This window comes from Pseudophryne corroboree, chromosome 3 (genome assembly GCF_028390025.1).
Source record: "Pseudophryne corroboree isolate aPseCor3 chromosome 3, aPseCor3.hap2, whole genome shotgun sequence".
Classification (NCBI taxonomy): Eukaryota; Metazoa; Chordata; class Amphibia; order Anura; family Myobatrachidae; genus Pseudophryne; species Pseudophryne corroboree.
In genome coordinates, this window is record NC_086446.1 from 40332125 (window position 1) to 41435124 (window position 1103000).

The 1103000-nt window shown below is 46.3% G+C and overlaps 7 protein-coding genes and 1 pseudogene across 7 annotated transcripts; all 8 read right to left on the reverse strand.

The window, feature by feature from the left end:
* Positions 1–98953: 98953 nt before the first annotated feature.
* On the reverse strand, positions 98954–99072 carry LOC134890919 (5S ribosomal RNA; annotated as a pseudogene).
* Positions 99073–118751: 19679 nt separating this feature from the next.
* Positions 118752–224053, reverse strand: LOC135057129 (oocyte zinc finger protein XlCOF7.1-like). The gene is made up of 7 exons (XM_063963025.1): positions 223558–224053; positions 221655–222809; positions 138544–138641; positions 124786–125763; positions 121961–123191; positions 121632–121684; positions 118752–118850 (listed from the first exon to the last, which is right to left on the reverse strand). The coding sequence occupies exons 1-7, from the start codon at positions 224051–224053 to the stop codon at positions 118752–118754; spliced, it is 4110 nt and encodes a 1369-aa protein (XP_063819095.1).
* Positions 224054–232038: 7985 nt separating this feature from the next.
* Positions 232039–233706, reverse strand: LOC135054659 (uncharacterized). Its single transcript, XM_063957900.1, has 2 exons — positions 233227–233706; positions 232039–233131 (listed from the first exon to the last, which is right to left on the reverse strand). Exons 1-2 carry the CDS (start codon positions 233626–233628, stop codon positions 232790–232792), a joined length of 744 nt encoding a protein of 247 aa, XP_063813970.1. The 5' UTR covers positions 233629–233706; the 3' UTR covers positions 232039–232789.
* A 29211-nt stretch (positions 233707–262917) lies between these two features.
* Positions 262918–376288, reverse strand: LOC135054657 (gastrula zinc finger protein XlCGF26.1-like). The gene is made up of 5 exons (XM_063957898.1): positions 376142–376288; positions 284802–284880; positions 284586–284683; positions 272763–272967; positions 262918–271365 (listed from the first exon to the last, which is right to left on the reverse strand). Exons 2-5 carry the CDS (start codon positions 284833–284835, stop codon positions 269867–269869), a joined length of 1836 nt encoding a protein of 611 aa, XP_063813968.1. The 5' UTR covers positions 284836–284880; positions 376142–376288; the 3' UTR covers positions 262918–269866.
* Positions 376289–429214: 52926 nt separating this feature from the next.
* Positions 429215–931715, reverse strand: LOC135054654 (zinc finger protein 271-like). The gene is made up of 5 exons (XM_063957894.1): positions 931587–931715; positions 872827–872944; positions 437137–437234; positions 434802–435636; positions 429215–433412 (listed from the first exon to the last, which is right to left on the reverse strand). Exons 2-5 carry the CDS (start codon positions 872897–872899, stop codon positions 431077–431079), a joined length of 3342 nt encoding a protein of 1113 aa, XP_063813964.1. The 5' UTR covers positions 872900–872944; positions 931587–931715; the 3' UTR covers positions 429215–431076.
* On the reverse strand, positions 760288–762327 carry LOC135055873 (zinc finger protein OZF-like). Its single transcript, XM_063960427.1, has one exon. The coding sequence runs from the start codon at positions 762325–762327 to the stop codon at positions 760969–760971; it is 1359 nt and encodes a 452-aa protein (XP_063816497.1). The 3' UTR covers positions 760288–760968.
* On the reverse strand, positions 762209–809247 carry LOC135054658 (uncharacterized). Its single transcript, XM_063957899.1, has 3 exons — positions 809164–809247; positions 763559–764456; positions 762209–762284 (listed from the first exon to the last, which is right to left on the reverse strand). The coding sequence occupies exon 2, from the start codon at positions 764436–764438 to the stop codon at positions 763593–763595; it is 846 nt and encodes a 281-aa protein (XP_063813969.1). The 5' UTR covers positions 764439–764456; positions 809164–809247; the 3' UTR covers positions 762209–762284; positions 763559–763592.
* Positions 931716–1005527: 73812 nt separating the features above from the next.
* Positions 1005528–1056376, reverse strand: LOC135054656 (zinc finger protein 271-like). The gene is made up of 5 exons (XM_063957897.1): positions 1056297–1056376; positions 1013312–1013390; positions 1013095–1013192; positions 1011221–1011602; positions 1005528–1009726 (listed from the first exon to the last, which is right to left on the reverse strand). Exons 2-5 carry the CDS (start codon positions 1013343–1013345, stop codon positions 1007526–1007528), a joined length of 2715 nt encoding a protein of 904 aa, XP_063813967.1. The 5' UTR covers positions 1013346–1013390; positions 1056297–1056376; the 3' UTR covers positions 1005528–1007525.
* Between the last annotated feature and the right edge of the window lie 46624 nt (positions 1056377–1103000).

Sequence of the window (1103000 nt, forward strand, 5' to 3'; positions counted from 1 at the left end):
AAATCCCGCAGAGATTTATTGTACGGAGTTCCGCCGTTGGTCGAACGACTGTGGATGGAATGACCCAGCCCTGCGCAGTCAGTTTCGCCTCGGCTTATCCGAGTCTATAAAAGACAGTCTCCTTCAGTATCCCGCTCCTGAGACTCTCGATAAACTCATGGAGCTCTCTATTAAGATTGATCGTCGTCTCAGAGAGCGGAGGGCTGAAAAAGGAGCATCTGTCGGGTCTTCTCCTTGTGTTTTTTCCATTCCGATGGACATAGAGGAGCCCATGCAGATAGGCCTCTCCAAACTGTCTCCTGAAGAAAGAACCAGAAGGCAAAATTCTGGTCTTTGTTTATACTGTGGGGGTAAGGGACATTTTGCCCGTAGTTGTCCGAACAAGTCGGGAAACGCCTTGACCAAGTGAGTTGTGAGGGGGTTCACTTTGGTCTGCAGCTTATCTCCTCAAATAATTCACTGTTGGTTCCAGCTAAAGTTTCCTTTGGCAGCCTCTGTTCTTCGGTCTCGGCTTTTGTGGACAGTGGAGCTGCAGGGAACTTTATGGATCTAACATGGGCTAAGGCCTTAGGTATTCCTCAGTTAGCCTTGGGTAGGTGTATCACCATGCATGGTTTAGATGGGAGTCCCTTGTCCAATGGGAATATTTCTCTCTGTACACCTCCTGTTCTACTTTCGGTAGGAGCTTTGCATTCTGAAAAGATTGAGTTTTTCCTTACCCATTGCCCAGCAGTTCCTGTGGTTCTGGGTCACCCTTGGCTGGCCTTTCATAATCCCATCATTGATTGGCAGTCGGGGGAGATCTTACAATGGGGTAACATCTGTAATAAAGAATGTATTACGCTTCCCATCAGAATAGCTGCTGTCATTCCTGCACCCATTCCTGTGGAGTACCAGGATTTTGTTGATGTATTTTCCAAGGGCAATGCGGATATTCTGCCTCCCCATAGGCCTTATGATTGTGCTATCGAGTTAATTCCTGGTGCCACTTTGCCTAAGGGAAGGTTATATGCATTGTCCGGACCTGAAACTGTGGCCATGAATGAGTATGTCAAAGAAAGCCTAGGGAAAGGATTTATCAGGCCATCTAAATCCCCTTTAAGTGCAGGCTTCTTCTTCGTGGAGAAGAAGGATGGATCACTCAGACCTTGCATTGACTTCAGAGCCTTGAATAAAATCTCAGTAAAAAATACTTACCCTTTGCCGCTGATTTCTGTCCTCTTTGATTAGCTCCTTTCGGCTGTGATTTTTTCTAAGAGTGACCTGCGAGGAGCATATAACCTCATCAGAATCAAGTCAGGGGATGAGTGGAAAACGGCATTCAGTACTCAGTCGGGCCACTATGAGTATCTGGTTATGCCATTCGGCCTGTCCAACGCTCCGGCAGTTTTCCAGGATCTTATTAACGATGTGCTCCGTGAATTTCTTGGAAGATTCGTTGTAGTCTACTTAGACGATATATTGATATATTCTGACTCTATTGAACAACATGTTACCCAGGTGCGTCAGGTTCTAAAAAAATTACGTGAAAATCACTTATATGCCAAGCTGGAGAAGTGTGAATTTCATGTCACGGAGGTATCCTTTTTAGGGTACATTATTTCCCCTCGGGAATTCTGTATGGAACCAAAGAAGCTCCAAGCCATCCTCAGTTGGGCGCAACCCACCAATTTAAAAGCAATTCAGCGCTTTTTAGGGTTTGCGAATTACTATAGAAGATTTATTCACTCTTTCTCTGACCTAGTTGCTCCCATTGTGGCACTGACTAAAAAGGGAGCAGATCCTACCAACTGGTCACGTGAAGCGGAGTTATCTTTTCAGGCCTTGAAACAAGCCTTTGTCTCAGCCCCGGTCCTCAGACATCCCAACCCAGAATTGCCTTTCATTGTTGAGGTTGATGCCTCGGAGGTTGGAGTAGGGGCTATCCTATCTCAAAAGGATCCGGATTCCCTGGAATTACATCCTTGTGCCTTTATGTCCAGGAAAATCTCATCTGCTGAGTCCAACTACGATGTTGGTAACCGGGAATTACTGGCTATTAAATGGGCTTTCGAGGAGTGGAGGCATTGGCTTGAAGGAGCTACTCATACCATTTCAGTTTTGACTGATCACAAAAATCTTCAATACATTGAATCAGCTAAACGGCTGAATGCCCGGCAAGCACGGTGGGCCTTATTTTTTACTCGTTTCAAGTTCATTATCACCTTTAGGCCAGGTTCCAAGAATACCAAGGCAGATGCCCAGTCACGCAGTTTTCTTCCAGTTCAAGACAACAGTCCCGTTACTCCCATACTTCCATCTTCAGTCATTCGGGCAGGTCTCACACAAGATTTATTTACCCAGTTAAAGCAGCTTCAACATCAAGCTCCTGGAAATACTCCTGCTGGTCGTCTTTATGTCCCCGAGTTTTTGAGAGCAACGGTTTTGACGGAGTTTCATGATAGCAAGGTTGCAGGGCATCCGGGGATCGCTAAAACTTTTGAATTAGTTTCCCACTCGGTATGGTGGCCTGGTCTTTCCAAAGACATTAAGGAGTTTGTTTTTTCTTGTCAGGTCTGTGCACAGCATAAGGTTCCCCGTTCCTTGCCTATCGGTCAACTTATGCCCTTGAATGTTCCTCTTAGGTCATGGTCTCATATTTCCATGGATTTTGTGGTGGACCTCCCTCTGTCAGCCGGATGCCGAGTCATATGGGTGGTAGTGGACCGTTTTAGCAAAATGGCCCATTTTATTGCTCTCCCCCGATTGCCATCTGCCCAGGGATTAGCAGTCTTGTTTCTCCGCCATGTTTTTAGACTCCATGGGTTACCCACTGATATTGTTTCTGATCGGGGTCCACAATTCATTGCACAATTTTGGAAGTCTTTTTGTGCCTCATTAAAGATGAAGTTATCTTTAACGTCTGGCTACCATCCCCAATCCAACGGGCAGACTGAGAGAGTTAATCAATCATTAAAACAATATTTGCGTTTGTACTCGGCCAAACTCCAAAATGACTGGTCTGAGTTTCTTCCAATTGCAGAGTTTGCTTACAACAATGCCTGTCATTCCTCCACCAATGTATCTCCATTTTTTACAGTTTTTGGTTTTCACCCCAGAGCCAATTCCTTTTTTCAACATTCCTCTGTCTCCTCACTGACCTTGACCTCTCATCTCAAACGCATTTGGAGAAAAGTGCATCTGGCTCTCAGAAAAGCAGCATTTCGGGAGAAAAATTTTTCTGACAAGCTCCGGCAGCCGTGCACTTTTAAAGTTGGAGATAGGGTATGGTTGTCGACTCGCAACATTAAACTTCGACAGACCTCAGCCAGATTGGGTCCTAAATTTATTGGACCATTTCAAATTATCAAAAAAGTCAATCCAGTGGCTTTCCGGTTACGTTTACCAAAAACTTTACGGATCGGAAATACCTTCCATTGCTCCTTGTTAAAACCATATGTTTCATCCAGTAGATTTCCTCGGAAGATCTCTCAGGGGAAATCACCAATTGATGTACAGGGTCAGCAGGAGTTCTTAGTGGAGAAGGTTCTCGATTCCAAGTTGTCCCGGGGTCGGCTGTATTTTTTGGTGCATTGGAGAGGTTATGGTCCGGAGGAAAGGTCTTGGGTCCTGGATGAGGATCTCCATGCCCCAAGGCTCAAAAGGGCATTTTTTCGAGAGTTTCCTCAGAAACCTGGCCTTAGGGGTTCCTTGACCCCTCCTCAAGGGGGGGGTACTGTTAGGCGCCGAAGGTCCGCCCGTCAGTGCGGCCCGGCGCCTAGCAACTAGGGACGCCGCAGGCGGACAGCCGCCGGCTCCCTAGCAACGCTAGACGCCGGGCGCACGGAGCCGCTCAGACCCTAGCAACGGGGACGCCACGGTCAGACCGCGTTCCCCGTTGCTGGGTCTTAATTAATCAGTGATTGTGTATTCTGGCCGTGCAGCCTGCAGCTGCACGGCATCATTATGTGATTACCCTGTCTGGATCAGGATTGGAGGGCTCTCAGATTTAAGCACTCCCAGGACTTCCCACAGACGCCGGTGATAGCTTCCTGTTTGCTGTGTCAGTTACAGAGAGTTTCCAGTCCTGCTCAACCCGGTTGTTCCTGTCCTCAGTGATCCAGTACTCGGAATTTTGTCATCTATTCCTGGAGTCCGACCGAGCACCTTTTACATCCTGTGGTGTTCGTGAGTTGCGGCATAGCCGTGTGTTGCGGCTTGACCGCTTACTATTTATTATTTTGTTTATTAAGTTTCTGGAGCTTTTGCGGAGGATTCCGCTCCCACAAATCCACTCTGGTATCCAGCGGTGCTGGATAGGAGTAACGGATCAGTGGATCTTTGGTTGTCCTTTCCCCTGGCGGTTTGTCCGCACATACTTTTGGTTAAAGTTAGATAGCTTGTAATCCCTGGCCTGGTTGCTTAGTCAGAGGGCCCCTTGTTATCACCCTGTCTCGGATTTCCCTTTGTCTCCCATTAAGACCTGAGGGGGCATCGGGGTTGGGCAGACATAATCCGCCCTTCGAACGCGGCTGCCATGGGCTCAAGCAACCATAGTCTTTCAGGGGATTTCTGATAACACGGGCAAGACAACGGAGTTAGGGCGCCAGGGGTTACTAGGCTTTCCTGTTCCCGTTCCAGCATATCTTTCCAGTACTCAGACCTCTGCCATAAAGATCTCCTCTGGTCTGGAGTACGGGAATCATAACAATATGTGGATCCAAGACATCCAAAACCTGAGTGGACATTAAACAATCTAAGGTGAGTGTCATGTTATGTATTCTATACAATACTGTGTTGTAAGAGCTTACAGAAGCAACACTTAGACATAACTGGCTATGTATTTTTAGACTCACCTGATTCAAATATTTTGAAAAGGTTGGCTGCGAAATACAAATAACGTCGCCTGCCACAGCCTGGAAGCTCCCAGTAGCCATAAAGTGTAACACAGCCAGGAGTTTGTGCAGGCCTGAGACAGAGCGAGAGCGTGCTGTCTCAGGGTCTAGTCCCAGTTTGACAAGGTCATACAGGCGGAAAATGTTGGTTCTATTTAGGCAGAACATCTGTATGACCCTATCATCGGACAATGCGTTTAAGTTTAAACGACCCCTAAAAAAACGTGGCTGGCGCAGCCTCCGCGGCACCTGGACAACCTGCTGACCATGTTCACTTACCTGGCCCTGATTTCTGGAAGCCTCATGGAGCAGTCTCAGGTATCCCACAGCAAACAGAAAGTCATTAGCACACACCACAGCCGCCATTTCAGAGTGAGAGAAGTTCAAAATGTGCCTGGAACACTTTTATAGGGCCAAACATTCAGGTGTGAGTAATGGGTAATTGAGTACACATGTAAACACGCTTCTCAAAAGCAGGTCTGTTTTTTTTTAGGACTTTTTACGATTTGTAATTTTTCACGGCCGCAAATGCATTTTCACGGCAGACATTACAATTACGAATGGTTAGTAAATGACCGAGATTCATATCTAAACAGGCGCGTTTTGACCGATGGTGTATTCATTCGTAATTTTTTACTTTGACTACCGTAAAAATACGAATGCCCTGATCGCGGCCGTGATTTGAGTTTAGTAAATGACCGAGATGACACTTTGAAGAAAAAACGGCATCTCGGTCAAAATCGGGACCTTAGTAAATTTACCCCAAAGTCTGAAAAAAACTCTCTGGAGCTCCAGAGAATGCACCCGGCTCCTTGGGCACATTTTTCTAAACTGAGTCTGCAGGAGCGGCATAGAGGGGAGGAGCCAGCACACACTAATGATTTCTTACAGTGCCAGGCTCCAATGGACCCAATCTATACCCCATGGTACTAATGTCACCCCAGTATCCACTAGGACGTTAGAGAAAACATGGATGTAGACTCTTACTCTACATACATGGTAATATAATAATAATAATAATAATTTTATTTATATAGCGCTCTTTCTCCAATAGGACTCAAGGCGCTTAACAGATACATAGCATAATATAGTACAGAAAATAATGAAGTGCATTTTCATAAAATACAGAAGCATGAAGATACTAAAAGGGACATTATGGAAATGCTTGAGTAAACAGGAAAGTCTTGAGTCTACTTTTGAAGGATTCTCTAGTTGGGGCCTCTCACACTGTGCGGGAAAGTGAGTTTCATAGAATCGGAGCCGCATGACTAAAAGCTCGACCCCTGGATGAATTACAGGAGATTCTAGGTACTGCTAAAAGTCCGTCATCTACAGATCGCAGTAATCGAGTGGGGCAGTATGGGGTCAGAAGCTGCTTCAGGTGCCTTGGTCATGTAATGCTTTGAAACTCAGTAAGCCAATCTTGAAGATGATTCGCCATCTTACAGGCAGCCAGTGAAGGGAGTAGAGGATGGGTGTTATGTGGCTAGAACGGGGCTGGTTGGTAAACAGCCTGGCAGATGTGTTTTGCACCAGCTGTAAGCAGTGCAATTCTTTTGCTGGGATACCAAGGTAGAGGGCATTACAGTAGTCTAATCGAGATGATACAAATTAATGTATGACTTTTGGCAGATCATCTGTGGGAATTAAGTGCTTGATTCTGGCTATGTTCCTCAGGTGAAAGAATTAGGATTTGATTGTGGCTGATATCTGATGTTTAAGTGTCAAGCCACCATCCAGGACAACACCAAGATTCCGCACACGATCACTGGTCTGTAATTCTGAATCCCTGAGTGTAAGTCCAGTTGGTTGGCTATGCTGCGGTCTTGTCCTTTGATGTTGTGGTCGTATCATAAGGACCTCTGTTTTACCCGGGTTCAGTCGCAGCCAACTGGCACTCATCCACTCCTGTAGCTCAGCTAGACAGCCATTTAGGGTTGCTTTTGGGTTATCAGTGCCCGGAGCAAAGGACAAGTACAGTTGTGTATCATCTACATAGCAGTGGTAGACCAGCCATGGCACCTGATTATTTTGCCCAATGGAAGCATGTATACTGCAAAAAGCATGGGGGATAGTACAGAACCTTGTGGGACACCACATGGCAATGGCACTGGGGGTGATGAGTATAATCCAGACGATACTCTCTGTGACCTGCCTGTGAGAAATGATTTAAACCAGTTTAGGACTGTGCCATCCAGACCACAGAAATGTATCAGTCGCTCAATCAGAAGCCCATGGTCCACGGTATCAAATGCTGCCGTATATACTGTATACTGACTTCTTGAAACACGACTGTCAAAAATATAAAAAATTTTAAAGTTAATTTTAACAATACTAAACACCTTGGTTTTTGAAATCATGTGATGTAAATCAGCATACCCTGCCATTAATGAATACTAAGGGCTCACACGTCAGCCTTTGTCTAGATTGTCAGCCTCTGTATCTGGGAGGTGAGTACACTTTACCTGCAATGTAATGAGGTATGAGGCATACTCAGAGGCGTAACTAGGGTTTTTGGAGCCCAGGGCAAGATGGGAAATGGCGCCCCCCCCCCCCCCCCCCTTAAAAAAAACAAAAAAAACACTAAAAGAAGCATGTGCGCGCTTCGAAGGCGCGCGCAGCGAAAAAAAATGGGCGTGGCCACACACCAGAAGGGGTGTGACTACGCTCCAGAAGGGGTGTGGCCACTGAAAATGGCCCACAGTGCCAGTTACATTGCCTCACGGTGCCAGATACATGCCCCACGGTGCCGGATACATGCCCCACGGTGCCGGATACATTGCCCCACTCAGTGCCAGATACATTGCCCCACAGTGCCGGATACAGTGCCCCACAGTGATGGATACAATGCCCCACAGTGCCTGTTACATGCCCCACAGTGCCAGTTACATTGCCCCACAGTGCTGGATACAATGCCCCACAGTGCCAGTTACATGCCCCACAGTGCCAGTTACAGTGCCCCACAGTGCCAGTTACAGTGCCCCACAGTGCTGGATACAATGCCCCACAGTGCCAGGCCCCCCCCCCCGCGCCGCCGCCGGACCCCCGTCACTCACCTGTGAGGGGAGGAGAGCGCAGCGCCTCTCCTTTCCCTCGCCGCTCCAGGTCTCCGGACGCCGACGGCTGTCTGGCGCCGGTTCGCTAGCCAATCAGAGCTCGCGGATCGGCAGCCAATCAGGAGCCGGTTCGCAAGCCCTGATTGGCTAGCGCCGGAGACCGGACACGGCAGCGCTGCTGGCAGCGCTATTAGTGCTCCAAGCGGCAGTGAGGGGAGGGAGAGACGCTGCGCTCTCTCCTCCCCTCACATTTAGGGTTAACGGGGCTAGTGGGGCATGATGCCCTGGACGCCGGCAGCGCCCCCTTCTCCTGGGCCTGCCAGGGCGCCCAGGGCACGTGCCCCACTCGCACTACCCTAGATACGCCTCTGTCCCTGTGTCATCTTTTAGCATACTATCACCTACTCCCTGTGAGTCGTCTCTCGGAACACTATTACCTACTCCCTGTGTCATCTCTCAGCACACTATCACCGACCCCTGTGTCATCTCTCAGCACACTATCACCTACCTCCTGTGTTATCTCTCAGGACACTATCACCTACCTCCTGTGTTATCTCTCAGGACACTATCACCTACCCCCTGTGTTATCTCTCAGGACACTATCACATACCCCTGTGTCATCTCTCAGCACACTATCACATACCCCTGCGTCATCTCTCAGCACACTATCACCTACCCCCTGCGTCGTCTCTCAGCACGCTATCACCTACCCCCTCCGTCGTCTCTCAGCATACTATCACCTACTCCCTGTGAGTCGTCTCTCAGCACACTATCACCTACTCCCTGTGTCATCTCTCAGCACACTATCACCTACTCCCTGTGTCGTCTGTCAGCACACTATCACCTACTCCCTGTGTCATCTGTCAGCACACTATCACCTACTCCCTGTGTCGTCTGTCAGCACACTATCACCTACTCCCTGTGTCGTCTGTCAGCACACTATCACCTACTCCCTGTGTCGTCTGTCAGCACACTATCACCTACTCCCTGTGTCGTCTGTCAGCACACTATCACCTACTCCCTGTGTCGTCTGTCAGCACACTATCACCTACCCCCTGCGTCGTCTCTCAGCACGCTATCACCTACCCCCTCCGTCGTCTCTCAGCATACTATCACCTACTCCCTGTGAGTCGTCTCTCAGCACACTATCACCTACTCCCTGTGTCATCTCTCAGCACACTATCACCTACTCCCTGTGTCGTCTGTCAGCACACTATCACCTACTCCCTGTGTCGTCTGTCAGCACACTATCACCTACTCCCTGTGTCATCTCTCAGCACACTATCACCTACCCCCTGCATCGTCTCTCAGCACACTATCACCTACCCCCTGCATTGTCTCTGAGCACACTATCACCTACCCCCTGCATCGTCTCTCAGCACACTATCACCTACCCCCTGCATTGTCTCTCAGCACACTATCACCTCCCCCCCTCCATTACTGCAGATATCAGTAACCTAGCTGTGTAACTACGAGAATAGAGCTCACTGGCATGCAATATTGTGTCTGCCTGCATAATAAATGGTATTCCATAATGGTTATTCTATAGAAAGTTAATTCACCATCAGGGCAAAGTCATTACTGAGAGCGCTGGCAGCTGGGTGAGGGTGCCAAGGTGACAGTCCGCAGGTTGGTACACGCACACTAGAGTGCCAACAGCAGCAGCATGGGGTACTCACATGAAGACATGTGTCAAAGTCAGAAAAATATCTCTATGCACACTACCATATTTGCACCTCACACAGGTCCGTGCTGCGCATGCGTACGCTCTCCCGTACGTGCGCATACTCACAGTCGCGGGCACCCGCAGGCGCACGGTATGCGTATTTACGGTAGAGTTTATGTGATCGTAGCGTGCGACTCAATCGTTACATATTTTCACTATATAATGTATTTTGTAGATCATGGTCCCTTTGATAGATTCTGAAAGTTTAGTTAACATAGCATGTTCCTGAACAGAGAGATCCCTCTTTGTATTGTTCGAAGGGTCTAACAGGGGTCATACAGTGGTGTTTGGTACCCATCGGAAGAGTATTTAAATAGCAATATTCCGGTGTTGGTTTGGAGCGGATTAATCGCTCGTGCGAATAGTTATGGACATAAGAAGTTTATGTCCATTTACTATTGTTTGTTCTTACTTAGTCATGCGGCGGGAAACCCAGTATCCCACCCACCTGAACAGTTGGAAGCAGTCACAGCCCACCTGTATGAATCAACCTATGACCTTTTGTTATAATGCGAAGCCGAATTCCTGTGTCCAATGAACAATGAGATTGTAGGGACCATTGAATTGTATTGTGTGTGGGGCATAAATAGACAGCCGACCATATCCAGTTCACTCTCTTCAACGGTTCTCATTGCTGATAATCGGGAGCTGGATATCGAGGCGCATGCGATCGTTTCCCCTTGTGCGTAAGTGTTTCTCCGCAATCATATTGATCTTCTTGTTATTGTGAGCCATTTCTCTCTCTCTCTCTCTTCTCCTCTTTCTCTCTTATTTTCCCTTAAATAGTAATTGTATTGTATTGTATTTCCTGTGTAGTTATCTGGTTAGTTAGTCTATGTTATATTGTAGTGTATGATTTGTATTTGTATTAATTCTTTTGCAAGTATATCATTCATAATATATATATTAGGCGTTGGACCCTGAGCACGGTATCTGTGTATTTCTTATAGTGTTAAGTATTCTCAGAGCGTCGGTGACGCTCGAACAGCTTTTGAGGTAATTAGGTTATACTGTGTTGCATTTACACACTATCATTACACTAAGGTTTTACTGCATAATACACTGTTTATGGTTTAGATATAAAGGTTTAAACATTGTGAGCGTCAGCGCCGCTGGTGATCTCCTTGTGGTCCCGAGCGTCCGCTACGCTATAGCGAATCATTACGTTAGACGGCAGACAATAGCGTGCCTGCCTGTGATCTCTTGGCCGTGAGCGAACGTGACGCTTGAGCGTCTCGACTACGGCTAAGCGATTGTTACGCAACGTGCGTACCCTTACGGTACTTCATACGTAGATAGCGTACAGTGTTCTTAGACCTCATAAAGGGTATTATATACGATAAATATTTAGCTTTATCAATTGCGGGCTCGTCCAGTCCTTCACATATCTCTGCTAGGTAATTTCAGCAGACATTATCCATCAGCAAAGGGCGGGAGGTTATATTCCCCATAGTGCTGTCTGGATAAGCGTCTGCTTCGCTTAAGTAAAGGGTGCTGAAGGAATCCGGGACCGGAGGTAAGAACAAAACGATAGTCTCTTTTAAAACTGTTTATATTTCTGTCTTGCGTACACACGCACGCATATCTGCATTTCTTTTCATTCGTGTATTTTCGTATATCACTCTCCTGTTTGCCTTTTTATAATTGATAAACGTGCTAAGAGAGATTTGCCGCTATTTCATAGTTTAAGAGTAAAAAGGTAATATAGTTAAAGTATAGACAAACACAGCTGTGCCTGAGAGACAAGGCGAAGTCAGTGTGGTGCGCGGTAGATGATAAAGGATCATCTACATTGATAAACGTATAAATTGTGTTACGGTGGATCTTTGCTTTGCGTACACGTGTCTCTAGCAAAGGTGAGACTCGCGTACGCAAAGGCCGATGCACGCAGCGTAAATTACGCAACGGAGCGTCTGGGTACGCCCACGTAACTCAAGTCACACGATAGTATTATTTCAACGCGATAAATAACGCAACAGGCGATAAATAGCGAAAATGTATTTTAACATTCGAAATTTAAATTAATAGATCCTTCTCCTAAATTGTAACACATCTGGTCTAAAGAGAAATTTCTGCGCAGAAATAGAAATAGAAACAAAAGTATACATGTGGTGAGTGAGTGTTTTTTTTTTACAATTTTGAGGTTGAACCAAAAGAAATCATCGAGTTCTCGTGAGGTACATACGTGTAAGTGACATGCACGGTGGCTAGGGAGGCATCCTTGGTTAAACATAAAAATTGAGCATTAGAGTATAGCAGACCAGGAGGTCATACTGTAACAGACCAGGAGGTCATAGCAGACCAGCAGGTTCAGGTACAGCAGACAAGGAAGTCCGCTATACAGTCCACAGCCACAACACCTAAAAGGGTTGGTGCAACACCCATATAGGCCATACAAGCTCGCTGAAGGAATTCGCAGCCGCAATTTTCGATTCCGTTGGTCGCTCCATACATAAGATTAGTTGCTTATGTACTGAACGATTGTACCGCACGTAATTGTGTGCATTAGTAAACCTGACCAGTACCATTTACGTACCAAGGGTCATAAACGCTATTTGTACATTCTGGAAAGAGTAAGTGTTCTGCGGATATCCCTCGCATGTTCCAGTAAACAAAGGTTAATAGGTGCCCTGGGTCGAGTACGCCAGCACAATATCGGTGTGATCAGGTCGTATTGGTCGGCGTGGGCAGAGTGAGTAAGGTGCTCGGTAAACCTTACCGTCAACCTATCGTGAATTATGGGGGCCAGTTGTTCAGGAAGGGGACGATCAACCTCGGTTCGGGTTGATTCCATAAACCGACCAGTTGGGTCGGCAAGGTACGTAATGTGTGAAAAGTACGGGAGTCACACAGAAGCTTTATGTGATGAATGGGAGAGAATGACAGTACATGACGGGGAGAAATTCCCAAGAGTAGGTAGCTTCAGCTCAGAAGTGTTAGCGAATTTAAGGAGAAGGATATGTCTCATTAAATCAACAAAGAGACGAATCAAGCATTATGATTATTTGCAGCTGTGGCAACAGGAGGGTGACATACAGAGAGGATTGGCTCAGGCGGCGGGATCTGGCTCTATCAGGAAACTGATCGCCACGGCCCCACCGCCACCATATATATCGGGAGAGAAATTGGTTGCGGAGAATGACGCACTAAGGTGTAACAAACAAACACTTAGCAACTGTGTAAATGTTAAAGATAATGTTAACCAATTAACCAATGCAAGTATTAACCCGTGCAAGTTGTACCCTGTTTTGAACTTTCCTCAGGAGTGTGATCAAGAGGACGAATCAGCAACAATTTCAGCGCTCTCTCTAGCAGCCACCATAGCAGAGACCACAGTAGGCACAGCTCCACCCCCGAGATTAGTAACAAAGGCCCCTAGCGGAGGGATAGGTGAGGTCGTATCAACAGGTAAGTACGGCACCATACACTATGCTGAAACTATTTCACCACAGGCTGTAGAATCTACACAGAATGAGGTTGTTAGAGTTAATACTGTTAAGGTAATAGTAGTTCCAAATGGGAAAACAGACACTTCAGGAGTCACTCCTGTTAGGAACATTGCCATGTACAGCCCATTTTCCCGAATGGAATTAAGGACCATAGTGTCTGAATTCCCTGACCCTAGAAAAGACTTAGTTGCCAGCCAAAAATACATCAGAGACCTAGGTAACACTGTAGAGCCCAACAATAAAGACTGGCAGATATTGCTGAGAGCATGTTTACCCTCCAATGTCGACGCAGCTCAATTTTTAGCTGACTGTGGATTAGATCAGGATGTACCTCTTACAGAAGTGTACAACAAAGACAATGTAAAAAGAATAAGCTTACAGTTAAAAGAGTATTTCCCAGCGGTAGTTAAATGGAACAAGATATTCTCCATTAAACAAAAGGAGTCAGAAACAGCTGCAGAGTATTTTCACAGAGCATTATCAGAAATGGCAAAATACACAGGCACAGAGGACATTAAAACAAACATAAACCATTGAGAAGTAGCAGTATCGGTACTGATGGATGGTTTAAAAGAGTCATTGAAGACTAGGGTACAGACCACACAACCATGTTGGCGAGGTCTGTCTGTGGCTACTTTGAGAGAGGCTGCTATTGATCACGATAGGAACATCACCAGACACAGGGAACAACAAGGTGATAAGTTAATGGCAGTAAGTATACAGGCCCTGACCACAAAACAGCCTGTGTTAATGTCACCAAACCCTGTGGGTAAGTCAAATGTGGTAACATGTTATTTTTGTCACAAACAGGGACACTTCGTACGAGACTGTAGATTGAGAAATATACAAAAATCTTACCAACCCCCTAGACAACGACACAACACACGACATTGGGATCAGGGTCCGCAGAAACGGAGTTATGAGCCACATGCAGGGGAAACAAAAAGATACCCCCCGAACAGAGACTGGCAAGCCTCTGGTAGCTCCCAATTAACTCCGTCACAAATAGTTGCTGCCAGCGGGATTCAGGGAGGTCACCATACCCAATAGGGGTGTGGCCATACCTGTAATCTGCAGCCAGTAAAATTGATTGCAAGCCTTGGAAGTGAACCCGAAATTGCAATCAATGTAGCTGGTAAATCATTAAACTTTCTTGTAGATACGGGAGCGGCCAAATCAGTGATAAATTCGACAGTGGGCATGAGAACCACTGGTAAGACAATTCCAGCCGTGGGAGTAACAGGAGTAGTCCAGCATTACCCTGTTAGCAAACCAGCAGAGATTACAATAGGGCCTTTACATACCAAGCATTCCTTTTTGCTGGCTGCATCGGCACCGACTAATCTCCTGGGAAGAGACTTACTGTGTAAAATGGGGTGCGTCATTTATTGTACTCCTGAAGGTGTATTCTTGGACATACCTGAGAATCACGCTCAGGAAGTGCGAGACATGTTAGACTCCCCATCAAAATTAATGTCACATACCATTATGACAAATAGGACTCCATCCCAAGTAGAAGAAATGACATCTCAGATACCAGAGTCACTTTGGACTAAAGATGGACAGGACACTGGATTAATGGCAAACGTAGCTCCGGTAGTTGTACAAGTAAAAGATGGAAGGATAGCTCCAAAAATCCCACAGTACCCTCTGAAGCCAGAGGTGGAGTTAGGAGTTTACCCAGTAATAGAGCGCTTGCTACAACAGGGCATTCTGGTAAGAACGTCCAGCACTGCCAATAGTCCCATCTTCCCTGTTAAAAAGAGTGGGGGGAGGGGTTACAGGCTAGTGCAGGATCTAAGGGGGATTCACAAAATAGTTGAGAGTCAGTTCCCCGTAGTGCCAAATCCAGCTGTCATCCTAATGCAAATCCCTCCCACTGCGAAATTTTTCACTGTTATTGACCTCTGCTCCGCTTTCTTTTCGGTACCTCTGCACCCTGACAGCCAATATTTGTTCGCATTTACATACAGAGGAGTCCAATACACATGGACTCGATTACCACAAGGATTCATAGATAGTCCAAGTATATTTTCCCAGGCTTTGCATGATTGTTTACAGTCTTTCCAACCAGACAGTGGATCAGTATTGATACAGTATGTGGATGATTTACTGCTGTGTTCAGATTCACTGGAAGCGTCCCTGAAGGATACGAAACAGCTCCTGTTTCATCTTTCAGACACAGGACACAAGGTTTCCAAAGACAAGTTGCAATTATGCCAGACTAAAGTAAAATATTTGGGACACTGTCTAACACAAGGACTGAGACACCTGACCGCTGATAGAATTCAAGCAATTAGAGACATGACTCTGCCACAAACCCAGCAACAGATCAGAACGTTTTTAGGAATGTGTGGGTATTGCCGTAATTGGATCCCAGGATTTTCCATTCTAACGTTACCTTTGCAGGAGATGGTCTCCTCAAACAAACCTGATCGGATTTCGCATACAGACGAGTCTGAGACAGCATTTGAGAGACTTAAACAGTGCCTAACGCAGGCGCCAGCACTAGGTATGCCAGACTATGGGAAACCCTTTGAACTATACGGAACAGAAAGTGCTGGTTGCGCGGCAGGCGTACTAACCCAAAAGCACGGTGATGCCAGCAGGCCGGTAGCATACTACAGCGCTCAGCTAGATACGGTAGCGCGATCCCTCCCCACATGCTTGCGAAGCGTTGCTGCGATAGCATTGTTAGTAACGAAAAGCAAAGACGTCGTGCTAGGTCACAACCTCACAATTCATACACCACATGCAGTGTCAGCCTTGTTAAATTCTGCCCAAACCAGGCACGTCTCATCAGCGCGGTTTACAAGATGGGAATTGGCACTAATGGCCCCCGTAAACATCACCATAAGGAGATGCAGTGCATTAAATCCTGCAACATATCTCCCAGGTGTACCTGGACAGGCACAAAGGGTGGAGGATGAGAGTGGTGGGGAAGGAGGATTTAATACAAAGGAAGACACTCATGATTGTATGGAATATTTGACCCAAAATTTTACCGCAAGGCCTGACATCAGTGACAACCCACTGGAAGACGTAGAACTCACGTTCTACACGGACGGTAGTTGTCATAGACAGTCAGACTCGGGAGACTTGTGTACTGGATACGCAGTCGTAGATGACCAAGGCACCATAGAAGCGGAACCGCTAGGCCCACCTCACTCAGCCCAGGTTGCTGAACTGGTCGCCCTAACCAGAGCATGTGAATTGGCTAAGGGAAAATCAGCCAATATCTACACCGATTCTAGATACGAATTCGGGGTAGTCCATGATTTCGGAGCCCTATGGCGCCTCAGAAATTTCATGACGGCAGCTGGTACACCGGTAGCGCATGCAGCTCACATAAAAAGGCTTCTAACAGCGATACAGGAACCCGACAGAGTGGCTGTTATCAAGTGTAAAGCACACACATATAGCCAGGACCCCGTATCACTTGGTAACAGCCGAGCAGACGAAGCTGCTAAGTTAGCAGCTGGTACCCCCAGACAGACAGGCACCACACAATTGATGGTATTTAATACCATCAACACACAGAAGTTGTGTGAAATGCAAAATTTGTGTTCCACACAGGAAAAGGCAGTCTGGAAGGCAAAAGGATATGGCCAGGAGTCCTCAGGACTCTGGACGGATGGACATGGTAAACCAGTGGCCCCCAGAACATACCTTCCATGTTTAGCTGAGGCAGCTCACGGGCTGACTCGTCTGGGCAAGGAAGGGATGTGCAAGTTGGTAAGAGCATATTTGTGCGCCCCAGGATTTTCATCTCATGCGAGTAAGAGAGCAATGTCATGCCTTACCTGTTTGAGAAAGAACATCGGAAAGGCAATACCAACAGAACCATCTCATATCCCACCTGCAGGCGGCCCTTTCCAGGTAATACAGATTGACTTCATTCAATTACCCCCTTGTCGGAATTTGAAATATGTACTTGTTTGTATAGATGTTTTCTCAAATTGGGTCGAAGCATTTCCTGCGGCCACAAATACCGCTATGTTTACTGCTAAGAAAATTGTGCAGGAATTTGTATGTAGATATGGTATCCCTAGAATAATCGAAAGTGATAGGGGTACCCATTTTACAGGTGATGTCTTTCAAGGAATGTGTAAGTTGATGGGAATTGATAGCAAGCTGCACACTCCATACCGACCACAGGCGAGTGCGAAAGTGGAAAGAGTGAACAGCACTATTAAAAATAAACTGAGTAAAGTTATGGCAGAGACAGGATTGACATGGCCAGAAGCTTTACCCATTGTATTGTACAGCATCAGAACCACTCCCAGGTCCCCTCTTAATCTGTCTCCCTTTGAAATCTTGTTTGGTCGACAACCGCATGTCATGATTAACACTCAGGATGATTTGAAGTGTAACAATGAAGTGACTGTAAAATACTTGATTAATATGAGTAAACAGTTAAGGAATCAAAATGATAATCTGAAGTTGGTGATTCCTGATTTACCAGATAGTAATTGTCATGACATTGAACCTGGGGATTATGTAATGATACGGAATTTTCTACGCTCAGGTTGCCTTATTGACAGATGGGAAGGACCATACCAGGTCTTATTGACTAGCACTACAGCATTGAAGGTTGCTGAGAGAGAGACTTGGGTTCATTCGTCCCACTGTAAGAAGGTTGCTGATCCAGAGAGGTCCCGTGATAAGGAACAGACGGTAGAGGTTGTATCACTGGAGTGTCTGTTCCAGGAGGATTGAGGCGGCACCTGAGCATTGAAAATCACAAGACCAAAAGCAGTAGTCGATCCCCTGTTCCCTTTTATTGTTTTTCTCCAACTTCCCATCCCATCTCCCTCAATTATTTCCCCCCCCTTCTCATTCTTCTTCGTTTCCTCCTATAAGATGGACTTGCCCCAAGAGACTGTGATCCGGATTTTCCTGTTGACCATGATGTTGACCAGAGCAGTCTGTTCCGGCGAGAGTACCATGGAGGTCGAGAGAGGTTCTGGAATGGGTTCTGATGATAAAGATGGAGGCGTAGTTTTCCAAGAACAACTTAACCAACAAGTAAAGGCGAGTATCAGAAAACGATCCGATAGCATTGACAATAGAAGGAATTGTGAAGGATTGTTAGCTGAAGAAAACTGTATCTGTAGGCTCTGTAACAATGTCATTGAGGATGGGTGCATTAAGAAATGCCAATCCAGTTTTAATATCCATATGGACCGGCATCCATTGAGTGACTATCACTCCTTAGTGGGTAGTGTGTTAAATAAAACAGATTGTTGGGTATGCTCTCAAGTACCTCAAGGTCATAGCAAATCAGGGCTAGTACCATTTCCTTTAACGTTAGGGGAGGTACTTGAGTTAAGTGGTGGGAGACCGGTGGACAGGAGGTTTAATATCTCCAGCCCTCCTAGTTTGAAGCTCCACCAATACCATGTGGATAGGTCCCTATTATGTTTTAACATCTCCAATCCCCGAAAGCCGGGAAATTGGGAAGCGTCATGGAGTAACCAAACCATGACCTTTTCGCATAGAGCAGATAGAATGCCTACAGATACAGAGCTTATACGCCACATAGCCAGTAGAGGAAAATCTTTCCGGTATAGGTATACCTTAGGAAATAGGATTACGAGAGTTGGAGAGGTATCACCAGGATACTGTGCACATATCATACAACCTGATACGTGTACTAAGCAGATGGAAGAATTAGGGTTAGGAGATTTCACATGGAAGGTGTGTAATATGGTTATGTCCTACTCCGTCCCATATGTTCTCCCCGATGATGCATATTTCATATGCGGGAGAAAGGCGTATAAGTGGCTTGCCCCAAACTCTGAAGGATTGTGTTATATTGGAAAAGTACTGCCTGAAGTAATGACTGTATCACATGACAAAATGAAAGACATACACCGTGGTGCCCAAGCTCCTTATACTCATACCCATTATGAGCACGTTGTTAAAAGGCAACTGACAGAAAGGTCAGAGCACCCGGCCTCTGGTCTGATCCATGAATCCACCGGGATTCAGGTTCTGCTTGCGTTAGATTTCACTCGCACCGCTCGAGGAGTGATGAACTATAGATACATCTCTGCGCTTGCAAATTTGTTAGATAATATCACTGAAATGTATGATGACACGTTTAGGTATACTGGAAGAGAACTTCAAGCTTACAAAACAGAACTGGTACAGCATAGAATGGTTCTTAATTACCTCACAGCAGTGACAGGCGGATATTGTGTCACACTGGCAACACAATACGGCGTGAAATGTTGCACATATATTACGAATAGCACCGAGGATCCGGTCGAGGTCATAGACCAAAAAATGGATGATATTCTCCAACTGAAGTGGGAATTTCGCAAGAGACACAATCTCACTCTTGCTGCTGTAGGTAATGAGCTGACTGGTTGGGTGTCATGGTTGAACCCGCGAAATTGGTTCTCTGGTTTAGGAGAATGGGCTCAAGGAATCATAATGGATGTTGGGAAGTTTCTCCTATGTATCTTAGGTGTTGTCATATCAATTGGTTTGATATTTAGATCCGGTCAGGCTTTAATGAAGTGCAAACATCGTACCAGGGTAATGAGTTTGAGGAGTGAGGAAACTGTAATTCCAATGGACTTGATTTATGACCCAACGGTAGAAACAATGATGTAATGAAAATGCGATTATACGGTCCGTTTCTTTCACCTGTTTTTCCGTTTTCCTCCAAGGTAAAAAGACCCACTTGGACGAGGAATTTGATGAGCCGATATACAGACAACAGATGGATTAAAGAAGAAGTTCTGACAACCTTATACACAGATTTTTGATGAACTATGCCATGGATCCCCAGTTTCCCTAGAAATTTTAAAATTACGCTAGCCCAACACTTATGTAAATCTATGGACATTGACAGCTTTTGCCCGCACCTTATGGGCAAAAGCACAAAGAAGACTGCAACCAACAGACACCGAACAAGACTTCAACCGACAAATGTACATTAACCTGACATAGAATACCACTGCATTTACCATAAGTGTTCTTTATCTTCATTTCTACAACCCTCAGGTAATGACACACATAGTCGATAGGGAATACAGGCACAGATATCAGCAATCACATATCTCCCCCATTCATGTATCATCAACTAAAATGTGCTCCCCCATTTTGTTACAACCACAGCCGAAAAGAGCTCGGTAGAGTTTGACAGCCCATCCACAGACCCTTAATACGGGATAAGAAGGAATTCAAATGTATACTTCGCAATACCTAGAAGCTTGATGTACCACACGTACGGCACGATGATACATGACCCCCAAACATGGACTCATACACACATGCTTCTGCTATCTCACTAGGTCATATCCTCTTCACACCTTCTCCTCTCTCCTCCCTTACCCAACCATGGAAATGTATTAACCCCTGACATATATTTTTCTCTTTTTGAAATGTTTTAGAAGGTGGCAGTTATTATTGACTGCCAAAGGGTGGACTGTCAAAGCCAGAAAAATATCTCTATGCACACTACCATATTTACACCTCACACAGGTCCGTGCTGCGCATGCGTACGCTCTCCCGTACGTGCGCATACTCACAGTCGCGGGCACCCGCAGGCGCACGGTATGCGTATTTATGGTAGAGTTTATGTGATCGTAGCGTGCGACTCAATCGTTACATATTTTCACTATATAATGTATTTTGTAGATCATGGTCCCTTTGATAGATTCTGAAAGTTTAGTTAACATAGCATGTTCCTGAACAGAGAGATCCCTCTTTGTATTGTACGAAGGGTCTAACAGGGGTCATACAGTGGTGTTTGGTACCCATCGGAAGAGTATTTAAATAGCAATATTCCGGTGTTGGTTTGGAGCGGATTAATCGCTCGTGCGAATAGTTATGGACATAAGAAGTTTATGTCCATTTACTATTGTTTGTTCTTACTTAGTCATGCGGCGGGAAACCCAGTATCCCACCCACCTGAACAGTTGGAAGCAGTCACAGCCCACCTGTATGAATCAACCTATGACCTTTTGTTATAATGCGAAGCCGAATTCCTGTGTCCAATGAACAATGAGATTGTAGGGACCATTGAATTGTATTGTGTGTGGGGCATAAATAGACAGCCGACCATATCCAGTTCATTCTCTTCAACGGTTCTCATTGCTGATAATCGGGAGCTGGATATCGAGGCGCATGCGATCGTTTCCCCTTGTGCGTAAGTGTTTCTCCGCAATCATATTGATCTTCTTGTTATTGTGAGCCATTTCTCTCTCTCTCTCTCTCTTCTCCTCTTTCTCTCTTATTTTCCCTTAAATAGTAATTGTATTGTATTGTATTTCCTGTGTAGTTATCTGGTTAGTTAGTCTATGTTATATTGTAGTGTATGATTTGTATTTGTATTAATTCTTTTGCAAGTATATCATTCATAATAGATATATTAGGCGTTGGACCCTGAGCACGGTATCTGTGTATTTCTTATAGTGTTAAGTATTCTCAGAGCGTCGGTGACGCTCGAACAGCTTTTGAGGTAATTAGGTTATACTGTGTTGCATTTACACACTATCATTACACTAAGGTTTTACTGCATAATACACTGTTTATGGTTTAGATATAAAGGTTTAAACATTGTGAGCGTCAGCGCCGCTGGTGATCTCCTCGTGGTCCCGAGCGTCCGCTACGCTATAGCGAATCATTACGTTAGACGGCAGACAATAGCGTGCCTGCCTGTAAACTCTTGGCCGTGAGCGAACGTGACGCTTGAGCGCAACGTGCGTACCCTTACGGTACTTCATACGTAGATAGCGTACAGTGTTCTTAGACCTCATAAAGGGTATTATATACGATAAATATTTAGCTTTATCACATGGTATATGAAGGATCAGCCCCGGGGTCTATCCAGCACGATGTACAGATATTGTAGTTCTGGAACCGCCGGAATCTCTTGTGCGATGTGGAGCTCTGTGGTGGCCCCAAATATGGGGTGCCCAGCAATTCCAGGTGCATGGGGCTGCAGCTCTCCATCTGCACCGCTGCAGGGGCCATGAACTCCATGTCACTCACTTGGCCAGATATCGAGGCCAGGCCATTGTCCTCCTGGGGCTGGCCCCCACCGCCATCGTTCCCTGTGGGTATGCGGGACGGGAGGCTTCTGCTCATCACCAGGGTGCGGGCTGCGGTGATCTGTGCCCCCGGAGGCGGCAGCCAGGTGTGTGCGGAGGGGAGCGGCGCTATGCTGCCGGGGTGCGGGGAAAGTTGGACAAGCACAGAGCGGGGAGCGCCGGGGGTGCAGCGGCCACTCGCTGCCAGGAAAGTTTTGCTGCCATCACAGTTATCAGCCCGGGCCCACTGCACCGTCTCAACGCCCGCAGCCGGTGTCCACACCAGCAGCACCCGCACTCACACATGCCCCGGCAGCAGCTGTAGTAGCAGGCTATCCTCCGCTGTTAAATCCCGGCGCTCACTGTGCCCCTGTCGCATGCTGTCCCATCTGCTGCCGCCTCCTCCTCATTACACGGAGAGAGATCACCCAACTTATTTCTCGGTGGGGTCCGACCCAGACCGGGCGCCCCCTGTGCTGCCAAGGCAAAAGGCGCCCAGGGCACGTGCCCTGCTCGACCCCCCTTAGTTACGCCTCTGGGCATACTGTATGTCATAGAGTAGGAACTTGCATATGAAGGGGAACCCTGGATGTTGTGCTGCAAGCTTACATGGGTTGATCACAATATGAACATGAACACACTGTCATTTGCTAGATACACACAGACCTGCAGTGACAAGTGCTGACAATAACTGTGTTATGTTATTATTTATGCAGCGTTCACACAATGGGGTAAATTTACTAAGGTGGGAGATTTTTAGAACTGGTGATGTTGCCCATGGCAACCAATCAGATTCTACTTACCATTTATCTAGCTGCTTCTAGCAGATAATATATATAATCTGATTGGTTGCTATGGGCACCATCACCAGTTCTAAAAATCTCCCACCTTAGTAAATTTACCCCAATGTATAGATTTTTTAAATCCAGAAAACGCCATTAGTTGCTTAATTCTCCTAAACAGGCAAATAATCTCCATAAAAAATATATAAAATGCAATTGCAAGACACTGAAAAGAAAGCTAATGTTTTATTTGTTCTCTACCCATCACCAAGAAACACTGCCCTGTAAATCCACCATTCCAAACCAGCAATGCTGGATTCTACCCATAAGTTTCCGTAATAAAATGTTTTTATAAATGATACCGCTGGGGCGCGGCTTGGAAGACGAATGGAGTGAGATCACTTTCCTGGAGCTACCGGCTCCCTGCTGCCACAACATCGGGGGTACATCCAGCTTAGTGCTCAGGCCTAACGGAGGTGCGCTTGGTGCTAACTGTAGCACTATATACATAGCGGATCTCCCCACTGCGACACATGTGGTTGTGGTCTCTCATAGCCCCAGTACCTGCTCCTTGTAATACAGCAGGTAGTCCATGGATGACTGCTAGTCATATATCATGTTGGGTCCTGCTGTAGCTACACTGTGTACGGCGGCCATTTTCTCCCCTCTGCTGCTGTATGTGATGTGCCAGCTGACAGCTTATATCCAGCAACTTCCACATGCCTCACAGTGCACTCAATGTAAGGTTGCTGCTGCTTCAAGTTTTTCTTTCTGCAGCAGGTAACACTGTGTTCCACAGGGAAACATTGGGTGTAGAGATAGATCTTGATCCAGGCACCAGAGCCTGCCCTAAACAATATGATGCCCTAGGCAAGATTTTGGCTGGTGCCCCCTTGCACAGACGCTAGTTCCGCCTCGGACCCTGTACCCCTTTCCCAGCACCATCACCCCTCTCCCATAGCAGTCCTCATTTTGGTGCTCCTAACTCCTATATTTTAAATAAGAGCGTTTTCTTGCTGGGAAGGGGCATGGCCACACAATAATAGTGGAAAATATATATACAAGATACAGTGGGGCAAAAAGTATTTGGACAGCCACCGATTGTGCAAGTTGACCCACTTAAAAAGATGAGAGAGGTGTGTAATTTCCAGGAAATCACATTGTATGATTTTTAAACAATTTACTTGTATATTCTTGTGGAAAATAAATATTTGGACACCTACCAAGCAGCAAGATTTCTGGCTCTCACAGACCTGTTACTTCTTCTTTAAGAAGCTCTTCTATCCTCCACTCGTTAACCAGTTCAAACATGTGCCATTAAAACAGGTATCTGTATAAAAGACACCTGTCCACACCATACTGTCAGACTGCTACCTCTCTACCATGGCCAAGACCAGAGAGCTGTCTAAGGACACCAGGGACAAAATTGTAGAGCTGCACAAGGCTGGGATGAGCTACTCTACAATAGGCAAGCAGCTTGATGAGAAGAGATCAACTGTTGGCGCAATTATTAAAAAATGGAAGAAATACAAGATCACTGACAATCTCCTTGGACCTGGGGGTCCATGCAAGATCTCACCTCGTGGAGTATCAATGACCTAGAAAACGGTGAGGAATCAGCCCAGAACTACATGGGGAAACCTGGTCAATGACCTCCAGAGAGCTGTGACCACAGTCACAAAGGTTACCATTAGTAACACACTGTCGTCATGGATTGAAATCCTGCAGCGCCCGAAAGGGGTATCCGTTTGGATGGTCGACCATGTTATGGTCAACAGTCATTAGGTCGACCACTATTGGTCGACATTGACACATGGTCAACACATTAAAATGGTCGACACGTGAAAGGTCAACACATGGAAAGGTCGACATGAGTTTTTCAAGTTTTTTTCTTTTGGGGAACTTTTCCATACTTTACGATCCACGTGGACTACGATTGGGAACGGTAATCTGTGCCGAGCGCAGTGAGGGGACGCGGTGCACTAATTGGGGTTCCCCGTCACTTTACGCAGAAAACGACACACATATTTAAAAAAAAAACTCATGTCAAACTTTTCATGCGTCGACCTTTAATGTGTCAACCATTTCCATGTGTTGCCCATTTGTCCATGTCGACCATGCCAATGTCGACCAATAGTGTTCAACCTAATGACTGTCGACCATTCTTACCGGAACCCCCGAAAGGTCCCCCTGATTAAGCCAGCACATGTCCAGGCCCGTCTAAAGTTTGCCAGTGACCATCTGGATGATCCAGAGGAGGATTGGGAGAATGTAATGTGGTCAGATGAGAGCAAAATCAAACTTTTGGTATAAACTCCACTGGTCGTGTTTGGAGGGAGAAGAATGATGAATGGCATCCCAAGAACACCATACCCACTGTGAAGCATGGGGGGTGGAAACATCATGCTTTGGTGCTTCTTTTCTGCAAAGGGGACAGGACGACTGATCCGTATTAAGGAAAGGATGAATGGGGCCATGTGATTTTGGGCAAAAACCTCCTTCCCTCAGTAAGAGCATTAGAGATGGAACGTAGCTGGGTCTTCCAGCATGACAATGACACCAAACACACCACCCGGGCAACTAATGAGTGGCTCCGTAAGAAACATTTCAAGGTCCTGGAGTGGCCTAGCTAGTATCCAGACCTCAACCCAATAGAAAATCAGTGGAGGGAGGGGGCGTGGTCTGACTGTGAACAAGGACGGTAGTGCTGTATTATAACTCCTCCAAATAGCTACTAATCCCCCACTCTTGACCTGTCACCTGTTAATACCAGTGGTCTCTTGCGGCCCCTGGGGACCTGCGGTAGCTGTCTAGTGTGTGCTACAGAGCCGGCGGTTACTCTAGGCGTCCGTGCAGGTTGCGACCTACACCGGGCTGGAAGCCGGGACCTGGATTTCTGCAGAAGCCGGACCGGAAGTTGTCAGTAGCCAATCCAGAACACGCACCACACTTCTCCCACCAGTCATCTGGCACTCCTCATCTAGTACCGACGGGTTTGGCCGAACTACCGCCGAGGGACACGGAGCCAGAGGTCTCGAGCGCTCGCCCTGACGAGCGGCACTCCAATCAGCATCCGGAAGTCGGAGCCGCGGCAGTCACAGTGCCCGGGCGGCGGGCTCCAGTACGCCGCATTAATCTGCAGTGTCTATCTGCTAGCAAGGGACCGGATCCCCTGCAGCCGCTGGGTCCCTGGTGTCAGATGCGGTAAGCTACACTGGCTCCTTTCAGCTGCTCCGGACCAGCTGACGGCGGCCGTTTTAACAACCCTCCCGCGCCCACATCCTTTCGCCCGGTCCCGGGTCAGCGAACACATCACCACCGGTCACCGCTTGCCGAGATATCCTGCTGGAGGCTGAAGTGCTGGTTTTCCAGATGGCCCGAACCTGAAGGCCAGGAAGGGTGAGCTGCATCTGCGCACCTCAGCCCAGCGGTGGCCATCTTCTGTGCTGTATTTAGTGCTAGCCCCATCAGGGAGCTGGGGATGCGCTAGCCTGCTGCTGCAACGGAGATAATATAGTAACTGGTCCCTGGCTCTATTATATGTATCCTGGGACTCCTTGAAGTATTTATATATTTGGTCCTATCTCTCTGTATCTGCCGCCCGGCGGGCACGCTGCTCTACTGCAGAAGATACTTCTCTGTGTCCAGGGGCTCAGTCTCTCCCCCTCGACCCCGACCGTTGGCTGAGATAATTTGATTTGCCCCCCCATCCATCCAACCATCCATCCATCCGTCCATCCATCCCTCCCGGCAGTCCCAACACCCTCGCCCTGGGATATAAACTCTCCCGGTCTCAAAAGCGATATCACGCCATTTGGAGACGTCCCACATTCCGGCAGCATAAGGGATGATCTAACAATGTTATAGTGTGGCCCCCTCACCCAGATTCTTTCATTCGATCTGTGGATCCATGTATTTTGAGTATTATCTACCTATCAACACCAGCTTTTAATATGTCTAACAAGAACCGGAAGGCGTCAGCTGCGGCCACTCCTTCTATAGTTACACCCAAATCGAAAGCACCGACGCAGAATACATATCGTGCGGGGTCGTCTCCCCCCGATTCCCCATCGGACCTGGACATAGACCCGTCCATACACTCAGTTCTTACTACCATGGTAGACGGCATAAAGCTGACATTCCAACAAGAGCTCAAGCAAGCGGTGGACATCTTTAAATCTGAATTGACATCTCTTGGTACGAGGACAGACGCCCTGGAGTCCAAAACGGACGAAATATGTCAATACCAAGGCTCAGTGGATGTTAGGTTCCTGGTGCTCAGAACAAGGGAGATGTTATGAAGTGAGTCCAGAGCACCAGGACGTAATGCTGGGAAAGGGGAATGGAAAGGGAATAGCCCCTGGCGCCCTATCTCCGTTGTCTCGCCCGTGCTGTCAATACACCCTTGCGAGACTATGGTTGCTTGAGCCCATGGCAGCCACGTTTGAAGGGCGGATTACGTCTGCCCAACTTCGATGCCCCCTCAGGTCTTAATGACAGACAAAGAGTGTACCGAGACAGGGTGATAACAAGGGGCCCTCTAACTGAAACAACCAAAGCCAGAGGCTACTAACTAGTCTAAAACTAAATGTATGTGCGGCTTGCCACCAAAGGAAAAGAACAACAAAGGAAATGCTGACCACACTCCAACACAATACCTTTGTGTACCGGCGGTGACAGCATAAGCAGAACCCTCTGCAAAACACCAGTGACAGAAATAATAACGGAATACAGCGGCCTAGGCCACAGGAGCTCTGGAACTAGCAGGAACCAACCTCAGGACTCAAGCAGACTGGAAACCTAGAAATATCACCAGCGTCTGTGAACAGCACTGAGCCAGCATATAACAGAGAGGCCTAATTAATAATCCCATGCAGCTGCCCTGTTGCATGACTCCAAACTGACAAGATGCAATTAGCAGCCAGGTGAGGCTGAACACATGGGAACAAGCTGCAATTACACAGACTTACCAGCGGCAGCAACCAAGAGTACTCTTAAACAGAGCAACGGGAAATCCTGGCCTGCGAAACAACTTATAAACATAAAATACCTAACTGACATGCAAAACAGGAATGAGCCACAGCCGTGGCTCATAACAGTACCCCCCCCCCCTTGAGGAGGGGTCAAAGGACCCCAAAATACAGACTATCCAAAACAAGGGATACAAAAAAAAACCTGACACATTGTTCTAACAGACACGAAAACAGAAACAAGCTGCAACCACAGCTTGTAACAGTGCCCTCCCCCTGACGGTGGCCACTGGACACAAGATAAGGAAAAAAAATATATATATTTTTTTTCAAGGCAAGAGTCAAAAATGATTTATTTTTCTTCTTCTTTTTACAAAGCTCTTTAGGTCTGACCAAGGTAATTCCCCAAACATTGTCTGAACTGATGGTACCACCCAGCAAAGCTGCGTTCAAATCAGAGACAGGTTTCTTACCCTTGGGAGCTGAACTTTCTGGCAAAGTACTATTATTGGAAGAAGAAGAAGAAGAAGAAGAAGTCGGAAAAGCACATCCTGCAGTCAAAACAACGGGCTGGGACTCTTGTGCCGAGTTTACAGTATTTGGTGGACTCTCAGCAGACAAGACGGGTGACTTAGAGGAACCTGAACCAATTTCTTTAGAACCATATCTTTTAATAAATGCATCACTGAATGCTGGGGGATCGTGAAGAATGGGATCTTCAGCTTTCATTAGGCTGGTCGCCCACTCAAAAGGCTCTCCTCTAAAAGAATAAATAAGATAGAGCACAAGGTTCTCTGACGTGATGCCCAGAAATGGTCTAGACAGCATAATAGTGTAATAGTGTTTGAAAAGCGCCAGAAATTGGGCTAAGTCCCCATCAAAGATTATGGATGTTGAGATATCAACAGAGTCAGGATCTGTTTCCTTCCCATCTGACTGACTAGAGTGCTTTGCTAGGACCTGGTCACTATTGACCTGACTCGAGGCTGAGACTCTCTGAACCCCACCCGGAGCAGTGACTTTCTGAACCCCACACGGGGCAGTGACTTTCTGAACCCCACACTGGGCAGTGACTTTCTGAACCCCACACGGGGCAGTGACTTTCTAAACCCCACCCGGGGTAGTGACGTTCTGAACCCCACCCGGGGCAGTGACTTTCTGAACCCCACCCGGGGCAGTGACTTTCTGAACCCCACGCGGGGCAGAGACTTTCTGAACCCCACCCGGGGCAGAGACTTTCTGAACCCCACCCGGGGCAGACACTTTCTGAACCCCACCACGGGGCAGACACTTTCTGAACCCCACCCGGGCAGAGACTTTCAGGAACCCCGCTGGGGCAGTGGCCTCTGGGAACCCCACTGCGGCAGTGGCCTCCGGGAACTCCGCTGGGGTCAGCACCTCGGATTCTTTTACTGGGACCTAGCCGTCAGCCTCCCCCACTGGGACCGAGCCATCGGCCTCCCTCTCTGAGTCGATAATTATCGAAACTTCTCCCGGGACTATGACTTCCGGGACTTTTGCTGAAGCTATAACCTTCAGCACCTCCACTAATGCTACGCCTCTTAAGTTCTTTCCTGGGGAAGCGACCTCTAGACCCTTCTTAGAGGCTGCGTCTCTCGAGACCCCACTTGGGGATATTACTTCAAATATCCCTTCTGGGGTTTTGCTTCTCGAGTTCTCTTCTAGCACTACGGTTTTAGATACCCTTTCTGGGGTTACGCTCTTCAAGTCCCTACCTGGGGTAACAGCTTCTGAGACCCCTTCTGGTATGGAAACCTGAGCTATAATATTTGATGTCCCTCTATAAGCTAGAGCATCGCGTACTGCTCCAGCGCTCTGGGCATCGGATACCGTTCCAGCACTCAAGGCATCGGGCACCGCTCCAGCACTCTGGGCATCGGGCACCGCACCAAGATCCTGAGCATCGGGCACCACTCCAGGACCCTGGGCAACGGGCACCACTCCAGGAACCTGGGCATCGGGCATCACTCTAGGAACCTGGGCATCGGGCACCACTCTAGGAACCTGGGCATCGGGCACCACTCCAGGCGCTTGCAACTCTGCTTCAACAGGAACCTCAAGAGAGGAGAGAAACATTCTCTTTTAAATCCTGAATCTATAATGGGGCTCCCTTGCCCAAGTACCCCAATTATAGGACAGGGAGCTTTTTAGTGTGGGTTGTGTGACAAGTAACTCTGCCACAGTAGAGACAGGAGTAGGTCTTATATCCTGACTCAACTTGGCCAGAGGGCAAGACTCGTCACCACACTTTGGCTTGCGCAACTCACAGGTCTGCAGATAGTGGCCTAAACCCCCACAATATAGGCACAAGTTTAAGTTTCTGCAACGCAGACGCTCCTCTTCTGAGAGCCTGGGCCGCAGAAAACTTTTAAACCTTTTCTCTTCAATTAAACCAGAGGACTCTCTTGTCACCATACTGTGAACAAGAGTCTCTTTAGAGATAGATGTACTCTCAACGACTTCTGGCAAGATGAGCAAGATTTTATACAGAGAAGGTTTTGCAGTTGCTTTAGGGATTGCTGCAAAACTTCTAGTCGCTCTGGTCTCAAAGCACTGAAAGCAGAGTTCAGGGCTGCGAGAGATGCCTGCAGGGCTTGCATAGTAGACATAGGAGGATTTAAAACTAGACAAGACAAGACAAGGCAAGACAAGACAAGGCAAGACTGGATTTTTAAACTAGACAAGACAGGACTGGATTTTTAAACACCGGACTGGATTCTGCACACTGGTTTCTAGACAGGACTGGATTCTAAACACCGGATTGGATTCTGCACACTGAATTCTAGACAGGACTGGATTTCTAAACACTGGACTAGATTCTGCACACTGAATTCTAGACAGGACTGGATTCTTGACAGGACTGGATTCTTGACAGGACTGGATTCTTGACTAGACACTAGACTGGGCCAAAAAATAAAAAAAAGTTTTATTTCTTTTTTGTGGTATGGCTGGTGATAATGTTAGGTTCCTGGTGCTCAGAACAAGGGAGATGTTATGAAGTGAGTCCAGAGCACCAGGACGTAATGCTGGTAAAGGGGATGGAAAGGGAATAGCCCCTGGCGCCCTATCTCCGTTGTCTCGCCCGTGCTGTCAATACACCCTTGCGAGACTATGGTTGCTTGAGCCCATGGCAGCCGCGTTTGAAGGGCGGATTACGTCTGCCCAACTTCGATGCCCCCTCAGGTCTTAATGAGAGACAAAGAGTGTACCGAGACAGGGTGATAACAAGGGGCCCTCTAACTGAAACAACCAAAGCCAGGGGCTACTAACTAGCCTAAAACTAAATGTATGTGTGGCTTGCCGCCAAAGGAAAAGAACAACAATGGAAATGCTGACCACACGCCGACACAATACCTTTGTGTACCGGCGGTGACAGCATAAGCAGAACCCTCTGCAAAACACCAGTGACAGAAATAATAACGGAATACAGCGGCCTAGGCCAACGGACGCGTCAGAGCCGCTACTTACGGAACCGGTACGAATACTGACAAACGGACAGGAACACCCAATGCTGCTGATACAGACTCTCAGAACTGGAGGACAGGCAGAATTCCAAACGACAGACCAGTGGACACCAAGAAGCCAGAAACTTGACCAGGCACAGCAAAGCCACTGGACCTCAGGACAGGACATGGGATCAGACACAGGAATCGACACAGGGACTGACACAGGAATCGACACAGGAAGCAGCTCAACTGACTGCTACACAGGAGCTCAGGAACTAGCAGGAACCAAGCTCAGAACTCAAGCAGACTGGAAACCTAGAAATATCACCAGCATCAGTGAACAGCACTGAGCCAGCATATAACAGAGAGGCCTAATTAATTATCTCATGCAGCTGCCCTGTTGCATGACTCCAAACTGACAAGATACAATTAGCAGCCAGGTGAGGCTGAACACATGGGAATAAGCTCCAATTGCACAGACTCACCATCGGCAGCAACCAAGAGTACTCTTAAACAGAGCAACGGGAAATCCTGGCCTGCAAAACAACTTATAAACATAAAATACCTAACTGACATGCAAAACAGGAATGAGCCACAGCCGTGGCTCATAACAGTGGAGCGAGAGCTCTCCCTCCTCAGATCTGAAATTGCCGACCTTAAGGAGAAACAAGAGGATATGGAGAACAGGTCGCGTAGGAATAATCTACGGGTACAGGGTGTCCCTGAGACTATTCCTGCTCCGTCTATATCCGCATTTCTCAAGGACCTCTTCAAGCACATTCTCCCCGGTATCCAAGATAACGACCTTCTCCTCGATAGGGCGCACCGTGCGCTCAGAGCCAGGCCTCCCATGGGCCAACAGCCCCGGGATATTATCACCCGCCTGCACTATTACCAGACGAAAGAGAAGCTCGTTGTTGAGACTAGAGATACACCGACCATCACATTTCTGGACACACAGGTCCAATTATTCTAGGATCTAGCACCTTCTACTATACAGAAAAGAAGGGACCTTCAGCCTATCACTAGAGTCCTGTGCCAACATAATATAAAATACAGATGGAACTTTCCCTTCCAACTCCAAGTTTTAGTGAACAACACGGTGCGTACGGCCAAGACACTGGAACAAGGGCAGAAGTTACTTGAGGACTTAGATATACTTCCCGAACCTAATACTGGCTCTGGCCCACCGATTTCTCCTAAACCGCAACGTACCCAACCTCCTCAAGTGTCCTGGCAACAAGTTCGTTATGGCCCGAAGAATGACTCGGCCCCTCCTTGATCAGGGACTCCTGTTCGCTTGGTCTGATATTCCGTCTGGAGATGGACGAGGGACGGACTACTTATAGGTTTTTGCTCTGTTTTGCTAAGGTAATTTGTTAGGCATGGCTTCCTTGACGCTATATATTATTAACGGTTGTTTTGCATTGCCTTTTTATAGTTAGCTGGCACCTTCGATGGTCATTAATATGACCCTGGTCTTAGCCGGCAGCTTTTTCTTCTGTTGGTTGCATATTTTTGTATATTGTCCCAACTTTTGGATAATTCTGTATGTTTATTTTAGGTGTTATTAGCCATTTTACATTCTGGTATGTACATCACGGATCCACCACCATTGTTCCTCCCCTTCTGGGAGGTCTTTTGACCGGTTTGGGGGCCCATGGTGTTTTGCCGGCCCTAGATTTTCTCTCCTCCACCTGTGGAGGTTATTGTTATAGTTCTTGTTTATCTAATGTTCTCTTTCCCCCCTTCTCTATTCTAGTATGTTTCTTACAGTCACTATGCATAGCCTTGTCGCTTGGGCTTACTCTACAAGGGGTTTTGGCCTGTTCAGGCCTTCTGTTCTTGTTTTTCCTTTCCTTCTTGTTCTTCTGTCCTTTTCCTTTCTCCTTCTTTCCTTTATCTCCTTCTCTCCTCTTTCCTCTTTTCTTACCCTGACTCATCCAGCCCTGTTCAATTTTTCAAGTTTTTTTCAGCGGAACTCGAGAGCTTGTCATATCTGGCCTCCCTGTAGATGGGAGAAAGCTGACATCGTGATGCTCCAGGAGGCTCACATGACTGGCACTCATTCCCAATTACGAGGTAAGTGCTTTCCCCAATCCTATTTTGCTTCTGCCCCGTGCAAAAAAAGAGGAGTTGCAATCTTGATCTCTAATAAGGTTCCCTTTACTCTCTCTAAATCCCTGGTGGACCCGGAAGGCAGATTTATTATGTTGTTGGGCACCATTGGAGCTGAGATGATTACCCTAGTCAACCTGTATGCTCCAAATACTGGCCAAGGACGCTTCTTCTAAAGTATGTTTAGGCAAATTGAGCGATTCTCACAAGGCCATGTTCTTATTGGTGGGGATTTTAATGCAGTGCTAGACCCGTCCCTTGATAAAAAGGCCCCTACACAAATTAAGCATTCCCCCGAGGTACTGCGAAAGGCACAGGTCTTAGGCGATGGTATGAATAGGATGATGTTACTAGATTCCTGGTGCCAGAATTGATATGATACTAGTCTCTCGTTCCCTAGCACCGATGGTTACTTATGCAGGTATAAAGCTCATCTCGTGGACAGACCACTCGGGAACTATTCTCCTGTTTGATCTTTGTAGCTCCAGTGGTAGGTCTGGGTCCTGGAGGTTAGATGATAGCCTATTATTGGATCCGACAAATCTCTGAGACGTTAGATCTGCCATATCGGAATACTTTGAGATTAACGTATCTGATGAGATTGCTTATAGTATTGTTTGGGAGGCTCATAAAGCCACAATTAGAAGTAAGCTCATTAGTGCTGCATCTCACCGTCGAAAGCAGACCCAAAGTGAAATTTCTTCTCTCGAAACCGAAATCGTCTCTATTGCTAGAACATCAATTGCACCCCTCCCCTACCTTACTTTCTCAAATAAACACGCTAAGAGGCAGTCTCAATACTATATTATCTCGCAGATCAGCCTTCATTTTACGGCGACTGCAACAGAAATGTTACGATAAAGCAGACAAAGCTGATTCTGTTTTAGCCAATAAGCTTCGGGAAAAAAAGGCCTCGAACTTAATTAACAAATTGAGGTCTCATCACACGGGGACCGTCACATATGACCCAGAGACAATTGTTAGAGAATTGGAAACCTACTATGAAACACTTTATAATCTCCCTACTACCACACCCCAGCGTGACACACGGGATACTCCTTCTCTTTCCTCTTTTTTTACTAATATAATACTCCCTCATGTTTCTGACCAGCACCTCTTGGACCTAAATGCTGACTTTACGGATATAGAAATTCTTAGTGCCATTAAGAATCTTAAAGTGTCAGCTGCCCCAGGCCCGGATTGTTTTTCCCCCATATACTATAAAAAGTGTGCGGCGGTACTCACTCCCTTTCTCTCTAGATTTTTTAACGATATATTGCGCGGTGCTTCTTTTGTTGCCTTGACTTCTTTGGCAAGTATAGTTGTGATCCCTAAACCCGGTTGAGATCCTGAGCTGGTTACTAATTATAGGCCCATATCACTCTTAAATGTTGACATCAAGATCTACCCAAAATTACTGGCTAATAGGCTAGGGCCCTTACTCCCTAAACTGATCCATCCTGATCAAGTCGGTTTTATACCTGGGCGCCAAGCCTTAGATAACACGCGTAGAATGGTGGATCTGATACATGAAATACACAAACAAAAGAAGCCGGCTATGGTCCTGGGTTTAGACGCCGAAAAGGCATTCGATCAGATTCAATGGCCATTTATGTTTCACACGCTACAACAGGTGGGGATTACGGGCCGCTTTTTTCAGGGAGTAACGGCGTTATATAACAACCCCAGGGCGGCTGTACTTGCCAATGGAGTGATGTCTTCTCCTTTTCGTATTGCTAATGGCACGCGGCAAGGCTGTCCGCTCACACCTTTGATATTCGCTCTAACTATAGAACCCCTTGCTGCGCGAATCCGAGCCAACCCACTCATTAAAGGGATAAAGGTGGGTGCTGTTGAACACAAAATTGCATTGTATGCAGACGATGTGCTGCTTACAATTTCCGACCCGTTACATTCTTTGCCCCATCTTTTTCGAGAAATAGAGGCGTTTGGTGCACACTCTGGCTATAAAATTAATACTGATAAGACTGAGGTTTTAGACTTTTATATCCCGCAAAACATGAAAGATAGTTTAACACATAGGTTTAATTTTCGATGGAATGTAAGGAAACTTACATACCTGGGAGTTGCTATAACCAAAAATTACTTTTTCAGGCCAATTTCCCTAAACTGCTCGCCCAACTTCAAAGAGACCTTGAAAACTGGGGAAGCCATTATATCTCTTGGATCGGCCGTATCAACACCATCAAAATGAACCTTTTGCCCAGACTCCTCTATTTGTTTCAAACCCTCCCTGTTCGGGTGCCGCCTTATGTCTTTAAAAACCTTCAGCACACCACGTCCCAATTCATCTGGTCCAAAAAGAAGCCCAGAGTGAAACGTGTCACACTACAAAAACATACTTCGGAGGGCGGATTAGGGGTCCCAGACTTCAAAGCCTATTATATAGCGGCCACCCTAGCACAATGCACTCAATGGAATACTCCGAGAGTTGAGAGGATTTGGGTCTCAATTGAGGCCGACTCTCTTAATTTGAACTATCTCTCTTCCTTATTGTGGCTCTCCTCTGTAACACGTCCCCGCTCCGTTAAGTCACACCCAGTAGTCTCTCATTCTTTAGACGTCTGGGATTTAGCTAATCGTAAATTCTATTTGGCACCGCCCCCTGGTCCTCTGGTCCCGATATTTGATAATCCCTTGTTTCAGCCTGTCCGTCACCCTAATGTCTTGCCACTGTGGCGGAGGGAGGGGATTATACTATTAAATGATCTGACCTCAGACTCTGTTTCCAACCTTTGCAGATTTACAATGTTAATATGCTTTGCCTCATACACTCTTCTTCCAATACCTGCAAATCCGACATTTCCACTCCACGCTTCTCACACAGATTAATCATAGGCCATTAACGTCTCTGAAAGTTCTTGCACTACGCATGAACTCGACTAAAGGACTTATTTCCACTATTTATAGATCCATTGTACCCCCCGGACAATTGGATAGGGAACCTCATGAAAGGGCATGGGAATCGGATCTTGGGGAAACATTTGATTCTGAGGAGTGGACAGATATCTACACTAGCTTAGCATCTAGCTCCATTTGTGTCCGAGCGAAGGAAAATGCATACAAGCTCTTCTATAGATGGTATTATGTTCCCACCCGACTTGCCAAGATGTTTCCAGACACATCTCAACTCTGCTGGGGATATGGGCCCTCATTCCGAGTTGTTCGCTCGGTATTTTTCATCGCATCGCAATGAAAATCCGCTTAGTACGCATGCGCAATGTTCGCACTGCGACTGCGCCAAGTATCTTTGCTATGAAGATAGTATTTTTACTCACGGCTTTTTCATCGCTCCGGCGATCGTAATGTGATTGACAGGAAATGGGTGTTACTGGGCGGAAGCACGGCGTTTTAGGGGCGTGTGGCTGAAAACGCTACCGTTTCCGGAAAAAACGCAAGAGTGGCCGGAGAAACGGTGGGAGTGCCTGGGCGAACGCTGGGTGTGTTTATGACGTCAACCAGGAACGACAAGCACTGAACTGATCGCACACGCAGAGTAAGTCTGAAGCTACTCTAAAACTGCTACGAGGTTTGTGATCGCAATATTGCGAATACATCGGTCGCACTTTTAAGAAGCTAAGATACACTCCCAGTAGGCGTAGGCTTAGCGTGTGTAACTCTGCTACATTCGCCTTGCGAACGATCAACTCGGAATGAGGGCCATAAAACGATGTATGGTACGTTCTTGCATATTTGGTGGGAATGCCCAAGACTACTCCCTCTCTGGAGGGAACTGGGATCCCTCTTCAGTTTGATCCATGAGATCTCTATCCCCATGTGTCCCAAGCACTTCCTTCTCTCTGTATCACTCCCTGGGGCCTCACGATGTCAGACTAAATTGTTCACCCATATGGTCCTGGCAGCCAGATGTGCCTTTGCTTCGGCCTGGAAATCCACAGAGGCTCCCACTCTGGGAGAAATTGTAGGGAAGATATGGCACATCTATACTATGGAACATATTACTAGCATCTTAAAGGGTTCTTCAGAGGCCTTTCTTAGGATCTGGGAACCATGGACGTCCTTTTTCAAGACCTCTCCACCGTTCTGTTATTGGGGCTTGGCCCTATCATAAGCTTTCAACAATGTACGTTCTCACATACCGTTTTTTGTTTTTGTTTTACTTTTCCCATTTGGACGGGGCCGGCCGGGTCACCCCACCCTTCAACATTACTACTTTTCTTCCCCTCCTCTGGCTTTTGATCTTGTGTCCCTGTCTTTCCTTTCTTCTTCTTCTCCTTCTGCTGCTCTTTCTATTCCTATACTGTCTTGTAATATCTTAAAAAATTGATGAGTATAAGTTTTGACCAGATAGAAATTAGGCTCACAATACTTTGTCTATTTCAGTTTTTGATCACCCCTTAGGGGATGTTCAATATATTTTATGACTCTATAAGAATATTCTGACACAATACTATTACATGTGACTGTTTGTATCTCATCTGCCTAATAAACAAATATTTAAAAAAAAAGAAAGAAAGAAAATCAGTGGAGGGAATTGAAAGTCCGTGTTGCCCGGCGACAGCCCCAAAACATGACAGATCTAGAGAAGATCTGCATGGAAGAGTGGGCCAAAATACCTGCTACAGTGTGTGCAAACCTGGTCAAGAACTACAGGAAACGTTTGACCTCAGTAATTGCCAACCGAGGTTATAGTACAAAGTAGTGAGTTAAACTTTTTGATTGTCCAAATATTTATTTTCCGCAAGAATATACAAATAAATTGTTTAAAAAAATCATACAATGTGATTTCCTGGTTTTTTTCCCTCCAGATTCTGTCTCTTACAGTTGAAGTGTACCTATGATGGAATTTACAGACCTCTCTCATCTTTGTAAGTGGGTCAACTTGCACAATCGGTGGCTGTCCAAATATTTCAGGCACACGCACAGTTAATTTGTTGCCTCTCTAAGCAGCTGTAATGGGTGGAGAGTAGTCACTCCCTCCAAAGTAAGTAAAGAGAAGATGAATAATTACACAGCGCTTTAGCACATTTGTTGATTAAGAAATTGAGTCACAATTTAATAATATAGACATACAATACAATTGAAGAAACATTAGACTTTATTCATATAAGGATAAAATAGCAGTCTCATGAGAACATAGAAGATAAAAAGGACCGGCTGTAATTATCAGTTCGTGGTAACCCAATTGGCATTAGGTTTAGGCAAAATAGGAACCCAGATAGACAGTGTTCACTTTGAACAATTGTTGGAGAGGAATACTCCAGTAAAGGTGCTTTTATTTACCAGTTCCGTGTTCCAATTGATTAGAGTCCCAAAGTGGAGTTGGTTCGTGTGGCAACGGCAACCATTGACGACGGGATCCTGGTTCACGGCTGATTGGTTGTGGCTGGCATATGTAGATATCCTTCGTGTGTCTGCAGGTGCCCGTTCTGCCTGGGTTCACTTGTTTAAGATAGCGGAGTCTGGGCCTGACACGTTTTGCTGCTGGCTGCAGCTTTTTAAAAAGCTGCAGCTAGCAGCGAAACGCGTCAGCCCAGACCCTGCTATCTTAAACAAGTGGACCATTTGGGATACCACAAACTGATAATTACAGCGGTCCTTTTTATCTTCTATTTTTTTCATGAGACTGCTATTTTATCCTTATATGAATTTTTTTAAGTCTAATGTTTCTTAAATTGTATTGTATGTCTATATTAGGCATGTCCAAACTGCAGCCCTCCAACTGTTGTGAAACTACATATCCCAGCATGCCCTGACACAGTTTGGCTGTCAGAGAATGCTAAAGCTGTGTCAGGGCATGCTGGGATCTGTAGTTTCTCAACAGCTGGATGGCCAAAGTTTCGACATGCCTGGTCTATATTATAAAATTGTGACTCAATTTCTTAATCAACAAATGTGCTTAAGCACTGTATAATTATTCATCCACACAATAATACCATCTAGTGAAAATGACGCCACACAGTATTGCAACTTTATTCACATTATATCATGCAATAGTGTCTCTTTTATCCGCGTTACATCACTCAGTAGCACCACGTTACTCCTCACAGTAGTGCCCCTTATTCACATTACACCACACCATATTGCTCTTTATTCACATTATACCACACAGTAGTGCCCTTTCTATGCAGCATGTTTCGCCACAAAGTACTGTAGTACACCTTATACACATAATGCCGCACATTAGTAATGCATTTCATATGCGGATACAGCCGTAGTCACTCACAGAATATAGACATGCCACATATCATTTTAATCAGCAGAAGCTGCTTGTGCCCCTAGGCATTTGCCTAGTTTACCTATGATTAGGGCCGGCTCTGCCAGGCACCAACAGGCTAAAGCTTTAGGCTGTCCCAGGATGCATTTGAAACTCCTCTATAATCCCACCTCCAGGCACTGTGAGCTCAGTTTCCGAGTTGGTGCCTGCAGAGCAGGTCACCTAATAGGGGGGCTGCAGTGGGCAGCCCTGAAAAGCTTTCTAAGAAGACTTCAAGGGCCACAGCACTTATATGTCAGGGGGACATTCTGTACTGCGGCTCCGTCACCTCCCAAGCGGCATCGCATACTCCCGTGGCTCAGTTCCCCCGATACATGCGGCGGAGACAATCCAGCTTTAGGCACACAGACGCAGATGCTCTCCTGGTTCCTGTGGCTGCTACAAAGGGTGGAGGTAAGAGGGTCCTCCAGGCAGGACCCGCAACTAACTCGCGTTCCTGACGTGGTCTAGGGAGATGGACCGTGACGCTGGCGTGGACACTGTCACTGAGAATGGACACCACTATATCCACCAGGGCATAGAAGTACAGGTCAGGTATACTAACACCCAGTTTAATAAGACACCGTAGTACCAGGTGGTTAATTCCTTTATAGGGGAGCCAGCGCTTGACCTGTAGCCCCTTCCCAAGCCCAGGGTGCCATCTACTGCAGATTTTCCCACCCTGGCGCTGCCTCACACTCTCCCTCACTCCCTGAGACGCTGGGCACCATCTTCTAAGCATAGCTGCGACTGGTCCCCGGGACTGCAGGGCAATGTCTCTTTTGTAAAGACGCCTGTACACAGCTGATGGCTCCTGATGTATGAGATACACCAGAGAGTGTGAGGAGGAGACTGGTCAGATCTCTGGGCTGGTAACACAGTGACATGATGTGAGGGGGAGAGCAGGAGTATAATAGGGGATGATGGCTCCTGATCTATGAGATACACCAGAGAGTGTGGGGAGGAGACTGGTCAGATCCCTAGGCTGGTAGCACACAGTGACATGTGAGGAGGAGAGCAGGAGTATAAAAAGTGGTGACGACTCCTGATGTATGAGATACACCAAAGAGTGTGGGGAGGAGACTGGTCAGATCCCTGGGCTCGTAACACACAGGGACATGATGTTAGGGGGAGAGCAGGAGTATAAAAAGGGCTGACGACTCCTGATGTATGAGATACACTAGAGAGTGTGGGGAGGAAACTGGTCAGATCTCTGGGCTGGTAACACACAGTGACATGATGTGAGGGGGAGAGCAGGAGTATAATAGGGGCTGATGGCACCTGATGTATGAGATACACCAGAGAGTGAGGGGAGGAGACTGGTCAGATCTCTGGGCTGGTAACACACAGTGACATGATGTGAATGGGAGAGCAGGAGTATAATAGGGCTGATGGCTCCTGATGTATGAGATACACCAGAGAGTGTGGGGAGGATACTGGTCAGATCTCTGGACTGGTAACACACAGTGACATGATGTAAGGGGGAAAGCAGGAGTATAATAGGGGCTGATGGCACCTGATGTATGAGATACACCAGAAAGTGTGGGGAGGAGACTGGTCAGATCTCTGGGCTGGTAACACAAAGTGACATGATGTGAGGGGGAGAGCAGGAGTATAATAGGGAGTGACAGCTCCTGATGTATAAGATACACCAGAGAGTATGGGGAGGAGACTGGTCAGATCTCTGGGATGGTAACACACAGTGACATGATGTGAGGGGGAGAGCAGGAGTATAATAGGGGCTGATGGCTCCTGATGTATGAGATACAGCAGAGAGTATGGGGAGGAGACTGGTCAGATCTCTGGGCTGGTAACATAGTGACATGATGTGAGGGGGAGAGCAGGAGTATAATAGGGGCTGGTGTCTCCTGATGTCTGAGATACACCAGAAAGTGTGGAGAGGAGACTGGTCAGATCCCTGGGCTGGTAACACACAGTGACATGATGTGAGGGGGAGAGCAGAAGTATAATAGGGGCTGATGGCTCCTGATGTATGATATACACCAGAGAGTGTGGGGAGGATACTGGTCAGATCTCTGGACTGGTAACACGCAGTGACATGATGTAAGGGGGAAAGCAGGAGTATAATAGGGGCTGATGGCACCTGATGTATGAGATACAACAGAAAGTGTGGGGAGGAGACTGGTCAGATCTCTGGGCTGGTAACACAAAGTGACATGATGTGAGGGGGAGAGCAGGAGTATAATAGGGAGTGACAGCTCCTGATGTATAAGATACACCAGAGAGTATGGGGAGGAGACTGGTCAGATCTCTGGGATGGTAACACACAGTGACATGATGTGAGGGGGAGAGCAGGAGTATAATAGGGGCTGATGGCTCCTGATGTATGAGATACAGCAGAGAGTATGGGGAGGAGACTGGTCAGATCTCTGGGCTGGTAACATAGTGACATGATGTGAGGGGGAGAGCAGGAGTATAATAGGGGCTGGTGTCTCCTGATGTCTGAGATACACCAGAAAGTGTGGAGAGGAGACTGGTCAGATCCCTGGGCTGGTAACACACAGTGACATGATGTGAAGGGAGAGCAGGAGTATAATAGGGGCTGATGGCTCCTGATGTAAGAGATACACCAGAGAGTGTGGGGAGGAGACTGGTCAGATCTCTGGACTGGTAACACACAGTGACATGATGTAAGGGGGAAAGCAGGAGTATAATAGGGAGTGACAGCTCCTGATGTATGAGATAAACCAGAGAGTGTGGGTAGGAGACTGGTCAGATCTCTGGGCTGGTAACACAGTGACATGATGTGAGGGGGAGAGCAGGAGTATAATAGGGGCTGATGGCTCCTGAAGTACGAGATACACCAGAGAGTGTGGAGAAGAGACTGGTCAGATCCCTGGGCTGGTAACACACAGTGACATGATGTGAGGGGAGAGCAGGAGTATAATAGGGGCTGATGGCTCCTGATGTATGAGATAAACCAGAGAGTGTGGGTAGGAGACTGGTCAGATCTCTGGGCTGGTAACACAGTGACATGATGTGAGGGGGAGAGCAGGAGTATAATAGGGGCTGATGGCTCCTGATGTATGATATACACTAGAGATTATGGATAAGAAAATGGGCTGGTAACACACAGGGATATGATGTGAGGGGGAGAGGAGTATAACAGGGGATTAAGTATTCTACATGTCTTTATACAGACAGTATTAGTTAAGAAAAAATGTGTACCTATTACAAGATATATTGCACAAGTTTTCTGATCTATACCTCCTGTCTAGGACCATACTGTGTTTTATATATACGTCCCAGTTTCCCTGTGGAACACAATGTACCCTGCTGCAGAAAAGGTGAGTTATAGTAGACTTACCATGGTTAACTCTTTCTGCGAGGTACATTGGGTTCCACAGGGCACCCACCATGACGCACTTACTGTAGCTTCTATGGGTATGTATGGCATTAGCCTCTGGTTCCTTCTCCTGTCGTGAGAATGTGGATCTATGTGACTAACATCTACCTTCTCTTTTACCTGCTCCTGCATTGGACTGGTTAACGAAACTGAGCTCACAGTGCCTGGAGGCGGGGTTATAGAAGAGGACCCAATGCATCCTGGGACAGCCTAAAGATTTAGCCTGTTGGTGCCTGGATCAAGATCCATCTCTACACCCCAATGTTTCCCTGTGGAACACAATGTACCTTTTTTTTACTCCTTTCCGATCTATTTCTCAAAATCTGCAAGTCTGTAACACCGTGCTCTGCTAACATTATTATGACACAGACCTGGATGTGACGGCTTCTATTTCTACCATTGTGATGTGATATTCTCACTTATGGAAGTGACTTTGGGGTATATACTCCTTTACACCTAGCTCCTGCTTCACGTTACCCATCGATAATTTGATTATAGTCTTTACTTTTACCATTGTTTGCTGGACACTCTAATATATGTTGATCTTTCTCTCGGTCTATGCTGACATCTTGTGGCCGAATGGATACAATTATCTCCACACAGACCCCAGCCAGAGCGTCTCGCACTAGAGCAGGGTGCTGAAATGATTCAATTGACACCGAATCTGCAGGAGTTCCGTCTGACTCATCGAGTGATAATATGGAACTTCCTACCACAATGTTCTCCTCAACGTCCTCCGCAGAGATCCAAGTGGTGGCTATCGAATTAAGACTCGGTGACCATGAACAGGCAATTACAGAATTACAAGAACAAATGCATTCTGCGATTCAGCAAAACCGCCAATTACTTAATAAGGTCAATGACCTTGAGAACCGATCACGACGTAACAGTTTGCGCATTGTTGGCCTGGCTGAAAGTCTCCGCTGCCCAGAATTGGCAAATTTCCTACAGTCCACACTTCCAAATCTATTTAGTATCTCTGAAGATATCCCCTCTTTGTTAAGAGCACACTGTCTGGGTACCCCAAGGACTTGCCCCATCCGAGGACAGTCATACTCTGCTGCCTGAACTCTGCACACAAAATGGTCTTGTGGACAGCGGCGTGGAAAATGGGCTATATTGAATGGAACACCAACTGCATACTGCTGTTCCAGGACTATTCTACTGAAGTATCCCGGGCCCGGAAGGGAATGACTCCAGGTTACACTAAATTGATCCAATCCCAAACAAATTTATCCCTCATCTTTCCAGCCTGTTTATGAATTTTTCAAGGCAAAGACTTTAAAGACTTTATTTCTGCTCAGTATGCACTGGCGTTTCTAGATAAGGAGACCTTGACGCCTGCTGATACCTGAATTAGGACCCTATGTGCCCACACTTACTGCAGGTGCCCTGCCGTAAATGCGAACGCCTCTGCCTGTCAATCAGGCACAGGTGTTCGTGGGGCGGGAGGGGGGGGCAGCAACGCTCAGTTTGATAGGTGGAGACGGATCATTGCAGAGGCGGCTTTACTAAAAAGGAAGCGTGGTTGGGCAAACAGGGGGCATTGGCGTGGACGTTATCGGGGCAGCTGCCTGACATCACACACTGCTCAAATCAAAAAGATGGAGGCAGCCCTCCGGCCATCGCAGCCAAGCTGTGCTGGGAGGATTCCTTACTTTCTGCAAACACGGTTTCAATATGGTCACAGGGGGAGGTGGTGGGTAGCATACTGGGCAGCCTTGCCCTGCCATGGGTGGCCCCCAGCATGCGAGCAAAACGATTGCAAATTCTGCTAAAAAGTAGAATTTGCAATCCTTACTGAATAGGGTCCTTAGTGCACCGCCTAATTAATATGACACATATTTCCTTGTTCATTGTTATTTTTGTTGTTCTCATAGATCTGACATCTAGTATGTCTTGTATCCCTCTATAGCAGGGGTGGCCAGACTTTTGGGACTTGGGATCTACTTTTTGTTCACTTACTTACCGGTGATCTACCGGCGTCAAACAGCACCAATAATAAATCTCACATTTAAAAATAGCATTAATAATGACAACTTGAAATAAACCCTCTCTGTGCAAACCCCCCCCCCCCCTTGTTCGGGTACCACCCTTCCACTCCCCTGCATAATAGCCCCCTGTACAATAATCCCCTCTGTGCAGATCCTCCACTCTTTACAGATTCCCCCTTGTGTAAAACAAAAGACCCCTTTGTGAAGATACCACGCTCAGTGCAGATACCCCCCCTTTGCAGATCGTCCTTCCCCTTGTGAATAAACCCCCCTTTTCATAACTTACCTGACAAGTTGTCACGCTACCTAGCTTCAGTCCTCCCTCTCCCCGCAGTCACGGCTCCAGTATTCACGCTGCATGGCCTCCCACTGGCTTCTTCTCCTGTCGTCACCACCGCCGGCTGGATCAAACTGAATGCAACTAGCTCCCAGGCTCCTCACATCACAAGTAACGTAACAACGTCACCCACGCATCCGCACACTGCATCCCTGGGAAATGTGAAAAGAAGCAGCAGAGGCAGGCTCTTTATAGCTATTTTCTGTTAAGTCTGACGCGATCTACCGGCGGATGCTCCGCGAGATACTGACAGATCGCGATCTACCTTTTGGCCACCTCTGCTCTATAGGGATGCCCGTATTACACTTATTGTTCACTTATATCAAATGATTGTCAAATGCCGATTTTTCTTGAGCTGTGTTGGATCTAGCTGGACCCCCCCCCCCCCCCCCCCCGGAGGATGAGGATTGCTTAACCTGCGGTCTTTTGTCCCCCTTTTCTTTTGGTTGAAGTTTTAGCTATCCCATCACCTTTCCTTTTATGTATTTACCGTTAGTCATTCACCTGTTGTTGCAGAAAATGGCGTTTTATTATTGTACAACAGTTGCTGCTTGCACCGCAGTCTCCTCATCTTCCACCTTTGTCTCTTTTGTCTCTTTCTCTTCTATTGTTCTGTCCCACACCGCCTGTTCACCTGTGGTCACCATCTCTCAGTATTAGTGACTTTTTATATGCTCTATATTGATTTTCAAGCTTTGCTTTTGGTCTCTCGGCTGATGACTTGTTGGCCATTTCCTCCTCTCATGACTGGCATTACATTTTGCTCCTGGAATGTTCATGGTATTATTATAAACTTATTACTTATCTTAATCTGATGAAAGCTGATATAACATTTCTGCAGGAAACGCATCTTACTGATACAGAACATCGAAAATGATCAATACTCCAACAGAAAGTTTTAGCCTTTTCCTCAAAATCCAAAGGTGCGGCCATATTGCCTCAAGAGAATCTTCCTGTTACAGTAGTCAGTCAGGCGGCAGATACATTCTAATTGTGATTGAATTATTTGGCTCTACATACAATATGCTGTCATGAACCAAGGACTCCCCTCCGGTGACAGTCTCCAGCGGCTCTGTCCGGTGACTTGCGGTACAGCAGCGGAGGTCTGTGGGGGTTACTGGTGTGTTGCAGCTGAGGATAAGTGGGTGACTGTGCGGCCTGCGGCAGCTGGAGTGCTGTGCGGGAGGCTGACTGAGCAAGGTCCTGTTCTCTGGCATGTCTGAAGTGCCGGGGGCCACCATGTTGGAGACCAATTTACTGTGTGCCAATGAGAATTAGTCTCTGATCACTTCCAGCCAATCATGGGCTGGCTGCTCAGGTTAAAGGGGTCAGTTCAGGCTCAGACCTTGCCAGTACTTTATGTTTCTGTCCCAGTACAGGTGTCTTAGCTCTGCGCCCCCACAGGTTCACCTGTGTGCCTTTCCATTGTCTCTAGGATTTCCTTTCCATGGAATTGTCACCTCAGCTGCCATTTGCTGCACAAATGGTTACCCCAGTCTATTCTATAATACTCCTTCAGTGTGCCTGTCATGCCTAACAATTATCTATTCTATAATACTCCTTCAGTGTGCCTCAGTCACGCCTAATAATTATCTATTCTATAATACTCCTTCAGTGTGCCTCAGTCACGCCTAACAATTATCTATTCTATAATACTCCTTCAGTGTGCCTCAGTCACGCCTAATAATTATCTATTCTATAATACTCCTTCAGTGTGCCTCAGTCACGCCTAACAATTATCTATTCTATAATACTCTTTCAGTGTGCCTCAGTCACGCCTAACAATTATCTATTCTATAATACTCCTTCAGTGTGCCTCAGTCACGCCTAACAATTATCTATTCTATAATACTCCTTCAGTGTGCCTCAGTCACGCCTAACAATTATCTATTCTATAATACTCCTTCAGTGTGCCTCAGTCATGCCTAACAATTATCTATTCTATAATACTCCTTCAGTGTGCCTCAGTCACGCATAACAATTATCTATTCTATAATACTCCTTCAGTGTGCCTCAGTCACGCCTAACAATTATCTATTCTATAATACTCCTTCAATGTGCCTCAGTCACGCCTAACAATTATCTATTCTATAATACTCCCTCAGTGTGCCTCAGTCACGCCTAACAATTATCTATTCTATAATACTCTTTCAGTGTGCCTCAGTCACGCCTAACAATTATCTATTCTATAATACTGCTTCAGTGTGCCTCAGTCACGCCTAACAATTATCTATTCTATAAAACTCCTTCAGTGTGCCTCAGTCATGCCTAACAATTATCTATTCTATAATACTGCTTCAGTGTGCCTCAGTCACGCCTAAAAATTATCTATTCTATAATACTCCTTCAGTGTGCCTCAGTCACGCCTAACAATTATCTATTCTATAATACTCCTTCAGTGTGCCTCAGTCACGCCTAACAATTATCTATTCTATAATACTCTTTCAGTGTGCCTCAGTCACGCCTAACAATTATCTATTCTATAATACTGCTTCAGTGTGCCTCAGTCACGCCTAACAATTATCTATTCTATAATGCTCCTTCAGTGTGCCTCAGTTACGCCTAACAATTATCTATTCTATAATACTACTTCAGTGTGCCTCAGTCACGCCTAACAATTATCTATTCTATAATACTCCTTCAATGTGCCTCAGTCACGCCTAACAATTATCTATTCTATAATACTCCTTCAGTGTGCCTCAGTCACGCATAACAATTATCTATTCTATAATACTCCTTCAGTGTGCCTCAGTCACGCCTAACAATTATCTATTCTATAATACTCCTTCAATGTGCCTCAGTCACGACTAACAATTATCTATTCTATAATACTCCCTCAGTGTGCCTCAGTCACGCCTAACAATTATCTATTCTATAATACTCTTTCAGTGTGCCTCAGTCACGCCTAACAATTATCTATTCTATAATACTGCTTCAGTGTGCCTCAGTCACGCCTAACAATTATCTATTCTATAAAACTCCTTCAGTGTGCCTCAGTCACGCCTAACAATTATCTATTCTATAATACTGCTTCAGTGTGCCTCAGTCACGCCTAACAATTATCTATTCTATAATACTCCTTCAGTGTGCCTCAGTCACGCCTAACAATTATCTATTCTATAATATTCCTTCAGTGTGCCTCAGTCACGCCTAATAATTATCTATTCTATAATACTCCCTCAGTGTGCCTCAGTCACGCCTAACAATTATCTATTCTATAATACTCTTTCAGTGTGCCTCAGTCACGCCTAACAATTATCTATTCTATAAAACTCCTTCAGTGTGCCTCAGTCATGCCTAACAATTATCTATTCTATAATACTGCTTCAGTGTGCCTCAGTCACGCCTAACAATTATCTATTCTTTAATACTCCTTCAGTGTGCCTCAGTCACGCCTAACAATTATCTATTCTATAATACTCCTTCAGTGTGCCTCAGTCACGCCTAACAATTATCTATTCTATAATACTCTTTCAGTGTGCCTCAGTCATGCCTAACAATTATCTATTCTATAATACTGCTTCAGTGTGCCTCAGTCACGCCTAAAATTTATCTATTCTATAATGCTCCTTCAGTGTGCCTCAGTTACGCCTAACAATTATCTATTCTATAATACTACTTCAGTGTGCCTCAGTCACGCCTAACAATTATCTATTCTATAATACTCCTTCAATGTGCCTCAGTCACGCCTAACAATTATCTATTCTATAATACTCCTTCAGTGTGCCTCAGTCACGCCTAATAATTATCTATTCTATAATACTCCTTCAGTGTGCCTCAGTCACGCCTAACAATTATCTATTCTATAATACTCTTTCAGTGTGCCTCAGTCACGCCTAACAATTATCTATTCTATAATACTGCTTCAGTGTGCCTCAGTCACGCCTAACAATTATCTATTCTATAATACTCCTTCAGTGTGCCTCAGTCATGCCTAACAATTATCTATTCTATAATATTCCTTCAGTGTGCCTCAGTCACGCCTAACAATGATCTATTCTATAATACTCCTTCAGTGTGCCTCAGTCACGCCTAATAATTATCTATTCTATAATACTCCTTCAGTGTGCCTCAGTCACGCCTAACAATTATCTATTCTATAATACTCCTTCAGTGTGCCTCAGTCACGCCTAACAATTATCTATTCTATAATACTCCTTCAGTGTGCCTCAGTCACGCCTAACAATTAGCCATTCTACATAACTCCTTCAGTGTGCCTCAGCCACGCCTAACAATTATCTATTCTATAATAGTCCTTCAGTGTGCCTCAGTCATGCCTAACAATTAGCCATTCTACAAAACTCCTACAGTGTTCTTCAGCCACGTCTAACAATCATCAATTGTATAAGCTCTTTCAGTGTTCTTTAGCCATGTCAAACAATCTTTTTTATTATACAAACTGTCGACGTAAAAAATATTACATAGAGAGAACATACAGACTCCACACATTATACGTTTCTATGCTTGCAAATACGCGCAGCGAGCACAGCAATATATAATAACATACGCATTTACACGTACATTCCACAGAGATAGATTCAACACATATTTCATACAGCACATAATTATAATAATATCAAGCGCCAGACATCATAATGATTTAAAATTATAAAATGGAGTAACGTCATGTATGTGTATTATTGGAGCAGAGCAAGATAGACATGTCGTATTTGGTATTAAAGCAACCAGATTAACGTGTAGATTAATTTGATACTTGTTATTATGTTGTAGGACATTGCAACAAGTAGTTATGATTAAATGTATTAAAGCTATAGTCACTCTTAGAACAATGGACAGGTGGTGGACAGGAAACTCAGGCCAGCCCTTTTGATGTCTTCAAGGCTGAACTTTGTTAGCATACGAACAGACCAGTGACTCATCATGAATGAGAAAGTTCCCTCCCTTAGACTAAATGTGTGCACTCCCCCAAACTAGATAGCACATTGCTGATCAGACACATAGGAGATAGTTGCTGTTTTGTCCCAGATGATGGTGGAGATGTTGCCAGACCAGTTCCTGTATTTATTTGCTGAGAGAGAGAGATATATATATTAAGAGCAGGATGCATTGAGGGAATGGTACTGTATGTTGGCCTGTAACTGTATGTATTTTGTATTAACTGCTTACTGTATAAGTTGTAACCATGTAACTATATGTATACTGTACATTGTGATATATTGAATACATATCCCTTTAATAACAAATATATACATCAATGTGCTTTGGAACTCAGATAATGTGTGGGTGTATTCTTTTCTCTTAAGGAATGTAGTGTTTTGAGATGCATAGCGCACTTTTATCGTATATGGTAATAAGATGCGCCTGGCGTCTGCAGTATATATTAGAGCGGGCATTTTAAATATTTGTTAGAAAGCAATTTGGTATTTACAGATGGGGGCTCATCCGGGATATCACGGTCTTAATGATGCACTGTACATTACAAACGCGACGCTGTGGTCGATCAGCTTATGGTGGACGCATCGTGACACTGAGAAATCATATCCGTGTGTTCTGTTGGGTTATCAGTAAGCAGCTGATATGAAATTCAAGGGACAATGTGTTTATAATATTTAAAATACTAAAATGTATTTCTATTGTTGCAAAACAAGGGCCCTCATTCCGAGTCGTTCGCTCTGTAAATTTTTTCGCATTGCAGCGTTTTTCAGCTTAGTACGCATGCGCAATGTTCGCACTGCGACTGCGCCAAGTAAATTTGCTATGAAGTTAGGATTTTTACTCACGGCTTTTTCATCGCTCCGGTGATCGTAGTGTGATTGACAGGAAATGGGTGTTACTGGGTGGAAACAGGCCGTTTTATGGGCGTGTGGAAAAAAACGCTACCGTTTCCGGAAAAAACGCAGAAGTGGCCGGAGAAACGGGGGAGTGTCTGGGCGAACGCTGGGTGTGTTTATGACGTCAAACCAGGAACGACAAGCACTGAACTGATCGCAGATGCCGAGTAAGTCTGGAGCTACTCAGAAACTGCTAAGAAGTTTGTAATCGCAATATTGCGAATACATCGTTCGCAATTTTACTATGCTCAGATTCACTCCCAGTAGGCGGCGGCTTAGCGTGTGCAAAGCTGCTAAAAGCAGCTTGCGAGCGAACAACTCGGAATGAGGGCCAAAGTTCAAATAAGTCATATTGTGTTTGATTCAGATTGGATTGTTTATCTGTTAAGTAGATTTAAAAGTACATTTAAAAGTTGCTACATAGCCTTGATATAGCTTTTAAAAACTGGAGCTGGTGATTAACCGGGAGAATAACACTGTAGACAGTTAATGCCATGCACTGCTGGTGGCTGGCTGGGATCAGTAGTGCACCTGGAGTAAATGCTGTTTAACTAGAAACACTGTGTATTCCAGGCTGCTGGCTGGAACCAGTGGTTACCAAAAGATAAAACTGGTTAGGTGGAGCACGGTGAGCTGTGGGCTGCAGGAGACTGAAGACTGGAACAGAACTGGAACTGCTGGGACCTGTAGTTCCACAGGTCCAATTCACAGGGGATACTCTGAGGACAGAGGACTGAAGCCAGGAGAGCCCTGTACACTGGAAGTGATGCAATGGAGACTGCGGATTCCTGACAATTAGTATTTGCCAGTAGGAAAGTGGACAGAGACAGGGTAAACCCCGGGTATTTTTTTTAGTTACAATATAAGAAGTATTCATTCCTAGTAATGCCCCTAGTCAAGATGAGTTCAGAAATGTTTGTTGGACCATGTACAGACCCTTAATACGGGATGAGAAGGATTGAATGAATACTTTGCATGACCTAGAAGCTTGTTAATTTTTTTCTTTTTGTCTTTTGCAGTAATAGAGAACTCTCCATCTGGATAAGATCACTGGTAAACACTAATTCGGCAAATGGGAGGTGGCTGTCTCTGTGCTAATGGATGGGCTCAATAAGGCATTGAGGGTCAGGGTGCAGACTTCTTTGCCAAATTGGAAAGGGGTCACAGTAGCTAATCTTAGAGAGTGTGCTATTGAACATCCCAAGAATAGTGCTAGGCGCAGAGAACAACAGGAGAGGACGGTAAGTATACTGGCACATACAGGAAAGACCCATCAGTCCAAACCCCAGATCCCTAATGGTCAATAATATGTTACACTTTTGTAGGAGATTGTAGGAGTAGTAGGACACATGGTCTATATAGACCCTCTAGACAGAAAACACAAGCCACATTATTAAACACATAGACGGGACCACGGGACATATAGTAAGGAATCACAAGCCATATAGAAAACACAGATTCGGTTAATGGGAAGAACGGAATATATGAAACATTACCCTTTGAAAAAACTTGCTGGGGTTAAGAAGGGGCCTCTAAACTTTTGCTTCTTTTTCCTAGCAGAAATGGCCCCTGATTAACTTAACAGGAGCTTTGTTAGATATGATATACATACAATGTGCTCCCGCTCAGGAAGTACAAAGTATGTTAGACTAATGTTACATTTCACTGTTCTAGATGCATGTCCATCACAGGTAGAGTAAATTATCTCACAGATACTGGGTTCCCTATGAACTTAGGATGGACAGGACACTGGATTGATGGCTGGAATAGTCCCAATAGCAATTTTTTTAAAGGGGAGTAGACCAAGTAGAGAATCACTTCCCCATAGTGCCCAATCCAGTTGTCAAATTTTTATAAAATCTTCTCCACCTCTACAAACTCATCTGTCACCAACCTCTATTCTGTTTCTCCAGTTTCCTCTTCATCTTTTGCGTTCACACAGGGTGGTACAATACATGGGCCCAATTACAGTTCAAACTCCACATGCCTAGGTCCTTCAGAGGTTCTGCCCAAACCCAGTATATCCCAACAGCATGATAACACCAGTATTACTGCAGTGTGCCTTGTCATGCAAAGGGTGGAGGAAGGATGAGAATACTTAAGAAGGGAAATTTTGTATAGACACTGATATGCCTGTTGGTGAATGGCAAACCTAACATTTTCTATTTCGTTTTCTTCTTCTTTCTCTCCTCTAGAGATGTTTTTTTCTTTTTCTTTTTAGTTATGCTCATGATACTCTACATTGCAAACACACAATGACTTCGTACAGTTAGCACCCTTTAGGAATTATTGTTATGTATTGGTGTGCACTGATGTTTTCTCAAACTGGGTAGAGGCATTTCCTGCCGCCACGGATGCTGCTTTTTACCGCAAAGAAAAAATTGCGCAGAAATTTGTGTGTATATAATGGTACCCCTAGAAGTAGGAGCAAAGCTTGAAATTGTACTATTGTGATCATAGATACTGCCACTAGTATCATGTAGCATCGGAACCACTCCCAGATCTTCACTTAACGAATCACCCTCTTCAAAATTTGTTTTTGTTTTGGTATTTGTGTTTTTTTTTGTTTTGAAAGACAAACTCATGTCACGATTGATCAGCACAATGATCAGAAATACACCAATGAGGGGGGCGTGGCCTGATAGCCGAAGTTGCCAGACGTGTCCTTCACAGGCTCCTGCAATCCCACGGTTTTCTGTGATTTATAGCCCCTTTCCTGCCTGGAGTAGAGCTGTACCCCGTCCAGATTGCCCTAGGGGACCTCCCTCTACCCTGTGGATCGCTCACTGCCGCATTCTGGGTGACCGAACGTGGTCCACTCACTGCGGCCTATATCACATCCGGAGCCGGGGAGTGGAGTACGCGCAGCAGCCGGACGGAGGAACCAGGGACGCAGACCCGCCTGTGATCCCGGATTGATGATTCCAGCAGGCCTGCACATACCACCCCAGCCCACAGTACCTTTGCCTGCACGAAAGCAGGCAATCGCAGCACAGCAGCCGGGGACAGCACCTCCAGGGTCACGAGCAGCGGTAAGAGAGAGGATGGATGGCGCGACTTCCGGCTCGCGCTGCCCTGCGGCCAGGTGACCTCCTCATTCACACAGGGGAGTGGTGTGTGCCTCCGTCCCGCGGCCTCAGCCTGACCAGTGCCATGGACCCTGCGGGTGGGCTCAGGACATCCAGCCACATACAACAGATGGCAGTGGCGATTGCATGTGAGAGGTGTGCTGTTACAGCTGTCACCAGTGTGGGCTGCAGCGGGACCCTCTCCTCCTCTCCTCACCACTCACTGTTCTACACCTTCCACACCCCATTGCTACAGTGACGCGTGGAACCCCAGCGTGGGGCAGATAGAAGGGAATACAGAGGTGCACGATCTCCACATCAGCCAACACTGCCATCTGGTGGTTGTATTCCACAATAACAGGGAATTTCACCCCAAAGGCATCATTATCCATAATACCCACTCTCTAAGTGGTCACTTTCATCTGTACAGCGGCTGAATTTATTACCCTGAAAATTTCTGCTGGGCTCCGCGGCTGCAGAGCATGTTTGCAGGCTTCATCATGCTCGTGGCTCGTCAACGTCATATGTGAACACTCCTCACACCCCCTCCGCTCCAAAATCATATATACAGTAACATTCGGACAGGTCGTCTATCAACTGTCTGGGATGCGGTCAATATGCCGCCGGTCGGAATCCCGACGGTCGAAATACCGACGCCGGAATCCCAACCGCCACAATCCCGACATATTCTCCCTCCGTGGGTGTCCACGACACCCATAGAGGGAGAATATAATAGTGTGCCGAGCAAAGCGAGGCACCGTGCCCGCAGCGTGGCGAGCGAAGCGAGCCCGCAAGGGGCTGCGTTCCGCTCGCCACCCCTGTCGGGATTGTGTGGTCGGGATCCCAACTGTCTCTATAATTGCCCTTCCGTGATCGACTTCAACACAGTTAACCAGTGTGCTTTGATTTATACGTACTCTTATTGCGATAATGCCGCCCAAACGGCAGAAGGACCCAGCTGGAGCCCCCCCCCCCCCCCCGTTAATTTCTTTAAACTGCACTCTCCACCACGTCCGAATAAAAACGCATCCTCTACCGAAAAATCCCAAAAGCTATCCGCTCTAAGTTCTCCCTTTGACCCCTCTCCCACGACTCCGATCTCGCAGGTCAGCCTGGGAGATGATGCTCCACTAACGATCGGTTCAATGAAGCAGTTGTTGGACTCCTTTAAAGCGGATATTGCAGCGGACTTCAGATCAGCGCTTCAGGTTTGCCAACAATCAATAGATGAAGTAGGTCAGTGCACGGACCGGTTGGAAACTAAATTGGAGGAAGTGGTTTCATCCCACAATGGGCTTATCACCCTTCATGATGACATGCAGTCGGAAATCACTGAACTCCGCGCCAAACTTGGAGACCTTGAGGACAGGTCGCGCAGGAACAATATTAAAATATGGGGTATTCCAGAATCTGTTCCAGTGACAGACCTGCTTGAGTTCACCACGGACATATTTACTAAACTGCTTCCAAAAGTTACGTTAACAGACTTTCTATAGGATCGAATTCATCGTCTCCCTAAATCCAAGAATGCTCCCACGGATGCCCCTAGAGACACTATAATGAGGTTTCATTACTTTCATGTCAAAGAGATGGTACTCCATGCAGCTCACCCTTCCGATTCCTCCGATGATATCCTAGGTGATCTCCAGATCTTCGGCAATCTATCCACAGCCACGTTGGCGTCTCGTCGCTCCTTCTACCTAGTGACCAAGGCCTTGAGGAAGGCTGATATTCCCTACCGCTGGGGATTCCCGACAAAGCTAATCATCAGGAGAAATAGGGCCACGAGTGTGGTCTCCACACCGGCGGCCGACTCCCAACTCCTGCGTTCCTGGAACCTGGAGGACGACTCTTCTGTAAAGGCCACAGATCATAAAGTATCCCCCGATAAGCTCCATCCCCCATGACTGCAGAGTGCGACTAGTGTCTTAGTGACTTAGTGAATTTGACCGGACATTTATTACGGTCGTATGTTATTCTATTTCATATACTACACATGCTACTTGTATGTTTTATTTACATATGTTTTATGTTCATGTTATTTTAGATGTATTAGTGGGTAGGATGATCGGCTATTCAGCTAACCTACTCGTATCTACCCATTGGGTTTGCGCTCACTGATGTTACTTATGTTTTTTCTCTTTTTGGAATGTTCAATGTTACTGTTTGCTCCATAGATGTATGTATTAGAACCCGCGGTCTAAATTTATCTTATTCAATTGATTTGCTATCAGTCCGACAGGTGTGGGCACTGCAGCTATAGCCCAATTTGGACCACAGGGTCTTTGTTTTTTGGAGCGGAGGGGTGGCCATTTTGGCTGTTCCTCCTATGTGCCGCTATATTAGGCGGCCCCATGTTGCGCCCTCGAGGTGCTCTACTTATTTCTTCCTTCCCTTTTTGCCATTTTCTACCCTTAGGTGTACTCCCCTTTCATTGCAATGTTTATAGCACTTGTTTAGCATTAGACGTGTTCTCAGGTTCACATCCACATAGTGGTCCAGTGTTCCAACATTCTCTCCTCCACCAATGGTTAATGTAGTGTCCCTTAATGTCAAAGGCCTTAATTCCCCAAATAAACGGAGGCTTGCTTTATGCCATTTTGCCAAACTTAAAGCACAAGTGATTGCCTTACAGGAAACCCACTTCATGGCGTCCTTTCCCCCTCAATTTTCGAACTACAATTTCCCTTGTTGTTACATATCCAACGGCCCTAAGAAGAAAGCTGGAGTGGCATTTTTATTCTCCCGCTCATGTAATTTTCAGTTAGATAAAAAAATCACTGATGCTGAGGGCAGATATATAATCCTCACTGGGACATTGAACGACAGACCGGTTACTTTAGCGGTGGTTTATGCCCATAATGTAAAGCAAATTGCTTTTATTAGGACATTTTGTTCTACCCTCCAGTCTTGCCTCAGTGGAGCATTATTGGTACTAGGAGATTTTAATCTGGTCTTAGACCCACGCCTAGATAAGTCATCTGCCCGACGCCCTTTGAAAACCCATACAGTCCGGGACCACTGACAATGCTAAATTCCTTGTCGTATAAACAACCCTTTATGAAGCTAAGAACACTGTACGCTGTTTACTTAAGAAGTACCGTAATGGTACGCTAGTTGCGTAACGATCGCTCAGCCGTAGGCGAGACGCTCAAGCGTCACGTTCGCTCACGGCCCAGGGATCACAGGACACGTTATTGGTTATGTCTAGGGTAATGATTCGCTATGGCGTAGCTTACGCTCGAGACCACGAGGAGGTCACCAGCGATGCAGACGCTCACAACACTATACCTTTATGATAAAACCTTATACCAATGAAATACTCTGAATACCTTAATGTGAGTACAGGGTGTAAGTGCAACCTTGTGTAACCTGACTAACTACAAAGCTGCTTGAGCGTCACCGACGCTCAAGTGAACACTTAACACTATAGAAAATACACAGATACTGGTTTAGGTTCCAAAGCCTATTAACTGTATTATATCTAATATACTTGTAAAAGGGGATAACAGTACAAATGATACACTACAATATAACAGAGACTACCTAACCAGATAACTACACAAGAAATACAATACAATACAATTACTATTTATGGGAAAATGGAAGGGGAAGAGAAGAAGAGAGAGATAGAGAGAATGGCTCATGATAACATTAAATAAGAGACAACATGGTTGCAGATAAAACTACACATGTGAGAGACAATCGCTGCGCAGTTAGTCAATGCTGAATACAGCATGGGATGGAAGCTAGACTCCATTTTGAGAAACCTCCACTTGATTCCAAAGACCACACCACATGGCTGAAAGGGGGAGGGGAAGACATCCAGCAGCAGCCATTTTAGATTTGCAGGTCCAAACACATGGCACTCTATACTAAACCACAATCACATAGCAGAAAACACAAGACTCCATTTTCTTCCAAAATGTCCAAGCCTCAAAACAATGCATATGTTCTGATTTTACAATTCCAAACCATCTAAAACACCTTTCACAATGTAATCCAACTTCCTAGAACCATCTCATAATTTCACATCCCAAACAACTTCAGTATCTCAATAACCAGAGCATATTCATCACAAGACCAGATCACAATGTAATTAACACAAACGTAACTGCATGGTGGTATTTATGATTAACAGGATATATATTATAACTAACCAGCACAATCTATTTTAAATCTCCATTGGCAAACAAATACCACAAATATTATGCTACAGATTGTATACTGTTCCAATTTATCACAGACTTCACAGAGTATCCACAAACACCCAACAATCACACAACCAAGTTACAATATCCTATTTAAACCAGAAAGCAATCTGTCTGTTTCCTTATCTAGCCATGTGAAGTTCAATACTTAGCCTTTAGTTTGGAAGATGTCCTGGGGATTCAGCCGCCATGCTGCTTGGTGCCAGGTAGCTGTGTGTGTGTCTGTGAGTGTAGCTACATTACATCTGTTCTCTGAGGCCACACCTGACCACTACCTTCCTGTTTGACCAGTACCTGGGGGAGGGGTCTTTCTTTCTCCTTTGTATTGAGTCACCATTCTCTTTGTATATGCTAATCAGGTTCAGCCCTGAAAACTTAGTAAAAGGTTGTCTTGAGCATCATATTGTTCTAACAATATGATCTTAGCTTTTATACATATAATCATATCTATCCGCTGCAATGTCCCACAACAACACAACAGGCCTCAAACTAACCCACACCTGATTCTGCTTGTTTCAATACCAAACATGATGTGTTTATCTGGTTCGGTTCGAATGATACACATCCATGACATTAATTCATTAGCCAATTCTAAATCTCCATGATGTCTGGTGCTGTTCATTATTATAACCATGTACTGTATGAAACAAGTGCCGAATCCATCTCTGTGCCATGTCCGAGCAAATGCGTGTGTTTCCATATATTGCTGTGCTCGCTGCGCATATTTGCAAGTATAGCGACTTATATGTGTGCAGTTTATATGGTCTCTCTATGTAATATTTTTGACTTTGACAGTCCACCCTTTGGCAGTCACCAATAACTGCCACTTCCTAAAACATTTCAAAAAGAGAAAAATATATGTCAGGGGTTAATACATTTCAATGGTTGGGTAAGGGAGGAGAGAGGAGAAGGTGTGAAGAGGGTATGACCTAGTGAGATAGCAGAAGCATGTGTGTATGAATCCATGTTTGGGGGGTCATGTATCATCGTGCCGTACGTGTTGTACATCAAGCTTCGAGGTATTGCGAAGTATACATTTGAATTCCTTCTTATCCCGTACTAAGGGTCTGTGGATGGGCTGTCAAACTTTACCGAGCTCATTTCGGCTGTGGTTGTAACAAAATGGGGGAGCACATTTTAGTTGATGATACATGAATGGGGGAGGTATGTGGTTGTTGATATCTGTGCCTGTATTCCCTATCGTCTATGTGTGTCATTACCTGAGGGTTGTAGAGATGAAGATAAAGAACACTTACGAAAAATGCAATGATATTCTATGTCAGGGAAATGTACATCTGTTGTTGAAGTTGTGTTCGGTATCTGTTGAGAGTCGTCTTCTTTGCGCTGTTTTGCTCCTTAGGCATGAGCAACAAGCTTTGTCAGTGCCATTAGATTTACAAAAATGTTGGGCTAGCGTGAGTTTAAAGATACTAGGGAAACTGGGGATCTATGGCAAAGTTCATCAAGTGTCCATATTTAAAGTTGTCAAATCTTCTTCTTTGGTCAATCCGTTGTCTGTATACATCTCGTCTCGTCAGCTTCCTCGTCCAAGGGGGTCTTTGTATCTTGGAGAAAAGCAGAAAAACAGGTGAAAGAAACGGACCGTATAATCGCATTTTCATCACATTCTGGTTTCTATCATTGGGTCATAAATCAAATCCAGGTTAATTACAGTTTCCTCACTCCTCAAGCTCATCACTTTTGTACTTTGTTTGCACCTCATTAAAGCCTGCCCGCATCTAAATATCAATCCAATCGATATAACGACACCTAAGATACATAGTAGAAACTTTCCAACATCCATTATGACTCCTTGAGCCCAGTCTCCTAAACCGGAGAACCAATTTCGCGGGTTCAACCATGACACCCAACCAGTCAGCTCATTACCTACAGCAGCAAGGGTGAGATTGTGTTTTCGACGAAATTCCCACTTTAATTGCAGAATATCATCCATCTTTTGGTCTATGACCTCTACCGGATCCTCGGTGCTATTTGTGATATACGTGCAACACTTTATGCCGTACTGTGTTGCCAATGTAACACAATATCCGCCTGTTACTGCTGTAAGATAATTAAGAACCATCCTATGCTGAACTAGTTCTGTTTTGTAAGCTTGAAGTTCTCTTCCAGTGTATCTAAACGTGTCATCATACATTTCAGTGATATTATCTAACAAATTGGCGAGTGCGGAAATGTATCTATAATTCATCACTCCCCGAGCGGTACGAGTGAAATCTAACGCTACCAGAACCTGAATCCCGGTGGATTCATGGATAAGATCAGAGGCCGGATGCTCTAACCTTTCTGACAGTTGTCTTTTAACTCGGTGCTCGTAATGAGTGTGAGTATAAGGAGCTTGGGCACCACGGTGTATGTCCTTCATTTTGTCATGTGTAACAGTCATCACTTCAGGCAATACTTTTCCAATATAACACAATCCTTCAGAGTTTGGGGCAAGCCATTTGTACGCCTTTCTCCCGCATATGAAATATGCATCATCGGGGAGAACATAAGGGACGGAGAAGGACATGACCATGTTACAAACCTTCCAGGTGAAATCTCCTGACCCTAATTCTTCCAACTGCTTAATGCACGTATCGGTTTGTACGATATGAGCACAGTATCCTGGTGATACCTCTCCAACTCTAGTAATCCTATTCCCTAAGGTATATCGATACCGGAAAGATTTTCCTCTACTGGCTATGTGGCGTACGAGCTCTGTATCTGTAGGCATTCTATCTGCTCTGTGTGAAAAGGTCATGGTAAGGTTGCTCCATGACACTTCCCAATTTCCCGGTTTTCTAGGATTGGAGATGTTAAAACATAAGAGGGACCTATCCACATGGTATTGGTGGAGCTTCAAACTAGGAGGGCTGGAGATGTTAAACCTCCGGTCCACCGGTCTCCCACCCTTTAGCTCAAGTACCTCCCCTACCGTTAAAGGAAATGGTACTAGCCCTGATTTACTATGACCCTGAGGTACTTGAGAGCATACCCAACAATCGGTCTTATTTAACACATTACCCACTAAGGAGTGATAGTCACTCAATGGATGCCGGTCCATATGGATATTAAAACTGGATTGGCATTACTTTGTTACAGAGCCTACAGATACAACTTTCTTTTTGAACTAACATTCCTTCACAGTTGTTTACAAATAACATGGTTGTTAGATCGTGCCCGGTACTCGCCTTTGCTTGGTGATTGGGTTGCTATTGGAAATTTACACCTCCGTCTCAGTCATCAGGACCTTTCTGGATCCTTTCTCGACCTCACTGGTACTCTCACCGAAACAGACTGCTCTGGTCAACATCATGGTTAGCGGGAAAATCCATGTCACAGTCTCTTGGGGCAAGTCCATCTTACAGGAGGAGAAAAGAAGAAATTTGTAAAGGGGGTATAAGAAAATCAGTTTGAGGGGGAGAGAACTCGTTACGATAATAAGTTCTCTCGTTTTGTTGTTCTTTTTGTTCTGCTGTCCTCTCAAAAGGTGCTGTCTCTTCAGTCTTCCGAATGAACCTTCTGGTGATGTAATCTTTCTTCCTAACTAGCGATCTTTCTGTGTGGAGCAAAATCTGGCATTACCATTGGTTAACACTTAGGGGTGACATACCATCTTTAAATCATGGAAACATGAGTGAGGAGAGAGAGAAAATAAAAAACAAAAGAGATAGAGAACAATTCATGTGCATATATACATTACATAACCCGACAATAACCACCAATAAGAGAAGAGAAACAAAGCATTTTTAAACGTTGTCAACATTAAGAAAACATTGTCAGACTATTAGGCTGTCGTATCTACGTGTCTAATGGTTTCCTTGAGCAGTCCCTCCCCACCAGCACTTGCATTATTCCACTGTCTGTATCTGGCCAGAAATACATTGTGGCGGAGGTCATGCTGGGGTTTGGTAGACTTCTGCAAGGACCAAGTGGGTATGCAATGTGTGAATTCTTACCAATAATCGTCAGAGATGGGGATAGAGAGAGAAAGAAAAAACATTTTTCACAAATACATTTACAACGTTTAACCTGGTCATTCCTGTGTCTTCAGTGAATGACCTCCCACTTCATTAACCGTTACTTCAGGCTTGCCTCCATTCCTAATAATCACCTTTCCTAACTATATATTATGGGTGTGGCCCAAAATTCTTCCTATATGATCCCTGCTTGTAATTTGGTGTGTCATAACTTTTGCTCATTTTCATGTCTAGGGGGTCTGATTTTATGTGGGCTGTTGCAGTTACTGGCATAATGCCCTTCTCTTTTGCACAGATCACAAATCCTTAAGTTCCTCCATGTGCCAATGGCCTGGGGTTTTGGTTGATTTGATGCCTCCTCAAACGCTCGGATGTTCATCATCATCAACCGCTTTCCCTGTACCTACCTGATTCCTTGGATACCATGATTATGTCGTTGTCTAGGGAGTTGATATACCTTCTGTGAATCTTTGATCATACAGTTAGATCTTTCCTAGGATCTGGGTAATCAGACATGATTGATCTCAATTCTGTCCGGGACCAGGGATGGCGCATTGCACTGTCCTTGACGGGAATGGTTCCCTGATCGTCAGTCTTCCCATTGGGGACTGTGATCACCCTGACAGGACTAAACTCAATTACATCACCTTGTTTTGGTCTTATAATATGGGGTACATTTGTTTGTGCGTGATATAAAACATTGTACGTACCTGTGGACACGACCTCACCTGACCCTCCGTTAGGGGGTTTGATTATTGCCTTTACCAATTTGGTCGTGTCCACCTGGATGTCTTGTAGGATGGCTTCTGGAAGAGGTGCCGACATCGTTCTGGGCTCACTTTCTTGTTTGTATTCCTGAGGGAGGTTTGACATGGGGTGCAGCTTGCACAGGTTAATAGTTGTACATTCAACAGTATTACAATAATCATTGTTACATTTATTACACTTATTCTTATAATCTATATTACAGTTGCTAAGAGCGTTTTTATTGTTCCACCTTTGTGCTTTTCTCTCCGCAATCAACTCCTCTCCTGATGCCATATCTCTCCTCTCAAGATAAGAGTCAGAAAAGTCAATAGACTCTTTTTGTAATTCACTTTCCTGTTGCCATAACTGTAAATATTCATAATGTTTATTTTGTCTCTTCGTTGGTTCAACGAGACTTATCCTCCTCCTTAAATTTTGTAACACTACTGGACTGAAGCTACCTATTCTTGGGAATTTGTCCCTGTCTTGTACAGTCATTCTCTCCCATTCATCACATAAAACTTCAGCGTGATTTCCATATTTCTTACACATCACATATCGTGCCGACCCGATAGATCGGTTCTCTGAATCAACCCGAACCGAGGTTGATCGCCCCCTACCTGAACAAATGGCCCCCATAATCTGCAGGCGTTGCCTATTCCTCCTTGAATATCAAGGCTTTCAGCGAACCCTTACAAACAAACCAAGATGTCCTTGGGCAGGCCGGCGGTGGTGGTTTATCAAGTACCCCACTTACTTCTCGCCCACGTTGGCCTGTGCTGCAATCACTGTAGCCAGAGCTGCTGGACCCAACCTAGGGCCCCTGTGAACCTTTAGTTTACTGGAACATATGAGGGTTACCCGCAGGACACTTACTCTTTCCAGTAAAGTTGGGGTTGTTAGATAGTTCCTGAGTGACCAGCGAACTTCCCTTCCAAAAATAAAAAATTACACAAATCACGTCAGAATGTACAGATAGCGTTTGTGACCACTTTACTCTAATGGTATTAGGTCAGATTACTAACTACTGCACACAATAACGTGCGGTCCAATCGTTCAGTATACGAGCACTACTTGTCATGTACTGAAAGATCAATGGAATCTATGTTTCCGGCTGCGATTCCTTCAGCCAGAGCTTGTATGGCCTATATGGGTTCTGCACCAACACCCCAGGCGTTGTGCCACTGGACTTTTATAGCGGACCTTTTACCTTACGACCTCCTGGTCTTGTTACCTTATGACCTCCTGGTCTTGTTACCTTATGACCTCCTGGTCTTGTTACCTTATGGTCCGCTATACTCTAATGCTCAAATATTATTTAACCAGGGATGCCTCCCTGGCCACCGTATATGTCACTTACACGTATGTCCCTTGACGAGTACCCGGCTTTCCTTTTGGTTCCACCTTAAAGTTATATAAACTTTTGTATACAAAACACACTCACTCAACACATGTACACTTTTGTTTCTATATCTATTTCTGCGCAGAAATTGTCTTCAGGCCAAGAGTGTTACCAATTAGGAGCAGGATCTGTTAAACTAAATTTCAGATTTTCTAAAAATAGATTTGCGTTATTTACCGCGTCGCGTTATCTACCGCTGTGCGTTAATTATCGCCTTTGCGTTACTTCACTTTATCACAACTTGAGCTACGTGGGCGTAACCGGACGCTACGTTGCGTAATGAACGCTGCGTGCGTCTGCCTTTTGGATTGCGTACGCTAGTCTTTGTTAGCGACACGTGTACGCAATGCAAAGGATCCACCGTAACACAATATATTTATTTATCAATGTAGGTGATCCCTGATCATCTACCGCAATCCACACTGACTGCCTTGTATCTCAGACAAACCGTGTGTTTGTTCTATACTTTAACTATCACCTCTACTATGAAATAACAGCAAATCTCTTTTTAGCACTTTCTATCAACTATAAAATTGGCAAACAGGAATGTGAGATGTGAAACTTACACAGATGAAAATGCAATTCTAAATTTAATCTAATAACATACATTGATGTAAGCACACGCATATGAAATTACATATAAGTACCAATCACTATTACTTATGATTGACTATGATATAGATTAAATAAATGCATTAAAAAAAAACCTCATTAAATGATGATTTCTTTTTGACAGTGGATGGCTGATTGTTTCCTGAGTCAACTGAAAACCAGCCGCTCAGAAAAAAAAAAATTTTTTTTTTTTGACCTTCCCAAAATGGCCGCTGCTCCTCCCCCTTCCACCTCCATGAGGGTCACACAAAATGGTGGACAGACCATGCGGCCTCTTGTCACAAAGAAAGTCATCATTCAAAACTCCTAAAGTTATTCTAGGCCTGAGTGTGTAGTTGGCACCAAATTGAAATAAAAACCAGATTTTCAAAGACAATAGCGTACTGTTCTTACCTCCGGTTACCGGGTTCCTTCAGCACTCTTTATCTAAGCGAAGCAGACGCTTATCCCGTCAGCACTGTGAGACAACCTCCCACCCTTTGCTGGAGGGATAATGTCTGCTGATCTACCTAGTGCAGATATGAGAAATATAGGACGAGCCCGCAATTGACAATGCTAAATTCCTTGTCGTATAAACAACCCTTTATGAAGCTAAGAACACTGTACGCTGTTTACTTAAGAAGTACCGTAATGGTACGCTAGTTGCGTAACGATCGCTCAGCCGTAGGCGAGACGCTCAAGCGTCACGTTCGCTCACGGCCCAGGGATCACAGGACACGTTATTGGTTATGTCTAGGGTAATGATTCGCTATGGCGTAGCTTACGCTCGAGACCACGAGGAGGTCACCAGCGATGCAGACGCTCACAACACTATACCTTTATGATAAAACCTTATACCAATGAAATACTCTGAATACCTTAATGTGAGTACAGGGTGTAAGTGCAACCTTGTGTAACCTGACTAACTACAAAGCTGCTTGAGCGTCACCGACGCTCAAGTGAACACTTAACACTATAGAAAATACACAGATACTGGTTTAGGTTCCAAAGCCTATTAACTGTATTATATCTAATATACTTGTAAAAGGGGATAACAGTACAAATGATACACTACAATATAACAGAGACTACCTAACCAGATAACTACACAAGAAATACAATACAATACAATTACTATTTATGGGAAAATGGAAGGGGAAGAGAAGAAGAGAGAGATAGAGAGAAATGGCTCATGATAACATTAAATAAGAGACAACATGGTTGCAGATAAAACTACACATGTGAGAGACAATCGCTGCGCAGTTAGTCAATGCTGAATACAGCATGGGATGGAAGCTAGACTCCATTTTGAGAAACCTCCACTTGATTCCAAAGACCACACCACATGGCTGAAAGGGGGAGGGGAAGACATCCAGCAGCAGCCATTTTAGATTTGCAGGTCCAAACACATGGCACTCTATACTAAACCACAATCACATAGCAGAAAACACAAGACTCCATTTTCTTCCAAAATGTCCAAGCCTCAAAACAATGCATATGTTCTGATTTTACAATTCCAAACCATCTAAAACACCTTTCACAATGTAATCCAACTTCCTAGAACCATCTCATAATTTCACATCCCAAACAACTTCAGTATCTCAATAACCAGAGCATATTCATCACAAGACCAGATCACAATGTAATTAACACAAACGTAACTGCATGGTGGTATTTATGATTAACAGGATATATATTATAACTAACCAGCACAATCTATTTTAAATCTCCATTGGCAAACAAATACCACAAATATTATGCTACAGATTGTATACTGTTCCAATTTATCACAGACTTCACAGAGTATCCACAAACACCCAACAATCACACAACCAAGTTACAATATCCTATTTAAACCAGAAAGCAATCTGTCTGTTTCCTTATCTAGCCATGTGAAGTTCAATACTTAGCCTTTAGTTTGGAAGATGTCCTGGGGATTCAGCCGCCATGCTGCTTGGTGCCAGGTAGCTGTGTGTGTGTCTGTGAGTGTAGCTACATTACATCTGTTCTCTGAGGCCACACCTGACCACTACCTTCCTGTTTGACCAGTACCTGGGGGAGGGGTCTTTCTTTCTCCTTTGTATTGAGTCACCATTCTCTTTGTATATGCTAATCAGGTTCAGCCCTGAAAACTTAGTAAAAGGTTGTCTTGAGCATCATATTGTTCTAACAATATGATCTTAGCTTTTATACATATAATCATATCTATCCGCTGCAATGTCCCACAACAACACAACAGGCCTCAAACTAACCCACACCTGATTCTGCTTGTTTCAATACCAAACATGATGTGTTTATCTGGTTCGGTTCGAATGATACACATCCATGACATTAATTCATTAGCCAATTCTAAATCTCCATGATGTCTGGTGCTGTTCATTATTATAACCATGTACTGTATGAAACAAGTGCCGAATCCATCTCTGTGCCATGTCCGAGCAAATGCGTGTGTTTCCATATATTGCTGTGCTCGCTGCGCATATTTGCAAGTATAGCGACTTATATGTGTGCAGTTTATATGGTCTCTCTATGTAATATTTTTGACTTTGACACCACTCGCAATAATTTCGATACATATTATATAGGTATGGCCTGTATGACGTGTGGAGGGCTCGGAATCCTAATTGTAAGGATTATACCTTCTACTCCCAGGACCATGGATCATTCTCCAGGATTGACTTGGCGTTGGCAGACAAATGGACGTTGCAACAAATATGGAGAGCCGCCATACTTCTAATCCCCTGGTTGGATCATTCGGCCTTAAAACTGCGCTGGGATTTGACTTCCCATAGATCTTCCCCACGTCCGTGGCGTCTTGGCGAGTACCTTCTCACTGATAAAGAAACCAAATCCTGTATTTCCAATGCTCTGTCCTCCTATCTAGAATGTAATGATCCAGCCGACACATCAGTGTTTAACAACTGGTGTGCTCTGAAGGCGGTAGTTAGGGGCTCAGCTATCCAGGCCGCGGCACGACACTGAAAGCTGTTGTGCAAGCAGGAAGATGACGTAGAAGTGCGCTTGACAGAGCTGAAACGTAACCTTAAATCCTCCCCCAACAATTAATCACTATATCGGAAACTTCTCCGCACTAGGGAAGAATGGAATATCCTGACCCTAACAGAGGTACATAAGAACATTTTTAGGCTAAAACATAAATTCTATACCCAGGGGGATAGGACTGGAAGAATGTTAACCAGGAAGTTGAGAGGCAAATTAAAGAATTAAAGAAGTCATTAACGCCAAAGGCCTAAAAGTTTCTGACCCCTCGGATATAACCAATGCCTTCGCGGAGTACTACTCAGCCCTTTATAATCTCCGCACAGACACCTCTACCCCACAACCGAATAGTACTGAGATTGGCGCTTTCCTGAATAAATTGAACCTACCCAGCTTAGATCCCCACTCCCTTCAATTAATGGAACGTCCCTGGACCTTAGAAGAGATTGGTCGGGTTATTGATGGTCTCCCGTCAGATAAAGCCCCTGGCCCGGATGGCTTCACGAACTGTTTTTTTTTTAAATTACAAAGACACCCTAGTCCTCATTTTAAGGACGTTTTTTGACGAAGCTTCATCAGCTGGCTGATTACCATCAGAAATGTTAGAGGCCAGAATGGTGGCTTTTCCCAAACCTGGAAAGAACCCAGTTATGCTATCTAACTACCGCCCTATAGCTCTTGTATATACAGATGTAAATATTTACGCAAAATTGATAGCTAATAGATTAAACCCGTTACTACCAACCCTTATTAATCAAGATCAGGTTGGCTTTGTTCAGAATCGCCAAGCTCCCGATAACACTAGGAGGATTATAGATGTCTTGGACGCCTTCTCCGAGTCAGTGGAACCTCTTTTGTTACTTTCGCTAGATGCGGAGAAGGCGTTCGACAGATTACATTGGGGCTATCTGAAAGCAGTTCTGATCAAATTTGGTATTTCAGGTAGGGCTCTATCCTCAATTAATGCTCTGTCCCTTCAGCTAAGGTATTTATAAATGGTATGCTTTCCCCCATATTTACTATTTCTAACGGTACTCGCCAAGGCTGCCCGCTGTCTCCCCTGGTTTTTGTATTAGCTATAGAACCTCTAGCGGAATCTATTCACAATAACCCCGGGGTGAAGGGTCCGGCTCTGTTCGGTCATTCATGTAAGATATGTATCTTTGCGGATGATGTTCTTCTCACCATCAAGTCTTCCGATTCCCTCCGGGCTCTCCATGACGTCTTGCAGGCCTACGCTTCCATCTCATCTTACACACTAAATACGTCTAAAACAGAGGCACTCCCGATTACATTTTCTGCTACCCTACTCAATGAATTGAAGTCTCAATATAATTATTCTTGGCAGTTGGACTGCCAGAAGTTCTTGGGTAAGATCTCAGACCTTATTAGATGAAATTATCCCCCTCTTCTGACTAAACTAACAATGTTTGGATGCTATATAATGTATCGTGGCTGGGTCGCATAGCTGCCTTGTGTTAGGCGCCGAGGGTCCGCTCGTCAGTGCGGCCCGGCGCCTAGCAACGGGGACGCCACTGTCGGACCGCGTTCCCCGTTGCTGGGTCTAAGTTAATCACCTCATTGGTTTCCTGGCCGTGTAGCATGCAGCTGCACGGCATGTTGTAATTAATCACTCATCTGTTTCCCTGGCCAGGCAGCTTGGCAGCTGCATGGCATTTAATCCAATCAGCCTCCAAACAGCTGATTGGAGGACTCTCTGTTAAGAACACTTCCTGGGCTTCTCACAGACGCCGGTAATAGCTTCCTGTTTGCTGTCTCAGTTGCAGAGAGTTTCCAGTCCTGCTCTATCCGGTTGTTCCTGTCCTCAGTGGTTCAGTACTCGGAAGTTGTCATCTATTCCTGGAGTCCGACCGAGCACCTTTAACATCCTGTGGTGTTCGTGAGTCGCGGCGTAGCCGTGTGTTGCGGCTTGACCGCTTACTGTTTATTATTTAGTTATATTGTGTTCGGAGCTTTTGCGGAGGATTCCGCTCCCACAAATCCACTCTGGTATCCAGCGGTGCTGGATAGGAGTAACGGATTAGTGGATTTTTGGTTGTTCTTTTCCCTGGCGGTTTGTCCGCACATACTTTTGGTTTAAGTTAGTTAGCTTGTAGCCCCTGGCCTGGTTGCTTAGTCAGAGGGCCCCTTGTTATCACCCTGTCTCGGATTTCCCTTTGTCTCCCATTAAGACCTGAGGGGGCATCGAAGTTGGGCAGACATAATCCGCCCTTCAAACACGGCTGCCATGGGCTCAAGCAACCATAGTCTCGCAGGGGATTTCTGATAACACGGGCGAGACAACGGAGTTAGGGTGCCAGGGGTTACTAGGCTTTCCTGATCCCGTTACCAGCATATCTTTCCAGTACTCAGACCTCTGTCATAAGATCTCCTCTGGTCTGGAGTACGGGAATCATAACATTATTACCGGCCATACTAAAATTTAAAATTAAACAGGATTTAATTTTTTCCCTTATTCAGTTGGAAGATTTGTCGGCCTCATGAATCCCACCGGTGTTGGGCCAAATCCTGGCCAGCTTCTAGTTAGCCAGATTCAAGAACTAACTCAGATGGTTCAGGATATGTCCCTTCGGGTGAGGTCACAGGAAGATCTGTTACGGACTTCCCCGAGGGTCATTCCTGAACCAAAAATGCATTTGCCGGACCGTTTTTCTGGGGATAGAAAGCAGTTTTTTAATTTTAAAGAATCCTGTAAACTGTATTTTCGTTTAAGACCAGTCTCCTCAGGTACGGAATCCCAGCGGGTTGGAATTATTATTTCTTTACTTCAGGGGGATCCCCAGACCTGGGCTTTTGGTTTAAGATCAGACGATCCGGCATTATTGTCTGTAGACGCCTTTCTGGGGTCTTTAGGGCTATTGTATGACGACCCTGATAGAGAGGCATCCGCCGAGAGTCAGTTGTGTGCTCTCAGACAGGGTAGGAATCCCGCAGAGATTTATTGTACGGAGTTTCGCCGTTGGTCGAACGACTGTGGATGGAATGACCCAGCCCTGCGCAGTCAGTTTCGCCTCGGCTTATCTGAGTCTATAAAAGACAGTCTCCTTCAGTATCCCGCTCCTGAGACTCTCGATAAACTCATGGAGCTCTCTATTAAGATTGATCATCGTCTCAGAGAGCGGAGGGCTGAAAAAGGAGCACCTGTCGGGTCTACTCCTTGTGTGTTTTCCATTCCGGTGGACATGGAGGAGCCCATGCAGATAGGCCTCTCCAAACTGTCTCCTGAAGAAATAACCAGAAGGCAAAATTCTGGTCTTTGTTTATACTGTGGAGGTAAGGGACATTTTGCCCGTAATTGTCCGAATAAGTCGGGAAACGCCTCGACCAAGTGAATTGTGAGGGGGTTCACTTTGGTCTGCAGCTTATCTCCTCAAATAATTCACTGTTAATCCCAGCTAAAGTTTCCTTTGGCAGCCTCTGTTCCTCGGTGTCAGCTTTTGTGGACAGTGGAGCTGCAGGGAACTTTATGGACTTAACATGGGCCAAGGCCTTAGGTATTCCTCAGTTAGCCTTAGGTAGGTGTATCACCATGCATGGTTTAGATGGGAGTCCCTTGTCCAATGGGGTTATTTCTCTCTGTACACCTCCTGTTCTACTTTCGGTAGGAGCTCTGCATTCTGAAAAGATTGAGTTTTTCCTTACCCATTGCCCAGCAGTTCCAGTGGTTCTGGGTCACCCTTGGCTGGTCTTTCATAATCCCATCATTGATTGGCAGTCGGGGGAGATCTCACAATGGGGTACCATCTGTAATAAGGAATGTATTACGTTTCCCATCAGAATAGCTGCTGTCATTCCCGCACCCATTCCTGTAGAATACCAGGATTTTGTTGATGTATTTTCTAAGGGCAATGCGGACATTCTGCCTCCCCATCGGCCTTATGATTGTGCTATTGAGCTAATTCCTGGTGCCACTTTGCCTAAGGGAAGGTTATATGCATTGTCCGGACCAGAAACTGTGGCCATGAATGAGTATGTTAAAGAAAGCCTAGGGAAAGGATTTATCAGGCCATCTAAATCCCCTTTAAGTGCAGGCTTCTTCTTCGTGGAGAAGAAGGATGGATCACTCAGACCGTGCATTGACTTTAGAGCCTTGAATAAGATCTCAGTAAAAAATACTTACCCTTTGCCGCTGATTTCTGTCCTCTTTGATCAGCTACGTTCGGCTGTCATTTTTTCTAAGATTGACCTGAGAGGAGCATATAACCTTATCCGAATCAAGTCAGGGGATGAGTGGAAAACGGCATTCAGTACTCAGTCGGGTCACTATGAGTATCTGGTCATGCCATTCGGCCTGTCTAACGCTCCGGCAGTCTTCCAGGATCTCATTAACGATGTGCTCCGTGAATTTCTTGGAAGATTTGTTGTAGTCTACTTAGACGATATCTTGATATATTCTGACTCTATAGAAAAACATGTTACCCAGGTGCGTCAGGTTCTAAAAAAATTACGTGAAAATCACCTTTATGCCAAGCTGGAGAAGTGTGAATTTCATGTCACGGAGGTATCCTTTTTAGGGTACATTATTTCCCCTCGGGGATTCTGTATGGAACCAAAGAAGCTTCAAGCCATCCTTAGTTGGGCGCAACCCACCAACTTAAAAGCAATTCAGCGCTTTTTAGGGTTTGCGAATTACTATAGAAGATTTATTCACTCTTTCTCTGACCTAGTTGCTCCCATTGTGGCACTGACTAAGAAGGGAGCAGATTCCACCAATTGGTCACGAGAAGCTGAGTTATCTTTTCAGGCCTTGAAACAAGCCTTTGTCTCAGCCCCAGTCCTCAGACATCCCAACCCAGAATTGCCTTTCATTGTTGAGGTTGATGCCTCGGAGGTTGGAGTAGGGGCTATCCTATCTCAGAAGGATCCGGATTCTCTAGAATTACATCCTTGTGCTTTTATGTCCAGGAAATTCTCATCTGCTGAATCCAACTACGATGTTGGTAACCGGGAATTACTGGCTATCAAATGGGCTTTCGAGGAGTGGAGGCATTGGCTTGAAGGAGCCACTCATACCATTTCAGTTTTGACTGATCACAAAAATCTTCAATACATTGAATCAGCTAAACGGCTGAATGCCCGGCAAGCTCGTTGGGCTTTATTTTTTACTCGTTTCAAGTTCATTATCACCTTCAGGCCAGGTTCCAAGAATACCAAGGCAGATGCCCTGTCACGCAGTTTTCTCCCAGTTCAAGATAACAGTCCTGTTACTCCCATACTTCCGTCTTCAGTCATCCGGGCAGGCCTTACACAAGATTTATTTACCCAGTTAAAGCAGCTTCAACATCAAGCTCCTGGAAATACTCCTGCCGGTCGTCTTTATGTCCCTGAGTTTTAGAGAGCAACTGTTTTGACGGAGTTTCATGATAGCAAAGTTGCTGGGCATCCGGGGATCGCTAAGACTTTGGAATTAGTTTCCCGCTCAGTATGGTGGTGTCACAACTGAGGGCCTGAGCTGACGGGAGGCAGCCTCAGTTGTAGGGGCTGAGATGTACCGGAACCTGGGAGGTTGTATCAGACCCCTGGACATGTAAGTAACATGAATAATAACTGCCCGAAGGCGTGACCACGACAACTTAGATAAAAGTCAATGATGTTTATTATGACAACTCCGCATCACAGCAGCAATAAAAGAAAACGTAAAAGTCAGCAAAGAATAAATACAGTTCCTGAGTACTACAGCATGGCAGGAGCCACAGGGCACTGGTAGTGTGAGATAGTTCTTATGATCTTCTAGATGGAAAGTCCTTACCAGGCCCGGCTGTAGCAATGGAGATAACCCAGGATTGTACCAGCTGGTGTTCCAGGAAGAGCTGGGTTGCTGAAGGTAAAACAGCTGCTGTGGATACTGGCTGGAACCAGACTGTTGTTAGCACGGAGTGGATACTGGCTGGAACCAGTTAAATAATAAATTAACTTTGGGAGCGATGAAATGTGAACTGAAATGTAGAACTTGAGAGCGGAGAAATAATAATTCCGGTGGAGAGTGGTAAAGTGTAGAAAGGACACCGGCCCTTTAAGGGAAGCTGTACTCTGCTGGAAGCTGAGGCTGGAAGCAGGTAGTGTTGTAGCTGGAAACAGATGAATCCACAATGGATTGGAGAGTCAGGCTACACCGCAGGTGGAATGCTGGTGCGGGTCTCTATGGTGGAAGTCTTGAGACAGGAGCTGGAACCTGGAAGACAATCATAGAAGAGAGACAAACAGGAACTAGGTTTGACAACCAAAGCACTGACGTCTTCCTTGCTCAGGTACAGCTTACTTATACCTGCAGCAAGGAAGGGGTTGGCTAGGCAATTATGCAAATCAACAACACAGACAGCAGATTGGTGGAAATGATCAGATGACAGAATCCAAGATGGCTGCGCCCATGCAGACACTTGGAGGGAAGTTTGGTTTGTAATCCATGTGGTCTGGGAAACAGTAATGGCGGCGCCGGCCACCGGAGACAGGAGACGTCAGGCTGATAGATGCACATTTAACCACGCGGGCACAGCGGAGGCCGCGGCTGATGAAAAGACCACTCTGCATGTGGAAACTCAGGAACAGCGGAATCCGGTCCTGGAACGCTGGGCCAGCCTTAGGAGGCATCTGAAGGGTAAGTAATGGCGTCCAGATACCCGGATCGTGACAGCACCCCCCCCCCCCTTTAGGAGTGGCCCCAGGACACTTCTTAGGCTTTAAAGGAAACTTTGCGTGGAAATTTCGGACCAAGGCAGGAGCATGGACGTCAGAGGCATTGGTCCAAGAGCGTTCTTCAGGACCATAGCCCTTCCAGTCAATGAGATACTGAAGTTGACCGTAACGGTGACGTGAGTCCAGGATCTTGGCCACTTCATACTCAACGCCTCGTTGAGTTTGGACTTTCGGAGTTGGTGGAAGTGAGGAATGAAACCGATTCAAGATTAGCGGTTTCAACAGGGAAACATGGAATGTCCTGGGTATTTTTAAGAAGGGAGGTAACTGGAGTCTGTAAGCAACAGGATTGATGACTTGATCAATTTTAAAAGGACCGATGTAGCGAGGTGCAAACTTCATACTGGGAACTCTTAACCTCAAATTCTTCGTGGATAACCATACCCGATCACCCACCTTGAGAGCAGGAACTGCTCGACGCTTCTTATCCGCAAACTTCTTGTACCTGAACGATGCCTTGAGCAGAGCTGATCGTACGCTCTTCCAGATATTGGCAAACTGATGCAAGGTGATATCCACTGCGGGAACAGAAGTTGCTGGAAGCGGTTGGAACTCAGGGACTTTAGGGTGGAATCCAAAGTTGGTGAAGAATGGTGTTGAGGAAGATGAAGAATGATACTGGTTGTTATGACAGAACTCGGCCCAGGGAAGTAATTGAACCCAGTCATCTTGAGAGGAGGACACATAGATGCGGAGGAAGGCCTCCAAGTCCTGATTCACCCTCTCAGTTTGACCATTGGTCTGAGGATGGTAAGCCGTGGAAAACTTTAACTTGACTTGGAGGACTTGACATAAACTTCGCCAGAATTTGGCTGTGAATTGAACTCCTCGATCTGAGATAATTTCTTCTGGAAGACCGTGGAGTCGGAAGATCTCTTGTATGAATACTTGAGCCAACTTGGAAGCTGACGGAAGACCGGTGAGAGGAATGAAGTGTGCCATCTTGGTGAACCGGTCAACTACCACCCAGATGGTATTGAACTTGTTGCACATGGGCAAATCTGTAATAAAATCCATCGACAAATGGGTCCATGGTCGACGGGGAACAGATAGTGGAACCAGTTGCCCCGCAGGCGACTGGCGGGATACTTTATGTTGAGCACACTTTGGGCAAGATGCAATAAACTCCAAAACGTCCTTTTTCAGAGTTGGCCACCAATAGGACCTAGAGATAAACTCCAGGGTTTTTTGGATACCTGTATGTCCGGCAAAACGGGAAGCATGGGCCCAATGCATGAGCTTCTTCCTTAGTGTCGGCTTCACAAAACTTTTCCCTGAAGGGGGCGTAGAGTCCATCCCTACCATGGAGAATGCCAACGGATTTATAATAGGATGCTTGTCTGAAGACTCTGACTCATTTTCTTGCTCCCATGAGCGGGAAAGGGCATCGGCCTTGCGATTCTGAGAGCCCGGACAGAACTGGAGTTTAAAGTCGAACCTGGAAAAGAAAAGTGCCCATCTGGCCTGACGAGGGTTGAGACATTGTGCGCCTTTTAGATATAGAAGGTTCTTGTGGTCTGTAAGGATGGTGATTGAATGAGAAGCTCCCTCCAACAGATATCTCCACTCCGCTAGAGCGAGCTTGATGGCTAGCAACTCCTGGTCGCCAATGGCATAGTTGCGCTCCGCTGGGGAGAACTTCCGTGAGAAGAAACTGCAAGGATGTAAATGACCATCTTTAGCCCTCTGAGATAACACCGCTCCTACTCCAACGGAGGAGGCATCCACCTCTAAGATGAAAGGAGAGTCGATGTCAGGCTGTTTCAGGACAGGTGCAGAGATGAACCTCTGTTTTAAAAGATGAAAAGCTTGCATGGCTTCTTCAGACCACTTGGACGGGTTAGCACCCTTGTTGGTGAAAGCAGTAATAGGCGCCACAATGGTGGAAAAGTCTCGTATAAACTTTCGGTAATAATTGGCGAACCCTAAGAACCTCTGGACCCCTTTGAGGGTTAAGGGTACCGGCCAATTCTGGATTGCTTGTAGTTTCTCAGGATCCATCTCTAGTCCGGAACCGGACACAATGTACCCTAGAAACGGAATGGACTTGACTTCAAAGACGCATTTCTCTAATTTGCAGTAGAGATGATTGACACGGAGACGGGACAGAACCTCCTTTACCCAGAAACGATGTTCCTCTAAATCGTTGGCAAAAATGAGGATATCATCTAGATAGACCACGACATGACGGTATAGAATGTCTCTGAAGATCTCATTGACGAAATGCTGGAAGACAGCTGGAGCATTGCTCAATCCGAAGGGCATGACGAGGTACTCATAATGTCCGTCACGGGTGTTAAATGCGGTCTTCCACTCGTCACCCTCACGGATCCGGAAGAGATTGTATGCACCTCTCAGGTCCAGCTTTGTAAAGATGGTAGCTCCGCTAACTCTGTCAAAGAGCTCAGTAATCAGGGGTAAAGGATAGCGGTTCTTGATGGTAATGTCGTTCAAACCTCTGTAGTCGATGCACGGCCGCAGACCACCATCTTTCTTCTTTACAAAAAAGAAGCCTGCGCCGGCTGGAGAAGAAGAAGGTCGAATGAACCCCTTTGCTAGGTTCTCTTTAATGTATTCCTCCATAGAATGTGTCTCGGGGAGAGACAACGGATAAGTTCGGCCTCGAGGTGGAACCTTCCCTGGAACGAGATCAATCGGGCAGTCCCATTCTCTATGAGGAGGAAGGATATCAGCAGAAGCTTTACTGAACACATCCGTGAAATCTTGATATGGAGGAGGTGGAACATCAGACGACCTGGGGGAGGAAGAACAGACAGGCAACACTTTAAACAAACATGTCTTAGTACAGGAGGAACCCCATGCCAGGATTTGCGTAGTCGTCCAATCAATTGTAGGATTGTGAAGACGGAGCCATGGAAGGCCCAGGACCACAGGATGTGTGGCTCTTGGAATCACTAAAAATAAAATAAGTTCGGAATGAAGAACTCCCACTCTCAGACGAACTGGTAGAGTCCTTAGAGAAATAACTGTATCAAAAATTTTACTGCCATCCACAGCAGTTAAGGAAAAGGACGAAGGAAGTCTCTCGGTGGGTAGGGACCACCGTTTAACACAGGCTTCAGTAATAAAGTTCCCAGCTGCTCCGGAATCCAGGAGGGCAATGACGTTCTGATAACGTTGAGCAACTTGAAGCGAGACTGGGAGGTTACAATCTTGAGGAGATGGAGAGGAGATCATTACTCCTAGCCGGCCCTCTCCTTGGCGAGCTAGGATTTGGAGTTTCCCGGACGTTTGGGACAGGCATTAATGGTGTGAGACGGAGCTGCACAATACAGACAGAGAAACTCGGAGAGACGTCTTCGGCGCTCAGCAGGAGTTAAACGGGAACGGCCAATTTGCAAGGGTTCATCTGTAGTTGGTGACAGTTGGCGAGGAGGAGGAGGAGTAGAAGATTTTGGAGCAGATGATCTTCCACGCTCAGTTGCTCTCTCTCTGAAACGTAAGTCAACTTTCGTACAAAGTGAGATTAGCTCATCTAACTTGGAGGGTAAGTCTCTGGTAGCTAACTCATCTTTAATACGCTCGGATAAACCATGCCAGAATGCAGCATACAGGGCCTCGTCGTTCCATGCCAGTTCGGATGCCAGGATCTGGAACTGTATAAGATATTGTCCTACAGTACGTGATTCCTGGCGTAAACGGAGAATCTCAGACGAAGCTGAAGTTACCCGGCCTGGCTCGTCGAAGATGCGCCTGAATGTTGACACAAATGCAGTGTAAGAAGATAGCAGGGTGTCGGACCTCTCCCATAACGGTGATGCCCAATCCAGGGCTGAGCCACTGAGAAGAGAAATAATGTAGGCAATTTTTGTACGGTCACTGGGAAAATTGCCAGGTTGTAGCTCAAACTGAATCTCACACTGGTTGAGAAATCCCCTGCAGAATCTTGGAGATCCGTCAAATTTTGCTGGCGTTGGAAGATGAAGACGTGGAGCAGAAATGGGTAAGGTGGGTGGGGTTATAGCTGGAGTCACTGTGGTTGACGCACCAGACGCGCCTGATCCACGGAGAGTTGTCTGAATCCCATCCAGCCGAGTAGAGAGATCCTGGAGACAGCGGATGATGTGGCCCTGTGCAGCCTCCTGATGTTCTAGTCGGGCTGCCAGTTCTTGCATCGGCCTGGCCGCTTGATCCTGGTCTCCGGCTGGATTCATTAGGTCAGTGCTTACTGTCACAACTGAGGGCCTGAGCTGACGGGAGGCAGCCTCAGTTGTAGGGGCTGAGATGTACCGGAACCTGGGAGGTTGTATCAGACCCCTGGACATGTAAGTAACATGAATAATAACTGCCCGAAGGCGTGACCACGACAACTTAGATAAAAGTCAATGATGTTTATTATGACAACTCAGCATCACAGCAGCAATAAAAGAAAACGTAAAAGTCAGCAAAGAATAAATACAGTTCCTGAGTACTACAGCATGGCAGGAGCCACAGGGCACTGGTAGTGTGAGATAGTTCTTATGATCTTCTAGATGGAAAGTCCTTACCAGGCCCGGCTGTAGCAATGGAGATAACCCAGGATTGTACCAGCTGGTGTTCCAGGAAGAGCTGGGTTGCTGAAGGTAAAACAGCTGCTGTGGATACTGGCTGGAACCAGACTGTTGTTAGCACGGAGTGGATACTGGCTGGAACCAGTTAAATAATAAATTAACTTTGGGAGCGATGAAATGTGAACTGAAATGTAGAACTTGAGAGCGGAGAAATAATAATTCCGGTGGAGAGTGGTAAAGTGTAGAAAGGACACCGGCCCTTTAAGGGAAGCTGTACTCTGCTGGAAGCTGAGGCTGGAAGCAGGTAGTGTTGTAGCTGGAAACAGATGAATCCACAATGGATTGGAGAGTCAGGCTACACCGCAGGTGGAATGCTGGTGCGGGTCTCTATGGTGGAAGTCTTGAGACAGGAGCTGGAACCTGGAAGACAATCATAGAAGAGAGACAAACAGGAACTAGGTTTGACAACCAAAGCACTGACGTCTTCCTTGCTCAGGTACAGCTTACTTATACCTGCAGCAAGGAAGGGGTTGGCTAGGCAATTATGCAAATCAACAACACAGACAGCAGATTGGTGGAAATGATCAGATGACAGAATCCAAGATGGCTGCGCCCATGCAGACACTTGGAGGGAAGTTTGGTTTGTAATCCATGTGGTCTGGGAAACAGTAATGGCGGCGCCGGCCACCGGAGACAGGAGACGCCAGGCTGATAGATGCACATTTAACCACGCGGGCACAGCGGAGGCCGCGGCTGATGAAAAGACCACTCTGCATGTGGAAACTCAGGAACAGCGGAATCCGGTCCTGGAACGCTGAGCCAGCCTTAGGAGGCATCTGAAGGGTAAGTAATGGCGTCCAGATACCCGGATCGTGACAGGTGGCCTGGTCTTTCCAAAGACGTTAAGGAATTTGTTTTTTCTTGTCAGGTTTGTGCACAGCATAAAGTTCCCCGTTTCTTGCCTATCGGTCAACTTATGCCCTTGAATGTTCCTCTTAGGCCATGGTCTCATATTTCCATGGATTTTGTGGTGGACCTTCCTCTGTCAGCCGGATGCCGAGTCATATGGGTGGTAGTGGACCGTTTTAGCAAGATGGCCCATTTTGTTGCTCTTCCCCGATTGCCATCCGCCCAGGGATTGGCAGTCTTGTTCCTCCGCCATGTTTTCAGACTCCATGGGTTACCCACTGATATTGTTTCTGATCGGGGTCCACAATTCATTGCTCAATTTTGGAAGTCTTTTTGTGCCTCATTAAAGATGAAATTATCTTTAACGTCTGGCTACCATCCCCAATCCAACGGGCAGACTGAGCGAGTTAATCAGTCATTGAAACAATATCTGCGTTTGTACTCGGCCAAACTCCAAAATGACTGGTCTGAGTTTCTTCCGTTGGCGGAGTTTGCTTACAACAATGCCTGTCATTCCTCCACCAATGTGTCTCCATTTTTTACAGTTTTTGGTTTTCACCCCCGAGCTAATTCCTTTTTTCAACATTCCTCTGTCTCCTCGCTGACCTTGACCTCTCATCTCAGACTCATTTGGAGAAAAGTGCACCTTGCTCTCAGAAAAGCAGCATTTCGGGAGAAAATTTTTTCTGACAGGCTCCGGCGGCCGTGCACTTTTAAAGTAGGAGATAGGGTATGGTTGTCGACTCGCAACATTAAACTTCGACAAACCTCAGCCAGATTGGGCCCTAAATTTATTGGACCATTTCATATTATAAAAAAAAGTCAATCCAGTTGCTTTCCGGTTACGTTTACCAAAAACTTTACGGATCGGAAATACCTTCCATTGCTCCTTGTTGAAACCATATGTTTCGTCCAGTAGATTTCCTCGTAAGATCTCTCAGGGGAAATCACCAATAGATGTACAGGGTCAGCAGGAGTTCTTGGTGGAGAAGGTTCTCGATTCCAGGTTGTCCCGGGGAAGGCTTTATTTTTTGGTACATTGGAAAGGTTATGGTCCAGAAGAAAGGTCTTGGGTCCTGGATGAGGATCTCCATGCCCCAAGGCTCAAAAAGGAATTTTTTCGAGAATTTCCTCAGAAACCCGGCCTTAGGGGTTCCTTGACCCCTCCTCAAGGGGGGGGGGTACTGTTAGGCGCCAAGGGTCCGCTCGTCAGTGCGGCCCGGCGCCTAGCAACGGGGACGCCACTGTCGGACCGCGTTCCCCGTTGCTGGGTCTAAGTTAATCACCTCATTGGTTTCCTGGCCGTGTAGCATGCAGCTGCACGGCATGTTGTAATTAATCACTCATCTGTTTCCCTGGCCAGGCAGCTTGGCAGCTGCATGGCATTTAATCCAATCAGCCTCCAAACAGCTGATTGGAGGACTCTCTGTTAAGAACACTTCCTGGGCTTCTCACAGACGCCGGTAATAGCTTCCTGTTTGCTGTCTCAGTTACAGAGAGTTTCCAGTCCTGCTCTATCCGGTTGTTCCTGTCCTCAGTGGTCCAGTACTCGGAAGTTGTCATCTATTCCTGGAGTCCGACCGAGCACCTTTAACATCCTGTGGTGTTCGTGAGTCGCGGCGTAGCCGTGTGTTGCGGCTTGACCGCTTACTGTTTATTATTTAGTTATATTGTGTTCGGAGCTTTTGCGGAGGATTCCGCTCCCACAAATCCACTCTGGTATCCAGCGGTGCTGGATAGGAGTAACGGATTAGTGGATTTTTGGTTGTTCTTTTCCCTGGCGGTTTGTCCGCACATACTTTTGGTTTAAGTTAGTTAGCTTGTAGCCCCTGGCCTGGTTGCTTAGTCAGAGGGCCCCTTGTTATCACCCTGTCTCGGATTTCCCTTTGTCTCCCATTAAGACCTGAGGGGGCATCGAAGTTGGGCAGACATAATCCGCCCTTCAAACGCGGCTGCCATGGGCTCAAGCAACCATAGTCTCGCAGGGGATTTCTGATAACACGGGCGAGACAACGGAGTTAGGGTGCCAGGGGTACTAGGCTTTCCTGATCCCGTTACCAGCATATCTTTCCAGTACTCAGACCTCTGTCATAAGATCTCCTCTGGTCTGGAGTACGGGAATCATAACACCTTAAAGATGGTCCTGCTTCCCAAACTGCTATATTTATTTAGGACTATACCCATCCTATTGCCCAAATTTAATTCTGTTTTAACCCAATATGTATGGAGAGGCAAAAAACCAAGACTAGCACGTAAAATAATGTCCTTACCGAAATCGAGGGGCGGTCTAGCGTTTCCCGACTTACATTTATACCAGATAGCCTGTATATTGGCCCCAATGGGAGCGTGGCTTGAGACGGATACTCCTAAAATATGGTTTTCCTTGGAAAGGGGCCTCTTGTCTCCTCTCCCCTTGTCCGATGTCTTGGGACTGCCGGATACGGAGGGATTGACTTTATTTTCAAGGTCGACTGGTACAGTCCACACGCAAATCTTGGCTAGCCCTGGTAGGGTTGTTACCAGAAATTTCTCTCCCCACCACTAGATTTCCCATTAGGAGTGGCGGGTATGGTTCCAGATCTTTCATTTCGCTTGTGGCTTTCACAAGGACTCTTCAAGATGTAAGGGAAGAGGGTACTTTAATGTCATACACCCAACTGCAATCAAAGTTTTCCCTCCCCAAAGGAGACTTATAAATATCTCCAGCTCAGACACTGGTTATAGAGTGTATCCAATAACAGGCTATTGCCGACCCCCAAATATATTCATGCCTTGATTATGAGAACTGAATGTAAAGGTTTAGTTTCCAGATGGTATGCCCTTCTCAACTGCCCCCATCATCAGGTTAAACTTAAATCCCAGATTAAGTGGGAGTCCGACCTGAATTGTGTCCTAACACAGGTGGAATGGCATCTGATAATTGACTCTTGTTTTCATTTGTCTAAATGTATATCACACATAGAAGTTTTATAAATTAATTCATCACCAATATTTCACCCTGGCCCTCCTCCACTCCATATGGCTAACTACCCCCAATGACTGCTGGCGCCGGTGTGGCAAAGTAGGTACGCTAATACACGTGTTTTGGTCATGCCCTATGGTATCCGCTCTGTGGCTTCAAGGTTTTGATCTCATCTCAGAGATTAGGGACTTGCCCGACTAATGAGGTCACCTGGACGCGGTGGGCAAGCCGTTACTTATGGCCATAACTATGCGAAGAACCTCGCTTAAAACGCAAAATTTTATTGCAATGATTATTATTAACAAATTGGTAATGTTTGAATTGTGCACCTGCAACCTTTTTCTTTGTATGCAGTTCTACTGAAAGGTCTCCGCAGGGTCGCACCTCTCATTACCGGTGTGCACCCCAGGACCCCTCCCCTGTATACCTAATGCTGTGTATTTACATACACAATGGAAGGCCAGAGACCCCTTCTGCCTGGTGGTAGCACCCACGGCCACCTGTCCTATATATTGGTTTTAATTAGGTTCCTGACATTTCTTAGACTGCATGCAGAGCAAGGTGAGTCCTGCACAAATGTATATTGGATTATCAGATGGGGGTGCATTTCCGGGGTGTGGGTCCCCCTGGACTGTTGTGGCTGTTTTGCCTCAGGAGCAACACATATTAACACTTATTTTCATATTTACCTTCATCCCTATTGTGTGTTTTGTTTCAATGTAATTCATTTCCTACCTTCACTTTTCACTACTTTACCTCTCACTACTTTATCTCCCCCTTCATTACCTCTCACTAATTTACCCCTGCTGTTTTCAGCAGCCTCTCTCACTAACCTATTTTCACTTTCTCACTATATATTTTTTCACTTTTGTGTTGCCCTGGGGTCACTCAGCTGCTTCCTTTTGGGGGGTCCCGCACCCTAGATTTGTACCCCCCAAAATGTTAGGGACTTGCCCGACTAATGAGGTCACCTGGACGCGGTGGGCAAGCCGTTACTTATGGCCATAACTATGCGAAGAACCTCGCTTAAAACGCAAAATTTTATTGCAATGATTATTATTAACAAATTCGTAATGTTTGAATTGTGCACCTGCAACCTTTTTCTTTGTATGCTTTCCAATATCTCCCCAACCTACACTGGCCCTACTACACCTATTTCCCAGGTACATTCCTTATCAAACTAGATATGTCTTGGGCCACATTTTGGCCACCACAAAAACGCTACTTGCACGCAATTGGCGCTCCCCGGTGATACCTACGATCTCTACTATTGAAGCCTCTGTTCAGTCACATTTTGAGTTTGAGATGGCGGGCGTGACCTTTGCTTCAGGAAGCGCCAGGCAAGCTACATAATGGGAGGTATGGAGTGAATTCAGTTAGGCATGCTTCCCTTGAACCACATTCCCTACCTCAGTCCACGCCCAAACCGTTTACAGTAAAAGCCACTATCCAGAGCATTCCAAAGCACTCATTTTAGGACAGCCCACCTATATTACTCTCTGACACCATACCTCCTATGGGAGATGACTCCCTTTATATACCACTAACAATTGTTCCACATGCTGTTGAACAATATGCTGTATCTTATTACTACCGAGAACACTCTATGTGCTATTGTGATGCAATGTATGTCCCCCTCCCTGCTTTTTATTTCTGTAATCCCCCCCCCCCCCCCGATTTATTTGAAAAACTAATAAAATTAATCTTGAAAAAAAAAAGAAATACACCAATGAGGTGACAGTACAGTACCTTATCGAGATGAGCCAGCATATGAGAACTTGACAAAAGAACTTGAAACTGTTGATTGCTGGTATGCCAAATACTAACTGTCTTGATTGTGAACCAAGAGACTGTGTGATTGTTCTTATGCTCAGGTTGCCTAATAGGTGGGAAGGACCGTACCAAGTTTTGTTGACCGCACTATCCCAGTGAAAGTAGCCGAGAGACTTTGGTCCACGATTCCCATTGCAGGAAAGTTGGTAGTCTGGAAGGAACTCGTAAATGGAGTGAGATCCCAAAAGTATCACCAGAGACTCTGTTCCGTGAAGACTGAGAGGCGGCACTGTTGAACCCTACCTAAGCGTACTAAAGGATTACAGAAAGACCAGTCATTGTAATTGATTTGTTATGAACAAGAGTTGTTTTGTTCTATTTCTCTTTTCTCTCTTTTCCGCTGACAAACATTTATTTTTCAGGACACTTTTTTTGCGAGGTTTTTTTTATGAGGAGTCGAGTGTGGGACTGGAACTGGTTCTGGAGGAAGGAGTGATTTCCTTATAGGATCCCAGGATTAGCCGATCAGTTTTTTAAAGCCAGAGAAAAATCAAAGGTCTAGTAGTTATGGAGTTCGGAGGTAATCAGGAACAATCAGACAATGGCTATTCACACATTGCAGATAGAGAGCTCATTAATATATGTGGAAGAAAGGTTTATGAGTGGCTCTCCCCGAACTCCGAAGGTTTATGTTATTTAGGAAGGACACTACTTATTACCCTTGTTCAATTATTAAACAGACCTAGCATACGTTCCAGAAATGGAAACAATGTTCAGAAAAGGATAGGAATATGTAGATCATGAAAATTTTATATGTCACTTTCACGATTTGTTTGCGTCTTCATCTACCCAGCAGAACCTTAATCAAATCCAAACATCAGTGTACAAAGACGTAAGTACATGTATGTGTGAAACGTTCGTCCAAATCAGACATTATAGGCCAAAGCACTGTCACAGCATAGTCTATAGGTTGCATGTTATCCCACACCCAACCAGTGGTCCCGTGACCGCCGAGTGCATATAGAGGATGTCTCATCCTCCTCCGTCTTCCCCAAATATGGTCAAACATCTGATTTGCAAAATGAATACATACTTGTGTCTAGGTCACCGATTATTGTCTGAAATATTTTTCTTATGTTAATTTATGGCAGTTATTGTTTACTGCCAAAGGGTGGACTGTCGAAGTCAAAAATATTACATAGAAAGGACATACAGACTCCACACATTGTAAGTTGCTATGCTTGCAAATATGCGCAGCGAGAACAGCAATATATGGTAACATACGCATTTACACGGACATGCCAGAGATAGATTCGACACATATTTCATACAGCACATAATTATAATAATATCAAGCGCCAGACATCATGATTTAAAATTATAAAATTGAGTAACGTCATGTATGTGAATTATTGGAGCAGAGCAAGATAGACATGTCGTATTTGGTATTAAAGCAACTAGATTAATGTGTAGATTAATTTGATACTTGTTATTAAGTTGTAGGACATTGCAACAAGTAGTTATGATTAAATGTATGAAAGCTAAAGTCACTCTTATTAGAACAATGGACAGGAAACTCAGGCCAGCCCTTTTGATGTCTTCAAGGCTAAACTTTGTTAGCATAAGAACAGATCAGTGACTCATCATGAATGAGAAAGTTCCCTTCCTTAGACTAGATGTGTGCACTCCCCCAAACTAGATAGCACATTGCTGATCAGACACACAGGAGTTAGTTGCTGTTTTGTCCCAGACGATGGTAGAGATGTTGCCAGACCTGTATTTATTTGCTGAGAGAGATATTAAGAGGAAGCATTGAGGTAATGGTACTGTATGCTGGCCTGTAACTGTATGTATTAACTGCTTACTGTATAAATTGTAACCATGTAACTATATATATATATATATATATATATACTGTACATTGTGATATATTGAATACATATCCTTTTAATAACATATACATCAATGAGCTTTGGAACTCAGATGTATGGGTGTATTCTTTTCTCTTAAGGGATGTAGTGTTTTGAGATGTACAGCGCACTTTTATCGTATATGGTAATAAGATGCGCCTGGCGTCTGCAGTATATATTAGAGCAGGCATTTTAAATATTTGTTAGAAAGCAATTTGGTATTTACAAAACTCTTTCAATTAACTCTGCTCCACGAATATTCTGCATTCAAGTCTTCGGGAATTCTTCATCTTTGTTCTTCAGATTTTTGCTCTTATATGTCTTTTCTTTCATAACAGTATATGAAAAGAAACTACATTCATCCTCCTCGTTTTTATGACATATGCATTATATTTGCACCTACCTCTTCTGATGTCTTTCTTCTTAACATGCTTATGCTATTATACTCTTGCCAAGATACTTGTTTGAGTTTTAGCGGAGACTTCTATATAGTTGCCTCTCGTTGTATGGATTGTCAGTCACAAGCCTCTACTCCTTTTAGAGAAAAGAAATTAGGTATCCACTACCTCACCCCTACCTACACCTCATTAATGTGTGGTATTTACACCATCCCACTGATAGGGAATACACCTTTTATTCTTCACCCCACAAGTCATTCTGTAGAGTTGATTATCTTTTATTGTGTAACGCCCGTGTATGTAAAGTGAAATCCTCAGCTGTTGAAGTTTTAAGCCTCACTGACCACTTATTAATTTGATTTACTATTAGCCCTTCTATTTCTTCTGGTACATTATGTTCCTGGCGCTTATTTTACATCTTCTATTAAATTTAAAGACTCCCCACAAACCTTTTGGAATAACTATGGTTTTACCAATGACATACATTCCAGTATCGCCTTCTGTATTGGCAGGCAGCAAAAGCTATTATATGGGTGACATACTCTCCTGTACAGCTCATCATAATAGACACCAGTTGGAAAGTATATGTAAGGTGCAGATTGCACTGACAGAAGCATACCAAACCCTCCGCCACTCCTCTACACCTTCCTCCAAAAAGGCTTTTGAGGAATGTGGAATCCATTATGATGACCTAGTACAACACGCAGGGGATCGCAAAATACGTAGTAATAAAATATATTTTTCTTATTCATGGGGACAAAAATGGCAAACGCCTCTCTAATTTACTTAGAGGAGATAGGACTGATTCTGCTATCTTGGCTTTACAAGAAACAGAGGGAAAATGAGTGCATAGTGGACCGGCCATTTTGGCCGTCTTATACCAATTTTACGCAAATTTATATGTGCAGGAATCAATCCAGGAAGATAACAAAACTTCTTTCTGGAACCGTATTTCCTTTCTTCAACTCTCGTTCCGAAAGTGAATCGCTTACATCACGCATTACTGAGCAAGAAGTACTATCTACAATTAAAGGACTTAAACCCGGTCAGTCCCTGGAACTGAATTGTCTTACTGGGGAATTCTACAAACATTTGTGATCCTCTCTGGTTGTTCCTTTTACAGCATTTTTCAATTATATCTTAGGTAGTCATACTCCTCCTCCATATTTCAATGATATCATTTTAAAAACCCTGCCTAAACCCAGTAGAGATCCCTCACTGCCAGGTTCTTATCACCCGATCTCGCTACTTAATATGACTATAAACTTTTGACAAAAAATTCTAGCTGGACGATTTAAACACACAGTTCCATCTCTAGTACATAGCGACCAGACAGGCTTTGTTTGGGGTAGAAACTCTATTTCCAATATACGGAAGGATATATCTGTCTTACAACATTTTGATGTTATACAGGGTGACACTCTTAATGTCCTTTTATCACTTAATGCTGAGAAGGCATTTGACCTGGTAATGTGGGATCATCTTTTCGAAACCCGAAATTAATGATTTTAGCTCCTCTGAAGAATATAAAATTGACAAAAATCTGATATCATCTCGGTTACAAGGCCCAATTTACTTCTGCAATGTCTCTTCCCAAGTATCACTTGAATTAAATTGAAATAATAGGATTTTAATTACCTACCGGTAAATCCTTTTCTCGTAGTCCATATAGGATGCTGGGGTCCACATTAGTACCATGGGGTGTAGACGGGTACACTAGGAGCCATTTACACTTTAAGAGTTTAATAGTGTGGGCTGGCTCCTCCCTCTATGCCCCTCCTACTAGACTCAGTCTAGAAACTGTGCCCGAGGAGACGGACAACTTCGAGAGGATTCTACAGATAATGACGAGATTCACACCAGCTCACACAAACAAGGAAAATCAAGCTAACTAGCCTGAACACTCAGCAATAGCTGAAAACATTACTGAACCAAGTAATAACGCAGTACTTAACAAAGAACAAATCAGTACTGAACCAAGTAACCACTGCAGGATAACGAAGCGTGGGGCAGGCGCCCAGCATCCTCTACGGACTACGAGAAAAGGATTTACCGGTAGGTAATTAAAATCCTATTTTCTCTTACGTCTAGAGGATGCTGGTGTCCACATTAGTACCATGGGGATGTACCAAAGCTCCCAGAACGGGGAGAGCGCAGAGGTTCCTGCAGAACTGATTGACCAAACTTAAGGTCCTCAGAGGCCAAAGAATCGAACTTGTAGAACTTAGCAAACGTGTTCGACGAGTAGAGTGGGCCTTAACAGATTTTGGACCGCGCAATCCTGCCGCAGAATACGCATGCTGAATAGTGAACCTGATCCAGCGAGAAATTGTCTGCTTAGAAGCAGGACACCCAAATTTCTTAGGATCATACAGGACAAACAGAGTCCGATTTTCTGTGACGAGCCATCCTCTTCACATAGATCTGCAAAGCCCTCACAACATCCAAGGAATTTGATGTAAATAAGGAGTCAGTAGCCACTGGCACCACAATAGGTTGGTTGATATGAAAAGCCAACACAACCTTTGGAAGGAACTGCTGACGCATCCTGAGCTCAGCTCTATCTTCACGGAAGATTAAGTAGGGCTTTACAAGACAAAGCCCCCAATTCCGACACACATTGAGCAGAAGCTAAGGCCACATGAGAAACTTGACCTCAGCCTCCTGTACAGGCTCAAACCAATCCGATTGTAGGAAATGCAACACCACGTTAAGATCCCAGGGTGCTGTCGGCACCACAAAGGGAGGCTGAATGTGAAGAACCCCTTTCAAAAAAGTCTGACCCTCAGGGAGGGCAGACAATTGTTCTGGAAGAAAATGGAAAGCCGAAATCTGGACCTTTATGGATCCCAAACGTAGGCCGATATCCACACCTGCTTGCAGGAAGAGGAGAAACTCCACTGTAGAAAACTTCTTGAACTCACACTAAGACACATATTTTTTCCAAATGCGATGATAATGTTAAGACATTACTCCCTTCCTAGCCTGTATCAGGGTAGGAATAACCCTGCTCAGAATACCCTTCCGAGCTAAGATCTGGCATTCAACCTCCATGCCGTCAAACGTAAGTCTTAATAAGCAAACGGCCCCTTTTGCAGAAGGTTCTCTCGAAGAGGAAGAAGCCTCGGATCTTCCAGGAATAACTCCAGAATATCCGCGTACCAAGCCCTCCTTGGCCAGTCTGGAGCAATGAGGATCCCTGAACTCTTGCTCTTTTTACAAGCTTTAGAATCCTTGGGATGAGTGGAAGTGAAGGGAACACATACACTGTCTTGAACACCCACGGAGTTACCAGGGCGTCCACCGCCACTGCTTGTGGGTCTCTAGACCTGAAACAGTACCTCCGAAACTTCTTGTTGAGATGGTGTCACGATCCAGGTAATTTCTTATCAGTATTTACCTTCCAAATGCCTCCTGAGACTGTCCCAGTGTTCCAAGCCTGGATTCCATCTGCACTGTCTGTGTGCAGCACTCTGCATCTCATTGTCTCAAATCTCTTTACTGTGATTCTGGCAGCTTCATGGTTAAAACTCACATGCAAGTTACAAACAGTCTTTCCCTCCAAGTTCAAACATGGGCGCAGCCATGTTTGTTTTCATCACATGTTACTTTTCAGCCAATCAGCTGCACTCTGCTCCCAGCTTGATTACACAGCAGCTGCACTCTGGTCTCTGGTTAATTGCCCACCAATCCCTGCTAACCTGTGGGTTTAAATAGCCAGTCCCAGCACTGAAGGATGTCAGTGCTTCAATGGTCTTCAGTGTTTCCAGTGAGCAGTTCTCCCATGGACTTTCTCTGCAGTGCTTCATTTGTCTCCAGTGGTTCCTGTGTGCAGTCTTCTACAGATTCTCCAGTGAACTCTCCTGCATACAAGCCTGACTCCTCTGTGTTACACTCTGTGGTGTAACACGACACCTCTGTGATTAACCCTCTACAACATCACCTTACTCACCTGTGTCTGTATTCCGGCTTTCCAGCAGCCACTCTTCAACAACTACAGTTTTCCAGCGAACCCTAGCTTCATTTACAGTTTACAGAACTTTTCTCTACATTCCAGGCTACTGGTATTAACCAGTTGCACACCTAAATTTCCACTTGTGACTTTCTATTGTTTTGGCACGATTTATGACTTTTCATTTAATAAAATCACTGAAAGATATTTCTAGTTGTCGTGGTCACGCCTTCGGGCATCCTAGCTACTGTCTTTACGCATGTCCAGGAGTCCCATCGCTCCTCCAACATTCAGGTACCCGTCAACCCCTACAACTGAGACTCCCAGTCACAGTCTCCAGCCCTTAGTTGTGACAGTAAGCACTGACCTAATGGATCTGGCCGGAGACCAGGCCCAAGCGTTTAACCCGATGCAACGATTTGCAGCTCGCTTAGAACTTCTGGAGGCTGCACAGGGTCAAGTTTTTCGCTGTCTCCAGGGCCTTTCCACCCAGCTGGATGGAATCCAAGTAACCCTTAATGGTTCAGGGGCATCCAGTGTCCTGACTCTCAGTCAACTGTTGGTTCAGTTACAAGACCTTCTCTCTAGCATCGTTCCAGTTATTTCAAAGTGTCTCTGTAATACTCCTATTATCTCTGCTCCCATCTCAATGAAAGCCTTCCCACAGTTTGCTGAGAACACAGATGCAACAGCTGCCAATCTCTCTATGTCCAAGTCGTTTCCCCTTGCTTCAAGTAAAGATAAGTTCCGGAGTAAGCCACGGTCTAGACTTTCTGAAGAGGAACGCAAGCGTCGCATGCAGTTTCAACTCTGCTTCTACTGTGGGGGTTCTGATCACTTTATTAAAGACTGTTCTCTCCGTAAGCCAAGGAAGTGGGATAGATCTCCACATCACAGCATTCATAGTTACAAACCTTCCTATGTGGAATCTTCAGCTCCTTCTGAGCCGGTCAAGAAAAATATAAAAGTTGATCAAAGAAAAACCCAATTCTACAATTGGGGTCCTATGTCCAGGAGCCCCATTTCCAATTCCGGGAAACAAAAGAGATTTAATGAGACCTTCTTCACCAAAGGAAAATCTAATTCTGCAGCCCAAGACGGGGCGTTTGTTTCTGCAGCCCAAGACGGGGCGTCTGTTTCGGCAGCTCCAGGAAAGGTATCCAATGTTCAAGCTCTACTAGGGGCATATGAGTCTTCTCAAAAAGGAGTTTCTGATCTGTCAATCCCAGGAGGGGTGCTGGAGGAAACAACCCTGAGAGAGGTGTCTGATTCGTCAACCCCAGGAGGTGTCACCGAAATTTCAGCCCCAAGGGAAGTATCCAGAGCCGAGTTCCCAGATGGAAATTTTTGTGCTACAGATGCAGTTATGAACTCCTGTTTGCCATTTTCAGAGAGCACCACCCTGTTGGCATCCAGCATGGACCAGGTCCAGGATGGTCTAACTGAACACTTGGATACCACTCATTCCGGTTCCAACCGGATTCTGACTCCTTCGGTTCCAGCCGATTCCAGTAAGCCTCCTTCAGTTCCAGCCGATTCCAGCACCTTCTAATCTAATCAAGTCCTATCCGTCAGTCCAAAGACTCCTCTGGTTCCAGCCAGTTCAAGTTCATCAGGATTCAATTCAGATTCCGATGGTGAATTTGTTGATGACTCAAGCTACATTATGGGAGGTCCTGCTCTTTCCTGTTACGCTTTCACGCATGAAGAGGTTCCAGAATTACCAAAAAGCTCTACAGGTCTCTGTATGAAAAGTCCTCGTTCTAGAACAAGATTTAATTTAAGACTTAGTGGAGTGCTAGCTTCAAAAGCATGATTTTCTCGTACCTCTAATCCAAGGAAGGAACCTTCTACAGGTTATTCCTCAGTCCTTTCAGATGAAGATTGGGAGGACTTCTAGCAATCCAGTTGCTTCAGGCTTTCCACGCCAGATTTCCTCTCACGCCTAAGAAGTGTCCTGGGGCCACTCCTAAAGGGGAGGGTACTGTCACGATCCAGGTAATTTCTTATCAGTATTTACCTTCCAAATGCCTCCTGAGACTGTCCCAGTGTTCCAAACCTGGATTCCATCTGCACTGTCTGTGTGCAGCACTCTGCATCTCATTGTCTCAAATCTCTTTACTGTGATTCTGGCAGCTTCATGGTTAAAACTCACATGCAAGTTACAAACAGTCTTTCCCTCCAAGTTCAAACATGGGCGCAGCCATGTTTGTTGTCATCACATGTTACTTTGCAGCCAATCAGCTGCACTCTGCTCCCAGCCTGATTACACAGCAGCTGCACTCTGGTCTCTGGTTAATTGCCCACCAATCCCTGCTAACCTGTGGGTTTAAATAGCCTGTCCCAGCACTGAAGGATGTCAGTGCTTCAATGGTCTTCAGTGTTTCCAGTGAGCAGTTCTCCCATGGACTTTCTCTGCAGTGCTTCATTTGTCTCCAGTGGTTCCTGTGTGCAGTCTTCTACAGATTCTCCAGTGAACTCTCCTGCATTCAAGCCTGACTCCTCTGTGTTACACTCTGTGGTGTAACACGACACCTCTGTGATTAACCCTCTACAACATCACCTTACTCACCTGTGTCTGTATTCCGGCTTTCCAGCAGCCACTCTTCAACAACTACAGTTTTCCAGCGAACCCTAGCTTCATTTACAGTTTACAGAACTTTTCTCTACATTCCAGGTTACTGGTATTAACCAGTTGCACACCTAAATTTCCACTTGTGACTTTCTATTGTTTTTGCAGGATTTATGACTTTTCATTTAATAAAATCACTGAAAGATATTTCCAGTAGTTGTGGTCACGTCTTCGGGCATCCTAGCTACTGTCTTTACGCATGTCCAGGAGTCCTATCGCTCCTCCAACATTCAGGTACCCGTCAACCCCTACAACTGAGACTCCCAGTCACACTCTCCAACCCTCAGTTGTGAGAGACGGGAGGCCATCATGTCTATTTGAGGCGAAACACCTCCGGATGAAGGCCCCACTCTCCTGGATGGAGATCGTGCCTGCTGAGGAAGTCCACTCCCAGAATGAAGATTGCTGACAGCGCCACCGCGTGCCTTTCTTGTCACCTCTGACATCGCAGCTCTGCTCTTCGTCCCACCTTGTCGGTTTATGTAGACCACTGTCGTTACATTGTCCGACTGCACTTGAATGGCCTGATCTTGCAGAAGGTGTGCTGCTTGTAGAAGACCGCTGTACACGGCTCTTAGTTCCAGGATGTTTATTGGAAGGGATTCCTGACTTGACCACCTTCCTTGGAAGGTTTCCCCTTGGGTGACTGTGCCCCAACCTCTGAGACTAGCATCCATGGTTAGAAAGATTCAGTTCTGAACCCCAGACCTGCGGCCCTCCAGAAGGTGCGGCAGTTGCAGCCACCAGAGGAAAATCCTTGCTTTCGGCGACAGACGTATCCACTGGTGCATTTGTAGGTGAGATCCCGAACATTTGTCTAGGAGATCCAGGTGGAATGACCGAGCATGAAATCTTCCATACTGTAGAGCCTCGTAGGAGGCAACCATCTTCCCCAGAAGGCAAATGCACTGATGAACAGATACTCGGGCAGGCTTCAAGACATCCAGGACCATTGATTGTTTCGCCAACACTTTCTCCACCGGCAGAAACACCCTCTGCATGTCCGTGTCGAGGATCATCCCCAGGAAAGACCATCTCCTTGTCGCTCCAAATGTGACTTTGGAAGGTTCAGGATCCAACCATGTACCCTGAGCAGATGAGTCGTGAGAGCAATGGACTGTAACAACGTCTCCCTGGACGATGCCTTTATCAGCAGATCGTCCAGATATAGAATTATGTTCACTCCCTGTCTGCGGAGAACCATCATCTCTGCCATCACCTTGGTGAACACCCTCGGTGCCGTGGAGAGACCGAATGGCAGTGCCTGGAACTGATAGTGACTGTCTTAACAGTGCAAATCTGAGATAAGCCTAGTGTGGCGGCCTCCTCCAGACCTGAGATCACCGCTCTCAGAGACTCCATTTTGAATTTGAACTCCTTTAGATAAGGGTTTAACGATTTCAAGTTCAAAATCGGTCTGACCGAACCATCCGGTTTCGGTACCACGAAAAGGTTTGAATAGTGACCCATGTGTTGCACATGAGGTGGAACTTGAACAATGACCTCTGACTTTTCCAATTTTTGGATGGCTTCCTGATTTGAAAAATCGGTGAGGCGGGAGTTTTTGAAACTCCAGCCTGTACCCATGGGACACAATATCCTGTATCCAGGCCGGACGACACCCAGACGTGGCTGAAATGTCTGAGTCTCGCACCCACCAGCCCGTTCTCCAGGCTGTGCGGTCCACCGTCATGCTGAGGATTTTGAGGAACCAGAAGCAGGCTTCTGGTCCTGGGAACCTGTAGGCGCAGGCTTTTTGGATTTTGCTCGACCACCTCTAAAGGTAGTAGGGGGCTTGGACTTCTTTGTCTTTGCGATCCGAAAGGACTGCGATGGTGATGAAGAAAATAGGATTTTGGTACCTACCGGTAAATCCTTTTCTCTTAGTCCGTAGAGAATGCTGGGGACTCCAAAAGGACCATGGGGTATAGACGGATCCGCAGGAGCTTGGGCACACTATAAAAGACTTAAACTGGGTGTGAACTGGCTCCTCCCTCTATGCCCCTCCCCCAGACCTCAGTTAGAACTGTGCCCAGGAGAGATGGACAATTTTTGAGGAAAGAATTTAATGTTATAAACACAGTAAGTGTCATACCAGCTCACACCTCAAACACACCGTAGAACGTGGCATTCAATAGAATACCAGCCAACGGCATGAACAAAACACAGCCACATGCTGCGAGAATATGTAACACAACCCGCGTGTCCACCGAAGCAAAAATACGACCCCTCATGCTATGATATGAACAGTGGTAACAACCACCAGACAGAAAAAAGATAAACCACCAGGGTGTAACAAAAAGCAAGGACTGCAGACACCGTACGCACTGGGACGGGCGCCCAGCATCCTCTACGGACTAAGAGAAAAGGATTTACCGGTAGGTACCAAAATCCTATTTTCTCATACGTCCTAGCGGATGCTGGGGACTCCAAAAGGACCATGGGGATTATACCAAAGCTCCAAAACGGGCGGGAGAGTGCGAACGACTCTGCAGCACCGACTGAGCAAACATAATGTTCCCAAAAATCAGGGTATCAAACTTGTAAAGTATTGCAAACGCTTTTGACCCTGACCAAGAATCCGCTCGGCAAAGTTGAACCTCCGAGACTCCTCGAGCATTCGCCCAAGAAAATCCTATCTTTCCAAAAGAAGGAATCTCTACCGACTTCGGTGACTGCAAAATAGCCGTAGAACAAACATGCCAAATCGCATCACAGATTCAGCAAGTAACAAACTGCAAAATGCAGTCTCCCAGAGTAAGTTGGGGACATACTAGATAAATAGGGCCTCTGTTACTCCCAACTGAGCCAAATTGATGACTTGCATACTCAAAACCCTGACTAGATCAAGGGAATTTTAACCAGCTAATGCCAAAGTAATTCCCGGCATCAAAATAGGCTGACTTCAGCGAAACCCAGAAAACCACTCTTGGTAGAACTACCAACCAATTACTCAATTCCTCTCTATCCATCTGAAAGATCAAACAAGGCTCTTATGAGGCAAAACCACCACTTCCGACCCCCGCCTTGCGGACGTCAAAGTCAAAAGCCTGACCACTTTCCAAGAGAGAAATTTCGTAAAGAAACTTAACAGTCTTGCCTCTACATCGGCTTGTAACGTATAGGATAAGCAAGACCTAGGTGAAAGTTCTCCATAGCAGCCTTCCTGGATACACACCGAGACACATAATTACTCCAACCACAGTTGTAACGCTGTGCCGTCAGTTCTTTCCAAGCCGGAAGAGCTGAAGAACGACTTCACTGGGAACCCCTATTCGGCATAGGATACAACCTTCAACCGAACCGCCGTTAGACGCAGCCGCGGTAAGTCCTGATACATGCCCCGATCTTGTTGTCTATGAGTAAACCATGAAAAGTGGATAGCCAACCCTCTCTGGTTAGACCGGATTTCAGAGGATCATCGGAACCTTTGAATATCTTACGCTTACCACTGTCAGAATGGTGAAAGCGGAGAGGCCACCTAGACCGACTAAAAACACTCACGGTGGCACAAGGATGTCCACCGCTATAACCTGAGTGTCCCTTAACCTGGAACCATCTCCTGGAGGCCTCTCGTTGAGGCGAAACGCCAACATGTCCAAATGCGACACTCCACAAAGACTTGTCATGTCTGGGAAAACTTCTCGATGATGACACTAGTTTCCCAACTGGATATCGTGTCGCGAAGAAAATCTATTTCTCCGTCGCTTACGGAGGACCGAAGACTGCTAACACAGCTTTCTCCAGACTTCCCACGTAACAGCAAACTGTGTACCTTCTGCCATTTCCGCTCTTTCCTTGTTGCGCCCTAGCAGCTTACTTACACCACTGCTGACAAGTCCTCTGGCAAAACTAACACGGGTAGAACACGAAGAATACTTTTGTCTAAAACCCTTAATTTAAGAAAGCTTATAACAGACAAGCTTCCCAACATGAACTTATCCTCTGGAAATATGTTGCTTGCCAAGGACTGCTCCCCATTTTCAGAGATCAGTATACACGGCCACCAGGATCCAAATCTGGATTCCGAACCTTCATTCCTCTAGAAACAAAGAACCGAGCAGACACCACAGGAGCGATGTCCTGGCCGATAGGATTATATTCCGGTGCGAGCGCATGTGAGACCCGGATCACCTTTCCAACTGTTCTCTTGAACAGCACTCCGGTATTAGCCCTGCTTACCGAAAAAGACCTCTTAGGCCACACCCATCTGTTCTATTTACAGCAAAGTAATGATGAGATGTCACCTCAAAGTCGATCCAACTCTGGATCCTCAGACCTCTTTCTACAGGAAAAACACCCACCTTAACCGGTCAGTATCTATTCTGAAACCCCCTGTCGACTTCTTCGTCGTTGGGAACAACAGTCAACCCCTGTGCTGAAGAACAGTCAGAGAGAGACGACAATTTGCACATTGATACAGGGACAAACAGACAATGTCCTGAACTTGACGCACCTTTGTATGATGTCGCGTACTACCTCCCCTTCCAGAGGGGAACGGCAAGATCAAGTAGAAACCACAGTAACGGAAACAACCGTAAGGAAGGATGTGTGGATTCTGTCAATAACTCGCTGGTCCTATACTATTGCTGGATTAGCTGAAATTTAGTAGATGAGTGCTCACAGGAGTGAGGACCCGCCCGATAGACTCAGCAATAAAAGGTGGATGTAGTGGAAACAGAAACGACATCCACTTCTGCGAACCTAACAAGGCTGCAGAACACTTACCTTTTCACCTTCCACTGTCTGCACAGAAAATGAAAAGAAAGGAACGGTATTGCACCGGTTAAAACGACTGCATTCCACAAAAACATGCGTCACCGTTGCGAAGGAGGCTAACCCACGAAGTTAAATTTACTAGTGGTATCCGCCAGAATTGACTGACCAGATGCCACACCAAACAGCTGTATACCTCCCACCAGCACATCCTGGAGACATTTCCCGCATTTTTCCAGTCACTTTGCAGCCTGCTGTTAGGCCTACAGCACCTGGTATTCCCAGGCGGTCTCCTATCCAAGTACTAACCAGGCCTGTCCCTGCTTAGCTTCCGAGAACAGACGAGATAGGGCGTGTTCAGGGTGGTGTGGCTGTAGGCTAATGTTATACAATATAATAAACATAGGCAAGCTTACCCACTCTGGGTAGGCCGCTCTTGTCGGATGCCTACCCGAACACAACACTCCCTCCAATGCATGCATTGCAAATAAGTACAAAGAATAGAAATAAAAATGTCACTTAGCTGCCTGTGCATGATCCTTTGCGACCGGGCTCTGCGTTGACCAAGAGTTGACTGTCATGATTTTCTCTCCGCGTTGTGAAGAGAATAATATTCGGACTCCTTGAGAGGATCGAAACCAACTCGTCACGGCCAATCTAGAGCTTAATCAATAGAGCAATCAGCACATGAGAAGAATACCATTATTTCAGCATTCATGGATATACATCCTTAAATACACAATAAAACACATATCCTAACTATGCATATATAACCCATATCTACATATATATATATATATATATATATATATACACATAGATATAACCTATACGCAAGTGGATTGTCCCGACCCGTCAAGTCTCTGGGAACATAAATGTGTTGCGACTGTGTATGACCATGTACTGACATGCCCCCGATCTGAATCTACCGGGAACGTTATAGTCGACAAAGACTTATTAAAAATCGACAGCAAGGAGGAGTAAGAGGGTAAAGACACTAATAACTACGGAACCCCGGGGGGGTCTGAGGGAGGCCTATAAACACAATTTTGATAACACTCCCCCCACATATACCTATAAATATACATATATAAATATATGTACAGGTACAAGGCCATGACAGCCTGATAATTCTTTACCCAGGAAATATATCTTTCCCTATCGTGTTTACTGATCTACTCACACAGACACCAATCTGCTAATACTTAATTTTCAGAATCAAGTATCGTCCCACACCGGCTAAGCCGTCAGTTATCCGCACAGCAGCTCGTGACTAATGCCTCACACCTGCCGACATGTGTAGACTAACTGATAGTGGGTAAACAAATAGGGAAACAGTGACACTATGTATTACAACACAGACTATGTGTCCATTATTAAAGTTAATGCTATATGAAACCCCTATAGCATTAAAACCACAGTGCCCCCCCCCCCTTCCCCCACCATCTTACTATAAAGCAAGTCCTGGTGGGGATATTGAAGAAAATGGCGCCGACACTCCGAGAGGCTATGCTCCGCCCCTTACCCGAAATATACTGGCTGGGCTCATATATGGAGTAAATACCCCATATACTTATCTACAACTGCCGTTCAGGGCGCCCCATCCTTGCGCCCTGAACCCAGGTACAGCGTTGGTGTGTGGGAGCATCAGCGCGGGACCACCGTAGTACGGGCGGCGCCAGGGACCCTGGAAGCCGGCCGCGGTTAGAAAAAGTTTCACAGCGCTTTAACACACGCCTACTGTATAATGCTGCTCAGAGCGCTCCCTCCCCAGCGCCCTGCACCCGTGGACGCCGGCGGCGGGGGGTCTAGGCGCGAAGCACGCTCTACCCTGCTGGCGGGGGAATGAGCCGCAGTGCCCAGGCACCGAACACATTTTTAAAGCCAGTCAAATTAAAAAACAACAGTAACCTGCCGCCCAGGGCGCTCCCCCCCCAGCGCCCTGCACCCTGTGAGTGCCGTTGTGTGGGAGCAGGGAGCGCAGCACTACCACTGTACCTCCGTTACTGATGTCTTCTGCCGTCCTGAAGTCTTCTGATTTTCTTATACTCACCCGACTTCTTTCTTCTGGCTTCTGTGAGGGAGTGACGGCGTGGCTCTGGTAACAAGCAGCTAGGCGCACCAAGTGATCGAACCCTCTGGAGCTAATGGTGTCCAGTAGCCGAGAAGCAGAGCATTGAAACTCACAGAAGTAGGTCCTGCTTCTCCCCCCTCACTCCCACGCTGCAGAGAGCCTGTAGCCAGCAGGTCTCCCTGAAAATTAAAAACCTAACAAAGTCTTTCAGAGAAACTCAGTAGAGCTCCCCTAGTGTGTGACCCATCACTCCTGGGCACAAAGTCTAACTGGGGTCTGGGGGAGGGGCATAGAGGGAGGAGCCAGTTCACACCCAGTTTAAGTATTTTATAGTGTGCCCAAGCTCCTGCGGATCCGTCTATACCCCATGGTCCTTTTGGAGTCCCCAGCATCCTCTAGGACGTATGAGAAAAGTGTTTCTTCGCAGAAGGAGCAGCTGAGGGAAGAAAGGTCGACTTACCTGCGGTTGCCGCGGAAATCCACGCATCTAGCGCTTCCCCAAATAGGGCCTGACCTGTGAAGGGTAGGTTCTCAACACTTCTCCTGGATTTCGCGTCTGCAGACCATTGGCGTAGCCAGAGTCCCCTGCGTGCTGTGACAGCCATGGAAGATATCCTTGCATTCAGAGTACCCGGCCCTTCATGGACTCCACCATGAAACCAGCAGAATCATGTATGTTACGTAAAAACAGTTCATTGTCACTTCTATCCATCGTATCTAAGTCCTCTAGTAATGTGCCAGACCACTTTACTATGGCTTTGGAAATCCATGCACAGGCAATAGTGGGCCTTAACACCACTCCTGAAGCAGTGTATATGGATTTGAGCGTAGTGTCAATCTTACGATCAGCCAGTTCTTTTAACGCGGTAGATCCAGGGACAGGTAAAACCACCTTTTTTGACAGTCTGGAGACAGATGCATCAACTATGGATGGGTTTTTCCATTTTTTTCTATCCTCCTCAGGGAAGGGAAAAGCAACCAGAACCCTTTTCGGGACTTGGAATTTTTTCTCCGGGGTTTCCCAGGACTTTTCATTAATTAGCGAGCCTTTCTTATTGTCTGTGAAGTAAGCCTCCTCAACCTGCTCAGGTGATGTGTCAGTAATGTGTAACAAATACCTAATGGCCTCAATCATGAGCTGCACCCCCTTTGCAAGGGATGCCACCCCCCTAAGCACATCCCCATCACCATCCGCCATGTCATGTCGGTATCCGTGTCGGCCTGCATAATCTGGGCAAGTGCATGTTTCTTTGGGTAAATGCTTGGGGATTTCTAAGTATTAGGGACAGAACCTGACCAAACTTCCATAGATTTCTTTAAAACCTAAGTTTCAGTCTCAGTATGGGCTACCCTAGTAGAAATCTGATATCATTCTCTTAATGGAAGCCAGCCATTGGGGCTCAGATTCAGAAGCCTGAAACATGATATTACATTCCTGAGTACATGGAATGGATTCCTCTGGAGAATATACTTCCTCTGCAACTTAAGACACAGAGTCCCTGGACATGGCTATGTGAGACACTTGCATACACACACACAGGAAAATATCATTCACAGTTTCCCCGAATTACCTTCAAAGGAACACAGAGTTTGGAGCCAGCAGACAAACAGTGCTATATCAGGAAGTTATAAATTAAATACCTGGCGCTGACTGTGTACCCTTAATAGACTGCACAGTAAACTACCGCCCCCCCTTCTACAACCCCCTGGTATCACACAGGATAGTTTGAGTTGTGTAGAGGGACAGTGCTCCCTGTCAGCGTCTCAGTCTACAAATCTGCAGGGATAAAATGGCGCTGATGAGCTGCTGGATCCGCTGAGAAGCTCCGCCCCCCCGAACACGGCGCGTCTTCCCACACTGTGAAATCTTTATACTGGCCGGAGGTATGGTGCTAGCAGCGCTACCAAGGTCCCTGATAACCTGAGTGACCAGTTTAGGGTATTTGCAATGACTCAGGGCGCCCCCCCTAGCGCCGCACTGTGTACCGCTGAGCCTCCGGAGCGCAGTGTCAGTACTGCGCTCCCACTGTTGCCGCCACACTCACCTCCGGAATCTTCTGGCTGTTTGGGGGTGGCGGTATGCTGCGGGAGTGAGCGGTTGCCTCGGGCGGCTAACGATCATCACCCTCAAAAGCTCACTGTCCTGTCAGTGGAGATAGTGGCCATTAACCTCTCTGGGTTGGACACTACTCCCCCCTAAGTCCCATGAAGCAGGGAGGCTGTTGCCAGCAGCCTCCCTGTGCCTAACTCAAAGAAAATAATAAAACTAGAAAAACTCCTATGGAGCTCCCCTAGCTGTGACCGGCTCCTCTGGACACATTTTCTAAACTGAATCTGGTAGGAGGGGCATACAGGGAGGAGCCAGCCCACACTATTAATCTCTTAAAGTGCCAATGGCTCCTAGTGGACCCGTCTATACCCCATGGTACTAATGTGGACCCCAGCATCCTCTAGGACAGTGATGGCTAACCTTGACACCCCAGCTGTTGTTGAACTACATATCACAGCAAGCCCTGCTAAAGTTTTGTTATTTGGCCATGCTAAAACTGATGCAGGGCATGCTGGGATGTATAGTTCAACAACAGCTGGAGTGTCAAGGTTAGCCATCACTGCTCTAAGACGTAAGAGAAAATTAGGTATTTTTATTTCCCCTTCCATTCATAAAATGTATTCTGACAGCTTCTCCGAGGCATTGATAGGATAGGATGGATCTGCCTCTGTCATTAATGGGAAGGATAGCAGTGGTTAAAAATATTTTATTTCCTAAACTTGCTTATAACTTTACAAATGCTCCCTCTGGTGCTTTCAAGATTAGATGACCTTCGGTGGACGAAAGCCTTTTCTAAATGTATATGGAAAGGAAAAAATCCTAGACTTTCCAAACTAAAGATGATTCAACCAAAGTCTAGAGGAGGCCTTCATCTCCAAGATATTCAGATGTTTTCTAAATAAGCATTTTCTTATATTTCCCACTGTTCACAATTGTCTCGTTTCACTAGTTTACCATTAGAGGAAGAGCTATTTTCACCATTCTCTCCTGCCGCCCTTCTGCATCTGCCCCGTACATAACGTCCTAGAGGTATACTGTCACATATTTTATTTACAGACACTTATAAGACTTGGGTGACTATTAATACATGTTTACATACAGATCAGCATTGTTCCAGATATGTTCCATTTTCAGGCAACCCTGACCTCTTACTCTCTCACAATAGCTCACTATCAGACATGGAAAGATAAAGGTATTCCAGCATTTCAGGAAATCTTGGGGCACTATTTATTCCTATCAACAAATGTGTACAAAGTACAATCTCCCACATTCCCTATTTTTCTTATACCTACAGTCCAGACACTGGGGTACATTTACTAACATTCGTATTTTCCGAAAAATGGTTAAAGTTCATTCACGAATGACATCGACAATGTAAACCTGCAACTTTTTGAATTGATTACGATGGATTTACTAAGCTGTCGTATTCGTATTTTTGGTGTTGTCCGATGTCGATGTCATTCGTGGTTTTCTGGTGTATAATGCGGCCGATTTTGTAATTTTGCGGCCGTGTTTATTGTGTTTTTTTACGAATGCGTCACATGTCTGTTACGGCAGTGTTTTTCCATTACTGCCGCGTTTTTTTCCTAAGTTTCGTTTTTGTCACTTGTCCGTGATTGGTTGTATTCGTGGTGGAGGAGTGTCTGTGTACTTGACTATAAATACGCCCCAAACCGACCGCACCTCGTGGGTTTAGCTAGTGGAGAGGAGAGAGGAAGGTGTTGTTGGTGTTGGAGAGTTCTGTGGAGTTTTTTGTGGTTTGGAGGCGGAGTTTTGTGATTGGTGAGTGCTGTACTGTGTGTGTAAGTTGTTTTGTCATACTTGTTGTTCTGTTATTTAAAAGTCTGTTAACTTTTTTGTATTTTGTCTTTTCTTTTCGTCTATAGTCCTTGTTTGTGAGTGAGTGAGTGTTTGTTTGCGTGTGTGTGGTGTGTAGTGGTAGTGGAGGAGTGTGTTATTTGTTTTTTTTTCTCTGTGTTTTTTGTGTTGTCTTAAGATTATGTCACAGTCAGAGGTGAGTGTGGTGGAGGAGGTGAGTGAGAGGGAGGAGGTGAGTGAGGTGGAGGAGGTGAGTGAGAGGGAGGAGGTGAGTGAGAGGGAGGAGGTTAGTGAGGAGGAGGGTGAGGTTGCGGCTGCGTTTTCTAGTGATACTGATAGTGATGGTGTTGTGGCTCCGCAGCCACGCACCAGTACAAGGACGGGCCGCAATGTAAAGTTTAGTTACGCAGAAAACATGGCTCTGGTGCGGGAGCTGATGAAGCATCAGCGCCAGTTGTTTGGTTCAGATGCATCAAAGGTGTCGACCCGCAGGAAGAGTGTCCTGTGGGGGAAGGTTATTGCTGCTGTGAACAGTGAGGGTGTGGTGAGGCGGACCGAGGACACCTGTAGGAAACGTTTCTATGACATAAAACGCCGTGTGAAGGCCAAGATGGCTAAGGAGGCAAAATCTGCTCGGCAAACCGGGGGAGGACCCCCCTTCCGAGCGTCTTATAAAGATTGGGAGGAGCCAATACGTCCGCTGATTCCGCCAGAGGTGGTTTCTGCACTTCATGTCCAAGATTCGGACCGGCCAAGTGCGGATGGTGAGTTTATTTTATATCTATAATTTTTCACATCTGTGCTTTGTACTTTTGTTGGAAAATGTTTCCTGTGTGTTGGTCCACAAATGGGTTGGTGATGTAGTGCAGGCCAATCCACCCTGTGTTTTTCCATCTGTTGTCCAACTACAAGTCCCATCATGCCTGTTATAATGTTTAAACTTAGGGACTGTCAAATGTGTTGGTGGACATGCTGGGAAGTGTAGTTGCACTACATATTGTCAGACACAGGTTGTGGTTGCTTGGTGTATTGTGTGTGTTAGTTATGTTTTTGTACTAATTAGACTCAAATTTTTGTTGTGCTTTTTCTGGAAACACAAACAATTTGCCTTGTTTTGTGAGGTTTTTGTATGTTGTAAAATTTAAGTTTATATATTTATCAAAACCAACTATTTGTGTTTGTAATTTTTAAAACAAATTTAAAATCATTTTTTAAAATCATGCAATATTGTGTTTTTGAAAAGCTACAACATATGTGTTTTAAGTAGTCTAATTATGTTCATATCGCCATTATTCTTATTTGTACAGTACGCCAGAGAAGCAGCACATCCAGGCCACAGCCAACCCTGCCTAGAGCTGATGATGGTGGGAATGCAGGTCAGTTATTTCTGTACCCACATCTTAGCCATTAACATAAAACACATGAAATGTAATGTCAATACTATCACACAGGTTCTTCGTCTGCTCCACGCACACAAAGGCCACAATCACAGGCCAGCCTTACTGTGGCTACAAGGCCACCCAAGAGGCCCCGTGTCCACGCTCCTACTGCTGCTGCTGCACCTGCATCACCCCCCCAAAGGCGCATCTCTGCAGTGGCTGCGGTGCCACCACTGGCACTTTTGGCAAGCCCCCTAAGTGTAGATCCACATTCCCCACAGTTGTCTGGTGAGTAATGTTTGTAATGTTTTTATTTTGTTTGAGTAAAAACAAGGTGAAGGCATAAGGAACTGACAAAACACTGTTAGGTCGAAGATGATAAAGGCAGCAGTACAAAAATTAAAACTAATTTTAGACTCCACATTTTGGACATGCTTGCCTTGTGTCATTATCACCTTGAACCTATCACTGCTTTAGAAATGACTTATACCTTCTCCAGGTATTGACATCTGCCCCAGTGTTAGTTTTGAAAAAAATTGCTTAAAAATTGTAAGCAACTTTGCTTTAATAATCGACTGCAAGCAGATGCTGTTAGCGTATTGTTATGATGATATGTGTGAAATTACAGTGTCCTGAAACACAAATTTAATTTGAAAAATATGCTCAACAACACTCCAAACTTCCAAAAAAATGTGAAACTAAATTTGAACAAAAAAAAACCAAACAAACCAAATCAATACATACGGCAAAAACCAACATTAAATAACCTGGTTAAGTTGACATTTTTTGACCACAATCTTAGTGTACTTCTTTACTAAATACACTGACTGACATGCCCAATGTCTGATTCTAATGTGGCAAACATGGTTATATTTTTTTGTGTTGTGCCAAAGGAACCTTCAGAATGTTGTTTAAAATAACTTTGAGACATAAAAAAAGACTACATGGAGTGTATACAATAATTTAGAATGTGAAACATACAATTGTCTCCATAAATTCACAAATTAGTAGTATCAGTTTATAGCCACATCAATTCACTAAGAGGTAACCAACATAGTAACGTTTAAGAAGTTAACCATTTAGCTTTTAAATGTATATTATGAAGTAATGCATGTTGCATGACAAATATTGTAAGACCAATGCTACATATGTCTAAAATATTTCCTGTGTCCCACCCCATACAGATCCGGCCATCATGAGTGACGAGGGCCAGCAGTCCCATGGCCAGGAGACGTATACTCTACACCTGCAGCCCATCGACCAAACACAGCCAAACATGACTGAGGACAATCCAGTCCAACCGCAAGCTTCTCAGACTCAACAAATGACCTCAACACCAGGGACAAGCCAAATTCCGCCAGAGTTTTGGTCAAGTTGGGCCGCACAACAGGCACACCACTCTGCGTGTCTCAACACACAAACACAACACCTGTCTAGTTTGCCCCATCATTTGCCTAAAGTTAGCCGCAACTCTGCCAGACTCATCGTGCAGGTAGGGCGGATAGCAAACACAATGGAGCAGATGAGGGCAGACAATTCTCAAATGCAGGCAACCCATCAGCGCATCATGGATGAGCAACTGCGCCAACACCAAACCCTCATACAGATTATCCAGCATAATCAAGTCATAAATGACAATTTGTCGCGAACCATTGCCAACAATACAGCTGCTTATACCCAGCTAACGGCCAGTTTAAATATTTTGTGCCAAAATTTTAGTGCAATGGCACAACAACATGTGGCCACAAGCTCAAGCACAACAACCCCTAGCCAAACACCAGTACAATCACCAGTTCGACGATCAAGTCGAAGCCGCACCCACGAACAACCACAAGCCTCTGCACCCAGCACCCAAAAAAAGAAAAGATAATCTGTACTGCACATCATATGCTGGCCAGTTGCAAGTAAAATATATGTGTTCAGAATATATTGTTCAGTATTTTTCAATAAATTATCTAATCAAAATATGTGTATTGGTTAATTTGCAACACACAAACACAAAAAACAGTAATGTATAGTCCAAGATGAATATTGTGACAGGGCGAGAGTGTGCTGTGTCAGGGTGTAGGGTCCGTTTGCCCAAATCATACCGTGGAAAAACACTTAGAACATTTAGTGTGTCCATCTGCATAACATGGTCAACATCAAGTTTTTTGCAGTTACATTGGACAATATAAGCTAAAAAGCATGGCCAGCCTACTCGGAACATATACAACCTGCAGACCCAGTTGTTTTTCCTGCCTTGGTTTTATTGTAGCATCAGGAAGCAGTGACAAGTATCCTACAGCAAACAATACAGCAGACCCACACACAGTAGCAGCCATTTCAGATTTAGAGTGTGTAGAAATGTGTTGTGTCCCCTTTTAAAAGTACCAAACGTCAGGTGTGAGTAATGAACAATTGCCAACACATGTTAAGGGATCATGGAGTGCCACGTTGTAGCACTCTCCTGATCAGCTGTGTGCTCCTGTCCTCACTGACAGGCAGCACACGGCACTGTTCCAATGTTGCGCATATGCGCTACATTTTAACCAATGCGGTGAACTTTCTGCTCTGCGGTGACGTCACTTTAGGTCCACCGCAGGGAAGAAAGTTACCATCATTGGTTCCAAGGTAGCGCATAGGCGCAACATTGTAACAGTGCCGTGTGCTGCCTGTCAGTGAGGACAGGAGCACACAGCTGATCAGGAGAGTGCTACAACGTGGCACTACCTGATTGGCTGAAGAAACCCACTTAGGCATAACTCAAAGTGGGTTTCTGGCATTCGGGTAAAGGTCACCCATGGGCAAACATGGTTCCCCTTTCAGTTCGTGGTCGGGACACTGTTTTTTTGGTTTGTTTTTTCTCCTTGCAGTATTTGTTTGAAATAAACATGTGCAGTTTATTTTTTGAGAAAAGAAAAAAAAAAAATACAAAATATTTTTGCCGTTAATGCTGGGACATGTGTGTTTGTTTTTAAAAAACAAACATTTTTTCAAAAAATTTTAACAAAAAAAAACAACCCAAAATTAAAAACATTACACTATTTGTAAACTGGAAAGGACAGAATCTCTGCAATATGTGAGTCACAAATTGTTCAGCTTATAAATTTATTGTGTGCCACATGAAGTACATTTTGATATTCAACTCTAAATCACAAATATAGAAGCTCTTAAGCTTAATTTTGTTGTGGCTACCAAAAAAAATATATGCTTACAGTACATTAATGGTTTTCACTGGGTAGTTTAAAAAAAAACAGGGTAATAATGTTGGTGTGACTTTTTACACAGTCACACACACCAGCCGGCCAGACAGGCCTCAGACCAGTCATGATGATGCCGGTATTGCAGGTAAGTCTTCACTGTAGTCACATATTCTGTAAACACATAGAAGTACAAAATATTATTTACAAATTTGGCACCTAGGTTCTGCTTCTGGAAGCCGACATCGTGTAAGGCGGCCATCACAGGTCTCGGCCCACTTACCCAGGAGGCCAACTAAGAGCCGGCGTCTTGGCTCTGATTCAGCACCTCCATCATCCCCACCCAGGCGAAGGCTATCGGCAGTGTCACCCCAGCCACCACTGGCACTACTGGCGAGTTCGCTGAGTGATGAGCCCAGATCACCTCAGTTATCTGGTGTTTAAATTTTGAAAAAAAAAACATAAGCAAGAATATACCCAGTCGACTTTGGATGATGTTAGTTTGTTTGGAGTTTACATGTTTTCCCCAACAATCAATGTTATGTTACGTCTTCAATTGCTCAAGGTGCTTTACTTTAAAAAAATAAGGTCTTAGTGGATGGTCTAGACAACCTAGTTGTCTGAAAATATATGAATTGAGGATACATTAAGCACACACACGAGAAAAAAAAAAAAGTAAACTTTTTTAACCAAACAAAAAAATAATTAGAATACAAAACACATTCCTGTGTCCGTCTCCAAAATGTATGAAGCTGGTGTGTATGTATGGAGTTATGTTTTTCAAGGGTAATGAGTGTAAATCTTTTTTTAGCATCAACTAAGCACAATGGACACACCACTATAAACAACAAACAGTAAGTAACAAAACACACACTAGAAAGTAGAGCAAAGTGTTTAGTGAAGGATAATTACAGCCTAATAAAACTTACCTGAAAAATAACGCTGGATCACTTGTTGCCGTACCTGCCTCCCTACATTTGTACTCACACTGTCACCAGATAGTTCTAACTCCTCTGCTTGCTGACTGATTTCTCCCTCACCATGTGCAAGATCTTGACTTAAACACAGATTATGGAGAAAACAGCAGCAGAACACAATCCTAGTCACCTTTGAGGGACTATACAACAAAAGGCCAGCAGATTTATCAAGACACCGAAAACGTGACTTCAGCACCCCAAAACATCTTTCTATCACATTCCGCGTAGCCTTATGTGCATGATTATAACTGTGTTCAGCAGGAGAATCAGGTTGGGACAATGGAGTAAGGAGCCAAGAGTAGCAGCCGTAACCCCCATCACCTGAAAAACAGATATAGTCAACATTAGGACATATGTTAGATTAGTCAAACACCTCCTCCAAAATCTAGCCTGTGGTTAAAAGACATACACACATAACATTTTCAACATACCCAACAGCCAGCCATCAGGCATTTGTCCCTCCTCAAATTTATCGAAGAGCGATGACTGACTGAGGATGAAGGAGTCATGGCAGGCACCAGGGTAACCTGCAACAACACTCATAATTTTTAATTTTGCATCACAGACCACCTGGACATTAGTTGATTGATCAAGATGCCTATTAGTATAGATATACTGGCGGCCCTTAGGTGATCTCAGCTGAACGTGTGTGCAATCTATGGCCCCAAGCACATTGGGCATGCCTGCAAGCTCATAGAAAGCTACCCTGACAGCACTCCACTCCAACTCCTCAGTAGGGAAGCAGATTGAGGCTTTAATGTGTGGCTCCAACACATCCAAAACCTGAGTGGACATTAAAGAAGCTAAGGTGAGTGTCATGTTAGGTATTCTCTACAATACTGTGGTGTTTAAACTTACACAAGCAACACTTAGCCATAACCGCATAGGTATTTTTAGACTCACCTGCATCAAATATCTTGAAAAGGTGGGCTGTGAGATCCCAATGACGTCGCCTGCCACAGCCTGGAAGCTCCCAGTAGCCATAAAGTGTAACACAGCCAGGAGTTTGTGTAGGCCTGAGACAGAGCGAGAGCGTGCTGTCTCAGGGTCTATGCCCAGTTTGACAAGGTCATACAGGTGGAAAATGTTGTTTCTATTTAGGCGGAACATCTGTATGACCCTATCATCGGACAATGCATTTAAGTTTAAACGCCCTCTAAATAAACGAGGCTGGCGCAGCCTCCGCGGTACCTGGACAACCTGTTGGCCATGTTCACTTACCTGGTCCTGATTCCTGGAAGCCTCATGGAGCAGTCTAACGTATCCCACAGCCAACAAAAAACCATTGCCACACACTACAGCCGCCATTTCAGAGTGAGAGTAGTTCAGAATGTGGCTGAAACACTTTTATAGGCCCAAAAAATCAGGTGGGAGTAATGGATAATTAAGTTCACATGTAAACGCGATTTTAAAAGGCTGGGGCGTTTTTTTTTAGCAAAAAAATGCGACTCGTAATTTTATGCGGCCGCAATAGCATTTTCACGGCAGCAAATACAATTACGAATGGTTAGTAAATGACCGAGATTCGTCTCTAAACAGGCGTAATTTGACCGATGGTGTATTCATTCGTAATTTTTTACATGAACTTCACAAAAAATACGAATGACCTCATCACTGCCGTGATTAGTGTTTAGTAAATGACCGAGATTGACCGAGATGACACTTTGATGAAAAAACGCCATCTCGGTCAAAATCGGGAGCTTAGTAAATTTACCCCACTGTGTTTAGTAACCTTCCTCCTAAAGTTTCCCGTTTACCTGCAACTCCATGTCCTCACGCTAGCTTCTCTATGTCTGTTGAATAGTTTATTTCCAAGTTGTATAAAGTAACAGATTGAATTGGATTCAGTTTAATAAAGAATTTATTCCAAAGACCACGCCCTTGTACAGACAGACAGCATTTGTTTCTCTCAGGGTTACAGGAAGATAACTTGAAATTTGATGGTGCACTTATTTTATAATACTTGGTTACACCCAATCCTTTTACCACACCCACTGATCTCATACATTCTTGAAGAATCTCTCTATGCTCTTATTCAGAAAGGATTGTAAAATTTGTGATTCGCAATCCGGCTGATTATCGAACGAATGTGTAGGTGCAGCGTTCGCATTGCACGTGTGTTAGCAAAAATAGCAACATATATTATGTACAGATCATGAGCGCAATGCAGCCACTGTTTGACTGACAGGAAGTTAGCGTTTTTGGGCAGAAACCTGCTGTTTTGTGGCTGTGTCTGAAAAAATGCAAGCGTGCCCAGGAGTTTTTAAGGAGACCCTCTGCCGTCACCGATCACCACTTCCTGCGTTTGTGTCGCACAAATTATGGACGACCTTGCCTGGCGCAGATAGGAAAAATCTACGATGTTCTGATAACTGTGTATGGTTTTGTGATCAACCCGCATATTGCGATGCATTAGCAATTTCTGCAATGGGCGTTTTCAAAATCTTTCTCTAATTGGCAAAACCATGTGCACTGCAGGTGGGGCAGATGTAAAAATAGGATTTTGATACCTACTGGTAAATACTTTTCTCTTAGTCCGTAGAGGATGCTGGGATCACATCATAGACGGGATACGCAGGAGACATGGGCACTTTAAGACTTTCAAAGGGTGTGAACTGGCTCCTCCCTCTATGCCCCTCCTCCAGACTCCAGTTATAGGAACTGTGCCCAGGGAGACGGACATTTAGAGGAAAAGGATTTATTGTTAAACTAAGGTGAGATACATACCAGCTCACACTTCATGCACGCCGTACAACATGGCATACAACATAACGCAAGTCAACGGCATGAACAACGTCAGCAACTGGCTGACTAAAAACATGTGTTGAAGCATAACAAAAAACTGCAGATACAGTATGCACTGGGACGGGCGCCCAGCATCCTCTATGGACTAAGAGAAAAGTATTTACCGGTAGGTACCAAAATTCTATTTTCTCATACGTCCTAGAGCAGGGATGGGGAACCTTCGGCCCTCCAGCTGTTGTTGAACTACACATCCCAGCATGCCCTGCAACAGTTTTTGCATGGCCAAATAGCAAAATTGTTGCAAGGCATGCTGGTATGTGTAGTTCAACAGCTGGAGAGCCGAAGTTTCCCCATCCCTGTCCTAGAGGATGCTGGGGTCACATCAAGAACCATGGGGTTTTACCAAAGCTCTAGAACGGGAGGGAGAGCGCGGATGACTCTGCAGCACCGATTGACCAAACATGAGGTCCTCATCAGCCAGGGTATCAAACTTGTAGAAATTAGCAAAGGTGTTTGATCCCGACCACGTAGCCGCTCGGCAAAGTTGTAATGCCGAGACCCCCTGGGCAGCAGCCCAGGACGAACCCACTTTTCTGGTAGAATGGGCCTTCACCGATTTTGGTAATGGAAATCCAGCCGTAGAATGAGCCTGCTGAATCGTATGACAGATCCAGCGCGCAATAGTCTGCTTGGAAGCAAGAGCCCAAATATTGTTGTGAGCATACAGGACAAACAGAGCCGTTCTGGCGACATACATTTTCAAAGCTCTGAATACATAGAGAAACTTTGATTCCAGCAAGGTGTCAGTAGCCACTGGTACCACAATAGGTTTGTTCAAGTGGAACGACGAAACCACTTTAGGAAGAAATTGCTGACGAGTCCTCAACTCTGCTCTATCTTCATGGAAGATCAAATAAGGGCTCTCGTGAGACAAGGACGCTAATCCAGACACCCGCCTTGCGGATGCCAAGGCCAACAGCATGACCACTTTCCAAGTGAGGAATTTCAACTCTGCCTTCTCTAAAGGTTCAAACCAATGAGATTGAAGGAATTGCAACACCACGCTAAGAACCCACGGTGCCACTGGGGGCACAAAGGGAGGTTGGATGTGCAACACGCCTTTCATAAAAGTCTGAACTTCTGGAAGGGAGGCCAATTGTTTTTGGAAGAAAACCGATAAGGCTGAAATTTGTACTTTAATTGAACCCAACCTTAGGCCCACATCCACACCAGCTTGTAGAATATGTAGAAAACGTCCCAACTGAAATTCTTCCGTAGGAGCCTTCTTGGATTCACACCAAGACACGTATTTTCTCCAAATATGGTGGTAATGTTTAGACGTTACTCCTTTTCTAGCCTGAATAAGAGTGGGGATGACTTCCTTGGGAAAACCCTTATGAGCTAGGATCCGGCGTTTAACCGCCAAGCCATCAAACGAATTCGCGGTAAGTCTTGGAACACGCACGGCCCCTGCTGTAACAGATCCTCCCTCAGAGGAAGAGGCCAGGGATCGTCTATGAGTAATTCCTGAAGATCTGGATACCAAGCCCTCCATGGCCAGTCTGGAACCATGAGGATCGCACCTCTGTTCTTCTTATGATCTTTATCACTTTTGGAACAAGTGGAAGCGGAGAAAACACATACACCGACTGAAACACCCATGGTGTCACTAGGGCGTCCACTGCTATTGCTCGAGGGTCTCTCGACCTGGAACAATATCTCTGAAGTTTCTTGTTGAGGCGAGACGCCATCATGTCTATTTGAGGGATTCCCCAAAGACTTGTCACTTCTGCAAAGACCTCTTGATGAAGACCCCACTCTCCTGGATGGAGATCGTGTCTGCTGAGGAAGTCTGCTTCCCAGATGTCCACTCCTGGAATGAAGATCGCTGACAGAGTGATTGTATGCCTTTCCGCCCACAGGAGAACCTTTGTGGCCTCTGCCATTGCCGTTCTGCTCTTTGTTCCGCCCTGGTGGTTTATGTTTGCTACTGCTGTTATGTTGTCCAACTGAATCAAGACGGGCCGAAATGCGAAGATGTTCCGCTTGTAGAAGGCCGTTGTAAACGGCCCTTAACTCCAGTACATTTATGTGTAGACAAATTTCCTGGCTTGACCATCTTCCCTGGAAGCTTTCCCGCTGCGTGACTGCTCCCCAGCCTCGGAGACCCGCATCCGTGGTCACTAAGATCCAGTCCTGGATCCCGAACTTGCGTCCCTCTAGGAGGTGAGAGCTGTGCAGCCACCACAGGAGTGAGATTCTGGTCTTGGAAGACAGGATTATCCTTCGGTGCATGTGCAGATGAGACCCGGACCACTTGTCCAACAGGACCCACTAAAACACTCTGGCATGAAACCTGCCAAACTGAATGGCCTCGTAGGCCGCCACCATCTTCCCCAGAAACCGAGTGCATTGATGGACCGATACTCTTGCTGGTTTCAGAATTTGTTTGACTAGGCTCTGAATTTCCAGAGCCTTTTCCCCTGAAAGAAAAACTCTCTGTAATTCTGTGTCCAGAATCATTCCCAAAAATGACAGCCGTCTCGTCGGAACCCACTGTGATTTTGGCAAGTTTAGGAGCCAACCATGTTGCTGCAGAATTGTCAGGGAGAGCATAATATTCTGCAGTAATCGGTCCCTGGATCTCGCCTTTATCAGGAGATCGCCCAAGTACGGGATAATTGTGACTCCTTGCTTGCGCAGGAGAACCATCATTTCGGCCATTACTTTGGTGAAAACCCTCGGAGCCGTGGACAGACCAAACGGCAACGTCTGAAATTGGTAATGACAATCCTGCACTGCAAACCTCAGGTAAGCCTGATGTGGAGGATAAATGGGAACATGGTAAGTAGGCATCCTTTATGTCTACCGACACCATAAAATCCCCCTCCTCCAGACTGGAGATCACTGCCCAGAGAGATTCCATCTTGAATTTGAATTTTTTTTAGGTAGAAATTGAGGGACTTGAGGTTCAGGATTGGTCTGACTGAGCCGTCTGGCTTCGGGACCACGAACAGGCTCGAATAAAAGCCTTCTCCCTGCTGTGACGGGGGAACCTTGACAATGACTTAATTGTGACACAATTTTTGTATTGTTGCGCATACCACCTCCCTGTCCGGAAGAGAAGCTGGTAAGGCTGATTTGAAATAATCAGTGAGGGGGAACGTCTTGAAACTCGTTTGTACCCCTGGGACACTTTCTAAAACCCAAGGGTCCAGGGCCGAACGAGCCCAGAACTGACTGAAGAGCTTGAGACGTACCCCCACCGGTGAGGACTCCCGCAGAAGAGCCCCAGCGTCATGCGGTGGATTTGGCAGTAGCCGGAGAAGACTTCTGCTCCCGGGAACTAGCCATGGCCGGTGATCTTTACCCCTTCCCTTTCCTCTAGTAGCAAGGAAGGAAGACCCTTGGCCCTTTCTGTATTTAGTGGACCGAAAGGACTGCATCTGATAGTGGTGTGCTTTCTTTTGTGGTGCAGGCACATAAGGTAAAAATTATGACTTACCCGCAGTAGCCATAGATGCCAAGTCAGCGAGGCCGTCACCAAACAATACACCAACTTTATACGGTAGAGACCCCATAGCTTTCTTAGAGTCAGCATAAGCAATCCATTGATGAATCCACAATGCTCTCCTAGCTGAGACTGCCAAGGCATTGGCTCTTAATCCCAAGAGGCCGATATCCCTCGCAGCTTCCTTTATGTAGACTGCAGCGTCCCTGAGATAACCCAGTGTCAAAAGAATGCTTTCCCTATCCAGGGTATTTATTTCAGATTTTTCGATAGCACCACTCACCCACGCAGACGCAATGGCTGGTCTGAGTAGCATACCCGTGGTGACAGATGGATTTCAATGTATTTTCCTGCCTACGATCTGCAGAAGAGCCACCTTTTCGGACAGCCGTGATAAAGCTTTGTCCACAATGGGGGGTGACTCCCATTTTTCCCTATCCCCAAAGGGAAACAGATACATCACTGGAATCCTTTTGGGAATCTGAAACTTTGTCAGGATATTCCCAAACCTTTTCACAAAGCATGTTCAGTTCATGAGAGGGAGGAAACGTTACCTCAGGTTTCTTTCCTTTATACATACAGACCCTAGTATCAGGAACAGTAGGGTCCTCAGTGATATGTAATACATCTTTTATTGCCACAATCATGTACTGAATGCTCTTCACCAGTTTTGGATCTAATCTGGCCTCACTATAGTCGACACTTGAGTCAGTGTCCGTGTCGGTATCCGTGTCTGCCAGTTGGGCAAATGAACGCTTTTGTGACCCAGAGGGGGTCTGGACTTGAAACAATACATCCTCTACGGATTTCTTCCATGCCTGGTTCTGAGACTCAGATTTATCCAATCTCTTATTTATCAGAGCCTCATTAGCATTCAAAACAATCACCCAATCTGGTGTCGGCGGTGCCGACAGGGTCACTCCCACAGCTGTGTGTCCCTAATACAGTCTCCTCCTGGGAAGAGCACTCTGCCTCAGACATGCCGACACACGTGCACCCAACACACACAGACACACTGGGTCTATAGGGGACAAACCCACAGTAAAGCCTGTCAGAGAGACAGAGGGCGTTATTGCCAGATCACACCCCATCACTCAATCCCGGTCTGAAACACCACAGAAAAATGCCCCAGACCTGCAGCGCTTTTCTAAAGTACATATAATGCAAATAAAAATAATTGTGCCCCCCCCCCCGTTTTTCACCCTGATACTCATGCAGCAGTGTATGGAAGGACCAGCGTCTCCACCCTGTAGTGCCGCTGTGTGTGGGAGCCGATTGCTGAGCGGTACCTCAAAGCCGTCACTGAAGTCTTCTTTTCTTCTACTCACCTGTCTTCTGGTACCTCAGGAGCTAATGGTGTCCTGTAGCCAAAGAAGCAGAGCTTTTAAAGTCACAGTAGTAGGTCTGGCTTCTCTCCCCTAAGTCCCACAAAGCAGGGAGACTGTTGCCAGCAGTTCTCACTGAAAATAAAAAACCTAACAAAGTCTTTTCAGAGAAACTCAATAGAGGTTCTCAGAGTGCATCCAGTCTGCCTGGGCACAGATTCTAAACTGGAGTCTGGAGGAGGGGCATAGAGGGAGGAGCCAGTTCACACCCTTTGAAAGTCTTAAAGTGCCCATGTCTCCTGCGGATCCCGTCTATACCCCATGGTTCTTGATGTGACCCCAGCATCCCCTAGGATGTATGAGAAATGTGCAGATAGAGTTAGATTAGGGTGGGTTATATTGTTTCTGTGCAGGGTAAATACTGGCTGCTTTATTTTTACACTGCAATTTAGATTTCCGTTTGAACACACCTCACTCAAATCTAACTCTCTGCACGTTACATCTGCCCCACCTGCAGTGCACATAGATTTTCCCATTAGCGGAAGATTTTCGTTTTGCGATCGACCATGAATTAGGCCCATAGACGCTTATATAACACGATGGTCTGGTATTGATGTGGAGAGTGGTGCCGATATCTACTGGCAGGGACAAACTGGGGCTCCTATTTGGATTAGGCATTTGTAAACTTGCAAGCGCACATCACGGGGGGGGGGGCGCAAGGACATGACACACGAGGACGTGCTGTAAGGGGCGTGGACTTACTGCACACCCCCCCCATTTACATGGAGACAGACACTTTGGAAAGTAGGGGCAGCTAAACCAGAGAGCCAGAGGCTGCGCTGCACACGGCCTTCCCATATCTCTGTGGAACTGGATGAAACCACCAGTCCATTGGCACTTCTGGAATATGCCAGAGGTGACAGATGGGCAGTACAGCCCTGTCCAATGCAATAAAGTGTTGCTACAACCCTATTGTGTATCAGATCATAGTAATGCTTTACTCCTGTGATTCCTGATGTTTAACTAGATACGATTTGCCTGCAAAACTTTTCCCACACTCAGAGCATGGAAATGGTTTCTCACCCGTGTGACTTCTCTGATGTGTAACAAGACGTGATTTGATTGCAAAACTTTTCCCACACTGAGAGCATGGAAATGGTTTCTCACCTGTGTGACTTCTCTGATGTCTAACAAGTTCTGATTTACACAGAAAACATTTCCCACACTCAGAGTATGGAAATGTATTCTCACCTGCGTGACTTCTCTGATGTCTAAGAAAAAACAATTTGTGTTCCCTAATGCACACTGAGTGAAAAATAATACTACATAATAATCAGATATAATGGAGATCTTAGTTGCGTATATCTGCAGCTACAGGGTTAAGCCCCAAGGCCGATCGGCAAGGCTTCTCCGTCACTGGGGGTCCCTAATACTAGGTATGGGTCCGGGGTGCAAGACCCCATCACGTCGGCAGAGGTCAGCTACCCCAGGTCAGTACACAGGTGAAAGTTAATAAGGGTTAATAAGAAGCACCTAAGTGCTATGTATGTGAAGTGTGATTAAAATAATACAAAAATATATACAAAGTGATAGGGAAAATCATAAGTGTTAATAAAGTGTTAGGGTGTGCAAAACTGAAGCCGCCCAGCCATCAGTGATCGCGCTGAGTCCAAAAAAAAGTGGGTCCCAGGGACTCCTCACTTTTGAAAATTGGGGTCCTACCGGTCTTTTTCTGGGTCCCATCAGAATGAAGGTTCTTTTAAACTTATTCTTGTTTGGACACTACAAAAGTGTTGCAAGCTGGGGTGATGGGGGTGACAATGCTGCTGGGCTGTGTAGCATGCAGGACACCCTGCACCAGAGGTGTAACTAGACATTTTGGTGCCCTTAGGCAGGAAGTAAATTGGTGTCCCACCTACCAGACCGCAAAGCATAGGGAATGCGCGCCGAAGGTGCGTCACAAAATTTTAGGGGCGTGGCTTCGTGGGGAAGGGGTGTGGCCACATAATAGTACCAATTCACATTACACCACACAGTAGTGCCGCTTATACACATTGCACCAGGTAGAACCTCCTATGCACATTGCGCCAGGTAGAGCACTTTATACATACTGCGCCAGGTACAGCACGTTATACACTTTGACCAGGTACAGCACGTTATACACAATGCAACAGGTACAGCACGTTATATACAATGCACCAGGTACGGCCCGTTATACACTTTGCACCAGGTACAGCACGTTATACACTTTGCACCAGGTATAGCACGTTATACACTTTGCACCAGGCACAGCACGTTATACACTTTGCACCAGGTACAGCACGTTATACACTTTGCACCAGGTACAGCACGTTATACACTTTGCACCAGGTACAGCACGTTATACACTTTGCACCAGGTACAGCACGTTATACACTTTGCACCATGTACAGCACGTTATACACTTTGCACCAGGTACAGCACGTTATACACTTTGCACCAGGTACAGCACGTTATACACTTTGCACCAGGTACAGCACGTTATACACTTTGCACCAGGTACAGCACGTTATACACTTTGCACCAGGTACAGCACGTTATACACTTTGCACCAGGTAGAGGACTTATACACTTTGCACCTGGTAAAGCACATTATACACAATGCGCCCAGTAAAGCACGTTATACACAATGCGCCCTGTAGAGCATGTTATACACACTGCACCAGGTAAGAGCACTGAGGCACCCTGCACCAGGTAAGAGCACTGAGGCACCCTGCACCAGGTAAGATCACTGAGACACACTGCACCAGGTAAGATCACTGAGACACACTGCACCAGGTAAGAGCACTGAGGCACACTGCACCAGGTAAGAGCACTGAGGCCCACTGCAGTAATCACCGTCGTCCTCCACCCCCCCCCCCCGGGCCGTAGCAGACACAGGGACACAGACAGGGAACGCACCACAAGTGCAGGGATTGGCGTCCTCCGTGATCTAGTGGGTAAGGCTGGGCTTTGTGACTGGGGCTTCTCGCGGTGCCATCTGAGGCAGTGGCCGCGCTGCTGCTCTTGCTTCGAGGCACCGCGGGAAGCCCCAGTCACAAAGCCCAGCCTTACCCACTAGATCATGGAGGACGCCGATCCCTGCACATTGCCAGCACCCCCCAGAGAAGCTGTGGCAATCCCCCCCCCCCCCGTAAACCGTTCACCAGCCGCACTATTCACTCACCGACACCAAGTCACCCGGCCTCCGCAAGCAGCCAGGCGCCAAAGAGGAGGGGAAACTGGCTCCACCTCCTCTTTATATCATTCAGCCCGAGGCTAGCGTGTCAGTTAAAACAAATCCCCCTTAGGGATTGGCTATTGAGGAGCGCGTCCCTGGGGACCCTCCCACTTTGTAAACTGGAGTCCCATGTCTTCAAAAACGGGTAAAAAACGCGCCATAGCGCGTTTTTGCGATCACTGCAGCCATACTGACATAGGGGCCACTGCACCCCACAAATAATTACATATATGTCTGGGTCTGAATGCCCAGTGTAAGGCCACATGATGGCTCCTACAGTATCTGAGAGCCAGCTTACCTGGAGACACCCCTAACTTCTCCAAAGGCACTCTGGAGTAAGCAATCCATCCTAATGCTGACCCACCCATGCCTCTCTAAATACAATGCACATAATGGCAAGCTGCTCAATCAGATTGTGATGTCACTGAGGTGCTAAAAGGGAGGGGTAATTCTGTGTAAGAAAAAACAATATGTGTTCCCTAATGCACAATGTATGTAATTATTTATGGGGTGGGTGTGGGGTAGACACTTTGGGAAGTAGGGGCGGCTAAACCAGAGAGCCAGAGGCTGCGCTGCACACAGCCTTCCTATATCTCTGTGGAACTGGATGAAACCAACAGTCCATTGGCACTTCTGGAATATGCCAGAGGTGACAGATGGGCAGTCCGGACCTGTCCAATACAATAAAGTGTTGCTACAACCCTGTTGTGTATCAGATCATAGTAATGCTTTACTCCTGTGTAATTTTTTATGTTTAGCTAGATACGCTTTGCCTGCAAAACTTTTCCCACACTCAGAGCATGGAAATGGTTTCTCACCTGTGTGACTTCTCTGATGTATAACAAGTTCTGATTCACACAGAAAACATTTCCCACACTCAGAGCATGGAAATGTATTCTCACCTGTGTGAATTCTCTGATGTCTAGCAAGCTGTGATTTGCGTGCAAAACTTTTCTCACACTCAGAGCATGGAAATGGTTTCTCACCTGTGTGACTTCTCTGATGTATAACAAGTTCTGATGTACACAGAAAACATTTCCCACATTCAGAGCATGGAAATGTGTTCTTACCTGTGTGACTTCTCTGATGTCTAGCAAGATGTGATTTGCGTGCAAAACTTTTCCCACACTCAGAGCATGGAAATGGTTTCTCACCTGTGTGACTTCTGTGATGTATAACAAGTTCTGATTTACTCAGAAAACATTTCCCACACTCAGAGCATGTATTCTCACCTGTGTGACGTCTCTGATGTCTAGTAAGATGTGATTTGCATGCAAAACTTTTCCCACACTCAGAGCATGGAAATGGTTTCTCACCTGTGTGACGTCTCTCATGTATAACAAGTTCTGATTTACACAGAAAACATTTCCCACACTCAGAGCATGGAAATGGTTTCTCACCTGTGTGACTTCTCTGATGTATAACAAGTTCTGATTTATACAGAAAACATTTCCCACACTCAGAGCATGGAAATGTATTCTCACCTGTGTGACTTCTCTGATGTCTAGCAAGCTGTGATTTGCGTGCAAAACGTTTCCCACACTCAGAGCATGGAAATGGTTTCTCACCTGTGTGACGTCTCTGATGTATAACAAGTTCTGATTTACACAGAAAACATTTCCCACACTCAGAGCATGGAAATGGTTTCTCACCTGTGTGACGTCTCTGATGTATAACAAGTTCTGAATTACACCGAAAACATTTCCCACACTCAGAGCATGGAAATGTATTCTCACTTGTGTGACTTCTCTGATGTCTAGTAAGCTGTAATTTGAGTGGAAAACATTTCTCACACTCAGAGCATGGAAATGGGTTCTCACCTGTGTGAATTCTCTGATGTATAACAAGATGTAACTTGAGTGCAAAGCTTTTCCCACACTCAGAGCATGGAAATGGTTTCTCACCTGTGTGACTTCTTTGATGTCTAACAAGATGTAACTTGAGTGCAAAGCTTTTCCCACACTCAGAGCATGGAAATGGTTTCTCACCTGTGTGCCTTCTCTGATGTATAACAAGTTCTGATTTATACAGAAAACATTTCCCACACTCAGAACATGGAAATGGTTTATCACCTGTGTGCCTTCTCTGATGTGCAACAAGATGTGATTTGACTATAAAACATTTCCCACACTCAGAACATGGAAATGGTTTCTCACCTGTGTGACTTCTCTGATGTATAACAAGTTCTGATTTATACAGAAAACATTTCCCACACTCAGAGCATGGAAATGTATTCTCACCTGTGTGAATTCTCTGATGTCTAGCAAGCTGTGATTTGAGTGGAAAACATTTCTCACACTCAGAACATGGAAATGGTCTCTCACCTGTATGACTTCTCTGATGTATAACAAGTTGTAATTTGCGTGCAAAACTCTTCCCACACTCAGAGCATGGAAATATTTTATCACATGTATGAGCTGCATGATGTGTAACAAAATCTGAGGTATTACATGAACAGTCATCTGGATTAGAGGGATCAGATGAAGTATCAGGTACTGGATGTATAGTTAGAGAAATGGGGATGTCTCCTGGAGAATCCTGTGTGGTGTTATCTTCTATTTTACTTTCTGCAGACAAGATGAGATCTCCCTCCAAGGAATTCCTGCTTGTGCCTCCATCTGCTGGAAATAATATAACTATTATAATACACAGTTCTATATACAGTGCACACATATTACTCTGCTCTACAGAGAATAACTAGAAAATCACATTATTCCCTGCCCCGGTGGAGCTAACAATCTATATTCCATATGACACACTAGGGTTCATATATGTCAGAAGCCAATTAAACTACCAGTATGATTTTTGCAGAGTTGTAGGAAACACATACAAACTCCACACAGATAGAACCTTGGTTGGGAACTGAACTCATCACTAATGCTGCGAGACAACACTGCTCACCACTACACCACCGTGTCACTATTATGAATAATGTTTAGTTGTTAAATTTCAACTTATTACCTATGACCACATTATTACAATTATAAATGTACTAACATCAAGTAAGACTCTCGGAGAACAGATAAAATATTGTCTTCTGCTCCCACAATCACAGATGTCATAGCCCCAGCCACAGGGACATGCAGATGTCACATCACCAATGATTATCTCTCCCCCACGTAATGCAGACTTTGCTATGTAACGTACACAGGCCAGCATTACAGAACAGGAAGCCTCTTCAGCTACTGACATTGCTAAACACAATATCTATCCAGACTGCTCCCACACATACATACAGAACACTTGTGGGCTGAACTACCAACATCTGCTTCCACACTACACAAAGTGCTCCAGGTGGATATGTATGTTGCAACAGCAGCCTCTATATGGTCCTCTGGTCATCCCCAGGTAGAATAGTCCCACCAGACTTATGCTAGTAAATTAAGCCAATAAGTCAATCATTATAGTGATGACCTAATTACTGTTGTATGAGATACACCAGAGAGTGTGGGGAGGAGACTGGTCAAGTCTCTGGGCTGGTTACACACACAGTGACATGATGTGAGGGGGAGAGGAGAAGTATAATAGGGGCTGATGGCTCCTGATGTATGAGATACACCAGATAGTGTGGGGAGGAGACTGGTCAGATTTCTGGGCTGGTAACACACAGTGACATGATGTGAGGTGGAGAGCAGGAGTATAATAGGGGATGATGGCTCCTGATGTATGAGATACACCAGAGAGTGTGGGGAGGATACTGGCCAGATCTCTGGGCAGGTAAGACAATGACATGATGTGAGGGAGAGAGCAGTATAATAGGGGCTGATGTTACCTGACTCCCACATTGAGCAGATACATTTCCCTCATTAGTCTGTACTGACAGAGGAGGGTGTAGGGGAAGAGACTTCTGTAGTGATGCAGCAAGGAGAATATGTGACTCTTTTCTGTAATAAAAATTATTACCTGTGCTGATATCTGTAGGCATTTCCTCTTCATTACACTTCTGATCTCTCCTCACATACGTCTCTTCTTCTCCCTCTATATCTTCTGCCTTCATACCAATCACATATGTCTCTTCTTCTCCCTCTATATATTCTGCCTTCATATTCGTCATATACGTCTCTTCTTCTCCCTCTATATCTTCTGCCTTCATATCAGTCATATACGTCTCTTCTTCTCCCTCTATATACTCTGCCTTCATATCAATCATATACGTCTCTTTTCCCTCTATATCTTCTACCTTCATATCAGTAACACACGTTTCTTCTCCCACTATATCTTCTGCCTTCATATCAGTCACAGACGTCTCTTCATCTCCCTCTATATCTTCTGCCTTCATATCAGTCACATACGTCTCTTCTTCTCCCTCTGTATCTTCTGCCTTCACATCCGTCATATACGTCTCTTCTCCCTCTATATCTTCTGCCTTCATATCAGTCACATACGTCTCTTCTTCTCCCTCTATATCTTCTGCCTTTATATCAGTCACATATGTCTCTTCTCCCTCTATATCTTCTGCCTTCATATCATTCACATACGTCTCTTCTCCCTCTATATCTTCTGCCTTCATATGAGTCACATAAGTTTCTTCTTCTCCCTCTATATCTTCTGCCTTGATATCAGTCACATACGTCTCTTCTCCCTCTATATCTTCTGCCTTCATATCAGTCACATACGTCTCATCTTCTCCCTTCATATCCATCACATACGTCTCTTCTTTTCCCTCTGTATCTTCTGCCTTCATATCAGTCACATACGTCTCTTCTTCTCCCTCTGTATCTTCGGCCTTCATATCAGAAAGGTGCTCATCCTGAATAACAACAAAAATAAGATTTTACTCACCGGTAAATCTATTTCTCGCAGTCCGTAGTGGATGCTGGGGACTCCGTAAGGACCATGGGGAATAGACGGGCTCCGGAGGAGACTGAGTACTCTAAGAAAGATTTAGTACTACTGGTGTGCACTGGCTCCTCCCTCTATGCCCCTCCTCCAGACCTCAGTTAAGGAAACTGTGCCCGGAAGAGCTGACATTACAAGGAAAGGATTTTGGAATCCAGGGTAAGACTCATACCAGCCACATCAATCACACCATATAACTTGTGATAAACTTACCCAGTTAACAGTATGAACAAACAACAGAGCATCAACCAATGGATGCCAACATAACATAACCCTTTATTAAGCAATAACTATATACACGTATTGCAGAAAGACCGCACTTGGGACGGGCGCCCAGCATCCACTACGGACTACGAGAAATAAATTTACCGGTGAGTAAAATCTTATTTTCTCTAACGTCCTAGTGGATGTTGGGTACTCCGTAAGGACCATGGGGATTATACCAAAGCTCCCAAACGGGAGGGAGAGTGCGGATGACTCTGCAACACCGAATGGGTAAACACAAGGTCTTCCTCAGCCAGGGTATCAAACTTGTAGAATTTTGCAAATGTATTTGAACCCGACCAAGTAGCAGCTCGGCAAAGCTGTAATGCCGAGACCCCTCGGGCAGCCACCCAAGAAGAGCCCACCTTCCTTGTGGAATGGGCTTTCACTGATTTTGGATGCGGCAATCCAGCCGCAGAATGAGCCTGCTGAATCGGGTTACAGATCCAGCGAGCAATAGTTTGCTTTGAAGCAGGAGCACCCAGCTTGTTGGATGCATACAGGATAAACAGCGAGTCAGTCTTCCTGACCCCAGCCGTTCTGGTTACATAAATCTTCAAAGCCCGGACAACGTCAAGCAACTTGGAATCCTCCAAGTCACGAGTAGCCGCAGGCACCACAATAGGTTGGTTCAAATGAAAAGATGACACCACCTTTGGTAGAAATTGCGGACGAGTCCGCAATTCTGCCCTGTCCATATGGAAAACCAGATAGGGGCTTTTACATGACAAATCCGCCAATTCTGACACACGCCTAGCCGAAGCTAAGGCCAACAACATGACCACTTTCCACGTGAGATACTTTAGCTCCACGGTCTTAAGTGGCTCAAACCAGTGGGATTTCAGGAAACCCAACACCACGTTAAGATCCCAAGGTGCCACTGGTGGCACAAAAGGAGGCTGAATATGCAGCACTCCCTTAACAAACGTCTGAACCTCAGGCAGTGAAGCCAGTTCTTTTTGAAAGAAAATGGATAGGGTCGAAATCTGGACCTTTATGGACCCTAATTTTAGGCCCATAGTCACTCCTGACTGTAGGAAGTGCAGGAATCGACCCAGCTGGAATTCCCCTGTAGGGGCCTTCCTGGCCTCACACCAAGCAACATATATTCGCCATATACGGAGATAATGCTTTGCTGTCACGTCCTTCCTAGCCTTTATCAGCGTAGGAATAACTTAATCCGGAATGCCTTTTTCCGCTAGGATCCGGCGTTCAACCGCCATACCGTCAAACGCAGCCGCGGTAAGTCTTGGAATAGACAGGGCCCTTGTTGCAACAGGTCCTGTCTGAGAGGCAGAGGCCATGGGTCCTCTGTGAGCATTTCTTGCAGTTCCGGGTACCAAGTCCTTCTTGGCCAATCCGGAACAATGAGTATTGTTCTCACTCCTCTTTTTCTTATAATTCTCAGCACCTTTGGTATGAGAGGAAGAGGAGGAAACACATAGAACGACTGGAACAACCATGGTGTTACTAGTGCGTCCACAGCTATCGCCTGAGGGTCCCTTGACCTGGCGCAATTACCTTTTTGTTGAGGCGGGACGCCATCATGTCCACCTGTAGCAGGTCCCATCGAATTGCAATTAGCGTGAAGACTTCTTGATGAAGTCCCCACTCTCCCGGGTGGAGGTCGTGCCTGCTGAAGAAGTCTGCTTCCCAGTTGTCCACTCCCGGAATGAACACTGCTGACAGTGCTTGTACGTGATTCTCCGCCCAACGTATAATCCTGGTGGCTTCTGCCATTGCCACCCTGCTTCTTGTGCCGCCCTGGCGGTTTACATGGGCCACTGCAGTGATGTTGTCTGACTGAATCAGCACTGGTTGGTTTCGAAGCAGAGGCTCCACTTGACTCAGGGCGTTGTATATGGCCCTTAGTTCCAGGATATTTATGTGCAAACAAGTCTCCTGACTTGACCAAAGCCCTTGGAAGTTTCTTCCCTGAGTGATTGCCCCCCATCCTCGGAGGCTTGCATCCGTGGTCACCAGGACCCAGTCCTGTATGCCGAACCTGCGGCCCTCGAGGAGGTGAACACCTTGCAGCCACCACAGAAGAGACACCCTGGCCCTGGGGGACAGGGTGATCAGCCGATGCAGCTGAAGATGCGATCCGGAACACTTGTCTAACAGATCCCACTGAAAGATCCTCGCATGGAACCTGCCGAAGGGAATGGCTTCGTATGACGCCACCCTCTTTCCCAGAACTCGCGTGCAGTGATGCACCGATACCTGTTTTGGTTTTAGGAGGTCTCTAACCAGAGTCACGAGCTCCTGTCCTCCGGGAGAAACACCTTCTTCTGGTTTGTGTCCAGAATCATGCCCAGGAAGGGCAGACGCGTCGTATGAATCAGCTGCGACTTTGGAATATTCAGAATCCAGCAGTGCTGTCGCAACACTTCCTGAGAGTGTGATACGCTGATCAGCAACTGCTCCCTGGACTTCGCCTTTATGAGGAGATCGTCCAAGTATGGGATAATTGTAACTCCTTGCTTCCGAAGGAGCACCATCATTTCCGCCATCACCTTGGTAAATATTCTCGGTGCCGTGGACAGGCCAAACAGCAACGTCTGGAATTGGTAATGACAGTCCTGTACCACAAACCTGAGGTACCCTGATGAGGTGGATAAATGGGGACATGCAAGTAAGCATCCTTGATGTCCAGAGACACCATAAACTCCCCTTCTTCCAGGCTTGCAATGACCGCTCTGAGCGATTCCATTTTGAACTTGAATTTCTTCAGATAAATGTTCAGGGATTTTAAATTCAAAATGAGTCTGACCGAACCGTCCTGTTGAAGGAGGGGTTACTATTCCGCTGGAGATATAGCTTGTGAATTGCCGCCAAAACACTACCTCCCTCTCCATGGGGGAAGCTGGCAAGGCCGATTTTAGGAACGGTGAGGGGGCGTCACTTCGAATTCCAGCTTGTATCCCTGAGACACAATTTGTATAGCCCAAGGATCCACCTGTGAGCGAACCCACTGGTGGCTGAAATTTCGGAGATGCGCCCCCACCGCTCCTGGCTCCGCCTGTGGAGCCCCAGCATCATGCAGTGGATTTAGTGGAAGCCGGGGAGGACTTTTGTTCCTGGGAACTAGCTGCATGGTGGCAAGAAAGGATGCACCTCTGACTCTCTTGCTTTTTTGTGAACGAACGGACTGCATTTGGTAATATGGTGCTTTCTTTGGCTGTGAGGGAATATATGGCAAGAAATTTGACTTACCAGCCGTAGCTGTGGAAACTAGGTCCGAGACACCGTCCCCAAACAATTCCTCACCCTTATAAGGTAAAACCTCCATGTGTTTTTTAGAGTCGGCATCACCTCTCCATTGCCGAGTCCATAGGACCCTTCTGGCAGAAATCGACATTGCGTTTATTCTAGAGCCCAGCAGGCAAATGTCCCTCTGGGCATCCCGCATATATAGAACAGCGCCTTTGATATGCCCCAGGGTCAGTAAAATAGTCTCCCTGTCCAGGGTATCTATCTCCTCAGACAGAGTATCTGTCCATGCTGCTACAGCACTACATATCCAGGCCGAAGCAATTGCTGGCCTCAGTAGAGTACCTGAATGTGTATAAACAGACTTCAGGATACCTTCCTGCTTCCTATCTGCAGGATCCTTTATAGCGGCTGTATCCTGTGACGGCAGGGCCACCTTCTTAGATAAGCGTGTCAACGCTTTGTCTACCCTAGGGGAGGATTCCCAGCGTAACCTATCCGTTGGCGGGAAAGGATACGCCATCAGTAGTCTCTTGGAAATTATTACTTTCCTATCGGGGGAATCCCACGCTTTTTCACATAATTCATTTAATTCATGTGAAGGGGGAAAAGTCACTTCTTGCTTTTTTTCCCCATACATATAAACCCTCTTGTCAGGGACAGGGTTATCCTCTGATATGTGTAATACATCCTTCACTGCTATAATCATGTAGCGGATGGCTTTAGTCATTTTTGGCTGCAACTTTGCATCATCGTCATCGACACTGGAGTCAGAATCCGTGTCGACATCTGTGTCAACCATCTGGGATAGTGGGCGCTTTTGAGACCCTGACGGCCTCTGAGCTCCAGGATCAGACCTGGGTTGAGACCCTGACTGTCCCAAGGCTTCAGCTTTATCCAACCTTTTATGCACGGAGCTTACATTATCATTTATTACCTTCCACATATCCATCCAATCAGGTGTCGGCGCCGTTGGCGGCGACACCACATTCATTTGCACTTGTTCTGCCTCCACGTATCCTTCGTCAAAAATGTCGACACCAACGTACCGACACACCGCACACACACACAGGGAATGCTCTGAGGACAGGACCCCACCAGGCCTTTTGGGGAGACAGAGAGAGAGTATGCCAGCACACACCCCAGCGCTATATAACCCAGGGATTACACAGTAACTTAGTGTTTACCCAGTAGCTGCTGTTTATGATAATTTGCACCTAAATTTATGTTCCCCCCCCTCTCTTTTTTACCCTTTTTCTACCTTGATACTGCAGGGGAGAGCCTGGGGAGCTTCCTCTCAGTGTAGCTGTGGAGAGAAAATGGCGCTGGTGTGCTGAGGAAGAAGGGCCCGCCCCCTCAGCGGCAGGCTTCTGTCCCGCTTCTATGTACAAATAATGGCGGGGGCTCGTACATATATATACAGTGCCCAGCTGTATATATGTGTCTTTTTGCCAAGAGGTATCCTAATTGCTGCCCAGGGCGCCCCCCCCCCTGCACCCTACAGTGACCGGAGTGTGTGGGTGTAATGTGGGAGCAATGGCGCACAGCTGCAGTGCTGTGCGCTACCTCATGTGAAGACAGGAGTCTTCTGCCGCCGATTTCGATGTCTTCTTGCTTCTGCCGGCTTCTGTCTTCTGGCTCTGCGAGAGGGACGGCGGCGCGGCTCCGGGAACGGACGACCAAGGTTAAGATCCTGTGTTCGAACCCTCTGGAGCTAATGGTGTCCAGTAGCCTAAGAAGCGCAACCTAGCCCGCAGTTAGTAGGTTTGCTTCTCTCCCCCCAGTCCCACATAGCAGAGAGTCTGTTGCCAGCAGAAGCTCTCTGAAAATAAAAAACCTAACTAAAATACTTTCTTAATAGCAAGCTCAAGCGAGCCCACTAAAAGCACCCAGCTCTAGCCGGGCACAGATTCTAACTGAGGTCTGGAGGAGGGGCATAGATGGAGGAGCCAGTGCACACCAGTACTACTAAATCTTTCTTAGAGGGCCCAGTCTCCTGCGGAGCCTGTCTATTACCCATGGTCCTTACGGAGTCCCCAGCATCCACTAGGACGAAATAACACTTTAGTAATGTCTGATTACTTTAAGACTGAACAACAGAATATCACTGTATAAGACACACAGCTTCTCTACAGATCATATAGGGATAGTGTAGCCGGAGATCCCGTCAGCCACAGGGACAATGGCGTCAGCGGCACTAAAGGGGTTATTCCTCAGTGTCCGGCGCCATTTTACAGAGACAATGGGCGCTAGGCGCCCCATTCAAATGTACTAACGGCGCCGGGAGCAGAGTGTTTAAAAATGTGTCTATGTTATATCACTGTGCTGTGCGCAGTTGGAGAGTTATACACTGCACGTTTTATAATGTATTTGTATCCAAGATGCTCTTAGTGACTATAGAATAAGTCATAGCACACTCTCACATAGGAAGTCATATGCTCCGTAACCTTCTAGTGTAATCAGATCTTTTGATGTGTTGGTCAGGGCACCGCAGGTAATGTGCTTGGGTTCTGCAGTTCCTGTGAGAAGGTGTAAGAGTGAAATGACCAATGCTTTGGTTACAGCACTTCCTGTGAAATGACCCCTAGGTGGTCTTTTGGTGTGTCTATGCTATTAGGGAAATCAGTTTGTTTTCAATGATTTCCTGAATATTCACTCCAGATACGTGAATGGCAGGGGGAAACAATTTCTATACTTTGTAGAAGTTGTTTTCCTGTACCATTTGTACAAATACAGACACTGCTGTATAAACTATAAAATCTGTGTGATCAAAGGAGACTTGTAAATTACCAGGTGGTAAAGGAAGCAGTTTAAATGATATCAAACTTTGTGTGACAGGAAGTAGGAAATTGCTTTATGCATTTATATCCTTTTAAAAATAAGAATTTACTCACCGGTAATTCTATTTCTCGTAGTCCGTAGTAGATGCTGGGGACTCCGTAAGGACCATGGGGAATAGACGGGCTCCGCAGGAGACTGGGCACTCTAAGAAAGATTTAGGACTACCTGGTGTGCACTGTCTCATCCCCCTATGACCCTCCTCCAAGCCTCAGTTAGGACACTGTGCCCGGAAGAGCTGACACAATAAGAAAGGATTTTTGAATCCCGGGTAAGACTCATACCAGCCACACCAATCACACCATATAACTCGTGATAGGAACCCCGGTTAACAGTATGATAACAAATGGAGCCTCTGAAGAGATGGCTCCCAACAAAACCCGATTTTTGTAACAATGACTATGTACAGGTATTGCAGACAATCCGCACTTGGGATGGGCGCCCAGCACCCACTACGGACTACGAGAAATAGAATTACCGGTGAGTAAATTCTTATTTTCTCTAACGTCCTAGTGGATGCTGGGGACTCCGTAAGGACCATGGGGATTATACCAAAGCTCCCAAACGGGCGGGAGAGTGCGGATGACTCTGCAGCACCGAATGAGAGAACTCCAGGTCCTCCTCAGCCAGGGTATCAAATTTATAGAATTTTGCAAATGTATTTGCCCCTGACCAAGTAGCAGCTCGGCAAAGTTGTAAAGCCGAGACCCCTCGGGCAGCCGCCCAAGATGAGCCCACCTTCCTCGTGGAATGGGCTTTTACTGATTTAGGCTGCGGTAATCCAACCGCAGAATGCGCCAGCTGAATAGTGCTACAAATCCAGCGTGCGATAGTCTGCTTAGAAGCAGGAGCACCCAGCTTGTTGGGTGCATACAGGATAAACAGCGAGTCAGTCTTCCTGACTACAGCCGTCCTGGAAACATATATTTTCAGGGCCCTGACCACGTCCAAAAACTTGGAATCCTCCAAGTCCCTAGTAGCCGCAGGCACCACAATAGGTTGGTTCAAGTGAAAAGCTGTTACCACCTTCGGGAGAAACTGAGGACGTGTCCTCAATTCTGCCCTATCCATATGGAAAATCAGATAGGGGCTTTTACAGGACAAAGCCGCCAGTTCTGACACACGTCTGGCCGAAGCCAGAGCCAACAACATCACCACTTTCCACGTGAGATATTTTAAATCCACAGTCTTAAGTGGCTCAAACCAATGTGATTTTAGAAATTCCAAGACCACATTGAGATCCCAAGGTGCCACTGGTGGCACAAAAGGAGGCTGAACATGCAGAACTCCCTTGACAAAAGTCTGAACTTCAGGCAGTGAAGCCAGTTCTCTTTGGAAGAAAATTGACAGGGCCGAGATCTGGACTTTAACGGACCCCAATTTGAGGCCCAAAGTCACACCTGCTTGCAGGAAATGTAGGAATCGACCCAGTTGAAATTCCTCCGTTGGGGCCTTCTTGGCCTCACACCAAGCAACATACTTCCGCCAAATGCGGTGATAATGCTTTACAGTGACATCCTTCCTTGCCTTGATCAGGGTAGGGATGACTTCCTCCGGAATGCCTTTTTCCTTTAGGATCCGGCGTTCAACCGCCATGCCGTCAAACGCAGCCGCGGTAAGTCTTGGAACAGACAGGGTCCCTGCTGCAGCAGGTCTTGTCTGAGCGGCAGAGGCCAAGGGTCCTCTGCAAGCATCTCTTGAAGTTCCGGGTACCAAGCTCTTCTTGGCCAATCCGGAGCCACGAGAATAGTTCTCACTCCTCGCCTTCTTATTATTCTCAATACCTTGGGTATGAGAGGTAGAGGAGGAAAAACATAAACCGACTGGTACACCCACGGTGTCACTAGAGCGTCCACAGCGACCGCCTGAGGGTCCCTTGACCTGGCGCAATACCTTTTTAGCTTTTTGTTGAGGCGGGACGCCATCATGTCCACCTGTGGTTTTTCCCAACGGTTTACCAGCATCTGGAAGACTTCTGGATGAAGTCCCCATTCTCCCGGGTGGAGGTCGTGCCTGCTGAGGAAGTCTGCTTCCCAGTTGTCCACTCCCGGAATGAACACTGCTGTCAGTGCTAGCACATGATTCTCTGCCCATCGGAGAATTCTTGTGGCTTCTGCCATTGCCCTCCTGCTTCTTGTGCCGCCCTGTCTGTTTACATGGGCGACCGCCGTGATGTTGTCTGACTGGATCAGCACCGACCGGTTCTGAAGCAGGGGTCTTGCTTGAGTTAGGGCATTGTAAATGGCCCTTAGCTCCAGAATATTTATGTGCAGCGATATCTCCTGAGCTGACCACAGCCCCTGGAAATTTCTGCCCTGTGTGACTGCCCCCCAGCCCCGAAGGCTGGCATCCGTGGTCACCAGGACCCAGTCCTGTATTCCGAATCTGCGGCCCTCTAGTAGATGAGCCCTCTGCAGCCACCATAGCAGCGACACCCTGGTCCTTGCCGACAGGGTTATCCGCTGTTGCATCTGGAGATGGGACCCGGACCATTTGTCCAACAGGTCCCACTGGAACGTCCTTGCGTGGAACCTTCCGAATGGAATTGCTTCGTATGAAGCTACCATTTTTCCCAGGACTCGTGTGCATTGATGTACCAACACTTTTCCTGGTTTTAGGATGTCTCTGACCAGAGATGACAATTCCTCTGCTTTTTCCACTGGAAGAAACACTCTTTTCTGGTCTGTGACCAGAATCATTCCCAGGAACAGAAGACGTGTCGTCAGAACCAGCTGCGACTTTGGAATATTGAGAATCCAGCCGTGCTGTTGCAGCACTTCCTGAGAAAGTGCTACTCCCACTACCAACTGTTCCTTGGACCTCGCCTTTATCAGGAGATCGTCCAAGTACGGGATAATTGAAACACCTTTCTTGCGAAGGAGTATCATCATTTCGGCCATTACCTTGGTAAAGACCCTCGGCGTCGTGGATAACCCAAACGGCAGCGTCTGGAACTGATAGTGACAGTCCTGTACCACAAATCTGAGGTACTCCTGGTGAGGAGGGTAAATGGGGACATGAAGATACGCATCTTTGATGTCCAGGGAGACCATGTAGTCCCCCTCCTCTAGGCTCGCAATAACCGCTCTGAGCGATTTCATCTTGAACTTGAACCTTTTGATATAAGTGTTCAAGGATTTTAGATTTAAGATGGGTCTCACCGAACCATCCGGTTTCGGTACCACAAACTGTGTGGAATAGTAACCCTTTCCTTGTTGAAGGAGGGGTACCTTGACAATCACGTGCTGTGAATACAGTTTCTGAATAGCCACCAACACTGCCTCCCTGGCAGAGGGAGTTGCCGGTAAGGAAGACTTTAGGAAACGGCGGGGGGCGGGGAGACGTCTCGAATTCCAGCCTGTACCCCTGAAGTACTACTTGAAGGACCCAGGGATCCACCTGTGAGAGAACCCACTGTGCACTGAAATTTCTGAGGCGGGCCCCCACCGTGCCCGGGTCCACCTGAGCAGCCCCAGCGTCATGCTGTAAACTTACCGGACGCAGGGGAGGACTTCTGCTCCTGGGAACTAGCTGTGTGTTGCAGCTTTTTTCCTGTACCTCTGCCTCGCGGCAGAAAGGAGGAGCCTCTAGCCCTCTTGTGTTTCTGGGGTCGAAAGGACTGTACCTGATAATACGGTGCTTTCTTTTGCTGTGGCGCAGTCTGTGGCAAAAAGGTTGATTTCCCAGCCGTAGCTGTGGACACTAGGTCCGAAAAGACCATCCCCAAACAGTTCCACCCCTTTATAGGGTAAAACATCCATGTGTCGCTTTAAGTCGGCATCACCGGACCATTGCCTAGTCCATAACCCCCGTCTGGCGGCAATGGACATAGCGCTTACAAGTGATGTCAGCCGGCAAATATCCCTCTGTGCATCACGTATGTATAAGACTGCGTCTTTTATATGTTCAAGCGTCAGCAAAATATTGTCCCTATCCATGGTATCAATATTATCCAAAAGGGAATCTGACCACGCAGCAGCAGCACTGCACATCCAAGCTGATGCAATCGCTGGTCGCAATATAATGCCTGAGTGTGTGTAAATAGCCTTTAGGGTATTCTCCTGCTTTCTATCAGCAGGTTCCTTCAGGGCGGCCGTATCCGGAGACGGTAGTGCCACCTTCTTTGACAAGCGTGTCAGCGCCTTGTCTACCCTAGGGGGTGTTTCCCAACGTGACCTATCCTCTAGCGGGAAAGGGTACGCTGCCAATAATCGTTTTGAAATTATCGATTTCTTATCAGGGGAAGTCCACGCTTCCTCACACACCTCATTTCATTCCTCAGATGCAGGAAAAACTACAGGTAGTTTTTTCTCACCGAACATAATACCCTTTTTTGTGGTACCTGGGGTATTATCAGAAATGTCTAAAACATTTTTCATTGCCTCAATCATGTAACGGGTGGACCTATTGGAGGGTACACTAGTCTCATCACCGTCGACACTGGAGTCAGTATCCGTGTCGACGTCTGTATCTGTCACCTGAGGTAGCGGGCGTCTTAAGGCCCCTGATGACATTTGAGACGCTGGAACAGGCACAAGCTGAGTAGCCGGCTGTCCTATGTCGTCAAACCTTTTGTGTAAGGAGTTGACACTTTCACGCAATTCCTTCCATAATTCCAACCACACCGGTGTCGACCCCTCAGGGGGTGACAGCACATTCACAGGCATTTGCTCCGCCTCCACATAATTTTCCTCCTCATACATGTCGACACAGCAGTACCGACACACAGCAGACACACAGGGAATGCTCTTACAGAGGACAGGACCCCACAAAGCCCTTTGGGGAGACAGAGGGAGAGTATGCCAGCACACACCAGAGCGCTATATATCACAGGGATATCACCTATAAAAGTGTGTTTTCCCCTTATAGCTGCATATATACTTATACTGCGCCTAATTTGTGCGCCCCCTCTCTTTTTTATCCTTTTCTGTAGTGCAGGACTGCAGGGGAGAGCCAGGGAGCTTCCTTCCAGCGGAGCTGTGAGGGAAAAATGGCGCCAGTGTGCTGAGAAAGAATGCCCCGCCCCTTTTTCGGTGGGCTTTCTCCCGCTATTTTAATGTATCTGGCAGGGGTTAATATACACCTATATAGCCCCTGGGGATATATGGTGTTAATTTGCCAGCCAAGGTGTAAATATTGCTGCTCAGGGCGCCCCCCCCCCAGCGCCCTGCACCCATCAGTGACCGCAGTGTGTGGTGTGCATGAGGAGCAATGGCGCACAGCTGCAGTGCTGTGCGCTACCTTGGAGAAGACAGAAGTCTTCAGCCGCCGAGTTTCTGGACCTCTTCTTGCTTCTGGCTCTGTAAGGGGGACGGCGGCGCGGCTCCGGGAACGGACGACGAGATCGGTGCCTGTGTTCGAACCCTCTGGAGCTAATGGTGTCCAGTAGCCTAAGAAGCCCAAGCTACCACCACTTAGGTAGGTTCGCTTCTTCTCCCCTTAGTCCCTCGATGCAGTGAGCCTGTTGCCAGCAGGTCTCACTGAAAATAAAAAACCTAAACTATACTTTCTTCTAGAAGCTCAGGAGAGCCCCTAGTGTGCATCCAGCTCAGCCGGGCACAGAAATCTAACTGAGGCTTGGAGGAGGGTCATAGGGGGAGGAGCCAGTGCACACCAGATAGTCCTAAATCTTTCTTAGAGTGCCCAGTCTCCTGCGGAGACCGTCTATTCCCCATGGTCCTTACGGAGTCCCCAGCATCCACTAGGACGTTAGAGAAATGTAATTTATTTATTTAGATTTTGTAAGATATCGTGATTGGGTGGAAAAGACTCAGGGTGGGACTACCCCATGAGATTCAGAGTGGTTTTACTGTATAAAAAGGTTCCTGTGAGCCTCAGTGGGATATACACCATCTTCTGTCTGCTGTGAACATCTGCTGTATTGCTGTTGCCCCTAGAATTAAGGAAGAGTTCTTTTTAGAACTATTTGAGCGAATAAACATCTTTTGCCTCAAGACGACGCTTCATCTTCTGACCTGCAGGGTTATGCCAAACATAGCCCCGTTATTCGGCTGTTTTGGGTACACCCAGCGTCTCCAAGCTCTGCCTTACGCCAGCTAACATTCCGTGCTTGGGCAAGCGATTATTGGGGATCGGTCAGCGCCACACAGGTGTGGTAAGACAGCGTGTCGACGCATACACAGCAGAACTATGGTTCCAGACACCGCAGGAAGGAGTCTGGTGGTGGCAGCATAGTAACCGCCCACTGCGCAGTGGGTGGAGTCAGTAACAGGCGGTTACTGACGGTAAGCGGGAATCCCCTAATTGGCCAGATCCCTTGTGACCTGGACCCCATTCTGTGATGGCGGAACTGTCGCAGGTGTCCGGTCACAGATAGTCACTTTGGTATATTGGTGAGACCCTAAATCCCACCTACCTGATCCTTCTGTGGGATCCTGTGATTCTCCTCTGTACAGTCCTGGGAATACAGAGGACGGGGACATCTCTCTGGGGTAGCTCTGTTACTGGGACCATCTGTAGGAGACACACAGTGACTGAGTACAGTGTATATATGTGATTATCAGATGATGTGTGTATATAGGGGCCCCCATACCTGCTCTCCCCTGTACAATACATGACAGTCTCCTCTTACCCAGTGATGTGAGGGGCCGGTGATTCTCCATCATCACGTCCTTGTACAGACCCCTGTGTTCCTCTATATACTCCCCCTCCTGCATGGAGACATAGACAGTGACATCCTGACACCTTATAGGCACCTGACACACACAATGATACACACTATAGAAAAAGAACATCCTCACAGATTATCCTGACATTCTCTTAGTGTTATGTTAGTCAATGTGAATTTAAGGAGACGCTACCAGATATGCCCCACAGTGCCAGATATGCCCTCATGCTGCCAGATATGCCCCACAGTGCCAGATATGCCCTCATGCTGCCAGATATGCCCTCATGCTGCCAGATATGCCCTCATGCTGCCAGATATGCCCTCATGCTGCCAGATATGCCCCACAGTGCCAGATGTGCCCTCATGCTGCCAGATATGCCCCACAGTGCCAGATATGCCCCACAGTGCCAGATGTGCCCTCATGCTGCCAGATATGCCCTCATGCTGCCAGATATGCCCCACAGTGCCAGATATGCCCTCATGCTGCCAGATATGCCCTCATGCTGCCAGATATGCCCTCATGCTGCCAGATATGCCCCACAGTGCCAGATGTGCCCTCATGCTGCCAGATATGCCCCACAGTGCCAGATATGCCCCACAGTGCCAGATGTGCCCTCATGCTGCCAGATATGCCCTCATGCTGCCAGATATGCCCTCATGCTGCCAGATATGCCCCACAGTGCCAGATATGCCCTCATGCTGCCAGATATGCCCCACAGTGCCAGATATGTCCCACAGTGCCAGATATGCCCCACAGTGCCAGATATGCCCTCATGCTGCCAGATATGCCCCACAGTGCAAGGTATGCCCTCATGCTGCCAGATATGCCCCACTGTGCCAGATGTGCCCCCATGCTGCCAGATATGCCCCACTGTGCCAGATGTGCTCTCATGCTGCCAGATATGCCCCACAGTGCCAGGAAGGGTACTTACCCTCCATCGCTCCCACGTTGTCTTCTGAAGGAGGGACACGGAGGGCACAGCGCGTGGCTCTCCTGTGTCCCTCCTGCGTCTCCGTCTCCGGCAGCGTGTATGTGTTAAATGAAGTGCCGGTTCGTGAGCCAATCAGAGCTCACGAAAGGGCAGTTCATTTACCACACACACACGCGCTGCCGGAGACGGAGACGCAGGAGGGACACAGGAGAGCCGCGCGCTGTGCCCTCCGTGTCCCTCCTTCCACTGACTCAGGTATAAGCCGAGGGGGCTTTTTCAGCACAAAAAAACGTGCTGAAAAAGTCGGCTTATACTCGAGTATATACGGTAATAGAAATCCTCACAAAACAGCCCATAAATAACAAAAGCAGAGGTTATGGTTGACTTACCTAGATAACCCTCTTTCTCTGAAGTCCACGGGATCTACCTTGGGATATATAGTAGCGACAGCGGAACAGGCACCAAACAGCTAAGCTTTTCAGACTCCCAGGATGCTATGGGCCAGCCCCCTATATTCCCGCCTCCCGGCTCAGGCAATTCAGTTTGTTTCAAAGCTCAAGGCAGGAGCAGTTCAAGAGGGAGACCTATTAGTGAGAAGAACATACACACACTTCTATACCTAAGGACAGGAAGGGGTTAGTAAGTGTACAGATTCTCAAATCAGGTGCCTCAGGGTGGGATCCCTGTGAACACTGTGGACTTCAGAGAAAGAGGGTTATCTACGTAGTGTTCCATTCTAGCACCCTGCACCTTTCAAAACATGTGCAGTTCCTCTTTCCTGCCTGGATTGTCGCTCCCTGCTCTGGTGCTTCTCAGAACACTCTGCTCTGCATTTTAGTGCTGAGATACAGAGCAGAGTGTTCTGAGAAGCGCCAGAGCAGAGAGTGACACCCCAGGCAGGAAAGAGGAACTGCACAAGTTTTTAAAGGTGCAGGGTGCTAGAATGAACACTGATCTAGGTAAGTCTACCATAACCTCTGCTTTCTCTATCTGGGTCCACAGTGATCTACAGGATCTACCTTGGGACATCCCAAAGTAGCTACTAGTGGTGGAGATGCTCCTGATTGCAAAGAATTCTTCACCCAAATACAGCATCCTGAGAGGCAAATGTGTCAAAGGCATAATGTCTAATGAATGTGTTAATGGATGACCATGTGGCTGCCTTACAAATTTGATCAGCTGAGGCGACATGGTAGGCTGTCCAAGAAGGTCCTACCTTACGAGTAAAGTGGCCAGACACATTGGGCCTAATTCAGATCTGATCGCTGCTGTGCGTTTTCGAAGCACTGGGTGGGCGCCCAGCATCCTCTACGGACCACGAGAAAAGGATTTACCGGTAGGTAATTAGAATCCTATTTTCTCTTACATCCTAGAGGATGCTGGGGTCCATTTTAGTGCCAAGGTGATGTACCAAAGCTCCAAGTGTGGGAGGGAGAATGCTGAGACTTCTGCAGATCAGACTGACCAAACATCAGGCCCTCAAAGGCCAAAGTAACGAACTTGTAGAACTTAGCAAATGTGTTTAACCCTGACCGAATAGCTGCTCGGCAAAGCTGTATGCCGAGACACCCCGTGCAGCCGCCCTGGAGGAATCCACCTTACGAGTAGAGTGCGCCTTAACAGATTTTGTACACGGTAATCCTGCCGTAGAATTAGCATGCGGGATAGTGAACCTGATCCAGCGAGAAATCGTCTGCTTAGAAGCATGACACCCAACCTTGTTGGGATCATAAAGGACAAAGAGAGAGTCCGATTTCCTGTGACGAGAAGTCCTCTTCACATAAATCTTCAAATCCCTCACAACATCCAAGGACTTGGAGGAAATTGAGGAGTCAGTAGTCACTGGCACCACAATAGGTTGGTTGATATGAAACGTTGACACAACGTTAGGAAGAAACTGCTGGCGCGTTCTGAGCTCGGCTCTATCTTCATGAAAAATCAAGTAGGGGCTCTTGCAGGACAAAGCTCCCAATTCCGACACATGTCTAGCAGATGCTAGAGCCAACAGTGTGACCACCTTCCAAGTAAGAAACTTGACTTCCACCTTCTGCAAAGGCTAAAACCAATCCGACTGTAGGAACTGCAGCATCACATTAAGATACCAAGGTGCCGTAGGAGGCACAAAGGGTGGCTGGATGTGCAGAACCCCTTTCAACAAAGTCTGAACCTCAGGGAGAGCAGTCAATTGTTTCTGGAAGAAAATGGATAAGGCCGAAATCTGGACATTAATGGAGCCCAAGCGTAGGCCCACATCCACATCCGCTTGCAGAAAGAGGTGTACCGTCCAGCTGAAACTCCACTGTAGGAAGCTTCTTGGATTCACACCAAGACACATACTTCTTCCAAATCCAATGGTAATGTTTAGACATGACTCCCTTCCTAGCCTGGATCAGGGTAGGGATGACCTTCTTCGGAATACCCTTCCGAGCTAAAATCCAGCGTTCAACCTCCAAGCCGTCAAACATAGCCTTGGTAAGTCTTGATAGGCGAATGGCCCCTATAGGAGAAAATCCTCGCAAAGAGGAAGAGACCTCGGATCCTCCAGCAGTAATTCCAGGAGATCTGCATACCGAGCCTGTCTTGGCCAGTTTGGAGCAATGAGGCTTGCCTAAACTCTTGTTCTCTTTATTAGTTTGAGAACTTTTGGAATAAGTGGAAGTGGAGGGAACACATACACTGACTGGAACACCCACGGAGTTACCAAAGCGTCTACCCGCCACTGCTTGTGGGTCTCTCGACCTGGAACAGTACCTCCAAAGCTTTTTGTTGAGGCGGGAGGCCTTCATGTCTATCTGAGTAACTCCCCATCTCGTTGTTACCTTTGTGACCACCTCTGGGTGGAGGCACCATTTTCCTGGATGGAGATTGTGTCTGCTGATGAAGTCCACTTCCCAGTTGTCCACTCCCAGAATGAAGATGGCTGACAGCGCCAGCACGTGTTTTTCTGCCCAGAGGAGGATTCTTGTCACCTCTGACATCGCCGCTCTGCTCTTCGTTCCGCCTGGACGGTATATGTAGGACACTGCTGTTGCATTGTCTAACTAAACCTGAATGGCCCGATCTTGCAGACGATGTGTCACCTCTGACATCGCCGTTCTGCCTTGACGGTTTATGTAGGATAATGCCGCTACATTGTCCAACTGAACCTGAATGGCCTCGTAAGACGCTACCATCTTCACCAGAAGGCGAATGCACTGATGAACCGATACCCAGGCTGGCGTTACCATTGTTAGGGTACAAGCGCCGGCCCAAGAAGCCCCTCACGCACCAGCACAGTGTGTTCTGAGCCAGCCGGAGCGTAGCCTGCGAGAGCTGCGCTCCCACAATTGTGTAGCCATACCCGCCGGATTCCCTCTAACCGGGTCGCCGGCGTCATACTCACCACCTCTTCTTTCTTCTGGCTGTTAAGGGGTGGCGTCCGTGCTGCAGGAATGAGCGGTCGCCTCGGGGGCTTGTGATCATCACCCTGAGGAGCTCGGTGTCCTGTCAGCGGAGACAGAGAACTATTAACTTCTAGAGTTGGTGCCTACTCCCCCCTTTAAGTCCAACGAAGCAGGGAGGCTGTTGCCAGGAGCCTGACTGTGACCTAACAACTCAGAAAACAATAAAAACTCCCAAGAGCTCTCCTAGCTGTGACCGGCTCCTCCGGGCCCCTTTTCTAAACTGGGTCTGGTAGGAGGGGCATAGAGGGAGGAGCCAGACCACACTATCAAACTTTTAAAGTGCCCATGACTCAAAGTGGACCCGTCTATACCCCATGGTACTAAAATGGACCCCAGCATCCACTAGGACGTAAGAGAAAAGAACTTTAGCTGTCAACCATTTGAGATCCAATCGAATCAGTGGTTCAAAAGGAGCAACTTGAAGTGCCCTGAGAACTCATTCTAGATCCCAGGGAGGTGTAGGGGGGAACAAAAGGAGGTTGAATGTGAAGCAATACCTGGAAAAAAGTGTGAACATCCTCTAGGTTAGAAATTTTCTTTTGAAACCATACAGATAATGCTGACACTTGTACCTTCAAGGAAGCTATACGGAGACCCTTGTCTATTCCTGCTTGAAGAAAACCTAGAATTCTAGAAACTCTAAAAGACCTATGATCTAAACTTATCGCAGCACACCACAGAAAATAAGCATGCCATATTCGTTAAAATAAGAATTTACTTACCGATAATTCTATTTCTCGAAGTCCGTAGTGGATGCTGGGAACTCCGTAAGGACCATGGGGAATAGCGGCTCCGCAGGAGACTGGGCACAACTAAAGAAAGCTTTAGTACTACCTGGTGTGCACTGGCCCCTCCCCCCATGACCCTCCTCCAAGCCTCACTTAGGATACTGTGCCCGGACGAGCGTACACAATAAGGAAGGATTTTGAATCCCGGGTAAGACTCATACCAGCCACACCAATCACACCGTACAATTTGTGATATGAACCCAGTTAACAGCATGATAATAGAGGAGCCTCTGAATAGATGGCCCACAACAATAACCCGTTTTAGTTAACAATAACTATGTACAAGTATTGCAGACAATCCGCACTTGGGATGGGCGCCCAGCATCCACTACGGACTATGAGAAATAGAATTATCGGTAAGTAAATTCTTATTTTCTCTGACGTCCTAGTGGATGCTGGGAACTCCGTAAGGACCATGGGGATTATACCAAAGCTCCCAAACGGGCGGGAGAGTGCGGATGACTCTGCAGCACCGAATGAGAGAACTCCAGGTCCTCCTCAGCCAGGGTATCAAATTTGTAGAATTTTGCAAACGTGTTTGCCCCTGACCAAGTAACAGCTCGGCAAAGTTGTAAAGCCGAGACCCCTCGGGCAGCCGCCCAAGATGAGCCCACCTTCCTCGTGGGATGGGCTTTAACAGATTTAAGCTGCGGTAATCCCACCGCAGAATGCGCCAGCTGAATAGTGCTACACATCCAGCGCGCAATAGACTGCTTAGAAGCAGGAGCACCCAGCTTGTTGGGTGCATACAGGATAACCAGCGAGTCAGACTTTCTGACTCCAGCCGTCCTGGAAACGTAAATTTTCAGGGCCCTGACTACGTCCAGCAACTTGGAATCCTCCAAGTCCCTAGTAGCCGCAGGCACCACAATAGGTTGGTTCAAGTGAAAAACTAAGACCACCTTCGGGAGAAACTGAGGACGAGTCCTCAATTCTGCCCTATCCATATGGAAAATCAGATAAGGGCTTTTACAAGACAAAGCCGCCAATTCTGAAACTCACCTGGCCGAAGCAAGGGCCAACAGCATGACCACTTTCCACGTGAGATATTTTAAATCCACAGTCTTAAGTGGTTCGAACCAATGTGATTTCAGGAATTCCAAAACCACATTGAGATCCCAAGGTGCCACTGGGCACAAAAGGAGGCTGAATATGCAGAACTCCTTTGACAAAAGTCTGAACTACAGGCAGGGAAGCCCGTTCTTTCTGGAAGAAAATCGACAGAGCCGAAATCTGGACCTAGATGGACTCCAATTTGAGGCACAACGTCACTCCTGCTTGCAGGAATTGTAGGAATCGACCCAGCTGACATTCCTTCGTCGGGGCCTTCTTGGCCTCACACCACGCAACATATTTTCGCCCAATGCGGTGATAACGTTTTGCGGTGACATCCTCCCTGGCTTTGAGCAGGGTAGGGATGACTTCCTCCGGAATGCCCATTAGGATCCGGTGTTCAACCGCCATGCCGTCCAACGTAGCCGCGGTAAGTCTTGGAACAGACAGGATCCCTGCTGCAGCAGGTCTTGTCCGAGCGGCAAAGGCCAAGGGTCCTCTGCAAGCATCTCTTAAAGTTCCGGGTATCCAGCTCTTCGTGGCTAATCCGGAACCACAAGTATAGTTTCCACTCCTCGCTTTCATATGATTCTCAGTACCTTGGGAATGAGAGGCAGAGGAGGAAACACATAAACCGACTGGTACACCCACGGTGTCACTAGAGCGTCCCCAGCAATCGCCTGAGGGTCCCTTGACCTGGCGCAATATCTTTTCAACTTTTTGTTGAGGCGGGACGCCATCATGTCCACCCGTGGTCATACCCAACGGTTTTTCCACATTTGGAAAACTTCTGGATGAAGTCCCCATTCTCCCGGGTGTAGGTCGCCCATCGGAGAATCCTTGTGGCTTCTGCCATCGCCATCCTGCTTCTTGTGCCGCCCTGTTTGTTTACATGGGCGACAGCCGTGATGTTGTCTGATTGGATCAGTACCGGCTGGTTCTGAAGCAGGGGCCTTGCTTGACTTAGGGCATTGTAAAAAGCCCTTAGCTCCCGGATATTAATGTGAGGCGAAATTTCCTTGGAAATTTCTTCCCTGTGTGACTGCACCCCAGCCTCAAAGGCTGGCATCCATGGTCACCAGGACCCCGTCCTGTATTCCGAATCTGCGGCCCTCTAGTAGATGAGCCCTCTGCAGCCACCACAGCAGCGACACCCTGTTTCTTGCTGACAGGGTTTCCGCTGTTGCATCTGTAGATGGGACCCGGACCATTTGTCCCACAGGCCCCACTGGAACGTCCTTGCGTGGAACCTTCCGAATGGAATTATGCTTCGTACGAAGCTACCATTTTTCCCAGAGATGACAACTCCTCGGCTTTTTCCACTGGAAGAAACACTCTTTTCTGGTCTGTGTCCAGAATCATTCCCAGGAACAGAAGACGTGTCGTCGGGACCAGCTGTGACTTTGGAATATTGAGAATCCAGCCGTGCTGTTGTAGCACTTCACGAGAGAGTGCTACCCCTATTACCAACTGTTCTTTGGACCTCGCCTTTATCAGGAGATCGTCCAAATACGGGATAATAAAAACTTCCTTCTTGCGAAGGAGTATCATTTCGATCATTACCTTGGTAAAGACCTTCGGAGCCGTGGGCAACTCCAACGGTAGCATCTGCAACTGATAGTGACAGTCCTGTACCACACAGCTGAGGTACTCCTGGTGAGGAGGGTGAATGGGGACATGCAGGTACGCATCCTTGATGTCCAGGGAGACCCTGTAATCCCCCTCGTCCAGGCTCGTAATAACCGCCCTGAGCGATTCCATCTTGAACATGAATCTTCTGATATAAAAAATTCAAGCATTTTAATTTTAAGATGGGTCTCACCGAACCGTTCTGTTTCGGTACCACGACCATTGTGGTATAGTAACCCCTTCCTTGCTGAAGGAGGGGCACCTTGACAATCACTTGTTGTGATTATAGTGTTGAATAGTCACCAACACCGCCTCCCTGGCAGAGGGAGGTGCCGGTAAGGCAGATTTGATGAAACGGAGGGGGGGCCAACATCTCGAACTCCAGCCTGTACCCCTGAGAAACTACCTGAAGGACCCAGGGATCCATGTGAGAGAGCCCACTGGGCGCTGAAATTTCTGAGACGGGCCCCCACCGTACCCGGGTCCGCCTAAGCAGCCCCAGCGTCATGCTGTGGGCTTACCGGATGCAGGGGAGGACTTCTGCTCTTGGGAACTAGCTGTTGCTTTTTTCCTCTACCTTTGCCTCTCGGCAGAAAGGATGAGCCTCTAGCCCTCTTGCTTTTCTGGGGCCGAAAGGACTGTACTTGATGCTACGGTGCTTTCTATTGTTGTGGGGTAACCTGTGGCAAAAAAGTCGATTTCCCAGCAGTAGCTGTGGAAACGAGGTCTGACAGACCATCCCCAAACAGTTTTACCCCCTTATAGGGCAAACTTCCATGTGCCGATTCGAGTCGGCATCGCCTGACCATTGCCGAGTCCATAACCCCCGTCTGGCGGCAATGGACCTAGCGCTTATTTTTGATGCCAGTCGGCAATTATCCCTCTGTGCATCACGCATGTATAAGACCACGTCTTTTATATGCTCTATTGTCAGCAAAATATTGTCCCTATCCATAGTTATTTTCCGACAGGGAATCTGACCATGCAGCAGGAGCACTGCACATCCATGCCGAAGCAACGGCTGGTCGCAATATAATGCCCTAGTGTGTGACTATATCTTATAAGGTAACCTCCTGCTTTCTATCAGCAGGTTCCTTCAGGACGGCCGTATCCGGAGACGGTAGTGCCACCTTTTCTGATAAGCGTGTAAACGCTGTATCTACCCTATGGGGTGTTTCACCGCGTGACCTATCCTCTGGCGGGAAATGGTACGCTGCCAATAACCGTTTTGAAATTATCAATTTCTTATCGGGAGAAGACCACGCTTACTCACACACCTCATTTAATTTCTCAGATGCAGGAAAAACTACTAATAGTTTTCTCTCACCAAACACAATACCCTTTTTATGTGGTATCTGGGGTATAATCATAAATGTGTAATACATTTTTAATTGCCTCAATCATGTAATGGGTGGACCTATTTGGAGGGTACACTAGTCTCATCGTCGTCGACACTGGAGTCGGCATCCGTGTCGAAATCTGTGTCTGCTATCTGAGGTAGCGGGCGTTTTTAGAGCCCCCCATGACATTTGAGAGGCTGGAACAGGCACAAGCTGAGTAGCCGGCTGTTCTGTGTCGTCGACCTTTTATGTAAGGAGTTGACACTTTCACGTAATCCTTCCATAAATTCAACCACACCGGTGTCGACCCCGCAGGGGGTGACAACATATTTACAGGCATTCGCTTCGCCTCCACCTCATTATCCTCCACATACATGTCGACACAGCCGTACCGACACACAACCCACACACAGGGAATGCTCTGATAGAGGACAGGACCCCACAAAGCCCTTTGGGGAGACAGAGGGAGAGTATGCCAGCACACACCAGGGCGCTATATATCACAGGGATAGCACCTATAAAAAAGTGTTTTCCCTTATAGCTGCATATATTGTATACTGCGCCTAATTTGTGCCCCCCCTCTCTTTTTTTAACCCTTTCTGTAGTGTAGTTACTGCAGGGGAGAGCCAGGGAGCTTCCCTCCAACGGAGCTGTGAGGGAAAAATGGCGCCAGTGTGCTGAGGGAGATAGCTCCGCCCCTTTTTTGCTGACTTTTCTCCCGCATTTTTATGGATTCTGGCAGGGGTTAATGTACATCCATATAGCCCTGGGGGTTATATGTGATGTATTTTTGCCAGCCAAGGTGTTAATATTGCTGCTCAGGGCGCCCCCCCCCCAGCGCCCTGCACCCATCAGTGACCGCAGTGTGAGGTGTGCATGAGGAGCAATGGCGCAGTGCTGTGCGCTACCTTGATGAAGACTGATGTCTTCTGCCGCCGATTTTCCGGACCTATTCTTGCTTCTGGCTCTGTAAGGGGGCCGGCGGCGCGGCTCTGGGACCGGACGACCGAGGCTGGGCCTGTGTTCGATCCCTCTGGAGATAATGGTGTCCAGTAGCCTAAGAAGCCCAAGCTGGCTGCAAGCAGGCAGGTTCGCTTCTTCTCCCCTTAGTCCCTCGCTGCAGTGAGCCTGTTGCCAGCAGGTCTCACTGAAAATAAAAAACCTAAAACTAACTTTTTTCTAAGAAGCTCAGGAGAGCCCCCTAGATTGCACCCATCTCGGCCGGGCACAAAAATCTAACTGAGGCTTGGAGGAGGGTCATGGGGGGAGGGGCCAGTGCACACCAGGTAGTCCTAAAGCTTTCTTTAGTTGTGCCCAGTCTCCTGCGGAGCCGCTATTCCCCATGGTCCTTACGGAGTTCCCAGCATCCACTAGGACGTCAGAGAAAAGATGTGAGCAGAGGATGGTTTCCTTGCTTTAAGCATTGTTTGGATTACCTCATGTGAAAAACCTTTTGCCTTTAAGACAGATGTTTCAAGAGCCATGACGTCAGAGACAGTCAAGACAGATGTTTGTAGAGACAGGGACCCTGAAATAGAAAATCTGGACGTTGAGGCAGAAGAAACAGAGCGTCCACAGACATCCTCTGCAGATCTGTGTACCAATTTCTCCTGGACCACCCTGGAGCTATTAGTATCACAGCGCCCCCTTCCAGTTTGAATATTTCGAATCACTCTGGGTACCAGAGAAATAGGTGGAAACACGTTAGCCAGATGAAAATTCCATCTCACTGATAAAGCATCCAAGAAGATTGCTTCAGGATCCCTTGTTCTTGCCCTGCTAAGCTAAAATACACTCCCCCATAGGCGTGGGCTAGTTAATCGCAGCAGCAGCAAAAGGTTGCTGGCTGCGATCACCTTGGAATGACCACCATAAAGCCAGACAAAGTACAATACCTGCAAATAAATCGGTTAGTATGTGACTGAATACACAGTAGAATATCGGTATTGGATAAATACTGTGAGGCACTATATTAGCAGACCCTGACGCACCTAGCCTCGTAGGGTACAGAATATAGTGACAGTTATATCTGGGAAACACTGAGAGTGAAACCTCAGAGCAGATACAGGCACACACAGTCACCGGCAATGCAGAAAATATTACAACAATAAAGCTGCACTGGACTAGTATGTATATATATGTATATATATATATATATATATATATATGGAAAAAATCAGAAGAATGCGCCCATAGTGCAGATAAATTTATTTCACACATAAATTAAAAACATGGCATTCCATGGATTATAAAAGACTCGTACCATAAAAGACCCACTTTTTGGGCCAGTTTAAACACATGAAACAATCCACCAGGCAATCCACCAAACCTGCTGCAATCAGAGACCGGACCTTGCACCGCGCCGGTATAAGCCGAACTCGTCAGGTCACTCACAGTGAAGCAGCCGGGGATGTGTGAGCCGGGTAGGAGAAGACGCACGTCTGGCAAGCCCCGCCTCTACGCGTTTCGTAGTTACTTCGTCAGGAGGCACGTCACGTCCGCAAAATTCACTTCCGCCGGATAGACGTGTGCGTTCCACTGGCAATGGAACGCACAACACTTCCGGTAACGCGGCTATTAGCCTCTATCGGTTGTTTTTTTTGCTTTAAATGGTTGTGTTTGTGTTCACATGTTGTATAATTTGTTGATGTCATAGGACATTCAATTGGCTCTACACGTTTTCTTGATTACATATGTTAAACACCTGAATACCAGTGCTTTTTGTTATTTCCTGTTGGATGATTGATGGGCGGGGTTTGTGATATGCCTCTGCTATAAAAGTGATCCAGGGTTCATTGTGTGTCATGGGCTGCTGGGTGAGAACCTGCTATAATCTTGTTAGTCTTGAAAAAGGCTCAGATGGAGCCGAAACGTCGACACCTTTTGCTGACATGCTGTTAACTGTCTCTATGTGAGACACACCAATAAAGTTTTCATCATCAAGGAAGTGGTGAGTGCCTGTATCTTTTTTGGATATATATATATATATATATATATATATATATATATATATATATATATATATATATATAAAATGTACAAAGAGTTCGTGCGCAACTATGTTCTCCAATCTGTGGAACCACAAGTCTCAGTTTCCAGATTGTAATTTCCAAGACCAACCAGGTATATCCTATGGTGTCTGTAGGTCTCCGTTGCACAATAGATCTTTGAGATCGGCGTCTCCTCTAAGCTAGTATCCACTACCAGCCAATAAAGATTTCTACAATATAAATGAAAAAGGGCGCCTCATAGTGCATAAACCAATTTTTTTAAAGGATGAAATTTCACTTCTTATTGCATGTTCGGTTTAAAAGTGACGTACCAAATGTGGCGGTCTCGACCACCGTAAGTATACACGTTTAAGGATAAATAAGTGTATATACCACCAACAGCAAAACAATCAGCAGGCTCACCACCGACGTCTGCACACTAGGTTTTTGAGATCGGCGTCTCCTCTGAGCCAGTGTCCACTACCAGCCGACAAAGATTTCTACAATGTGAATGAAAAAAGGCCGCCTCATAGTGCATAAACCAGTTTTTTTAAAAACGAAATTTATTTTCACTTCTTAAAACATGTTTGGCTTAAAAGTGACGTACCAGATGCGGCGGTCTCAACCACCGTAAGTATACACGTTTATAGATAAATGTGTGGATATACCACCAGCAGCAACAATCAGCAGGCTCACCACCGACGTCTGCTCCTTCACGCCAGGCCACACCCCTACGCGTTTCGTCACGATGGACTTCGTCAGAGGGTTGCTCATCGTGACGAAACGCGTAGGGGTGTGGCCTGGCGTGAAGGAGCAGACGTCGGTGGTGAGCCTGCTGATTGTTGCTGCTGGTGGTATATCCACACATTTATCTATAAACGTGTATACTTACGGTGGTTGAGACCGCCGCATCTGGTACGTCACTTTTAAGCCAAACATGTTTTAAGAAGTGAAAATAAATTTCGTTTTTAAAAAAACTGGTTTATGCACTATGAGGCGGCCTTTTTTCATTCACATTGTAGAAATCTTTGTCGGCTGGTAGTGGACACTGGCTCAGAGGAGACGCCGATCTCAAAAACCTAGTGTGCAGACGTCGGTGGTGAGCCTGCTGATTGTTTTGCTGTTGGTGGTATATCCACTTATTTATCCTTAAACGTGTATACTTACGGTGGTCGAGACCGCCACATTTGGTACGTCACTTTTAAACCGAACATGCAATAAGAAGTGAAATTTCATCCTTTAAAAAAATTGGTTTATGCACTATGAGGCGCCCTTTTTCATTTATATTGTAGAAATATATATATATATATATATATATATATATATAAATAAAAAACACAGCGCGGTCCTAGACCGGAGGTATATATATCACTAACACTGTCTGTATAATGACATGTAGAATACCCAAGTGTTTGCAAAGACATAGTGCTGTATACAGGCGGGTTTACAAGGGATACCTTGGCCTGAAGTCCCAGAGACCAGCCGCAGCTATGCTTATAAGATGGCGCCCAGCGTCTCAGTCAGGGAGTGAGGGAGAGTGTGAAGAAGCTCCAGGGCGGGAAATCTGCAGTAAATGGCGCCCTGGGCCGGGGGAGGGGCTACAGGTGAAGCGCTGGCTCCCCTATGCTGGACTTCCACCCGGGGTTCTGTGAGACTTATTAAATGGGAGTGTTAGTACACCTGACCTGTACTCAATATGCCCAGGTGGTCTAGTGGGGTCCACGCCAGCGCAGCGACCCATGTGATTTCTTCTTTTTTTATTTTTAATAAATTTGCAAAAATCTAAAATTCACTTTTTTCACGTTGTCATTATGGGGTATTGTGTGTAGAATTTGGAGGGGAAAAATTAATCTATTCCATTTTGGAATAAGGCTGTAACATAACAAAATGTGGAAAAAGTCAGGCGCTGTGAATACTTTCCGGATACACTGCATGATCATAGGTGTGCGCAGCACATTTTATTAGGGGGTGCACCATCGGAGGGGTGTGTCTAACACCGCCTTATGGGCGTGTATAGCACCATCTGTTGATAGTCAACACAATATAAATACCGACCCTTGTACCAATCCTAATAAAGCAGATACATTGTCAAATGTTGCGGTGTGCACCAAACAAACAGCCCTGATGGCACTAACTGCAATTACACTGATCCCCCTCAGCCTGGTCTGGCTCCCCCTCTCTTTCCCCTGCAAGCTGCAGCAGCTTACTTACAAGTCAGTTACTTACTGACACTGACAGTCGCAGACTAGTACTGCTTCTGCTGCTGGAAAAACGAGTGACGTGTCAAAGCTGCTGCCGACCGCCTGCCAGTATTGAATTTGTCTTCGTAAGAGGAATGCTGGCTGCATGCTGCTTCTCATCAGTGGCTGGTGTTGGCATAGCATAGAAGGAGAGAGGTGGGCATGTGACGGGTGGGCGTGCGAGCAGCATGACATAATCATGTCACATAACGCTGTTTTTGTACATGGAAGTGGAGCCGGGAGTTTGAAAACCGGTGGCAGTGGCACCCTTGATTAACCCAGGCATCCGGTCAGTAATGCAGTCCTGACAGGGTGCAGCGCAGAGGGGACAGTAATCAGCCTGCTCGGCGATCGCTGCATCAGGCATGTGAGATCGGGGGGGCCGGACATTAGGGGGTGCCTGTGCGCACCAGGCACCCCCCCTGCGCACGCCTATGTGCATGATGAAGAAAAATCAAATATCTGTATTGCTTTCAGACTTATAATTATAGATCTGTAAATGGCTCTTTTAAATTCCAATAATGATCAGCTTTCTTCCAGTGGAAAGTTTCTGCCAACCTTTGCCCTAGCTTGTGACTAAGAACATAAATGCCTACGTGGTACTTAGATAAAGACCCTCTTGTTTAGATAACCAGAACTTAATGACATTTTATGGTTTTGATAAGTACATATCAGATGGACCTTCGGTTTTGGAAAAGAGCATAATGACACATGAACAGAGATGACCTTTTTGCTTACAAGGCATATTAAGAAACTCCATTGGTTTGAATGGGAGATCCGAGACTACTGGAACCAATCTGCCATCCTCAGGAAAAGATCAGCCATTTCACCTAAGCCCAGCTGACCATATTTGGATTTCCTGTTTGTGATCACCAGCCAATCAATATTCCGCTTGTTATCTGAAAATACGCCCCATTGATTAATCAATTATGAACTATTGTATAATTCTGTACTATATATGTGAGCCTGAATTCCCCTGAAGGGACGGGCATCATTGAAGTCTGTATTGGGTCACGTCACTCTGCGCAGATGAAATAGGCGTGGTCTCTTTAATAATAAATTCTATATGCTGAATATCATCACTATGGAGACTCCCCACTTCTTTTAAATAATTAGGAATCATCATTGCATTACCTTAAACCAGCCACCGTAAGTATTCAGGCACTAATTCAACTACTCAATATCGCCACGGGTAGGTAGGAACTCAGCACTGTATCACCGGTCTCAGGAGAGGGAGATACAGGTAGACTTATCCCCACTCCGTATTCCAGCACGTTTCTAACAGACGGCTGAGAGAATCAGACGCACCAGTGAAAACAGCTGCACCGCGACTCTGACTGAACTGTATTGCAACAAGCGTCTCAGACGGAAGAGGAAAAAATAAGATTTTACTCACCGGTAAACCTATTTCTCGTAGTCCGTAGTGGATGCTGGGAACTCCGAAAGGACCATGGGGAATAGCGGCTCCGCAGGAGACTGGGCACAACTAAAGAAAGCTTTAGGTCACCTGGTGTGCACTGGCTCCTCCCACTATGACCCTCCTCCAAGCCTCAGTTAGGATACTGTGCCCGGAAGAGCTGACACAATAAGGAAGGATTTTGAATCCCGGGTAAGACTCATACCAGCCACACCAACCACACCGTATAACTCGTGATACTATACCCAGTTTACAGTATGAAAACACTGAGCCTCTCAACAGATGGCTCAACAATAACCCTTTTGTTAACAATAACTATGTACAAGTATTACAGACAATCCGCACTTGGGATGGGCGACCAGCATCCACTACGGACTACGAGAAATAGATTTACCGGTGAGTAAAATCTTATTTTCTCTAACGTCCTAGTGGATGCTGGGAACTCCGAAAGGACCATGGGGATTATACCAAAGCTCCCAAACGGGCGGGAGAGTGCGGATGACTCTGCAGCACCGAATGAGAGAACTCAAGGTCCTCCTCAGCCAGGGTATCAAATTTGTAGAATTTTGCAAACGTGTTTGCCCCTGACCAAGTAGCAGCTCGGCAAAGTTGTAAAGCCGAGACCCCTCGGGCAGCCGCCCAAGATGAGCCCACCTTCCTTGTGGAATGGGCTTTTACTGATTTAGGATGCGGCAGTCCAGCCGCAGAATGCGCCAGCTGAATTGTGCTACAAATCCAGCGAGCAATAGTCTGCTTAGAAGCAGGAGCACCCAGTTTGTTGGGTGCATACAGGATAAATAGTGAGTCAGTTTTCCTGACTCTAGCCGTCCTGGAAACATAAATTTTCAAGGCCCTGATTACGTCCAATAACTTGGAATCCTCCAAGTCCCTTGTAGCCGCAGGCACTACAATAGGTTGGTTCAAGTGAAAGGCTGATACCACCTTAGGGAGAAACTGGGGACGAGTCCTCAATTCTGCCCTATCCATATGGAAAATCAGATAAGGGCTTTTACATGACAAAGCCGCCAATTCTGATACACGCCCGGCCGAAGCCAAGGCCAATAACATGACCACTTTCCACGTGAGATATTTTAGATCCACGGTTTTTAGTGGCACAAACCAATGTGATTTTAGGAAACTCAACACCACGTTGAGATCCCAAGGTGCCACTGGAGGCACAAAAGGGGGCTGAATATGCAGCACTCCTTTTACAAATGTCTGAACTTCAGGTAGTGAAGCTAGTTCTTTTTGGAAGAAAATCGACAGAGCCGAGATCTGTACCCTAATGGAGCCTAATTTTAGGCCCACAGTCACTCCTGCCTGTAGGAAGTGCAGAAATCGACCCAGCTGAAATTCCTCTGTTGGGGCCTTTCTGGCCTCACACCAAGCAACATATTTCCGCCATATGCGGTGATAATGGTTTGCAGTTACATCTTTCCTTGCTTTAATCAGCGTAGGAATGACTTCCTCCGGAATGCCCTTTTCCTTTAGGATCCGGCGTTCAACCGCCATGCCGTCAAACGCAGCCGCGGTAAGTCTTGGAACAGACAGGGCCCCTGCTGCAGCAGGTCCTGTCTGAGCGGCAGAGGCCATGGGTCCTCTGAGATCAACTCTTGAAGTTCCGGGCACCACGCTCATCTTGGCCAATCCGGAACCACGAGTATTGTTCTTACTCCTCGTTTTCTTATTATTCTCAGTACCTTTGGTATGAGAGGCAGAGGAGGGAACACATAAACTAACTGGTACACCCACGGTGTCACTACAGCGTCCACAGCTATCGCCTGAGGGTCCCTTGACCTGGCGCAATATCTCTCTAGTTTTTTTTTTGGCGGGACGCCATCATGTCCACCTGTGGCCGTTCCCAACGATTTACAATCAGTGTGAAGACTTCTGGATGAAGTCCCCACTCTCCTGGGTGGAGGTCGTGCCTGCTGAGAAAGTCTGCTTCCCAGTTGTCCACTCCCGGAATGAACACTGCTGACAGTGCTAGTACGTGATTTTCCGCCCATCGGAGAATCCTTGTGGCTTCTGCCATTGCCATTCTGCTTCTTGTGCCGCCCTGTCGGTTTACATGGGCGACTGCCGTGATGTTGTCTGACTGGATCAGTACCGGCTGGTGTAGAAGCAGGGGTTTTGCCTGACTCAGGGCATTGTAAATGGCCCTTAGTTCCAGAATATTTTTGTGTAGGGAAGTCTCCTGACTCGACCATAGTCTTTGGAAGTTTCTTCCCTGTGTGACTGCCCCCCAGCCTCGAAGGCTGGCATCCGTGGTCATCAGGACCCAGTCCTGTATGCCGAATCTGCAGCCCTCTAGAAGATGAGCACTCTGCAGCCACCACAGCAGAGACACCCTGGTTCTTGGAGACAGGGTTATTAGGCGATGCATCTGAAGATGCGATCCGGACCATTGGTCCAACAGGTCTCACTGAAAGATTCTGGCATGGAACCTGCCGAAAAGGAATTGCTTCGTAAGAAGCCACCATCTTTCCCAGGACTCGCGTGCAGTGATGCACCGAGCCCTGTTTTGGTTTCAGGAGGTCTCTGACTAGAGATGACAACTCCTTGGCTTTCTCCTCCGGGAGAAACACTTTTTTCTGGACTGTGTCCAGAATCATACCCAGGAACAGTAGACGTGTCGTCGGAACCAGCTGTGACTTTGGAATATTCAGAATCCAACCGTGCTGGTGTAACACCTCCTGAGATAATGCTACTCCTACCAACAACTGCTCCCTGGATCTCACCTTTATTAGGAGATCGTCCAAGTACGGGATAATTGAAACTCCCTTTTTTCGAAGGAGTATCATCATTTCCGCCATTACCTTGGTAAACACCCTCGGTGCCGTGGACAGTCCAAACGACAGCGTCTGGAATTGATAATGGCAATCCTGTACCACAAATCTGAGGTACTCCTGGTGAGGATGGTAAATGGGGACATGCAGGTAAGCATCCTTGATGTCCAGGGATACCATGTAATCCCCCCTCGTCCAGGCTTGCAATAACCGCCCTGAGCGATTCCATCTTGAACTTGAATTTTTTTATGTATGTGTTCAAGGATTTAAAATTTAAAATGGGTCTCACCGAACCGTCCGGTTTCGGTTCCACAAACAGTGTGGAATAGTAACCCCGTCCTTGTTGAAGTAGGGGCACCTTGATTATCACCTGCTGGGAACACAGCTTGTGAATTGCCGCTAGCACTGCCTCCCTGTCTGAGGGAGTAATCGGCAAGGCAGATTTTAGGAACCGGTGGGGTGGAGACGCCTCGAATTCCAGCTTGTACCCCTGAGATACTATTTGAAGGATCCAGGGATCCACCTGTGAGCGAGCCCACTGATCGCTGAAATTTTTGAGGGGGACCCCCACCGTACCTGGCTCCGCCTGTGGAGCCCCACCGTCATGCGGCGGACTTGGAAGAAGCGGGGGAGGACTTTTGCTCCTGGGAACCTGCTGTTTGTTGCAGCCTTTTTCCCCTACCTCTGCCTCTGGACAGAAAGGACCCGCCTTTTCCTCGCCTGTTTTTCTGGGTCCGAAAGGACTGAACCTGATAAAACTGCGCCTTCTTAGGCTGTGAGGGAACATGGGGTAAAAATGCTGACTTCCCAGCTGTTGCTGTGGAAACTAGGTCCGAGAGACCATCCCCGAATAACTCCTCACCCTTATAAGGCAAAACTTCCATGTGCCTTTTAGAATCTGCATCCCCTGCCCACTGCCAAGTCCATAAGCCTCTCCTAGCAGAAATGGACAATGCACTTATTTTAGATGCCAGCCGGCAGATCTCCCTCTGTGCATCTCTCATGTATAAGACTGAGTCTTTTATATGCTCTATGGTTAGCAGAATAGTGTCCCTGTCTAGGGTGTCAATATTTTCTGACAGGGAATCTGACCACGCAGCGGCAGCACTGCACATCCATGCTGACGCAATAGCTGGTCTAAGTATAATGCCTGAGTGTGTATATACAGACTTCAGGATCGCCTCCTGCTTCTTATCTGCAGGCTCCTTGAGGGCGGCCGTATCCGGAGACGGTAGTGCCACCTTTTTAGACAAACGTGTGAGCGCTTTATCCACCCTAGGAGGTGTTTCCCAACGTGCCCTATCCTCTGGCGGGAAAGGGAATGCCATTAGTAACTTTTTAGAGATTACCAATCTTTTATCGGGGAAAGCCCACGCTTCTTCACACACTTCATTTAATTCTTCCGATGGGGGAAAAACTACTGGTAGTTTTTTCTCCCCAAACATAATACCCTTTTTAGTGGTACCTGGGTTTATATCAGAAATGTTTAACACCTCTTTCATTGCCTCAATCATGCAACGAATGGCCTTAGTGGACATTAGATTAGACTCATCGTCGTCGACACTGGTATCAGTATCCGTGTCTACATCTGCGTCTGCCATCTGAGGTAGCGGGCGTTTTAGAGCCCCTGAAGGCCTTTGAGACGCCTGGGCAGGCACGAGCTGAGAAGCCGGCTGTCCCGCATTTGGCATGTCGTCAAATTTTTTGTGTAAGGAGTCGACACTTGCACGTAATTCCTTCCATAAGACCATCCACTCAGGTGTCTGCCCCGCAGGAGGTGACATCACTTCTATAGGCATCTGCTCCGCCTCCACATAATTTTCCTCATCAAACATGTCGACACAGCCGTACCGACACACCGCACACACACAGGGAATGCTCTAACAAGAGGACAGGACCCCACAAAAGCCCTTTGGGGAGACAGAGTGAGAGTATGCCAGCACACACCAGAGCGCTATATAATGCAGGGACTAACTGAATTATGTCCCCTATAGCTGCTATTATATTTACTGCACCTAAATTTAGTGCCCCCCCTCTCTTTTTGACCCTTTTCTGAAGTGCAGACTGCAGGGGAGACCCAGGGAGCTTCCTTCCAGCGGAGCTGTGAGGGAGAAATGGCGCCAGTGTGCTGAGGGACATAGCTCCGACCCTTTTTCGCTGACTTTTCTCCCGCTTTTTAATGGATTCTGGCAGGGGTATTTATCACATATATAGCCTCTGGGGCTATATATTGTGATATGTTTGCCAGCCAAGGTGTTTTTATTGCTGCTCAGGGCGCCCCCCCAGCGCCCTGCACCCTCAGTGACCGGAGTGGAAAGTGTGTATGAGGAGCAATGGCGCACAGCTGCAGTGCTGTGCGCTACCTTGGTGAAGACTGGTGTCTTCTGCCACCGATTTTCCGGACCTCTTCTTGCTTCTGGCTCTGTAAGGGGGACGGCGGCGCGGCTCCAGGAACGAACACCAAGGCCAGTTCCATGCGGTCGATCCCTCTGGAGCTAATGGTGTCCAGTAGCCTAAGAAGCCCAAGCTAGCTGCAAGCAGGTAGGTTCGCTTCTTCTCCCCTTAGTCCCTCGTTGCAGTGAGCCTGTTGCCAGCAGGTCTCACTGTAAAATAAAAAACCTAACATATACTTTCTTTCTAGAAGCTCAGGAGAGCCCCTAGTGTGCATCCAGCTCGGCCGTGCACAAAAATCTAACTGAGGCTTGGAGGAGGGTCATAGTGGGAGGAGCCAGTGCACACCAGGTGACCTAAAGCTTTCTTTAGTTGTGCCCAGTCTCCTGCGGAGCAGCTATTCCCCATGGTCCTTTCGGAGTTCCCAGCATCCACTAGGACGTTAGAGAAATAGGATTTTAATCCTTCTCTCGTAGTCGGTAAGGATGCTGGGATCCACATTAGTACCATGGGGTATAGACGGGTCCACCAGGAGCCATTGGCACTGTAAGAGTTTAATAGTGTGGGTTGGCTCCTCCCTCTATGCCCCTCCTACCAGACTCAGCATAGAAACTGTGCCCGAGGAGACGACATACTTTGAGAGAAGGAAATACACAGATAGTGGCGAGATTCATACCAGCTCACACAACAAGGCAAACCCGGCCAACATGCCGGAAAAACTCAGCAACAGCTGAAACAGTACTGAAACAGTAAAGAACGCAGAACTTACCTAGGAACCAGGCAGTACTGAACTAAATAACCACTGCAGGATAAAGAAGCGCTGGGCGGGCGCCCAGCATCCTCTACGGACTACGAGAAAAAGATTTACCGGTAGGTAACTAAAAACGAGATTTATGGTAAGAACTTACCTATGTTAAATCTCTTTCTGCGAGGTACACTGGGCTCCACAAGGATAGACATTGGGGTGTAGAGTAGGATCTTGATCCAAGGCAACCACAGGCTCAAAGCTTTGACTGTTCCCGGAATGCACAGCGCCGCCTCCTCTATAACCCCGCCTCCCTGCACAGGAGCTCAGTTTTTAGTTAACAAGCCCAATGCAGTAGCAGGAAAAGAGACGACAACGGTTAGTAGCCACATACACAAGTGTCAGCGGCTAATGCCATACCAACCCAAAGAAGCTAAGTGCGTCAGGGTGGGCGCATTGTGGAGTCCAGTGTACCTCGCAGAAAGAGATTTAACAAAGGTAAGTTCTTACCATAAATCTCGTTTTCTGCTGCGGGGTACACTGGGCTCCACAAGGATAGACATTGGGGATGTCCTAAAGCAGTTCCTTATAGGAGGGGACGCACTGTAGCGGGCACAAGAACCCGGCGTCCAAAGGAAGCATCCTGGCAAGCGGCAGTATCGAAGGCATAGAACCTTATGAAAGTGTTCACTGAGGACCACGTAGCCGCCTTGCACAACTGTTCAAGGGTCGCACCACGGCGGGCCGCCCAAGAAGGTCCAACAGACCGAGTAGAATGGGCCGTAATGTGAGCAGGAGCCGACAGACCAGCCCTCACATAAGCATGTGCAATCACCATTCTAATCAATCTAGCCAAAGTCTGCTTGTGATGGAAGCAGTTCTCTTCACATAGATACGGAGAGCCCATACCACATCCAAAGACCGCTCTTTGAGAGACAGATCAGGAGAAACAAGTGCAGGAACCACAATCTCCTGATTAAGGTGGAACGAAGAAACCACCTTAGGTGAATATCAGGGACGAGTCCTAAGAACCGCCCGGTCACGGTGAAATATCAGATATGGGGAACTACAGGACAAGGCAACCAAATCCGACACTCTTCAAGCTGAAGCAATAACCAGCAGAAACACCACCTTAAGGGAAAGCCCCATAAGATCAGCTGAACCAAGAGGTTCAAATGGAGACTCTTGTAACGCCTCCAAAACCGACAAGTCCCAAGGAGCCACAGGCGGGACATAGGGAGGTTGGATACGCAACACACCCTGAGTAAAGGTATGCACATCAGGTAAGGTCGCAATCTTTCTCTGAAACCACACAGACAAGGCAGAAATATGAACCTTGAGGGAGGCCAGACGTAGGCCTAAGTCCAGGCCCTGCTGAAGAAAAGCCAACAACTTGGCTATACTAAACTTGGAAGTGTCATAATCATTAGATGAGCACCAAACAAAGTAAGAATGCCAGACCCTATAGTAAATCCGAGCCGAAGCCGGTTTCCGGGCCCGCAACATAGTTTGAATAACCACCTCAGAAAACTCTATAGCCCTTAAGACGGAAGCTTCAAGAGCCACGCCGTCAAAGACAGCCGGGCTAGGTCCTGGTAGACACAGGGGCCTTGAACGAGGAGGTCTGGGCGTTGTGGAAGTGAAATTGGACACTCTGTCGATAGGCCTTGCAGGTCTGAGAACCAGTGCCGTCTGAGCCACGCTGGAGCCATGAGCTTGAACTTCCGAATTACCCTGGGCAGGAGTGACACCGGAGGGAAAACGTACGGCAGCCGAAACCTCCACGGCACCGCCAGCGCATCCATGAATGCTGCTTGAGGATCTCTTGTCCTTCCTCCGAAGACCGGAACCTTGTGATTGTGTCGAGACCCTATCCATTTGATAGATAGACAGTGTCTAGTTAGACAGTCAATAGATAGACACCATATGTTAGAAGGACATTAGGTCGACAGGGTCAAAAGATCGACAGGGTCAAAAGGTCGACAGGGTCAAAAGGTCGACAGGTCAAAGGGTCGACTTTGAAAAGGTCGACATGTCAAAAGGTCGACATGGTCAAAAGGTCGACAGGGTCAAAAGGTCGACATGAAAATTGTCGCCATAAAAAAGATAGACAAATGTTTGTTTGTTTTTATTTACCATGTTTTTGCATTATTTCATACTTTCTCTATCCATGTTGGCATAGAGTTGGTTATAAACCTTGTGGCGAGCGCAGCGAGCCACCGTGCCCGAAGCGTGGCGAGCGAAGCGAGCCCCGCAAGGGTATGCCTTTCTACAATTGGGGGTCCCAGATGACAAAACTATCCACACAAACCAGAAAAATGCAAAAAACATGGTGTCTACCTTTTTCATGTCGACCTTTTCCATGTCGACCTTTTGACCATGTCGACCTTTTGACCTTTTCCATGTCGACCTTTTGACCCTGTTGACCTAATGTCCATCTAACATATGGTGTCTATCTATTGACTGTCTAACTAGACACTATCTATCTTTCATACCGGAACCGTGTCGAGACGCCATCAGATCTACGTCTGAAGGCCCCACTTTTCCACTAGGAGTTTAGACACTTCTGGATGGAGGCCCCACTCGCCGGCATGTACGTCGTGACGACTAAGAAAGTCCGCTTCCCAATTCAGGACTCCCGGAATGAAGATTGCCGATATGGCCGGTAGATGGTGTTCCGCCCAATGTAGAATCCGTGAGACTTCCTTCATTGCCAGACGGCTTCAAGTGCCGCCTTGATGATTTATGTAAGCCACTGTGGTGGCGTTGTCCGACTGCAATTGAACAGGTGGTTCTGAATTAAATGCTGGGCTAGGTTCAATGCATTGAAGACTGCCCGCAATTCCAGAATGTTGATTAAGAGGGACTCCTCCTTGGTCCACCGACCCTGAAGGGAGTGTTGCTCCAGCACCGCACCCCAACCTCTTAGACTGGCATCTGTCGTCAACAAGATCCAGTTGGATATCCAGAAGGGACGGCTCCTGCACAATTGTTGGTCCTGGAGCCAACAGAGCAGCAACAGACGGACCTCCGGAGTCGATGAGATCATTTGAGACTTGATCCGGAGAGGCAGGCCATCCCACTTGGCTAGAATCAGCGTCTGGAGGAGGCGAGAATGGAATTGAGCATACTCCACCATGTCGAATGCTGATACCATGAGGCCCAGCACCTGCATCGCCGAATGTATCGACACTTGCGGACAAGAAAGGAAGCAACGAATCCTGTCCTGAAGCTTCAGGACTTTCTCCTGACACAAGAACAACCTCTGGTCTCCCAGATGCACCATGCTCTGAGCAGGGATCAGGGAGGATTTCTTCCAGTTGATGAGCCACCCGTGGGCTTGTAGAAACCGGACCATCATATATAGATGACGTAGGAGAAGTTCTGGGGAATTTGCCAGGATTAACAAGTCGTCCAGATACGGCAGTATCCTGAACCCTTGACGGCGGAGTACCACTGTCAACACCGCCATAACTTTGGTGAAGACTCGCGGAGCCGTTGTTAAACCAAAAGGTAACACCAGAAACTGGTAATGGAGGTTGCTAATAGCAAACCTCAGGTATTGCTGATGTGACGCTGCTATAGGAATATGCATGTAAGCATCCTGTATGTCCAGGAAGACCACCATCCTAGCCACATGTGAGTCGACTGGAGGAGGCGTTTTCCCAATTTTTAGAAAGCTCTGGCACGAGGGGATAGCGAGCCAGCATCTTCTTTTGAGGCACAAACTTCTTTCCCGGGTTTTCCCAGGGTTCCTGACGTATATCCACTAGGTGGTCAGAGTGAGGTAAAACTTGTTTAACCACCTTCTGACGCATGAATCTATCTGGTTTCTTAGGAGGGGCGGATGGCTCGGAATCATCCGTAATCTGTAAAATCAACTTAATAGCCTCCAAAAGATCAGGAACATCCACATGTGAACTACCCTCCCCATCAGCAGTATCTGTGTCAGAATCTGTGGGGTCAGTGTAAGTGCCATCTTCATCAGACGGGGTGTCAGTGACAGCAGTGGATTGTGAAGAGATACGAGCAGCTTGGTCTTAGGCAAGCGAGGTTCAGACTTTTTAGGAGTCAAGGACTGGTTCAACTTCTTCAATTGAGCAGACAAATTATCCGCCCACGGCAGGTTAGCTGCAGGGACCACAGACGGTTGCACCGGCATAGGAGGCCCCATAGGGGGTGTTAGTTTAGTAACTAGCGTATGTGGAAGCGTGGAGAAAGTAGCCCACGGTGGGTCATTATGCACCCCCGTTGCCACAGTCCCACTGGGGGGCAAGGAGCCCCCAGAACCAGAGCCTACTGCTGCTATGGCCTCCTCATAGGGATCTGTGGCTTCAGCAACACCGGCAGTGTGTTCAGCCCCAGAACCGTTACCCTCAGAAGCAGACATGATATAACTTGCAGTATCAGGTAACAATGTACAATTATCAGCAGCACAATACCTCTTACCCAAACCCCTGCGCAGTGTAGTCAGCACAAGCAGGGATACAGGAGAGATATGGTGACTAAAATCACAGAGAAAAATACGTATTAAAGTATATCTTGTGAAAATCCTATATTATTATAAAACCTGACGCACCAAGCCCCCTCAGGTTATAGAACATAGCGATAGCAAGTTGAGTGAGAGACACGAAATGGAAACCACTCAGCAAGCTAATGCACACACATATAGTCACAGTTATACAATGCAGAGGTTATTACTAACAATAATACTGCACTGGACTAGCTTATATACAGCTATGTAGTCAATAGATATAACACTGCACAGTAAGAACTGGATGTATATCACAGGGTACTTGTACCAGAGAACCCTGACTAAATGCACTTTTTCTTAACTAACACTGTCTAATTGACATGTAGAATACTTAAGTGTCATGTAAAGTCACAGCGCTGTCAATCAGGCGGCTTTACAAAGGAGGATTTGCCCAAGCAGTCCCAGGAACAGTGTAGCTGAGAGAAAATAAGATTTTAAATCTACCGGTAAATCTTTTTCACGTAGTCCGTAGAGGATGATGGGGACTCCGTATGGACAATGGGGATAGACGGGCTCCGCAGGAGACATGGGCACGGAGAAAGACTTTAGACTATGGGTGTGCACTGGCTCCTCCCTCTATGCCCCTCCTCCAGACCTCAGAGAAACTGTGCCCAGAGGAGATGGACAGTATGAGGAAAGGATTTTAGCAATCCAAGGGCAAGATTCATATCAGCACACCAAACACACTGTATAACTTGGGACATAAGAACCAGTCAACAGTATGAAACAACACAGCATCGGTACAAGACCGATGAAACTATAACATAACCCTTATGTAAGCAAAACTATATACAAGTCTCGCAGAAGTAGCCCGCATCCTCTACGGACTACGTGAAAAAGATTAACCAGTAGGTTTAAAATCTAAAAACTAACGTCCTAGAGGATGCTGGGGACTCCGTAAGGAACATGGGGATTATACCAAAGCTCCCAAGCGGGCGGGAGAGTGCGGATGACTCTGCAGCACCGATTGAGCAAACAGGAGGTCCACCTCAGCCAGGGTATCAAACTTACAGAACTTTGCAAATGAGTTTGAACCCGACCAAGTAGCAGCTCGGCACAGCTGTAGCGCCGAGACCCCTCGGGCAGCCGCCCAGGAAGAGCCCACCTTCCTAGTGGAATGGGCCTTGACCGATTTAGGGAACGGCAATCCCGCCGTAGAATGCGCCTGCTGAATCGTGTTACAGATCCAGCGAGCAATAGTCTGCTTTGAAGCAGGGGCACCAATCTTGTTGGTTGCATATATGACAAACAGCGCTTAGCTTTTTTCTGACTGTAGCCGTTCTGGCCACGTAAATTTTCAAAACCCTGACCACATCAAAGGACTCGGGATCCTCCAAGTCACGCGTAGCCACAGGCACCACAATAGGTTGGTTCCTATGAAATTATGAAACGACTTTGGGCAGGAATTGAGGGTCCGCAATTCCGCTCTATCCATATGGAAAACCAGATAGCGGCTTTTATGTGATAAAGCCGCTAATTTCGACACTGGCCTAGCCGAAGCCAAGGCTAACAACATGACCACCTACCAAGTGAGATATTTTAACTCTATCGTTTAAGTGGTTCAAACCAGGGTGACTTAAGGAAACGCAACACCTCGTGAAGGTCCCAAGGCGCCACCAGAGGTACAAAAGGAGGCTGAATATGCAGCACTCCCTTCACAAAAGTCTGTACTTCAGGGAGAGAAGCCAATTCTTTTAGAAAGAAAATGGATAAGGCCGAAATCTGAACCTTAATGGAGCCTAAATTTAGGCCCAAGCTCATTTCAGTTTGTAGGAAGTGAATGAAATGGCCCAGGTGGAATCCCTCCGTAGGAGCATTCCTGGCCTCACACCAAGAAAACATATTTTCCCATATTCTGTGAAAATGTTTAGCTGTCACGTCCTTCCTAGCCTTCATTAGAGTAGGAATGACCTCATCCGGAATGCCCTTTTCTGCTAGGATCCGGCGTTCAACCGCCATGCCGTCAAATGCAGCCGCGGTAAGTTTTGGAACAGACAGGGCCCCCTGTTGTAACAGGTCCTGTCTTAGACGAAAAGGGCACGGATCTTCTGTGAGCATTTCCTGCAAATCCGGATACCAGGCCCTTCGCGGCTGCACGCCTCTTTTTCTTATTATTCTCAACACCTTGGAGATAAGAGGAAGAGGAGGAAACACAGAGAACGACTGGAACACCCAAGCTGTCACCAGGGCGTCCACAGCCACTGCCTGAGGGTCTCTTGACCTGGCGCAATACCTCTGTAGCTTTTTGTTGAGGCGAGACGCCATCATGTCTATCTGTGGCAGTCCCCACTGACTTGCAATCTGTGCAAAGACTTCCTGAAGAAGTCCTCTCCTGGAAGCAGGTTGTGTTTGCTGAGGAAGTCTGCTTCCCAGTTGTTCACTCTCGGAATGAACACTGCTGACAGTGCGCTTACATGATTTTCCGCCCAGCGGAGAATCCTGGTGGCTTCTGCCATTTCCACACTGCTCTTTGTGCCGACTTGGCGGTTTACAGGAGCCACTACGGTGATGTTATCTGACTGAATCAGAACCGCTAGGTCGCGAAGCAAGGACTCCACTTGCCGAAGGGCGTTGTATATGGCCCTCAGATCCAGGATATTGATGTGAAGACAAGTTTCTTGACTTGACCAAAGACCCTGGAAGTTTCTTCCCTGTGTGACTGTTCCCCAACCTCGGAGGCTCGCGTCCGTGGTTACCAGAATCCAGTCCTGGATGGCGAACCTGCGACCCTCAATAAGGTGAGCACTTCTGTTCATGGGAACTAGCTGTGCCCTTGCCTCTGGTAAGAAAGGACGCTCCTCGTACTTTCTCGTTTTTCTGCGACCGAAAGGACTGCATTTGATAATGTTGTGCTTTCTTAGGCTGTGAGGAAATATAAGGCAAAAGATCAGATTTTCCAGCTATAGCTGTGGAGACCAGGTCAGAGAGCCCTTCTCCACACAATTCCTCACCCTTGTAAGGTAAAACCTCCATATGCCTCTTTTAGTCGGCATCACCTGTCCATTACATGTTCCACAGGACACGTCTAGCAGAAATCGACATAGCTTTGACTCTAGAACCCAGTAGACCAAAGTCTCTTTGGGCATGTCTTATATATAAGACAGCCTCTTTAATAAATAAATATATATATATATATATATATATATATATATATATATATCCATCCTAGGGTCAATAACATGGTATCCTTATCTAGGGTTTTAATCTCTGCTGATAAAGTATCTGTCCACGCTGTTACAGCGCTATAAACCCATGCCGACACAATCGCCGGTCTGAGTAGTGTACCAGAATGTGTGTAAATGGACTTCAAAGTATTTTTCTGCATGCTATCTGCAGGATCCCTGAGGGTAGCTGTGTCAGCGCTAGCTTTTGGGTAAACGTGTCAACGCCTTGTCCACCCTAGGGGAGGATTCCAATCGTATCCTGGCCCTAGCAGGGAAAGGATATACCATGAGAATTCTTTTTGGGAATCTGCAGTTTCTTGTCTGGAGATTCCTGCTCTTTTTCACACAATTCATTTGGTTCATGAGAGGGAGGAAATTTACCTCAGCTTTCTTCCCCTTAAACATGTGTACCCTCGTGTCAGGGACAGATGGGTCATCAGATATATGCAAAAATAAGAATTTACTTACCGATAATTCTATTTCTCGTAGTCCGTAGTGGATGCTGGGACTCCGTCAGGATCATGGGGAATAGCGGCTCCGCAGGAGACAGGGCACAAAAGTAAAAGCTTTAGGATCAGGTGGTGTGCACTGGCTCCTCCCCCTATGACCCTCCTCCAAGCCTCAGTTAGGATACTGTGCCCGGACGAGCGTACACAATAAGGAAGGATTTTGAATCCCGGGTAAGACTCATACCAGCCACACCAATCACACTGTACAACCTGTGATCTGAACCCAGTTAACAGCATGATAACAGCGGAGCCTCTGAAAAGATGGCTCACAACAATAATAACCCGATTTTTGTAACAATAACTATGTACAAGTATTGCAGACAATCCGCACTTGGGATGGGCGCCCAGCATCCACTACGGACTACGAGAAATAGAATTATCGGTAAGTAAATTCTTATTTTCTCTGACGTCCTAGTGGATGCTGGGAACTCCGTAAGGACCATGGGGATTATACCAAAGCTCCCAAACGGGCGGGAGAGTGCGGATGACTCTGCAGCACCGAATGAGAGAACTCCAGGTCCTCCTCAGCCAGGGTATCAAATTTGTAGAATTTCACAAACGTGTTTGCCCCTGACCAAGTAGCAGCTCGGCAAAGTTGTAAAGCCGAGACCCCTCGGGCAGCCGCCCAAGATGAGCCCACCTTCCTTGTGAAATGGGCATTTACATATTTTGGCTGTGGCAGGCCTGCCACAAAATGTGCAAGCTGAATTGTACTACACATCCAACTAGCAATCGTCTGCTTAGAAGCAAGAGCACCCAGATTGTTGGGTGCATACAGGATAACAGCAAGTCAGTTTTCCTGACTCCAGCCGTCCTGGAAACCTATATTTTCAGGGCCCTGACAACATCTAGCAACTTGGAGTCCTCCAAGTCCCTAGTAGCCGCAGGTACCACAATAAGCTGGTTCAGGTGAAACGCTGACACCACCTTAGGGAGAAACTGGGGACGAGTCCGCAGCTCTGCCCTGTCCGAATGGACAATCAGATATGGGCTTTTGTGAGACAAAACCGCCAATTCTGACACTCGCCTGGCCGAGGCCAGGGCCAACAGCATGGTCACTTTTTATGTGAGATATTTCAAATCCACAGATTTGAGCGGTTTAAAATGTGATTTGAGGAATCCCAGAACTACGTTGAGATCCCACAGTGCCACTGGAGGCACAAAAGGGGGTTGTATATGCAGTACTCCCTTGACAAACTTCTGGACTTCAGGAACTGAAGCCAATTCTTTCTGGAAGAAAATTGACAGGGCCGAAATTTGAACCTTAATGGACCCCAATTTGAGGCCCATAGACACTCCTGTTTGCAGGAAATGCAGGAATCGACCGAGTTGAAATTTCTTCGTGGGGCCTTCCTGGCCTCACACCACGCAACATATTTTCGCTACATGTGGTGATAATGTTGCGCGGTCACCTCCTTCCTGGCTTTGACCAGGGTAGGAATGACCTCTTCCGGAATGCCTTTTTCCCTTAGGATCCGGCGTTCCACCGCCATGCCGTCAAACGCAGCCGCGGTAAGTCTTGGAACAGACATGGTACTTGCTGAAGCAAGTCCCCTCTTAGCGGCAGAGGCCATGAGTCCTCTGTGAGCATTTCTTGAAGTTCCGGGTACCAAGTCCTTCTTGGCCAATCCGGAGCCACGAGTATAGTTCTTACTCCTCTACGTCTTATAATTCTCAGTACCTTGGGTATGAGAAGCAGAGGAGGGAACACATACACCGACTGGTACACCCAAGGTGTTACCAGAACGTCCACAGCTATTGCCTGAGGGTCTTTTGACCTGGCGCAATACCTGTCCAGTTTTTTGTTCAGGCGGGACGCCATCATGTCCACCTTTGGTCTTTCCCAACGGTTCACAATCATGTGGAAGACTTCCCGATGAAGTCCCCACTCTCCCGGGTGGAGGTCGTGCCTGCTGAGGAAGTCTGCTTCCCAGTTGTCCACTCCCAGAATGAACACTGCTGACAGTGCTATCACATGATTTTCCGCCCAGCGAAGAATCCTTGCAGTTTCTGCCATTGCCCTCCTGCTTTTTGTGCCGCCCTGTCTTCACGTGGGCGACTGCCGTGATGTTGTCCCACTGGATCAATACCGGCTGACCTTGAAGCAGAGGTCTTGCTAAGCTTAGAGCATTGTAAATTGCCCTTAGCTCCAGTATATTTATGTGGAGAGAAGTCTCCAGACTTGATCACACTCCCTGGAAATTTTTTCCTTGTGTGACTGCTCCCCAGCCTCTCAGGCTGGCATCCGTGGTCACCAGGACCCAGTCCTGAATGCCGAATCTGCGGCCCTTTAGTAGATGAGCACTCTGCAGCCACCGCAGAAGAAACACCCTTGTCGTTGGAGACAGGGTTATCCGCTGATGCATCTGAAGATGCGATCCGGACCATATTTTTTTTTTTTTTTTTTTTTAGCAGATCCCACTGAAAAGTTCTTGCGTGAAATCTGCCGAATGGAATCGCTTCGTAAGAAGCCACCATTTTTTCCCAGGACCCTTGTGCAATGATGCACTGACACTTTTCCTGGTTTTAGGAGGTTCCTGACCAGCTCGGATAACTCCCTGGCTTTCTTCTCCGGGAGAAACACCCTTTTCTGGACTGTGTCCAGAATCATCCCTAGGAACAGCAGACGTGTCGTCGGAAACAGCTGCGGTTTTGGAATATTTAGAATCCACCCGTGCTGTCGTAGAACTACTTGAGATAGTGCTACTCCGACCTCCAACTGTTCTCTGGACCTTGCCCTTATCAGGAGATCGTCCATTTTCTTTGAAGAAGAATCATCATTTCGGCCATTACCTTGGTAAAGACCCGGGGTGCCGTGGACAATCCAACCGGCAGCGTCTGAAACTGATAGTGACAGTTCTGTACCATGAACCTGAGGTACCCTTGGTGAGAAGGGCAAATTTGGACATGGAGGTAAGCATCCCTGATGTCCCGGGACACCATATAGTCCCCTTCTTCCTGGTTCGCTATCACTGCTCTGAGTGACTCCATCTTGATTTGAACCTTTGTATGTAAGTGTTCAAATATTTCAGATTTAGAATAGGTCTCACCGAGCCGTCTGGCTTCAGTACCACAATATAGTGTGGAATAATACCCCTTTCCTTGTTGTAGGAGGGGTACTTTGATTATCACCTGCTGGGAATACAGCTTGTGAATTGTTTCCAATACTGCCTCCCTGTCGGAGGGAGACGTTGGTAAAGCAGACTTCAGGAACCTGCGAGGAGGAGACGTCTCGAATCTCCAATCTGTACCCCTGGGATACTACTTGTAGGATCCAGGGGTCCACTTGCGAGTGAGCCCACTGCGTGCTGAAACTCTTGAGACGACCCCCCACCGCACCTGAGTCCGCTTGTACGGCCCCAGCGTCATGCTGAGGACTTGGCAGAAGCGGTGGAGGGCTTCTGTTCCTGGGAATGGGCTGCCTGCTGCAGTCTTCTTCCCTTTCCTCTATCCCTGGGCAGATATGACTGGCCTTTTGCCCGCTTGCCCTTATGGGGACGAAAGGACTGAGGCTGAAAAGACGGTGTCTTTTTCTGCTGAGATGTGACTTAGGGTAAAAAAGGTGGATTTTCCAGCTGTTGCCGTGGCCACCAGGTCCGATGGACCGACCCCAAATAACTCTTCCCCTTTATACGGCAATACTTCCATGTGCCGTTTGGAATCTGCATCACCTGACCACTGTCGTGTCCATAAACATCTTCTGGCAGATATGGACATCGCACTTACTCTTGATGCCAGAGTGCAAATATCCCTCTGTGCATCTCGCATATATAGAAATGCATCCTTTAAATGCTCTATAGTCAATAAAATACTGTCCCTGTCAAGGGTATCAATATTTTCAGTCAGGGAATCCGACCAAGCCACCCCAGCGCTGCACATCCAGGCTGAGGCGATCGCTGGTCGCAGTATAACACCAGTATGTGTGTATATACTTTTTAGGATATTTTCCAGCCTCCTATCAGCTGGCTCCTTGAGGGCGGCCCTATCTGGAGACGGTACCGCCACTTGTTTTGATAAGCGTGTGAGCGCCTTATCCACCCTAAGGGGTGTTTCCCAACGCGCCCTAACTTCTGGCGGGAAAGGGTATACTGCCAATAATTTTCTATCGGGGGAAACCCACGCATCATCACACACTTCATTTAATTTATCTGATTCAGGAAAAACTACAGGTAGTTTTTTCACACCCTACATAATACCCTTTTCTGTGGTACTTGTAGTATCAGAAATATATAACACCTCCTTCATTGCCCTTAACAGGTAACGTGTGGCCCTAAAGGAAAATACGTTTGTTTCTTCACCGTCGACACTGGAGTCAGTGTCCGTGTCTGTGTCGACCGACTGAGGTAAATGGGCGTTTTAAAGCCCCTGACGGTGTTTGAGACGCCTGGACAGGTACTAATTTGTTTGCCGGCCCTCTCATGTCGTCAACCGACCTTGCAGCGTGTTGACATTATCACGTAATTCCTTAAATAAGCCATCCATTCCGGTGTCGACTCCCTAGAGAGTGACATCACCATTACAGGCAATTGCTCCGCCTCCTCACCAACATCGTCCTCATTCATGTCGACACACACGTACCGACACACAGCACACACACAGGGAATGCTCTGATAGAGGACAGGACCCCACTAGCCCTTTGGGGAGACAGAGGGAGAGTTTGCCAGCACACACCAAAACGCTATAATTATACAGGGACAACCTTTATATAAGTGTTTTCCCTTATAGCATCTTAATATATATAATCATATCGCCAAATAAGTGCCCCCCCTCTCTGTTTTAACCCTGTTTCTGTAGTGCAGTGCAGGGGAGAGCCTGGGAGCCTTCCCACCAGCAGTTCTGTGAGGGAAAATGGCGCTGTGTGCTGAGGAGAATAGGCCCCGCCCCCTTTTCGGCGGGCTTCTTCTCCCGTTTTTCTGAGACCTGGCAGGGGTTAAATACATCCATATAGCCCCAGGGGCTATATGTGATGTATTTTTAGCCAGAATAAGGTACTATCATTGCTGCCCAGGGCGCCCCCCCCAGCGCCCTGCACCCTCAGTGACCGCTGGTGTGAAGTGTGCTGACAACAATGGCGCACAGCTGCAGTGCTGTGCGCTACCTCATGAAGACTGAAAAGTCTTCTGCCACCGGTTTCTGGACCTCTTCACTCTTCGGCATCTGCAAGGGGGTCGGCGGCGCGGCTCTGGGACCAGACTCCATGGCTGGGCCTGTGTTCGATCCCTCTGGAGCTAATGGTGTCCAGTAGCCTAAGAAGCCAATCCATCCTGCACGCAGGTGAGTTCACTTCTTCTCCCCTAAGTCCCTCGTTGCAGTGAGCCTGTTGCCAGCAGGACTCACTGAAAATAAAAAACCTAACAAAACTTTTACTCTAAGCAGCTCTTTAGGAGAGCCACCTAGATTGCACCCTTCTCGGCCGGGCACAAAAATCTAACTGAGGCTTGGAGGAGGGTCATAGGGGGAGGAGCCAGTGCACACCACCTGATCCTAAAGCTTTTACTTTTGTGCCCTGTCTCCTGCGGAGCCGCTATTCCCCATGGTCCTGACGGAGTCCCAGCATCCACTAGGACGTCAGAGAAACATCTTTTATTACAATAATCATATATTGAATACTTTTCTGTCAGTTTTGGCTGTAACTTTGCATTATCGTAGTCGACACTGGAGTCAGACTCCATGTCGGTATCAGTGTCTATTATTTTTGGATAGTGGGCTTTGTGAGACTCTGAAGGTCTATGCGACATAGGGACAGACATGGGTATATTCCCTGTCTATTCTCTAATCTTTTGTGCAATAAATTTACCTTAGCACTTAATTCCACATATCAGGTGTCGGCGTTGTCGACGGAGACACCACACACACACACACATTTGCTCCATCTCCTCCTTAGGAGAGCCTTTTACACCAGACATGTCGACACACACTCAGGGTACCCTCTTATCTGAAGACAGTTCCCCCACAAGGCCCTTTGGAGAGACAAAGAGAGAGAATGCCAGCACACACCTAGCGCTAACACCCCAGGAAAAAACACACAATGTGTTTACCCAGTAGCGCTACTGGCTCCTCCCTCTATGCCCCTCCTCCAGATCTCAGTTAGAGAACTGTGCCCAGAGGAAATGGACAATATGAGGAAAGGATTTTGGTAATCCAAGGGCAAGATTCATACCAGCCCACACCAATCATACCATATAACCTGGAATACACATAACCAGTTAACAGCGAAAGACCGATTCCAACCGTAACATAACCCTTATGTAAGCAACAACTATATACAAGTCTTGCAAATTTTGTCCGCACTGGGACGGGCGCCCAGTATCCTCTACGGACTAGGAGAAATAGATTTACCGGTAGGTTTAAAATCTTATTTTCTCTTACGTCCTAGAGGATGCTGGGGATTCCGTAAGGACCATGGGGTTTATACCAAAGCTCCAGAATGGGCGGGAGAGTGCGGATGACTCTGCAGCACCGACTGAGCAAATGCAAGGTCCTCGTCAGCCAGGGTATCAAACTTGTAGAATGTAGCAAAAGTGTCTGAACCCGACCAAGTAGCTGCTCGGCAAAGCTGTAAGGCCGAGACACCACGGGCAGCCGCCCAAGAAGAGCCCACCTTCCTAGTGGAATGGGCCTTTAACGAATTTGGTAACGGCAATCCAGCCGTAGAAAGAGCCAGCCAAATCGTGTTACAGATCCAGCGAGCAATAGTCTGCTTAGAAGCAGGCGCGCCAATCTTGATGGCCGCATACAGGACAAACAGGGCCTCTGTTTTCCTCACTCTAGCCGTCCTGGCTACATAAATCTTTAAGGCCCTGACTACATCCAAGGACTTGGAGTCCTCCAAGTCACTCGTAGCCACAGGCACCACAATAGGTTGGTTCATGTGAAATGAAGACACCACCTTAGGCAGAAATTGAGGACGAGTCCTCAATTCTGCTCTATCCACATGAAAAATCAAGTAGGGGCTCTTGTGAGACAAGATCGCCAACTCTGACACTTGCCTTGCAGATGCCAAGGCCAATAACATGACCACCTTCCAGGTGAGAAATTGTAATTCAACCGTTTGAAGGGGTTCGTACCAGTGTGATTTAAGGAACTGTAACACCACGTTAAGGTCCCAGGGTGCCACTGGGGACACAAAAGGAGGCTGGATGTGCAGCACTCCCTTTACAAAAGTCTGGACTTCTGGCAGAGAAGCCAATTCCTTCTGAAAGAATATAGATAGGGCCGAAATCTGTACTTTAATGGAGCCTAACTTCAGGCCCATATCCACTCCTGTCTGTAGGAAATGTTGAAACCGGCCCAGATGAAAACCTTCCGTAGGAGTATTCTTGGTTTCACACCAAGAGACTTCCTTCAGATACGGTGATAATGTTTCGCCGTCACCTCCTTCCTAGCCTTTATCAGAGTAGGTATGACCTCCTCCGGAATACCTTTCTCCGCTAGGATTGGGTGTTCAACCGCCATGCCGTTAAATGTAACCGCGGTAAGTCTTGGAACACGCAGGACCCCTGCTGCAACAGGTCCTCCCTGAGAGGAAGGGGCCAAGGATCTTCTGTGAGCATTTCCTGAAGATCTGAGTACCAGGCCCTTCGAGGCCAGTCTGGAACAATGAGTATCGTCTGTACTCTTTTTAGTCTTATGATCATCAAAATTTTTTGCGATGAGAGGAAGAGGAGGAAACACATAGACCGACTGAAACACCCACGGTGTCACCAGTGCGTCCACTGCTACTGCCTGAGGGTCCCGGGACCTGGCACAATACCGCCAAAGCTTTTTGTTGAGGCGTGATGCCATCATGTCTATTTGAGGAATCCCCCAGAGACCCATTATCTCTGCAAAGACTTCTTGATGAAGTCCCCACTCTCCTGGATGGAGATTGTGTCTGCTGAATAAGTCCACTTCCCAGTTGTCCACACCCGGAATGAAGACAGCTGACAGAGCTCTTACGTGATTTTCCGCCCAGCGAAGAATCCTGGTGGCCTCCGTCATCGCGACTCTGCTCCTTGTCCCGCCTTGGAGGTTTACATGAGCCACGGCTGTGACATTGTCTGATTGAATCAGAACCGGTAGGCTGCGAAGAAGAGTCTCCGCTTGTCGAAGGCCGTTGTATACGGCCCTTAATTCCAGTACATTGATGTGTAGACAGGCCTCCTGGCTTGACCACAATCCCTGAAAATGTCTTCCTTGCGTGACTGCTCCCCAACCTCGGAGGTTCGCGTCCGTGGTCACCAGAACCCAGTCCTGAATGCCGAAGCTGCGACCCTCTAGAAGGTGAGCACTGTGCAGCCACCACAGGAGAGATACTCTGGCCCTGGGGGACAGCAATATCGTCTGATGTATTTGTAGATGAGACCCGGACCACTTGTCCAGAAGGTCCCACTGAAAAGTCCTTGCATGAAACCTGCCGAAGGGGATGGCCTCATAGTCCGCCACCATTTTCCCCAGAACTCGAGTGCACTGATGAACTGACACTCTTTTTGGCTTTAACAGGTCTCTGAACATGGTCTGGAGATCCTGAGCTTTTTCAGACGGGAGAAAGACCTTCTTGTGTTCCGTGTCCAGAATCATGCCTAGGAACAATAGTCAAGTCGTTGGAACCAATTGAGACTTTGGTAGATTGAGAATCCAACCATGCTGTTGGAGCACTCGCAGGGAGAGCACCACGTTTTTCAGCAACTGATCTTTTGATCTCGCCTTTATCAGGAGATCGTCCAAGTACGAGATAATTGTGACTCCTTGTTTGCGCAGGAGCACCATTATTTCCGCCATCACCTTGGTGAAAACCCTCGGGGCCGTGGAAAGCCTAAACGGCAACGTCTGAAACTGGTAATGACAATCCTGTACAGTGAATCTCAGGTACTCCTGATGAGGGGAATATATGGGGACATGAAGGTACGCATCCTTTTTGTCTATTGACACCATAAAATCCCCCCCTTCCAGGCTGGAGATCACTGTTCGGAGAGATTCCATCTTGACCTTTAAATATAGGTTCAGGGATTTTAGATTCAGAATGGGTCTGGCCGAGTCATCCGGCTTCGGGACCACAAATAGGGTTGAATAATACCCTTTTCCCTGTTCGGCCAGAGGAACCCTGACAATCACTTGCTGCTGGCAAAGGGTTTGAATTGCAGCTAACACTACTTCTCTCTCTGGGGGAGAAGCTGGTAAGGCCAAATTGAAAAATCGGCGAGGAGGCACATCTTTGAATTCCAGTCTGTAGCCATGGGAAACAATTTCCATTGCCCAAGGATCTACGTCTGACCGAACCCAGACCTGGCTGAATAATCGAAGGTGCGCCCCCACCGATGCGGACTCCCTTAGGGGAGCGCCAGCGTCATGCGGTGGATTTTGCACTACCTGGGGAGGACTTCTGCTCCTGGGAACTTGCTGAAGCAGGTGCTATGTTCCCTCTACCCTTACCTCTGGCAAGGAAGGAGGAGCCCTGACCTCTTTTGGGCTTATGGGACCGAAAGGACTGCATCTGATACTGTGGAGTTTTCTTTTGCTGTTTGGGAACAAAAAGTAAAAAGGTAGATTTACCCATGGTAGCTGTGGAAACCAGGTCCGCGAGCACCTCCCCAAACAACACGTCCCCCTTATAGGGTAAAATCTTCATATGCTTTTTTGAGTCCACATCACCCGTCCATTGGCGGGTCCATAGGGATCGGCTATCTGAAATAGCCATGGCATTGGCTCTGGAGCCCAGCAATCCAATGTCTCTTTGAGCGTCTCTCATATATAAGACTGCGTCCTTAATATGAGCTAAGGTTAACAAAATGGTATCCCTATCTAGGGTATCAAGGTCAGCTGACAGGGTATCTGTCCAAGCTACAACTGCGTTACATACCCATGCTGACGCAATTGCCGGTCTGAGCAAGGTACCAGTTTGTGTATAAATAGACTTTAATATAGTCTCCTGCCTGCGGTCCCCACTATCCTTGAGGGCCGCAGTGTCTGGAGATGGCAGCGCCACCTTTTTGGTCAGGCGTGTTAAAGCCTTGTCCACTGTGGGAGAGGATTCCCAACGTGCCCTGTCCTGTGTAGGGAAAGGGTACGCCATAAGAACCCTTTTGGGAATCTGCAGTTTCTTATCTGGAGATTCCCAAGCTTTTTCAAATAACTCGTTAAGTTCATGAGACGGGGGAAAGTTTATTATCTGTTTCTTTCCCTTAAACATGCGTACCCTCGTGTCGGGAACAGAGGGTTCATCAGTGATATGCAAAACATCCTTTATTGCAATAATCATACACTGAATACTTTTTGTCACCCTAGGGTGCAATTTAGCTTCATCATAGTCGACACTGGAATCAGAGTACATGTCAGTATCTGTGTCCACAATTTGTGACAAGGAACGCTCCTGTGAGTCGGTGCAATCCGTGGATTGACCCCCTGATGCCTCCCTGGATTCTGCTTTGTCCAGCCTCTTATGCAATGATGCAACACTTGCATTTAACCCATGCCACATATCCATCCATTCCTGAGTCGGCACTGTCGACGGGGACACCCCACTCATCTGCTCCACCTCCTCCTTGGAAAAGCCTTCCACTTCAGACATGCCGACACGCACGTACCGACACCCCACACACACAGGGATATAACTATAAGGGGACAATTCCCCAACCAGGCCCTTTTGACGAGACAGAGAGAGAGTATGCCAGCACACACCCAGCGCCAAAATGACACTGGAATAAACCCAGATAGCGCTTTTATTAATAATATATCTTTTCCCACTCACTATGCCTGTTATGTGCCCCCCTCCTCTTTTTCAGCCCTCTGATGTGTTCAGCAGGGGAGAGCCCGGGGAGCCAGCGTTCTCTGCAGCTTCTGTGGAGAAAATGGCGCTGGTTAGTGCTGAGGGATCAAGCTCCGCCCACTCCCACTGCGGGTTTCGGTCCCGCTCTGATTTTTTTTTAAATGCAGAGGGATAGTCTGTTAGCTGCCTCCGCAGCCTAATATCTATATTTGTGCCAAAAACGAGGTTTATTGCTGCCCAGGGCGCCCCCCCCCCCCGCGCCCATCTGTGCCTGTGTGTTGTGTGGGAGCAATGGCGCGCAGCGTTACCGCTGCCGCTTACCTCAGGAAGATCTGAAGTCTTCTGCTGCCTCAAAGTCTTCTTTTCTTCTCATACTCACCCGGCTTCTATCTTCCGGCTCTGCGAGGAGGAATGGCGGCGCGGCTCTGGGACGAACTCCATTGTGAGACCTGTGTTCCGACTCCCTCTGGAGCTAATGGTGTCCAGTAGCCTAAGAAGCAGAGCCTATCATTTAAGTAGGTCTGTTTCTCTCCCCTCATCCCACGATGCAGGGAGCCTGTTGCCAGCAGAGCTCCCTGAAAATAAAAAAGCTAACAAAAATAAGAATTTACTCACCGGTAATTCTATTTCTCGTAGTCCGTAGTGGATGCTGGGTACTCCGTAAGGACCATGGGGAATAGACGGGCTCCGCAGGAGACTGGGCACTCTTAAAAGAAAGATTAGGTACTATATCTGGTGTGCACTGGCTCCTCCCTCTATGCCCCTCCTCCAGACCTCAGTTAGGGAAACTGTGCCCGGAAGAGCTGACATTACTAGGAAAGGATTTGGAATCCAGGGTAAGACTCATACCAGCCACACCAATCACACCATACAACTTGTGATAACTATACCCAGTTAACAGTATGAACAACAAATGAGCCTCAGTAACAGATGGCTCATAACAAAACCCTTTAGTTAAGCAATAACTATATACACGTATTGCAGAGAGTCCGCACTTGGGACGGGCTCCCAGCATCCACTACGGACTACGAGAAATAGAATTAACGGTGAGTAAATTCTTATTTTTGTAAGCTTTTTTATTTTCTCTGACGTCCTAGTGGATGCTGGGAACTCCGTAAGGACCATGGGGATTATACCAAAGCTCCCAAATGGGCGGGAGAGTGCGGATGACTCTGCAGCACCGAATGAGAGAACTCCAGGTCCTCCTCAGCCAGGGTATCAAATTTGTAGAATTTTGCAAACGTGTTTGCCCCTGACCAAGTAGCAGCTCGGCAAAGTTGTAAAGCCGAGACCCCTCGGGCAGCCGCCCAAGATGAGCCCACCTTCCTCGTGGGATGGGCTTTAACAGATTTAAGTTGCGGTAATCCCACCGCAGCATGCGCCACCTGAATAGTGCTACACATCCAGCGCGCAATAGACTGCTTAGAAGCAGGAGCACCCAGCTTGTTGGGTGCATACAGGATAAACAGCGAGTCAGACTTTCTGACTCCAGCCATCCTGGAAATGTAAATTTTCAGGGCCCTGACTACGTCCAGCAACTTGGAATCCTCCAAGTCCCTAGTAGCCGCAGGCACCACAATAGGTTGGTTCAAGTGAAAAACGGAGACCACCTTCGGGAGAAAATGAGGACGAGTCCTCAATTCTGCCCTATCCATATGGAAAATCAGATGAGGGCTTTTACAAGACAAAGCCGCCAATTCTGAAACTCGCCTGGCCGAAGCCAGGGCCAACAGCATGACCACTTTCCACGTGAGATATTTTAAATCCACAGTCTTAAGTGGTTCGAACCAATGTGATTTCAGGAATTCCAAAACCACATTGAGATCCCAAGGTGCCACTGGGGCACAAAAGGAGGCTGAATATGCAGAACTCCTTTGACAAAAGTCTGAACTACAGGCAGTGAAGCCCGTTCTTTCTGGAAGAAAATCGACAGAGACGAAATCTGGACCTTGATGGACCCCAATTTGAGGCCCAACGTCACTCCTGCCTGCTTGCAGGAATTGTAGGAATCGACCCAGCTGACATTCCTCCGTCGGGGCCTTCTTGGCCTCACACCACGCAACATATTTTCGCCCAATGCGGTGATAACATTTTGCGGTGACATCCTTCCTGCTTTGAGCAGGGTAGGGATGACTTCCTCCGGAATGCCCATTAGGATCCGGTGTTCAACCGCCATGCCGTTCAACGTAGCCGCGGTAAGTCTTGGAACAGACAGGATCCCTGCTGCAGCAGGTCTTGTCTGAGCGGCAGAGGCCAAGGGTCCTCTGCAAGCATCACTTAAAATTCCGGGTACCAAGCTCTTCGCGGTCAATCCGGAACCACGAGTATAGTTTCCACTCCTCTCTTTCATATGATTCTCAGTACCTTTAGCATGAGAGGCAGAGGAGGAAACACATAAACCGACTGGTACACCCACGGTGTCACTAGAGCGTCCACAGCGATCGCCTGAGGGTCCCTTGACCTGGCGCAATATCTTTTCAACTTTTTGTTGAGGCGGGACGCCATCATGTCCACCCGTGGTCATACCCAACGTTTTTTCCGCATTTGGAAAACTTCTGGATGAAGTCCCCATTCTCCCGGGTGTAGGTCGCCCATCGGAGAATCCTTCTGGCTTCTGCCATCGCCATCCTGCTTCTTGTGCCGCCCTGTCTGTTTACATGGGCGACCGCCGTGATGTTGTCTGATTGGATCAGTACCGACTGGTTCTGAAGCAGGGGCCTTGCTTGACTTAGGGCATTGTAAAAGGCCCTTAGCTCCAGAATATTAATGTGAAGCGAAATTTCCTTGGAAATTTCTTCCCTGTGTGACTGCACCCCAGCCCCGAAGGCTGGCATCCGTGGTCACCCTCTGCAGCCACCACAGCAGCGACACCCTGTATCTTGCTGACAGGGTTATCCGCTGTTGTATCTGTAGATGGGACCCGGACCATTTGTCCCACAGGTCCCACTAAAACGTCCTTGCGTGGAACCTTCCGAATGGAATTATGCTTCGTACGAAGCTACCATTTTTCCCAGGACTCGTGTGCATTGATGTGCCGACACCTGTCCTGGTTTTAGGATGTCTCTGACTAGAGATGACAACTCCTCGTCTTTTTCCACTGGAAGAAACACTCTTTTCTGGTCTGTGTCCAGAATCATTCCCAGGAACAGAAGACGTGTCGTCGGGACCAGCTGTGACTTTGGAATATTGAGAATCCAGCCGTGCTGTTGTAGCACTTCCCGAGAGAGTGCTACCCCCACTACCAACTGTTCCTTGGACCTCGCCTTTATCAGGAGATCGTCCAAGTACGGGATAATAAAAACTTCCTTCTTGCGAAGGAGTATCATCATTTCGGTCATTACCTTGGTAAAGACCTTCGGTGCCGTGGACAACTCCACCGGCAGCGTCCGGAACTGATAGTGACAGTCTGGTACCACACATCTGAGGTACTACTGGTGAGGAGGGTAATTGGGGACATGCAGGTACGCCTCCTTGATGTCCAGGGAGACCTTGTAATCCCCCTCGTCCAGGCTCGTAATAACCGCCCTGAGCGATTCCATCTTGAACTTGAATCTTCTGATATAAAAGATTCAAGCATTTTAATTTTAAAATGGGTCTCACCGAACCGTTCTGTTTCGGTACCACGACCATTGTGGTATAGTAACCCCTTCTTTGCTGAAGGAGGGGCACCTTGACAATCACTTGTTGTGATTATAGTGTTGAATAGCCACCAACACCGCCTCCCTGGCAGAGGGAGGTGCCGGTAAGGCAGATTTTATGAAACGGCGGGAGGGCGAACATCTCGAACTCCAGCCTGTACCCCTGAGAAACTACTTGAAAGACCCAGGGATCCATGTGAGAGAGCCCACTGGGCGCTGAAATTTCTGAGACGGGCCTCCACCGTACCCGGGTCCGCCTAAGCAGCCCCAGCGTCATGCTGTGGGCTTACCGGATGCAGGGAGGACTTCTGCTCTTGGGAACTAGCTGTGTGCTGCAGCTTTTTCCTCTACCTTTGCCTCACGGCAGAAATGATGAGCCTCTAGCCCTCTTGCTTTTCTGGGGCCGAAAGGACTGTACTTGATGATACGGTGCTTTCTTTTGTTGTGGGGTAACCTGTGGCAAAAAAGGCGATTTCCCAGCAGTAGCTGTGGAAACGAGGTTTGACAGACCATCCCCAAACAGTTTCACCCCCTTATAAGGCAAACTTCCATGTGCCGATTGGAGTCGGCATCGCCTGACCATTGCCGAGTCCATAACCCCCGTCTGGCGGCAATGGACCTAGCGCTTATTTTTGATGCCAGCCGGCAATTATCCCTCTGTGCATCACGCATGTATAAGACCACGTCTTTTATATGCTCTATTGTCAGCAAAATATTGTCCCTATCCATAGTTATTTTCCGACAGGGAATATGACCACGCAGCGGGAGCACTGCACATCCATGCCGAAGCAAGGGCTGGTCGCAATATAATGCCCTAGTGTGTGACTATATCTTGTAGGGTAACCTCCTGCTTTCTATCAGCAGGTTCCTTCAGGACGGCCGTATCCGGAGACGGTAGTGCCACCTATTCTGATAAGCGTGTCAACGCTGTATCTACCCTATGGGGTGTTTAACCACGTGACCTATCCTCTGGCGGGAAAGGGTACGCTGCCAATAACCGTTTAGAAATTATCAATTTCTTACCAGGGGAAGACCACGTTTCCTCACACACTCATTTAATTTCTCAGATGCAGGAAAAACTACTAATAGTTTTCTCTCACCAAACACAATACCCTTTTATGTGGTATCTGGGGTATAATCATAAATGTGTAATACATTTTTTATTGCCTCAATCATGTAACAGGTGGACCTATTTGGAGGGTACACTAGTCTCATCGTCGTCGACACTGGAGTCGGTATCCATCTGTGTCTGCTATCTGAGGTAGCGGGCGTTTTTAGAGCCCCCCATGACATTTGAGACGCTGGAACAGGCACCAGCTGAATAGCCGGCTGTTCTGTGTCGTTGACCTTTTATGTAAGGAGTTGACACTTTCACGTAATCCTTCCATAAGTTCAGCCACACTGGTGTCGACCCCGCAGGGGATGACCACATATTTACAGGCATTCGCTCCGCCTCCACCTCATTATCCTCCACATACATGTCGACACAGCCGTACCGACACACAGCCCACACACAGGGAATGCTCTGACAGAGGACAGGACCCCACAAAGCCCTTTGGGGAGACAGAGGGAGAGTATGCCAGCACACACCAGGGCGCTATATATCACAGGGATAGCACCTATAAAAAAGTGTTTTCCCTTATAGCTGCATATGTATATTGTATACTGCGCCTATTGTGCCCCCCCCCCCCCCTCTCTTTTTTAACCCTTTCTGTAGTGTAGTAACTGCAGGGGAGACCCAGGGAGCTTCCCTCCAACGGAGCTGTGAGGGAAAAATGGCGCCAGTGTGCTGAGGGAGATAGCTCCGCCCCTTTTTCACTGACTTTTCTCCCACATTTTTATGGATTCTGGCAGGGGTTAATGTACATCCATATAGCCCTGGGGGTTATATGTGATGTATTTTTGCCAGCCAAGGTGTTAATATTGCTGCTCAGGGCGCCCCCCCCCCCAGCGCCCTGCACCCATCAGTGACCGCAGTGTGAGGTGTGCATGAGGAGCAATGGCGCACAGCTGCAGTGCTGTGCGCTACCTTGATGAAGACTGATGTCTTCTGCCACCGATTTTCCGGACCTCTTCTTGCTTCTGGCTCTGTAAGGGGGCCGGCGGTGCGGCTCTGGGACCGGACTCCGAGGCTGGGCCTGTGTTCGATCCCTCTGGAGCTAATGGTGTCCAGTAGCCTAAGAAGCCCAAGCTGGCTGCAAGCAGGCAGGTTCGCTTCTTCTCCCCTTAGTCCCTCGATGCAGTGAGCCTGTTGCCAGCAGGTCTCACTGAAAATAAAAAACCTAAAACTAACTTTATTTCTAAGAAGCTCAGGAGAGCCCCCTAGATTGCACCCATCTCGGCTGGGCACAAAAATCTAACTGAGGCTTGGAGGTGGGTCATAGGGGGAGGAGCCAGTGCACACCAGGTAGTCCTAAAGCTTTCTTTAGTTGTGCCCAGTCTCCTGCGGAGCCGCTATTCCCCATGGTCCTTACGGAGTTCCCAGCATCCACTAGGACGTCAGAGAAATATTTGTTAACAACCAAAAGGAAGAATGATGTAGTTTTAAAAAAAAGACAGCAGTATATAATGTCACTGTGGGAGCTCTACACTTACTTATACCACTTGTACTCACTGCATCACTCACCTAAACATGATATACACGTAGGGACCATACATCTTACAGACACTGCAAGGTCACTGCATCTCATGTGCTCCTATTGTGAGGGGACCGTACATCATACAGACACTGCAGGGTCACTGCACCTCATGTGCTCCTATTGTGAGGGGACCGTACATCATACAGACACTGCAGTGTCACTACATCTCATGTACTCCTATTGTGAGGGGACCGTACATCATATAGACACTGCAGGGTCACTACATCTCATGTACTCCTATTGTGAGGGGACCGTACATCATACAGACACTGCAGGGTCACTGCATCTCATGTGCTTCTATTGTGAGGGGACCGTACATCATACAGACACTGCAGGGTCACTACATCTCATGTGCTCTTATTGTGAGGACACCGTACATCATACAGACACTGCAGGGTCACTGCATCTCATGTGCTTCTATTGTGAGGGGACCGTACATCATACAGACACTGCAGGGTCACTGCATCTCATGTGCTCCTATTGTGAGGGGACCGTACATCATACAGACACTGCAGGGTCACTGCATCTCATGTGCTCCTATTGTGAGGGGACCGTACATCATACAGACACTGCAGGGTCACTACATCTCATGTGCTCCTATTGTGAGGGGACCGTACATCATACAGACACTGCAGGGTCACTGCATCTCATGTGCTCCTATTGTGAGGGGACCGTACATCATACAGACACTGCAGGGTCACTGCATCTCATGTGCTCCTATTGTGAGGGGACCGTATATCATACAGACGCTGCAGGGTCACTACATCTCATGTGCTCCTATTGTGAGGGGACCGTACATCATACAGACACTGCAGGGTCACTACATCTCATGTGCTCCTATTGTGAGGGGACCGTACATCAGACACTCTTGTGTAAAGTGATTTCCATGTATGTAGGTGTTAACCTTGGTACAAAACCCTTTGCTGTCAGCATATCCTGGGTTACATTACTGGAGCACTGACAGATAAAGGGCGCTCAGTCACAGCACAACGTCCCCCTATCCCGGTTTCTGTATTTTGTCAGAAGTATATAAACACACACATACATACACTTTGTGAATTTTTAGCAAATTAAAAACCTAAACTCGGAGCGCTGTAATAATAGCGTAATATGACATGGTATTATTTTGTGGCTAAGCCTCTTACCCATGAAGCCACGCCCTTACATTTTGGTTGTGCGTGCACTGGCCCTGTCTTAAATATGGGGGGGGGGGGGGGGGGAGCCGATGCCGTTTCTTGCACACAGCGCTAAAATGTCTAGTTACGGCACTGATATATACTGTATACTTACTGAATTGTTGGCAACAAAGAACTAAACTCTGATATCTGTTTTCTGAGACTGTGAAAATGAAGGTCTCTCAGAATTGCTCCTAGTTGAGGCCATTATCTCCGGTGGGAGCATTGGGATCATTATCTCAGGCTGGGGTCACCGTCTGTCTGATGCGTCTCCGCTGTGAGAGCTTCAAGTGTCAGACTGACCCTAGAATTAGATCTAGAATATAATGTAATATTATAACAGTCAGGCTGACGGGACTACACAGACACAGAGCCGAGAGCGCCCCGTTATAGCTGGGACTGGCTCCCTCACTGATTCCCTGACAAAGGCAAAACGCGTGGTGCCAGGACAATAGGGGGTCATGTGCGCACACCACACAGCACGCCTCCGCCGCCCTCACTGCTATAACATGGGGCATGCTCTGCTTTATTTCTGCCTCCTGTCACAGAGCCATAACCCCGCACTGCCCCCACTGCAATCCCCTATTGGAGCCACAGTTATATATATATATATATATATATATATATTCAGCCTTAATATAAGAGCCCGGCCGTGCCCTTATAATATATAGAGGGTAATGCCTGCGCTCACTGAGAGGCGGATGTGTTACACGTGATATACAGAACACTACAGGCCGCTCCCCCTGTATAATAATTATAACAACAGGACACTACAGTCCACTCCGCCTGTATAATAATAATTATAATAGGACACCAAAGGCTGCTCTCCCTGTATAATAATAACAGGACACTACAGGACACTCTGCCTGTATAATAACAACAGGACACCACAGGCTGCTCCCCCTGTAGGACCCCATTACTTGCTTTTGTGGACGACTGACTCTCGCTCGAGGGAAACCCGGAAGTTGCCGCGAAAGAAAAAAACCCTCTCTTCCTGTGTGTGGAACGCAGAGGCCGGAAGTGTGATGGAACGCACAAGCCGGAAGTGAGGTGTGATTGGCAGGGGAACACAAGCTGCTTCCTCCTCAGTGACCGGCCACACTGACGTTCTTATCCCCGCCCCCTCCTCCAGCCCCGCCCCCGGCCTCAGCACAGGGAGAGGGCGCGGGTCCCGCACATGGCAGTGTGACAGGCGCTGGGGGCAGGCAGGGAGGTGTGAGAGAGGGCGGGTACCCGTGCAGCTGCTGCAGGACACAGAGCAAGGGCTGCATAGGTGCAATGCTTTCTGTGTGTAGATCCAGAGATAGATGTACAGGGCGCCGGCACATCTGCAGCGCAGCCTCATCCGGGCGTGGTGGTGGGGGAGGGGGAGCGCTGCTCTCATGGTGCCGGGGTGGTCCGTTTACTGGGAGTTTGTGCACAATGTATCTACCCAGCATCTGCTCGTCGTGACCGGCCGTCTGTACACTATGTCCGGCCGTCTCTGTGTGTCGTTCTGGGGCATCTGTGCACCGTCAGGGAGTCTGTGTGTCGTATCGGGGTATCTGTGCCTCGTGTCTGGGTGTCAGTGCCTCATGTACGGCGTCTGTGTGCATCTTGATGGGGTATCTATGCATCTGTGAGTTGCGTCTGTCCGTCATTCCGGGACATCTGTGCATTGTGTCTGCAACGTTCGGGGGCATCTGTGCCTCATTTCAGGGCGTCTGTGTGTTGCATCTGTCCATCATTCTGGGGCATCTAGGCATTGTTCTGGGGCAGCTGTGCCGGGGTATCACCATTACTACCTTCTCTAGTAGAGAATTCCAAATCCACCATTACTACCTTCACTGGTAGAGAATTCCAAATCCTTACTGCTCTTACTGTGAAGAACTCTTTCCTCCGTTATGTATGAATTTTTTTGTATGAACCTCAGGGGGTGTCCTCTTGTCCTGTGTAGCGTTTTTTTAAAATAAACAGATCGTCTAATAAATCCTTGTATTGTCCCTTTATGTATTTATAAATATTAATACTGTTTCCTCTCAGCCGCCTCTTTTCCAGTGTAAACATACCTAACCTTGTAAGTATTTCCTCATAGTCCAGTGCCTCTAACCCCTTAATCAGTTTGGCGGCTCGCCTCTGAACCCTTTTGAGTTCCAAGATATCTTTTTTATAGTGCGGTGCCCGGAACTGAACACAATATTCTAGATGTGACCGCACCAGTGATTTATACAGTGGCAGGATTACACTCTCATCCCATGTCTCCGTTCCCCATTTTATGCATGCTAACACCTTATTAGCTTTTGTTGCTGCATTGTGACATTGCATACTGCTACTAAGTCTACTATCGATGAGCACCCCCAAATCCTTTTCAACTACCGTTATCCCTACATTTTCCCCATTTCATTTATAAGCTGCCCGATTGTTCTTAGTCCCAAAGTGCATAACTGTACATTTTTCTATATTGAACCTCATTCTCCATTTGTCTACCCAGACCTTCAGTCTAGATAAATCATTCCGCAGACACTCAACATCCTTGTCTGAATTAATGACTCTGCACAGTTTAGTATCGTCTGTGGAAATTGACACTGTGCTTTCCAGGCCCACTCCTAGGTCATTAATGAGTATGTTACACAGCAATGGCCTGAGTACTGAACCTTGCGGTATTCCACTAAGCACCGAGGCCCATTCAGAGAACATCCCATTAACCACCACTCGCTGTTCCCTGTTGTACAGCCAATTACTCAGCCAAGTACAAATAGTGTTTCTTACCCCAAGCTCTCTTATTTTGAAAATTAGTCTCTGATGTGGGACTTTGTCAAAGGCCTTGGCAAAGTCCAAAACGATCACATCCACTGCTTTACCCTGATCAATATTATCGCTCGCTTTCTCATAGAAGCTTATTATCAGGGCCGTAACTACGTGTGTGCCAAGGGGGCTTGGCACACAGCGCAGTTGCCCTGAGGGCGCACGGCCAGAGGCATGTAATGAGTCAAATTGACTCATTACATGCCGCCTCTAAGTCCCTGCGCCGCAGCCGCGCTGGAGGAGAGAGCAGCGCCGCGCAAGTGAAAAGGAGGAGGGGGAGCAGGGAGCCGCAGCAGCGCTATTTCATTGGTTGTAAGCGCCGCTGCAGCATCCCCCCCTCCTTCTGTATTGGCTGCCCGGCGCTGCTATGGATGCTGGGATGCGGTTCCTCCATCCCAGCATCCACAGCAGCGCCGGGCAGCCAATACAGAAGGAGAGGGGGATGCTGCAGCGGCGCTTACAACCAATGAAATAGCGCTGCTGCGGCTCCCTGCTCCCCCTTCCTCCTTCTCAACTGCCTGCAGCCTGCACCGAGAGGGAGATGCCTGCCAGCACGAGGAGCCTGTCAGCGGGGAGAAGGTAAGTATATCCCTCTCTCTATTTCTGTCTCTCTGGGGGACACCGTCTGCCGAAATGTGTAAAAAGGGGGACTGGTTGCCGCAATGGGGAAAAATGGGGTCCTGGCTGCCGCAATGTGTAAAAAGGGATCCTGGCTGCCGCGATGTGTAAAAAGGGGGCCTGGCTGCCGCAATGTGTAAAAAGGGGGCCTGGCTGCCGCAATGTGTAAAAAGGGGGCCTGGCTGCCGCAATGTGTAAAGAGGGGGCCTGGCTGCCGCAATGTGTAGAGAGGGGACCTGGCTGCCGCAATGTGTAAAAAGGGGACTGGCTGCCGCAATGTGTAAAAAGGGGTCCTGGCTGCCGCAATGTGTAAAGAGGAAGCCTGGCTGCCGCAATGTGTAAAAAGGGGTCCTGGCTGCCGCAATGTGTAAAAAGGGGTCCTGGCTGTCGCAATGTGTAAAAAGGGGGCCTGGCTGCCGCGATGTGTAAAAAGGGGGCCTGGCTGCCGCAATGTGTAAAAAGGGGGCCTGGCTGCCGCAATGTGTAAAAAGGGGGCCTGGCTGCCGCAATGTGTAAAGAGGGGGCCTGGCTGCCGCAATGTGTAGAGAGGGGACCTGGCTGCCGCAATGTGTAAAAAGGGGACTGGCTGCCGCAATGTGTAAAAAGGGGTCTGGCTGCCGCAATGTGTAAAGAGGAAGCCTGGCTGCCGCAATGTGTAAAAAGGGGTCCTGGCTGTCGCAAAGTGTAAAAAGGGGTCCTGGCTGCCGCAATGTGTAAAAAGGGGTCCTGGCTGCCGCAATGTGTAAAAAGGGGTCCTGGCTGCCACAATGTGTAAAAAGGGGGACTGGCTGCCGCAATGTGTAAAATGGGGACTGGCTGCCGCATTGTGTAAAAAAGGGGTCCTGGCTGCCGCATTGTGTAAAAAAGGGGACTGGCTGCCGCAATGTGTAAAAAAGGGGTCCTGGCTGCCGCAATGTGTAAAAAGGGGGACTGGCTGCCGCAATGTGTAAAAAAAGGGACTGTCTGCTGTAATGTGTAAAAAGGGGGACGTTGTCTGCTGTAATGTATAAAAGGGGCTCTACCTGGTGTAGGGGCGCTACTGTGCAGCGTAATTTGAATAATGGAGACTACTGTGCACCGTAGTATAAATTGCTATTATTTTGTGGCCACGCCCCTTCCCCATGAAGCCACGCCCCTATATATTTTTTGCGCGACTACGGCGCGCACTGCCCCTGTCTTGCATGGGGGCGGGGGTGCCAATGTCGCTTCTTGCACACAGCGCTAAAATGCCTAGTTACGGCACTGCTTATTATATTAGTTTGACATGACCTGTCCTTCACAAAACCATGCTGATTCCTATTAATACCCTTGGAGGTATCCAAGTACTCTAGTATGCTATCCCTTATTATACCTTCCAATATTTCTCTTATGTCCTAGAGGATGCTGGGGTCCACTTTAGTACCATGGGATATAGACGGGTCCACCAAAAGCCAATGGCACTTTTAGAGTTTGAGAGTGTGGGCTGGCTTCTCCCTCTATGCCCCTCCTACCAGACTCAGTTAAGAAAATGTGCCCGGAGGAGCCGGTCACAGCTAGGGGAGCTTCTACAGAGCTTTTCTAGTAACGTTTATTTTTAGAGTTTATTTTTTTACAGGAGGCTGTTGGCAACAGCCTGCCTGCAGCGAGGGACTAAGGGGGGGAGCAGTGTCCGCCCTGCGGGGTCTGAGCCGCTGTCTCCGCTGACTGGACACTGAGCTGCAGAGGGGTCGGATCGGTCTCCGCCACAGGGGACTGCTCGCCCCACCAGCATGCCGCCAACCCCTTACAGAGCTGAATAGTGGTGAGTGAGTCACCGAACCCCCTAGCAAGCGGGGGCAGGTGTGAAGATATCAGCTATGGGGAGGGAGCGCAGTATTAACTGCGCTCCTGGGAGGCTCAGAGGCACATGGTGCGGCGATGTGAGGGGCGTCCTGGGCCAGCGCTTACCCCCACACTGGTCCAGAAGTCTGTCGGGGTCCGTGGATCTCAGCCAGCTCATTTTACCTCAGAGTGGACCCAGCAGCGTTCCAGCGCCATTTTCCTGCCTGCACAGCTCTGAGAGGAAGAATAGGTCTCTCCATAGCAACTCCAGCTATCTGTACACGGTACCAGGGGGTTGTAGAAGGGAGGGGGAGGCTGTAATTAGACTGTGTGTCCTATTAAGGTGCAAGGTCAGCGCTGACAAGGGGTCTCCCTTTACTAAAAGCGCTGTGTGGGTTGGCTCCAATCTCTCTTGTCATTCTTGGGGGGGGGGGACTCTGTCTGCCCCCACCTGTGTGTGTGTGGAGTGTTTGATGGTCTCCTTTAGCTATGTCCAGGGACACTGTTTCATATGCTGCAGAGGATCTAACCTCCCAGGATGAGCCCATTCCATGTAATCAGGATAGCACCGGTTTAGCACAGATACCTGCAAGGGAACCAGAGTGGTTTTCCTCTATCAAATCTTGGATTTCTCAGATTTCTGACAGGGTTGCAAGTAATGAATCTGCAACCCAGGTATTACAGAGCTCTGTGGCAGTATGGACGGTTTCTGGTACCTCAGGACGCTCCGCTATGTACCCCCACAAACGTGCGCTTGTGCTTGTCACACAAGACGACACTGATACCGATTCAGACACCACAGACGGTGATGGGGATGTGTTGCAGGGGTCCGCATCTCTTGCAAGGGGGGTGCAATTGTTGAAAGAGGCTATCAGGGATGTGTTGAATGTTAATGATACCACACCTGAGCAGGTTGAGGAGGCCTTTTTCACTGAAAATAAAAATGCCTCCCTAACCTTCCCTACGTCAAAGAAATTGAATGCTATATTTGAAAAGGAATGGGTAAACTCGGAGAATAAATTCCAGGTCCCTAAAAGGTTGCTGGTGGCATTTCCTTTCCCCGAGGAGGATAGAAAAAAAAATGGGAAAACCCGCCGATTGTTGACACATCTGTGTCCAGACTCTCAAAGAAGGTGGTTTTGCCTGTTCCGGGAAGTACCGCCTTAAAGGAGTCGGCTGATAGAAAAATTGATAACACGCTTAAATCAATGGCCCTCATTCCGAGTTGATCGCTCGCAAGGCGAATTTAGCAGAGTTACACACGCTAAGCCTACGCCTACTGGGAGTGTATCTTAGCTTCTTAAAAGTGCGACCGATGTATGCGCAATATTGCGATCACAAACGAGTTAGCAGTTTCTGAGTAGCTTCAGACTTACTCTGCCTGTGCGATCAGTTCAGTGCTTGTCGGTCCTGGTTGACGTCATAAACACACCCAGCGTTCGCCCAGGCACTCCCACCGTTTCCCCGGCCACTCCTGCGTTTTTTCCGGAAACGGTAGCGTTTCCAGCCACACGCCCCTTAAACGCCGTGTTTCCGCCCAGTAACACCCATTTCCTGTCAATCACAATGCGAACGTCGGAGCGATGAAAAAGCCGTGAGTAAACTTACTTTCTTCATAGTAAAGTTACTTGGCGCAGTCGCAGTGCGAACATTGCGCATGCGCACTAAGAGAATTCTCACTGCGATGCGATGAAAAACTCAGAGCGAACAACTCGGAATGAGGGCCAATGTACACTGCTTCAGGGGCCATATTATGTCCCACTATTGTTACTGCTTGGATTGCATAGGCTATAGTAAAGTGGTCAGCTATCTTACTTGAGGATTTGTATACAATGGAAAGGGATGACGTTGCTTTATATTTATATTCAGCAGGTTTTATGGTAGAATCCATGAAAGACCTGAGTTCCATGGCTGCGGGAATATCTTCCATGTCTGTTTCAGCTCGTCGGGGACTGTGGCTGTGCCAGTGGTCGGCCAACACGGAATCCAGGAAAAGTGTGGAGGCCCTACCCTATACAGGTCAGGATCTCTTTGGGGAAGCTCTAGATGCGTGGATATCCACGGCTACAGCGGGTAAATATCTGTTTCTTCCCTCAGCAGCACCTGCTCCGAAGAAGTCCTTCTCTTCACCTGCAACGCAGTCCTTTCAGCCTAACAGGCCTAGAAAGGTCAGAGAGTCCAATACCTTCTCTAGGGCAGGTCACGTTAAGTCCAAAAAACTTGCAGCTGCAGGTTCCCAGGAAGAAAAGCCTGCTTCAGGTACGCCAAAGTCCTCCACATGATGGTGGACCGCGCGGCCTGGAAATGGGGCCAGTGGGAGCCAGACTCAGACACTTCAGTCACGTCTGGGTATCGTCCGGCCTGGATCCCTGGGTGATAGATATTGTGGGTGTGGTTCATCAAATCGACAGTGTCTAGGTCGACAATGTTTAGGTCGACCACTATAGATCGACAGTCACTAGGTCGACATGGATGGAAGGTCGACAGGGTTTCTAGGTCGACATGTGCTAGGTCAACAGGTCTAAAGGTCGACATGAGGATTATTTTTTTTTTCGGTGTCGTTTTCTTCGTAGAGTGACCGGGATACCAAATTAGTGCACCGCGTCCCCTCGCATGGCTCGCTTAGGTCGCCATGATTCGGGAATGGTGCCTTCGCTTCGCTCGGCACAGTTTACCGTTCCAATCGTAGTCCACGTGGATCGTTAAGTATGAAAAAATTCAAAAAAAGATTTAAAAAACAAACTCATGTCGACCTTTAGACCTGTCGACCTAGCACATGTTGACCTAGAAACCCTGTCGACCTTCCATCCGTGTCGACCTAGTGATTGTCGACCTGTAGTGGTTGACCTAAACATTTTCGACCTAGACACTGTCAATCTTCAGACCGGATCCCAGATATTGTATCCCGGGATACAGGCTGGAATTTCAAAGTCTCCCTCCAGATCGCTTTTTCATAGTAGGCTTGCCGACTCTGTTGGCAGACAGCACTGTACTACAAGACGCTGTCTAAAAACTGGTGGAGGCATAGGTCATTGTACCAGAACCGCCTCACATGCAAAACAAAGGTTATTATTCAAACCTTTTCGTGATACAGAAACCGGATAGTTCGTCAGGCCCATTCTGAACCTAAAATCATTGAACCCCTTTCTAAAGGGGTTCAAGATGGAGTCTCTCAGGGTGGTGATATCAGGACTGGAAGAGGGGGAATTCCTGGTATCCCTGGATATCAAGGATGCGTACCTCCACAATCCGATATGGCTGCCGCATCAGGCTTATCTCCGTTTCGCATTGCTGGACTGTCATTTCCAGTTCCAGGCCCTGCCATTCGGCCTTTCCACAGCACCACGGGTGTTTACCAAGGTGATGGCAGAAATTATGATTCTCCTCTGCAAACAGGGTGTGAACATCATTCCATATCTGGACGGGCTGCTGATAAAGGCATCGTCCAAGTAGAAGCTGCTGCAATCCATTGTTCTCACAACACGCCTCCTCAGGAGTCATGGTTGGATTCTGAACCTTCCAAAGTCACATTTGGAACCAACCCAGAGGTTGTCCTTTCTGGGAATGATCCTGAACACTGAAGTGCAAAAGGTGTTTCTTCCGCAGGAAAAGGCGTTGGTGATGCAAACTATGGTCCGGGATGTCCTGAAGCCAGCCCGGGTGTCGGTTCATCAATACATTTGCCCATTGGGGGTAATTCCAAGTTGATCGCGGCAGGATTTTTGATAGCAATTGGGCAAAACCATGTGCACTGCAGGGGAGGCAGATATAACATGTGCAGAAAGAGTTAGATTTGGGTGGGTTATTTTATTTCTGTGCAGGGTAAATACTGGCTGCTTTATTTTTACACTGCAAATTAGATTGCAGATTGAACACACCACACCCAAATCTAACTCTCTCTGCACATGTTATATCTGCCCCCCTGCAGTGCACATGGTTTTGCCCAATTGCTATCAAAAATCCTGCTGCGATCAACTTGGAATTACCCCCATTGGCAAAGATGATGGCCTCTTACGAGGCTCTCCAGTACGGGAGGTTCCACGCTCGTACCTTCCAACTGGATCTTCTGGACAAGTGGTCGGTTTCTCAGCTCCACATGCACCAGAGAATTTGTCTGTTGCCAAAGGCAAGGATTTCACTCCTCTTGTGGCTCCAATTGCCTCACCTTCTGGAAGTCTGCAGGTTCGGGATTCAGGACTGGGTCCTTCTAACCATGGATGCGAGCCTTCAGGGTTGGGGAGCAGTCACTCAAGGAGTAACCTTCCAAGGACGGTGGTCAAGCCTGAATGCCGGCCTGCCCGTCAACATCCTGGAACTAAGAGCCGTCTACAATGGACTTCTTCAAGCGGCCCCTCGTTCAAGAAATCGGGCCATTGAAGTGCAGTCGGACAACGTAACAACAGTGGCTTACATAAACAGACAAGGCGGAACGAAGAGCAGAGCGGCAATGTCAGAGGTGACAAGAATACTCCTCTGGACTGAAAGGCATGAGTTGGTGCTGTCAGCCATCTTCATTCTGGTAGAAGACAACTGGGAAGCAGACTTCCTCAGAAGACACGATCTCCATCCAGGGGAGTGAGGTCTCCATCCGGAGGTGTTTGCAGAAATAACAGACCTTTGGGGTTTGCCCCAAATAGACATGATGGCCTCTCGTCTCAACAAGAAGCTTCGGCGTTATTGTTCCAGGTCGAGGGACCTACAGGCAGTGGCAGTGGACGCCCTGGTGTCTCCGTGGGTGTTCCGGTCAGTGTACGTGTTTCCACCACTCCCACTCATCCCAAGAATCCTAAAGCTCATAAGGAGAACAAGGGTTCAAGCAATCCTCATTGCCCCAGACTGGCCAAGAAGGGCTTGGTACGCAGACCTTCTGAATCTACTGCAAGAAGAGCCTTTTCATCTTCGGGAGGACCTGCTGCTGCAGGGGCCGTTCGTCTATCAAGACTTAGCGGCTACATTTGACGGCGTGGAAGTTGAGCACCTGATTCTTGCTCGGAAGGGTATTCTGAAGAAGGTTATTCCTACCCTCATACAGGCTAGGAAAGGAGTAACGTCTAAACATTACCATTGTATTTGGAAGAAATATGTCTCTTGGTGTGAATCCAAGAAGTTTCCTATGGTGGAGTTTCAACTGGGACGTTTCCTCCTATTCCTGTAAGCAGGAGTGGATATGGGCCTGAGGCTGGGTTCTGTAAAGGTCCAGATTTCGGCCATATCCATTTTCTTTCAGAAACAATTGACGACCCTCCCTGAGGTTCAGACCTTTTTGAAGGGAGTTCTGCATATCCAATCTCCCTTTGTACCGCCTACGGTGTCCTGGGACCTTAATGTGGTGTTGCAGTTCCTCCAGTTGGATTGGTTTGAGCCCCTACAGGAGGTAGAGGTCATGTTTCTTACATGGAAGGTGGTCACGTTGTTGGCCTTAGCTTCTGCTAGACGTGTGTCCGAGCAGGGGGCTTTATCCTGTAAAAGCCCTTACTTGATCTTCCATGAAGATAGAGCTGAGCTCCCGACATATCAGCATTTTCTTCCGAAGGTTGTGTCAGCATTTCATATCAACCAACCTATTGTGTTGCCAATGGCTACTGACTCCTCAATTACATCAAAGTCCTTGGATGTTGTAAGGGCTCTGAAGCTATATGTAAAGAGAACTTCTCGTCACAGAAAGTCGAACTATCTGTTTGCCCACTCCTGCCAGGGCAATACATGCCTGGGTTGTAACTACTTTCAAAAGCCTGCAAATGCCCATCATAATCCCCAACACTGTCCTCATATTTGGAAAAATAGATAGGTCCTGATCTGGGCACAGCAGCTGGCAAAGGTTCTCCTGGTACCACGGCCAATGGTGCCTGCTTATTGTGCCACCTCTGGATAATAAGAATCCTTTTCGTTCTCTATTGTACGATCTGACAATCTTTTAGGTATGGTATCAGTCACACCCTCTTGGTACGTTGGGATGCCCGTCTTGCTGGAGAATGTGGGGACATATGGCTTCTGCTTGATGGGGATTGGTCTGAAGTTGTCAATATTTTAAGTCAAGTGTCTGCTGTTAGACTGCCCTTGTGGTTGCTATTGTCTCCAGCTTATTTCTCCTCATGATGCTTTTGGTTGTGTTTTATGAGATAATAATACTCCTTTGCTGAACAACTTCAAGATCTTTTTTGGACCCTCCACTGTACTGTGCATCCTCCTCTGCTGTACTTACTCTCCTGAGTAATGTTGGGCAAACACTGTCAAATAACATGTCTGTCAGACCAAGAGATATTTTATCTGACATCCTGAAAACCAGCAGATAATGTGGCCATATACTGTGAATTCTCAATGTATGGTCACACAATCAGCGGGATGTAATCCTGCCCGAGTGCAGTGACCCGTACGGTGGGCCGGCTGTACTCAGACGTTTTTTAAAGGGGCAATCACAAGGCATGGTTTCTCCTTGTAATGGATTGTCAATTTAAAAAAAGTCAGAGTTCAGCTGGCATGGTCTCCGGACTCAGACGGCATTACATCCCACCGAATATCTGCATTCCTTCCCTGGGGTGGAGATATTTCCCCGTTCCTCCATTGTGAATGGCAGTCCATGCACTTCCCAAATGTGGCCGACCAATGATTTATTGGACATGCTGGATGAAAAACCTATCATCGCTGATCTGTTGCAGCAATACACTATGTTATTACCTCTATGATACGCTGATGATATAATATATGCATGGTGTCATGATTCCAGCCTGCCCTCAGATACTGCAATCTAAGACAGCTGGGTAATAAAGGTTGCGCACTTTGGTCACTCAGGATAAAGACACAATTTCACTGTCACAACCAAAGATCTTAAGGGAGTAGTTATGTTGTATGCACAAATAGTAATATTTCACACTTAATTACACATATATACATAGCATTGTGCCTCACAGGTGCAAGTTCAATAAGAACACAGAAAATACGCTAAATTAAATGTATTTTAATCTGGAAATACTTAAGAATGACATACAGGTTATGATTTGCAAATAATTTCAGGAATAGGAATCAGTTCAGAAAACAAGGTTGCTTACATACGAGTCCTAGTTTTCTACTGTGGAAAAGTTCACAGAAATAGATCGATGCACCCTCAATCATAGTTGACTTCTTTTCGGGCAGTGGACACATTGGGGGTAATTCCAAGTTGATCGCAGCAGGAAATTTTTTAGCAGTTGGGCAAAACCATGTGCACTGCAGAGGGGGCAGATATAACATTTTCAGAGAGAGTTAGATTTGGGTGGGTTATTTTGTTTCTGCAGGGTAAATACTGGCTGCTTTATTTTTACACTGCAGTTTAGAATGCAGATTGAACTCACCATACCCAAATCTATCTCTCTCTGCACGTTATATCTGCCTCCCCTGCAGTGCACATGGTTTTGCCCAACTGCTAAAAAATTTCCTGCTGCGATCAACTTGGAATTACCCCCCTTGTGCTGTGTGCATCTCATTCTTACCCCGCCCTCTGACAGCTATTCCAAAGATTCCACCCTTTTGAGTTTTAACTCTTTCAATATCAAAAGTAATGGATTGCGGCCTGATTGTGTAAAGGGCTCCATTGTTCCTGTAACACAGGGTTTCTCTGCCAAACAAGCAAGGCCAGGGTCACTTAATTACCTGCTTCATTCTGTTTGAAGATCTGTGATTTATCAGTATTCTGGACAGTTTTATGGACTGTCAGGATAATTATTTGAGGAAGCCTACAACCACAGTAGATCTGTGATAGTTCTCCGTGATGTTTGGAACAACCTCCCTACCGAGTTCCCTCAAAAACTGTGTGCAAGTGTACCTAGAAAAACTGTTGCTGTTTTGAAGGCAAATGGTGCTCACACCAAATATTGCTTTGATTTAGATTTCTGTTCAGTTACTTTGCATTTTTTTAATTGATAAAAATAAACTATTAACGCTTCTATTTTTGAAAGCAGTCTTACTCTGCAGCATTTTTTCCACATCTGCCTAAAATTTTGCATAGTACTATGGGGATAATTCAGAGTTAGCAGTTGTGAAAACCATGTGCACTGCAGGTGGGGCAGATGTAACGTGCAAAGAGATGTAGATTTGGGTGGGTTATTTTGTTTCTGTGCAGGGTAAATACTGGCTGCTTTATTTTTACACTGCAATTTAGATTTCAGTTTGAACACACCCCACCCAAATCACAGTACTATATATGTATATAATTTGTCACATACCTATCACATTCCCACATGGACATGAGCTGAGGAGGGGGAAGTAGCTTCGTGGTCATCTCATCAGCATCTCCTAATCAGCTGTTGGACTGAACCATCTGATAGTATTGCTCCTCACGACTAATTGCTCCTCCCAGCTTAGCCAGATGACTTACCTCCACGCATTACCTTATCTCCAAGGGTAGGCACTGAGAGCATCTGCCCCTGTCAACTCTCTCTAGTTAGGGTGAGAGAGGGGTGCATTCCCTGTGATCCAGCCACCCATCCTCTGAATAAGAGTGGGGTTTGGCTCCTGAGGGCCAAAGGGTTTTCCAAGGCGGTTATTCAGACTATGCTGAAGGCCCGTAAACCAGCATCTGCACGTATTTATTACAGGGTCTGAAATTCTTACTTCACCTGGTGTGCTGCTAAGAATTACGATACATACAAATTCAGAACTTCCAGACTTTTGGCTTTTCCTGCAACATGGTCTGGACTTAGGCCTTCGTCTGGCATCCCTCAAGGTTCATATATCTGCCTTGTCGGTGTAGTTTCAGAGGACAAATTGAGTCTATTCCTGAGGTTCATACTTCCACTCAGGGTGTTTTATGGATTCAGCCCCCCTATGTACCTCCTGTGGCTCCATGGGATCTGTCTGTTGTCCTGAATGCCCAGCAAGAGTCTCCATTTGAACCCCTCGAGTCTGTGGACCTTAAATATCTTATGCTTAAGGTCTTGTTTCTGCTGGTTATTGCCTCTGCTAGGAGGGTGTCGGACTTAGGCACTTTGTCCTGTCATCCGCCCTTTCTGCTATTTGTCACGCCTGGCAGGGTTTGAGGATCCGGCAGCTGAGATTTGCCAGAGGAGGTAGCAGGCTGTGAATGAACCAGATGAGGGGGCTGGATATAGTTCCTTCGCATGGGACACGGAGCAATGAAGAACGTAGGCGGGGTTTGAGAGTCAATGGAAAGTATTATGTACAGGGCTGAGGTAAAGAACCGAGGCTGGAGCACGATGGTTAAAGACGTGGCTGGGGCGAAGAACTGTGGACTGTGATTTGAAAGATGAGACTGTAGATGATGAACTGTGGATGGTGGTTGAAGACGTGGCTGGAGACAAGGACTGTGGACTGTGGTATGGAAAATGAGGCTGAAGGTAATCTGCAGGCTATGGTCGGTGGAACAAAGGTGTGGCTGGTGAAAGAGATCTGTGGAGTGTGGTTTGAAAGAAGAGGCAGAAGACCCGGGGCCGACTGTGCCCAAAGAGTCTTACTGGACCGGGTTTTCCAGGAGCACTTCCACAGGCAGTAGCAGGTTAGGAACGGCAGGACTGCAGCAGCAATAGGGAATCGACCAAGCAGGAGCAGGAGTAACCAGAATATGACAAGGATCCTGGGAGCACAGGCTAAAGCACCTACAACAGGGTTGTAACTTGAAGCACTGGCGTACCTGTACTAAACCAGCCCCCTCTTATAGGGAGAGCTTACCCTGGATTGGCTGGAAGAAACAGGAACTATGCTTAAAACTTGGTCTCCAACATGGCGGCGCCCAGTAATGCAGACTTTTTTGTAAAGCCACATTGCTCACTGCCACTGGTCTCCTAGCAACGGCTCAGCAAGAGCGGCGTCCCGCCGCCACGAGCGGACCCCCTCACCGCCGCTACTGCTTCCCACGGATCAGACTCAGCAGCCCACCTCCGCCGCTGCCCGCACAACGCCAAGGAAGCCAGCCCCGCGGCCCCAGCGTAACGGTAAGACTCCGGACGCTGACACTATTTCACTGTGACCGGGCAGTTCTTCGAACTCGCCCTGGTTATTTGCCTAAGGTGGTGTCATCTTTTCACCTTAACCAAGAGATTATGGTTCCGGCCTTCGTCTCTGGATGTGGTACGGGCTCTACGTATGTATGTGGAGAGGACTGCCTCTGTCAGGAGGCCAGATTCCCTTTTTGTACTGTTTGGTTTTCAGAAACGTGGCTGGCCTGCGAATAAGCAAACCTTGACCAGATGGATTAGAATGGTGATTGCACAAGCTTATGCATAGGCTGGACTCCCAGCTCCTGCTTCTATCAAGGCCCATTCTACTCGGTCTGTTGGACCTTCTTGGGTGGTCCGCCATGGCGTGTCTGCTGAACAATTGTGCAAGGCGGCTATGTTCATTAGGTTCTATGCCTTTGCTACTTCCGCCTCCCAGGATGCCTCCTTTGGACACCGGGTCCTTGTACCTGCTACTGTGTCCCCTCCCATGAGGAACTGCTTTAGGACATCCCCGATGCATTCCCTGTGGAACACAGTGTACCCCGCTGCAGAAAAGGAGATTTATGGTAGACTTACCATAGTTAAATCTCTTTCTGCGAGGTACACTGGGTTTCACACGCACTTGGCCTCTTTGGGTTTGTATGGCATTAGTCGCTGGTCCCTTCTCCTGTCGTGAGAACGTGGTTCTATGGGACTAACATCTGCCTTCTCTTTTAACTGCTACTCCATTAGACTGGTTAACGAAACTGAGCTCCAGTGCCCGGAGGTGGGGTTGTAGAGGAGGCCCCGCAATACATCCTTGGAACAGTCAAAGCTTTAGCCTGTTGGTGCCTCTGGATCAAGATCCAACTCTACACCCCAATGTATTCCCTGTGGAATCCAGTGTACTTCGCAGAAAGAGATTTAACTATGGTAAATCTACCATAAATCTCATTTTTAAATAAAGAAAACACCATTAGTTGCTTAGTTCTCCTAAAAAGGTGAAGAATCTCCATAAAAAATGCAAAAAAATATTTAAAATGCAATTGCAAGACAGTGAAAGGAAAGCTAATGTTTTATTTGTTCTCTACCAACCACCAAGAAACACTTCCCTGTAAATCCACCATTCCAAACCAGCAAACGCTGGATTCTACCCTTAAGTTTCCATAATAAAATGTTTTTTTATAAATGATACCGCTGGGGCACATATTGGAAGACGAATGGAGTGAGATCACTTTCCCGGAGCTACCGGCTACCTGCTGCCACAACATCGGGGGTACATCCAGCTTAGTGCTCAGGCCTGACGGAGGTGCGCTTGGTGCTAACTGTAGCACTATATACATAGCGGCTCTCCTCACTGCAACACCCGTGGTTGTGGTCTCTCATAGCCCCAGTACCTGCTCCTTGTAATACAGCAGGTAGCACTGGATACTGCCCGCCACTGCTGAGCAGAAGTCCGTGGATGACTGCTAGTCATATATCATGTTGGGCCATGCTGCAGCTACACTGTGTACGGCGGCCATTTTCTCCCCTCTGCTGCTGTATGTGATGTGCCAGCTCACAGCTTATATCCAGCAACTTCCACATGCCTCACAGTGCACTCAATGTAAGGTTGCTGCAGCTACACTGTGTACGGCGGCCATTTTCTCCCCTCTGCTGCTGTATGTGATGTGCCAGCTCACGGCTTATATCCAGCAACTTCCACATGCCTCACAGTGCACTCAATGTAAGGTTGCTGCAGCTACACTGTGTACGGCGGCCATTTTCTCCCCTCTGCTGCTGTATGTGAATGTGCCAGCTCACAGCTTATATCCAGTAACTTCCACATGCCTCACAGTGCACTCAATGTAAGGTTGCTGCAGCTACACTGTGTACGGCGGCCATTTTCTCTTCTCTGCTGCTGTATGTGATGTGCCAGCTCACAGCTTATATCCAGTAACTTCCACATGCCTCACAGTGCACTCAATGTAAGGTTGCTGCAGCTACACTGTGTATGGCGGCCATTTTCTCCCCTCTGCTGCTGTATGCGATGTGCCAGCTCACAGCTTATATCCAGTAACTTCCACATGCCTCACAGTGCACTCAATGTAAGGTTGCTGCAGCTACACTGTGTACGGCGGCCATTTTCTCTTCTCTGCTGCTGTATGTGATGTGCCAGCTCACAGCTTCTATCCAGTAACTTCCACATGTCTCACAGTGCACTCAATGTAAGGTTGCTGCAGCTACACTGTGTACGGCGGCCATTTTCTCTTCTCTTCTGCTGTATGTGATGTGTCAGCTCACAGCTTATATCCAGCAACTTCCACATGCCTCACAGTGCACTCAATGTAAGGTTGCTGCAGCTACACTGTGTACGGCGGCCATTTTCTCTTCTCTGCTGCTGTATGTGATGTGTCAGCTCACAGCTTATATCCAGCAACTTCCACATGCCTCACAGTGCACTCAATGTAAGGTTGCTGCAGCTACACTGTGTACGGCGGCCATTTTCTCCCCTCTGCTGCTGTATGCGATGTGCCAGCTCACAGCTTCTATCCTGTAACTTCCACATGCCTCACAGTGCACTCAATGTAAGGTTGCTGCAGCTACACTGTGTACGGCGGCCATTTTCTCCCCTCTGCTGCTGTATGTGATGTGCCAGCTCACAGCTTCTATCCTGTAACTTCCACATGCCTCACAGTGCACTCAATGTAAGGTTGCTGCAGCTACACTGTGTACGGCGGCCATTTTCTCTTCTCTGCTGCTGTATGTGATGTGCCAGCTCACAGCTTATATCCAGCAACTTCCACATGCCTCACAGCGCACTCAATGTAAGGTTGCTGCAGCTACACTGTGTACGGCGGCCATTTTCTCCCCTCTGCTGCTGTATGCGATGTGCCAGCTCACAGCTTCTATCCTGTAACTTCCACATGCCTCACAGTGCACTCAATGTAAGGTTGCTGCAGTTACACTGTGTACGGCGGCCATTTTCTCCCCTCCTCTGCTGTATGCGATGTGCCAGCTCACAGCTTCTATCCTGTAACTTCCACATGCCTCACAGTGCACTCAATGTAAGGTTGCTGCAGCTACACTGTGTACGGCGGCCATTTTCTCTTCTCTGCTGCTGTATGTGATGTGCCAGCTCACAGCTTATATCCAGCAACTTCCACATGCCTCACAGCGCACTCAATGTAAGGTTGCTGCAGCTACACTGTGTACGGCGGCCATTTTCTCCCCTCTGCTGCTGTATGCGATGTGCCAGCTCACAGCTTATATCCAGTAACTTCCACATGCCTCACAGCGCACTCAATGTAAGGATGCTGCAGCTACACTGTGTACGGCGGCCATTTTCTCTTCTCTGCTGCTGTATGTGATGTACCAGCTCACAGCTTATATCCAGCAACTTCCACATGCCTCACAGTGCACTCAATGTAAGGTTGCTGCAGCTTCAATTTTTTCTTTTGCTCCTCTGATCTATTTCTCACAAGCTACAAGTCTGTAACACCGTGCTCTGCTAACGTTATTATGACACAGACCTGGATGTGACGGCTTCTATTTCTACCATTGTGATGTGATATTCTCACTTATGAAAGTGACTCTGGGGTATATACTCCTTTATCCCTGGCTCCTGCTTCACGTTATCGATAATTTAATTATAGTCTTTACTTTTACATTATTTTGCTGGACACTCTATATATGTTGCTCTTTCTCTCGGTCTATGCTGACACCTTGTGGCTGAATGGATACAATTATCCCCACACAAACCCCAGCCAGAGTGTCAAACTATGGCTCCTATTCTCCAACAACAGGCCCTTCAATTTACCAATTCAGTCAAAGATTTGAAATCCCAACTGGAATCCACAGAGATCCGAGTGGTGCCTAACAAATTAAGACTTGGTGACCATGAGCAGACAATTACAGAATTACAAGAACAGATGCATTTTGCGATCTAGAAAAAACACTGATTACTTAATAAGGTCGATGACCAATTGTGGTGGGACAGTTTGCACATTGTTGGCCTGCCAGTGTCACGATCCTGACTGTATTTCTCATGTTCTGTGACTTACCTCTGCTTATTCTGCAAACAGGCATCTGCTTCACATACAAACTGCAGTCTTGATTACTTGCTGGGTAGCACCTGAGCAGGAATTCCACTGTGTGTGTAATTGCCAAGATCCAGTGTTCAGCAACCAGGCACTCTGTTCATCACACCCAACTTTTAGTAAAGTCTTTACATGCTGTTCCTGCATAGCTCTCTCAGCATAATGTCTGCTTCCTAGTGTTTGGGCCTACTAGGCCTCAATCCACATCAGAGCCTAAACCTTGAGTACTGCTGTGACAAGTCCTGATAACCTGACTGCAGCACAGCCAATTATGTGACTGTCTGAGCTTCCGTACACAAAGCCTGCCATAGCTATAGGCAAACTAGGCAATTGCCTAGGGCATTTGATATGCCTAGGGGCATCAGCATCTTCTGCTTATTAAAATTATATGCGGCATGCCTATATTCTGTGTGTAGCATTTCATATGCAGATACAGCCACAGTCTCACACAGTATATAGATATGCTGTATATCATTTTAATCAGCAGAAGCTGCTTGTGCATCCTAGCCACATAGCAATGCAAATAAGATGCATTTTCATTAAAAAAAAGGTGCCCGATGTTAGCATTGAGGCAAGATTTATGAGGACACATCTGTTTCCAAGCAGAGGCAGAGGTCACAGTGTTAGTGGCAGTGTGAATGATGGATGCATGTGAGTGGGTTGGTTGTGCAGTAGTTTTCGGAATATGTGTAAGGAGCATTATGTGTCATGTAAAAATGCATTAATAATATGCAACATATGTGTTAGGGGCACTATGTGTGTCATTATGTGTATAAGGGCATTAATAATGTGCGGCATAGGTGTAACAGGGTACTACTGTATGTGTGTCATTATGTGTAAAGGGGCACTAATAATGTGCAGCAAATGTGTAGCGGGCACTGTGCATGTCATTATGTGTATAAGGGCGTTAATAATGTGCGGCGTATGTGTACGGGACATTATGTGTAAAAGGGCATTAATAAAGGTTGTCATAATGTGTAAGGTGCATTATATTTATAAGGACATTAATAATGTATCTCATATGTGTAAGGGGTATTACTGTGTGGAATTCTGTGTATAAATGCATTACTAATGTGTGGCATTATGTGTATAAGGTGCTCTACTATGTGGCGTTGCGTATAGAAAGGGCACTACTATGTCGTCTAATGTGAATAAAGAGCGATAGGATGTGGTGTAATGTGAATAAGGAGCAATTCAGTGTGATGTAATGTGAATAAGGGGCTCTACTGTGAGGAGTAACGTTTATAACGTAAAGTGATACTACTGTGGGATGTAATATGAATTATGGACACTATCGCATGATCAAATGTGAATAAAGTTGCAGTACTGTGTGGTGTAATTGGAATTGGGGTTACTATTGTGTGGCCATGCCCCTTGCCAGCAAAAACACACCCCTTTTTGGGCTGTGCACCAAATGTGCGAACTGTTCCTATTTAAAATATAAGGGGTACAACCCCAAAATAAGGACTGCTATGGGTGAGGGGTGATGGTGCTGGGAAAGAGGTGCAAGGTCAGAGGTTGAACCAGCGGTGGTTCTAGGGGGCACCAGCCAAAATCTTGCCTAGGGCATCATATTGGTTAGGGCCGGCTCTTTCCGTACACCACCTGATCATCCCAGCCAATCCCTGCACACTGGCTCCTATAAGAATGCTGGGTAAGGACTGCCTGATTGCTAGTGCCTGATTGTCATACCCTGTATGGATGTTTGCTCTCAGCTGCTTCCAGGTTACCTTGCTCCAGGAGATTCTATTCTGCCCGGAGACCTGAGTTCCATCCTTCTTGCAGCTCTGCCTGGCTCCATCGGTGTTCCGCCATCAATACTCATCACCATCGGTGTTCTGTCATCGATCTCCAGCTCCATCTGTGTTCTGCCATCGATCTCCAGCTCCATCTGTGTTCTGCCATCGATCTCCAGCTCCATCGGTGTTCTGCCATCGATCTCCAGCTCCATCGGTGTTCCTCCATCAATACTCATCACCATCGGTGTTCCACCATCGATCTCCAGCTCCATCTGTGTTCTGCCATCGATCTCCAGCTCCATCGGTGTTCCGCCATCGATCTCTAGCTCCATCGGTGTTCCACCATCGATCTCCAGCTCCATCGGTGTTCTGCCATCAATCTCCATCGGTGTTCCGCCATTGATCTCCAGCTCCATCGCTGTTCCGCCATCGATCTCTAGCTCCATCGGTGTTCTGCCATCGATCTCTAGCTACATTGGTGCCCTGCCATCAGTATCCAGTACCATCGGTATCCTTTCTTTCTCCAGTGGTCAGTAACATTGTGTATTTCTTTATATTGACTCCATCAGTGGTTTACACTGCAACTGTGTCTGCTATTATGTGCTCATTATATTGGGACTTCACAAGCGGTTCACACTGCATCTCATATTACATCTTGCCATCGATGTTACATCTGCTACAGCATTACCTTGTTCCTGTGCCAATGTTACTGCATTATCTGTGATACCGATCATTGAGTCTAATACTATCTGCCGCTAACTGTACCATCTTGCGTGCTGAATAAAAGACTTGTTTTATCTTATATTCTCCTCCAATCTGGTCATGCCTTCGGGCCTACGTTCAAGTTCACCATATCCTGGTTATGTATCAAAGCTCCCAGATTCACATTCCAGTCAGCCCTTACACTGAGATCTCCACTGGTCAGAGTCGGACCTCAGGCGTGACACCCAGAATTGGAACATTTCCTACAGTCCACACTTTTGAATCTATTGCGTATCTCTGAAGCTATACCCCACTGTCTGGGTCCCCAAAGGGACTTTCCCTGTCCGAGGACAGTCGTACTCTGCTGCCTGAACTCCGCACACAAAATGGCATATTTTTTTGCTGTTCTTATAGATCTGACATCCAGTATGTTTTGTATCCCTCTATAGCAGGGCTGGCCAAACCGGTCCTCGAGATCTACCAACAGTTCATGTTTTCCAGACCTCCAGGAGATCTGTAGAATTGTCAGTTAGGAATGAATGCAGCACATCTTAATTAGTAATGACTACACCTGTGCACCAGATAGGTGGTCTGGAAAATGTGAACTGTTGGTAGATCTCGAGGACCGGTTTGGCCAGCCCTGCTCTATGGGGATGCCCGTATTACACTTATCATGCACTTATATCAAATGATTGTCATATGCCATATTTTTTCTTGAGTTTCTATTGCTGTGTTGGATCTAGCCAGACCTACGGTTGATACTTGCTTTGACACCACTGGGGATCACTTAACCTGTGGGCTGTTGTCCCCCTTTTCTTTTGGTTGACGTTTTAGCTATCGCATCATCTTTCCTTCTATGTGTTTACTGTTAGTCATTCAGATTTGTTAAAAAACATAACAAAATCACCTGTTGTTGCACAAAAAGTGTTTGTTTTTTTTGTACAACGGTTGCGGCTTGCTCTGCAATCTCCTCCTTTATCTTCCACCTTTTTCTGTTTTGTCTCTTTCTCTCTCTTCTAATTTTCTGTCCCACACCGCCTGTTCTCCTGTGGTCACCATCTCTCATTGTTAGTGACTGTTTATATGCTCTATATTGATGTTAAAGCTTTGCTTTTGGGTCTCTCGCCTGATGACTTGATAGCCATTTCCTCCTCTCATGACTGACATTACATTTTGCTCCTGGAATGTTCAAGGCATTAATTCCCCTGCTAAGAGATGTAAACTTATTACTTATGTAAATCTGATGATGCAGAACATCAAAAATGATCTATGCTCCAACAGAAAGTTTTAGCCTTTTCCTCAGAATCCAAAGGTGTGGCCATATTGCCTCAAGAGAATAATTCCTGTTACAGTAGTCAGTCAGACGGCAGACCCTAGCGGCAGATACATTCTAATTGTAATTGAATTATTTGGATATTAATATACGATATGCTGTTATGAACCGGTGACAGTCTGCGGTGGCTCCCTGTCCGGCGGCTGGCCTTAATTGTGGCAGAGGACTACTGGTGTGTTGCAACTGAGGGGGAGCGAATGACTGTGCGGTGGGTGAGGCTTTATTAACAAGGTCCCTTTCTCTGGCATGTCTGCAGTGCTAGGGTCCACCATGTTGAAGACCAATTTACTGTGTTCCAATGAGATGTAGTCTGTTTCGAACACTCCCTGAAAACAGTCAGTTGCCACCCAGAAACTCCCATTTCCAGGGGGTCATTCCGAGTTGATCGCTAGCTGCATTCGTTCGCTGTGCAGCGATGAGGCAAAAAAACGGCACTTCTGCACATGCGTATGCGGCGCAATGCGCACGCGCGACGTACTATTACAATGAATGATGTTTCACACAGGGTCTAGGGAAACTTTTCTGTTGCACTGCTGACCGCAGAGTGTCTCTAGTACATAGCGACCAGACAGGCTTTGTTTGGGGTAGAAACTCTGTTTCCAATATATGGAAGGCTTTATTGGTCTTACATTTTGATGATATACAGGATGACACTGAATGTCCTTTTATCACTTGACGCTGAGAAGGCATCTGACCTGGTAGTGAGGGATCATATTTTTGAAACCCTACGCTGTTATGGCTTTCCCCTTCAAATGATCCTCCTTCTAAATATTCTTTACTCTTCTTCCACTTCCAGAAAACAAATAATTTTATCTCAAAATCTTTTACCATTTATAGAGGCACTCAGAAAGGTTGCCCACTCTCCACTCTGTTATTCACCTTGGTTTTGGAACCTTTCACCATCTCTATTCACTCCAACACACTATTCCATGGTATTTGTTCAAGTAACCAAGAATTGAAGCTGTCTCTCTTCATGGACGACATGCTGCTTTTTGTATCCAGCCCTGCTGTTTCCATCCCTGCTATATTAAACAAAAGTAACGATTTTCACTCTTTTGCAAGATACAAAACTAATTGTCAAAAATCTGAGGTCCTCCCGCTTACATGGCCTGATTTACTTCTGCAATGTCCCCTCCTGAGTACCACTTTGTGTGTAAATTTATCTAGATTGAAATAATTAGTTATTTTTATTACCCCTTCCATTTATAAAATGTATTTTGCCAACTTCTCCATGGTCATTGATAGGATTATCCAGTCTACTCTGCACTGGATGAATCTGCCCCCGTTATTGATAGGCAGGACAGCAAAGGTTACAAATATTTTATTTCCTAAACTTGCTTATCCTTTACAAATGCTCCCTCTGGTGCTTTCAAGATTCAGAGGAACTAGAGAAGGCTGGAAAAATCCCAGTAAAAATATAAGAAGAACATGTGGAAAAGAGGTGTATATAATATATCCTCAAAAACCCTAAGTGAAAGCGAGAAAGCACTTATTTCAAAGAGACTGAAATTTGCCCCCTCAAAAGAACCTGAACTATATGACTTATTTATAGAGCTCAGCAGATATACCCGAGATTTATGTAGAAAGATACTTCTTTAATAAGAACATGAAGAGAAATGGAGAAGTTGCATCACCCATTCTGCTAGATAGCCAAGATCAAGGAGCATTAGATATACTAAATGAACTCTGCACTGAACAAGAATCTACCCAAGATATTGTTTATGATGTGAATTCTACTAAATCCAGATTTAAAAATAAATCCGAATTCTATCCGACCCAACATAAAAGTGGTTATATTGAGACTTTTTATGCGGGTACTCTTAGTGATTTTAGAAAATGATGTACCTCTACCTATAAAAATAAACAAAAGTATAATTTACACCCAAATGAAAGAAAAGCACTTAAAACCCTAAAGGATGATAATTCGATCATAATAAAGACAGCGGATAAGGGCGGCAGCGTAGTCATACAAGACAAGAATGACTACATCAGTGAGGCCACTAGACAAATGAATAATTCCAAGTTCTACACCATACTTCCCAAAGATCCTACAGTGGAAAATATGAGTCAACTAAAAAGTTTACTCGATGATGCACTATAAAAGGGGACGGTGTCTGAAAATGAATATAATTTTTTGTTTAATTCACCTCCTATTATCCCCACATACTATCACTTACCTAAAATACACAAATCTCTTTCTTCACCTCCTGGGCGTCCTATACTTTCTGGAGTGGGCTCAATAACCACAAATTCATCTGCATTTGTTGACTCATTTTTACAACCTCATGTTTTTAGATTAAAATCTTATATTAGGAAGGACTTCCGGTTCCATCTTTAGCGGGGATAACAGCAAGGTAGTGCTGCTCCTCTGAGCCAGCAGCTTCTCCGTCCACTACCACCCGGTAACGGGTGCCACCAGCCGAACCACCGCTAGTGGGGGAAGATTCCTGGAGTGCATGATGAGGTTTATGATCTTCTCCATGCCCACTAAGCAGAAGCACCGCCACCGGGATCAGATGAGCCACGGGTCCAAGATGGCGGCCGTGGCTTCTCCTCCAGCCTCTCCCACTGCTTCCAATCCTTCCTCTTCCCTGGCTGTTGAAGCTGGGATGCCTCCTGATCCCTCCTGCTCCCCTCTGGCCTGCTATGAAGATATAGTTTGAGCTAATAAGTCCAATATGGCCCCCCCTTATGCAGAAGCAAGCTGAATCATATAAGGAGGCTCTGCAGGAGACCAATGCTAATATCCCGCAGCTTACCCACAGAGTGCATTCTGCTGAGGTTACATTGGGAGAGAATTTCCAGGATGTTTCCACCCTTAAACAACAATATGAAGACCTGCATAAGCAAGATCTCCAAATTTTGGATAAGCTAGATAATTTGGAATTCAGGTTGAGGAGAAATAATCTCCATATTGTGGGGCTGCCTGAGTCTCTAAAAGGGGAAGTACTCACTCAATTTTTAACCACTACTTTGCTGGACCTTTTGGATGTGAAGGGCTCTTGCTTGGACTTAGTTGTGGAAAGAGCGCACCGTATAGGCCATCTTCGTAACAATTCGGATTCCAGATTCTTTACAAAGTTGAATGTGCTGACAACAAAATCACACAAAAATTATAGATGGAAATCAAAATTATTAACCCATGGAGGTCTGGATTTGGAGTCACACTCAAAATTAAAGTGGAAAAACACACTACAGGTTGATCCAACTTTGATGTAATGTCCTTAAAACAAGTCAAAATGAGGCTCAGTAGTGTGTGTGTGGCCTCCACGTGCCTGTATGACCTCCCTACAACGCCTGGGCATGCTCCTGATGAGGTGGCGGATGGTCTCCTGAGGGATCCCCTCCCAGACCTGGACTAAAGCATCCACCAACTCCTGGACAGTCTGTTGGTGGATGGAGCGAGACATGATGTCCCAGATGTGCTCAATTTCCACTTTAATTTTGAGTGTGACTCCAAATCCAGACCTCCATGGGTTAATAAATTTGATTTCCATTGATAATGTTTGTGTGATTTTGTTGTCAGCACATTCAACTATGTAATGAACAAAGTATTTAATAAGAATATTTCATTCATTCAGGTCTAGGATGTGTTATTTTAGTGTTCCCTGTATTTTTTTGAGCAGTGTATATATTATATACACACATACATATACATACATACAGCTCTCCACACTCACTCAGATTTCCCCCACAATATAGCTATCCCCACTTACACAGCTCTCGCCTCTAATATTGCTATCCACTCCTCACATAGCTCTCCCCACTCACTCAGATCCCCACTTACACAGCTCTCGCCTCTAATATTGCTATCCACTCCTCACATAGCACTCCCCACTCACTCAGATCCCCACTTACACAGCTCTCGCCTCTAATATTGCTATCCACTCCTCACATAGCTCTCCCCACTCACTCAGATCCCCACTTACACAGCTCTCGCCTCTAATATTGCTATCCACTCCTCACATAGCTCTCCCCACTCACTCAGATCCCCACTTACACAGCTCTCGCCTCTAATATTGCTATCCACTCCTCACATAGCTCTCCCCACTCACTCAGATCCCCACTTACACAGCTCTCGCCTCTAATATTGCTATCCACTCCTCACATAGCTCTCCCCACTCACTCAGATCCCCACTTACACAGCTCTCGCCTCTAATATTGCTATCCACTCCTCACATAGCTCTCCACACTCACTCAGATCCCCACTTACACAGCTCTCGCCTCTAATATTGCTATCCACTCCTCACATAGCTCTCCCCACTCACTCAGATACCCCCACACACAACCCCCCCTCCCTTTATACAGATCTCTGAGGGGATACAGGGGGCTGATACTATGGGTCATATGGGGCTGGTACTTAAGGGCACAGGGGAGAGGCTCTATGGGACAAAGGGGCAAGAACTGAGGGGGGACCGGAACTGAGGACGGACTGAGTGGTCACAAGGGATTGGCACTGAGGGGGCACATTAGATTGGTATTGAGTGGGGACTGGCACCGAGGGGGCACAGGGGAAAAGTTACTGACTGGACAGATTATATATATATATATATATATATATTTATTTTACACACACACACACACACACAGAAATCTGGATTGTCCCCCTCCTCACATTATAGCTTGCACGTAATAGAATGCTATACTTTAGTGGTTCATCATACAGTGCCAATTCTGCTGCTCCTGTTCTCCCTGCCGCAGATATATGGCCGGATTAAGCCTTGGGGGGCAGGGGGGTATACAATATGCTTTAAATGTTTTTTGCTATAAAGATGAAATATCTTGAAACATTGACAAATGGATACACAGTCTTTAAACACAAGAGTGGGAGTGCCGTCGGTGGGAACTCATGCCGCGGACAGGAAGGGGTGTGTCTCGCTCCTGGGGGTGTATCTGACAGCAGCCACCAGGGAGGGAGAGATTACAGCCTTTCTGTATGATCCAGGAAAGTGGTAAAAAAAACTGGAACAGTCCGGATCATACGGGGAGGCTGTAATCGCTCTCTCCCTGTCTCCCTGGTGACTGCTGACACATACACCCCCCGGACCGGGATAGACATGTGCTCAGTACAATCTCCAAAATAACTAAGATCGCTGCACAGGTCGTCTGGTACGGCGTTCCAGTTTTTACCAAACTGACACCCACCCACACTCAAGACTGACAGTACCTTGCTGGGACAGGAATGTATATACTATAAGAAAAGTACTTTTTTTTTTTGGCTACATTTTAATATTACTTTTAATAAACATTTTCTGTATAGCTGCTTACTTTTATTGTAGTTGATCCAGGACTACAGTAGCAGTGGTTAGTGGCAGCTCCTCCAGCAGCTCCCTGTATTGTCACAACTGCCTGCCTGCCAGAGGCTCCACTCCGTGTCCAACTCCCTTGTAAAGGAGGCAGGGGGCGGAGCTTTACAGACTGGCTGGCAAAGCATGGAAGAGGCCGTTGCTGCCTGGCTTCCTGTTGCTTCACAGACTTTCAGTGACACTTGTTGTCACACTACATACAGCTAACCCAGAGAAGTAAGGGGGCGGAGCCAATGGCGGCACGCAGCATCTGAGGCAAGCTGCACAGCTGCATCATTCACAAGCCATCACTGATGTCTCATGAAGGCAACTGTACTCACCCCCTGCCCCCCCCCCCCTTAATCTGGCTCTCAGGCTCTGCACAGACTGACAGCCGCGTCAGCCTCCCTCTCTCCTCTCACACTGTCTCCCAGCCGGCTGCTCAGTAGGCTCTAGGTTGTGGTCCGACGCAACTTCCATCCACGACCAGGGCACAGCCAGCACAGCGGAAAAAGTCACCAGGTCACGGAGGAGGAGCGCACGCTCGGTGGCTCCTCTATTATTGCATTCTGAGAAGGGCACAGAACGGGAGACAATGGGCTGGAGCCCGGCGGCAGCTGACTCCGTTGTCTCCGGCAGTTCCGCCCCTGCTTATGGAGCTCAGTGTACAGTCAGCAGAGTCAGTGGCTCAGAGATCGCAGGGCGGACACTGCCCCCTCCCCCCCCCCCTTAGTCCCTCGCTGCAGGCAGGCTGTTGCCAACATTCTCCTGTAAAAGACAAACTCTAAAATAACTAACTAGAAAAGCTCTGTAGAGCTCCCCTAGCAGTGACCGGCTCCTCTGGGCACATTTTCTAAACTGAGTTTGGTGGGAGGGGCATAGAGCGAGGAGCCAGCCCACACTGTAAAACTCTTAAAGTGCCAATGGCTCCTGGTGGACCCATCTGTACCCCATGGTACTAATGTGGACCCCAGCATCCTCTAGGATGTAAGGGGCCCTACCAGGGACGTGCAGTCAGGGGAGGCAGTGCCTCCCCCGTCATTCTTAATTAAGATAATACAAAGAAGATACTTATGACACAGCTACTGTGTCATAAGTATATGATTCACCCCTTTATATTATTTTCATTATTGTTATTTGCTTAAAAGATATACTTTTCTGTGTTTCGGAGGCACCGCTCTCGGTGCCTCCTGCTGCCATAGAGAAAGGGCTGGAATGGGGGGGGGGGGGGGGGGCAAGCAACGGGCAGTAAAAGCCCATTCACAAATCCCTCTGAGCGGCACTAGTAGAAGTGCCTCTTTGGGACAGAGGCGTGCTTTCAGCCCATATGAAAGCACGCCCCTGTCACTACAGCAGCAGTCATTGGGCAGTGGGCAGGGCCGGACTGCCTGTTCTGCAGATGGCCCCTCCTACGCTGCCCACAGCCGCTGCTTCTGCTCTCCGCCAGCCTGATGCCCACTGCGCCGCTCCGTCACCCGTGTTGCTCCCCCGCTCTGCCACTACCGCTGCTGCTGCCCTTGGGGGAGGCGGAGGAGTGAGCCCGGCAGCACCGCAAGACTTCCCCCGGGAGAAGCCCCCTTCCTGCGGACGGCCAGCGCAGGGGGTAAGGGAGAGGACACAGCAGGAGACAGCGGGGGAGAGATGGCCCCTCCCCCGCTGCGAACCGCCGCTGCTGCTGCTTCTACTCTCGGTCTGCTCTCCTAACAGCAGGACCACCCAGGCGAGAGGGGGGGGGGGGGAGATTGGGCTAGGTGAAAAGAGACTGGCTAGCTCACCCCCAGATCACTTTGCCTGCAGCTCACCCCCAGATGATCTGTGGGTGAGCTGCAGTCCAACTGATTTGGGGGTGAGCTGCAGTCCAAGTGATCTGGGGGTGAGCTGCAGTCCAAGTGATCTTGGACTGCAGTTCACTCCCAGATCACTTGGACTGCAGTACACCCCCAGATCACTTTGACTGCAGGGACAAGAAGGAATATATAAAATAAATGTAAAAAAATGATATATTTACATCACAGCCGCCCGCCGCCCACTGCTGATCAACGCTCACTGCTGCATGCTGCACCGCAACTGAAAGCTGACCACCGCAGATCACAACTGCCAGTGGTCAGAGGGACATCAACGCCGCAGCAACAAAGGACAGCTTAGTACCGCCGCATCCCCTGCAGACCATGGGCTCCTCCGCCACCGCCGCCGACAGTCCCTTCCACACCTCCGCTGCACGTATCAGGTAATGTTCCCCTGCATTCCTATGTCCCTGCTGTCACTCTCTCTGTCCCTGCTGTCACTCTCTCTCCCTGTCCCTGAATTGTGGCTCATACCGTGTGTTGTAATGTGAATTTTTGCTCATACCGTGTGCTTTAATGTGAATTTCGGCTCATACCGTGTGTTGTAATGTTAATTTCGGCTCATACTGTGTGTTGTAATGTTAATTTCGGCTCATACCGTGTGTTGTAATGTTAATTTCGGCTCATACCGTGTGTTGTAATGGGAATTTCGGCTCATACCGTGTACTATAATGTGAATGTCGGCTCATACCGTGTGGTAAAATATGAATTTCGGCTCATACCGTGTGCTGTAATGTGAATTTCGACTCATGCCGTGTGCTGTAATGTGAATTTCGGCTCATACCGTGTGCTTTAATGTGAATTTCGGCTCATACCGTGTGTTGTAATGTTAATTTCGGCTCATACCGTGTGTTGTAATGTTAATTTCGGCTCATACCGTGTGTTGTAATGTTAATTTCGGCTCATACCGTGTGTTGTAATGGGAATTTCGGCTCATACCGTGTGCTGTAATGTGAATGTCGGCTCATACCGTGTGGTAAAATATGAATTTCGGCTCATACCGTGTGCTGTAATGTGAATTTCGACTCATGCCGTGTGCTGTAATGTGAATTTCGTCTCATACCGTGTGTTGTAATGGGAATTTCGGCTCATACCGTGTGCTGTAATGTGAATTTCGACTCATGCCGTGTGCTGTAATGTGAAATTTTGCTCATACCGTGTGTTGTATTGTAAATTTCGGCTCATCAGCACTAGATGGTATAAGGGGTCCTACTACACTGAAGGACACACACCCTTTTCCGGAGGCGCGCGCATATTTGCAGCCTTCACTTTTTCATACTCCTACTTCAAAATTTCCACTTCGTCCACTGTGTGTGTGTGTGTGTATATATATATATATATATATATATATATATATCTATCTCAAAACGCAATTATACCTAATTACTGCGCTGGTGCGGCAGCCCTTTAATTCGATCCTCCTGTTAGTGAGGACCATACAAAACAACACCTCCAGCAAATTGAATCAGAGGGCGCTCTCAATCACTTTAACTGGTTACCAACTAAAAATTGACCAAATGATTAAAAGCAAAGTATTGCCCAATCTAGACAGAGGTAACCCTTTTTCACAATTACAGATCACAATATATGTCAAATGTACAATAGTGTAGGGTTTCTTTTCTCTCTGTCTTCAACCCTGACGCGTTTCGTCCTTCGTGGACTTCTTCAGAGGGATGGTCAACACAGCTGGTAAAACATACATATTATAATGTATAAACAAAAATATACATATTACAATTTACAAACAATAACAATTAAAATACATAAATTTATACTTATTAGAAAATTGTTAAACTAAAATACAAGATATTCAATAGATCGAGCAGGAGATGAGGATGTTCCATACTAGCTGGTCAGAGAACATATGCAGGAGAGTGACATATTGTGTAACTTCACTATACATGCAGTGTGTTATTTTACTACACCGTTCCATAGGGATAAGATGATAATAACAAATTACATGAAGATGAAAGATTCCATAAAGTACATACCAAATGGTCAGTCCATGAAGCAAATATATATGAATTCAATGGGTTGAAACACTGTAATGCTCAATAGTGTTGAACACTTTCTACAAAACGATATGTTATAACTATGTTACATTCCCTTCTCATAGAAAAAGTACCATTATGCACTCAGCATATATATTACTTACAGACTAAATTAGCAAAGGACCTCTTTCCAAAAAACACGCTGGTCCAAATGGTATATGGGTAAATATCCTATACATAGAGAGAGAAATTCTTTATAAAAAAATAAAATAAAACCTTTCTCTATGTCTAAATATAATTGGAAACACTCAATAATTTTAGCAAGACTAATTTGCAAAGTCATTATACATACCCACTTTGGGTGAGCCTCAAAATAATGATGTGTGAGAGAAATAGGCCACCTGAAAATCATTAATTGATATAATCTATTAGGGTGGATATTTTTTTTATTTTTTTTTTAATTATTATTATTATTTTTCTCTCCCTTTTTCCTCCTTTTCCCCCTTCTATCCAATTACTAATTGATTAGAATTAAATAAACTACTATTAATTAGATTCTCATAATAAAAATAAATATAAATTGAAAAAAGGGGACCAAGTCCTATACTTACAGATACAGCAGTAGTTCCTATGTGCTCTCCCAAGTGCAACTGACTGACTGTGTGAATGGTAGGGCATTATATACCACTAACCACTCCCACTGAAGAATGATGGCCAAACACCTTTTTTTTTTTTTTTTTGTAAATTAACAATCTGCCAGCTCAATTGGAGAAAACACAGGAACATAGGAAGAAGTAAATATTATATACTTTCTAGTGAAGTGATAATTCTGTGAATACGTGAGTGTTAAACCTAATTTAAGAAATATATAAAATTGACTGGAAGTGACATTACTGACACCCTTTATGGGGGATATAAAGTGTTTAGGTGAAATAAATCACATTTAATATATAAAAATATAAAAATAGGTTTCAAAAACCCTATGAATAACTATTGCACTGTGTCACTAATAAAAGATAGAAAGACGAACACCGCGTTTATGCGTTCCACCAAATTAACCGGTGGAACGCATATTACCCACTTCCGGCGAAAGTAGCACTCGCGCTACTGGTCGGCGGTGGACCGCAAACGTGAGCAGCGGGACACAGCCCAATCCGTGGCTGCTGCTGACATACACAGCGGCCACACATAGGGCACAGAGGGACAGCAGATGCCGCTGGCACATAAGTGATTAATACAATATGAACCGATACCAGGCGCTCCTTTTGAACTTCCGGAAGTGACGTTTGCGCTCCACCAACCCGATGGTGGAACGCAATTAGAAAGTGAACATATTGTCATCTCTATATACTAATTATGACATAACTAAATTGAGAAAACACACTTGGTGTCTATTAAAGTGAATGTAATAGTGTCTATTAAGGTAAATTATTAATATAAATATTTAAATGGATCCTAGCTTAATATCATCCCTTAATTAAAAAGTAAAAAGATGTGGCTCATTATACTTCTATTTAAACGACTATCTTAATTTATAACGAGGGTTTTCCTTGAGAGTAGTTAATTCCATATGAAAATATGCTACTTAATATTTAAAAAAGGGCTAACATACCATCCTGAGTATATCACCATAATATTGTGAATATAAAAGTGTCTGTTAATCCCTAATACCTCTTTGCAACCATAATGGATTTGATAATATATATCCAGATAGTAATTAAATAGCCTTTGCATATATCCAATAACTATCTGCAAGTTACAATTTATAGAGAAAAGTGCTCAACAAATAGAGTCAAGTCTATTCCCCTGTGGACTGTCCATATAAGAGTCCATAAAGGTACTGTTCCTTTACATTATTTCAATTCCACAAGTCTTATGAAAGCCCAGTATAACTTCTTTATCAAAAACAAAAAGCCTGACCAATTAGTGATGCAATTTACTAAGAACCAAAACTTAAATCAATAACACATATACCCGAAACAGAGTTTATAAGGGGACAACTATACTATATCTAAAGAAACGATACAATGTCGAGTCCCTCATTCAACCCTCGAGGTGACATTGTGTTCAGAGTATAAATCCAAAAGGTTTCACGACGAGACAATGTTAGGTCTATATTGCCTCCTCTATTATGAGGCCTAATTAATTCCAAAATGGTAAAGCTGAAATTTTTCACATCTGAGTTATGCACTTCTTTAAAGTGTCTTGGAAGGTTATGTGAGACTACTTTGTTCTTAATACTTCTCAAATGCTCCTGAATTCTAATTTTAGCCTATCTTTTGGTTTTCCCTATATATGATAGACCACAACCGCAATCGATCTTGTAAATCACATATTCCGTTGTACACGTGACTCTATCCTTGAGCTTATAAAGAAAACCATTATCCAGTTTGACTTGGAATTGAGATTTTGACATGTATTTACAACATATACAATGTAAGCAAGGGAAACAGCCCCCCCTGTTCCCCAATGTAGATCTGGTGGAGTTGATCGGCTCTTTAACGGGCTTAAGTTGGCTGGGTGCTAGTAAATTCTTCAGATTACTGGCCCTTCTATAAATCATACAGGGTTTATTAGGAAGACTGGGTCCTAATACTGGATCCTTTAAGAGAATACCCCAGTGTCTTTCCATGATCTTTCTTATGGATCCTGCATCACGGCTATATTGCGTGATGAAGGGTCTGTTAGAACTGGAGAAACCATCAATTTTTGCTACTCTATCTTGTAGTAAAGTTTTTCTTTCACGTCGAGATGCTTTAGCCCTAGATTCTTCAATAAACCCGGGGTCGTAACCACGTTCAATGAATCTTTTCTTAAGAACCTCAGATTGTGACCAGTAATCTGAAATCCTGGTACAATTTCTCCTAATTCTCAAAAACTGAGAATAGGGTACGCCTTCCTTCCAAGCTGGATGATGGCAACTGGATGTGGGTATATAGCTATTGGCGTCTACTTCTTTGAAGAAGGTTTTGGTGGATATCTTGCCACAACTGGACCCTTCTAATTCCAGATCTAGATAATCAATCACAGACCTGTTAGATTTATGTGTGAATTTAAGGTTCACATCATTTGTATTCAAATGCAAGATAAATTTGTCAATACTCAGGTCATCACCATGCCAGATGAACAGGAGGTCATCAATGTACCTCCTGTAGAACCTAATGGAGGAATTTTCATAACAAGTGCCGTAAACATATTGTGCTTCCCACTCACTCATAAATATGTTAGCATATGAGGGTGCGAATTTAGTACCCATGGCTGTTCCCTGTTTCTGCAGGAAATATGAACCATCAAATTCAAAAAAGTTGTGTTCCAAAATAAATTTGATGGACTCAAGAATAAAAGCAATCTCTTCCGGTGATTTATTGGGATCTCTCTTGAGTACATCATTAACAGCTTTCATACCTTTGTCATGGGGGATAGAAGAATACAGTGCTTGCGCATCAACAGTGATCCAACAGTCCCCCTCAGACCACACATGATCTTCCAATAGTCTTATGACACTTGCGGAGTCTTTAAGGTATGATCTGGACTCTTTAACATACGGTTGTAATTTGATGTCCACAAAATGCGAGACATTAGCCGTCAAAGAGTCTACTCCCCCGATGATGGGACGCCCCGGAGGGTGATTCCTATCCTTATGGACTTTGGGTAGTTGGTAAAACACAGGTATGATGGGCTGTTTGGTATTTAAATAATCTAATTCTTCTCTACAGATGGAGCCTGAGTTATTCGCCTTATGTAACAGTGTCTGCATAGATTCCTGAAATTCTACCAAAGGGTTATGATTCAGTTTCTCATATGTATTGGCATCATTAAGGATTCTATAATAAAACAACCGATCCTCCCTTATCTGCTGCCTTTATAATGAGATTTTGATCTTTTTTCAAACCTTCGATGGCTTTTAATTCCTGAGTGCTAAGATTATGGGTATATTTCTTACTGTGAACCTTCATATCTGAAATCGTCTCTAACTGATTCGTAAAAGATTTCCAGGTGGTTGCCCTTAGACTCTACTGGGTAGAATTTCGAAGGGAGGGAGACTAAAGGTTTGGCTTGTGGTTCGTATGATAATTTGGGTACTGGGTTTTTCAGAAAATGACGTTGAATGGTCAACTTTCTTATATATTTATTCAAATCTATGAATAAATGAAACTTGTTGACATTCTCAGTTGGAGAAAATTTCAGTCCTTTATCTAAAACCGAGGTCTCGGCTGAAGAAAGTTCCTTCTTTGAAAGGTTGATGATCCCTGACGTGTTTTTTCGTGACTCAAGAGGGCTTTCCTTTTTTGGGGGGTTTGGTCTTCCCCCTCTCCTTCCTCGTCTCCCTCTTGATACCCTCTTTTTATACCTTGAGGGGAATTCATCCTTCCATGAGGAGCTTCTATATGCGGCCTGAAGGTTAGATGTCTCTCTCTGCGTTCCCCTAAAAAATGGGTCTGTCTAGGAAGGGGGGAAGGTGATCTCAATGTGGCATACCTATTAGACGTATATAGACCTTGTTCTCCCCGTTCCTCACCATACGAAGGATATCTATCTTTCCTAAAAGTGACCTGAGAAGTATATTGTTTCCTCTGGACTCTGGCATGATGGTTATCCCATCTCCTATCATAAGGTGATCCATAGGAAGGTCTTCTTTCCTGTCTGTTCTTAGATGTAAATCTTTCAGACTTGTGATTGGCCCTATCATTTCTAGGGTCATTGTCTCGATAGACATTATCAGGTTTTTTCTCAAAGTTGGACCAATTCCGTATCCTACCGTTAACATAATCGTTCTTATCTCTAAGGAATTTTTTATGTTTGCTATTAACAATCTCATATTCTAATGTGTCCAATCTATGTTGTAGATCGTTAGCATCACGCTTGAACTCCTCACTGGATTCAAACCTCTCCATAGCTGATTCCAGTTTAGAAATCTCCTCATCTGTTCTCAATAATTCCTTTTTCCTTTCAGCAATTATCAAACTCATTAGTTTAACTGAGCATTCATCCAAAGTGGCATTCCACTCTGACATGAACGATTCCACATTGCTACCAAAAGTGGGCAGTTTTATAATCCTAAGCCCTCTGGGGATCCTTCCCACCTCTAGATATTTCTCTAGGGTGGTGATGTCATACCACCCTTTTAGTTCTCTGGTGGCTGTCACAACTGAGGGCCTGAGCTGACGGGAGGCAGCCTCAGTTGTAGGGGCTGAGATGTACCGGAACCTGGGAGGTTGTATCAGACCCCTGGACATGTAAGTAACATGAATAATAACTGCCCGAAGGCGTGACCACGACAACTTGAATAAAAGTCAATGATGTTTATTATGACAACTCCGCAACACAGCAGCAGTAAAAGAAAACGTAAAAGTCAGCAAAGAATAAATACAGTTCCTGAGTACTACAGGATGGCAGGAGCCACAGGGCACTGGTAGTGTGAGATAGTTCTTATGATCTTCTAGATGGAAAGTCCTTACCAGGCCCGACTGTAGCAATGGAGATAACCCAGGATTGTGCCAGCTGGTGTTCCAGGAAAAGCTGGGTTGCTGAAGGTAAAACAGCTGCTGTGGATACTGGCTGGAACCAGACTGTTGTTAGCACGGAGTGGATACTGGCTGGAACCAGTTAAATAATAAATGAACTTGGGAGCGATGAAATATGAACTGAAATGTAGAACTTGAGAGCGGAGAAATAATAATACCGGTGGAGAGTGGTAAAGTGTAGAAAGGACACCGGCCCTTTAAGGGAAGCTGTACTCTGCTGGAAGCTGAGCTGGAAGCAGGTAATGTTGTAGCTGGAAACAGATGAATCCACAATGGATTGGAGAGTCAGGCTACACCGCAGGTGGAATGCTGGTGCGGGTCTCTATGGTGGAAGTCTTGAGACAGGAGCTGGAACCTGGAAGACAATCACAGGAGAGAGACAAACAGGAACTAGGTTTGACAACCAAAGCACTGACGTCTTCCTTGCTCAGGCACAGCTTACTTATACCTGCAGCAAGGAAGGGGTTGGCTAGGCAATTATGCAAATCAACAATACAGACAGCAGATTGGTGGAAATGATCAGATGACAGAATCCAAGATGGCTGCGCCCATGCAGACACTTGGAGGGAAGTTTGGTTTGTAATCCATGTGGTCTGGGAAACAGTAATGGCGGCGCCGGCCACCGGAGACAGGAGACGCCAGGCTGATAGATGCACATTTAACCACGCGGGCACAGCGGAGGCCGCGGCTGATGAAAACACCACTCTGACACTCTGCATGTGGAAACTCAGGAACAGCGGGATCCGGTCCTGGAACGCTGAGCCCGCCTTAGGAGGCATCTGAAGGGTAAGTAATGGCGTCCAGATACCCGGATCGTGACAGCACCCCCCCCCTTTAGGAGTGGCCCCAGGACACTTCTTAGGCTTTAAAGGAAACTTTGCGTGGAAATTTCGGACCAAGGCAGGAGCATGGACGTCAGAGGCATTGGTCCAAGAGCGTTCTTCAGGACCATAGCCCTTCCAGTCAATGAGATACTGAAGTTGACCGTAACGGTGACGTGAGTCCAGGATCTTGGCCACTTCATACTCAACGCCTCGTTGAGTTTGGACTTTCGGAGTTGGTGGAAGTGAGGAATGAAACCGATTCAAGATTAGCGGTTTCAACAGGGAAACATGGAATGTCCTGGGTATTTTTAAGAAGGGAGGTAACTGGAGTCTGTAAGCAACAGGATTGATGACTTGATCAATTTTAAAAGGACCGATGTAGCGAGGTGCAACTTCATACTGGGAACTCTTAACATCAAATTCTTCGTGGATAACCATACCCGATCACCCACCTTGAGAGCAGGAACTGCTTGACGCTTCTTATCCGCAAACTTCTTGTACCTGAACGATGCCTTGAGCAGAGCTGATCGTACGCTCTTCCAGATATTGGCAAACTGATGCAAGGCGATATCCACTGCGGGAACAGAAGTTGCTGGAAGCGGTTGGAACTCAGGGACTTTAGGGTGGAATCCAAAGTTGGTGAAGAATGGTGTTGAAGAAGATGAAGAATGATACTGGTTGTTATGACAGAACTCGGCCCAGGGAAGTAATTGAACCCAGTCATCTTGAGAGGAGGACACATAGATGCGGAGGAAGGCCTCCAAGTCCTGATTCACCCTCTCAGTTTGACCATTGGTCTGAGGATGGTAAGCCGTGGAAAACTTTAACTTGACTTGGAGGACTTGACATAAACTTCGCCAGAATTTGGCTGTGAATTGAACTCCTCGATCTGAGATAATTTCTTCTGGAAGACCGTGGAGTCGGAAGATCTCTTGTATGAATACTTGAGCCAACTTGGAAGCTGACGGAAGACCGGTGAGAGGAATGAAGTGTGCCATCTTGGTGAACCGGTCAACTACCACCCAGATGGTATTGAACTTGTTGCACATGGGCAAATCTGTAATAAAATCCATCGACAAATGGGTCCATGGTCGACGGGGAACAGATAGTGGAACCAGTTGCCCCGCAGGCGACTGGCGGGATACTTTATGTTGAGCACACTTTGGGCAAGATGCAATAAACTCCAAAACGTCCTTTTTCAGAGTTGGCCACCAATAGGACCTAGAGATAAACTCCAGGGTTTTTTGGATACCTGTATGTCCGGCAAAACGGGAAGCATGGGCCCAATGCATGAGCTTCTTCCTTAGTGTCGGCTTCACAAAACTTTTCCCTGATGGGGGCGTAGAGTCCATCCCTACCGTGGAGAATGCCAACGGATTTATAATAGGATGCTTGTCTGAAGACTCTGACTCATTTTCTTGCTCCCATGAGCGGGAAAGGGCATCGGCCTTGCGATTCTGAGAGCCCGGACAGAACTGGAGTTTAAAGTCGAACCTGGAAAAGAAAAGTGCCCATCTGGCCTGACGAGGGTTGAGACATTGTGCGCCTTTTAGATATAGAAGGTTCTTGTGGTCTGTAAGGATGGTGATTGAATGAGAAGCTCCCTCCAACAGATATCTCCACTCCTCTAGAGCGAGCTTGATGGCTAGCAACTCCTGGTCGCCAATGGCATAGTTGCGCTCCGCTGGGGAGAACTTCCGTGAGAAGAAACTGCAAGGATGTAAATGACCATCTTTAGCCCTCTGAGATAACACCGCTCCTACTCCAACGGAGGAGGCATCCACCTATAAGATGAAAGGAGAGTCGATGTCAGGCTGTTTCAGGACAGGTGCAGAGATGATCCTCTGTTTTAAAAGATGAAAAGCTTGCATGGCTTCTTCAGACCACTTGGACGGGTTAGCACCCTTCTTGGTGAAAGCAGTAATAGGCGCCACAATGGTGGAAAAGTCTCGTATAAACTTTCGGTAATAATTGGCGAACCCTAAAAACCTCTGGACCCCTTTGAGGGTTAAGGGTACCGGCCAATTCTGGATTGCTTGTAGTTTCTCAGGATCCATCTCTAGTCCGGAACCGGACACAATGTACCCTAGAAACGGAATGGACTTGACTTCAAAGACGCATTTCTCTAATTTGCAGTAGAGATGATTGACACGGAGACGGGACAGAACCTCCTTTACCCAGAAACGATGTTCCTCTAAATCGTTGGCAAAAATGAGGATATCATCTAGATAGACCACGACATGACGGTATAGAATGTCTCTGAAGATCTCATTGACGAAATGCTGGAAGACAGCTGGAGCATTGCTCAATCCGAAGGGCATGACGAGGTACTCATAATGTCCGTCACGGGTGTTAAATGCGGTCTTCCACTCGTCACCCTCACGGATCCGGATGAGATTGTATGCACCTCTCAGGTCCAACTTTGTAAAGATGGTAGCTCCGCTAACTCTGTCAAAGAGCTCAGTAATCAGGGGTAAAGGATAGCGGTTCTTGATGGTAATGTCGTTCAAACCTCTGTAGTCGATGCACGGCCGCAGACCACCATCTTTCTTCTTTACAAAAAAGAAGCCTGCGCCGGCTGGAGAAGAAGAAGGTCGAATGAACCCCTTTGCTAGGTTCTCTTTAATGTATTCCTCCATAGAATGCGTCTCGGGGAGAGACAACGGATAAGTTCGGCCTCGAGGTGGAACCTTCCCTGGAACGAGATCAATCGGGCAGTCCCATTCTCTATGAGGAGGAAGGATATCAGCAGAAGCTTTACTAAACACATCCGTGAAATCTTGATATGGAGGAGGTGGAACATCAGACGACCTGGGGGAGGAAGAACAGACAGGCAACACTTTAAACAAACATGTCTTAGTACAGGAGGAACCCCATGCCAGGATTTGCGTAGTCGTCCAATCAATTGTAGGATTGTGAAGACGGAGCCATGGAAGGCCCAGGACCACAGGATGTGTGGCTCTTGGAATCACTAAAAGTGAAATAAGTTCGGAATGAAGAACTCCCACTCTCAGACGAACTGGTAGAGTCCTTAGAGAAATAACTGTATCAAAAATTTTACTGCCATCCACAGCAGTTAAGGAAAAGGACGAAGGAAGTCTCTCGGTGGGTAGGGACCACCGTTTAACATAGGCTTCGGTAATAAAGTTCCCAGCTGCTCCGGAATCCAGGAGGGCAATGACGTTCTGATAACGTTGAGCAACTTGAAGCGAGACTGGGAGTTTACAATCTTGAGGAGATGGAGAGGAGATGGAGAGGAGATCATTACTCCTAGCCGGCCCTCTCCTTGGCGAGCTAGGATTTGGAGTTTCCCGGACGTTTGGGACAGGCATTAATGGTGTGAGACGGAGCTGCACAATACAGACAGAGAAACTCGGAGAGACGTCTTCGGCGCTCAGCAGGAGTTAAACGGGAACGGCCAATTTGCATGGGTTCATCTTTAGTTGGTGACAGTTGGCGAGGAGGAGGAGCAGAAGATTTTGGAGCAGATGATCTTCCACGCTCAGTTGCTCTCTCTCTGAAACGTAAGTCAACTTTCGTACAAAGTGAGATTAGCTCATCTAACTTGGAGGGTAAGTCTCTGGTAGCTAACTCATCTTTAATACGCTCGGATAAACCATGCCAGAATGCAGCATACAGGGCCTCGTCGTTCCATGCCAGTTCGGATGCCAGGATCTGGAACTGTATAAGATATTGTCCCACAGTACGTGATCCCTGGCGTAAACGGAGAATCTCAGACGAAGCTGAAGTTACCCGGCCTGGCTCGTCGAAGATGCGCCTGAATGTTGACACGAATGCAGTGTAAGAAGATAGCAGGGTGTCGGACCTCTCCCATAACGGTGATGCCCAATCAAGGGCTGAGCCACTGAGAAGAGAAATAATGTAGGCAATTTTTGTACGGTCACTGGGAAAATTGCCAGGTTGTAGCTCAAACTGAATCTCACACTGGTTGAGAAATCCCCTGCAGAATCTTGAAGATCCGTCAAATTTTGCTGGCGTTGGAAGATGAAGACATGGAGCAGAAATGGGTAAGGTGGGTGGGGTTATAGCTGGAGTCACTGTGGTTGACGCACCAGACGCGCCTGATCCACGGAGAGTTGTCTGAATCCCATCCAGCCGAGTAGAGAGATCCTGGAGACAGCGGATGATGTGGCCCTGTGCAGCCTCCTGATGTTCTAGTCGGGCTGCCAGTTCTTGCATCGGCCTGGCCGCTTGATCCTGGTCTCCGGCTGGATTCATTAGGTCAGTGCTTACTGTCACAACTGAGGGCCTGAGCTGACGGGAGGCAGCCTCAGTTGTAGGGGCTGAGATGTACCGGAACCTGGGAGGTTGTATCAGACCCCTGGACATGTAAGTAACATAAATAATAACTGCCCAAAGGCGTGACCACGACAACTTGAATAAAAGTCAATGATGTTTATTATGACAACTCCGCAACACAGCAGCAGTAAAAGAAAACGTAAAAGTCAGCAAAGAATAAATACAGTTCCTGAGTACTACAGGATGGCAGGAGCCACAGGGCACTGGTAGTGTGAGATAGTTCTTATGATCTTCTAGATGGAAAGTCCTTACCAGGCCCGACTGTAGCAATGGAGATAACCCAGGATTGTGCCAGCTGGTGTTCCAGGAAAAGCTGGGTTGCTGAAGGTAAAACAGCTGCTGTGGATACTGGCTGGAACCAGACTGTTGTTAGCACGGAGTGGATACTGGCTGGAACCAGTTAAATAATAAATGAACTTGGGAGCGATGAAATATGAACTGAAATGTAGAACTTGAGAGCGGAGAAATAATAATACCGGTGGAGAGTGGTAAAGTGTAGAAAGGACACCGGCCCTTTAAGGGAAGCTGTACTCTGCTGGAAGCTGAGCTGGAAGCAGGTAATGTTGTAGCTGGAAACAGATGAATCCACAATGGATTGGAGAGTCAGGCTACACCGCAGGTGGAATGCTGGTGCGGGTCTCTATGGTGGAAGTCTTGAGACAGGAGCTGGAACCTGGAAGACAATCACAGGAGAGAGACAAACAGGAACTAGGTTTGACAACCAAAGCACTGACATCTTCCTTGCTCAGGCACAGCTTACTTATACCTGCAGCAAGGAAGGGGTTGGCTAGGCAATTATGCAAATCAACAATACAGACAGCAGATTGGTGGAAATGATCAGATGACAGAATCCAAGATGGCTGCGCCCATGCAGACACTTGGAGGGAAGTTTGGTTTGTAATCCATGTGGTCTGGGAAACAGTAATGGCGGCGCCGGCCACCGGAGACGCCAGGCTGATAGATGCACATTTAACCACGCGGGCACAGCGGAGGCCGCGGCTGATGAAAACACCACTCTGACACTCTGCATGTGGAAACTCAGGAACAGCGGGATCCGGTCCTGGAACGCTGAGCCCGCCTTAGGAGGCATCTGAAGGGTAAGTAATGGCGTCCAGATACCCGGATCGTGACAGTGGCTAATTTATCCATAGAGTTAAGGTAGCCAAAATAGTCCTCATCATTCTCCTCAAAAATTATATCTTGCTCGTCATCTACAAATATCTGTCTAACATTTTGTAATCTCTTAGTTTTATCCTTAAAAACAGGCATATTTGAGTCTAAAAAATATTAAGTATAAAAGTGATCAGCTGCAGCGTAAGGTAACTAACAGAATAGAACAATACCAAAACGCAATTATACCTAATTACTGCGCTGGTGCGGCAGCCCTCTAATTCGATCCTCCTGTTAGTGAGGACCATACAAAACAACACCTCCAGCAAATTGAATCAGAGGGCGCTCTCAATCACTTTAACTGGTTACCAACTAAAAATTGACCAAATGATTATGGCTTTACACAATTTATTAAAAGCAAAGTATTGCCCAATCTAGGCAGAGGTAACCCTTTTTCACAATTACAGATCACAATATATGTCAAATGTACAATAGTGTAGGGTTTCTTTTCTCTCTGTCTTCAACCCTGACGCGTTTCGTCCTTCGTGGACTTCTTCAGAGGGATGGTCAACACAGCTGGTAAAACATACATATTATAATGTATAAACAAAAATATACATATTACAATTTACAAACAATAACAATTAAAATACATAAATTTATACTTATTAGAAAATTGTTAAACTAAAATACAAGATATTCAATAGATCGAGCAGGAGATGAGGATGTTCCATACTAGCTGGTCAGAGAACAAATGCAGGAGAGTGACATATTGTGTAACTTCACTATACATGCAGTGTGTTATTTTACTACACCGTTCCATAGGGATAAGATGATAATAACAAATTACATGAAGATGAAAGATTCCATAAAGTACATACCAAATGGTCAGTCCATGAAGCAACCATATATGAATTCAATGGGTTGAAACACTAATGCTCAATAGTGTTGAACACTTTCTACAAAACGATATGTTATGTTATATATATATATATAATATCTCAGTGCCTCCCCAGCCAATGACTTCACCGCACGTCACTGGGCCCTACACACTTGTAGATTTGAAAGATTTAAAAAATGAAAGATATGATAGATGAAAGATTTCCCATGAACGATTATGTGCATACACACTGAACAATGTCTGATGAAAGATTTGAAAGATCTAGCTCATTTAAATACTGGGCATGGTTTTAGGAATGTGGGCAGGTCTTCTTTGTACAATAAATAACAGCATCCATTTTAAATCACTGCATATCTACTCTGTAGTTTGTTTGGTGCAGTGTATACCTGGTAAACCTTTTAGCACTACCCATAAATAAAGACTCCACACAATTTTTAGTAACAATTTGTAATTATAAATTTTAGAAAAATAATAAATTAGAAACATTCTGGGCTGGATTCATCGATTTTTGTGCCAATGAGTGCCATGACAGCAGGGATTACACCAATAGAGGCATCAGGCATTCCAACAATTAGCCAGATACAGTGCAGCAAAAACAGTGGTGCCAACATAACTGGGGATGAAGTAGAAGTAAAAGAATCTGAGGACAGTATTTCAAAAGTGCACATGAAATAAAAGCATTCCCAACGTTCTATTACAGGGTCAAATGAAGTGTAGAAAACCAACATTATGGTACAATTGACTTCAAGAAAAAACATATTGGATGAGGAAGGTCAAATATAAATCTGAAGACAGCAAACCTAAACGCAAATTCAAAAATTCAAAAACATTTTTATTAAAAATGTAGGTCGCCTTGAACAGTGGAGTGTGCACTCAACAGAGTGGTGAACACTCCACCTGAAGAGGTGCCAGGGAAGGGGGATTGTGGCATTTGGTAACCCGGAGCAGGATATGTGGGGTATTGTTGAGGAGGAATTACCGGCGCAGAATACATGGGAGGGTGAGTTGGGGGAGGGGCATAAGATGTACTAGGCACCTGTCTGGTATCTAACACAACGCCACTGTGGTTGGTCAATTCATCATCCTGGCCATGTGATATAATGGCATATACCAGACGCTGGGCGTATTTTTCAGAAGTGTGGGGTTCATCTCCGTCAACTCACAGGCTAAATGGTCTCCAATAGCTTCAAATCTATCCGGTCTGTTTTTTAGGACCTCCTCTGCCTGCCTCAGAATTGTATCTGACCTGCTGGACGAGACAGATCTTCTAGGGATAGCTGGCCGGCGTCTCCTTCTAGCCGGAAGCTGGGGTGTTCCCATCACCGCCTCACTCTCCTCCAGCTCCGGCCTTACAGTGGCTTGGTCTGCCGGCTCATCCACTGCAGGTTCCACGTCCAGCTCCCTCGAAGACAGCTGAGTTATCCAACAAAATGAAGAAAAATATGTGAAAATAATAAGGCAACAAATTAAACAAGAAACAGTGACATCTGTATTGTGCGGACACTTACCGGATCCACACTCTCCTCTTCCTCAGGCTCGAACATCTCGGGCGTGTTCGGCTCCTCCGTGCTCCGCGCTGTCCTCGAAGGCTCCTCATCCAATACGAACTTCATCAAGTCATAATACCATAATGTTGGCTTCTTGACTTGATCTGACCCCGCTCCTGAACGTTGGGAATCTTTGTATTTCCTGTGCTCCTTAAGAAATACTGTCCTCAGATTCTGGATCTTCCTCTTCACCCACTTGATGTCGGCACCACTATCTTGGGCAAGGCTGTACCTGGCCAGTTGCTGGTATGCCAGATTTTTCTTTCCTCTGTTGGCGTAATCCCTTGTTCCCACACACCACAAGCACTCATTGGCCTGGTAGAGATCGATGAATCCAGCCCAGAATTCACGGTTTGCATCCATGTCTCTGTGAAAGGTGAGATTTAATTTTAAAATATTAAAATCATAACTTAACACAGTAATCAGATATAATATAACATTGGCCGTGCCAGGAGACCATGGTATGTGTAGCTGCAAGCCATTGCAGCAGTTACTTTTCAGTACGGGAATTGCTAGGACCTTTTATGTTGGTCTGTTTATATTCTCTATGTACCTCTGTGACCAGGCCCAAGCCTGTGTCTGATGTCATTAAAGATACTGTGGTTATAACCTGAAAATCTGCCTACGAGTCCTTATTTACACTACCCATGTTACCAAAAAAAAAAAAAAAAATATATATATATATATATATATATATATGCACAAAATAATATAATAAAAATGTTTGTGTGTGTGTGTGTATATATATATATATGTAGAGAAAACAAATGGAGGCTGCAGGCAATGAGTACACGACTTATAACTCTTTTAATATGAGTATATGTATACATACATCTAGTTTCAGTATCATAGCACAGAGGGCTATCACTGGCGCCTCCGGACAGCACACACAGAAAGCCGCTACCTGCCGCTCATCAGATACTCCTGGTCTGAGACCGCACACCCTCGGGTCAGCCAAAAGAAGTGTCACACCCCCTGACGAAGTCCTTGGGACGAAACATGTTGGCATGATAGTGGGACACTGGACGTACTACGTCTCTTTGGCTTACCTGACGGTGTGCGGTCTCAGACCAGGAGTATCTGACAAGCGGCGGCTAGCAGCTTTCTGTGTGTCCTGTTCGGAGGCGCCAGTGATAGTCCTCTATGCTGTGTTACGCAAACTAGATGTATGTATACACATATACTCGTATTAAAAGAGTTATTAGTTGTATACTCACTCCCTGCGCCCTCCATTTGTTTTCTCTAAATGTGCATCATTGAGCTTGTGGTACGGCACTATCGGGAGGACGCTGCAGGGAAATCATTCAGTGGATGATAATCAGAAGCCTGTTTAAAAATTGACAATACAGGATACGTGAATTTGCGTGATATAGTTTTGACTTGTTTTATATATATATATATATAATACAAAAACGTACCTTATTAAAGCAGATTAGCCCAGTGATGTGTATATAACTGTGATTTGATTTCTGCTTTCCTGGAGTGGCAGTCCTTTGCTCCTGTGTAAATATATATTTATATATGCTTCACTTTTTGCACATTTTGTTATATTACAACCTTATTCAAAAAAGGGAAAAAATACACTTTTTCCCTAAAAATTCTATACACAATACCCCATAATGACATTGGGGTATATTTACTAACATTCGTAATTTTCGGAAAAAGGTCAAAGTTCAATCACGAATGACATCGAAAGTGTAAACTTGCAACTTTTTGAATTGATTACGACTAATTTACTATAAGTTGTCGTATTCTGCAGTTGTCGTATTCTGCATTTTCATTTGTTCCAATGTCGATGTGATTCGTGTTTTTTTTTACATTTTTTACGGCAGTGATTAGCAAAACACTGCCGACTTTAAAAAATGAATCTCGGCCGGATCTGTGTGATCCGTGCTGGGTTCATTTTTTTTTAATTTTAAACTAAACACTGTAAAATCTCTAAAAAAAAATTTGTGGGGTCCCCCCTCCTAAGCATAACCAGCCTCGGGCTCTTTGAGCCGATCCTGGTTGCAGAAATATGGGGGAAAAATTGACAGGAGTTCCCCCATATTTAAGCAACCAGCATCGGGCTCTGCGCCTGGTCCTGGTTCCAAAAATACGGGGGACAAAAAGAGTAGGGGTCCCCCGTATTTTTAAAACCAGCACCGGGCTCCACTAGCTGGACAGATAATGCCACAGCCGGGGGTCACTTTTATATAGTGCCCTGCGGCCGTGGCATCAAAAATCCAACTAGTCACCCCTGGCCGGGGTACCCTGGGGGAGTGGGGACCCCTTCAATCAAGGGGTCCCCCCCCCCAGCCACCCAAGGGCCAGGGGTGAAGCCTGAGGCTGTCCCCCCATCCAATGGGCTGCGGATGGGGGGCTGATAGCCTTTGTTGAAAATGAAAAGAAATTGTTTTTAGTAGCAGTACTACAAGTCCCAGCAAGCCTCCCCCGCATGCTGGTACTTGGAGAACCACAAGTACCAGCATGCGGGGGGGGAACGGGCCCGCTGGTACCTGTAGTTCTACTACAAAAAAAATACCCAAATAAAAACAGTACACACACGCCGTGACAGTACAACTTTATTACATACATGCACACTTACATTCATACATACTTACCTGTGTTGACACGAGGCTCGGTCCCCTTGTCCACGTAGAATCCATGGGTGTGCGTCATGCACACTGCCGGGGAAAAAACCTCTGCCCACCAATGTATATAATATATCCCCTGGCCACCAATGCATTATGTCCCCCGGCAGTGTGCATGCAGCATGTGTTCTCAGTACACAGCATGTCAATATGCATGCTGTGTACTAGGAACACATGCTGCATGCACACTGCCGGGGGACATTATGCATTGGTGGACAGTGGATATATTATATTCATTGGTGGGCAGCGGTATGTCCCCCGGCAGTGTGCATGCAGCATGTGTTCTCAGTACACAGCATGTCAATATGCATGCTGTGTACTAGGAACACATGCTGCATGCACACTGCCGGGGGACATTATGCATTGGTGGACAGTGGATTTTATAAAATTCATTGGTGGCCAGTGTTTTATACATTGGTGGCCAGTGTGTCATTGGTGGCCAGTGGTTTACACATTGGTGGCCAGTGGGAACACTGTCCTATACTTACCGAAGACGCGCTGCTCCTCTCTTCCACGATGCCGCGACTGGCTGTGCTGCGCTCCTCTTCACTGACGGCCGGGAGTTCCTCTGATGACGGACGGGCGTGGCGTGTCGGCGGCAGGGCGGAGGATCGTGAGTATCGTTCATCGCTGATACATACACAATGAACGATACCGCACATTGTATATGTCGGTATCGTTCAGATTGACTTGCATGCATGTATGATAGACCAGCGATGAACGAGAGCGGGGTCGCGCATCGTTCATCGCTGGTATATACACACTGCACGATTTGAACGAGTTCTCGTTCATTACTGAACGAGATCGTTCAAATCGTGCAGTATTATCTACAAGTGTGTAGGGCCTATAAGAGAAAACAAGTAATCTTAAGAATGTACTGGCTCCGAGTCACATTAAAGGATCAACTTCTTTAAAAGCTCCTGCTACTATGGATAGCTGGATAAGTTCTCGTACTATCATTAAAGGATGTTATAACTGTGGTAAAACCAAATGTATTACGTGTAGTCACAATTTGAACAGAAGCGCTGGATTTGAATCTAGTTCACTTGGACATAGTTTTAAGATCAAATACTTCATCAACTATCAGAGTTCGTTAGTTGTTTATTTAATCACTTGTGTGTGCGGGGCACAGTATATAGGAAGAACAACCCGCACACTGAATCTGAGGTTCCTGTAACACAGACGTAATGTTCTACACGTGGAAATGACACATAGCTTATCACGTCATGTAAACTTTAAGCATAAAGGGGGTGTTAATGTTTTATCAGTGCAGGGTATAGAACAGACAGAAAGAACAGACAGAGGAGGAAACAGATTCAATCAACTATGTAAAAGGGAAGCTCTCTGGATATTTTCTTTCCATACCATGTCCCCTGTAGGTCTCAATGACACAACGGAGATGAACAACATCTAATTTGTGTGGCATCCAGATATCAAAACCTCCTTTCCCTCCCCCTTTCTTTCTCTTTCACAGAATTTGTTTCGAAACCATAACATCCATTGCTCTGAGTATGGAATATAAGGTATCAATAGCTAGCTAAATAAAAATAAATGTGTATTGTGGAACATTACAGTTGTTATATATATATATATATATATATATATATAAATAAAACGAGTTTCATGGTAAGAACTTACCTTTGTTAAAACTCTTTCTGCGAGGTACACTGGGCTCCACTAGACATTGGGTGTAGAGTAGGATCTTGATCCGAAGCACCATCAAGATGGGTTAGATAAATTCCTATTGGATAAGGATATCCAGGGGTATGGTGCATAGTCATGCATTATAGTTACTATAAATAGGGATAAAATGCAATGGCTGACAGCAGCATCAGTCAGAAATTTTAGTCAAATCATCATGCATAGGACACCACAAATAGGTTGAACTCGATGGACAATTGTCTTTTTTCAACCTCAGATACTATGTTACTATGTTACCAACAGGCTCAAAAGCTTTGACCTTTTTCTCAAGATGCATAGCGCCGCCTCCTATATCACCCCACCTCCGTGCACAAGAGCTCAGTTTTGTTAACCAGCCCAATGCAGTAGCAGGTAAAAGAGACGACAACTGCAAGTTGCCACAAACACCACACTCTCACGACAGGAGAAAGTGTCAGCGGCTATAGCCACACCAACCCAAAGAAGCTAAGTGCGTCAGGGTGGGCGCCTTGTGGAGCCCAGTGTACCTCGCAGAAAAAGTTTTAACAAAGGTTATTTCTTACCATAAAACTCGTTTTCTGCTGCGGGGTACACTGGGCTCCACAAGGATAGACATTGGGGATGTCCTAAAGCAGTTCCTTATGGGAGGGGACGCACTGTAGCGGGCACAAGAACCAGGCATCCAAAGGAAGCATCCTGGGAAGCGGCAGTATCGAAGGCATAGAACCTTATAAACGTGTTCACAGAGGACCACGTAGCCGCCTTGCACAATAGTTCAAGGGTCGCACCACGGCGGGCCACCCAGAAAGGTCCAACAGACAGAGTATAATGGGCCGTAATGTGAGCAGGAGCCGACAGACCAGCCCTCACATAAGCATGTGCAGTCACCATTCTAATCCATCTGGCCAAAGTCTGCTTGTGAGCAGGCCAGCCCCGTTTGTGAAACCCAAACAGAATAAAGAGATAATCAGATTTCCTAACAAAAGCAGTTCTCTTCACATAGATACGGAGAACCCGTACCACATCCAAAGACCGCTCTTTGGGAGACAGATCAGGAGAGATAAAGGCCGATACCACAATCTCCTGATTAAGGTGGAATGAAGAAACCACCTTAGGCAAATAAGAACCTAAGAACCGCCCGGTCATGGTGAAATATCAAATATGGGGAACTACAAGACAAGGCACCCAAATCCGACACTCTTCTAGCTGAAGCAATAGCCAGCAGAAACACCACCTTAAGGGAAAGCCACTTAAGATCAGCTGAACCAAGAGGTTCAAACAGAGACTCTTGTAACGCCTCCAAAACCACCGACAAATCCCAAGGAGCCACAGATGGGACATAGGGAGGTTGGATACACCACACAACCTGAGTAAAGGTATGCACATCAGGTAAGGTCGCAATCTTTCTCTGAAACCACACCGACAAGGCAGATATTTGAAACGTGAGGGAGGCCAGACGCAGGCCTAAGTCCAGGCCCTGCTGAAGAAAGGCCAACAACTTGGCTGTACTAAACTTGGAAGCGTCATAATTGTTAGATGCCCCCTAAACAAAGTAAGAATACCAGACCCTATGGTAAATCCTAGCAGAAGCCGGTTTTCGGGTCCGCAACATAGTTTGAATGACCGCCTCAGAAAACCCTTTAGCCCTCAAGACAGAAGCTTCAAGAGCCACGCCATCAAAGACAGCCGGGCTAGGTCCTGGTAGACACAGGGGCCCTGAACGAGGAGGTCTCTGCATTGTGGAAGTAGAACTGTACACTCTGACAATAGGCCTTGCAGGCCTGAGAACCAGTGGCGTCTGGGCCACGCTGGAGCTATGAGAAGCAGAATTCCTCTTTCTTGCTTGAACTTCCAAATTACCCTGGGCAGGAGAGACACCGGAGGGAACACGTACGGCAGCCGAAACCTCCACGGTACCGCCAGCGCATCCACGAATGCTGCTTAAGGATCCCTTGTCCTTGCTCCGAAGACCGGAGCCTTGTGATTGTGTCGAGACGCCATCAGATCTACATCTGGAAAGCCCCACTTTTCCACTAGAAGTTGAAACACTGCTGGACGGAAGCCTCACTCTCTGGCATGTACGTCCTGATGACTGAGAAAGTCCGCTTCCAGGAATAAATATTGCCGGTAGATGGTGTTCCGCCCATTGCAGAATCCGTGAGACTTCCTTCATTGCCAAACAGCTTTGAGTGCCGCCTTGATGATTTATGTAAACCACTGTGGTGGCGTTGTCCGACTGTACTTGAACAGGACGGTTCTGAATTAAATGCTGGGCCAGGTTCAACGAATTGAAGACCGCCCGCAATTCAAGAATGTTGATCGAGAGGAGATCCACCGGCCCTGGAGTATTGCTCCAGCACCGCGCCCCAACCTCTTAGACTGGCATCTGTCGTCAACAGGACCCAGTCGGATATCCAGAAGGGACGGCCTCTGAACAATCGTTGGTCCTGGAGCCACCAGTGCAGCGACAGACGGACCTCCGGAGTCAATGAGATCATGTGAGACCTGATCCGGTGAGGCAGGCCGAACCACTTGGCTAGAATCAGCCTCTGGAGAGGGCGAGAATGGTATTGAGCATACTCCACCATGTCGAATGCTGACACCATGAGGCCCAGCACCTGCATCGCCTAATGTATCGACACTTGCGGATGAGAAAGGAAGCAATGAATCCTGTCCTGAAGCTTCAGGACTTTCTCCTGGGACAAGAACAACCGCTGGTTGTGAGTGTCCAATAGCGCTCCCAGGTGCACCATGCTCTGAGCAGGGACCAGAGAGGATTTCTTCCAGTTGATGAGCCACCCGTGGGCTTGTAGAAACCGGACAGTCATATCCAGATGACATAGAAGTTCTGGGGAATTTGCCAGGATTAACAAGTCATCCAGATACGGCAGGATCCTGACCCCTTGACGGAGGAGTACCACCGTCATCACCGCCATAACTTTGGTGAAGACTCACGGAGCCGTAGTTAAACCAAAAGGTAACGCCCGAACCTGGTAATGGAGGTTGCCAATCGCAAACCTCAGGTATTTCTGATGTGACACTGCTATAGGAATATGCAGGTAAGCATCCTGTATGGCCGGGGAGACCATATAATCCCCAGGTTCTAGGGCCAGAACTATAGAGCGAAGGGTTTCCATACGGAACTTGGAAACTTTCACAAACCTATTCAATGCCTTGAGATTGAGAATGGGCTAAGAGGACCCATTCAGTTTCGGGACTAGAAACAGCGGAGAATAGCACACCCGACCCCTCTGAGCAAGAGGTACTTGCACTATGACTTCTGTATCCAGGAGGGTCTGTGCCACCGAATGTAGAGTGTTTGCCTTTGTCTGGCCCAACGGGACGTCTTTCAGGCAAAATCGATGAGGGGGACGGTTTTTGAAGGCTATGGCGTAACCTCGAGTGACGACTTCCCATACCCAGGCATCATGCGGCAGGCTTATCTGTCTTGGAAGCTGGCTGACGGGCAGCCCAGGCTCTTTTGGGCTTCGGCTTACCAGGTTTGGAAGTGCGGGCCTGCTTGTGGTATGCCTGACCTTTTGCTTTACCTGATGGACGAAAAGGGCGAAAGGGAGTACCTTTAGCCTTCGACACAGAAGGAGCGGTACTTGGCAGACAGGCAGTTTTGGCAGTAGCCAAGTCAGCCACTATCTTATTTAAGTCCTCCCCAAACAGAATATCTCCCTTGAAAAGGAGTACCACCAGGGTTTTTCTAGAGTCCAGATCCACAGACCAGGATCTCAGCCACAGTATCCGGCAAGCCAGGACTGATGTAGTAGAGGCCTTGGCTGCTAGAATACCGGCATCAGAAGCCGCCTCTTTAATATAGTGCGAAGCTGTGACAATATATGACAAGCATTGTCTAGCATGGTCAGAAGAGATTTCAGCTTCCAACTCTAGGGCCCATGCTTCAATAGCCTCTGCCCATGTCGCTGCAATAGTGGGCCTTTGTGCAGCACCCGTGAGGGTGTAAATCGCTTTCAGACAACCCTCCACACATTTATCCGTAGGCTCTTTTAGAGACGTAAAGCTATATAAAAAACACACAGAGAAGTGCGCTAGCAACAGCAGCCTGTACTGGGAAGGTCAATTCCCTGGATATTGGGGTAAAAATGAAAAAGAAATGTACTGGCGCTGGCTAAAATTCAATAAGAGATGAACGACTCAATGCATAAAATTAAAAGAATGGCATTTAATAGACATTTATCAAAGAGAGATTATCCTACCCCTCAAAGGTAAAACACAAACAATTTGCTGAATAAAATACGCTTTGTAGGATCCCACAGTATTAACCCTTTGAAATGAAAAGTCCACAGTTCCTGGCTAGGACGCTGTTCCACATTTGCCCACAAGTTCAATTAGGTAAGAGGTGATATTACCAGACTGGATTCCAGATAAATTCCCTTAGGTCTTTCTTGCAGTTAGAACCAAATAGCAGTAGGGATGTGTCCAGATCAAAGGAGGAACTTGTGTCGGAATTTTATCCTAGTGGATTCCAATGGGTCCAAATTTTGCCAGGAAGTGGATAAGGGTGCTGATGCTTGTGGTCCTACAGGCTAGGGCTCAACGCGTTTCGCTGGTCTGATGGATGCCAGCTTCATCAGGAGCATTGGTTCTAACTGCAAGAAAGACCTAAGGGAATTTATCTGGAATCCAGTCTGGTAATATCACCTCTTACCTAATTGAACTTGTGGGCAAATGTGGAACAGCGTCCTAGCCAGGAACTGTGGACTTTTCATTTCAAAGGGTTAATACTGTGGGATCTTACAAAGCGATTTTTATTCAGCAAATTGTTTGTGTTTTACCTTTGAGGGGTAGGATAACCTCTCTTTGATAAATGTCTATTAAATGCCATTCTTTTAATTTTATGCATTGAGTCGTTCATCTCTTATTGAATTTCAGCCAGCGCCAGTACATTTCTTTTTCTTTTAGAGACGTGACGGAAGTGACAGGTAGAGCTGAGGAAACTACCATCCTAGCCACATGCGAGTCTACTGGAGCAGGCGTTTCCCAATTGTTAGGCAGCTCTAGCGCGAGGGGATAGCGAGCCAGCATCTTCTTTTGAGGCACAAACTTTTTTCCCGAGTTTCCCCAGGGTTCCTGACGTATATCCACATGGTGGTCAGAGTGAGGTAAAACTTGTTTAACTACCTTCTGACACTTGAACCTATCTGGTTTCTTAGGAGGGACGGATGGCTCGGGATCATCCGTAACCTGTAGAATCAACTTAATAGCCTCCAAAAGATCAGGAACATCACTTGTGAACTACCCTCCCCATCAGCAGATTCTGTGTCAGAATCTGTGGGGTCAGTGTACGTGCCATCTTTATCAGATGAGGTGTCAGTGACAGCAGTGGATTGTGAGGAGGTAAGAGCTCGCTTAGAGGACCCCTTGGTCTTAGGCGAGCAAGGACTTTTTAGTAGTCCAGGACTGGTTCAATTTCTTCAATTGAGCAGACAAGTTATCTGCCCATGGTGGGTTAGCCGCGGGGACCACATACGGTTGCACCGGCATAGGAGGTCCCATAGGGGGTGTTAGTTTAGTAACTAGCATATTTAGAAGCGTGGAGAAAGTAGCCCACGGTGGGTTATTATGGACCCCCGTTGCCACAGTCCCACTGGGGGGCAAGGAGCCCCCAGAACTAGAGCCCGCAGCTGCTATAGTCTCCTCATAGGGATCTGTGGCTTCAGCAACACCGGCAGTGTGTTCAGCCCCAGAACCCCTGCGCAGTGTAGTCAGCACAAGCAGAGATACAGGAGAGATATGGTGACTAAAATCACAGAAAAAAATACGTATTAAAGTATATCTTGTGAATATCCTATATAATTATAAAACCTGACACACCAAGCCCCCTCAGGTTATAGAATATAGGGATAGCAAGGTGAGTGAGAGACACAAAATGGAAATCACTCCGCAAGCTAATGCACACACATATAGTCACAGTTGTACAATGCAGAGGTTATTACCAACAATAATACTGCACTGGACCAGCTTATATATAGCTATGTAGTCAATAGATATAACACTGCACAGTAAGAACTGGATGTATATCACAGGGTACTTGTACCAGAGAACCCTGACTAAATGCACTCTTTCTTAACTAACACTGTCTAATTGACATGTGGAATACCTAAGTGTCATGTAAAGGCACAGCGCTGACAACCAGGCGGCTTTACAAAGGAGGATTTGCCCAAGCAGTCCCAGGAACAGTGTAGCTGGGGAAATGGCACTCAAACACTTACAGGGAGTGAGGGAGAGACAGATATGCAGCTCCAGGGTAGGAACATTTACTGGAAATGGTGCCCTGGGGCTGGGGCTCCAGGTCTAAGCCTTATCCCCTCTGCTAGCAAAACCACCGGGTACTACGGGCTACTAGCAAAAAGGTTTAGAGAGAAAACCTGACCTGCACCCATGCCCTGGTGATCTAGTGGGATCGTCTGTACTGCCACAGTGTCCACCACCAGCGCGCGCAGCCCACCTCCCACGCCGGATCGCGATAAAGTGCACTTACCTCCTCCCGAAGTGCGGCCACGCGATCCCGGAGAGCCCCAGTCGTATGTGACTGACTTGGGAGAAAACCGGAGCCTCCTGCTGTAGGTACCCGGCAACCAGGGCGCGGGAGTGTACAGCGCCACTGGGGGAGAGATGGAGCTGCGGCAGGTAATATCTACTGACATCTTACACAATCTGTGCCTCTGCTGCAGCCCTTGTAGTCTTTTTTCCTCAGAAAAAGCTTTTTCTAGAGCTGCTGTGAGCAGCTCTTCCTGTTACATGCTTGCACTGCAAGCACCAACTACAAACTGAGCTCCTGTGCACGGAGGCAGGGTGATATAGGAGGCGGCGCTATGCATCTTGGGAAGAAGGTCAAAGCTTCAGAACAGTCTTCATTCAGAACGGGCACGGCACTCCAGGACTTAATGAAAATATCTTTATATCAACACATGTTCAAAGCATGTATACATCACCATAGAGCACTGTAATTGCCAGTGCTCTATGGTGATGTATACATGCTTTGAACATGTGTTGATATATAGATATTTTCATTAACTCCTGGAGTGCCGTGCCTGTTCTGAATGGAGACTGTTCTGAACTATTGCATATATGAATAATTCAGCAAAGGCACACAGGCGGGTGATTTTTTTACTCTTTGAATGCCGGATTTGTACTAGACTATATATATATATATATATATATACATACACTGCTCAAAAAAATAAAGGGAACACTAAAATAACACATCCTAGATCTGAATGAATGAAATATTCTTATTAAATACTTTGTTCTTTACATAGTTGAATGTGCTGACAACTAAATCACACGAAAATTATCAATGGAAATCAAATGTATTAACCCATGGAGGTCTGGATTTGGAGCCACACTCAAAATTAAAGTGGAAAAACACACTACAGGCTGATCCAACTTTGATGTAATGTCCTTAAAACAAGTCAAAATGAGGGTCAGTAGTGTGTGTGGCCTCCACGTGCCTGTATGACCTCCCTACAACGCCTGGGCATGCTCCGGATGAGGTGGCGGATGGTCTCCTGCGAGATCTCCTCCCAGACCTGGACTAAAGCATCCGTCAACTCCTGGACAGTCTGTGGTGCAACGTGGCATTGGTGGATGGAGCGAGACATGATGTCCCAGATGTGCTCAATTGGATTCAGGTCTGGGGAATGGGCGGGCCAGTCCATAGTATCAATGCCTTCTTCTTGCAGGAACTGCTGACACACTCCAGCCACATGAGGTCTAGCATTGTCTTGCATTAGGAGGAACCCAGGGCCAACAGCACCAGGCTATGGTCTCACGAGGGGTCTGAGGATCTCATCTCGGTACCTAATGGCAGTCAGGCTACCTCTGGCGAGCACATGGAGGGCTGTGCGGCCCCCCAAAGAAATGCCACCCCACACCATTACTGACCCACTGCCAAACCGGTCATGCTGGAGGATGTTGCAGGCAGCAGAACGTTTTGTCTCCAGACACTGTCACATGTGCTCAGTTAGAGCCTGCTTTCATCTGTTAAGAGCACCAGTGTCAAATTTGACAATCTTTGTGTTCTTTGGCAAATGCCAAACGTCCTGCACGGTGTTGGGCTGTAAACACAACCCCCACCTGTGGACGTCAGGCCCTCATACCACCCTCATGGAGTCTGTTTCTGATCGTTTGAGTAGACACATGCACATTTGTGGCTTGCTGAAGGTCATTTTGCAGGACTCTGACAGTGCTCCTCCTGTTCCTCCTTGCACAAAGGCTGAGGTAGCGGTCCTGCTGCTGGGTTGTTGCCCTCCTACAGCCTACTCCACGTCTCCTGATGTACTGGCCTATCTCCTTGTAGCGCCTCCATGCTCTGGACACTACGCTGACAGACACAGCAAACCTTCTTGCCACAGCTCGCATTGATGTGCCATCCTGGATGAGCTGCATTACCTGAGCCACTTGTGTGGGTTGTAGACTCAGTCTCATGCTACCGCTAGAGTGAAAGCACCGTCAGCTTTCAAAAGTGACCAAAACATCAGCCAGAAAGCATAGGAGCTGAGAAGTGGTCTGTGGTCACCACCTGCAGAACAACTCCTTTATTGGGGGTGTCTTGCTAATTGCCTATAATTTCCACCTGTTGTCTACTCCATTTGCACAACAGCATGTGAAATTGATTGTCAATCAGTGTTGCTTCCTGACGAAGCTGTCAAGTAACGGCGGAACACGCGTGTGGGCAGCGTGTGTTCAGAGTCTTCCTATGTCCAAACCTAAGCATTGAAATAATGATTAGCCAGTTAACAATTCAGTAAATATAATTGAACCTAGGTATTGTTGTGAAGTGCAGGCAGAGAATTAGATCACAGTAATATGAGGACTGTTTAGTATTATATAGATTGCCAAGTGCTTGGATAATAAGTGGCGAATAGATGACAACAAAAAAAAAGAATTTACTCACCGGTAATTCTATTTCTCGTAGTCCGTAGTGGATGCTGGGGACTCCGTAAGGACCATGGAGAATAGACGGGCTCCGCAGGAGGCTGGGCACTCTAAAGAAAGATTAGGTACTACATCTGGTGTGCACTGGCTCCTCCCTCTATGCCCCTCCTCCAGACCTCAGTTAAGGAAACTGTGCCCGGAAGAGCTGACGTTTCCATGAAAGGATTTGGAACCCAGGGTAAGACTCATACCAGCCACACCAATCCCACCGTACAACCTGTGATAAACTTACCCAGTTAACAGTATGAACATAAACTGAGCCTCACTGAACAGATGGCTCATAACAAAACCCCTGTATTACCCAATAACTATATACATGTATTGCAGAATGTCCGCACTTGGGACGGGTGCCCAGCATCCACTACAGACTACAAGAAATAGAATTACCGGTGAGTAAATTCTTATTTTCTCTAACGTCCTAAGTGGATGCTGGGGACTCCGTAAGGACCATGGGGATTATACCAAAGGTCCCAAACGGACGGGAGAGTGCGGATGACTCTGCAGCACCGAATGAGCAAACTCAAGGTCCTCTTTAGCCAGGGTATCAAACTTGTAGAACTTAGCAAAAGTGTTTGAACCCGACCAAGTAGCAGCTCAGCAAAGCTGTAATGCCGAGACCCCACAGGCAGCCGCCCAAGAAGAGCCCACCTTCCTTGTGGAATGGGCTTTTACTGATCATGGATGCGGCAATCCTGAATGAGCTTGCTGAATCGTGTTACAGATCCAGCGAGCAATAGTTTGCTTTGAAGCCGACACGCCCAACTTGTTGGGTGCATACAGTATAAACAGCGAATCAGTTTTTCTGACTCCAGCCGTTCTGGAAACATAAATCTTCAAAGCCCAGACTACATACAAGTCCCGAGTAGCCGCAGGCACCACAATAGGTTGGTTCAAATGAAAAGATGACACCACCTTTGGCAGAAATTGTGGACGGGTCCGCAGTTCTGCCCTGTCTACATGGAAAATCAGATAGGGGCTTTTACATGATAAAGCCGCCAATTCTGACACACGCCTCGCTGAAGCCAAGGCCAACAACATGACCACTTTCCAAGTGAGATATTTGAGCTCCACTGTCTTAAGTGGCTCGAACCAGTGGGATTTCAAGAAATCTAAAACTACATTAAGATCCCACGGTGCCACTGGTGGCACAAAAGGGGGCTGAATATGCAGCACACCTTTAACAAATGTCTGAACCTCAGGCAGTGAAGCCAGTTCTCTTTGAAAGAAAATGGATAGAGCCGATATCTGGACCTTTATGAAACCTAATTTCAGGCCTATAGTCACTCCTGACTGTAGGAAGTGTAGGAATCGCCCAAGCTGGAATTCCTCAGGTGGGGCCCTCCTGGCCTCGCACCAGGCAACATATTTTCGCCATATTCGGTGATAATGCTTTGCTGTCACATCCTTCCTAGCCTTAATCAGCGTAGGAATAACTTCATCCGGAATGCCCTTTTCTGCTAGGATCCGGCATTCAACCGCCATGCCGTCAAATGCAGCCGCGGTAAGTCTTGGAACAGACAGGGCCCCTGTTGTAACAGGTCCTGTCTGAGAGCAGAGGCCATGGGTCCTCTGTGAGCATTTCTTGCAGTTCCGGGTACCAAGACCTTCTTGGCCAATCCGGAACAATGAGTATTGTTCTCACTCCTCTTTTTCTTATGATTCTCAACACCTTGGGTATGAGAGGTAGAGGAGGAAACACATAGACTGACTGAAACACCCACGGCGTTACCAGAGCGTCCACAGCTATCGCCTGAGGGTCCCTTGACCTGGCGCAATACCTTTTTAGCTTTTTGTTGAGACGGGACGCCATCATGTCCACCTGTGGCAGTTCCCAATGACTTACAATCTGCGAGAAGACTTCTTGATGAAGTCCCCACTCTCCCGGGTATAGGTCGTGTCTGCTGAGGAAGTCTGCTTCCCAATTGTCCACTCCCGGAATGAACACTGCTGATAGTGCTTGTACGTGACTCTCCGCCCAACGAAGAATCCTGGTGGCTTCCGCCATTGCCACCCTGCTTCTTGTGCCGCCCTGGTGGTTTACATGGGCGACCGCAGTGATGTTGTCTGACTGGATCAGCAGAGGCTCCGCTTGACTCAGGGCGTTGTATATTGCCCTTAGTTCCAGGATATTTATGTGCAGACAGTCTCCTGACTTGACCACAGTCCTTGGAAGTTTCTTCCCTGAGTGACTGCCCCCCACCCTCGGAGGCTTGCATCCATGGTCACCAGGACCCAGTCCTGTATGCCGAACCTGCGACCCTCGAGTAGATGAGCACTCTGCAGCCACCACAGAAGAGACACCCTGGCCCTGGGGGACAGGGTGATCAGCCGATACATCTGAAGATGCGATCCGGACCACTTGTCCAGCAGATCCCACTGAAAAATCCAGGCATGGAACCTGCCGGAGGGAATGGCTTCGTATGACGCCACCATCTTTCCCAGGACTCGTCTGCAGTGATGCACAGATACCTGTTTCGGTTTTAGGAGACCTCTGACCAGAGTCACGAGCTCCTGTGCCTTCTCCTCTGGGAGAAACACCTTCTTCTGGTCCATGTCCAGAATGATGCCCAGGAAGGGCAGACGTGTCGTAGGAATCAGCTGCGACCTTGGAATATTCAGGATCCAGCCGTGCTGTCGCAACACGTCCTGAGAGTGTGCTACATTTATCAGCAACCTAACTGTAACTCCTTGCTTTCGAAGGAGTACCATCATCTCCGCCATCACCTTAGTAAATATTCTCGTGCCGTGGACAGGCCAAACGGCAACGTCTGGAATTGGTAATGACAGTCCTGTACCACAAACCTGAGGTACTCCTGATGAGGTGGATAAATGGGGACATGCAAGTAAGCATCCTTGATGTCCAGCGACACCATGAAATCCCCCTCTTCCAGGCTTGCAATGACCGCTCTGAACGATTCCATTTTGAACTTGAATTTTTTCATGTAAATGTTCAGGGACTTTAAATTCAAAATGGGCCTGACCGAACCGTCCGGTTTCGGTACCACAAACATGGTGGAATAGTAACCCTTTCCCTGCTGAAGTAGGAAAACCTTTACCACCACCTGCTGGAGATATAGTTTGTGAATTGCCGCCAGCACTACTTCCCTCTCCATGGGGGAAACCGGCAAGGCAGAATTCAGGAAACGTGGAGGGGGCGTCTCTTCGAATTCCAGCTTGTATCCCTGAGACACAATTTGTATCGCCCAGGGATCCACCCGTGAACATACCCACTGGTGGCGGAAATTCTTGAGACGCGCCCCCACCGCTCCTGGCTCCGCCTGTGGAGCCCCAGCGTCATGCGGTAGACTTAGAGGAGGCCGGGGAGGACTTTTGCTCCTGGGAACTGGCTGCGTGATGCAGCTTTTTTCCTTTTCCCTTACCTCTGGCAAGGAAAGATGCACCTCTGACCTTTTTGTTCTTTTGGGGACGAAAGGACTGCATTTGATAATACGGTGCTTTCTTCGGTTGTGAGGAAACATATTGCAAGAATTTTGACTTCCCATCTGTAGCTGTGGAAACCAGGTCCGAGAGACCGTCCCCAAACAATTCCTCACCCTTATATGGTAAAACTTCCATATGTCTTTTAGAATCAGCATCCCCTGTCCATTGCAGAGTCCATAAGTCCCTTCTGGCAGAAATGGACATTGCGCTTAGCCTAGAGCTCAGTGAGCAAATGGTAGATGCTAGAATCAAGTGGGCTAAGGGACCTTTTCCGTAAGGGGGAGGAGTTACGACACAAGGGGGAGGAGCTAGGCCAGCGGGATAGTTCCTCTACTATCCACGCCACCAACTATTACCTTTAGTAATTAGGTGGTGAGCGAAGCGGAGCGAGCCACCGTGCCCGAAGCGCGGCGAGCGAAGCGAGCCCACTTTTCGGGTACCCTGTTCACCCGTAGCTCCTCCCCTGGTGACGTAGCTCCTCCCCTCAATACGTCACAAGGTCCCTTCAGCCCCTCCGATATAGAACCAACCGTGAGCAAATGTCTCTCTGGGCATCCCGCATATATAGGACAGCGTCTTTAATATGTCCCAGGGTCAGCAAAATAGTATCCCTGTCCAGGGTATCTAACTCATCCGACAGTGTATCTGTCCATGCTGCTACTGCGCTGCACATCCATGCCGAAACTATGGCTGGTCTCAGGAGAGTACCAGAATGTGTATACACAGCCTTGAGGATAGCTTCCTGCTTTATATCTGCAGGATCCTTTAGGGCAGCCGTATCCTGAGACGGCAGGGCCACCTTCTTTGATAAGCGCGTTAACGCCTTGTCTACCCTGGGAGGGGATTCCCAGCGTAACCTGTCCGTTGGCGGGAAAGGATACGCCATAAGCAACCTTTTGGGAATTATTACCTTCCTTTCAGGGGATTCCCAGGGTTTTTCACATAATTCATGTGAAGGGTGGAAAGTCACTTGTTTTTTCTCCCCAAACATATGAATCCTCTTGTCAGGGACAGGTATTTCCTCAGCAATGTGTAATACATCTTTACATAGTAACATAGTATCTGAGGTTGAAAAAAGACAATTGTCCATCGAGTTCAACCTATTTGTGGTGTTCTATGCATGATGATTTGACTAAAATTTCTGACTGATGCTGCTGTCAGCCATTGCATTTTATCCCTATTTATAGTAACTATAATGCATGACTTTGCACCATACCCCTGGATATCCTTATCCAATAGGAATTTATCTAACCCATTCTTAAAGGTGTTGACAGATTCAGCCATTACAACTCCCTCGGGCAGGGAATTCCAAACACGTATTGTCCTTACCGTGAAAAAGCCTTTACGCCGTATTGTGCGGAATCTCCTCTCCTCTAACCTGAGCGAGTGTCCACGAGTTTCTCTGTGTTGATCTAACCAAAAACAGGTCCAGCGCAAGCTCTGTGTATTGTCCCCTTATATATTTGTAGATGTTGATCATATCCCCTCTTAGTCTCCGCTTTTCCAATGTAAACATGCCTAGTCTTTCAAGCCTTTCCTTGTATTCCATCGTCTCCATGCCCTTAATTAGTTTGGTCGCCCTCCTCTGTACCTTTTCAAGCTCCAGGATATCCTTTTTGTACGGTGCCCAGAATTGTACACAGTATTCAAGGTGTGGACTCACTAGTGATTTATATAACGGGAGTATAATACTCTTGTCCCTAGCATCAATACCCCGTTTTATGCATGCTAATATCTTATTAGCCTTCTTTGCTGCAGTCCTACTTTGGGTACTACTGCTTAGCTTGCTATCTATGAGGACACCTAAGTCCTTTTCCAGTACAGAATCCCCTAATTTTACCCAATTTAGTAGGTAGGTGTAATGTTTGTTCTTGTTACCACAGTGCATTACCTTACACTTGTCTGTGTTGAAGCGCATTCTCCATTTGGCTGCCCATGCTTCTAATTTTAACTAAGTCGTTCTGAAGAGACTCGGCATCCTCCTCTGTATTCATTGCTATAATCATGTATTGGATGGCTTTAGTAATTTTAGGCTGCAATTTAGCCTCATCATCGACACTGGAGTCAGACTCTGTGTCGACATCTGTGTCGACTAACTGGGATAGTGGATGCTTATGAGACCCTGACGGCCTCTGAGCTGTGGGATCAGGCACTGGTTGAGTCCTTGACTGTCCCAAGGCTTCAGCTTTGTCCAACCTTTTATGCAAGGAGCTTACATTATCATTTAACACCTTCCACATATCCATCCAATCCGGTGTCGGCACCGACACCACATCCATATTCACTTGCTCCGCCTCCACATACCCTTCCTCATCAAACATGTCGACACTGACGTACCGACACACCGCACACACACAGGGAATGCTCTGACTGAGTACAGGACCGCACTAAGGCTTTTGGGGAGACAGAGGAGTATGCCAGCACACACCCCAGCGCTATATGACCCAAGAATGACACTAAAACAAGTGTGAACCCAGTAGCTGCTGATATACACTGTTTTTGCGCCTACATTTATGTGCCCCCTCCCCCCTTCTCCTTTGCCCTTGGAGTACCTGGATACTGCAGGGGAGAGCCCAGGGAGCTGCTTCCAGCGGAGCTGTGAAGTGATAATGGCGCTGGTGTGCCGAGGAAGAAGGCCCCGCCCCCTCAGCAGCTGGCTTCTGTCCCGCTCTGATCTGTGTAAAAAATGGCGGGGGTTTTCCCCATATACAGTCTAGGACTGTATATGTGGGTATTTTGTGCCAAAGGTATTAAATTGCTGCCCAGGGCGCCCACCCCCCTCTCAGCGCCCTGCACCCTACAGGGACCGGAGTATGTAAGTGTGCTGTGAGAGCACAGCACCGCAGCTGTGCTGTGCGCTACCTTAATGAAGACAGGAGATTTCATGCCGCCGATTTCTACGTCTTTGTGTCTTCTCCGGACTTCAGTGCTTCTGGCTCTGTGAGGGGGGCGGCAGCGCGGCTCCGGGACCGGACGATCGAGGACTGGTGCCTGTGTTCGATCCCTCTGGAGCTAATGGTGTCCAGTAGCCTAGAAGCTCAAGCTGGCTGCAAGCAGGTAGGTTTGCTTCTCTCCCCTCAGTCCCTCGTAGCAGTGAGTCTGTTGCCAGCAGATCTCACTGAAAATAAAAAACCTAACAAATACTTTATTTTTCTAGCAGGCTCAGGAGAGCCCACTAGGAGCCTCCAGCTCTGGCCGGGCACAGATTCTAACTGAGGTCTGGAGGAGGGGCATAGAGGGAGGAGCCAATGCACACCAGATGTAGTACCTAATCTTTCTTTAGAGTGCACAGCCTCCTGCGGAGCCCGTCTATTCCCCATGGTCCTTACGGAGTCCCCAGCATCCACTTAGGACATTAGAGAAATAATAGAAGCATTCTATACTAATGTGAGTAGTATATGATTATTGTGAAACATCCGTGGTATAACTGTCCTTATAAGGATGCAACAAATGTTTCAATTCTAACCTCCAATACTATCTAAGTGAATGAGTGGTCTTATGTATGACGAATGTCGGGATCCCAGCACACAGTATACCGGCGCCGGAATCCCGACAACTATTCTCCCTCGTGGGGGTCCATGACCCCCCTGGAGGGAGAATAAAATAGTGTTGCGCCACCGTGCCCGCAGCTGGCGAGCTCGCCACGCTGTCGGTATGCCGGCGGTCGGGCTCCCGGCGCCGGTATGCTGGTCGCCGGGAGCCCGAGCGCCGGCATTCCGCACGACACCCGACCCCATAATTGCTAACAGATGGTAACAATGTCAGCCTAGTTTTGAGACACTGTATATACATAGGATAAATTTTTGCAGGCTGTGTGACATCTGGGATAGAATCCAGCAGACAAGCACAATAAATGTTTTAATACCAACATTTACAACTACTTAGTTGAGCACGCAGTTGTGGTGTGCGATTATTGAGCAATAATAAAATCAATATCTGAATTAATGTTCTCTATGAATATGCTGAATAAATAAAATCTTTTCTATAATAGTATACCTTGGATATTTAAAAGGTGTGCATGATTTATTGGTCTAGTGATACACCTCATAATGAGGTATTACCATACATAAGTTGAAATACATCTATCATCTTTATATGTACGGATTTAAATGTGATTAGTTGAGAGGGTGGCACCAGTCCCAAATAATGAGGGTGCTTCCCCTCTAAGGCCAATAATTGTGTGTGCACCAGGTTATCATAACTATCACATAGTTAATCAATGAAGGTATACATCCTCTAAGGTGTATCATTTACTGTAATTAGACCTAGTGCATTGCCTTTACTGAGGAGATATATAGATATTCTCTAGACGGTGTATTATATATTCATAGTAGACTATATACTAAATAACGCTCACTATATTTATTAGTATTACATTCCATCAGTGCAATTAGTATTATCACTATCTGCTGGATAACGGCTAAGGTGTTTGGCACTACAATTAAAAATAGCAATAATTGATTCATCTGTTTTGGTCGAAGACCTATTATGTAATTTTGAACTATTATTACAACACTAAACAGGACCTGCACTCTCCCACATACCTCTATGTCATAGAAACCTTACATTGAGTATACAGTGAGATTAATATCCATATATATATAATGTGGACAAATTAAAGAATAATTGATTACTGGCGTAGTGTGGGACAAATATTACATTTTTTTTTGGACATTAGAATGAAGAACACGGACACACATTTTTAATCTTTATTCACATTCAATAACTTCTATTGCATTTCGACATGTTTTGTCTATGTCAATGATTTTAACATCTATGTTTCGCCTTAACTTGCAGTCTAAATGAAGACATTCTATACTATTTTTATGAGAATAATAATAAAGGTTACATTTTATGGAGAAGTGATAACCAGATCACCTCTCTTTGTGTGCACCGATAGTACAGCCCTTTCTTCTTCTTTTTCTGGCATTCACTCTAGCTGTAGTTGGTAGCACCCCCATAATAAATGGTAATTACCAATAATTTATAGGGGTTTCTCAAGGAACTTTTGTTCCCAATTCTTATCTAATTAATTGTGTGTGTGCAGATACATCCCTATTCCTTGCTTCCTAAGTGGACAGTTTGATTTCACAGAAGTGTAATTGACTTGGAGTTACATTGTGTTGTTTAAGTGTTCCCTTTATTTATTTTTATTATCATATATATATGTGTGTGTGTGTGTGTATTTGCTCTTATAGTGGTGGAAGTTAATATGAATAATAGATGACTAAGGAGTATTGTTTAACCTGAAGATTGAGTAATTTTATTTTCTGAAGAAAAGTTGGAGTATTGCTGGATGATTGTACCCGGGTCTTACTGCGCAGTGTAATAGCGCTTTAGTCCGCTAGGCTATTTAGCCCATTGAAAAATTATGATCTTGGAATTTAATGTTAAAGTTTAAAATAAGAATTTACTTACCGATAATTCTATTTCTCGGAGTCCGTAGTGGATGCTGGGGTTCCTGAAAGGACCATGGGGAATAGCGGCTCCGCAGGAGACAGGGCACAAAAAGTAAAGCTTTACGATCAGGTGGTGTGTACTGGCTCCTCCCCCTATGACCCTCCTCCAAGCCTCAGTTAGATACTGTGCCCGGACGAGCGTACACAATAAGGAAGGATCTTGAATCCCGGGTAAGACTCATACCAGCCACACCAATCACACCGTACAACCTGTGATCTAAACCCAGTTAACAGTATGATAACAGCGGAGCCTCTGAAAGATGGTTCACAACAATAATAACCCGATTTTTGTAACTATGTACAAGTAATGCAGATAATCCGCACTTGGGATGGGCGCCCAGCATCCACTACGGACTCCGAGAAATAGAATTATCGGTAAGTAAATTCTTATTTTCTCTATCGTCCTAGTGGATGCTGGGGTTCCTGAAAGGACCATGGGGATTATACCAAAGCTCCCAAACGGGCGGGAGAGTGCGGATGACTCTGCAGCACCGAATGAGAGAACTCCAGGTCCTCCTTAGCCAGGGTATCAAATTTGTAGAATTTTACAAACGTGTTCTCCCCCGACCACGTAGCCGCTCGGCAGAGTTGTAATGCCGAGACCCCTCGGGCAGCCGCCCAAGAAGAACCCACCTTCCTTGTGGAGTGGGCTTTTACCGATTTTGGCTGTGGCCGGCCTGCCACAGAATGTGCAAGCTGAATCGTACTACAAATCCAGCGAGCAATTGTCTGCTTAGACGCAGGAGCGCCCAACTTGTTGGGAGCATATAGTATAAACAGCGAGTCAGATTTCCTGACTCCAGCTGTCCTTGAAATGTATATTTTTAAAGCACTGACAACGTCCAACAACTTGGAGTCCTCCAAGTCGCTTGTAGCCGCAGGCACTACAATAGGTTGGTTCAGATGAAATGCTGACACCACCTTAGGGAGAAAATGCGGACGAGTCCGCAGTTCTGCCCTGTCCGAATGGAAAATCAGATATGGGCTTTTGTAGGATAAAGCTGCCAGTTCTGACACTCTCCTGGCCGAAGCCAGGGCTAGTAGCATGGTCACTTTCCATGTGAGATATTTCAAATCCACAGTTTTTAGTGGTTCAAACCAATGAGATTTGAGAAAGTTCAAAACAACATTGAGATCCCACGGTGCCACTGGAGGCACCACAGGGGGCTGTATATGCAGCACTCCCTTAACAAAAGTCTGGACTTCAGGAACTGAAGCCAATTCTTTTTGGAAGAAAATCGACAGGACCGAAATTTGAACCTTAATAGATCCCAATTTGAGACCCATAGACAATCCTGATTGCAGGAAATGTAGGAATCGACCCAGTTGAAATTCCTCCGTCGGAGCACTCCGATCCTCGCACCACGCAACATATTTTCGCCAAATGCGGTGATAATGTTGCGCGGTTACTTCCTTCCTTGCTTTAATCAAAGTAGGAATGACTTCTTCCGGCATGCCTTTTTCCTTTAGGATCCGGAGTTCAACCGCCATGCCGTCAAACGCAGCCGCGGTAAGTCTTGAAACAGACAGGGACCCTGCTGAAGCAAGTCCCTTCTCAGAGGTAGAGGCCACGGATCTTCCGTGATCATCTCTTGAAGTTCCGGGTACCAAGTCCTTCTTGGCCAATCCGGAACCACTAGTATCGTTCTTACGCCTCTTTGCCGTATAATTCTCAATACTTTTGGTATGAGAGGCAGAGGAGGAAACACATACACCGACAGGTACACCCAAGGCGTTACCAGCGCGTCCACAGCTATTGCCTGCGGATCTCTTGACCTGGCGCAATATCTGTCCAGTTTTTTGTTGAGGCGAGACGCCATCATGTCCACCATTGGTCTTTCCCAACGGGTTACCAGCATGTGGAAAACTTCTGGATGAAGTCCCCACTCTCCCGGGTGAAGGTCGTGTCTGCTGAGGAAGTCTGCTTCCCAGTTGTCCACTCCCGGGATGAACACTGCTGACAGTGCTATCACATGATTCTCTGCCCAGCGAAGAATCCTTGCAGCTTCTGCCATTGCACTCCTGCTTCTTGTGCCGCCTTGTCTGTTCACATGGGCGACTGCCGTGATGTTGTCCGACTGGATCAACACCGGTTTTCCTTGAAGCAGAGGTTCTGCCTGGCTTAGAGCATTGTAGATTGCTCTTAGTTCCAGAATGTTTATGTGAAGAGACGTTTCCAGGCTCGACCACACGCCCTGGAAGTTTCTTCCTTGTGTGACTGCTCCCCAGCCTCTCAGGCTGGCGTCCGTGGTCACCAGGATCCAATCCTGTATGCCGAATCTGCGGCCCTCCCATAGATGAGCACTCTGCAACCACCACAGAAGAGATACCCTTGTCCTTGGAGACAGGGTTATTCGCTGGTGCATCTAAAGATGCGACCCTGACCATTTGTCCAACAGATCCCTCTGGAAAATTCTTGCGTGGAATCTGCCGAATGGAATTGCTTCGTAAGAAGCCACCATTTTTCCCAGGACTCTTGTGCATTGATGTACAGACACCTTTCCTGGTTTTAGGAGGTTCCTGACAAGCTCGGATAACTCCTTGGCTTTTTCCTCCGGGAGAAAAACCTTTTTCTGAACCGTGTCCAGAATCATCCCTAGGAACAGCAGACGTGTTGTCGGAATTAACTGGGATTTTGGAATATTCAGAATCCACCCGTGCTGTTTTAGCACTTCTTGAGACAGTGCTAATCCCATCTCTAGCTGTTCTCTGGACCTTGCCCTTATTAGGAGATCGTCCAAGTATGGGATAATTAATACGCCTTTTCTTCGAAGAAGAATCATCATCTCGGCCATTACCTTGGTAAAGACCCGAGGTGCCGTGGACAATCCGAACGGCAGCGTCTGAAACTGATAGTGACAGTTCTGTACGACGAACCTGAGGTACCCCTGGTGTGAGGGGTAAATTGGAACGTGGAGATACGCATCCTTGATGTCCAAGGATACCATAAAGTCCCCTTCTTCCAGGTTCGCTATCACTGCTCTGAGTGACTCCATCTTGAACTTGAACTTTTTTATGTACAGGTTCAAGGATTTCAGATTTAGAATAGGTCTTACCGAGCCATCCGGCTTCGGTACCACAAATAGAGTGGAATAATACCCCTTTCCTTGTTGTAAAAGGGGTACCTTGACTATCACCTGCTGAGAGTACAGCTTGTGAATGGCTTCCAAGACCGTCACCCTGTCGGAGGGGGACGTTGGTAAAGCAGACTTCAGGAAACGGCGAGGTGGATCCGTCTCTAGTTCCAACCTGTACCCCTGAGATATTATCTGCAGGATCCAGGGATCTACCTGCGAGTGAGCCCACTGCGCGCTGAAATTCTTGAGACGACCCCCCACCGCCCCCGAGTCCGCTTGAGAAGCCCCAGCGTCATGCTGAGGCTTTTGTAGAAGCGGGGGAGGGCTTCTGTTCCTGGGAAGGAGCTGCCTGTTGCTGTCTCTTCCCTCTTCCTCTGCCTCGTGGCAGATATGAATATCCCTTTGCTCTCTTGTTTTTAAAGGAACGAAAGGGCTGCGGTTGAAAAGTCGGTGTCTTTTTCTGTTGGGGAGTGACTTGAGGTAAAAAGGTGGATTTCCCGGCTGTAGCCGTGGCCACCAAATCCGATAGACCGACACCAAATAACTCCTCCCCTTTATACGGCAAAACTTCCATATGCCGTTTTGAGTCCGCATCGCCTGACCACTGTCGCGTCCATAAACTTCTTCTGGCCGAAATGGACATAGCACTTACCCGTGATGCCAGTGTGCAGATATCCCTCTGTGCATCACGCATATAAAGAAATGCATCCTTTATTTGCTCTAAAGACAGTAAAACATTGTCCCTATCCAGGGTATCAATATTTTCAATCGGGGACTCTGACCAAGCTACCCCAGCACTGCACATCCAGGCTGTCGTTATAGCTGGTCGTAGTATAACACCTGTATGTGTGTATATACTTTTTTGGATATTTTCCATCCTCCTATCTGCTGGATCTTTAAGTGCGGCCGTCTCAGGAGAGGGTAACGCCACTTGTTTTGATAAGCGTGTGAGCGCCTTGTCCACCCTAGGAGGTGTTTCCCAGCGCGCCCTAACCTCTGGCGGGAAAGGGTATAAAGCCAATAACTTCTTTGAAATTAGCATTTTTTTATCGGGGGCAACCCACGCTTCATCACACACCTCATTTAATTCATCTGATTCAGGAAAAACTATAGGTAGTTTTTTCACACCCCACATGATACCCTGTTTTGTGGTACCTGTAGTATCAGCAATATGTAACGCCTCCTTCATTGCCAAAATCATATAACGTGTGGCCCTACTGGAAAATACGGTTGATTCGTCACCTTCGTCACTGGAATCAGTGCCTGTGTCTGGGCCTGTGTCGACCGACTGAGGCAAAGGGCGTTTTACAGCCCCTGACGGTGTTTGAGGCGCCTGGACAGGCACTAATTGATTGTCCGGCCGTCTCATGTCGTCAAACGACTGCTTTAGCGTGTTGACACTATCCCGTAATTCCATAAATAAAGGCATCCATTCTGGTGTCGACCCCCTAGGAGGTGACATCCCCATATTTGGCAATTGCTCCGCCTCCACACCAATATCGTCCTCATACATGTCGACACACACGTACCGACACACAGCAGACACACAGGGAATGCTCTTAACGAAGACAGGACCCCACTAGCCCTTTGGGGAGACAGAGGGAGAGTTTACCAGCACACACCAAAAGCGCTATATATGACAGGGATAGCCTTATAATAAGTGCTCCCTGTATAGCTGCTTTAATAATATAGTTTTGCCACAATTTTGCCCCCCCTCTCTTGTTTTACCCTGTTTCTGTAGTGCAGTGCAGGGGAGAGCCTGGGAGCCTTCCTGACCAGCGGAGCTGTGTGAGGAAAATGGCGCTGTGTGCTGAGGAGATAGGCCCCGCCCCTTTTTCGGCGGGCTCGTCTCCCGCTCTTTAGTGGATTCTGGCAGGGGTTAAATATCTCCATATAGCCCCCGGAGGCTATATGTGAGGTATTTTTAGCCAAAAAAGGTTTTCATTTGCCTCCCAGGGCGCCCCCCTCCCAGCGCCCTGCACCCTCAGTGACTGCCGTGTGAAGTGTGCTGAGAGGAAAATGGCGCACAGCTGCAGTGCTGTGCGCTACCTTAAGAAGACTGAGGAGTCTTCTGCCGCCGATTCTGGACCTCTTCTCGTTTCAGCATCTGCAAGGGGGCCGGCGGCGAGGCTCCGGTGACCATCCAGGCTGTACCTGTGATCGTCCCTCTGGAGCTAATGTCCAGTAGCCAAGAAGCCAATCCATCCTGCACGCAGGTGAGTTCACTTCTTCTCCCCTAAGTCCCTCGTTGCAGTGATCCTGTTGCCAGCAGGACTCACTGTAAAATAAAAAACCTAAGCTAAACTTTTTTCTAAGCAGCTCTTTAGGAGAGCCACCTAGATTGCACCCTTCTCGGCCGGGCACAAAAATCTAACTGAGGCTTGGAGGAGGGTCATAGGGGGAGGAGCCAGTACACACCACCTGATCGTAAAGCTTTACTTTTTGTGCCCTGTCTCCTGCGGAGCCGCTATTCCCCATGGTCCTTTCAGGAACCCCAGCATCCACTAGGACGATAGAGAAAAAGAAAAAGTAAAACAAGATAGCTGTAATGTGTTCATGAGAGATTACATTTGTATGTGATGCACCAATGATTTGGATAAGTTATGAGACTTGACCAGATAAGCTATTTATATAATGGAGGATATAAAGAATATATAATTTGATGAAAGAAAAAATAATTTACCAAAGCCCAACAGGGGGATCAACTGCGGACCTCTATGGTCGGTATACCAGCGCTTTAACCCACTAGGCTATTTAGCACATAGAGGACTCTTGTTGCTGGAACTGAATGTTAAAGATTACATTTTGAATATATGTATATGAATCAACAATGAAGATATATATATATATATATATATATATATATATATATGTATGCTTTTTATATATGTTGCTTATTAAACTAGCAATTTCTCAATGAGGCCATGTTTATAATACTATTTCTATAATGATAAGATATACTTTATCAAACTTCACATGGGGCAGTTGCTTTTGAATACATTCTCCAGGTGTGAGCATCACCTTAATAATGAACTGAGACATTGGATTGGACACTGATGCCTTTAAAAAGGTGACTACATGGAGTGCACACTATTACCGTTCCTTCTGAACAAGCTGCCAGAACGGACAGTGGCGAAACGCGTTAAGTACGGGCAGCACCCTCCCACACCTACTGCGCTCCTTTTGCCAATTGCCACCATACAGCATGGAGACAGACAGGAGTACGTGAGCCGCAGCCTCCCTCCCGCTGCATATCACAAAGCACTTGCTACACTCCACTACACCCGAGCAGCTCAATGGAGCATAGGAGACTTTATATCCAGGACGGCTATAGATACAGCTGGTGAGAATAACTAATGTGAGCGCGAGGTAGCAGCATACCGCTGGCTGACCATTCACTAACTGAACACTGCGTTCTTACTGCCTGTGATAGGTAAAGCTATCTGTCACTGTTTATATCCATTGCTGTGGAGGAGAGTTGTATTAACATTTTGATACATCATTGCTACTTTTATAGTCATTTTAACTAATTGTGTGTCCTGAATGGACAAATTCTACTAAGTTCTAATAAATGTATAAGCGCTCTCTACCAGAGTAACTTGCATCACTCATTCTCTTGTTAAAGCTATCTGTGACTGGCTATGTCAGCTGGGAGCTGCTTCTATTAGGCACTAGTAATGTGGAGTTCTGGTTAAGAAAACATTAACCCTTTGAGCACAGATTTTTGGTGATCTAGCTTTCAAAATTAATGACCTTCGGTGGACAAAAGCCTTTTCTAAATGTATATGGAAAGGCAAAAAAACCTAGAATTTCCAAACTCAAGATGATTCAACCAAAGTCTAGAGGAGGCCTTCATCTCCCAGATATTCAGACGTTTTCTAAATAAGCATTTTCTTATATTTCCCAATGTTCACGATTGTCTCGTTTCACTAGTTTACCATTAGAGGAAGAGCTATTTTCACCATTCTCTCCTGCCGCCCTTCTGCATCTGCCCCGTACATAACATCCTAGAGGTATACTGTCACATATTTTATTTACAGACACTTATAAGACTTGGGTGACTATTAATACATGTTTACATACAGATCTGCATTGTTCCAGATATGTTCCATTTTCAGGCAACCCTGACCTCTTACTCTCTCACAATAGCTCACTATCAGACATGGAAAGATAAAGGTATTCCAGCATTTCAGGAAATCTTGGGGCACTATTTATTCCTAGCAACAAAGGTGTACAAAGTACAATGTCCCACATTCCCTATTTTTCTTATACCTACAGTCCAGACACTATGTGTTTAGTAACCTTCCTCCTAAAGTTTCCCGTTTACCTGCAACTCCATGTCCTCGCGCTAGCTTCTCTATGTCTGTTGAATAGTTTATTTTCATGTTGTATGAAGTAACAGAATGAATTGGATTCAGTTTAATAAAGAATTATTTATTCCAAAGACCACGCCTTTGTACAGACTGAGAGACAGCATTGGTTTCTCTCAAGGTTACAGGAAGATAACTTGAAATTTGATGGTGCACTTATTTTATAATACTTGGTTACACCCAATCCTTTTACCACACCCACTGATCTCATACATTCTTGAAGAATCTCTCTAAGCTCTATGTTCATATTAGCACCTACTGTCCTTGGTAACAAGCTAGAAGCTGGTTAGCCTTATTTTTGGCTAATTCCAATTCTATTACACACATTGGACCTGCTTCCCAGAAATAAGAAGTATTTGTACAAAGTCTGTTAAAAGAACATGTACTGTATCTTATAATTGAAATAATGTGTTTATGGAATATGCTCATTTTCCATGTAAGGTATATTATACGATAGGTATACCTGTATAACTGCAAAAATAGGATTTTGATACCTACCGGTAAATCCTTTTCTCCTAGTTCAGAGGATGCTGGTGTCCACTTCATGACCATGGGGTATAGACGGTTCTGCAGGAGCCATGGGCACTCTTAAGACTTTTCAAAGGGTGTGAACTGGCTCCTCCCTCTATGCCCCTCCTCCAGACCTCAGTTATAGGTACTGTGCCCAGGGAGAAGGACATTTCGAGGAAAGGATTTACTTTAATACTAATGGTGAGATACATACCAGCTCACACCTCAACCATGCTGCACAACATGGCATTCAAAATAACACACGCCAACAGGCATGAACCAAGTACAGCAACATGCTGAAACTAATATAACACAACATGTGTAACTCTAATAAACCAAACTGCAGGTAAAGTACGCACTGGAACGGGCGCCCAGCATCCTCTATGGACTAGGAGAAAAGGATTTACCGGTAGGTATCAAAATCCTATTTTCTCATACGTCCTAGAGGATGCTGGGGTCCACTTCATGACCATGGGGTTTATAACAAAGCTCCATTAGGGGCGGGAGAGTGCGGATGACCCTACAGCACCGATTGACTGAACTTGAGGTCCCCATCGGCCAAGGTGTCAAACTTGTAGAACTTTGCAAATGTGTTTGACCCTGACCAAGTAGCTGCTCGGCAAAGTTGTAATGCCGAGACGCCCAGGATGAGCCCCTCTTCCTAGTAGAATGGGCCTTCACCGACGTAGGCAACGGCAATCCAGCCGTAGAATGAGCATGCTGAATCGTTCCTCTGATCCAGCTGCAATAGTCTGCTTGGAAGCAGGACACCCAATTTTGTTGGGAGCATACAGGACAAACAGAGCCTCTGTTTTCCGTATCCTAGCTGTTCTAGCGACATAAATCTTCAAAACCTTAACGACATCTAGAGACTGAGTCAGAGAACGTGTCAGTAACCACTGGCATCACAATAGGTTGGTTTATGTGGAAAGATGAAACCACCTTAGGAAGAAAATGTTGACGAGTTCGAACCTCTGCCCTATCTTCATGGAAGATCAGGTAAGGGCTCTTGTGAGACAAAGGCCCCAATTCAGACACCCGCCTTGCGGATGCCAAAGCCAAAAGCATCACCACTTTCCAAGTGAGAAACTTCAACTCTATCTCTTGTAGAGGTTCAAACCAATCCGATTGAAGGAACTGCAACACCACATTAAGGTCCACTGGAGGCACAAATGGAGGCTGGATGTGCAGAACCCCTTTCACGAAGGTCTGAATTTCTGGAAGAGAGGTCAATTGTCTTTAAAAAAAAAGCTGACAAGGCCGAAATCTGGACCTTGATCAACCCCAAACGAAGGCCCACATCTACACCAGCCTGTAGAAAATGGAGAAAACGTCCCAAATGAAACTCTTCGGCAGGAGATTTCTTGGATTCACACCAAGACACATTTTCTCCAAATACGGTGGTAATATTTAGACGTTACTCCTTTCCTGGCCTGAATAAGAGTGGGAATGACTTCCTTGGGAATACCCTTTCAAGCTAGGATCCGGCGCTCAACAGCCATGCTGTCAAACGTAGCCGAGGTAAGTATTGATACATATGCACGGCCACTGCTGTAGCAGGTCCTCTCGAGGAGGAAGAGGCCGAGGGTCTTCTATGAGCAACCCCTGAAGATCTAGGTACCAAGCCCTCCTTGGCCAGGCTGGGGCAATGAAGACTGCACAAACTCTTGTTCTTATTATTTTGAGAACTTTTAGGATCAGCGGAAGTGTAGGGAAGACATATACCGACCTGAACACCCACTGGGCCACCAGCGCATTAACTGCTATTGCTTGAGGGTCTCTCGACCTGGAACAATATCTCTGAAGCTTCTTGTTGAGGCAAGATGCCATCATGTCTACTTGAGGAACTCCCCAAAGACTTGTCACCTCTGTGAAAACTTCTTGGTGGAGGCCCCACTCTCCTGGATGGAGATCGTGTCTGCTGAGGAAGTCTGCTTCTCAGTTGTCTACTCCCGGAATTAATATTGCCGACAGAGCTCGTAGTTGTTTTTCTGCCAAGCGGAGGATTTTTTTCGCCTTTGCCATTGACGCTTTGCTTTTCGTTCCGCCCTGCCTGTTTATGTGCGCGACTGCTGTTACATTGTCCGACTGGATCTGCACGGGTGATCTTGCAGAAGATGTACCGCTTGTTGAAGGCCGTTGTAAATGGCTCTCAATTCCAGCACGTTTATATGAAGGCAGGTTTCCTGACTTGACCATTTTCCTTGGATGCTTTCCCCCTAAGTGACAGCTCCACAGCCTCGGAGACTTGCATCCATGGTTACCAGGAACCAGTCCTGAATCCCGAACCTGCATCCCTCTAGTAAGTGAGAACTGTGTAGCCACCACAGGAGCGAAATCCTGGCTTTTGACGACAGGACCATCTTCCGGTGCATGTGTAGGTGGGAACCCGACCACTTGTCCAACAGGTCCCACTGGAATACTCTGGCATGGAACCTGCCAAACTGTATGGCCTCATAGGCCGCCACCATCTTTCCGAACAATCGAATGCACTGATGGATCGACACACTTGTTGGCTTTAATATAGGTTTCACAATTTTCTGGATTTCCAGAGCCTTTTCCACCAGAAGAAAAACTCTCTGAACCTCTGTGTCCAGAATCATTCCGAGGAAAGACAATCTTTTCGTTGGTTCCAACTGTGACTTTGGAAAATTTATGATCCAACCGTGTTGTTGGAGTATAGACAGGGAGTCTGTGATGTTCTGTAGCAACTGCTCCCTGGATCTCGCCTTTATCAGGAGATCGTCCAAATAACAAATAATACTGACTCCTTTTTGACGAAGGAGGACCATCATCTCAGCCATCACCTTGGTGAATACCCTCGGCACCGTGGAGAGAACGAAAGGCAACGTCTGGAATTGGTAATGGCAATCCTGAACCGCGAACCTCAGATAAGCCTGGTGGGGCGGATAAATGGGAACATGCAGGTAAGCATCCTTTATGTCTACTGACACCATGTAGTCCCCCTCCTCCAGACTGGAACTCACTGCCCTCAGTGATTCCATTTTGAACTTGAACCGTTTCAAGTAGATTCAGATTTTTTAGGTTTAGGATCGGTCTGACCGAGCCGTCCGGCTTCGGAACTAAAAAGATGCTTGAATAAAACCCCTCCCCTTGTTGTGAGGGGTTTGTCTGATCCTGACATCATTTTTGAATTGCCGCTGTTACTGCTTCTTTTTCCGGTAGAGAAACTGGCAAGGTCGATTTGAAAAATCGGCATGGGGGAACGTCTTTAAACTCCAGCTTGTACCCCTGGGACACTATTTGTAAAACCCAGGGATCCAGGCCAGATTGAATCCAACCTTGACTGAACAGTTTTAGATGTGCCCCGACCCGAGCGGCCTCCCACAAGGGAGCCCCAGCGTCATGCTGTAGATTTGGCAGAAGTAGGTGTTGACTTCTGCTCCTGGGATCCTGAAGCCGCTGTGGACTTCTTTCCTTTTCCCCTTCCCCTACCTGCAAAGATGAGGGAACCTTTGGCCTTTTTGTATTTATTGGGCCGAAAGGACTGCATGTGAGAGTGATGGCTTTTTTGCCGCTGCTGGAGCAGAAGGCAAAAAGGTCGACTTACCTGCGGTAGCCGCCGAGACTAACGCATCCAGTCCATCACCAAATAAGGCCTCACCTTTATACGGGAGAGCCTCCATATTATTTTTGGAATCTGCATCCGCGTTCCACTGGCGAATCCACAACGCCCGCCTAGCCGATACTGCCATGGTAGCGGCTGTTGAACCCAAGAGTCCAATATCTTTCATGGCTTCTAGCATGTATGTGTCAGCGTCTTTGATATTCCCTAACTTGAGTATCTCATCTTTATCAATCGAGTCAATATCTGATGACAAGCTTTCTGATCATTTTTCAATCGCGCGACTCAAGCAATTGTGGGCCTGAGCAGCGTACCATTGGCAACATAAATGGATTTTAATGTAGTCTCCATTTTGCGGTCTGCCAGCTCCTTTAGTGAAGCCGTCCCAGGTGCAGGGAGAATCACTTTATTTGTCAACCTGGACAGTGCACTGTCTAACACAGTCCCACTTTTTCCTGTCATCAGCAGGGAAAGGATAAGCCATCTGAATCCTCTTTGGAATACGAAATTTATTTTCTGGATTCACCCACACCCCTTCAAAGAGAGTATTTCGCTCGTGGGAAGGAGGGAAAGTAACCTTAGATTTCTTTTCTTTATAGAAATAGGCCTTCTCCTTAGGTACAGGAGTGGTTTCTGTAACCTCCAGAACTTCTCTTATAGCCACAATCATATATTGTATATTTTTCACCAATTTATGATCTATTTCCCTGGAGTCACTATCGTCGACACAGGAATCAGTGTCCGTGTCGGTATCAGTATTTACAATATTTGCAAACGGTCTCTTATGTGACCCAGAGGAGTCGCCTGCGGGTGGAAGAACAGAACCCTGAAAAATCACATCTTCCACAGACTTTCTCCAGCATTCTGCATGAGATTCAGACATATCTAACCTCCTATTGAAATGATGCATACTATCACGTATTTCTTTCACCCATGCAGGCTCTTGGTGTGCCGGCAGCGCCACCACATTACAACTGTGTGTCCCTAAAATGGTTTCCTCCGGGGAAGAACTCCCTGCCTCAGACATGTCACACTCGAGTATTACACACACACACAGACACTCTGGGACTTGTAGGGGACAGACCCACATTAAAATCTGCCAGACGGACACAGTTTAGGAGCAGCCAGTTTACATCCCCAGCGCCAGTATATAATGTCTGTGAACACAAAATGCACACTGACATGCCGTGCTGTTTTACAATGTAAATACACCTGTAAAGTACCAAAATCGCTGTGCCCCCCCCTCCATTTTGCACCCTGATACTTGTAGTCAGAAGTGGAGGAGGACCAGCGTTGTCTCTGCAGCCTGAGTGAAAATGGCGCTGAGCAGTGTGCTGGCTGACTGAAGAGGAAGCTCCGCCCCCGCAATGGTGCAATTTCACCTCAAAAATGTTCATATAATATTTATACTGGCAGGGGTAGGGCTGTGCCTGGGCATCTTATGCCCACTTTTATCCAGTTTGTAAGGTATTTTGCTGCCCAGGGTGCCCACCCCCCCGTGCGCCCAGCACCCTGTGTGTTATGTTGATTGAAGATCTATCTTCTTACACTCACCTGTCTTCTGGCTCTGTGAGGGGGGTGATGGCGTGCTGTGGGAGTGAGCATCTAGACACGGCTAGCGTTCAGTACTCTTCAGGCGCTAATGGTGTCCTGTCACCAGAAGCAGAGCCATGAAACTCTTTAGGAAGTTGATTCATACTTCTGCCCCCTCAGTCCCACGAAGCAGGGAGACTGTTGCCAGCAGTAATCCCTGAAAATAAAAAACCTAACAAGTCTTTTCAGAGAAACTCCGTAGAGCTTCCCTGGTGTGCATCCAGTGTCTGTCGGGGCACATTTCTAAAAATGAGGTCTGGAGGAGGGGCATACAGGGAGGAGCCAGTTCACACCATTTGATAATTCTTAAAGTGCCCATGGCTCCTGCGGAACCATCTATACCCCATGGTCATGAAGTGGACCCCAGCATCCTCTAGGACAGCGTTTTTCAACCCCTGTGCCGCGGCACACTAGTGTGCCGCCAGCAGTTGTCAGGTGTGCCGCAGCCTGCCGGTCACCGGACACCAGAATTGCCCTGCACAGTGCTCCGCCGCCCGCCGACAGTGCTCCTCCGCCGCACACCAGAGATACCTGGGTCCTCCAGCAGTCATGCACGGCAGCACAGTCAGCTCTCCTGCTGCCCGGTCCGTGACCTATGGTGACGTGCGCATTTCCGCCCGCGCTTGGTGCTGATGTGTGCTACGGACTGCCCTGCTCAGCTCATACTACTCCAGCTCGGATATGCAGTACTTCAGGCTGACATTAAAGAGGGGGCTGTGAGTACTATTACATGGGGGGAGGGGGAGGGCAGTGTGTGTGTGTACCATTACTGTGGGGGCTGTTATTACTATTACAGGGGTAAGCAGTGTGTGCCATTTCTGTGGGGGCTGTTATTACTATTACAGGGGTAAGCAGTGTGTGCCATTTCTGTGAGGGCTGTGAGTGCCATTACAAGGGGATGGGGGGGGCAGTGTGTGTGCAATTACTGTAGGGGCCAGTGTGTTTGATTTATACCTGTGGGGGAAATGTGCTTCATAACTGTTAGGGCCAATGTGTTTAATTACTGTGGGGACCAATGTGCTTATTTTATATCTGTGGGGGCCAATGTTTTTGTTTTTTTCCCTCGTGGGTAACCGATAGTGTGCCTTGGGAATTTTGAAGTCTTGTTCGGCGTGCCTCGAGTCGAGAAAGGTTGAAAATCACTGCTCTAGGACGTATGAGAAATACGCGAGTATATAGAATTAGTAAGTTTTATCTGACTGATCTTTTCCAGTCTTATATTAATGACACACCTTCCAATTATATGTAGATGGGTAACTTAAAGTGTCACTGGAGTGTTGCTTCAACCCTGTTATGTATCAGCTCATAGTAATGCTTTACTTCTGTGTGATATCTGATGTTTAACAAGCTGTGATTTGCCTGAATAACTTTTCCCACACTCAGAGCATGGAAATGATTTCTCGCCTGTGTGACATCTCTGATGTATAACAAATTCTGATTTATACAGAAAACATTTCCCACACTCAGAGCATGGAAATGGTTTCTCACCTGTGTGACATCTATGATGTCTAACAAGCTGTGATTTGCTTGCAAAACTTTTCCCACACTCAGAGCATGGAAATGGTTTCTCACCTGTGTGACTTCTCTGATGTATAACAAGATGTGATTTGAATGCAAAACTTTTCCCACACTCAGAGCATGGAAATGGTTTCTCACCTGTGTGACATCTATGATGTCTAACAAGATGTGCTTTGAATGCAAAACTTTTCCCACACTCAGAGCATGGAAACGGTTTCTGACCTGTGTGACTTTTCTGATGTACAACAAGATGTGATTTGAATGCAAAACTTTTCCCACACTCAGAGCATGGAAATGGTTTCTCACCTGTGTGAGTTCTGTGATGTCTAACAAGTTCTGATTTACACAGAAAACATTTCCCACACTCCGAGCATGGAAATGTATTCTCACCTGTGTGACTTCTCTGATGTCTAACAAGCTGTGATTTGAATGCAAAACTTTTCCCACACTCAGAGCATGGAAATGGTTTCTCACCTGTGTGAGTTCTGTGATGTCTAACAAGTTCTGATTTACACAGAAAACATTTCCCACACTCAGAGCATGGAAATGATTTCTCACCTGTGTGACATCTCTGATGTAAAAAAAGTTCTGATTTATACATAAAACATTTCCCACACTCAGAGCATGGATATGGTTTCTCACCTGTGTGAATTTTCTGATGTCTAACAAGATGTGCTTTGAATGCAAAACTATTCCCACACTCAGAGCATGGAAACGGTTTCTCGCCTGTGTGACATCTCTGATGTATAACAAGTTCTGATTTATACAGAAAACATTTCCCACACTCAGAGCATGGAAATGGTTTCTCACCTGTGTGAATTTTCTGATGTTTAACAAGCTGTCCCTTGAGTGCAAAACTTTTCCCACACTCAGAGCATGGAAATGGTTTCTCACCTGTGTGATTTCTGTAATGTCTCACAAGATCTGATTTACACAGAAAACATTTCCTACACTCAGAACATGGAAATGGTCGCTCACCTGTATGACTTCTCTGATGTATAACAAGTTTTGATTTGCGTGCAAAACTTTTCCCACACTCAGAGCATGGAAATATTTTATCACATGTATGAGCTGCATGATGTGTAACAAAATCTGAGGTATTGGATGAATAGTCATCGCGATTAGAGGGATCAGATGAAGTATCAGCACTGTGAGGTACTGGATGTATAGTTAGAGTAATGGGGATGTCTCCTGGAGAATCCTGTGTGGTGTTATCTTCTATTTTACTATCTGCAGACAAGATGAGATCTCCCTCCAAGGAATTCCTGCTTGTGCCTCCATCTGCTGGAAATAATATAACTAGTATAATGCACAGTTCTATATACAGTGCACACATATTACTCCGATCTACAGAGAATAACTAGAAAATCACATTATTCGCTGCCCCAGTGGAGCTAACAATCTACATTCCACATGACACACTAGGGTTCATATATGTCAGAAGCCAATTAACCTACCAGTATGATTTTTGCAGAGCTGCAGGAAACACATACAAACTCCACACAGATAAAACATTGGTTGGGAACTGAACTCATCACTAATGCTGCGAGACAACACTGCTCACCACTACATCACCGTGTCACTATTATGAATGTTTAGTTGGTAAATTTCAGCTTATAAACTATGACCACATCATTACAATTATAAGTGTACCAACATCAAGTAAGACTCTTGGAGAACAGATTACATATTGTCTTCTGCTCCCAAAATCACATCTGTCATAGCCCCAGCCACAGGGACATGCAAATGGCACATCAACAATGATTATCTCTCCCCCACATAATGCAGACTCTGTTATGTAATGTACACAGGCCAGCATTACAGAACAGGAAAGTCTCTTCAGCTAGTGACATTGCTAAACCACAATATCTATCCAGACTGCCCCCACACATACATACCAGACACTTGTGGGCTGAACTACCAACATCTGCTTTCACACTACACAAAGTGCTCCAGGTGGATACGTATGTTGCAACAGCAGCCTCTATATGGTAATCTGGTCATCCCCAGGTAGAATAGTCCCACCAGACTTATGCTAGTAAATTAAGCCAAAAAGTCAATCATTATAGTGACGACCTAATTACTGTTGTATGAGATACACCAGAGAGTGTGGGGAGGAGACTGATCAGGTCTCTGGGCAGGTTACACACAGTGACATAATGTGAGGGAGAGAGCAGGAGTATAATAGGGGCTGATGGCTCCTGATGTATGAGATACACCAGAGAGTGTGGGGAGGAGACTGGTCAGATCTCTGGGCTGGTAACACACAGTGACATGATGTGAGGGGGAGAGCTGGACTATAATAGGTGCTGATGGCTCCTGATGTATGAGATACACCAGAGAATGTGGGGAGGAGACTGGTCAGATCTCTGGGCTGGTAACACACAGTGACATGATGTGAGGGGGAGAGCAGGAGTACAATAGGGGATGATGGCTCCTGATGTATGAGATACACCAGAGAGTGTGGGGAGGAGACTGGCCAGATCTCTGGGCTGGTAAGACAATTACATGATGTGAGGGAGAGAGCAGGAATATAATAGGGGCTGTTGTTACCCGACTCCCACATTGAGCAGATACATTTTCCTCATTAGTCTGTACTGACAGAGGAGGTTGTAGGGGAAGAGACTTCTGTAGTGATGCAGCAAGGATATGCGACTCTTTTCTGTAATAAGGATTATTACCTGTGCTGATACCTGTAGGGATTTCCTCTTCCTTACACTTCTGATCTCTCCACACATACGTCTCTTTTTCTCCCTCTATATCTTCTGCCTTCATAACAGTCACATACGTCTCTTCTCCCTCTATATCTTCTGCCTTCATATCAGTCACATACGTCTCTTCTTCTCCCTCTATATCTTCGGCCTTCATATCAGAAAGGTGCTCACCCTGAATAACAACAAAATAACACTTTAGTAATGTCTGATTACTTTAAGACTGGACAACAGAATATCACTGTATAAGACACACAGCTTCTCTACAGATCATATAGGGAGAGTGTGGTCGGAGACCCCGTCAGCCACAGGGACAATGGCGTCAGCGGCACTGAAGGGGTTATTCCTCCATGTACGGCCCCATTTTACAGACAATGGGCGCTAGGCACTCCATTCAAATGTACTAACAGCGCCGGGAGCGGAGTGTTTAAAAATGTGTCTATGTTATATCACTGCGCTGTGCGTAGTTGGAGAGTTATAAACTGCACGTTTTAGAATGTATTTGTATCCAAGATGCTCTAAGTAACTATAGGATAAGTCATGGTACACTCTCACATAGGAAGTCATATGCTCAGTAACCTCCTAGTGTGATCAGATCTTTTGATGTGTTGGTCAGGGCACCGCAGGTAATGTGCTTGGGTTCTGCAGTTCCTGTGAGAAGGTGTAAGAGTGAAATGACCAATGCTTTGGTTACATCACTTCCTGTGAAATGACCCCTAGGTGTTCTTTTGGTGTGTCTATGCTATTGGAGAAATCAGTTTGTTTTCAATGATTTCCTGAATATTCACTCCAGATACGTGAATGGCAGGGGGAAACAATTTCTATACTTTGTATAAGTTGTTTTCCTGTACCATATGTTACAAATACAGACACTACTGTAGAAACTAAAGAATCTGTGTGATCAAAGGAGAATTGTAAATTACCAGGTGGTAAAGGAAGCAGTTTAAACGACATCAAACTTTGTCTGTGTGACAGGAAGGAGGAAATTGCTTTATGCAGTTATATCCTTTTAAAATGTAATTTATTTATATTTTGTAAGATATCCTGATTGGATGGAAAAGACTCAGGTGGGACTACCCCATGAGATTCAGTGTGGTTTTACTGTATAAAAATGGTCCTGCGAGCTTTATGGGGTATATAGAATCTTCTGTCTGCAGTGATCAGCTGTATTGCTGTTGCCCCTAAAATTAGAGAACAGTTCTTTTTAAAACTATTTGAGCGAATAAACATCTTTTGCCTAAAGACGACCGCTTCATCCTCTGACCTGCAGGGTTATGTCAAACATAGCCCCGTTATTTGGCTGTTTTGGGTGCACCCAGCATCTCTAAGCTCCGCCTTCTGCCAGCTACCATTCCGTGCTTGGGCAAGCGATTACTGGGGATCAGTCAACACCACACAGGTGTGGTAAGACAGCGTGTCGACGCATACACAGCAGAACCGTGGTTCCAGATGTTAGCTTAATGTTTTATTACTATATTGTGTTATAATAATCAAATGGATAAATACACATATAGGAGGTTTTTGTGTTAAATAAAGAAGTGAGTTCCAAGTAAGGGCTGAATATGTTATAAGCCTCACTATATGAAACAGATTTAATGAACTGTATTGAGCTTAGAGACAGTCAGCAAACGTATCTGTACTATATTTATCTATATGAAGTAAAGGACAGCTGGAGACAGCAATATAAGTACAGAGTTAAGAATATACTCTGTTGGTAGGGAGAAACATCTATAGAAAGTGTATGATGTAACCAATGCTGTAAAATGAACTGTACACTGCACATTTGCTGATTACCAAAGATGGAAAGAACATATGTTATATTGAGTGTGCCCCCACCTTCGGGGACAGTAATGTGAGCTGACCACCATGACTAATATGTACAATGTGCCTTATATATGCTCTGAAGACAACACAGTAAACAGATTACTTATGAGACATACGGCTGTGTGTCTTATTGAGTTCTCTCAGCAATACATTATGACCTGATATCCAGAGGTGACATGATACTTGAAGGGATCCACAGGCTACCTAGACAGCAACGATATCATTAAATGAGGGCTCTTGACGGGATGACTAACACAAGGAAAAGCATCTAATGAGAAGTTTCTGTGTTGGAAGCAAAATTGTTCTCACGGACTCTGATTTCATATTGGGTGAGTAAAACGATTCTAATACAGTCATATTTTACTCAAAATCAGACTCCCTGAGTGTAATTTTTAGTACATTATAGAGACAATAGGCATTTATGTTTTTCCTTGAACGGTCATTATAAAGAAACCCAAGTATCTTGTCACACAGCCTAGATTACTTAAATTATGTTGTATTGCGCAGCTAAAGTATTGCTTGTTGTAATCTAAGGCAGATACAGGTGTATTGCTTGCGCAGCTAAAGTTTATTGCTTGTTGTAATCTAAGGCATATACAGGTATATTGCTTAAGCTAAGGTGCATTGCTTGTTGCAGCTACAGTATAAAGATAAGGCATAAGGCATATTGCAGTTGTTGTCATATGTTTGTATGAGAGTTGGGTCAGCCATTTACGGGACCTGAATGCTAGCTAGAATTTGTGGTATGCTGACCAACAGTTGATGCCATAATGAACAGCTTACTGTCTTGTCTGTGTCATGTAAAGTGTCTGTTTTAAGATAACAAGAAACGGTGTAAAGTGTATAAAGGAGGTTGGTCCATAAGGTCATCAAAGACAGCCCTTGGCACGCGCAACTGTAGGCTTGTCCTGTCACCTGTCAATGGAAGCACCTGGGTGGTCATATGAGACACAAACCTTGCCTTGCCTACACCATTGATAAAAACATTGTTACATGTTGTACAAAGTCTAAAGTGGCTGAATGACTGAATCTTTGTTTATGTCTTATTAGCGCATGCGCCCACAGAACAATTGAAATTGTGTACAAAGGCGTACCAAGTTTGCAATTGTGTGCGGTACAAAGGCGTACCAAGGTTAATTATTTTGCAGTATTTACCCAGTGTTTTTTGCAACATAGATAGCAAATCAAAATAGGAAAGGCGTTTTAACAGAATTTGCTAGAATAGTGGGATATCATTTGAATGCTCAATTATTGTCAGTGCATAGAAATGAATTCTTTATAGTTAAATGATTGACTATGATGATCATATGATCATTGTAGCAGACTGGCAGTGTGCACAGCAAGTTCTCAGACATTAGTAAATGGTGAATATGGTGTTTTAAATTACATGCATTATAGATGTGGTAGGTTAAAGCCAGACAAGTTAAGTTAATTTTCAGTAGAAACAAAAATAGGCTAAGAAAGGTTTGTGTCCAAACAAAACTTATAGCCAGTGATATACAGATACTTCTCGTTCAAGGACATATCCCTCTTCACCGCAGGTGGATTCGGCCACACCCAGAGGGCTTAATTACCCCAATGGGAGGGAAAGGGAGTAGAATGAAAAAGCGCTTACCTATAGACATTGTAGCACAGCGAGAGGGAAGGAGACGAATTAAGCGTATTAACGCTATCCTTAAAAGAGCTAATTTTCCAAAGGAAGGAATATTAGATACTCAGGCTTGGAAAAGGTTCCAGGCCACAGATGGTCACTGGTTACAAAAGAAAGGTTATTTGGACACTGTAAATATATGGCTTATTGTCTCACAAGAACTGGAAGATGAGAGAAGAATTAGGCAGGATGATTGTATGTCTAATGTAATACCACCACCCTATGTTCCAATAACATGTAATGCTATTTATAATGATGGGAATGTGGAAGGGGGGTCAGCCCCCTCAGCAGTATCAATGCACACAGAGCTAAAGTCACCAGCTGTTACAGGGAGCTTATATCCCTCACTGATATCAATGCATGCAGAATCAAGGACACATAATAAAGCAGGAGTTTTAACTCCTTCAGCAACATATGCAGAACAAATGACACCTGAAAAACGTTATGTAAATACTTTAAGTTATGAAAAAAAAAAATCCAGAAGGTACACTGGTTCTTAGGGATGTTATCCACTACCCTGAAAGAAAGTGTCTTTATTGTGGGAGATGTGTTCCGGAGGGAAGTGAAAAATGTTTCTTTTGTGGTAACTGGGTAGAGCCAAATTCAGGACCATGTGAATCACAAAATGTTAATGACGGGGGAAATGTTAAACCAAAAACTCATGGGATATTTAGGAGGTTGTGGAACTTTGCTAGTAGTCCTAACAGAGATCCAAGAGGAATATCTCGTAAAAATTACAATGTAATGCCTGTTAGAGTTAGTAGTCATGCTAATCCCAGACATACAACTAATTTGTTACCTAGTGATAATGGTTACATTGCAGAATATGTGGAACAGGAACAGTACATACCATGGTTCCCCTCAGACATTATGCGAATTGTAAATGAGTTACCAAATATCAGAAAAAGCCCAGCAGAGTTTGAAAAAAAGATTAAACAAGTGTATCTTGTGTATAGACCGTGTTGGGTTGATTTAGAACAGATTCTTAGAGCTTCTATAGGAATAGGTGAATATAATATGCTTCTTGCCATAGCTGCTCAGGAGGCAGATGGTGATAGAGGGAAAATTGAGAATGCTCCCCTTGAAGCCAACCGCTATACTATGGCTTCAGGCTCACAACTGTTGTATAGAGTACAAGTCAGATGTAAGCAAATCAGAGACACTGCACCAGCTGAGCCTGATCTGATACAGAAAACCTCAGCATAAGGGAATATTATGACAGACTGTCTATCAAACAAGAAAATGAAGGTTTTCCCATTGCAGAGCCTAATAATGCCAGACTGTTCAAGACTAGATTCCTTAATGGACTTAGACATGAATACAGGCAGCAGTTGTATGCTGTCAGACCAGAAGCAAATTTGATGAACATTACCTCATTAGTAGAAGTCCTAGAAGGAATTGAGGATCATGAACAGGGAAAACAGAATAAAAAAACATCCAAAGCACCAGCTGTTACTATACATGTGGTACAGGCTGCCCAGTCTAACACCAAGACACATAAGGTCCAAAACCAAGGTAGAGGTGTTAATAACTCCAGACCCTACACTACAAGGGATGTACAAGGTGAAGACATGACTGTTAAATGTTTTTGGTGCAAGGTTACAGGTCATCAAAAGAAGGAATGCAGAAAATACCTTGCGTGGCTGAAGTCTAAGGATGGTGTTCCAGCTTTCACGGTAGAACGGGAATGACAGATTCCTGCTCCGGGATCCACCTGCTCAAGCAACACCTACACTGACCCCATTAAAGTTACTGTTATGCTTACTCTACCTACAAGAAACACCCTGGAATGCCTTTTGGACACTGGAACAGCAGTCACTGTACTTAAGAAAACTGATGTCCCAAAAGAACTTTTAACCAATCACTATGTTAATGGGACAGGACTGGGAGGACAGCCCCTCCCTCTTCAAAGAAGTAAGCCAACTTCTCTCCTTATAAATGACGAACTTACACCTGTACCCATTGAATTTCTGACTTCACCTACATGCCCAGTGAATTTGTTGGGAGCTGATATCCTTAACGTCATGCAAGCTACTATTCAGTATACTCCACAAGGAATCAAGTACACCAGCAATATTCCAGCTATCATGAAGCCTAACATTGAAGCAGCAATTGAAGTTTAGCTACTGCAAGAAACTGCCAAGTCCAGCTCAGAACTAACCCTCCCAGAATGGGTTACTTCTCAAGTTCCAGACAGACTATGGTCAAAAGGAAAGATGGATACTGGACTACTACGAGTTCAACCTGTCCACCTACAGCTCAAGCCTGGAACCATACCTGTCTCAATCAGGCAGTATCCTCTCACCCCAGTACAAACTGAAGCTATTACAAAGCAAATCCAAGCCTTTCAAGAAAATGGGATCATTGTCCAGTGTAGATCCCCATGGAATACTCCATTGTTTCCTGTAAAAAAGAAAGGTGGTCAAGGTCAAGGTCAAAATGAAGCACAAGAAGTACAATATAGACTTGTTCATGATCTAAGAGAAGTCAACAAGAGACTGGTGATCAATTCTCCTATTGTGCCAAATCCTCATACCTTGCTGAACCAGATCCCACCTTCAGGGGCCTGGTTTACGGTAATTGATTTGGCCAACGCATATTTTTCCGTACCGATCACTGAAGAATCACAGGCAATGCTAGCCTTCACCCATGATGGAAGACAGTACTGTTGGACCAGACTTCCACAAGGAGGAGCAACCAGTCCATCAGACTACACCGAAGCAATGTCACTCATCTTACAAGCTTGGAGACCAGTGTTTCCAGAAAACACCCAGCTCATACAGTATGTAGATGATCTACTGCTATCCACAAGCACAGAAGACCAATGTAAACAAGAGACTGTATCACTGTTGAAATTTTTGGAAGAACAAAACTGCAGAGCTTCCAAAGCAAAGCTTCAACTATGCCAGAAGAAGGTCATCTTCCTTGGTCACTGTATCTCACAAGGAGCCAGACACCTTACAGAAGAAAGGAAACGGCTTATTCTACAAACCAAAGTACCAAAGACTATTAAACAGACCAGATCATTCCTAGGTCTTGTTGGGTACTGCAGAGAATGGATACCACATGCTTCTATCTACATGCCAGTTTTGTATGACAGCACAAAGAAAGATGCTCCAATCTACACCACAGAACAAGTTGAAGCAGTTCAGAACCTTAAGGCTGCCATAGCAACTCCACCGGCTTTGGGTCTGCCAGACTACACCAAGCCATTTACTCTTTATTGCCATGAGGAAAGAGGTCATGCACTTGGAGTCATTACACAGACGCATGGAAGCAAGCAATGCCCGGTGGCTTATCTTTCAAGCAAACTGGACAACATTATCCAAGGAGCACCCACCTGTATCAGAGCAGTTGCAGCAACAGCAGTTCTCAAACAGAAATGCATAGACATTGTGCTTAATCATGAACTGATCATTCAGGTACCACATGCGGTGACTGAAATACTACAGCAAGCCAGAACCAAGCACTTATCAGCTGCAAGACTCACCAAGTATGAAGTAGCTCTACTAAGTGCCACAAATGTCACCATTAAGAGATGTACCACCCTCAACCCAGCAACTCTACTACCAGCCCTATTGCAGGAAGAAGCAGCAGAGTGTGAATCCCTAGATTCAAAAGGAGGGAGAAGAGAGACATATAATATCTCTAGCAATGGTACCCAGAATAACCAGGATGATGAGGACCACATGAACTATGGGAATGCAGAAAGTGATAAAAATATACACAATACAAATTTTTCCCATGACTGCATGGCTCTGATGGAACAAGAGACTCAACTGTTACCTCATGTCACAGACACAGCCCTTCCTGATGCCCAGCACAACCTCTATGTGGATGGATCAAGATACTATGATAATGGAACCCCATATACAGGGTATGCTGTTACAACAGAGACTGATATCATTGAATCAGGAAGTTTACCAGCACAGCTATCAGCACAAGCTGCAGAGCTAATAGCTCTCACTAAAGCTCTGGAGTATGCAGAAAACACAACAGCTAATATATACACAGACTCCAGATATGCTTGGGGAATTACGCAAGATTATGGCCAGATTTGGAAAAGCAGAGACTTCAAGACAGTTACAGGAAAACAGATACAGCATGCAGATCTGCTAAAGAAACTATTTGAAGCTCTGGACAAGCCAACCAAAGTAGCCATCATAAAAATCCAAGCACACACCAAGAACCAAACTAAAGAAACAAGAGGAAATAACTTGGCGGATGCCGAAGCAAAGAGAGCAGCCAAAAGCTCTGACAAATCAGAAGTACAAATAATGCTAGCTGAAGATGAAACTCAGAACCCAGCACACATGGCTGATCTACAGCAACTCATCATTTTCCAGAATCAAGCAGGTCCCTTAGAAAAAGCCACATGGCAAAAGAAGACCAAGATACAGGACTCTGGAAAACAGAAGATAAGACATGTTTGCCAAGAGTGCTATATTCAGCTATGTGCCAAGTAAGCCATGGAATTACCCATGCAGGAAAAGATCAAATGACGAGACAAGTCAACCAAAAATGGATAGCCCCAGGATTCCAAGGTGCAGCAGAAAAGCACACACAAGCATGTTGGATATGTGGAATTTCAAATCCAGGAAGTAGAACCAAGACTCCAGCAGGAGCCATTCCAAAAGCCAATATGCCATTTCAGAGACTACAGATAGACTATATTCAGATGCCAACTCAAGGCCCGTTCCAGTTTGTACTGGTTTGTGTCGATACCTTCTCCAAATGGGTAGAGGCCTTCCCAGTAGCTAAAGCCACAGCAAAGAATACAGCAAAGAAAATATTGACTGAAATAGTATGCAGGTACGGAGTACCAGAAGTGATTGAATCAGATAGAGGAAGTCACTTCACAGGAGCAGTCATGACTCATATCATGGAGGACATGGGCATACAACAGGCCTTCCACACGGCCTACCGTCCACAGGCAAGTGGATTAGTGGAGAGAACGAACTATAGCATCAAGGCAAAGCTCATGAAGGCTATGCAAGACACAGGGAAGGGATGGGTTGACTGTTTGCCTTTGGCACTATTTAGTCTTAGAACTGCACCTAACAAAAAGTCAGGTTATTCACCATATGAAATCTTGTTTGGTAGTATACCTAAGATAGGATGTTATTATCCACAGGAATTGCAGCATAAACATGGTGATTTAACTGCTTATGTGAAAAGTCTAACTGAGAGACTAACCCATCTTCATGTTGTAGCACATGATTCCCTTCCAGATTCTACTGCAGATCAGAATCCACATCATCTCCAGCCAGGAGATTGGGTGTACCTGAAGAGACACGTGAGGAAATCTCTGGAGCCCAGATATGATGGCCCATTCCAGGTGTTACTAACTACACCAACATCTGTGAAATTGAAGGACAGAGAGGCTTGGGTGCATGCATCACACTGCAAACTTTTGAAAGTTAAGTTTGGATAAGAAGAAACAAAAAAAATGTACAAATTACTAGGCCCCAGGCCAGATAAAGCACTTTGGGGAATAATATTGGTGTCCCACTGGTAACAGTAGGCACTATTCTTGCCATATACGTTGTAGTTGGGGAAAAAGATTGTATGTGTAACAAGAAACTGACAGGTCAAAACCACACATACAAGAAAAACATAAGTGATGAAATAGGGCAACACAAAAGAGAGTTACATGACATTTTGGAGAAAGGAGGAGGCAGTGAAGTGAACGTCACACGCCAGGAAAGGGAAGTAAAAAACCCTATCCATGAATGCAGAAATCTGTCACTCACCCCAAAATGTATTTGTGAGCACTGTGGACATCCACCAGAAGAGTCATGTACAGAATGGTGTAAGGCCCCTAGTGGATCAGACCAAAACATGTTGCTACAGTTGCATCAGTTAGTAGGGAATGCCCTTGACACAACAAATTGTTGGGTCTGCTCTCATGGTCCCACCTCAGCAGGACGGGGAGAGTGGACATTACTTCCCATCACATTTGAGGAATGGGAGGAATTTCAAGAAGACTACACTGATGAAGTATTATTTAAGGCAAGATCAGATAGATATTTTAACCAGAAACCACCTAAGTTGCTGGCACATCTAGTTACCCCAGAGGTATTCTTTTGCATTGAATTTGAAAAAAGGGAAAGGGAAAGTGCAGTTGACCACAGACAGGTTCAACAGTATCCATCAAATGTCTACTTAGGAACATTTTACCCTTGTACTATAGCCCCATTCAGAGTAGGTGGTGTAAAGGGGGAGACAAAGCCAGGAGAAGCTCCATACCCCATAACCCTTACAACCTATAGAGGGATACCACTTGAAGGGAGATCAATGATAAATATTGGAGTATGGCCAGGACCAGATTTCCCTAACTGGATGAATGAGACGGGAAGCACCCCTGCTCAGTTAATGGTACATGGAGATACCAGAGTAGGACTAGAGAACATAAAAAGTATGTGGGACTATATAGCCCCTTAGCTTCCAAGAGATCTGTATTTTCTATGTGGAAAATATGCCTATAAGTGGCTCAACTATGGTGATTATGGGAATTGCACCTTAGGATGCATAGTACCATTAGCAAGAGCAATAGATCATGAGGAGCTGAAAGAAATGATTAAAAACCAAAAAGGGCAAGTGAACAAGTATAGTCCTATGCACAGAGGTAGGAGAGGTAAAGCAAGCAGGGAGAAATGCAAAGAAGCTAATCTATGCACCCTGGCATGAGAGAATGGGATTTCTGGACCTCTTTGGGTCAAATGCATATTACAGAGTTGAATCTCCTGCAGGATTCTTAGATGACATTACAGAAATTTATGATAGTACCTTCAGATATGTAGGTAAAGAAATTCAAGAAATAAAGAAAGAACAGTTACAACACAGGCTTTTGTTGGATTATTTAACAGCTCAGACAGGAGGTTATTGCATGACCTTGTATACACAGACAGGAAAGTTGTGTTGTACATTTATTACCAATGAAACAGATAATGCTCAAGAAATAGTGGAAAAACATGTACAAGAGATAGAAGATGCAAAGCTGACTTATGGCAACAAACATAACATCCCTGACACTCTAGAGGGTGAATGGGGTTGGCTGTCATGGCTGAATCCAGTTTCATGGTTCAGTGGAATTAAAGGATGGATTGTAGGAATCCTAATGTATTTGTTAAAAGCAGTTGGAATTGCAATTTTATTATATTTGTGTTTTAAGATGCTGCTTTGTTGTTTTTCAGTTTGCCAGAAACGAGTAAAGGATGCTTTGGACACCTCCAAATATAGGTCAATACAGAAGCGTCTAGCGAAGCAGGTCCAACAACAGTCTGCCCTAATGGATATGAATCAAAGGTCTACCAACCAAAGCCAAGACAAAGACACCAATTTTGTGACAAATAGGGTGTAGCTTCCTACCTGTAGGGAGATAGGTAACCATCAGTATCATTAGAGTAGACTGTTATTGCATAGACTTGTTAGGAATGTGCTAGATAAACCTGTAATCTTTGATTTATTATAAAAAGGAGGGAAATGTTAGCTTAATGTTTTATTACTATATTGTGTTATAATAATCAAATGGATAAATACACATATAGGAGGTTTTTGTGTTAAATAAAGAAGTGAGTTCCAAGTAAGGGCTGAATATGTTATAAGCCTCACTATATGAAGCAGATTTAATGAACTGTATTGAGCTTAGAGACAGTCAGCAAACTTATCTGTACTATATTTATCTATATGAAGTAAAGGACAGCTGGAGACAGCAATATAAGTACAGAGTTAAGAATATACTCTGCTGGTAGGGAGAAACATCTATAGAAAGTGTATGATGTAACCAATGCTGTAAAATGAACTGTACACTGCACATTTGCTGATTACCAAAGATGGAAAGAACATATGTTATATTGAGTGTGCCCCCACCTTCGGGGACAGTAATGTGAGCTGACCACCATGACTAATATGTACAATGTGCCTTATATATGCTCTGAAGACAACACAGTAAACAGATTACTTATGAGACATACGGCTGTGTGTCTTATTGAGTTCTCTCAGCAATACATTATGACCTGATATCCAGAGGTGACATGATACTTGAAGGGATCCACAGGCTACCTAGACAGCAACGATATCACAGACGCCACAGGAAGAAGTCTGGTGGTGGCAGCATAGTACCCGCCCACTGCGCAGTGGGTGGAGTCAGTAACACGCGGTTACTGGCGGTAAGCGGGAATCCCATAAATGGCCAGGTCCCGTGTGACCTGGACTCCATTCTGTGACATTGGGACGCGAGGTGGTGAGTGCTGTCGCAGGTGTCCGGTCACAGATAGTCACTTTGGTTTATTGGTGAGACCCTAAATCCCACCTACCTTATCCTCCTGTGGGATCCTGTGATTCTCCTTTGTACAGTCCTGGGAATACAGAGGATGGGGACATCTCTCTGGGGTAGCTCTGTTACTGGGCCCATCTGTAGGAGACACACAGAGACTGAGTACAGTGTATATATGTGATTATCAGATGATGTGTGTATATAGGGGCCCCCATACCTGCTCTCCCCTGTACAATACATGACAGTCTCCTCTTACCCAGTGATGTGAGGGGCCGGTGATTCTCCATCATCACGTCCTTGTACAGACCCCTGTGTTCCTCTATATATTCCCCCTCCTGCATGGAGAGATGGACAGTGACATCCTGACACCTTATAGGCACCTGACACACCCAATGATACACACTATAGAAAAAGAACATCGTCACAGGTTATCCTGACATTCTTAGTGTTATGTTAGTCAATGTGAATTTAAGGAGATGCTACCTACTACCACAGTGTATACACAAAGAGCAGAAATCTGCAGCTGAATGGGCGCCGGTCACTTCTCATATATAAAACACAAGCTTTTATTAAAAAATATTAAAATAATAGAACTCCTCACAAAACAGCCCATAAAATAACAAACGCAGAGGTTATGGTAGACTTACCTATATCACCCTCTTTCTCTGAAGTCCACAGGTACTACCTTGGGATATATAGTAGCGACAGCGGAACGGGCACCAAACAGTTAAGCTTTTCAGACTCCCAGGATGCAATGGGCCAGCCCCCTATATCCCTGCCTCCCGGTTCAGGCAATTCAGTTTATTCCAAAGCTCAAGGCAGGAGCAGTTCAAGAGAAGACCTATTCAGGTGAGAAGAACATACACACACTTCTATACCAAAGGACAGGAAGAGGTTAGTAAGCGAACAGATTTTCAAATCAGGTGCCTCTGGGTGGGATTCTCTGTGGACTTCAGAGAAAGAGGGTTGTCTAGGTAAGTCTACCATAACCTCTGCTTTCTCTATCAGGGTCCACAGTGATCCACAGGATCTACCTTGGGACGTCCCAAAGTAGCTACTAGTGGAGGGAATTCTCCTGATTGCAAAGGAGAATCCTTCGCCTCAAATGCAGCATCCTGAGATGCAAATGTGTCAAAGGCATAATGTCTAATGAATGTGTTAATGGATGTTTTAATGGATGACCATGTAGCTGCCTTACAAATTTGATCAGCTGAGGCGCCATGGTAGGCTGCCCAAGAAGGTCCTACCTAACGAGTAAAGAGGCCAGACACATTGGGCCCAATGCAGATCTGATCGCTGCTGTGCATTTTCGAAGCACTGGGCGGGCGCCCAGCATCCTCTACGGACTACGAGAAAATGATTTACCGGTAGGTAATTAAAATCCTATTTTCTCTTACATCCTAGAGGATGTTGGGGTCCATTTTAGTACCAAGGGGATGTACCAAAGCTCCAAGTATGGGAGGGAGAGTGCTGAGACTCCTGCAGAACAGACTGACTAACATGAGGTCCTCAGAGGCCAAAGTATCAAACTTGTAGAACTTAGCAAACATGTTCGACCCTGACCAAATAGCTGCTCGGCCAAGCTGTAAGCCGAGACACCCCGGGCAGCCGCCCAGGAGGAACCCACCTTACGAGTAGAGTGGGCCTTGACAGATTTTGGACATGGCAAGCCTGCCGTAGAAATAGCATGCTGGATAGTGAACCTGATCCAGCGAGAAATCGTCTGCTTAGAAGCAGGACACCCAACTTTGTTGGGATCAAAGAGAGAGTCCGATTTCCTGTGACGAGAAGTCCTCTTCACATAAATCTTCAAAGCCCTCACAACATCCAAGGACTTGGAGGAAATTGAGGAGTCAGTAGCCACTGGCACCACAATAGGTTGGTTGATATGAAAAATTGATACAACCTTAAGAAACTGCTGACGCGTTCTGAGCTCAGCTCTATCATCATGAAAAATCAAGTAGGGGCTCTTGCAGGACAAAGCCCCCAATTCCGACACACGTCTAGCAGATGCTAGAGCCGACAGTGTGACCACCTTCCAAGTAAGAAACTTGACTTCCACCTTCTGCAAAGGCAAATACCAATCCGACTGTAAGAACTGCGGCACCACATTAAGATCCCAGATGCCGTAGGAGGCACAAAGGGTGGCTGGATGTGCAGAACCCCTTTCAAGAAAGTCTGAACCTCAGGGAGAGCACCCAATTGTTTCTGGAAGAAAATGGATAAGACCGAAATCTGGACCTTAATGGAGCCCAAGCGTAGGCCTACATCCACACCCGCTTGCAGAAAGAGGTGAAACCGTCCCGTTGAAACTCCACCATAGGAAACTTCTTGGATTCACACCAAGACACATACTTCTTCAAAATCCAATGGTAATGTTTAGACGTTACTCCCTTCCTAGCCTGGATCAGGGTAGGGATGACCTTCTTCGGAATACCCTTCCGAGCTAAAATCAGGCGTTCAACCTCCATGCCATCAAACGTAGCCGTGTTAAGTCTCGATAGGCGAACGGCCCCTGTAGGAGAAGGTCCTCGCAAAGAGGAAGAGGCCTCGGATCCTCCAGCAGTAATTCCAGGAGATCCACGTACCAAGCCTGTCTTCGCCAGTTCAGAGCAATGAGGATTGCCTAAACTCTTGTTCTCTTTATTAGTTTGAGAACATTTGGAATAAGTGGAAGTGGAGGAAACACATACACGAGTTACCAAGGCATCCACCACCACTGCTTGTGGGTCTCTCGACCTGGAACAGTACCTCCGAAGCTTTTTGTTGAGGCGGGAGGCCATCAGGTCTATCTGAGGAACTCCCCACGACTTGTTACCTTTGCGAACACCTACGGGTGGAGGCCCCATTCTCCTGGATGGAGATCGTGTCTACTGACGAAGTCCACTTCCCAGTTGTCCACTCCCAGAATGAAGATGGCTGACAGCGCCAGCACGTGCTTTTCTGCCCAGAGGAGGATTCTTGTCACCTCTGACATCGCCGCTCTGCTCTTCGTTCCGCCTTGACGTTTTATGTAGAACACTGCCGTTGCATTGTCCAACTGAACCTGAGTGGCCCGATCTTGCAGAAGATGTGCCGCATGTAGAAGACCGTTGTATACGGCCCTCAGTTCCAGAATGTTTATCGGAAAGGATGGATTCCAGACTTGACCACTTTCCTTGAAAGTTTTCCCCTTGGGTGACTGCTCCCCAACCTCTGAGACTGCATCCGTGGTTAGAAGGATCCAATTCTGAATTCCGAACCTGCGGCCATCGAGAAGGTGAGAAGCTTGCAGCCACCATAGGAGCAAAATCCTGGCTTTCGGCGACAGGCATATCCGCTGGTGCACGTTTCCAGGAGATCCAATTGGAAGAACCGTGCGTGGAATCTTCCATACTGTAGAGCCTCGTAAGACGCTACCATCTTCCCCAGAAGGCGAATGCACTGATGAACCGATACCCAGGCTGGCAGCGGGCAGCCAGCATCATACTCACCACCTCTTCTTTCTTCTGGCTCTGTTAAGGGGTGGCGGCCGTCTTGCGGGAGTGAGCGGTCGCCTCGGGGGCTTGCGATCATCACCGTCAGGAGCTCAGTGTCCTGTCAGCGGAGATAGAGAACCATTAACTTCTAGAGTTGGTTCCTACTCCCCCCCTTAAGTCCCACAAAGCAGGGAGGCTGTTGCCAGGAGCCTGCCTGTGACCGAACAACTCAGAAAACAATAAAAACTAGAAAAACTCCTCTAAGAGCTCTCCTAGCTGTGACCAGCTCCTCCGGGCACCTTTTCTAAACTGGGTCTGGTAGGAGGGGTATAGAGGGAGGAGCCAGCCCACACTATCAAACTTTTAAAGTGCCCATGGCTCCTAGTGGACCCATCTATACCCCATGGTACTAAAATGGACCCCAGCATCCTCTAGGATGTAAGAGAAAAGAACTTTAGCTGTCAACCATTTGAGATCCACTCGAAACAGTGGTTCAAAATGAGCAACTTGAAGTGCCCTGAGAACTCATTCTAGATCCCAGTGAGCTTTAGGGGGAAACAAAAGGAGGTTGAATGTGAAGCAATACCTGGAAAATAAGACGATACGGTAAGAACTTACAGTTGATAACGTAATTTCTCTTATGTCCACAGGTATACACAAGATAACATTGGGATATGCCGGAGCGACAGCGGAAATGGCACCAAACGGTCACAAGCTTTCTGGTCTCCCAGGTGCATCGGGACTTCACACTATAATCCCGCCCACTGACTCAGTCAAATCAGTTCTTTCCACCGCGATTAGGCAGGAGCATCAGGTAGAAACCTATTTAGGCGATAAGAAAACACATGCACACCCTTCCATACAAGAGGGAAGATGTTTAGTGATTGTCAAGATCCTCAAATCAGGTGCGTCAGGGTGGGACCCCTGTGGATACCTGTGGACATAAGAGAAATTACGTTATCAACGGTAAGTTCTTACCATAACGTCTATTTCTCTGGCTGGGTCCACAGGTTATACACAGGATAACATTTGGATTCCCAAAACCAGTTTTAGTGGTGGGGACGCTTCTGATTACACAGGAGGACCTTTCGCCCGAAGTCTGCGTCATGAGAGGCAAAAGTATGCAAGGCATAATGTCTGATGAATCTGTTCATGGAAGACCATGTGGCTGCCTTATAATTCTGTTCTGCTGGAGCACCCTGTCGTGCTGCCCATGAAGGACCTACCTTACGTGTAGAGTGAGCAGAGACATTAGCCGGAGTAGGGAGATCTGCACGAGAATAAGCTTCTGATATTACCATTCGGAGCCATCTTGCCAGCGTCTGTTTACTAGCAGGCCATCCTCTTCTATGAAATCCGTAGAGGATGAAGAGAGAATCTGTTTTTCTGATGGCACTAGTACGATCTATGTAGATTCTTAATGCTCGGACTACGTCCAGCGACGCTTCTCCCGCAGAAAGTCCCGATACCTGAAAAGCTGGGACTACAATCTCTTCATTAAGGTGAAACTTTGAAACCACATTCGGAAGATAACCAGATCTGGTTCTGAGAACTGCTTTATCTGGAAAAAAACTTAGGAAAGGAGACTTACACGATAATGCTCCTAAATCTGACACTCTTCTGGCTGACACCATTGCCAGTAGAAAAAGTACTTTAGCCGTTAACCATTTAAGCTCTGCTCTCTTAAGTGGTTCAAACGGAGGTCCTTGGAGGAATTTAAGATCTAGATTCAAATCCCAGGGAGCTGCAGTAGGAACAAATGGAGGTTGAATATGCACAACTCCCTGAAAGAAAGTACGTACATCCTGTAATCAGCAATCTTTCGCTGAAACCATACAAGTTAATGCTGATACTTGAACTCTCAAGGAAGCTACTTTCAAACCTTTATCCAATCCTGCTTAAAGGAAATCCAAAATCCTGGATACTTTAAAAGATCTTGAATTCAAACTTTTTTCAGTACACCAATGAATATAGGCTTGCCATATTCGATGATAAACACGAGCTGAAGAAGGCTTTCTTGCTCTAAGCATAGTTTGGATTACTTGTTTTGAAAATCCTCTAGCTTCTAAGATAGAGGTTTTAATAGCCACGCCGTCAAAGACAGACGATCCAGATGACTGTGACAACAAGGACCCTGCATTAGCAGATATGGACGTTGAGGGAGCAGTATCGGTGCTTCCACGGACATTCTCAGTAGATCTATGTACCAATGCCTTCTTGGCCAAGCTGGAGCTATTAGAATTATGGCTCCCTTTGCTTGCTTTATTTTTCTCACTACTCTGGGTAACAGAAATATTGGAGGAAACAGATACGCCAGATGAAATTTCCATTCTACTGACAGTGCGTCTACAAGGACCGCTCCGGGATCCTTTGTTCTTGATCCGTACCTCGGAACTTTGTTGTTTAGACGAGACGCCATGAGATCTATCTCCGGTAGACCCCATCTGTTCACTATTGTCTGAAACACTTCTGGGCGTAAAGCCCATTTGGTTTCCTGAATGGTGTGTCGACTGAGAAAATCCGCTTCCCAGTTCAGTACACCTGGGACAAACACTGCTGACAATGCTGGGAGATGGAGTTCTGCCCTACTTAGAATGGGAGTTACTTCCTCCATCAGTCTCTTGCTGTGAGTTCCTCCCTGATGATTGAGGTACGCTACTGCTGTCGCATTGTCTGAGTGAATCTGGACCGGTCTTCCTTGCAGACTGTCCTTTGCCTGAACTAGAGCCATATAAATGGCCCTTATTTCCAACAGATTTATTGGCAGGCGACTTTCCCTTACGGTCCATTTTCCCTGGAATCAAAACCTTCCGAGTACCGCACCCCCAGCCTTGCAGACTGGCATCTGTTGTCAGGACTTACCATTCTTTTATCCAAAAGGGTCTCCCCTTGTTTAAATGGTCTGTCTGTAGCCACCACGCTAGAGACCTTTTTACATTTACTGGAAACTTTATCATCTGCTTTTTCAACGTCTGATGATTTCCGTTCCATTTGGTCAGAATAAGGTGCTGTAAGGTCTGGAGTGGAATTGCGCATATTCCACCATGTCGAAGGTTGATACTATCAGACCCAACAGTCGCATTGCTGCATGGACTGACATTGTCTGGGTGTGCAACGCTTCCTGAGTCATGACCTGCACCTCGACTATCTTTTTATCTGGTAAGAGAACTTTCTGTAGACCTGAATCCAATATGGCCCCCAAATGAACAATCCACTGTGACGGATTCAGAGACGACTTTTCCCAATTTATGAGCCACCCGTGTCTCTGTAAACAAACTACTGTCTGTTGAAGATTTCTCTAAAGTAACTCCTGCGAATGTGCTAGGATTAACAGGTCGTCTAGGTATGGGAATATTCTTATCCCCTGCTTGCGGAGATAAGCTGCCATCACCACCATAATTTTGGTAAACACCCTGGGTGCTTTTGCTAGGCCGAAGGGCAAGGCTTGGAACTGAAAATGTTCCTGAAGGATGGCAAACCTGAGGTAACACTGATGAGACCGTGCTATAGGCACATGTAGGTAAGCATCCTGTACATCCAGAGATACCATGTAATCTCCCGGTTCCATAGCCAACATTATGGAGCGTAATGTCTCCATGTGGAACCTTGGGATCCAAATGTATTTGTTTAACATTTTCAGAATGAGAATTGGTTGAAATTACCCATTTGGCTTCTGGAGCAGAAATAGATTGGAGTAAAACCCCTGTCCCCTTTGTAATGGAGGTACTGCGACAATCACACCTGACTGCAGTAATTTTTGGACTGCTTCTTGCAGGGCATTGGCCTTCGACTCTATACAAGACGGGCCGGTGCAAAAAAATCTTTGAGGAGGCTGCCTCCTGAATGGGAACCCATACCCCTGAGATACCACCTTCGGCACCCAAGCATCTGTTGTCGACTTTTGCCATATGTGTGCAAAATGAAGGAATCGGCCACCAACCCTGGAATCCTTCAGGCGGAGGCCCATCTCTTTCAGGCTGATGGTTTCTGTTCAGGCTTGGAAGCTGGCTTTCTACTAGCCCATTGCTTCCTACCCCCGGCCGATCTATTGGACTGGGGTTGCTTAGACTCTTCTTTAGCTTTCGCTTTGCCTTGCCATCGAAATGGCCGAAACTTCGAACCCTTGGTCTTAGGGTTATAACTAGCCGGAAATCTGACCTTCTTTGATTCAGCTTCCTATTCTAGAATATCAGACAATTGTTTTCCAAACAATATATTACCAATGAAAGGCAATGCTTCCAATTCTTTCTTGGATTCAGCATCTGCTTTCCAGGTACGTAGCCAAACTGCTCTACGAGCGGCTACTGTCAAGGCTGAAGCTTTAGAAGCAATTGTACCCATATCAATTGCTTCTTCTTCCAAATATTGGGCGGCTTTTCTCAATCGGCTCAAATGATACTTTTGCTCCCTATTAGGAGAGAGGCCATTCTCTAGTTCCTCTATCCATTCGCCCATTGCCTTTGCTATCCAGGCCGAAGCCATAGCAGGTCTTACCGCTGCTACTAAGAGAGAAAATATATTTTTCAAGAAGCTATCTACCCTTCTGTCAGTGACATCATTTAGTGAGGTAGATGACAGTGGTAAAGCAGACTTATGCACAAGTCGCAGTACATGTGCATCTACTTTTGGAGGAACTTCTCTTTTCGAACAATACGCAGATGGAAAATAGGATTTTAATACCTACCGGTAAATCCTTTTCTCCTAGTCCGTAGAGGATGCTGGGGACTCCAAAAGGATTATGGGGTATAGAAGGGATCCGCAGGAGACATGGGCACACTAAAAAGACTTTGACTGGGTGTGAACTGGCTCCTCCCTCTATGCCCCTCCTCCAGACCTCAGTTATAGGAACTGTGCCCAGGAGAGAGACATTTCGAGGAAAGGATTTTTGTTAAACTAAGGGCGAGAGACATACCAAGTCACACCACAAACACACCGTACAACTGGATTAGCAGGAATACCAGATAACAGTATGAACCAACAACAGCAACAAGCTGAATCTAACTGATACACAACCTTTGTGTAACCGAAAACAACCATGGGGTCTATACCAAAGCTCCAGACTGGGCGGGAAAGTGCGGACGACTCTGCAGCACCGATTGAGCAAACATGAGGTCCTCCTCAGCCAGGGTATCAAACTTATAGAACTTAGCAAAAGTGTTTGAACCCAACCACGTAGCTGCTCGGCAAAGTTGAAGTGCCAAGACCCCTCGGGCAGTCACCCAAGAAGAGCCCACCTTCCTGGTAGAATGGGCCTTTACTGACTTCGGCAATGGCAACCCAGCCGAAGAATGAGCGTGCTGAATCGCATTACAAATCCAGCGTGCAATAGTCTGCTTGGAAGCAGGATTTCCAATCTTGTTGGAAGCATACAGGACAAACAGAGCTTCCGTTTTCCTAACAAGCGCCATTCTGGCGACATCAATTTTCAAAGCTCTTACGACATCAAGAGATTTTGGGACTGCCACAGGTACCACAATAGGTTGATTTATGTGAAACGAAGAAACCACCTTCGGCAGAAATTGTTGGCGAGTCCTCAATTCTGCTCTATCCACATGAAAAATCAAATATGGGCTCTTGTGAGACACTCGTCTGGCAGACGCCAAAGCCAAAAGCATGACCACTTTCCAAGTGATAAACTTTAACTCAACCTTTCTTAAAGGTTCAAACCAGTGAGACATAAGAAACTGTAACACTACTTCAAGATCCCACGGTGCCACAAATGGAGGATGGATATGCAGCACTCCCTTCACAAACGTCTGAACCTCAGGAAGGGCAGCCAATTCTTTTTGAAAGAAAATAGATAAAGCCGAAATCTGGACTTTGATGGAACCCAATTTCAGGCCTGCATCCACGCCTGCCTGCAAAAAGTGGAGGAAACGACCCAAGTGAAACACCTCCGCAGGAGCTGTTTTGCTTTCACACCCCGACACATATTTTCTCCAAATACAGTGATAATGTTTTGCTGTGACCTCCTTCCTAGCCTAAAGGAGAGTGGGGATGACCTCCCCGGGAATACCTTTCCGAGCTATGATTTGGCGTTCAACCTCCACGCCGTTAAACGCAGCCGCGGTAAGTCCGGAAACACACAGGGCTCCTGCAGTAACAGGTCCTCTCTTAGAGGAAGGACCAAGGATCTTCTACTAGTAACTCCCGAAGATCCGGATACCAGGCACTCCTTGGCCAATCTGGAACGACAAGTATTGCCTGAACCCTTGTTCATCTTAAAATCTTCAACACTCTTGGAATGAGAGGAAGAGGTCGGAACACATACACCGACTGAAACACCCACTGAGTTACCACTATTCACTGCACTGGCTTGGGGGTCCCTCGACCTGGAACAATACTTCGGAAGCCTCTTGTTGAGGCGAGACGCCATCATGTCTATTTGAGGAATTCCCCAACTCCTTGTCACTTCTGCAAATACCTCTTGATGAAGGGCCCACTCTCCTGCATGGAGATCGTGTCTGCTGAGGAAGTCTGCTTCCCAGTTGTCCACGCCCGGAAGGAAGACTGCTGACAGTGCGCTCACATGCTGTTCCGCCCAGCAGAGAACTCTTGTGGCCTCCGCCATTGCCACCCTGCTCTTTGTTCCGCCTTGGCGGTTTACGTACGCCACCGCTGTTATGTTGTCCAGGGAGACCCTGAAGAAGGTTCTTCGCTTGCAGGAGGCCGTTGTAAATGGCTCTTAACTCGAGAACATTTATGTGGAGACAAGATTCCTGGCTTGACCATTTTCCCTGGAAACTTCTTCATTGTGTGAATGCACCCCAGCCTCGGAGATTTGCATCTGTGGTCAGCAGAACCCAGTCCTGGATTTCCGAATCGGCGTCCCTCTAGAACAGGCTTTCCCAACCACGGTCCTCAAGGCACACCAACAGTGCAGGTTTTAGTGATATCCAGGCTTCAGCACAGGTGACTAAATTAGAAGCTCAGTTATTTTGATTTAACCATCTGTGCTTCAGCCTGGATATCACTAAAACCTGCACTGTTGGTGTGCCTTGAGGACCGCGGTTGGGAATGCCTGCTCTAGAAGGTGAGAATCTTGCAGCCCACCACAGGAGAGAAATCCTGGTCCTGGAAGATAGACTTATTTTCCGGTGCATGTGCGGTGAGACCCGGACCATTTGTTCAGCAGATCCCACTGAAACACCCGGGCATGAAACCTGCCAAACGGAATGGCTTCGTAAGCCGCAACCATCTTCCCTAGCACTCGAGTGCATTGATGAATCGATACTCTTGGCGGTCTCAGAAGCTCCTTGACCATGGTCTGTATTTCCAGAGCTTTGTCCGCCAGAAGAAATACTCTCTGTAGTTCCGTGTCTAGGATCATGCCCAAGAAGGGCAGCCGAGTTGTCGGGAATCAACTGAGACTTTGGCAAATTTAGAATCCAACCGTTATTTCGCAGAACCGACAGGGAGAGTTCCACATTTCTTAGCAACTTTTCCTTTGATTTCGCCTTTATCAGGAGAACGTCCAAGTACGGGATAATTATGACCCCCTGCTTGCGAAGGAGTACCATAATTTCCGCAATTACCTTGGTGAAAACCCTTGGGGCCGTGGAAAGCCCAAACGGCAACGTCTGAAATTGGTAATGACAATCCTGCACCGCAAATCTTAGGAAGGCCTGATGAGGAGGATATATCGGGACATGTAAGTAGGCATCCTTTATGTCGACTGACGCCATAAAATTCCCCCCTTCTAGGCTGGAGATCACAGCTCGATCCAATTTTGTACTTGAAAGTTTTCAAGTATGGATTGAGGGATTTTAGGTTTGGAATCGGTCTGACCGATCCGTCCGGCTTCGGCACGAGAAAGAGGCTCGAATAGAACCCTTCCCCCCGTTGGGACGGGGGAACCGGCACAACGACCCTCTGTTGACACAGCTTTTGTATCGCAGCAATTACCAGTTCCCTTTCTGGAAGAGAAACTGGCAAGGCCGACTTGAAACTCCAGTTTGTAACCTTGGGACACTATGTCTAAGACCCAAGGATCCAGGACCGATTGAAACCAGACCTGACTGAAGAATTTTTATTTTTGAGACGGCCCCCCACCGGCACGGACTCCCGCAGGGGAGCCCCAGCATCATGCGGTGGACTTGGTAGAGGCGGGGGAGGACTTTTGGTCATGGGTGCCTGACACGGCAGGTGTTCCCCTTCCTCTACCCTTTGAAGCGAGGAAGGACGAGCCCTTTCCTTTTTTGTATTTAAAAGCCGAAAGGACTGCATCTGATAATGGGGCGCCTTTTTCTGTTGTCTGGGAACATAAGGAAGAAAAGATGACTTACCCGCAGTAGCGGTAGACACCAGGTCAGCAAGGCCATCACCAAACAAGACCCAGCGCCCTCCTGGCCGAGACCGCCATGGCATTGGCTCTTGATCCCAAGAGGCCAATATCCATCGCAGCATCCTTTAGGTAATCTGCAGCGTCCTTGATATAACCAATAGTCAAAAGAATGTTATCCTTATCAAGGGTATCCATGTCAGATGCCAAATTATCAGCCCACTTAGCAATAGCACTACTCATCCACGCTGACGCCACAGCAGGCCTGAGGAGCGCACCCGTAGTGACATAAATGGCCTTTAATGTCGTCTCCTGCTTGCGATCCGCAGGATCCTTGAGGGCAGCCATGTCAGGAGACGGAAGCGCCACCTTTTTGGACAATCGGGATAGAGCCTTGTCCACATTGGGAGACGACACCCATTTCTCCCTGTCGTCAGAGGGGAAAATAAGATTTTAAACCTACCGGTAAATCTTTTTAACCTAGTCCGTAGAGAATGCTGGGGACTCCGTAAAGACCATGGGGTATAGACGGGCTCCTCAGCCAAGGTATCAAACTTGTGGAATTTAGCAAGTGTTTGAACCTGACCAAGTCGCCGCTCGGCAAAGCTGTAATGCCGAGACGCCTCGGGCAGCCGCCCAAGAAGAGCCCACCTTCCTAGTGGAATGGGCCTTTACCGAATTTGGTAACGGCAATCCAGCTGTAGAATGAGCCTGCTGAATCGTGTTACAGATCCAGCGAGCAATAGTCTGTTTAGAAGCAGGAGCGTCAACCATGTTGGCTGCATACAGGACAAACAGTGCCTCTGTTTTTCTAACCCGAGCCGTCCTGGCTACATAAATCTTTAAGGCCCTGACCACATCAAGGGACTTGGAATCCTCCAAGTCACCCGTAGCCACAGGCACCACAATGGGTTGGTTCATATGAAAAGATGAAACCACCTTAAGCGAAAATTGAGGGTGAGTCCTCAATTCTGCTCTATCCACATGGAAAATCTGATAGGGGCTCTTGTGAGACAAAGCCGCCAATTCTGACACCCGCCTTGCAGATGCCAAGGCCAACAGCATGACCACCTTCCAAGTGAGAAATTTAAAGTCAACTGTTTGAAGAGGCTCAAACCAGTGAGATTTTAGGAACTGTAACACCACGTTAAGGTCCCATGGTGCCACTGGGGGCACAAAAGGAGGTTGGATATGCAGCACTCTCTTTACAAAAGTCTGGACTTCTGGGAGAGAAGCCAATTCCTTCTGAAAGAAAATTGATAGGGCCGAAATCTGTACCTTAATGGAGCCTAACTTTAGGCCCATATCCACTCGTCTGTAGAAAGTGGAGAAAAAAGGCCCAGATGGAAATCTTTCATAGGAGCATTCTTGGCTTCACAACAAGATACATACTTCCTCCAGATACGGTGATAATGTTTCGCCGTCACCTCCTTCCTAGCCTTTATCAGAGTAGGAATGACTTCCTCCGGAATACCCTTCCCCGCTAGGATTTTGTGTTCAACCACCATGCCGTCAAACGTAACCGCGGTAAGTCTTGGAACACGCAGGGCCCCCTGCTGCAACAGGTCTTCCCTGAGAGGAAGAGGCCACGGATCTTCTCTGAGCATTTCCTGAAGATCTGAACAGGCCCTTCGAGGCCAATCTGGAACAATGAGTATTGTCTGCACTCTTTTTCGTCTTATGATCCTCAGTATTTTTGAGATGAGAGGAAGAGGAGGAAACACATAGACCGACTGAAACACCCATGGTGTCACCAGGGCGTCCACCGCTACTGCCTGAGGGTCCCTTGACCTGGCACAATACCTCCGAAGCTTCTTGTTGAGGCGTGACGCCATCACGTCCAAAGACTTGTCACCTCTGCGAAGACTTCTTGGTGGATGCCCCACTCTCCTGGATGGAGATCGTGTCTGCTGAGGAAGTCTGCTTCCCAGTTGTCTACTCCCGAAATGAAAATTGCAGACAGAGCCTTTACATGTCTTTCTGCCCAGAGGAGGATCTTCGTCACCTCTGCCATTGCCGCTCTGCTTTTCGTTCCGCCTTGACAGTTTATGTACGAGACTGCTGTTACATTGTCCGACTGGATCTGCACGGGATGATCTTGAAGAAGATGTACCGCTTGTTGAAGGCCATTGTAAATGGCTCTCAATTCCACCACATTTATGTGAAGGCAGGTTTCCAGACTTGACCATTTTCCTTGGAAGCTTTCCCCCTGAGTGACAGCTCCCCAGCCTCGGAGACTTGCATCCGTGGTTACCAGGAGCCAGTCCTGAATCCCGAACCTGTGTCCCCCTAGTAGTTGCGAGCTGTGTAGCTACCAAGGGAGCGAAATCCCGGCTTTTGTAGACAGGACTATCTTCCGATGCATCTGTAGGTGGGATCCCGACCACTTGTCCAACAGGTCCCACTGGAATACCCTGGCATGGAACCTAAAAAACTGTATGGCCTCGTAGGCCGCCATCTTCCCCAACAACCGAATGCACTGATTGATCGACACACTCGGTTTCAATATCTGTTTTACCATTTTCTGGATTTCCAGAGCCTTTTCCACCGGAAAAAATACTCTCTGAACTTCTGTGTCCAGAATCATCCCGAGAAAAGACAATCTTGTCGTCGGCTGCAACTGTGACTTTGGAAAATTTCTGATCCAACCGTGTTGTTGGAGTATGGACAGGGAGAGCGTGACGTTCTGTAGCAACTGTTCCCTGGATCTCGCCTTTATCAGGATATCGTCCAGATAAGGAATGATATGGACTCCTTTTTGACGAAGGAGGAGCATCATCTCAGCCATCACCTTGGTGAATACCCTTGGCGCCGTGGAGAGACCGAAAGGCAACGTCTGGAACTGGTAATGGCAATCCTGAACCGCAAATCTCAGATAAGCCTGGTGAAGAGGATAAATGGGAACATGCAGGTAAGCATCCTTTATGTCCACTGACACCATGTAAACCCCCTCCTCCAGACTGGAAATCACTGTCCTGAGTGATTCCATCTTGAACTTGAACCGTTTCAAGTAGAGATTCAGATTTTTTTAGGTTTAGAATCGGTCTGACCGAGCCGTCCGGCTTCGGAACTACAAAGAGGCTTGAATAAAACCCCTCCCCTTGCTGTGACAAAGTTACCAGGACTATGACCTGATCCTGACATAATTTTTGAATTGCCGCTGTTACTGCCTCTCGTTCTGGAAGAGAAACTGGCATGGTCGATTTGAAAAATTGGCATGGGGGAAGGTCTTGAAACTCCAGCTTGTACCCCTGGGATACTATCTGCAAAACCCGGGGGTCCAGTCCAGACTGAACCCAACGTTGGCTGAACAGTTTGAGACGTGCCCCCACCCGAGCGGCCTGCCGCAAGGGAGCCCCAGCGTCATGCTGTAGATTTGGCAGAAGTAGGGATTGGCTTCTGCTCCTGGGATCCTGAAGTCGTGGAGGACTTCTTTCCCCTTCCCTTACCTGCAAAGAAGAGAGAACCTTTGGCCTTTTTGTATTTATTGGGCCGAAAGGACTGCGTGTGAGAGTGATATGTCTTTTTTGCTGGTGCAGGAGCAGAAGGCAAAAAAAGTCGACTTACCTGCGGTAGCCGCTGAGACTAACGCATTCAGTCTATCACCAAATATGGCCTCACCTTTATACGGGACAGCCTCCATATTCTTTTTGGAATCTGCATCCGTGTTTCACTGGCGAATCCACAACGCCCGTCGAGCCGATACTGCCATGGTAGCAGCTGTTGAACCCAAGAGTCCAATATCTTTCATCGCTTCTAGCATGTATGCGGCAGCATCTTTGATATTCCCTAACTTAAGGAGTATCTCATCTTTATCAATCGTGTCAATTTCGGATGACAAGCTTTCTGACCATTTTTCAATAGCGCGACTCACCCACGCGCAAGCAATTGTGGACCTGAGCAGCGTACCATTGGCAACATAAATGGATTTTAATGTAGTTTCCATTTTGCGTTCTGCCGACTCCTTTAGTGAAGCCGTCCCAGGTGCAGGGAGAATGACTTCGTTGTCAACCTGGACAGTGCACTGTCTAACACTGGGGGTGACTCACACTTTTTCCTGTCCTCTGTAGGGAAAGGATAAGCCATCTGAATCCTCTTGGGAATACAAAATTTATTTTCTGGATTCACCCACACCCCTTCAAAGAGAGTATTTAGCTTGTGGGAAGGAGGGAAAGGAAACTTATATTTCTTTTCTTTATAGAAAATAAGATTTTACTCACCGGTAAATCTATTTCTCGTAGTCCGTAGTGGATGCTGGGAACTCCGTAAGGACCATGGGGAATAGCGGCTCCGCAGGAGACTGGGCACAACTAAAGAAAGCTTTAGGACTACCTGGTGTGCACTGGCTCCTCCCACTATGACCCTCCTCCAGACCTCAGTTAGGATACTGTGCCCGGAAGAGCTGACACAATAAGGAAGGATTTTGAATCCCAGGTAAGACTCATACCAGCCACACCAATCACACCGTATAACTTGTGATACTATACCCAGTTAACAGTATGAACTATAACTGAGCCTCTCAACAGATGGCTCATAACAATAACCCTTTAGTTAGGCAATAACTATATACAAGTATTGCAGACAATCCGCACTTGGGATGGGCGCCCAGCATCCACTACGGACTACGAGAAATAGATTTACCGGTGAGTAAAATCTTATTTTCTCTGACGTCCTAGTGGATGCTGCGGATGACTCTGCAGCACCAAATGAGAGAACTCAAGGTCCTCCTCAGCCAGGGTATCAAATTTGTAGAATTTTGCAAACGTGTTTGCCCCTGACCAAGTAGCAGCTCGGCAAAGTTGTAAAGCCGAGACCCCTCGGGCAGCCGCCCAAGAAGAGCCCACCTTCCTTGTGGAATAGGCTTTTACAGATTTAGGATGCGGCAGTCCAGCCGCAGAATGCGCCAGCTGAATTGTGCTACAAATCCAGCGAGCAATAGTCTGCTTTGAAGCAGGAGCACCCACCTTGTTGGGTGCATACAGGATAAATAGCGAGTCAGTTTTCCTGACTCCAGCCGTCCTGGAAACATACATTTTCAAGGCCCTGACTACGTCCAGTAACTTGGAATCCTCCAAGTCACTAGTAGCCGCAGGCACCACAATAGGTTGGTTCAAATGAAAAGCTGATACCACCTTAGGGAGAAACTGTGGACGAGTCCTCAATTCTGTCCTATCCATATGGAAAATCAGATAAGGGCTTTTACACGACAAAGCCGCCAATTCTGACACACGCCTGGCCGAAGCCAAGGCCAATAGCATGACCACCTTCCACGTGAGATTTTTTAGATCCACGGTTTTAAGTGGTTCAAACCAATGTGATTTTAGAAAATCCAACACTACGTTGAGATCCCAAGGTGCCACTGGAGGCACAAAAGGGGGCTGAATATGCAGCACTCCCTTTACAAAAGTCTGAACTTCAGGCAGTGAAGCCAGTTCTTTCTGGAAGAAAATCGACAGAGCCGAAATCTGGACCTTAATGGAACCCAATTTTAGGCCCATAGTCACTCCTGACTGTAGGAAGTGCAGAAATCGACCCAGCTGAAATTCCTCTGTTGGGGCCTTCCTGGCCTCACACCACGCAACATATTTTCGCCAAATTGCGGTGATAATGGTTTGCGGTTACTTCTTTCCTAGCTTTCATCAGCGTAGGAATAACTTCCTCCGGAATGCCGTTTTCTTTTAGGATCCGGTGTTCAACCGCCATGCCGTCAAACGCAGCCGCGGCAAGTCTTGGAACAGACAGGGCCCCTGCTGTAGCAGATCCTGTCTGAGCGGCAGAGGCCATGGGTCCTCTGATATCATTTCTTGAAGTTCTGGGTACCAAGCTCTTCTTGGCCAATCCGGAACCACGAGTATCGTTCTTACTCCTCGTCTTCTTATTATTCTCAGTACCTTTGGTATGAGAGGTAGAGGAGGGAACACATAAACCGACTGGTACACCCACGGTGTCACTAGAGCGTCCACAGCTATCGCCTGAGGGTCCCTTGACCTGGGGCAATATCTTTCTAGCTTTTTGTTTAGGCGGGACGCCATCATGTCCACCTGTGGCCTTTCCCAACGGTTTACAATCAGTTGGAAGACTTCTGGATGAAATCCCCACTCTCCCGGGTGTATGACTTAGGGCATTGTAAATGGCACTCAGTTCCAGAATATTTATGTGTAGGGAAGTCTCCTGACTTGACCAAAGTCCTTGGAAGTTTCTTCCCTGTGTGACTGCCCCCCAGCCTCGAAGGCTGGCATCGGTGGTCACCAGGACCCAATCCTGTATGCCGAATCTGCGGCCCTCTTGAAGATGAGCACTCTGCAGCCACCACAGCAGAGATACCCTGGTCCTTGGAGACAGGGTTATCAGCCGATGCGATCTGGACCACTTGTCCAACAGGTCCCACTGAAAAGTTCTTGCATGGAACCTGTCGAAAGGAATTGCTTCGTAGGAAGCTACCATTTTTCCCAGGACTCGCGTGCAGTGATGCACCAATACCTGTTTTGGTTTCAGGAGGCCTCTGACTAGAGATGACAGCTCCTTGGCTTTCTCCTCCGGGAGAAACACTTTTTTCTGGTCTGTGTCCAGAACCATCCCCAGGAACAGTAGACGTGTCGTAGGAACCAGCTGTGACTTTGGAATGTTTAGAATCCAACCATGCTGTAGTAGCACTTCCCGAGATAGTGCTACCCCGACCAACAACTGCTCCTTGGACCTCGCCTTTATCAGGAAATTGTCCAAGTACGGGATAATTAAAACTCCCTTTTTTCGAAGGAGTATCATCATTTCGGCCATTACCTTGGTAAATACCCTCGGTGCCGTGGACAGCCCAAACGGCAGCGTCTGGAATTGGTAATGACAATCCTGTACCACAAATCTGAGGTACTCCTGGTGAGGATGGTAAATGAGGACATGCAGGTAAGCATCCTTGATGTCCAGGATCACCATGTAATCCCCCTCGTCCAGGCTTGCAATAACCGCCCTGAGCGATTCCATCTTGAACTTGAATTTTTTTATATATGTGTTCAAGGATTTCAAATTTAAAATGGGTCTCACCGAACCGTCCGGTTTCGGTACCACAAACATTGTGGAATAGTAACCCCGTCCTTGTTGAAGTAGGGGCACCTTGACTATCACCTGCTGGGAATACAGCTTGTGAATTGCCTCCAGCACAGCCTCCCTGCCTGAGGGAGTTGTCGGCAAGGCAGATTTGAGGACGGCGGGGGGGTGACGTCTCGAATTCTAGCTTGTACCCCTGAGATACTACTTGAAGGATCCAGGGATCTAACTGTGAGCAAGCCCACTGATCGCTGACATTTTTGAGGCGGCCCCCCCACCGTACCTGGCTCCACCTGTGGAGCCCCACCGTCATGCGGCGGACTTGGAGGAAGCGGGGGAGGACCTTTGCTCCTGGGAACCGGCTGTTTGTTGCAGCTTTTTCCCCCTACCTCTGGGCAGAAAGGACCCGCCTTTTCCCCGCCTGCTTTTCTGGGGCCGAAAGGACTGTACCTGATAATACGGTGCTTTCTTAGGCTGTGAGGGAACATGGGGCAAAAATGCTGACTTCCCAGCTGTTGCTGTGGAAACCAGGTCTGAGAGACCATCCCTGAATAATTCCTCACCCTTATAAGGCAAAACTTCCATGTGCCTTTTAGAATCTGCATCCCCTGTCCACTGCCGAGTCCATAAGCCTCTCCTGGCAGAAATGGACATTGAAGAAAGAAGTGTGCTTAGTCTCCGCGCACCACTGTTTGAGACATGTAAACCCTTCACCTTAGTATAACAAGATAATAAATACTAAGCTTATAATATCCAAGTTCTTTTATCGATGTTTTGTTCCACAATGAACAACTTTTGAAGATTTCTTCTGTTCCAAAAGTCACGTTTATCTGGAAAGACTGTGTTCCAAACCAATGAAAAATAAGGAATTTGATCGCATATCAATATCCAATATCTCATCTAAGGTACAGCAAAGCAGCTCACTGACGTCTCCAGAAAGCCTCCAAGATTTAACAACCGCCTCAAAGTAAAAAATGAGACAATGATCGTGCAGTATTAAAAACAAGGCAAATCGTTTTAATTAAGTTGCACTTACACAAAGATAAATTAAAATTCGCATATATAAGCCCAATGGCACATCAGGACACAGCAATACAGCTCACAAACGTTTGCAGATGGTTTCCGAGAGGTAATGGCGGTCTCAATGCCGGTATTTGAAATCGCCAGTGCTCAAGGTAGTAAGCAGCGTCCTCAGGTGTCCACCAGGTATAAAATCCACAGCCACACTTAACGCGTTTCGGATCACATATGATCCTTCATCAGAAGTGTGGAAAGAGTCCATAGTATGGTCTTTTTATAGACCTCCTAATTACAAAATTAGTAAAACGTGTGACAAACAATTTAGATGCACCTCCTTCCGGCAGATCTTCCTCCAACCGGAAGTTGCGTGTGCGTTCCAGCGTTAGTTCATATCGTGAATAAAAAGGTCAGGAATAACTTGTAGTAATACCTAACAACATATTACATGATTCTAAAAGACAAAACACTAGTGTGCAATACGGCAAAATCACAGAAAAACACACGGGATCGTCTCATTGTACATAGCGTCTATGCGGATGTGACGCAACCAGGATATCCGGTATGCGTTCCAGCGCCGGTTTGCGTTCCATCATCGTTTTCTTCCATCATGACTATTACTTCTTTTGAGGAAATTATTTTGCGTAAGCGATAATGCGCATCCCGGCGCTGGCTCATCTCACACAGGAAAACCATCCAGTCAAACATATTCTAGGATACAAAAAATATACATATATATATATATAAGAGTTTTAACACATAAAAATCCTAACATAAATAAATCCATAAAAAGAAACATGCTCCATATACCAAGAGTGAGGGACAGAAAGATATAGCCACGTGATTTTAAACAAGGAAACATCCAAGATCGAAGTCGCTATTCATACCCTTTGGAGCTAAAGTTTTTAATTGGTAAATCCATCGGGTTTCTGCCATTGCCAATCTCTTATCCATATCCCTAGTTCTAGATTTCGGTAATATTAATTCTATTCCATAAAAAGTTTTTATATGACATTCATTTTTTCCATGATATTTTTTAAAATGGACAGGGACAGTGTGTGTCTCAAGTCCTTTTCTAATGTTGTATATGTGTTCTGCTAACCTCGTTTTTAATGCCCGCGAGGTCCGCCCCACATATCTAAGTCCACAAGTACATTCGAACACATACACAACATTCCTAGAATTGCAGGAAATAAACTGATTTATGGGATATGTTTTTCCATCTACTACAAATTCTTTGAATTTATTTACATTGCTTTTTACTGTTCTACACATTAGACAGCACCCGCAACGGTGAAAGCCTTTCGTACGTATACTTTGACGTATATCAGTTTCCAGGCTACTTTTCACCAATTTATCTTTTAGTGTCGGGGCTCTTCTGTAGATAAACGACGGGTATTTAGGTATATATTCACCAAGAATAGGATCTTGCAACAGGAGCTTCCAATTAGCTTTAAATATTTTTTCCACATTTTTATAGCTATTACTATATTTGCTAATAAATGCCCATTGGTATTTGTCATTTTTCTCTTCCTTCTCAATACTGGTAGTTTTCAACAGATCTTCTCTCTCCACCTTAGAGATTCTCTCTCTAGCTTTTTCAATGGTGGATGTAGTGTACCCCTTTCTAGAGAAACGTTCTGATACTTCATCCAATTGGTTCTCACATACAGTAGCATCACTACAGTTTCGCTTCACCCTTGTGAACTGGCCGAAGGGTATACCCTCTAACCAATTCACATGATGAAGACTTGATCTTTCTATATAATTATTAGAGTCCGTAGGTTTACGGTAAATTTTAGTTTTTAGGATGCCACTTTCACTGTAAATACATAAATCAAGAAAATGTATTTGCACTTTACTATATTCAAATGTAAATTTGATTGATAAATTATTTACATTCAATCCATCTTGAAAGGAAAGAAGAGATTCTTCATCGCCTGTCCATATAAATAGGACATCGTCGATGAAGCGTTGCCAGGATACTAGGCCCGCCCCTAGCACGCCACCCATCCATATCTGTTGTTCTTCCCAATGGGCCATAAACAAATTGGCGTAGCTAGGGGCGAACCTAGTACCCATCGCTGTCCCAACGATTTGCAAATAAAAGGTTCCATCGAATACAAAATAATTATTATTCAGGATAAATTCTATCCCTTCTAATATAAATTCCTTCAATGGTTCAGTAAGGTCACTTTTTTCTAAGAAGAAGGAAACTGCTCTTAAACCCTCTTCCTTATGTATTATTGTATATAATGTACTTACATCGGCACTACACAAGAAAGAATTGCTACCCCAAGGGAGATCTTTTAATTTACATAAGACATCCCCAGTGTCTTTGAGGTACGCCCTTGTTGATCGAACCAATGGTTGGAGGTGATAATCTATTAAGGCAGATAGATTAGAAGTAATACTATCACAACCAGAGACGATCGGGCGTCCTGGGGGATTCTGACTGTCCTTATGTACCTTGGGTAAGGTGTAAATCGTCGGAATCGTGGGATTTTTAACATTTATAAAATCCATTTCTTTTTGTGTGATAACCTTTCTCTCTAATGCCTTTTTTGTAAGTTCCAGAAGTTCCTTTTCTATCCTATTAGTCGGATCACCTTTTAGTCTTCTATAGGTTATCCCGTCATTAAGTTGTCTCAATACTTCCTCTATATATTTACTTTTGTCCATTAGGACAACCCCCCCACCCTTATCAGCTGGTTTTATTATTAATTCAGAATCATCTCTCAATGATCTTACTGCTTGAAATTCTTTTTTAGTCAAATTAAGCTTTCTATTATCTTTCCCCTTAGCCTTTTTAAATGATTGTTCAATTTCACTACAAACTATTTTATTGAAACTTTCTATTTGGCTACCTTTAAAAAAGGTGGGGTAAAAGGTAGAGGGGGGTTTAAATTGCGACTTATCATTTGCTACGGGTATATTCTCCCCAGGTGTTTCCTTCTCCTTATTGATGAAAAATCTTTTAATCGTTATTTTTCGGATAAACTTTTGTACATCAATAAAGACGTCAAAAGGGTTGGGTTCATAAGATGGTGCAAATTTTAGCCCCTTTTTTAGGACTTTTTCCTCATTAGTATCTAGAACCCTTGAGCTTAAATTGAAGATTTTTACATCCTCCTCACATATTGTTTCCAATGGTTCTATAGGAATAACAGATGCCCTTTTTTTGGCCAAATATCTCTCTTTCTTTTTACTCTTATTCCCTGCTCTTTTTCCTCTGAATCTCTTTTTAATATTTTTTACCTTGTTCTTCTTGGAGTTCTCGCATCCCAGTTTAAATGGGCCGAGTGTGATTCAGTGTTCACATTTGAAAAAGAACGATCTTCATCACCCACTAGAGGGAGTCCCATAAACCTATTTGAGGTATAAACCTCTCTTAGTGGTACATCAGGGTAAGTTTTTCGTGTATTCCACCTAGAATATTGATCTCTCTCCCACTTTGGACGATACCTATTCTCATTAGATGGATAATTATTTCTTGATTGCCGAAAATTCCCAGATTCAATCAAATCGTGGGTGTGGTTAGAGCCATAGTCCCACCTTTTATTTTGTATTGGTTTTCTTTGGGGCGGGGCATTTTTTCTCCATTTTGGGGTTTTATCTACGGGTACATTATTCACAGGTACTTCCTGTATTTTAATTGTACCTGTGTCCCTCAGGTATTTTTTATGTTTTTTTCCCCTCAGTTCTTTGGTATTTTTATTGATTTTTTTCAAAAGTTCTTTTTCAGCATTTCTGAAATCTTCTAACTCTTTATATGGGGTAACTAGTGACTGTAATACATTAATTTCCTCATTTAATGTTGATAATGTACTCTTTCTTTCTCTAGTAATGAGATCTATTAATGATAAAGAACATTTGTTCAAAATCGAATCCCATTCTTTTTGGAAAGAGTCATCACCAGTGCTAAAGGAGGGTGTTTTATTAATTTTCAATCCTTTTGGCACCAACTGTTCAGCTTGATATTTCTCTAAAGTAACTAGTTCCCACCACAATCTATTTTCTCTAAGCATTAGAGTCTCTAATTTCTTAAAAACACTGTCTAAGTCATCATCACATACTTCAATGATATCATTAGTTTTAGAAAAGGTTGAGAAAATCAGGTCTTTACGGTTTTCTCTGAATGTAAACATGCCTGCAGCACCAAATAACAGATATGGATGAATGAATCAACAATAGTAAAAAGATTACTGTTAAAATAGTGCACTGTTAACAACACAGTATATTGCAGCGGATAGACACACAAAGAGTAATCACCCACTACTCCTAAAAACAAACAGTAAAGAAAGAAGTGTGCTTAGTCTCCGCGCACCACTGTTTGAGACATGTAAACCCTTCACCTTAGTATAACAAGATAATAAATACTAAGCTTATAATATCCAAGTTCTTTTATCGATGTTTTGTTCCACAATGAACAACTTTTGAAGATTTCTTCTGTTCCAAAAGTCACGTTTATCTGGAAAGACTGTGTTCCAAACCAATGAAAAATAAGGAATTTGATCGCATATCAATATCCAATATCTCATCTAAGGTACAGCAAAGCAGCTCACTGACGTCTCCAGAAAGCCTCCAAGATTTAACAACCGCCTCAAAGTAAAAAATGAGACAATGATCGTGCAGTATTAAAAACAAGGCAAATCGTTTTAATTAAGTTGCACTTACACAAAGATAAATTAAAATTCGCATATATAAGCCCAATGGCACATCAGGACACAGCAATACAGCTCACAAACGTTTGCAGATGGTTTCCGAGAGGTAATGGCGGTCTCAATGCCGGTATTTGAAATCGCCAGTGCTCAAGGTAGTAAGCAGCGTCCTCAGGTGTCCACCAGGTATAAAATCCACAGCCACACTTAACGCGTTTCGGATCACATATGATCCTTCATCATAAATTGTTTGTCACACGTTTTACTAATTTTGTAATTAGGAGGTCTATAAAAAGACCATACTATGGACTCTTTCCACACTTCTGATGAAGGATCATAGTTACTTTAGAGAAATATCAAGCTGAACAGTTGGTGCCAAAAGGATTGAAAATTAATAAAACACCCTCCTTTAGCACTGGTGATGACTCTTTCCAAAAAGAATGGGATTCGATTTTGAACAAATGTTCTTTATCATTAATAGATCTCATTACTAGAGAAAGAAAGAGTACATTATCAACATTAAATGAGGAAATTAATGTATTACAGTCACTAGTTACCCCATATAAAGAGTTAGAAGATTTCAGAAATGCTGAAAAAGAACTTTTGAAAAAAATCAATAAAAATACCAAAGAACTGAGGGAAAAAAAACATAAAAAATACCTGAGGGACACAGGTACAATTAAAATACAGGAAGTACCTGTGAATAATGTACCCGTAGATAAAACCCCAAAATGGAGAAAAAATGCCCCGCCCCAAAGAAAACCAATACAAAATAAAAGGTGGGACTATGGCTCTAACCACACCCACGATTTGATTGAATCTGGGAATTTTCGGCAATCAAGAAATAATTATCCATCTAATGAGAATAGGTATCGTCCAAAGTGGGAGAGAGATCAATATTCTAGGTGGAATACACGAAAAACTTACCCTGATGTACCACTAAGAGAGGTTTATACCTCAAATAGGTTTATGGGACTCCCTCTAGTGGGTGATGAAGATCGTTCTTTTTCAAATGTGAACACTGAATCACACTCGGCCCATTTAAACTGGGATGCGAGAACTCCAAGAAGAACAAGGTAAAAAATATTAAAAAGAGATTCAGAGGAAAAAGAGCAGGGAATAAGAGTAAAAAGAAAGAGAGATATTTGGCCAAAAAAAGGGCATCTGTTATTCCTATAGAACCATTGGAAACAATATGTGAGGAGGATGTAAAAATCTTCAATTTAAGCTCAAGGGTTCTAGATACTAATGAGGAAAAAGTCCTAAAAAAGGGGCTAAAATTTGCACCATCTTATGAACCCAACCCTTTTGACGTCTTTATTGATGTACAAAAGTTTATCCGAAAAATAACGATTAAAAGATTTTTCATCAATAAGGAGAAGGAAACACCTGGGGAGAATATACCCGTAGCAAATGATAAGTCGCAATTTAAACCCCCCTCTACCTTTTACCCCACCTTTTTTAAAGGTAGCCAAATAGAAAGTTTCAATAAAATAGTTTGTAGTGAAATTGAACAATCATTTAAAAAGGCTAAGGGGAAAGATAATAGAAAGCTTAATTTGACTAAAAAAGAATTTCAAGCAGTAAGATCATTGAGAGATGATTCTGAATTAATAATAAAACCAGCTGATAAGGGTGGGGGGGTTGTCCTAATGGACAAAAGTAAATATATAGAGGAAGTATTGAGACAACTTAATGACGGGATAACCTATAGAAGACTAAAAGGTGATCCGACTAATAGGATAGAAAAGGAACTTCTGGAACTTACAAAAAAGGCATTAGAGAGAAAGGTTATCACACAAAAAGAAATGGATTTTATAAATGTTAAAAATCCCACGATTCCGACGATTTACACCTTACCCAAGGTACATAAGGACAGTCAGAATCCCCCAGGACGCCCGATCGTCTCTGGTTGTGATAGTATTACTTCTAATCTATCTGCCTTAATAGATCATCACCTCCAACCATTGGTTCGATCAACAAGGGCGTACCTCAAAGACACTGGGGATGTCTTATGTAAATTAAAAGATCTCCCTTGGGGTAGCAATTCTTTCTTGTGTAGTGCCGATGTAAGTACATTATATACAATAATACATAAGGAAGAGGGTTTAAGAGCAGTTTCCTTCTTCTTAGAAAAAAGTGACCTTACTGAACCATTGAAGGAATTTATATTAGAAGGGATAGAATTTATCCTGAATAATAATTATTTTGTATTCGATGGAACCTTTTATTTGCAAATCGTTGGGACAGCGATGGGTACTAGGTTCGCCCCTAGCTACGCCAATTTGTTTATGGCCCATTGGGAAGAACAACAGATATGGATGGGTGGCGTGCTAGGGGCGGGCCTAGTATCCTGGCAACGCTTCATCGACGATGTCCTATTTATATGGACAGGCGATGAAGAATCTCTTCTTTCCTTTCAAGATGGATTGAATGTAAATAATTTATCAATCAAATTTACATTTGAATATAGTAAAGTGCAAATACATTTTCTTGATTTATGTATTTACAGTGAAAGTGGCATCCTAAAAACTAAAATTTACCGTAAACCTACGGACTCTAATAATTATATAGAAAGATCAAGTCTTCATCATGTGAATTGGTTAGAGGGTATACCCTTCGGCCAGTTCACAAGGGTGAAGCGAAACTGTAGTGATGCTACTGTATGTGAGAACCAATTGGATGAAGTATCAGAACGTTTCTCTAGAAAGGGGTACACTACATCCACCATTGAAAAAGCTAGAGAGAGAATCTCTAAGGTGGAGAGAGAAGATCTGTTGAAAACTACCAGTATTGAGAAGGAAGAGAAAAATGACAAATACCAATGGGCATTTATTAGCAAATATAGTAATAGCTATAAAAATGTGGAAAAAATATTTAAAGCTAATTGGAAGCTCCTGTTGCAAGATCCTATTCTTGGTGAATATATACCTAAATACCCGTCGTTTATCTACAGAAGAGCCCCGACACTAAAAGATAAATTGGTGAAAAGTAGCCTGGAAACTGATATACGTCAAAGTATACGTACGAAAGGCTTTCACCGTTGCGGGTGCTGTCTAATGTGTAGAACAGTAAAAAGCAATGTAAATAAATTCAAAGAATTTGTAGTAGATGGAAAAACATATCCCATAAATCAGTTTATTTCCAGCAATTCTAGGAATGTTGTGTATGTGTTCGAATGTACTTGTGGACTTAGATATGTGGGGCGGACCTCGCGGGCATTAAAAACGAGGTTAGCAGAACACATATACAACATTAGAAAAGGACTTGAGACACACACTGTCCCTGTCCATTTTAAAAAATATCATGGAAAAAATGAATGTCATATAAAAACTTTTTATGGAATAGAATTAATATTACCGAAATCTAGAACTAGGGATATGGATAAGAGATTGGCAATGGCAGAAACCCGATGGATTTACCAATTAAAAACTTTAGCTCCAAAGGGTATGAATAGCGACTTCGATCTTGGATGTTTCCTTGTTTAAAATCACGTGGCTATATCTTTCTGTCCCTCACTCTTGGTATATGGAGCATGTTTCTTTTTATGGATTTATTTATGTTAGGATTTTTATGTGTTAAAACTCTTATATATATATATGTATATTTTTTGTATCCTAGAATATGTTTGACTGGATGGTTTTCCTGTGTGAGATGAGCCAGCGCCGGGATGCGCATTATCGCTTACGCAAAATAATTTCCTCAAAAGAAGTAATAGTCATGATGGAAGAAAACGATGATGGAACGCAAACCGGCGCTGGAACGCATACCGGATATCCTGGTTGCGTCACATCCGCATAGACGCTATGTACAATGAGACGATCCCGTGTGTTTTTCTGTGATTTTGCCGTATTGCACACTAGTGTTTTGTCTTTTAGAATCATGTAATATGTTGTTAGGTATTACTACAAGTTATTCCTGACCTTTTTATTCACGATATGAACTAACGCTGGAACGCACACGCAACTTCCGGTTGGAGGAAGATCCGCCGGAAGGAGGTGCATCTAAATTGTTTGTCACACGTTTTACTAATTTTGTAATTAGGAGGTCTATAAAAAGACCATACTATGGACTCTTTCCACACTTCTGATGAAGGATCATATGTGATCCGAAACGCGTTAAGTGTGGCTGTGGATTTTATACCTGGTGGACACCTGAGGACGCTGCTTACTACCTTGAGCACTGGCGATTTCAAATACCGGCATTGAGACCGCCATTACCTCTCGGAAACCATCTGCAAACGTTTGTGAGCTGTATTGCTGTGTCCTGATGTGCCATTGGGCTTATATATGCGAATTTTAATTTATCTTTGTGTAAGTGCAACTTAATTAAAACGATTTGCCTTGTTTTTAATACTGCACGATCATTGTCTCATTTTTTACTTTGAGGCGGTTGTTAAATCTTGGAGGCTTTCTGGAGACGTCAGTGAGCTGCTTTGCTGTACCTTAGATGAGATATTGGATATTGATATGCGATCAAATTCCTTATTTTTCATTGGTTTGGAACACAGTCTTTCCAGATAAACGTGACTTTTGGAACAGAAGAAATCTTCAAAAGTTGTTCATTGTGGAACAAAACATCGATAAAAGAACTTGGATATTATAAGCTTAGTATTTATTATCTTGTTATACTAAGGTGAAGGGTTTACATGTCTCAAACAGTGGTGCGCGGAGACTAAGCACACTTCTTTCTTTACTGTTTGTTTTTAGGAGTAGTGGGTGATTACTCTTTGTGTGTCTATCCGCTGCAATATACTGTGTTGTTAACAGCGCACTATTTTAACAGTAATCTTTTTACTAGAAATGGACATTGCACTTATTTTAGATGCCAGCCGGCAGATATCCCTCTGTGCATCTCTCATGTATAAGACTGCGTCTTTTATATGCTCTATGGTTAGCAATATAGTGTCTCTGTCTAGGGTCTCAATATTTTCCGACAGGGAGTCTGACCACGCAGCTGCAGCACTGCACATCCATGCTGAAGCAATAGCTGGTCTCAGTATAATGCCTGAGTGTGTATATACAGACTTCAGGATAGCCTCCTGCTTTCTATCAGCAGGCTCCTTTAGGGCGGCTGTATCCGGAGACGGTAGTGCTACCTTCTTTGACAAGCGTGTGAGTGCTTTATCCACCCTAGGGGGTGTCTCCCAACGTGACCTATCCTCTGGCGGGAAAGGGTACGCCATTAGTAACCTATTAGAAATTACCAATTTTTTTATAGGGAAAAGCCCACGCTTCTTCACACACTTCATTTCATTCTTCAGAAGGGGGAAAAACCACTGGTAGTTTTTTCTCCCCAAACATAATACCCTTTTTTGTGTTACCTGGGGTAATATCAGAAATGTGTAATACATTTTTCATTGCCTCAATCATGTAACGAGTGGCCCTATTGGACATTACATTAGTCTCTTCGTCGTCGACACTGGTATCAGTATCCGTGTCGACATCTGTGTCTGCCATCTGAGGTAGCGGGCGTTTTAGAGCCCCTGATGGCTTTTGAGACGCCTGGGCAGGCACGAGCTGAGAAGCCGGCTGTCCCGCATTTGGCATGTCAAATTTTTTATGTAAGGAGTCGACACTTTCACGTAATTCCTTCCATAAGTCCATCCACTCAGGTGTCCGCCCACGTATGGTGTGACATCACATTTATAGGCATCTGCTCCGCCTCCACATAAGCCTCCTCATCAAACATGTCGACACAGCCGTACCGACACACCGCACACACACAGGGAATGCTCTGACAGAGGACAGGACCCCACAAAGCCCTTTGGAGAGACAGAGAGAGTATGCCAGCACACACCAGAGCGCTATATAATACAGGGACTAACTGAATTATATCCCCTTATAGCTGCTATGTATATATGTATATATATATATATATATATATATATATATACTGCGCCTAAATTTAGTGCCCCCCCCCCTCTTTTTTTTACCCTTCTGTACTTGTATACTGCAGGGGAGAGCCAGGGAGCTTCCTTCCAGCGGAGCTGTGAGGGAGAAATGGCGCCAGTGTGCTGAGGGAGATAGCCATGCCCATTTTTCGGCTGACTTCTCCCGCGTTTTTGAAACTCTGGCAGGGGTATTAATTTACACCTATATAAGCCTCTGGGACTATATATGGTGTAGATTTGCCAGCCAAGGTGTGTAATATTGCCCTCAGGGCGCCCCCCCCCAGCGCCCTGCACCCATCAGTGACCGGAGTGTGAGGTGTACATGAGGAGCAATGGCGCACAGCTGCAGTGCTGTGCGCTACCTTGGTGAAGACCGAAGTCTTCTGCCGCAGATTTTCCGGACAATCTTCATGCTTCTGGCTCTGTAAGGGGGACGGCGGCGCGGCTCCGGGAACGAACATCAAGGTCGGGTCCTGCGGTCGATCCCTCTGGAGTTAATGGTGTCCAGTAGCCTAAGAAGCCCAAACTACCACCAGTTAGGTAGGTTCGCTTCTTCTCCCCTTAGTCCCTCGCTGCAGTCAGTCTGTTGCCAGCAGATCTTACTGTAAAATAAAAAACCTAAATATACTTTCTTTCTAGGAGCTCAGGAGAGCCCCTAGTGTGCAACCAGCTCAGCCGGGCACAAGATTCTAACTGAGGTCTGGAGGAGGGTCATAGTGGGAGGAGCCAGTGCACACCAGGTAGTCCTAAAGCTTTCTTTAGTTGTGCCAAGTCTCCTGCGGAGCCGCTATTCCCCATGGTCCTTACGGAGTTCCCAGCATCCACTATGACATCAGAGAAATAGGCCTTCTCCTGAGGTACAGGAGTGGATTCAGTAACCTCCAGAACTTCTCTTATAGCCACAATCATATATTGTATATTTTTCGCCAATTTATGATCTATTTCCCTGGAGTCACTATCGTCGACACAGGAATCAGTGTCCGTGTCGGTATCCGTATTTACAATATTTGTAAACGGTCTCTTATGTGACCCAGAGGAGTCGCCTGCGGGTGGAAGAACAGAACCCTGAAAAATCACATCTTCCACAGACTTTCTCCAGCATTCTGCATGAGATTCAGACTTATCTAACCTCCTATTGATATGATGCATACTGTCACGTATTTCTTTCACCCATGTAGGCTCTTGGTGTGCCAGCAGCGCCACCACATTACAACTCTGTGTCCCTAAAATGGCTTCCTCTGGGGAAGAACTCCCTGCCTCTGACATGTCTTACACACGTGCACAACACACACACTGGGACTTATAGGAGACAGACCACAGTAAAATCTGTCAGAGGCACAGAGTTTAGGAGCAGCCAGTTCACAACCCCAGCGCCAGTATATAATGCCTGTGAACACAAAATGCCCACTGACATGCAGCGCTGTTTTACACAGTAAACACACTTGTAAAGCACCAAATTCGCTTGTGCCCCCCCCTCTGTTTTGCACCCTGATACTTGTAGTCAGAAGTGGAGGACAACCAGCGATGTCTCTGCAGAGGAGAGAGAGAGAGAGAAAATGGCGCTGAGCAGTGTGCTGGCTGCCTGAGGAAGAAGCTCCGCCCCCGCAAAGGCGCATTTTTACCTCAGAGAGTTTTTATAATATTTATACTGGCAGGGGTAGGGCTGTGCCTGGGCATCTTATGCCCCCTTTTAGCCATTCTTCTTTTCTAAAACGATATATACCCCTTTTAGCCAGTTTATATAGATATTTTGCTGCCCAGGGCGCCCCCCCCCCCTTGAGTGCTTGTGTGTGTGGGCAGCAATGGCGCGCTGCGCTCCCGCCAGCCTCGCTGTACCTCAGCCGTCACTTTACTTGATTGAAGATGTATCTTCTTACACTCACCTGTCTTCTGACTTCTGGCTCTGTGAGGGGGGTAACGGCGTGCTGTGGGAGTGAGCATCTAGACACGGCTAGCGTTCAGTACCCTTCAGGAGCTAATGGTGTCCTGTCACCAGAAGCAGAGCCATGAAACTCTTCAGGAAGTTGGTTCCTACTTCTGCCCCCTCAGTCCCACGAAGTAGGGAGACTGTTGCCAGCAGTTCTCCCTGAAAATAAAAAACCTAACATAAGTATTTTCAGAAAAGCTCAGTAGAGCTCCCTTGGAGTGCATCCAGTCTGCCTGGGTACATTTCTAAAACTGAGGTCTGGAGGAGGGGCATAGAGGGAGGAGCCATTTCACACCCATTGAAAAGTCTTAAGAGTGCCCATGGCTCCTGCGGAACAGTCTATACCCCATGGTCATGCAGAGGACCCCAGCATCCTCTAGGGCGTATGAGAAAGGTTGGTTGATATGAAAAGCCGACACAACCTTAGGAAGGAACTGTTAATGTGTCCCGAGTTCTGCCCTATCTTCATGGAAGACCAAATAGGGACTTTTACAGGACAAAGCCCCCAATTCCGACACACGTCGCGCAGAAGCTAAGGCCAACAAAGTGACAGCCTTCCACGTGAGAAAACTGACCTCAACATCCTGTAGAGGCTCAAACCAATCTGAATGCAGTAGGTGCAACACCACATCCAAATCCCAGGGTGCCGTCGGCGCCACAAAGGGAGGCTGGATGTGCAGAACCCCTTTCAAAAAGGTCTGAACCTCAGGGAGGGCAGCCAATTGTTTCTGGAAGAAAATGGATAAAGCCGAAATCTGGACCTTGAGGGATCCCAATCTCAGGCCGATATTCACACCTGCTTGCAGGAACAGGAGAAAACTTCCAAGTTGAAACTCCACCACAGGAAACTTCTTGCATTCACACCAAGACACATTTATTCCAAATGTTATGGTAATGTTTAGACATTACCCCCTTCCTAGCCTGTATAAGGGTAGGAATAACTGCGCTATGAATACTCTTCCGAGCTAAGATCTGGCGCTCAACCACCTTGCCATCAAACGTAGACGTGGTAAGTCCTGATAAGCAAACGGCCCCTGTATTAGAAGATCCTCCCGAAGAGGCAGAGGCCTTGGATCTTCCAGCAGTAGATCCAGCAGGTCCGCGTACCAAGCCCTCCTTGGTCAGTCCGGAGCAATGAGGATTGCCAGAACCTTTGTTCTTCTTACAAGTTGTAGAACTCTTGGAATGAGAGGAAGTGGAGGGAACACATACACTGACGGGAACACCCACGGTGTTACCAGTTCATCCACTGCCACTGCTTGTGGGTCTCTCGACCCGAAACAGTACCTCCGCAGCTTCTTGTTGAGGCGGGAGGCCATCATGTCTATATGAGGAACCCCCCGCCAACCGGTTACCTCCTCGAACACCTCCGGGTGGAGGCCCATTTCTCCTGGATGGAGATCGTGTCTGCTGAGGAAGTCTGCTTCCCAGTTGTCCATTCCCAGAATGAAGACTGCCGACATTGTCACCGCGTGTCTTTCTGCACAGAGGAGGATTCTTGCCACCTCTGACATTGCAGCCATGCTCTTCGTTCCGCCTTATCGGTTTATGTAGGCCACTGTGGTCACGTTGTCCGACTGCACCTGAACAGCCCGATCCTGTAGAAGGTGTGCTGCTTGAAGAAGGCCGTTGTACACAGCTCTTAGCTCCATGATGTTTATTGGAAGAAGGGATTCCTGACTTGACCACCTCCCTTGGAAGGTTTCCCCTTGAGTGACTGCTCCCCAACCTCTGAGACTTGCATCCGTGGTTAGAAGGATCTAGTCCTGAACCCCGAACCTTCGGCTCTTCAGAAGGTGACGCAGCTGCAGCCACCAGAGGAGTGAAATCCTTGCTTTCGGCGACAGATGTATCCTCTGTGTAGGTGAGATCCCGACCAGTCGTCCAGGAGATCCAGTTGAAAGGACCGAGCATGAAACCTTCTGTACTGCAGAGCCTCGTAGGAGTCAACCATCTTCACCAGAAGGCTGATGCACTGATGAACCGATACCCGGGTAGGCTTCAAGACATCCCGAACCATTGACTGTATCACCAACGCTTTCTCCACCGGGAGAAACACCCTCTGCACCTCTATGTCGAGGATCATCCCCAGGAAAGACAGCCTCCTTGTCGGCTCCAGATGAGACTTGGGAAGGTTCAGGATCCAACCCTGCTCACTGAGCAGATGCGTTGTGAGAGCAATGGACCATAACAACTTCTACCTGGACGACGCCTTGATCAGCAGATCATCCAGATATGGAATTATGTTCACCCCCTGCTTGCAGAGAACCATAGGCTCTGCCATCACCTTGGTGAAGACCCTCGGTGCTGTGGAAAGACCGAATGGCAGTGCTTGAAACTGATAGTGATTGTCTAACAGTGCAAACCTGAGATAAGCCTGATGCGATGACCAAATCGGAATGTGGAGGTATGCATCCTTGATGTCCAGACCTGAGATCACCGCTCTCAGAGACTCCATTTTGAACTTGAACTCCTTCAGATAAGGGTTCAGCGACTTCAAGTTCAAAATTGGCCTGACCGAACCATCCGGTTTCGGTACCACAAAAAGGTTCGAATAGTAACCTTGTTCAGCTGATGAGGCGGAACTGGAACAATGACTTCTGACATTACCCATTTTTTTATGGCGTCCAGAAGGATTTCCCTGTCTGCCGGCAAGCCTGACTTGAAGAATCGGTGAGGTGGAAGAGTTTGAAACTCCAGCCTGTACCCCTGGGACACAATATCCAGTACCTAGGAATGTAGGCCGGACGACATCCAGATGTGGCTGAAATGTCGAGGCTGGGCGGTCCACCGTCATGCTGCAGATTTTGAGGCACCAGAAGCAGGCTTCTGGTCCTGGTTTCTTGGATTTGGCTCGACCACCTCTAAAGAAGGTGTGAGAGGGTTTGTTCTTTCCAGTCCTAGCGGGCTGAAAGGACTGTCACGTGTTGGGAGTAAAAGGTTTCTTCGTAGCCGGTGCAGCTGAGGATTTCACACATCCACACATCCAGCACCTCCCCAAAAAGAGCCTGACCTGTATAGGGTAGGTTCTCCACACTTTTTCTGGATTCCGTGTCTGCAGACCATTGGCGCAGCCAGAGACCCCTGCAAGCCGAGATAGACATGGCGGAGATCCCCGCAGCCATGGAACCCAGATCCTTCATAGATTCTACCAGGAACCCTGCATGTTACGTAAAAACAAATCAACATCACCTTTATCCATCGTAGTCAAGTCCTCCTGCACAGTGATTGACCACTTTGCTATTGCTTTTGAAATCCATGCACAGGCAATAGTGGGCCGCAGGATCGCCCTCGTAGCCGTGTAAATGGATTTGAGCGTAGCATCAACCTTGCGATCTTCCGGGTCTTTCAACGCGGTGGATCCCGGGACAGGTAAGATCACCTGCTTTGACAGTCTGGAGACAGACACGTCAACTATAGGCGGTGTCTCCCATTTTTTTCTATCTTCCTCCGGGAAGGGAAAAGCAACCAGAACCCTTTTAGGGATCTGGAATTTTTTCTCCGGGTTTTCCCAGGATTTTTCAAATATAGCAATTAATTCCTTAGATGCAGGGAAGGTGAGCGGGGCTTTCTTACTGTCTGTGAAAAAAGCCTCCTCATACTGCTCAGGAGGGGTGTCAGCAATATTCAACACATCCAGCATGGCCTCAATCATCAACTGCACCCCCTTAGCAAGTGATGCCGTCCCCCTCGATACATCCCCATCACCGTCTGCTGGGTCAGAATCGGTATCAGTGTCATCTTGCGTAATGTGGGCAAGATCACGTTTATGAGAATGTACCGCAGGGGACCCCGAGGGAAGAGGACCGGGCCATAGAGCCATCGAGGTCTGTAACACCTGAGTTGCAGTTTCAGTCCTAGCAACCCTTTCAGAAATCTGAGAAAATAGTCCCCATAAGAGAGGCTAACCACTCCGGTTCCATAGCCGGCATCTGCGCTACAACAGTGCAATCCTGATTACATGGGATGGGCTCTTCCTGAGAAGAGATATCCTCTGCAGCATATGAGACAGAGTCCCTAGACATGTTTGCTTGCACACCCCACAGTGGACAGGGTAGACAGAGTTTCCCCCCCAAAAACGGCAGAGAGAGACAGAGATTGTAGCCAACCCACACAGAGCGCTATATAGGTATAGGGAGACCCTTAACCAGCGCTGACTGTGTCCCTTAATAGGTGACACAGTCCATATACAGCCCCCCCCCCCTCCCTTCTACAACCCCCTGGTACCGTACAGATAGCTGGAGGTGCTCTGGAGGGACTGCTCTTCACCTGGCAGCGTGTCTGCAGGCAGGAAAATGGCGCTGAATGCTGCTGGGTCCGCTGAGAAGCTCCGCCCCCTTAATAACGCTGTCTTCTCGCTCTTCCAAGATTATACTGGCCTGAGGATTTAGTGCTGGCTGAGATCCGAGGACCTTGACAGGCTTTCTGGTCAGTGTAGGGTTAAGGTGCCGGCTCAGGGTGCCCCTCACAGCGCCGCACATTGTACCGCTGAGCCCCCGGAGCGCAGTCAGTACGGCGCTCCTACCCTGTAGCTGCCATCTTCACATCAGCTCCCTGCTTGTTAGGGAGCCGATGACTCACTCGCCACACTTCAGCTCTGCAAGGTAGTGGCGGCATGCTACCGCGTTGAGCGTTCCCCTGCGGCGGGGAGCGATTTATCCCCTCTGGAGCTCAGTGTCCAGTCAGCGGAGACAGTGGCTCAGACCCCGCAGGGCATACACTGCCCCCCCCCCCCCTCAATCCCTCGATGCAGGGAGGCTGTTGCCAGTAGCCTCCCTGTAAAATAAAATAAAAAATCTAAAATAAACTTTACTAAAGAAGTTCAGCAGAGCTCCCCTAGCTGTGACCGGCTCCTCCGGGCACATTTTCTAAACTGAGTCTGGTAGGAGGGGCATAGAGCGAGAAGCCAGCCCACACTGTTAAACTCTTAAGGTGCCAATGGCTCCTGGTGGACCTGTCTATACCCCATGGTACTAATATGGACCCCAGCATCCTCTAGGACGTGAGAGAAAAAGGAATTTAATACCTACCAGTAATTCCTTTTCTCGTAGTCCGTAGTGGGCCTGAATAGATGTCGGCAAAGGCAGAGTCTCTGAAGTATTAGCCTGTTGAATGGTCAACCTGGGCCAACGAGCAATGGATTGCTTGGAAGCCGGACGACCAATCTTGGTGGCATCATAAAGGACAAACAGCGAATCATATTTCCGATGACGAGCCGTCCTTTTGACATAAATCTTCAAAGCCCTCACCATACAAGGACTCTGGCCCAATGGAAGCGTCAGACAACACTGGAACCACAATGGGTTGATAGACATGAAGGACGGGTCCTGAGTTCCGCCCTGTCTTCATGAAAAACCAAATAAGGGCTATTCAGGATAAGGCTCCCAATTCAGAGACACGTCTTGCAGGTGTCAAGGTCAATAACATCAGCGTTTTCCAGGTGAGAAATTTTAACTCCACACTATGTAAGGATTCAAACCAATCCGAGTGAAGAAAGGACAGAACCACATTGAGATCCCATGGAGCCGTGGGAGGTACGAAGGGCGGTTGCATATGAAGAACTCCTTTTAGGAAAGTTTGTACTTCCGGCAACATGGCAAGTTGTTTCTGGAAGAAAATAGAGAGTACCGAAATCTGGACTTTAATGGAGCCTAAACGTAGGCCCATATCCACTCCCGCGTGTAGGAAAAGTATAAACAACCAATTCTAAATTCCACGGGAGACACCTTTCTACTTTCACACCAGGAACATACTTTTTCCAGATACGATGATAATGTTTTGATGTCACCATCTTCCTGGCTTGGACCATGGTAGAAATAACCCGGGAGGGAATACCTTTTCATGCTAGAATCTCCCTCTCAATTTCCAAGCCGTCAAACGTAGCCGCTGTAAGTCTGGATAGACAAACGGACCTTGTTGAAGAAGATCCTTTTGGAGCGGTAGAGGCCAGGGATCTTCCAGAGCCATGGTTAGGAGGCCAAAGTACCATGCCCGTCAAGGCCAATCAGGGGCAATTAGAATTGCTTGAACGCTTTTCCTTTTAGTCAATTTAGAACCCTTGGGATTAGCGGTAGAGGAGGGAACAGGTACACAAACTGGTACGTCAAAAGCGACGTCAGCGTGCCCACTGCTACAGCCTGCGGATCCCTCAATCTGGAACAGTAATGGCATAGCTTCTTGTTGAGACGAGAAGCCATCAGATCTATCTGCGGACAGCCCCACCGGTGAATTAACTGTTGAAATACCTAGGGATGATGTAGGCCCCATTCCCCCTGATGGAGGTCGTGTCTGCTGAGGAAGTCCGCATCCCAGTTGTCCACTCCATGAATATGGCTGAGATGGCCCTTGCATTGACCTCCGCCCAGAGGAGGCATGTGACACTTCTCGCATCGCTGCTCTGCTTCTTGTTCCCCCTTGTTGGTTTATGTACGCCACCGCCGTGGCTTTGTCCGATTGAACCTGGATCGCCCGATTCCTCAGGAGATGGGAAGCTTGCAGAAGGGCATTGTAAATTGCCCTGAGTTCCAGGATGTTTATCGGCAGATGAGATTCCTGACTTGACCATATCCCCTGGAACTGGGCCCCTTGGGTCACAGCCCCCCCAACTACGGAGGCTGGCATCTGTCGACAGTAGAATCCATGATTGGATATTGAAAATCCTGCCTTCTACCAGGTGAGGAACTTGTTGCCACCATAATAGAGAAATCCGGGCTTTCGGAGAAGAGTTCACCTCCTGATGCATGTGAAGGTGAGACCCCGACCATTTGTCCAGCAGATCCAGCTGAAATGGCCTGCCATGAAATCTGCCGTATTGGATTGCCTCGTAAGCAGCAACCATCTTGCACAGCAAACGTATGCAAAGATGTATGGACACCATGCGAGCACGGAGTACTGAGCGGACCAAAGCCTGGATAGCCAAGGCCTTTTCCATCGGAAGACACACCTTTTGAGACACTGTACCCAGTATCATTCCCAGGAATTGGAGACATTGGGTCGGTTCCAGGTGAGATTACTGGAAGGTTAGGATTCACCCATGATCCGTAAGCGAGTCGTCAGATCGATGCTGTGCAATAGACGCTCCCTGAACATAGTCTTTATCAGGATATTGTCCAAGTAAGGGACTATGTTGACTCCCATCCTGCACAGCGGCAGCCTCATCTCCACCATGACTTTGGTGAAGACCCTTGGAGCTGTGGATGGGCCAAAGGGCAAGGCCTGAAACTGGAAATGGTCGTCCAAGATGGCGAACCTGAGGGAAGCCTGATGAGGGGGCCACATGGGAATATGTAGGTAAGCATCCTTGACATCTAGGGATACCAAGAATTCCCCCTCCTCCAGACCAGACAGCACTGCCCGCAGGGATTCCATCTTGAATTTTAACACCCGCAGATACGGGTCTAGAGACTTCAGGTTTAAGATAGGTTGCACCGAACCGTTCGGTTTTGGAACAACAAAAAGACTGGAGTAAAACCCCCGTTTATGTAATGGAGGAGGTACTGGAACCACCACACCTGTCCGCAAAAGTTTTTGTATGGCCTCTTGCAAGGTAACTTTTGCAGCGGGCAGAATTGGTAAGCCCGATTTGAAAAATCTGTGAGGAGGAAGTGCTTGAAATTCCAGCCGGTATCCCTGGGAAATGAGATCCCTCACCCAAGGATCCCGGCAGGACTTCGCCCACACGCGTGCAAAGTGTTGAAGGCAAGCACCCACCTAAAAGTTGCCTTGCTGCTGGGGATAACCGTCACGTGGAAGGCTTAGCGGCAGGGAATCCAGTGGTCTGGTCCAGGGTGGCAGCATTTGCAGGTTTACGGGACTTACCACAAGATCCTCTCGGAGTGGTGGAGACTCCCCGGCCCCTGCCTCTGAACCTTGCCACACGAAAGGACTGCAAGGAGGGTGGAGCAGACAATGGCAGATAGGTAGACTTACCCGCCATTGCCTGGGAAAGCAGGTGGCGCAGCCGACGGCAGATAGGTAGAATTACCTGCCATTGCCTGGGAAAGCCATTTATTTAATTTGTCCCCAAGCAAGGCATCACCTGTAAAGGGAAGATTTTCTACACCCTTTTAGGAATCAGCATCCCCTGACCATTGACGCAACCACAGAGCTCTGCATGCCGAAACTGCCATAGCAGTAGTACAGCCATTTATCTTACACAATTCCTTTATAGCCTCGCTCATAAAATTTGCAGCAACCTGTATGTTTTGCAGTACAGTACTGACCCAGTTTGTGTAATCCATTAATAATATTATCGGACCACTTGACCATTGCCCTGGAAATCCATCGACAAACTATTGTGGGGCACTGTGCTACACCCGCTGCCAAATAAATTGCCTTGAGAGTGGTCAACCGGCTCTTTTAGGGATATACCCTCTGGCACCGGCAGTACCAATTTCTTAGACAGTCTGGACCCAGACATATCCACTGACGGGGGTTTTTCCATACCTTCCTCAGCTGGGAGGGGAAAGGTAGCTAAAAACCTCTGAGGAATTTTACATTTCTTATCAGGGTTTAATCATGCTTCCCTGGCCAGGGAGTTTAACTGTTTAGACACAGGAAAAGTTGCTGAGGTCTTTGGTCTTACATTAAAGCCCAACTCCTCATCTGGTTCTGACTCCTGATCTGTAATGTGAAGAACCTCTCTTACCGCAAAAATGAGGGCCTCCACCCCTAGAGAAAAAGAGAGCTGTCCTCATCCATATCATCATCCACATCGGGCGGATCAGAATCAGACTTGAGCACCTGTGGCAGTGAGCGTTTATGTGAAACCAACAGAGGGGGCTGAAAAGCCTTTCTGTTATCTGCTGCTTTTGCAATACAATCAATAGACAATGTTTTAACACCTGTCTCTCCTTTTTAGCTGCAGCTAAATCTGAATTAACATTCTGAATCATGCTTTAAAGGTATCAAGCCAGTCAGGTGCCTGTGAACTGTGTCCCTGAGGAGATAAGGAACATTGCTCACACATGAGGGACCCCACTGATGAAGGGGTAGAGTTACAAGCAGCACACACAACCATGTCAACAGACATCTTGACACAACTGTAATACAGCGCAGCTCACTGGAAAACACCCCCACACAGACCCTAGAGAGCCCCTGGAGTGACACTGAGGAACGGAGACCAGCACACAGAACACAGCGTGTGAAATAATGTGTATAACCTGATAAAAGTGCAGCGGCCCTACTGCTGTAGTGCTCCCCCCTGCTATGATCCCCTGGTACCGGTACACAGCCTGTAACAGCGTGGGTCTGTGGAGGAGCAGCGTGCATGCAGCCTTGATGTTCCGCAGCAGCAGGAAATGACGCCATCCCGCCTCTGGTCCAGCTCTGGGAAGCCCCGCCCCTTGCAATGGCGTGCGGCCCCTCACATTATTATACTGACCATGTGTAAATTTCGGGTGTAGATCTCTAGGTTGACAATGTTTAGGTCGACCACTATAGGTCGACAGTCACTAGGTCGACAGTCACTAGGTCGACAGGGTCAGGTCGGTCGACAGGTCAAAAGGTCGACATGAGTTTGTAATGTTTTTTGTAGTTGTTTTCTTCGTAGAGTGATCGGTAACCCCAATTAATGCACCGTGTCCCCTCGCTTCGCTCGCCATGCTTCGGGCAAGGTGCCTCGTTTCACTCGGTACAGATTACCGTTCCAATCGTAGTCCACGTGGATCATTAAGTATGAAAAAGTAAAAAAAAGATTTTTTATTTTTAAAAAAACTCATGTCGACGTTTTGACCTGTCGACCTTCTGACCCTGTCGACCTAGTGAGCGTCGACCTATAGTGGTCGACCTAAACATCGTCGACCTAGACACTGTCGATCTTCAGACCGGATCCCGTAAAATTCATATAGATAACAGCACAGACAAGCCCTAAGGAGCAGTGAGCACTGAGCCAGTTTTGTCAGCGGCGGGCACTGCAGCTCATGGCTCGTGACCGCCACACGACCTGCCGCCAAACTGCAACGGGGACCCACTAACCAGGACCCCGGTGTAACACGCACAGCACCTCGATCTTCGGCATCTGTAAGAGGGTGGCGGCTTGCTGCTGGCGTGGGCACACATACTAACGATGTGTGATCAGCACCTCAGGAGCTCAGTGTCCTGTCAGCTGGGATTACAAACCATTAACCCTCAGGAGGTTGGATCGGTTTCCCCTCTAAGTCCCACGAAGCAGGTAGCCTGGTTGCCAACCAGAACTACCTGAAAATAATAAACTAAAACAAAAATTAAAGGAAACTCTCTGGAGCTCCAGAGAGATGCACCCGGTTCCTTGGGCACATTTTACTAAACTGAGTCTAGTAGGAGGGGCATAGAGGGGAGGAGCCAGCACACACATACACACACACTAAAGGTTTTAAAGTGCCATGATCCAGTGGACACGATCTATACCCCTATGAAAGTACAGTTTCCCAGTATCCACTAGAATGTTAGAGAAATAGCAGGTCATGGCAGGAAACTCTGCAGACACTGGTCATGAACTGGGAGGAGGTACGACCAGGGAAGCGTCTGACTCCCCACTGCTGACATCAAATTCAGGGATAACGGCCTCTACTATTCCCCAGAACCTATGATCTCTGAGGTCTAGCGCTGGTGCACCCGATGTGGCAGCAGCATTAGTGACTGTCCGGTAGTCTCCACCTGAGACAATAAGGTTGCGTTATACGCATCTTAAACCGCTGATCGGTAACAGACGCCTTACCTTCTCCCGTTCTACGGCCGCAGCCTGGGATCATCAGTACATCCAGTCTGAAGCCCGCCGAAACAGCAGTGTACTCGGAGGTAACAGTTGTCGCAACCCGGCAGAGAGTTGTTGGAGCATCTTTATTAAGGTGCATAGAGAGATCACTCATAAAAAGAAAAAATACTATAAAATAACAAAAGCTTGTGGCTGCAGAAATTTTTTGTGTAGCCCAACTGTTCTAGTGGCCCGGCTCCTGCCGTACCAAACTAAAACTGATTTGCCTGAGCCGGGAGGCAGGGATATAGGGGGCTGACCCACTGCATCTTGGGAGTATGAAAAGTGTAATTGTTTGGTTCCCGTTCCACTGTCGCTACTATATATATATATATATATATATATATATATATATATATACACACACACACACACACACACACACACACACACACACACGTTATGGCAAGAACTTAACGTTGATAAAGGTATTTCTAAGTCCACAGGTTCCACAGGATAACAATGGGATATGATGAAGTGATAGTGGATTGGCACCAAACGATCACAAGCTTTCAGTCCTCCCAGGATGCAACGGGCTTGTCCATATATCCCACCCACTAGCTGAGGCAAATCAGTTTATTCCAAAGCATTTAGGCAGGAGCATTATGTAGAACCCTATTCAGGAGAGAAGACCACACACGCACACCCCTTCCTACAAGAGGGAAGAGGTTCAGTGAGTGTAAAGATTCTCAAATCAGATGCGTCAGGGTGGGATCCCTGTGGAACCTGTGGACTTAGGAGAAATACCGCTATCAACGGTAAGTTCTTACCATAATGTATATTTCTCCGGCAGATTCCACAGGTTATCCACAGGATAACAATGGGACTTCCCAAAGCAACCCTAGTGGTGGGGACGCTTCTGATTGAACAGGAAAACCCTATGCCCGAATTAAGCATCATGAGAGGCAACGTAACCTAGCATAATGTCTATTGATTGTGTTAACGGAAGCCATGCAGCTGCCTTCCAATCTGTTCTACTGAAGCACCCTGTTGTGCTGCCCATGAAGGACCTACCTCATGAGTAGTGTGAACAGAGACATTAGCCGGAACAGGGAGATCTGCTTGAGAATATGCTTGCGAAGTCCTTATTCGAAGCTACCTAGCCAGAGTCTATTTAGTAACCAGCCATCTGTTCTTATGGAATTCATAAAGAATGAAGAGAGAATCTGTCTTTCTGATGGCACCGGTATGATTCACGTAGATCCTAAATGTTTAGACTACGTTCAGCGACGCATCTCTCGCAGAGAAGTCCTGCTACCTGAAAAGGACGGGACTACCATATCTTCATTAAGGTGGAATACAAACCCCACGTTAGGAAGGTACCCAGACCTAGGTCTGGGAACTATTTTACCTGGATAAAAAAATCCAGAACTAGGAAACGACATGACAGCGTTCCTACATCTGATGCTATAATCCATAAAAAGAGTACCTTTGTTGTCAACCATTTAAGATTCACCTATTAAGTGGTCCCAATAGGCAACTTTGAAGGACCTACAGGACTAGACTTAAGTCTTCTGTAGGTGAAAAAAGCGATTGAATGCGCAGCATTCCCTGAGAAATGTGCGCACAACCTGTAATTTTGGCAATTTACTTTGGAACCATACAGTAAATGCCAACACTTGCATTTTCAAGAAAGCCATCCTCAACCCCTATTCCTTCCTGTATAAAGGAATGGCAGAACTCTGGACACTCCAAAAACTTTCGGGTCCAAGCCTCTTTCAGTGTTACCAATGAATATACCATATTTGGTAAATATGAGCTGAGAAGGTCTTTCCTTGTTCTGAGCATAATTTGAATTATTTGCGAGAATCCTCTGGAGTTCAGGATACAGATCCAAGAACCATGCCGTCCAAGACAGTTGATGCAGATGTCTGTAACAACCAGGACCCTGTATGAGTGGATGTGGGCGTTGAGAAGCAGAAGTGGAGCACCATTCCCTGCAAATCTTAGTACCAACGCCTTCTGTATCAAGCCGGAACCATTACATCATGGCACTTACCTTATTTCATTTTCCTCACCATCCTGACTTAGCAGAATTGATTGGTGGACACACATAAGTGAAATAAATTCCCATAGCGCCCATAAAGATCAGTCCCTGATCCTGTGTGACCCGTATTAGTGTACCTGAGTCTCAACCGACCGTTAAGCCCATTCGTCTACCAAAATGGTATGTCGAGTTGAGAAACGCTTCTCAATCTAAGACTCCTAGTCACTTGCTACGGAAAACCTGAAAGATGGAGTTCTGGCCACTTTTGTACGTGACCTACCTCCTTCCTTTTTATCTGCGCTTTCCTCTTGAAAAGTTGAAATACGCTACTGTCGTAGCCTCGTCTGGCCAGACGTGGACTGGTTTTCCCTTAGGAATGTCCTTTACCCGAACAATACCATGTATAGGCCTGAAGTGTAAACAGGCTTATTAAAAGACAATTTACTTCTGTGGTCTATGGTCCCTAAAATATTCTTCTGGACAGTGACCCCTGAAGACTTGCATATATTGTTAGGATACTCCAAACCGATATCCAAAATGATATCCCCTGTCTAGATGAGCTGTCTGTAGCCACTAGGCCAATGACCATCCTTAACTTCTGATAGTAACTTGTTCACAGATACCACACCTGACACTTACAGGTGTTTTTTTACCCAAAGACCAACCAGACAAACATTTGTGTAGCTTCCAAGGACATCTGAGATTGGGCATCTCCAGTGTGACTCGGCTGCCGATAAATGAGATACCGTAGAAGCCCTGAGTGCAATTGCGCACACTTCAGCATGCCGATTTGTTAACACCGCTAACCACTCATTTGCACTATTATGTGAAAAGATATAATCACCTGTGTAACAAGTCCCAAGTCTTATCATACCTTGGATACTTACTTCAAAGTAAATACTTCCTGCAGACTTGAGTCAGACAAAATCCATTATGAGTAATCCGTTGTTACGAAAACCAGACATGGCTTTGCCCATTAAAAACCCACCATGCCACTGTTGACAAGTTATTGTATGTTAGAAATAGCATAAAATCCTGACAGGATAAGAAGTGTTCAAGAATGGCAATTGACTTATCTCCTATCTATGGGGATAAAACTGTCCGGTAAATACTCTGGGATTGTGGCTAACCCAAAGGGTAAGGCCTAAACTGACATGTTGCTTAAAGAGAAAAACCTTGAAATAACACAGATGGACAATGCCATAGAAATTTCTGCTAGGCTTGTCACAAGATTAGACACACACGGTGCACATTTCAGTATGTGTACAAAAAAAGAATGTATCAAGAGTACCGTGTTGGTAGTGAGAAATACATATAGCACCTGGTATTCCCAGGTGATTTCCCATCCAAGTACTAACCAGGCCCAACACTGTTTAGTTCCTGAGGTATACAGTCTGCATGCCATAACCTACAGAAACTGATAATTATCCAGAGATACTAGGTATTCTCCTGGATCCCCAAACTATGGGACGTAATGTTTCCATATAAACGCGATACCCAAACTTATCTGTTTTGGTTTTATGAGAATGGAGTCGCCATCCTTCTATATCAGTGGTTCTCAAACTCAGTCCTCAGGACCCCAAACAGTGCATGTTTTGCAGGTAACCCAGCAAGTGCACAGGTGTACTTATTACTCACTGACACATTTTAAAAGGTCCTCAGGTGGAGCTAATTATGTCCCTTGTGATTCTGTGAGACCTGCAAAACATGCACCGTGTGGGGTCCTGAGGACCGAGTTTGAGAACCTGTGTTCTATACCAACCAGATTAGACAAATCCCTCTATTTGGATTACCTGAAAAGCATTATCTCCTGTGAAGAGATAGCCGCTGTACTGACTTCCACTTCTATGGGACCTGAATCCCCTGCCCAGGAGGCCAGTACCCCCATTAAGCCCCTGGGGCTCACTCAGAGGTAAAACAATTTCAACTGCTTTCCTACAAAACCCCTGCCGTCGCCTCTACCCGAGACGAGCTGGAGCAAGGGAACCTTCGAGAGGACTACTTCAGGAAAAGATAAGTAAGGATACCCCTTTTCTGCACTCCCGCACCTGCCAGTGTCAATATTTGCACAGCCCCACTCGGTATCAAACCCGGGATGCACACATTGCAGGCAATCACTGTATTCATGTTATAGTTACCATGAAGAAGTCAGACCCCTACTCTGGGTATCCCCCAGGAAAGAGGCCCACACCATCTCCTGATGGTGAATGTGATTCGACAGCTGGCCCTCTGGTTGCTGTCATCATCCTTTAGTTTTCCATTTTATGCCCGTGAAGGCCAAAGTTAGACTCCTAAATAAGGATTAAATGAGGGAAAAAGGTAAGACTTTCCTGGAGTCTGCTACTCCAAAGTAAAGTTCCCAAAACCCTTTCCCGACTCTGAATCACCTGTCTTACAAAGAAAATAGCTCTGCCACCCGCTTTAATAAAGGGTGATACCGCAGCAGCATTACAAACATCTATAGCTGCCTTTAGCTACAAATGGAGCCACGTCTATCCTGGCCTGCCCTGGGACAATCAAACCCTGTCTCTTCTCTGCATTGTCACAGAGACCGCAGATATGCTAATAAATATTAACCCCTTACAGAAACCAAGATAACGTGACTCATATATGGAATCTTGTTCCTAACCAGGTACTGAACGTTTCCAGTACCCCAGCCCAAACAGCTATTTGCTTTCATGCCAGCTGAAAATCCGGGCTGGCCTTAATCTGATGTAGAGGCCATTGTAACAAATATGCATATTTAAAAAGACATTTTTAAAGACAGTACCCAGCTGGAAAAGGGAAAAAAAACAGATATCCCATTTAGTGAGATTTCTATTTTATTTGGGTGTCACCCAACTCTCTCCCCTTTAAACCGCTGGTGCCCCCGTCAGGAGGTTCTACCATATTCTGGGATTTTCCACAAAAAATGCCTTATACAACCTAGGCTCTGCTGCCTCCAAGGACAGCTAGCCCCCACTGCTCCATAATAACAGTTTACGTACTGAGTAAAATAAGATTTTACTCACCGGTAAATCTATTTCTCGTAGTCCGTAGTGGATGCTGGGGACTCCGTAAGGACCATGGGGAATAGCGGCTCCGCAGGAGACTGGGCACATCTAAAGAAAGCTTTAGGACTACCTGGTGTGCACTGGCTCCTCCCACTATGACCCTCCTCCAGACCTCAGTTAGGATACTGTGCCCGGAAGAGCTGACACAATAAGGAAGGATTTTGAATCCCGGGTAAGACTCATACCAGCCACACCGTATAACTCGTGATACTATACCCAGTTAACAGTATGAAATACAACTGAGCCTCTCAACAGATGGCTCAACAATAACCCTTTAGTTAGGCAATAACTATATACAAGAATTGCAGACAATCCGCACTTGGGATGGGCGCCCAGCATCCACTACGGACTACGAGAAATAGAATTATCGGTAAGTAAATTCTTATTTTCTCTGACGTCCTAGTGGATGCTGGGAACTCCGTAAGGACCATGGGGATTATACCAAAGCTCCCAAACGGGCGGGAGAGTGCGGATGACTCTGCAGCACCGAATGAGAGAACTCAAGGTCCTCCTCAGCAGGGTATCAAATTTGTAGAATTTTGCAAACGTGTTTGCCCCTGACCAAGTAGCCGCTCGGCAAAGTTGTAAAGCCGAGACCACTCGGGCAGCCGCCAAAGACGAGCCCACCTTCCTCGTGGAATGGGCTTTTACATATTTAGGGTGCGGCAGTCCAGCCGCAGAATGCGCAAGCTGAATCGTACTACAGATCCAGCGAGCAATAATAAGAATTTACTTACCGATAATTCTATTTCTCGTAGTCCGTAGTGGATGCTGGGAACTCCGTAAGGACCATGGGGAATAGCGGCTCCGCAGGAGACTGGGCACAAAAGTAAAAGCTTTATGACTAGCTGGTGTGCACTGGCTCCTCCCCCTATGACCCTCCTCCAAGCCTCAGTTAGGATACTGTGCCCGGACGAGCGTACATAATAAGGAAGGATCTTGAATCCCGGGTAAGACTCATACCAGCCACACCAATCACACCGTACAACTTGTGATCTGAACCCAGTTAACAGTATGATAAACGTAGGAGCCTCTGAAAAGATGGCTCACAACAATAAACAACCCGATTTTTGTAACAATAACTATATACAAGTATTGCAGACAATCCGCACTTGGGATGGGCGCCCAGCATCCACTACGGACTACGAGAAATAGAATTATCGGTAAGTAAATTCTTATTTTCTCTGACGTCCTAGTGGATGCTGGGAACTCCGTAAGGACCATGGGGATTATACCAAAGCTCCCAAACGGGCGGGAGAGTGCGGATGACTCTGCAGCACCGAATGAGAGAACTCCAGGTCCTCCTCAGCGAGGGTATCGAATTTGTAAAATTTAGCAAACGTGTTTGCACCTGACCAAGTAGCTGCTCGGCAAAGTTGTAAAGCCGAGACCCCTCGGGCAGCCGCCCAAGATGAGCCCACTTTCCTTGTGGAATGGGCTTTTACAGATTTTGGCTGTGGCAGGCCTGCCACAGAATGTGCAAGCTGAATTGTACTACAAATCCAACGAGCAATCGTCTGCTTAGAAGCAGGAGCACCCAGCTTGTTGGGTGCATACAGGATAAACAGCGAGTCAGATTTTCTGACTCCAGCCGTCCTGGAAACATATATTTTCAGGGCCCTGACTACGTCCAGCAACTTGGAGTCCTCCAAGTCCCTAGTAGCCGCAGGTACCACAATAGGCTGGTTCATGTGAAACGCTGAAACCACCTTAGGGAGAAATTGAGGACGAGTCCTCAATTCTGCCCTGTCTGAATGAAAAATTAGGTAAGGGCTTTTATATGATAAAGCCGCCAATTCTGAGACATGCCTGGCTGAAGCCAGGGCTAACAGCATGACCACCTTCCATGTGAGATATCTTAATTCCACAGTGGTGAGTGGTTCAAACCAATGTGATTTTAGGAAACCCAAAACTACATTGAGATCCCAAGGTGCCACTGGAGGCACAAAAGGAGGCTGTATATGCAGTACCCCTTTGACAAACGTCTGAACTTCAGGCACTGAAGCCAATTCTTTTTGGAAGAAGATCGACAGGGCCGAAATTTGAACCTTAATGGACCCTAATTTTAGGCCCATAGACAGTCCTGTTTGCAGGAAATGCAGGAAACGACCCAGTTGAAATTCCTCTGTAGGGGCCTTCTTGGCCTCACACCACGCAACATATTTTCGCCAAATGCGGTGATAATGTTTTGCGGTTACATCCTTCCTGGCCTTGATCAGGGTAGGGATGACTTCATCTGGAATGCCTTTTTCCTTCAGGATCCGGCGTTCAACCGCCATGCCGTCAAACGCAGCCGCGGTAAGTCTTGGAACAGACAAGGTCCCTGCTGGAGCAGGTCCTTTCTTAGAGGTAGAGGCCACGGGTCCTCCGTGAGCATCTCTTGAAGTTCTGGATACCAAGTCCTTCTTGGCCAATCCGGAGCCACGAGTATAGTTCTTACTCCTCTCCTTCTTATGATTCTCAGTACTTTGGGTATGAGAGGCAGAGGAGGGAACACATACACTGACTGGTACACCCACGGTGTTACCAGAGCGTCCACCGCTATTGCCTGAGGGTCCCTTGACCTGGCGCAATATCTGTCTAGTTTTTTGTTGAGACGGGACGCCATCATGTCCACCTTTGGTTTTTCCCAACGGTTTACAATCACGTGGAAGACTTCTGGGTGAAGTCCCCACTCCCCCGGGTGGAGGTCGTGTCTGCTGAGGAAGTCTGCTTCCCAGTTGTCCACTCCCGGAATGAACACTGCTGACAGTGCTATCACATGATTTTCCGCCCAGCGAAGAATTCTTGCAGCTTCTGCCATTGCCCTCCTGCTTCTTGTGCCGCCCTGTCTGTTTACGTGGGCGACTGCCGTGATGTTGTCCGATTGGATCAATACCGACTGACCCTGAAGCAGAGGCCTTGCTTGACTTAGGGCATTGTAAATTGCCCTTAGTTCCAGGATATTTATGTGAAGAGACGTTTCCATGCTTGACCACAAGCCCTGGAAATTTCTTCCCTGTGTGACTGCTCCCCAGCCTCTCAGGCTGGCATCCGTGGTCACCAGAATCCAGTCCTGAATGCCGAATCTGCGGCCCTCTAGAAGATGAGCACTCTGCAACCACCACAGGAGAGACACCCTTGTCCTTGGAGATAGGGTTATCCGCTGATGCATCTGAAGATGCGATCCGGACTCCAGCAGATCCCACTGAAAAGTTCTTGCATGGAATCTTCCGAATGGAATCGCTTCGTAAGAAGCCACCATCTTTCCCAGGACCCTTGTGCATTGATGCACTGACACTTTTCCTGGTTTTAGGAGGTTCCTGACTAGCTCGGATAACTCCCTGGCCTTCTCCTCCGGGAGAAACACCTTTTTCTGGACTGTGTCCAGAATCATCCCTAGGAACAGTAGACGTGTTGTTGGAATCAGCTGCGATTTTGGAATATTTAGAATCCACCCGTGCTGACGTAGCACTACCTGAGATAGTGCTACTCCGACCTCTAACTGTTCCCTGGACCTTGCCCTTATCAGGAGATCGTCCAAGTAAGGGATAATTAAGACGCCTTTTCTTCGAAGAAGAATCATCATTTCGGCCATTACCTTGGTAAAGACCCGTGGTGCCGTGGACAATCCAAACGGCAGCGTCTGAAACTGATAATGACAGTTTTGTACCACAAACCTGAGCTACCCTTGGTGAGAAGGGTAGATTGGGACATGGAGATAAGCATCTTTTATGTCCAGAGACACCATATAGTCCCCTTCTTCCAGGTTCGCTATCACTGCTCTGAGTGACTCCATCTTGAATTTGAACCTTTTTATGTAAGTGTTCAAGGATTTCAGATTTAAAATCGGTCTCACCGAGCCGTCCGGCTTCGGTACCACAAACAGCGTGGAATAATAGCCCTTTCCCTGTTGTAGGAGGGGTACCTTGATTATCACCTGCTGGGAATACAGCTTGTGAATAGCTTCCAATACTGCCTCCCTGTCAGAGGGAGACGTTGGTAGAGCAGACTTCAGGAACCGGCGAGGGGGAGACGTCTCGAATTCCAATTTGTACCCCTGTGATACTACCTGCAGGATCCAGGGGTCCACTTGCGAGTGAGCCCACTGCGCGTTGAAATTTTTGAGACGGGCCCCCACCGTGCCTGAGTCCGCTTGTAAAGCCCCAGCGTCATGCTGAAGATTTGGCAGAAGCGGGGGAGGGCTTCTGTTCCTGGGAAGAGGCTGCCTGCTGCAGTCTTTTTCCCCTTCCTCTGCCCCGGGGCAGAAATGAGTGGCCTTTTGCCCGCTTGCCCTTATGGGGACGAAAGGACTGAGTCTGAAAAGACGGTGTCTTTTTCTGCTGAGAGGTGACCTGGGGTAAAAAGGTGGATTTCCCAGCCGTTGCCGTGGCCACCAGGTCCGATAGACCGACCCCAAATAACTCCTCTCCTTTATACGGCAAAACTTCCATATGCCGTTTGGAATCCGCATCACCTGACCACTGTCGTGTCCATAAACTTCTTCTGGCAGAAATGGACAGCGCACTTACTCTTCATGCCAGGGTGCAAATATCCCTCTGTGCATCTCGCATATATAGTAATGCATCCTTTAAATGCTCTATAGTCAATAATATACTGTCCCTATCCAGGGTATCAATATTTTCAGTCAGGGAATCCGACCAAGCCACTCCAGCGCTGCACATCCAGGCTGAGGCGATTGCTGGTCGTAGTATAACACCAGTATGTGTGTATATACTTTTTAGGATATTTTCCAGCATTCTATCAGCTGGTTCCTTGAGGGCGGCCGTATCAGGAGACGGTAACGCCACTTGTTTTGATAAGCGTGTGAGCGCCTTATCTACCCTAGGGGGTGTTTCCCAACGCGCCCTAACCTCTGGCGGGAAAGGGTATAATGCCAATAATTTATTAGAAATGAGCAGTTTTTTATCGGGGGAAACCCACGCTTTGTCACACACCTCATTTAATTCATCTGATTCAGGAAAAAAATAAGAATTTACTTACCGATAATTCTATTTCTCATAGTCCGTAGTGGATGCTGGGACTTCCGTAAGGACCATGGGGATTAGCGGCTCCGCAGGAGACTGGGCACAAAAAGTAAAAGCTTTAGACTAGCTGGTGTGCACTGGCTCCTCCCCCTATGACCCTCCTCCAAGCCTCAGTTAGGATACTGTGCCCGGACGAGCGTACATAATAAGGAAGGATTTTGAATCCCGGGTAAGACTCATACCAGCCACACCAATCACACTGTACAACCTGTGATCTGAACCCAGTTAACAGTATGATAAACGTAGGAGCCTCTGAAAAGATGGCTGACAACAATAAACAACCCGATTTTTTGTAACAATAACTATATACAAGTATTGCAGACAATCCGCACTTGGGATGGGCGCCCAGCATCCACTACGGACTATGAGAAATAGAATTATCGGTAAGTAAATTCTTATTTTCTCTGACGTCCTAGTGGATGCTGGGACTTCCGTAAGGACCATGGGGATTATACCAAAGCTCCCAAACGGGCGGGAGAGTGCGGATGACTCTGCAGCACCGAATGAGAGAACTCCAGGTCCTCCTCAGCCAGGGTATCGAATTTGTAAAATTTTGCAAACGTGTTTGCCCCTGACCAAGTAGCTGCTCGGCAAAGTTGTAAAGCCGAGACCCCTCGGGCAGCCGCCCAAGATGAGCCCACTTTTCTTGTGGAATGGGCTTTAACAGATTTTGGCTGTGGCAGTCCTGTGCATACAGGATAAACAGCGAGTCAGATTTTCTGACTCCAGCCGTCCTGGAAACATATATTTTCAGGGCCCTGACTACGTCCAACAACTTGGAGTCCTCCAAGTCCCTAGTAGCCGCAGGTACCACAATAGGTTGGTTCATGTGAAACGCTGAAACCACCTTAGGGAGAAATTGAGGACGAGTCCTCAATTCTGCCCTGTCTGAATGAAAAATTAGGTAAGGGCTTTTATATGACAAAGCCGCCATTTCTGAGACACGCCTGGCTGACGCCAGAGCTAACAGCATGACCACCTTCCATGTGAGATATTTTAATTCCACAGTGTTGAGTGGTTCAAACCAATGTGATTTTAGGAACCCTAAAACTACATTGAGATCCCAAGGTGCCACTGGTGGCACAAAAGGAGGTTGTATATGCAGTACCCCCTTGACAAACGTCTGAACTTCAGGCAATGAAGCCAGTTCTTTCTGGAAGAAGATCGACAGGGCCGAAATTTGAACCTTAATGGATCCTAATTTTAGGCCCATAGACAGTCCTGCTTGCAGGAAATGCAGGAAACGACCCAGTTGAAATTCCTCTGTGGGGGCCTTCTTAGCCTCACACCAGGAAACATATTTTCGCCAAATGCGGTGATAATGTTTCGCAGTTACATCCTTCCTGGCTTTGATCACGGTAGGGATGAATTCATCTGGAATGCCTTTTTCCATCAGGATCCGGCGTTCAACCGCCATGCCGTCAAACGCAGCCGCGGTAAGTCTTGGAACAGACAAGGTCACTGCTGGAGCAGGTCCTTTCTTAGAGGTAGAGGCCACGGGTCCTCCGTGAGCATCTCTTGCAGTTCCGGGTACCAAGTTCTTCTTGGCCAATCCGGAGCCACGAGTATAGTCTTCACTCCTCTCCTTCTTATGATTCTCAGTACTTTTGGAATGAGAGGCAGAGGAGGGAACACATACACCGACTGGTACACCCACGGTGTTACCAGAGCGTCCACCGCTATTGCCTGAGGGTCCCTTGACCTGGCGCAATATCTGTCCAGTTTTTTGTTGAGACGGGACGCCATCATGTCCACCTTTGGTTTTTCCCAACGGTTTACAATCACTTGAAAGACTTCTGGGTGAAGTCCCCACTCCCCCGGGTGGAGGTCGTGTCTGCTGAGGAAGTCTGCTTCCCAGTTGTCCACTCCCGGAATGAACACTGCTGACAGTGCCACCACATGATTTTCCGCCCAGCGAAGAATCCTTGCAGCTTCTGCCATTGCCCTCCTGCTTCTTGTGCCGCCCTGTCTGTTGATGTGGGCGACTGCCGTGATGTTGTCCGATTGGATCAATACCGACTGACCCTGAAGCAGAGGCCTTGCTTGACTTAGGGCATTGTAAATGGCCCTTAGTTCCAGGATATTTATGTGAAGAGACGTTTCCATGCTTGACCACAAGCCCTGGAAATTTCTTCCCTGTGTGACTGCTCCCCAGCCTCTCAGGCTGGCATCGGTGGTCACCAGCATCCAATCCTGAATGCCGAATCTGTGGCCCTCTAGAAGATGAGCACTCTGTAACCACCACAGGAGAGACACCCTTGTCCTTGGAGATAGGGTTATCCGCTGATGCATCTGAAGATGCGATCCGGACCATTTGTCCAGCAGATCCCACTGAAAAGTTCTTGCATGGAATCTTCCGAATGGAATCGCTTCGTAAGAAGCCACCATTTTTCCCAGGACTCTCGTGCATTGATGCACTGACACTTGGCCTGGTTTTAGGAGTTTCCTGACTAGCTCGGATAACTCCCTGGCCTTCTCCTCCGGGAGAAAAACCTTTTTCTGGACTGTGTCCAGAATCATCCCCAGGAACAGTAGACGTGTTGTTGGAATCAGCTGTGATTTTGGGATATTTAGGATCCACCCGTGCTGACGTAGCACTACCTGAGATAGTGCTACTCCGACCTCTAACTGTTCCCTGGACCTTGCCCTTATCAGGAGATCGTCCAAGTAAGGGATAATTAAGACGCCTTTTCTTCGAAGAAGAATCATCATTTCGGCCATTACCTTGGTAAAGACCCGTGGTGCCGTGGACAATCCAAACGGCAGCGTCTGAAACTGATAATGACAGTTTTGTACCACAAACCTGAGGTACCCTTGGTGAGAAGGGTAGATTGGGACATGGAGATAAGCATCTTTGATGTCCAGAGACACCATATAGTCCCCTTCTTCCAGGTTCGCTATCACTGCTCTGAGTGACTCCATCTTGAATTTGAACCTTTTTATGTAAGTGTTCAAGGATTTTAGATTTAAAATTGGTCTCACCGAGCCGTCCGGCTTCGGTACCACAAACAGCGTGGAATAATACCCCTTTCCCTGTTGTAGGAGGGGTACCTTGATTATCACCTGCTGGGAATACAGCTTGTGAATAGCTTCCACTACCGCCTCCCTGTCGGAGGGAGACGTTGGTAGAGCAGACTTCAGGAACCGGCGAGGGGGAGACGTCTCGAATTCCAATTTGTACCCCTGTGATACTACCTGCAGGATCCAGGGGTCCACTTGCGAGTGAGCCCACTGCGCGCTGAAATTCTTGAGACGGCCCCCCACCGTGCCTGAGTCCGCTTGTAAGGCCCCAGCGTCATGCTGAAGACTTGGCAGACGCGGGGGAGGGCTTCTGCTCCTGGGAAGAGGCTGCCTGGTGCAGTCTTTTTCCCCTTCCTCTGCCCCGGGGCAGAAATGAGTGGCCTTTTGCCCGCTTGCCCTTATGGGAACGAAAGGACTCAGTTTGAAAAGACGGTGTCTTTTTCTGCTGAGAGGTGACCTGGGGTAAAAAGGTGGATTTTCCAGCCGTTGCTGTGGCCACCAGGTCCGATAGACCGACCCCAAATAACTCCTCCCCTTTATACGGCAATACTTCCATATGTCGTTTGGAATCCGCATCACCTGACCACTGTCGCATCCATAACGCTCTTCTGGCAGAAATGGACATCGCACTCACTCTAGATGCCAGGGTGCAAATATCCCTCTGTGCATCTCGCATATATAGTAATGCATCCTTTAAATGCTCTATAGTTAATAATATACTGTCCCTATCCAGGGTATAAATATTTTCAGTCAGGGAATCCGACCAAGCCACTCCAGCACTGCACATCCAGGCTGAGGCGATTGCTGGTCGCAGTATAACACCAGTATGTGTGTATATACCTTTTAGGATATTTTCCAGCCTTCTATCAGCTGGTTCCTTAAGGGCGGCCGTATCGGGAGACGGTAACGCCACTTGTTTTGATAAGCGTGTGAGCGCCTTATCTACCCTAGGGGGTGTTCCCAACGCGCCCTAACCTCTGGCGGGAAAGGGTATAGTGCCAATAATTTATTAGAAATCAGCAGTTTTTTATCGGGGGAAAACCACGCTTTATCACACACCTCATTTAATTCATCTGATTCAGGAAAAACTACTGGTAGTTTTTTCACACCCCACATAATACCCTTTTTTGTGGTACTTGTAGTGTCAGAAATATTCAATGCCTCCTTCATTGCCGTGATCATGTAACGTGTGGCCCTACTGGACATTACGTTTGTCTCCTCACCGTCGACACTGGATTCAGTATCCGTGTCTGGGTCTGTGTCGACCATCTGAGGTAACGGGCGTTTTAGCGCCCCCGACGGTGTCTGAGACGCCTGAACAGGCACTAATTGATTTGCCGGCTGTCTCATGTCGTCAACAGTTTTTTGCAAAGTGCTGACACTGTCACGTAATTCTTTAAATATGACCATCCAGTCAGGTGTCGACTCCCTAGGGGGTGACATCACTAACACAGGCAATTGCTCTGCTTCCACATCATTTTCCTCCTCATACATGTCGACACAATCGTACCGACACCCAGCACACACACAGGGAATGCTCTGAAAGAGGACAGGACCCCACGAGCCCTTTGGGGAGACAGAGGGAGAGTTTGCCAGCACACACCAGAGCGCTATATATATATACAGGGATAACCTTATGTAAGTGTTACTCCCTTTATAGCTGCTGTTTTATATTAGCTGCCAATAGTGCCCCCCCTCTCTTGTTTTACCCTGATTCTGTAGCAGGACTGCAGGGGAGAGTCTGGGAGCCTTCCTTCCAGCGGAACTGTAAGGGAAAATGGCGCTTGTGTGCTGAGGAGATAGGCTCCGCCCCCTTCACGGCGGCCTTTTCTCCCGCTTTTTTTAGGAAAACTGGCAGGGGTGAAATGCATCCATATAGCCCAGGAGCTATATGTGATGTATTTCTTTAGCCATATAAGGTTTAAACATGTTTTATTGCGTCTCAGGGCGCTCCCCCCCAGCGCCCTGCACCCTCAGTGACCGGAGTGTGAAGTGTGCTGAGAGCAATGGCGCACAGCTGCAGTGCTGTGCGCTACCTTATCTGAAGACAGGAACGTCTTCTGCCGCCGATTTCTCCGGACCTCTTCGCTCTTCTGGCTCTGTAAGGGGGCCGGCGGCGCGGCTCCGGGACCCATCCAGGCTGAACCTGTGATCGTCCCTCTGGAGCTAATGTCCAGTAGCCAAGAAGCCCAATCCACTCTGCACGCAGGTGAGTTCGCTTCTTCTCCCCTTAGTCCCACGATGCAGTGAGCCTGTTGCCAGCAGGACTCACTGAAAATAAAAAACCTATTTAAACTTTTACTTCTAAGCAGCTCAGGAGAGCCACCTAGCATGCACCCTTCTCGTTCGGGCACAAAAATCTAACTAAGGCTTGGAGGAGGGTCATAGGGGGAGGAGCCAGTGCACACCAGCTAGTCTAAAGCTTTTACTTTTTGTGCCCAGTCTCCTGCGGAGCCGCTAATCCCCATGGTCCTTACGGAAGTCCCAGCATCCACTAGGACGTCAGAGAAATAAGATTTTACTTACCGATAAATCTATTTCTCGTAGTCCGTAGTGGATGCTGGGACTCCGTCAGGACCATGGGGATTAGCAGCTCCGCAGGAGACAGGGCACAAAAATAAAAGCTTTAGGACTAGGTGGTGTGCACTGGCTCCTCCCCCTATGACCCTCCTCCAAGCCTCAGTTAGGATACTGTGCCCGGACGAGCGTACACAATAAGGAAGGATTTTGAATCCCGGGTAAGACTTATACCAGCCACACCAATCACACCGTACAACTTGTGATCTGAACCCAGTTAACAGTATGACAAACGTAGAAGCCTCTGAACAGACGGCTCACAACAATAACAACCCGATTTTTTTGTAACAATAACTATGTACAAGTATTGCAGACAATCCGCACTTGGGATGGGCGCCCAGCATCCACTACGGACTACGAGAAATAGATTTATCGGTAAGTAAAATCTTATTTTCTCTGACGTCCTAGTGGATGCTGGGACTCCGTCAGGACCATGGGGATTATACCAAAGCTCCCAAACGGGCGGGAGAGTGCGGATGACTCTGCAGCACCGAATGAGAGAACTCCAGGTCCTCCTTAGCCAGGGTATCAAATTTGTAAAATTTTACAAATGTGTTCTCCCCCGACCACGTAGCTGCTCGGCAGAGTTGTAATGCCGAGACCCCTTGGGCAGCCGCCCAAGATGAGCCCACCTTCCTTGTGGAATGGGCCTTGACAGATTTAGGCTGTGGCAGGCCTGCCACAGAATGTGCCAGTTGAATTGTGCTACAAATCCAACGAGCAATCGTCTGCTTAGAAGCAGGAGCACCCAGCTTGTTGGGTGCATACAGTATAAACAGCGAGTCAGATTTTCTGACTCCAGCCGTCCTTGAAAATAAGATTTTACTTACCGATAAATCTATTTCTCGTAGTCCGTAGTGGATGCTGGGGACTCCGTCAGGACCATGGGGAATAGCGGCTCCGCAGGAGACAGGGCACAAAAGCAAGCTTTTAGGATCACATGGTGTGTACTGGCTCCTCCCCCTATGACCCTCCTCCAAGCCTCAGTTAGGTACTGTGCCCGGACGAGCGTACACAATAAGGAAGGATCTTGAATCCCGGGTAAGACCCAAACCAGCCACACCAATCACACCGTACAACTTGTGATCTGAACCCAGTTAACAGTATGATAACAATGAAGTAGCCTCTAAAAAAGATGGCTCACAACAATAATAACCCGATTTTTGTAACAATAACTATGTACAAGTAATGCAGACAATCCGCACTTGGGATGGGCGCCCAGCATCCACTACGGACTACGAGAAATAGATTTATCGGTAAGTAAAATCTTATTTTCTCTAACGTCCTAGTGGATGCTGGGGACTCCGTCAGGACCATGGGGATTATACCAAAGCTCCCAAACGGGCGGGAGAGTGCGGGTGACTCTGCAGCACCGAATGAGAGAACTCCAGGTCCTCCTCAGCCAGGGTATCAAATTTGTAGAATTTTACAAACGTGTTCCCCCCTGACCACGTAGCTGCTCGGCAAAATTTTAAAGCCGAGACCCCCTCGGGCATCCGCCCAAGATGAGCCCACCTTCCTTGTGGAATGGGCATTGACAGATTTTGGCTGTGGCAGGCCTGCCACAGACTGTGCAAGCTGAATTGTACTACAAATCCAACGAGCAATAGTCTGCTTAGAAGCAGGAGCACCCATCTTTTGGGGTGCATACAATATAAACAGCAAGTCAGACTTTCTGACTCCAGCCGTCCTGGAAATATATATATATATATATATATATATATATATATTTTTAGGGCCCCGACAACGTCTAGCAACTTGGAGTCCTCCAAGTCCCTAGTAGCCGCAGGCACCACAATATGTTGTTTCAGGCGAAACGCTGACACCACCTTAGGAAGAAACTGGGGACGAGTCCGCAGTTCTGCCCTGTCCGAATGGAAAAACAAATATGAGCTTTTTTTAAGACAAAGCCCCCAATTCTGACAATCGCCTGGCCGAGGCCAGGGCCACAACATGGTCCCTTTCCATGTGAGATATTTCAAATCCACAGATTTGATCGGTTCAAACCAATATGATTTGAGGAATCCCAACACTACGTTGAGATCCCACGGTGCCACTGGAGGCACACAAGGGGCTGTATATGCAATACTCCCTCGACAAACGTCTGGACTTCAGGAATTGAAGCCAATTTTTTCTGGAAGAAAATCTACAGGGCCGAAACTTGAACCTTAATGGACCCCAATTTGAGGCTCATAGACACTCCTGTTTTCAGGAAGTGCAGAAATCGACCTAGTTGAAATTTTTTTTCGTGGGGCCTTCCTGGCCTCACCCACGCAACATATTTTCACCACATGTGGTGATAACGTTGTGCGGTCACCTCCTTCCTGGCTTTGACCAGGGTAGGTATGACCTCTTCCGGAATGCCTTTTCCCTTAGGATCCGGCGTTCAACCGCCATGCCGTCAAACGCAGTCGCGGTAAGTCTTGGAACAGACAAGGTCCCTGCTGGAGCAGGTCCTTTCTTAGAGGCAGATGCCACGGTTCCTCTTGGAACAGACATGGTTCTTGCTGAAAGCAAATCCCATCTTAGCTCCCGAGGCCATTAGTCCTCTGTGAGCATCTCTTGAAGTTCCGGGTACCAAGTCCCTCTTGGCCAATCCGGAGCCACGAGTATAGTTCTTACTCCTCTACGTCTTATAATTCTCAATACCTTGGTTATGAGAAGCAGAAGAGGGAACACATACACCGACTGTTACACCCACGGTGTTACCAGGACGTCCACAGCTATCGCCTGAAGGTCTCGTGACCTGGCACAATACCTGTCCCGTTTTTTGTTCGGGCGGGACGCCATCATTTCCACCTTTGGTCTTTCCCAACGGTTCACAATCATGCGGAAAACTTCCCGATGAAGTTCCCACTCTCCCGGGTGGAGGTCGTGCCTGCTGAGGAAGTCTGCTTCCCAGTCGTCCACTCCCGGAATGAACACTGCTGACAGTGCTATCACATGATTTTCCGTCTAGCGAAAAATCCTTGCAGTTTTGACCACTGCCCTCCTGCTTCTTGTGCCGCCCTATCTGTTTACGTGGGCGACTGCCGTGATGTTATCCCACTGGATCAATACCGGCTGACCTTGAAGCAGAGGCCTTGCTAAGCTTATAGCATTACAAATTTGCTCTTAGCTCCAGTATATTTATGTGGAGAGAATTCTCCAGACTTGATCACACTCCCTGGAAATTTTTTCCCTGTGTGACTGCTCCCCAGCCTCTCAGGCTGGCCTCCGTGGATACCAGCATCCAATCCTGAATGCCGAATCTGCGGCCCTCTAGAAGATGAGCACTCTGTAATCACCACAGGAGAGACACCCTTGTCCTTGGATATAGGGTTATCCGCTGATGCATCTGAAGATGCGATCCGGACCATTTGTCCAGCAGATCCCACTGAAGAGTTCTTGCGTGAAATCTGCCGAATGGAAGCGCTTCGTAATAAGCCACCATTTTTTACCAGGACTCTTGTGCAATGATGCACTGACACTTTTCCTGGTTTTAGGAGGATCCCGATTAGCTCGGATAACTCCCTGGCTTTCTCCTCTGGGAGAAACACCCTTTTCCTGGACTGTGTCCAGAATCATCCCTAGGACCAGCAGACGTGTCGTCGGAACAACTGCGGTTTTGGAATATTTAGAATCCACCCGTGCTGTCGTAGAACTACTTGAGATAGTGCTACTCCGACCTCCAACTGTTCTCTGGACCTTGTTCTTATCAGGAGGTCGTCCATTTTCTTTGAAGACGAATCCTCATTTCGGTCATTACCTTGGTAAAGACCCGGGGTGCCTTGGACACTCCAACGGCATCGTCTGAAACTGATAGTGACAGTTCTGTACCACGAACCTGAGGTACCCTTGGTGAGAAAAGCAAATTTTGGGACATGGAGGTAAGCATCCCTGATGTCCCGGGACACCATATAGTCCCCTTGTTCCCAGTTCGCTATCACTGCTCTGAGTGACTCCATCTGGATTTGAACCCTTGTAAGTGTTCAAATTTTTCAGATTTAGAATCGGTCTCACCTAGCCTTCTGGCTACCACCCTATAGTGTGGAACAATACCCCTTTCCTTGTTGTAGGAGGGGTAATTTTATTATCACCTGCTGGGAATACAGCTTGTGAATTGTTTTCAATACTGCCTCCCTGTCGGAGGGGGACATTGGTACAGCAGACTACAGGAACCTGCGAGGGGGGAAACGCCTCGACATTCCAATCTGTGCCCCTTTGATACTACTTGTAGGATCCAGGGGTCCTGTACGGTCCCAGCGTCATGCTGAGAACTTAGTAGAAGCGGTGGAGGGCTTCTGTTACTGGGAATGGGCTGCCTGCTGCAGTCTTCTTCCCTTTCCTCTATCCCTGGGCAGATATCTTATAGGGACGAAAAGACTGAGGCTGAAAAGACGGTGTCTTTTTCTGCAGAGATGTGACTTAGGGTAAAAAACGGTGGATCTTCCAGCAGTTGCCGTGGCCACCAGGTCCCATGGACCGACCCCAAATAACTCCTCCCCTTTTATACGGCAATACATCTTTGTGCCGTTTGGAATCTGCATCCCCTGACCACTGTCGTGTCCATAAACATCTTCTTGCAGATATGGACATCGCATTTACTCTTGATGCCAGAGTGCAAATATCCCTCTGCGCATCTCGTATATATAGAAATGCATCCTTTAAATGCTCTATAGTCAATAAAATACTGTCCCTGTCAAGGGTATCAATATTTTTAGTCAGGGAATCCGACCAAGCCACCTCAGCTCTGCACATCCAGGCTGAGGCGATCGCTGGTCACAGTATAACACCAGCATGTGTGTGTATACTTTTTAGGATATTTTTCTGATAAGCATGTGAGCGCCTTATCCACCCTGAGGGGTGTTTCCCAATGCGCCTTAACTTCTGGCGGGAAAGGGTATACCGCCAATAATTTTCTATCGGGGGAAACCCACGCATCATCACACACTTCATTTAATTTATCTGATTCAGGAAAAACTACAGGTAGTTTTTTCACCTCACACATAATACCCTTCTTTGTGGTACTTGGAGTATCAGAAATATGTAACACCTCCTTCATTGCCCTTAACGTGTGGCCCTAAAGGAAAATACGTTTGTTTCTTCACCGTCGACACTGAAATCAGTGTCCGTGTCTGGGTCTATGTCGACCGACTGAGGTAAATGGGCGTTTTTACAAGCCCCTGACGGTGTCTGAGACGCCTGGACCGGTACTAATTTGTTCGCCGGCCGTCTCATGTCGTCAACCCACTTGCAGCGTGTTGACATTACCACGTAATTCCATAAGTAAGCCATCCATTCCTGTGTCGACTCCCTAGAGAGTGACATCACCATTACAGGCAATTTGCTCCGCCTCCTCACCAACATTTTCCTCATACATGTCGACACACACGTACCGACATACAGCACACACATAGGGAATGCTCTGATAGAGGACAGGACCCACTAGCCCTTTGGGGAGACAGAGGGAGAGTTTGCCAGCACACACCAAAATGCTATAATTATACAGGGACAACCTTTATATAAGTGTTCCTCCCATATAGCATTTAATATATATGTATATCGCCAAATCAGTGCCCCCCCTCTCTGTTTTAACCCTGTTTCTGTAGTGCAGTGCAGGGGAGAGCCTGGGAGCCTTCCCCTCAGCCTTTCTGTGAGGGAAAATGGCGCTGTGTGCTGAGGAGAATAGGCCCCGCCCCCTTTTCGGCGGGCTTCTTCTCCGGAGATTGTGAAGTCTGGCAGGGGTTAAATACATCCATATAGCCTCAAGGGCTATATGTGATGTATTTTTCGCCATACAGGTATTCTACATTGCTGCCAGGGCGCCCCCCCCCCGCGCCCTGCACCCTCCGTGATCGCTGTGGGAAGTGTGCTGACAGACAATGGCGCACAGCTGCAGTGCTGTGCGCTACCTGAGGAAGACTGAAAAGTCTTCTGCCGCCTGGCTCCGGACCTCTTCAATCTTCAGCATCTGCAAGGGGGTCGGCGGCGCGGCTCCGGGACGAACCCCAGGGCGAGACCTGTGTTCCGACTCCCTCTGAAGCTAATGGTGTCCAGTAGCCTAAGAATCCAATCCATCCTGCACGCAGGTGAGTTGAAATTCTCTCCCCTAAGTCCCTCGATGCAGTGAGCCTGTTGCCAGCAGGACTCACTGAAAATAAAGAACCTAAAAACTTTTTCTAAGCAACTCTTTAAGAGAGCCACCTAGATTGCACCCTTCTCGGACGGGCACAAAAACCTAACTGAGGCTTGGAGGAGGGTCATAGGGGGAGGAGCCAGTACACACCATGTGATCCTAAAAGCTTGCTTTTGTGCCCTGTCTCCTGCGGAGCCGCTATTCCCCATGGTCCTGACGGAGTCCCCAGCATCCACTAGGACGTTAGAGAAATATATATTTTCATTGCCCTGACAACGTCCAGCAACTTGGAATCCTCCAAATCGCTAGTAGCCGCAGGCACCACAATAGGCTGGTTCAGGTGAAACGCTGAAACCACCTTAGGCAGAAACCGAGGACGCGTCCGCAGTTCTGCCCTGTCCGAATGGAAAATCAGATATGGGCTTTTATACGATAAAGCCGCCAATTCTGACACTCTCCTGGCTGACGCCAGGGCCAGTAGCATGGTTACTTTCCATGTAAGATATTTCAAATCCACCGATTTGAGTGGCTCAAACCAATGGGATTTGAGAAAATCCAAAACTACATTAAGATCCCACGGAGCCACTGGGGGCACAACCGGTGGCTGTATATGTAGTACTCCTTTTACAAAAGTCTGGACTTCAGGAACTGAAGCCAATTCTTTCTGGAAGAAAATCGACAGGGCCGAAATTTGAACCTTAATGGACCCTAATTTGAGGCCCATAGACAATCCTGTTTGCAGGAAATGTAGGAATCGACCCAGTTGAAATTCCTCCTTCGGGGCCTTCCTGGCCTCACACCACGCAACATATTTTCTCCAAATGCGGTGATAATGTTGTGCAGTCACCTCCTTCCTGGCTTTTACCAGGGTAGGGATGACCTCTTCCGGAATGCCTTTTTCCCTTAGAATTCGGCGTTCAACCGCCATGCCGTCAAACGCAGCCGCGGTAAGTCTTGGAATAGACACGGTCCCTGCTGAAGCAGGTCCCGTCTTAGAGGTAGAGGCCACGGATCTTCCGTGAGCATCTCCTGAAGTTCCGGGTACCAAGTTCTTCTTGGCCAATCCGGAGCCACGAGTATCGTTCTTACTCCCCTTTGCCGTATAATTCTCAGTACTTTTGGTATGAGAGGCAGAGGAGGAAACACATACACTGACTGGAACACCCACGGTGTTACCAGAGCGTCCACAGCTATTGCCTGAGGGTCTCTTGACCTGGCGCAATACCTGTCCAGTTTTTTGTTGAGGCGGGACGCCATCATATCCACCTTTGGTTTTTCCCAACGGTTCACAATCATGTGGAAGACTTCTGGATGAAGTCCCCACTCTCCCGGGTGTAGGTCGTGTCTGCTGAGGAAGTCCGCTTCCCAGTTGTCCACTCCCGGAATGAACACTGCTGACAGTGCTATCACATGATCTTCCGCCCAGCGAAGAATCCTTGCAGCTTCTGCCATTGCCCTCCTGCTTCTTGTGCCGCCCTGTCTGTTTACGTGGGCGACTGCCGTGATGTTGTCCGACTGGATCAACACCGGCTGACCCTGAAGCAGGGGTTTTGCCAGGCTTAGAGCATTGTAAATCGCTTTTAGCTCCAGTATATTTATGTGAAGAGACATCTCCAGGCTTGACCACACTCCCTGGAAGTTTCTTCCCTGTGTGACTGCTCCCCAGCCTCTCAGACTGGCATCCGTGGTCACCAGGACCCAGTCCTGTATGCCGAATCTGCGGCCCTCTAACAGATGAGCACTCTGCAACCACCACAGAAGAGACACCCTTGTCCTTGGAGACAGGGTTATCCGCTGATGCATCTGCAGATGCGATCCGGACCATTTGTCCAGCAGATCCCACTGAAAAGTTTGTGCGTGGAATCTACCGAATGGAATCGCTTCGTAAGAAGCCACCATTTTTCCCAGGACTCTTGTGCATTGATGCACAGACACTTTTCCTGGTTTTAGGAGGTTCCTGACAAGTTCGGATAACTCCCTGGCTTTCTCCTCCGGAAGAAACACCTTTTTCTGAACCGTGTCCAGAATCATTCCCAGGAACAGCAGACGTGTCGTCGGGGTCAATTGAGATTTTGGAAAATTCAGAATCCACCCGTGCTGTTGCAGCACTACTTGGGTTAGTGCTACTACGTCCTCCAGCTGTTCTCTGGACCTTGCCCTTATCAGGAGATCGTCCAAGTAAGGGATAATTAATACGCCTTTTCTTCGCAGAAGAAACATCATTTCGGCCATTACCTTGGTAAAGACCCGAGGTGCCGTGGACAATCCAAACGGCAGCGTCTGAAACTGATAATGACAGTTTTGCACCACGAACCTGAGGTACCCTTGATGTGAAGGGCAAATTGGGACATGCAGGTAAGCATCCTTGATGTCCAGGGACACCATAAAGTCCCCTTCTTCCAGATTCGCTATCACTGCTCTGAGTGACTCCATCTTGAACTTGAATTTTTGTATGTACAGGTTCAAAGATTTCAGATTTAGAATAGGTCTTACCGAGCCGTCCGGCTTCGGTACCACAAATAGTGTGGAATAATACCCCTTTCCCTGTTGTAGGAGGGGTACCTTGACTATCACCTGCTGAGAATACAGCTTGTGAATGGCTTCCAATACCGTCGCCCTGTCTGAGAGAGACGTTGGCAGAGCAGACTTTAGGAACCGGCGAGGGGGAGACTTCTCGAATTCCAACCTGTAACCCTGAGATACTACCTGCAGGATCCAGGGGTCCACCTGTGAGTGAGCCCACTGTGCGCTGAAATTCTTGAGTCGACCCCCCACCGCCCCTGAGTCCGCTTCTAAAGCCCCAACGTCATGCTGAGGGCTTTGCAGAAGCCGGGGAGGGCTTCTGCTCCTGGGAGGGAGCTGCTTGGTGCACTCTCTTACCCTTTCCTTTGCCTCGGGGCAGATATGACTGTCCTTTTGCCCGCTTGTTCTTATAGGAACGAAAGGACTGCGGCTGAAAAGACGGTGTCTTTTTCTGTTGGGAGGGGACCTGAGGTAAAAAGGTGGATTTCCCGGCCGTTGCCGTGGCCACCAAATCCGATAGACCGACCCCAAATAATTCCTCCCCTTTATACGGCAATACTTCCATATGCCGTTTGGAATCCGCATCACCTGACCACTGTCGCGTCCATAAACTTCTTCTGGCAGATATGGACATCGCACTTACTCTCGATGCCAGAGTGCAAATATCCCTCTGAGCATCTCGCATATAAAGAAAAGCATCCTTTAATTGCTCTATAGTCAATAAAATACTGTCCCTATCCAGGGTATCAATATTTTCAGTCAGGGAATCCGACCAAACCACCCCAGCACTGCACATCCATGCTGAGGCGATGGCTGGTCGCAGTATAACACCAGTATGAGTGTATATACTTTTCAGGGTAGTTTCCAGCCTCCTATCAGCTGGATCCTTGAGGGCGGCCGTTTCAGGAGACGGTAACGCCACTTGTTTTGATAAGCGTGCGAGTGCCTTATCCACCCTAGGGGGTGTTTCCCAGCGCGCCCTAACCTCTGGCGGGAAAGGATATAATGCCAATAACTTCTTTGAAATTAGCAGTTTTCTATCGGGGTTAACCCACGCTTCATCACACACTTCATTCAATTCCTCTGATTCAGGAAAAACTACAGGTAGTTTTTTCAGACCCCACATAATACCCCTTTTTGTGGTACTTGCAGTATCAGAGATATGCAAAGCCTCCTTCATTGCCGTGATCATATAACGTGTGGCCCTACTGGAAAATACGTTTGTTTCTTCACCGTCGACACTAGATTCGGTGTCCGTGTCTGGGTCTGTGTCGACCGACTGAGGTAAAGGGCGTTTTACAGCCCCTGACGGTGTTTGAGACGCCTGGACAGGTACTAACTGGTTTGCCGGCCGTCTCATGTCGTCAACTGACTTTTGTAACGTGCTGACATTATCACGTAATTTCATAAACAAAGCCATCCATTCCGGTGTCGACTCCCTAGGGGGTGACATCACCATTACCGGCAATTGCTCCGCCTCCACACCAACATCGTCCTCATACATGTCGACACACACGTACCGACACACAGCAGACACACAGGGAATGCTCTTATCGAAGACAGGACCCCACTAGCCCTTTGGGGAGACAGAGGGAGAGTTTGCCAGCACACACCCAAGCGCTATAAATATATAGGAACAACCCTACAGAAGTGTTGTTTCCTTTATAGCAGCTTAATATATCAATATCGCCAAAAAGTGCCCCCCCCCTCTCTGTTTTTTTACCCTGTTTCTGTAGTGCAGTGCAGGGGAGAGTCCTGGGAGCCTTCCTCGCAGCGGAGCTGTGCAGGAAAATGGCGCTGTGTGCTGAGGAGAATAGGCCCTGCCCCCTATTTCGGCGGGCTCTTCTCCCGGTGTTTGTGAGACCTGGCAGGGGTTAAATACATCCATATAGCCCCAGGGGCCATATGTGATGTATTTTTAGCCAGAACAAGGTAATATCATTGCTGCCCAGGGCGCCCCCCCCCCCCCCCCAGCGCCCTGCACCCTCAGTGACCGCTGGTGTGAAGTGTGCTAACAATGGCGCACAGCTGCAGTGCTGTGCGCTTCCTCATGAAGACTGAAAAGTCTTCTGCCGCCGGTTTCTGGACCTCTTCACTCTTCGGCATCTGCAAGGGGGTCGGCGGCGCGGCTCCGGGACCGGACTCCATGGCTGGGCCTGTGTTCGATCCCTCTGGAGCTAATGGTGTCCAGTAGCCTAAGAAGCCAATCCATCCTGCACGCAGGTGAGTTCACTTCTTCTCCCCTAAGTCCCTCGTTGCAGTGAGCCTGTTGCCAGCAGGACTCATTGAAAATAAAAAACCTAATAACTTTTTTCTAAGCAGCTCTTTAGGAGAGCCACCTAGATTGCACCCTGCTCGGACGGGCACAAAAACCTAACTGAGGCTTGGAGGAGGGTCATAGGGGGAGGAGCCAGTGCACATCACCTAGTCCTAAAGCTTTTATTTTTGTGCCCTGTCTCCTGCGGAGCCGCTAATCCCCATGGTCCCGACGGAGTCCCAGCATCCACTAGGACGTCAGAGAAACTATGGGTAGTTTTTTCACACCCCACATAATACCCTTTTTTGTGGTACTTGTAGTATCAGAAATGTTCAAAGCCTCCTTCATTGCCGTGATCATGTAACGTGTGGCCCTACTGGACATTACGTTTGTCTCCTCACCGTCGACACTGGAGTCAGTATCCGTGTCTGGGTCTGTGTCGACCATCTGAGGTAACGGGCGCTTTAGAGCCCCTGACGGTGTTTGAGACGCCTGGACAGGCACTAACTGATTTGCCGGCTGTCTCATGTCGTCAACAGTTTTTTGCAAAGTGCTGACACTGTCACGTAATTCCTTCCATACGACCATCCAGTCAGGTGTCGACTCCCTAGGGGGTGACATCACTATTACAGGCAATTGCTCCGCCTCCACATCATTTTCCTCCTCATACATGTCGACACAATCGTACCGACACACAGCACACACACAGGGAATGCTCTGATAGAGGACAGGACCCCACGAGCCCTTTGGGGAGACAGAGGGAGAGTTTTCCAGCACACACCAGAGCGCTATATATATACAGGGATAACCTTATATAAGTGTTTCTCCCTTCTATAGCTGCTGTATTTGTATTATCTGCCAAATAGTGCCCCCCCTCTCTTGTTTTACCCTGTTTCTGTAGCAGGACTGCAGGTGAGAGTCAGGGAGCCGTCCTTCCAGCGGAGCTGTGAGGGAAAATGGCGCTTGTGTGCTGAGGAGATAGGCTCCGCCCCCTTCACGGCGGCCATTTCTCCCGCTTTTTTTAGGAAAACTGGCAGGGGTTAAATGCATCCATATAGCCCAGGAGCTATATGTGATGCATTTTTTTTGCCATATAAGGTTTAAAACGTGTTTTATTGCGTCTCAGGGCGCTCCCCCCCAGCGCCCTGCACCCTCAGTGACCGGAGTGTGAAGTGTGCTGAGAGCAATGGCGCACAGCTGCGGTACCTTATTGAAGACAGGAACGTCTTCTGCCGCCGATTTTTCCGGACCTCTTCGCTCTTCTGGCTCTGTAAGGGGGGCGGCGGCGCGGCTCCGGGACCCATCCAAGCTGGGCCTGTGATCGTCCCTCTGGAGCTAATGTCCAGTAGCCAAGAAGCCCAATCCACTCTGCACGCAGGTGAGTTCGCTTCTTCTCCCCTTAGTCCCACGATGCAGTGAGCCTGTTGCCAGCAGTACTCACTGAAAATAAAAAAACCTATTTAAACTTTTACTCTAAGCAGCTCAGGAGAGCTACCTAGCATGCACCCTTCTCGTTCGGGCACAAAAATCTAACTGAGGCTTGGAGGAGGGTCATAGGGGGAGGAGCCAGTGCACACCACCTAGTCATAAAGATTTTACTTTTGTGCCCAGTCTCCTGCGGAGCCGCTATTCCCCATGGTCCTTACGGAGTTCCCAGCATCCACTAGGACGCCAGAGAAAGTCTGCTTAGAAGCAGGAGCACCCAGCTTGTTGGGTGCATACAGAATAAACAGCGAGTCAGTTTTTCTGACTCCAGCCGTCCTGGAAACATACATTTTCAAGGCCCTGACTACGTCCAGTAACTTGGAATCCTCCAAGTCCCTAGTAGCCGCAGGCACCACAATAGGTTGGTTCAAGTGAAACGCTGATACCACCTTAGGGAGAAACTGGGGACGAGTCATCAATTCTGCCCTATCCATATGGAAAATCAGATAAGGGCTTTTACATGATAAAGCCGCCAATTCTGACACACGCCTGGCCGAAGCAAAGGCCAAAAGCATGACCACTTTCCACGTGAGATATTTCAAATCCACTGTTTTAAGTGGCTCAAACCAATGTGACTTTAGGAAACTCAACACCACGTTGAGATCCCAAGGTGCCACTGGAGGCACAAAAGGGGGCTGAATATGCAGCACTCCCTTAACAAAAGTCTGAACTTCAGGCAGTGAAGCCAGTTCTTTCTGAAAGAAAATCGACAGAGCCGAGATCTGGACCTTAATGGAACCCAATTTTAGGCACATAGTCACTCCTGCCTGTAGGAAGTGCAGAAATCGACCCAGCTGAAATTCCTCTGTTGGGGCCTTCCTGGCCTCACACCAAGCAACATATTTCCGCCATATGCGGTGATAATGTTTTGCCGTTACATCTTTCCTGGCTTTAATCAGCGTAGGAATGACTTCCTCCGGAATGCCCTTTTCCTTTAGGATCCGGTGTTCAACCGCCATGCCGTCAAACGCAGCCACGGTAAGTCTTGGAACAGACAGGGTCCTTGCTGCAGCAGGTCCTGTCTGAGCGGCAGAGGCCATGGGTCCTCTGAGCTCATTTCTTGAAGTTCTGGGTACCAAGCTTTTCTTGGCCAATCCGGAACCACGAGTATAGTCCTCACTCCTCGTCTTCTTATTATCCTCAGTACCTTTGGTATGAGAGGTAGAGGAGGGAACACATAAACCGACTGTTACACCCACGGTATCACTAGAGCGTCCACAGCTATCGCCTGAGGGTCTCTTGACCTGGCGCAATATCTTTTTTTTGTTGAGGCGGGACGCCATCATGTCCACCTGTGACCTTTCCCATCGGTTTACCAGCAATTGGAAGACTTCTGGATGAAGTCCCCACTCTCCCGGGTGGAGGTCGTGCCTGCTGAGGAAGTCTGCTTCCCAGTTGTCCACTCCCGGAATGAACACTGCTGACAGTGCTAACACGTGATTTTCCGCCCATCGGAGAATCCTTGTGGCTTCTGCCATCGCCATCCTGCTTCTTGTGCCGCCCTGTCGATTTACATGGGCGACTGCCGTGATGTTGTCTGACTGAATCAGTACCGGCTGGTTTTGAAGGGCATTGTAGACGGCCCTCAGTTCCAGAATATTTATGTGTAGGGACAGCTCCTGGTTTGACCATAGTCCCTGGAAATTTCTTCCCTGTGTGACTGCCCCCCAGCCCCGAAGGCTGGCATCCGTGGTCACCAGGACCCAGTCCTGTATGTCGAATCTGCGGCCCTCTAGAAGATGAGCCGTCTGCAGCCACCACAGCAGAGATACCCTGGTCCTTGGAGACAGGGTTATCCGCCGATGCATCTGAAGATGCGATCCGGACCACTTGTCCAACAGGTCCCACTGAAAAGTTCTTGCATGGAACCTGCCGAATGGAATTGCTTCGTATGAAGCTACCATTTTTCGCAGGACTCGCGTGCAGTGATGCACCGACACCTGTCTTGGTTTCAGGAGGCCTCTGACTAGAGATGACAGCTACTTGGCTTTCTCCTCCGGGAGAAACACTTTTTTCTGGTCTGTGTCCAGAATCATCCCCAGGAACAGTAGACGTGTCGTAGGAACCAGCTGTGACTTTGGAATATTTAGAATCCAACCGTGCTGTTGTAGCACTTCCTGAGATAGTGCTACCCCGACCAACAACTGCTCCCTGGACCTCGCCTTTATCAGGAGATCATCCTGAGTACGGGATAATTAAAACTCCCTTTCTTCGAAGGAGTATCATCATTTCGGCCATTACCTTGTTAAATACCCTCGGTGCCGTGGACAGACCGAACGGCAACGTCTGGAATTGGTAATGACAATCCTGTACCACAAATCTGAGGTACTCCTGGTGAGAATTGTAAATGGGGACATGCAGGTAAGCATCCTTGATGTCCAGGGATACCATGTAATCCCCCTCGTCCAGGCTTGCAATAACCGCCCTGAGCGATTCCATCTTGAACTTGAATTTTTTTATGTATGTGTTCAAGGATTTCAAATTTAAAATGGGTCTCACCGAACCGTCCGGTTTCGGCACCACAAATAGTGTGGAATAGTAACCCCGGCCTTGTTGAAGTAGGGGTACCTTGATTATCACCTGCTGGGAATACAGCTTGTGAATCGCTGCTAGCACCGCCTCCCTGTCTGAGGGAGCAATCGGCAAGGCGAATTTTAGGAAACGGCGGGGTGGAGTCGCCTCGAATTCCAGCCTGTATCCCTGAGATACTATTTGAAGGATCCAGGGATCCACCTGTGAGCGAGCCCACTGATCGCTGAAATTCCTGAGGCGGGCCCCCACCGTACCTGGCTCCGCCTGTGGAGCCCCACCATCATGCGGCGGACTTGGAAGAGGAAGCGGGGGAGGACTTTTGTTCCTGGGAACCTGCTGTTTGCTGCAGCCTTTTTCCCCTGCCTCTTGACAGAAAAGACCCTCCTTTTCCCCATTTGTTTTTCTGGGACCGAAAGGACTGAACCTGATAAAATGGCGCCTTCTTAGGCTGTGAGGGGACATGGGGTAAAAATGCTGACTTCCCAGACGTTGCTGTGGAAACTAGGTCGGAGAGACCATCCCCAAATAATTCATCCCCCTTATAAGGCAAAACTTCCATGTAAAAAAAAAAAAAAACTATAGATACAGGTTGAGTCTCTCTTATCCAAAATGCTTGGGACCAGAGGTATTTTGGATATCGGATTTTTCCGTGTTTTGGAATAACTGCATACCATAATGAGATATCATGGTGATGGAACCTAAATATAAGCATAGAATGCATTTATGTTACATTTACACCTCATACACACAGCCTGAAGGTCATTTTAGCCAATATTTTTATTATAACTTTGTGCATTAAACAAAGTGTGTCTACATTCACACAATTCATTTATGTTTCATATACACCTTATACACACAGCCTGAAGTTCATTTAATACAATATTTTTAATAACTTTGTGTATTAAACAAAGTTTGTGTACATTGAGCCATCAAAAAACAAAGGTTTCACTATCTCACTCTCACTCACAAAAGTCCGTATTTCGGAATATTCCGTATTTCGGAATATTTGGATATGGGATACTCAACCTGTACTATAATAGGGAGCGCAAACGTATAATATCTTAAAAACAATTTATTAATAAAACAGCATATATTTGACCATAGAATGACTGCTGCAGAGCCAATTAGTAATTAGACAGGAGCAATTTGATTATACCAAACAATGTTGGATAGACACATAAAAAATGGTCCCCTATTACTTATGATACAGGGAATCCAATATATCCAATGATAAGATGGTGTATATTTATCGTTCCTTAATAACCCAACAAAAATTTCGTCAGCTGTGTCCCTGTTGTTGCAAGTAATTAGCAGCGATGTTCAAAATTGCCTCATTAATATGATTTTGATGTGATAGCACACACACAGATGGTTTGTAACTGTGATTGATTAGCAGTTCCTTAGCAACGTAATTTTGACATCACTACGCCGTATATGAGATGATGTAATTTTCTCACCAGAGTGCAGTGTGAAAAAGCCGTATCCTATGGCATAAGGATGTAGCGGCTGTGCGGCAGTGGATGTTAACGTTGGTGCCGGGTCCTATGGAACGAGGACCGCCCGGCGCTGGAGCAGAGTGCAGTGGGAAAAAGCCGTATCCTATGGCACAAGGATGTAGCGGCAGTGCGGCTGTGGATGTTAACGTTGGTGCCAAGTCCTATGAAACGAGGACCGCCCGGCACTGGAGCTGGATAGACAGCCAAGTTGGAGTATGGAAATGAGGCAAACCTTAGGGACACGGAGTAATCACTCGTGCTGCTGAATATAGACGTCCTGGGATCAATATTGATCTTGCGGCTCAGCAGTATCGTGGTCAGAATCCTTGACGCGTTTCTCCGGCTTAAATCATGCCGGTTTCCTCAGAAGGTATAACTGGTGATCAGTTCAATGTGGTATATAACAGAACATCAGCCAATCAGTGTTCAGTATAATTAAACTTCCATGTGCCTTTTGGAATCTGCATCTCCAGTCCACTGGCGAGTCCATAAGCATCTCCTAGCAGAGATGGATAATGCACTTACTTTAGATGCCAGCCGGCAGATTTCCCTCTGTGCATCTCTCATGTATAAGACTGAGTCTTTGATATGGTCAATTGTTAGCAGGATCGTGTCTCTGTCTAACGTGTCAATATTTTCTGACAGTTTATCTGACCACGCAGCGGCAGCACTGCACATCCATGCTGAAGCAATAGCTGGTCTCAGTATAATGCCTGAGTGTGTATATACAGACTTCAGGATCGCCTCCTGCTTTCTATCAGCAGGTTCCTTAAGGGCGGCCGTATCCTGGGACGGTAGTGCCACCTTTTTAGACAAACGTGTGAGCGCTTTATCCACCCTCGGGGGTGTTTCCCAACGTAACCTATCCTCTGGCGGGAAAGGGAACGCCATTAGTAGCTTCTTAGGAATTACCAATTTCTTATCAGGGGAAGCCCACGCTTCTTCACACACTTCATTTAATTCACCTGACGGGGGAAAAACTACAGGTAGTTTTTTCTCCCCAAACATAATACCCTTTTTTGTGGTACCTGGATGTAAATCAGAAATATTTAACACCTCTTTCATTGCCTCAATCATGCAGTGAATGGCCTTAACGGGCATTAAATTTGACTCATCGTCGTCGACACTGGTGTCAGTATCCGTGTCGACATCTACTTGTGCCATCTGAGATAGCGGGCGTTTCAGAGCCCCTGATGACTTTTGAGACACCTGGACAGGCACGAGCTGAAGACTCGGCTGTCCCCCAGTCGGCATGTCGTCAAATTTTTTATGTAAGGAGTCTATACGTGCACTCATTTCCTGCCATAATACCATCCACTCAGGTGTCTGCCCCCCAGGGGGTGACATCCCTGCTAAAGGCATCTGCTCCCCCTCCACATCATTATCCTCCTCGAACATGTCGACACAGCCGTACCGACACACTCCACACACACAGGGAATGCTCAAACAGAGGACAGGACCCTCAAAAGCCCTTTGGGGGGACAGAGTAAGAGTATGCCAGCACACACCAGAGCGCTATATATATATATATATATATATATATATACAGGGACTAACTGAGTTATGTCCCTAATAGCTGCTTTTCAATAAAATATACTGTATACAGTGCCAAATTTAATGCCCCCCCCTCTCTTTTCCCTCTTACTGTACTGTAGATTGCAGGGAAGAGCCAGGGAGCTTCCTTCCAGCGGAGCTGTGAGGGAAAAATGGCGCCAGTGTGCTGAGGAGATAGGCTCCGCCCCTTTTTCGCGGCGTATTCTCCCGCTTTTCATGGGATTCTGGCAGGGGTATTTACCTCATATATAGCCCCAGGGGCTATATATTTAGGTATTTTAGCCAGCCAAGGTGTTTTTATTGCTGCCTCAGGGCGCCCCCCCCCCCCCCAGCGCCCTGCACCCTCAGTGACCGGAGTGTGAAGTGTGTATGAGGAGCAATGGCGCACAGCTGCAGTGCTGTGCGCTACCTCGGTGAAGACAGGATGTCTTCATGCCGCCGATTTTCCGGACCATCTTCTTGCTTCTGGCTCTGTAAGGGGGACGGCGGCGCGGCTCCGGGACCGAACATCAAGGCTGGGCCTGCGGTCGATCCCTCTGGAGCTAATGGTGTCCAGTAGCCTAAGAAGCCCAATCCGGCTGCAAGCAGGCGAGTTCGCTTCTTCTCCCCTTAGTCCCTCGCTGCAGTGAGCCTGTTGCCAGCAGGTCTCACTGAAAATAACAAAATCTAAGACTATAACTTTCTAAGAGCTCAGGAGAGCCCCTAGTGTGCATCCAACCTCGGCCGGGCACGAAATCTAACTGAGGCTTGGAGGAGGGTCATAGTGGGAGGAGCCAGTGCACACCAGGTAGTCTAAGATCTTTCTAGAGTGCCCAGCCTCCTTCGGAGCCCGCTATTCCCCATGGTCCTTACGGAGTTCCCAGCATCCACTAGGACGTCAGAGAAAATGGGTCTCACCGAACCGTCCGGTTTCGGTACCACAAACATTGTGGAATAGTAACCCCTGCCTTGTTGAAGTAGGGGCACCTTGACTATCACCTGCTGGGAATACAGCTTGTGAATTGCCTCTAGCACAGCCTTCCTGTCTGAGGGAGTTGTCGGTAAGGCAGATTTGAGGAAACGGCGAGGGGGAGACGTCTCGAATTCCAGCTTGTACCCCTGAGATACTACTTGAAAGATCCAGGGATCCACCTGTGAGCGAGCCCACTGATCGCTGAAATTTTTGAGGCGGCCCCCCACCGTACCTGGCTCCGCCAGTGGAGCCCCACCGTCATGCGGCAGACTTGGATGAAGCGGGGGAGGGCCTTTGTTCTTGGGAACCGGCTGTTTATTGCAGCTTTTTTCCCCTACCTCTGCCTCTGGGCAGAAAGGACCCGCCTTTTCCCCGCCTACTTTTCTGGGGCCGAAAGGACTGTACCTGATAATACGGCGCTTTCTTAGGCTGTGAGGGAACATGGGGCAAAAATGCTGACTTCCCAGCGGTTGCTGTGGAAACTAGGTCCGAGAGACCATCCCTGAATAACTCCTCACCCTTATAAGGCAAAACTTCCATGTGCCTTTTAGAATCTGCATCCCCTGTCCACTGCCGAGTCCATAAGCCTCTCCTGGCAGAAATGGACATTGCACTTATTTTAGATGCCAGCCGGCAGATATCCCTCTGTGCATCTCTCATGTATAAGACTGAGTCTTTAATATGCTCTATGGTTAGCAATATAGTGTCCCTGTCTAGGGAGTCAATATTTTCCAACAGGGAGTCTGACCACGCAGCTGCAGCACTGCACATCCATGCTGAAGCAATAGCTGGTCTCAGTATAATGCCTGAGTGTGTATATACAGACTTCAGGATCGCCTCCTGCTTTCTATCAGCAGGCTCCTTTAGGGCGGCCGTATCCGGAGACGGTAGTGCCACCTTCTTTGACAAGCGTGTGAGCGCTTTATCCACCCTAGGGGGTGTCTCCCAACGTGACCTATCCTCTGGCGGGAAAGGGTACGCCATTAGTAACTTTTTAGAAATTACCAATTTTTTATCGGGGGAAGCCCACGCTTCTTCACACACTTCATTTAATTATTCAGAAGGGGGAAAAACCACTGGTAGTTTTTTCTCCCCAAACATAATACCCTTTTTTTGTGGTACCTGGGGTAATATCAGAAATGTGTAATACATCTTTTATTGCCTCAATCATGTAACGAGTGGCCCTATTGGACATTACATTAGTCTCTTCGTCGTCGACACTAGTATCAGTATCCGTGTCGACATCTGTGGTAGCGGGCGTTTTAGAGCCCCTGATGGCCTTTGAGACGCTTGGGCACGCACGAGCTGAGAAGCCGACTGTCCCGCATTTGGCATGTCGTCAAATTTTTTATGTAAGGAGTCGACACTTGCACGTAATTCCTTCCATAAGTCCATCCACTCAGGTGTCCGCCCCGCAGGGGGTGACATCACATTTATAGGCATCTGCTCCGCCTCCACATAAACCTACTCATCAAACATGTCGACACAGCCGTACCGACACACCGCACACACACAGGGAATGCTCTGACAGAGGACAGGACCCCACAAAGCCCTTTGGGGAGACAGAGTATGCCAGCACACACCAGAGCGCTATATAATACAGGGACTAACTGAATTATATCCCCTTATAGCTGCTATAATACTTATACTGCGCCTAAATTTAGTGCCCCCCCTCTCTTTTTTACCCTTCTGTAGTGTAGACTGCAGGGGAGAGCCAGGGAGCTTCCTTCCAGCGGAGCTGTGAGCTAGAAATGGCGCCAGTGTGCTGAGGGAGATAGCCCCGCCCCTTTTTCAGTGGACTTCTCCAGCGTTTTTGAAACTCTGGCAGGGGTATTAATTTACACCTATATAGCCTCTGGGGCTATATATGGTGTAGATTTGCCAGCCAAGGTGTGCAATATTGCCCTCAGGGCGCCCCCCCCCCCCTAGCGCCCTGCACCCATCAGTGACCGGAGTGTGAGGTGTACATGAGGAGCAATGGCGCACAGCTGCAGTGCTGTGCGCTACCTTGGTGAAGACTGAAGTCTTCTACCGCCGATTTTCCGGACCATCTTCTTGCTTCTGGCTCTGTAAGGGGGGCGGCGGCGCGGCTCCGGGAACGAACACCAAGGACGGGTCCTGCGGTCGATCCCTCTGGAGCTTATGGTGTCCAGTAGCCTAAGAAGCCCAAGCTAGCTGCAAGCAGGTAGGTTCGCTTCTTCTCCCCTTAGTCCCTCGTTGCAGTGAGCCTGTTGCCAGCAGGTCTCACTGTAAAATAAAAAACCTAAAATATACTTTCTTTCTAGGAGCTCAGGAGAGCCCCTAGTGTGCAACCAGCTCGGCCGGGCACAAGATTCTAACTGAGGTCTGGAGGAGGGTCATAGTGGGAGGAGCCAGTGCACACCAGGTAGTCCTAAAGCTTTCTTTAGATGTGCCCAGTCTCCTGCGGAGCCGCTATTCCCCATGGTCCTTACGGAGTCCCCAGCATCCACTTAGGACGTCAGAGAAATATCTTTTACGTTGTATGCTGAAGTATAGAGCTTTCATCGTGTGATGAATTACCTTTGTAGCCTGTTAAGTGGATGCTTTATTTGTATTTGGTTTCTCAGCTTGCTTTACTCTGAAAATCTGTAGGGGACATACCGTATGAAGAGAGCTGCATTTGTAAAACAAAAAACTTTTCAAGTTAAACCTAGACAATCTGCCTAGGTCAGAGAGGATAATACAGTTCATGCAAACAACATATGTATATGAGTATTGCTTACTGTAAATACAACCTCTTAACTTGCCGCTCTAAGACATGCTAACATCTAGCACCTTCACAGTGTTATACACTATGACTGTAATCACAATACCTCTGAAAGTGATATCAAACTGACCCTCCAGAGACAATACCCACATCAGTACTGAGGTCAAAAAAGAACCACTGACAATATTATAAGAAAGTCAGTAATCAAAACTAGCAGTCAGTCATAAATGTAATCTATAAATTAGACATATGAGCATATCATCAACTACAACACATTTCAAAGTATGTAGTGGTACATATTAGTGAATTCTGTTTTATACAGACGATAATGTATTCAGAACGCAAAAGCGAAGAAAACCACATTATGTACACAGACTCATATGCAACAGGCACTAAGCTTAACTATTCATACTGACAAGTAGATAGAATTGTAGTGCTGTATCGCCCGCACTCAGTAGAGTGGGATACAGGGAGACTGACCTCACTTCCAGGCTCGAACAATACGTTAACAAACACTGAGTGGAACCAGACGCTACCAGTGTACACCGACGCTCCGGGATTACAGCGAACACAGACGCACTGTGCACACAAACGCTCCGGGTCTATACAGATACACTAACCGGGTCTCCACACGGTAGCGTTTTAGTGAACACAGAAGCAGCGGCCCAAGCTGCGACCGAGACCCCTAATGGCAGCGTCTGAGACACGTGGAAACTGGTCATGAACCCGTGGGGAGGAGCGACCAGGAGAGCGTCTGACTCCCCACTGCTGACATCACCCCAGGGATCGCGGCCTCATCCTAATCCTGGCACCTATGATCCCTAAGGCCTAGCGCTGGAGCACCCGTGGTGGCAGCGCATCAGCCACTGTTTGGTAGTCTCCTCCAATACAGTGAGGCTGTGTCCGTATTACCCTAGTAAGCGGAACCGATGCCTTACCTTCTCCCCGTGCTACGGCCACAGCCTGGTAACGTCTGCTGGACCTGCTAGAATATCCAACACAGACGCCCGCCGAGACAGCACTGTACACGTGGGTAAGCGTTGTTGCGACACGACGGAGAGTTGTTGGAGCGACTCTTTCCAATATGCGTGTTAGACGCTGTTAAGAAAGATCGTTCAAAACATAGTAAGACTATAAAAATAAAATAATAAAGCTTAGGGCTGCCCAGAACAGCAGCCCTGTGACCATGGTCCGAGTCCTGCCGCACCAAATCAAAAACTGATTTGCCTCAGCTAGTGGGCGGGATATATGGACGAGCACGTTGCATCCTGGGAGGACTGAAAGCTTGTGATCGTTTGGTGCCAATCCGCTATCGCTCCATCATATCCCATTGTTATCCTGTGGATAACCTGTGGACCCTGCCGAAGTAATACCAAGGTAGATCCTGTGGACCCTGATAATAAGATTTTACTCACCGGTAAATCTATTTCTCGTAGTCCGTAGTGGATGCTGGGAACTCCGAAAGGACCATGGGGAATAGCGGCTCCGCAGGAGACTGGGCACAACTAAAGAAAGCTTTAGGTCACCTGGTGTGCACTGGCTCCTCCCACTATGACCCTCCTCCAAGCCTCAGTTAGGACACTGTGCTTGGACGAGCTGACATAATAAGGAAGGATTTTGAATCCCGGGTAAGACTCATACCAGTCACCAATCATACCAATCACACTGATATTATACCCAGTTTACAGTATGAAAACAACTGAGCCTCTCAACAGATGGCTCAACAATAACCCTTTCGTTAACAATAATTATGTACAAGTATTGCAGACAATCCGCACTTGGGATGGGCGCCCAGCATCCACTACGGACTACGAGAAATAGATTTACCGGTGAGTAAAATCTTATTTTCTCTGACGTCCTAGTGGATGCTGGGAACTCCGAAAGAACCATGGGGATTATACCAAAGCTCCCAAACGGGCGGGAGAGTGCGGATGACTCTGCAGCACCGAATGAGAGAACTCCAGGTCCTCCTCAGCCAGGGTATCAAATTTGTAGAATTTCGCAAACGTGTTTGCCCCTGACCAAGTAGCAGCTCGGCAAAGTTGTAAAGCCGAGACCCCTCGGGCAGCCCACCTTCCTTGTGGAATGGGCTTTTACTGATTTAGGATGCGGCAGTCCAGCCGCAGAATGCGCCAGCTGAATTGTGCTACAAATCCAGCGAGCAATAGTCTGCTTAGAAGCAGGAGCACCCAGTTTGTTGGGTGCATACAGGATAAACAGCGAGTCAGTTTTCCTGACTCCAGCCGTCCTGGAAACATAAATTTTCAAGGCCCTGACTACGTCCAGTAACTTGGAATCCTCCAAGTCCCTAGTAGCCGCAGGCACTACAATAGGTAGGTTCAAGTGAAAAGCTGATACCACCTTAGGGAGAAACTGAGGACGAGTCCTCAATTCTGCCCTATCCATATGGAAAATCAGATAAGGGCTTTTACATGACAAAGTCGCCAATACTGATACACGCCTGGCCGAAGCCAAGGCCAATAACATGACCACTTTCCACGTGAGATATTTTATATCCACGGTTTTTAGTGGCTCAAACCAATGTGATTTTAGGAAACTCAACACCACGTTGAGATCCCAAGGTGCCACTGCGGGCACAAAAGGGGGCTGAATATGCAGCACTCCTTTTACAAATGTCTGAACTTCAGGTAGTGAAGCTAGTTCTTTCTGGAAGAAAATCGACAGAGCCGAGATTTGTACCTTAATGGAGCCTAATTTCAGGCCCATAGTCACTCCTGCCTGTAGGAAGTGCAGAAATCGACCCAGTTGAAATTCTTCTGTTGGGGCCTTTCTGGCCTCACACCAAGCAACATATTTCCGCCATATGCGGTGATAATGTTTTGCAGTTACATCTTTCCTGGCTTTAATCAGCGTAGGAATGACTTCCTCCGGAATGCCCCTTTCCTTTAGGATCCGGCGTTCAACCGCCATGCCGTCAAACGCAGCCGCGGTAAGTCTTAGAACAGACAGGGCCCCTGCTGCAGCAGGTCCTGTCTGAGCGGCAGAGGCCATGGGTCCTCTGATATAATTTCTTGAAGTTCTGGGTACCAAGCCCTTCTTGGCCAATCCGGAAACACGAGTATCGTTCTTACTCCTTTCCTTCTCATTATTCTCCATACCTTTGGTATGAGAGGCAGAAGGGGGAACACATAACCCGACTGGTACACCCACGGTGTCACTAGAGCTTCCACCGCTATTGCCTGAGGGTCTCTTGATCTGGCGCAATATTTCTCTAGTTTTTTTGTTTAAGCGGGACGCTATCATGGCCACCTGTGGTCTTTCCCAACGGTTTATCAGTTGAAAGACTTCTGGATGAAGTCCGAACTCTCCCGGGTGGAGGTCGTGCCTGCTGAGGAAGTCTGCTACCCAGTTATCCACTCCCGGAATGAACACTGCTGACAGTGCTAACACGTGATTTTTCGCCCATAGGAGAATCCTTGTGGCTTCTGTCATCGCCATCCTGCTTCTTGTGCCACCCTGTTGATTTACATGGGCGACTGCCGTGATGTTGTCTGATTGGAACAGTACCGACTGGTTTTGAAGCAGAGGCCTTGCCTGACACAGGGCATTGTAAATGGCCCTCAGTTCCAGAATATTTATGTGTAGGGAAGTCTCCTGACTTGACCAAAGTCCCTGGAAGTTTCTTCTCTGTGTGACTGCCCCCCAGCCTCAACGGCTGGCATCCATGGTCACCAGGACCTAGTCCTGTATGCCAAACCAGCGGCCCTCTTGAAGATGGGCACTCTGCAGCCACCACAGCAGAGATACCCTGGTCCTTGGAAACAGGGTTAGCAGTCGATGCATCTGAAGATGCGATCCGGACCACTTGTCCAACGGGTCCCATTAAAAAGTTCTTGCATAGAACCTGCCGAATGGGATTGCTTCGTAGGAAGCTACCATTTGTCCCAGGACTCGCGTGCAATGATGCACCGATACCTGGTTTTGCTTCAGGAGGTCTCTGACTAGAGATGACCGCTCCTTGGCTTTCTCCTCCGGGACAAACACTTTTTTCTGGTCTTCCAGAACCATCTCCAGGAACAGCAGACGTGTCGTAGGAACCAGCTGTGACTTTGGAATGTTTAGAATCCAACCGTGCTGTTGTAGCACTTTCCGAGATAGTGCTACCCCGACTAACAACTGCTCCTTGGACCTCGTCTTTATAAGGAGATTGTCCAATTACGGGATAATTAAAACTCCCTTTTTTCGAAGGAGTATCATCATTTTGGCCATTACCTTGGTAAACACCCTCGGTGCCATGTACAGTCCAAACGGCAGTGTCTGGACTTGGTAATGGCAATCCTGTACCGCAAATCTGAGGTACTCCTGGTGAGGATGGTAAATGGGGACATGCAGGTAAGCATCCTTGATGTCCAGGGACACCATGTAATCCCCCTCGTCCAGGCTTGCAATAACCGCCCTGAGCGATTCCATCTTGAACTTGAATTTTTTATGTATGTGTTCAAGGATTTTTAATATAAAATGGGTCACACCGAACCATGCGGTTTCGGTACCCCAAACAGTGTGGAATAGTAACCCCGTCCTTGTTGAAGTAGGGGCATCTTGAGTATTACCTGCTGGGAATACAGCTTGTTAATTTGCCTCTAGCACGGCCTCCCTGCCTGAGGGAGTTGTCGGCAAGGCAGATTTGAGGAAACGGCGGGGGGGAGATATCTCGAATTCCAGCTTGTACCCCTGAAATACTACTTGAATGAAACAGGGATACACCCGTGAGCAAGCCCACTGATCGCTGAAATTTTTCGAACCGGCCCCCCACCGTACCTGGCTACACCTGTGGAGCCTCCGCGTCATGCTGTGGACTCAGAGGAAGCGGGAGAAGAATTTTGATTCTGGGAACAGGCTGACTGGTGCAGCTTTTTCCCTCTTCCCTTGTCTCTGTACAGAAAGGAAACGCCTTTGACCCGCTTGCTTTTCTGAAGCCGAAAGGACTGTACCTGATAATACAGTGCTTTCTTAGTCTGTGAGGAAACCTGAGGTAAAAATATTTCTTCCCAGCTGTTGCTGTGGATACGAGGTCCCAGAGACCATCCCCCAAAAATTCCTCACCCTTATAAGGCAAAATCTCTATGCGCCTTTTAAAGTCAGCATCACCTGTCCAGTGACAGGTCTCTAATATCCTCCTGACAGAATGGACATTACATTCATTTTGGATGCCACCCGGCAAAATATACTCCTGTGCATCCCTCATATATAAGACGACGTCTTTAATATGTTCTCATGTTAGCAAACTAGTATGTTTGACAGGGTCACCGACCACGCTGCAGCAGCACGCTCTGCAGGTTTCAGTCTAGTACCTGAGTGTGTAAATACAGACTTCAGGATAGCCTCCTGCTTTTTATCAACAGGTACCTTCAAAGTGGCCGTTCCTAAGACGGCAGTGCCACCTTTTGACAACCGTGTGAGCGCCTTATCCACCCTAGGGCGGGAAAGGGTACGCCATCAGTAACTTTTTAGAAATTACCAGTTTCTTATCGGGGGAACCCACGCTTTTCACACACTTCATTCATTCATCTGATGGGGGAACAAAACACTGCCTGCTTTTTCTCCCCAAACATAAAACCCATATTTAGAGGTACTTGGGTTAATGTCAGAAATGTGTAACACATTTTTTATTGCCGGGATCAAATCACGGATGTTCCTAGTGGATTGTGTATATGTCTCAACCTTGTCGACACTGGAGTCAGACTCCGTGTCGACATCTGTGTCTGCCATCTGAGGGAGCGGGCGCTTTTTGAGCCCCTGATGGCCTTTGAGACGCCTGGGCAGGCGCGGGCTGAGAAGCCGGCTGTCCCACAGCTGTTACGTCATCCAGCCTTTTATGTAAGGAGTTGACATTGTCGGTTAATACCTTCCACCTATCCATCTACTCTGGTGTCGGCCCCACAGGGGGCGACATCACATTTATTGGCATCTGCTCCGTCACCACATAAGACTCCTCATCAAACATGTCGACACAGCCGTACCGACACACCGCACACACACAGGGAATGCTCTGACTGAGGACATTAGCCCACAAAGCCCATTGGGGAGACAGAGAGAGAGTATGCCAGCACACACCAGAGCGCTATATAATGTGGGGATTAACACTATAACTATTTAGTGCCCCCCCTCTCTTTTTAACCCTATGAGCCTGAAAACTACAGGGGAGAGCCTGGGGAGCTTTCTTCCAGCTGCACTGTGAAGAGAAAATGGCGCAAGCAGGGGTGTATCTTCGTATTGGCCAGGATGGCACTTGCCAGGGGCGCCGGCCAAGAGGGGGGCGCCGCCTGGCAGTGCCACCCACGCCAGGGGATAGAATGACATAGTAGTTCTCACTGAGTACATCCCTTAGCAGTGCTCATCCACTGCGGGACTCTCAGAAGCATATTGCACTCCGACACTTTCTGTGACTACAGTCACAATGATGGTGAATATAGGCGGGGAGCAGGGCACTTCCAGGTATGGGGAGGCACCCCCTCTTCCTCATCCGCTCCCCTTCTCATTGGTCCAACGCGGTCTGTCACCAAACAGCAGCCACTACAATCAGTACCAGTCAGCAGTGCAGCGTGAGCATACCTGTACATTTTCTGCAGTACCGTAGCTGCACTGCATGGTCTATCCTGGCAGTCTGGATCACAGCTTACAAAGAGCTCTGTATGGAGAGGTATCTAAACCAGTGACTGCCTGTCCAGCTGTGTTGAGACTACAAGTAGTCCAGCTGTGTTGAGACTACCCTCTCAGTGTCCCTACCGGCACCCTAACCGTAATTCTCCCTCAGTGTCCCTGCCTGCACACTTCTCATAATTCCCCCTCAGTCTCCATGCCTGCACCCTCCCCATAATTCCATCTCAGTGTCCCTGCCCGCACCCTCCGCCTGCATCCTCCCTGTAATTCTCCCTCAGTGTTCCCGACCTCAGCCTCCCTGAGCCTCCCCCCTCAATGCCCTTGCCCGCACACTCCTGTAATTGCCCCTCAGTGTCCTTGACCTCAGCCTCCCTGTAGCCCCTCCCTCTCATTTTCCATACCCGAACCCTCCCTGTAATTCTCCCTCAGTGTTCCTGACCTGTCTCCCTGTAGCCCCTCCCTCTCATTTTCCATACCCGAACCCTCCCTGTAATTGCCCCTCAGTGTCCTTGACCTCAGCCTCCCTGTAGCCCCTCCCTCTCATTTTCCATACCCGAACCCTCCCTGTAATTCTCCCTCAGTGTTCCTGACCTCAGTCTCCCTGTGACTCCCCCCTCAGTGTTCCTGCCCACACCCTGCTGTAACTCCACCTCAGTGTCCCTGCCCGTACCCTCCCCGTAATTTCCCCTCAGTGTCCCTGCCCACACACTCCCTGTAATTGCCCCTCAGTGTCCCTGACCTCAGCTTCCCTGTAAGCCCTCCACCTCATTGTCCCTACCCGCACCCTCCCTGTAATTTTCCCTCCGTGTCCCTGACCTCAGCCCATCTGTACCTCCGCACTCTGTGTCCCTGGGTGGGGGAGGTGGAGGGCGCCAGTTCCTTACTTTGCCAGGGGCGCTCAGACCCCTAGATACACCCCTGGGCGCCAGTGTGTCTGAGGGAGATAGCTCCGCCCCTTTTTCGCTGACTTTTCTCCCGGTTTTTTATGGATTCTGGCAGGGGTATTTACCACATATATAGCCTCTGGGGCTATATATTGTGGTATTTTTGCCAGCCAAGGTGTTTTAATTGCTGCTCAGGGCGCCCCCCCCTACCGCCCTGCACCCTCAGTGACCGGAGTGTGAAGTGTGTATGAGGAGCAATAGCGCACAGCAACAGTGCTGTGCGCTACCTTGGTGAAGACTGATGTCTTCTGCCGCCGATTTTCCGTACCTCTTCTTGCTTCTGGCTCTGTAAGGGGGACGGCGGCGCGGCTCCGGGACCGAACACCAAGGCTGGGCCTGCGGTCGATCCCTCTGGAGCTAATGGTGTCCAGTAGCCTAAGAAGCATAAGCTGGCTGCAAGCAGGCAGGTTCGCTTCTTCTCCCCTTAGTCCCTCGCTGCAGTGAGCCTGTTGCCAGCAGGTCTCACTGAAAATAAAAAACCTAATTTTATACTTTCTTTCTAGAAGCTCAGGAGAGCCCCTAGTGTGCATCCAACCTCGGCCGGGCACAAAATCTAACTGAGGCTTGGAGGAGGGTCATAGTGGGAGGAGCCAGTGCACACCAGGCGACCTAAAGCTTTCTTTAGTTGTGCCCAGTCTCCAGCGGAGCCGCTATTCCCCATGGTCCTTTCGGAGTTCCCAGCATCCACTAGGACGTCAGAGAAATAGAAATATTTGTTAACAAACAAAGGGAAGAAAGAAGTAGTGTTTACAATAAGACAGCAGTATATAATGTCACTGTGGGAGCTCTACACTTACTTATACCACTTGTATTGACTACATCACTCACCTAAACATGATATACACGTACGGACCGTACATCATACAGACACTGCAGGGTCACTACATCTCATGTGCTCCTATTGTGAGGGGACCGTACATCATACAGACACTGCAGGGTCACTACATCTCATGTGCTCCTATTGTGAGGGGACCGTACATCATACAGACACTGCAGGGTCACTGCATCTCATGTGCTCCTATTATGAGGGGACCGTACATCATACAGACACTGCAGGGTCACTGCATCTCATGTGTTCCTATTGTGAGGGGACCGTACATCATACACACACTGCAGGGTAACTGCATGTCATGTGCTCCTATTGTGAGGGGACCGTACATCATACACACACTGCAGGGTCACTACATCTCATGTGCTCCTATTGTGAGGGGCTGTACATCATACAGACACTGCAGGGTCACTGCATCTCATGTGCTCCTATTGTGAGGGGACCGTACATCATACAGACACTGCAGGGTCACTGCATCTCATGTGCTCCTATTGTGAGGGGACCGTACATCATACACACACTGCAGGGTCACTGCATATCATGTGCTCCTATTGTGAGGGGACCGTACATCATACACACACTGCAGGGTCACTACATCTCATGTGCTCCTATTGTGAGGGGCTGTACATCATACAGACACTGCAGGGTCACTGCATCTCATGTGCTCCTATTGTGAGGGGACCGTACATCATACAGACACTGCAGGGTCACTGCATCTCATGTGCTCCTATTGTGAGGGGACCGTACATCATACAGACACTGCAGGGTCATTACATCTCATGTGCTCTTATTGTGAGGGGACAGTACATCATACAGACACTGCAGGGTCATTACATCTCATGTGCTCTTATTGTGAGGGGACTGTACATCATACAGACACTGCAGGGTCATTACATCTCATGTGCTCCTATTGTGAGGCGACAGTACATCATACAGACACTGCAGGGTCACTGCATCTCATGTGCTCCTATTGTGAGGGGACCGTACATCATACACACACTGCAGGGTCACTGCATATCATGTGCTCCTATTGTGAGGGGACCGTACATCATACACACACTGCAGGGTCACTACATCTCATGTGCTCCTATTGTGAGGGGCTGTACATCATACAGACACTGCAGGGTCACTGCATCTCATGTGCTCCTATTGTGAGGGGACCGTACATCATACAGACACTGCAGGGTCACTGCATCTCATGTGCTCCTATTGTGAGGGGACCGTACATCATACAGACACTGCAGGGTCATTACATCTCATGTGCTCTTATTGTGAGGGGACAGTACATCATACAGACACTGCAGGGTCATTACATCTCATGTGCTCTTATTGTGAGGGGACTGTACATCATACAGACACTGCAGGGTCATTACATCTCATGTGCTCCTATTGTGAGGCGACAGTACATCATACAGACACTGCAGGGTCACTACATCTCATGTGCTCCTATTGTGAGGGGACCGTACATCATACAGACACTGCAGGGTCACTGCATCTCATGTGCTCCTATTGTGAGGGGACAGTACATCATACAGACACTGCAGAGTCACTACATCTCATGTGCTCCTATTGTGAGGGGACCGTACATCATACAGACACTGCAGGGTCACTGCATCTCATGTGCTCCTATTGTGAGGGGACAGTACATCATACAGACACTGCAGGGTCACTACATCTCATGTGCTCCTATTGTGAGGGGACCGTACATCATACAGACACTGCAGGGTCACTGCATCTCATGTGCTCCTATTGTGAGGGGACAGTACATCATGGAGACACACTTGTGTAGAGTGATTTCCATGTTTATAGGTGTTAACACAAATGGTACAAAACCCTTTGCTCTTAGCACATCCTGGGCTACATTACAGGAGCACTGACAGATAAAGGGAGCTCAATCACAGCACAATGGCCCCGCTATCTGCGGTTTCTGTATCTTGTCAGAAGTGTGTGTGTGTGTGTGTGTGTGTGTGTGTGTGTGTATATATATATATATATATATATATATATATAGCCACATATTTCTCCTGCTGAAAGCCACTCCTCCTGTTCCCACTCCCCTATGCGCTCATGCAGGATCTGGCGCCCGCAGCCCCAACCAGTGGGAGCCTCTGCCGCATAAAGTCAGCAGCAACGCTGGCTACCAGTAAATTCCCTGTGTACTGCGCTCCCGCAGCCCGCCACCTCCCTCAGCCCCCATGTGCTCAGCTGTGCAGTGTACAGAGGGAGCGTCGAGTAGGAAGCCGGCACCAGCGCCGGAAGAAGGGGAAATCATGTAATTGGCTGCCTACACACTGCACTACAGTACACTATATTAAACTACTGTACACTACATTACACTCTAAGGGTATGTAAAGTGCTCTACCTGGCGTAATGTGTGTAAGTGGCGCTACTGTGCAGCGTAATTTGAATAATGGAGAGTACTGTGCAGCGTAATATGACATGATATTATTTTGTGGCTAAGCCTCTTACCCATGAAGCCACGCCCCTACATTTTGGCCACGTGCAATCCCCTATTGGAGCCACAGTTATATATATATATATATATATATATATATATTCAGCCTTAATATAAGAGCACGACCGTGCCCTTATAATATATAGTGGGTAATGCCTGTGCTCACTGAGTGGCGGATGTGTGACACGTGATATACAGGGGTGGGGGCAAATATGTAGCAGGCGATATACGAGGGGGTATATGTGTTACAGGAAATATACAGGTCACTACATGCCTCTCCCTCTGTATAAATATAACAACAGGACACTACAGGCCATTCCGCCTGTATAATAATAATAATAACAACAGGAAACTACAGGACACTCCGCCTGTATAATTGTAACAGGACACCACAGGCTGCTCCCCCTGTATAGTAGGACCCCATTACCTGCTTTTGCGGACGACGGACTCCCGCTCGAGGGAAACCCGGAAGTTGCCGCGAAAGAAAAAAACTATCTTCCTGTGTGTGGAACGCAGCGGCCGGAAGTGGGATGGAACGCACAGGCCGAAAGTGAGGTGTGATTGGCAGGAGAACACAAGCTGCCTCCTCCTCAGTGACCGGCAACACTGACGTTCATATCCCCGCCCCCTCCTCCAGCCCCGCCCCCCGGCCCCTCCTCCAGCCCCGCCCCCGGCCTCAGCACAGGGAGAGGGCGCGGGTCCCGCACATGGCAGTGTGACAGGCGCTGGGGGCAGGCAGGGAGGTGTGAGAGAGGGCGGGTACCCGTGCAGCTGCTGCAGGACACAGAGCAAGGGCTGCATAGGTGCAATGCTTTCTGTGTGTATATCCAGAGATAGATGTACAGGGCGCCGGCACATCTGCAGCGCAGCCTCATCCGGGCGTGGTGGTGGGGGAGGGGGAGCGCTGCTCTAATGGTGCCAGGGTGGTCTGTCATCATGAACCGGCCGTCTGTGCGTCATGCCGGGGCTTCTATGGAGCATATGTGCCTTGTTCTGGGACGTCTGTGCCTCATGTCCATGCGTCATTCTGAGGCGTATGTGCCTCGTGTCCGGGCGTATGTGCCTCGTGCCGGGGTATCTGTGCTTCGTGAGCAGTCAGCGGCTCTGTCGCTCATGCCTGACTGTCTATCTCTTATAGACTTGACTCTTCCCTCATGTACTCTTCCTTCCAGTTCCATGGGTGAAACATGAAACCGGGCTCCAGCACTCAGATTTGGGGCATACGTTTGGAATGTTGGCCACTTCATCCTTAGATGTTCGATTTTCCTGCAGCCATAGCCCGCGACCATATTGCGGCTTCAATGTTGTTATGAGTTGCTACCAAAATCATGAGGTTACAGAACCCACTCGGTGAGTGCTTCACCTATAACAGCCACTTTCATGGAGTTTATATATACTGGTCTGCTAGCTTGGCTTCTGCTTTCAAAGTGGTCTAGCATCCTCTGCTTCATGTCTGGAGGGCACCCGCTGTAGAATTGCTCTTGGCACATCAGGTCAGTTAGTGCCTCCCATGTGGTGGTACGAGATCTCTCCCAACATAGTTACATAGTTGATGAGGTTGAAAAAAGACAAAATGTCCATCGAGTTCAACCTGTATTATAAAAAATGATATCATTTAAATGCTGTAACCTTGGATATTTCAGTTAGGAATTTTATCTAATCCATTTTTAAACTTTTTGACTGAGCCCACCATTACTACCTTCTCTGGTAGAGAATTCCAAATCCACCATTACTACCTTCTCTGGTAGAGAATTCCAAATCCACCATTGCTACCTTCACTGGCAGATAATTCCAAATCCACCATTGCTACCTTCTCTGGTAGAGAATTCCAAATCCACCATTGCTACCTTCACTGGCAGAGAATTTCAAATCCACCATTGCTACCTTCTCTGGTAGAGAATTCCAAATGCACCATTACTACCTTCTCTGGTAGAGAATTCCAAATCCACCATTACTACCTTCACTGGTAGAGAATACCATATCCACCATCACTACCTTCACTGGTAGAGAATACCATATCCACCATCACTACCTTCTCTGGTAGATAATTCCAAATCCACCATTACTACCTTTTCTGGTAGAGAATACCATATCCACCATCACTACCTTCTCTGGTAGAGAATTCCAAATCCACCATTACTACCTTCTCTGGTAGAGAATACCATATCCACCATTGCTACCTTCTCTGGTAGAGAATTCCAAATCCACCATTACTACCTTCTCTGGTAGAGAATACCATATCCACCATTGCTACCTTCTCTGGTAGAGAATTCCAAATCCACCATTACTACCTTCTCTGGTAGAGAATTCCAAATGCACCATTACTACCTTCTCTGGTAGAGAATTTCAAATCCACCATTACTACCTTCACTGGTAGAGAATTCCAAATCCTTACTGCTCTTACTGTGAAGAACCCTTTCCTCTGTTGTGTATTAATTTTTTTTTCTACTAACCTCAGGGGGTATCCTCGTGTCCTGTGTAGCATTTTTAAATAAACAGATTGTCTAATGAATCCTTGTATTGTCCCTTTATGTATTTATAAATATTAATAATGTCCTCTCTTAGCCACATCTTTTCCAGTGTAAACATACCTAACCTTGTAAGTCTTTCCTCATAATCCAGTGCCTCTAACCTCTTAATCAGTTTGGTGGCACACCTCAGAAACCTTTTGAGTTCCAAGATTTCTTTCTCATATGTCCTAGAGGATGCTGGGGTCCACTTCATGAACATGGGGTATAGACGGTTCCGCAGGAGCCATGGGAACTTTAAGACTTTTCAACGGGTGTGAACTGGCTCCTCCCTCTATACCCCTCCTCAAGACCTGTTTTAGAAATGTGCCCAGGCAGACTGGATGCACTCCAGGGGAGCTCTACTGAGTTTCTCTAAAAAGACTTATGTTAGGTTTTTTATTTTCACGGAGAACTGCTTGCAACAGTCTCCCTGCTTCGTGGGACAGAAGTAGGAACCAACTTCCTAAAGAGTTTTAGGGCTCTGCTTCTGGCTGACAGGACACCATTACCTCCTGAAGGGTACTGAATGCTAGCCGTGTCTAGATGCTCCCTCCCACAGCGTGCCTTCACCCCCCTCACAGAGCCAGAATTCAGGTGAGTGTCAGAAGATGAATCTTCAATCAAGATAGTGACGGCTAAAGGTACAGCATGGCTGGCGGGAGCGCAGTGCGCCATTGCTGCCCATACATACACAGTCACTGCAGGGGGGGGGCATAAGATGCCAAGGCACAGCCCTACCCCCGCCAGTATAAATATTATGTGAAAAATCTCTGAGGGGAAATGCGCCATTGCGGGGGTGGAGCTTCCTCCTCAGTCACAACCAGCACACTGCTCTGCGCCATTTTCTCTCCTCAGCTGCGGAGACAACGCTGATCCTCCTCCACTACTGAATACAAGTATCAGGGTGCAAAACAAGGGGGGGCACAGTGAATTTGGTGCTTTACAGGTGTATTTACATTATATAAAGCACTTGTGTCAGTGGGCATTTTGTATTCACAGACATTGTGTACTGGCGCTGGGGTTGTGAATTGGCTGCTCCTAACTGTGTCCTTCTGACAGATTTTACTATGGGTCTGTCCCCTATAAGTCCCAGAGTGTCTGTGGTGTGTGTGTGCATGAGTGTGACATGTCTGAGGCAGGGAGTTCTTCCCCTGAGGGAGCCATTTTAGGGACACAGAGTTGTAATGTGGTGGCGCTGCCGGCACTCCAAGAGCCTGCATGTCACGTCTGAGGATTCTTGTGGATCCGGATTTGGGGAAGATGATTCTGATGCACTTGGATCTCTGAATAACAAACGAGCGGGACGGATGAAGGTCTTGCGCATTTATTACTTGGAGTAGTTTAACAGAGTTCGCCAAAGACAGTTGAATAGAAATACTACTGTAGGTTAGCGGGTGGCTGAGGATACCGGAACCGTGACCCAGTACTTTAAAGGAGGAATTCCGTAGGCTGGTTACTGCGGCGTCCAGAACAGGTAGCTGGGTAGGACACAGGAACAGAGTCGGCAGTCTGCGTAGGCTATATCAGGAGGCTTGGGTAATTTGCTGTAACAAGAACCTGACACTGGAGACGCTGCAGGAGCACAGAGAACTAGCTTCACAGATTCTGTGAAAGACGTTGCACAGGCAATTTCCCTCCTCCAGGCCTTCCTGTGTTATAGCAGCTGCTCAGAGCTAATTGACCACAGGAAAGTGATAAATTGGTGAAGTGTGGGCAAGACAGGCTTTTTGCCTACATCCAAGATGGCCACCGGGAACACAGCCCAGCCTGTACACAGAAGCCCTGGCTCCACAGCAGCACTGCTAACCCCTGCCGGAGGAACATGCTGCCAGTCTGCTGAGCTGCCAAACAGTGCCCCTGCCTGTCCTCCCAGCACACCCTGCCCGGTGCCAGCAGCCCGTACCTCCACCAGCTGGACCTCTCCAAAGGGACCGGACAGGTAAGAGCCGGCTCCCCTGCACAGTCTCCCGCCTGACCGTGACACTACATGGCTGAAAGAAATATGTGATACTGTGCATCATATCAATAGGAGATTAGATAAGTCTGAATCTCATGCTGAGTGCTGGAGAAAATCTGTGGAAGATGTGATTTTTCAAGGTTCTGTTCTCCCATCCGCAGGCGACCCCTCTGGGTCATATAAAAGACTGTTTGCAAATATTGTAAATACTGATAACAGGGAAGTAGATCATAAATTGGCGAAAAATATACAATATGATTGTGGCTATGAGGGAAGTTTTGGAAGTCACTGAAGCCCCTCCTGCACCTCAGGAGAAGGCTTATTTATGTAAGGAAAATAAATCCAAAGTCACGTTCCCTCCATCCCACGAGCTAAATACTCTCTTTGGGGTGTGGGTGAATCCTGAAAAGAAACTTCACATTCCCAAAAGGATTCAGATGGCTTATCCCTTTCCTTTAGAGGACAGAAAAAAATGGGAGTCACCCCCGGTGTTAGACAGTGCCCTGTCTAGATTGACAAGGTGATTCTCCCTGCACTTGGGATCGCTTCGCGAAAGGAGCCAGCAGACCGCAAAATGGAGACTACATTAAAATCCATTTATGTTGCCAATGGAACGCTGCTCAGGCCCACAGCTGCTTGCGCATGGGTGAGTCGCGCTATTGAATAATGGTCAGACAACTTGTCATTAGAAATTGACACGATTGATAAAGATGAGATACTCCTAAAGCTACCATGGCAGTATTGGCTAGGCGGGCGTTGTGGATTCGCCAGTGGAACGCGGATGCAGATTCCAAAGAGAATATGTAGGCTCTCCCATATAAAGGTGAGGCCTTATTTGGTGATGGGCTGGATGCTTTAGTCTCGTCCGTTACCGCAGGTAAGTCGTCATTTTTGCCTTATGCTCCTGCACCGGCAAAAAAGACCCATCACTCTCACATGCAGTCCTTTCGGCCCAACAAATACAAAAAGGCCAAAGGTTCCCCCTTCTTTGCAGGTAGGGGAAGGGGAAAAAGAAAGATGCCCGCAGCGTCTCCAGGATTCCAGGAGCAGAAGTCAACCCCTTCTGCCAAATCTAAGCATGACGCTGGGGCTCTCTTGCGGGAGGCCACTTTGGTGGGGGCATGTCTGAAACTGTTCAATCAAGGTTGGATTCAATCTGGCCTGTACCCACGGGTTTTACAAATAGTATCCCAGGGGTACAAGCTGGAGTTTCAAGACGTCCCCCCATACCGATTTTTCAAATTGACCTTGCCAGCTTCTCTTCCAGAAAGAGAGGCAGTAACAACGGCAATTCAAAAGTTATGTCAGTATCAGGTCATAGTCCTGGTACCCTTGTCACAACAAGGAGAGGGGTTTTATTCAAGCCTTTTTGTAGTTCCAAAGCCGGACGTCTCGGTCAGACCAATTTTAAACCTAAAAGATCTGAATCTCTACTTGAAAAGGTTCAAGTTCAAAATGGAGGGCAGTGATTTCCAGTCTGGAGGAAGGGGACTTCATGGTGTCAGTAGACATAAAGGATGCTTACCTGCATGTTCCCATTTATCCTTCTCACCAGGTTTATCTGAGATTCGCGGTTCAGGACTGAAATGACCAGTTCCAGGGGTTGCCTTTCGGTCTCTCTACAGCGCTGAGGGTATGCACCAAGGTGATGGCAGAGATGATGGTCCTCCTTCGTCAAAAAGTAGTCAATATAATTCCTTACCTGGATGATCTCCTGATAAAGGCGAGATCCAGGGAGCAGTTGCTGCAGAACATCACACTCTCCCTGTTAATACTCCAACAACACGGGTGGATCATAAATTTTCCAAAGTCTCGGTTGGAACCGACAACAAGATTGTCTTTTCTCGGGATGATACTGGACACAAAAGTTCAGAGAGTATTTCTTCCAGTGGAAAAGGCTCTGGAAATCCAGAGAATGGTCAAACTGATACTGAAACCAACCAGTGTGTCGATCCATCAGTGCATTCGGTTGTTGGGGAAGATAGTGGCGGCCTACGAGGCCATACAGTCTGGCAGATTCCATGCCAGAGTATTCTAGTGGGACCTGTTGGACAAGTGGTCCGGATCCTACCTACACATGCACCGGAAGATAATCCTGTCATCAAAAAACAGGATTTCGCTCCTGTGGTGGCTACACAGTTCTCACCTATTGGAGGGACGCAGGTTCGGGATTCAGGACTGGGTCCTGGTAACTACGGATGCAAGTCTCCGAGGCTGGGGAGCTGTCACTCAGGGGGAAAGCTTCCAAAGAAAATGGTCGAGTCAGGAAGCCTGCCTTCACATAAACGTTCTGGAATTGAGAGCCATTTACAACGGCCTTCTACAAGCGGTACATCTTCTTCAAGATCATCCCGTGTAGATCTAGTCGGACAATGTAACAGCAGTCACATACATAAACCAGCAAGGCAGAACGAAAAGCAGAGCAGCAATGGCAGAGGTGTCAAGGATTCTCCTCTGGGCAGAAAGACATGTCAAATCTCTGTCGGCGATTTTCATTCCAGGAGTGGACAACTGGGAAGCAGACTTCCTCAGCAGACACGATCTCCATCCAGGAGAGTGGGGCCTCCACCAAGAAGTCTTCGCAGAGGTGACATGATAGCATCTCGTCTCAACAAGAAGCTTCCGAGATATTGTTCTAGGTCGAGAGACCCTCAAGCAATAGCAGTGGATGCACTGGTGGCCCAGTGGATATTCCGATCGGTGTATGTCTTCCCTCCACTTCCGCTGATCCTAACAGTTCTCAGGATAAGAAGAAGAACAAGAGTTCGAGCAATCTTCATTGCCCCAGACTGGCCAAGGAGGGCTTGGTACCCAGATCTTCAGGAGTTGCTAATAGAAGATCCTCGACCTCTTCCTCCTCGCGAGGACCTGCTACAGCAGGGGCTGTTCGTGTATCAAGACTTACTGCGGCCACGTTTGACGGCATGGCTGTTGAGCGCTGGATCCTAGCCCGAAAGGGTATTCCCAAGGAAGTCATTCCCACACTTATTCAGGCCAGGAAAAGAATAACGTATAAACATTACCACCGTATTTGGAGAAAATACATATCTTGGTGTAAATCCAAGAAGGCTCCTACGAAAGAGTTTGAGTTGGGACGTTTTCTCCATTTTCTGCAGGCTGGTGTGGATGCGGGCCTTAGATTGGGGTCAATCAAGGTCCAGATTTCGGCCTTATCAGTTTTCTTTCAAAGACAATTGGCTTCTCTTCCAAAAGTTCAGACCTTCGTGAAAGGGGTTCTGCACATCCAGCCTCCATTTGTGCCTCCAGTGGCATCATGGGACCTTAATATGGTGTTGCAGTTCCTTCAATCGAGTTGAGTTGAACCTCTCCAGGAGATAGAGTTGAAGTTTCTCACTTGGAAAGTGGTGATGCTTTTGGCCTTGGCATCCGCAAGGCGGGTATCTGAGTTGGGGGCCTTGTCTCACAAGAGCCCTTACCTGATCTTCCATGAGGATAGGGCGTAGTTGAGAACTCGCCAACATTTTCTTCCAAAGGTGGTTTCATCTTTCCACATAAACCAACCAATTGTGATGCCAGTGGCTACTGACACGTTCACTGAGTCAAATTCTCTAGATGTGGTTAGGGCTTTGAAGATTTATGTCGCTAGAATCGCTCGCATACGGAAAACAGAGGCTCTGTTGGTCCTGTATGCTCCCAACAAGATTGGGTGTCCTGCTTCCAAGCAGACTATTGCGTGCTGGATCAGAGGTACGATTCAGCATGCTCATTTTACGGCTGGATTGCCGTTACCGATGTCGGTGAAGGCCCATTCTACCAGGAAGGTGGGCTCATCCTGGGCGGCTGCCCGGGGGGTCTCGGCTTTACAACTTTGTCGAGCAGCTATTTGGTCAGGGTCAAACACTTTTGCTAAATTGTATAAGTTTGACACTTTGGCCGATGAGGACTTAAAGTTTGGTCAATCGGTGCTGCAGGGTCATCCGCACTCTCCCGCCCGTACTGGAGCTTTGGTATAAACCCCATGGTCATGAAGTGGACCCCAGCATCCTCTAGGACGTATGAGAAAACAGGATTTTAATACCTACCGGCAAATCCTTTTCTCCTAGTCCATAGAGGATGCTGGGTGCCCGACCCAGTGCGTACTTTACCTGCAGTTTTGTTTATTAGAGTTACACAAGTTCTGTTCTATTAGTTTACAGTATGTTGCTGTAATTGGTTCATGCCTGTTGGCGTGTGTCCTGTCGAATGCCATGTTGTGCGGCATGGTTGAGGTGTGAGCTGGTATGAATCTCACCATTAGTATTAAAGTAAATCCTTTCCTCGAAATGTCCATCTCCCTGGGCACAGTTCCTATAACTGAGGTCTGGAGGATGGGCATAGAGGGAGGAGCCAGTTCACATCCTTTGAAAAGTCTTAAAGTGCCCTGCGGAACCATTTATACCCCATGGTCATAAAGTGAACCCCAGCATCCTCTACAGACTAGGAGAAAAGGATTTACCGTAGGTATTAAAATCCTGTTTTTTTATAGTGCAGTGCCCAGAACACTGTACACAATTATCCAAGTGTGGCCATACCAATGATTTATACAGTGGCAGGATTACACTCTCATCCCATGTCTCCATTCCCCGTTTTATGCATGCTAACACCTTATTAGCTTTTGTTGCTGCATTGTGACATTGCGTACTGCTATTAAGTCTACTATCGATGAGCACCCCCAAATCCTTTTCAACTACTGTTATCCCTACATTTTCCCCATTTAATTTATAAGCTGCCCAATTGTTCTTAGTCCCAAAGTGCATAACTGTACATTTTTCTATATTGAACCTCATTCTCCATCTGTCTACCCAAACCTCCAGTCTAGATAAATCATTCCGCAGAGACTCAACATCCTTGTCTGTATTAATGACTCTACACAGTTTAGTATCGTCTGTGAAAATTGACACTGTGCTTTCCAGGCCCACTCCTAGGTCATTAATGAATATGTTACACAGCAATGGCCCGAGTACTGAACCCTGCGGTATTCCACTAAGCACAGAGGCCCATTCAGAGAACATCCCATTAATCACCACTCGCTGTTCCTATTGAACAGCCAATTACTCACCCAAGTACAAATAGTATTTCCTACCCCAAGCTCTCATAGTTTAAAAATTAGTCTCTGATGAGGGACTTTGTCAAAGGCCTTAGCAAAGTCCAAAAAGACCACATCCACTGCTTTACCCTGATCAATATTAACGCTCGCTTTCTCGTAGAAGCTAATTAAATTAGTTTGACATGACCTGTCCTTCACAAAACCATGCTGATTTCTATTAATAACCTTGGAGAAATCCAAGTACTCTAGTATGCTATCCCTTATTATACCTTCCAGTATTTTCCCCACTACAGATGTCAAACTTACCGGTCTATAGTTACCGAGATGAGTTTTAATTCCCTTTATAAATATTGGGACTACCTCTGCTATAAAGCCAGTCCTTCGGTATCATTCCCAATGTAATTGACTCACTGAAAATCAAATATAGGGCCTCGATAGCTGTGAGTTAAGTTCCATAGGAGCCCTGGGGTGAAGTCCATCTGGCCCAGGAGATTTATTTATCTTAATTTTACTCTCAGACTACTTCCTCGTTTAATCAAGTACTTAGCAACGGATCGTTATTATAGCTTATGTTTTGCACTACTTTCGTCAACCTGTCCTCTCTCGTGAATACTGATGAAAAGAATTTATTCAATAAATCTGCTTTTTCCCTATCTTCATTAATCAAGATATCCAACTCGCCCTTTAAAGGTCCAATATTCTCCTTTTTTAACCTTTTACCATTTATATACTTAAAGAACTTTTTGGGGTTTGTTTTACTCTCCTTTGCCATGTTTGTTGTTTTAGCTGCTCTGATTTCTTTTTTGCATTTTTTGTTACATACCTTGTAGAACTGGAATGATTCCACTTTCCTATCAGACTTAAATGCTTTGAAAGCTCGCCTCTTTTTATCAGTTAGAATTTACTACTCCTGTTTTTGTTGATGTTGGGAATGAGCAAATGAGTGTACTTATTGAGCACAGTTGTAAAAACATCTCACATTTCAGCCGTATTCTTACCATGAGATACAATTTTCCAATTGATGTCCTTCATTGTTTCAGCAAGTTGAAATGAGCTTTTCTAAAGTTAAAAGTCTTAGTTAGACCATTATAGTGTTTTTGGAAGCCGATATCGAATGTAATCATATTAAGATCGTTATTTCCCAAGGTTTCCCCTACTTTAGTATTTGATATTATCTCCACATTACTAGTTAGTGCTAGGTCCAGTATAGTCCTAAGTCTAGTTGGTTCCTCGTTTACCTGGGACAAGTAATGATCTTTTAGCATGTTTAAGAACCTGTTACCCCTAGCTGTATTTACTGTTTCGGTGTTCCAATTTATGTCTGGGTAATTAAAGTCCCCAATGATAATGACCTCCCCTATTCCTGCAGCTTTTTCGATTTGCTGCAAGAATTGTAATTCCTCAGACACTAATATCTGGTGGTTTGTAGCATGTCCCTATTAAATGCTTTTCTGTATCTTTACACCCACTCGAAATTTCAATCCAGAATTACTCCACGTTATCTCCAGTCCCCTCGTGAATGACCTCCTTTAAATATGATTTTAAGAATGGCAAAACAAAAATTCAAACACCCCCTCCTTTCTTATTAGTCCTATCTCTCCTGGAGAGAGTGTACCCCTCCATGTTTGCTGCCCAGTTGCGAGAATCGTCACGCCATGTCTCTGTAATGCCTATTATGTCATATTGGTCATTAAGTGCAATCATTTCTAATTACCCCATTTTACTTGTTGTGCTTCTTACATTTGCAAGCATACACTTAAGTTTAGTAATTCCCTGATCTGTACGTATTGTTGTAGATAACGTTGAAGCATGTACTGCTTCAGCTGTTTGCTGAACTGCTCATGGGCGCTGTGAGGGTATCAGGTATTGGCAGTAATTGAAGACTGCTTTAGGAGGGCACTTACAACTTTGGTATAGCCTCCAGAGTCCTCATTGGCCAGTCGTTAATAAGCCTCCAGTGCCTGTCTTTGCAGATTGGGCACTAGGCCACTCCTGCAAGGGCAAGACATGCCTGGGTTGTAACTACTTTCAAAAGCCTGCAAATGCCCATCAAAATCCCCAACATTGTCCTCATATTTGGAAAAATAGATGGGTCCTGATCTAGGCACAGCAGCTGGCAAAGGTTTTCCTGGTACCACGGCCAATGGTGCCTGCTTATTGTGGCACCTCTGGATGATAAGAATCCTTTTCATTCTCTATTGTACGATCTGCCAATCTTTTAGCTAGGGTATTAGTCACACCCTCTTGGTACGTTGGGATGCCCGTCTTGCTGGAGAATGTGGGGACATATGGCTTCTGCTTGATGGGGATTGGTATGAAGTTGTCAATATTTTAAGTCAAGTGTCTGCTGTTAGACTGTGCTTGTGGTTGCTATTGCCTCCAGCTTCTTTCTCCTCATGATGCTTTTGGTTGTGTTTTATGAGATAATAATACTCCTTTGCTAAAAAGCTTCAAGATCTTTTTTTGGACCTTCCACTGTACTGTGCATCCTCCTGTGCTGTACTTACTCTCCTGAGTAATGTTGGGCAAACTCTGTCAAATAACATGTCTGTCAGACCAAGAGATATTTTATCTGACATCCTGAAAACCAGCAGAAACTGTGGCCATATACTGTGAATTCTCAGTGTATGGTCACACAATCAGCGGGATGTAATCCTGCCCGAGTGCGGTGACCCGTGCGGTATGCCGGCTGTACTCAGACGTTTTTTAAAGGGGCAATCACAAGGCATGGTTTCTCCTTGTAAGGGATTGTCCCTTTAAAAAAAGTCAGAGTTCGGCTGGCATGGTCTCCGGACTCAGACGGCATTACATCCCACCAAATATTTGCATTCCTTCCCTGGGTTGGAGATATTTACCCCGTTCCTCCATTGTGAACGGCAGTCCATACACTTCCCGATGTGGCCGACCAATGATCTATTGGACATGCTGGAAGAAAAACCAATCATCGCTGATCTGTTGCAGCAATACACTGTTATTACCTGTATGATATGCTGATAATATAATATATGCCTGGTGTCACGATTCCAGCCTGCCCTCAGATACTGCAATCTAAGACAGCTGGGTAATGATGGTTGCGCACTTTGGTCACTCAGGATAAAGACACAATTTCACTGCCACCACCAAAGATCTTAAGGGAGTCGTTATGTTGTATGCACAAATAGTAATATTTCACACTTAATTACACATAGATACGTAGCATTGTTCCTCACAGGTGCAAGTTCAATAAGAACACAGAGAATACGCTAGATTAAATGTATTTTAATCTGAAAATACTTAATAAGAATGACATACAGGTTATGATTTGCAAATAATTTCACAAATAAGAATAGGAATCAGTTCAGAAAACATGGTTGCTTACATACGAGTCCTAGTTTTCTACTGTGGAAAAGTTCACAGAAATAGATTGATGCAGCCTCAATCATAGTTGACCTCTTTTCGGGCAGTGGACACGTTGTGTTGTGTGCCTCTCATTCTTACCCCACCCTCTGACAGCTATTCCAAAGATTGCACCCTTTTGATTTTTAATTCTTTCAATGTCAAAAGTAATGGATTGCGGCCTGATTGTTAGGTTCCTGGTGCTCAGAACAAGGGAGATGTTATGAAGTGAGTCCAGAGCACCAGGACATAATACTGGATTTGGTGAAATGGAACGGGAATAGCCCCTGGCACCCTACCTCCGTTGTTTTACCCGTGTTGTCAATTCACGCTTGCAGGACTATGGTTTCTTGGGCCCATGGCAGCCGCGTTTGAAGGGCGGATTAGGTCTGCCCAACTCCGATGCCCCCTCAGGTCTTAAAGAGAGACAAAGCGTGAACTGAGACAGGGTAATAACAAGGGGCCCTCTAACTTAAACAACCAAAGCCAGGGGCTACTGACTAACCTAAAACTAAATGTATGTGCGGCTTGCCGCCAAAGGAAAAGAACAACAAAAGAAATGCTGTCCACACGCCGACATAATACTTTTGTGTACCGGCGGTGACAGCAGAAGCAGAAACCTCTGCAAAACAGCCGTGGCTCATAACACTGATTGTGTAAAGGGCTCCATTGTTTCTGTAACACAGGGTTTCTCTGCCAGACAAGCAAGGCCAGGGTCACATAATTACCTGCTTCATTCTGTTTGAAGATCTGTGATTTATCAGTATTCTGGGCAGTTTTATGGACTGTCAGGGAAATGATTTGAGGAAGCCTACATCCACAGTAGATCTGTGATAGTTCTCCGTGATGTTTGGAACAACCTCCCTGCCGAGTTCCCTCAAAAACTGTGTGCAAGTGTACCTAGAAAAACTGTTGCTGTTTTGAAGGCAAATGGTGCTCACACCAAATATTGATTTGATTTAGATTTCTGTTCAGTTACTTTGCATTTTTTTATTTGATAAAAATAAACTATTAACACTTCTATTTTTTTAAAGCAGTCTTAGTCTGCAGCATTTTTTCCACATCTGCCTAAACTTTTGCATAGTACTATGGGGATAATTCAGAGTTGTTAGCAAACAAAAAAGTTAGAAATTGGGCAAAACCATGTGCACTGCAGGTGGGGCAGATGTAACGTGCAAAGAGATGTAGATTTGGGTGGGTTATTTTGTTTCTGTGCAGGGTAAATACTGGCTGCTTTATTTTTATACTGCAATTTAGATTTCAGTTTGAACACACCCCACCCAAATCACAGTACTATATATGTAAATAATTTGTCACATACCTATCACATTCCCACATGGAGATGAGCTGAGGAGGGGGAAGTAGCTTCGTGGTCATCTCATCAGCATCTCATAATCAGCTGTTGGACTGAACCATCTGATAGCATTGCTCCTCACGGCTAATTGCTGTTCCCAGCTTAGCCAGATGACTTACCTCCACGCATTACCTTATCTCCTAGGGTAGGCACTGAGAGCGTCTGCCCCTGTCAACTCTCTCTAGTTAGGGTGAGAGAGGGGTGCATTGCCTGTGATCCAGCCACCCGTCCTCTGAATAAGATTGTGGTTTGGCTCCTGAGGGCCCAAGGGTTTTCCGAGGCGGTTATTCAGACTATGCTGAAGGCCCGTAAACCGGCATCTGCACGTATTTATTACAGGGTCTGAAATTCTTACTTCACCTGGTGTGCTGCTAAGAATTACGATACATACAAATTCAGAACTTCCAGACTTGTAGCTTTTTCTGCAACATGGTCTGGACTTAGGCCTTCGTCTGGCATCCCTCAAGGTTCATATATCTGCCTTGTCTGTGTAGTTTCAGAGGAAAATTGCATCTATTCCTGAGGTTCATACTTCCACTCAGGGTGTTTTATGGATTCAGCCTCCCTATGTCCCTCCTGTGGCTCCATGGGATCTGTCTGTTGTCCTGAATGCCCTACAAGAGTCTCCATTTGAACCTCTTGAGTCTGTGGACCTTAAATGGCTTATGCTTAAGGTGTTGTTTCTGATAGCTATTGCCTCTGCTAGGAGGGAGTCAGACTTAGGCGCTTTGTCCTGTCATCCGCCCTTTCTGCTATTTCACCGTGACCGGGCAGTTCTTCGAACTCGCCCTGGTTATTTGCCTAAGGTGGTGTAATCTTTTCACCTTAACCAAGAGATTATGGATCCGGCCTTCGTCTCTGGATGTGGTACGGGCTCTACGTATATATGTGGAGAGAACTGCCTCTGTCAGGAGGTCAGATTCCATTTTTGTACTGTTTGGTTTTCACAAACGTGGCTGGCCTGCGAATAAGCAAACCGTGACCAGATGGATTAGAATGGTGATTGCACAAGCTTATGCGCAGGCTGGACTCCCAGCTCCTGCTTCTATCAAGGCCCATTCTACTCGGTCTGTTGGACCATCTTGGGTGACCCACCATGGCGTGTCTGCTGAACAACTGTGCAATGCGGCTATGTTCATTAGGTTCTATGCCTTTGCTACTTCCGCCTCCCAGGATGCTTCCTTTGGACACCGGGTTCTTGTACCTGCTACTGTGTTTCCTCCCATGAGGAACTGCTTTAGGACATCCCAATGTATTCCCTGTGTACCCAGCTACAGAAAAAGAGATTTATGGTAGACTTACCATAGTTAAATCTCTTTCTGCGAGGTACACTGGGTTCCACACGCACTTAGCTTCTTTGGGTTTGTATGGCATTAGCTGCTGGTCCCTTCTCCTGTCATGAGAACGTGGTTCTATGGGACTAACATCTGCCTTCTCTTTTACCTGCTACTGCATTGGACTGGTTAACGAAACTGAACTCCAGTGCCCGGAGGTGGGGTTGTAGAGGAGGCCCCGCAATGCATCCTGGGAACAGTCAAAGCTTTAGCCTGTTGGTGCCTCTGGATCAAGATACAACTCTACACCCCAATGTATTCCCTGTGGAATCCAGTGTACTTCGCAGAAAGAGATTTAACTATGGTAAGTCTACCATAAATCTCATTTTTTTTAAATAAAGAAAACACCATTCGTTGCTTATTTCTCCTAAAAAGGTGAAGAATCTTTAAAAAAAAAGAAAAAAAATTTCAAATGCAATTTCAAAACAGTAAAAAGAAAGCTAGTGTTTTATTTTTTCTCTACCAACCACCAAGAAACACTTCCGTGTAAATCCACCATTCCAAACCAGCAAATGCTGGATTCTACCCATAAGTTTCCATAATAAAATGTATTTATAAATGATACAGCTGGGGCGCGGCTTGGAAGACGAATGGATGCGAGATCACTTTCCTGGAGCTACCGGCTACCTGCTGCCACACACATCGGGGGTACATCCAGCTTAGTACTCAGGCCTGACGGAGGTGCGCTTGGTGCTAACTGTAGCACTATATACATAGCGGCTCTCCTCACTGCAACACCCGTGGTTGTGGTCTCTCATAGTCCCAGTACCTGCTGCTTGTAATACAGCAGGTAGCACTGGCTACTGCCCGCCGCTGGATGCAGAAGCAGAAGTCCGTGGATGACTGCTAGTCATATATCATGTTGGGTCCTGCTGCAGCTACACTGTGTACTGCAGCCATTTTCTCTTCTCTGCTGCTGTATGTGATGTGCCAGCTCACAGCTTATATCCTGCAACTTCCACATGCCTCGCAGTGCACTCAATGTAAGGTTGCTACAGCTACACTGTGTATGGCGGCCATTTTCTCCCCTCTGCAGCTGTATGTGATGTGCCAGTTCACAGCTTATATCCTGCAACTTCCACATGCCTCACAGTGCACTCAATGTAAGGTTGCTACAGCTACACTGTGTATGGCGGCCATTTTCTCCCCTCTGCAGCTGTATGTGATGTGCCAGCTCACAGCTTATATCAGTAACTTCCACATGCCTCACAGTGCACTCAATGTAAGGTTGCTGCAGCTACACTGTGTATGGCGGCCATTTTCTCCCCTCTGCAGCTGTATGTGATGTGCCAGCTCACAGCTTATATCCAGCAACTTCCACATGCCTCACAGCGCACTCAATATAAGGTTATTATGACACAGACCTGGATGTGACGGCTTCTATTTCTATCATTGTGATGTGATATTCTTACTTATGGAAGTGACTCTGGGGTATATACTCCTTTACCTCTGGCTCGTGCTTCACGTTATCGATAATTTAATTATAGTCTTTACTTTTACATTATTTTGCTGGACACTTTGATATGTTGATCTTTCTCTCGGTCTATGCTGACACCTTGTGGCTGAATGGATACAATTATCTCCACACAGACCCCAGCTAGAGTGTCTCGTACTAGAGCAGGGGAAAGAAATGGATGCGGGTGTTCAAATAATTCAACTGACATTGAATCTACAGGAGTTCCACCTGAGTCACTGAGTAATAATATGGACCTTCCTACCACAATGTCCTCCTCAATGTCTTCTGAATACTCATCATTCCCTCTCATATGATGACATGGTACGTGCCATTAAAGACACTATGGCTCCTATTCTCCAACAACAGGCCCTTCAATTTACCAATTCAGTCAAAGATTGGAATTCCCACCTGGAATCCAGAGATCCAAGTGGTGGATAATGAATTAAGACTTGGTGACCATGAGCAGGCAATTACAGAATTACAAGAACAAATTCACTCTGCGATCTAGCAAAACCGCCAATTATTTAATACGGTTGATGACTTGGAGAACTAATCGCTGCTTAACAGTTTGTGCATTGTTGACCTGCCTGAAAGTCTCTGCAGCTCAGAATTGGAAAATTTCCTACAGTCCACAATTCCAATCTATTGGGTATCTCTGAAGCTATCCCCCACTTTGTTATTGAAAGAGCACCCCAGGGACTCGCCCCATCCGAGGACAGTCATACTCTGCTGCCTGAACTCCGCACACAAAATGGCCTTGTGGACCAGGCTCGAAAAATGGGCCATATTGAATGGAGCACTCACTGCCTACTGCTGTACTAGGACTATTCTGATGAAGTCTCCCGGGCTCGGAAGGAAATGACTCCAGTTTGCACTAAATTGATCCAAGCTTAAACAAAATTTGCACTCCTGTTTCCATCCCACTTAAAACATTTTTAAGGCAAAGACTTTAATTCTGCCCAAGACGCATTGGCATTTATAGATGAGGAGACCTCGACGCCCGCTGATACCTGATTTAGTCCACTGCCTAAATAGTGTGACGTATATTTCCTTGTTTTTATGTTATTGTTTTTGTTCTCGTAGATCTGACATCTAGTATGTTTTGTATCCCTCTATAGCGATGCCCGTATTATACTTATCGTTCACTTATATCAAACGATTGTCATGCCATTTTCTTTGAGCTTCTATTGCTGTGTTGCTCTAGTCGGAATACTTATGGTTGCTACTTGCTTTGACAGCCCCCAGGGGATCACTTCCCCTGTGGACTTTTGTCCCCCTTTTCTTTTGGTTAAAGTTTTAGCTATCCCATCACCTTTCCTTTTATGTGTTTACCGTTAGTCATTCAGGTTTGTTAAAAAAAAATCACCTGTTGTTGCAGAAAAAGCTTTACATTTTGTACAATGGTTGTGGCCTGCTCCGTAATCTCCACCTTTTCTCTTTTTTGTCTCTTTCTTTCTCTTCTCTTTTTCTGTCCCACACCACCTGTTCACCTGTGGTCACCATCTCTCATTATTAGTGACTGTGTTTGTTAGCTGCGGCGGGGCGCACTGGCGCCCGGCCGTTGCTTGCCTATTGGGCTGGTGCATCACTTCCGCCGCACCTCCTGCTGATCCCCGCCCGGTGCCTGGGCTCTGGGAGCCGCTGGATCCTTGGTAACGGGGACGCCAGAGGCAGACGGCATTCCCTGTTGCTGTGCAATTAGTATCCACCTGGCGGTTCTGCTTCTAGTCTTAGGTCACCCCTGGCTTGCCCTCCATAATCCTACCATAGATTGGCAATCTGGGGAAATTCCACAGTGGGGTTCCAATTGCTCTAAGTGGTGTATTTCTCGTCCGGTACGGGTCGCGGTCATTGTTTCTAAACGTATTCCATCAGTATATCAGGACTACCCCACCGCTCTTATGACTGCACCATTGACCTCGTTCCTGGTGCTACGTTGCCAAAAGGGAGACTCTATGCACTTTCTGGCCCAGAGACTAAGGCCATGGATGACTATGTGCAGGAAAGTCTAAAAAAGGGGTTTATTAGACCCTCGAAATCCCCTTTGAGTGCGGGGGGGTGGGGGGGTCGGGTTTCGTTGAAAAAAGAAGATGGGTCTCTTAGGCCGTGCATAGATTACAGGGCCCTGAATAAGATTTCTGTAAAAAACACTTATCCGTTACCTTTAATTTCTGTACTGTTCGACCAACTCCACGTCACGGTAATTTTTTCTAAAATTGATCTAAGAGGAGCATACAACCTCATCATTGTATCCAATGGTGGGAACTTTGCGGTTGACCGCGAGTAACCTCAGCCGATGACCGCAAAGTTCCCACCATTGGATACAATGGAGCGCCTATGCGCTACATTGTATCTTCAGTGCGCTGCCTGACTGTCAGCTCAGGAGCGCACAGCCAATCAGGAGAGTGCCAAGACGTGGCGCTCCCTGATTGGCTGAAGGGACCCTCTTTGACAGGAGTCACGGGGGTCCCGGCAGTCAGGGAAAGGGATCTCATGTGTAAACATGGGACCCCTTTCAGTGCGTGGGTCGGGTTTTTCGGTTTGTTTTTTTGCCAAGTACTTGGATTACAAGTAGAAGAGGACAGAGCTACTCTGTATTGTTGTGAGTATAATTTTATTGACAGGTAACCTGTGGATTCTACTTGGAGAAGGGGACCGACTGCTTTGTGTCAACATAGGTAAGTATGTGTGTGTGTCAGTTTGCATGTATGTAATAAAGTTTTACTATCACGGTGTGTGTGTGTGTGTGTGTGTGTGTGTGTACTGTTTTTATTTGTTTTTTTGTAGTACTACAGGTACCAGCGGGCCCGTCTTTCCACCGCATGCTGGTACTTGTGGTTCTCCAAGTACCAGCTTGCGGGGGAGGCTTGCTGGGACTTGTAGTACTGCTACAAAAAACAATATTCTTATTTTTATACTGGCTATCAGCCCCCATCCACCGCCCTTGGATAGGGGGACAGCCTCGGGCTTCACCCCTGGCCCTTGGGTGGCTGGAGGGGGGGAACCCTTGATTTAAGGGGTCCCCACTCCTCCAGGGTACCCCGGCCAATGGTGACTAGTTAGTGATTTAATGCCAGGGCCGCAGGGACCAAGATAAGTGTCCCCCAGCTGTGGCATTATCTCTCTGACTAGTGGAGCCCGGTGCTGGTGTTAAAAATACGGGGGACCCCTATGCTTTTTATCCCCCATATTTTTGGCACCAGGACCAGGCGCAGAGCCCGGTGCTGGTTGTTTAAATATGGGGGAACCCCTGTCAATTTTTCCCCAGATTTTTTCAACCAGGACCGGCTCAAAGAGCCCGAGTCTGGTTTTGCTTAGGAGGGGGGACCCCAAGCAATTTTTTGCTTGATTTTTAACACTTTATTTTTTTTTTTAAAGGTGCACAATGAAGCCCTGCACGGATCTCACAGATCCGGCCGAGATTCATTGTGTTAATGTCGGCAGTGTTTTACTATTCACTCCCGTAAAACACTGGCCGGAAATACGAATGACATCGACATCGGAAAACTCGAAAATGGAGAATACGACAGCATAGTAAATGAGGAGTACAAAATTCAAAGTTGCAAATTCACACATTCGATGTCATTCATGTTTGAACTTTAACCTCATTCAGCATAATATGAATTTTAGTAAATATACCCCTATGAGTATCTCGTAATGCCATTCGGCCTGTCTAACGCTCCCGCAGTGTTTCAGGATCTCATAAACGATGTCCTCCGCGGCTTCCTGGGTAAATTCGTGGTTGTCTATTTAGATAACATTCTAATTTATTCTGAATCCCCAGAACAGCATTATCTCCATGTTCGGCAAGTACTTCAGAAATTGCGCGAGAATCACCTGTATGCCAAGTTGGAGAAATGTGATTTTCATATTTTGGAAGTGTCCTTTTTCGGATATATTATTTCTCCAGAGGGGTTTTTATGGAACATAAAGAACTCCAGGCAGTCCTGAATTGGGCTCAACCAACTAATTTGAAGGCAATTCAGAGGTTTTTAGGTTTTGCCAATTACTACAGGCGTTTCATTCAAGCTTTTTCCGAGTTGGTTGCTCCTATTGTGGCATTGACTAAGAAGGGAGCTGATCCTTCAAAGTTGTCGCCTTAAGCCAAACAAGCCTTCCAGGCTCTGAAACAGGCCTTTGTCTCAGCTCCCGTCCTTAGACACCCCATCCCTGATTTTACTTTTATCGTCGAGGTGGATGTCTCTGAGGTTGGAGTGGGAGCTATTCTGTCTCCAGAAGACCCCAAGTCTCTGGTGTTACACCCTTGTGCTTTCATGTCCAAGAAATTCTCCACTGCAGAATCCAACTATGATGTTGGTAATAGAGAATTATTAGCGGTCAAGTGGGCGTTTCAGGAATGGAGGCACTGGCTTGAGGGAGCAAAGCATACCATCACGGTGTTTACAGACCACAAGAATTTACAGTATATTGAGTCGGCTAAACGGCTTAATTCTCGGCAGGCTCGCTGGGCACTGTTTTTACACGGTTCAAGTTCATCATCACCTACAAGCCCGGTTCTAAGAACACCAAGGCCGCTGCCTTGTCATGCTGTTTTCTTCCTGTTCACAATAACCATTCTCCTGCTACTCCCATTATCCCAGCATCCTCTATCCAGACCGGCCTCACACAGGATTTGCAAACACAGTTAGTTCAGGTTCATTAGCAGGCTCCCACTAATAAGCCTGTTGGTAGTCTCTTTGTTCCAGAGTTCTTGAGAGGCAGTGTACTTGCTGAATTTTACGATAGCAAGGTTGCTGGCCATCCTGGTGTTGCTAAAACTTTGGAGTTACTTACTCGCTCGGTGGGGTGGCCTAATTTTTCCAAGAATGTTAGGGAGTTCATTTTCTCCTGTCAAGATTGTTCTAGGCACAAGGTGTCCCGGTCTCTGCCCGTTGGGCAGCTCATGCCTCTAGGTATTCCAGTCAGGCCATGGTCACACATTTCCATGGATTTCGTGGTAGATCTTCCACTCTTCTGGTTTTCAGGTGATCTGGGTGGTTGTAGATCGTTTTAGCAAGATGGCCCATTTTACTGCTCTACCCCGATTGCCGTACGCTCGGGGCTTGGCAGTCTTGTTCCTCTGTCATGTTTTTAGGCTCCATGGATTACCCGTTTCTGGAAGCTTTTCTGTGCTTCGTTACATATGAAACTCAGTTTAACCTCGGGATACCATCCGCAGTCCAATGGGCAGACGGAGTGTGTGAATCATTCGCTGAACCAATATCTGCACCTCTATACTGCCAAGCTTCAGAACGATTGGTCAGATCATCTTCCCCTGGCTGAGTTTGCTTACAATAACGTCTGTCATTCATCCACCAAGGTGTCCCCGTTCTTTTCGGTCCTGGCTTTTCATCATAGAGCCAGTTCCTTTTCTCCTAATTGTCCATCTTCTTCCTTGGCCTTAACTTCCCTACTCAGAGCTATTTGGAAAAAGGTACACCTTGCTCTTAAGAAAGCTGCCTTCCGGGAGAATTTTTTTTGGATAAGTTATGACGTCCATGCATCTTTAAGGTGGGAGACAAGGTCTGGTTGTCAACCCGTAACATCAAACTCAGACAACCTTTGGCTAAATTGGGACCTAGATTTATCGGCCCGTTTCTCATTCTCAAAAAGGTCAATCCGGTTGCTTTTCGGCTGCAGTTGCCAAAGTCACTTAAAATTTCCAACACCTTTCATTATTCCCTGTTCAAGCCATGTGTTACTTCCAGGAAATTTCCTCTGAAAATTCTCCACGGTAGACCTCCGGTTGATGTTCGGGGCCAACCGGAATTCCTGGTAGAAAAGGTTTTGGGTTAAAAATGTTCTCGTGGTCTGCCCTATTTTCTGGTCCATTGGACAAATATTTGCATGTCCCTAGACTTAAGATGTTCTTTTGGGAATTTCCTCATAAACCCGGGTTTAGGGGTTCCTTAACCCCTCCTCAAGGGGGGGTACTGTTAGCGGCACCTCTTGCTGGTCCCCGCCCGGTGCCTGGCAACAGGCTGACGCTGGGCTCTGTGAGCCACTGGATCCTTGGTAACGGGGACGCCAGAGGCAGACGGCGTTCCCCGTTGCTGTGCAATTAGTATCCACCTGGCGGTTCTGCGACGTTCAGCAGGGCAGCTGCACGATATTTCTAATATGGTTCTCTGCAGGGATTGGGGGAGGTTTCTGTTACTGTATATCCTCCTCCAGTACTGGACTCAGACACCGGCTTCGTGAGCTGTGTCCTGCCTTGGGGGTATTCCAGTGCTGTCAGTCTGTTCCTGCATGCGGCATCCTGTGTCCAGTTGTCCAGAGCCTCATCCCTGATATCCAATCCAGACCTCCTCTCCAGTGATCCTGCATCAGCTACCTTGGGGTGCCCTGTTCTTTCTGTGTGCACCATACCCGGTGTCGTGAGTAGCGGCTCTGCCACACCTATCGGCTTGGCCGAGTTATTTCTTTCCTTCTTGCTTTTGGGTTTTCTGCGGAGGTTCCGTAATTGTTGTCCATGCCAAGTGACAACAATTTGTTTGCGTTTAGGACGTTACTTTTGTTATGGTGAGTCTTGGCGGCCGCGCCGAACATAATTTAGCTATAATTTTTTGTAGTTTCCATTTTCTTGTGTGTTAGTCTTAGTCAGTCTTCCCCTTGTTCTCTCTCGGCCTCGGTTAATGCCTTGTTACTCACTAAGACCGGGGGGCATCAGAGTCGGGCAGACCTACTCCGCCTGTCAAACGCGGCTGCCGTGGGCCCAAGAAAACATAGTCTCGCTGGCGTTGACCGACCACTTGGGAGAGACAACGGAGTCAGGCTTTCTGTTTGGTGTTGCTGCATACCCCAGTTCCGTCGCAGCATCACGCTTCTGCACCTGGAACTCCTCTGCTGCCACCCTATTTCCTGAGTTCCTAGTACAGAGAACATAACAGTGTTTATATGCTCTATATGGATGTCCAAGCTTTGCTTTTGGGTCTCTCGCCTGATGACTTGATGGCCATTTCCTCCCCTCATGACTGACATTACATTTTGCTCCTAGAATGCTCAAGTATTCCCCTGCTAAGAGACGTAAACATATTACTTATCTTAATCTGATGAAAGCGGATATAACATTTCTGCAGGAAACACATCTTACTGATGCAGAACATCAAAAATAATCAATGCTCCAACAGAAAGTTTTAGCCTTTTCCTCAAAATCCAAAGGTGTGGCCATATTGCCTCGAGAGAATCTACCTGTTTCAGTAGACAGTCAGGCGGCAGACCCTTGTGCAGATACATTCTAATTGTAAGTTAATCATTTGGCTCTACATGTACGATATGCTGTCATGAACCAGGGACTCACCTCCGGTGGCTCTCTGTCCGGTGGCTTGCTGTATGGCGGCGGAGGTCTGCAGGAGCTGCTGGTGTGTTGCAACAGAGAAGGGGGAGTGGGTGACTGTGCAGCCTGCGGACGCTGGAGCGCTGTGCAGGGAGGCTGTCTGAGCAGGGTTCCATTCTCTGGCATGTCTGAAGTGCTGGGGGCCGCCATGTTGGAGACCAATTTACTATGTGCCAATGAGATTTAGTCTCTGGTCTCTTCCAGCCATTCACGGGCTGGCTGCTCGGGTAAAAAGGGTCGGTTCAGGCTCAGACCTTGCCAGTGCTTTTATGTTTCTGTACCAGTACAGGTGTCTTAGTTCTGCGCTCCCACAGGTACACCTGTGTGCCTTTCCAGTGTCTCTAGGATTTCAGCTCCACGGAATCGTCACCCCAGCTGCCGTTTGCTGCACTACCATCAGTGGTTATCCCGGTTCCGCGGGCCACAGCTTGCCACTTAGGATGGCGCCTCCTGGAGTTTTATCCATAGAGGACTATCCAGCAATCTTCCAGTGTGTCTCAGCCACGCCAAATTATCCATTCTACAAAACTCCTTCAGTGTTCTGCAGCCACGCCTTACAATTATCCATTCTACAAAACTCCTTCAGTGTTCTTCTGCCACGTCTAACAATCCTGTATTGTACAAGCTCTTTCAGTAGTGTTTAGCCACGTCAAACAATCTTTCATTATACAAACTCTTTCAATTAACTCTGCCCTACGAATATTCTGCATTCAAGTCTTCCGGAATTCTTCATCTTTGTTTCTCAGATTTTTGCTCTTATGTCTTTTCTTTAATAAAAGTATATGAAAAGAAAACTACATTCATCCTCCTCGTTTTCTCCTCACAGAAACATTCACTTCCTCTGCTAACACTCATCCAATGGATTAACAAACACAGCAGTTTGTGACAGTAAGCACTGGCCACATGAATCCGATGGGTGATCAAGCATCTGAAGGTGATGCCATGGCTAATATTCTGGCCTGCCTAAATGAACATGAATCCACACAGGTGCAGTTGGTACAAGCCATGCAATCTGTGTCTGCGCGGCTGGATGCGCTTCATGCCGCTATCACGACGCCACAGATTCCAGCTCCGGCAGTAGCAATACTGCCTGTTCCAGTATCTCATTTACAGTTACCCTTGCCTGGTAAATCTGATGGTAATCAGAAGCTCTGCAGAGGATTCTTGAACCAGTGCAAGATTCAGGTTGAGCTATAGGCCGCCAGTTTTCCATCTCCGTGAACAAGAATAGCTTACATTATCTCCCTTTTTAACCGGACAAGCAGTGGAGTGGGCGTCCCATTTATGGGAAAGGGCTGATCCTATTCTTTTGAATTACTGTATATTGAGTTTGTATCTTTTTTGTGCAAGATCTTCGATGAGCAGAGCAGAACTACTTCAGCCTCTCTGGAAATTCGCTCTCTCCATCAGGGATCTCACTCAGCCAGCCAGTATGTTATTCAGTTTCATACCCTGTCCTCCGAATTGAACTGGAATGAGGAGGCATTGGTCACCACGTTCTGAGCAGTTTATTGAATAAAATCAAGGACAACCTAACCACCCAAGATATTCCTGCAAAACAGGATGATTTAATATCTCTATGCAATAAGTTGAATCTCTATTACAGGGAACGGTGCTTAGAAAGGTCCAGGTGTGAGCGTCCCAGTTTCTGACCTCGATCAAGACCTCAGCAGGATCTTTCTTTCAGGCCACCTTCACCCCCATCCGAGAAGCCAATGCAGGTTAATTGTTCGCGACTTACTGACGAGGAATGGCTACGCCGTCACCAAGTAAATCTCTGTATATACTGTGGCTAATCCGGTGACTTCATGAAATCCTGTAGTCTTCATCCAGGAAACTCCCACTCCTATCTTATTCAGGAGAGGTTAAGCTTGGATTATCTAGTGAATCAACTGCTAGGAAGGAACCCATTCTACCTTTTTGTTTGGAAATTCCATCTACTTCCGTCAAGATTTCTGCTTTGCTCGACTCTGGTGCACAGGAAAATGTAATTTTTTCAGCGCTAATTCTACATGTCAGAATTCCGACTGTGCCGTTGGATTGGGTGGTATCTGTCACAGCTGTAGATGGAAGTCATATTCCAGATGGAGTCATTACTTTGCGTACTGTACTTCTTAAAATAGGAATTTAATACCTACCAGTAATTCCTTTTCTCCTAGTAGTGGATGCTGGGCGCCCGCCTCAGTGCTTTGTTCCTGCTTACCTGTGTTAGTATTTGGTTGGACCGATGTTGTGGTCCCATTTTATTGTTGGGATAGCCAGTTTAGGTTGGTGTTGCTACCCTCTGTTCAGGTTAGCGACCCCCTTTCATTCGGGTTGTGTTGGCTTGTTGCCTCACCACTGTTGTATTGTTCTTCTCTCATGTTACGTCCGTCTCCTCAGGCGCAGTTTTCCTAGACTGAGTCTGGTAGGAGAGGCATAGAGGGGAGGAGCCAGCACACACATACACACACTAAAGTGCAGGCTCCAGTAGACCCAATCTATACCCCATGGTACTAAAGTACAAGATCCCAGTATCCACTATGGCAGGGTGGGGAACCTTTTTTCTACCAAGGGCCATTTGGATATTTATAAACTCCTTCTGGGGCCATAAAAAGAATGATCAACTTAAAAATGCCCCTGCCCCCCAGCAGTTATGCCCCTTAGTGGTACTGAGTGCATGCACATATCACCCCAATAGTGCAGTGCCAGATACATAAATGCCCCCAGCAGTGCCATATATGCCCCCACAGTGCCAGATACACAAATGCCCCTAAAGTGCCAGATACACAAATGCCCAACAGATTCCCCACACCACCTTGCTGCTCACCACTGTTAGGGACCAGGCAGGGTGGAGCGCGCGGCTATGTCGGGCGATGGTGGCGGCGTATAGGACCTCAAAACAGATGCCAATCAGCGCTCTCGGACGGGCATCGGTTTAAATACCTATTTTCTTTTACGTCCTAGTGGATACTGGGATCTTGTACTTTAGTACCATGGGGAAGTCTCAAAGCTCCCAAACAGGTGGGAGAGTGCTGAGACCCATGTAAAACCACCTGAACAAACTGAAGGTCATCCTTGGCCAAGGTATCAAACCTATAGAATTTGACAAACGTGTTCGAACCAGACCAAGTTGCAGTTCGACACAATTGGAGGGCGAAGACACCCTGGGCAGCCGCCCAGGAAGAGCCCGGCCTGAATAGACGATGGCAAAGGAAGAGCCGCCGAAGTATAGGCCTGATGAATGGTCAACCGGAGCCAATGAGCAATAGATTGATTAGAGGCTGGCTGACCAATCTTGGAGGCATCATAAAGGACAAACAGCGAGTCAGATTTCCAATGATGGGCCATTCTTTTGACATACATTTTCAGAGCCCTGACCACATCCAGGAACTCCAGGACCAATGGAAGCACCAGATAACACCGGAACCACAATAGGCTGATTCAATTGAGGACGGGTCCTAAGTTCCACCCTGTCTGCATGAAAAATCAAATAAGGGCTCTTACAGGATAAGGCCTCTAATTCAGAAACACGCTTGGCAGACGCCAAAGCCAATAACAACACCGTCTTCCAGGTGAGAAATTTCAACTCCACCCTATGTAAGTGTTCAAACCAATCCGATTGGAGAAAAGACAGAAACACATTGAGGTCCCACGGAGCCGTGGGAGGTACAAAGGGCGGTTACATATGAAGAACACCCTTCAGCAAAGTCTGTACTTCAGGCAACATGGAAAGCTGTTTGTGGAAGAAAATAAAGAGCGCCAAAATATGGCCTTTGATGGAGCCGAAGCGTAGGCCCATATCCACTCCCACTTGCAGAAAAAGTAGAAAACTACCAATTCTAAATTCCAAGGGAAAAACCTTTCTACTTTCACACCAGGAAACATACTTTTTCCAGATACGATGATAACGTTTTGACGTAACCATCTTCCTGGCCTGGACCATGGTGAAAATAACCCAAGAGTCTCTAGAATCTCCCTCTCAACTTCCAAGCCGTCAAACATAGCTGCTGTAAGTCTGGACAGACGAACAGACCTTGCTGAAGAAAATCGTCTTGGAGTGGAGGAGGCCAGGGATTCTCCAGAGTCATGGCCAGGAGGTCCGAGTACCACGCTCGTCGAGGCCAATCCGGGGCAATTAGAATTGCCAGAATGCTTTCCCTTCTTAACCTTTTTAACACCCTTGGGGGCAACGGTGAAGGAGGGAACAGGAACACATACTGGTATGTCCACGGAGCCGTCATTGTGTCCACTGCTACAGCTTGTGGATCCCTCATTCTGGAACAGTAATGGCATAACTTCTTATTGAGATGTGAAGCCATCAGATCTATCTGCGGACAGTTCCACCGGCGAAGTAGCTGTTGAACACATGGGGATGTAGGCCTCATTCCCCCGGATGGAGGTCGTGCCTGCTGAGGAAGTCTGCTTCCCAGTTGTCCACTCATGGAATGAATATGGCGGAGATGGCCCTTGCGTTGGCCTCCGCCCAGAAGAAGATCTTTGACACTTCTCGCATAGCCACTCTGCTTCTTGTTCCCCCTTGTCGGTTTATGTACGCCACTGCTGTGACATTGTCCGATTGAACCTGGCTTGCCTCACCCTTTAGGAGATGGGAGGTTTGTAGAAGGGCATTGTAAACTGCCCTGCATTCCAGGATGTATATTGGTAAAGTTGATTCCTGAACACCACAGACCTTGAAACTGGGACCCTTGGGTCACCACTCCCCAACTCCGGAGGCTGACATCCGTTGTCAGTAGAATCCACAGGTGGCTATTGAAGCATCTGCCCTCTACCAGGTGAGGAATTTGAAGCCACCATAATAGAGAAACCCGGCCTTTCGGAGATAGGGTCACTTCCTGATGCATATGCAGGTGAGAACCAGACCACTTGTCAAGCAGATCCAGTTGAAATGGCCGGGCACGAAACCTGCCGCATTGGATTGCCCCGTAAGCAGCCACCATCTTTCCCAGTAATCTAATGCAAAGATGTATAGACACCCTGCGAGGACTGAGTACCGAGCGGACCATAGCCTGGATAGCCGAGGCCTTGTCCATTGGGAGAAACACCTTTTTGAGTTACCGTGTCTAGTATCATTCCCAGGAACTGAAGACACTGGGTCAGTTCCAGGTGAGATTTCTGGAAATTTAAGATCCACCCATGATCCGTGAGTAGTCGGGTAGTCAGATCAATACTGTGTAGCAGATGTTCCCTATACAAAGCCTTTATGAGATTGTCCAAGCAGAAGATTACGTTTACTCCCATCATTTGCAGTTGCAGCATCATCTCCGCCATGATCTTTGTGAAGACCCTCGGAGCTGTGGATAATCTGAAGGGTAAGGCCTGAAACTGGAAATAGTCATCCAATATGGCGAACCTGAGGTAAGCCTGATGAGGGGGCCACATGGGAATGTGACATCTAGAGACACCAGGAACTCACCCTCCTCCAGAGCAGACACCACCTCCCTCAGGGACTCCATCTTGAATTTGAACACCCACAGATACGGGTTGAGAGACTTCAGATTGAAGGTGGGGCGCACCGAACTGTCTGGTTTGGAAATGACAAAAAGACTGGAGAAAAAACCCATTGCGTAACGGAGGAGGCATAAGAACTAACCTCATGTCTGCAAAAGTTTTTGAATAGCCTCTTGCATGGTAACTATTGCTGTGGGTAAAGCTGGTAAGCACGACTTCAAAAACCTTTGAGGGAGTGTTTGGAATTCCAGCCGGTAACCATGGGAAATTAGGTACCTCACCCAAGGATCCTGGCAGGACTCCGCCCACACGTGGGCAAAGTGGTGAAGGCGAGCACCTACCTGAAAGTCACCTTGTCGCTGGAGCCAACCGTCACGCTGAGGGTTTAGCGGCAGGGGATCCGGTGGTCTGGTCCAGGAAGACAGCAGGTGCAGGTTTACGGGACTTATCACGAGATCCTCTGGAAGTGGTGGAGACCCCTCTGCCCCTGCCTCTGAACCATGCCACACGAAAGGACTGCAAAGAGGGTCCAGTGTAAGAATGTCTAGCAGGTGGCGCAGCCGACACCAGATAGGTAAACTTACCCACCGTTGCTTGGGAGATCCATTTATTCAATTCGTCTCCAAACAAGGCATCACCTGTAAAAGCCAAAATACAAAAAGATATAGTGTTGCGCTAGATGTAGTAATTAATAAATACAGGCAGGTGTCTGCTTTGGCTTGACACACTTATAGGAACTTGCTTGTTAATTTATATAAGTTTAATAAAATTAGACACAAATACAACGCACAAATGTACCTAAATGAACAGATGATAAAATTAATTCATATAATACCACCACACTGATAGAGAGCGCACTGAATAAAAGGATTGACTGTAAATATATAGCAACACTGTATACTAAAGTCACTAAACAGACTCGCCTGGTCTGTTAATAGGTGCAACAAATCTGCAACAATAACAGGTGCCTGTGGAAGATTGGTAACACAGTTTCTCCTTTCCTCCTGCAACTGGCGTCCCAGTGCAGAGGATACGCTGTAGTAATAATTACCCGAACCAGCGGGAAGTGTCCAATTTACAGCACAGTTCTTTCGGAGATATTCCTGTGGCATATAGTAACAGCAGTGTGCTCCACCGTTGGCATACGTAGTGAGATCTTATCACTATACCGGCGGGCTGGTGGTAGCGCTCAACAGCCGCTTGAATTGTGACCGCTGGCTGGAGCGCTCAAGTAGGTGCGCTCAGTGGGATAATTCTGTAAGTGCTTTCGTCAGTGGGTGGAACTCGGAGAGATGATGTCAACGCGTTTCATCCCGTCACAAATCGGGACTTCCTCAAGACTATAGGGCTTGCTCTCCCTGAGCCCTTATTTATCTCTCCATATGGACCGCCTTTGATTGAGATTAAAAACACCAGTGTGCTGTAATCTCAATACTCAGTAAAATAGGCTCATACTTAAGCTAAGTGTACATAATATAACCATCCTATTAAATAATACAGGCAAGTTCCATAAAGATTATCTGTATGAAAGGCTGATATTCATGAGAATATATACAAATACACACATATACATAATTAAGGTAAGAATATAAATAAGCCAATAATAATAACCAACAGGCAAAGTTTAAAACAATCAATTATTAGATGACAAACAATTCATGTATGGTATTACAAAATTGTTCAACCACCGTTATAGACAGACCCTTCGGGTCACCATTATATTTAAAAAAATGTCTAGAAATACTGTGTTTCATAGACTTATTTATAATGTGACATCTATGTTCCCTAAAACAATTTTTAATTGACCTGATCGTCCTGCCAACATATTGCAGTTGGCAAGGGCATTGCTGAACGTACATAGAATAGTTAGATTCACAGTTTAAATATTGTTTGATAGGAAAAATCCCCCCGCTACTAGTTGAGGTAATACTTGCCACACCATTACTGGGTATAGGGGTTAAACATCAGTTACGGGATTGTTAGGGTTAATATTAGAGGCGTTTTAAATTCCAAAATGTTGTAGTACTATAAATATAGAGGACAATATTATTTTGTTTTTTCTGGTTATTAACGGTGCAATGCTATTGGGAACAGCGTTATATATATATATATATATATATATATATATTTATATATATATATATATTTATGTTCTATATGAACATTGCAAACAATTGCGGTCATTATATATATATATATATATATATATATACACACACACAATTATTTATATTGGTTATTTGCGCCGGGAATTGGGGTGATTTCACCTATAAATTATCACCTGTAAAAGGAAGATTTTCTACACCCTTTTTGGAATCAGCGTCCGCCGCCCATTAACATAACCACAGAGCTCTGCGCGCTGAGAGCGCCATAGCAGTAGTGCGGCTATTAATCTTACACTCCTTTATAGCCTCGCTCATAAAATTTGCAGCATCCTGTATATGTTGCAGCAGAGTAACTACCTCATCCCGGGGTAGAGAGTCTAAACCATCAATACCATTATCAGACCACTTTACCACAGCCCTGGAGATCCGCCCACAAATTATTATGTGGCGCTGTGCAGCGCATGCTGCCGTAAAAATGGCCTTGAGTGTTGTCTCAATTTTTACGGTCAGCAGGTTCCCTCAGGGATACAGCCACAGGAACAGGCAGTACCAATTTTTTATGACAGTCTGGATACAGACCTATCAACCGACGGGGGTTTTTCCCAGACCTTCCTATCCTCATCTGGAAGGGGAAAGGTAAATAAAAACCTCTGAGGATTTTTTTTTTTTATCAGGGTCTAACCAAGCCTCCCTGGCCAGGGAGTTTAACTCTTCAGACACCGGAAAGGTAGCTGAACTCTTAGGTCTTACATTAAAGTATAACTCCACAACTGGTTTCACATCGGGGTCCGGTATGTGTAGGACCTCTCTTATAGCAAAAATGAGAGCCGCCCCCCTGGGGGACAGAGAGCTGTCCTTGTCCATATCATCATCACCCACATCTGACTGATTAGAATCGGAGTGGAAAACCTGTGGCAATGAGCGTTTATAAGAAGCCACTAGAGGGGGCTGTGAAGCCTTCTTGAAATCTGCTGCCAAAGTCACACAATCAATTGAGTGTATTAACACCTGTCTCTCTCTTTTAGCTGCAGCTAGTTCAGAATTTACATTGTGAATCATGCTCTTAAAGCTATCCAACCAGTCAGGTGCCTGTGAGCTGGGTCCTTGAGACAAGGAATATTGCTCACACATGAGAGACCGCGCTGAAGACGGGGTAGAATTACAAGCAGCACACATAACCAAGTCTTCAGACATTATACAGTAAACTACAGCGCAGCCCTTTGCCCAACACTCCATACAGACCCTAGAGAGATTTTTGGAGTGACACAGAGGAGCGTACCCAGCACACACCAGCACAATGTGTAAATAAGTGTATGTAATAGCAGTGCAGCGGCACTACCGCTGGCATGCTCCCCCCTGTCTACGACCACCTGGTTCCAGTTCAGACAGTCTGTATCAGCGTGGGTCCTGGAGGAGCAGCGTGCATACAACCTTGATGATCCGCAGCAGCAGGAAATGGTGCCTTCCAGCTGCTGGTCCCGCTCCAGGAAGCCCTGCCCCTTACAATGGCGTGCGGTCCCTCACAAGATTGAACTGGCCACAAGTGAAAAACACATCAGAAATATCTGTAACAGTCCACACAAAGCCTTAGATGACAGTGAGCACTGCGGGGCAATAGCCCTAAGCCAGTTTTGTCTGCAGCGGGAACTGCACCTCCGGGCCCCGTGACTGCCGCCAAACTGCATCAGGGACCCACTAACCAGGGGCCCCAGTGTAACACTCACTGCCGCCGCCAGTTCTCTCTTTGTTTTTCACGGCACTACCCACGGTCTCACTCTCATCTGTCCTCCGCTGTCTGATGAGGTCAGATAGCAGAAGGGATCCTCGGGTTAAAGTGCTTACTGTTCTTTTTCTTTGGTCCCCCTGTTTTCCTTCTTCACTGTCCACAGTTTAATCATTTATATTTTTCTATACATGGGAATTATCCCTTTCTGCATGGCAACTTAATAGTAGTTTATACCATGGGTTATATTGAAATTTAATTGGCAGTACACATGAAATTTGATACTGTCTTGCAGGTTTAACTACGCGGTGGGAGCTTACACAATATGCTCTTGCCAACTGTTGCTAACACACTTTACTAGCTTGTTAGGCCATTTGTGTGCATCTAATTGTCATCTCAATCAGCTAATTAACTAGGCTGTTTGGGGGATTTTTATACTTTATATTTTTCTTCTTCTCTCACTTCTATTTTCTATATGTACAATTATCCTTTTTCCAGTGGCGCATTTGGACCCTGCAATGCCTTTTGGCATCAAGGTTCACCTAACACCACGTGAGGATTAAAGGTATTCGTGCATCTCGTTTTTTTCTGAACACAGCTCACCCTCCCACTCTCATCTGCCCTCCGCTCTCAGATGAGGTCAGACAGCAGAAGGGTTTAGTGAACTGGAGTGCCCACTTTTTCTATCTCTCTGTCTCATTTGTTTTGCCCAAATATTATGTGCCAATAGCTACGCGTACATGTGATACTCATGATACCACAATTAAATATATAAATTTAGGATTGGCACAATATTACCGTACATTGTTTTGCAAAAAGGAAAATTATGCCATGTTAATCCTTGATTGTATTTTTCATGATATGCCTAGCCAGCAGGTTGGGTAGCCATAGAGGAGGCGTGCCAATTTAACTTTCATAACTGTGTTATTTAACCTAGGATTCAGGTGAACATGTTAAATGTATATGCATATTTTCTTCTAGCCACAGGATTTGATGACCGTTAATATATCATGTATGCTACGTGCTGGAACACAGACAGATTACTGTCTCTTGAGTTGGAGAGGAATTATAGACTCAAGTTTTCATGATTATATATGATTTTGTTTAAATTTTTGCCACAAGGACAAATTCTATGTCCAACATCATTTTGCTGGGGGAATTGTTTATATATTACTTGAGTTATATTACCCCTCATGTATTTTAGTCTAAATTTGATAAATAAAGGTTATGTTTTAATTTAGAATAAACATCTCATCATCACACATATATATTTGTTTAAGAAAAGAGTGCTCCAAACAAAGGAATTTTCTTTTATCGGTGAGTTGTGGGCTCGACCACACACGTCGGTTATTTGTGTAACACTCACTGCACCTGGTCTTCGGCATCTGTTAGAGGGTGGCGGCTAGCTGCTGGTGTGTGCACACATACTGACGATGAACGATCAGCACCTCAGTGTCCTGTCATCTGGGATTATGAACCATTAACCCTCAGGAGGTTGGTTTGGTCCCCCTCTAAGTCCCACGAAGCAGGTAGTCTGTCTGCCAAGCAGAGCTACCTGAAAATAATAAACTAAATGAAATGTAAAAGAAAAATCTCTGGAGCTCCAGAGAAGTGCACCTGGCTCCTTGGGCACATTTTTCTAAACTGAGTCTGGTAGGAGAGGCATAGAGGGGAGGAGCCAGCACACATATTCACACACTAAAAGTTTTAAAGTGCCAGGCTCCAGCGGACCCAATCTATACCACATGGTACTAAAGTACAGGATCCCAGTATCCACTAGGACGTAAGAGAAAATTAAAGTAGGAGCATTGCATTTTAATATTTCTAATATTTCCTTCCCCATGATTCCTAAAGCCTCTCATAACGTTATCTTGGGACTCCCTTGGTTGCAGAAACACATTCCTCAAGTTAATTGGCAGACCATGGAAATACTGTCCTGGGGGAAATCTTGCATTGACACTTGTGCTTAGAGGTGTCAACGTCACTAAACAACTCAACCGTCTGAATTGCCTCCGGCCTACCTGTCTTTCTTGGATGTTTTCAATAAGCATCGTAAATTGGACTGTCCAATTGACCTGATTCCAGGTAAACCACCTCCCAGGGTGTGAATCTACCCTGTCGCTGCCAGAGACACAAGCCATGTCAGAGTATGTCCAAGAAAATTTAGCTAAGGGCTTTACCAGACCATCTTCCTCCCCAGCAGGACCAGGATTTTTCTTCGTAAAAAAAAAAGACGGATGCCTACGGCACTGCATTGACTACCAGGGCCTCAATTATATTACCCTCAAGAATCAGTAAAAGGCGTCGATTCAGGCTCAGATCTTGCCAGGGATTTATGTTTCTCTCCCAGTACAGGTCTCTTAACTCTGCGATCCCACAGGTTCACCTGTGTGCCTTTCCAGTGTCTCTAGGATTTCAGCTCCACAGAATCGTTACCACAGCTGCCATTTGTGGTTACCACGGTCCCACACAGCATGGCACTTAGGACGGCGCCTCCTGGAGTGTTATTCACAGAGGATTATCCAGCAATCTTCCAGTGTGCCTCAGCCATGCCTAACAATTATCCATTCTACAAAATTTCAGTGTTCTTCAGCCATGTCTAACAATCATCAATTGTACAAGCTCTTTAAGTGTCCTTTAGCCACATCAAACAATCTTTCCATTATACCAACTCTTTCAATTAACTCTGCTCCACTAATATTCTGCATTCAAGTCTTCTGGAATTCTTCATCTTTGTTCTTCAGATTTTCGCTCTTATATGTATTTTCTTTAATAAAAGTACACTGCTCAAAAAAAATAAAGGGAACACTAAAATAACACATCCTAGATCTGAATGAAATATTCTTATTAAATACTTTGTTCTTTACATAGTTGAATGTGCTGACAACAAAATCACACACAAAATTATCAATGGAAATCAAATTTATTAACCCATGGAGGTCTAGATTTGGAGTCGCACTCAAAATGAAAGTGGAAAAACACACTACAGGCTGATCCAACTTTGATGTAATGTCCTTAAAACAAGTCAAAATGAGGCTCAGTAGTGTGTGTGTGTGGTCTCCACGTGCCTGTATGACCTCCCTACGATGCCTGGGCATGCTCCTGATGAGGGGGCAGATGGTCTTCTGAGGGATCTCCTCCCAGACCTGGACTAAAGCATACGCCAACTCCTAGACAGTCTGTGGTGCAACGTGGCATTGGATGGAGCGAGACATGATGTCCCAGATGTGCTCAATTGGATTCAGGTCTGGGGAACGGGCGGGCCAGTCCGTAGCATCAATGCCTTCATTTTGCAGGAACTGCTGACACACTCCAGCCACATGAGGTCTAGCATTGTCTTGCATTAGGAGGAACCCAGGGCCAACCGCACCAGCATATGGTCTCACAAGGGATCTGAGGATCTCATCTCGGTACCTAATGGCAGTCCGGCTACCTCTGGTGAGCACATGGAGGGCTGTGTGGCCCCCCAAAGAAATGCCACCCCACACCATTACTGACCCACTGCCAAACCGGTCATGCTGGTGTTACGTGCACTGTACTCGGTACTCTGGGAACAGGGTGGACAACCTCCGAGTACAGGAACGTAATGCTGCAATAGACACGGAGCTCGGCAGCAACCCCTACGGAAACCTGACTCCGTTGTCTCACCCTCGTAGTCCGCTTACGCCTGTGAGACTATGGTTTCTTGGGCCCACGGCAGCCGTGTTTGAAGGGCGGATTATGTCTGTCCAACTCCGATGCCCCCCGGTCTTAGTTGGAGACAAGGCGTAAACTGAGACGCGATGATAAGGGGAACCTCTAAGTAAAGACAGAAATACAGAGTTAGGGCGCTACAGAACTAAATGAAAGTATGCGCGGCTCAGCCGCCAAGACTAACAACTAAGGCAATGCTGTCCACACGCCTACACGACACTGTCGTATACCGGTGAGGACAGCCAACGCAGAACCTCTGCAGAAACTCCAAAACAAATATAACAAGACGCTGCGGCCTAGGCATGCGGCAGAGACGCTACTCACGGAACCAGTATGAACACAGGCAGACGGACGGGAACCCCAAAGCCGCAGTCACAGGCTCACAGAACAGGAAAGCCGGACAGACATCTTTAACAGGCTTCGGACAACAGGACTCTGGGCTACTGGATCACAGGAATACACCAGGGCAGGAAACAGCTCACAAGAAGCTGACAGGTTCTCACTGTAGGTAAGAATGCAAGTGGACTGTAGTAACGCCAGATTCTGCCAGAACTGATTATGCAGGATTCCACTATGAAACAGGGCCTGGACACCGATACAACATAGGACATGAAACAAACCAGGAACATTCAGGTATCTTTTACAAATGTCTATCACCAGCTCAGAACTGCATAACTAGCTAGGTAATAAGGGAACACACCCCAATCAGGATGGCTGGAAGTCAGGCACAAAGTAATTGCACAAAGACCTGTAGGTGAGAATTAACCCATAGAAAACAGGCTGCAATTACACAGACTCACCACCGGCGGCCAACAAGAGTCTTCTAAACAGGTACAGGGGAAATCCTGGCATGTAAACAGAACTATAATACAAAATACATAAACGGAAAGCAAACAGGAATGAACCACTACTTGTGGTTCATAACAGCTGGAGGATGTTGCAGGCAGCAGAATGTTCTCCTTGGCGTCTCCAGACTCTGTCACATGTGCTTAGTGAGAACCTGCTTTCATCTGTGAAGAGCACAGGGTGCCAGTGGCGAATTTGCCAATCTTGGTGTTCTCTGGCAAATGCCAAACGTCCTGCACGGTGTTGGGCTGTAAGCACAACCCCCACCTGTGGACATCGGGCCCTCATGGAGTCTGTTTCTGATCGTTTCAGTAGACACATGCACATTTGTGGCTTGCTGGAGGTCGTTTTAGGGCTCTGGCAGTGCTCCTCCTTGCACAAAGGCGGAGGTAGCGGTCCTGCTGCTGGGTTGTTGCCCTCCTAAATGTCTCCTGATGTACTGGCCTGTCTCCTGGTAGCGCCTCCATGCTCTGGACACTATGCTGACAGACACAGCAAACCTTCTTGCTACAGCTCGCATTGATGTGCCATCCTGGATGAGCTGCACTACCTGAGCCACTTGTGTGGGTTGTAGACTCCGTCTCATGCTACCACTAGAGTGAAAGCACCACCAGCTTTCAAAAGTGACCAATACATCAGCCAGAAAGCATAGGAGCTGAGAAGTGGTCTGTGGTCACCACCTGCAGAACAACTCCTTTATTGGGGGTGTCTTGCTAAATACCTATAATTCCTACCTGTTGTCTATTCCATTTGCACAACAGCATGTGAAATTGATTGTCAATCAGTGTTGCTTCCTCAGTGGACAGTTTGATTTTACAGAAGTGTGATTGACTTGGAGTTACATTGTGTGGTTTAAGTGTTCCCTTTTTTTTTTTGAGCAGTGTATATGAAAGAAACTACATTCATCCTCCTCGCTTTCTCCTCACAGAAGCATTCACTTCCTCTGCTAACACTCATCCAACGGAGTCACAAGCTCAGCAGTTTGTGACATATGCATTATATTTGCACCTACCTCTTATGAGGAGTCTTTTTCCTTAACATGCTTATGCTATTATATCCAAGATACTTGTTTGAGTTTTAGCGGAGACTTCTATATAGTTGCCTCTCATTGTATGGATCACCAGTCGCAAGCCTCTACTCCTTTTAGAGAAAAGAAATTAGGTATCCACTACCTCACCCCTACCTACACCTCATTAATGTGTGGTGTTTACACCATCCCACTGATAGGGAATACACCTTTTATTCTTCACCCCACAAGTCATTCTGTAGAGTTGATTATCTTTTATTGTGTAACGCCCGTGTATGTAAAGTGAAATCCTCAGCTATTGAAGTTTGAAGCCTCACTGACCACTCATTAATTTGATTTACTATTAGCCCTTCTATTTCCTCTGGTACATTCTGTTCCTGGCGCATATTTAACATCTTCTACTAAATTTAAAGACTCCCCACAAACCTTTTGGAAAAACTATGGTTTTACCAATGCCGTACATTCCAGTAACGCCTTCTGTATTGGCAGGCAGCAAAAGCTATTATATGGGTGACATACTCTCCTGTACAGCTCATCATAATAGACACCAGTTGGAAAGTATATGTAAGGCGCAGCTTGCACTGACAGAAGCATACCAAACCCTCCGCCACTCCTCTACACCTTCCTCCAAAAAGGCTTTTGAGGAATGTGGAATCCATTATGATGCCCTTGTACAACACGCAGGGGATCGCAAAATACGTAGTAATAAATATATTTTTCTTATTCATGGGGACAAAAATGGCAAACGCCTCTCTAATTTACTTAGAGGAGATAGGACTGATTCTGCTATCTTGGCTTTACAAGAAACAGAGGGAAAATTAGTGCATAGTGGACCGGTCATTTTGGACGTCTTATACCAATTTCTTATACCAATTTTACTCAAATTTATATGTGCAGGAACCAATCCAGGAAGATAACAAAACTTATTTCTGGAACCGTATTTCCTTTCCTCAACTCTCTGTTCCCAAAGTGAATCGGTTACATCACCCATTACTGAGCAAGAAGTACTATCTACAATTAAAGGACTTAAACCCGGTCAGTCCCTGGAACTGGATGGTCTTACTGGGGAATTCTACAAATGTTTGCGGTCCTCTCTGGTTGCTCCTCTTACAGCATTTTTCAATTATATCTTAGGTGATCATACTCCTCCTCCATATTTCAATGATGCCATTTTAAAAGTCCTGCCTAAACCCAGTAGAGATCACTCACTGCCAGGTTCTTATCACCCGATCTCGCTACTTATTATGACTATAAACTTTTGACAAAAAATTATAGCTGAACGATTTAAACACACAGTTCCATCTCTAGAACATAGCGACCAGACAGGCTTTGTTTGGGGTAGAAACTCTGTTTCTAATATACGGTAAGATATATCTGTCTTACAACATTTTGATGATATACAGGGTGACACTCTTAATGTCCTTTCATCACTTGACGCTGAGAAGGCATTTGACCTGGTAGTGTGGGATCATCTTTTCGAAACCCTAAATTAATGATTTTAGCTCCTCTGAAGAATATAAAATTGACAAAAATCTGAGATCCTCTCAGTTACAGGGCCCGATTTACTTCTGCAATGTCTCCTCCTAAGTATCACTTGAAATAAATAAAAATAATAGTATTTTAATTACCTACCGGTAAATACTTTTCTCGTAGTCCGTAGATGATGCTGGGGTCCACATTAGTACCATGGGGTATAGACGGGTCCACTAGGAGCCATTGGCACTTTAAGAGTTAAATAGTGTGGGCTAGCTCCTCCCTCCATGCCCCTCCTACCAGACTCAGTCTAGAAACTGTGCCCGAGGAGACGGAAAACTTAGAGAGAAGGATTCTACTGATAGTGGCGAGATTCACACCAGCTCACACAAATAAGGGAAACCAAGCTAACTAGCCTGAAAACTCAGCAATAGCTGAAAACATTACTGAACCAAGTAATAACGCAGTACTTAAAGAACAAATCAGTACTGAACCAAGTAACCACTGCAGGATAACGAAGCGCTGGGTGGGCGCCTAGCATCCTCTACGGACTACGAGAAAAGGATTTACCAGTAGGTAATTAAAATCCTATTTTCTCTTACGTCCTAGAGGATGCTGGGGTCCACATTAGTACCATGGGGATGTACCAAAGCTCCCAGAACGGGAGGGAGAGTGCGGACGTTCCTGCAGAACTGATTGACCAAACATTGGGGTATATGCAATTGCCGGCAAATTGCCGGCAAATTCGAAAAACGGGCCGTTTTTGACAAAAAAACATGTCAAATTGGATTCGACAATGCAATACAGTACTTTTCGACTAAAAAACTGACATTTCAAATTCGACTTTTTGCAATTCGACATTTTCAAAATTCGACATGTCTGCAGTGGTAAAAATGCGGCAATTCGACAAAAGTATATTCAATTGAAGAATGTCAATTCGACAACAGTGCTTTTCGATAGTAATTTCGTCAATTTCATTCCGCCTCACTTTGCTGGCGGAATGTAATAAAAAAAAAATTAAAACATGTTTTTTTTTGTTTTTTTTATTGCTAATAGCATATCTATTTATATTAGAAGGGATTAGGTACTTGGTTTGTCTTTTTAGGAGCCACAAGTATTTATATATTTTTTAAAATATATATATATTTTTTTATAGAATGTGTTAAAAACCCGGAAAAAAATTGCGTGGGGTCCCCCCTCCTAAGCATAACCAGCCTCGGCTCTTTGAGCCGGTCCTGGTTGTAAAAATACAGGGGAAAAATTGACAGGGGATCCCCCGTATTTTTAGAACCAGCACCGGGCTCTGCGTCTGGTCCTGGTGCAAAAAAATACCGGGGACAAAAAGCGTAGGGGTGCCCCGTATTTTTTGAACCAGCACCGGGCTCCACTAGCTGGGGAGATAATGCCACAGCCGGGGGACACTTTTATACCGGTCCCTGCGGCCGTGGCATTAAAACCCCAACTCGTCACCCCTGGCCGGGGTACCCTGGAGGAGTGGGGACCCCTTTAATCAAGGGGTCCCCCCCTACAGCCACCCAAGGGCCAGGGATGAAGCCCGAGGCTGTCCCCCCCATCCATGAGCTGTGGATGGGGGGCTGATAGCCTTGTGTAAAACGAAAGAATATTTTTTTCTTTTTGCAGAAGAACTACAAGTCCCAGCAAGCCTCCCCGCAAGCTGGTACTTGGAGAACCACAAGTACCAGCATGAGGGGGGGGAAACGGGCCCGCTGGTACCTGTAGTACTACTGCAAAAAAAAATACCCAAATAAAAACAGGACACGCACACCGTGAAAGTAAAACTTTATTACATACATGCCGACACACACATACTTACCTATGTTGACAAGCCAACTCTGCCCACGTCTCCGTCTGTCGACAGAATCCGGGGTACCTGAAAATACAATTATACTCACCTAAATCCATTGTCCTGTTCTTTTATTTGTAATCCACGTACTTGGCAAAAAAAACAAAAAAAAAACGCATACCCGATCCACACGGACTGAAAGGGGTCCCATGTTTACACATGGGACCCCTTTCCCCGAATGCTGAGACCCCCTGTGACTCTTGTCACAGAGGGTCCCTTCAGCCAATCAGGGAGCGCCACATCGTGGCACTCTCCTGATTGGCTGTGCGCGTCTGAGCTGGCAGACAGCGCATCGCACAGCTGCTGCATTAGTTTCAATGGTGGGAACTTTGCGGTCAGCGGTGGGGTTACCCGCGATCAGATACCAGAAACAGATATCAGATACTCTCCATCCTCCAGACCTGAGATCACCACTCTCAAAGACTCCATTTTGAATTTGAACTCCCTTAGATAAGGGTTTAACGATTTCAAGTTCAAAATCGGTCTAACCGAACCATCCGGTTTCGGTACCACGAAAAGGTTTGAATAGTAACCCATGTGTTGCAGATGAGGTGGAACTTGAACAATGACCTCTGACTTTTCTAATTATTGGATGGCTTCCTTTAGGATGCAAGCCTAATTTTAAGAATTGGTGTGGCGTTCTTGAAACTCCAGCCCGTACCCCTGGGACACAATATCCTGTATCCAGGCCGGACGACACCCAGACGTGGCTGAAATGTCTGAGTCTCCCACCAACCAACCTGTTCAACAGGCTAAAACACACAGAAAAAGACAGGCCATTTTCTGGGTGCACTGAGAACTTTACATTCAGAAAATATTGTTTCAAATTAAAACATATCCTTTATTAAATTCCTTTAAGATTAACAGCAATATGAAATTTTTAAAATATGAAAGATAAGATAAGTGAAGAATAGAAAATGTGATATTAAAATAAATTTAACTCATCAGAGCCTGCCGTTGCTATGTTAAATTTGGGCCTAATAGCCCCCACTGCCGATGTAAAACTCCCAAAGGTGGGTGTCCACTTTCTCTCAAATATTATATTGTGGTGTTATTCTGCCCTGACGAAGCAGCCTCTGTGAAACGTGCGTTGGCGTTTTTACAGAGTCTGCCGATTGCTAAATATACCACTGCAATGTACTAATGCTCTAAATATACTGAACTGTTACTATACGGAACTAGCCTGTTGTGATAGGAGCATTTAATGTCCTTAACATATGCGCTACTGTTTAGGTGCGGGCCCAGACCGGGAGACGCTGTGTGAGGACGTAGGCGGTGAGAGCGTCAGTTAGATCTGAACCTCACACGGCGTCTACCCGGAGCACGGCTGTGTGGAGACGCGGGCGGTGAGAGCGCCAGCAGTCGGTCCCGCACAGCGGCAGTGCCAGAGGCGGCTACGGGCAGTACGCTCGAAGCAAACACAGCAGGCAGTGTGCAGCGGATATCTAAAAACCGCAGCACAGGACCAGACCACATTTAGTGTTACTGTGTATAGAATGTGAATAAAACATATGTGGATATATTCAAGTGTTGTAAACACTGGGGAAACACACACATGTGCTTAATATAATTCCTGTGAATCTGGTTAAAAGGCTTGATGAGATACAAATGCTGAACAACCACACACTGCCGTAAATTTCAATTAGGAGTGTATGATATTATTAATGCAGAGTTGGTAATAGCCACAGGACATGGGAATAACGCATGAAGCAATATATTACAGCTGGCATTAAATATTGAAGGAGAATATCAACTCTTTGTACCTTCAACACCTGATGTATGAAAGTGCAACTATTCATTAAGATTGGATATAGGGCTATTAATATAGGCCTATAAATAATTTGAATAGATATATAGTGCACTCCATATCATAGATCAATATCATGAGGGCGAATGCCCAAAAGCAGAGGAGGTGACTTTTGTTCAGCAAAAGCTTAATGATATTTATTGTAATGTATATATGAGTTATTGACTATATGCTAAAAAATAAGCTAAATAACAGACACAAGGATCTATAAAAAGGTGTTTATTTCAGCAAAATAGACATAGAATATCCCAGATGAAATATAATCCTTGAAAAGTAACATACACAGTATACCTAATATAATGGTGGTGGTTCTAGTAACAGTATCAGTATAAAGAATATAAGAGCACAACTCCTGTATGTATACATTGTGTCGATTGCATGATTAAAGATATGTTACAAAATAGACACATATATTTGTAAACAAAGCAGTTTTTAAGGAGGAAAGATCACATCCAGACTATTCCAGATTAAAGGGAAATTAGGATAAAGTGGAAGTGACATTATATATACCTCTTGCAATATTAGGGTGGGTTTACAGAATAACACCACAATATAATATTTGAGAGAAAGTGGACACCCACCTTTAGGAGTTTTACATTGGCAGTGGGGGCTATTAGGCCCAAATTTAACATAGCAACGGCAGGCTCTGATGAGTTAAATTTATTTTAATATCACATTTTCTATTCTTCTTCACGTATCTTATCTTTCATATTTTAAATATTTCATATTGCTGTTAATCTTAAAGGAATTTAATAAAGGATATGTTTTAATTTGAAACAATATTTTCTGAATGTAAAGTTCTCAGTGCACCCAGAAAACGGCCTGTCTTTTTCTGTGTGTTTATGTACTGTATCCCAAGGCTAAGGGTAGCACTCTCGAATGTAAGATAGTAATACGAGGAAATTACACAAGTTGAATATAAGGGAATGAGAACGCCTATTATCAAAGTGCTTTAATACTGGTGCGGGAATATATATTTTTTGTCCTGTTCTACAGGCTGTGCGGTCCACCGTCATGCTGAGGATTTTGAGGAACCAGAAGCAGGCTTCTGGTCCTGGGAACCTGTAGGCGCAGGCTTTTTGGATTTTGCTCGACTACCTCTAAAGAAGGTAGTAGGGGGCTTGGACTTCTTTGTCTTTGCAGTCCGAAAGGACTGTCACGTGTTGGGAGAAAAAGGTTTCTTCATAGCCGGTGCAGCTGAGGGAAGAAAAGGAGACTTACCCACGGTAGCCGTAGCAATTCACGCATCCAGCGCCTCCCCAAAAAGAGCCTGACCTGTATAGGGTAGGTCCTCCACACTTTTCCTGGATTCCGCGTCCGCAGACCATTGGCGCAGCCAGAGACCCCTGCGAGCAGAGACGGACATGGAGGAGATCCCCTCAGCTATGGAACCCAGATCCTTCACGAATTTGCGCTGGCTCAGGGCACCCCTCCTAGCGCCACACTGTGTACCGCTGAGCCTCCGGAGCGCAGTGTCAGTACTGCGCTCCCACCCTGTTGCCGCCACACTCACCACCGGAATCTTCTGGCTGTTTGGGGGTGGCGGCATGCTACAGGAGTGAGCGGTCGCCTCGGGCGGCTAACGATCATCACCCTCAGGAGTTCACTGTCCTGTCAGCGGAGATAGTGGCCATTACCCTCTCTGGGTTGGACACTACTCCCCCCCTAAGTCCCATGAAGCAGGGAGGCTGTTGCCAGCAGCCTCCCTGTGCCTAACTCTAAGAAAAAAATAAAACTAGAAAAACTCCTATGGAGCTCTCCTAGCTGTGACCGGCTCCTCCGGACACATTTTCTAAACTGAGTCTGGTAGGAGGGGCATAGAGGGAGGAGCCAGCCAACACTATTAATCTATTAAAGTGCCAGTGGCTCCTAGTGGACCCGTCTATACCTCATGGTACTAATGTGCATCCTCTAGGACAGTGATGGCTAACCTTGACACTCCAGCTGTTGTTGAACTACATATCCCAGCATGCCCTGCTAGTTTTGTTATTTGACCATGCTAAAACTGATGCAGGGCATGCTGGGATGTGTAGATCAACAACAGCTGGAGTGTCAAGGTTAGCCATCACTGCTCTAGAACGTAAGAGAAAGTTAGGTATTTTTATTTCCCCTTCCATTCATAAAATGTATTCTGCCAGCTTCTCCGAGGTCATTGCTAGGATTGGATGGATCTGCCTCTGTCATTAATGGGAAGGAGAGCAGTGGTTAAAAATATTTTATTTCCTAAACTTGCTTATCCTTTACAAATGCTCCCTCTGGTGCTTTCAAGTTTAGATGACCTTCGGTGGATGAAAGCCTTTTCTAAATGTATATGGAAAGGCAAAAATCCTAGACTTTCCAAACTAAAGATGATTCAACCAAAGTCTAGAGGAGGCCATCATCTCCCAGATATTCAGACGTTTTCTAAATAAGCATTTTGTTATACTTCCCACTGTTCACGATTGTCTCGTTTCACTAGTTTACCATTAGAAGAGCTATTTTCACCATTCTCTCCTGCCGCCCTTCTGCATCTGCCCCTTACATAATGTCCTAGAGGTATACGGTCACACATTTTATTTACAGACACTTATAAGACTTGGGTGACTATTAATACATGTTTACATACAGATCCGCATTGTTCCAGATATGTTCCATTTTCAGGCAACCCTGACCTCTTACTCTCTCACAATAGCTCACTATCAGACATGGAAAGATAAAGGTATTCCAACATTTCAGGAAATCTTGGGGCACTATTTATTCCTAGCAACAAATGTGTACAAAGTACAGTCTCCCACATTCCCTATTTTTCTTATACCTACAGTCCAGACACTATGTGTTTAGTAACCTTCCTCCTAAAGTTTCCTGTTTACCTGCAACTCCATGTCCTCACGCTAGCTTCTCTATGTCTGTTGAATAGTTTATTTTCATGTTGTATGAAGTAACAGATTGAATTGGATTCAGTTTAATAAATAATTATTTATTCCAAAACCACCCCCTTGTACAGACTGAGAGACAGCATTTGTTTCTCTCAGGGTTACAGGAAGATAACTTGAAATTTGATGGTGCACTTATTTTATAATACTTGGTTACACCCAATCCTTTTAACACACCCACTGATCTCATACATTCTTGAAGAATCTCTCTATGCTCTTATTTAGAAAAGATTGTAAAATTTGTGAGGCTGATTATGGAACGACTGTGTAGGTGCAGCGTTCGCATTGCGCGTGTTAGCAAAAATAGCAACATATATTATGTACAGATCATGAGCGCAATGCAGCCGGTTTGACTGACAGGAAGTTGGCGTTTTTGGGCGGAAACCTGCTGTTTCCTGGCTGTGTCTGAAAAAATGCAAGCATACCCAGGCGTTTTTAAGGAGGCCCTCTGACGTCAGCGATGACCACTTCCAGCGTTTGTGTCGCACGAATTGTGGACGACCTTGCCTGGCGCAGATAGGAAAAATCTACGATGTTCCGATAACTGTGTATGGTTTTGTGATCAACCCGCATATTGCAATGCATTAGTAATTTCTGCAATGGGCGTTTTCAAAATCTTTCTCTAATTGGCAAAACCATGTGCACTGCAGGTGGGGCAGATGTAAAAATAGGATTTTGATACCTACTGGTAAATCCTTTTCTCTTAGTCCGTAGAGGATGCTGGGGTCACATCAAGAACCATGGGGTATAGACGGGATCCGGAGACATGGGCACTTTAAGACTTTCAAAGGGTGTGAACTGACTCCTCACTCTATGCCCCTCCTCCAGACTCCAGTTATAGGAACTGTGCCCAGGGAGACGGACATTTCGAGGAAAAGGATTTATTGTTAAACTAAGGTGAGATACATACCAGCTCACACCTCAAGCACGCCATACAACATGGCATTCAACATAACGCAAGTCAACGGCATGAACAACGTCAGCAACAGGCTGACTAAAAACGTAACACAACATGTGTTGAAGCGTAACAAAAAACTGCAGATACAGTATGCACTGGGACGGGTGCCCAGCATCCTCTATGGACTAAGAGAAAAAGATTTACCGGTAGGTACCAAAATTCTATTTTCCCATACGTCCTAGAGGATGCTGGGGTCACATCAAGCACCATGGGGTTATACCAAAGCTCTAGAACGGGCGGGAGAGTGCAGATGACTCTGCAGCACCGATTGACCAAACATGAGGTCCTCATCAGCCAGTGTATCAAACTTGTAGAACTTAGCAAAGGTGTTTGATCCCGACCACGTAGCCGCTCGGCAAAGTTGTAATGCCGAGGACCCCCCCCGGGCAGCCGCCCAGGACAAGCCCACCTTTCTGGTAGAATGGGCCTTAACCGATTTTGGTAACGGCAATCCAGCCGTAGAATGAGCCTGCTGAATCGTATGACAGATCCAGCGCGCAATAGTCTGCTTGGAAGCAAGAGCCCCAATCTTGTTGTGAGCATACAGGACAAACAGAGCAAAGTGTTTTCCTAAACTGAGTCGTTCTGGCAACATAAATTTTCAAAGCTCTGAATACATCGAGAAACTTTGATTCCAGCAAGCTGTCAGTAGCCACTGGTACCACAATAGGTTGGTTCAAGTGGAACAACGAAACCACTTTAGGCAGAAATTGCTGACGAGTCCTCAACTCTGCTCTATCTTCATGGAAGATCAAATAAGTGCTCTCGTAAAACAATGACGCTAATCCAGACACCCGCCTTGCGTATGCCAAGGCCAACAGCATGACCACTTTCCAAGTGAGGAATTTCAACTCTACCTTCTGTAAAGGTTCAAACCAATGAGATTGAAGGAATTGCAACACCACGTTAAGATCCCACGGTGCCACTGGGGGCACAAAGGGAGGTTGGATGTGCAACACGCCTTTCACAAAAGACAACTTCTGGAAGGGAGGCCAATTGTTTTTGGAAGAAAACTGATAAGGCTGAAATTTGTACTTTAATTGAGCCCAACCTTAGGCCAGCATCCACACCAGCTTGTAGAAAATGGAGAAAACGTCCCAACTGAAATTCTTCCGTAGAAGCCTTCTTGGATTCACACCAAGACACGTATTTTCTCCAAATACGGTGGTAATGTTTAGACGTTACTCCTTTTCTAGCCTGAATAAGAGTGGGGATGACTTCCTTGGGAACACCCTTACGGGCTAGGATCCGGCGTTCAACCACCAAGCCATCAAACGAAGTCGCGGTAAGTCTTGGAACATGCACAGCCCCTGCTGTAACAGATACTCCCTCAGAAGAAGAGGCCAGGGATCGTCTATGAGTAATTCATGAAGATCTGGATACCAAGCCCTCCTTGGCCAGTCTGGAACCATGAGGATCGCACCTCTGTTCTTCTTATGATCTTTATCACTTTTGGAACAAGTGGAAGCGGAGGAAACACATACAACGACTGAAACACCCATGGTGTCACTAGGGCGTCCACTGCTATTGCTCGAGGGTCTCTCGACCTGGAACAATATCTCTGAAGTTTCTTGTTGAGGCGAGACGCCATCATGTCTATTTGAGGGATTCCCCAAAGACTTGTCACTTCTGCAAAGACCTCTTGATGAAGACCCCACTCTCCTGGATGGAGAGTGTGTCTGCTGAGGAAGTCTGCTTCACAGATGTCCACTCCTGGAATGAAGATCGCTGACAGATCGCTTGTATGCCTTTCCGCCCAGAGGAGAACCTTTGTGGCCTCTGCCATTGCCGTTCTGCTCTTTGTTCCGCCCTGGTGGTTTATGTACGCTACTGCTGTTATGTTGTCCAACTGAATCAAGACGGGCCGATTGTGAAGATGTTCCGCTTGTAGAAGGCCATTGTAAATGGCCCTAAACTCCAGCACGTTTATGTGTAGACAAATTTCCTGGCTTGACCATCTTCCCTGGAAGCTTTCCCCCTCTGCGTGACTGCTCCCCAGCCTCGGAGACTCGCATCCGTGGTCACTAGGATCCCGAACCTGCGTCCCTCTAGGAGGTGAGAGCTGTGTAGCCACCACAGGAGTGAGATTCTGGTCTTGGAAGACAGGATTATCCTTCGGTGCATGTGCAGATGGGACCCGGACAACTTGTCCAACAGGTCCCACTAAAACAGTCTGGCATGGAACCTGCCAAACTGAATGGCCTCGCAGGCCGCCAACATCTTCCCCAGAAACCGAGTGCATTGATGGACCAATACTCTTGCTGGTTTCAGAATTTGTTTGACTAGGTTCTGAATTTCCAGAGCCTTTTCCCCTGGAAGAAAAACTCTCTGTAATTCTGTGTCCAGAATCATTCCCACAAATGACAGCCGTCTCGTCGGAACCAACTGTGATTTTGGCAAGTTTAGGAGCCAACCATGTTGCTGCAGAATTGTCAGGGAGAGCGTAATGTTCTGCAATAATTGGTCCCTGGATCTCGCCTTTATCAGGAGATCGTCCAAGTACGGGATAATTGTGACTCCTTGCTTGCGCAGGAGAACCATCATTTAGGCCATTACTTTGGTGAAAACCCTCGGAGCCGTGGACAGACCAAACGGCAACGTCTGAAATTGGTAATGACAATCCTGCACTGCAAGCCTCAGGTAAGCCTGATGTGGAGGATAAATGGGAACATGTAAGTAGGCATCCTTTATGTCTACAGACACCATAAAATCCCCCTCCTCCAGACTGGAGATCACTGCCCGGAGAGATTCCATCCTGAATTTGATTTTTTTTTAGGTAGAAATTGAGGGATTTGAGGTTCAGGATTGGTCTGACGGAGCAGTCTGGCTTCGGGACCACGAACAGGCTCGAATAAAAGCCTTCTCCCTGCTGTGACAGGGGAACCTTGACAATGACTTGATTGTGGCACAATTTTTGTATTGATGCGCATACCACCTCCCTGTCCGGAAGAGAAGCTGGTAAGGCTGATTTGAAATAATCGGTGAGGGGGAACGTCTTGAAACTCCAGTTTGTACCCCTGGGACACTTTCTAAAACCCAAGGGTCCAGGGCCGAACGAGCCCAGAACTGACTGAAGAGCCTGAGACGTGCCCCCACCGGTGCGGACTCCCGCAGAGGAGCTCCAGCATCATGCGGTGGATTTGGCAGAAGCCGGAGAAGACTTCTGCTCCTTGGAACCGGCCACGGCCGGTGATCGTTTACCCCTTCCCTTTCCTCTAGTAGCAAGGAAGGAAGACCCTTGGCATTTTCTGTATTTACTGGGCCGAAAGGACTGCATCTGATAGTGGTGTGCTTTCTTTTGTGGTGCAGGCACACAAGGTAAAAATTATGACTTACCCGCGGTAGCCGTAGATGCCAAGTCAGCGAGGCCGACACCAAACAATACACCACCTTTATACGGTAGAGACTCCATAGCTTTCTTAGAGTCAGCATCAGCATTCCATTGATGAATCCACAATGCTCTCCTAGCTGAGACTGCCAAGGCATTGGCCCTTGATCCCAATATCCCTCGCAGCTTGCTTTAGGTAGAATGCAGCGTCCCTGATATAACCCAGTGTCAAAAGAATGCTATCCCTATCCAGGGTATCTATTTTAGATGACAAGTTATCTGTCCATTTTTCGATAGCACCACTCACCCACGCAGACGCAATGGCTGGTCTAAGTAACGTACCCGTGGTGACATAGATGGATTTCAATGTATTTTCCTGCCTACGATCTGCAGGATCCTTTAGGGCTGCCGTGTCAGGGGACGAAAGAGCCACCTTTTCGGACAGCCGTGATAAAGCTTTGTCCACAATGGGGGGTGACTCCCATTTTTCCCTATCCCCAGAGGGAAACGGATACACCACTGGAATCCTTTTGGGAATCTGAAACTTTTTGTCAGGATTTTCCCAAACCTTTTCACAAAACATGTTCAGTTCATGAGAGGGAGGAAACGTTACCTCAGGTTTCTTTCCTTTATACATACAGACCCTAGTATCAGGAATAGTAGAGTCCTCAGTGATATGTAATACATCTTTTATTGCCACAATCATGTACTGAATGCTCTTCGCCAGTTTTGGATCTAATCTGGCCTCACTATAGTCGACACTTGAGTCAGTGTCCGTGTCTGCCAGTTGGGCAAATGAACGCTTTTGTGACCCTGAGGAGGTCTGGACTTGAAACAATACATCCTCTACGGATTTCTTCCATGCCTGGTTCTGAGACTCAGATTTATCCAATCTATTATTTATCAGACCCACATTAGCATTCAAAGCACTCAAAACAATCACCCAATCTGGTGTCGGTGGTGCCGACAGGGTCACTCCCACAGCTGTTTGTGTCCCTAATAGTCTCCTCCTGGGAAGAGCACTCCGCCTCAGACATGCCGACACACGTGCACCCAACATACGCAGACACACTGGGTCTATAGGGGACAAACCCACAGTAAAGCCTGTCAGAGAAACAGAGGGAGTTATTGCCAGATCACACCCCAGCGATCAATCCCGGTCTGAAACACCACAGAAAATGCCCCAGACCTGCAGCGCTTTTATAATGTACATATAATGCACCAAAATAATTGTGCTACCCACCGTTTTTCACCCTGATACTCATGCAGCAGTGTATGGAAGGACCAGCGTCTCTGCAGCCTCGTGCAGAGAAAATAGCGCAAGGATGTGTGCTGTGAGGGCTAAGCTCCGCCCCCGTAATGGCGCGCTTCAGATCCGCTCTTTTTAAATACATTTTTATGGTGGCGGGGGTCCGGACAGTGCCTTGGCACTATGTTCACTCTTGCCAGTTAGTTCTAGAGGTTAAATATGCTGCCCAGGGTGCCGCTGTGTGTGGGAGCCGATCGCTGAGCTGTACCTCAAAGCCATCACTGAAGTCTTCTTTTCTTCTACTCACTTGTCTTCTGACTTCTGGTTCTGCAAGGGGGGTGAAAGCCGGCTCTGGGAATGAGCCCCTAGGCATACCTAGTGATCAAACCCTCAGGATCTAATGGTGTCCTGTAGCCAAAGAAGCAGAGCCTTTAAACTCACAGAAGTAGGTCTGACTTCTCTCCCCTAAGTCCCAAAAAGCAGGGAGACTATTGCCAGCAGTTCTCCCTGAAAATAAAAAACCTAACAAAGTCTTTTCAGAGAAACTCAATAGAGGTCCTCAGAGTGCATCCAGTCTGCCTGGGCAGATTCTAAACGGGAGTCTGGAGGAGGGGCATAGAGGGAGGAGCCAGTTCACACCCTTTGAAAGTCTTAAAGTGCCCATGTCTCCTGCAGATCCTGTCTATACCCCATGGTTCTTGATGTGACCCCAGCATCCTCTAGGATGTATGAGAAATGTGCAGAGTTAGAGTAGCGTGGGTTATATTGTTTCTGTGCAGGGTAAATACTGGCTGCTTTATTTTTACACTGCAATTTAGATTTCCGTTTGAACACACCTCACTCAAATCTAACTCTCTCTGCACATGTTACATCTGCCCCACCTGCAGTGCACATGGATTTTCCCATTAGCGGAAGATTTTCGTTTTGCGATCGACCATGAATTAGGCCCATAGACGCTTATATAACACGATGGTCTGGTATTGATGTGGAGAGAGGTGCCGATATCTACTGGCAGGGACAATCTGGGGCTATTTGGATTGGGCATTTGTAAACTTGCAAGCGCACATCACGGGGGGGGGGGCGCAAGGACATGACACACGAGGACGTGCTGTAAGGGGGGCGTGGACTTACTGCACGCCCCCATTTCCATGGAGACAGACACTTTGGGAAGTAGGGGCGGCTAAACCAGAGAGCTAGAGGCTGCACTGCACACGGCCTTCCCATCTCTCTGTGGAACTGGATGAAACCACCAGTCCATTGGCACTTCTGGAATATGCCAGAGGTGACAGATGGGCAGTACAGCCCTGTCCAATGCAATAAAGTGTTGCTACAACCCTGTTGTGTATCACATCAAAGTAATGCTTTACTCCTGTGATTCCTGATGTTTAACTAGATACGATTTGCCTGCAAAACTTTTCCCACACTCAGAGCATGGAAATGGCTTCTCACCTGTGTGACTTCTCTGATGTGTAACAAGACGTGATTTGAATGGAAACCTTTCCCACACTGAGAGCATGGAAATGGTTTCTCACCTGTGACTTCTCTGATGTCTAACAAGTTCTGATTTACACAGAAAACATTTCCCACACTCAGAGCATGGAAATGTATTCTCACCTGCGTGACTTCTCTGATGTCTAAGAAAAAACTATTTGTGTTCCCTAATGCACACTAAGTAAAAAATAATACTACATAATAATCAGATATAATGGAGATCTTAGTTGCGTATATCTGCAGCTATAGGGTTAAGCCCCCAGGCCGATTGGCAAGGCTTCTCCATCACTGGGGGTCCCTAATACTAGGTATGGGTCTGGGGTGCAGGACCCCATCACGTCGGCACAGGTCAGCTACCCCAGGTCAGTACACAGGTGAAAGTTAATAAGGGTTAATAAGAAGCACCTAAGTGCTATGTATGTGAAGTGTGATTAAAATATTACAAAAATATATACAAAGTGATAGGGAAATCATAAGTGTTAATAAAGTGTTAGGGTGTGCAAAACTGAAGCCGCACAGCCATACCGACATAGGGGCAACCGCACCCCACACCCACCCCATAAATAATTACATATATGTCTGGGTCTGAATGCCCAGTGTAAGGCCACATGATAATGGCTCCTACAGGATCTGAGAGCCAGCTTACCTGGAGACACCCCTAACTTCTCCAATGGCACTCTGGAGTCAGCAATCCATCCTAATGCTGACCCACTCATGCCTCTCTAAATACAATGCACATAATGGCAAGCTGTTCAATCAGATTGTGATGTCACTCAGGTGCTAAAAGGGAGGGGTAATTCTGTGTAAGATAAAACAATTTGTGTTCCCTAATGCACACCGTATGTAATTATTTATGGGGTGGGTGTGGGGGGAGACACTTTGGGAAGTAGGGGCGGCTAAACCAGAGAGCCAGAGGCTGCGCTGCACACGGCCTTCCCATCTCTCTGTGGAACTGGATGAATCCAACAGTCCATTGGCACTTCTGGAATATGCCAAAGGTGACAGATGGGCAGTGCGGACCTGTCCAATGCAATAAAGTGTTGCTACAACCCTGTTGTGTATCAGATCATAGTAATGCTTTACTCCTGTGTAATTTCTGATGTTTAACTAGATACGATTTGCCTGCAAAACTTTTCCCACACTCAGAGCATGGAAATGGTTTCTCACCTGTGTGACTTCTCTGATGTATAACAAGTTCTGATTTACACAGAAAACATTTCCCACACTCAGAGCATGGAAATGGTTTCTCACCTGTGTGACTTCTCTGATGTCTAGCAAGATGTGATTTGCGTGCAAAACTTTTCCCACACTCAGAGCATGGAAATGGTTTCTCACCTGTGTGACTTCTCTGATGTCTAGCAAGATGTGATTTGCGTGCAAAACTTTTCCCACACTCAGAGCATGGGAATGGTTTCTCACCTGTGTGACGTCTCTGATGTATAACAAGTTCTGATTTACACAGAAAACATTTCCCACACTCAGAGCATGGAAATGTATTCTCACCTGTGTGACTTCTCTGATGTCTAGCAAGCTGTGATTTGAGTGGAAAACATTTCTCACACTCAGAGCATGGAAATTTCTCACCTGTGTGACGTCTCTGATGTATAACAAGTTCTGATTTATACAGAAAACATTTCCCACACTCAGAGCATGGAAATGTATTCTCACCTGTGTGACTTCTCTGATGTCTAGCAAGCTGTGATTTGAGTGGAAAACATTTCTCACACTCAGAGCATGGAAATGGTTTCTCACCTGTGTGACTTCTCTGATGTATAACAAGTTCTGATTTACACAGAAAACATTTCCCACACTCAGAGCATGGAAATGTATTCTCACCTGTGTGACTTCTCTGATGTCTAGCAAGCTGTGATTTGAGTGGAAAACATTTCTCACACTCAGAGCATGGAAACGGTTTCTCACCTGTGTGACTTCTTTGATGTCTAACAAGACGTAACTTGAGTGCAAAACTTTTCCCACACTCAGAGCACGGAAATGGTTTCTCACCTGTGTGACTTCTCTGATGTATAACAAGACGTAACTTGAGTGCAAAACTTTTCCCACACTCAGAGCATGGAAATGGTTTCTCACCTGTGTGACTTCTCTGATGTATAACAAGTTCTGATTTACACAGAAAACATTTCCCACACTCAGAGCATGGAAATGTATTCTCACCTGTGTGACTTCTCTGATGTCTAGCAAGATGTGATTTGAGTGGAAAACATTTCTCACACTCAGAGCATGGAAATGTATTCTCACCTGTGTGACTTCTCTGATGTCTAGCAAGATGTGATTTGAGTGGAAAACATTTCTCACACTCAGAGCATGGAAATGGTTTCTCACCTGTGTGACTTCTCTGATGTCTAGCAAGTCCTGATTTACACAGAAAACATTTCCCACACTCAGAGCATGGAAATGTATTCTCACCTGTGTGACTTCTCTGATGTATAACAAACTGTGATTTGCCTGCAAAACTTTTCCCACACTCAGAGCATGGAAATGGTTTCTCACCTGTGTGACTTCTCTGATGTATAACAAGTTCTGATTTACACAGAAAACATTTCCCACACTCAGAGCATGGAAATGGTTTCTCACCTGTGTGACTTCTCTGATGTCTAACAAGCTGTGATTTGCCTGCAAAACTTTTCCCACACTCAGAACATGGAAATGGTCTCTCACCTGTGTGACTTCTCTGATGTGCAACAAGATGTGATTTGACTGTAAAACATTTCCCACACTCAGAACATGGAAATGGTCTTTCACCTGTATGACTTCTCTGATGTATAACAAGTTGTAATTTGCGTGCAAAACTTTTACCACACTCAGAGCATGGAAATGGTTTCTCACCTGTGTGACTTTTCTGATGTCTAACAAGTTCTGATTTACACAGAAAACATTTCCCACACTCAGAGCATGGAAATGGTTTCTCACCTGTGTGACTTCTCTGATGTCTAACAAGCTGTGATTTTCCTGCAAAACTTTTCCCACACTCAGAACATGGAAATGGTCTCTCACCTGTGTGACTTCTCTGATGTGCAACAAGATGTGATTTGACTGTAAAACATTTCCCACACTCAGAACATGGAAATGGTCTCTCACCTGCATGACTTCTCTGATGTATAACAAGTTGTAATTTGCATGCAAAACTTTTCCCACACTCAGAGCATGGAAATATTTTATCACATGTATGAGCTGCACGATGTGTATCAAAATCTGAGGTATTAGATTTACAGTCATCGCAATTACAGGGATCAGATGAAATATCAGCATTGTGAGGTACTGGATGTATAGTTAGAGAAATGGGGATGTCTCCTGGAGAATATTGTGTGATGTTATCTTCTATTTTACTATCTGCAGACAAGATGAGATCTCCCTCCAAGGAATTCCTGCTTGTGCCTCCATCTGCTGGAAATAATATAACTATTATAATGCACAGTTCTATATACAGTGCACATATATTACTCCGCTCTACAGAGAATAACTAGAAAATCACATTATTCCCTGCCCCAGTGGAGCTAATAATCTATATTCCACATGACACACTAGGATTCATATATGTCAGAAGCCAATTAAACTACCAGTATGATTTTTGCAGAGGTGTAAGAAACACATACAAACTCCACACAGATAGAACCTTGGTTGGGAACTGAACTCATCACTAATGCTGCGAGACAACACTGCTCACCACTACACCACCGTGTCACTATTATGAATAATGCTTAGTTGTTCAATATCAGCTTATAAACTATGACCACATTATTACAATTATAAATGTACTAACATCAAGTAAGACTCTCGGAGAACCGATAAAATATTGTCTTCTGCTCCCACAATCACAGATGTCATAGCCCCAGCCACAGGGACATGCTGATGGCACATCACCAATGATTATCTCTCCCCCACATAACGCAGGCTTTACTATGTAATGTACACAGGCCAGCATTACAGAACAGGAAGCCTCTTCAGCTAGTGACATTGCTGAGCCACAATATCTATCCAGACTGCCCCCACACATACATACAGGACACTTGTGGGCTGAACAACCAACATCTGCTTCCACACTACACAAAGTGCTCCAGGTGGATATGTATGTTGCAACAGCAGCATCTATATGGTCCTCTGGTCATCCCCAGGTAGAATAGTCCCACCAGACTTAATTAAGCCAATAAGTCAATCATTATAGTGACAACCTAATTACTGTTGTATGAGATACACCAGAGAGTGTGGGGAGGAAACTGGTCAGGTCTCTGGGCTGGCTACACACACAGTGACATGATGTGAGGGGGAGATCAGGAGTATAATAGGGGCTGATAGCTCCTGATGTATGAGATACACCAGATAGTGTGGGGAGGAGACTGGTCAGATTTCTGGGCTGGTAACACACAGTGACGTGATGTGAGGGGGAGAGCAGGAGTATAATAGGGGCTGATGGCTCCTGATGTATGAGATACACCAGATAGTGTGGGGAGGAGACTGGTCAGATTTCTGGGCTGGTAACACACAGTGACATGATGTGAGGGGGAGAGCAGGAGAACAATAGGGGATGATGGCTCCTGATGTATGAGATACACCAGAGAGTGTGGGGAGGAGACTGGCCAGATCTCTGGGCTGGTAAGACAATGACATGATGTGAGGGAGAGAGCAGTATAATAGGGGCTGATGTTACCTGACTCCCACATTGAGCAGATACATTTCCCTCATTAGTCTGTACTGACAGAGGAGGGTGTAGGGGAAGAGACATTTGTAGTGATGCAGCAAGGAGAATATGTGACTCTTTTCTGTAGTAAGGATTACCTGTGCTGATATCTGTAGGCATTTCCTCTTCCTTACACTTCTGATCTCTCCTCACATACGTCTCTTCTTCACCCTCTATATCTTCTGCCTTCATATCAGTCACATACGTCTCTTCTCCCTCTATATCTTCTGTCTTCATATCAATCACATACGTCTCTTCTTCTCCCTCTATATCTTCTGCCTTCATATCAGTCACATACGTCTCTTCTTCTCCCTCTATATCTTCTGCCTTCATATCAGTCACATACGTCTCTTCTCCCTCTATATCTTCTGCCTTCATATCAGTCACATACGTCTCTTCTCCCTCTATATCTTCTGCCTTCATATCAGTCACATACATCTCTTCTTCTCCCTCTATACATTCTGCCTTCATATCAATCACATACGTCTCTACTTCTCCCTCTGTATCTTCTGCCTTCATATCAGTCACATACGTCTCTTCTTCTCGCTCTATATCTTCTGCCTTCATATCAGTCACATACGTCTCTTCTTCTCCCTCTATATCTTCTGCCTTCATATCAGTCACATACGTCTCTTCTTCTCCCTCTATATCTTCGGCCTTCATATCAGTCACATACGTCTCTTCTTCTCCTTCTGTATCTTCTGCCTTCATATCAGTCACATACGTCTCTTCTTCTCCCTTCATATCAGTCACATACGTCTCTTCTCCCTCTATATTTTCGGCCTTCATATCAGTCACATACGTCTCTTCTTCTACCTTCATATCAGTCACATACGTCTCTTCTCCCTCTATATCTTCGGCCTTCATATCAGTCACATACGTCTCTTCTTCTCCCTCTATATCTTCGGCCTTCATATCAGAAAGGTGCTCATCCTGAATAACAACAAAATAACACTTTAGTAAAGTCTGATTACTTTAAGATTGAACAACAGAATATCACTGTATAAGACACAGAGCTTCTCTACAGATCATATAGGGATAGTGTGGCCGGAGATCCCGCCAGCGACAGGGACAATGGCGTCAGAGGCATTGAAGGGGTTATTCCTCCGTGTCCGGCGCCATTTTACAGAGACAATGGGCGCTAGGCACCCCATTCAAATGTACTAACGGCGCCGGAAGCGGAGTGTTTAAAAATTTGTCTGTTATATCACTGCGCTGTGCGCAGTTGGAGAGTTATAAACTGCACGTTTTATAATGTATTTGTATCCAAGTGACTACAGGATAAGTGATGGTACACTCTCACATAGGAAGTCATATGCTCAGTAACCTCCTAGTGTGATCAGATCTTTTGATGTGTTGGTCAGGGCACAGCAAGTAATGTGCTTGGTTTCTGCAGTTCCTGTGAGAAGGTGTACGAGTGAAATGACCAATGCTCTGGTTACAGCACTTCCTGTGAAATGACCCCTAGGTGGTCTTTTGGTGTGTATATGCTACTGGGGAAATCAGTTTGTTTTCAATGATTTCCTGAATGTTCACTCCAGATACGTGAATGGCAGGGGGAAACAATTTCTATACTTTGTATAAGTTGTTTTCCTGTACCATTTGTTACAAATACAGACACTACTGTATAAACTATAGAATCTGTGTGATCAAAGGAGAATTGTAAATTACCAGGTGGTAAAGGAAGCAGTTTAAACGATATCAAACTATGTGACAGGAAGGAGGAAATTGCTTTATGCATTTATATCCTTTTAAAATGTAATTTATTTATTTATATTTTGTAAGATATCGTGATTGGATGGAAAAAGACTCAGGGTGGGACTACCCCATGAGATTCAGAGTGGTTTTACTGTATAAAAAAGTTCCTGCGAGCCTCAGGGGGATATACACCATCTTCTGTCTGCTGTGAACATCTGCTGTATTGCTGTTGCCCCTAGAATTAAGGAAGAGTTCTTTTTAGAACTATTTGAGCGAATAAACATCTTTTGCCTCAAGACGACCGCTTCATCTTCTGACCTGCAGGGTTATGTCAAACATAGCCCCGTTATTCGGCTGATTTGGGTACACCCAGCGTCTCCAAGCTCCGCCTTATGCCAGCTACCATTCCGTGCTTGGGCAAGCGATTAGTGGGGATCAGTCAACGCCACACAGGTGTGGTAAGACAGCGTGTCGACGCATACACAGCAGAACTATGGTTCCAGACGCCACAGGAAGAAGTCTGGTGGTGGCAGCATAGTACCCGCCCACTGCGCAGTGGGTGGTGTCAGTAACAGGCGGTTACTGACGGTAAGCGGGAATGCCCTAATTGGCCAGATCCCTTGTGACCTGGACTCCATTCTGTGACGGCGGGATGCGAGGCGGTGAGTGCTGTTGCAGGTGTCCGGTCACAGATAGTCACTTTGGTATATTGGTGAGACACTACATCCCACCTACCTGATCCTCCTGTGGGATCCTGTGATTCTCCTCTCTACAATCCTGGGAATACAGAAGACGGGGACATCTCTCTGGGGTATCTCTGTTACTGGGCCCATCTGCAGGAGACACACGGTGACTGAGTACAGTGTATATATGTGATTATCAGATGATGTGTGTATATAGGGGACCTCCATACCTGCTCTCCCCTGTACAATACATGACAGTCTCCTCTTACCCAGTGATGTGAGGGGCCGGTGATTCTCCATCATCACGTCCTTGTATAGACCCCTGTGTTCCTCTATATACTCCCCCTCCTGCATGGAGAGATAGACAGTGACATCCTGACACCTTATAGGCACCTGACACACACAATGATACACACTATAGAAAAAGAACATCCTCACAGGTTATCCTGACATTCTCTTAGTGTTATGTTAGTCAATGTGAATTTAAGGAGACGCTACCTACTACCACAGTTTATACAAAAAGAGCAGAAATCTGCAGCTGAATGGGCGCCGGTCACTTCTCATATATAAAACACAAGCTTTTATTAAAAAATATTAAAATAATAGAAATCCTCACAAAACAGCCCATAAATAACAAAAGCAGAGGTTATGGTAGACTTACCTAGATAACCCTCTTTCTCTGAAGTCCACAGGCTCTACCTTGGGATATACAGTAGCGACAGCGGAACGGGCACCAAACAGTTAAGCTTTTCAGACTCACAGGATGCAATGGGCCAGCCCCCTATATTCCCGCCTCCTGGCTCAGGCAATTCAGTTTGTTCCAAAGCTCAAGGCAGGAGCAGTTCAAGAGGGAGACCTATTCAGGTGAGAAGAACACAGGGGCAGAACTCTGGGAGGCAGTGGAGTCGGCTGCCGCCGGGCTCCTGGCCTCAAAGGGGCACATCTCCTCCACTGTCTCCCACTGCGCTGCTGCTGCTGTCTGTGAGGGGAGGAGAGCACAGCGTGCGCCTCCCCTGCCCCTCACTCTCTGGTGGCGGCGCGCTTTAATTAAGCGCCGGTCCGTGAGCCAATCAGAGCTTGCGGACCGGCAGCTAAGGCTGCCGGTCCGCAAGCTTTGATTGGCTCAAGGACCGGCGCATTATTAAAGAGGGAAACAGCCGCCGGAGAGTGAGGGGCAGGAGAGGCGCACGCTGCGCTCTCCTCCCCTCACAGAGAGCAGCAGCGCAGTGAGCAGCACAAGGGATGGGGGGGGGCATGTATATCTGGCACTGGGGGCATTGCTGGCACTGTGGGGACATGTATACCTGGCACTGGGGGTCATATCTGGCACTGTGGGGACACTGGCATTGGGGGCATAGCTGGCACTGTGGGGACATATATATCTGGCACTGTGGGGCATATCTGGCACTGTGGGGACACTGGCATTGGGGTCATAGCTGGCACTGTGGGGACATATATATCTGGCACTGGGAACACTGGCATTGGGGGCATAGCTGGCACTGTAAGGACATATATATCTAGCACTGGGGGCATATCTGGCACTGTGGGGACACTGGCATTGGGGGCATAGCTGGCACTGTGGGGACATATATACCTGGCACTGGGGGGCATATCTGGCACTGGGAACACTGGCATTGGGGGCATAGCTGGCACTGTGAGGACATATATATCTGGCACTGGGGGCATATCTGGCACTGGGGGCATAGCTGGCACTTTGGGGACATATATATCTGGCACTAGGGGCATAGCTGGCACTGTGGGGGCATATATATCTGGCACTGGAGGCATATCTGGCACAGGGGCATAGCTGGCACTGGGGGGACATGTATATCTGGTACTGGGGCATATCGGGCACTGTGGGGACACTGCATTGGGGGCATAGCTGGCACTTTGGGGACATATATATCTGGCACTAGGGGCATAGCTGGCACTGTGGGTACATATATATCTGGCACTGGGGGAACATGTATATCTGGCACTGGGGGGTCATGTGTATCTGGCACTGTGAGGCATATATGTATCTGGCACTGTGGGGCATATATGTATCTGGCACTGTGTGGCATATATGTATCTGGCACTTTGGAGCATATATGTTTCTGGCACTGTGGGGCATATATGTATCTGGCACTGTGTGGCATATATGTATCTGGCACTTTGGAGCATATATGTATCTGGCACTGTGGGGCATATATGTATCTGGCACTGTGTGGCATATATGTATCTGGCACTTTGGAGCATATATGTATCTGGCACTGTGGGGACATATGTTTCTGGCAGTGTGGAGGCACCCATTTTTTTTACATTTTTATATGTATGTGGCACTGTACAGGGGCATTATGGGTGGTCTTCAGGTTGCCAACTGTCGGGATCCCGGCGCCAGAATCCCGACAGCCGGCATACCAACAGTTTTTCTCCCTCGTGGGGGTCCACGACCCCCCTGGAGTTAGAATAAATAGCGTGGCATGCGTAGCGAGCCCGCAAGGGGCTCATTTGCGCTCACCACGCTGTCGGTATGCTGGTCGCCTGGAGCCCGGCAGTCGGCATACCATACCTCACCCGGGCTTTATATGTATTTGGCACTGTGCAACATGACTAAAAACGGAGTTATGACACAAGGTCATACTCCTACAAACGTCATAACGAAAGGTGTGTGCACAAAATAGGGTGTGGCTTTGTGAAAACTAGACCATGCCCCCATTTTTGCACACGCACCTTCGGCGCGCGCATGATACTGGCTCTTGCCCTTGACTACAGATCTTTTCTGGCTCTTTGCATCTGACTGGTTGGCCACCCCTGTCCTAGTATATTCAGAGAGCTGGCTGTGGCTACAGCTAGGGGGAGCTCCAGAACGCAGCTCCTGCCAGGCCCTTCCAGATGAGCTGGCCGAGTGAAGCTCTCTGTTCTTCCGCAAACAAGGAAGTGTACAGATGGCGCCTCAATTCAAAGGTGCTGCAATCCACCAGTCGGTATGGTCACCAATATCCCAAAATAGTTCAATTTATGTTCTAAAGTTTTGCTGAGGTGCGCTCCCAATATTGCTCCCCGGGATATGCAGCAACTCAAAGGCCCTCAAAGGGCAGAAACATGTTGGTGCCTGATTGAAGGTACCTGCAGAAGCCAGAGGGAACACACCGATTGTTGCTGCATATCCCGGGGAGCAATATTGGAAGCGTTTTTGGGTGGGCCACTGTGACACCCCACAAACTCTGGTACGTGAGTCCACTAATCTGTGGTGGATTTCAGTTTTTATTTTTTGCAAATTTGCACTTTGTTGTTAAGACGCCCACTGTTTTATGTTGCACTTTAAAAATAAATCACTTTTGCACTTTAAAATAAGCAGTACTTCACTATATATTGCTATTTCCTCCTATTTCCGGACATCTTTTATCTGAACGGAGAGGTGAAGAGGTGGAGAAATTGGGAGGAAAATTGCTATTAAAGTCTGCGGAATAAAGGGAGTGATATTACAAGCGTATTTGGGTGGGCGTTATCGACACCCCACAAATTCTGGTACGTAGGTCTGCCAAATCAAGGTGGACTTTAGCTTTTGATCAACATTTTATCATATATGCGACTAATTTTTGTGAACCTATTTGAGCCCTACGGTACTTCACTATATACAATTCTCTCTTTCTTTTTTGGGGATACCATTTAAAATTGGAACGAGGGAGTGCTGCTGAATAGAAAAATCGTCTGTAGATGTGAACTCTCTCTTTCCGGATAGAGAACATTACCCATAGTGACCCAGGGAGCGCACCTCTATTCTTCCGTTGGGCTGATAGCAGCAGGTAGGCACTGGCAGCACTTGCCTCAAGCTGCACTGTGGGGGTGTGTGTAGTTGGAAAGGGGAGGGGTGCTGGAGGGTCTTTAATGAATGTTGGCAGCACTGTGTTTTATGTGTGCATGTTTAAGCGAGGTGTGTGTGTGTGTGTGTGTGTGTGTGTGTGTAAGTGAAGGAAGCATGTGTCTGTTTTTGTGTGTGTGTTTTTAAGTGAAAGAGGCATGTGTACGTGTAAGGGAGACGTGTGTGTGTGTGTGTGTGTGTGTGTATGTGTGAGAGAGGCGTGTGTGTGTGTGTGTGTGTGTGTGTGTGTGTGTGTAAGTGAAAGAGGCATGTTTATGTGTTTAAGTGAAGGAATTGTGTGTGTGTGTTTAAATGAAGGAGGCGTGTGTGTGTGAGTTTAAGTGAAGGAAGCATGTGTAAGTGAGAGGCGTTTGTGTAAGTGAGAGGTGTGTGTGTAAGTGAGGATTGTGTGTGTTTATGCGAAGGAGGCATGTGTGTGTTTAAGCTAAGGAGGCGTGTGTAAGTAAGAGGTGTGAGTGTAAGTGAGAGGTATGTGTGTTTAAGTGAAAGAGGCGTTTGTGTGTTGTTTATATATATATATATATATATATATATATATATATATACTGTATATATCGGCACACCACTGCGCCAAAGCATCTACATTGTGACACACTGTTGGGTGAGGGAGTACTGTAGGTGTGCTATAAAGGTATGCTGGTGTCTATTTTATTGTGATGACTGACTTGGAGTGCCGTCCACTTTGTATGTGTATCTATATTACTATTTGGAAAGGCACCTGAGCACGCTACTACTGTTCAACATGAGTGCCGGATAGCTACATATGAAGGGTGTGTATGTATACAGTATGTAGGGGGGGCACCAACATTTATCATGCCTCTGGGCGACTGGGGAGAACTTACGCCACTGGAAGTACATACACACACTTCTATACCAAAGGACAGGAAGAGATTAGTAAGTGCCTCAGGGTGAGATCCCTGTGAACACTGTGGACTTCAGAGAAAGAGGGTTATCTAGGTAAGTCTACCATAACCTCTGCTTTCTCTATCTGGGTCCACAGTGATCTACAGGATCTACCTTGGGACATCCCAAAGTAGCTACTAGTGGTGGGGATGCTCCTGATTGCAAAGGAGAATCCTTCGCCCAAATGCAGCATCCTGAGAGGCAAATGTGTCAAAGGCATAATGTCTAATGAATGTGTTAATGGATGACCATGTGGCTGCCTTACAAATTTGATCAGCTTAGGCGCCATGGTAGGCTGTCCAAGAAGGTACTACCTTACGAGTAAAGAGGCCAGACACATTGGGCCTAATTCAGATCTGATCGCTGCTGTGCGTTTTCGAAGCACTGGTCGGGCGCCCAGCATCCTCTACGGACTACGATAAAAGGATTTACCGGTAGGTAATTAAAATCCTATTTTCTCTTACATCCTAGAGGATGCTGGGGTCCATTTTAGTACCAAGGGGATGTACCAAAGCTCCAAGTATGGGAGGGAGAGTGCTAAGACTCCCGAAGAACAGATTGACCAAAAATCAGGTCCTCAAAGGCCAAAGTATTAAACTAGTTGAACTTAGCAAATGTGTTCAGCCCTGACCAAATAGCTGATCGGCAAAGCTGTAAGCCGAGACACCCCGGGCAGCCGCCCAGGAGGAACCCACCTTACAAGTAGAGTGGGCCTAAACAGATTTTGGACACGGCAATCCTGCAGTAGAATTAGCATGCTGGATAGTGAACCTGATCCAGCGAGAAATCGTCTGCTTAGAAGCAGGACACCCAACCTTGTTGGGATCATAAAGGACAAAGAGAGAGTCCGATTTCCTGTGATGAGAAGTCCTCTTCACATAAATCTTCAAAGCCCTCACAACATCCAAGGACTTGGAGGAAATTGAGGAGTCAGTAGCCACTGGCACAATAGGTTGGTTGATATGAAAAGTTGACACAACCTTAGGAAGAAACTGCGGACGCGATCTGAGCTCAGCTCTATCTTCATGAAAAATCAAGTAGGGGCTCTTGCAGGACAAAGCCCCCAATTCCAACACACGTCTAGCAGATCTAGCAGATGCTAGAGCCAACAGTGTGACCACCTTCCAAGTAAGAAACTTGACTTCCACCTTCTGCAAAGGCTAAAACCAATCCGATTGTAGGAACTGCAGCACCACATTAAGATCCCAAGGTGCCGTAGGAGGCACAAAGGGTGGCTGGATGTGCAGAACCCCTTTCAACAAAGTCTGAACCTCAGGGAGAGCAGTCAATTGTTTCTGGAAGAAAATGGATAAGGCCGAAATCTGGACCTTAATGGAGCCCAAGCGTAGGCCCACATCCACACCCGCTTGCAGAAAGAGGTGAAACCGTCCAGTTGAAACTCCACCGTAGGAAACTTATTGGATTCACACCAAGACACATACTTCTTCCAAATCCAATGGTAATGTTTAGACATTACTCCCTTCCTAGCCTGGATCAGGGTAGGGATGACCTTCGGAATACCCTTCCGAGCTAAAATCCGGCGTTCAACCTCCATGCCGTCAAACGTAGCCGTGGTAAGTTTTGATAGGCAAACAGCCCCTATAGGAGAAGGTCCTCACGAAGAGGAAGAGGCCTCGGATCCTCCAGCAGTAATTCCAGGAGATCCGCGTACCAAGCCTGTCTTGGTCAGTTCGGAGCAATGAGGATTGCCTAAACTCTTGTTCTCTTTACTAGTTTGAGAACTTTTGGAATAAGTGGAAGTGGAGGGAAAACATACAATGACTGGAACACCCACGGAGTTACCAAGGCGTCCACCGCCACTGCTTGTAGGTCTCTCGACCTGGAACAGTACCTCCAAAGCTTTTTGTTGAGGCAGGAGGCCTTCATGTCTATCTGAGTAACTCCCCACCGACTTGTTACCTTTGTGAACACCTCCGGGTGGAGGCCCCATTCTCCTGGATGGAGATTGTGTCTGCTGAGGAAGTCCACTTCCCAGTTGTCCACTCCCAGAATGAAGATGGCTGACAGCGCCAGCACATGCTTTTCTGCCCTGGGGAGGATTCTTGTCACCTCTGACATCGCCGCTCTGCTCTTCGTTCCGCCTGGACGGTTTATATAGGATAATGCCGTTACACTGTCCAACTGAACCTGAATGGCCTGATCTTGCAGAAGATGTGCCGCTTGTAGAAGACCGTTGTATACGGCCCTCAGTTCCAGAATGTTTATCGGAAGGATGGATTCCAGACTTGACCACTTTCCTTGAAAGTTTTACCCTTGGGTGACTGCTCCCCAACCTCTGAGACTTGCATCCGTGGTTAGAAGGATCCAATTCTGAATTCTGGACCAGCGGCTTTCGAGAAGGTAAGAAGCTTTTTTTCCACCATAGGAGCGAAATCCTGGCTTTCGGCGACAGGAGTATCCGCTGGTGTATCTGTCCAGGAGATACAGTTCGAAAGACCGTGCGTGGAATCTTCCGTACTGTAGAGCCTCGTAAGACGCTACCATCTTCACCAGAAGGCGAATGCACTGATGAACCGATACCCAGGCTGGCGTGACACCAGTGTTAGGGTACAAGCGCCGGCCCAGGACGTCCCTCACGCGCCAACACAGTGTTCTGAGACAGCCGGAGCGCAGCCTGCGAGAGCTGCATTCCCACACTTGTGCCGCCATACCCGCCGACTTCCCTCTAACCTGGTCGCCGGCGTCATACTCACCACCTCTTCTTTCTTCTGGCTCTGTTAAGGGCTGGCGGTCGTGCTGCGGGAGTGAGCGGTCGCCTCGGGGGCTTGCAATCATCACCCTCAGGAGCTCAGTGTCCTGTCAGCGGAGACAGAGAACCATTAACTTCTAGAGTTGGTTCCTACTCCCCCCCTACGTCCAATGAAGCAGGGAGGCTGTTGCCAGGAGCCTGCCTGTGACCTAACAACTCAGAAAACAATAAAAACTAGAAAATCTCCTAAGAGCTCTCCTAGCTGTGACCGGCTCCTCGGGCACCTTTTCTAAACTGGGTCTGGTAGGAGGGACATAGAGGGAGGAGCCAGCCCACACTATCAAATTTTTAAAGTGCCCATGACTCAAAGTAGACCCGTCTATACCCCATGGTACTAAAATGGACTCCAGCAACCTCTAGGACGTAAGAGAAAAGAACTTTAGCTGTCAACCATTTGAGATCCACTCGAATCAGTGGTTCAAAAGGAGCAACTTGAAGTGCCCTGAGAACTCATTCCAGATCCCAGGGAGCTGTAGGGGGGAACAAAAGGAGGTTGAATGTGAAGCAATACATGGAAAAAAGTGTGAACATCCTCTAGGTTAGCAATTTTCTTTTGAAACCATACAGATAATGCTGACACTTGTACCTTCAAGGAAGCTATACGGAGACCCTTGTCCATTCCTGCTTGAAGAAAAGCTAGAATTCTAGAAACTCTAAAAGACCTAGGATCTATACTTATGGCAGCGCACCACAGAAAATAAGCATGCCATATTCGGTAAAAGATGTGAGCAGAGGATGGTTTCCTTGCTTTAAGCATTTTTGGATTACCTCATGTGAAAAACCTTTTGCCTTTAAGACGGATATTTCAAGACCCATGCCGTCAGAGACAGTCAAGACAGATGTTTATAGAGACAGGGACCCTGAAATAGAAAATCTGGACGTTGAGGCAGAAGAAACGGAGCGTCCACAGACAGCCTCTGCAGATCTGTGTACCAATTTCTCCTGGACCACCCTGGAGCTATTAGTATCACAGCGCCCCCTTCCAGTTTGAATACTTCGAATCACTCTGGGTACCAGAGAAATTGGTGGAAACACATGAGTCAGATGAAAATTCCATCTCACTGATAAAGCATCCAAGAAGATTGCTTCAGGATCCCTTTTTCTTGCCCCGTATGCGGGGGCCTTGTTGTTCTGACAGGATGCCATGAGATACACTTCCGGCAGTCTCCACTTGTTGACCAGGATCTGAAAGACTCCTGGATGTAAGGCTCATTAGTTTACAAGAATACCGCGCCTGCTGAGAAAGTCCGCTTCCCAATTTAGGACTCCTGGTATGAAAAATGCTGACAAGGCTGGATGATGAAGTTCCGCCCACTTTATCATGCGGCTTACCTCTTCCATTGCCATTCAACTTTGAGTGCCTCCATGGTGATTGAAGTACGCTACTGCTGTGGCATTGTCCGAGCGAATCTGAATCGGTTTGCCGTGAAGTATTTCTTTTGCCAGGGTGAGTGCCATGTATATGGCCCAAAGCTCCAGGACGTTGATTGACAGATGACTTTCTTCCTTGGTCCAGCGTCCCCGGAACCAGTACTGTTCTGTCACGGCTCCCCAACCCTAAAGACTTTTGTCTGTTGTCAGCACCTCCCAATCTGAGATCCAAAAGGGTAACCCTTTATCCAGATGGGACGTCTCTGTAGCGACTAGACTAATGACCGACGCACTTCCTCAGGAAGAATTATTGTCTGGGGTTTAATCGTCTGATGCTGTCCGTTCCATATGGAGAGAAACAGATGTTGAAGGGGTCTTGAATGGAATTGAGCATATTCTACCATGTCAAATGTTGAGACCATTGATCCCAGAACTCACATTGCTGCCTGGATGGATACTCTCCGACTGTGTAGCAATTCCTGAACCCTCGTCTGCAATGTGTTTATTTTGCTCAAAGGTAGAAAGATTCTCTGAAGACTGGTATCCAATACAGCCCCTAGATGGGTCATTCGTTGTGATGGAACTAATGAGGACTTTGCCCAATTTATGAGCCAGTCGTGATCCTGCAGATAGACTATTGTCACTTGGAGATGGCAATGCAAAGTTTCCTGGGACTGAGCCAGGATAAGCAAGTCGTCTAGATATGGGAAAATCCTTACTCTCTGACAAAGGAGATGAGCTGCCATCACCACCCTTGGAGCTGTAGCCAGTCCAAAAGGTAGAGCCTGGAACTGGAAATGCTGTTGGAGGATAGAAAACCTGAGATAACACTGATGAGAAGCTGCTATCGGTACATGGAGATAAGCATCCTGAATACCCAGGGACACCAAAAATTCCCCGGCTCAAAAGCTAGAATAATGGACCGCAAGGTGTCCATACAGAATCGGGGCACCCAGATATATTTGTTCAGAGTCTTAAGATTGAGAATGATTCGGTAAGATCCATTCGGTTTCTGAACTAAAAACAGGTTGGAATAGAAACCTTGTCCCCTCTGTGCTGGAGAAAACGGCACTATTACTCCTGACTGCAGCGAATTCCGAACTGCGTCCTCTAAAGCCCTGGCTTTCGATTTCACCGGAGACGGGCTGGTACAAAAGAATCTTTGAGGGAGGTTTTTCCTGAAGGAAAAAGCGTAACAGTGAGACACCGCTTCTTGCACCCAGATATCTGTGGTGGACTGCTGCCATACCTGTGCAAAAAGAATTCGGCCTCCCACCCTGGGTTCCCCCAGGTGGAGGCCCGCGCCATATAGCCGATGGCTTGCTTTCTGGTTTAGAAGCCGCGCGTTTGGTTGACTAACGCTGCTTGGTCTTAATCTTACCAGTTTTATCTGATTGAGGCTGCTTGCTGTAATCCGTTACTTTTGCTTTACCATGAGCCCGAAAGCTGGAAATCTGGCTTATATGAAGAAGGAAACTTCACCTTTTTGGAGTCTGTCTCAGACACAAGAATATTATTTAATTCTGTGTCAAACAGAATATCTCCAACAAAAGGCAAAGATTTCAGGACCTTCTTGGATTCCGAATCAGCCTTCCATGCACGTTGCCAGATAGCTCTGGGAGCTGCTACCAAGAAGGCACAGCCTGAGAAGCTACTGTACCAATATCTAGGGCAGCGTCTTCAATAAAAGCAGCTGCCTGCTTTATACATGCAATATGGGGTAAATGTTCTCTTGTAGCTGATGAAAGATCTTCTTCCAACGCATCTCCCCAGCCTGCCACTGCTTTAGCCACCCAGGCTGTAGCCATAACTAGGCTAGTCACTGCCCCTGCTAAGGAAACCACAGTCTTAAGAAAACCATCAATCTTTCTGTCAGTCATATCATTTAATGATGTTGAAGGCAGGGGTAATGTAGATTTATGCATAAGTCGCACTACGTGTGCATCTACCTTGGGAGGAACCTCCCTTTTTAAACAGTCTACAGTAGGAAAAGGATAAAAAGAACCCCATTCTTTGGGAATCTTAAACTTCTTACCGGGTGTAACCCATGCCTCTTGCATAATTTCTTTCAGCTGATCTGAGTTAGGAAATTCTGCTTTTACTGTTTTTGGACGTTTAAACACAGGAGCCTTGGATTTTAACACAGGCTCTGCTGCCTCCTCAATTGACAGAACTGACTTTACCGCCGCATTAAATTCAGGTATAACCACTGAAGAAGAGTGCTCCTCCTCTCTAGATGCAGATTCAGAATGGGAGGATTCAGGCTCATCACCTGAAGTATCCTCTGAATCTGAAAATTGTGTCGACAGTGTATCTCCGTGTCTATCTGACTTCCAATCCTTGGGCCTTGGGTTTCTGCTGAAAAACTCCAGAGGACTGAGCTAAATCTAACCCTGGATATGGTAAGACCTAGGGGGGATGTTGCATGTAAGGGTTAAGTGGGAACCCCATACCTGATACCATAGCAGGAACAATACAGTCTGCTAATTTAGATGTCTGTGCAAATGCTGGCCAAGGTGGTTCCTGTGACTGACCAGGTACCTGACTTGGAGCTGGTTTATTCATATGGTTTTTATGGAAATGATAGCACTTTGCACACAAGTCATCTTGTACCAGATCCTGGACGGGTAAGCCAGCTTTGCAGGACATGATGTGAATGTAGGTGCCTCGTCACTTTTGCCTTTATTGGACATAGCAACAATTAATACCACAATAAACAGTGTAAGTCTACGCATGAATGTGACCGTTCTCACTTTAATACTTTAAAGTTAAATACAATCAGATACTACCCCGCTTTGCACCAGCATTGAGGATCTGAATAAGAGAGAAACAGCTAACCGAAACAAACAGAGTTTAAAGTCAGCAGTCACACTAGCAATCAGCCACATAAAAGAATGTGTTTAATATATATATATATATATATATATATATATATATATATATACACGTCCACAATTGGGGCAGCACTCCCATTAAATATACATCTGCTCTGGTGCCCTCCTAAAAGCCCGCATGGGCCCACAATATACTACCCGGTAAGGCGGCACTCAGATATCAATCACGTCTCAAGGCAGAAGATTACAACGTTTCGGAGACCTTTATTCACACTCCGTCATCAGGTGACGGAGTGTGAATAAAGGTCTCCGAAACGTTGTAATCTTCTGCCTTGAGACGTGATTGATATCTGAGTGCCGCCTTACCGGGTAGTATATATATATATATATATATATATATATATATATATATTATATAGAAACACAGAATTTGTCGGCAGGTGAGAACCTCTTGGTCCATCTAGTCTGCCCCCTTATATTTTTTACATTATTTTTATCTCTAACCTTATTTGATCCTTATTTCTTTGTAAGGATATTCTTATGTCTATCCCATGCATGTTTAAATTGCTCTACTGTCTTAGCCTCTACCACCTCTGATGGGTGGCTATTCCACTTGTCCACTACCCTTTCTGTGAAGTAATTTTTCTGCAAAATTTCCCTGAACCTGCCCCCCTCCAGTCTCAGTGCATGTCCTAGTGTCCTATTGCTTCTCTTCATTTGTAGAATGTTTCTCTCCTGGACTTTGTTAAAACCCTTGATATATTTGAAAGTTTCTATCATGTCCCACCTTTCCCTTCTCTGCTCCAAACTATACATATTGAGATTTCTTAGTCTTTCTGGGTATGTTTTGTGATGTAGGCCAAGCACCATTTTAGTTGCCCTCCTTTGTACAGTTTCTAATGTATTAATATCCTTTTGACGATATGGCCTCCAGAATTGAAAACAGTATTCTAGATGAGGCCATACCAATGACCTATACAGTGGCATTATTACTTCTTTCTTTCTGCTGCTGATTCCTCTCCCAATGCAGCCAAGCATCTGACTAGCCTTCCTCATTGCCTTGTTACATTGCTTACCTGCCTCTAAGTCATCTGAAATAGTGACTCCTAGATCCCTTTCCTCCTCAGTAGTTTCCAGTATAGTGCCATTAATACTTATATTTAGCCTTTGGATTTTTGAGACCCAAGTGCATGACTTTGCATTTTTGTGGCATTAAACTGTAATTGCCACACTCTTGACCATTCCTCTAGTCTACCTACATCCTCAATCATTTGTTTTACCCCACCTGGTGTGTCTACCCTGTTGCATACCTTTGTGTCATCTGCAAAAAGGCATACTTTCCCTTTAATGCCATTTGCAATGTCACCAATAAAGATATTAAAAAGCACTGGTCCAAGTAAAGATCCCTGGGGTACTCCACTGGTAACATTTCCCTCCTGTGAATGCACTCCATTTACCACAACTCTCTGTTTTCTATCCTTCAACCAAGATCTTATCCATTCAATAATCCTAATATCCAATCCCAAACTTTCAAGTTTATTTAGCAGTCTGCGATGTGGAACAGTGTCAAAAGCCTTACTAAAGTCTAGATAAGCTATATCCATGGCTCCACCTTTATCCATCACTTTAGTCACACAGTCAAAAAAGTCAATAAGATTTGTTTGATATGATCTCCCCCCAGTGAATCCATGCTGTTAGGGATCCTGTAAATTGCCGGATTTGAGATCATCTACAACTATTTCTTTTAAGAGTGTTTCCATCAATTTCCCTACTACTGATGTAAGACTCACTGGTCTGTAGTTGTCTTGTTGAGACGAGAAGCCATCAGATCTATCTGCGGACAGCCCCACCGGTGAATTAACTGCTGAAATACCTAGGGATGATGTAGGCCCCATTCCCCCGGATGGAGGTCGTGTCTGCCGAGGAAGTCCGCTTCTCAGTTGTACACTCCAACCCTGGAGGCTGGCATCTGTTGTCAGTAGAATCCATGATTGGATATTGAAAATCCTGCCTTCTACTAGGTGAGGAACTTGTTGCCACCATAATAGAGAAATCCGGGCTTTCTGAGATAAGTTCACCTCCTGATGCATGTGAAGGTGAGACCCCGACCATTTGTCCAGCAGATCCAGTTGAAATGGCCGGGCATGAAATCTGCCATATTGGATTGCCTCGTAAGCAGCAACCATCTTGCCCACCAAACGTATGCAAAGATGTATGGACACCTTGCAAGGATGGAGCACTGAGCGGACCAAAGCCTGGATAGCCAAGGCCTTGTCCATCGGAATGAACCAAACCTGGCGCTGTGATTTACACAAATGTTTTGAAGCTGCTCTCTATAGGGCTATTGGTATATATGCCCCAAATATAAAGCACAAAAAAGAAAATCAAGAGAGCGCTAGTTCACATTTGATGTGGATATTTTATTTATATTAAATGAAAAAAAGTTATAAGAAAAATTTATTATTTCTCTAGCAATGTTTAAAACATTTCAACTTATTGCCGGCCGGCAGAAACACTCTCACCACATAAAAAATAATAATAATTCTAAAACAGGACAATTCCCTTTCTTAAAAAAGAACAATTTGCATGAATCCTAAAAATACAGCTATTTATATAGTAATCAGTGAATGCTTCACAATTTTTCTCACAGATTGTATATGTATTAATTTTAACCATGGATGTAATACTAGTCACATATTTTAAGCAAAGTCTCTCCAGAGAATTGAAACCTGTATTCAGTTGCTTTTTGAAATCTTGCTACAATGTAACAGTCCACGTATCAAAATTGTGAAGGAATGCTGAAGATATTCCTGGGTATGTTTATGAAACAATGAAACAACATTCAAATGAGCTATAATGATTAGTGGCAATTGCTTTCACTGGTAATTATTTGCTCTTAGATGAATATGCTCGTTAAGCCAATATACTTTCACAGATGTTTGAGCCAGTTATCCGTAGCCTGTACTAAATATATAGAATGAATGTTTTGTCATGCAAAAATGTCTCCGAAGCAATCACCGTGCGTGTGATAGTGCTCCCGGCTGATTGACTCACCGATCACCTGTTAGCTGTGGGACTTAAATTTCTCATCTATCCACGGCAGCAGACAGTTCGTCCTCCCGCACATTGCCCGCACAGATAGCGGAGGAATCCATACGGAGGAACTCACACCAGCCTGATCGGTGTAAACCGACACCACCTGAGAAGGGAAAACTACCACCAGCTTGAATTCACGGACTCCGGATAAGGCTAAAGGTACAAGATATTACCATCAAAAGCCGGGAGGACGAACTGTCTGCTGCCGTGGATAGATGAGAAATTTAAGTCCCACAGCTAACAGGTGATCGGTGAGTCAATCAGCCGGGAGCACTATCACACGCACGGTGATTGCTTCGGAGACATTTTTGCATGACAAAACATTCATTCTATATATTTAGTACAGGCTACGGATAACTGGCTCAAACATCTGTGAAAGTATATTGGCTTAACGAGCATATTCATCTAAGAGCAAATAATTACCAGTGAAAGCAATTGCCACTAATCATTATAGCTCATTTGAATGTTGTTTCATTGTTTCATAAACATACCCAGGAATATCTTCAGCATTCCTTCACAATTTTGATACGTGGACTGTTACATTGTAGCAAGATTTCAAAAAGCAACTGAATACAGGTTTCAATTCTCTGGAGAGACTTTGCTTAAAATATGTGACTAGTATTACATCCATGGTTAAAATTAATACATATACAATCTGTGAGAAAAATTGTGAAGCATTCACTGATTACTATATAAATAGCTGTATTTTTAGGATTCATGCAAATTGTTCTTTTTTAAGAAAGGGAATTGTCCTGTTTTAGAATTATTATTATTTTTTATGTGGTGAGAGTGTTTCTGCCGGCCGGCAATAAGTTGAAATGTTTTAAACATTGCTAGAGAAATAATAAATTTTTCTTATAACTTTTTTTCATTTAATATAAATAAAATATCCACATCAAATGTGAACTAGCGCTCTCTTGATTTTCTTTTTTGTCCATCGGAAGACACACCTTTTGAGACACTGTACCCAGTATCATTCCCAGGAATTGGAGACGTTGGGTCGGTTCCAGGTGAGATTACTGGAAGGTTAGGATCCACCCATGATCCGTAAGCAAGCGAGTCGTCAGATCGATGCTGTGCAATAGACGCTCCCTGAACATAATCTTTATCAGGAGATTGCCCAAGTAAGGGACTATGTTGACTCCCATCCTGCACAGTGGCAGCCTCATCTCCACCATGACTTTGGTGAAGACCCTTGGAGCTGTGGATAGGCCAAAGGGCAAGGCCTGAAACTGGAAGTGGTCGTCCAAGATGGCGAACCTGAGGGAAGCCTGATGAAGGGGCCACATGGGAATATGTAGGCAAGCATCCTTGACATCTAGGGATACCAAGAATTCCCCCTCCTCCAGACCGGACACCACTGCCCGCAGGGATTCCATCTTGAATTTGAACACCCGCAGATACGGGTCTACTGACTTCAGGTTTAAGATGGGTTGCACCGAACCGTCCGATTTTGGAACAACAAAAAGACTGGAGTAAAACCTCCGTTTGTGTAACGGAGGAGGTAATGGAACCACCACCCCTGTCTGCAAAAGTTTTTGAATGGCCTCTTGCAAGGTAACTTTTGCAGCGGGCAAAATTGGTAAGCCTGATTTAAAAAATCTGTAAGGAGGAAGAGCATGAAATTCCAGCCGGTATCCCTGGGAAATGAGATCCTTCACCCAAGGATCCCGGCAGGACTTCGCCCACACGTGCGCGAAGTGTTGAAGCCAAGCACCCACCTAAAAGTCGCCTTGCTGCTGGGGCCAACCGTCATGCGGAAGGCTTAGCGGCAGGGGATCCAGTGGTCTGGTCCAGGGTTGCAGCATTTGCAGGTTTACGGGATATACCACGAGATCCTCTTGGAGTGGTGGAGACTCCCCGGTCCCTGCCTCTGAACCTTGCCACAAGAAAGGACTGCAAGGAGGGTGGAGCAGCCGACGGCAGATAGGTAGACTTACCGCCATTGCCTGGGAAATCCATTTATTTAATTTGTCCCCAAACAAGGCATCACCTGTAAAGGGAAGATTTTCTACACCCTTTTCGGAATCAGCATCCCCTAACCATTGACGCAACCACAGAGCTCTGCGTGCCGAAACTGCCATAGCAGTGGTGCAGCCATTTATCTTACACAATTCCTTTATAGCCTCGATCATAAAATTTGCAGCAACCTGTATGTTTTGCAGTAGAGTAATGACCTCATCCTGGGGCAGATTGTCTAATCCGTTAATAATATTATCGGAACACTTGACCATTGCCCTGGAAATCCACCCACAAACTATTGTGGGGCACTGTGCTACACCCGCTGACATATAAATTGCCTTGAGAGTGGTCAACCGGCTCTTTTAGGGATATAGCCCCTGGCACCGGCAGTACCAATTTGTTAGACAGTCTGGGCACAGACGTATCCACTGACGGGGGTTTTTCCCATATCCTCAGCTGGGAGGGGAAAGGTAGCTAAAAACCTCTGAGGAATTTTAAATTTCTTATCAGGGTTTAACCATGCTTCCCTGGCCAGGGAGTTTAACTCTTTAGACACAGGAAAAGTTGCTGAGGTCTTTGGTCTTACATTAAAGCACAACTCCTCCTCTGGTTCTGACTCTTGATCCGGAATGTGAAGAACCTCTCTTACCGCAAAAATGAGGGCCTCCACCCCTGGGGACAGAGAGCTGTCCTAATCCATATCATCATCATCCACATCGTGCTGATCAGAATCAGACTGGAGCACCTGTGGCAGTGAGCGGTTATGTGAAACCAACAGAGTGGGCTGAAAATCCTTTCTGGTATCTGCTGCTTTGCCATACAATCAATAGACAATGTTTTAACACCTGTCTCTCCTTTTTAGCTGCAGCTAAATCTGAATTAACATTCTGAATCATGCTTTAAAGGTATCAATTCAGTCAGGTGCCTGTGAACTGTGTCCCTGAGGAGATAAGGAACATTGCTCACACATGAGGGACCCCGCTGATGAAGGGGCAGAGTTACAAGCAGCACACATAACCATGTCAACAGACATCTTGACACAACTGTAATACAGCGCAGCTCACTGGAAAACACCCCCACACAGACCCTAGAGAGCCCCTGGAGTGACACTGAGGAACGGAGACCAGCACACAGAACACAGCGTGTGAAATAATGTGTATAACCTGATAAAAGTGCAGCGGCCCTACCGCTGTAGTGCTCCCCACTAGCTATGATCCCCTGGTTCCGGTACACAGTCTGCAACAGCGTGGGTCTGTAGAGGAGCAGCGTGCATGCAGCCTTGATGATCCGCAGCAGCAGGAAATGGCGCCTTCCCGCCTATGGTCCAGCTCCGGGTAGCCCCGGACCTTGCAATGGCGCGCGGTCCCTCACATTATTATACTGACCATGTGTAAATTTCATATAGATAACATCACAGACAAACCCTAAGGGGCAGTGAGCACTGAGGAGCATGAGCCCTGAGCCAGTTTTGTCCGCGGCAGGCACCGCAGCTCATGGCCCGTGACCGCCACGCGAAATGCCGCCAAACTGCACCGGGGACCCACTAACCAGGACCACGGTGTAACACTCACAGCACCTCGATCTTCGGCATCTGTTAGAGGGTGGCGGCTTGCTGCTGGCGTGGGCACACATACTAACGATGTGTGATCAGCACCTCAGGAGCTCAGTGTCCTGTCAGCTGAGATTACGAACCATTAACCCTCAGGAGGTTGGATCGGTCCCCCTTCTAAGTCCCACGAAGCAGGTAGCCTGGTTGCCAACCAGGACTACCTGAAAACAATATATTAAAACAAAAATTAAAGGAAACTCTCTGGAGCTCAAGAGAGACGCACCCGGTTCCTTGGGCACATTTTACTAAACTGAGTCTGGTAGGAGGGGCATAGAGGGGAGGAGCCAGCACACACATACACACACTAAAGGTTTTAAAGTGCCATGATCCAGTGGACCCGATCTATACCCCTATGAAAGTACAGTTTCCCAGTATCCACTAGGATGTTAGAGAAATAGCAGGTCATGGCAGGAAACTCTGCAGACACTGGTCATGAACTGGGAGGAGGTACGACCAGGGAAGCGTCTGACTCCCCACTGCTGACATCAACCTCAGGGATAACGGCCTCTACTATTCCCCAGAACCTATGATCCCTGAGGTCTAGCGCTGGTGCACCCGATGTGGCAGCAGAATTAGCGACTGTCCGGTAGACTCCACCCGAGACAATAAGGCTGCGTTATATGCACCTTAAACCGCTGATCGGTAACAGACGCCTTACCTTCTCCCCATTCTCCGGACATAGCCTGTGGTCATCAGTACATCCAGTCTGAAGCCCGCCGAAACAGCAGTGTACTCGGAGGTAACAGTTGCCGCAACCCGGCAGAGAGTTGTTGGAGCATCTTTATTAAGACGCATAGAGAGATCAGTCATAAAAAGAAAAAATACTATAAAATAACAAAAGCTTGTGGCTGCAGAATTTTTTTTTGTAGCCCAGCTGTTCTATTGGTCCGGCTCCTGCCACACCAACAAAAACTGATTTGCCTGAGCAGGGAGGCAGGGATATAGGGGGCTGGCCCATTGCATCCCGGGAGTCTGAAAAGCGTAATTGCTTGGTGCCCGTTCCACTGTCACATATATATATCTATATATACACATACACACGTTATGGTAAGAACTTACCGTTGATAACGGTATTTCTCCATTGTCCACAGGATAACAATGGGATATAATGGAGCGATAGCGGATTGGCACCAAACGATCACAAGCTTTCAGTCCTCCCAGAATGCAACAGGCTCCTCCATATATCCCGCCCACTAGCTGAGGCAAATCAGTTTATTTCAAAGCATTTAGGCAGGAGCATTATGTAGAACCCTATTCAGGCGAGAAGACCACACAAGCACACCCTTCCCTACAAGAGGGAAGAGGATCAGTGAGTGTAAAGATTCTCAAATCAGATGCGTCAGGGTGGGATCCCTGTGGAACCTGTGGACTTAGGAGAAATACCGTTATCAACGGTAAGTTCTTACCATTACGTATATTTCTCCAGCAGGGTCCACAGGTTATCCACAGGATAACAATGGAACCTCCCAAAGCAACCCTAGTGGTGGGGACGCTTCTGATTGAACAGGAAAACCCTATGCCCGAATTAAGCATCATGAGAGGCAAAGTATCCCAGCATAATGTCTATTGATTGTGTTAACGGAAGCTATGCGGCTGCCTTCCAATCTGTTCTACTGAAGCACCCTGTTGTGCTGCCCATGAAGGACCTACCTCATGAGTAGTGTGAACAGAGACATTAGCCGGAACAGGGAGATCTGCTTGAGATTATGCTTGCGAAGTCCTTATTCGAAACTATCTAGCCAGCGTCTATTTAGTAACCAGCCATCTATTCTTATGGAGTCCATAAGGAATGAAAAGAGAATCTGTCTTTCTGATGGCACCGGTATGATTCACGTAGATCCTAAATGTTTAGACTACGTTCAGCTAGTCATCTCCCGCAGAGAAGTCCTGCTACCTGAAAAGGACGGGGCTACCATATCTTCATTAAGGTGGAATACAACCCCACGTTAGGAAGATTCCCAAGACCTAGGTCTGGGAACTATTTTACCTGGATAAAAAAAATCCAGAACTAGGAAACGACATGACAGCGTTCGTACATCTGATGCTATAATCAGTAAAAAGAGTACCTTTGTTGTCAACCATTTAAGATTCACCTATTAAGTGGTCCCAATGGGCAACTTGAAAGGACCTATAGGACTAGACTTAAGTCTTCTGTAGGTGAAAAACGCAATTAAATGCGCAGCATTCCCTGAAAAAAGTGCGCACAACCTGTAATTTTGGCAATTTACTTTGGAATTATACAGTAAATGCCAACACTTGCATTTTCAAGAAAGCCATCCTCAACCTCTATTCCTTCCTGTATGAAGGAATGGCAAAACTCTGGACACTCCAAAAACTTTCGGGTCCAAGCCTCTTTCAGTGTTACCAATGAATATACCATATTTGGTAAATATGAGCTGAGAAGGTCTATCCTTGTTCTGAGCATAATTTCAATTATTTGCGAGAATCCTCTGGAGTTCAGGATACAGATCCAAGAACCACGCCGTCCAAGACAGTTGATGCAGATGTCGGTAACAACCAGGACCCTGTATGAGTGGATGTGGGCGTTGAGAAGCAGAAGTGGAGCACCATTCCCTGCAAATCTTAGTACCAACGCCTTCTGTATCAAGCCGGAACCATTAGATCACGGCACTTACCTTATTTCATTTTCCTCACCATCCTGACTTAGCAGAATTGATTGGAGGACACACATAAGTGAAATAAATTCCCATAGCGCCCACAAAGATCAGTCCCTGATCCTGTGTGACCCGTATTAGTGTACCTGAGTCTGAACCGACCGTTAAGCCCATTCGTCTACCGAAATGGTATGTCGAGATGAGAAACGCTTCTCAATCTAAGACTCCTAGTCACTTGCTACGGAAAACCTGAAAGATGGAGTTCTGGCCACTTTTGTACGTGACCTACCTCCTTCCTTTTTATCTGCGCTTTCCTCTTGAAAACTTGAAATACGCTACTGTCGTAGCCTCGTCTGGCCAGACGTGGACTGGTTTTCCCTTAGGAATGTCCTTTACCCGAACAATACCATGTATAGGATTGAAGTGGAAAACAGGCTTATTAACAGGCAATTTAGTTCTGTGGTCTATGGTCCCTAGAATATTCTTCTGGACAGTGACCCCTGAAGACTTGCATATATTGTCAGGATACTCCCAACCGATATCCAAAATGATATCCCCTGTCTAGATGAGCTGTCTGTAGCCACTAGGCCAATGACCATCCTTAACTCTTCTGACAGTAGCTTGTTCACAGATACCACACCTGACACTTACAGGTGGTTTTTTACCCAAAGACCAACCAAGCATTTGTGTAGCTTCCAAGGACATCTGAGATTGGGCATCTCCAGTGTGACTCGGCTGCCGATAAACGAGATACCGTAGAAGCCCTGAGTGCAAATGTGTACACTTCAGCATGCCGATTTGTTAACACCGTTAACCGCTCATTTGCACTATTACGTGAAAAGATATAATCACCTGTGTAACAAGTCCCAAGTCTTATCATACCTTGGATACTTACTTCAAAGTAAATACTTCCTGCAGACTTGCGTCAGACAAAATCCCATCATGAGTAATCCGTTGTTACGAAACCAGACATGACTTTGCCCATTAAAAAACCCACCATGCCACTGTTGACAAGTTATTGTAAATAGCACAAAATCTGGACAGGATAAGAAGTGGTCAAGAATGGCAATTGTCTTATCTCCTATCTATGGGGATAAAACTGTCCGGGGTAAATACTCTGGGATTGTGGCTAACCCAAAGGGTAAGGCCTAAACTGACATGTTGCTGAAAGAGAAAAACCTTGAAATAACACAGATGGACAATGCCATCGAAATTTCTGCTAGGCTTGTCACAAGATTAGACACACACGGTACACATTTCAGTATGTGTACAAAAAAAATAGGATTTTAATACCTACCGGTAAATCCTTTTCTCTTAGTCCGTAGAGGATGCTGGGGTCACATCAAGAACCATGGGGTATAGACGGGATCCACAGGAGACATGGGCACTTTAAGACTTTCAAAGGGGTGTGAACTGGCTCCTCCCTCTATGCCCCTCCTCCAGACTCCAGTTATAGGAACTGTGCCCAGGGAGACGGACATTTTGAGGAAAAGGATTTATAGTTAAACTAAGGTGAGATACATACCAGCTCACACCTCAAGCATGCCGTACAACATGGCATTTAACACAACACAAGTCAACGGCATGAACAACATTAGCAACAGGCTGACCATAAACGTAATAGAACCTGTGTGTAACCACAACTAATAACTGCAGATACAGTACGCACTGGGACGGGTGCCCAGCATCCTCTACGGACTAAGAGAAAAGGATTTAGCGGTAGGTATTAAAATCCTATTTTATCATACGTCCTAGAGGATGCTGGGGTCACATCAATAACCATGGGGTTTATACCAAAGCTCTAGAACGGGCGGGAGAGTGCGGATGACTCTGCAGCACCGATTGACCAAACATGAGGTCTTCATTAGCCAGGGTATCAAACTCGTAGAACTTCACAAAGGTATTCGAACCCGACCAAGTAGCTACACGGCAAAGTTGTAATGCCGAGACCCCCCGGGCAGCCGCCCAGGACGAGCCCACCTTCCTGGTAGAATGGGCCTTCACGGATTTCGGTAACGGCAATCCAGCCGTAGAATGAGCCTGCTGAATCGTATGACAGATCCAGCGTGCAATAGTCTGCTTGGAAGCAGGAGCCCCAATTTTATTGTGAGCATACAAGACAAACATGTTTTCATAGTTACATAGTTGTTGAGGTTGAAAAAAGACAAATGTTCATCGAGTTCAACCTATTGTACATTACATTATTTTATTTAATTATTTTTTTCTTTAAATATTAATTAAATGCTGTATACCTGGATATTTTTTTCAGCTAGGAATTTATCTAATCCATTTTTAAACTTATTGATTGTGTCCACCATTACTACCTTCTCTGGAAGAGAATTCCAAATCCTTACTGCTCTTACTGTAAAGAATCTTTTTCTCCGTTAGTTATGGAATTTTTTCTCCTCTAACCTCAGTGGGTGTCCTCGTGTCCTATGCAGTGTTTTTTTGATAAACAAATCGTTTGATAGATCCTTGTATTGTCCCTTAATGTATTTATAAATATTAATAATGTCCCCTCTCAGTCGCCTCTTTTCCAGTGTGAACATATCAAGCCTTTTAAGTCTTTCCTCATAGTCCAGTGCCTCTAACCCCTTAATCAGTTTGGTGGCTCGCCTCTGAACCCTTTCGAGTTCCAAGATATCTTTTTTTATAATATGGTGCCCAAACCTGTACACAATATTCCAGGTGTGGCAGCACCAATGATTTATACAGTGGCAGGATTACACTCTCATCCCATGTCTCCGTTCCCCGTTTTATGCATGCTAACACCTTATTAGCTATTGTTGCTGCATTGTGACATTGCGTACTGCTACTAAGTCTACTATCGATGAGCACCCCCAAATCCTTTTCAACTACCGTTATCCCTACATTTTCCCCATTTAGTTTATAGGCTGCCTGATTGTTCTTAGTCCCAAGGTGCATAACTTTACATATGTCTATACTGAACCTCATTCCCCATTTGTCTGCCCAGGGCTCCAGTCCAGTTAAGTCATTGTGTAGAGACTCAACATCCTTGTCTGAATTAATTATTCTACATAATTTAGTGTCATCTGCGAAAATTGACACTGTGCTTTCCAGTCCCTCACCTAGGTCATTAATGAATATATTAAACAGCAATGGCCCGAGTACTGAGCCCTGCAGTATTCCACTGAGTACTGAAGCCCATTCAGAGTACATCCCATTAACCCCCACTCGCTGTTCCCTATTAAACAGCCAGTTACTCACCCAAGTACAGATAGTATTTCCCACCCCAAGCTCTCTTATTTTGAGGATTAGTCTCCTGTGTGGAACTTTGTAAAAAGCCTTAGAGAAGTCTAAAAAGATCACATCCACTGCTTGACCCTTATCAATACTATCGCTCACTTTCCTAAGGTGAGCCGTTCTGGCAACATAAATTTTCAAAGCTCTTACTACATCGAGAAGCTTCGATTCCAGCAAGGCGTCAGTAGGCACTGGCACCACAAAAGGTTGGTTCAAATGGAACGATGACACCACTTTCGGCAGAAACTGCTGACGAGTCCTTAATTCTGCTCTATCTTCATGGAAGATCAAATAAGGGCTCTTGTGAGACAAGGCCGCCAATTCAGACACCCGCCTTGCGGTAGCCAAGGCCAACAGCATGATCACTTTCCAAGTAAGGAATTTCAAGTCTACCTCCTGTAAAGGTTCAAACCAATGAGATTGAAGGAACTGCAACACCACGTTAAGATCCCATGGTGCCACAGGGGGCACAAAAGGAGGTTGGATGTGCAATACGCCTTTCACAAAGGTCTGAACTTCTGGAAGTGAGGCCAATTGTTTTTGGAAGAAAACTGATAAAGCCGAAATTTGAACTTTAATTGAGCCCAACTTTAGGCCCGCATCCACCCCGGCTTGTAGAAAATGGAGAAAACGTCCTAACTGAAATTCTTCCGTAGGATCTTTCTTGGATTCACACCAAGACACATATTTTCTCCAAATACGGTGGTAATGTTTAGACATTAATCCTTTCCTGGCCTGAATAAGAGTAGGGATGACTTCCTTGGGAATACCCTTTCGGCCTAGGATCCGGCGTTCAACCTCCAAGCCATCAAAGTCGCGGTAAGTCTTGGAACACGCACGGCCCCTGCTGTAACAGATCCTCCCTCAGAGGAAGAGGCCAGGGATCTCCTATGAGTAATTCCTGAAGATCTGGATACCAAGCCCTCCTTGACCAATCTGGAACAATGAGGATCGCTTGAACCTTCGTTCTTCTTATGATCTTTATCACTTTTGGAATGAGTGGAAGCGGAGGAAACACGTACACCGACCGAAACACCCACGGTGTCACTAGGGCGTCCACTGCTATTGCTTGAGGGTCTCTCGACATGGAACAATACCTCTGAAGTTTCTTGTTGAGGCGAGACGCCATCATGTCTATTTGAGGAATTCCCCAAAGACTTGACACTTCTGCAAAGACCTCTTGATGAAGACCCCACTCTCCTGGATGGAGATCGTGTCTGCTGAGGAAGTCTGCCTCCCAGTTGTCTACTCCTGGAATGAAGATCGCTGACAGAGCGCTTGCATGCCTTTCCGCCCAAAGGAGTACCTTTGTGGCCTCTGCCATTGCCGCTCTGCTCTTCGTTCCGCCCTGGCGGTTTACATACGCTACTGCTGTTATGTTGTCCGACTTAAGACGGGCCGATTGCGAAGAACATGTTCCGCTTGCAGAAGGCCGTTGTGAATGGCCCGTAACTCCAGCACGTTTATGTGTAGACACATTTCCTGGCTTGACCATTTTCCCTGGAAGCTTTCCCCCTGCGTGACTGCTCCCCAGCCTCGGAGACTCGCATCCGTGCTCACTACGATCTATTCCTGGACCCTGAACCTGCGTCCCTCTAGGAGGTGAGAGCTGTGTAGCTACCACAGGAGTGAGATTCTGGTCTTGGAGGACTGGGTTATCCTTCGGTGCATGTGCAGATGGGACCCGGACAACTTGTCCAATAGGTCCCACTGAAACACTCTGGTATGGAATCTGCCAAACTGAATGGCATCGTAGGCCGCTACCATCTTCCCCAGCAACCGAGTGCATTGATGGATCGATACTCTTGCTGGTTTCAGAATTGGTTTGACCAGGTTCTGAATTTCCAGAGCCTTTACCACTGGAAGAAAAACTCTGTAATTCTGTGTCCAGAATCATTCCCAAAAACGACAGCCGTCTTGTCGGAACCAACTGCGATTTTGGCAAGTTTAGGAGCCAACCATGTTGCTGCAGAATTGTCAGGGAGAGCGTAATGTTCTGCAGTAATTGGTCCCTGGATCTCACCTTTATCAGGAGATCGTCAAAGTACGGGATAATTGTGACTCCTTGCTTGCGCAGGAGAACCATCATTTCGGCCATTACTTTGGTGAAAACCCTCGGAGCCGTGGACAGACCAAACGGCAACGTCTGAAATTGGTAATGACAATCCTGAACTGCAAACCTCAGATAAGCCTGATGTGGGGGATAAATGGGAACATGTAAGTAGGCATCCTTTATGTCTACCGACACCATAAAATCCCCCTCCTCCAGACTGGATATCACAAAGCCCGGAGAGATTCCATCTTGAATTTGATTTTTTTTAGGTAGAAATTGAGGGATTTGAGGTTCAGGATTGGTCTGACTGAGCCATCTGGCTTCGGAACCACAAACAGGCTCGAATAAAAGCCTTCTCCCTGTTGCGACAGTGGAACCCTGACAATGACTTGATTGTGACACAATTTTTGTATTGCGGCGCATACCACTTACCTGTCTGGAAGAAAAGTTGGTAAGGCTGATTTAAAAAATCTGTGAGGGGGGACGTCTTGAAACTCCAGTTTGTACCCTTGGGACACTATTTCTAAAACCCATGGGTCTAGGCCCAAACGAGCCCAGAACTGACTGAAGAGCCTGAGACGTGCCCCCACCGGTGCGGACTCCCACAGAGGAGCCCCAGCGTCATGCAGTGGACTTGGCAGAAGCCGGGGACCACTTCTGCTCCTGAGAACCGGTCACGGCCGGTGATCGCTTACCCTTTCCCTTTCCTCTAGTAGCAAGGAAGGAAGACTCTCTGCCTTTTCTGTATTTATAGGGCCGAAAGGACTGCATCTGATACTGGTGTGCTTTTTTTTGTGGTGCAGGCACATAAGGTAAAAATGATGACTTACCCGCGGTAGCCGCAGATACCAACTCAGCGAGGCCGTCACCAAACAATACACCACCTTTATACGGTAGAGACTCCATAGCTTTTTTGAAGTCAGCATCAGCATTCCATTGATGAATCCACAATGCTCTCCTAGCTGAGACTGCCATGGCATTGGCCCGTGAACCCAAGAGGCCAATATCTCTCGCAGCTTCCTTTAGGTAGACTGCAGCGTCACTGATATGACCTAGCGTCAGGAGAATGTTATCCCTATCGAGGGTATCCAATTCAGATGACAGGTTATCTGCCCATTTTTCGATAGCACTACTCACCCACGCAGGTGCAATGGCTGGTCTGAGTAGTGTACCCGTGGAGATATAAATGGATTTCAATGTATTTTCCTGGCTACGATCTGCAGGATCCTTTAGGGCTGCCGTGTCAGGGGACGGAGGAGCCACCTTTTTGGACAGCCGTAATAAAGCTTTGTCCACAATGGGGGGTGACTCCTATTTATCCCTATCCCCAGAGGGAAACGGATACGCCACTATAATCCTTTTGGGAATCTGAAACTTTTTGTCAGGATTTTCCCAAACCTTTTCACAAAGCGCGTTCAGTTCATGAGAGGGAGGAAATGTTACCTCAGGTTTCTTCCCCTTAAACATACAGACCCTAGTATCAGGAACATCAGGGTCCTCAGTGATATGTAATACATCTTTTAAAGCCACAATCATGTACTGAATGCTCTTTGCCAGTTTTGGATCTAATCTGGCATCACTATAGTCGACACTTGAATCAGTGTCCGTGTCGGTATCCGTGTCTGCCAGCTGGGCAAATAAACGTTTGGGTGACCCCGAAGGGGTCTGTACTTGAAACAACACATCCTCTACGGATTTCTTACAAGCCTGGTTCTGAGACTCAGATTTATCCAATCTTTTATTAATCAGAGGCACATTTGCATTCAAAGCACTCAAAACATTCACCCAATCCGGTGTCAGTGGTGCCGACAGGGTCAATCCCACAGCCTTTTGTGTCCCCAACACAGTCTCCTCCACTTTAGACATGCTGACACACGTGCACCTACCACACGCATACACACTGGGTCTATAGGGGACAGACCTACAGCAAAGCCTGTCAGAGAGACACAGAGGGAGATATAGCCAGCCCACACCCCAGCGCCCAAAACCCGGTCTGAACACTACAGACAATGTCCCAGTGCTTTTATAAACTAGTATAATGCACCAAATTCGCTGTCCCCCCCCTCCCATTTTCCACCCTGTTACTTGTTACAGCAGTGTGAGGAAGGACCAGTGTCTCTGCAGTCCCGTGAAGAGAAATGGCGCCGGGCTGTGGGCTGTGAGGGCTAAGCCACGCCCCCTTACTGGCGCGCTTCAGACCCGCTCATTTTTAAACTTTTTTGACACTGGCAGGGGTCCGGACAGTGCCCAGGCACCCTGTCCGCTGTTGCCAGATAGATAAATGAGGTTTATATGCTGCCCAATGCGGTACCCAAACTTATCTGTTTTGATTTCATGAGAATGGAGTCCCCATCCTTCTATATCAACCAGATTAGACAAACCCCTCTATTTGGATTACCGAAAAGCATTATCTCCTGTGATGAGATAGTCGCTGTACTGACTTCCACTTGTATGGGCCCTGAATCCCCTGCCCAGGAGGCCAGTACCCCCATTAAGCCTCTGGGGCTCAGTCTGAGGTAAAACAATTTTAACTGCTTTCCTACAAAACCCCTGCCGTCGCCTCTACCCGAGACGAGCTGGAGCAAGGGAACCTTCGAGAGGACTACTTCATGAAAAGATAAGTAAGGATACCCCTTTTCTGCACTCCCGCACCTGCCTGTGTCAATATTTGCACAGCCCCACTCGGTATCAAACCCGGGATGCACACATTGTAGGCAGACACTGTATTCATGTTATAGTCACCATGAAGAAGTTAGCCCCCTACTCTGGGTATCCCCCAGAAAAGAGGCCCACACCATCTCCTGATGGTGAATGTGATTCGACAGCTGGCCCTCTGGTTGCTGTCACCATCCTTTCGTTTTCCGTTTTATGCCCGTGACGGCCAGAATTAGACTCCTAAAATAGGATTTTAATACCTACCGGTAAATCCTTTTCTCTTAGTCCGTAGAGGATGCTGGGGATGCTTCAAGAACCATGGGGTATAGACGGGATCCGCAGGAGACATTGGCACACTATAAGACTTTGAATGGGTGTGAACTGGCTCCTCCCTCTATGCCCCTCCTCCAGACTCCAGTTATAGGAACTGTGCCAAGGATTTAATTATTTTAAACTAAGGTGAGATACATACCAGCTCACACCACTAACACGCCATTCAACAACAACGCATGTAACGGCATGACCAACAACAGTCACAGATTGACTGAACTCAACGCAACATGAGCGTAACTATAACCAAACTACAGATACAGCCCGCACTGGGATGGGCGCCCAGCATCCTCTACGGACTAAGAGAAAAGGATTTACCGGTAGGTATTAAAATCCTATTTTCTCATACGTCCTAGAGGATGCTGGGGATGCTTCAAGAACCATGGGGTTTATACCAAAGCTCTAGAACGGACGGGAGAGTGCGGATGACTCTGCAGCACCGATTGACCAAACAAGAGGTCCTCCTCAGCCAGGGTATCAAACTTGTAAAACTTTGCAAAGGTGTTTGATCTCGACTAAGTAGCAGCTCTGCAAAGTTGTAACGCCGAGACTCTCCGGGCAGCCGCCCAGGATGAGCCCACCTTTCTGGTAGAATGGGCTTTCACTGATTTCAGTAACGGCAATCCTGCCGTAGAATGAGCCTGCTGAATCGTATTACAAATCCAGCGCTCAATAGTCTGCTTAGAAGCAGGAGCTCCAATCTTGTTGGGAGCCCACAGGACAAACAGAGCCTCTGTTTTCCTAATCTGCGCCGTACTGGCGATATAGATTTTCAAAGCTCTGACCACATCGAGAGACTTTGACTCCGCCAAGGCGTCAGTAGCCACTGGCACCACAATTGACTGGTTAACACGAAATGATGAAACCAATTTGGCAGAAATTGTTGACGAGTTCTCAACTCCGCTCTATCAGCATGGAAAATCAAATAGGGGCTTTTGTGAGACAAAGCCGCCAACTCAGACACTTGCCTTGCAGATGCCAAGGCCAACAACATGACCACTTTCCAAGTAAGGAATTTTAACTCAACCTTGCGCAAAGGTTCAAACCAATGTGATTGCAAGAATTGCAAAACCACATTTAGATCCCATGGTGCCACTGGGGGCACAAAAGGAGGTTGGATGTGCAGCATGCCTTTTACGAAGGTCTGAACTTCTGGAAGGGAGGCCAATTCTTTCTGAAAAAAAGATCGACAAGGACGAAATCTGTACTTTAATAGAGCCTAATTTTAGGCCCGCATCCACACCTGCTTGTAGGAAATGGAGCAAACGCCCCAGCTAAAATTCTTCCGTAGGAGCATTCTTGGATTCACACCAAGACACATATTTTCTCCAAATACGGTGGTAATGCTTTGCCGTTACTTCTTTTCTAGCCTGAAGAAGTGTAGGGATGACTTCACTGGGAATACCCTTTCGGGCTAGGATTTGGCGTTCAACCGCCACTCCGTCAAACGCAGCCGTGGTAAGTCCTGATACACGCACGGCCCCTGTTGTAACAGGTCCTGCCGAAGAGGAAGAGGCCAGGGATCTTCTATGAGCAACTCCTGAAGATCTGGATACCAGGCCCTTTTTGGTCAATCCGGAACAATGAGGATCGCCTGAACCCTTGTTCTTCTTATAATTTTTTATCACGTTTGGAATGAGTGGAAGTGGAGGTAACACATAGATCGACTGAAACACCCACGGGTTCACTAGGGCGTCCACCGCTATCGCTTCAGGGTCCCCTGACCTGGAACAATATCTCTGAAGTTTCTTGTTGAGGCAGGACGCCATCATGTCTACTTGAGGAACTCCCCAACGACTTGTCACTTCTGCAAAGACCTCTCGATGAAGACCCCACTCTCATGGATGGACATCGTGTCTGCTGAGGAAGTCTGCTTCCCAGTTGTCCACTCCTGGAATGAAGACCGCTGACAGAGCGCTGGCATGTCTTTCCGCCCAGTGAAGAATCTTCGTGGCCTCGGCCATCGCCGATCTGCTCTTTGTTCCGCCTTGGGGGTTTATGTACGCCACTGCTGTCACGTTGTCTGACTGAATCAAGACCGGCAGACCTCGAAGATGATGTTCTGCTTGCAGTATGCCATTGTAGATGGCTCTTAATTCCAGAACATTTATGTGTAGACAAGCTTCCTGGCTCGACCACTTTCCCTGAAATTTTCTTCCCTGTGTGACTGCTCCCCAGCCTCGGGGGCTTCCGTCTGTGGTCACCAGGATCCAATCCTGAATCTGCGTCCTTCCAGAAGGTGAGAACTGTGCAGCCACCACAGAAGGGAAATTCTGGCCCTGGGAGACAGAATTATTTTCCGGTGCATGTCCAGGTGAGACCCGGACCACTGGTCCAGCAAGTTCCAGTGAAACACCCTGGCATGGAACCTGCCATACGGAATGGCCTTGTAGGCCGCCACCATCTTCCCCAGCAACAGAGTGCAGTGGTTTCAGAATCTGTTTTACCATGTTCTGTATTTCCAGAGCTTTTTCCACTGGAAGAAAAACTCTCTGCAATTCTGTATCCAGAATCATACCCAGGAACGACAGCCGTGTCGTTGGATCCAACTGTGATTTTGGCAAATTCAGGAGCCAACCATGTTGTTGCAGAATCGTCAGTGAAAGGGCAACATTCTTCAACAATTGCTCCTTGGACCTCGCCTTTATGAGGAGATCGTCCAAGTACGGGATAATTGCGATTCCCTGCTTGCGCAGGAGAACCATCATTTCCGCCATTACTTTGCTGAAAATCCTCGGAGCCGCGGACAGACCAAACTGCAACGTCTGAAATTGGTAATGACAATCCTGCACAGCAAAGAGCCATCCGGCTTCGGGACCATAAACAGGCTCAAATAAAAAACCTTCCCCCCTGTTGAGACAGGGGTACCGTGACAATCACTTGATTTTGACACAACTTTAGTATCGCAGCGCTTACTATCTCCCTTTCTGGAAAAGAAGCTGGCAAAACCGATTTGAAAAATCGGTGAGGGGGCACGTCTTGAAACTCTAACTTGTACCCCTGGGTTACTAGGTCTACTATCCAAGGATCCAGGTCCGAGTGCACCCAGACTGACTGAAGAGTTTGAGACGTGCCCCCACTGGTGCGGACTTCCGCAGAGGAGCCCCAGCGTCATGCGGTGGATTTGGTAGAAGAGGGAGAGGACTTCTGCTCCTGGGAACTTGCCACAGCCTGTGACCTTTTTCCCCGTCCTCTCCCCCTCGCAGCAAGTAAGGAGGACCCAAGTCCTTGTTTGAATTTATTGGGCCGAAAGGACTGCATCTGATAGTGAGGCGATTTCTTCTGCTGTGCAGGGACATAAGGTAAAAATGAAGACTTACCCGTGGTAGCCGTAGACACCAGGTCAGTGAGGCCGTCGCCAAACAAGACCTTACCGTTAAACGGTAGAGACTCCATCGCCTTCTTAGTCAGCATCAGCATTCCATTGATGTATCCACAATGCTCTCCTTGCTGAGACCGATATGGCATTGGCCCTTGACCCCAAAAGGCCAATATCCCTTACAGCTTCTTCTAAATATGCTGCAGCGTCCCTGATGTGACCCAGAGTCAAAAGCACACTATCCCTGTCTAGGGTATCAACCTCAGATGACAAGTTATCTGCCCACCTTTCAATAGCGCGACTCACCCATGCCGAAGCAACGACAGGCCTGAGTAGCGACCCTGTAGTGACATAAATGGATTTTAGTGTATTTTCCTGCTTACGATCCGGAGGATCCTTTAGGGCCGCCGTGTCAGGGGACGGAAGCGCCACCTTTTTGGATAGACGCAATATATCTTTGTCTACCGGGGGGATTGACTCCCACCTTTCCCTGTCCCCAGAGGGGAATGGATATGCCACTGGAATTCTTTTGGGAACATGTATCTTTTTGTCAGGATTTTCCCAAGCCTTTTCAAAAAGTGCGTTCAATTCATGAGAGGGAGGAAACGTTACCTCAGGTTTCTTTCCTTTAAACATACAGACCCTAGTATCAGGAACAGCAGAGTCCTCAGTGATATGTAATACTTCTTTTATCGCCACAATCATGTACTGAATACTCTTAGCCAGTTTTGGATGTAATCTGGCATCACTATAATCGACACTGGAATCAGTGTCCGTGTCGGTATCTGTATCTGCTATCTGGGTAAATGCACGTTTCTGTGACCCCGAAGGGGTCTGGACTGTGACCAGGCATCTTCCATGGATTTCCTCCATGTCTGGTTCTTAGACTCAGATTTATCAAATCTCTTAGTCAACTTAGTCACATTTGCGTTTAAAACACTCAACATATTCACCCAATCATCCGTCGGCGGTGCCGACGCGGTCACTCTCACATTATTTTCTGTCCCCACTCCAGCCTCCTCCTGGGAAGAGCATTCAGCCTCAGATATGTCGACACACACGTACCGACACCCACAAACACACTGGGGCTATAGGAGACAGACCCACAATAAAGTCTGCCAGAGAGACACAGAGAGAGTTCAGCCAGCTCACACCCAGCGCCTATCCCGGTACTGAAGCCAGTAATAAGACTGCCCAAGACCTGCTAGCGCTTTTTATATATATAATTTTAGCACCAAATCACTTGTGCCGCCCCCCCCTCCCCCCGTTTTGCACCGTTACTTGTAAAGCAGTGTGGAGGTCAGGGCCAGCGTCTCTGCAGCTTCTGTGAAGAGAAAATGGCGCTGGTCAGAGCTGTGTGGGGCTAAGCCCCGCCCACTACATGGCGCGCTTCAGTCCCGCTTAAAAAAATCTTTATAATGGCGGAGGTCCCTTAACTAGTGCCTGGGCACTGTTATATCTTATTGCCAGTGCAGTTTGAGGTCCCCCATGCTGCCCAGGGCGCCCCCCCTGCGCCCTGCAGTGCCGTGTTATGTGTGGGAGCATGGCCGCGCTGCGCGGTACCTCAAACGACGTCACTGAAGTCTTCTGATCTTCTCATACTCACACGGCTTCTGTCTCCTGGCTCTGTGAGGGGGGTGACGGCGCGGCTCCGGGAACAAGCAGCTAGGCGTACCAAGTGATCGAACCCTCTGGAGCTAATGGTGTCCAGTAGCCTAAGAAGCAGAGCCCTTGAACTCAGAAGAAGTAGGTCTGCTTCTCTCCCCTCACTCCCGCACTGCAGGGAGCCTGTAGCCAGCAGGTCTCCCTGAAAATAACAAACCTAATAAAATAAGATTTTACTTACCGATAAATCTATTTCTCGTAGTCCGTAGTGGATGCTGGGACTCCGTCAGGACCATGGGGAATAGCGGCTCCGCAGGAGACAGGGCACAAAATTTAAAAGTTTTACCACTAGGTGGTGTGTACTGGCTCCTCCCCCTATGACCCTCCTCCAAGCCTCAGTTAGGATACTGTGCCCGGACGAGCGTACACAATAAGGAAGGATTTTGAATCCCGGGTAAGACTCATACCAGCCACACCAATCACACCGTACAACTTGTGATCTGAACCCAGTTAACAGTATGACAAACGTAGGAGCCTCTGAACAGACGGCTCACAACAATAACAACCCGATTTTTTTGTAACAATAACTATGTACAAGTATTGCAGACAATCCGCACTTGGGATGGGCGCCCAGCATCCACTACGGACTACGAGAAATAGATTTATCGGTAAGTAAAATCTTATTTTCTCTGACGTCCTAGTGGATGCTGGGACTCCGTCAGGACCATGGGGATTATACCAAAGCTCCCAAACGGGCGGGAGAGTGCGGATGACTCTGCAGCACCGAATGAGAGAACTCCAGGTCCTCCTTAGCCAGGGTATCAAATTTGTAGAATTTTACAAACGTGTTCTCCCCTGACCACGTAGCTGCTCGGCAGAGTTGTAATGCCGAGACCCCTCGGGCAGCCGCCCAAGATGAGCCCACCTTCCTTGTGGAATGGGCCTTGACAGATTTAGGCTGTGGCAGGCCTGCCACAGAATGTGCAAGTTGAATTGTGCTACAAATCCAACGAGCAATCGTCTGCTTAGAAGCAGGAGCACCCAGCTTGTTGGGTGCATACAGTATAAACAGCGAGTCAGATTTTCTGACTCCAGCCGTCCTTGAAATATATATTTTCAATGCTCTGACAACGTCCAGCAACTTGGAATCCTCCAAATCGCTAGTAGCCGCAGGCACCACAATAGGCTGGTTCAGGTGAAACGCTGAAACCACCTTAGGCAGAAAGTGAGGACGCGTCCGCAGTTCTGCCCTGTCCGAATGGAAAATCAGATATGGGCTTTTATACGATAAAGCCGCCAATTCTGACACTCTCCTGGCTGAAGCCAGGGCCAGTAGCATGGTTACTTTCCATGTAAGATATTTCAAATCCACCGATTTGAGTGGCTCAAACCAATGGGATTTGAGAAAATCCAAAACTACATTAAGATCCCACGGTGCCACTGGGGGCACAACCGGGGGCTGTATATGTAGTACTCCTTTTACAAAAGTCTGGACTTCAGGAACTGAAGCCAATTCTTTCTGGAAGAAAATCGACAGGGCCGAAATTTGAACCTTAATGGACCCTAATTTGAGGCCCATAGACAATCCTGTTTGCAGGAAATGTAGGAATCGACCCAGTTGAAATTCCTCCGTCGGGGCCTTCCTGGCCTCACACCACGCAACATATTTTCTCCAAATGCGGTGATAATGTTGTGCAGTCACCTCCTTCCTGGCTTTTACCAGGGTAGGGATGACCTCTTCCGGAATGCCTTTTTCCCTTAGGATTCGGCGTTCAACCGCCATGCCGTCAAACGCAGCCGCGGTAAGTCTTGGAATAGACACGGTCCCTGCTGAAGCAGGTCCCGTCTTAGAGGTAGAGGCCACTGATCTTCCGTGAGCATCTCCTGAAGTTCCGGGTACCAAGTTCTTCTTGGCCAATCCGGAGCCACGAGTATCGTTCTTACTCCCCTTTGCCGTATAATTCTCAGTACTTTTGGTATGAGAGGCAGAGGAGGAAACACATACACTGACTGGTACACCCATGGTGTTACCAGAGCGTCTACAGCTATTGCCTGAGGGTCTCTTGACCTGGCGCAATACCTGTCCAGTTTTTTGTTGAGGCGGGACGTCATCATGTCCACCATTGGTCTTTCCCAATGGACCACAATCATGTGGAAGACTTCTGGATGAAGTCCCCACTCTCCCGGGTGCAGATCGTGTCTGCTGAGGAAATCTGTTTCCCAGTTGTCCACTCCCGGGATGAACACAGCTGACAGTGCTAACACATGATTTTCTGCCCAGCGGAGAATCCTTGCAGCTTCTGCCATTGCCCTCCTGCTTCTTGTGCCGCCCTGTCTGTTTACGTGGGCGACTGCCGTGATGTTGTCCGACTGAATCAACACCGGCTGACCCTGAAGCAGAGGTTTTGCCAGGCTTAGAGCATTGTAGATTGCTCTTAGCTCCAGTATATTTATGTGAAGAGACGTCTCCAGGCTTGACTCGTGCATGGAATCTGCCGAATGGAATCGCTTCGTAAGAAGCTACCATTTTTCCCAGGACTCTTGTGCATTGATGCACAGATACTTTTCCTGGTTTTAGGAGGTTCCTGACTAGATCGGATAACTCCCTGGCTTTCTCCTCTGGAAGAAATACCTTTTTCTGAACAGTGTCCAGAATCATCCCTAGGAACAACAGACGTGTCGTGGGGATCAGTTGGGATTTTGGAAAATTCAGAATCCACCCGTGTTGTTGGAGCACTACTTGGGTTAGTGCTACTCCGACCTCCAGCTGTTCTCTGGATCTTGCCCTTATCAGGAGATCGTCCAAGTAAGGGATAATTAAGACGCCTTCTCTTCGAAGAAGGATCATCATTTCGGCCATTACCTTGGTAAAGACCCGGGGTGCCGTGGACAATCCAAACGGCAGCGTCTGAAACTGATAATGACAGTTTTGGACCACGAACCTGAGGTACCCTTGGTGTGAAGGACAAATTGGAACATGAAGGTAAGCATCCTTGATGTCCAAGGACACCATAAAAATAAGAATTTACTTACCGATAATTCTATTTCTCGGAGTCCGTAGTGGATGCTGGGGTTCCTGAAAGGACCATGGGGAATAGCGGCTCCGCAGGAGACAGGGCACAAAAAGTAAAGCTTTAGGATCAGGTGGTGTGCACTGGCTCCTCCCCCTATGACCCTCCTCCAAGCCTCAGTTAGGTACTGTGCCCGGACGAGCGTACACAATAAGGAAGGATTTATGAATCCCGGGTAAGACTCATACCAGCCACACCAATCACACTGTACAACCTGTGATCTGAACCCAGTTAACAGTATGATAACAGCGGAGCCTCTGAAAAGATGGCTCACAGCAATAATAACCCGATTTTTGTAACTATGTACAAGTAATGCAGATAATCCGCACTTGGGATGGGCGCCCAGCATCCACTACGGACTCCGAGAAATAGAATTATCGGTAAGTAAATTCTTATTTTCTCTATCGTCCTAGTGGATGCTGGGGTTCCTGAAAGGACCATGGGGATTATACCAAAGCTCCCAAACGGGCGGGAGAGTGCGGATGACTCTGCAGCACCGAATGAGAGAACTCCAGGTCCTCCTTAGCCAGGGTATCAAATTTGTAGGATTTTACAAACGTGTTTGCCCCTGACTAAATAGCCGCTCGGCAAAGTTGTAAAGCCGAGACCCCTCGGGCAGCCGCCCAAGATGAGCCCACCTTCCTTGTGGAATGGGCATTTACATATTTTGGCTGTGGCAGGCCTGCCACAGAATGTGCAAGCTGAATTGTATTACACATCCAACTAGCAAAAGTCTGCTTAAAAGCAAGAGCACCCAGTTTGTTGGGTGCATACAGGATAACAGCAAGTCAGTTTTCCTGACTCCAGCCGTCCTGGAACCTATATTTTCAGGGCCCTGACCACATCTAGCAACTTGGAGTCCTCCAAGTCCCTAGTAGGCGCAAGACACCACAATAAGCTGGTTCAGGTGAAACACTGACACCACCTTAGGGAGAGAACTGGGGACGAGTCCGCAGCTCTGCCCTGTCCGAATGGACAAACAGATATGGGCTTTTTTGAGAAAAAAAACACCAATTTGACACTCGCCTGGTCCAGGCCAGGTCCAAGAGCATGTTCACTTTTCATGTGAGATGCTTCAAATCCACAGATTTGACTGGTTTTAAACCAATGTGTTTTGAGGAATCCCAGAACTACGTTGAGATCCCACAGTGCCACTGGAGGCACAAAAGGGGGTTGTATATGCAATACTCCCTTGACAAACTTCTGGACTTCAGGAACTGAAGCCAATTCTTTCTGGAAGAAAAATCGACAGGGCCGAAATTTGAACCTTAATGGACCCCAATTTGAGGCCCATAGACACTCCTGTTTGCAAGAAATGCAGGAATCGACCGAGTTGAAATTTCTTCGTGGGGCCTTCCTGGCCTCACACCACGCAACATATTTTCGCCACATGTGGTGATAATGTTGTGCGGTCACCTCCTTTCTGGCTTTGACCAGGGTAGGAATGACCTCTTCCTGAATGCCTTTTCCCTTAGGATCCGGCGTTCCACCGCCATGCCGTCAAACGCAGCTGCGGTAAGTCTTGGAACAGACATGGTACTTGCTGAAACAAGTCCCTTCTTAGCGGCAGAGGCCATAAGTCCTCTGTGAGCATCTCTTGAAGTTCCGGGTACCAAGTCCTTCTTGGCCAATCCGGAGCCATGAGTATAGTTCTTACTCCTCTACGTCTTATAATTCTCAGTACCTTAGGTATGAAAAGCAGAGGATGGAACACATACACCGACTGGTACACCCACGGTGTTACCAGAACGTCCACAGCTATTGCCTGAGGGTCTCTTAACCTGGCGCAATACCTGTCCCGTTTTTTTGTTCAGACGGGACGCCATCATGTCCACCTTTGGTAATTCCCAACGGTTTACAATTATGTGGAAAACTTCCCCATGAAGTTCCCACTCTGCCGGGTGGAGGTCGTGCCTACTGAGGAAGTCTGCTTCCCAGTTTCCATTCCCGGAATGAAACACTGCTGACAGTGCTATCACATGATTTTCCGCCCAGCGAAAAGTCCTTGCAGTTTTTGCCACTGCCCTCCTGCTTCTTGTGCCGCCCTGTCTATTTACGTGGGCGACTGCCGTGATGTTTTATCCCACTGGATCAATACCGGCTGACCTTGAAGCAGAGGTCTTGCTAAGCTTAGAGCATTATAAATTTAACCTTAGCTATATTTATGTGGAGAAAAATCTCCAGACTTGATCACACTCCCTGGAAATTTTTTCCTTGTGTGACTGCTCCCCAGCCTCTCGGGCTGGCCTCCGTGGTCACCAACATCCAAAACTGAATGCCGAATCTGCGGCCCTCTAGAAGATGAGCACTCTGTAACCACCACAGAAGAGACACCCTTGTCCTTGGATATAGGGTTATCCGCTGATGCATCTGAAGATGCGATCCGGACCATTTGTCCAGCAGATCCCACTGAAAAGTTCTTGCATGAAATCTGCCGACTGGAATTGCTTCGAAGGAAGTCACCATTTTTTTACCATGGCCCTTGTGCAATGATGCACTGATTTTAGGAGGTTCCTGACTAGCTCGGATAACTCCCTGGCTTTCTCTTCCGGGAGAAACACCTTTTTCTGGACTGTGTCCAGAATCATCCCTAAGCACAGGAGACTTGTTGTCGGGATCAGCTGCGATTTTGGAATCTTTAGAATCCACCCCTGCTGTTGTAACAGTATCCGAGATAGTGCTACTCCGACCTCCAACTGTTCCCTGGACTTTGCCCTTATCAGGAGATCGCCCAAGTAAGGGATAATTAAGACGCCTTTTCTTCGAAGAAGAACCATCATTTCGGCCATTACCTTGGTAAAGACCCGGGGTGCCGTAGACAATCCAAACGGCAGCGTCTGAAACTGATAGTGACAGTTCTGTACCACGAACCTGAGGTACCCTTAGTGATAAGGGCAAATTTTGGGACATGGAGGTAAGCATCCCTGATGTCTCGGGACACCAGATAGTCCCCTTCTTCCCGGTTCGTTATCACTGCTCTGAGTGACTCCATCTTGATTTGAACCTTTGTAAGTGTTCAAATTTTTTTAGATTTAGAATAGGTCTCACCTAGCCTTCTGGCTTCAGTACCACAATATAGTGTGGAATAATACCCCTTTTCTTGTTGTAGGAGGGGTAATTTAATTATCACCTGCTGGGAATACAGCTCGTGAATTTTTTCCCATACTGCCTCCTTGTCGGAGGGAGACCTTGGTAAAGCAGCCTTCAGGAGCCTGCGCAGGGGAAACGTCTCGACATTCCAAACTGTACCCCTGGGATACTACTTGTAGGATGCAGGGGTCCTGTACGGTCTCAGCGTCATGCTGAGAGCTTGTCAGAAGCGGTGGAACGCTTCTGTTCCTGGGAATGGGCTGCCTGCTGCAGTCTTCTTCCCTTTCCTCTATCCCTGGGCAGATATGACTCTTATAGGGACGAAAGGACTGAAGCTGAAAAGACGGTGTCTTTTTCTGCAGAGATGTGACTTAGGGTAAAAACGGTGGATTTTCCAGCAGTTGCCGTGGCCACCAGGTCCGATGGACCGACCCCAAATAACTCCTCTTCCTTTATACGGCAATACACCTTTGTGCCGTTTGGAATCTGCATCACCTGACCACTGTCGTGTCCATAAACATCTTCTGGCAGATATGGACATCGCACTTACTCTTGATGCCAGAGTGCAAATATCCCTCTGTGCATCTCGCATATATAGAAATACATCCTTTAAATGCTCTATAGTCAATAAAATACTGTCCCTGTCAAGGGTATCAATATTTTTAGTCAGGGAATCCGATCAAGCCACCCCAGCTCTGCACATCCAGGCTGAGGCGATCGCTGGTCGCAGTATAACACCAGTATGTGTGTATATACTTTTTATATTTTTCCAGCCTCCTGTCAGCTGGCTCCTTGAGGACGGCCCTATCTATAGACGGTACCGCCACTTGTTCTGATAAGCGTGTGAGCGCCTTATCCACCCTAAGGGGTGTTTCCCAACGCGCCCTAACTTCTGGCGGGAAAGGGTATACCGCCCATATTTTCTATCGGGGGGAACCCACGCATCATCACACACTTCATTTAATTTATCTGATTCAGGAAAAACTACGGTAGTTTTTTCACATCCCACATAATACCCTCTTTTGTGGTACTTGTAGTATCAGAAATATGTAACACCTCCTTCATTGCCCTTAACGTGTGGCCCTAATAAGGAATACGTTTGTTTATTCACCGTCGACACTGGATTCAGTGTCCCTGTCTGTGTCGACCGACTAAAGTAAACGGGCGTTTTAAAACCCCTGACGGTGTTTTTGAGACGTCTGGACCGGTACTAATTGTTTGTCGGCCGTCTCATGTCGTCAACCGACCTTGGCGCGTGTTGACATTATCACGTAATTCCCTAAATAAGCCATCCATTCCGGTGTCGACTCCCTAGAGAGTGACATCACCATTACAGGCAATTGCTCCGCCTCCTCACCAACATCGTCCTCATACATGTCGACACACACGTACCGACACACAGCACACACACAGGGAATGCTCTGATAGAGGACAGGACCTACTAGCCCTTTGGAGAGACAGAGGGAGAGTTTGCCAGCACACACCAAAAACGCTATAATTATATAGGGACAACCTTATATAAGTGTTTTCCCTTATAGCATCTTTTTTATATATTTCTAACGCCAAATTAGTGCCCCCCCTCTCTGTTTTAACCCTGTTTCTGTAGTGCAGTGCAGGGGAGAGCCTGGGAGCCTTCCCTCCAGCCTTTCTGTGAGGGGAAAATGGCGCTGTGTGCTGAGGAGATAGGCCCCGCCCCTTTTTCGGCGGCCTCGTCTCCCGCTCTTAACGGATTCTGGCAGGGGTTAAATATCTCCATATAGCCCCCGGAGGCTATATGTGAGGTATTTTTAGCCAAAAAAGGTTTTCATTTGCCTCCCAGGGCGCCCCCCTCCCAGCGCCCTGCACCCTCAGTGACTGCCGTGTGAAGTGTGCTGAGAGGAAAATGGCGCACAGCTGCAGTGCTGTGCGCTACCTTAAGAAGACTGAGGAGTCTTCTGCCGCCGATTCTGGACCTCTTCTCGTTTCAGCATCTGCAAGGGGGCCGGCGGCGAGGCTCCGGTGACCATCCAGGCTGTACCTGTGATCGTCCCTCTGGAGCTAATGTCCAGTAGCCAAAGAAGCCAATCCATCCTGCACGCAGGTGAGTTCACTTCTTCTCCCCTAAGTCCCTCGTTGCAGTGATCCTGTTGCCAGCAGGACTCACTGTAAAATAAAAAACCTAAACTAAACTTTTCTAAGCAGCTCTTTAGGAGAGCCACCTAGATTGCACCCTTCTCGGCCGGGCACAAAAATCTAACTGAGGCTTGGAGGAGGGTCATAGGGGGAGGAGCCAGTGCACACCACCTGATCCTAAAGCTTTACTTTTTGTGCCCTGTCTCCTGCGGAGCCGCTATTCCCCATGGTCCTTTCAGGAACCCCAGCATCCACTAGGACGATAGAGAAATCCCCTTCTTCCAGATTCGCTATCACTGCTCTGAGTGACTCCATCTTGAACTTGAATTTTTGTATGTACAGGTTCAGAGATTTTAGATTTAGAATCGGTCTTACCGAGCCGTCCGGCTTCGGTACCACAAATAGCGTGGAGTAATACCCCTGTCCCTGTTGTAGGAGGGGTACCTTGACTATCACCTGCTGAGAATACAGCTTGTGAATGGCCTCCAATACCGTCGCCCTGTCGGAGGGAGACGTTGGCAAAGCAGACTTTAGGAAACGGCGAGGAGGGGACTTCTCGAATTCCAACCTGTAACCCTGAGATACTACCTGCAGGATCCAGGGGTCCACCTGCGAGTGAGCCCACTGTGCGCTGAAATGTTTGAGGCGACCCCCCACCGCCCCTGAGTCTGCTTGTAAGGTCCCAGCGTCATGCTGACGCCTTTGTAGAAGCCGGGGAGGGCTTCTGCTCCTGGGAAGGAGCTGCTTGTTGCAGTCTCTTACCCTTTCCTTTGCCTCGGGGCAAATAGGAATGTCCTTTTGCTCGTTTGTTCTTATAGGAACGAAAGGACTGCGGCTGAAAAGCCTGCGGCTTTTTCTGCTGGGAGGTGACCTGGGGTAAAAAGGTGGATTTTCCGGCCGTTGCCGTGGCCACCAGATCCGATAGACCGACCCCAAATAATTCCTCCCCCTTATACGGCAATACTTCCATATGTCGTTTGGAATCCGCATCACCTGACCACTGGCGCGTCCATAAACTTCTTCTGGCAGATATGGACATCGCACTTACTCTTGATGCCAGAGTGCAAATATCTCTCTGTGCATCTCGCATATAAAGAAATGCATCCTTTAACTGCTCTATCGTCAGTAAAATACTGTCCCTATCCAGGGTATCAATATTTTCAGACAGTGACTCCGACCAAGCCACGCCAGCACTGCACATCCAGGCTGAGGCGATTGCTGGTCTCAGTATAACACCCGTATGTGTGTATATACTTTTTAATGTATTCTCCAGCCTCCTATCAGCTGGATCCTTGAGGGCGGCCGTATCAGGAGACGGTAACGCCACTTGCTTTGATAAGCGTGTGAGTGCCTTATCCACCCTAGGAGGTGTTTCCCAGCGCGCCCTAACCTCTGGCGGGAAAGGGTATAATGCCAATAACTTCTTTGAAATTAGCAGTTTTCTATCTGGGGTAACCCACGCTTCATCACACACTTCATTCAGTTCCTCTGATTCAGGAAAAACTATCGGTAGTTTTTTCACACCCACATAATACCCCTTTTTGTGGTACTTGTAGTATCAGAAATGTTCAAAACCTCCTTCATTGCCGTGATCATGTAACGTGTGGCCCTACTGGAAAATACGTTTGTTTCCTCACCGTCGACACTGGAGTCAGTGTCCGTGTCAGTGTCTGTATCGACCTGAGGTAACAGGCGTTTTATAGCCCCTGACGGTGTTTGAGACGCCTGTACAGGTATTAACTGATTTGCCGGCTGTCTCATGTCGTCAACAGTCTTTTGTAAAGTGCCGACACTATCACGTAATTCTTTCCATAAGACCATCCAGTCAGGTGTCGACTCCCTAGGGGGTGACATCACTAACACAGGCAATTGCTCCGCCTCCACACCATTTTCCTCCTCATACATGTCGACACAGCGTACCGACACACAGCACACACGCAGGGAATGCTCTGATAGAGGACAGGACCCCACTAGCCCTTTGGGGAGACAGAGGGAGAGTTTGCCAGCACACACCAGAGCGCTATATATATACAGGGATAACCTTATATAAGTGTTTTTCCCTAATATAGCTGCTGTATATTAATATGCCAATTTAGTGCCCCCCCTCTCTTGTTTTACCCTGTTTCTGTTGCGCAGGACTGCAGGGGAGAGTCAGGGAGCCTTCCTCCAACGGAGCTGTGAGGAAAAAATGGCGCTTGTGTGCTGAGGAGATAGGCTCCGCCCCTTTTTCGGCGGCCTTTCTCCCGCTTTTTTGTGGAAAACTGGCAGGGGTTAAATACATCCATATAGCCCAGGAGCTATATGTGATGTATTTTTAGCCATTTAAGGTATTTTCATTGCGTCCCAGGGCGCCCCCCCCCAGCGCCCTGCACCCTCAGTGACCGGAGTGTGAAGTGTGCTGAGAGCAATGGCGCACAGCTGCGGTGCTGTGCGCTACCTTATTGAAGACAGGACGTCTTCTGCCGCCGATTTTCCGGACCTCTTCACTCTTCTGGCTCTGTAAGGGGGCCGGCGGCGCGGCTCCGGGACCCATCCATGGCTGGGCCTGTGATCGTCCCTCTGGAGCTAATGTCCAGTAGCCTAAGAAGCCCAATCCACTCTGCACGCAGGTGAGTTCGCTTCTTCTCCCCTTAGTCCCTCGATGCAGTGAGCCTGTTGCCAGCAGGTCTCACTGAAAATAAAAAAACCTATTTAAACTTTTACTCTAAGCAGCTCAGGAGAGCCACCTAGCCTGCACCCTTCTCATTCGGGCACAAAAATCTAACTGAGGCTTGGAGGAGGGTCATAGGGGGAGGAGCCAGTGCACACCACCTAGTCATAAAGCTTTTACTTTTGTGCCCAGTCTCCTGCGGAGCCGCTATTCCCCATGGTCCTTTCGGAGTCCCCAGCATCCACTAGGACGTTAGAGAAATATACTGTATACTTAGTGAATTGTTGGCAACAAAGAACTAAACTCTGATATCTGTTTTCTGAGACTGTGAAAATGAAGGTCTCTCAGAATTGCTCCTAGTTGAGGCCATTATCTCCGGTGGGAGCATTGGGATCATTATCTCAGGCTGGGGTCACCGTCTGTCTGATGCGTCTCCGCTGTGAGAGCTTCAAGTGTCAGACTGACCCTAGAATTAGATCTAGAATATAATGTAATATTATAACAGTCAGGCTGACGTGACTACACAGACACAGAGCCGAGAGCGCCCCGTTATAGCTGGGACTGGCTCCCTCACTGATTCCCTGACAAAGGCAAAACGCGTGGTGCCAGGACAATAGGGGGTCATGTGCGCCCACCACACAGCACGCCTCCGCCACCCTCACTGCTATAACGTGGGGCATGCTCTGCTTTATTTCTGCCTCCTGACATGGAGCCATAACCCCGCACTGCCCCCACTGCAATCCCCTATTGGAGCAACAGTTTTATATATACATATATATATATATATATATTTTTATTTTTTTTAGCCGTAATATAAGGGCACGACTGTGCCATTATAATATATAGAGGGTAATGCCTGCGCTCACTGGGAGGCGGATGTGTGACACGTGATATACAGACCACAGGCCGCTCCCCCTGTATAATAATTATAACAACAGGACACTACAGGCCACTCCGCCTGTATAATAATAATAATAAGAGGACACCAAAGGCTGCTCTCCCTGTATAATAATAATAATAACAGGACACTACAGGACACTCCGCCTGTATAATAATAATAATAATAATAACAACAGGAAACTACAGGACACTCCGCCTGTATAATAATGACAGGACACCACAGGCTGCTCCCCCTGTATAGTAGGACCCCATTACCTGCTTTTGCGGACGACTGACTCCCGCTCGAGGGAAACCCGGAAGTTGCCGCGAAAGAAAAAAACTCTCTTCCTGTGTGTGGAACGCAGCGGCCGAAAGTGGGATGGAACGCACAGCCCGGAAGTGAGGTGTGATTGGCATGGGAACACAAGCTGCTTCCTCCTCAGTAACCGGCCACACTGACGTTCATATCCCCGCCCCCTCCTCCAGCCCCGCCCCCGGCCTCAGCACAGGGAGAGGGCGCGGGTCCCGCACATGGCAGTGTGACAGGCGCTGGGGGCAGGCAGGGAGGTGTGAGAGAGGGCGGGTACCCGTGCAGCTGCTGCAGGACACAGAGCAAGGGCTGCATAGGTGCAATGCTTTCTGTGTGTATATCCAGAGATAGATGTACAGGGCGCCGGCACATCTGCAGCGCAGCCTCATCCGGGGGTGGGGGAGCACTGCTCTCATGGTGCCGGGGTAGTCTGTTTACTGGGCGTTTGTGCACCATGTATCTACCCAGCATCTGCGCGTCGTGTCCGGGCGTCTGTACACTATGTCCGGCCGTCGATGCACTGTATCTGGGCGTCTGTGTGTCGCTCTGGGGCATCTGTGCACCGTCAGGGAGTCTGTGTGTTGTATCGGGGTGTCGGTGTGTCATACCGGGGTATCTGTGCCTCGTGTCTGGGTGTCAGTGCCTCATGTAGGGCGTCTGTGTGCATCTTGATGTGGTATCTATGCATCTGTGAGTTGCGTCTGTCCGTCATTCTGGGGCATCTGTGCATTGTGTCTGCAACGTTCGGGGGCATCTGTGCCTCATTTCCGGGCGTCTGTGTGTTGCATCTGTCCATCATTCTGGGGCATCTGGGCATTGTTCTGGGGCAGCTGTGCCTTGTGTCCACGTGCGTGTGCCTCGTGCCGGGGTATCTGTGCTTCGTGAGCAGTCAGCGGCTCTGTCACTCATGCCTGACTGTCTATCTCTTATAGACTTGACTCTTCCCTCATGTACTCTTCCTTCCAGTTCCATGGGTGAAACATGAAACCAGGCTCCAGCACTCAGATTTGGGGCATGCGTTTGGGATGTTGGCCATTTCATCCTTAGATGTCCGATTTTCCTGCAGCCATAGCCCGCGGCCATATTGCGGCTTCAATGGTGTTATGAGATGCTACCAAAATCATGAGGTTACAGAACCCACTTGGCGAGTGCTTCGCCTATAACAGCCACTTTCCTGGAATTTATATATACTGGTCTGCTAGCTTGGCTTCTGTTTTCAAAGTGGGTGGTTCCTGGCCTAGCATCCTCTGCTTCATCTCTGGAGGGCACCCGCTGTAGAACTGCTCTTGGCACATCAGGTCAGTTAGTGCCTCCCATGTGGTGGTACGAGATCTCTTCCTACAACTTCACCATGTGCTGCTTCTGCTGTTTTCTGAACTGCTCATGGGTGCTGTGAGGGTGCCGGAAATAATTAAAGACTGCTTTAAGAGAGCACTTCCAAATCCACCATTACTACCTTCTCTCGTATAGAATTCCAAATCCACCATTACTACCTTCTCTGGTATAGAATTCCAAATCCACCATTACTACCTTCACTGGTAGAGAATTCCAAATCCACCATTACTACCTTCACTGGTAGAGAATTCCAAATCCACCATTACTACCTTCACTGGTAGAGAATTCCAAATCCACCATTACTACCTTCACTGGTAGAGAATTCCAAATCCTTACTGCTCTTACTGTGAAGAACTCTTTCCTCCGTTATGTATGAATTTTTTTTTCTATGAACCTCAGGGGGTGTCCTGTGTAGCGTTTTTTTAAAATAAACAGATCGTCTAATAAATCCTTGTATTGTCCCTTTATGTATTTATAAATATTAATAATGTCCCCTCTCAGCCACCTCTTTTCCAGTGTAAACATACCTAACCTTGTAAGTCTTTCCTCATAGTCCAGTGCCTCTAACCCCTTAATCAGTTTGGTGGCTCGCCTCTGAACCCTTTTGAGTTCCAAGATATCTTTTTTTATAGTGCGGTGCCCGGAACTGTACACAATATTCCAGGTGTGGCCGCACCAGTGATTTATACAGTGGCAGGATTACACTCTCATCCCATGTCCCCGTTTTATGCATGCTAACACCTTATTAGGTTTTGTTGCTGCATTGTGACATTGCATACTGCTACTAAGTCTACTATCGATGAGCACCCCCAAATCCTTTTCAACTACCGTTATCCCTACATTTTCCCCATTTCATTTATAAGCTGCCCGATTGTTCTTAGTCCCAAAGTGCATAACTGTACATTTTTCTATATTGAACCTCATTCTCCATTTGTCTATCCAGACCTCCAGTCTAGATAAATCATTCCATAGAGACTCAACATCCTTGTCTGAATTAATGACTCTGCACAGTTTAGTATCGTCTGGAAATTGACACTGTGCTTTCCAGGCCCACTCCTAGGTCATTAATGAATGTTACACAGCAATGGCCCGAGTACTGAACCCTGCGGTATTCCACTAAGCACGAGGCCCATTCAGAGAACATCCCATTAACCACCACTCGCTGTTCCCTGTTGTACAGCCAATTACTCACCCAAGTACAAATAGTGTTTCTTACCCCAAGCTCTCTTATTTTGAAAATTAGTCTCTGATGTGGAACTTTGTCAAAGGCCTTAGCAAAGTCCAAAAAGACCACATCCACTGCTTTACCCTGATCAATATTATCGCTCGCTTTCTCATAGAAGCTTATTATATTAGTTTGACATGACCTGTCCTTCACAAAACCATGCTGATTCCTATTAATAACCTTGGTGGTATCCAAGTATTCTAGTATGCTAACCATTATTATACCTTCCAGTATTTCTCTTATGTCCTAGAGGATGCTGGGGTCCACTTTAGTACCATGGGGTATAGATGGGTCCACCAGGAGCCAATGGCACTTTAAGAGTTTGAGAGTGTGGGCTGGCTTCTCCCTCTATGCCCCTCCTACCAGACTCAGTTTAGAAGATGTGCCCGGAGGAGCCGGTCACAGCTAAGGGAGCTCTACAGAGCTTTTCTAGTAAAGTTTATTTTTAGAGTTTATTTTTTTACAGGAGGCTGTTGGCAACAGCCTGCCTGCAGCGAGGGACTAAGGGGGGGAGCAGTGTCCGCCCTGCGGGGTCTGAGCCACTGCCTCCGCTGACTGGACACTGAGCTGCAGAGGGGTCGGATCGTTCTCTGCCACAGGGGACTGCTCGCCCCACCAGCATGCCGCCAACGCCTTACAGAGCTGAAGAGTGGTGAGTGAGTCACCGAACCCCCTAGCAAGCGGGGGGCAGGTGTGAAGATGGCGGCTACGGGGAGGGAGCGCAGTATTAACTGCACTCCTGGGAGGCTCATGGTGCGGCGCTGTGAGGGGCGCCCTGGGCCAGCGCTTACCCCCACACTGGTCCAGAAGTCTGTTGGGGTCCGTGGATCTCAGCCAGCACATTTTACCTCAGGCCAGTATAATCCTTGAAGAGCGGGAAGACAGCGCCATTAAGGGGGTGGAGCTTCTCAGAGTGGACCCAGCAGCATTCCAGCGCCATTTTCCTGCCTGCACAGCGCTGAGAGGAAGAACGGGTCCCTCCACAGCAACTCCAGCTATCTCTGTATCTCTCTTGTCATTCTTGTGGGGGAAACTCTGTCTGCCCCCACGTGTGTGTGTGTGTGTGTGTGTGTGTGTGTGTGTGTGTGTGTGTGTGTGTGGTGTTTGGTGGTCTCCTTTAGCTATGTCCAGGGACACTGTTTCATATGCTGCAGAGGATTTATCCTCCCAGGATGAGCCCATTCCATGTAATCAGGATAGCACTGGTTTAGCACAGATACCTGCAAGGGAACCAGAGTGGTTTTCCTCTATCAAATCTTCGATTTCTTAGATTTCTGACAGGGTTGCAAGTAATGAATCTGCAACCCAGGTATTACAGAGCTCTATGGCAGTATGGCCAGTTTCTGGTACCTCAGGACGCTCCGCTATGTACCCCCACAAACGTGCGCTTCTGCATGTCACACAAGATGACACGGATACCGATTCAGACACCACAGACGGTGTTGGGGTATGTGTTGCGGGGGTCCGCATCTCTTGCAAAGTGGCTGCAATTGTTGATAGCCTCTATCAGGGATGTGTTGAATGTTAATGATACCACACTTGAGGAGGCTTTTTTCACTGAAAATAAAAATGCCTCGCTAACCTTCCCTACCTCAAAGAAATTGAATGCTATATTTGAAAAGGAATGGGTAAACTCTGAGAATAAATTCCAGGTCCCTAAAAGGGTCCTGGTGGTGTTTCCTTTCCCTGAGGAGGATAGAAAAAAATTGGAAAATCTGCCGATTGTTGACACATCTGTGTCCAGACTCTCAAAAAAGGTAATTTTGCCTGTTTCCGGGATCTACCGCCTTAAAGGAGTTGGCTGATAGAAAAATTGATAACACGCTTAAATCAATGTACACTGCTTCAGGGGCCATATTATGTCCCACTATTGCTACTGCATGGATTGCAAAGGCTATAGTAAAGTGGTCGGCTACCTTACTTGAGGATTTGGATACGATGGAAAGGGATGACGTTGCTTTATATTTACGCAACATACATGATTCACCAGGTTTTATGGTAGAATCCATGAAAGACCTGGGTTCTATGGCTGCGGGAATATCTTCCATGTCTGTTTCAGCTCGTCGGGGACTGTGGCTGCGCCAGTGCTTGGCCGACACGGAATCCAGGAAAAGTGTGGAGGCCCTACCCTATACAGGTCAGGCTCTCTTTGGGGAAGCTTTAGATGCGTGGATATCCACGGCTACAGCGGGTAAGTATCCGTTTCTTCCCTCAGCATCACCTGCTCCGAAGAAGTCCTTCTCTTCACCTGCAACGCAGTCCTTACGGCCTCACAGGCCTAGAAAGGCCAGAGCGTCCAATACCTTCTTTAGGGGAAGTTGAGATAAGTCCAAAAAACCTGCAGCTGCAGGTTCCCAGGAACAAAAGCCTGCTTCAGGTACGCCAAAGTCCTCCGCATGACGGTGGACCGCGCGGCCTGGAAATGGGGCCAGTGGAGCCAGACTCAGACACTTCAGTCACGTCTGGGTATCGTCCGGCCTGGATCCCTGGGTCATGGATATTGTATCCCGGGATACAGGATGGAATTTCAAAGTCTCCCTCCAGATCGCTTTTTCAAATTAGGCTTGCCGACTCTGTTGGCAGACAGCACTGTACTACAAGACACTGTCCAAAAACTGGTGGAGGCACAGGTCATTGTACCAGTACCGCCTCACATGCAGAACAAAGGTTATTATTCAAACCTTTTTGTGGTACCGAAACCGGATGGTTCGGTCAGGCCCATTCTGACCCTAAAATCATTGAACCCCTTTCTAATGGAGTTCAAGATGGAGTCTCTCAGGGCGGTGATATCAGGTCTGGAAGAGGGGGAATTCCTGGTATCCCTGGATATCAAGGATGCGTACCTCCACAATCTGATATGGCTGCCGCATCAGGCTTATCTCTGTTTCGCATTGCTGGACTGTCATTTCCAGTTCCAGGCCCTGCCATTCGGCCTTTCCACAGCACCAAGGGTGTTTACCAAGGTGATGGCAGAAATGATGATTCTCCTCCGCAAACAGGGTGTGAACATCATTCCATATCTGGACGGTCTGCTGATAAAGGCATTGTCCAAGTAGAAGCTGCTGCAATCCATTGTTCTCACAACACGCCTCCTCTGGAGTCATGGTTGGATTCTGAACCGTCCAAAGTCACATTTGGAACCAACCCAGAGGTTGTCCTTTCTGGGAATGATCCTGGACACTAAAATGCAGAAGGTGTTTCTTCCGCAGGAAAAGGCGTTGGTGATACAAACTATGGTCCGGGATGTCCTGAAGCCAGCCCGGGTTTCGGTTCATCAATGCATTCGCCCATTGGCAAAGATGGTGGCCTCTTACGAGGCTCTCCAGTACGGGAGGTTCCACGCTAGGACCTTCCAACTGGATCTTCTGGACAAGTGGTCGGGTTCTCATCTCCACACACCAGAGAATTCGTCTGTTGCCAAAGGCTAGGATTTCACTCCTCTGGTGGCTCCAGTAGCCTCACCTTCTGGAAGGCCGCAGGTTCGGGATTCAGGACTGGGTCCTTCTAACCACGGATGCGAGCCTTCAGGGCTGGGGAGCAGTCACTCAAGGAGTAACCTTCCAAGGACGGTGGTCAATCCTGGAAGCCGGCTTGCCCATCAACATCCTGGAACTAAGAGCCGTCTACAACGGGCTTCTTCAAGCAGCCCCTCTTCTAAGAAATCGGGCCATTGAAGTGCAGTCGGACAACGTAACAACAGTGGCTTACATAAAACGACAAGGCGGAATGAAGAGCAGAGCGGCAGTGTCAGATGTGACAAGAATACTCCTCTGGACTGAAAAGCACGAGTTGGTGCTGTCAGCCATCTTCATCCTGGGAGTAGACAACTGGGAAGCAGACTTACTCAGCAGACACGATCTCCATCCAGGGGAGTGGGGTCTCCATCAAGAGGTGTTCGCAGAAGTAACAGACCTTTGGGGTTTGCCCCAAATAGACATGATGGCCTCTCGTCTCAACAAGAAGCTTCGGCATTATTGTTCCAGGTCGAGAGACCCACAGGCAGTGGCAGTGGACGCCCTGGTGTCTCTGTGGGTATTCTGGTCAGTGTACGTGTTTCCACCACTCCCACTCATCCCAAGAATCCTAAAGCTCATAAGGAGAACAAGGGTTCAAGCGATCCTCATTGCCCCAGACTGGTCAAGAAGGGCTTGGTACGCAGACCTTCTGATTCTAATGCAGGGGCCGTTCGTCTATCAAGACTTAGCGGCTACATTTGACGGCATGGAAGTTGAGCGCCTGATACTTGATCGGAAGGGTATTCCGAAGAAGTTATTCCTACCCTCATACATGCTAGGAAAGGAGTAACGTCTAAACATTACCATTGTATTTGGAAGAAATATGTCTTTTGATGTGAATCCAAGAATTTCCTACGGTGGAGTTTCAACTGGCACGTTTCCTCCTATTCCTGTAAGCAGGAGTGGATATGGGCCTGAGGTTGGGTTCTGTAAAGGTCCAGATTTCGGCCATATCCATTTTCTGTCAGAAACAATTGGCGGCCCTCCCTGAGGTTCAGACCTTTTTGAAAGGAGTTCTGCATATCCAACCTCCCATTGTACTGCCTACGGCGTCCTGGGACCTTAATGTGGTGTTGCAGTTCCTCCAGTTGGATTGGGTTGAGCCCCTACAGGAGGTAGAGGTCACGTTTCTTACATGGAAGGTGGTCACGTTGTTGGCCTTAGCTTTTGCTAGACGTGTGTCCGAGCTGGGGGCTTTATCCTGTAAAAGCCCTTGATCATCCACGAAGATAGAGCTGAGCTCCGGACATGTCAGCAGTTTCTTCCGATGGTTGTGTTGGCATTTCATATCAACCAACCTATTACATCAAAGTCCTTGGATGTTGTAAGGGCTCTGAAGCTATATGTAAAGAGAACTTCTCGTCGCAGAAAGTCGAACTATCTATTTGTCCTATATGATCCCAAGAAAATTGGGTGTCCTGCTTCTATGCAGACGATCTCTCGCTGGATCAGGTTCACTATCCAGCACGCTTATTCTACAGCAGGACTGCCGTGTCCAAAATCTGTTAAGGCCCACTCTACTCGTAAGGTGGGGTCTTCCTGGGCGGCTGCTCGGGGTGTCTCGGCAGTGCAACTTTGCCGAGCTGCAACGTGGTCTGGGTCGAACACGTTTGCAAAGTTTTACAAGTTCGATACTTTGGCCTCTGATGATCTGAAGTTCAGTCAATCAGTTCTGCACGAGCCTCCGCGCTCTCCCTTCCATTCTGGGAGCTTTGGTATATCCCCATGGTACTAATGTGGACCCCAGCATCCTCTAGGTCGTAAGAGAAAACAGGATTTTGGTTACCTACCGGTAAATCCTTTTCTCATAGTTCGTAGAGGATGCTGGGAGCCCGCCCATCGCTTCATTTTCCTGCAAATGTTATTTGGATCAGTACCACTTCATTTTAGTTGAGTACTACATTGTTATTTGGTAAGTAATGTTTCAGCTGTTGCTGAATGTTCAAGCTACGTTGGCTTGCCGTGCCTTGTATGTGTGAGCTGGTACGAATCTCACCACTATCTGTGTATAATCCTTCTCTCGAAGATGTCCGTCTCCTCCGGCAGTTTCTAGACTGAGTCTGGTAGGAGGGGCATAGAGGGAGGAGCCAGCCCACACTCTCAAACTCTTAAAGTGCCAATGGCTCCTGGTGGACCAGTCTATACCCCATGGTACTAATGTGGACTCCAGCATCCTCTACTGACTACGAGAAAGGATTTACCGGTAAGTAACCAAAGTCCTATTTTTTCCCCACTATAGATGTCAAACTTACCGGTCTATAGTTATCGGGATGAGTTTTAATTCCCTTTTTAAATATTGGGACTACCTTTGCTATATGCCAGTCCTTCGGTATCATACCTGATGTAATTGACTCACTGAAAATAAAATATAGGGCCTCAATAGCTCTGAGTTCCATAAGAACCCTGGGGTGAAGTACATCCGGCCCAGGAGATTTATTTATCTTTATTTTACTCTCGGACTACTTCCTCGTTTAACCAAGTACTTAGCAACGGGTCGTTATTATAGCTTATGTTTTGCACTACTTTCGTCAACCTGTCCTCTCTCGTGAATACTGCTGAAAAGAATTTATTCAATCTGATTTTCCCTATCATCATTAATCAAGACATACAGGTCTCCTTTTTTAACCTTTTACCATTTAAAGACTTAAAGAACTTTTTGGGGCTTGTTTTACTCCTTTGCCACTTGTTTTTCGATTTAGCTGCTCTGATTTTATTTTTGCATTTTTTGTTACATTCCTTGTGGAACTGGAATAATTCCACTTTCCCGCCAGACTTAAATGCTTTGAAAAGCTTGCCTCTTTTTATCAGTTAGAATTTACTACTCCTGTTTTTGTTGACCTTGGGAATGAGCAAATGAGTGTACTTATTGAGCAGTTGTAAAAACATCCCACATTTCAGCCGTATTCTTACCATGAGATACAATTTCCCAATAGATGTCCTTCATTGTTCCAGCAAGTTGAAATTATCTTTTTCTAAAGTTAAGTCTTAGTTAGACCATTATAGTGTTTTTGGAAGCTGATATCGAATGTGATCATATTAAGATCATTATTTCCCAAGGTTTCCCCTACTTTAGTATTTGATATTATCTCCACATTACTAGTTAGTACTAGGTCCAGTATAGTCCTAAGTCTAGTTGGTTCCTCGTTTACCTGGGACAAGTAATGATCTTTTAGCATGTTTAAGAACCTGTTACCCCTAGCTGTATTTACTGTTTCGGTGTTCCAATTTATGTCTGGGTAATTAAAGTCCCCAGTGATAATGACCTCCCCCATTCCTGCAGCTTTTTCGATTTGCTGCAAGAATTGTAATTCCTCAGACACTAATATCTGGTGGTTTGTAGCATGTCCCTATTAAATGCATTTCTGTATCTTTACACCCACTCGAAATCTCAACCCAGAATTACTCCACGTTATCTCCAGTCCCCTCGTAAATGACCTCCTTTAAATATGATTTTAAGAATGGCTTAAAAAGACAAACACCCCCTCCTTTTTTACTAGTCCTATCTCTCCTGAAGAGAGTGTACCTCTCCATGTCTCTGTAATGCCTGTGATATCATATTGGTCATTAAGTGCAATCATATCTAATTACCCCATTTTACTTGTTATGCTTCTTACATTTGCAAGCATACACTTAAGTTTAGTAATTCCCTGATCTGTAAGTTTTGTTGTAGATAACATTGAAGCGTGTACTGCTTCAGCTGTTTGCTGAACTGCTCATGGGCGCTGTGAGGGTATCAGGTATTGGCAGTAATTAAAGACTACTTTAGGAGGGCACTTACAACTTTGGTATAGCCTCCAGAGTCCTCATTGGCCAGTCCTTAATAAGCCTCCAGTGCCTGTCTGTGCAGATTGGGCACTAGGCCCACTCCTGCCAGGGCAAGACATGCCTGGGTTGTAACTACTTTCAAAAGCCTGCAAATGCCCATCAAAATCCCCAACACTGTCCTCATATTTGGAAAAATAAATGGGTCCTGATCTGGGCACAGCAGCTGGCAAAGGTTCTCCTGGTACCACGGCCAATGGTGCCTGCTTATTGTGCCACCTCTGGATGCTAAGAATCCTTTTCATTCTCTATTGTACGATCTGCCAATCTTTTAGGTATGGTATCAGTCACACCCATCTTGGTACGTTGGGATGCCCGTCTTGCTGGAGAATGTGGGGACATATGGCTTCTGCTAGATGGGGATTGTTCTGAAGTTGTCAATATTTTAAATCAAGTGTCTGCTGTTAGACTGTGCTTGTGGTTGCTATTGCCTCCAGCTTCTTTCTCCTCATGATGCTTTTGGTTGTGTTTTATGAGATAATAATACTCCTTTGCTAAAAAGCTTCAAGATCTTTTTTTGGACCCTCCACTGTACTGTGCATCCTCCTGTGCTGTACTTACTCTCCTGAGTAATGTTGGGCAAACACTGTCAAATAACATGTCTGTCAGACCAAGAGATATTTTATCTGACAGCCTGAAAACCAGCAGATACTGTGGCCATATACTGTGAATTCTCAGTGTATGGTCACACAATCAGCGGGATGTAATCCTGCCCGAGTGCGGTGACCCGTGCGGTATGCCGGCTGTACTCAGACGTTTTTTAAAGGGGCAATCACAAGGCATGGTTTCTCCTTGTAAGGGATTGTCCCTTTAAAAAAAGTCAGAGTTCGGCTGGCATGGTCTCCAGACTCAGACGGCATTACATCCCACCGAATATTTGCATTCCTTCCCTGGGGTGGAGATATTTCCCCGTTCCTCCATTGTGAATGGCAGTCCATACACTTCCCAATGTGGCCGACCAATGATCTATTGGACATGCTGGATGAAAAACCAATCATCGCTGATCTGTTGCAGCAATACACTGTTATTACCTGTATGATATGCTAATAATATAATATATGCCTGGTGTCATGATTCCAGCCTGCCCTCAGATACCGCAATCTAAAACAGCTGGGTAATGATGGTTGCGCACTTTGGTCACTCAGGATAAGACACAATACCACTGCCACCACCAAAGATCTTAAGGGAGTCGTTATGTTGTATGCACAAATAGTAATATTTCACACTTAATTACACATAGATACGTAGCATTGTTCCTCACAGGTGCAAGTTCAATAAGAACACAGAGAATACGCTAGATTAAATGAATTTTAATCTGAAAATACTTAATAAGAATGACATACAGGTTATGATTTGCAAATAATTTCACAAATAAGAATAGGAATCCGTTCAGAAAACATGGTTGCTTACATACGAGTCCTAGTTTTCTACTGTGGAAAAGTTCACAGAAATAGATCGATGCACCCTCAATCATAGTTGACCTGTTTTCGGGCAGTGGACACGTTGTGTTGTGTGCATCTCATTCTTACCCCTCCCTCTGACAGCTATTCCAAAGATTCCACCCTTTTGATTTTTAATTCTTTCAATGTCAAAAGTAATGGATTGCGGCCTGATTGTGTAAAGGGCTCCATTGTTCCTGTAACACAGGGTTTCTCTGCCAGACAAGGAAGGCCAGGGTCACATAATTACCTGCTTCATTCTGTTTGAAGATCTGTGATTTATAAGTATTCTGGGCAGTTTTATGGACTGTCAGGAAAATGATTTGAGGAAGCCTACATCCACAGTAGATCTGTGATAGTTCTCCGTGATTGTTGGAACAACCTCCTGCCGAGTTCCCTCAAAAACTGTGCAAGTGTACCTAGAAAAACTGTTGCTGTTTTGAAGGCAAATGGTGCTCACACCAAATATTGATTTGATTTAGATTTCTGTTCAGTTACTTTGCATTTCTTTAATTGATAAAAATAAACTATTAAACACTTCTATTTTTGAAAGCAGTCTTAGTCTGCAGCATTTTTTCCACATCTGCCTAAACTTTTGCATAGTACTATGGGGATAATTCAGAGTTGTTAGCAAACAAAAAAGTTAGAAATTGGGCAAAACCATGTGCACTGCAGGTGGGGCAGATGTAACGTGCAAAGAGATGTAGATTTGGGTGGGTTATTTTGTTTCTGTGCAGGGTAAATACTGTCTGCTTTATTTTTACACTGCAATTTAGATTTCAGTTTGAACACACCCCACCCAAATCACAGTACTATATATGTAAATAATTTGTCACATACCTATCACATTCCTACATGGACATGAGCTGAGGAGGGGGAAGTAGCTTCGTGGTCATCTTATCAGCATCTCCTAATCAGCTGTTGGACTGAACCATCTGATAGCATTGCTCCTCCTGGCTAATTGCTGTTCCCAGCTTAGCCAGATGACTTACCTCCACGCATTACCTTATCTCCTAGGGTAGGCACTGAGAGCGTCTGCCCCTGTCAACTCTCTCTAGTTAGGGTGAGAGAGGGGTGCATTGCCTGTGATCCAGCCACCCCTCCTCTGAATAAGAGTGTGGTTTGGCTCCTGAGGGCCAAAGGATTTTCTGAAGCGGTTATTCAGATTATGCTGAAGGCCCGTAAACCGGCATCTGCACGTATTTATTACAGGGTCTGAAATTCTTACTTCACCTGGTGTGTTGCTAAGAATTACGATACATACAAATTCAGAACTTCCAGACTTTTGGCTTTTCCTGCAACATGGTCTGGACTTAGGCCTTCGTCTGGCATCCCTCAAGGTTCATATATCTGCCTTGTCGGTGTAGTTTCAGAGGACAAATTGCTTCTATTCCTGAGGTTCATACTTTCACTCAGGGTGTTTTATGGATTCAGCCTCCCTATGTCCCTCCTGTGGCTCCATGGGATCTGACTGTTGTCCTGAATGCCCTGCAAGAGTCTCCTTTTGAACCTCTGGAGTCTGTGGACCTTAAATGGCTTATGCTTAAGGTCTTGTTTCTGATGGCTATTGCCTCTGCTAGGAGGGAGTCAAACTTAGGCGCTTTGTCCTGTCATCCGCCATTCTGCTATTTCACCGTGACCGGGAAGTTCTTCGAACTCGCTCTGGTTATTTGCCTAAGGTGGTGTAATCTTTTCACCTTAACCAAGAGATTATGGTTCCGGCCTTCATCTCTGGATGTGGTACGGGCTCTACGTATATATGTGGAGAGAACTGCCTCTGTCAGGAGGTCAGATTCCCTTTTCTCTGACGTCCTAGTGGATGCTGGGAACTCCGTAAGGACCATGGGGAATAGATGGGCTCCGCAGGAGACTGGGCACTCTAAAAGAAAGATTAGGTACTATCTGGTGTGCACTGGCTCCTCCCTCTATGCCCCTCCTCCAGACCTCAGTTAGAATCTGTGCCCGGCCAGAGCTGGGTGCTCCTAGTGGGCTCTCCTGAGCTTTCTAGAAAAGAAAGTATTTGTTAGGTTTTTTATTTTCAGTGAGATCTGCTGGCAACAGACTCACTGCTACGTGGGACTGAGGGGAGAGAAGCAAACCTACCTGCTTGCAGCTAGCTTGTGGTTCTTAGGCTACTGGACACCATTAGCTCCAGAGGGTTCGAACACAGGGCCTGACCTCGATCGTCCGTTCCCGGAGCCGCGTCGCCGTCCCCCTTGCAGAGCCAGAAGACAGAAGAGACGATGAAATCGGCGACAGAAGACTTCTGTCTTCATTAAGGTAGCGCACAGCACCGCAGCTGTGCGCCATTGCTCCCACAGCACACCACACACTCCGGTCACTGTAGGGTGCAGGGCGCTGGGGGGGGAAGGGCGCCCTGGGCAGCAATTATAATACCTTTTGGCTTAAAATACACATAATACAGTCTGACAACTGTATATGTGTAAAACCCCCGCCATTAAGTTATATAAAATGCGGGACAGAAGCCCGCCGCTGAGGGGGCGGGGCCTTCTTCCTCAGCACACCAGCGCCATTTTCCCTTCACCGCTCCGCTGGAAGCAGCTCCCCAGGCTCTCCCCTGCAGTATCCTGATACAAGAAGGGTAAAAATGAGAGGGGGGGCACATAAATTTAGGCGCAAATAAGATAATTAAGCAGCTATTGGGAAAAATCACTTATTATAGTGTAAATCCCTGTGTTATATAGCGCTGTGGTGTGTGCTGGCATACGCTCTCTCTGTCTCCCCAAAGGACTTTGTGGGGTCCTGTCCTCAGTATGAGCATTCCCTGTGTGTGTGCGGTGTGTCGGTACGGCTGTGTCGACATGTTTGATGAGGAGAGTTACGTGGAGGAAGAGCAGGGGCAGATAAGTGTGGTGTCGCCCCCGACGGGGCCGACACCTGATTGGATGGATATGTGGAAGGTCTTAACCGACAGTGTCAACTCCTTACATAAAAGGTTCGATAACGCAGCAGCCTTGGGACAGCCGGGGTCTCAGCCCGCGCCTGCCCAGGCGACTCAGAGGCCGTCAGGGGCTCATAAACGCCCGTTACCTCTGATGGTAGACACAGATGTCGACACGGAGTCTGACTCCAGTGTAGATGAGGATGAGACAAATGTACAGTCTACAAAGGCCATCCGATGCATGATTACTGCAATGAAAGATGTATTGCACATTTCTGACGTTAACCCTGTTACTACCAAGAAGGGTATTATGTTTGGGGAGAAAAAGCAGCCAGTGACTTTTCCCCCATCTGATGAATTAAATGAATTGTGTGAAGAAGCGTGGAGTTCCCCTGATAAGAAACTAGTGATTTCTAAGAGGTTACTGATGGCGTACCCTTTCCCGCTAACGGATAGGTTACGTTGGGAAACATCCCCTAGGGTGGACAATGCGCTCACACGCTTATCTAAAAGGGTGGCACTGCCGTCTCAGGATACGGCCGCCCTAATGGAGCCTGCGGATAGAAAGCAGGAAGCTATCCTGAAGTCTGTGTATACACACTCTGGTACGCTACTGAGACCTGCTATTGCTTCAGTCTGGATGTGCAGTGCTGCAGCAGCATGGTCTGATACCCTGTCAGACAACATTGATTCCCTCGACAGGGATACTATTTTGCTAACCCTAGAACATATAAAAGACGTCGTCTTATATATGCGGGATGCCCAGAGGGACATTTGCCTGCTGGCATCTAGAATTAATGCAATGTCCATTTCTGCCAGGAGAGTATTATGGACTCGGCAGTGGACAGGTGATGCTGATTCTAAAAAACACATGGAGGTTTTGCCTTATAAGGGTGAGGAATTGTTTGGGGACGGTCTCTCGGACCTCGTATCCACAGCAACAGCTGGAAAGTCGACTTTTTTACCTCAGGTTCCCTCACAGCCTAAGAAAGCACCGTATTATCAAATGCAGTCCTTTCGGCCTCAGAAAGGCAAGCGGGTCAGAGGCGCATCCTTTCTGGCCAGAGGCAGGGGTAGAGGAAGGAAGCTGCACCAGGCAGCCAGTTCCCAGGAACAAAAATCCTCCCCCGCTTCCACTAAGTCCACCGCATGAGGCTGGGGCTCCACAGGCGGAGCCAGGTGCGGTGGGGGCGCGTCTCCAAAACTTCAGCAACCAGTGGGTTTGTTCACAGGTGGATCTCTGGGCTGTACAAATTGTATCTCAGGGATACAGGCTGGAGTTCGAGGCGACTCCCCCTCGCCGTTACCTCAAATCAGCCTTGCCAGCTTCCCCCAAGGACAGGGAGGTAGTACTGGCGGCAATTCACAAGCTGTACCTCCAGCAGGTGATAATCAAGGTACCCCTCCTTCAACAGGGAAGTGGTTACTATTCCACACTGTTTGTAGTACCGAAATCAGACGGTTCGGTAAGACCCATTCTGAATTTAAAATCCTTGAACACTTATATAAGGAAGTTCAAGTTCAAAATGGAATCGCTCAGGGCGGTTATTGCAAGCCTGGAAGAGGGGGATTTTATGGTGTCGCTGGACATCAAGGATGCTTACTTGCATGTCCCCATTTACCCACCTCACCAGGAGTACCTCAGGTTTGTGGTACAGGACTGTCATTACCAATTCCAGACGTTGCCGTTTGGCCTGTCCACGGCACCGAGAGTATTTACCAAGGTAATGGCCGAAATGATGATACTCCTTCGGAAGAAGGGAGTTATAATTATCCCGTACTTTGACGATCTCCTTATAAAGGCGAGGTCCAGAGAGCAGTTGTTGGTCAGCGTAGCACTCTCTCAGGAGGTGTTGCAACATATCCCAAAGTCGCAGCTGATTCCTGCGACGCGTCTGCTTTTCCTGGGCATGATTCTGGACACAGAACAGAAGAAGGTGTTTCTCCCGGTGGAGAAGGCCCAGGAATTGTCATCTCTCGTCAGGGACCTCCTGAAACCAAAACAGGTGTCGGTGCATCACTGCACGCGAGTCCTGGGAAAGATGGTGGCTTCTTACGAAGCAATTCCCTTCGGCAGGTTCCATGCAAGAATCTTTCAGTGGGATCTGTTAGACAAATGGTCCGGATCGCATCTTCAGATGCATCGGTTGATCACCCTGTCCCCAAGGGCCAGGGTGTCTCTGCTGTGGTGGCTGCAGAGTGCTCATCTTCTCGAGGGCCGCAGATTCGGCATACAGGACTGGGTCCTGGTGACCACGGATGCAAGCCTCCGAGTATGGGGGGCAGTCACTCAGGGAAGAAACTTCCAAGGACAGTGGTCAAGTCAGGAGACTTCACTACACATAAATATACTGGAACTAAGGGCCATTTACAACGCCCTGAGTCAAGAAGAGCCCCTGCTTCAAAACCAACCAGTGCTGATTCAGTCAGACAACATCACGGCGGTCGCCCATGTAAACCGCCAGGGCGGCACAAGAAGCAGGATGGCAATGGCAGAAGCCACAAGGATTCTTCGATGGGCGGAGAATCACGTGCTAGCACTGTCAGCGGTGTTCATTTCGGGAGTGGACAACTGGGAAGCAGACTTCCTCAGCAGGCACGACCTCCACTCGGGGGAGTGGGGACTTCATCAAGAAGTCTTCACACAGATTGCAAATCGTTGGGAACTGCCACAGGTGGACATGATGGCGTCCCGCCTCAACAAAAAGCTAGAAAAATATTGCGCCAGGTCAAGGGACCCTCAGGCGATAGCTGTGGACGCACTAGTGACACCGTGGGTGTACCAGTCGGTTTATGTGTTCCCTCCTCTTCCTCTCATACCCAAGGTACTGAGGATAGTAAGAAAAAGAGGAGTAAGAACTTGGTACCCAGAACTGCAAGAAATGATCTCAGAGGACCCATGGCCTCTGCCTCTCAGACAGGACCTGTTACAGCAGGGGCCCTGTCTGTTCCAAGACTTACCGCGGCTGCATTTGACGGCATGGCAGTTGAACGCCGGATCCTGACGGAAAAGGGCATTCCAGATGAAGTGATTCCTTTGCTGATAAAGGCTAGGAAGGATGTGACAGCAAAGCATTATCACCGCATATGGCGGAAATATGTTGCTTGGTGTGAGGCCAGGAAGGCCCCAACAGAGGAATTCCAGCTGGGTCGATTTCTGCACTTCCTACAGTCAGGGGTGACTATGGGCCTAAAATTGGGGTCCATAAAGGTCCAGATTTCGGGCCTATCTATTTTCTTTCAAAAAGAACTGGCTTCACTGCCTGAAGTTCAGACGTTTGTTAAGGGAGTGCTGCATATTCAGCCCCCTTTTGTGCCTCCAGTGGCACCTTGGGATCTTAACGTTGTGTTGGATTTCCTGAAATCCCACTGGTTTGAGCCACTTAAGACCGTGGAGCTAAAATATCTCACGTGGAAAGTGGTCATGCTTTTGGCCTTAGCTTCGGCTAGGCGGGTGTCAGAATTGGCGGCTTTGTCATGTAAAAGCCCATATCTGATCTTCCATATGGACAGGGCAGAATTGAGGACTCGTCCCCAATTTCTCCCAAAGGTGGTATCAGCGTTTCATTTGAACCAACCTATTGTGGTGCCTGCGGCTACTCGGGACTTGGAGGACTCCAAGTTACTTGATGTAGTCAGGGCTTTGAAAATCTATGTAGCCAGGATGGCTGGAGTCCGGAAAACTGACTCGCTGTTTAGCCTGCATGCACCCAACAAGCTGGGTGCTCCTTCTTCAAAGCAAACTATTGTGCTCTGGATCTGTAACACGATTCAGCAAGCTCATTCTGCGGCAGGATTGCCGCATACGAAATCAGTGAAAGCCCACTCCACAAGGAAGGTGGGTTCTTCTTGGGCGGCTGCCCGAGGGGTCTCGGCATTACAGCTTTGCCGAGCTGCTACTTGGTCGGGTTCAAACACGTTTGCAAAATTCTACAAGTTTGATACCCTGGCTGAGGAGGACCTTGTGTTTGCCCATTCGGTGCTGCAGAGTCATCCGCACTCTCCCGCCCGTTTGGAGGCTTTGGTATAATCCCCATGGTCCTTACGGAGTTCCCAGCATCCATTAGGACGTCAGAGAAAATAAGAATTTACTCACCGGTAATTCTATTTCTCGTAGTCCGTAGTGGATGCTGGGCGCCCGTCCCAAGTGCGGACTCTCTGCAATACATGTATATAGTTATTGCTTAACTAAAGGGTTATTGTTATGAGCCATCCGTTGAATGAGGCTCAGTTATTGTTCATACTGTTAACTGGGTATGGTTATCACAAGTTGTACGGTGTGATTGGTGTGGCTGGTGTGAGTCTTACCCTGGATTCCAAATCCTTTCTTTGTAGTGTCAGCTCTTCCGGGCACAGTTTCCCTAACTGAGGTCTGGAGGAGGGGCATAGAGGGAGGAGCCAGTGCACACCAGATAGTACCTATTCTTTCTTTTAGAGTGCCCAGTCTCCTGCGGAGCCCGTCTATTTCCCATGGTCCTTACGGAGTTCCCAGCATCCACTACGGACTACGAGAAATAGAATTACCGGTGAGTAAATTCTTATTTTTGTACTGTTTGGTTTTCACAAATGTGGCTGGCCTGCGAATAAGCAAAACTTGACCAGATGGATTAGAATGGTGATTGCACAAGCTTATGCGCAGGCTGGACTCCCAGCTCCTGCTTCTATCAAGGCCCATTCTACTCGGTCTGTTGGACCTTCTTGGGTGGCCCACCATGGCGTGTCTGCTGAACAATTGTGCAAGGCGGCTATGTTCATTAGGTTCTATGCCTTTGCTACTTCCGCCTCCCAGGATGCTTCCTTTGGACACCGGGTTCTTGTACCTGCTACTGTGTCTCCTCCCATGAGGAACTGCTTTAGGACATCCCCGATGTATTCCCTGTGTACCCCGCTGCAGAAAAAGAGATTTATGGTAGACATACCATAGTTAAATCTCTTTCTGCGAGGTACACTGGGTTCCACACGCACTTAGCTTCTTTGGGTTTGTATGGCATTAGCTGCTGGTCCCTTCTCCTGTCGTGAGAACGTGGTTCTATGGGACTAACATCTGCCTTCTCTTTTACCTGCTACTGCATTGGACTGGTTAACGAAACTGAGCTCCAGTGCCCGGAGGTGGGGTTGTAGAGCAGGCCCCGCAATGCATCCTGGGAACAGTCAAAGCTTTAGCCTGTTGGTGCCTCTGGATCAAGATACAACTCTACACCCCAATGTATTCCCTGTGGAATTCAGTGTACTTCGCAGAAAGAGATTTAACTATGGTAAGTCTACCATAAATCTCCTTTTTTTAAATAAAGAAAACACCATTAGTTGCTTATTTCTCCTAAAAAGGTGAAGAATCTTAAAAAAAGAAAAAGAAAAAAAAAATGTAAAATGCAATTGCAAAACATTAAAAAGAAAGCTAATGTTTTATTTTTTCTCTACCAACCACCAAGAAACACTGCCCTGTAAATCCACCATTCCAAACCAGCAAATGCTGGAATCTACCCTTAAGTTTCCATAATAAAATGTGTTTATAAATGATACCGCTGGGGCGTGGCTTGGAAGACGAATGGAGTGAGATCACTTTCCTGGAGCTACCGGCTACCTGCTGCCACACACATCGGGGGTACATCCAGCTTAGTGCTCAGGCCTGACGGAGGTGCGCTTGGTGCTAACTGTAGCACTATATACATAGCGACTCTCCTCACTGCAACACCCGTGGTTGTGGTCTCTCATAGCCCCAGTACCTGCTCCTTGTAATACAGCAGGTAGCACTGGCTACTGCCCGCCGCTGCTGAGCAGAAGTCCGTGGATGACTGCTAGTCATATATCATATTGGGTCCTGCTGCAGCTACACTGTGTACGGCGGCCATTTTCTCCCCTCTGCTGCTGTATGTGATGTGCCAGCTCACAGCTTATATCCAGCAACTTCCACATGCCTCACAGTGCACTCAATGTAAGGTTGCTGCAGCTACACTGTGTATGGCGGCCATTTTCTCTTCTCTGCTGCTGTATGTGATGTGCCAGCTCACAGCTTATATCCAGTAACTTCCACGTGCCTCACAGTGCACTCAATGTAAGGTTGCTGCAGCTACACTGTGTACGGCGGCCATTTTCTCCCCTCTGCTGCTGTATGTGATATGCCAGCTCACAGCTTATATCCTGCAACTTCCACATGCCTCACAGTGCACTCAATGTAAGGTTGCTGCAGCTACACTGTGTACGGCGGCCATTTTCTCCCCTCTGCTGCTGTATGTGATGTGCCAGCTGACAGCTTATATCCAGCAACTTCCACATGCCTCACAGTGCACTCAATGTAAGGTTGCTGCAGCTACACTGTGTACGGCGGCCATTTTCTCTTCTCTGCTGCTGTATGTGATGTGCCAGCTCACAGCTTATATCCTGCAACTTCCACATGCCTCACAGCGCACTCAATGTAAGGATGCTGCTGCTTCAATTTTTTCTTTTGCTCCTCTGATCTATTTCTCACAAGCTGCAAGTATGTAACACCGTGCTCTGCTAACGTTATTATGACACAGACCTGGATGTGACGGCTTCTATTTCTACCATTGTGATGTGATATTCCCACTTATGGAAGTGACTCTGGGGTATATACTCCTTTACCTCTGGCTCCTGCTTCACGTTATCGATAATTTAATTATAGTCTTTACTTTTACATTATTTTGCTGGACACTCTATATATGTTGATCTTTCTCTCGGTCTATGCTGACACCTTGTGGCTGAATGGATACAATTATCTCCACACAGACCCTAGCCAGAGTGTCTCGTACTAGAGCAGGGGAAAGAAATGGATGCGGATGTTCAAATAATTCAACTGACATTGAATCTGCAGGAGTTTCACCTGACTCACTGGGGTATATTTACTAAGATTCGTAATTTCCGAAAATAGGTCAAAGTTCAATCACGAATGACATCGGCAGTGTAAAACTGCAACTTTTTGAATTGATTACGACTAATTTACTAAGCTGTCGTATTCGTATTTTTCTTTGCTTCCGATGTCGATGTCATTCGTGTTTTTTTACCTAATTTGACGGCAGTGATTAGCAAAACACTGCCGTTTTTTTTTTACAATCAATCTCGGCCGGATCTGTGTGATCCGTGCTGGGGTTCGTATTTTTTTTTTTTTTTAAATTAAACAAAGTAAAATCCTAAAAAAAATTGCGTGGGGTCCCCCCTCCTAAGCATAACCAGCCTCGGGCTCTTTGAGCCGATCCTGGTTGCAGAAATATTGGGAAAAAAATGACAGGGGTTCCCCCATATTTAAGCAACCAGCATCGGGCTCTGCGCCTGGTCCTGGTCCCAAAAATACGGGGGACAAAAAGAGTAGGGGTCCCCCGTATTTTTAAAACCAGCACCGGGCTCCACTAGCTGGACAGATAATGCCACAGCCGGGGGTCACTTTTATATAGTGCCCTGCGGCCGTGGCATCAAAAATCCAACTAGTCACCCCTGGCCGGGGTACCCTGGGGGAGTGGGGACCCCTTCAATCAAGGGGTCCCCCCCCCCAGCCACCCAAGGGCCAGGGGTGAAGCCCGAGGCTGTCCCCCCCCATCCAATGGGCTGCGGATGGGAGGGCTGATAGCCTTTGTTGTAAAATAAAAGATATTGTTTTTAGTAGCAGTACTACAAGTCCCAGCAAGCCTCCCCCGCATGCTTGTACTTGGAGAACCACAAGTACCAGCATGCGGCGGAAAAACGGGCCCGCTGGTACCTGTAGTACTACCACTAAAAAAATACCCAAAAAAACACAAGACACACACACCGTGAAAGTATAATTTTATTACATACATACACACATACATACATACTTACCTTATGTTCCCACGCAGGTCGGTCCTCTTCTCCAGTAGAATCCAAGGGGTACCTGTTGAAGAAATTCTACTCACCAGATCCAGTGGTCCAGGCTCCTCGGCAAATCCAGGGATAATCCACGTACTTGAATAAAACAAAAAAACGGTTGCCCGACCACGAACTGAAAGGTGACCCATGTTTGCACATGGGTCACCTTTCCACGAATGCCAGAAACCCACTTTGCCTTCTGGCTAAGTGGGTTTCTTCAGCCAATCAGGGAGTGCCACGTTGTAGCACTCTCCTGATCAGCTGTGTGCTCCTGTCCTCACTGACAGGCGGCACACGGCAGTGTTACAATGTAGCGCCTATGCGCTACATTGTAACCAATGATGGGAACTTTCTGCCCTGCGGTTGACCTAAAGTGACGTCACCGCTGAGCAGAAAGTTCCCATCATTGGTTACAATGTAGCGCATAGGCGCTACATTGTAACACTGCCGCGTGCTGCCTGTCAGTGAGGACAGCAGCACACAGCTGATCAGGAGAGTGCTACAACGTGGCACTCCCTGATTGGCTGAAGAAACCCACTTAGCCAGAAGGCAAAGTGGGTTTCTGGCATTCGTGGAAAGGTGACCCATGTGCAAACATGGGTCACCTTTCAGTTCGTGGTCGGGCAACCGTTTTTTTGTTTTATTCAAGTACGTGGATTATCCCTGGATTTGCCGAGGAGCCTGGACCACTGGATCTGGTGAGTAGAATTTCTTCAACAGGTACCCCTTGGATTCTACTGGAGAAGAGGACCGACCTGCGTGGGAACATAAGGTAAGTATGTATGTATGTGTGTATGTATGTAATAAAATTATACTTTCACGGTGTGTGTGTCTTGTGTTTTTTTGGGTATTTTTTTAGTGGTAGTACTACAGGTACCAGCGGGCCCGTTTTTCCGCCGCATGCTGGTACTTGTGGTTCTCCAAGTACAAGCATGCGGGGGAGGCTTGCTGGGACTTGTAGTACTGCTACTAAAAACAATATCTTTTATTTTACAACAAAGGCTATCAGCCCTCCCATCCGCAGCCCATTGGATGGGGGGGGACAGCCTCGGGCTTCACCCCTGGCCCTTGGGTGGCTGGGGGGGGGGACCCCTTGATTGAAGGGGTCCCCACTCCCCCAGGGTACCCCGGCGAGGGGTGACTAGTTGGATTTTTGATGCCACGGCCGCAGGGCGCTGTATAAAAGTGACCCCCGGCTGTGGCATTATCTGTCCAGCTAGTGGAGCCCGGTGCTGGTTTTAAAAATACGGGGGACCCCTACTCTTTTTGTCCCCCGTATTTTTGGGACCAGGACCAGGCGCAGAGCCCGATGCTGGTTGCTTAAATATGGGGGAACCCCTGTCATTTTTTTCCCCATATTTCTGCAACCAGGATCGGCTCAAAGAGCCCGAGGCTGGTTATGCTTAGGAGGGGGGACCCCACGCAATTTTTTTTTGGCAAAAAAAAGCACTTTCCAACCCCTTCCCACTGATATACATGCACGGATCTCATGGATCCCTGCATGCATCTCAAATCACGAATAAAAAAAGCAGGTCTGTTTTTTTTTAGGACTTTTTTACGAATTGTAATTTTTCACGGCAGTGTTTTGGGTTTTTTTGCTTTGCACTTCTTAGTAAATGACCGAGATTCATACTTAAACAGGCGTAATTTGACCGATGGTGTATTCATTCGTAATTTTTTACCTGAACTAGAAAAAAATTACGAATGCCCTCATCACTGCCGTGATTAGTGTTTAGTAAATGACCGAGATTGACCGAGATGACACTTTGAAGAAAAAACGGCATCTCGGTCAAAATCGGGAGCTTAGTAAATATACCCCACTGAGTAATAATATGGACCTTCCTACCACAATGTCCTCCTCAATGTCTTCTGAATACTCATCATTCCCTCTCCTATGATAACATGGTACGTGCCATTAAAGACACTATGGCTCCTATTCTCCAACAACAGGCCCTTCAATTTACCAATTCAGTCAAAGATTGGAATTCCCACCTGGAATCCACAGAGATCCAAGTGGTGGATAATGCATTAAGACTTGGTGACCATGAGCAGGAAATTACAGAATTACAAGAACAAATGCACTCTGCGATCTAGCAAAACCGCCAATTATTTAATACGGTTGATGACTTGGAGAACTAATCGCTGCTTAACAGTTTGCGCATTGTTGACCTGCCTGAAAGTCTCTGCAGCTCAGAATTGGAAAATTTCCTACAGTCCACAATTCCAATCTATTGGGTATCTCTGAAGCTATCCCCCACTTTGTTATTGAAAGAGCACACTGTCTGGGTACCCCAGGGACTCGCCCCATCCGAGGACAGTCATACTCTGCTGCCTGAACTCCGCACACAAAATGGCCTTGTGGACCAGTCTCGGAAAATGGGCCATATTGAATGTAGCACTCACTGCCTACTGCTGTTCCAAGACTATTCTGATGAAGTATCCTGGGCTCGGAAGGAAATGACTCTAGTTTGCACTAAATTGATCCAATCTTAAACAAAATTTGCACTCCTGTTTCCATCCCACTTAAAACATTTTTAAGGCAAAGACTTTAATTCTGCTCAAGACGCATTGACATTTATAGATGAGGAGACGTCGACGCCCGCTGATACCTGATTTAGTCCACTGCCTAAATAGTGTGACGTATATTTCCTTGTTTTTATGTTATTGTTTTTGTTCTCGTAGATCTGACATCTAGTATGTTTTGTATCCCTCTATAGCGATGCCCGTATTATACTTATCGTTCACTTATATCAAACGATTGTCATGCCATTTTCTTTGAGCTTCTATTGCTGTGTTGCTCTAGTCGGAATACCTATGGTTGCTACTTGCTTTGACAGCCCCCAGGGAATCACTTCCCCTGTGGACTTTTGTCCCCCTTTTCTTTTGGTTAAAGTTTTGGCTATCCCATCACCTTTCCTTTTATGTGTTTACCGTTAGTCATTCAGGTTTGTTAAAAAAAAAAATCACCTGTTGTTGCAGAAAAAGCTTTATTTTTGTACAATGGTTGTGGCCTGCTCCGTAATCTCCACCTTTTCTCTTTTGTCTCTTTCTCTTCTCTTTTTCTGTCCCACAACGCCTGTTCACCTGTAGTCACCATCTCTCATTATTAGTGACTGTGTTTGCACTGGCGCCCGGCCGTTTCTTGCCAACTGGGCTGGCGCGTCACGTCCGCCGCACCTCCTGCTGATCCCCGCCCGGTGCCTGGCAACGGGCTTATGCTGGGCTCTGGGAGCCGCTGGATCCTTGGTAATGGGGATGCCAGAGGCAGACGGCATTCCCTGTTGCTGTGCAATTAGTATCCACCTGGCGGTTCTGCCTCTAGTCTTAGGTCACCCCTGGCTTGCCCTCCATAATCCTACCATGGATTGGCAATCTGGGGAAATTTCACAGTGGGGTTCCAATTGCTCTAAGAGGTGTATTTCTCGTCCGGTACAGGTCGCGGTCATCAGTATATCAGGACTACGCAGATGTGTTTTCCAAGGAAAATGCGGATGTCCTTCCACCCCACCGCTCTTATGACTGCACCATTGACCTCGATCCTGGTGCTATGTTGCCAAAAGGGAGACTCTATGCACTTTCTGGCCCAGAGACTAAGGCCATGGATGACTATGTGCAGGAAAGTCTAAAAAAGGGGTTTATTAGACCCTTGAAATCCCCTTTGAGCGCAGGGGGGGGGGTTTCGTTGAAAAAAAAAGACAGGTCTCTTAGGCCGTGCATAGATTACAGGGTCCTGAATAAGATTTCTGTAAAAAAACACTTATCCGTTACCTTTAATTTCTGTACTGTTCGACCAACTCCGCGCCACGGTCATTTTTTCTAAAATTGATCTAAGAGGATGCAAACAAAATGAGACAGCGCTACCCACTTTCGTTTTTAACTTTTTCATATATATGTAAAGATGTTCACAAAAATACAAATACAAACATAAAGATACCGGCCAGTATCACACTAATAAAATACTGATTAATATAATTGAAATTTAATCATAAAATACAAATACCAATTGATTCAAGATCTATCCTAAAAAAGCTTGCATTAATATCATATCATTTAATACTAGCATTGATATTGTCGTTGTCCCTCACAAACGCGTTTCTCCGCCTCAGGGTCCGTTTTCAGCGGCTTCATCAGTGTCCGATGTGTCTGCCTGTCTGCAATACCGGGTGTGTGGCTCACAACCTCCACTGACCGGCCGGTGAACTGTTTTCATTCATACCCCAGTGCACAGGGGAATGAGTGTTTTAAAGTTTTGGTGACCCTTTGAATTATATGCTGCTAGCTTGTGCAGCCAGAAAGGATATAATCTATGTTGAGTGCTTTGGCTAAATGTGCTCTAATCCTGGATCAATGCAAGATGTCGGTTAACCTATTTCATTAATTCTGCTTCTATCTTTGGCAATTGGGCTGTCAGTCTTTGCAGTCTTACAGGAATTCATTTATATCATTTCTGCTTCATCCATTTGGGCTGAAAGAACTTTGTGTGGCTACATAAGAATACTAACTCTGCCATATATCCCTTAAATAGGGATGATTGGAAGGCTGCTTGGATAAAAGGAATGCATGCTTGCTTACTGGGGTTTACTAATCCATTGTGCTAATTCCCGGGACTTTCAATACAGTGCTTTCCATCTTTTTGCACTTTATATTATAAGTCTGGATATTTCTTCTTATCATACTGTTAGAGCATTTTTATGCATGAATCAATATTAGTACAATATCAATGCTAGTATTAAATGATATAATATTAATGCAAGCTTTTTTAGGATATATCTTGAATCAATTGGTATTTGTATTTTATGATTAAATTTCAATTATATTAATCAGTATTTTATTAGTGTGATACTGGGAGGTATCTTTATGTTTGTATTTGTATTTTTGTGAACATCTTTACATATATATAAAAAAGTTAAAAACCAAAGTGGGTAGCGCTGTCTCATTTTGTTTGCATATTCTTCTTTGGAGGGGTTGGGATCATCCCTCAGAGTTCAGCTGCATTCACTTTGGTGAGTGACAGCGCCAGTGATAGCCAAACACTGCTGTGAAAAAATACAAATCGTAAAAAATAAGCAGTTTTAAAACAGACCTGCTTTTTGTACCGTGTTCTGATAGTCATGCACGGATCCATGAGATCCGTGCATGAGTATCAGTGGGAAGGGGTGGGAAAGTGTTTAAAATCTGAAAAAAATATTGCGTGGGGTCCCCCCTCATAAGCATAACCAGCCTCGGGCTCTTTGAGCTGCTCCTGGTTGTAAATATATGGGGGAAAAATTGACAAGGGTTCCCCCATATTTAAACAACCAGCACCGGGCTCTGCGCCTGGTCCTGGTGCCAAAAATACGGGGGACAAAAAGCGTAGGGGTCCCCCATATTTTTAACACCAGCACCGGGCTCCACTAGTCAGAGAGATAATGCCACAGCCGGGGGACACTTTTATCTTGGTCCCTGCGGCCCTGGCATTAAATCACTAACTAGTCACCCTTGGCCGGGGTACCCTGGAGGAGTGGGTACCCCTTAAATCAAGGGGTCCCCCCTCCAGCCACCCAAGGGCCAGGGGTGAAGCCCGAGGCTGTTCCCCCATCCAAGGGCGGCGGATGGAGGTCTGATAGGCAAGTGAAAAAATAAGAATAATTTTTTTTGTAGCAGTACTACAAGTCCCAGCAAGCCTCCCCCGCAAGCTGGTACTTGGAGAACCACAAGTACCAGCATGCGGTGGAAAAACGGGCCTACGCTTTTTGTCCCCCGTATTTTTGGCACCAGGACCAGGCGCAGAGCCCGGTGCTGGTTGTTTAAATATGGGGGAACCCCTGTCAATTTTTTCCCAGATTTTTTCAACCAGGACCGGCTCAAAGAGCCCGAGGCTGGTTTTGCTTAGGAGGGGGGACCCCACGCAATTTTTTGCTTGATTTTTAACACTTTATTTTTTTTTTTTAAAGATGCACAATGAAGCCCTGCACGGATCTCACAGATCCGGACGAGATTCATTGCGTTAATGTCGGCAGTGTTTTACTATTCACTCCCGGAAAACACTGGCCGAAAATACGAATGACATCGACATCGGAAAACTCGAAAATGCAAAATACGAAAGCATAGTAAATGAGGCTTACAAAATTCAAAAAGTTGCAAATTCACACATTCGATGTCATTCGTGTTTGAACTTTAACCTCATTCATAATAATACGAATTTTAGTAAATATACCCCTATGAGTATCTCGTAATGCCATTCGGCCTGTCTAACGCTCCCGCAGTGTTTCAGGATCTCATAAACGATGTCATCCGCGGCTTCCTGGGTAAATTCGTGGTTGTCTATTTAGATGACATTCTAATTTATTCTGAATCCCCAGAACAGCATTATCTCCATGTTCGGCAAGTACTTCAGAAATTGCGGGAGAATCACCTGTATGCCAAGTTGGAGAAATGTGATTTTCATATTTTCGAAGTGTCCTTTTTGGGATATATTATTTCTCCAGAGGGGTTTTTTATGGAACCTAAAGAACTCCACGAAGTCCTGAATTGGGCTCAACCAACTAATTTGAAGGCAATTCAGAGGTTTTTAGGTTTTGCCAATTACTACAGACATTTCATTCAAGCTTTTTCCGAGTTGGTTGCTCCTATTGTGGCATTGACTAAGAAGGGAGCTGATCCTTCAAAGTGGTCGCCTTAAGCCGAACAAGCCTTCCAGGCTCTGAAACAGGCCTTTGTCTCGGCTCCCGTCCTTAGACACCCCATCCCTGATTTTACTTTTATCGTCGAAGTGGATGTCTCTGAGGTTGGAGTGGGAGCTATTCTGTCTCCAGAAGACCCCAAGTCTCTGGTGTTACACCCTTGTGCTTTCATGTCCAAGAAATTCTCCTCTGCAGAATCCAACTATGATGTTGGTAATAGAGAATTATTAGCGGTCAAGTGGGCGTTTCAGGAATGGAGGCACTGGCTTGAGGGAGCAAAGCATACCATCACGGTGTTTACAGACCACAAGAATTTACAGTATATTGAGTCGGCTAAACGGCTTAATTCTCGGCAGGCTCGCTGGGCACTGTTTTTACACGGTTCAAGTTCATCATCACCTACAGGCCCGGTTCTACGAACACCAAGGCCGCTGCCTTGTCATGCTGTTTTCTTCCTGTTCACAATAACCATTCTCCTGCTACTCCCATTATCCCAGCATCCTCTATCCAGACCAGCCTCACACAGGATTTGCAAACACAGTTAGTTCAGGTTCATTAGCAGGCTCCCACTAATAAGCCTGCTGGTAGTCTCGTTGTTCTAGAGTTCTTGAGAGGCAGTGTCCTTGCCGAATTTTACGATAGTAAGGTTGCTGGCCATCCTGGTGTTGCTAAAACTTTGGAGTTACTTGCTCGCTCGGTGGGGTGGCCTAATCTTTTCAAGGATGTTAGGAAGTTCATTCTCTCCTGCCAAGATTGTTCTAGGCACAAGGTGTCCCGGTCTCTGCCCGTTGGGCAGCTCATGCCTCTAGGTATTCCAGTCAGGCCATGGTCACACATTTCCATGGATTTCGTGGTAGATCTTCCACTCTCTTCTGGTTTTCAGGTGATCTGGGTGGTCGTAGATCGTAGATCGTTTTAGCAAGATGGCCCATTTTACTGCTTTACCCCGATTGCCGTACGCTCGGGGCTTGGCAGTCTTGTTCCTCCGTCATGTTTTTAGGCTCCATGGATTACCGCTGGATATTGTCTCGGACTGGGGACTGCAGTTTATTGCCCGTTTCTGGAAGCTTTTCTGTGCTTCATTACATATGAAACTCAGTTTAACCTCGGGATACCATCCACAGTCCAATGGGCAGACGGAGTGTGTGAATCATTCGCTGAACCAATATCTGCGCCTCTATACTGCCAAGCTTCAGAACGATTGGTCAGATCATCTTCCCCTGGCTGAGTTTGCTTACAATAACGCCTGTCATTCATCCACCAAGGTGCCTTTCATCATAGAGCAAGTTTATTTTCTCCTAATTGTCCATCTTCTTCCTTGGCCTTAACTTCCCTACTCAGAGCTATTTGGAAAAAGGTACACCTTGCTATTAAGAAAGCTGCCTTCCGGGAGAATTTTTTTCGGATAAGTTAAGACGTCCATGCATCTTTAAGGTGGGAGACAAGGTCTGGTTGTCAACCCGTAACATCAAACTCCGACAACCTTTGGCTAAATTGGGACCTAGATATATCGCCCCGTTTCTCATTCTCAAAAAGGTCAATCCGGTTGCTTTTCGGCTGCAGTTGCCAAAGTCACTTACAATTTCCAACACCTTTCATTGTTCCCTGTTCAAGCCATGTGTTACTTCCAGGAAATTTCCTCTAAAACTTCTCCACGGTAGACCTCCGGTTGATGTTCGGGGCCAACCGGAATTCCTGGTAGAAAAGGTTTTGGATTCTAAATTTTCTCGTGGTCTGCTGTATTTTCTGGTCCATTGGAAGGGGTACGGCCCAGAGGAGAGGTCTTGGGTCCAGGACAAATATTTGCATGTCCCTAGACTTAAGATGTTCTTTTGGGAATTTCCTCATAAACCCGGGTTTAGGGGTTCCTTAACCCCTCCTCAAGGGAGGGTACTGTTAGCAGCGGCACCTCCTGCTGGTCCCCGCCCGGTGCCTGGCAACGGGCTGATGCTGGGCTCTGGGAGCCACCGGATCCTTGGTAACGGGGACGCCAGAGGCAGACGGCGTTCCCCGTTGCTGTGCAATTAGTATCCACCTGGCGGTTCTGCGACGTGCAGCAGGGCAGCTGCACGATATTTCTAATATGGTTCTCTGCAGGGATTGGGGGAAGTTTCTGTTACTGTATATCCTCCTCCAGTACTGAGCTGTGTTCTGCCTTGGGGGTATTCCAGTGCTGTCAGTCTGTTCCTGCATGCGGCATCCTGTGTCCAGTTGTCCAGAGCCTCATCCCTGATATCCAATCCAGACCTCCTCTTCAGTGATCCTGCATCGGCTACCTTGGGGTGCACTGTTCCTTCTGTGTGCACCGTACCAGGTGTCGTGAATAGCGGCTCTGCCACACCTTTCGGCTTGGCCGAGTTATTTCTTTCCTTCTTGCTTTTGGGTTTTCTGCGGAGGTTCCGCAATTGTTGTCCATGCCAAGTGGCGACGATTTGTTTGCGTTTAGGACGTTACTTTTGTTACGGTGAGTCTTGGCGGCCGCGCCACACATAATTTAGCTATAATTTTTTGTAGTTTCCATTTTCTTGTGTGTTAGTCTTAGTCAGTCTTCCCCTTGTTCTCTCTCAGCCTCGGTTAATGCCTTGTTACTCACTAAGACCGGGGGGCATCAGAGTCGGGCAGACCTACTCCGCTTGTCAAACGTGGCTGCCGTGGGCCCAAGAAAACATAGTCTCGCAGGCGTTGACCGACCACTTGGGAGAGACAATGGAGTCAGGGTTTCTGTTTGGTGTTGCTGCATACCTCAGTTCCGTCGCAGCATCACGCATCTGCACCTGGAACTCCTCTGCTGCCACCCTATTTACTGAGTTCCTAGTACAGAGAACATAACAGTGTTTATATGCTCTATATGGATGTCCAAGCTTTGCTTTTGGGTCTCTCGCCTGATGAGTTGATGGCCATTTCCTCCCCTCATGACTGACATTACATTTTGCTCCTAGAATGCTCAAGTATTCCCCTGCTAAGAGACGTAAACATATAACTTATCTTAATCTGATGAAAGCGGATATAACATTTCTGCAGGAAACACATCTTACTGATGCAGAACATCAAAAATAATCAATGCTCCAACAGTAAATTTTTAGCCTTTTCCTCAAAATCCAAAGGTGTGGCCATATTGCCTCGAGAGAATCTACCTGTTACAGTAGTCAGTCAGGCGGCAGACCCTAGTGGCAGATACATTCTAATTGTAATTTAATTATTTAGCTCTACATGTACTATATGCTGTCATGAACCGGGGACTCACCTCCGGTGGCTCTCTGTCCGGTGGCTTGTGGTATGGCGGTGGAGGTCTGCAGGAGCTGCTGGTGTGTTGCAACCGAGGGGGAGTGGGTGACTGTGCAGCCTGCGGACGCTGGAGCGCTGTGCGGGGAGGCTGTCTGAGCAAGGTCCCATTCTCTGGCATGTCTGAAGTGCTGGGGGCCACCATGTTGGAGACCAATTTACTTTGTGCCAATGAGATTTAGTCTCTGGTCTCTTCCAGCCAATCACGGGCTGGCTGCTCAGGTAAAAAGGGTCGGTTCAGGCTCAGACCTTGCCAGTGCTTTTATGTTTCTGTACCAGTACAGGTGTCTTAGTTCTGCGCTCCCACAGGTTCACCTGTGTGCCTTTCCAGTGTCTCTAGGATTTCAGCTCCACGGAATAGTCACCCCAGCTGCCGTTTGCTCCACTACCATCAGTGGTTATCCCGGTTCCGCGGGCCACAGCTTGCCACTTAGGATGGCTCCTCCTGGAGCTTTATCCATAGAGGATTACCCAGCAATCTTCAAGTGTGTCACAGCCGCACCTAACAATTATCCATTCTACAAAACTCCTTCAGTGTTCTTCAGCCACACCTATCAATTATCCATTCTACAAAACTCCTTCACTGTTCTTCAGCCACGCCTAACAATTATCCATTCTACAAAACTCCTTCGGTGTTTTTCTGCATTGTACAAGCTCTTTCAGTGTTCTTCAGCCATGCCTAACAATCATCCATTCTACAAAACTCCCTCAGTGTTCTTCATCCACGTCTAACAATTATCCATTCTACAAAACTCCCTCAGTGTTCTTCAGCCACGTCTAACAATTATCCATTCTACAAAACTCCTTCAGTGTTCTTCAGCCACGTCTAACAATCATGCATTGTACAAGCTCTTTCAGTAGTGTTTAGCCACGTCAAACAATCTTTCATTCTACAAACTCTTTCAATTAACTCTGCCCTACGAATATTCAGCATTCAAGTCTTCCGGAATTCTTCATCTGTGTTCTTCCGATTTTTGCTCTTATATGTCTTTTCTTTAATAAAAGTACATGAAAAGCAACTACATTCATCCTCCTCGTTTTCTCCTCACAGAAGCATTCCCTTCCTCTGCTAACACTCATCCAACGGAGTCACAAACACAGCAGTTTGTGACAGTAAGCACTGGCCACATGAATCCGACGGGTGATCAAGCATCTGAAGGTGATGCCATGGCTAATATTCTGGCCCGCCTAAATGAACATGAATCCACACAGGTGCAGTTGGTACAAGCCATGCAATCTGTGTCTGCGCGGCTGGATGCGCTTCATGCCGCTATCACGACGCCACAGATTCCAGCTCCGGCAGTAGCAGCACTGCCTGTTCCAGTATCTCATTTACAGTTACCCTTGCCTGGTAAATCTGATGGTAATCCGAAGCTCTGCAGAGGATTCTTGAACCAGTGCGAGATTCAGGTTGAGCTATAGGCCGCCAGTTTTCCATCTCCGTGAACAAGAATAGCCTACATTATCTCCCTTATAACCGGACAAGCAGTGGAGTGGGCGTCCCATTTATGGGAAAGGGCTGATCCTATTCTTTCGAATTACTGTATACGGAGTTTGTATCTTCTTTGCGCAAGATCTTTGATTAGCAGAGCAGAACTACTTCAGCCTCTCTGGAAATTATCTCTCTCCATCAGGGATCTCACTCAGCCAGCCAGTATGTTATTCAGTTTCATACCCTGTCCTCCGAATTGAACTGGAATGAGGAGGCATTGGTCACCACGTTCTGAGCAGTTTATTGAACAAAATCAAGGACAACCTAACCACCCAAGATATTCCTGCAAAACTGGATGATTTAATATCTCTATGCAATAAGTTGGATCTCCATTACAGGGAACGGTGCTTAGAAAGGTCCAGGTGTGAGCGTCCCAGTTTCTGACCTCGATCAAGACCACAGCTGGATCTTTCTTTTAGGCCACATTCACCTCCATCCGAGGAGCCAATGCAGGTTAATCGTTCTCGAGTAACTCAGGAGGAATGGCTACGCCGTCGCAAAATAAATCTCTGTATATACTGTGGCTAATCCGGTCACTTCATGAAATCCTGTAGTCTTCGTCCAGGAAACTCCCACTCCTAGCTTATTCAGGAGAGGTTAAGGTAGGAATATCCAGTGAATCAACTGCTAGGAAGGAACCCATTCTACCTTTTTGTTTAGAAATTCCATCTACTTCCGTCAAGATTTCTGCTTTGCTAGACTCTGGTGCACAGGAAAATGTAATTATTTCAGCGCTAGTTCTACATGTTGGAATTCCGACTGTGCCGTTGGATTGGGTGGTATCTGTCACAGCTGTAGACGGAAGTAATATTCCAGATGGAGTCATTACTTAGCGTACTGTACTTCTTAAAATAGAAATGTAATACCTACCAGTAATTTCTTTTCTCCTAGTCCGTAGTGGATGCTGGGCGCCCGCCTCAGTGCTTTGTTCCTGCTTACCTGTGTAAGTATTTCGTTGGACCGACATTGTGGTCCCATTTTATTGTTGGGATAGCCGTGCTATCCGGTTTAGGTTGGTGTTGCCCCCTTTCATTCGAGTTGTGATGGCTTGTTGCCTCACCGCTGTTGTATTGTTCTTCTCTCATGTTACGTCCGTCTCCTCAGGCGCAGTTTTCCTAGACTGAGTCTGGTAGGAGAGGCATAGAGGGGAGGAGCCAGCACACACATAAGCACACTAAAGTTTTTAAAGTGCCAGGCTCCAGTAGACCCAATCTATACCCCATGGTACTAAAGTACAAGATCCCATTATCCACTATGGCAGGGGTGGGGAACCTTTTATCTACCAAGGGCCATTTGGATATTTATAAACTCCTTCGGGGGCCATAAAAAGAATTATCAACTTAAAAATGACACTGCCCCCCAGCAGTTATGCCCCTTAGTGGTACTGAGTGCATGCGCATATCACCCCAATAGTGCAGTGCCAGATACACAAATGCCCCCAGCAGTGCCATATATGCCCCCATAGTGCCAGATACACAAATGCCCCACAGATTCCCCACCCCACCTTGCTGCTCACCGCTGTCAGGGACCAGGCAGGGAGGAGCGCGCGGCTATGTCGGGCGACGGTGGCGGCGTGTAGGACCTCAAAACAGATGCCGGTTTGTGAGCCAATCATCGCTCTCTGACGGGCATCGGTTTAAATACCTATTTTCTCTTACGTCCTAGTGGATACTGGGATCTTGTACTTTAGTACCATGGGGAAGTCTCAAAGCTCCCAAACGGGTGGGAGAGTGCTGAGACCCATGTAAAACCGCCTGACCAAACTGAAGGTCATCCTTGGCCAAGGTATCAAACCTATAGAATTTGACAAACGTGTTCTAACCAGACCAAGTTGCAGCTCGACACAATTGGAGGGTGAAGACACCCTGGGCAGCCGCCCAGGAAGAGCCCACCGACCTCGTCGAGTGGGCCTGAATAGACAATGGCAAAGGCAGAGCCGCCAAAGTATAGGCCTGATGAATGGTCAACCAGAGCCAATGAGCAATAGATTGATTAGAGGCTGGCTGACCAATCTTGGAGGCATCATAAAGGACAAACAGCGAGTTAGATTTCCAATGACGGGCCATTCTTTTGACATACATTTTCAGAGCCCTGACCACATCCAGGAACTCAGGACCAATGAAAAATCAAATAAGGGCTCTTACAGGATAAGGCCCCTAATTCAGAGACACACCTAGCAGACGCCATAGCCAATAACAACACCGTTTTCCAGGTGAGAAATTTCAACTCCACCCTATGTAAGTGTTCAAACCAATCCGACTGGAGAAAAGACAGAAACACATTGAGGTCCCACGGAGCCGTGGGAGGTACAAAGGGCGGTTGCATATGAAGAACACCCTTCAGCAAAGTCTGTACTTCAGGCAACATGGCAAGCTGTTTCTGGAAGAAAATAAAGAGCGCTAAAATATGGACTTTGATATAGCCGAAGCGTAGGCCCATATCTACTCCCACTTGCAGAAAAAGTAGAAAACTACCAATTCTAAATTCCAAGGGAAAAACCTTTCTACTTTCACACCAGGAAACATACTTTTTCCAGATACGATGATAATGTTTTGACGTAACCATCTTCCTGGCCTGGACCATGGTGGAAATAACCCAAGAGTCGCTAGAATCTCCCTTCAACTTCCAAGCTGTCAAACATAGCCGCTGTAAGTCTGGATAGACGAACAGACCTTGCTGAAGATCGTCTTGGACTGGCAGAGGCCAGGAATCCTCCAGAGTCATGGCCAGGAGGTCCCAGTACCACGCTCGTCGAGGCCAATCTGGGGCAATTAGAATTGCCAGAATGCTTTCCCTTCTTAACCTTTTTTTTGTTCAAAAATATTTTTATTGCAATTGTACAGGTAAAATGACAATGGCCCTCATTCCGAGTTGATCGGTCGCAAGGCGAATTTAGCAGAGTTACACACGCTAAGCCGCCGCCTACTGGGAGTGAATCTTAGCTTCTTAAAATTGCGACCGATGTATTCGCAATATTGCGATTACTAACTACTTAGCAGTTTCAGAGTAGCTCCAGACTTACTCTGCCTGTGCGATCATTTCAGTGCTTGTCGTTCCTGGTTGACGTCACAAACACACCCAGCGTTCGCCCAGGCACTCCCACCGTTTCCCCGGCCACTCCTGCGTTTTTTCCGGAAACGGTAGCGTTTTCAGCCACGCCCCTGAAACGCCGTGTTTCCGCCCAGTAACACCCATTTCCTGTCAATCACATTACGATCGCCGGAGCGAGGAAAAAGCCGTGAGTAAAATTACTTTCTTCATAGTAAAGTTACTTGGCGCAGTCGCAGTGCGAACATTGCGCATGCGTACTAAGCGGATTTTCACTGCGATGCGATGAAAAATACCGAGCGAACAACTCGGAATGAGGGCCAATAATAAGAAATACTAATATCCAATGTACACATTTTCTTGAAATTTTCTGCCGATATACATAGCGATTTTGTGTTGTAAAAGTATATCATTGACATCATAGATCAATAGAGAAGAAAAAAATAAAAATGAAGAAAAGATCATGTTGAACTAATACAGTCTCTAGTTGATTTTTGTTATGACTTATCAGCATACAATAGATGATTGCATTTTAAAATCTAATTAGATGGAAATTAGAGAAAGCAAAGAAAGAGGGAGAGGAGGGAAAGGGGGTAAAGAAGAAGAGAGAGAGAAACGAGAAGAGAAAAAAAGGGGGGGAGGGGGGGTAAAGCCATGCGCGTCCGAGCCATCCGTCATCTCTCAACTCAAAGTGACTGGCGGATCTTGTATGAACAATCTAGTCTCATACCAGATAGTCATGCGAAAACATTTGTGTATTTCCTGTCTAGTCTCAATGGGTAAAGTGTCTATGTAACTCCCCCATACTGAAAAGAAGTTCTCAATTTGGGAGTCTTTATGAAGTGTGGTTTCAGTCCATTCAAGTTTAAACATTTGACATAAATTTTCTTTAAACATGGTGAGGGACGGGGGTGTGGGAGAGATCCATTGCTGTAGTATGCATTTTCTGGCTACCGAAGAGACAAACAGCAATAATTTCTTGCATCCAACTGAGATTTTTGGAATGTTTGGCAAAAATCAGAGGATTGCCCATTCTGGGGTCAATAATAGAAAATTCACCAGGTGATCAATTGCAAATTGTCTTATCGACAACCAGAAACGCTGAATCATGGGACATTCCCACAAACAGTGGTATAAGGTTGCTTCAGGGCAAGCACATTTATGGCAAACGGGTGTATTACTTATACCGATTAAATTACATCGGCGGGGGATAAATACCCTTTGTAGAATATTTTGAAAAACATGTCTTTGTAGGATGTAGCTGAAATAGTTTTGATAGAGTATAATAGACTTTTCAAAATATCCTCTTCCTTTAAATTGGGAAAGTGTGCTAGCCATTTTGTGATACCCGTTTGGAATTGGCCAGAATGATAAGGCAACCTTTATATTTTATAAAAGTAAGTTATGGCTTTCGTGGAATAGTTCACATTTAGAAAGGCGTCATCAAGCGGATTACACCAGTCCTCCTCGTTTAAAAAAGTAATTACTTTATTAGTGTAATGTTGTGCCTGGAGAAAGGCCAAATTGCACATTGGCAAAAAAATCATAACGAGACTTTGCTTGTACATAAGTGAGAGGTTTTTTTGTTTACAAATTTGCGAGGTGTCTGACTGAACGCATTCCCCGCTCATGCCACGATCTAAATGGCTGTGTTGCCAAACCATGTTGGAAGCTGGTGTTGCCTAAAAAGGTAAGATGTAAAGAGTATAGAGTATGAAGTTTAGCTTTATTACGTATTGTGTGCCATGTTGACCATGCCGACATGAGTAAGGGATTTTCCAGTATATGTGTGGGAATCCCATGTTTGGGTAAGTGTAAAAAGCAAGTCAAGTCGAGATTGGAAAGAAATTGCTTTTCAAGTGTGTAATTTGCATATTGAGCTCTCCCATGGAGCCAATCTTTGATATATCTACAAGTGGCTGCTTGATTATATAATTTAATATTAGGGAAGTTTTTTCCACCCTCTTCTCTAGTCTTTTGTAGTATTTTTAGGCTAATTCTTTGCCTCTTCTTGGACCAGATAAAGTTTCTGAATAGTTCCATAATTTTTTTTCCATCAGATAAAGTAAGTATGAGTGGGAGGACTTGTAACGGGTATAATAACTTTGGGAAAGTGATGAGTTTGATTAAATTGGCTCTTCCCAGATACGATAGCTTTAGGTGCTGCCACCCCTCTAGTTCTGCTGCAATATTTGCAATAAGTGGGGTTATGTTTGCATAGTACAGGTTATGGATATTTTTGGTTAAGTATATCCCTAAGTATTGTATCTGTGAAGAGGTCCACTGCAATCCTCCAAAGGGGTTAGCTGTTTTATAAGGACGATTGCCTAAAGCCATTGCCTTTGACTTAGATAAGTTAATCCGAAATCCCGATAGTGAGCCAAAATAATTGAGTTTATTAAACAAAGGTTTAGAGATAAAAAGTATTAAGTCGTCGGCAAAAGCCTGTAGTTTTAATTCCTGATCCCAATTTTTGCCCCCTGAAAGGTCGGCCAATGTTGTAAATGGTGCAACAGGGGATCCAGTGCCAGGTTGAACAGTAAAGGTGACAGTGGGCAACCCTGGCGTGTCCCTCACTGCATCTGAAGCGGCTTACCGAGAAGGCCATTAATCAACATTCTAGTACTGGGCTTTAAGTAAAAATATTTAATCATCTCCACAAAGAGAGATCCAAAACCTCTGTAATCCAGCACCTTGAATAGGTATTCCCATAAGACTTTGTCAAAGGCCTTCTCAGTATCCAGACCCAGTATTATAGTTGAAGAAACTTTGTTTGCTGAGGAGGAAGCCAATACCGCTATAGCCGAGCGAATCCCCAAAACCGAGTGATGACCCGATGTGAAGCCTAGTTGGTGTGGGGTTAGGAGAGATGGCATTAATTTCTGTAGTCTAGTGGACAATATTCTAGCTAGAATCTTGTAGTCCTGGTTTAACAATGCGATAGGTCTATAAGATTCCATAAGAGAGATGTCTTTTCCTGGTTTAGGTAATAATATTGTTATGGCCTCGTTGAATGATGGGTAAGAAACCTTGTCATTAAAAATCTGTTGGAATAAAGTGGAGAGTGTTGGGATTATATCTGATTTTAACAATTTGTAGTAATTTGCATTTAAGCCGTCTGGACCTGGTGCTTTGTTTAATTTAAGAGAATCAATAGCTGTAAGAATTTCCTGCTCTGTAATTGGATCATTAAGGCCGTCCCTCTGTTCTGCCGTTAACTTAGGCAACCCAACGGTCTCCAGAAAATCATCTACGTTTTTTTGATTGGGTTCACTAGTTTTATATGGGTCAGTATAATATGATTCTAGTAAGTTTAGTATGTCTGGGTGGGAAGTAACGGCCATTCCGGAATCCCTGTCTAGTAATTTAGTTATATAAAATTTTTTCTTTTGCTGTTTTGCCATAAAGGCCAGAAGTCGACCAGACTTGCCGCCCCAGCGATGATAATGATTTTTCATATATTGAGTTTTAAGTTTTGCTTCTTGTAAGAGAAAGGCTTCCAGTAAGCCCTTCTCCTGCAGATATATGGATTTGTTTTCCTCCGTAGTATTGAGTAGATATTGTTGATGTGAGTGAAGTAATCTTTCAGTTAAAGAGCGTAATTGTTCTTTTTTATCTTTGTTACGCTTAGCTACATATGATATGATATGTCCTCGCATTACTGCTTTTGAAGTTTCCCAAAATAAGACTATATTGTCCCAGTGTTGTATATTGTCATCCACATAAGCCTGCAAGTTAGTTTTGAGATATTTTTGGAAATATTCATTTTGTGACAAGTAAATTGGGAAGCGCCATAGTTTAGATGTATGCAGAGGATTCCTCCTCTCTATATCACATAGTATCGGGGCATGGTCAGAGATTATGATGTTATCTATAAAGGTGCGAGTAACCCGTGTAAATAAGGATTCCTCTAGTAGAATATAGTCTAGCCTCGTAAAGGTGTCATGCACTCGTGAGTGGTATGTATACTCTCTGCTAAAGCCATTTTGGAGTCTCCAGACATCTAACAAAGAATGTTGAGAGCATAAAAGAGAAATGCCTTCTCCATTCTGAGCAGACATATGTACTGGAGATCTAGAATGGTCCAGGGCAGCATCATGAAACGAATTCATGTCACCTCCAATGATTAAGTTAGGTGTGGCGTGTTGCATTAACAAATTAGATATCGTCTGAAAGAATGTAAAATTAGGGGAATTTGGTGCATAGATGTTAAGTAATGTAAATTGCTCACCATGTAATAGTACATTTAGCATGAGGTATCTGCCTTCTGAGACAGCGATAGTTTTGGTTACTTCAAAATTGAGGTTCCTGGCAAATAAAATTGCAACTCCTCTTTTTTTCTTACAATAAGAGGCCGAAATACAATCCCCTATCCAGGGGCTCTTTAAAGTGAGGTTTGAGTTTTTCTGCCAGTGGGTTTCCTGCAGAAATATTATATCTGGATGAGCGCGCTTTAAGTGCGTCAATACTCTACGTCTTTTGATAGCTGAATTCAGGCATGCCACATTCCATGATAAAAGTCTAAATGAATTTGAGGTGACCTGCGGAATCTGCATATTAATTGTCTGTTTGTGTCATCCTATGCCAATTGTAATGGTACTTGCGCGTAACTTGACTTGAAAGTACAGCACATCTGCTCTGTCCCAGCTAGCAGAGCACATGTGAGATCTCCTACCAGGTCAAGACCAAGACTCGGACACGCATGGCCTAGGAAGGGGGGGTAAGACAAGGGGGAAAGAGAAAAGTAAAAGGAAGAACAACCAAATTAACATCAACAGTGACAATATTATATTTGGATCAGGTGTAACACCCATTAGTGCAGGGTGAGCCATTCAGAATTACACCAAAACTAACTTAATAGTACGGCATCACTAGCCTTAGTAACTTATGACAATTTAAGTTATCACCCATTTGGGGGCGGGTTGCTGGCTGGAGCGAGTGAGGCAAGTTTAAGGCAACTCCTGGCCTGAGTAGGGTCATCAAACATTTGTGTTTTGCCATCAGTAGTAATTCTGAGTTTGGCAGGATACAAAAGTGCGAATTTAATGTTGTTTCAAAAAGGTGTTTACAGATAGGTGTAAATTCTCTACGCTTCTGAGTAACCGCAATAGAAAAATCTTGAAAGATCAAGATTTGAGCACCATGCACTAGGAGAGTGCGTCTTTTGCGGTAGGCCATTAGAACATTCTCTTTATCCCTATAATTAAAAATTTTTGCTATGACCGGCCTTGGCCTTACATCTCGATTCTCTCTCTCAGGTCCTTTATGATGTGCTCTTTCAATCATAACTGTGCCTGAAGAAGTGGGAACATTCAGTATGGATATGATGTCAGTGCTAAGGAGATCCATTAGGTCTGACCCTTTTACGGATTCGGGGATGCCTAAGAACCGCAGATTACTTCATCGGGTTCTATTCTCTAAATCTTCTAGTTTAGATTCTAGTTTGATGTTAAGTTGGGCCTGTGCCTCAGCGAATTGTTTGAGTTCAGAAATGGCATCCTCATTGGTACTGGTGCGTTGTTCCACCTCAACCAGGCGTTTAGTGTTTGTTTCTAGATGTGTTAGGATGGTGTTAATAGAAGCCTGAATGGCGTCTAGTTTTTGTTCAATTTGTGATGTCTGTGCAGGGTTCAGCAGACTAGGGGCACCACCTGTGTCCCCAAAAGGGGGGCTTTCTGGAGGTGTGATGGGTGGGGAAGAGCTAACCGAGCCACGTGTAGTGGAGCTCAAGGGTTGTGTGTTCTTAACCTTATTCCTGTTTTTCATGGTTGACATTTGAGACCTATCTAGAAATTTGTCCATACTATGGACGGTTGTCTTAGGCCAGAAATTGAATGTGCCCCCAAAATAGGCAGAAAAAATAATAAAAATCACATATTACAATAGGTAGGCTAGCGATCCATTAAACCTCTGAATCACATGACTGTGTTCAATTGAGTGTCACTCACCATACAAATTCTAGGATGCTATAAGATTTATACAATCCTATGATTCGTGCCCAACAGTGCTGTTAGCGCCAAGAAATGCTAGTTACACCTAGGATATTAATTTAAAAAAAAAACTTATATATATAATAGTAATGGTATGTATAAAATTGATATTAGATGAAAAATGCAGCAGACAAATACCTTCTTATAGAGATTATGATATTACAGTCTTGCACCACCAGATGGCACCGTTGCTTTTCTATAGTAGAATTGACAAGATTAGGTACCAAACACTTATGAGGTAGGGAACTGCAGTAGGGTAATGGAAGAGACCAAGTATCCTACAATATACAATGCATATAAGCGCATCAGAGCAAATCTGAAGTAGTGATCCCGTTTGTGTTATGGGATTGCTTTTTATATAGTGAATCAGCTCTGAGTATGCAGGTATACGAACAATTGTAAGGCTATCTGGCTATGTACCTCAAGAGCCAGGCGTGCACCGTATTACCTAATGAACAGACTGTTAAGAAAGTAAAAAGTTAAAAAAAAAAAAAAAACTAGTACTCTTACTGGTGCTGGATACACTGGGAGATATGGCAGCGCTCAGAAAATGAAAGCTAAATTAAAAAGGAAAGGTGTAGAAAGAGAGAGAAAAGATATTCTAGGAGAAGTATGGAGGAACACTAGTAAAGATGTAGAGAAGGAGTGAGAACAGAGTAAATAATATAAAATTAGTATAAAGAGAGTCTTGTCCCTTCTTTAAGAGGTCCTTTCTGCAGCCCGGACACCAGCACTACCTGAGTAGGTACGTCCCCAGTAAGATTGTGTCCCAACTAGGCAGTCCTCCAGTTGCTGGCTAGCAAAGTACCTCTTCTCTCACTCTCTGATGAAACTGGTCACCGCTGTCCCGGTCACACCACTCCTATGTCTAGATGATCTCCCGAAGTAGCGGGACCCCCAGCAATCAGAAGTCGAATGGTAAATGCAGTGGGCAGAAGTACCACAGTCATACAACAGTCCACCTAAGATGTTCGGGGGTACGGTGTCCCTCCCCGCGTCTTCGGCTCTCCATCTGTTTTGTCTCCCGAGCAGGACAGAATGCCAGGCGGCCTCAGTGGTTGTAAGGCAGGCCCAGCGCCATCGTTCAATAGGCGCCCGTCGTTCGGTCCCGCAGCTCCGATCCCTTCAACACTCGGTGCGTCAGCCTCGATGAGTCTTGGGGTTCACGGGTTTCCCAATCGTGTCACCCGGGGCAGTCAGCAATGTGGGTCCGGTCAGAGTGTTCACTGTAGCGCGTGCATTATACAACCCATGCGGCGGGCTCCGCACTCAGCAAGGTCTCGGCTTTCTCTTCAGCGAGCCACCTCCCGTCCCTCTCAACGCACAGGACGGTTGGTAGAGAATCCCGGCAAGGCTTCCAATGTGCGGTGAGGTCCAGGAAGGGAAATCCGGCCCAGCACCAGGAAAGCAACTGGGTCAGTAATGGCGCCGGGCCACGCCACTGGGAGCCAGGTAGGCCTCAGATTAAGTAGGCTGGATTCTGGTGGGTAACTGCTCCGATCTTCCCGATAGATAGTTCATTAAACAAAGCTGAGCATCCACTACAAACTCTACTAGGTATTGCTTTGTTTGTGTGAAATCTGCCGTTTGATGGAAGCAGATTCTATCTCAGGGAGACGGAGACCTCAGTAAAATGTGGCCATCACGATGCTCCGCCCACCGGAAGTCTGCATAACCTTTTTAACACCCTTGGGGGCAACGGTAAAGTAGGGAACAGGTACACATACTGGTACGTCCACAGAGCAGTCAGTGTGTCCACTGCTACAGCTTGTGGATCCCTCATTCTGGAACAGTAATGGCATAACTTCTTGTTGAGATGAGAAGCCATCAGATCTATCTGCGGACAGCCCCACCGGCGAAGTAGCTGTTGAACACCTGGGGATGCAGGCCCCATTCCCCTGGATGAAGGTTGTGCCTGCTGAGGAAGTCTGCTTCCCAGTTGTCCACTCTTGGAATGAATATGGCTTTGCGTTGGCCTCCGCCCAGAAGATCTTTGACATTTCTCGCATCACCACTCTGCTTCTTGTTCCCCCTTGTCGGTTTATGTACGCCACTGCTGTGACGTTGTCCGATTGAACCTGGCTTGCCTCACCCTTCAGGAGATGGGAGGCTTGTAGAAGGGCATTGTAAACTGCCCTGCGTTCCAGGATGTATATTGGTAAAGTTGATTCCTGAACACCACAGCCCTTGAAACTGGGCCCCTTGGGTCACCACTCCCCAACTCTGGAGGCTGGCATCCGTTGTCAGTAGAATCCACAGGTGGCTATTGAAGCATCTACCCTCTACCAGGTGAGGAATTTGAAGCCACCATAATAGAGAAATCCGGCCTTTCGGAGAAAGTGTCACTTCCTGATGCATATGCAGGTGAGAACCAGACCACTTGTCAAGCAGATCCAGTTGAAATGGCCGGGCATGAAACTGCCATATTGGATTGCCTCGTAAGCAGCCACCATCTTGCCCAGTAATCTGATGCAAAGATGTATAGACACCCTGCGAGGACTGAGTACCGAGCGGACCATAGTCTGGATAGCCAAGGCCTTGTCCATTGGGAGAAACACCTTTTTGAGTTACCGTGTCTTGTATCATTCCCAGGAACTGAAGACACTGGGTCAGTTCCAGGTGAGATTTCTGGAAATTTAAGATCCACCCATGATCCGTCAGTAGTCGGGTAGTCAGATCAATACTGTGTAGCAGATGTTCCCTATACAAAGCCTTTATGAGGAGATCGTCCAAGCAGAGGATTATGTTTACACCCATCATTTGCAGTTGCAGCAACATCTCCGCCATGATCTTTGTGAAGACCCTCGGAGCTGTGGATAATCTGAAGGGTAAGGCCTGAAACTGGAAATAGTCATCCAATATGGCGAACCTGAGGCAAGCCTTATGAGGGGGCCACATGGAAATGTGACATCTAGAGACACCAGGAACTCCCCCTCCTCCAGAGCAGACACCACCGCCCTCAGGGACTCCATCTTGAATTTGAACACCCACAGATACGGGTTGAGAGACTTCAGATTGAAGGTGGGGTGCACCGAACTGTCTGGTTTGGAAATGACAAAAAGACTTTAGAAAAAACCCATTGCGTAATGGAGGAGGCATAGGAACTAACCCCATGTCTGCAAAAGTTTTTGAATAGCCTCTTGCATGGTAACTTTTGTTGTGGGTAAAGCTGGTAAGCCCGACTTCAAAAACGTTTGAGGAGGGAGTGTTTGGAATTCCAGCCGGTATCCATGGGAAATTAGGTACCTCACCCAAGGATCCTGTCAAGACTCCGCCCACACGTGGGCGAAGTGGTGAAGGCGAGCACCTACCTGAAAGTCACCTTGTCGCTGGGGCCAACCGTCACGCTGAGGGTTTAGCGGCAGGGGATCCGGTGGTCTGGTCCAGGAAGACAGCAGGTGCAGGTTTACGGGACTTATCACGAGATCCTCTGGAAGTGGTGGAGACCCCTCGGCCCCTGCCTCTGAACCTTGCCACACGAAAGGACTGCAAAGAGGGTCCAGTGTAAGAATGTCTAGCAGGTGGCGCAGCCGACGGCAGATAGGTAAACTTACCCACTGTTGCTTGGGAGATCCATTTATTCAATTCGTCTCCAAACAAGGCATCACCTGTAAAAGCCAAAATACAAAAAGATATAGTGTTGCGCTAGATGTATTAATTAATAAATACAGGCAGGTGTCTGCTTTGACTGTATACTAAAGTCACTAAACAGACTCGCCTGGTCTGTTAATAGAGTGCAACAAATCTGCAACAATAACAGGTGCCTGTGGAAGATTGGTAACACAGTTTCTCCTTTCCTCCTGCAACTGGCGTCCCAGTGCAGAGGATACGCTGTAGTAATAATTACCCGAACCAGCGGGAAGTGTCCAATTTACAGCAAAGTTCTTCCGGAGATATTCCTGTGGCATATAGTAACAGCAATGTGCTCCACCGTTGGCATACGTAGTGAGATCTTATCACTATACCGGCAGGCTGGTGGTAGCGCTCAACAGCCGCTTCAATTGTGACCGCTGGCTGGAGCGCTCAAGCAGGTGCGCTCAGTGGGATAATTCTGTAAGTGCTTTCGTCAGTGGGTGGAGCTCGGAGAGATGACGTCAATGCGTTTCATCCCGTCACCAATCGGGACTTCCTCAAGACTATAGGGCTCGCTCTCCCTGAGCCATTATTTATCTCTCCATACGGACCGCCTTTGATTGAGATTAAAAACACCAGTGTGCTGTAATCTCAATACTCCGTAAAATAGGCTCATACTTAAGCTTAGTATACATAATATAACCAATGCTCCGGAGGTTTGCTAACCTGGCGTACCGGTGTAGAAGCTCCACAGGCTGGTTCAAAGTTAACCGCTAAGTGCGGATTCAACAGTCGGCAATCTGTCAGTGTGCAAACTGAGCGAGGGGATGACGTCAACGCGTTTCGTCCCGTCACAGCTCGGGACTTCCTCAAGACGTCTTGAGGAAGTCCCGAGCTGTGACGGGACGAAACGCCTGTTGAATCCGCACTTAGCGGTTAACTTTGAACCAGCCTGTGGAGCTTCTACACCGGTACGCCAGGTTAGCAAACCTCTGGAGCGTACGTATCCGCCCGCCAGGACAGTTACATCTGCACCGTGATAGTGCCGGCGGCGGACACTGTGAAGACACCTCCGTGACTCCTGCGCTGCAAGACTGATCACTCCCGCAGGTCAGGTAATTATAACCAGCAGCATTCCTCTGCACTGGGACGCCAGTAGCATAGAGGACTGGAGTTACACAAGCTATATTGTCTCTATTTCAACTATAAAGTGGCAATGAATTTTGAACGTTCTATCAGTGTGCCTGAGCTCATATATTGGTTTTAGTAGTTAATGTTTATGTGTTAATAAATTTATTTTTATTCAAATATACTAGCAAGTTCCATGTGTGCTGACTTTGGTACAAGCAGACACCTGTGTATATACTTTTGATAACTTAAATACAAACATTTATACATCAAGCGCAATACACATTTTGTATATTTTCTTGTTTCTACTTTTGGGGGGAATTTGCCAACCCTCAGTGTATGCAGCTGATGTATAATTAATTTATTCACAATTATTTGCGCCAGGAGTTGGAGTGGTAAAACACTCTGAACAAATACATAATATAACCATCCTATTAAATAATACAGGCAAGTTCCATAAAGATTATCTGTATGAAAGGCTGATATTCATGAGAATATATACAAATACACACATATACATAAATAAGGTAAGAAGATAAATAAGCAAATAATAATAACCAACAGGCAAAGTTTAAAACAATCAATTATTAGATGACAAACAATTCATGTATGGTATTACAAAATTGTTCAACCACCGTTATAGACAGACCCTTCGGGTCACCATTATGATATTTAACAAAATGTCTAGAAATACTGTGTTTCATAGACTTATTTATAATGTGACATCTATGTTCTCTAAAACAATTTTTAATTGACCTGATCGTCCTGCCAACATATTGCAGTTGGCAAGGGCATTGCAGAAAGTAAGCAGACAAACAATTTGGAAGCTGCTCAATCATACCTGGAGATAATTATATATCAGGTGCTGGAAGGGGGAGGGGTCATAGACAGACAAACAAAGAGGAAGGGGGGTGCAAATCCCCAACCCCAAATTCCCTTCCGCACACTGAAAATTACCTGTTACCATCCCTGAATCTATCTGGTAATAAAATTCAGAGAATTTGTCACAAATGTTTGCAAACACATGTTTAAGCTGCTGGCCACTTCACGGCTTCTCTGATACAGCAGTCCTAACTACTTAATAGCAGTGCCCACATTGGGCCATGTAATTTGTCACAGTACGCCTCATGATAAAGGTCATTACTAAAACATTTCCAGACAGAGAGCTAACTTACCAGGGAGCCACCCCCAGGATCTCCCATTGGCACTACAAGGAACAGCATGCCTTCCAAATGCTGCTCCCATTCAATGCCTCATGCACACAAGCAGACAAACAATTTGGAAGCTGCTCAATCATACCTGGAGATAATTATATATCAGGTGCTGGAAGGGGGAGGGGTCATAGACAGACAAACAAAGAGGAAGGGGGGTGCAAATCCCCAACCCCAAATTCCCTTCCGCACACTGAAAATTACCTGTAACCATCCCTGAATCTATCTGGTAATAAAATTCAGAGAATTTGTCACAAATGTTTGCAAACACATGTTTAAGCTGCTGGCCACTTCACGGCTTCTCTGATACAGCAGTCCTAACTACTTAATAGCAGTGCCCACATTGGGCCATGTAATTTGTCACAGTACGCCTCATGATAAAGGTCATTACTAAAACATTTCCAGACAGAGAGCTAACTTACCAGGGAGCCACCCCCAGGATCTCCCATTGGCACTACAAGGAACAGCATGCCTTCCAAATGCTGCTCCCATTCAATGCCTCATGCACACAAGCAGACAAACAATTTGGAAGCTGCTCAATCATACCTGGAGATAATTATATATCAGGTGCTGGAAGGGGGAGGGGTCATAGACAGACAAACAAAGAGGAAGGGGGGTGCAAATCCCCAACCCCAAATTCCCTTCCGCACACTGAAAATTACCATTAACCATCCCTGAATCTATCTGGTAATAAAATTCAGAGAATTTGTCACAAATGTTTGCAAACACATGTTTAAGCTGCTGGCCACTTCACGGCTTCTCTGATACAGCAGTCCTAACTACTTAATAGCAGTGCCCACATTGGGCCATGTAATTTGTCACAGTACGCCTCATGATAAAGGTCATTACTAAAACATTTCCAGACAGAGAGCTAACTTACCAGGGAGCCACCCCCAGGATCTCCCATTGGCACTACAAGGAACAGCATGCCTTCCAAATGCTGCTCCCATTCAATGCCTCATGCACACAAGCAGACAAACAATTTGGAAGCTGCTCAATCATACCTGGAGATAATTATATATCAGGTGCTGGAAGGGGGAGGGGTCATAGACAGACAAACAAAGAGGAAGGGGGGTGCAAATCCCCAACCCCAAATTCCCTTCCGCACACTGAAAATTACCTGTAACCATCCCTGAATCTATCTGGTAATAAAATTCAGAGAATTTGTCACAAATGTTTGCAAACACATGTTTAAGCTGCTGGCCACTTCACGGCTTCTCTGATACAGCAGTCCTAACTACTTAATAGCAGTGCCCACATTGGGCCATGTAATTTGTCACAGTACGCCTCATGATAAAGGTCATTACTAAAACATTTCCAGACAGAGAGCTAACTTACCAGGGAGCCACCCCCAGGATCTCCCATTGGCACTACAAGGAACAGCATGCCTTCCAAATGCTGCTCCCATTCAATGCCTCATGCACACAAGCAGACAAACAATTTGGAAGCTGCTCAATCATACCTGGAGATAATTATATATCAGGTGCTGGAAGGGGGAGGGGTCATAGACAGACAAACAAAGAGGAAGGGGGGTGCAAATCCCCAACCCCAAATTCCCTTCCGCACACTGAAAATTACCTGTAACCATCCCTGAATCTATCTGGTAATAAAATTCAGAGAATTTGTCACAAATGTTTGCAAACACATGTTTAAGCTGCTGGCCACTTCACGGCTTCTCTGATACAGCAGTCCTAACTACTTAATAGCAGTGCCCACATTGGGCCATGTAATTTGTCACAGTACGCCTCATGATAAAGGTCATTACTAAAACATTTCCAGACAGAAAGCTAACTTACCAGGGAGCCACCCCCAGGATCTCCCATTGGCACTACAAGGAACAGCATGCCTTCCAAATGCTGCTCCCATTCAATGCCTCATGCACACAAGCAGACAAACAATTTGGAAGCTGCTCAATCATACCTGGAGATAATTATATATCAGGTGCTGGAAGGGGGAGGGGTCATAGACAGACAAACAAAGAGGAAGGGGGGTGCAAATCCCCAACCCCAAATTCCCTTCCGCACACTGAAAATTACCTGTAACCATCCCTGAATCTATCTGGTAATAAAATTCAGAGAATTTGTCACAAATGTTTGCAAACACATGTTTAAGCTGCTGGCCACTTCACGGCTTCTCTGATACAGCAGTCCTAACTACTTAATAGCAGTGCCCACATTGGGCCATGTAATTTGTCACAGTACGCCTCATGATAAAGGTCATTACTAAAACATTTCCAGACAGAGAGCTAACTTACCAGGGAGCCACCCCCAGGATCTCCCATTGGCACTACAAGGAACAGCATGCCTTCCAAATGCTGCTCCCATTCAATGCCTCATGCACACAAGCAGACAAACAATTTGGAAGCTGCTCAATCATACCTGGAGATAATTATATATCAGGTGCTGGAAGGGGGAGGGGTCATAGACAGACAAACAAAGAGGAAGGGGGGTGCAAATCCCCAACCCCAAATTCCCTTCCGCACACTGAAAATTACCTGTAACCATCCCTGAATCTATCTGGTAATAAAATTCAGAGAATTTGTCACAAATGTTTGCAAACACATGTTTAAGCTGCTGGCCACTTCACGGCTTCTCTGATACAGCAGTCCTAACTACTTAATAGCAGTGCCCACATTGGGCCATGTAATTTGTCACAGTACGCCTCATGATAAAGGTCATTACTAAAACATTTCCAGACAGAGAGCTAACTTACCAGGGAGCCACCCCCAGGATCTCCCATTGGCACTACAAGGAACAGCATGCCTTCCAAATGCTGCTCCCATTCAATGCCTCATGCACACAAGCAGACAAACAATTTGGAAGCTGCTCAATCATACCTGGAGATAATTATATATCAGGTGCTGGAAGGGGGAGGGGTCATAGACAGACAAACAAAGAGGAAGGGGGGTGCAAATCCCCAACCCCAAATTCCCTTCCGCACACTGAAAATTACCTGTAACCATCCCTGAATCTATCTGGTAATAAAATTCAGAGAATTTGTCACAAATGTTTGCAAACACATGTTTAAGCTGCTGGCCACTTCACGGCTTCTCTGATACAGCAGTCCTAACTACTTAATAGCAGTGCCCACATTGGGCCATGTAATTTGTCACAGTACGCCTCATGATAAAGGTCATTACTAAAACATTTCCAGACAGAGAGCTAACTTACCAGGGAGCCACCCCCAGGATCTCCCATTGGCACTACAAGGAACAGCATGCCTTCCAAATGCTGCTCCCATTCAATGCCTCATGCACACAAGCAGACAAACAATTTGGAAGCTGCTCAATCATACCTGGAGATAATTATATATCAGGTGCTGGAAGGGGGAGGGGTCATAGACAGACAAACAAAGAGGAAGGGGGGTGCAAATCCCCAACCCCAAATTCCCTTCCGCACACTGAAAATTACCTGTAACCATCCCTGAATCTATCTGGTAATAAAATTCAGAGAATTTGTCACAAATGTTTGCAAACACATGTTTAAGCTGCTGGCCACTTCACGGCTTCTCTGATACAGCAGTCCTAACTACTTAATAGCAGTGCCCACATTGGGCCATGTAATTTGTCACAGTACGCCTCATGATAAAGGTCATTACTAAAACATTTCCAGACAGAGAGCTAACTTACCAGGGAGCCACCCCCAGGATCTCCCATTGGCACTACAAGGAACAGCATGCCTTCCAAATGCTGCTCCCATTCAATGCCTCATGCACACAAGCAGACAAACAATTTGGAAGCTGCTCAATCATACCTGGAGATAATTATATATCAGGTGCTGGAAGGGGGAGGGGTCATAGACAGACAAACAAAGAGGAAGGGGGGTGCAAATCCCCAACCCCAAATTCCCTTCCGCACACTGAAAATTACCTGTAACCATCCCTGAATCTATCTGGTAATAAAATTCAGAGAATTTGTCACAAATGTTTGCAAACACATGTTTAAGCTGCTGGCCACTTCACGGCTTCTCTGATACAGCAGTCCTAACTACTTAATAGCAGTGCCCACATTGGGCCATGTAATTTGTCACAGTACGCCTCATGATAAAGGTCATTACTAAAACATTTCCAGACAGAGAGCTAACTTACCAGGGAGCCACCCCCAGGATCTCCCATTGGCACTACAAGGAACAGCATGCCTTCCAAATGCTGCTCCCATTCAATGCCTCATGCACACAAGCAGACAAACAATTTGGAAGCTGCTCAATCATACCTGGAGATAATTATATATCAGGTGCTGGAAGGGGGAGGGGTCATAGACAGACAAACAAAGAGGAAGGGGGGTGCAAATCCCCAACCCCAAATTCCCTTCCGCACACTGAAAATTACCTGTAACCATCCCTGAATCTATCTGGTAATAAAATTCAGAGAATTTGTCACAAATGTTTGCAAACACATGTTTAAGCTGCTGGCCACTTCACGGCTTCTCTGATACAGCAGTCCTAACTACTTAATAGCAGTGCCCACATTGGGCCATGTAATTTGTCACAGTACGCCTCATGATAAAGGTCATTACTAAAACATTTCCAGACAGAGAGCTAACTTACCAGGGAGCCACCCCCAGGATCTCCCATTGGCACTACAAGGAACAGCATGCCTTCCAAATGCTGCTCCCATTCAATGCCTCATGCACACAAGCAGACAAACAATTTGGAAGCTGCTCAATCATACCTGGAGATAATTATATATCAGGTGCTGGAAGGGGGAGGGGTCATAGACAGACAAACAAAGAGGAAGGGGGGTGCAAATCCCCAACCCCAAATTCCCTTCCGCACACTGAAAATTACCTGTAACCATCCCTGAATCTATCTGGTAATAAAATTCAGAGAATTTGTCACAAATGTTTGCAAACACATGTTTAAGCTGGTGGCCACTTCACGGCTTCTCTGATACAGCAGTCCTAACTACTTAATAGCAGTGCCCACATTGGGCCATGTAATTTGTCACAGTACGCCTCATGATAAAGGTCATTACTAAAACATTTCCAGACAGAGAGCTAACTTACCAGGGAGCCACCCCCAGGATCTCCCATTGGCACTACAAGGAACAGCATGCCTTCCAAATGCTGCTCCCATTCAATGCCTCATGCACACAAGCAGACAAACAATTTGGAAGCTGCTCAATCATACCTGGAGATAATTATATATCAGGTGCTGGAAGGGGGAGGGGTCATAGACAGACAAACAAAGAGGAAGGGGGGTGCAAATCCCCAACCCCAAATTCCCTTCCGCACACTGAAAATTACCTGTAACCATCCCTGAATCTATCTGGTAATAAAATTCAGAGAATTTGTCACAAATGTTTGCAAACACATGTTTAAGCTGCTGGCCACTTCACGGCTTCTCTGATACAGCAGTCCTAACTACTTAATAGCAGTGCCCACATTGGGCCATGTAATTTGTCACAGTACGCCTCATGATAAAGGTCATTACTAAAACATTTCCAGACAGAGAGCTAACTTACCAGGGAGCCACCCCCAGGATCTCCCATTGGCACTACAAGGAACAGCATGCCTTCCAAATGCTGCTCCCATTCAATGCCTCATGCACACAAGCAGACAAACAATTTGGAAGCTGCTCAATCATACCTGGAGATAATTATATATCAGGTGCTGGAAGGGGGAGGGGTCATAGACAGACAAACAAAGAGGAAGGGGGGTGCAAATCCCCAACCCCAAATTCCCTTCCGCACACTGAAAATTACCTGTAACCATCCCTGAATCTATCTGGTAATAAAATTCAGAGAATTTGTCACAAATGTTTGCAAACACATGTTTAAGCTGCTGGCCACTTCACGGCTTCTCTGATACAGCAGTCCTAACTACTTAATAGCAGTGCCCACATTGGGCCATGTAATTTGTCACAGTACGCCTCATGATAAAGGTCATTACTAAAACATTTCCAGACAGAGAGCTAACTTACCAGGGAGCCACCCCCAGGATCTCCCATTGGCACTACAAGGAACAGCATGCCTTCCAAATGCTGCTCCCATTCAATGCCTCATGCACACAAGCAGACAAACAATTTGGAAGCTGCTCAATCATACCTGGAGATAATTATATATCAGGTGCTGGAAGGGGGAGGGGTCATAGACAGACAAACAAAGAGGAAGGGGGGTGCAAATCCCCAACCCCAAATTCCCTTCCGCACACTGAAAATTACCTGTAACCATCCCTGAATCTATCTGGTAATAAAATTCAGAGAATTTGTCACAAATGTTTGCAAACACATGTTTAAGCTGCTGGCCACTTCACGGCTTCTCTGATACAGCAGTCCTAACTACTTAATAGCAGTGCCCACATTGGGCCATGTAATTTGTCACAGTACGCCTCATGATAAAGGTCATTACTAAAACATTTCCAGACAGAGAGCTAACTTACCAGGGAGCCACCCCCAGGATCTCCCATTGGCACTACAAGGAACAGCATGCCTTCCAAATGCTGCTCCCATTCAATGCCTCATGCACACAAGCAGACAAACAATTTGGAAGCTGCTCAATCATACCTGGAGATAATTATATATCAGGTGCTGGAAGGGGGAGGGGTCATAGACAGACAAACAAAGAGGAAGGGGGGTGCAAATCCCCAACCCCAAATTCCCTTCCGCACACTGAAAATTACCTGTAACCATCCCTGAATCTATCTGGTAATAAAATTCAGAGAATTTGTCACAAATGTTTGCAAACACATGTTTAAGCTGGTGGCCACTTCACGGCTTCTCTGATACAGCAGTCCTAACTACTTAATAGCAGTGCCCACATTGGGCCATGTAATTTGTCACAGTACGCCTCATGATAAAGGTCATTACTAAAACATTTCCAGACAGAGAGCTAACTTACCAGGGAGCCACCCCCAGGATCTCCCATTGGCACTACAAGGAACAGCATGCCTTCCAAATGCTGCTCCCATTCAATGCCTCATGCACACAAGCAGACAAACAATTTGGAAGCTGCTCAATCATACCTGGAGATAATTATATATCAGGTGCTGGAAGGGGGAGGGGTCATAGACAGACAAACAAAGAGGAAGGGGGGTGCAAATCCCCAACCCCAAATTCCCTTCCGCACACTGAAAATTACCTGTAACCATCCCTGAATCTATCTGGTAATAAAATTCAGAGAATTTGTCACAAATGTTTGCAAACACATGTTTAAGCTGCTGGCCACTTCACGGCTTCTCTGATACAGCAGTCCTAACTACTTAATAGCAGTGCCCACATTGGGCCATGTAATTTGTCACAGTACGCCTCATGATAAAGGTCATTACTAAAACATTTCCAGACAGAGAGCTAACTTACCAGGGAGCCACCCCCAGGATCTCCCATTGGCACTACAAGGAACAGCATGCCTTCCAAATGCTGCTCCCATTCAATGCCTCATGCACACAAGCAGACAAACAATTTGGAAGCTGCTCAATCATACCTGGAGATAATTATATATCAGGTGCTGGAAGGGGGAGGGGTCATAGACAGACAAACAAAGAGGAAGGGGGGTGCAAATCCCCAACCCCAAATTCCCTTCCGCACACTGAAAATTACCTGTAACCATCCCTGAATCTATCTGGTAATAAAATTCAGAGAATTTGTCACAAATGTTTGCAAACACATGTTTAAGCTGGTGGCCACTTCACGGCTTCTCTGATACAGCAGTCCTAACTACTTAATAGCAGTGCCCACATTGGGCCATGTAATTTGTCACAGTACGCCTCATGATAAAGGTCATTACTAAAACATTTCCAGACAGAGAGCTAACTTACCAGGGAGCCACCCCCAGGATCTCCCATTGGCACTACAAGGAACAGCATGCCTTCCAAATGCTGCTCCCATTCAATGCCTCATGCACACAAGCAGACAAACAATTTGGAAGCTGCTCAATCATACCTGGAGATAATTATATATCAGGTGCTGGAAGGGGGAGGGGTCATAGACAGACAAACAAAGAGGAAGGGGGGTGCAAATCCCCAACCCCAAATTCCCTTCCGCACACTGAAAATTACCTGTAACCATCCCTGAATCTATCTGGTAATAAAATTCAGAGAATTTGTCACAAATGTTTGCAAACACATGTTTAAGCTGCTGGCCACTTCACGGCTTCTCTGATACAGCAGTCCTAACTACTTAATAGCAGTGCCCACATTGGGCCATGTAATTTGTCACAGTACGCCTCATGATAAAGGTCATTACTAAAACATTTCCAGACAGAGAGCTAACTTACCAGGGAGCCACCCCCAGGATCTCCCATTGGCACTACAAGGAACAGCATGCCTTCCAAATGCTGCTCCCATTCAATGCCTCATGCACACAAGCAGACAAACAATTTGGAAGCTGCTCAATCATACCTGGAGATAATTATATATCAGGTGCTGGAAGGGGGAGGGGTCATAGACAGACAAACAAAGAGGAAGGGGGGTGCAAATCCCCAACCCCAAATTCCCTTCCGCACACTGAAAATTACCTGTAACCATCCCTGAATCTATCTGGTAATAAAATTCAGAGAATTTGTCACAAATGTTTGCAAACACATGTTTAAGCTGCTGGCCACTTCACGGCTTCTCTGATACAGCAGTCCTAACTACTTAATAGCAGTGCCCACATTGGGCCATGTAATTTGTCACAGTACGCCTCATGATAAAGGTCATTACTAAAACATTTCCAGACAGAGAGCTAACTTACCAGGGAGCCACCCCCAGGATCTCCCATTGGCACTACAAGGAACAGCATGCCTTCCAAATGCTGCTCCCATTCAATGCCTCATGCACACAAGCAGACAAACAATTTGGAAGCTGCTCAATCATACCTGGAGATAATTATATATCAGGTGCTGGAAGGGGGAGGGGTCATAGACAGACAAACAAAGAGGAAGGGGGGTGCAAATCCCCAACCCCAAATTCCCTTCCGCACACTGAAAATTACCTGTAACCATCCCTGAATCTATCTGGTAATAAAATTCAGAGAATTTGTCACAAATGTTTGCAAACACATGTTTAAGCTGCTGGCCACTTCACGGCTTCTCTGATACAGCAGTCCTAACTACTTAATAGCAGTGCCCACATTGGGCCATGTAATTTGTCACAGTACGCCTCATGATAAAGGTCATTACTAAAACATTTCCAGACAGAGAGCTAACTTACCAGGGAGCCACCCCCAGGATCTCCCATTGGCACTACAAGGAACAGCATGCCTTCCAAATGCTGCTCCCATTCAATGCCTCATGCACACAAGCAGACAAACAATTTGGAAGCTGCTCAATCATACCTGGAGATAATTATATATCAGGTGCTGGAAGGGGGAGGGGTCATAGACAGACAAACAAAGAGGAAGGGGGGTGCAAATCCCCAACCCCAAATTCCCTTCCGCACACTGAAAATTACCTGTAACCATCCCTGAATCTATCTGGTAATAAAATTCAGAGAATTTGTCACAAATGTTTGCAAACACATGTTTAAGCTGCTGGCCACTTCACGGCTTCTCTGATACAGCAGTCCTAACTACTTAATAGCAGTGCCCACATTGGGCCATGTAATTTGTCACAGTACGCCTCATGATAAAGGTCATTACTAAAACATTTCCAGACAGAGAGCTAACTTACCAGGGAGCCACCCCCAGGATCTCCCATTGGCAATACAAGGAACAGCATGCCTTCCAAATGCTGCTCCCATTCAATGCCTCATGCACACAAGCAGACAAACAATTTGGAAGCTGCTCAATCATACCTGGAGATAATTATATATCAGGTGCTGGAAGGGGGAGGGGTCATAGACAGACAAACAAAGAGGAAGGGGGGTGCAAATCCCCAACCCCAAATTCCCTTCCGCACACTGAAAATTACCTGTAACCATCCCTGAATCTATCTGGTAATAAAATTCAGAGAATTTGTCACAAATGTTTGCAAACACATGTTTAAGCTGCTGGCCACTTCACGGCTTCTCTGATACAGCAGTCCTAACTACTTAATAGCAGTGCCCACATTGGGCCATGTAATTTGTCACAGTACGCCTCATGATAAAGGTCATTACTAAAACATTTCCAGACAGAGAGCTAACTTACCAGGGAGCCACCCCCAGGATCTCCCATTGGCACTACAAGGAACAGCATGCCTTCCAAATGCTGCTCCCATTCAATGCCTCATGCACACAAGCAGACAAACAATTTGGAAGCTGCTCAATCATACCTGGAGATAATTATATATCAGGTGCTGGAAGGGGGAGGGGTCATAGACAGACAAACAAAGAGGAAGGGGGGTGCAAATCCCCAACCCCAAATTCCCTTCCGCACACTGAAAATTACCTGTAACCATCCCTGAATCTATCTGGTAATAAAATTCAGAGAATTTGTCACAAATGTTTGCAAACACATGTTTAAGCTGCTGGCCACTTCACGGCTTCTCTGATACAGCAGTCCTAACTACTTAATAGCAGTGCCCACATTGGGCCATGTAATTTGTCACAGTACGCCTCATGATAAAGGTCATTACTAAAACATTTCCAGACAGAGAGCTAACTTACCAGGGAGCCACCCCCAGGATCTCCCATTGGCACTACAAGGAACAGCATGCCTTCCAAATGCTGCTCCCATTCAATGCCTCATGCACACAAGCAGACAAACAATTTGGAAGCTGCTCAATCATACCTGGAGATAATTATATATCAGGTGCTGGAAGGGGGAGGGGTCATAGACAGACAAACAAAGAGGAAGGGGGGTGCAAATCCCCAACCCCAAATTCCCTTCCGCACACTGAAAATTACCTGTAACCATCCCTGAATCTATCTGGTAATAAAATTCAGAGAATTTGTCACAAATGTTTGCAAACACATGTTTAAGCTGCTGGCCACTTCACGGCTTCTCTGATACAGCAGTCCTAACTACTTAATAGCAGTGCCCACATTGGGCCATGTAATTTGTCACAGTACGCCTCATGATAAAGGTCATTACTAAAACATTTCCAGACAGAGAGCTAACTTACCAGGGAGCCACCCCCAGGATCTCCCATTGGCACTACAAGGAACAGCATGCCTTCCAAATGCTGCTCCCATTCAATGCCTCATGCACACAAGCAGACAAACAATTTGGAAGCTGCTCAATCATACCTGGAGATAATTATATATCAGGTGCTGGAAGGGGGAGGGGTCATAGACAGACAAACAAAGAGGAAGGGGGGTGCAAATCCCCAACCCCAAATTCCCTTCCGCACACTGAAAATTACCTGTAACCATCCCTGAATCTATCTGGTAATAAAATTCAGAGAATTTGTCACAAATGTTTGCAAACACATGTTTAAGCTGCTGGCCACTTCACGGCTTCTCTGATACAGCAGTCCTAACTACTTAATAGCAGTGCCCACATTGGGCCATGTAATTTGTCACAGTACGCCTCATGATAAAGGTCATTACTAAAACATTTCCAGACAGAGAGCTAACTTACCAGGGAGCCACCCCCAGGATCTCCCATTGGCACTACAAGGAACAGCATGCCTTCCAAATGCTGCTCCCATTCAATGCCTCATGCACACAAGCAGACAAACAATTTGGAAGCTGCTCAATCATACCTGGAGATAATTATATATCAGGTGCTGGAAGGGGGAGGGGTCATAGACAGACAAACAAAGAGGAAGGGGGGTGCAAATCCCCAACCCCAAATTCCCTTCCGCACACTGAAAATTACCTGTAACCATCCCTGAATCTATCTGGTAATAAAATTCAGAGAATTTGTCACAAATGTTTGCAAACACATGTTTAAGCTGCTGGCCACTTCACGGCTTCTCTGATACAGCAGTCCTAACTACTTAATAGCAGTGCCCACATTGGGCCATGTAATTTGTCACAGTACGCCTCATGATAAAGGTCATTACTAAAACATTTCCAGACAGAGAGCTAACTTACCAGGGAGCCACCCCCAGGATCTCCCATTGGCACTACAAGGAACAGCATGCCTTCCAAATGCTGCTCCCATTCAATGCCTCATGCACACAAGCAGACAAACAATTTGGAAGCTGCTCAATCATACCTGGAGATAATTATATATCAGGTGCTGGAAGGGGGAGGGGTCATAGACAGACAAACAAAGAGGAAGGGGGGTGCAAATCCCCAACCCCAAATTCCCTTCCGCACACTGAAAATTACCTGTAACCATCCCTGAATCTATCTGGTAATAAAATTCAGAGAATTTGTCACAAATGTTTGCAAACACATGTTTAAGCTGCTGGCCACTTCACGGCTTCTCTGATACAGCAGTCCTAACTACTTAATAGCAGTGCCCACATTGGGCCATGTAATTTGTCACAGTACGCCTCATGATAAAGGTCATTACTAAAACATTTCCAGACAGAGAGCTAACTTACCAGGGAGCCACCCCCAGGATCTCCCATTGGCACTACAAGGAACAGCATGCCTTCCAAATGCTGCTCCCATTCAATGCCTCATGCACACAAGCAGACAAACAATTTGGAAGCTGCTCAATCATACCTGGAGATAATTATATATCAGGTGCTGGAAGGGGGAGGGGTCATAGACAGACAAACAAAGAGGAAGGGGGGTGCAAATCCCCAACCCCAAATTCCCTTCCGCACACTGAAAATTACCTGTAACCATCCCTGAATCTATCTGGTAATAAAATTCAGAGAATTTGTCACAAATGTTTGCAAACACATGTTTAAGCTGCTGGCCACTTCACGGCTTCTCTGATACAGCAGTCCTAACTACTTAATAGCAGTGCCCACATTGGGCCATGTAATTTGTCACAGTACGCCTCATGATAAAGGTCATTACTAAAACATTTCCAGACAGAGAGCTAACTTACCAGGGAGCCACCCCCAGGATCTCCCATTGGCACTACAAGGAACAGCATGCCTTCCAAATGCTGCTCCCATTCAATGCCTCATGCACACAAGCAGACAAACAATTTGGAAGCTGCTCAATCATACCTGGAGATAATTATATATCAGGTGCTGGAAGGGGGAGGGGTCATAGACAGACAAACAAAGAGGAAGGGGGGTGCAAATCCCCAACCCCAAATTCCCTTCCGCACACTGAAAATTACCTGTAACCATCCCTGAATCTATCTGGTAATAAAATTCAGAGAATTTGTCACAAATGTTTGCAAACACATGTTTAAGCTGGTGGCCACTTCACGGCTTCTCTGATACAGCAGTCCTAACTACTTAATAGCAGTGCCCACATTGGGCCATGTAATTTGTCACAGTACGCCTCATGATAAAGGTCATTACTAAAACATTTCCAGACAGAGAGCTAACTTACCAGGGAGCCACCCCCAGGATCTCCCATTGGCACTACAAGGAACAGCATGCCTTCCAAATGCTGCTCCCATTCAATGCCTCATGCACACAAGCAGACAAACAATTTGGAAGCTGCTCAATCATACCTGGAGATAATTATATATCAGGTGCTGGAAGGGGGAGGGGTCATAGACAGACAAACAAAGAGGAAGGGGGGTGCAAATCCCCAACCCCAAATTCCCTTCCGCACACTGAAAATTACCTGTAACCATCCCTGAATCTATCTGGTAATAAAATTCAGAGAATTTGTCACAAATGTTTGCAAACAAATGTTTAAGCTGCTGGCCACTTCACGGCTTCTCTGATACAGCAGTCCTAACTACTTAATAGCAGTGCCCACATTGGGCCATGTAATTTGTCACAGTACGCCTCATGATAAAGGTCACTACTAAAACATTTCCAGACAGAGAGCTAACTTACCAGGGAGCCACCCCCAGGATCTCCCATTGGCACTACAAGGAACAGCATGCCTTCCAAATGCTGCTCCCATTCAATGCCTCATGCACACAAGCAGACAAACAATTTGGAAGCTGCTCAATCATACCTGGAGATAATTATATATCAGGTGCTGGAAGGGGGAGGGGGTCATAGACAGACAAACAAAGAGGAAGGGGGGTGCAAATCCCCAACCCCAAATTCCCTTCCGCACACTGAAAATTACCTGTAACCATCCCTGAATCTATCTGGTAATAAAATTCAGAGAATTTGTCACAAATGTTTGCAAACACATGTTTAAGCTGCTGGCCACTTCACGGCTTCTCTGATACAGCAGTCCTAACTACTTAATAGCAGTGCCCACATTGGGCCATGTAATTTGTCACAGTACGCCTCATGATAAAGGTCATTACTAAAACATTTCCAGACAGAGAGCTAACTTACCAGGGAGCCACCCCCAGGATCTCCCATTGGCACTACAAGGAACAGCATGCCTTCCAAATGCTGCTCCCATTCAATGCCTCATGCACACAAGCAGACAAACAATTTGGAAGCTGCTCAATCATACCTGGAGATAATTATATATCAGGTGCTGGAAGGGGGAGGGGTCATAGACAGACAAACAAAGAGGAAGGGGGGTGCAAATCCCCAACCCCAAATTCCCTTCCGCACACTGAAAATTACCTGTAACCATCCCTGAATCTATCTGGTAATAAAATTCAGAGAATTTGTCACAAATGTTTGCAAACACATGTTTAAGCTGCTGGCCACTTCACGGCTTCTCTGATACAGCAGTCCTAACTACTTAATAGCAGTGCCCACATTGGGCCATGTAATTTGTCACAGTACGCCTCATGATAAAGGTCATTACTAAAACATTTCCAGACAGAGAGCTAACTTACCAGGGAGCCACCCCCAGGATCTCCCATTGGCACTACAAGGAACAGCATGCCTTCCAAATGCTGCTCCCATTCAATGCCTCATGCACACAAGCAGACAAACAATTTGGAAGCTGCTCAATCATACCTGGAGATAATTATATATCAGGTGCTGGAAGGGGGAGGGGTCATAGACAGACAAACAAAGAGGAAGGGGGGTGCAAATCCCCAACCCCAAATTCCCTTCCGCACACTGAAAATTACCTGTAACCATCCCTGAATCTATCTGGTAATAAAATTCAGAGAATTTGTCACAAATGTTTGCAAACACATGTTTAAGCTGCTGGCCACTTCACGGCTTCTCTGATACAGCAGTCCTAACTACTTAATAGCAGTGCCCACATTGGGCCATGTAATTTGTCACAGTACGCCTCATGATAAAGGTCATTACTAAAACATTTCCAGACAGAGAGCTAACTTACCAGGGAGCCACCCCCAGGATCTCCCATTGGCACTACAAGGAACAGCATGCCTTCCAAATGCTGCTCCCATTCAATGCCTCATGCACACAAGCAGACAAACAATTTGGAAGCTGTTCAATCATACCTGGAGATAATTATATATCAGGTGCTGGAAGGGGGAGGGGTCATAGACAGACAAACAAAGAGGAAGGGGGGTGCAAATCCCCAACCCCAAATTCCCTTCCGCACACTGAAAATTACCTGTAACCATCCCTGAATCTATCTGGTAATAAAATTCAGAGAATTTGTCACAAATGTTTGCAAACACATGTTTAAGCTGCTGGCCACTTCACGGCTTCTCTGATACAGCAGTCCTAACTACTTAATAGCAGTGCCCACATTGGGCAATGTAATTTGTCACAGTACGCCTCATGATAAAGGTCATTACTAAAACATTTCCAGACAGAGAGCTAACTTACCAGGGAGCCACCCCCAGGATCTCCCATTGGCACTACAAGGAACAGCATGCCTTCCAAATGCTGCTCCCATTCAATGCCTCATGCACACAAGCAGACAAACAATTTGGAAGCTGCTCAATCATACCTGGAGATAATTATATATCAGGTGCTGGAAGGAGGAGGGGTCATAGACAGACAAACAAAGAGGAAGGGGGGTGCAAATCCCCAACCCCAAATTCCCTTCCGCACACTGAAAATTACCTGTAACCATCCCTGAATCTATCTGGTAATAAAATTCAGAGAATTTGTCACAAATGTTTGCAAACACATGTTTAAGCTGCTGGCCACTTCACGGCTTCTCTGATACAGCAGTCCTAACTACTTAATAGCAGTGCCCACATTGGGCCATGTAATTTGTCACAGTACGCCTCATGATAAAGGTCATTACTAAAACATTTCCAGACAGAGAGCTAACTTACCAGGGAGCCACCCCCAGGATCTCCCATTGGCACTACAAGGAACAGCATGCCTTCCAAATGCTGCTCCCATTCAATGCCTCATGCACACAAGCAGACAAACAATTTGGAAGCTGCTCAATCATACCTGGAGATAATTATATATCAGGTGCTGGAAGGGGGAGGGGTCATAGACAGACAAACAAAGAGGAAGGGGGGTGCAAATCCCCAACCCCAAATTCCCTTCCGCACACTGAAAATTACCTGTAACCATCCCTGAATCTATCTGGTAATAAAATTCAGAGAATTTGTCACAAATGTTTGCAAACACATGTTTAAGCTGCTGGCCACTTCACGGCTTCTCTGATACAGCAGTCCTAACTACTTAATAGCAGTGCCCACATTGGGCCATGTAATTTGTCACAGTACGCCTCATGATAAAGGTCATTACTAAAACATTTCCAGACAGAGAGCTAACTTACCAGGGAGCCACCCCCAGGATCTCCCATTGGCACTACAAGGAACAGCATGCCTTCCAAATGCTGCTCCCATTCAATGCCTCATGCACACAAGCAGACAAACAATTTGGAAGCTGCTCAATCATACCTGGAGATAATTATATATCAGGTGCTGGAAGGGGGAGGGGTCATAGACAGACAAACAAAGAGGAAGGGGGGTGCAAATCCCCAACCCCAAATTCCCTTCCGCACACTGAAAATTACCTGTAACCATCCCTGAATCTATCTGGTAATAAAATTCAGAGAATTTGTCACAAATGTTTGCAAACACATGTTTAAGCTGCTGGCCACTTCACGGCTTCTCTGATACAGCAGTCCTAACTACTTAATAGCAGTGCCCACATTGGGCCATGTAATTTGTCACAGTACGCCTCATGATAAAGGTCATTACTAAAACATTTCCAGACAGAGAGCTAACTTACCAGGGAGCCACCCCCAGGATCTCCCATTGGCACTACAAGGAACAGCATGCCTTCCAAATGCTGCTCCCATTCAATGCCTCATGCACACAAGCAGACAAACAATTTGGAAGCTGCTCAATCATACCTGGAGATAATTATATATCAGGTGCTGGAAGGGGGAGGGGTCATAGACAGACAAACAAAGAGGAAGGGGGGTGCAAATCCCCAACCCCAAATTCCCTTCCGCACACTGAAAATTACCTGTAACCATCCCTGAATCTATCTGGTAATAAAATTCAGAGAATTTGTCACAAATGTTTGCAAACACATGTTTAAGCTGGTGGCCACTTCACGGCTTCTCTGATACAGCAGTCCTAACTACTTAATAGCAGTGCCCACATTGGGCCATGTAATTTGTCACAGTACGCCTCATGATAAAGGTCATTACTAAAACATTTCCAGACAGAGAGCTAACTTACCAGGGAGCCACCCCCAGGATCTCCCATTGGCACTACAAGGAACAGCATGCCTTCCAAATGCTGCTCCCATTCAATGCCTCATGCACACAAGCAGACAAACAATTTGGAAGCTGCTCAATCATACCTGGAGATAATTATATATCAGGTGCTGGAAGGGGGAGGGGTCATAGACAGACAAACAAAGAGGAAGGGGGGTGCAAATCCCCAACCCCAAATTCCCTTCCGCACACTGAAAATTACCTGTAACCATCCCTGAATCTATCTGGTAATAAAATTCAGAGAATTTGTCACAAATGTTTGCAAACACATGTTTAAGCTGGTGGCCACTTCACGGCTTCTCTGATACAGCAGTCCTAACTACTTAATAGCAGTGCCCACATTGGGCCATGTAATTTGTCACAGTACGCCTCATGATAAAGGTCATTACTAAAACATTTCCAGACAGAGAGCTAACTTACCAGGGAGCCACCCCCAGGATCTCCCATTGGCACTACAAGGAACAGCATGCCTTCCAAATGCTGCTCCCATTCAATGCCTCATGCACACAAGCAGACAAACAATTTGGAAGCTGCTCAATCATACCTGGAGATAATTATATATCAGGTGCTGGAAGGGGGAGGGGTCATAGACAGACAAACAAAGAGGAAGGGGGGTGCAAATCCCCAACCCCAAATTCCCTTCCGCACACTGAAAATTACCTGTAACCATCCCTGAATCTATCTGGTAATAAAATTCAGAGAATTTGTCACAAATGTTTGCAAACACATGTTTAAGCTGCTGGCCACTTCACGGCTTCTCTGATACAGCAGTCCTAACTACTTAATAGCAGTGCCCACATTGGGCCATGTAATTTGTCACAGTACGCCTCATGATAAAGGTCATTACTAAAACATTTCCAGACAGAGAGCTAACTTACCAGGGAGCCACCCCCAGGATCTCCCATTGGCACTACAAGGAACAGCATGCCTTCCAAATGCTGCTCCCATTCAATGCCTCATGCACACAAGCAGACAAACAATTTGGAAGCTGCTCAATCATACCTGGAGATAATTATATATCAGGTGCTGGAAGGGGGAGGGGTCATAGACAGACAAACAAAGAGGAAGGGGGGTGCAAATCCCCAACCCCAAATTCCCTTCCGCACACTGAAAATTACCTGTAACCATCCCTGAATCTATCTGGTAATAAAATTCAGAGAATTTGTCACAAATGTTTGCAAACACATGTTTAAGCTGCTGGCCACTTCACGGCTTCTCTGATACAGCAGTCCTAACTACTTAATAGCAGTGCCCACATTGGGCCATGTAATTTGTCACAGTACGCCTCATGATAAAGGTCATTACTAAAACATTTCCAGACAGAGAGCTAACTTACCAGGGAGCCACCCCCAGGATCTCCCATTGGCACTACAAGGAACAGCATGCCTTCCAAATGCTGCTCCCATTCAATGCCTCATGCACACAAGCAGACAAACAATTTGGAAGCTGCTCAATCATACCTGGAGATAATTATATATCAGGTGCTGGAAGGGGGAGGGGTCATAGACAGACAAACAAAGAGGAAGGGGGGTGCAAATCCCCAACCCCAAATTCCCTTCCGCACACTGAAAATTACCTGTAACCATCCCTGAATCTATCTGGTAATAAAATTCAGAGAATTTGTCACAAATGTTTGCAAACACATGTTTAAGCTGCTGGCCACTTCACGGCTTCTCTGATACAGCAGTCCTAACTACTTAATAGCAGTGCCCACATTGGGCCATGTAATTTGTCACAGTACGCCTCATGATAAAGGTCATTACTAAAACATTTCCAGACAGAGAGCTAACTTACCAGGGAGCCACCCCCAGGATCTCCCATTGGCACTACAAGGAACAGCATGCCTTCCAAATGCTGCTCCCATTCAATGCCTCATGCACACAAGCAGACAAACAATTTGGAAGCTGCTCAATCATACCTGGAGATAATTATATATCAGGTGCTGGAAGGGGGAGGGGTCATAGACAGACAAACAAAGAGGAAGGGGGGTGCAAATCCCCAACCCCAAATTCCCTTCCGCACACTGAAAATTACCTGTAACCATCCCTGAATCTATCTGGTAATAAAATTCAGAGAATTTGTCACAAATGTTTGCAAACACATGTTTAAGCTGCTGGCCACTTCACGGCTTCTCTGATACAGCAGTCCTAACTACTTAATAGCAGTGCCCACATTGGGCCATGTAATTTGTCACAGTACGCCTCATGATAAAGGTCATTACTAAAACATTTCCAGACAGAGAGCTAACTTACCAGGGAGCCACCCCCAGGATCTCCCATTGGCACTACAAGGAACAGCATGCCTTCCAAATGCTGCTCCCATTCAATGCCTCATGCACACAAGCAGACAAACAATTTGGAAGCTGTTCAATCATACCTGGAGATAATTATATATCAGGTGCTGGAAGGGGGAGGGGTCATAGACAGACAAACAAAGAGGAAGGGGGGTGCAAATCCCCAACCCCAAATTCCCTTCCGCACACTGAAATTTACCTGTAACCATCCCTGAATCTATCTGGTAATAAAATTCAGAGAATTTGTCACAAATGTTTGCAAACACATGTTTAAGCTGCTGGCCACTTCACGGCTTCTCTGATACAGCAGTCCTAACTACTTAATAGCAGTGCCCACATTGGGCCATGTAATTTGTCACAGTACGCCTCATGATAAAGGTCATTACTAAAACATTTCCAGACAGAGAGCTAACTTACCAGGGAGCCACCCCCAGGATCTCCCATTGGCACTACAAGGAACAGCATGCCTTCCAAATGCTGCTCCCATTCAATGCCTCATGCACACAAGCAGACAAACAATTTGGAAGCTGCTCAATCATACCTGGAGATAATTATATATCAGGTGCTGGAAGGGGGAGGGGTCATAGACAGACAAACAAAGAGGAAGGGGGGTGCAAATCCCCAACCCCAAATTCCCTTCCGCACACTGAAAATTACCTGTAACCATCCCTGAATCTATCTGGTAATAAAATTCAGAGAATTTGTCACAAATGTTTGCAAACACATGTTTAAGCTGCTGGCCACTTCACGGCTTCTCTGATACAGCAGTCCTAACTACTTAATAGCAGTGCCCACATTGGGCCATGTAATTTGTCACAGTACGCCTCATGATAAAGGTCATTACTAAAACATTTCCAGACAGAGAGCTAACTTACCAGGGAGCCACCCCCAGGATCTCCCATTGGCACTACAAGGAACAGCATGCCTTCCAAATGCTGCTCCCATTCAATGCCTCATGCACACAAGCAGACAAACAATTTGGAAGCTGCTCAATCATACCTGGAGATAATTATATATCAGGTGCTGGAAGGGGGAGGGGTCATAGACAGACAAACAAAGAGGAAGGGGGGTGCAAATCCCCAACCCCAAATTCCCTTCCGCACACTGAAAATTACCTGTAACCATCCCTGAATCTATCTGGTAATAAAATTCAGAGAATTTGTCACAAATGTTTGCAAACACATGTTTAAGCTGCTGGCCACTTCACGGCTTCTCTGATACAGCAGTCCTAACTACTTAATAGCAGTGCCCACATTGGGCCATGTAATTTGTCACAGTACGCCTCATGATAAAGGTCATTACTAAAACATTTCCAGACAGAGAGCTAACTTACCAGGGAGCCACCCCCAGGATCTCCCATTGGCACTACAAGGAACAGCATGCCTTCCAAATGCTGCTCCCATTCAATGCCTCATGCACACAAGCAGACAAACAATTTGGAAGCTGTTCAATCATACCTGGAGATAATTATATATCAGGTGCTGGAAGGGGGAGGGGTCATAGACAGACAAACAAAGAGGAAGGGGGGTGCAAATCCCCAACCCCAAATTCCCTTCCGCACACTGAAATTTACCTGTAACCATCCCTGAATCTATCTGGTAATAAAATTCAGAGAATTTGTCACAAATGTTTGCAAACACATGTTTAAGCTGCTGGCCACTTCACGGCTTCTCTGATACAGCAGTCCTAACTACTTAATAGCAGTGCCCACATTGGGCCATGTAATTTGTCACAGTACGCCTCATGATAAAGGTCATTACTAAAACATTTCCAGACAGAGAGCTAACTTACCAGGGAGCCACCCCCAGGATCTCCCATTGGCACTACAAGGAACAGCATGCCTTCCAAATGCTGCTCCCATTCAATGCCTCATGCACACAAGCAGACAAACAATTTGGAAGCTGCTCAATCATACCTGGAGATAATTATATATCAGGTGCTGGAAGGGGGAGGGGTCATAGACAGACAAACAAAGAGGAAGGGGGGTGCAAATCCCCAACCCCAAATTCCCTTCCGCACACTGAAAATTACCTGTAACCATCCCTGAATCTATCTGGTAATAAAATTCAGAGAATTTGTCACAAATGTTTGCAAACACATGTTTAAGCTGCTGGCCACTTCACGGCTTCTCTGATACAGCAGTCCTAACTACTTAATAGCAGTGCCCACATTGGGCCATGTAATTTGTCACAGTACGCCTCATGATAAAGGTCATTACTAAAACATTTCCAGACAGAGAGCTAACTTACCAGGGAGCCACCCCCAGGATCTCCCATTGGCACTACAAGGAACAGCATGCCTTCCAAATGCTGCTCCCATTCAATGCCTCATGCACACAAGCAGACAAACAATTTGGAAGCTGCTCAATCATACCTGGAGATAATTATATATCAGGTGCTGGAAGGGGGAGGGGTCATAGACAGACAAACAAAGAGGAAGGGGGGTGCAAATCCCCAACCCCAAATTCCCTTCCGCACACTGAAAATTACCTGTAACCATCCCTGAATCTATCTGGTAATAAAATTCAGAGAATTTGTCACAAATGTTTGCAAACACATGTTTAAGCTGCTGGCCACTTCACGGCTTCTCTGATACAGCAGTCCTAACTACTTAATAGCAGTGCCCACATTGGGCCATGTAATTTGTCACAGTACGCCTCATGATAAAGGTCATTACTAAAACATTTCCAGACAGAGAGCTAACTTACCAGGGAGCCACCCCCAGGATCTCCCATTGGCACTACAAGGAACAGCATGCCTTCCAAATGCTGCTCCCATTCAATGCCTCATGCACACAAGCAGACAAACAATTTGGAAGCTGCTCAATCATACCTGGAGATAATTATATATCAGGTGCTGGAAGGGGGAGGGGTCATAGACAGACAAACAAAGAGGAAGGGGGGTGCAAATCCCCAACCCCAAATTCCCTTCCGCACACTGAAAATTACCTGTAACCATCCCTGAATCTATCTGGTAATAAAATTCAGAGAATTTGTCACAAATGTTTGCAAACACATGTTTAAGCTGGTGGCCACTTCACGGCTTCTCTGATACAGCAGTCCTAACTACTTAATAGCAGTGCCCACATTGGGCCATGTAATTTGTCACAGTACGCCTCATGATAAAGGTCATTACTAAAACATTTCCAGACAGAGAGCTAACTTACCAGGGAGCCACCCCCAGGATCTCCCATTGGCACTACAAGGAACAGCATGCCTTCCAAATGCTGCTCCCATTCAATGCCTCATGCACACAAGCAGACAAACAATTTGGAAGCTGCTCAATCATACCTGGAGATAATTATATATCAGGTGCTGGAAGGGGGAGGGGTCATAGACAGACAAACAAAGAGGAAGGGGGGTGCAAATCCCCAACCCCAAATTCCCTTCCGCACACTGAAAATTACCTGTAACCATCCCTGAATCTATCTGGTAATAAAATTCAGAGAATTTGTCACAAATGTTTGCAAACACATGTTTAAGCTGCTGGCCACTTCACGGCTTCTCTGATACAGCAGTCCTAACTACTTAATAGCAGTGCCCACATTGGGCCATGTAATTTGTCACAGTACGCCTCATGATAAAGGTCATTACTAAAACATTTCCAGACAGAGAGCTAACTTACCAGGGAGCCACCCCCAGGATCTCCCATTGGCACTACAAGGAACAGCATGCCTTCCAAATGCTGCTCCCATTCAATGCCTCATGCACACAAGCAGACAAACAATTTGGAAGCTGCTCAATCATACCTGGAGATAATTATATATCAGGTGCTGGAAGGGGGAGGGGTCATAGACAGACAAACAAAGAGGAAGGGGGGTGCAAATCCCCAACCCCAAATTCCCTTCCGCACACTGAAAATTACCTGTAACCATCCCTGAATCTATCTGGTAATAAAATTCAGAGAATTTGTCACAAATGTTTGCAAACACATGTTTAAGCTGCTGGCCACTTCACGGCTTCTCTGATACAGCAGTCCTAACTACTTAATAGCAGTGTCCACATTGGGCCATGTAATTTGTCACAGTACGCCTCATGATAAAGGTCATTACTAAAACATTTCCAGACAGAGAGCTAACTTACCAGGGAGCCACCCCCAGGATCTCCCATTGGCACTACAAGGAACAGCATGCCTTCCAAATGCTGCTCCCATTCAATGCCTCATGCACACAAGCAGACAAACAATTTGGAAGCTGCTCAATCATACCTGGAGATAATTATATATCAGGTGCTGGAAGGGGGAGGGGTCATAGACAGACAAACAAAGAGGAAGGGGGGTGCAAATCCCCAACCCCAAATTCCCTTCCGCACACTGAAAATTACCTGTAACCATCCCTGAATCTATCTGGTAATAAAATTCAGAGAATTTGTCACAAATGTTTGCAAACACATGTTTAAGCTGCTGGCCACTTCACGGCTTCTCTGATACAGCAGTCCTAACTACTTAATAGCAGTGCCCACATTGGGCCATGTAATTTGTCACAGTACGCCTCATGATAAAGGTCATTACTAAAACATTTCCAGACAGAGAGCTAACTTACCAGGGAGCCACCCCCAGGATCTCCCATTGGCACTACAAGGAACAGCATGCCTTCCAAATGCTGCTCCCATTCAATGCCTCATGCACACAAGCAGACAAACAATTTGGAAGCTGCTCAATCATACCTGGAGATAATTATATATCAGGTGCTGGAAGGGGGAGGGGTCATAGACAGACAAACAAAGAGGAAGGGGGGTGCAAATCCCCAACCCCAAATTCCCTTCCGCACACTGAAAATTACCTGTAACCATCCCTGAATCTATCTGGTAATAAAATTCAGAGAATTTGTCACAAATGTTTGCAAACACATGTTTAAGCTGCTGGCCACTTCACGGCTTCTCTGATACAGCAGTCCTAACTACTTAATAGCAGTGCCCACATTGGGCCATGTAATTTGTCACAGTACGCCTCATGATAAAGGTCATTACTAAAACATTTCCAGACAGAGAGCTAACTTACCAGGGAGCCACCCCCAGGATCTCCCATTGGCACTACAAGGAACAGCATGCCTTCCAAATGCTGCTCCCATTCAATGCCTCATGCACACAAGCAGACAAACAATTTGGAAGCTGTTCAATCATACCTGGAGATAATTATATATCAGGTGCTGGAAGGGGGAGGGGTCATAGACAGACAAACAAAGAGGAAGGGGGGTGCAAATCCCCAACCCCAAATTCCCTTCCGCACACTGAAAATTACCTGTAACCATCCCTGAATCTATCTGGTAATAAAATTCAGAGAATTTGTCACAAATGTTTGCAAACACATGTTTAAGCTGCTGGCCACTTCACGGCTTCTCTGATACAGCAGTCCTAACTACTTAATAGCAGTGCCCACATTGGGCCATGTAATTTGTCACAGTACGCCTCATGATAAAGGTCATTACTAAAACATTTCCAGACAGAGAGCTAACTTACCAGGGAGCCACCCCCAGGATCTCCCATTGGCACTACAAGGAACAGCATGCCTTCCAAATGCTGCTCCCATTCAATGCCTCATGCACACAAGCAGACAAACAATTTGGAAGCTGCTCAATCATACCTGGAGATAATTATATATCAGGTGCTGGAAGGAGGAGGGGTCATAGACAGACAAACAAAGAGGAAGGGGGGTGCAAATCCCCAACCCCAAATTCCCTTCCGCACACTGAAAATTACCTGTAACCATCCCTGAATCTATCTGGTAATAAAATTCAGAGAATTTGTCACAAATGTTTGCAAACACATGTTTAAGCTGCTGGCCACTTCACGGCTTCTCTGATACAGCAGTCCTAACTACTTAATAGCAGTGCCCACATTGGGCCATGTAATTTGTCACAGTACGCCTCATGATAAAGGTCATTACTAAAACATTTCCAGACAGAGAGCTAACTTACCAGGGAGCCACCCCCAGGATCTCCCATTGGCACTACAAGGAACAGCATGCCTTCCAAATGCTGCTCCCATTCAATGCCTCATGCACACAAGCAGACAAACAATTTGGAAGCTGCTCAATCATACCTGGAGATAATTATATATCAGGTGCTGGAAGGGGGAGGGGTCATAGACAGACAAACAAAGAGGAAGGGGGGTGCAAATCCCCAACCCCAAATTCCCTTCCGCACACTGAAAATTACCTGTAACCATCCCTGAATCTATCTGGTAATAAAATTCAGAGAATTTGTCACAAATGTTTGCAAACACATGTTTAAGCTGCTGGCCACTTCACGGCTTCTCTGATACAGCAGTCCTAACTACTTAATAGCAGTGCCCACATTGGGCCATGTAATTTGTCACAGTACGCCTCATGATAAAGGTCATTACTAAAACATTTCCAGACAGAGAGCTAACTTACCAGGGAGCCACCCCCAGGATCTCCCATTGGCACTACAAGGAACAGCATGCCTTCCAAATGCTGCTCCCATTCAATGCCTCATGCACACAAGCAGACAAACAATTTGGAAGCTGCTCAATCATACCTGGAGATAATTATATATCAGGTGCTGGAAGGGGGAGGGGTCATAGACAGACAAACAAAGAGGAAGGGGGGTGCAAATCCCCAACCCCAAATTCCCTTCCGCACACTGAAAATTACCTGTAACCATCCCTGAATCTATCTGGTAATAAAATTCAGAGAATTTGTCACAAATGTTTGCAAACACATGTTTAAGCTGCTGGCCACTTCACGGCTTCTCTGATACAGCAGTCCTAACTACTTAATAGCAGTGCCCACATTGGGCCATGTAATTTGTCACAGTACGCCTCATGATAAAGGTCATTACTAAAACATTTCCAGACAGAGAGCTAACTTACCAGGGAGCCACCCCCAGGATCTCCCATTGGCACTACAAGGAACAGCATGCCTTCCAAATGCTGCTCCCATTCAATCCCTCATGCACACAAGCAGACAAACAATTTGGAAGCTGCTCAATCATACCTGGAGATAATTATATATCAGGTGCTGGAAGGGGGAGGGGTCATAGACAGGCAAACAAAGAGGAAGGGGGGTGCAAATCCCCAACCCCAAATTCCCTTCCGCACACTGAAAATTACCTGTAACCATCCCTGAATCTATCTGGTAATAAAATTCAGAGAATTTGTCACAAATGTTTGCAAACACATGTTTAAGCTGCTGGCCACTTCACGGCTTCTCTGATACAGCAGTCCTAACTACTTAATAGCAGTGCCCACATTGGGCCATGTAATTTGTCACAGTACGCCTCATGATAAAGGTCATTACTAAAACATTTCCAGACAGAGAGCTAACTTACCAGGGAGCCACCCCCAGGATCTCCCATTGGCACTACAAGGAACAGCATGCCTTCCAAATGCTGCTCCCATTCAATGCCTCATGCACACAAGCAGACAAACAATTTGGAAGCTGCTCAATCATACCTGGAGATAATTATATATCAGGTGCTGGAAGGAGGAGGGGTCATAGACAGACAAACAAAGAGGAAGGGGGGTGCAAATCCCCAACCCCAAATTCCCTTCCGCACACTGAAAATTACCTGTAACCATCCCTGAATCTATCTGGTAATAAAATTCAGAGAATTTGTCACAAATGTTTGCAAACACATGTTTAAGCTGCTGGCCACTTCACGGCTTCTCTGATACAGCAGTCCTAACTACTTAATAGCAGTGCCCACATTGGGCCATGTAATTTGTCACAGTACGCCTCATGATAAAGGTCATTACTAAAACATTTCCAGACAGAGAGCTAACTTACCAGGGAGCCACCCCCAGGATCTCCCATTGGCACTACAAGGAACAGCATGCCTTCCAAATGCTGCTCCCATTCAATGCCTCATGCACACAAGCAGACAAACAATTTGGAAGCTGCTCAATCATACCTGGAGATAATTATATATCAGGTGCTGGAAGGGGGAGGGGTCATAGACAGACAAACAAAGAGGAAGGGGGGTGCAAATCCCCAACCCCAAATTCCCTTCCGCACACTGAAAATTACCTGTAACCATCCCTGAATCTATCTGGTAATAAAATTCAGAGAATTTGTCACAAATGTTTGCAAACACATGTTTAAGCTGCTGGCCACTTCACGGCTTCTCTGATACAGCAGTCCTAACTACTTAATAGCAGTGCCCACATTGGGCCATGTAATTTGTCACAGTACGCCTCATGATAAAGGTCATTACTAAAACATTTCCAGACAGAGAGCTAACTTACCAGGGAGCCACCCCCAGGATCTCCCATTGGCACTACAAGGAACAGCATGCCTTCCAAATGCTGCTCCCATTCAATGCCTCATGCACACAAGCAGACAAACAATTTGGAAGCTGCTCAATCATACCTGGAGATAATTATATATCAGGTGCTGGAAGGGGGAGGGGTCATAGACAGACAAACAAAGAGGAAGGGGGGTGCAAATCCCCAACCCCAAATTCCCTTCCGCACACTGAAAATTACCTGTAACCATCCCTGAATCTATCTGGTAATAAAATTCAGAGAATTTGTCACAAATGTTTGCAAACACATGTTTAAGCTGCTGGCCACTTCACGGCTTCTCTGATACAGCAGTCCTAACTACTTAATAGCAGTGCCCACATTGGGCCATGTAATTTGTCACAGTACGCCTCATGATAAAGGTCATTACTAAAACATTTCCAGACAGAGAGCTAACTTACCAGGGAGCCACCCCCAGGATCTCCCATTGGCACTACAAGGAACAGCATGCCTTCCAAATGCTGCTCCCATTCAATGCCTCATGCACACAAGCAGACAAACAATTTGGAAGCTGCTCAATCATACCTGGAGATAATTATATATCAGGTGCTGGAAGGGGGAGGGGTCATAGACAGACAAACAAAGAGGAAGGGGGGTGCAAATCCCCAACCCCAAATTCCCTTCCGCACACTGAAAATTACCTGTAACCATCCCTGAATCTATCTGGTAATAAAATTCAGAGAATTTGTCACAAATGTTTGCAAACACATGTTTAAGCTGCTGGCCACTTCACGGCTTCTCTGATACAGCAGTCCTAACTACTTAATAGCAGTGCCCACATTGGGCCATGTAATTTGTCACAGTACGCCTCATGATAAAGGTCATTACTAAAACATTTCCAGACAGAGAGCTAACTTACCAGGGAGCCACCCCCAGGATCTCCCATTGGCACTACAAGGAACAGCATGCCTTCCAAATGCTGCTCCCATTCAATCCCTCATGCACACAAGCAGACAAACAATTTGGAAGCTGCTCAATCATACCTGGAGATAATTATATATCAGGTGCTGGAAGGGGGAGGGGTCATAGACAGGCAAACAAAGAGGAAGGGGGGTGCAAATCCCCAACCCCAAATTCCCTTCCGCACACTGAAAATTACCTGTAACCATCCCTGAATCTATCTGGTAATAAAATTCAGAGAATTTGTCACAAATGTTTGCAAACACATGTTTAAGCTGCTGGCCACTTCACGGCTTCTCTGATACAGCAGTCCTAACTACTTAATAGCAGTGCCCACATTGGGCCATGTAATTTGTCACAGTACGCCTCATGATAAAGGTCATTACTAAAACATTTCCAGACAGAGAGCTAACTTACCAGGGAGCCACCCCCAGGATCTCCCATTGGCACTACAAGGAACAGCATGCCTTCCAAATGCTGCTCCCATTCAATGCCTCATGCACACAAGCAGACAAACAATTTGGAAGCTGCTCAATCATACCTGGAGATAATTATATATCAGGTGCTTGAAGGGGGAGGGGTCATAGACAGACAAACAAAGAGGAAGGGGGGTGCAAATCCCCAACCCCAAATTCCCTTCCGCACACTGAAAATTACCTGTAACCATCCCTGAATCTATCTGGTAATAAAATTCAGAGAATTTGTCACAAATGTTTGCAAACACATGTTTAAGCTGCTGGCCACTTCACGGCTTCTCTGATACAGCAGTCCTAACTACTTAATAGCAGTGCCCACATTGGGCCATGTAATTTGTCACAGTACGCCTCATGATAAAGGTCATTACTAAAACATTTCCAGACAGAGAGCTAACTTACCAGGGAGCCACCCCCAGGATCTCCCATTGGCACTACAAGGAACAGCATGCCTTCCAAATGCTGCTCCCATTCAATGCCTCATGCACACAAGCAGACAAACAATTTGGAAGCTGCTCAATCATACCTGGAGATAATTATATATCAGGTGCTTGAAGGGGGAGGGGTCATAGACAGACAAACAAAGAGGAAGGGGGGTGCAAATCCCCAACCCCAAATTCCCTTCCGCACACTGAAAATTACCTGTAACCATCCCTGAATCTATCTGGTAATAAAATTCAGAGAATTTGTCACAAATGTTTGCAAACACATGTTTAAGCTGCTGGCCACTTCACGGCTTCTCTGATACAGCAGTCCTAACTACTTAATAGCAGTGCCCACATTGGGCCATGTAATTTGTCACAGTACGCCTCATGATAAAGGTCATTACTAAAACATTTCCAGACAGAGAGCTAACTTACCAGGGAGCCACCCCCAGGATCTCCCATTGGCACTACAAGGAACAGCATGCCTTCCAAATGCTGCTCCCATTCAATGCCTCATGCACACAAGCAGACAAACAATTTGGAAGCTGCTCAATCATACCTGGAGATAATTATATATCAGGTGCTGGAAGGGGGAGGGGTCATAGACAGACAAACAAAGAGGAAGGGGGGTGCAAATCCCCAACCCCAAATTCCCTTCCGCACACTGAAAATTACCTGTAACCATCCCTGAATCTATCTGGTAATAAAATTCAGAGAATTTGTCACAAATGTTTGCAAACACATGTTTAAGCTGCTGGCCACTTCACGGCTTCTCTGATACAGCAGTCCTAACTACTTAATAGCAGTGCCCACATTGGGCCATGTAATTTGTCACAGTACGCCTCATGATAAAGGTCATTACTAAAACATTTCCAGACAGAGAGCTAACTTACCAGGGAGCCACCCCCAGGATCTCCCATTGGCACTACAAGGAACAGCATGCCTTCCAAATGCTGCTCCCATTCAATGCCTCATGCACACAAGCAGACAAACAATTTGGAAGCTGCTCAATCATACCTGGAGATAATTATATATCAGGTGCTGGAAGGAGGAGGGGTCATAGACAGACAAACAAAGAGGAAGGGGGGTGCAAATCCCCAACCCCAAATTCCCTTCCGCACACTGAAAATTACCTGTAACCATCCCTGAATCTATCTGGTAATAAAATTCAGAGAATTTGTCACAAATGTTTGCAAACACATGTTTAAGCTGCTGGCCACTTCACGGCTTCTCTGATACAGCAGTCCTAACTACTTAATAGCAGTGCCCACATTGGGCCATGTAATTTGTCACAGTACGCCTCATGATAAAGGTCATTACTAAAACATTTCCAGACAGAGAGCTAACTTACCAGGGAGCCACCCCCAGGATCTCCCATTGGCACTACAAGGAACAGCATGCCTTCCAAATGCTGCTCCCATTCAATGCCTCATGCACACAAGCAGACAAACAATTTGGAAGCTGCTCAATCATACCTGGAGATAATTATATATCAGGTGCTGGAAGGGGGAGGGGTCATAGACAGACAAACAAAGAGGAAGGGGGGTGCAAATCCCCAACCCCAAATTCCCTTCCGCACACTGAAAATTACCTGTAACCATCCCTGAATCTATCTGGTAATAAAATTCAGAGAATTTGTCACAAATGTTTGCAAACACATGTTTAAGCTGCTGGCCACTTCACGGCTTCTCTGATACAGCAGTCCTAACTACTTAATAGCAGTGCCCACATTGGGCCATGTAATTTGTCACAGTACGCCTCATGATAAAGGTCATTACTAAAACATTTCCAGACAGAGAGCTAACTTACCAGGGAGCCACCCCCAGGATCTCCCATTGGCACTACAAGGAACAGCATGCCTTCCAAATGCTGCTCCCATTCAATGCCTCATGCACACAAGCAGACAAACAATTTGGAAGCTGCTCAATCATACCTGGAGATAATTATATATCAGGTGCTGGAAGGGGGAGGGGTCATAGACAGACAAACAAAGAGGAAGGGGGGTGCAAATCCCCAACCCCAAATTCCCTTCCGCACACTGAAAATTACCTGTAACCATCCCTGAATCTATCTGGTAATAAAATTCAGAGAATTTGTCACAAATGTTTGCAAACACATGTTTAAGCTGCTGGCCACTTCACGGCTTCTCTGATACAGCAGTCCTAACTACTTAATAGCAGTGCCCACATTGGGCCATGTAATTTGTCACAGTACGCCTCATGATAAAGGTCATTACTAAAACATTTCCAGACAGAGAGCTAACTTACCAGGGAGCCACCCCCAGGATCTCCCATTGGCACTACAAGGAACAGCATGCCTTCCAAATGCTGCTCCCATTCAATGCCTCATGCACACAAGCAGACAAACAATTTGGAAGCTGCTCAATCATACCTGGAGATAATTATATATCAGGTGCTGGAAGGGGGAGGGGTCATAGACAGACAAACAAAGAGGAAGGGGGGTGCAAATCCCCAACCCCAAATTCCCTTCCGCACACTGAAAATTACCTGTAACCATCCCTGAATCTATCTGGTAATAAAATTCAGAGAATTTGTCACAAATGTTTGCAAACACATGTTTAAGCTGCTGGCCACTTCACGGCTTCTCTGATACAGCAGTCCTAACTACTTAATAGCAGTGCCCACATTGGGCCATGTAATTTGTCACAGTACGCCTCATGATAAAGGTCATTACTAAAACATTTCCAGACAGAGAGCTAACTTACCAGGGAGCCACCCCCAGGATCTCCCATTGGCACTACAAGGAACAGCATGCCTTCCAAATGCTGCTCCCATTCAATGCCTCATGCACACAAGCAGACAAACAATTTGGAAGCTGCTCAATCATACCTGGAGATAATTATATATCAGGTGCTGGAAGGGGGAGGGGTCATAGACAGACAAACAAAGAGGAAGGGGGGTGCAAATCCCCAACCCCAAATTCCCTTCCGCACACTGAAAATTACCTGTAACCATCCCTGAATCTATCTGGTAATAAAATTCAGAGAATTTGTCACAAATGTTTGCAAACACATGTTTAAGCTGCTGGCCACTTCACGGCTTCTCTGATACAGCAGTCCTAACTACTTAATAGCAGTGCCCACATTGGGCCATGTAATTTGTCACAGTACGCCTCATGATAAAGGTCATTACTAAAACATTTCCAGACAGAGAGCTAACTTACCAGGGAGCCACCCCCAGGATCTCCCATTGGCACTACAAGGAACAGCATGCCTTCCAAATGCTGCTCCCATTCAATGCCTCATGCACACAAGCAGACAAACAATTTGGAAGCTGCTCAATCATACCTGGAGATAATTATATATCAGGTGCTGGAAGGGGGAGGGGTCATAGACAGACAAACAAAGAGGAAGGGGGGTGCAAATCCCCAACCCCAAATTCCCTTCCGCACACTGAAAATTACCTGTAACCATCCCTGAATCTATCTGGTAATAAAATTCAGAGAATTTGTCACAAATGTTTGCAAACACATGTTTAAGCTGCTGGCCACTTCACGGCTTCTCTGATACAGCAGTCCTAACTACTTAATAGCAGTGCCCACATTGGGCCATGTAATTTGTCACAGTACGCCTCATGATAAAGGTCATTACTAAAACATTTCCAGACAGAGAGCTAACTTACCAGGGAGCCACCCCCAGGATCTCCCATTGGCACTACAAGGAACAGCATGCCTTCCAAATGCTGCTCCCATTCAATGCCTCATGCACACAAGCAGACAAACAATTTGGAAGCTGCTCAATCATACCTGGAGATAATTATATATCAGGTGCTGGAAGGGGGAGGGGTCATAGACAGACAAACAAAGAGGAAGGGGGGTGCAAATCCCCAACCCCAAATTCCCTTCCGCACACTGAAAATTACCTGTAACCATCCCTGAATCTATCTGGTAATAAAATTCAGAGAATTTGTCACAAATGTTTGCAAACACATGTTTAAGCTGCTGGCCACTTCACGGCTTCTCTGATACAGCAGTCCTAACTACTTAATAGCAGTGCCCACATTGGGCCATGTAATTTGTCACAGTACGCCTCATGATAAAGGTCATTACTAAAACATTTCCAGACAGAGAGCTAACTTACCAGGGAGCCACCCCCAGGATCTCCCATTGGCACTACAAGGAACAGCATGCCTTCCAAATGCTGCTCCCATTCAATGCCTCATGCACACAAGCAGACAAACAATTTGGAAGCTGCTCAATCATACCTGGAGATAATTATATATCAGGTGCTGGAAGGGGGAGGGGTCATAGACAGACAAACAAAGAGGAAGGGGGGTGCAAATCCCCAACCCCAAATTCCCTTCCGCACACTGAAAATTACCTGTAACCATCCCTGAATCTATCTGGTAATAAAATTCAGAGAATTTGTCACAAATGTTTGCAAACACATGTTTAAGCTGCTGGCCACTTCACGGCTTCTCTGATACAGCAGTCCTAACTACTTAATAGCAGTGCCCACATTGGGCCATGTAATTTGTCACAGTACGCCTCATGATAAAGGTCATTACTAAAACATTTCCAGACAGAGAGCTAACTTACCAGGGAGCCACCCCCAGGATCTCCCATTGGCACTACAAGGAACAGCATGCCTTCCAAATGCTGCTCCCATTCAATGCCTCATGCACACAAGCAGACAAACAATTTGGAAGCTGCTCAATCATACCTGGAGATAATTATATATCAGGTGCTGGAAGGGGGAGGGGTCATAGACAGACAAACAAAGAGGAAGGGGGGTGCAAATCCCCAACCCCAAATTCCCTTCCGCACACTGAAAATTACCTGTAACCATCCCTGAATCTATCTGGTAATAAAATTCAGAGAATTTGTCACAAATGTTTGCAAACACATGTTTAAGCTGCTGGCCACTTCACGGCTTCTCTGATACAGCAGTCCTAACTACTTAATAGCAGTGCCCACATTGGGCCATGTAATTTGTCACAGTACGCCTCATGATAAAGGTCATTACTAAAACATTTCCAGACAGAGAGCTAACTTACCAGGGAGCCACCCCCAGGATCTCCCATTGGCACTACAAGGAACAGCATGCCTTCCAAATGCTGCTCCCATTCAATGCCTCATGCACACAAGCAGACAAACAATTTGGAAGCTGCTCAATCATACCTGGAGATAATTATATATCAGGTGCTGGAAGGAGGAGGGGTCATAGACAGACAAACAAAGAGGAAGGGGGGTGCAAATCCCCAACCCCAAATTCCCTTCCGCACACTGAAAATTACCTGTAACCATCCCTGAATCTATCTGGTAATAAAATTCAGAGAATTTGTCACAAATGTTTGCAAACACATGTTTAAGCTGCTGGCCACTTCACGGCTTCTCTGATACAGCAGTCCTAACTACTTAATAGCAGTGCCCACATTGGGCCATGTAATTTGTCACAGTACGCCTCATGATAAAGGTCATTACTAAAACATTTCCAGACAGAGAGCTAACTTACCAGGGAGCCACCCCCAGGATCTCCCATTGGCACTACAAGGAACAGCATGCCTTCCAAATGCTGCTCCCATTCAATGCCTCATGCACACAAGCAGACAAACAATTTGGAAGCTGCTCAATCATACCTGGAGATAATTATATATCAGGTGCTGGAAGGGGGAGGGGTCATAGACAGACAAACAAAGAGGAAGGGGGGTGCAAATCCCCAACCCCAAATTCCCTTCCGCACACTGAAAATTACCTGTAACCATCCCTGAATCTATCTGGTAATAAAATTCAGAGAATTTGTCACAAATGTTTGCAAACACATGTTTAAGCTGCTGGCCACTTCACGGCTTCTCTGATACAGCAGTCCTAACTACTTAATAGCAGTGCCCACATTGGGCCATGTAATTTGTCACAGTACGCCTCATGATAAAGGTCATTACTAAAACATTTCCAGACAGAGAGCTAACTTACCAGGGAGCCACCCCCAGGATCTCCCATTGGCACTACAAGGAACAGCATGCCTTCCAAATGCTGCTCCCATTCAATGCCTCATGCACACAAGCAGACAAACAATTTGGAAGCTGCTCAATCATACCTGGAGATAATTATATATCAGGTGCTGGAAGGGGGAGGGGTCATAGACAGACAAACAAAGAGGAAGGGGGGTGCAAATCCCCAACCCCAAATTCCCTTCCGCACACTGAAAATTACCTGTAACCATCCCTGAATCTATCTGGTAATAAAATTCAGAGAATTTGTCACAAATGTTTGCAAACACATGTTTAAGCTGCTGGCCACTTCACGGCTTCTCTGATACAGCAGTCCTAACTACTTAATAGCAGTGCCCACATTGGGCCATGTAATTTGTCACAGTACGCCTCATGATAAAGGTCATTACTAAAACATTTCCAGACAGAGAGCTAACTTACCAGGGAGCCACCCCCAGGATCTCCCATTGGCACTACAAGGAACAGCATGCCTTCCAAATGCTGCTCCCATTCAATGCCTCATGCACACAAGCAGACAAACAATTTGGAAGCTGCTCAATCATACCTGGAGATAATTATATATCAGGTGCTGGAAGGGGGAGGGGTCATAGACAGACAAACAAAGAGGAAGGGGGGTGCAAATCCCCAACCCCAAATTCCCTTCCGCACACTGAAAATTACCTGTAACCATCCCTGAATCTATCTGGTAATAAAATTCAGAGAATTTGTCACAAATGTTTGCAAACACATGTTTAAGCTGCTGGCCACTTCACGGCTTCTCTGATACAGCAGTCCTAACTACTTAATAGCAGTGCCCACATTGGGCCATGTAATTTGTCACAGTACGCCTCATGATAAAGGTCATTACTAAAACATTTCCAGACAGAGAGCTAACTTACCAGGGAGCCACCCCCAGGATCTCCCATTGGCACTACAAGGAACAGCATGCCTTCCAAATGCTGCTCCCATTCAATGCCTCATGCACACAAGCAGACAAACAATTTGGAAGCTGCTCAATCATACCTGGAGATAATTATATATCAGGTGCTGGAAGGGGGAGGGGTCATAGACAGACAAACAAAGAGGAAGGGGGGTGCAAATCCCCAACCCCAAATTCCCTTCCGCACACTGAAAATTACCTGTAACCATCCCTGAATCTATCTGGTAATAAAATTCAGAGAATTTGTCACAAATGTTTGCAAACACATGTTTAAGCTGCTGGCCACTTCACGGCTTCTCTGATACAGCAGTCCTAACTACTTAATAGCAGTGCCCACATTGGGCCATGTAATTTGTCACAGTACGCCTCATGATAAAGGTCATTACTAAAACATTTCCAGACAGAGAGCTAACTTACCAGGGAGCCACCCCCAGGATCTCCCATTGGCACTACAAGGAACAGCATGCCTTCCAAATGCTGCTCCCATTCAATGCCTCATGCACACAAGCAGACAAACAATTTGGAAGCTGCTCAATCATACCTGGAGATAATTATATATCAGGTGCTGGAAGGGGGAGGGGTCATAGACAGACAAACAAAGAGGAAGGGGGGTGCAAATCCCCAACCCCAAATTCCCTTCCGCACACTGAAAATTACCTGTAACCATCCCTGAATCTATCTGGTAATAAAATTCAGAGAATTTGTCACAAATGTTTGCAAACACATGTTTAAGCTGCTGGCCACTTCACGGCTTCTCTGATACAGCAGTCCTAACTACTTAATAGCAGTGCCCACATTGGGCCATGTAATTTGTCACAGTACGCCTCATGATAAAGGTCATTACTAAAACATTTCCAGACAGAGAGCTAACTTACCAGGGAGCCACCCCCAGGATCTCCCATTGGCACTACAAGGAACAGCATGCCTTCCAAATGCTGCTCCCATTCAATGCCTCATGCACACAAGCAGACAAACAATTTGGAAGCTGCTCAATCATACCTGGAGATAATTATATATCAGGTGCTGGAAGGGGGAGGGGTCATAGACAGACAAACAAAGAGGAAGGGGGGTGCAAATCCCCAACCCCAAATTCCCTTCCGCACACTGAAAATTACCTGTAACCATCCCTGAATCTATCTGGTAATAAAATTCAGAGAATTTGTCACAAATGTTTGCAAACACATGTTTAAGCTGCTGGCCACTTCACGGCTTCTCTGATACAGCAGTCCTAACTACTTAATAGCAGTGCCCACATTGGGCCATGTAATTTGTCACAGTACGCCTCATGATAAAGGTCATTACTAAAACATTTCCAGACAGAGAGCTAACTTACCAGGGAGCCACCCCCAGGATCTCCCATTGGCACTACAAGGAACAGCATGCCTTCCAAATGCTGCTCCCATTCAATGCCTCATGCACACAAGCAGACAAACAATTTGGAAGCTGCTCAATCATACCTGGAGATAATTATATATCAGGTGCTGGAAGGGGGAGGGGTCATAGACAGACAAACAAAGAGGAAGGGGGGTGCAAATCCCCAACCCCAAATTCCCTTCCGCACACTGAAAATTACCTGTAACCATCCCTGAATCTATCTGGTAATAAAATTCAGAGAATTTGTCACAAATGTTTGCAAACACATGTTTAAGCTGCTGGCCACTTCACGGCTTCTCTGATACAGCAGTCCTAACTACTTAATAGCAGTGCCCACATTGGGCCATGTAATTTGTCACAGTACGCCTCATGATAAAGGTCATTACTAAAACATTTCCAGACAGAGAGCTAACTTACCAGGGAGCCACCCCCAGGATCTCCCATTGGCACTACAAGGAACAGCATGCCTTCCAAATGCTGCTCCCATTCAATGCCTCATGCACACAAGCAGACAAACAATTTGGAAGCTGCTCAATCATACCTGGAGATAATTATATATCAGGTGCTGGAAGGGGGAGGGGTCATAGACAGACAAACAAAGAGGAAGGGGGGTGCAAATCCCCAACCCCAAATTCCCTTCCGCACACTGAAAATTACCTGTAACCATCCCTGAATCTATCTGGTAATAAAATTCAGAGAATTTGTCACAAATGTTTGCAAACACATGTTTAAGCTGCTGGCCACTTCACGGCTTCTCTGATACAGCAGTCCTAACTACTTAATAGCAGTGCCCACATTGGGCCATGTAATTTGTCACAGTACGCCTCATGATAAAGGTCATTACTAAAACATTTCCAGACAGAGAGCTAACTTACCAGGGAGCCACCCCCAGGATCTCCCATTGGCACTACAAGGAACAGCATGCCTTCCAAATGCTGCTCCCATTCAATGCCTCATGCACACAAGCAGACAAACAATTTGGAAGCTGCTCAATCATACCTGGAGATAATTATATATCAGGTGCTGGAAGGGGGAGGGGTCATAGACAGACAAACAAAGAGGAAGGGGGGTGCAAATCCCCAACCCCAAATTCCCTTCCGCACACTGAAAATTACCTGTAACCATCCCTGAATCTATCTGGTAATAAAATTCAGAGAATTTGTCACAAATGTTTGCAAACACATGTTTAAGCTGCTGGCCACTTCACGGCTTCTCTGATACAGCAGTCCTAACTACTTAATAGCAGTGCCCACATTGGGCCATGTAATTTGTCACAGTACGCCTCATGATAAAGGTCATTACTAAAACATTTCCAGACAGAGAGCTAACTTACCAGGGAGCCACCCCCAGGATCTCCCATTGGCACTACAAGGAACAGCATGCCTTCCAAATGCTGCTCCCATTCAATGCCTCATGCACACAAGCAGACAAACAATTTGGAAGCTGCTCAATCATACCTGGAGATAATTATATATCAGGTGCTGGAAGGGGGAGGGGTCATAGACAGACAAACAAAGAGGAAGGGGGGTGCAAATCCCCAACCCCAAATTCCCTTCCGCACACTGAAAATTACCTGTAACCATCCCTGAATCTATCTGGTAATAAAATTCAGAGAATTTGTCACAAATGTTTGCAAACACATGTTTAAGCTGCTGGCCACTTCACGGCTTCTCTGATACAGCAGTCCTAACTACTTAATAGCAGTGCCCACATTGGGCCATGTAATTTGTCACAGTACGCCTCATGATAAAGGTCATTACTAAAACATTTCCAGACAGAGAGCTAACTTACCAGGGAGCCACCCCCAGGATCTCCCATTGGCACTACAAGGAACAGCATGCCTTCCAAATGCTGCTCCCATTCAATGCCTCATGCACACAAGCAGACAAACAATTTGGAAGCTGCTCAATCATACCTGGAGATAATTATATATCAGGTGCTGGAAGGGGGAGGGGTCATAGACAGACAAACAAAGAGGAAGGGGGGTGCAAATCCCCAACCCCAAATTCCCTTCCGCACACTGAAAATTACCTGTAACCATCCCTGAATCTATCTGGTAATAAAATTCAGAGAATTTGTCACAAATGTTTGCAAACACATGTTTAAGCTGCTGGCCACTTCACGGCTTCTCTGATACAGCAGTCCTAACTACTTAATAGCAGTGCCCACATTGGGCCATGTAATTTGTCACAGTACGCCTCATGATAAAGGTCATTACTAAAACATTTCCAGACAGAGAGCTAACTTACCAGGGAGCCACCCCCAGGATCTCCCATTGGCACTACAAGGAACAGCATGCCTTCCAAATGCTGCTCCCATTCAATGCCTCATGCACACAAGCAGACAAACAATTTGGAAGCTGCTCAATCATACCTGGAGATAATTATATATCAGGTGCTGGAAGGGGGAGGGGTCATAGACAGACAAACAAAGAGGAAGGGGGGTGCAAATCCCCAACCCCAAATTCCCTTCCGCACACTGAAAATTACCTGTAACCATCCCTGAATCTATCTGGTAATAAAATTCAGAGAATTTGTCACAAATGTTTGCAAACACATGTTTAAGCTGCTGGCCACTTCACGGCTTCTCTGATACAGCAGTCCTAACTACTTAATAGCAGTGCCCACATTGGGCCATGTAATTTGTCACAGTACGCCTCATGATAAAGGTCATTACTAAAACATTTCCAGACAGAGAGCTAACTTACCAGGGAGCCACCCCCAGGATCTCCCATTGGCACTACAAGGAACAGCATGCCTTCCAAATGCTGCTCCCATTCAATGCCTCATGCACACAAGCAGACAAACAATTTGGAAGCTGCTCAATCATACCTGGAGATAATTATATATCAGGTGCTGGAAGGGGGAGGGGTCATAGACAGACAAACAAAGAGGAAGGGGGGTGCAAATCCCCAACCCCAAATTCCCTTCCGCACACTGAAAATTACCTGTAACCATCCCTGAATCTATCTGGTAATAAAATTCAGAGAATTTGTCACAAATGTTTGCAAACACATGTTTAAGCTGGTGGCCACTTCACGGCTTCTCTGATACAGCAGTCCTAACTACTTAATAGCAGTGCCCACATTGGGCCATGTAATTTGTCACAGTACGCCTCATGATAAAGGTCATTACTAAAACATTTCCAGACAGAGAGCTAACTTACCAGGGAGCCACCCCCAGGATCTCCCATTGGCACTACAAGGAACAGCATGCCTTCCAAATGCTGCTCCCATTCAATGCCTCATGCACACAAGCAGACAAACAATTTGGAAGCTGCTCAATCATACCTGGAGATAATTATATATCAGGTGCTGGAAGGGGGAGGGGTCATAGACAGACAAACAAAGAGGAAGGGGGGTGCAAATCCCCAACCCCAAATTCCCTTCCGCACACTGAAAATTACCTGTAACCATCCCTGAATCTATCTGGTAATAAAATTCAGAGAATTTGTCACAAATGTTTGCAAACACATGTTTAAGCTGCTGGCCACTTCACGGCTTCTCTGATACAGCAGTCCTAACTACTTAATAGCAGTGCCCACATTGGGCCATGTAATTTGTCACAGTACGCCTCATGATAAAGGTCATTACTAAAACATTTCCAGACAGAGAGCTAACTTACCAGGGAGCCACCCCCAGGATCTCCCATTGGCACTACAAGGAACAGCATGCCTTCCAAATGCTGCTCCCATTCAATGCCTCATGCACACAAGCAGACAAACAATTTGGAAGCTGCTCAATCATACCTGGAGATAATTATATATCAGGTGCTGGAAGGGGGAGGGGTCATAGACAGACAAACAAAGAGGAAGGGGGGTGCAAATCCCCAACCCCAAATTCCCTTCCGCACACTGAAAATTACCTGTAACCATCCCTGAATCTATCTGGTAATAAAATTCAGAGAATTTGTCACAAATGTTTGCAAACACATGTTTAAGCTGCTGGCCACTTCACGGCTTCTCTGATACAGCAGTCCTAACTACTTAATAGCAGTGCCCACATTGGGCCATGTAATTTGTCACAGTACGCCTCATGATAAAGGTCATTACTAAAACATTTCCAGACAGAGAGCTAACTTACCAGGGAGCCACCCCCAGGATCTCCCATTGGCACTACAAGGAACAGCATGCCTTCCAAATGCTGCTCCCATTCAATGCCTCATGCACACAAGCAGACAAACAATTTGGAAGCTGCTCAATCATACCTGGAGATAATTATATATCAGGTGCTGGAAGGGGGAGGGGTCATAGACAGACAAACAAAGAGGAAGGGGGGTGCAAATCCCCAACCCCAAATTCCCTTCCGCACACTGAAAATTACCTGTAACCATCCCTGAATCTATCTGGTAATAAAATTCAGAGAATTTGTCACAAATGTTTGCAAACACATGTTTAAGCTGCTGGCCACTTCACGGCTTCTCTGATACAGCAGTCCTAACTACTTAATAGCAGTGCCCACATTGGGCCATGTAATTTGTCACAGTACGCCTCATGATAAAGGTCATTACTAAAACATTTCCAGACAGAGAGCTAACTTACCAGGGAGCCACCCCCAGGATCTCCCATTGGCACTACAAGGAACAGCATGCCTTCCAAATGCTGCTCCCATTCAATGCCTCATGCACACAAGCAGACAAACAATTTGGAAGCTGCTCAATCATACCTGGAGATAATTATATATCAGGTGCTGGAAGGGGGAGGGGTCATAGACAGACAAACAAAGAGGAAGGGGGGTGCAAATCCCCAACCCCAAATTCCCTTCCGCACACTGAAAATTACCTGTAACCATCCCTGAATCTATCTGGTAATAAAATTCAGAGAATTTGTCACAAATGTTTGCAAACACATGTTTAAGCTGCTGGCCACTTCACGGCTTCTCTGATACAGCAGTCCTAACTACTTAATAGCAGTGCCCACATTGGGCCATGTAATTTGTCACAGTACGCCTCATGATAAAGGTCATTACTAAAACATTTCCAGACAGAGAGCTAACTTACCAGGGAGCCACCCCCAGGATCTCCCATTGGCACTACAAGGAACAGCATGCCTTCCAAATGCTGCTCCCATTCAATGCCTCATGCACACAAGCAGACAAACAATTTGGAAGCTGCTCAATCATACCTGGAGATAATTATATATCAGGTGCTGGAAGGGGGAGGGGTCATAGACAGACAAACAAAGAGGAAGGGGGGTGCAAATCCCCAACCCCAAATTCCCTTCCGCACACTGAAAATTACCTGTAACCATCCCTGAATCTATATCTGGTAATAAAATTCAGAGAATTTGTCACAAATGTTTGCAAACACATGTTTAAGCTGCTGGCCACTTCACGGCTTCTCTGATACAGCAGTCCTAACTACTTAATAGCAGTGCCCACATTGGGCCATGTAATTTGTCACAGTACGCCTCATGATAAAGGTCATTACTAAAACATTTCCAGACAGAGAGCTAACTTACCAGGGAGCCACCCCCAGGATCTCCCATTGGCACTACAAGGAACAGCATGCCTTCCAAATGCTGCTCCCATTCAATGCCTCATGCACACAAGCAGACAAACAATTTGGAAGCTGCTCAATCATACCTGGAGATAATTATATATCAGGTGCTGGAAGGGGGAGGGGTCATAGACAGACAAACAAAGAGGAAGGGGGGTGCAAATCCCCAACCCCAAATTCCCTTCCGCACACTGAAAATTACCTGTAACCATCCCTGAATCTATCTGGTAATAAAATTCAGAGAATTTGTCACAAATGTTTGCAAACACATGTTTAAGCTGCTGGCCACTTCACGGCTTCTCTGATACAGCAGTCCTAACTACTTAATAGCAGTGCCCACATTGGGCCATGTAATTTGTCACAGTACGCCTCATGATAAAGGTCATTACTAAAACATTTCCAGACAGAGAGCTAACTTACCAGGGAGCCACCCCCAGGATCTCCCATTGGCACTACAAGGAACAGCATGCCTTCCAAATGCTGCTCCCATTCAATGCCTCATGCACACAAGCAGACAAACAATTTGGAAGCTGCTCAATCATACCTGGAGATAATTATATATCAGGTGCTGGAAGGGGGAGGGGTCATAGACAGACAAACAAAGAGGAAGGGGGGTGCAAATCCCCAACCCCAAATTCCCCTTCCGGGAGCAGCATTTGGAGCAGCATTTGGAAGGCATGCTGTTCCTTGTAGTGCCAATGGAGATCCTGGGGGTGGCTCCCTGGTAAGTTAGCTCTCTGTCTGGAAATGTTTTAGTAATGACCTTTATCATGAGGCGTACTGTGACAAATTACATGGCCCAATGTGGGCACTGCTATTAAGTAGTTAGGACCTGCTGTATCAGAGAAGCCGTGAAGTGGCCAGCAGCTTAAACATGTGTTTGCAAACATTTGGTGACAAATTCTCTGAATTTTATTACCAGATAGATTTCAGGGATGGTTACAGGTAATTTTCAGTGTGCGGAAGGGAATTTGGGGTTGGGGATTTGCACCCCCCCTTCCTCTTTGTTTGTCTGTCTATGACCCCTCCCCCTTCCAGCACCTGATATATAATTATCTCCAGGTATGATTGAGCAGCTTCCAAATTGTTTGTCTGCTTGTGTGCATGAGGCATTGAATGGGAGCAGCATTTGGAAGGCATGCTGTTCCTTGTAGTGCCAATGGAGATCCTGGGGGTGGCTCCCTGGTAAGTTAGCTCTCTGTCTGGAAATGTTTTAGTAATGACCTTTATCATGAGGCGTACTGTGACAAATTACATGGCCCAATGTGGGCACTGCTATTAAGTAGTTAGGACTGCTGTATCAGAGAAGCCGTGAAGTGGCCAGCAGCTTAAACATGTGTTTGCAAACATTTGTGACAAATTCTCTGAATTTTATTACCAGATAGATTCAGGGATGGTTACAGGTAATTTTCAGTGTGCGGAAGGGAATTTGGGGTTGGGGATTTGCACCCCCCTTCCTCTTTGTTTGTCTGTCTATGACCCCTCCCCCTTCCAGCACCTGATATATAATTATCTCCAGGTATGATTGAGCAGCTTCCAAATTGTTTGTCTGCTTGTGTGCATGAGGCATTGAATGGGAGCAGCATTTGGAAGGCATGCTGTTCCTTGTAGTGCCAATGGAGATCCTGGGGGTGGCTCCCTGGTAAGTTAGCTCTCTGTCTGGAAATGTTTTAGTAATGACCTTTATCATGAGGCGTACTGTGACAAATTACATGGCCCAATGTGGGCACTGCTATTAAGTAGTTAGGACTGCTGTATCAGAGAAGCCGTGAAGTGGCCAGCAGCTTAAACATGTGTTTGCAAACATTTGTGACAAATTCTCTGAATTTTATTACCAGATAGATTCAGGGATGGTTACAGGTAATTTTCAGTGTGCGGAAGGGAATTTGGGGGTTGGGGATTTGCACCCCCCTTCCTCTTTGTTTGTCTGTCTATGACCCCTCCCCCTTCCAGCACCTGATATATAATTATCTCCAGGTATGATTGAGCAGCTTCCAAATTGTTTGTCTGCTTGTGTGCATGAGGCATTGAATGGGAGCAGCATTTGGAAGGCATGCTGTTCCTTGTAGTGCCAATGGGAGATCCTGGGGGTGGCTCCCTGGTAAGTTAGCTCTCTGTCTGGAAATGTTTTAAGTAATGACCTTTATCATGAGGCGTACTGTGACAAATTACATGGCCCAATGTGGGCACTGCTATTAAGTAGTTAGGACTGCTGTATCAGAGAAGCTGTGAAGTGGCCAGCAGCTTAAACATGTGTTTGCAAACATTTGTGACAAATTCTCTGAATTTTATTACCAGATAGATTCAGGGATGGTTACAGGTAATTTTCAGTGTGAGGAAGGGGAATTTGGGGTTGGGGATTTGCACCCCCCTTCCTCTTTGTTTGTCTGTCTATGACCCCTCCCCCTTCCAGCACCTGATATATAATTATCTCCAGGTATGATTGAGCAGCTTCCAAATTGTTTGTCTGCTTGTGTGCATGAGGCATTGAATGGGAGCAGCATTTGGAAGGCATGCTGTTCCTTGTAGTGCCAATGGGAGATCCTGGGGGTGGCTCCCTGGTAAGTTAGCTCTCTGTCTGGAAATGTTTTAGTAATGACCTTTATCATGAGGCGTACTGTGACAAATTACATGGCCCAATGTGGGCACTGCTATTAAGTAGTTAGGACTGCTGTATCAGAGAAGCCGTGAAGTGGCCAGCAGCTTAAACATGTGTTTGCAAACATTTGTGACAAATTCTCTGAATTTTATTACCAGATAGATTCAGGGATGGTTACAGGTAATTTTCAGTGTGCGGAAGGGAATTTGGGGGTTGGGGATTTGCACCCCCCTTCCTCTTTGTTTGTCTGTCTATGACCCCTCCCCCTTCCAGCACCTGATATATAATTATCTCCAGGTATGATTGAGCAGCTTCCAAATTGTTTGTCTGCTTGTGTGCATGAGGCATTGAATGGGGAGCAGCATTTGGAAGGCATGCTGGTTCCTTGTAGTGCCAATGGGAGATCCTGGGGGTGGCTCCCTGGTAAGTTAGCTCTCTGTCTGGAAATGTTTTAGTAATGACCTTTATCATGAGGCGTACTGTGACAAATTACATGGCCCCAATGTGGGCACTGCCTATTAAGTAGTTAGGACTGCTGTATCAGAGAAGCCGTGAAGTGGCCAGCAGCTTAAACATGTGTTTGCAAACATTTGTGACAAATTCTCTGAATTTTATTACCAGATAGATTCAGGGATGGTTACAGGTAATTTTCAGTGTGCGGAAGGGAATTTTGGGGTTGGGGATTTGCACCCCCCCTTCCTCTTTGTTTGTCTGTCTATGACCCCTCCCCCTTCCAGCACCTGATATATAATTATCTCCAGGTATGATTGAGCAGCTTCCAAATTGTTTGTCTGCTTGTGTGCATGAGGCATTGAATGGGAGCAGCATTTGGAAGGCATGCTGTTCCTTGTAGTGCCAATGGGAGATCCTGGGGGTGGCTCCCCTGGTAAGTTAGCTCTCTGTCTGGAAATGTTTTAGTAATGACCTTTATCATGAGGCGTACTGTGACAAATTACATGGCCCAATGTGGGCACTGCTATTAAGTAGTTAGGACTTGCTGTATCAGAGAAGCCGTGAAGTGGCCACCAGCTTAAACATGTGTTTGCAAACATTTGTGACAAATTCTCTGAATTCTTATTACCAGATAGATTCAGGGATGGTTACAGGTAATTTTCAGTGTGCGGAAGGGAATTTTGGGGTTGGGGATTTGCACCCCCCTTCCTCTTTGTTTGTCTGTCTATGACCCCCTCCCCCTTCCAGCACCTGATATATAATTATCTCCAGGTATGATTGAGCAGCTTCCAAATTGTTTGTCTGCTTGTGTGCATGAGGCATTGAATGGGAGCAGCATTTGGAAGGGCATGCTGTTCCTTGTAGTGCCAATGGGAGATCCTGGGGGTGGCTCCCTGGTAAGTTAGCTCTCTGTCTGGAAATGTTTTAGTAATGACCTTTATCATGAGGCGTACTGTGACAAATTACATGGCCCAATGTGGGCACTGCTATTAAGTAGTTAGGACTGCTGTATCAGAGAAGCCGTGAAGTGGCCAGCAGCTTAAACATGTGTTTGCAAACATTTGTGACAAATTCTCTGAATTTTATTACCAGATAGATTCAGGGATGGTTACAGGTAATTTTCAGTGTGCGGAAGGGAATTTGGGGTTGGGGATTTGCACCCCCCTTCCTCTTTGTTTGTCTGTCTATGACCCCTCCCCCTTCCAGCACCTGATATATAATTATCTCCAGGTATGATTGAGCAGCTTCCAAATTGTTTGTCTGCTTGTGTGCATGAGGCATTGAATGGGAGCAGCATTTGGAAGGCATGCTGTTCCTTGTAGTGCCAATGGGAGATCCTGGGGTGGCTCCCTGGTAAGTTAGCTCTCTGTCTGGAAATGTTTTAGTAATGACCTTTTATCATGAGGCGTACTGTGACAAATTACATTGGCCCAATGTGGGCACTGCTGTATCAGAGAAGCCGTGAAGTGGCCAGCAGCTTAAACATGTGTTTGCAAACATTTGTGACAAATTCTCTGAATTTTATTACCAGATAGATTCAGGGATGGTTACAGGTAATTTTCAGTGTGCGGAAGGGAATTTGGGGTTGGGGATTTGCACCCCCCTTCCTCTTTGTTTGTCTGTCTATGACCCCTCCCCTTCCAGCACCTGATATATAATTATCTCCAGGTATGATTGAGCAGCTTCCAAATTGTTTGTCTGCTTGTGTGCATGAGGCATTGAATGGGAGCAGCATTTGGAAGGCATGCTGTTCCTTGTAGTGCCAATGGGAGATCCTGGGGGTGGCTCCCTGGTAAGTTAGCTCTCTGTCTGGAAATGTTTTAGTAATGACCTTTATCATGAGGCGTACTGTGACAAATTACATGGCCCAATGTGGGCACTGCTATTAAGTAGTTAGGACTGCTGTATCAGAGAAGCCGTGAAGTGGCCAGCAGCTTAAACATGTGTTTGCAAACATTTGTGACAAATTCTCTGAATTTTATTACCAGATAGATTCAGGGATGGTTACAGGTAATTTTCAGTGTGCGGAAGGGAATTTGGGGTTGGGGATTTGCACCCCCCTTCCTCTTTGTTTGTCTGTCTATGACCCCTCCCCCTTCCAGCACCTGATATATAATTATCTCCAGGTATGATTGAGCAGCTTCCAAATTGTTTGTCTGCTTGTGTGCATGAGGCATTGAATGGGAGCAGCATTTGGAAGGCATGCTGTTCCTTGTAGTGCCAATGGGAGATCCTGGGGGTGGCTCCCTGGTAAGTTAGCTCTCTGTCTGGAAATGTTTTAGTAATGACCTTTATCATGAGGCGTACTGTGACAAATTACATGGCCCAATGTGGGCACTGCTATTAAGTAGTTAGGACTGCTGTATCAGAGAAGCCGTGAAGTGGCCAGCAGCTTAAACATGTGTTTGCAAACATTTGTGACAAATTCTCTGAATTTTATTACCAGATAGATTCAGGGATGGTTACAGGTAATTTTCAGTGTGCGGAAGGGAATTTGGGGTTGGGGATTTGCACCCCCCTTCCTCTTTGTTTGTCTGTCTATGACCCCTCCTCCTTCCAGCACCTGATATATAATTATCTCCAGGTATGATTGAGCAGCTTCCAAATTGTTTGTCTGCTTGTGTGCATGAGGCATTGAATGGAGCAGCATTTGGAAGGCATGCTGTTCCTTGTAGTGCCAATGGGAGATCCTGGGGGTGGCTCCCTGGTAAGTTAGCTCTCTGTCTGGAAATGTTTTAGTAATGACCTTTATCATGAGGCGTACTGTGACAAATTACATGGCCCAATGTGGGCACTGCTATTAAGTAGTTAGGACTGCTGTATCAGAGAAGCCGTGAAGTGGCCAGCAGCTTAAACATGTGTTTGCAAACATTTGTGACAAATTCTCTGAATTTTATTACCAGATAGATTCAGGATGGTTACAGGTAATTTTCAGTGTGCGGAAGGGAATTTGGGGTTGGGGATTTGCACCCCCCTTCCTCTTTGTTTGTCTGTCTATGACCCCTCCCCTTCAGCACCTGATATATAATTATCTCCAGGTATGATTGAGCAGCTTCCAAATTGTTTGTCTGCTTGTGTGCATGAGGCATTGAATGGGAGCAGCATTTGGAAGGCATGCTGTTCCTTGTAGTGCCAATGGGAGATCCTGGGGGTGGCTCCCTGGTAAGTTAGCTCTCTGTCTGGAAATGTTTTAGTAATGACCTTTATCATGAGGCGTACTGTGACAAATTACATGGCCCAATGTGGGCACTGCTATTAAGTAGTTAGGACTGCTGTATCAGAGAAGCCGTGAAGTGGCCAGCAGCTTAAACATGTGTTTGCAAACATTTGTGACAAATTCTCTGAATTTTATTACCAGATAGATTCAGGGATGGTTACAGGTAATTTTCAGTGTGCGGAAGGGAATTTGGGGTTGGGGATTTGCACCCCCCTTCCTCTTTGTTTGTCTGTCTATGACCCCTCCCCCTTCCAGCACCTGATATATAATTATCTCCAGGTATGATTGAGCAGCTTCCAAATTGTTTGTCTGCTTGTGTGCATGAGGCATTGAATGGGAGCAGCATTTGGAAGGCATGCTGTTCCTTGTAGTGCCAATGGGAGATCCTGGGGTGGCTCCCTGGTAAGTTAGCTCTCTGTCTGGAAATGTTTTAGTAATGACCTTTATCATGAGGCGTACTGTGACAAATTACATGGCCCAATGTGGGCACTGCTATTAAGTAGTTAGGACTGCTGTATCAGAGAAGCCGTGAAGTGGCCAGCAGCTTAAACATGTGTTTGCAAACATTTGTGACAAATTCTCTGAATTTTATTACCAGATAGATTCAGGATGGTTACAGGTAATTTTCAGTGTGCGGAAGGGAATTTGGGGTTGGGGATTTGCACCCCCCTTCCTCTTTGTTTGTCTGTCTATGACCCCTCCCCCTTCCAGCACCTGATATATAATTATCTCCAGGTATGATTGAGCAGCTTCCAAATTGTTTGTCTGCTTGTGTGCATGAGGCATTGAATGGGAGCAGCATTTGGAAGGCATGCTGTTCCTTGTAGTGCCAATGGAGATCCTGGGGGTGGCTCCCTGGTAAGTTAGCTCTCTGTCTGGAAATGTTTTAGTAATGACCTTTATCATGAGGCGTACTGTGACAAATTACATGGCCCAATGTGGGCACTGCTATTAAGTAGTTAGGACTGCTGTATCAGAGAAGCCGTGAAGTGGCCAGCAGCTTAAACATGTGTTTGCAAACATTTGTGACAAATTCTCTGAATTTTATTACCAGATAGATTCAGGGATGGTTACAGGTAATTTCAGTGTGCGGAAGGGAATTTGGGGTTGGGGATTTGCACCCCCCTTCCTCTTTGTTTGTCTGTCTATGACCCCTCCCCCTTCCAGCACCTGATATATAATTATCTCCAGGTATGATTGAGCAGCTTCCAAATTGTTTGTCTGCTTGTGTGCATGAGGCATTGAATGGGAGCAGCATTTGGAAGGCATGCTGTTCCTTGTAGTGCCAATGGGAGATCCTGGGGGTGGCTCCCTGGTAAGTTAGCTCTCTGTCTGGAAATGTTTTAGTAATGACCTTTATCATGAGGCGTACTGTGACAAATTACATGGCCCAATGTGGGCACTGCTATTAAGTAGTTAGGACTGCTGTATCAGAGAAGCCGTGAAGTGGCCAGCAGCTTAAACATGTGTTTGCAAACATTTGTGACAAATTCTCTGAATTTTATTACCAGATAGATTCAGGGATGGTTACAGGTAATTTTCAGTGTGCGGAAGGAATTTGGGGTTGGGGATTTGCACCCCCCTTCCTCTTTGTTTGTCTGTCTATGACCCCTCCCCCTTCCAGCACCTGATATATAATTATCTCCAGGTATGATTGAGCAGCTTCCAAATTGTTTGTCTGCTTGTGTGCATGAGGCATTGAATGGGAGCAGCATTTGGAAGGCATGCTGTTCCTTGTAGTGCCAATGGGAGATCCTGGGGGTGGCTCCCTGGTAAGTTAGCTCTCTGTCTGGAAATGTTTTAGTAATGACCTTTATCATGAGGCGTACTGTGACAAATTACATGGCCCAATGTGGGCACTGCTATTAAGTAGTTAGGACTGCTGTATCAGAGAAGCCGTGAAGTGGCCAGCAGCTTAAACATGTGTTTGCAAACATTTGTGACAAATTCTCTGAATTTTATTACCAGATAGATTCAGGGATGGTTACAGGTAATTTTCAGTGTGCGGAAGGGAATTTGGGGTTGGGGATTTGCACCCCCCTTCCTCTTTGTTTGTCTGTCTATGACCCCTCCCCCTTCCAGCACCTGATATATAATTATCTCCAGGTATGATTGAGCAGCTTCCAAATTGTTTGTCTGCTTGTGTGCATGAGGCATTGAATGGGAGCAGCATTTGGAAGGCATGCTGTTCCTTGTAGTGCCAATGGAGATCCTGGGGGTGGCTCCCTGGTAAGTTAGCTCTCTGTCTGGAAATGTTTTAGTAATGACCTTTATCATGAGGCGTACTGTGACAAATTACATGGCCCAATGTGGGCACTGCTATTAAGTAGTTAGGACTGCTGTATCAGAGAAGCCGTGAAGTGGCCAGCAGCTTAAACATGTGTTTGCAAACATTTGTGACAAATTCTCTGAATTTTATTACCAGATAGATTCAGGGATGGTTACAGGTAATTTTCAGTGTGCGGAAGGGAATTTGGGGTTGGGGATTTGCACCCCCCTTCCTCTTTGTTTGTCTGTCTATGACCCCTCCCCCTTCCAGCACCTGATATATAATTATCTCCAGGTATGATTGAGCAGCTTCCAAATTGTTTGTCTGCTTGTGTGCATGAGGCATTGAATGGAGCAGCATTTGGAAGGCATGCTGTTCCTTGTAGTGCCAATGGGAGATCCTGGGGGTGGCTCCCTGGTAAGTTAGCTCTCTGTCTGGAAATGTTTTAGTAATGACCTTTATCATGAGGCGTACTGTGACAAATTACATGGCCCAATGTGGGCACTGCTATTAAGTAGTTAGGACTGCTGTATCAGAGAAGCCGTGAAGTGGCCAGCAGCTTAAACATGTGTTTGCAAACATTTGTGACAAATTCTCTGAATTTTATTACCAGATAGATTCAGGGATGGTTACAGGTAATTTTCAGTGTGCGGAAGGGAATTTGGGGTTGGGGATTTGCACCCCCCTTCCTCTTTGTTTGTCTGTCTATGACCCCTCCCCCTTCCAGCACCTGATATATAATTATCTCCAGGTATGATTGAGCAGCTTCCAAATTGTTTGTCTGCTTGTGTGCATGAGGCATTGAATGGGAGCAGCATTTGGAAGGCATGCTGTTCCTTGTAGTGCCAATGGGAGATCCTGGGGGTGGCTCCCTGGTAAGTTAGCTCTCTGTCTGGAAATGTTTTAGTAATGACCTTTATCATGAGGCGTACTGTGACAAATTACATGGCCCAATGTGGGCACTGCTATTAAGTAGTTAGGACTGCTGTATCAGAGAAGCCGTGAAGTGGCCAGCAGCTTAAACATGTGTTTGCAAACATTTGTGACAAATTCTCTGAATTTTATTACCAGATAGATTCAGGGATGGTTACAGGTAATTTTCAGTGTGCGGAAGGGAATTTGGGGTTGGGGATTTGCACCCCCCTTCCTCTTTGTTTGTCTGTCTATGACCCCTCCCCCTTCCAGCACCTGATATATAATTATCTCCAGGTATGATTGAGCAGCTTCCAAATTGTTTGTCTGCTTGTGTGCATGAGGCATTGAATGGGAGCAGCATTTGGAAGGCATGCTGTTCCTTGTAGTGCCAATGGGAGATCCTGGGGGTGGCTCCCTGGTAAGTTAGCTCTCTGTCTGGAAATGTTTTAGTAATGACCTTTATCATGAGGCGTACTGTGACAAATTACATGGCCCAATGTGGGCACTGCTATTAAGTAGTTAGGACTGCTGTATCAGAGAAGCCGTGAAGTGGCCAGCAGCTTAAACATGTGTTTGCAAACATTTGTGACAAATTCTCTGAATTTTATTACCAGATAGATTCAGGGATGGTTACAGGTAATTTTCAGTGTGCGGAAGGGAATTTGGGGTTGGGGATTTGCACCCCCCTTCCTCTTTGTTTGTCTGTCTATGACCCCTCCTCCTTCCAGCACCTGATATATAATTATCTCCAGGTATGATTGAGCAGCTTCCAAATTGTTTGTCTGCTTGTGTGCATGAGGCATTGAATGGGAGCAGCATTTGGAAGGCATGCTGTTCCTTGTAGTGCCAATGGGAGATCCTGGGGGTGGCTCCCTGGTAAGTTAGCTCTCTGTCTGGAAATGTTTTAGTAATGACCTTTATCATGAGGCGTACTGTGACAAATTACATGGCCCAATGTGGGCACTGCTATTAAGTAGTTAGGACTGCTGTATCAGAGAAGCCGTGAAGTGGCCAGCAGCTTAAACATGTGTTTGCAAACATTTGTGACAAATTCTCTGAATTTTATTACCAGATAGATTCAGGGATGGTTACAGGTAATTTTCAGTGTGCGGAAGGGAATTTGGGGTTGGGGATTTGCACCCCCCTTCCTCTTTGTTTGTCTGTCTATGACCCCTCCCCCTTCCAGCACCTGATATATAATTATCTCCAGGTATGATTGAGCAGCTTCCAAATTGTTTGTCTGCTTGTGTGCATGAGGCATTGAATGGGAGCAGCATTTGGAAGGCATGCTGTTCCTTGTAGTGCCAATGGGAGATCCTGGGGGTGGCTCCCTGGTAAGTTAGCTCTCTGTCTGGAAATGTTTTAGTAATGACCTTTATCATGAGGCGTACTGTGACAAATTACATGGCCCAATGTGGGCACTGCTATTAAGTAGTTAGGACTGCTGTATCAGAGAAGCCGTGAAGTGGCCAGCAGCTTAAACATGTGTTTGCAAACATTTGTGACAAATTCTCTGAATTTTATTACCAGATAGATTCAGGGATGGTTACAGGTAATTTTCAGTGTGCGGAAGGGAATTTGGGGTTGGGGATTTGCACCCCCCTTCCTCTTTGTTTGTCTGTCTATGACCCCTCCCCCTTCCAGCACCTGATATATAATTATCTCCAGGTATGATTGAGCAGCTTCCAAATTGTTTGTCTGCTTGTGTGCATGAGGCATTGAATGGGAGCAGCATTTGGAAGGCATGCTGTTCCTTGTAGTGCCAATGGGAGATCCTGGGGGTGGCTCCCTGGTAAGTTAGCTCTCTGTCTGGAAATGTTTTAGTAATGACCTTTATCATGAGGCGTACTGTGACAAATTACATGGCCCAATGTGGGCACTGCTATTAAGTAGTTAGGACTGCTGTATCAGAGAAGCCGTGAAGTGGCCACCAGCTTAAACATGTGTTTGCAAACATTTGTGACAAATTCTCTGAATTTTATTACCAGATAGATTCAGGGATGGTTACAGGTAATTTTCAGTGTGCGGAAGGGAATTTGGGGTTGGGGATTTGCACCCCCCTTCCTCTTTGTTTGTCTGTCTATGACCCCTCCTCCTTCCAGCACCTGATATATAATTATCTCCAGGTATGATTGAGCAGCTTCCAAATTGTTTGTCTGCTTGTGTGCATGAGGCATTGAATGGGAGCAGCATTTGGAAGGCATGCTGTTCCTTGTAGTGCCAATGGGAGATCCTGGGGGTGGCTCCCTGGTAAGTTAGCTCTCTGTCTGGAAATGTTTTAGTAATGACCTTTATCATGAGGCGTACTGTGACAAATTACATGGCCCAATGTGGGCACTGCTATTAAGTAGTTAGGACTGCTGTATCAGAGAAGCCGTGAAGTGGCCAGCAGCTTAAACATGTGTTTGCAAACATTTGTGACAAATTCTCTGAATTTTATTACCAGATAGATTCAGGGATGGTTACAGGTAATTTTCAGTGTGCGGAAGGGAATTTGGGGTTGGGGATTTGCACCCCCCTTCCTCTTTGTTTGTCTGTCTATGACCCCTCCCCCTTCCAGCACCTGATATATAATTATCTCCAGGTATGATTGAGCAGCTTCCAAATTGTTTGTCTGCTTGTGTGCATGAGGCATTGAATGGGAGCAGCATTTGGAAGGCATGCTGTTCCTTGTAGTGCCAATGGGAGATCCTGGGGGTGGCTCCCTGGTAAGTTAGCTCTCTGTCTGGAAATGTTTTAGTAATGACCTTTATCATGAGGCGTACTGTGACAAATTACATGGCCCAATGTGGGCACTGCTATTAAGTAGTTAGGACTGCTGTATCAGAGAAGCCGTGAAGTGGCCAGCAGCTTAAACATGTGTTTGCAAACATTTGTGACAAATTCTCTGAATTTTATTACCAGATAGATTCAGGGATGGTTACAGGTAATTTTCAGTGTGCGGAAGGGAATTTGGGGTTGGGGATTTGCACCCCCCTTCCTCTTTGTTTGTCTGTCTATGACCCCTCCCCCTTCCAGCACCTGATATATAATTATCTCCAGGTATGATTGAGCAGCTTCCAAATTGTTTGTCTGCTTGTGTGCATGAGGCATTGAATGGGAGCAGCATTTGGAAGGCATGCTGTTCCTTGTAGTGCCAATGGGAGATCCTGGGGGTGGCTCCCTGGTAAGTTAGCTCTCTGTCTGGAAATGTTTTAGTAATGACCTTTATCATGAGGCGTACTGTGACAAATTACATGGCCCAATGTGGGCACTGCTATTAAGTAGTTAGGACTGCTGTATCAGAGAAGCCGTGAAGTGGCCAGCAGCTTAAACATGTGTTTGCAAACATTTGTGACAAATTCTCTGAATTTTATTACCAGATAGATTCAGGGATGGTTACAGGTAATTTTCAGTGTGCGGAAGGGAATTTGGGGTTGGGGATTTGCACCCCCCTTCCTCTTTGTTTGTCTGTCTATGACCCCTCCCCCTTCCAGCACCTGATATATAATTATCTCCAGGTATGATTGAGCAGCTTCCAAATTGTTTGTCTGCTTGTGTGCATGAGGCATTGAATGGGAGCAGCATTTGGAAGGCATGCTGTTCCTTGTAGTGCCAATGGGAGATCCTGGGGGTGGCTCCCTGGTAAGTTAGCTCTCTGTCTGGAAATGTTTTAGTAATGACCTTTATCATGAGGCGTACTGTGACAAATTACATGGCCCAATGTGGGCACTGCTATTAAGTAGTTAGGACTGCTGTATCAGAGAAGCCGTGAAGTGGCCAGCAGCTTAAACATGTGTTTGCAAACATTTGTGACAAATTCTCTGAATTTTATTACCAGATAGATTCAGGGATGGTTACAGGTAATTTTCAGTGTGCGGAAGGGAATTTGGGGTTGGGGATTTGCACCCCCCTTCCTCTTTGTTTGTCTGTCTATGACCCCTCCCCCTTCCAGCACCTGATATATAATTATCTCCAGGTATGATTGAGCAGCTTCCAAATTGTTTGTCTGCTTGTGTGCATGAGGCATTGAATGGGAGCAGCATTTGGAAGGCATGCTGTTCCTTGTAGTGCCAATGGGAGATCCTGGGGGTGGCTCCCTGGTAAGTTAGCTCTCTGTCTGGAAATGTTTTAGTAATGACCTTTATCATGAGGCGTACTGTGACAAATTACATGGCCCAATGTGGGCACTGCTATTAAGTAGTTAGGACTGCTGTATCAGAGAAGCCGTGAAGTGGCCAGCAGCTTAAACATGTGTTTGCAAACATTTGTGACAAATTCTCTGAATTTTATTACCAGATAGATTCAGGGATGGTTACAGGTAATTTTCAGTGTGCGGAAGGGAATTTGGGGTTGGGGATTTGCACCCCCCTTCCTCTTTGTTTGTCTGTCTATGACCCCTCCCCCTTCCAGCACCTGATATATAATTATCTCCAGGTATGATTGAGCAGCTTCCAAATTGTTTGTCTGCTTGTGTGCATGAGGCATTGAATGGGAGCAGCATTTGGAAGGCATGCTGTTCCTTGTAGTGCCAATGGGAGATCCTGGGGGTGGCTCCCTGGTAAGTTAGCTCTCTGTCTGGAAATGTTTTAGTAATGACCTTTATCATGAGGCGTACTGTGACAAATTACATGGCCCAATGTGGGCACTGCTATTAAGTAGTTAGGACTGCTGTATCAGAGAAGCCGTGAAGTGGCCAGCAGCTTAAACATGTGTTTGCAAACATTTGTGACAAATTCTCTGAATTTTATTACCAGATAGATTCAGGGATGGTTACAGGTAATTTTCAGTGTGCGGAAGGGAATTTGGGGTTGGGGATTTGCACCCCCCTTCCTCTTTGTTTGTCTGTCTATGACCCCTCCCCCTTCCAGCACCTGATATATAATTATCTCCAGGTATGATTGAGCAGCTTCCAAATTGTTTGTCTGCTTGTGTGCATGAGGCATTGAATGGGAGCAGCATTTGGAAGGCATGCTGTTCCTTGTAGTGCCAATGGGAGATCCTGGGGGTGGCTCCCTGGTAAGTTAGCTCTCTGTCTGGAAATGTTTTAGTAATGACCTTTATCATGAGGCGTACTGTGACAAATTACATGGCCCAATGTGGGCACTGCTATTAAGTAGTTAGGACTGCTGTATCAGAGAAGCCGTGAAGTGGCCAGCAGCTTAAACATGTGTTTGCAAACATTTGTGACAAATTCTCTGAATTTTATTACCAGATAGATTCAGGGATGGTTACAGGTAATTTTCAGTGTGCGGAAGGGAATTTGGGGTTGGGGATTTGCACCCCCCTTCCTCTTTGTTTGTCTGTCTATGACCCCTCCCCCTTCCAGCACCTGATATATAATTATCTCCAGGTATGATTGAGCAGCTTCCAAATTGTTTGTCTGCTTGTGTGCATGAGGCATTGAATGGGAGCAGCATTTGGAAGGCATGCTGTTCCTTGTAGTGCCAATGGGAGATCCTGGGGGTGGCTCCCTGGTAAGTTAGCTCTCTGTCTGGAAATGTTTTAGTAATGACCTTTATCATGAGGCGTACTGTGACAAATTACATGGCCCAATGTGGGCACTGCTATTAAGTAGTTAGGACTGCTGTATCAGAGAAGCCGTGAAGTGGCCAGCAGCTTAAACATGTGTTTGCAAACATTTGTGACAAATTCTCTGAATTTTATTACCAGATAGATTCAGGGATGGTTACAGGTAATTTTCAGTGTGCGGAAGGGAATTTGGGGTTGGGGATTTGCACCCCCCTTCCTCTTTGTTTGTCTGTCTATGACCCCTCCTCCTTCCAGCACCTGATATATAATTATCTCCAGGTATGATTGAGCAGCTTCCAAATTGTTTGTCTGCTTGTGTGCATGAGGCATTGAATGGGAGCAGCATTTGGAAGGCATGCTGTTCCTTGTAGTGCCAATGGGAGATCCTGGGGGTGGCTCCCTGGTAAGTTAGCTCTCTGTCTGGAAATGTTTTAGTAATGACCTTTATCATGAGGCGTACTGTGACAAATTACATGGCCCAATGTGGGCACTGCTATTAAGTAGTTAGGACTGCTGTATCAGAGAAGCCGTGAAGTGGCCAGCAGCTTAAACATGTGTTTGCAAACATTTGTGACAAATTCTCTGAATTTTATTACCAGATAGATTCAGGGATGGTTACAGGTAATTTTCAGTGTGCGGAAGGGAATTTGGGGTTGGGGATTTGCACCCCCCTTCCTCTTTGTTTGTCTGTCTATGACCCCTCCCCCTTCCAGCACCTGATATATAATTATCTCCAGGTATGATTGAGCAGCTTCCAAATTGTTTGTCTGCTTGTGTGCATGAGGCATTGAATGGGAGCAGCATTTGGAAGGCATGCTGTTCCTTGTAGTGCCAATGGGAGATCCTGGGGGTGGCTCCCTGGTAAGTTAGCTCTCTGTCTGGAAATGTTTTAGTAATGACCTTTATCATGAGGCGTACTGTGACAAATTACATGGCCCAATGTGGGCACTGCTATTAAGTAGTTAGGACTGCTGTATCAGAGAAGCCGTGAAGTGGCCAGCAGCTTAAACATGTGTTTGCAAACATTTGTGACAAATTCTCTGAATTTTATTACCAGATAGATTCAGGGATGGTTACAGGTAATTTTCAGTGTGCGGAAGGGAATTTGGGGTTGGGGATTTGCACCCCCCTTCCTCTTTGTTTGTCTGTCTATGACCCCTCCCCCTTCCAGCACCTGATATATAATTATCTCCAGGTATGATTGAGCAGCTTCCAAATTGTTTGTCTGCTTGTGTGCATGAGGCATTGAATGGGAGCAGCATTTGGAAGGCATGCTGTTCCTTGTAGTGCCAATGGGAGATCCTGGGGGTGGCTCCCTGGTAAGTTAGCTCTCTGTCTGGAAATGTTTTAGTAATGACCTTTATCATGAGGCGTACTGTGACAAATTACATGGCCCAATGTGGGCACTGCTATTAAGTAGTTAGGACTGCTGTATCAGAGAAGCCGTGAAGTGGCCAGCAGCTTAAACATGTGTTTGCAAACATTTGTGACAAATTCTCTGAATTTTATTACCAGATAGATTCAGGGATGGTTACAGGTAATTTTCAGTGTGCGGAAGGGAATTTGGGGTTGGGGATTTGCACCCCCCTTCCTCTTTGTTTGTCTGTCTATGACCCCTCCCCCTTCCAGCACCTGATATATAATTATCTCCAGGTATGATTGAGCAGCTTCCAAATTGTTTGTCTGCTTGTGTGCATGAGGCATTGAATGGGAGCAGCATTTGGAAGGCATGCTGTTCCTTGTAGTGCCAATGGGAGATCCTGGGGGTGGCTCCCTGGTAAGTTAGCTCTCTGTCTGGAAATGTTTTAGTAATGACCTTTATCATGAGGCGTACTGTGACAAATTACATGGCCCAATGTGGGCACTGCTATTAAGTAGTTAGGACTGCTGTATCAGAGAAGCCGTGAAGTGGCCAGCAGCTTAAACATGTGTTTGCAAACATTTGTGACAAATTCTCTGAATTTTATTACCAGATAGATTCAGGGATGGTTACAGGTAATTTTCAGTGTGCGGAAGGGAATTTGGGGTTGGGGATTTGCACCCCCCTTCCTCTTTGTTTGTCTGTCTATGACCCCTCCCCCTTCCAGCACCTGATATATAATTATCTCCAGGTATGATTGAGCAGCTTCCAAATTGTTTGTCTGCTTGTGTGCATGAGGCATTGAATGGGAGCAGCATTTGGAAGGCATGCTGTTCCTTGTAGTGCCAATGGGAGATCCTGGGGGTGGCTCCCTGGTAAGTTAGCTCTCTGTCTGGAAATGTTTTAGTAATGACCTTTATCATGAGGCGTACTGTGACAAATTACATGGCCCAATGTGGGCACTGCTATTAAGTAGTTAGGACTGCTGTATCAGAGAAGCCGTGAAGTGGCCAGCAGCTTAAACATGTGTTTGCAAACATTTGTGACAAATTCTCTGAATTTTATTACCAGATAGATTCAGGGATGGTTACAGGTAATTTTCAGTGTGCGGAAGGGAATTTGGGGTTGGGGATTTGCACCCCCCTTCCTCTTTGTTTGTCTGTCTATGACCCCTCCCCCTTCCAGCACCTGATATATAATTATCTCCAGGTATGATTGAGCAGCTTCCAAATTGTTTGTCTGCTTGTGTGCATGAGGCATTGAATGGGAGCAGCATTTGGAAGGCATGCTGTTCCTTGTAGTGCCAATGGGAGATCCTGGGGGTGGCTCCCTGGTAAGTTAGCTCTCTGTCTGGAAATGTTTTAGTAATGACCTTTATCATGAGGCGTACTGTGACAAATTACATGGCCCAATGTGGGCACTGCTATTAAGTAGTTAGGACTGCTGTATCAGAGAAGCCGTGAAGTGGCCAGCAGCTTAAACATGTGTTTGCAAACATTTGTGACAAATTCTCTGAATTTTATTACCAGATAGATTCAGGGATGGTTACAGGTAATTTTCAGTGTGCGGAAGGGAATTTGGGGTTGGGGATTTGCACCCCCCTTCCTCTTTGTTTGTCTGTCTATGACCCCTCCCCCTTCCAGCACCTGATATATAATTATCTCCAGGTATGATTGAGCAGCTTCCAAATTGTTTGTCTGCTTGTGTGCATGAGGCATTGAATGGGAGCAGCATTTGGAAGGCATGCTGTTCCTTGTAGTGCCAATGGGAGATCCTGGGGGTGGCTCCCTGGTAAGTTAGCTCTCTGTCTGGAAATGTTTTAGTAATGACCTTTATCATGAGGCGTACTGTGACAAATTACATGGCCCAATGTGGGCACTGCTATTAAGTAGTTAGGACTGCTGTATCAGAGAAGCCGTGAAGTGGCCAGCAGCTTAAACATGTGTTTGCAAACATTTGTGACAAATTCTCTGAATTTTATTACCAGATAGATTCAGGGATGGTTACAGGTAATTTTCAGTGTGCGGAAGGGAATTTGGGGTTGGGGATTTGCACCCCCCTTCCTCTTTGTTTGTCTGTCTATGACCCCTCCCCCTTCCAGCACCTGATATATAATTATCTCCAGGTATGATTGAGCAGCTTCCAAATTGTTTGTCTGCTTGTGTGCATGAGGCATTGAATGGGAGCAGCATTTGGAAGGCATGCTGTTCCTTGTAGTGCCAATGGGAGATCCTGGGGGTGGCTCCCTGGTAAGTTAGCTCTCTGTCTGGAAATGTTTTAGTAATGACCTTTATCATGAGGCGTACTGTGACAAATTACATGGCCCAATGTGGGCACTGCTATTAAGTAGTTAGGACTGCTGTATCAGAGAAGCCGTGAAGTGGCCAGCAGCTTAAACATGTGTTTGCAAACATTTGTGACAAATTCTCTGAATTTTATTACCAGATAGATTCAGGGATGGTTACAGGTAATTTTCAGTGTGCGGAAGGGAATTTGGGGTTGGGGATTTGCACCCCCCTTCCTCTTTGTTTGTCTGTCTATGACCCCTCCCCCTTCCAGCACCTGATATATAATTATCTCCAGGTATGATTGAGCAGCTTCCAAATTGTTTGTCTGCTTGTGTGCATGAGGCATTGAATGGGAGCAGCATTTGGAAGGCATGCTGTTCCTTGTAGTGCCAATGGGAGATCCTGGGGGTGGCTCCCTGGTAAGTTAGCTCTCTGTCTGGAAATGTTTTAGTAATGACCTTTATCATGAGGCGTACTGTGACAAATTACATGGCCCAATGTGGGCACTGCTATTAAGTAGTTAGGACTGCTGTATCAGAGAAGCCGTGAAGTGGCCAGCAGCTTAAACATGTGTTTGCAAACATTTGTGACAAATTCTCTGAATTTTATTACCAGATAGATTCAGGGATGGTTACAGGTAATTTTCAGTGTGCGGAAGGGAATTTGGGGTTGGGGATTTGCACCCCCCTTCCTCTTTGTTTGTCTGTCTATGACCCCTCCCCCTTCCAGCACCTGATATATAATTATCTCCAGGTATGATTGAGCAGCTTCCAAATTGTTTGTCTGCTTGTGTGCATGAGGCATTGAATGGGAGCAGCATTTGGAAGGCATGCTGTTCCTTGTAGTGCCAATGGGAGATCCTGGGGGTGGCTCCCTGGTAAGTTAGCTCTCTGTCTGGAAATGTTTTAGTAATGACCTTTATCATGAGGCGTACTGTGACAAATTACATGGCCCAATGTGGGCACTGCTATTAAGTAGTTAGGACTGCTGTATCAGAGAAGCCGTGAAGTGGCCAGCAGCTTAAACATGTGTTTGCAAACATTTGTGACAAATTCTCTGAATTTTATTACCAGATAGATTCAGGGATGGTTACAGGTAATTTTCAGTGTGCGGAAGGGAATTTGGGGTTGGGGATTTGCACCCCCCTTCCTCTTTGTTTGTCTGTCTATGACCCCTCCCCCTTCCAGCACCTGATATATAATTATCTCCAGGTATGATTGAGCAGCTTCCAAATTGTTTGTCTGCTTGTGTGCATGAGGCATTGAATGGGAGCAGCATTTGGAAGGCATGCTGTTCCTTGTAGTGCCAATGGGAGATCCTGGGGGTGGCTCCCTGGTAAGTTAGCTCTCTGTCTGGAAATGTTTTAGTAATGACCTTTATCATGAGGCGTACTGTGACAAATTACATGGCCCAATGTGGGCACTGCTATTAAGTAGTTAGGACTGCTGTATCAGAGAAGCCGTGAAGTGGCCAGCAGCTTAAACATGTGTTTGCAAACATTTGTGACAAATTCTCTGAATTTTATTACCAGATAGATTCAGGGATGGTTACAGGTAATTTTCAGTGTGCGGAAGGGAATTTGGGGTTGGGGATTTGCACCCCCCTTCCTCTTTGTTTGTCTGTCTATGACCCCTCCCCCTTCCAGCACCTGATATATAATTATCTCCAGGTATGATTGAGCAGCTTCCAAATTGTTTGTCTGCTTGTGTGCATGAGGCATTGAATGGGAGCAGCATTTGGAAGGCATGCTGTTCCTTGTAGTGCCAATGGGAGATCCTGGGGGTGGCTCCCTGGTAAGTTAGCTCTCTGTCTGGAAATGTTTTAGTAATGACCTTTATCATGAGGCGTACTGTGACAAATTACATGGCCCAATGTGGGCACTGCTATTAAGTAGTTAGGACTGCTGTATCAGAGAAGCCGTGAAGTGGCCAGCAGCTTAAACATGTGTTTGCAAACATTTGTGACAAATTCTCTGAATTTTATTACCAGATAGATTCAGGGATGGTTACAGGTAATTTTCAGTGTGCGGAAGGGAATTTGGGGTTGGGGATTTGCACCCCCCTTCCTCTTTGTTTGTCTGTCTATGACCCCTCCTCCTTCCAGCACCTGATATATAATTATCTCCAGGTATGATTGAGCAGCTTCCAAATTGTTTGTCTGCTTGTGTGCATGAGGCATTGAATGGGAGCAGCATTTGGAAGGCATGCTGTTCCTTGTAGTGCCAATGGGAGATCCTGGGGGTGGCTCCCTGGTAAGTTAGCTCTCTGTCTGGAAATGTTTTAGTAATGACCTTTATCATGAGGCGTACTGTGACAAATTACATGGCCCAATGTGGGCACTGCTATTAAGTAGTTAGGACTGCTGTATCAGAGAAGCCGTGAAGTGGCCAGCAGCTTAAACATGTGTTTGCAAACATTTGTGACAAATTCTCTGAATTTTATTACCAGATAGATTCAGGGATGGTTACAGGTAATTTTCAGTGTGCGGAAGGGAATTTGGGGTTGGGGATTTGCACCCCCCTTCCTCTTTGTTTGTCTGTCTATGACCCCTCCCCCTTCCAGCACCTGATATATAATTATCTCCAGGTATGATTGAGCAGCTTCCAAATTGTTTGTCTGCTTGTGTGCATGAGGCATTGAATGGGAGCAGCATTTGGAAGGCATGCTGTTCCTTGTAGTGCCAATGGGAGATCCTGGGGGTGGCTCCCTGGTAAGTTAGCTCTCTGTCTGGAAATGTTTTAGTAATGACCTTTATCATGAGGCGTACTGTGACAAATTACATGGCCCAATGTGGGCACTGCTATTAAGTAGTTAGGACTGCTGTATCAGAGAAGCCGTGAAGTGGCCAGCAGCTTAAACATGTGTTTGCAAACATTTGTGACAAATTCTCTGAATTTTATTACCAGATAGATTCAGGGATGGTTACAGGTAATTTTCAGTGTGCGGAAGGGAATTTGGGGTTGGGGATTTGCACCCCCCTTCCTCTTTGTTTGTCTGTCTATGACCCCTCCCCCTTCCAGCACCTGATATATAATTATCTCCAGGTATGATTGAGCAGCTTCCAAATTGTTTGTCTGCTTGTGTGCATGAGGCATTGAATGGGAGCAGCATTTGGAAGGCATGCTGTTCCTTGTAGTGCCAATGGGAGATCCTGGGGGTGGCTCCCTGGTAAGTTAGCTCTCTGTCTGGAAATGTTTTAGTAATGACCTTTATCATGAGGCGTACTGTGACAAATTACATGGCCCAATGTGGGCACTGCTATTAAGTAGTTAGGACTGCTGTATCAGAGAAGCCGTGAAGTGGCCAGCAGCTTAAACATGTGTTTGCAAACATTTGTGACAAATTCTCTGAATTTTATTACCAGATAGATTCAGGGATGGTTACAGGTAATTTTCAGTGTGCGGAAGGGAATTTGGGGTTGGGGATTTGCACCCCCCTTCCTCTTTGTTTGTCTGTCTATGACCCCTCCCCCTTCCAGCACCTGATATATAATTATCTCCAGGTATGATTGAGCAGCTTCCAAATTGTTTGTCTGCTTGTGTGCATGAGGCATTGAATGGGAGCAGCATTTGGAAGGCATGCTGTTCCTTGTAGTGCCAATGGGAGATCCTGGGGGTGGCTCCCTGGTAAGTTAGCTCTCTGTCTGGAAATGTTTTAGTAATGACCTTTATCATGAGGCGTACTGTGACAAATTACATGGCCCAATGTGGGCACTGCTATTAAGTAGTTAGGACTGCTGTATCAGAGAAGCCGTGAAGTGGCCACCAGCTTAAACATGTGTTTGCAAACATTTGTGACAAATTCTCTGAATTTTATTACCAGATAGATTCAGGGATGGTTACAGGTAATTTTCAGTGTGCGGAAGGGAATTTGGGGTTGGGGATTTGCACCCCCCTTCCTCTTTGTTTGTCTGTCTATGACCCCTCCCCCTTCCAGCACCTGATATATAATTATCTCCAGGTATGATTGAGCAGCTTCCAAATTGTTTGTCTGCTTGTGTGCATGAGGCATTGAATGGGAGCAGCATTTGGAAGGCATGCTGTTCCTTGTAGTGCCAATGGGAGATCCTGGGGGTGGCTCCCTGGTAAGTTAGCTCTCTGTCTGGAAATGTTTTAGTAATGACCTTTATCATGAGGCGTACTGTGACAAATTACATGGCCCAATGTGGGCACTGCTATTAAGTAGTTAGGACTGCTGTATCAGAGAAGCCGTGAAGTGGCCAGCAGCTTAAACATGTGTTTGCAAACATTTGTGACAAATTCTCTGAATTTTATTACCAGATAGATTCAGGGATGGTTACAGGTAATTTTCAGTGTGCGGAAGGGAATTTGGGGTTGGGGATTTGCACCCCCCTTCCTCTTTGTTTGTCTGTCTATGACCCCTCCCCCTTCCAGCACCTGATATATAATTATCTCCAGGTATGATTGAGCAGCTTCCAAATTGTTTGTCTGCTTGTGTGCATGAGGCATTGAATGGGAGCAGCATTTGGAAGGCATGCTGTTCCTTGTAGTGCCAATGGGAGATCCTGGGGGTGGCTCCCTGGTAAGTTAGCTCTCTGTCTGGAAATGTTTTAGTAATGACCTTTATCATGAGGCGTACTGTGACAAATTACATGGCCCAATGTGGGCACTGCTATTAAGTAGTTAGGACTGCTGTATCAGAGAAGCCGTGAAGTGGCCAGCAGCTTAAACATGTGTTTGCAAACATTTGTGACAAATTCTCTGAATTTTATTACCAGATAGATTCAGGGATGGTTACAGGTAATTTTCAGTGTGCGGAAGGGAATTTGGGGTTGGGGATTTGCACCCCCCTTCCTCTTTGTTTGTCTGTCTATGACCCCTCCCCCTTCCAGCACCTGATATATAATTATCTCCAGGTATGATTGAGCAGCTTCCAAATTGTTTGTCTGCTTGTGTGCATGAGGCATTGAATGGGAGCAGCATTTGGAAGGCATGCTGTTCCTTGTAGTGCCAATGGGAGATCCTGGGGGTGGCTCCCTGGTAAGTTAGCTCTCTGTCTGGAAATGTTTTAGTAATGACCTTTATCATGAGGCGTACTGTGACAAATTACATGGCCCAATGTGGGCACTGCTATTAAGTAGTTAGGACTGCTGTATCAGAGAAGCCGTGAAGTGGCCAGCAGCTTAAACATGTGTTTGCAAACATTTGTGACAAATTCTCTGAATTTTATTACCAGATAGATTCAGGGATGGTTACAGGTAATTTTCAGTGTGCGGAAGGGAATTTGGGGTTGGGGATTTGCACCCCCCTTCCTCTTTGTTTGTCTGTCTATGACCCCTCCCCCTTCCAGCACCTGATATATAATTATCTCCAGGTATGATTGAGCAGCTTCCAAATTGTTTGTCTGCTTGTGTGCATGAGGCATTGAATGGGAGCAGCATTTGGAAGGCATGCTGTTCCTTGTAGTGCCAATGGGAGATCCTGGGGGTGGCTCCCTGGTAAGTTAGCTCTCTGTCTGGAAATGTTTTAGTAATGACCTTTATCATGAGGCGTACTGTGACAAATTACATGGCCCAATGTGGGCACTGCTATTAAGTAGTTAGGACTGCTGTATCAGAGAAGCCGTGAAGTGGCCAGCAGCTTAAACATGTGTTTGCAAACATTTGTGACAAATTCTCTGAATTTTATTACCAGATAGATTCAGGGATGGTTACAGGTAATTTTCAGTGTGCGGAAGGGAATTTGGGGTTGGGGATTTGCACCCCCCTTCCTCTTTGTTTGTCTGTCTATGACCCCTCCCCCTTCCAGCACCTGATATATAATTATCTCCAGGTATGATTGAGCAGCTTCCAAATTGTTTGTCTGCTTGTGTGCATGAGGCATTGAATGGGAGCAGCATTTGGAAGGCATGCTGTTCCTTGTAGTGCCAATGGGAGATCCTGGGGGTGGCTCCCTGGTAAGTTAGCTCTCTGTCTGGAAATGTTTTAGTAATGACCTTTATCATGAGGCGTACTGTGACAAATTACATGGCCCAATGTGGGCACTGCTATTAAGTAGTTAGGACTGCTGTATCAGAGAAGCCGTGAAGTGGCCAGCAGCTTAAACATGTGTTTGCAAACATTTGTGACAAATTCTCTGAATTTTATTACCAGATAGATTCAGGGATGGTTACAGGTAATTTTCAGTGTGCGGAAGGGAATTTGGGGTTGGGGATTTGCACCCCCCTTCCTCTTTGTTTGTCTGTCTATGACCCCTCCCCCTTCCAGCACCTGATATATAATTATCTCCAGGTATGATTGAGCAGCTTCCAAATTGTTTGTCTGCTTGTGTGCATGAGGCATTGAATGGGAGCAGCATTTGGAAGGCATGCTGTTCCTTGTAGTGCCAATGGGAGATCCTGGGGGTGGCTCCCTGGTAAGTTAGCTCTCTGTCTGGAAATGTTTTAGTAATGACCTTTATCATGAGGCGTACTGTGACAAATTACATGGCCCAATGTGGGCACTGCTATTAAGTAGTTAGGACTGCTGTATCAGAGAAGCCGTGAAGTGGCCAGCAGCTTAAACATGTGTTTGCAAACATTTGTGACAAATTCTCTGAATTTTATTACCAGATAGATTCAGGGATGGTTACAGGTAATTTTCAGTGTGCGGAAGGGAATTTGGGGTTGGGGATTTGCACCCCCCTTCCTCTTTGTTTGTCTGTCTATGACCCCTCCCCCTTCCAGCACCTGATATATAATTATCTCCAGGTATGATTGAGCAGCTTCCAAATTGTTTGTCTGCTTGTGTGCATGAGGCATTGAATGGGAGCAGCATTTGGAAGGCATGCTGTTCCTTGTAGTGCCAATGGGAGATCCTGGGGGTGGCTCCCTGGTAAGTTAGCTCTCTGTCTGGAAATGTTTTAGTAATGACCTTTATCATGAGGCGTACTGTGACAAATTACATGGCCCAATGTGGGCACTGCTATTAAGTAGTTAGGACTGCTGTATCAGAGAAGCCGTGAAGTGGCCAGCAGCTTAAACATGTGTTTGCAAACATTTGTGACAAATTCTCTGAATTTTATTACCAGATAGATTCAGGGATGGTTACAGGTAATTTTCAGTGTGCGGAAGGGAATTTGGGGTTGGGGATTTGCACCCCCCTTCCTCTTTGTTTGTCTGTCTATGACCCCTCCCCCTTCCAGCACCTGATATATAATTATCTCCAGGTATGATTGAGCAGCTTCCAAATTGTTTGTCTGCTTGTGTGCATGAGGCATTGAATGGGAGCAGCATTTGGAAGGCATGCTGTTCCTTGTAGTGCCAATGGGAGATCCTGGGGGTGGCTCCCTGGTAAGTTAGCTCTCTGTCTGGAAATGTTTTAGTAATGACCTTTATCATGAGGCGTACTGTGACAAATTACATGGCCCAATGTGGGCACTGCTATTAAGTAGTTAGGACTGCTGTATCAGAGAAGCCGTGAAGTGGCCAGCAGCTTAAACATGTGTTTGCAAACATTTGTGACAAATTCTCTGAATTTTATTACCAGATAGATTCAGGGATGGTTACAGGTAATTTTCAGTGTGCGGAAGGGAATTTGGGGTTAGGGATTTGCACCCCCCTTCCTCTTTGTTTGTCTGTCTATGACCCCTCCCCCTTCCAGCACCTGATATATAATTATCTCCAGGTATGATTGAGCAGCTTCCAAATTGTTTGTCTGCTTGTGTGCATGAGGCATTGAATGGGAGCAGCATTTGGAAGGCATGCTGTTCCTTGTAGTGCCAATGGGAGATCCTGGGGGTGGCTCCCTGGTAAGTTAGCTCTCTGTCTGGAAATGTTTTAGTAATGACCTTTATCATGAGGCGTACTGTGACAAATTACATGGCCCAATGTGGGCACTGCTATTAAGTAGTTAGGACTGCTGTATCAGAGAAGCCGTGAAGTGGCCAGCAGCTTAAACATGTGTTTGCAAACATTTGTGACAAATTCTCTGAATTTTATTACCAGATAGATTCAGGGATGGTTACAGGTAATTTTCAGTGTGCGGAAGGGAATTTGGGGTTGGGGATTTGCACCCCCTTCCTCTTTGTTTGTCTGTCTATGACCCCTCCCCCTTCCAGCACCTGATATATAATTATCTCCAGGTATGATTGAGCAGCTTCCAAATTGTTTGTCTGCTTGTGTGCATGAGGCATTGAATGGGAGCAGCATTTGGAAGGCATGCTGTTCCTTGTAGTGCCAATGGGAGATCCTGGGGGTGGCTCCCTGGTAAGTTAGCTCTCTGTCTGGAAATGTTTTAGTAATGACCTTTATCATGAGGCGTACTGTGACAAATTACATGGCCCAATGTGGGCACTGCTATTAAGTAGTTAGGACTGCTGTATCAGAGAAGCCGTGAAGTGGCCACCAGCTTAAACATGTGTTTGCAAACATTTGTGACAAATTCTCTGAATTTTATTACCAGATAGATTCAGGGATGGTTACAGGTAATTTTCAGTGTGCGGAAGGGAATTTGGGGTTGGGGATTTGCACCCCCCTTCCTCTTTGTTTGTCTGTCTATGACCCCTCCCCCTTCCAGCACCTGATATATAATTATCTCCAGGTATGATTGAGCAGCTTCCAAATTGTTTGTCTGCTTGTGTGCATGAGGCATTGAATGGGAGCAGCATTTGGAAGGCATGCTGTTCCTTGTAGTGCCAATGGGAGATCCTGGGGGTGGCTCCCTGGTAAGTTAGCTCTCTGTCTGGAAATGTTTTAGTAATGACCTTTATCATGAGGCGTACTGTGACAAATTACATGGCCCAATGTGGGCACTGCTATTAAGTAGTTAGGACTGCTGTATCAGAGAAGCCGTGAAGTGGCCAGCAGCTTAAACATGTGTTTGCAAACATTTGTGACAAATTCTCTGAATTTTATTACCAGATAGATTCAGGGATGGTTACAGGTAATTTTCAGTGTGCGGAAGGGAATTTGGGGTTGGGGATTTGCACCCCCCTTCCTCTTTGTTTGTCTGTCTATGACCCCTCCCCCTTCCAGCACCTGATATATAATTATCTCCAGGTATGATTGAGCAGCTTCCAAATTGTTTGTCTGCTTGTGTGCATGAGGCATTGAATGGGAGCAGCATTTGGAAGGCATGCTGTTCCTTGTAGTGCCAATGGGAGATCCTGGGGGTGGCTCCCTGGTAAGTTAGCTCTCTGTCTGGAAATGTTTTAGTAATGACCTTTATCATGAGGCGTACTGTGACAAATTACATGGCCCAATGTGGGCACTGCTATTAAGTAGTTAGGACTGCTGTATCAGAGAAGCCGTGAAGTGGCCAGCAGCTTAAACATGTGTTTGCAAACATTTGTGACAAATTCTCTGAATTTTATTACCAGATAGATTCAGGGATGGTTACAGGTAATTTTCAGTGTGCGGAAGGGAATTTGGGGTTGGGGATTTGCACCCCCCTTCCTCTTTGTTTGTCTCTCATTGCAGAAAGTACACAGAATAGTTAGATTCACTGTTTAAATATTGTTTGATAGGAAAAATTCCCCCGCTACTAGTTGAGGTAATACTTGCCACACCATTACTGGGTATAGAGGTTAAACATCAGTTACGAGATTGTTAGGGTTAATATTAGAGGTGGTTTAAATTCCAAAATCTTGTAGTGCTATAAATATAGTGGACAATATTATTTAGTTTTTCTGGTTATTAACGGTGCAATTCTATTGGGAACAGCGTTATATATATATATTGATAATGTCAAATATTACCTTAAAACATAAAGCTATACACTATTACCGTGGAGCCGCTATGGCCGCTAGACTTATTATACACACTACGGACTAAGTACGCTGTTAGCACACTGAGTACCGTATTGATATGCTATTAGCGTATCAGACGCCGTGCCGTGGGTGCAACGTACACACGGCGCGGACGCACACAGAGTGATATACAGTAAACCTTTAGTAATGAAACAGTGTAAGGATGTGCTTATACTTAAAACCTTAGCAGCCCAGTACTGCAATGATGTAATACCTTAAAACCTTAACAATGCTTATACACCTTATAGCGATTGAGACGCTAAGAAAGCCCTTTGCAGGAAAGTGAAACACAACACCGGTTTGTGGTAAACCACTGGGCTCTAACACCGCAGTGGATTATTCAGAGAAAAGGGGTAAACAGATACAAGTTATACACTACTGGCTAACAAGGAAATCTAAACAGAATAATAGAGAATAATGGCTACAGAGAATATACATACGTGGGGAATCGTTCACAAGCGCGTCCTGGACCAGTCCTCAGCTATCAGGTAGAAAGCCTTCAGAGTCTTTGATAGTGACCTGGCCTACTGCTCGCTCTTAATTCAGTAGCTCAAGACATAATACAATAGACACTGTGTGCTCTTCTTCCATTGGTTAGGGGGTGGGACATGTCCTGCACCGGGGACCATTGGTTAGTTCAAGAAGTGGGCGATGGCTAGGACTTGGGATGTGGAGTTCCCGCCCCATAATCAGTTTAAACCCATCACATTAAACATAAATCTGGTATTATTAATATCTTAATGAGGTAAATTTTAACAATGTTCTTATTCCCACCAGATTAATGTTCATGTGACTCTGAACAATATGAACCCACACATGATATTACTATCTATCTCAATCTTCAAGATATTCATATATCCACATATTTTTATATATATATATATATATATATATATATATATATATATATATATACACACTCCTGCTATTACACTTTGTTAGGAATTATATATTTATTCACACACACATATATATATATAATATATATAAATGAATACCTCTATTCATGTGTGACTGGGTTCCATTCTCGTCCCCTCCCTATTCGTAATATTTTTAAATACATTTTATATCTATTTTCTACTTCTGCACATAACTATACGCAGGAACATGCGATTCTTTCCTAACTAACACCGGAATGTTACCCTTAAAATACCCTACAGCTGGATACTAGACATCACCTACCAACCTTTATCTGACCCTTCCTATCATGCAAAGAGGAATCTCTCTATCCAGGAACTGTTTAAACTAACATTACTCGCTTACATGGTCTAGGGGAACAATATCTACAAAATGCACTATTTGGGTTAACTATGCTATATTCTAATAGCACGCTACACGCTCACAAGCTCCGCCGTAAATACACATATCATGCGCACGAGTCGCCGGGGCGTCTCTTACGCAACTTGCGGATATGTGTACGCACGGGGGACCAGGTGCACGAGCAGCGTGCATGTGCATGAGGGGTTAGTGCAAGGCATATGTATCATGACATTTTTGGACTTTGACAGTCCACCCTTTGGCAGTCAACAATAACTGCCACTATCTAAACGGAAAAACAGAAAAATATACAATATAATGAAATACCTATAAATGATTGGGTGGAGGGAGGAGAGGAGAAGGCAGGAAATGTATGACCTAGTGGGATAGTAAAAGCATGTATGTATGAAATTCATGTCGGAGGGGCATGTATCATCGTGCCGTACATGTTCTAGATAAGCTTCGAGGTATTGCGAAGTATACATTAAATCCTTCTTATCCCGTATTAAGGGTCTGTAAGTGGGCCAACAAACACTACCGAGCTCTTTTCGGCTTCTTGTTCCAACAAATGGGGTGCACATTAGTTGATGATAAATGGAGGGGGGGAAAACATGTGAGTGCTAATATATGTACCTATATCACCTGTCGACTATGTGTGTCACTACCTGAAGATTGTAGAGATGAAGATAAGAAACATGTCACAAATACATTCACATAATAATGTGTGCAATTGTTCTTGGGTGTCTGTTGAAGTCTTGTCCGGATGGCTGTATCCTTACTGTCGGTGATAATCAGAGTCTTTCAAGTGTCTATAAAAAGGCTTTAAAGTCTCTAAAGTGTCTATTAAAGTCTGTAGAAATGTCCATCAAAGTCTGTAGAAATGTCCATCGAAGTCTATAGTCTTCTTCCGAATGGATGTCTTTTTGCTTGGGAGAAAAACAAAGGAGAAACGGGTGAAAGAAATGGACCGTGGAATCACGTCTTATCACAACATTGTCTCAATTGATGGGTCGTAAATGAAACCATTTTTTTGTAACAATGCCCTCGCTCCTCAAACTCATCACTTGGGTACTGCGCTTGCACTGCATTAAAATCCAAACACACCTAAATATCAAACCAATCATTATGACAACTCCCAGGATACAAAGGAGAAACTTTCCTACATTCACGATAACATTTTGAGCCCATTTTCCTAAACCTGAGAACCAATTGCGTGAGTTCAACCATGAAACCCAGCCGGTCAGTTCATTACTCACAGCAGTAAGGGTAAGGTTGTGTCTCCTTCGGAACTCCCACTTCAATTGCAAGATATCGTCCATCTTTTGATCTATGACCTCGGTTGGGTCATCAGTGCTGTTTGTGATATATGTACAACACTTCACACCATACTGAGTTGCTAGGGTGACACAATACCCACCTGTCACCGCTGTGAAGTAATTGAGAACCATCCTGTGCTGGATCAGTTTCGTTTTGTAAGCTTGCAATTCCCTCCCAGTATACCTGAAGGTGTCATCATACATCTCGGTGATATTGTCTATCAGGTTCGCTGGCGCATGAATATACCTAAAATGTATAATTCCTCTGGCGGTATGGGTGATATCTAACGTGAGTAGGAATTGAATCCCGGTGGATTTGTGGATCAAATCAGAGGCTGCGTGCTCTGTCCTATCTATAAGGTGTCTCTTAATTATGTGTTCATAGTGAGTGTAAGGAGCTTGAGCATTGCGGTGAACGTCTTTCATCTTATTATGGGTAATGGTCATTACTTCTGGCAACACTCTTCCAATGTAACACAATCCCTCTGAGTTTGGGGCAAGCCACTTATACGCCTTCCTCCCACATATGAAATATGCATCATCGGGGAGAACATATGGGACAGAATATGACATCACCATATTGCAAACCTTCCAGGTGAAAATTCCTATCCCTAACTCTCTCATTTGTTCAGTACACGTATCAGGCTGTATGATATGTGCACAGTACCCTGGAGATACTTCTCCAACCCACATGGTCCTACTTCCTAGAGTATACCTGTACCGAAAATACCTCCCACCGTCGGCTATTTGGCGTATAGGTTCAGGGTCTACGGGCATTCTATCGGCTCTGTGTGAAAATGCCATGGTTTGGTTATTCCATGTCACTTCCCAATTTCCCGGCTTTCGGGGATTGGAAATGTTGAAACATACTAAGGATCTATCCACATGATATTGGTGGAGCTTCAAACTAGGGGGCCTAGAAATATTAAATTTCTTGTCCACCGGTCTCCCACCCCTTAATTCAAATACCTCATCTATTGGTAATGGATACGGTACTAGTCCTGACTTGCTCTGACCTTGAGGTACTTGTGAGCACACCCAGCATTCCGTTTGGATTAAAACCTTACCCACTAATGAGTGATAGTCACTCAATGGATGACGGTCCATGTTGATATTAAGGCTGGACTGACATCTCTGGATGCACCCGTCCTCAACTATGTTTTCACAATTCCTACAGATACAATTTTCCTCAGCTAACAATCCTTCACAATGTCTCCTAGTGTCATGACTACCAGATCGTTTTCTGATACTCGCCTTTGCTCGGTGACTGTGTTGCTCTTGGAATTCTACTAATCCGTCCTTGTCATCAGAACCCATTCCAGATCCTATCTCGACCTCTCTGGTACTCTCACCGAAATAGACTGCTCTGGTCAACAACAGGGTCAACAGGAAAACCCGGAACGCAGTCTCTTGGGGTAAGTCCATCTTGCAGGAGGAGAAAGAAAGAGTGGTAATGGGAGGTAAAGAAAATAATAGAAGGGAAAGAAAACTGGTGCAACGAGCACCTCTGGTCTTGTAGTTCTCTGTGCTCAGGTGCCGTGACAACAGTCCTGCCTCTCAACCTTCCCAGAACAGGCACTCCAGTGACACGGTTTCCTCCACACTCTGCTCTTTGTCACGGGCTCTCTCTGGGTCAACGACCTTCTTACAGTGGGACGAGTGGACCCAAGTCTCTCTTTCGGCAACCTTCAGTGCTGTCGTGCTGGTTAGTAAGACTTGGTACGGTCCTTCCCACCGGTCAATAAGGTAACCTGAGTGTAGAAAATTTCGAATCATTGCATAATCCCCAGGTTCAGTGTCATGACAATTACTGTCTGGCAGATCAGGAATCACCAGCTTTAGATTGCTGTTTTGATTCCTCAACTGCTTGCTCATCTTAACCAAATACTTTACAGTCACTTCATTATTGCATTTCAAATCATCCTGGGGGTCAATCATTACATGGTGTTGTCGACCAAAAAAAATCTCAAAGGGTGATAGGTTAAGAGGGGACCTGGGAGTGGTTCTGATGCTGTACAATACAAGTGGCAATGCTTCTGGCCACAACAATCCAGTTTCAGCCATCACTTTGCTCAGCTTGTTCTTAATAGTGCTGTTTACTCTTTCCACTTTCGCACTCGCCTGTGGGCGGTACGGAGTATGAAGCTTACTATTAATTCCCATTAATTTGCACATTACCTGAAAGACTTCACCTGTAAAATGGGTACCCCTATCACTTTCAATTATCCTAGGGATACCATACCTGCACACAAATTCCTGCACAATTTTCTTTGCAGTAAACACAGCAGTATTTGTGGCAGCGGGGAACGCTTCTACCCAATTTGAAAACACATCAATACAAACCAACACATACTTTAAATTTCTACAGGGTGGCAATTGTATGAAATCAATCTGTATTACCTGAAAAGGGCCGTCTGTTGGCGGGATATGGGATGGTTCTGTTGGTATTGCCTTTCCAATATTCTTCCTCAAGCAGGTAAGGCATGTCATTGCTCTTTTACCCGCATGAGAAGAGAATCCTGGCACGCACCAGTAGGCTCTTACCAACTTGCACATTCCTTCTTTGCCTAGATGAGTCAGACCATGTGCCGCCTCAGCTAAACTTGGAAGGTATGCTCTGGGTGCCACTGGCTTACCCTGTCCATCTGTCCAGAGGACTCCTGGCCATATCCTTTCGACCTCCAGACTGCCTTTTCCTGTGGGGAACACAAATTTTGCATTTCACTCAATTTCTGTGTGTTGACGGTATTGAATACCATCAGTTGTGTGATGTCTGCCTGTATGGGGGTGCTGGCTGCTGATTTAGCAGCTTCGTCTGCCCAGCTGTTACCAAGTGACACTGGGTCTTGGCTGTACGTGTGGGCTTTACACTTGATAACAGCCACTCTGTCAGGTTCCTGTATCGCTGCTAGAAGTCTTTTGATGTGGGTCGCATGCGCCACGGTTGTGCCAGCCGCCGTCATGAAATTTCTGAGGCGCCATAGGGCCCCGAAATCATGCACTACTCCAAAGGCATACCTAGAATCCGTGTAGATATTGTCTGACTTACCCTTAGCCAATTCACAAGCTCTGGTTTGGGCGACCAAGTCAGCAACTAGTGCTGAGTGAGCTGGGCCCAGGGGTTCCGCTTCTATGGTACCTTTGTCATCTACGACTGCGTATCCAGTGCACAAGTCTCCCGAGTCCGTCTGTCTGTGGCAACTACCGTCAGTGTAAAAAGTAAAAACTACGCCTTCCAGTGGGTTGCCACTAATGTCGGGCCTTGCAGTGAAATCTTGGTTCAAATATTCCATACAATCATGTGCGTCAGTGTCTGTACTAAATCCTCCTTCACCATCACTCTCATCCTCCACCCTTTGTGCCTGCCCAGGCACACCTGGGAGATACGTTGCAGGGTTTAGTGCGCTGCATCTCCTTATGGTGATGTTTACAGGGGCCATTAGTGCTAATTCCCACCTTGTAAACCGTGCTGATGAGACGTGTCTGGTTTGGGGAGAATTCAGTAAGGCTGACACTGCATGAGGTGTATGGATTGTCAGGCTGTGTCCCAACACTACATCTTCACTCTTACTCACTAGCAATGCTATCGCTGCAACACTTCGCAAGCATGTGGGGAGAGACCGTGCTACGGTGTCCAATTGTGCACTGTAATAAGCTACCGGCCTGCTGGCATCACCATGTCTCTGGGTTAAAACACCTGCCGCACACCCAGCACTCTCTGTACCGTACAATTCAAAGGGTTTCCCATAATCTGGCATACCTAATGCTGGTGCCTGTGATAGGCACTGTTTGAGTCTCTCAAATGCCAGTTCGGACTCATCTGTGTGCGAAATACGATCTGGTTTGTTTGACGAGACCATCTCTTGTAAAGGTAAGGCTAGTATGGAAAACCCTGGGATCCAGTTTCGGCAATACCCACACATTCCTAGGAAAGTGCGGATCTGTTGCTGGGTTTGTGGCAGAGTCATGTCGCGAATCGCCTGTATTCTATCAGCGGTGAGGTGTCTCAGTCCTTGTGTTAAGCAATGTCCCAAATATTTTACCTTGGTCTGGTATAACTGCAACTTATCCTTTGAAACCTTGTGTCTCGTATCAGAAAGATGAAACAAAAGCTATTTCGTGTCTCTCAAGGACGATTCGAGTGAATCAGAACACAGCAGTAAGTCATCTACATACTGTATTAATACTGATCCGCTCTCAGGTTGAAAGGATTGTAAACAGTCATGCAAAGCCTGTGAGAAAATACTTGGGCTGTCAATGAAACCTTGGGGTAAGCGAGTCCCGGTGTACTGTACTTCTCTGTATGTAAATGCAAACAAGTATTGGCTATCAGGGTGCAGAGGGACCGAGAAGAAGGCGGAGCAGAGGTCAATAACAGTGAAAAATTTCGCAGTAGGAGGGATTTGCATAAGGATGACAGCTGGATTTGGCACTATGGGGAATTGGCTCTCAACTATTTTGTTTATCCCCCTTAGATCCTGCACTAGCCTGTAACCCCTCCCTCCACTCTTTTTCACAGGGAAGATGGGACTATTGTCAGTGCTGGACGTCCTAACTAGGATGCCCTGTTGCAGCAAGCGCTCTATTACTGGGTAAACTCCTAACTCCACCTCTGGCTTCAGAGGATACTGTGGGATTTTTGGAGCTATCCTACCATCTTTTACTTGAACTACTACAGGAGCTACATTTGCCATCAATCCAGTGTCTTGTCCATCTTTGGTCTAGAGGGACTCCGGTATCTAGATCATTTCCTCTACCCTGGATGGACACCTGTCTGTAACAGCAGTGTGTGACATTAACCTTTGTGGGGAGTCCAACATATCCTGCACTTCCTGAGCGTGATTCTCGAGTATATCTAAGAAAACACCTTCAGGAGTACAATGTATGACACACCCCATCTTATACAGTAAATCTCTCCTAAGTAGATTAGTCGGAGCCGATGCAGCTAGCAAAAAGGAGTGCTTGGTCTGCAAAGGCCCTTTCGTAATCTCTGCTGGTTTACTTAAAGGGTAGTGTTGTACTACTCCTGTTACTCCCATTGTTGGAATTGTTTTACCCATGGTTTTCATACCCACCGTTGAATTTAACACTGACTTGGCCGCCCCCGTATCTACAAGGAAGGGTAGTGATCTACCAGCTACATCAATTGTGACCTCAGGTTCACTTCCAAGGCACACAATTAATTTCACTGGCTGCAGACTACAGTTGTGGCCCCACCCCTATTGTGTGTGGTGACCCCCCCACAGCGCGCTGGCAGCTACAATATGTGAGGGGGTAACTGAGAATTTTCAGAGACCTGCCAGTCTCTCCTTGGTGGGTACCTCTTTGTTTCCCCTGTATGCGGTTCATAGCTTACCCTCTGTGGTCCCTGATCCCAATTATGTGTGTCATACTGTGTGTCATGTTCTGGTCTAGGGGGTCGATATACCTTATGTGGGTCTTTAAAATTAGTTTCGTGAGTAATGTCCTTCTCTCTGACATTTATAACATGTTATCACATACGACTTACCAACAGGGGTCTGGGGTTTAGGCTGATGTGGCTTCGTTGTCAGGGCTTTGATACTTACTGTCATCAGCTTATCCCCCTGTGACTCCCTGTGCCTAATGATGTTCCGATTATGCTCAATAGCGGACTCTCTCAAGGCAGCCACCGAGATACCTCTCCAGCTAGTTTGAGTGGTTTGTACCCTGGTTCTCTACACTTCCTTTAACCCGTCCATTAATACGGACACTGCTACCTCCCTATGGTGCACATTATCCTTAATGTCTTCGATCCCAGTATATCTAGCCATTTCCTGCAGTGCTCGATGGAAATAGTCAGAAGCAGTTTCACCTTCTTTTTGTCTAATGGAGAAGATTTTGTTCCATTTGACAACAGTTGGGAAATATACTCCTAATTGCAGATTGATCTGTTTTACGTTCTCCTGATTGTATTCATCAGTGAGAGGTACCTCTGCATCTAATTTACAGTTGGTAATGAATTTCACGGGGTCAATATTGGAGGGCAAACATGCCCGTAGCACTGTCCGCCAATCTTTGATATTGGGTTCGGCGGCGTTACCTAGTTCTTTAATAAACTTTTGACATGCGGCTAGATCTTTCCTGGGATCGGGAAATTCAGACATAATTGTTCTCAATTCTGTCCGGGACCAGGCGCAATGCATAGCAATGTTCCTGACGGGAGTGATTCCCAGAGCTTCAGTCTTCCCATTGGGGACTGCGATCACCCTGACAGGATTCAGTTCAATTACATCATTTTGTGTTGACTCTACAATGTGAGGTGCAATTGTTTCTGCATAATGTACAGTACCGTACTTACCTGTGGACACGACCTCACCTGTACCTCCACTAGGGGCCTTTGCTACTGCTCTTACTGGTTGGGCCGTGCCCACTTGAGTTTCTTGTATGGTGGCTGCTAGAGAGTGTGCCGATATCGTGCTGGGCTCATCTTCTTGGTCGCAGTCCTGAGGGAAGTTTAAGATGGGATACAACTTGCACGGGTTAGCATTTGCATTAATACATTTATCTACTTTACTCTTATCATCATTAATATATTTATTAAGTGCACTCTTATCGTATACCAGTATGCCATTCTCTGTAGCCATTTTCTCCCCTGTAATGTACAGTGGTGGTGGTGCAGTTGCTATCAGTTTCCTGCTAGGGTTGCAACCAGCTGCTTGAGCTAATCCCCGTTGTATCTCACCCTCCTGTTGCCATAACTGTAAACAATCATAATGTCTAATCCTTTGTTTCCTGGATTTTATCAGACATATCCTCCTTGAATTTTGCAACACCTCAGGACTAAAACTGACTACCTTAGGGAACAGTACCCTATCTTCCACAGTTCATACGTTCCCACTCATTGCATAAGACCTCTGCGTGTGATCCATATTTCTCACACATTATGTACCTCGCCGACCCTTTGGGCCGCCAAATATCAACCTGAACCCTGGTTGATCGTCCCTTACTTGAGCAACTGGCCCCCATTCTTTTGCAGGTATTGCCTTCTCAGCTAATTCCTACAAAAACCAAATTAATCAGTGGTAAGGCGATGGTGAAAGTTCTCCGAGCGCTCTCACCCACTCACGCCCACGTTGGCCAGTAGACCCACACACCGTTCCCAATGCTGGTCGTACCCAACCTAGGGCCCTGCGTAACCACTATTTACTGAGAGCGTGTGGGAGTGTGCTACCCCTCCCAGTAAATATCAGTTGTTGGAGATTTCCTGAGTGAACAGCGAAACTCCCTTGAAATAAAAAAAACCTGTTACACAAATCACGTCTGCGTGTACAAATGGCGTCTATGATCCCACGATTGTACGCAAATTGCGTAATGGGTATCAAGTTGAACTAACTATTGCACACACTAACGTGCGGTACAGTCGCACTGCGTATAAGTAACTGTTACTTACCTGCCGGACGACCAACGGAATCGATTGTTTAGGCTGTGAAACCTCAGCCAGAGCGTATTCTCTAAACGGGCCTATATGGGTACTACGCAAACCCCCGGGGCTGCGCTCTCACCGCTGACCTTTCTCAGGCCACGGTTTTCAGAGCTTCGCTTGACCTAGTCAGCGGATTTCTGACTTTGCTGACCTTTTGGTCTGCTGTTATACTAATTGCTCCTTTATACCTTATACAATGTTAAACGTGAGTGAGTCAATCTCACGCCACCAAGTGTTCACTCCACTGGTGTACTCCTACGGGATCCCGAATTCTGGGTTCACAAAACCTTTATTTGCATACACACACACTCATATACACTTTGATTTTTCTGTACAGAAAATTAACTTTCATTTAGGTGAAACAGCCTAGTCCCAGAGGTGACACAATAAGAAATGGTTCTTTTAAACTAAATATTGGAAACTGAACAAATTTGTGCTATTATCGCATGGCTACCGTATCGCCTAAACTAAAACAATGCTATTGTGTGATTTGTATTAAGTGGGCGTACCTGTACGCACATTGCGTAAAATACGCCACGTGTGTAGGCCTTTGCATTGCGTACGCAGTGTCGCACACTGTCCGAAACACATGTACAAAGGCTGGATACGTCCGCAGTAATACAAATAACACGCTTCTATAAATGTAAACGATATTCAACTATAATCGCTTACCAAGCACCACACAGTATCTCCTGTATAAACCTTTATAACTAAGCCAGGCTACGTGTGTGTTTTACACTTACTCCCTTAAATATTACTCTTTATTTTTTTTGTAACTAAATAGCAACAAAATTCTCAGCACGTAATCAATGCTAATGGCAACAAGCGGGTAGATATGCAAAATACACAAATAAAATAAAGGTGTGTGCGTGTGTTACGTGTGTTGTGTGCGCAGTTGGCACCAAACAGAAATTTAACAGATTTTAAAAAAAACAATAGCTTTACGTTCTTACCTTTCGGATCCCACCAGCATCCCTACAAACCGTGCGGAGCAGACGCTTATCTAATCAGCATCAGTGTATCCACCTGACCATGAGAAGGCTAACAGGGGATACCTTTATACCTTCCCACTCTTTGCTGATAGATAAAGTCTGCCTTGTCCTGGTAGGCTGCGGATATGAGGAGGACCGGACGATGCTCCCAATTGATAATGTCAAATATTACCTTAAAACATAAAGCTATACACTATTAGGAGCCGCTGTGGCCGCTAGACTTATTATACACACTACGGACTAAGTACGCTGTTAGCGCACTGAGTACCGTATTGATACGCTATTAGCGTATCAGACGCCGTGCCGTGGGTACAACGTACACGCGGCGCGGACGCACACAGAGTGATATACAGTAAACCTTTAGTAATGAAACAGTTTAAGGATGTGCTTATACTTTAAACCTTAGCAGCCTAGTACTGCAATGATGTAATACCTTAAAACCTTAACAATGCTTATACACTTTATAGCAATTGAGACGCTAAGAAAGCTCTTTGCAGGAAAGTAAAACACAACATCGGTTTGTGGTAAATCACTGGGCTCTAGCACCGCAGTGGATTATTCAGAGAAAAGGGGTAAACAGATACAAGTTATACACTACAGGCTAACAAGGAAATCTAAACAGAATAATAGAGAATAATGGCTACAGAGAATATACATATGTGGGGAATCGTTCGCAAGCGCGTCCTGGACCAGTCCTCAGCTATCAGGTAGAAAGCCTTCAGAGTCTTTGATAGTGACCTGGCCTGCTGCTCGCTCTTTATTCAGTAGCTCAAGACATAATACAATAGACACTGTGTGCTCTTATTCCATTGGTTAGGGGGTGGGACATGTCCTGCACCGGGGACCATTGGTTAGTTCAAGAAGTGGGCGATGGCTAGGACTTGGGATGTGGAGTTCCCGCCCCATAATCAGTTTAATCCCATCACATTAAACATAAATCTGGTATTATTAATATCTTAATGAGGTAAATTTTAACAATGTTCTTATTCCCACCAGATTAATGTTCACGTGACTCTGAACAATATGAACCCACACATGATATTACTATCTATCTCAATCTTCAAGATATTCATATATCCACATATTCACATATATATATATATATATATATATATATACATATACACACACACACTCCTGCTATTACAATTTGTTAGGAATTATATATTTATTCACACATATATATATATATATATATAATATATATAAATGGATACCTCTATCTCCATGGATTTTGGACTAGGAATATTAGTATTCTAAATTCCTATCTGTCTGGTTTTGTTGTGGTTAGCTATTGTTTCTGATCTTCCAAACATACTCTGCTCCTAGATATTGTTCACCCTTGTTTGTCCCTTTCTTTCAGTTGAGACAATGACAGCTCAGCACTCATTATTCTGGAGAGAAACCTGGCCCCATTCATAAACAAAGGTGTATGCCCTCCTCATAGAATCTCAAAGCTTAGTGTAAATAAGGCCATTGTATCTCAGTCTGTGGGAAATTCATGTGTGACTGGGTTCCATTCTCGTCCCCTCCCCATTCGTAATATTTTTAAATACATTTTATATCTATTTTCTACTTCTGCGCATAACTATACGCAGGAACATGCAATTCTTTCCTAACTAACACCGGAATGTTACCCTTAAAATACCCTACAGCTGGATACTAGACATCACCTACCAACCTTTATCTGACCCTTCCTATCATGCAAAGAGGAATCTCTCTATCCAGGAACTGTTTAAACTAACATTACTCGCTTACATGGTCTAGGGGAACAATATCTACAAAATGCACTATTTGGGTTAACTATGCTATATTCTAATAGCACGCTACATGCTCACAAGCTCCGCCGTAAATACACATATCATGTGCACGAGTCGCCGGGGCGTCTCTTACGCAACTTGCGGATATGTGTACGCACGGGGGACCAGGTGCACGAGCAGCGTGCATGTGCATGAGGGGTTAGTGCAAGGCATATGTATCATGACATTTTTGGACTTTGACAGTCCACCCTTTGGCAGTCAACAATAACTGCCACTATCTAAACGGAAAAACAGAAAAATATACAATATAATGAAATACCTATAAATGATTGGGTGGAGGGAGGAGAGGAGAAGGCAGGAAATGTATGACCTAGTGGGATAGTAAAAGCATGTATGTATGAAATTCATGTCGGAGGGGCATGTATCATCGTGCCGTACATGTTCTAGATAAGCTTCGAGGTATTGCGAAGTATACATTAAATCCTTCTTATCCCATATTAAGGGTCTGTAAGTGGGCCAACAAACACTACCGAGCTCTTTTCGGCTTCTTGTTCCAACAAATGGGGTGCACATTAGTTGATGATAAATGGAGGGGGGGAAAACATGTGAGTGCTAATATATGTACCTATATCACCTGTCGACTATGTGTGTCACTACCTGAAGATTGTAGAGATGAAGATAAGAAACATGTCACAAATACATTCACATAATAATGTGTGCAATTGTTCTTGGGTGTCTGTTGAAGTCTTGTCCGGATGGCTGTATCCTTACTGTCGGTGATAATCAGAGTCTTTCAAGTGTCTATAAAAAGGCTTTAAAGTCTCTAAAGTGTCTATTAAAGTCTGTAGAAATGTCCATCAAAGTCTGTAGAAATGTCCATCAAAGTCTGTAGAAATGTCCATAGAAGTCTATAGTCTTCTTCCGAATGGATGTCTTTTTGCTTGGGAGAAAAACAAAGGAGAAACGGGTGAAAGAAATGGACCGTGGAATCACGTCTTATCACAACATTGTCTCAATTGATGGGTCGTAAATTAAACCATTTTTTTGTAACAATGCCCTCGCTCCGCAAACTCATCACTTGGGTACTGCGCTTGCACTGCATTAAAATCCAAACACACCTAAATATCAAACCAATCATTATGACAACTCCCAGGATACAAAGGAGAAACTTTCCTACATTCACGATAACATTTTGAGCCCATTTTCCTAAACCTGAGAACCAATTGCGTGGGTTCAACCATGAAACCCAGCCGGTCAGTTCATTACTCACAGCAGTAAGGGTAAGGTTGTGTCTCCTTCGGAACTCCCACTTCAATTGCAAGATATCGTCCATCTTTTGATCTATGACCTCGGTTGGGTCATCAGTGCTGTTTGTGATATATGTACAACACTTCACACCATACTGAGTTGCTAGGGTGACACAATACCCACCTGTCACCGCTGTGATGTAATTGAGAACCATCCTGTGCTGGATCAGTTTCGTTTTGTAAGCTTGCAATTCCCTCCCAGTATACCTGAAGGTGTCATCATACATCTCGGTGATATTGTCTATCAGGTTCGCTGGCGCATGAATATACCTAAAATGTATAATTCCTCTGGCGGTAAGGGTGATATCTAACGTGAGTAGGAATTGAATCCCGGTGGATTCGTGGATCAAATCAGAGGCTGCGTGCTCTGTCCTATCTATAAGGTGTCTCTTAATTATGTGTTCATAGTGAGTGTAAGGAGCTTGAGCATTGCGGTGAACGTCTTTCATCTTATTATGGGTAATGGTCATTACTTCTGGCAACACTCTTCCAATGTAATACAATCCCTCTGAGTTTGGGGCAAGCCACTTATACGCCTTCCTCCCACATATGAAATATGCATCATCGGGGAGAACATATGGGACAGAATATGACATCACCATATTGCAAACCTTCCAGGTGAAAATTCCTATCCCTAACTCTCTCATTTGTTCAGTACACGTATCAGGCTGTATGATATGTGCACAGTACCCTGGAGATACTTCTCCAACCCACATGGTCCTACTTCCTAGAGTATACCTGTACCGAAAATACCTCCCACCGTCGGCTATTTGGCGTATAGGTTCAGGGTCTACGGGCATTCTATCGGCTCTGTGTGAAAATGCCATGGTTTGGTTATTCCATGTCACTTCCCAATTTCCCGGCTTTCGGGGATTGGAAATGTTGAAACATACTAAGGATCTATCCACATGATATTGGTGGAGCTTCAAACTAGGGGGCCTAGAAATATTAAATTTCTTGTCCACCGGTCTCCCACCCCTTAATTCAAATACCTCATCTATTGGTAATGGATACGGTACTAGTCCTGACTTGCTCTGACCTTGAGGTACTTGTGAGCACACCCAGCATTCCGTTTGGATTAAAACCTTACCCACTAATGAGTGATAGTCACTCAATGGATGACGGTCCATGTTGATATTAAGGCTGGACTGACATCTCTGGATGCACCCGTCCTCAACTATGTTTTCACAATTCCTACAGATACAATTTTCCTCAGCTAACAATCCTTCACAATGTCTCCTAGTGTCATGACTACCAGATCGTTTTCTGATACTCGCCTTTGCTCGGTGACTGTGTTGCTCTTGGAATTCTACTAATCCGTCCTTGTCATCAGAACCCATTCCAGATCCTATCTCGACCTCTCTGGTACTCTCACCGAAATAGACTGCTCTGGTCAACAACAGGGTCAACAGGAAAACCCGGAACGCAGTCTCTTGGGGTAAGTCCATCTTGCAGGAGGAGAAAGAAAGAGTGGTAATGGGAGGTAAAGAAAATAATAGAAGGGAAAGAAAACTGGTGCAACAAGCACCTCTGGTCTTGTAGTTCTCTGTGCTCAGGTGCCGTGACAACAGTCCTGCCTCTCAACCTTCCCAGAACAGGAACTCCAGTGACACGGTTTCCTCCACACTCTGCTCTTTGTCACGGGCTCTCTCTCGGTCAACGACCTTCTTACAGTGGGACGAGTGGACCCAAGTCTCTCTTTCGGCAACCTTCAGTGCTGTCGTGCTGGTTAGTAAGACTTGGTACGGTCCTTCCCACCGGTCAATAAGGCAACCTGAGTGTAGAAAATTTCGAATCATTACATAATCCCCAGGTTCAGTGTCATGACAATTACTGTCTGGCAGATCAGGAATCACCAGCTTTAGATTGCTGTTTTGATTCCTCAACTGCTTGCTCATCTTAACCAAATACTTTACAGTCACTTCATTATTGCATTTCAAATCATCCTGGGGGTCAATCATTACATGGGGTTGTCGACCAAAAAAAATCTCAAAGGGTGATAGGTTAAGAGGGGACCTGGGAGTGGTTCTGATGATGTACAATACAAGTGGCAAAGCTTCTGGCCACAACAATCCAGTTTCAGCCATCACTTTGCTCAGCTTGTTCTTAATAGTGCTGTTTACTCTTTCCACTTTCGCACTCGCCTGTGGGCGGTACGGAGTATGAAGCTTACTATTAATTCCCATTAATTTGCACATTACCCGAAAGACTTCACCTGTAAAATGGGTACCCCTATCACTTTCAATTATCCTAGGGATACCATACCTGCACACAAATTCCTGCACAATTTTCTTTGCAGTAAACACAGCAGTATTTGTGGCAGCGGGGAACGCTTCTACCCAATTTGAAAACACATCAATACAAACCAACACATACTTTAAATTTCTACAGGGTGGCAATTGTATGAAATCAATCTGTATTACCTGAAAAGGGCCGTCTGTTGGCGGGATATGGGATGGTTCTGTTGGTATTGCCTTTCCAATATTCTTCCTCAAGCAGGTAAGGCATGTCATTGCTCTTTTACCCGCATGAGAAGAGAATCCTGGCACGCACCAGTAGGCTCTTACCAACTTGCACATTCCTTCTTTGCCTAGATGAGTCAGACCATGTGCCGCCTCAGCTAAACTTGGAAGGTATGCTCTGGGTGCCACTGGCTTACCCTGTCCATCTGTCCAGAGGACTCCTGGCCATATCCTTTCGACCTCCAGACTGCCTTTTCCTGTGGGGAACACAAATTTTGCATTTCACTCAATTTCTGTGTGTTGACGGTATTGAATACCATCAGTTGTGTGATGTCTGCCTGTATGGGGGTGCTGGCTGCTGATTTAGCAGCTTCGTCTGCCCAGCTGTTACCAAGTGACACTGGGTCTTGGCTGTATGTGTGGGCTTTACACTTGATAACAGCCACTCTGTCAGGTTCCTGTATCGCTGCTAGAAGTCTTTTGATGTGGGTCGCATGCGCCACGGTTGTGCCAGCTGCCGTCATGAAATTTCTGAGGCGCCATAGGGCCCCGAAATCATGCACTACTCCAAAGGCATACCTAGAATCCGTGTAGATATTGGCTAACTTACCCTTAGCCAATTCACAAGCTCTGGTTTGGGCAACCAAGTCAGCAACTTGTGCTGAGTGAGGTGGGCCCAGGGGTTCCGCTTCTATGGTACCTTTGTCATCTAGGACTGCGTATCTAGTGCACAAGTCTCCCGAGTCCGTCTGTCTGTGGCAACTACCGTCAGTGTAAAAAGTAAAAACTACGCCTTCCAGTGGGTTGTCACTAATGTCGGGCCTTGCAGTGAAATCTTGGTTCAAATATTCCATACAATCATGTGCGTCAGTGTCTGTACTAAATCCTCCTTCACCATCACTCTCATCCCCCACCCTTTGTGCCTGCCCAGGCACACCTGGGAGATACGTTGCAGGGTTTAGTGCGCTGCATCTCCTTATGGTGATGTTTACAGGGGCCATTAGTGCTAATTCCCACCTTGTAAACCGTGCTGATGAGACGTGTCTGGTTTGGGCAGAATTCAGTAAGGCTGACACTGCATGAGGTGTATGGATTGTCAGGCTGTGTCCCAACACTACATCTTCACTCTTACTCACTAGCAATGCTATCGCTGCAACACTTCGCAAGCATGTGGGGAGAGACCGTGCTACGGTGTCCAATTGTGCACTGTAATAAGCTACCGGCCTGCTGGCATCACCATGTCTCTGGGTTAAAACACCTGCCGCACACCCAGCACTCTCTGTACCGTACAATTCAAAGGGTTTCCCATAATCTGGCATACCTAATGCTGGTGCCTGTGATAGGCACTGTTTGAGTCTCTCAAATGCCAGTTCGGACTCATCTGTGTGCGAAATACGATCTGGTTTGTTTGACGAGACCATCTCTTGTAAAGGTAAGGCTAGTATGGAAAACCCTGGGATCCAGTTTCGGCAATACCCACACATTCCTAGGAAAGTGCGGATCTGTTGCTGGGTTTGTGGCAGAGTCATGTCTCAGTCCTTGTGTTAAGCAATGTCCCAAATATTTTACCTTGGTCTGGTATAACTGCAACTTATCCTTTGAAACCTTGTGTCTCGTATCAGAAAGATGAAACAAAAGCTATTTCGTGTCTCTCAAGGACGATTCGAGTGAATCAGTACACAGCAGTAAGTCATCTACATACTGTATTAATACTGATCCGCTCTCAGGTTGAAAGGATTGTAAACAGTCATGCAAAGCCTGTGAGAAAATACTTGGGCTGTCAATGAAACCTTGGGGTAAGCGAGTCCCGGTGTACTGTACTTCTCTGTATGTAAATGCAAACAAGTATTGGCTATCAGGGTGCAGAGGGACCGAGAAGAAGGCGGAGCAGAGGTCAATAACAGTGAAAAATTTCGCAGTAGGAGGGATTTGCATAAGGATGACAGCTGGATTTGGCACTATGGGGAATTGGCTCTCAACTATTTTGTTTATCCCCCTTAGATCCTGCACTAGCCTGTAACCCCTCCCCCCACTCTTTTTCACAGGGAAGATGGGACTATTGTCAGTGCTGGACGTCCTAACTAGGATGCCCTGTTGCAGCAAGCGCTCTATTACTGGGTAAACTCCTAACTCCACCTCTGGCTTCAGAGGATACTGTGGGATTTTTGGAGCTATCCTACCATCTTTTACTTGAACTACTACAGGAGCTACATTTGCCATCAATCCAGTGTCTTGTCCATCTTTGGTCTAGAGGGACTCCGGTATCTAGATCATTTCCTCTACCCTGGATGGACACCTGTCTGTAACAGCAGTGTGTGACATTAACCTTTGTGGGGAGTCCAACATATCCTGCACTTCCTGAGCGTGATTCTCGAGTATATCTAAGAAAACACCTTCAGGAGTACAATGTATGACACACCCCATCTTATACAGTAAATCTCTCCTAAGTAGATTAGTCGGAGCCGATGCAGCTAGCAAAAAGGAGTGCTTGGTCTGCAAAGGCCCTTTCGTAATCTCTGCTGGTTTACTTAAAGGGTAGTGTTGTACTACTCCTGTTACTCCCATTGTTGGAATTGTTTTACCAGTGGTTTTCATACCCACCGTTGAATTTAACACTGACTTGGCCGCCCCCGTATCTACAAGGAAGGGTAGTGATCTACCAGCTACATCAATTGTGACCTCAGGTTCACTTCCAAGGCACACAATTAATTTCACTGGCTGCAGACTACAGTTGTGGCCCCACCCCTATTGTGTGTGGTGACCCCCCCACAGCGCGCTGGCAGCTACAATATGTGAGGGGGTAACTGAGAATTTTCAGAGACCTGCCAGTCTCTCCTTGGTGGGTACCTCTTTGTTTCCCCTGTATGCGGTTCATAGCTTACCCTCTGCGGTCCCTGATCCCAATTATGTGTGTCATACTGTGTGTCATGTTCTGGTCTAGGGGGTCGATATACCTTATGTGGGTCTTTAAAATTAGTTTCGTGAGTAATGTCCTTCTCTCTGACATTTATAACATGTTATCACATACGACTTACCAACAGGGGTCTGGGGTTTAGGCTGATGTGGCTTCGTTGTCAGGGCTTTGATACTTACTGTCATCAGCTTATCCCCCTGTGACTCCCTGTGCCTAATGATGTTCCGATTATGCTCAATAGCGGACTCTCTCAAGGCAGCCACCGAGATACCTCTCCAGCTAGTTTGAGTGGTTTGTACCCTGGTTCTCAACACTTCCTTTAACCCGTCCATTAATACGGACACTGCTACCTCCCTATGGTGCACATTATCCTTAATGTCTTCGATCCCAGTATATCTAGCCATTTCCTGCAGTGCTCGATGGAAATAGTCAGAAGCAGTTTCACCTTCTTTTTGTCTAATGGAGAAGATTTTGTTCCATTTGACAACAGTTGGGAAATATACTCCTAATTGCAGATTGATCTGTTTTACGTTCTCCTGATTGTATTCATCAGTGAGAGGTACCTCTGCATCTAATTTACAGTCGGCAATGAATTTCACGGGGTCAATATTGGAGGGCAAACATGCCCGTAGCACTGTCCGCCAATCTTTGATATTGGGTTCGGCGGCGTTACCTAGTTCTTTAATAAACTTTTGACATGCGGCTAGATCTTTCCTGGGATCGGGAAATTCAGACATAATTGTTCTCAATTCTGTCCGGGACCAGGCGCAATGCATAGCAATGTTCCTGACGGGAGTGATTCCCAGAGCTTCAGTCTTCCCATTGGGGACGGCGATCACCCTGACAGGATTCAGTTCAATTACATCATTTTGTGTTGACTCTACAATGTGAGGTGCAATTGTTTCTGCATAATGTACAGTACCGTACTTACCTGTGGACACGACCTCACCTGTACCTCCACTAGGGGCCTTTGCTACTGCTCTTACTGGTTGGGCCGTGCCCACTTGAGTTTCTTGTATGGTGGCTGCTAGAGAGTGTGCCGATATCGTGCTGGGCTCATCTTCTTGGTCGCAGTCCTGAGGGAAGTTTAAGATGGGATACAACTTGCACGGGTTAGCATTTGCATTAATACATTTATCTACTTTACTCTTATCATCATTAATATATTTATTAAGTGCACTCTTATCGTATACCAGTATGCCATTCTCTGTAGCCATTTTCTCCCCTGTAATGTACAGTGGTGGTGGTGCAGTTGCTATCAGTTTCCTGCTAGGGTTGCAACCAGCTGCTTGAGCTAATCCCCGTTGTATCTCACCCTCCTGTTGCCATAACTGTAAACAATCATAATGTCTAATCCTTTGTTTCCTGGATTTTATCAGACATATCCTCCTTGAATTTTGCAACACCTCAGGACTAAAACTGACTACCTTAGGGAACAGTTCCCTATCTTCCACAGTTCATACGTTCCCACTCATTGCATAAGACCTCTGCGTGTGATCCATATTTCTCACACATTATGTACCTCGCCGACCCTTTGGGCCGCCAAATATCAACCTGAACCCTGGTTGATCGTCCCTTACTTGAGCAACTGGCCCCCATTCTTTTGCAGGTATTGCCTTCTCAGCTTATTCCTACAAAAACCAAATTAATCAGTGGTAAGGCGATGGTGAAAGTTCTCCGAGCGCTCTCACCCACTCACGCCCACGTTGGCCAGTAGACCCACACACCGTTCCCAATGCTGGTCGTACCCAACCTAGGGCCCTGCGTAACCACTATTTACTGAGAGCGTGTGGGAGTGTGCTACCCCTCCCAGTAAATATCAGTTGTTGGAGATTTCCTGAGTGAACAGCGAAACTCCCTTGAAATAAAAAAAACCTGTTACACAAATCACGTCTGCGTGTACAAATGGCGTCTATGATCCCACGATTGTACGCAAATTGCGTAATGGGTATCAAGTTGAACTAACTATTGCACACACTAACGTGCGGTACAGTCGCACTGCGTATAAGTAACTGTTACTTACCTGCCGGACGACCAACGGAATCGATTGTTTAGGCTGCGAAACCTCAGCCAGAGCGTATTCTCTAAACGGGCCTATATGGGTACTACGCAAACCCCCGGGGCTGCGCTCTCACCGCTGACCTTTCTCAGGCCACGGTTTTCAGAGCTTCGCTTGACCTAGTCAGCGGATTTCTGACTTTGCTGACCTTTTGGTCTGCTGTTATACTAATTGCTCCTTTATACCTTATACAATGTTAAACGTGAGCGAGTCAATCTCACGCCACCAAGTGTTCACTCCACTGGTGTACTCCTACGGGATCCCGAATTCTGGGTTCACAAAACCTTTATTTGCATACACACACTCATATACACTTTGATTTTTCTGTACAGAAAATTAACTTTCATTTAGGTGAAACAGCCTAGTCCCAGAGGTGACACAATAAGAGATGGTTCTTTTAAACTAAATATTGGAAACTGAACAAATTTGTGCTATTATCGCGTGGCTACCGTATCGCCTAAACTAAAACAATGCTATTGTGTGATTTGTATTAAGTGGGCGTACCTGTACGCACATTGCGTAAAATACGCCACGTGTGTAGGCCTTTGCATTGCGTACGCAGTCTCGCACACTGTCCGAAACACATGTACAAAGGCTGGATACGTCCGCAGTAATACAAATAACACGCTTCTATAAATGTAAACGATATTCAACTATAATCGCTTACCAAGCACCACACAGTATCTCCTGTATAAACCTTTATAACTAAGCCAGGCTACGTGTGTGTTTTACACTTACTCCCTTAAATATTACTCTTTATTTTTTTTGTAACTAAATAGCAACAAAATTCTCAGCACGTAATCAATGCTAATGGCAACAAGCGGGTAGATATGCAAAATACACAAATAAAATACAGGTGTGTGCGTGTGTTACGTGTGTTGTGTGCGCAGTTGGCACCAAACAGAAATTTAACAGATTTAAAAAAAAACAATAGCTTTACGTTCTTACCTTTCGGATCCCACCAGCATCCCTACAAACCGTGCGGAGCAGACGCTTATCTAATCAGCATCAGTGTATCCGCCTGACCATGAGAAGGCTAACAGGGGATACCTTTATACCTTCCCACTCTTTGCTGATAGATAAAGTCTGCCTTGTCCTGGTAGGCTGCGGATATGAGGAGGACCGGACGATGCTCCCAATTGATAATGTCAAATATTACCTTAAAACATAAAGCTATACACTATTAGGAGCCGCTGTGGCCGCTAGACTTATTATACACACTACGGACTAAGTACGCTGTTAGCGCACTGAGTACCGTATTGATACGCTATTAGCGTATCAGACGCCGTGCCGTGGGTACAACGTACACGCGGCGCGGACGCACACAGAGTGATATACAGTAAACCTTTAGTAATGAAACAGTTTAAGGATGTGCTTATACTTTAAACCTTAGCAGCCTAGTACTGCAATGATGTAATACCTTAAAACCTTAACAATGCTTATACACTTTATAGCAATTGAGACGCTAAGAAAGCTCTTTGCAGGAAAGTGAAACACAACATCGGTTTGTGGTAAATCACTGGGCTCTAGCACCGCAGTGGATTATTCAGAGAAAAGGGGTAAACAGATACAAGTTATACACTACAGGCTAACAAGGAAATCTAAACAGAATAATAGAGAATAATGGCTACAGAGAATATACATATGTGGGGAATCGTTCGCAAGCGCGTCCTGGACCAGTCCTCAGCTATCAGGTAGAAAGCCTTCAGAGTCTTTGATAGTGACCTGGCCTGCTGCTCGCTCTTTATTCAGTAGCTCAAGACATAATACAATAGACACTGTGTGCTCTTCTTCCATTGGTTAGGGGGTGGGACATGTCCTGCACCTGGGACCATTGGTTAGTTCAAGAAGTGGGCGATGGCTAGGACTTGGGATGTGGAGTTCCCGCCCCATAATTAGTTTAATCCCATCACATTAAACATAAATCTGGTATTATTAATATCTTAATGAGGTAAATTTTAACAATGTTCTTATTCCCACCAGATTAATGTTCACGTGACTCTGAACAATATGAACCCACACATGATATTACTATCTATCTCAATCTTCAAGATATTCATATATCCACATATTCATATATATATATATATATATATATATATATATACACACACACACTCCTGCTATTACAATTTGTTAGGAATTATATATTTATTCACACATATATATATATATATATATATATATATATATATACATATAATATATATAAATGAATACCTCTATCTCCATGGATTTTGGACTAGGAATGTTAGTATTCTAAATTCCTATCTGTCTGGTTTTGTTGTGGTTAGCTATTGTTTCTGATCTTCCAAACATACTCTGCTCCTAGATATTGTTCACCCTTGTTTGTCCCTTTCTTTCAGTTGAGACAATGACAGCTCAGCACTCATTATTCTGGAGAGAAACCTGGCCCCATTCATAAACAAAGGTGTATGCCCTCCTCATAGAATCTCAAAGCTTAGTGTAAATAAGGCCATTGTATCTCAGTCTGTGGGAAATTCATGTGTGACTGGGTTCCATTCTCGTCCCCTCCCCATTCGTAATATTTTTAAATACATTTTATATCTATTTTCTACTTCTGCGCATAACTATACGCAGGAACATGCGATTCTTTCCTAACTAACACCGGAATGTTACCCTTAAAATACCCTACAGCTGGATACTAGACATCACCTACCAACCTTTATCTGACCCTTCCTATCATGCAAAGAGGAATCTCTCTATCCAGGAACTGTTTAAACTAACATTACTCGCTTACATGGTCTAGGGGAACAATATCTACAAAATGCACTATTTGGGTTAACTATGCTATATTCTAATAGCACGCTACACGCTCACAAGCTCCGCCGTAAATACACATATCATGCGCACGAGTCGCCGGGGCGTCTCTTACGCAACTTGCGGATATGTGTACGCACGGGGGACCAGGTGCACGAGCAGCGTGCATGTGCATGAGGGGTTAGTGCAAGGCATATGTATCATGACATTTTTGGACTTTGACAGTCCACCCTTTAGCAGTCAACAATAACTGCCACTATCTAAACGGAAAAACAGAAAAATATACAATATAATGAAATACCTATAAATGATTGGGTGGAGGGAGGAGAGGAGAAGGCAGGAAATGTATGACCTAGTGGGATAGTAAAAGCATGTATGTATGAAATTCATGTCGGAGGGGCATGTATCATCGTGCCGTACATGTTCTAGATAAGCTTCGAGGTATTGCGAAGTATACATTAATTCCTTCTTATCCCGTATTAAGGGTCTGTAAGTGGGCCAACAAACACTACCGAGCTCTTTTCGGCTTCTTGTTCCAACAAATGGGGTGCACATTAGTTGATGATAAATGGAGGGGGGGAAAACATGTGAGTGCTAATATATGTACCTATATCACCTGTCGACTATGTGTGTCACTACCTGAAGATTGTAGAGATGAAGATAAGAAACATGTCACAAATACATTCACATAATAATGTGTGCAATTGTTCTTGGGTGTCTGTTGAAGTCTTGTCCGGATGGCTGTATCCTTACTGTCGGTGATAATCAGAGTCTTTCAAGTGTCTATAAAAAGGCTTTAAAGTCTCTAAAGTGTCTATTAAAGTCTGTAGAAATGTCCATCAAAGTCTGTAGAAATGTCCATCAAAGTCTGTAGAAATGTCCATCGAAGTCTATAGTCTTCTTCCGAATGGATGTCTTTTTGCTTGGGAGAAAAACAAAGGAGAAACGGGTGAAAGAAATGGACCGTGGAATCACGTCTTATCACAACATTGTCTCAATTGATGGGTCGCAAATTAAACCATTTTTTTGTAACAATGCCCTCGCTCCTCAAACTCATCACTTGGGTACTGCGCTTGCACTGCATTAAAATCCAAACACACCTAAATATCAAACCAATCATTATGACAACTCCCAGGATACAAAGGAGAAACTTTCCTACATTCACGATAACATTTTGAGCCCATTTTCCTAAACCTGAGAACCAATTGCGTGGGTTCAACCATGAAACCCAGCCGGTCAGTTCATTACTCACAGCAGTAAGGGTAAGGTTGTGTCTCCTTCGGAACTCCCACTTCAATTGCAAGATATCGTCCATCTTTTGATCTATGACCTCGGTTGGGTCATCAGTGCTGTTTGTGATATATGTACAACACTTCACACCATACTGAGTTGCTAGGGTGACACAATACCCACCTGTCACCGCTGTGATGTAATTGAGAACCATCCTGTGCTGGATCAGTTTCGTTTTGTAAGCTTGCAATTCCCTCCCAGTATACCTGAAGGTGTCATCATACATCTCGGTGATATTGTCTATCAGGTTCGCTGGCGCATGAATATACCTAAAATGTATAATTCCTCTGGCGGTATGGGTGATATCTAACGTGAGTAGGAATTGAATCCCGGTGGATTCGTGGATCAAATCAGAGGCTGCGTGCTCTGTCCTATCTATAAGGTGTCTCTTAATTATGTGTTCATAGTGAGTGTAAGGAGCTTGAGCATTGCGGTGAACGTCTTTCATCTTATTATGGGTAATGGTCATTACCATTACACACTCTGCTCTTTGTCACGGGCTCTCTCTGGGTCAACGACCTTCTTACAGTGGGACGAGTGGACCCAAGTCTCTCTTTCGGCAACCTTCAGTGCTGTCGTGCTGGTTAGTAAGACTTGGTACGGTCCTTCCCACCGGTCAATAAGGCAACCTGAGTGTAGAAAATTTCGAATCATTGCATAATCCCCAGGTTCAGTGTCATGACAATTACTGTCTGGCAGATCAGGAATCACCAGCTTTAGATTGCTGTTTTGATTCCTCAACTGCTTGATCATCTTAACCAAATACTTTACAGTCACTTCATTATTGCATTTCAAATCATCCTGGGGGTCAATCATTACATGGGGTTGTCGACCAAAAAAAATCTCAAAGGGTGATAGGTTAAGAGGGGACCTGGGAGTGGTTCTGATGCTGTACAATACAAGTGGCAAAGCTTCTGGCCACAACAATCCAGTTTCAGCCATCACTTTTCTCAGCTTGTTCTTAATAGTGCTGTTTACTCTTTCCACTTTCGCACTCGCCTGTGGGCGGTACGGAGTATGAAGCTTACTATTAATTCCCATTAATTTGCACATTACCTGAAAGACTTCACCTGTAAAATGGGTACCCCTATCACTTTCAATTATCCTAGGGATACCATACCTGCACACAAATTCCTGCACAATTTTCTTTGCAGTAAACACAGCAGTATTTGTGGCAGCGGGGAACGCTTCTACCCAATTTGAAAACACATCAATACAAACCAACACATACTTTAAATTTCTACAGGGTGGCAATTGTATGAAATCAATCTGTATTACCTGAAAAGGGCCGTCTGTTGGCGGGATATGGGATGGTTCTGTTGGTATTGCCTTTCCAATATTCTTCCTCAAGCAGGTAAGGCATGTCATTGCTCTTTTACCCGCATGAGAAGAGAATCCTGGCACGCACCAGTAGGCTCTTACCAACTTGCACATTCCTTCTTTGCCTAGATGAGTCAGACCATGTGCCGCCTCAGCTAAACTTGGAAGGTATGCTCTGGGTGCCACTGGCTTACCCTGTCCATCTGTCCAGAGGACTCCTGGCCATATCCTTTCGACCTCCAGACTGCCTTTTCCTGTGGGGAACACAAATTTTGCATTTCACTCAATTTCTGTGTGTTGACGGTATTGAATACCATCAGTTGTGTGATGTCTGCCTGTATGGGGGTGCTGGCTGCTGATTTAGCAGCTTCGTCTGCCCAGCTGTTACCAAGTGACACTGGGTCTTGGCTGTACGTGTGGGCTTTACACCTGATAACAGCCACTCTGTCAGGTTCCTGTATCGCTGCTAGAAGTCTTTTGATGTGGGTCGCTTGCGCCACGGTTGTGCCAGCTGCCGTCATAAAATTTCTGAGGCGCCATAAGGCCCCGAAATCATGCACTACTCCAAAGACATACCTAGAATCCGTGTAGATATTGGCTGACTTACCCTTAGCCAATTCACAAGCTCTGGTTTTGGCGACCAAGTCAGCAACTTGTGCTGAGTGAGGTGGGCCCAGGGGTTCCGCTTCTATGGTACCTTTGTCATCTACGACTGCGTATCCAGTGCACAAGTCTCCCGAGTCCGTCTGTCTGTGGCAACTACCGTCAGGGTAAAAAGTAAAAACTACGCCTTCCAGTGGGTTGTCACTAATGTCGGGCCTTGCAGTGAAATCTTGGTTCAAATATTCCATACAATCATGTGCGTCAGTGTCTGTACTAAATCCTCCTTCACCATCACTCTCATCCCCCACCCTTTGTGCCTGCCCAGGCACACCTGGGAGATACGTTGCAGGGTTTAGTGCGCTGCATCTCCTTATGGTGATGTTTACAGGGGCCATTAGTGCTAATTCCCACCTTGTAAACCGTGCTGATGAGACGTGTCTGGTTTGGGCAGAATTCAGTAAGGCTGACACTGCATGAGGTGTATGGATTGTCAGGCTGTGTCCCAACACTACATCTTCACTCTTACTCACTAGCAATGCTATCGCTGCAACACTTCGCAAGCATGTGGGGAGAGACCGTGCTACGGTGTCCAATTGTGCACTGTAATAAGCTACCGGCCTGCTGGCATCACCATGTCTCTGGGTTAAAACACCTGCCGCACACCCAGCACTCTCTGTACCGTACAATTCAAAGGGTTTCCCATAATCTGGCATACCTAATGCTGGTGCCTGTGATAGGCACTGTTTGAGTCTCTCAAATGCCAGTTTGGACTCATCTGTGTGCGAAATACGATCTGGTTTGTTTGACGAGACCATCTCTTGTAAAGGTAAGGCTAGTATGGAAAACCCTGGGATCCAGTTTCGGCAATACCCACACATTCCTAGGAAAGTGCGGATCTGTTGCTGGGTTTGTGGCAGAGTCATGTCGCGAATCGCCTGTATTCTATCAGCGGTGAGGTGTCTCAGTCCTTGTGTTAAGCAATGTCCCAAATATTTTACCTTGGTCTGGTATAACTGCAACTTATCCTTTGAAACCTTGTGTCTCGTATCAGAAAGATGAAACAAAAGCTATTTTGTGTCTCTCAAGGACGATTCGAGTGAATCAGAACACAGCAGTAAGTCATCTACATACTGTATTAATACTGATCCGCTCTCAGGTTGAAAGGATTGTAAACAGTCATGCAAAGCCTGTGAGAAAATACTTGGGCTGTCAATGAAACCTTGGGGTAAGCGAGTCCCGGTGTACTGTACTTCTCTGTATGTAAATGCAAACAAGTATTGGCTATCAGGGTGCAGAGGGACCGAGAAGGCGGAGCAGAGGTCAATAACAGTGAAAAATTTCGCAGTAGGAGGGATTTGCATAAGGATGACAGCTGGATTTGGCACTATGGGGAATTGGCTCTCAACTATTTTGTTTATCCCCCTTAGATCCTGCACTAGCCTGTAACCCCTCCCCCCACTCTTTTTCACAGGGAAGATGGGACTATTGTCAGTGCTGGACGTCCTAACTAGGATGCCCTGTTGCAGCAAGCGCTCTATTACTGGGTAAACTCCTAACTCCAACTCTGGCTTCAGAGGATACTGTGGGATTTTTGGAGCTATCCTACCATCTTTTACTTGAACTACTACAGGAGCTACATTTGCCATCAATCCAGTGTCTTGTCCATCTTTGGTCTAGAGGGACTCCGGTATCTAGATCATTTCCTCTACCCTGGATGGACACCTGTCTGTAACAGCAGTGTGTGACATTAACCTTTGTGGGGAGTCCAACATATCCTGCACTTCCTGAGCGTGATTCTCGAGTATATCTAAGAAAACACCTTCAGGAGTACAATGTATGACACACCCCATCTTATACAGTAAATCTCTCCAAAGTAGATTAGTCGGAGCCCATGCAGCTAGCAAAAAGGAGTGCTTGGTCTGCAAAGGCCCTTTCGTAATCTCTGCTGGTTTACTTAAAGGGTAGTGTTGTACTACTCCTGTTACTCCAATTGTTGGAATTGTTTTACCCATGGTTTTCATACCCACCGTTGAATTTAACACTGACTTGGCCGCCCCCGTATCTACAAGGAAGGGTAGTGATCTACCAGCTACATCAATTGTGACCTCAGGTTCACTTCCAAGGCTCACAATTAATTTCACTGGCTGCAGACTACAGTTGTGGCCCCACCCCTATTGTGTGTGGTGACCCCCCCACAGCGCGCTGGCAGCTACAATATGTGAGGGGGTAACTGAGAATTTTCAGAGACCTGCCAGTCTCTCCTTGGTGGGTACCTCTTTGTTTCCCCTGTATGCGGTTCATAGCTTACCCTCTGCGGTCCCTGATCCCAATTATGTGTGTCATACTGTGTGTCATGTTCTGGTCTAGGGGGTCGATATACCTTATGTGGGTCTTTAAAATTAGTTTCGTGAGTAATGTTCTTCTCTCTGACATTTATAACATGTTATCACATACGACTTACCAACAGGGGTCTGGGGTTTAGGCTGATGTGGCTTCGTTGTCAGGGCTTTGATACTTACTGTCATCAGCTTATCCCCCTGTGACTCCCTGTGCCTAATGATGTTCCGATTATGCTCAATAGCGGACTCTCTCAAGGCAGCCACCGAGATACCTCTCCAGCTAGTTTGAGTGGTTTGTACCCTGGTTCTCAACACTTCCTTTAACCCGTCCATTAATACGGACACTGCTACCTCCCTATGGTGCACATTATCCTTAATGTCTTCGATCCCAGTATATCTAGCCATTTCCTGCAGTGCTCGATGGAAATAGTCAGAAGCAGTTTCACCTTCTTTTTGTCTAATGGAGAAGATTTTGTTCCATTTGACAACAGTTGGGAAATATACTCCTAATTGCAGATTGATCTGTTTTACGTTCTCCTGATTGTATTCATCAGTGAGAGGTACCTCTGCATCTAATTTACAGTCGGCAATGAATTTCACGGGGTCAATATTGGAGGGCAAACATGCCCGTAGCACTGTCCGCCAATCTTTGATATTGGGTTCGGCGGCGTTACCTAGTTCTTTAATAAACTTTTGACATGCGGCTAGATCTTTCCTTGGATCGGGAAATTCAGACATAATTGTTCTCAATTCTGTCCGGGACCAGGCGCAATGCATAGCAATGTTCCTGACGGGTGTGATTCCCAGAGCTTCAGTCTTCCCATTGGGGACTGCGATCACCCTGACAGGATTCAGTTCAATTACATCATTTTGTGTTGACTCTACAATGTGAGGTGCAATTGTTTCTGCATAATGTACTTACCTGTGGACATGACCTCACCTGTACCTCCACTAGGGGCCTTTGCTACTGCTCTTACTGGTTGGGCCGTGCCCACTTGAGTTTCTTGTATGGTGGCTGCTAGAGAGTGTGCCGATATCGTGCTGGGCTCATCTTCTTGGTCGCAGTCCTGAGGGAAGTTTAAGATGGGATACAACTTGCACGGGTTAGCATTTGCATTAATACATTTATCTACTTTACTCTTATCATCATTAATATATTTATTAAGTGCACACACACTCCTGCTATTACAATTTGTTAGGAATTATATATTTATTCACACATATATATATATATATATAATATATATAAATGGATACCTCTATCTCCATGGATTTTGGACTAGGAATATTAGTATTCTAAATTCCTATCTGTCTGGTTTTGTTGTGGTTAGCTATTGTTTCTGATCTTCCAAACATACTCTGCTCCTAGATATTGTTCACCCTTGTTTGTCCCTTTCTTTCAGTTGAGACAATGACAGCTCAGCACTCATTATTCTGGAGAGAAACCTGGCCCCATTCATAAACAAAGGTGTATGCCCTCCTCATAGAATCTCAAAGCTTAGTGTAAATAAGGCCATTGTATCTCAGTCTGTGGGAAATTCATGTGTGACTGGGTTCCATTCTCGTCCCCTCCCCATTCGTAATATTTTTAAATACATTTTATATCTATTTTCTACTTCTGCGCATAACTATACGCAGGAACATGCGATTCTTTCCTAACTAACACCGGAATGTTACCCTTAAAATACCCTACAGCTGGATACTAGACATCACCTACCAACCTTTATCTGACCCTTCCTATCATGCAAAGAGGAATCTCTCTATCCAGGAACTGTTTAAACTAACATTACTCGCTTACATGGTCTAGGGGAACAATATCTACAAAATGCACTATTTGGGTTAACTATGCTATATTCTAATAGCACGCTACATGCTCACAAGCTCCGCCGTAAATACACATATCATGCGCACGAGTCGCCGGGGCGTCTCTTACGCAACTTGCGGATATGTGTACGCACGGGGGACCAGGTGCACGAGCAGCGTGCATGTGCATGAGGGGTTAGTGCAAGGCATATGTATCATGACATTTTTGGACTTTGACAGTCCACCCTTTGGCAGTCAACAATAACTGCCACTATCTAAACGGAAAAACAGAAAAATATACAATATAATGAAATACCTATAAATGATTGGGTGGAGGGAGGAGAGGAGAAGGCAGGAAATGTATGACCTAGTGGGATAGTAAAAGCATGTATGTATGAAATTCATGTCGGAGGGGCATGTATCATCGTGCCGTACATGTTCTAGATAAGCTTCGAGGTATTGCGAAGTATACATTAAATCCTTCTTATCCCATATTAAGGGTCTGTAAGTGGGCCAACAAACACTACCGAGCTCTTTTCGGCTTCTTGTTCCAACAAATGGGGTGCACATTAGTTGATGATAAATGGAGAGGGGGAAAACATGTGAGTGCTAATATATGTACCTATATCACCTGTCGACTATGTGTGTCACTACCTGAAGATTGTAGAGATGAAGATAAGAAACATGTCACAAATACATTCACATAATAATGTGTGCAATTGTTCTTGGGTGTCTGTTGAAGTCTTGTCCGGATGGCTGTATCCTTACTGTCGGTGATAATCAGAGTATTTCAAGTGTCTATAAAAAGGCTTTAAAGTCTCTAAAGTGTCTATTAAAGTCTGTAGAAATGTCCATCAAAGTCTGTAGAAATGTCCATCAAAGTCTGTAGAAATGTCCATCGAAGTCTATAGTCTTCTTCCGAATGGATGTCTTTTTGCTTGGGAGAAAAACAAAGGAGAAACGGGTGAAAGAAATGGACCGTGGAATCACGTCTTATCACAACATTGTCTCAATTGATGGGTTGTAAATTAAACCATTTTTTGTAACAATGCCCTCGCTCCGCAAACTCATCACTTGGGTACTGCGCTTGCACTGCATTAAAATCCAAACACACCTAAATATCAAACCAATCATTATGACAACTCCCAGGATACAAAGGAGAAACTTTCCTACATTCACGATAACATTTTGAGCCCATTTTCCTAAACCTGAGAACCAATTGCGTGGGTTCAACCATGAAACCCAGCCGGTCAGTTCATTACTCACAGCAGTAAGGGTAAGGTTGTGTCTCCTTCGGAACTCCCACTTCAATTGCAAGATATCGTCCATCTTTTGATCTATGACCTCGGTTGGGTCATCAGTGCTGTTTGTGATATATGTACAACACTTCACACCATACTGAGTTGCTAGGGTGACACAATACCCACCTGTCACCGCTGTGATGTAATTGAGAACCATCCTGTGCTGGATCAGTTTCGTTTTGTAAGCTTGCAATTCCCTCCCAGTATACCTGAAGGTGTCATCATACATCTCGGTGATATTGTCTATCAGGTTCGCTGGCGCATGAATATACCTAAAATGTATAATTCCTCTGGCGGTATGGGTGATATCTAACGTGAGTAGGAATTGAATCCCGGTGGATTCGTGGATCAAATCAGAGGCTGCGTGCTCTGTCCTATCTATAAGGTGTCTCTTAATTATGTGTTCATAGTGAGTGTAAGGAGATTGAGCATTGCGGTGAACGTCTTTCATCTTATTATGGGTAATGGTCATTACTTCTGGCAACACTCTTCCAATGTAATACAATCCCTCTGAGTTTGGGGCAAGCCACTTATACGCCTTCCTCCCACATATGAAATATGCATCATCGGGGAGAACATATGGGACAGAATATGACATCACCATATTGCAAACCTTCCAGGTGAAAATTCCTATCCCTAACTCTCTCATTTGTTCAGTACACGTATCAGGCTGTATGATATGTGCACAGTACCCTGGAGATACTTCTCCAACCCACATGGTCCTACTTCCTAGAGTATACCTGTACCGAAAATACCTCCCACCGTCGGCTATTTGGCGTATAGGTTCAGGGTCTACGGGCATTCTATCGGCTCTGTGTGAAAATGCCATGGTTTGGTTATTCCATGTCACTTCCCAATTTCCCGGCTTTCGGGGATTGGAAATGTTGAAACATACTAAGGATCTATCCACATGATATTGGTGGAGCTTCAAACTAGGGGGCCTAGAAATATTAAATTTCTTGTCCACCGGTCTCCCACCCCTTAATTCAAATACCTCATCTATTGGTAATGGATACGGTACTAGTCCTGACTTGCTCTTACCTTGAGGTACTTGTGAGCACACCCAGCATTCCGTTTGGATTAAAACCTTACCCACTAATGAGTGATAGTCACTCAATGGATGACGGTCCATGTTGATATTAAGGCTGGACTGACATCTCTGGATGCACCCGTCCTCAACTATGTTTTCACAATTCCTACAGATACAATTTTCCTCAGCTAACAATCCTTCACAATGTCTCCTAGTGTCATGACTACCAGATCGTTTTCTGATACTCGCCTTTGCTCGGTGACTGTGTTGCTCTTGGAATTCTACTAATCCGTCCTTGTCATCAGAACCCATTCCAGATCCTATCTCGACCTCTCTGGTACTCTCACCGAAATAGACTGCTCTGGTCAACAACAGGGTCAACAGGAAAACCCGGAACGCAGTTTCTTGGGGTAAGTCCATCTTGCAGGAGGAGAAAGAAAGAGTGGTAATGGGAGGTAAAGAAAATAATAGAAGGGAAAGAAAACTGGTGCAACAAGCACCTCTGGTCTTGTAGTTCTCTGTGCTCAGGTGCCGTGACAACAGTCCTGCCTCTCAACCTTCCCAGAACAGGCACTCCAGTGACACGGTTTCCTCCACACTCTGCTCTTTGTCACGGGCTCTCTCTGGGTCAACGACCTTCTTACAGTGGGACGAGTGGACCCAAGTCTCTCTTTTGGCAACCTTCAGTGCTGTCGTGCTGGTTAGTAAGACTTGGTACGGTCCTTCCCACCGGTCAATAAGGCAACCTGAGTGTAGAAAATTTCGAATCATTACATAATCCCCAGGTTCAGTGTCATGACAATTACTGTCTGGCAGATCAGGAATCACCAGCTTTAGATTGCTGTTTTGATTCCTCAACTGCTTGATCATCTTAACCAAATACTTTACAGTCACTTCATTATTGCATTTCAAATCATCCTGGGGGTCAATCATTACATGGGGTTGTCGACCAGAAAAAATCTCAAAGGGTGATAGGTTAAGAGGGGACCTGGGAGTGGTTCTGATGCTGTACAATACAAGTGGCAAAGCTTCTGGCCACAACAATCCAGTTTCAGCCATCACTTTGCTCAGCTTGTTCTTAATAGTGCTGTTTACTCTTTCCACTTTCGCACTCGCCTGTGGGCGGTACGGAGTATGAAGCTTACTATTAATTCCCATTAATTTGCACATTACCTGAAAGACTTCACCTGTAAAATGGGTACCCCTATCACTTTCAATTATCCTAGGGATACCATACCTGCACACAAATTCCTGCACAATTTTCTTTGCAGTAAACACAGCAGTATTTGTGGCAGCGGGGAACGCTTCTACCCAATTTGAAAACACATCAATACAAACCAACACATACTTTAAATTTCTACAGGGTGGCAATTGTATGAAATCAATCTGTATTACCTGAAAAGGGCCGTCTGTTGGCGGGATATGGGATGGTTCTGTTGGTATTGCCTTTCCAATATTCTTCCTCAAGCAGGTAAGCCATGTCATTGCTCTTTTACCCGCATGAGAAGAGAATCCTGGCATGCACCAGTAGGCTCTTACCAACTTGCACATTCCTTCTTTGCCTAGATGAGTCAGACCATGTGCCGCCTCAGCTAAACTTGGAAGGTATGCTCTGGGTGCCACTGGCTTACCCTGTCCATCTGTCCAGAGGACTCCTGGCCATATCCTTTCGACCTCCAGACTGCCTTTTCCTGTGGGGAACACAAATTTTGCATTTCACTCAATTTCTGTGTGTTGACGGTATTGAATACCATCAGTTGTGTGATGTCTGCCTGTATGGGGGTGCTGGCTGCTGATTTAGCAGCTTCGTCTGCCCAGCTGTTACCAAGTGACACTGGGTCTTGGCTGTACGTGTGGGCTTTACACTTGATAACAGCCACTCTGTCAGGTTCCTGTATCGCTGCTAGAAGTCTTTTGATGTGGGTCGCATGCGCCACGGTTGTGCCAGCTGCCGTCATGAAATTTCTGAGGCGCCATAGGGCCCCGAAATCATGCACTACTCCAAAGGCATACCTAGAATCCGTGTAGATATTGGCTGACTTACCCTTAGCCAATTCACAAGCTCTGGTTTGGGCAACCAAGTCAGCAACTTGTGCTGAGTGAGGTGGGCCCAGGGGTTCCGCTTCTATGGTACCTTTGTCATCTACGACTGCGTATCCAGTGCACAAGTCTCCCGAGTCCGTCTGTCTGTGTCAACTACCGTCAGTGTAAAAAGTAAAAACTACGCCTTCCAGTGGGTTGTCACTAATGTCGGGCCTTGCAGTGAAATCTTGGTTCAAATATTCCATACAATCATGTGCGTCAGTGTCTGTACTAAATCCTCCTTCACCATCACTCTCATCCCCCACCCTTTGTGCCTGCCCAGGCACACCTGGGAGATACGTTGCAGGGTTTAGTGCGCTGCATCTCCTTATGGTGATGTTTACAGGGGCCATTTGTGCTAATTCCCACCTTGTAAACCGTGCTGATGAGACGTGTCTGGTTTGGGCAGAATTCAGTAAGGCTGACACTGCATGAGGTGTATGGATTGTCAGGCTGTGTCCCAACACTACATCTTCACTCTTACTCACTAGCAATGCTATCGCTGCAACACTTCGCAAGCATGTGGGGAGAGACCGTGCTACGGTGTCCAATTGTGCACTGTAATAAGCTACCGGCCTGCTGGCATCACCATGTCTCTGGGTTAAAACACCTGCCGCACACCCAGCACTCTCTGTACCGTACAATTCAAAGGGTTTCCCATAATCTGGCATACCTAATGCTGGTGCCTGTGATAGGCACTGTTTGAGTCTCTCAAATGCCAGTTCGGACTCATCTGTGTGCGAAATACGATCTGGTTTGTTTGACGAGACCATCTCTTGTAAAGGTAAGGCTAGTATGGAAAACCCTGGGATCCAGTTTCGGCAATACCCACACATTCCTAGGAAAGTGCGGATCTGTTGCTGGGTTTGTGGCAGAGTCATGTCGCGAATCGCCTGTATTCTATCAGCGGTGAGGTGTCTCAGTCCTTGTGTTAAGCAATGTCCCAAATATTTTACCTTGGTCTGGTATAACTGCAACTTATCCTTTGAAACCTTGTGTCTCGTATCAGAAAGATGAAACAAAAGCTATTTCGTGTCTCTCAAGGACGATTCGAGTGAATCAGAACACAGCAGTAAGTCATCTACATACTGTATTAATACTGATCCGCTCTCAGGTTGAAAGGATTGTAAACAGTCATGCAAAGCCTGTGAGAAAATACTTGGGCTGTCAATGAAACCTTGGGGTAAGCGAGTCCCGGTGTACTGTACTTCTCTGTATGTAAATGCAAACAAGTATTGGCTATCAGGGTGCAGAGGGACCGAGAAGAAGGCGGAGCAGAGGTCAATAACAGTGAAAAATTTCGCAGTAGGAGGGATTTGCATAAGGATGACAGCTGGATTTGGCACTATGGGGAATTGGCTCTCAACTATTTTGTTTATCCCCCTTAGATCCTGCACTAGCCTGTAACCCCTCCCCCCACTCTTTTTCACAGGGAAGATGGGACTATTGTCAGTGCTGGACGTCCTAACTAGGATGCCCTGTTGCAGCAAGCGCTCTATTACTGGGTAAACTCCTAACTCCACCTCTGGCTTCAGAGGATACTGTGGGATTTTTGGAGCTATCCTACCATCTTTTACTTGAACTACTACAGGAGCTACATTTGCCATCAATCCAGTGTCTTGTCCATCTTTGGTCTAGAGGGACTCCGGTATCTAGATCATTTCCTCTACCCTGGATGGACACCTGTCTGTAACAGCAGTGTGTGACATTAACCTTTGTGGGGAGTCCAACATATCCTGCACTTCCTGAGCGTGATTCTCGAGTATATCTAAGAAAACACCTTCAGGAGTACAATGTATGACACACCCCATCTTATACAGTAAATCTCTCCTAAGTAGATTAGTCGGAGCCGATGCAGCTAGCAAAAAGGAGTGCTTGGTCTGCAAAGGCCCTTTCGTAATCTCTGCTGGTTTACTTAAAGGGTAGTGTTGTACTACTCCTGTTACTCCCATTGTTGGAATTGTTTTACCCATGGTTTTCATACCCACCGTTGAATTTAACACTGACTTGGCCGCCCCCGTATCTACAAGGAAGGGTAGTGATCTACCAGCTACATCAATTGTGACCTCAGGTTCACTTCCAAGGCTCACAATTAATTTCACTGGCTGCAGACTACAGTTGTGGCCCCACCCCTATTGTGTGTGGTGACCCCCCCCACAGCGCGCTGGCAGCTACAATATGTGAGGGGGTAACTGAGAATTTTCAGAGACTTGCCAGTCTCTCCTTGGTGGGTACCTCTTTGTTTCCCCTGTATGCGGTTCATAGCTTACCCTCTGCGGTCCCTGATCCCAATTATGTGTGTCATACTGTGTGTCATGTTCTGGTCTAGGGGGTCGATATACCTTATGTGGGTCTTTAAAATTAGTTTCGTGAGTAATGTCCTTCTCTCTGACATTTATAACATGTTATCACATACGACTTACCAACAGGGGTCTGGGGTTTAGGCTGATGTGGCTTCGTTGTCAGGGCTTTGATACTTACTGTCATCAGCTTATCCCCCTGTGACTCCCTGTGCCTAATGATGTTCCGATTATGCTCAATAGCGGACTCTCTCAAGGCAGCCACCGAGATACCTCTCCAGCTAGTTTGAGTGGTTTGTACCCTGGTTCTCAACACTTCCTTTAACCCGTCCATTAATACGGACACTGCTACCTCCCTATGGTGCACATTATCCTTAATGTCTTCGATCCCAGTATATCTAGCCATTTCCTGCAGTGCTCGATGGAAATAGTCAGAAGCAGTTTCACCTTCTTTTTGTCTAATGGAGAAGATTTTGTTCCATTTGACAACAGTTGGGAAATATACTCCTAATTGCAGATTGATCTGTTTTACGTTCTCCTGATTGTATTCATCAGTGAGAGGTACCTCTGCATCTAATTTACAGTCGGCAATGAATTTCACGGGGTCAATATTGGAGGGCAAACATGCCCGTAGCACTGTCCGCCAATCTTTGATATTGGGTTCGGCGGCGTTACCTAGTTCTTTAATAAACTTTTGACATGCGGCTAGATCTTTCCTGGGATCAGGAAATTCAGACATAATTGTTCTCAATTCTGTCCGGGACCAGGCGCAATGCATAGCAATGTTCCTGACGGGAGTGATTCCCAGAGCTTCAGTCTTCCCATTGGGGACTGCGATCACCCTGACAGGATTCAGTTCAATTACATCATTTTGTGTTGACTCTACAATGTGAGGTGCAATTGTTTCTGCATAATGTACAGTACCGTACTTACCTGTGGACACGACCTCACCTGTACCTCCACTAGGGGCCTTTGCTACTGCTCTTACTGGTTGGGCCGTGCCCACTTGAGTTTCTTGTATGGTGGCTGCTAGAGAGTGTGCCGATATCGTGCTGGGCTCATCTTCTTGGTCGCAGTCCTGAGGGAAGTTTAAGATGGGATACAACTTGCACGGGTTAGCATTTGCATTAATACATTTATCTACTTTACTCTTATCATCATTAATATATTTATTAAGTGCACTTTTATCGTATACCAGTATGCCATTCTCTGTAGCCATTTTCTCCCCTGTAATGTACAGTGGTGGTGGTGCAGTTGCTATCAGTTTCCTGCTAGGGTTGCAACCAGCTGCTTGAGCTAATCCCCGTTGTATCTCACCCTCCTGTTGCCATAACTGTAAACAATCATAATGTCTAATCCTTTGTTTCCTGGATTTTATCAGACATATCCTCCTTGAATTTTGCAACACCTCAGGACTAAAACTGACTACCTTAGGGAACAGTTCCCTATCTTCCACAGTTCATACGTTCCCACTCATTGCATAAGACCTCTGCGTGTGATCCATATTTCTCACACATTATGTACCTCGCCGACCCTTTGGGCCACCAAATATCAACCTGAACCCTGGTTGATCGTCCCTTACTTGAGCAACTGGCCCCCATTCTTTTGCAGGTATTGCCTTCTCAGCTAATTCCTACAAAAACCAAATTAATCAGTGGTAAGGCGATGGTGAAAGTTCTCCGAGCGCTCTCACCCACTCACGCCCACGTTGGCCAGTAGACCCACACACCGTTCCCAATGCTGGTCGTACCCAACCTAGGGCCCTGCGTAACCACTATTTACTGAGAGCGTGTGGGAGTGTGCTACCCCTCCCAGTAAATATCAGTTGTTGGAGATTTCCTGAGTGAACAGCGAAACTCCCTTGAAATAAAAAAAACCTGTTACACAAATCACGTCTGCGTGTACAAATGGCGTCTATGATCCCACGATTGTACGCAAATTGCGTAATGGGTATCAAGTTGAACTAACTATTGCACACACTAACGTGCGGTACAGTCGCACTGCGTATAAGTAACTGTTACTTACCTGCCGGACGACCAACGGAATCGATTGTTTAGGCTGTGAAACCTCAGCCAGAGCGTATTCTCTAAACGGGCCTATATGGGTACTACGCAAACCCCCGGGGCTGCGCTCTCACCGCTGACCTTTCTCAGGCCACGGTTTTCAGAGCTTCGCTTGACCTAGTCAGCGGATTTCTGACTTTGCTGACCTTTTGGTCTGCTGTTATACTAATTGCTCCTTTATACCTTATACAATGTTAAACGTGAGCGAGTCAATCTCACGCCACCAAGTGTTCACTCCACTGGTGTACTCCTACGGGATCCCGAATTCTGGGTTCACAAAACCATTATTTGCATACACACACTCATATACACTTTGATTTTTCTGTACAGAAAATTAACTTTCATTTAGGTGAAACAGCCTAGTCCCAGAGGTGACACAATAAGAGATGGTTCTTTTAAACTAAATATTGGAAACTGAACAAATTTGTGCTATTATCGCGTGGCTACCGTATCGCCTAAACTAAAACAATGCTATTGTGTGATTTGTATTAAGTGGGCGTACCTGTACGCACATTGCGTAAAATACGCCACGTGTGTAGGCCTTTGCATTGCGTACGCAGTCTCGCACACTGGCCCTCATTCCGAGTTGATCGGTCGCAAGGCGAATGTAGCAGAGTTACACACGCTAAGCCGCCGCCTACTGGGAGTGAATCTTAGCTTCTTAAAATTGCGACCGATGTATTCGCAATATTGCGATTACTAACTACTTAGCAGTTTCAGAGTAGCTCCAGACTTACTCTGCCTGTGCGATCATTTCAGTGCTTGTCGTTCCTGGTTGACGTCACAAACACACCCAGCGTTTGCCCAGGCACTCCCACCGTTTCCCCGGCCACTCCTGCGTTTTTTCCGGAAACGGTAGCGTTTTCAGCCACACGCCCCTGAAACGCCGTGTTTCCGCCCAGTAACACCCATTTCCTGTCAATCACATTACGATCGCCGGAGCGAAGAAAAAGCCGTGAGTAAAATTACTTTCATCATAGTAAAGTTACTTGGCGCAGTCGCAGTGCGAACATTGCGCATGCGTACTAAGCGGATTTTCACTGCGATGCGATGAAAAATACCGAGCGAACAACTCGGAATGAGGGCCACTGTCCGAAACACATGTACAAAGGCTGGATACGTCCGCAGTAATACAAATAACACGCTTCTATAAATGTAAACGATATTCAACTATAATCGCTTACCAAGCACCACACAGTATCTCCTGTATAAACCTTTATAACTAAGCCAGGCTACGTGTGTGTTTTACACTTACTCCCTTAAATATTACTCTTTATTTTTTTTGTAACTAAATAGCAACAAAATTCTCAGCACGTAATCAATGCTAATGGCAACAAGCGGGTAGATATGCAAAATACACAAATAAAATAAAGGTGTGTGCGTGTGTTACGTGTGTTGTGTGCGCAGTTGGCACCAAACAGAAATTTAACAGATAAAAAAAAAAACAATAGCTTTACGTTCTTACCTTTCGGATCCCACCAGCATCCCTACAAACTGTGCGGAGCAGACGCTTATCTAATCAGCATCAGTGTATCCACCTGACCATGAGAAGGCTAACAGGGGATACCTTTATACCTTCCCACTCTTTGCTGATAGATAAAGTCTGCCTTGTCCTGGTAGGCTGCGGATATGAGGAGGACCGGACGATGCTCCCAATTGATAATGTCAAATATTACCGTAAAACATAAAGCTATACACTATTAGGAGCCGCTATGGCCGCTAGACTTATTATACACACTACGGACTAAGTACGCTGTTAGCGCACTGAGTACCGTATTGATACGCTATTAGCGTATCAGACGCCGTGCCGTGGGTACAACGTACACGCGGCGCGGACGCACACAGAGTGATATACAGTAAACCTTTAGTAATGAAACAGTTTAAGGATGTGCTTATACTTTAAACCTTAGCAGCCTAGTACTGCAATGATGTAATACCTTAAAACCTTAACAATGCTTATACACTTTATAGCAATTGAGACGCTAAGAAAGCTCTTTGCAGGAAAGTGAAACACAACATCGGTTTGTGGTAAATCACGGGGCTCTAGCACCGCAGTGGATTATTCAGAGAAAAGGGGTAAACAGATACAAGTTATACACTACAGGCTAACAAGGAAATCTAAACAGAATAATAGAGAATAATGGCTACAGAGAATATACATATGTGGGGAATCATTCGCAAGCGCGTCCTGGACCAGTCCTCAGCTATCAGGTAGAAAGCCTTCAGAGTCTTTGATAGTGACCTGGCCTGCTGCTCGCTCTTTATTCAGTAGCTCAAGACATAATACAATAGACACTGTGTGCTCTTATTCCATTGGTTAGGGGGTGGGACATGTCCTGCACCGGGGACCATTGGTTAGTTCAAGAAGTGGGCGATGGCTAGGACTTGGGATGTGGAGTTCCCGCCCCATAATCAGTTTAATCCCATCACATTAAACATAAATCTGGTATTATTAATATCTTAATGAGGTAAATTTTAACAATGTTCTTATTCCCACCAGATTAATGTTCACGTGACTCTGAACAATATGAACCCACACATGATATTACTATCTATCTCAATCTTCAAGATATTCATATATCCACATATTCACACATATATATATATATATATATATATATATACATATACACATATACACACACACACTCCTGCTATTACAATTTGTTAGGAATTATATATTTATTCACACATATATATATATATATATATATATATATATAATATATATAAATGGATACCTCTATCTCCATGGATTTTGGACTAGGAATATTAGTATTCTAAATTCCTATCTGTCTGGTTTTGTTGTGGTTAGCTATTGTTTCTGATCTTCCAAACATACTCTGCTCCTAGATATTGTTCACCCTTGTTTGTCCCTTTCTTTCAGTTGAGACAATGACAGCTCAGCACTCATTATTCTGGAGAGAAACCTGGCCCCATTCATAAACAAAGGTGTATGCCCTCCTCATAGAATCTCAAAGCTTAGTGTAAATAAGGCCATTGTATCTCAGTCTGTGGGAAATTCATGTGTGACTGGGTTCCATTCTCGTCCCCTCCCCATTCGTAATATTTTTAAATACATTTTATATCTATTTTCTACTTCTGCGCATAACTATACGCAGGAACATGCGATTCTTTCCTAACTAACACCGGAATGTTACCCTTAAAATACCCTACAGCTGGATACTAGACATCACCTACCAACCTTTATCTGACCCTTCCTATCATGCAAAGAGGAATCTCTCTATCCAGGAACTGTTTAAACTAACATTACTCGCTTACATGGTCTAGGGGAACATTATCTACAAAATGCACTATTTGGGTTAACTATGCTATATTCTAATAGCACGCTACATGCTCACAAGCTCCGCCGTAAATACACATATCATGCGCACGAGTCGCCGGGGCGTCTCTTACGCAACTTGCGGATATGTGTACGCACGGGGGACCAGGTGCACGAGCAGCGTGCATGTGCATGAGGGGTTAGTGCAAGGCATATGTATCATGACATTTTTGGACTTTGACAGTCCACCCTTTGGCAGTCAACAATAACTGCCACTATCTAAACGGAAAAACAGAAAAATATACAATATAATGAAATACCTATAAATGATTGGGTGGAGGGAGGAGAGGAGAAGGCAGGAAATGTATGACCTAGTGGGATAGTAAAAGCATGTATGTATGAAATTCATGTCGGAGGGGCATGTATCATCGTGCCGTACATGTTCTAGATAAGCTTCGAGGTATTGCGAAGTATACATTAAATCCTTCTTATCCCATATTAAGGGTCTGTAAGAGGGCCAACAAACACTACCGAGCTCTTTTCGGCTTCTTGTTCCAACAAATGGGGTGCACATTAGTTGATGATAAATGGAGGGGGGGAAAACATGTGAGTGCTAATATATGTACCTATATCACCTGTCGACTATGTGTGTCACTACCTGAAGATTGTAGAGATGAAGATAAGAAACATGTCACAAATACATTCACATAATAATGTGTGCAATTGTTCTTGGGTGTCTGTTGAAGTCTTGTCCGGATGGCTGTATCCTTACTGTCGGTGATAATCAGAGTCTTTCAAGTGTCTATAAAAAGGCTTTAAAGTCTCTAAAGTGTCTATTAAAGTCTGTAGAAATGTCCATCAAAGTCTGTAGAAATGTCCATCAAAGTCTGTAGAAATGTCCATCGAAGTCTATAGTCTTCTTCCGAATGGATGTCTTTTTGCTTGGGAGAAAAACAAAGGAGAAACGGGTGAAAGAAATGGACCGTGGAATCACGTCTTATCACAACATTGTCTCAATTGATGGGTCGTAAATTAAACCATTTTTTTGTAACAATGCCCTCGCTCCGCAAACTCATCACTTGGGTACTGCGCTTGCACTGCATTAAAATCCAAACACACCTAAATATCAAACCAATCATTATGACAACTCCCAGGATACAAAGGAGAAACTTTCCTACATTCACGATAACATTTTGAGCCCATTTTCCTAAACCTGAGAACCAATTGCGTGGGTTCAACCATGAAACCCAGCCGGTCAGTTCATTACTCACAGCAGTAAGGGTAAGGTTGTGTCTCCTTCGGAACTCCCACTTCAATTGCAAGATATCGTCCATCTTTTGATCTATGACCTCGGTTGGGTCATCAGTGCTGTTTGTGATATATGTACAACACTTCACACCATACTGAGTTGCTAGGGTGACACAATACCCACCTGTCACCGCTGTGATGTAATTGAGAACCATCCTGTGCTGGATCAGTTTCGTTTTGTAAGCTTGCAATTCCCTCCCAGTATACCTGAAGGTGTCATCATACATCTCGGTGATATTGTCTATCAGGTTCGCTGGCGCATGAATATACCTAAAATGTATAATTCCTCTGGCGGTATGGGTGATATCTAACGTGAGTAGGAATTGAATCCCGGTGGATTCGTGGATCAAATCAGAGGCTGCGTGCTCTGTCCTATCTATAAGGTGTCTCTTAATTATGTGTTCATAGTGAGTGTAAGGAGCTTGAGCATTGCGGTGAACGTCTTTCATCTTATTATGGGTAATGGTCATTACTTCTGGCAACACTCTTCCAATGTAATACAATCCCTCTGAGTTTGGGGCAAGCCACTTATACGCCTTCCTCCCACATATGAAATATGCATCATCGGGGAGAACATATGGGACAGAATATGACATCACCATATTGCAAACCTTCCAGGTGAAAATTCCTATCCCTAACTCTCTCATTTGTTCAGTACACGTATCAGGCTGTATGATATGTGCACAGTACCCTGGAGATACTTCTCCAACCCACATGGTCCTACTTCCTAGAGTATACCTGTACCGAAAATACCTCCCACCGTCGGCTATTTGGCGTATAGGTTCAGGGTCTACGGGCATTCTATCGGCTCTGTGTGAAAATGCCATGGTTTGGTTATTCCATGTCACTTCCCAATTTCCCGGCTTTCGGGGATTGGAAATGTTGAAACATACTAAGGATCTATCCACATGATATTGGTGGAGCTTCAAACTAGGGGGCCTAGAAATATTAAATTTCTTGTCCACCGGTCTCCCACCCCTTAATTCAAATACCTCATCTATTGGTAATGGATACGGTACTAGTCCTGACTTGCTCTTACCTTGAGGTACTTGTGAGCACACCCAGCATTCCGTTTGGATTAAAACCTTACCCACTAATGAGTGATAGTCACTCAATGGATGACGGTCCATGTTGATATTAAGGCTGGACTGACATCTCTGGATGCACCCGTCCTCAACTATGTTTTCACAATTCCTACAGATACAATTTTCCTCAGCTAACAATCCTTCACAATGTCTCCTAGTGTCATGACTACCAGATCGTTTTCTGATACTCGCCTTTGCTCGGTGACTGTGTTGCTCTTGGAATTCTACTAATCCGTCCTTGTCATCAGAACCCATTCCAGATCCTATCTCGACCTCTCTGGTACTCTCACCGAAATAGACTGCTCTGGTCAACAACAGGGTCAACAGGAAAACCCGGAACGCAGTTTCTTGGGGTAAGTCCATCTTACAGGAGGAGAAAGAAAGAGTGGTAATGGGAGGTAAAGAAAATAATAGAAGGGAAAGAAAACTGGTGCAACAAGCACCTCTGGTCTTGTAGTTCTCTGTGCTCAGGTGCCGTGACAACAGTCCTGCCTCTCAACCTTCCCAGAACAGGCACTCCAGTGACACGGTTTCCTCCACACTCTGCTCTTTGTCACGGGCTCTCTCTGGGTCAACGACCTTCTTACAGTGGGACGAGTGGACCCAAGTCTCTCTTTCGGCAACCTTCAGTGCTGTCGTGCTGGTTAGTAAGACTTGGTACGGTCCTTCCCACCGGTCAATAAGGCAACCTGAGTGTAGAAAATTTCGAATCATTACATAATCCCCAGGTTCAGTGTCATGACAATTACTGTCTGGCAGATCAGGAATCACCAGCTTTAGATTGCTGTTTTGATTCCTCAACTGCTTGATCATCTTAACCAAATACTTTACAGTCACTTCATTATTGCATTTCAAATCATCCTGGGGGTCAATCATTACATGGGGTTGTCGACCAAAAAAAATCTCAAAGGGTGATAGGTTAAGAGGGGACCTGGGAGTGGTTCTGATGCTGTACAATACAAGTGGCAAAGCTTCTGGCCACAACAATCCAGTTTCAGCCATCACTTTGCTCAGCTTGTTCTTAATAGTGCTGTTTACTCTTTCCACTTTCGCACTCGCCTGTGGGCGGTACGGAGTATGAAGCTTACTATTAATTCCCATTAATTTGCACATTACCTGAAAGACTTCACCTGTAAAATGGGTACCCCTATCACTTTCAATTATCCTAGGGATACCATACCTGCACACAAATTCCTGCACAATTTTCTTTGCAGTAAACACAGCAGTATTTGTGGCAGCGGGGAACGCTTCTACCCAATTTGAAAACACATCAATACAAACCAACACATACTTTAAATTTCTACAGGGTGGCAATTGTATGAAATCAATCTGTATTACCTGAAAAGGGCCGTCTGTTGGCGGGATATGGGATGGTTCTGTTGGTATTGCCTTTCCAATATTCTTCCTCAAGCAGGTAAGCCATGTCATTGCTCTTTTACCCGCATGAGAAGAGAATCCTGGCATGCACCAGTAGGCTCTTACCAACTTGCACATTCCTTCTTTGCCTAGATGAGTCAGACCATGTGCCGCCTCAGCTAAACTTGGAAGGTATGCTCTGGGTGCCACTGGCTTACCCTGTCCATCTGTCCAGAGGACTCCTGGCCATATCCTTTCGACCTCCAGACTGCCTTTTCCTGTGGGGAACACAAATTTTGCATTTCACTCAATTTCTGTGTGTTGACGGTATTGAATACCATCAGTTGTGTGATGTCTGCCTGTATGGGGGTGCTGGCTGCTGATTTAGCAGCTTCGTCTGCCCAGCTGTTACCAAGTGACACTGGGTCTTGGCTGTACGTGTGGGCTTTACACTTGATAACAGCCACTCTGTCAGGTTCCTGTATCGCTGCTAGAAGTCTTTTGATGTGGGTCGCATGCGCCACGGTTGTGCCAGCTGCCGTCATGAAATTTCTGAGGCGCCATAGGGCCCCGAAATCATGCACTACTCCAAAGGCATACCTAGAATCCGTGTAGATATTGGCTGACTTACCCTTAGCCAATTCACAAGCTCTGGTTTGGGCAACCAAGTCAGCAACTTGTGCTGAGTGAGGTGGGCCCAGGGGTTCCGCTTCTATGGTACCTTTGTCATCTACGACTGCGTATCCAGTGCACAAGTCTCCCGAGTCCGTCTGTCTGTGTCAACTACCGTCAGTGTAAAAAGTAAAAACTACGCCTTCCAGTGGGTTGTCACTAATGTCGGGCCTTGCAGTGAAATCTTGGTTCAAATATTCCATACAATCATGTGCGTCAGTGTCTGTACTAAATCCTCCTTCACCATCACTCTCATCCCCCACCCTTTGTGCCTGCCCAGGCACACCTGGGAGATACGTTGCAGGGTTTAGTGCGCTGCATCTCCTTATGGTGATGTTTACAGGGGCCATTTGTGCTAATTCCCACCTTGTAAACCGTGCTGATGAGACGTGTCTGGTTTGGGCAGAATTCAGTAAGGCTGACACTGCATGAGGTGTATGGATTGTCAGGCTGTGTCCCAACACTACATCTTCACTCTTACTCACTAGCAATGCTATCGCTGCAACACTTCGCAAGCATGTGGGGAGAGACCGTGCTACGGTGTCCAATTGTGCACTGTAATAAGCTACCGGCCTGCTGGCATCACCATGTCTCTGGGTTAAAACACCTGCCGCACACCCAGCACTCTCTGTACCGTACAATTCAAAGGGTTTCCCATAATCTGGCATACCTAATGCTGGTGCCTGTGATAGGCACTGTTTGAGTCTCTCAAATGCCAGTTCGGACTCATCTGTGTGCGAAATACGATCTGGTTTGTTTGACGAGACCATCTCTTGTAAAGGTAAGGCTAGTATGGAAAACCCTGGGATCCAGTTTCGGCAATACCCACACATTCCTAGGAAAGTGCGGATCTGTTGCTGGGTTTGTGGCAGAGTCATGTCGCGAATCGCCTGTATTCTATCAGCGGTGAGGTGTCTCAGTCCTTGTGTTAAGCAATGTCCCAAATATTTTACCTTGGTCTGGTATAACTGCAACTTATCCTTTGAAACCTTGTGTCTCGTATCAGAAAGATGAAACAAAAGCTATTTCGTGTCTCTCAAGGACGATTCGAGTGAATCAGAACACAGCAGTAAGTCATCTACATACTGTATTAATACTGATCCGCTCTCAGGTTGAAAGGATTATAAACAGTCATGCAAAGCCTGTGAGAAAATACTTGGGCTGTCAATGAAACCTTGGGGTAAGCGAGTCCCGGTGTACTGTACTTCTCTGTATGTAAATGCAAACAAGTATTGGCTATCAGGGTGCAGAGGGACAGAGAAGAAGGCGGAGCAGAGGTCAATAACAGTGAAAAATTTTGCAGTAGGAGGGATTTGCATAAGGATGACAGCTGGATTTGGCACTATGGGGAATTGGCTCTCAACTATTTTGTTTATCCCCCTTAGATCCTGCACTAGCCTGTAACCCCTCCCCCCACTCTTTTTCACAGGGAAGATGGGACTATTGTCAGTGCTGGACGTCCTAACTAGGATGCCCTGTTGCAGCAAGCGCTCTATTACTGGGTAAACTCCTAACTCCACCTCTGGCTTCAGAGGATACTGTGGGATTTTTGGAGCTATCCTACCATCTTTTACTTGAACTACTACAGGAGCTACATTTGCCATCAATCCAGTGTCTTGTCCATCTTTGGTCTAGAGGGACTCCGGTATCTAGATCATTTCCTCTACCCTGGATGGACACCTGTCTGTAACAGCAGTGTGTGACATTAACCTTTGTGGGGAGTCCAACATATCCTGCACTTCCTGAGCGTGATTCTCGAGTATATCTAAGAAAACACCTTCAGGAGTACAATGTATGACACACCCCATCTTATACAGTAAATCTCTCCTAAGTAGATTAGTCGGAGCCGATGCAGCTAGCAAAAAGGAGTGCTTGGTCTGCAAAGGCCCTTTCGTAATCTCTGCTGGTTTACTTAAAGGGTAGTGTTGTACTACTCCTGTTACTCCCATTGTTGGAATTGTTTTACCCATGGTTTTCATACCCACCGTTGAATTTAACACTGACTTGGCCGCCCCCGTATCTACAAGGAAGGGTAGTGATCTACCAGCTACATCAATTGTGACCTCAGGTTCACTTCCAAGGCTCACAATTAATTTCACTGGCTGCAGACTACAGTTGTGGCCCCACCCCTATTGTGTGTGGTGACCCCCCCACAGCGCGCTGGCAGCTACAATATGTGAGGGGGTAACTGAGAATTTTCAGAGACTTGCCAGTCTCTCCTTGGTGGGTACCTCTTTGTTTCCCCTGTATGCGGTTCATAGCTTACCCTCTGCGGTCCCTGATCCCAATTATGTGTGTCATACTGTGTGTCATGTTCTGGTCTAGGGGGTCGATATACCTTATGTGGGTCTTTAAAATTAGTTTCGTGAGTAATGTCCTTCTCTCTGACATTTATAACATGTTATCACATACGACTTACCAACAGGGGTCTGGGGTTTAGGCTGATGTGGCTTCGTTGTCAGGGCTTTGATACTTACTGTCATCAGCTTATCCCCCTGTGACTCCCTGTGCCTAATGATGTTCCGATTATGCTCAATAGCGGACTCTCTCAAGGCAGCCACCGAGATACCTCTCCAGCTAGTTTGAGTGGTTTGTACCCTGGTTCTCAACACTTCCTTTAACCCGTCCATTAATACGGACACTACTACCTCCCTATGGTGCACATTATCCTTAATGTCTTCGATCCCAGTATATCTAGCCATTTCCTGCAGTGCTCGATGGAAATAGTCAGAAGCAGTTTCACCTTCTTTTTGTCTAATGGAGAAGATTTTGTTCCATTTGACAACAGTTGGGAAATATACTCCTAATTGCAGATTGATCTGTTTTACGTTCTCCTGATTGTATTCATCAGTGAGAGGTACCTCTGCATCTAATTTACAGTCGGCAATGAATTTCACGGGGTCAATATTGGAGGGCAAACATGCCCGTAGCACTGTCCGCCAATCTTTGATATTGGGTTCGGCGGCGTTACCTAGTTCTTTAATAAACTTTTGACATGCGGCTAGATCTTTCCTGGGATCAGGAAATTCAGACATAATTGTTCTCAATTCTGTCCGGGACCAGGCGCAATGCATAGCAATGTTCCTGACGGGAGTGATTCCCAGAGCTTCAGTCTTCCCATTGGGGACTGCGATCACCCTGACAGGATTCAGTTCAATTACATCATTTTGTGTTGACTCTACAATGTGAGGTGCAATTGTTTCTGCATAATGTACAGTACCGTACTTACCTGTGGACACGACCTCACCTGTACCTCCACTAGGGGCCTTTGCTACTGCTCTTACTGGTTGGGCCGTGCCCACTTGAGTTTCTTGTATGGTGGCTGCTAGAGAGTGTGCCGATATCGTGCTGGGCTCATCTTCTTGGTCGCAGTCCTGAGGGAAGTTTAAGATGGGATACAACTTGCACGGGTTAGCATTTGCATTAATACATTTATCTACTTTACTCTTATCATCATTAATATATTTATTAAGTGCACTTTTATCGTATACCAGTATGCCATTCTCTGTAGCCATTTTCTCCCCTGTAATGTACAGTGGTGGTGGTGCAGTTGCTATCAGTTTCCTGCTAGGGTTGCAACCAGCTGCTTGAGCTAATCCCCGTTGTATCTCACCCTCCTGTTGCCATAACTGTAAACAATCATAATGTCTAATCCTTTGTTTCCTGGATTTTATCAGACATATCCTCCTTGAATTTTGCAACACCTCAGGACTAAAACTGACTACCTTAGGGAACAGTTCCCTATCTTCCACAGTTCATACGTTCCCACTCATTGCATAAGACCTCTGCGTGTGATCCATATTTCTCACACATTATGTACCTCGCCGACCCTTTGGGCCGCCAAATATCAACCTGAACCCTGGTTGATCGTCCCTTACTTGAGCAACTGGCCCCCATTCTTTTGCAGGTATTGCCTTCTCAGCTAATTCCTACAAAAACCAAATTAATCAGTGGTAAGGCGATGGTGAAAGTTCTCCGAGCGCTCTCACCCACTCACGCCCACGTTGGCCAGTAGACCCACACACCGTTCCCAATGCTGGTCGTACCCAACCTAGGGCCCTGCGTAACCACTATTTACTGAGAGCGTGTGGGAGTGTGCTACCCCTCCCAGTAAATATCAGTTGTTGGAGATTTCCTGAGTGAACAGCGAAACTCCCTTGAAATACAAAAAACCTGTTACACAAATCACGTCTGCGTGTACAAATGGCGTCTATGATCCCACGATTGTACGCAAATTGCGTAATGGGTATCAAGTTGAACTAACTATTGGACACACTAACGTGCGGTACAGTCGCACTGCGTATAAGTAACTGTTACTTACCTGCCGGACGACCAACGGAATCGATTGTTTAGGCTGTGAAACCTCAGCCAGAGCGTATTCTCTAAACGGGCCTATATGGGTACTACGCAAACCCCCGGGGCTGCGCTCTCACCGCTGACCTTTCTCAGGCCACGGTTTTCAGAGCTTCGCTTGACCTAGTCAGCGGATTTCTGACTTTGCTGACCTTTTGGTCTGCTGTTATACTAATTGCTCCTTTATACCTTATACAATGTTAAACGTGAGCGAGTCAATCTCACGCCACCAAGTGTTCACTCCACTGGTGTACTCCTACGGGATCCCGAATTCTGGGTTCACAAAACCTTTATTTGCATACACACACTCATATACACTTTGATTTTTCTGTACAGAAAATTAACTTTCATTTAGGTGAAACAGCCTAGTCCCAGAGGTGACACAATAAGAGATGGTTCTTTTAAACTAAATATTGGAAACTGAACAAATTTGTGCTATTATCGCGTGGCTACCGTATCGCCTAAACTAAAACAATGCTATTGTGTGATTTGTATTAAGTGGGCGTACCTGTACGCACATTGCGTAAAATACGCCACGTGTGTAGGCCTTTGCATTGCGTACGCAGTCTCGCACACTGTCCGAAACACATGTACAAAGGCTGGATACGTCCGCAGTAATACAAATAACACGCTTCTATAAATGTAAACGATATTCAACTATAATCGCTTACCAAGCACCACACAGTATCTCCTGTATAAACCTTTATAACTAAGCCAGGCTACGTGTGTGTTTTACACTTACTCCCTTAAATATTACTCTTTATTTTTTTTGTAACTAAATAGCAACAAAATTCTCAGCACGTAATCAATGCTAATGGCAACAAGCGGGTAGATATGCAAAATACACAAATAAAATACAGGTGTGTGCGTGTGTTACGTGTGTTGTGTGCGCAGTTGGCACCAAACAGAAATTTAACAGATTTAAAAAAAAAACAATAGCTTTACGTTCTTACCTTTCGGATCCCACCAGCATCCCTACAAACCGTGCGGAGCAGACGCTTATCTAATCAGCATCAGTGTATCCACCTGACCATGAGAAGGCTAACAGGGGATACCTTTATACCTTCCCACTCTTTGCTGATAGATAAAGTCTGCCTTGTCCTGGTAGGCTGCGGATATGAGGAGGACTGGACGATGCTCCCAATTGATAATGTCAAATATTACCTTAAAACATAAAGCTATACACTATTAGGAGCCGCTATGGCCGCTAGACTTATTATACACACTACGGACTAAGTACGCTGTTAGCGCACTGAGTACCGTATTGATACGCTATTAGCGTATCAGATGCCATGCCGTGGGTACAACGTACACGCGGCGCGGACGCACACAGAGTGATATACAGTAAACCTTTAGTAATGAAACAGTTTAAGGATGTGCTTATACTTTAAACCTTAGCAGCCTAGTACTGCAATGATGTAATACCTTAAAACCTTAACAATGCTTATACACTTTATAGCAATTGAGACGCTAAGAAAGCTCTTTGCAGGAAAGTGAAACACAACATCGGTTTGTGGTAAATCACTGGGCTCTAGCACCGCAGTGGATTATTCAGAGAAAAGGGGTAAACAGATACAAGTTATACACTACAGGCTAACAAGGAAATCTAAACAGAATAATAGAGAATAATGGCTACAGAGAATATACATATGTGGGGAATCGTTCGCAAGCGCGTCCTGGACCAGTCCTCAGCTATCAGGTAGAAAGCCTTCAGAGTCTTTGATAGTGACCTGGCCTGCTGCTCGCTCTTTATTCAGTAGCTCAAGACATAATACAATAGACACTGTGTGCTCTTCTTCCATTGGTTAGGGGGTGGGACATGTCCTGCACCTGGGACCATTGGTTAGTTCAAGAAGTGGGCGATGGCTAGGACTTGGGATGTGGAGTTCCCGCCCCATAATTAGTTTAATCCCATCACATTAAACATAAATCTGGTATTATTAATATCTTAATGAGGTAAATTTTAACAATGTTCTTATTCCCACCAGATTAATGTTCACGTGACTCTGAACAATATGAACCCACACATGATATTACTATCTATCTCAATCTTCAAGATATTCATATATCCACATATTCATATATATATATATATATATATATATATACACACACACACACACACACACACACACACACACACACACACACACACACACACACACACTCCTGCTATTACAATTTGTTAGGAATTATATATTTATTCACACACATATATATATATATATATATATATATATACATATAATATATATAAATGAATACCTCTATCTCCATGGATTTTGGACTAGGAATGTTAGTATTCTAAATTCCTATCTGTCTGGTTTTGTTGTGGTTAGCTATTGTTTCTGATCTTCCAAACATACTCTGCTCCTAGATATTGTTCACCCTTGTTTGTCCCTTTCTTTCAGTTGAGACAATGACAGCTCAGCACTCATTATTCTGGAGAGAAACCTGGCCCCATTCATAAACAAAGGTGTATGCCCTCCTCATAGAATCTCAAAGCTTAGTGTAAATAAGGCCATTGTATCTCAGTCTGTGGGAAATTCATGTGTGACTGGGTTCCATTCTCGTCCCCTCCCCATTCGTAATATTTTTAAATACATTTTATATCTATTTTCTACTTCTGCGCATAACTATACGCAGGAACATGCGATTCTTTCCTAACTAACACCGGAATGTTACCCTTAAAATACCCTACAGCTGGATACTAGACATCACCTACCAACCTTTATCTGACCCTTCCTATCATGCAAAGAGGAATCTCTCTATCCAGGAACTGTTTAAACTAACATTACTCGCTTACATGGTCTAGGGGAACAATATCTACAAAATGCACTATTTGGGTTAACTATGCTATATTCTAATAGCACGCTACACGCTCACAAGCTCCGCCGTAAATACACATATCATGCGCACGAGTCGCCGGGGCGTCTCTTACGCAACTTGCGGATATGTGTACGCACGGGGGACCAGGTGCACGAGCAGCGTGCATGTGCATGAGGGGTTAGTGCAAGGCATATGTATCATGACATTTTTGGACTTTGACAGTCCACCCTTTGGCAGTCAACAATAACTGCCACTATCTAAACGGAAAAACAGAAAAATATACAATATAATGAAATACCTATAAATGATTGGGTGGAGGGAGGAGAGGAGAAGGCAGGAAATGTATGACCTAGTGGGATAGTAAAAGCATGTATGTATTAAATTCATGTCGGAGGGGCATGTATCATCGTGCCGTACATGTTCTAGATAAGCTTCGAGGTATTGCGAAGTATACATTAAATCCTTCTTATCCCGTATTATGGGTCTGTAAGTGGGCCAACAAACACTACCGAGCTCTTTTCGGCTTCTTGTTCCAACAAATGGGGTGCACATTAGTTGATGATAAATGGAGGGGGGAAAAACATGTGACTGCTAATATATGTACCTATATCACCTGTCGACTATGTGTGTCACTACCTGAAGATTGTAGAGATGAAGATAAGAAACATGTCACAAATACATTCACATAATAATGTGTGCAATTGTTCTTGGGTGTCTGTTGAAGTCTTGTTCGGATGGCTGTATCCTTAATGTCGGTGATAATCAGAGTCTTTCAAGTGTCTATAAAAAGGCTTTAAAGTCTCTAAAGTGTCTATTAAAGTCTGTAGAAATGTCCATCAAAGTCTGTAGAAATGTCCATCAAAGTCTGTAGAAATGTCCATCGAAGTCTATAGTCTTCTTCCGAATGGATGTCTTTTTGCTTGGGAGAAAAACAAAGGAGAAACGGGTGAAAGAAATGGACCGTGGAATCACGTCTTATCACAACATTGTCTCAATTGATGGGTCGTAAATTAAACCATTTTTTTGTAACAATGCCCTCGCTCCTCAAACTCATCACTTGGGTACTGCGCTTGCACTGCATTAAAATCCAAACACACCTAAATATCAAACCAATCATTATGACAACTCCCAGGATACAAAGGAGAAACTTTCCTACATTCACGATAACATTTTGAGCCCATTTTCCTAAACCTGAGAACCAATTGCGTGGGTTCAACCATGAAACCCAGCCGGTCAGTTCATTACTCACAGCAGTAAGGGTAAGGTTGTGTCTCCTTCGGAACTCCCACTTCAATTGCAAGATATCGTCCATCTTTTGATCTATGACCTCGGTTGGGTCATCAGTGCTGTTTGTGATATATGTACAACACTTCACACCATACTGAGTTGCTAGGGTGACACAATACCCACCTGTCACCGCTGTGATGTAATTGAGAACCATCCTGTGCTGGATCAGTTTCGTTTTGTAAGCTTGCAATTCCCTCCCAGTATACCTGAAGGTGTCATCATACATCTCGGTGATATTGTCTATCAGGTTCGCTGGCGCATGAATATACCTAAAATGTATAATTCCTCTGGCGGTATGGGTGATATCTAACGTGAGTAGGAATTGAATCCCGGTGGATTCGTGGATCAAATCAGAGGCTGCGTGCTCTGTCCTATCTATAAGGTGTCTCTTAATTATGTGTTCATAGTGAGTGTAAGGAGCTTGAGCATTGCGGTGAACGTCTTTCATCTTATTATGGGTAATGGTCATTACTTCTGGCAACACTCTTCCAATGTAACACAATCCCTCTGAGTTTGGGGCAAGCCACTTATATGCCTTCCTCCCACGTATGAAATATGCATCATCGGGGAGAACATATGGGACAGAATATGACATCACCATATTGCAAACCTTCCAGGTGAAAATTCCTATCCCTAACTCTCTCATTTGTTCAGTACACGTATCAGGCTGTATGATATGTGCACAGTACCCTGGAGATACTTCTCCAACCCACATGGTCCTACTTCCTAGAGTATACCTGTACCGAAAATACCTCCCACCGTCGGCTATTTGGCGTATAGGTTCAGGGTCTACGGGCATTCTATCGGCTCTGTGTGAAAATGCCATGGTTTGGTTATTCCATGTCACTTCCCAATTTCCCGGCTTTCGGGGATTTTAAATGTTGAAACATACTAAGGATCTATCCACATGATATTGGTGGAGCTTCAAACTAGGGGGCCTAGAAATATTAAATTTCTTGTCCACCGGTCTCCCACCCCTTAATTCAAATACCTCATCTATTGGTAATGGATACGGTACTAGTCCTGACTTGCTCTGACCTTGAGGTACTTGTGAGCACACCCAGCATTCCGTTTGGATTAAAACCTTACCCACTAATGAGGGGCGTGGCCTAGACACTGCAGAGAGAGGTCTAACAATTCTTGAGCTCCTGCAATTGCCGGCATATAAACCCCTTTTTTTAGGGTGAAACCTCTCCTGATCCTCCCTAAACACCTACCCTACAGCTGCTGCTTATCTGCTGGACAGGGAGGCTAAACCTGAAAGCCGCTGTGACTTCTTTCCGCCCGCGGCCTACTCCGCAACTTGGAGCCGGGGCCTCAAGTTTGGAGCCTGCCCGACTCCGAGCTCCAGACTCGTGGGACGGCCCAGAAGAAGCACGGGAAATCGTGCCTATACAGCAAGGCCCGCCATCGTCTCACCCCTCCTTTGATTTGGGCACCGGCCGGGCATACAGCGGGACCGCTGCTCAATCCCCCAGCCGACAGTGAACGCTCCGGGAGCCTGCCTGCCGTGCCTGACTGCTGCCGGCGGCCATCTTGCGGATCGGAGGTAAGAGGCGCCGCACGGCATTACACAGCCCACACATACCTCGCGGTCCCTAACTGCCTCCCGCCTCGCCTCCTGCTCGTCCAGCGTGACCTGGCCCCGGAGACCCGCACACCAAGGGGACACTGAGACGTTCGGCAACCCGCCGCGTGACACCCCCCCCCCCCCCACCCCGCACCTGTCCCCGTCTTCACCTCCCGGGCACCCAGGACCTCTACAGTCAATACCTGGGCCTACATACCCAAAATCCCGGAAGGTACCTGGGGGATACAGCTGCCGCAGCATCCTAACGGAGTGTCAGCCGGCGGGCGACTCCTGCGTAAAGAGGACTCCCTCCAGCTGCCCTACCCGTCTCTCCCTCTACCCGTCCCACCCTGCAAGTCACCATTTCAGCTTTCCCCCGCATCCCAGCACGAGAGGGGCTGAACCCACTAACCCCTGAAACCAGCACCCACTCCGGAGAAGGGTCGGCGGAACAGCTTCAGCGGATGCGTGAGGCGATCACCATACCCCGCACCCAACACACAGCCCACCCCAGTCCCCACGAGATCGGAGGCCAGAAGCACTCTCAGTATCCCTACCGCACCACCTTCGGGGCTAAACCAAACCCCTCACCCCCCCGGCCTGACAGACCTGGTTGCCAGCCCGCCCAGCCCAGCTTTGGCCCGACAATCACATCCTCCGGATTTATGACCTCAATGACCTCAACAATGTGAGCGCTCTCTAACCTGCCTACCGCCACTCATGCTTGTCTAAATAACACGTATTACTCTTCAATGTGACTGGGCACCCCTGTTTCACTATTACCAGCTGATTGGACCCACCACCGAGGCACGTCTCTCCAAGAACCCTAGGTGCGTTGCTACTGACGAGAAATGGCTCCTACAAAAAAAAAGGAGACAATTCCCCCGAAAGTCGCATACCCCCCGCGAAAATCCCTTCAAATCTCCCCGCTACAAAATGCTCCTCCCCCCTCTCCCACACTGGACACCTTGGGATCAAGTGTCCTGTCCTCGGCCCTCTCGGTCTCGGGAGTGGACTGTGAGTCGGATGCCCCTCTAACCGTGAGATCCCTCTGCCAGATACTTTCTGCCTTCAAATCTGAACTTTCTAAAGATCTGACCTCTGCCATTCGTGAGGTCAAAACTGAGCTGGTAGCTCTAGGAGACAGGACGGACCAATTGGAACACAAGATGGAGGAATTGGTCACCTCCCACAACGACCTACTCTCATCTCACGACCGCCAACAACAAGATCTGGATCAATTCAAATCCAAATTGGCGGATATGGAGGACAGATCAAGGCGGAACAACATCAAAATTCGAGGCATCCCTGATTCAGTTACTAACTCTGAACTGGAAGCCTACGCCACTGTCCTATTCAAGAAACTCCTCCCAAAGGCGGATGCCTCGGAACTCCTGATTGACCGCATTCACCGCCTCCCTAGACCCCGAACCGTCTCATCTGACCTTCCTAAAGACACCCTCCTTCGAGTCCATTTCTTCCCAGTTAAGGAACGCATTATGAGGGCCGCTAGAGAATCCAAAAATTCAGATACCCTGGGGGGCCTTCAGATTTTCCAAGACTTCTCTGCAGCTACCATAGCGAAGAGACGTGCCTTCACCCCCATCACCCTTGCTTTGAGAGCCCACGACATCCACTACCGCTGGGGATTCCCAGTTAAATTAATAGTCTCATACGATGACTCGACCTACATAATTTCCTCCCTAGATGCAGGCGTGAAATTATTGATGGACTGGGACATCTCCGTCTCGAAGCCGCCTACAACGTCGCGTGCTGCTAACGTCAGCCATAATTGGTCGAACAACTGAATCACTGGACTGCCGAGCTGGGTCCTTTCGCAATCCATGCACCAGATCCTCCGATTCACGGAGGCCGTAGACCTCTTCCCCCCCCCCAGGGTGGGGAGCTGAAAATATCCTTTTAATGTTTCTTTATACAATTGCAATGTTGTGCCTTAACATAAGTTTGTTTTCTAGGTCTACAAGTTACAGGGCTACCCCCTCTCATGTTATTCAAATGTTGTTATATTTTAAGGGGCGACACCTTGCCCAGTTACTTACTTACTGACACCTACTAATTACCGACCTGTACCCTAGGGGGCGTATGTTCCTAATTAGAGAAGCCTACAATAGACCCTCACGCCCTAAGGTTACCCTCTTAGAAGTTGCTTTAGAGTGGCGGCGCAGGTTAATCTAGCCCGCCTCACCTTTTCCTGCACTACTGCTTTCCCCAGAATTTTTTTTCCCCTACCCCTGCAGTAGTCATGCAGGTCCAATATACCGGACCTTTTCTTTTTGTTGTTTACCTCCTCCTCTCCTGTTTTAATCTCGACCCATGTATCTCCCACAGGTTCCCCCCCTCCTCGAGCTCCAGACTCGATCCATATCCCGGACTACCAACGCCTATTTGCACTCGGAGCAGATACGCTCCAATAGATATCCACAGACCCCTCTTTCTCATGCCTAATATAGATTTCCAATGCTGAACCTCATATCTCTTAATGTTAAGGGACTGAATTCTCCCAACAAACGCAGATTGGCCCTTTCCTTCTTCCACCAACAAAAAGCTGATGTCATAGCTTTACAAGAAACCCATTTCTCTTCTGTTAGCCCCCCCCCTTTTTAAAGATAGCCATTTCCCAGTGGGGTACTTTGCTAATGGCCCATCCAAAAGAAACGGAGTAGCCATCCTCTTTAACAAAAATGTCTCCTTTTCCCTACACTCTCAACTATCAGACAAAAATGGTCGATATATTATCATAACGGGCCTCCTCAATGACAAACCGGTTACCCTGGTATCCCTTTACGCACCTAACTCTAACCAGGTCCCCTTTTTGCGAAAACTACTCCTTACTATACGAAATGCACTAAAGGGATCTTTGGTAGTTCTGGGTGACTTTAATCTTGTCTTGGACCCTAAATTGGACAAATCCCGCCAATTCCCCCAACCTGTTCCAACCACTATCTCTGGCCCCTCCCTAGCCTTCCGCAACCTACTTGCAGAATTCGACATATACGATACCTGGAGGACACAATTCCCCTCAGGTCGAGAATACACGTTCCACTCCCTTGTCCATAACTCCTATTCCAGAATAGACCTGATTTTATGTGATAAATGGTCTCTCCAGAGAACTGATAGCGTGGATATTTTACCTATCACATGGTCGGACCACGCCCCAGTTTTCTGGAAATGGAACCTCCAGGGCACCTTCAACCCTCCCCGACATTGGCGCCTTTATCCCTACCTACTAAATAACCCCGTATCAAAAAAAATAATATCTGACTCCATCGACTCCTATTTAACCACTAATTCCCCTCAAGATACCTCCCCTATCAATCATTGGTGTGCTTTTAAAGCCGTTACCCGTGGAGCCGCCATTCAGGCCGGCGCCACTCTCAAAAAACAAGCCTTTCAACAGCAGAAGACCCTGGAGGATGTCCTGTCGGACCTTGAGACTAAGAATAAGGCCCATCCCTCCAAAACACTTAAAACTGAGATCTCTAAAGTCAGAGGTCAACTCCAAAAGCTGCTCCTCGCACGCACCCAAGCGGCCTTGAATAGAATGCGCCACAAATTTTACCTGTTAGGAAATAAGGCTGGCAAAATGCTTGCGCGCAAACTCCGCGTTCAACAGGCCAGAAATAGAATTAAATGTATCTACTCTCCCACTAAACAAAAGATCCTGAACCCCAAAGATATAACGAACCAATTTGCAAACTATTACGCCAAATTATACAACTTAGCAAATGACCCCTCCACCCCACAACCCTCCCCCCCGTCCATTTCATCCTTCCTAGATGACCTCTCCCTCCCTACTCTTACACAGGACCAGCTTTCTTCTCTGAATGCCCCTTGGTCGGCTGATGAACTCTCCACAGCTATCAAATCTACACCCAGAAATAAGGCCCCTGGCCCAGACGGCTTTGTTTCCGACTTCTATACTACTTTCCACGACGCCCTTTCCCCCCTCCTGACCTCGCTATACAATACATTCTCAGACCGAGGCTCCCTCCCTCCAGAACTCTTAGAAGCGCGTATTGTTACTATACCTAAGCCCGGCAAAGACCCCGCCCTTGTGCACAACTACCGACCAATAGCGCTATTAAACTGCGACATCAAACTATATGCCAAAATGGTTGCAACCCGCATTAACAAATTCCTCCCTTCACTGATACACCCAGACCAGACTGGCTTCGTCCCTGGGAGACAAGCATCTGACAACACACGTCGAGTCTTCAACCTGATAGACTCCCTATCTGGAGACCAGGGCCTTCTCTTGCTTTCGCTGGACGCAGAGAAGGCGTTTGACAGACTAAACTGGGCATACATGCGCCAAACTCTCCTTAGATTTGGATTTAGGGACCGTATCCTATCCTCTATCCTAGCGTTATACAGCTCCCCTACGGCCCGGGTGTTCAGTGGAGGCTTCCTATCCGACCCTTTCCCTATTACAAATGGCACCAGACAAGGCTGTCCCTTATCCCCCCTGATCTTCGTCCTATCAATTGAACCCCTAGCAGCTAAAATAAGAGACAATCCCAACATTCCGGCAATTAAGTTCGGTTCATCCCTCCATAAACTGAGCCTCTTCGCTGACGATGTCCTCCTCTTTATCTCTAATCCCACTACAACGCTTCCAGTCTTACACGCCGTCCTGGATGACTACAGCCACGCCTCTTATTACAAACTAAACACCACCAAAACAGACGCCCTCCCCTTCAACCTATCTCACTCCACCCCAGCACTCCAAGCTTCCTTCCCATATAACTGGCGAACTCATACAATTAAATACCTGGGTATCAACATTCCTACCTCCACTAAAGACGCCTTCTCTGCCAACTTAACTCCCTTGATAGAATCACTGGAATCCCTTACGAAATCCTGGTCATCCTATGAGGTCTCTTGGTTGGGACGAATGGCGGCATTTAAAATGTCCCTACTTCCTAAACTAATGTATCTCTTCCGCACTATACCATACCCCTTCCCAAAGAAAGTCATCCAAACCTGTTCCTCTATCATGTCTAAATATATCTGGTCTGCAAAACCACCTTCAATGGCTCTCTCCAGAATGACCCTACCCAGAGCATTCGGAGGTCTTAATATACCTAATATTCCTCTATACCAAGAAGCCTCCCTCCTAGCCCCCATTAAATACTACTTCTCAACCCAACTGCGCACTGGATGGATGGAGTTGGAGCAAATCCGATCAAACCCAATCCCCCTAGCTGACCTTTTCCGTATCCCAAAGTCGCTCCGACCTACGCAACCATCCCTCCTTCCCTCCACACAAGCTGCTCTACAAATCTGGGACTCCCTATCGACCTCCCTATCATCGCCCATTTCCCATATCTCCCAGATATCGATCACTACATTAGCATCGATGATACCACATCTCAATTTATCCAAATGGAGAAACGCAGGAGTCCTATCCCTAGGAGACCTCCTCGATGGACTTTCTCTAAAACCTTTCTCTACTCTCCAGTCACAATACTCACTTCCAGCAACGGAACTCTTCCACTATGTGCAAGTAGCACACTGGTGGAAGACGATCCCTCCTACTTACGCAACGCTCCACACATCCTCACATACTCTCTTTTCCCGTCTCTCCTCACCGGACTCCAAAGGCGACATCTCATACTGGTATAAACTTCGGATAACCCCTACCTCCCCCTCTAAATCAAACGCCCAAAAGAAATGGGAACAGGACCTGGGGAAAACCCTATCCCCAAAAGACTGGCGTCAAGTTTTTTTAACCTCGCATTCCATGTCCCAGTGTCTAAACCACACTGAAATGCATATAAAACTAGTGAATAGAATATACCAAACCCCAGACCGAATCCATAAATTCTGGCCCTCTCACAGTAACAAATGTTGGAGACTATGCGGCTCGGTGGGACATATCTTCCACATATTCTGGACGTGCCCAAAGATCACTAAATATTGGATAGATGTATTTGACCTAATAAATAAAGTTCTGTCCACCCACCTAGCTCCAGACCCAACTCTAGCATTACTACAAGCTGTCCCCTCATCAATAACGCCACCTGCTAGATATGTCCTGGGCCACATCCTGATAGCCGCTCGTGCAAATCTAGCCCAAATGTGGAAACAACCCACACCTCCTACCTTGCTAAGAGTTATACATAAGATAAACCACCATTTCCTTATGGAGACGGAATCAGCTTCCTCCTCTCTCAACTATGCTTCCCTCAAAACGCGCTGGCTCGCGTGGCACACCTATATCTCCTCGATTGAAGGGTCTCAATATCTTCATAAATCCACCTCACCCCCACTTAGCCCATCTGGACAACCCGACAATATCTGAACTATAACATAACACATTTCATTACACCCCCCATTACCTAGGCATCTATACCCTCCCCTCCCGGTTAAGAGTCGACCCTCACTAGGCTTCCCCCCAACACCATCTTTTAAAGCGTACCTATAACTTCTGACCAACAACATTAGGCCACTATTACCTTACTGCAATGTACAGTCTCTTTATATGTCTCAACTCTTCTGATGTATTGTGTATACAAGGCTCCGATGTAACACTCCCCCCAATTCTAGTCTGGACTCCTACTCTCCTCCCCCCCTCCCCCACCCTTCTGTACCCCTAACATACCTACCCTTACATTGTATTGATGTATCATCCCCCCCTTTTTTCTTTGTTCTGTACCCCATAAAAATGTTTATCTTTTCAATAAAAACTATTGATTCAAAAAAAAAACCTTACCCACTAATGAGTGATAGTCACTCAATGGATGACGGTCCATGTTGATATTAAGGCTGGACTGACATCTCTGGATGCACCCGTCCTCAACTATGTTTTCACAATTCCTACAGATACAATTTTCCTCAGCTAACAATCCTTCACAATGTCTCCTAGTGTCATGACTACCAGATCGTTTTCTGATACTCGCCTTTGCTCGGTGACTGTGTTGCTCTTGGAATTCTACTAATCCGTCCTTGTCATCAGAACCCATTCCAGATCCTATCTCGACCTCTCTGGTACTCTCACCGAAATAGACTGCTCTGGTCAACAACAGGGTCAACAGGAAAACCCGGAACGCAGTCTCTTGGGGTAAGTCCATCTTGCAGGAGGAGAAAGAGTGGTAATGGGAGGTAAAGAAAATAATAGAAGGGAAAGAAAACTGGTGCAACAAGCACCTCTGGTCTTGTAGTTCTCTGTGCTCAGGTGCCGTGACAACAGTCCTGCCTCTCAATCTTCCCAGAACAGGCACTCCAGTGACACGGTTTCCTCCACACTCTGCTCTTTGTCACGGGCTCTCTCTGGGTCAACGACTTTCTTACAGTGGGACGAGTGGACCAAAGTCTCTCTTTCGGCAACCTTCAGTGCTGTCGTGCTGGTTAGTAAGACTTGGTACGGTCCTTCCCACCGGTCAATAAGGCAACCTGAGTGTAGAAAATTTCGAATCATTACATAATCCCCAGGTTCAGTGTCATGACAATTACTGTCTGGCAGATCAGGAATCACCAGCTTTAGATTGCTGTTTTGATTCCTCAACTGCTTGCTCATCTTAACCAAATACTTTACAGTCACTTCATTATTGCATTTCAAATCATCCTGGGGGTCAATCATTACATGGGGTTGTCGACCAAAAAAAATCTCAAAGGGTGATAGGTTAAGAGGGGACCTGGGAGTGGTTCTGATGCTGTACAATACAAGTGGCAAAGCTTCTGGCCACAACAATCCAGTTTCAGCCATCACTTTGCTCAGCTTGTTCTTAATAGTGCTGTTTACTCTTTCCACTTTCGCACTCGCCTGTGGGCGGTACGGAGTATGAAGCTTACTATTAATTCCCATTAATTTGCACATTACCTGAAAGACTTCACCTGTAAAATGGGTACCCCTATCACTTTCAATTATCCTAGGGATACCATACCTGCACACAAATTCCTGCACAATTTTCTTTGCAGTAAACACAGCAGTATTTGTGGCAGCGGGGAACGCTTCTACCCAATTTGAAAACACATCAATACAAACCAACACATACTTTAAATTTCTACAGGGTGGCAATTGTATGAAATCAATCTGTATTACCTGAAAAGGGCCGTCTGTTGGCGGGATATGGGATGGTTCTGTTGGTATTGCCTTTCCAATATTCTTCCTCAAGCAGGTAAGGCATGTCATTGCTCTTTTACCCGCATGAGAAGAGAATCCTGGCACGCACCAGTAGGCTCTTACCAACTTGCACATTCCTTCTTTGCCTAGATGAGTCAGACCATGTGCCGCCTCAGCTAAACTTGGAAGGTATGCTCTGGGTGCCACTGGCTTACCCTGTCCATCTGTCCAGAGGACTCCTGGCCATATCCTTTCGACCTCCAGACTGCCTTTTCCTGTGGGGAACACAAATTTTGCATTTCACTCAATTTCTGTGTGTTGACGGTATTGAATACCATCAGTTGTGTGATGTCTGCCTGTATGGGGGTGCTGGCTGCTGATTTAGCAGCTTCGTCTGCCCAGCTGTTACCAAGTGACACTGGGTCTTGGCTGTACGTGTGGGCTTTACACTTGATAACAGCCACTCTGTCAGGTTCCTGTATCGCTGCTAGAAGTCTTTTGATGTGGGTCGCATGCGCCACGGTTGTGCCAGCTGCCGTCATGAAATTTCTGAGGCGCCATAGGGCCCCGAAATCATGCACTACTCCAAAGGCATACCTAGAATCCGTGTAGATATTGGCTGACTTACCCTTAGCCAATTCACAAGCTCTGGTTTGGGCGACCAAGTCAGCAACTTGTGCTGAGTGAGGTGGGCCCAGGGGTTCCGCTTCTATGGTACCTTTGTCATCCACGACTGCGTATCCAGTGCACAAGTCTCCCGAGTCCGTCTGTCTGTGTCAACTACCGTCAGTGTAAAAAGTAAAAACTACACCTTCCAGTGGGTTGTCACTAATGTCGGGCCTTGCAGTGAAATCTTGGTTCAAATATTCCATACAATCATGTGCGTCAGTGTCTGTACTAAATCCTCCTTCACCATCACTCTCATCCCCCACCCTTTGTGCCTGCCCAGGCACACCTGGGAGATACGTTGCAGGGTTTAGTGCGCTGCATCTCCTTATGGTGATGTTTACAGGGGCCATTTGTGCTAATTCCCACCTTGTAAACCGTGCTGATGAGACGTGTCTGGTTTGGGCAGAATTCAGTAAGGCTGACACTGCATGAGGTGTATGGATTGTCAGGCTGTGTCCCAACACTACATCTTCACTCTTACTCACTAGCAATGCTATCGCTGCAACACTTCGCAAGCATGTGGGGAGAGACCGTGCTACGGTGTCCAATTGTGCACTGTAATAAGCTACCGGCCTGCTGGCATCACCATGTCTCTGGGTTAAAACACCTGCCGCACACCCAGCACTCTCTGTACCGTACAATTCAAAGGGTTTCCCATAATCTGGCATACCTAATGCTGGTTCCTGTGATAGGCACTGTTTGAGTCTCTCAAATGCCAGTTCGGACTCATCTGTGTGCGAAATACGATCTGGTTTGTTTGACGAGACCATCTCTTGTAAAGGTAAGGCTAGTATGGAAAACCCTGGGATCCAGTTTCGGCAATACCCACACATTCCTAGGAAAGTGCGGATCTGTTGCTGGGTTTGTGGCAGAGTCATGTCGCGAATCGCCTGTATTCTATCAGCGGTGAGGTGTCTCAGTCCTTGTGTTAAGCAATGTCCCAAATATTTTACCTTGGTCTGGTATAACTGCAACTTATCCTTTGAAACCTTGTGTCTCGTATCAGAAAGATGAAACAAAAGCTATTTCGTGTCTCTCAAGGACGATTCGAGTGAATCAGAACACAGCAGTAAGTCATCTACATACTGTATTAATACTGATCCGCTCTCAGGTTGAAAGGATTGTAAACAGTCATGCAAAGCCTGTGAGAAAATACTTGGGCTGTCAATGAAACCTTGGGGTAAGCGAGTACCGGTGTACTGTACTTCTCTGTATGTAAATGCAAACAAGTATTGGCTATCAGGGTGCAGAGGGACCGAGAAGAAGGCGGAGCAGAGGTCAATAACAGTGAAAAATTTCGCAGTAGGAGGGATTTGCATAAGGATGACAGCTGGATTTGGCACTATGGGGAATTGGCTCTCAACTATTTTGTTTATCCCCCTTAGATCCTGCACTAGCCTGTAACCCCTCCCCCCACTCTTTTTCACAGGGAAGATGGGACTATTGTCAGTGCTGGACGTCCTAACTAGGATGCCCTGTTGCAGCAAGCGCTCTATTACTGGGTAAACTCCTAACTCCACCTCTGGCTTCAGAGGATACTGTGGGATTTTTGGAGCTATCCTACCATCTTTTACTTGAACTACTACAGGAGCTACATTTGCCATCAATCCAGTGTCTTGTCCATCTTTGGTCTAGAGGGACTCCGGTATCTAGATCATTTCCTCTACCCTGGATGGACACCTGTCTGTAACAGCAGTGTGTGACATTAACCTTTGTGGGGAGTCCAACATATCCTGCACTTCCTGAGCGTGATTCTCGAGTATATCTAAGAAAACACCTTCAGGAGTACAATGTATGACACACCCCATCTTATACAGTAAATCTCTCCTAAGTAGATTAGTCGGAGACGATGCAGCTAGCAAAAAGGAGTGCTTGGTCTGCAAAGGCCCTTTCGTAATCTCTGCTGGTTTACTTAAAGGGTAGTGTTGTACTACTCCTGTTACTCCCATTGTTGGAATTGTTTTACCCATGGTTTTCATACCCACCGTTGAATTTAACACTGACTTGGCCGCCCCCGTATCTACAAGGAAGGGTAGTGATCTACCAGCTACATCAATTGTGACCTCAGGTTCACTTCCAAGGCTCACAATTAATTTCACTGGCTGCAGACTACAGTTGTGGCCCCACCCCTATTGTGTGTGGTGACCCCCCCACAGCGCGCTGGCAGCTACAATATGTGAGGGGGTAACTGAGAATTTTCAGAGACCTGCCAGTCTCTCCTTGGTGGGTACCTCTTTGTTTCCCCTGTATGCGGTTCATAGCTTACCCTCTGCGGTCCCTGATCCCAATTATGTGTGTCATACTGTGTGTCATACTGTGTGTCATGTTCTGGTCTAGGGGGTCGATATACCTTATGTGGGTCTTTAAAATTAGTTTCGTGAGTAATGTCCTTCTCTCTGACATTTATAACATGTTATCACATACGACTTACCAACAGGGGTCTGGGGTTTAGGCTGATGTGGCTTCGTTGTCAGGGCTTTGATACTTACTGTCATCAGCTTATCCCCCTGTGACTCCCTGTGCCTAATGATGTTCCGATTATGCTCAATAGCGGACTCTCTCAAGGCAGCCACCGAGATACCTCTCCAGCTAGTTTGAGTGGTTTGTACCCTGGTTCTCAACACTTCCTTTAACCCGTCCATTAATACGGACACTGCTACCTCCCTATGGTGCACATTATCCTTAATGTCTTCGATCCCAGTATATCTAGCCATTTCCTGCAGTGCTCGATGGAAATAGTCAGAAGCAGTTTCACCTTCTTTTTGTCTAATGGAGAAGATTTTGTTCCATTTGACAACAGTTGGGAAATATACTCCTAATTGCAGATTGATCTGTTTTACGTTCTCCTGATTGTATTCATCAGTGAGAGGTACCTCTGCATCTAATTTACAATCGGCAATGAATTTCACGGGGTCAATATTGGAGGGCAAACATGCCCGTAGCACTGTCCGCCAATCTTTGATATTGGGTTCGGCGGCGTTACCTAGTTCTTTAATAAACTTTTGACATGCGGCTAGATCTTTCCTGGGATCGGGAAATTCAGACATAATTGTTCTCAATTCTGTCCGGGACCAGGCGCAATGCATAGCAATGTTCCTGATGGGAGTGATTCCCAGAGCTTCAGTCTTCCCATTGGGGACTGCGATCACCCTGACAGGATTCAGTTCAATTACATCATTTTGTGTTGACTCTACAATGTGAGGTGCAATTGTTTCTGCATAATGTACAGTACCGTACTTACCTGTGGACACGACCTCACCTGTACCTCCACTAGGGGCCTTTGCTACTGCTCTTACTGGTTGGGCCGTGCCCACTTGAGTTTCTTGTATGGTGGCTGCTAGAGAGTGTGCCGATATCGTGCTGGGCTCATCTTCTTGGTCGCAGTCCTGAGGGAAGTTTAAGATGGGATACAACTTGCACGGGTTAGCATTTGCATTAATACATTTATCTACTTTACTCTTATCATCATTAATATATTTATTAAGTGCACTCTTATCGTATACCAGTATGCCATTCTCTGTAGCCATTTTCTCCCCTGTAATGTACAGTGGTGGTGGTGCAGTTGCTATCAGTTTCCTGCTAGGGTTGCAACCAGCTGCTTGAGCTAATCCCCGTTGTATCTCACCCTCCTGTTGCCATAACTGTAAACAATCATAATGTCTAATCCTTTGTTTCCTGGATTTTATCAGACATATCCTCCTTGAATTTTGCAACACCTCAGGACTAAAACTGACTACCTTAGGGAACAGTTCCCTATCTTCCACAGTTCATACGTTCCCACTCATTGCATAAGACCTCTGCGTGTGATCCATATTTCTCACACATTATGTACCTCGCCGACCCTTTGGGCCGCCAAATATCAACCTGAACCCTGGTTGATCGTCCCTTACTTGAGCAACTGGCCCCCATTCTTTTGCAGGTATTGCCTTCTCAGCTAATTCCTACAAAATCCAAATTAATCAGTGGTAAGGCGATGGTGAAAGTTCTCCGAGCGCTCTCACCCACTCACGCCCACGTTGGCCAGTAGACCCACACACCGTTCCCAATGCTGGTCGTACCCAACCTAGGGCCCTGCGTAACCACTATTTACTGAGAGCGTGTGGGAGTGTGCTACCCCTCCCAGTAAATATCAGTTGTTGGAGATTTCCTGAGTGAACAGCGAAACTCCCTTGAAATAAAAAAACCTGTTACACAAATCACGTCTGCGTGTACAAATGGCGTCTATGATCCCACGATTGTACGCAAATTGCGTAATGGGTATCAAGTTGAACTAACTATTGCACACACTAACGTGCGGTACAGTCGCACTGCGTATAAGTAACTGTTACTTACCTGCCGGATAACCAACGGAATCGATTGTTTAGGCTGTGAAACCTCAGCCAGAGCGTATTCTCTAAACGGGCCTATATGGGTACTACGCAAACCCCCGGGGCTGCGCTCTCACCGCTGACCTTTCTCAGGCCACGGTTTTCAGAGCTTCGCTTGACCTAGTCAGCGGATTTCTGACTTTGCTGACCTTTTGGTCTGCTGTTATACTAATTGCTCCTTTATACCTTATACAATGTTAAACGTGAGCGAGTCAATCTCACGCCACCAAGTGTTCACTCCACTGGTGTACTCCTACGGGATCCCGAATTCTGGGTTCACAAAACCTTTATTTGCATACACACACTCATATACACTTTGATTTTTCTGTACAGAAAATTAACTTTCATTTAGGTGAAACAGCCTAGTCCCAGAGGTGACACAATAAGAGATGGTTCTTTTAAACTAAATATTGGAAACTGAACAAATTTGTGCTATTATCGCGTGGCTACCGTATCGCCTAAACTAAAACAATGCTATTGTGTGATTTGTATTAAGTGGGCGTACCTGTACGCACATTGCGTAAAATACGCCACGTGTGTAGGCCTTTGCATTGCGTACGCAGTCTCGCACACTGTCCGAAACACATGTACAAAGGCTGGATACGTCCGCAGTAATACAAATAACACGCTTCTATAAATGTAAACGATATTCAACTATAATCGCTTACCAAGCACCACACAGTATCTCCTGTATAAACCTTTATAACTAAGCCAGGCTACGTGTGTGTTTTACACTTACTCCCTTAAATATTACTCTTTATTTTTTTTGTAACTAAATAGCAACAAAATTCTCAGCACGTAATCAATGCTAATGGCAACAAGCGGGTAGATATGCAAAATACACAAATAAAATACAGGTGTGTGCGTGTGTTACGTGTGTTGTGTGCGCAGTTGGCACCAAACAGAAATTTAACAGATTTAAAAAAAAACAATAGCTTTACGTTCTTACCTTTCGGATCCCACCAGCATCCCTACAAACCGTGCGGAGCAGACGCTTATCTAATCAGCATCAGTGTATCCACCTGACCATGAGAAGGCTAACAGGGGATACCTTTATACCTTCCCACTCTTTGCTGATAGATAAAGTCTGCCTTGTCCTGGTAGGCTGCGGATATGAGGAGGACCGGACGATGCTCCCAATTGATAATGTCAAATATTACCTTAAAACATAAAGCTATACACTATTAGGAGCCGCTATGGCCGCTAGACTTATTATACACACTACGGACTAAGTACGCTGTTAGCGCACTGAGTACCGTATTGATACGCTATTAGCGTATCAGACGCCGTGCCGTGGGTACAACGTACACGCGGCGCGGACGCACACAGAGTGATATACAGTAAACCTTTAGTAATGAAACAGTTTAAGGATGTGCTTATACTTTAAACCTTAGCAGCCTAGTACTGCAATGATGTAATACCTTAAAACCTTAACAATGCTTATACACTTTATAGCAATTGAGACGCTAAGAAAGCTCTTTGCAGGAAAGTGAAACACAACATCGGTTTGTGGTAAATCACTGGGCTCTAGCACCGCAGTGGATTATTCAGAGAAAAGGGGTAAACAGATACAAGTTATACACTACAGGCTAACAAGGAAATCTAAACAGAATAATAGAGAATAATGGCTACAGAGAATATACATATGTGGGGAATCGTTCGCAAGCGCGTCCTGGACCAGTCCTCAGCTATCAGGTAGAAAGCCTTCAGAGTCTTTGATAGTGACCTGGCCTGCTGCTCGCTCTTTATTCAGTAGCTCAAGACATAATACAATAGACACTGTGTGCTCTTCTTCCATTGGTTAGGGGGTGGGACATGTCCTGCACCTGGGACCATTGGTTAGTTCAAGAAGTGGGCGATGGCTAGGACTTGGGATGTGGAGTTCCCGCCCCATAATTAGTTTAATCCCATCACATTAAACATAAATCTGGTATTATTAATATCTTAATGAGGTAAATTTTAACAATGTTCTTATTCCCACCAGATTAATGTTCACGTGACTCTGAACAATATGAACCCACACATGATATTACTATCTATCTCAATCTTCAAGATATTCATATATCCACATATTCATATATATATATATATATATATACACACACACACACACACACACACTCCTGCTATTACAATTTGTTAGGAATTATATATTTATTCACACACACATATATATATATATATATATATATATATATATATATATACATATAATATATATAAATGAATACCTCTATCTCCATGGATTTTGGACTAGGAATGTTAGTATTCTAAATTCCTATCTGTCTGGTTTTGTTGTGGTTAGCTATTGTTTCTGATCTTCCAAACATACTCTGCTCCTAGATATTGTTCACCCTTGTTTGTCCCTTTCTTTCAGTTGAGACAATGACAGCTCAACACTCATTATTCTGGAGAGAAACCTGGCCCCATTCATAAACAAAGGTGTATGCCCTCCTCATAGAATCTCAAAGCTTAGTGTAAATAAGGCCATTGTATCTCAGTCTGTGGGAAATTCATGTGTGACTGGGTTCCATTCTCGTCCCCTCCCCATTCGTAATATTTTTAAATACATTTTATATCTATTTTCTACTTCTGCGCATAACTATACGCAGGAACATGCGATTCTTTCCTAACTAACACCGGAATGTTACCCTTAAAATACCCTACAGCTGGATACTAGACATCACCTACCAACCTTTATCTGACCCTTCCTATCATGCAAAGAGGAATCTCTCTATCCAGGAACTGTTTAAACTAACATTACTCGCTTACATGGTCTAGGGGAACAATATCTACAAAATGCACTATTTGGGTTAACTATGCTATATTCTAATAGCACGCTACACGCTCACAAGCTCCGCCGTAAATACACATATCATGCGCACGAGTCGCCGGGGCGTCTCTTACGCAACTTGCGGATATGTGTACGCACGGGGGACCAGGTGCACGAGCAGCGTGCATGTGCATGAGGGGTTAGTGCAAGGCATATGTATCATGACATTTTTGGACTTTGACAGTCCACCCTTTGGCAGTCAACAATAACTGCCACTATCTAAACGGAAAAACAGAAAAATATACAATATAATGAAATACCTATAAATGATTGGGTGGAGGGAGGAGAGGAGAAGGCAGGAAATGTATGACCTAGTGGGATAGTAAAAGCATGTATGTATGAAATTCATGTTGGAGGGGCATGTATCATCGTGCCGTACATGTTCTAGATAAGCTTCGAGGTATTGCGAAGTATACATTAAATCCTTCAAATCCCGTATTAAGGGTCTGTAAGTGGGCCAACAAACACTACCGAGCTCTTTTCGGCTTCTTGTTCCAACAAATGGGGTGCACATTAGTTGATGATAAATGGAGGGGGGGAAAACATGTGAGTGCTAATATATGTACCTATATCACCTGTCGACTATGTGTGTCACTACCTGAAGATTGTAGAGATGAAGATAAGAAACATGTCACAAATACATTCACATAATAATGTGTGCAATTGTTCTTGGGTGTCTGTTGAAGTCTTGTCCGGATGGCTGTATCCTTACTGTCGGTGATAATCAGAGTCTTTCAAGTGTCTATAAAAAGGCTTTAAAGTCTCTAAAGTGTCTATTAAAGTCTGTAGAAATGTCCATCAAAGTCTGTAGAAATATCCATCAAAGTCTGTAGAAATGTCCATCGAAGTCTATAGTCTTCTTCCGAATGGATGTCTTTTTGCTTGGGAGAAAAACAAAGGAGAAACGGGTGAAAGAAATGGACCGTGGAATCACGTCTTATCACAACATTGTCTCAATTGATGGGTCATAAATTAAACCATTTTTTTGTAACAATGCCCTCGCTCCTCAAACTCATCACTTGGGTACTGCGCTTGCACTGCATTAAAATCCAAACACACCTAAATATCAAACCAATCATTATGACAACTCCCAGGATACAAAGGAGAAACTTTCCTACATTCACGATAACATTTTGAGCCCATTTTCCTAAACCTGAGAACCAATTGCGTGGGTTCAACCATGAAACCCAGCCGGTCAGTTCATTACTCACAGCAGTAAGGGTAAGGTTGTGTCTCCTTCGGAACTCCCACTTCAATTGCAAGATATCGCCCATCTTTTGATCTATGACCTCGGTTGGGTCATCAGTGCTGTTTGTGATATATGTACAACACTTCACACCATACTGAGTTGCTAGGGTGACACAATACCCACCTGTCACCGCTGTGATGTAATTGAGAACCATCCTGTGCTGGATCAGTTTCGTTTTGTAAGCTTGCAATTCCCTCCCAGTATACCTGAAGGTGTCATCATACATCTTGGTGATATTGTCTATCAGGTTCGCTGGCACATGAATATACCTAAAATGTATAATTCCTCTGGTGGTATGGGTGATATCTAACGTGAGTAGGAATTGAATCCCGGTGGATTCGTGGATCAAATCAGAGGCTGCGTGCTCTGTCCTATCTATAAGGTGTCTCTTAATTATGTGTTCATAGTGAGTGTAAGGAGCTTGAGCATTGCGGTGAACGTCTTTCATCTTATTATGGGTAATGGTCATTACTTCTGGCAACACTCTTCCAATGTAACACAATCCCTCTGAGTTTGGGGCAAGCCACTTATACGCCTTCCTCCCACATATGAAATATGCATCATCGGGGAGAACATATGGGACAGAATATGACATCACCATATTGCAAACCTTCCAGGTGAAAATTCCTATCCCTAACTCTCTCATTTGTTCAGTACACGTATCAGGCTGTATGATATGTGCACAGTACCCTGGAGATACTTCTCCAACCCACATGGTCCTACTTCCTAGAGTATACCTGTACCGAAAATACCTCCCACCGTCGGCTATTTGGCGTATAGGTTCAGGGTCTACGGGCATTCTATCGGCTCTGTGTGAAAATGCCATGGTTTGGTTATTCCATGTCACTTCCCAATTTCCCGGCTTTCGGGGATTGGAAATGTTGAAACATACTAAGGATCTATCCACATGATATTGGTGGAGCTTCAAACTAGGGGGCCTAGAAATATTACATTTCTTGTCCACCGGTCTCCCACCCCTTAATTCAAATACCTCATCTATTGGTAATGGATACGGTACTAGTCCTGACTTGCTCTGACCTTGAGGTACTTGTGAGCACACCCAGCATTCCGTTTGGATTAAAACCTTACCTACTAATGAGTGATAGTCACTCAATGGATGACGGTCCATGTTGATATTAAGGCTGGACTGACATCTCTGGATGCACCCGTCCTCAACTATGTTTTCACAATTCCTACAGATACAATTTTCCTCAGCTAACAATCCTTCACAATGTCTCCTAGTGTCATGACTACCAGATCGTTTTCTGATACTCGCCTTTGCTCGGTGACTGTGTTGCTCTTGGAATTCTACTAATCCGTCCTTGTCATCAGAACCCATTCCAGATCCTATCTCGACCTCTCTGGTACTCTCACCGAAATAGACTGCTCTGGTCAACAACAGGGTCAACAGGAAAACCCGGAACGCAGTCTCTTGGGGTAAGTCCATCTTGCAGGAGGAGAAAGAGTGGTAATGGGAGGTAAAGAAAATAATAGAAGGGAAAGAAAACTGGTGCAACAAGCACCTCTGGTCTTGTAGTTCTCTGTGCTCAGGTGCCGTGACAACAGTCCTGCCTCTCAACCTTCCCAGAACAGGCACTCCAGTGACACGGTTTCCTCCACACTCTGCTCTTTGTCACGGGCTCTCTCTAGGTCAACGACCTTCTTACAGTGGGACGAGTGGACCCAAGTCTCTCTTTCGGCAACCTTCAGTGCTGTCGTGCTGGTTAGTAAGACTTGGTACGGTCCTTCCCACCGGTCAATAAGGCAACCTGAGTGTAGAAAATTTCGAATCATTACATAATCCCCAGGTTCAGTGTCATGACAATTACTGTCTGGCAGATCAGGAATCACCAGCTTTAGATTGCTGTTTTGATTCCTCAACTGCTTGCTCATCTTAACCAAATACTTTACAGTCACTTCATTATTGCATTTCAAATCATCCTGGGGGTCAATCATTACATGGGGTTGTCGACCAAAAAAAATCTCAAAGGGTGATAGGTTAAGAGGGGACCTGGGAGTGGTTCTGATGCTGTACAATACAAGTGGCAAAGCTTCTGGCCACAACAATCCAGTTTCAGCCATCACTTTGCTCAGCTTGTGTCAGGAATCGACTCACCAAGCTGACATCTGTCCGCTGCTGCGGACTCCGTCCTGGGTCCCTGCGTTCATCTGTCATCCGCGTCTCTGCCATCAGACGCCATCCTGGGCCTGGGAGCGCTCCTGTGATAGCGGGCGTGTAGCACGCCGCGTTCCCGCTAGGCCGCGGCATGGGCGCCGCCATGACAGCCTCCAGCAGTCAGCATACGGCGGCCAATCCGGTGCTTGGCCGCACCCACTTTTCCTCACTCCACCAATGACTGTTTAACAAGGGGTATATATGAAGCTGCAGGATCAGTCTGCAGGCATCCTGAACTTTGTGTCACTCCTGCGACTCATGTGTAAGGATCTGGTTCCTGTTTCCTCCGTGTACCTGGATACCTACCTGCTGTTCCGTGTTCCTGGCTTTCTACCTGAGACTTTGTACTCCTGGTTACTTTTCACAGCTCCGTGGAACTTCAAGCCCCAGCAATACCTGCATCCATCTACAGGCTTCACACTCATCACCATCTCTGTGTGCTTCAGCCTAGAAGTAGAGACTGACTCCAGGTGTGTTCCATCTCCCCACCTGTGATGCAGCTTGCTCACTGCCAGTGCCTCATCACCTGCACTGTGGATATAGTCAGACTCCTGCCTCTGCTACCAGGTTTGCCATACAACACCATCTCTGCTGGTTCCATGTTTTAATCTGCTCTGGTTTCCATACCAGAATATTCTCTGCCAAATTATCACTCATCTGTTATCATCACTACCGGTTATTATTTCATCAGTCACCATTCATTCTGTTACCATAGACTCTCAGCTATTACGCTGTACAATTGACATTTGCATTTCTACTGTTATTTTCTGCTGCCGTTTGTGAATCATCTGTATAATAAATATCATTGCGCTCATGCGCAGAAACATAATCCAGCCTCCTCGTTTTCTCCCATCCACCTCCACTGACCCACTAGCGCCCCCTCCGGGGACACAGACAAAACCAAGTCTGACAGTAAGTTCAGGATCGATGGACTCGGATGGTGGACGGAGTGTGGGGTCAGAGGCCTTGCAAAATCTGGTCTCCCGTCTGGATGGTCAAGAGGCTGCGCAGCAGCAGATGTTCCAGTTCCTGCAAGGGATGTCCTCCCGGATAGATACACTACAGCAATCCCTGCCTAGTGTACACACTTCTACAGTTCCTGTTACTCCAGCACCTGCCAGTACTGTGAGTTCCTCTATGCCGGCTGCATCAGCTCCAGTGTCACGTCTGCACCTGCCCGTGCCAAGCAAGTATGATGGCAGCCCAAAGTTATGTCGCGGGTTTCTCAACCAATGTGAAATCCAGTTTGAATTGTTGTCACATAATTTCCCCACGTCAAGATCCAAGGTTGCCTACATCATCTCTCTACTTTCTGGATCTGCTTTGAGTTGGGTGTCTCCTCTGTGGGAACGTGCCGACCCTCTGATTAACAACTATACAGAATTCGTGTCAACCTTCAGACGGATCTTTGACGAGCCTGGTCGTGCAACATCAGCTTCTGCAGACCTAATCCAACTTCGTCAAGGTACCCGTAGTATGGGACAATATGTCATCCAGTTCCAGACGTTGGCCGCAGAGATTCAGTGGAACAATCAAGCCCTGGTAGCAGCTTTCTGGCATGGACTCTCTGATCGGATCAAGGACGAACTGGCAACCCGCGATCTTCCTGTACAATTGTCTGATTTAATTTCCCTGTGCATCAAGTTGGACTCTCGCATCCGCGAACGCAACAATGAACGTGCTCGGAGTGAGCCACGCAGATCAAGGATGATACCTTCCGTACAGTTCCAGTCTCCACCTTCTGATGAGCCTATGCAAATAAATAGGTCCCGCCTAACTCGTGAGGAGCGGTCAAGAAGACTTCGTGAGAGACTTTGTCTTTATTGTGCGGCTGCAGGTCACCAGATTAATTCCTGCACAGTGCATTCGGGAAACGCCAGATCCTGACTTGTAAAGGAGGAGTCAAGTTGGGATCTTCTAGACAAGCTCCTTCTAATCAAGACCTTATCCTTCCTGTGACTTTAGAGACTTCAGTTGGGCTTCAGTCTGCATCAGCATTAGTGGACTGTGGAGCCGCAGGAAATTTCATCACCCAAGCTGCGGTAAATAAATTTTGCTTGCCTGTATGTGAACTTTCTTACCCAGTCTACATTACCGCCGTGGATGGTAGCCGAATCTCCAAGGGGAATATTTCTCACCAAACTGCACCAGTGGTTTTGGGAGTTGGGTTCCTACACTCAGAATTAATAAAGTTCTTAGTCATTCCTCAAGCCACCCAGGAGATCGTTTTGGGCATGCCCTGGCTCCAGCTACACAATCCACAGTTTGACTGGTCAACGTTACAACTTACTTCATGGGGTTCACATTGCCATCAGTCCTGTTTAGCCCAAGTTTGTCCAATCAAGTCTACTGAAGTAAAAACCCAGTCAAGTCTTCCTGCGGCTTATCAAGATTTCTCTGATGTCTTCAGTGAAAAGGCCGCGGATGTCCTGCCGCCCCATAGAGAATGGGATTGTCCCATCGATCTCCTTCCTGGCAAGAAGCCACCTAGGGGGCGTACCTACCCGTTATCTGTTCCCGAAACTGAAGCGATGAGCGACTACATCCGGGAGAATTTACAGAAGGGATTCATCCGTCCTTCATCATCACCCGCTGGTGCAGGCTTCTTCTTTGTTAAAAAGAAGGATGGAGGACTGCGTCCATGCATTGACTACCGGGGTCTCAATGACATTACCATTAAAAATAGTTATCCATTACCACTCATTACCGAATTATTTGACAGAGTTAAAGGAGCCCGCATCTTCACCAAGCTAGATCTCCGCGGTGCCTACAACCTCATCAGAATCCGGAGTGGTGACGAATGGAAGACAGTTTTTAACACTCGAGATGGTCATTACGAGTACCTGGTAATGCCATTCGGGTTGAGTAATGCCCCAGCAGTGTTCCAACACTTTGTGAACGAAATCTTCCGTGATGTTCTGTATAAATACCTCGTTGTTTATCTGGATGATATCCTCATCTTCTCCCAAGATCTTCCCTCTCATCGTCTACAAGTCCGTGAAGTCCTCCGACGTCTTCGTGAGAACCGGCTCTACGGTAAACTATCCAAGTGTACCTTTGAAGTTTCCTCTATACCCTTCCTGGGTTATATAATTTCCGGATCGGATCTCCAGATGGACCCGACAAAGTTGGAAGCCATTGCCAATTGGTCCATTCCAAATTCTCTCAAGTCTATTCAGCGGTTCCTGGGATTTGCCAACTACTATAGGAAATTTATTCGGGGATTCTCCACTCTCATCGCTCCTATTACCAACTTAACTCGGAAAGGGGCAGACCATTCCAACTGGTCAGAAGAGGCTTTAGCGGCCTTCCAGAAGATCAAGCTGGCCTTTATGTCTGCTCCAGTTCTGTCCCAGCCAGATGTAAACAGAACGTTCGAGTTGGAGGTGGATGCCTCTACAGTTGGAGTTGGAGCTGTTCTCTCCCAGAAGGGAACCGATGGGAAAATCCACCCCTGTGGATTTTATTCTCGTAAATTCCTCCCTGCAGAAGCTAACTACTCCGTTGGAGATCAAGAACTACTGGCAATTAAGCTGGCCCTCGAGGAATGGAGGTATCTCCTGGAAGGGGCCAAACATCCGTTCAACATCTACACGGATCATAAAAATCTGCTATATTTAAAGGCAGCCCAGTGCCTTAATCCTCGCCAGTCCAGGTGGGCTATGTTTTTCTCACGTTTTAACTTTAAGCTTCATTTCCGCCCAGGTTCGCAGAATGTTAAAGCTGACGCCTTATCCCGATCTATGGAATCCGAAGAGGAAACGCCTGACTCAGTTCCACATTCCATCCTGAGTCCAGTGGTATTTGCTGCATCTCAAGTCTCCCCAGCTCCTCCTCCTGGTAAGACTTTTGTTTCCCCAGAACTCCGTCCCAAGTTGCTGTCTTGGGCCCATCAATCCAAGTTCACTGGTCATCCCGGTGTCCTGAAAACCTTCAAGTTCCTCTCTGAGACATACTGGTGGCCAAAGATGAAAGCTGACATCAAGGATTTCGTAGCATCCTGTCCTAAGTGTGTGCAGCACAAGACTCCTCGTCAGTCTCCAGCAGGTCAGTTACAACCATTGTCTATTCCTAGTCGCCCTTGGTCACACCTGTCCATGGACTTTATCTCCGACCTTCCTCCTTCTCAAGGATACAATACCATCTGGGTTGTAGTGGACAGATTTACCAAGATGGCCCATTTTGTTCCTCTCCAGGGTCTCCCTTCTGCCCCAAAACTCGCCCAAATCTTCCTACGGGAGATTTTCCGCTTACATGGTCTACCCTCAGAAATAATATCCGACCGAGGTGTACAGTTTGTAGCGAGGTTTTGGAGGGCTCTCTGTTCTGCCATGCAGGTTAAACTGAAGTTCTCGTCATCTTACCACCCTCAGACGAATGGGCAGACAGAGAGGGTAAATCAAGAACTAGAGACATTTTTAAGATTGTATGTTTCATCTTCTCAGGATGACTGGTTTGATCTGCTCCCATGGGCCGAGTTTGCCCACAACTTCCGCTACCACACTGCTACTGAGACAACTCCATTCTTTGCAGTATATGGGCAACATCCTCGTGTTCCAGACTTCCAAGAACTCCCTCACATGGATGTTCCTGCCGCCACTACTGCCCTGAGTCAGTTTTCTTCAATCTGGAGGAAGATTCACATTTCTCTCAAAAAGGCCTCCAGCCGGTATAAATACTTTGCTGATCGCAAAAGACGCGCAGTTCCTAGCCTGAAACCTGGGGACAAGGTTTGGCTGTCTACCCGGAACCTCCGTCTTAGGGTCCCGTCTATGAAATTTGCACCACGTTTCATTGGCCCCTTCCCTGTCGAAAGAGTCATCAACCCTGTGGCCTACAAGCTGAAGTTACCACCTTCTCTGCGAATACCTAATGCTTTTCATGTTTCTCTCCTCAGACCTTTAGTCCTGAATCATTTCCAAAGAGCTCTTCCAGTTGGCCCCAAAGTTCGAACTCAGCGGGGCGTGGAGTTCGAGATTGGCAAGATTCTGGATTCCCGTTGCCGGTATGGACGTCTTCAATACCTTGTCGATTGGTCCGATTATGGCCCAGAGGAGAGAAGTTGGGTAAATTCGTTGGATGTCCATGCTCCAAGGTTGGTCGGTGTCTTCCATAACACTCATCCTTCCAAGCCACGTGGGTGTTCGGTGCCCACCCTTAAAGGGGGGGGTACTGTCAGGAATCGACTCACCAAGCTGACATCTATCCGCCGCTGCGGACTCCGTCCTGGGTCCCTGCGTTCATCTGTCATCCGCGTCTCTGCCATCAGACGCCATCCTGGGCCTGGGAGCGCTCCTGTGATAGCGGGCGTGTAGCACGCCGCGTTCCCGCTAGGCCGCGGCATGGGCGCCGCCATGACAGCCTCCAGCAGTCAGCATACGGCGGCCAATCCGGTGCTTGGCCGCACCCACTTTTCCTCACTCCACCAATGACTGTTTAACAAGGGGTATATATGAAGCTGCAGGATCAGTCTGCAGGCATCCTGAACTTTGTGTCACTCCTGCGACTCATGTGTAAGGATCTGGTTCCTGTTTCCTCCGTGTACCTGGATACCTACCTGCTGTTCCGTGTTCCTGGCTTTCTACCTGAGACTTTGTACTCCTGGTTACTTTTCACAGCTCCGTGGAACTTCAAGCCCCAGCAATACCTGCATCCATCTACAGGCTTCACACTCATCACCATCTCTGTGTGCTTCAGCCTAGCAGTAGAGACTGACTCCAGGTGTGTTCCATCTCCCCACCTGTGATGCAGCTTGCTCGCTGCCAGTGCCTCATCACCTGCACTGTGGACATAGTCAGACTCCTGCCTCTGCTACCAGGTTTGCCATACAACACCATCTCTGCTGGTTCCATGTTTTAATCTGCTCTGGTTTCCATACCAGAATATTCTCTGCCAAATTATCACTCATCTGTTATCATTACTACCGGTTATTATTTCATCAGTCACCATTCATTCTGTTACCATAGACTCTCAGCTATTACGCTGTACAATTGACATTTGCATTTCTACTGTTATTTTCTGCTGCCGTTTGTGAATCATCTGTATAATAAATATCATTGCGCTCATGCGCAGAAACATAATCCAGCCTCCTCGTTTTCTCCCATCCACCTCCACTGACCCACTAGCGCCCCCTCCGGGGACACAGACAAAACCAAGTCTGACAGCTTGTTCTTAATAGTGCTGTTTACTCTTTCCACTTTCGCACTCGCCTGTGGGCGGTACGGAGTATGAAGCTTACTATTAATTCCCATTAATTTGCACATTACCTGAAAGACTTCACCTGTAAAATGGGTACCCCTATCACTTTCAATTATCCTAGGGATACCATACCTGCACACAAATTCCTGCACTATTTTCTTTGCAGTAAACACAGCAGTATTTGTGGCAGCTGGGAACGCTTCTACCCAATTTGAAAACACATCAATACAAACCAACACATACTTTAAATTTCTACAGGGTGGCAATTGTATGAAATCAATCTGTATTACCTGAAAAGGGCCGTCTGTTGGCGGGATATGGGACACATTCCTTCTTTGCCTAGATGAGTCAGACCATGTGCCGCCTCAGCTAAACTTGGAAGGTATGCTCTGGGTGCCACTGGCTTACCCTGTCCATCTGTCCAGAGGACTCCTGGCCATATCCTTTCGACCTCCAGACTGCCTTTTCCTGTGGGGAACACAAATTTTGCATTTCACTCAATTTCTGTGTGTTGACGGTATTGAATACCATCAGTTGTGTGATGTCTGCCTGTATGGGGGTGCTGGCTGCTGATTTAGCAGCTTCGTCTGCCCAGCTGTTACCAAGTGACACTGGGTCTTGGCTGTACGTGTGGGCTTTACACTTGATAACAGCCACTCTGTCAGGTTCCTGTATCGCTGCTAGAAGTCTTTTGATGTGGGTCGCATGCGCCACGGTTGTGCCAGCTGCCGTCATAAAATTTCTGAGGCGCCATAGGGCCCCCGAAATCATGCACTACTCCAAAGGCATACCTAGAATCCGTGTAGATATTGGCTGACTTACCCTTAGCCAATTCACAAGCTCTGGTTTGGGCGACCAAGTCAGCAACTTGTGCTGAGTGAGGTGGGCCCAGGGGTTCCGCTTCTATGGTACCTTTGTCATCTACGACTGCGTATCCAGTGCACAAGTCTCCCGAGTCCGTCTGTCTGTGGCAACTACCGTCAGGGTAAAAAGTAAAAACTACGCCTTCCAGTGGGTTGTCACTAATGTCGGGCCTTGCAGTGAAATCTTGGTTCAAATATTCCATACAATCATGTGCGTCAGTGTCTGTACTAAATCCTCCTTCACCATCACTCTCATCCCCCACCCTTTGTGCCTGCCCAGGCACACCTGGGAGATACGTTGCAGGGTTTAGTGCGCTGCATCTCCTTATGGTGATGTTTACAGGGGCCATTAGTGCTAATTCCCACCTTGTAAACCGTGCTGATGAGACGTGTCTGGTTTGGGCAGAATTCAGTAAGGCTGACACTGCATGAGGTGTATGGATTGTCAGGCTGTGTCCCAACACTACATCTTCACTCTTACTCACTAGCAATGCTATCGCTGCAACACTTCGCAAGCATGTGGGGAGAGACCGTGCTACGGTGTCCAATTGTGCACTGTAATAAGCTACCGGCCTGCTGGCATCACCATGTCTCTGGGTTAAAACACCTGCCGCACACCCAGCACTCTCTGTACCGTACAATTCAAAGGGTTTCCCATAATCTGGCATACCTAATGCTGGTGCCTGTGATAGGCACTGTTTGAGTCTCTCAAATGCCAGTTCGGACTCATCTGTGTGCGAAATACGATCTGGTTTGTTTGACGAGACCATCTCTTGTAAAGGTAAGGCTAGTATGGAAAACCCTGGGATCCAGTTTCGGCAATACCCACACATTCCTAGGAAAGTGCGGATCTGTTGCTGGGTTTGTGGCAGAGTCATGTCGCGAATCGCCTGTATTCTATCAGCGGTGAGGTGTCTCAGTCCTTGTGTTAAGCAATGTCCCAAATATTTTACCTTGCTCTGGTATAACTGCAACTTATCCTTTGAAACCTTGTGTCTCGTATCAGAAAGATGAAACAAAAGCTATTTTGTGTCTCTCAAGGACGATTCGAGTGAATCAGAACACAGCAGTAAGTCATCTACATACTGTATTAATACTGATCCGCTCTCAGGTTGAAAGGATTGTAAACAGTCATGCAAAGCCTGTGAGAAAATACTTGGGCTGTCAATGAAACCTTGGGGTAAGCGAGTACCGGTGTACTGTACTTCTCTGTATGTAAATGCAAACAAGTATTGGCTATCAGGGTGCAGAGGGACCGAGAAGGCGGAGCAGAGGTCAATAACAGTGAAAAATTTCGCAGTAGGAGGGATTTGCATAAGGATGACAGCTGGATTTGGCACTATGGGGAATTGGCTCTCAACTATTTTGTTTATCCCCCTTAGATCCTGCACTAGCCTGTAACCCCTCCCCCCACTCTTTTTCACAGGGAAGATGGGACTATTGTCAGTGCTGGACGTCCTAACTAGGATGCCCTGTTGCAGCAAGCGCTCTATTACTGGGTAAACTCCTAACTCCACCTCTGGCTTCAGAGGATACTGTGGGATTTTTGGAGCTATCCTACCATCTTTTACTTGAACTACTACAGGAGCTACATTTGCCATCAATCCAGTGTCTTGTCCATCTTTGGTCTAGAGGGACTCCGGTATCTAGATCATTTCCTCTACCCTGGATGGACACCTGTCTGTAACAGCAGTGTGTGACATTAACCTTTGTGGGGAGTCCAACATATCCTGCACTTCCTGAGCGTGATTCTCGAGTATATCTAAGAAAACACCTTCAGGAGTACAATGTATGACACACCCCATCTTATACAGTAAATCTCTCCAAAGTAGATTAGTCGGAGCCGATGCAGCTAGCAAAAAGGAGTGCTTGGTCTGCAAAGGCCCTTTCGTAATCTCTGCTGGTTTACTTAAAGGGTAGTGTTGTACTACTCCTGTTACTCCAATTGTTGGAATTGTTTTACCCATGGTTTTCATACCCACCGTTGAATTTAACACTGACTTGGCCGCCCCCGTATCTACAAGGAAGGGTAGTGATCTACCAGCTACATCAATTGTGACCTCAGGTTCACTTCCAAGGCTCACAATTAATTTCACTGGCTGCAGACTACAGTTGTGGCCCCACCCCTATTGTGTGTGGTGACACCCCCACAGCGCGCTGGCAGCTACAATATGTGAGGGGGTAACTGAGAATTTTCAGAGACCTGCCAGTCTCTCCTTGGTGGGTACCTCTTTGTTTCCCCTGTATGCGGTTCATAGCTTACCCTCTGCGGTCCCTGATCCCAATTATGTGTGTCATACTGTGTGTCATGTTCTGGTCTAGGGGGTCGATATACCTTATGTGGGTCTTTAAAATTAGTTTCGTGAGTAATGTCCTTCTCTCTGACATTTATAACATGTTATCACATACGACTTACCAACAGGGGTCTGGGGTTTAGGCTGATGTGGCTTCGTTGTCAGGGCTTTGATACTTACTGTCATCAGCTTATCCCCCTGTGACTCCCTGTGCCTAATGATGTTCCGATTATGCTCAATAGCGGACTCTCTCAAGGCAGCCACCGAGATACCTCTCCAGCTAGTTTGAGTGGTTTGTACCCTGGTTCTCAACACTTCCTTTAACCCGTCCATTAATACGGACACTGCTACCTCCCTATGGTGCACATTATCCTTAATGTCTTCGATCCCAGTATATCTAGCCATTTCCTGCAGTGCTCGATGGAAATAGTCAGAAGCAGTTTCCCCTTCTTTTTGTCTAATGGAGAAGATTTTGTTCCATTTGACAACAGTTGGGAAATATACTCCTAATTGCAGATTGATCTGTTTTACGTTCTCCTGATTGTATTCATCAGTGAGAGGTACCTCTGCATCTAATTTACAGTCGGCAATGAATTTCACGGGGTCAATATTGGAGGGCAAACATGCCCGTAGCACTGTCCGCCAATCTTTGATATTGGGTTCGGCGGCGTTACCTAGTTCTTTAATAAACTTTTGACATGCGGCTAGATCTTTCCTGGGATCGGGAAATTCAGACATAATTGTTCTCAATTCTGTCCGGGACCAGGCGCAATGCATAGCAATGTTCCTGACGGGAGTGATTCCCAGAGCTTCAGTCTTCCCATTGGGGACTGCGATCACCCTGACAGGATTCAGTTCAATTACATCATTTTGTGTTGACTCTACAATGTGAGGTGCAATTGTTTCTGCATAATGTACAGTACCGTACTTACCTGTGGACACGACCTCACCTGTACCTCCACTAGGGGCCTTTGCTACTGCTCTTACTGGTTGGGCCGTGCCCACTTGAGTTTCTTGTATGGTGGCTGCTAGAGAGTGTGCCGATATCGTGCTGGGCTCATCTTCTTGGTCGCAGTCCTGAGGGAAGTTTAAGATGGGATACAACTTGCACGGGTTAGCATTTGCATTAATACATTTATCTACTTTACTCTTATCATCATTAATATATTTATTAAGTGCACTCTTATCGTATACCAGTATTCCATTCTCTGTAGCCATTTTCTCCCCAGTAATGTACAGTGGTGGTGGTGCAGTTGCTATCAGTTTCCTGCTAGGGTTGCAACCAGCTGCTTGAGCTAATCCCCGTTGTATCTCACCCTCCTGTTGCCATAACTGTAAACAATCATAATGTCTAATCCTTTGTTTCCTGGATTTTATCAGACATATCCTCCTTGAATTTTGCAACACCTCAGGACTAAAACTGACTACCTTAGGGAACAGTTCCCTATCTTCCACAGTTCATATGTTCCCACTCATTGCATAAGACCTCTGCGTGTGATCCATATTTCTCACACATTATGTACCTCGCCGACCCTTTGGGCCGCCAAATATCAACCTGAACCCTGGTTGATCGTCCCTTACTTGAGCAACTGGCCCCCATTCTTTTGCAGGTATTGCCTTCTCAGCTAATTCCTACAAAAACCAAATTAATCAGTGGTAAGGCGATGGTGAAAGTTCTCCGAGCGCTCTCACCCACTCACGCCCACGTTGGCCAGTAGTCCACACACCGTTCCCAATGCTGGTCGTACCCAACCTAGGGTCCTGCGTAACCACTATTTACTGAGAGCGTGTGGGAGTGTGCTACCCCTCCCAGTAAATATCAGTTGTTGGAGATTTCCTGAGTGAACAGCGAAACTCCCTTGAAATAAAAAAAACCTGTTACACAAATCACGTCTGCGTGTACAAATGGCGTCTATGATCCCACGATTGTACGCAAATTGCGTAATGGGTATCAAGTTGAACTAACTATTGCACACACTAACGTGTGGTACAGTCGCACTGCGTATAAGTAACTGTTACTTACCTGCCGGACGACCAACGGAATCGATTGTTTAGGCTGCGAAACCTCAGCCAGAGCGTATTCTCTAAACGGGCCTATATGGGTACTACGCAAACCCCCGGGGCTGCGCTCTCACCGCTGACCTTTCTCAGGCCACGGTTTTCAGAGCTTTGCTTGACCTAGTCAGCGGATTTCTGACTTTGCTGACCTTTTGGTCTGCTGTTATACTAATTGCTCCTTTATACCTTATACAATGTTAAACGTGAGCGAGTCAATCTCACGCCACCAAGTGTTCACTCCACTGGTGTACTCCTACGGGATCCCGAATTCTGGGTTCACAAAACCTTTATTTGCATACACACACTCATATACACTTTGATTTTTCTGTACAGAAAATTAACTTTCATTTAGGTGAAACAGCCTAGTCCCAGAGGTGACACAATAAGAGATGGTTCTTTTAAACTAAATATTGGAAACTGAACAAATTTGTGCTATTATCGCGTGGCTACCGTATCGCCTAAACTAAAACAATGCTATTGTGTGATTTGTATTAAGTGGGCGTACCTGTACGCACATTGCGTAAAATACGCCACGTGTGTAGGCCTTTGCATTGCGTACGCAGTCTCGCACACTGTCCGAAACACATGTACAAAGGCTGGATACGTCCGCAGTAATACAAATAACACGCTTCTATAAATGTAAACGATATTCAACTATAATCGCTTACCAAGCACCACACGGTATCTCCTGTATAAACCTTTATAACTAAGCCAGGCTACGTGTGTGTTTTACACTTACTCCCTTAAATATTACTCTTTATTTTTTTTGTAACTAAATAGCAACAAAATTCTCAGCACGTAATCAATGCTAATGGCAACAAGCGGGTAGATATGCAAAATACACAAATAAAATACAGGTGTGTGCATGTGTTACATGTGTTGTGTGCGCAGTTGGCACCAAACAGAAATTTAACAGATTTAAAAAAAAACAATAGCTTTACGTTCTTACCTTTCGGATCCCACCAGCATCCCTACAAACCGTGCGGAGCAGACGCTTATCTAATCAGCATCAGTGTATCCACCTGACCATGAGAAGGCTAACAGGGGATACCTTTATACCTTCCCACTCTTTGCTGATAGATAAAGTCTGCCTTGTCCTGGTAGGCTGCGGATATGAGGAGGACCGGACGATGCTCCCAATTGATAATGTCAAATATTACCTTAAAACATAAAGCTATACACTATTAGGAACCGCTATGGCCGCTAGACTTATTATACACACTACGGACTAAGTACGCTGTTAGCGTACTGAGTACCGTATTGATATGCTATTAGCGTATCAGACACCGTGCCGTGGGTACAACATACACGCGGCGCGGACGCACACAGAGTGATATACAGTAAACCTTTAGTAATGAAACAGTTTAAGGATGTGCTTATACTTTAAACCTTAGCAGCCTAGTACTGCAATGATGTAATACCCTAAAACCTTAACAATGCTTATACACTTTATAGCAATTGAGACGCTAAGAAAGCTCTTTGCAGGAAAGTGAAACACAACATCGGTTTGTGGTAAATCACTGGGCTCTAGCACCACAGTGGATTATTCAGAGAAAAGGGGTAAACAGATACAAGTTATACACTACAGGCTAACAAGGAAATCTAAACAGAATAATAGAGAATAATGGCTACAGAGAATATACATATGTGGGGAATCGTTCGCAAGCGCGTCCTGGACCAGTCCTCAGCTATCAGGTAGAAAGCCTTCAGAGTCTTTGATAGTGACCTGGCCTGCTGCTCGCTCTTTATTCAGTAGCTCAAGACATAATACAATAGACACTGTGTGCTCTTCTTCCATTGGTTAGGGGGTGGGACATGTCCTGCACCTGGGACCATTGGTTAGTTCAAGAAGTGGGCGATGGCTAGGACTTGGGATGTGGAGTTCCCGCCCCATAATCAGTTTAATCCCATCACATTAAACATAAATCTGGTATTATTAATATCTTAATGAGGTAAATTTTAACAATGTTCTTATTCCCACCAGATTAATGTTCACGTGACTCTGAACAATATGAACCCACACATGATATTACTATCTATCTCAATCTTCAAGATATTCATATATCCATATATTCATATATATATATATATATATATATATATACACACACACTCCTGCTATTACAATTTGTTAGGAATTATATATTTATTCACACACACACATATATATATATATATATATATATATAAAAAGAAAAAGGATATTCGGCACTCCACTGTGATGGAGATGAACAGCCTGCCGGGTGCCCTACAGACACAAAGTAGTATACAAATGGGCAAATAGGCGGCACTCCCGGGCTTCTCAGAAATAACACTCGAGATCACTCAAGGTTAGTTGCTTTACGTTTCGGTTTATTAAACCGTCATCAGAAGATAAAAATACAATACAACATAATCTTACCTTTATACATGCTAAAACACACCGCCAGTGTCACGTCCTCGGCGTGCACGCCGGGACCAACTTCCGGTTGCGTCATCATTCTGGGACACTGTTGCCCTGACGACGGCGCAAGGCCGGCTAACGTGCTCTACCCGTCACCATGACAATCTTAAAAACAAAACAGAGGAGGAGGAGCTGCTTCACCAATGCAAACATACCACTAAATGACCAATACAAACTTATATATCAGTATAACCATAAACACAATAACATGTGCTATCAGAGCTTATCGTAATTATTACTTGCAATAATAAAGCATCATAGAAATATATAATGATGATAATACATATTATAGAAAGCATGTCAGAGATAAAGTCTCATTCAAGCCGTTTGGAGACACCGTATTCAATCGGTGAATCCAGCGGGCCTCTTTTTGTAATAATGTCCTATGCCGGTCACCTCCACGTTTGGAGAATGGAACTTGCTCTAGCATCTAGACACATGTTATCACTACCCCCCACAAGAAATTTACTTCAAAGGCCTCTCACACTGAGATCTTTCACACCTACACAACAGGAATTGGATTCTAACACCTCTCCACAAGTCTGCTTTTGACTAAATCAGCAACAGAAAAAGCAGTTATTTTATTTACAGTATCACTTGTTTCAAATATACCCATTGTATTAAGGAGCAGCAATAGGTTACAGCAACAACGATTATAGCGATTACAATCTAAGATGGCGCCGCAGATGGCTGCCTCGGAGCTACGCAGCTCAGCCAAAATACCTGTTTCCCCTTGTTTTCCCTTGCCCTTGTCTACCCCACCGGTGACCAAATACTGCAGGGAAGCCCTCCTTAGTTGGAGCGCTCCCGAGGTGCTTACCACACGTTCGGGCCCGTCGGCTGGCAGATCAGCGGCCCTTGCAGCCCTCGCTGCCCTTGCTGCCCTGTGTGGCAAGGATGCAGACGTTGTGGACACCGAAGTGGATGACCGAGCAGCCGCGCCCCCCCGCAGCCCTGGTGGCGACTGGCGGATGGATCACCAGCCCCGGAAAGAGAATGACGGAGGCCCTCATGTCGGCCCTAGTAGAAGGACTTGGACTCAGAGGAGAGGCTGTCGCGCAGGCGCCCTAGTGAGGTGGCGGCGGCGAGGGCACCGGTCTGCACTACCCGCGATCCTGCTTTCGAATGTGCGCTCACTGGCAAACAAGTTCGACGAATTGTCCCTCCTTCTGGGCAGCGCAGGGTCAGGCATTACAGGGTCATCTATCCTCTGCTTTACGGAGACGTGGCTGGACGACCATATTGCGGACAACCCGATGTCTCTGCCGGGCTTCAGTCTCTTCAGGGCCGATCGCTCCAAGGTTCTCTCAGGAAAAACGAAGGGTGGTGGCATCTGCTTCTACATCAACGACGGATGGTGCACCAATGTCACGATCATAGGCAAATCATGCAGCCCTCACCTGGAGATGCTGAGTATCAACTGCAACCCCTTCTATTCCCCCCGGGAATTTGCCTCAATTGTCCTTGTGGGAGTGTACATCCCCCCCCTCGCCTGCGCGAATGAAGCCCTGCACCACCTGGCCATATGTATATCCGACATAGAACAAAAACACCCAGACTCTCTGCTTATAGTACTGGGTGACTTCAACAGAACTAACCTGAGCAAGGAGCTACCTAAGTACAAACAACAAGTCACGTGTCCCACTAGGGAAGGGCGCACCCTTGATCACTGCTACACTACCTTCAAGTCTGCCTTCCGGTCTATCCCGCGTGCTGCACTCGGCCTATCTGACCACTGCCTCGTCCACCTACTCCCTACCTATACACAGAAGCTGAGAGCAGTTAAGCCTGTCGTTAAGACTGTCAAGAAATGGACCAATGAGGCCAAGATGAAGCTCCAGGCCTGCTTTGACTGCACGGAATGGGGGGTCTTTGAAGCCTCGGCAACCGACCTGAATGACTTGACAGACACTGTCACATCCTACATCAGCTACTGTGAGGACATGTGTGTACCTACCAAGACTTACCGCATTTACAACAACAACAAGCCCTGGTTAAATGCCCAGCTCAGGCAACTTCGTCGAGCCAAAGAGGAGGCCTATAGCAGCGGTGACAGAGCACTATACAACCGTACTAGGAACTCTCTGACTAAAGGAATTAGGCTAGCAAAAAAGCAGTTCTCGGACAAGCTGACAAACGATCTCTCCACCAATGACCCCGTATCTGTATGGAAAGGATTGCAATCCATAACCAACTATAGGAAAACATCAAAGTCCACCGCCATGCACCAAGACCTTGCAGATGAACTGAACCACTTTTATTGCAGGTTCGCAAAAGAAGTCCCCTGCAACCCAAACAATCACCTCTACGATGCCCCGAACACTGACGGCCAACCCCAGGCACTGCAAGTCACCCAAGAAGAGGTGGAGGCATTGTTCAAAAGGACCAAAACCAGGAAAGCTCCGGGTCCTGACGGAGTGTCACCATCTGCCCTAAGAGCATGTGCGGGTCAGCTCGCCCCCATATTCACCAAGATCTTCAATAAATCGCTGGAGCTACAGAAAGTCCCTTCCTGCCTCAAAAGGTCTACTATAGTCCCGGTCCCCAAGAAACCCACCATCACGAACCTGAACAACTACAGGCCGATAGCACTGACGTCTGTGGTCATGAAAACGTTCGAGCGTCTGGTTTTGAATCACCTGAAAACTGTGACTGGCCCCCAACTGGACCCCCTGCAGTTCGCCTATCGCTCGAATCGGTGTGTCGAGGATGCAGTCAACCTGGGCCTGCACTACATTCTACAGCACCTAGACATTCCCGGTACCTACGCTAGGGTCCTGTTTGTCGATTTCAGCTCGGCCTTCAATACAATCGTCCCCAGCATCCTCCACCCCAAATTACTTCGCCTAGGGGTCCCAGAAGCTACCTGTTCCTGGATAATATACTTCCTGACAGATAGGACACAGGTGGTGAAAGCGGGGGAATTCACCTCTCAAGCGCGGTCCATCAGTACAGGGGCCCCTCAGGGCTGTGTCCTCTCACCCCTGCTCTTCTCCCTGTACACAAATGACTGTACCTCAGAGGCGCAATCAGTAAGGATCATCAAATTCGCAGATGACACCACCGTCATCGGCCTCATCAAGGATGGGGACGAATCGGCCTATAGACGGGAAGTAGACCGGCTGGCTCAGTGGTGCATCCACAACAACCTTGACCTCAACCCCCTCAAAACTGTCGAGATGATAGTGGACTTCAGGAAGAAGTCATCTAGTGCACCTCCGCTAACGATTGCTGACAGTGTGGTATCGCTAGTGGACTCCTTCAAGTTTCTAGGGACCACAATCTCCAGGGACCTTAAATGGGGGTCCAACACTGACGCCACTGTTGGGAAAGCGCAGCAGAGGTTGTTCTTCCTCAGGCAACTAAGGAAGTTCAACATCCCACAGAAGCTCCTGCTCCTCTTCTACTCTGCGATTGTGGAGTCGGTACTGTGCTCCTCGATACTCGTATGGTACAGCTCCGCCAGCGCGAGGGACATATGCAGGCTCCAAAAGGTGGTCAGAACCGCAGAGAAGATCATCGGGGCCGACCTTCCCTCAGTCCAGGACCTGTACTTGTCCAGAGCTAAAAAGCGGGCAATGAAGATAGTAAAAGACCAGCTACACCCCGGCCACAGCATGTTTAACTTGCTTCCTTCAGGCAGGCGTTACAGGGCTGTCCCCGCCAGATCCACCAGAAGCCTCAAAAGTTTCTTTCCCCAAGCTGTCCGCCTGCTGAACTCCTGAACATTGACTGACTAGACGTACATGTAACTCACTTGTGTCCCTACGGTATACCTATCTGTGTAACTTTACTTGCCCCCCCCCCCCCCCCACACACACACACACACACACACCTGCTTACCTGTTACCTACTTGGCTGTTGTATAGCAAACCGAAGACAAATTCCTAGTATACGTAAGTATACCTGGCCAATAAAGCTGATTCTGATTCTGATTCTGATCTTATACCTAAGGGTGGCCAGACCATGCTGATGCAATTTAAAATGTTTAGCCACTGGCTGATCTATATTCTTCCCCTCAAGAATTTGCTTTATTGCACTTCTGTGCTGTGACATCCGTTCCTTAAATTGACAGCTAGTTTTACCTATGTAGAATAGGCCACATGGACACCTGATACAATATACAACAAATTTACTTGTACATGTCAAAATTTGTTTGATTTTAATCCTTTGACCTGTATGAGGATGTACCACATAATCACCAGTCTCAAGGTACAGGCAGGTAGTGCACCCTGTGCATTTATAATTGCCTGGTTTTCTAGATAGAAAAGTACCAGTATTAGCTGTTGCCAAAGGGGAAATATCATTGTGAACTACCATATCCCTGATGTTAGTACCTCGCCTATAACAAGGCATGAATCTACTGGATTTTAAACTCGTCAAGTCAGGATCCGCCTGAATGACCGGCCATATTCTCTTGGCCGTTCTGGTCAGATTGTGGTTAACAGTGGTAAAATTGGTCACACAGGTTACCACATTAGCAGAGGTGTTATTAGAACTATTCTTAGGTACAGGAACTTTGGGCTGTAACATGGCCTTGGCCCTGGCTGACTGGAGCAATTTGAAGCCATAGAAGAGAGTCGAGGGGGACGCCCTGATATATTGAATTCTCAATATCGACCCATTTTCTGTTCCCTGGAGGGGAATGCCAGGACACCATGTGATTAAGGTGGCAGGCATTAAAATAAGCTTGAAGGTTAGGATATCCCAGTCCGCCCGAGGTGGCACTCTTAGTCAACAGTGTTCGTCTTAATCGTGACTTACGATGAGCCCAAATAAATTTGTTGCACAATGATTGCAATGAGGTCAAAGTCATTCGGGGCACCATTATCGGAATGGTCTGAAATAGGTAAAGAATACGGGGAAGGAAATTCATTTTTAGGGCGTTAATCCGTCCAATCCATGAAATGAATAATCTGTCCCATTTGTCCAAGTCTTGGGTGAGAGTTTTAATCATAGGAACAAAATTAGTCTGGTAAAGGCTGGTGTAGGATTTAGTAATGAATATGCCGAGGTATTTGATAGCCGAGGGTCTCCAAAGAAAAGGGAAGGAGGAGGTTAGAATCAAGTGGGTCTGGGGTTGGATATTAAATGCAAGGGCCTCAGATTTGGTGTGGTTTATTTTATAACCCGAGAGGGAACCGTATAGTAGTAATTCTTTTTGTAGATTAGGAAGAGAGATCAAAGGGTTAGATAAAGTCAAGAGCACGTCGTCCGCAAATAAAGATATTTTGTACGAGCTCTGCCCTACTGTAATCCCCCCTATGTCCGTATTAAGCCTAATACGGGCCGCAAGAGGTTCGATGCATAGAGCAAAAAGTAGGGGCGAAAGAGGGCAGCCCTGGCGAGTGCCATTCTTCAAACTAAATCGAGGTGAGCTCAATCCATTGGTCAGGACCATAGATGAGGGGTCGGAGTAGAGGGCCTCTATTGCAGTGATGAAATGACCATGGAGGCCAAATGAAGATAAAGTGGAAAACAAAAAGGGCCAGGAAATGCGGTCAAATGCCTTTTCGGCGTCCAGCGCCAAGGCAATCGCTGGTGTTTTCGACGAGTTTATTTGGTGAATCAAATCAATAGTGCGTCTGGTGTTGTCCGATAAATCCCACTTGATCAGGATCTATTAATGATGGCAACACAGCGTTCAGACGAGTTGCTAGTATTTTGGCAAAAAGTTTAAGATCAGTATTTATCAGAGATATGGGTCTGTAATTTGTGCAATGCGAGGGGTCTTTTCCGGGCTTCGGGATTACAATAATGCGGGACGTCGTGGAGTCAGTATGGAAGGGCGTGCCCCGTAATATTTTATTAAACAGGGAGGTCATATGAGGGATGAGTTGAGGGGTGAAGGTTTTGTAGTACACCATCGGATAGCCATCCGGACCAGGTGCTTTTGAGGGTTTCTGGGTTTTCAGAGCCGCCTCAATCTCCTCAGCAGAAATATCAGCATTGAGAGTAGAGTTAGTTTCCTCGTCTATATGAGGAAGAGCGCATAAATCTAGGTATTGTTGTGCCTGGTCGGCTTGTGCTAAGGGGTTGGACGGGGGATCAAGGTTGTAGAGCGTCCTATAGTATTCAAAGAAGATATTATTAATTTTTTTGGGGTCGTAGGTAATGTTACCTGAGGGTTGTCTAATAGTATGGATGGATTGGTTAGCTTTTTTGGCTCGTAATTGGTTAGCTAATAAGGTATGTGCCTTGTTACTTTTATCATAAAATGATTGATTGGCCCATCGAAGCGAGCGCTCAATATTCTCTGCCAAGAGGGTTTGTAGTTCATCTCGTGCTTTAGAAAGTTCGGCTAGGGTTTTTTTTAGAGCGTGTGCGTTTATGTTCCTGATCCAATGTTGCAATATTATCCGTTAACAGGGCAATTTGGTTTTCTCGTGTTCTCTTGCGGCGGGATGCAAATTGGATAATGGATCCCCTGATAACCGCCTTATGGGCTTCCCATATAGTGGCTATATTGCAGTCTCCTTCTACGTTAACCGCAAAATAATCCCGAAGCTCTGTTTTAATTAAGTCTTGGAACTTAGGGATCTTCAATAGTGTCTCGTTTAGTCTCCATGTCGGTCTACCGTCAGGGATATCAAAAATATCAAATGTCGCAATTAAAACTGCGTGGTCAGTCCAGGTGAGTGGGACTATAGAGGAAGAGCGAGCGGTGCGGGAGAGAGGTGCACAACTCAGGAACATATCAATACGAGAGTACACATCGTGCGGATTGGAATAGAAGGTATAGTCCCTGGTGGTCGGGTTAAGGAATCGCCAGACATCGAACAAACCAGCCTCGGCCATCCCCTTGTGTAATACGGAGGAATTCGGGGTTTGACTACTACGCAAGGGGCCGGACCTGTCCATGCCCGTGAGAGCCATATTGAAGTCGCCACCCACGAGTATTTTACCTCGTCTATATGAGTAAAGGTCGTGGAAAAATTTACGAAAGAATTTGGATTGGGCAGTGTTTGGAGAGTACAGGTTAGCCAAGGTAACCTCCTCGTGTCCAATTTTTCCTCTCACCATCACATAACGGCCTTCATTGTCGTGCTTACTGTCTAGGAATTGGAAAGGAACGGACCCCCTTATTAGGATAGCCACCCCATGTTTTTTTGATGTATGATTGGAATACCAGGCCATAGGAAATTGTTTAGATGTCAGAGAGGGATGGGAATCTGATTTCAAGTGTGTCTCCTGTAAGAAAATCACGTCACCTTTCAATGTCCTGAGAGATCTGTGGAGATGAGAGCGTTTCTGAGGAGTGTTCAGCCCTTTGACATTAATGGACAGGCATTTTAGCGGCATGGTTGAAACTGAGGAGGGGGTAATTCACTGGAGATCACTAGGGTCCCGGACTCTGCTAACACGAACAAGAGAGACAGAGAAAGAAGGGGGGGAAAAAAAAAAGAAGAAGAATAACTAAAGAATAAAATAGGAGTGTATGATTTTGTATACGAACAATGTTAGTTAAATAAATCAATCTTTCTGTGATTACAAGGGTGTTAATACACAGTTGTACTGTAACCGGGGTCTAAGAGAGGAGGGGAATAGAAGAAAGAGGAACAAAAGAGAATAAAGCAGACGTAGTATCCAGTAAGCAGGATACTCGGCTGCCAAGGTTGAGCTCTCAAAGAAAAGAAAAATGAGAGAGCTCACTGGCGGGACACAAATGCAATATAACAGACGAGGGTATCACCCCTCTATGCTTGATAATAACTTTAATCCCTAAGAGTCGGGGGAGGAGGTATCAAGATAAAGCACTGACGCCCCCCACCCGAAACCACTAACAAACAGAACGGGTGGACCATTGTGTAGCCCACTAAAACCTGTTTTAGGGGCGAAATATTCCTAAATGTAAAACTCGATAACTTAAGTGATCACATAACAAATAATAACATTTTAGTAACAACAATAAAACCAATGGTATGATCGCTGGACAGGTTGGCGGCCAGAGACAGCTCTCATGGCTTTGGAAAAAAAAAAAAAAATCCAATCCGTTAATTTATCTATTCGGCAATGGTTCCAAGCCGCCAATCAGCACTGCGAGATAACAACTTAGTGCTACGTGAGGCTTAAAGGTCCGCCAACAAGAGCCTTCTAAGAAGGAAATTAATGAGCATTTGTGTATGGAGCGGTACCTAAAACAGGGTTTACATATCAGTTGAGCAAGATTGAGGACAAGATTAGTTAGGTTAAACGTTATAAAAACATTAAAATTAAACGAAAGGAGTTTCACGTCTATGAGGTAGCAGCCGGAGTCAGCTGCAATTTTCGAAGCAATTTGTCCCCATCATCAGGAGAGCGAATGGTGTGAATTTTGCCATCAATCTCCACAATGAGGCGGAAAGGGAATCCCCAGCGATATTTATAACCATTGTCGCGCAGTGTGGAGGTGACAGAGCGTAAATCGCGTCCTTTAGCAATGGTCACTGGTGACAGATCTTGATAAATCTGGAGCCGGGAATCTTCAAATAAAATTGAGGTTGAGTTTCTGCACGCCAAAGTTATGTTATTTTTTATCTTGAAGGACAGAAATCGGAGGATAACATCACGGGGAGGTTCTGAGTCCTTTGGTTTAGGTCTCAGGGCGCGATGGGCTCTCTCTATCAAGATGGCAGAATTTGAAAGTGACGGGACCAGGTGTAGAAACAGGCGTTGGAGGTATGGTTCCAATTCAGAGGCTGTGATAGATTCAGGAACATTGCGGATGCGTAAATTGTTCCGCCTTTCGCGATTTTCGCTGTCCTCAACTTTATCCTTAAGGAGTTCCAGTTCGCTGGATAGGTAACTCATGTCCTCCCCCACCTGTTTGTGGAGATTCTGTTGGTGGTCCACCCGTGACTCTAGTGCGGTTGTGCGGGAGTCCAGTGCCGCCATGTCGGATTTTAATTCCCCGATCGCTGTCTGGAGAGCTGTTGTAAATGAGCTCTTGAGGTCTAGTATCATGTTTTGGAGGGACTGGATGTCCGCCTTGGTTGAGGGTGCATCCGTCTGGTCCATGATGGGGGTGGGCATCGGTGAGGACGGAGACGAAGCTTCTGATGGTTTCTCTCGGCGTGAAAAGTGTTGTGAGATATCTTGTGAAGCTCCTGATTTTTTTGCTCTGGTGTTCGCTCTACTCATAATATCTATTGAAAGTAGAACGTCCGTTGAAGGAGTGATAACAAGATTGGTCCACCTGTACGTTACGTGCTTAACAGTTGGTCCGGGTGAGGGGGAAGTCAGGCATCCGTGAAATTACATTATTTATAGGACCAAGGTCCCATTAATCTGTGAAGACGGTGAGAAGGGTCCACGGGAGAGCGTTCTAATGTACCACACACCTTACCGTGGTTGTATAAGATATCGTGCAGAAGATAAAGAAAAGAAAAAAAAAAAATAGCAGCTGCAGGGTATAGATTTTAGCTGAATTCCTTGTGTTAATAGAGTGACTGAATTTTCACTGCTCCAGCAGGGGCAGCAGAGTGCAGGTAAGATAAAATGTGTCTGTCCTGCCACCTCCAAGATGGCCGCCGTCAAAAATGTGTGGAGGGACTTCTTCTGGGCTTTCACAGCGGCGCCCCCAGGAGTTTATATTACTTCTGGTGCCCCCAGGTCCCTCAGCACTCTTCGTCCGCCCCCCCCCCCCCCGCCAGTTACCGTGTCCGGCGGACTCCACACAACGGTGTATTCCTTCAGACGCCACACCCAATATGGCCGCCGCCACCGGAGCTCCGCAATTCAGATCAGCTCCGGCCCTGCACCCTCCGGTGCTCTCAGACTCTTCACTGCTGCCCTGTCAGGTCTCCCCAGGCAAGGGGCACAGGATGCGATGGTGGGGTAAGTCTGGGGGCAGTATTTTAACAGCCAGGCAGCGGGCGATCACGGGCGGGGGCAGCAATAAATTTAGGCCCCGGCTTCACTTTACAGGGAAGGCCGCAACCCGCAAGCACAGGGCTAGCCTGCGCTCCGGCTCCGCAGCTCACTCCCTTGGTGCCCTGTCTTACAGGGGCAACTGTGGGGTGAAATGGGGGAGAGATAGGTGGGGTAAAAGTTGGAATGAGGGGTTAACAGGGTTTATTTCGGAAGGAGCTCCCTCGGGACACCTCTTCTCAGTTAGGCCTCTAGCCACGCCCCATCCTTTTTCTTTATATTATCTGGTACGTCTGCCACGGCGTTTACCTGATTATTAAGGCACCCATCCATAGTGTTTTGACACTGCCACATCATTTGAGGGTGATCATAGCACCCCAAGTCCGCGCAGACGGAGTTCCGGAATGGAGACATTGCAGGAGGACGTTTCTGGATTCCGATATGCCAACATACCCCAAGGTGATCTATTGTCTCTCTCTGACGTTGATGCTGAGAGGATTCTTGTGAAAGATAAACTTTCTTCTACCATGGCTGCGGATTCACCAGAGCAGCTTTATCTGCACTTGCTTAAAATTAAAAACAAGGAAACTGATTTCTATCTGCATGGGGTCTGTCTGTCGGACTATTATCGGGAACGGATGCTACCACGGGGATTTCGCATCAGGAACACCCCTACCATAGGCCGTTATAACCCCGATTTTTGCCGCAAGTGGGCCGCCGTGCTCAATAAAGCTTCCTTTGATCTTATCCTTCTGGTGGTGGAGGAAGCTACAAGGGAGTTAGAAGTCACACGGTCAAAAATACGTGATCTGGAGCTTACCACATTACCCATTTTGAGTGCGGACACTAGTTGCGATTGGTCTGCCAAGCTAACAGCACAAATTGAGAAGTACAAATCAGATTTGGTGAAATTTAAATCTAAAAAGTTTGCCACGGTTAAAAAAGACTATGCAAAAAACAAAGTGTATTTTTGGGTTAATAATACTACCTCTAAACCCAGAACACATCGGCAGAGGACCAATAAAGGACCACGCCGCTTCCAATTGGAGACTGATTCTTCCAGCGGCACCTCTAATAGTGAGATGGATCGTGCCACTTCTAGACGACGCCCCACCGCACCCTCAGCCCCTTTGGGGGTTCAAACCAGAGCCCAGCGAGACGCTCCAGCAGAGCCAGAACCCGACGTGGCGGGCAGTGCGAAAGGGAAGGGCGCAAAAGGCACAAAAACGAAGAAGTGATTTATAATCTATCTTCTAGGACACTCACTCAGGACGAGATCAGCGTACTCTCTAAAGGTCTTAACTTTGTGCCCACTAGGGGACATAACGATTTGGACAGTAGAATTGATTTATGTCGATTCAATAGACAGTTACGTCTGAAAGAGTTCTTTGATACCAAAGCTGATACTACACAGTATACAGTTGATTGCCCAATTAGAGCCAGATCTTCTTTTGATCCGTACTCTACTAATTCGGCCATCAAAATATTCACTAGGACTGTATCCCAATGCATAGATGAATGTGGTAAAAATCGTGATCCAATTGTCAATAATTTAACCAATTCTGAAGTTCAGGCTCTACGGGACTTGTCGACATATCCTGACATCACGGTGCGCCCTGCCGATAAGGGGGGTGGCATCGTGGTACAGGATTTGATTGACTATAAGTTAGAGGCCTATCGTCAGCTTGATGATCAGTCAGTCTATTGCAGGTTGTCTGTGGATCCTACTCCTGAATATACCGGTGAACTTAATTTCTTACTACAACAGGCTGAGGATAAGGGTATCATTTTTGTCACCACTAGAAAGGCATTAGTTGTTAGTACACCACATGTACCAGTCTTTTACACGATCCCTAAACTCCATAAAAACCCCGTACAGCCACCGGGGCGCCCTATTATTGCGGCTAGGGATTCGTTATATTTTAAGATTGCACAATACATTGATTATTTCTTGCAACCAGTCATTCAGCAACAGGACACATATTTAAAGGACACTGCCACTTTTTTACAGAAATTGAGTAACATAGATGTGCCCGCCGGTGAATGCTGGTTGTGTACAGCTGATGTCATCAGTTTATACACCAGCATTCCCCATGAACGTGGTTTGGCAGCTGTCAAATCATTAATAGAATCTAGCCCGCATTATGCAGGTCCAGACATCACCTTTTTTCTGTCATTATTGGATTTAACACTTCAAAGGAATTACTTTTTGTTTAACAATGAGTTTTTCAGACAGGTGAAGGGCTGCGCTATGGGTTCTTGCGCAGCACCGGCATACGCCAATTCGTTTATGTTCGGTGTTGAGCAGAACCTATTCTTTTCCAGAGAACATTTTAGGTCACATATAGCCATGTTTACACGGTACATAGATGACGTGTTCATTCTATGGACCAATACGCGAGAGAACTTTATAAAGATGATGCAAGAGATCAATCAGAGTGATGCATCTATTAAGTTTACTTTTGACATACAGCCTGTCAGTATTAATTTTTTAGACGTCAGGATTACTCTGGCCGAGGGTAGATTTAAGACCTCGGTTTATAGTAAACCGACTGATGCTAATAGTCTCCTTCTGTCCTCGAGTCATCACCCTAAGGCATTGAGGGATGGTTTACCCTATTCCCAGTTTCTGCGCGTTCATCGTATTTGCAGTGACTTGGAAGATGAAAAGATCCAAATGGACCTCATGACCAAGCGATTTCTGGAGAGAGGTTATAAAAACAAATTGCTCCAGTCAGCCAGGGCCAAGGCCATGTTGCAGCCCAAAGTTCCTGTACCTAAAAATAGTTCTAATAACACCTCTGCTAATGTGGTCACCTGTGTGACCAATTTTACCACTGTTAGCCACAATCTGACCAGAACGGCCAAGAGAATATGGCCGGTCATTCAGGCGGATCCTGACTTGACGAGTTTAAAATCCAGTAGATTCATGCCTTGTTATAGGCGAGGTACTAACATCAGGGATATGGTAGTTCACAATGATATTTCCCCTTTGGCAACAGCTAATACTGGTACTTTTCTATCTAGAAAACCAGGCAATTATAAATGCACAGGGTGCACTACCTGCCTGTACCTTGAGACTGGTGATTATGTGGTACATCCTCATACAGGTCAAAGGATTAAAATCAAACAAATTTTGACATGTACAAGTAAATTTGTTGTATATTGTATCAGGTGTCCATGTGGCCTATTCTACATAGGTAAAACTAGCTGTCAATTTAAGGAACGGATGTCACAGCACAGAAGTGCAATAAAGCAAATTCTTGAGGGGAAGAATATAGATCAGCCAGTGGCTAAACATTTTAAATTGCATCAGCATGGTCTGGCCACCCTTAGGTATAAGATGCTAGAGCAAGTTCCATTCTCCAAACGTGGAGGTGACCGGCATAGGACATTATTACAAAAAGAGGCCCGCTGGATTCACCGATTGAATACGGTGTCTCCAAACGGCTTGAATGAGACTTTATGGACATAAACTTCTTATGTCCATAACTATTCGCACGAGCGATTAATCCGCTTCAAACCAACACCGGAATATTGCTAATTAAATACTCTTCTGATGGATACTAAACACCACAGTATTACTCCTGTCTGACCCTTCGTATCAAACAAAGAGGGATTTCTCTGTCCATGAACATGCTACATTAACCAAACTTTCAGAATCTATCAAAGGGACCATGATCTACAAAATACATTATATAGTGGAAATATGTAACGAAAGAGTCGCCCGCTAGACGCATACAATCTCTACCGTAAATGCGCATACCGTGCGCCTGCGGGTGCCCGCAACAGCGAGTATGCGCACGCACGGGAGAGCGCACGCATGCGCAGCAGGGACACATATGAGGTGCAAATATGGCAGTGTGCATCGTGATATTTTTCTGACTTTGACAAGTGTCTAAACCATCAATACCATTATCAGACCACTTTACCACAGCCCTGGAGATCTACCCACAAATTATTATGTGGCGCTGTGCAGCGCATGCTGCCGTAAAAATGGCCTTGAGTGTTGTCTCAATTTTATGGTCAGCAGGTTCCTTCAGGGATACAGCCACAGGGACAGGCAGTACCAATTTTTTATGACAGTCTGGATACAGACCTATCAACCGACGGGGGTTTTTCCCAGACCTTCCTATCCTCATCTGGAAGGGGAAAGGTAGATAAAAACCTCTGAGGAATTTTACATTTTTTATCAGGGTCTAACCAAGCCTCCCTGGCCAGGGAGTTTAACTCTTTAGACACCGGAAAGGTAGCTGAACTCTTAGGTCTTACATTAAAGTATAACTCCACAACTGGTTTCACCTCCGGGTCCGGTATGTGAAGGACCTCTCTTATAGCAAAAATGAGAGCCGCCCCCCTGGGGGGACAGAGAGCTGTCCTTGTCCATATCATCATCACCCACATCTGACTGATTAGAATCGGAGTGGAAAGCCTGTGGCAATGAGCGTTTATAAGAAGCCACTAGAGGGGGCTGCGAAGCCTTCTTGAAATCTGCTGCCTTAGTCAGACAATCAATTGAGTGTTTTAACACCTGTCTCTCTCTTTTAGCTGCAGCTAGTTCAGAATTTACATTGTGAATCATGCTCTTAAAGCTATCCAACCAGTCAGGTGCCTGTGAGCTGGGTCCTTGAGACAAGGAATATTGCTCACACATGAGAGACCGCGCTGAAGACGGGGTAGAATTACAAGCAGCACACATAACCAAGTCTTCAGACATTATACAGTAAACTACAGCGCAGCCCTTTGCCCAACACCCCATACAGACCCTAGAGAGCTTTTTGGAGTGACACAGAGGAGCACTATGTGTGTAAATAAGTGTATGTAATAGCAGTGCAGCGGCACTACCGCTGGCATGCTCCCCCCTGTCTACGACCACCTGGTACCAGTTCAGACAGTCTGTAACAGCGTGGGTCCTGGAGGAGCAGTGTGCATTCAGCCTTGATGATCCGCAGCAGCAGGAAATGGTGCCTTCCCGCTGCTGGTCCCGCTCCAGGATGCCCTGCCCCTTGCAATGGCGCGCGGTCCCTCACAAGATTGAACTGGCCACAAGTGAAAAACACATCGGAAATATCTGTAACAGTCCACACAAAGCCTTAGATGACAGTGAGCACTGCGGGGCAATAGCCCTAAGCCAGTTTTGTCTGCAGCGGTAACTGCACCTCCGGGCCCGTGACTGCCGCCAAACTACATCGGGGACCCGCTAACCAGGGGCCCTAGTGTAACACTCACTGCCGACGCCAGTTCTCTCTTTGTTTTTCATGGCACTACCCGCGGTCTCACTCTCATCTGTCCTCCGCTCTCTGATGAGGTCAGATAGCAGAAGGGATCCTCGGGTTAAAGTGCTTACTGTTCTTTTTCTTTGGTCCCCCTGTTTTCTTTCTTCACTGTCCACAGTTTAATCATTTATATTTTTCTATACATGGGAATTATCCCTTTCTGCATGGCAACTTAATAGTAGTTTATACCATGGGTTATATTGAAATTTAATTGGCAGTACACATGAAATTTGATACTGTCTTGCAGGTTTAACTACGCGGTGGGAGCTTACACAATATGCTCTTGCCAACTGTTGCTAACACACTTTACTAGCTTGTTAGGCCATTTGTGTGCATCTAATTGTCATCTCAATCAGCTAATTAACTAGGCTGTTTGGGGGATTTTTATACTTTATATTTTTCTTCTTCTCTCACTTCTATTTTCTATATGTACAATTATCCTTTTTCCAGTGGCGCATTTGGACCCTGCAATGCCTTTTGGCATCAAGGTTCACCTAACACCACGTGAGGATTAAAGGTATTCGTGCATCTCGTTTTTTTCTGAACACAGCTCACCCTCCCACTCTCATCTGCCCTCCGCTCTCAGATGAGGTCAGACAGCAGAAGGGTTTAGTGAACTGGAGTGCCCACTTTTTCTATCTCTCTGTCTCATTTGTTTTGCCCAAATATTATGTGCCAATAGCTACGCGTACATGTGATACTCATGATACCACAATTAAATATATAAATTTAGGATTGGCACAATATTACATTGTTTTGCAAAAAGGAAAATTATGCCATGTTAATCCTTGATTGTATTTTTCATGATATGCCTAGCCAGCAGGTTGGGTAGCCATAGAGGAGGCGTGCCAATTTAACTTTCATAACTGTGTTATTTAACCTAGGATTCAGGTGAACATGTTAAATGTATATGCATATTTTCTTCTAGCCACAGGATTTGATGACCGTTAATATATCATGTATGCTACGTGCTGGAACACAGACAGATTACTGTCTCTTGAGTTGGAGAGGAATTATAGACTCAAGTTTTCATGATTATATATGATTTTGTTTAAATTTTTGCCACAAGGACAAATTCTATGTCCAACATCATTTTGCTGGGGGAATTGTTTATATATTACTTGAGTTATATTACCCCTCATGTATTTTAGTCTAAATTTGATAAATAAAGGTTATGTTTTAATTTAGAATAAACATCTCATCATCACACATATATATTTGTTTAAGAAAAGAGTGCTCCAAACAAAGGAATTTTCTTTTATCGGTGAGTTGTGGGCTCGACCACACACGTCGGTTATTTGTGTAACACTCACTGCACCTGGTCTTCGGCATCTGTTAGAGGGTGGCGGCTAGCTGCTGGTGTGTGCACAAATACTGACGATGAGCGATCAGCACCTCAGTGTCCTGTCATCTGGGATTATGAACCATTAACCCTCAGGAGGTTGGTTTGGTCCCCCTCTAAGTCCCACGAAGCAGGTAGTCTGTCTGCCAAGCAGAGCTACCTGAAAATAATAAACTAAATGAAATGTAAAAGAAAAATCTCTGGAGCTCCAGAGAAGTGCACCTGGCTCCTTGGGCACATTTTTCTAAACTGAGTCTGGTAGGAGGGGCATAGAGGGGAGGAGCCAGCACACATATTCACACACTAAAAGTTTTAAAGTGCCAGGCTCCAGCGGACCCAGTCTATACCACATGGTACAAAAGTACAGGATCCCAGTATCCACTAGGACGTAAGAGAACATTAAAGTAGGAGCATTGCATTTTAAGATTTCTAATATTTCCTTCCTCGTGATTCCTAAAGCCTCTCATAACGTTATCTTGGGACTCCCTTGGTTGCAGAAACACATTCCTCAAGTTAATTGGCAGACCATGGAAATACTGTCCTGGGGGAAATCTTGCATTGACACTTGTGCTTAGAGGTGTCGACGTCACTAAACAACTCAACCGTATGAATTGCCTCCGGCCTACCAGTCTTTCTTGGATGTTTTCAATAAGCATCGTAAATTGGACTGTCCAATTGATCTGATTCCAGGTAAAACACCTCCCAGGGTGCGAATCTACCCTGTCGCTGCCAGAGACACAAGCCATGTCAGAGTATGTCCAAGAAAATTTAGCTAAGGGCTTTACCAGACCATCTTCCTCCCCAGCAGGAGGATTTTTCTTCGTAAAAAAAAAGAGACGGATGCCTACGGCACTGCATTGACTACCAGAGCCTCAATTATATTACCCTCAAGAATCAGTAAAAGGCGTCGATTCAGGCTCAGATCTTGCCGGGGATTTATGTTTCTGTCCCAGTACAGGTCTCTTAACTCTGCGATCGCACAGGTTCACCTGTGTGCCTTTCCAGTGTCTCTAGGATTTCCGCTCCACAGAATCGTTACCACAGCTGCCATTTGTGGTTACCCCGGTCCCACACAGCATGGCACTTAGGACGGCACCTCCTGGAGTCTTATTCATAGAGGATTATCCAGCAATCTTCCAGTGTGCCTCAGCCATGCCTAACAATTATCCATTCTACAAAATGTCAGTGTTCTTCAGCCATGTCTAACAATCATCAATTGTAAAAGCTCTTTAAGTGTCCTTTAGCCACATCAAACAAACTTTCCAATATACCAACTCTTTCAATTAACTCTGCTCCACGAATATTCTGCATTCAAGTCTTCTGGAATTCTTCATCTTTGTTCTTCAGATTTTTGCTCTTATGTCTTTTCTTTAATAAAAGTACACTGCTCAAAAAAAATAAAGGGAACACTAAAATAACACATCCTAGATCTGAATGAAATATTCTTATTAAATACTTTGTTCTTTACATAGTTGAATGTGCTGACAACAAAATCACACACAAAATGATCAATGGAAATCAAATTTATTAACCCATGGAGGTCTGGATTTGGAGTCGCACTCAAAATTAAAGTAGAAAAACACACTACAGGCTGATCCAACTTTTATGTAATGTCCTTAAAACAAGTCAAAATGAGGCTCAGTAGTGTGTGTGTGGTCTCCACGTGCCTGTATGACCTCCCTACGATGCCTGGGCATGCTCCTGATGAGGGGGCAGATGGTCTTCTGAGGAATCTCCTCCCAGACCTGGACTAAAGCATCCGCCAACTCCTGGACAGTCTGTGGTGCAACGTGGCATTGGATGGAGCGAGACATGATGTCCCAGATGTGCTCAATTGGATTCAGGTCTGGGGAACGGGCGGGCCAGTCCGTAGCATCAATGCCTTCATTTTTCAGGAACTGCTGACACACTCCAGCCACATGAGGTCTAGCATTGTCTTGCATTAGAAGGAACCCAGGGCCAACCGCACCAGCATATGGTCTCACAAGGGGTCTGAGGATCTCATCTCGGTACCTAATGGCAGTCAGGCTACCTCTAGTGAGCACATGGAGGGCTGTGCGGCCCCCCAAAGAAATGCCACCCCACACCATTACTGACCCACTGCCAAACCGGTCATGCTGGTGTTACGTGCACTGTACTTGGTACTCTGGGAACAGGGTGGACAACCTCCGAGTACAGGAACGTAATGCTGCAATAGACACGGAGCTCGGCAGCAACCCCTACGGAAACCTGACTCCGTTGTCTCACCCTTGTAGTCCGCTTACGCCTGCGAGACTATGGTTTCTTGGGCCCACGGCAGCCGTGTTTGAAGGGCGGATTGTCTGTCCAACTCCGATGCCCCCCGGTCTTAGTTGGAGACAAGGCGTAAACTGAGACGCGATGATAAGGGGAACCTCTAAGTAAAGTAAAGACAGAAATACAGAGTTAGGGCGCTACAGAACTAAATGAAAGTATGCGCGGCTCAGCCGCCAAGACTAACAACTAAGGCAATGCTGTCCACACGCCTACACGACACTGTCATATACCGGTGAGGACAGCCAACGCAGAACCTCTGCAGAAACTCCAAAACAAATATAACAAGATGCTGCGGCCTAGGCATGCGGCAGAGACGCTACTCACGGAACCGGTATGAACACAGGCGGACGGACGTGAACCCCAAAGCCGCAGTCACAGGCTCACAGAACAGGAAAGCCGGACAGACATCTTTAACAGGCTCCGGACAACAGGACTCTGGGCTACTGGATCACAGGAATACACCAGGGCAGGAAACAGCTCACAAGAAGCTGACAGGTTCTCACTGTAGGTAAGAATGCAAGTGGACTGTAGTAACGCCAGATTCTGCCAGAACTGATTATGCAGGATTCCACTATGAAACAGGGCCTGGACACCGATACAACATAGGACATGAAACAAACCAGGAACATTCAGGTATCTTTTACAAATGTAAACAGAACTATAGTACAAAATACATAAACGGAAAGCAAACAGGAATAAACCACTACTTGTGGTTCATAACAGCTGGAGGATGTTGCAGGCAGCAGAATGTTCTCCTTGGCGTCTCCAGACTGTCACATGTGCTTAGTGAGAACCTGCTTTCATCTGTGAAGAGCACAGGGTGCCAGTGGCGAATTTGCAAATCTTGGTGTTCTCTGGCAAATGCCAAACGTCCTGCACGGTGTTGGGCTGTAAGCACAACCCCCACCTGTGGACGTCGGGCCCTCATACCACCCTCATGGAGTCTGTTTCTGATCGTTTCAGTAGACACATGCACATTTGTGGCTTGCTGGAGGTCGTTTTAGGGCTCTGGCAGTGCTCCTCCTTGTACAAAGGCGGAGGTAGCGGTCCTGCTGCTGGGTTGTTGCCCTCCTAAATGTCTCCTGATGTACTGGCCTGTCTCCTGGTAGCGCCTCCATGCTCTGGACACTACGCTGACAGACACAGCAGACCTTCTTGCTACAGCTCGCATTGATGTGCCATCCTGGATGAGCTGCACTACCTGAGCCACTTGTGTGGGTTGTAGACTCCGTCTCATGCTACCACTAGAGTGAAAGCACCACCAGCTTTCAAAAGTGACCAAAACATCAGCCGGAAAGCATAGGAGCTGAGAAGTGGTCTGTGGTCGCCACCTGCAGAACAACTCCTTTATTGGGGGTGTCTTGCTAATTACCTGTAATTCCTACCTGTTGTCTATTCCATTTGCACAACAGCATGTGAAATTGATTGTCAATCAGTGTTGCTTCCTAAGTGGACAGTTTGATTTTACAGAAGTGTGATTGACTTGGAGTTACATTGTGTTGTTTGTGTTCCCTTTTTTTTTTTGAGCAGTGTATATGAAAGAAACTACATTCATCCTCCTCACTTTCTACTCACAGAAGCATTCACTTCCTCTGCTAACGCTCATCCAACGGATTCACAAGCTCAGCAGTTTGTGACATATGCATTATATATGTACCTACCTCTTATGAGGAGTCTTTTTCCTTAACATGCTTATGCTATTATATCCAAGATACTTGTAAGTATTAGCAGAGACTTCTATATAGTTGCCTCTTGTTGTATGGATCGCCAGTCGCAAGCCTCTACTCCTTTTAGAGAAAAGAAATTAGGTATCCACTACCTCACCCCTACCTACACCTCATTAATGTGTGGTGTTTACACATCCCACTGATAGGGAATACACCTTTTATTCTTCACCCCACAAGTCATTCTGTAGAGTTGATTACCTTTTATTGTGTAACGCCCGTGTATGTAAAGCGAAATCCTCAGCTATTGAAGTTCTAAGCCTCACTGACCACTCATTAATTTGATTTACTATTAGCCCTTTTATTTCCTCTGGTACATTCTATTCCTGGCGCATATTTAACATCTTCTACTAAATTTAAAGACTCCCCACAAACCTTTTGGAATAACTATGGTTTTACCAATGTCGTACATTCCAGTAACGCCTTCTGTATTGGCAGGCAGCAAAAGCTATTATATGGGTGACATACTCTCCTGTACAGCTCATCATAATAGACACCAGTTGGAAAGTATATGTAAGGCGCAGATTGCACTGACAGAAGCATACCAAACCCTCCGCCACTCTACACCTTCCTCCAAAAAGGCTTTTGAGGAATGTTGAATCAATTATAATGACCTTGTACAACACGCAGGGGATCGCAAAATACGTAGTAATAAATATATTTTTCTTATTCATGGGGACAAAAATGGCAAACGCCTCTCTAATTTACTTAGAGGAGATAGGACTGATTCTGCTATCTTGGCTTTACAAGAAACAGAGGGAAAATTAGTGCATAGTGGACCGGTCATTTTGGACGTCTTATACCAATTTCTTATACCAGTTTTACTCAAATTTATATGTGCAGGAACCAATCCAGGAAGATAACAAAACTTCTTTCTGGAACCGTATTTCCTTTCCTCAACTCTCTGTTCCCAAAGTGAATCGCTTACATCACCTATTACTGAGCAAGAAGTACTATCTACAATTGAAGGACTTAAACCCGGTCAGTCCCTGGAACTGGATGGTCTTACTGGGGAATTCTACAAATGTTTTGCGGTCCTCTCTGGTTGCTCCTCTTACAGCATTTTTCAATGATATCTTAGGTGGTCATACTCCTCCTCCATATTTCAATGATGTCATTTTAAAACTCCTGCCTAAACCCTGTAGAGATCCCTCACTGCCAGGTTCTTATCACCCGATCTCGCTACTTAATATGACTATAAACTTTTGACAAAAATTCTAGCTGAATGATTTAAACACACAGTTCCATCTCTAGTACATAGCGACCAGACAGGCTTTGTTTGGGGTAGAAACTCTGTTTCCAATATACGGAAGGATATATCTGTCTTACAACATTTTGATGATAAACAAAAGAATTTGAAACCGCACTAGACCTGTGGAAAGTGACCACAGACAATTTCAACTCACTAGGAGTTCCTCAATAGTGTCTAGACCAACATAAAGGCTCAATTAGTGTAATACCTATGGCACTGGGTTGGTGGTGCTCCCGGGAAGTTAGTTCAATAAACTGAAAAGGAAGTATGCCCGCAAGAAAGCAGGACAAAAGAAGACTAAAAGTCTGACCCGGGGCACGCTTTTTGTATCTATAGATTAAAATTTAACTTTTATTATCATTTAATAGAACTGTAACTTACACAAAATCACTAGGTAATTAAAGCAAATTTGATACATACATGAATATCAGGTCATAAGACCATTCATAAAATATAATCAAAAGTGAATACTAATTAGTGTGGCAGGCCTGTATCTGCCAAGAGCGAAAATATTGATCAGTTATAATGCTCTAAGTTTTCATGTGGTAAAAATATTCATACCTCATATCAGTAATATAATATGTAAGTAAGCTGGTATACCACAAAACTTAACGAGCATCAATATTTAGATTATGCCCTCTCCCATGGTCTATAACCAATTACCACAATAATAAGGAGTGGACTGCCCTGTGCGCGACTTTGAACCACCAGATATGATTTCAACAAAACATCCATACACAATTCATATATATACACCATATCATAAATGCAGGTAAATTGAAAAACTCTATACTTCCAACCCCAATTATGCATAGATAAGGCTGTAGACCTCTGTTTTAGAAAACACAGCTCTACAAAGAATGATGATACAATTTATCGTTTGTGTAGAGTTTGTATGTGCACCAAAACATCATTCAGAATTCATATGCATGGTATACTGTGAAAAATATAGACTGCTATATATTGATATTAAACAAATTCTGTTCAACATTCCTGTCAGTCTATACACCACAAAATGGATAATAGATAGCATTATAAGTCATTCATAATTAATCAGAATGTGGAGTTGGAAGGTATTACATATCGTTGATTTCGGTTCAAAATTCATATCAATCAATACACCACCATATGAAAGCAGGGGAGTGACATTGCACGTTGTTTATGCTTGGTTTCACCACTGTGTGGAGTTTGTATGTGCTTCAAACCACAAATAATTTCGTCACTGTGTGGAGTTTGTATATGCTTCAAACCACAACTGAAGGTAAATACACAGTGACTTTGTTCATGAAGAATACCCCTCAACAGGAAATAGTACACAGTTTTGAATATCCTATATCAGTATTTTAGATTCAGTATTGAAATTAATTCTCATGAAATTTTTCCAAATGAGATAGAAAAGAATACCGGAGTATTTGGAAGGTGCAGACCTTCTGCTGTCTCAAACATCTGCTTAAAGCATCGAATGTCAGGATGAGAGGGGCCTGTCTCCTTCACCACGGTATTGAATGGAAGAAATAGAGGTACCCACTTCTGCTTTTCCAATTTTGCTGCTCAGAGCTCTCTGTTGCTGAAGCATTGCAAAGTAGCCCAGCTGCTGGAATGAGATAGTGAGTACCTATATATATATATATATATATATATATATATATGTGTGTGAGAAATAATCACAGATTTGTATTGTATATAATGATTCCACAGGTCTCTCTGCGTTTGGATATAGGAAAATAACTAATAAACCGTGTACATACTGCTAATTTGCGGATTTAGGCACAGAAAATATGTTGTGAATGGATTTATCTACATGGTAGTGCACCAATCTAAGAATAGCTATTTACTACAATGCTCCCGTGCAGTATTAATATCTGTCACATGTTACCTATACTAAAGTATAGGACATAAAAATAAGATTTTACTCACCGGTAAATCTATTTCTCGTAGTCCGTAGTGGATGCTGGGAACTCCGTAAGGACCATGGGGAATAGCGGGCTCCGAAGGAGGCTGGGCACTCTAGAAAGATTTATGACTACCTGGTGTGCACTGGCTCCTCCCACTATGACCCTCCTCCAAGCCTCAGTTAGGACACTGTGCCCGGACGAGCTGACATAATAAGGAAGGATTTTGAATCCCGGGTAAGACTCATACCAGCCACACCAATCACACCGTACAACTCGTGATACCATATCCAGTTTGACAGTATGAAAACAACTGAGCCTCTCAACAGATGGCTCAACAATAACCCTTTAGTTAGGCAATAACTATATACAAGTATTGCAGACAATCCGCACTTGGGATGGGCGCCCAGCATCCACTACGGACTACGAGAAATAGATTTACCGGCGAGTAAAATCTTATTTTCTCTGACGTCCTAGTGGATGCTGGGAACTCCGTAAGGACCATGGGGATTATACCAAAGCTCCCAAACGGGCGGGAGAGTGCGGATGACTCTGCAGCACCGAATGAGAGAACTCTAGGTCCTCCTCAGCCAGGGTATCAAATTTGTAGAATTTTGCAAACGTGTTTGCCCCTGACCAAGTAGCTGCTCGGCAAAGTTGTAAAGCCGAGACCCCTCGGGCAGCCGCCCAAGATGAGCCCACTTTCCTTGTGGAATGGACTTTTACAGATTTTGGCTGTGGCAGGCCTGCCACAGAATGTGCAAGCTGAATTGTACTACAAATCCAGCGAGCAATAGTCTGCTTAGAAGCAGGAGCACCCAGCCTGTTGGGTGCATACAGGATAAACAGCGAGTCAGATTTTCTGACTCCAGCCGTCCTGGAAACATATATTTTCAGGGCCCTGACAACGTCTAGCAACTTGGAGTCCTCCAAATCCTTAGTAGCCGCAGGCACCACAATAGGCTGGTTCAGGTGAAACGCTGACACCACCTTAGGGAGAAACTGGGGACGAGTCCTCAATTCTGCCCTATCCATATGGAAAATCAGATAAGGGCTTTTACATGATAAAGCCGCCAATTCTGACACTCGCCTGGCCGAAGCCAAGGCCAATAACATGACCACTTTCCACGTGAGATATTTTAGATCCACGGTTTTTAGTGGCTCAAACCAATGTGATTTTAAGAAACTCAACACCACGTTGAGATCCCAAGGTGCCACAGGGGGCACAAACGGGGGCTTAATATGCAGCACTCCTTTCACAAATGTCTGAACTTCAGGTACTGAAGCTAGTTCTTTTTGAAAGAAGATCGACAGAGCCGAGATCTGTACTTTAATGGAGCCTAGTTTTAGGCCCATATTATCTCCTGCTTGCAGGAAATGCAGAAATCGACCCAGCTGAAATTCTTCTGTTGGGGCCTTTTTTGCCTCGCACCATGCAACATATTTCCGCCATATGCGGTGATAATGCTTTGCCGTAACATCTTTCCTGGCTTTAATAAGCGTAGGAATGACTTCTTCCGGAATACCCTTTTCCTTCAGGATCCGGGGTTCAACCGCCATGCCGTCAAACGCAGCCGCGGTAAGTCTTGGAACAGACAGGGCCCCTGCTGTAGCAGGTCCTGTCTGAGCGGTAGAGGCCACGGGTCCTCTGAGAGCATCTCTTGAAGTTCCGGGTACCACGCTCGTCTTGGCCAATCCGGAACCACGAGAATTGTGTTTACTCCTCGCTTTCTTATTATTCTCAATACCTTTGGTATGAGAGGCAGAGGAGGGAACACATAAACCGACTGGTACACCCACGGTGTCACTAGAGCGTGCACAGCTATCGCCTGAGGGTCCCTTGACCGGGCGCAATATCTTTTTAACTTTTTGTTGAGGCGGGACGCCATCATGTCCACCTGTGGTTTTTTCCAACGGTTTACCAGCATCTGGAAAACTTCTGGATGAAGTCCCCACTCTCCCGGGTGGAGGTCGTGTCTGCTGAGGAAGTCTGCTTCCCAGTTGTCCACTCCCGGAATGAACATTGCTGACAGTGCTAGAACATGATTCTCCGCCCATCGGAGAATTCTTGTGGCTTCTGCCATCGCTATCCTGCTTCTTGTGCCTCCCTGTCGATTTACATGGGCGACTGCCGTGATGTTGTCTGACTGGATCAGCACCGGCTGGTGTAGGAGCAGGGATTTTGCTTGACTTAGGGCATTGTAAATGGCCCTTAGTTCCAGAATATTTATGTGAAGGGAAGTCTCCTGACTCGACCATAGTCCTTGGAAGTTTCTTCCCTGTGTGACTGCCCCCCAGCCTCGAAGGCTGGCATCCGTGGTCACCAGGACCCAGTCCTGTATGCCGAACCTGCGGCCCTCTAGAAGATGGGCACTCTGCAGCCACCACAGTAGAGACACCCTGGTTCTTGGAGACAGGGTTATTAAGCGATGCATCTGAAGATGCGATCCGGACCATTGGTCCAACAGGTCCCACTGAAAGATTCTGGCATGGAACCTGCCGAAGGGAATTGCTTCGTAAGAAGCTACCATCTTTCCCAGGACCCGCGTGCAGCGATGCACTGATACCTGTTTTGGTTTCAGGAGGTCTCTGACTAGAGATGACAACTCCCTGGCTTTCTCCTCCGGGAGAAACACTTTTTTCTGGACTGTATCCAGAATCATACCCAGGAACAGTAGCCGTGTCGTCGGAACCAGCTGTGACTTTGGGATATTCAGAATCCAGCCGTGCTGGTGCAGCACTTCCTGAGATAGTGCTACTCCCACCAACAACTGTTCCTTGGACCTCGCCTTTATTAGGAGATCGTCCAAGTACGGGATAATTAAAACTCCCTTTCTTCGAAGGAGTATCATCATTTCCGCCATAACCTTGGTAAATACCCTCGGTGCCGTGGAAAGTCCAAACGGCAGCGTCTGGAATTGGTAATGGCAATCCTGTACCACAAATCTGAGGTACTCCTGGTGAGGATGGTAAATGGGGACATGCAGGTAAGCATCCTTGATGTCCAGGGATACCAAGTAATCCCCCTCGTCCAGGCTTGCAATAACCGCCCTGAGCGATTCCATCTTGAACTTGAATTTTTTTATGTATGTGTTCAAGGATTTCAAATTTAAAATGGGTCTCACCGAACCGTCCGGTTTCGGTACCACAAATAGTGTGGAATAGTAACCCCGGCCTTGTTGAAGTAGGGGTACCTTGATTATCACCTGCTGGGAATACAGCTTGTAAATCGCCGCTAGCACCGCCTCCCTGTCTGAGGGGGCAGTCGGCAAGGCAGATTTTAGGAACCGGTGGGGTGGAGACGCCTCGAATTCCAGTTTGTACCCCTGAGATACTATTTGAAGGATCCAGGGATCCACCTGTGAGCGAGCCCACTGATCGCTGAAATTCTTGAGGCGGCCCCCCACCGTACCTGGCTCCGCCTGTGGAGCCCCACCGTCATGCGGCGGACTTGGAAGAAGAAGCGGGGGAGGACTTTTGCTCCTGGGAACTTGCTGTTTGTTGCAGTCTTTTTCCCCTACCTCTGCCTCTGGACAGAAAAGACCCGCCTTTTCCACGCCTGTTTTTCTGGGTCCGAAAGGACTGAACCTGATAAAACGGCACCTTCTTAGGCTGTGAGGGGACATGGGGTAAAAATGCTGACTTCCCAGACGTTGCTGTGGAAACTAGGTCCGAGAGACCATCCCCAAATAATTCCTCACCCTTATATGGCAAAACTTCCATGTGCCTTTTAGAATCTGCATCTCCTGTCCACTGGCGAGTCCATAAGCCTCTCCTAGCAGAAATGGACAATGCACTTACTTTAGATGCCAGTCGGCAGATATCCCTCTGTGCATCTCTCATATATAAGAATGAGTCTTTGATATGGTCTATGGTTAGCAGGATCGTGTCTCTGTCTAATGTGTCAATATTTTCTGACAGTTTATCTGACCACGCAGCGGCAGCACTGCACATCCATGCTGACGCAATAGCTGGCCTAAGTATAAAGCCTGAGTGTGTGTATACAGACTTCAGGATCGCCTCCTGCTTTCTATCAGCAGGTTCCTTGAGGGCGGCCATATCCGGAGACGGTAGTGCCACCTTTTTAGACAAACGTGTGAGCGCTTTATCCACCCTAGGAGGTGTTTCCCAACGTGACCTATCCTCTGGCGGGAAAGGGAACGCCATTAGTACCTTCTTAGGAATTACCAATTTTTTATCAGGGAAAGCCCACGCTTCTTCACACACTTCATTTAATTCATCTGATGGGGGAAAAACTACGGGTAGTTTTTTCTCTCCAAACATAATACCCTTTTTTGTGGTACCTGTATTTATATCAGAAATGTGTAACACCTCTTTCATTGCCTCAATCATGCAATGAATGGCCTTAGTGGGCATCAGGTTTGACTCATCGTCGTCGACACTGGTGTCAGTATCAGTGTCGACATCTGGGTCTGCGGTCTGAGGTAGCGGGCGTTTTAGAGCCCCTGATGACGTGAGAGACGCCTGGGCAGGCACGAGCTGAGAAGTCGGCTGTCCCACATTTGGCATGTCGTCAAATTTCTTATGTAAGGAGTCTATACGTGCACTCATTTCTTTCCATAAACTCAACCACTCAGGTGTCTGCCCCGCAGGGGGTGACATCCCTTCTAAAGTCATCTGCTCCGTCTCCACATCATTATCCTCATCAAACATGTCGACACAGCCGTACCGACACACCGCACACACACAGGGAGTGCTCCAACAGAGGACAGGACCCACAAAAGCCCTTTGGGGGGACAGAGTGAGAGTATGCCAGCACACACCAGAGCGCTATATAATGCAGGGACTAACTGAGTTATGTCCCCTATAGCTGCTTTTTCTATATAATTGTATACTGCGCCTAAATTTAGTGCCCCCCCCTCTCTTTTTTACCCTTTTCTGTAGTGTAGACTGCAGGGGAGAGCCAGGGAGCTTCCTTCCAGCGGATCTGTGAAGGAGAAATGGCGCCAGTGTGCTGAGGGAGATAGCTCCACCCCTTTTCCGCGGACTATTCTCCCGCTTTTTCCTATATTCTGGCAGGGGTATTTTCCACATATATAGCCTCTGGGGCTATATATTGTGGTATTTTTGCCAGCCAAGGTGTTATTATTTCTTCTCAGGGCGCCCCCCCACAGCGCCCTGCACCCTCAGTGACCGGAGTGTGAAGTGTGTGTGAGGAGCAATGGCGCACAGCTGCAGTGCTGTGCGCTACCTTGGTGAAGACTGATGTCTTCTGCCGCCGATTTTCCGGACCTCTTCTTGCTTCTGGCTCTGTAAGGGGGACGGCGGCGCGGCTCTGGGACCGAACACCAAGGACTGGGCCTGCGGTCGATCCCTCTGGAGCTAATGGTGTCCAGTAGCCTAAGAAGCCCAAGCTGGCTGCAAGCAGGCAGGTTCGCTTCTTCTCCTTTTAGTCCCTCGCTGCAGTGAGCCTGTTGCCAGCAGGTCTCACTGAAAATAAAAAACCTAATTTCTATCTTTCTTTCTAAAGGCTCAGGAGAGCCCCTAGTGTGCATCCAACCTCGGCCGGGCACAAAATCTGAGGCTTGGAGGAGGGTCATAGTGGGAGGAGCCAGTGCACACCAGGTAGTCATTAATCTTTCTAGAGTGCCCAGCCTCCTTCGGAGCCCGCTATTCCCCATGGTCCTTACGGAGTTCCCAGCATCCACTAGGACGTCAGAGAAATGGAGTCTAACATGAAGTCTATTCTGTATCCACCTCAGTATGATATAAATGTGATGCACCAGACTATAATAAATGCTGGCTATATAGCTATCATACAGTGTCTGGCATAACTTATCTGTAGGTGGAGAAGCTGATGTAGTGCAGGTAGCTGATATCTGATGGTCCGCGCGCGCTGGGAAGCCGCCGGCGTCCAGAGTCCGTGACCGGAAGTCGGACCCGGCTTGCCGGAACCAGAAGTAGACGTACGTTTCGCTCCTAGAGCTTGGTCACTTGGTCGCCTAGTAACACTCCTGCAACCAGGGAGTTTTTATTCAGTCTGGCGGCCATTTTGGGTGGGATTGAACACATAATCAAGGACACTTTTGCCTCCATAACATGCACTCCTAATGTTCATGCCGGTTTCCATAGCAATAATAGTGCATGTAAGCTAATGAATGATTACAAAATTGCCTTTATACTTTCTGGATAGATTCAGACGGGATCGGTATGAAATCCCGCCAATCAAAATCCAGACGGACTAAATCCCGACACCCATTGACCGATGGTCAAAATCCCGACAAGGTCGAAATACCGACACGGACTAAATACCGACATTTAAAATACCGACAAGGTCTAAATACCGACATGTAAAATGCCGACAGGTCGAAATACCGACATGCATTTTTTTATGTTTTTTGTGTGTATGTCGACATAAATCAACATGGACACCATATAAAGTGTACCGCGTCCCCTCGCATGGCTCGCTGCGCTCGCCATGCTTCGGGCACGGTGCCTCGCTGCGCTCGGCACACTATTATATTCCCCCTCCAGGTCCACTGGGACGGTAAAGTATGAACAAGTCGGTTTCAATGAAAAAAATCATGAAAAACTTGTGTCGGTATTTCGACCTGTCAGCATTTTACATGTCGGTATTTAGACCTTGTCGGTATTTTACATGTCGGTATTTAGTCCGTGTCGGTATTTTGACCTTGTCGGGATTTTGACCATCGGTCAATGGGTGTCGGTATTTAGTCCGTCGGGATTTTGATTGGAGGTAAAGCGACTGCATCCCATTCAGACATAGAGATTATATTGCAAACAATAATGAGATAACATAATTGACAGAAAGAGAAATGAGTATATAAATGTTTAGATAGTCAGCTTTTGAAAATAGATAACCTTAAAAGATAAATAAAAGAAAAATAAAAGAAAATATACATATATATATATATATATATATATATATATAAAAAATATATATATATAAAAATAGAAAATTATGTATAAAAATATATAAAATGTATGGAATAGATTGGTTACCTAAGGCATGATGTCACTTTATTGGTTTTATTGGATATTTAATATAATATTGAATAATTTGATTCTATTTTTTCAGATTAAAATACAGCTATGTGCATAGTGTCTTTCTATTATGTGGTTAACATGTGGTGAAATAACTGTGGTAAAGAGATGTGAAATGAGTGTCCCATATAGTGCTGAAAAAAGAAGAAAATTGAAACTCTATGCTAACGAGGAATGTGTACACCATGCATATTATATGTTGCATGTGATGTGAGAGTCCTCTGTATGCTTGTGAGGTGAAATTTTTTTTATAATGTGACATTAACTGTATAGTGAGAGAGGACTGGGCTGAAGAACTACTAGCCAGATTAAAAAACACCTAACGGTGAGATATGTGATGAACCTACTCACAATGATTACTAAAAAAGCGAAGGGGGGGGGGGGAGAAGGGAAAAGGGAGGGGGGGGGAGTTGGGAAAGAACCATAAGTGAAATTAAAGCTGTGACTATATGTTTGATCAAGTAATGGTTGGACAAAACTGCCATAATGGTGGTATTCATTCTCCAAAAAAACACTGTAATTAATGTACTCATTCATACCATTGGGAGCCAAAGAGTTAAGTCTGAATGTCCACTGGCTTTCTTTCTGGAGAAGTGTCCTAGTTACATCCCCTCCTCTAATACCTAGTTTGGCCTTTTCCAGGCCGAAGATCCTGAAATGCTCAAATGATCCTTGATGATATTTCAAAAAATGTTGTGCAACCGTAGTCATTGGTTTCATCTTCTGGATATCTGTCCGAACATTTCTAATGGACCCGATGTGTTCTAGCACTCTAATTTTCAGCATACGGGTTGTCCTCCCCACATATCTTTTTTGACATGGGCATTCAATGCAGTAGATAAGATTACTACTCTTAACAATTGACATAATCTTGGATTGTAATGACACAGCCATATTTGTCTGTGATAGTTTGTACTTGGGCAACATACTGACATATTTTACAATTCCCGCAAGGATAACTTCCTTTGATAATCGGTTCTTTGGGTGGTGAAGCTTTGAAATTACTCTGTACTAATAGATCTCTTAAATTGGGAGCCCGACGCCAGCTCATGTCAATCCGGGTATTTAATTTGCTGGCCAGGTCACTGTCTGATAAGATGACCGGCCAGTGTTTCTGTAGAATGGAACGGATGGATCTCCATTCTGTGCAGAAATCACCCACGAACCTAATGGTGTTATCATTCCGTTTTTGTGGTTTCTCCTGAAAAATGAGATTCCCGAGAGATGTCGTTGACCACGTTTCTCGCTTTTTTAGTGCACCTGCGGCTATAGCCTCTATCCTTTAGTTGTAGTTCCAATTCTTTACTCCTAAAATTGAAAGTTTCATCGTTGGAGCAGTTCCGTTTCAATCTCAGAAATTCGCCCTTTGGAATATTTTGGATAGTGGGTGGAAAATGGAAGCTATCATGATGCAGAAGGGTATTAGTAGATGTAGTTTTGCGAAAAATTTCCGTCGACAGCATATTGTTGGCTCCTCTATAGATTTGTAAATCCAAGAATGAAATACTATCAATACTCCACTCATATGTGAATCTTAAGTTAAGCTGGTTAGTATTCAAGAATTGCACAAACTCCATTAGTTGTTCAGGTGTTCCGTCCTAGATGACCAAGATGTAATCGATATTTCGTGACCATAAAGCTATATGTTGATTATAGCAGTCAGAGTTATCTTGGAAAACTACCTCCTTCTCCCACCAACCCAGGAAGAGGTTAGCGTACGTGGGGGCACATGCCGCCCCCATCGCTGTACCTCTCACCTGGGTGTAGAAGTGGTTGTCAAATGTGAAATAGTTTTTGCTCAGTACTACTTCCAACAGTTGCAATAGGAATATTTTAAAATCACTTTTATCCCCCATATCATGGAAGTACTCAACTGCTTTTAGACCCAGAGCATGATTGATGCTTGTGTACAAGGCCTCTACATCTAGACTAACTAGAATATGGCCATCCTCCAATTGAATGTCATTTATTTTCCTTAAGATGTCCGTGTTGTCACGTGTATAAGAGGGCAGTTGTAAGACATATTCCCTTAAATGAAGATCCAGAAAGATACTGGCCTTCTCAAGAATGCTGCCATTGCCCGACACAATAGGTCTGCCTGGTGGGCAGTGTAGATTTTTGTGCACTTTGGGAAGCATGTAAAAAGTCGGTGTAACTGGATTAGTTACTGCCAAAAAATCTTGTTCTGCTTTAGTTATCGTACTGTCAAAGTCAAAAAATATCATGATGCAAATGCCTTGTACTAACCCCAAAGCACATGCCCGCTGCTCATGCACCCACTCCCCCGTACGTGCACATACCCGTATGTGCACATACCCGCAAGTTGCGTAGGGGACGCTACAGCATCTCGTGCGCATGAGATGTGTATTTACGGCGGAGTTTGTAAGCGTGTAGCGTGCGACTCGATCGTAGCATATTTAAACTAAATAGTGTGTTTTATAGTTAATATTCCCCTAGACAATGTCGGCGAGTATGTTTAGTTTAAACGGTTCCTGGACAGAGAGATTCCTCTTTGCATGATAGGAAGGGTCAGATAGAGGTTGAAAGGTGGTGTCTAGTATCCAGCTGTAGGGTATTTTAAGGGTAACATTTCGGTGTTAGTTAGAAAAGGATCGCTCGCTCCTGCGTATAGTTATGTACAGAAATAGTATATGAACATTAAATGTATTTGCTGGTTATTACACATGCGGCGGGAATCCTGAGGATACCTCCCACCTGAGCAGTTGGGGAAAGACACAGCCCACCTGTTCAAATCCACCTATGACCTTTCTTAGAATGCGGAGACACATTCCTGTGTCCAATGAACAATGAGATTGTAGGGACCATTGTATTGTGAATGTATGTTGTGTATATATGACCACCATTGCCTGGCCAGCCTCAGACACTCTCTCTGAAAGCTTTCTCCCTGAATGCTGAGGGCTGGATCCAGGACGCGCTTGCGAATCATCCCCATGTATGTATATTTCTCTGTAGCCATTTTGTTATCCATTCTGTTTACCATTTGTTCACTCTTGTTTGCGATTGTTCGCTATTGTTCATCTTATTCTCTGTTATTGTGTTAGATTTTGATGTTAGTTTGTAGTGTATAACTTGTACTGTGTTTTTCCCTTTTCTCTGAACGATCCACGGCAGTGTTAGAACTGCTGAGGTTTTAAATCCAAACCAGGTCTTGTGTTTTCACTTTTCTACAAAGGGCTTTTCTTAGCGTCTCAATCGCTCAAACAGCTTACACATTATCAAGGTTAATAAGCGTTACATCATTGTAGTGTTCAAGTACTAAGGTTTAGAGTATAAGCATATCCTTACAGTGTGTTGTTAATAAGGTTTACTGTGTATCATCCTGTGAGCGTCTGTGCCGATCGTGTCTCACTCTCACGGCGCAGCGTCCGCTACGCCAATAGCGTAGCATTACGGTACTCGGTACGCTTATAGCGTGCTCGATCCAAAGCGTAAGTCTGTGAGCGTGCGTGTCGCTCGTGCGTCGGGCCCATGGCCTAGCGTCTGCTACGCTAAGTGCGTACCCTTACGGTACTCAGTGCGCCAATAGCGTACTTAGTCCGTAATAGTATATAGCTTATGTTTAAAGGTAATATTTGACATTCTCAATTGAGGGCTCATCCGGTCCTCCTCATATCCACAACCTAGCAGGGCAAGGCAGACTTTTATCCATCAGCAAAGGGCGGGAAGGTAGTATCCCTTGTTAGCCGTTTGGTGGTCGGGGATACAGTTGTGCTGATTAGATAGGCGTCTGCTCCGCTTGGTTTGTAGGGATGCTGGTGGGATCCGTGTAAGGTAAGAACGTAAAGCTATTGTTTTAAATCTGGTAAATTTCTGTTTGGTGCAAACTGCGCACGCAACACACGCACACACCTGTATTTTCATTTGAGTATTTTCACATATCTACCTTCTTGTGTGCCATTAGCATTGATCACGTGCTGAGAAAAATTTGTTGCTATTTAGTTAAAAGTAAAAGTAATACTTAAGGGAGTAATTGTAAAACACGCACACAGCCTGACCCAGTTATAAAGGTTTATACAGGAGATACCGTGTGGTGCTTGGTAAACGATTATAGTTAAATATCGTTTACATTTATAGAAGCGTGTTATTTGTGTTACTGTGGACGTATCCGGCCTGTGTACACGTGTCTCTGACCACGTGCGAGACTGCGTACGCAACGCAAAGGCCTACACACGTGGCGTATATTACGCAACGTGCGTGCAGATACGCCCACTACATACAAATCACACGATAGTATTGTTTTAGTAGGCGATACGGAAGCCACGCGATAATAGCACTAATTTGTTTCAGTTTCTAAAATTTTAGTTTAAAAGATCCTTCTCTTGTTGCATCACCTCTGGGATTAGCTGGTTTACCTGAATGAAAGAAATTTTCTGTACAGAAAAATCAAAGTGTATATGAAGTGAACGAGCGTGTGTATGCAAATAAAGGTTATGTGAACCCCAGAATTCGAGAAGGACACCCGTGAAGTGAACACGTGGTGGCGTGGGAGTGGCTTTCCTCACGTTAATATTGTATAAGGTATAATGGAGCAAGGTAGCAAACAGCAGACCAAAAGGTCAGCGAAAGTCAGAAATCAGTTAAAGGTAAGTAATGAAGTTCTGAAAACCCTGACTTGAGAAAGGTCAGAGGTAGAGAGCGCAGCCACGGGGGTTGGCGCAGTCCCCATATAGGCCCGTTTTGAGAAAACGCTCCGGCTGAGGTTTCGCAGCCTAAACAACCGATTCCGTTGGTCGTTCAGCGGATAAGTAATAGTTACTTATACGCAGTGCGACTGTACCGCATGTAACTGTGTGCATTAGTTGGTTACCTTAATACCCATTACGCAATTTGCGTACACTTTGCGGGATCATAAACGCTATTTGTACACTTTGACGTGATTTGTGTAGGTTTTTTTTTATTTTAAGGGAGTTTCGCTGTTCACTCAGGAATTCTCCAGCAACTGATATTTACTGGGAAGGGTAGCATACTCCCACACGCTCCCAGTAAATAGAGGTTACACATAGGGCCCTGGGTTGGGTACGCCAGCACTGAGGACGGTGTGTGGGTGTATTGGCCGACGTGGGCGAAAGTGAGTGAGAGCACTTGTTGAACTTTCACCGTTGCCTTACCTCTGGAAACGTGGTTTTTGTAGGAATTCGCTGAGAAGGCAATACCTGCAAAGAATGGGGGCCAGTTGCTCAAGTAAGGGACGATCAACCCAGGTTCAGGTTGATATAATTCCGCAGCCAGCAGGGTCGGCCAGGTATATAATGTGTGAAAAATATGGATCACACGCAGAGGTTTTATGCAATGAATGGGAACGTATGACTGTGAACGATGGGGAAAAGTTCCCTAGGGTAGGCAGTTTTAATCCTGAGGTTTTGCAAAATGTAAGGAGAAGGATATGTCTGATAAAATCCGGAAAGAGACGGATTAGACATTATGATTATTAACAGTTATGGCAACAGGAAGGTGAGATACAACGGGGATTAGCTCAAGCAGCTGGTTCCAACTCTATCAGAAAACTGATAGCAACAGCACCACCACCACCATACATAACAGAAGAGAAAGTGGCTACAGAGAATGGCATACTGGTATACGATAAAAGTGCACTTAATAAATGTATTAACGATAAAAGTAAAGTAGATAAGTGTATTGATGCTAATGCTAACCCGTGCAAGTTGTATCCAATCTTAAACTTCCCTCAGGACTGCGACCAGGAAGATGAGCCTACCACAATATCGGCACTCTCTCTAGCAGCCACCATACGAGAGACTACAGTGGGCACGGTCCAACCAGTAATAGGAATAGCGAAGGCCCCTAGTGGAGGGACAGGTGAGGTCGTGTCCACAGGTAAGTACGGTACTGTACATTATGCAGAAACAATTACACCGCACATTGTAGAATCAACCCAGAGTGATGTGATTGAACTTAATCCTGTCAGAGTGATCGCAGTCCCAAATGGAAAGACTGACGCTCAGGGAGTTACTCCCATCAGAAACATTGCAATGCATTGCCCCTGGTCTCGGACAGAATTAAGGACAATTATGTCTGAATTTCTTGATCCTAGGAAAGATCTAGTTGCAAGCCAAAGGTTCATTAAAGAACTAGGTAACTCCGCAGAATCCAATAACAAAGATTGGCGGACATTGCTGAGGGCATGTTTGCCCTCCAATATCGACCCTGCGAAGTTCATCACTGATTGTAAGTTAGATGAAGAGGTACCTCTCACTGATGAGTACAATCAGGACAATGTAAAACGAATCAACCTGCAATTAGGAGTATATTTCCCAGATGTTGTCAAGTGGAACAAAATCTTCTCCATAAGACAAAAAGAAGGTGAAACTGCTTCTGATTATTTCCATCGGGCACTGCAGGAAATGGCTAGGTATACTGGAATAGAAGACATTAAGAGTAATGTGCACCATAGGGAAGTAGCGGTTTCTGTATTAATGGATGGGTTAAAGGAAGTGTTGAGAACTAGGGTACAGACCACTCAACCTAACTGGAGAGGTATGTCGGTGGCTGCTTTGAGAGAGACCGCTATTGAGCATGATCGGAACATCATCAAACACAGGGAGTCACAGGGTGATAAGCAGATGGCAGTACATATACAGGCCCTCACAACGAGGCCACATCAGCCTAAGCCCCAGACCCCTGTTGGTAAGTCGAATGTGATAACATGTTTTAACTGTCAGAAAGGACATATTGCACGAGGTTGTGTGTTTAGAGACACACATAAGGTGTATCAACCCCCTAGACAACAGTATGACACACGCAATTGGGATCAGGGACCGCAGAGAAGAGGTTATGAACCACATGTAGGGGAAACAAAAAGGTACCCACCAAGAAGAGACTGGCAAGTCTCTGAAAATTCCCAGTTACCCCCTTCACATGTTGTAGCTGCCAGCGCTCTGCGGGGAGGTCACCACATACAATAGGGGTAGGGCCACACCTGTAGTCTGCAGCCAGTGAAATTAATTGTGAGCCTTGGAAATGAACCCAAGGTTACAATTGATGTAGCTGGCAGATCACTACCTTTCCTTGTTGATACGGGGGCGGCCAAGTCAGTGTTAAATTCAACGGTGGGTATGAAAACCACTGGTAAAACAATTCCAGCCATGGGAGTAACAGGAGTAGTACAACACTACCCTTTAAGTAAACCAGCAGAGATTACGATAGGGCCTTTGCAGACCAAGCACTCCTTTTTGCTAGCTGCATCGGCTCCGACTAACCTACTTGGGAGAGATTTACTGTGTAAGATGGGGTGTGTCATATATTCTACTCCTGGAGGTGTGTTCTTAGATATATCCGAGAATCACGCTCAGGAAGTGCAGGATATGCTAGACTCCCCACAAAGGTTAATGTCACACACTGCTGTTACAGACAGGTGTCCATCCAAGGTAGAGGAAATGATCTCCCAGATACCGGAGTCACTTTGGACCAAGGATGGACAAGACACTGGATTGATGGCAAATGTAGCTCCTGTAGTAGTTCAAGTAAAAGATGGTAGGATAGCTCCAAAAATCCCACAGTATCCTCTGAAGCCAGAGGTGGAGTTAGGCATTTACCCAATAATAGAGCGCTTGCTGCAACAGGGCATTCTGGTTAGGACGTCCAGCACTGCCAATAGTCCCATCTTCCCTGTGAAAAAGAGTGGGGGGAGGGGTTACAGGCTAGTGCAGGATCTAAGGGGGATCAACAAAATAGTTGAGAGCCAATTCCCCGTAGTGCCAAATCCAGCTGTCATCCTTATGCAAAACCCTCGGTTCCTCTGCACCCTGACAGCCAATATTTGTTTGCATTCACATACAGAGGAGTACAGTACACCTGGACTCGCTTACCACAAGGTTTCATTGACAGCCCAAGTATTTTCTCACAGGCTTTGCATGATTGTTTACAATCCTTTCAACCTGAGAGCGGATCAGTATTAATACAGTATGTAGATGACTTACTGCTGTGTTCTGATTCACTCGAATCGTCCTTGAGAGACACGAAACAACTTTTGTTTCATCTTTCTGATACGGGACACAAGGTTTCAAAGGATAAGTTGCAATTATGCCAAACCAAGGTAAAATATTTGGGACATTGCTTGACACAAGGACTGAGACACCTCACCGCTGATAGAATACAGGCGATTCGTGACATGACTCTGCCACAAACCCAGCAACAGATTCGTACTTTTCTAGGAATGTGTAGGTACTGCCGCAACTGGATCCCAGGGTTTTCCATACTAGCCTTACCTTTACAAGAGATGGTCTCAGCAAACAAACCAGATCGGATTTCGCACACAGACGAGTCCGAACTGGCATTTGAGAGACTCAGACAGTGCCTATCGCAGGCACCAGCATTAGGTATGCCAGATTATGGGAAACCCTTTGAACTGTACGGTACGGAAAGTGCTGGGTGTGCGGCAGGTGTTTTAACCCAGAAACATGGTGATGCCAGCAGGCCGGTAGCCTACTACAGCGCTCAGCTAGACACTGTAGCATGATCCCTCCCCACATGCTTGCGAAGTGTTGCAGCGATAGCATTGCTAGTAAGTAAAAGCGAAGATGTAGTGCTAGGACACAACCTGACCATCCATACACCTCATGCAGTGTCAGCCTTACTGAATTCTGCCCAAACCAGACACGTCTCATCTGCACGGTTTACTAGGTGGGAATTAGCACTAATGGCCCCTGTAAACATCATTATAAGGAGATGCAGCGCACTAAACCCTGCAACGTATCTCCCAGGTGTGCCTGGACAGGCACAAAGGGTGGGGGATGAGAGTGATGGTAAAGGAGGATTTAGTAGAGACACTGACACACATGATTGTATGGAATATTTGACCCAAAATTTCACTGCAAGGCCTGACATCAGTGACAACCCACTGGAAGGTGTAGATTTTACTTTTTATACTGACGGTAGTTGCCACAGACAGACGGACTCGGGAGACTTGTGTACTGGATACGCAGTCGTAGATGACAAAGGTACCATAGAAGCGGAACCCCTGGGCCTACCTCACTCAGCACAAGTTGCTGAGCTGGTCGCCCTAACCAGAGCTTGTGAATTGGCTAAAGGTAAGTCAGCCAATATCTACACGGATTCTAGGTATGCCTTTGGAGTAGTGCATGATTTCGGGGCCCTATGGCGCCTCAGAAATTTCATGATGGCAGCTGGCACACCCGTGGCGCATGCAACCCACATCAAAAGACTTCTAGCAGCGATACAGGAACCTGACAGAGTGGCTGTTATCAAGTGTAAAGCCCACACGTACAGCCAAGACCCAGTGTCACTTGGTAACAGCCGGGCAGACGAAGCTGCTAAATCAGCAGCCAGCACCCCCATACAGACAGACATCACACAACTGATGGTATTCAATACCGTCAACACACAGAAATTGAGTGAAATGCAAAATTTGTGTTATCCACAGGAAAAGGCAGTCTGGAGGTCAAAAGGATATGGCCAGGAGTCCTCAGGACTCTGGACAGGGTAAGACAGTGGCACCCAGAGCATACCTTCCAAGTTTAGCTGAGGCGGCCCATGGTCTGACTCATCTAGGCAAAGAAGGTATGTGCAAGTTGGTAAGAGCCTACTGGTGCGCACCAGGATTTTCTTCCCATGCGGGAAAGAGAGCAATGACATGCCTCACCTGCTTGAGGAAGAATATTGGAAAGGCGATACCAACAGAACCATCCCATATCCCGCCAACGGATGGCCCTTTCCAGGTAATACAAATTGATTTCATACAATTGCCACCTTGTAGAAATTTAAAGTATGTATTGGTTTGTATTGATGTGTTTTCAAATTGGGTTGAAGCTTTTCCCGCTTCCACAAATACCGCTGTGTTTACTGCAAAGAAAATTGTGCAGGAATTTGTGTGCAGGTATGGTATCCCTAGAATAATTGAAAGTGATAGGGGTACCCATTTTACAGGTGAAGTCTTTCAGGTAATGTGCAAATTAATGGGAATTAATAGTAAGCTGCATACTCCGTACCGCCCACAGGCGAGTGCGAAAGTGGAAAGAGTAAACAGCACTATTAAGAACAAGTTGAGCAAAGTGATGGCTGAAACTGGATTGTTATGGCCAGAAGCTTTACCACTTGTATTGTACAGCATCAGAACCACTCCCAGGTACCCTCTTAATCTGTCCCCCTTTGAAATTATTTTTGGTCGACAACCCCATGTAATGATTGACCCCCAGGATAATTTGAAATGTAACAATGAAGTAACCGTAAAGTATTTGGTTAAGATGAGTAAGCAGTTGAGGAATCAAAACAGCAATCTAAAGCTAGTGATTCCTGATCTGCCAGACAGTAATTGTCATGACATTGAACCTGGGGATTATGTAATGATTCAAAATTTTCTACGCTCAGGTTGTCTGATTGACCGTTGGGAAGGACCGTACCAAGTCTTACTGACCAGCACGACAGCATTGAAGGTTGCCGAGAGAGAGACTTGGGTCCACTCGTCCCACTGTAAGAAGGTCGCTGACCCAGAGAGAGCCCGTGACAAAGAGCAGAGTGTGGAGGAAACCATATCGCTGGAGTGTCTGTTTCGGGAAGGTTGAGAGGCAGGACTGCTGTCACGGCACCTGAGCACAGAGAACTACAAGATCAGAGGCGGTTGTCGCGCCAAGTTTTCTTTCCCCCCCAAAGTATTTTCCTTTCCCCATTACAACTCTTTCTTTCTCCTCCTGTAAGATGGACTTGCCCCAAGAGACTGCATTCCGTGTTTTCCTGTTGACCCTGTTGTTGACCAGAGCAGTCTGTTTCGGTGAGAGTACCAGAGAGGTCGAGAAGGGATCTGGAATGGGTTCTGATGACCAGGATGGATTCGTAGAATTCCAAGAGCAACACAATCACAGAGTAAAGGCGAGTATCAGAAAACGATCTGGTAGCCATGACACTAAGAGACATTGTGAAGGATTGTTAGCTGAAGAGAATTGTATCTGTAGGAATTGTGACAACATAGTTGAGGACGGGTGCATCCAGAGATGTCAGTCCAGCCTTAATATCAACATGGACCGACATCCATTGAGTGACTATCACTCACTAGTGGGTAAGGTTTTAAACCAAACGGAATGCTGGGTGTGCTCACAAGTACCTCAAGGTCATAGAAAGTCAGGACTAGTGCCATACGCTTTAACAATAGATGAGGTACTTGAATTAAGGGGTGGAAGACCGGTGGACAAGAAAATAAGATTTTACTCACCGGTAAATCTATTTCTCGTAGTCCGTAGTGGATGCTGGGACTCCGTAAGGACCATGCTGGGACTCCGTAAGGACCATGGGGAATAGCGGCTCCGCAGGAGACTGGGCACAACTAAAGAAAGCTTTAGGACTACCTGGTGTGCACTGGCTCCTCCCACTATGACCCTCCTCCAGACCTCAGTTAGGATACTGTGCCCGGAAGAGCTGACACAATAGGGAAGGATTTTGAATCCCGGGTAAGACTCATACCAGCCACACCAATCACACCGTATAACTCGTGATACTATACCCAGTTAACAGTATGAAATATAACAGAGCCTCTCAACAGATGGCTCAACAATAACCCTTTAGTTAACAATAACTATATACAAGTATTGCAGACAATCCGCACTTGGGATGGGCGCCCAGCATCAACTACGGACTACGAGAAATAGATTTACCGGTGAGTAAAATCTTATTTTCTCTGACGTCCTAAGTGGATGCTGGGCGCCCATCCCAAGTAAGGACCATGGGGATTATACCATGGGGATTATACCAAAGCTCCCAAACGGGCGGGAGGACCATGGGGATTATACCAAAGGTCCCAAACGGGCGGGACCATGGGGATTATACCAAAGCTCCCAAACGGGCGGGAGAGTGCGGATGACTCTGCAGCACCGAATGAGCAAACTCAAGGTCCTCCTCAGCCAGGGTATCAAATTTGTACAATTTAGCAAAAGTGTTAGACCCTGACCAAGTAGCAGCTCGGCAAAGTTGTAAAGCCGAGACCCCTCGGGCAGCCGCCCAAGAAGAGCCCACCTTCCTTGTGGAATGGGCTTTTACAGATTTAGGATGCGGCAGTCTAGCCGCAGAATGCGCAAGCTGAATTGTGCTACAGATCCAGCGAGCAATAGTCTGCTTAGAAGCAGGAGCACCCAGCTTGTTGGGTGCATACAGGATAAATAGCGAGTCAGTTTTCCTGACTCCAGCCGTCCTGGAAACATAAATTTTCAAAGCCCTGACTACGTCCAGTAACTTGGAATCCTCCAACTCCCTAGTAGCCGCAGGCACCACAATAGGTTGGTTCAAGTGAAAAGCTGATACCACCTTAGGGAGAAACTGGGGACGAGTCCTCAATTCTGCCCTATCCATATGGAAAATCAGATAAGGGCTTTTACACGACAAAGCCGCCAATTCTGACACACGCCTGGCCGAAGCCAAGGCCAATAACATGACCACTTTCCACGTGAGATATTTTAAATCCACGGTTTTAAGTGGCTCAAACCAATGTGATTTCAGGAAACTCAACACCACGTTGAGATCCCAAGGTGCCACTGGAGGCACAAAAGGGGGCTGAATATGCAGCACTCCCTTTACAAATGTCTAAACTTCAGGCAGTGAAGCCAGTTCTTTCTGGAAGAAAATCGACAGAGCCGTAATCTGGACCTTAATGGAACCCAATTTTAGTCCCATAGTCACTCCTGACTGTAGGAAGTGCAGAAATCGACCCAGCTGAAATTCCTCTGTTGGGGCCTTCCTGGCCTCACACCACGCAACATATTTTCGCCAAATTGCGGTGATAATGGTTTGCGGTTACTTCTTTCCTAGCTTTAATCAGCGTAGGAATGACTTCCTCCGGAATGCCCTTTTCCTTCAGGATCCGGTGTTCAACCGCCATGCCGTCAAACGCAGCCACGGTAAGTCTTGGAACAGACAGGGGCACTGCTGCAGCAGGTCCTGTCTGAGCGGTAGAGGCCATGGGTCTTCTGAGATCATTTCTTGAAGTTCCGGGTACCAAGTTCTTCTTGGCCAATCCGGAACAATGAGTATAGTTCTTACTCCTCTTTTCCTTATTATCCTCAGTACCTTGGGTATGAGAGGAAGAGGAGGGAACACATAAACTGACTGGTACACCCACGGTGTCACTAGAGCGTCCACAGCTATTGCCTGAGGGTCTCTCGACCTGGCGCAATATCTTTCTAGCTTTTTGTTTAGGCGGGACGCCATCATGTCCACCTGTGGCCTTTCCCAACGGTTTACAATCAGTTGGAAGACTTCTGGATGAAGTCCCCACTCTCCCGGGTGTAGGTCGTGTCTGCTGAGGAAGTCTGCTTCCCAGTTGTCCACTCCCGGAATGAACACTGCTGACAGTGCTAACACGTGATTTTCCGCCCATCGGAGAATCCTTGTGGCTTCTGCCATCGCCATCCTGCTTCTTGTGCCGCCCTGTCGGTTTACATGGGCGACTGCCGTGATGTTGTCTGACTGGATCAGTACCGGCTGGTTTTGAAGCAGGGGTCTTGCCTGACTTAGGGGATTGTAAATGGCCCTCAGTTCCAGAATATTTATGTGTAGGGAAGTCTCCTGACTTGACCAGAGTCCTTGGAAGTTTCTTCCCTGTGTGACTGCCCCCCAGCCTCGAAGGCTGGCATCCGTGGTCACCAGGACCCAGTCCTGTATGCCGAATCTGCGGCCCTCTTGGAGATGAGCACTCTGCAGCCACCACAACAGAGACACCCTGGCCCTTGGAGACAGGGTTATCAGCCAATGCATCTGAAGATGCGATCCGGACCACTTGTCCAACAGGTCCCACTGAAAAGTTCTTGCATGGAACCTGCCGAATGGAATTGCTTCGTAAGAAGCTACCATCTTTCCCAGGACTCGTGTGCAGTGATGCACCGAGACCTGTTTCGGTTTCAGGAGGCCTTTGACTAGAGATGACAGCTCCTTGGCTTTCTCCTCCGGGAGAAACACTTTTTTCTGGTCTGTGTCTAGAACCATCCCCAGGAACAGTAGACGCGTCGTAGGGACCAGCTGTGACTTTGGAATATTTAGAATCCAACCGTGCTGTCGTAGCACTTCCTGAGATAGTGCTACCCCGACCAACAACTGCTCTTTGGATCTCGCCTTTATTAGGAGACCGTCCAAGTATGGGATAATTAAAACTCCCTTTTTTCGAAGGAGTATCATCATTTCGGCCATTACCTTGGTAAATATCCTCGGTGCCGTGGACAGCCCGAACGGCAACGTCTGGAATTGGTAATGACAATCCTGTACCACAAATCTGAGGTACTCCTGGTGAGGATGGTAAATGGGGACATGCAGGTAAGCATCCTTGATGTCCAGCGATACCATGTAATCCCCCTCGTCCAGGCTTGCAATAACCGCCCTGAGCGATTCTATCTTGAACTTGAATTTTTTTATATATGTGTTCAAGGATTTCAAATTTAAAATGGGTCTCACCGAACCGTCCGGTTTCGGTACCACAAACATTGTGGAATAGTAACCCCTTCCTTGTTGAAGGAGGGGCACCTTGACTATCACCTGCTGGGAATACAGCTTGTGAATTGCCTCTAGCACAGCCTACCTGCCTGAGGGAGTTGTTGGCAAGGCAGATTTGAGGAAACGGCGGGGGGGAGACGTTTCGAATTCCAGCTTGTACCCCTGAGATACTACTTGTAGAATCCAGGGATCCACCTGTGAGCGAGCCCACTGATTGCTAAAATTTTTGAGCCGGCCCCCCACCGTACCGGGCTCCGCCTGTGGAGCCCCACCGTCATGCGGTGGCTTTGGAGGAAGCGGGGGAGGACTTTTGTTCCTGGGAACTGGCTGTATGCTGCAGCTTTTTCCCCCTACCTCTGCCTCTGGGCAGAAAGGACGCTCCTTTTCCCCGCTTGCTCTTCTGGGGCCGAAAGGACTGCACCTGATAATACGGTGCTTTCTTTGGCTGTGAGGGAATATGGGGTAAAAATGCTGACTTCCCAGCAGTTGCTGTGGAAACTAGGTCCGAGAGACCGTCCCCAAATAACTCATCACCCTTGTAAGGCAAAACTTCCATGTGCCTTTTAGAATCTGCATCCCCTGTCCACTGCCGAGTCCATAACCCTCTCCTGGCAGAAATGGACATTGCACTTATTTTAGATGCCAGCCGGCAAATATCCCTCTGTGCATCTCTCATGTATAAGACTGCGTCTTTTATATGCTCTACGGTTAGCAATATGGTGTCCCTTTCAAGGGTGTCAATATTTTCCGATAGGGAATCTGACCACGCAGCTGCAGCACTGCACATCCATGCTGAAGCAATAGCTGGTCTCAGTATAATACCTGAGTGTGTATACACAGACTTCAGGATAGCCTCCTGCTTCCTATCAGCAGGCTCCTTTAGGGCGGCCGTATCCGGAGACGGTAGTGCCACCTTCTTTGACAAGCGTGTGAGCGCTTTATCCACCCTAGGGGGTGTTTCCCAACGTGACCTATGCTCTGGCGGGAAAGGGTACGCCATTAGTAATCTTTTAGAAATTACCAGTTTCTTATCGGGGGAAGCCCACGCTTCTTCACACACTTCATTTAACTCCTCAGATGGGGGAAAAACCACTTGTAGTTTTTTCTCCCCAAACATAATACCCTTTTTTGTGGTACCTGGGGTAAGATCAGAAATGTGCAACACATTTTTCATTGCCTCAATCATGTAACGCGTGGCCCTATTGGACATTACATTAGTCTCATCGTCGTCGACACTGGTATCAGTATCCGTGTCGACATCTGTGTCTGCCATCTGATGTAGCGGGCGTCTTAGAGCCCCTGATGGCCTTTGAGACGCCGGGGCAGGCACGATCTGAGAAGCCGGCTGTCCCGCATTTGGCATGTCGTCAAATTTTCTATGTAAGGAGTTGACACTTTCACGTAATTCCTTCCGCAAATCCATCCACTCAGGTGTCTGCCCCGCAGGGGGTGACATCACATTTATAGGCATCTACTCCGCCTCCACATAAGCCTCATCGTCAAACATGTCGACACAGCCATACCGACACACCGCACACACACAGGGAATGCTCTGACTGAGGACAGGACCCCACAAAGCCCTTTGGGGAGACAGAGAGAGAGTATGCCAGCACACACCAGAGCGCTATATAACACAGGGATCCCACTATAAATGAGTGTTTTTTCCCCTTATAGCTGCTTATATTATATATATACTGCGCCTAAATTTAGTGCCCCCCCTCTCTTTTTTACCCTTATGTAGCTTGACACTGCAGGGGAGAGCCAGGGAGCTTCCTTCCAGCGGAGCTGTGAGGGAAAAATGGCGCCAGTGTGCTGAGGGAGATGGCCCCGCCCCTTTTTCGGCGGACTTCTCCCGCTTTTTTCAGGAATTCTGGCAGGGGTATTTTATCACATCATAGCCTCTGGGACTATATATTGTGATGATTTTGCCAGCCAAGGTGTTTTTATTGCTGCTCAGGGCGCCCCCCCCAGCGCCCTGCACCCATCAGTGACCGGAGTGTGAGGTGTGCATGAGGAGCAATGGCGCACAGCTGCAGTGCTGTGCGCTACCTTGTTGAAGACAGAAGTCTTCTGCCGCCGATTTTCCGGAACACTTCTTGCTTCTGGCTCTGTAAGGGGGCCGGCGGCGCGGCTCCGGGACCGAACGATCGAGGTCGGGTCCTGTGTTCGATCCCTCTGGAGCTAATGGTGTCCAGTAGCCTAAGAAGCCCAAGCTATCTCCAGTCAGGTAGGTTCGCTTCTTCTCCCCTTAGTCCCTCGTTGCAGTGAGTCTGTTGCCAGCAGATCTCACTGTAAAATAAAAAACCTAAAATATACTTTCTTTCTAGGAGCTCAGGGGAGCCCCTAGTGTGCATCCAGCTCAGCCGGGAACAAGATTCTAACTGAGGTCTGGAGGAGGGTCATAGTGGGAGGAGCCAGTGCACACCAGGTAGTCCTAAAGCTTTCCTTAGTTGTGATACTACCACACGGAAAAAGAGAGATGATAGCGCTAACAAGTTTGACTAAACACAGGTGTTTTTCCATAAAATAAATCACATTTATTCAGTGATACTAGACATGCAATCATGAATAGTTATACACATTTAAAACCATATCTAAAAATAGCCTCTTATAGCCAGTCTCTAGCCCACGACACTAGATGTAAATCGAGCACACCTATTCAAAATAATAGAGTCCCTGTGACCGGTCACAATATGAACAGGATCCTTGATACTAATTTGCAGACGTGTCCAATCTTATGGTATAGTTACCAATGCTTTTGTGGATTAGCCGGGTATCCCACCTAGCGAAGGTCCAGAGGCTTGTCTCCGTTCCGACACAGATGTTTGGTGGTTCTCCCTGTATTAATTTTCCACGTCCATAGATGAAATATGTCCGCAAGGACAACGGCTGTCAAGGTATCCTGAAGGTGGCTTTAGGTTGTCAGGGTGAAGACTGGTCTTAGGAGTCTTCACCCTGACAACCTAAAGCCACCTTCAGGATACCTTGACAGCCGTTGTCCTTGCGGACATATTTCATCTATGGACGTGGAAAATTAATACAGGGAGAACCACCAAACATCTGTGTCGGAACGGAGACAAGCCTCTGGACCTTCGCTAGGTGGGATACCCGGCTAATCCACAAAAGCATTGGTAACTATACCATAAGATTGGACACGTCTGCAAATTAGTATCAAGGATCCTGTTCATATTGTGACCGGTCACAGGGACTCTATTATTTTGAATAGGTGTGCTCGATTTACATCTAGTGTCGTGGGCTAGAGACTGGCTATAAGAGGCTATTTTTAGATATGGTTTTAAATGTGTATAACTATTCATGATTGCATGTCTAGTATCACTGAATAAATGTGATTTATTTTATGGAAAAACACCTGTGTTTAGTCAAACTTGTTAGCGCTATCATCTCTCTTTTTCCGTGTGGTAGTATCAGTTTTATGAGAGATTGACTGTCTCTCACTGTGGTAGCAGCCTAGAGAACCAGCACAAGTCTTAGCGCCAGAACTTGTATTAAGCAATTAATACTATTTTTCTATCTTTCTTTAGTTGTGCCCAGTCTCCTGCGGAGCCGCTATTCCCCATGGTCCTTACGGAGTCCCAGCATGGTCCTACGGAGTCCCAGCATCCACTTAGGACGTCAGAGAAATTTTATATTTCTAAGCCTCCTAGTTTGAAGCTCCATCAATATCATGTAGATAGGTCCCTAATATGTTTTAACATTTCCAATCCCCGAAAGCCGGGAAATTGGGAAGTGACATGGAACAACCAAACCATGGCATTTTCACACAGAGCCGATAGAATGCCCGTGGACTCAGAGCTTATACGCCAAATAGCCAACGGTGGGAGATATTTTCAGTATAGGTACACACTAGGAAGTAGGCCCATGCGAGTTGGAGAAGTATCACCAGGATACTGTGCGCATATCATACAGCCTGATACGTGTACTAGACAAATGAGAGAGTTAGGGATAGGATTTTTCACCTGGAAGGTTTGTAATATGGTGATGTCATATTCTGTCCCATATGTCCTCCCCGATGATGCATATTTCATATGTGGGAGGAAGGCGTATAAGTGGCTTGCCCCAAACTCAAAGGGATTCTGTTACATGGAAGAGTGTTGCCGGAAGTAATGACCATTACCCATGATAAAATGAAAGACGTTCACCGCAATGCTGAAGCTCCTCACACTCACTACGAACACATTGTAAAGAGACATCTTATAGATAGGACAGAGCATGCAGCCTCTGATTTGATCCACGAATCCACCGGGATTCAATTCCTACTCGCGTTAGATATCACCCATACCGCCAGAGGAGTTGTACATTTTAGGTATATAACTGCGCTGGCGAACCTGATAGACAATATCACCGAGATGTATGATGACACCTTCAGGTATACTGGGAGAGAATTGCAAGCTTACAAAACGGAACTGATCCAGCACAGGATGGTTCTCAATTATATCACAGCGGTGACAGGCGGGTATTGTGTCACCCTAGCAACTCAGTATGGTGTGAAGTGCTGTACTTATATCACAAACAGCACTGACGACCCAACCGAGGTCATAGATCAAAAGATGGACGATATCTTGCAATTGAAGTGGAGTTCCGAAGGAGGCACAACCTTACCCTTGCTGCTGTGGGTAATGAACTGACTGGCTGGGTTTCATGGTTGAACCCACGCAATTGGTTCTCAGGTTTAGGAGAATGGGCTCAAAATGTTATCGTTACTGTAGGGAAATTTCTCTTATGTATCCTAGGAGTTGTCATAATGATTGGTTTGATATTTAGATGTGTTCGGATTTTAATGCATTGCAAGCGAAGTACCAAATTGATGAGTTTGAGGAGCGAGGGCATTGTAACAGCAACTGGTTTAATTTATGACCCATCAATCGAGACAATGTTGTGATAAGACGTGATTCCACGGTCCGTTTCTTTCACCCGTTTCTCCTTTGTTTTTCTCCAAGGTAAAACGACATCCACTCGGAAGAAGATTTTGATGACCCTTTATACAGACCATTGATGAACTTTGTCACAGACATTTGATGAACTTTTAGAGACTTTAACTTTTATGGACACTTGAAAAACTTTGCTTGCCACATACAGCAAAGATACAGCAACCCCGGACAAGACATCCACAAGACATCCAAGGACGACCACACACATTACCACATGAATGCATTTATAACGAATGTTTCTTATCTTCATCTCTACGATCTACAGGTAGTGACACACATAGTCGACAGGTAATATAGGCACATATATTAGCACTCACATATTTTCCCCCTTCATGTATCATCAACTAATGTGCACCCCATTTGTTGGAACTAAAAGCCGAAAAGAGCTCGGTAGAGTTTGTTAGCCCACTTACAGACCCTTAATACGGGATAAGAAGGATTCAATGTATACTTCGCAATACCTCGAAGCTTATTTTAGAACATGTACGGCACGATGATACATGACCCCTCAGACATAAATTCCATACATACATGCTTTTACTATCTCATTAGGTCATACATTTCCCACCTTCTCCTCTCCTCCCTACTCCCAATCATATATAGGTATTCCACGGTATTATATATTTTTCTGCTTAAATTGTTTAGATAAGTGGCAGTTATTGTTGACTGTCAAAGGGTGGACTGTCAAAGTCGAAAAATATCATGATGCAAATGCCTTGTACTAACCCCAATGCACATGCCCGCTGCTCGTGCACCCACTCCCCGTACGTGCACATACCCGCAAGTTGCGTAGGGGACGCTACAGCGTCTCGTGCGCATGAGATGTGTATTTACGGCGGAGTTTGTAAGCGTGTAGCGTGCGACTCGATCGTATCATATTTAATCTAAATAGTGTTTTATAGTTAATATTCCCCTAGACAATGTCAGCGAGTATGTTTAGTTTAAACGGTTCCTGGACAGAGAGATTCCTCTTTGCATGATAGGAAGGGTCAGATAGAGGTTGAAAGGTGGTGTCTAGTATCCAGCTGCAGGGTATTTTAAGGGTAACATTTCGGTGTTAGTTAGAAAAGGATCGCTCTCTCCTGCGTATAGTTATGTACAGAAGTAGTATATGGACATTAAATGTATTTGCTGGTTATTACACATGCGGCGGGAATCCTGAGGATACCTCCCACCTGAGCAGTTGGGAAAAGACACAGCCCACCTGTTCAAATCCACCTATGACCTTTCTTAGAATGCGGAGACACATTCCTGTGTCCAATGAACAATGAGATTGTAGGGACCATTGTATTGTGAATGTATGTTGTGTATATAAAGACCACCATTGCCTGGCCAGCCTCAGACACTCTCTCTGAAAGCTTTCTCCCTGAATGCTGAGGGCTGGATCCAGGACGCGCTTGCGAATCATCCCCACGTATGTATATTTCTCAGTAGCCATTTTGTTTGCCATTTGTTACCATTTGTTCACTCTTGTTTGCGATTCTCCGCTATTGTTCATCTTATTCTCTGTTATTGTGTTAGATTTTGATGTTAGTTTGTAGTGTATAACTTGTACTGTGTTTTTCCCTTTTCTCTAAACGATCCACGGCAGTGATAGAACTGCTGAGGTTTTAAATCCAAACCAGGTCTTTTGTTTTCACTTTTCTACAAAGGGCTTTTCTTAGCGTCTCAATCGCTCAAACAGCTTACACATTATCAAGGTTAATAAGCGTTACATCATTGTAGTGTTCAAGTACTAAGGTTTAGAGTATAAGCATATCCTTACAGTGTGTTGTTAATAAGGTTTACTGTGTATCATCCTGTGAGCGTCTGCGCCGCTCGTGTCTCACTCTCACGGCGCAGCGTCCGCTACGCCAATAGCGTAGCATTACGGTACTCGGTACGCCTAGAGCGTGCTCGATCCGAAGCGTGAGTCAGTGAGCGTGCGTGTCGCTCATGCGTCACGCCCACGGCCTAGCGTCTGCTACGCTAAGTGCGTACCCTTACGGTACTCAGTGCGCCAATAGCGTACTTAGTCCATAATAGTATATAGCTTATGGTTAAAGGTAATATTTGACATTATCAGTTCCCATGTGATATGCTTAATTAATAATCCGCATATACTGTAATAGATAAGTTTGTGTCGGGTCAAAGAGACTCTTAATGTAGCATGTTTGATCATTCAATTGTCTTCTGGCTTCTTGTAGGTATAGATGCTGTGGCCAAATGACCACATTACCGCCTTTATCAGACGGTTTCACCACCACATCCTGCCATGATTTTATATCTTTGATAGCCTTTTTCTCCTGTAAGGAGAGGTTTCCCTTCGGATGAATGTATTTTCTCTTCTTGTAAAGCATCTCTAAATCTTGTGAAACAAGACTGATAAAAACTCTGAGTTCTGGACAAATTTGGTCACTGGGAAAAAAAGATGATCGTTTTTTGCACTGTGGTCTATGCCCCGTACTTTGGGAGATATTGATTGAAGTTGTCAATTCCTTCAGGACAGTCAGGGCTTCATTTTCCTGAGTACTGGTCAAATCTAAATGTTGAATCCCATCCATCATATCTAAAGCTTCTGTGTCATTATCCTTATTTGCATACATTTTGGTCATGAGGAGTTTTCTGCCAAATAATTGTAAGTTTTTATTCCACTGAAATATGTCAAAGTTTTTAGTAGGGGAAAAGGTAAGGCCTTTTTCGGGTACAGTCCTTTGATGGTCAGTGAGGGTGTGTTCTGATAGATTAATAATCTGTCATTTATTGGAATCAGGGCAGGTTATCTGTTCCTCCGAGAGGGATACCGATTGGGGGAGGGAGAACCCCATTTCTCTCGGCCTCCTCCTCTTCTTTTTTGCTCTTCTAATTTTCCTTTTTCGGGGCGTCCGTGAGTGCCCCTGCTGTAATCTAAAAAATGTGTTGGAGGTCTTTGATTGCTTCTAGAACTGGGATATGGATCCTGCTGAGAGGGATCCTGTTCTTCTGTCCCTGATAATTCTGCCTCCGAAGAGGATGGTGTTTGTGAAATGTCCCGGTGTTTACTCCCTTTCTCACTGGTCTAGTCTACCTAAAGACATTACCATTACTAAAATCCCTTTTATCTCCAGATCATTTTTTTATGAAAACTTAAGAGCATTATTACTGATTAATGTTTTCGCTCTTGGCAGATACAGGCCTGCCACACTAATTAGTATTCACTTTTGATTATATTTTATGAATGGTCTTATGACCTGATATTCATGTATGTATCAAATTTGCTTTAATTACCTAGTGATTTTGTGTAAGTTACAGTTCTATTAAATGATAATAAAAGTTACATTTTAATCTATAGATACAAAAAGCGTGCCCCGGGCAGACTTTTAGTCTTCTTTTGTCCTGCTTTCTTGCGGGCCTACTTCCTTTTCAACATTTTGATGATATACAGGGTGACACTCTTAATGTCCTTTCATCACTTGACGCTGAGAAGGCATTTGACCTGGTAGTGTGGGATCATCTTTTCAAAACCCTAAATTAATGATTTTAGCTCCTCTGAAGAATATAAAATTGACAAAAATCTGAGATCCTCTCAGTTACAGGGCCCGATTTACTTCTGCAATGTCTCCTCCTAAGTATCACTTGAAATAAATTAAAATAATAGTTTTTTAATTACCTACCGGTAAATCCTTTCCTCGTAGCCGTAGAGGATGCTGGGGTCCACATTAGTACCATGGGGTATAGACGGGTCCACTAGGAGCCATTGGCACTTTAAGAGTTTAATAGTGTGGGCTAGCTCCTCCCTCCATGCCCCTCCTACCAGACTCGGTCTAGAAACTGTGCCAGTGGAGACGGAAAACTTAGAAAGAAGGATTCTACCGATAGTGGCGAGATTCACACCAGCTCACACAAACCAGGCAAACCAAGCTAACTAGCCTGAAAACTCAGCAATAGCTGAAAACATTACTGAACCAAGTAATAACGCAGTACTTAACAAAGAACAAATCAGTACTGAAAAAAAGTAACCACTGCAGGATAACGAAGCGCTGGATGGGCGCCCAGCATCCTCTACGGACTACGAGAAAAGGATTTACCAGTAGGTAATTAAAATCCTATTTTCTATTACGTCCTAGAGGATGCTGGGGACCACATTAGTACCATGGGGATGTACCAAAGCTCCCAGAACGGGAGGGAGTGTGCGGAGGTTCCTGCAGAACTGATTGACCAAACTTAATGTCCTCAGATACCAAAGTATAGAACTTGTATAACTTAGCAAACGTGTTCGACCCAGACCAAGTAGCCGCTCGGCAAAACTGGAGACACCCCGGGCAGCTGCTCAGAAAGAACCCACCTTATGAGTAGAGTGGGCCTTAACAGATTTTGGACATGGCAATCCTGCCGTAGAATATGCATGCTGAATAGTGAATCTGATCCAGCGAGAAATCGTCTACTTAGAAGCAGGACACCCAATTTTCTTGGGATCATACAGGACAAACGGGAGAGTCAGATTTTCTGTGACGAACCGTCCTCTTCACATAGATCTGCCGAGCCCTCACAACATCCAAGGACTTTGATGTAATTGAGGAGTCAGTAGCCACTGGCACCACATAAGGTTGGTTGATAGAAAAGCCAACACAAACTTTGGAAGGGACTGCTGATGCGTCCTGTGCTCAGCTCTATCTTCATGGAAGATTAAGTAGGGGCTTTTACAGGACAAAGCCACCAATTCCGACACACGTCGAGCAGAAGCTAAGGCCACGTGAGAAACTTGACCTCAACCTACTGTAAAGGCTCAAACCAATCCGATTGTAGGAAATGCACCACCACGTTAAGATCCCAGGGTGCTGTCGGCGTCACAAAAGGGAGGCTGGATGTGCAGAACCCCTTTCAAAAAAGTCTGAACCTCAGGGAGGGCAGACAATTGTTTCTGGAAGAAAATGGATAAAGCCGAAATCTGGACCTTTATGGATCCCAAACGCAGGCCCATATCCACACCTGCTTGCAGGAAGAGGAGAAACTCCACCGTAGAAAACTTCTTGGACTCACAGCAAGACACATATTTTTTCCAAATGCGATGATAATGTTTAGACGTTACTCCCTTCCTAGCCTGTATCAGGGTAGGAATGACTTTGCTCGGAATACCCTTCCGAGCTAAGATCTGGCGTTCAACCTCAATGCCATCAAACGTAGCCACGGTAAGTCTAGATAAGCGAATGGCCCCTGTTGCAGAAGGTCCTCTCGAAGAGGAAGAGGCCTCGGATCTTCCAGCAATAACTCCAGAAGATCCACATACCAAGCCCTCCTTGGCCAGTCTGGAGCAATGAGGATCGCCTGAACACTTGATCTGATTACGAGCTTTAGAATCCTTGGGATGAGTGGAAGTGGAGGGAACATGTACACTGACTTGAACACCCACGGAGTTACCAGGGCGTCCACCGCCACTGCTTGTGGGTCTCTTGACCTGGAACAGTACCTCCGAAGCTTCTTGTTGAGATGGGGGGCCATCATGTCTATTTGAGGTACACCCCAAAAACTTGTCACCTCTGCGAACTCCTGCGGATGAAGGCCCCATTCTCCTGGATGGAGATCGTGCCTGCTGAAGAAGTCCGCTTCCCAGTTATCCACTCCCGGAATGAAGATTGCTGACAGCGCCACCGCCCAGAAGAGTATTTTCTTGTCACCTCTGACATCGCAGCTCTGCTCTTCGTCCCGCCCTGTTGATTTATGTAGGCCACCATTGTTACATTGTCCGACTGCACTTGAATGGCCTGATCTTGCAGAAGGTGTGCTGCTTGTAGAAGACCGTTGTACACGGCTTAGTTCCAGGATGTTTATTGGAAGGGATTCCTGACTTTACCACCTTCCTTGGAAGGTTTCCACTTGGGTGACTGCACCCCAACCTCTGAGACTAGCATCCATGGTTAGAAGGACCGAGTTCTGAACCCTGAACCTGCGGCCCTCCAGAAGGTGAGGCATTTGCAGCCACCAGAGTGAAATCCTTGCTTTCAGCGACAGACGTATCCTCTGGTTCATGTGTAGGTGAGATCCGGACCACTTGTCTAAGAGATCCAGTTGGATTGACCGTGCATGAAATCTTCTGTACTGTAGAGCCTCGTAAGAGGCAACCATCTCCCCAGAAGGCGAATGCACTGATGAACTGATACCCGGGCAGGCTTCAAGACATCCCGGACCATTGATTGTATCACCAACGCTTTCTCCACCGGCAGAAGCACCCTCTGCATGTCTGTGCCGAGGATCATCCCCAGGAAAGACAATCTGCTTTTCGGCTCCAAATGTGACTTTGGAAGGTTCAGGATCCAACCATGTTCCCTGAGCAGATGAGTCGTGAGAGCAATGTACAGTAACAACGTCTCCCTGGACGATGCCTTTATCAGCAGATCGTCCAGATATGGAATTATGTTCACTCCCTGCCTGCGGAGAAACATCATCTGTGCCATCACCTTGGTGAACACCCTCGGTGCCGTGGAGAGACCGAATGGCAGTGCCTGGAACTGATAGTGACTGTCTAACAGTGCAAATCTGAGATAAGCCTGCTGTGGTGTCCAAATCAGAATGTGGAGGTACGCATCCTTGATATCCAGGGATACCAGAACTCTCCATCCTCCAGACCTGAGATCACCGCTCTCAAAGACTCCATTTTGAATTTAAACTCCCTTAGATAAGGGTTTAACGATTTCAAGTTCAAAATCGGTCTGACCGAACCATCCGGTTTCGGTACCACGAAAAGGTTTGAATAGTAACCCATGTGTTGCAGATGAGGTAGAACTTGAACAATGACCTCTGACTTTTCCAATTTTTGGATGGCTTCCTTTAGGAGAGCCCTTTCCGTCAGTAAAGCAGGCAAGCCTAATTTGAAGAATTGGTGATGCGTTCTTGAAACTCCAGCCCGTACCCCTGGGGCACAATATCCTGTATCCAGGCCGGACGACACCCAGACGTGGCTGAAATGTCTGAATCTCCCACCAACCAACCTGTTCTACAGGCTGTGCGGTCCACAGTCATACTGAGGATTTTGAGGAACCAGAAGCAGGCTTCTGGTCCTGGGAACCTGTAGGCGCAGGCTTTTTGGATGTTGCTCGACTACCTCTAAAGAAGGTAGTAGGGGGCTTGGACTTCTTTGTCTTTGCAGTCCGAAAGGACTGTGACGTGTTGGGAGAAAAAGGTTTTCTTCATAGCCGGTGCAGCTGAGGTAAGAAAAGGAGACTTACCCGCGGTAGCCGTAGCAATCCACGCATCCAGCGCCTCCCCAAAAAGAGCCTGACCTGTATAGGGTAGGTCCTCCACACTTTTCCTGGATTCCGCGTCCACAGACCATTGGCGCAGCCAGAGACCCCTGCGAGCTGAGACGGACAAGGAGGAGATCCCCGCAGCTATGGAACCCAGATCCTTCACGAATTTGCGCTGGCTCAGGGCACCCCTCCTAGCGCCGCACTGTGTACCGCTGAGCCTCCGGAGCGCAGTGTCAGTACTCCGCTCCCACCCTGTTGCCGCCACACTCACCACCGGAATCTTCTGGCTGTTTGGGGGTGGCGGCATGCTGCGGGAGTGAGCGGTTGCCTCGGGCGGCTAACGATCATCACCCTCAGTAGCTCACTGTCCTGTCAGCGGAGATAGTGGCCATTAACCTCTCTGGGTTGGACACTACTCCCCCCCTAAGTCCCACGAAGCAGGGAGGCTGTTGCCAGCAGCCTCCCTGTGCCTAACTCTAAGAAAAAAATAAAACTAGAAAAACTCCTATGGAGCTCTCCTAGCTGTGACCGGCTCCTCCGGACACATTTTCTAAACTGAGTCTGGTAGGAGGGGCATAGAGGGAGGAGCCAGCCCACACTATTAATCTCTTAAAGTGCCAGTGGCTCCTAGTGGACCCGTCTATACCTCATGGTACTAATGTGCATCCTCTAGGACAGTGATGGCTAACCTTGACACTCCAGCTGTTGTTGAACTACATATCCCAGCATGCCCTGCTAGTTTTGTTATTTGACCATGCTAAAACTGATGCAGGGCATGCTGGGATGTGTAGTTCAACAACAGCTGGAGTGTCAAGGTTAGCCATCACTGCTCTAGGACGTAAGAGAAAATTAGGTATTTTTATTTCCCCTTCCATTCATAAAATGTATTCTGCCAGCTTCTCCGTGGTCATTGCTAGGATTGGATGGATCTGCCTCTGTCATTAATGGGAAGGAGAGCAGTGGTTAAAAATATTTTATTTCCTAAACTTGCTTATCCTTTACAAATGCTCTCTCTGGTGCTTTCAAGTTCAGATGACCTTCGGTGGACGAAAGCCTTTTCTAAATGTATATGGAAAGGCAAAACTCCTAGACTTTCCAAACTAAAGATGATTCAACCAAAGTCTGGAGGAGGCCTTCATCTACCAGATATTCAGACGTTTTCTAAATAAGCATTTTGTTATATTTCCCACTGTTCACGATTGTCTCGTTTCACTAGTTTACCATTAGAGGAAGAGCTATTTTCACCATTCTCTCCTGCCGCCCTTCTGCATCTGCCCCGTACATAGCGTCCTAGAGGTATACTGTCACATATTTTATTTACAGACACTTATAAGACTTGGGTGACTATTAATACATGTTTACATACAGATCCGCATTGTTCCAGATATGTTCCATTTTCAGGCAACCCTGACCTCTTACCCTCTCTCACAATAGCTCACTATCAGACATGGAAAGATAAAGGTATTCCAGCATTTCAGGAAATCTTGGGGCACTATTTATTCCTAGCAACAAATGTGTACAAAGTACAATCTCCCACATTCCCTATTTTTCTTATACCTACAGTCCAGACACTGTGTTTAGTAACCTTCCTCCTTAAGTTTCCCGTTTACCTGCAACTCCATGTCCTCACGCTAGCTTCTCTATGTCTGTTGAATAGTTTATTTCCATGTTGTATGAAGTAACAGATTGAATTGGATTCAGTTTAATAAAGAATTATTTATTCCAAAGACCACGCCCTTGTACAGACTGAGAGACAGCATTTGTTTCTCTCAAGGTTACAGGAAGATAACTTGAAATTTGATGGTGCACTTATTTTATAATACTTGGTTACACCCAATCCTTTTACCACACCCACTGATCTCATACATTCTTGAAGAATCTCTCTATGCTCTTATCCAGAAAGGCTTGTAAAATTTGTGATTCGCAATCCGGATGATTATCGAACGACTGTGTAGGTGCAGCGTTCGCATTGCACGTGTGTTAACAAAAATAGCAACATATATTATGTACAGATCATGAGCGCAATGCAGCCAATGTTTGACTGACAGGAAGTTGGCGTTTTTGGGCGGAAACCTGCTGTTTTCTGGCTGTGTCTGAAAAAATGCAAGCGTGCCTAGGAGTTTTTAAGGAGGCCCTCTGACGTCAGCGATGACCACTTCCAGCGTTTGTGTCGCACAAATTGTGTACGACCTTGCCTGGCGCATATAGGAAAAATCTACGATGTTCCGATAACTGTGTATGGTTTTGTGATCAACCCGCATATTGCGATGCATTAGCAATTTCTGCAATGGGTGTTTTCAAAATCTCTAATTGGCAAAACCATGTGCACTGCAGGTGGGGCAGATGTAAAAATAGGATTTTGATACCTACTGGTAAATCCTTTTCTCTTAGTCCGTAGAGGATGCTGGGGTCACATCAAGAAACATGGGGTATAGACGGGATACGCAGGAGACATGGGCACTTTAAGACTTTCAAAGGGTGTGAACTGGCTCCTTCCTCTATGCCCCTCCTCCAGACTCCAGTTATAGGAACTGTTCCCAGGGAGACGGACATTTCGAGGAAAAGGATTTATTGTTAAACTAAGGTGAGATACATACCAGCTCACACCTCAAACACGCAGTACAACATGGCATTCAACATAATGCAAGTCAACGGCATGAACAACGTCAGCAATAGGCTGACTAAAAACATAACACAACGTGTTGAAGCGTAACAAAAAACTGCAGATACAGTATGCACTGGGACGGGTGACCAGCATCGTCTATGGACTAAGAGAAAAGGATTTACCGGTAGGTACCAAAATTCTATTTTCTCATACGTCCTAGATGATGCTGGGGTCACATCAAGAACCATGGGGTTATACCAAAGCTCTAGAACGGGCGGGAGAGTGCGGATGGCTCTGCAGCACCGATTGACCAAACATGAGGTCCTCATCAGCCAGGGTATCAAACTTGTAGAACTTAGCAAAGGTGTTTGATCCCGACCACGTAGCCGCTCGGCAAAGTAGTAATGCCGAGACCCCCCCGGGCAGCTGCCCAGGACGAGCCCACCTTTCTGGTAGAATGGGCCTTCACTGATTTTGGTAATGGCAATCCAGCCGTAGAATGAGCCTGCTGAATCGTATGACAGATCCAGCGCGCAATAGTCTGCTTGGAAGCAAGAGCCCCAATCTTGTTGTGAGCATACAGGACAAACAGAGCCTCTATTTTCCTAAACTGAGCCGTTCTGGCGACATAAATTTTCAAAGCTCTGAATACATAGAGAAACTTTGATTCCAGCAAGGTGTCAGTAGCCCCTGGTACCACAATAGGTTCGTTCAAGTGGAACGACGAAACCACTTTAGGAAGAAATTGCTGACGAGTTCTCAACTCTGCTCTATCTTCATGGAAGATCAAATAAGGGCTCTCGTGAGACAAGGATGCTAATCCAGACACCCGCCTTGCGGATGCCAAGGCCAACAGCATGACCACTTTACAAGTGAGGAATTTCAACTCTGCCTTCTCTAAAGGTTCAAACCAATGAGATTGAAGGAATTGCAACACCATGCTAAGATCCCACGGTGCCACTGGGGGCACAAAGGGAGGTTGGATGTGCAACACGCCTATCACAAAAGTCTGAACTTCTGGAAGGGAGGCCAATTGTTTTTGGAAGAAACCCGATAAGGCTGAAATTTGTACTTTAATTGAGCCCAACCTTAGGCCCGCATCCACACCAGCTTGTAGAATATGGAGAAAACGTCCCAACTGAAATTCTTCCGTAGGAGCCTTCTTGGATTCACACCAAGACACGTATTTTCTCCAAATACGGTGGTAATGTTTAGACATTACTCCTTTTCTAGCCTGAATAAGAGTGGGGATGACTTCCTTGGGAATACCCTTATGAGCTAGGATCCGGCGTTCAACCACCAAGCCATCAAACAAAGTTGCGGTAAATCTTGGAACACGCACGGCCCCTGCTGTAACAGATCCTCCCTCAGAGGAAGAGGTCAGGGATCATCTATGAGTAATTCCTGAAGATCTGTATACCAAGCCCTCCTTGGCCAGTCTGGAACCATGAGGATCGCACCTCTGTTCTTCTTATGATCTTTATCACTTTTGGAACAAGTGGAAGTGGAGGAAACATATACACCGACTGAAACACCCATGGTGTCACTAGGGCGTCCACTATTGCTCGAGGGTCTCTCGACCTGGAACAATATCTCTGAAGTTTCTTGTTGAGGCGAGACGCCATCATGTCTATTTGAGGGATTCCCCAAAGACGTGTCCCATCTGCAAAGACCTCTTGATGAAGACCCCACTCTCCTGGATGGAGATCGTGTCTGCTGAGGAAGTCTGCTTCCCAGATGTCCATTCCTGGAATGAAGATCGCTGACAGAGTGCTTGTATGCCTTTCCACCCATAGGAGAACCTTTGTGGCCTCTGCCATTGCCGTTCTGCTCTTTGTTCCACCCTGGTGGTTTATGTTTGCTACTGCTGTTATGTTGTCCAACTGAATCAAGACGGGCCGAATTGCGAAGATGTTCCGCTTGTAGATGGCCGTTGTAAACGGCCCTTAACTCCAGCACGTTTATGTGTAGACAAATTTCCTGGCTTGACCATCTTCCCTGGAAGCTTTCCCGCTGCGTGACTGCTCCCCAGCCTCGGAGACTCGCATCTGTGGTCACTAGGATCCAGTCCTGGATCCCGAACTTGCGTCCCTCTAGGAGGTGAGAACTGTGCAGCCACCACAGGAGTGAGATTCTGGTCTTGGAAGACAGGATTATACTTCGGTACATGTGCAGATGAGACCCGGACCACTTGTCTACCAGGACCCACTAAAACACTCTGGCATGGAACCTGCCAAACTGAATGGCCTCGTAGGCCGCCACCATCTTCCCCAGAAACCAAGTGCATTGATGGACCGATACTCTTGCTGGTTTCAGAATTTGTTTGACTAGGCTCTGAATTTCCAGAGCCTTTTCCCCTGGAAGAAAAACTCTCTGTAATTCTGTGTCCAGAATCATTCCCAAAAATGACAGCCGTCTTGTCGGAACCAACTGTGATTTTGGCAAGTTTAGGAGCCAACCATGTTGCTGCAGAATTGTCAGGGAGAGCGTAATGTTCTGCAGTAATCGGTCCCTGGATCTCGCCTTTATCAGAAGATCATCCAAGTATGGGATAATTGTGACTCCTTGCTTGCGCAGGAGAACCATCATTTTGGCCATTACTTTGGTGAAAACCCTAGGAGCCGTGGACAGACCAAACGGCAACGTCTGAAATTGGTAACGACAATCCTGCACTGCAAACCTCAGGTAAGCCTGATGTGGAGGATAAATGGGAACATGTAAGTAGGCATTCTTTATGTCTACCGACACCATAAAATCCCCCTCCTCCAGACTGGAGATCACTGCCCGGAGAGATTCCATCTTGAATTTGAATTTTTTTTAGGTAGAAATTGAGGGATTTGAGGTTCAGGATTGGTCTGACTGAGCCATCTGGCTTCGGGACCACGAACAGGCTCGAATAAAAGCCTTCTCCCTGCTGTGACGGGGGAACCTTCACAATGACTTAATTGTGACACAATTTTTGTAATGCTGCGCATACCACCTCCCTGTCCGGAAGAGAAGCTGGTAAGGCTGATTTGAAATAATCGGTGAGGGGGAACGTCTTGAAACTCGTTTGTACCCCTGGGACACTTTCTAAAACCCAAGGGTCCAGGGCCGAACGAGCCCAGAACTGACTGAAGAGCTTGAGACGTGCCCCCACCGGTGCGGACTCCCGCAGAAGAACCGCAGCGTCATGCAGTGGATTTAGCAGAAGCCGGAGAAGACTTCTGCTCCCGGGAACTAGCCACGGCCGGTGATCGTTTACCCCTTTCCTCTAGTAGCAAGGAAGGAAGACCCTTGGCCCTTTCTGTATTTACTGTACCGAAATGACTGCATCTGATAGTGGTGTGCTTTCTTTTGTGGTGCAGGCATATAAGGTAAAAATTATGACTTACCCGCGGGTAGCCATAGATGCCAAGTCAGCGAGGCCGTCACCAAACAATACACCACCTTTATACGGTAGAGACTCCATAGCTTTCTTAGAGTCAGCATCAGCATTCCATTGATGAATCCACAATGCTCTCCTAGCTGAGACTGCCAAGGCATTCGCCCTTGATTCCAAGAGGCCGAAATCCCTCGCAGCTTCCTTTATGTAGACTGCAGCGTCCCTGAGATAACCCAGTGTCAAAAGAATGCTATCCCTATCCAGGTTATCTATTTCAGATTTTTCGATAGTACCACTCACCCACGCAGACGCAATGGCTGGTCTGAGTAGCGTACCCGTGGTGACAGATGGATTTCAATGTATTTTCCTGCCTACGATCTGCAGGATCCTTTAGGGCTGCCGTGTCAAGGGACGGAAGAGCCACCTTTTCGGACAGCCTTGATAAAGCTTTGTCCACAATGGGGGGTGACTCCCATTTTTCCCTATCCCCAGAGAGAAACGGATACACCACTGGAATCCTTTTGGAAATCTGAAAAATTTTGTCAGGATTTTCCCAAACCTTTCCACAAAGCATGTTCAGTTCATGAGAGGGAGGAAACGTTACCTCAGGTTTCTTTCCTTTATACATACAGACCCTAGTATCAGGAACAATAGGGTCCTCAGTGATATGTAATACATCTTTTATTGCCACAATCATGTACTGAATGCTCTTCGCCAGTTTTGGATCTAATCTGGCGTCACTATAGTCGACACTTGAGTCAGTGTCCGTGTCGGTATCCGTGCCTGCCAGTTGGGCAAATTAACGCTTTTGTGACCCCGAGGGGTCTGGACTTGAAACAATACATCCTCTAAGGCAGGCATTCCCAACCACGGTCCTCAAGGCACACCAACAGTGCAGGTTTTAGTGATATCCAGGCTGCAGCACAGATGGTTAAATCAAAATAACTGAGCTACTAATTAAGTCACCTGTGCTGAAGCCTGGATATCACTAAAACCTGCACTGTTAGTGTGCCTTGAGGACCGTGGTTGGGAATGCCTGCTCTAAGGATTTCTTCCATGCCTGGTTCTGAGACTCAGATTTATCCAATCTTTTATTTATCAGAGCCACATTAGCATTCAAAACAATCACCCAATCTGGTGTCGGCGGTGCAGACAGGGTCACTCCCACAGCTGTTTGTGTCCCTAATACAGTCTCCTCCTGGGAAGAGCACTCTGCCTCAGACATGCCGACACACGTGCACCCAACACACGCAGACACACTGGGTCTATAGGGGACAAACCCACAGTAAAGCCTGTCAGAGAGACAGAGTGAGTTATTGCCAGATCACACCCCAGCGCTCAATCCCGGTCTGAAACACCACAGAAAAATGCCCCAGACCTGCAGCGCTTTTATAATGTAAATATAATGCACCAAAATAATTGTGTGTGTGTGTGTGTGTGTCCCCCCGTTTTTCACCCTGATACTCATGCAGCAGTGTATCAGTCAGCGCCCTGTAGTGCCGCGGAGTGTGGGAGCCGATCGCTGAGCGGTACCTCAAAGCCGTCACTAAAGTCTTCTTTTCTTCTACTCACCTGTCTTCTGGTACCTCAGGAGCTAATGGTGTCCTGTAGCCAAAGAAGCAGAGCTTTTAAACTCACAGTAGTAGGTCTGACTTCTCTCCCCTAAGTCCCACAAAGCAGGGAGACTGTTGCCAGCAGTTCTCCCTGAAAATAAAACAACCTAACGAAAGTCTTTTCAGAGAAACTCAATAGAGGTCCTCAGAGTGCATCCAGTCTGCCTGGGCACAGATTCTAAACTGGAGTCTGGAGGAGGGGCATAGAGGGAGGAGCCAGTTCACACCCTTTGAAAGTCATAAAGTGCCCATGTCTCCTGCGGATCCCGTCTATACCCCATGGTTCTTGATGTGACCCCAGCATCCCCTAGGATGTATGAGAAATGTGCAGATAGAGTTAGATTAGGGTGGGTTATATTGTTTCTGTGCAGGGTAAATACTGGCTGCTTTATTTTTACACTGCAATTTAGATTTTCGTTTGAACACACCTCGCTCAAATCTAACTCTCTCTGCACATGTTACATCTGCCCCACCTGCAGTGCACATAGTTTTTCCCATTAGCGGAAGATTTTCGTTTTGCGATCGACCATGAATTAGGCCCATAGACGCTTATATAACACGATGGTCTGGTATTGATGTGGAGAGTGGTGCCTATATCTACTGGCAGGGACAAAATGGGGCTCCTATTTGGATTGGGCATTTGTAAACTTGCAAGCGTACATCACGGGGGGCGCAAGGACATGACACACGAGGACGTGCTGCGAGGGGCGCGTGGACTTACTGCACGCCCATTTCCATGGAGACAGACACTTTGGAAAGTAGGGGCAGCTAAACCAGAGAGCTAGAGGCTGCACTGCACACGGCCTTCCCATCTCTCTGTGGAACTGGATGAAACCACCAGTCCATTGGCACTTCTGGAATATGCCAGAGGTGACAGATGGGCAGTCCGGATCTGTCCAATACAAAAAAATGTTGCTACAACCCTATTGTGTATCAGATCATAGTAATGCTTTACTCCTGTGTAATTTTTGATGTTTAACTAGATACGATTTGCCTGCAAAACTTTTCCCACACTCAGAGCATGGAAATGGTTTCTCACCTGTGTGACTTCTCTTATGTATAACAAGTTCTGAATCACACAGAAAACATTTCCCACACTCAGAGCATGCATTCTCGCTCGTGTGACGTCTCTGATGTCTAGCAAGATGTGATTTGCGTGCAAAACTTTTCCCACACTCAGAGCATGAAAATGGTTTCTCACCTGTGTGACGTCTCTGATGTATAACAAGTTCTGATTTACACAGAAAACATTTCCCACACTCAGAGCATGGAAATGGTTTCTCACCTGTGTGAATTCTCTGATGTCTAACAAGATCTGATTTACACAGAAAACATTTCACACACTCAGAGCATGGAAATGGTTTCTCACCTGTGTGACTTCTTTGATGTCTAACAAGATGTAACTTGAGTGCAAAACTTTTCCCACACTCAGAGCATGGAAATGGTCTCTCACCTGTGTGACTTCTTTGATGTCTAACAAGATGTAACTTGAGTGCAAAACTTTTCCCACACTCAGAGCATGGAAATGGTTTTTCACCTGTGTGACTTCTCTGATGTCTAGCAAGATGTGATTTGAGTGAAAAAAATTTCTCACACTCAGAACATGGAAATGGTTTCTCACCTGTGTGACTTCTCTGATGTATAACAAGCTCTGGTTTGCGTGCAAAACTTTTCCCACACTCATAGCATGGAAATGGTTTCTCACCTGTGTGACTTCTTTGATGTCTAACAAGAGGTGATTTGAGTGCAAAACTTTTCCCACACTCAGAGCATGGAAATGGTTTCTCAACTGTGTGACTTCTTTGATGTCTAACAAGAGGTGATTTGAGTGCAAAACTTTTCCCACACTCAGAACATGGAAATGGTCTCTCACCTGTGTGCCTTCTCTGATGTGCAACAAGATGTGATTTGACTATAAAACATTTCCCACACTCAGAACATGGAAATGGTCTCTCACCTGTATGACTTCTCTGATGTATAACAAGTTGTAATTTGCGTGCAAAACTTTTCCCACACTCAGAGCATGGAAATATTTTATCACATGTATGAGCTGCATGATGTGTAACAAAATCTGAGGTATTAGATGAACAGTCATCGCGATTAGTGGGATCAGATGAAGTATCAGGTACTGGATATATAGTTAGAGTAATGGGGATGTTTCCTGGAGAATCCTGTGTGGTGTTATCTTCTATTTTACTATCTGCAGACAAGATGAGATCTCCCTCCAAGGAATTCCTGCTTGTGCCTCCATCTGCTGGAAATAATATAACTATTATAATGCACAGTTCTATATACATTGCACACATAAAACTCCACTCTACAGAGAATAACTAGAAAATCACATTATTCCCTGCCCCGGTGGAGCTAACAATCTATATTCCACATGACACACTAGGGTTTATATATGTCAGAAGCCAATTAAACTACCAGTATGATTTTTGCAGAGTTGTAGGAAACACATACAGACTCCACACAGATAGAACCTTGGTTGGGAACTGAACTCATCACTAATGCTGCGAGACAACACTGCTCACCACTACACCACCTTGTCACTATTATGAATAATGTTTAGTTGTTAAATTTCAACTTATAACCTATGACCACATTATTACAATTATAAATGTACTAACATCAAGTAAGACTCTCAGAGAACAGATAAAATATTGTCTTCTGCTCCCACAATCACAGATGTCATAGCCCCAGCCACAGCGACATGCAGATGGCACATCACCAATGATTATCTCTCCCCCACATAATGCAGACTTTGCTATGTAACGTACACAGGCCAGCATTACAGAACAGGAAGCCTCTTCAGCTAGTGACATTGCTAAACACAATATCTATCCAGACTGCTCCCACACATACATACAGAACACTTGTGGGCTGAACTACCAACATCTGCTTCCACACTACACAAAGTGCTCAGGGTGGATATGTATGTTGCAACATCAGCCTCTATACGGTCCTCTGGTCATCCCCAGGTAGAATAGTCCCAGACTTATGCTAGTAAATTAAGCCAATAAGTCAATCATTATAGTGACGACCTAATTACTGTTGTATGAGATACACCAGAGAGTGTGGGGAGGAGACTGGTCAGGTCTCTGGGCTGGTTACACACACAGTGACATGATGTGAGGGGGAGAGCAGGAGTATAATAGGGGGTGATGGCTCCTGATGTATGAGATACACCAGATAGTGTGGGGAGGAGACTGGTCAGATTTCTGGGCTGGTAACACACAGTGACATGACGTGAGGTGGAGAGCAGGAGAACAATAGGGGATGATGGCTCCTGATGTATGAGATACACCAGAGAGTGTGGGGAGGATACTGGCCAGATCTCTGGGCAGGTAAGACAATGACATGATGTGAGGGAGAGAGTATAATAGGGGCTGATGTTACCCGACTCCCACATTGAGCAGATACATTTCCCTCATTAGTCTGTACTGACAGAGGAGAGTGTAGGGTAAGAGACATCTGTAGTGATGCAGCAAGGAGAATGTGACTCTTTTCTGTAATAAGGATTATTACCTGTGCTGATATCTGTAGGGATTTCCTCTTCCTTTCACTTCTGATCTCTCCTCACATACGTCTCTTCTTCTCCCTCTATATCTTCTGCCTTCATATCAGTCACATACGTCTCTTCTTCTCCCTCTATATCCTCTGCCTTCATATCAATCACATACGTCTCTTCTCCCTCTATATCTTCTACCTTCATATCAGTCACATACGACTCTTCTCCCTCTATATCTTCTGCCTTCATATCAGTCACACACGTCTCTTCTTCTCCCTCTATACCTTCTGCCTTCATGTCAATCACATACGTCTCTTCTCCCTCTGTATCTTCTGCCTTCATATCAGTCACATACGTCTCTTCTTCTCCCTCTATATCTTCTGCCTTCATATCAGTCACATACGTCTCTTCTTCTCCCTCTGTATCTTCTGCCTTCATATTAGTCACATACGTCTCTTCTTCTCCCTCTATATCTTTTGCCTTCATATCAGTCACATACGTCTCTTCTTCTCCCTCTATATATTTTGCCTTCATATCAGTCACATACGTCTCTTCTCCCTCTATATCTTCTGCCTTCATATCAGTCACATACGTCTCTTCTTCTCCTCCTATATCTTCTGCCTTCATATCATTCACATACGTCTCTTCTCCCTTTATATCTTCTACCTTCATATCAGTCACATACATCTCTTCTTCTCCCTCTATATCTTCTGCCTTCATATCCGTCACATACGTCTCTTCTTCTCCCTCTATATCTTCTTCCTTCATATCCGTCACATACGTCTCATCTTCTCCCTTCATATCCATCACATACGTCTCTTCTTCTCCCTCTGTATCTTCTGCCTTCATATCAGTCACATATGTCTCTTCTTCTCCCTCTGAATCTTCGGCCTTCATATCAGAAAGGTGCCCATCCTGAATAACAACAAAAATAAGATTTTATTCACCGGAAAATCTATTTCTCGTAGTACGTAGTGGATGCTGGGGACTCCGTAAGGACCATGGGGAATAGACAGGCTCCGCAGGAGACTGTACACTCTAAGAAAGATTTAGTACTACTGGTGTGCACTGGCTCCTCCCTCTATGCCCCTCCTCCAGACCTCAGTTAAGGAAACTGTGCCCGGAAGAGCTGACATTACAAGGAAAGGATTTTGGAATCCAGGGTAAGACTAATACCAGCCACACCAATCACACCGTATAACTTGTGATAAACTTACCCAGTCAACAGTATGAACAAACAACAGAGCATCAACCAATGGATGACAACATAACATAACCCTTTATTAAGCAATAACTATATACACGTATTGCAGAAAGTCCGCACTTGGGACGGGTGCCCAGCATCCACTACGGACTACGAGAAATAAATTTACCGGTGAGTAAAATCTTATTTTCTCTAACGTCCTAGTGGATGTTGGGGACTCCGTAAGGACCATGGGGATTTTACCCAGCTCCCAAACTGGCGGGAGAGTGCGGATGACTCTGCAGCACCGAATGGGTAAACACAAGGTCCTCCTCAACCAGGGTATCAAACTTGTAGAATTTTGAAAATGTGTTTGAACCCAACCAAGTAGTAGCTTGGCAAAGCTGTAATGCCGAGACCCCTCGGGCAGCCACCCAAGAAGAGCCCACCTTCCTTGTGGAATGGGCTTTCACTGATTTTGGATGCGGCAGACCAGCCGCAGAATTAGCCTGCTGAATCGTGTTACAGATCCAGCGAGCAATAGTTTGCTTTGAAGCAGGAGCACCCAGCTTGTTGGATGCATACAGGATAAACAGCGAGTCAGTCTTCCTGACTCCAGCCGTTCTGGCTACATAAATCTTCAAAGCCCGGACAACGTCAAGCAACTTGGAATCCTCCAAGTCACGAGTAGCCGCAGGCACCATAATAGGTTGGTTCAAATGAAAAGATGACACCACTTTTGGTAGAAATTGCGGACGAGTCCGCAATTCTGCCCTGTCCATATGGAAAACCAGATAGGGACTTTTACATGACAAAGCCGCCAATTCTGACAAACGCCTAGCCGAAGCTAAGGCCAACAACATGACCACTTTCCACGTGAGATACTTTAGCTCCACGGTCTTAAGTGGCTCAAACCAGTGGGATTTCAGGAAACCCAACACCACGTTAAGATCCCAAGGTGCCACTGGTGGCACAAAAGGAGGCTGAATATGCAGCACTCCCTTAACAAACGTCTGAACCTCAGGCAGTGAAGCCAGTTCTTTTTGAAAGAAAATGGATAGGGCCAAAATCTGGACCTTTATGGACCCTAATTTTAGGCCCATAGTCACTCCTGACTGTAGGAAGTGCAGGAATCGACCCAGCTGGAATTCCTCTGTAGGGGCCTTCCTGGCCTCACACCAAGCAACATATTTTCGCCATATATGGAGATAATGCTTTGCTGTCACGTCCTTCCTAGCATTTATCAGCGTAGGAATAACTTCATCCGGAATGCCTTTTTCCGCTAGGATCCGGCGTTCAACCGCCATGCCGTCAAACCCAGCCGCGGTAAGTCTTGGAATAGACAGGGCCCTTGATGCAACAGGTCCTGTCTCAGAGGCAAAGGCCATGGGTCCTCTATGAGCATTTCTTGCAGTTTCGGGTACCAAGTCCTTCTTGGCCAATCCGGAACAATGAGTATTGTTCTCACTCCTCTTTTTCTTATAATTCTCAGCACCTTTGGTATGAGAGGAAGAGGAGGAAACACATAGACCGACTGGAAAACCCACGGTGTTACTAGTGCATCCACAGCTATCGCCTGAGGGTCCCTTGACCTGACGCAATACCTTTTTAGCTTTTTGTTGAGGCGGGACGCCATCATGTCCACCTGTGGCAGTTCCCATCGATTTGCAATCAGCATGAAGACTTCTTGATGAAGTCCCCACTCTCCCGGGTGGAGGTCGTGCCTGCTGAGGAAGTCTTCTTCCCAGTTGTCCACTCCCGGAATGAACACTGCTGACAGTGCGTGCACGTGATTCTCCGCCCAACATAGAATCCTGGTGGCTTCTGCCATTGCCACCCTGCTTCTTGTGCCGCCCTGGCAGTTTACATGGGCCACTGCAGTGATGTTGTCTGACTGAATCAGCACTGGTTGGTTTCGAAGCAGGGGCTCCGCTTGACTCAGGGCGTTGTATATGGCCCTTAGTTCCAGGATATTTATGTGCAGACAAGTCTCCTGACTTGACCACATCCCTTGGAAGTTTCTTCCCTGAGTGACTGCCCCCCATCCTCGGAGGCTTGCATCCATGGTCACCAGGACCCAGTCCTGTATGCCGAACCTGCGGCCCTCAAGGTGAACACCTTGCAGCCACCACAGAAGAGACATCCTGGCCCTGGGGGACAGGGTGATCAGCCGATGCATCTGAAGATGCGATCCGGAACACTTGTCTAACAGATCCCACTGAAAGATCCTCGCATGGAACCTGCCGAAGGGAATGGCTTTGTATGATGCCACCATCTTTCCCAGGACTCGCGTGCAGTGATGCACCGATACCTGTTTTGGTTTTAGGAGGTCTCTGACCAGAGTAACGAGCTCCTGAGCCTTCTCCTCTGGGAGAAACACCTTCTTCTGGTTTGTGTCCAGAATCATGCCCAGGAAGGGCAGACGCGTCGTAGGAATCAGCTGCGACTTTGGAATATTCAGAATCCAGCCGTGCTGTTGCAACACTTCCTGAGAGAGTGCTACGCTGATCAGCAACTGCTCCCTGGACCTCGCCTTTATGAGGAGATCGTCCAAGTATGTGATAATTGTAACTCCTTGCTTCCGAAGGACCACCATCATTTCCGCCATCACCTTGGTAAATATTCTCGGTGCCGTGGACAGGCCAAACAGCAACGTCTGGAATTGGTAATGACAGTCCTGTACCACAAACCTGAGGTACTCCTGATGAGGTGGATAAATGGGGACATGCAAGTAAGCATCCTTGATGTCCAGAGATACCATAAAATACCCCTCTTCCAGGCTTGCAATGACCGCTCTGAGCGATTCCATTTTGAACTTGAATTTCTTCAGATAAATGTTTAGGGATTTTAAATTCAAAATGGGTCTGACCGATCCGTCCGGTTTCGGTACCACAAAAATAGTGGAATAGTAACCCCTTCCCTGTTGAAGGAGGGGAACCTTTACCACCACCTGCTGGAGATATAAAAAAAACTGAACAAGAGAGCGCAGGCAGACTCCACGAAAGTTCACAATTTTAATATATACAGTGATCACAAAATGCGGTATATATATACCTATTTAATACTAATAAAACCAATAAATTCCGCACTACAACTCCATATATTCCACACAGTTCAGTGCACTAATAGACTGGTATGGTGATGATATAAAGATTGATAGTCCTAAAATTAACAGCTGATGTTTGGATGCTGAAAATCTGGATATTATCCATGTAACAGTCTCATACTTGTATTGAATTTGTTCAGATAAAAGTCAGATGAATACAAAGTAAGTGCACTGTTGGTTATAGATCGGACATCTGTAAATTACCTCCAATGGATATCACACCAGTTCCGTTCAATTTAATATAGCCTCATATCAGGATAATGACGCTTACCGCTTCCTCGGTGTACGTATAGCACTAGCAAGTGCTCGGGTGCCTGCTGGCTCCAGCGGCTAAGTCCAATGCTCTCTCCTTACTGTAACGTGTCAGACTCCTAACCGCTCACCGCTCCTACGGATCATCTGGCGGTGATGTAATTAACCGAGATGCCGTTGATCCGAGGCGATGAGCTGACAGCCACGGTCCCCGTATTGCAGAAGGGACCAGTGCAGGTGGCTCTGCTCGGGCAAATTTTGACCCGACAGTGGAGTAGAGCTGGAACGGGTAAGATCCGTGAGAGGTAAAGGTGGTCAGATGAGAAGTACTCGGATCCTAAAACAGCTCTGACGCGTTTCTCGACCGGCACAGTCTGGTCGTTTCCTCAGAGGGTTATCATAACCCTCTGAGGAAACGACCAGACTGTGCCGGTCGAGAAACGCGTCAGAGCTGTTTTAGGATCCGACTACTTCTCATCTGACCACCAGTAATCTCTTGGAAATTATTACTTTCCTATCAGGAGAATCCCACGATTTTTCACATAATTCATTTAATTCACGTGAAGGGGGAAAAGTCACTTCTTGCTTTTTCTCCCCATACATATAAACCCTCTGGTCAGGGACAGGGTTTACCTCTGATATGTGTAATACAACCTTCATTGCTATAATCATGTAGCGGATGGCTTTAGTCATTTTTGGCTGCAACTTTGCATCATCGCTATCGACACTGGAGTCAGAATCCGTGTCGACATCTGTGTCAACCATCTGGGATAGTGGGCGCTTTTGAGACCCTGACGGCCTCTGAGCTGTAGGATCAGACCTGGGTTGAGACCCTGACTGTCCCAAGGCTTCAGCTTTATCCAACCTTTTATGCAAGGAGCTTACATTATCATTTAACACCTTCCACATATCCATCCAAACAGGTGTCGGCGCCGTCGGCGGCGACACCACATCCATTTGCACTTGTTCTGCCTCCACGTATCCTTCCTCGTCAAACATGTCGACACCAACGTACCGACACACCGCACACACACAGGGAATGCTCTAACTGAGGACAGGACCCCCACAAAGGCCTTTTGGGGAGACAGAGAGTATGCCAGCACACACCCCAGCGCTATATAACCCAGGGATTACACAGTAACTTAGTGTTTACCCAGTAGCTGCTGTATAAATTTATGTGCCCCCCCTCCCTCTCTTCTACCCTTTTTCTACCTTGATACTGCAGGGGAGAGCCTGGGGAGCTTCCTCTCAGTGGAGCTGTGGAGAGAATATGGCGCTGGCGAGTGCTGAGGAAGGCCCGCCCCCTCAGCGGCGGGCTTCTTTCCCGCTTCTATGTACAAATAATGGCGGGGGCTCGTACATATATACAGTGCCCAGCTGTATATATGTGTCTTTTTGCCAAGAGGTATCCTAATTGCTGCCCAGGGCGCCCCCCCCCTGCACCCTACAGTGACCCGAGTGTGTGGGTGTAATGTGGGAGCAATGGCACACAGCTGCAGTGCTGTGCGCTACCTCATATGAAGACAGGAGTCTTCTGCCGCCGATTTCGATGTCTTCTTGCTTCGGCCGACTTCTGTCTTCTGGCTCTGCGAGGGGGACGACGGCGCGGATCCGGGAACGGACGACCAAGGTTAAGATCCTGTGTTCGAACCATCTGGAGCTAATGGTGTCCAGTAGCCTAAGAAGCGCAACCTAGCCCGCAGTTAGTAGGTTTGCTTCTCTCCCCTCAGTCCCTCGTAGCAGAGTCTGTTGCCAGCAGAAGCTCTCTGAAAATAAAAAAAACCTAAATAAAATACTTTCTTATTAGCAAGCTAAAAGCACCCAGCTCTGGCAGGGCACATATTCTAACTGAGGTCTGGAGGAGGGGCATAGAAGGAGGAGCCAGTGCACACCAGTACTACTAAATCTTTCTTAGAGTGCCCAGTCTCCTGCGGAGCCTGTCTATTCCCCATGGTCCTTACGAAGTCCCCAGCATCCACTAGGACGTTAGAGAAATAACACATTAGTAATGTCTGATTACATTAAGACTGAACAACAGAATATCACTGTATAAGACACACAGCTTCTCTACAGATCATATAGGGAAGGTGTAGCCGGAGATCCCGTCAGCCACAGGGACAATGGCGTCAGCGGCACTGAAGGGGTTATTCCTCAGTGTCCCGCGCCATTTTACAGAGACAATGGGCGCTAGGCGCCCCATTCAAATGTACTAACGGCGCCGGGAGCGGAGTGTTTAAAAATGTGTCTATGTTATATCACTGCGCTGTGCGCAGTTGGAGAGTTATACACTGCACGTTTTATAATGTATTTGTATCCGAGATGCTCTTAGTAACTATAGGATAAGTCATAGCACACTCTCACATAGGAAGTCATATGCTCCGTAACCTCCTAGTGTGATCAGATCTTTTGATGTGTTGGTCAGGGCACCGCTGGTAATGTGCTTGGGTTCTGCAGTTCCTGTGAGAAGGTGTAAGAGTGAAATGACCAATGCTTTGGTTACAGCACTTCCTGTGAAATGACCCCTAGGTGGTCTTTTGGTGTGTCTATGCTATTGGGGAAATCAGTTTGTTTTTAATGATTTCCTGAATATTCACTCCAGATACGTGAATGGCAGGGGGAAACAATTACTAGACTTTGTATAAGTTGTTTTCCTGTACCTTTTGTTACAAATACAGACACTACTGTAGAAACTATAGAATCTGTGTGATCAAAGGAGACTTGTAAATTACCAGGTGGTAAAGGAAGCAGTTTAAACGATATCAAACTTTATGTGACAGGAAGGAGGAAATTGCTTTATGCATTTATATCCTTTTAAAATGTAATTTATTTATTTATATTTTGTAAGATATCGTGATTGGATGGAAAAGACTCAGGGTGGGACTACCCCATGATATTCAGAGTGGTTTTACTGTATAAAAAGGTTCCTGCGAGCCTCAGGGGGATATACACCATCTTCTGTCTGCTGTGAACATCTGCTGTATTGCTGTTGCCCCTAGAATTAAGTAAGAGTTCTTTTTAGAACTATTTGAGCGAATAAACATCTTTTGCCTCAAGACGACCGCTTCATCTTCTGACCTGCAGGGTTATGTCAAACATAGCCCCGTTATTCGGCTGTTTTGGGTACACCCAGTGTCTCCAAGCTCCGCCTTACGCCTGCTACCATTCCGTGCTTGGGCAAGCGATTAGTGGGGATCAGTCAACGCCACACAGGTGTGGTAAGACAGCGTGTCGACGCATACACAGCAGATCTATGGTTCCAGACGCCACAGGAAGGAGTCTGGTGGTGGCAGCATAGTACCCGCCCACTGCGCAGTGGGTGGAGTCAGTAACAGGCGGTTACTGGCGGTAAGCGGGAATGCCCTAATTGGCCAGATCCCTTGTGACCTGGACCCCATTCTGGTCTCATCTCATATATAAAACACAAGCTTATATTAAAAAATATTAAAATACCGTATATACTCGAGTATAAGTCGACCCGAATATAAGCCGAGGCACCTAATTTTACCACAAAAACCTGGGAAAACTCATTGACTCAAGTATAAGCGTAGGGTGGGAAATGCAGCTCTAGCCGTACACAGCCCTCAGTGCCAGATATGCCCTCATGCTGCCAGATATGCCCCAAAGTGCCGGATATGCCCTCATGCTGCCAGATATGCCCCACAGTGCCAGATATGCCCTCATGCTGCCAGATATGCCCCACAGTGCCAGATATGCCCTCATGCTGCCAGATATGCCCCACAGTGCCAGATATGCCCTCATGCTGCCAGATATGCCCCACAGTGCCAGATATGCCCTCATGCTTCCAGATATCCCAGATGTGCCCTCATGCTGCCAGATATTCCAGATGTGCCCTCATGCTGCCAGATATGCCCCACAGTGCCAGATATGCCCTCATGCTGCCAGATATGCCAGATGTGCCCTCATGCTGCCAGATATGCCCCACAGTGCCAGATATGCCTTCATGCTGCCAGATATGCCCTACAGTGCCAGATATACCCTCATGCTGCCAGATATGCCCCACAGTGCCAGATATGCCCTCATGCTGCCAGATATGCCCTCATGCTGCCAGATATGCCCCAGTGCCAGATGTGCCCTCATGCTGCCAGATATGCCCCAGTATACCAGATGTGCCCTCATGCTGCCAGATATGCCCCACTGTGCCAGATGTGCCCCCATGCTGCCAGATATGCCCCACTGTGCCAGATGTGCTCTCATGCTGCCAGATATGCCCCACAGTGCCAGGAAGGGTACTCACCCTCCATCGCTCCCACGTTGTATTCTGAAGGAGGGACACGGAGGGCACAGCGCGCGGCTCTCCTGTGTCCCTCCTGCGTCTCCGTCTCCGGCGGCGTGTATGTGTTAAATTAAGTGCCGGTTCGTGACCCAATCAGAGCTCACGAACGGGCAGTTCATTTAACACACACACACACGCTGCTAGAGACGGAGACGCAGGAGGGACATAGGGGAGACGCACGCTGTGCCCTCCGTGTCCCTCCTTCCACTGACTCGGGTATAAACATGCTGAAAAAGTCGGCTTATACTCGAGTATATACGGTAATAGAAATCCTCCCAAAACAGCCCATAAATAACAAAAGCAGAGGTTATGGTAGACTTACCTAGATAACCCTCTTTCTCTGAAGTCCACGGGATCTACCTTGGGATATATAGTAGCGACAGCGGAACGGGCACCAAACAGCTAAGCTTTTCACACTCCCAGGATGCTATGGGCCAGCCCCCTGTATTCCCGCCTCCTGGCTCAGGCAATTCAGTTTGTTTCAAAGCTCAAGGCAGGAGCAGTTCAAAAGGGAGACCTATTAGTGAGAAGAACATACACACACTTCTATACCAAAGGACAGGAAGGGGTTAGTAAGTGTACAGATTCTCAAATCAGGTGCCTCAGGGTGGGATCCCTGTGAACACTGTGGACTTCAGAGAAAGAGGGTTATCTAGGTAGTGTTCCATTCTAGCACCCTGCACCTTTCAAAACACGTGCAGATCCTCTTTCCTGCCTGGAGTGTCGCTCTCTGCTCTGGTGCTTCTCAGAACACTCTGCTCTGCATTTTAGTGCTGAGATACAGAGCAGAGTGTTCTGAGAAGCGCCAGAGCAGAGAGTGACACCCCAGGCAGGAAAGAGGAACTGCACAAGTTTTTAAAGGTGCAGGGTGCTAGAATGAACACTGATCTAGGTAAGTCTACCATAACCTCTGCTTTCTCTATCTGGGTCCACAGTGATCTACAGGATCTACCTTGGGACATCCCAAAGTAGCTACTAGTAGTGGAGATGCTCCTGATTGCAAAGAATTCTTCACCCAAATACAGCATCCTGAGAGGCAAATGTGTCAAAAGCATAATGTCTAATGAATGTGTTAATGGATGACCATGTGGCTGCCTTACACATTTGATCAGCTGAGGCGACATGGTAGGCTGTCCAAGAAGGTCCTACCTTACGAGTAAAGTGGTCAGACAAATTGGGCCTAATTCAGATCAGAACGCTGCTGTGCGTTTTCGAAGCACTGGGTGGGAGTCCAGCATCCTCTACGGACCACGAGAAAAGGATTTACCGGTAGGTAATTAAAATCCTATTTTCTCTTACATCCTAGAGGATTCTGGGGTCCATTTTAGTACCAAGGGGATGTACCAAAGCTCCAAGTATGGGAGGGAGAGTGCTGAGACTTCTGCAGATCAGACTGACCAAACATCAGGCCAAAATATCGAACTTGTAGAACTTAGCAAATGTGTTTAACCCTGACCGAATAGCTGCTCGGCAAAGCTGTAAGCCGAGACACCCCGGGCAGCCGCCCAGGAGGAATCCACCTTACGAGTAGAGTGCGCCTTAACAGATTTTGTACACGGCAATCCTGCCATAGAATTAGCATGCTGGATAGTTAACCTGATCCAGCGAGAAATCGTCTGCTTAGAAGCATGACACCCAACCTTGTTGGGATCATAAAGGACAAAGAGAGAGTCCGATTTCCTGTGACGAGAAGTCCTCTTCACATAAATCTTCAAATCCCTCACAACATCCAAGGACTTGGAGGAAATTGAGGAGTCAGTAGTCACTGGCACCACAATAGGTTGGTTGATATGAAACGTTGACACAACCTTAGGAAGAAACTGCTGGCGCGTTCTGAGCTCGGCTCTATCTTCATGAAAAATCAAGTAGGGGCTCTTGCAGGACAAAGCTCCCAATTCCGACACATGTCTAGCAGATGCTAGAGCCAACAGTGTGACCACCTTCCAAGTAAGAAACTTGACTTCCACCTTCTGCAAAGGCTAAAACCAATCCGACTGTAGGAACTGCAGCACCACATTAAGATACCAAGGAGGCACAAAGGGTGGCTGGATGTGCAGAACCCCTTTCAACAAAGTCTGAACCTCAGGGAGAGCAGCCAATTGTTTCTGGAAGAAAATGGATAAGGCCGAAATCTGGACATTAATGGAGCCCAAGCGTAGGCCCACATCCACATCTGCTTGCAGAAAGAGGTGAAACCGTCCAGCTGAAACTCCACTGTAGGAAGCTTCTTGGAGTCACACCAAGACACATACTTCTTCCAAATCCAATGGTAATCTTTAGACATTACTCCCTTCCTAGCCTGGATCAGGGTAGGGATGACCTTCTTCGGAATACCCTTCCGAGCTAAAATCCAGCGTTCAACCTCAAAGCCGTCAAACATAGCCGTGGTAAGTCTTGATAGGCGAATGGCCCCTATAGGAGAAGGTCCTCGCAAAGAGGAAGAGGCCTCGGATCCTCCAGCAGTAATTCCAGGAGATCCGCATACCAAGCCTGTCTTGGCCAGTTTGGAGCAATGAGGCTTGCCTAAACTCTTGTTCTCTTTATTAGTTTGAGAACTTTTGGAATAAGTGGAAGTGGAGGGAACACATACACTGACTGGAACACCCACGGAGTTACCAAAGCGTCTACCCCCACTGCTTGTGGGTCTCTCGACCTGGAACAGTACCACCAAAGCTTTTTGTTGAGGCGGGAGGCCTTCATGTCTATCTGAGGAACTCCGCACCTACTTGTTACCTTTGTGAATACCTCCGGGTGGAGGCCCCATTTTCCTGGATGGAGATTGTGTCTGCTGAGGAAGTCCACTTCCCAGTTGTCCACTCCCAGAATGAAGATGGCTGACAGCGCCAGCACGTGTTTTTCTGCCCAGAGGAGGATTCTTGTCATCTCTGACATCGTCTCTCTGCTCTTCGTTCCGCCTGGACGGTATATGTAGGACACTGCTGTTGCATTGTCTAACTGAACCTGAATGGCCCGATCTTGCAGACGATGTGTCACCTCTGACATCGCCGCTCTGCTTTTCGTTCCGCCTTGACGGTTTATGTAGGATAATGCCGTTACATTGTCCAACTGAACCTGAATGGCCCGATCTTGCAGAAGATGTGACACTTGTAGAAGACCGTTGTATACGGCCCTCAGTTCCAGAATGTTTATCGGAAGGATGGATTCTAGACTTGACCACTTTCCTTGAAAGTTTTCCCCAACCTCTGAGACTTGCATCCGTGGTTTGAAGGATCCAATTCTGAATTCTGAACCAGCGGCTCTCGAGAAAGGGAGAAGCTTGCTGCCACCATGGGAGCGAAATCCTGGCTTTCGGCGACAGGAGTATCCACTGGTGCACCTGTCCAGGAGATCCAGTTAGAAAGACCATGCGTGGAATCTTCCGTACTGTAGAGCCTCGTAAGACGCTACCATCTTCACCACAAGGTGAATGCACTGATGAACCGATACCCAGGCTGCCGTGACCAGTGTTAGGGTACAAGCGCCGGCCCAAGACGCCCCTCACGCACCAACACAGTGTGTTCTGAGCCAGCCGGAGCGTAGCCTGCGAGAGCTGCACTCCCACAATTGTGCCGCCATACCCGCCGGCTTCCCTCTAACCGGGTCGCCGGCGTCATACTCACCACCTCTTCTTTCTTCTGGCTGTTAAGGGGTGGCGTCCGTGCTGCAGGAATGAGCGGTCGCCTCGGGGGCTTGTGATCCTCACCCTGAGGAGCTCAGTGTCCTGTCAGCGGAGACAGAGAACCATTAACTTCTAGAGTTGGTGCCTACTCCCCCCCTTAAGTCCAATGAAGCAGGGAGGCTGTTGCCAGGAGCCTGACTGTGAACTAACAACTCAGAAAACAATAAAAACTCCTAAGAGCTCTCCTAGCTGTGACTAGCTCCTTCGGGCCCCTTTTCTAAACTGGGTCTGGTAGGAGGGGCATAGAGGGAGGAGCTAGCCCACACTATCAAACTTTTAAAGTGCCCATGACTCAAAGTGGACCCGTCTATACCCCATGGTACTAAAATGGACCCCAGCATCCACTAGGACGTAAGAGAAAAGAACTTTAGCTGTCAACCATTTGAGATCCACTCGAATCAGTGGTTCAAAAGGAGCAACTTGAAGTGCCTTGAGAACTCATTCTAGATCCCAGGGAGCTGTAGGGGGGGAACAAAAGGAGGTTGAATATGAAGCAATACATGGAAAAAAGTGTGAACATCCTCTAGGTTAGAAATTTTCTTTTGAAACCATACAGATAATGCTGACACTTGTACCTTCAAGGAAGCTATACGGAGACCCTTGTCCATTCCTGCTTGAAGAAAACCTAGAATTCTAGAAACTCTAAAAGACCTATGATCTAAACTTATCGCAGCATACCACAGAAAATAAGCATGCCATATCCGGTAAAAGATGTGAGCAGAGGATGGTTTCCTTGCTTTAATCATTGTTTGGATTACCTCATGTGAAAAACCTTTTGCCTTTAAGACGGATGTTTCAAGAGCCATGCCGTCAGAGACAGTCAAGACAGATGTTTGTAGAGACAGGGACCCTGAAATAGAAAATCTGGACGTTGAGGCAGAAGAAACAGAGCGTCCACAGACAGCCTCTGCGGATCTGTGTACCAATTTCTCCTGGACCACCCTGGAGCTATTAGTATCACAGCGCCCCCTTCCAGTTTGAATACTTCGAATCACTCTGGGTACTAGAGAAATTGGTGGAAACACGTTAGCCAGATGAAAATTCCATCTCACTGATAAAGCATCCAAGAAGATTGCTTCAAGATCCCTTGTTCTTGCCCTGCTAAGCTAAAATACACTCCCCAATAGGCATGGGATAGTTAATCGCAGCAGCAGCAAAAAGTGGCTGGCTGCGATCAACTTGGAATGACCACCATAAAGCCAGACAAAGTACAATACCTGCAAATAAATCGGTTAGTATGTGACTGAATACACAGTAGAATATCGGTATTGGATAAATACTGTGAGGCACTATATTAGCGGACCCTGACGCACCTAGCCTCGTAGGGTACAGAATATAGTGACAGTTATATCTGGGAAACACTGAGAGTGAAACCTCAGAGCAGATACAGGCACACACAGTCACAGGCAATGCAGAAAATATTAAAACAATAAAGCTGCACTGGACTAGTATATATATATATATATATATATAAAAAAACACAGCGCGGTCCTAGACCGGAGGTATATATCACTAACACTGTCTGTATAATGACATGTAGAATACCCAAGCGTTTGTAAAGACATAGTGCTGTATACAGGCGGCTTTACAAGGGAGACCTTGGCCTGAAGTCCCGGAGACCAGCCGCAGCTATGCTTATAAGATGGCGCCCAGCGTCTCATTCAGGGAGTGAGGGAGAGTGTGAAGAAGCTCCAGGGCGGGAAATCTGCAGTAAATGGCGCCCTGGGCCGGGGGAGGGGCTACAAGTGAAACGCTGGCTCCCCTATGCTGGACTTCCACCCGGGGTTCTGTGAGCCTTATTAAATGGGAGTGTTAGTACACCTGACCTGTACTCAATATGCCCAGGTGGTCTAGTGGGGTCCACGCCAGCGCAGCGACCCATGTGATTTCTTCTTTTTTTATTTTTAATAAATTAGCAAAAATCTCAAATTCACTTTTTTCACGTTGTCATTATGGGGTATTGTGTGTAGAATTTGGAGGGGAAAAATGTATCTATTCCATTTTGGAATAAGGCTGTAACATAACAAAATGTGGAAAAAGTAAAGCGCTGTGAATACTTTCCGGATGCACTGTAGGTAGGAAAAAACATTACTGCATGATGAAGAAATATCAAATATCTGTATTGCTTTCAGACTTATAATTATATATCTGTAAATTGCTCTTTTAAATTCCAATAATGATCAGCTTTCTTCCAGTGGAAAGTTTCTGCCAACCTTTGCCCTAGCTTGTGACTAAGAACATAAATGCCTTCGTGGTACTTAGATAAAGACCCTCTTGTTTAGATAATCAGAACTTAATGACATTTTATGGTTTTGATAAGTACATATCAGATGGACCTTCGGTTTTGGAAAAGAGCATCATGACACATGAACAGAGATGACCTTTTTGCTTACAAGGCATATTAAGAAGCTCCATTGGTTTGAATGGGAGATCCGAGACTAGTGGAAACAATCTGCCATCCTCAGGAAAAGATCAGCCATTTCACCTAAGCCCAGCTGACCATATTTGGATTTCCTGTTTGTGATCACCAGCCAATCAATATTGCGCTTGTTATCTGAAAATACGCCCCATTGATTAATCAATTATGAACTATTGTATAATTCTGTACTATATATGTGAGTCTGAATTCCCCTGAAGGGACGGGCATCATTGATGAAGTCTGTATTGGGTCACGTCACTCTGCGAAGATGAAATAGGCGTGGCCTCTTTAATAAAAAATTCTATATGCTGAATATCATCACTATGGATACAGAGAAAAATGAGAGATCACGTCTGCGCTCGTCAAGGATTACAATACTTATAGAGATGAGGTTAACAGTGCACAGTATCTAATAAATAGATGGTTTTCAAATTTAGTCTAATGAATGTATCACGTGGTATCGTTAAAACGTATTAAACCTTTCTTTGTGTGTCTTTATTTCTAATTCTCAGAGTTAAATCTTGAATAGATTTATGTCCTCGGTCCGTGGTGTATTTCTCCTTAGTGGTGTCTCAAATATTCGTTCTCCTGATTTTCTCGTGTACTTCCGTCCAGGGTATCAGGATAGTTCTTATCCTCAACGGTTGGAGACAAAGAGACAGAGATAGCCGCTGATAGTGTAGTAGGCGTATTACAAGTAAATGGAGTATCTTATAGGGGGTTCTTTAATAGAGGTGGTAGCTGCTGATTGCGTACCAGTACTCACGTGAAAGACGTGATGTACCCTGAAATGCAGGAACCTAGCTAATTAAAACGGGGTGTTTTAATTAGCTAGGTTCCTGCATTTCAGATCACACATTGAAATGGCACTATTTAGAGGATAAGAACTATAAAGGATCCCGTCTGGAGGAGGAGAAAACCATAAGAACACCAAAGATACCTTTATGCAAGGGTACATCACGTCTTTCACGTGAGTACTGGTACGCAATCAGCAGCTACCACCTCTATTAAAGAACCCCCTATAAGATACTCCATTTACTTGTAATACGCCTACTACACTATCAGCGGCTATCTCTGTCTCTTTGTCTCCAACCGTTGAGGATAAGAACTATCCTGATACCCTGGACGGAAGTACACGAGAAAATCAGGAGAACGAATATTTGAGACACCACTAAGGAGAAATACACCACGGACCGAGGACATAAATCTATTCAAGATTTAACTCGGAGAATTAGAAATAAAGACACACAAAGAAAGGTTTAATACGTTTTAACGATACCACGTGATACATTCATTAGACTAAATTTGAAAACCATCTATTTATTAGATACTGTGCACTGTTAACCTCATCTCTATAAGTATTGTAATCCTTGACGAGCGCAGACGTGATCTCTCATTTTTCTCTGTATTTATGCTTTAGGGGGTTGAGTGACCCCCCCGTAGATATCACCACTGCTGCTCTCTGGGGCGCGGCAGTCCTTCAAGTAGTCCTTTTTAGATCATCACTATGGAGACTCCCCACTTCTTTTAAATAATTAGGAATCATCATTTGGGGGCTACGTCTGACTGGCTACGACCACCGATCTCCTACGGAGGCCACCTTTCCCAGGCACAGACAGAGTGGACAGCCGCGGCTTGAAGGTAACTATATACCCTTTTTTATACACACAGTAAATAATACTCTGCTCTGTTGCCTGGTCAAAGTATTCTGTAGCTGATGGGACGCTAGTCATTGAACTCGAGACCCGTATGTTGGTGAGTTCTGGTGATGTATTATTCATGCATAAGTAAAATAAGATTTTACTTACCGATAAATCTATTTCTCGTAGTCCGTAGTGGATGCTGGGGACTCCGTCAGGACCATGGGGATTAGCGGCTCCGCAGGAGACAGGGCACAAAAATAAAGCTTTAGGATCAGGTGGTGTGCACTGGCTCCTCCCCCTATGACCCTCCTCCAAGCCTCAGTTAGGATACTGTGCCCGGACGAGCGTACACAATAAGGAAGGATTTTGAATCCCGGGTAAGACTCATACCAGCCACACCAATCACACCGTACAACTTGTGATCTGAACCCAGTTAACAGTATGACAACGTAGGAGCCTCTGAACAGACGGCTCACAACAAGAACAACCCGATTTTTTTGTAACAATAACTATGTACAAGTATTGCAGACAATCCGCACTTGGGATGGGCGCCCAGCATCCACTACGGACTACGAGAAATAGATTTATCGGTAAGTAAAATCTTATTTTCTCTAACGTCCTAGTGGATGCTGGGGACTCCGTCAGGACCATGGGGATTATACCAAAGCTCCCAAACGGGCGGGAGAGTGCGGATGACTCTGCAGCACCGAATGAGAGAACTCCAGGTCCTCTTTAGCCAGGGTATCAAATTTGTAGAATTTTACAAACGTGTTCTCCCCCGACCACGTAGCTGCTCGGCAGAGTTGTAATGCCGAGACCCCTCGGGCAGCCGCCCAGGATGAGCCCACCTTCCTTGTGGAATGGGCCTTGACAGATTTAGGCTGTGGAAGGCCTGCCACAGAATGTGCAAGTTGAATTGTGCTACAAATCCAACGAGCAATCGTCTGCTTAGAAGCAGGAGCACCCAGCTTGTTGGGTGCATACAGTATAAACAGCGAGTCAGATTTTCTGACTCCAGCCGTCCTTGAAATATATATTTTCAATGCCCTGACAACGTCCAGCAACTTGGAATCCTCCAAATCGCTAGTAGCCGCAGGCACCACAATAGGCTGGTTCAGGTGAAACGCTGACACCACCTTAGGCAGAAAATGAGGACGCGTCCGCAGTTCTGCCCTGTCCGAATGGAAAATCAGATATGGGCTTTTATACGATAAAGCCGCCAATTCTGACACTCTCCTGGCTGAAGCCAGGGCCAGTAGCATGGTTACTTTCCATGTAAGATATTTCAAATCCGCCGATTTGAGTGGCTCAAACCAATGGGATTTGAGAAAATCCAAAACTACATTAAGGTCCCACGGAGCCACTGGGGGCACAACCGGGGGCTGTATATGTAGTACTCCTTTTACAAAAGTCTGGACTTCAGGAACTGAAGCCAATTCTTTCTGTTAGAAAATCGACAGGGCCGAAATTTGAACCTTAATGGACCCCAACTTGAGGCCCATAGACAATCCTGTTTGCAGGAAATGTAGGAATCGACCCAATTGAAATTCCTCCGTGGGGGCCTTCCTGGCCTCACACCACGCAACATATTTTCTCCAAATGCGGTGATAATGTTGTGCAGTCACCTCCTTCCTGGCTTTAACCAGGGTAGGAATGACCTCTTCTGGAATGCCTTTTTCCCTTAGAATTCGGCGTTCAACCGCCACGCCGTCAAACGCAGCCGCGGTAAGTCTTGGAATAGACACGGTCCCTGCTGAATCAGGTCCCGTCTTAGAGGTAGAGGCCACGGATTTTCCGTGAGCATCTCCTGAAGTTCCGGGTACCAAGTTCTTCTTGGCCAATCCGGAGCCACGAGTATCGTTCTTACTCCCCTTTTGCCGTATAATTCTCAGTACTTTGGGTATGAGAGGCAGAGGAGGAAACACATACACTGACTGGAACACCCACGGTGTTACCAGAGCGTCCACAGCTATTGCCTGAGGGTCTCTTGACCTGGCGCAATACCTGTCCAGTTTTTTGTTGAGGCGAGACGCCATCATATCCACCTTTGGTTTTTCCCAACGGTTCACAATCATGTGGAAGACTTCTGGATGAAGTCCCCACTCTCCCGGGTGTAGATCGTGTCTGCTGAGGAAGTCTGCTTCCCAGTTGTCCACTCCCGGAATGAACACTGCTGACAGTGCTATCACATGATCTTCCGCCCAGCGAAGAATCCTTGCAGCTTCTGCCATTGCTCTCCTGCTTCTTGTGCCGCCCTGTCTGTTTACGTGGGCGACTGCCGTGATGTTGTCCGACTGGATCAACACCGGCTGACCCTGAAGCAGGGGTTTTGCCAGGCTTAGAGCATTGTAAATCGCTCTTAGCTCCAGTATATTTATGTGAAGAGACATCTCCAGGCTTGACCATACTCCCTGGAAGTTTCTTCCCTGTGTGACCGCTCCCCAGCCTCTCAGACTGGCATCCGTGGTCACCAGGACCCAGTCCTGTATGCCGAATCTGCGGCCTTCTAACAGATGAGCACTCTGCAACCACCACAGAAGAGACACCCTTGTCCGTGGCGATAAGGTTATCCGCTGATGCATCTGCAGATGCGATCCGGACCATTTGTCCAGCAGATCCCACTGAAAAGTTTGTGCGTGGAATCTGCCGAATGGGATTGCTTCGTAAGAAGCCACCATCTTTCCCAGGACTCTTGTGCATTGATGCACAGACACTTTTCCTGGTTTTAGGAGGTTCCTGACAAGTTCGGATAACTCCTTGGCTTTCTCCTCCGGAAGAAACACCTTTTTCTGAACCGTGTCCAGAATCATTCCCAGGAACAGCAGACGTGTTGTCGGGGTCAACTGAGATTTTGGAAAATTCAGAATCCACCCGTGTTGTTGCAGCACTACTTGTGTTAGTGCTACTCCGTCCTCCAGCTGTTCTCTGGACCTTGCCCTTATCAGGAGATCGTCCAAGTAAGGGATAATTAATACGCCTCTTCTTCGCAGAAGAATCATCATTTCGGCCATTACCTTGGTAAAGACCCGAGGTGCCGTGGACAATCCAAACGGCAGCGTCTGAAACTGATAATGACAGTTTTGCACCACGAACCTGAGGTACCCTTGATGTGAAGGGCAAATTGGGACATGCAGGTAAGCATCTTTTATGTCCAGGGACACCATAAAGTCCCCTTCTTCCAGATTCGCTATCACTGCTCTGAGTGATTCCATCTTGAACTTGAATTTTTGTATGTACAGGTTCAAAGATTTCAGATTTAGAATAGGTCTTACCGAGCCGTCCGGCTTCGGTACCACAAATAGCGTGGAGTAATACCCCTTTTCCTGTTGTAGGAGGGGTACCTTGACTATCACCTGCTGAGAAAACAGCTTGTGAATGGCTTCCAATACCATCGCCCTGTCTGAAGGAGACGTTGGCAAAGCAGACTTTAGGAACCGGCGAGGGGGAGACTTCTCGAATTCCAACCTGTAACCCTGAGATACTACCTGCAGGATCCAGGGGTCCACCTGTGAGCAAGCCCACTGCGCGCTGAAATTCTTGAGTCGACCCCCCACCGTTCCGGAGTCCGCTTGTAAAGCCCCAGCGTCATGCTGAGGGCTTTGCAGAACCCGCGGAGGGCTTCTGTTCCTGGGAAGGAGCTGCTTGCTGCCCTCTCTTACCCTTTCCTCTGCCTCGGGGCAGATATGACTGTCCTTTTGCCCGCTTCTTATAGGACCGAAAGGACTGCGGCTGAAAAGACGGTGTCTTTTTCTGTTGGGAGGGGGTCTGAGGTAAAAAGGTGGATTTCCCGGCAGTTGCCGTGGCCACCAAATCCGATAGACCGACGCCAAATAATTCCTCCCCTTTATACGGCAATACTTCCATATGCCGTTTGGAATCCGCATCACCTGACCACTGTCGTGTCCATAAACTTCTTCTGGCAGATATGGACATCGCACTTACTCTCGATGCCAGAGTGCAAATATCCCTCTGAGCATCTCGCATATAAAGAAAAGCATCCTTTAATTGCTCTAAAGTCTGTAAAATACTGTCCCTATCCAGGGTATCAATATTTTCAGTCAGGGAATCCGACCAGACCACCCCAGCACTGCACATCCAGGCTGAGGCGATGGCTGGTCGCAGTATAACACCAGTATTTGTGTATATACTTTTTAGGGTAGTTTCCAGCCTCCTATCAGCTGGATCCTTGAGGGCGGCCGTATCAGGAGACGGTAACGCCACTTGTTTTGATAAGCGTGTGAGCGCCTTATCCACCTTAGGGGGTGTTTCCCAGCGCGCCCTAACCTCTGGCTGGAAAGGGTATAATGCCAATAACTTTTTTGAAATTAGCACTTTTCTATCTGGGTTAACCCACGCTTCATCACATACATCATTCAATTCCTCTGATTCAGGAAAAACTACAGGTAGTTTTTTCACCCCCCACATAATACCCCTTTTTGTGGTACTTGTAGTATCAGAGATATGCAAAGCCTCCTTCATTGCCGTGATCATATAACGTGTGGCCCTACTGGAAAATACGTTTGTTTCTTCACCGTCGACACTAGATTCAGTGTCCGTGTCTGGGTCTGTGTCGACCGACTGAGGTAAAGGGCGTTTTACAGCCCCTGACGGTGTCTGAGACGCCTGGGCAGGTACTAACTGGTTTTCCGGCCGTCTCATGTCGTCAACTGATTTTTGTAATGTGCTGACATTATCACGTAATTCCATAAACAAAGCCATCCATTCCGGTGTCGACTCCCTGGGGGGTGACATCACCATTACCGGCAATTGCTCTGCCTCCACACCAACATCGTCCTCATACATGTCGACACACACGTACCGACACACAGCAGACACACAGGGAATGCTCTATTGAAGACAGGACCCCACTAGCCCTTTGGGGAGACAGACGGAGAGTTTGCCAGCACACACCCAAGCGCTATAATATATATGGGAACAACCCTATATAAGTGTTGTATCCTTATATAGCAGCTTAAATATAGTAATATCGCCAAAAAAAGTGCCCCCCCCTCTCTGTTTTACCCTGTTTCTGTAGTGCAGTGCAGGGGAGAGTCCTGGGAGCCTTCCTCACAGCGGAGCTGAGCAGGAAAATGGCGCTGTGTGCTGAGGAGAATAAGCCCCGCCCCCTATTTCGGCGGGCTCTTCTCCGGAGTTTGTGAGATCTGGCAGGGGTTAAATACATCCATATAGCCTCAAGGGCTATATGTGATGTATTTTTTAGCCATAAAAAGGTATTATACATTGCTGCCCAGGGCGCCCCCCCAGCGCCCTGCACCCTCCGTGACCGCTGTGTGAAGTGTGCTGACAACAATGGCGCACAGCTGCAGTGCTGTGCGCTACCTCAGGAAGACTGAAAAGTCTTCTGCCGCCTGCTTCTGGACCTCTTCCATCTTCGGCATCTGCAAGGGGGGTCGGCGGCGCGGCTCCGGGACCGGACTCCATGGCTGGGCCTGTGTTCGATCCCTCTGGAGCTAATGGTGTCCAGTAGCCTAAGAAGCCAATCCATCCTGCACGCAGGTGAGTTGACTTCTCTCCCCTAAGTCCCTCGATGCAGTGAGCCTGTTGCCAGCAGGACTCACTGAAAATAAAAAACCTAAAAACTTTTTCTAAGCAGCTCTTTAGGAGAGCCACCTAGATTGCACCCTGCTCGGACGGGCACAAAAACCTAACTGAGGCTTGGAGGAGGGTCATAGGGGGAGGAGCCAGTGCACACCACCTGATCCTAAAGCTTTATTTTTGTGCCCTGTCTCCTGCGGAGCCGCTAATCCCCATGGTCCAGACGGAGTCCCCAGCATCCACTAGGACGTTAGAGAAATATAAATAGCACAAATCAAAATACTAGATGATAAATTATAAATTTTGTTGTTGTTTTCCTAACTCTGTGCTGATGCACTGCTAAGAAATGACAGGAATATTTTATTGCCTCATCCGGATTGAATCTTCCACTATATTGGTGAATAGTCTAAAGTGCATAGATAGGTATTTTTGTAGTTACAAAGGAAAAATAAGATTTTACTTACCGGTAACTCTATTTCTCGTAGTCCGTAGAGGATGCTGGGACTCCGTAAGGACCATGGGGAATAGAAGGGCTCCGCAGGAGACAGGGCACTTTAAGAAAGCTTTGGCTCCTCCCTCTATGCCCCTCCTCCAGACCTCAGTTAGGAAAACTGTGCCCAGAGGAGATGGACAATACGAGGAAGGATTTTTGTAAATCTAAGGGCGAGATTCATACCAGCCACACCAATCACACCGTGTAACTTGTGATAAACTTACCCAGTAACATAGCCACGGTTCAACCGCAAAACTATAACTTAACCCTTATGTAAGCAATAACTATATACAAGTCTTGCAATAACTATATACAAGTCTTGCAGAAGAAGTCTGCACTTGGGATGGGCGCCCAGCATCCTCTACACACTACGAGAAATAGATTTACCGGTAAGTAAAATCTTATTTTCTCTAACAGCCTTGAGGATGCTGGGACTCCGTAAGGACCATGGGGATTATACCAAAGCTCCTAAATGGGCGGGAGAGTGCGGATGACTCTGCAGCACCGATTGAGCAAACAGGAGGTCCTCCTCAGCCAGGGTATCAAACTTATAGAACTTTGCAAAGGTGTTTGTCCCCGACCAAGTAGCTGCTCGGCACAACTGTAATGCCGAGACTCCTCGGGCAGCCGCCCACGAAGAGCCCACCTTCCTAGTGGAATGGGCCTTAACCGATTTAGGCAATGGCAATCCTGCCGTAGAATGCGCCTGCTGAATCGTGTTACAGATCCAGCGAGAAATAGTCTGCTTTGAAGCAGGAGCGCCAACCTTGTTGGCCGCATACTGGACAAACAGAGCTTCAGTCTTCCTGATCCTAGCTGTTCTGGTCACATAAATCTTCAAAGCCCTGACCACATCCAGTGACTCGGAATCCTCCAAGTCCCGTGTAGCCACAGGCACGACAATAGGTTTGTTCATATGAAAAGATGAGACCACCTTGGGCAGAAATTGAGGACGAGTCCTCAACTCTGCCCTATCCACGTGAAAAATTAGGTATGGGCTTTTATATGATAAAGCCGCTAATTCCGAAACACGCCTTGATGAAGCTAAGGCCAACAACATGACCACTTTCCAAGTGAGATATTTCAACTCCACTGTTTTGAGTGGTTCAAACCAAGGTGAATTGAGGAAATTTAACACCACGTTAAGGTCCCAAGGTGCCACCGGAGGTACAAAGGGAGGCTAAATATGCAGCACGCCCTTCACAAAAGTCTGTACTTCAGGAAGAGAAGCCAATTCTCTTTGAAAGAAAATGGATAAGGCAGAAATTTGAACCTTTATGGACCCTAATTTTAGGCCCAAATGTACTCCTGTCTGAAGAAAGTGAAGCAGACGGCCCAAATGGAACTCCTTCGTAGGAGCAGCTCTGGCCTCACACCAAGAAACATATTTTTGCCATATGCGGTGATAATGTTTCGATGTCAGATCCTTCCTAGCCTTGATCAGGGTAGGGATAACCTCCTCCGGAATCCCTTCTTCAGCTAGGATCCGGCGTTCAACCGCCATGCCGTCAAACGCAGCCGCGGAAGTCTTGGAACAGATAGGGCCCCTGTTGCAGCAGGTCCTGCCTTAGAGGAAGAGGCCACGGATCGTCTGTGAGCAACTCTTGCAGATCCGGATACCAAGTCCTCCTTGGCCAATCTGGAACAATGAGAATTGTTCTGACCCTTCTTAGTCTTATAATTCTCAACACCTTGGGTATGAGAGGTAGAGGAGGAAACACATAGACCGATCTGAACACCCATGGTGTCACCAGAGCGTCTACCGCTACCGCCTGAGGGTCTCTTGACCTAGCGCAATACCGCTTTAGCTTTTTGTTGATGCGGGACGCCATCATGTCTATCTGAGGCAGTCCCCACCGATCCGTGATCTGTGCGAAGACCTCTTGATGAAGCCCCAACTCTCCCGGATGCAGGTCGTGCCTGCTGAGGAAGTCCGCCTCCCAGTTGTCCACCCCCCGGGATGAACACTGCTGATAGAGCGCTTACATGGTCTTCCGCCCAGCGCAGAATCCTGGTCGCCTCTGCCATGGCCACTCTGCTCCTTGTGCCACCTTGGCAGTTTACATGAGCCACTGCCGTGACATTGCCTGACTGAATCAGAACATGTTTTCCCCGAAGCAATTCCTCCGCTTGACGCAGGGCGTTGTATATGGCCCTCAACTCCAGGATGTTGATGTGGAGACAAGTCTCTAGGTTCGACCAGAGCCCCTGGAAATTTCTTCCCAGTGTTACCGCTCCCCAGCCTCGGAGGCTTGCGTCCGTGGTTACCAGGACCCAGTCCTGAATGCCGAACCTGCGACCCTCTAGTAGGTGAGCACTGTTTAGCCACCACAGGAGAGATACCCTGGTCCTGGGAGATAGGGTGATCCTTCGCTGCATTTGTAAATAGGACCCGAACCACTTGCTCAAGAGGTCCCACTGAAAGGTCCTCGCATGGAACCTGCTGAAAGGAATGGCCTCGTAGGAAGCCACAATCTTCCCCAGGACCCGCGTGCAATGATGCACTGAAACCTTCTTTTGTTTCAACAGGGTCCTGACCATGGTCATGATCTCCTGAACCTTTTCGATCGGAAGAAACACCTTTCTCTGGTCTGTGTCTAGAATCAGCCCCAAAAAGGTCAGACGCGTTGTAGGGACTAGCTGGGACTTCGGTAGATTGAGAATCCAGCCATGCCTCTGCAACGTCTGCATGGACAGAGACACGCTGTCCAGCAATTTCTCTCGAGATCTCGCCTTTATGAGGAGATCGTCCAAGTATGGGATAATTGTGACCCCCTGCCTGCGCAGGAGCACCATAATTTCCGCCATAACCTTGGTGAAAATTCTCGGGGCCGTAGAAAGCCCAAACGGCAACGTCTGAAATTGGTAGTGTCAGTCCTGCACTGCAAACCTCAGGAACGCCTAATGTGGGGGGAATATCGGAACATGGAGATAAGCATCCTTTATGTCCAGAGACACCATCCAATCCCCCCCCCCCCCCCTCTAGGCTGGCGATGACCGCCCTGTGTGATACCATTTTGAACTTGAACTTCTTCAAGTACAAGTTCAGAGATTTCGGGTTTAGAATGGGTCTGACCGAACGGTTCGGTTTCGGGACCACAAACAGGGTTGAGTAATATCCCTCTCTGTGTTGTAGAGGAGGAACTGTGACAATCACCTGCTGGATATACAGTTTGTGGACTGCTTGCAACACTAGCTCTCTCTCTGACGGGGAAGCCGGCAGAGCCGATTTGAAAAACCTGTGAGGAGGCGTGTCTTCGAATTCCAGCCTGTATCCCTGAGAGACAATCTCTAATGACCAGGGATCCACCTGTGAGTGAACCCAGACGTGGCTGAAAAATCGAACACGCGCCCCCACCAGATCCATCTCCCCCCAGGAAGCCCCAGCGTCATGCGGTGGACTTTGCGGACGCAGGGGAGGACTTCTGCTCTTGGGAACTAGCTATGTGCAGCTTCTTTCCCCTGCCCTGTACCTCTGGCAACAAAGGATGGAACAAAAGGACTGCATTTGATAATGAGGTGCCTTTTTTGCATGCTGCGGGGGGAAATAAGGCAAGAAATGTGACTTTCTATCCGTAGCCGTAGAGACAAGGTCCGAGAGGCCATCTCCAAACAACTCCACCCCCTTGTAAGGCAAGGACTCCATATGCCGCTTTGAGTCGGCATCTCCCGTCCACTGTCGGGTCCACAAGAGCCGCCTAGCAGAAACAGACATAGCATTTATTCTGGAACTTAATAAACAAATGTCTCTGAGCATCCCTCATATACAAGGCAGCATCTCTGATATGCTCTATGGTCATTTGAATGGCATCTCTATCTAAGGTGTCAATTTCCGTAGATAAGGAATCTGCCCATGCCACAACTGCACTACAGACACAGGCCGACGCCACAGCCGATCTAGCAATAGTGCCGGAATGATTGTAAATGTGCTTTAAGGTAATTTCCTGCCTGCGATCAGCAGGTTCCATGAGGGAATCCGTATCCTGAAAAGGCAGTGCTACCTTTTTGGATAAACGTGTCAGCGCCTTGTCAACCGTAGGTGAAGATTCCCAGCGTATCCTATCAGTTTGTGGAAAAGGGTACGCCATAAGAATCCTCTTGGGAACTTGTGGTCTCCTATCCGGAGATTCCCAAGCCTTTTCACATAATTCATTTAATTAAAATGAGGATGGAAAAGTGACCTCAGGTTTTTTCCCCTTATACATGTGTACCCTCGTGTCAGGGACAGGGGGTTCCTCAGTAATATGCAAAACCTCTTTAATGGCAATAATCATGTACCGTATACCTTTTGCCACTTTCGGCTGTAATTTTCCATCTTCATAGTCGACACTAGAGTCAGTATCGGTGTCATCGATTTGGGATATGGTGCGCTTTTGAGACCCCGAAGGGCCTGGTGCCACAGGGACAGGCAAGGACTGGCTACCTGACTGATCCCTAGCTTCTGCCTTGTCTAACCTTTTATGCAATAAAATAAGAATTTACTCACCGGTAATTCTATTTCTCGTAGTCCGTAGTGGATGCTGGGAACTCCGTAAGGACCATGGGGAATAGACGGGCTCCGCAGGAGACTGGGCACTCTAAAAGAAAGATTAGGTACTATCTGGTGTGCACTGGTTCCTCCCTCTATGCCCCTCCTCCAGACCTCAGTCAGGGAAACTGTGCCCGGAAGAGCTGACACTACAAGGAAAGGATTTTGGAATCCAGGGTAAGACTCATACCAGCCACACCAATCACACCGTACAACTTGTGATAACTATACCCAGTCAACAATATGAACAAAAACTGAGCCTCAGTCAACGGATGGCTCATAACAATAACCCTTTAGTTAAGCAATAACTATATACATGTATTGCAGAAACTCCAGCATCCACTACGGACTACGAGAAATAGAATTACCGGTGAGTAAATTCTTATTTTCTCTGACGTCCTAGTGGATGCTGGGAACTCTGTAAGGACCATGGGGATTATACCAAAGCTCCCAAACGGGTGGGAGAGTGCGGATGACTCTGCAGCACCGAATGAGCAAACTCTAGGTCCTCCTTAGCCAGGGTATCAAACTTGTAAAACTTAGCAAAAGTGTTTGAGCCCGACCAAGTAGCTGCTCGGCAAAGTTGTAATGCTGAGACCCCTCGGGCAGCCGCCCAGGAAGAGCCCACCTTACTTGTGGAATGGGCTTTCACTGATTTTGGATGCGGCAGACCAGCCGCAGAATGCGCCTGCTGAATTGTGCTACAGATCCAGCGAGCAATAGTTTGCTTTGAAGCAGGAGCACCCAGCTTGTTGGGCGCATGCAGGATAAACAGCGAGTCGGTTTTCCTGAATCCAGCCGTCCTGGCTACATAGTTCTTCAAAGCCCTGACTACATCAAGTAACTTGGAGTCCTCCAAGTCCCGAGTAGCCGCAGGCACCACAATAGGTTGGTTCAAATGAAACGCTGATACCACCTTTGGGAGAAATTGGGGACGAGTACTCAATTCTGCCCTGTCCATATGGAAGATCAGATATGGGCTTTTACATGACAAAGCCGCCAATTCTGACACACGCCTTGCTGAAGCTAACGCCAACAGCATGACCACTTTCCACATGAGATACTTTAGCTCCACGGTCTTAAGTGGCTTAAACCAGTGTGATTTCAGGAAATCCAACACAACGTTAAGATCCCAAGGTGCCACTGGAGGCACAAAAGGGTACTGAATATGCAGCACTCCCTTAACAAACGTCTGAACCTCAGGCAGTGAAGCCAGTTCTTTTTGAAAGAAAATAGATAGGGCCGAAATCTGAACCTTTATGGAGCCCAATTTTAGGCCCATAGTCACCCCTGACTGTAGGAAGTGCAGAAATCGACCCAGCTGGAATTCCTCCGTTGGGGCCTTCATGGCCTCACACCAAGCACCATATTTCCGCCATATACGGTGATAATGCTTAGCTGTCACATCCTTCCTAGCTTTTATCAGCATAGGAATCACTTCATCTGGAATGCCCTTTTCCGATAGGATCCGGCGTTCAACCGCAATGCCGTCAAACGCAGCCGCGGTAAGTCTTGGAACATACAGGGCCCCTGTTGCAACAGGTCCTGTCTGAGAGGCAGAGGCCATGGGTCCTCTGAGATCATTTCTTGCAGTTCTGGGTACCAAGTTCTTCTTGGCTAATCCGGAACGATGAGTATAGTTCTTACTCCTCTCCTTCTTACTATCCTCAGAACCTTGGGTATGAGAGGAAGAGGAGGAAACACATAAACCGACTGGTACACCCACGGTATCACTAGTGCGTCCACAGCTATCGCCTGAGGGTCCCTGGACCTGGCGCAAGATCTTTTTAGCTTTTTGTTGAGGCGGGACGCCATCATGTCCACCTGTGGCATTTCCCACCGATTTGTAATCTGTGTGAAGACTTCTTGATGAAGTCCCCACTCTCCCGGGTGGAGGTCGTGTCTGCTGAGGAAGTCTGCTTCCCAATTGTCCACCCCCGGAATGAACACTGCTGACAGTGCTAGCACGTGATTCTCCGCCCATTGAAGAATCCTTGTGGCTTCTGCCATTGCCATCCTGCTTCTTGTGCCGCCCTGTCGGTTCACATGGGCGACTGCCGTGATGTTGTCTCACTGAATCAGCAGTGGATGGTTTTGAAGCAGGGGCTCTGCTTGACTCAGGGCGTTGTAAATGGTCCTTAGTTCCAGTATATTTATGTGTAGTGAAGTCTCCAGACTTGACCACTGCCCTTGGAAGTTTCTTCCCTGACTGACTGCCCCCCCATCCTCGGAGGCTTGCATCCGTGGTTACCAGGACCCAGTCCTGTATGCCGAACCTGCGGCCCTCGAGAAGATGAGCACTCTGCAGCCACCACAGCAGAGACACCCTGGCCCTCGGGGACAGGGTGATCAGCCGATGCATCTGAAGATGCGATCCGGACCACTTGTCCAACAGATCCCACTGAAAGATCCTTGCATGGAACCTGCCGAAGGGGATTGCTTCGTACGAAGCCACCATCTTTCCCAGGATTCGCGTGCAGTGATGCACCGACACCTGTTTTGGTTTCAGGAGGTCCCTGACCAAAGATGACAATTCCTGGGCCTTCTCCACGGGGAGAAACACCTTCTTCTGTTCTGTGTCCAGAATCATGCCCAGGAAAAGCAGACGCGTCGTTGGAAACAGCTGCGACTTTGGTAGATTCAGAATCCAGCCGTGCTGTTGCAACACTTCCTGAGAGAGTGCTACGCTGATCAACAACTGCTCTCTGGACCTCGCTTTTATGAGGAGATCGTCCAAGTACGGGATAATTGTAACTCCCTTCTGCCGAAGGAGTATCATCATTTCGGCCATTACCTTGGTAAATATTCTTGGTGCAGTAGAGAGACCAAATGGCAACGTCTGGAATTGGTAATGACAGTCCTGTACCACGAACCTGAGGTACTCCTGGTGCGGTGGGTAAATGGGGACATGCAAGTAAGCATCCTTGATGTCCAGTGACACCATAAAATCCCCCTCTTCCAGGCTTGCAATAACCGCTCTGAGCGATTCCATTTTGAACTTGAACCTCTTTATATAAGTGTTCAAGGATTTTAAATTCAGAATGTGTCTCACCGAACCGTCCGGTTTCGGTACCACAAACATTGTGGAATAGTAACCCTGTCCCTGTTGAAGGAGGGGGACCCTGAATATCACCTGCTGGAGGTACAGCTTGTGGATTGACACCAGTACTACCTCCCTTTCCCTGGGAGCAGATGGCAAGGCTGATTTGAGGTAACGGCGAGGGGGAGTCACCTCGAACTCCAGCTTGTATCCCTGAGAAACAATTTGTACAGCCCAGAGATCCACCTGTGAGTGAACCCACTGGTTGCTGAAGTTTCGGAGACGCGCCCCCACCGCACCTGGCTCCGCCTGTGGAGCCCCAACGTCATGCGGTGGACTTAGTGGAAGCAGGGGAGGATTTTTGTTCCTCGGAACTGGCTGCCTGGTGCAGCTTCTTTCCTCTACCCCTGCCTGTGGCCAGAAAGGATGCGCCTCTGACCCGCTTGCCTTTCTGAGGCTGAAAGGACTGCATTTGATAATACGGTGCTTTCTTAGGCTGTGAGGGAACCTGAGGTAAAAAAGTCGACTTTCCAGCTGTTGCTGTGGATACGAGGTCCGAGAGACCGTCCACAAACAATTCCTCACCCTTATAGGGTAAAACCTCCATGTGTTTTTTTTAGAATCAGCATCCCCCGTCCACTGCCGAGTCCATAATACTCTCCTGGCAGAAATGGACATTGCATTAATTCTAGATGCCAGCAGGCAAATGTCTCTCTGGGCATCTCGCATATATAAGACGATGTCTTTTATATGTTCTAGGGTTAGCAAAATAGTATCCCTGTGGAGGGAATCAATGTTGTCTGACAGGGTATCAGTCCATGCTGCTGCAGCACTGCACATCCAGGCTGAAGCAATAGCAGGTCTCAGTAGAGTACCAGAGTGTGTATACACAGACTTCAGGATAGCTTCCTGCTTTCTATGCGCAGGCTCCTTAAGGGCGACAGTATCCTGAGACGGCAGTGCCACCCTTTTAGATAAGCGTGTGAGCGCCTCGTCCACCCTAGGGGATGTTTCCCAACGTAACCTATCCATTGGCGGGAAAGGGTACGTCATCAGTAACCTCTTAGAGATCACTAGTTTCTTATCAGGGGAACTCCACGCTTCTTCACACAAATCATTTAATTCATCAGATGGGGGAAAAGTCACTGGCTGCTTTTTCTCCCCAAACATAATACCCCTCTTGGTAGTAACCGGGTTCACGTCAGAAATGTGCAATACATCTTTCATTGCAGTAATCATGCATCGGATGGCCTTTGAAGACTGTACATTTGTCTCATCGTCATCTACACTGGAGTCAGACTCCGTGTCGACATCTGTGTCCACCATCTGAGCTAGCGGGCGTTTATGAGCCCCTGCCGGCTTCTGAGTCACCTGGGCAGGCGCGGGCTGAGACCCCGGCTGTCCCAAGGCTGCTGCGTCATCGAACCTTTTATGTAAGGAGTTGACACTGTCAGTTAAGATCTTCCACATATCCATCCAATCAGGTGCCGGCCCTGTCGGGGGCGATACCACACTTATCTGCCCTTGCTCCGCCTCCACGTAACCCTCCTCATCAAACATGTCGACACAGCCGTACCGACACACCGCACACACACAGGGAATGCTCGGACTGAGGACAGGACCCCACAAAGTCCTTTGGGGAGACAGAGAGAGAGTATGCCAGCACACACCACAGCGCTATATAACACAGGGATTACACTTATAATAATAAGATTTTACTCACCGGTAAATCTATTTCTCGTAGTCCGTAGTGGATGCTGGGACTCCGTAAGGACCATGGGGATAGCGGCTCCGCAGGAGACTGGGCACAACTACAGAAAGCTTTAGGACTACCTGGTGTGCACTGGCTCCTCCCTCTATGACCCTCCTCCAGACCTCAGTTAGGATACTGTGCCTGGAAGAGCTGACACAATAAGGAAAGGATTTAGAATCCCGGGTAAGACTCATACCAGCCACACCAATCACACCGTATAACTCGTGATATTATACCCAGTTAACAGTATGAAATATAACTGAGCCTCACTACAGATGGCTCATAACAATAACCCTTTAGTTAGGCAATAACTATATACAAGTATTGCAGACAATCCGCACTTGGGATGGGCGCCCAGCATCCACTACGGACTACGATAAATAGATTTATCGGTGAGTAAAATCTTATTTTCTCTGACGTCCTAAGTGGATGCTGGGACTCCGTAAGGACCATGGGGATTATACCAAAGCTCCCAAACGGGCGGGAGAGTGCGGATGACTCTGCAGCACCGAATGAGTAAACTCAAGGTCCTCCTCAGCCAGGGTATCAAATTTGTAGAATCTTGCAAATGTGTTTGACCCCGATCAAGTAGCAGCTCGGCAAAGTTGTAAAGCCGAGACCCCTCGGGCAGCCGCCCAAGAAGAGCCCACCTTCCTCGTGGAATGGGCTTTCACAGATTTAGGATGCGGCAGCCCAGCCGCAGAATGCGCAAGCTGAATTGTGCTACAGATCCAGCGAGCAATAGCCTGCTTTGAAGCAGGAGCACCCAGCTTGTTGGGTGCATACAGGATAAATAGCGAGTCAGTTTTCCTAACTCCAGCCGTCCTGGAAACATATATTTTCAAGGCCCTGACTACGTCCAGTAACTTGGAATCCTCCAAGTCCCTAGTAATCGCAGGCACCACAATAGGTTGGTTCAAATGAAAAGCTGATACCACCTTTGGGAGAATTCTGCCCTATCCATATTTAAAATCAGATTAGGGCTTTTACATGACAAAGCCGCCAATTCTGACACACGCCTGGCCGAAGCCAAGGCCAACAGCATGACCACTTTCCACGTGAGATATTTCAATTCCACGGTTTTAAGTGGCTCAAACCAATGTGACTTTAGGAAAACCAACACCACGTTGAGATCCCAAGGTGCCACTGGAGGCACAAAAGGGGGCTGAATATGCAGCACTCCCTTAACAAATGTCTGAACTTCAGGCAGTGAAACCAGTTCTTTTTGGAAGAAAATCGACAGAGCCGAAATCTGGACCTTAACGGAACCCAATTTGAGGCCCATAGTCACCCCTGACTGTAGGAAGTGCAGAAAACGACCCAACTGAAATTCCTCCGTTGAGGCCTTCCTGGCCTCACACCACGCAACATATTTCCGCCATATGCGGTGATAATGTTTCGCGGTTACATCTTTCCTGGCTTTAATCAGCGTAGGATTGACTTCCTCCGGAATGCCTTTTTCCTTTAGGATCCGGTGTTCAACCGCCATGCCATCAACGCAGCCGCGGTAAGTCTTGGAACAGACAGGGCCCCTGCTGCAGCAGGTCCTGTCTGAGCGGCAGAGGCCATGGGTCCTCTGAGATCATTTCATTAAGTTCTGGGTACCAAGCTCTTCTTGGCCAATCCGGAACCACGAGTATAGTTCTTACTCCTCTCCTTCTTATTATTCTCAGTACCTTGGGTATGAGAGGCAGAGGAAGGAACACATACACCGACTGGTACACCCACGGTGTTACCAGAGCGTCCACAGCTATCGCCTGAGGGTCCCTTGACCTGGCGCAATATCTTTTTAGCTTTTTGTTGAGGAGGGACGCCATCATGTCCACCTGTGGCCTTTCCCAAAGGTGTACAATCATTTGGAAGACTTCTGGATGAAGTCCCCACTCTCCCGGGTGGAGGTCCTGCCTGCTGAGAAAATCTGCTTCCCAGTTGTCCACTCCGGGAATGAACACTGCTGACAGTGCTAACACATGATTTTCCGCCCATCGGAAAATCCTTGTGGCTTCTGCCATCGCCCTCCTGCTTCTCGTGCCGCCCTGTTGGTTTACATGGGCGACCACCATGATGTTGTCTGACTGGATCAGCACCGGCTGGTGTTGAAGCAGGGGTCTTGCCTGACTTAGGGCATTGTAAATGGCCCTTAGTTCCAGAATATTTATGTGTAGGGAAGTCTCCTGACTCGACCATAGTCCTTGGAAGTTTCTTCCCTGTGTGACTGCTCCCCAGCCTCGAAGGCTGGCATCCGTGGTCACCGGGACCCAGTCCTGTAGGCCGAATCTGCGGCCCTCTGGAAGATGAGCACTCTGCAGCCACCACAACAGCGACACCTTGGCCCTTGGAGACAGGGTTATCAGCCAATGCATCCGAAGATGCGACACGGACCACTTGTCCAACAGATCCCACTGGAAGATCCTTGCATGGAACCTGCCGAATGGAATTTCTTCGTAAGAAGCTACCATCTTTCCCAGGACTCGCGTGCATAGATGCACCGACACCTGTATTTGTCTTAGGAGGTCTCTGACTAGAGATGACAACTCCTTGGCCCTCTCCACCGGGAAAAACACTTTTTTCTGTTCTGTGTCCAGAACCATACCCAGGAACCGTAGACGCATTGTAGGAACCAGCTGCAACTTTGGATATTCAGAATCCAGCCGTGCTGTTGTAGCACTTCCCGAGATAGTGCTACCCCAACCAACAACTGCTCCCTGGACCTCGCCTTCATAAGGAGATCGTCCCAGTACGGGTATTTATAACTCACTTTTTTCGAAGGAGTATCATCATTTCGGCCATTACCTTGGTAAATACCCTCAGTGCCGGGGACAGACCAACGGCAACGTCTGGAATTGGTAATGACAGTCCTGTACCACAATTTTGAGGTACTCCTGGTGAGGAGGGTAAATGGGGACATGCAGGTAAGCATCCTTGATGTCCAGTGATGCAGTAACCCCCTTCGTCCAGGCTTGCAATAACCGCCCTAAGCGATTCCAATTTGAACTTGAACCTTCATATATAAGTGTTCAAGGATTTCAATTTTAGAATGGGTCACACCGAACCGTCTGGTTTTGGTACCACAAACATTGTGGAATAGTAACCCCGGCCTTGTTGAAGGAGGGGTACCTTGATTATCACCTGCTGGAAGTACAGCTTGTGAATTGTCGCCAGTACTACCTCTCCTTTCTCCGAGGGCAGCAGGCAAGGCTGATGTGAGGTAACGGCGAGGGGGAGTCGCCTCGAACTCCAGCTTGTATCCCTGTGATACTACTTGTAGAACCCAGGGATCCCCCTGTGAGCGAGCCCACTGGTCGCTGAGGTTCCCGAGACGCGCCCCCACCGCACCTGGCTCCACATGTAGAGCCCCAGCGTCATGCAGTGGACTCAGAGGAAGCGGGGGAAGATTTTTGATCCTGGGAACGGGCTGCCTGGTGCAGCTTTTTCCCTCTTCCCTTGTCTCTGTGCAGAAAGGAAGCGCCTTTGACCCGCTTGCTTTTCTGAAGCCGATGCTTTCTTAGGTTGTGAGGAAATCTGAGGTAAAAATTTTTCTTCCCAGCTGTTGCTGTGGATACGAGGTCCCAGAGACCATCCCTAAACAATTCCTCACCCTTATAAGGCAGAATCTCCATGTGCCTTTGAAAATCAGCATCACCTGTCCACTGCCGGGTCCCTAATACCCTCCTGGCAGAATGGACATTGCCTTAATTCTGGATGCCAGCCGGCAAATATCCCCCTGTGCATCCCTCATATATAAGACGACGTCTTTAATATGCTCTATGGTTAGCCAAATAGTATCCCTGTCGAGGTAACAATCTGACAGGGTAACAGACCACGCTGCAGCAGCACTATTCATGCTGAGGCAATTTCAGGTCTCAGTATAGTACCTGAGTGTGTAAATACAGACTTCAGGATAGCCTCCTGCTTTTTATCAGCAGGCTCCTTCAAAGTGGCCGTATCCTAAGACGGCAGTGCCACCTTTTTTGACAAACGTGTGAGCGCCTTATCCACCCTAGGGGATATCTCCCAACATGACCTATCCTCTGGCGGGAAAGGATACGCCATCAATAACTTTTTAGAAATTACCAGTTTCTTATCGGGGGAACCCATGCTTCTTCACACACTTCATTCACTCATCTGATGGGGGAACAAAACACTGGCTGCTTTTTCTCCCCAAACATAAAACCCTTTTTTAGTGGTACTTGGGTTAATGTCAGAAATGTGTAACACATTGACCTTTGAGACACCTGGGCAGGCGCGGGCTGAGAAGCCGGCTGTCCCACAGCTGTTACGCCATCCAGCCTTTTATGTAAGGAGTTGACACGGTCGGTTAATACCTTCCACCTCTCCATCCACTCTGGTGTCGGCCCCACAGGGAGCGACATCCCATTTATCGGCATCTGCTCAGCCTCCACATAACCTTCCTCCTCAAACATGTCGACACAGCCGTACCGACACACCGCACATACACAGGGAATGCTCTGACTGGAGGACAGGACCCCACAAAGTCCTTTGGGGAGACAGAGAGAGAGTATGCCAGCACACACCAGAGCGCTATATAATGCAGGGATTAACACTATAACTGAGTGATTTTTCCCCCAATCGCTGCTTGTATACATATATTGCGCCTAAATTTAGTGCCCCCCCTCTCTTTTTAACCCTTTGAGCCTGAAAACTACAGGGGAGAGCCTGGGGAGCTGTCTTCCAGCTGCACTGTGAAGAAAAAATGGCGCCAGTGTGCTGAGGGAGATAGCCCCGCCCCTTTTTCGGCTGACTTTTCTCCCGCTTTTTTATGGATTCTGGCAGGGGTAATTTATCACATATATAGCCCTGGGACTATATATTGTGATGATTTACCAGCCAAGGTGTCTTATATTGCCCTCAGGGCGCCCCCCCCAGCGCCCTGCACCCATCAGTGACCGGAGTGTGAGGTGTGCATGAGGAGCAATGGCGCACAGCTGCAGTGCTGTGCGCTAACTTGTTGAAGACCGAAGTCTTCTGCCGCTGATTTTCCGGACCACCTTCTTGCTTCTGGCTCTGTAAGGGGGACGGCGGCGCGGCTCCGGGACCGGACGATCGAGGTCGGGCCCTGTGTTCGATCCCTCTGGAGCTAATGGTGTCCAGTAGCCTAAGAAGCCCAAGCTAGCTGCAAGCAGGTAGGTTCGCTTCTTCTCCCCTTAGTCCCTCGTAGCAGTGAGTCTGTTGCCAGCAGATCTCACTGAAAATAAAAAACCTAAACTATTACTTTATTTCTAGGAGCTCAGGAGAGCCCCTAGTGTGCATCCAGCTCAGCCGGGCACAAAAATCTAACTGAGGTCTGGAGGAGGGTCATAGAGGGAGGAGCCAGTGCACACCAGGTAGTCCTAAAGCTTTCTTTAGTTGTGCCCAGTCTCCTGCAGAGCCGCTATCCCCATGGTCCTTACGTAGTCCCAGCATCCACTTAGGACGTCAGAGAAAAGTGATTTACCCAATAGCTGCTAATTTATCTTATTTGCGCCTAAATTTATGTGACACCCCCCCCTCTCTTTTTTACCCTTCTTGCACCTGGATACTACAGGGGAGAGCCTGGGGAGCTGCTTCCATCGGAGCTGTGAAGGGAAAATGGCGCTGGTGTGCCGAGGAAGAAGGCCCCGCCCCCTCAGTGGCGGGCTTCTGTCCCGCGTTTTGTGTGTAGTAATGGGGGGGGGGGGGGGGATTTACACATATACAGTGCTAGACTGTATATGTGTATTTTTAGTGCCAAAAAAGGTATAGTAATTGCTGCCCAGGGCGCCCCCCCCCCAGCGCCCTGCACCCTACAGTGACCGGAGTGTGTGGTGTGCAGTGGGAGCAATGGCGCACAGCTGCGGTGCTGTGCGCTACCTTAATGAAGACAGGAGTCTTCAGCCGCCGATTTCGTCGTTCTTCTGTCTTCTGGCTCTGCAAGGGGGATGGCGGCGCGGCTCCGGGAACGGACGATCGAGGTCAGGCCCTGTGTTCGAACCCTCTGGAGCTAATGGTGTCCAGTAGCCTAAGAAGCACAAGCTAGCTGCAAGCAGGTAGGTTTGCTTCTCTCCCCTCAGTCCCTCGTAGCAGTGAGTCTGTTGCCAGCGGATCTCACTGAAAATAAAAACCTAACAAATACTTTCTTTTCTAGCAAGCTCAGGAGAGCCCACTAGGTGCATCCAGCTCTGGCCGGGCACAGATTCTAACTGAGGTCTGGAGGAGGGGCATAGAGGGAGGAGCTAGTACACACCAGATAGTACCTAATCTTTCTTTTAGATTGCCCAGTCTCCTGCGGAGCCCGTCTATTCCCCATGGTCCTTACGGAGTTCCCAGCATCCACTAGGACGTCAGAGAAATTAACATTTGCATTCAAGACATTTAGCATATCCATCCATTCCGGTGTCGGCGTAGCCGCCGGCGACATGACACTCAAACACTCCCCCCCCCATCACATTAAGCAAGCCTTCCTCGTCAAACATGTCGACACACGCGTACCGACACACCTTCCACACACACAGGAAAGCCCTTTTCTGAAGACAGTATCCCTGTAAAGGCCCTTTGGAGAGACAGAGAGAGAGTATGCCAGCACACACCCCACCGCAACAACCCTGGAGACCAACACAACTGTTTTTTCCCAGAAGCGCTGTATATATGTACAAACCGCCAATTATGTGCCCCTCTCTTTTTTAGCACCCTTTCACCGTGTACGCAGGGGAGAGTCCGGGGAGCTTCCTCTCAGCAGATCTGTGGAGAGAAAATGGCGCTGGTGAGTGCTGAGGGAGAAGCCCCGCCCCCTCAGCGGCGGGCTTCTGTCCCGCTCAAACTTATTGAAATATGGCGGGGGCTCTTTTATATACATGTTCAGTGCCCACCTATACATGTATATAGTCTTTTTGCCATGTTGAGGTTTATATTGCTGCCCAGGGCGCCCCCCCCCCTGCGCCCTTACAGTGACCGTAGTGTGTGAGGTGTATTGGGAGCAATGACGCACAGCTGCAGTGCTGTGCGTTACCTCCGTGAAGCTGGATGCTTCTGCCGCCTGAGACGTCTTCAAACTTCTGTTCTTCTGGCTCTGTGAGGAGATCGGCGGCGCGGCTCCGGGGGCGGGCACCCAGTAAGAACCTGCGATCACCCCCTCTGGAGCTAATGGTGTCCAGTAGCCGAGGAAGCAGAGCCTATCTTTGAAAAGAAGGTCTGCTCCTCTCTCTTCAGTCCCTCGATGCAGGGAGCCCGTTGAACAAAAATGCTTCTAGGCAGAGAACTCTGGAGAGCTCTCTGCAGTGCACCCATCATGCTCTGGGCACATTGTAAAACTGAGGTCTGGAGGAGGGGCATAGGTGGAGGAGCCAGTGCACACCCAGAGTCCAAAGCTTTCTTAAAGTGCCCTGTCTCCTGCGGAGCCCGTCTATTCCCCATGGTCCTTACGGAGTCCCAGCATCCTCAAGGATGTTAGAGAAAATGTGTGTTTCAGCTTTATTCCCTATGGAGGAATGTTGACATAAGGAAGTGAGTCACTTGTTCATATAAGTTATACGTTTGGCAAAACCAAATTTGTGAAAGATGCTGCTACGCTGTCTATTTGAGACTCTTTTGTGGCCACATAAAGAGCAGTCCGGGCATTAAATTGGGAGAAATGCGATACAGAGTTGTTGTTGAAGAAATGGGAAGTGACTTGTCAAAGTGTACTGACGTTACCGCAGTGACTTTTATGCTTAGCATTTATGGGCGACCTTGCGTCCAGTTTATTTCAAAGTGGAGTGATATCACGCAGAATGAGGCAATACCATTTCCTAAAACGGGAAGTTTTAACCCCGTAGTGCTTCAGTCCCTTGAAGAAAAAATAAAATCAGTTATAAAACCTAATGATCGCATTAAGCATTTGCAAGTTTTAGATTTGTGGAAAAAAGAAATGTGTAACTGGACTGCAGATAATGTTAAGAATAATCTCCGTATGAACACATGTGACATTGCAAACACACATAACAATCCTCCACCATAGCAAAATCTTTCAACATCACCAGCTTCACTATACCCTGTAAGAGAATGACAGTCCCTACAAAATGCCCCTAATGACATTTCGGCTCTTGAGGATGACGCAAATCGTATCCAGTTTGCTGTGTCTCACGGTGCCTCTATTAACGTTCCACAGGCATCTCATATCTCACACCCACCAGCGTCTGGCACTGCTCCAGCAGCACAGGGCGCGCTGGGCTCACCCCCTCCACTCACTGGCAGCACTCAGCACCCACTACATATAGCTATGCCCAGGCAAGCCCACAACAAGAACAGCATAGGGGTTCGACACAGCATGCAGACACATTACATGACAATATACAGCAACTAGCATCTATAATATCAAGTGACTCTTCTGCTTCACATCTTTCTGCTTCTTCCCCTGATTTCAATAAGCTTCCAATACCTAAACTTTCCTTTGCTACTCCACCGGTGGCCTCCCCTGTTTACTGTATATAAGCGGTAATCATGCATGTCTTAATGTTACCAGCAAATTGTACACTCAGACAGGGACCAAGGTTTAATTACAAAATACTAAATAACACAGGACAGCGGGTATTTCATCGCACAGGAAAGCAAGAAGTAATTGACACTGATACTCAAGATCAGCTTGCAGCATACACCATACAGGTACCCACAGATCAGGAACTTATGGGAACTAATACTGATACTATAGCATTGAACCCTATGCGTACAATGACATTACCGGGTAGAGCAGAGGTAAAAGGTGAAGGAGATACCATTGTCAGCCCGGCTCTGCCAGCCTCCTCAGTGGAGGTCAGTTACCCATTATCAAAACCTGACTTGTTAAGCATAAAAGCAGGATTCCCTGACCCAAGAAAAAACTCTAATACCACTTGCAAGTACCTCTCACAGGAGTACTATGTACACAAATTTACTTGCAGGGACCTAGAGCAGATATTGTATACATGTTTACCGGAAGACTTAGCGCAATGGCTTGACGCAACCATTGACCTTGCCGCTAATGATTTCAGCGACCCAACGAAGCCCAAAATAGATGCACTAAATGCCAGACTCCGTGAATTATACCCACCAGTCCCCAAATGGGACGCCTTATTCACAATCAGACAGGCAGATCATGAAACAGTGGATGAATATTTTGACAGATTTAAGTTAATGGTACCAACTTTCACGGCAGGTAAAATGATCGTTAAACCAAATGAGGCTTCCACCATGCTAGTCACATGTTTTGTTGAAGGCCTAAAACCTGCAGTAATGACAGCCCTTAAAACCACAAAATTAGCATGGAGAACCTCACCATTAAACACTGTAGTGGGGGAAGCAAGAGCACATGAACTTAATCTGGTCAAACCCACCCCACTCCTTGTTGTAGACAAAATTCCTCCTGCACAAACTCAACAGCAAACAAATAGAATCAGCACACAAACAGGTCCAAACAGTCAGAACACGCCTTCTCAAAACCATTGGGGCCCAAGACAGCCAAGACACAGTCAGCAAAATGGAAACTCATGGCAGGGACCGCAGGGAGGTAAGTACACAACCAGAAATAGGTCCAACATACCAGGACCCTAGACAGCCAGACTCAATGGCATGCTTCGCATGTGGTAAGTACAGCCACATAGCCCGATATTGCAGGAACCAGCTGATGCCACAGCACAGATCATACCCAAATGAAAATGTAAGGACACCCAACGGTCACACACAAACTACCTATCACCGTTATGATAACCAAGGACCCCATGTAAGCAATCAGGTCCCACACAATCAGGTGTCACGATACTGATGGTTAAGCCATCCAGTGTCTTCAGTATGCAGCGTGCAATGCAAACACATTAAGGAACCTATGGTTACTGTACATGTCAATAATGAACCGGTTTCTTTTTTATTAGACACTGGAGCGGCTAAGTCACTACTAACCTCTGCGCTGCCTTCACAGACGATTACAGGCACAACGATCCAAGCAGTAGGAGTCTCAGGGCAAATCCAGCACCTACCCATACTAGCGGATAGTAAAATACAGATAGGTCCATTACATGATACACACGCTTTCCTGCTAGCATCCAATGCACCAGCAAACTTGCTAGGCCGTGACCTACTATGCCAACTCAAAGGCACCATTTATTGCACAGCAGATGGCTAAATCACTAGAAAGCAATGCACAAGCATTGTTACACACCTATCCCGCTGCTGTCATTACAGCTTGAACAATCAAACACCCACATGCCTTAACACATATTAGCAGGAGTTCCTGACTCCTTATGGGCAAGCTATAAAGACGAAGTAGGCTTACTTCAAGGTGTTGACCCAATCATGGTCAAACTGCAACCAGGCAAATCCCCACCACGCATTATGCAATACCCACTAAAGGCAGAAGTGGAAGAGGGAGCATACCCGTCCATCCGCTCGCTTCTGGACCAAGGAGTTTTGCGCAAATGCGTCAGCAGCACAAATACTCCGATCTTTCCTGTACGGAAACCGGGCCCCACAAAGACATACCGGATCGTACAGGACCTACGCGCCCTTAATGCAGTCATACAAGCTTGCCACCCCGTAGTGCCCAATCCCGCTACAATCCTAAGGCAGGTCCCTCCACATGCTGAATATTTCACAGTTATTGATTTATGCTCAGCATTTTTTTCTATCCCCTTACACCCATACTGTCCATATCTGTTTGCCTTTACATTCAAGGGTCAACAGCATACCTGGACGCGAATTCCGCAAGGTTTCCGGGACGCTCCTAATTTTTTCTGCCAAGCCCTCCATGATAAATTGCAGAATTGGTACCCAACACATAACTCAGTACTCATTCAATATGTTGATGATTTGTTATTATGTTCACAGACAGAAGAGGAATCGTGGAGGGACTCCGTGTCCTTGCTGACTTTCCCCGCCTCAATTGGCTTGAAGGCCAACAAAGCCAAACTGCAGTTATCCCAACAGAAAGTGCAGTACCTTGGTCATTGCCTTTCCCAAGGACAGCGTCACCTCTTACCATCACGCATTCAGGCCATACAGGATATGGCTTTGCCCCGAACACAAAAGCAGATAGGCACTTTTCTAGGAATGACCTCCTTTTGTAGGCACTGGATACCAGGCTATGCTGCCACAGCACTGCCTTTGCAGGAACTGGTATCCATAAAAAAACCAGACCCTGTCATCCATGATGACACCACATTGCTAGCTTTCCAACAGTTGAAGGAAGCCCTCACTGCCACCCCCTGCTCTAGGCTTCCCATGTTACACTAAACCATTTTTTCTCTTTTGTACAGAGATCGACGGCTTCCACAGAAAAACGGAGACTAGCACCGTCCAGTAGGATATTATAGCTCACAACTGGATACAGTGGCTAAGGGCCTGCCACAATGCTTGCGCGCGGTGGCTGCAGCAGCGTCACTTGTTGATAAAACAGCAGATATAGTTCTGGCACACACACTCTATGTAAATGTCCCGCATGCGGTAGCTGCTTTATTAAACGGCTCCGCCACAAGACATATCACAGCTTCCAGACTCACCAAATGGGAATTAGCACTCCTCATGCCCCCTAATATCATATTACAGCGATGCACAACCTTGAACTCAGCCAATTTCCTCCCAGGTGTGACTGGACAGTCACAAAGTGGGGAGAAGATAGAGGATCATGATTGGGAAAAACTTACTCAGACTTTATGCACACCAAGGCCAGATATAAGAGACACTGAAATACAAAATGCGGACCTTAACCTGTATGTTGATGGTAGCTGCCACCACCAGAATGAAATGGGCACTCTGACATCTGGATATGCCATAGTGGACGATACACATGTCATTGAAGCACTCCCGCTTCCACCACCTCACTCAGCGCAAAAAGCAGAACTCATAGCGCTGGGAAGAGCATGTTACTTGGCACGCAACAAAATTGTTACCATTCACACTGACTCGCAATATGCATTTGCTATTTTGCACAATTTTTCAGCCATATGGAAACTTAGACATTTTCTAACATCAAATGGGACACCAATCTCTCATGCAGAAATAGTTACTGTATATACTCGATTATAAGCCGACTTTTTCAGCACGTTTTTTAGTGCTGAAAAAGCCACCTCGGCTTATAATCGAATCAGCGTTAGGAGGGACACGGAGAGCGCAGCGCGCGGCTCTCCTGTGTCCCTCATGCATCGCCGGCGGTGTGTGTTAAAGGAAGTGCACGAACCGGCACTTCCTTTAACACACGCCGCTGCCGCCTGAGATGCAGGAGGGACACAGGAGAGCCGCGCGCTGCGCTCTCCGTGTCCCTTCTTCAGAAGACAGCGCGGGAGTGACGGAGGGTAAGTATCTGGCACTGTGGGGCACATCTGGCACTGTGGGGCACATCTGGCACTGGGCACTGTGGGGCATACCTGGCACTGTGGTGGCATATCTGGCATTATGAGGGCATATCTGGCATTATGAGGGCATATCTGGCACTGTGGGGGCATATCTGGTAGTGTGAGGGCATATCTGACACTGTGGGGGGCATAGCTGGCAGTATGAGGGCATATGTGGCACTGTGGGGCATATCTGGCAGCATGAGGGCATATCTGGCACTGAGGGCTGTGTACGGCTAGAGCTGCATTTCCCACCCTAGGCTTATACTCGAGTCAATAAGTTTTCCCAGGTTTTTGGGGTAAAATTAGATGCCTCGGCTTATATTCGGGTCGAATTATACTCGAGTATATACGGTAAGTACCTAATGGAAGTGGTATTGCTACCAAAAGAAGTAGCAGTTATCAAATGTCAAGCACACACAAGCCACTCAGACCCAGTGCCGAAAGGAAACGCTTTCGCTGATGAAACAGCAAAAGCAGCAGCATCAGTGGCATTAACTGATCATGGCTCTGTGCCAGAGATACGGAGCCTAATCTCTTTACAATGTTCACACCTGTAACTTTAGAGAAATTAATGCATTTGTACCAATCTTGTTCAAAGCAGGAAATATCCTCGTGGGAGCACAAGGGGTGCAGTCCAGATTCCTCTGGTATCTGGAGGGACCCAGCAGGAAGACCGGTAGCAGGAACCCCTTCCTCTTAGCCCCTGTGTACTGCGCTCCCCTGGCCCGCCACCTCCCTCGGCCCCCTATGTGCTCAGCTGTGCAGTGTACAGAGGGAGCGTTGAGAATGAGATCTAGAATATAATGTAATATTATAACAGTCAGGCTGACGGGACTACACAGACACAGAGCCGAGAGCGCCCCGTTATAGCTGGGACTGGCTCCCTCACTGATTCCCTGACAAAGGCAAAACGCGTGGTGCCAGGACAATAGGGGGTCATGTGCGGACACCACACAGCACGCCTCCGCCGCCCTCACTGCTATAACATGGGGCATGCTCTGCTTTATTTCTGCCTCAGAGCCATAACCCCGCACTGCCCCCACTGCAATCCCCTATTGGAGCCGCAGATATATAATATATAGAGGGTAATGCCTGCGCTCACTGAGAGGCGGATGTGTGACACGTGATATACAGGAGGGGAGGGGGGCAAATATGTAGCAGGCGATATACAAGGGGGGCATATGTGTTACAGGTAATATACAGGACACTACAGGCCTCTCCCCCTGTATAACACTAGTAACAGGACACCACAGGCCGCTCCCCCTGTATAATAATAACAACAGGACACTACAGGCCACTCCGCCTGTATAATAATAACAGGACACCACAGGCTGCTCCCCCTGTATAGTAGGACCCCATTACCTGCTTTTGCGGACGACGGACTCCCGCTCGAGGGAAACCCGGAAGTTGCCGGGAAAGAAAAAAACTCTCTTCCTGTGTGTGGAACGCAGAGGCCGGAAGTGTGATGGAAGCCGGAAGTGATTGGCAGGGGAACGCAAGCTGCTTCCTCCTCAGTGACCGGCCACACTGACGTTCTTATCCCCGCCCCCGGCCTCTCCTCCAGCCCCGCCCCCGGCCCCTCCTCCAGCCCCGCCCCCGGCCTCAGCACAGGGAGAGGGCGCGGGTCCCGCACATGGCAGTGTGACAGGCGCTGGGGGCAGGCAGGGAGGTGTGAGAGAGGGCGGGTACCCGTGCAGCTGCTGCAGGACACAGAGCAAGGGCTGCATAGGTGCAATGCTTTCTGTGTGTATATCCAGAGATAGATGTACAGGGCTCCGGCACATCTGCAGCGCAGCCTCATCCGGGCGTGGTGGTGGGGGAGGGGGAGCGCTGCTCTCATGGTGCCGGGGTGGTCTGTCTACTGGGAATTTGTGCACCATGTATCTACCCAGCATCTGCGCGTTGTGTCCGGGCGTCTGTACACTATGTCTGGCCGTCGATGCACTGTATCTGGGCGTCTGTGTGTCGTTCTGAGGCATCTGTGCACCATGTCCGGGCATCTGTGTGTCGTATCGTGGTGTCGGTGTGTCATACCGGGGTATCTGTGCCACGTGCCTTGGTGTCAGTGCCTCATGTACGGCGTCTGTGTGCATCTGGATGTGATATCTATGCTTTGTGTCTGTGCCATGGTTTGGGACATCTGTGCGACATTCTTGGGCATCTCCGTCATGTCCGGGCATCTGTGAGTTGCGTCTGTCAGTCATTCCGGAACATTTGTGCATTGTGTCTGTGCAACGTTCGGGGGCATCTGCATTGTGTTTGTGCAACGTTCGGGGGCATCCGTGCCTCATGTCCAGGCGTCTGTGTGTTGCATCTGTCCATCATTCTGGGGCATCTGGGCGTTGTTCTGGAGTAGCTGTGCCTTGTGTCCGGGTGTCTGTGGGATTCATACTCTGGCATCTGTGCATCATTCTGGGACGTCTGTGCCTCATGTCTGGGAGTGATTCTGAGGTGTATGTGCCTCGTGTCCGGGCGTGTGTGCATCGTGCCGGGGTATCTGTGCTTTGTGAGAAGTCAGCGACTCTATCGCTCATGCCTGACTGTCTATCTCTTATAGCAGGGCTGGCCAAACCAGTCCTCGAGCTCTACCAACAGTTCAGATTTTCCAGACCACCTAGCAGGTGCACAGGTGTAGTCATTTACTAATTAAGATGTGCTGCATTCATTCCTAACTGATCATTCTACAGATCTCCAGGAGGCCTGGAAAACATGAACTGTTGGTAGATCTCGAGGACCGGTTTGGCCAGCTCTATCTTATAGACTTGACTCTTTCCTCATGTACTCTTCCTTCCAATTCCATGGGTGAAACATAAAACCAGGCTCCAGCACTCAGATTTGGGGCATGCGTTTGGGATGTTGGCCATTTCATCCTTAGATGTCCGATTTTCCTGCAGCCATATCCCGCGGCCATATTGTCCTGTTGGGGCTTCAATGGTGTTATGAGTGCCCACCAAGATCTTGAGCTTACAGAACCCACTTGGCGAGTGCTTCGCCTATAACAGGACACTTTCCTGGAGTTTATATATACTGGTCTGCTAGCTTGACCTCTGTTTCAAAGTGGGTGGTTCCTGACCTAGCATCCTCTGCTTCATCTCTGGAGGGCACCCGCTGTAGAACTGCTCTTGGCACATCAGGTCAGTTAGTCCTTCCCATGTGGTGGCACAAGATCTCTCCCAACATAGTTGATGAGATTGAAAAAAGACAAAATGTCCATCGAGTTCAACCTGTATTATAAAATTTTATATAATTTATATGCTGTAACCTTGGATATTTCTTTCAGTTAGGACTTTATCTAATCCATTTTAAACTTATTGGTTGAGTCCACCATTACTACCTTCTCTGGTAGAGAATTCCAAATCCACCATTACTACCTTTCTATGGTAGAGAATTCCAAATGCACCATTACTACCTTCTCTGGTGCAGAATTCCAAATGCACCATTACTACCTTCTCTGGTAGAGAATTCCAAATCCTCCATTACTACCTTCTCTGGTAGAGAATTCCAAATCCATCATTACTACCTTCTCCGGTAGAGACTTCCAAATCCTCCATTACTACCTTCTCTGATAGAGAATTCCATATCCACCATTACTACCTTCTCTGATAGAGAATTCCAAATACATCATTACTACCTTCTCTGGTAGAGAATTCCAAATACATCATTACTACCTTCTCTGGTAGAGAATTCCAAATCCTCCATTACTACCTTCTCTGGTAGAGAATTCCAAATGCACCATTACTACCTTCTCTGGTGCAGAATTCCAAATGCACCATTACTACCTTCTCTGGTGCAGAATTCCAAATGCACCATTACTACCTTCTCTGGTGCAGAATTCCAAATCCTCCATTACTACCTTCTCTGGTAGAGAATTCCAAATCCTCCATTACTACCTTCTCTGGTAGAGAATTCCAAATCCTCATTACTACCTTCTGTGGTAGAGAATTCCAAATCCACCATTACTACCTTCTCTGGTAGAGAATTCCAAATCCTTACTGCTCTTACTGTGAAGAACCCTTTCTGCCATTTTGTATGAGTAATTTTTTCTACTAACCTCAGGGGGTGTCCTCGTGTCCTGTGTAGCATTTTTTTTTATAAAAGATTGTCTGATAAATCCTTGTATTGTCCCTTTATGAATTTATACATTTTAATAATGTCCCATCTCAGCCACCTCTTTTCCAGTGTAATCGGGTGTGGTTCATTAGGTCGACATGGAAAAAGGTCAACATGAGTATTTTTTGGTGTCATTTTCTACGTAAAGTGACGGGGAACCCAAATTAGTGCACCGCGTCGAGCAAGGTTACCGTTCCCAATTGTAGTCCACGTGGATAGTTAAGTGTGAAAAACTCATGTCAACCTTTTTGCATGTCGACCTAATGACCATGTGCCTAGTGCCTGCTTATTGTGCCTTTTCATTCTCTATTGTACGATCTGCCAATTTTTTTGCTAGGGTATTAGTCACACCCATTTTGGTACGTTGGGATGCCCGTCTTGCTGGAGAATGTGGGGACATATGGCTTCTGCTAGATGGGGATTGGTCTGAAGTTGTCAGTATTTTAAGTGCTGTTAGACTGCCCTTGTGGTTGCTATTGCCTCCAGCTTCTTTCTCCTCATGATGCTTTTGGTTGTGTTTTAGGAGATAATAATACTCTTTTGCTGAACAACTTCAAGATCTTTTTTCGGACCACTGTACTGTGCATCCTCCTGTGCTGTACTTACTCCCCTGAGTAATGTTGGGCAAACACTGTGAAATAACATGTCTGTCAGACCAAGAGATATTTTATCTGACAGCCTGAACACCAGCAGATACTGTGGCCATATACTGTGAATTCTCAGTGTATGGTCACACAATCAGCGGGATGTAATCCTGCCCGGGTCTGGTGACTCGTACGGTGGGCCGGCTGTACTCAGACGTTTTTTTAAAGGGGCAATCACAAGGCATGGTGTTTCCTTGTGATTGTCCCTTTAAAAAAAGTCAGAGTTCAGCTGGCATGGTCTCCGTACTTCCCTGGGGTGGAGATATTTCCCCGTTCCTCCATTGTGAATGGCAGTCCACACACTTCCCGATGTGGCCGACCAGTGATTTATTGGACATGCTGGATGAAAAACCGATCATCGCTGATCTGTTGCAGCAATACACTATGTTATTACCTGTATGATACACTGATAATGTCATAATATATGCCTGGTGTCACAATTCCAGCCTGCCCTCAGATACCGCAATCTAAGACAGCTGGGTAATGATGGTTGCGCACTTTGGTCACTCAGGATAAAGACACAATTTCACTGCCACCACCAAAGATCTTCAGGGAGTCGTTATGTTGTATGCACAAATAGTAATAATACACACTTAATTACACATAGATACGTAGCATTGTGCCTCACAGGTGCAAGTTCAATAAGAACACAGAATACGCTAGATTAAATGTATTTTAATCTGAAAACAATAAGAATGACATACAGGTTATGATTTGCAAATAATTTCAGGAATAGGAATCAGTTTCGAAAACAAGGTTGCTTACATACGAGTCCTAGTTTTCTACTGTGGAAAAGTTCACAGAAATAGATTGATGCATCCTCAATAATAGTTGACTTCTTTTCAGGCAGTGGACACTTTGAGGGTCATTTCGAGTTGTTCGCTGGTTGCCAATTTTCGCTATGCTGCGATTTGTTGCTAATTGCGCATGCGCAAGGCACGCAGGGCGCTTGCGCTTAATTATTTAATTAAAAACGTAGCAGTTTTGCTGTGGATCCTGCAGCGCTTTTCAGTCACACTGCTGATCGGTGAATGATTAACAGGAAAGGGGCGTTTCTGGGTGGTAACTGAGCGTTTTCCGGGAGTGTGCTAAAAAATGCAGGCATGTCAGGGAAAAACGCGGGAGTGTCTGGAGAAACGGGAGTGGTTGGCAGAACGCAGGGCGTGTTTGTGTAGTCAAACCAGGAACTAAACGGACTGAGCTGATCGCAATCTGTGAGTAGGTCTGGAGATACTCAGAAATTGCAAAGAATTATTTAGTAGCAGTTCTGCTAATCTTTTGTTCGCTATTCTGCTAAGCTGAGATACACTCCCAGAGGGCGGCGGCTTAGCGTGTGCAATGCTGCTAAAAGCAGCTAGCAAGCGATCAGGTCTGAATTACCCCCTTTGTGCTGTGTGCATCTCATTCTTACCCCTCCCTCTGACAGCTATTCCAAAGATTCCACCCTTTTGAGTTTTAACTCAATATCAAAAGTAATGGTTTGCGGCCTGATTGTGTAAAGGGCTCCATTGTTCCTATAACACAGGGTTTCTCTGCCAAACAAGCAAGGCCACGGTCACTTAATTACCTGCTTCATTCTGTTTGAAGATCTGTGATTTATCAGTATTCTGGGCAGTTTTATGGACTGTCAGGAAAATGATTCCCGCCGCATGTGTAATTTACAGCAAATACAGTTAATGTTCATAAACTACTTTTGTACATAACTATACGCAGGAGCTAGCGATCCTTTCCTAATTAACATCGGAATATTACCCTTAAAATACCCTACAGCTGGATACTAGACACCACCTTTCAACCTTTATCCGACCCTTCCTATCATGCAAAGAGGAATCTCTGTCCAGGAACAGTTTAAACTAATCATACTCGCTGACATGGTCTAGGGGAATATTAACTACAAAATGCACTATATGGGTTAAATATGCTACGATCGAGTCGCACGCTACACGCTCACAAACTCCGCCGTAAATACACATATCACATGCAGGGCCACCGGAGGAACTCCCACGCAAACTGCGTATCACGTACAGGATCGCTGGAGCGACTCCTACGCAAACTGCGTATATGTGCACGCACGGAGGACTGAGTGCACAAGCAGCGGGCATGTGCATGGGGTTAGTGCAAGGCATATGTATCATATTTTTCGACTTTGACAAAATATATCTGAGGAATAACCCAATAAACATCAATAAATGGTTAATCTCTAGCCGCTGATAGTAGGAATACTGAATTACAATCGGGCAGTTTATTTTAGTTTATAGTAGAAAATACAGTTGCAGATCATTAAATAGTGATCTGTGCCCGTTTAATTGAATTTATTTGAACCAGTAGTGGAACTGCGGCAGGCTTAGAGCTGTTCTTTGAATACAAAAGCGTACAATAACCATTGGTCTGATTAGTTTATGTAATCGTTTATAATAATATGCCAATTCATGAGGCAATTATTAATGGTGGAGAATGTGTATATGTAAAGAAAATCCACCAGTGTTTTCTGGTCGGAATTGAGGGATATCACATGGCATTTATTTCCAAGATTTATGTTTGATGGTTACCGTCCAGTATATAGAATAGAAGCTATTAACAAATGGTGATGCGTACACCACTAACAGGAAGCTGCATATAACTTACTGGAGTATAGTAACAGCTTTTTGGTTATAATTGTATACATGTCAAGTGTAACAATTCACAACACATTATCTCCTTAAAATATACTGTTTTAGCAATCAGGAATGTATCCTAATAAGGAACAATAAATCAAGCATATATATTCAGTGGTTTAGCTTTTTAATATCACTTTATTATTTAAAAAAAATATTTTTTTCACAATTATATTATTTTCACTCACATATTTTGCCAGCTAATAACGGTACATAATAAAAGTTATATTTTAATATTAGTGGTAATTATCTGAAGGGATAATGACTTCTAGTATAAGTAAATGGTATTAGTCTCTGTGTGCCATATCAAAGGAATACTTTCTTCTGTCTGCTTAATACATTCTCCACTGTGCTCAGCTCTCTGGTTTTTGGGCCTAAAAGCCAGCATCCTCTGCTCATTTTAGGAGTTAGGCTTCAGTGTTTTTCCGGCCTGCTAGGCCTCCACATCAGAGACTAAACCTGGAGTACTGACATGACGGGGTCTGATCACCTGACCTGTAGCTATCCAATCCTGTGCCAGACTGAGACTCTGAATCACCTGACTCAGTTTAACAATCACCAAGGATCAGGAAGTATAAGTAAAGAGACTTGTGTTACAGAAGCTGCCAGTTCCTTGAGCCACACAGCTCAGCGTGAGCTTAATAGCTGAGCTCCCTAAGAGATAACACTATTACCTCAATTCCTGTAAAACTCTGCTCTCTGCCCCCCAGTCCAGATTACAGTTGTGTTATCCAGTATCAGTCTAGTTTTAAAGACACAGCCGCAGTATTCTACAGTCTCGTTCACAGCTACAGTCTGCAGTTCTTCTTCAGCCTCATCTTAAATTAACAGCCACATTCATTGTTCTACATACAGTTACGTTTCCAGTTATATCCAGTACCAGCCCGGATTAAAGTTGCATTTTCAGTTATATCCGGTACCAGCCGGATTACAGTTTTGTTTCCAGTTGTATCCGGTACCAGCCCGGATTACAATTGCATTCCAGTTATACCGGTACTCAGCCCGGTTCACAGTGCGAGTCTTAGTCTCGCCGGTAACCAGCCCGGAGTCACGGTTGTTGGTACTTGTGGAACAGGACGAGGTCTAGTAGCTAGTTGGCTGGAGTCCCGAGGACGGAATAGTGCGGGCTTGATATATGACTTGCTCATACAGGCGTGGCAGGTTCGGCTAAAGTCTATGGCTGGCCACAGGTGTTTGTACAACTACGGGGAACTAGAACACTGGGGATACCAGTGCAATGATAGTTGAGTGACACTTGTGGTACAGATTGATAACTGGAATCTGGGAATGAACCAGCAGTACAGGTTAGCTGGATAGCTGGAAGCCTGACTGAACTAGCAGTACAGGATAGCTGGAAGCTGGGATTGAACCAGCAGTACAGGACAGCTGGAAGCTAGGATTGAACCAGCAGTACAGGATAACTGGGATTGAACCAGCAGTACAGGATAGCTGGAAGCTGGGATTGAACCAGCAGTACAGGACAGCTGGAAGCTGGGATTGAACCAGCAGTACAGGATAACTGGGATTGAACCAGCAGTACAGGACAGCTGGAAGCTAGGATTGAACCAGCAGTACAGGATAACTGGGATTGAACCAGCAGTACAGGATAGCTGGAAGCTGGGATTGAACCAGCAGTACAGGATAACTGGGATTGAACCAGCAGTACAGGACAGCTTGAAGCTGGGATTGAACCAGCAGTACAGGATAACTGGGATTGAACCAGCAGTACAGGATAGCTGGAAACTGGGATTGAACCAGCAGTACAGGATAACTGGGATTGAACCAGCAGTACAGGATAACTGGGATTGAACCAGCAGTACAGGATAGCTGGAAACTGGGATTGAACCAGCAGTACAGGATAGCTGAAAGCTGGGATTGAACCAGCAGTACAGGATAGCTGGAAGCTGGGATGGAACCAGCAGTACAGGATAGCTGGAAGCTGGGATTGAACCAGCAGTACAGGATAGCTGGAAGCTGGGATTGAACCAGCAGTACAGGATAGTTGGAAGCTGGGATTGAACAAGCAGTACAGAATAGCTGGATAGGATACTCAGTGATGCAGGTTTGCAGGTATACTGGAGATGAGATAACCAGCAGTGCAGGATTGCATATATCCTGGAGATGAGATAACCAGTATGCAGGTTTGCAGATATCCTGGAGATGAGATAAACAGTGATGCAGGTTGCAGATATCCTGGAGATGAGATAACCAGCAGTGCATGTTTGCAGATATCCTGGATATGATATAACCAGCAGTGCAGGTTTGCAGATATCCTGGAGATGATATAACCAGCAGTGCAGGTTTGCAGATATCCTGGAGATGAGATAACCAGCGATGCAGGTTTGCAGATATCCTGGAGATAGGAGTCAGAAAGTGATGAAGTTGGTAATGCACTGTCTCTTTAAGCAGGAGATTGCAGGAGCTCTCTACAGGCTAGAGGACAACAAACCACTGACAGCTTCCCAGTGTTTGGAGCTGGAATATATACCCCTTGCTCTCTGGTGATAGGCTGAAGGATTCATATGTCAGGGACACACTACCTGGTTGGAGAGTTCTCTGCAGAGTCAGCTGATCAGGAAGTAACATGCAGTACTCCAGACTAGACTTCAGAGTGGACTGAGGCCTAGCAGGCCGGGAAGGAGCCGAAGCCTAACTATCCTGAAATGGGTGCTGTGACTGACAGCGCGGGATGCCAGATGGAACAGCGGATGGCGGATAGAGCTTTAGACTGCGCCACAGGTAAGTCAAAGTGCGAATGGGAAGCGCTGTAAACCTCCGCTTTGTGACATCCGGTTCTCAGTCTCGCCGGTAACCAGCCCGGTTCTCAGTCTCGCCAGTAACTAGCACGGTTCTTACCGGTAAACAGTCCGGTTCAACGTCTTCAGCTCTCCTCCCAGATCTGCGTAACTCCAGAGAACCTATTTCATAGTAACCTTGGGTACACAAACACCTACTCCTGTGACAGTATATCCAGTTAATTCTCACCAATACAATCACCATCCTGCTATCAACACCAGGTCCCTGGTGATCCAGTGGTCAGGATATGGCTCCCTCTGCCGAGGCCTGGGTTTGACTCCCGGTCAGGCATTGCTCCTTACTACTTCATCTTACTGATTCCCACAGACCAGCCAAATATACACCTAGTCCTCCAGTTACCTGCACAGACTTCACATATATGCCGGGTTCACAAAACTACAGTCCCAACACAGTAGCGGATCTTGCCACGGGCAAGCAGGACTTTTGCCCGGGGCGCCGCCTTCCGGAGGGCGCTGGCGCCATCCGGAGGGCGCCGCACCATGGCAAGATCCGCCACTGCTGTGCCCTCCGCTGCCCACTGTGTCCCTCGGCTCTGCTGCTGTGGTACCCTGTGAAGGGAACTAGACGCGTAGCGTCTAGTTTCCCTTCACGGAGAGGACCTTTGTTGAGCGGTGCGCGATGACGTCATCGTGCACAGCAAAGGTCCTCTCCGCGAAGGGAACTAGATGCTACACGTCTAGTTTCCCTTCGTGGAGAGGACCTTTTGCTATGCGGTGCGCGATGACGTCATCGCGCACCGCTCAGCATTTAAGCAGCGCTTCTACTGTACAGGGGGGCGTAACTGGCCACGCCCCCTGTATTAAGCCACGTCCCCATTCCCTGCCCGGGTGCCGAGGGTCCACGAACCGGCCCTGTCCCAACACATGGTCGACACGGACTTTGTCATAACTCCTCTATCCAAGTGGTCATAGAGTTGGTTATAAACCTTGCAGCGAGCCACCTTGCCTGAAGCGTGGCGAGCGAAGCAGTCTCTGCAAGGGGACGTGTTTCAACTCTCGATGGTCCTTCATTCCTTTACTATCCATAACAAAAATAAACATTATTGACCTTATGTGTGTCAACCATGTACATATTGGCCTATTTAACATGTCGACCTTTCATCCCTGTCGACCTTGTTCAATATTGACCTGTTTTCAGTGTCGACATAGTCCATGTCGACCATATGGTGTCATTCTGTTCACTGTCGACCTAGACACGGTCGATCCAACAATCCCATTCCAATTAAATGAGGTCAGCAAGCAATAGCCATAGATAAAGACCTTTAATTAGCAGAGTAGCTAATCAAAGGACTAACGACTGCGGTCCATATTGCACAGTATCACTGTAGCAATTACCAGTAAAATCTTGGTAAAAATAGGAATTTAATACCTACCGGTAATTCCGTTTCTCGTATTCTGTAGTGGATACTGGAGTGACATTAGTACCATGGGGTCCATTAGAGCCTGGCACTTTAAGAAATCATTAGTGTGTACTGGCTCCTCCCCTCTATGCCCCTCCTACCAGACTCAGTCTAGGAAAACTGTGCCCGAGGAGATGGACATACTTTGAGAGAAGGATATAAACATAAAAAGCGGTGCGGTAACGAACCAATACACAACAATAACAAAGATAGCAGAGTTAACCAAAACAGGAAAGCAATGAAAACTATATAAAAAGGATAGCAACACCAACCAAACATGGAACAGGGACAGCAACAGCAAACCCAACCAAGAACACTTACAACCAGGTAAGCAGGAATCCGAAGCACTGAGGTGGGCACCCAGTATCCACAATGGACTACGAGAAAAGGAATTTCCAGTAGGTATTAAATTCCTATTTTCTCTAACGTCCTAGTTGATACTGGGATAAACATTAGTACCGTGGGGAAGTCCCAACGCTCCCAAAATGGATGGGAGAGTGCCGAGACCCCTGTACAGCCACCTGACCAAATTTCAGGTCATCTCTGGCCAAGGTGTTGAACCTAAAGAACTTTACAAACATGTTCGAACCAGACCAAGTTGCTGCAAAGCACAACTGTAAGGCCAAGATACCCCGGGCAGCCGCCCAGGAAGAAGCCACCAACCAATTAGGCAACGGTAATGCTGCCGAAGAATAGGCTTGTTGAATGGTCAGTATACAGATGTGGATAAATCCACAGGGAACCAGCGCTCAAACCCTATTTGTAGTGGTGAATGATGCGGTTATAAAGTGAAACTAAAATCAATAATGAAAAAAGCAGGTAATATACTTAAGCTTGTTTATTCTAAGATGCTGAGATACTTTGTTTCCCAAAAGGTATAAATTCGGTTTAAAAGTCAATCAGTGATTGGAGCACGCTCCTGGTTTGAGCTTAAATTCTGAAGTGCAAGGTTCAATTGAAAGAACATATGCTGTAATCTTTGTAAAGTCGAAAAAAGAAAAAGAAAAATGCCACAAAAAAAATATATATATATAAAAAAAATTTTTAAAATAATGATATGTACTAAAGTCCAAACGGTTTACAAGTCTCTACAGACTGCGGCGTCCCGCTAATCTGTGCTCTGAAGTGAAGGATTCTCTTGTGAAGTAATGAACAGTTGACAGCGGTAGTGTATGCTTTGGTTAGAGTGGAGAATAAGGACCCTGGACTGGCGCTATTCCTCCTGCAGCACGTCCCACAGTAGAGCGCCCGAATCAGGCCCGCTCTGCGGGGCCGCTGACCTGGGGTGTGCGCCTGTCACAGAGGCGAAGTGGACCCGGCCGGAGCTCTCCGAGCGGCTGGCCGCGCCTCTCCTCCTCCTACAGGGACTTACCTTCTCCCTTCCCCTCCGCCTTCCACTCTACGCTGTCTCGGGTTTCTTCCGTCGCCTGGCAACCGGTTGCTTCCGGAACTCCGGATCACGTGACCGGATGGTTTGCGAAAAGGATTAGCAGTACTGTCCTTCTTTGTAGTGAACATTCGTCCTCAGTCCAATGTAGTATAGATGGGTAGCTCCAACGCGTTTTGACCTGTTAGGGTCTTCCTCTGGGAGAGGAAGACCCTAACAGGTCGAAACGCGGGACGCCGCAGTCTGTAGAGACTTGTAAACCGTTTGGACTTTAGTACATATTATCATTATTTTAAAAAAATTTTTTATATATATATATATATTTTATTTTTTTTTGTGGCATTTTTCTTTTTCTTTTTTCGACTTTACAAAGATTACAGCATATGTTCTTTCAATTGAACCTTGCACTTCAGAATTTAAGCTCAAACCAGGAGCGTGCTCCAATCACTGATTGACTTTTAAACCGAATTTATACCTTTTGGGAAACAAAGTATCTCAGCATCTTAGAATAAACAAGCTTAAGTATATTACCTGCTTTTTTCATTATTGATTTTAGTTTCACTTTATAACCGCATCATTCACCACTACAAATAGGGTTTGAGCGCTGGTTCCCTGTGGATTTATCCACATCTGTATACTTACCATTTAAGGGGGGGTGGGACACCCCTCATTACCAGCAGCACACCCCGCCTCAGATTAACACCTCAGTGCGCAGAGAACCCATTTCTGTATTGTTGAATGGTCAACCTGAACCAACAAGACTGCTTAGAAGCAGGACGACCAATTTTGATAGCGTCATAAAGGACAAAAAGGGAGTCAGACTTCCTGTGACAAGCTGTCTACTTGATGTATATCCTCAAAGCCCTCACAACGTCCAAGGACTTTGGAGCAACCGATGTGTCAGACAGTACCGGAACCACTATCGGTTGATCAATGTGAAAAGCCAATGCTACTTTCTGCAAAAACTGTGGCCGGGTCCTGAGCTCTGCCCTATCCTTGTGAAATATCAAATATGGGCTCTTACAGGATAAGGCCCCCAATTCTGATACACAGCGGCAGAGGCTAAAGCCAGCAATGTGACTGGCCTCCATGTTACATATTTCAAGTCTACCCTGTGTAAGGGTTCAAACCAGTCCGACTGGAGAAAGGTCAAGACCACATTGAGATCCCGCGGAGCCGTGGGAGGGACAAAGGGTGGTTGAATGTGAAGAACACCCTTTAGGAAAGTCTGTTATCCTGGTAGTTGTCTCTGGAAGAAGATGGAGAGAGACGAAATCAGAACTTTGATGGAGACTAACCATAGGCCCTTATCCACACCTGCTTGCAGGAAAAGCAGAAAACGGTCAAGTCGAAATTCCACAGGAGGATATTTTCTACCCTCGCACCACAAGACATATTTCTTTCAGATACGGTGGTAATATTTGGACGTAAACACCTTACAGGCCTGGACCATAGTATAAATAACGTTGGATGGAAGACCTTTTCTAATCAAGATCTCCCTCTCAACTTCCAAGCCATCTAACGTAGCCACAGTAAGTCTGGAGGCTAACTGTCCTTGTTGAAGAAGGTCCTTGAGTAGCGGCAGAGGCCAGGGTTCCTCCAGAGACATGGTCAGGAGGTCCGCATACCAAGCCCGTCGAGGCCAATCCGGGGCAAATAGAATTGCCAGAACTCTTTCCCTTTTGAGTCTTTTTAGAACTCTTGGAATGAGAGGAATTGGAGTGAACAGGTATACAAACTGGTAGTTCCACGGCGCCGTCAGAGCGTCCACTGCTGCAGCCTGTGGATCCCTCGTTCTGGAATAGTAATGACAGAGCTTCTCATTGAGACGAGAAGCCATCAGGTCTATCTGCAGACAGCCGCACCGGTGAATCAGTTGTTGGAACTGTGACGACAAAGCCTGCACGTCGTGTCGCACAGTGGTAAACGTCACGTGGTTACTTTCCTAGTAATGGTCCTACCCATGTACTTAACTAATTGCTGATATATAATTGGTATATGCCAGGCAATATTGTATTGTATTGTGTTGTTGTTGTTATGTTATTGTGTTGTGTTGTTATTACAGCCGTGGTCTGTAAGCAGGCGAGTTGTCAAGTCAATGCTGTGTAACAGTTGTTACCTGGACACCGCCTTTATCAGGAGATCGTCCAGGGATGGGACTATGTTGAGCAATTGCAGCATCATCTCTGCCATGACTTTTGTGAATACCCTTGGAGCTGTGGAGAGACTAAAGGGTAAGGCCTGGAACTGGAAGTGTTGATCCAGTACCACGAACTGAAGGTAAGCCTGATGAGGCAGCCATATTGGCATATGAAGGTATGCATCCTTGATATCCAAAGATACCGGGAACTCCCACTCCTCCAGACCGGAGATCACAGTCCTAAGGGATTACATCTTGAATTTGAACACGTGAAGATACGGGTTCAGGGATTTGAGATTCAAGATCGGCCAGACCGAGCCGTCCGGAGACTTGAGTAAATAGGATTTTAATTACCTACCGGTAAATCCTTTTCTCGTAGTCCGTAGGGGATACTGGGAATCCTAGTACCATGGGGTATAGACGGGTCCACTTGGAGCCATGGGCACTATAGAAGTTTCATAACGTGTGCTGGCTCCTCCCCTCTATGCCCCTCCTACCAGACTCAGTCTAGGAAACTGTGCCCGAGGAGATGGACATACTTTGAAAGAAGGAAATTTGTTGAGTAAAGTGGTGATATTTTGAACCAGCACAAACATAACAAGAGGATAGCCATGCTAACCATAACTTGAAAAACAGGGACAGCAACAGCTGAACCAAACAACAATTAAACAAGCAATCGTGCAGGAAAATTGAAGCACCGGGCGAGCATCCAGTATCCCCTAAGTACTATGAGAAAAGGATTTACTAGAAGGTAATTGAAATACTATTTTCTCTTACGTCCTAGGGGATACTGGGAATCATAGTACCATGGGGAAGTACCAAAGCTCCCAAACCAGGTGGGAGAGTGCTGAGGATCCTGCAGAGCTGATTGACCAAACTGAAGGTCCTCAGGAGCCAAGGTATTGAACTTGTAAAACTTGGCAGACGTGTTCGTACCTGACCAAGTAGCTGCTCGGCATAGCTGTAATACCGAGATACCCTGGGCGGCCGCCCAGGAGGAACCCACCAACCTAGTAGAGTGATCCTGAACAGATTTTTGAATTGGCAAACCTGCCGTGGAATAAGCATGTTGGATAGTGAGTCTTATCCAGCGTGCAATCTACAGCTTTGAACCAGGACACCCAATCTTGTTGGCATCATATAGGACGAACAGCAAGTCCGATTTCCTGGTACGAGCAGTTTGCTTTACATATATCTTCAAAGCCCGTACAATGTCCAAGGACTTTGAAGTAGCAGAGGTGTCAGTAACAACCAGAACCACTATAGGCTGGTTGATGTGAAATGCCGACACCACCTTAGGAAGGAATTGCTGACGAGTCCTGAGTTCAGCTCTGTCCTCATGGAAAATCAAGTAGGGGCTGTTGTAAGACAATGTCCCCAGTTCTGATATGCATCTTGCCAAAGCCAAGGCCAACAGCGTGATGGTCTTCCACGTTAGATACTTTACATCTACCTCCTGTAATGGTTCAAACCAGTCCGAATGGAGGTATTGTAGAACCAAATTGAGATCCCAGGGTGACGTGGGAGGCACAAAGGGAGGCTGGATATGAAGAACACCCTTCAAAAACATCTGGACTTCAGGTATAGAAGCCAATTGTTTCTGAAAGACAAGGCCGAAATCTGAACTTTGATGGAGCCTAGGCGTAGGCCCACATCCACTACGGACTGCAGAAAAAGCAGGAAATGTCCCAGATGCAATTCCACCGTAGTATATTGTCTGCTTTAACACCAAAAGACATATTTCTTCCAGATACGATGGTAATGTTTTGATGTTACCCCCTTCCTGGCTTGGCTCATAGTCGGGATGACCTTGTCAGGAATACCTTTCTTGGCTAGAATCAGCCTTTCAACTTCCATGCCGTTAAACGTAGCAAATGGGCCCTGTTGCAGAAGATCCTTCCTAAGAGGCAGAGGCCACGGATCTTCGATTAACATACGATAAGATCCGCATACCAGGCCCTTCGTAGCAAATCCGAAGCAATCAGGATTGCCTGAACTCTTTCCCTTTTTATTCTTTTGAAAACTCTTGGGATCAGAGGAATTGGAGGAAACAAGTACACCAGCTGGTAGACCCACGGATATGTCAGGGCGTCGACCGCTACAGCCTGTGGGTCTCTCGACCTGGAACAATACAGCTTGAGCTTCTTGTTGAGTCGAGAGGCCATCATGTCGATTTGTGGATAACCACACCGACGAGTTAGCCAACGAAACACCTTCGGGTGGAGGCCCCATTCCCCTGGGTGCAGGTTGTGTCTGCTTAGGAAATCTGCTTCCCAGTTGTCTACTCCCAGAATGAAGATTAATGACAATGCCTCAGCATGCTTTTCCGTCCAGATGAGACTCTTTGACACCTCTGACATTGCAGCTCTGCTTTTTGTTCCGCCTTGTCGGTTCATGTACGTCACCGCCGTCACATTGTCTGACTGTATTTGTAAAGCCTTATTCTGAAGAAGAAATGAGGCCTGCAGTAGGGGCATTGTAGATTGCCCTGAGTTCCAGAATATTTATCGGAAGGGCGGCTTCCTGACTTGACCATCTTCCTTGAAACTGCACCCCCTGGGTTACTGCTCCTTAACCTCTGAGGCTTGCATCTGTGGTTAACAGAATCCAATTCTGAATCCCTAACCTTCGACCCTCCACCAGGTGAGAAGTTTGTAACCATCACAGGAGGGAGATTCTGGCCTTTGGCGACAGACAAATCCTCTGATGCATGTGTAGATGCGATCCAGACCATCTGTCCAACAGATCCAGTTGGAAGGGCCTTGCATGAAATCTTCCATACTGAATCGCTTTGTAAGAAGCCAACATATTTCCCAGAAGGCAGATGTGTAGCTGTACCGAGATCCGGTTCGGCTTCAAGGCAGCCCAAACCATCGACTGGATTATTGTTGCCTTTTCCAAGGGAAGGACCACTTTCTGAGACACTGCGTCCAGTATCATTCCCAGGAATTGTATCTTCTGTGTTGGCTCTAGGTGAGATTTTGGCAGGTTCAGAATCCACCCATGATCCGTAAGTAATCTGGTTGTGAGACCAATGTTCTCCAACAACTGCTCCCTGGACGCAGCATTTATCAGAAGATCGTCCAGATAAGGAATTATGGGGGTCTTTCTGACCCGTTTGCTTGCTGCATTTTAACGCAGCAGAGCTAACGGGTTCCTGCTGCGCATGTGCCAGCACCGTAGTGCGCCGGTGCATGCCAGACGGCCGATGGCCATAGCAGGGATGCGATCGCCTCTGCCTGTTTGACAGGCAGAGGCGATCGCTGGGCGGGAGGTGGCAGAACGGCGGCATTTGGCTGCCGTTTCGTGGGTTTGGTCCGGCCAATGCAGGCGTGGCCGGACCGAACGGGGGGGGGGGGCGGCCCGCAGCTGCTGCCTGACATCACATGCAGCCGCTGCGGGCCGGGGAGTGATGAGTAGCTCCCGGCCAGCACGCTAAAGCTGCGCTGGCTGGGAGCTACTCTTGAAGTGCAAAGGCATCGCTGCTGTGCAATGCCTTTGCACTTCTGCTAGGTGAGGCTGGACTGACATGCAGGTCGGGCGTCCCCCCGCATGTCAGGGAATAATATCGTAGCTGTGCTAAATTTAGCACAGCTATGATCAACTCGGAATGACCCCCTATGTTAACTTCCTGTTTGCGTATCATCATCATCTCTGCCATCACCTTGGTGAACACCCTCGGTGCCGTGGAGAGACCAAATGTCTGGGCCTGGAACTGGTAGTCCTGCAGTGCAAATCGTAGATAAGCCTGATGAGGCGGCCAGATCAGAAGGTGAAGGTATGCATCCTTGAAAACCAGAGACACTAGGAATTCCCCCTCTTCCCGACCGGAGATCACCGCTCTCAGAGACTCTATCTTGAACTTGACCACCCATAAGTACTGGTTCAATGACTTGAGATTTAGGATCAGTCTTACTGAACCGTCCAGTTTCGGAACTACAAACAAGCTGGAATAGTATCCCCTGTCTTGTAGATGAGGTGGAACTGGAACAATGACCTGGGTCTGTAACAGTTTTTGAATGGCTTCTTGTAAGGTTACTCTTGCTTCTTGTGAAACTGGTAAGCCTGATTTGAAGAATCTGTGAGGTGGGAGATCCAGTAACTCCAGCCTGTGGCCCTGGGATATAAGGTTTATGGCCCAGGGGTACTGGCAAGATTCTGTTCAGGTGCGACTGAAAATTTTTAGTTGGTCTCCCACATGCCTGATTCCCAGGCATCACGGCCCACCATTATGCAGAGGGCTTTGAGGAGACAGAGCCGGAGCTCTGTTCCTGAGAACCAACAGCCGCTGGTTTGCGCAGTTTAGCTCTATCACCTCTGGTGGCGGTAGAGGAACCTCTGGTCCTGCCCCAAAACTCTTTGCCAAATAAGGCCTCACCTGTGAAAGGCAGGCCTTCCACACCTTTTTTAGAGTCTGCGTCAGCAGTCCACTGATGCAGCCATAATCCCCTGCGTGCCGACACTGCCATAGCTGTGGTGTGTGCATTAAGCAGTCCTCTTTCATCAATGGCTTCAATCAAAAAATTTGCAGAGTCTTGTATGTGTTGCAAGAGTATTGTCAGGACTCTGATTTAGTCTGTCCCCGGAGGGGGCACTAGTGGGTGATGTATTACACGAGGAGACCGAAGAATAGTCCTGTGCATAGGCGCTGATATTTATTATGTCACAGGGATCACAAAGCAATTGAATAACAGGTGCAGTAGAATGCAATTGCAGTGGAATGCAAAAACAGAAATAACAGGAACTGAGGTATGGATGATAACTGGTACAACTGATAATAGGAATAACAAATAGTAACTTGATCCAAGGAAATAAATATTCAAAAGTCACTGGTAACTATAATTGAAACAAACAGAACTCCGGTAATTGTAAAACGCACACAGTCTCTGTAACATAAAAGTTCTTTAGCCAAGCAAGGCCCAGGCAGGAGACAGTCCTAACTCAGCATGCTTGTTAAGTGCTGGATGCAATGCACAGAATGCAATGCTGGTAATAAGGTGCACAAGTTAGGCAATGAATAACACCTGAGGAGAGTCTCTTACTGCTGATGAACTGTGGCAGGCTGTCTGGAGTCTGGAACAAGCAGGAGAAATGCAGAATGATGAATGGAATGAAATGATGAGAGTATCCACGGGGAACCACTGGTGACAGGAACATGGGGAACCACTGGAAACAGGAACACGGGGAACCACTGGAGACAGGAACACGGGGAACCACTGGAAACAGGAACACGGGAAACCACTGGAAACAGGAACATGGGGAACCACTGGTGACAGGAACACGGGGAACCACTGGAAACAGGAACACGGGGAACCACTGGAGACAGGAACACGGGGAACCACTGGAGACAGGAATACGGGGAACCACTGGTGACAGGAACACGGGGAACCACTGGAGACAGGAGCACGGGGAACCACTGGAGACAGGAACACGGGGAACCACTGGAGACAGGAACACGGGGAACCACTGGTACAGGAACACGGGGAACCACTGGTGACAGGAACACGGGGAACCACTGGTGACAGGAACACGGGGAACCACTGGAAACAGGAACACGGGGAACCACTGGAAACAGGAACACAGGGAACCACTGGAAACAGGAACACGGGGAACCACTGGAAACAGGAACACGGGGAACCACTGGAAACAGGAACACGGGGAACCAGGAGAACTTGACACACCAAATGGAACTGGAGTTTTTACCCCTTGCTCTGTGATGATTGGATGAATCTATATGAGAACACACCCTGCTGGATTGGGTGCCCAGATCAGCTGAGAGTTAACTGGAGCTGGTGATTAACCAGGAGAATGATTCTGTAGACAGTTAATGCAATGCACTGCTGGTTGCTGGCTGGGATCAGTAGTGCACCGGGAGTTAATGTTGTTTAACTAGAAGCACTGTGTACTCCAGGCTGCTGGCTGAAACCAGTGGTTACCAAAAGATAGAACTGGTTAGGTGGAGCACACTGCTGGGACCTGTAGTTCCACAGGTCCAATTCACAGGGGATACTCTGAAGACAGAGGACTGAAGCCAGGAGACTCCTGTTTACTGGAAGTGATGTGATGGAAAATGCAGATTCCTGACAGTACCCCCCCTTTTATGGGTGGGCACCGAACACCCACGCTGGAACTTGGAGGATCCTTGAAAAAGAACTTTAGGAAAACACAAAAGCAGAGGTCCTCAAAAGTCTTCCCAACTTTCATCTTCAGAAGAAAGACTTTTGTCATCAGAACAACTAGACCATTCATGGTCATTTGAGACAGAATTTACTGGAATCGGCTGGAACCGAAGGAGGTAGCCCATCATTGGAGCCACTCAGGCTGGCTGGAACCAGTGGAGTCTTACTGGAATCGGCTGGAACCGAAGGAGACTGATCTGGACAGACGGATGGGACCGGATTGGGTCCAGAAAAGCTTGAACTGGCTGGAACCGGAGGAGTTCTCGGACTGACGGATAGGACCGGATATGATCCGAGGATGCTGGAGTCGGCTGGAACCGAAGGAGGAGTCTTACTGGAATCGGCTGGAACCGAAGGAGGCTGATCTGGACAGACGGATGGGACCGGATTGGGTCCGGAAGAGCTTGAACCGGTTGGAACCAGAGGAGTCCTCGGACTGACGGATAGGACCGGATATGATCAGATGATGCTGGAATCGGCTGGAACTGAAGGAGGCTGATCCGGACAGACGGATGGGACCGGATTGGGATAAGGCCCCCAATTCTGACACTCGTCTTGCAGAGGATAATGCCAGCAACATGACGGCCTTCCAAGTGAGATATTCAAATCCACCCTGTGTGAGGGTTCAAACCAGACTGACTAGAGAAAATCCAAGACCACCTTGAGATCCCACAGAGCCGTGGGAGGCACGAAGGGTGGCTGAATATGAATAACATCTTTAAGGAAAGTCTGTACTTCCGGCAACACAGCAAGTTGTTCTGAAAGAAGATGAAGAAAGACGAAATGTGGACCTTGATGGAGCCTTACCGTAGGCCCAAGTCCACATCTGCTTGTAGGAAGAGTAGGAAACAACCAAGTCGAAACTCCGCAGGAGAATATGTTCTACTCTGATGCCATGAAACACATTTTTCCATATACGGTGGTAAAGTTTTGACATAGCCACCTTCCTGGCCTGGACTATAGTAGAAATACAGTGAATACCCTTGGAGCTGTGGAAAGACTGAAGGGAAACGCCTGAAACTGGAAGTGGTTGTCCAGGAGAGCAAACCGAAGGTAAGCCTGATAGGGAGGCCATATGGGAATATGTAGGTAAGAATCCTTGACATCCAGGGATACTAGGAATTCCCCCTTCTCCAAACCGTAAACCACCGCAAGCAGTGATTCCATTTTTAATTTGAAAACACGTAGGTATGGGTTCAGAGATTTGAGGTTCAAGGTGGGCCAAACTGAACCGTAATTTCCCCGTCACCACTATCCACTGACGCATTTCGCTCAGCTGGAGCTTTATCTTCAATAAAGCTCCAGCCGAGCGAAACGCGTCAGCGGATAGCGGTTACGGGGAAATTACCACTGAGGACACGCTTGCACGGTCACCAGCTCACCTCCTGTCAGAGACAGCACTACATCGGGCGTTTACTGGAAGGCGCAACGGCAATCAGACTGTGGAGGATGGAGACATCCGGTGCCTCCTAGCCGATTCCTTCGTAACACATCACCAATCTGCCGTGGGAGAAGCTGTCTCATTCATTCATTCATTCATTCATTTAGAGGACTGTGATGAGCTCATTATCATCTCTACAGGTGGCTTGATTGAGCGTATACACACACATTGGTGTGGTAATTAAGACTGGCTTAAATCATCATACAGTAGCAAACGTATGAACATTATTCAGTACCTTTGAAAACCTGCACCAGGACAATACTAAGCCTCCGTGTGGGGTCTAAGGGACGCAAGGTTCCAGTCTAAATATGTCTTATTTATCCACAAGATAACATGTGTTTTTTTTCTAACAGTGCACTGTTTTGACTTCAGATAATTGATCCACCTCTATTAGTAGTTACCATTCATAGAATTGATATACACATGTGTTTTAAGTATTTGGAGGAATATATGCAGTAGGATAGTATGTATAATTGACTGAGTACAGTTTATGTTTTAATGGTATATTAAATTTGTGGGGTAATTGACACTGTTTAGTGCAAATTTTATATTAAAAAATAATATTATATAAAGACACGTGTCTGCACTCATCTCGTTTCAGCCGTTGAAATATCTATATTAGCGCAAAGTGAATTAGTGCAATCGATTTTACGTGACAGCCTAGACACTGAAGTATCCACGGATGGTGGGTTTTCCCAAACTTTCCTATCCTCAGCAGGAAAGGGAAAGGAACTGAGTAACCGCGTAGGAGTAATAAATTTCTTGTCAGGATTCACCAACTCTTCTTTGGAAAGAGAGTTTAATTCTTTTGAGATAGGGAAGGTGACAGAGGATTTTGGTTTCACATTAAAACAATTCCTCTTCTGGTTCTGTCTCCTTATTGTGTATGTTGAGGACTTCCCTAATAGCATAAATCAGGGCCTCAACCCCTGCAGACAGAGTATTGTAATCTTCCACCTCCAGTTCTCCCTCACCTAACTCTGGTATTTCAGTATCAGAATCAGACTGGAGCACCTGTGGGAGTGTGCGTTTATGAGAGACCACCAGTGGGGGCTGAGTAGCCTGTCTGTGGTCATCAGTCTTAACCAAGAAATCATCTACAGACTGTTTCAGGGTCTGCCTTTCCTGCTTTGCAGCAGCTAACTCTGAATTTGTATAAGTAATCATTGTTTTAAATGATTCTACCCACTCAGTTTCCTGCAAGCCACTACCTTGTGATGGCAGAGAACACTGGGTACAGAGTAGAGACCCTTGTGAAAAGGGTGTAAACTTTGGGGTATATTTACTAAAATTTGTATTTATGTCGATTTGGTGGGAGATGAATCACGATTGGCATCGAATGTGTGAATTTGCAACTTTTGGGTTTTTTTTATGCATCATTTACTATGCTGTCGTATTTTGATTATTTCCATTTTTCGATGTCGATGTCATTCGTGTTTTTCTATGGTAGAATGCAGCCGATTTTGTGTTTTTGCGGCTGTGTAGTGTGGTTTTGTTACGAATTCATCATTTGAATGTAATGGCAGTGTTTTTCCGTTCCTGGCCGCGATTTTTTTCAAACTTTCTTTTTTGTCACTCGTCCGTGATTGATTTGTTTCCTGATGGAGGAGTGTCTGTGCTCATTACTATAAAAGCGCCCCAAACTGACCGAAACTCATGGGTTTAGCTAGTGGAGAAGTGAGAGGAAGTGGTGTTTGGTGTTGGAGAGTTGTTTGGAGTTTTTGGAGGATTTGAGGTGTTTTTTTTGCGATTGCTGAGTGCTGTACTGTGTGTGTAAGTAGTCTTGTCATACTTGTTGTGTAGTTATTTAAAAGTCTGTTTAGTTTTTTGTCTTTGTAAAAAAAAATTCAATCTATTGTCATTGTGTGTGTGTGTGTGTGTGTGTGTGTGTGTGTGTGTGTGTTTGGTGTGCAGTGTGTAGTGGTAGTGGAGGAGTGTTTTTTGTGTTTTATTTTTGTCAGTGTTATTTGTTGTTTGTCCGGAATATGTCCCAGTCAGAGGTGAGTGAGAGGGAGGAGGTGAGTGAGGTGGAGGGGATGTTTGCTGCTGCGGCCTCGAGTGATAGTGACAGTGATGGTGCTGTGGCTCCGCAGCCACGCACCACTACAAAGACTGGGCGCAATGTGAAGTTCAGCTATGCAGAGAATGTCACATTGGTGCGGGAGCTGATGAGACATCATCGTCAGCTGTTTGTGCCTGATGCTGCCAAGGTTCCTTCACGCAGGAAGAGTGTTCTGTGTGGGAAGGTAGTAGCGGCAGTTAATAGTGAGGGTGTGGTGAGGAGGACCGAGGACCTGTGTCGTAAGCGATTCTACGACATCAAGCGCCGTGTCAAGGCTAAGATGGCGAAGGAGGCTAAGTCAGCCAGACAAACAGGGGGTGGCCATCCCTTCAGAGCGTCATATCGGGATTGGGAGGAGCCTCTGCGTTCCCTTATTCCACCAGAAGTGGTTGGTGCGACTAATGTCCGAGATTCGGATCGTCCAAGGCAGGATGGTGAGTTTGTTGTACAATATTTTTTTTTTTTTTTTTACATATGTGCTTTGTCCTTAGTTGTCTGAAATGTATTCTAGGTAATTGTGATTGTAAATTGGTTCATTGTTCTGTTCATTGTTCTAATGTGTTGGTGATGTAGTTTTATACATAACAAGTTTTTTATTTTTCATTTGTGATGTGCAGTTAGCAGTTGTCCTGGCCCTTTTGCTGGCTTTTTTTTTTTTTTCGTTTAAAATTTTTTGGTGGTGACTTTAAATTAAATGTGACTCATGTGTTTTCCTGAATGTTTAGTCAGCTTAGTTGAATGTAGTTATGGTTATTGTATGTTGTTCTGGGTAGGCCTTTGTGTGCATGATGTGATTATTACCGCAGATTATATCTTTTTTTTTTTTTAAATCAAATATATTTGGTTGTTGTGAGTTATTTTTGTCACAAATCAATTTTTAATTACAGACTAATATTCTTGTTGTGTTAAACATCCACGGTTGGTTTTGTAGTTGTATAATATTGTGAATTCTGCACCTTAGGGCATGGATTTGTTGTTGTATTTGGTTCATAATTAAAGTATATACACCCAATGAAGTCAGGCAGAAAAGCATAACCAAAGTTTTACTTACTTCTCATAATGTTCTTCATATGTCCACATCACAATAATGTTTTAGATTAAACATATAATCACAATATAATGAACATAAGGACAATCTTCACATCTCTGCAGTACGAAAGAGAGCCAGCACAGCCAGGACACAAACCACGCTGCCAAGAGATGCGGATGCTGGCGATGCAGGTAAGAATTTTGTGTATACACATATTCTGCAAACACATAGAAAGACAGAATTATAATGTTTATATTATCCCATAGGAACTTCATCATCGCACCACCCTCCACTAAGACGACCTTCCCAGGGGTCTGCCAGTCTCCAGAAGCCATTTTGGCCAGTCCATAAAGCGAGGAAGCACAATCCCCTCAGCTGTCTGGTGAGTAAACATAAAAAATTATTTAAAAAAAACTTACAGTCTTTTTGCACACCAACAAAACATAACCACAAAAAAGACACTCACCCTTGTATTAATCCCCACCAGCAAACACATGGGGGTAATGTTACTAAAATGGGAGTTCTTTTTTAAGATGTGAAGTTGACCATACCAACCAATCTTATTCTACGTTACATTAATACAGCACCTTCTTGAATATAATCCTTGCAATGTGATTGGTTGCTATGAACAACATCCCATCTTAAATCTAACTTCAATCTTAGTAATTTGACCCCATGGTAAGCATTTTTTCGTTGTTCACATCTCAACTTAACAATATGCGCAAAATAGGTGTGCCCACTCCTGCCAACCATAGTGAAAAATTACTACGGTGGTTGAATTTTAAAACTGGTGATGTTGGCCATAGCAACCAATCTGATTATATCTATTATTTGCTAGAAACAGCTACAGAAATGGTAAGTAGAATCAGATTGGTTGCCATGGACAACATCAGCAGTTCTAAAAATCTACCACCTTAGCAAATTTACCCCCATATTTTTAAAATAATTTATTTCAACTATATTTTACAAAGTTTCCTGGGCAAGACTGACAGCCTTTAACAATGTGTGAGTGTATTGTTCAACACATTTACTGTATTGTGTTTGGCCAAAGTAAGCTTCAGATTATGAAAATTGTGTTTTTTATTTGTTATAGTTCTACGTGTTAGCACATTAAGTATTGCTCATAGTCCAACATTTACCTAAATAATTGATAAAATGAGTAGGGTACCTAAGAAGCCACATGTTTTTAAAATAATGTACAATAATATTTTAAGTTTAGCCCACACTCTATTTCTAATTTACAACATGCATATTAAGGAGTAATGCATGTTGACGTAAAGCTGAAACCAACCAGAAGCACAACAGTAACTAAATTGCGGCTGTCTTCAACCTCATACAGATCCAGACATCATGCCCCAGGATACCCAGCAGGAAACTGACTTGCAGCAAACGTTCACACTCCACCTGCAAGTGATTGATAATAACCAGCCAACCACGCCGGCTGACATAACTCAACCACCCCAAACAACCCCCACCCCCCAATTGAGCCCAACACCACCCCAGCCACAAATGGGACCAGAGTTTTGGTCCAGTTGGGCCACACAACAGGCACAAAACTATGCCTGTCTCAACACACACAGCCAATATCTTGCCAGTCTGCCCCATCATCTACCAAGACTCAGTAGAAACTCAGGCAGACTGATTGTGCAACTTGGCAGAGTGGCCAATACCATGGAGCAGATGAGAACCGACAACAGCCAACTGATAGGAAGTTTTCAGCGAATAATGGACGAACAACACCGCCATCAACAAGCCCTCATTCAAATAATCCAAAATAATCAATTAATTACAATAAGCCTGTCCCGAATCATCAACAACAACACTGCTGCAACCACACGACTCACATAAAGCCTCAACAACCTGAGCCAAAACATAAATGTGTTGGCATCCCAGCAACAAAGCTCAAGCTCAGGGACAACCACACCTAGCCTGACACCAGTTACCTCCCCAGTTAGACGATCCAGCAGAACCCGGCCCAATGTACCATCACAATCCTCTGCACCCAGCAAAAAAACACCTAGGAAATGAGCAAGCCTGCATCAAAATATACAGTATTTTAAATTAAATTTAAAGATTCTCGAATTGTGACAAACCAAATTCAAGTGTTTAAGGTAATAAATTACTCAAACGCAATATGTGTAATGTTTAATTTGTTATTGACTGACAGTGTAAGACGAAAATGTTATTGACTAACTGTAAACATTACTAATATCAAACAATAACGCATCACAAACAGAATTCATAACTACATATATTTTAGGATTGGGGTTAGCCAATGTTGATTATGAAAAATTAAGACTTACCGGTAAAATAACGCAGAATCAGTTCTTGCCTTACCTGCCTCCCTACATCTGTACTCACACTGTCGCCAGATGTTTCAAACTCCTCTACTTGCTGACTGTTTTCTTCATCACCAACATCAGCCTCCACCTCCTCAACATGTGGCAGATGTTGGCACAAACACATGTTATGAAGAAAACAGCAGCAGAACACAATCCTAGTCACCTTTGAGGGACTATACAACAAAAGCCCTGCAGACTTATCCAGACACCAAAACCTAGATTTCAGCACCCCAAAACATCTTTTTATCACATTCCGCGTGAACTTATGTGCATTATTGTAATTGTGTTCAGCAGGGGAATCAGGTTGGGACAATGGAGTAAGAAGCCAAGAGAAGCAGCCATATCCCCCATAACCTGAAAGACAGATATAGCCAACATTAGGATGTGGTTTATGCATAAAAAACCTTACATAATGACGATGTTGAGGTTAACACACATACACACAACAAACTTGGAACATATCCAGCAGCCATCCATCAGGCATTTGTCCGGCCTTAAATTTATCAAAGAGGGATGACTGACTGAGGATGAAGGAGTCATGGCAGCCGCCAGGGTAACCCGCAACAACACTCATAATTTTTAGATTTGCATCACAAACCACCTGGACATTAGTGGAGTGGTCCAGATGTCTATTGGTATAAATCAGGGCTGGCCAAACCGGTCCTCGAGATCTACCAACAGTTCACATTTTCCAGACCACCTAGCTGGTGCACAGGTGTAGTCATTACTAATTAAGATGTGCTGCATTCATTCCTAACTGACAATTCTACAGATCTCCAGGAGGCCTGGAAAACATGCACTGTTGGTAGATCTCGAGGACCGGTTTGGCCAGCCCTGGTATAAATGTATTGCCTGCCCCTAGGTGGTCTCAGCTCAACATGTGTGCAATCTATGGCACCGAGCACATTGAGTATGCCAGCAAGCTCATAGAAAGCTACCCTGACCGCATGCCACTGAGTCTCCTGGGTAGGGAAGCCAATAGAGGCATCTATGTGTGTATCCAAAGCATCCAAAACATGAGCGGACATTACAAAATATAAGGTGAGTGTCATGACCTGTAATAAATACAATACTGTGTTATATTACATAACAGAAGCACCACTTAGACATAGAGAAGTATGTATGTTTTAACTCACCTGATTTAAATATTTAGAAAAGGTGGGCTGTGAGATACCAATTACATCGCCAATCACAGCCTGAAAGCTGCCAGTAGCCATAAAGTGCAACACAGCCAGGAGTTTGTGCAGGCCTGAGACAGAGCGAGAGCGTGCTGTCTCAGGGTCTAGGTCCAGTTTGACAAGGTCATACAGACGGAAAATGTTGTTTCTATTTAGCCAGAACATCTGTATTACCTGGTCATCGGCCAATGCGTTTAAGTTTAAATGCCCCCTAAAAAGACGAGGCCTGCGCAGCCTCCGCGGCACCTGGACAACCTGCTGACCATGTTCAGTTTCCTGGCCCTGGTTTATTGTAGCCTCATGGAGCAGTCTCAGGTATCCCACAGCAAACAAGAAATCAGTACTGCACAGGGCAGCAGCCATTTCAGAGTGAGAGATTTGAAAAAATGTGCTTGGGTCCCTTTTAAAGGGCCAAAAATGCAGGTGTGATTAATGTAGAATTGGAAACACATGTAAACACGCTTCTCAAAAGCAGGTCTTTTTTTTCCTGGCTTTTTTTACGATTCACTTTTTTTCACGTCCGCCAATGCACTTTCACAGTAGAGATTTCAAATACGAATGCATAGTAAATTACCGAGTTGTATACCTAAACAGCCACGTTTGACCGATGGTGTATTCATTCATATTTTTTTACTTTGACTTCCAAAAAAATACGAATGACCTCATCACTGCCGTGATTTCAGTTTAGTAAATTCCCGAGATGACACTTTGAATAAAAAACAACAAATCGGTCAAAATCGGGAGCTTAGTAAATCTACCCCCAGGTGTTGCATGAGGGACACAGACTTTTTCCCAGAGATGCTATTAGCAGAAAACACAGAGTTATAACAGTGCAGTAACAACACATCGGTGACACAGCACAATAAGCCCAGACAGCCCTGAATGGAGTGACCCAGAGAGGATTGGGACCAGAAGACAATACCTCAGTCCAGAGCAGCGCTCCGCTGGGTGTATATGTATATATATATATATATATATATATATATACATTTGTTATGAGCACAGCAATGTAACCACTGTATATGTGCTCCCCCCTTTCTATAAGACCCCCTGGTACCAGTATAATTGGTGGGTCAGTGGCCTTTGTGGAGGAGCAGTCTCAGCGGGCAGCCTGTAATCAGCAGCAGCAGGAAATGGTGCCTTTCAACTGCTGGTCCCGCTCTCTGGGAAGCCCCGCCCCTTCAATAGCGCTCGGTCCCTATAAAGATTATAGTCGCATTTTAAAGTGATATTGTGTAAAAGGAGAGATTAGGATCCCCCTTTTACTTTGCGCCAGTGTGGGTCCCCAGCGGGCACCCCAGCTCGAAGCCTGGTGACCGCCGCACCCTAATGCCGCCATTGTCACTGGCGACCCGCTAACCGGGACCCCAGTGTAGTACTAACCGCACCGCGTCTATTCGCCATCTGTTAGAGGTGGCGACATGCTGCTGGCATGGGCTCACAGCCTGGGGCATGAGAAACAGCGCCTTGGGAGCTCAGTGTCCTGTCAGCAGGGATACGAACCATTAACTATATATTAAGTTGGTTCGGTCCCCCCCTAAGTCCCATGACGCAGGCAGACTGGTGCCAACCAGCGCTTCCAGAAAAAAACAAAGTCTGAAGAAAACTCTCTGGAGCTCCAGAGAGTGCACCCGGCTCCTTGGGCACATTTTTCTAAACTGAGTCTGCAGGAGCGGCATAGAGGGGAGGAGCCAGCACACACTGATTTCTTACAGTGCCAGGCTCCAATGGACCCAATCTATACCCCATGGTACTAATGTCACCCCAGTATCCACTAGGACATTAGAGAAAACATGGATGTAGACTCTAACTCTACATCCATGGTAATATACTGTACACTGACTTCTTGAAACACGACTGTCAAAAATATAAAAATTTTCAAAGTTAATTTTAACAATACTAAACATCTTGGTTTTTGAAATCATGTGAATTAAATCAGCATACCCTGCCATTAATGAATACTAAGGGCTCACACTTCAGCCTTTGTCTAGAGGTCAGCCTCTGTATCTGGGAGGTGAGTACACTTTACCTGCAATGTAATGAGGTATGAGGCATACTGTATGTCATAGAGTAGGAACTTGCAGATGAAGGGGAACCCTGGATGTTGTGCTGCAAGCTTACATGGGCTGATCACAATATGAACATGAACACACTGTCATTTGCTAGATACACCCAGTTCTGCAGTGACAAGTGCTGACAATAATTGTGTTATGTATTATTTATGCAGCGTTCACACAATGTATAGATTTTTTAAATCCAGAAAACACCATTAGTTGCTTAATTCTCCTAAAAAGGTAAAGAACCTCCATAAAAAATGCCAAAAAATATATAAAATGCAATTGCAAGAGAGTGTAAAGAAAGCTAATGTTTTATTTGTTCTCTACCCATCACCAAGAAACACTTCCCTGTAAATCCACCATTCCAAACCAGCAAATGCTGGATTCTACCCATAAGTTTCCGTAATAAAATGTATTTATAAATGATACCGCTGGGGCGCAGCTTGGAAGACGAATGGAGTGAGATCACTTTCCAGGAGCTACCGGCTGCCTGCTGCCACACACATCGGGGGTACATCCAGCTTAGTGCTCAGGCCTGACGGAGGTGCGCTTGGTACTAACTGTAGCACTATATACATAGCGGCTCTCCGCACTGCGACACCTGTGGTTGCGGTCTCTCATAGCCGCAGTTATCTCAAAGGTAATGGGTAAACAAAAGCTCTATGCACAATACACTGCTGCCAGCTTGCATAAACTCTTATGAGGTATCCTTCACCCCTCACCAACGTGGTATAGTGCAAACAAAGGAATTAGAGTAAATGACTTAGCCGGCGCTGTTAGAATGTAGTTCTCATCTGGATACAACCATCAAACTTCCATTTGCATGTCATTGAGTTTCACCATAGGGAAAATGAAACAAAGTGGCAATAGTGAAGTTTGTTTAATACAGTGAGAGACAATATACAAACAAAGGTTAAAATCAAATAATTGGATTCTGTCAATATTTCCACCATTAGCTTCTGGTAACTCAAGAGTGCGGGCTAATTACCGAATAACGATGGAACCGCGGCCAAACAGTTCCAAACTGAACATGGACAAGTGATAGAAGTTCGAATGGATCCAATTGATGTCCACGCCGGTCACCGTTAATGAACCTCGCGCTCCCTGTAGTCCCAGAAGGCTTCCAACGCGTTTCCACTCCTATGCTGGAGTCTTGAAGGATACCTTGAAAAATACTCCAGCATAGGAGTGGAAACGCGTTGGGAGCCTTCTGGGACTACAGGGAGCGCGAGGTTCATTAACGGTGACCGGCGTGGACATCAATTGGATCCATTCGAACTTCCATCACTTGTCCATGCTCAGTTTGGAACTGTTTGGCTGCGGTTCCATCGTTATCCGGTAATTAGCCCGCACTCTTGAGTTACCAGAAGCTAATGGTGCAAATATTGACAGAATCCAATGATTTGATTTTAACCTTTGTTTGTATATTGTCTCTCACTGTATTAAACAAACTTCACTATTGCCACTTTGTTTCATTTTCCCATGGTGAAACTCAATGACATGCAATTGGAAGTTTGATGGTTGTATCCAGATGAGAACTACATTCTAACAGTGCCGGCTAAGTCATTTACTCTAATTTCTCATAGCCACAGTACCTGCCTCTTGTAATACAGTAAGTAGCACTGGCTACTGCCCGCCGCTGCTGAGCAGAAGTCTGTGGATGACTGCTAGTCATATATCATGTTGGGTCCTGCTGCAGCTACACTGTGTACGGCGGCCATTTTCTCTTCTCTGCTGCTGTATGTGAATGTGCCAGCTCACAGCTTATATCCTGCAACTTCCACATGCCTCACAGTGCACTCAATGTAAGGTTGCTGCAGCTACACTGTGTACGGCGGCCATTTTCTCTTCTCTGCTGCTGTATGTGAATGTGCCAGCTCACAGCTTATATCCGGTAACTTCCACATGCCTCACAGTGCACTCAATGTAAGGTTGCCTGCTGCTTCAATTTTTTCTTTCTGCAGCAGGGTATACTGTGTTCCACATGGAAACATCAGGGTGTAGAAATGGATCGTGATCCAGGCATCAGAGCCAGCCCTAAACAATATGATGCCCTAGGCAAGATTTTGCACAGACTCTAGTTCCGCCTCGGACCCTGTACCCCTTTCCCAGCACCATCACCCCTCACCCATAGCAGTCCACATTTTGGTGCTCCTACCTCCTATATTTTAAGTAGGAACAGTGTGCACATTCGGTGTGCAGACCAAAATGATGTGTTTTCTTACTGGGAAAGGGCATGGCCACACAATAGTGGAATATATATATATATATATATATATATATATATATATACATACAAGATATATGATCAGGCAATGTTAATTTGTTGCCTCTCTAAGCAGCTGTAATGGGTGGAGAGTAGTCACTCCCTCCAAAGTAAGTAAAGAGAAGATGAATAATTACACAGCGCGTTAGCACGTTTGTTGATTAAGAAATTGAGTCACAATTTAATAATATAGACATACAATACAATTGAAAAATCATTAGACTTTATTCATATAAGGATAAAATAGCAGTCGCATGAGAAAATAGAAGATAAAAAGGACCCGCTGTAATTAGCAATTCGTGGTAACCCAAATGGCATTAGGTTTAGGCAAAATAGGCACCCAGATAGACAGTGTTCACTTTGAACAATTGTTGGATAGGAATACTCCAGCAAAGGTGCTTTTAATTACCAGTTCCGTGTTCCAATTGATTAGAGTCCCAAAGTGGAGTTGGTTCGTGTGGCAACGGCAACCATTGGCGATAGGATCCTGGTCCACGGCTGACTGGTTGTGGCTGGTATATGTAGATATCTTTCTTGTGCCTGCAGGTGCCCGTTCTGTCTGGGTTCACTTGTTTAAGATAGCGGGGTTTGGGCCTTACATGTTTTGCTGCTGACTGCAGCTTTTTAAAAAGCTACAGCCAGCAGTGAAACGCGTCATCCCAGACCCTGCTATCTTAAACAAGTGGACCATTTGGGATACCACAAACTAATAATTACAGCAGGTCCTTTTTATCTTCTATTTTTTCATGAGACTGCTATTTTATCCTTATATGAATTTTTAAAGTCTATTGTTTTTTTAAATTGTATTGTATGTCTATATCAGGCATGTCCAAACTGCAGTCCTCCAGCTGTTCTGAAACTACATATCCCAGCATGCCCTGACAGTTTTGCTGTCAGAGAATCCTAAAGCTGTGTCAGGGCATGCTGGGATGTGTAGTTTCTCAACAGCTGGAGGGACGCAGTTTGGACATGCCTGGTCTATATTATAAAATTGTGACTCAATTTCTTAATCAACAAATGGGCTTAAGCGCTGTATAATTATTCATCCACACAATAATACCCCCAGTTGAAATGACGCCACACAGTATTGCAACTTTATTCACATTTTACCATGCAATAGTGTCTCTTTTATCCGCGTTACATCACTCAGTAGCACCACGTTACTCCTCACAGTAGTGCCCCTTATTCACATTACACCACACCATATTGCTCTTTATTCACATTATACCACACAGTAGTGCCCTTTCTATGCAGCACGTTTCGCCACAAAGTACTGTAGTACACCTTATACACATAATGCCGCACATTAGTAATGCATTTCATATGCAGATACAGCCGCAGTCACACACAGAATATAGGCATGCCACATACCATTTTAATCAGCAGAAGCTACTTGTGCCCCTAGGCATTCCAAATGCCCTAGGCATTTGCCTATGCCTAGGGCCGGCTCTGCCAGGAACCAACAGGCTAAAGCTTTAGGCTGTCCAAGGATGCATTGGGGCCTCCTCTATAACCCCGCCTTCAGGCACTGTGAGCTCAGTTTTCGAGTTGGTGCTTGCAGAGCAGGTCACCTAACAGGGGGGCTGTACCGGGCAGCCCTAAAAAGCTTTCTAAGAAGACTTCAGGGGCCGCAGCGCTTATATGTCAGGGTGACATTCTGTGCTGTGGCTCCGTCACCTACAAAGCGACGTCGCATACTCCCGTGGCTCAGTTCCCCAGGTTTATGCGGCGGAGACACTCCAGCTTTAGGCACATGGTCGCATACGCTCTCCTGGTTCACGTGGCTGCTACAAAGGGAGGAGGTAAGAGGGTCCCACAGGCAGGACTCGCCACTAAATCACGTTCCTGTCGTGGTCTAGGATGGACCACAATGCTGGCAGTGACTCCACTATATCCGCCAGGGCATAGAAGTACAGGTCGGGTGTACTAACGCCCAGTTTAATAAGACTCTGTAGTAACAGGCGGTGAAGACCAGCATAGGGGAGCAGGCACTTGACCTGTAGCCCATTTCCCGGCCCAGGGTGCCATCTACTGCAGATTTTTCCACCCTGGCGCTGCCTCACACTCTCCCTCAATCCCTGACTGAGACACTGGGCGCCCTCTTCTAAGCATAGCTGCGACTGGTCTCCGGGACTGCAGGGCTATGTCTCTATTGTAAAGCCGCCTGTATACAGCTGATGGCTTCTGATGTATGAGATACACCAGAGAGAGTGTGGGGGGAGGAGACTGGTCAGATATCTGGGCTCGTAACATACAGTGACGTGATGAGAGGGGGAGAGCAGGAGTATAATAGGGGATGATGGCTTCTGATGTATGAGATACACCAGAGAGTGTGGGGAGGAGACTGGTAAGATCTCTGGGCTGGTAACACACAGTGACATGATGTGAGGGGGGGAGCAGGAGTATAATAGGGGATGATGGCTCCTGATGTATGATATATACCATAGAGTGTGGATAGGAGACTGGTAAGATCTCTTGGCTGGTAACACACAGGGACATGATGTGAGGGAGAGAGCAGGAGTATAATAGGGGATTACGTATTCTACATGTCTTTATACAGACAGCATTAGTTAAGAAAAGTGTACCTATTACAGGATATATTGTACGAGTATTCTGATATATACCTCCGGTCTAGGACCACGCTGTGTTATATATATATATATATATATATATATATAAAATAAGATTTTACTCACCGGTAAATCTATTTCTCGTAGTCCGTAGTGGAGGCTGGGGACTCCGTAAGGACCATGGGCACTTTAAGAAAGATTAGGTACTATATCTGGTGTGCACTGGCTCCTCCCTCTAAGCCCCTCCTCCAGACCTCAGTTAAGGAAACTGTGCCCGGAAGAGCTGACATTACAAGGAAAGGATTTGGAACCCAGGGGAAGACTCATACCAGCCACACCAATCACACCGTACAACTTGTGATAAACTTACCCGGTTAACAGTATGAACATAAACTGAGCCTGACTGAACAGATGGCTCATAACAAAAAACCCCTGTATTACGCAATAACTATATACACGTATTGCAGAAAGTCCGCACTTGGGACGGGCGCCCAACATCCACTACGGACTACGAGAAATAGATTTACCGGTGAGTAAAATCTTATTTTCTCTAACGTCCTAAGTGGATGCTGGGGACTCCGTAAGGACCATGGGGATTATACCAAAGCTCCCAAATGGGCGGGAGAGTGCGGATGACTCTGCAGCACCGAATGAGCAAACTCAAGGTCCTCCTTAGCCAGGGTATCAAACTTGTAGAACTTAGCAAAGGTGTTTGAACCCGACCAAGTAGCTGCTCGGCAAAGTTGTAATGCCGAGACCCCTCGGGCAGCCGCCCAAGAAGAGCCCACCTTCCTTGTGGAATGGGCCTTTACTGATCTTGGATGCGGCAATCCTGCCGCAGAATGAGCCTGCTGAATCGTGTTACAGATCCAGTGAGCAATAGTTTGCTTTGAAGCAGGTGCACCCAGCTTGTTTGGTGCATACAGTATGAACAGCGAGTCAGTATTTCTAACTCCAGCCGTTCGAGAAACATAAATCTTCAAAGCCCGGACTACATCGAGTAACTTGGAGTCCTCCAAGTCACGAGTAGCCGCAGGCACCACAATAGGTTGGTTCAGGTGAAAAGATGACACCACCTTTGGCAGAAACTGTGGACGGGTCCGCAATTCTGCCCTATCAAATGAAAAATCAGGTAGGGGCTTTTACATGACAAAGCCGCCAATTCTGACACGAGCCTAGCCGAAGCCAAGGCCAACAGCATGACCACCTTCCAAGTGAGATACTTGAGCTCCACCGTCTTAAGAGGTTCAAACCAGTGGGATTTCAGGAAATCCAAAACTACGTTGAGATCCCATGGTGCCACTGGTGGCACAAAAGGGGGCTGAATATGTAGCACTCCTTTAACAAATGTCTGAACCTCAGGCAGTGAAGCAAGTTCCTTTTGAAAGAAAATGGATAGGTCAGAAATCTGGACCTTTATGGACCCCAGTTTAAGGCCCATAGTCACACCTGCCTGCAGAAAGTGTAGGAATCTCCCAAGCTGGAATTCCTCTGTAGGGGCCTTCCTGGCCTCACACCAAGCAACATATTTTCGCCATATCTGGTGATAATGCTTTGCTGTCACGTCCTTCCTAGCCTTCATTAGCGTAGGGATAACTTCCTCCGGAATGCCCTTTTCTGCTAGGATCCGGCGTTCAACCGCCATGCCGTCAAACGCAGCCGCGGTAAGTCTTGGAACAGACAGGGCCCCTGCTGCAACAGGTCCTGTCTGAGAGGCAGAGGCCATGGGTCCTCTGAGAGCAACTCTTGCAGTTCTGGGTACCAAGTTCTTCTTGGCCAATCCGGAACAATGAGTATTGTTCTTACTCCTCTTTTCCTTATGATCCTCAACACCTTGGGTATGAGAGGCAGAGGAGGAAACACATAGACTGACTGGAACACCCACGGCGTTACCAGAGCGTCTACAGCTATTGCCTGAGGGTCCCTTGACCTGGCGCAATACCTTTTTAGCTTTTTGTTGAGACGGGACGCCATCATGTCCACCTGTGGCAGTTCCCATCGATTTACAATCTGCGAGAAGACTTCTTGATGAAGTCCCCACTCTCCCGGGTGTAGGTCGTGTCTGCTGAGGAAGTCTGCTTCCCAGTTGTCCACTCCCGGAATGAACACTGCTGACAGTGCTTGTACGTGATTCTCCGCCCAACGAAGAATCCTGGTGGCTTCCGCCATTGCCACCCTGCTTCTTGTGCCACCCTGGCGGTTTACATGGGAGACTGCAGTGATGTTGTCTGACTGGATCAGCACTGGTTGGTCTCGGAGCAGAGGGTCCGCCTGACTCAGGGCGTTGTATATTGCCCTTAGTTCCAGGATATTGATGTGCAGACAAGTCTCTTGACTTGACCACAGCCCTTGGAAGTTTCTTCCCTGAGTGACTGCCCCCCACCCTCGGAGGCTTGCATCCGTGGTCACCAGGACCCAGTCCTGTATGCCGAAACTGCGACCCTCTAGTAGGTGAGCACTCTGCAGCCACCACAGAAGAGACACCCTGGTCCTGGAGGACAGGGAGATTAGCCGGTGCATCTGAAGATGCGATCCGGACCACTTGTCCAACAGGTCCCACTGAAAGATCCTTGCATGGAACCTGCTGAAGGGAATGGCCTCGTAAGACGCCACCATCTTTCCCAGGACTCGCGTGCAGTGATGCACCGATACCTGTTTTGGTTTTAAGAGTCCTCTGACCAGAGTCACGAGCTCCTGAGCCTTCTCCTCTGGGAGAAACACTTTCTTCTGGTCTGTGTCCAGAATCATGCCCAGGAAGGGCAGACACGTCGTAGGAATCAGCTGCGACTTTGGAATATTCAGGATCCAGCCGTGCTGTCGCAACACTTCCTGAGAGTGTGCTACGTTGATCAGTAACTGCTCCCTGGACCTTGCCTTTATGAGGAGATAGTCCAAGTATGGGATAATTGTAACTCCTTGCTTCCGAAGGAGTATCATCATCTCCGCCATCACCTTGGTAAATATTCTCGGTGCCGTGGACAGTCCAAACGGCAACGTCTGGAATTGGTAATGACAGTCCTGTACCACAAACCTGAGGTACTCCTGATGAGGAGGATAAATGGGGATATGCAAGTAAGCTTCCTTGATGTCCAGCGACACCATGAAATCCCCCTCCTCCAGGCTTGCAATGACCGCTCTGAGCGATTCCAATTTGAACTTGAATTTTTTTAGGTAAATGTTAAGGGACTTTAAATTCAAAATGGGCCTGACCGAACCGTCCGGTTTCGGTACCACAAACATGGTGGAATAGTAACCCCTTCCCTGCTGAAGTAGGGGAACCTTCACCACCACCTGCTGGAGATATAGTTTGTGAATTGCCGCCAGCACTACTTCCCTCTCCATGGGGGAAGCCGGCAAGGCAGATTTTAGGAAACGTTGAGGGGGCGTCTCTTCGAATTCCAGCTTGTATCCCTGAGACACAATTTGTATCGCCCAAGGATCCACCCGTGAACACACCCACTGGTGGCTAAAATTCTTGAGACGCTCCCCCACCGCTCCTGGCTCCGCCTGTGGAGCCCCAGCGTCATGCGGTAGATTTAGAGGAAGCCGGGGAGGACTTCTGCTCCTGGGAACTGGCTGCCTGATGCAGCTTTTTTCCTTTTCCCTTACCTCTGGCAAGGAAAGATGCACCTCTGACCTTTTTGTTCTTTGGGGGACGAAAGGACTGCATTTGATAATACGGTGCTTTCTTAGGCTGTGAGGAAACATACGGCAAGAATTTTGACTTCCCATCGGTCGCCGTGGAAATCAGGTCTGAGAGACCGTCCCCAAACAATTCCTCACCCTTATATGGTAAAACTTCCATATGTCTTTTCGAATCAGCATCCCCTGTCCACTGCCTAGTCCATAAGACCCTTCTGGCAGAGATGGACATTGCATTTACTTTAGAGCTGAGAGAACAAATGTCCCTCTGAGCATCCCGCATATACAGAACAGCGTCTTTGATATGCCCCAAGGTCAGTAAGATAGTATCTCTGTCCATGGTGTCTAACTCCTCAGACAGAGAATCTGTCCAGGCTGCTACTGCGCTGCACATCCATGCCGACGCAATGGCAGGCATCAGGATAGTACCCGAATGTGTATACACAGACTTCAGGATTGATTTCTGCTTTCTATCTGCAGAATCCTTTAGGGCGGCCGTATCCGGAGACGGCAAGGCCACCTTCTTGGATAAGTATGTCAACGCCTTGTCTACCCTGGGAGGAGATTCCCAGCATGACCTATCCGTTGTCGGGAAAGGATACGCCATAAGTAGCCTCCTGAGAATTATGACCTTCTTTTCAGGGGATTCCCAGGCTTTTTCACATATGTTTTCTCCCCAAACATATGAATCCTCTTGTCAGGGACAGGAATTTCCTCAGCAATGTGTATTACATCTTTCATTGCTATAATCATGTATCGGATGGCTTTAGTCATTTTAGGCTGCAGTTTAGCCTCATCGTCGTCGACACTGGAGTCAGACTCCGTGTTGACATCTGTGTCGACTAACTGAGACAGTGGACGCTTATGAGACCCTGACAGCCCCTGCACTGTGGGATCAGGCCCTGGGTGAGACCCTGACTGTCCCAAGGCTTCAGCTTTGTCCAACCTCTTATGTAAGGAGTTCACATTATCATTTAACACCTTCCACATATCCATCCAATTCTGTGTCGGCACCGGCGGTGTCGACACCACATCCATCTGCACCTGCTCCGCCTCCACATACCCTTCCTCATCAAACATGTCGACACTGACGTACCGACACACCGCACACACACTGGGAATGCTCTGACTGAGGACAGGACCCCACTAAGGCTTTTGGGGAGACAGAGAAGGAGTATGCCAGCACACACCACAGCGCTATATGATCCAAGGGTTACCACTAATAAGTGTGTACCCAGTAGCTGCTGATAAAAACACTCTTTTGCGCCTAAATTTATGTGCCCCCCTCTCTTTTGCCCTTGGAGTACCTGGATACTGCAGGGGAGAGCCCAGGGAGCTGCTTCCAGCAGAACTGTGAAGGAATAATGGCGCTGGTGTGCTGAGGAAGAAGGCCCCGCCCCCTCAGCAGCGGGCTTCTGTCCCGCTTAAATCTGTGTGAAAAATGGCTGGGGTCTCCCTATATACAGTCTAGGACTGTATATATGAGTGCTGTTTGCCAAAAAGGTACTTTATTGCTGCCCAGGGTACCCCTTCCCCAGCGCCCTGCACCCTACAGTGACCGGAGTATGTAAGTGTGCTGTGGGAGCAATGGCGCACAGCTGCGGTGCTGTGCGCTACCTTAGTGAAGACAGGAGTCTTCATGCCGCCGCTTTCGAAGTCTTCTTGCTTCTCCGGACTTCAGTGCTTCTGGCTCTGTGAGGGGGGCGGCGGCGCGGCTCCGGGAACGGACGATCGAGGACAGGTGCCTGTGTTCAACCCCTCTGGAGCTAATGGTGTCCAGTAGCCTAGAAGCGCAACCTAGCTGCAAGCAGGCAGGTTTGCTTCTCTCCCCTCAGTCCCTCGTAGCAGTGAGTCTGTTGCCAGCAGAGCTCACTGAAAATAAAAACCTAACAAATACTTTATTTTCTAGGAGGCTCAGGAGAGCCCCCTAGGTGCATCCAGCTCTGGCCGGGCATAGATTCTAACTGAGATCTGGAGGAGGGGCATAGAGGGAGGAGCCAGTGCACACCAGATATAGTACCTAATCTTTCTTAAAGTGCCCAGTCTCCTGCGGAGCCCGTCTATTCCCCATGGTCCTTACGGAGTCCCCAGCATACACTTAGGACGTTAGAGAAATATATATATATATATATATATATATATATACAAAAAAATGTATCTCTGTGGAGCGCACTTATTGAAGTATAGTTTGGTATATTTATATCTGGTTAATGATTAAATACAGTTTGGTATAGTTATATTTGGTTACTAATAAAGAGAGGATGACTTTACAGAAACACCCTTTTTCTTTTAAACACTTGTTTCTTTTTATTGCTAAAAACAATTTTAAATTCTCATTTCCATTAAAAAAAGTTAATAAACATTTTTACAATGTATTATTGTTCATTACAGACACAATATTGAATTGCAACTTTTCCAAAAGTGTTTCGTCTTTTAGCAACTTCTTCAGGGGTGTTTTTTATGAATAACAGATTATTTAATTTGAAACGGCTGTATTTTCAGAATATGGTCCATATTTGGCTGAGAGTTATTTTAAAAAATAATTAACTTCCATAATTTGGCAATATTTGGTAGAACTTCCTATTTGAGACAGCCTGGTAATTAACTTTACTTGGAAGAATAATATTAATTACCAAGCGGTCGCAAATTGACACGGAATCTGCAGGCGTTCCGTCTGACTCATTGAGTAATATGGACCTTCCTACCACAATGTCCTCCTCAACGTCCTCCGCAGAGATCCAAGTGGTAGCTATCGAATAAAGACTTGGTGACCATGAGCAGGCAATTACAGAATTACAAGAACAAATGCATTCTGCGATTCAGCAAAACCGTCATTTACTTAATAAGGTCGATGACCTTGAGAACCAATCACGACGGTACAGTTTGCACATTGTTGGCCTGCCTGAAAGTCTCCGCTGCCCAGAATTGGCAAATTTCCTACAGTCCACACTTCCAAATCTATTGGGTATCTCTGAAGATATCCCCTCTTTGTTAAGAGCACACTGGGTACCCCAGGGACTCGCCCCATCCGAGGACAGTCATACTCTGCTGCCTGAACTGCGCACACAAAATGGTCTTGTGGACGGCAGCGTGGAATATGGGCTGTATTGAATGGAACACCAATTGCATACTGCTGTTCCAGGACTATTCTACTGAAGTATCCCGGGCCCGGAAGGAAATGACTCCAGGTTACACTAAATTGATCCAATCCCAAACAAAATTATCCCTCATCTGTCATGACTGAGGTTTTGTGAACGGTGTTAGTGAAGTCTGTGCGGGCGACTGGAGGACTATGAGAATTCTATCACTGACCTGGTTTGGGAGTGTTGTCGACTCAGGGTTTCCTCCGGTGACCGGGAAGATGAACCGCAGCTGGACCGCAGCAGAGATGGCTGAATATAGGTTTTCTTCATGCAGGATTTGGTCGGCAGACAGGAGGCACGTATGGATGCTGGAGGTCTCCTGAAAGACAGAACTGGAAAAGGTGCTGAGGAATGAATGGAGTACCGGATGCTGGAGACACCAACTACGTTTGTGAGCACTGGGTGTTTGGAGGCACTGAGGTACTTGGAGGCACTGAAGTGCTTGTAGGCGCAGAAGTGCTTGGAGGCACTGAGGTGCTTGTAGGTGCAGAAGTGCTTGGAGGCACGGAAGTGCTTGGAGGCACGGAGGTGCTGAGGCACGGAGATACTGAGGCACGGAGGTGCTGGAGGCATGGAGATACTGAGGCATGGAGGTGCTGAGGCACGGAGATACTGAGGCACGGAGGTGCTGAGGCACGGAGGCCACAGGGATACGGAAGCTCTGGAGATCACAACTACAACAGCAGTAAAGATGAAACACGGCAGCTGTGGTTTTCAGTTAAGACTATGGTATACAGTACTGTGCCTTTAAGATGAACCACTGCAGCTGTGCCTTTACATTGAGACTCATGGAAATAGTGAATATCAGTGGCAACACAAAGTAAACCAAACAGGGTAACAAGGGAACAGAGTTTCCACCGGAACTTAAGTACAAAGGTTACCTTTAGGGAGCTCAGCTTTAAGACTCACACAGAGCTGTGTGTGACACGAGGAACTGGCCCCGTTTCTAACTCAGCCTCCCGACTTATACTTCCTGGTCCTTGGTGATTAGTGAGCAGGATTAGGTGATGCAGAGAGTCTCAGGCTGGCAGAGGATTGGACAACCCTGGGTCAGGTAAACAGTCACTGTCATGTGACTACTCTAGACTAGGCTGTGATGTAGAATGAGGCCTAGCAGGCCGAGAGAACACTGAAGCCTGAACTTCTGCAAAACATAAGATACTGGCTTTTAGACTTAAGCTTCAGATTACTGAATTCGGTCTCACACAGGAGATCACCACAGGTGGAGCTAATTAACTATTACCTTTCAGGCAGAGAACTCAGGAAAACTCATAGTGCTGACAAGCTGTTTAACTCAGTGAGTAAAAGACACAGGATCCGGGACAGATGGCAGGGGTAAGTCACCAAATATGAAACCTACAGTCAGGATTGTGACAATATCCCCTCTTCAAGGGTGGACTCCGGACACCCATCTTGAAACCTAGGGGAACTTGATGAATAACTTGTACACAAAGCTTCTGAAAAGTGGAAACCGGAGGGTCCAGAAACAAAACTTAAACTGGATTCTTTAGAAGTCTTCCTGATCTTCATCTTCTGAACAGGTAGACCATCCATCATAGACAAGACTGGAATTTCCTTCATCAGAAAGGACTGAGGAATAAACTGTAGAAAGTTCCTCTCCTCGTTTTGTAGTGCGAGAAGACTGTGCTTTCGAAGCTAGCACTCCACTGAGGCTTAAATTAAATCTTGTTCTATAACAAGGACTTTTAATACAGAGACCTGTAGAGCTTTTTGGTGATTCTGGAACCTCTTTATGCGTGGAAGCATAACAGGAAGGAACAGCACCTCCCAGGAAAGGAGTAGCATCATAAACTGGATCAAATTCAGAGTCTGAGTCCAAGTCTAACGGAAAATACGAATCTCCTTTAGATACACAATTTGAAAATGACCAAGAAGTGCACCTTTAGCTTTAAATTCTTTGGCGGAGAACTTAGTATTGGGCTAGGAGAGACTCCTACATGACCAACCTTAATGGTCGGATTCTTACGGAAGGAGATACTTGGATTATCTTTGGCAGGACTGCACAAACTTACTTTTGTATCAGACTGTTGTAGTTTGAATGAAGACAAACTAAGATTCTTTTTGGAGCATGATCTTTTAACTGAGTCAGATTCCAAAGGTTTAGGACTAAATTCTTTACCAAAGCATTACTAAAAGTCTGTAAGTCATGGAACACAGGATCATTACTCTCAAAAAGCATGTTGGCCCACTCCAAAGCTCTTCCTCTGAATGCCAGGAACAGATATTTAGTAACGTTGGAAGGAGTTACTGCACCTGAAGGATCAGACTCCATCAGAGAGAGAAATTGTTCAACCAGAGCGGCATATTGCAATAAATCTCCATCAAAGTAAATAGGTGATAAACCATCAGACGAAAGGTTAGGGGCTGAAACTGGAGAAATCTTTGGCTGGACGAGTAGGACTGGATTGGATCCGAGGATATTTGCATTGGCTGGAGCCAACGAAGACTGACCAGGCTGGTCCTGGAGTATCGCTGGACCGGCTGGAACCGGGACAGACTGACCAGGCTGGACCTGGAGTATTGCTGGACCAGCTGGAACCGGGACGGACTGACCAGGCTGGGCCTCGAGTATTGCTGGACCGGCTGGAACCGGGACGGACTGACCAGGTGGAGCCTGGAATATTGCTGGACAGGCTGGAACCGGGACGGGCTGAGCCCTTTCTTCACGGGGCTGAACTAAGGCAGGAGCCCCCTCTTCACGGGGCTGGGCTGAGGCAAGAGCCCCCTCTTCACGGGGCTGGGCTGAGGCAAGAGCCCCCACTTCATGGGGCTGGGCTGAGGCAAGAGCCGCCACTTCACGGGGCTGGGCTGAGGCAAGAGCCCCCACTTCACGGGGCTAGGCAGCACTCTGTAGAATCTCTGGCTGGGCAGCACTCTGTAGACTCTCTGGGGCTGGACACTCTGAAGACGCCCCTCCTGGGGCTGGACACTCTGGTGACGCCCCTCCTGGGGCTGGACACTCTGAAGACGCCCCTCCTGGGGCTGGACACTCTGAAGACGCCCCTCCTGGGGCTGGACACTCTGAAGACGCCCCTCCTGGGACTGGACACTCTGAAGACGCCCCTCCTGGGGCTGGACACTCTGAAGACGCCCCTCCTGGGGATGGACACTCTGAAGACGCCCCTCCTGGGGCTGGACACTCTGAAGACGCCCCTCCTGGGGCTGGACACTCTGAAGACGCCCCTCCTGGGGCTGGACACTCTGAAGACGCCCCTCCTGGGGCTGGACACTCTGAAGACGCCCCTCCTGGGGCTGGACACTCTGAAGACGCCCCTCCTGGGGCTGGACACTCTGACTCCTCTGTGACTCTAAATGGCTTGAATATTCTTCTCTGGACACCCAACTTGGAATAAGGGCTTTTAATCACTGGACCCCAGTCATAAATTTGAGTCTTTTTCAGAGTAGCCTTCTTGATACCCCCGTCAGCAGTAGCAGGATCGGCTACTGTGGATGACTTGTAGACATGAGCACTATGATACTGAGATTTGTCACCATTCCCTGGCTTGCGAAGAATGCAGTCTTTAACAAAATGACCGGAATTTCCACAGTAAAGACAGAGGTGTAGCTCCCTACGCCGCTGACGTTCAGCTTCAGAGAGCTTGGGCCGTGGATAGCTCTGATGAACAACTTTTCCTTGCACAGAGGAAGAGACTCTAATAACTGGATGGGACAAAACAGGATCAACAACGTTGGTAGTATTCCTGAAGAGATCAGGCATCACAGAAAGAATACTAGACAAAAGTTCTTGTAACTGTAATAACATCTGGTAGAAAATCTGCAGTTGGTCAGGAGTCTTAGTGCAGAAGGTCAGAGAATCTCTGGAGAACGAATTCCGCTGCAGACACTGTGCCAATTGATGCTGAGTCGACTCCAGACCTTCCAAGCATCCTGCAATATTGCTTAGGAGGTCCTGCGTCAGACAAACACTTTCGGCCGGGTCCATGTGGCCAGTTCCTACTGTCATGACTGAGGTTTTGTGAACCCGGTGTTAGTGAAGTCTGTGCGGGCGACTGGAGGACTATGAGAATTCTATCACTGACCTGGTTTGGGAGTGTTGTCGACTCGGGGTTTTCTCCGTTGACCGGGAAGAGGAACCGCAGCTGGACCGCAGCAGAGATGGCTGAATATAGGTTTTCCTCATGCAGGATTTGGTCGGCAGACAGGAGGCACGTATGGATGATGGAGGTCTCCTGAAAGACAGAACTGGAAAAGGCGCTGAGGAATGAATGAAGGAGTACCGGATGCTGGAGACACCAACTACGTTTGTGAGCACTGGGTGTTTGGAGGCACTGAGGTACTTGGAGGCACTGAAGTGCTTGTAGGCGCAGAAGGGGCACTGAGGTGCTTGGAGCCACTGAGGTGCTTGGAGGCACGGAGGTGCTTGGAGGCATGGAAGTGCTTGGAGGCACGGAGGTGCTGGAAGCACGGAGGTGCTGAGGCACAGAGATACTGAGGCACGGAGATACTGAGGCACGGAGGTGCTGGAGGCACGGAGGTGCTGGAGGCACTGAGATGCTGAGGCACAGAGGTGCTGAGGCACGGAGATGCTGAGGCACGGAGGTGCTGAGGCATGGAGGTGCTGAGGCACGGAGGCCACAGGGATACGGAAGCTCTGGAGATCACAACTACAACAGCAGTAAAGATGAAACACGGCAGCTGTGGTTTTCAGTTAAGACTATGGTATACAGTACTGTGCCTTTAAGATGAACCATTGCAGCTGTGCCTTTACATTGAGACTCATGGAAATAGTGAATATCAGTGGCAACACAAAGTAAACCAAACAGGGTAATAAGGGAACAGAGTTTCCACCGGAACTTAAGTACAAAGGTTACCTTTAGGGAGCTCAGCTTTAAGACTCGCACAGAGCTGTGTGTGACACGAGGAACTGGCCCCGTTTCTAACTTAGCCTCCCGACTTATACTTCCTGGTCCTTGGTGATTGGTGAGCAGGATTAGGTGATGCAGAGAGTCTCAGGCTGGCAGAGGATTGGACAACTCTGGGTCAGGTAAACAGTCACTGTCATGTGACTACTCTAGACTAGGCTGTGATGTAGAATGAGGCCTAGCAGGCCGAGAGAACACTGAAGCCTGAACTTCTGCAAAACATAAGATACTGGCTTTTAGACCTAAACTTCAGATTATTGAATTCAGCCTCACACAGGAGATCACCACAGGTGGAGCTAATTAACTATTACCTTTCAGGCTGAGAACTCAGGAAAACTCACAGTGCTGACAAGCTGTTTAACTCAGTGAGTAAAAGACACAGGATCCGGGACAGATGGCAGGGGTAAGTCACCAAATATGAACCTACAGTCAGGATTGTGACATCATCTTTCCAGCCCGCTTATGAATTTTTCAAGGCAAAGACTTTAAAGACTTTATTTCTGCTCAATATGCACTGGCGTTTCTAGATAAGGAGACCTCGACGCCTGCTGATACCTGATTTAGGACCCTATGTGCCCGCACTTACTGCGGGTGCCCTGCAGTAAATGTGAACACCTCTGCCTGTCAATCAGGCAGAGGTGTTCGTGGGGCAGGAGGGGGTAGCAACGCTCAGTTTGATAGGCGGAGACGGATCATTGCAGAGGCAGCGTTACTAAAAAGGAGGCGTGGTGGGGCAAACAGGGGGCATGGCATGGGCGTGATCGGGCAGCTGCGTGACATCACACGTTGCTCAAATGAAAAAGATGGAGGCAGCTCTCCTGCCATTGCAGCCAGGCTGTGCTGGCAGGAGGATTCCTACTTTCTCCAAACACCCTGAAATCGCGGTGCAACCGCAGTGTCAGCATGGTCACAGGGGGAGGTGGTGGGTAGCATGCTGGGCGGCCTTGCCCTGCCATAGTTGGCCTCCAGCATGCGATCCAAAAGGATTGCAAATTCTGCCAAAAAGCAGAATTTGCAATCCTTACTGGTTAGGGTCCTTAGTCCACCGCCTATATAATATGACGCATAATTCCTTATTCATTATGTTATTTTTGTTGTTGTCATAGATCTGACATCTAGTATGTTTAGTATTCCTCTATAGGGATGCCCGTATTACACTTATTGTTCACTCACCCCCCCCCCCCCCCCCCCCCCCCGAGGATCACTTAACCTGCTGGCTTTGGTCCCTTTTCTTTTGGATGAAGTTTTAGCTATCCCATCACCTTTCCTTTTTTGTATTTACCGTTAGTCATTCACCTGTTGTTGCAGAAAATTTTGTTGTATTTTTGTACAACGGTTGCTGCATGCTCTGCAATCTCCTCCTTTATCTTCCATCTTTTTCTTTTTCTCTCTTCTATTGTTCTGTCCCACACCGCCTGTTCACCTGTGGTCACCATCTCTCAGTATTAGTGACTGTTTATATGCTCTTTATTGATTTTCAAGCTTTGCTTTTGGGTCTCTCGGCTGATGACTTGTTGGCCATTTCCTCCTCTCATGACTGACATTACATTTTGCTCCTGGAATGTGCATGGTATTATTATAAACTTATTACTTATCTTAATCTGATGAAGGTTGATATAACATTTCTGCAGGAAACGCATCTTACTGATACAGAACATCAAAAATGATCAATGCTCCAACAGAAAGTTTTAGCCTTTTCCTCAAAATCCAAAGGTGCGGCCATATTGCCTCGAGAGAATCTACTGGTTACAGTAGTCAGTCAGGCGGCAGATACATTCTAATTGTGATTGAATTATTTGGCTCTACATATACGATATGCTGTCATGAACCGAGGACTAACCTCCGGTGAGTCTCCGGTGGCTGTCTAATGGCTTGCGGTACGGCGGCGGATTTCTATGGGGATTGCTGGTGTGTTGCAGCCAAGGGTAAGTGGGTGACTGTGCGGCCTGCGGCGGCTGGATTGCTGTGCGGGGAGGCTGTCTGAGCAAGGTCCCGTTCTCTGGCATGTGTGAAGTGCTGGGGGCTGCCATGTTGGAGACCAATTTACTGTGTGCCAATGAGATTTAGTCTCTGGTCACTTCCAGCCAATCATGGGCTGGCTGCTCAGGTAAAAGGGGTCAGTTCAGACTCAGACCTTGCCAGTACTTTGTTTCGGTCCCAGTACAGGTGTCTTAGCTCTGCGCTCCCACAGGTTCACCTGTGTGCCTTTCCATTGTCTCTAGGATTTCCTTTCCATGGAATTGTCACCTCAGCTGCCATTTGCTGCACAAGTGGTTACCCCGGTCCCGCGGGCCACAGCTTGTTATTTAGGATGGGGCCTCCTGGAGTCTTATCTGATAGAGTGTACCTCAGCCACGCCTAACAATTATCCATTCTATAAAGCTCATTCAGTGTTCTTCAGCCACGCCTAACAATTATCCATTCCACAAAACTCCTTCAGTGTTCTTCAGCCATGCCTAAAAATTAGCCATTCTACAAAACTCCTTCAGTGTGCTTCAGCCATGCCTACCAATTATCCATTCTACAAAATGCCCTCAGTGTTCTTCAGCCACATCTAACAATTATCCATTCTACAAAGCGCCCTCAGTTTTCTTCAGCCACGCCTAACAATTATCCATTCTACAAAACTCCTTCAGTGTTCAGCCACGCCTAACAATTATCCATTTTACAAAACTCCTTCAGTGTTCTTCAGCCACATCTAACAATCATCCAGTGTACAAGCTTTTCAGAGTTTTTTAGCCACGTCAAACAATCTTTTTTATTATACAAACTCTTTCAATTAACTCAGCTCCACGAATATTCTGCATTCAAGTCTTCTGGAATTCTTCATCTTTGTTCTTCAGATTTTTGCTCTTATATTTCTTTTCTTTAATAAAAGTATATGAAAGAAACTACATTCATCCTCCTCGTTTTCTCCTCACAGAAGCATTCACTTCCTCTGCTAACACTCATCCAACGGATTCACAAGCTCAGCAGTTTGTGACATATGCATTATATATGTACCTACCTCTTATGAGGAGTCTTTTTCCTTAACATGCTTATGCTATTATATCCAAGATACTTGTTTGAGTTTTAGCGGAGACTTCTATATAGTTGCCTCTCATTGTATGGATCGCCAGTCACAAGCCTCTACTCCTTTTAGAGAAAAGAAATTAGGTATCCACTACCTCACCCCTACCTACACCTCATTAATGTGTGGTGTTTACACATCCCACTGATAGGGAATACACCTTTTATTCTTCACCCCACAAGTCAGTCTGTAGAGTTGATTATCTTTTATTGTGTAACGCCCGTGTATGTAAAGTGAAATCCTCAGCTATTGAAGTTTTAAGCCTCACTGCCCACTCATTAATTTGATTTACTATTAGCCCTTCTATTTCCTCTGGTACATTCTGTTCCTGGCGCATATTTAACATCTTCTACTAAATTTAAAGACTCCCCACAAACCTTTTGGAATAACTATGGTTTTACCAGTGACGTACATTCCAGTAACGCCTTCTGTATTGGCTGGCAGCAAAAGCTATTATATGGGTGACATACTCTCCTGTACAGCTCATCATAATAGACACCAGTTGGAAAGTATATGTAAGGCGCAGATTGCACTGACAGAAGCATACCAAACCCTCCGCCACTCCTCTACACCTTCCTCCAAAAAGGCTTTTGAGGAATGTTGAATCCATTATGATGACCTTGTACAACACGCAGGGGATCGCAAAATACGTAGTAATAAATATATTTTTCTTATTTATGGGGACAAAAATGTCAAACGCCTCTCTAATTTACTTAGAGGAGATAGGACTGATTCTGCTATCTTGGCTTTACAAGAAACAGAGGGAAAATGAGTGCATAGTGGAATGGCCATTTTGGTCGTCTTATACCAATTTTACTCAAATTTATATGTGCAGGAACCAATCCAGGAAGATAACAAAACTTCTTTCTGGAACCGTATTTCCTTTCCTCAACTCTCGTTCCGAAAGTGAATCGCTTACATCTCCCATTACTGAGCAAAGTACTATCTACAATTAAAGGACTTAAACCCGGTCAGTCCCTGGAACTGGATGGTCTTACTGGGGAATTCTACAAATGTTTGCGGTCCTCTCTGGTTGCTCCTCTTACAGCATTTTTCAATTATATCTTAGGTAGTCATACTCCTCCTCCATATTTCAATGATGTCATTTTAAAAGTCCTGCCTAAACCCAGTAGAGATCCCTCACTGCCAGGTTCTTATCACCCGATCTCGCTACTTAATATGACTATAAACTTTTGACAAAAAATTCTAGCTGGACGATTTAAACACACAGTTCCATCTCTAGTACATAGCGACCAGACAGGCTTTGTTTGGGGTAGAAACTCTGTTTTCAATATACGGAAGGATATATCTGTCTTACAACATTTTGATGATATACAGGGTGACACTCTTAATGTCCTTTCATCACTTGACGCTGAGAAGGCATTTGACCTGGTAGTGTGGGATCATCTTTTTGAAACCCTAAATTAATGATTTTAGCTCCTCTGAAGAATATAAAATTGACAAAAATCTGAGATCATCTCGGTTACAAGGCCCAATTTACTTCTGCAATGTCTCCTCCCAAGTAGCACTTGAATTAAATTGAAATAATAGGATTTTAATTACCGACCGGTAAATCCTTTTCTCGTAGTCCATACAGGATGCTGGGGTCCACATTAGTACCATGGGGTGTAGACGGGTCCACTAGGAGCCATTGGCACTTTAAGAGTTTAATAGTGTGAGCTGGCCCCTACCTCTATGCCCCTCCTACTAGACTCAGTCTAGAAACTGTGCCCGAGGAGACGATCAACTTCGAGAGAAGGATTCTATAGATAGTGGCGAGATTCACACCAGCTCACACAAACAAGGCAAACCAAGCTAACTAGCCTGAACACTCAGCAATAACTGAAAACATTACTTAACCAAGTAATAACGCAGTACGTAACAAAGAACAAATCAGTACTGAACCAAGTAACCACTGCCCAGCATCCTCTGCGGACTACGAGAAAAGGATTTACCGGTAGGTAATTAAAATTCTATTTTCTCTTAGGTCCTAGAGGATGCTGGGGTCCACATTAGTACCATGGGGATGTACCAAAGCTCCCAGAACGGGAGGGAGAATGCGGAGGTTCCTGCAGAACTGATTGACCAAACTTAAGGTCCTCAGAGGCCAAAAAATCGAACTTGTAGAACTTAGCAAACGTGTTCGACCCAGACCAAGTAGCCGCTCGGCAAAGCCGAGACACCCCGGGCAGCCACTCAGGAAAAACCCACCTTACGAGTAGAGTGGGCCTTAACAGATTTTGGACACGGCAATCCTGCCGCAGAATATGCATGCTGAATAGTGAACCCGATCCAATGAGAAATTGTCTGCTTAGAAGCAGGACACCCAATTTTCTTAGGATCATACAGCACAAACAGAGAGTCCGATTTTCTGTGATGAGCCATTCTCTTCACATAGATCTGCAAAGCCCTCACAACATCCAAGGAATTTGATGTAATTGAGGAGTCAGTAGCCACTGGCACCACAATAGGTTGGTTGATATGAAAAGCCAACACAACCTTTGGAAGGAACTGCTGACGCATCCTGAGCTCAGCTCTATCTTCATGGAAGATTAAGTAGGGCTTTACAAGACAAAGCCCCCAATTCCGACACACATTGAGCAGAAGCTAAGGCCACGTGAGAAACTTGACCTCAGCCTCCTGTAAAGGCTCAAACCAATCCAATTGTAGGAAATGAAACACCACGTCAAGATCCCAGGGTGCTGTCGGCGCCACAAAGGGAGGCTGGATGTGAAGAACCCATTTCAAAAAGTCTAACCTTCAGGGAGGGCAGCCAATTGTTTCTGGAAGAAAATGGATAAAGCTGAAATCTGGACCTTTATGGATCCCAAACGCAGGCCGATATCCACACCTGCTTGCAGGAAGAGGAGAAACTCCACTGTAGGAAACTTCTTGGACTCACACTAAGACACATTTTTTCCAAATGCGATGATAATGTTAAGACATTACTCCCTTCCTAGCCTGTATCAGGGTAGGAATAACCCTGCTTGGGAATACCCTTCCGAGCTAAGATCTGGCATTCAACCTCCATGCCGTCAAACGTAAGTCTTGATAAGCGAACGGCCCGTGTTGCAGAAGGTTTTCTCGAAGAGGAAGAAGCCTTGGATCTTCCAGCAATAACTTCAGAAGATCCGCGTACCAAGCCCTCCTTGGCCAGACTGGAGCAATGAGGATCCCTGAACTCTTGCTCTTTTTACAAGCTTTAGAATCCTTGGGATGAGTGGAAGTGGAGGGAACACATACTGTCTTGAACACCCACGGAGTTACCAGGGCGTCCACCGCCACTGCTTGTGAGTCTCTAGACCTGGAACAGAACCTCCGAAGCTTCTTGTTGAGACGGGAGGCCATCATGTCTATTTGAGGTACACCCTAAAAACTTGTCAACTCTGCGAACACCTCCGGATGAAGGCCCCACTCTCCTGGACGGAGATAGTGCCTGCTGAGGAAATCTGCTTCCCAGTTATCCACTCCCAGAATGAAGATTGCTGACAGCGCCACCACGTGCCTTTCTTGTCACCTCTGACATTGCAGCTCTGCTCTTCGTCCCGCCTTGTCGGTTTATTTAGGCCACCGTCGTTACATTGTCTGACTGCACTTGAATGGCCTGATCTTGTAGAAGGTGTGCTGCTTGTAGAAGAACGTTGTACACGGCTCTTAGTTCCAGGATGTTTATTGGAAGGGATTCCTGACTTAACCACATTCCTTGGAAGGTTTCCCCTTAGGTGACTGCGCCCCAACCTCTGAGACTTGCATCCATGGTTAGAAGTATCCAGTTCTGAACCCCAAACCTGCGGCCCTCCAGAAGGTGAGGCAGTTGCAGCCACCAGAGGAAAATCCTTGCTTTCGGCGACAGACGTATCCTCTGGTGCATGTGTAGGTGAGATCCCGACCACTTGTCTAGGAGATCCAGCTGGAATGACCGAGCATGAAATCTTCCATACTGTAGAGCCTCGTAGGAGGCAACCATCTTCCCCAGAAGGCAAATGCACTGATGAACAGATACCCGGGCAGGCTTCAAGACATCCCGGACCATTGATTGTATCGCCAACGCTTTCTCCACCGGCAGAAACACCCTCTGCATGTCCGTGTCGAGGATCATCCCCGGGAAAGACAATCTCCTTGTCGCTCCATATGTGACTTTGTAAGTTTCAGGATCCAACCATGTTCCCTGAGCAGATGAATCGTGAGAGCAATGGACTGTCACAACGTCTCCCTGGATGACATTATCAGCAGATTGTCCAGATATGGAATTATGTTCACTCCCTATCTGCGGAGAACCATAATCTCTGCCATCACCTTGGTGAACACCCTCGGTGCCGTGGAGAGACCGAATGGCAGTGCCTGGAACTGATAGTGACTGTCTTAACAGTGCAAATCTGAGATAAGCTTGGTGTGGCGGCCAAATCAGAATGTGGAGGTACGCATTCTTGATATCCAGGGATACCAGAAACTCTCCCACCTCCAGACCTGAGATCACCGCTCTGAGACTCCATTTTGAATTTGAACTCCTTTAGGTAAGGATTTAACGATTTCAAGTTCAAAATCGGTCTGACCGAACCATCCGGTTTCGGTACCACGAAAAGGTTTGAATAGTAACCTATGTGTTGCAGATGGGGTGGAACTTGAACAATGACCTCTGACTTTTCCAATTTTTGGATGGCTTCCTGTAGGATAGCCCTTTCAGTCAGTAAAGCTGGCAAGCCTGATTTGAAGAGTCGGTGAGGCGGGAGTTTTTGAAACTCCAGCCTGTACCCCTGGGACACAATATCCTGTATCCAGGGATCCAGGCCGGATGACACCCAGACGTGGCTGAAATGTCTGAGTCTCGCACCCACCAGCCCGTTCTTCAGGCTGTGCGGTCCACCGTCGTGTTGAGGATTTTGAGGAACCAGAAGCAGGCTTCTGGTCCTGGGAACATGTAGGCGCAGGCTTTTTGGATTTTGCTCGACCACCTCTAAAGGTAGTAGGGGGCTTGGACTTCTTTGTCTTTGCGGTCCGAAAGGACTGCAATGGTAATGAAGAAAAGGGTTTCTTCGCAGAAGGAGCAGCTGAGGGAAGAAAGGTCGACTTACCTGCGGTTGCCGTGGAAATCCACGCATCTAGCGCTTCCCCAAATAGAGCCTGACCTGTGAAGGGTAGGTTCTCAACATTTCTCCTGTATTTCGCGTCTGCAGACCATTGGCGTAGCCAGAGTCCCCTGCGTGCTGAGACAGCCATGGAAGATATCCTTGCATTCAGAGTACCCGGTCCTTCATGGACTCCACCATAAAACCCGCAGAATCCTGTATGTTACGTAAAAACAGTTCAATGTCACTTCTATCCATCGTATCTAAGTCCTCTAGTAATGTGCCTGACTACTTTATTATGGCTTTAGAAATCCATGCACAAGCAATAGTGGCCTTAACACCACTCCTGAAGCCGTGTATATGGATTTGAGCGTAGTGTCAATCTTACGATCAGCCGGTTCTTTTAACGCGGTAGATCCAGGGACAAGTAAAAACACCTTTCTTGACAGTCTGGAGACAGATGCGTCAACTATGGGTGGGTTTTCCCATTTTTTCTATCCTCCTCAGGGAAGGGAAAAGCAACCAGAACCTTTTTCGGGACCTGGAATATTTTCTCCGGGGTTTCCCAGGACTTTTCATTAATAATGTATTTAATTCTTTAGATGCAGGGAAGGTTAGCGAGCCTTTCTTATTGTCTGTGAAGTAAGCCTCCTCAACCTGCTCAGGTGATGTGTCAGTAATGTGTAACAAATACCTAATGGCCTCAATCATGAGCTGCACCTCCTTTGCAAGGGATGCCGCCCCCTTAAGCACATCCCAATCACCGTCCGCCATGTCATGTCGGTATCCGTGGCGGCCTTCATAATCTGGGCAAGTGCATGTTTCTTTGGGTAAATACTTGGGGATTTATAAGTATTAGGGACAGAACGTGACCAAACTTCCATAGATTTCTTTCAAACCTGAGTTTCAGTCTCAGTAAGGGCTACCCTAGTAGAAATCTGATATCATTCTCTTAATGGAAGCCAGCCATTGGGGCTCAGATTCAGGAGCCTGAAACATGGTATTACATTCCTGAGTACATGGAATGGATTCCTCTGGAGAAGATACATCCTCTGCAGCATAAGACACAGAGTCCCTGGACATGGCTATGTGAGAAACTTGCATACACCCACACAGTAAAATGTCAGACAGTTTCCCTGAAGTACCTTCAAAGGAACACAGAGTTTGGAGCCAGCACACACACAGCGCTATATCAGGCAGTTACAAATTAAATACCTGGCGCTGACTGTGTACCCTTAATAGACTACACAGTAAACTACCGCCCCCCCTTCTACAACCCCCTGGTACCGCACAGGATAGTTGGAGTCGTGTAGAGGGACAGTGCTCCCTGTCAGCGTCTCAGTCTACAAATCTGTGCAGGGATAAAATGGCGCTGGTGAGCTGCTGGGTCTGCTCTGAGCTCCGCCTCCCCGAACACGGCGCGTCTTCCCGCACTGTGAAATCTTTATACTGGCTGGAGGTATGGTGCTAGCAGCATTACCGAGGTCCCCGATAGCCTGAGTGACAAGTTTAGGGTATTTGCACTGGCTCAGGGCGCCCCTCCTAGCGCCGCACTGTGTACCGCTGAGCCTCCGGAGTGCAGTGTCAGTACTGCGCTCCCACCCTGTTGCTGCCACACTCCCCACCGGAATCTGCTGGCTCTGTTAGGGGGTGGCGGCATGCTGCAGGAGTGAGCGGTCGCCTCGGGCAGCTAACGCTCATCACCCACAGGAGTTCACTGTCCTGTCAGCGGAGATAGTGGCCATTAACCTCTGTTGCCAGGAGCCTCCCTGTGTCTAACTCGAAGAAAAAAATAAAACTAGAAAAACTCCTAGGAGCTCCCCTAGCTGTGACCGGCTCCTCCGGACACATTTTCTAAACTGAGTCTGGTAGGAGGGGCATAGAGGGAGGAGCCAGCCCACACTATTAATCTCTTCAAGTGCCAGTGGCTCCTAGTGGACCCGTCTATACCCCATGGTACTAATGTGGACCCCAGAATCCTCTAGGACAGTGATGGCTAACCTTGACACTCCAGCTGTTGAACTACATATCACAGCATGCACTGCTAGTTTTATTTGGCCATGCTAAAACTGATGCAGGGCATGCTGGGATGTGTAGTTCAACAACAGCTGGAGTGTCAAGGTTAGCCATCACTGCTCTAGGATGTAAGAGAAAATTAGGTATTTTTATTTCCCCTTCCATTCATAAAATGTATTCTGCCAGCTTCTCCGTGGTCATTGATAGGATTGGATGGATCTGCCTGTCATTAATGGGAAGGAGAGCAGTGGTTAAAAACATTTTATTTCCTAAACTTGCTTATCCCTTTACAAATGCTCCCTCTGGTGCTTTCAAGATTAGATGACCTTCGGTGGACGAAAGCCTTTTCTAAATGTATATGGAAAGGGAAAAATCCTAGAATTTCCAAACTAAAGATGATTCAACCAAAGTCTAGAGGAGGCCTTCATCTCCCAGATATTCAGACGTTTTCTAAATAAGCATTTTGTTATATTTCCCACTGTTCACGATTGTCTCGTTTCACTAGTTTACCATTAGAGGAAGAGCTATTTTCACCATTCTCTCCTGCCGCCCTTCTGCATCTGCCCCGTACATAACGTCCTAGAGGTATACTGTCACATATTTTATTTACAGACAATTATAAGACTTGGGTGACTATTAATACATGTTTACATGCAGATCTGCATTGATCCAGATATGTTCCATTTTCAGGCAACCCTGACCTCTTACCCTCTCTTACAATAGTTCACTATCAGACATGGAAAGATAAAGGTATTCCAGCATTTCAGGAAATCTTGGGGCACTATTTATTCCTAGCAACAAATGTGTACAAAGTACAATCTCCCACATTCCCTATTTTTCTTATACCTACAGTCCAGACACTATGTGTTTAGTAACCTTCCTCCTAAAGTTTCCCGTTTACCTGCAACTCCATGTCCTCACGCTAGCTTCTCTATGTCTGTTGAATAGTTTATTTTCATGTTGTATGAAGTAACAGATTGAATTGGATTCAGTTTAATAAAGAATTATTTATTCCAAAGACCACGCCTTTGTACAGACTGAGAGACAGCATTTGTTTCTCTCAGGGTTACAGGAAGATAACTTGAAATTTGATGGTGCACTTATTTTAAAATACTTGGTTACACCCAATCCTTTTACCACACCCACTGATCTCATACATTCTCTATGCTCTTATTCAGAAAAGATTGTAACATTTGTGATTCGCAATCCGGCCGATTATCGAACGACTATGTAGGTGCAGCGTTCGCATTGCGCAAGCGTTAGGGAAAATAGCAACATATATTATGTACAGATCATGAGCGCAATGCAGCCGCTGTTTGACTGACAGGAAGTTGGCGTTTCTGGGCGGAAACCTGCTGTTTTCTGCTGTGTCTGACAAAATGCAAGCGTGCCCAGGCGTTTTTAAGGAGGCCCTCTGACGTCAGCGATGACCACTTCCAGCATTTGTGTCACATGAATTGTGGACGACCTTGCCTGGAGCAGATAGGAAAAATCTACGATGTTCCGATAACTGTGTATGGTTTTGTGATCAACCCACATATTGCGATGCATTAGCAATTTCTGCAATGGTTGTTTTCAAAATCTTTCTCTAATTGGCAAAACCATGTGCACTGCAGGTGGGGCAGATGTACCATGTGCAGATAGTTAGATTTGGGTGGGTAATATTGTTTCTGTGCAGGGTAAATAATGGCTGCTTTATTTTTACACTGCAATTTAGATTTCCGTTTGAACACACCTCACCCAAATCTAACTCTCTCTGCACATGTTACACATGCCCCACCTGCAGTGCACATGGATTTTCCCATTAGAGGAAGATTTTCCTTTTGCGATCGACCTTGAATTAGACCCATAGACGCTTATATAACACTATGGTCTGTTATTGATGTGGAGAGTGGTGCCCATATCTACTGGCAGGGACAAACTGGGGCTCCTATTTGGATTGGGCTTTTGTAAACTTGCAAGCGCACACCACGGGGGGGGGGGGGGGGGGGGGGGGGTAGGCGCAAGGACATGACACACGAGGATGTGCTGTGAGTCAGTGGGGCGTGGACTTATTTCCATGGAGACAGACACTTTGGGAAGTAGGGGCAGCTAAACCAGAGGCTGCGCTGCACACGGCCTTCCCATCTCTCTGTGGAACTGGATGAAACCACCAGTCCATTGGCACTTCTGAAATATGCCAGAGGTGACAGATGGGCAGTCCGGACCTGTCCAATGCAATAGAGAGTGTTGCTACAACCCTGTTGTGTATCAGATCATAGTAATGCTTTACTCCTGTGTGATTTCTGATGTTTAACTAGATACGATTTGCCTGCAAAACTTTTCCCACACTCAGAGCATGGAAACGGTTTCGCACCTGTGTGAGTTCTCTGATGTGTAACAAGACGTGATTTGAGTGCAAAACTTTTCCCACACTCAGAGCATGGAAATGGTTTCTCACCTGTGTGACTTCTCTGATGTATAACAAGTTCTGATTTATGCAGAAAACTTTTCCCACACTCAGAGCATGGAAATGGTTTCTCACCTGTGTGACTTCTCCGATGTCTAACAAGATGTGATTTGAGTGCAAAACTTTTCCCACACTCAGAGCATGGAAATGGTTTCTCACCTGTGTGACTTCTCTGATGTATAACAAGCTGTGATTTGAGTGCAAAACTTTTCCCACACTCAGAGCATGGAAATGGTTTCTCACCCGTGTGACTTCTCTGATGTATAACAAGCTGTGATTTGAGTGCAAAACTTTTCCCACACTCAGAGCATGGAAATGGTTTCTCACCTGTGTGACTTCTCTGATGTATAACAAGCGGTGATTTGTGTGTAAAACTTTTCCCACACTCAGAGCATGGAAATGGTTTCTCACCTGTGTGACTTCTCTGATGTCTAACAAGATGTGATTTGAGTGCAAAACTTTTCCCACACTCAGAGCATGGAAATGGTTTCTCACCTGTGTGAAATCTCTGATGTCTAACAAGTTCTGATTTACACAGAAAACATTTCCCACACTCAGAGCATGGAAATGTATTCTCGCCTGTGTGACTTCTCTGATGTCTAGCAAGCTCTGATTTGCATACAAAACTTTTCCCACACTCAGAGCATGGAAATGGTCTCTCACCTGTGTGAGTACTCTGATGTATAAGAAGTTGTAATTTGCGTGCAAAACTTTTCCCACACTCAGAGCATGGGAATATTGTATCACATGTATATATTTTATCACATGTATAAGCTGCACGATGTGTAACAAAATCTGAAGTATTAGATGAACAGTCATCGCGATTAGAGGGATCAGATGAAGTATCAGGTACTGGATGTATAGTTAGAGTAATGGGGATGTCTCCTGGAGAATCCTGTGTGATGTTATCTTCTATTTTACTTTCTGCAGACAAGATGAGATCTCCCTCCAAGGATTTCCTGCTTGTGCCTCCATCTGCTGGAAATAATATAACTATTATAATACACAGTTCTATATACAGTGCACACATATTACTCCGCTCTACAGAGAATAACTAGAAAATCACAGTATTCCCTGCCCCAGTGGAGCTAACAATCTATATTCCACATGACACACTAGGGTTCATATGTGTCAGAAGCCAAATAAACTACCAGTATGATTTTTGCAGAGGTGTAGGAAACACATACAAACTCCACACAGATAGAACCTTGGTTGGGAACTTAACTCATCACTAATGCTGCGAGACAACACTGCTCACCACTACACCACCGTGTCACTATTATGAATAATGCTTAGTTGTTCAATTTCAGCTTATAAACTATGACCACATTATTACAATTATAAATGTACTAACATCAAGTAAGACTCTGGGAGAACAGATAAAATATTGTCTTCTGCTCCCACAATCACAGATGTCATAGCCCCAGCCACAGGGACATGCAGATGGCACATCACCAATGATTATCTCTCCCCCACATAATGCAGACTTTGCTATGTAATGTATACAGACCAGCATTACAGAACAGGAAGCCTCTTCAGCTAGTGACATTGCTATACCACAATATCTATCCAGACTGCTCCCACACATACATACAGAACACTTGTGGGCTGAGCTACCAACATCTGCTTCCACACTACACAAAGTGCTCCAGGTGGATACGTATGTTGCAACAGCAGCCTCTATACGGTCCTCTGGTCATCCCCAGGTAGAATAGTCCCACCAGACTTATGCTAGTAAATTAAGCCAATAAGTCAATCATTATAGTGACAACCTAATTACTGTTGTATGAGATACACCAGAGAGTGTGGGGACGAGACTGGTCAGGTCTCTGGGCTGGTTACACACACAGTGACATGATGTGAGGGGAAGAGCAGGAGTTTAATAGGGGCTGATGGCTCCTGATGTATGAGATACACCAGAGAATGTGGGGAGGAGACTGGTCAGATCTCTGGGCTGGTAACACACAGTGAGATGATGTGAGGGGGAGAGCAGGAGTATAATAGGGGCTGATGGCTCCAGATGTATGAGATACACCAGTAAGTGTGGGGAGGAGACTGGCCAAATCTGTGGGCTGGTAACACACAGTGACATGATGTGAGGGGGAGAGCAGGAGAACAATAGGGGATGATGTCTCCTGATGTATGAGATACACCAGAGAGTGTGGGGAGGAGACTGGCTAGATCTCTGGGCTGGTAACACACAGTGACATGATGTGAGGGGGAGAGCAGGAGTATAATAGGGGCTAATGTTACCCGACTCCCACATTGAGCAGATACATTTCCCTCATTAGTCTGTACTGACAGAGGAGGGTGTAGGGGAAGAGACTTCTGTAGTGATGCAGCAAGGAGAATATGTGACTCTTTTATGTAGTAAGGATTATTACCTGTGCTGATATCTATAGGGATCTCCTCTTCCTTACACTTCTGATCTCTCCTCACATACGTCTCTACTTCCCAATCTGTATCTTCTGCCTTCATATCAGTAACATACGTCTCTTCTTCTCCCTCTATATCTTCTGCCTTCATATCAGTCACATACGTCTCTTCTTCTACCTTCATATCAGTCACATACGTCTCTTCTTCTCCATCTGTATCTTCTGCCTTCATAACAGTCACATACGTCTCTTCTTCTCCCTCTATATCTTCTGTCTTCATATCAGTCACATACGTCTCTTCTTCTCCCTCTGTATCTTCTGCCTTCATATCAGTCACATACGTCTCTTCTTCTCCCTCTATATCTTCGGCCTTCATATCAGAAAGGTGCTCATCCTGAATAACAACAAAATAACACTTTAGTAATGTCTGATTACTTTAAGACTGAACAACAGAATATCACTGTATAAGACACACAGCTTCTCTACAGATCATATAGGGATAGTGTGGCCGGAGATCCCATCAGCCACAGGGACAATGGCGTCAGAGGCATTGAAGGGGTTATTCCTCCGTGTAGGGCGCCATGTTACAGAGACAATGGGCGCTAGGCACCCCATTCAAATGTACTAACGGCGTCGGGAGCGGAGTGTTTAAAAATTTGTCTATGTTATATCACTGCGCTGTGCGCAGTTGGAGAGTTATACACTGCATGTTTTATAATGTATGTGTATCCAAGATGCTCTTAGTGACTACAGGATAAGTCATGGTACACTCTCACATAGGAAGTCATATGCTGAGTAACCTCCTAGTGTGATCAGATCTTTTGATGTGTTGGTCAGGGCACAGCAGGTAATGTGCTTGGGTTCTGCAGTTCCTGTGAGAAGGTGTAAGAGTGAAATGACCAATCCTTTGGTTACAGCACTTCCTGTGAAATGACACCTAGGTGGTCTTTTGGTGTGCCTATGCTATTGGGGAAATCAGTTTGTTTTCAATGATTTCCTGTATATTCACTCCAGATACGTGAATGGCAGGGGGAAACAATTTCTATACTTTGTATAAGTTGTTTTCCTGTACCATATGTTACAAATACAGACACTGCTGTATAAACTGTAGAATCTGTGTGATCAAAGGAGAATTGTAAATTACCAGGTGGTAAAGGAAGCAGTTTAAACGATATAAAACTTTGTGTGACAGGAAGGAGGAAATTGCTTTATTCATTTATATCCTTTTAAAATTTAATGTATTTATTTAAATTTTGTAAGATATCCTGATTGGATGGAAAAGACTCAGGGTGGGACTACCCCATGAGATTCAGAGCGGTTATACTGTATAAAAAGGGTTTTGCGAGCCTCAGGGGGATATACACCATCTTCTGTCTGCTCTGAACCTCTGTATTGCTGTTGACACTAGAATTAAGGAAGAGTTCTTTTTAGAACTATTTGAGCAAATAACAATCTTTTGCCTAAAGACGACCACTTCATCTTCTGACCTGCGGGGTTATGCCAAACATAGCCCCGTTATTCAGCTGTTTTGGGTACACCCAGAGTCTCCAAGCTCCGCCTTCCGCCAGCTACCATTCTGTGCTTGGGCAAGCGATTAGTGGGGATCAGTCAATGCCACACAGGTGTGGTAAGACAGCGTGTCGACGCATACACAGCAGAACCGTGGTTCCAGACGCCACAGGAAGGAGTCTGGTGGTGGCAGCATAGTACCCGCCCACTGTGCAGTGGGTGGAGTCAGTAACAGGCTGTTACTGAAGGTAAGCGGGAATCCCCTAATTGCTCAGATCCCTTGTGACCTGGACCCCATTCTGTGACGGCGGGATGCGAGGCGGTGAGTGCTGTCGCAGGTGTCCGGTCACAGATAGTCACTTTGGTATATTGGTGAGACCCTAAATCCCACCTACCTGATCCTCCTGTGGGATCCTGTGATTCTCCTCTGTAAAATCCTGGAAATACAGAGGATGGGGACATCTCTCTGGGGTAGCTCTGTTACTGGGTCCATCTGTAGCAAACACACAGTGACTGAGTACATTGTATATTTGTGATTATCAGATGATATGTGTGTATATAGGGGGCCCCCATACCTGCTCTCCCCTGTACAATACATGACAGTCTCCTCTTACCCAGTGATGTGAGGGGCCAGTGATTCTCCATCATCACGTCCTTGTACAGACCCCTGTGTTCCTCTATATACTCCCCCTCCTACATGGAGAGATAGACAGTGACATCCTGACACCTTATAGGCACCTGACACACAAATGATACACACTATAGAAAAAGAACATCCTCACAGATTATCCTGACATTCTTTGTGTTATGTTAGTCAATGTGAATTTAAGGAGATGCTACCTACTACCACAGTTTATACACACGGTCACGTCTCATATATAAAACACAAGCTTTTATTACAAAATATTAAAATAATAGAAATCCTCACAAAACAGCCCATAAATAACAAAAGCAGAGGGTATGGCAGACTTACCTAGATAACCCTCTTTCTTTGAAGTCCACAGGATCTACCTTGGGATATATAGTAGCGACAGCGGAACGGGCACCAAACAGCTAAGCTTTTCAGACTCCCAGGATGCAATGGGCTAGCCCCCTATATTCCCACCTCCTGGCTCAGGCAATTCAGTTTGTTCCAAAGCTCAAGGCAGGAGCAGTTCAAGAGGGAGACCTATTCAGGTGAGAAGAACATACACACACTTCTATACCAAAGGACAGGAAGAGGTTTGTAAGTGTACAGATTCTCAAATCAGGTGCCTCAGGGTGGGATCCCTGTGAACACTGTGGACTTCAGAGAAAGAGGGTTATCTAGGTAAGTCTACCATAACCTCTGCTTTCTCTATCTGGGTCCACAGTGATCTACAGGATCTACCTTGGGACATCCCAAAGTAGCTACTACTGGAGGGATGCTCCTGATTGCAAAGGAGAATCCTTCACCCAAATGCAGCATCCTGAGAGGCAAATGTGTCAAAGGCATAATGTCTAATGAATGTGTTAATGGATGACCATGTGGCTGCCTTACAAATTTGATCAGCTGAGGCGCCATGGTAGGCTGTCCAAGAAGGTCCTACCTTACGAGTAAAGTGGCCAGACACACTGGGCCTAATTCAGATCTGATCGCTGCTGTGCGTTTTCGAAGCACTGGGCGGGCGCTCAGCATCCTCTAAGGACTACGAGAAAAGGATTTACCGGTAGGTAATTAAAATCCTATTTTCTCTTTCATCATAGAGGATTTTGGGTTCCATTTTAAAACAAAGGGGATGTACCAAAGCTCCAAGTATGGGAGGGAGAGTGCTGAGACTCCCGCAGAACAGATTAACCAAACATCAGGTCCTCAGAGGCCAAAGTATCGAACTTGTAGAACTTAGCAAACGTGTTCAACCCAGACCAAATAGCTGCTCAGCAAAGCTGTAAGCCGAGACACCCCGCGCAGCCGCCCAGGAGAAACCCACCTTACGAGTAGAGTGGGCCTTAACAGATTTTGGACATGGCAATCCTGCCGAAGAATTAGCATGCTGGATAGTGAACCTGATCCAGCGAGAAATCGTCTGCTTAGAAGCAGGACACCCGACCTTGTTGGGATCATAAAGGACAAAGGGAGAGTCCGATTTCCTGTGACGAGAAGTCCTCTTCACATAAATCTTCAAAGCCCTCACAACATCCTAGGACTTGCAGGAAATTGAGGAGTCCGTAGCCACTGGCACCACAATAGGTTGGTTGATATGAAAAGTTGACACAACTTTAGGAAGAAATTGCTGACGCGTTTTGAGCTCAGCTCTATCTTCATGAAAAATCAGGTAGGGGCTCTTGCAGGACAAAGCTCCCAATTCCGACACACGACTAGCAGATGCCAGAGCCAACAGTGTGACCACCTTTCAAGTAAGAAACTTGACTTCCACCTTCTGCAAAGGCTAAAACCAATCCGATTGTAGGAACTGCAGCACCACATTAAGATCCCAAGGCGCCGTAGGAGGCACAAAGGGTGGCTGGATGTGCAGAACCCCTTTCAACAAAGTCTGAACCTCAGGGAGAGCAGCCAATTGTTTCTGGAAGAAAATGGATAAGGCTGAAATCTGGACCTTAATGGATCCCAAGCGTAGGCCCACACCCACTTGCAGAAAGAGGTGAAACCGTCCAGTTGAAACTCCACCGTAGGAAACTTCTTGGATTCATATCAAGACACATACTTCTTCCAAATACAATGGTAATGTTTAGACATAACTCCCTTCCTAGCATGGATCAGGGTAGGGATGACCTTCTTCGGAATACCCTTCCGAACTAAAATCCGGCGTTCAACCTCAAAGCCGTCAAACGTAGCCGTGGTAAGTCTTGATAGGCGAACGGCCCCTACAGGAGAAGGTCCTCGCGAAGAGGAAGAGGCCTCGGATCCTCCAGCAGTAATTCAAGGAGATCCGCGTACCAAGCCTGTCTTGGCCAGTTCAGAGCAATGAGGATTGCCTAAACACTTGTTCTCTTTATTAGTTTGAGAACTTTTGGAATAAGTGGAAGTGGAGGGAACACATATACTGACTGGAACACCCACGGAGTTACCAAGGCATCCACCGCCACTGTTTGTGGGTCTCTCGACCTGGAACAGTACCTCCGAAGCTTTTTGTTGAGGCGGAAGGCCTTCATGTCTATCTGAGGAACTCCCCACCGACTTGTTACCTTTGTGAACACCACCGGGTGGAGGCCCCATTCTCCTGGTTGGAGACTGTGTCTGCTGAGGAAGTCCACTTCCCAGTTGTCCACTTCCAGAATGAAGATGGCTGACAGCGCCAGCACCAGCACGTGCTTTTCTGCCCAGAAGAGGATTCTTGTCACCTCTGACATCGCCGCTCTGCTCTTCGTTCCGCCTGGACGGTTTATGTAGGACACTGCCGTTACATTGTCTAACTGAACCTGAATGGCTCGATCTTGCAGTAGATGTGTCACCTCTGACATCGCCACTCTGCTCTTCGTTCCGCCTTGATGGTTTATGTAGGACAATGCCGTTACATTGTCCAACTGAACCTGAATGGCCCGATTTTGCAGAAGATGTGCCGCTTGTAGAAGACCATTGTATACGGCCCTCAGTTCCAGAATGTTTATCGGAATGATGGATTTCAGACTTGACCACTTTCCTTGAAAGTTTTCCCCTTGGGTGACTGCTCCCCAACCTCTGAGAATTGCATCCGTGGTTAGAAGGATCCAATTCTGAATTGCGAACCAGCGACTTTCAAGAAGGTGAGAAGCTTGCAGCCACCAAAGGAGCGAAATCCTGGCTTTCGGCGACAGGCGTATCCGCTGGTGCATGTGTCCAGGAGATCCAGTTGGAAAGACCGTGCGTGGAATCTACCGTACTGTAAAGCCTCGTAAGACGCTACCATCTTCACCAGAATGCGAATGCACTGATGAACCGATACCCAGGCTGGCGTGACCAGTGTTAGGGTACAAGCGTCGGCCCAGGACGCACCTCACGCGCCAGCATAGTGTGTTCTTAGCCAGCTGGAGCGCAGCCTGCGAGAGCTGCGCTCCCACACTTGTGCCACCATACCGGCGTCATACTCACCACCTCTTCTTTCTTCTGGCTCTGTTAAGGGGTGGCGGCTGTGCTGCGGGAGTGAGCGGTCGCCTCGGGGGCTTGCGATCATCACCCTCAGGAGCTCAGTGTCCTGTCAGCGGAGATAGAGAACCATTAACTTCTAGAGTTGGTTCCTACTCCCCCCTTCAGTCCAACGAAGCAGGGAGGCTATTGCCAGGAGCCTGCCTGTGACCTAACAACTCAGAAAACAATAAAAACTAGAAAAACTCCTAAGAGCTCTCCTAGCTGTGACCGGCTCCTCTGGGCACCTTTTCTAAACTTGGTCTGGTAGGAGGGGCATAGAGGGAGGAGCCAGCCCACACTATCAAACTTTTAACGTGCCCATGACTCAAAGTGGACCCGTCTATACCCCATGGTACTAAAATGGACCCCAGCATCCTCTAGGAAGTAAGAAAAAAGAACTTTAGCTATCAACCATTTGAGATCCACTCTAATCAGTGGTTCAAAAGGAGCAACTTGAAGTGCCCTGATAATTCATTCTAGATCCCATGGAGCTGTAGCGGGGAACAAAAGGAGGTTGAATGTGAAGCAATACATGGAAAAAAGTGTGAACATCCTCTAGGTTAGCAATTTTCTTTTGAAACCATACAGATAATGCTGACACTTGTACCTTCAAGAAAGCTATACGGAGACCCTTGTCCATTCCTGCTTGAAGAAAATAAGATTGTAAACCTACCGGTAATTCTTTTTCTCCTAGTCCGTAGAGGATGCTGGGGACTCCGTAAGGACCATGGGGTATAGACGGGCTCCGCAGGAGACATGGGCACTCTAAAGACTTTAGATGGGTGTGCACTGGCTCCTCCCTCTATGCCCCTCCTCCAGACCTCAGTTAAAGAACTGTGCCCAGAGGAGACGGACAGTACGAGGAAGGGATTTTTGTTAATCTAAGGGCAAGATTCATACCAGCCCACACCATCCACACCATATAACATGAAATATACGTAACCAGTTAACAGTATGAACAAAACAGCATCAGCCAAAGATTGATCTTAACTGTAACATAACCCTTATGTAAGCAATAACTGTATACAAGCCTTGCAGAAATATACCCGCACTGGGACGGGCGCCCAGCATCCTCTACGGACTAGGAGAAAAAGATTTACCGGTAGGTTTAAAATCTTATTTTCTCTTACGTCCTAGAGGATGCTGGGGACTCCGTAAGGACCATGGGGTTTATACCAAAGCTCCAGACCGGGCGGGAGAGTGCGGATGACTCTGCAGCACCGATTGAGCAAACATGAGGTCCTCATCAGCCAGGGAATCAAACTTATAGAATTTTGCAAAAGTGTTTAAACCCGACCAAGTCGCCACTCGGCAAAGCTGTAATGCCGAGACGCCTCGGGCAGCCGCCCAAGAAGAGCCAACCTTCCTAGGGGAATGGACCTTTACCGAATTTGTTAACGGCAATCCTGCCGTAGAATGAGCCTGCTGAATCGTGTTACAGATCCAGCGAGCAATAGTCTGCTTAGAAGCAGGAGCGCCAACCTTGTTGGCTGCATACAGGACAAACAGTGCCTCTGTTTTCCTAACCCGAGCCGTCCTGGCTACATCAATTTTTAAGGCCCTGACTACATCAAGGGACTTGGAATCCTCCAAGTCACCCGTAGCCACAGGTACCACAATAGGTTGGTTCATATGAAACGATGAAACCACCTTAGGCAAAAATTGAGAACGAGTCCTCAACTCTGCTCTATCCACATGGAAAATCAGATAGGGGCTTTTGTGAGATAAAGCCGCCAATTCGGACACCCGCCTTGCAGATGCCAAGGCCAACAACATGACCACCTTCCAAGTGAGAAATTTTAATTCAACCGTTTGAAGAGGTTCAAACCAGTGAGATTTTAGGAACTGTAACACCACGTTAAGGTCCCATGGTGCCACTGGGGGCACAAAAGGAGGCTGGATGTGCAGCACTACCTTTACAAAAGTCTGGACTTCTGGGAGAGAAGCCAATTCCTTATGAAAGAAAATTGATAGGGCCGAAATCTGTACCTTAATGGAGCCTAACTTTAGGCCCATATCCACTCCTGTCTGTAGAAAGTGTAGAAAACGGCCCAGATGGAAATCTTCCGTAAGAGCATTCTTGCATACTTCCTCCAGATACGGTGATAATGTTTCGCAGTCACCTCCTTCCTAGCCATTATCAGAGTAGGGATGACTTACTCTGGAATACCTTTCCCAGCTAGGATGTGGTGTTCAACCGCCATGCCGTCAAACGTAACCGCGGTAAGTCTTGGAACACGCAGGGCCCCTGCTGCAACAGGTCCTCCCTGAGAGGAAGAGGTCACGGATCTTCTGTGAGCATTTCCTGAAGATCTGAATACCAGGCCCTTCGAGGCCAATCTGGAACAATGAGTATTGTCTGCACTCTTTTTCGTCTTATGATCCTCAATATTTTTGAGATGAGTGGAAGAGGAGGGAACACATAGACCGACTGAAACACCCATGGGGTCACTAGGGCGTCCACCCCTACTGCCTGAGGGTCCCTTGACCTGGCACAATACCTCCGAAGCTACTTGTTGAGGCGTGACGCCATCATGTCGGACATCATGAGGATGTCCCTAATGACTTGTTATCTCTGCAAAAACTTCTTGATGAAGTCCCCACTCTCCTGGATGGAGATCGTGTCTGCTGAGGAAGTCTGCTTCCCAGTTGTCCTCTCCCGGAATGAAGACAGCTGACAGAGCGCTTATGTGATTTTCCGCCCAGCGAAGAATCCTGGTGGCTTCCGCCATTGCAACTCTGCTCCATGTCCCGCCTTGGCGGTTTACATGAGCCACGGCTGTGACGTTGTCTGATTGAATCAGAACCGGTAGGTCGCAAAGCAGATTCTCCGCTTGTCGTAGGCCGTTGTATATGGCCCTCAATTCCAGTACGTTGATGTGTAGACAAGCCTCCTGGCTTGACCATAGCCCATGAAAATTTCTTCCTTGTGTGACTGCTCCCCATCCTCGGAGGCTTGCATCCGTGGTCACCAGAACCCAGTCTTGAATACCGAACCTGCGACCCTCGAGAAGGTGAGCACTCTGCAGCCACCACAGGAGAGACACCCTGGCCCTGGGGGACAGGCTTATTTTCTGATGTATTTGTAGATGGGACCCCGAGCACTTGTCCAGAAGGTCCCACTGAAATGTCCTCGCATGGAACCTGCCGAAGGGGATGGCCTCGTGGGCCGCCACCATTTTTCCCAGTACTCGAGTCCAATGATGGACTGACACTCTTTTTGGTTTTAGCAGGTCTCTGACCATGTTCTGGAGTTCCTGGGCTTTTTCCACTGGGAGAAAAACCCTCTTCCGATCCGTGTCCAGAATCATTCCTAAGAAAGATAGCCAAGTCGTTGGAATCAACTGTGACTTTGGTAGATTTAGAATCCAGCCGTGCAGCTGCAGCACCCTCACGGAGAGCGACAAGCTTTTCATCAATTGATCTCTCGATCTCGCTTTTATCAGGAGATCGTCCAAGTATGGGATAATTGTGACTCCTTGCCTGCGCATGAGCACCATCATTTCCGCCATTACCTTGGTGAAAATCCTCGGGGCCGTGGAAAGCCCAAACGGCAACGTCTGAAACTGGTAATGACAGTCCTGTACAGCGAATCTCAGGTACGCCTGATGAGGAGGATATATGGGAACATGAAGGTATGCTTCCTTTATGTCTAGTGACACCATAAAATCCCCCCTTCCAGGCTGGAGATCACTGCCCAGAGCGATTCCATCTTGAATTTGAACTTTTTTAAGCACAGGTTTAGGGATTTTAGATTCAGAATGGGTCTGACCGAGCCATCCGGTTTCGGGACCACAAACAGGGTTGAATAGTACCTTTTCCCCTGTTGGACTAGGGGAACCCTGATAATCACTTGCTGTTAATACAGCTTTTGAATTGCAGCTAAAACCATTTCCCTCTCTGGGGGAGAAGCTGGCAAAGCCGACTTGAAAAATCGGCGAGGGGGCACCTCTTCGAATTCTAGTTTGTAGCCTTGGGATATAATTTCCATCGCCCAAGGATCCACGTCTGACAGAACCCAGACCTGGCTGAAGAGTCGAAGACGTGCCCCCACCGGCGCGGCCTCCCTCAGCGGAGCCCCAGCGTCATGCGGTGGATTTAGTAGAAGCCGGGGAGGACTTCTGCTCCTGGGAACTAGCCGTCGCAGGCATTCTTTTCCCTCTACCCTTACCTCTGGCGAGGAAGGAAGAGCCCCGACCTCTTCTGGACTTATGCGACCGAAAGGACTGCATCTGATATTGTGGTGTTTTCTTTTGCTGTCGGGGAACATAAGGCAAAAAAGAAGATTTACCCGCGGTAGCCGTGGAAACCAGGTCCTCGAGACCCTCCACAAATAAGACCTCACCCTTGTAAGGTAAAACTTCCATATGTCTTTTTGAATCGACATCCCCCGTCCATTGGCGGGTCCATAGGGCTCGCCTAGCAGACACAGCTATGGCGTTGGCTCTTGAACCTAACAGCCCAACGTCTCTCGCAGCGTCTCTCATATATAAGGCTGCTTCTTTAATGTGACCCAAGGTCAATAAAATGGTATCCCTATCTGGGGTGTCAATGTCAGATTACAAGATATTTGCCCACGCTGCTAATGCGCTACATACTCATGCCGAAACTACAGCCGGTCTGAGCAAGGCACCCGTATGTGTATAAATTGATTTTAAGGTCGTTTCCTGTCTGCGATCAGCAGGATCCTTGAGGGCTGCCGTGTTTGGAGATGGTAGCGCCACCTTTTTGGACAAGCGCGTTAAAGCCTTGTCCACCCTGGGCGAGGATTCCCACCGTACCCTGTTCTGCGCGGGGAAACGCTACGCCATAAGAATTATCTTAGGAATCTGCAGTTTTTTGTCTGGAGTCTACCAAGCCTTTTCAATAAAGCGTTCAGCTCATGAGACGGGGGAAAGTTTACCTCAGGTTTCTTTTCCTTAAACATGCATACCCTCGTGTCAGGGACAGAGGGGTCATCTGTGATGTGTAAAACATCTTTTATAGCAATAATTATATAATGAATACTTTTGGCCACCCTTGGGTGTAACCTCGCATCATCGTAGTCGACACTGGAGTCTGAATCCGTGTCGGTATCAGTGTCTGCTACGTGGAACTGGGGACGTTTCTGAGACCCTGAAGGGCCCTGTGACACAGCCAAAGCCATGGATTGACTCCCTGTTACTTCCCTGGACTCTGCTTTGTCCAATCTCTTATGTAATAAAGACACATTTGCATTTAAAACATTCCACATATCCAACCAATCAGGTGTCAGTGCCGCCGACGGAGACACCACAATCATCTGCTCTACCTCCTTAGATGAGCCTTCCGCTTCAGACATGCCGACACACACGTACCGACACCCCTACACACTCAGGGATATATATCTATATGGAGACAGTCCCCCAATAAGGCCCTTTGGAGAGACAGAGAGAGAGTATGCCAGCACACACCCAGCACCACCGGACACTGGAATATAAACCCAGTCAGTACAGCGCTGTCTGAGCGAATCTGAATCGGTTTGCCGTGAAGTATTTCTTTTGCCAGGGTGAATGCCATGTACATGGCCGAAGCTCCAGGACGTTTTTCTTCTTTTCGACTTTCTTCCTTGGTCCAGCGTCCCTGGAACCAGTTCTGTTCTGTCACGGCTCCCCAGCCCTGAAGACTTGTGTCTGTTGTCAGCACCTCCCAATCTGAGATCCAAAAGGGTCATCCTTTATTCAGATGGGACGTCTCCGTAGCGACCAGGCTAATGACCGACGCACTTCCTCAGGAAGAATTAGTCTGGGGTTTTATCGTCTGATGCTGTCCGGTCCATATGGAGAGTAACAGATGTTGAAGGGGTCTTGAATGGAATTGAGCATATTCTACCATCTCAAATGTTGAGACCATTGATCCCAGAACTCACATTGCCGCCTGGATGGATACTCTCCGGCTGGGTAGCAATTCCTGAACCCTCGTCTGTAATGTGTTTATTTTGCTCAAAGGTAGAAAGATTCTCTGAAGACTGGTATCCAATACAGCCCCTAGATGGGTCATTCGTTGTGATGGAACTAACGAGGACTTTGCCCAATTTATGAGCCAGTTGTGATCCTGTAGATAGGCTATTGTCACTTGGAGATGGCAATGCAAAGTTTCCTGGGACTGAGCCAGGATAAGCAAGTCGTCTAGATATGGGAAAATCCTTACTCTCTGACGATGGAGATGAGCTGCCATCACCACTATGATCTTGGTAAATACCCTTGGAGGGGTTCACTACGGATTGCCGGCAGGCGGGCTCCCGGCGACCAGCATACCGGCGCCGGGAGCCCGACCGCCGGCTTACCGACAGTGTGGCGAGCGCAAATGAGCCCCTTGCGGGCTCGCTGCGCCACGCCCCACAAGGGAGAATAAGTGTCGGTATGCCGGCTGTCAGGATCCCAGCGCCGGTATATTGTGTGCCGGGATCCAGACAGCCGGCATACTGTAGACCACCCCCCTTGGAGCTATAGCCAGTCCAAAAGGTAGAGCCTGGAAATGGAAATGCTGTTTGGAGGATAGAAAACCTGAGATAACACTGATGAGAAGCTGCTATCGGTACATGGAGATAAGCATCCTGAATACCCAGGGACACCATAAAATCCCCCGGCTCAAAAGCTAGAATAATGGACCGCAAGGTGTCCATACAGAATCGGGGCACCCAGATATATTTGTTCAGAGTCTTAAGATTGAGAATGAGTCGGTAAGATCCACTCGGTTTCTGAACTAAAAACAGGTTGGAATAGAAACCGGCACTATTACTCCTGACTGCAGCAAATTCCGAACTGCGTCCTCTAAAGCCCTGGCCTTCGATTCCACCGGAGACGGGCTGGTACAAAAGAATCTTTGAGGGAGGTTTTTCCTGAAGGAAAATGCGTAACAGTGAGACACCGCTTCTTGCACCCAGATATCTGTGGTGGACTGCTGCCATACCTGTGCAAAAAGAATTCGGCCTCCCACCCTGGGTTCCCCCAGGTGGAGGCACGCGCCATTAGGCCGATGGCTTGTTTTCTGGTTTAGAAGCCGCGCGTCTGGTTGACTAAGGCTGCTTGGTCTTAATCTTACCAGTTTTATCTGATTGAGGCTGCTTGCTGTAAACCTTTCCTTTTGCTTTACCATGAGCCCGAAAGCCAGAAATCTGGCTTATATGAAGAAGGAAACTTCACCTTTTTGGAGTCTGTCTCAGACACAAGAATATTATTTAATTCTGTGCCAAACAGAAGATCTCCAACAAAAGGCAAAGATTCCAAGACCTTCTTGGATTCCGAATCAGCCTTCCATGCACGTAGCCAGATAGGTCTGGGAGCTGCTACCAAGAAGGCACAGCCTGAGAAGCTACTGTACCAATATCTACGGCAGCTTCTTTAATAAAAGCAGCTCCCTGCTTTATACATGCAATATGGGGTAAATGTACTCTTGTAGCGGATGAAAGATCTTCTTCCAACGCATCTGCCCAGCCTGCCACTGCTTTAGCCACCCAGGCTGTAGCCATAACTGGGCTAGTCACTGACCCTGCTAAGGAAACCATCAATCTTTCTGTCAGTCATATAATTTAATGATGTTGAAGGCAGGGGTAATGTAGATTTATGCACAAGTCGCACTACGTGTGCATCTACCTTGAGAGGAACCTCCCTTTTTAAACAGTCTACAGTAGGAAAAGGATAAATAGAACCCCATTCTTTGGGAATCTTAAACTTCTTACCGGGTGTAACACATGTCTTTTGCATAATTTCTTTCAGCTGATCTGAGTTAGGAAAATCGGCTTTTACTGTTTTTGGACGTTTAAACACAGGAGCCTTGGATTTTAACACAGGCTCTGCTGCCTCCTCAATTGACAGAATTGACTTTACCGCAGCATTAAATTCAGGTATAACCACTGAAGAAGAAGAGTGCTCCTCCTCTCTAGATGCAGATTCAGATTGGGAGTTTTCAGGCTCATCACCTGAAGTATACTCTGAATCTGAAAACTGTGTGGACAGTGTATCTCTGTGTCTATCTGACTTCCAATCCTTGGGCCTTGAGTTTCTACTGAAAAACTCCCGAGGACTGAGCGAAATCTAACCCTGGATATGGGGGAGGGATGTTGCATGTAAGAGTTAAGTAGGAACCCCATACCTGATACCATAGCAGGCACAATACGGTCTGCTAATTTAGACGTCTGTGCAAATGCTGGCCAAGGAGGTTCCTGTGACTGACCAGGTACCTAACTTGGAGCTGGTTTATTCATATTGTTTTTATGGAAATTATAGCACTTTGCACACAAGTCATCTTGTACCAGATCCTGGGCGGGTAACCCAGCTTTGCAGGACATGATGTGAATGTAGGTGCCTCGTCACTTTTGCCTTTCTTGGACATAGCAACAATACCACAATAAACAGTGTAAGTGTACGCATGAACGTGACCGTTCTCACTTTAATACTTTAAAGTTAAATACAATCAGATACTACCCCGCTTTGCACCAGCATTGAGGATCTGAATAACAGAGAGAAACGGTTAACCGAAACAAACAGAGTTTAAAGTCAGCAGTCACACTAGCAATCTGTCACATAACAGCATGTGTTTTATATATATATATATATATATATATACGTACACACATACACAGGTTGAGTATCCCTTATCCAAAATGCTTGGGACCAGAAGTATTTTGGATATCGGATTTTTCCGTATTTTGGAATAATTGCATACCATAATGAGATATCATGGTGATGGGACTTAAGTCTAAGCACAGAATGCATTTATGTTATATAAACACCTTATACACACAAAAAAAGGAAGAGGATAGCAGCGCTACAATGAAGAATTTGATACAAATATGTATGGTAAATTTTCTAAAAGAGCTAACGAAGATGAATGGATTGAGGGTAAAAAACATTCAATTTAATAAATGACTGACAATACATTTGACATACTGATTACACTAATAAAATATATATAAAACAACCAGAACCACCACAAGGCTGCTGTAATGAGTGTCCGTTCCTTATTTTTGTTGGACTTAAAGATGGTAAATGTGCAGATGAATAGCTGGAGGACTGATGGCACAGTCCTGTATAAACATTACCACTAGGAGAAAAGGATATACCGGTGGTATTAAAATCCTATTTTCTCTTACGTCCTAGAGGATGCTGGGGACTCCAAAAGGACCATGGGGTCTATACCAAAGCTCCAGACCGGGTGGGGGAGTGCGGACGACTCTGCAGCACCGATTGAGCAAACATGAGGTCTTCATCAGCCAGGGTATCAAACTTGTAGAACTTAGCAAAAGTGTTTGAACCCGACCACATAGCTGCTCTGCAAAGTTGAAGTGCCGAGACCCCTCGGGCAGCCGCCCAAGACGAGCCCACCTTCCTGGTAGAATGGGCCTTCACTGACTTCGGCAACGGCAACCCAGCCGAAGAATGAGCGTGCTGAATCGTATTACAAATCCAGCGTGCAATAGTCTGCTTGGAAGCAGGATTTCCAATCTTGTTGGAAGCATAGAGGACAAACAGAGCATCCGTTTTCCTAACAAGAGCCGTTCTGTCGACATAAATTTTTAAAGCTCGTACGACATCAAGAGATTTTGGCACTGCCATAGCATCCGTAGCCACAAGTACCACAATAGGTTGATTTACATGAAATGAAGAAAAGCATGACCACTTTCCAAGTGAGAAACTTCAACTTAACCTTTCGCAAAGGTTCAAACCAGTGAGACATAAGAAATTGTAACACCACTTCAAGATCCCACGGTACCACGGGTGGCACAAACGGAGGATGGATATGCAGCACTCCCTTCATGAAAGTCTGAACCTCAGGAAGGACGGCCAATTCTTTTTTAAAGAAAATAAAGCCGAAATCTGCACTTTGATGGAACCCAATTTTAGGCCTGCATCCACGCCTGCCTGCAAAAAATGGAGGAAACGACCCAAGTGAAACTCCTCCGCAGGAGCTGTTTTGGCTTCACACCACGACACGTATTTTCTCCAAATACAGTGATAATGCTTCGCCGTGACCTCCTTCCTAGCCTTAAGGAGAGTGGGGATGACTTCCCCGGGAATACCTTTACGAGCTAGGATTTGGCGTTCAACCTCCACGCCGACAAACGCAGCCGCAGTAAGTCCGGAAATACGCATGGCCCCTGCAGTAACAGGTCCTCTCTGAGAGGAAGCGGCCAAGGATCTTCTATGAGCAATTCCTGAAGATCCGGATACCAGGCCCTCCGTGGCCAATCTGGAACGACGAGTATTGCCTGAACCCTTGTTCGTCTTATGATCCTCAACACTCTTGGAATGAGAGGAAGTGGAGGAAACACATACACCGACTGAGACATCCATGGAGTTACCAGGGCGTCCACTGCACTGGCTTGGGGGTCCCTTGACCTGGAACAATACCTCGGAAGCTTCTTGTTGAGGCGAGACGCCATCATGTCTATTTGAGAGATTCCCCAACGCCTTGTCACTTCTGCAAATACCTCTTGATGAAGGACCCACTCCCCTGGATGGAGATCGTGTTTGCTGACGAAGTCTGTTTCCCAGTTGTCCACGCCCGGAAGGAAGACTGCTGACAGAGCGCTCACATGCTGTTCAGCCCAGCGGAGAACTCTTGTGGCCTCCGCCATTGCCGCTCTGCTCTTTGTTCCGCCCTGGCGCTTTACGTACGCCACCGCTGTTATGTTGTCCAACTGAATCAGGACAGGTAGACCTTGAAGAAGGTTTTTCGCTTGCAGAAGGCCATTGTAAATGGCTCTTAACTCCAGAACATTTATGTGGAGACAAGATTCCTGGCTTGGCCATTTTCCCTGGAAACTTCTTCCTTGTGTGACTGCATCCCAGCCTCGGAGACTTGCATCCGTGGTCAGCAGGACCCAATCCTGGATTCCGAACCTGCGTCCCTCTAGAAGGTGAGAACTTTGCAGCCACCACAGCAGAGAAATTCTGGTCCTGGAAGAAAGACTTATTTTCCGGTGCATGTGCAGGTGAGACCCAGACCATTTGTTCAGCAGATCCCACTGAAACACCCGGGCATGAAACCTGCCAAACGGAATGGCTTCGTAAGCCGCAACCATCTTCCCTAGCACTCGAGTGCATTGATGAATCGACACTCTTGCCGGTTTCAGAATCTCCTTGACCATGGTCTGGATTTCCAGAGCCTTTTCTGCCGGAAGAAACACTATCTGTAGTTCCATGTCTAGGATCATGGCCAAGAAGGGCAGCCGAGTTGTCGGGATCAACTGAGACTTTGGCAAATTTAGAATCCAACCATGATGTTGCAGAACCGTCAGGGAGAGTACCACATTTCTTAGCAACTGCTCTTTTGATCTCGCCTTTATCAGAAGATCGTCCAAGTACGGGATAACTGTGACACCCTGCTTGCGTAGGAGTACCATCATTTCCGCCATCACTTTTGTGAAGACCCTCGCGGCCGTGGAAAGCCCAAACGGCAATGTCTGAAATTGGTAATGACAATCCTGCACCGCAAATCTCATGAAGGTCTGATGAGGAGGATATATCGGGATGTGTAAGTAGGCATCTTTTATGTCGACTGACGCCATAAAATCCCCCCCTTCTAGGCTGGAGATCACAGCTCGAAGAGATTCCATCTTGAACTTGAAAGTTTTCAAGTACGGATTGAGGGATTTTAGGTTCAGGATCGGTCTGACCGAGCCGTCCGGCTTTGGCACGACAAAGAGGCTCAAATAGAACCCTTCCCCCCGTTGGGACGGGGGAACCGGGACAATGACCCTCTGTTGACACAGCTTTTGTATCGCAGCACTGACTACTTCTCTTTCTGGAATAGAAACTGGCAGGGCTAATTTGAAAAATTGGCAGGGGGGCATCTCCTGAAACTCCAGTTTGTACCCCTGGGACACTATGTCTAAAACCCAAGGATCTAGGCCTGACTGAAGATTCGGAGACGGGCCCCCACCGGCACGGACTCCCGTAGGGGAGCCCCAGCGTCATGCGGTGGACTTGGCAGAGGCGGGGGAGGACTTTTGGTCCTGGGCGCCAGACACAGCAGGCGATCTTTTTCCCCTTCCTCTACCTTTTGAAGCGGGGAAGGACGAGCCCCTTCCTTCTTGTATTTATTAGGCCGAAAGGACTGCATCTGATAATGGGGCGCCTTTTTCTGTTGCGCGGGAACATTAGGAAGAAAAGATTACTTACCCGCAGAAGCAGTAGACACCAGGTCAGCAATGCCGTCACCAAACAAGACACTACCTTTAAAAGGGAGAGCTTCCATAGCTTTCTTGGAGTCGGCATCAGCATTCCATTGATGAATCCACAGCGCCCTCCTGGCCGAGACTGCCATGGCATTGGCCCTTGATCCCAAGAGGCCAATATCCCTCGCCGCATCCTTTAGGTAAGCTGCAGCGTCCCTGATATAACCCAGAGTCAAAAGAATGTTATCCTTATCAAGGGTATCCATGTCAGATGCCAAATTATCAGCCCACTTAGCAATAGCACTACTCACCCACGCTGACGCCACGGCAGGCCTGAGGAGCGCACCCGTAGTGACATAAATGGCCTTTAATGTCGTTTCCTGCTTGTGATCCGCAGAATCCTTGAGGGCAGCCGTGTCAGGAGATGGAAGCGATACTTTTTTGGACAGTCGGGACAGAGCCTTGTCCACATTGGGAGACGACTCCCATTTCTCCCTGTCGTCAGAGGGGAAAGGATATGCCATAAAAATTCTCTTGGGGATCTGCCACCTTTTGTCAGGCGACTCCCAAGCCTTTTCACAATAAGCGTTCAGTTCATGAGAGGGGGGAAACTTCACCTCAGGCTTTTTCCCTTTAAATAAACAAACCCTTGTATCTGGAACAGGAGGTTCCTCAGAAATATGTAAAACATCTTTAATAGCCACAATCATGTACTGAATACTCTCTACCAATTTTGGATGTAAACTGGCCTCACTAAAGTCGACACTGGAATCAGAGTCCGAGTCGGTATCCGTTTCTGCCATCTGGGTAAAGGAATGTTTTTGTGACCCTGAGGGGGTCTGTACCTGAGACAAAGCGTCCTCCATGGATTTTCTCCACGTTTGTGTCTGAGAATCAGATTTATCTAGCCTCTTAGACAATAACGCCACATTTGCATTCATTGTACTCAACATATTCACCCAATCAGCAGTCCGCTGTGCCGGCAGAGTCACTCCCAAATCCTTCTCTGCGCCCCCAGTAACTTCCTCCGCCTCAGACTTGTCGACACACGGTACCGACACACACTCACTCACACTGGCCAAAGGGGACAGACCCACAGGGAACCCTGTAGAGAGAACACAGAGGGAGTATGCCAGATCACACCTCGGCGCCCATATACTACCAAAAAAAAAAAAAAATGATATCTGCGCTGTATTATATAGCACCAATTTACTCTAAACCCCCCGTTTTGCTCCAAGTACTTGTAAGGAGAGTGGAGGTCCGGGCCAGCGTCTCTGCATGCACTGTGAAGAGAGAAAATGGCGCTGGTAAGCTGTGTGGCTAAGCCCCCCCCTTTTCGTCGCGCTGGAGTACTGCTCGAATTTAAAATTTTATACTGGCGGGGGTCTTATACATAGTGCCCAGGCACCTCTAATATGCTGTTTTGCCAGTTAAAAAACCTCAGTAACATTGCTGCCCATAGCGCTCCCCCCCAGCGCCCTGCGAGTGCCGTTGGTGTGTGGGAGCATGGAGCGCAGCACGACCGCTGCGCTGTACCTCTTCTGCCGTCACTGAAGTCTTCTGCCTTCTGCATACTCACCCGGCTTCTCTCTTCTGGCTTCTGTGAGGGGGTTGACAGCGCGGCTCCAAGAACAAGCAGCTAGGCACACCAAGTGATCGAACCCTCTGGAGCTAATGGTGTCCAGTAGCCTAAGAAACAGAGCCGTTAACTCAGCAGAAGTAGGTCTGACTTCTCTCCCCTCAGTCCCTCGAGGCAGAGAGCTTGTAGCCAGCAGGACTCTCTGAAAATAAAAAACCTAACACAAAGTCTTTTCCAGAGAAACGCAGTAGAGCTCCCCTAGTGTGTGTCCAGTCTCTCCTGGGCACAGAATCTAACTGAGGTCTGGAGGAGGGGCATAGAGGGAGGAGCCAGTTCACACCCAGTAAAAGTCTTATAGTCTGCCCATGTCTCCTGCGGATCCCGTCTATACCCCATGGTCCTTTTGGAGTCCCCAGCATCCTCTAGGACGTAAGAGAAAAGGGCATCTGACCTCCTGACAGCGGCAGTCCTCTCCACATACCTTATATACGGAAAGCCCTTAACACATCCAAAGACCTCTCTTTGGAGGACAAGTCTGATGAGATAAAGGCCAGACACACAATCTCTTTATTAAGGTGAAAAGATGACACCACCTTAGGCAAATATCCTGAGCGAATTCGTAGAACTACCCAGCCATGGTGAAATATGAGAAAGGGCGAACGACAGGACAAAGCGCCTAAGTCCGACACCCGTCTTGCATAGGCAATAGCCAGCAAGAACAGGACCTTGGCCGTGAGTCATTTAAGGTCCACAGAGTCAAGAGGTTCGAATGGAGACTCTTGCAGGGCATTTAGTACAACAGCTAGATCCCATGGAGCCACAGGAGGGACATAGGGAGGCTGAATCCGCAGTACTCCCTGAGTAAATGTATGAACGTCAGATATAGACGCAATTTTCCTCTGAAACCATTCCGACAAGGCAGATATGTGAACCTTGAGGGAGGCCAGACGAAGGCCTATTTCCAGGCCTCATTGCATAAAAGCCAGATTTCTGGAACTTCTGAATCTGTATGCATTATAATTCTTAACAGCACACCAGGTGATATAAGAATTCCAGACCCCATAATAAATCCGAGCAGATGCCGGTTTGCAGGCCTTAAACATAGTTTGGATAACTGCCTCGGAGAATCCTTTGGACCTCAGGAATGATGCTTCAATAGCCAAGCCGTCAAAGCCAGTCTGGCCTGGTCTGTGTAAAAACAAGGGCCCTGTACGAGGAGGCCTGGGTGTTGAGGAAGTAGATGCTATCGATAGATCCTGCAGGTCTGAGAACCATTGCCATCTGGGCCATGCTGGAGCAACTAGAAGTAGTATTCCTCCTTCTTGCTTGAACTTCCGTAGTACCCTGGGCAGGAGTGACACTGGAGGGAACACGTAGGGCAGCCGAAAGTTCCATGGAACCGTCAGTGTGTCCCCGAATGCTGCTTGAGGATCCCTGGTCCTTGATCCGAAGATCGGAACCTTGTGATTGTGTCGAGACGCCATAAGGTCTACGTCCGTTAGCCCCCCACCTGTCCACTAGGAGTTGAAAGGCTTCTGGATGAAGACTCCACTCTCCAGCGTGCATGTCCTGGTGACTGAGGAAGTCCGCTTCCCAGTTCAGGACGGCCAGAATAAACACTGCCGATATGGCTGGCAGATGTCGTTCCGCCCAACAAAGGATTTTTGACACTTCCATCAATGCCATGCGGCTTCGAGTGCCGCCTTGATGGTTTATGTATGCCACCATGGTGGCGTTGTCCAGATCATACTTAAACAGGCCTGTTCCGTACTAGAGGCAGGGTGACAGATAGTGCATTGAACATTGCCCTCAGCTCTAGAATGTTTATTGGAAGGACCTCCTTTGGTCCAGCGACCATGAAAAGAGTGTTGCTCCAACACCACTTCCCATCCCCTCAGACTGGCGTCTGTTGTCAGCAGGACCCAGTCGGGAATACAGAAAGGACAGCCCCTGCTCAAATGCTGGTCCTGGAGCCACCAGGTCAGTGACAGACGAACCTCCGGAGTCAAAGAAATCATGTGAGATCTGATCCGATGAGACAGTCTGTCCCACTTGGAAAGGAATAACCTCTGTAGTGAGCAGGAATGAAATTGAGCGTACTCTACCATGTCGTACTTGCATTGCGGAGTGTATCGACACTCTGGGGCGAGAAAGGAAGCATCATATCCTGTCCTGAAGCTTCAGGGCTTTTTCTGGAGACAGAAACAGTCTCTGACTGTGTGTGTCCAGGAGTGCACCCAGGTGCACCATGCTCTGAGCTGGGACCAGCGAGGACTTCTTACAATTGATAAGCCACCCGAGGGCTTGCAGGAAGGTTACTATCAGTTGCAGATGACTGGGGAGGACTTCATAGGAGTTCGCCAGAATCAGCAGGTCATCCAAATACGGCAGGATTCTGACTTTCTGGTAACGAAAGTGGGCCGTCATCACGGCTATGACCTTGGTGAATATCCGAGGAGCCGAAGCCAGTCCAAATGCAGAGCCTGGAATTGGTAGTAAAGGATGCCAATAGCAATCCGCAGGAACTGCTGATGCGGCATGGCAATAGTTATATGCAGATACGCACCCTGTATATCCAGGGATACCATATAGTCTCCGGGTTCCATATCCAGTACAATGGAATGCAGTGTTTCCATACGAAACTTGGGCACTCTCACAAACTCAAAGATTTGGTATAGGCCGAAAGGATCTATTGGGTTTCAGGACCAAAAACCAGGTCGAGTAATAACCTCCGACTCTCTGGGACTGAGGTACCGGCACAACCACTCCTGTATTCAGGAGGGAACTCACCACAGTTTGTAGAGCTTGCACCTTTAACGGATCTGAAAGGAGGGCCGTAGTGCAGAACTGGCAATGGGGACGTCTCTTGAAAGAGACAGTGTACCCGTGAGAGACAACTTCCAGTACCCATGTGTCTGAAGTAGTCTTTTACCAGACATGGGCGAACTGTAGTAGTTGGCCTCCCACCCTGGAGTCCACCAGGGGGAGGCCCATCCCGTCATGCAGCAAGCTTGTCTTGTTTAGAAGCAGACTGATGGGATGCCCAGGATTGTTTTCTCTTGGGCTTTGTGGTTTTGGGAGCAAAAGATTATCTTGGTATGCCGTCTTAGCGGATGCCAATTCAGACAGGTCTTCCCCAAACAAAATGTCCCCAGTAAAGGGGAGTACCTCCAAGGTCTTTTTGGAGTCTAGGTCCACTTTCCACGACCTTAACCACAGTATGCGGCGAGCCAGAACAGACGTGGTCGGCGTCTTGGCTGCCAAACACCCGCCTTTAGAGGACGCCTCCTGAATGTAATAGGCGGTGGTGGAAATGTGAGACAGGTATTGTCTGGCACCGTCAGATATATCCTCGGGTAGCTCTTCCTCTAATGCCTGAATCCATGCCTCAGTACTTTTTGCAGCCCAGGTGGCTTCTATAGTGGGTCTATGAATGGCTCCAGTAAGGGAGTAAATAGACTTCAGGCATCCCTCCACATGCTTATCTGTCGGTTCCTTCAGTGAGGTGACAGTGGTGACAGGCAGAGTGGATGACACCACGAGGCAAGTGACATGAGAATCCACCGGCAGTGGAGTCTCCCATTTGTTACATAACTCTGCAGGGAGAGGATAGCGAGCCAGAGCCCGTTTAGGCAGAGGGAATTTCTTCCCTGGATTAGTCCAGGGTTCCCATCTGATGTCCACAAGATAATCAGAATGGGGCAATATAGTCTTAACCACCTTCTGTTGATTAAACTTATCAGTTTTCTTTGCCACAGTAGTGGAATCCTCATCATCACTGATTTGTAGGATATGCTTGATAGCAGCCACTAGGGCAGGGACATCAATCTGCAATGGAGAATCCTGGTTAGAAACACCTGATTCAGTGTCTGACAGGACCGTATGCTGCCCCTCCTCTTCAGATGAGACATCAGAGAGGTTTGTGGATTGTGAGGAGGAAGCATCCCGCTTAGAGGACCCAGAGACATGGGAGTGACCTGGTGTAGGTTTATGTCTAACCAGAGACTGATTCAATTGCTGCAGTTGGTTAGACAAATCTTCCGCCCAAGGCGGATTAACCATAGGGACAATATAAGGTGGCAATGGCACCGGTGGTCCCAAAGGGGGCACTAGATGTTCCACCAGAGTACCCAGTAGGTTAGTGAACACAGCTCAGGGTGGCTTCCTGGCAGATGCAGGAGCTGCGGGCTGACTGGGAGGCGTATGACCATCATATAACACTTCCCCCTCTGGTAAATACTTGGTGCATGCTCTGCATGTTGCAGGAGCTTCCACTGATTTACTGCCCATTTTGTTAGACAATGTATATAAATGCAACAACAGAGCGACTTATGGGGTCATTCCGACCGGTTCGCACATAGCGGTTTATCGCTGCGGTGCGAACGGGTGCGGAATGCACATGCGCGGCGGCCGCAGTGCGCGACGTTGCCTGGAGACAGGGGTCGACGGGTTACGTTGCGGCTTACGAAGAAAGTGGTCGCAGGACAAACCGCAAAAAAAGACTGACAGGAAGACGGCGGTACAGGGCGGATCAGGACCGTTTGGAGCCGTTTTCGGAGAGTGGTGAGTAAAACACAGGCGTGCCCAGGTGAACGGAGGGCAGAGGAGTGACCTCAAAGCCGAGCCCATCATCGCTGGATCCATCGCATAGGGTAAGTAGGTATAGGCCTAGTCTTGTTTTGTGTGAAATTTCTTTAGCTTAGCAGGGCTGCACAAGCGATCGCAGCCCTGCTAAGCTAAAATACACTCCCCCATAGGCGTGGGCTAGTTGATCGCAGCAGCAGCAAAAAGTTGCTGGCTGCGATCAACTCGGAATGACCACCTTAGTATGGTAAAGCCAGACAAAGTACAATACCTACGAATAAATCCGTTAGTATGTGACTGAATACACAGTAGAAAATCGGTATTGGATAAAATAAGATTTTAAACCTACCGGTAAATCTTTTTCTCCTAGTCCGTAGAGGATGCTGGGGACTCCGTAAGGACCATGGGGTTTATACCAAAGCTCCAGACCGGGCGTGAGAGTGCGGACGACTCTGCAGCACCGATTGAGCAAACGCAAGGTCCTCATCAGCCAGGGTATCAAACTTATAGAACTTTGCAAAAGTGTTTGAATCTGACCAGCTAGCAGCTCGGCAAAGCTGTAAAGCCAAGCCCAAGAAGAGGCCACCTTTCTAGTGGAATGGGCCTTTACCGAATTTGTTAACGGCAATACTGCCGAAGAATGAGCCTGCTGAATCGTGTTACAGATCCAGCGAGCAATAGTCTGCTTCGAAGCAGGAGCGCCAACTCTGTTGGCTGCATACAGGACAAACAGTGCTTCTGTTTTCCTAACTCAAGCTGTCCTGGCTACATAGATTTTTAAGGCACTGACTACATCCAGGGACTTGGAATTCTCCAAGTCACTCTTAGCCACAGGCACCACAATAGGTTGATTCATATGAAATGAAGAAACCACCTTAGGCAAAAATTGAGGACGAGTCCTCAACTCTGCTCTATTCACATGGAAGGTCAAATAGGGGCTCTTGTGAGACAAGGCCGCCAATTCAGACACCCGCCTTGCAGAACAATGATTATTGTTTTCACTCTTTTTTGTCTTATGATTCTCAATATTTTTGAGATGAGAGGAAGAGGGGGAAACACACAGACCGACTGAAACACCCAAGGTGACGCCCTGTCCACCGCTACTACCTGAGGGTCCCTTGACCTGGCACAATACCTCCGAAGCTTCTTGTTGAGGCGTGACGCCATCATGTCTATGTGAGGAATTCCCCAAAGACTTGTTATCTCTGTAAAAACTTCTTGATGAAGTCCCCACTCTCCTGGATGGAGATTGTGTCTGCTGAGGAAGTCTGCTTCCCAGTTGTCCACTCCCGGAATGAAGACTGCTGACAGAGCGCTTACGTGATTTTCCGCCCAGCGAAGAATCCTGGTGGCTTCCGCCATTGCCACTCTGCGCCTTGTTCCACCATGGCGGTTTACATAAGCCACGGCTGTGACGTTGTCTGATTGAATCAGAACCGGTAGGTCGCGAAGAAGATCCTCCGCTTGTCGTAGGCCGTTGTATATGGCCCTCAATTCCAGTACGTTGATGTGTAGACAAGCCTCCTGGCTTGATCATAGCCCATGAAAATGTCTTCCTTGTGTGACTGCTCCCCATCCTCGGAGGCTCGAGTCCGTGGTCACCAGAACCCAGTCCTAAATGCCGAACCTGCGACCCTCTAGAACAGGCAATCCCAACCACGGTCCTCAAGGCACACCAACAGTGCAGGTTTTAGTGATATCCAGGCTGCAGCACAGATGGTTAAATCAAAATATCTGAGCTACTAATTAAGTCACCTGTGCTGAAGCCTGGATATCACTAAAACCTGCACTGTTGGTGTGCCTTGAGGACCGTGGTTGGGAATGCCTGCTCTAGAAGGTGAGAACTTTGCAGCCACCACAGGAGAGACACCCTGGCCCGGGGGGACAGGCTTATCTTCTGATGAATTAGTAGATGGGACCCGGACCACTTGTCCAGGAGGTCCCACTGAAACGTCCTTGCATGAAAGCTGCCGAAGGGGATGGCCTCGTAGGCTGCCACCATTTTCCCCAGAACTCGAGTGCATTGATGAACAGACACTCTTTTGGTTTTAGCAAGTCTCTGACCATGTTCTGGAGGTCCTGGGCTTTTTCCATCGGGAGAAAGACCCTCTTCTGTTCCGTGTCCAAAATCATGTCTAGGAATGATAGTCGAGTCGTTGGAATCAATTGTGACTTTGGCAGATTGAGAATCCAACCGTGTTGTTGTAGCACTCTCAGGGAAAGCGACACGCTTTTCAGCAATTGATCTCTCGATCTCGCTTTTATCAGGAGATCGTCCAAGTACGGGATAATTGTGACTCCCTGCCTGTGCAGGACCACCATCATCTCCACCATCACCTTGGTGAAAATCCTCGGGGCCATGGAAAACCCAAACGGCAACGTATGAAACTAGTAATGACAGTCCTGTACAGCGAATCTCAGGTAAGCCTGATGAGGAGGATATATGGGGACATGAATGTATGCATCCTTTATGACGAGTGACACCATAAAATCCCCCCCTTCCAGACTGCAGATCCCAGCCCGGAGCGATTCCATCTTGAATTTGAACTTTCTCAAGTACAGGTTTAGGGATTTTAGATTTAAAATGGGTCTGACCGAACCATCCGGCTTCGGGACCACGAACAGGGTCGAATAGTACCTTTTCCCCTGTTGGACTAGGGGAACCTTGACAATCACTTGCTGTTGATACAGCTTTTGAATTGCAGCGAACACTACTTCCCTCTCTGCTGGAGAAGCTGGCAAGGCCGACTTGAAAAATTGGCGAAGGGGCACCTCTTCGAATTCCAGTTTGTAGCCTTGGGATACAATATCCATCATCCAAGGATCCACGTCTGACAGAACCCAGACCTGGCTGAAGAGTCGAAGACGTGCGCCCACCGGTGCGGACTCCCTCAGCGGAGCCCCAGCGTCATGCGGTGGATTTAGTAGAAGCCGGGGAGGACTTCTGCTCCTGGGAACTAGCCGGAGCAGGTGCTCTCTTTCCTCTACCCTTACCTCTGGTGAGGAAAGATGAGCCCCGACCTCTTCTGCACTTATGCGACCAAAAGGACTGCATCTGATATTGTGGGGTTTTCTTTTGCTGTGGGGGAACAAAAGGCAAAAAGGTTGTGCATGAGCCCTGAGCCAGTTTTGTTGCGGCGGGCACTGCAGCTCATGGCTCGTGACCACCCGACATGCCGCCAAACTGCAACGGGGACCCACTAACCAGGACCACGGTGTAACACTCACAGCACCTCGATCTTCGGCATCTGTTAGAGGGTGGCTTGCTGCTGGCGTGGGCACACATACTAACATAGCAGTTCATGGCGGGAAACTTGGCGGACACTGGTCATGAACTGGGAGGAGGAACGACCAGGGGAGTGTCTGACTCTCCACTGCTGACATCAACCTCAGGGATCGCGGCCTCTACTATTCCCCAGAACCTATGATCCCTGAGGTCTAGAGCTGGTGCACCCGATGTGGCAGCAGCATTAGCGACTGTCCGGTGGTCTCCACTCAAGACAATAAGGCAGCGTTATATGCATCTTAAACCGCTGATCGGTAAGAGACGCCTTACCTTCTCTCCGTTCTCCGGCCGCAGCCTGGGAGCATCAGTACATCCAGTCTGAAGCCCGCCAAAAAGCAGTGTATTCGGAGGTAACAGTTGCCGCAACCCGGCAGAGAGTTGTTGGAGCATCTTTCTTAAGACGCACAGAGAGATCACTCATAAAAGAAAAAATACTATAAAATAACAAAAGCTTGTGGCTGCAGAAAATATTTTTGTAGCCCAACTGTTCTAGTGGTCCGGCTCCTGCCACACCAAACAAAAACTGATTTGCCTGAGCCGGGAGGCAGGGATATAGGGGGCTGACCCACTGCATCCTGGGAGTCTGAAAAAGCGTAATTGTTTGGTGCCCGTTCCACTGTCGCTACTATATATATATATACACACGTTATGGTAAGAACTCACCGTTGATAATGGTATTTCTCCTAAGTCCACAGGTTCCACAGGATAACAATTGGATATGATGGAGCGATAGCGGATTGGCACCAAACGATCACAAGCTTTCAGTCCTCCCAGGACACAACTGGTTCGTCCATATATCCCGCCCACTAGCTGAGGCAAATCAGTTTATTCCAAAGCATTTAAGCAGGAGCATTATGTTGAACCCTATTCAGGAGAGAAGACCACACACGCACACCCTTTCCTACAAGAGGGAAGAGGTTTAGTGAGTGTAAAGATTCTCAAATCAGATGCGTCAGGGTGGGATCCCTGTGGAACCTGTGGACTTAGGAGAAATATAGTTATCAACGGTAAGTTCTTACCATAACGTATATTTCTCCGGCAGGGTCCACAGGTTATCCACAGGATAACAATGGGACTTCCCAAAGCAACCCTAGTGGTGGGGACGCTTCTGATTGAACAGGAGAACCCTATGCCCGAATTAAGCATCATGAGAGGCAAAGTATCCCAGCATAATGTCTATTGATTGTGTTAACGGAAGCCATGCGGCTGCCTTCCAATCTGTTCTACTGAAGCACCCTGTTGTGCTGCCCATGAAGGACCTACCTCATGAGTAGTGTGAACAGAGACATTAGCCGGAACAGGGAGATCTGCTTGAGAATATGCTTGCGAAGTCCTTATTCGAAGCTATCTAGCCAGCGTCTATTTAGTAACCAGCCATCTATTCTTATGGAATACATAAAGAATGAAGAGAGAATCTGTCTTTCTGATGGCACCGGTATGATTCACGTAGATCCTAAATGTTTAGACTACGTTCAGCGACGCATCTCCCGCAGAGAAGTCCTGCTACCTGAAAAGGACGGGACTACCATATCTTCATTAAGGTGGAATACAACCCCACGTTAGGAAGATACCCAGACCTAGGTCTGGGAACTATTTTACCTGGATAAAAAAATCCAGAACTAGGAAATGACATGACAGCGTTCCTACATCTGATGCTATAATCAGTAAAAAGAGTACCTTTGTTGTTAACCATTTAAGATTCACCTATTAAGTGGTCCCAATGGGCAACTTGAAAAGACCTATAGGACTAGACTTAAGTCTTCTGTAGGTGAAAAAAGCGATTGAATGCGCAGCATTCCCTGAAAAAAAGTGTGCACAACCTGTAATTTTGGCAATTTACTTTGGAACCATACAGTTAATGCCAACACTTGCATTTTCAAGAAAGCCATCCTCAACCCCTATTCCTTCCTGTATGAAGGAACGGCAGAACTCTGGACACTCCAAAAACTTTCGGGTCCAAGCCTCTTTCAGTGTTACCAATGAATATACCATATTTGGTAAATATGAGCTGAGAAGGTCTTTCCTTGTTCTGAGCATAATTTGAATTATTTGCGAGAATCCTCTGGAGTTCAGGATACAGATCCAAGAACCACGCCGTCCAAGACAGTTAATGCAGATGTCTGTAACAACCAGGACCCTGTATGAGTGGATGTGGGCGTTGAGAAGCAGAAGTGGAGCACCATTCCCTGCAAATCTTAGTACCAACGCCTTCTGTATCAAGCCGGAACCATTAGATCACGGCACTTACCTTATTTCATTTTCCTAACCATCCTGACTTAGCAGAATTGATTGGAGGACACACATAAGTGAAATAAATTCCCATAGCACCCACAAAGATCAGTCCCTGATCCTGTATGACCCGTATTAGTGTACCAGAGTCTGAACCGACCGTTAAGCCCATTCGTCTACCGAAATGGTATGTCGAGATGAGAAACGCTTCTCAATCTAAGACTCCTAGTCACTTGCAACAGAAAACCTGAAAGATGGAGTTCTGGCCACTTTTGTACGTGACCTACCTCCTTCCTTTTTATCTGCGCTTTCCTCTTGAAAAGTTGAAATACGCTAATGTCGTAGCCTCGTCTGGCCAGACGTGGACTGGTTTTCCCTTAGGAATGTCCTTTACCCGAACAATACCATGTATAGGCCTGAAGTGTAAACAGGCTTATTAACAGGCAATTTACTTCTGTGGTCTATGGTCCCTAGAATATTCTTCTGGACAGTGACCCCTGAAGACTTGTATATATTGTCAGCATACTCCAAACCGATATCCAAAATGATATCCCCTGTCTAGATGAGCTGTCTGTAGCCACTAGGCCAATGACTATCCTTAACTCTTCTGACAGTAGCTTGTTCACAGATACCACACCCGACACTTACAGGTGGTTTTTTACCCAACCAAACATTTGTGTAGCTTCCAAGGACATCTGAGATTGGGCATCTCCAGTGTGACTCGGCTGCCGATAAATGAGATACTGTAGAAGCCCTGAGTGCAATTGCGCACACTTCAGCATGCTGATTTGTTAACACCATTAACCGCTCATTTGCACTATTACGGGAAAAGATATAATCACCTGTGTAACAAGTCCCAAGTCTTATCATACCATGGATACTTACTTCAAAGTAAATACTTCCTGCAGACTTGAGTCAGACAAAATCCCATCATGAGTAATCCGTTGTTATGAAACCAGACATGACTTTGCCCATTAAAAACCCACCGTGCCACTGTTGACAAGTTATTGTCTGTTAGAAATAGCACAAAATCCTGACAGGATAAGAAGTGGTCAAGAATGGCAACTGTCTTATCTCCTATCTATGGGGATAAAACTGTCCGGTAAATACTCTGGGATTGTGGCTAACCCAAAGGGTAAGGACTAAACAAGGGAGCATCTCTCAAGCAATTGGTGAGGGAGACCACTCGCAAAGACTCAATATTAGATTTAATTCTTACAAATGGTGATAGGATATCCGACATATATGTGGGTGAACACTTTGGATCCAGTGATCATCAAGCAGTATGGTTTAGTATAAAGACAGGATCCAACTCCTTTCACACAAAAATAAAGGTGTTGGATTTTAGAAATGCTGACTTTGCAAAAATGGGGAGATGTTTAAGGGATTCATTGGTGGACTGGAGGAACTTGGAAGGAGTGCAGGAGAGGTGGGGAAAACTGAAAAGTGCAATACTAAGTGCAACAGACCTTTGTATCAAAAGGGTTAGGAAAAACACCAGGAAAAGAAAGCCAGTGTGGTTCACAAAAGACGTAGCAATTAGTGTGAAAGCAAAAAAGATGGCTTTTAGGAAATACAAACAGACTCAAAATAATAACGTCAAAGAGGTGTATCTTGACAAATGGAAGGATGCTAAGAAAGTGATCAGACGTGCAAAGGCAGAAGCTGAGGAGAAAATGGCCCAGTCAGTAGATAAAGGGGGCAAAACTTTTTTTAAGTATATAAGCGAAAGGAGAAAATCTAATGGAGGAATAATAAGACTTAAGACAGAGAGTGAGCATTTGGTGGAGGGAGACAAGGTAATAGCAGATCACATAAATAATTATTTTTGCTCAGTATTTACTACAGAGGAAGGGATGGGGTCACAGTTAAGTTGCAAGGACATTCATAAAAATAAGGTAGATGAAAATACATTTACAGAGGAGAAGGTCCTAACTGAACTTTCAAAACTAAAAGTGGACAAATCAATGGGACCAGATGGGATACACCCAAGGATACTCAAAGAGCTAAAAGATGTGCTGGTTACACCTTTAACAGAATTATTTAGCCAGTCACTAAATACAGGTGCTATTCCAGAGGATTGGAAAAGAGCAAACGTAGTTCCATTGCACAAAAGTGGAAGTAAGGAAGAAGCAAGTAACTACAGACCAGTAAGCCTTACATCAGTAGTAGGGAAAGTAATGGAAAAACTATTAAAATAAAGAGTTGTGGAATATCTTAAATCAAACAACTTACAGGATCCAAAACAGCAAGGATTTACTGGTGGGAGATCATGCCAAACAAATCTTATTGACTTTTTTGACTCTGTGACGAAAATAATAGATCAAGGGGGAGCTGTAGATGTAGCATATCTAGACTTTAGTAAGGCATTTGACACTGTCCCACATCGCAGACTGCTAAATAAACTTGAAAGCATGGGGGTGGATCATAAAACAGTTAAATGGATAAGAACCTGGTTGCAGGATAGGAAACAGACAGTTGTAGTGAATGGAGTTCAATCTATGGAGGTAAATGTTACCAGTGGAGTACCCCAGGGATCTGTACTTGGTCCAGTTCTCTTTAATATCTTTGTTGGTGACATTACAGATGGTATTGTAGGGAAGGTATGCCTTTTTGCAGATGATACAAAGATATGCAACAGGGTAGATACACCGGGAGGGGTAAAACAAATGATTGATGACCTAGGTAGGCTTGAGAAATGGTCAAAAATGTGGCAACTACATTTTAATGCTAAAAAATGCAAAATCATGCACTTGGGTCTCAAAATCCAAAAGGTTAAATATAGTATCAAGGGTACTATAATGGAAACTACTGAGGAGGAAACGGATTTAGGAGTCACTATTTCAAGTGACTTGAAGGCAGGAAAGCAATGCAACAAAGCAATGAGGAAGGCAAGTCAGATGCTTGGTTGCATAGGGAGAGGAATCAGTAGCAGGAAAAAAGAAGTGATAATGCCACTGTATAGGTCATTGGTGCGTCCCCATCTGGAATACTGTGTCCAGTTCTGGAGACCATATCTCCAGAAAGATATAAATACATTAGAGAGTGTACAAAGAAGGGCAACTAAAATGGTGCATGGCCTACATCACAAAACTTACCCGGAAAGGCTGAAAGATCTTAACATGTATAGTTTGGAGGAGAGAAGGGAAAGGGGGGACATGATAGAAACTTTCAAATATATCAAGGGTCTTAACAAAGTTCAGGAGGGAAACATTCTTCAAAGGAAGAGAAGTATTAGAACTCGAGGACATACACTGAGACTGGAGGGGGGGAGGTTCAGGGGAAATTTAAGGAAAAATTACTTCACAGAAAGGGTAGTGGATAAGTGGAATAGTCTCCCATCAGAGGTGGTAGAGGCTAAGACTGTAGAGCAATTTAAACATGCTTGGGATAGGCATATGAATATCCTTACAAATAATTAAGGTTCAAAAAGGGTTGAGATTGCCTAAAGGATAAAAAAAATGGGCAGACTAGATGGGCCAAGTGGTTCTTATCTGCCGTCAAATTCTATGTTTCTATGTAAACTGACATGTTGCTGAAAGAGAAAAAATAAGAATTTACTCACCGGTAATTCTATTTCTCGTAGTCCGTAGTGGATGCTGGGGACTCCGTAAGGACCATGGGGAATAGACGGGCTCCGCAGGAGACTGGGCACTCTAAAGAAAGATTTAGGACTATCTGGTGTGCACTGGCTCCTCCCCCTATGACCCTCCTCCAAGCCTCAGTTAGGACACTGTGCCCGGAAGAGCTGACACAATAAGGAAGGATTTTGAATCCCGGGTAAGACTCATACCAGCCACACCAATCACACCATATAACTCGTGATAGGAACCCCGGTTAACAGTATGATAACAGTGGAGCCTCTGAATAGATGGCTCGCACAACAACCCGATTTGTGTAACAATAACTATTTACAAGTATTGCAGACAATCCGCACTTGGGATGGGCGCCCAGCATCCACTACGGACTACGAGAAATAGAATTACCGGTGAGTAAATTCTTATTTTCTCTGACGTCCTAGTGGATGCTGGGGACTCCGTAAGGACCATGGGGATTATACCAAAGCTCCCAAACGGGCGGGACAGTGCGGATGACTCTGCAGCACCGAATGAGAGAACTCCAGGTCCTCCTCAGCCAGGGTATCAAATTTATAAAATTTAGCAAACGTGTTTCCCCCTGACCAAGTAGCAGCTCGGCAAAGTTGTAAAGCCGAGACCCCTCGGGCAGCTGCCCTAGATGAGCCCACCTTCCTTGTGGAATGGGCCTTAACAGATTTAGGCTGCGGTAGTCCCACCGCAGAATGCGCCAGCTGAATAGTGCTACAAATCCAGCGCGCGATAGTCTGCTTAGAAGCAGGAGCACCCAGCTTGTTGGGTGCATAGAGAATAAACAGAGAGTCAGTCTTCCTGACTCCAGCCGTCCTAGAAACATAAAGTTTCAGGGCCCTGACTACGTCCAGTAACTTGGAATCCTCCAAATCCCTAGTAGCCGCAGGCACCACAATAGGTTGGTTCAAGTGAAAAGCTGATACCACCTTCGGGAGAAACTGAGGACGAGTCCTCAACTCTGCCCTATCCATCTTAAGTGGCTCAAACCAATGTGATTTCAGGAACTCCAGAACCACATTGAGATCCCAAGGTGCCACTGGGGCACAAAAGGAGGCTGAATATTCAGAACTCCCTTGACAAAAGTCTGAACTTCAGGCAGTGAAGCCAGTTCTTTCTGGAAGAAAATCGACAGGGCCGAGATCTGGACCTTAATGGACCCCAATTTGAGGCCCAACGACACCCCTGCTTGCAGGAAATGCAGGAATCGACCCAGGTGAAATTCCTCCGTTGGGGCCTTCTTGGCCTCACACCAAGCAACATACTTCCGCCAAATGCGGTGATAATGTTTTGCGGTGACATCCTTCCTGGCTTTGATCAGGGTAGGGATGGCTTCCTCCGGAATGCCCTTTTCCTTTAGGATCCGGTGTTCAAACCGCCATGCCGTCAAACGTAGCCGCGGTAAGTCTTGGAACAGACAGGGTCCCTGCTGCAGCAGGTCTTGTCTGAGCGGCAGAGGCCAAGGGTCCTCTGCAAGCATCTCTTGAAGTTCCGGGTACCAAGCTCTTCTTGGCCAATCCGGAACCACGTGTATAGTTTGCACTCCTCGCCTTTTTATTATTCTCAGTACCTTGGGTATGAGAGGCAGAGGAGGAAACACATAAACCGACTGGTACACCCACGGTGTCACTATAGCGTCCACAGCGATCACCTGAGGGTCCCTTGACCTGGCGCAATATCGTTTTAGCTTTGAGGCGGGACGCCATCATGTCCACCTGTGGTCTTTCCCAACGGTTTACCAGCAATTGGAAGACTTCTGGAGGAAGTCCCCAATCTCCCGGGTGGAGGTCGTGCCTGCTGAGGAAGTCTGCTTCCCAGTTGTCCACTCCCGGAATGAACACTGCTGTCAGTGCTAACACATGATTCTCTGCCCATCGGAGAATCCTTGTGGCTTCTGCCATTGCCCTCCTGCTTCTTGTGCCGCCCTGTCTGTTTACATGGGCGACCGCCGTGATGTTGTCTGATTGGATCAGTACCGGCCGGTTCTGAAGCAGGGGCCTGGCTTGGCTTAGGGCATTGTAAATGGCCCTTAGCTCCAGAATATTTATGTGAAGCGAAATTTCCTGATTTGACCACAGTCCTTGGAAATTTCTTCCCTGTGTGACTGCACCCCAGCCCCGAAGGCTGGCATCCGTGGTCACCAGGACCCAGTCCTGAATTCCGAATCTGCGGCCCTCTAGTAGATGAGCCCTCTGCAGCCACCACAGCAGCGACACCCTTGTTCTTGCCGACAGGGTTGTCCGCTGTTGCATCTGGAGATGGGACCCGGATCATTTGTCCAACAGGTCCCACTGGAAAGTCCTTGCGTGGAACCTTCCGAATGGAATTGCTTCGTATGAAGCTACCATTTTTCCCAGGACTCGTGTGCACTGATGTATCGACACCTGTCCCGGTTTTAGGATGTCTCTGACTAGAGATGACAATTCCTCGGCTTTTTCCACTGGAAGAAACACTCTTTTCTGGTCTGTGTCCAGAATCATTCCCAGGAACAGAAGACGTGTCGTCGGGACCAGCTGTGACTTTGGAATATTGAGAATCCAGCCGTGCTGTTGTAGCACTTCCCGAGAAAGTGCTACCCCCAATACCAACTGTTCCTTGGACCTCGCCTTTATCAGGAGATCGTCCAAGTACGGGATAATTAAAACTCCCTTCTTGCGAAGGAGTATCATAATTTCGGTCATTACCCTGGTAACGACCCTCGGTGCCGTGGAGAATCCAACGGCAGCGTCTGGAACTGATAGTGACAGTCCTGTACCACAATCCTGAGGTACTCCTGGTGAGGAGGGTAAATGGGGACATGCAGGTAAGCATCCTTGATGTCCCGAGAGACCCTGTAATCTCCCTCGTCCAGGTTCGCAATAATCGCCCTGAGCGATTCCATCTTGAACTTGAATCTTTTGTTATATGTGTTCAAGGATTTTAAATTTAAGATGGGTCTCACCAAACTGGCCGGTTTCGGTACCACAAACATTGTGGAATAGTAACCCTTTTCCTGTTGAAGGAGGGGTACCTTGATAATCACTTGCTGTGAATACAGTTTTTGGATAGCCACCAACACTGCCTCCCTGGCAGAGGGAGTTGCCGGTAAGGCAGATTTTAGGAAACGGCGGGGGGGAGACGTCTCGAATTCCAGTCTGTACCCCTGAGATACTGTTTGAAGAACCCAGGGATCCACCTGTGAGAGAGCCCACTGTGCGCTGAAATTTCTGAGACGGGCCCCACCGTACCCGGGTCCGCCTGAGCAGCCCCAGCGTCATGCTGTGGACTTACCGGACGCAGGGGAGGACTTCTGCTCCTGGGAACTAGGTGTGTGCTGCAGCTGTTTCCCTCTACTTTTCCTCTTGGTAGAAAAGATGAGCCTCTAGCCCTCTACCTTTCTGGGGCCGGAGGGACTGTACCTGAAAATACAGTTTTGCTGTGGGGTAGCTTGTGGCAAAAGTTTTGATTTCCCAGCCGTAGCTGTGGAAAAGAGGTCTGAAAGACCATCCCCAAACAGTTCCACCCCCTTATAGGGCAAACTTCCATGTGCCGTTTTGCATCGGCATCGCCGACCATTGCCCAGTCCATAACCCCCGCCTGGCGGCAATGGACATAGCGCTTATTTGTGATGCCAGTCGGCAAATATTACTCTGTGCATCACGCATGTATAAGACAGCGTCTTTTATATGCTCTATTTTCAGCAAAATATTGTCCCTATCTATAGTATAAATATTAGCCGACAGGGAATCTGACCACGCAGCTGCCGCACTGCACATCCATGCCGAGGCAATAGCAGGTCTCAATATAATTGATACCCGTGACTATCATAAAGAGAGTGGACACATACTGATTGACACTTCAGTCTGGGTCATCTATCTTAGCACACTCAAGACATATACTCCTGAGGAAGCTGGCGGTGATATAGACCAGCGAAACGCGTTGAGACCTTCACCATCCTGACCACGGGCACTGCACCGGCTTTTACTTTAAATCACCTGGCAATTTGTGGACTCTTGTACACTCCAGAACCTTCATTGCAGTCTCTGCCTATTCCCCTGCTGCCATTGGACCTCGATCTGCAATTGAGAACCAAGGGGACTTTTCTTCTGAGACCATGGTAATATTTATGCCTGAAACCTTATGAGGATATTTTGGAGGACTGAGTTCTAGCCAGATTATTGGTGCATATTGCCCTATTGGATATACAAGTGGTCCCATATATAATTTGAGAGACTCTCAACCCTTATTACTGAATACCCTCTTGATATTTTATATGTTATATACCCCTTTTTTTTTTTTTTTTTTAGATTAGTTTTAATAAATGCATGGTTAATTTTATAACTGATAAAATTGCTTCCGTTCTTTATCTTGAGATCCAGCCGGCGCCAGTATTCTTTTCTGTTTTGTATTTAACCAGGTCTCAATATAATGCCCGTGTGTGTGTTTATAGCTTTAAGGGTAGTTTTCTGCTTTCTATCAGCAGGTCCTTCAGGGCGGCCGTATCCGAAGACGGTAGTGCCACCTTTTTTAATAAGCGTGTAACCGCTTTTTCTACCCTAGGGGGTATTACCCAACGTGACCTATCCTCTGGCGGAAAAGGGTACGCTGCTTAGAAATTATCAATTTCTTATCGGGGGAAGTCCACGCTTCCTCACACACCTCATGTCAATTCCTCAGATGCAGGAAAAACTACAGGTAGTTTTTTCTCACCAAACATAATACCCTTTTTTTGTGGTACCTGGGGTATTATCAGAAATGTGTAAAACATTTTTCATTGCCTCAATCATGTAACGGGTGGACCTACTGGAGGGAACACTAGTCTCATCATCGTCGACACTGGAGTCGGTATCCGCGTCGACGTCTGTATCGGTCACCTGAGGTAGCGGGCGTTTTAAAGCCCCTGATGACATTTGAGACGCTGGAACAGGCACAAGCTATGTAGCCGGCTGTCCTATGTCGTCAAACCTTTTTTGCAAGGAGTTGACACTTTCACGCAATTCCTTCCATAAGTCCAACCACACAGGTGTCGACCCCGCAGGGGGTGACATCACATTCACAGGCATTTGCTCCGCCTCCACATCATTTTCCTCCTCATACATGGACACAGCAGTACCGACACACAGCAGACACACAGGGAATGCTCTTACAGAGGACAGGACCCCACAAAGCCCTTTGGGGAGACAGAGGGAGAGTATGCCAGCACACACCAGAGCGCTATATATCACAGGGATATCACCTATAAAACGTGTTTTCCCCTTATAGCTGCATAATATATTTATACTGCGCCTAATTTGTGCCCCCCCTCTCTTTTTAACCCTTTTCTGTAGTGCAGGACTGCAGGGGAGAGCCAGGGAGCGATCCCTCCAGCAGAGCTGTGAGGGAAAATGGCGCCAGTGTGCTGAGGGAGATGGCTCCGCCCCTTTTTCGGCTGGCTTTCTCCCGCTATTGTAAAAGTTCTGGCAGGGGTTAATAAACACCTATATAGCCCCTGGGGCTATATATGGTGCCAGTTCGCCAGCCAAGGTGTTAATATTGCTGCTCAGGGCGCCCCCCCCCCCAGCGCCCTGCACCCATCAGTGACCATAGTGTGTGGTGTGCATGAGGAGCAATGGCGCACAGCTGCAGTGCTGTGCGCTACCTTGGAGAAGACAGAAGTCTTCAGCCGCCGATTTTCCGGACCTTCTTGCTTCTGGCTCTGTAAGGGGGACGGCGGCGCGGCTCCGGGAACGGACGACGAGGTCGGGTCCTGTGTTCGATCCCTCTGAAGCTAATGGTGTCCAGTAGCCTAAGAAGCCCAAGCTACCACCACTTAGGTAGGTTCGCTTCTTCTCCCCTTAGTCCCTCGATGCAGTGAGCCTGTTGCCAGCAGGTCTCACTGAAAATAAAAAAACCTAACATATACTTTCTTCCTAGGAGCTCAGGAGAGCCCCTAGTGTGCATCCAGCTCGGCCGGGCACAGAAATCTAACTGAGGCTTGGAGAAGGGTCATAGGGGGAGGAGCCAGTGCACACCAGATAGTCCTAAATCTTTCTTTAGAGTGCCCAGTCTCCTGCAGAGCCCGTCTATTCCCCATGGTCCTTACGGAGTCCCCAGCATCCACTAGGACGTCAGAGAAACCTTGAAATAACACAGATGGACAACGCCATAGAAATTTCTACTAGGCTTGTCACAAGATTAGACACACACGGTGCATATTTCAGTATGTGTACAAAAAAAAGAATGTATCAGGAGTACTGTGTTGGTAGTGAGAAATACATATAGCACCTGGTATTCCCAGGTGATTACCCATCCAAGTACTAACCAGGCCCAACACTGTTTAGCTCCTGAGGTATACAGTCTGCATGCCATAACCTACAGAAACGGATAATTATCCAGAGATACTAGGTATTCTCCTGGATCCCCAAACTATGGGACGTAATGTTTCCATATAAACGTGATACCCAAACTTATCTGTTTTGGTTTTATGAGAATGGAGTCCCCATCCTTCTACATCAACCAGATTAGACAAACCCCTCTATTTGGATTACCGAAAAGCATTATCTCCTGTGATGAGACAGTCGCTGTACTGACTTCCACTTCTATGGGACCTGAATCCCCTGCCCAGGAGGCCAGTTCCCCCATTAAGCCCCTGGGGCTCAGTCTGAGGTAAAACAATTTCAACTGCTTTCGTACAAAACCCCTGCCGTCGCCTCTACCCGAGACGAGCTGGAGCAAGGGAACCTTCGAGAGGACTACTTCATGAAAAGATAAGTAAGGATACCCCTTTTCTGCACTCCCGCACCTGCCTGTGTCAATATTTGCACAGCCCCACTCGGTATCAAACCCGGGATGCACACATTGCAGGCAGACACTGTATTCATGTTATAGTCACTATGAAGAAGTCAACCCCCTACTCTGGGTATCCCCCAGAAAAGAGGCCCACACCATCTCCTGATCGTGAATGTGATTCGACAGCTGGCCCTGTAGTCCTTTAGTTTTCCGTTTTATGCCCGTGAAGGCCAGAATTAGACTCCTAAATAAGGATTAAATGAGGGAAAAAGGTAGGACTTTCCTGGAGTCTGCTACTCCAAAGTCAAGTTCCCAGAACCCTTTCCCGACTCTGAATCACCTTTCTTATAAAGAAAATAGCTCTGCCACCCGCTTTAATTAAGGGTGATACCGCAGCAGCATTACAAACATCTATAGCTGCCTTAAGCTACAAATGGAGCCACGTCTATCCTGGCCTGTCCTAGGATTTATTGCCCTGGGACAATCAAACCCTGTCTCTTCTCTGCATTGTCACAGAGACCGCAGATATGCTAATAATTATTAGCCCCTTACAGAAACCAAGATAACATGACTCATATATGGAATCTTGTTCCTAACCAGGTACTGAACGTTTCCAGTACCCTAGCCCAAACAGCTATTTGCTTCCATGCCACCTGAAAATCCGGGCTGGCCTTAATCTGATGTAGAAGCCATTGTAATAAATATGCATATTTAAAAGACATTTTTAAAGACAGTTCCCAGCTGGAAAAGGAAAAAGAACCAGATATCCCATTTAGTGAGATTTCTATTTTATTTGGGTGTCACCCAACTCTTTCCCCATTAAACCGCTGGTGCCCTCGTCAGGAGGTCCTACCTTATTCTGGGATTTTCCACAAAAAATGCCTTATACAACCTAGGCTCTGCTGCCTCCAAGGACAGCTAGCCTCCACTGCTCCATAATAACAGTTTACTTACGGAGTAAATATCTTTTACCTTGTATGCTGAAGTATAGAGCTTTCATCGTGTGATGAATTATCTGTGTAGCCTGTGAAGTGGATGCTTTATTTGTGTTCGGTTCTCAGCTTGCTTTACTCTGAAAAGCTGTAGGGGACATACCGTATGAAGAGAGCTGCATTTGTAAAACAAAAACTTTTCAAGTTAAACCTAGACAATCTGCCTAGGTCAGAGAGGATAATACAGTTCATGCAAACAACATATGTATATGAGTATTGCTTACTGTAAATACAACCTCTTAACTTGCCGCTCTAAGACATGCTAACATCTAGCACCTTCACAGTGTTATACACTATTTATGACTGTAATCTCAATACCTCTGAAAGTGATATCAAACTGACCCTCCAGAGACAGTACCCACATCAGTACTGAGGTCAAAAAAGAACCACTGACAATATTATAACAAAGTCAGTAATCAAAACTAGCAGTCAGTCATAAATGTAATCTATAAATTAGACATATGAGCATATCATCAAATACAACACATTTCAAAGTATGTAGGGGTACATATTACCGAATTCTGTTCTATACAGACGATAATGTATTTAGAACGCAAAAGTGAAGAAAAACACTTTTCATTTGAACCAACCTATTGTGGTGCCTGCGGCTACTAGGGACTTGGAGGATTCCAAGTTACTGGATGTAGTCAGGGCCCTGAAAATTTATGTTTCCAGGACGGCTAGAGTCAGGAAAACTGATTCGCTATTTATCCTGTATGCACCCAACAAGCTGGGTGCTCCTGCTTCTAAGCAGACTATTGCTCGCTGGATTTGTAGCACAATTCAGCTGGCGCATTCTGCGGCTGGACTGCTGCATCCTAAATCTGTAAAAGCCCATTCCACAAGGAAGGTGGGCTCTTCTTCTGCGGCTGCCCGAGGGGTCTCGGCTTTACAACTTTGCCGAGCTGCTACTTGGTCGGGGGCAAACACGTTTGCTAAATTCTACAAATTTGATACCCTGGCTGAGGAGGACCTTGAGTTCTCTCATTCGGTGCTGCAGAGTCATCCGCACTCTCCCGCCCGTTTGGGAGCTTTGGTATAATCCCCATGGTCCTTACGGAGTTCCCAGCATCCACTAGGACGTCAGAGAAAATAAGATTTTACTCACCAGTAAATCTATTTCTCGTAGTCCGTAGTGGATGCTGGGCGCCCATCCCAAGTGCGGATTGTCTGCAATACTTGCATATAGTTATTGTTAAAATAACGGGTTATTGTTGAGAAGCCATCTGTTGAGAAGCTTCGTTGTTTTCATACTGTTAACTGGGTATAGTATCACGAGTTGTACGGTGTGATTGGTGTGGCTGGTATGAGTCTTACCCGGGATTCAAAATCCTTCCTAACTTGTGTCAGCTCTTCCGGGCACAGTATCCTAACTGAGGTCTGGAGGAGGGTCATAGTGGGAGGAGCCAGTGCACACCAGGTAGTACTAAAGCTTTCTTAATTGTGCCCAGTCTCCTGCGGAGCCGCTATTCCCCATGGTCCTTACGGAGTTCCCAGCATCCACTACGGACTACGAGAAATAGATTTACCGGTGAGTAAAATCTTATTATATATACACACAGGTTGAGTATCCCTTATCCATAATGCTTGGGACCAGAGGTATTTTGGATATCAGATTTTTCCGTATTTTGCCATAATTGCATACCATAGTGAGCTATCATGGTGATGGGACCTAAATATAAGCACAGAACGCATTTATGTTACATAAACACCTTATACACACAGTCTGAAGGTAATTTTAGACAATATTTTTTATAACTTTGTGCATTAAACAAAGTTTGTGTGCATTGAGCCATCAAAAAACAAAGGTTTCACTATCTCATTCTCACTCAAAAAAGTCTGTATTTTGGAATATTTGGATATGGGATACTCGACCTGTATATATATATATTGTGACAAGAACACTGGGATAGTGTTTGAGGGCAGGTATATTTGTCCCAGGTTCTTGTCTTACATGTTTTAGAAAATGTTAACTTCTAGGAAAAATGCTTTTTGTTTTGTCTGAACCTTTTCAGTTTGCTGTAAAAACTGGGTAAAGGCTCTGAGAGAGAGATAAGGCGAGTTCTAGACATTGGGCCCAGTTCGGGTCTTTGGCCTCACAGAGGGCTAATCAGGGTTTCAGCTGTGTAAGTGTGTTATAGTGCTGCTAACCTGATTAGTATGGGCAGACTGCCTGGGAAGGCTGAGGGATCTGTGTGTGAGAGACACGCTTTCTGATGCAAGTAAGCTATACAGTATGTACTGAAGAACTCTGTGTTTTGTTTAGTGACAGTTAGGAATATCTTATGTTTAGTTAGTGCCGGACAGGCAAGGTATTTTTATTTTGGGGTTTGTTTTATTTTCTGTTTCAATAAAACTGTCCGGGGTCAGTTGTACCAGAAACTGGACTTGTGTTGTTCCTCAGCTGCTGCGTGCTACCATATTCCCCAGGAAAAGGCGCCTTGCACCCCTACAGTGTTACAACTTGGTGGAGAATGCGAGCAACCCCGTTCTGCGCATAAGTGAAAGCAGCAGCTTTGTGAGGCCTGCAGAAAACGGTGGTTTATGCAGATACAGCCCAGTGTGAAGTTACTGAGACTCACCCCTGAGGGTTTGATATATGTCTTGGGTGAAAGCAGCTACAAAGCCGCCTGAAAAAACTGTCGACATGGAGGATCTGCTTAAAGCCTTGCTGCAAGCTACAGCGGCTCAGCAGGAGGCCAACCGACAGCAGCAGGTGGCAATGGAGGAAAATAGGAGACAGCAGCAGGTGGCTATTGACGAACTTTACCGGCAACAGCGTCAGGATAGAGAGGCCTTAACAGAAGTGGTGCAGAGCCTTGCAGCCCGGATTGGAGATGTGGCCGTCAGTGCTCCGACCAGCTCTAGTTCTATACGGGCCAGTCACTTCTTGCAGAAAATGACAGAGGCTGACGATGTGGAGGCCTACTTGACCACGTTTGAAAGGACTGCAGAGCGTGAGAACTGGCCAAAAGCACAGTGGGCCAGTCTGCTGGCACCTTTTCTGTCAGGTGAGCCCCAAAAAGCGTACTTTGATTTAAGCCCTGCTGAGGCTCGGGACTATGATAAACTAAAGACTGAGATCCTGACCCGCCTGGGAGTCACGCTGTCAGTACGAGCACAACGGGTGCACCGTTGGGTGTACGCCATGGAGAAGCCTCCGCGCTCTCAGATGCACGACCTTATTCAGCTAACAAAAAAATGGCTACAGCCAGAGACATTAACTGGTCCCCAGATGGTTGAAAGAGTCGTCATGGACCGCTACTTGAGATCTTTGCCCATGGTCCTGCGCAAGTGGGTGAGCCATGGAAACCCGGGTACTGCTGACCAATTAGTAGACATGGTAGAGCGGTATTTGGCAGCAGAGGAACTACTGATGACCACCCAGCAACCCATAGATCCTCGACAGCGCCCTTCAGTAAAGACTGGTAAGACTGTTCCGTGGGAAAACGTTGCTGGGCGGTTAAGAGAACGCAAGGCTGGAGAGACTGTAAACACTGGCCCTGGAGACAGGCCAATGGGGCTAGAACGGTCTATGTTGCCCAAACGGGTTGATAATCGTGTGGTTAAATGTTTTAGATGTGGTATGCCAGGTCATGTTGTTGCCAATTGCCCAGTCATGCAAGAACCCATGCAATGTGATGCTGCCTTTGAATGTCGCAGAATGTCTTTCTTTGCTAGGTTAGCCTGTACTGTGGTACCTTCACCTGAGCTGGAAAAACAAATGTGTGATGTGTTCTTAGAGGGTAACCGGGTAGAGGCCTTGCTAGATTCAGGAAGTTTAGTTACCCTCGTGAAAGCTGGGTTAGTGAACCCCTTAAAGGTCCAGCAAATACCTATTGGGGTAACTTGCATACATGGGGATACCCAACATTATGCCACTGCTGAGGTGAATATAGAAACTTGTTGTGGGTCAGCAATGGTTAAAGTGGGACTGGTCCCTACCTTGGTGCATGAGGCCATAATAGGGAGGGATTTTCCTCATTTTTGGAAACTGTGGGAATCACGGTTATCAACAGATGTGAGAAGTAAAAAGCCAGTTGATAATACCGGTGATTTTATGGATGTACGTGGGTCTTCAGAACTTTCTGGCCCTTTGCCTTTTGCTAGTTTGGCTGGGGAAGTGACAGATGGGGAGTCCAGTGAGGACCCTCTTGCCGGGAACAGAGACATAGTAGTTAGAACTGAAAGCGTGCCTGACCTGGAGGTAAAGAAGGATCTGTTTGCGTCTGAACAGTTAAAGGATCCTACCTTAATAAAGGCTAGAGAGAATGTTAAGATTGTTAATGGGGAACCTGTGGTACCAGGTGACAGGGTTACGTATCCCCACATGGCCATCTGTAATGAGCTCTTGTACCACATTGTCAAAAGGGGTGAGGATGTGGTAGAACAGCTGGTAGTTCCCCAGCCTTATCGGAGAACGGTACTAGATTTAGCTCATAGTCACGTTACCGCAGGACATTTAGGGGCAGAAAAAACCACTGAAAGAGTTTTACAAAGGTTCTTTTGGCCAGGGGTTTATAAAGAAGTGTCTGAATATTGTTCTTCCTGTCCTGAATGCCAGTATCATGCCCCTAGACCCCATTTCAGGAGCCCACTAGTTCCCATGCCTATTATAGAGGTCCCGTTTGACAGAATAGCCATGGATCTCGTGGGGCCCTTGTTAAAGTCTGCTCGGGGCCATCAGTATATCCTGGTAATTATGGACTATGCCACTCGATATCCTGAGGCTGTCCCTTTACGCACCATCACAACCAAGGCGATAGCTAAGGAGCTGGTGCAGGTATTTAGTAGAGTGGGAATACCAAAAGAAATTTTGACTGACCAAGGTACTCCATTTATGTCAAGGATCATGAAAGAATTGTGCAAGTTATTTAAGGTCACTCACCTCAGGACGTCCATCTACCATCCCCAAACTGACGGGTTGGTGGAAAGGTTTAATAAAACATTAAAAAGTATGTTAAAAAAGGTTGTTGAGAGAGATGGGAAAAACTGGGATTGTTTGTTGCCCTACTTGTTAATGGCCATCAGAGAAGTTCCTCAGTCCTCTACGGGGTTTTCTCCGTTTGATTTGTTGTATGGTAGACACCCCAGAGGGTTGTTGGATATTGCCAAAGAGACGTGGGAAGGACAGCCCACTCCTTATAGAAGCGTTATTGAGCATGTAACACAAATGCAGGATAGGATTGCAGCCGTGGTACCTGTTGTCAGAGAGCACATGGAACAGGCCCAAAGTGCTCAACAGAGGGTCTATAACCGGAGTGCCAAGATACGGGAATTTGCTCCTGGAGATAGAGTTCTTGTTTTGGTACCCACTGTGGAAAGCAAATTCCTAGCTAAATGGCAGGGTCCATTTGAGATTAGGGAAAAAGTGAATGAGGTTAATTACAAAGTATACCAGCCGGGAAAGAGAAAACCCGAACAGATTTACCATGTTAACTTAATCAAACCCTGGAAAGATAGGTTGTCTCTGTCAGCGGAGCCTTGCCCTTCGGTGTCTTCACCCCGGTTGCTTCCCGCAGTGAAGGTGTCAGAGACATTATCAGCTGATCAGAACAATCAGGTTAAAGAATTTCTCATCCAAAATAGGGAGGTATTTTCAGAGCTGCCTGGCCGAACGACCATAATAAAACATGACATTGTCACAGAACCAGGGGTCAGGGTTCATTTAAAGCCATATAGGATTCCTGAAGCTCAGCGAGAAGCTATTTCTAAGGAAGTTAAAACCATGTTAGAACTTGGAGTCATAGAGGAGTCTAACAGTGAGTGGTCCAGTCCCATAGTGCTCATCCCGAAGCCCGACGGTAGCATACGCTTCTGTAATGACTTTCGTAAGTTAAATGAGGTGTCCAAGTTTGACGCATACCCCATGCCCCGTGTGGATGAGCTTGTAGAAAGGCTGGGAACAGCCAGGTTTCTCACCACATTGGACCTGACCAAAGGTTACTGGCAAATACCTTTATCTGATAGCGCCAAAGAAAAAACAGCCTTTTCGGTTCCGGAGGGGCTGTACCAGTATAAGATGTTACCCTTTGGGTTGCATGGGGCTCCAGCAACCTTTCAACGGGCGATGGATAAAATTTTGAGGCCCCATAGAAAATATGCAGCTGCCTATTTGGATGATGTGGTAATTCACAGTACAGACTGGGGGTCCCATTTGGTTAAAGTACAAGCAGTACTGGACTCAATCAGAGAGGCAGGGTTAACTGCTAACCCAAAGAAGTGCTGCCTCACAATGGAGGAGGTCAAATACTTGGGCTTCACCATAGGCAGAGGTCTGATTAGGCCCCAATTGAATAAAGTTGATGCTATTCAAAACTGGCCTCGTCCAGTGAATAAAAAACAGGTAAGGGCTTTTTTGGGAATTACTGGGTACTATAGACGGTTTATTCCTAATTTTACGACCACAGCGGTGCCGTTGTCAGACCTTACCAAAGGGAAGCAGTCAAATGTGGTGAAATGGAACCCTGATGCAGAAAAGGCGTTCCAAGCGTTAAAAGTGGCTTTGTGTTCACAACCGGTGTTGATAACACCAGATTTTTCAAAAGAATTTGTGGTACAGACAGATGCCTCAGAGGTAGGGATAGGTGCTGTGCTGTCCCAAACCAGAGATGGGGACGAACACCCTATCATTTATTTGAGTAGGAAACTCAATGAGCATGAAAAAAGGTATGCCATTGTGGAAAAGGAGGCTTTGGCCATTAAGTGGGCACTAGATACCTTGAGATATTACCTCTTGGGTAGACAATTCAGACTAGTGACAGACCATGCCCCTTTAAAATGGATGTATGTAAATAGAGGCAAGAATGCTCGTGTAACTAGATGGTTTCTAGCGTTGCAGGACTTTAAGTTTACTGTCGAACATAGACCGGGAACACAATTGGCCAACGCAGATGCATTGTCTCGCATCTTCTGTTTGGGGGCTACAAGTGTTCCGGCCCCTAGGTCGAAACAGGGGAGGGGGATATGTGACAAGAACACTGGGATAGTGTTTGAGGGCAGGTATATTTGTCCCAGGTTCTTGTCTTACATGTTTTAGAAAATGTTAACTTCTAGGAAAAATGCTTTTTGTTTTGTCTGAACCTTTTCAGTTTGCTGTAAAAACTGGGTAAAGGCTCTGAGAGAGAGATAAGGCGAGTTCTAGACATTGGGCCCAGTTCGGGTCTTTGGCCTCACAGAGGGCTAATCAGGGTTTCAGCTGTGTAAGTGTGTTATAGTGCTGCTAACCTGATTAGTATGGGCAGACTGCCTGAGAAGGCTGAGGGATCTGTGTGTGAGAGACACGCTTTCTGATGCAAGTAAGCTATACAGTATGTACTGAAGAACTCTGTGTTTTGTTTAGTGACAGTTAGGAATATCTTATGTTTAGTTAGTGCCGGACAGGCAAGGTATTTTTATTTTGGGGTTTGTTTTATTTTCTGTTTCAATAAAACTGGCCGGGGTCAGTTGTACCAGAAACTGGACTTGTGTTGTTCCTCAGCTGCTGCGTGCTACCATATTCCCCAGGAAAAGGCGCCTTGCACCCCTACAGTGTTACAACTTATATATATATATATATATATATATATATATATATATATATATATATAGCACGGATTGATGGGCGGCACTCCAAGGATTTGAAAAAGAAGAATCACAGCTACACAAGCATTATGTCATCAACGTTTCAGACGCCTTTTATTTGCGCCTTTCGTCAGGCGCAAATAAAAGGCGTCTGAAACGTTGATGACATAATGCTTGTGTAGCTGTGATTCTTCTTTTTCAAATCCTTGGAGTGCCGCCCATCAATCCGTGCTGTTTGCGGAGCCGTGTAGTGCCACGGGAGGGCACCCAGGTATTTACAAAGTGTTGTTGGAGTGCCGGTCATACACGTTTATATATATATATATATATATATAAAATCCACAAACACTCTCCTCCTGCGCTAATTGGTTTCAAAATAGGCGATTAGGTATAGCTATCTCTAGGATGGGCTGCCTGGTTCCTCTGAGTTCCTTGTTAGGAGGAACTGAGCAAAGAAAATAGAGTATAGAAAAAGAGGAAAAATGGCGCCCCAGGGGTTTACAAATACCCTTATACAAAGACTATTGCTTAACAGGATTTGCAATCAATATTTATACAGGTTTTTAAAACACATAACGGACTGTACTTTTCATAAAAAATTAGTGGATGAAGGAGAAATATATATAATATATATATATATATATATATATATATATATATATATATAAAAAAATAAGAATTTACTCACCGGTAATTCTATTTCTCGTAGTCCGTAGTGGATGCTGGGGACTCCGTAAGGACCATGGGGAATAGACGGGCTCCGCAGGAGACTGGGCACTCTTAAAGAAAGATTAGGTACTATATCTAGTGTGCACTGGCTCCTCCCTCTATGCCCCTCCTCCAGACCTCAGTTAAGGAAACTGTGCCCGGAAGAGCTAACATTACAAGGAAAGGATTTGAACCCCAGGGTAAGACTCAAACCAGCCACACCAATCACACCGTACAATTTGTGATAAACTTACCCAGTTAACAGTATGAACATAACTGAGCCTCACACAACGGATGGCTCATAACAAAAAAAACCTGTATTTAGCAATAACTATATACAAGCATTGCAGAAATAGTCCGCACTTGGGACGGGCGGCCAGCATCCACTACGGACTACGAGAAATAGAATTACCGGTGAGTAAATTCTTATTTTCTCTAACGTCCTAGTGGATGCTGGGGACTCCGTAAGGACCATGGGGATTATACCAAAGCTCCCAAACAGGCGGGAGAGTGCGGATGACTCTGCAGCACCGAGTGAGCAAACTCAAGGTCCTCCTTAGCCAGGGTATCGAACTTGCAGAACTTTTCCAAAGTGTTTGACCCTGACCAAGTAACTGCTCGGCAATGCTGTAATGCCGAGACCCCTTGGGCAGCCGCCCAAGAAGAGCCCACTTTCCTTGTGGAAAGGGCCTCTACTGATTTTGGCTGCGGCAATCCTGCCGCAGAATGAGCCTGCTGAATCGTGTTACAGATCCAGCGAGCAATAGTTTGTTTTGAAGCAGGAGCACCCAACTTGTTGGGCGCATACAGTATAAACAGCGAGTCAGTTTTCCTGACTCCAGCCGTTTTACTCACATAGGTCTTCAAAACCCGGACTACGTCCAGCAACTTGGAGTCCTCCAAGGCACGAGTAGCCACAGGCACCACAATAGGTTGGTTTAGGTGGAAAGATGACACCACCTTAGGCAGAAATTTAGGACGAGTCCGCAACTCTGCCCTGTCCATATGGAAAATCAGATAGGGACTTTTACATGACAAAGCCGCCAATTCTGACTTACGCCTAGCCGAAGCTAAGGCCAACAGCATGACCACTTTCCAAGTGAGATATTTCAGCTCCACTGTTTTAAGTGGTTCGAACCAGTGAGATTTTAGGAAATTCAACACCATGTTGAGACCCCAAGGTGCCACTGGTGGCACAAAAGGAGGCTGAATATGCAGCACTCCCTTAACAAACGTCTGAACCTCCGGTAAATACGCCAGTTCTTTTTTGAAAGAAAATGTATAGGTCCTAAGTTTGGACCTTTATGGACCTCGATTTTAGGCCCATAGTCACACCTGACTGTAAAAGTGTAGGAATCTTCCCAGCTGGAATTCCTCTGTAGAGGCCTTACTGGCCTCACACCAAACAACATATTTTCGCCATATACAGTGATAATATTCCACTGTCACGTCCTTCCTAGCCAGCGTAGGAATGACCTCATCCGGAATGCCTTTTTCTGCTAGGATCCGGCGCTCAACCGCCATGCCGTCAAACGCAGCCGCGGTATTTTAGTCTTGGAACAGACAGGACCCCTGTTGCAACCAGTCCTGTCTTAGAGGCAGAGGCCATGGGTCCTCTGTGAGCATCTCTTGCAGATCTGGATACCAATCCTTCTTGGCCAATCCGGAACAAAGAGTATTGTTCTCACTCCACTTTTCCTTAAAGTTCTCAACACCTTGGGTATGAGAGGAAGAGGAGGAAATACAAAGACTGACTGGAACACCCACAGTGTCACCAGCGCGACCACAGCTATCGCCGGAGGGTCTCGTGACCTGGTGCAATATCTCTGCAGCTTTTTGTTGAGGCGGGATGCCATCATGTCCACCTGTGGCAGTTCCCACCAACTTGCAATCTGCATGAAAACTTCTTGATGAAGTCCCCACTCTCCCGGGTGGAGGTCGTGCCTGCTGAAGGAAGTCTGCTTCCCAGTTGTCCACTCCCGGAGTGAACACTGCTGACAGTGCGCGTACTTGATTCTCCGCCCAGCGAAGAAATTCTGGTGGCTTCTACCATCTCCACCCTGTTCCTTGTGCCGCCTTGGCGGTTTACATGAGTCACTGCGGTGATATTGTCTGACTGAATCAGAACCGGTTGGTAACGAAGCAGGAACTCTGCTTAACGTAGGGTGTTGTATATGGCCCTTAGATCCAGGATATTGATGTGAAGACAAGTCTCCTGACTTGACCACAGCCCTTGGAATTATCTTACCTGTGTGACTGCCCCCCCCCCCCCACCCTCGGAGGCTTGCATCCGTGGTCACCAAGACCCAGTCTTGAATGCCGAATCTGCGACCTTCGAAAAGGTGAGCACTCTACAGCCACCACAGGAGAGACACCCTGGCCCTGGGGGATAGGGTGATTAACCGATGCATCTGATGATGTGATCCGGTCCACTTGTCCAGTAAGTCCCACTGGACGGTCCTCGCAGGGAACCTGCCGAAGCGAATGGCCTTTTATGATGCCACCATCCTTCCCAGGACTCGAGTGCAGTGATGCACTAACACCTGTTTTTGGTTTTAATAGATTCCTGACCAGTGTCACGAGCTCCTAAGCTCTCTCTATCGGGAGATAAACCCCTTCCTGGTCTGTGTCTAGGATCATGCCTAGGAGAGGCAGATGAGCTGTAGGAACCAACTGCGACTTTGGAATATATAGAATTCAGTCGCGTTGCAGTTACACTTCCAGAGAAAGTAATACGCTGTTCAGCAACTGCTCTTTTGATCTCGCTTTTATGAGGAGATCGTCCAAATACGTGATAATAGTGACACCTTGCTTCCGCAGGAGCACCATCATTTCCGCCATTACCTTGGTGAATATTCTCCAGGCCGTGGAGAGACCAAACGGCAACGCCTGAAATTGGCAATGACAATCCCGTACCGCAATTTTGAGGTACGCCTGATGAGATGTATAAATGGGGACCTGAAGGTATGCATCCTATATGTCCCGAGTCACCCTTCAAGCTTACAACGACCGCTCTTAGCGATTCCATCTTGAACTTGCACCTCCAGTTATATGTTCAGGGATTTTAAATTCAATATAGGTCTGACCGAACCATCTGGTTTCGGGCCTACCACATGGTCATTAATAATAATAATAACCCCCTCCTTGTTGAAGGAGGTGAACCTTGACCACCACTTTTTGAAGATACAATTTGTGAATTGCAGTTAACACTGTTTCCCTCTCGTAGGGGTAAGCCGGCAGGGTCATCGGTGAGTGGGCATTTCTCAAAGTCTAGCAAGTATCCCTGAGACACAATATCTTTTGCCCAGGGATATAATAGGGAGCGAACCCACTTGTGGCTGAACTTCTGAAGGCGTGCCCCCTACGGGCCTAGCTCCGCCTCGATATGCGGTCTATTTTTGTAGAGGCTGAGGAGGAATTCTGTTTTTTCTGCCCAGGCTCTGACAAGAAAGGACGCATCTCGGACTTTCTTGTTTCTTTATTCGAAAAGCTGCATTTAATAATGTCATGCTTTCCTAGGCCGTGCAGGGATATCAGAATTCCCAGATATAGCCGTGGAGACCAAACCCTTCTCCACACGATCCTCAGCCTTTCATATGCCTCTTAAGGCGGCATCATATGTCCATTGCATATTGTACAGGACACGTCAAGCAGAGATCGACATAGCTGACACTAGGACCCAGTATATTCATGTCTCTATGGCATGTTTTATATATATATATATATACATATCTCTCAAGACAGCATCTTAAATATATACACATATATCTCTATATATATATATATATATATATATATATATATATCCCCATACATATATCCGTATATCTATATACATACTAGGGTCTCTATCTCTGCTGATAAGGTACCTATCTGTACCAGAATGTGCGCGCTATCTGCAGGATCCCTGAGAATAGCTGTAATCTCAGGGCTGCCTTTTGTGACACCCTAGGGGAAGATTCTTATCTTATCCTGGCCCTAGTGGGGAAAGGATACTGTCTGAGTAATCTTTGTGGGAGGCTGCAGTCTGTTGCCTGGAGATTCCCGCTCTTTTTCCTCAGGAGAGGAGGGAAAATTACCTCAGCTTTCTTCCCCTTAAACCTGTGTACCCTTGTGTCAGGGACAGATGAGTCATCAGTGACATGCAAATCATCTTATTACAATAAACATATATTGAATACTTTACAGCCAATCTGGCTGTAACTTTGCATTATCATAGTCGCACTGGAGGCAGACTCCGTGTCGACATCTGGGATAGTGGACGTTTATGAGACCCCGACGGCCTCTGAGCTGTGGGATCAGGCACTGGGTGAGACCCTGACTGTCCCAAGGCTTCAGCTTTATCCAACCTTTTATGCAAGGAGTATACATTTTTATTTTACACCTTCCACATATCCCTCCAGTCAGGTGTCGGAGCCCTCTGCGGCAACACCTCATTCATATGCACTTGCTCCGCCTCCACGTACCCTTCCTCATCAAACATGTCGACACTGACGTACCGACACACCGCACACACACAGGGAATGCTCTGACTGAGGACAGGACCCCACAAAGGCTTTTGGGGAGACAGAGAGAGAGTATGCCAGCACACACCACAGCGCTATATACCCCAGGGATAACACTATCAGATGTCTTCACCTAGTAGCTGCTCATATAAACACAATAATGTTCCTTTTTGCGCCTAAATTTATGTGCCCCCCCCCCCCTCTCTATTTTGCCCTTGTTGTATCTGGATACTGCAGGGGAGAGCCTGGGGAGCTGCTTCCAGCGGAGCTGTGAAGATACAACGGCGCTGGTTAGTGCTGAGGAAGAAGCTCCGCCCCCTCATCGGCGGGCTTCTGTCCCGTTATTCTGTGAGAAAAAATGGCGGGGTTTTACACATATACAGTCTGGGACTGTATTTGTGTGTATATTTTGCCAAAAGGTATTAATATTGCTTCCTTTTCTAGCAGGCTGAGAGCCCACTAGGTGCCTCCAGCTCTGGCTGGGCACAGATTCTAACTGAGGTCTGGAGGAGGGGCATAGAGGGAGGAGCCAGTGCACACCAGATATAGTACCTAATCTTTCTTTAAGAGTTCCCAGTCTCCTGCGGAGCCCATCTATTCCCCATGGTCCTTACGGAGTCCCCAGCATCCACTAGGATGTTAGAGAAATATATATATATATATATATATATATATATATATATAAAAAAAATAAGAATTTACTCACCGGTAATTCTATTTCTCATAGTCCGAAGTGGATGCTGGGGACTCCGTAAGGACCATGGGGATTAGCGGCTCCGCAGGAGACTGGGCACAACTATAAAGAAAGCTTTTAGACTACTGGTGTGCACTGGCTCCTCCCACTAAGACCCTCCTCCAGACCTCAGTTAGGATACTGTGCCCGGAAGAGCTGACACAATTAGGAAGGATTTTGAATCCCGGGTAAGACTCATACCAGCCACACCAATCACACCGTATAACTCGTGATACAATACCCAGTTAACAGCATGATAACAACTGAGCCTCTCAACAGATAGCTCAACAATAACCCTTTAGTTAAGCAATAACTATATACAAGTATTGCAGACAATCCGCACTTGGGATGGGCGCCCAGCATCCACTACGGACTATGAGAAATAGAATTACCAGTGAGTAAATTCTTATTTTCTCTAACGTCCTAAGTGGATGCTGGGTACTCCGTAAGGACCATGGGGATTATACCAAAGCTCCCAAACGGGCGGGAGAGTGCGGATGACTCTGCAGCACCGAATGAGAGAACTCAAGGTCCCCCTCAGCCAGGGTATCAAATTTGTAGAATTATGCAAACGTGTTTGCCCCTGACCAAGTTGCAGCTCGGCAAAGTTGAAGAGCCGAGACCCCTCGGGCAGCCGCCCAAGAAGAGCCCACTTTCCTCGTGGAATGGGCTTTTACTGATTCAGGATGCGGCAGTCCAGCCGCAGAATGTGCAAGCTGAATCGTACTACAGATCCAGCGAGCAATAGTCTGCTTTGAAGCAGGTGCACCCAACTTGTTGGGCGCATACAGGATAAAGAGCGAGTCAGTCTTTCTGACTCCAGCTGTCCTAGAAACATAAATTTTCAGGGCCCTGACTACATCCAACAACTTGGAAGCCTCCAAGTCATTTGTAGCCGCAGGCACCACGATAGGTTGGTTCAGATGAAAAGCTGATACCACTTTGGGGAGAAACTGGGGACGAGTCCTCAATTCTGCCCTATCCATATGGAATATCAGATAAGGGCTTTTACATGACAAAGCCGCCAATTCTGAAACACGCCTGGCCAAAGCCAAAGCCAATAACATGACCACTTTCCACGTGAGATATTTCAAATCCACGGTTTTCAGTGGCTCAAACCAATGTGACTTTAGGAAATCCAACACCACGTTGAGATCCCAAGGTGCCACTGGAGGCACAAAAGGGGGCTGAATATGTAACACTCCCTTAACAAAAGTCTGAACTTCAGGTAGTGAAGCCAATTCTCTCTGGAAGAAAATCGATAGAGCAGAAATCTGGACCTTAATGGAACCCAATTTTAGGCCCATAGTCACCCCTGACTGTAGGAAGTGCAGGAACCGGCCTAGCTGAAATTCTTCCGTTGGGGCCTTCCTGGCCTCACACCACGCAACAAATTTTTGCCATATGCGGTGATAATGGTTTGCGGTTACTTCTTTCCTAGCTTTAATCAGCGTAGGAATGACTTCCTCCGGAATGCCCTTTTCCTTCAGGATCCTGTGTTCAACCGCCATGCCGTCAAACGCAGCCGCGGTAAGTCTTGGAACAGACAGGGCCCCTGCTGCAGCAGGTCTTGTCTGAGCGGTAGAGGCCATGGGTCCTCTGACATCATTTCTTGAAGTTCCGGATACAACGCTCTTCTTGGCCAATCCGGAACAATGAGTATAGTTCTTACTCCTCTTCTCCTTATTATCCTCAGTACCTTTGGTATGAGAAGAAGAGGAGGGAACCCATAAACCGATCGGTACACCCACGGTGTTACCAGAGCGTCCACAGCTATCGCCTGCGGGTCTCTTGACCTGGCGCAATATTTTTCTAGCTTTTTGTTTAGGCGGGACGCCATCATGTCCACCTGTGGTTTTTCCCACTGGTTTACAATCATTTGAAAGACTTCTGGATGAAGTCCCCACTCTCCCGGGTGGAGGTCGTGCCTGCTGAGGAAGTCTGCTTCCCAGTTGTCCACTCCCGGAATGAACACTGCTGACAGTGCTAACACGTGATTTTCCGCCCATCAGAGAATCCTTGTGGCTTCTGCCATCGCCGTCCTGCTTCTCGTGCCGCCCTGTCGATTTACATGGGCGACCGCCGTGATGTTGTCTGACTGGATCAGTACCGGCTGGTTTTGAAGCAGGGGTTTTGCCTGACTTAGGGCATTGTAAATAGCCCTTAGTTCCAGAATATTTGTGTGCAGGGAAGTCTCCTGACTTGACCATAGTCCTTGGAAGTTTCTTCCCTGTGTGACTGCTCCCCAGCCTCGAAGGCTGGCATCCGTGGTCACCAGGACCCAGTCCTGTATGCCGAATCTGCGGCCCTCTTGAAGATGAGCACTCTGCAGCCACCACAGCAGAGACACCCTTGTCCTTGGAGACAGGGTTATCAGACGATGCATCTGAAGATGCGATCAGGACCACTTGTCCAACAGGTCCCACTGAAAGGTTCTTGCATGAAACCTGCCGAATGGAATCGCTTCGTGGGAAGCTACCATTTTTCCCAGGATCCGCGTGCAATGATGCACCGACACCTGTTTTGGTTTTAGGAGGCCTCTGACTAGAGATGACAGCTCCTTGGCGTTCTCCTCCGGGAGAAACACTTTTCTCTGTTCTGTGTCCAGAACCATCCCTAGGAACAGCAGGCGTGTCGTAGGGACCAGCTGTGACTTTGGAATGTTTAGAATCCAGCCGTGCTGTTGTAGCACTTCCCGAGATAGTGCTACCCCTACCAACAACTGCTTTCTGGACCTCGCCTTTATCAGGAGATCGTCCAAGTACGGGATAATTAAAAGTCCCTTCCTTCGAAGGAGTATCATCATTTCCGCCATTACCTTGGAAAAGACCCTCGGAGCCGTGGAGAGACCGAACGGCAACTTCTGGAATTGGTAATGACAATCTTGTACCACAAACCTGAGGTACTCATGGTGAGGATGGTAAATGGGAACATGTAGGTAAGCATCCTTGATGTCCAGCGATACCATGTAATCTCCCTCGTCCAGGCTTGCAATAACCGCCCTGAGCGATTCCATCTTGAACTTGAATTTTTTTATATATATATATGTGTTCAAGGATTTCAAATTTAAAATGGGTCTCACCGAACCGTCCGGTTTCGGTACCACAAACATTGTGGAATAGTAACCCCTTCCTTGTTGAAGTAGGGGCACCTTTACTATCACTTGTTGTGAATACAGCTTTTGAATTGCCTGTAACACTGCCGCCCTGCCTGAGGGAGTGGTTGGCAAGGCAGATTTGAGAAAACGGCGGGGGGGAGACGTCTCGAATTCCAGTTTGTACCACTGAGATACTACTTGAAGGATCCAGGGATCCACCCGTGAGCGAGCCCACTGATTGCTGAAATTTTTGAGACGGGCCCCCACCGTACCTGGCTCCGCCTGTGGAGCCCCAGCGTCATGCTGTGGACTTAGAGGAAGCGGGGGAGGACTTTTGCTCCTGGGAACTTGCTGTATGCTGCAGCTTTTTTCCCCTACCTCTGCCTCTCGGCAGAAAGGACGCGCCTTTAACCAGCTTGCCCCTATTGGGCCGAAAGGACTGTACCTGATAATACGGTGCTTTCTTTGGTTGTGAGGGAACATGGGGTAAAAATGTAGATTTCCCAGCTGTTGCTGTGGAAACGAGGTCCGAGAAACCATCCCCGAACAATTCCTCACCCTTATAAGGCAGAACTTCCATATGTCGTTTGGAATCTGCATCACCTGTCCACTGCCGAGTCCATAACCCTCTCCTGGCAGAAATGGACATTGCACTAATTTTGGATGCCAGCCGGCAAATATCCCTCTGTGCATCCCTCATGTATAAAAGTGCGTCTTTTATATGCTCTACGTTTAGCAATATAGTGTCCCTGTCTAGGGTATCTATATTATCTCACAGGGAATCTGACCACGCAGCAGCAGCACTGCACATCCAGGCTGAAGCTATAGCCGGTCTCAGTATAACACCTGTGTGTGTATATATAGATTTCAGGATAGCCTCCTGCTTTCTATCAGCAGATTCCTTCAGGGCGGCCGTATCCGGAGACGGTAGTGCCACCTTTTTTGACAAGCGTGTGAGCGCTTTATCCACCCTAGGGGATGTTTCCCAGCGTGACCTATCCTCTGGCGGGAAAGGGTACGCCATTAGTAACCTCTTAGAAATTACCAGCTTTTTATCAGGGGAAGCCCACGCTTCTTCACACACTTCATTTAACTCTTCAAATGGAGGAAAAGCTACTGGTAGTTTTTTCTCTCCAAACATTATACCCTTTTTTGTGGTACCGGGGGTAACATCAGAAATGTGCAACACATTTTTCATTGCCTCAATCATGTAACGTGTGGCCCTACTGGAAGTTACATTAGTCTCATCGTCGTCGACACTGGAGTCAGTATCCGTGTCGACATCTGTGTCAACCATCTGAGGTAGCGGGCGTTTTAGAGCCCATGATGGTTTTTGAGACGCCTGGGCAGACACAGGCTGAGAAGCCGGCTGTCCCACATTTGGTATGTCGTCAAACCTTTTATGTAAGGAGTCGACACTATCACGTAATTCCTTCCACAGCACCATCCACTCAGGTGTCGACCCCGCAGGGGGTGACATCACATTTACAGGCATCTGCTCCGCCTCCACATAAGTCTGCTCATCAAACATGTCGACACAGCCGTACCGACACACCGCAAACACACAGGGAATGCTCTGACAGAGGACAGGACCCCACAAAGCCCTTTGGAGAGACAGAGAGAGAGTATGCCAGCACACACCAGAGCGCTATATAACACTGGGATCCCACTATCAATGAGTGTTTTCCCTATAGCTGCTTTTTATATATATATTACATATATATCTTATCTATACTGCGCCTAAATTTTGTGCCCCCCCTCTCTTTTTTACCCTTCTGTCGTATTCAGACTGCAGGGGAGAGCCAGGGAGCTTCCTTCCAGCGGAACTGTGAGGGAAAAATGGCGCCAGTGTGCTGAGGGAGAAGCCCCGCCCCCTTTTCGGCGGACTTTCTCCCGCTTTTTCTGTAATACTGGCAGGGGTAATTTTACATCTATATAGCCTCTAGGGCTATATATGATGTATATTTGCCAGCCAAGGTGTTATTTATTGCCCTCAGGGCGCCCCCCCCCCAGCGCCCTGCACCCATCAGTGACTGAAGTGTGAGGTGTACATGAGGAGCAATGGCGCACAGCTGCAGTGCTGTGCGCTACCTTGGTGAAGACCGAAGTCTTCTGCCGCCGATTTTCCGGACCTTCTTCGTGCTTCTGGCTCTGTAAGGGGGACGGCGGCGCGGCTACGGGAACGAACACCAAGGTCGGGTCCTGCGGTCGATCCCTCTGGAGCTAATGGTGTCCAGTAGCCTAAGAAGCCCAAACTACCACATGTTAGGTAGGTTCGCTTCTTCTCCCCTTAGTCCCTCGCTGCAGTGAGTCTGTTGCCAGCAGATCTCACTGAAAATAAAAAAATCTAAATATACTTTCTTTCTAGGTGCTCAGGAGAGCCCCTAGTGTGCATCCAGCTCAGCCGGGCACAAGAATCTAACTGAGGTCTGGAGGAGGGTCTTAGTGGGAGGAGCCAGTGCACACCAGTAGTCTAAAAGCTTTCTTTATAGTTGTGCCCAGTCTCCTGCGGAGCCGCTAATCCCCGTGGTCCTTACGGAGTCCCCAGCATCCACATAGGACATTAGAGAAATATATGGCTGCATATACCCCCTGCTGAAAGCCACTCCTCCTGTTCCCACTCCCCTATGCGCTCTTGCAGGATCTGGCGCCCGCAGCCCCAAGCTCCGACCAGTGGGAGCCACTGCCGCATATAGTCAGCAGCAACGCTGGCTACCAGTAAATTCCCCGTGTGCTGTGCACCCTCAGCCTCCCCCCTCTCTTGCCCCAGCCCCTGTGTACTGTGCTCCCCTGGCCCGCCACCTCCCTCGGCCCCCATGTGCTCAGCTGTGCAGTGTACAGAGGGAGCATCGAGTAAGAAGCCGGCACCAGCGCCAGAAGGAGAAATCATGTAATTGGCTGCCTACACACTGCACTACAGTACACTCTAAGGGTAGGGAGGGATGGAAAGGGCTCTACCTGGCATAATGTGTGTAAGTGGCGCAACTGTGCAGTGTAATTTGAATAATGGAGACTACTGTGCAGCGTAATATGACATGGTATTATTTTGTGGCTAAGCCTCTTACCCATGAAGCCACGCCCCTACATTTTGGCCGCGTGTGCACTGTCCCTGTTTTAAATATGGAGGGGGAGGGGGGGGGCGTCGATGCCGTTTCTTGCACACAGGACTAAAATGTCTAGTTACGGCACTGATATATACTGTATACTTAGTGAATTGCTGGCTAAAAAACCTAAATTCTGATATCTGTTTTCTGAGACTGTGAAAATGAAGGTCTCTCAGAATTGCTCCTAGTTTAGGCCATTACGGGCATGCTAACAACAGGACACTACAGGACACTCCGCCTGTACAACAATAACAACAAGACACCACAGGCTGCTCCCCCTGTATAATAATAACAACAAGACACCACAGGCTGCTCCCCCTGTATAATAATAACAACAAGACACCACAGGCTGCTTTCCCTGTGTAGTAGGACCCCGTTACCTGCTTTTGCGGACGACTGACTCCCGCTCGAGGGAAACCCGGAAGTTGGCGCGAAAGAAAAAAACTCTCTTCCTGTGTGTGGAACGCAGCGGCCGGAGGTGGGATGGAACGCACAGGCCGGAAGTGAGGTGTGATTGGCAGGGGAACACAAGCGGCTTCCTCCTCAGTAACCGGCCACACTGACGTTCGTATCCCCGCCCCCGGCCCCTCCACCAGCCCCGCCCTCGGCCCCTCCTCCAGCCCCGCCCCCGGCCTCAGCACAGGGAGAGGGCGCGGGTCCCGCACATGGCAGTGTGACAGGCGCTGGGGGCAGGCAGGGAGGTGTGAGAGAGGGCGGGTACCCGTGCAGCTGCTGCAGGACACAGAGCAAGGGCTGCATAGGTGCAATGCTTTCTGTGTGTATATCCAGAGATAGATGTACAGGGCGCCGGCACATCTGCAGCGCAGCCTCATCCGGGCGTAGTGGGGGAGGGGGAGCGCTGCTCTCATGGTGCCGGGGTGGTCTGTCACCGTTTATTGGGCGTTTGTGCACCAAGTCCCAGCATCTGCACGTCATGTCCGGGCGTCTGTACACTGTGACCGGCCGTCGATGCAATGTATCTGGGCGTCTGTGCATCGTACCGGAACGTCTGTGTGTCGTTCTGGGGCATCTGTGCACCATGTCCGGGCATCTGTGTGTCGTATCGTGGTGTTGTGTCATACCGGGGTATCTGTGCCACGTGCCTGGGTGTCAGTGCCTCATGTACGGCATCTGTGTGCATCTCGATGTGGTATCTATGCTTTGTGTCTGTGCCATGGTTTGGGACATCTGTGCGACATTCTTGGGCATCTCCGTCATGTCCAGGCATCTGTGAGTTGCGTCTGTCCGTCATTCCGGGGCATCTGTGCATTGTGTCTGTGCAACATTCGGGGGCATCTGCATTGTGTTTGTGCAACGTTCGGGGGCATCTGTGCCTCATCTCCAGGCGTCTGTGTGTTGCATCTGTCCATCATTCTGGGGCATCTGGGCGTTGTTCTGGGGCAGCTGTGCCTTGTGTCCGGGTGTCTGTGGGATTCATACTCGGGCATCTGTGCATCATTCTGGGACGTCTGTGCCTCATGTCTGGGAGTCATTCTGAGGCGTTTGTGCCTCGTGTCCGGGCGTGTGTGCATCGTGCCGGGGTATCTGTGCTTTGTGAGAAGTCAGCGACTCTATCGCTCATGCCTGACTATCTCTTTGTAGTCATTACTAATTAAGATGTGCTGCATTCATTCCTAACTGACCATTCTACAGATCTCCGGGAGGCCTGGAAAACATGAACTGTTGGTAGATCTCGAGGAACCGGTTTGGCCAGCCCTGTCTTATAGACTTGACTTTTCCCTCATGTACTCTTCCTTCCAGTTCCATGGGGGAAACATGAAACCAGGCTCCAGGACTCAGATTTGGGGCATGCGTTTGCGATGTTGGCCATTTCATCCTTAGATATCCGATTTTCCTGCAGCCATATCCCGCGGCCATATTGTCCTGTTGGGGCTTCAATGGTGTTATGAGTGCCCACCAAGATCTTGAGCTTACAGAACCCACTTGGCGAGTGCTTCGCCTATAACAGGACACTTTCCTGGAATTTATATACTGGTCTGCTAGCTTGGCCTCTGCTTTCAAAGTGGGTGGTTCCTGGCCTAGCATCCTCTGCTTCATCTCTGGAGGGCACCCTCTGTAGAACTGCTCTTGGCACATCAGGTCAGTTAGTGCTTCCCATGTGGTGGCACAAGATCTCTCCCAACATAGTTGATGAGATTGAAAAAAGACAAAATGTCCATCGTGTTCAACCTGTATTATAAAATTTTATATCATTTAAATGCTGTAACCTTGGATATTTCTTTCAGTTAGGACTTTATCTAATCCATTTTAAACTTATTGATTGAGTCCACCATTACTACCTTCTCTGGTAGAGAATTCCAAATGCACCATTAATACCTTCTCTGGTAGAGAATACCAAATCCATCATTACTACCTTCTCTGGTAGAGAATTCCAAATGCACCATTACTACCTTCTCTGGTAGAGAATTCCAAATGCACCATTACTACCTTCTCTGATAGAGTATTCCAAATGCACCATTACTACCTTCTCTGGTAGAGAATTCCAAATCCACCATTGCTACCTTCTCTGGTAGAGAATTCCAAATCCACCATTGCTACCTTCTCTGGTAGAGAATACCAAATCCACCATTACTACCTTCTCTGGTAGAGAATTCCAAATCCTCCATTACTACCTTCTCTGGTAGAGAATGCCAAATCCTCCATTACTACCCTCTCTGGTAGAGAATTCCAAATCCACCATTACTACCTTGTCTGGTAGAGAATTCCAAATCCTCCATTACTACCTTCTCTGGTAAAGAATTCCAAATCCACCATTACTACCTTCTCTGAAAGAATTCCAAATCCTCCATTACTACCTTCTCTGGTAGAGAATTCCAAATCCTCCATTACTACCTTCTCTGGTAGAGAATTCCAAATCCTTACTGCTCTTACTGTGAAGAACCCTTTCCTCTGTTGTGTATGAAATATTTTTTCTACTAACCTCAGGGGGTGTCCTGTGTAGCGTTTTTTTATAAACAGATTGATAAATCCTTGTATTGTCCCTTTATGAATTTATATATTTTAATAATGTCCCATCTCAGCCGCCTCTTTTCCAGTGTAATCGGGTGTGGTTCATTAGGTCGACATGGAAAAAGGTCGACATGAGTATTTTGACTGTTTTTGGTGTCATTTTCTTCGTAAAGTGACAGGGAACCCAAATGAGTGCACCGCGTCGGGCAAGGTTACCGTTCCCAATTGTAGTCCACGTGGATAGTTAAGTGTGAAAAAAATTGTGAAAAACTCATGCCGACCTTTTTGCATGTCGACCTAATGACCATGTGCCTAGTGCCTGCTTATTGTGCCTTTTCATTCTCTATTGTACGATCTGCCAATCTTTTAGCTAGGGTATCAGTCACACCCATTTTGGTAAATCAAGTGTCTGCTGTTAGACTGCCCTTGTGGTTGCTATTGCCTCCAGCTTCTTTCTCCTCATGATGCTTTTGGTTGTGTTTTAGGAGATAATAATACTCTTTTGCTGAACAACTTCAAGATCTTTTTTCGGAGCCTCCACTGTACTGTGCATCCTCCTGTGCTGTACTTACTCTCCTGAGTAATGTTGGGCAAACACTGTGAAATAACATGTCTGTCAGACCAAGAGATATTTTATCTGACAGCCTGAACACCAGCAGATACTGTGGCCATATACTGTGAATTCTCAGTGTATGGTCACACAATCAGCGGGATGTAATCCTGCCCGAGTCCAGTGACCCGTGCGGTATGCCGGCTGTACTCAGACGTTTTTTTAAAGGGGCAATCACAAGGCATGGTGTTTCCTTGTGATTGTCCCTTTAAAAAAGTCAGAGTTCAGCTGGCATGGTCTCCGGACTTCCCTGGGGTGGAGATATTTCCCCGTTCCTCCATTGTGAATGACAGTCTATACACTTCCCAATGTGGCCGACCAATGATTTATTGGACATGCTTGATGAAAAACCGATCATCGCTGATCTGTTGCAGCAATACACTATGTTATTGCCTGTATGATACACTGATAATGTCATAATATATGTCTGGTGTCACAATTCCAGCCTGCCCTCAGATACCGCAATCTAAGACAGCTGGGTAATGATGGTTGCGCACTTTGGTCACTCAGGATAAAGACACAATTTCACTGCCACCACCAAAGATCTTAAGGGAGTCGTTATGTTGTATGCACAAATAGTAATATTTCACACTTATTTACACATAGATACGTAGCATTATGCCTCACAGGTGCAAGTTCAATAAGAACACAGAGAATACGCTAGATTAAATGTATTTTAATCTGAAAATACTTAAGAATGACATACAGGTTATGATTTGCAAATAATTTCAGAAAGAATAGGAATCAGTTCAGAAAACAAGGTTGCTTAGATACGAGTCCTAGTTTTCTTTTGTGGAAAAGTTCACAGAAATAGATTATTGCACCCTCAATCATAGTTGACTTCTTTTCGGGCAGTGGACATATTGTGCTGTGTGCATTTCATTCTTACCCCTCCCTCTGACAGCTATTCCAAAGATTCCACCCTTTTGAGCTTTAACTCTTTCAATATCAAAAGTAATGGATTGCGGCCTGATTGTGTAAAGGGCTCCATTGTTCCTGTAACACAGGGTTTCTTTGCCAAACAAGCAAGGCCAGGGTCACTTAATTACCTGCTTCATTCTGTTTGAAGATCTGTGATTTATCAGTATTCTGGGCAGTTTTATGGACTGTCAGGGAAATGATTTGAAGAAAGCCTACATCCACAGTAGATCTGTGATAGTTCTCCGTGATATTTGGAACAACCACCCTGCCGAGTTCCCTCAAAAACTGTGTGCAAGTGTACCTAGAAAAAATGTTGCTGTTTTGAAGGCAAATGGTGCTCACACCAAATTTTGATTTAGATTTCTGTTCAGTTACTTTGCATTTTTTTAATTGATAAAAATAAACTATTAACACTTCTATTTTTGGAAGCAGTCTTACTCTGCAGCATTTTTTCCACATCTGCCTAAAATTTTGTATAGTACTATGGGGACAATTCAGAGTTAGCAGTTGTGTAAACCATGTGCACTGCAGGTGGGGCAGATGTAACGTGCAAAGAGATGTAGATTTGGGTGGGTTATTTTGTTTCTGTGCAGGGTAAATACTGGCTGCTTTATTTTTACACTGCAATTTAGATTTCAGTTTGAACACACCACACCCAAATCACAGTACTATATATGTATATAATTTGTCACATACCTATCACATTCCCACATGGAGATGAGCTGAGGAGGGGGAAGTAGCTTCGTGGTCATCTCATCAGCATCTCCTAATCAGCTGTTGGACTGAACCATCTGATAGCATTGCTCCTCCTAGCTAATTGCTGTTCCCAGTTTAGCCAGATGACTTACCTCCACGCATTACCTTATCTCCTAGGGTAGGTACTGAGAGTTTTATTTAAATTTGATTTTTATAAAAATGGTCAATAAAATAAATAAACCAAGTAAAAACAATAATACAAAGTTCTTATTAAATCATGTAACTTTAATGTAAATGACTTGCGAGTGTCACCGTGAATCGTGGCACGGCACCGCAAACTACACACACATCACACACACTGCAAAAGGAAAGAAACCGCAATGATGGTAAAAGTTACAATAGTTGGCAATTGCCGGATCTGTACATTTGAATAAGCCGACACATTAGTAAAAACTGCAATTGCATTACTCACAGCACAGGGCGAGCCCACCTGGCATGTGTGGAGTCACCCAGCAATGCGATCACAATTCAATTGCATCAAATAGAGCTAGACCCTGCCTGTGCAGTATGGCTGTGTGTGCAGGCGGTCTGGCATCATATTTACTATCGCAGGAAACGCAGACGACATCGGGCCTGTGTTTTTACCATCTCCCCCCCCCCCCACCCCAACACTGAGCCGCCGCCCCCGGATGCCCACTGTCTGTCAATCGGGATGCGATTGCATTATGGTAGCCCGCACACGCGCACTGCAGCCACTGCACGTGCACAGATGGCAAACACGCGGCCTTCACAGCAATTGCAGCCATAGCGATCAGCTCTCATTAAGGCCCCAAATGTGGAAAATATTCTTTCTCCTGAAGCTGATGACGCTGCAGCTGTCAGCAATGGCTCTACAGCCACCATAATATTGTCATTACCAGCTGCAGTTTCTGAGCCAATGTGCATTTCCCACCAATCTATAGGTGCCACGGCTGACACAACATCATGGTCAAACAAGAGGTCATTAAACGGGGTGGCTTTTGCTTGGAAGTTGATTCTGGACTTGTCTATTGCCTGTGCCTCTTTGTATCATGAGTCATAATTAAATGGGATAAGGTCCCTAGGTCGACTGTATCTAGATTGACAGTGAATAAGTCAACAACAAATGGTCGACATGGATTAGGTCAACACTGAAAATAGGTCGACATTGGACAATGCCGACATAGATAAAAGGTCAACATGTTGATTATGTTAATATGTACATGGTGTCAGATCCTGACTATATCTTATATTTGGTGACTTACCTCTGCCATCTGTCCTGGATCCAGCGTCTCTTCTGCTCACTGGGATAAACAGCTTGCCAGTTCCATGAGATCCCTGAGTGTTGAGTTCTCTGCATGGAAGGTGAAAGTTAATGAGCTGCACCTGTGTTGATTAACCTTCAGTATGAATATTAAATTCAGCAAGTCTCTCCATGCTGTGCCTACACAGCAATCATTGTTGTCATTATACTATATGCCTCTCTGACTCCAGTGGTCACCAGATACATTCTCCACTGTGCTCAGCTCTCTGGTGTTTGGGCCTAAAAGCCAGAATCCTCTGCTCATTTTAGGAGTTAGGCTTCAGTGTTTTTCCGGCCTGCTAGGCCTCCACATCAGAGACTAAACCTGGAGTACTGACATGACAGGGTCTGATCACCTGATCTGGAGCTATCTAATCCTGTGCCAGACTGAGACTCTCTGAATCACCTGACTCAGTTTACCAATCACCAAGGATCAGGAAATATAAGTAAAGAGACTTGTGTTACAGAAGCTGCCAGTTCCTTGAGCCACACAGCTCAGCGTGAGCTTAATAGCTGAGCTCCCTAAGAGATAACACTATTACCTCAGTTCCTGTAAAACTCTGCTCTCTGCCCCCCAGTCCAGATTACAGTTGTGTTATCCAGTATCAGTCTAGTTTTAAAGACACAGCCGCAGTATTCATCAGTCTCGACTTAAAGACACAGCCGCAGTATTCTACAGTCTCGTTCACAGCTACAATCTGCAGTTCTTCTTCAGCCTCATCTTAAATTCACAGCCACATTCATTGTTCTACATACAGTTACGTTTCCAGTTATATCCGGTACCAGCCCGAACTACAGTTGCATTTTCAGTTATATCCGGTACCAGCCCGAACTACAGTTGCATTTTCAGTTATATCCGGTACCAGCTCGGATTACAATTGCGTTCCAGTTATACCGGTACTCAGCACGGTTCACAGTGCGAGTCTTAGTCTCGCCGGTAACCAGCCCGGAGTCACGGTTGTTGGTACTTGTAGAACAGGACGAGGTCTAGTAGCTAGTTGGCTGGAGTCCCGAGGACGGAATAGTGCGGGTTTGATATTTGACTTGCTCATACAGGCGTGGCAGGTTCGGCTAAAGTCTATGGCTGGCCACAGGTGTTTGTACAACTACGGGGAACTAGAACACTGGGGATACCAGTGCAATGATAGTTGAGTGACACTTGTGGTACAGATTGATAACTCGAAGCTGGGAATGAACCAGCAGTACAGGTTAGCTGGATAGCTGGAAGCCTGACTGAACTAGCAGTACAGGATAGCTGGAAGCTGGGATTGAACCAGCAGTACAGGATAACTGGTATTGAACCAGCAGTACAGGACAGCTGGAAGCTAGGATTGAACCAGCAGTACAGGATAACTGAGATTGAACAAGCAGTACAGGATAGCTGGAAGCTGGGATTGAACCAGCAGTACAGCATAACTGGGATTGAACCAGCAGTACAGGATAGCTGAATGCTGGGATTGAACCAGCAGTACAGGATAGCTGGAAGCTGGGATTGAACTAGCATTACAGGAGAGCTGGAAGCTGGGATTGAACCAGCAGTACAGGATAGCTGGAAGCTGGGATTGAACCAGCAGTACAGGATAGCTGGAAACTGGGATTGAACCAGCAGTACAGGATAGCTGGAAACTGGGATTGAACCAGCAGTACAGGATAGCTGGAAACTGGGATTGAAGCAGCTGTACAGGATAGCTGGAAGCTGGGATTGAACCAGCAGTACAGGATAGTTGGATGCTGGGATTGAACCAGCAGTACAGGATAGCTGGATAGGATACTCCGTGACGCAGGCTTGAAGATATACTGGAGATGGTATTGACCAGCATAGCAGGTTTGCAGGTATACTGGAGATAAGATAACCAGCAGTGCAGGATTGCAGATATCCTGGAGATGAGATAACCAGTGATGCAGGTTTGCAGATATCCTGGAGATGAGATAACCAGTGATGCAGGTTTGCAGATATCCTGGAGATGAGATAACCAGCAGTGCATGTTTGCAGATATCCTGGAGATGAGATAACCAGCGATGCAGGTTTGCAGATATCCTGGAGATAGGAGTCAGAAAGTGATGAAGTTGGTAATGCACTGTCTCTTTAAGCAGGAGATTGCAGGAGCTCTCTACAGGCTTGAGGACAACAAACCACTGACAGCTTCCCAGTGCTTGGAGCTGGAATATATACCCCTTGCTCTCTGGTGATAGGCTGAAGGATTCATATGTCAGGGAAACACTACCTGGTTGGAGAGTTCTCTGCAGAGTCAGCTGATCAGGAAGTCACATGCAGTACTCCAGACTAAACTTCAGAGTGGACTGAGGCCTAGCAGGCCGGGAAGGACCTGAAGCCTAACTATCCTGAAATGGGTGCTGTGACTGACAGAGCGGGATTCCAGATGGAACAGCGGATGGTGAATAGAGCTTTAGACTGCACCACAGGTAAGTCAAAGTGCGACTGGGAAGCACTGTAAACCTCCGCTTTGTGACATCCGGTTCTCAGTCTCGCCGGTAACCAGCCCCGTTCTCAGTCTCGCCAGTAACTAGCACGGTTCTCACCGGTAAACAGTCCGGTTCAACGTCTTCAGCTCTCCTCCCAGATCTGCGTAACGCCAGAGAACCTATTTCATAGTAACCTTGGGTACACAAACACCTACTCCTGTGACAGTATATCCAGTTAATTCTCACCAATACAATCACCATCCTGCTATCAACACCAGGTCCCTGGTGATCCAATGGTCAGGATATGGCTCCCTCTGCCGAGGCCTGGGTTTGACTCCCGGTCAGGCATTGCTCCTTACTACTTCATCTTACTGATTCCCACAGACCAGCCAAATATAAACATAGTCCTCCAGTTACCTGCACAGACTTCACATATATGCCGGGTTCACAAAACTACAGTCCCAACACATGGTCGACACGGACTTTGTCATACCTCCTTTATCCAAGTGGTCATAGAGTTGGTTATAAACCTTGCGGCAAGCGCAGCGAGCCACCTTGCCTGAAGCGTGGCGAGCGAAGCAGTCTCTGCAAGGGGACGTGTTTCAACTCTCGATGGTCCTACATTCCTTTACTATCCATAACAAAAATAAACATTATTGACCTTATGTGTGTCAACCATGTACATATTGGCCTATTTAACATGTCGACCTTTCATCCCTGTCGACCTTGTTCAATATTGACCTGTTTTCAGTGTCGACATAGTCCATGTCAACCATATGGTGTCATCCTGTTCACTGTCGACCTAGACACGGTCGATCCAACAATCCCATTCCAATTAAATGAGGTCAGCAAGCAATAGCCATAGATAAAGACCTTTAATTAGCAGAGTAGCTAATCAAAGGACTAAGGACTGCGGTCCATATTGCACAGTATCACTGTAGCAATTACCAATAAAAGCTTGGTAAAAATAGGAATTTAATACCTACCGGTAATTCCTTTTCTCGTATTCTGTAGTGGATACTGGAGTGACATTAGTACCATGGGGTCCATTAGAGCCTGGCACTTTAAGAAATCATTAGTGTGTGCTGGCTCCTCCCCTCTATGCCCCTCCTACCAGACTCAGTCTAGGAAAACTGTGCCCGAGGAGATGGACATACTTTGAGAGAAGGATATAAACATAAAAAGCGGTGGGGTAACGAACCAATACACAACAATAACAAAGATAGCAGAGTTAACCAAAACAGAGGAAAGCAATGAAAATTTATATAAAAAGGATAGCAACACCAACCAAACATGGAACAGGGACAGCAACAGCAGACCCAACCAAGAACACTTACAACCAGGTAAGCAGGAATCCGAAGCACTGAGGTGGGCGCCCAGTATCCACTATGGACTACGAGAAAAGGAATTACCGGTAGGTATTAAATTCCTATTTTCTCTAATGTCCTAGTTGATACTGGGATGACATTAGTACCGTGGGGAAGTCCCAAAGCTCCCAGAATGGATGGGAGAGTGCTGAGACCCCTGTAAAACCACCTGACCAAACTTCAGGTCATCTCTGGCCAAGGTGTCGAACCTATAGAACTTTACAAACGTGTTCGAACCAGACCAAGTAGCTGCAACTGTAAGGCCGAGACACCCCGGGCAGCCGCCCAGGAAGAACCCACCAGCTATGTGGAGTGGGCCTGGATAGAATTAGGCAACGGTAATGCTGCTGAAGAATAGGCTTGTTGAATGGTCAACCTGAACCAATGAGACTGCTTAGAAGCAGGACGACCAATTTTGGTAGCGTCATAAAGGACAAAAAGGGAGTCAGACTTCCTGTGACAAGCTGTCTTCTTGATGTAAATCCTCAAAGCCCTCACAACGTCCAAGGACTTTGAAGCAACTGATGTGTCAGACAGTACCGGAACCACTATCTGTTGATCAATGTGAAAAGCCAATGCTACTTTCTGCAAAAACTGCGGGCGAGTCCTGAGCTCTGCCCTATCCTTGTGAAATATCAAATATGGGCTCTTACAGGATAAGGCCCCCCAATTCTGATACACAGCTGCAGAGGCTAAAGCCAGCAATGTGACTTGCTTCCACGTTAGATATTTCAAGTCTACCCTGTGTAAGGGTTCAAACCAGTCCGACCGGAGAAAGGTCAAGACCATATTGAGATCCCGCGGAGCCGTGGGAGGGAAAAAGGGTGGATGAATGTGAAGAACACCCTTTAGGAAAGTTTGTTATTCTGGTAGTTGTCTCTGGAAGAAGATGGAGAGAGACGAAATCAGAACTTTGATTGAGCCTAACCGTAGGCCCTTATCCACACCTGCTTGCAGGAAAAGCAGAAAACGGTCAAGTCGAAATTCCAAATGAGGATATTTTCTACCCTCGCACCACAAGACATATTTCTTTGAGGTACGGTGGTAATGTTTGGACGTAAACACCTTACGGGCCTGGACCATAGTATAAATAACGTTGGATGGAAGACCTTTTTCTAGTCAAGCTCTCCCTCTCAACTTCCAAGCCATCAAACGTAGCCGCAGTAAGTCTGGAGGCTAACTGTCTTTGTTGGAAAAGGTCCTTGAGTAGCGGCAGAGGCCATAGTTCCTCCAGAGACATGGTCAGGAGGTCCGCATACCAAGCCTGTCGAGGCCAATCCGGGACAAATAGAATTGCCAGAACTCTTTCCCTTTTGAGTCTTTTTAGAACTCTTGGAATGAGAGGGATTGGAGTGAACAGGTATACAAACTGGTAGTTCCACGGCGCCGTCAGAGCATCCACTGCTGCAGCCTGTGGATCCCTCGTTCTGGAACAGTAATTACGGAGCTTCTCGTTGAGACGAGAAGCCATCAGGTCTATCTGCGGACAGCCCCACCGGTGAATTAGTTGTTAGAACTGTGTCGCACAGTGGTAAACGCCACGTGGTTACTTTCCTAGCCCTGGTCCTACCCATGTACTTAACTAATTGCTGATATGTACTTGGTTATATGCCAGGCAATATTGTATTGTATGGTGTTGTTGTTGTTATGTTATTGTGTTGTGTTATTACAGCTGTGGTCTGTAAGCAGGCGAGTTGTCAAGTCAATGCTGTGTAACAGTTGTTACCTGGACACCGCCTTTATCAGGAAATTGTCCAGGTACTATGTTGAGCAATTGCAGCATCATCTCCGCCATAACTTTTGTGAATACCCTTGGAGTTGTGGAGAGACTAAAGGGTAAGGCCTGGAACTGGAAGTGTTGATCCAGTACCGCAAACCGAAGGTAAGCCTGATGAGGCAGCCATATTGGCATACGAAGGTATGTATCCTTGATATCCAGAGATACCAGGAACTACCCCTCCTCCAGACCGGAGATCACTGTCCTTAGGGATTACATCTTGAATTTGAACACGTGAAGATACGGGTTCAGGGATTTGAGATTCAAGATCGGCCGGACCCAGCCGTCCGGCTTCGGTACCACAAAGACACTTGAGTAAATAGGATTTTAATTACCTACCGGTAAATCCTTTTCTCGTAGTCCGTAATGGATACTGGGAATCCTAGTACCATGGGGTATAGACGGGTCCACTTGGAGCCATGGGCACTATAGAAGTTTGATAACGTGTGCTGGCTCCTCCCCTCTATGCCCCTCCTACCAGACTCAGTCTAGGAAACTGTGCCCGAGGAGATGGACATACTTTGAAAGAAGGAAATTAGTTGAGTAAAGTGGTGAGATTTTGAACCAGCACAACCATAACAAGAGGATAGCCATGCTAACCATAACTTGAAAGACAGGGACAGCAACAGCTGAATCAAACAACAATTAAACAAGCAACCGTGCAGGAAAATTGAAGCACCGGGCGGGCGTCCAGTATCCCCTAAGGACTACGAGAAAAGGATTTACTAGAAGGTAATTAAAATACTATTTTCTCTTACGTCCAAGGGGATACTGGGAATCATAGTACCATGGGGAAGTACCAAAGCTCCCAAACCAGGTGGGAGAGTGCTGAGGTTCCTGCAGAACTGCAAACTGAAGGTCCTCAGAAGCCAAGGTATTGAACTTGTAAAACTTGGCAGATGTGTTCGAACCTAACCAAGTAGCTGCTCAGCATAGTTGTAATGCCGAGATACCCTGGGCAGCCACCCAGGAGGAACCCACCGACCTAGTAGAGTGGTCCTGAACAGATTTTGGAATCGGCAAACCTGCCGTGGAATAAGCATGTTGGATAGTGAGCCTGATCCAGCGTGCAATCCGGACACCCAATCTTGTTGGCATCATATAGGACGAACAGCAAGTCCGATTTCCTGGTACGAGCAGTTCGCTTTACATATATCTTCAAAGCCCATACAATGTCCAAGGAATTTGAAGTAGCAGAGGTGTCAGTAACAACCAGAACCACTATCGGCTGGTTGATGTGAAACGCCGACACCATCTTAGGAAGGAATTGCTGACGAGTCCTGAGTTCAGCTCTGTCCTCATGGAAAATCAAGTAGGGGCTCTTGTAAGACAATACCCCCAGTTCTGATATGCATCTTGCCGAAGCCAAGGCCAACAGCGTGACGGTCTTCCACGTTAGATATTTTACATCTACCTTCTGTAATGGTTCAAACTAGTCCTCCTGGAGGTATTGTAGAACCAAATTGAGATCCCAGGGTGACGTGGGAGGCACAAAGGGAGGCTGGATATGAAGAACACCCTTCAAAAACATCTGGACTTCAGGTATAGAAGCCAATTGTTTCTGAAAGACAAGGTCGAAATCTGAACTTTGATGGAGCCTAGGCATAGGCCCACATCCACTACCGACTGCAGAAAAAGCAGGAAATGTCCCAGATGAAATTGCACCATAGAATATTGTCTGCTCTCACACCAAAAGACATATTTCTTCCAGATACGATGGTAATGTTTTGATGTTACCCCCTTCCTGGCTTGGCTCATAGTCGGGATGACCTTGTCAGGAATACCTTTCTTGGCTAGAATCAGCCTTTCAACTTCCATACCGTTAAATGTAGTGAACGGGCCCTGTTGCAGAATATCCTTCCGAAGAGGCAGAGGCCACGGATCTTCAATTAACATACGATAAGATCCGCATACCAGGCCCTTCATGGCAAATCCGAAGCAATCAGGATTGCCTGAACTCTTTCCCTTTTTATTCTTTTGAGAACTCTTGGGATCAGAGGAATTGGAGGAAACAAGTACACCAGCTGATAGAGCCACGGAGTTGTCAGGGCGTCGACCGCTACAGCCTGTGGGTCTCTCGACCTGGAACAATACAGCTTGAGCTTCTTGTTGAGTCGAGAGGCCATTATGTCGATTTGTAGATAACCACACCGACGAGTTAGCCACCGAAACACCTTCGGTGGAGGCCCCATTCCCCCGGGTGCAGGTTGTGTCTGCTCAGGAAATCTGCTTCCCAGTTGTCTACTCCCAGAATGAAGATTGATGACAATGCCTCAGCATGCTTTTCCGTCCAGAGGAGAATCTTTGACACCTCTGACATTGCGGCTCTGCTTTTTGTTCCGCCTTGTCGGTTCATGTACGTCACCGCCGTCACATTGTCTGACTGTATTTTTAAAGCCTTATTCTGAAGAAGAAACGAGGCCTGCAGAAGTGCATTGTAGATTGCCCTGAGTTCCAGAATATTTATCGGAAGGGCGGCTTCCTGACTTGACCATCTTCCTTGAAACTGCACCCCCTGGGTTACTGCTCCTTAACCTCTGAGGCTTGCATCTGTGGTTAACAGAACCCAATTCTGAATCCCTAACCTTTGACCCTCCACCAGGTGAGAAGTTTGTAACTGATAAAGCTAAATATTTATCGTATATATATCCCTTTATGAGGTCTAAGAACACTGTACGCTGTCTACGTAAGAAGTACCGTAAGGGTACGCAAGTTGCGTATCGATCGCTTAGCCGTGATCGAGACGCTCAGGCGTCACGTTCACTCACGGCCAAGTGATCGCAGGCAGGCAGACTATTGGCTGTTGACTTATCGTAATGATTCGCTATAGCGTAGCAGCGCTCGGGACCACGAGGAGATCACCAGCGATGCAGACGCTCACAACGTTAAACCTTTATATCTATACCTTTAGTAATGAAATACACAGCAAACCTTAATGTAGAGACAAAGTGTAAGTGCAACCTGGTGTAACCTGATTAACTACAAAGCTGCTTGAGCGTCACCGACACTCAGAGAATACTTAACACTATAAAGAATACACAGATACCTGGGCTTAGGGTCCGAAACCTATTATGTGTATTATGACTATTATACTTGCAAAAGGAATCACAGTACAAATGATACACTACAATATAACATAAACCAACTAACCAGATAAACTACACAGGAAATACAATACAATGCAATTTAAGGAAAATACGAGAGAAAGAGTAGAGAGAGAGAGATAGAGAGAGAGATGGCTCACAGTAAGACAATATGACTACGGAGAAAACTTACGCACAAGGGGAACGATCGCATGCGCCTCGATATCCAGCTCCCGATTATCAGCAATGAGAACCGTTGAAGAGAGTGAAGTTGGATATGGTCGGCCTGCTATTTATGCCCCACACACAATACAATTCAATGGTCCCTACAATCTCATTGTTCATTGGACACAGGAATTCGGCTTCGCATTATAACAAAAGGTCATAGGTTGATTCATACAGGTGGGCTGTGACTATTTCCAACTGCTCAGGTGGGAGGGAAACTGGGTTTCCCGCCGCATGGGTAATAAAGTGCAAATAAAGTAAATGTTCATAAACTTCTTATGTCCATAACTATTCGCACGAGCGATTGATCTGCTTCAAACCAACACCGGAATATTTCTAATTAAATATTCTTCCGATGGATACTAAACACCACTGTATTACTCCTATCTGACCCTTCGTATCAAACAAAGAGGGATTCCTCTGTTCATAAACATTCTATATTAACCAAACTTTCAGAATCTATCAAAGGGACCATGATCTACAAAATACATTATTAGTGAAAATATGTAATGATTGAGTCGCACGCTACAACCACATAAACTCTACCGTAAATACGCATACCATGCGCCTGCGGGTGCCCGCGACTGTGAGTGTGCGCACGTACGGGAGAGCGTACGCATGCGCAGCACGGACCTGTGTGAGGTGCAAATATGGTAGTGTGCATAGAGATATTTTTCTGACTTTGACAGTCCACCCTTTGGCAGTCAATAATAACTGCCACTTCCTGAAAACATTTCAAAAGGAGAAAAATATATGTCAGGGGTTAATTCATTTCCATGGTTGGGTAAGGGAGGAGAGAGGAGTAGGTGGGAAGAGGGTATGACCTAGTGAGATAGCAGAAGCATGTGTGTATGGGTCCATGTTTGGGGGGTCATGTATCATCGTGCCGTACGTGTTGTAAATCAAGCTTCGAGGTATTGCGAAGTATACATTTGAATTCCTTCTTTTCCCATGGTACAGGTCTGTGGATGGGCTGTCAAACTTTACCGAGCTCTTTTCGGATTTTGAACAAAATGGGGAGCACATTTTAGTTGATGATACATGAATGGGGAATATGTGATTGCTGATATCTGTGCCTGTATTCCCTATACTATGTGTGTCATTACCTGAGGGTGGTAGAAATGAAGAAAAGACATAATTACGGTAAATGCGGTGGTATTCTATGTCAGGTTAATGTACATCTGTCGGTTGAAGTTTTGTTCGGTATCAGTTGAAAGTCGTCTTCTTTGCGCTGTTTTGCTCATTAAGCGTGAGCAATAAGCTTTGTCAATGCCATTAGATTTACAAAAAATGTTGGGCTAGCGTAATTTTAAGAATTCTAGGGAAACTGGGGATCCATGGCAAAGTTCATCAAGTGTCCATATCTCAAGTGGTCAAAACTTCGTCTTTGGTCTATCCGTTGTCTGTATAGCGTCTCATCAACTTCCTCGTCCAAGGGGGTCTTGTTATCTTGGAGAAAAACCAGAAAAACAGGTGAAAGAAACGGACCGTAGAAATCGCATTTTCATCACATCATTGTTTCTATCGTTGGGTCATAAATCAAATCCAGGTTAATTACAGTTTCCTCGCTCCTCAAGCTCATCACTCTTGTACTTTGTTTGCACCTCATTAAAGCCTGCCCGCATCTAAATATCAATCCAATAAATATAACAACACCCAAGATACATAGGAGAAACTTTCCAACATCCATTATGACTCCTTGAGCCCAGTCTCCCAAACCGGAGAACCAATTTCGCGGGTTCAACCATGACACCCAACCAGTCAGCTCATTACCTACAGCAGCAAGAGTGAGATTGTGTTTTCGGCGAAATTCCCACTTTAACTGGAGAATATCGTCCATCTTTTGGTCTATGACCTCTACCGGATCCTCGGTGCTATTTGTGATATACGTGCAACACTTCACGCCGTACTGCGTTGCCAATGTAACACAATATCCGCCTGTCACTGCTGTGAGGTAATTTAAGAACCATTCTATGCTGTATCAGTTCTGTTTTATAAGCTTGGAGTTCTCTTCCAGTGTATCTAAACGTGTCATCATACATTTCAGTGATATTATCTAACAAATTGGCGAGTGCGGAAATGTATCTATAATTCATCACTCCTCGAGCGGTGCGAGTGAAATCTAACGCCACCAGAACCTGAATCCCGGTGGATTCATGGATCAGATCAGAGGCCGGATGCTCTAACCTTTCTGACAGTTGTCTTTTAACGAGGCGCTCGTAATGAGTGTGAGTATAAGGAGCTTGGGCACCACGGTGTATGTCTTTCATTTTATCATGAGTTACAGTCATTACTTCAGGCAATACTCTTCCAATATAACACAATCCTTCAGAGTTTGGGGCAAGCCACTTGTACGCCTTTCTCCCGCATATGAAATATGCATCATCGGGGAGAACATATGGGACGGAGAAAGACATTACCATATTACAAACCTTCCAGGTGAAATCTCCTAGCCCTAATTCTTCCATCTGCTTAATGCACGTATCAGGTTGTACGATATGTGCACAGTATCCTGGTGATACTTCTCCAACTCTAGTAATCCTATTTCCTAGGGTGTATCTATACCGGAAAGATTTTCCTCTACTGGCTATGTGGCGTACAAGCTCTGTATCTGTAGGCATTCTATCTGCTCTATGTGAAAAGGTCATGGTGTGGTTACTCCATGATACTTCCCAATTTCCCGGCTTTCTGGGATTGGAGATGTTAAAACATAATAGGGACCTATCCACGTGGTATTGGTGGAGCTTCAAACTAGGAGGGCTGGAGATATTAAACCTCCGGTCCACCGGTCTCCCACCATTTAACTCAAGTACCTCCCCTATCGTTAAAGGAAATGGTACTAGCCCTGATTTGCTATGACCCTGAGGTACTTGAGAGCATACCCAACAATCTGTTTTGTTTAATACATTACCCACTAAGGAGTGATAATCACTCAATGGATGTCGGTCCATATGGATATTAAAACTGGATTGGCATTTCTTAATGCACCCATCTTCAATGACATTGTTACAGAGCCTGCAGATACAGTTTTCTTCAGCTAACAATCCGTCACAATTTCTTCTATGATCAATGCTATCGGATCGCTTTCTGATACTCGCCTTTGCTTGTTGGTTAGGTTGATCTTGGAAAACTACGCCTCCATCATCATAATCGGAACCCATTCCAGAACCTCTCTCGACCTCCATGGTACTCTCGCCGGAACAGACTGCTCTAGTCAACATCATGGTTAACAGGAAAATCCGGATCACAGTCTCTTGGGGCAAGTCCATCTTTGAGGAGGAAATGGAGAAGAATGAGAAGGGGGAAAAAGAAATTTCAAGGGAGAGGGGATGGGAAGTGGAGAAAAACAATAAAAGGGATTGGGGAGTCGACAACTGCTTTCGGTCTTCAAGGCTCAGGTGCCGCCTCAGTCCTCCTGGAACAGACACTCCAGTGATACAACCTCTACCGTCTGTTCCTTATCACGGGACTTCTCTGGATCAGCAACCTTCTTGCAGTGGGATGAATGGACCCAAGTCTCTCTCTCAGCAACCTTCAATGCCGTAGTGCTAGTCAATAAGACCTGGTATGGTCCTTCCCATCTGTCAATAAGGCAACCTGAGCGTAGAAAATTCCGTATCATTACATAATCCCCAGGTTCAATGTCATGACAATTACTATAAGGTAGATCAGGAATCACCAACTTCAGATTATCATTTTGATTCCTTAACTGCTTACTCATGTTAATCAAGTACTTTACAGTTACTTCATTGTTACATTTCAAATCATCCTGAGGGTTAATCATGACATGCGGTTGTCGACCAAATAAGATTTCAAAGGGGGACAGATTAAGAGGGGACCTGGGAGTGGTTCTGATACTGTACAATACAATGGGTAAAGCTTCTGGCCATGTCAATCCTGTCTCTGCCATCACTTTACTCAATTTATTTTTAATAGTGCTGTTCACTCTTTCGACCTTCGCACTCGCCTGTGGACGGTACGGAGTGTGCAGCTTGCTATCAATTCCCATCAACTTACACATTCCTTGAAAGACATCACCTGTAAAATGGGTACCCCTATCACTTTCGATTATTCTAGGGATACCATATCTACATACAAATTCCTGCACAATTTTCTTAGCAGTAAACATAGCGGTATTTGTAGCTGCAGGAAATGCTTCGACCCAATTCGAGAAAACATCTATACAAACAAGTACATATTTCAAATTCCGACAAGGGGGTAATTGAATGAAGTCAATTTGTATTACCTGGAAAGGGCCGCCGGCAGGTGGGATATGGGATGGTTCTGTAGGTATTGCCTTTCCAATATTCTTTCTCAAACAGGTAAGGCATGACATTGCTCTTTTACTCGCATGAGAGGAGAATCCTGGGGCGCACCAATAGGCTCTTACCAATTTGCACATCCCTTCCTTGCCTAGATGAGTCAGCCCGTGAGCTGCTTCAGCCAGACATGGAAGATATGCTCTGGGGGCCACTGGTTTACCATGTCCATCCGTCCAGAGTCCTGAGGACTCTTGGCCACATCCCTTTGCCTTCCAGACTGCCTTTTCCTGTGTGGAACACAAATTTTGCATTTCACACAACTTCTGTGTGTTAATGGTATTAAATACCATTAATTGTGTGGTGTCTGTCTGTATGGGGGTAGCAGCTGCTAACTTAGCAGCTTCGTCTGCTCGGCTGTAACCAAGTGATACCGGGTCTTGGCTATATGTGTGTGCTTTACATTTGATAACAGCCACTCTGTCGGGTTCCTGTATCGCTGTTAGAAGCCTTTTTATGTGAGCTGCATGCGCTACCGGTGTACCAGCTGCCGTCATGAAATTTCTGAGGCGCCATAGGGCTCCGAAATCATGGACTACCCCGAATGCGTATCTAGAATCGGTGAAGATATTGGCTGACTTACCCTTAGCCAATTCACATGCTCTGGTTAGGGCGACCAGTTCAGCAACCTGGGCTGAGTGAGGTGGGCCTAGCGGTTCCGCTTCTATGGTGTCTTGGTCATCTACGACTGCGTATCCAGTACACAAGTCTCCCGAGTCTGACTGTCTGTGACAACTACCGTCCGTGTAGAACGTGAGTTCTGCATCTTCCAGTGGGTTGTCACTGATGTCAGGCCTTGCGGTAAAATTTTGGGTCAAATATTCCATACAATCATGTGTATCTTCCTTTGTCTTAAATCCTCCTTCCCCATCACTCTCACCTTCCACCCTTTGTGCCTGACCAGGCACACCTGGGAGATATGTTGCAGGATTTAATGCACTGCATCTCCTTATGGTGATGTTTACGGGGGCCATTAGTGCCAATTCCCATCTTGTAAACCTCGCTGATGAGACGTGTCTGGTTTGGGCAGAATTCAATAAGGCTGATACTGCATGTGGCGTATGGATTGTGAGGTTGTGGCCTAGCACGACATCTTCGCTTTTTGTCACTAGCAATGCTATCGCAGCAACTCTTCGCAAGCATGTGGGGAGGGATCGCGCTACCGTATCTAGCTGAGCGCTGTAGTATGCAACTGGCCTGCTGGCATCACCGTGTTTTTGGGTTAGTACACCTGCTGCGCAACCAGCACTTTCTGTTCCGTATAGTTCAAAGGGTTTCCCATAGTCTGGCATACCTAGTGCTGGTGCCTGCGTTAGGCACTGTTTGAGTCTCTCAAATGCTGTTTCGGACTCGTCTGTATGCGAAATCCTATCAGGTTTGTTTGAGGAGACCATTTCCTGCAAAGGTAACGCCAATATGGAAAACCCTGGGATCCAATTACGGCAATACCCACACATTCCTAAAAACGTTCTGATCTGTTGCTGGGTTTGTGGCAGTGTCATGTCTCTAATTGCTTGGATTCTATCAGCGGTCAGGTGTCTCAGTCCTTGTGTTAGACAGTGTCCCAAATATTTTACCTTAGTTTGGCATAATTGCAACTTGTCTTTGGACACCTTGTGTCCGGTGTCTGAAAGATGAAACAGGAGCTGTTTCGTATCCTTCAGAGATGCTTCCAATGAATCTGAACACAGTAATAAATCGTCCACATACTGTATCAATACTGATCCACTGTCTGGTTGAAAAGACTGTAAACAATCATGCAAAGCCTGAGAAAATATACTTGGACTATCTATGAAACCTTGGGGCAATCGAGTCCACGTGTATTGGACTCCTCTGTATGTGAATGCAAACAAATATTGGCTGTCAGGGTGCAGAGGTACCGAAAAGAAAGCGGAGCAGAGGTCAATAACAGTGAAAAATTTGGCAGTGGGAGGGATTTGCATTAGGATGACAGCTGGATTTGGCACTACGGGGAACTGACTCTCAACTATTTTGTTAATCCCCCTTAGATCCTGCACTAGCCTGTAACCCCTCCCCCCACTCTTCTTAACAGGGAAGATGGGACTATTGGCAGTGCTGGACGTTCTTACCAGAATGCCCTGTTGTAGCAAGCGCTCTATTACTGGGTAAACTCCTAACTCCACCTCTGGCTTCAGCGGATACTGTGGGATTTTTGGAGCTATCCTACCATTTTTTACTTGTACAACTACTGGAGCTACGTTTGCCATTAATCCAGTGTCCTGTCCGTCTTTTGTCCAAAGTGACTCTGGTATCTGAGATGTCATCTCTTCTATTTGGGATGGATTCCTATTTGTCATAATGGTATGTGACATTGATTTTGATGGGGAGTCTAACATGTCTCGCACTTCCTGAGCGTGTTTCTCAGGTATGTCCAAGAATACACCTTCAGGAGTACAATAAATGACGCACCCCATTTTACACAGTAAGTCTCTTCCCAGGAGATTGGTTGGTGCCGATGCAGCCAGCAAAAAGGAATGCTTGGTATGCAAAGGCCCTATTGTAATCTCGGCTGGTTTGCTAACAGGGTAGTGCTGGACTACTCCTGTTACTCCCATGGCTGGAATTGTCCTACCAGTGGTTCTCATGCCCACTGTCGAATTTATCACTGACTCGGCCGCCCCTGTGTCTACGAGAAAGTTTAAAGTTTTACCAGCTACTTTGATTGCGACCTCGGGTTCACTTTCAAGGTTGGCAATCAATTTCACTGGCTGCAGATTACAGGTATGGCCACACCCCTATTGGGTATGGTGACCTCCCTGAATCCCGCTGGCAGCAACTATTTGTGAGGGAGATAGTTGGGAACTACCAGAGGCATGCCAGTCTCTGTTTGGGGGATATCTTTTTGTTTCCCCTGTATGTGGCTCATAACTCCGTTTCTGCGGACCTTGCTCCCAATGTCGTGTGTCGTGTCGTTGTCTAGGGGGTTGGTATGTGTTTCGTGAATTCTTTACTCTACAATCTCGTGCCATGTGTCCCTGTTTGTGACAAGAATAACAAGTAACCATACTTGACTTACCCACAGGATTTGGTGATACAAACAAAGGCTGCCTTGTGGTCAGAGCCTGTATACTTACTGACATTAATTTGTCACCTTGTTGTTCCCTGTGTCTGGTGATGTTTCTGTCGTGATCAATAGCAGCCTCTCTCAAAGTAGCCACAGACAGACCTCGCCAACATGGTTGCGTGGTCTGTACCCTAGTCTTCAATGACTCTTTTAAACCATCCATCAGTACCGATACTGCTACTTCCCGATGGTTTGTGTCTGTTTTAATGTCCTCTATACCTGTGTATTTTGCCATTTCTAATAATGCTCTGTGAAAATACTCTGCAGCTGTCTCTGACTCCTTCTGTTTAATGGAGAATATCTTATTCCATTTAGCTACTGCTGGGAAATACTCTTTTAGTTGCAAGTTTATTCTTTTCACATTATCTTGGTTGTACACATCTGTAAGAGGTACATCATGACCTAGTCCGCAATCAGCTAAAAATTGAGTTGCGTCGACATTTGAGGGTAAACATGCTCTCAGCAATATCTGCCAGTCTTTATTGTTGGGCTCTACAGTGTTACCTAAGTCTCTGATGTATTTTTGACTGGCAACTAAGTCTTTTCTAGGGTCAGGAAATTCAGACACTATGGTCCTTAATTCCATTCGGGAAAATGGAGTGTACATGGCAATGTTCCTAATGGGAGTGGCTCCTGATGCGTCTGTTTTCCCATTTGGCACTGCTATTACTCTAACAGGTGTAATTCTAACAACCTCATTCTGTGTAGGTTCTACAGGCTGTGGTGAAATAGTCTCAGCATAATGCATGGTGCCGTACTTACCAGTTGATACGACCTCACCTATCCCTCCGCTAGGGGCCTTTACTAATCTCGTGGGTGGAGCTGTGCCTACTGTGGTCTCTGCTATGGTGGCTGCTAGAGAGAGCGCTGAAATCGTTGTCGCTTCGTCCTCTTGATCACACTCCTGAGGAAAGTTCAAAACAGGGTACAACTTGCACGGGTTAATACTTGCATGGGTTAATGGGTTAACATTATCATTAACATTTACACAGTTACTAAGTGATTTTGTGTTACACCTTAGTGCGTCTTTCTCCGTAATCAACTTCTCTCCTGATATATATGGTGGCGGCGGGGCCGTGGCAATTAGTTTTCTGTTAGAGCCAGATCCCGCCGCCTGAGCCAAACCTCTCTGTATCTCACCTTCCTGTTGCCACAACTGTAAATAATCATAATGCTGAATTCGTCTCTTTGTTGATTTTATGAGACATATCCTCCTCCTTAAATTTTGTAACACTTCTGAGCTGAAGCTCCCTATTCTTGGGAATTTCTCCCCGTCGTGCACAGTCATTCTCTCCCATTCATCACATAAAGTTTCTGTGTGACTTCCATATTTCTCACACATGATATACCTGGCCGACCCAATTGGTCGGACCACTGAATCAACCCGAACCGAGGTTGATCGCCCCCTACCTGAACAAGTGGCCCCCATAGTTCGAAAGTGTTGCTTTATTTAGCCAACCCTTTACGAAAAACCAAATGCCAACAATAGGCTGACGGTGGCGGTTTACCGAGTACCCCACTCACTCGCCCACGCCGACCTATACGACCTGATCACACCGATATGGTGCTGGCGTACTCGACCTAGGGCCCCTGCGACCTGAACCTCTATTTACTGGAACCTGTGAGGGTTATCCGAAGAACACTTACTCTTTCCAGTAACTATTGGTTGCTGGATAGTTCCTGAGTGAGCAGCGAACTTCCCTTAAAATAAAAAAATTACACAAATCACGTTAGAGTGTACAGATAGCGTTTGTGACCCCTTTACTCTAATGGTACTAGGTCAGATTACTAACTACTGCACACACTTACGTGCGGTCCAGTCGTTCAGTACACAAACAACTAAGCTTATGTACGGAAAGACCAATGGAATCGAAACTTACGACTGCGAATTCCTTCAGCCAGAGCTTATATGGCCTATATGGGTGTTGCACCAACCCTTTTCGGTGTTGTGCCTGTGAACTGTATAGCGGACTTCCTTGTCGGCTGTACCTGGACCTCCTGGTCTGTTATGACCTCCTGGTCTTGTTACAGTGCGACCTCCTGGTCTTGTTACAGTGTGACCTCCTGGTCTGCTATACTCTAATGCTCAAAATTGTATATTTAACCAGAGATGCCTCCCTAGCCACCGTGCACGTCACTTACACGCATGTACCTCACGAGTACTCGACTTTTCTTGTGGTTCAACCTTTAAAAATTGTAAAAACACTCACTCATCACATGTACACTTTTGTTTCTATTTCTATTTCTGCGCAGAAATTTTTCTTTAGCCCAGCTGTGTTACCAATTAGGAGCAGGATCTGTTAATTTAAATTTTGGATTTCCAAAAATAGACTTGCGTTATTTATCGCCTGTGGCGCTATTTACCGCTTTGCGTTACTTACCGCGTTGCGTTAAAAATCAACTTATCGTGACTTGAGCTACGTGGGCGTAACCGGACGCTCCTTTGCGTAATGTACGCTGCGTGCGTCCGCCTTTGGATTGCGTACACAAGTCTTTTGTTAGGGACACGTGTACGCAAAACAAAGATCCACCGTAACACAATTTATATTTTTATCAATGTAGATGATCCCTGATCATCTACCACACAACACACTGACTTCGCCTTATCTCCCAGGCAAAACTGTGTGTTTGTCTATCTTTTAACTATATTACCTTTACTCTTAAACTATGAAATAACGGCAAATCTTTTTTTTAGCACTTCTATCGACTATAAAACTGGCAGACAGGAGAGTGATATACGAAAATGAAAAAAGAAAAAGAAATGCAGATATATATGTGTGCGTGCGTGTGTACGCAAGACAGAAAAATACAGTTTTAAAAGACACTAGCGTTTTGTTCTTACCTCCGGTTCCCGGATTCCTTCAGCACTCTTTTATCTAAGCGAAGCAGACGCTTATCCCGTCAGCACTACGAGACAACCTCCTGCCCTTTGCTGAGGGATAATGTCTGCTGATCTACCTAGTGCAGATATGTGAAGGACAGGACGAGCCCCCAATTGATAAAGCTAAATATTTATCGTATATATATCCCTTTATGAGGTCTAAGAACACTGTACGCTGTCTACGTAAGAAGTACCGTAAGGGTACGCAAGTTGCGTATCGATCGCTTAGCCGTGATCGAGACGCTCAGGCGTCACGTTCACTCACGGCCAAGTGATCGCAGGCAGGCAGACTATTGGCTGTTGACTTATCGTAATGATTCGCTATAGCGTAGCAGCGCTCGGGACCACGAGGAGATCACCAGCGATGCAGACGCTCACAACGTTAAACCTTTATATCTATACCTTTAGTAATGAAATACACAGCAAACCTTAATGTAGAGACAAAGTGTAAGTGCAACCTGGTGTAACCTGATTAACTACAAAGCTGCTTGAGCGTCACCGACACTCAGAGAATACTTAACACTATAAAGAATACACAGATACCTGGGCTTAGGGTCCGAAACCTATTATGTGTATTATGACTATTATACTTGCAAAAGGAATCACAGTACAAATGATACACTACAATATAACATAAACCAACTAACCAGATAAACTACACAGGAAATACAATACAATGCAATTTAAGGAAAATACGAGAGAAAGAGTAGAGAGAGAGAGATAGAGAGAGAGATGGCTCACAGTAAGACAATATGACTACGGAGAAAACTTACGCACAAGGGGAACGATCGCATGCGCCTCGATATCCAGCTCCCGATTATCAGCAATGAGAACCGTTGAAGAGAGTGAAGTTGGATATGGTCGGCCTGCTATTTATGCCCCACACACAATACAATTCAATGGTCCCTACAATCTCATTGTTCATTGGACACAGGAATTCGGCTTCGCATTATAACAAAAGGTCATAGGTTGATTCATACAGGTGGGCTGTGACTATTTCCAACTGCTCAGGTGGGAGGGAAACTGGGTTTCCCGCCGCATGGATAATAAAGTGCAAATAAAGTAAATGTTCATAAACTTCTTATGTCCATAACTATTCGCACGAGCGATTGATCTGCTTCAAACCAACACCGGAATATTTCTAATTAAATATTCTTCCGATGGATACTAAACACCACTGTATTACTCCTATCTGACCCTTCGTATCAAACAAAGAGGGATTCCTCTGTTCATAAACATTCTATATTAACCAAACTTTCAGAATCTATCAAAGGGACCATGATCTACAAAATACATTATTACTGAAAATATGTAATGATTGAGTCGCACGCTACAACCACATAAACTCTACCGTAAATATGCATACCATGCGCCTGCGGGTGCCCGCGACTGTGAGTGTGCGCACGTACGGGAGAGCGTACGCATGCGCAGCACGGACCTGTGTGAGGTGCAAATATGGTAGTGTGCATAGAGATATTTTTCTGACTTTGACATAACCATCACAGGAGGGAGATTCTGGCCTTTGGCGACAGACGAATCCTCTGATGCATGTGTAGATGCGATCTGGACCATCTGTCCAGCAGATCCAGTTGGAAGGGCCTTGCATGAAATCTTCCATACTGAATCGCTTTGTAAGAAGCCAACATCTTTCCCAGAAGGCAGATGTGTAGATGTACCGAGATCCGGTTCGGCTTCAAGACAGCCCAAACCATCGACTGGATTATTGTTGCCTTTTCCAAGGGAAGGAACATTTTCTGAGACACTGCGTCCAGTATCATTCCCAGGAATTGTATCTTCTGTGTTGGCTCTAGGTGAGATTTTGGCAGGTTCAGAATCCACCCATGATCCGTGAGTAATCTGGTTGTGAGACCAATGTTCTCCAACAACTGCTCCCTGGACGCAGCCTTTATCAGAAGATCATCCAGATAAGGAATTATGGGGGTCTTTCTGACCCGTTTGCTTGCTGCATTTTAACACAGCAGAGCGAACGGGTCCCTGCTGCGCATGTGCCGGCGCCGTAGTGCGCCCGTGTATGCCAGACAGCTGATGGCCATAGCAGGGATGCGATTGCCTCTGCCTGATTGACAGGCAGAGGCGATCGCTGGGTGGGAGGGAGCGGACCAGCGGCGTTTGGCTGCCATTTCGTGGGTTTGGTCCGGTCAATGCAGGCGTGGCCGGACCGAACGGGGGGCGGTCCGCAGCGGCTGCATGACGTCACATGCAGCCGCTGTGGGCCGGGGAGTGATGAGCAGCTCCCGGTCAGCACGCTAAAGCCTCGCTGGCCAGGAGCTACTTTTGAAGTGCAAAGGCATCGCTGCTGTGCGATGCCTTTGCACTTCTGCTAGGTGGGGCCGGACTGATATGCACGGTGGGCAAGCCCTGTGCAGGGCGTCCCCCCGCATGTCAGGGAATAAGATCGTAGCTGTGCTAAATTTATGTAATAATATTAATAAAGTAATGGATGGAGGGTAGTCACTCCCTCCAAAGTAAGTAAAGAGAAGATGAATAATTACACAGCGCTTTAGCACATTTGTTGATTAAGAAATTGAGTCACAATTTAATAATATAGACATACAATACAATTGAAAAAACATTAGACTTTATTCATATAAGGATAAAATAGCAGTCTCATGAGAACATAGAAGATAAAAGGACCGGCTGTAATTATCAGTTCGTGGTAACCCAAATGGCATTAGGTTTAGGCAAAATAGGCACCCAGATAGTCAGTGTTCACTCTGAACAATTGTTGGATAGGAATACTCCAGTAAAGGTGCTTTTAATTACCAGTTCCGTGTTCCATTTGATTAGAGTCCCAAAGTGGAGTTGGTTCGTGTGGCAACGGCAACCATTGGCGATGGGATCCTGGTCCACGGCTGATTGGTTGTGGCTGGTATATGCAGGTATCCTTCTTGTGCCTGCAGGTGCCCGTTCTGCCTGGGTTCACTTGTTTAAGATAGCGGGGTCTGGGCCTGACACGTTTCGCTGCTGGCTGCAGCTTTTTAAAAAGCTGCAGCTAGCAGCGAAACGCGTCAGCCCAGACCCCGCTATCTTAAACAAGTGGACCATTTGGGATACCACAAACTGATAATTACAGCGGGTCCTTTTTATCTTCTATTTTTTCATGAGACTGCTATTTTATCCTTATATGAATATTTTTTAAGTCTAATGTTTCTTAAATTGTATTGTATGTCTATATCAGGCATGTCCAAACTGCAGCCCTCCAACTGTTGTGAAACTACATATCCCAGTATGCCCTGACACAGTTTTGCTGTCAGAGAATGCTAAAGCTGTGTCAGGGCATGCTGGGATGTGTAGTTTCTCAACAGCTGGAGGGCCGCAGTTTCGACATGCCTGGTCTATATTATAAAATTGTGACTCAATTTCTTAATCAACAAATGTGCTTAAGCGCTGTATAATTATTCATCCACACAATAATACCATCTAGTTGAAATGACGCCACACAGTATTGCAACTTTATTCACATTTTACCATGCAATAGTGTCTCTTTTATCCGCGTTACATCACTCAGTAGCACCACGTTACTCCTCACAGTAGTGCCCCTTATTCACATTACACCACACCATATTGCTCTTTATTCACATTATACCACTGTTAGGCGCCGGGGTCCGCTTGTCTGCCCGGCGCCTAGCAACTAGAGACGCCGTGCGCGTACAGCCGCCGGCTCCCTAGCAACGCTAGACGCCGGGCGCGCTGAGCCGCACGGACCCTAGCAATGGGGACGCCACTGGCGGACCGCGTTCCCCGTTGCTAGGCTTTAGGAAATTAAGATATTCACCTGCTCTCTGGCCGTGCAGCAAGGCAGCTGCACGGCATTTATTCTAATCAGCCTTTAGCAGCTGATTGGAGGACTCCTTGTTAAATACACTCCCAGGGCTTCTCACAGACGCTGGTAATAGCTTCCTGCATGCTGCCTTTGTTTGCTTAGAGTCTGTTTCCAGTCCTGCTGTATCCGGTCATTCCAGTCCTCAGAAGTCCGGTATTCGGGAGTTGTCATCTCATCCCAAGAGGTAGTTTGGTTCCCTGGAGTCCTGACTGATCACCATTTTATATCCAGTGGTGTTCGTGAGTTGCGGCTCTGCCGTGTGTTGCGGCTCAGCCGCTTTACCTTTTATATTTTGTGTTTGGAGCATTTGCGGAGGGTTCCGCTTCCACAAGTCCTCTCTGGTACTCGGCGGTGCCGGGTAGGAGAATTGGACAAGTGGATATTTTGGTTGTCCTTTTCCCTGGTGGTTTCTCCGCACATATTATAGTTTTGAGTTTGCTTAGCCCCTGGCCTGGTTGTTTAGTTAGAGGGCCTCTTGTTATCACCCTGTCTCGGGTTTCCCTTTGTCTCTCATTAAGACCGGGGGGCATCGAAGTTAGGCAGACATAATCCGCCCTTCAAACGCGGCTGCCAAGGGCTCAAGAAACCATAGTCTCGCAGGGAATTTCTGACAACACGGGTGAGACAACAGAGTTAGGGCGCCAGGGGCTATTTTCCTGTCCTGCTCCCTTCCCCAGCATTCCGTTCCAGTGCTCCGGTCCTTGCCATAAGATCTCCTCTGACCAGAGTGCTGGAATCATAACATTATTACCGGCCATACCAAAACTTAAAATTAAACGGGGTTTAATTTTTTCTCATTCAGTTTTGTGAGAGTTTATCGGCCTCATGAATCCAACAGGTTTAGGGCCAAATCCTGGTCAGCTCTTAGTCAGCCAGATTCAAGAACTTACTCAGATGGTTCAGGATCTTTCTCTTCGGGTGAAGTCGCAGGAAGATCTTTTGCGAGCTTCCCCAAGGGTAGTCCCTGAACCAAAGATGCATTTGCCTGACCGTTTTTCTGGTGATAGAAAAGAGTTTTTTAATTTTAAAGAATCCTGTAAACTTTATTTTCGTTTAAGACCGACTTCCTCGGGTACTGAATCTCAGCGGGTCGGGATTATTATTTCTTTGCTCCAGGGGGATCCTCAGGCCTGGGCATTTGGTTTAAGAGCAGAGGATCTGGCATTGTTGTCAGTTGACGCTTTTTTTGAGTCTTTAGGGCTCTTGTATGATGACCCTGATAGAGAGGCGTCCGCTGAAAGTCAGTTGCGCGCTCTCAGACAGGGTAGAAATCCTGCGGAGGTTTATTGTACGGAGTTTCGCCGTTGGTCGAACGACTGTGGCTGGAATGACCCAGCCCTGCGCAGTCAGTTTCGCCTCGGCTTATCAGAGTCTATAAAAGACAGTCTCCTTCAGTACCCCGCTCCTGAGACTCTCGATAAACTCATGGAGCTTTCTATTAAGATTGATCGTCGTCTCAGAGAGCGGAAGGCTGAAAAAGGAGCACCTGTAAGGTCAAGTCCGTGTGTATATTCCATTCCTGAAGACGTAGAGGAGCCCATGCAGATGGGTCTCTCCCGGCTGTCTCCTGAAGAAAGAGCCAGAAGGCAAAATTCTGGTCTTTGTCTGTACTGTGGGGGTAAGGGACATTTTGCTCGTAATTGTCCGAACAAGTCGGGAAACGCTTTGACCAGGTGAATTGTGAGGGGGTTCACCTAGGTCTGCAGCTTATCTCCTCGAATAACTCCCTTTTAGTCCCAGTTAAAGTTTCCTTTGGCAGCCTCAGTTCTTCAGTGTCGGCTTTTGTTGACAGTGGAGCTGCAGGAAACTTTATGGATTTTACTTGGGCTAAGGCCTTAGGCATTCCTCAGTTACCTTTGGGTAGGTGTGTCACCATGCATGGCTTAGATGGGAGTCCGCTGTCTAATGGGATTATTTCTCTCCATACACCCCCTGTACTACTTACAGTAGGAGCTCTACATTCCGAGAAAATCGAGTTCTTTCTTACACATTGCCCAGCAGTTCCAGTTGTTCTGGGTCACCCTTGGCTGGCCTTTCATAATCCCACCATTGATTGGCGGTCGGGGGAGATTTCACAATGGGGTACTTTTTGTGATAAGGAATGTATCACGTTTCCAGTCAGAGTAGCAGCTATCATTCCAGAACTCATTCCGGTGGAATACCAGGAGTTTGCTGATGTTTTCTCCAAAGGCAATGCGGACATTCTGCCTCCCCATCGGCCTTATGATTGTGCTATTGAGTTAATTCCTGGTGCCGCATTGCCAAAGAGAAGATTATATGCATTATCCGGGCCAGAAACTGCGGCTATGAATGATTATGTAAAGGAGAGCCTTGAGAAAGGATTTATTAGACCATCAAAATCTCCTTTAAGTGCAGGCTTCTTCTTTGTGGAGAAAAAGGATGGCTCGCTTAGACCTTGCATTGATTTTAGAGCCCTGAATAAGATCTCAGTTAAAAACACCTATCCTTTGCCGTTGATTTCTGTACTCTTTGATCAGTTACGTTCTGCTATGATTTTTTCTAAAATTGACCTTAGAGGAGCGTACAACCTCATCCGAATTAAATCTGGAGATGAGTGGAAAATGGCCTTCAGTACTCAGTCGGGTCACTACGAATACCTGGTGATGCCGTTCGGCCTGTCCAATGCTCCGGCAGTTTTTCAAGACCTCATTAACGATGTGCTCCGTGACTTCCTAGGGAAATTCGTGGTCGTTTACTTAGACGACATCCTGATTTTTTCTGAATCAATGGAACAGCATGTTACCCAGGTGCGTCTGGTTCTTCAAAAGTTACGTGAGAATCATTTATATGCCAAGTTGGAGAAGTGTGAGTTTCATGTCACGGAAGTATCTTTTTTAGGGTACATAATTTCCCCTCAGGGATTTTCCATGGAACCAAAGAAACTCCAGGCCATCCTTAGTTGGGCGCAACCCACCAATTTAAAAGCAATTCAGCTCTTTTTAGGGTTTGCGAATTATTATAGGAGGTTCATTCATTCTTTTTCTGACCTGGTTGCTCCCATTGTAGCTCTTACAAAGAAAGGAGCGGATCCTACCAACTGGTCGCGTGAAGCTGAGTTGTCCTTCCGGGCCTTGAAACAAGCCTTTGTCTCGGCTCCAGTCCTCAGACATCCTAATCCGGAATTGCCCTTTTTGGTGGAGGTTGATGCCTCGGAGGTTGGAGTGGGGGCTATCCTTTCTCAAAAGGATCCGGAGTCTCTGGAGTTACATCCTTGTGCCTTTATGTCCAGGAAATTCTCCTCCGCTGAATCCAACTATGACGTTGGTAATCGGGAGTTACTGGCGGTAAAGTGGGCTTTCGAGGAGTGGAGGCATTGGCTGGAGGGAGCAAAACATACTATTTCGGTATTGACTGACCATAAGAACCTGCAATACATTGAATCGGCTAAGCGGCTTAATGCCCGGCAGGCACGTTGGGCATTATTTTTTACGCGTTTCAAATTTATAATCACTTTCAGGCCTGGTTCCAAGAATACTAAGGCTGATGCCCTGTCACGTAGCTTTCTTCCGGTTCACAATAACAATCCTGTTACCCCCATACTTCCATCTTCGGTCATCTGGGCGGGCCTCACACAAGATTTATTTACCCAGTTAAAACAGCTTCAACACCAAGCTCCTAGAATTACTCCTGCTGGTCATCTTTACATCCCTGAGTTTTTGAGAGCTACTGTTTTAACGGAATTCCATGATAACAAAGTTTCAGGGCATCCAGGAGTCTCTAAGACATTGGAGTTAGTCTCTCGCTCAGTATGGTGGCCTGGTCTTTCTAAAGACGTCAAGGAATTTGTTTATTCATGTCAGGTTTGTGCACAGCATAAGGTTCCCCGTTCCTTGCCCATCGGGCAACTTATGCCCTTAAATGTTCCTCTCAGGCCGTGGTCTCATATTTCCATGGATTTTGTGGTTGACCTTCCCCTTTCATCCGGATTCCGAGTCATATGGGTGGTAGTGGACCGTTTTAGTAAAATGGCTCATTTTATTGCTCTTCCCCGATTGCCTTCTGCCCAAGGGTTGGCAGTTTTGTTTCTCCGCCATGTATTCAGGCTTCATGGGTTGCCTACTGATATTGTTTCTGATCGGGGTCCACAATTCATCGCACAATTCTGGAAATGTTTTTGTGCCTCATTGAAGATGAAATTGTCGTTAACATCCGGTTATCACCCACAATCCAACGGGCAAACCGAACGAGTTAACCAATCATTGAAACAATATTTGCGCTTGTATTCAGCCAAACTCCAGAATGATTGGTCCGAGTTTCTTCCGTTGGCTGAATTTGCTTACAATAATTCTTGTCATTCCTCTACTAAAGAGTCTCCATTCTTTTCAGTTTTTGGTTTTCACCCCAGAGCTAATTCTTTTTTTCATCATTCCTCAGTCTCCTCGCTAACCTTAACCTCCCATCTCAGAGCCATTTGGAAAAAGGTGCACCTTGCTCTCAGAAAAGCGGCCTTTCGAGAGAAGAAATTTTCTGACAGGCTCCGACGTCCTTGCACTTTTAAGGTGGGAGATAGGGTGTGGTTGTCGACTCGCAACATCAGGCTTCGACAATCCTCGGCTAGACTGGGACCCAAATTTATTGGGCCATTTCTTATTATTAAAAGAGTCAACCCAGTTGCCTTTCGGTTACGTTTACCAAGATCTCTCTGGATTGGAAATACATTTCATTGTTCCCTGTTGAAACAATACGTTTCTTCCAGTAGATTTCCTCGGAAGATCTCTCAGGGTAGTTCTCCAGTGGATGTACAGGGACAACAGGAGTTCTTGGTAGTGAAGGTTCTCGATTCCAAATTGTCCCGGGGTCGGCTGTATTTTCTAGTTCACTGGAAAGGCTATGGTCCGGAGGAAAGGTCTTGGGTCCTGGATAAGGATCTTCATGCCCAGAGGCTCAAGAGGGCATTTTTTCGGGAATTTCCTCAGAAACCCGGCTTTAGGGGTTCCTTGACCCCTCCTCAAGGGGGGGTACTGTTAGGCGCCGGGGTCCGCTTGTCTGTGCGGCCCGGCACCTAGCAACTAGAGACGCCGTGCGCGTACAGCCGCCGGCTCCCTAGCAACGCTAGACGCCGGGCGCGCTGAGCCGCACGGACCCTAGCAACGGGGACGCCACTGGCGGACCGCATTCCCCGTTGCTAGGCTTTAGGAAATTAAGATATTCACCTGCTCTCTGGCCGTGCAGCAAGGCAGCTGCACGGCATTTATTCTAATCAGCCTTTAGCAGCTGATTGGAGGACTCCTTGTTAAATACACTCCCAGGGCTTCTCACAGACGCCGGTAATAGCTTCCTGCATGCTGCCTTTGTTTGCTGAGAGTCTGTTTCCAGTCCTGCTGTATCCGGTCATTCCAGTCCTCAGAAGTCCGGTATTCGGGAGTTGTCATCTCATCCCAAGAGGTCGTTTGGTTCCCTGGAGTCCTGACTGATCACCGTTTTATATCCAGTGGTGTTCGTGAGTTGCGGCTCTGCCGTGTGTTGCGGCTCAGCCGCTTTACCTTTTATATTTTGTGTTTGGAGCATTTGCGGAGGGTTCCGCTTCCACAAGTCCTCTCTGGTACTCGGCGGTGCCGGGTAGGAGAATTGGACAAGTGGATATTTTGGTTGTCCTTTTCCCTGGCGGTTTCTCCGCACATATTATAGTTTTGAGTTTGCTTAGCCCCTGGCCTGGTTGTTTAGTTAGAGGGCCTCTTGTTATCACCCTGTCTCGGGTTTCCCTTTGTCTCTCATTAAGACCGGGGGGCATCGAAGTTGGGCAGACATAATCCGCCCTTCAAACGCGGCTGCCAAGGGCTCAAGAAACCATAGTCTCGCAGGGGATTTCTGACAACACGGGTGAGACAACAGAGTTAGGGCGCCAGGGGCTATTTTCCTGTCCTGCTCCCTTCCCCAGCATTCTGTTCCAGTGCTCCGGTCCTTGCCATAAGATCTCCTCTGACCAGAGTGCTGGAATCATAACAACCACACAGTAGTGCCCTTTCTATACAGCACGTTTCACCACAAAGTACTGTAGTACACCTTATACACATAATGCCGCACATTAGTAATGCATTTCATATGCGGATACAGCCGTAGTCACACACAGAATATAGACATGCCACATATCATTTTAATCAGCAGAAGCTGCTTGTGCCCCTAGGCATTCCAAATGCCCTAGGCATTTGCCTAGTTTGCCTATGATTAGGGCCGGCTCTGCCAGGCACCAACAGGCTAAAGCTTTAGGCTGTCCCAGGATGCATTGGGGACTCCTCTATAATCCTGCCTCCAGGCACTGTGAGCTCAGTTTTCGAGTTGGTGCCTGCAGAGCAGGTCACCTAACAGGGGACTGCACTGGGCAGCCCTGAAAAGCTTTTTAAGAAGACTTCAAGGGCCGCAGCACTTATATGTCAGGGTGACATTCTGTCACCCTGACAGGCCCGTCACCTCCCAAGCGGCATCGCATACTCCCACGGCTCAGTTCCCCCGGTACATGCGGCGTAGACAATCCAGCTTTAGGCACACAGACGCAGATGCTCTCCTGGTTCCTGTGGCTGCTACAAAGGGTGGAGGTAAGAGGGTCCTCCAGGCAGGACCCGCAACTAAATCGCGTTCCTGACGCGGTCTAGGGAGATGGACCGTGACGCTGGCGTGGACACTGTCACTGAGAAGGGACCCCACTATATCCGCCAGGGCATAGAAGTACAGGTCAGGTATACTAACACCCAATTTAATATGACTCTGTAGTACCAGACGGTAAATACCTGCATAGGGGAGCCGGCGCTTGACCTGTAGCCCCTTCCCCAGCCCAGGGTGCCATCTACTGCAGATTTTTCCACCCTGGCGCTGACTCACACTCTCCCTCACTCCCTGAGACGCTGGGCACCATCTTCTAAGCATAGCTGTGACTGGTCTCCGGGACTGCAGGGCAATGTCTCTTTTGTAAAGCCGCCTGTACACAGCTGATGGCTTCTGATGTATGAGATACACCAGAGAGTGTGAGGAGGAGACTGGTCAGATCCCTAGGCTGGTAGCACACAGTGACATGATGTGAGGGGGAGAGCAGGAGTATAATAGGGGATGATGGCTCCTGATGTATGAGATACACCAGAGAGTGTGGGGAGGAGACTGGTCAGATCCCTAGGCTGGTAGCACACAGTGACATGTGAGGGGGGTGCAGGAGTATAAAAAGGGGTGACGACTCCTGATGTATGAGATACACCAAAGAGTGTGGGGAGGAGACTGGTCAGATCCCTGGGCTGGTAACACACAGGGACATGATGTGAGGGGGAGAGCAGGAGTATAAAAAGGGCTGACGACTCCTGATGTATGAGATACACCAGAGAGTGTGGGGAGGAGACTGGTCAGATCTCTGGGCTGGTAACACACAGTGACATGATGTGAGGAGGAGAGCAGTAGTATAATAGGGAGTGACGGCTCCTTATGTATGAGATACACCAGAGAGTATGGGGAGGAGACTGGTCAGATCTCTGGGCTGGTAACATAGTGACATGATGTGAGGGGGAGAGCAGGAGTATAATAGGGGCTGATGTCTCCTGATGTCTGAGATACACCAGAGAGTGTGGGGAGGAGACTGGTCAGATCTCTGGGCTGGTAACACAGTGACATGATGTGAGGGGGAGAGCAGGAGTATAATAGGGGCTGATGTCTCATGATGTATGAGATACACCAGAGAGTGTGGGTAGGAGACTGGTCAGAGCTCTGGGCTGGTAACCCCCTGTGACTTGATGTGAGGGGGAGAGCAGGAGTATAATAGGCGCTGATGGCTCCTGATGTATGATATACACTAGAGAGTGTGGATAAGAAAATGGGCTGGTAACACACAGGGATATGATGTGAGGGGGAGAGGAGTATAACAGGGGATTAAGTATTCTACATGTCTTTATACAGACAGTATTAGTTAAGAAAAAATATGTACCTATTACAAGATATATTGTACAAGTTTTCTGATCTATACCTCCGGTCTAGGACCACGCTGTGTTTTATATATACGTCCCTGTTTCCATGTGGAACACAATGTACCCTTCTGCAGAAAAGGAGAGTTATAGTAGACTTACCATGGTTAACTCTTTCTGCGAGGTAGATTGTGTTCCACAGGGCACCCACCATGACGCACTTACAGTAGCTTCTATGGGTTTGTATGGCATTAGGCGCTGGTTCCTTCTCCTGTCGTGAGAATGTGGATCTATGTGACTAACATCTACCTTTTCTTTTACCTGCTCCTGCATTGGACTGGTTAACGAAACTGAGCTCACTGTGCCTGGAGGCGGAGTTATAGAAGAGGCCCCAATGCATTCTGGGACAGCCTAAAGCTTTAGCCTGTTTGTGCCTGGATCAAGATCCATCTCTACACCCCGATGTTTCCCTGTGGAACCCAATGTACCTCTTTTTTTACTCCTTTCTGATCTATTTCTCAAAATCTGCAAGTCTGTAACACCGTGCTCTGCTAACATTATTATGAAACAGACCTGGATGTGACAGCATCCATTTCTACCATTGTGATGTGATATTCTCACTTATGGAAGTGACTCTGGTGTATATACTCCTTTACACCTAGCTCCTGCTTCACATTACTCATTGGTAATTTGATTATAATCTTTACTTTTACCATTGTTTGCTGGACACTCTAATATATGTTGGACTTTCTCTCGGTCTATGCTGACATCTTGTGGCCGAATGGATACAATTATCACCACACAGACCCCAGCCAGAGTATCTCGTACTAGAGCAGGGTGCTGAAATGATTCAATTGACACCGAATCTGCAGGAGTTCCATCTGACTCATCGAGTGATAATATGGACCTTCCTACCACAATGTCCTCCTCAATGTCCTCCGCAGAGATCCAAGAGGTGGCTATCGTATTAAGACTCGGTGACCATGAACAGGCAATTACAGAATTACAAGAACAAATGCATTCTGCGATTCAGCAAAACCGCCAATTACTTAATAAGGTCGATGACCTTGAGAACCGATCACGACGGCACAGTTTGCACATTATTGGCCTGCCTGAAAGTCTCCGCTGCCCAGAATTGGCAAATTTCCTACAGTCCACACTTCCAAATCTATTGGGTATCTCTGAAGATATCCCCTCTTTGTTAAGAGCACACTGTCTGGGTACCCCAGGGACTCACCCCATCCGAGGACAGTCATACTCTGCTGCCTGAACTCCGCACACAAAATGGCCTTGTGGATGGCGGCACGGAAAATGGGTTGTATTGAATGGAACACCAATTGCCTACTGCTGTTCCAGGACTATTCTACTGAAGTATCCCGCGCCCGGAAGGAAATGACTCCAGGTTACACTAAATTGATCCAATCCCAAACAAAATTATCCCTCATCTTCCCAGCCCGCTTATGAATTTTTCAAGGCAAAGACTTTAAAGACTTTATTTCTGCTCAATATGCACTGGCGTTTCTAGATAAGAAGACCTCGACGCCTGCTGATACCTGATTTAGGACCCTATGTGCCCGCACTTACTGCGGGTGCCCTGCCGTAAATGCGAACGCCTCTGCCTGTCAATCAGGCAGAGGTGTTCGTGGGGCGGGAGGGGGGCAGCAATGCTCAGTTTGATAGGCGGAGACGGATCATTGCAGAGGCAGCGTTTACTAAAAAGGAGGCATGGTGGGGCAAACGGGGGGCATGGCGTGGGTGTGATCGGGGCAGCTGCGTGACATCACACACTGCTCAAATCAAAAAGATGGAGGCAGCCCTCCTGCCATCGCAGCCAGGCTGTGCTGGGAGGATTCCTTACTTTCTGCAAACATGCTGAAATTGCGGTGCAACCACAGTGTCAGCATGGTCACAGGGGGAGGTGGTGGGTAGCATGCTGGGCGGCCTTGCCCTGCCATGGGTGGCCCCCAGCATGCGAGCAAAAGGATTGCAAATTATGCTAAAAAGTAGAATTTGCAATCCTTACTGATTAGGGTCCTTAGTCCACCACCTAATTAATATGACGCATATTTCCTTGTTCATTATGTTATTTTTGTTATTCTCATAGATCTGACATCTAGAATGTTTAGTATCCCTCTATAGGGATGCCCATATTACACTTATACTTATTGTTCACTTATACCAAAAGATTGTCATATGCCGATTTTTCTTGAGCTTCTATTGCTGTGTTGGAGCTAGCTGAACCTATGCTTGATACTTGCTTTGATACCCCCCCCCCCCCACTTAACCTGCGGTCTTTTGTCCCCCTTTTCTTTTGGTTGAAGTTTTAGCTATCCCATTACCTTTCCTTTTATGTATTTACCATTAGTCATTCACCTGTTGTTGCAGAGAATGGTGTTTTGTTTTTGTACAACGGTTGCTGCTTGCGCCGCAATCTCCTCCTTTATCTTCCACCTTTTTCTCTTTCTTTCTCTTCTATTGTTCTGTCCCACACCGCCTGTTCTCCTGTGGTCACCATCTCTCAGTATTAATGACTGTGTTTATATGCTCTATAGTGATTTTCAAGCTTTGCTTTTGGGTCTCTCGACTGATGATTTGATGGCCATTTCCTCCTCTCATGACTGACATTACATTTTGCTCCTGCAATGTTCAGGGAATTATTTCCCTGCTAAGAGATGTAAACTTATTACTTATCTTAATCTGATGTATATTGAATACATATCCTTTTAATAACAAATATATACATCAATGAGCTTTGGAACTCAGATAATGTGTGGGTGTATTCTTTTCTCTTAAGGGATGTAGTGTTTTGAGATGTACAGCGCACTTTTATCATGTATGGTAATAAGATGCGCCTGGCGTCTGCAGTATATATTAGAGCGGGCATTTTAAATATTTATTAGAAAGCAATTTGGTATTTACAGATGGGCGCTTGTCCGGGATATCACGGTCTTAATGATGCACTGTACTTTACAAACGCGACGCTGTGGTCGATCAGCTTATAGTGGAAGCATCATGACGCTGAGAAATCATATCCGTGTGTTCTGTTGTGTTATCAGTAAGCCGCTGATATGAAATTCAAGGGACAATGTATCATCTCATAATATTTAAAATGCTAACATGTATTTTTATTGTTGCAAAACAAAGTTCAAATAAGTCATATTGTGTTTGATTCAGATTGGATTGTTTATCTGTTAAGTAGATTTAAAAGTACATTTAAAAGTTGCTACATAGCCTTGATATAGCTTTAAAAAAAAACTCAGGCCTAAAGTAACTTCTGGTGCTTGTATAATTTGTGATTTCTTTGTGACAAAGGAGCTGCATGGTTTGTCCTCCATTTTGGCCTAACCACATGGTCTGTCCACCATCTTGTGTAAATCTCATGGATGTGGAAGGGAAGGAGCAGTGGCCATTTTAGGAAGGTCACTTTACTAAATAGCTGATTTTCAGTCTGCTCAGAACAATCAGTTTCCTTTGTCACATTCATAGCACCATTTATGAGTTACCAATGCATTTATATAACCCATGCCATAGTCAATTACAAATAGTTTCAATTGGGCCTAGTGAGAGTAAATAGAGAGATAAGTGTTTTTTTCCCCTCTTATCTGTGCGTAATTACCTTACATCAAGTGGAGGGTTGCACACAGATAGAAAAAGGAAAGAGAGGTTTTGGGTTTTTTTTCTTTCAAGACTTGTGGAGGATAGCTATTGAAATGCAAATTAACCTGTCTAACTACTTTTTTTAGTAGTGAAAATCATATCTTTGATATGAAAATTAGAGGTAGTGAAGAGGTAAGGCCAGTGAATGATACATATATATAATATTATTAGAATTATGTGTATATTTATATCAGTGTATGTTCTGCAAGATAGCTATCCAATCTGAATCATATCATTAAAATTATAGATTATTGCAGTCATTATAGATCTGTGTGAAATCGGATACATTTGTTTGCTATACAGATAAATTTGAAATAAATGTATTTAAGGGAGTAATTATAAAGACACAAAACGCAGTTCTGGCCCAGTCATAAAGGGTTACACAGAACAAGTGTGGGTTGTGTCTAGTGGGCAATAGTAGTTTTTATTGTTCACATTTATCGAAGTTGTGTGGTTTGTTTTATTGCGTACGCACATCGGTACACGTGGTACGGAATGTGAGGACAGCGTAAAAAAAAGTGCACGTGGCGCAAGGCCGCACACATGGCATAGAGGTACGTACGGTTGCGTAATTACACAAGCTTGCGTAGGGTTGTGTGCACATAATAAAACCACACAATAGTTGTTCAATTAACATGGGATAGTATACTTTAAATACAATAGCACATAACTATCCGATTTCAAAAGTAGATTAGTATAAGACTTTTGTTTAAACTGTACTGCCTCTGGGGTAAAGCTGCCGATCAGAAAGAGTGGAAATTTTCTGTACAGAAAAACACTGTGTATTTGTGTGAGCTGAAAGCAGGAGTGAGGGGGTTTAAACCCCGGAATTCGGGATCCCGTAGTACACCAAGTGAGTGGAGGCTTGGCAGCGTGAGGCGGCTGACTCACGTTAGTATAGATAGTAAAGTATACAAATCGTGAGGAGATTTGCAGAGGAGCGTAATAGGGAATTGTGCATTGTGTAGTTTAAAAGGTTTTTTGTTACGCTCCGGCTGAGAGTCGCAGTTTGTATATTCGACTCGTGGTCGTAGAGCGGATAGGTAACAAGTACCTATACGCTGTGCGATTGGACCGCATGTTTGTTGGTGCGATACATAGCGCAACTTGACATCCCTTTTACGAGCTTTTGCACAAAACCGCGGTATCATTAGCGCCATGTAGAGCATACGCAAGCGTGATTTGTGTATAAGTGCATAGGGAGTTTTCGCTGGTCTCTCTCAGGAAAATCTCCAACGGTGGATATTAACTGGAAAAGGTAAGTGACTCCTAACACTTCCAGTTAAATAGAAACCAGTTAGGGACCTCACTGGGTACGCGGTGGTCACTATTGGAGTGAGTCGTGGTACATCAGTGGAGAGAAGGAGTGGGTGAAAGCGCTCTAAGAACTTTCACCGTCTATTCGTGTTGTGCATTGAGGATTGCGTAAAAGGAAAAAGTCTGCGATGGGATCCAATTGCACAAGCGGTGGACGTATGGTAGCCAGGGTTCAGACTGAAGAGCCGCGGCCCAAGGGGTCAGCGAGGTTTATTATGTGTGGGAAATATGGTCCACATGCAAAGACTTTTTGTTCTGAATGGGTATGTATGACGGACAAATATAGTGTATCATTCCCTAGGGTGGGCAGCTTTGAACCAGAGGTACTGCAGAATGTAGGTATTAAAATATGTCTGATAAAATCCAGAAAACAAAGGGTCAGACATACAAATTGTTTAAACCTGTGGCAGCAAGAGGGGTTGGTGAGTTTGATCCTAAGGTATTGCAGGTGGTATGTCTAACCAAAAGTCATATAAGACAAAAATGGAAATATAAGAACTGTTTGAACTTGTAGCAACAATAAACAAGTCGGAAGAAAAAGAGAAAGCAAGTACACCGCCATATGTAGATGTGGAAGCAGTTACGGCCAGCATACAAACTATAGAAAATAATAAAAATATGACTGTAACCTATATATGTACTAATGAATGTTGAAGTTTTATTTAGGAGGAGAAGGTGACCTGGTTGGTTTCAGCCATCTCTCGTGCACTCAGAGGAGTATCCAACAGGTAAAAGAAGAGCAGTAGCCTGTGGGGGAAGTGCCTGAGACCAGTGGAACTGGTAAGTATGGTATCATTCGTGTACATATATAGTAAACCAAAAAAATAAAACCAAAAATCAAAAAAGTAACGTCAGAAATGGAGATAAACCCGTCCGCACATTAGTATTTGCCAGTAGGAAAGTGGACAGAGACAGAGTAACCCCCGGGTATTTCTTTCAGTTACCATATAATAAGTATTCATTCCTAGTAATGCCCCTAGTCAAGATGAGCTCGGAAATGTTTGTTGGACCATGTACAGACCCTTAATACGGGATGAGAAGGATTGAATGAATACTTCGCATGACCTAGAAGCTTGTTAAATTTTTTCTTTTTGTCTTTTGCAGTAATAGAGAACTCTCCGTCTGGATAAGATCACTGGTAAACACTAATTCGGCAAATGGGAGGTGGCTGTCTCTGTGCTAATGGTTGGGCTCAATAAGGCATTGAGGGTCAGGGTGCAGACTTCTTTGCCAAATTGGAAAAGGGTCACAGTAGCTAATCTTAGATAGTGTGCTATTGAACATCCCAAGAATAGTGCTAGGCACAGAGAACAACAGGAGGAGAGTTTGAGCACAGTAAGTATACAGGCACATACAGGAAAGACCCATCAGTCCAAACCCCAGATCCCTAATCGTAAGTCAAGGTCAATAATATGTTACACTTGTAGGAAATAAGGGCATTTTGCCAGAGATTGTAGGAGTTGTAGGACACATAGTCAATATAGACCCCCTAGACAGAAAACACAAGCCACATTATTAAATACATAGACGGGCCAAGGGAGATATAGTAAGGAATCATGAGCCATATAGAAAACACAGATTTGGTTAATGGTAAGAACGGAATATATGAAAAATTACCCTTTGACAAAACTTGCTGGGGTTAAGAAGGGGCCTCTAAACTTTTGCTTATTTTTCCTAGCAGAAATGGCCCCTGATTAACTTAACAGGAGCTTTGTTAGATATGATATACATACAATGTGCTCCCGCTCAGGAAGTACAAAGTATGTTAGACACCCACGAAGACTAATGTTACAATTCACTGTTCTAGATGCATGTCCATCACAGGTAGAGGAAATTATCTCACAGATACTGGGTTTCTTATGAATTTAGGATGGACAGGACACTGGATTGATGGCTGGGATAGTCCCAATAGCGATTTTTTTTAAAGGGGTGTAGACCAAGTAGAGAATCACTTCCCCGTAGTGCCCAATCCAGTTGTCAAATTTTGATAAAATCTTCTCCACCTCTACAAACTCATCTGTCACCAACCTCTATTCTGTTTCTCCAGTTTCCTCTTCATATTTTGCGTTCACACAGAGTGGTACAATACATGGACCCAATTACAGTTCAAACTCCACATGCCTAGGTCCTTCAGAGTTCTGCCCAAACCCAGTATATCCCAACAGCACGATGACACCAGTATTACTGCAGTGTGCCTTGTCATGCACAAAGGGTGGAGGAAGGATGAGAATACTGATGAAGGGACATTTTGTATAGACACTGATATGCCTGTTGGTGAATGGCAAACCTGACATTTTCTTTTTCGTTTTCTTCTTCTTTCTCTCCTCTAGAGATGTTTTTTTCTTTTTTTTTGAGTTATGCTCATGATACTCTACATTGCAAACACACAACGACTTTGTACAGTTAACACCCTTTAGGAATTATTGTTATGTATTGGTGTGCACTGATGTTTTCTCAAACTGGGTAGAGGCATTTCCTGCCGCCACGGATTCTGCTGTTTACCGCAAATAAAAAATTGCGCAGAAATTTGTGCGTAGATAATGGTACCCCTAGAAGTAGGAGCAAAGCTTGAAATTGTACTATTGTGATCATAGATACTGCCACTAGTATCATGTAGCATCGGAACCACTCCCAGATCTTCACTTAACGAATCACCATATTCTAAATTTGTTTTTGTTTTGGTATTTGCGTTTTTTTTAATTTGGAAGACAACCTCATGTCACGATTGATCAGCACAATGATCACAAATACACCAATGAGGGGGGCGTGGCCTGACAGCCGAAGTTGCCAGACGTGTCCTGCACAGGCTCCTGCAATCCCACGGTTTTCTGGGATTTATAGCCCCTTCCCTGCCTGGAGTAGAGGTGTACCCCGTCCAGATTGACCTAGGGGACCTCCCTCTACCCTGTGGATCGCTCACTGCCGCATTCTGGGTGACCGAACGTGGTCCACTCACTGCGGCCTATATCACATCCGGAGCCGGGGAGTGGAGTACGCGCGGCAGCCGGACGGAGGAACCAGGGACGCCGACCCGCCTGTGATCCCGGATTGACGATTCCAGCAGGCCTGCACATACCACCGCAGCCCACAGTACCTTTGCCTGCACGAAAGCAGGCGATCGCAGCACAGCAGCCGGGGACAGCGCCTCCAGGGTCACGAGCAGCGGTAAGAGAGAGGATGGCGCGACTTCCGTCTCGCGCTGCCCGGCGGCCGGGTGACCTCCTCATTCACACGTGGGAGCGGTGTGTGCCTCCATCCCGCGGCCTCAGCCTGACCAGTGCCCTGGACATCCAGCCACATACAACAGATGGCAGTGGCGATTGCATGTGAGAGGTGTGCTGTTACAGCTGTCACCAGTGTGGGCTGCAGCGGGACCCTCTCCTCCCCCCCTCAGCACTCACTGTTCTACACCTTCCACACCCCATTGCTACAGTGACGCGTGGAACCCCAGCGTGGGGCAGATAGAAGGGAATACAGAGGTGCACGATCTCCACGTCAGCCAACACTGCCATCTGGTGGTTGTATTCCACAATAACAGGGAATTTCACCCCAAAGGCATCATTATCTATAATACCCACTCTCTAAGTGGTCACTTTCATCTGTACAGTGGCTGAATTTATTACCTTGAAAATTTCTGCTGGGCTCCGCGGCTGCAGAGCATAATGTTTGCAGGCTTCATGATGCATGTGGCTCGTCAACATCATATGTGAACACTCCTCACACCCCTTCCGCTCCGAAATCATATATACAGTAACATTTGGACAGGTCGTCTATCAACTGTCTCTATAATTGCCCTTCCGTGATTGACTTCAACACAGTTCACCAGTGTGCTTTGATTTATACGTACTCTTATTGCGATAATGCCGCCAAACGGCAGAAGAACCCGGCTGGAGTCCCCCCCATTCATTTCTTTAAACCGCACTCTCCACCACATCCGAATAAAAACGCATCCTCTACCGAAAAATCCCACAAGCTACCCGCTCTGAGTTCTCCCTTTGACCCCTCTCCCACGACTCTGATCTCGCAGGTCAGCCTGGGAGATGATGCTCCACTAATGATCGGTTCAATGAAGCAGTTGTTGGCCTCCTTTAAAGCGGATATTTCAGCGGACTTCAGATCAGCGCTTCAGGTTTGCCAACAATCAATAGATGAAGTAGGTCAGCGCACGGGCCGGTTGGAAACTAAATTGGAGGAAGTGGTTTCATCCCACAACGGGCTTATCACCCTTCATGATGACATGCAGTCGGAAATCACTGAACTCCGCACCAAACTTGGAGACCTTGAGGACACCAAGCGCAGGAACAATATTAAAATACGGGGTATTCCGGAATCTGTTCCAGCGACAGACCTGCTTGAGTTCGCCACGGACATATTTACTAAACTGCTCCCGAAAGTTACGGTAACAGACTTTCTATTGGATCGAATTCATCGTCTCCCTAAATCCAAGAATGCTCCCACGGATGCCCCTAGAGACACTATAATGAGGTTTCATTACTTTCATGTCAAAGAGATGGTACTCCATGCAGCTCACCCTTCCGATTCCTCCGATGATATCCTAGGTGATCTCCAGATCTTCGGCGATCTATCCGCAGCCACGCTGGCATCTCGTCGCTCCTTCTACCTAGTGACCAAGGCTTTGAGGAAGGCTGATATTCCCTACCGCTGGGGATTCCCGACTAAGCTAATCATCAGGAGAAATGGGGCCATGAGTGTGGTCTCCACACCGGCGGCCGACTCGCAACTCCTGCATTCCTGGAGGATGACTCTTCTGTAAAGGTCCCAGATCATAAAGTATCCCCCCGATTGGGCTACTGGTGTTATGTTTTTTCTCTTTTTGGAATGTTCAATGTTACTGTTTGCTCCATAGCAGTATGTATTAGAACCCCCGGTCTGAATTTATCTTATTCAATTGATTTGCTATCAGTCCGACAGGTGCGGGCACTGTAGCTATAGCCTAATTTGGACCACGGGGTCTTTGTTTTTTGGAGCGGAGTGGTGGCCATTTTGGCCATTCCCCCCTATGTGCCGCTATATTAGGCGGCCCCATGTTGCGCCCTTGAGGCGCTCAACTTATTTCTTCCTTCCCTTTTCTTTTTGCCATTTCTACCCTTCCGTGTACTCGCCATTTCATTGCAATGTTTATAGCACTTGTTCAGCATTAGACGTGTTCTCAGGTTCACATTTACATAGCGGTTCAGTGTTCCAACATTCTCTCCTCCACCCACAAAATGGTTAATGTAGTGTCCCTTAATGTCAAAGGCCTTAATTCCCCAAGTGATTGCCTTACAGGAAACCCACTTCATGGCATCCTCTCCCCCTCAGTTTTCGAACTACAATTTCCCTTGTTGTTACACATCCAACGGCCCTAAGAAGAAAGCTGGAGTGGCATTTTTATTCTCCCACTCATGTATGTTCAGTTAAATAAAAAAAAAATCACTGATGCTGAGGGCAGATATCTAATCCTCACTGGGACATTGAAGGACAGACCGGTTACTTTGGCGGTGGTTTATGTCCCTAATGTAAAGCAAATTGTTTTTATTAGGAAATTTTGTTCTACCCTCCAGTCTTGCCTCAGTGGAGCATTATTGTTACTAGGAGATTTTAATCTGGTCTTAGACCCACGCCTAGATAAGTCATCTGCCTGACGCCCTTTGAAAACCCATACAGTCAGGGACCACTTCCAATCATTTCAACACATATTATATGAGTATGGCCTGTATGACGTGTGGAGGGCTCAGAATCCTAATTGTAAGGATTATACCTTCTACTCCTAAGTCCATGGATCATTCTCCAGGATTGACTTGGCGTTGGCAGACAAATGGACGATGCAACAAATATGGAGAGCCGCCATACTTCCAATCCCCTGGTCGGATCATTCGGCCTTAAAACTGTGCTGGGATTTGACCTCCCATAGATCTTCCCCGCGTCCTTGGCGCTTTGGCGAGTACCTTTTCACTGATAAAGAAACCAAATCCTGTATTTCCAATGCTCTGTCCTCCTATTTAGAATGTAATGATCCAGCCGACACATCAATGTTTAACAACTGGTGTGCGTTGAAGGCGATAGTTAGGGGCTCAGCTATCCAGGCCGCGGCACGACACCGAAAGCTGTTGCGCAAGCAAGATGACATAGAAGTGCGCTTGACAGAGCTGGAACGTAACCTTAAATCCTCCCCCAAATATAAATCACTATATCGGGAACTTCTCCGCACTAGGGAAGAATGGAATATCCTGACCCTAAGAGAGGTACATAAGAACATTTTTAGGCTAAAACATAAATTCTATACCCAGGGGGATAGGACTGGAAGAATGTTAGCCAGGAAGTTGAGAGGCAAATGAAAGAATTAAAGAAGTTATTTACGCCAAAGGCCTAAAAGTTTCTGACCCCTCGGATATAGCCAATGCCTTCGCAGAGTACTACTCGGCCCTTTATAATCTCCGCACAGACACCTCTACCCCGCAACGGAATAGTACTGAGATTGACGCTTTCCTGAATAAATTGAACCTACCCAGCTTAGATCCCCACTCCCTTCAATTAATGGAACGTCCCTGGACCTTAGAAGAGATTGGTCGGGTTATTGATGGTCTCCCGTCAGATAAAGCCCCTGGCCCGGATGGCTTCACAAACGTTTTTTTTTTTAAATTATAAAGGCACCCTAGTCCCCGTTTTAAGGACGGTTTTTGATGAAGCTTCGTCAGCTGGCTCGTTCCCATCAGAAATGTTAGAGGCCAGAATAATGGCTTTTCCCAAACCTGGAAAGAACCCAGTTATGCTATCTAACTACCGCCCTATAGCTCTTTTAAATACAGATGTAAAAATTTACGCAAAATTGATAGCTAATAGATTAAACCCGTTACTACCAACCCTTATTAATCAAGATCAGGATGGCTTTGTTCAGAATCGCCAAGCTCCCGATAACACTAGGAGGATTATAGATGTCTTGGACGCCTTCTCCGAGTCAGTGTAACCTATTTTGTTACTTTCGCTAGATGCGGAGAAGGCGTTCGACAGATTACATTGGGGCTATCTGAAAGCAGTTCTGATCAAATTTGGTATTTCAGGTAGGGCTCTATCCTCAATTAATGCACTCCGTCCCTTCAGCTAGGGTATTTATAAATGGTAAGCTTTCCCCCTTATTTACTATTTCTAATGGTACTCGCCAAGGCTGCCCGCTGTCTCCCCTGGTTTTTGTGTTTGCTATAGAACCCCTAGCGGAATCTATTCGCAATAAGCCTGGGGGGAAGGGTCCAGCTCTGTTTAGCCATTCATGTAAGATATGTTACCATTGTCGAGCCTTCCGATTCCCTCCGGGCTCTCCATGACGTCTTGCAGGCCTACGCTTCCGTCTCATATTACACACTAAATACGTCTAAACAAGAGGCACTCCCGATTAAATTTTCTGCTACCCTACTCAATGAATTGAAGTCTCAATATAATTATTCTTGGCAGGTGGACTGCCTGAAGTTCTTGGGTATCCAGATTCCCCCTAAGATCTCAGACCTTATTAGATGTAATTATCTCCCTCTTCTGACTAAACTAACAATGTTAACAAAAGATTGGATGCTATATAATGTATCGTGGCTGGGTCGCATAGCTGCCTTGAAGATGGTCCTGCTTCCCAAACTGCTATATTTATTTAGGACTATCCCCATCCTATTGCCCAACACCTTATTGACCAAATTTAATTGTTTTAACCCAATATGTATGGAGAGGCAAAAAACCAAGACTAGCACGTAAAATAATGTCCTTACCGAAATCGAGGGGCGGTCTAGCTTTTCCCGACTTACGTTTATACCAGATAGCCTGTATATTGGCCCCAATGGGAGCGTGGCTCGAGACGGATACTCCTATAATATGGGTTTCCTTGGAAAGGGGCCTCTTGTCTCCTCTTCCCAGTGTCTTGGGACTGCTGGATACGGAGGGATTGACTTTATTTTCAAGGTCGGCTGTGGTACAGTCCACACGCAAATCTTGGCTAGCCCTGGTAGGGTTGTTACCAGAAATTTCTCTCCCCCCCACTAGATTTCCCATTAGGAGTGGCGGGTCTGGTTCCAGATCTTTCATTTCGCTTGTGGCTTTCCCAAGGGGTTAGGACTCTTCAAGATGTAATGGAAGAGGGTACTTTAATGTCATACACCCAACTGCAATCAAAGTTTTCCCTCCCCAAAGGAGACTTTTATAAATATCTCCAGCTCAGACACTGGTTACAGAGTGTATCCAATAACAGGCTATTGCCGACCCCCAAATATATTCATGCCTTGATTATGAGAACTGAATGTAAAGGTTTAGTTTCCAGATGGTATGCCCTCTCAACTGCCCCCATCATCAGGTTAAACTTAAATCCCAGATTAAGTGGGAGTCCGACCTGAATTGTGTCCTAACAGAGGAGGAATGGCATCTGATAATTGACTCTTGTTTTCATTTGTCTAAATGTATATCACACATAGAACAGTTTTATAAATTAATTCATCACCAATATTTCACCCTGGCCCTCCTCCACTCCATATGGCCAACTACTCCCAATGACTGCTGGCGCCTGTGTGGTAAAGTAGGTACGCTCATATACACGTGTTTTGGTCATGCCCTATGGTATCCGCTCTGTGGCTTCAAGTTTTTGGTGGGAACTTTGAGGTCAGCGGATGACCGAAAGTAACCTCACCGCTGACCGCAAAGTTCCCACCATTGGTTACAATGGAGCGCATAGGCGCTACATTGTAACACTGCCGCGTGCTGCCTGACAGACACTTCAGGAGCACACAGCCAATCAGGAGGGTGCCACAACGTGGCGCTCCCTGATTGGCTGAAGGAACCCTCTTAGACATAAGTCAGGGGGGGTTCCTGGCAGTCGGGGAAAGGGGTCCCATGTGAAAACATGGGGCCCCTTTCAGTGCGTGGTCGGGTGTTCATTTTGTTATTTTGCCAAGTTCCTGGATTACAAATAGCACAGAAGAGGACCGAGCTCCAATGGATTATGTGAGTATAATTTTCTCAACAGGTACCCCATGGATTCTACCTGGAGAAGAGGACCGACCCGCGTGTGAACATAGGTAAGTATGTGTGTATGTAAGTGTGCATGGATGTAATAAAGTTATACTATCAAGGTGTGTGTGTCCTGTTTTTATTGTGGTGTTTTTTTAGTAGTAGTTCTACAGGTACCAGCGGGCCCGGTTTGCCCCCGCATGCTGGTACTTGTGGTTCTCCAAGTACCAGCTTGCGGGGGAGGCTTGCTGGGACTTGTAGTACTGCTACTAAAAACAATATTCATTACTTTTAACAAAGGCTATCAGCCCCCCATCCGCCGCCCTTGGATGGGGGGGGACAGCCTCGGGCTTCACCCCTGGCCCTTGGGTGGCTGGAGGGGGGGACCCCTTGATTGAAGGGGTCCCCACTCCTCCAGGGTACCCCAGCCAGGGGTGACTAGTTGGGTATGTAATGCCAGGGCCGCAGGGACCTGTATAAAAGTGTCCCCCGGCTGTGGCATTATGTACCTGGCTAGTGGAGCCCGGTGCTAGTTTTAAAAATACGGGGGACCCCTACGCTTTTTGTCCCCCGTATTTTTGGAACTAGGACCAGGCGCAGAGCCCAGTGCTGGTTGTTTAAATATGGGGGAACCCCTGTCACTTTTTACCCCATATTTCTCTAACGTCCTAAGTGGATGCTGGGACTCCGAAAGGACCATGGGGAATAGCGGCTCCGCAGGAGACTGGGCACAAAAGTAAAAGCTTGAACTAGCTGGTGTGCACTGGCTCCTCCCCCTATGACCCTCCTCCAAGCCTCAGTTAGATTCTTGTGCCCGAACGAGAAGGGTGCATGCTAGGTGGCTCTCCTGAGCTGCTTAGAGTAAAAGTTTATTTTAGTTTTTTTATTTTCAGTGAGTCCTGCTGGCAACAGGCTCACTGCATCGTGGGACTAAGGGGAGAAGAAGCGAACTCACCTGCGTGCAGAGTGGATTGGGCTTCTTAGGCTACTGGACATTAGCTCCAGAGGGACGATCACAGGTTCAGCCTGGATGGGTCCCGGAGCCGCGCCGCCGGCCCCCTTACAGAGCCAGAAGAACGAAGAGGTCCGGTGAAATCGGCGGCAGAAGACGTTCCTGTCTTCAACTAAGGTAGCGCACAGCACTGCAGCTGTGCGCCATTGCTCTCAGCACACTTCACACTCCGGTCACTGAGGGTGCAGGGCGCTGGGGGGGAGCGCCCTGAGACGCAATAAAAACTGAAATACCTTAGGATGGCAAAAGAAATACATCACATATAGCTCCTGGGCTATATGGATGTATTTAACTCCTGCCAGTTTTCCAGAAAAAAGCGGGAGATAAGGCCGTCGTGAAGGGGCGGAGCCTATCTCCTCAGCACACAAGCGCCATTTTCCCTCACAGTTCCGCTGGAAGGACGGCTCCCTGACTCTCCCCTACAGTCCCTACAGAATCAGGGTAAAAACGAGAGAGGGGGGGGCACTATTGGCAGCTAAATTATAAACAGCAGCTATAAAAGGGAGTAACACTTATATAAGGTTATCCCTATATATATATATAGCGCTCTGGTGTGTGCTGGCAAACTCTCCCTCTGTCTCCCCAAAGGGCTAGTGGGGTCCTGTCCTCTATCAGAGCATTCCCTGTGTGTGTGCTGGGTGTCGGTACGATTGTGTCGACATGTATGAGGAGGAAAATGATGTGGAAGCAGAGCAATTGCCTGTGTTAGTGATGTCACCCCCTAGGGAGTCGACACCTGACTGGATGGTTGTATTAAAAGAACTACGTGACAATGTCAGCACTTTACAAAAAACTGTTGACGACATGAGACAGCCGACAAATCAATTAGTGCCTGTCCAGGCGTCTCAGACACCGTCAGGGGCGATAAAACGCCCGTTACCTCAGTGGGTCGACACAGACCCAGACACAGATACTGAGTCCAGTGTCGACGGTGAGGAGACAAACGTAATGTCCAGTAGGGCCACACGTTACATGATCACGGCAACGAAGGAGGCATTGAACATTTCTGACACTACAAGTACCACAAAGAAGGGTATTATGTGGGGAGTAAAAAAACTACCAGTAGCTTTTCCTGAGTCAGATGAATTAAATGAGGTGTGTGATAAAGCGTGGGTTTCCCCCGATAAAAAAGTGCTAATTTCTAATAAATTATTGGCACTATACCCTTTCCCGCCAGAGGTTAGGGCGCGTTGGGAAACACCCCCTAGAGTAGATAAAGCGCTCACACGTTTATCTAAACAAGTAGCGTTACCGTCTCCGGATACGGCCGCCCTCAAAGAACCAGCGGATAGAAGGCTGGAAAATATCCTGAAGGGTATATACACACATACTGGTGTTATACTGCGACCAGCAATCGCCTCAGCCTGGATGTGCAGTGCTGGAGTGGCGTGGTCGGATTCCCTGACTGAAAATATTGATACCCTGGATAGGGACAGTATATTACTAACTATAGAGCATTTGAAGGATGCATTACTATATATGCGTGATGCACAGAGGGATATTTGCACCCTGGCATCAAGAGTGAGTGCTATGTCCATTTCTGCCAGAAGAGCGTTATGGACGCGACAGTGGTCAGGGGATGCGGATTCCAAACGACATATGGAAGTATTGCCGTATAAAGGGGAGGAGTTATTTGGGGCCGGTCTATCGGACCTGGTGGCCACGGCAACGGCCGGAAAGTCCACCTTTTTACCCCAGGTCACCTCTCAGCAGAAAAAGACACCGTCTTTTCAAACTCAGTCCTTTCGTTCCCATAAGTACAAGCGGGCAAAAGGCCACTCATTTCTGCCCCGGGGCAGAGGAAGAGGAAAAAGACTGCACCAGGCAGCCTCTTCCCAGGAGCAGAAGCCCTCCTCTGCTTCTGCCAAGTCTTCAGCATGACGCTGGGGCTTTACAAGCGGACTCGGACACGGTGGGGGCCCGTCTCAAAAATTTCAACGCGCAGTGGGCTCACTCGCAAGTGGACCCCTGGATTCTGCAGGTAGTATCACAGGGGTACAAACTGGAATTCGAGACGTCTCCCCCTCGCCAGTTCCTGAAGTCTGCTCTACCAAAGTCTCCCTCCGACAGGGAGGCAGTTTTGGAAGCCATTCACAAGCTGTATTCCCAGCAGGTGATAATCAAGGTACCTCTCCTACAACAGGGAAAGGGGTATTATTCCACGCTGTTTGTGGTACCGAAGCCGGACGGCTCGGTGAGACCAATTTTAAATCTAAAATCCTTGAACACTTACATAAAGAGGTTCAAATTCAAGATGGAGTCACTCAGAGCAGTGATAGCAAACCTGGAAGAAGGGGACTATATGGTGTCTCTGGACATCAAAGATGCTTATCTCCACGTCCCAATCTACCCTTCTCACCAAGGGTACCTCAGGTTTGTAGTACAAAACTGTCATTATCAGTTTCAGACGCTGCCGTTTGGGTTGTCCATGGCACCTCGGGTCTTTACCAAGGTAATGGCCGAAATGATGATTCTTCTTCGAAGAAAAGGCGTTTTAATTATCCCTTACTTGGACGATCTCCTGATAAGGGCAAGGTCCAGGGAACAGTTAGAAGTCGGAGTAGCACTATCTCAGTTAGTGTTACGTCAGCACGGGTGGATTATCAATATTCCAAAATCGCAGCTGATTCCAACAACACGTCTCCTGTTCCTAGGAATGATTCTGGACACAGTCCAGAAAAAGGTGTTTCTCCCAGAGGAGAAGGCCAGGGAGTTATCCGAGCTAGTCAGGAATCTCCTAAAACCAGGCCAGGTGTCAGTGCATCAGTGCACGAGGGTCCTGGGAAAAATGGTGGCTTTTTACGAAGCGATTCCATTCGGAAGATTCCATGCAAGAACGTTTCAGTGGGATCTTCAGGACAAATGGTCCGGATCGCATCTTCAGATGCATCAGCGGATAACCCTGTCGCCAAGGACAAGGGTGTCTCTTCTGTGGTGGCTGCAGAGTGCTCATCTACTAGAGGGCCGCAGATTCGGCATTCAGGATTGGATCCTGGTGACCACGGATGCCAGCCTGAGAGGCTGGGGAGCAGTCACACAGGGACGAAATTTCCAGGGCTTGTGGTCAAGCATGGAAACATCTCTTCATATAAACATTCTGGAACTAAGGGCCATTTACAATGCCCTAAGTCAAGCAAAACCCCTGCTTCAGGGTCAGGCGGTATTGATCCAATCGGACAACATCACGTCAGTCGCCCACGTAAACAGACAGGGCGGCACGAGAAGCAGGAGGGCGATGGCAGAAGCTGCAAGGATTCTTCGCTGGGCGGAGAATCATGTGATAGCACTGTCAGCAGTGTTCATTCCGGTAGTGGACAACTGGGAAGCGGACTTCCTCAGCAGACACGACCTGCACCCGGGGACTTCATCTGGACTTCATCCAGAAGTCTTCCAAGAGATGGTAAACCGTTGGGAAAAACCAAAGGTGGACATGATGGCGTCCCGTCTCAACAAAAAACTAGACAGATATTGCGCCAGGTCAAGGGACCCTCAGGCAATAGCGGTGGACGCTCTGGTAACACCATGGGTGTACCAGTCAGTGTATGTGTTCCCTCCTCTGCCTCTCATACCAAAAGTACTGAGAATCATAAAAAGGAGAGGAGTAAGAACTATACTCGTGGTTCCGGATTGGCCAAGAAGGACTTGGTACCCGGAACTTCAAGAGATGCTCACGGAGGAACCGTGGCCTCTACCTCTAAGAAAGGACCTGCTCCAGCAGGGGCCTTGTCTGTTCCAAGACTTACCGCGGCTGCGTTTGACGGCATGGCGGTTGAACGCCGGATCCTGAAGGAAAAAGGCATTCCAGAAGAAGTCATCCCTACCCTGATAAAGGCCAGGAAGGATGTAACCGCAAAACATTATCACCGCATTTGGCGAAAATATGTTGCGTGGTGTGTGGCCAAAGAGGCCCCTACAGAGGAATTTCAACTGGGTCGCTTCCTACATTTCCTGCAAACAGGACTGTCTATGGGCCTAAAATTAAGGTCCATTAAGGTTCTGGACTTCAGGCACTGAAGCCAGTTCTTTTTGGAAGAAAATCGACAGGGCCCAAATTTGGGCCCTGTCGATTTTCTTCCAAAAAGAACTGGCTTCAGTGCCTGAAGTCCAGACGTTTGTCAAAGCGGTACTGCATATACAGCCTCCTTTTGTGCCCCCGGTGGCACCTTGGGATCTCAATGTGGTTTTGGGGTTCCTAAAATCACATTGGTTTGAACCACTCACCACTGTGGAATTAAAATATCTCACATGGAAGGTGGTAATGCTGTTAGCCCTGGCTTCAGCCAGGCGTGTCTCAGAATTGGCGGCTTTATCTTATAAAAGCCCTTACCTGATTTTTCACACGGATAGGGCAGAATTGAGGACTCGTCCTCAATTTCTCCCAAAGGTGGTTTCAGCGTTTCACGTGAACCAGCCTATTGTGGTGCCTGCGGCTACTAGGGACTTGGAGGACTCCAAGTTACTGGACGTAGTCAGGGCCCTGAAAATATATATTTCCAGGACGGCTGGAGTCAGGAAATCTGACTCGCTGTTTATCCTGTATGCACCCAACAAGCTGGGTGCTCCTGCTTCTAAGCAGACGATTGCTCGTTGGATTTGTAGTACAATTCAGCTTGCACATTCTGTGGCAGGCCTGCCACAGCCAAAATCTGTAAAAGCCCATTCCACAAGGAAGATGGGCTCATCTTGGGCGGCTGCCCGAGGGGTCTCGGCTTTACAACTTTGCCGAGCTGCTACTTGGTCAGAGGCAAACACGTTTGCTAAATTCTACAAATTTGATACCCTGGCTGAGGAGGACCTGGAGTTCTCTCATTCGGTGCTGCAGAGTCATCCGCACTCTCCCGCCCGTTTGGGAGCTTTGGTATAATCCCCATGGTCCTTACGGAGTCCCAGCATCCACTTAGGACGTTAGAGAAAATAAGAATTTACTTACCGATAATTCTATTTCTCATAGTCCGTAGTGGATGCTGGGCGCCCATCCCAAGTGCGGATTGTCTGCAATACTCGTATATAGTTATTGTTACAAAATTCGGGTTATTATTGTTGTGAGCCATCTTTTCAGAGGCTCCTTCGTTTATCATATTGTTAACTGGGTTCAGATCACAGGTTGTACGGTGTGATTGGTGTGGCTGGTATGAGTTTTACCCGGGATTCAAGATCCTTCCTTATTATGTACGCTCGTCCGGGCACAGTATCCTAACTGAGGCTTGGAGGAGGGTCATAGGGGGAGGAGCCAGTGCACACCAGCTAGTTCAAGCTTTTACTTTTGTGCCCAGTCTCCTGCGGAGCCGCTATTCCCCATGGTCCTTACGGAGTCCCAGCATCCACTACGGACTATGAGAAATAGAATTATCGGTAAGTAAATTCTTATTTTTTTCAACCAGGACCGGCTCAAAGAGCCCGAGGCTGGTTTTGCTTAGGAGGGGGGACCCCATGCATTTTTTTTTTTAAATTAACACTTTCCCACCCCTTCCCACTGATTAACATGCACGGATCTCATGGATCCGTGCATGCATATCAGAACACGGTAATAAAAAGCAGGTCTGGTTTTTTTTAGCACTTTCTTACGATTTGTATTTTGTCACGGACACATTACAAATACGAATGGTTAGTAAATGACCGTGATCCATACCTAAACAGCAGCGTTTGACCGAAGGTGTATTCATTCGTATTTTTTTACTAGAACTTCCAAAAAAATATGAATGCTCTCATCACTGCCGTGATTTGTGCTTAGTAAATTCCAGAGATGACACTTTGAAGAAAAAACACCAAATCGGTCAAAATCGGGAGCTTAGTAAATATACCCCTGTGTGATTGTTCTTATGCTCAGGTTGCCTAATAGGTGGGACGGACCGTACCAAGTTTTGTTGACCGCACTATCCCAGTGAAAGTAGCCGAGAGAGACTTTGGTCCACGATTCCCATTGCAGGAAAGTTGGTAGTCCGGAAGGAACTCGTAAATGGAGTGAGATCCCAAAAGTATCACCAGAGACTCTGTTCTGTGAAGACTGAGAGGCGGCACTGTTGAATACTACCTGAGCATACTAAAGGATTGCAGAAAGACCAGTCATTGTAATTGATTTGTTATGAACAAGAGTTGTTTTGTTCTATTTCTCTTTTCTCTCTTTCCCTCTGACAAACATTTTTTTTTCAGGACATTCTATTTTTGCGAGGTTTTTTTATGAGGAGTTGAGTGTGGGACTGGAACTGGTTCTGGAGGAAGGAGTGATTTCCTTATAGGATCCCAGGATTAGCCAATCAGTTTGTTAAAGCCAGAGAAAAATCAAAGGTCTAGTAGTTATGGAGTTCGTAGGTAATCAGGAACAATCAGACAATGGCTATTCACACATTGCAGATAAAGAGCTCATTAATATAGGTGGAAGAAAGGTTTATGAGTGGCTCTCCCCGAACTCCAAAGGTTTATGTTATTTAGGAAGGACACTACTTATAACCCTTGTTCATTTATTAAACAGACCTAGCATACGTTCCAGAAATGGAAACAATGTTCAGAAAAGGATAGGAATATGTAGATCATGAAAATGTTATATGTCACTTTCACGATTTGTTTGTGTCTTCTTCATCTACCCAGCAGAACCTCAATCGAATCCAAACATCAGTGTACAAAGACGTAGGTACATGTATGTGTGAAATGTCCAAATCAGACATTATAGGCCAAAGCACTGTCCCAGCATACTCTATAGGTTGAATGTTGTCCCACACCCAACCAGTGGTCCCGTGACCGCCGAGTGCATATAGAGGATGTCTCGTCCTCCTCCCTGTCTTCCCCAAATATGGTCAAAAATCTGATTTGCGAAATGAATACATACTTGTGTCTAGGTCACCGATTATTGTCTGAAATATTCTTCTTATGTTAATCATTTATGGCAGTTATTGTTTACTGCCAAAGGGTGGACAGTCAAAGTAAAAAAATATTATATAGAGAGAACATACAGACTCCACACATTATAAGTCGCTATGCTTGCAAACACGCGCAGCGAGCACAGCAATATATGGTAACATACGCATTTACACAGACATGCAACAGAGATAGATTCAACACATATTTCATACAACACATAATTATAATAATATCAAGCACCAGACATCATAATGATTTAAAATTATAAAATTGGAGTAACATCATGTATGTGTATTATTGGAGCAGAGCAAGATAGACATGTCGTATTTGGTATTAAAGCAACCAGATTAATGTGTAGATTCATTTGATACATGTTATTAAGTTGTAGGACATTGCAACAAGTAGTTATGATTAAATGTATGAAAGCTAAAGTCACTCTTATTAGAACAATGGACAGGTGGTGGACAGGAAACTCAGGCCAGCCCTTTTGATGTCTTCAAGGCTGAACTTTGTTAGCATACAAACAGATCAGTGACTCATCATGAATGAGAAAGTTCCTTCCCTTAGACTAGATGTGTGCACTCCCCCAAACTAGATAGCACATTGCTGATCAGACACCCAGGAGTTAGTTGCTGTTTTGTCCCAGATGAAGGTGGAGATGTTGCCAGACCAGTTCCTGTATTTATTTGCTGAGAGATATATATTAAGATGATGCATTGAGGGAGTAGTACTGTATGCTGGCTTGTAACTGTATGTATTTTGTATTAACTGCTTACTGTATAAATTGTAACCATGTAACTATATGTATACTGTACATTGTGATATATTGAATACATATCCTTTTAATAACAAATATATACATCAATGAGCTTTGGAACTCAGATAATGTGTGGGTGTATTCTTTTCTCTTAAGGGATGTAGTGTTTTGAGATGTACAGCGCACTTTTATCGTATATGGTAATAAGATGCGCCTGGCGTCTGCAGTATATATTAGAGCGGGCATTTTTTATATTTGTAAGAAAGCAATTTGGTATTTACAAAACTCTTTCAATTAACTCTGCTCCATGAATATTCTGCATTCAAGTCTTCCGGAATTCTTCATCTTTGTTCTTCAGATTTTTGCTCTTATGTCTTTTCTTTAATAAAAGTATATGAAAAGAAACTACATTCATCCTCCTCGTTTTTGTGACATATCATAAGAGGTAGGTGCATATATAATACATAAGTCTTTCTTCTTAACATGCTTATGCTATTATACTCTTGCCAAGATACTTGTTTGAGTTTTAGCGGATACTTCTATATAGTTGCCTCTCGTATGGATCGCCAGTCGGAAGCCTCTACTCCTTTTAGAGAAAAGAAAATAAGATTTTATACCTACCAGTAAATCTTTTTCTCCTAGTCCGTAGAGGATGCTGGGGACTCCGTAAGGACCATGGGGTATAGACGGGCTCCGCAAGAGACATGGGCACTCTATGACCTTTTAATGGGCGTGAGCTGGCTCCTCCCTCTATGCCCCTCCTCTAGACCTCAGTTATAGAACTGTGCCCAGAGGAGATGGACATTTCGAGGAAAAGGATTTTGTTAACTAAGGGTGAGATACATACCAGCTCACACCATAAACACATCGTATAACATGGTATATAACTAAACCAGTTAACAGCATGAACAACAGAAATCAGCAACAGTCTGATCTCAACCGTACACAACTCTCGTGTAACTACATCAGTAACTATGTACAAGTACTGCAGATTTATTCCGCACTGGGACAGGCGCCCAGCATCCTCTACGGACTAGGAGAAAAAGATTTACCGGTAGGTTTAAAATCTTATTTTCTCTTACATCCTAGAGGATGCTGGGGACTCTGTAAGGACTATGGGGTTTATACCAAAGCTCCAGACCGGGCGGGAGAGTGCGGATGACTCTGCAGCACTAATTGAGCAAACATGAGGTCCTCATCAGCCAGGGTATCAAACTTATAGAATTTTGCAAAAGTGTTTGAACCCAACCAAGTAGCTGCTCTGCAATGCTGTAATGCCGAGACACCTCGGGCATCCACCCAAGAAGAGCCCACCTTCCTAGTGGAATGGGCCTTCACCGATTTTGGTAACGGCAATCCTGCCGTAGAATGAGCCTGCTGAATCGTGTTACAGATCCAGCGTGCAATAGTCTGCTTGGAAGCAGGAGCGCCAACCTTGTTGGCCGCATATAGGACAAACAGAGCCTCTGTTTTCCTAATACGAGCCGTTCTGGCTACATAGATTTTTAAAGCCCTGACTACATCAAGGGACTTGGACTCCTCCAAGACATCCATAGCCACCGGCACTTCAATAGGTTGGTTCATGTGAAACGACGAAACCACCTTAGGTAGAAATTGTGGACGAGTTCTCAATTCCGCTCTATCCACATGGAAAATCAGATAGGGGCTCTTGTGGGACAAGGCCGCCAATTCTGACACCCGCCTTGCAGATGCCAAGGCCAATAACATGACCACTTTCCACGTGAGAAATTTTAACTCAACAGTTTGAAGTGGTTCAAACCAATGTGATTTAAGGAACTGCAACACCACGTTCAGGTCCCACGGTGCCACAGGGGGCACAAAAGGAGGTTGGATGTGCAGTACTCCTTTCATAAAAGTCTGTACTTCTGGAAGAGAGGCCAATTCCTTTTGAAAGAATATTGATAAGGCCGAAATCTGCACCTTAATGGAACCTAACTTTAGGCCCATATCTACTCCTGTCTGTAGAAAATGGAGAAAACGACACAGCTGGAAATCTTCCGTAGGAGCCTTCTTGGATTCACACCAAGACACATACTTCCTCCAGATACGGTGATAGTGCATCACTGTTACTTCCTTCCTAGCTTTAAGTAGAGTAGGGATGACTTCCCCTGGAATACCTTTCCTAGCTAGGATCTGGTGTTCAACCGCCATGCCGTCAAACGTAATCGCGTAAGTCTTGGAACACACATGGCCCCTGTTGTAACAGGTCCTCTCTGAGAGGAAGCGGTCAAGGCTCTTCTGTGATCATTTCCTGAAGATCTGGATACCATGCCCTTTGAGGCCAATCTGGGACAATGAGTATCGTCTGAACTTTTGTTCTTTTGATTCTCAATATTTTTGAGATGAGCGGAAGTGGAGGGAACACATAGACCGACTGAAACACCCATGGTGCCACCAGGGCATCCACTGCTACTGCCTGAGGGTACCTTGCCCTGGAACAATATGTCCGAAGCTTCTTGTTGAGGCGTGACGCCATGATGTCTATTTGAGGGAGTCCCCAACAACTTGTCACTTCTGCAAAGACCTCTTGATGAAGTCTCCACTCTCCTGGATGGAGATCGTGCCTGCTGAGTTAGTCTGCTTCCCAGTTGTCCACTCCCGGAATGAATACAGCGGACAGAGCGCTTACATGATTTTCCACCCAGCGAAGAATCCTGGTGGCCTCCGCCATTGCTGCTCTGCTCCTTGTCCCGCCCTGGCGGTTTACATGTGCCATGGCTGCGATATTGTCTGACTGCATCAGAATGGGTAGGTTGCGAAGGAGATGCTCCGCCTGTCTCAGGCCGTTGTATATGGCCCTTAATTCCAGCATGTTTATGTGCAGACAAGCCTCCTGGCTTGACCATATTCCCTGAAAGTTTTTTCCCTGTGTGACTGCTCCCCAACCCCGGAGGCTCGCATCCGTGGTCACGAGCACCCAATCTTGAATTCCAAACCTGCGACCCTCTAGAAGGTGAGCACTCTGAAGCCACCACAGGAGAGAAATCCTGGCCCTGGGGGACAGGCTTATCATCTGATGCATTTGGAGATGGGACCCTGACCACTTGCTCAGTAGGTCCCACTGAAAAGTTCTTGCATGGAACCTGCCAAACGGAATGGCCTTGTAGGCCGCCACCATCTTTCCCAACACTCGAGTGCATTGATGAATCGACACACTTTTTGCTTTCAGCAGAACCCTGACCATGTTCTGGAGTTCCAGAGATTTTTCCACTGGGAGAAAAACCCTCTGCCGTTCCGTGTCCAGAATCATGCCCAAAGACGACAGCCGAGTTATTGGGACCAACTGCGACTTTGGCAAATTTAGAAGCCAGCCATGTTGTTGTAGCACCCTCAGAGAGAGAGCCACGCTCTACAGTAATTGTTCTCTTGATCTCGCTTTTTTCAGGAGATCGTCCAAGTACGGGATAATTTTGACACCCTGCTTGCGCAGGAGGACCATCATTTCTGCCATTACCTTGGTGAAAATCCTCGGGGCCGTGGAAAGCCCAAACGGCAACGCCTGAAACTGGTAATGACAATCATGTACAGCGAATCTCAGGAACGCCTGATGAGGATATATGGGGACATGAAGGTATGCATCCTTTATGTCTAGTGACACCATAAACCCCCCCCCCCCCCCCTTCCAGGCTGGAGATCACTGCCCGGAGAGATTACATTTTGAATTTTAATCTCTTCAAATATATATTTAGGGGTTTTAGGTTCAGAATCGGTCTGACCGAACCGTCCGGCTTCGAGACCACAAACAGGGTTGAATAGAACCCCTTTCCCTGATGCAACTGGGGAACCTGGATAATCACTTGCTGTTGACACAGCTTTTGTATAGCTGCCGAAACTATTGCTATCTCTGGGAGAGAAGCTGGCAAGGCCGATTTGAAAAATCGGCGTGGAGGCACATCTTCGAACTCCAGTTTGTAGCCTTGGGACACAATTCCTATCACCCAAGGATCCAAGTATGAATGAACCCAGACCTGGCTGAAGACGTGCCCCCACCGGTGCGGACTCCCGCAGCGGGGCCCGAGCGTCATGCGGTGGATTTGGTAGAGGTCGGGGAGGACTTTTGCTCCTGGGAACTAGCCGAAGCTGGTTTTCTTTTCCCCCTACCTCTACCTCTGGCGAGGAAGGATGAACCGCGCCCCTTTTTGAATTTATGAGACCGAATGGAATGCATCTGGTATTGAGGTGTTTTCTTTTGCTGTGGGGGAATGTAAGGCAGAAAAGAAGACTTACCCGCGGTAGCTGTGGAAACCAGGTCCGCAAGGCCTTCCCCAAACAAAACTTCACCCTTGTAAGACAAAGCCTCCATAAGTCTCTTGGAGTCAGCATCCTCAGTCCATTGGCGGGTCCACAGTGACCTCCTAGCTGAAATTGCCATGGCATTTGCTCTTGAACTCAAGAGCCCAATATCTCTCGCAGCCTCCCTCATATATAACGCTGCGTCCTTTATGTGACCTAATGTCAACAAAACACTGTCTTTATCGAGGGTGTCCATGTCAGATGACAAGTTATCTGCCCATGCTGCAATTGCGCTCCCCACCCATGCCGACGCTACCGCCGGTCTGAGCAGGGCTCCCATAGTCGCATAAATTGATTTTAAGGTAGTTTCCTGCCTGCGATCCGCAGGATCTTTAAAGGTCGCCGTGTCCTGGGACGGTAGGGCCACCTTTTTGGACAAGCGCATAAGGGCCTTGTCCACCGTGGGTGAGGATTCCCACCGTAACCTGTCCTGTGAGGGGAAAGGATACGCCATTATAATTCTCTTGGGAATCTGCAGCCTCTTGTCTGGAGTCTCCCAAGCCTTTTCAAATAAAGCGTTCAGCTCATGTGATGGGGGAAATGTTACCTCAGTTTTCTTCCCCTTAAACATACAGACCCGTGTGTCCGGGACAGAAGGGTCCTCTGTGATATGTAATACATCTTTTATTGCAATAATCATGTATTTAATACTCTTTGCCACCCTTGGGTGCAACTTTGACTCCTCATAGTCGACACTGGAGTCGGAATCCATGTTGGTATCAGTGTCTGCTATCTGGGTAAAGGGACGTTTTTGGGACCCTGAAGGGTCTTGTGACACAGTAAGAGCCATGGAGTGACTCCCTGGTTGGCATTTGGACTCTGCTTTGTCCAATCTCTTATGTAATAGAGACACATTTGCATTCAAAACATTCCACATGTCAACCCAATTAGCCGTTGGTGGTGCCTCTGGAGACAATACTACCATCTGCTCTGCATCCTCCCTAGAAGAGCGTTCCACTTCAGACATGTCGACACACACGTACTGACACCGCACACACAATGGGATATATGGATATGGGGACAGACCCACAATAAGGCCCTTTGGAGAGACAGAGAGAAAGTATGCCAGCTGACACCCAGCGCCCTGTGGTTCTGAAACAAAGTCCCAGACTAGTAAGCACTTTTATAATAACAAATTTTGCACCAAATTAATGTGCCCCCCCCTCATTTTGCACCCTGTTACTTGTGTACAGCAGGGGAAGAGTCTGGGAGTAGCTTCTCTGCAGCAAGCTGTGGAGAAAATGGCGCTGGTTAGAGCTGAGGGAACAAGCTCTGCCCCCTCGATGGTGGGCTTCGGTCCCGCTGTTTCTTTATACTGGCGGGGCTTTATATACTGCCTCAGCAGTATCTATACTTGTGCCAGCCTATATACGAGGTAAAAATTGCTGCCCAGGGCGCCCCCTCTGCGCCCTGCACCCTTGCTGTGCCATTGTGTGTTGTGGGAGCAATGGAGCGCAGCTCGACCGCTGCGTGGTACATCACGAAGATCTGAAGTCTTCTTCCGCCTTTGAAGTCTTCTTGCTTCCTATACTCACACGGCTTCAATCTTCCGGCTCTGCGAGGACGGCGGCGCGGCTCTGGGACGAACAGCGAGGACGACACCTGTGTTCCGACCCTCTGGAGCTAATGGTGTTCAGTAGCCTAAGAAGCAGAGCCTATCAGTAAAGTAGGTCTGCTTCTCTCCCCTCAGTCCCACGAAGCAGGGAGCCTGTTGCCAGCAGTGCTCCCTGAAAATAAAAAACCTAACAAAAGTATTTTCTAGAGAAACTCAGTAGAGCTCCCCTAGTTTGTGACCAGTCTCCTCTGGGCACAGAATCTAACTGAGGTCTGGAGGAGGGGCATAGGGTGAGGAGACAGCTCACACCCATTAAAAGGTCTTAGAGTGCCCATGTCTCCTGCGGAGCCCGTCTATACCCCATGGTCCTTACGGAGTCCCCAGCATCCTCTAGGACGTAAGAGAAATTAGGTATCCCCTACCTCACCCCTACCTACACCTCATTAAGTGTGGTGTTTACACCATCCTACTGATAGGGAATACACCTTTTATTATTCACCACACAAGTCATTCTGTAGAGTTGATTATCCTTTATTGTGTAATGCCCAAAAATCCTCAGCTATTGAAGTTTTAAGCCTCACTGACCACTCATTAATTTGATTTACTATTAACCCTTCTATTTCCTCTGGTACATTCTATTCCTGGCGCATATTTAACATCTTCTATTAAATGTAAAGCCTACACACAAACCTTTTGGAATAACTATGGTTTTACCAATGCCGTACATTCCAGTAACGCCTTCTGTATTGGCTGGCAGCAAAAGCTATTATATGGGTGACATACTCTCCTGTACAGCTTATCATAATAGACACCAGTTGGAAAGTATATGTAAGGCGCAGATTGCACTGACAGAAGCATACCAAACCCTCCGCCACTCCTCTACACCTTCCTCCAAAAAGGCTTTTGAGGAATGTTGAATCCATTATGATGCCCTTGTACAACACGCAGGGGATCGCAAAATACGTAGTAATAAATATATTTTTCTTATTCATGGGGACAAAAATGGCAAACGCCTCTCTAATTTACTTAGAGGAGATAGGACTGATTCTGCTATCTTGGCTTTGCAAGAAACAGAGGGAAAATTAGTGCATAGTGGAACGGCCATTTTGGACGTCTTATACCAATTTTACTCAAATTTATATATGCAGGAACCAATCCAAGAAAATAACAAAACTTCTTTCTGGAATCGTATTTCCTTTCCTCAACTCCGAAAAGTGAATTGCTTACATCACCCATTACTGAGCAAGAAGTACTATCTACAATTAAAGGACTTAAACCCAGTCAGTCCCTGGAACTGGATGGTCTTACTGGGGAATTCTACAAACGTTTGTGATCCTCTCTGGTTGCTCCTCTTACAGCATTTTTCAATTATATCTTAGGTGGTCATACTCCTCCTCCATATTTCAATGATGTCAAAAGTCCTGCCTAAACCCTGTAGAGATCCCTCACTGCCAGGTTCTTATCACCCGATCTTGCTACTTATTATGACTATAAACTTTTGACAAAAAATTCTAGTTGGATGATTTAAACACACAGTTCCATCTCTAGTACATAGCGACCAGACAGGCTTTGTTTGGGGTAGAAACTCTGTTTCCAATATATGGAAAGATATATCTGTCTTACAACATTTTGATGATATACAGGGTGACACTCTTAATGTCCTTTCATCACTTGACTCTGAGAAGACATTTGACCTGGTAGTGTGGGATCATCTTTTTGAAACCCTAAATTAATGATTTTAGCTCCTTTGAAGAATATAAAATTGACACAAATCTGAGATCGTTTCGGTTACAAGGCCCAATTTACTTCTGCAATGTCTCCTCCCAAGTATCACTTGAAATAAATTGAAATCATAGGATTTTAATTACCTACGGGTAAATCCTTTTCTCGTAGTCTGTAGAGGATGCTGGGGTCCATATTAGTACCATGGGGTGTAGACGGGTCGACTAGGAGCCATTGGCACATTAAGAGTTTAATAGTGTGGGCTGGCTCCTCCCTCTATGCTCCTACTACTAGACTCAATCTAGAAACTGTGCCCGAGGAGACGGACAACTTCGAGAGAAGGATTCTACATGTAGTGGCGAGATTCACACCAGCTCACACAAACAAGGCAAACCAAGCTAACTAGCCTGAACACTCAGCAATAGCTGAAAACATTACTGAACCAAGTAATAACGCAGTACTTAACAAATAAAAAATCAGTACTGAACGAAGTAAACCACTGCAGGATAACGAAGCGTTGGGCGGGCACCCAGCATCCTCTACGGACTACGAGAAAAGGATTTACCGGTAGGTAATTAAAATCCTATTTTCTCTTACGTCCTAGAGGATGCTGGGGTCCACATTAGTACCATGGGGATGTCCCAAGCTCCCAGAATGGGAGGGAGAGCACAGAGGTTCCTGAAGAACTGATTGACCAAACTTAATGTCCTCAGAGACCAAAGTATCGAACTTGTAGAACTTAGCAAACGTGTTCGACCCAGACCAAGTAGCCATTCGGCAAAGCCGAGACACCCCGGGCAGCCGCTCAGGAAGAACCCACCTTACGAGTAGAGTGGGCCTTAACAGATTTTGGACAGGGCCATCCTGCCACAGAATATGCATGCTGAATAGTGAACCTGATCCAGCGTGAAATCGTCTGCTTAGAAGCAGTACACCCAATTTTCTTGGGATCATACAGGACAAACAGAGAGTCCGATGTTCTGTGATGAGCCGTCCTCTTCACATAGATCTGCAAAGCCCTCACAACATCCAAGGACTTTGATTTAATTGAGGAGTCAGTAGCCACTGGCACCACAATAGGTTGGTTGATATGAAAAGCCAACACAACCTTTGGAAGGAACTGCTGACACGTCCTGAGCTCAGCTCTATCTTCATGGAAGATTAAGTAGGGGCTTTAACAAGACAAAGCCCCCAATTCCGACACACATCGAGCAGAAGCTAAGGCCACATGAGAAACTTGACCTCAGCCTCCTGTAAAGGCTCAAACCAATCCAATTGTAGAAAATGCAACACCATGTTAAGATCCTAGGTGTCAGGTCTCTAGGTTTGTCTGTCCCCAGCGGGGGCGCTAGTGGGTCAGTGTTGGTATGATGGAAAAAACGTGGAGGCAATATAATAGTCCTGCGCATAGGCGCTGATGTTTTATTATTACTGAGCAGATGTGATAACACAGAATAAACAGAAAACCGGAAATGGAATGACAATGGTTGATAACTGAAAATAGCTGAGGTCTCTTGCAAAGGAAATATGAAACAACAAAACTGAAGGCAGATGATATAACTAAAGTCCAGTAGTACTTGATAGCACACAGTCTCGGTATAACGTAAAATAAAGTAACTTGAAACACTCAGTCTCTATAAAGCACACAAGTCCAGATAGTTTTACTAGGCTCAAGCAGGAAACAGTCTCTAAGCCATCAAAAGTAATAATGCTGAAATGCACAGATGGAATACAGATAGCCAGTGCACAAGTAAGATGGTAATACGAACACCTGAGGAGAGTCTCTGCTGCTGGTGATTGTGGCTGAATGGAATTGGAGTCCGGAGTTAACAGGAGAGCTGTGAGAATGAAGACTGGAACAAATGGAAGTAACCACGGGGATCGCTGGAAACAGGAACCAGAGGAACTTAGGCACACGGTGTGTGACTTGTTGTCCGAGGCAATGTGAGAGAGCCACAAGCTAGAAGTTATACCTCCTGCTCAGCAGTGATTGGACACAAACTGCAGGTGGAGATACAGTGCTGGATTGAACATCAGAATCAGCTGCGTGCAGGTGTCATGGTAACGTCCACACAGGCTGGACATCGGCACGCAGCAAAACCCACACAGGACCAGACTCAGGAGTACTCAGCAATGTGAAATAGAACGCTCGCGGTTACTACACCCATGCAGCCGCAACTGGGGCCAAGACTTCCGGAGGCCCGCACACCAGCGTGCTGGTAAGTGAGACATAGCAGAGCGCCGATTCCTGACACCAGGGTGCTGTCGGCGCCACAAAGGGAGGCTGGATGTGAAGAACCCCATCCAAAAAAGTCTGAACCTCAGGGAGTGCAGCCAATTGTTTCTGGAAGAAAATGGATAAAGCCAAAATCTGGACCTTTATGGATCCCAAACGCAGGCCGATATCCACACCTGCTTGCAGGAAGAGGAGAAACTCCACCGTAGGAAACTTCTTGGACTCACACGAAGACACATATTTTTTCCAAATGCGATGATAATGTTTAGACATTACTGCCTTCCTAGCCAGTATCAGGGTAGGAATAACTTTACTCGGAATACCCTTCCGAGCTAAGATCTGGCGTTCAACCTCCATGTCGTCAAACGTAAGTCTTGATAAGTGAACGGCCCCTGCTGCAGAAAATTCTCTCGAAGAGGAAGAGGCCTCAGATCTTCCAGCAATAACTCCAGAAGATCCGCGTACCAAGCCCTCCTTGGCCAGTCCGGAGCAATGAGGATCGCCTGTACTCTTGCTCTTTTTACAAGCAGTAGAATCCTTGGGATGAGTGGAAGTGGAGGGAACACGTACACTGACTGGAACACCCACGGAGTTACCAGGGTGTCCATCGCAACTGCTTGTGGGTCTCTAGACCTGGAACAGTACCTCCTGAGCTTCTTGTTGAGACGGGAGGCCATCATGTCTATTTGAGGTACACCCTAAAAACTTGTCAACTCTGCGAACACCTCCGGATGAAGGCCCCACTCTCCTGGATGGAGATTGTGCCTGCTGAGGAAGTCAGCTTCCCAGTTATACACTCCCCGAATAAAAATTGCTGACAGCGCCACCGCGTGCCTTTCTGCCCAGAGGATTCTTGTCACCTCTGATATCGCAGCTCTGCTCGTCATCCCGCCCTGTCGGTTTATGTAGGCCCCGAACCTGCGGCCCTCCAGAAGGTGAAGCATTTGCAGCCACCAGAGGAAGATCCTTGCTTTCTGCGACAGATGTATCCTCTGGTGCATGTGTAGGTGAGATCCCGACCACTTGTCTAGGAGATCCAATTGGAAAGACCGAGCATGAAATCTTCCAAACTGTAGAGCCTCGAAGGAGGCAACAATCTTCCCCAGAAGGCGAATGCACTGATGAACCGATAGCCGGGCAGGCTTAAAGACATCCCAGACCATTGATTGTATCGCCAACGCTTTCTCCACTGGCAGAAACACCAACTGCATGTCCATGTCGAAGATCATCCCCAGGAAAGACAATCTCCTTGTCGGCTCCAAATGTGACTTTGGAAGGTTCAGGAACCATGTTCCCTGAGCAGATGAGTCGTGAGAGCAATGGACTGTAACAACGTCTCCCTGGATGAAGCCTTTATCAGCAGATCGTCCAGATATGGAATTATGTTCAGTCCCTGTCTGCGGAGGAGAACCATCATCTCTGCTATCACCTTGGTGAACACCCTCGGTGCCATGGAGAGACTGAATGGCAGTGCCTGGAACTGATAGTGACTGTCTAACAGTGCAAATCTGAGATAAGCCTGGTGTGGCGGCCAAATCAGAATGTGGAGGTACGCATCCTTGATATCCAGGGATACCAGAAACTCTCCCTCCTCCAGACTTCAGATCACCGCTCTCAGAGACTCCATTTTGAATTTGAACTCCTTCAGGTAAGGGTTTAACAATTTCAAGTTCAAAATCCGTCTGACCGTACCATTCGGTTTCGGTACCATGAAAAGGTTTGAATAGTAAGCCATGTGTTGCAGATGAGGTGGAACTTGAACAATGACCTCTGACTTTTCCAATTTTTGGATGGCTTCCTGTAGGATAGTCCTTTCCGTCAGTAAAGCTGGCAAGCCTGATTTGAAGATTCGGTGAGGCGGGAGTTTTTGAAACTACAGCCTGTACCACTGGGACACCATATCCTGTATTCAGGGATCCAGGCCGGACGACACCCAGACGTGGCTGAAACGTCTGATTCTCACACCCACCAGCCCGTTCTCCAGGCTGTGCGGTCCACCGTCATGCTGAGGATTTTGAGGAACCAGAAGCAGGCTTCTGGTCCTGGGAACCTGCAGGCGCAGGATTTTTGGATTTTGCTCGACCACCTCTAAAGAAGGTAGTAGGGGGCTTGGACTTCTTTGTCTTTGCAGTCCGAAAGGACTGCAATGGTGATGAAGAAAAGGGTTTCTTCGCAGAAGGAGCAGCTGAGGGAAGAAAGGTCGACTTACCAGCGGTTGCCGTGGAAATCCACGCATCTAGCGCTTTCCCAAATAGAGCCTGACCTGTCTAGGGTAGGTTCTCAACACTTCTGGATTTCGCGTCTGCAGACCATTGGCATAGCCAGAGTCCCCTGCGTGCTGAGACAGCCATGGAAGATATCCTTGCATTCAGAGTACCCAGGTCCTTCATGGACTCCACCATGAAACCCGCAGAATCCTGTATGTTACGTAAAAACAGTTCAATGTCACTATCCATCGTATCTAAGTCCTCTAGTAATATGCCTGACCACTTTACTATGGCTTTAGAAATCCATGCACAGGCAATAGTGGGCCTTAACGCCACTCCTGAAGCAGTGTATATGGATTTGAGCGTAGTGTCAATCTTACTATCAGCCGGTTCTTTTAACGCCATAGATCCAGGGACAGGTAAAACCACCTTTTTTGACAGTCTGGAGACAGATGCGTCAACTATGGGTGGGTTTTCCCATTTTTTTCTATCCTCAGGGAAGGGAAAAGCAACCAGAACCCTTTTCGGGACCTGGAATTTTTTCTCCAGGGACTTTTCAAATAATGCATTTAATTCAGTAAAAAATCAGTAATGTGTAACAAATACCTAATGGCCTCAATCATGAGCTGCACCCCCTTTGCAAGGGATGCCACCCCCCTAAGCACATCCCCATCACCATGTCAGAATTGGTATCTGTGTCAGCTTGCATAATCTGGGCAAGTGCACGTTTCTTTGGGTAAATGCTTGGGGATTTAGAAGTAATAGGGACAGAACCTGAACAAACTTCCATAGATTTCTTTAAAACCTGAGTTTCAGTCTCAGTATGGATTACCCTAGTAGAAATCTGAGATATCATTCTCTTAATGGAAGCCAGCCATTGGGGCTCAGATTCAGAAGCCTGAAACATGATATTACATTCCTGAGTACATGGAATGGATTCCTCTGGAGAAGATACTTCCTCTGCAGCATAAGACACAGAGTCCCTGGACATGGCTATTGGAGAAACTTGCATGCACCCACACAGGAAAATGTCAGACACAGTTTCCCCGAAGTACCTTCAAAGGAACACAGTTTGGAGCCAGCACACAAACAGTGCTATATCAGGCAGTTATTAATTAAATACCTGGCGCTGACTGTGTACCCTTAATAGACTACACAGTAAACTACCGCCTCCCCCCCTTCTACAACCCCCTGGTACCGCACAGGATAGTTGGAGTCGTGTAGAGGGACAGTGCTCCCTGTCAGCGGCTGAGTCTACGGATCTGCAGGGATAAAATGGGGCTTGTGAGCTGCTAGGTCTGCTCTGAGAAGCTTTGCCCTCCCCCCCCCCGAACACGGCGCGTCTTCCTGCACTGTGAAATCCTTATACTGGCCGGAGGTATGGTGTTAGCAGCATTACCGAGGTCCCTGAAAGCCTGAGTGACCAGTTTAGGGTATTTGCGCTGGCTCAGGGCGCCTCACTGTGTACCGCTGAGCCTCCGGAGCGCAGTGTCAGTAATGCGCATCCACCCTGTTGATGCCACACTCACCACCGGAATCTTCTGGCTCTGTTAGGGGGTGGCGGCATGCTGCGGGAGTGAGCGGTCGCATCGGGCGGCTAACGGTCATCACCCTCAGCAGCTCACTGTCCTGTCAGCGGAGATAGTGGCGATTAACCTCTCTGGGTTGGACACTACTCCCCCCTAAGTCCCACGAAGCAGGGAGGCTGTTGCCAGCAGCCTCCGTGTGCCTAACTCGAAGAGAAAATAAAACTAGAAAAACTCCTATGTAGCTCTCCTAGCTGTGACCGGCTCCTCCGGACACATTTTCTAAACGGAGTCTGGTAGGAGGGGCATAGAGGGAGGAGCCAGCCCACACTATTAATCTCTTAAAGTGCCAGTGGCTCCTAGTGGACCCGTCTATACCCCATGGTACTAATGTGGACCCCAGCATCCTCTAGGACAGTGATGGCTAACCTTGACACTCCAGCTGTTGTTGAACTACATATCACAGCAAGCCCTGCTACAGTTTTGTTATTTGGCCATGCTAAAACTGATGCAGGGCATGCTGGGATGTATAGTTCAACAACAGCTGGAGTGTCAAGGTTAGCCATCACTGCTCTAGGACGTAAGAGAAAATTAGGAATTATTTCCCCTTCCATTTATAAAATGTATTCTGCCAGCTTCTCCGTGGCATTGATAGGATTAGATGGATCTGCCTCTGTCATTAATGGGAAGGAGAGCCGTGGTTAAAAATATTTTATTTCCTAAACTTGCTTATAACTTTACAAATGCTCCTTCTGGTGCTTTCAAGTTTAGATGACCTTCGGTGGACGAAAGCCTTTTCAAAATGTATATGGAAAGGCAAAAAAAATAGAATTTCCAAACTAAAGATGATTCAACCAAAGTCTAGAGGAGGCCTTCATCTACCAGATATTCAGACGTTTTCTAAATAAGCATTTTCTTATATTTCCCACTGTTCACGATTGTCTCGTTTCACTAGTTTACCATTAGAGGAAGAGCTATTTTCACCATTCTCTCCTGCCGCCCTTCTGCATCTGCCCCGTACATAACGTCCTAGAGGTATACTATCACATATTTTATTTAGACACTTATAAGACTTGGGTGACTATTAATACATGTTTACATACAGATCTGCATTGTTCCAGATATGTTCCATTTTCAGGCAACCCTGACCTCTTACCCTCTCTCACAATAGCTCACTATCAGACATGGAAAGATAAAGGTATTCCAGCATTTCAGGAAATCTTGGGGCACTATTTATTCCTAGCAACAAATGTGTACAAAGTACAATCTCCCACATTCACTATTTTTCTTATACCTACAGTCCAGACACTATGTGTTTAGTAACCTTCCTCCTAAAGTTTCCCGTTTACCTGCAGCTCCATGTCCTCACGCTAGCTCTCTCTGTCTGTTGAATAGTTTATTTCCATGTTGTATGAAGTAACAGATTGAATTGGATTCAGTTAAATAAAGAATTATTTATTCCAAAGACCACGCCTTTGTACAGACTGAGAGACAGCATTTGTTTCTCTCAGGGTTACAGGAAGATAACTTGAGATTTGATGGTGCAGTTATTTTATAATACCTGGTTACACCCAATCCTTTTACCGCACCCACTGATCTCATACATTCTTGAAGAATCTCTCTATGCTCTTATTCAAAGGATTGTAAAATATGTGATTCACAATCCGGCCGATTATCGAACGACTGTGTAGGTGCAGCGTTCGCATTGCGTAAGCGTTAGAAAAAATAGCAAAATATATTATGTACAGATCATGGGCGCAATGCAGCCGCTGTCTGACTGACAGGAAGTTGGCGTTTCTGGGCGGAAACCTGCTGTTTTCTGTGTCTGACACAATGCAAGCGTGCCCAGGCGTTTTTAAGGAGACCCTCTGACGTCAGCGATGACCACTTCTAGCGTTTGTGTCGTACGAATTGTGGACGACCTTGCCTGGCGCAGATAGGAAAAATCTACGATATTCCGATAACTGTGTATGGTTTTGTGATCAACCCGCTTATTGCGATACATTAGCAATTTCTGCAATGGGCGTTTTCAAAATCTTTCTCTAATTGGCAATACCATGTGCACTGCAGGTGGGGCAAATGTAACATGTGCAGATAGAGTTAGATTTGGGTGTGTTATTTTGTTTTTGTGCAGGGTAAATACTGGCTGCTTTATTTTTACACTGCAATTTAGATTTCCATTTGAACACACCTCACCCAAATCTAACTCTCTTTGCACATGTTACATCTGCCCCACCTGCAGTGCACATGGATTTTTCAATTAGAAGAAGATTTAGCTTTTGCGATCGACCTTGAATTAGGCCCATAGACGCTTATATAACACGATGGTCTGTTACTGATATGGAGAGTGGTGCCGATATCTACTGGCAGGGACAAACTGGGGCTCCTATTTGGATTGGGCATTTGTAAACTTGTGAGCGCACGTCACTGGGGGGGAGGGGATGCAAGGACATGACACACGAGGACATGCTGTGAGTAAGGGGACGTGGACTTATTGCACGCCCCCCTTTCCATGGAGACAGACACTTTGGAAAGTAGGGGCGACTAAACCAGAGAGCCAGAGGCTGCGCTGCACATGGGCTTCCCATCTCTCTGCGGAACCAGATGAACCCACCAGTCCATTCGCACTTCTAGAATATGCCAGAGGTGACAGATGGGCAGTCCGGACCTGTCCAATGCAATAAAGAGTGCTGCTACAACCCTGTTGTGTATCAGATCATAGTAATGCTTTACTCCTGTGTGATTTCTGATGTTTAACTAGCTACGATTTGCCTGCAAAACTTTCCCCATACTCAGAGCATGGAAATGGTTTCTCACCTGTGTGACTTCTCTGATGTCTACCAAGCTGTGATTTGAGTGGAAAACATTTCTTACACTCAGTGCATGGAAATGGTTTCTCCCCTGTGTGACTTTTCTGATGTGTAATAAGACGTGATTTGAGTGCAAAACTTTTCCCACACTCAAAGCATGGAAATGGTTTCTCACCTGTGTGACTTCTCTGATGTCTAGCAAGCTGTGATTTGAGTGGAAAACATTTCTTACACTCAGTGCATGGAAATGGTTTCTCCCCTGTGTGACTTTTCTGATGTGTAATAAGACGTGATTTGAGTGCAAAACTTTTCCCACACTCAGAGCATGGAAATGGTTTCTCACCTGTGTGACTTCTCAGATGTATAACAAGTTCTGATTTCCACAGAAAACATTTGCCACACTCAGAGCATGGAAATGTATTCTCACCTGTGTGAATTCTCTGATGTCTAGCAAGCTGTGATTTGAGTGGAAAACTTTTCTCACACTCAGTGCATGGAAATGGTTTCTCACGTGTGTGACTTCTCTGATGTCTAACAAGTTCTGATTTACACAGAAAACATTTCCCACACTCAGAGCATGGAAATGGTTTCTCACCTGTGTGACTTCTCTGATGTCTAGCAAGCTGTGATTTGAGTGGAAAAGATTTCTCACACACAGAGCATGAAAATGGTTTCTCACCTGTGTGACTTCTCTGATGTATAACAAGTTCTGATTTCCACAGAAAAAATTTGCCACACTCAGAGCATGGAAATGTATTCTCACCTGTGTGAATTCTCTGATGCCTAGCAAGCTGTGATTTGAGTGGAAAACTTTTCTCACACTCAGTGCATGTAAATGGTTTCTCACCTGTGTGACTTCTCTGATGTCTAACAAGTTCTGATTTACACAGAAAATATTTCCCACACTCAGAGCATGGAAATGGTTTCTCACCTGTGTGCCTTCTCTGATGTCTAGCAAGCTGTGATTTGAGTGAAAAACATTTCTCACACTCAGAGCATGGAAATGGTTTCTCTCCTGTGTGACTTCTTTGATGTCTAACAAGACGTGATTTGAGTGCAAAACTTTTTCCACACTCAGAACATGGAAATAAATTCTCATCTGTGTGATTTCTCTGATGTCTAACAAGCTGTGATTTGCCTGCAAAACTTTTCCCACACTCAGAGCATGGAAATGGTTTCTCACCTGTGTGACTTTTCTGATGTATAACAAGCTGCGATTTGCGTGCAAAACTTTTCCCACACTCAGCACATGGAAATGGTTTCTCACCTGTGTGACTTCTTTGATGTCTAACAAGACATAATTTGAGTGCAAAACTTTTCCCACACTCAGAGCATGGAAATGGTTTCTCACCCGTGTGACTTCTCTGACGTATAACAAGCTGTGATTTGAGTGCAAAACTTTTCCCACACTCAGAGCATGGAAATGGTTTCTCACCTGTGTGACTTCTCTGATGTATAACAAGTTCTGATTTACACAGAAAACATTTCCCACACTCAGAGCATGGAAATGTATTCTCCCCTGTGTGACTTCTCTGATGTCTGGCAAGCTGTGATTTGAGTGGAAAACATTTCTCACACTCAGAGCATTGAAATGGTTTCTCACCTGTGTGACTTCTCTGATGTCTAACAAGTTCTGATTTACACAGAAAACATTTCCCACACACAGAGCATGGAAATGGTTTCTCACCCGTGTGACTTCTCTGATGTATAACAAGCTGTGATTTGCATGCAAAACTTTTCCCACACTCAGAACATGGAAATGGTCTCTCACCTGTGTGACTTCTCTGATGTGCAACAAGATGTGATTTGAATGTAAAACATTTCCCACACTCAGAACATGGAAATGGTCTCTCACCTGTATGACTTCTCTGATGTATAACAAGTTGTGATTTGCGTGCAAAACTTTTCCCACACTCAGAGCATGGAAATATTTTATCACATGTATGAGCTGCACGATGTGTAACAAAATCTGAGGTATTAGATGAACAGTCATCGCAATTAGAGGGATCAGATGAAGTATCAGGTACTGGATGTATAGTTAGAGAAATGGGGATGTCTCCTGGAGAATTCTGTGTGGTGTTATCTTCTATTTTACTATCTGCAGACAAGATGAGATCTCCCTCCAAGGAATTCCTGCTTGTGCCTCCATCTGCTGGAAATAATATAACTATTACTATGCACAGTAATATATACAGTGCACACATATTACTCCACTCTACAGAGAATAACTAGAAAATCACATTATTCCCTGCCCCAGTGGAGCTAACAATCTATATTCCACATGACACACTAGGGTTCATATATGTCAGAAGCCAAATAAACTACCAGTAAGATTTTTACAGAAGTGTAGGAAACACATACAAACTCCACACAGATAGAACCTTGGTTGGGAACTGAACTCATCACTAATGCTGCGAGACAACACTGCTCACCACTACACCACTGTGTCACTATTATGAATAATGTTTAGTTGTTACATTTCAACTTATAAACTATGACCACATTATTACAATTATAAATGTACTAACATCAAGTAAGACTCTTGGAGAACAGATAAAATATTGTCTTCTGCTCCCACAATCACAGATGTCATAGCCCCAACCACAGGGACATGCAGATGGCACATCACCAATGCTTATCTCTCCTCCACATAATGCAGACTTTGCTATGTAATGTACACAGGCCAGCATTACAGAACAGGAAGCCTCAATTTCTATCCAGACTACCCCCACACATACATACAGGACACTTGTGGGTTGAGCTACCAACATCTGCTTCCACACTACATAAAGTGCTCCAGGTGGATATGTATGTTGAAACAGCAGCCTCTATATGGTCATCTGGTCATCCCCAGGTAGAATAGTCTCACCAGACGTATGCTAGTAAATTAAGCTAATAAGTCAATCATTATAGTGACAACCTAATTACTGTTGTATGAGATACACCAGAGAGTGTGTGGAGGAGACTGGTCAGGTCTCTGGGCTGGTTACACACACAGTGACATGATGTGAGGGGGAGAGCAGGAGTATAATAGAGGCTGATGTCTCCTGATGTATGAGATACACCAGAGTGTGGGGAGGAGACTGGTCAGCTTTCTGGGCTGATAACACACAGTGACATGATGTGAGGGGGAGAGCAGGAGTATAATAGGGGCTGATGGCTCCTAATGTATGAGATACACCAGAGAGTGTGGCGAGGAGACTGGTCAGCTTTCTGGGCTGATAACACACAGTGACGTGATGTGAGGGGGAAAGCAGGAGTTTAATAGGGGCTGATGGCTCCTGATGTATGAGATACACCAGAGAGTGTGGGGAGGAAACTGGTCAGGTCTCTGGGCTGGTAACACACAGTGACATGATGTGAGGAGGAGAGCAGGAGTATAATAGGGGCTGATGGCTCCTGATGTATGAGATACACCAGAGAGTGTGGGGAGGAGACTGGCCAGATCTCTGGGCAGGTAAGACAATGACATGATGTGAGGGAGAGAGCAGGAGTACAATAGGGGCTGATGTTACCCGACTCCCACATTGAGCAGATACATTTTCCTCATTAGTCTGTACTGACAGAGGAGGGTGTAGGGGAAGAGACTTCTGTAGTGATGCAGCAAGGAGAATATGTGACTCTTTTCTGTAATAAGGATTATTACCTGTGCTAATACCTGTAGGGATTTCCTCCTCTTTACACTTCTGATCTCTCCTCACATACGTCTCTCCTTCTCCATCTGTATCTTCTGCCTTCATATCAGTCACATACGTCTCTTCTTCTCCCTCTATATCTTCTGCCTTCAAAACAGTCACATACGTCTCTTCTTCTGCCTTCATATCAGTCACATATGTCTCTTCTTCTCCCTCTATATCTTCTGCCTCCATATCAATCACATACGTCTCTTCTCCCTCTATATCTTCTGCCTTCATATCAGTCACATACGTCTCTTCTTCTCCCTCTATATCTTCTGCCTTCATATCAGTCACATACGTCTCTTCTTCTCCCTCTACATCTTCGGCCTTCATATCCGAAAGGTGCTCACCCTGAATAACAACAAAATAACACTTTAGTAATGTCTGATTACTATAAGACTGAACAACAGAATATCACTGTATAAGACACACAGCTTCTCTACAGCTCATATAGTGATTGTGTGGCTGGAGATCCAGTCAGCCACAGGGACAATGGCGTCAGCGGCACTGAAGGGGTTATTCCTCTGTGTCCGGCGCCATTTTACAGAGACAATGGGCCATTCAAATGTACTAACGGCGCCGGGAGCGGAGTGTTTAAAAATGTGTCTATGTTATATCACTGCGCTGTGCGCACTTGGAGAGTTATACACTGTATGTTTTATAATGTATTTGTATCCAAGATGCTCTTAGTAACTATAGGATAAGTCATGGTACACTCTCACATAGGAAGTCATATGCTGAGAGTAACCTCCTAGTGTGATCAGACCTTTTGATGTGTTGGTCAGGGCACCGCAGGTAATGTGCTTGGGTTCTGCAGTTCCTGTGAGAAGGTGTAAGAGTGAAATGACCAATGCTTTGGTTACAGCACTTCCTGTGAAATGACCCCTAGGTGGTCTTTTGGTGTGTCTATGCTATTGGGGAAATCAGTTTGTTTTCAATGATTTCCTGAATATTCACCCCAGATACGTGAATGGCAGGGGGAAACAATTTCTATACTTTCTATAAGTTGTTTTCCTGTACCATTTGTTACAAATACAGACACTACTGTATAAACTATAGAATTTGTGTGATCAAAGGAGAATTGTAAATTACCAGGTGGTAAAGGAAGCAGTTTTATACGACATCAAACTTTGTCTGTGTGACAGGAAGGAGGAAATTGCTTTATGCAGTTATATCCTTTTAAAATGTAATTTATTTATTTATATTTTGTAAGATATCCTGATTGGATGGAAAAGACTACCCCATGAGAATCAGTGTCGTTTTTCTGTATAAAAAGGGTCCTGCGAGCCTCAGGGGATATACACTATCTTCTGTCTGCTGTGAACATTTGCTGTATTGCTGTTGCCCCTAGAATTAGGGAAGAGTTCTTTTTAGAACTATTTAAGTGAATAAACATCTTATGCCTAAAGACGACTGCTTCATCTTCTGACCTGCTGGGTTATGCCAAACATAGCCCCGTTATTCGGCTGTTTTGGGTACACGCAGCATCCCCTAGCTCCGCCTTCCGCCAGCTACCATTCCGTGCTTGGGCAAGCGATTAGTGGCGATCAGTCAACGCCACACAGGTGTGGTAAGACAGCGTGTCGACGCATACACAGCAGAACCGTGTTTCCAGATGCCACAGGAAGGAGTCTGGTGGTGGCAGCATAGTACCCGCCCACTGCGCAGTGGGTGGAGTCAGTAACAGTCGGTTACTGACGGTAGGCGGGAATCCCCTAATTGGTCAGATCCCTTGTGACCTGGACTCCATTCTGTGACGGCGGGACGCGAGGCGGTGAGTGCTGTCGCAGGTGTCCGGTCACAGATAGTCACTTTGGTATATTGGTGAGACCCTAAATCCCACCTGATCCTCCTGTGGGATCCTGTGATTCTCCTCTGTAAAATCCTGGAAATACAGAGGATGGGGACATCTCTCTGGGGTAGCTCTGTTACTGGGTCCATCTGTAGGAGACACACAGTGACTAAGTACAGTGTATATTTGTGATTATCAGATGATGTGTGTATATAGGGGGCCCCCATACATGCTCTCTTCTGTACAATACATGACAGTCTCCTCTTACCCAGAGATGTGAGGGGCCGGTGATTCTCCATCATCACGTCCTTGTACAGACCCCTGTGTTCCTGTATATACTCCCCCTCCTGCATGGAGAGATAGACAGTGACATTCTGACACCTTATAGGCACCTGACACACACAGTGATACACACTATAGAAAAAGAACATCCTCACAGATTATCCTGACATTCTCTTAGTGTTATGTTAGTCAATGTGAATTTAAGGAGACGCTACCTACTATCACAGTGTATACACAAAGAGCAGAAATCTGCAGCTGAATGGGCGCCGGTCACTTCTCATATATAAAACACAAGCTTTTATTAAAAAAAGAAGATTTTGCTACTTACCGATAAATCCATTTCTAGGAATCCTATAGGGGACACTGGAACGTTCCTTTAGACATTAGGGGTGTGAAGCTTGCAACCGGAGGTGTGGCACAATCTAAAAAAAAAATTAGCATTGTCTGCACAACCGGCTCCTCCCCCTTCGCGCCCCTCATGCCTCAGTTTTGAAAATTTGACTGAGAGAATAGGACATGACACGAGAGCACCTGGCGAGGAACCGAACCGTAAAACATATCAAACAGCATCCAAGAAACTTCTTCAACCGAAAAAACTAATGCTGTTTGTACGAACTGTATGAACAAGAACTATGAACACAGCAGGATCGACAGCACCGAGGCGGGCGTCCAGTGTCCCCTAGAGGATTCAGAGAAATGGATTTATCGGTAAGTACCAAAATCCTCTTTTCTCTTTCATCCACTAGGGGACACTGGAATGTTCCTTTAGACATTAGGGGACATCCCAAAGTTATCCCCCAGGGAGGGAGTGCTGTCTGTGGTTTGCAAAACCAAACGTCCGAACTTAGAATCTTCGGGCGCAAAGGTATCAAACTTGTAAAATTTTGCGAACGTGTGGGATGAGGACCACGTTGCCGCTCTGCAAAGTTGAGTAGTGGAAACACCTCTGGCAGCCGCCCAGGAGGCACCCACCGATCGGGTGGTATGAGCACCCGTCTGTACCGAAACCTGTTTACCACAGGCAATATAAGCTTGCCAAATGGCAAGTCTAATCCATCGAGACAGAGACTGCTTTGAAGCCGGCCAACCCTTCTTTGGCCCATCATAAAGGACAAACAAATGGTCCGACTTTCTGAAGGACGATGTAACATGTACGTACACCCGCAAAGCACGGACAACATCCAGGGACACATCCCCATCTGCGAGACACTGGAAAGATGGGACCACAATTGGCTGGTTTACATGAAACCCCGAAACAACCTTAAGAAGGAAATCCGCTCTTGTACGGAGTTCCGTCTGATCCTCATGAAAAATCAAAAAAGGACTCTTACACTATAAGGCTCCTAACTCAGAAACCCGCCTAGCCGAAGCCAAGGCCAGCAACAACGTTACCTTCCAAGAGAGATAATTTCAGGTCTGTTCTCGGTAACGGCTCAAGGAGTGTCGATTTAAAAAAATTCAACACCAAATTTAAATCCCATGGTGCAGTGGGAGGACGAAAAAGGGGGCTGTATGCTCAGAACCCCCTGTAAGAAGGTTTGAACCTCTGGCAAGGATGCCAACCGCTGTTGAAAAAGGATGGAAAGAGCCGACACTTGAACCTTCAGAGATCCCAGCCGCAGACCTAAGTTTAGGCCGGCCTGAAGGAAAAGTAAAAGTCTGGATAAGTGGAAGGACACCACGTTCCTGACACCAGGCGATGTACTTCTTCCAAATCCTGTAGTAGTGCATGGCTGTGACCGGCTTCCTAGCAGCAATCATCGTAGGAATGGCCATCCTAGGTATACCTCTGTTCCTTAAGATCCGGGTTTCAATAGCCATGCCGTTAAACGCAGCCTGGTCAGGTCCAGGTGGAGAAACGGCCCTTGAGATAGCAGGTCCTCCCTCTGAAGTAACCGCCAAGGGTCGTCCGCTAACAACCTTTGTAGATCCGAGTACCAACTCCTGAGTGGCCAATCTGGTGCGATTAGAATCACCCACACTCGTTCTCGTTTCAACCTCTTCAGAACCCTGGGTATGAGTGGAAAAAGTGGAAAGAAGTAGACCTTGTTGTAACACCAAGGAAGTGTTAATGTGTCCACTCCTTCTGCTGCTGGATCCCTTGTCCTGGACACATATCTGGGCAGCTGGTGGTTTTGCCGCGACGCCACTAGGTCTACCTGAGGTAGACCCCATCTCCTCACCACCCTGTTGAAAATCCATGGATGCAGGCACCACTCTCCTGGATGCATGTCCTGGCGACTGAGATAATCTGCCTCCCAGTTCTCCACACCTGGAATGAACACTGCCGAGAGGATGTTTCGCCTTTCCACCTACAAGATCTTTGTGGCTTTTTTTAACGCCATCCTGCTCTTTGTTCCCCCTTGACGGTTTATGTAAGCCGTTGTAGTGACATTGTCCGACTGTATCCATACGTGATGACCCATGACTAGGTCTTCGGCTAAGAGAAGCGCATTGTAAACTGCGCTTAGTTCGAGAATGTTTATGGGCAATCTGCTCTCCTGTAATGTCCACCTTCCCTGAAACTGATGGTCCTCTAGGACAGCTCCCCAACCTCTGAGACTGGCGTCCGGATCCTCCAATCCCAAATGCCGAATCTGTTCCCTGCTGCAAGGTTCTTGTGTAACGACCACCATATGAAGAGAAGACTCGTACTTGCAATTGAAGTCGGATTCTCTGATGAAGAAGCCAGTGTGAACCTGCTCCCTGAGCAAGGAGGTTCATCTGGAATGGTCGTGAATGAAGTCTGCCGTACTGGAGAGCTTTGAATAACGCCACCATCTTTCCGAGAAGCTGCACACAGAGGTGTAGAGAAACCATCGGTGCCCTTAGTACCTGAGTCACTAACTTCTGTATGTCGTGGATTTTGGACTCTGGCAGGAAAACTCTCAATATCACCATGTCCAAGATGAGACCTAGGAACTGAATCAGTTGATTTGGAATGAGGTTGGATTTCTGGAAGTTCACTATCCACCCGTGTTGAATGAGAAATCGGTGAGATGTCTGAGCATCCTCTATCAGCTTCTCCTGAGAGGAGGCCTTGATCAGAAGATCGTCTAGAGAAGGTATTATCGTGACTCCTAATAGCCTCAATCCTGCAACCATGACCGCCATGATCTTCGTGAAGATCCTTGGGGCTGATGATAGGCTGAATGGTAGAGCTCTGAATTGGTAATGATCCCTCACCAGTGCAAACCATAGGTAAGCTTGGTGGGGAGACCAAGTAGGGATATGCAGGTATGCATCCTTTATGTTCATGGACACCATGAACTCTCCTTGTTCCAAACCTGCAATAACCAACTGAATTGATTCCATTTTGAATTTGTAAACCTTTGGAAACTGGTTTATAACTTTTAAATTGAGTAATCGGCCTGACCGTCCCGTCTAGCTTTGGCACGACAAAAAGGCTGGAATAGAACCCCGTTCCTCTCTGAGAGGCGGGAACTGGAATAATGACCTCTGACCGTAGCAATTTTTGAATTCCCTTCAGTAATGCTTTTGCCTTCTGAGGGCACCGAGACAAACCCGTTGTAAAAAACTGACTGTGAGGTCTCTCTTGAAAATCCATCTTGTACCCCTGTGAGATTATGTTGTTTATCCAAAGTTCCGTGGAGGTTTTGGACCATATGTCCTGAAAACCTTCCAGACGTGCGCCCACCGGGGGAGACCCCAGGTGAGCTGGGAGACTGTCATGCCACGGTCTTGTTAGCAGGTTTCTCCTGCTTTCTGGCTGTTGCCTGTGAGCAGCCTCTACCTCTGCCCCCACGTGCCGGCGTACCAAAACCTCTTCCTCGGCCTCGAAAGGATTGAGATGTAAACTAATTAAACATTGGACCCGAATAACCTCTCTTAACCTGTGGAGTAGTTTTCGTATAAGGAGTAGGTAGGAAAATGGACTTCCCTGCCGTACCCTGTGCAATCCATTTGTCCAACTCTAGACCGAAAAGCATTTCACCCCCAAAGAGAATGTATTCCACCGCCTTCTTGGTGTCAGAGTCTCCTTGCCACTCTCTGAGCCATAAAATCCGTATAGCCGATATGGCCGATGCCGAGATGCGCGATGCAATCCTGCTAGCATCCTTTGAAGCCTGACACAAGTATGAAGCAGATTCTCGAATGTGTTCAGCCAATTGAGTAATCTCTTTCAAGCTATTTTCTTCCTCAATGGCCTGTACAATACGGGCTAGCCCGTGCACCCATGGCCGTGTTGACCCAAGCACAGATGAGCGTAGGACACTGTGCCGCACCTGCTGCTACAAAAATCGACTTTAAAGCCGTGTCAACCTTTTGGTCTGAAGCATCCTTTAAAGTCGTTACATTAGGTATCGGTAAGATTGTCTTTTTTGACAACCTTCCTAGGGAGGCATCCACTACCGGCGTAGTCTCCCATTTATCCATTACACCTTTAGGAAAAGGGTAAGTAACTTGAAACCGTTTCGGAAATTGAAAACGTTTATCAGGTTGTTTCTAAGCCTTCTCCATTTGAGCTTGGAGAGATTTAGGAATGGGAAAAACTGCTGAACGTGGTTTTTGGGATTCGAATAATTCGAATTCATCAGGTATCCGTAACCTCTTCTCCCTTAAAGTTTAGGATCTCTTTCACCGCGTCAATTAATGAATCAAGACCCGAGATTGCCGTGTCCTCTTCCTTAGAATCGGCATCTAGAGTAAATTCAATCAACTCACCTTCCTCCGTATCCATAATAAGACCCTCCTCCTCCTCTGATACTGGTACAATAGGAAGAGGTCTTTTAACTGCCTTGCGCACATTCGTTTCTGCATGTGCGGGCGGCGTTAACTTGATGAGAAATTCTTCCATCGTCTTGGAGAATCCCGCAGCCCATTCTGATTGCTGCTTACGTGACTCCGCCATTTACTTGGAGATTCTGTCTGCAAGGGTATCCTCCCATGACCTAGACGGAGCACTGCTCCCGGGTGGAGCGACCTTGTCCAAGCAGGAGTCGCACACCCCAGAGCTGCCAACCTGCGTGCTCTTCTTGTAACACTTCGTACAAACATAATAGGTCTTAGAGGTCTTGGTTGGTTTAGACATGTTGTTTGAACCCCTTGTCGGGGTATTACGCAGCGCTTTCACCCTTTAAACTAGGAAGAGAAAATAATATTTTACTTACCGGTAAATCTATTTCTCGTAGTCCGTAGAGGATGCTGGGACTCCGTAAGGACCATGGGGAATAGACAGGCTCCGCAGGAGATAGGGCACTTTAAGAAAGCTTTGGAATCTGGATGTGCACTGGCTCCTCCCTCTATGCCCCTCCTCCAGACCTCAGGGAAACTGTGCCCAGAGGAGATGGACAGTATGAGGAAGGATTTTTGTAAATCTAAGGGCGAGATTCATACCAGCCACACCAATCACACCGTATAACTTGAGATAAACCTACCCAGTTAACAGTATGAACAACAACATAGCCACGGTAACCCTGAAACCTATAACATAACCCTTATGTAAGCAATAACTATATACAAGTCTTGCAGAAGAAGTCCGCACTTGGGTCGGGCACCCAGCATCCTCTACGGACTACGAGAAATAGATTTACCGGAAAGTAAAATCTTATTTTCTCTAACATCCTTGAGGATGCTGGGACTCCGTAAGGACCATGGGGATTATACCAAAGCTCCCAAACGGGCGGGAGAGTGCGGATGACTCTGCAGCACCGATTGAGCAAACAGGAGGTCCTCCTCAGCCAGGGTATCAAACTTATAGAACTTTGCAAAGGTGTTTGTTCCCGACCAAGTAGCTGCTCGGCACAACTGTAATGCCGAGACCCCTCGGGCAGCCGCCCAAGAAGAGCCCACCTTCCTAGTGGAGTGGGCCTTAACCGATTTCAGTAACGGCAATCCTGTCGTAGAATGCGCCTGCTGAATCGTGTTACAGATCCAGCGAGCAATAGTCTGCTTTGAAGCAGGAGCGCCAACCTTGTTGGCCGCATACAGAACGAACAAAGCTTCAGTCTTCCTGATTCTAGCTGTTCTGGTCACATAAATCTTCAAAGCCCTTACTACATCCGGGGACACGGAATCCTCCAAGTCCCGTGTAGCCACAGGCACGACAATAGGTTGGTTCACATGAAAAGATGAGACCACTTTTGGCAGAAAGTGAGGGCGAGTCCTCAACTCTGCCCTATCCACGTGAAAAACCAAGTATGGGCTTTTATGTGATAAAGCCGCCAATTCGGAAACACGTCTTGCCGAAGCTAACACCAACAACATGACCACTTTCCACGTGAGGTATTTCAACTCCACAGTTTTCAGTGGTTCAAACCAAGGTGACTTGAAGAAACGTAACACCACGTTAAGATCCCAAGGCGCCACCGGAGGCACAAAAGGAGGCTGAATATGCAGCAATCCCTTCACAAAGGTCTGTACTTCAGGAATAGAGGCCAATTCTCTTTGAAAGAAAATGGATAAGGCCGAAATCTGGACCTTTATGGACCCTAATTTTAGGCCCAAAGTCACTCCTGTTTGAAGGAAGTGGAGTTGACGGCCCAAATGGAACTCCTCCATAGGAGCAGCTCTGGCCTCACACCAAGAAACATATTTCCGCCATATACGGTGATAAAGTTTTAACGTCACGTCTTTCCTAGCCTTGATCAGGGTAGGAATGACCTCCTCCGGAATCCCTTTTTCCGCTAGGATCCGGCATTCAACCGCCATGCCGTCAAACGCAGCCGTGGTAGGTCTTGGAACAGACAGGGCCCCTACCGCAGCAGGTCCTGCCTTAGAGGAAGAGGCCACGGATCCCCTGCGAGCAACTCTTGTAGCTCCGGATACCAAGTCCTCCGTGGCCAATCCGGAACAATGAGTATTGTTCTGACCCTGCTTCTTCGTATTATTCTCAACATCTTGGGTATGAGAGGAAGAGGAGGAAACACATAGACCGATCTGAACACCCAAGGTGTCCCCAGAGCGTCTACCGCCGCTTTAGCTTTTTGTTGAGACGGGATGACATCATGTCGATTTGAGGCAGTCCCCAACGATCCGTGATCTGTGCGAAGACTTCTTGATGAAGACCCCACTCTCCCGGATGCAGGTTGTGCCTGCTGAGGAAGTCCACCTCCCAGTTGTCCACCCCCGGGATGAACACCGCTGACAGCGCACTTACATGGCCTTCCGCCCAGCGTAGAATCCTGGTCGCTTCTGCCATGGCCATTCTGCTCCTTGTTCCGCCTTGGCGGTTTATATGAGCCACTGCCATGACATTGTCTGACTGAATCAGAACCGGCTTTCTCTGAAGCAATTCCTCCGCTTGACGCAGGGCGTTGTATATGGCCCTCAACACCAGGACGTTGATGTGTAGACAAGACTATAGGCTTGACCAGAGACCTTGGAAATTTCTTCCCAGTGTCACTGCTCCCCAGCCTCGGAGGCTTGCGTCCGTGGTCACCAGGACCCAGTCCTGAATGCCGAACCTGCGACCTTCTAGTAGGTGAGCACTGTTCAGCCACCACAGGAGAGATACTCTGGTCCTGGGAGACAATGTGATCCTTTGATGCATTTGTAAATGGGACCCGGACCACTTGTCCAAGAGGTCCCATTGAAAAGTCCTCGCATGGAACCTGCCGAAAGGGATGGCCTCGTAGGTAGCCACCATCTTCCCCAGGGCCCGCGTGCAATGATGCACTGAAACCTTTTTTGGTTTTAATAGGTTCCTGACCATGGCTATGAGTTCCTGAACCTTTTCGATCGGAAGAAAAACCTTTTTCTGGTCTGTGTCTAGAATCAGCCCCAAAAAGGTCAGACGCGTTGTAGGGACTAGCTGGGACTTCGGTATATTGAGAATCCAGCCGTGTAACTGCAACGTCTTCATGGACAGAGACATGCTGTCCAGCAACCTCTCCCGAGATCTTGCCTTTATGAGGAGATCGTCCAAGTATGGGATAATTGTGACCCCCTGCCTGCGCAGGAGCACCATCATTTCCGTCATTACCTTGGTGAAAATTTTCGGGCCGTGGAAAGCCCAAACGGCAACATCTGAAATTGGTAGTGACAGTCCTGCACTGCAAATCTCAGGAACGCCTGATGCGGGGGGAATATCGGAACATGAAGGTAAGCATCCTTTATGTCCAGGGACACCATTCCATTTTGAACTTGAACCTCTTCAAGTACAGGTTCAGAGATTTCAGGTTTAAAATGGGTCTGACCGAACCGTCCGGTTTCGGGACCACAAACAGGGTTGAGTAATATCCCTCTCCTTGCTGGAGATGAGGAACTGTGACAATCACCTGTTGAATATACCATTTTTGGATTGCTGCCAACACTAGCTCCCTCTCTGACAGGGAAGACGGCAGAGCCGATTTGAAAAATCGTCGAGGAGGCAAGTCTTCGAATTCCAGCCTGTATCCCTGGGAAACAATCTCTAATGCCCAGGGATCCACCTGCGAGTGAACCCAGACGTGGCTGAAAAATCGAAGATGAGCCCCCCCCCCCAGATCTGCCTCCCCCCAGAAAGCCCCAGCATCATGCGGTGTACTTTGCAGACGCAGGGGAGGACTTCTGCTCTTGGGAACTAGCTGTGTGCAGCTTTTTTCCCCTGCCTTTCACTCTGGCAACAAAGTATGATCCACGTACCTTCTTGTTTTTATTGGAACAAAAGGACTGCATTTGATAATGAGGTGCCTTTTTTGTATGGTGCGGGGGACATAAGGTAAGAAATTTGACTTACCAGCCGTAGCCGTAGAGACAAGATCCGAGAGGCCGTCTCAAAACAACTCCACCCCTTTGTAAGGCAAGGACTCCACATGCCGCTTTGAATCGGCATCTCCCGTCCACTGTCGGGTCCACAAGAGCCGCCTAGCAGAAATAGACATAGCATTTATTCTGGAGCTTAATAAACAAATGTCTCTCTGAGCATCCCTCATATACAAGGCAGCATCTCTGATATGCTCTATGGTCATTTGAATGGCGTCCCTATCTAAGGTGTCAATTTCCGTAGATAAGGAATCTGCCCATGCTACAACCGACCTACAAAGCCAGGCCGACGCCATAGCCGGTCGAGCAATAGTACCGGAATGATTGTAAATGTGCTTTAAGGTAATTTCCTGCCTGCGATCAGCAGGTTCCTTGAGGGAAGCCGTATCCTGAGAAGGCAGTGCCACCTTTTTGGACAAACATGTCAGCACCTTGTCAACTTTTGGCGTAGATTCCCAGCGTATCCTATCAGTTTGTGGAAAAGGATACGCCATAAGAATCCTTTTGAGAACTTGTGGTCTCCTATCCGGAGATTCCCAAGCCTTTTCGCACAAGTCACTTAATTCAAATGAGGATGGAAAAGTGACTTCAGGCTTTTTCCCTTTATACATGTGTACCCTCATGTCAGGGACAGGGGGTTCCTCAGTAATATGCAAAACCTCTTTAATGGCAATAATCATGTACCGTATACCCTTAGCCACCTTTGGCTGTTAATTTGCATCTTCATAGTCGACACTAGAGTCAGTATCTGTGTCGGTATCTGTGTCATCGATCTGGGATATGGTGCGCTTCTGAGACCCCGAAGGACCTGGCGCCCCAGGGACAGGCATGGACTGGCTACCTGACTGATCCCTAGCTTCTGCTTTGTCTAATCTTTTATGCAATAGATTGACATTTGCATTCAAGACATTCAGCATATCCACCCATTCCGGTGTCGGCGTTGCCGACGGCGACCTGACATTCAAGCACTCCCCCTCCACATTAAGCGAGCCTTCCTCGTCAAACATGTCGACACACTTCACACACACACACACACACAGGGAACCCCTTTCCGAAAGACAGTATCCCTGTCAAGGTCCTTTGGAGAGACAGAGAGAGAGTATGCCAGCACACACCCCAGCGCAATAACCCTGGAGACCAACACAAATTGTTTTTCCCCAGCAGCGCTGTATAATATGTAAACCGCCAATGATGTGCCCCCCCCCCTCTTTTAAGCACCCTTTCACTGTGTGTAAGCAGGGGAGAGTCCAGGGAGCTTCCTCTCAGCAGTGCTGTGGAGAGTAAATAGCGCTGGTGAGTGCTGAGGGAGAAGCCCCGCCCCCTCGGCGGCGGGCTTCTGTCCCGCTCAAACTTAGTAAAATATGGTGGGGCTCTTTTATATACATGTACAGAGCCCACCTGTACATGTATATAGTCTTTTTGCCATGCAGAGGTTTATATTGCCACCCAGGGCACCCCCCCCCCCTGCGCCCTGCACCCTTACAGTGACCGGAGTATGTGAGGTGTATGGGAGCAATGACGCACAGCTGCAGTGCTGTGCGTTACCTCAGTGAAGCTGAAGGCTTCTGCTGCCTGACGACTTCTGTCTTCTGTATGTCTAGCTCTGTGAGGAGAACGGCAGCGCGGCTCGGGGGGTGGACGCCCAGTAAAAACCTGCGTTCACCCCCTCTGGAGCTAATGGTGTCCAGTAGCCGAGGAAGCAGAGCCTATCTTTGACAAGAAGGTCTGCTCCTCTCTCCTCAGTCCCTCGATGCAGGGAGCCTGTTGCCAGCAGTGCTCCCTGTGAAAAAGTAGTAAAAGGTAGAAAGAAAAAATCCAAACAAAAATGCTTCTAGGCAGAGAACTCTGGAGAGCTCTCTGCAGTGCACCCATCCTGCTCTGGGCACAGTGTAAAACTGAGGTCTGGAGGAGGGGCATAGAGGGAGGAGCCAGTGCACACCCAGAGTCCAAAGCTTTCTTAAAGTGCCCTATCTCCTGCGGAGCCCGTCTATTCCCCATGGCCCTTACGGAGTCCCAGCATCCTCAAGGACGTTAGAGAAAGACTGTAATAAATGACGGAAGCGAAGGTAAGGAACCGGCTGGACCAACTTTTCCCCTTCTTAATGCAAGAAGGGGAGAGGGTAAAAATAAATAATTAAATAATTGCCAAAAAAAACATAGAAACCCCCACAGACCCAACTGTAATTCAGCCACGATTATAGGGTTGTCCACGTGCTTCCCAGTATTTTCTTCAGGATCTTTTGTATAGAAGTCCTTTGAAAATATAAATAGGAAAAAAGCATTATACACTTCAGGAGATCCTCCTATAAACTTATCCTATCTCTCACCAGCAGAGGGAGCTAACCCTCTATCAATCTAATAGGATAACATATAAGAGGGGGAGGGCTGAGCCCTGCCCCTCAAATTGGTGCCTATCTGGGAAAAGAAAGATGGCTGCCACTGAAAATCTTTTATCACGTCTATAATATACCCCTTAGTGTGTACTGAACACAACTGCCCCCCCCCTTTGCGCCATGCTATACACGCGGCTGAGGATCTCCCAAACCCGTCCTAACTGTCCTTCAGTGCGTGCTGCGGGACCGCTCTCACCCGGTCCCCCAGCAGCGCGTCATACTAGCACGGGAAGCGCTGTGTGGATCGCGCTGCTGGACCTTTCTTACCTGGTCCCAGCAGTGTCTTCCCTTCTCCGTGCAGCCGTGTCTTTAGTGACGGAGTCTCCCCGCCGGCGCACGTGCTATGGGCCCCTCACCTGGTCCCAAAAACGGCACGTCTATATCCAAGTCTGAGACTATAACTGAGAATCGGGGGGAGGATGGAGGAGGCAAAGTACAGCAAAGCTACTAAGTCATATACTAGGGCCCTCTGCAATACCACCAGTACTCACTGTACCTCTGAGGATCTCCTGTTGAGAGATGCAGGTCCCTTCAAAAGGGATCTTTGTCTCTCAATAAACCAAGGTCTTTGTCACCCTTTTCATTAGGATGACGCAGCGCATACTCCAAAGTTTTCTTTTTATTTTTAGTCAGGAGCTCCACGTGCTGTACTTCCAGCACAATTTTCAAAACTGAGGCATGAGTGGCGTGAAGGGGGAGGAGCCCGGCTGTGCAGACAATGCAAATATTTTTTTAGAATGTGCCACACCTCTGGTTGCAAGCTTCACACCCCTAATGTCCAGTGTCCCCTAGTGGATGAAAGAGAAATATTAAAATAATAGAAATCCTCACAAAACAGCCCATAAAATAACAAAAGCAGAGGTTATGGTGGGCTTACCTAGACAACCCTCTTTCTCTGAAGTCCACAGGATCTACCTTGGGATATATAGTAGCGACAGCGGAACGGGTACCAAACAGTTAAGCTTTTCAGACTCCCAGAATGATATGGGCCAGCCCCCTATATTCCCGGCTCCTGGCTCAGGCAATTCAGTTTGTTCCAAAGCTCAAGGCAGGAGCAGTTCAAGAGGGAGACCTATTCAGGGGAGAAGAACATACACACACTTCTATACCAAAGGACAGGAAGAGGTTAGTAAGTGTACAGATTCTCAAATCAGGTGCCTCAGGGTGGGATCCCTGTGTACACTGTGGACTTCAAAGAAAGAGGGTTATCTAGGTAAGTCTACCATAAACTCTGCTTTCTCTATCAGGGTCCACAGTGATCTACAGGATCTACCTTGGGACGTCCCAATGTAGCTACTAGTGGAGGGGATATTCCTGATTGCAAATGAGACTAATTTGCCCAAGTGCAGCATCCTGAGAAGCAAATGTGTCAAAGGCATAATGTCTAATGAATGTGTTAATGGATGACCATGTGGCTGCCTTACAAATTTGATCAGCTGAGGCGCCATGGTGGGCTGCCCAAGAAGGTCCTACCTTACGAGTAAAGTGGCCAGATACATTGGGCCTAATTCAGATCTGATCGCTGCTGTGCGTTTTCGAAGCACTGGGCGGGCGCCCAGCATCCTCTACGGACGACGAGAAAAGAAGTTACCGGTAGGTAATTAAAATCCTATTTTCTCTTACATCCTAGAGCAGGGGTGTCAAACTCAAATTCATCGGGGGCCGCATCAGCAGTTTGGTCCCCATCAAAGGGCCGGTTGTATCTGTAGGTCTATCCAAAATTTACCGCTCCACCTGCCTTATATGTGCCCAGCCATCTGCCCCCTTTTAAAGTGCCCAGCCATGTGCCCCCTTTTATAGTGCCCAGCCATGTGCCCCCTTTTATAGTGCACAGGTCCCCATTTTACACATTGCGGCAGGCACAGGTCCCCATTTTACACATTGCGGCAGGCACAGGTCCCCATTTTACACATAGCGGCAGGTACAGGTCCCCATTTTACACATTGTGGCAGGCACAGGTCCCCATTTTACACATAGCGGCAGGTACAGGTCCCCATTTTACACATTGTGGCAGGCACAGGTCCCCATTTTACACATTGTGGCAGGCACAGGTCCCCATTTTACACATTGTGGCAGGCACAGGTCCCCATTTTACACATAGCGGCAGGTACAGGTCCCCATTTTACACATTGTGGCAGGCACAGGTCCCCATTTTACACATTGTGGCAGGCACAGGTCCCCATTTTACACATAGCGGCAGGTACAGGTCCCCATTTTACACATTGTGGCAGGCACAGGTCCCCATTTTACACATTGTGGCAGGCACAGGTCCCCATTTTACACATTGTGGCAGGCACAGGTCCCCATTTTACACATTGTGGCAGGCACAGGTCCCCATTTTACACATTGTGGCAGGCACAGGTCCCCATTTTACACATTGTGGCAGGTACAGGTCCCCATTTTACACATTGTGGCAGGCACAGGTCCCCATTTTACACATTGTGGCAGGCACAGGTCCCCATTTTACACATAGCGGCAGGTACAGGTCCCCATTTTACACATTGTGGCAGGCACAGGTCCCCATTTTACACATTGTGGCAGGCACAGGTCCCCATTTTACACATTGTGGCAGGCACAGGTCCCCATTTTACACATTGCGGCAGGTGGTGGAAGGAGGGAGAGAGAGAGAAAGAGAGGAAGGGAGAGGGGCTGACTTACATTTGAAGCGGTTCTCGCCGCTCTTCAGCCGCCTCTCCCTCCTCGTCTGCGCGGCTCCCTTCTCCCTCCTCCGACGGGGTTTCGTTGAATGACGCGTTTGCGCCGTGACATCACGACGCAATCGCGTCATTCCGCGAAACCCCGCCCCCCCCCGAGCTGGGCACTCGGGAGAAGGGGGTTTCATGGCGGCGGCACCGCGGGCCATCAGACGAGGTCTGGCGGGCCGGATTTGGCCCGCGGGCCTTGTCTTTGACACCCCTGTCCTAGAGGATGCTGGGGTCCATTTTAGTACCAACGGGATGTACCAAAGCTTCAAGTATGGGAGGGAGAGTGCTGAGACTCCCGCAGAACAGATTGACCAAACATCAGGTCCTAAGAGGCCAAAGTAACTTAGCAAACGTGTTCAACCTTGACCAAATAGCTGCTCGGCAAAGCTGTAAGCCGAGACACCCCGGGCAGCCACCCATGAGGAACCCACCTTACGAGTAGAGTGGGCCTTAACAGATTTTGGACACGGCAATCCTGCCATAGAATTAGCATGCTGGATAGTGAACCTGATCCAGCGAGAAATCATCTGCTTAGAAGGAGGACACCCAACCTTGTTTGGATCATAAAGGACAAAGAGAGAGTCCGATGTCCTGTGACGAGAAACCCTCTTCACATAAACCTTCAAAGCCCTCACAACATCCAAGGACTTGGAAGAAATTGAGGAGTCAGTAGCCACTGGCACCACAATAGGTTGGTTGATATGAAAAGTTGACACAACCTTAGGAAGAAACTGCTGACGCGTTCTGAACTCAGCTCTATCTTCATGAAAAATCAAGTAGGGGCTCTTGCAGGACAAAGCCCCCAATTCCAACACACGTCTAGCAGATGCTACCGCCAACAGTGTGACCACATTCCAAGTAAGAAACTTGACTTCCACCTTCTGCAAAGGTTAAAACCAATCCGGTTGTAGGAACTGCAGCACCACATTAAGATACCAAGGTGCCGTAGGCGGCACAAAGGGTGGCTGGATGTGCAGAACCCCTTTAAACAAAGTCTGAACCTCAGGGAGAGCAGCCAATTGTTTCTGGAAGAAAATGGATAAGGCCGAAATCTGGACCTTAATGGAGCCCAAGCATAGGCCCACTGTCACTGGCCTAGACTGAGGGTGTTGTGAACTCGGGGATTCTTCTGATGGTTGGGAAGAGGAACCACAACTGAGCTGGAAAAGGGAAGGCCTGATATAGGATTTCCTCATACAGGACGCTGACAGTGGAGTTTGATGAAATATTAAAGAGCTTTATTGCAGAGGAAAACAACTTAAAGTCAAATGCCAAAAAGTAATAAATTAAGGAAATGTCCAGAACCACTGAAGGGTTTAGTGAGCAGTATGGTGCTTGCCTCTGGGTTCCGATTCCCCGGGTCCATGGGGCCTGAGTATACTGTCACTGGCCTAGACTGAGGGTGTTGTGAACTCGGGGATTCTTCCGATGGTTGGGAAGAGGAACCACAACTGAGCTGGAAAAGGGAAGGCCTGATATAGGATTTCCTCATACAGGACGCTGGCAGTGGAGTTTGATGAAATATTAAAGAGCTTTATTGCAGAGGAAAACAACTTAAAGTCAAATGCCAAAAAGTAATAAATGAAGGAAATGTCCAGAACCACTGAAGGGTTTAGTGAGCAGTATTGGGGATGCTGGTAATTAAAGAAACTGTGGGTGATGTTTAAAAGTCACCGATAACTTGTGAAACTTATGAATGATGATTAATAGCACAGATGGTTGAAGAACTTGTGAGTGGTGACAGAGACGCTGATGATGTGCGAAACTGAAGTGCAGGGGTTTTAGACGCTGTGGATTTGTAGAACTTGAGAACGGAGACTGAGACGCTGATGATGTGAGGAATTGAAGTGCAGGGGTTTTAGACGCTGTTGGTTTGTAGAACTTGAGAACGGAGACTGAGACGCTGATGGTGTGAGGAACTGAAGTGCAGGGGTTTTAGACGCTGTTGGATTGTAGAACTTGAGAACGGAGACTTGAGACGCTGATTCCTAGGAGCACGGATGACTGGAACGCAGAGAGATTTACCGGCCGCTGAATACACTGAAGCCGGTGCAGCAAACTGGCAGCTGGAAATGCCGGAGACACTGGAGTACAACTGCAGAGATCCTTGCCGGGAACAAGAGCACTGGCACCTACGTCAGGGAAAGACGATACTCGGGCACTGAAGCTCTGTCAGGCGTCTGATTTTGAATCTCCCGCCAGCGCTGGATTGGCGGAGCAGTCTGATGACGTCACCTGCCCCCCGTCCACGTGATGCCGGGTGTCATGGCTGCGCCCATGCCCCCGGAGAACCGCTGGTAGCCGTGCCAACCAGACGCCGGAGCCCGTGGCCCACCGAAGGCAGAGGCCGCAACACCGACCAGCAGACACGCAGGGGTAAGAACGGCGAACGTCGCCTCTGGTGTGTGACAGTACCCCCTCCTCCAGGAGTGGCCCCTGGACATTTTCCAGGTTTTGTTGGATGTTTGGAATGGAACATCCGCACCAGTCGGGGAGCCGTAACTTCAGTAGCTTTGACCCAGCTCCTTTCCTCGGGGCCAAAACCTTTCCATTCCACCAAATACTGTAGATTCTTGTGAAGATAGCGAGAATCAAGAATAGCTTTGATCTCAAAGTCCGTACCCTCTTCAGCCTCTGCAGATGTTGGCCTTAGGGACTTGGAATGAAACCGGTTCAAAACAAGAGGGCGAAGAAGAGAGACATGGAAGGAATTTGGTATCCGGAGATGGGAAGGCAACCCCAATTTGCAGGCAACCGGATTCAAGACTTGTAACACGGGATAAGGACCAATGAACCTTGGAGCGAACTTCATAGTGGGCACCTTTAAACGGAGATTGCGGGTAGAGAGCCATACCCTGTCACCAACCTTGTATTGAGGAGCTGCCCGTCGCTTCCTATCCGCAAAGAACTTATAGCGACCGGAAACTCTCTTGAGGTTGGCATGAACTCGACTCCAGATTAGACTGAAATGCCGGAGAGTAGAGGCTGCAGCAGGAACTTCTTCTGGAGGACAAATGGGTAATTCCGGAACTTGGGGATGAAATACGTAATTAATAAAAAATGGAGACTCACCAGTCGAGGGGTGATATAGATGGTTATGGGCGAACTCGGCCCAAGGCAACAACTCCACCCAATTATCTTGTGAGAGAGAGAGGTAAACACGGAGAAAAGTCTCTAAATCTTGATTGAAGCGTTCAGTTTGCCCATTGGTCTGTGGATGATAAGCAGATGAAAACTTGAGTTTTATTTGTAGAGCCGTGCAGAGGGCTCTCCAGAATCTTGCCGTGAACTGTACCCCTCGATCCGAGACTATTTCCAGAGGTAACCCGTGCAGGCGGAAGTGTTCCCGAATTAATAACAAAGCCAACTTAGAGGCTGATGGTAATCCGGTCAACGGAACAAAATGTGCCATCTTAGAGAATCGGTCGATAATCACCCAGACGGTGTTATGACCCTTAGAGAGAGGTAGTTCAGTAACAAAGTCCATAGAGATTTGAGTCCAAGGCCTCTTAGGAATGGACAGTGGGTGCAACAATCCCGCAGGAGGCAGACGTAGAGTTTTGTGCTGAGCATATTGAGGACACGAGTTGACATACTCTTGGATGTCCTTCTTCATGGTGTCCCACCAGTAAGATCTTTGCAGAAATTCCCACATCTTTTGAACTCCCGGATGGCCAGAAAACTTGGAAATGTGAGCCCACTGCAACAATTTTGGTCGAAATTTAGCTGGCACAGACATTCTTCCAGGAGGAGGACCCAAAGCAGTGGGAGCCGCAGAGATAGAGACGGGACTGAGGATCAACGCCTTTTCAACGGTATTCTCCTCATCCGAAGCCATTACGGAACGGGATAGGGCATCCGCATTGGTGTTAAGAGTTCCAGCCCGGTACTTAATGACAAACGAAAATCGAGCAAAGAAGAGCGCCCATCTTGCTTGATGGGGATTCAAGCACTGGCCGTCTTGAGATACAGTAAATTCTTGTGATCCGTAAAAATCGTAATTAAGTGTTTAGCACCCTCCAAAAGATATCACCATTCCTCTAAGGCAGATTTAATTGCCAACAGCCCTTTATCTCCAATGGTGTAATTTAATTCAGCAGGGGAGAACTTGCGAGAATGGAAACCACACGGATGTAACTTCCCATCTGGAGCGTACTGCGAAAGTACGGCACCTATGCCTACCGTAGAAGCATCAACCTCCAGAAAGAATGGTTTTAGGAAGTCTGGCTGCTGAAGTACCGGAGCGGTCATAAAGGCTGACTTCAACTGAGCGAACGCTGCTACTGCTTCAGAGGACCAATGGTTGGGGTCAGCCCCTTTCTTGGTTAGGGCAGTAATAGGTGCCACAATAGTAGAGAAACCCCTTATGAATTTCAGGTAGTGATTTGCGAACCCTAGAAATCGTTGCACTGCTTTCAGGGAAACAGGCTGAGTCCAGTCCCGAATGGCAGAAAGTTTCTCCGGATCCATACGCAACTCTGTTCCTGAAATAATGTAGCCCAGAAATGGAATAGATGGGACATCAAAGGTGCACTTGGAAATCTTGCCATAAAGATGGTTCTCTTGCAACCGAAGGAGTACCTCCTTAACTTGTATTCTGTGCTCAGAGAGATTCTTCGAAAATATCAGGATGTCGTCCAAATATACCACCACATTTAGGTATAACATGTCCCGAAAAAATAAGATTTTACTCACCGGTAAATCTATTTCTCGTAGTCCGTAGTAGATGCTGGGAACTTCGAAAGGACCATGGGGAATAGCGGCTCCGCAGGAGACTGGGCACAACTAAAGAAAGCTTTAGGTCACCTGGTGTGCACTGGCTCCTCCCACTATGACCCTCCTCCAAGCCTCAGTTAGGATACTGTGCCCGGAAGAGCTGACACAATAAGGAAGGATTTTGAATCCCGGGTAAGACTCATACCAGCCACACCAATCACACCGTATAACTCGTGATACTATACCCAGTTAACAGTATGATAACACTGAGCCTCTCAACAGATGGCACAACAATAACCCTTTTGTTAACAATAACTATGTACAGGTATTGCAGACAATCCGCACTTGGGATGGGCACCCAGCATCCACTACGGACTACGAGAAATAGATTTACCGGTGAGTAAAATCTTATTTTTTCTAACGTCCTAGTGGATGCTGGGAACTCCGAAAGGACTATGGGGATTATACCAAAGCTCCCAAACGGGCGGGAGAGTGCGGATGACTCTGCAGCACCGAATGAGAGAACTCAAGGTCCTCCTCAGCCAGGGTATCAAATTTGTAGAATTTTGCAAACGTGTTTGCCCCTGACCAAGTAGCAGCTCGGCAAAGTTGTAAAGCCGAGACCCCTCGGGCAGCCGCCCAAGATGAGCCCACCTTCCTTGTGGAATGGGCTTTTACTGATTTAGGATGCGGCAGTCCAGCCGCAGAATGCGCCAGCTGAATTGTGCTACAAATCCAGCGAGCAATAGTCTGCTTAGAAGCAGGATCACCCAGTTTGTTGGGTGCATACAGGATAAATAGCGAGTCAGTTTTCCTGACTCTAGCCGTCCTGGAAACATAAATTTTCAAGGCCCTGACTACGTCCAGTAACTTGGAATCCTCCAAGTCCCTAGTAGCCGCAGGCACTACAATAGGTTGGTTCAAGTGAAAGGCTGATACCACCTTAGGGAGAAACTGGGGACGAGTCCTCAATTCTGCCCTATCTATATGGAAAATCAGATAAGGGCTTTTACATGACAAAGCCGCCAATTCTGATACACGCCTGGCCGAAGCCAAGGCCAATAACATGACCACTTTCCACGTGAGATATTTTAGATCCACGGTTTTTAGTGGCTCAAACCAATGTGATTTTAGGAAACTCAACACCACGTTGAGATCCCAAGGTGCCACTGGAGGCACAAAAGGGGGCTGAATATGCAGCACTCCTTTTACAAATGTCTGAACTTCAGGTAGTGAAGCTAGTTCTTTCTGGAAGAAAATCGACAGAGCCGAGATCTGTACCTTAATGGAGCCTAATTTCAGGCCCATAGTCACTCCTGCCTGTAGGACGTGCAGAAATCGACCCAGTTGAAATTCCTCTGTTGGGGCCTTTCTGGCCTCACACCAAGCAACATATTTCCGCCATATGCAGTGATAATGTTTTGCAGTTACATCTTTCCTGGCTTTAATCAGCGTAGGAATGACTTCCTCCGGAATGCCCTTTTCCTTTAGGATCCGGCGTTCAACTGCCATGCCGTCAAACGCAGCCGCGGTAAGTCTTGGAACAGACAGGGCCCCTGCTGCAGCAGGTCCTGTCTGAGCGGCAGAGGCCATGGGTCCTCTGAGATCATCTCTTGAAGTTCCGGGTACCACGCTCGTCTTGGCCAATCCGGAACCACGAGTATTGTTCTTACTCCTCGTTTTCTTATTATTCTCAGAACCTTTGGTATGAGAGGCAGAGGAGGGAACACATAAACTGACTGGTACACCCACGGTGTCACTAGAGCGTCCACAGCTATCGCCTGAGGGTCCCTTGACCTGGCGCAATATCTCTCTAGTTTTTTGTTTTGGCGGGACGCCATCATGTCCACCTGTGGCCGTTCCCAACGATTTACAATCACATTTGATGTTTTTATAACATTTCCTCTATGTGGAAAACCTGACACATGGTTCCCACCAAAAATGAGGTCATTTCCGGGCGGAAGTTCCGGTATGTTTTAATATAAATTAGAAGCCTAAATAAAAACCTTTTCATTTCCTCCTCGAAAAAGTGCAAACCGCATGAAACGCGTTGGAGACCGTTCACTAAGGAGAAAGCAAGCCCACTGCAAGGCCAGGACATCGGCCGCAACATCACCCGCTGTCAGCAGCGGTCACGGTAGCCGGAGAACATCAGTGCGCACACAGCCCCGCTGGACGCAGCGGGACTCAGCGCTATCAATCCTTACCATCTGCTGCACTCAGGATCAGAGCCGCTGTGCTCACCAGCAGCTCCGGAACACCATAGCGCAGGGACAGGTAGGATAACCGGGACTAATAACATCTGCACGGGCCACTCCTTACCAATTCACTCAAAAGAGTGTAAACATTATTTTACTAACACTTTTCTTTTTTCACAGGTACCGCTGTTTATATACTTATATAATCCCTTTCCTTTTTTTTTTTTTTTATATACCACCTACTATTAATACTTAATAATTTAATTAGCGCTTTCCACTCAAAAAAATCAAATTCAACTATTAAGAAAGCAGCTTTTATTCAAGCGCAACAATTTAACATATCTCGATTTACAATCAGTGTGAAGACTTCTGGATGAAGTCCCCACTCTCCCGGGTGGAGGTCGTGCCTGCTGAGAAAGTCTGCTTCCCAGTTGTCCACTCCTGGAATGAACACTGCTGACAGTGCTAGTACGTGATTTTCCGCCCATCGGAGAATCCTTGTGGCTTCTGCCATTGCCATCCTGCGTCTTGTGCCGCCCTGTCGGTTTACATGGGCGACTGCCGTGATGTTGTCTGACTGGATCAGTACCGGCTGGTGTAGAAGCAGGGGTTTTGCCTGACTTAGGGCATTGTAAATGGCCCTTAGTTCCAGAATATTTATGTGTAGGGAAGTCTCCTGACTCGACCATAGTCCTTGGAAGTTTCTTCCCTGTGTGACTGCCCCCCAGCCTCGAAGGCTGGCATCCGTGGTCACCAGGACCCAGTCCTGTATGCCGAATCTGCGGCCCTCTAGGAGATGAGCACTCTGCAGCCACCACAGCAGAGACACCCTGGTTCTTGGAGACAGGGTTATTAGGCGATGCATCTGAAGATGCGATCCGGACCATTGGTCCAACAGGTCCCACTGAAAGATTCTGGCATGGAACCTGCCGAAAGGAATTGCTTCGTAAGAAGCCACCATCTTTCCCAGGACTCGCGTGCAGTGATGCACCGACACCTGTTTTGGTTTCAGGAGGTCTCTGACTAGAGATGACAGCTCCTTGGCTTTCTCCTCCGGGAGAAACACTTTTTTCTGGACTGTGTCAGAATCATACCCAGGAACAGTAGACGTGTCGTCGGAACCAGCTGTGACTTTGGAATATTCAGAATCCAACCGTGCTGGTGTAGCACCTCCTGAGATAATGCTACTCCTACCAACAACTGCTCCCTGGATCTCGCCTTTATTAGGAGATCGTCCAAGTACGGGATAATTAAAACTCCCTTTTTCCGAAGGAGTATCATCATTTCCCCCATTACCTTGGTAAACACTCTCGGTGGCGTGGACAGTCCAAACGGCAGCGTCTGGAATTGGTAATGGCAATCCTGTACCACAAATCTGAGGTACTTTCTTTCTAGAAGCTCAGGAGAGCCCCTAGTGTGCATCCAGCTCGGCCGGGCACAAAAATCTAACTGAGGCTTGGAGGAGGGTCATAGTGGGAGGAGCCAGTGCACACCAGGTGACGTAAAGCTTTCTTTAGTTGTGCCCAGTCTCCTGCGGAGCCGCTATTCCCCATGGTCCTTTCGGAGTTCCCAGCATCCACTAGGACGTTAGAGAAACTTCATTAATGAATCCCTGGAAGATGGCGGGGGCGTTGCTGAGGCCAAACGGCATTACCAGGTACTCATAATGCCCGTCCCTAGTATTGAAGGCCCGTCTTCCATTTGTCCCCTTGTCGGATACGTATTAAGTTATAAGTTCCCCTTAAATCGAGCTTAGTAAAGACTCGAGCTCCGCGAACTCTATCGAAAAGCTCCGTGATGAGCGGCAGAGGATATTTGTTCTTAATGGTGACTTCATTTAGACCACGATAATCGATACATGGCCTCAGGCCTCCATCATTTTTCTTCACAAAGAAGAAGCCTGCTCCCGCTGGGAAAGTGGAGGGGCGGATGAATCCCTTCTGCAGATTAGACTTGATATATTCTGACATAACTTGAGTCTCAGGTACTGACAAAGGATAGGTACGACCTCGAGGTGGCATTTTCCCCGGAATAAGCTCAATAGGACAATCCCAGGGTCTATGCGGGGGTAATTTATGGGCCGCCTGTTCCGTGATGACATCTGTAAACTCCCGATAAACCTCTGGAATAAGCTCTACGTCCGACTTAGACGATGCACGAAGTGGGTAGACAGGAGTAAGACAATTCGAGTGACAGAAAGGACTCCAAGAAATTATCTGTGTCGACCTCCAGTCGACGTGAGGGTTGTGAAGCTTGAGCCAGGGAAGACCAAGGACGAGATCGTGAGACATCTCCTGAATCACAAGGAACTCCAGATGTTCTTGGTGCAAAGCTCCCACTTGCAGCTTGATTGGCATATTATGACTTGTAATCAGAGCATTAGGAATTTGGGTACCATCAATAGCAGTTATCGTAATAGGTCGTTCGACCGACTGTAACGTCAAGCCCAAATTCTGGGCGCAGGAAAGGGAAATAAAATTCCCCGCAGCTCCTGAGTCCAACAGTGCCTTAACGGTTTTGACTTCAGACTCAGAAAACAGAGATACTGAAAGTAGACAGTCCACCTCCGGAGAAGATTGAGAAACAACCCCTAACTTGACTTCTCCGGAACAAGCTAGGACTGCCCGTTTCCCGGGCGAGACTTGCAAGACTTGAGGAAATGATCCGCGGCTCCACAGTAGAGGCAAAGTCTACCCTCACGCTGACGCTGATGCTCTTCTGGGGACAGCCGAGACCGATTAATCTGCATGGGTTCGTCTGGACTGGAATTGACTGTCTGCTTAGAAGGAAGAGATCTGAGCCTCGACCGGTCAGACCGACTACGTTCACCACCTCGTTCCTGCATACGAAGATCCACCTTTACACAGAGTGAGATCAATTGTTCCAAGGAATCTGGCAGATCTCTAGTAATCAATTCGTCTTTTAAACGATCCGAGAGCCCGTTCCAAAAAGCAGCCCGAAGGGCATCATTATTCCAGCTCAGTTCAGAAGCTATAGTTTGAAAGTGAATTACATACTGTCCCACTGTACGAGAGCCTTGTCGAACTCGGAGCAAGTCAGCTGAGGCAGCAGTCGTCCTGCCAGGCTCATCAAAGATCCTTCGGAATGACGCCAAGAAGTTGGTATAACTGGAAACTAACGGATCTGATCGCTCCCATAACGGTGACACCCACTCCAACGCTGAACCCTCAAGTAACGAGATAATGCATGCCACTTTAGACCAATCAGTAGGGAAGTTGTGTGGGAGTCCGAAATGTACCTCACACTGATTGAGGAATCCACGGCAATTTTTTGGATTCCCGTTATAACGAGGAGGAGTGGGAAGCTGAAGGCGTGACCTGGTTCCAGACAAGGAGGAAACATTGCCAGAGACAACCACTGGAGCGGATACTGGAGCTGGAACCACTGAAGCCAGCGAATTCTGGATTTGATCCAGCCGACCAGATAACTCCTGGAGATAATGCATCACCTGATTCTGTGCTGCTTCCTGACTCTGTACTCGGGAAACTAGGTCCTGCATGGTGCTTGCCTCTGGGTTCCGATTCCCCGGGTCCATGGGGCCTGAGTATACTGTCACTGGCCTAGACTGAGGGTGTTGTGAACTCGGGGATTCTTCCGATGGTTGGGAAGAGGAACCACAACTGAGCTGGAAAAGGGAAGGCCTGATATAGGATTTCCTCATACAGGACGCTGGCAGTGGAGTTTGATGAAATATTAAAGAGCTTTATTGCAGAGGAAAACAACTTAAAGTCAAATGCCAAAAAGTAATAAATGAAGGAAATGTCCAGAACCACTGAAGGGTTTAGTGAGCAGTATTGGGGATGCTGGTAATTAAAGAAACTGTGGGTGATGTTTAAAAGTCACTGATAACTTGTGAAACTTATGAATGATGATTAATAGCATAGATGGTTGAAGAACTTGTGAGCGGTGACAGAGACGCTGATGATGTGAGAAACTGAAGTGCAGGGGTTTTAGATGCTGTGGATTTGTAGAACTTGAGAACGGAGACTGAGACGCTGATGATGTGAGGAATTGAAGTGCAGGGGTTTTAGACGCTGTTGGATTGTAGAACTTGAGAACGGAGACTTGAGACGCTGATTCCTAGGAGCACGGATAACTGGAACGCAGAGAGATTTACCGGACGCTGAATACACTGGAGCCGGTGCAGCGAACTGGCAGCTGGAAATGCCGGAGACACTGGAGTACAACTGCAGAGATCCTTGCCGGGAACAAGAGCACTGGCATCTACGTCAGGGAAAGACGATACTCAGGCACTGCAGCTCTGTCCGGCGTCTGACTTTGAATCTCCCGCCAGCGCTGGATTGGCGGAGCAGTCTGATGACGTCACCTGCCCCCCGTCCACGTGATGCCGGGTGTCATGGCGGCGCCCATGCCCCGTAGAACCGCCGGTAGCCATGCCAACCAGACGCCGGAGCCCGTGGCCCACCGAAGGCAGAGGCCGTAACACCGACCAGCAGACACGCAGGGGTAAGCGCGGCGAACGCCGCCTCTGGTGTGTGACACCCACATCCAAACCCGCTTGCAGAAAGAGGTGAAACTGTCCAGTTGAAACTCCACCGTAGGAAACTTCTTGGATTCACACCAAGACACATACTTCTTCCAAATCCAAAGGTAATGTTTAGACGTTACTTCCTTCCTAGCCTGGATCAGGGTAGGGATGACCTTCTTCGGAATACCCTTCTGAGCTAAAATCCGGCGTTCAACCTCCAAGCCATCAAACGTAGCTGTGGTAAGTCTTGATAGGCGAATGGCCCCTGTAGAAGAAGGCCCTCGCGAAGAGGAAGAGGCCTCGGATCCTCCAGCAGTACTTCCAAAAGATCTGCGTACCAAGCCTGTCTTGGCCAGTTCGGAGCAATGAGGCTTGCCTAAACTCTTGTTCTCTTTATTAGTTTGAGAACTTTTGGAATAAGTGGAAGTGTAGGGAACACATACACTGACTGGAACACCCACGGAGTTACCAAGGCATCCATCGCCACTGCTTGTGGGTCTCTCGACCTGGAACAGTACCTCCAAAGCTTTTTGTTGAGGCGGGAGGCCTTCATGTCTATCTGAGGAACTCCCCACCGGCTTGTTACCTTTGTGAACACCTCCGGGTGGAGGCCCCATTCTCCTGGATGGATATCGTGTCTGCTGAGGATGTCCACTTCCCTGTTGTCCACTCCCAGAATGAAGATGGCTGACAGAGCCAGCATGTGCTTTTCTGCCCAGAGGAGAATGCTTGTCACCTCTGACATCTCCGCCCTGCTCTTCGTTCTGCCTTGACGGTTTATGTAGGACAATGCTGTCACATTGTCCAACTGAACCTGAATGGCCCAATCTTGCAGATGTGCTGCTTTAGGAAGACCGTTATATACGGCCCTCAGTTCCAGAATCTTTATCGGAAGGATGGATTCCAGACTTGACCACTTTCCTTGAAAGTTTTCCCCTTGGGTGACTGCTCCCCAACCTCTGAGACTTGCATCCATGGTTAGAAGGATCCAATTCTGAATCCCGAACCTGCGGCCCTCAAGAAGGTGAGAAGCTTGCAGCCACCATAGGAGCGAAATCCTGGCTTTCGACGACAGGCGTATCCGCTGGTGCATGTGTCCAGGAGATCCAGTTGGAAAGACCGTGCGTGGAACCTTCCGTACTGTAGAGCCTCGTAAGACGCTACCATCTTCACCAGAAGGCGAATGCACTGATGAACCGATACTCAGGCTGGCTTGACCAGTGTTAGGGTACAAGCGCCGGCCCAGGACGCCCATCACGCGCCAACACAGTGTTCTGAGCTAGCCGAAGCGCAGCCTGCGAGAGCTGCGCTCCCACACTTGTGCCGCAATACCCGCCGGCTTTCCTCCAACCAGGCCACCGGCGTCATACTCACCACCTCTTCTTTCTTCTTGCTCTGTTAAGGGGTGGCGGCCGTGCTGCGGGAGAGAGCGGTCGCCTCGGGGGCTTGCGATCATCACCCTCAGGAGCTCAGTGTCCTGTCAGCGGAGATAGAGAACCATTAACTTCTAGAGTTGGTTCCTACTCCCCCCCTTAAGTCCAACTGAGCAGGGAGGCTGTTGCCAGGAGCCTGCCTGTGACCTAACAACTCAGAAAACAATAAAAACTAGAAAAACTTCTAAGATCTCTCCTAGCTGTGACCGGCTCCTCCGGGCACCTTTTCTAAACTGGGTCTGGTAGGAGGGGCATAGAGGGAGGAGCCAGCCCACACTATCAAACTTTTAAAGTGCCCATGACTCAAAGTGGACCCGTCTATACCCCACGGTACTAAAATGGACCTGTCAGGAATCGGCGTTCAGCTGCGTCTCACTTACCAGCGTGCTGGTGTGCAGGCCTCCGGAGGTCATGGCCACAGTTGCGGATGCATGGATGCGCTGACCGCGAGCGTCATCTCCCGTGACGCTGAGTACCTGTCAGGTCTCTAGGTTTGTCTGTCCCCGGCGGGGGCGCTAGTGGGTCAGTGTTGGTATGATGGATAAAACGTGGAGGCAATATAATAGTACTGCGCATAGGCGCTGATGTTTTATTATTACTGAGCAGATGGGATAACACAGAATAAACAGAAAACCGGTAATGGAATGACAATGGTTGATAGCTGAAAATAGCTGAGGTCTCTTGCAAAGGAAATATGAAACAACAAAACTGAAGGCAGATGATATAACTAAAGTCCAGTAGTACTTGATAGCACACAGTCTCGGTATAACATAAGATAAAGTAACTTGAAAGGCAGAACTCCGGTATGTATTACAAACACTCAGTCTCTATAAAGCACACAAGTCCAGATAGTTTTACTAGGCTCAAGCAGGAAACAGTCTCTAAGCCATCAATAGTAATACTGCTGAAATGCCCAGATGGAATACAGATAGCCAGTGCACAAGTAAGATGGTAATACGAACACCTGAGGAGAGTCTCTGCTGCTGGTGATTGTGGCTGGATGGAATTGGAGTCCGGAGTTAACAGGAGAGCTGTGAGAATGAAGACTGGAACAAATGGACGTAACCACGGGGATCGCTGGAAACAGGAACCAGAGGAACTTAGGCACACGGTGTGTGACTTGTTGTCCGAGGCAATGTGAGAGAGCCACAAGCTGGAAGTTATACCTCCTGCTCAGCAGTGATTGGACACAAACTGCAGGCGGAGATACAGTGCTGGATTGAACATCAGAATCAGCTGCGTGCAGGTGTCATGGTAACGTCCACACAGGCTGGACATCGGCACGCAGCAAAACCCACACAGGACCAGACTCAGGAGTACTCAGCAATGTGAAATAGAACGCTCGCGGTTACTACACCCATGCAGCCGCAACTGGGACCAAGACCTCCGGAGGCCCGCACACCAGCGCGCTGGTGAGACGTAGCAGAGCGCCGATTCCTGACAGTACCCCCTCCTTTATGGGTGAGCACCGAACACCCACGAGGCTTGGCAGGGAAGAGTCTGTGGAAGGCTTGAATCAGACGTGGAGCATGTACATCCGTGGCGTTGACCCAACTCCTTTCTTCAGGACCATATCCAGACCAGTCAATGAGATATTGCAGATGACCATAACGATGTAGAGAGTCTAATATCTTTTCCACCTCGTATTCCATGCCCCGATGAGTTCGTACCTTTGGAGCTGCTGGAAGCGTTCTCTGGAAACGATTGAGAATTAGTGGTCTGAGGAGAGAAATATGGAATGAGTTGGGTACTGTCAAAAAAGCAGGCAGTTTCAATTTATAAACCACCGGTTTAATAACACTTTCTATTGGATAAGGTCCAATAAACCGTGGAGCAAACTTCATTGAGGGAACTCTGAGCCAGAGATTACGGGTAGATAACCAGACTTTATCGCCCGGTTTCAAACTAGGAACTGCTCGCCTCTTCCGATCAGCGAACATTTTATACCGTTGAGAAACTTTAAGAGATGAATGGATCTCTTTCCAAATTTGAGCGAACCACTGAAGAGCAGAAGCAGCCACAGGCACATCTATGGCAGGTAATTCTTGGAAATCCGGTACTCTAGGATGCTGACCATAAACTGCGAAAAAAGGAGTTGTATCAGTTGAAGTATGATAACGGAAATTATGGGCAAACTCTGCCCAGGGCAACAACTCTACCCAGTCATCCTGTGAAGAAGAGATATACCGTCTCAAATAGGTCTCAAGTTCTTGATTTACCCTCTCTGCCTGCCCATTTGTTTGAGGATGATAGGCCGTAGAGAACTTCAGTTTTACCTGTAGCGCTGAACACAGAGCCCTCCAAAACTTGGCCACAAATTGTACTCCTCAGTCAGGTATGATTTCTGTTGGAAGTCCATGTAACCTGAATATTTCACGAAGAAACAACTGTGCCAACTTTGGAGCAGAGGGTAATCCCATGAGTGGAATGAAGTGTGCCATTTTTGAAAACCATGGTGTCATACCCTTTGGATGGAGGGAGATCAGAAATAAAATCCATCGACAAATGGGACCAGGGGCGCCTAGGAATGGAATTGGGTATCAATTGGCCTGCGGGAACCTGACGACAAATTTTATGCTGAGCACATTTGGGACATGAAGCTATGAACTCTTGAATATCTACCTTCATACAAGGCCACGAATACGTTTGAGACAGAAACTTAAAAGTCTTTAGAACCCAAGTGTGACCAGTAAACTTGGACGTATGAGCCCAAGACAGAAGGTTTGGACGAAGCTCTGGAGAGACAAACATCTTGCCTGGAGGCGGAACTTGCGACATCCCTGTAGCTGCGAAAACCACCGGATTTAATACTGGTCGAGCAGCCTGCTCTGCGGATTCCCCATTTGAGCTCATGGAGCGAGACAAAGCATCCGATTTGACATTTTGTGAGCCCGGTCTAAACATCAACTTAAAATCAAAGCGAGAAAAGAATAGAGCCCACCTTGCTTGCCGAGGATTCAGACACTGCGTGGCTTTCAAGTAGAGAAGGTTCTTGTGATCCGTGTAGATGGTAATGGGAAATCTTGTACCCTCCAGCAGATACCTCCATTCTTCAAGAGCCAACTTGATTGCTAACAACTCCTGGTCGCCGATGGTATAGTTCATTTCTGCGGTCGAGAACCTACGAGAAAAAAACCCACAGGGGTGAGTCTTACCATCACTGCCAACCTGGGACAGGACTGCGCCCACGCCAACCGTTGAAGCGTCCACTTCCAAGATGAAGGCTTTACTGACATCAGGCTGTTGTAACACAGGAGCTGAAATAAAATCTTGTTTAATTTTATGAAAGGCGGACAGTGCGTCGTCAGACCATTGAGAAGGATTTCCCCGTTTCAGGGTAAGGCAGGTAATTGGAGCTATTAGCGTGGAAAAGCCTTTAATAAACTTTCTGTAGTAATTAGCGAAGCCAATGAAGCGTTGAACTGACTTGAGTGTTGTTGGAAGAGACCAGTTTTCTATAGCTTCCAATTTAGCTGGATCCATTTGAAGGTCTGTTCCGGAAATGATGTATCCTAAGAAAGATACTGAAGAAGCTTCAAATGTGCATTTGGACAACTTGCCATACAGATGATTCCGTCGGAGACGTTGCAGAACCTCCTTCACCAGTTGGCGATGAGAGACTAAATCACGGGAGAATAACAAGATGTCATCGAGGTAAACTACCACACATTTATACAGGAGATCTCTGAACACTTTGTTGACAAAGTTTTGAAACACGGCCGGGGCATTACTTTAACCGAAGGGCATCACTAAATATTCATAGTGGCCGTCACGAGTATTGAAGGCAGTTTTCCACTCATCACCACTTCGAATCCTGATAAGATTGTAAGCCCCGCGAAGATCCAGTTTCGTGAAGATGGAAGCCCCTCTAACTCTGTCAAACAGCTCTGTGATAAGAGGTAACGGGTAGCTATTTTTGATTGTGATGTCATTTAAACCACGATAATCGATACAGGGGCGAAGTCCTCCATCTTTCTTCTTGACGAAGAAGAATCCAGCACCAGCTGGGGAAGTGGATGGACGGATGAATCCTTTCTGTAAATTTTCCTTTATGTATTCACTCATTGCTTGAGTCTCTGGGACTGAAAGAGGGTATGTACGCCCTCTAGGCGGCTTGCTCCCTGGAACCAGATCGATGGGACAATCCCACTCTCGATGGGGAGGCAAGACATCCGCTGCTTTCTCACTGAAGACGTCAGTGAATTCCTGATAGGCCTCCGGAAGGCCAGACTGAGATTTTACACCTGAAGACTTTATTGGAAACACTTGAGCCAGACAAGACTGATGACAGGAGAAACTCCATGCTGTTAACTGCAATGTAGACCAGTCAAATTGCGGATTGTGCAGTTGGAGCCAAGGCATACCCAGTACAATCTCATAGCCCGCTTTGGGTATAACCAGGAACTCAATGAGCTCAGAATGCAGGAAGCCTACTCCAAGAACTACCGGCTTGGTTTGCTGAAAGATGGAACCTTCAGAAATACGGCTTCCGTCCACGGGCGTGAGATAAACTGGACGACACAACTTAGTCACTGGGAGATGAAGTCTATCCACTGCAGCTTGCATGATAAAATTCCCAGCAGCACCACAATCCACTAAGGCAGACAAAGACTGGAGTCCCTCAGACCTTTCCAAGGTGATGGGTAATATAAGATCCTGAGATGAAGGAGCTTTATTCAATAGCCCTAACTTGACTCCTCCTCTACAAGTTAAGACCTGGCGTTTCTCGGCCGAGCAGGACAGGAACCAATCAGATGACCAGCAGCAGCACAATAGAGACACAGTCTTTCCTTTAATCTTCTGGACCGCTCATCAGGTGTTAAACGAGATTTGTTTACCTGCATGGGTTCATCAGTAATAATAGGTAGAGACTGTACAGGAGGCATAGCTCGGTGCTTGCGAAGATCACCTCGAGAGCGTTCACAGGTCCGCTCGCGATCCAATTTGACACATAGGGAAATAAGAGCTTCCAGTTGCTCTGGTAAATCTCGAGTAGTCAGTTCATCCTTTATGTGGTCAGACAGACCATGCCAGAAGGCGGCAACCAATGCCTGGTTGTTCCACTTCACCTCTGATGCCAATGTCTGGAACTGGATAACGTACTGACCCACAGTACGTGTTCCCTGGCGGATCTGAAGGAGGTCAGAAGAAGCAGAGGTCGTACGCCCAGGTTCGTCAAAGATGCGTCGGAATGCGGCAACAAATTCAGTATAGTTGTTCAATATTGCATCTGCTTGCTCCACACAGCAGAGAGACCCAGTTCAGAGCAGAGCCAGCTAGAAGAGAAACAATATAAGCAACCTTTGTTCTAGGTGTTGGAAAGTTCTGTGGCTGCAATTCAAACTGAACTTCGCATTGATTTAGAAACCCACGACACATCTTAGAATTACCATAAAATTTACTCGGAGCAGGAAGATGTATGCGAGACATTGGAACAGGAGCAACTGGAGAGCTGGAAACTGAGGAACCAGGAACAGGAACTGTAACTGAAGAGGACACTGGGGAAACTGGAATTGGAAGTGATTGTTGCAGAGTATCTAATCGTAAAGACATTCCTTGCAGGAATTGCATAATCTGCTGCTGCGCAGCCTCTTGACCATCCAGTCGTGACACTAGGTCTTGGAGTGACCCTGACCACACACTCTGACCACCGTCTGGGTCCATGGGCCTCGGACAAACTGTCAGGTCTCTAGGTTTGTCTGTCCCTGGCGGGGGTGCTAGTGGGTCAGTGTTGGTATGATGGATAAAACGTGGAGGCAATATAACAGTCCTGCGCATAGGCGCTGATGTTTTATTATTACCGAGCAGATGGGATAACACAGAATAAACAGAAAACCGGTAATGGAATGACAATGGTTGATAGCTGAAAATAGCTGAGGTCTCTTGCAAAGAAAATATGAAACAACAAAACTGAAGGCAGATGATATAACTAAATGAGAGGAAAAAGGATCTGTCAAATCTGGATGAAGAGATCAAACGTTATAGGGACCTGATAGTTCGTTTTGCTGATTTGCCAGACTATAAACGATTTGAGGAAAGGATTGAAACCAATATTAAGAAGAATGAAAAGATATTAGTCGACCGGAAAATCAGGAAATTTATAAGAGATAAAAGGGAGTCTTCCAACCTTACGGAATCTGAATCAGAAGATGAGATTGCAAATAGGGGGGAGATATATCCCAATAAAAGCTCAATAAGTCAATATAAAAGCGAGAATCATAGAGAACAGAATAAGATTCCGACTAGATCCAGGAAGGTCTCTGTGTCGTGGAAACCAACATTCAAAAATAGGGACATACATCACCATTCAAGAGAAAGACTAAGAGATAAAATCCCCGAATCATGGAGATTTAGATAAAAGAGATATGATAATGAGGCCCCATTTGAACGGGATTATAGGAATACGAGAGATATTGGTTTTAGAGAGGAATGGAATAGGAGAAGATCCCCTTTAAGGACACCATTACCAGTTAGAAATCGATATGGAGTTTTTAATGATAATACTAGAGAGACCCATTTTTTAGAGGACAGGAGGAGGAGGTAGGACCGAAGATAAAAAGGAAGACCCATAGGGTAAAAAGAGGAGGGAGGGGGGCGACAAAAAAGAAAAAGAATAGAACCACCAGAAAGAAACGCCCAAAGAAACATGGGAAAAGAAGAAAATAATCCATACCTCTAGAAACCCAAATCCATCAAGGGGCTACTATACAAGATACAGAAAATATTGGAGATGCTAATACTGTAGGGATTAATAGGGAGGAAAAAGGAGTTAAGATTTTCAATATCAGTTCCCATGTCCTCACAGAACATGAGAAAAATGTCCTAGAAAAGGGTCTTAAATATGCCCCAGCTGTACCTATCAACAAATTTGAGACTTTTGTTGACATCCATAAATTCATACGTAAGGTGTGTATAAAGAAGTTTTTCCTATTGAAAGAACCAACAGAGGTAGTAGAGAATTTAGAACTAATGGAACACACACCATTTAAACTAAAGTCGTTTTTTTACCCCGCCCACATTAAGGGAAATTTTATTGACACATTTTGTCAATTAGTACAAGGGGATTTAAGAGAATTTAAACCAACAGGGATAAAAAACAACTTTACTTCAAATGAAAGAAAAGAGTTGAAAGATTTAAAACAAAACGTAGAACTAGTCATTAAACCGGCAGATAAGGGGGGTGGGGTAGTGGTAATGAATAGAGAGTGGTATATGAAGGAAGTGGAACTGCATTTGGAAGATCGGTACACGTACCAAAAACTTAGGTCAGATCCAACAGAGAGAATTAACATTAACTTTAAAGAACTTATAAGAAAATATAGTGACCTAGGGGTACTAGAAGAGAAAGAGGTGAAATTCCTCATAAATGAGAAACCGACAGTACCCACTATGTACTTATTACCCAAGGTGAACAAAAACCCTACCCACCCCCCAGGCAGGCCAATAGTCTCCGGAATAGATTCAACAACAGCGAATCTATCGGAATATATTGACTATTTTCTACAGCCTCTGGTTTTGAAAAACATTTCGCATCTTAAGGATACGAAAGATCTATTAAACCATCTATCTCTTATTCCATGGGAAGAGAATTTGATATTAGTTACGGCTGACGTCAAATCGCTCTATTCCATTAGTAAACACGAAGCAGGGATTAGAGCCATTACCAACGCTCTGCACAACAGCACTTTAGATGGGAATTTACAACAATTCATTTTAGAGGGGATCCATTTTATTCTTAATAATAACTATTTTACGGTGGAGAGGGACTATTTTATTCAGAGAGTAGGCACGGCCATGGGCACCAGGTTCGCTCCAAGTTATGCCAACATATTCATGGGCCAATGGGAGTCAGACTATGTCTGGACCCAAAACCCATTTGGAGCGAACCTTGTGTCCTGGAGAAGGTATATCGATGATATCCTTTTTATATGGAGAGGAAATAGGGAGACTTTGGATCTGTTTGCCAATATTTAAATGAAAATGATTTAGATATAGAATTAACATTCAATATAGATCTAAAGGAGGTTAATTTTCTAGACATTACCCTTCCTCAGGAAAATTGAAAATTTAGTACAAAAACTTACATTAAACAAACGGATTCTCAGGCCTATATCAATATAGTTGCCACCGCCCAAATTGTCTGAATTCAATCCCACATGGTCAACTAAAAAGGTGCAAAAGAAACTGCACAAATGATGATGTGTACCAGCAGCAAGCCAATGAGTTAAAACATCGGTTTGAAAAAAGTGGCTATGACGGTGGGAAGATTGAACAGGCCATTCGTGAAGTAGGTCTACTGGATAGGGAATCCCTTTTAGGTAACGAACCGCGACAATCTAAAACAAACATAAACAAAAAACGGAATTATGAATGGGCATTTATTACTAGTTTTAGTGCGCAACACAAGATGGTAGAAAAATCGTTTAGAAAAAAATGGAATATCCTGAAAAAGGATCCAGTGGTCGGAAATGCTATTCCAGACCAGCCTGTTTTTATCTATAGGAAAGCCCCAAATCTTAAAAATTCCTTAGTAAGAAGCTATCTTCCCCCGAAAAGAAGAGAAGGTAGGATATTAAGGAAAGGTTTCCACCGGTGCGGGATCTGTATTGGGTGCAGAGAAATTAAGAGTGATGGAACGAAAAAGTTAGATATAATATGTATCAATGGTAAAACTACTAAAATATGCGACTTTATTACCTGTAATGTGAAAAATGTTTTATATTTTATCGAGTGTTCCTGCCACTTGTTTTACATTGGCCGCACCCCCAGACCGTTGAAAGTGCGGATAAGCGAGCATTGCAGGAACATCAAGAATGGAGTGACTACACATGCTCTGTCAAACCATTTTAAAGTCCATCACAATAGCTCTCTGAGACATGTCATTCGACTTGCAGGTTTTAAATTGATAAAATGCACTAACAGACAAAAGGACATCATGTCGATTTTAGCAAAAAATGAAATGCAGGCTATTTATGAATTCAATACACTGCATCCACTAGGGCTCAATAATAATTTTGAGTTAAAGTGGTTTTTATGATTATATGATGTATTTTATATATAATTTTTCTGCTAGCTAATTGTTTGTTTTTTACTGTTTTTTATTTTTCCAGCATACCAGGATAAAATTGATGGAGAAAGATTTTATTTTTCATACATACATACATATACGATGATAATTGTTATAAAATTATGAGATCTGATGTAGTTGCGGAGTGTCACTTCCGGCTCCGGATGGCAAGAACGTCATTATAGTGGTTGGCGGAAGCAAGAGATGTTTAAGACGCTTCCGGTGGGCGCGGATGTACTTCAGTTGGTTGGCGCAGAGTAAGGATAGACACCTTATAGCGGCCACTTCCGGTTCCGGCTGGCGTGGTTGGCGGAAGCTGATAGTCAATATAAAACCGAGGCCGCAGCCACGTCACTAGTGGATGTGACGAAAGGCTGGTAAATACTCCTGATAGAGGGTTACATATGGAAATAAGGCCACACCCCGGAAGTGACACAGCGCAACTATGATCGGCCTCCCACTAGGATTGAAGGACGACTATCACCATGACAACAGGTGCAATCTATATCAAGAAACACAGCTGCATCCAGTTGGAGTATCAGGATGCGGATTGGTTGAAGACTGGTTTAAAATGTGAACAGACAGACTGTCCCTTACTTCACCTTGAGAAAGACCCGAAGTAAATCGGGTGGAAACGCGTTGGTTATTGAGGGACTAATAGCGGACTTTGCAGCTCCTGTCGCTACATCTGGATTGCTGAGTGATTACCAGAAACCGGCTCCAATTGACTTTTCCGGAGAGACGATTGGTAACCTTTAAAGAACTTGTTTGAGAACTGTTACACCACCGGTTCTCAGACCCGCTGGTAATTATTCTGACTCTCCCCTAAACAGGACCGTGCGAGTCCCTATTGTCAGATGTATCTTTGTTGAATATTAGATGTGTAATTCCATGTATGTTATGTACTATTAAATTTGTGAATGTACTACACATGGGCCCTCATTCCGAGTTGTTCGCTCGCAAGGCGAATGTAGCAGAGTTACACACGCTAAGCCGCCGCCTACTGGGAGTGAATCTTAGCTTCTTAAAATTGCGACCGACGTACGCGCAATATTGCGATTACAAACGAGTTAGCAGTTTCTGAGTAGCTTCAGACTTACTCTGCCTGTGCGATCAGTTCAGTGCTTTTCGTTCCTGGCTGACGTCATAAACACACCCAGCGTTCGCCCAGGCACTCCCACCGTTTCTCCGGCCACTCCTGCGTTTTTTCCGGAAACGGTAGCGTTTCCATCCACACGCCCCTAAAACGCCGTGCATCCGCCCAGTAACACCCATTTCCTGTCAATCACAATGCGAACGTCGGAGCGATGAAAATGCCGTGAGTAAACTTACTTTCTTCATAGTAAAGTTACTTGGCGCAGTCGCAGTGCGAACATTGCGCATGCGCACTAAGAGAATTCTCACTGCGATGCGATGAAAAACTCCGAGCGAACAACTCGGAATGAGGGCCATGATACCTTTTTTCTCGTTTCATATGCAAACCTGTTTAAGGGAACACACACTATTTAAGGACGGATTCTTTTCTGGACGTCCACTTCAAGATAAGGAACGTATTGCATTTTCCTTCCCATACCTATTTCTGTGTAAAGTGATCAGCGCTTGAGGGAACACATTCCCCAGATGACTTTCTTCCTTGGTCCAGCATCCCTGGATCCAGTACTGTTCTGTCACAGCTCCCCAGCCCTAAGTACTTATGTCTGCTGTCAGCACCTCCCAATCTGAGATCCAAAAGGGTCACCCTTTATCCACATGGGACGTCTCTGTAGCGACTAGGCTAATAACCGACGCACTTCCTCAGGAAAAATTATTGTCTGGGGTTTTATCGTCTGATGCTGTCGGCTCCATAAGGAGAGAAACAGATGTTGAAGGGGTCTTGAGTGGAATTGAGCATATTCTACCATGTCAAATGTTGAGACCATTGATCCCAGAACTCACATTGCTGCCTGCATGGATACTCTCCGACTGTGTAGCAATTCCTGAACCCTCGTCTGTAATGTGTTTATTTTGCTCAAAGGTAGAAAGATTCTCTGAAGACTGGTATCCAATACAGCCCCTAGATGGGTCATTCGTTGTGATGGAACTACAAGGACTTTTGCCCAATTTATGAGCCAGTCGTGATCCTGTACATAGGCTATTGTCACTTGGAGATAGCACTGCAAAGTTTCCTGGGACTGAGCCAGGATAAGCAAGTCGTCTAGATATAGGAAAATCCTTACTCTCTGATGACGGAGATGAGCTGCCATCACCACCATGATCTTGGTAAATACCCTTGGAGCTATAGCTAGTCCAAAAGGTAGAGCCTGGAACTGGAAATGCTGTTGGAGGATAGAAAACCTGAGATAACACTGATGAGAAGCTGCTATCGGTACATGGAGATAAGCATCCTGAATACCCAGGGACACCGTAAAATTCCCCAGCTCAAAAGCTAGAATAATGGACCGCAAGGTGTCCATACAGAATCGGGGCACCCAGATATATTTGTTCAGAGTCTTAAGATTGAGAATGAGTCGGTAAGATCCATTCGGTTTCTGAACCAAAAACAGGTTGGAATAGAAACCTCGTCCTCTCTGTGCTGTAGGAACCGGCACTATTACTCCTGACTGCAGCAAATTCCGAACTGCGTCCTCTAAAGCCCTGGCCTTCGATTCCACCAGAGACGTACAAAAGAATCTTTGATGGAGGTTTTTCTTGAAGGAAAAAGCATAACAGTGAGACACCACTCCTTCCACCCAGATATCTGTGGTGGACTGCTGCCATACCTGTGCAAAAAGAATTCGGCCTCCCACCCTGGGTTTCCCCAGGTGGAGGCCCGCGCCATATGGCCGATGGCTTGCTTTCTGGTTTAGAAGCCGCCTGTCTGGTTGACTAAGGCTGCTTGGTCTTAATCTTACCAGTTTTATCTGATTGAGGCTGCTTGCTGTAAACCTTTCCTTTTGCTTTACCAGGAGCCCGAAAGCCAGAAATCTGGCTTATATGAAGAAGGAAACTTCACCTTTTTGGAGTCTGTCTCAGACACAAGAATATTATTTCATTCTGTGCCAAACAGAATATCTCCAACAAAAGGCAAAGATTCCAGGACCTTCTTGGATTCCGAATCAGCCTTCCATGCACGTAGCCAGATAGCTCTGGGAGCTGCTACCAAGAAGGCACAGCCTGAGAAGCTACTGTACCAACATTTAGGGCAGCTTCTTCAATAAAAGCAGCTGCCTGCTTTATACATGCACTATGGGGTAAATGTTCTATTGTAGCTGATGAAAGATCTTCTTCCAACGCATCTGCCCAGCCTGCCACTGCTTTAGCCACCCAGGCTGTAGCCATAACTGGGCTAGTCACTGCCCCTGCTAAGGAAACCACAGTCTTAAGAAAACCATCAATCTTTCTGTCAGTCACATCATTTAATGATGTTGAAGGCAGGGGTAATGTAGATGTATGCACAAATCGCACTACGTGTGCATCTACCTTGGGAGGAACCTCCCTTTTTAAACAGTCTACAGTAGGAAAAGGATAAAAGAACTCCATTCTTTGGGAATCTTAAACTTCTTACTGGGTGTAACCCAAGCCTCTTGCATAATTTCTGTCACCTGATCTGAGTTAGGAAATTCTGTTAAATTCTTTAAAGGGAAGATTTCCTACACCCTTTCAGGAATCAACGTCCGCTGACCACTGACGCAACCACAGAGCTCTGCATGACAAAACTGCCATAGCAGTAGTGCGGCCATTTATCTTACACAATTCTTTTATAACCTCGCTCAGAAAATGTGGAGCATCCTGTAAATGCTGCAGCAGAGTAATGACCTCATCATGGGGCAGTGTCTAATCCATTAATAATATTATCGGACCACTTTACTACTGCCCTAAAAATCCACCAACAAATTATTGTGGGGCGTTGTGCTACTCCCGCTGCCGTAAATATTGCCTTGAGAGTGGTCTCAATTTTACGGTCCGTAGGGTCTTTAAGGATATAGCCCCTGGTACCGGCAGTAATAATTTCTTAGACAGTCTGGACACAGACATATCGACTGACAGGGGGGTTTCCCATACCATCCTGTCCTCAACTGGGAGGAGAAAAGTAGCTATAAACCTCTAAGGAGTTTTAAAATTTGTTGTCAGGGTTTACCCATGCCTCCCTAGCCAGGGAGTTTAATTCCTTAGACACAGGAAAAGTGGCTGAGGTCTTCGGTCGAATATTAAAGTACAACTCCCCACCTGGTTCTGCTTCCTGATCTGGAATGTGAAGAACCTCTCTTACAGCAAAAATTAGGGCCTCCACCCTGGGGACAGAGAAATGTCCTAATCCATATCATCATCATCCACATCGGGCTGATCAGAATCAGACTGGAGCACCTGTGGCAATGAGTGTTTATGTGAAACCAACAGAGGGGGCTGAAAAGCCTTTCTGGTATCTGCTGCTTTAGCCATACAATCAATAGACTGTTTTAACACCTGTCTCTCCTTTTTGAGCTGCAGTTATTCTGAATATTCACATTCTGAATCATGCTTTTAAAAGTATCAAGCCAGTCAGGTGCCTGTGAACTGTGTCCCTGAGGAGATAAGGAACATTGCTCACACATGAGGGACCCCGCTGATGAAGGGGTAGAGTTACACGCAGCACACATAACCATGTCAACAGACATCTTGACACAACTGTAATACAGCGCAGCTCACTGAAAACACCCCCACACAGACCCTAGAGAGCCCCTGGAGTGACACTGAGGAACGGATATAAGAACAAAACACAGCAGCGCAGTGTGTGAAAATTTGTGTATCACCTTATAGAAGTGTAACGGTGCTACCGCTGATGTGCTCCCCCCTGCTATGACCCCCTGGTACCAGTACATAGTCTGCAATAGTGTGGGTCCGTGGAGGAGCAGCGTGCCTGCAGCCATGATGATCCGCAGCAGCAGGAAATGGTCCCGCTCTCCGGAAGTTCCACCCCTGTAATGGCGCGCGGTCCCACTAATGCTTATACTGGCTGATTTATCAGTACGCACAATGCCTAATGACAGTGAGCGCTGTGTAGCATAAGCCCACTGAACCAGTGTAGTCCGCGTCGGGCACCGCAGCTCGTGGCCCGTGACCGCCGCCAAACTGCATTGGGGACCCGCTAACCGGGACCATGGTGTTAAAACTCACCGCCACTGCGATCTTCGGCATCTGCTAGAGGGTGGCGGCATGCTGCTGGCGTGGGCACACACAGTATGGTGTGTGAAACAGCACCTCAGGAGCTCAGTGTACTGTCAGCTGGGATTACGAACCATTAACCCTCAGGAGGTTGGTTCGGTCCCCCCTGTAAGTCCCACGAAGCAGTTAGACTGGTTGCCAACCAGGACTATCTGAAAATAAAAAAAATTAAAAATAAAGGAAACTCTCTGGAGCTCCAGAGAAATGCACCCGGCTCCTTGGGCACATTTTCTAAACTAAGTCTGGTAGGAGGGGCAGAGAGGGAAGGAGCCAGAACACACATACACACACTAAAGGTTTTTTAAAGTGCCAGGCTTCAGTGGACCCGATCTATACCCCATGGTACTAAAGTACAGTTCCCCAGTATCCACTAGGACGTTAGAGAAACAAAGTCAGCAGCCGCACTAGCAATCAGTCACATAAAATGCATTAGTATACATTTGCAAAATGAGCAGATTTTCAACTACACAATACATATAAGTAGGTAGGAAAAACAATACTGCATTACGATATACCGGGGAACAAACGTATGCAGACGCACAGCGAATAATACAGCAGTAAATGTTCACAAACGCTCATTTGCGTCAGGCACTTATTCAACCACTCAATACCGCCAAGGTAGGTAGGAACTCAGTGCTGTACCACCTGCTTCATGAGACGGAAGCGGAAATATCAGTTCATGGGAGGAAACTCGGAGGAAACTGGTCATGAATTGGTGTGAGGGGCGACCACGGGAGCATCTTACTCCCCACTACTGCCATCCACCCCAGGGATCGTGGCCTCTACTTCCCCCCAGAACCTATGATCCCTGAGGTTTAGCAATGGTGCACCCGAGGTGGACGACCACGTCAGCGACTGTCCGGTAGTCTCCACCCGAGACAGTAAGACTAAGTTATATGCGTCTTAAACCGCTAACCAGAAAAAGACGCCTTACCTTTTCCCGTTCTCCGGCCGCAGCCTGGTAATGTCAGTCTGGACATGCTAGTACATCCTAGCTGACGCCCACCAAAATAGCACTGTACTCGTGGGTAAGCGTTGTCGCAACCCGGCGGACAGTTGTTGGAGCGGCTCTTTCTAAGGTGCGTATAGGACGCTTTTTAGAAGATCACTAAAAAGGAGACTATAAAAATAAATTAAGAAAGCTTATGGCTGCCATAAAACTAGCAGCCCTACAGACCGTGGTCCAGCTCCTGCCGCACCAAACAAAACACCGAATTGCCTAAGCCAGGAGGCGGGAATATACGGGAATGGCCCGTTGCATCCTGGGAGTCTGAAAAGCTTAGATCGTTGGTACCAATCCGCTGTCGCTACCTGATATCCAAAGGTGTATCCTGCGGATATCCTGCAGGAGAAAATAATAATGACAGGACACCAGAGGCTGCTCCCCCTGTATAACAATAATGACTGGACACCACAGGCTGCTCCCCCTGTATTATAATAATAATAATAATGACAGGATACCACAGGCTGCTCCCCTATATAATAATAATGGCAGGACACCACATGCTGCTACACCTGTATAATAATAATAATAATAATGACAGGACACCACAGGCTGCTTCCCCTGTATAATAATAATGACAGGACACCACATGCTGCTCCCCCTGTATAATAATATTAACAGGACACCACAGGCCACTCCTCCTGTATAATAATAATAATAATAACTGGACTACACAGGCTGCTCCCCCTGTATAATAATAATGACAGGACACCACATGCTGCTACACCTGTATAATAATAATAATAATAATAATAACTGGACTACACAGGCTGCTCCCCCTGTATAATAATAATGACAGGACACCACATGCTGCTCCCCCTGTATAATAATATTAACAGGACACCACAGGCCACTCCTCCTGTATAATAATAATAATAATAATAATAATAATAACTGGACTACACAGGCTGCTCCCCCTGTATAATAATAATGACAGGACACCACAGGCTGCTCCTCCTGTATAATAATAATAACAGGACACCACAGGCTGCTCCCCCTGTATAATAATAATGACAGTACACCACCGGCTGCTCCCCCTGTATAGAAGGAACCCATTACCTGTTGGTGTTGCCGGACGAGTGAGTGACTCCTGCTCGAGGGAAAACCGGAAGTTGCCGCGATAGAAGAAAACTCTCTTCCTGTGTGTGGAACGCAAGGGCTGAAAGTGAAGTGGAACGCAAATTACGGAAACGGGCTGAAACGCACAGGCCGCAAGGGAGGTGTGATTGGCAGGGGAACACAATCCGCTTCCTCCTCAGTAACCGGCCAGAATGATGATCATATCCCCGCCCACGGCCCCTCCTCCAGCCCCGCCCCCGGCCTCAGCACAGGGAGAGGGCGCGGGTCCCGCACATGGCAGTGTGACAGGCGCTGGGGGCAGGCAGGGAGGTGTGAGAGAGGGCGGGTACCCGTGCAGCTGCTGCAGGACACAGAGCAAGGGCTGCATAGGTGCAATGCTTTCTGTGTGTATATCCAGAGATAGATGTACAGGGCGCCGGCACATCTGCAGCGCAGCCTCATGCGGGCGTGGTGGTGGGGGAGGGGGAGCGCTGCTCTCATGGTGCCAGGGCGTCTGTGCATTGTATCTGTGTGATGTTCTGGGGCATATTTGTGTCATATCCGGGCATCTGTGCGTCGTTCCAGAGCCTCTAAGCACCATGTCCACCCATCTGTGCACCGCATCCGGGAGTCTGCACCATGGCCGCCCTTCTGTCCGGGTGTCTGTGCATCATGAGCAGTCTATCACTCATGCCACTGCCGCCATGACTGTCATGTTCCCTCCTATGACTGGATGCGCCTCGCAGCCTGCGCCAAGCGATCACAGATTGGGTTTGAGTCTCTTAGGACCTGGGCCAATATGGGATCACTTACTGTCAGCAGCTGCCTATTACTGACTCCACCCACTGCGCAGCGGGTGGATACTAAGCTGCCACCACCAGGTTCCTTCAAGCAGGCACTTGGAACCGCGTTTCTTCTCAGGCTTCTCCCACCGGCACCTGATACCGCTTGCTGCTGTGTATGTGTAGACATGCTGCTGCCACACCTCCTGCTGGGACTCACCTTCTGTGCACAGAGGGTTAACAGCTTAAAGCACCGGTCCGCCAAGTGAACAGCACCATGCACCCTGCCCCATGCAGCACAGCGCACTGGGGGTTAACAGCCACACTGCCCCCTGAGCTCCCCAGCCACAGAACTCAGTTTGGGCTGTGGGCGCTCCTTACTGTACTATGCTACAGGAAGTTGGCTCTTCCTAGCCCCCAACATGCATCCACATAGACCAGCCTCTCGGTAGTGATGGGGTGCCAGGAGCTAGTTCCCGGTCCCCAGCAGTAGGCACACACCCCTGCCTTGCCACACGGAAATCTGACCGGTCTGGTCCTTTTAAATATGGCGCCACAGTACAGGGGGTTAACCCCATCAGTGCCACACCCACCATTAGACACATGCGTCAGTGGTCTCCGGGCACACTTTGCGTTCTACACCTGGGCTTAGCTCCACGGGTGAAACATGTAAGCCTGGCTCCAGCACTTGGATTTGGGACATGAGTTTGGGGTGCTTGGGATGTTGGACAGTTCATCCTTATATGTCTGATTATCTGGCAGCCATATCACTTCTTATCCAGTTGGGGCTCCAGTGGTGTTACGAGTGGCCTCCAAGATCTTCAGCTTACAGAACCCACTTGCCTCTCCGCAGTAAGCTAGCCTGGAAGGTAGAAAATAAGTCCCAGTTACAATATAGGCAAAGGCTGGATCTTTACCACCTGTAAGCATGTGCAACAGTCTAGTCCTCTTGCAGGTGGGAAAATAGGCCCTGCAGCCACCCGCTAGATCAGAAAGGTTCTAGTAATACCACACATGCTCCATACCTTCCCCCTTCCTTGCTGAGCCTATTTTGACACTTTTTGGCCTCATTACATGTTAATGTCAGTATCACAGTGCACTGGAACCCAGCACCCACTTAACAGGTCCAGCAGTGCTGGGCTCCTTCTCCTGTACAGCGGAGGCAGAAGGTCCCTGATGGATGCTCCACTGATCTCTCCCCTTTGGCCGACTTCAAGGTATGCGGCTCACCGTTCATCTCTGAGCTTCAAGTCTCCACCTATATAAGGAAGTCCCTCATGTGCCAGAGTATATGTTCCCAAACCCTGCTCCAGCTTCTGCCTTGTGCTTTTGTGCTCCTTACGAAAACTGTGTTCCCATTCCCTGTGCTGTTCTGGATTCCAGTCTGCTGTGCTCCGTTACATTTCCTGCTCCGATCCGGAGATTGTCTCTCAGCGTTCCAGCCATATTCAAGATGACGGGTTACCACTCCAGTGTCCACACCCCATCCTGCGTACTCCAGTGTCTGCTCCAGTGCATATCAGCCTCTGTACCTGGGAAGCTAGACTGAGGGCTGCGACCTCTGGGTCCGGAGCAGCTAAGATCAAACCTTCTTGTGAGGGCCCCTGGTGACTATCACCGGCACGTTAGACTCTGCGCCTCAGTCCAGGGTCTCAGCCAATCCCACGAGACAGGTTTTCAGCCACAATCCATCCGTGACTTTGTGATAGTAATTACTTATGCAGTAACAGAAGAGAAACATGCCTGTGTATGGACTTACCCATATTATACATAGAACTAGCTGCATGACAATATTACTACCATTAATGAATACTAAGGGCTCACACGTCAGCCCTTGTCTAGAGGTCAGCCTCTGTATCTGGGAGGTGAGTACACTTTACCTGCAATGTAATGGGGTATGAGGCATACTGTATGTCATAGAGTAGGAACTTGCAGATGAAGGGGAACCCTGGATGTTGTGCTGCAAGCTTACGTGGTTTGATCACAATATGAACATGAACACACTGTCACGTGCTAGATACACCCAGATCTGCAGTGACAAGTGCTGACAATAATTGTGTTATGTTATTATTTATGCAGCGTTCACACAATGTATCGATTTTTTTTAATCAAGAAAACACCACTAGTTGCTTAAGTCTCCTAAAAAGGCAAAGCATCTCCATAAAAATTGCAAAAAATTATTTAGAGGGACATGGTACTTGGGATCTCCTGTCTGGAACCCTTTTAAAAATCTTCATGTGGTTACTCTGAGAGCCCACAATCTAGCGTTCTGTCTCCCCAGTGCTTGCCCGCCATAGACAGAGCTGGTTATGGACCCGGGGGACATTTTGTGTGTCCTCGTGGGTTGCGGCTTCCTGTCTATCCGGAAACCAGGGACTACATTTTCAGTGCCTGCCGCTACATACCCTGGCTAGCACTGTGGATCGCCGGTATTGTGGTGTGACCCTACCAGATGGTGGTGATCTGCTGCACATCACCTGGTGACAGGGCGGTCTGCTTTCCTGAGTAAGACTGCGGAGGGGGAGACGGTTAGAGCTAATACCCCTGGAGGCCGCAGGGAGATGGAGTGTGGTGCGCAGCGGATGGTGGTGAGCAGACATGGCTTCGTCTCACAGTGTGTGTGCCATAAGCCTCATTGCTACCAACTCATATTCTGTGGGGACTCCTGAGGCTTGTCAACTTGTCAGTGTAGCTTGGTGACCATAGGGATAGTCGGCCCCTAGAGGTAATATATTATATGTTTGCCATTTACAAGCTCACTCTCCTAGCCGATTACAGTGCCTCCATGTAGCCGTAATTAAGAATTATAACCTATACTCCCCTTATGTTTCTATATATTATTGAAAGGACTCTACAGGTTCTTAACACTATGGCCCAAAAAAACGCAGCCCTTCCGGTACTGTGATGGTCCTAATACTGATGCCTTGGCTCTGCTGAGTCTTATGGCTGCTTAGGTCTCCTTTCCTCTGGGCGAAATGACCAGTGATTCCATATGTTCGCATTTACAGTATGCCCTAATTTTCATCTTATTGCATTCTGTACATTAGTGCTAGCTCCAAAGTGGTTTGGATCATGAGTAAACATGGGTAACGCACTTCGAAATCTGATATTCCTAAACAATCGGGTTCAAATCTGCTGCCTGATGTATGTCAGTTTCTGAGGTCGTCTAGCCAACGCATAGCTTCCGCAGAAGTCACCTCTCATCCATCTTCTCCCAATACTTCTTCATCTCCGTATTTGTCTCAACTGGACAACACCCTCGACATGGCTTCTGATGGAGTCCCTGACCTTACCACAATAATGCAACTTCTTAAATCATTACCAACTAAGCAGGAACTTCCTTCTAAAAAAGACTTTGAGTTACTTGAATCTCGCCTCCAGGACACAGTCCGCAAAGAGGTGGCAATACTTAAAGCTGACATATCCCAGTTGTCGAACAGACTACTACTCTTGGAAGAAAACAAGGATGCATTGGCAGAAGAACTACAAGTCTTGAGAGACACTGTGCACATTCAAGCCTCGGGTATCCTTTCCTTGCAGCAGCAATTGGATGATATGGATAGCAGAGGGCCTCGGAATAATTTACAAGCCCGTGGTATTCCTGAAGACATATCGGCACAGTTTCTAACCGACATTTTGACCAAGATCTTCAACAAAATCCTGGAAAACAATCCGAGCACTCACATTACATTCGACAGAGCACATAGGGCCTTGAAACATCGCGGAGACCCCTCGGCTAAACCAAGGGATGTGATTTGTAAACTACATTACTATCCCCAAAAAGAAGAGATATTACGTAAACAACGTAATTTGGATGAGGTGGACTTTAATGGAAACAAAATCCAAATATTTCAAGACCTATCATAGTGCACCTTCAGCTGCAACCTTTACTCAGACCTCTATCTAAAGCTCTGTGTTCCAAGTACAGGAAATATAAGTGGCTCTTCCCTTTTGGTCTACAATCCACTCACAATGGCAAGTCTGCAATATTCTGAGATCGACCCGACCTAGACAACTTCTGCTTCGTGCTGGGAATTCCAGTTCTGGATCTAACCAGCTGAGAGGAAAACTACTTGGTGCCTCAACTCCCAGGATATATTTTCAATGATGAAGGATTTCAACTGGCTCGTGGCCCTAAATGCCAACGAAGGAGGAGATTCCAAGAAGAGGCACCTGACGCTGCTTGACTTTCTTCATAGATAGGTTCCCCCTTCATTTCTTTTGTGTTGCTCTTCTTGACTTTACTGATAATCTATCACTTTTCATTAGACTTTAATGATATCTAATCATTATGTTATCAGTGGTGTTATGGATAGAGGTCAGTTTCTCACACGCCTTGCCGCAGATTCCATGTGGTTCACTAATATTAATGTTGACCCTACCTACGTTCTACTTATTAGGATTGTTGTATATCCAACTTACGAGTTGGATATACTGTTGATGTACTCTAAATTGGATATGGGACACTTTGGAGTGGCTTTATGTGCTGGTCCGGTCAGTCTGTCTGTTTTTCTGTTACCTAGATAATGTTTTATGCATTTTCTTCATGATAGTGTATTACTGTATTTTGCACATTATGTCTATTAATGTGTTACTTACATGTGCTTTTTTCTATAAGTGATCATTGGCACTAATCACCCAGCGCCCCTATACCACAAATGTTTTTCCTAATCATGGTGGGAGGATTTTGTTCTCTCTCCATGCTTCTTAGGAGCGGCATTTTACTAGAGATTTTTTTTAATACTTTGCTTTCTGGTTTTCTTTCTTAATACTTTGTTCTTCTCTTTCTCTTCTTTCTGGTCTCCTTTTTTTCCTGTCCCCCTTTCCATGTTTTTGAGAACTAGTACGATTATTGATACTTGTCATGCTGTTTCTCGCTACAACTTTAGCGTTCTGGATTGCAGTAGATTGCCCTTCTGTCTATCCCCCCTGATGGCTCCAGTTCTCAAACTTATTTCTATCAACGCTAAAGGTTTAAACATCCCAGAAAAGAGGTCCGGACTTTTGAGAGAGCTCAGGGCAGATAGAGAGACATGGCCTTTATCCAGGAAACACATTTTCGGGAAGGCCAGGCTCTTTCTCTGCATAACCGTGACTATAATGAGTCGTATTATAGTAACAAAAATCAGGGTAAGACTCTGGGAGTTGCAATACTTTTCCACCATAGGCTCTCCCCATCCAATGTAGAATCTCATATTCTAGCCGAAGGTAGAGGTTTGCTGGTTAAGTGCAAAATGTACCACTAAATTTTCACGTTTGTGAACATATATCCTCCAAACTCAAATCAACATATTTTCATAAATAGTATGCTCGAATATGTTCATGCCTTAAAGGCTGGTATTCTGATTACTGGTGGAGATTTAAATTGGCTATTACACCCAATGCTAGATTCCTCATCAACCCACTCAAATCGTCCAGATATATGACATCGTAAAGTCTGTCGATCTTTGCACGAACACCAACTTGTAGACACATCGAGATTACGTCATCCCACAGATCGAGACTACACCTTTTTTTCTCATTCCCATAAGATGTACTCTAGGATAGTTTACCTCTTACTAGAACACATTTACACATGCTGGTTGACGCAGAGATTGGGCATATTACCTGGTCTGACCATGCCCCCATTTCTATTTCTCTGAAGATATCTCAGCTTCAGCCCTCTTCGCACATGGCTGTTCAATTAATTCTTCTTCAAGATCCACATTGTATGGATCAATTAAAACAAAGCATTGATGAATATATTGCCTTTAATGACAATCCTAATACCTCGGCTATCACATTATAGGAGACACATAAATGTGTTATTAGGGGTAAGCTGATTCAACTTGGTTCATATGTTAAAAAGCAAAAAGAGGAACAAAAGTCGAGACTGTTATAAAAGATTCATACTTTAGAAACTAAACATAAGTCTTCCTTATCCCATGTAGTTCTTCATGAGCTTACTGAGACCAGGCAGGCCCTAAACAATCTCATGTCGGATAAGATTAAATTAGACTACTGTAAATGTAGAAGTTGATTCTTCCAGTGGGGCAATAAACCCAGTAAAATGTTAGCGAGGGCACAAAGGGCCTCCATGCATATTCAGGCTATAGTGGACGACGATTAGCGGAAATCCCACTTGACATCTGAGATTGCGAAGGCTTTCCAAACCTACTATTCTAGCCTCTATATAAGTTTTTCCAGCTTACACATAGCACTCTCTAAAGTTTCATCTTGTAATACTACATCACGGTTTTAGGGATCAAACAGATTTAGCAGAAGATTTTACGTTCCTTTCTATGTTTGAACATTTTAAATATCAGCACACTCCCTTAGGGAGTTAATGACCAGAAAGATTGCAGCAGCTGGGCTACAAATCAAGGGTAAACACAATGCAACAGACCTTACAGTCGGGAATCTAAATGTATTCCCCTCGGTATATTCATCATAGATGTAATTAAGTACCTTTTGTATACATCTATATTGTATGCTATACTAGTGTGCTTTTCGGACACATGCAATACTTATTATAGAATCCTCCTGTTTATGCATCAGATTCTACTAATGTAGAATCCTCTATTTATTTCAGTATACCCCAGCACATTGAGTGCGTAGCGCCAAGATATTGATAGCTTCCCGACAGTGAGGATTCAGTTGATTTAGAATGAATACAATGTACATGCTTTGTATTTGCCGCACAGTAAACTCGAGTCCCGTAATAGAATGTGATTGGTTCATCTGCAGTCACGTGACTGGCATCACCTGGACAGTGCATCAGGACTCCTTGTATTTCTACACGATTGGGTTCCTTTTGGTAGCATTATAGTAGATCTAAAAATACCTTGCTGTGATTTATGTATAGTTTTAACTTTATTGTAGTAAACATTAGGTTTGCCTTTTTAAAGATTAGATTGTAAATGTATGAATACCATTTTGCAATTAAGCATCACCTGCTTTTGGATTGGGAGCGTATTGGGATTGGACGTATGGTATCATGGGACTGAAATCTACCCAGGATAAATTTGGGAACATTAGGACTTGCACAGCACTTCTTGATAAAGGGGAGAGAATCCTTGAAACGCATTGAAGTTACCCATCGACTGCGGGACGTTTGTTGCAGAATTCATGCCTGTTATGTCTCATGAATAAACCTTTGTGTATTTTTAACTACATCGGTCTGCCTGCCTCCTGTCTGCAGCGTGTGGGGGATCAAAAAGAAACCTTTCAGTGCACTCGAGACTGAATTTGAATGTAAGTGTTGTCTTTATGGTTCGCTGTCTTTGAAAAAATCATCAGTCATATGCCACTGATATAAAGATACCTTTATGGGAATGCGAGACTGAATTTTAATGTGAGTGTCTCTTTAATTACGTGGAACCAACTAAAGATTGATTTGGATGAAGTTTCCAAAGCTTTCCAGTCAGATATTTTATTATTGAAGTTTTCATTGTTTTAATAATTTGTAAAACATTAGCAGCGCTAGTTTTTATCTTTTTTCTAAATAATAATAATTCTGACATTTCACAGCAAAGTACATTCTGTGTGAAGCAAGGTCGTAGCTATAGTCTTGAAAACAAGTTATTAGACAGTCTCTTGTGTTTAGACCTCGTGTGAAGGACACGTAGGAGGGTGTCAGCCTGAGAGGAGTTATGAGAAGAGATGCATTGTTTTTAACTGTGACATGTATCAAGTATTCATACAAGTACCTTTTTCTATATAACGCCCTGCTGAATAAAGTGGAGCCAGTCTCATTTTGGTGGACATAACTGGCATGTGGTGTCTGCTTTCTGGGATTCCCAATCGATTGGTAAACGAAGGGTAATGAACAGACAATTGAAGGAGATTGATAGTAGGAGGCTTATCTCTGACAGTTACATGGGGGCTCGTCCCGGATCGATGAGCTTATCAATATCAGATAACAACGCGACTGCTGGATGTGTGCAACTACTGACATACCCAGGTAAGTAATCTGAAGATTGATCATATATATATCAACCTGATTGCTTTGTCAGTGCTTGTATACAATCATCTGGTCTATTCATCTGATTAGGTAAGCAATACTTGATTATTTGGACCCAATTGTCTGTTTGATAAACATTTATTATTTGTTTGTGTGCGCTGATAAAGTTGTACATTTTAGGTTCACTGTTGCAAGGGAAAAATGTGGTTTTATTTTAGATTTATAAGTTTCAGTTTCAATTTTGCAAGGAAAAATGTGGTTTTATTTTTAGATAACATATCATAACTGCAAATATTCATAATGTTTGTGGTATAATCCTGCTATTGAGTCAGAATATTGTGAATTTAAAGGTTTATTGCAAAATAGTGATTTCAGGTTTGTAAGGAACCTAAGACAGGTTTTGCAACAGTTGTGGGATGTCATGTTGATAAGGTGGTGATAGAAAAATGTATTGGTGATAAATTTCTGTATTGTCTTGATAAATGAATTGCCTGTTAATTATATACTCCTTGGTTCCACAGTTAGAGTTAGTGAAGGAAATTCTACTGATTGTAAATAACGTTTAACCAGTACGGTTAAGACACTGAACACTCGCATACTCAGCCTTTTAAATCTAGTATAGCCAGGGTCTGTGCGTCTCTTTTAATGTAAGGAATCTGCATTCGAGATTTAACATACAAGGTGTGATACTACTGGTATCAGTTTTTCATAGTGACGCATACTAAGTCTTTTTGTCACTTAAAATGTATTCCTGGCTAATTCAAAGAGTTTAACATTATTAGAAGTAGACATTAAAGCTATTATTGACAAAGGTAACTTATTCATATATAAAAAACATATGACTCAGTGATTTGGGAGATATTTGTGAACTAGATGGTTTTAAGTCAGTAATGACAGAATTTTGGTTTGTTGTATCAGAGGACTAAGATCCAAGTGGTTTGCTTCATCTAATCCTTTTTTGCTGATGAATATAGAAAACACTTAAATAACATAAGTGTAACGTTTAAGAGAAGCAAGTCTCTTAAACAGGTATTTCCTAAGAAAACACTTAATCCAAGTGTGATGTTTAGAATTCTAAGTTTTCTAAACTGAGAGTTCCCTAGAAAACACTTATTACTGTGAGTGTGATGCTTTAAAGAGTAAATCTTTTAAGCTGAGGTATACACTGACCGTTGTTTTTGATTCTGCGCAGTACAAATAAAGGTGCAGCCCCAAAGGTTTTCGCAAAGTGAATTGATCAATCAGGCAAAGGGACAGCACAGTGAGTCCCTGTCAGTGCTAGGGAAGGAAAAATAGGCGCTTATTGGTGCAATTTGTGTAAGGGGCAAACTTCCCGGAGGAAATGAAATGTTACTAATGAGGGAGATTTGAAGCAAACAACAAACACTGGATTGATAAACAAGGTTTTACTGACACTGTTAAGAATTTAACAAACTGTTTCAGGGGCATAAGGTTTAATACATCACCTGTATGAATAAAAGCATATACACATGTCGACAGAAGACGTATGCTCAGAATGTTTGTGTGTGGCATTTATAGAAAAGAAAGGGCAAGGCCCTTTTATATTGAGAACCATTTCGTTTTGTGCTGAACTAGGAATGTGGTAAAAAGTGTTTATATATTTTTGGGATGTCACTTTATTCCAAAACCAAGTGATATCGGTAGAGTGGCTGAGTTTCCTTGCTATGTCAGGAAATCGAGCACATAGCTGCATATCCTATGATCCTTTAGATCTTGTATATTGATACTTGGAAAAGTACCTAAATGTTACCCAATCTCCAGAATAGTTTTATGTCATCCACAAGAACAGTGGATCCAAATAGTTAAAATTTGTAAAAATGTATATATACTAGAAAGCTGCCAGGTACACCAATGGTAGATTTTACACCCTCCCCTCCTTTGTCGGAGGGATAGACATACAATGCAGGGACTATTTGGGCACAGTCTTAGCTGGACAGTCAATACACACATTCACTGCTGGCGGTACATACAAAGATACGTAGTCAAACCTCAGCAAGGGTTCTAAAAATCCTCACCAGTCACACGGTGCCTTTAAATGGAGGTGGTGGTCTTATTCTGATGTGCAGTGTAGCATCCCAATTGAAGTCCTTAAAATGTCCTTAATCCACTTCGGAGGGTGGTGGAGTGGCAAAAGGTGATCCAAGTGAAGCAGCAAGTCACACCAATGCATTTTGCTGCTCCTAGGCAGCTTTTTCAAGGAGCCGCAAAAACGCAGTGAATGTGTGTATTAACTGTCCAGCTAAGACTGTGCCCAAATAGTCCCTGCATTGTATGTCTATCCCTCCGACAAAGGAGGGTGTAAAATCTACCATTGGTGTTCCTGGCAGCTTTCTAGTATATATCAATTTTTATATATATATATATTTACAAATATTATTATTAAAACCATCAAGAAATTTTTAATTGTTGTGTACTCATCCATCCATTTTAGTTTCACTTAGTGCTGCTATTTTCTTGTGAAATTTGTTGTGGTTAGTAGATGTGACTATAATCTACATTGAGCAGCTGCATTAGAACAACACACCCAAAAGCACCTAATTCTACCTCAAGTTATTTTCCTTTTGGATCCAAATTGTTCCCTGGTTTACACAAAAGTACCAGGATGGAAATGTACAAATAGAGATTGTCAAAATTGTAATGTTCCTAAGTCTGAAAAATGCAGACCTAATAATTCTGGGATACTGCCCACAGCATGTAGTACTAGAAGCGGTAATAAGGGAACATTAAGGGTTACTCCCTATAAGCAAGGTTCCTGGAAATGTGAATGTGATGGGCGGAGAGAGGGAAGCTGACAGGCAGAGTGATCATGCAGCTACAGCCCGGCTATGTTGTAAATCCCTCAGGCTGATTCCATATGACCAAAGTACAAGTGTGTAAATCCAAAATATTACAAAATCTGAACAATAGATAATTGATATATCAAAGTTTATCGTAGTAGTAACATTGTCAATGGTAATCTGTTGTTCTGTGTGCTCTGTAAATATACAGGCTGGGGATGGGATGTGAGGTAATAATTCACCTGTTAGTTCTATGTGACTAATGACATGCGGATGTACAAATGTTTATGACTACGGAATATGGATAATATAATATATATAACATAACAGTAAAGAAAAATTGCATTATAAAAATAATTATTTTATTCCTTAAGGCCTTAAAATGTTTTAAAGATAATTAGAAAGCAGTAAGTTTTATAGAACATGCTACTGCAAAGTATATTAATGGGAGACTACACATAATTATGCAGATTTATATTTATATGTTTCCATAAAGTCATTTTTTCACATATGCAATGTGTATTTTAGTTTTGGGTTAGAGAATAATTCTCAGCTGTCAGGTAGCTGAAGGATAGTAAGCATAGTGCTCATTATTACAGTGCTTTATTATTATTATTTCAAATACTGAAAGTTTTGTGATGCAGTTTCGATGCAGGGGAAAATGAGTTGGGCATTACAGCTCCAAAAATATTGATTGAGAACATTACATACCATGGTGTCAGTCAAATGTGTTGGGAATTGTAAACAAGTTGCCAGTATGAGGGAATAGAATCCTGCTGCATTCTTTGAGTAAATACGTGTATGATATATATACCCTGTTAAGTAAATTTAGAACAGGTTTTAAAAGCACAGCAGCAGGTTTCTTATCAGCCATATGTTAGGCAGCACACACGAGATAATAGAATGTGAGGGTGTGCAGCCCCTGTGTCAGCAGCAAGTGACACAAGGGTTTCAAGAGCTGTTCTTATGCACAACCAGATTCCTCCACGTTTACTTACAAATCAGGCCATTGCAACAACTGGATTGGGAGGTTAAGCCCTACCCCCTACAAGAAAGTAAGATGTACCTACAACATTCCAGCAAAGATGTAACCTGAAATACAAGCTGCTATACAAGTCTACTTCTCATAGGAAAAGTAAGACAAAGAGGAACAACAACTCCCAGCATGGACATCATTATGTTGAACACCAGCACAGCATGGGTGGACTTGGACTAAGATGACATGCCAGCAGCAGTAGGAAAGAATATGCAAGTGAAGAAATGTAGGATAATGGATGAATCATAAGAAGAGGTGATTGGGAAAAAGAAAAAGTTGAGAAGCAATTTGAAGGTCCCATGAAAATTTGGAGACTAAAGGAAGTCTGCTTTAAGAAAGACAAAGAAAGACATCTGACAAGTGGTCAGTACTACATGGCAGGATTACAGAGATGATGCCATGATTAGAAGATTTAAAGCACCAGCAGCTCCAGTGTTAAAGCAAATAATAAGGAACAAGACAGCCTGCCAATATGAAGTACAAACTTCTTCAGGCACTCCCCAGTGAACATAATGTCTCCAGAGGAATCAGCAGAAGGTATGATTACTGTCACCTTGCCCACTGGAGAAGGACGTTTGTGTCTAATGAATACTGGAGCCAGCACATGCAGAAGACTGCAGGAGGTATAACAAGAACTGGTGATATCAGAAAGACTTAAAAGGACAAGAGATGCAGGAACTACAGTCACCAATACCAGTTCAGTTCTTGACCTCGGAGTACATGTCCAGTGACTTTGATGGAGCATAATGTACTGAAGCTTATACAAGCAAGAATACAGTACACACCAGCAGAAGTTGAACTTTCCAGCAACTTATCAAAGGAAAGTACAGAACCATTAAGAAGCAAGTTAGAACACAAGTTCAGTATTGGCTCATTTCCACAGTACCAGTTGTGGAAGAAAGTAAGCAATACTACTAAACCAGAGTACTCCAGGGAGGGGCTACATTACCAAGTGATTTATCCAGAAGACACAACTAATACAGTCTGTGAATGACCTACTGATTGCCACCACCCCTGGAAAAAGTACCAAGAAGGGGCAGTGTCCTTATTGAAGTTTCTGGAAGAACAAGACTGCAGAACCTCAGAAGGAGAAATTGCAGCTAGCCAAGCAAGAGGTAATCTTCCTAGGACACTCAAGGTACCCGACATCTAACAGAAGAGAGGGAGAAATTCATACTGCAAGCTAAGATGCCAACTAGTGTCAAGCAAGTCAGATGATCATTCCTGCTGCCTAGTAGAATACTACAGAACGGATACCTCTAGCACCAGTCTACATGCAAGCATAGTATGACAACACTGAAAGGGAGGAGGGTCTGCATCCTACACACAGCAACAGATGAATGAAGCAATTGAACAATTGGAAGCAGCAGTTGCCTCATCTCAAGCCCTGGAACTAACTCACTATTGCAGAAGGAGGCCATACATAGAAGTCCTTATGCAAAATTATGGACTGAGGCGAAGACCAGTGGCCTACCACTCAAGCAGGCTTGACAGTAGTACTCAAGGAGCACCTACCAGCATCAGAGCAGTAGCAGCAGTCCTAGAAGAGGACAAGAGCACAGGCACAGTCCTGAATCAGCAGTCCTAGAAGAGGACAAGAGCACAGGCATAGTGCTGAAGCATGAGCTTATCATCCAGGTACCACATGCAGGTACAGAGAAGCTTCAACAAGCAAGAACCAACTACCTGTCAGCGGCAAGGCTGACCATGTATGAAGTAGTACTGCTAAAGTGCGACAAGTAACCATCAGAAGTTGTATTACCCTCAACTCAGCAACCCTTTTCCAGCATTAATCAATAAAGGTGTTGAAACTCAAGATTCAAAAGGAGGGAAAAACAGATTATCTACTGATGAATCAGAAAACAAGAAGTTGATGATAAGGACCAGGAAGGTGGTCCAGAAGAGTAAGATAGAAACAGATCATCATGAATGCAGGACCAGAGGTATGGTCCAGAAGAGGAAGAGAATTCTAGTAATCAAAAATTTTCCTTTTCCTTGTGTGGCGTTAATGGAACAAGAACCTCAACTTGCCACATGTTACAGACACAGCCCTACCTAATGCTCACCATGAGCTATATGTGGATGGATCAAGGTACCATGAGGATGGAGTTCCTTATACATGATATGTAATAACCCCTGAACATGAAGTTGTGGATTCAGGATCCTTACAAGAGTGTGGGACAGATATGGAAAAGCAGAAGCTTCAAGAAGGCAAGTGACGAAGACATACAACATGCTTCACTGATGAGACACCAGTTCAGAGCTTTGCAGGGGCCACAGAAAAGGTTGAGTTATGAAGATCCAGGCATATGCAAGAAATGACACTCCTGAAACAAGAGGCAACAATCTGGCAAGATGCTGAAGCCAAGAGGGCAGCAAAATGCCCCCAGCAGAAAAGGCAAGCCTATCCAGTAACCATTCCAGTACCAGACCAAATGCCTCATTATGCTACGCTGATTGAACTTCAGAACCAAGCAGGAGAGTGAGAAAGAAGCCTGTGAAAAAAAAGAAAGCACCCAAACAACCAGTGAAGGTAACAGTCTACACCACACATACAGAGGTAACAGAAAGAAGCAAGGCCTCAAATGCCTGATCTACAGGACTTGAAGAAATTTCAGAAACAAGCAGGACCTGAAGAAAAAGCAGCATGGCAGAAAAGAGGGGCCAGACAAGAATAAACAGGCTTATGGCAATTAGAAGAGAAGTTATGCTTACCCAGAAGCTTATATCCACTTATGTGTTAAGTGAGCCATGGACTCACACATCTGGGAGAGGATCAAATGGAAAATTTAGTTAATGGAAGATGGATAGCTCCAGGATTTTATCCTGATGCAATCAAGTTTGTACAAGCCTACTGGATATGTGGAAATGTCCAATCCAGGACAAAAGGTCAAGTCAACCCTTGGAGCAATCCCAAAAAAGTTATTTTCCATTTCAAAGACTGCTAATTGACTATATCTAACTGCCAAATATGTAATGGTAGCCACAGACATTTTAAGATTATTGGCCAATGGCAAAAGCCACAGCAAAATCAATAGCTAAATACTTAGTTCAGAAGTTATGTGCAGATATGAAGTACCAAAAGTTATAGTAGCAGACAGCTGTATTTATTTTATTAAAGAAATAATGTAGTACATAAGGTATGATTTGGAAATACAACAGGCATTCCATGTATCCCCCACAAGTTAGTGGGTGTGTCAAAGAAACCACAAAAGTATGCTAAAGTGTTTATTTTTAGTACTGGTTAATAGTAGAACCATATTTAGTAAAACCATAGGTTTTTCACCTTATGAAATATTGTTTGAGAGCATACCTAAGATAGGATGTTATTATCCATGAGAGTTACAGCATAAATATGGTAATTTGACTGCATAAGCTAAAAAGTCTTACTGAAGAAACTGACACTTCTGTATTTTCTAGTTTGCCTTTCTCCAAGATTCAGGAGCAAATCTGAACTCCCACAAGCTTTAACCAGAAGATCGGGTGTATCTGGAAAGACATGTGAAAGAGTCACTTGAGCCCATATTTGATGGTCCATATCGAGTGTTGCAGACCACGCCCACTTCTGTGTCAATTAAGGAAAGAGAAACTTGGGTTCCACTGCAATTTTGCTCAAGTTAAGTTGGAACAATGAAATACACAAACATGCAGAAGCTAATTGGGTCTAAACTAGACAGACCATAGGTCATTATATTGGGTACTTCAGTACTTATTGAAATCATAATATACTCTATATCTCTCATTGGAGAGGGCAGGGACTGGCATGTCCGCCAATCCAAAGTTACGTACCAGTGTTTAGTATATAACTATATACTTCTTATATATGTAGTATGTGCATATACGAAGTGTGGTCTCACACTAGATCGTGTGTTAGTCAAGTTAAAGTAAAGATCATCAAATCTCTAGAAGTTCAAAGATACCAGTTAATTAAGAAATGCTGGACTCAAATCAGCCCACATCTGGAAAATAGGATTTTAATTACCTGCCGGTAAATCCTTTTCTCGCAGTCTGTAGAGGATGCTTGGGTCCATTTTAGTACCATGGGGTATAGACGGTTCCGCAGGAGCCTTTGGCACTTTAAGACTTTTCAACAGAGTGAACTGGCTCCTCCCTCTATGCCCCTCCTCCAGACCTCAGTATAGGAACTGCGCCCAAGGAGATGGACATTCTCGAGAGAGGAATTACTACTAAACTTGTGGCGAGATTCACACCAGCTCACACCATCCATAAACAACATGTCGGGTAACATGGCCTTTAACATAAGTCATGCCAACCAGCATGCATAACGCTACAGCAACAGCTGTTAACAACTGAACACATGAAAAAATGTGCAAAAAGATAAACGTAATCATCAGGAAAAATGAGCACTGGGCGGGCGCCCAGCATCCTCTATGGACTACAAGAAAAGGATTTACCGGCAGGTAATTAAAATCCTATTTTCTCTTAGGTCCTAGAGGATGCTGGGGTCCATTTTAGTACCATGGGGATGTACCAAAGCTCCCAGTATGGGCGGGAAAGTGCTAATGTTCCTGCAGAACTGACTGACCAAATCTTAGGTCATCAGCAGCCAAGGTGTCAAACTTACAAAACTTAGCAAACGTGTTTGCACCTGACCAAGTAGCAGCTCGGCAGATTTGTAAAGTCGAGACACCCCGGGCAGCCACCCAGGACGAACCCACTTTCCTTGTAGAGTGGGCTTTTACCGAAGTCGGTAACAGCAATCCTACCGTGGAATGAGCATGCTGAATGGTACCCCTGTCTTGTTGGGGTCGTAGAGGACAAAGATTCTGTTTTCCTTATCCTAGCCATTCTTGCAACATAAATCCTCAACGCTCTGTCAACATCCAAGGATTTTGAGACGGCTGAGGTATCAGAAGCCACTGGCACCACCACTGGTTGGTTGATATGAAAAGAAGACACAACCTTCGGAAGAAAATGCTGACGTGTTCTTAGTTCAGCCCTATCTTCATGAAATATTAAGTAAGGACTCTTGTGTGAAAGAGCTCCTAACTCAGACACCCGTCTGCCTGAGGCCGAGGCCAATAGCATGACCACTTTCCAAGTGAGAAACTTCAACTCTACGTCTTGTAGAGGCTCAAACCAGTCCGATTTAAGGAACTGCAACACCACATTAAGATCCCATGGTGCCGCAGGTGGCACAAAGGGAGGTTGGATGCGCAGAACCCCCTCTACGAACGTCTGGACCTCAGGAAGAGAAGCCAATTGTTTCTGAAAAAAACTGACAAGGCCGAAATCTAAACCTTGATAGATCCTAATCTCAATCCAGCATCCACACCTGCCTGTAGAAATAGGAGAAGATGTCCTAATTGAAACTCCACCGTAGGTGACTTCTTGGATTTACACCAAGATACATATTTTCTCCAAATACGATGGTAATGTTTGGATGTTACCCCTTTCCTGGCCAGAATAAGTGTGGGAATGACCTCATTGGGAATACCCTTACGGGCTAGGATCTGGCGCTCAACAGCCATGCCGTCAAACGCAGCCGCTGTAAGTCCTGATAAACTAACGGCCCCTGCTGCAGCAGATCCTCGCAAAGAGGTAGAGACTGAGGATCTTCCAGTTATAACTCCTGAAGATCTGGATACCAGGCCCTCCTTGGCCAGTCTGGAGCAATGAGAATTGCTTGAACTCTTGTTCTTCTGATGATCTTGAGAACCTTTGGAACAAGTGGAAGTGGAGGGAACAGATACACCGACTGAAACACCCACTGTGTCACCAGTGCATCCACTGCTATTGCTTGTGGGTCTCTCGACCTGGAACAATATGTCGGAAGCTTCTTGTTGAGACGGGATGCCATCATGTCCACTTGAGGAACGCCCCAACAACTTGTTACCTCTGCAAAGACTTCTGGGTGGAGGCCCCATTCTCCTGGATGGAAATCATGTCTGCTGAGGAAGTCTGCTTCCCAGTTGTCTACTCCCGGAATGAAAATTGCCAACAGAGCTTTTGCATGTCTTTCTGCCCAGAGGGGTATCTTTGTCACCTCTGCCATTGCCGCCCTGCTTTTTGTTCCGCCTTGACGGTTTATGTAAGCTACTGCCGTTACATTGTCTGACTGGATCTGTATGGGACGACCTTGAAGAAGGTGTGCCGCTTGATGAAGGCTGTTGTACACAGCTCTCAACTCCAGAATGTTTATGTGAAGGCGAGTTTCTTGACTTGACCATCTTCCTTGGAAGCTTTCTCCTTGCGTGACTGCTCCCCATCCTCGGAGACTTGCATCTGTGGTCACCAGGATCCAGGGCTGAATCCCGAACCTGCGTCCCTCCAGGGGATGAGAAATTTGTAGCCACCACAGGAGCGAAATTCTGGCTTTCGCTGACAAGATTATCCTTTGATGCATGTGGAGATGCGACCCTGACCACTTGTCCAGTAGGTCCCACTGAAAGACCCTGGCATGGAAATGGCCATATTGTAGCGCCTCGTAAGCCGCTACCATTTTCCCCAACAGGCGAATGCACTGATGAATTGATACTGTTCTTGGTCTCAAAAGTTGTTTGACCATGTTCTGGATCTCCTGAGCCTTTTCCACTGGTAGAAATATTTTCTGTACCTCGGTGTCCAGTATCATTCCCAAAAATTATAATCTCATTGTCAGTTCCAACTGGGATTTTGGAAAGTTGATGATCCAACCGTGCTGTTGAAGCACCTTCAGGGATAATATTATGTTCTGGAGTAGCTTGTCCCTGGATCTCGCTTTTATGAGGAGATCGTCCAAGTATGGAATAATGTTAACTCCTTGTTAGCGAAGGAGAACCATCATCTCCGCCATCACCTTGGTGAATATTCTCGGAGCCGTGGAGAGCCCGAACGGTAATGTCTGGAATTGGTAGTGACACTCCTGAACAGCAATCCTCAGGTATGCTTGATGTGACGGGTAAATGGGGACATGCAAGTAAGCATCCTTGATGTCCACTGACACCAGAAATTCCTTTTCTTCCAAGCTGGAAATCACTGCTCTCAAGGATTCCATCTTGAATTTGAATCTTTTCAAATAGAGATTCAGAGATTTTAGGTTTAAAATCGGTCTGACCGAGCCATCCGGCTTCGGTACCACAAATAGGCTTGAATAAAAGCCTTGGTTCCTTTGTTCAGCAGGAACCAAGGCAATTACTTTGTCTTGACACAATTTGTGTATTGCGTTCAGAACATTTGTGCTGTCTTGAACGGAAACTGGCAAGGCTGATTTGAAAAATCGGCATGGGGAAAGTCTTGAAATTCCAACTTGTAACCTTGGGATATTGAAACCTGGGGCGATCCGGCACCGGATAGACTAATCGGGAAAAATACTAACAATGTAGAAGAGAAAACCAAATTTGGACAATAGATTACCCTAAGAAAATAGGGGAAAAGAAGGGGCGAAAAGTTAGCCCTTCCAATATTGTATGCAATACACGTGTAGATGATAATTTTGTCCTACTTGGTGGTGCACCCAGAGCCAGAAAGTATGCGAACTTTAATACAATGGGGAGAGGAAAGAAGGCTCTTGTGTGGGCGCACTCTTGTGAAGAAAAATATATATTTTTGATAAGATAATTAGGATGAGATGTTAAAACATAACTTTTATTAGCTTTTATTACACAAAAGGTTATTACCGGAAAACTATCCTTCAAAATGCAACATAGAAAGCATCTTGGTAAAATAAAATGTTCTGGTCTCTTATTGGTAAAGAGTGTGTGAAAGGGTGGTAGACATTAGTTGGTCATACCCCCATTCCCCTTGTTGCATTTTGAAGGATAGTTTTCCGGTAATAACCTTTTGTGTAATAAAAGCTAATAAAAGTTATGTTTTAACATCTCATCCTAATTATCTTATCAAAAATATATATTTTTCTTCACAAGAGTGCGCCCACACAAGAGCCTTCTTTCCTCTCCCCATTGTATTAAACCTTGGGATATTATCTGTAAAATTCAAGGATCCAGGTCTGAGCGAAGCCTGACCTGGCTGAAAAGTAGTTGTGCCCCCACCCGATCGCACTCCCGCAGAGGAGCCCCAGCGTCATGCTGTGGCTTTTGCAGAAGTAGTTGCTGACTTCTGCTCCTGGGAGTCTGAGGGTGTTGTAGGTTTTCTACCTTTTTCTCTCCCTTTTCCTGTGAAAAAAAGGGGTACTTTTATCCTTTTTGTACTTGTTGGGCCGAAAAGACTGCATAGTATGAGAATGATATACTTTTTTAGCCGGTGCAGCTGCTGACGGCAGAAATGCCGACTTGCCAGATGTAGTAGTTGATATCATGGCATCTAGTTTCTCTCCAAAGAAGGCCTCACCATTGTAAGGGAGCGCCTCAATATTTCTTTTGGATTCTGCGTCAGCATTCCATTGATGGATCCAGAGTGCCCTGCGGCTGAAATTGCCATAGCAGAGGCCCGTGAGCCCAGTAAGCCTACGTCCTTCATAGCCTCAACCAAGTAACCTGCAGTCTTTGATATGACCTAGAATTTGCGGAATGTCATCTTTATCAACCGTGTCAATATTAACAATCAAGTTATCTGCCCACTTTTCAACTGCGTTACCTACCCACGCAGAAGCAATTGTGGGCCTGAGTAATGTACCCATAGCAACATAGATGGACTTTAAAGTCGTCTCTAATTTTTGGTCAGCAGGATCTTTTAATGAAGCTGACCCTGGGGCAGGTAAAATGATTTTCTTTGACAATCTAGAGACTGAGGTGTCTATCATTGGGGGTGACTCCCACTTACGCCTATCCTCTTCAGGGAAAGGGTATGCTACCTGCAAGCTTTTAGGGATAGCAAATTTATTTTCCGGGTTGGCCCAGGATTCCGCAAAAAAGGTATTTAAGTCCTTAGATGGAGGAAAAGTCACCACCTGTTTTTTATTTAATTTAAAATAATCTTTTTCCTCAGGTGGCTATCATACATTGAATGCTCCTAGCCAGTTTGGGATCTAACCCCCTCAAATCCCCAGTGTCGACCTCAATGTCGGAATCTGTGTCAGTGTCCCTTTGCATAATTTGGGCCAGGGACCTTTTCTGGGAACTGGAGGGGTCCCGAGTGAATGTTGTAGGTGAATCAGCAAATAAAGCATCTTCCACAGACTGTCTACAATGGTTTGTCTGTTCTTCAGACTCAGAGAATTTCCTTGCTGGTTTAGCCATATTACTCTGCAGCTTTCTCACCCACTCAGGCTCAGAACACTCTTGTGCCTCCAAAATGGGTTCCTCTGGGGAACTACTTTCTCTAGACATGTTACACGCGTGTACAGTCACACCACTCACACATGGGAGCTAATGGGGACAGACCTACACTAATGTCTGTTAGAGGGACCCAGGGGGAATTGCCAGTCCACACCACACGCCCTATATGTATTACATACAATAAATATACATATACACCAAAACAGCGCTTTTATATCCAATGTGAAGCTCACAGACTTCAATAATTTATGTGCTCCCCTCCCCTTCTATAACACCCTGGAACTTGTATCAGTGATGTGTGAGGAGAAGCAGCCTGTAGAATCAGTGCTCCAGCGTCTCTGTGAGGAGAAAATGGCACCAAATGAGTGTTACAAGTAATTCTGGGGTGAAGCCCCGCACCCTGTAATGGCGCAGTTCAGCTACAGTAATATTTATACTGGCGGGGGTAATGTACATCAGCGACTCACATGTATGTACATTTTGTCTGTGAGAGTAAGGATTTATCATGTCCCTCAGAGCGTGCCCCCGCCTCCACACGCCCTGCACCCTGTGAAGAGAGACATGTTGCTGCGCAGCGTCGCTGGTACCTTTATGCTGCCATGATACCTGGAGGGCCCCTCTCCAGTTAATACTCACCAGCCTTCAGACTTCTGGCTCTGTTAGGGGGTTGCGGCAGTGCTGTGGGAGTGAGCAGCAGCCAGGCAAGGGCTGTGTTCAGTACCCTTCAGGAGCTAATGGTGTCCTGTCAGCAGAAGCAGAGCCATTAAACTGAGAAGTTGGTTCCTACTCCCCCCCCTTAAGTCCCACGAAGCAGGGAAGCGGTTGCCAGCAGCTTCCATGTAAAATAAAAAACCTAACAAAGTCTTTTTCAACAAAACTCAGTAGAGCTTCCCTGATGTGCAGCCAGTCTCCCGGGCACATTTTCTAAGATGAGGTCTGGAGGAGGGGCATAAAGGGAGGAGCCAGATCACACTGTTGAAAAGTCTTAAAGTGCCGAAGGCTCCTGCGGAACCAACTATACCCCATGGTACTAAAATGGACCCCAGCATCCTCTAGGACGTAAGAGAAAAGGAGGGGAATGGACATCTGTGCGCACTACATATAAGTGTATAAGGGTTGTAGTTTGTTTAAAGCAAATAGATAGTACTAAATAGAGTGTAATAATTTTTAGAATATGTATGAAGAGAACTCCAAGAATGTGTTGTATATTTATTATTAATGAAACAGACAGTGCGCAAGAAGTGGTTTAGCGAAATATCCTGCTTAAACCCAGCTAATTGGTTTATCAGGATCAAAGAGTAGATTGTTGAAATAGTGTTATTAAAAATTGTAGCTTAGCAATTTGCATATATCTGTGTTTTAAGATGTTATTGTTTCCTTTCAGCTTGAAAGAAATCTGTAAACTCAAAGATGTGAAACCTCCAAGTTTAAGAAACTACAGAAGAGCTTGGCAAGAAGGAGCCGCGAACAGTCTACCTTGATGGATATGATGCAAATGGTTTTTTACCTTCCGTAGGATAGAGTGACAAGCACGGTCCTATGGGAACATAGCCTTTAGCACCATTATAGCTAGACTGTTTGCTTAGTCTCTTGTAGGTAGAGTTTGTGTGATGCCTTGTAGCTCAACTGTAATGTCATATTGTTATCAGCTGTAATGTCATTTTATTATTAAAAGGAGGAACTGATGAAGGTAGATGTGTTTTAGCTTAAGCAGTGGCAGCCATTTTTGTTAAGCAGCAGCCATGATGTAGTGAGTAAGAAGTATGCTTTGCTGGTTAAATAATAATAATGCTGACATTTCACAGTTAAGTACATTCTGTGCGAAGCAAGGTCGTAGCTATAGTCTTAAAAACAAGTTATTAGACAGTCTCTTGTGTTTAGACCTCGTATGAAGGACAAGTAGGAGGGTGTCAGCCTGAGAGGAGTTATGAGAAGAGATGCATTATTGTTTTTAAATGTGACGTGTATCAAGTATTCATGCAAGCACCTTTTTCTATATAACGCCCTACTGAATAAAGTGGAGCCAGTCTCATTTTGGTGGACATAACTGGCATGTGGTGTCTGCTTTCTGGGATTCCCAATCGATTGGTAAACAAAGGGTAACGAACAGACAATTGAAGGAGATTGAAAGTAGGAGGCTTATCTCCAATAATAGCCTCGTTCATAAAATTTGCAGCATCCTGTATATGTTGCAGCAGAGTAACTACCTCATCCTGGGGTAGAGAGTCTAAACCATCAATAACATTATCAAACCACTTTACCACAGACCTGGAGATCCACCCACAAATTATTGTGTGGCGCATTTTGCCGTAAAAATGGCCTTGAGCGTTGTCTCAATTTTACGGTTAGCAGGCTCTTTCAGGGATACAACCCCAGGGACAGGTAGTACCAATTTTTTATGACAGTCTGGATACTGACGTATCAACCGACAGGGGTTTTTCCCAGACCTTCCTATCCTCATCTGGAAGGGGAAAGGTACAGTAGATAAAAACCTCTGACGAATTTTACATTTTTTATCCGGGTCTAACCAAGCCTCCCTGGCCAGGGAGTTTAACTCTTTAGACACCGGAAAGGTAGCTGAACTCTTGGGTCTTACATTAAAGTATAACTCAACTGGTTTCGCCTCCGGGTCCGGTATGTGAAGGACCTCTCTTGTAGCAAAAATGAGAGCCTCCCCCCTGGGGGATAGAGAGCTGTCCTTGTCCATATCATCATCACCCACATCTGGCTGATCAGAATCAGAATTGGAGTGGAAAGGCTGTGGCAATGAGCGTTTATAAGAAGCCACTAGAGGGGGCTGCGAAGCCTTCTTGAAATCTGCTGCCTTATAGGCCCTACACACATGCCGATTTTTTGAAAGATATGAATGATCTCATTCATAAATGAACGATAACTCGTTCATATCTTTCATTGTGGAGGCTCCAGCGATGAACGATGCGCGGCCCCGCGCTCGTTCATCGCTGGTCCCCCGTCGGCTGTGCATGCAGGCCAATATGGATGATCTCATCCATATTTGCCTGCACTTCAATGGAGCCGCGTGACGGGGGGAGTGAAGAAGGCGGAGCCAGGAGCGGTGGGGGCGTGTCTCCAAAATTTCTGCAACCAGTGGGTTCGCTCACAAGTGGATCCTTGGGCTATACAAATTGTATCTCAGGGATACAAGCTGGAATTAGAAGTGACGCCCCCTCACCGTTACCTAAAATCCGCCTTGCCAGCTTCTCCCACGGAGAGGGAGATAGTCCTGACGGCTATTCACAAGCTGTTCCTCCAGCAAGTGATAATAATGGTACCCCCCCTTCAGCAGGGAAGGGGTTACTATTCCACACTGTTTGTGGTACCGAAACCGGACGGTTCGGTAAGACCCATTCTAAATTTAAAATCCTTGACCATTTACATGAAAAAGTTCAAGTTCAAAATGGAATCGCTCAGAGCGGTCATTGCCAGCCTGGAAGAGGGGGATTTTATGGTATCTCTGGACATTAAGGATGCGTACTTGATGCGGGCTTGCATGTCCCCATTTATCCGCCTCACCAGGAGTACCTCAGGTTTGTGGTACAGGACTGTCATTACCAATTCCAGACGTTGCCGTTTGGTCTATCCACGGCACCGAGAGTCTTTACCAAGGTAATGGCGGAGATGATGGTACTTCTCCGGAAGCAAGGAGTTACAATTATCCCGTACTTGGACGATCTCCTCATAAAGGCGAGGTCCAGAGAGCAGTTGTTGATCAGCGTAGCACACTCTCAGGAAGTGTTGCTACGGCACGGCTGGATTCTGAATATTCCAAAGTCGCAGCTGATTCCTACGACGCGTCTGCCCTTCCTGGGCATGATTCTGGACACAGAACAGAAGAAGGTATTTCTCCCGGAGGAGAAGGCTCAGGAGTTAGGCTGGTATGAGTCTTACGCTGGATTCCAAATCCTTTCCTTGTAGTGTCAGCTCTTCCGGGCACAGTTTCCCTAACTGAGGTCTGGAGGAGAGGCATAGAGGGAGGAGCCAGTGCACACCAGATAGTACCTAATCTTTCTTTTAGAGTGCCCAGTCTCCTGCGGAGCCCGTCTATTCCCCATGGTCCTTACGGAGTTCCCAGCATCCACTAGGGACTACGAGAAATAGAATTGCCGGTGAGTAAATTCTTATTTTCGCTCTTATATGTCTTTTATTTAATAAAAGTACATGAAAGAAACTACATTCATCCTCCTCGCTTTCTCCTCACAGAAGCATTCACTTCCTCTGCTAACACTCATCCAACGGAGTCACAAGCTCAGCAGTTTGTGACATATGCATTATATTTGCACCTACCTCTTATGAGGAGTCTTTTTCCTTAACATACTTATGCTATTATACCCAAGATACTTGTAAGTTTTAGCGGAGACTTCTATATAGTTGCCTCTCGTATGGATCACCAGTCGCAAGCCTCTACTCCTTTTAGGGAAAAGAAATTAGGTATCCACTACCTCACCCCTACCTACACCTCATTAATGTGTGGTGTTTACACCATCCCACTGATAGGGAGTACACCTTTTATTCTTCACCCCACAAGTCAGTCTGTAGAGTTGATTATCTTTTATTGTGTAACGCCCGTGTATGTAAAGCGAAATCCTCAGCTATTGAAGTTTTAAGCATCACTGGCCACTCATTAATTTGATTTACTATTATCCCTTCTATTTCCTCAGGTACATTCTATTCCGCATATTTAACATTTTCTACTAAATTTAAAGACTCCCCACAAACCTTTTGGAATAACTATGGTTTTACCAATGTCGTACATTCCAGTAACGCCTTCTGTATTGGCAGGCAGCAAAAGCTATTATATGGGTGACATACTCTCCTGTACAGCTCATCATAATAGACACCAGGTGGAAAGTATATGTAAGGCGCAGATTGCACTGACAGAAGCATACCAAACCCTCCGCCACTCCTCTACACCTTCCTCCAAAAAGGCTTTTGAGGAATGTCGAATCCATTATGATGACCTTGTACAACATGCAGGGGATCGCAAAATACATAGTAATAAATATATTTTTCTTATTCATGGGGACAAAAATGGCAAACTCCTCTCTAATTTACTTAGAGGAGATAGGACTGATTCTGCTATCTTGGCTTTACAAGAAACAGAGGGAAAATTAGTGCATAGTGGACCGGTCATTTTTGACGTCTTATACCAATTTTACTAAAATTTATGGCCCTCATTCCGAGTTGATCGGTCGCAAGGCGAATTTAGCAGAGTTACACACGCTAAGCCTACGCCTACTGGGAGTGTATCTTAGCTTCTTAAAATTGCGACCGATGTATTCGCAATATTGCGATTACAAACTACTTTGCAGTTTCTGAGTAACTTCAACCTTACTCTGCCTGTGCGATCAGTTCAGTGCTTGTCGTTCCTGGTTTGACGTCACAAACACACCCAGCGTTCGCTCAGACACTCCCCCGTTTCTCCAGCCACTCCTGCGTTTTTTCCGGAAACGGTAGCGTTTTCAACCACACGCCCATAAAACGCCGTGTTTCCGCCCAGTAACACCCATTTCCTGTCAATCACATTACGATCGCCGGAGCGATGAAAAAGCCGTGAGTAAAAATACTATCTTCATTGTTAAATTACTTGGCGCAGTCGCAGTGCGAATATTGCGCATGCGTACTAAGCGGATTTTCATTGCGATGCAATGAAAAATACCGACCGATCAACTCGGAATGAGGGCCTATATACGCAGGAACCAATCCAGGAAAATAACAAAATTTCTTCCTTGGAACCGTATCTCCCTTCCTCAACTCTCTGTTCCCCAAAGTGAATCGCTTACATCACCCATTACTGAGCAAGAAGTACTATCTATAATTAAAGGACTTAGATATCCCCCTGTAGTTATGCCCCATTAGATATCCCCCTGTAAAGGGAAAATTAGTGCATAGTGGACGTCTTATACCAATTTTACTCAAATTTATATGTGCAGGAACCAATCCAGGAAGATAACAAAACTTCTTTCTGGAACCGTATTTCCTTTCCTCAACTCTCGTTCCGAAAAGTGAATCGCTTACATCACCCATTACTGAGCAAGAAGTACTATCTACAATTACAGGACTTAAACCCGGTCAGTCCCTGGAACTGGATGGTCTTACTGGGGAATCAGTGATCGCAAAAACGCGCTATGGTGCGTATTTTACCCCATTATTGATGGTGGGGGCTCAAAAATAAAAACCGCCAGGTCCCTCAGGATGCGCTCTGAGTAGCAGCGCAGTCCTGCACTGTCAGTCAGTTTTTGACTCTACGGCAGCAGAGGGAGGAACTTGTAAGGGGAGGAGATCATCGAGAGTATGTTCACTCCCGCCTCCCCTCACTGTCTGCTCTGCGCGCACACCGCCACCTCTCCTGTCAGCGCCTCCCACTTAGCCTCACCGGCCCCACCCCCTTCTGTCTGCTCCGTGTCCGCTTCCATGTTTTGCCGAGTAACTGGCAGTGGCGGCTATCAGCGCTCCCCCAGTTGCAGCCCGGCCTGTGGATCAGCGGGTCCGAGTGTGAGCGGCATCCGCCCAGTACTCTGTGGTGGACAATCAGGGGGGTGGAAAGAAGAAAGGCCTGCTACTAAGCCCTGGGGTCAGCACCGGCCAGCGGGAGGCGGCACAGCAGGGTAGTCTCAGGCCGCTCCCGTTCAGCACCGTGCACCCGCTCCTCTGCGAGACCCGGTCCTGCATTGCAGGTGACAGATTGAGGATGCGCTATTGTGCCCGGGCTAAAATCCGGAGGCCGATATCTTGTAATGCAGGGACGGCCGAGCCTCTGCCTGCCCACAGGTCCCCTCTCAGTGCCTTCCTCCAAAGTTTGTGAGTTGCTCTGAGGGAGCAGAATACGTGTTGCATAGGGATTTCATTTGTCACACATTGGCCCTCATTCCGAGTTGTTCGCTCGCTAGCCGCTTTTCGCAGCAGTGCACACGCTAAGCCGCCGCCGTCTGGGAATGTTTCTTAGCTTAGCAGAATTGCGAATGAAGTATTCGCAATATAGTGAAAATATTTTTCTTTGCAGTTTCGAGACTTACTCTGCCACTGCGATCAGTTCACTGCTTGTCGTTCCTGGTTTGACGTCACAAACACACCCAGCGTTCGCCCAGCCACTCCCCCGTTTCTCCAGCCACTCCCGCATTTTTCCCAGAAACTGCAGCGTTTTTCACACACACCCATAAAACGGACAGTTTCCGCCCAGAAACACCCACTTCCTGTCAATCACACTCCGATCACCAGAACAAAGAAATTTCTTTGTTAAGCCGTGAGTAAAATACCAAACTTCTTAGCAAATTTACTTGGCGCAGTCGCAGTGCGAACATTGCGCATGCGCAGTTTGCGGAAAATCGCTGCGATGCAAAGAAAAAGAATGAGCGAACAACTCGGAATGAGGGCCATTACACTGTGTTCCTGCAAACCTTGCTGTTACAGTGTCTTTACCGTAACTATCACTGATGTAACATAGTACTGGTCACCTAGAAATCTAAGTGGTTTTTTTTAATGTTATTTTAGTCATACTGTATTGAATGATGGCATTAGCATATTATCAATGTACATTACTACCTCCTATCTTCTGAAAGAAGGATTATTTTGTATAAGTGCTCTACCTGGTGCAATGTGTATAACGTGTTCTACCTGGTGCAATGTGTATAACGCGCTCTACCTGGTGCAATGTGTATAACGTGTTCTACCTGGTGCAATGTGTGTAACGCGCTCTACCTGGCGCAATGTGTGTAACGCGCTCTACCTGGTGCAATGTGTGTAACGCACCCCCCCCCTGGCGCAATGTGTGTAACGCGCTCCCCCTGGCGCAATGTGTGTAACGCGCTCTACCTGGCGCAATGTGTGTAACGCCCTCTACCTGGTGCAATGTATATAACGTGTTCTACCTGGTGCAATGTGTATAACGTGTTCTACCTGGTGCAATGTGTATAACGCGCTCTACCTGGCGCAATGTGTGTAACGCGCTCTACCTGGCGCAATGTGTGTAACGCGTTCCCCCTGGCGCAATGTGTGTAACGCGCTCCCCCTGGCGCAAAGTGTGTAACGCGCTCCCCCTGGCGTAATGGGTGTAACGCGCTCCACCTGACGTAATGGGTGTAACGTGCTCCACCTGGCGCAGTGGGTGTAACGTGCTCCACCTGGCACAGTGGGTGTAACGTGCTCTACCTGGCGCAATGTGCGTAACGTGCTCTACCTGGCGCAATGTGCGTAACGTGCTCTACCTTGGCGCAGTGGGTGTAACGTGCTCTACCTGGCGCAGTGGGTGTAACGGGCTCTACCTTGGCACAATGTGCGTAACGTGCTCTACCTGGCGCAGTGGGTGTAACGTGCTCTACCTGGCGCAGTGGGTGTAATGTGCTCCACCTGGCGCAGTGGGTGTAACGTGCTCTACCTGGCGCAATGTGCGTAACGTGCTCTACCTGTCGCAATGTGCGTAACGTGCTCTACCTGGCGCAATGTGCGTAACGTGCTCTACCTGGCGCAGTGAGTGTAACGTGCTCTACCTGGCGCAATGTGCGTAACGTGCTCTACCTGGCGCAGTGGATGTAACGTGCTCTACCTGGCGCAGTGGGTGTAACGTGCTCTACCTGGCGCAGTCGGTGTAACGTGCTCTACCTGGCGCAGTGGGTATAACGTGCTCTACCTGGCGCAGTGGGTGTAACGTGCTCTACCTGGCTCAGTGGGTGTAACGTGCTCTACCTGGCAAAGGGGGTGTAACGTGCTCTACCTGGCGCATTGGTTGTAACGTGCTCTTCCTGGCGCAGTGGGTGTAACGTGCTCTACATGGAGCAGTGGGTGTAACGTGCTCTACCTGGCGCAGTGGGTGTAACGTGCTCTACCTGGCGCAATGTGTATAATGTGCTCTACCTGATGCAATGTTTGTAACGTGCTCTACCTGGCGCAATGTGTATAACATGTATAGGAGGTCCTACCTGGTGCAATGTGTACAAGCGGCACTACTATGATGTGGCCATGCCCCTTTTCCACGAAAACATGAACCTAAATTTTTGCGGCGCACCTTCGGCGCGCACTATCCATTCCATTCTTCACATTATAGGAGGGGTAGAACCAGTTTAGTTTCTGCGAAAGGGCACCAAAATGTCTAGTTAAAGCCCTGTTGCAGAGTGTCCTGTATGCTACACAGCCTAGCAGCACTGTCACTCCCCCTCCTCCCCCTTGCAGCACTTTTGTAGCGTCAAAATCAAGTCTGTGTTTTATATTTGAATCATTAATAAGATTAATAAGAACTTTTATTCCGATGGAACCCAAAAAAGAACAGGCAGGACCCCAATTTTTAAAAGTGAGGGGTCCCTGGGACCCACTTTTTTGGGGGCTTAGCGCGATCACTGGGAATTCTACAAACGTTTGTGATCCTCTCTGGTTGCTACTCTAACAGCATTTTTCAATTATATCTTAGGTGATCATACTCCTCCTCCATATTTCAATGTCATTTTAAAAGTCCTGCCTAAACCCAGTAGAGATCACTCACTGCCAGGTTCTTATCACCCGATCTCACTACTTAATATGACTATAAACTTTTGATAAAAAATTCTAGCTGGACGATTTAAACACACAGTTCCATCTGTAGTACATAGCGACCAGACAGGCTTTGTTTGGGGTAGAAACTCTGGCCCTCATTCCGAGTTGTTCGCTCGCTGCTATATTAGCAGAATTGCTAATAGGCTAAAATCCGGCAGTTTTGCGCATGCGTATGCACAGCAGGGCGCACGTGCCAACCATTTTTACACAAAACTTTGCTATTTTACTCACGGGCGAACAAAGCTTTTCAATCGCTCTGCTGATCGTAGTCTGATTGACAGGAAGTGGGTGTTTCTGGGCGGAAACTGGCTGTTTTCAGGGAGTGTGCTAAAAAACGCAGGCGTGCCAGGCATAAACGCAGGAGTGGCTGGAGAAACGGGGGAGTGGCTGGCCGGACGCTGGGCGTGTTTGTGACGTCAAACCAGGAACTAAACAGACTGAGGTGATCGCAATCTAGGAGTAGGTATGGAGCTACTCAGAAACTGCAAGGAAATACTTAATAGCAGAATTGCTAATCTTTCGTTAGCAATTCTGCTATGCTAAGATACAATCCCAGAGGGCGGCGGCTTTGCGTTTGCATTTCTGTTAAAAGTAGCTAGCGAGCGAACAACTCGGAATGAGGGCCTCTGTTTCCAATATATGGAAGGATATATCCGTCTTACAACATTTTGATGATATACAGGGTGAAACTCTTAATGGGGGTCATTGCGAGTTGTTCGCTCGCAAGCTGCTTTTAGCAGCTTTGCACACGCTAAGCCGCCGCCTACTGGGAGTGAATCTTAGCATAGTAAAATTGCGAACGAAAGATTCTCAAAATTGCGATTACACACCTCTTAGCAGTTTCTGAGTAGCTCCAGACTTACTCGGCATCTGCGATCAGTTCAGTGCTTGTCGTTCCTGGTTTGACGTCACAAACACACCCAGCGTTCGCCCAGACACTCCTCCGTTTCTCCAGCCACTCCCGCGTTTTTCCCAGAAACGGTAGCGTTTTTTCGCACACACCCATAAAACGGCCAGTTTCCGCCCAGAAACACCCACTTCCTGTCAATCACATTACGATCACCAGAACGAAGAAAAAACCTTGTAATGCCGTGAGTAAAACTCCAAACTGCATAGCAAATTTACTTGGCGCAGTCGAAGTGCGGACATTGCGCATGCGCATTAGCAACTAATCGCTCCGTTGCGAGAAAAAAATAACGAGCGAACAACTCGGAATGACCCCCAATGTCCTTTCATCACTTGACGCTGAGAAGGCATTTGACCTGGTAGTGTGGGATCATCTTTTCGAAACCCTAAATTAATGATTTTAGCTCCTTTGAAGAATATAAAATTGACAAAAATCTGAAATCATCTTGGTTACAAGGCCCAATTTACTTCTGCAATGTCTCCTCCCAAGTATCGCTTGAAATAAATTGAAATAATAGGATTTTAATTACCTACCGGTAAATCCTTTTCTCGTAGTCCGTAGAGGATGCTGGGGTCCACATTAGTACCATGGGGTGTAGACGAGTCCACTAGGAGCCATTGGCACTTTAAGAGTTTAATAGTGTGGGCTGGCTCCTCCCTCTATGCCCCTCCTACTAGACTCAGTCTAGAAACTGTGCCCGAGGAGACGGACAACTTAGAGAGAAGGATTCTACAGGTAGAGGCGAGATTCACACCAGCTCACACAAACCAGGCAAACCAAGCTAACTAGCCTGAAAACTCAGCAATAGCTGAAAACATTACTGAACCAAGTAATAAAGCAGTACTTAACAAAGAACAAATCAGTACTGAACCAAGTAACCACTGCAGGATAACAAAGCGCTGGGTGGGTGCCCAGAATCTTCTATGGACTACGAGAAAAGGATTTACCGGTAGGTAATTAAAATCCTATTTTCTTTTACCTCCTAGAGGATGCTGGGGTCCACATTAGTACCATGGGGATGTACCAAAGCTCCCAGAACGGGAGGGAGAGCGCGGAGGTTCCTGCAGAACTGATTGACCAAACTTAAGGCCAAAGTATCGAACTTGTAGAACTTAGCAAACGTGTTCGACCCAGACCAAGTAGTCGCTTGGCAAAGCCGGGACACCCCGGGCAGCCACTCAGGAAGAATCCATCTTACGAGTAGAGTGGGCCTTAATAGATGTTGGACAGGACAATCCTGACGCAGAATATGCATGCTGAATAGTGAACCTGATCCAGCGAGAAATAGTCTGTTTAGAAGCAGGACACCCAAATTTCTTGGGATCATACAGGACAAACAAAGAGTCCGATGTTCTGTGACGAGCCGTCCTCTTCACATAGATCTGCAAAGCGCTCACAACATCCAAGGACTTTGATGTAATTGAGGAGTCAGTAGCCACTGGCACCACAATAGGTTGGTTGATATGAAAAGCCAACACAACCTTTGGAAAGAACTGCTGACGCGTCCTGAGCTCAACTCTATCTTCATGGAAGATTAAGTAGGGGCTTTTACAAGACAAAGCCCCCAATTCCGACACACATCGAGCAGAAGCTAAGGCCACGTGAGAAACTTGACCTCAGCCTTTTGTAAAGGCTCAAACCAATCCAATTGTAGGAAATGCAACACCATGTTAAGATCCCAGGGTGCTGTCGGCGCCACAAAGGGAGGCTGGATGTGAAGAACCCCTTTCAAAAAATTCTGAACCTCAGGGAGGGCAGCCAATTGTTTCTGGAAAAAAATGCATAAAGCCAAAATCTGGACCTTTATGGATCCCAAACGCAGGCCAATATCCACACCTGCTTGCAGGAAGAGGAGAAACTCCACCATAGGAAACTTCTTGGACTCACACCAAGACACATTTTTTCCAAATGCAATGATAATGTTTACACATTACTCCCTTCCTAGCCTGTATCAGGATAGGAATAACCTTGCTCGGAATACCCTTCCGAGCTAAGATCTGGCGTTCACCCTCCATGCCGTCAACCGTAAGTCTTGATAAGCAAATGGCCCCTGTTGCAGAAGGTTCTCTCGAAGAGGAAGAGGCCTCGGATCTTCCAGCAATAACTTCAGAAGATCTGCGTACCAAGCCCTCCTTGGCCAGTACGGAGTAATGCGGATCGCCTGAACTCTTGCTCTTTTTACAAGCTTTAGAATCCTTGGGATGAGTGGAAGTGGAGGGAACATGTACCCTGACTTGATCACCCACGGAGTTAAGGAAAAGAGGGTGGCGAGACAAACCGCACTAGATCACTCCCGTCTCTAAAGAAATCCTCCTAAGAAAGGAGGTGTGTTTAAACAGGAGACTAATTCAGAAATTATTATAACCAACTACCATATTGTTTAATAAGGGAAATTATCCCTAGATAAATTTCATTTGTTGGTGGTGCTCCCCAGAGTCAGAAATATCACAGTATAGGGAAAGAAAAGAAGACTCTTGTTTGGGGGCACTCTTAGATGTATTTACACCTGTACAGGAGAATGATATTGTCAGTAAAATATAACTTTTGTTAAGTATTTTTAAAAATATAACTTTTATTAAGTATCTTTTAAAAATTATCTGAAATTGTGTCTGAAATTGTGTGTAATCAGCAAAAATTGCGGCAGTGAGATCATGCCTGGCAATTAAATTGGGTGAAAAATTTCTGATCCCAAAGTGGGTATTTTCTAGGCTGTGAGAGCCCACAAGTATTAGTGTCCACACTCCTAATTGTATTCGGACCTGTGTTAGTTTTAGTAAATTATATCTACTCTAAAATTTCGCTGACTGTAAGGGTTTCCTTCTTTCTTAATAAATAGTTCCTACCTTACTTCCAGTCCTTTTAGTATAAGAGACCGGTGGCGAGTGGTACATTCTCCGTCCTGGTCACCTGTAGTGAAATCTAAAGTTTTTGATAAAGCTGTATTGCGAGACATAAAGTGGTTGTGTTTCACCTTCTTAAGTAGATAGAGTCTTGCGTTCGGTTGCTCCCGCAGATTTATGATAAAGGGGACAAAATGGTGTAACTACTAACATTAAACTTTATGCCATATAAACCGTCCATTTGGTTATTATCAATATGCCTGTTAGTAGTTTACCCCAAAAAAGCTTTTTATTTGTCCACACTTTAACCGTTAGAAAAGTGACATTCTGATCTGTGTGCTCACAACAATTATGGATTAACACACTCGTACAGATTCACATATTGTTCCCTGCGGATGTCTCGCATACCCCAGACTGAAAAAGCAAACAAAGATACACTGTGTGGTGTATGGTGTTACAGTGTGCCTCAACTGTTGCATAGGTCGATAAGTTGTTCATTCACATTCACAGGATACACACAGTATTTAAAAGCGGATTAGCCCTGATGTCCACACTTAATAGTTAGTGCAGCCTATTCTGTATATTCTGAGAAAATGCTTTAAAATTTATAGAGATCATATATATGCTGTACGAATATGTTACAACACCAGGCTAGAGAGGAAAGCAAAAATAAATTCTACTCTGTAAGAAGGTACAATGTGCTTTTGTTAATATTAACACAGAAAAATTATTCAGACCTATCTGTGGTGTATAAAGTTCTCATACCAAAAAACACTGGTGTAACAAATTAACCTCCTTATTATTAATCAGTTAATCCGTACTAGACGTGAAAAACCTGTGTGTAGCATTAACAGCGTTCGGGTGAGGCAGGCTTTCCACACATCAGAAAAACATAGTGTGTTAATTATATTTCCTCAATTGTACATATTCATGGAATTTAAATGAATATAGATAACAATTTTAACCATATCAAGGCATATCATTTAGACAAACTATATCATCACATTGGCATGTATCATTGTTTGAAAAATTCCCCATGCTTTTAGAAGTACCTTGGTACGAGAGAGAGGAAAAGCAACCAGGGGGTTATTCCTGCAACTTCTGCTGTCTTTCCATCTTGATTTACCTACGCCTACGGTAATCAGCGGATGGAAGATGAGAGAGTGGCCGGGTAATCCACCTGTTAGGAAGGAAGAAAGCGGCCGTTCTGCTGTACCTGTTAGAGCGCATGCGGCTACCTGGTGTTCAGAGACATTGCAGGGAACCGCAGCGCAATCAGGAATGAGAGTTAGCCGAGTGAATAGGTACCTATTTTAGGAGTATGAAGTGAATATTGAAAAAACCCGTATCGCGGGCGTGTGGGCTCACAAGCCTCCCACTGGCAGCGGCATCAGCTCCGATTCAGCTGTGGAATGGATAACGCGTTTCACTCGTAAGCTTGTTCACATCCTGTCACATGCTGCATGTGACAGGATGTGAACAAGCTTACGAGTGAAACGTAGGAGGCAACCATCTTCCCCAGAAGGCGAATGCACTGATGAACCGATACCTGGGTAGGCTTCAAGACATCCTGGACCATTGATTGTATTGCCAACGCTTTCTCCACCGGCAGAAACACCCTCTGCATTTCCGTGTCGAGGATCATCCCCAGGAAAGACAATCTCCTTGTCGGCTCCAAATGTGACTTTGGAATGTTCAGGATCCAACCATGTTCCCTGAGCAGATGAGTCGTGAGAGCAATGGACTGTAACAATGTCTCCCTGGACGATGTTTATCAGCAGATCGTCCAGATATGGAATTATGTTCACTCTCTGTCTGCGGAGAACCATCATCTCTACCATCACCTTGGTGAACACCTTCGGTGCCATGGAGAGACCGAATGGCAGTGCCTGGAACTGATAGTGACTAACAGTGCAAATCTGAGATAAGCCTGGTGTGGCGGCCAAATCAGAATGTGGAGGTACGCATCCTTGATATCCAGGGATACCAGAAACTCTCCCTCCTCCAAACCTGAGATAACCGCTCTCAGAGACTCCATTTTGAATTTGAACTCCTTCAGGTAAGGGTTTAACGATTTCAAGTTCAAAATCGGTCTGACCGAACCATCCGGTTTCGGTACCACGAAAAAGTTTGAATAGTAAGCCATGTGTTGCAGATGAGGTGGAACTTGAACAGTGACCTCTGACTTCTCCAATTTTTGGATGGCTTCCTGTAGGATAGCCCTTTCCGTCAGTAAAGCTGGCAAGCCTGATTTGAAGAATCAGTGAGGCGGTAGTTTTTGAAACTCCAGCCTGTACCCCACAATATCCTGTGTCCAGGCTGGACGACACCCAGACGTGGCTGAAATGTCTGAGTCTCGCACCCACCAGCCCGTTCTCCAGCCTGTGCGGTCCACCATCATGCTGAGGATTTTGAGAAACCAGAAGCAGGCTTCTGGTCCTGATCTTTGAAAAAGTCACGGGTCACGTGACGAAACGCGTCAGGACTCCTCCCCCACGTTGTTCCACTGAACATTTCCAGGTTGTATTGGGACGCATTTTCCCTGCCTGAATTCCATCAGCGGCAGTGACGGGCGACCACCCACTGGCACTTAATCGAACTGTGGGATCTGTGCTGCGGCAATCACCGGCTTTATTATCCTCCATACTGCTGACTGCCGGCGGACGGTGCACGTCCAGGCAGTCCGAGAGGTATCATCACAGCGCAGCCTGATCTCTGTGGACAGCGTCTCATTGAGCAGCTTTACGCCCGCCCCTGTCTGCACGGCATATACCGGATGCGTAATAGCAGGTTAATTGAGCCAAATCCAGTGGTTAGTGGATATATCTACACACACCACGTACCCTCCAGTTGTACAATTCACTGGGCAAAACTCTGGACTCACCCGGGGATGCTCGGGTTAAACCAGCCCTTCTGGAGAGGTAACTCTTTCTTCCTACACCGTCAATTAATGCCACTAATCTTTATTGAAGCTCAATTCTAAAACGTGCAACTACTGTGTCACATCCTGGAACTATATCCAAACTTTTAGTAACAGTGTTTCCAAAGGACTGCAACATATTGTTACACTGTGAACTTTTAAACATTTAGTTCAGTGGAAGTTTCAATGCTACACACAATAATGGTTATAGCTTAGATAATTTATGTATTTCTATATATTTCTAAACATATGTATGTGGTAATTTAGAAAGTTATCATTAATAATTATCTATATTAGAGGGTATTTTTATCAGATTATTGTGAATAATAAATATATATACTTTTTATTAATTCAATTGATTCTTTGGTTGTTTTTGAACCTGTGAAAATATGGTGTGTGGATTTCATGAGCGCCTCTATTAATTCTTGGCAATTGATTAATCCCTTAGGAGTATCGCATATCTCCTTATAGTGGCGAACGTGTTCCCACACTATAAGTTCCAGGTTCATTCTATTTGAGATTGATTAGTTTATTGACAAACACAGGCGCAGCAAAAGAGGGTTTCTTTTCTGTTTGTATGGTTGACTTCTGGTCCTGGGAACCTGTAGGCGCAGGCTTTTTGGATTTTGCTCTACCTCTAAAGAAGGTAGTAGGGGGCTTGGACTTCTTTGTCTTTGCGGTCCGAAAGGACTGCAATGGTGATGAAGAAAAGGGTTTCTTCACAGAAGGAGCAGCTGAAGGAAGAAAGGTCGACTTACCCGCGGTTGCCGTGGAAATCCACGCATCTAGCGCTTCCCCAAATAGAGCCTGACCTGTGAAGGGTAGGTTCCCAACACTTCTCCGGCATTTCGCGTCTGCAGACCATGGGCATAGCCAGAGTCCCCTGCGCGCTGGGACAACCATGGAAGATATCCTTGCATTCAGAGTACCCAGGTCCTTCATGGACTCCACCATGAAACCCGCAGAATCCTGTATGTTACGTAAAAACAGTTCAATATCACTTCTATCCATCGTATCTAAGTCCTCTAGTAATGTGCCTGACCACTTTACTATGGCTTTAGAAATCCATGCACAGGCAATAGTGGGCCTTAACGCCACTCCTGAAGCAGTGTATATGTATGAGCGTAGTGTCAATCTTACGATCAGCTGGTTCTTTTAACGCAGTAGATCCAGGGACAGGTAAAACCACCTTTTTTGACAGTCTGGAGACAGATGCGTCAACTATGGGTGGGTTTTCCCATTTTTTTCTATCCTCCTCAGGGAAGGGAAAAGCAACCAGAACCCTTTTCGGGACCTGGAATTTTTTCTCCAGGGTTTCCCAGGACTTTTCAAATAATGCATTTAATTCTTTAGACGCAGGGAAGGTTAGCGAGGTTTTTTTTATTGTCTGTGAAGTAAGCCTCCTCTACCTGCTCAGGTGGTGTGTCAGTAATGTAACAAATACCTAATGGCCTCAATCATGAGCTGCACCCCCTTTGCAATGGATGTCGCCCCCCTAAGCACATCCCCATCACTGTCCGCCGTGTCAGAGTCTGTATCTGTGTCGGCTTGCATAATCCGGGCAAGAGCATGTTTCTTTGGGTAAATGCTTGGGGATTTAGAAATAATAGGGACAGAACCTGACCAAACTTCCATAGATTTCTTTAAAACCTGAGTTTCAGTCTCAGTATGGGCTACCCTAGTAGAAATCTGATATCATTCTCTTAATGGAAGCCAGCCATTGGGGCTCAGATTCAGGAGCCTGAAACATGGTATTACATTCCTGAGTACATGGAATGGATTCCTCTGGAGAAGATACTTCCTCTGCAACATAAGACACAGAGTCCTTGGAAATGGCTATGTGAGAAACTTGCATACACCCACACAGGAAAATGTCAGACAGTTTCCCCGAAGTACCTTCAAAGGAACACAGAGTTTGGAGCCAGCACACAAACAGTGCTATATCAGGCAGTTATAAATTAAATACCTGGCGCTGACTGTGCACCCTTAATAGACTACACAGTAAACTACAGCCTCCCCCCCTTCTACAACCCCCTGGTACCGCACAGGATAGTTGGAGTCGTGTAGAGGGACAGTGCTCCCTGTCAGCGTCTCAGTCTACGGATCTGCAGGGCTAATATGGCGCTGGGGAGCTGCTGGGTCCGCTCTGAGAAACTCTGCCCCCCCGAACATGGCGCGTCTTCCCGCACTTTGAAATCTTTATACTGGCCGGAGGTATGGTGCTAGCAGCGTTACGGAGGTTCCTGATAACCAGAGTGAGCAATTTAGGGTATTTGCGCTGGCTTAGGGCACCCCTCCTAGCGCCGCACAGGTGTACCGCTGAGCCTCCGGAGTGCAGTGTCAGTACTGCGCTCCCACCCTGTTGTCTCCATACTCACCACCGGAATCTTCTGGCTCTGTTAGGGGGTGGCGTCATGCTGCGGGAGTGAGCGGCCGCCTCGGGCAGCTAACGATCATCACCCTCAGGAGCTCACTGTCCTGTCAGCGGAGATAGTGGCAATTAACCTCTCTGGGCTGGACACTACTGCCCCCCTAAGTCCCACGAAGCAGGGAGGCTGTTGCCAGCAGCCTCCCTGTGCCTAACTCTAAGTAAAAAAACTAGAAAAACTCTTAGGAGCTCCCCTAGCTGTGACCGGCTCCTCCGGACACATTTTCTAAACTGAGTCTGGTAGGAGGGGCATAGAGGGAGGAGCCAGCCCACACTATTAAACTCTAAAAGTGCCAGTGGCTCCTAGTGGACCCGTCTATACCCCATGGTACTAATGTGGACCCCAGCATCCTCCAGGACAGTGATGGCTAACCTTGACACCCCAGCTGTTGTTGAACTACATATCACAGCATGCCCTGCTACAGTTATTTGGTCATGCTAAAACTGATGCAGGGCATGCTGGGATGTGTAGTTCAACAACAGCTGGAGTGTCAAGGTTAGCCATCACTGCTCTAGGACGTAAGAGAAAATAAGATTTTAAACCTACCGGTAAATCTTTTTCTCCTAGTCCGCAGAGGATGCTGGGGACTCCGTAAGGACCATGGGGTATAGACGGGCTCCGCAGGAGACATGGGCACTATAAAGAACTTTTAGTATGGGTGTGCACTGGCTCCTCCCTCTATGCCCCTCCTCCAGACCTCAGTTAGAGAACTGTGCCCAGAGGAGATGGACAATACGAGGAAAGGATTTTGTTAATCTAAGGGCAAGATTCATACCAGCCCACACCAATCATACCATATAACCGGGAATACACATAACCAGTTAACAGTATGAACAAATAACAGCATCAGTCAAAGACCGATTCCAACTGTAACATAACCCTTATGTAAGCAATAACTATATACAAGTCTTGCAGAGTAAGTCCGCACTGGGACGGGCGCCCAGCTTCCTCTACGGACTAGGAGAAAAAGATTTACCGATAGGTTTAAAATCTTATTTTCTCTTACGTCCTAGAGGATGCTGGGGACTGTTATTTGTTTATACCAAAGCTCCCAATCGGGCAGGAGAGTGCGAATGACTCTGCAGCACCGACTGAGCAAATGCGAGGTCCTCGTCAGCCAGGGTATCAAATTTGTAGAATTTAGCAAAAGTATTTGAACCCGACCAAGTAGCTGCTCGGCAAAGCTGTAAAGCCGAGACGCCTCGGGCAGCCGCCCAAGAAGAGCCCACCTTCCTAGTGGAATGGGCCTTTACCGAATTTGTTAACGGCAATCCAGCCATAGAATAAGCCTGCTGAATTGTGTTACAGATCCAGCGAGCAATAGTCTGCTTTGAAGCAGGCGCGCCAATCTTGTTGGCTGCATACAGGATAAACAGAGCCTCTGATTTCCTAACCCTAGCCATTCTGGCTACATACATTTTTAAGGCCCTGACCACATCCAAGGACTTGGAGTCCTCCAAGTCACTCGTAGCCACAGGCACCACGATAGGTTGGTTCATAAGAAATGAAGACACCACCTTAGGTAGAAATTGAGGAGGAGTCCTCAATTCCGCTCTATCCACATGAAAAATCAAGTAGGGGCTCTTCTGAGACAAGGCCGCCAATTCTGATACACGCCTTGCAGATGCCAAGGCCAATAACATGACCACCTTCAAGGTGAGAAATTTTAATTCAACCGTTTGAAGGGGTTCAAACCAGTGAGATTTAAGGAACCGTTACACCATGTTAAGGTCCCATGGTGCCACTGGGGGCACAAAAGGAGGCTGGATGTGCAGCACTCCCTTTACAAAAGTCTGGACTTCTGGAAGAGAAGCCAATTCCTTCTGAAAGAATATAGATAGGGCCGAAATCTGTACCTTAACAGAGCCCAACTTCAGGCCCATATCCACTCCTGTCTGTAGGAAGTGGAGAAAATGACCCAGATGGAAATCTTCCGTAGGAGTATTCTTGGTTTCACACCAAGATACATATTTCCGCCAGATACGGTGATAATGTTTCGCCGTCACCTCCTTCCTAGCCTTTATCAGAGTTGGTATGACCTCCTCCGGAATACCTTTCTCAGCTAGGATTCGGCGTTCAACCGCCATGCCGTCAAACGCAACTGCGGTAAGTCTTGAAATACGCAGGGTCCCTGTTGCAACAGGTCCTCCCTGAGAGGAAGGGGCCAAGGATCTTCTGTGAGCATTTCCTGAAGATCTGAGTACCAGGCCCTTCGAGGCCAGTCTGGAACAATGAGTATTGACTGTACTCTTTTCTGTCTTATTATCCTCAAAATCTTTGCGATGAGAGGAAGAGGAGGAAACACATAGACCGACTGAAACACCCATGGTATCACCAGGACGTCTACTGCTACTGCCTGAGGGTCCCGAGACCTGGCACAGTACCTCCGAAGCTTTTCGTTGAGGTGTGACGCCATCATGTCTATTTGAGGAATTCCCCAGAGACCCGTTATCTCTGCAAAGACTTCTTGATGAAGTACCGACTCTCCTGGATGGAGATCGTGTCTGCTGAGGAAGTCCGCTTCCCAGTTGTCTACTCCTGGAATGAAGACAGCTGACAGAGCGCTTACGTGATTTTCCGCCCAGCGAAGAATCCTGGTGTCTTCCGCCATTGCGACTCTGCTCCTTGTCCCGCCTTGGCGGTTCACATGTGCCATGGCTGTGACATTGTCTGATTGAATCAGAACCGGTAGGTTGCGAAGAAGACTCTCCGCTTGTCGAAGGCCGTTGTATATGGCCCTTAATTCCAGCACGTTGATGTGCAGACAGGACTACTGGTTTGACCATAGTCCCTGAAAATATCTTCCTTGGGTGACTGCTCCCCATCCTTGGAGGCTCGCGTCCGTGGTTACCAGAACACAGTCCTGAATGCCGAACCTGCGACCCTCTAGAAGGTGAGCACTTTGCAGCCACCATAGGAGAGACACCCTGGCCCTGGGGGACAGTGTTATTTTCTGATGTATCTGTAGATGGGACCCGGACCACTGATCCAGAAGGTCCCACTGAAATGTCCTTGCATGAAATCTGCCGAAAGGAATGGCCTTGTATGAGGCCACCATTTTTCCCAGAACTCGAGTGCATTGATGAACTGACACTCTTTTTGGCTTTAGCAGGTCTCTGACCATGTTCTGGAGGTCCTGGGCTTTTTCCGACGGGAGAAAAACCTTCTTTCTTTCCGTGTCCAGTATCATGCCTAGGAACGATAGTAGAGTCGTTGGAACCAATTGCGACTTTGGCAGATTGAGAATCCAACCGTGCTGTTGGAGCACCCTCAGGGAGACCGACACGTTCTTCAGCAACTGATCTATTGATCTTGCCTTTATCAGGACATCGTCAAAGTATGGGATAATTGTGACACCCTGCCTTCGCAGGATCACCATAATTTCCGCCATTACCTTGGTGAAAATCCTCGGGGCCGTGGAAAGCCCAAACGGCAACGTCTGAAACTGGTAATGACAATCCTGTACAGCGAATCTCAGGTACGCCTGATGAGAGGGATATATGGGGACATGAAGGTAAGCATCCTTTATGTCCAGCGACACCATAAAATCCCCCCTTCCAGGCTGGATATTACAGCTCGGAGCGATTCCATCTTGAATTTGAACCGTTTCAAGTACAGGTTTAGGGATTTTAGATTTAAAATCCCGGCTTCGGGACCACAAACAGGGTCGAATAATATCCTTTTCCCTGGTGGTTCAGGGGAACCCTGACAATCACTTGCTGTTGACACAGCGTTTGAATTGCAGCTAATACTACTTCCCTCTCTGGGGAAGAAGCTGGTAAGGCCGACTTGAAAAACCGGCGCCGGGGCACCTCCTCGAATTCCAGCTTGTAGCCCTGGGAAACAATTTCCCTTGCCCAAGGATCCACGTCTGACTGAACCCAGACTTGGCTGAAGAGTCGAAGGCATGCCCCCACCGGTGCGGACTCCCGTAGGGGAGCCCCAGCGTCATGCGGTGGACTTAGCGGAAGCCGGGGAGGACTTCTGCTCCTGGGAACTAGGCGAAGCAGGTGTTTTCTTACCTCTACCCATACCTCTGGCGAGGAAAGAGGAGCCCCAACCTCTTCTGGACTTATGCAACCGAAAGGACTGCATCTGATACTGTGGAGGCTTCTTTTGCTGTTGGGGAACAAAAGGTAAAAAGGTAGATTTACCAGCGGTAGCTGTGGAAACCAGGTCCGCGAGACATCCCCAAACAACACATCACCTTTGTAAGGTAAGACCTCCATATGCTTTTTTGAGTTCGCATCACCCGTTCATTGGCGGATCCATAAGGATCGTCTTGCAGAAATAGCCATGGCATTGGCTCTTGAACCCAGTAATCCAATGTCTCTTTGAGCGTCTCTCATATATAAGACCGCGTCCTTAATATGGGCTAATGTTAACAAAATGGTATCTCTATCTAGGGTATCAAGGTCAGCTGACAGGGTATCTGTCCAAGCTGCTACTGCACTACATACCCATGCCGATGCAATTGCCGGTCTAAGTAAAGTACCAGTATGTGTATAAATAGATTTTAACGTAGTCTCCTGCCTTTGGTCCGCAGGATCCTTGAGGGCCGCCGTGTCAGGAGACGGCAGCGCCACCTTCTTGGACAGGCGTGTTAAAGCCTTGTCCACTGTGGGAGAGGATTCCCAACGTACCTTGTCCTGTGTAGGGAAAGGGTATGCCATGAGCATCCTTTTGGGAATCTGCAGCTTCTTATCTGGAGTTTCCCAAGCTTTTTCACATAACTCGTTAAGTTTATGAGATGGCGGAAAGTTTACTATCTGCTTCTTTTCATTAAACATGTGTACCCTTCGTGTCGGGCACCGAGGGTTCACCAGTGATATGCAAAACATCTTTTATTGCAATAATCATGCACTGAATACTTTTTGTCACCCTAGGGTGATATCTTGCTTCATCATAGTCGACACTGGAATCAGAGTCCGTGTCGTTATCTGTGTCTACTATTTGTGACAAGGGACGTTTTTGAGACCCCGATGGGCCCTGTGAGTCGATCCAATCCGTGGATTGACCCCGTCAACTCCCTGGACTCTGCTTTGTCCAGTCTCTTATGTAATGATGCTACACTTGCATTTAACATATGCCACATATCCATCCATTCCCCGAGTCGGCACCACCGACGGGGACACACCACTCATCTGCTCCACCTCCTCCTTGGATAAGCCTTCAGCTTCAGACATGCCGACACGCACGTACCGACACCCCACACATACTAGGATATAACTATAAGGGGACAATTCCCCAACAAGGCCCTTTGGAGAGACAGAGAGTATGCCAGCACACACCCAGCGCCAAACTGACACTGGAATAAACCCAGATAGCGCTTTTTATATATCAACACTGATTTTCCCATTCACTGCGTGCAATTGTGCCCCCCTCCTCTTTTTCAGCCCTCTGAGCCTTGTTCAGCAGGGGAGAGCCCGGGGAGCCAGCGTTCTCTGCAGCTTCTGTGGAGAAAATGGAGCTGGTTAGTGCTGAGGGATCAAACTCCGCCCCCTCCAGCGGCGGGCTTCGATCCCGCTCTAATTCACAAAAAAATGGTGGGGGTTGCTTTATTTACTGCCTCCGCAGTCTAATAAACATTATAATGCCACCCTTTGAGGTTTACTGCTGCCCAGGGCGCCCTGCACCCATCTGTGCCTTCACTGTGTGTGTTGTGTGGGAGCAATGGCGTGCAGTTTTCGCTGCGCGCTTACTTCAGTGAAGATCTGAAGTCTTCTGCCGCCTTGAAGTCTTCTTTTCTTCTCATACTCACCCGGCTTCTATCTTCCGGCTCTGCGAGGAGGACGGCGGCGCGGCTCCGAGACGAACCCCAGGGTGAGACCTGTGTTCCGACTCCCTCTGGAGCTAATGGTGTCCAGTAGCCTAAGAAGCAGAGCCTATCATTTAAGTAGGTCTGCTTCTCTATCCTCAAGTGCTCCCTGAAAATAAAAAACCTAACAAAATTCTTTACACAGAGAAACTCAGGAGAGCTCCCTGTAATGCACCCTATCTCCTCTGGGCACAAGATCTAACTGAGGTCTGGAGGAGGAGCATAGAGGGAGGAGCCAGTGCACACCCATACTAAAAGTTCTTTATAGTGCCCATGTCTCCTGCGGAGCCCGTTTATACCCCATGGTCCTTACGGAGTCCCCAGCATCCTCTATGACGTAAGAGAAAATTAGGTATTTTTATTTCCCCTTCCATTCATAAAATGTATTCTGCCAGCTTCTCCGTGGCATTGATAGGATTGGATGGATCTGTCTCTGTCATTAATGGGAAGGAGAGCAGTGGTTAAAAATATTTTATTTCCTAAACTTGCTTATCTTTTACAAATGCTCCCTCTGGTGCT

Excerpts from the sequence above, each read along its gene's own strand:
- LOC135054656 (XM_063957897.1), bottom strand. The coding sequence starts at position 1,013,345 with ATGATGGAGAATCACCGGCCCCTCACATCTCTGG. Across the intron at positions 1,013,193-1,013,311 it reads CCGGCCCCTCACATCTCTGG|ATGGACCCAGTAACAGAGCT; the intron begins GTAAGAGGAGAC and ends TGTCTCCTACAG. Across the intron at positions 1,011,603-1,013,094 it reads GGATCCCACAGGAGGATCAG|GGTGAGCACCTTTCGGATAT; the intron begins GTGGGATTTAGG and ends GTTGTTATTCAG.
- LOC135055873 (XM_063960427.1), bottom strand. The coding sequence starts at position 762,327 with ATGTATATAGAACTGTGCATTATAATAGTTATATTATTTCCAGCAGAT.
- LOC135054659 (XM_063957900.1), bottom strand. The coding sequence starts at position 233,628 with ATGGATGCAAACCGTGAATTCTGGGCTGGATTCATCGATCTCTACCAG. Across the intron at positions 233,132-233,226 it reads AAGAGGAGAGTGTGGATCCG|CTGTCTTCGAGGGAGCTGGA; the intron begins GTAAGTGTCCGC and ends TGGATAACTCAG.
- LOC135054657 (XM_063957898.1), bottom strand. The coding sequence starts at position 284,835 with ATGATGGAGAATCACCGGCCCCTCACATCACTGG. Across the intron at positions 272,968-284,585 it reads GGATCCCACAGGAGGATAAG|GGTGAGCACCTTTCTGATAT; the intron begins GTAGGTGGGATT and ends GTTGTTATTCAG. Across the intron at positions 271,366-272,762 it reads CCCTACAGGTATCAGCACAG|CAGATGGAGGCACAAGCAGG; the intron begins GTAATAATCCTT and ends TATTATTTCCAG.
- LOC135057129 (XM_063963025.1), bottom strand. The coding sequence starts at position 224,053 with ATGTCAGAGTGGAATGCCACTTTGGATGAATGCTCAGTTAAACTAATG. Across the intron at positions 222,810-223,557 it reads AGATAGATATCCTTCGTATG|AATTTCAGGAATCTATGCAG; the intron begins GTGAGGAACGGG and ends ACCCTTTGGTAG. Across the intron at positions 121,685-121,960 it reads CTCTGAGTGTGAGAAAAGTT|GTCCGGACTGCCCATCTGTC; the intron begins TTGCACGCAAAT and ends TGTATTGGACAG.
- LOC135054654 (XM_063957894.1), bottom strand. The coding sequence starts at position 872,899 with ATGATGGAGAATCACTGGCCCCTCACATCACTGGGTAAGAGGAGACTG. Across the intron at positions 437,235-872,826 it reads TATTGTACAGGGGAGAGCAG|ATGGGCCCAGTAACAGAGAT; the intron begins GTATGGGGGCCC and ends TGTCTCCTGCAG. Across the intron at positions 435,637-437,136 it reads GGATCCCACAGGAGGATCAG|GATGAGCACCTTTCTGATAT; the intron begins GTAGGTGGGATG and ends GTTGTTATTCAG.
- LOC135054658 (XM_063957899.1), bottom strand. The coding sequence starts at position 764,438 with ATGAAGGCCGAAGATTCAGAGGGAGAAGAAGAGACATATGTGACTGAT.